Here is a 1,107,702-nt window from a genome sequence, read left to right as displayed (position 1 = left end):
AAGCTACAAGTTTGTAAACCTCAGCATTTCCAAGGGAAACTTTTTTATTTGTAACATATAAATAAAGCTCATGCATGCAATCTGCAAAAGTTCTCTCACATTAAGAGTAAGGTTCATTTTTATTCCTTTTTCAATTTAAGAAACTGCAAAAATTGCAAATACACGAGAAATTCCCAATTTCCTTGTCTACTTCTTCCTGCACCATGAAGAGACTTGTTAAATGTGAGACCACCCATTCACCTATTATGGATGACACAGTGGTTAATGTGCTAATGTTTCTGATACAATGATCCATAACTCACGTAGTGGTGAAGATTACAGCATAATCATGAGGTTAATTTCCACCATTCATTTCTGTGATATTAGCTTCTTCTGAAGAAAAGCCATTTGCAGATAATATACCACTGGTATGCCAAAGTTTAGAAAAAATGTAACTACAAGGCTGGTTATTGAAATAGACAATGCCCACTTCTGTGTCCTATGCACTGAGAAAGTGCACTATCAATTTATTATATTTAACTTCATGCCTAAATATTTCAAAAAATTAAGAAAGCATGAAAATAATTAGGGAAAAGTTATTTTTGAAAATGTAAAATGACAAAGTAAGAAAGTTCATAAGATCTAAAAAAAAAAAGTTGATTACACTTCTGACTTCTACTCAGGTCAGAAACAAAGCCTCCCTAACATCAAGTTGTGATGTTAAGGACTTATCTCAGACATACACACTTTCTGAATTATATATTTGCACGCATACACACACACGCAATAGGTGGGAACCATTCCAAATGCCTTACCTTCTTTTGTGACTTAAAGGGAAACAATATAGTCTGTCTCTCCTATTGTCCATCACCTCATATGTTCTTTAAAACTTTAAAGGATTCTTTAAAAGTTTGGTCTTGTTTCTTCACTGTGCCCCCTCCTGTACCAAACCCCTCATCCCTGGCTCCACACCCAGCTGGAGCCCGCACCCCAACCCCCTGCCCCAACACGGAGCCCACACCACCGGACCAGAGCCCTCACCCCTTCCTTAACTCGGAGCTCCCTCCTGCACCCTGAACCCCTCATTTCTGGCCCCACCCTGGAGCCCACACCCCCAGCCCAGAGCGGGTATCCCCTCCCACACCCCAACCCCTTGCCCCAGACTGGAGCCCCCCCCTGCACCCTGAACCCCTCATTTCTGGCCCCATCCCAGAGCCTGCACCCCCCAGCTGGAGCCCAAACCCCAAATCCAACCCCTGCCCCAGCCTGCTGAAAATGAGCAAATGAGTAATGGTGGGGGGAGAGTGAGCGACAGAGGGAGAGGGGATGCAGTGAGCGGGGGTGAGGCCTTGGGAAGGGGTGGGGCGGGGCAGAGCCTCGGTGAAGGGGGCGGGGTCAGGGTGTTTGGTTTGGTGTGATTAGAAAATTGGCACTCCTACACCCAGCCCTGGTGTAAATTAATCCTGCAGGGGCAGTTTTAACTTAAGCCACTGGCATAAAGTCCCACACCAGCAGAGAACTGGGCTGCCAGAGGGCCTCCCTGTGGGCCCCTTGTGCTAGGGAGAACATGCTGGTGCAGGTGGCAAAGGAGCAACCTCTACCAGTTTAGCACTGGTGGAGATTCCCCTTACATAGGAATTCTTTAGTGCAAATCTCTGAGCATTTTAAATTCACTTTGTGCTACGTAAGCAGCATGAAGTGAATTTAATGGACCAGAGACTCCAGCCCACAGTGTGTAAATTTACACCTATTTGTAGGGATAGCTCAGTGGTTTGAGCATTGGCCTGCTAAACCCAGGGTTGTGAGTTCAATCCTTGAGGGGGCCATTTAGGGATCTGGGGCAAAAATTGGGGATTGGTCCTGCTTTGAACAGGGGGTTGGACTAGACCTCCTGAGGTCCCTTCCAACCCGGATATTCAATGATTCTATGTCAAGACCCAGGACAGAGTCTTGTTTTTTTTATGTTTTCCTAATGCTTCATTTTGCCTAGACTCCCATTTTTTCTGCTGTTCCTATTGCCATGGTTGTGCTTTTCTTCTTGAAAAGGAGGACTTGTGACACCTTAGAGACTAATTTCAGAGTAGCAGCCGTGTTAGTCTGTATTCGCAAAAAGAAAAGGAGTACTTGTGACACCTTAGAGACTAACCAATTTATTTGAGCATGAGCTTTCGTGAGCTACAGCTCACTTCATCGGATGCATTCAGTGGAAGGCACCGTAACTCATACCAATTACCGTGGGTTTCTTTGGCCTTGTCTACACTACAGAGTTTTGTTGACAAAAGGCAGCTTTTGTTGACAAAACTGTCAATGCATACAAACTGCAATGCGACTTTTGGTGGCAAAAATGCCCTGTTTTGGCAACAAAATAAAACCACCCCAACAAGAGCGATAAGATTTTTTGTCGACAAAGTGCCAGTGCAGTCACCATGCTTGATTTTATGGCTTTAATTGGCCTCCAGGATGTGTCCCACAATGCCCATCCTGACTGCTCTGGTCAGCGGTTTAAACACCACTGCCCTGCAGCCAGGTAAACAACCATCTGCCCCCCTCCCCGCTTAGAAGCCCCTGAAATTTTTGAAATTCTATTTTCTGATGGCTCAGTGTGGAGAGGTCTCATTGCATCTTCCCAGGTGATGCAAACGCTCTCCCGCTTGGACCACTGCAGAGCTGCTGGATCTGCTCAGTATATGGAGAGAGGAGGCTGTGCAGTCCCAGCTGCATATGAGCCATAGGAATTGGGATACCTATGGGCAGATTTCTCGAGGCTTGTGTGAAAAGGGCTATGATCGGGACACACTGCAGTACAGAGTGAAGATAAAGGAGCTGAGGCAGGTGTACCATAAGATGAGGGAGGAAAACTGTCACTCGGTGCTATGCCTAAAACCTGCTGGTTCAATAAGGAGCTGGACACTATCCTTGGTGGTTACCCCACCTCCACCACCAAGAGCCCCATGGATACTTTGGGGCATCGGAAAGAGAACCTAACCCGGAGCACGAAATCATTAATGAAGAGGTGGAGTTAGACGACAAAGTGGAGCTCCTGGCGGGGTCGCCCGGTGGGATAGGCAGCCAGGAACTGTTCACCACTCCGGAGGTGTCTAGTCAATCTCAGCAGTTCCTCTCCAGTGAGCAAGAAGCAGGAGAGAAGATGCTTGATAAGTGGCTGTGACTTGTGTAGTGCGGAGGTGGATTCAGGGTATAGAAATGTACAAGGCTGGCTGTGTTTCTGTGAGCTGGACATTTCCCTGTGCAGCTAATCAATATGGCAGAACAGGGTGTTGATGTACGGCGAGATCTCATGGGAATCCTCCAGAAAGATCACTAGGAAACTCTAGGAAAGGTCTCTAGGATAAAAACAAACAAACAAAATAACAGAACACCACTAGCCATCACCTTCATCCCCCAACTAAAACCTCTCCAACGCATCATCAAGGATCTACAACCTATCCTGAAGGATGACCCAAGATCTCACAGATCTTGGGAGACAGGCCAGTCCTTGCTTACAGACAGCCCCCCAACCTGAAGCAAATACCTACCAGTAACTACACACCACACAACAAAACCACTAACCCAGGAACCTATCCTTGCAACAAAGCCCGTTGCCAACTGTGCCCACATATCTATTCAGGGGACACCATCATAGGGCCTAATCACATCAGCCACACTATCAGAGGCTCGTTCACCTGCACATCTACTGATATGATATATGCCATGATGTACCAGCAATGCCCCGCTGCCATGTACATTGGCCAAACTGAACTGTCTCTACGTAAAAGAATAAATGGACACAAATCAGACGTCAAGAATTATAACATTCAAAAACCAGTCAGAGAACACTTCAATCTCTTTGGTCACTCAATTACAGACCTAAAAGTTGCAGTTCTTCAACAAAAAAACTTCAAAAACAGACTCCAACGAGAGACTGCTGAATTGGAATTAATTTGCAAACTGGATACAATTAACTGAGGCTTGAATAGAGACTTGGAGTGGATGGGTCATTACACAAAGTAAAACTATTTCCCCATGTTTACCCCTTCCCCCCCCACCCCACTGTTCCTCAGATGTTCTTGTCAACTGCTGGAAATGGCCCACCTTGATCATCACTACAAAAGGTCTTCCCCTCCCCCCAACCGCTCCCCTGCTGGTAATAGCTCACCTTACCTGATCACTCTTGTTACAGTGTGTATGGTAACACCCATTGTTTCAAGTTCTCTGTGTATATAAATCTCCCCACTGTATTTTCCACTACATGTATCCAATGAAGTGAGCTGTAGCTCACAAAAGCTTATGCTTAAATAAATTTGTTAGTCTCGAAGGTGCCACAAGTACTCCTTTTCTTTTTGCAGATACAGACTAACATGGCTGCTACTCTGAAACCGGTCTCTAGGATAGGATCTCCAGGACAGGTACCTCTAGGATCTCTAGGTTAGGTACCCACAGTGCATTGCTCACACTGTTGATGATAGTGCCCCAACTGCGGATGTGCTCTGCCGACGGAGGGAGCGAGTGTGAACATGCAATACTGATTTTTGTTATAGCGCTTTTTGAGTGTTGACATAACTTTTGTCGACAAAAGCTCTGTAGTGTAGACAAGGCCTTTTAAATAATTGGTCTGATGGATTCTTTGCTACGAGTCTGGCCCATAAACTATTTCAAGCTGCCCTATTCAAACCAAGCTCACTCATCCATATTGTACCAGACTATTATCCTTGTATTAATATTAAATAGCACTTCCATGTCTGCTGCAAATACTATGTAATCTAGGAATATTGACTGATCTGCAATAATATGATGAATACTTTATGTGGTCTGATTATTGAGATAGTCACTGTATGTCTACACTGGATTATTGGGTTTTCCTGTATGAATGTATTGGTTTAGTTTAACAGGAGGCTGATGGAAAAACAAGTAGGAAGGCAACACAACAGATCTTGATAAATAGCCTCCCAAGAAACACTTGGGGTGAGTACAAAGCAATGGCTGAGCTATTAACAATGAAGACCTTACTTCCAGGCTCCAGCCCAAAGTTACACAGCTGTTTTGCCAAGGCTGGCAGCTTGGGGATCAAAGGAAAACTAAATGGTTAAATTGACAGGTTTCAGAGTAGCAGCCGTGTTAGTCTGTATCCGCAAAAAGAAAAGGAGTACTTGTGGCACCTTAGAGACTAACCAATTTATTTGAGCATAAGCTTTCGTGAGCTACAGCCCACTTCATCGGATGCATTCCACTCAATGCATCCGATGAAGTGTGAAGTGAGCTGTAGCTCACGAAAGCTTATGCTCAAATAAATTGGTTAGTGTCTAAGGGGCCACAAGTACTCCTTTTCTTTAAATGGTTAAAAAGATTTTTTGGAGAGAGGGAGGGCGGAGGTGAGTGAGTGAGCAGTTCCTGCAGGAACAGACCTGGGCACAGAGGCAAGTCCTGTGAGAGTATCTGAAGGAGCTGAGGCCCACCCAAGCTTCCAGGGGATGGTAAGTTTTAGGGAAGACAGCTGAACAGTAGGCATTATTTATAGTTTTAAGATCTCTTTCTCTGAAATGCTTTGCAAAGCAACATATTGTTTATTTAAGAAGGCTGCTTGGTCACTTGGTGCCATTGGAAAGAGCTTCTGAGGAGCAGAACTGCAGATACTGACTATAACTTGGGCCTGCTAAAGTAATCACAGTTAGTACTAGGGGACTGCAACCCAAGGCCCAGTCTGAATGGGGGAGAATCACATGATTCCACCCCAAGAAAGGTGAAGGTAGAGAGGCTTGTCACCTGCGAGGGTACAATCAAGGACAGCAGGTGCAGATCAAGGTGTAATTAGCCCAGTAGCAGTGACAGCACTCATTTGCAGTGAAGATAAGGAGGTTTTATGACCTATTGTTAATATGTATTCCAGATAAATTGTAGACTTATACAATAAAGACTTTGTGTCCAGCTGTCAGAATTGGAGCAGTGAAAAAAGGGAGTGAAATAGTGTATTGCACAAATGGCAATACCTTGTGATGAGCCAGATCCAATCCCTACAGAAGCAGCTGCTCTTCTAGAGAAAGGTACCTAGCAAACAACACTGGTTTACAATTTGCCTTTGTTTTCCTGATGATGTGCTTCAGGAAGTGAAAATCTCCTTATCCCAAAGCCATCAGGACCTCAGCCTGAGGGAAGGAGCCCAACTTTGTATCCACTACTGGGAAAAATATCCCAAGACCCAGGTACTCTACAACCAATTCAAGGTTACCACACAACCTACAGGCTACTCAGTTTACCCATCCATGGCCTCATACAAAACTTCCACAATCCATTCAGGTTTCAAAATCAGACAGTCGCCTCAAACAAGGAGACAGAATCATTGGTAAAAAAACAAGCACTCCTATCTATTGGATAAGGGGTGTGTGTGTGTGTGTGTGTGAATAAACCAAAGATACCATCATGCAGTGAGAAAAGAATGGGATTGAGTTGAGATACAGGAGTTTTAATACTGAGGGAATCAATCTCCTGCGAAACATCCTCTAACAGAACTCGCTACTGACCCTGGACTCAGAGGGTGCATGTTTCTCAGTACCCCTCTATAAATAGCTGCAGTTTCTCTAAGAAGAACAGGCTATGGCAATTTACAAATCCTGCCACCCGGTTCTGCCCTGACCTATCTTCAGCTCCCTAATTCTTCAAAAAAAGCTCTTGAAATCAGTGGTAGCAACTGTCAGAACCAGGAGGAGTCGACATACTAATTATACCACAGAAAAAACATTCATGACAACTGAAAGTACATTTAATAATCCACATCCTTTGTGACCTACATTTAAATCACAGATGGAAGTTACACACCCCTCCCATTACCCTCTCAGGGACAGAATTCTTGAAGTACATAATGCCTTCCCTGGGGAGAGAGCCTTAAAACACATAATAAAAGACACAAAGAAAATAACCCTTCCCTCAGGGATTTAAACCAGGGTCCTAGACTTTCTGTCAGAAACAGTTCAGGTGACATTCCCAGATCCTTTCTGTTACCAGAACCACAGATTAATGGGATGGACATGAACACATAGGCTAGTCTACAACCATATGGTAATACTATACAGGAAGCTAAGGAGGAATTTCAATGTGGCTCCAATGCATGGGGATTTGGAAGGAGAAGAGTTTGAATCATCTCTTGAAAATGATTACACAATTAGAGGCCAATTACTTGTTCTACAGAGGGCAAGCCATCATCAGAAAATAATGATTTCCATAGCAATGCCTTTTTGATTTGTTTATCACCAAAATAAAAAAGGATGATGCTGGTTGTGTGTTCTCTTCTGCTTAGACAAGGGCTCAGCAGTCAGATACAACAAAAGGTTGAAGTTCTGCATTTTAGCTTGCTGACAAAAACCACCAAGGACTGTGGGGATGACTGTAGCCTATCACATCAATTATCCAGGAAGATAGAATGCACATGTGCGGTAGACTCAAATAATCCAACACTCAAAACAAAAGTGTTTAAATGGTTATAGCAAACTGCACACACAGACCAATTCATTTTCTGCCTTAGTCACCAACTGGAAAAAAATTCTTTGGGGACTCATATGTGAGTAATGAACTCATGTCATAACAATATGATTATGATGAAGGATTTTAGTGTTCATAATCCCAGAATAGATTAAACTGATTTTTAAAGACTTTGCCTCCCTTTCTCGCTGCTCCTTAGATATCACTACAGGGCAGAACTAAGTTGTCTTTTCTGAGCATTTCCATACCTTAGATTTGTTTTAATTTTAATCTTAACTCTAATTTTTCTGGTTTTATAAATGCTTATTTTTGAGAAATTTACGGTTACCCTGTAATGGATTTTACCCTAGAATACTTTCAATTTCTAACACATCAGGCCTCTTCCACAGCTTTCAGAAGGAACTAATATGGTGCATATACAGCCTCCACCACAGTAGTACATAAATTTATGAAGGAATTTGGGGTCCCTAAAACAAAAACTGCCCTTAAAGCAGATTGGTGAGAATGTGATGGCTAGTGGTCCTAATGAAATCTGTATCCCCATGCTACTACACAGGTAAATACAATAATTCTTACTTTCTGTTTACCAATTAGGTCATTAAACTAAAAACTACATAGGTCATTAAACATTTACAAATCAATGATTTCAGCAGTGTATCTCAAAAAAGAAGTTACGTATTTGGCTCAAATCCCAACTGTGAGATTTAACAAAAGGTGTGAAGGAGTCACACACACACACACACACACAGAGTGCTAGATAAACCACATAATGGGATCTGGACAAAGTGCACCATTCCTATGCAAATGATTAGGAACTACAGAAGTAACCTCACCCTGAAAGAGCTACCAGCCAAACTGCTTGCACTTCTGTGTCATATCCTTAAAGAGCAGAAGTTAAAATCAAATATGTTACACAACACAGGGACCAATTTCATCTTAACTGGGTGTTCTTTAGTTGGGAGGATCAAAATAGCCTCTTGCTGAGTCATTTACTCAGCCATTAACCCAGAACAGAGTTATGTCCATCCACATACTTTAACAGATATAAATGATTGTTTGCTGGGTCAAGAGTCATGGTTTAAAAAAAAAAAGAGGCAGGCAGAGAGAGAGAGACTGAGCTCACAACCCTGGATCCACACAGTATATGATTCCAAGTATATCCGAGATGATGAGAGACATTTCAAGGTTGCAGCAGTGAGGCAAACATAGGAACAAAGGAGCATGGGAAATGGGATGACGACACTGAAGATCCATTTGTTAACAGAAGTCTTAGTGAAAGCTATAAAAGTTAATATTTATTTTTGCTGCTTTTCTAGAGCAATAGTAGACAATTAGAATAGCACTGGAATAATGTAGTTTACATCCTTGTTTGGACTGCTGTTGGATTCAGTGCTTTTAAGGTTTTATCCTTTATTCAATGACAGCCTGCAGCCCCTCAATTTTTGGAAGTTTGTAAGTGTCAGAGTAATCTCAGTTTTTATGTTTGATTAAAAAAACATTGATATTGTAAATAAATGGTTAGAGTTGAAAAGCTTATCAAGAATTTTTCCTATAAATAAATTAGAAATTATTCTCTTTCCATTCCCTTATGCAGCCACTCAGAGCTAGCCAATCAACAGCTGTAGGTCTCAACTATATAGGACCCGGGGATTAATTTATAAGTGTGTAGGTACTGATGTTGTTAGGACCACCAGATGGCTGCCTGTACCTATTGAAGTCCTGGGGGTGGGCAGGCGCAAGCCCATCCAGATCTGAAGGTCCCTCCCCCAGCCTAAAGGGGAGGAGCTACTGAACCCAAGGATCAAGTGAGTTCGGGGTACAACTAATGATGAACAGGGACAGGAGTGCAGGTCACAGGGTCATAAGCAGGAAGCCTGAGGGGGACACTAAGCAGAGAACCCCAGATAGTGCCCACTGCTCCTCAAAGGTGTCTAGGGAGCCAGGGAATGCACGATGGCTGCCTGTAGCTGAGTCAACACTGTAGTTCCACTGAGAGATGGATCTGGCCACAAGGGGAACTCAACAGCATGAGAGGCTACTGAGTTAAACCTAGATTACTCCTGTATACTAATATGGGCACTGACACGGATTATCTGTGGCTCAGTCAAATCATTTCATTCTCCTACTTTAAGTTCTCCATTTGTAAAATTAGGATAATACACCATGCCACACAATGATGTTGACAAGATTAGTTAATGTTTGGGATGTCCTAAAAATTATTATGAAAGGTACACAAACACAAAATGGAATACAGGTTAGAGCAGGGGTAAGCAACCTTCGGCATGCGGTCCATTCGGGTAATCCGCTGGCAGGCCGTGAGACATTTTGTTTATGTTGACCATCCGCAGGCATGGCCCCCTGCAGCTCCCATTGGCCGAGAATAGCAAACCATGGCCACTGTGGGCCGTGCCTGCGGATGGTCAACACAAACAAAATGTGTTGCAGCCCACCAGCGGATTACCCTGATGGGCCACGTGCCGAAGGTTTCCAACCCCTGGATTAGAGCAATGGTGAGAGGCAGAATGGACTAGTGAATTGGACACCAGATTGGGACCAAGCAGACTTGGATTCTAGTTGTTGCTCTACTATGTTCCATGAACTTCATTTCCTCTCTATGTGCTTTTCTTCCCTATCCCACCTTTTGTTGGTCTTTTCTTTTAAGACTGTAAACTCTCCAGGGCAGGGAATTTTTCTTATTCTACCTAGCACTCTAGAGCCCTAATCTTAGTTGGAACCTCTAGATGCTCCCACAATACAAATAAATCATAATATAAGAAAAAGGGAGTAAATGAGTTCAATGGGGAAAAGAGTGAAAGAACAGTAAATTCCTACTTGTGAAAACACTAGCTATTAACATTTATCTTTCACTTAAAAGAGGCAAAACACACTCATAACAGGGGCAGTAAAGTTCATGAATGTCTTTTTCTTCAGAAGTCAATACATAACCAGCAGTCTGATTAACACTTACATTTGTATAGGGGATGCATTAAAAAAAGGCAATTCATTACTGGAACAAAACACCCATAAGGTGCTGACCATACCAAGAATAATTATGTTTTTAGGATTTTAGGGCTGTGAGTGACCTCAGCTCCCACTGATTAGTGAGCTATGAGTTATTGTATAAGTGCTAACGTTTCAGAAAGTGAAGTAGCCGCCAGGAGGACAACCACTTTAGGTTTGATTTTGACCAACAGAGAACAATTGGTAGCAAATCTGGTGGAAGACAATTTGGGTGCAAGTGCTCATGAAACGATGATTTTATGATTCTGAGAAAAGGAAGGGATGAGAGCAGCAGAATAAGGACAATGGACTTCAAAAAAGAAGATTAACTCAGAATTGGTAGGTAGGGTCCCATGGGAAGAAAATCCAATTTCCTTCTTTGACAGGGTTACTGGACTACTGGATGGGGGAAGCAGTAGATGTGATATATCTTGATTTTCGTAAGGATTTTGATACAGTCCCACATGACATTCTCATAAGCAAGGAAATGTGGTCTAGATTAAATTATTATAAGGTGGGTGTCCAAACTGGTTGAAAGACCATACCTAAAGGATAGATATCAATGGATTCCTGTTCAACTGAGAAGGCATGTCTAGTTGGGGCTCCCAGGGGTTAGTCAATATTCTGTTCAATATTTTCATTAATGACATGGATAATGGAGTGTAGCGTATGTTTATAAAATTTACAGATGAAACCAATCAGAGAGGGGTTGCAAGCACTTTGAAGGACAGGATTAGAATTCAAAATGACCTTGACAAATTGGAAAATTGTTCTGAATTCAACAAGATGAAATTCAATAAAGTTAAATGCAAAGTATTTCATTTAGGAAGGAAAAATAAAATGCACAACTGCAAAATGGGCACTAGCTGGGTAGGTGGTAGTATTGCTAAATAGGATTTAGGGGTTATAGTGAATCACAAATTCAATGTGTGTCAACAATGTGATGCAGCTTGGAAAAAAAAGTAAATATGATTCTGGGTGTTGACAGGACTGTTGTATGTATAAACATGGGAGGTAATTGTCCTGCTCTACTCAGTTGGAGTACTTTGTCCAGTTCTGGAAGCCACACTTTAGGAAAGATGTGGACATATTTGAGGGAGTCCAAAGGAGAGCAACAAAAATGAGACAAGGGTTAGAAAGCCAGACTTAAGAGGAAATTTTAAAAACCTGGGAATGTTAGTCTTGAGAAAAGAAGACTGAGGGGGGACATGATAGCAGTCCTCAAATATGTTAAATATATTGAGAACTTTGATCAATTGTTCTCCACGTACACTGAAGGAAGGGCAAGAAGTAATGGGCTTTATCTACAGCGAGAGAGATTTAGGTTAATTATTAGGAAACCTTTCTAATTATAATGATAATTAAGAACTACAGGCTTCCAAAAGAGGTTGTGGAATCTCCAACTCTAGAGGTTTTTAAAAAACAGGTTGGACAGACACCTGCCAGGGATGTTTTAGGTTTACTTGGTCCTGCCTCAGCACAGGGGTCTGGACATGACGACTGCTTGAGATCCATTTCAGCCCTACATTTCCATGATTCTGTACTTTATAAACTTTTTTTTAAAAAACCCAGACACTATGGAATTGAGTCCCTACAAAGAGAAGCATAATGGAAATAAGAGCAATGCCTTCTTAGAGGCAGAAGTAATGCACTGAGAAGTATTTCTCACCAGTAAGGTACATGTTGGCACCTGTTTTAAGTGTCTTTTTACTCTGAGATATGATACTGAATAAATGGCAGCATGGGGTTCCATGTTTAATTGTTTTCAATATTTTCTACATCAGACACAATTACTTCACAAGTCTGTGTAACTGCAAACTCAAACTGTGATCTGAAGGTAAAGATGAGATCTTCTGATTCATCAAAACAAATAAAGATTTTGCATTTTGCTTTTGATACTCAAGACAGAGCAGAATCCATCTCAATTTCCCATAGCTACTTTGCCTGCTCAGGACTAACAGAATAAAAAAAAAAAACATATTTATTCAGTAACTAAAGCATGTAAGACTTGCAGTGCACACAGGGACTGGATCTGTTGTGTAAAAAAGGTGCTATTTTGACGTTCACTATGGTGACCATCACCACACTTTAGGGGATAATCACTTAGATTGAGAGTCTTTTGAAAATAGTTGTATGAACACTTCTTTTTTCCTTGACAGCAACAGAGGGAAACCAAACTTTTATAGAGTGGCTAACAAGCTCTCTAAAGAGAGAATTTTGTTTGTTTGCTTTTTAACAAAAAAGGTGATGCAAGATTAAGAAAAGATGGAAACAAACTACTTTACTGTCAGATTTCCCATATTAATTCAAATTACTGTGGTCAATTAATTTTAATTTGAAATATCCCCTACTGTATATGAAGGCTTTATATGCATGTGCAATTTTTGAACCATGGATTGACTTCTCCCTGTTGCAGCATCCATTTGCAGCAGTAGAAGCAGACAAGGACCAAAACCAATCCATTCCATCCTAGTTGTTTTTCATTTCAAGAAATTATCTAAAGAATATTCCAAAAATGCTAGTGTGAGATGTAATTTATGTATGTACTATCACAGTAGCACAACAACAGTCAAAATAGTTATTTTAACAAATTAAGTGAGGGTGAGATGGACAAAAAGCTACAATTAAAAACAGTTCAAAGATAAAATACCAGATGAGCTCAAGTTCAGTGATATAATAGACTGAATTATTCTAAATCAATTCTAGTATCTCTGCCAATAGACGTCACTGTTACACATTGTTTTGTTTCAAGCATTACTACATACTGAATCAGTAACGAATAGCTGCTAGAAAAGGTTTAACAAAAAAATTACCGTAATTTTGTTATATATTTCAACCTAGCAAATGTGCATGCTCTATACTGTCTTCCCCTCCTCCCTTGGAGGAGTATTTGCATTTCCTGAAAACTCAATGGCCTTGCAGCTAACTGGAAGTCATACTCCAGCCTAAAACAAGAAGTTTGTTTTAGATCATTTGGAACCTATTTGTAATAAAAAACTAATGCGTTCATTAAGTGCCTGTTGGTCAAAAACCAGTATGAACCTACCCTGTCTTTCAGAGAACTACTTACATTCAGGTCGAGGCTCAGATGCAATATATTTCTGTTGACTCTTTCTCCCTCATTATAATCTGCAAATGGCACAGATTGTCCCAACCTGCAACCCAAAACCGAGACATCTTCATCTCTGTTTGTGACATCTATATTAGTTGGTTGTTCAGTGAAGCCATCCTTCAAAGCAGTCTCTGCTGGAATACCTACAAGATTTTAACAAAAAGAAAAGAATTATCCACATCAATGAGAACTCTATTGAGTATAATTAGGGACACACCCCCCCACAAGTTCCCATGGCACTTAGGCAAAGATGACTTTGTCCAATGTTGTACCAACATACACTAGTCCTTAAAACCAAAATGGCTTAAAAAGTATAAATAGATGGTTTTTAATCCACAGTGACTTGTTCCGTGGAACAAGGAAAATTATACATTATATATATAAAGTTATAATACTTCTAATGTCAAAGCAATTACTGTAATTTTGCCACAGATCTGGTCCTAAACATGTACAGTAGTACAGGTAGTATTCTTTTTCTGTTAGCTTACTGTGATTTTCAGTGTACAATGGTTCCTATTCCCATCCTTCAAACGGCAAAAGCAATAAATCTAACAAAGTGAGTGAATCCTTCAAAGCATGAACATTTTGAATGATGTATATAGACACACACAGTCTGCCTTTTCTTGTAACTTTACCATAGGTGTGCATGCACACGCATACACTGCACAACAATCTCCACAATATTCTGATGGAAATATGCATGCTAAACAAACTTTGTTAACAGTTTGCTGCTATACATCATCATTTTGCAGATGACTTATGACTATACATGTAACTGTACACTTTTAATTTAATTTTTGACATCTTAACGTGAAACACTGAGGCCGACATTTTCAAACTTGGTTGCATGAAGTTAAACTTAAATCCATATTTAGGCACCTAAATAAATATCCTAAGTTTTCAGTAACTTCAGGACAACACCGGAGCAATACCCAAATCTATATAAAATGCATTTAAATCAGAATATGATGATAATTCAAATAATTGATGCAACATCTAATTAAATGGCAAGCAACCATCAGTGTGGTGGCCAGCAAGAAGGTTAACATTTTCAGAAAACGTGAATGTCTAATCCAATGAAGAGGTTTTATCCTAAGATACTGCAGTTTAGTGTAATTAAGTGAAATGTGATTGAATTTAATTTTCTTGCCAAGAGAGCTAATGCTTAGCCTACAGTGTACACAATTTCTGGCCTTCAAGTCCAAAGCCAGCCTAATTTTATTAAAACCATCACCATATGTGTTGCAGATATTAAGTTATCCAACGTTAGATTATTTAAAAAATAAGACATTTATAAATTAGATATAAAATTTGCTCCTGGCATAAATTTGGCCTACCATGCAGTGATGGGTTGCACCCCCTCTCCAGGGTGCCCTTGATATACTGGGGTACCACTGATCCTGCCCGTTTCACAAGCCTGGGATCCCTCACCCTATCCTGCTGAGCCAGACTCTCAAGCCTCCTCCAGCACACATACAGATAGGGACACGCACAGTTGCAGAAAAACAGACACTGAAATCAGCTCTGCGTAGGAAGACTCAGCTCAGGAATTGCCCAGCACTCAAGTGCACATCCCCTCTGGAGAGTAAACCTAAAATCGTATTGTTTTGCGCTGCCCAGAAATCTGTACAGTGTAAGCTCGTAAAAATCACCCCCTTCCTCAATGTAGAGAAAGATATTCACAGCTTTTTTCCCCCCAGTTATGAATTGCACAAACTGGTTTAAAGAAAACAAAACAAGTTTATTAACTACAAAGGATAGATTTTAACTGATTATACGGGATAGCAAACAGATCAAAGCAGATCCCTGAGCAAATAAAGCAAACATGCAAACTAAGTTTAATACATTAAAGAAACTGGTTACAGGTAGTAATTTCTTACCCTAAATGTTGTTTTAGGCATTCCTTTCACAGGCCAGACACCTTTTCCAGCCCAGGCTCAGCTCTTCACCCACCCTGCCCCCAGTCCTTGTTTCTTAGATATTCTCCACAGTCATCCTGGGCGGGGATTCAATGAAGAAGGAGCTCTGAGTAACTCACTTCCCTGCCTTAAATAGGATTTACATATGGCAGGAATCCTTTGTTTCCCAGTTTGATCCCCACCCCCTATTACTGGAAATATACGAGGAGGCCAAGATAGGGTCCAGTACCAGGTGACAAGATCACGTGACCCTGCAGTGTCAAAGCAGCATCCCAGAAAGCTTCTCAGGAAGGTGAAGATTAACATTTCCAAAATCCCATTGTTCTCCCTGATGGTTCATTGACTAACCAGCCAGACTAATTGCATTTAGTCTGGTGGGTGTTCCCCAGGTGCAGACACTTTTGTAATTGATACATAGTTAATATTCCTAACTTCAGATGCAGAAATAATACATGCATACAAATAGGATTATCACATTCAGCAAATCCTAACCTTTCCAATGATATCTCACATGACCCATCTTGCACAACATACATCTTAGTAATGCCATATTCATATCCTAAGCATATTTCTATGAAGAATATGGGGCGTAGTGTCACACATGCCACAGCAGCTAATTTCACGTACAGAATCTAATTGCATGGACACATGGAGCCAAGGATTACAGTTGACTATAATGGCCAGAAAAAATCTTCAACTTTGTGGAAGGTAAAAGATTTAGAACAAGGTTGTGGACTTATACATCCAAAATCTGCTTATTCAAGCGCATAAATATAGATTTATCTGATACAGGCTCCAATAAGTCAATCCACTTACAGTGAGACACAGTCAGGAGTTTTCATAGATGGCCATTAAATTTTGATTGTTTCAGAGAAATGAATGTAGCAACAGTAAAATCCAAACATTTTAATATATCTAATTTTATTCTCCATCTACTGCCTTCCTTCTTACATTAACATTAAAATATTGCATAAAGATGCTGAGGATTTAACTACAGTCACAAAGCAAGTGCATTGTCTGGTTCCTTCCACAAATACAGCTAACAATAATAAAGTCCATATCTTCGATGATCGATAAGAGTATGATTTAACAGAGATCTCTACACAGCTAGGAACCATTTAGGGGATAGCAGTTGTTGTCTGGTCAATAGTTTAAAAAAAAAAGACCCCATCAAGCTTCACAGTTAGCTGCAGCTTGACTATATAAAATAAATCATACTTCAAAGAGAAGTGAAAGAGATCTACCTTTCCTAAATGAGTGCAACCTAGTGTGTAAAAACTGTAAAACCTCCAACTGTATAACCACTACATCAAGAGAGAGAACATTTAACTCAGATGACTAAAGTTAGGAACCTAAATCCATATTTACATACCTAAATAAGTGGCCTGATTTTCAAAAGTCATGCACACTTTTAACTAATAATGAAGTCACTTTGAACTTGGGAACTGTGAACATTCCATCTCTCTGAAAACCAGGCCACTTATTTAGATGATAAAAATATGTATTAATTCCTAATTTTAAATGTCCATGCTTGAATATTTTGACCCTATAGATTAGGAAGAAACTCTTCTTAATGCCCCATTTCTATTTGTACCTATTTGGAGAGCTGTGCACTGAAATCAATGTATCATATATAGATACAACTAAGGCCTGTTCAACGCTAAAGAGTTAGGTCAATGTAAGGCAGCTTACCAATGTAAGTGAACGACATAACTCTACTTCCACGAGAGGCACAGAGATTATGTTGGTGCAGTTAAGGCTATGGAGTGTCCTCATAGACAATGCAGGTTACTTACATCATCTGTTGGCTGTCATTCTTGTCAATTTCACGGCTCCAAGCTGGAGCCGAGAAATTCACAAGAAAGCCGCTCCCATCCAGGCTCTCAGCAGGGAATGGGGAGCTGAGGGCAATGGTGGAGGGAGCTGGGCTCCCAGTGGGAAACTGTGCACAGAGCTGAGAGCCTGAGCTCTCAGCCCCCCACACTACCCCTCTTAAGTCAATAGAAGCGCTCCTGGTGAGGATGCGCAACACCGACAGGAGGGTAGTTTTGACATGAACCACTGCAGTAATTACTGCAGTGGCTGTAAGTCAACCTAACATAGGACAACTTAAGTTTGTAGTATAGACATGCCATAAGTGTACTGAGGATGGAGTTCCACAACTGAGTTTCCTTCTTTCATGAGTTATTTAAAACTGTCACAGTTACTAAATTTATTTTTTTACTTTTTTAAAAAAGTATGTTTTAAAAATATTTAGACTTCAGTTCTCAAAGCATTATTTGAATATTAAACAATATTCTTCTACATTTTTCAATTGAAATTCGAGTGTTCAGGATACACTAGATATAAAACAAAAAACTAATATCATAATATTTTGTTGTAATGTAGCAGCTCATGTTCAGAATGTAAAAATACCTGTAACAAATAAAACGGATCCTATTCTCCTTTTCCTTTTGCATTACACACATGTTTAGATTAAATATGCATACTGCCTGAGTCCATATATAAAAGAACAATCAACTACAGTTTTTCACATTAATAGACTTTGAAATTAAGTCTCATGAACAGGAGAGACCAAATGTATGTAGTATTCTACAATGGAGTTATAGTCAGAACAAACACACATATTATTAGTAGCATGTGGTTTTGATTGATTAATGAGCCCTGCTCACTATCACAACTAAGATTCAAAATAAGACTCTTATAGCCAAAGATAGAAATTCTAATTAGATTACCAAAATGGAAACATACTAATGGTAATGTATTTAATTCACCTAAACTGAAAGACTTTCTGCATACCTGACCCAATTGTGTTAAGACATTCAGGTTCTAGACAGCACTATTACAGGACCAGATTGTAACCTGGATTTGCTGGGCTTAAAACCAAATATATATGCTGAGTCAAGGTGTTTTAGATACCTTCAGTGTATCTTAGATGTAATTATGTGTTTATATATTTAATAAAGCACCTTTCTCGAATGGTATCCCAATACCCAATATGTACAATGAAAACAAGTCTTGTTCTCCCTGATGTTAATATACTTTTCACTATGATATTTTAAAAACTACAGATAAGAAATGTGAATATTTTACGTTATGTAGTCATTTATTTTTACCAAGTGCATACATAGGTTTTCAGAGCTGTACCAATTCTTTTTCACTGAATAATTAGTAATTAGATAGCAAAACCCTGCAGTAGTTTCAACCAAATAAAAAGAAAAGGAGTACTAGTGGCACCTTAGAGACTAACCGATTTATTTGAGCATAAGCTTTCATGAGCTACAGCTCACTTCATCGGATGCATTCCGATGAAGTGAGCTGTAGCTCACGAAAGCTTATGGTCAAATAAATTGGTTAGTCTCTAAGGTGCCACTATACTCCTTTTCTTTTTGCGAATACAGACTAACACGGCTGCTACTCTGAAACCAAATAAAGTTATTCAGAGTCAGACCTAATGTAAACATTGGCAATTAGAAAAATTATTAGCATATTTTAAATACAAGCATTTTGCATTTTCAAGTCTGTTGAGTTATGCACTCTTGAGATGGAAATAAAAATATTTTAAAAATTGTAAAGTTAAATGCTTGAGACACGGAAGGAACGAACAGGTACAAAACACCAACCAGAGAATGAAAATTTTGCATCATCCTGAGTGAAAGAACTGGAATGATTGGACTTATTTTTATGAATCTGCATGTAATATCAGAGGTTAGTTTAAATCAGATTGTGTTAAATAACGCTGTATTAAGCGGAGAACGCACAGATTTAGATTTCAAGTAGAAAGTTGCTTATAAGAGCTACCTGAAGTTAATTAACATTCTCTGTCTAGATAAGATTTGCAAATAACTTTGCCATCCTTTATACAATATATTCTAAAGACAAATGCTTTTTCCTACAAAACATTAGTGATAAACAATATTCAAATTGCATCTCTTACGTTTCATAACAGTGTAACTGACATGGTACTGTATAATGCAAAAGAGGAAAGAAGAGTGTACTGTCCTCGGCTCAGATGCTGCATAGGTATTCAAACATGCACAAGCCCACCACGGACTAATGCAGATGCCTTTCCAGGCTCAAAGTCATAGTACTTAACATTAAAAGCAAACAATGTGTTAGCTCTGATCCAGTTCAAATGTAATCTTGACAAGCTCTAAAATAACATCAGTATTTCTGAAAGATCTCATACTTCTCACAGAATCATAGAATATCAGGGTTGGAAGGGACCTTAGGAGGTCATCTAGTCCAACCCCCTGCTCAAAGCAGGACCAACCCCAACTAAATCATCCCAGGCAGGGCTTTGTCAAGCCAGGCCTTAAAAACCTTTAAGGATGGAGATTCTCAAATTAAAGTGTTTTGGATTGGCTTCTGGGTCACCAGAATGGGAGGTTGACTGTCTATTCAGTTTATGTCCTGGTCTTGCAAACCCTTATTCGGTAAAATAGTCTCATTAACTTCAATGGGAATATTCAACTGAATAAATCCTCCTCTCGTGGTTGCAGACCTTATACCAGTATAGTTTTTGTATAATAATATAATGGAGGAGGCATATGCCATACTCCATAATATGTGTTTTGGAAAACAAAGGGATGGGAAATGATCTAATGAGCACAATAGCCCAATCTATCATAGTGTCTGAGAGAATTCCAAATGCAATAGTATTCTAGTCGTATAGACATCAAGTCAAGGGTTTGCCATAAAGCAGAAAGGAATAAAATGAAACAAGAAATGCACATCAAAAAGGCTTTGACAAAAATAAATTTGGTTTTGTGAAAACTAGTTAGAATGTATTAGTCAATCAATTAATTACCAAAGCATAGCAATTTTATCCAGTAAAGGAATGAAGCAGAATATTATAGCTTTTTTTCCCCCCCTCTAAACGGTGACATTAGAATTCTTATTTGCCCCAAGGTACCAAATTCTCTGGAGATCAAGTACACTGCAGACATAACACATTTCATGACTAGCGGGTGCAAAGTAATTTTCACAATCTTGTTTACACAGAACATGCTCCCTGAGAAATGTTTTGCTATATAAATGTGGGATAGCTTAATGAAACTGAAAATGTCTTTAATGTTATACTGAATTTTGTGGATTCACTTTAATTCTAAGAGTTAAGCAATTGCTTTTCTATGGCAATCAAGCTGTATTAGATTTCATTTTATTAGAAATTTTTTAGCTATGACAGTATTTATTTAATATGCATTCAAGGGTTTATCCTCCTGAGTTAAGGCTTTAACTATTCAGTGGTTGTGTCTTAATTCTCTGTATCACAAACTGAAAAAAAACGGCTCTGAACTGTAGTTCTTGTGCCCAGTAATACTCAACAGATAGAAAACAGCAAAATTCCTGGTGTGAAGTTGATCACTTATGGGAAATTATGTTGTGTTGAGCAGAGAAAACAATTTGCTATCTGTCAAGGTTCCTCCCCCACTCTGAACTCTAGGGTACAGATGTGGGGACCTGCATGAAAACCTCCTAAGCTTACTTTTACCAGCTTAGGTTAAAACTTCCCCAAGGTACAAATTAATGTTATCCTTGTCCTTGGAATATCCATTGCCACCACCAAACTCTAACTGGGTTTACTGGGAAACGTAGTTTGGACACGTCTTTCCCCCCAAAATCCTCCCAACCCTTGCACCCCACTTCCTGGGAAAGGTTTGGTAAAAAACCTCACCAATTTGCATAGGTAACCACAGACCCAAACCCTTGGACCTGAGAACAATGAAAAAGCATTCAGTTTTCTTACAAGAAGACTTTTAATAGAAATAGAAGTAAAGGAATCACCCCTGTAAAATCAGGATGGTAGATACCTTACAGGGTAATTAGATTCAAAACATAGAGAATCCCTCTAGGCAAAACCTTAAATTACAAAAAAGACACACAGACAGAAATAGTCATTCTATTCAGCACAATTCTTTTCTCAGCCATTTAAAGAAATCATAATCTAACACATACCTAGCTAGATTACTTACTAAAGTTCTAAGACTCCATTCCTGTTCTGTCCCCTGCCAAAGCAGCATACAGACAGACACACAGACCCTTTGTTTTTCTCCCTCCTCCCAGCTTTTGAAAGTATCTTGTCTCCTCATTGGTCATTTTGGTCAGGTGCCAGCGAGGTTACCTTTAGCTTCTTAACCCTTTACAGGTGAGAGGATTTTTCCTCTGGCCAGGAGGGATTTTAAAGGGGTTTACCCTTCCCTTTATATTTATGACACTATCAAATTAAGAACAGAGTCAACTACCGGATACAGACATACAATAGCCAGGAACGGCTTCAGCAGTGTCTTCTGCTTAATTTCACTATAGAATGATGCTGTATTTTGCCTAATATTTGGCATACCCCAAACAGAGAAAAAAGAAGTTATAAATTATATTAAATATTCAGAATTTCTCTCTGTTGGACAAGAATAAGTCAAGAATAATTTGTGATAGCAGAAGCAGCAGAATCCCCTCTGTTACGATCTTGGACTTCATTAAATAACTAAACCAGTGAATAAGAAAGGAATAAAACTTCCATAAAACAAACTGGAGCATTTCTCTGGTGAACTGCTGCACACAGCCATACAGTGTTCCCAACCCCTGCCTCCAGGGCATATCTCCAAATTCCTACACTCACAATACAGTCCCTTTTGAGGGTACATCTCCAATGACAATCTTCCATAACCATATCTCTACACCCTAAGTTTAGGATGCATATACATTTTCATTCTACATCCCTGTTGTCAGTCATTTACCACTTTTCAAAACCGTCAGTGATTGAGCTGAGATTTTTCAAGCTTGGTCACTACCTATTTTAGCAAAAACAGTTTAAACATATTTAGCAAGAGGGGAAAAACACTTTCCTCCATTAAATAAATATATTTTGCAACATTTTGTGACTAGGTCTGTAACTAAAACAACTGGGGATAGAAACCTTACATGAAAATAGTCTTTACTAAAGACTGAGATATTGTTTTGATTTAAATGTTTTGTGCCCTGATGAAAGGCACATTTTCTGCAGAGAAGCCCTGAGGACAAGGGGGAAGAAATCTGGACACTAGGGAGACACTGAAATTGCAAAATGGTTTGCACTGAAAGCTTTATGCATGCTGAATAAAATTTTCCCAACTCAGAAAACTGTAGACGCTGGGCTAGGCACTTTGGACAACAGCACAAGACTCTGACCAGTTCACTGCACACCCTCCCTCCCCACCTGCCCAATCAGGTTTGAACTAAGCCACAATGAGTTTGTTGTCTGTTTGTCGTGTGCTTGCTGCTTTCCATGTGCCTGCTTGACTGAAGTTTATAGGTTGGTCTTCAGGGCTTGCTAGGCAAGGCTGAGAACTCCTTAATGAGGCTTTGATCCCTTTCGGAGCCCTTAACCGGGGGTAGGGCTACTCAGGCAGAAATGGGTTTTAAAAAAGCCAGCTCCAAAGTGACCCCACGAGTTAGAGAACAGGAGTAGCAAACGGGAGTTTTGCAAGGAAGTTTAGAGGGGGAACGAGAGACCCAGCAAATACCCAACATTCTCTAACCTTCCAACATTCTCTAACCTTAGGCCAAGCACCTCCCACACAAAAAACAAAACAAAACAAAAAATCTGCAACAGTAAAATTAACACAGGCAGAAGTCCAGCAGCAGAATGGGGGCTATCCAGTTTACTGCACTGAATGTAGCACGTATGTTTACCTGCCTTGTGGTCATGTGACATGTTAGTGCATTCGGTGCAAGCAGCTCACGGCCCTCAGAGAGCAAGTACCGGGCTCTTGAGACCAGAGCAGCTAAACTGAAGGTGTTAAGGGAGACAGAGAGGTACATATGCAAGACTTTTGGGCACAGTAGAGTAGTTCCATCCCCACAGTATGACAGCCTTTGTACTGTTGAGGAGGAGGAAAGTCTCAGGGAAGGAGAACATCAAACTGGATAGGAGGGAAATGATCCCATAGTTGGTACCCTCCTTCCAGATGATGTCATGGTATCCTCTTGCACTGAGGATATCCCTCCAGGAGAGGGGACCCCAGTTATCAGGAAGAGACAGATAATAGTAAGGTGGAGTTTGAGTATTAGAAATATAGATAGATAGGTTTGTGATGACTAAGAGAACCGTATGGTAAACCATCTGCCAGGTGAAAGGTTGTGGATCTCTCAAGACATCTAGATAGGCTTATGTGTAGTGCTAGGGAGGAGTCGGTGGTCATGGTACATGTAGATGCCGATGACATGGAAAAGGTAAGAGAAAGGTCCTGGTGGCCAAATTTAGGCTGCTAGGTAAGAGATTGAAGTCGGGACCTCCATGGTAGCATTCTTTGAAATGCTTCCAGTTCCATGCACAGGGCCAGACAGACAGGCAGAACTGCAGAGTCTCAATGCATGGATGAGACAATGGGGTAGAGGAGGAGGGCTTTAGGAATTGGGGAACCTTTTGGGAAAGGAGGAGCCTATAGAGGAAGGATGGGCTCTACCTAAACCAAAATGGAACCAGATTGCTGGCATGTCAAATTAAAAAGGTCATAGAGGAGCGTTTAAACTAAGGGCTGGTAAAAACCTACAGGTGCAGAAGAACACATGGTTTGGACATGCACCTCCCTTAGGGGAGAATCTATTAACAGGGATTCTCTATACCCTAGTAAAGAGGAGAGCATATAAGTTGATAAAGTACAGGCAGGAGCTGAAGAGAAACAGTCCTATTCAATTACATTGCATGAAGGCAGAAAACTAAATATTGACAAATTTATAAGCGCTTGTATACAAATGCAAGAAGTCTAAATACTAAGATGGGTGAACTTGAGGTCCTGGTATTTGTGACAGATGTACCCATGTCCACACCCTGCACACTACTGTAATAATCTTTGTACAAAGTATGCATTGTGAGAGGTCATTTAAATACCTCACAGTTTGCTGATCAATATTATCATGGCAAAATGCACCTAGCAGTGTTATAAGTGAAGTTATAAACATAAGCTGACATCATGACTAAAAGTACATTTTTGAGAGAAGGCTGAGGAGAGGCCAAACCAATTCCTCAGAGGCAAAGGGCAAGCTAATGCCTCAGCCAGGTGTAATCAAGGCTGATGGGCCATTACTTGCTAAGTGGCCACTCTTCCACAGAAAAGGGGGCAGGGGCAAAAAATCTATATCTTAGCAAAGAAACAGCATGGAGTTCCCTGCCACACAGATTGCCTGTTGCCTTGCTCCCAGCTGGAAATGCTTCCCAAAATGGGGGACAGGACTATAAAAAGAAGGTGAAGATACCCCAAGTCACCCATTCTCCTCCCTCTCTCTCTGTCCATTGATTTACTGTACAAGAAGGGACAAAGGAAGCAGCCAACAGAAGAAGGGGTCCTGGCCTAAGAAGTTTGGTGAGTAAGACTCTTGAGAGCATGTGGTGAGAAAATCTTGTGCTTTGAATTTAACATAGTTTCTTAAGTTAGGCACCAGTTGCGTTTTATCTTTATTTTTCTTGTAACCATTTCTGAGTTTCATGCCTCATTACTTGTATTCACTTAAAATTTCTCTTTGTAGTTAATAAACTTGTTTTTATAGTTTTATCTAATCCAGTGTGCGTGACGTGGAATGGCTAGGGCAGCCTTCACTGGAAATGCTAAGGTCAGGGCAGGCTGCAAAAAGGAGAGCAGATTCTCCCAGAACTGGTGGTTAACACTACAGTTTGACTCACCAACCAGTCACAAACTGTGCTCCTGATCTCCTATGCTGGTTAACAAGAAGCTAAAAAAGAAATCACACAGTCCCCTTTATTGCATTCCAGTTCTCTGCCTCCTAATTAGCATGTAGGTCCAGCACAGTGACATGTTATTTAAAAACTCTGCTCACTATACTAAATGTTCTTCTGACCCCAAAGGGCCAGCCACATTACCAGGCCAATATCTGTTTCAATCTTGCCCAAAAATACCATGCTGCCAGCCTATCCTTTAGCACCTAAAACTAAAGATTTATAAAGAGAAAAAAAAAGAGAGTTGTTAAATGGTAAAGCAATCAAATACATACAGAGATTTCAAAGTCCATATATCAGATTCTTAGCAGTTCTAGTGAATTTGCTGGCATGAAAGTCCCTCTGGAACACATCCACAGCTTGGATGGGTAATTCAGTCCTTTGTTCAGAGCTTCGTTTTTAGAAGTTACTCCAACAGTAGGAAGCAGGAATGAAGACAAAATGGGGAAGATGCAGCCACCTTTTATATTCTTTTGCCATCTGGCTGGTACATCCTTTGTCCCAAACACAAGTTTCACAGCACATGACATGGAAAAGCTCCACCCCGCAGCCCAGAGCCCCCTCCTGCACTCCAAACCCCTCATCCCTGGCCCCACCCCAAGCCCACACCCCCAGCTGGAACCCTCATCCCCTCCCGCACCCCAATCCCCTGCCCCAGCCCTGTGAAAATGAGCGAGTGAGTGTGGGGAGAGCGAGCGAGCAACAGAGGGAGGGGGGATACAGAGAGTGGGGGCGAGGCCTCGGAGAAGTGGTGGGGCAGGGGTGTTCAGTTTTGCACGAGTAGAAAGTTGGCAACCCTATTTCTAAATATCTGCACAAGATGTTGGACCAGCACAAGGGTCTCTGTGTAGTTTGTAGACCAGAACAGAGGCAGGGCAAGGAGGGACCTGTTACAGTAGGGTTGCCAGGTGTCTGGTTTTTGACTGGAAAGTCCAGTCGAAAAGGGGACCTGGCAGTGTCCAGTCAGATGTATTGACAGGACACCAAAAGTACAGTTATTGTGGGCAGTGCAGGAGAGAAGTGGAAACCTGTTGCCCAGCCCTGAAGAGGCGGCTCCCACAGAAGCCCGCATGCACTGGCTTGGGTGGCCCCTTTGAGGAGCATGGTTTGCAGTGCTGCAATAGAAGTCAGACTGAGGTACGGGGCTCTCAGCAGACATGGAATGCTCTCCAGGAGGAAAGGAATGCAAGCTGCCCCGCCAGCCAGCGATTCCCCCTGCTGAGCTCTCAGGCAGCTCGAGGTTGGGGAGGGCTTGAGCGGACAGGGAAGGGGGCCACTGGGTAAGTAGCACAGGAGGAGGTGGAAGGCTGCTGTGCAGGAAAGCCACATCTAGCTCGCCAGTAGGGCTGCCTGATTGTTCCCGTGCAGGCACTGGAATTTTTCTGACCTGCACTCCCAGGTAGCCTGCTGGAGCTGGGGTTTGCAAGTCCCTTGGGGCTGCTCATGCTGGAGTTGAGGGGGGTGGAGCAGTCAGTGATGAGGGGAGGGGAAGAGGTGAGCAGGGGAAGGGCCTTGAGGGAAGAGGCAGAACCTGGGATAGGATCTTTAGGACAGAGGTGGAACAAGGTGGGGCTTTGGGGCTGAGGGGGAAGAGGTAGGGCAGAGGGTGGGACCTTGCGGCAGGGAAAGAGGTGCAGCAGGGGTTCCAGTTTTCAGAAATTGGGAAGTTGGCAACCCCTATGTCAGAGTAGGTCATGCGGAATGGCACTGTATGTGAAAGAAAGCATAGAGTAAAAATCTTAACTGAATCAAAGTATACCATAGAATCTCTATGGATAGAAATTCCATGCTTGAATAATAAGAGTAAAGCAGTAGGAATATACAACTGACCACCAAAGCAGGATAGTGATGGTGATTATTAAACACTCAGAGATTAGAGAGACTATCAAAATAGAAAACTCAATAATAATGGGGGTTTCAACTATCCCCATATTGACTAGGTACAGGTAAGCTCAGGATGGGATTCAGAGATAAAGTTTCTTGACACCCTAAATGACTGCTTCTTGGAGCAGCTAGTCCTGGAGCCCACAGGGGGAGAAGCAATTCTTGATTTATTCCTAAGTGGCACAAGAAGTGAATATAGCTGAACCGCTTGGTAATGACAACTGTAATATAATTAAATTGTGTGTGTGTTTGTTCAATGGAAATGTAAAGAAATACTTACAAGAGTGGAATACCTGCAAGCTGCATGGAAACTTAAAAAACATCATAATAGAGGCTCAAACTAAACGTATTCAACCTAAATGGGGGGAAAAAAAAAGGACCAAAAAATGCCACTCTGGCTAAACAGAGTACAAGAGGCAGCGAGAGGCAAAAAGGCATCCTTTAAAAATTGGAGGTTAAATACTACTGAGGAAAATAGATAGGAACAAACTCTGGCAAGTCCAGTGTAAAAGCATCATTGGGCAGGCCAAAAAAGAATTTGAAGAGCAGCTAGCAAAAGACACGAAAAAACCTTACATCAGAAGCAGGAAACCTGCCAAACAATCAGTGGGGCCAATGGACAATCGAAGTGCTAACTGAGTACTCTAGAAAGAAAAGGCAGTTGTGGAGAAGCTAAATGAATTATTTGCATCAGTCTTCACTGCAGAGAATGTAAAGGAGATTCCCACACCTGAGCCATTCTTTTTAGGTGACAAATATGAGAAATTGTCCCAGACTGAAGTGATGATAGAAGAGGTTTTTGGAACAAAATTGAAAAATTAAACAGTAATAAGTCACTAGGACCAGATGGTAGGCAATCAAGAGTTCTAATGAAATTCAGACACAAAATCTCAGAACTACCAACTGTGGTACGTAACCTATCACTGAAATCAGCCTCTGTCCCAGATGACTGGAAGATAGCTAATATAACATCAATTTTTAAAAAAGGCTCCAGAGGTGATCCTGGCAATTATAGACCAGTAAGCCTACCTTCAGTACCAAGCAAATTGGTTGACACTATAGTAAAGAACAGAATTATCAGACACATAGATGAACATGATTTGTTGGGAAAGAGTCAACACAGCTTTTGTAAAGGGAAATCATGCCTCATCCATCTATTAGAATTCTTTAAGGGGGTCAACAAATATGTGGACAAGGGTGATCAAGTAGGTAGAGTGTAGTTGGACTTTCAGAAAGCCTTTGACAAGGTCACTCTCCAAAGGCTTTTAAACAAAGTAAGCAGCCACAGGATAAAAAGGAAGGTTCTCTCATGGATCAGTAGCTGGTTAAAAGATAGGAAACAAAGGGTAGGAATAAGTAGTCATTTTTCACAATGGAGAGAGGTAAATAGCTGGGTCCCCCATGGATCAGTACTAGGACCCGTGCTGTTCAAAATAATCATAAATGATGTAGGGGAAAAAAGGGGTAAACAGCAAGGTGGTAAAGTTTGCAGAGGATAAAAAATTACTCAAGATAGTTAAGTTCAAAGCAGATTGTGAAGAGTTACAAAGAGATAAAAAAATTGGGTGACTAGGCAACGAAATGGCAGATGAAATTCAATGTTTATAAGTGCAAGTAATGCACATTGGAAAACACAGATACCCAAATATACATACAAAATGGCGGGGTCTAAATTAGCTGTTTCCATTAAAGTCAGAAATCTTGGAGTCGTGCATAGTTCTCTGAAAACATCTGCTCAATGTGTAGTGGTAGTTAAAAAAGCTAACAATGTTAGGAACCATTAGGAAAGGGATAGATAATAAAACAGAAAATATCATAATGCCACTATATAGATCCATAGTATACTGTGTGCAGTTCTGGTCACTACACCTCAAAAAAATATATTAAAATTGGAAAACATACAGAGAAGGGCAACACAAATGATTAGGGATAGGGAATAGATTCCATACATGGAAACAGCCTAGTGTGGGCCCACCCACTAGGCCCCACTCCTGCCTGCTGCTCCCTTCTGTCACTGAGAGGCTGAGGCAGGCAGGCTGGGTGCCGTGGTGTGCAAGACCATGCCACCCATCCTCCTGGCACTGAGGCCAGGGGTGCTCCAGCAGCATTGCCTGCCCACTCAGCTGTGGGGTGCTCTGGCCACACCCCCTGCCAGCACTGAGACCACACTGGGGCCGGGGGCGCTTTGGGCTGTCCGCCCAGTGCTGGGGCTGGGGTACATGGGGGTGGGGGGCAGTGGCCACGGGTGGGGGAGTGTGTGCGCTCCGGGCTCTGGCGGGGGAGCAGAAGGGACATGGCCTCAGGCAGAGGGGGAAGGGCAGGGGGCTAGCCTCCCCCAAGGGTGCATTCACCAGCCACCCATGCTTCCATATAAGGAGAGATTAAAAAGACTGGGACTGTTCAACTTGGAAAATAGATAACTAAACGGGGGGAGGGGGGGAGAATATGGTAGAGATCTATAAAATCATGAATACTGTGGAGAAAGTGTTATTTACCCCTTCACATAACAGAACCACCATGGGTCACCCAATGACATTAATAGGCAGCAGGCTTAAAACAAACAAAAGCAAGTACTACTTCACACAATTCAGTGTCAATGTGTGGAATTCATTGCCAGGGATTTTCTGAAGGCCAAAACTTTTTCTGCAGAAAAGGATGTAGAGGTTACAGTGGACGAGAAGCTGAATATGAGTCAACAGTGTGCCCTTGTTGCCAAGAAGGCCAATGGCATTTTGGGATGTATAAGTAGGGGCATTGCCAACAGATCAAGGGACGTGATCGTTCCCCTCTATTGGATATTGGTGGGGCCTCATCTGGAGTACTGTGTCCAGTTTTGGGCCCCACTCTACAAGAAGGATGTGGAAAAATTGGAGAGAGTCCAGCGGAGGGCAACAAAAATGATTAGGGGACTGGAACACATGACTTATGAGGAGAGGCTGAGGGAAGTGGGATTGTTTAGTCTGCAGAAGAGAAGAATGAGGGGGGATTTGATAGCTGCTTTCAACTACCTGAAAGGGCGTTCCAAAGAGGATGGATCTAGACTGTTCTCAGTGGTAGCAGATGACAGAACGAGGAGTAATGGTCTCAAGTTGCAGTGGGGGAGATTTAGGTTGCATATTAGGAAAAACTTTTTCACTAGGAGGGTGGTGAAACACTGGAATGCGTTACTTAGGGAGGTGGTGGAATCTCCTTCCCTAGAAGTTTTTAAGGTCAGGCTTGACAAAGCCTTGGCTGGGATGATTTAGTCGGGGATTGGTCCTGCTTTGAGCAGGGGGTTGGACTAGATGACCTCCTGAGGTCCCTTCCAACCCTGATATTCTATGATTCTACATGCTCTGGGCAGGGTGACAGATTCAGCCTAAAAGTGTGTGTGTGGGGGGGGGGGAGTACAAGGCCCTTCCCCCTTTGTGGCCTTGGCCCTGCCCCTGCCCCTCCTCTTCCCCGAGGCCATGTCCCCCAGACAAGCTGGGAGTTGAAGCAAGAGTGGGGGGGGCCTACGAGCAGCCCCTGGCCTATGTCCCTGCTCCCCAAGACCCTCCAGCCAGGGCAAGTGGAGGACCTGTGACTCCCCACAACTGCGCATGTGGCTCTGGCTTCTGGCCTGGCAGCAGGGATGAAGAGCCAGAGCTGGGCCATAGTAGGAACCGCCTGGGCAGATGTGGGAAGCCATGGACCCTCTTTCTTCCCCAGGTGGGGGGCAGGAACATGGGTCTGGGACTGCTCTCGGGTCCCTCCATCCCAGACAGGTGAGGGTCTGTGGTTCTCCACAGCTGCCCAGGCTCCCTGGGCCGGGCTCCACTTCCAGCCTGGTCGGGGACCAGAGCCTTTGGGCAGGGAGGAAGCGGAGGGGCAGGGGCCCAAGCCCGTGGTGAAAAGTAGAAGGGCCCCTGCCCCTCCGCTTCCTCCCGGCCCAAAGGCTCTGGTCCCCGACCAGGCTGGAAGCGGAGAAGGGTAGTAGAAGGGCCCCTGTTTGTCTCTGTCTGAGGGGTTGGAGCATCCCACCATCAACCTCAACCTGGTCCAGTCCACACAAAAGATCCACTTCCTGGACACTACAGTGCTAATAAATGATGGTCACATAAACACCACCCTATACCGGAAACCTACTGACCGCTATTCCTACCTACATGCCTCCAGCTCCTGACCACACCACACGATCCATTGTCTACAGCCAAGCTCTGCGATACAACCGCATTTGCTCCAACCCCTCAGACAGAGACAAACACCTACAAGATCTCTATCAAGCATTCTTACAACTACAATACCCACCTGCGGAAGTGAAGAAACAGATTGATAGAGCCAGAAGAGTTACCAGAAGTCACCTACTACAGGACAGGTCTAACAAAGAAAATAACAGAACGCCACTAGCAGTCGCCTTCAGCCCCCAACTAAAACCCCTCCAACACATTATTAAGGATCTACAACCTATCCTGAAGGATGACCCAACACTCTCACAAATCTTGGGAGACAGGCCAGTCCTTGCCTACAGACAGCCCCCCAACCTGAAGCAAATACTCACCAGCAACCACATACCACGCAACAGAACCACTAACCCAGGAACCTATCCTTGCAACAAAGCCCGTTGCCAACTGTGCCCACATATCTATTCAGGGGACACCATCATAGGGCCTAATCACATCAGCCACACTATCAGAGGCTCGTTCACCTGCACATCCACCAATGTGATATATGCCATCATGTGCCAGCAATGCCCCTCTGCCATTTACATTGATCAAACTGGACAGTCTCTACGTAAAAGACTAAATGGACACAAATCAGACGTCAAGAATTATAACATTCATAAACCAGTCGGAGAACACTTCAATCTCTCTGGTCACGCGATTACAGACATGAAAGTTGCGATATTACAACAAAAAAACTTCAAAACCAGACTCCCAATTCAACAGTCTCTCGCTGAATTCATTTGCAAATTGGATACAATTAACTTAGGCTTGAATAGAGACTGGGAGAGGCTAAGTCATTATGCAAGGTAACCTATTTCCCCTTGTTTTTTCCTACCCCCTCCCCCAGACGTTCTTGTTAAACCCTGGATTTGTGCTGGAAATGGCCCACCTTGATTATCATACACATTGTAAGGAGAGTAATCACTTTAGATAAGCTATTACCAGCAGGAGAGTGGGGTGGGGGAGGTATTTTTTCATGCTTTGTGTGTATATAAAAAGATCTTCTACACTTTCCACAGTATGCATCCGATGAAGTGAGCTGTAGCTCACAAAACCTTATGCTCAAATAAATTGGTTAGTCTCTAAGGTGTTACAAGTACTCCTTTTCTCAATATACAACATGCTGGTGGTAAATAAAGCACCATGACTTACATTTCTAAAAAGAGAAAGGGAATATGGGTAGTTAGCATCTTATAAGTATTGGATATGCTGAAGCCCAGCTTTAACAAGTGCCTTTGCATATGTGATGTTTATTGTAGAAAAGCAAACCAAAACAAAATCAAAGAAAAGTCAGGTTTATACTGTTTGTTTATATCTGCTGGAAGTGTACAATACAATCCTTATTTCCATACTATTGTGAGAACCAACCATAGCAATTATCTTCTGGTTTATGCATGTTTTGCATAAATCCATTTCCAAATTAAATGAATATTCATGTGACACTGCCCTGAAGTTAAAACATGCTTTCTAACTAAAATACCAAATTTGCAATTGTAATTTGCTGTCATAAATAATACAAGAGATGGACTATGAATATATTAAATATTATTTTGAAATTCTGTTGTATTTAAAGATCGTATATTCATTTTCAAAATTACTGATCTCAGTGAGTTCTGTAGTATGCAAGAGTACAAAATTCCCACTGCATTTTATCATCCTATTTAAAACACATTGGCACACTTAACATCTTGACCAAAACTCAAGTAAATTAATCCTTAATAATGATGATCAGCATATCCAGTTTCTACAAAAGTCAATTTTTGTATCAGATACCACTGGCATAATCATGATAGGATTTTATTAAGGAAAAGCATTGCATTGTGGCAGAGAAAGTGATTAAGAAAAAGTTAATGTCCTTGCCCCCATCTTTTCTCTTTTTTGATCATTTCCTAGGGCCTCCCCTCTTTCTTTTTTTTTTTTTTGCCAGTGTTTTTTTTCAATGTAAGGGCATTCACTAATGCATGTTTCAACATAATTTCTCACTGCCTGATGGGAAGTATCACTGTAGTGGGTTGGTCACCCCGCTCTGGTTAGGAAAGGGTTAAAAGCACCCAGGGGAGGCTGGTTGGCTAAACAGCCAAAGGTGTGGCCACCCCCAGTTAGGGTCAGCTGACCCTGATAAAAGGGCAGGCTGAGTAAGAGGAGACTCTTGATCCAGCTGAGGAGCAGAGAGCACCAGGCTGCCTGGGAGAGCAAGCAGGGTACCTGAGGCAGACCAGGGCTGGGGAAAGGCAGGCAGAGCTGAGGAGCTCTGGCCTAGTGAGTCCCCAGGCTGAGGCCCAGGGGAGGTACTAGGGTTGCAAGGAGGCAGCTGGGGCTGGAAAGGCAGCAGATCCAAACCCTCTTGCCGCTGATGAGTGGCCACTTCAGACTGCAGTTTGCCCCTGAGGGCATAGGCGCTGACTTCCCCTCTGCCCAGGGCCGGTTCTACAGTTTTTGCCGCCCCAAGCAGTAAAAAAAACTGCTGCCACGGACAGCATAAAGAAGCCGCCGCCGAATTTCTGCTGTAGCGGGCGGAACAGAGAAGCTGCCGCCGAATTGCCACCATGGCGGGCGGAACTGCTGCCCCTTTCTAACTGCTACCCCAAGCACCTGCTTGGAATGCTGGTGCCTGGAGCCGGCCCTGCCTCTGCCCAGTGGGTGCTCAACCCCCACCCACCCCTGCCCCACCCCCATTCCAGACCTTCTCCAAAATCCCTGCTCCCTTCCTTCCTCCATTCCCTGCCCCTGCTCACCTCTTCTCTGCCTCCTCCCCTGAGCGCGCCTTGTCCCCGCTCCCTCCCGGAAAGTCTTAAGCACTCCCAAATGGCTGTTAGGTGGGAGGGTGAGGGTGGGAAGTACTGGGAGGGAGGAGGAGGTGGAGGTGCTCCAGCCCTAGAACACCCGCAGAGTCAGCGCCTATGCCTGAGGGAAGGGGCTAGATGAGGACTAGCAGTGGGTCACTGAGGCAATGTGGTCTTAGGGGGAGGGGAGGAGAGACCCAGAGTGTGGGGGCATTGCTGTGGGGCAGCACCCGAAGGTAAGGGGCACCGGAGTCCGAGAGGGATATGGGGCCTGAAGTGCTATAAGTGGAGGAAGCAGGCACCGGTAGGAAGACACCGGTAAGCAGGAGGTGCTCTGAGGCTGGAACTGAGCTAATTCCTGCTTAACCAGCAGGAGGCACCGTGGCAGTGAGTGCCCGCCGTGCTACAATCACAAAGGCAGAAAAACTAGTTTAAAAAATTGGGACTACAGGAAGAAAAGTATGAGGGAAAAAAATAGATCAATAAATTAAAAGAAAAATATCTGTTAGGCTCAATTCAGGATTTTACTTAAAGGAAGAGTTCTGTATGCATTGCGTCATCTAGTTACCCATGAGGAAATGTAAAGAATAGCAAGAGGTCAATATGGCTCCATCAGGAGCTCTTTAATGACCTGAAAATCAAAAAGGAATCCTACAAGAAGTGGAAACACGGACATATTGATAACGATGAGTACAAAAGAATAGCACACACATGTAGGGACAAAAATCGGAAAGTCTGAGACACAAAATGAGTTACACCTTGCAAGGGACATAAAAGGCAATAAGAGGTTCTTTAAATACATTCAGAGCAAGAGAAAGATGAAAGAAAGTGTAGGTCTTCTACTTTGTGGGAAGGAGTGCATCAAGAAGGCTGAGGTGTTTAATGCCACTTGCTTCCGTCTTTATTAAAAAAGTAAATTGTAAAAATTAATAGTAACAGCAAGAAGGGAGGAATGCAAACCAAACTAAGGAAAGAACAGGTATAAATATTTAAATAAATGTATTCAAGTTGGCAGGACCTGATGAAGTTTACCTTAGGGTACTTAATAAACTAGCTGAAGCAATTTCAGAACTGTTAGTGATTATCTTTGAGACCTCATGGTGGATGGGTGACATCCCAGAAGACTGGAGAAGGGCAACCATAATACCTATCTTTCAAAAGGGGAAAAAAAGAGGACCCAGAGAATTAGAGTAGTCAACCTAACTTCCATGCCTGGAAAGATACTGGAACAAATTATTAAACAATCCATTTGTAAGCAACTTGAGGATAATAAAGTCACAAGTAATAACCGACATGGATTTGTCAAGAACAAATCATGCCAAACCAACCTAATTTCCTTCTTTGACACGGTTATTGGCCTACTGGATGGGGGGGAAGCAATAGATGTGATATATCTTAATTTTAGTATGGCTTCTGACACAATCCCACGTGATACTCTCAGAACCAAAACCATGGAAATGTGGTCTAGATGAAATTACTGTAAGATGGTTGTACAACTGGTTGAAAGACCACACTCAAAAGAGTAGTTATCTATGTTTGCTGTCAAACTGAAGGGACATATCTAGTGGGGTGCCACAGGGGGTCTATTCTGGTACTATTCAATAATGACTTGGATATTATTAGTGGAGAGTATGCTCATGAAATTTCTGGGTGACACCAAGCTGTGAGGGGTTGCAAGCAGTTTGGAGGACAGGATTTTAAATGACATATTTGGAGAACTGGTCTGAAATCAATATGATAAAATTTAATAAAGACAAAGTACTACATTTTGGAAGGAAACAATCAAATGCACAACTACAAAATGGAGAACAGGCTAGGCAGTAGTACTGATGAGAAAGATCTGGGGGTTATAGTTAAGGCTACAATTTAATCAGGGGTATTTTTAGTATAAGTCATGGACAAGCAGTAAACAAAAATTCACGGTTCTGTGACCTGTCCATGACTTATACTAAAAATACCCCTGACTAAATCTTGAGGGGGGCTGCCAGGGGGATGCACTACTGGGGAGGGTATGCCATGCGGGGTGCACTGCTGGGGGAAACTGGGAGGCCACTGCTAGGGGGGCACCCTGGGGCCAGCTGCACCAGCTGCTGGGGGCCACCAAGCAGTGGCTGCTTTGGCCCCCCCAGGGACTGCTGGTCGGTGGTCCTGGGGCCAGCTGCCTGGGACTGCCAGAGCAGAGGCCAGAGCAGCTGGCCCCAGGGCCACTCCAGTCAGTTAAAAAACTGACATATGAGGAAAGGTTTGAAAAACTGGGCATGTTTAGCCTTGAGAAAAGAAGACTGATGGGGGACCTGCTAACGGTCTTCAAATATGTTAAGGACTGTTACAAAGAGGATGGTGATCAATTGTTTTCCATGTCCACTGAAGGTAGGAGAAATAGTAATGGGTTTAATTGCAGCAAGGGAGATTTAGGTTAGATATTAGGAAAACTTTCTAACTATAAGGATAGTTAACAACTTCAACAGGCTTCCAAAAGAAATCATGGAATCTATGTCATTGGAGGTTTTACAGACTGGTTAAACAAACACCTGTCAGGGATAATCTAGGTTTAGTTGATCCTGCCTCAGCACAGGGGACTAAACTAGATGATGTCCCAAGGTCCCTTCCAGCCCCACATTTCTATGAATCTATGTGCAAAATTATAAAAGGTTCACCATGCAGAGTTTTTGACATTGTTTCCTCTATAGCTAACCGTTATGTGTCTCAAGGGTTAAACAGAACAATTTGAACTACAGTGCAAGATTTGCAAAACCTATTCAAAGATTAAGACATAAATTTATAAAAGTTAACTACAATATGAAAGCAGAAGTTTTCTGCCAGAAATTTAATTCTGGCTCTACAAAAAGTTCCTGTCAAATTATTTTAGCTAACTTCTGAAATTATTTTTGGTCAGTTTGCAACATTTAAAATTTTGAAAAAATCTTGCTACTCATACACTGTGTGCACATTTATTACTGAGAGGCTGTTTTATCTACAAAAATGGGGCAATACACATTAAACCAAACAAGGATATTACAAATGAGAAAAAAAGGTGGGTAAAAACTTAGACCTCCTTATCTTGACCAATGTGTTTCTTTAAGCAGTACTCACAATTTAACTGTGGGCCATTTCATTGCATGAAATATTTACTTTTGGTGAAATGCAATGCTCAGTGAGACCAAAACTTCAATTTTTTTAATCATAAGCTCGTGCATTAAGAAATAGTCCTATTTTTACAGAACGTAACCATTTTCCCCACAAAATGGACACATTTTGTGAAATTAAAAGAGAAGACCACATTTTCAGTTTTAAAAAAAGTGTGTTGTATACAATTCACACACTTTCTTGGTCTTGTGCTGTATACGAAACAAACACTTCTTGGTCTTGAAAAAAACAAATAAACCTGTTTTAAATATCAAACTGTTTTAAATTGACCGTAGATCTGTATGATAGCTGTCATAAATATAAAGGGAAGGGTAAACCCCTTTGAAATCCCTCCTGGCCAGGGGAAAGCTCCTCTCACCTGTAAAGGGTTAAGAGGCTAAAGGTAACCTCGCTGGCACCTGACCAAAATGACCAATGAGGAGACAAGATACTTTCAAAAGCTGGGAGGAGGGAGAGAAACAAAGGGTTTGTGGGTCTGTCTGTAGTCGTCTTGGCCGGGGACAGAACAGGAATGGAGTCTTAGAACTTTTAGTAAGTAATCTAGCTAGGTATGTGTTAGATTATGATTTCTTTAAATGGCTGAGAAAAGAATTGTGCTGAATAGAATAACTATTTCTGTCTGCGTATCTTTTTTGTAACTTAAGGTTTTGCCTAGAGGGGTTCTCTATGTTTTTGAATCTAATTACCCTGTAAGATATCTACCATCCTGATTTTACAGGGGGGATTTCTTTATTTCTATTTACTTCTATTTTTTATTAAAAGTCTTCTTGTAAAACACTGAATGCTTTTTCATTGTTCTCAGATCCAAGGGTTTGGGTTTGGGGTCACCTATGCAAATTGGTGAGGCTTTTTATCCAACATTTCCCAGGAAAGGGGGAGTGCAAGTGTTGGGAGGATTGTTCATTGTTCTTAAGATCCAAGGGTCTGGGTCTGTAGTCACCTAGGCAAATTGGTGAGGCTTTTTACCAAACCTTGTCCAGGAAGTGGGGTGCAAGGTTTTGGGAAGTATTTTGGGGGGAAGGACGCGTCCAAACAGCTCTTCCCCAGTAACCAGTATTAGTTTGGTGGTGGTAGCGGCCATTCCAAGGATAACGGGGGTAATATTTTGTACCTTGGGGAAGTTTTGACCTAAGCTGGTAAAGATAAGCTTAGGAGGTTTTTCATGCAGGTCCCCACATCTGTACCCTAGAGTTCAGAGTGGGGGAGGAACCTTGACAATAGCACATTCAGATACTCTAGAATCTATTCAATGATATATTTCAACATGATTTAAACCGGGATATCTTCTGGGTTTTTTTCAATTCTACAGACACTATATGCTCCAATAGATAGTGTCTCTTCAATATTTCATTGCCATAGGGAACTGATGTGTTTATGGACCTAATGCACTGGCAAATCCACCATTTGGGAACAAACGAATTTTCACATATCGGCTTGAAGAGACAAGGTGGGTGATGTTATTTCTTTTGTTAGACCGATTTCTGTTGGTGAAAGAGACAAACTTAAGTGTACACAGAGCTCTTCTTCAGGTCTTGCAGTAAGACCACCGTGCCCTTCGATTCTTTGCTCTGGAGGGCACTGATGGAAAAATATATTGATGCATCAGCTTCTAAAAAAGCAAAAAGAAGTGTCAACAAGAACTACAAATGTGCAGATGATGTCAAGGAGCTTTTCTTCCTTTATACTATTGAACTGCCTAGTCTGCGACTATGCAACTGCTATGGGAAGTTTTGCCTGAAAAAGGACTGTAGGATTTAGTCCTTACTTGCTATATTGACGAACATGTCCGTCAGCATGTTTGCTCTAAATATTTAACTGCTACAGATAATCAGATTTTTCCGATGCTTACTTATTTCAATCTCCCTTCCTCTTTCCAAGTTCAGTATTTATTTTTGATATACTTTGTATTTTATGCAACTATTTTTGCACAGCTTCATATCATCAGTTTGTTGTAATATAGTTTATTACAATGACTTTAGTACCACAGTTCTTATACAGGTAATTCATAGCTAAAAAGCCTGTAAAGATTTAGACTTTTTAAAATCTCTAAGGTTCACAGGGTTTCTGAAACCCACTTTTCTATTTTTTCTACCCTAGAATATTTTACATTCATAGAAATGAGGAAAACATGAAAACTTGAAGTAATAAATACATTAAAAAAAATTAACATTCCCTTTTGCGTTTTATTATGGACCATGTACTTTCTTTTTGCATACAGATAGACCCAGTTCAATAGAATGTATCTGGCTTCCTGCTCTGTAAGTCTCAGATTGTTTAACAGATTCCACTGCAGTTTCCAGTTTTCCACAGAGAGCCCCAAACTAGCCTCTCAAACTCTGCAGACTGCAGTACAGACCTAACCTATTATAAACAGTCAAATTCAATTGAAAGAAAATGAGATAGGAATAGAAGCTTCTTCCTTCACCCCTGTCCCCTCCCTTCTTCCCCCATCCCCATTCCACAGTTGTAGGTAAATTACCATATTCTAAGAAACCTGCCCACTTTCATTAGTTTTGTTTTGCAAGCATCTTTGTAATGCAAATAAGGAAAACCTCAGATCATAGAATTGGTGGGGTCTTCTGGACAATCTATTCCAATCACCCAAAAAAGTGCAGAATATTTTTTCTCCTTTGTGTTAAGTGTAACATCCAAAATAGTGACAGGTTTCAGAGTTGCAGCTGTCTTAGTCTGTATCTGCAAAAAGAAAAGGAGTACTTGTGGCACCTTAGAAACTAACAAATTTATTTGAGCATAAGCTTTTGTGAGCTACAGCTCACTTCATCGGATGCAATCAGTGGAAAATACAGTGGGGAGATTTATATACATAGAGAACATGAAACAATGGGTGTTACCATACACACTGTAACCAGAGTGATCAGGTAAGCTGAGCTATTACCAGCAAGAGAGCAGGGGGGGAAAAAACCTTTTGTAGTGATAATCAAGGTGGGCCATTTCCAGCAGTTGACAAGAACATCTGGGGAACAGTCTGGGGGGGGGGGAATAAACATGGGGAAATAGTTTTACTTTGTGTAATGACCATCCACTCCCAGTCTTTATTCAAGCCTAAGTTAATTGTATCTAGTTTGCAAATTAATTCCAATTCAGCAGTCTCTCGTTGGAATCTGTTTTTGAAGTTTTTTTGTTGAAGAATTGCAACTTTTAGGTCTGTAATCGAGTGACCAAAGAGATTGAAGTGTTCTCCGACTGGTTTTTGAATGTTATAATTCTTGACGTCTGATGTGTCCATTTATTCTTTTACGTAGAGACTGTCCAGTTCGACCAATGTACATGACAGAGGGGCATTGCTGGCACATGATGGCATATATTACATTGGTAGATGTGCAGGTGAATGAGCCCCTGATAGTGTGGCTGATGTGATTAGGCCCTATGATGGTGTCCCCTGAATAGATGATTTGTGGACAGAGTTGGCAACAGGCTTTGTTGCAAGGATAGGTTCCTGAGTTAGTGGTTTTGTTGTGTGGTTGCTGGTAAGTATTTGTTTCAGGTTGGGAGGCTGTCTGTAAGCAAGTACTGGCCTATCTCCCAAGATCTGTGAGAGTGATTGGGTTGTACTTCTGGATAGGTTGTAAATCTTTGATGATGCGTTGGACAGGTTTTAGTTGGGGGCTGAAGGTGATGGCTAGTGGTGTTCTGTTATTTTCTTTGTTGGGCCTGTCCTGTAGTAGGTAACTTCTGGGTACTCTTCTGGCTCTGTCAATCTGTTTCTTCACTTCAGCAGGTGGGTATTGTAGTTGTAAGAATGCTTGATAGAGATCTTGTAGGTGTTTGTCTCTGTCTGAGGGGTTGGAGCAAATGCGGTTGTATCGCAGAGCTTGGCTGTAGACAATGGATCGTGTGGTGTGGTCTGGATGAAAGCTGGGAGGCATGTAGGTAGGCATAGCGGTTGGTAGGTTTCCGGTATAGGGTGGTGTTTATGTGACCATCGCTTATTAGCACCGTAGTGTCCAGGAAGTGGATCTTTTGTGTGGACTGGTCCAGGCTGAGGTTGATGGTGGGATGGAAATTGTTGAAATCATGGTGGAATTCCTCAAGGGCTTCTTTTCCATGGGTCCAGATGATGAAGATGTCATCAATGTAGCGCAAGTAGAGTAGGGGCATTAGGGGACGAGAGTTGAGGAAGCGTTGTTCTAAGTCAGCCATAAAAACGTTGGCATACTGTGGGGCCATGCGGGTACCGATAGCAGTGCCACTGATTTGAAGGTATATATTGTCCCCAAATGTGAAAAAGTTATGGGTGAGGACAAGGTCACAAAGTTCAGCCACCAGGTTTGCCATGACATTATTGGGGATACTGTTCCTGACCTTTTGTAGTCCATCTTTGTGTGGAATGTTGGTGTAGAGGGCTTCTACATCCATAGTGGCTAGGATGGTGTTTTCAGGAAGATCACCAATGGATTGTAGTTTCCTCAGGAAGTCAGTCGTGTCTCGAAGATAGCTGGGAGTGCTGGTAGCGTAGGGCTGGAGGAGGGAATCTGTCCTATCTCGGGGCCTCTCCTTCTGCCTCTCCACCCCCACAAACATGATACAGTTCTGTGGTGACCTGGAATCCTATTTTTGACCTCTCTGACTCAAGGAATATTTCCAACACACCTCTAAACAACATACTAACCCACAGAGACCTTCCTACCAAGACTACAAAAAGAAGGATTCTGGGTGGACTCCTCCTGAATGTCAAAACAACAGACTGGACTTCTAAATAGAGTGCTTCTGCTGACGTACACGGGCTGAAATTGTGGAAAAGCAGCATCACTTGCCCCATAACCTCAGCCGTGCAGAACACAATGCCATCCACAGCCTCAGAAACAACTCTGACATTATAATCAAAAAGGCTGACAAAGGAGGTGCTGTCGTCATCATGAATAGGTCGGAATATGAACAAGAGGCTGCTAGGCAGCTCTCCAACACCACTTTCTACAAGCCATTACCCTCTGATCTCACTGACGGTTACCAAAAGAAACTACACCATCTGCTCAAGAAACTCCCTGAAAAAGCACAAGAACCAATCCGCACACAGACACACCCCTGGAACCTCGACCAGGGGTATTCTATCTGCTACGCAAAATCCATAAACCTGGAAATCCTGGATGCCCCATCATCTCAGGCATTGGCACCCAGACAGCAGGATTGTCTGGCTATGTAGACTCCTTCCTCAGGCCTACGCTACCAGCACTCCCAGGTATCTTCAATCTCTTTGGTCACTCGATTACAGACCTAAAGTTGCAATTCTTCAACAAAAAAATTTCAAAAACAGTTTCCAACGAGAGACTGCTGAATTGGAATTAATTTGGAAACTGGATACAATTAACTAAGGCTCGAATAAAGACTGGGAGTGGATGGGTCATTACACAAAATAAAACTATTTCCCCAAGTTTATTCTCCCCCTTCCCCCGCCGACTGTTCCTCAGATGTTCTTGTCAACAACTAGAAATGGCCCACCTTGATTATCACTACAAAAGGTGTCCTCCCCCCCCCCCGCTCTCCTGCTGGTAATAGCTCACCTTAAGTGATCACTCTGGTTACAGTGTGTATGGTAACACCCATTGTTTCATGTTCTCTATGTATATAAATCTCCCCACTGTATTTTCCACTGAATGCATCCGATGAAGTGAGCTGTAGCTCACAAAAGCTTATGCGCAAATAAATTTGTTAGTCTCTAAGATCCAAAATCGTGGAACTTCAAATCACCAACCATGTTCAGATTTCCACCCAATGTCAAACTTACTTTTAAAAATGTCATAGAAAATCATCATGTAATTGCCAATAATGATTAAAAATACCAACTAAACATTGTGTTTATATGAATATTACCTTTATTTCATAGTGTTACTACTAATATAGCATCAGATACTACTTAGTAAGAATACTTGCTTCACTTTACTTAAAAGATTTTGCTTGTTTATGTCCATGGCATTATCACTGTAAAATATTAACTACTCTTACACTATTGTTTGCACTATATTATATATATGTGTGTGTATTTTAAGGCACAGTGGTGTATGTAAACATAGAAAATTAAAGTAGATGGGATTTTTGCAATACTTAATATTTCCATAGGTCCTACACATGCCTATCACAACATATGGTGTACCTCATCTAGTGCACTAAGTGCCCTAACAACAACAACAACTATGAGTAAAACAAGACAATCACTATGCCCTCAAATGAACTCTCACCCGAAAAAAAAAAAAAAAGAAATAAAAGAAAAAACCAGACCATATCACTTGTGTGTGAACAATCACTCTATATCTCACATCTCAGTTCTCATCCTCAAAGGAAACCTAGTACAACCCCTTCAAAAGACAAGCCCGGGAGCTTAAATTCATAACTTTGCTAGACTCTAAAAATCATGGACTGAAGAGATACACTGGATTTATGGCTTAGTACAACTATCTATAACCTACTAACCCACCCACCCTGGCTTATCCCCTGCTCTTCCTTCCCCTGCTAGGGCTAGAGAGGTGTTATCTGGCCATTTCACAGTTCTTAGAAATATGTGTTTAGTATTTATGCTACACTATCTGTTCCACCTTGTATTTAGAGGTAACACTCTGAAGAGTTCTGTGTAAGCTCGAAAGCTTGTCTCTCTCACCAACTGAGTTTGGTCCAATAAAAGATATTACCTCACCCACCTTGTCTCTCTAAATGTCCGAGGATGAACATGACAATAACACTGCATATAATATTTCCATAGCAATTTTCACCAGAGTCTTCAAAGAGCTTCTCAAGCATGAATATGTATGTTTGTCTTCATTTTACTAATAGGATAACTGAGGCACAGAGATTTTAAGGGATTTACACAAGGTCACAAAGCCAACATTTCTTGAGACCGCCAGCCCTATATTGAATCCATAAGACCATGTCTTCCCTTTTATACAAAATCTATATTCCTATCATATGAAAAATTTTGCAAGCTAGTCTCTTAAGTTAGAGAACAGAAATATTAGGCAATTATGACATTCTAATCATAAAGTTACCATTGCAGAATCCATGGTCTTTTCTGGCTCTGCAGCACATAGCATGTCGTCTCAGATTGAAGTATTTGTCTCTCCATGGGAAGAAGCCTGCTTTTACCTGCTCACCTTCTTTTGAAAACAGGCTTCCTGGAAAAGAACTCATCTCTTTTCTCAAACACCCTTTTCCATTAGTTTGAGGAAAATAAGGGCTGATTCATGCTATCCATTCCCCCACAGTCCACTTTTGGGACTGTGTTTTGACACAGCTCAACCACGCAGCATTAATCCAGGCCAAAGTTAACACCCATGTCATTAAAGCCTTTGTTTCCTAATCACTGGTCTCCTATATACAGTCATCCTTTTAATGACTCTCCATACTTTCTTGATGGCATTTTTTACATTATGGAGCAAGACTAAGGAAAAACCCCTTTCCATGGCTACGTTTGGTAGGTCTGGGTGGGCTAACGTTCAAATAGCATTCACATAGTTTGGTGGCTTTTACATCCACATATCTGAAACATATTCCTAATCTGAGGAATTGAAAATTAGTTCTCAGCTCTAAACGTGAAAGATTAAAGATTCCCATATTAAGTACACAAAAAAGTAAAATTAATTAGTATGAAAGTCAATCTTCAGTGCAATATACATATTTATTCCTTTCCACTACTGCTCCGTTCAGTTTCAAGTGACATAGTACATGCATCTATAACATCACTCATCAACATAACATCTATGGCTACAACATTGCTCATGGATGTAACATCTTTCATTTCCCCCCCACTATTACTAAATGACTTCACTAGAGTATCAGGTGGTACGCACAGTGAGGGAGTCATTGGGAAAGGGTTATCATCAAAAGTGGCATACAATACAATAATGCTCGGCAGAATTATTTCCTGACTCCTTTCTAATGTGCATATACAACATTTTCCAAACAAATACCTACACAAACTGCTGAGGTTTTACTGTAATAACATGGAAATTGCTATTTCGGGAGAAAGTCTAGTATACAGCAAAAGAAAAACCTCTCACAAGTTTGTGAAAACAGAAGAGGATATTCACAGACAAATAATTCTATACACACACACACACACTGTAATGGTTCCTTCTTCTGTACAGTGATAACTCATACAATTTAAAATAACATTCATTACCAATGGATGAGACGTTACGATCATTTGTGTAAATACATGAAGTATGAGTAGGGAAAACCCTTATGGAAATTAATCTCATGTTCTAACTGCTTATCATTTGAAGCCAAATTTGAGATTCTGCAGATATTGTTTGAAAAGGTGCCTCAGCATGTAAGGGTTTTGTGGCACTGCTGGTGTCTGCAACTGTGGAAAATGAACAGGCAAATAGATTTTATCAACATTTGTACCAAAAAAAAAAAAAAAACCCCAAGCCCCCCCACTGCCAAACAAAAAACAAAAACAATCTCACCTGGCTGAGTCACTTATTCAAATTTAAAGGCACAGAGTGCTGTATATCCTGGGAAATAATCAGTTTATAGAATCACTAATAATATTAATTTCAGACTATACTATCCCATAGCTATTTTGCAATCACAAGATCCTCCAGCAAACCACAACATGTTATTTGACCAAAACTCTGTAGACCCTTATTACATCCTTATAACTAAACATATGGATTTTGACCAAAACCCCTGATGCAGTGTTGCTGGTATGTCAATGTTACTCTAGCATTCTATGCATGTAGAAAAATATAATGAGATGTGAGATTTATAAATTTCATAGTCTCTTTGGGACACTTTTAAAATATCGAGCTACTAAGTAACCACCTACAATGCTTTGAGCACTGCTTATTCCAACTACACAAAGTTTTATTTAATCATTTGTGTTTAGTTTTTTAAGAATTAAAATGAGTCTGCCTCACACTTCCCTTCCAGAAGTCCTCCATATGTCTGCATTCATTCAACCCTTGATCATATAACACAATCTGAACCTTTAATCAATACCCAAGGTTGCACTGCAGTAGTAGACCACTTAGTCTGTCACTAAGTGAGACAAAAGTTTCCCCAGACTTGGGGACTGCAACTCAAAACACCAGTCTAGCTAATGAGGCTAGAACAGTTTTATCCATAAACTCTCTCAAGTATCCATCCAAAGGCACTTTGGGGAATGACTAAGTAAGAGAAGTTAAAAATAATTATCCTGGTATTTGTAATACTTCACAACACCATTTACATGAAATATGGTGAAGAAATGTGTAATTAAGTGGCCAATGCAGAAAACTACATTGCTAAAACTCAAAAAAACCTAGATTTTTTCATACCACTAAAACACCACTGTGATGAAGAGACAAAAGGAGGTTAAGGTACCGTATGCATACCCATTCATAATGGAAAACCTGCTGTTTTTCAGGGGCCAAGAAGCATACTGGAGTCTGCATGAGTGACTCAGGGATTACATAAGCTTTCCTATGCCTCAGCCTATAGTTTCAGTTTATTCAAAGGACTCTGACAAGTCACATAATACCTTTGTCTGGGCACGCCAACTGGTGAAAGACTGAACTGAAAGAATCTCTCGTTCACCTAGCATAACAGCACACATCATGAGGTTTAAAGTGAACTTGCCTGATTCCAATAAATTAGACATTTGTGTCCTGCTGTTCTACATGGGAATGCTAGACAAGGCATGACAACTTGAATTTTTGTAACTGGCTTATTTTTTAAATTCAGTTTCCTGATAGTGTACCTTTCATAAATACACTTTCTAGACTTTATTACAATCTTTTTTTTTTTTTTTTTTAAATTGAGGATTGCACTGTTCCTGGATAGATGGAAAGGCATTCTGGATGGGTCCAAGAAAAACGTTATTGGACATGTTCAGGTCCGCCTCTCATCCTTCTCTTTGTGCACATTCCTATCTATGGTTGCTTCAGTCGTGGTAGCTTCAAATACTGGTGAGCATCCTCTTCCAGATCATGGAGAAGGGCGTGCACCATCACCACAACAATGGAGCTGGTTATATGCAAGGTGTTGTCAAATACACTAAAGTAAAACTGAAGAGAGAAAATAGTTTTTTTCCTGAAGCCCTCACCCTGCAAAAACTTATGCACATACTTCACTTTACTACCACGAGTAGTTCCATTGATTTCAATGAGACTACTCAAGATAGTAAACTTAAGCACGTGCCTAAGTGTTTGCAAAATCAGGGCCTTACCTCTGTCTGTTCCAATTATCTTTGGGGGTTACTTGCAACAGTAAGTACAAAGATTTCAAATGGAAAAGTGATTCTCAAGTTGATGGTGTCCCCTTGTCACCTCTGTTTTACGCCAGTAATGACCCCCCAACTATTTCAAGTCTTTTTTATGCCATTTCAACTCAGATGATCCACACAAAGTCAAGGGTTTTTTTTGTTTTTTTTTTTTTTTTGAGATATTTAGTTCACCCATTCACTCCCACTCTCAGGTTAAGTTTTATCCATAGAATCATAGAATATCAGGGTTGGAAGGGACCCCAGAAGGTCATCTAGTCCAACCCCCTGCTCAAAGCAGGACCAATTCCCAGTTAAATCATCCCAGCCAGGGCTTTGTCAAGCCTGACCTTAAAAACCTCTAAGGAAGGAGATTCTACCACCTCCCTAGGTAACGCATTCCAGTGTTTCACCACCCTCTTGGAAAAACTTTTTCACTTAATATCCAATCTAAACCTCCCCCACTGCAACTTGATCCATATCCATTATCATGAAATAAAGAACAAATGATTTAATAATTTTATATAATGTATTGCAAATATTACCTAAAACTGCTCACACATGCAAGGAGGTAAATATCATTCCTATTTCACAGAGACAGAAATGGAGGCAGACGGCAGAGAGATTGTGTGATTTGTGCACCACAGAGGAAGTCAGTGCCAGAGATGAAACCAGAATTCAAGATTTCCTGGCTTCTAGTCCTGTGCTGAGACCATTAAATATTTTATAGATTCTGTTTGGGTTATAGCTGACAAAGTAGTCCATCACCTGAAGTCATCTGCAACCTTTGACTGAATTATGAAGTGAAGAAGCTTGCATTTTATTAAAGCTACAATTGCATTTTAAGGAGAAACCAAAGCAAACTATTATTTGCTAGATTGTTCACAGGATATACAGCAGCAGCATTTGAGAGGGTTTTGTTTGTTTACACGTATGCTACATACAACCCAAAAATACATTATTTCTGCATTTCACATATGTCTTTACTTTTCCAAATAAGATAAAACATATCACTACTTCAATAAATAAACAAACAGAAGACCAAAGTATGCAGGCATAGGCTTTCACAGAGGCACATAGACTTGGGTACTTTCACCTCAAATTTTATGACCAACTGTACTAGATTTCCTAACACAATCTGATTTTGTCTTTGTATACCACATACTGGTAGAAGTTTCATACACAGTCATTTTTTCTTTCAAATCTTACTTCATCTTTTGTTGCTGCTGACAGTAATCCAGTAAATCGCCCTCTCTTTAACAGCAGCACTAAGTAATACAGTCTCCAGCAGTTTCAGATGCTGTAGAACAGAATGTTTTGCACAGGCTTGTGCGTAGACATGTGTGAAGTCACTGCCCTCTTCTGGACAGAGTAGGTCAGACTTGCACAGATATACAAGATTAGTTCCCTCTACTAGCTAAGCAGGTTGTGTAGCTCAGTGGGTGAAGGCCTGTGATTTTGACACATAAATCCATCATTTCTGTTCCAGATGCTGCCATGTATGTGGCTAACAGACAACTGTGACATCTGTATGTATCTTATGTGGTCACAGATGACTATAGAATAAACAAGTAGATTAAAATTTTGCATTTGTCCCTGGAAAAGCTAAAGTTGAGAGATAGGGGAAGGAATAACAAAAAGAAATATAAAATTGGGGGCATGGGAGGCAAAAAAGGAGTATAAATTTAGATGGAGGAAACAAAAACGGACAGAACAGAATGAGGTTTCTCCTTCCTTTCTTACTTACCTCTCCCATTTTCCCTTACCCTCCCCTACCTGTCCCTTTGGACCCACTTTGATCCTTTAATGACTGTAGGAGATTGAAAAGAAATCTCTGTATAAATAACTACCCTTCCTATTTTGCCTGATGCAATATTGACAAGTGTACAATTTTCCACCAACAAAAGTGAATGTTTAAGCATCAAGCAGACTAATAAAACATCATTAAATTTAAAAGAAAATCTATAGTCAAGCAGAAGATTGGATAAATTGCACTAGAAAGAATACTAAATGAAACCCAGAAGTCACTGAGAGCTAAAGATAAATGCCAATTTGAAATATTTAATTCTTCAGGACTTAATTTATCTCCCTAAGCTGTTTGTATTGTGAATCTTTATTTAAGGTACACTATAAGAATTTCAAAAATTGCTATAAACCAAGTGACAGGAAGATCTAAAAATAAGATCCTTTCTGAAGTCACCTAGTTGGAGAGCTTACAAGGATGCTTCTTTTACTTTAAAAAGTACTTTTTTACTTTAGATTCCACCCAGAATGAAAGTTTATATTGCATTTGAGAAATATCAGAAAACTTTCAGAACATACTTTCACTGGGCTGATGACTGAATCCACAGCTGACTTCTACAGATCAACATAAAGCATAAATAAAGGTTCCAGTTAGCATTTACTTTAAAAAAAAAAGTTTTTCCTTTGAAGTTTTCACTATAATAAAAATTAAATTGGCAGGAAAAATCAGAACGTTTTATGTGCCAACCATTAAAATTCTGCACAGAGACTGACTATACATACTTAAGCGTGCTGCTGAAAATGCTCTATTGGCATGAGTTTGGAATGGTCACATTAGCATAGTTAGGCAAGATATTTGTTGCAAATTATTGGTGTTTTCATATTTGGGGGGGGGATTTGCTAAATGCTGGCAAATCTGAAAGACCACTTCTTCATAAAATTCTGAACTTCTAAATTAAAAAAAAAAGCTGCAATACGTGCTGGTGATGGTAGAAAGGGAGCACCATCTAAAGCCAAAGGATCAAGGATTAAACATTGGTTTCAAAGCCTTGAGGTCTTGGAAACTAAAGTAATTAATATTCTTACAGCCAATGAATCCAAAACCATCTGGGATTATACAAACATCTAGTAGAGGAAGGATTATATTCATTTTCTCCTTGGTATGTAAAAGTCATCTTCACACAGTAGGCGTAAGTGTCACTGTTTTGGTTCTTATTCCAACTGCACATATGGTCTGATGTTGAAAGTTGCCTTATTCCCTAAATCACCCCAGTTTATACTGTGATTGGCAGAAGGCCAGATTACCAGCAATCCATGTTCCTGTCCCATATTTTATTTCATTTTCATTTGCTAACACCAATGTTTTGACTTCTCATTGAAAACAGGGGGAAGGGAAGCTGAAGGGGGGAAAGCTAGCAGGATCAGCTTGCCCATACAATATACTAGTGCCCCTACTTTACTGGTGGAGCGTGCTATTGGGCATCCAGATGTAAGATTGAACACGTGGTTATGATGGCATGAGCAGGCGGCGCTGTTACAGTCTTCCAAATTTTGTTTTCGTGTGTGATCCAGTTTTGACTATTAAATTAATATATTTCAAGGCCAAAAAGAACCAGTCTGATCATTTATTTGTATTATTGTAGCACCTCAGAGCCCCAGTCACAGATCAGGACCTCATTGTGCTAGACACTATATGCACACAGAACAAAAAGACAAGCCCCGCCCCAAAGAATTTAGTATCTAAGCTTAAGACAACAGCTGTATATAGACGGACAGGAGTACAAGGAAACAATGAGACAGTATTATAGACAGTAGTCTTAGTACACCAGGTGCCTAACCATTGTCAAGTTTTTTGTAGACCTCACAGCAAAGAGAGAGTTTTAAGGAGGGTTTGAAAGAAGAAAATGGGTTAGTTTTGCAGACGGTTACAAGAAGCTTCTCCCAAGTGTAAAGGGCAGGGTGGGAGAAACCACAAAGAACTGAATATTTGCTGGGGGGAGGGGGGGAAGGGAGTGAGTCAAATGAAATAGCTCTGGTTGCTGCAGCAGATTTGTGTGTGCTCTAAAAGGACTGAACAGTAATGGGTCACATGCAAGCTGAATTTGTTTGGGGATTTTAATAAAACTCTTGTTTGTGTACCTGGTCTAGGAATGTAACACATTGAATATAAGGAAAAAAATCTATAGCCAGCACAGTCAAAAAACTTATTCACATTGTCCTTATGTATATTAGGAACAAAAATAATCCTCCCCAACTCCATCCTGGAAACTCTATTTAACAGCATTTTCCCCACTTCCTGGGTTGTTTTATACATATTAGGCTTTTAACAGAAAATGATTACCAAAATGAACATAAGAATGGCCATACTCAATCAGATCAACGGCCCACCTAGTCCAGTATCCTGCCTCTGACTATGGCCAGTGCCAAAGGCTTCAGACGGAAATCAACAGAACAGGGCAAATTTGAGCGATTAGTACCCCGTTGTTCAGATCCAACTTCTGGCAGTAAGAGGTTTAGGGACACCCAGAGTATGGGGTTGCATCTCTGACCATCTTGGCTAATCGCCATTGATAGACCTGTCCTCCATGAACTTATCTAATTCTTTTTTGAACCCAGTTATACTTTTGGCCTCCACAACATCCCCTGCCAACAACTTCCACGAGTTGACTGTGCATTGTATGAAGTACTTCCTTATGTTTGTTTTAAGCCCACTGCCTATTAATTTCATTGGGTGACCCCTGGTTCTTGTATTATGTGAAAGGGTAAACAACATACTCAATAAGACTACAAATCAATTGACCTAGTGCACCAGCTTCACTGCTTCAGTTACAGTTGCTGCTGTCAAGGAATGTAAATAAAGAAGCCAACAGCCCAAATCTCCGAAGAATCATTCCTCCCAGCTATCTGGGGAGTTCCCTGTAGACTGGCTAATCTCTGAGCTCCCAGACCATACTCCAAGGAAGATCATAGAATATCAGGGTTGGAAGGGACCTCAGGAGGTCATCTAGTCCAACCCCCTGCTCAAAAGCAGGACCCATCCCCAATTAAATCATCCCAGCCAAGGCTTTGTCAAGCCTGACCTTAAAAACTTCTAAGGAAGGAGATTCCACCACCTCCCTAGGCAACGCATTCCAGTGTTTCACCACCCTCCTAGTGAAAAAGTTTTTCCTAATATCCAACCTAAACGTCCCCCACTGCAACTTGATCAGCAGGTTATAGGCTTCCAAATGGATTAATTGGCAGGGTAACAAGGGCCACCTGCCAAGAAAACACTTGTTTAACCCCCTGCTGGTCTTGGATAAATCTCTGCAGTATATTCAGGAGAAGTGGGTTTTCTGTCCAGAGACCAGTTTGGGGGTGAGAGGGATGATGGTGCTGATAGCCCAGTATGGTTCTTTACCCCAAACACAGAGGGCCAAATACATCATCACAGTCAGACAGCAAATCAATGTCAGAGTCAGGAATAGAATAAAGGTGCTTAGAGCAGAGGACTGGGAGTCAGTTGTGGAATCTTGATTAGAGACTGCTATATGAAGAACGCAAAATCCCTTTTCCAGCAGATTGCTGATTTATTTTTATGTAATGGTAGGCTTTCAAGGACCCTCATTTCCACAGTATTTGAGCATCTCACATATTATTAATGAACTATCGTCAAAAGAGCCCTGTGAGGCAGGAAAGTATTACCCCCAATTTACTGAGTGGGACCTGTGGCATAGAGATGTGACTTGCCTAGAGTCACACAGGAAGCCAAAAACAGAACCACAAAGAAAACTCAGATTTCCTGAGCTCCAGTCCATCTCCTTATAAGGGCAGCCCTTCAAAACTAGTTCAGAATCCTTTGGTTGCACCCAGCCAGGATTGTAACCAGGGCAGCCACCCAGGGCACAAAGCCGCAGGGGTGGAAAAATGGGTCAGAAAAAATGGTAGGGGGCGCAAATATGCTTGCTTGCCCCAGGTGCTAAAAAATGCCTAGTTATGGCTTGGCACCTGGCCATACTTTTCCCATAAACCAGTGAGCATAACTCACTGTCACTTGTGATTTAGGCAAATGCTAGCTTCTATCCATCAAATTCTCCAAACAATATCACCTGATACCAGGGAAATGAAGACTGCACTATATCACTGACAAACACAGGTAAAGCAGAGCAGCAAATCTCCATAGCAGAAAATAAACTGTAGAAAAGCCTGGCGATAAAGACATTTACCCCAAAGCCCTCTGGCCCCCAAAATCAATCTTGACAAAATAACCACTAAACACAGGTGTACTGGAGAGAATCCAAGGTATATGGAGCCTTTGTGCTGCCTCTAGATGAGGAGCACAACAACTGGAGCTCTGCTTTTTATTTGAACTCTGGGACAGTTTAGAAGCATGTGAAACAAGCCAACAATTACAAACAAACAAAAAGAAAATGCTTTAAAAAGGTTCAGAAGCTAAATTAAGAGACACCAAAAGAGACCATCAGATCTCATCTTGTACCCTCAGGACAATTTCATTCTCTTCAACAAAGATAGCCTAAATGGAGAAAAGTTATCGACACTCTTGAATGTTCAGTTGGTTTTGCTATTTTACAAATCACATCCCCTTAAAAATAACTTTGGTCCCAGACAAAGTCTTTGTTAAATTGGAGTGAAGGTTGGGAGTATACATCATACTAAAGGCCATGTCTATACACACAGCACTGCAGCGGCACAGCTGTACCAGTACAGATGCATCGCTGCAGCAGGTATGGTGAAGACACTCTATGCCGATGGGAGAGAGCTCTCCTGTCAGCATAAAAAAAACCCACCTCTGCGAGCGACATAAGCTATGTCGGCTGGAGAGCACTCAGCACACGAATGCTTACGTCGGTGTAAGTTATGTCGCTCAGGGGCTGGAATACTCACACCCCTGAGTAACATAAGTTTTGCCAACATAGGCTATGTCTACACTACAGCCTAATTTAGCATAAAAAACCATGACAACAGCATTGCATATGAGGCCAAACTTAAAAGAAATCCAAGCATGTCAAAGTATGGAAACACAAAAGTTAATGCACTCAAAGGACCTTAACTATGCCCTGTAGTTAAACTATGCAAGAACCATTCAGTTATGATAAATGCATTAGTGCTCCTGATAGCAGATAAATTCAGATTAATGTCTTTAAAAATCACTTTATTTTTTTCCTTATGGCATAGAAAGGATAGGATACGTGTAATGAGAATTTTTTTTATTATTTTGTGCAACACATTAAAAAGTTCCTTTCCAAGTCCCTTGTTGCCTTTGCCATAGTTTATAAATACCATCATGCCAATACACATGAAAATGAAGATGAGGGTACTCTGATATCGCAGTGCTGGGCAACCATATTAAAACGTTGATGAATATTGTTAGCTTTCCCAAACTCAGGAAGGGAATGCCCCACTCAAGGACACAGATTCAAGCCCTCAGTGCACCCCCCAAAAAAACCTACATGAAGGAACAGACCTTGTTAACATAGCTCAAATCTGCAGATCTTTTGGGACATTTCAGACTACTGGCATGGGAGAAGGGTGGAGTGAATTCCTACATTCAGGGCTTCTCACAGAAAAAGCTCTGGTGGCCGTTCCCTTTCCTGAAGTCAATGTGCCTCCAGCTAAAGTAACTCCTGCAATTCCATTCCACAGAGGCTCAGGAAAGTAGAGAAGTGGTTTATGTATGTTGGTGTTCTACTCGGGAACGAGGGAGGGGGAATTTACCACCACCACTACAAGAATTAAAGAAGCGTGAGGGGCAAGGTGTTGCCTGATCAAGGTTAATTACAAACTAAACAACACTAGAAGAATCCATGGAGTGGTTTGCATATACTGGTTCAAAATGGAATTCCAGAGACCAGGGAGACAAAGAAAGGACTTTTGATATAAAAAGATGAATTTGAATGGACTTCGGGCCTTCTTTCTGATCCAGAAAATGGACTGGCCCTTCTGTCCAAAGGGGTCCCCAACCCTTGTGGAAGGGTTGGAAAGACTTTGGCCTACTAGGACCCCATAAGATTGATGGGCGAGTCCTGTTACGTTTACAGGTTTCAGAGTGGTAGCCGTGTTAGCCTGAATCAGCAAAAAGAATGAGGAGTACTTGTGGCACCTTAGAAACTAACAAATTTATTTGAGCATAAGCTTTCATGGGCTAAAACCCACTTCATCAGATGCATGGAGTGGTAAATACGGTAGGATGATTATATACACACACACAAACAGAACATGAAAAAATGGGTGTTGCCATACACACTATAATGAGAGTGATCAATTAAAGGTGAGCTATCAGCAGGAGAAAAAAAACCACCCTTTTGCAGTGATAATCAGGATGTCCCATTTCCAACAGTTGACAAGAAGGTAAGTGTAACAGTTGGGGAAATAAGCATGGGGAAATAGTTTTACTTTGTGTAATGACCCATTCACTCCCAGTCTTTATTCAAGCCTAATTTAATGGTGTCCACTTTGCCAATTAATTCCAATTCAGCAGTCTCTCGTTGGAGTCTGTTTTTGAAGTTTTTTTGTTGTAATATTGTGACTTTTAGGTCTGTAATCAAGTGACCAGGGAGATGGAAGCGTTCTCCAACTGGTTTTTGAATGTTATAATTCTTGACGTCTGATTTGTGTCCATTTATTCTTTTACGTAGAGACTGTCCAGTTTCACCAATGTACATGACAGAGGGGCATTGCTGGCACATATCACATTGGTAGAACGAGTCTCTGATAGTGTGGCTGATGTGATTAGATCCTTTGATGGTGTCCTCTAAATAGATATGTGGGCAGAGTTTGCAACAGACTTTTTTGCAAGGATAGGTTTCTGGGTTAGTGTTTTTGTCATGTAGTTGCTGGTGAGTATTTGCTTCAGGTTGGGGAGCTGTCTGTAAGCAAGGACTGTCCTGTCTCCCAAGATCTATGAGAGTGAGGGATCATCCTTCAGGATAGGTTGTAGTTCCTTGATGATGCTCTGGAGAGGTTTTAGTTGGGGGCTGAAGGTGATAGCTAGTGGTGTTCTGTTACTTTCTTTCTTGGGCCTGTCCTGTAGTAGGTGACTTCTGGGTACTCTTCTGGTTCTGTCAATCTGTTTCTTCACTTCAGCAGGTGGGTATTGTAGTTTTCTCTGTAATCCTTTTACCTTAAGAATAAATGGGGTCGCTTCCAAAGAGCTGTGTGGTAACTTGTCACTGTAATACACAGTTCATACCCCACAAAAAGAAAGCAAAGCACAAGTGCTGGCCTTTAGGCAGGCTGGCTTGCTTGAGCTATCACAGAGTGAGGTAGGGAACTGTGCAGCTTTAAACCCCCAGGTCAGAATAGAGTGGGACAAGGGTCCCTACCCAGGGACAGGCGTCAGCTGAAGACCCGAGACCTGACTGGGAATTCCTGGAACTGACCATGGAGGTGGAATACAGGTGCTGCAGTTATCCTGAAACTGACACAGGGCTCCTCACAAAAAGAGCTCTGGCCTCAGTTCCCTTTCCTTTAAGTCAATATGGCTCCAGCTGAAGTACCTCTGTGGAATGGAACTGCAGCAATATCACAAAAGGGAGAGAAGTAGTCTCAGGCAGGCAAGTCATAAGCCATTTATGGCCTGATTCTTATAAGTGCTGAGTGACCCTACTCCGGCTGACATCAACAAGATGCTGCAGATGCTCAGCACCACTGAAAATCAAGTCCTCTGTGTTTATAGGTCAACACCAACACCTACAAACTCCACCCATAAACCAAATAGGCACATTAGAGAGCATAGTTGTCACATGCTCAGCAGCAAACTCCACTTAACAAGCAAACCCCTACATCATGAACCAGCTTCAGGTTAGTGACAGCTAGCTGAAACTCAAGATTTTCAGCTTGTGAAAAATTTCAATTTTTCAAAATTTCTTTGACCCCCACCTCACCCAATTATTTTGGAAATCCCTATATATGGAATTTACAAAATGAAATATGCTCTCCAGATCAAGCAGCTATTAGCTGTCGAGAAACTTACATGAACATCAATTTCAGTCAACAGCTGCGGAGGCTCACAGGGTCTACAGCTCACCATACAGACTGCTTGGGGGTAGGCCCACCAATGGGGGGCAGGGGCATGCGCGCAAAGGGGACAATTGCCCAGGATCCCAGGCGCTCTCGTGACCTCTCCTTATGCACCCCAGGCGGGGAAAATGACCTGGATGCAAGGAGCCCTGATGTTGCTCCTCGGTAGCCCCCTGGAAGAGCAGCAGTCTGGGGGTAGGGGGAGTGAGCAGCAATGCCAGCTGTTTCAGGCATCCAGGTCAGTTTCCCCATGTGGGTGCAGGAGGGGGATGCAGGAGTTAGGAGTGAAGGGGTGCAGCGATTAGGGGTGCAGGACGGGAAGCAGGCCTTTGGGGCAAAAGAAGGGAGGAGAGCCTGGGGAGCCAGGGGCAATGAGGGGGCACCACGCCCACAAGGGCCAGGGACACCAAAATGCAAGTTCGCCCAGGGTGCCATTTTCCCTAAGGCAGAGACTGATTGGGGTGGTGAAGGCAGCCAGGCGGGCATGTAGAAGCCCTCACCATGCCGGAAGAGCATGCTCAGAAGCATTGCCCAAATGTCTGCTGGACTGTGTCCGTGGCTTATGTGTGTGTGCGCACCAGCCGCCGCACATGATCCAGCTCCGTGCCCACGTGGCAACGCCACACTGGGCCTGGGAGCCCATTGACTGTTCTGTCCTGGGGCCCAGAATAGCTGTCAGTGGGGCTGCTTGAGGGGCTAAGGGTCTCAGGGCTTTCATACTGCCAGGCCAACTCAAGAATCCACAGCAAAGTGAGCCAGGTAGCTGTAGCCAGCTATGCTGCTATAGATATATGTTAAATACTATACAGGTATGGATTAAGGCAGTAATGCAAAACCTACAGGCATCAAGCCTGTAAAGCCAATAGTTTAGCCAAACTAACTAAGGCTCAAGGCCTAAAACTTTACGTAAGTAACTAATCCATAAATGACCCTGTCAAGGTTCCTTCCCCACTCTGAACTCTTGGGTACAGATGTGGGGACCTGTATGAAAGACCCCCTAAGCTTTTTCTTACCAGCTTAGGTTAAAAACTTCCCCAAGGTACAAACTTTGCTTTGTCCTTGAACCCTATGCTGCCACCACCAAGCGTGTTAAACAAAGAACAGGGAAAGAGCCCACCTGGAGACGTCTTCCCCCAAAATATCCCCTCAAACCCTACACCCCCTTTCCTGGGGAAGGCTTGATAAAAATCCTCACCAGTTTGTACAGGTGAACATAGATCCAAACCCTTGTATCTTAAGAACAATGAAAAATCAATCAGGTTCTATAAAAGAAGAATTTTAATTAAAGAAAAGGTAAGAGAATCACCTCTGTAAAATCAGGATGGTAAATACCTTACAGGGTAATCAGATTCACAACATAGAGAATACCTCTAGGCAAAACCTTAAGTTACAAAAAGACACAAAAACAGGAATATACATTCCATTGGGGGGAGGGACAGTTCAGTGGTTTGAGCATTGGCCTGCTAAACCCAGCGTTGTGAGTTCAATCCTTGAGGGGGCCATTTAGGGATCTGGGGCAAAAATTGGGGATTGGTCCTGCTCTGAGAGGGGGTTGGACTAGATGACCTCCTGAGGTCCCTTCCAACCCTGATATTCTATGATTCAGCATAGATTATTTTACCAGCCATTAAACAAAATCTAACGCATTTCTAGCTAGATTACTTACTAACAGTTGTAAGGCTACATTCCGGATCTGTTCCTGGCAAAAGCATCACACAGACAGACCCTTTGTTTCCCCTCCTCCAGCTTTGAAAGTATCTTGTCTCCCCATTGGTCATTTTGGTCTGGTGCCAGTGAGGTTATCTTAGCTTTCAGAGATTCATAGATACGAAGGTCAGAAGGGACCATTATGGTCATCTAGTCTGACCTCCTGCACAACGCAGGCCACAGAATCTCACCCACCCACTCCTGCGAAAAACCTCTCACCTATGTCTGAGCTATTGAAGTCCTCAAATCGTGGTTTAAAGACTTCAAGGAGCAGAGAATCCTCCAGCAAGTGACCCATGCCTCATGCTACAGAGGAAGGTGAAAAACCTCCAGGGCCTCTTCCAATCTGCCCTGGAGGAAAATTCCTTCCCAACCCCAAATATGGCAATCAGCGAAACCCTGAGTATATGGGCAAGATTCACCAGCCAGATACTACAGAAAATTCTTTCCTGGGGAACTCAGATCCCACCCTATCTAACATCCCATCACAGGCCATTAGGCCTTTTTACCATGAATATTTAAAGATCAATTAATTACCAAAATCACGTTATCCCATCATACCATCTCCTCCATAAACTTATCGAGTCTAATCTTAAAGCCAGATAGATCTTTTGCCCCCACTGCTTCCCTTGGAAGGCTATTCCAAAACTTCGCTCCTCTGATGGTTAGAAACCTTCATCTAATTTCAAGTCTAAACTTCCCAATGACCAGTTTATGTCCATTTGTTCTTGTGTCCACATTGGTATTGAGTTTAAATAATTCCTCTCCTCTCTGGTATTTATCCCTCTGATATATTTATAGAGAGCAATCAAATCTCCCCTCAGCCTTCTTTTAGTTAGGCTAAACAAGCCAAGCTCCTTGAGTCTCCTTTCATAAGACAAGTTTTCCATTCCTCGGATCATCCTAGCAGCCCCTCTCTGTACCTGTTCCAGTTTGAATTCATCCTTCTTAAACATGGGAGACCAGAACTGCACACAGTATTCCAGGTGAGGTCTCACCAGTGCCTTGTATAAGGTACTAAAACCTCCTTATCTCTACTGGAAATACCTCTCCTGATGCATCCGAAGACCGCATTAGCTTTTTTCACGGCCATATCACATTGGCGGCTCATAGTCATCCTATGATCAACCAATACTCCGAGGTCCTTCTCCTCCTCCGTTACTTCTAATTGATGTGTCCCCAGCTTATAACTAAAATTCTTGTTATTAATCCCTAAATGCATAACCTTACACTTCTCACTATTAAATTTCATCCTATTACTATTACTCCAGTTTACAAGGTCATCCAGATCCTCCTGTATGATATTCCGGTCCTTCTCTAAATTGGCAATACCTCCCAGCTTTTTATCACCAGCAAACTTTATTAGCACACTCCCACTTTTTGTGCTGAGGTCAGTAATAAAAAGATTAAATAAGATCGGTCCCAAAACTGATTCTTGAGGAACAACACTGGTAACCTCCCTTCAGCCTGACAGTTCACCTTTCAGTAGGACCCGCTGTAGTCTCCCCTTTAACCAATTCCTTATCCACCTTTCAATTTTCATATTGATCCCCATCTTTTCCAATTTAACTAATAATTCCCTATGTGGCACGGTATCAACCGCCTTACTGAAATCTCGGTAAATTAGATCCACTGCATTTCCTTTGTCTAAAAAAACTGTTACTTTCTCAAAGAAGGAGATCAGGTTGGTTTGGCACGATCTACCTTTTGTAAAACCATGTTGTATTTTGTCCCATTTACCATTGACTTCAATGTCCTTAACTACTTTCTCCTTCAAAATTTTTTCCAAGATCTTGCATAGTTCAGATGTCAAACTAACAGGCCTGTAGTTACCCGGATCACCTTTTTTCCCTTTCTTAAAAATAGGAACTATGTTAGCAATTCTCCAATCATATGGTACAACTCCTGAGTTTACAGATTCATTAAAAATTCTTGCTAATGGACTTGCAAATTTCGGGTGCCAATTCCTTTAATACTCTTGGATGAAGATTATCTCGGCCCCCCAGTTTAGTCCCATTAAGCTGTTTGAGTTTCGCTTCTACTTCAGATACGGTAATATCTGCCTCCATATCCTCATTCCCATTTTTCATGCTACCATTATCCCTAAGATCCTCTTTAGCCTTATTACAGACTGAGGCAAAGTATTTGTTTAGATATTGGGCCATGCCTAGATTATCCTTGACCTCCACTCCATTCTCAGTGTTTAGCGGTTCCACTTCTTTCTTTGTTTTCTTCTTATTTATATGGCTATAGAACCTTTCACTATTGGTTTTAATTCCCTTTGCAAGGTCCAACTCTACTTGACTTTTAGCCTGTCTCACTTTATCCCTATGTCAAGGTTCCTCCCCCACTCTGAACTCTAGGGTACAGATGTGGGGACCTGCATGAAAACCTCCTAAGCTTACTTTTACCAGCTTAGGTTAAAACTTCCCCAAGGTACTAATTAATCTTATCCTTTGTTCTTGGAATATCCACTGCCACCACCAAACTCTAACTGGGTTTACTGGGAAACGTAGTTTGGACACAACTTTCCCCCCAAAATCCTCCCAACCCTTACACCCCACTTCCTGGGAAAGGTTTGGTAAAAATCCTCACCAATTTGCATAGGTAACCACAGACCCAAACCCTTGGACCTGAGAACAATGAAAAAGCATTCAGTTTTCTTACAAGAAGACTTTTAATAGAAATAGAAGTAAATAGAAGTAAAGGAATCACCTCTGTAAAATCAGGATGGTAGATACCTTACAGGGTAATTAGATTCAAAACATAGAGAATCCCTCTAGGCAAAACCTTAAGTTACAAAAAAGACACACAGACAGGGATAGTCATTCTATTCAGCACAATTCTTTTCTCAGCCATTTAAAGAAATCATAATCTAACGCATACCTAGCTAGATTACTTACTAAAGTTCTAAGACTCCATTCCTGTTCTATCCCCGGCAAAAGCAGCGTACCGACAGACACAGACCCTTTGTTTCTCTCCCTCCTCCCAGCTTTTGAAAGTATCTTGTCTCCTCATTGGTCATTTTGGTCAGGTGCCAGCGAGGTTACCTTTAGCTTCTTAACCCTTTACAGGTGAGAGGATTTTTCCTCTGGCCAGGAGGGATTTTAAAGGGGTTTACCCTTCCCTTTATATTTATGACACCCTCCATGTTCTGACCTCAATAAGGTATCTTTCCTTGCTGATCCCTCCATTTTCCACTCCCTGGATGCTTTCTGCTTTTTCTTAATCACCTCTCTGAGATGCTTGCTCATCCAGCTTGGTCTACAACTCCTGCCTATGAATTTTTTCCCCTTTCTTGGGATGCAGGCTTCCAATAGCTTCTGCAGCTTTGATTTAAAGTAATCCCAGGCCTCCTCTGCCTTTAGATCCATAAATTCTTCAGTCCAATCCACTTCACTAACTAATTTCCTTAATTTTTGAAAGTCAGCCCTTTTGAAATCAAAAACCCTAGCTGCAGATTTATTTTTGTTAATCCTTCCATTCAGTTTGAACTAAATTAGCTCATGATTACTTGAACCAAGATTATCCCCTACAACCATGTCTTCTATGAGGTCCTCACTACTCACCAAAACCAAATCTAAAATGGCATCCCCTCTAGTCGGTTCAGCAACTTGATGAAGGAATCCATCAGCTAACGCATCTAGGAAAATCTGAGCCCTATTATTATTACTAGCACTCGTCTTCCAGTCTATATCTGGGAAGTTAAAGTCTCCCATCATCACACAGTTTCCATTAGTATTTACTTTATTAAAAACATTAAAAGGGCTCTATCCATATCCAAATTAGATCCCGGCGGCTATAGCACACCCCAAGCACTATCCCAGGGGAGGCTCTAATATTTTTCTTCCCCAATGTAATTTTTGCCCAGACTGACTCTGTCTTATCCATTCCATCGCTTCTTATTTCTTTACAGTCTACTTCATCATTGATATACAGTGCTACTCCACCACCTTTGCCTTTATTTCGGTCTTTCCTAAAGAGCACATACCCTTCAATACCCGTAGTCCAGTCACGACGACTATTCCACCATGTTTTTGTTATCCCTAGAATATCTGGTTTCACTTCCTGCACCGGTAGCTCTAGTTCCTCCATTTTGTTACCTAGGCTCCTCGCATTGGTGTACAAACATCTTAATTTTTGCTGTTTGGCCTCGCTCACATTCTGTACCCTATTAGGCACGGTCATTCTACAGCCAGTATAACCTATTAGACTGGTATCCACACTTCCCTTCCTACTTATATCCATTCTTCTACCCACGGCTGTATCCTTTCTTACTTTGTTTTCTTCCCTCTCAATGCTAAAATCAAGCATGGAGATTACATGGACATCTCCCAACCATCTCCCCCAAATTCCTAGTTTAAAGCTCTCAATCAGTTGTGTCAGCCGCCATCCTAGAAGTCTATTTCCTTCCCTACTCAGATGAAGTCCATCCCGAGAGAACTGTCCTCTGTCCATGAATGCCTCCCAGTGGCCATACATCCCAAAGCCCTCCTTATAGCACCACTGCCTAAGCCATCTGTTGATAGTCATAATCTTGTCACACCTTTGTTGCCCTTCTCTAGAAACAGGCAGAATCCCACTAAAGATCACCTGAGCCTTGATTTCCTTAAGCGTCTTCCCCAGCCTAGCATAGTCTCCCTTGATATGTTCCAGCGAGAATCTAGCTGTATCATTTGTTCCCACATGAAGGATAATTAGGGGATTCTTTCCTGCTCCCTTTAGGATCCTTTTCAACCTCAGGTCTACATCCCGTATCTTAGCACCTGGAAGACAGGACACCCTTCTATTCTCTGGATCAGCTCTGGTTACAGGCCTGTCTATTCTTCTCAGTAAAGAGTCCCCGATCACATAGACCTGCCTTTTCCTGGTGATGGTGCTGTGCTCCAGTCTATCCCCTGTTCCCTCTGGCTGCAAGTTCTTTCCATTCCTATTCTTCCTTGTAATCCTCTTCAACCCATCCTGTATCCTCCTCCTTAACCCTTTACAGGTGAAAGGGTTTTGCCTCTGGCCAGGAGGGATTTTATAGCACTGTATACAGAAAGGTGGTTACCCTTCTCTTTATTTTTATGACAGACCTTATATCACAAGATAGAATGATGATATAAGGGTGGCTAAACTGTTTACAGGTAACCACAAGATGCCAGTTTATACCAGTGTTAGATATTTTAAGTTACAACCATCAGCAGATGTCCAATCACAAGAATGCCAAGGTAACCAACTGATGTATATGCTAATAAGTTTGAGGTAAAAGGCCTACTAATTCATGGGGGAAGGGCACCCCAACATAGGCAGGTGAGGAAATAAAGATAGGGAAAAGGGGCTGAAACCACACTGAATATGCATTAGGCATAGTGTATGTCAGCGTAACACATTCTAAAAGCTATATCTCGGCCTGCATGCAATGGGAGATGCCAGGATGACACCCACTGGTGGTGATGGTGATGAAGAAGAGAAGGAAGATAACCACTGACATTCCAGCGTTCCAGAGCAGGAGATGTGAGTGATGCCAGTCATAGAACTAAACACTTTGTACCATCTCTATCTGTGATGGTATTTCAGTGTTTGTGGAATTGTTCATCTGCTCAGTGGATTTGTTAATAAAGGGACTTGTGATGAATTGTAATTATTTCTCATGTGCTTCTCAGATCTCTCACTCTAGCAACATTGGTAATCATCTTCCTGACGCTGTAGCCATTCAGGAACCTGAATCCTAATCAGCCACTGTGGTCTAAGAAAATCAACCAACAATCAATACACCAATCAGGCTACATAGCCAAGGAGTCTGGAAGCCCCAAGGCCACAGGCAATCGAAGCTAGGGTTCTCCAGTCTTGGTGCAGTCCACATGGCAGAACCCTTGCCTGTGAATCAATTAATATTAATCGAACATAGCGTGCTTTTGTGAGATATTTTGGATTCGATGAACTGACATTTTCTGATGAAAGCTTTTCATTGAAAAGTTTCTGACCAGCTATAGGTAGCCCATGTAGACTAGCCAAGTCTAGGAAGTGACAAAGCTATAGATCACAGTAGCAAGGTTTGGATAAGAAAAAATAGTAGCAATCTCCAGGCCAGACAGATGGCAAAAATAATACCGGGACCAGGACAGCTATGATCACGTAACAGCATTCAGCCCCAGCCCATAAGCCCCTACACCCACCCTGCCAAACTTGTACGAGTGGCATTGTGACCTGGCAGATGGGGTTGCAATGCCACTCAGGTTTGTCCCAACCAAAAAGTGTAAGACAATGGCGCAGGTGGCCCCTGTGTCTCTGTAGCCTATGGCATTTGAGGGAACCACAGTATTCATGGATTGGGAACTCAAGTAACAAATGGTAAAACACACATACTCAGTGATGAATCCTTCACAGAACTGAGTACTTTGGACCTATTCAGCAAATCACTTATGCACTTACCATCTTAAACATGTGAATAGTCCTACAGAGGAGGTTGGGTGCAGGAGCTACCCATGTTACATCTGAGCTAGCTCCCTGCTTTTTGAAGCCCACCAAGGGTGACCAGACAGCAAATGTGAAAAATCGGGATGGGGCGGGGGGTTGTAATAGAAGCCTATATAAGAAAAAGGCCCAAAAATCAGGCCTGCCCCTATAAAAATTAGGACATCTGGTCACCCTAAGCACACCTCATGGCGTGGACTACTGTCTAAAAACTCAACATGGGTTGCACAAGCAAGGGAGCAGAGATTCAATCTACAGGACACACAAAGTGGAGCAGCAGCCTTTACCAGTTGCAGATGGAACGGTAGTCCAAAGGCTGAATCTCAGTCTCCCTGAATCAGCCCTGGGTAGTTGCGACTAGTACTGCAGCATCAGTTACAGCGCTGGTACAAACGCTGAACTGCTGTGGTAGGAACTTCCTTCAAGAGGCAAATTTTTAATGCCATAAAATTGCTGTACTCATTAAAATATCCTCAGAATTGATCAGTTCTGTTCAATAGCCAGGTACTAGGTAACATATAATAAACAATATTATCCCAAATTTAATCATTAACTTTTATAAATACAAAACGTACACAGATAATTGTAGGTGGCTTAGAAATATGTGACAGCTTCTGTAAATTCTATCAGGTTTTGGATATATGTTTTATGCTCTTATATCATTTTAAAATAGCTTACCAATTCAATTGTTCTCAAAGCTGTTTAATACTGCTTTTTCCTTTATTAGTTGGAATCATTTCTATTTAATCATGATCAATGCTGGATCCACTATAGAGCATAATGAATTAAATTACTGAAAAATGCTACACTTCTAGTACCATAATTGTCAATTTTATTTTATTTTTGACTTGGAGAGAGTTCTGTTGTGTGCAAATCACAACCAGCAGGCATATTTCTGATCCATAGCCTTAGCCAGTGGGCTAACAGAATATGGATAATGAGACAGATGTCTAACTTCTTTGTTTCTTGTTTATTTTTAGCTCGGTCTGACCATATGTGCAACTATCCTTGAAAAGATTAGAACTCAATCCATAGTTAGTGCAATAAAGAGAATTAGAGAATGCACACAGAAAATCCAGATAGAAAGCTACTCAGTTGGACACCACTATATTTCTTTTGGCAGGGGACTCTGACAGAAATCTACCAGGGCTATCTCTCAAGCTCTCTGACCACATTGTCTTAGCACTAAGATATACATTCACAGCCACATGGTTTCACTTATGTGTTCTTGTTAATTTTTTCCTCTTTTGCATTTGCTCTGCATTCACCCTACATAATTCAGACTCCTTGTGCACATGCATTATGACACTTCCCTCCATATATTTAATTACATGATCACATACTCTTTTTTCCACAGTACACAGGATGGATGATGTTCACTGAATCAATAGATTTTAAATGTTTTGTTTTATACTTATTGTTAAATGCATGGCCTTGTCCCCCATTTCCTGAACACTACCAAAGCCCGCTCTGACTGCAGAATTATGAATTTCCCCATTAGCTTTTCTGGAAGGCTCATCACTGTAATATCTGAATGATTCACAAACATTAATTTATCTTCACAACACCTGGGTGAAGAAAGGGGGTATTGTTATTCCATTTTTACAGATGGGGAACTGGGACACAGCCATTACTGTCAAAAAGTTCACACTAATCTGAATACCCAAATTGAAATACCGATGGCATGACTTTTCAGAGAAATCAGCATTTTATAGCACTTTCTTTGTTCAGAGCACAGTTCCAATTAACTTCAGCTGCAGCTGTGAATGTTCAGCACTTCTGCAAACCACACTCCAAGTATCTCACATTGGGCACCCAGAAAATGAGGAACACACAGTTAGTGAATGTGTGAAAAGTTTTGTTTAAGTGACTTGACTAGCATCACACAGGAACTCTGAGGCAGAAGCAAGGAAAGAATCTCACTCTCCAGGCTGGCATAAACCATGAGGACCATCCTTCTTCCTGTAGTCCCATCTCATTCACTACACACCTTCCTGTTTCTACAACAAATGAAGTAGGTCTCTCTCTTTCTCTCTCACTCGCACACACACACGCTTCCTTAACGATACAACCCTGATTCATTCCCTGTGCTCCATCCATCCTGTACACTGAATTAAGTTCTGTGAATAGTATTTGGTCCTGTAATCATAACACACATGCAGAAGGGGGGCAAATTAGGATTACGTAGGCAAAAATCACCAAACTAAAAAAAGTGCAAAAAAATAGAAAAAAAGATGAAATGCAGTGAAAGTATTTGTATAGTATTTTATTTAATTTCTTCAGACTTTTTCTTTGTTGTAAAGGCCTCTCCTTATAGCTCTTGATCCTATAATTCACTACATGCAGAGCTGCACTACTGTGCTGCAGGATCAGGAACTTAATCTATAGCCCATTTGTTATTTAGCAATCACCAATTAGCTTGGTGCTGTATAAAAAGAATAGCATGGTGCCAGGGCCAAGAAGCTCACAATTAAAATAAAACAGGGCAAGCCAGACACATACAAAACAGTGGGCAGCTTCCAGTCTTGAGTGGAGAAGATTTATTTAAATTATTTTTTTAAAGCGGGGATGGGAGAAGATTCAATTTTTGTTGAAAGGCTTGACTGAATCACGAAATCAACAGTGGAAGAGAGGTCAAAGAGGGACAGAATGCTCTGAAACCTAATAGAGACATCCGAGGTAGCAGGATTGGAGATTGCAAGAAGTGTGTATGAGTGGTCGTAGGGTAGAAGGAAATGGAGCAATATCAACTGAGATAAAGAGTTGAATGTTAAGAGTTAGTCAAGAAGTCAAATGAAGAGACTAATGAGAAGTGAGAGGTGGAAGAGTTAGCTGGAAGTTACCCCCAATAAGGAATTAAGATGAGAGGAAGAAGGAAAGCCATGGGATAAAGAAAGGAGAAAGATGGAGATCTGAGAGCAGAAATAGACTGTATAGACTGTTAAGGGATTTCAGTTAAGATTATAATGTACTCTAACAACCACTAGTACTATTCAAAGGATTTTTGGCAAATTATAGATTTAGAAAGTGTAAGCAATGACAATATTTTGTGAGGGCAGGTGTCTCATGCTATAAAGAATCAATATATTTTGAACCTGAAAGTCAATATTCATGTAGTAAAAGAGACTGAATGTGTGTAAGTGAAAAAAAAAATCACTATTACCTATCACTTCAGTAAGGTAGAAACACAATATAAGTTACATGGAGACAAAGAACTTTCCTCAAGAACCTGCTATCAAAGTATCTTCAGAATTGGAGCTCTATTATGCACAAACCAGGATCACATGATCCAATTTCATTAAGAAGTGTACCTCATCAGGAACCAGAAAGGATTCCCATTGATCCCTGCAAAAGCAGACATGCTGATGTTGACACTTCAAATGAAGGGTCAACGTAAAAGCCTTTGACACCCTAACCTATATGATAATCAGGTTCCAGGGTGCTACAAAAGTACCAGGTGGTTACTTAATATCCATTAGGGTGGATCATCTCTGGTAAAAACAACAGGAGTACTTGTGGCACCTTAGAGACTAACAAATTTATTAGAGCATAAGCTTTCGTGGGCTACAGCCCACTTCATCGGATGCATAGAACGAAACATATAGCAAGAAGATCTATATATACATACAGATCCGATGAAGTGGGCTGTAGCCCACGAAAGCTTATGCTCTAATAAATTTGTTAGTCTCTAAGGTGCCACAAGTACTCCTTTTCTTTTTGCGAATACAGACTAACACAGCTGCTACTCTGAAACCTGTCATCTCTGGTAATGAGTACAGCCTGAAATAAATACCATTGATGATCTGAGAAAAGAAGCACCTGATCTCATGTGCATCACCTAGACCTTGACTAGATGATTCAGGGGGCCTCTCATCAGCTGGCTATGCAGTGCTGCACGAGCCTAGGGAAAATGAAAAGCCATGCTCTTTGAATCCAATCTCAATTTTAATGCTGATGTCCATAAATTATCCTGGTGCCATACACAGACTCACAAGAGATGTCCAGAGCACAAACCTGGGCTTGATCCCCAAGTAGGGATACAGACAAAACAAACTGAAGAAAAGGGGCTGGGGAGGGGAGAATGTCCATTGGGAAGAAAAGGAGTGCTTCTGCATCAAGTGACAGTCACAGACAATATCTACTCGAGAGAGAGAGAGATCAAAACTGGTCAATGGAGGAAAAGATAATAAATATTAATAAAAATATATGTAACAACCAAGACAACTACAGAATGCAGAGTAGCTAGCTAGCAACTTTAAACATCTAACTATCCCATCTTCTTTCTCCAAATGGACAGAGTCAGTCAAACCTTGATTATTCAAATCCTAGTTATCCAAAGGTCAGGTAAGTTTGATTTTGGTACACAGACTTCAATAGATTAAGTCGTTGAAGTTGAACTCATGCAGCAGACTTTAAAATCTGTTGCCCACTTCCTGATTATACAGTTTTCTTACTTCAAGACTGTCTTAGTGGGGCTTCAATTATTAAGACTTCTGCTCAAATCTTTATGTGATTCCACTAAATCTTGTAAATTTTGATGTTTATAATCCCAAAGATTGTTGGACATAAAATCAGATTTGGGCTGAGATGATAAGTCTTTCGGTCAATAGCGTTGCCTACGAGGAGGGGAACTGACCACCATGTGTCCTAAACTGCTGAGCTGGCTCATCCATATATTCAAACCTTCCATTTATCCAAAAGCATACCCACCACAGAAATACTATAGAACATAAGAGCATAAATCAATTTAATAAAATACATGAACCTGGAGGATGTCTCTCTTTTGGATTTCTTCCCTCCACATAAACACCTCCATTTCTGACTCATTCCTCTCCTTATCTCCTTTCCACATCTTCACTACAGTATATTTTTTTTCCTGAAAATTCCTCTTTCCCATTATTACCTAATGGCGTCCCAAAGAAATATGAGGACACCAGAGGGAGGAGAGAAATCTCTCTCCCCTCCCCCACCTCAATTAATGGAGTCTTTGTGGTAGATCTAGGCTGAAGTGGGTGGGTGAGCTGGTGAGGTGACCTACAGTTGCCTGCTTTGCCATCTGTGCTGCTGCTGCAAGGCACAAGGGAGTCAGCAGATAGAACCCTGCGAATGAAAAAGGAGAGCAAGGGATCGGAGGGCAGCCTGAACTACAAAAAGGGTTTTATCACTCTCTATAGTCATATGCAGGGCAAGCCAGCTAGTTCCAGGGAGGAAATGTTACATTCTTTTCAGGTAACTATTAGTAATAAAACATAGTCCAAATAAAGCACTAAACTGAAACCACGGCCAATGACATATTTTAACCTTCTGTACTGATAGATCTACAGAGAACCTGCATATAGAGTACACTTAAAGGTGGGTAACAGCAACTATTATGCAGAAACATCCAGTTGCTAAACACTTGGTGTTACCCATAAGCAGTGGAGAAACACTCTTATTAGTACCAATGTAATTAGCTAGCTTAGCGCATGCATGCAACAGCCTTCTATTGCATAAAAATGTATCTCACATATGTCCAATTAAGCCTGCTATCCAGGGGCTAAAATAAGGATGACAGTAGAATTTCCCTTCCTAGGCTGAAAACCAAGGTGAGTTCATCCTCCTGTCCCTGGCCTGGGAAAGCAGTGCTCTCCCAACAATTCCCCTCACCCAGTGGCTAGCCTGTAAGAGCTAACAAGCATGAGCTCAGTTGAACAGAACCACATATATTTATTACTGAAAGACTGTATAGAAGGAGCTCCATCCTGCTACTGGTATTACTGGTACAGTTTGGTTTTCTCCCTTAGCCCGGAAGAGCACACACTCAACCCTGAACTCCCTCTCAGAACTGCTTCCTGATACAAGGTACCTTCCACATAGGAGGAGCCACTCCTTTTATAGATTGTCTGTAGTTGTTGGCAACAAACACCACTCACCACAGTAAGTCAGTTACAACAGCAGAACCCATTTATACTGTATAGATGCTACTTTTGGCTCAATTAGAGTATGTCTGTACTTCAAGCTGGTTTGTACTGTAAATTCGAGTTCAAGGAGACATACCCACAATAGCTTTAACTGAGCTAGCGTGCTGAAAATGAAACGTAGCTCTGGTGGCATGAGGGGCTAGCTGTCCTGAGAACATAAACATACTAGGTACATACTCAGGCTGCTAGCCCCTCCCACCATGGCTACACTTTTGTGCACTGCCTTGATCAGAGCAAGCACAGATATGTTTCCTTGATCTGGAATTTACACCTCTAGCTCAAAGCATAGGGCACCCTTAGGCTACTCAGGCCAAAATTTTGATACTCGGATGCTTAAGTGACTTTATTTTCAGAGGGGCTGAACACTTACATTTCCCACTGATTTTACTAGAACCTTGAAGTGCTCAGTCCCTCCCCCCACACACACACACAAATCAGATCTCTTAGATGACTAAATATTCAGCTGGATGCTTAATACTGTGAGAGCAGGGGTGGAGGGGGGGCAGGAAGGGTGATAATACATTTGCTGAAATGTTTTAGCTTGTATTGAAGAACTTAAGGCCACCCTCAGAGGGTTAAGCTTTTTCTGACAGTTTGCTTGAGACACAATATTAGCATTTGATTTTTACTCTTGAATATGCAGCGAGAGGTACTCTAGATGTACTCAAAATTAGTTTGCACTGGCACACTTTCCACAACTATTGGCTTCTGGTGAGCTACTAAACACTGCTGCCAATGGAAAATTCTGCATTAGAACCAAACAAGAAGCTTCACAAATATCACATTCATTCTATTTTCAACATTTGGGTGCCCGTGATTAACAAATATTCACTTCTCCTGAAGTAAATTTAAGATCTACCTATCTAGGAGGTACATATTGATGAAGGCCTCAAGAAACAACAATCACAATATTCACCAAACAAGTAGATACGTTTTATTACCTACGTGAATTGTTAGAACCCTTCAAAGAGCCTGGGTAGCCTTGCAGCTGAATGAATGAATTCACAGCCACCCCACCCCTTTCCCCCTCTTATCTATTACAATCTGCCATTCTAAAAGGGGGATGAGGTCAGAAATGCAGGAAAATACTATTAGCCATTCACCTCCTGAGAGCTGAATAATACTTTTCATGGAACTCAGTAATTCATTCTGGAGGCAGTCATTTATATGTGCACAATGACCGGCTGATGATAATCCACACTCCCTTTTTCTCTCCTCTTTGTAAGAGAAGAGCATCTTAGTGACTAATACATATCACCAGGCAAAACACACCATGCTTTTTTCCGTTTCTGTTTGCAATTTTAATAAACAGCAATATTACAAAGGTCATCTAGAGACTCCTAATGTGTTGCAAAAGTATAACATTAATTCTACTTCCTTCTGACAGAGAATACCAGGAGAGCAGGTTCAAAGGAGAGCAGCTTCATTTGCCAGTGACTGAGGAGGGGGGCAGCATTTCTAGTGTAGAGCTTCCAAATGTTTCCAAAGCTGCCTCACATACTTTAGTGCTGGCAATGAGTATTTGTAAATATATGGCCTTATTTTCAAAAGAGTAATTTCTTGTTATGAAAGAAAATGTGAATATGCGGCATGAAGGTACAGTGAGTATTTCTTTACTGTTGTCACATGATGGGAAATACAGTCACATTCTTCTAACACTGAATAAGAACTTTATTAGAATAAGTAAAAACATTGTATCTAAAGGCATTCTGTCTCTGTGTACTGTACAGCCTCTGTCTTTAACCTTCCCTTTCATCTGATTTCCTGCTATGCATTTAAAGGAACAGTACATAAATCCTCAGCCCTTGCACAGAGTTGAGATGCTTTTTCAGATGGGATATGAGTGCATTTTCAGACAATATTGTACCTGAAGTATCATTCTAGATGACAGTGTTGTCTCTCAACAACATCAAGGGCTAGTCTTAAAATATTCATACTGGCTAATGCACAGAATACCCACTTTCCTTTATCATATTTTATAGCAGAGAGACAAAGTTGAGGCAAGAAGTCCATAGTTCAAACTGCATTCTGATTGTCTTGGCCAATTATTTATTTCTCTCTCTCTCTCTCTCTCCTCACAGCAGTCACCAAACCAAAAGATCAGTTGATTGAATGGTACTCAACATTTCCAAAAGCCAGGCTGCCCAACAGAATTCATTTTGGTTTGGCCAACCACATATTTGGGTTCTGATTGCTACCATAAGGGACAGAATTCCCCTTTGACTAAGGATGAACCACAAAAGAATACAGGATCAGCACAAAAGGGCAAGAGAAAATGACAGCATAAGCAAAGTAGAGCAGTATAGTTATTAAGTGGCACCACAGGATTATCTCAGATATCTCAGATATAAGGGCATAATCTGGAGAATCATGGCGAAAACCATATTCTTCATCTGAGCCTCCTTTTCTATCTGACCATTAAAGGGCAGTTTGTTCCCCTATACAGAGATGGATAGTACAGCTAGTATGGGAAAAGAGGGAAATTAATTCAAAACAGTTTATATTAAGAATGGATCATTGACATGACCATACTGGATGGGACTTGATTTCAGACTGATCCAGCGCTACTGTAATTTGTGAATGAATAAAAGAAAGTCCACTACAGAAAGGTTTAAGGATACAGATTTTTCAGAATGTATCTACTTAATATATACTAGAACCTATTTTTCCTGCATTTTCTTCCCATGTTTGATTTTCCCTTCTTTACTCCCCTTTCATACTGAGCACAGAGTGACCAAAATCTGGGGGATGGGAAGATGGTGAATATTGATTTTTAAATTTTCCATTCAATTTGCATGGAATCAATACTTCTACTTGATTTAATTATAGCCATGAGGGAAAATGTTTTTTAAAAGTTTAAATTTCAGTGTTGGCAGAGATACCCCCAAATTTTGGAGGGGAAAAAGTAGAAATGATCATTTTGTTGTTTAAACTGAATCATCTGGCTTGGAAAAAATACTATTGCCCAAAAACCAAGCAGGAGTGCTATTTGAGCAAGTAAAAAAATGTCAGGTTTTCTGCCCATCAGACAGCAACAACAGAGAATGGTAGAGGTGGACGTAGTGACATCAGGCACAGCAGCAGTGAACTCACAGTTGAAGGAATTGTGGCTGGATGTATTGTGTAGCAGTGGAGCAAAGAGGATGGAACTACCTCAGGGGCAGAAGATAAAGAAAGGTCTGAAGAGAGTAGTAGAACTGAGTGGCCCTCCAAGGAGGGACAAGATCACTCACTTAATGTTTTGGAGTCAAGAAAACAATGCTGCTGAGCCCCAGTTTGAGTGTGTTGTGCAATAGTGTTAAGATCAGTAACCTGTGGTGAATGGGAAGGGGAGAAGTTGGGTCAGGATTTTCAGCTATGTTCAAGAAATTTAAAGTTATCTTTACCTGTCCACAAACTTATCCTAAGTAGTAGCACATTTGAGGGGTAAACATTTTTGAGTCTCTAGAAGCAAAACTGGAGGGGGATGGAAAATCAGATCTGTTTGCGTGAAGCAGATATTAAACGTAGGGATACCAGATTCACAAGGCTACTGTACACCTTTGAACATAGTTTCAATGTTTTCACACCACACAATGGCCTGATAAAGAACTGACCCCTTATAAAATAGGTACCAAGTAAGGAGAAAAGGTAGACTGCCCTAGGTCAGTGGTTACCCCTAAAATTATACTTAAAGAACATGAATAATTTAGTTGTTAATCTGTTAGGAAGAGGCTGTCAATGTCTAAATATTGATTGAGTAAACTGTCAACTTTGTTATAATATTGAAACCAACTGTAGGAGAACAGTGAGATTTCTTTTTGAACTTAATTTTGCGGAACATTTTTGGTCAAGCTAGTGTGTGGTTGACGTCACAAGATCTATCTGTGTATACAGCAACACTAGTAAATTAAAGTCATTCTCAGCGAAACTTCAAAAGAAATTACAGAATCTCATCTATAGCAAACCTTTCTAAAAGCTAAAGTATTCTATTATGAGAAAGAAGAAAACATTCTTCGTTATGTAACTGGCTTTTTTTATTGGCATTAGTCAACTCTGGCAGAGCAAAACAAAGCTTTAGACTTCCAAGTCCTAAGAAGTAGTCTGCTCAATTCACTTAAAAATATTTCTGCCGTTCAATTCATTTTTGCAGCTGTGCCATGCAATTATATTACATGACTCAGGAACGGATAACTGTATCCTTTGGCAGCTCAAGAGCTAATTAAAAAGTGGTTCGTTAATGGAGTGGATGTTTGCCACTGGAAATTACTTTTCCTTGACATGCAAGTATACAGATGTAAATCAAATACCAGTTACTAGTACATTATAGTGATCTTGAGCCTATGAGCATTACATGTTTTCCTTAAAAAAATAAGTAAATAAAATAACTTAGGAAGTGTTGGAAACTATTAGAAAAACTTCACATTTCATCCAGTTCTGGAAATCATCTCTTTCCAAGGCAGCACTTTAAAGGTTAATTGTGCTTAAGTGTTGTCCTGAATAGGGATGCTTTCCTGATCTGAGACCATAGTGACTAACATATCACATGGAATAGGACTTAACATTGCATGAAACAGTGATGTGGATAACTTTATTTTGTATCTCCAAAAATGAACCTACATTCTTTTTTAAATATTTCATTTTCAACATGTAGATGCCAAGGAAGTGAAGTAACAGATAAAATTGCTTTCGTTTTTCATATTTTCCTTATAATAGCAACCTTGCTAAATATCTGTGCAACTTCCATACATTAGGCAAAGACTTCTAAATTTACATTGGACTCCTGCCCTATACTTTTCTCCATCAAAGGAGAACAATTCGTTTCACTCCATCAAATTTCTTATCAGAATAAGGAAGGGGGAAAGTGGTTCAGTGGAACGGGGACAGTTAAAGTCATTTTGCAGAAAATCCCAACATGCTCTATTAAGTTTTGTGGTTAAAAGTTAGCTAAAGTTAGGGCCTTATTGCACTGACTTACAGCAGCTGCTAATAAGTTTTTCCTCATCTAATTTTATTTCATTATTCAAAACAGATCTAGTAGTTAAAGGAAAATTATATATGATTAACTATGAAATCTGTGTGTGGTGTTTATAGTGAAATGACATTAATTTCTTTAGAAATAGCACATATTTGCAGATACAGTGAAAAAATTACACTTGATCAGATTAGAAAATTAATATGGATATGCTGGCATTTGCCTAAGCAGTGTGCAGCAATGGATGAGCTTCTTGACAGTGTACAGAAAGAGCAAATTTTCATTTTTAGGACTGTGAATTAATAGGGATTATAAAGGACCAAAATGTATGCGAGATTCTCGAGTACAGGTCAGAATAAACGATGAGTAATTCTAGTAACCGCATTACAAAGAACAGCATACCCTATTGAAAGGTAATATCCAGATTAATTTAGATTAGTTAATGTTTTTAAAGCTTTTGCAACAGAAGCAGACTAACACTACTGTTGCTGTGGAGCTAATGCACCTAAAAATCATAACTGCCACATGCTGCAAAATTCCAGAAATTTAAATAAATTGGCTTTAGTCACTGAATTTAGATTCATACTCTTAACTGAAAGCGTAGAACCATGTTTTTCAATAACATGCAGGTAGCTGGGTTGGGGGATGAATTTGCTTGTAACAAGAAGGGAGAAGCAAGAGGTCTTAGGGAGGGCATCAGAGAAGCAAAACGGCAGAGAAAGCAAGGCTGACAGTTGAATAAGTAGAGATTAAAGACACAAAAGAAGGGGGAGGGGGGGACATGTCTGGAAGCCCCATAACATGCTGCAAAAGGGATTGGGGTGGAAAAGGTCTCTCTGACTCTACCAGCCATAAAAGCACAAATGTTATGCACATAGATCTTGCTTTTCAGTAGTCCAGTGCAGGCAGGTCCGAATTCCCACAAACATTCAGCTCATTCTGCTTAAACATTCCATGCTGAGCTGCATTTGCACAGCTAACAGCAATTTCAGTGGGAGTTACAAGAGCTGAGGACAGAGTTTGGTCCTCAGATGGCAGAGTTATGATTTTTAAATGGCTTAGTTCTTATGAAAACATTATTGTAAGGGTACATTTACACAGGGCTGGGAGTATGCTTCCCAGCTTCGGTAGAAAGACACATGCTGTCTCGCCTCAACCTGGTGCACGAAAAATACCAGTGTAACTGAGGTAGCAGTTTGGGCTAGCCACCCGAGTACATATACACGGGATCTGGGTGGGTATGTACTCATGCAGCTAGCCTGCACTGCTACCCATGCTATCCCTGGCTATGCTATTATTTTCAGTTCACTAGCTCAAGCAGTCTAGCCAAACTGGGAAGCCTGCCTCCAGCTGTAATGAAGAGGTACCCTAAGTGAAATTAATTAAGGTTAAGGAATAAGGAAAGGAACATAGTAAGATCTTGACAATATATGAGTGGTAGAAATATGATGAGAGGTTTTTTCCCCTTAGGTTATTTAATAATTGAACTTTAAAAATATATTTTTCCATAGTCTGGGTACAATTTCCTTTTGCAAGACTGCTATGGGATACAATAGTTTCAATGGATTCAATTGTAAATTGGACAGTCCTTAACCCAGTGATGAAAACATGTCTTTTGCTAAATCCTCTAATGGATATTGGGAACAAACTCGTAAATCAGATTCAAAGTGCTCTCCACTTCTTGCCAACATCCTCAGCTAAAAATGTAAAAAGAGCTGCTCCTATCTTTCTCTGTATGCTGTATATGTTAACTTGAAGGCTGAGAAGAATTTTTCTGGCATACATGACAGAGAGATGCTTCTCAACCTAGAAAAAGACATCAGAAAATGCTAAGCCTGGGCTCTCCCAAAATCTAGATGGAGGTGGAATTGGTTAAATGTTATCCAGTTGCCTTAAAATAAAAGGTTCTGGACAAAACTTTCAATTCTTTTGAGGAGGAGATGAGAAATATGGGTTCCTTATATTATTATAGTCAGCTTCTTTGCTAATCCACAGAGGGCAGAAAAACCCTGAAGATGGATTAAGACAGTTTTATAAGTAATACAAGTAGATTTTTTTTTTTTACAGCTTGAAAGATAGAGGAAAAATACGGAAATGGAACTTAGCCTATTGAACCAAACTCAAGGACATTATTAGGAGGCTGAGCACTAGAAAAGGAACAGACAGAACAATTCAGGAAATTAAGTGCATGTTATCATATTACTTGGGAAATCTGGATAGATGGAAAGAATTTTTTGCTTGCACATTAAGCAGTACCCCAAGTTAGTGGCAGTGAGAAAGGAACAATTTGTTCTTGGGAAGGTATGTGATGATACTGATCTTGTTCATAATATGTAAAATGATAGCTTTGCAGAGGGTCAGTTTTCAAGACTGTCCATAAGCCTTTAATTCAGAAATGAAGTGATTGATGGGCCAGTCCACTAAGTGGATATACAACTGGTTAAGCAACCACCACTAAAGAGTAACTATTAACTGAATGATGTTGGATTGGAGGAAGGTCTCAACTGGGATTCCACCGGGATCAGTTCTGAGCCTGGTGTTGTTTAACATCTTTATTAATGATGAGGATGTAGGTATAGAAAGCATACTGATCAAATTTACAAATGATACTAAGCAGGGGTGGGGGGTTGCCAATACTTTTAAGGACACTCCTGAACCCCCAACCACTCAGCCCCAGCCCTGACCCAGAGTCCGCACCCCCAGCCCAGGGCTTGTACCCCCTCCTGCACCCTAACCCCTGCCTCAACCCACAGCACCCTCCCACACTCTGAATCCCTTGGCCCCAGCCTGGAGCCTCCTCCTGCACCCCAAACCCCTTATGCCCAGCCCCACCCCAGAGTCCTGACTGACACCCCCATCCATTGCCTCAACCTGCAGCCCCCCTCCCACACTCCAAATCCCTTGGCCAAGCCCCCCTCCTGCACCCCAACCCTCTCATCCCCAGCCCCACCCCAGAGCCCACATCCCAGTTAGAGCCCTCACCCCTCCCACACCCCAACCCCAGCCCAGTGAAAGAGCGAGCCACCAAGGGAGGGGGGACATGTAGTTAGCAGGGAGCATGGCCTCAGGAAAGGGATGGGGCTAAGGTGTTCAGTTTTGTGCAACTAGAAAGTTGGCAATACTACATGGAAGGAGTGTGTGGTGGTAGAAACAGGGTGCTAGAACATGGCTAATAATAAAATACTTAGCACTTATATAGCATTGTTCAGTCTTTATAAATGACTGCGTTACCAGGAGGAACATGTTCCCCGAGAGCAAAACTTGCTAGTACATAATGTTTCATGTTCCAGATGACCAGAAACAGGAATATATACTTGAATACATCTATCTTAGAGAGAGTTATCAAGCAGAGACAGACCATTGATAAGCTAATGAATTAGATGTTAAATTTCACATGTGGCTAGTTCTTAAAAGCGATACTCAAGATATGAGTTGTAGAGTCTTGAGGCAGGGGTTTGAAGGAAGGTTAAATTAAAATCATATGCAGTTTTAAAAAAATGCTATTCACCTATGAACAGTAAGTTTTAAGTTTCATGATTCCCAGCAGCATGAAGGCAGTAGGTATTTTGTTTATCCTTCAATTTTTCCTTTCTCTCTCCCCACTTTTTGTTTCTCCTTGTTTGGTCTTCTTAAATTAAAAACCAAGGAATGTAAAAGCAAAGCAAAAAAACAAACAAAAAAAGACTACAATAAATGCAAAATCAAAAATCTTATTGTTGCAAATACAAATATATGAGTCAAAAAATGACAAAAGTTAACATTGAAACATCAGTATTGCCAACCATCAGAGATCAAAAATCATGAGTTAAAAAAAAATTCAAATCATGTTTTTAACTCCTCTCTACGCCTCCAAAGTCTGTGTGATAATTTCAGTTTGAAAAACCTTTAATGCACACACACAAATTCACACTTCTGTGACTCTTCAGAGGGCGACTTCACTTACTCTTTCCTCACCTCTAAGGCAGGGGTACTACCATCCATTTCCTATTACTGTTTTGACACAGCAGCAACACTTCTGTCTCTAGCTATCCCAGGGCTTCTTCTGTGCTCTGGTCCCAGCAGCACCACTTTCCAACTCCCCTTGTCCCTGCCTCCATCTGCACCAAGACCCTCTCTGTGCTATAGGGCCATATATGAAGGCAAGGTTCAGTGGCAGAGCGGGTCTGTGACTTCAGCTCTGAGGCTCTCACACAGAGTTCTGCCCACATGTCCAGCCATGAGAAATCACAGAATCAGAGGAGCTTCTCACTACATTATGAAAGCTCCTCCTGCAGGCTCCAAACCCCAGCGTCTCACAATCAGTTCACAGCAATTGTTAATACTGCCTTCCTCTGGCTGCTGAGAGGGAACTCTCCTGCCCCACCACTACCCCCAGGCATGGGGGACCTGCCATTCTATCCTCTGCATCCCCTCAGTCTCCCTCCCACCCCCAACATCTCCTTGAATCCCATGTCACAAGACTGACATGGGTGGTCTTACTTAGTGGTTAGAGCAGGAATCAGTCCAGATGATCAAAGCAGGAGTTAGGCCTAGTGCTTAGGACAAGAGTCTGTAGCCAGGAATCAGAGGTCAATCAAAGCCAAGGATCAGAACTAGTTTACCTGGATTGAGGCTAGGCAGGGGCAAGGTTGGGTGCAAGGTAGGATCAGGGCTGGTTCCAAGACAGGAGCAGGACATGAACAAACCTGGAACAAGGCAGGAGCAAGGCTGGGAACAAGCAGGCACAGGAGCTATTACAAATGTGGGCAAATGCTTTGAGTAGCAAGTGCCTTGCTGCTGGGCGTAGGAGCTGGCTGCGGGGATCAGCAGACCTATCAGGCAGTCTAGTTAAATCAAGCTCAGTTAGGGCCATCTATGCTCATTAGATTCCTCTGGGTTAAGCTAGCAAGTTGCTGGCTAGCTTTGGGCCCTTACTTCTGACATCCTGCTCCATCTCATTTTCCTCATTCACCTTTCACAGTGTCTCTGCTGCTTCTCACAGTCCGTGTCCTGTCTAGCCCTATGAACCACAGAGTGGCATCCATTTTGCCTGTGGGCATTGCTGCAATCTCCTTGAAACAGTGGAAGATGGAGCCAACTTAATTAACGTCAGCTTCATTTCCACATGCAGATACATTGGAGGGATATGGTGGTCATCTTGCTGGCTTCAATCCCACTAACAGTAATAGAAGATGGTGACCGTTTGAATAAGAAAATTTATGTGTTAGTAGCCTTTCATCATGTTTTCATGAGATAGGTTAAAAACCCCAAAATCCCTAGCTCAAAAATGGAAATAATATTTTCATCAGTTATTGAACATGAATAATCAAGTTGGCCCAGCTGTCCTTGAGACCATCAATTGTGAAGGAGGAGAACACATATTGGAAGCAGAAATTTAAGTTGCAGTCAGGTCCCTGAAAAACAGTAGAGTATCTCGTCCATATGGTATATTGCTTGAAGTGTTAGAACATAGTGGAATAGACATGGTCAAATTATCCTCTGCAATTTATTTAACCTCATCTGGACTCAGGGTGAAGTTTGGCAATGCTCAATTATTCTTCCACTGATTAAAAAAAGGGTGACCAGACAAATTGCAATAACTTTAGAGGAATTGGTCTCATAAGCATTCCTAGCAAGGTACTCTGTAGAGTGGCTTTTGGGTAAATAATGAAGAGCAGAAGTCCTCTGAGTCACAAGCTGGGTTTAGATTGGGACGGTCCACTGTAGATCAGATTTTTTTTTCCTGAAATCTTAGGCACAGAGTTCAATGTACCCCTATTTTGCACATTCATTGACTTTATCATAATATTCAACTCCATTAACAGAGGTTTTGTGGAAAGTACTCAAGCAGTACAGTTTTAGCAATAAGCAGATTCAAATAGTGCAGTCTGTATAGCATTGCTTGGCATGCAGTAAAACTGAACGGTGGTTGGAAGTAAAAATAGTGAGGTATACTCACCAAAAACCTTTTTGCTTTATACTTAGAAAAACATGTTGGCTAACTCTCTCCATAACTTGTCCCAATATCATACATCAATCTTACCAATCTTGACTTTGCAGATGATATCATAGTAATGCCCACAGAGGAATACAATGAAGAAGCATATACCAAACCATATACAACAGCCAGAGAATGGGGATTAAGAATGAATGAGCAAAAAACCAAATCAAAGGTAAAAATAAAAAAAATAAATAAAAAATCAAGCAGCAAACTAAACTAATCATTGATGATGTTGACCGCTTCTGCTATTTGGGTTTCACCATAACACATGACACCCGTGATAAAGGTGATATTGTCAAGCTGATAGCCACTGCCAGCAGAACATTTGCATGCCTGAATAAAAGCATTTGGAACCTCAAATCAGTGTCCATGATTGTTAAAACCAGAGTATATACAATGCCTATTGTAACCCTGTTACTTCATGGTTGTGAAACATGCATATTGACAAAGCATCTCGAGCAAGAGTTGCAAACATGAAATGACGTGTCTGTACCACGAGTGTTATAAGGCTAGATAAACTAAGAAATGACATTCATAGAAGAGTGAAAGTGCAGTGCATGACTAGTCATCAAAAGATGTCAGGTGCAATGGTTTGTTGCTAGAATGACCCCAAACCAATTGCCTACAATTATTCTCTATGAACGAGTGCATGGTGAGAGGTCCCAGATGCCCAAAGAGAGTGTTATAACACAGTAAAAGCAATTCAGACAATGCCTCTCCCCTCCCCCCAAAATAAGCTCAAATGGCAGATGTGAATGGAATCTGCTTATAACTTCAGCCCTAACCAACCTTGGTGTTGGAAAAAAGATGAAGAAAATCATGATTTTATCGTGACTCAAGTGAGAGCTGACAATACTAATGTTACATGCTTTGTGAGCAAGTTAAGTCATATTTCTGATGGATAGCTCATTAAATGTAACTTGTTCAGTTTTTGAAGGGCTAAGAGCACTCATTTAGATTGTCTCCCTTCACATCAGGGCCATCCTTACCCAGACGCAAAGTATGCAGCTGCGTAGAGCACCGGGAAATTTGGTGCCCCAAATTTCCTGCTCGCTGCTCCAGCCCCTGTGCCACCTCTTCCCCATGGCCCCCACCCCACCCCAGCCCAGCCCCGCCCCCACTCCAACCCTTCCCCTGAGGACTGCTAGCTCCCAGCTGTGCCATCGGTGAGTGTTGAGGGGTGGTTCCGCCCCCCCACCCCCAAAGCCTGGGGAGCATAGTGGAGCAGGCTGGGGCCGGGTCGCTCCACTTCCCGCCACCCCGTGAGTGCGGGGTCGGGTCCACCCTGCACTCACAGTGCGGCGGGAAGTGGAGCGACCGGGCCCCAGCCCCAGCCTGCTCCGCTCTTCCGGCTCCTGCTGGGGGGGGGGCAGTTTCCACCCTGCCCCGCAAGCCTGCTTCCGCTCCCCATGCAGAAGCCTGGGGCCATACACAGACACACCACCATAGGTGTCAGGAGCTGCATAGGGCACCAAAATGACTCAGGATGGCCCTGCTTCGCATGGTCACAAACCTCAACTCCCAAAACATCTCCCTATCCCAATCTCACCCATCTCTTAACAGTGGCAAGTTACCAGTTCCCAGTATCCATGGAAACCAGCTATATTCTATATGGAGTTACTATTCAATCTGCTCAAAAATTTTCCATTGAAACTTTTGTTGGAAAATTGCATTTTCAGTTAAATGAAAGTTTCCATAGAAAATATGATTCATTAAAAAATGCACTTTTGTCTGAAAAACAAACCCCCCAAAACTGATGGGTTCCCCCCCAGAATATGGATATTTGGGGAAGGGGGATTGTAAAAACAGTATTTTTTCCCCTTTGCTGTCTTCACATTTTCAATTTTTTGATGAAAAATTACATCTTCCCTAGCAGGAGTGTAACGGGGTGAGACTCACCCCTGCAGCACCTCTTGCTGGTCTCTCAGGGAATTAGCTCTTCCAGCCTCTGGAGCACCCTCTGCAAGCCCATGTCCTGCTGCCGCTGGCCCCCATATCCCTCCCAGACCCCAGTGCCCCTTTCCCTGGGGTGCTGCCCCCTGGCAGTGCCCTACAGTCTCTGGGTCTCCCCTCCCCAACATTCCCACCTCACCTCAGTCTTTGGCTACTGCCCAACCACCATCTAGCCCCCATTCACTGGGGTAGACTGCAGTGTATAAGCCAATCATCACAGGCAAGGGGGGTTTGGACCTGCTGCCTCCACCTACCCATGGGCTATCCCCTGCAATCCCAGTACCTATCTTAGGCCATCTGCCAGGCCTGCAGCCTTGGGCTTTTCCAGTCTGGAGCCTCCCAGCTCCTCTGGCCTTCCCCAGCCCTGCTTCACCTTAGGTACCCACATATACTCCACAGCAGCCAGGCCCTTCTTCCCCCCCCAAAAAAAAAGCAAAGAGAGACTCTATCTGCTCCTGTCCCACTGTCCTCTTATAAGGGCCAGCTGAGCCCTGATGGGGGCGTGGCCACAGCTGAGCCTGCTTCTCCCAATCAGCTTAGGAACTGCTTGGTCCCAGTCACAGCCCTCTCTTGGGCTGTTTTAAGCCCTTTAAAGCTGGAGTGGGTGACCACCCCGCTACAAGGGGATAATAAATTTTCTCACCAGCGTTAGTTACTATACTCATCACAAGCAACATAGTCAAGTTTAAACTGTAGTTATAACTTCCAGCTTTATGTCTGATGGGTTGGGTTTTTGTTTTTTTGTTTTAATTTATAACCGTAAATTTGCATTAACATACATTTGAGCATTTAGTTTAAAAATGTATGGTGTCCACAATTGAATAATATAGTTTGTGTACTACAGTAGCATAATTTTCAATAAAATGTTTTCAGCATGTAACCCCCAAGGAGATTACATAGATTCCTAGGACTCTGTCTGCTGGCAGCTCAGGGAGAGGCACACTGTCCCTAGTAGGGAGGGGGAGCCAAGGCAGACACAGAGTCTGCTTGGCAATCAATAGGGAGTGAGATGCCCCTCCCAGGGAGAAGCCATTTTGTAGCGAGTCTGGAGCCAGTGAGGGAAAGGGCAGGATTGGCTGTGTAGGGAGCTGGTGAGTCCCAGGCTTGCATGCAGGGTTCCCCCTGAGAACAGGCCTCTAGGGACCTGACAGTAGATACCTCATTTGGGTTTTTCCTTCCCCACTGATGATTCCCAATTTGTAGCATTGGCTGGGAAACTTCCCAGCCAGGCTGAGTTTGTACTCCAACTCCCTAGGTGAGACCAGTCACCACGTGGTCAGCTCTGCTCTGTCCGCTAGTCCAGGGAAGCTGCCGGCTGAGTGTGTGACTGGACACTGGGCTAGGAGGCTACAGTTTGGATGTTAGTGGAGTTGTATAACCTACACCTTTAGCCCTGCACCCCTTTGTGGTGAGGGGAAATCCTGGGACTGATGCAGCCTGATTCCTGCCTCAGGAGGATCCCTGCCAGCAGAGAGTAGCCCCTCTGCAGTGACGGAGGAGTCCAGAGTCATCTTTGAACCTGAGGATCATTCATGGAGTTTGTGAATGCACTATCTTTTAGTTAGTTAGGGAATTTGTTTTGGGGACCCCCTATTCCCTGAAATGTGTCCTCAAGCCAGGGAGTAAGGGTTTGGGGATTTTATAACCTACTGCATATTACATCTGTGGAGGGATTTACCACCTTCTCCCACTTGTGAGTCCTTTGGGCTGTACTGAACCCAGTTAGCCACGCTGCTAAACCACTGCAGAGAAGAATTTTGTGGTTATAGGTCATCAAGGGCCCCAGCAAAAGTACGCGTACCAACAGGACACCAATTTTACATTTGCTACATCAAGTCATGGGTATTTTCAGTGTGGTCACCAGTGACCCTAAAAATAGTGTTTTACCCTATTATGTTGTATTTGTCTCCTGTTTAATATAATTAATGTGTTTGTGTTATTTCTTGGAAGTCTCCAACTATCTGGTAAGTAAGTGGGGATTACTCTGTAATTAGAATTTTCCACCCAAGCTGCCCTGGTGACCCTGCCAGGAAGGAGCGAGGGGGGCACCGCCAAATAATTTCATAGGAAAAAAAGAAAGAAGATACACCCCATTTTAGGTCACAAAAAAGCAGCTGATATTTAACAGATAGTGATGGTTATATAGTAAAAATTGTCCTGGATCCAGAAGGGTGAATAATATACACATAAGAAATTAGGAAACCTCACAGTCTCCCCCAAACAAAGATTCGAATCCATATTGTCATTATAAAATATGCTACCATTTCAGAAAGATATGAAAAATATGTTTAAAAGCAAAAAATTTTAAACTTATTTTAATAATATCCCTCTGAATATAACAGCCTCCTCATCTTGTGTTTATGAACCAGTTGCCATTTAGGCTACATTTTAAAATAGATTTTGTTTTTTTTTTTCATAGATATCTGTGATGTTGGCAGACCAGATGCCTGCTCACACCATGGCCTCAATGAACACTGAGAAACGCATAGCTGGAAACCACACTGGCTCACCTGTGTGTTAGTATTGTTAAAATAGGCATTGGATTTACAAAACTGTGTTTAGACTTTGAAATGCTTGTGAGTTGCTGCATGCATTAATCTCACTTATAATATCTGTATTCCATGTTATAAGGTTATATTTAAATGTTTGCTCTAAATTGTAACCAAGTCAGGAGAGCAGTATTAGCAAGTGTGAAATGCTAGCTTACCATAGGAGGTGTCATCTCCTCTCCAACAGAAGAAGGCCCATAGACATCAGACAAGCCAGCATGGAACATCAGTAGACAAAAGACTTTGTCGATTGCTCCCCCCCCACCCCCACGAAGAGGGAACACACACAAACACTCGAGCTCTGGGGGAAGGGAATAAAAATCCCTGTCAGGAAGAAATCGTTATCCCTATGTTGGGGACACTGGGCATGGCCACTAGGTAACTCGAGGGGATGGAAGACCACGAGTGTCGATGAAGCCCCCTCGCACTAGGCCCAAGTGACCTTGCCCCCTCCCCCGCCTGGAGGCACTCACAGCAGTTATGCTGAGGATCTGCAACAATATGTTGCAAAGTGAGACTGTCTGAAACTAAACAAGACCAGACAGGGCAGATATGGCAAAACAATGCTGAACAAAGCAGCTTTATATATGGTTTAACAGATGATACAAAGAAAAAGGGAACTAGCTGGTATCTGGATTGGCTGGCTATATGGATACTTAGGGCAGCTTGCTATTGGATAAGTATGCTGAAGAAAGGATGTATAAAAGTTTGTGTAACTTCCTGCTCTGTGTACAGGATTTGAGGTGAATATCTCCCTGTACCATATTGAAGCTTCAAATAAAGTTTTCTGCTTCTCCACCCCATTGTGATTATTGGGTGACGCATACCGGGCAACGAACCTTGCTGTTGCTTGCCTCGGGCACTTTGTGCCGGCAACACCTATGCTACTTGGACTTCACGGAGAGTGCAAGTCTTCTAAGCATAAATGAGGGATCCCTGGCTGTTAAGCTTGGGTTAGTCCTAAAGGACATATAGAGCTTGCACATTACAGCAGCTTCTGTTACTTGTTGACACCTATGACTGTAACTCATTTGTGCATGATTTCTTCTTTAACCTTGTAAAAAACTAATTTTTTTCCTAGTTAATAATATTTGGTTAATTTATTATAGGATTGGCTGCAAGCATTGTCTTTGATGTGAGATCTGAGGAACAACTGACCTGGGGTAAGCGACTGGTCCTTTGAGACTAAGAGTAACCTGAATAATTATTGTGATTTTTGGTGTAGGGGACCATCTATCATACCAGCAAGCTTGCCTGGGTGGCAAGATAGACCAGAGTACCCAAGGGGACTGTCCATGACTCCACGTTAAGTTGTTATAGTGCTTGAGGAGGTTCATACTTGGTTGACAAAATGTAAGTATGGAACACACGCAACCAGTTTGTGCCCTGCTTTTTAACAGTGTGCCCTGAGTTTGGCACTGATGGTTGTGAGCCACTCCAGACAGCTTGACAGTATCCACCACTTTTGTACTATGTAATACATTTGTTTGTTAAATTATTGTATGTTAATATGCAAGGTATAGAAATAAGTTTAGAGATCAGCTTTGGCATACATTTAATTTATTGTAATTTTGTACAGACTGGTGAACACACTTAGTCCTGAATACAGATGGGTCCTTGTGGTATGGTGCTAAGAGGCTGGGCAGCTTAACTGTTAGGACACCTTACTTCCAGTCTTTGCTTTTCTGGCAGAGGTGCCTGGTTCCTCACCCAGACTGGGAACCGTCGGGCCTCCACTCATATCTGGGCCTCAGCCCTTAATGGAGTGCGGTAGGGGTGGCCAGGGCCCTCCCTGTCCACGGGTCCCAGTCCAGGGCCCTGTATGTAGCAACATTAGCAAGATCCTCCTGGCAGAGAGTCCAAGTCAACTGCCCAGGGCTGTTTCCTACCTTTGTCCCTTCAGTTTGGGGCCTGGCCCCTATAGTCCAAAACAGTCTGTATTGGCTCACCTGGAGTGGTACTCCATTGTGGACCTTTAGCAGCATCCTGTCATGGCCTTATTCCCCCTGGGTGGGATGGATGTAAAGTTGGAGGGGGCCTAGCCCCACAGTGTCCTTACAGTCTAATACCACACTTCACTCTCTGCATTGGCTGCAGGTATAGCGGGGCAGGGCTAGCTGGGCCTATAAGCTCTCTTTAACCTTCTCCTGCTGCTGTGAGGTTTCTCTGGTCCTTCACAGCCCCTTCCAGAAATGAATGTATCTAATGTGAGAAACAAGGCTGGGTTCCCTCACTTGATGCCATTTTAGACCAGTGTAATTCCATTGACTTAAGAAGACTTCTTGGTTTACAGCGACACACATGAGAGGAGATTCAGGCCCACATGCTCTAACAGCCAGATGGTGCACCCCTTATTGTGGTGGACAGTTACACACATAAGTAGCTCCATTGACTGTAAGGGGTCTGCTCACTCTTGCAGTTGTAAGTACTGCTTACCAGTGAGACTAAGCGGTTCACAATCTGGCCATAAGTGAGAAGGAAATAATTATCAAAACATGAACACTTATTTATGAATTCTGCAGTCCCCCTTTACCCTAATACCATCAGTAATTTGTTAATTCATCCTACTTAAATGCTGTGTCAGCTACATTAGACCATCTCTACCTCATTATGTAGCTTTTTGGAATTAATAAAAATGGAGGAATAAGAGCTGCTTTTATAAAAGCAGAACCTTTAATTGTTTCCACAATTTAACTTTGCCACTGACACTCTCTGTCCTGTTAAAATTCCAACAGGAAGAAAAAAGGTATTTCTAGAACATCATGAGGTTTGCTAACAACTTTCTCTGGATGGTAGGAGAAGCTGCAGAATAGCAGTGTTATAAGCAACATTAACACTATCTCCTGGTTGGAAATCTGCAAGGTTAGGAAGCCATGGAGAATGGCTGTTCCCCATTTCTTACTCAGAATCTGTGAAGCCATGTTTGCAAGAGGCTTCTGTGGATTCTTGGGGTGAAACACACCCCTGAGCTAACACTTGCCTTTCTCTCTATCTCATCACAGTTACCACACCATTCTGCTACCTTCTATCCCAGGGATCAGGAACCTCTGGCCCACGGCCCACGAGGGTAAGTTCCCTGGCAGGCCAGGCTGGTTTGTGTACCTGCTGCATCCGCAGGTTTGGCCAATCACAGCTCCCATTGGCCGCGTTTTGCCACTCCAGGCCAATGGGGGCTGCAGGAAGCGCTGAGTGATGTGCTGGCTGCCGCAGCCCGCGTTGGCCTGGAGAGGCTAACCACAGCCAGTGGGAGTTGTGATCGGCCGAACCTGCAGACGCAGCAGGTAAACAAACCGGCCTGGGCTGCCAGGGGGCTTACCCTGGTGGGCCACGTGCCAAAGGTTGCTGATCTCTGTTCTATCTTCAAAAGTAATGGGGAATATCCAGTCTTATATTATAATAGCCAGTATAAAGTGACAACATTCAATATGATCTCAGAGCTTGTATGCAAAGAAGTGTGGAGACTTACTAGAAAACCTACCTCCAGATTGTACATACAGGTTAATACCTCCGATATGGTATTCTGTTGTATCAAGTTACAACAAAAATGATCCTACATAATAGATGCAGAAACAAAATCTAACTCCAAAACAGGAAAGAATTCTGAAGAATCCCAGAAAGCCAAATGATTATGAGTCCTAGTTTGGAAAAAAACAAACTACTATAAAAAAAAAACCCGAGTAGTAAATTAATATTTAGGGTAGCATTAATTTACTATTGGCAAAACTACACACAGTTGGGATTTATTACTGTTTATTGCTGTTGACTCCGCTAAGCCAATGCAGCTCTGGGGATGTGAGCTGGATTCTACTGCAGCTCGCACATCACCAAGAGAATCGTCAACTAAGTTCTAGTTTTTGTTTTGCAGATTTTTGTTGTTGACTATGGTGGTAGAAGTACATGCGACAGAAGGGGCCTACCTGGCCTTTCAGATTCTAGGATGAACTTACAGATGTTGACAGTCAGGAAAATTATATCTTCACTTGTAAACTGAGTACATTTGATATGGAAATCACTGACAGACTATTAAAAACAGAAATGCAGAATGCCTTTTTCCACCAACTTACTTTTCATAATAGAACCACACTGATGTATAAAGTTTTTGTTCCATAAGTATTTGAAGTAACGTAGAAGATGTTATATATATATATTTTAAAGTTTTGTTCTCCTGAATACCAGAAAATACAGGGTCATTGTGCACTTACAGAGCCAAAACTATCCATTAAATTTTGTTCACAGTGACTTTTTGTTTTGAATCAGCTAAAGTTCTAAACCTCTAAATCATGGACAGATATAAAATAAACTACTACAGATCACTTAGGGTTGGTCTCCACTACTGGGGAGATCAACACTGCTGCAATCGATGAAGCAGGGATCAATTTAGCGGGTCTAGTGAAGACCCACTAAATCGATAGAGTGCTCTCCAGCCAACCCCAGTACTCCAGCTCTCCGAGAAGAGTAAGGGAAGTCGACCAAAGAGCATCTCCCATCAACTTGGTGCAGTGAAGACATCGGGATAAGTGAGTCTAGGCTACGTCAACTCCAGCTATGTTATTCATGTAGCTGGAGTAGCATAATTTAGGTCGACTTACCCCCGTAGTGAAGACAAGCCATTAGAGTAACACTAGCGGATATGTTTCAGAGTAACAGCCGTGTTAGTCTGTATTGGAGGAGGTATTTTTTCATATTCTCTGTGTATAAATAAAGTCTGCTGCAGTTTCCACGGCATGCATCCGATGAAGTGAGCTGTAGCTCATGCTCAAATAAATTGGTTAGTCTCTAAGGTGCCACAAGTACTCCTTTTCTTTTTTACTAGCAGATATGACTGTGATACAGGTATAATGCTTCCATGCTGTTACTCATGCAAGTATCAAGGCAAGCTTTATACCGTATTGTAATATCAAGCACTACAAACTGCAAACAAAAGCACTTTCCTTTGTAACACTTCCATAAAGAGGGAGGAAAGGTCAAAATTGGTATAAAAAGCACCGAAGTCTTTATCGTATATATTAAGATGTAGATATTATCCTTAGGTACAGCCCAGAGTAAGCAGCAATATGGTATATTACACCTCCCCTCACGGAACTGTGACTTAGAGTACCTCCCCTGCTCCCCTCTTGTTCTGGGGAGAAATAATTTACTGCAGCCTTTGAAAGGATGCTGCTTACTTCCCCTGCCATGTATCCAGACAGTTCTCCCCCAGTCTCTGCCTCTTCACCACCACCTTGTTCTCTATGGGGAGCACCCAGAGAACACACCCTGCACAAAACCCAGACCCATACTGTGGGGAACCCTAATGCAGTCATATGGTGGGGATGAGCAGCATAACGGCTAGTCACAATCCAACCCTAGATGGAAAAAAAAGAAGCTTCTCACAACTTAGACAATGAAACCATCTGTTTGGATTGTCAGAAACTGTATTATAGTATTAGGTATAGTGTAATGTATGTGCTTTTAAATAACATTCACTACTTAGATGTATTATTTAATTGTTTACATCTTGTTTAATGTAGTACACATTAAATTAAGCCCTTTTAAAATAAAATATTTACATTCAATTTACAAATATTTGCAAAACATACTAATGTTACATATCAATTCATCATTCATGATACATAAATTAGAAAAAAATTCTACATTTGAAATTAAGTATTCACATTCTACTCTTGTAATTTAGCCAAGAATAGGGAACATTTTTAATAGGATATATGCAGAATTTTTCTCAAACAATATGAAAAGTCAGATTTGGCTATTCTGGTAAATTTAATAAAACATGCTTTTCCACTTCATTAAAACAGAGGAGAGAGAAAAATAAACAGCACTTAGCATGTCATTTAAAAATCCTACATATTGTTAGTTTTATACTTACACAGGTAAATATTCGTAATTGGTCTCAGCTTATATATCATGCTGCTCCGGCAGTAAGAGATTTCAATTGAACCATTTTTAGTTTAGTGAATCCATTCTCAAACTGATTTGTGTTGTATTAGCTGAGTGCATAAATATGTATGCCTTCAATAATTTATAGCAGCCACCTATCATTTTTTACATAAAGAAGTCTTCATCTATTGATAAAGAAAAATGCCTTGTTTCCTTAAGGTAAGTCTTTGAATTACAGTGCGTTATAAACTGGAAATTGGTGTGAATGCATTGGCCTTTTGTTCCACAGCAACATAAAATTGTTAATCTATGACCAGCATGAAGCCTTAAGCTGCCTTTGATTTTTCATTCCAATTTAATTCACTTGGCTACCCTTCAGTGATTGGCTTTGACTGGAAAGTCACATGTTATATAGAGACAAAAATACAACTGCTGCTTAAGCTTGTCATGCTGGGAAGTCGTTCAATTAAAACTGGAGCTATTTGCTCACAGTATCTATCAAGGTCAGTCTTAACCGGATCTTGTAAACTCAAAGGCTTTGTCCTGAATATTCAGTTTTGCTTAATTCTCTTCATAGAATCATAGAATCATAGAATATCAGGGTTGGAAGGGACCCCAGAAGGTCATCTAGTCCAACCCCCTGCTCGAAGCAGGACCAATTCCCAGTTAAATCATCCCAGCCAGGGCTTTGTCAAGCCTGACCTTAAAAACCTCTAAGGAAGGAGATTCTACCACCTCCCTAGGTAACGCATTCCAGTGTTTCACCACCCTCTTAGTGAAAAAGTTTTTCCTAATATCCAATCTAAACCTCCCCCACTGCAACTTGAGACCATTACTCCTCGTTCTGTCATCTGCTACCATTGAGAACAGTCTAGAGCCATCCTCTTTGGAACCCCCTTTCAGGTAGTTGAAAGCAGCTATCAAATCCCCCCTCATTCTTCTCTTCTGCAGGCTAAACAATCCCAGCTCCCTCAGCCTCTCCTCATAACTCATGTGTTCCAGACCCCTAATCATTTTTGTTGCCCTTCGCTGGACTCTCTCCAATTTATCCACATCCTTCTTGAAGTGTGGGGCCCAAAACTGCACACAGTACTCCAGATGAGGCCTCACCAATGTCGAATAGAGGGGAACGATCACGTCCCTCGATCTGCTCGCTATGCCCCTACTTATACATCCCAAAATGCCATTGGCCTTCTTGGCAACAAGGGCACACTGCTGACTCATATCCAGCTTCTCGTCCACTGTCACCCCTAGGTCCTTTTCTGCAGAACTGCTGCCTAGCCATTCGGTCCCTAGTCTGTAGCTGTGCATTGGGTTCTTCCGTCCTAAGTGCAGGACCCTGCACTTATCCTTATTGAACCTCATCAGATTCCTTTTGGCCCAATCTTCCAATTGGTCTAGGTCCTTCTGTATCCTATCCCTCCCCTCCAGCGTATCTACCACTCCTCCCAGTTTAGTATCATCCGCAAATTTGCTGAGAGTGCAATCCACACCATCCTCCAGATCATTTATGAAGATATTGAATAAAACCGGCCCCAGGACCGACCCTTGGGGCACTCCACTTGATACCGGCTGCCAACTAGACATGGAGCCATTGATCACTACCCGTTGAGCCCGACAATTTAGCCAGCTTTCTACCCACCTTATAGTGCATTCATCCAGCCCATACTTCCTTAACTTGCTGACAAGAATACTATGGGAGACCGTGTCAAAAGCTTTGCTAAAGTCAAGAAACAATACATCCACTGCTTTCCCTTCATCCACAGAACCAGTAATCTCATCATAAAAGGCGATTAGATTAGTCAGGCATGACCTTCCCTTGGTGAATCCATGCTGACTGTTCCTGATCACTTTCCTCTCATGCAAGTGCTTCAGGATTGATTCTTTGAGGACCTGCTCCATGATTTTTCCAGGGACTGAGGTGAGGCTGACTGGCCTGTAGTTCCCAGGATCTTCCTTCTTCCCTTTTTTAAAGATTGGCACTACATTAGCCTTTTTCCAGTCATCCGGGACTTCCCCGGTTCGCCACGAGTTTTCAAAGATAATGGCCAGTGGCTCTGCAATCACAGCCGCCAATTCCTTCAGCACTCTCGGATGGTTTTCTTCTTGTTGCCAACATACCTGAAGAAACCCTTCTTGTTACTCTTGACATCTCTGGCTAGCTGCAGCTCCAGGTGCGATTTGGCCCTCCTGATAACATTCCTACATGCCCGAGCAATATTTTTATACTCTTCCCTGGTCATATGTCCAACCTTCCACTTCTTGTAAGCTTCTTTTTTATGTTTAAGATCCGCTAGGATTTCACCATTAAGCCATACTACTGTACACCTACAGACTAAGTCAAGCGTGCAGCATGGATTTACAGTACCATATTGTTAACAGTATTTTAAAGTTTTAGCTTCACTGGACAGGAGTCTTGGTGATCTATAGTATCACGTTAAGAAGTGATGCAACAGATACAGTACCTAAGACATTTTAAAGTAAGGATGAAAGGGTCAAATTGCCTGATGATGGCATCTGAGTGAGAGATTGTGCTGAATATACTTGGAAACAAAATGATATATCTAGAGAGCTAAATATTTATATCACACTTAGTAACTGTGCTACCCAAGCACCTTACGAGATTGAAAAATCCAACTATCACACTAGACTCTTAGAAGTAGCTTTCTCCTATTTAAATATAGAACACAAGCACTGATGGATAACATAATATTACTGTCCCAAAACTTGGAAGAAGCTCTTACTATACCATATAAATGATATGTTGATTAAGGGTTTCCTAAGAATGTTTTGACTTGACACACTGAGATGATTCCAAACAGTTCATCCAAAAGCCATGTCATCAAATTTAAGTGGGATACAAACGTACTAATTTTCTGTTAGTCACTCTTATTCAAGTATTTGGAGGGTTGAATGGAGTGGAACAAATTTTGCAGATCTGAGGAGAAATGGAAATTCATGTCCATCTATTAAAGTAGGGAATAGCTGTATGCAAACAGATACTATTTGGTAACAGCTCAAAATGTCATAACTATGCTGATTATCTTGCCTTTTAATGTGACTGTTGTTTTGTTTTGGATCCATACCAAATACTAAGTATTTTTTTATTGTATTAGTTTCTTAAGATGTAGACTTTACGTTTAAAATTACTCTTTTCCTCCAGGAAACTGTTGACATTTCTTCAATACCTCTCCCCTTTTTAAAAATAGGTGTATATTTCAGTTAAAAGTTAGCCTTACTGGCTAAAACCATGTTTCACTTCCTGGTACATATTCTTCACTGTTTACCTATCAACCGTTTATATTAAATTTTTTTATATATATTGTATTATGTAGCACGCAGGAATCCTAGTCATGGACCAGGATTCCATTGTACTAGCCGCTATGCAAACACAGAACAAAAATAAGTAGATTGTAAGCTCTTTGGGGCAAAGACCAAGCAGAAGCCAAGAGACAGAGGATACCATACAGACAAATGGGGGAGTACAAGAAAACAATGTTAGCATGATAGACAGTGGTCTCATCATACCGGTGGCCTACTTTTGTCAAGTTTAGCATAGGCGTCACAGAAAAGGAGAGTTTTAGGAAGGGTTTTGAAGGAAGATAGTGAGGTAGTTTTGAGGAAGTTTACAGGGAGCTTCTTCCACACGAGGGGCAGCATGGGAGAAAGCATGAAGGTGCTTCTTTGACAGTTTAACAAGTGGGCTATGCAGATTGGCATCATGGGCCAATCGGAGATGGGAGTTGGCTTCGAGATAGCATATGAGAGATGATAGATAGGGTGGGAACATGCTGTGAAGGGTCTTAAAAGTAAAGACAAATAGCGCATGTTTGATGTGACAGAGAAAGCAAAGCCAATGTTGGAATGGAAAGAAAGGGGTGATGTGGTCAAAATGATGGGGTAGGAAAATGATCTTTGCAGCAGCATTCTGAATGGATACGAGCAGGTCAAGATTGCATTTCTGAAGGCTAGAGAAAAGGATGTTGCAGCAACTGAGACGTGAGATGACAGCCTGGACAAGAGTTTTATTTGATTAGACAGATAGGAAAGGTGATATCTTAGAGATGTTCTGGAGAAAGAATCTGCAAAATTTAGACATAGCCTGGAAGGCTTGTGGGCAGGAGAGGAAGATTAAGAGATCTGCTGAGTTTGTGCTAATGGCTAGACGTCCACAAGATGTCAGAGAGAGGCTGAGATTTTAGTGTGGCGAGAAGAAAACAAGTAGAGATGCGAGTTATCAGCGTAGACATGGTAATTTAATTTCTTTGCAGTTGAGATTACCAAGAGCTAAGATGTGGAGGGAGAAGATGAGGAGACCAAGAACAGACCCCTGAGGAAACCCCACAGAAAGGTGGAGGAAGGGAATGAGAAAAATCCTCCAAAGGACATGCTGAAGGAGCAGTTAGAGAGGTAGAAAAAGAATCAGGGGAGGACAGAATCACAGAAGCCAAAGGAGAGAAGATTTCAAGAAAAGGAGCATGGCTGATGGCGTTGCATGCAGCTGACAGGTCAAGGAGGATGGGGAAGGAATACTGGTTCTGAGCTTTGGCTAGGAAGCTATTAGAGACTTTGATGAAAGCAGTTTCAATGGAGTGCCTGGAGTGGAAGCTGTACTGGAGAGAGTGTAGGATGGAAATGGAGGAGAGGAACTGCAGCGATTGTAAACAGCACGTTCAATGAGCTTAGAGATGAGAGGGAGAAGGGGCAGTTGCTGGCGAGACAAGTGGTGTTAAGCATGGCTTGGGGTTTTGGTTGGTTTTGTTTAGGACTTTTTAAGATGAGAGAGAATAAAGCATGCTTCTATTTTGAGAGGAAAGAGACAGAGGGGAGTGAAAGGTTGAGGAGAAGAGTAAGATAGGGCATGAGTGTGGGTGCAAGGGAGATCAGGAGAGGGGATGGGACAGGGTCACTAGGGCAAGAGGAAGAGGAGAGCAGACAAGAAATTGCTGCATCTGAGACAGGGGAGAAGGAGGAGAAAGTTGTAGGAGAGGGAAGGGAAAGGAAGGCAAGCTGAGGGGAAAGGGAAGGTCACAAACTGTATTTTGACTAAGGTGAGCAAGCCATCTGTAGGATTAAACCAGATGCCTTATTTAAGCAAACCACAAAAATGTGGCAGCTCTCCCACTATGTCCTCCTTTACACCTTCTCCCAGCTCCCTCTTGTGTTCTCAAGTATACATTGCACTGTGTCACTCCAGCTCCATTCAGTTACCATTGGATCCAACATGAAACCCAGTTATCTTAAATCCAAATTGTAACATATTTTATAGCAAAAAAGGTAGTGATCATAAATAACTAAAAATTACTTTCAAATTTAAATCAAACAATAGATCATGTATGTGAACAAGAGTAAGTTAACCTTATGAGTTTCTGCAATGGATATGTGCTTTCTTTCTGTTACTTAGAAAAATGAACAAAGTGAGATTGCAGTGTGCCAACTTGAGGTTTTCAAAATCATACATATCTACGTTCATTTCTGAATTAGAATGTATTAAAACCAGAAAAGGGAGTGGTCTTACCCCAACCTCTTCATTCTTTATACTCTTTGCAAAATGCTCAGAGTATTCACATTGAATTTTCTGTTGTGAACCAAGTAATGTTCATGTATACCATTTTCATGCGAATTACACGTGAGAAACCGCATGATTTTTCCATGTGACTTATGTGCAAACTCACCTCAGGAAATGAAAATTATTTATGGACAAAACCCATAGTATTTTTAAAATGCTAATTAGCAATTATCTCAACCACTTAGAGAAGATATTTACAAACCCTTTTCATTCTTCAAACAAAAAGCATAAAGAATCAGTATAATATCAGCTGTGTTCTATTCTAAGAGTCTTTAAAGAGAGCTTTGTTTCTATAAAACTGATTTTTTCCAAAGCCACGGTACAAGAGAAGATCACAAGACCTAGTTACTGAATTCGTCTTATTGCTTTTATCTATTTTCAAATCAAAGAGCTAGTTAGTTAACACAAGCCCTGCATACCAATATAAAATTCAAGCAGTAAAAACCACTTATTAACCTGTTCTGTAACTGTTGTTCTTCAAGATGTGTTGCGCATGGCCATTCCATATCAAGTGTGTGTGTGTATTCAGTGCGCCAGAGTCAGATTTTCCTTTAGTGGTACCTCTCAGGACGGCATATGTGCTCTTAGCTATTTCATATTACTGCATAATGGTATAAAGGGTGGAGCTTTCCCAGACCACCACCTCAGTTCCTTCTTATCAGATTGTGATATAGAAGGGAAGGAGAGTGTGTCGTGGAACGGACACACAACACATCTCAAAGAACAGCAACGGTTACAGAACATGTTAGTGACTGCACATGTCCATTCCACTTTAAGTGACTTACAAGCAATTCAATTCAGGAGGTGGGTTTCAGAGTTTACCTGAACAATGACTGAAGAACTGCTTGTCCAAACTTGGCATCATCTCTTGAATGATTAGATATAGTATAATGAGTAGCAAAGGTATATACTGATGACCAAGCTGCAGCTCTACCAATGCAAGTTATAGGTACTAGAGCCAAAAGCTGTGGAAGCTGCTTGAGATCTTGTAGCGTGTGCTACCGCCTTGCTTGGAGGGGGTACATTGGAAATGTAGTAACAGACATATGCAGGATGAAATCTAGGACAAAATCCTCTGCACCTTTCATACTATCTGCAACTGACATGAACAGCTGGGCTGATGATCTAAAAGACCTACTTCTGTCCAAGTAAAAATCCAATGCCCTTCTTACATCCAAGGAATGGAGCCTCTTCTTATTCTTAAGAAAGAAAGTCAGTAAATATATGACTTGATTGAGGTGGAAGTCCAATTCTACTTAAGTTAGGAATTTCAGATGTGGATGAAAGTATCCCTTGTCCTTATAAAAAAAATTGTGTCAAGTGGGTCAGCTACCAGTGCTCGTAATTCCGCCACCCCTGTTAATAGCTACCAAAAAGTTGTTTTCATGGTTAGATGCAGCAAAGAGCAGTCACATTCATAGGGCAAACCCATCAACCTTGTTAGCACCAGATTAAGTTCCAGGGAGGAATGGGATCCATGATCTCCATAACATGTCCAGACTCTTTCAGAATCTGACTGACATAGGATTAGAAAACACTAAGCGATCCATAATTGGTGGGTGAAAAGCAGAGATAGCTGCCAGTTGAACTCTGATGGAACTAAATTGACAGGCCTTGTTGTTTCAGGTGGGATAAATAGTCCAAAATATGTTGGATAGAGGCCAGGACTGGCAGAACACCCTTCTGCTTTGACCATAAGGAGAATTGCTTTCACTTCAACAGGTCAGTATGATCTAATAGATGGTTTCCTGCTGATTCAGGAGAATGTTTTGCACATTCCCCTAAGCTTCACTTCTTGAGCATGGAGTATCCAGGTCATAAGATGGAGAGTGACAGACAGAGAAATAGCAACAGACTGTTGTTCTTGGAAATCAGGTCGGGTTCTGTAGGTAATGTTAAAGGAAACCCGGCAGAGAGGGCGCTGCAGACTGGAGAACCAATGCTGGTGTGGCCAACTAGTGCTATGAGGATCACACAAGACCCAATGGGTACCACCAAAGGAAAAATCTCCAACACTAGTGTGCTGGGCATGCACGCATCTAAAGTGGAATGGATATGTGCAATCATTCAAAGAAGAACTTAATATTCATTACTTTTGCCACCTACATTAAACTGCTGAGATGAAACCTTATCTGCATTTAAATTTTCAGTTACAATTTTATTAGCAAAGCCCCATACATACTACTAATCAAGAAAGTCAAACCAAACACAATCAAACAAATTCAAAACTAGGACTGACTCAGTCCTTAACTCATCCTATTATTTCTAAATATAGCCATACGATAGGAAACACACACACAGGTAGAACTACCAGACTTCAATAGGTATCTCTAGGCACAAGCCAAGGCAATATCATCTTTAATTTCCTTTTCCTAAGGTGGTTTTATATTGGAAGTAAAGTCATGTAGAATTGGACTTTTATGGTTCATGTGGAAAAAAGGAATTTCCTTAGCAATGTTTCAGGAATGAAAGTTTAAGAACACAGGAAACGTTTTCTGAAAATAAAAGTCATCAGCAGTTCATCTCCCCTTTCTCCTAGCACACCTTCCTTTAGCAATAGGGCATCACAGGGGAGAAGCAGTGGCTTGAGCCATGCCCTCACCTATGTTCAGTGTGGATGGAATCTTGAAAGAGTTTAGCTGCCAAACTAATGTATTTCTACAGAACATGTGTAAACTGAGATTTTCTAAAGGATTATAACTTGGCCAAATTGGGCTGATTTTCATATGTATAGCAATAGGCACATCCCTGTCACAAAGGCAAATCCCCACATTCCCCCTCCCCCCACCTTGTTTTTGGAATCAGCTGAACCATTTTGGCTGAATCTATTCAAAACAATTCAGTCTGATGCAAACACCCACCCAGCATGGAAATATTTAGCCCAAACAGTAAAAGTCTGATAAAGTTATAAGCAACTGAAAACAGGGTCTTCAAATGGGAAGTGCTGGGCAACTTGAATAACAGGTGGCACTGCCAGCTCCACCTATGGTGTGTACACACACACACACACACACACACACACACACACACACACATTGTAATATGATACTTTGTACTTAATGTACCTAAAACCTTTAAGCCAATAAGTTTAAAGTTTACTAACATTAGTTATGTTCAATACACCCTTATGAAGTAGGTTTTACACACAATTTAAAGATGGGGAAACCGAGGCACAAATATTGGGTGAGTCACCCAAGGTCACAGAGGCTTTGCCAGAATTTGGAATGCTTACTTTCAGTTTCCTATTCTAACCATGGATGTGCTTCAGTGAATTTGAGAAAAATACCACTGGTCTCTCTCCTGTCCCAGAGTAGAAGCCGTGTTAGTCTGTATCTGCAAAAAGAACAGGAGTACTTGTGGCACCTTAGAGACTAACATTTATTAGATCATAAGCTTTCGTGGGCTACAGCCCACTTCATCGGATGCATAGAATGAAACATATAGTAAGATCTATTGTGACAGGATCAGGCCAGATGGCTACAGGAGAGTAATAGAAGGCAGATATATTAGCCCCAGGCTAAGTAGGTCCCTTTTTCCCTGGATAAGGTGACAGGGAATGTTCCAGAACAATCAGGAACCTTCTGGAGACAATTAAGACAGGCTGATGAGAACACCTGCAGCCAATCAAGAAGCTGCTAGAATCAATTAAGGCAGGCTAATCAGGGCACCTGGGTTTTAAAAAGGATCTCACTTCAGTTTGTGGTGTGCGTGTGAGGAGCGGGGAGCAAGAGGCACTAGGAGCTGAGAGTGAGAACGCGGACTGTTGGAGGACTGAGGTGTACAAGCATTATCAGACACCAGAAAGAAGGTCTATGGTGAGGATAAAGAAGGTGTTGGGAGGAGGCCATGGGGAAGTAGCCCAGGGAGTTGTAGCTGTTGCACAACTGTTCCAGGAGGCACTCTAGACAGCTGCATTCCACAGGGCCCTGGGCTAGAACCCAGAGTAGAGGGTGGGCCCGGGTTCCCCCCAGATCCTCCCAACTCCTGGTCAGACACAGGAGGAGTTGACCTGGACTGTGGGTTCAGAAAAACGGCCAAGCTGAGGGGCTGCCGTGAAGCTCCAAGGCGAGCAGATCCGCCAATAAGCACAAGACCCACCAAGGTAGAGCAGGAACTTTGTCACATGAGCTATTATCAGCAGGAGAAAAAAACTTTTGTAGTGATAATCAAGATGGCCCATTTAGACAATTGACAAGAAGGTGTGAGAATACTTAACTTACAGACATAGATTCAATATGTGTAATGACCCAGCCACTCCCAGTGTCTATTCAAACCCAAATTAATGGTATCTAGTTTGCATATTAATTCAGATTCATCAGTTTCTCATTGGAGTCTGTTTTTGAAGCTTTTCTGTTGCAAAATTTCCACCCTTAAATCTTTTACTGAGAGGCCAGAGAGGTTGAAGTGTTCTCCTACCAGTTTTTGAATGTTATGATTCCTGATGTCCGATTTGTGTCCGTTTATCCTTTTGCGTAGAAACTGTCCAGTTTGGCCAATGTACATGGCAGAGGGTCATTGCTGGCACATCATGGCATCACATTGGTAGATCATCTGGACCCATGGGAAAAGAAGCCCTTGAGAAATTCCACCATGATTTCAACAATTTCCATCCCACTATCAACCTCAGTGTGGACCAGTCCACATAAGCGGTCCATTTCCCGGACACTACTTTGCTAAGAAGCGATGGTCACATAAACACCACCCTATATCGGAAACCTGCTGACCTCTATACTTACCTACATGCCTCCAGCTTCCATCGAGGACACACCACATGATCCATTGTCTACAGCCAAGGTTTAAGATACAATCGCATTTGCTCCAATCCCTCAGACAGAGACAAACACCTACAAGGTCTCTATCAAGCATTCTTAAAACTACAATACCCACCTGCTGAAGTGAAGAAACAGATTGACAGAGCCAGAAGAGTACCCAGAAGTCACCGACTACAGGACAGGCCCAACAAAGAAAACAACAGAACGCCACTAGCCGTCACGTTCAGCCCCCAACTAAAACCTCTCCAACGCATCATCAAAGATCTACAACCTATCCAGAAGGACAACCCATCACTCTCACAGATCTTGGGAGACAGGCCAGTCCTTGCTTACAGACAGCCCCCCAACCTGAAACAAATACTCACCAGCAACCACACAACAAAAACACTAACCCAAGAACCTATCCTTGCAACAAAGCTCGATGCCCACTCTGTCCACATTTATTCAAGTGACACCATCATAGGACCTAATCACATTAGCCATGCCATCAGGGGCTCGTTCACCTGCACATCTACCAATGTGATATATGCCATGATGTGCCAGCAATGCCCCTCTGTCATGTACATTGGCCAAACTGAACAGTCTCTACGCAAAAGAATAAATAGACACAAATCTGACATTAGCCTCGTGCAGTTTGTATGGTAACTTCCAACTTATCTGTATGTGTGTATATAACTATATGTTCCATTCTATGCATCTGATGAAGTGGGCTGTAGCCCACGAAAGCTTATGCTCTAATACATTTATTAGTCTCTAAGGTGCCACAAGTACCTCCTGTTCTTTCTCCTGTCCCAGACACTATTTCCTAAAGCAATGTGACAGAGTGTCACTCTGTATTATTTAAATATAAAAACATCTCTGAATAGTTTCTCTGGAGTTTTGTTTACTAGCGTGAACATTTCCTTTACAAAAGGTACAGTCCCTGCTGCTGAGATAGATTCCTTAAGGGTGGAGAGACTGCTGGGTGGAGCTGGAGGAAAGGTTTTACCTTTTGGAGGCAAAAAATCTGCCCCAGGACAAGTCTGCCCGCTTCTTATTTACAATGTCACCAGAAAATGAGAACAGGCGTTCACATGGGACATTTTGCATGGGACATTTTAGCCAGCATTGCAAGGTATTTACATGCCAGATATGCTAAATATTCGTATGCCCCTTCTTGCTTCGGCCACCATTCCAGAGGATATGCTTCCATGCTGATGACTATCATTTAAAAAAAATGTGTTAATTTAAATTTGTGACTGAACTCCTTGAGGGAGAATTGTATGTCTCTGGTTGTTTTACCTGCATTCTGCCCTATATATCATGTTATAGCAGTCTCGGACGATAACCCAGCACATATTGTTCATTTTAAGAACACTTTTAAAGAACATTTTAAGAAGGTACCAATGTGAGATTTCTAAAGATATCTAGAGCACTCAACACAACGTTTAAAAATCTGAAGTACCTTCCAAAATCTGAGATGGACGAGGTGTGGAGCATGCTTTCAGAAGTCTTAAAAGAGCAACACTCGATGCAGAAACTACAGAACCTGAACCAACAAAAAAGAAAATCAACGTTCTGCTTGTGGCATCTGACTCAGATAATAGAAATGAACGAGTCAGTCCACACCGCTTTGGATTTTTATCAAGCAGAACCTGTCATCAGCATGGACGTATGTCCTCTGGAATGGTGGTTGAAGCATGAAGGGACATATGAATCTTTAGCACATCTGGCATATCTTGTGAGGTCAGCTGCAACAGTGCCATGAGAACACCTGTTCTCACTTTTAGGTGACATTGTGAACAAGAAGCAGGCAGCATTATCGCCTGCAAATGTAAACAAACTTTTTTGTCTAAGTGATTGGCTGAACAAGAAATAGGACTGAGTGGACTTGTAGGCTCTAAAGTTTTACATTGTTTTATTTTTGAGTGTAGTTATATTTTGTACATAATTCTACATTTGTATGTTCAACTTTCATGATAAAGAGATTGTACTACAGTACTTGTATTAGGTGAATTCAAAAATACTATTTCTTTTGTTTTTTACCGTGCAAATATTTGTAATAAAAAATAAATAAAGTGAGCACTGTACACTTTGTATTCTGTGTTGTAATTGAAATCAATATATTTGAAAATGTAGAAAACATCAAAAACATTTAAATAAATGGTATTCTATTATTAAGAGTGTGATTAATCACAATTTTTTTATCACATTAATAGTGATTAATTTTTTTAATCGCTTGACGGCCTTAATATATATTTGATGTATTTTTGTGAGAATGGAATTAATTCCTCTATGTTTAACATTTTTATTCTGACACTTCTATTTGTTTGGCACTAAAACAGGAAAAGAAAACAAAATCATTGTGCATCCAAATAATGGGGTTTGATCACTTAGTTTTTGTTCTGACCTAGGAGGACATCTCAGTGACAGGAAAGCTGAGCTGCTTTTCATTGTAAGAAAAAGGATTATAATATACAAGACCCTTGTGACATTTTTTTCATATGAACTCAAAAATTATCCTATTCAAAATTTTAAAACTAGATGCTCTCCCTTCAAGCAAATACATGATAGTTTTGGCAACGGAGACTTTAGGGGATTCCAAGTTCAAGTATGGAAGCATGTGATTTAGGTCTTGTCTACACTAGAGTTACAGCTGAGTCAGGGGATCTGGTTGCAACATGCTTCTAATTCATATCATAGATGGGACTCAACTTCACTGGATGTCTCTTCAGGTCCCAGTTAATAGTTAGCATAATAAGTCTCCTGTCTCTACTATAAGTCATTATTATTTATATTTACATTATTATTTATATTTCAGTTGTACCCAAAAACCCCAATCAAATGGAGGCCCTGTGTGTTAGACTATATAAACATGTAACTCAAAGACGATAAGGCCGTTGCGGAGAAACTAAATGAATTCTTTGCATCAATCTTCACTGTTGAGGATGTGAGGGAGATTCCCAAAGCTTAGCCATTCTTTTTGGGTGACAGATGTGAGGAACTGTCCCAAATTGAGGTGTCATTACAGGAGGTTTTGGAACATATTGATAAACTAAACAGTAATAAGTCTCCAGGACCTGATGGTATTCACCCAAGAGTTCTGAAGGAACTCTTATGTGAAATTGCAGGACTATTAACTGTCATCTGTAACCTATCTTTTAAATCAGCTTCTGTACCAAATGACTGGAGGATAGCTAATGTGATGCCAATTTTTAAAAAGGGCTCCAGAGGTGACCCTGGCAACTACAGGCCAGTAAGCCGCACTTCAATACCAGGCAAACTGGTTGAAACTATCTTAGAGAACATAATTGTCAGACACACAGATGAACATAATTTGTTGGGAAATAGTCAACATGGTTTTTGTAAAGGGAAATCATGCCTCACCAATCTACTAGAATTCTTTGAGGGGGTCAACAAGCATGCAGACAAAGGAGATCCAGTGGATATAGTGTAGTTCAATTTTCAGAAAGCCTTTAACAAGGTCTCTCACCAAAGGCTCTTAAGCAAAATAAGCTGTCATGGGATAAGAGGGAAGGTTCTCTCATGGATTGGTAACTGGTTAAAAGATAGGAAACAAAGGGTAGGAATAAATGGTCAGTTTTCAGAATGGAGAGAGATAAATAATGGTGTACCTCAGGGATCTGTACTGGGCCCAGTGCTATTTAACACATTCATAAACTATCTGGAAAAAGGGGTAAACAGTGAGGTGGCAAAATTTGCAGATGATACAAAACTACCCAAGAAAGGTTAAGTCCCAGGCAGATTGTGAAGGATTGTGAATCCTACAAAAGGATCTCACAAAACTGGATAACTGGGCAACAAAATGGCAGATGAAATTTAATGTTGATAAATGCAAAGTAATGCACATTGGAAAACATAATCCTAACTATACATATACAATGATGGGGTCTAAATTAGCTGTTACCACTCAAGAAAAAGATCTTGGAGTCATTGTGGATAGTTCTCTGAAATCATCCACTCAGTGTGCAGCGGCAGACAAAAAAGCAAACAGAATGTTGGGAATCATCAAGAAAGGGATAGATAATAAGACAGAAAGTATCATATTGCCTCTATATAAATCCATGGTATGCCCACACCTTGAATACTGCGTGCAGATATGGTCGCCCCATCTCAAAAAAGATATACTGAAATTGAAAAAGGTTCAGAAAAGGGCAACAAAAATTATTAGGGGTACAGAACAGCTTCCATTTGAAGAGAGATTAATAAGACTGGGACTCTTCAGCTTGGAAAAGAGGCGACTAAGGGGGGATATGATAGAGGTCTAGAGAAGGTAAATAAGGAAGTGTTATTTACTCCTTATCATTATACAAGAACAAGGGGCCACCAAATGAAATTAATAGGTGGCAGGTTTAAAACAAACACAAGAAAGTATTTTTTCACACAGCGCACTGTCAACCTCTGGAACTTCTTGCCAGAGGGTGTTGTGAAGGCCAGTACTATAACGGGGTTCAAAAAGGAGCTAGATAGATTCATGGAAGATAGGCCCATCAATGGCTATTAGCCAGGATGGGCAGGAATGATGTCCCTAGCCTCTGTTTGCCAGAAGCTAGGATTATGTGAGAGGGCATGGATCACTTTATGATAACCTGTCTGTTCATTCCCTTTGGGGCACCTGCCATTGGCCACTGTCAGAGGACAGGATACTGGGCTTGATGGACCTTTGGTCTGACCCAGTATGGCCGTTCTTATGGTCTTATGTAAGACGGTAATTTAACTGAAGCAACGTCCGCACATGATCTTATTGTGAGTCTCATGATATTTGGTAGTTTCTTTAAAGCCACAGCTCCGGGAGACATGCAAGAATCTTAACTTACAGTTTAAAAAAAAAAAAAAAAAGGAAGACAACATTTCTTGTTTTTATAGAATCTCACGATCTGGATGGACGTGATACGTGACTTTTGAATGGGTGGGTCTGACAGAACAGATATTTGTAATCAGGTCCTCAACTTGATTGTAACAGTAAGATAGACAGAGGCCTCACAAGTGTATTTATGATGTAGCCCAAGAACTGCAGTCAAGTCTTTGGCAGCACAAACCCCCTACCATACACTTCTTTTTGTGAACTATACACACTGTGGCCGTGATCCTATAAAGACTTATGTGTGTTCTTTCACTACCCTAAGCAATCCCCCTGTGACTACTTATAGTGGTAAAGCTAAGCACATGCACAAGTAACCCAGTTAAGCATGTGCATAAGCATTTGCAGGAATTGGGGCCTGACTGAACTGCCCATGATGATGTCATGTCCATTTGAGACATGGCAATCAACTTCTGGCTACTAAAATGTAAAGAAAACACTGCAGCATCTCACAAAGCCAACTCAAATATGTAACATTATCAGATGATCTCCAACTAGATCCAAATAATAGAAATCCCCTTTGCTTCTCTTACCACAGTGAACAACTAACAACAAGGCTTGCTCATCATTTAATATACACAGAAATATATGTCCTCAGAAAAATGGTACAAGTTTCCATAGTGTTTTAAATGTTAACATTTAAACAGCAGCTACAGAGGGTTTGGTTTTAGACCTCTATGGCAGCAAAGTTTGCATGGCATGGTAGGCTACAGAAACTTCAAAACGGGAGTTATTTAATTATTTCTTGCAAGCCTTAATCTCTTCTTAAACTTTTAATTTGGACTTTGATAATTCAAACAGCATTACTGCCCGTAGAAACAATTCTCAAGAATTCTACTAATGAAGTACTTTTGGACCATAAATTCTGTCCAGCTAATAGTTCACTTGATAAAATGAAAGCTGTGGCCTGCTTAGTGGGCCAGCAGTTGCACTTCAGTACAAGTATAAGTGAAGAGATACAGAAATCCGTATGTTGAAGTGAAGGATGGATAGTCAACCTGTAGGGTTGCCAACTTTCTAATCGTACAAATCTGAACACCATAGCCCTGCCCCTTCCCTGAGGCCTCTCCCCTGCCTGAGGCCCCACCCCTGCTCACTACATTCCCTCTCCCTTGGTGGCGTGCTCTCCCCCACCCTCATTCACTTTCACTGGGCTGGGGCAGGGGGTTGAGGTGCTGGAGCAGGTGAGGGCTCTAACTGGGGGTGCGGGCTTCAGAGTGGGACCAGAAATGAGGGGTTCAGGGTGCGGGAGGGGGCTCTGGGCTGGGGTAGGGAGTTGGGGTCTGGGAGGGGGTGTGGACCCCAGCTGGGGGTGTGAGACTGGGGATAAGGGGTTTGAGGTATGGGGGGGACTGCAGGCTGTGGGGTGGGTCTGAGAGATTCAGAATGCGGGAGGGGGCTGTGGGTTGAGGCAGGGGGTTGCGGTGTGGAAGGAAGTACAGGCTCAGGACTGGGGGTACAGGCTCTGGGTGGGGCCAGGGATGAGGGGTTTGGGGTGCAGGAGGGGGCTCCAGGCTGCGGAGTGGGGCTAAGGGATTTGGAGTTTGGGAGGGGGCTGCGCATTGAGGCAGGTGGTTGAGGTGTGGCAGGGTGAGGGCTCTTGGGTGGGGATGGGGATGAAGGTTTCGGGGTGCAGGAGGGGGCTCCAAGTTTGGGAGGGGCCTCAGGGCTGGGGTTGGGGCCTGCGATTACCTTGGCCGGCTCCCAGTCAGCGGTGCAGCAAGGCTAAGGCAGGCTCCCTGCCTGTCCTGGCTCCGCGCTGGGCCCTGGAAGCAGCCAGCAGGTCCAGCTCCTAGGCGGGGGGGCCAGAAGGCTCTGTGTGCTGCTCTCACCTGCAGGCACTGCCCTTCCATCAGCTTCCAATGGGAGTGCAGAGCCGGTGCTTGGGGCAGGGACAGTGCGTGGAGCCCCATGGGCCCACTGCCTAGGAGCCAGACCCGCTGGACGCTTCTGGGGTGCAGCATGGTGCCAGGACAGGTAGGGACTAGTCTGCCTCAGCCCTGCAGCACTGCTGATCAGACTTTTAACAACCCGGTCAGCAGTGCTGACCGGAGCCGCCAGGGTCCCTTTTCAATCGTGCGTTCTGGTCAAAAACTGGACACCTGGCAGCCCTACCAACCTGAGCAAGAAAAGATATAAGCCCAATGCCACCAAAACATTTTATTTGCTATAAATAAAGTGATGGCAAAGAGCCAGGGAAGCATATATAGAGAGCATCCTCTGCCCACCAAATCATGGAACTGCTTTCAGCGCATCTACTACTATCCATAGTCAGCTAAGTATTCCAATTTAAACTGCTGGAGCGTGCAGTGGGTATCCCAGAATGAAAGAGCGTAAATATCCACCCAAACCTATTCATAACAGCACAAGAGTCATAGTCGTCATCTTGATTCTCTAGTCTCATGACTTGAGTTGATAGTTGTGGAAGTGAGGAAGGAATTGCTTGTGTAGAGCTGTATGAAAAGTTTCATTCACAGTCATACCACTAAATGTTGGATTTTTGCCTTTAAAACAACAAACAAACCCGAAGAGATCACTTGTTCCAGCACCCCTGCCAGACACAGCGTGGTAAAACAGTTCCAAAAAATCTGGATCTGGCACCTGGATCCTATTCTCTTCTAGAGTTCAGTGATTTGTAGTTAGACAAAAGTTTGATATTGGATAAAAAGATTTGAAAAACTGTAGTGACTTTTTTTTTTTTTTTAACAGTATCTTTATGAAGGTGGTGAGTAGAGTTTCATTTTGCGGGTATGGAAGCACTGTTCTGTTTCCTTCTCATTTCCCTTATCTATGAAGAACTTTGAGAATTCACTGAAGTGTGTAGCCGTCTCCCTTAAGCTGTAAAATCACACAAAGAATGCTCACCCCTCCCCTAACTCTTTGTTCTTCACACCCAGATGCTCTAGAACTAAAACTCCCCAGTACTCCAATCTCCCAGAAGAACCTGGGCCTTGTTGTGCCAGTTAACAAGATGCAGAGATATTTGTCCAGCATGCAGTATATATTTCACATTATACAAGTATATTGTAACATGATTCTCACGTGCAACACTTTAAAACACAAACATTTTGTTATCACAGCATTTATATGAATCTGTTGTAGTTACATGGCCAAAGCACCAATCTTAAACCAAGTTAGTATAAGTTAATTTACTTGCACTACAAGTGCAAAATACCATCTGATAACCCAAATCAACTACAAAATGGTTTTGACAATAGATATTCGGTCCATTTGACAATCTAGAACATATAAAACAGGAAAATAAGCAAGTAAAAATTTTCACGCTGTGTAGGAAATGCACTTATAACTGGATGCATATCATATGGTAGATATGAATATCTTACATGTGTGAAAGATTCAGCTTGTGATAAATGTTGTGAACCTAAATATCTGGCAAACACCACAAACTATAATGATCACTTTAATAAAAGCCAAATATATTATCAGATTTTGAATCAGAGCCTTAAATAGTAAACAAACTACTTTAATTGCAAATGCATTGTTTAAGCCCTAAGAATTGGTGATTATTAAAAAGACCACATCTGAGATGCTTAGAGTTTGACAGAATTTTTTATAGTCTGAAATAGGGACTAACCTGAACATAGCTGCTGCTGCTGTGTCTGAGTAGTTAGTTTTTCTTGGATAGTGCATTTTTCCAAACACTCTCCAGTTGTGCACTGATGTAGGCCCGGTTGTCTTACAGAAAATCCCAATTCTCCAGATTCAGGAAACTTCAGATAGAACTGTGATTCCAAATCATTAGCAAAGGAGAGGTTTGTGGCATCGTATCTCCCACTGCGATAGTCATTCAACACAGATTCTTCCTCAGTGTTCTGTGTAGGTAGTGGAAGAATACTATGATGCAGCTGTGGACTAGGCAATCTCGAAGATAAAGGAGAAGGAATAGGTGACATTTGTTTGTGTGCGTTGGATCCTGAATGTGAATTTCTAAAAACATTACAGACAGCAACTATAGAGGGTGATAGCGGCCTTTTCTCTTCTGGTTTAACGTTAGTGCTTGTCTGAGAAATATCAGTTCTTAAATGTATTGGCAGATTTAAAAACAGACGTTTGTTGCTCTCCTGGGGTACGGTAGCTCTTTTGTCATAAATTGAGCCTGGTAGGTTTTTGTCTGCTCTTGTAATTTGTTGTAGTCTCTTCCATTCTGCAGCTTCATCTAAACTGTCATTCTGGATAATTTTCAGAAGGGTTTTATTGACTGCTCCCACAAGGTTGCATGACTCATCAGTAATCTGCGGTCTCTCTTCTTTGCACTGCAAAACACAGCCACTGCGTTCCTTTTCCTGCATCACAGTGTACTTAGAGTCTACAGTAGCTTCACCTATACTGAATACCTCAGCTTTTGGTATAAATTCACTGCACACTTCAGAGAGAACAGGTTTAACAGTTTCCTTATCTTCTTGAGTATCAGTGTAAGAAAGGTTATCATCAGACTCTGTATGGGTCTTTATAACTTTCTGAATACACCTTCTCAAATCCTGTACTTTAGCAACAACTCTGGCTGCAGGTTTCTCACTGTAGGTCTGCTCAGTATACTCATAACCATGCAGGCTTTCAGCTGCTGCAGTCTCGTTTAAGGCCTCAAATCTGTTAGATAAACTGTCTTGGAAAGAGTTCAACAAAGGGCTGCTGTGCTGCACCTTCATTACTTTAAGAGTAGCCTCTGCATCACCCAGTAGACCAGCACTGGGATGTGTAATACAACTTCCAAATACATCATTGTCATATTCAGATAGAGAATCAGACAGGTCTGTATCTGATTTCAAAGTCCCACTGCACTCAAGAAAATCGCCATCTTTTCTCCATCTTTCTGGTGGTATATTTATGTCAAATGGTAAATCATCCTGGTCTTCTACTGTCTGCCAATTAGAATTGGAAAAGGAACCTGGAGAGCTGCCAGCAGAACATTTGGTGGGAAATGTCCTTTTATTTTCCAGTTGCTTGTCTGTCCTGTTTAACACAGAAGGTTCCAAATCGCCATGAACCTTCTTTTTCACTTTCTTGTTTATGAACTCCTCCAAGCTCTCTCTCCTTCTGCCAGTTTTCCTCATCTTTTTGTTTCTCAATTTGGGTTTCTGATCTGTGGATCCCAAAATGATTTCCTGCTGATCCTTGAAACTTAAGAGATCATCATCTTTAAATTTCAGTCCTCCAGAGGCATCCTGTAGCATCCCCTCCTGATTTCCCATTTTAATACCCAGAATGTTGTGTGAACTGAGCAGGTTAGCTAACAGCCTCTCTTTTTCAGCAGTTAGTTTATACAGCTCACTGAGAATATCTTTAGTGGTAGTTTGCTTGAAAAAAATATCTCCAACATTTTCATAAGGTTGCTCTCTCGGTTCTGCTGTCTCTGACCCTTCTCTTACTTGACAGCAGTTATGAAAACGTTTATTGGATTTGTCTAGAGTTACACAGCCCTTGTATGTAAATCCTCTGACCTTTCCCTTTGGAAGATAGAAGCTGACGTAACAGAGTTCCATAATGGGCCTGTGCAATTGGAGGATAGTATGAGTGCCTTCCATTATGCTTACCTAACTATTCATTCATTTAAATTATGTGGTCAGTGTTTCAAAGCTTGTATAAGACAGCATGTGATGTGGAGAATGTACAGAAGGCATCTGACTAATCTTCTACAGTAACACTGCCTGTAAAAAGGAAAAATAAAGGAAGCCGTCAAACTTAATGAAAGCAATTTTGATGTAACAAACTTCAAATTAGTAGCACAACTTCACAATCTTCTCTCAATATACTTCCTGATGCCCTTCTTTCCACTGAAGAATTTAACACAAAAAGGATGGCAACACTAAAATTCATGCTTGATGTCATAACATTTACCCCCAGGTGCTCTTGATCTGGGCCTTTTCAAGGGATTACATGGAGTTTTCCAGGGAACTTGCACCACCCTTCCAAAGCCAAGTTGCTTGTCAACTCTGCAGATATCCCCCCATACACTGCTGAAAAGGTAAGTTACTGTTGAACTCCCTGGCTGATACAAGTATCAGTAACCACAGTCTTAATGAAAAGTGTAAGCTGCCATTTCCACTTCACTCAACATCACCAGAAATATAACCATTAAACTCCCAAACACAATAACTTTCATTGATATTTATTTCACATGAAAGAACCTCCAAACCACTCTCAAACAATTAAAAAAGATTGTGGGTCAAATTCTGCCCATATTTACATTCATGCAACTCCACTGAGGTCAATAAGGTTTCCATAGGAGGAAAAAAATTGGGGCCATTTATTTTGACTAAAATGTCTAAACCATAACAAGGATCTGTTACAGTTTCTGTATTTCCCCCCTGTGGTCATTCAAGGGCACCCACTTTAGACTTCTGGCTCCCAGCTATCACATCTCTTGGGCAGAGACCCACATTTTACTCCCTCCTGACTGGGGATTTTTTAAGGCTGAACAGTTTCCTGCCTACACTGTGATATTCCCACCAAGCCCAAACTACCTTAGAAGGCCAGCACAGGCACTTTGCTTTCTCTCCAAAGGCTCCGACCAGTGTATTGCCAGCAGTTACAAGTTACCCCACAGCTCCTTCTATGCAAGCACACTTCTTCTTAAGATAAAAGCATGGCAGAGAAAGCAGAAATAGGTTTTCTTATAACAGCATTTTGAGGCAAGTTTTGCCCATGGAAGTTGCATTCATGTATTTGATTATAGAATTTGGGTCATTAACAATAAAAATACCTTTTCATTCAAATAAAGTCATCAGACAAGTCAACTTACTTTATAAATATTAAGCCTCAACTCCTGTCTGAGGTGGGCAAAATTAAGTTTATTTAATTAAGCCTCAACTCCTGTCTGAGGTGGGCAAAATTAAGTTTATTTAATAGATGGGAAACCAAGAACTTCAGGGAAAGTGTGAAACCAGAGACTCAAAGGAGAAAACACCCCTAACAGGATGAAGGGTCCGCCTGATCCTCCTCTCCTTGTAACGTCCAGGTACTGGTCTCTTGCAAGCAAAATGGAAACTGAGTGGCTCTGAGTAATCTGCCACAAATTATAGTAAACTGCACAGTTTTGCCTTTATTCAGAGATTACACTTCCAAAGTGAATCAAATTAAATCAGATTAGGGCCTCTTTAATTCTGAATGAGAGTGTCCACACAGGGGTTTCATACAGTAAAACGAATCCATTTTTAATTGGCACATTTAGTTAATTTGAATCAGTTTTCCTTAGTGTCCCTGTGTAGACAAGCACTGGAGTCAGGCTTCAGTCTCCCCAGGAAACTTAACAGGGAAAACCACATTAAATTCACTGACACTAATGGTAGCAATGTTTACAGTATAAGGAGCCAATAAAATAGAAGTCAAGCAAGAAGTCAGAAGGTGTGCAGTCCACACCAACCAGCTTTATTTAAACTAAATACGGTGAAACAGGAAGCTGGAAAAAGGCTGAACAAACAACTGTATATTACAAATAGACAAATCATAAAATCTCCACATTGCAATCATCTTCCCACCTGCCCCCTTCAGTAAAGACTAGCTCAACAGACATTGTGTGTTAGTTTGGACTACTGTGTACTTGTTTATAAAAAACAGGTCTTAAGTGCACAAAATGTTGGCTTGCTGTTATTTGCTGGGGCCCATTTCTGTGAGTAAGGACTTCGGATGATGAGGTAGAAACAAGGGTGTTCAAAGAAACAACAGGGTAGAGATTACTCAGGAGCTGCTGAATGTTCCCTTAAAAGAAGTGTTGCATTATAACACATTATTGGCCAGTGCATCATATTCAGAGCGAAAAGAAAAAGAAAAATAATTGAAAGCCAAGCAAATATTTACTTAAAACACGTACATTAGTGTAAGTCAGTCTGTGTCAGAGTGGATTTCATAGTTTTAAATAGGGATAAAAAGGTGCCATCATTAAGTGAAGAGCTTGACCAACACATTTGTTTGTTGACTATTTTTCTTGACTGACTAGATATTTTATTGCCAAAGTATGATGTACTGATTGTGTGCTAACAGCACTACAGAAGCTACAGACACAGTAACTACATTATGCATCTAATTTAATATCCCCAAATCACAACCATTATATGATCAATTCCAGTTCAGCTTCATTTTCAAGTACGCTTTGATTTTGTTTGTATTCTCTAAATGGCTAATCTCCATCTGGATTAGTGAAATCCAGAAAACCAGTAACTGTAAGGGAGCTCTAGCTACTACTGAACCAAGTACTCTGCATCAAATCTACTGTTTACTGGATAGAATGATTGTCATAAAAATAAAGGGAAGGGTAAACTCCTTTAAAATCCCTCCTGGCCAGAGGAAAAATCCTCTCACCTGTAAAGGGTTAAGAAGCTAAAGGTAACCTCGCTGGCACCTGACCAAAATGACCAATGAGGAGACAAGATACTTTCAAAAGCTGGGAGGAGGGAGAGAAACAAAGGGTCTGTGTGTCTGTCTATATTCTGTCTTTGCCAGGGACAGAACAGGAATGAAGTCTTAGAACTTTAGTAAGTAATCTAGCTAGGTATATGTTAGATTATGATTTCTTTAAATGGCTGAGAAAAGAGCTGTGCTGAATAGAATGACTATTTCTGTCTGTGTGTCTTTTTTGTAATTTAAGGTTTTGCCTAGAGGGATTCTCTATGTTTTGAATCTAATTACCATGTAAGGTATCTACCATCCTGATTTTACAGAGGTGATTCCTTTACTTCTATTAAAAGTCTTCTTGTAAGAAAACTGAATGCTTTTTCATTGTTCTAAGATCCAAGGGTTTGGGTCTGTGGTCACCTATGCAAATTGGTGAGGATTTTTACCAAACCTTCCCCAGGAAGTGGGGTGCAAGGGTTGGGAGGATTTGGGGAGGAAAGACGTGTCCAAACTACGTTTCCCAGTAAACCCAGATAAAGTTTGGTGGTGGCAGTGGAAATCCAAGGGTAAAATAATTTTGTACCTTGAGGAAGTTTTAACCTAAGCTGGTAAAAGTAAGCTTAGGAGGTTTTCATGCAGGTCCCCACATCTGTACCCTAGAGTTCAGAGCGGGGAAGGAAGGGAGCTCTAGCTACTACTGAACCAAGTACTCTGTATCAAAGTTGCTGTTTACTGGATAGAATGGTGTTTTGTTATTCTACAATGAGTGGTTGGTTTTCCAACTTTCCCCGTGTCAAGGTTCCTCCCCCACTCTGAACTCTAGGGTACAGATGTGGGGACCTGCATGAAAAACCTCCTAAGCTTATCTTTACCAGCTTAGGTCAAAACTTCCCCAAGGTACAAAATATTACACCCGTTATCCTTGGACTGGCCACTACCACCACCAAACTAATACTGGTTACTGGGGAAGAGCTGTTTGGATGCGTCCTTCCCCCCAAAATACTTCCCAAAACCTTGCACCCCACTTCCTGGACAAGGTTTGGTAAAAAGCCTCACCAATTTGCCTAGGTGACTACAGACCCAGACCCTTGGATCTTAAGAACAATGAACAATCCTCCCAACACTTGCACCCCCCCTTTCCTGGGAAATGTTGGATAAAAAGCCTCACCAATTTGCATAGGTGACCACAGACCCAAACCCTTGGATCTGAGAACAATGAAAAAGCATTCAGTTTTTACAAGAAGACTTTTAATAAAAAATAGAAGTAAATAGAAATAAAGAAATCCCCCCTGTAAAATCAGGATGGTAGATATCTTACAGGGTAATTAGATTCAAAAACATAGAGAACCCCTCTAGGCAAAACCTTAAGTTACAAAAAAGATACACAGACAGAAATAGTTATTCTATTCAGCACAATTCTTTTCTCAGACATTTAAAGAAATCATAATCTAACACATACCTAGCTAGATTACTTACTAAAAGTTCTAAGGCTCCATTCCTGGTCTATCCCTGGCAGAAACCAGCATACAGACAGACACAGACCCTTTGTTTCTCTCTCTCCTCCCAGCTTTTGAAAGTATCTTGTCTCCTCATTGGTCATTTTGGTCAGGTGCCAGCGAGGTTACCTTTAGCTTCTTAACCCTTTACAGGTGAGAGGAGCTTTCCCCTGGCCAGGAGGGATTTCAAAGGGGTTTACCCTTCCCTTTATATTTATGACACCCCGCTTCGGTATTCCATAAAACCTTTGCTTAAAGAAGTTGTCCCCACTTCAGCACACTATACAGTGAGAGGAACATTCCACAAACATGCCCTTAAAGTCTTGGGTTCCCTTGTTCTCCCCTCAGCCATAACTGGCTGACAAAATTACAGTTTAAAATTTGTTTGTATTTTCTTGATATGTGCAGTAATTCGTATTCTGAATAATCTGCAGCTCTTAAGGATTTATGGAGTCTGTCCAGACTTATAATTGTCTAGCAAGTAAAAAAATCTGGGCTTTCTAAATATTTAACAGCATATTTGTATAATAGGATTATAGTGATCACCTAGCAGGTGAATGTGTTAAGAACGGATATTATATGTTCATATTTAGGCAGGCCATACTAGTAATTATAGCCTACAAAATATTTTCAGAAGTTATGAGATATGTTTTAGATAATGAAGGTTTTAGCCAGAGACCATCACAGTGGCTCCTAAATAGCATTTTAAAAATTCTCAGTTTGTATATATTTTTTAATTAATATGTTCAAATTTAAAAATGGAAAGTCATACACCTAAAGCCAAGTTAACGTAATATTGGATTTGGGTGGAATACACATTAATCACATGGCTCAAAGTTATTAATAGATCTTAAGTATTTCAGTTGATATGATCCTTTACCAGATAAATGGATAATTTTCTATACTTCTATATGCAGAGAAAACTGAGGCACATTACATTAAGGACACTATCAGCATTAACTATGAATTGCTTTTCTTACATTGGTTTAAGTCAGATATCACCCTCAAAGTACTCATGTAGCCTGCTATTCGGACAGGACTACACCATGTTAAAAGATTGTAACAGCATTGTGTGCACACAACTAGTTTAATAAGAAAGCACAGGATAACACTTTTGAATTTTGTAGGTTTGAAACTTTGCAGAGAACAAAATATTCTGAGGTTTTGGGTTAAGTGACAGTTGACAACTCCTACAGCGAGCTAATCAGAATAGAAGGGGTTAACATCAAGGGGGAGGCAGGAGAACATGATGATGCAATTAGGTTAAAAAGATGCAGAAAAACGCTCAACAATTCTGTTGTCAATCTGCTCTTAAGTTGCTATACCTCTGACCACCACTAGCAATTGTCACTTACACATTTTGCAAAGGTACACATTAAGAGCAGGTTGTAAGAAGTCTTAAGCTTCTAGCATTCTAATGGGAAAAATATTACCTGAAACAAGATATTCATTACAAATAGGGATCAGAAACCAAACTCACTGGAGAAACAGCTGAGAGAGAAGCTTGCTCTGTCATATACTCATTTTGCCTAAACTGTCAAAATGCAACAGGGTATCTTGGCTACATAAAGTGAAAGCTTTAGTGCTTATGAAAGTCAAGGACCAACCCTACTTACAGCTAAGAACTGTATGAGGAGACACTGTGCAGGCTTCCGCATGCAACTCTGTTAAGTAACATATAATGGTATAATATCTACTCCTTCCCCTCCATCACCAAAAACAATTTTCAGAAGTCATTTGCTTCGTGTGGTTAGGAATGTATGTGCACAGTCCACTGTTACAATAGGGTGTTCAAGTAAAAAAGTGAAATGCACACTCAGGCATAATGACCTGGAACTAGGTGGAGTCTGAAAGAGGTGGCCTGGAAGCAGTGAGAAATGTTTGGCAGAGAAAGAACAACATTGCAGCAAGGAGCTAGAGGGAACTGGCAGCACAGGAGAAAACAAGGTGACCAAATGATCCCAGTGTCCTGGAAGATTTTAACTCAAGTGATCTGTCGCATAAAAATTGAATGCAACATTGTGATATCAAACTTAGATCTTTCCTCAAGTGCAGTCTCTTACTTTCCCATCTTCAAATAATATAGAGATGGAAAATATCTCTTAAATCTAATCCTATCATCTCTTTGTACAGAATTGTTTTCTATGTATTGTTTACTGGGCATACATGCAGACTGTGACCAAACTGTCAGGACATTTCTCCCGCTATACACTAAATTGTCCTCTGAGTTTCATCCTCCAACTTTAATTATTCTGTTTTGTGGCATCTTAAAGAATTATTCTGTATTGGTGATGTTACTTACAGACAGTTATATTTCTCTAAACTGTTATTCAGTCAAGCTAGGTATTTTTAGCTCTTTTAAAACTATCCTTGTAAGCAAATCCCTTCAGCCCACTAATCATATTTATAACTCTTCTCTGAAACTCCCTCCAATCCACATTCAAATTTCTGGATAATAAAATGTCCAGAACTGAATGCAATATCATAGTGGTGGTTTTACCAGAGCCAGAGACAACTGTTTACTGAACTCCATCCAATCTTAGTCTTCAGCCTGAAAAAAACCACAAAAGAACACACAGAATTGGGTGCCTTTGGAACTGCTAATCTTGTCATTTTCGCAGACCAGTGGAGTAAAGTTTTCACAGAAAAGGTGCAGATGAAACTATTAGATTCTATCTGTAGAAATACTGTCACAATAGTGACAGGATATGCTTTTTCTGTTCTCCATCACTGTGACTAAAATTATCTTACTTGATATTGAAATTCTATGCATAACTGTGAAAACAAGGATCAAGATTTGTCTTTGTTCCTGGGAGGACAAAGGTGAGTAAAGGGTTTGGATGAGTAAACTGTTTAAACAATAGAAGGTCAAAGTTTGAAACAGACTAAAATTATGTAAGTGGTAAGGGGAAAATTTACAGACCCTTGATAGCTCCCCCGGCTTAAAAGAAGGAAGCTTCATCTCCATTATAACATCTTAGAGGAGGCCAAAGTTTTTCTTGAAAATGCATCAGGAGGGGAAGAGTCAAGGACCAGGGGACAGCCAATATTGGGAATCTGTTGGCATGATGGAAGCAGGATTATGAAGTGGGATTACCAGCCATTGTTGAAGCTCCCCAAAGATGAACACTAACTGGGGAAGGAGGACTTGCCGCTCCTCCCCCCTCAACCCTCCATCCCGGGGACCTGAGCAGGCAATAGGAGGGAATTGAGGGGTGAGGTAAATAGCACCAAGAGAACCAAATCAGGTGGGAAGGCAGAGAGAAGGGGGATCTGAGCAGGCAACAGGACGGAACTGAGGGGTGGGGTAGATAGCACCAAGAGAACCAAATCAGGTGGAAAAGTAGAGAGAGATCTATTACCAAGATATCCACACAATGGAAGGAGTACCCTTAACACCACATAGCATTTTTTTGTGAAAAATATTGATGACTGAGCAAAGAATCTATGGAACATATAAACAGATCTTCATCGTCTTAGTAACCTTCATCATATTTGCCATTCATATAATGCCACTCATGCTCAAGGGATCCCCCAGTACTTTGCAGACTGCACACACACACACACACACCTTCACTTGCCAATGAAATGCAGCAACATCTAGGGTGGAATATGGCCACTAGAACATTATATGAGCTATTAGTTATTATTTTTACAGTGTGACCAACTCTTGTGATTTGTGTTATTCCTAAAGCCCAGAATCATGTGTTATTCCTAAAGCCCAGAATCAAAGATCCAATTGCATGAGAATCTCAGCTTTCATTGAAGAAAAAAGGTGTGTAGCCTTTATGGTTGCAAAGAAAAGTCTTGAAAAACATAAAGCTAGTGCACCATAAAGGCTCAAAAGCCAGAACCCAAACAACATTTATTATTTTTTAAAATCTCATGATTTTGGGGGGCCAGACTAATAATTTTTGAACATTTGGGGTGGCAGTACTGCATACAGCGACAGTGTATCTAACTCAAACATCAAAAGGTGCTATGGACTCTTATGACCTCAGGTGGCTAGGACTTCTGCTTTTTGTCTCACCTGGATCACAGTGTCTCTACCACACCATGCTGAAGAAATAAGACTCAGAAAAAAAAGGGAATGACCAACACCACTATCTAAAGCACCTTTGTTTTCACTGGAAATCTCACACCCACATACTACCAAGCCTCAATATGCTAAGCACACTTAATTCAGAAAAAAAAATCACAGCCCACAGTATGATGGATACAGATTATTCCTTTTCAAGAAGAACGTATGTCATCCTACAATTGTTAAACTACATTGCTAATTCTGACTCTAAAATTAATCCAGTGGGATAGAAATGAAATAGAACAAAAATCCAATTCATGAGTCAAATGAAAGTGAAATAATATATGAAGATATCATAATCCAACTATTTGTATTAATAAACATACATACTGCTTGACATCTGTCAAAGAAGTGTAACGGTCAATTCCTTCTCATTGCTAAAATGATCTTGATTCATACACACTCCATGAGGTTCTTGTAAACTACCATTTGACTTACTCATAACAAATATAGTGTCCACATTTTAAAAAGAGAAGAAAGAGAACTCAGGGAACTACAGACTGGTCAGCCTCACTTCAGTCCCTGGAAAAATCATGGAAAAGGACCTCAAGGAATCCATTTGGAAGCACTTGGAGGAGAAGAAGGTGATCAGGAACAGTCAGCATGGATTGACCAAGGGCAAGTCATGCCTGACCAACCTGATTGCCTTCTATGACGAGATAACTGGCTCTGTGGATATGGGGAAAGTGGTGGATTTGATATATCTTGACTTTAGCAAAGCTTTTGATACAGTCTCCCAAAGTATTCTTGCCCGCAAGTTAAAGAAGTACGGATTGGATGAATGGACTATAAGGTGGATAGAAAGCTGGCTAGATTGTCAGGCTCAATGGATAGTGATCAACGGCTCGATGTCTAGTTGGCAGCCGGTATCAAGCAGAGTGCCACGGGGTCGGTCCTGGGGCCAGTTTTGTTCAACATCTTTATTAATGATCTGGATGATGGGATGAATTGCACCCTCAGCAAGTTCGCAGATGACACTAAACAGGGGGGAGAGGTAGATATTCTGGAGGGTAATGATAGGGTCCAGAGGGACCTAGACAAATTGGAGGATTGGGCCAAAAGAAATCTGATGAGGTTCAACAAGGACAAGTGCAGAGTCCTGCACTTAGGACAGAAGAATCCCATGCACCGCTACAGGCTGGGGACCGACTGGCTAAGCAGTAGTTCTGTAGAAAAGGACCTGGGGATTACAGTGGATAACAAGCTGGATGTGAGTCAGCAGTGTGTTGCCAAGAAGGCCAACAGCATATTGAGCTGTATTAGTAGAAGCACTGCCAGCAGATCAAGGGAAGTGATCATTCCCCTCTATTCGACACTGGTGAGGCCCCATCTGGAGTATTGTGTCCAGTTTGGGGCCCCCCACTGCAGAAAGGACGTGGAAAAATTGGAAAGAGTCCAGCAGAGGGCAACCAAAATGATTAGGGGGCTGGGGCACGACTTATGAGCAGAGGCTGAGGGAACTGGGCTTATTTAGTCCGCAGAAGAGAAGAGTGAGAGGGATTTGATAGCAGCCTTCAACTACCTGAAGTGGGGTTCCAAAGAGGATGGAGCTAGTATGTTCCCAGTGGTGGCAGGTGACAGAACAAGGAGCAATGGTCTCAAGTTTCAGTGGGGGAAGTCTAGGTTGGATATTAGGAAACACTATTTCACTAGGAGGGTGGTAAAGCACTGGAATGGGTTACGTAGGGAGATGGTGGAATCTCCATCCCAGCCAGGGCTTTGTCAAGCCGGGCCTTAAAAACCTCTAGGATGATTTAGTTGGTGGTCCTGCTTTGAGCAGGGGGTTAGACTAGATGACCTCCTGAGGTCTCTTCCAACCTTAATATTCTATGATTCTATAACTGCTATCGTTATAAAGGTAAAAGATACTTATCGTCTTCTGGAGACAAAGAGGTACAGGCTTCTATGAATCAGTTCAGACACAGTTATAGAAATCACAATTCCATAAACCTATTTCCTATTTATTGGAAAACAAAGGGAAGAAGATTTAAACCATGGTGCTTTACAATTACCTGTGTAATAGTTTTAAATATATTGTATCATTCTGGCAAATAGCAGTGTCTTACTTTAGCAAGGATTTGTTGAGGAATAAACACATGCAACCTGTATCAAAGATCAAAATAATGCTTTATTCAACTGTGACAGCGCATGACTCACCATGGTGGCATCTCCTACTGGCCATCTTGGGAATTAGCTGCGCAGGTTGGTACACCCTCTCCCAATGGTGGCTTGCCCGCCATCACATCTGCTGTCAGGCCTACATCACTCCAAGGACCGCAGCATCCTCTTCATGATACAGTCATGAGGCTGTGTCACCATCTGTGATCTCCCCTTCTGGGGCTTAGTACGGAAGTCCAACTGTCCAGCCACTTCCCCAGTGGCGAGTGGAGGGGGGGAACCCGGGCCTACCCACTACTCTGGATCCCGGCCCAGGGACTGTCTGAACTGAAGTTACCTACTGCATTTCTTTGCCTCAACTACCACTGCATTTCTTTGGGCCACTTTCCTGTGGCTACAGAACCCTACTCAGTCTCAGCAGCCTGTTTGGAGCTCCTTCTCTACTCCCTGGGTCCCTGCCTGCACTGCTCTGTCCAAGGTGCTGTGGGTTGCAGCCCACTCTGTCTCTCAAGCTCCCAGAGCTCCTTTTATGTGATCCCCCTGGGCCCTGATTGGCTGCTTCCCATGCTGCCTCCCTAGGGCTCTATTAACCCCTTCCCTGCCAGTGTGGGGCAAACACCCAATCACACACCTTCCCCCTCAGACCTCGAGGGTAGGGATGCCTCTTGCCCTGCATCTGTCCAAGATGACCCCGCAGGTTATCCCTCTCTTTCTCAGCTTCCCTCAATAGGAAACATACATTTTCCTGATCCTTCATAGTATGCCTAAACTATTCCCTTAGGTGTGCCTGGTCTCTTTCTGCCCTTAGTCGGGCCTGCTCAACCACTGCTAGTTTCTCTTGCAGTTCCAGCTGAGTGCCCGGCATCCTTTCATTCAGGGTCTGGATCCCCACAGTAGCCTGCTCTGCCCCTGCATTGATTCCTTATCTGCCTGGGCCCTCTTCATCTGAGTTCATCTTACCTATCAGTTCTTTGCCATCCCCTGCTGGGTGTGGGAGATGACTCCCTGACAAGTCTATGGTCATCACTGCCACGTCTGTCCTGATCGTCTATGACCTAGCCTGGTCCCCAGACACCCCTTCACTATTCCACCTTCTTGTAAGGCTGCAATATCTTTTTATATGGCCCTCTTCATGGCACCAAAAGCAAACTCTTTGCCTCCCCTTGGCCATGGGCCTCCCATTGTTCTTCCATTGCTCAGCTCCTTCCCCTGGGCTAGCCTTTACCCCACAACTCATGTATGGGCATTCGCACTGCTGACGCCCCTGTTGTCCACAGGCCCAACACTTCCGCGTATCCCTGTTCTCTTCACAAGTTGGACTCTCTTGGGCTCTCTCTTCTTTCTGTTCTCTGGGTGAGACTTCTGGCCCCCATCCCAGTAGGGCCACTCTCCCTTCCAGTGTCCTTGTCACCCACCGGCATAACATTCCCTCAGACCAGTCTCTGGCTTCCTAGCTCTGGTACCTCTCTACCCATCCTGCCCCCTGTCGCCTCTACTGATTTCTCCCCGCAGGAGCTTTACTATGGCCACCTGTTGCTCTGCATGGTGGTATCTCCAGAATTATTTGGTATAGCTGGCAGATCTGCACCAAATAATTCTGGAGATACCTCTGTGCCTTCCATTGCCTCTGCTCGTTCTCCAGAACTTCCCGCAGCAAGGTCTCGAGCCATCCCCACTATCTGTCAGTCCCTTTCTGCAGAGAGACTGAACCTGGAGTCCAGCATAGGAGGGCACAAGAGCCCTCAGCAAAGAAGGCCTCTGCATACTGTGGCTCCATTGTCTCTTTTCTTCTCTTGTACTGTTTCTCTGCCGTGCACCTCAGCCTCTCTTAGTCCTTCTCACTCCGATTATATCAGGATATGCGTCTGGTACCATCTTTCACTGTGCACCAGTGGTCTCTCCACCTCCCCTTACTTCAGGGGCAACTGTGTGCCTGCATTCTCCACCAACTTGTGATGGGGCTCACTCACCATGCTGGTACCTCATGCTGGCCATCTTGGGGATTGGCTTCGTAAGTTGGAGCTCCCAGTGGTGCCTCTCCAACCATTATATCTGCTGTCAAACCTACGTCACTCCAAGGACCGCGGAGTCCTCTTCATGACACAGTCCTCCTGCCGTGTCACCATTTGTGCTCTGCCCTGCCATTTGGGGATAGTACTGCAGTCCAATTGCCCAGCCACTTCCCCAATGGCAAGTGGAGGACCCGGGCTCACCCACTACTCCCTGTCCCTGCCCAGGGACCCTTTGAACCAAAGTCACCTAATGCATTCCTTTGCCTCGACTATTGCTGCATTTCCCTGGTCCACTGCCCTGTGACCACAGAACCCTACTCAGTCTCAACAGCCTGTCCAGAGCTCCTTCTCTACTTCCCGGGTCCCTGTCTGCACTACTCTGGAGGGTAGGGATAGGGTCCAGAGTGACCTACACAAAATGGAGGATTCGGCTAAAAGAAATCTGACAAGGTTCAACAAGGACAAGTGAAGAGTCCTGCACATAGGACAGAAGAATCCCATGCATGGCTACAGGCTGGGGACTGACTGGCTAAGTGGCAGTTCTGCAGAAAAGGATGTAGGGGTTACAGTGGATGAGAAGCTGGATATGAGTCAGCAGTGTGCCCTTGTTGCCAAGAACACTAACGGCATATTGGGCTGCATTAGTAGGAGTATTGCCAGCAAATTGAGGGAAGTGATTATTCCCCTCTATTTGGCACTGATGAGACCACATCTGGAGTAGTGTGTCCAGTTTTGGGCCCCCCACTACAGGAAGGATGTGGACAAATAGGAGAGAGTCCAATGGAGGGTAACAAAAATGATTAGGGGGCTGAGGCACATGACTTATGAGGAGAGGCTGAGGGAACTGGGCTTCTTTAGTCTTCAGAAGAGAAGAGTGAGAGGGATTTGATAGCAGCCTTCAACTACTTGAAGGGGGGATCCCAAGAGGATGGAGCTAGGATGTTCTCAGTGGTGGCAGATGACAGAACAAGGAGCAATGGTCTCAAGTTGCAGTGGAGGAGGTCTAGGTTGGATATTAGGAAAAACTATTTCACTAGGAGGGTGGTGAAGCACTGGAATGGGTTACCTAGGGAAGTGGTGGAATCTCCATACTTAGAGATTTTTAAGGCCTGGCTTGACAAAGCCCTGGCTGGGATGATTTAGTTGGGGCTGGTCCTGCTTTGGGCAGGGGGTTGGACTAGATGACCTCCTGAGGTCTCTTCCAACTCCAATCTTCTATGATTCTATGATTAATCCCTTCCCTGCCAGTGTGGGGGTGAACACGCCATCACACCAACAAAATGTTAAACACTCCTAAAGAGAGGAAATCAGTCAAATGGATTTATGAACCTTGCCAACAAATTCATTGGACCCATAAAGAGATAACTCAGAACATAAGGTTGAAGTCACCAAGATAAGCCACAATGAATGTGTGTAGTGTTTTGTTTACCAAAAAGGGTGATTTTTATATATAAATGCAAATCAAGGGATAAGGTGTAGACTGAGTTGGCCAGGAAAGCATGTTAAAAATGCAGCTAGGATTTCGTTAAAACCTCACCATATCATTCTGCTCAAGCTAATCCACACAGAGCTGTCGGGGGGTGGGGGAGAGGTCCATTAAACAAGATGTTACAGTATTCAAATATTTGAATCACTACTTTATGATCAGATTAAGATAATAAGTGTTAAAATTTATAACCATTACTTGACAGGCACATCTACATGCTATATGTTCATCCACTAAAATTTCCTGATGAAATGTAAAGCCACCGTTACTAACAACATAGGCAGGGAAGATATGATCATGAAAAACTTGTATATCAATAGAAGCAATACCATGCTGGGTCATAGTGTTTTTTTCTGCCTCTCCTTGTCTGATTTGAGCCAGCTGATACTCAGCTAAAAACAAGAATAATGACTGTGTATCATCCTATAGATATCAATGAAGAACAATTTCAATATTTAGAACGTAGCTCTCATCACCGATCCTTGACAGCCACAGCATATGGGGACAGGGAAGCTTCACAGGCAAACCGTAAGAGACGTGCACTGTTTCAGTATTATTTTCTCAGACAATGCTATGTAATTAGAATTGTACATACATTTTTTGTTTCATTAATAGTTTACGATATGTTTGAAGTGATAAACAGGAAAAACTTTTCAGGTTCAACGATGGCTGATTTGTGTGTGAATGAAGCTGAATCTTTAAAGTCAGTGAAATGTTTGGTTAAACTTTGGAATGTATCATTATAAGACTGCATCAAAAATGCCTGTAAAATAATTTCTAGTACATTCTTTTCAAAGAAAACTCATCGTATTCAGATTATTACGCCTAACAATCAAGCATTCAATAATAGGAAGTTATCACAGTGTGTTGTATGGGGCCAATATGCAATGGAGCTGAGAAAATTACATCTGAGATGCAACAGCTATCTTTTCTGCCACCGCCTTGTAAGGAATAAGAAAAAGAGAGTCTTCTACTTGTCCTTTATTCCGAACTAATGAAGTCTCCGCTGAAAAGCCATTTGAAGTTTCATAGCACCAGATTCACTGTGTTGGCTAGAAGAGGAAATCTCAGGTATTTTTTAAGTCATAGGAGCCGGACATTATGATTATCCAAAATGCACTTGTGTCACAAAGAAATCTATTCTCAAGCATTTTCACTACATCAAAAAGGCATGACTTGGTGAGTCATGTAATTTGGTGCTGAAATGGGCAGTAATATCTGTCAAACAATGCAAGGTCAGAAATACACAGGATCATACTTGTCTTTAACAGGTAAAATTTTTTCCTTCCATTCTGTGGTTGCTATTAAAAGGTCAATATTTGCCAACAATTACCACAGCTCACTGTCTAAAACACTGTAGTTATTTCCTATTTCAACTGTAGGATAATGATGCCATTTTCCAGATACAACTATATGGCAACTCTTGGAAAATGCTGACTCAAAGCAATCACCATACATTGCTTGATGTTCACCCTAAACTATGGAGGTATTGTATGCATGTTGTCAACATTTACTCATAAAACTCTAGTGTCGAATACAAAGTCTACATATTATACAACCATTTCATAGAGAAGTGGTTAGAATTATTGGTTTAGGACACAAGCACAAGTGTACCTGTAGTTAACATACAGTATATTTCTCATCCTGAGTACAGAACATACTTCTCTGCACAGTGCTTTTCAGTGATAAACGTAATGAAAAAAGGGAACATTTTTAACAGATACTTCAACCTTGTCTTCAGTGCAATACACTCCATTTTCCCCCACCATAGCAAAAAATGTGATCAATCAGGATGCCCACCAGTTTATCTCATTTCAAGACCAGCTCCTCAAATGTTCTGGCAAGATATTTGAAGATACCTACACCCTTTGTTGTGCCAGGTAGGCTTTGTAAGCTTGCAAGTTCCTCAGACAGTTATCTGATATCCATTATCAACACCTCACATCATTCTCAGTAGTTAGTCAGTGATATTTGAGCTTTCTTCCAGTGCTATCCTAAAACAAATATATTTTGTTGTAAGCTGAATAGTTAGTTTTGCTTTCCTGCAGAGAGATTCAATCCTTTGTTTGTTGCCATAATGTATTATTCAGTTTTTACTTTGTGTCTTTACCAGCACTTTACATATAGTCAGTTTTACTATTTCCCTTATAAGTTTCCCATTTTGTTCATGTTGGTTTTTCACTAAGGAACAGGGAAACAAAAACACTTTTAGAAAAATATAAAACTGATGGTAAAATCATAAAAAGTAATAGGGGAGATTCAAGTATTACAAAAACCTATATTTTAAAAAACCTTAACTATATTTCAGTTTGATTGTGTCCTTAAAGTGGAACGTTGCTGTTTCATGCATCTCATAATAAACATCATTTGTATAGCACCTTAGGTCTCCATTACACTTCAGAGACAAAAAGACTCTGACATGCCCTTGCTTTGTGGGCTTCCTGTGTAAATTAGACATAAGACAGCAAGGGATGATATAAACAAAGGAGGACAAGGATTCCAACAGTAAAATATGGTGTGCTGTAAAAATGCCATCCTTGATATTTCTCTTTCTATCTCTTTTTTTTTAGTTATTTCAGTTGATTTGGATGGAAGTCAGTCCTCCATCACTAACTGCAAGAAGTGAACTTAGTCACAATTTTTTTGTCAAAATACTTTTTGAAAATTTCCACATTGTTGAAGTTTTTAGTTCTCCCCTAATCTCTTTCTCTCCCCACCCCTTTTTCCCTTTTCCACTACCTCTCTTTTTGCCATGAGCTGCAATAAAGTAAATAATGTCCAGAATTTTTCATCACTGTAATTTTTTTAATTTTCTCCAAGTTTGGGAAAAGTTATGCAATGGCAGCATTATAGAATTTCATTTTTCTTTTTGCCACACTGTAACTATTTCAAAGTTTGAAGTTTTGAAAAGTTAGATTGGATAAAGGAAAAAAAAAAGAAAAGAAAAAATCCTGGCTATCATTCATTCTATTACTTTCAGTGGTGAAAAGGGGGAACAACATGGAAAAAATCTAGATTTTAAAAATGTCAGTCTTTGAAAACCAAAATTAAACAAATGTTGCTTTGTTTCTTAATGTGCCATCCAAAAATTTCATCTGCAGCGATACATGCCTCAGGCTATGGCACTGCTTTATACCTGTGCCAGTTTGTGGTGTGGATGGGAGTAAGGGGTGTGTACCAGGTCTCAAGTTTCAATAGGCCTCCACCCCCGCAGTTCGAGTGCACTAAACCCTTTTCTTCCTGACCCTTATTCAATTAATAAAGGTCCCTGTCTCCCTGTTTTCACCAGTAGTACCAAGCTGCACTGATTACATCAGTACAGTTTTGCACCACTCTTGTGATCAATATGAGTGAACGTGGATCCTGCTCTGAGACGAGCTGCCTGGCTCAGTGACCATACCAGTGGTTAATCCATGTGTGGTGGGAGTATACCATCCTCCATGACACATCCCAGAGCAGCAGGAACATTCACCTCTCCTGGGATATTTCAGAAGCAAGAGTAGATGGGCATTAAGCAGACTTCAGCCTGGTGCCGGGAACACATCAAGCACTCGAGGCTCCTGTACAGGAGGGCAAAAGATTCCAACAGTCACTCTGGGAGGGCTCATCATACATGTCCCTTCTGTTAGCAGCCAGTCCAGCTGATATCAAGGCTCTCAAATACAGAATCTGAAGTAACTAATGATGTTCTCCTCAATTCTGCTGGCCTCATTGTCAGATGGGATGCTTACCAACGTTGCCTGTGTTAACAGTAGTATTGTGTTTACTGCAGCCCTGCAAAAGTATTTTAGGCAGTTTACAGACACACAAAATGCTTAGAACTGAACGGCTCAATTCTGCAAACTGATCTCAAGGGGCAGAAACTTACTCCCACATTCAGCTCTGTTGACTTCACATGAGATTCTCTGCAAGAGCAAGGGTCCTGTTTGCATGATGATCCTCTAAACAGATAACATACCCACAGGAACTGAGAAAGGATACCCAGTTTTTCCTTTTCCCCCGTTACTGTAACTCTCAAATTCCAGTTTAGATTTGCAGTTCAGCCTTCATTCTTCCCCTCTCCTAGTGCCCCAAATGTTTCCTTCCATGTTCTCTCACATGACCCTTTATCCTTCGTCAGCACTTTATCCTTAGATTTCCCTTTGTACAGACTCCCTTTCTATGGACTGGGTCCATAGAAGTCAGAGGGATGCCAAGGCATGCTGCTGCTTTCGGATGAGAAGTCCTTTCTCCCTTTGGTTTGAGCCTTTATATGTTGCCCCTGAGAGGTGTTTGGTGAGGCTCCAGTTCCAGGTGTTGCCAGGAATACCACTTGTGGCTTATTGCCTCAGAGCAGTTCCACCACTTCTGGTGGGCCCATTCTGCCCCTAATTCACTCCTGGTCATGGGGGAGTTTCTTTTTCTGGGAAGCTGGGTCTTTAATGCAGTGTTAGGAAGGAGACTGCTGGGGACATATTTACCCACAAAATATTTTGGAAGTACACAACAAGATTTTCACTAGTAGGCTTTGTTATTTAAGGCATTGTGTACATTTAGTTATGCAAACTGGCAAACCACTGCTAGTGTAGGCAGAGTTATATTGTTATAGAAGTACTTATGCTGGCACAGTTTATTCTGATTCAATGACACACTGACATAAGCACTTTTAGACCACTGTAACTGCATCTACACTAGGGCTTTTACCAGCATAGCTATGTTGGCAACATAAATAAATAAATAAATTTCACACCCCTAATTGACATAGATATGCCCATAAAATGTTTATGTGTAGACCATCATATTAATCTCAATTCACTGCAAGAGATTTGTTAATTTACCAGGTGCACCACTAGCCTCCCAGTCCCACATCATCCCACTCCCTCCTTCACCCACTTCAACTTCACATCCCAGTTCATGTTCCCACAGCTTCTCCTCCCAATCCCAGCGCTCCCCACACAACCTTTTCTCAGGGTCCCATCACATGCTCTCCCCTGCCCACATCCCACCAATCCCCTTTGTTCCAGTCCCTTCTCAGTCTCCCTCTCAGGCACCCCTAACCCAGCTGCTACCATACCCCCCCCCATGACCCTATATTCCAGTCAGGTTTTTTCCTTCTCCATCTGCCAGCCCGGGCACTAGCAGGAGCAGCATTGAGAGCTCAGGTGAGGCAGTCTCTCTGCTCTCAGTTTCTGTTTCCAGCACCATAACAACCCTTGGCTGCCAAGAGGAGCAACTGCAGCTAAAGTTCTGCTTCACTCCTGTACCATGGGCTGCAATATACCCAATATAGGCAATATGCTCAGAGAACGTAGCTGCTAATTTTCACACGCTCATAACTTGGCCAAATGTGGGTGGATTTTCTCAGGGATAGCAAAAGGCACATTCCTGATACCATCAAGGGGTCAACAAAATGGTTTTAAGAATTTTCTAACACAGTCTAAACATTTTTTCCCAAAAAAATTCAGCTTGCGACACACCAGGCATGGAAAATGTCAAGTTCTGTGCAATTGAAAACATAGTTATAATGGAAAGTACCAGCTCTGCCTATAATATTTAGACTGAATATCTGGAAAAATTTCATTATAAAGTTTCTTTTGCAGGACTGCAGATGAAGCAATGAGAGGCCCACTTCTGGCGGCTGCTGAAAACCCCAGCTAACTAATCTAAGGCCTTGTTGCAAGTCCACGTACTGACCAGTAAGACCCTCTCTCTTTAAAGATGCCATGTCCCCAGCTAATTGGTACTGCAGCACCTCCTGGAGTGAGGCTGCCCTTGTAGCCCTACTATACAATTGCATTCTGGCTGCAAGGGGCAGGGTGCTTTCCACCTTGCTTTGACTGATTTAAAATCCTTGACAAACGTTAAATTCATCCTCATGCCATCCCTAGCTGCATTTATCCCTGTTTTGCTTGTGGGATAACTAAGGAACGAAGATTGAGGAACATGCCCAAGATCACAAGGGATTTAGTGTCAAAGACAATATTAGAACTTGGGAGTTCCTGGAAACCAGTCCATGTGCTGACCATATGCTGAAACTGTTAAAAGTTTCAAAATGCTTGAAATGCCTCTAGGCTAGAAGGGAGTATTTTTCAAAAATCTGTAAATGAAACTGATGTTATGATTATTTAATCCATTTTAAAATGAATGTGGGATTTGTTTCTCAACAACAGTATTAAATGGATATTCTGTGCTTTGCTGTTTATGATCTAGGGCAATAAATATGCTCTAATCAAAGGGAGTTTGAAAACAACTATGAAGTATAAATTCCCCTTCAATACATAAGCCAAATGCTCACAATTGTAAGAGGCTTTGAAATGCAAAATGTATAGTCATCGCTGGGTACATGCACAAGAGGAGCATGTGGACAATATTCAGCTGACCTTACAAATTGAGGCAAAATTAATTATAGGCAAGAAGAAACATTTTTGCCTCTGGGTATGGAGGTCTTATTTAGAAAAGATATACTAGTTACTATTCAGCTGATATTGCAAGTAACACAAACAAGATAAAAGTTGAATTAGCCCTACTGCAACAGCTTGTACGGGTCTCTATCCATGTCTCAAATATAATCCTTTGTCTCCTGACAGAATGACTGTGTTATCAACAAAAGTAAAACAAAACAAAACAAAAAAAGTGAATAAAAATCTGACACTTCTAGCAGAGAAAACAGTGTAAAACTGTAGTATCCCATCTGGGAGGTTTTTTTAGTCCTTTTGTAGAGAACTGTGTACTTCTGACTGGTTATTTTATTTGTCATTTCTGGTCAACTTACAGAAATCTATACGTATATTTTACCAACACTATTACCTTAACCAAACTTTTAATCTCATAAAAAAGATATCCAGTTCATTTGGCAGGATCCATTTTCCATAAACCCATGCTGATTGATATTATATTACCTTCCTTCAATTCTTTATTAATTGAGCACCATATCAGCCATTCTATTATTTTGCCCAAAATCAATGTCATGCTGGCAGGTCTATAATTACCTAGGTCATCCTGTTTACCCTTTTAATATATTACCACAATATTAGTTTTCTTCTAATCTTCTGAAACTTCCCATGTGTTCCTAGAGTTATTGAACAGCAACCCCAGCAAGCTCCTTGGCCAGCTCTTTTAAAAATTCTTGAATGTAAATTATCCAGACGTACTGATTCTTAAATGTCTAACTTTAGGAGCTGTTGTTTGACATCCCTTTGAGTTACTATTGTAATGTAAACTATTTCATTATATGATTTGACCACATCTGGGTTTTTTTCGTAACCACAGAACAAGAATATTTATCGAACATGGCAGCCTTTTCTGCATTCTTATTGATGTTATTATTATTATTATTCCCTCTAGTAATTGACCAATACTATTGTTAGAACATAAGAACGGCCATAATCTTTGTGTCCTTTTGCATCCCTTATTAATTTTCTACAATTTCTAGCTTCTAATTTATATTAATTACTACCAACTTCCCATCCCCCTTCATTTTTTTTTTAAGATGACTACTTTGCCTCTAAGGCAGGTTGTTTTTTAAAGTAGTGTGGCCTTCTTTCTTGATTGTAGCATTGAGTAAAATTCTTTAACAATTCCCAATCAATCATTCACAATTTTTCTGTTTAAATTCTTTCTCCCAACTGATTTGGCTCATAAGTGTTTTTGGCTTTGAAAACTAGCCTTTAAAGCACCAACTATATATATTACTGTGTTGGGCTTTATTCTATTTGTACATAATAAACATGGTTAACTCATGATCACTTGTACATAAGTTACCACTAATTTTTAGTTCTATGATCAATTCCTCTTTATCTGAAGATAAAGGTCTAATATATAGAATATAAAGATGAGGTCTAATATATAGAATTCCCTCATGTTGGATGCAATGCTTCTTAAGTTAGGAAATGGTCATCTATAATATTTAGAAATTCCAAAGATGTTTTAGTACTGGCAGTATAAAACCTCCAGCATATGTCACTCAGATTGAAGTCTCCTACAATCAAACAGCTTTTTTCCTACACAACATAGATAAGGTGCTTAAGGAGCTGGCCATCCTGTCTCCTAGTATGATTTGGCAGTCAGCAGCAGACATCAACTAATACCCCATCCAGTTATTGATCCATAAGCATTCAAGATCATTTTCTTACAAGGTATCAGTGACTCAGAAACAGGTAATGTTATTTCTGACAGAGTGCCACTCCCTCTCCCTGTTTGTTCACTTGATCATTCCTAAATAGGTTATAACTATTTTGAAGTATCAGAGGGATAGCCGTGTTAGTCTGGATCTGTAAAAGCAGCAAAGAGTCCTGTGGCACCTTATAGACTACCAGACGTATTGGAGCATAAGCTTTCATGGGTGAATACCCACTTCGTCGGATGCATGTAGTGGAAATTCAGGTTTTAGTAAAGCCAACTAAGTCGAATTTATGCTCATAAATGAGCAATTTCTCGTTTGTTTCTCAAACTTCTAGTATGAGAGCATCAGCAATTTGTTCCTTCATTTGTTCCTTCTTTTTGCCCTCCCCTTTTGTTATTAATTCAATGCCATCCTGACTTGTCAACCTGTGCCCAGGAAGATTGGTTTCCCTTTTATTGAGATGGAGGCCATCCAAACTGTTCAGCCCCCTCTCCCTATGGAAGGTGGACCAGTGTTCAACAAAATCAAACCCCTCTACTTTATACCACTTACCTAGCCAGTGGTTCACTTCCAGAATTTTCTGACCACCTCTCAAAGCGAGGGAAAAATGTTACTCTGAGGGGATCTACTCTGAGGGAATGTTACTCTGAGGGGATCTAGCTACCATCTCCGGCTACAGAGAGCTGTAAGATCTGCTGTTGTAGAAGAAAGCTGGGCAGGGTAGGGCCCTAAGTTGTTCACCTGATCAGGAATAATAGTAATGGTAAGTATAGAGTTTCCTGGTTATGTTTGCTTGGTATGGAGGGACAATAGCATTCCAAAGTGTGTCATTAAAATGACATACCAGCCCCTAGAATATGCTTATCCCTAAACGACTCAGTGAAGAAACATGAAAGTACAGTAAGCCTGTCAGCCATCACCAGCAAATGCCAGCTATAAAAAGCAATGATGAGTAGCGGAAAACAGCAAGTGAAGTGGGAATAAAGGAATAAGTACATTGATGCAATCCTAATATAATTGTACACACACTTAGCGCTCATACTCCAGTTACCAAGTCCACAAAACATAAGCACATTATAGCCCTCTGATAGCTGCATGACACAGGCAAAAGGATTCCCTATTTCCTATTAAAAAGATCTTTGACCCTTTTATTTCACTGCTTATCAAAGTAACAAAAAAAGTCAATAGAATATAGTCTACAAACACAAGTTATGTAATTAAGTATGGTCATATACATACAAGTCATAAGATCAGAGCTTAGTTCATTCAACAGAAGAATGCTCTTCCATGTATACCAGTTCCTGCCAAAATGGATGAAGCAGGATTAAAGCTAACAAACACATTTGTGAAAGTGCTGGGGGAGGGGGGTGAGAAAGTAATTCTTGGAAGAGGTAGTACTAAAAGTACATATAACAATAGGAATGTTTTTCTACTCACCCCTTACATAAATACTGCATACTAAATACATTTTCTTTAAGTCAGAAATATGGCTCATCTTAGAACCTTAAATTAAAAAAAGGATTGGGGTTTATTACAATGTTACTTCACAGTCTGGGGTTCTGATCCTATAAACACTTATGTACATAAGTAACTTCAGAATTTAGAAAAGATTTCCTCATTAAAGACCTGAGATTATATTAACCCTTTACATTTACATGTATTCAGTAACAATATTGGAAAGGTTGAAGTGTTCTTTGCCATTGGGGCTGCAGGAACTGTCATTCTTTGCCTGGTTGATGACACAAAACAAAGCATCAGCTTTCCCATATCTTTGTAATATTAAATGGTTTAGTAATTTTTTAGTAAGAGTTTACACTTGTTGTTTAGTTTAGTAAGAGTTGACATTGTTATTAATTTATTTCAGTAAAGCTAATATATCTGAGCAAGTCATTATCTTTGACATTTATCCACTCTCCCTTGTGGCCTCATCTCGTTGTGAAACTTCTAAAGAGTTGGGTTCCTTTCTGTGAACCCTACTAGTCTTAGCCCTGGTCTATACTAGGACTTTAGGTTGAATTTAGCAGTGTTAAATCGATGTAAACCTGCACCCGTCCACACGATGAAGCCCTTTTTTTCGACTTAAAGGGCTCTTAAAATCGATTTCCTTACTCAACCCCTGACAAGTGGATTAGCGCTTAAATCGGCCTTGCTGGGTTGAATTTGGGGTACTGTGGACACAATTTGACGGTATTGGCCTCCGGGAGCTATCCCAGAGTGCTCCATTGTGACCGCTCTGGACAGCGCTCTCAACTCAGATGCACTGGCCAGGTAGACAGGAAAAGAACCGCGAACTTTTCAGTCTCATTTCCGGAGACTGCAGGAACTGTGGGATAGCTACCCACAGTGCAACACTCCGGAAGTCGATGCTTGCCTCAGTACTGTGGAAGCACTCTGCCGAGTTAATGTACTTAATGCACTTAGAGCATTTTCTGTGCACTTAGAGCATTTTCACACACTCGAATATATAAAAACGATTTCTAAAAAAACGACTTCTACAAATTCGACCTAATTTCGTAGTGTAGACATACCCTGAGTGCACAGGGACTGCCAGGGCTCCTGCACACCTTGTAAAAGGGAAGGGAAGGGCCTGAGATAAAGCTCTGTATTAGGACAATAAGTCATTTATATGCTGTGTTTCTTTTTGAATTGTTCAGCTGAGAAGTGTTTCTAGGATATTCTCATTTTTCTTTCAAATGTTTGACTAAATGTGGGGGCATAATGTTCACAGAAATATTTAACTTTTATCCATGCTTCTATAGGTATGTATGCCTCCATCCCAACATACTTTCCAAAAGCGTTAAGAAACCCTATGCCAACTGCTAACTTCTCACTATGCAGTTAACGTAGATATGCACACATAGCTGTGCACTTTACAAGCTTTGTGAAAAAGTGTATTCCAGGTGCAGAGAACCTGATTTTCAAGGGGGCATAACTCAGTCAAGTCAAAAGGAATTTTCACTGGAACCTTAGAAGGTACTTCTCAAAAAGGGCCAATTTCATATCAAATATTGACTTCCTAGCCCCAGACATTTTGGTTGGAAAGCTGTTACAAAGAAAGAAAGAAAGTAGTAGTTTTTTATTTTCTAATAATGAAACACTGACACTTCTGCCTCCCTCCCATTTTCCCTCTAATCAAAAAAGGCTGAACAGTTTCTGCTGAAACTTGCCAAAACAAATAAATTCATCTCTAAGCAGAGGCCAAATTAGGATTATTTCTGCCTGAAAGATAAAAAATTTCAGAAAGTTACATCTGTTTAACTTAATTTTTATACTTGCTTGTGTTATTGATATAGTTCTACAAATAAGACTTGTTCATGTATTATTATACAATTACAATTAATACTTAGCACATGCATAGCACTTCTCAAAGTGTTCTATGCACAATCAGATAATGGACGCTTTATGATGCTCAGTAATATTAGATAGGATTTGGATCATTTTTCCCCACTTTTTGTTGACTAAATTATTGTTTTTCATTAGTTCATCTTTAAAGAGGTCCTAGAAAGCAAGGAAATATTGTTACTCCCCAACACACACACAGGCTTCACAGATGAAGAGCCAGCCTAAATCAATTGCACAAAGCCATATAATGACACAGCAGCAGAACTAGGATTCAGAACTTGGGAATTTCTGGTCCCCAGACCAATGATCTGGCCACTGGAACAATGTCTCAACTGATATAATAGCGTGCTTCAGAAAGGAGAATCTATTTTAATTACCTACATACACATAGCCTTTGACGTGTGTGTGTTAGGAAGACCCCAGAGTAGAGCAATGATAATGTTTTGCCAATATATTGTTGATACACACCGTTTCTTCTGGGGGGGGGGGGTTTGGCCTCTTAATTAAAAAAAAAATCAGAGAAAACAAAGTTATGGGAAAGTATATACAGTACACCAGGACTTTGTATATAACCTTACACAGGATAGAGTTGAGCAGTCTCCTATTTTCCACGGTGGTTCCTCCCAAACTCTACACATTGAGAAAGACAGATTGTTTGAATGCTGTAAACATTAATCATGTGTCTTCTAGTCACCCACCCTCCCCAGTGCAGGAAGGGATTTGCATCCATCAAAGCCCGCTATAGGGGGAACTTGTAACCACCCCCCAGTCCAAGCCTTGCTGCATCCGTCTTGCAGCAGGAGAAGAGGGAAGGGACCGCACACAATTCTGACAGCTTTCAGAAACAAACAAAAATAACCCAGCGACATCTTGCCTTAATACAGCTGGTAGGAGGTGGGGAGAACTAACAGGGCTGCAAGGGAAACTAATAAAGGCAGGAGAGAGATCCCCGCTTCTGCCTCTGCCCAGGAGCTATTTATAAAGCAGCCGCAGCGGCAGCAGGAGGAGAGAGCTGGCAATAAAGATTTTCTCTCCCCCTTGTGTTCTGCACTCGCGCGGTGACTGCGAATAAATCCGAAGTTTCTTTCCGGCGAGCGGGCAGCCCTGCGCTGTGGCGGGAGGAGACACTGCCGGGAAGCGGAGGGACAGAGCGGAGCAGGCAGACAGACAGACGGACGAAGGGTTGTTACCTTGGAAGACGCGCAGTCCTCGGCTCGGCTGCTGCTGCTCCTGCAGGTGCAGAGCGGCGCTGCCCAGTCCGGTTGCTGCGGCGGCGGCTGCCCGCGCGCTAATCCCGCTCCTCTCCTCCTCCTCCTCCTCCTCAGGGTGACCACTGCCGCCGCCTGGCACTTACAGCCTGCCCCCGTCTCGCCTGCCGGGCTCATTCGCAGCAAAGGAGCCCGCGCGGGGCAGCTCCACAGAGAGGGGCAGGGCCGGGGCCGGGCAGCTGCCTCGAGCTCCTGGCTTGACGCGGGAGCCAAGCGGCGCAGCAGCGGATGGGGCCTGGGCGACAGCAGCAGCCAAAATCCCCGAAACAAGGGAGCAGAGGAGCAACCTTCCCCCCCCCTCCGACCCCCAGCTAGATTTCAGTGGCTCTCTGCCCCCCAGGGACTATCCATCCATCACCACCCATTCCCTTCCCTGCCCCACCCCCTTGCCAACAAACGCGTGTGTGTTTGGGGGTATTTTCTGGTCCTGTGAAAGTCACTGCTCATGTGGGTTGCTGTTAAATCCCCATGGCAGAAAACATTCCCCTGCAACGTCTGGGCTTCTCAGGCTGGCTATATCTGTCTTGCTGCTCTCCCGGGAGCATCCATGAAATCGTCCTCCCCCGAGCCCAGCAGGATTATTTGTTATGATGGAAATAGGGCTTTTAGGGAAATAAGCTCCACTTTGGAATTTACATCATCGACAAAAAGATAATCATCGCCCAGCCTTCTGAGTTGCTTCCTGTATAAACGCGCAACCCAGGTACTTCCTAACACTCAAAGCTACAAGAACCGTCCCTGCAGTTGTTTTACTTCAATTCAAGCATGGGCCATAGAGGAGCTGAGCTTGTGGAGGCTAAAGAATCTATTTTCTTACCTAAAAATCTTTCTGATATTGTTCATTGAAACATTCAGTTCTGGAGCAAAGCAGGGAAGAAGCAAAAGACCCTTATTATTTTATTACACATATGATTTATAAAGACACAATTTTTAAAAGCTGCAATTAATATAGCCTTCTGTGAGACATTAATAGTGACTGTACAATTTGGGAGGAAAAATGGCATTTTGATTCCAGCCATGCTTGAAGACCTTTGTAAATGTTAACACATTACAATGACATCTTGTGCTTAGGCAAAATGTAGCATCTCTTGTAGCTACACATGTGGTTCTGCTTAGATTCATTAACAAGACTCCAACACTAGAGGCCCACAACCTAATGAAGGATATGAGTGCTTCCTGCAATAAACAGGTGTTGATAAAATCAGCTCATAACATGTGAAAGACAGGTCTTTCATAAACAAAATTAAATCTTAAAGTAAATAATGATTAATAATAATTAAAGTCATTCACTTGCTACTTCTACCTAAAATTCTTGAGATCTTTTCTGATCATTTAAAACTTCTTTTCATCACTGCAGATAATTCTTAAAGTTGTAGAAACTTGATAGTTTGCTCATGATATACTTACCATCTCCCATCTAGTAACCTACAAGTTTGCACTACCTTACCTATAACATCACTATTTCACATCATAGTCAGAGACAAATACTGTGAACAGAACAGAAAACAGATATACCAGTTCCAAGTACTTTGAAAAGTTAGTTGTTTTCTTTTTAAAATGTGTTCTCTCAAAGGGAGATGAATTATTATACTTTGCTGATAGAAATTTCACTTTTTGGGTGCATTTGCACTATGATAAGGAGACAGAGGAAAGACTGTACATGTAAAATGACCAACATTACACAATTATGTCAACCTGCAATGTAGGGCACATGGAAAGCAAAACCTAATCTCTGAGAGGTTTCCGCTTCATCTGCGCTCATCAGTGTAATCAGCTTTTCATCTTGACATGGGATAAATGCAACCTCCCTGCTGCTTCATTTACCCTACAGAGACAGCTACTGTAGATTTGTATGAAACAAAACAAGTACAGAGTTTAGGAGGAAGTGTCTTGACTTAAATTTCCTGCAAGTATCCCATTCTTAGGACGCATTGAAGTTTGAGGTCTTCTACCAGCAGAGTTCCTACCCAGGTTAGATATGAAAACCATTCATTATATATTTAATATGGCAGTTGAGCTACCATCTGAGGAACTAAGACTCACTTTTAGCTGAACTATAATTTTGTTAGTTTGTAGATGGGAAATAGTGGTACTTATTGCTCAAAGAAGAGCTCAGCAGCACTCAAAGATGAATTTCCTGAACAACTTCAGGCTCCATTCAGTGGAAATAATCAAGGTGATTGTATGGTTGTATTGCTTTGTTCAACTGGGTATGCAAAGGTTCCTACAACTGGAGATTCATAGCAGGAGAACAAATAAGTGCCTCCTTTACACATAGTAATATTCCTGCAAGGAAAGGAGCAAAGTGTCTTGTGAACTGTGGCTCTGTCACCCTCCCAATACATAAACAATTTCACATTGACACTAGTTTTCCAAAGCAAGAAGTAACATCTAAAGTGCAAAAGTGCTAGGGGACAGGAAAAGTAACTCAAAGCATTCTAACCCAAACCTACCAGAGTAGAGTACTGTGTAGGGACGACAAGAAAGAACTCTTTATTTATGGGAAATATAAAGACTAGCAACACATTTTTCCAAGGGTGGGAAAATATGTTTTGCTTACACACCATGGGATTTAGTTTTTTCAATACAACTTGCCCTTCAAAAAGTTACTCTTGACTTCAGCAAGATGCTCATAAGCACACATTATACCCACACCAATCCGGCCATTTTGGGTGGTCCAACCGTGGACTCTTTTCTCTTTCCCCGAGGGAGGGACTCAAAGTTACAGTTATTGCAGAAAAGGGCATGCCCCTGTCACAGACTCCTTTCACAGCCACTATTCTTCCATTGAGTTTCTCTCCATCCTACTTTCAGGGTCATAGGGCAGGGCTTGAGCAGCTCAAAGTCAGATTTCTTGGCTAAGGTCAGGATGGTGTCAGGTCCCAGATTCAGGGCAAGGGGCAGAATTCAAGTCAGAGCCAAAGTTGATGCCAGGACCAAAGTCAGTCATGACAGCCTACCTGAGCACTTCCTGGTATGCCTGTGGGCTTATATGGAGCCAAAGGACCATTCAGGAGCCTCCCAGGAAGCTGCCAAATCAGGTCTGTCAGGCAGGATTTCCCATAGTGTACATCCACTGTGATCTGCAAGTTGCCAGGAGCAACCTATTTACAGCTGCTGCCAAGTGGCAGTGTGAAGGTGTTAGTTACCTGGTTAGTCTGCTGACCCAAGTTTGAGTCCTAGCGCTCCTTACAGCTACCCGTGGAAAGGCAGTGGCTCTGCAAAATACTGCATCTTCCCTCCTAGCAGAGAGAGTTTTCTATCTCCCTTACAAGCCACTACAGCAGGGATGTCAAACTTTCATTAGAGAGGGCTGAGTCCCATTTTTAATTATGGGACATGAACTGAGACACAAAATTAGGATTCCATACTCCCCTCAACCCATAGAAGAATGTCCACTGCTGTCAATGGGAGGTTTACACAGATGATATGGCCCTTATCTACTAAATAAGCTCTGGGTTTTTATTTGTTCAGAACTTTGATGAACACATTTTCCCCTCAGGAAATGGAAGATCACAGCTATTTCCACCTCCTCCCTTCCCTCTCAATCCTCCTGTTTTCTTCATTCCCTGTTCTCTGTCCTCGTGGTTTTCCCCTGCATTCCTTCTGCACTTTCTTTCCTGCAGCAACTCCCAATCCCCCTCTCACCCCATGCCCTTTCCCCATTCTAAAGTAATCAGCAGTTAAATAGCTAATGTTTATATGCAAGTCTCATCACTGGGCAGAGTTGACACGCCAGTGTAATTAATAGGGAATAGAGGAATTCAAATCTCCCAATGCCATTGCTTCAAGATGTCTCCAAACTCAGAAAATCATCACTTCATCAGCTTACACTTGATTCACATTTGGAAAGTTAGTTTTGCAACCAGAAGAGCTAGAATTCTTCCTCCTTCTCCCCCACCACCAAGGGGGGGGGGGAGCTTAGATTCTGTATAATCTGCATCTGTCATATCTGTATAGGGTACAATAGAAGAAGGTCACACATTTTGGGTATGTCTATACTGTGTTTTAAACCCCATGGCAGTGAGACTCAGAGCAGAGTCTATAGACTCAGATTTGTGGGGCCTGTGCTACAACACTAAAAACAGCTATGTTGACCTTTGGGCTCAGGCTCTGAAACCCATCCTCAACCCCAGGGTGCAGACCGCAATCCTGGACAGCTGATTTTAGCCTCAGAGCATGAGCCCGAGGCTGTAGAGCTGGGCTCTAAGATTTGCTACAGGAGGTTTTAACACCACACTGTAAACATACCTTTTGTTACTTCTGCAGGCCAAGAACACTTCACACACCAGGAGCTCTTGTGTCTTCCTCCATTCTCCCTCACAAGCTTTCTGTGCCACCCTCCCATCCCCTTCTGTTTCAGGGACTCCTTGCAAGGCTCCCATCTCCTTCCTCTTGCCCCACGCTCTGTACATTCCCCCACACTCTCCAACAGGGGCTCTGTGATGCTCCCTTCTCCCATGTCTCCCTTAGCACCATCTCAGTGCCTCTGGGGTCCCCCCATGCCCTCCTTCCCCTACCATTGTCATCCATTCTCCTATTCCCATGCCAGAAACTGTGTCCCCCACCATGACAGGAAATTAGTGTGATCCCCCATTCACCCCATGCCTGGGACTGAATTTCCTGCATCTCCCCCACCACCCACCAGGTCAGGAGCTCTGTGTGCCCTCCATTCCCACCTCCTGGGGAACAGCAGCCAATCTGGACTGTTGCAGGAGGTAGACAGTGCTCTTCCATCTCCTTTCAGGAGCCAGAGAACTTTTTAGGTGCGGGGGGAGGAGGAAGAGCGGAAAACCAAGCTCAGGGCTCCCCCACTCCTGTCAACAATGGATTGATGTGCTCTCTGTTCCTCTTCCTTTTCCATCCTGGCAACACTCTGAGATAGAGGGAGCAGGATGAATCACCCCTTCAGCTGTAGGAGAAGCAAAGTGAGGCTGGGGGAACAGGCAGATTGTGGGCTAGGGAGACAGAATTAATGTGAGGGCTGGAGGTGCATAATTAATTGCTGAGCTGCGGAATGGACAGATAGCGGGCAGGAGACACAGAAGTCATTAGGTAGAAGTCGGAGGTTTGGGAGAGAAGCTGGAAGCTCTGCTCTATCTGGCAGCCTGCAAGTGCTCCTGCCGTGCGGGCCAGAATCACTCAGTACATTTAGGACAACACTAGTTGTCACCTATGCATGCACACAAACCAAAACCACCATAATAAAAAGATTATAAGTCTCATGATTTCAAGGGGGGTGGGGTCTCCCTCATAATTTTTGAATTCTTGGGGCTGGAAATACTGGAATTATAATAAATTGTTAAGAACCCTGTTAAGCTCAGAATGATAACTGTAAAATATATATAAAACACATTAGTATGAATGCTACACCTGCCAATGGAGTGGTAAATAAGATGTAGATTATGAAAAATAGAATTACCTTCTAGTGATAAATTATTTAACAGGAATTAATTGTCCAACAAACATTTTATTGGAATGGAATTGTCCTCAGCTAGCGTGCAAGGCTGTTGAGGTAACTGATCCCTAACTGTACTCCCCCCTCCAATTATGCAGCTCTGATTGGTTCTAAATGTCTGTTTGTATAATCTCTATGTGGTTATTGCTGAATAACCATGATTCAATTGTAATATGATGGCTATGGACATGTCAGTTGGAATTGAACCATGAACCTCTGGATAGAACAGCATACGATGCTATTGCCTGAGCTAAAGAACCCAAATCCAGAGTTCAAAATGTAGCAGACAAAGCTATGTATGGACTATAGCAATATGTATAGTCCATACCCAGAGAGGGGGACAGAGCTCCACACAGTGAAAGCGTGAGCTACACAATTACAGCTAGGAAAACTGTTTACTTGTTATTCTAATCCCTCTGCTCTCTCATAGCTCCTTTGCTCAGTATTCAAGCTATCTGCTAAAACAAAGATGGCCACCTCAGCTTCTCACTCCTGTCTCACCACATATTACAGGAAAAAAGAAAAAACTACAGATTTATAATCTAAAGTTAATTTCACAAATTGATGGAAATACATTCAACATTAAAACTTCCACACAACACTAAGTTAGCTACTAAATCCATCAATTACTTATTCTTCATTAAACAATCCTTTCTTCTGAGTTTTTTCACGTTTCTGAATAATGGTCACTTTCTGCTATATCTTGACAAAATGTAAGAGTTTACACATCTGGCTGCACTAAATACTGTGGATGTGTTTGGGGGATGCCGAAGGTAGAGAAGAGGATGGATAATACTGGATGATTCAGTCTCATGACCTACCCATATGGTCACCTAGTGAATTGATCATATGAGCTTGAGATCAGCAGATTGACATTTATAAGCCACGTAGAACATTTATACAACTCTAAACACAGGCAGTTTTATTCACTGATACTTACTAAAAATAAACTAATATATTACAACACATTCATGTGATCCTGTTCTCTCTAAAATACCATAGTTTATCACAGGACCTAGCAAAACTGAGTGCAGATAAAAAAACCCAAATGAGACTATGTGACTTCAGCATAAGCTTAAGAGAAAGAGCAAAATGAACAAAGACACCAAGCAGAAGAAAACTATGAAATGGAACTGGCTGACTATTATTAAATGCAATATGCAAACATTTGGAGTAGTTTTTTCAAAATTGAATTTAGCTTGGCATTATTGCAGGCTATGCCTAGTATTAAAGTTGTCCAATACTTCCTATTACAAGACTGCTTATAACTTTGCCAAACTTTAACCATTTGGGCTGAAATTTTCCACGTTAGGAGTCTGTCACAGTATGATTTTTTTCCCCAAAACTTTCAGCAAAAATGGTTGAGTCAGTGCTAAGAACTAGGGTAGGTAATACATTGTTTTGCCCAAGTTAAAAAGGTTCTTGAGACCCTTTCCCTAGAGCCCCATGCTTTGGAGCACAGCCTTCAAATGTGGCAGGTGGTAGCCTTTGTGTCAGGGATTTGCCATCCCCCAAATCTGGCCAAGTTATAAGCCTTTGCAAAATTGCAGTTTACATATGCTAAGTAGAGAATTGCAAGAGTCTAACAGCTAAGTTTCTTGTGCTGACCAGACTCTGCATATGTTATCTCTGTAGAGCAACGGAGTCAGAGACTATGTCTACCCTGCAATAAAAGAGCTGGAGCACAGCCCTGGCTGACTTAGGCTGAAGGTCTATAAGATTGCAGTGTAAACATTTGGACTTGGGCTGGAGTCTTGGCACAATGGGTCCCAGAACCCGGGGTTCCAATTCAAGCCCAAATGCCTGCATTGCTATTTTAAGCCCTGCAGCCTGAGCCCTGTGAGCCTGAGTCAAGTGACCCGAGCTCTGAGACTTGGTGCCATGGGTTTTTTATTGCAGTGTAGCCATATCTAAAAAAGCCTTTCCCTGTAATGCTCTGGGCCTGGTCCAGGTTTCAGAAATAAGAGGAAGGAGCCCATCTCTCTTGTGTTGCCCATGACCTCCCTTTTGGCACCCAGGCAGCATAGAGGAAGAAGCCATCTGATCTGAATGCATTGGGGACAAGAGCCAGACTAGGGAAGTAGGGAAAGGAGTAGATTGAGAAAAGGAGTCTGGCAAGACTGGGACCAGACGGGGGCAGGAAAACTGTGACAGAGTTGGGGGTGGGAGGGAAGACTAGGAGTGGTAGCAGGGAGGCGGGGGAGACTGGCAGCTTGGGGGAATGGGAGCTGGAACTGGTTGGGAAAGGAGGTTGAGACTGCAAACTGTGGGAGGGGAGAGGAAGATAGCAGCCTTGCAATAGCAGGAGCGGCTCCAGCCGTCTTGCATATTTCAGCTCTGCTTAGGGAAGCACTTACTGTGACTAGCTGCCTTCCCTACTGGCCAGTCTCTTGGGAAAGAGTAGCCAGTCAGGCCTGCTGCAGGAAGTAGGCAGATCACTTCCCCTATCCCCCAGAAGCAGACACCATTCTCACAGGAGGGAGCAAAATGAGCCCAGCAGCTGGGGGTGGGGTGGGGAGGAGGGAGCAGAAGCACTTCTTTGAGTAATGGGACGGCTACTCTCTGCACCTCCCTTCTCTCCCCCTGCAACACCAGGCCTGGTAAGGGGAAGAGGTAGATAAAGAACCCTTCGGGGTGCCCCGCATCCCAGCCTGGAATGGTGAGAACAGGACCTCAGTGCAGCCTCTTTCACCACCCCCACCCCCAGACCTTGGGGGGGAGGGGGCAGTTAAGAGCCCAGGAGGAGCAGAGGTGAAGTTGTGAGAAAGGGGTCAGAATTGATAGGGGAGCTAAGCAGATGTAGAGGCAACACTGACAGGGGCAGGCAGATGTGGAAGTGAGAGCTCCTGCAGTGGGGGCCCAAAATCAATTTAATAAATTGGAGAGTATTGGCTACACTAACTGTCACACACGTTGGGGGTCATCAAGGAGAACTCAAAAATCAAAGGACAGACCAAAACCAAAACATCATTTAACAAACAGTCATGATTCTGGGGGTGTGACTCATGAATGGGTGGGGGAAGAGAGAGAGATCATACAAAGAACTGGGACTGGCTGGACAAAGTGGATGGGATAAGGAGCCAAAAGAGAGAGCAGAGGTGGTGGGAAGACTGAGATTGGAGGAGGAGCCCAGGGAGGGAGACTGGGAGCCAATGGAGGGGTCAGGGGAAGGGGAGGCACAAATAGGATGAGGAACCGGGGGGGGACGGGGACAGACGATGGGATGACAGGGAGACAGTGGGAGATGCGACTTTGACAGCAAACCTGGAGGGGAAGATTGGGATTCGATAGACAAGGAGACTTGAACTGGGTTGAGGAGCCAAGGGGTAAGGAGAGACAGGATTGGGACAAAGACAGGTTGGAGGGGATGGGATAGAAAAGGGTCATAGCTTAGGAGAAAGAATCTGTAATCACTACAGCACACTCTCCTCCAGAGCCTGGAATGCAACTCAGGATTCTTGAGTCTCACAATTCCTCCACTGTCAGTGAAACCAACTGAAAAAGTCTCTTCCTCCTCTCGTGCTGTTCCACAAAGAGGATGACAACCTACTATTGTTAGTTCAAGTGGCAGCATTCTGTGCAATGGACCTAAAGGTTTCAACCCTGCTGATGAACGATATTAGTGTTAATGAGACATCACATGATGGAATTTGTTTTTTCAGTTTGCTTAAAATACCACTTAGGAAATTACATAAAAACGATGTTAAAAGAACATTAAGGTTGCAAGATTAAGCACTCAAAAGTTAGGAAATGCTAGAATTAAGGTTGCCTGTGTAACCTGAAGTTATCCCTCTTGTACATATGCATTATGGTATGGTCTTTAGCTACATGACCACGTACTATTTTTTCCTCACAGGACCCCTCCCATATTCAGCGCCCAGGATGGAGAGTGCTCAGTTAATGACAGGTTTTAGAGTAGCAGCTGTGTTAGTCTATATTTGCAAAAAGAAAAGGAGTACTTGTGGCACCTTAGAGACTAACCAATTTATTTGAGCATAAATTTTGTGAGCTACAGCTCACTTCATCGGATGCATTCAGTGGAAAATACAGTGGGGAGATTTATATACACAGAGAACATGAAACAATGGGTGTTACCATACGCACTGTAACGAGAGTGATCACTTAAGGTGAGCTATTACCGGCAAGGGGGGGGAAACTTTTGTAGTGATAATCAAGGTGAGCCATTTCCAGCAGTTGACAAGAACGCCTGAGGAACAGTGGGGGGTGGGGGATAAACATGGGGAAATAGTTTTACTTTGTGTAATGACCCATCCACTCCCAGTCTCTATTCAAGCCTAAGTTAATTGCATCCAGTTTGCAAATTAATTCCAATTCAGCAGTCTCTCGTTGGAGTCTGTTTTTGAAGTTTTTTTTGTTGAAGAATTGCCACTTTTAGGTCTGTAATCGAGTGACCAAAGAGATTGAAGTGTTCTCCGACTGGTTTTTGAATGTTATCATTCTTGACGTCTGATTTATGTCCATTGATTCTTTTACATAGAGACTGTCCAGTTTGGCCAATGTACATGGCAGAGGGGTATTGCTGGCACATGATGACATATATCACATTGGTAGATCTGCAGGTGAACAAGCCTCTGATAGTGTGGCTGATGTGATTAGGCCCTATGATGATGTCCCCTGAATAGATATGTGGACACAATTGGCAATGGGCTTTGTTGCAAGGATAGGTTCCTGTGTTAGTGGTTCTGTTGTGTGGTGTGTGGTTGCTGGTGAGTATTTGCTTCAGGTTGGGGGGCTGTCTGTAATCCTATCTCCCAAGATCCGTGAGAGTGATGGGTTATCCTTCAGGAGAGGTTGTAGATCCTTGATTATGCACTGGAGAGGTTTTAGTTGGGGGCTGAAGGTGATGGCTAGTGGTGTTCTGTTATTTTCTTTGTTGGGCCTGTCCTGTAGTAGGTGACTTCTGGGTACTCTTCTGGCTCTGGTCACTTGATTACAGACCTAAAAGTTGCAATTCTTCAACAAAAAAACTTCAAAAACAGACTCCAATGAGAGACTGCTGAATTGGAATTAATTTGCAAACTGGATCCAATTAATTTAGGCTTGAATAAAGACTGGGAGTGGATGGGTCATTACACAAAGTAAAACTATTTCCCCATGTTTATTTCCACCCCCCCCTCAGCCCCCACTGTTCCTCAGATGTTCTTGTCAACTGTTGGAAATGGCCCACCTTGATTATCACTACAAAAGGTTCTCTCCCCTCCCCCCCTCTCTCCTGCTGGTAATAGCTCACCTTAAGCGATCACTCTCATTACAGTGTGTATGGTAACACCCATTGTTTCATGTTCTCTGTGTATATAAATCTCCCCACTGTATTTTCCACTGAATGCATCCGATGAAGTGAGCTGTAGCTCACGAAAGCTTATGCTCAAATAAATTTGTTAGCTTCTAAGGTGCCACAAGTACTCCTTTTATTCGCAGTTAATGTTTTGTTCTATCCCCACTGTTCAACATGTGGTCTAAGGCCTTATTTACTGCACACTATTCAAACCCTGCTCTGAAGACAGAATTTATTTATTTTCTCATGGACTTTTCATGTAACAACCATCTCTTATTATCCAAGTGCTTCCCAAACATTAGTTTATCTTCACAACACCCCTGTGAGGTGACGGGGCAGGTATTACCCCGCTTTATAGATGGGGATCTGAGGCACAGAGAAATTAAGATTTAAGAGTATCCACTAATTTTGATTTTTCAGAAGCACTCAACATTATATAGCACTTCATATGTTCAAAGCACAGCTCCCATTGACTTTAGTTGCAGTTGTGAGTGCTCAGCATTTGTGCAAGTCAGACAAGTGTCTCAAGGGTCTCAAGTTGGGCACACAGAAAATTAGTGACCACCTGTGAAAAGTTTAATTTAAGTGACTTGATTAGCATAACATGAGAACTCTGCCATAGAGACAGGGATAGAATCCAGTTCACCAGGGCAGCATCAAACTGTCTTAACCATGAGACCACTTTCTCTTCCTGCATTCCCTTGCCCCAGTACTACAAATAGTACACATCTTTCTGCTTCTACAGCAAGTGAGACCTTGGCTCTACAGACAACAGCCTCCATTACTACACAACTCCGATTCATCCCCAGAGCAGAGTAGAGTAGAAAATACAGTATGTAGCTATTTAATTAAAGGCTGTATCATAACGCGCACACACACGAGGGCAAATTAAGGTTGCTCAGGAAACCTTAATTCTTGCATCTAACTTTTGAGTGCTTCACTTTGCAATTTTAATAATGTTATTTTACAGTACTTTGTGTATGTAATATTCACTACATTAAATAATTTGATCATTTGCGGATACATAGGATTGTAAAACCTTCAGAACCAACACTGGATTGACTTTAATAAAGCACTTTAGGTTAATTTTATGCCTTTGGGCATGCACCTAGGTTTTGCACGCTAACAATGAGAAGATGAAAACTAAGAACATTTCACTATAACTGTTTGATTTTCTTTTGCCTGTCATGTGTAGTGGTGCTGTATGCTGACAGACAAGACTTTAAGCTACAGCTTCCCAAGGGTACTAACATTTTCAATTATAAAAATCTTTGTTATGTCTATATTATATAAAGACTCCCCCTTGCATTTTTCCTTGATAGAATTTCATGCTTGGTAAAATGTCTAGATTTACAGCCCAGAAGTCTTCCATTCAGCCACAGAACAAGTACAGCGCCAGTAGTACAAGCTTCCTCGCTGCCCTTCAACTGTAACCTGAAGGAGCCACACTTCTACAAGTGCAAGAATAGTTGATTTTCATGCCTATTCAATCTTCTGCCTCTCTGCTAGAACTATCAGCAAGAATGCCAATTAATGCCAGTTATGGTGTGTGGGTCTTTGTTTGTCTGGTTTTTTTTAAAATTAAATTAATGTAGGCACCTTCACTGGGTAAAAAAAAACTGAGACCTAACTCATTTCATATTATCTTTTCAACAGCTATCTGGAACAGGCCAGCAGACTATAGGACTGTGCAGAGGGACTTAAGGCTCCTGTGTCATCTGGATTTCAGATGTTTTAACTTTGACTGAAGTTTTAGGGTAATAGGGTAACTGTGCTCATACACAGTTGCAGGTTGGTTTTGTTGCCTGTACATAGGATATATAGTAAAAGGGGCTCTACTGCCTCTCTGGGGAGAGGGAAATAGGGGCTGGGAGAAAGGAGGTCCTGTAAGGAAAATCTTAGTTACAACCAAGCTTGGAGCAGCCGAAAGTAGAAATCTGAGTTAGAGGTTGTATGTCTTGTTGTAATCTGAGTTAGAGGTTGTATGTCTTGTAATGTAAATTACTCCCTTCCTGACTGTCATAAATATAAAGGGAAGGGTAAACACCTTTAAAATCCCTCCTGGCCAGAGGAAAAACCCTTTCACCTGTAAAGGGTTAAGAAGCTACGGTAACCTTGCTGGCACCTGACCAAAATGACCAGTGAGGAGACAAGATACTTTCAAAGCTGGAAGGGGGCGGGGGGGAGAAACAAAGGTTCTCCCTGTCTGTGTGATGCTTTTTCTGGGAACAGAAAGAAATGGAGTCTTAGAACTTAGTAAGTAATCTAGCTAGATATGCATTAGATTCTGTTTTGTTTAAATGACTGAGAAAATAAGCTGTGCTGAATGGAATGTATATTCCTGTTTTTGTGTCTTTTTGTAACTTAAGGTTTTGCCTAGAGGGGTTCTCTATGTTTTGAATCTGATTACCCTGTAAGGTATTTACCACCCTGATTTTACAGAGGTGATTCTTTTACTTCTATTAAAAATTCTTCTTTTAAGAACTTGATTGCTTTTTTCATTGGTCTTAAGATCCAAGGGTTTGGGTCTGTGTTTACCTATGCAAACTGGTAAGGATTTTTATCAAGTCTTCCCCAGGAAAGGGGGTGTAGGGTTTGGGGAAGATTTTTGGGGAAAGACATTTCCAAGCGAGCTCTTTCCCTGTTATATATATTTGTTAGATGCTTAGTGGTGGCAGCAAAAAAGTCTGTACCTTGGGGAAGTTTTAACCTAAGCTAGTAAAAATAAGCTTAGGGGGTTTTCATGCAGGTCCCCACATCTGTAGCCTAGAGTTCAGAGTGGGGAAGGACCTTGACACTGACATTTTGCTTTTTTGTTAAATTTGGACTATATGCAGCACATATACAGTCTGCCCAGAGCAGGGTAGAATTCTATCCATTTGCATCATTGGGGACTAACAACTTCAATCACTATCAGTTTGGGCTAGGTTCAAGAGGTGAAAAGCACTATAAACCCACTGATACTCCACTGAGCCAGTGGCTCTCAACCTTTCCAGACTACTGTACCCCTTTCAGGGGTATGATGGGTCAAGTTTCACCTCACTTAAAAGCTACTTGCTTACAAAAATCAGACATAAAATACAAGTGTCACAGCGCATTATTACTGAACATTTGCTTACTTTCTCATTTTTACCATATAATTATAAAATCAATTGTAATATAAATATTATACTTACCTTTTAGTGTATAGTATATAGAGCAATGTAAACAAAAAGAAAAGGAGTACTTGTGGCACCTTAGAGACTAACCAATTCTCTAAGGTGCCACAAGTACTCCTTTTCTTTTTGCGAATACAGACTAACATGGCTGCTACTCTGAAACCTGTCAATATAAACAAGTTATTGTCTGTATGAAATTTTAGTTTGTACTGACTTTGTTAGTGCTTTTTATGTAGCCCTGTTGTAAAACTAGGCAAATATCTAGATGAGAAGATATACTTCCGGGAAGACCTCTGCATACTGCCAGGAGTACATGTACCCCTGGTTGAGAACCACTGCACTAAGCTATCCATTTCTCCAAAACAACAAATAAAAGTTGTTGTTTTTGGGGGGGGGGGAATCCCTCTATTTACAACTCTTTAACCATTAACCGTTTTACATATGACACTGTAATGATATGCAGTTGTAGTCACCTTTGACTTTGTTTACAATAAGAACTGTTATATAAGCAAGTGATTCCAAATTCAGACAGTGGAAAACCAGTGTTGCCCAGTACTGCTACAATCTTCAAAATGTCTGCAGGTCAAATCTCAAAGTTATAAAAGCTCTCCCACACATGCCCATTTAAAGTTTCAGACAATGATCAACTAATTGTTTAGGATAGCACAGCCATCAAGAGTCTCAGAATAAAAGACTATGAAAGGCAGCAACTGTCAGCTGGGTAGATATTTAGAAAGCTTCTAAAAATAATGAATGTAAAAAGAATCAGCTACTTGCTTATATTGGAAGAAAACATAGTGATAAGCTGTTTGAGAACTTTACTGACACATATTTCTAGCCAAGAAGAAAGTGGAGCTCTTTTGTCAGAGAACTGACATTTTTAAAAACCCTTAGGAAAAGAAAGCTTGAAAGCAAACAGCCTAGTGTATATCCACTTTCCATTGATGAAGTGGTGAACCAATAAATAAATCTGCATTGCTCGTTTTGAGCAGTAGAAGATGGTATATTCCTGAGGTACAGTGCTGGGAACTGGGTGGGGGAAGGAGGGGGGGGAAATTGGGCTGGTGATTTTCCCTGTGTGATTCATGAGGGGCTCTGGGAGCATTCATGCAATATAGTTGGGTGTGGGGCTCCAGTGATAACAGCACCTGGAGAGGTTTGCTGCTGGTTACTAGCAAGGCATTGTGAGAGACAAGGCCGGCTCTAGTGTTTTTGCTGCCCCCAAGCAGTAAAAAAAAAACAAAACTGTCGCCGCCGAAATGCCGCCACGGACGGCAGGGGAGAGAGAAGCTGTTGCCGAATTGCCGCCGCCGCGGAAACCCTGCCGCCCCTTTCCTACTGCTGCCCCAAGCACCTGCTTGGAACGCTGGTGCCCGGAGCCAGCCCTGGTGAGAGAGCCCAGGCTGGAGAGAGTTAAGGGGGCACAGCGGTCCCATGGCCCCAGGCTGCACCCCAGGGATCCTATCACACTGTCTTCTTGCTCTTTCATCAGTACTCCCAGGGCTTCTTGGAAAGGACTCAAGGCCTTTTGCTGCCTTCTTCATCGGACTCTCCTGCTCCTCATGGCTCTCCAATAGCCTCTGCTGTATCTACCTCAGCCTGATTGGGTCACAGGACCAATAGTCACATGATCTTAATTTTCCCTGTCTGGGGAGGAGAGTGTTCTGTCACAGGTGGGGCTGTGACCCATCTTCCTTTAAAGGGCCAGCTATCCTGTGACAAAGCACAACATCTTATATTTATAGAGCATCCCCTCATCATGAAGAATCCCAAAACATTGTACAATGTTATCTTTGTACATATCAAGAATCGATTCACCCCAACACTACATTGCAACAATTTCACGTAAGTAACATGTCAGTAGTAGAAATAGTGTACAGCAGAACTACAGGACATTAAGCGTACCATGTCCAAAGGAAACTGACAAAACCGGTTGAACAAAGTCAATTATATTTACGCTTACCCAAAACAGTTTACTAAACAATATATTAGTGTTTGAAAGAACTTTGCTTTTAAATAAAAACTGTTTTTCCCCCCCTCAAAATTTCCACAATACCAGGGGAAGATATTTGGCAAAATGTTACTTAGAAAGGGGGTTCTGCAGTGTTTGGAGGACTGTTTTCACAACTCTAAGTGCTAGATTATTAGTATTAGTATTTAAATAATGGAAGCTGAAATTCTACAGAAGATGATATCTTAATTCCTTTCATTCTCTAGGGAAAGTTTCCCTTTTACCAGTGAAAACTATTGATGTGGATTTTTCAAGCCCTCTCTTGTTTACTTTAATTTCCCCTCCTCTATTTTATTCTCTCAATTATTCTTCTGAATCTCTCTGCTATTGTTTTAGGGAGTTCACTTCTTTTTTTTCCTAGTCCACTTTACATCTCATTTAATATCTACATCAGTGTAGCTAAGGTGAATGTTTCTAAGTATCCTGCTGTTCCCTTTTCCTAAATAAAGTTTATTTTGCAAGTTTCTTGTGTGTAAAGAAATCCTCTCAAGTCTTCCCTCACAGATATGGTCTTTGCAAATATTATGGTTAGGGCCCTACCAAATTCATGGCCAAGAAAAATGCGTCACGGACAATGAAATCTGGTCCCCCCAAATCTGGTGGTTTTTGTGTTTTTACCCTATACTATGCAGATTTCACAGGGAAGACCAGCGTTTCTCAAACTGGGGGTCCTGACCGAAAAGAGTTACAGGGGGTCACAAGGTTATGGGGGGGGGGAATCATAGTATTGCCACCCTTACTTCTGCACTGCTGCCTTCAGAGCTGGGCGGCCAGAGAGCAGCGACTGTTGGGTGGGTGCCCAGCTCTGCAGGCAGCAGTGCAGAAGGGTGGTAATACCATACCATGCCATCCTTAATTCTGCGCTGCTGCTGGCGGTGGCTCTGCCTTCAGAGCTGCTTTCAGCTGCTCTCCAGCTGCCCAGCTCTGAAGGCAGTGCCATGGCCAGCAGAAGCGCAGAAGTAAGGGTAGCATTACCGCAAGCCCCCCAAAATTCCTTTTTGGGTCAGGACCCCTACAATTACAACACTGTGAAATTTCAGATTTAAATAGCTGAGATCATGAAATTTACTATTTTAAAAATCCTATGACTGTGAAATTGACCAGAAAGGACCATGAATTGGGTAGGGCCCTAACTAAGGGATTTCTAGAAAGGAAAATTTGAAAAAGGGTCCCTCTGTGTTGAGCTGTGCTGAAAGCACTAATCTTCACATATTTCTACTTTGCATTGGGTCACTGTATTAGCCAGCTACTATTTCCAAAGTGTCATGGTCATCAGCAGGTCTCACAATTAATAGGTTGCATATCATTCCTCCGCCATTCTGGTTTTTTGTAGGAATCTTTGCCTGTTTTGTGGAAACAGGCATGAATATATGGAATGGTTTGCAGAGAAGGTGACCGGAAAAAAAAAAGTTTAAGATACATCTAGATGTGCTCCTCAAAGAGGCTATTAGAAATAAAAGAAAGTGGGATTAAGGTAGATTGCATTGGAAAACTTCTTCCTATTTCTAAAATTTCTTATTCATTCGTTATAATTTGTTGGTAACAAAGTTACCATATACTATTACGTATTAACCCATTAACAGCGCTTTTGGGAATGAAACAATTGTAAAATAGATCACATTCCAGCAATGTACAGTAACTTTCAGAACCTGTTTAAAGGGAGTAATGTCTAATCTGCATGCATTTGCTTTCGACTAGGCCACATAACACTGATGGAAACTAAGGATCTAATCTTAAAACTGAAGTAAAATTTCCAGCTGTTATACCAACTCTTTTCCTGGTGTTAGGCACATCACTTTACCTCTCTGCCTAACTTCCTCCCACCCCCACCCCATCTATAAATTGGGAATATTAAATTTACCTGACTGACAAGGGTAACGTGAGCGTGATGGGATGAACCAGCCCCATATTGGATGGGGAAGGTTAACGCCTCTCTGATGGTGGAAGAAACCACACCCCCACATCCCTACTGGGCATGCTCCAGGTGTAGCACAGTAAAAGAGGGAGCAGCCCAGCTCAGTCTGGGCTGACTGCCGGAGGGGAAGGCTTCTCCTTGCCGGCTCCCAGCTGGGAGCAGTTAGAACCCCAGACCATGGAAGCTAGAGGCCTAAGCAGATGTCCAGCTCCCTGCAGACTCCCCAGGGAGGTCTGAGCTACAGGGAGTTGCAGTAGCTGAGAAACCCGGAGATCCCAAAGACACACAGACCACCATCACGAGTAGCTCAGTAGGAAATAGCGCAGGGTTGGGGAGACTAACTATTGTCCCCATGATAGTCAGTGTGTTGCGGACGGATCCCCACTGACTCAGTGGCAAGCACCCTCACCACTGACAGGGCCCTGGGCTGGGACCCGATGGAGCAGGGAGAGCCTGGGTCCCCCTACCCTGGCCACCACCCACCCCCTTGCATGGTGGCCCACACACCCCCAACTGGTTGCTAGGCCATACAGCCCTGTCCCAGAGGACAACTCTTTTGAGTCTGGCTGCTAGGCCCCACTAACCCAGGGTATCTCTATTGACTCTGGCCGCTAGGCCTTGCAAACACAGGGTAGCTCTGACTCTGGCCACTAGGCCTCGCTGCCGTGTGAAGAAGGGTGACCCCATTGACGTGGGTCATGAGACTGTATCACCCTGTGGATCAAGGCAATTATATAGACTCTGGCCATTGGGTCTTACAGCCCAGCGGATCAGGGCAACTCTATTGACTTTAGCCCTTAGGTGAAACTGCCTAGAGACACAGGGCAGCTCAAAGGACAGAGTGAACTCACCCTGCACTGGATGGGGTTCCCCTGACCCTGTCACAGTGAGAATTAATGTTTGTTAAAATGTTAGTACCAATTACAGAATTTTCAAGAAAAAGTCTATCAGATTTATAGTATGTAAATTCAGAAGCAATAGGTCTTCTGGAGAGACATCAGTTTATCCAAAAATCTTGATTCACATGCACAGTGGGAATCTGCTGTCAAAAGTTTAATCAAAAGAATCCCAGCTTTGGGGGCTGGTATTGGAAGTATGGTTTCTTCTTTGCAACAGTAGACAATTCCTTAGGTTTACAGGGGGGTAGATTAAAGACAGTAACTAAAGACTAACTATAGCAAAGGTTTTGGGTAACAGCTGTTTTTATAGATGTCACTTGTAAACTCTGGTCATTGTACTCAACCAGATGAAGCAGTGGTGTACTCTTCACCCCTGAATGTATGCGTATGTACACGTGCACCCCTCCCAAAAATAGAACAAGATCAGATGCCAAACAGCTCCATGTAGAAAAGGCACTAAATAGAATCTGAAAACTTATGACTGTCACAATGCAGTGTGGTGTATACAATTACCCAGTTCCAACCCAAATGATGATAGGGTTCTCTAATGTTCACAGAACAAGGATGAATACAGGGTTATAAAAAAGAATAAAGACATTATGAAGTGTTCTGAAAGAGACAGCCTCTGAGCCTGTGGAGGAGATGCATATCACACTGCTTTGGATTCCACAGAGGACATCTCCATTGGCTTAGTCTTTAAACACTCCTTGTGAACGACTACACAAAACAAAACTAAGGTAGTTTTAGTAAAAGCTGTAAACCCAACCCATACTAACAGGTTTCATAGGAAAAACAATAATGGAAGTGTTTTATCTGGGGAGAAAAACTGTGAGACTATCTAGCAAACGCGGTCACATTAGAAATTTCTTAATGATTTTTGGGGGGCTGGGGATGTCCACTGATTACATATATTAGAGTGGGGAAGAAGGTGACAAACACAGAATGAAAGAAATTCATTCTAGAGACTGCCTGGGAGTAATTGCTACATACAAATGGAAACCAAGGAGAGCAGAAAACAAAACAAAAAAAACCTGACTGCATTTAAATAGGTCAAACTGCATTAAAAGGCAGAGCTGGGATTTCTGTAATACCCTATGTTCTGTAATATTAAAGGGGAAACATATTAAAAGAATCTGAAAAAAATCTGAACATTTATCTAAAAAGCAATTCACTAGGCAATTCATTTTTCAGTAATCCCTGCGTTACAGTATCAATATTAGGATTCCTCCTAAAAAAACAAAAAACCTCAATTATTCCACAAAGCTTTCTAGAAATGATGATTCCTCCTTCATCTCCAACACAGACTGGAACACGATGGACTGTGTGTGTCAGATCTGTTTTTATTTATCTGAAGAGGAGAGTTAAAAATGCCTTAGGTCACCACCTGGGTCTCATGTGTTTGTAAAGTGTCTCATACACTGCTGAACCTCTTCAAACATAAACCACATTAATTACATTCAATAATGTACAAGTCTAAACTCATTAATACCTAGCCTAGCTAATTGTGTTTTGAACTCAACCTACTTTATTTTTAGTTAGGGTTTTTAAAAAAAAAAAACAGTAACTGAAAGCATTACACAGAACCTGGAGATTTTACAGAGTCTTGGAATGCCCAGAGTGATCAGTGCAGAAGGAATTCAAACTTCCCATCAGAAAACTGGCTCAAACACTAGAAAGATAAGTTTGCTTGTGAGATTAGTTGTAAAAGACATTATAAACAAGTAATTTCCACCCACTTATACTCTTGTAAACTGCTTCCCAACCCTTCCTTCTTTGGGGTAGGGATGAGAAATAGGCAGAGAAGGATTGAATGAATAAATAATAATAAAATCCAGACCGATGTGTTTAAGAATTCCATGCTGACCTAGTCCAGCTGTTATGATAGTACAAATTGCTGCCACATATGGAGAATCATAGTTTGTCCCCTAACCTTGTCTCAAGGTCAGCATGCTGCAGAGGAATATCTTTATGGAGTATCTCATATTGCTTTCAAGTGAGTACTTTCATTCCATTCTCAAAGCTGCACAGTTGGATTCTAAGGTAACATGGGGCCTGTGACTGAAGATCTGGGAAAGTAGAATTAGATCCCATAGGACCCCCAAAACACCCAAATATTTGAACCATCCTCTAGAGTTCAAGAGTATAATTAAAGCTATTACCATTCAGATTTTTCATTAACTTGGTACAGTAGAACATCAGAGTTGACCGGTCAACCACACACCTCATTTGAAATCGGAAGTATGCAATCAGGTAGCAGCGACAAAAGCAAATGAAGTATAGTACTGTGTTAAAATATAAACTACTAAAAATAAAGTGAAAAATCTTTGACAAGATTTGTTTCTGTTCTTCTTTCATTTAAATTAAGATGGTTAAAAGCAACATTTTTCTTCTGCATAAAAGCTGTATTAGGTCAAAGTTGTATTAAGTCAATGTTCCATTGTAAACTTCTGAAAGAACAACCATAATTATTTGCTCAGCATTATGAACATTTCAGAGTTACAAACAACCTCAATTCCAGAGATGTTCATAACCGTGAGGTATTGCTGTAATTAAGAAATGAAAATTATAGTGACAATGAAACTGGCAGGAGGAGAATTAAGGAGCACAACAGTTCAATTACATAAGAAGTCCTGTTTTTCAAAATACTTGTACTGTAAAAAGCAACAAAAGGACCTAATTATAAAGATGCATCCTATGGCCCATCTGAGCAGTACTGCAAGAAACCTTAAGAGGACAGGAGCCTATGGCAGGCTCAGAGTTATGGTTGTGTATTGCACTCAGCAGAATTTCTCTCAGTGAATACATTTGTGTTCAAGGCATAAAAAAAAAAAAAAAAAAAAAGAGAAGAAAAGCCACATGCCTGCCATCTACAACAAAAATAGGACAGATCTGCTTCTTCATATTCAAACCTTTCATCACATCCAAAAAGTATACCTTAACTATAGCGTGGTGTAAATATTGACCTTTTTCTGGGCTGAAAGTAACAACATTGTCAGATTGTTTTCAAGGCAGCTAATCAATTTCAGAAAGGAAGGCTGCAGTCCAGCAGAATTTAGTACATGAAAGTCTTGACATAAGATTGATTTAATGAAGAGGTGGATATCACATTTGAATAAATTCCTCCCTGTGGACGGATCAAGAGTATTGAAATCTAGCAAGTGATATTCTGGCTAACAGAGCAACGGCACCTGTACTTAGTTTTATTCCACTAATTCAGTTTGAATGTGGCAGAGACATTACCAAATGACAATACTAACAAATGTTTAGAAAAATATGTAATAAAGGGCCATAGTTGACATCTAGGGGCTTAATTCATTTTGCTATTTAATCTGACCCACACAGTAGAATCTTTCTAAATTTTAGAAATCATGTCTTCATCACCACTTCATAGTTAGCCTACATCAACATTGAAGGGAATGAAAATTGCCACCTTTTGACAGCTTATCAGCAATGCGTGTGTGGACTTTGTCAAAACAGCATCATTTTGTGTAGGTGTTTTTTGTGATGTGAACACCTATCCGCTAAAAAAACGGACCATCTCAACCTGGAAGCCACAGTCTGAAAGCGTGCCAGAGATTTAGTTTCCACTTTTGCTGTTAGGGTGGGTCCTCCAGGTTAGGGTTGAGGCACTTTGACAGAGCAGTACGGGGAAAGTTGCAGTGCAGCTGCCTCCGTTGTTCTTGAGTCTGTTGATAGATGGAGAACCAGGCCTATCAGTCCATCACTTTTCATGAGCATTGAAATATCGTGAGAGAAAGTCTACAAGTGAAAGTAAAAGATCATGCCTTCAGAGTTCACAGTGAAGTCCTAATTTAAGAGTGTACTGCTACTGAAGGCAGAAAAAGGACTAAACTCAGTTCATCTGGTCACGTTTCCATTTGATGCAGAACTGCATGGGATTTGTCTACATGGAGAAATCTATGAGCATTATTACCACACTGATATAATAATACCACCACTATAACTCCTCATCTGGACACTTATTGGGAATAAAAGTGGCCTTTCCTCAATTTATCTTATGTCAGCCCTTAGTTCCTCAACCAGCATAGTATTTTAACTTTATTTTGGGTTATCATGTCTCTAAACTCAACAGCCCCACTTTGTCCAAGTGATAAAAGATAGTCAATGACAATAGGATCCAAAACCTCACAGTTATAAAGGGACTTACCAGCTTTATTTCATTTTGGCCAGAAACAATGTCTTTCATCCAACTATGTCATATTCTACTGGGGGGGAGGGATGGTCACTGACAAAAATCTCAAATGTCCATCTTAACTGCCATGTACATCATAATATATAGAACCAAAGACCCTTGGTTGTAAAATACATGCTTCTTAATATGTGAGGTAAAAGAAGTCCCCCCCTATCTATCAAAAGTAGTAGGGCTTTTATCATTCTGTGGGCTGCTGCCAGCCACTAGAAGATAAAATAGTGTCCCACCCTACCATTATATTACAAGACCCCTTGTCTCATTTATGCAAGTTAAGGAGTATAGGAAAAAATATTTCCCACTCTTTGTGATATGCTCACCGTTCAGTAAAGATAAAAGCCTGAATTTAGGGTTTAATAAAAAAAGGGAAGGAGGAACTCACAGCTGTTATTCTTTAAAGCACAGATATTAATATCTGCATGTGAATAATCTGTTAAGGTGTAATTAGAAGCAGAGAAAGGAATGGATGCAGCAGGTGAGATTCAATTTCAAAATGTACTGAGAATGTGGTATAAATAAGAAACCAAAAATTCTTTCATTAGATTGACTAGTGCTACTCAGCAGATTACTCTTCAGAGAAACTTTGACAGAACCATGTTCTGGAGGAATATGATAGGTCCTGCAATGACTATTAGCCAGGATGGGCAGGGATGGTGTCCCTAGCCTCTATTTGCCAGAAGCCGTGAATGGTTGACGGGGGATGGATCACCTGTTCTATTCATTCCCTCTGAAGCATCTGGCACCGGCCACAGTCTGAAGACAGGATACTGGGCTAGATGGACCTTTAGTCTGACCCAGTATGGCAATTCCTATGATGAAATCTTAAGGCTTCATGACATTGAATCATTTCAGCCAAATTTCATTCAGAAAAAAATGGGAAAAAAGTTCCAGCAATGAATGAAATATTTCTATTATATACTATTCTCCACCACATATTATATTATAACCCTTCTGCTAGGTGGAGCCAGCAGTAACCAGGGCTGGGTTCAATATCTACAGGTTCATTTTCAACGGTACAACATAGAACGGGCTCATGCCTCCATCCAGTAACCTGGGAAAATTTACACACCACCCCTGCGCATCTCTGAGAGGCAATATTTCCCCACTCACAAGCACAGAGTCTGGGTGTAGAAAAGAAACTTTTAATGAAAGGAGGGAAGTCACCTGACATTAATTAGGGAAAATGCCACAAGCAGGATTCATAATCCTAAACCTGTGAGCAGAATGCCCACCCCAGAGTGCATGGGGCAGTGCCTTCCACCTCATGTTCTTGAGTTCCTTTTCTGTGCCCCTCTCTGCTCCCTCACCAAACCCCACTCACAGAGGTTGTCCTTGGTTAGAGAGGACCCATCTGTGTGAGTTCACCTCCCACCCAGGGAAGAAGGCACCTTGTTTGCTCCACCATCTGAGTACCTGCTTTGGCTCGCCACCTCGCCAGCCATTCTTTCTGCTCATAGCCTTGCCAGCCGCTCGTTCACAAGCTGTCAATCACCTTCTGCTACCATCTGCCTCTCTGCTGTGACCTCTGAACATCAATCTCTTAGTAATTTTCAGCTCTTAGCAGGCAGGGCAGAAACACAATCCCACCACAACTGATTTCAGCTGTGATTGAGCATTTAAAGTAACAAAGAGTGTCATAAATATAAAGGGAAGGGTAAACCCCTTTGAAATCCCTCCTGGCCAGGGGAAAGATCCTCTCACCTGTAAAGGGTTAAGAAGCTAAAGGTAACCTCTCTGGCACCTGACCAAAATGACCAATGAGGAGACAAGATACTTTCAAAAGCTGGGAGGAGGGAGAGAAACAAAGGGTCTGTGTCTGTCTGTAGTCGTCTTTGCCAGGGACAGAACAGGAATGGAGTCTTAGAACTTTTAGTAAGTAATCTAGCTAGGTATGTGTTAGATTATGATTTCTTTAAATGGCTGAGAAAAGAATTGTGCTGAATAGAATAACTATTTCTGTCTGTGTATCTTTTTTGTAACTTAAGGTTTTGCCTAGAGGGGTTCTCTATGTTTTTGAATCTAATTACCCTGTAAGATATATACCATCCTGATTTTACAGGGGGGATTTCTTTATTTCTATTTACTTCTATTTTTTATTAAAAGTCTTCTTGTAAAAAACTGAATGCTTTTTCATTGTTCTCAGATCCAAGGGTTTGGGTCTGTGGTCACCTATGCAAATTGGTGAGGCTTTTTATCCAACATTTCCCAGGAAAGGGGGGGTGCAAGTGTTGGGAGGATTGTTCATTGTTCTTAAGATCCAAGGGTCTGGGTCTGTAGTCACCTAGGCAAATTGGTGAGGCTTTTTACCAAACCTTGTCCAGGAAGTGGGGTGCAAGGTTTTGGGAAGTATTTTGGGGGGGAAGGACGCGTCCAAACAGCTCTTCCCCAGTAACCAGTATTAGTTTGGTGGTGGTAGCGGCCAGTCCAAGGATAACGGGTGTAATATTTTGTACCTTAGGGAAGTTTTTGACCTAAGCTGGTAAAGATAAGCTTAGGAGGTTTTTCATGCAGGTCCCCACATCTGTACCCTAGAGTTCAGAGTGGGGGAGGAAACTTGACAGTCTCCTAACGAAGCATATAATTTTTTTCCCACAAATAATTTTCTTCTTCAGAATTTTCCTTTGGAAAATTTCAATTTTTTCAGTTGTTCTGATTTGTAATGAAGCCAAATTTCAAAACCCTTCACAATACTAAACTTGTGCACCGGCCTCTATTAACCATAATTAGTGTGTAAAAAGTGTTTTAAGTCCAATCACTATTGTTTTACAGCACTAAAATGTTTCCAAAGTGCAGGTAAGAGTTAAAAGTACAGATTAAAGGTGCAATTTGAAATTTCAGTAGAAAGTCCCGTTGGACTCATTCTCTGCACTACCTTACAGTTTCCTGGCAAACAGGAGTCCATTTCATATTAATGCTAATGCTACCCAGATTTTATGTATATTTGAAAAATCACTATACATAATACAATCCATAATTGACACTTTCAGGAATTTTTATAGCTGGGATTAAGCTTCAGATCACTTTATCTTCCAGAATCCCAAAGTCACACAAACAGTGCAGGAAGAGGAAAATCTCACTCTCAGGATAATTCTGACATGACAAAAATCCAAATTTGCATCGGTAAAGAAATCCATCTGAATACAACAACTATTACTGTCTGCAGCGTGTTCATGCTGAAATAATTGCCAAGGCTAATGTTCACTGTTCCTACCTTCCTTCCTCATCATAATTGATGCTGTCACCTCTAGTTCATCATTCTATAGCCAACCAATGCTATTAAGTCAGGGGTAAATCGACAGGTGGACCTCAGGCCAAATCTGGACCGCCAGATGCTTTTGAATGGACAGCAAAATCTTTTTATTATTATTTTTGTATTCTTTTCTCTGGAGTCTGGACCTTGACTATACCTGTCAAGGTTCCTCCCCCACTCTGAACTCTAGGGTACAGATGTGGGGACCTGCATGAAAAACCTCCTAAGCTTATCTTTACCAGCTTAGGTCAAAACTTCCCCAAGGTACAAAATATTCCACCCGTTGTCCTTGGACTGGCTGCTACCACCACCAAACTAATACTGGTTACTGGGGAAGAGCTGTTTGGACGCGTCCTTCCCCCCAAAATACTTCCCAAAACCTTGCACCCCACTTCCTGGACAAGGTTTGGTAAAAAGCCTCACCAATTTGCCTAGGTGACTACAGACCCAGACCCTTGGATCTTAAGAACAATGAACAATCCTCCCAACACTTGCACCCCCCCTTTCCTGGGAAATGTTGGATAAAAAGCCTCACCAATTTGCGTAGGTGACCACAGACCCAAACCCTTGGATCTGAGAACAATGAAAAAGCATTCAGTTTTTTACAAGAAGACTTTTAATAAAAAATAGAAGTAAATAGAAATAAAGAAATCCCCCCTGTAAAATCAGGATGGTAGATATCTTACAGAGTAATTAGATTCAAAAACATAGAGAACCCCTCTAGGCAAAACCTTAAGTTACAACAAAGATACACAGACAGAAATAGTTATTCTATTCAGCACAATTCTTTTCTCAGCCATTTAAAGAAATCATAATCTAACACATACCTAGCTAGATTACTTACTAAAAGTTCTAAGACTCCATTCCTGGTCTATCCCCGGTAAAGACCAGCATATAGACAGACACAGACCCTTTGTTTCTCTCCCTCCTCCCAGCTTTTGAAAGTATCTTGTCTCCTCATTGGTCATTTTGGTCAGGTGCCAGCGAGGTTACCTTTAGCTTCTTAACCCTTTACAGGTGAGAGGAGCTTTCCCCTGGCCAGGAGGGATTTCAAAGGGGTTTACCCTTCCCTTTATATTTATGACAACATTCCATTCAGCACAGCTGTTTTACCAGCCATTAAAGAAAAGAAAATCTAATGCGTTTCTAGCTAGATTACTTACAAACTTAACAGAAGTTCTGAAGAGCATTCCTGATCTGTTCCCAGCAAAAGCATCACACAGACAGACAGAGCCTTTGTTCCCCTCACCTCTAGCTTTGAAAGTATCTTGTCTCCTCATTGGTCATTTTGGTCAGGTGCCAGAGAGGTTATCTTAGCTTCTTAACCCTTTACAGGGGAAAGGATTTTGCCTCTGGCCAGGAGGGATTTTTATAGTTCTGTATACAGAAAGGTGGTTACCCTTCCCTTTATATTTATGACAACGGTGCTATAAAATCCCTCCTGGCCAGAGGCAAAATCCTTTCCCCTGTAAAGGGTTAAAAAGCTAAGGTAACCTTGCTGGCACCTGACCCAAAATAGCCAATGAGGGGACAAGATTCTTTCAAATCTGGAGGGAGGGGACAAAGGGTTTGGTTTGTCTGTGTGATGCTTTTGCCAGGAACAGATCGGGAATGCAAGCCTTACAGCTCCTGTAAAGGTAGTAAGTAATCTAGCTAGAAAATGCATTTGATTTTCTTTTGTTTAATGACTTGTAAAATAAGCTGTGCAGGAGGGAATGTATATTCCTGTTTTTGTGTCTTTTTGTAACTTAAGGTTTTGCCTAGAGGGATTCTCTATGTTTTGAATCTGATTACCCTGTAAGGTAGTTACCATCCTGATTTTACAGAGGTGATTCTTTTACCTTTTCTTTAATTAAAATCTTATTTTCAGAACCTGATTGATTTTTCATTGTTCTTAAGATCCAAGGGTTTGGGTCTGCGTTCACCTGTACCAATTGGTGAGGATTATTATCAAGCCTTCTCCAGGAAAGGGGGTCTAGGGCTTGGGGGGAGGGATATTTTGGGGGAAGATGTGATTTTGGCAATTAATTGATCTTTAAATATTCATGATAAATAGGCCCAATGGCCTGTGATGGGATGTTCGATGGGGTGGGATCCGAGTTACTACAGAGAATTCTTTCCTGGTTATCTGGCTGGTGAATCTTGCCTATATGCTCAGGGTTCAGCTGATCGCCATATTTGGGATTGGGAAGGAATTTTCCTCCAGGGCACATTGGAAGAGGCCCTGGAGGTTTTTCGCCCTCCTCTGTAGCATGGGGCAGGGGTCACTTGCTGGAGGATTCTCTCCTCCTTGTAGTCTTTAAACCATGATTTGAGGACTTCTATAACTCAAACATAGGTGAGAGATTTATCGCAGGAGTGGGTGGGTGAGATTCTGTGGCCTGCATTGTGCAGGAGGTCAGATTAGATGATGATAATGGTTCCTTCTGACCTTAATATCTATTAATAGTTATGGCATTTTGCCATAACAAATCAATACAGTTTCCTAAAAATTCATCAACAAGACTACATTTCCTTACTATCAGAGGCTGAGGACTCACAGCTTTCATTTCCTCTGGTTGTCACTGAGCATGCCCAGTTGCTTCAGAAAATCAGGACTAAGGAATCACAAGCAGGGCACCCAGAATATAAGGCACACACAGCTAGGGGCCACCTAAACCAAAATTTTCTTAAGTGACTTTTCCAGTACTCTAGCCAGGGCTGGCAGCACAACCTATAATTAAAGTTGCCCAACACCTCCCACTATTAATCCTTGTTTTCAGTTGCTTATAAGGGAAGGGAAGACAGATCAAATGAGGAGCCGGGAAAGGGGAACTGAGACTAACTGGGAAAGAAGCCTTTGGGGTGTAGACTGGGCCTGTGTAAGTAACGGGAATGGGACAAAGAGCCACAGATGGGAAAGAGACAGGGACACGCTGGACGGGATGGAGTAAAAGCAGTCAAGGACCGAGGGGAACAGATAAGAGTCTTTGCCCACTACAGAATAGTACCCACCAGAGCCAGAATGGAACTAAATATTGGAGTCTCATCATTCCACTGCTGTCAGCAAGCCATACTCAGTGAGGGCAGAATCTTGAGAGATTTTTAATGATCGTAATGCATCCTGCAAATAGTGATTTTTGACAATGTAGAACTCAGCCACATCACAATGGATTTTCATGGGGAAAACATAAGACATCTCTCTCACCCCAGGACTACCGCCTGCCAAATTTCAGAGTACTGCTGAAAACCTTAGAGATGTTAAAGTTCTTTTTAAAAATGGTTTGAAGTCTTTAAAATGGAACTTATTTGTAAACTTTAATATAGGAGGTGCTACTGTTCCCCTTATAATACCAAGCCAAGGCTCTTTACTTTTTTCTATCCTAGGTTAGTGATCTGCTGGCCTAACTGCTCATCTGGCTCTGCCAATTCTAGTCCTTCTTAATATAAAGTAGTAAGAGTTCTGTTGGCTTCTGCACTTGAGGAAGTTGGAATTTCCTTCAAACTTACTAGCATGTTTGACAGGGATTTCTTGTAGACGCACTCTTCAGTGACAGTCTAATGGGCATTTTAAGGCTTGGGATGGAGATTGAGACAACCAGGCAAATGACTATACATCTCTGAGCTCCAAGAAGCTGGCTCATGAGATTTTTCAGACTCCATGATCACCGTTCATTGCAGCTTTAGCAGGGAGAGCAGTTTGTTTGAATGAACATTATGAGTTAAAATTAATTTAGTGTTTTTAGCTTCATAGAGTACACTGACATTTTTCAAAGTGTGTGCGCCTGCACACCAAATGTGGGTATACAATCCCCCAATGTGCATGCACATAACTGTGTGTGTAACACAACCCTGAATTAAGCATAGGAATTGGGAAATGTGTGCACCTAAATGGTGTCAATGCAAAATACACCTGTTGAAAGTTTTAAACTTTATCTTAAGAAAGGGAGAGAAGGAGCAGTTAAATTCTTAGAAAATAAAGAATATGATCACAGGTAATAACGATCCTTTTATGATAAAAGTTAAAGGAGTGTATGGGGGGGTGAGACTCCCTAGATCCCCCCCTACGTCCCACTGTCCTTAATTTACCTTCTGTTCCCCCAGTAGCCTCATTTGGGGGAGGGGAGTTCTCTGCGGGACACCCTCTCTGGAAGAGGGCTGGTTCTTCTTCCTTCCTTCCCGTTGCAAGAGAGGAGAGTCTTGGTGGAACAGGGGTCAACCTCTCAGACAGCCCATGGATAGGGCTTCTTGGGATCTTCTATTGCCCCTTCATGGGGTTTGTCTCCCAACCCTCTTCCTGTCAGCCAGGGCAGCTCTGGAAGTGATGCGTTCAAGGGCTCTCTCTTCCTTGACTGGCCTGCCTCTGTAACCAGCTGACTCTGCATGGAACAGCCTTCTTTCTAGTCACCATCCCCTCCCTATTTAAGCCCTGCCTTCTCCAGGAGGAACAAGCTGTGCAGCTGCACCTCATTAGCTCAACACTGGCCCAGAGGAGCTCATCAGACTCCTCCATGCCAGTGGGAGGGCATGCCCCTTCACAAGGATGATGCATACAAACACGCACACACTTGCTTTAGTTTGTGCTGTTTGACAAATTTAAGTTTCACTATGCCCCTTGTGAGGGCAGCACAATACCTGTTTTTACAGGTGAGTCAGAAAAGTTGAGATCACAATAAGGCAGTGGCAGACTCTTCATAGGACCCAAGAATTCTGATTTCCAGTCTCCCATAAAAAGACATAGAAGATCTACTGTAACACTAACAGAAATGGCATTTTTGTTGTAAATATGCAAAACTGATCACTTATCAAGAGGATAAATTTGTAGTCACAGTCCCTGAAATCATAACATGCTAAAACGTCAAGTAAAATTTTGCATCAGTTAACCTGTTATAGTAAACTTGGGGGTGGAGTGGCTAGAGGGTAGACATAAGCAAGAAACCAACAAGAATGCATTAAATTCCTATTTTAGAGCATATTATAGGCACAGTTATTTGTCAGATATTTTTCAGCTTCCCCTGTGTTTACAGCCACTCTTGTAGCATATTAAGTATATGAAAATTTACAATATATACAATTTATGTCTATGTATCAGGTACTATCTGCCACTTGGGGCAGGAGAGTATGTTGGAAGAAGATAGGGAGCTTGATACCTAGTCAATTTCCATACACAAAAATTCAAAATAGTTTCACGTACTATGCATGTCCTGAAATTTTCTTCCTCTTCCCTGTTTCCATGTGAAAGACCTACACAAAGCCATCGGATGAAAGAATGAAACAGACTTGAGAGCATATTTGGTAATATGTACAAAATAAACAAGTTGAAAAAATACAAAACATTTTCTATAATCTGTTTTCAGCTATGGTAATCTTAGATGTTACATGTAACACTAAATAGCATTTTAAAGTCAATGTCTGAAAGCTTTCCATCTCATAGATTGATGTTCCTGCCAGAGCAACCAGAACGCATACTTAATAATTGTAGGCCTGATCCAAAGTCCACTGAAGTCAATGGAGAGTCTTTCTGCTGACTTAAATAGATTTTTAATCAGGCTCTGTATAAAGTATTCTTCTCCACTAAAAAAAAGGCAGTGGGGAAAATTCAAGTCTTTCTAAGTCATGAATAAATGAAGTTCTTAGCTCAAGGTCAAATATGTTTTAGCTGGCATAGATGGATGATGTCTCTCATTCCTTTTGGGACTATATATTTTAAATTTGTAATTGGCTACACAAACATCTCTCATTTAGTAAACACACTTTCCTTGAAGGCTATGCATTGGAGATGAAAGGTAGTTATTTGCATATCTACACAGGCAATTAACAGAGATTTAAGTAGCATATTCCTTAAAACCATTTCCTGGGGGTAGAATGTGTTATTCCAAACAGCAGAATAATTTTGCTCATCAGACCTGTTATCGGTGCATTAGCTCTAACTGCACCTGCTGCTACTGATCATTTTGTACTATGTTGGATTACAAGGGGAATGAAGGTATTGAGGGTAAGGGAAAACATGAAAAGGGGATTTGTATTCCTATATTGGCTGAAACAAGTGTCCAACTCCAGAAGGAGATTTTAAAGCATCGAAAGGGGTTTTTACTAAATAGATTTTACAGCAGAAAAAAAGATTTTGATTAGAATCTTAAAATAGGCAGTACCAAAAAGTGTTGCTTAAGGGTTTCCAACACAGTTTTACCCTCAGCTAAGTCCAGAAGCAACTTAGGTTTCCACATAAATTTGTTCTTCTTGAGGTTCCAAACTAAAGGGATTTTCTGGATAATTTTAGGAGATCTTATGTATAAACCTTGATCCCAGAACTCCCCTTTTAAAAGACACCTTTTTCCTTTTATGTTTTTATATGCAAAACAAGAAGCACCTGAAAGCCTCTTGCAACCCAACGCTCAGGACAGTGTATGAGCCCCTGCCCACGCAAATTAGGTCTGGTTTGCAACATCCATTGGCTTTACGCTATGGCATCCCTGAAAGTCCAGTCAGTTGTAGCTGCTCTTCACTTTATTTTTCCTCCTAGCCTCTGCTCAGAGTGGAATATATACAGACAAGACACCCCAAGTTTTGAAACAGAAAATAAGGAACATAATTAAGAGTGAATTGGCTAATGCTTTTAGATGTAAGTAAATTAAGAAAAAGATGAGACTTGGGTATGATGACAAAAGTGATTGAACTCTAGACATTACTAACTTCCAGGAAAATAAAAGTGGGCAGGGCTAGCCTTCAACATGAGCAACCAGTTAGTGCTCTGTGTTTTTACAGAACTTGAAGCAGTTTCAAACTGCTTAACATCCCCATTGGGCAGTGGGACTGGAAACAAAAGGCACCTTGAAGTGCACTCCTGTTCCTCCAGAAATTTGGAGATTACAGGAACTATGGGTAAGTCTATTCTGCAGCTGGGAACAAGCCTCTCAGCCCAGGTAAACAGACTCGCACTAGCGGGGTTGAACTAGCATGCTAAAAATAGCAGCGTGGAGATTGCCGCTTGGGATCTCACACCTAGTGCGTCGGCACTCACAATGTCCACATTGCTATTTTGGGAGTTTAGTTTGAGCCACACTAGTGCAAGTCTGTCTAGCCTGGAGAGCTCTCTTGATCTTCTAGCTCCTATTGGGCCAAAGAAACAGGGAGACTATCACCCTGCCATAGGATTAATGAGAGCACACTTAAAATTATTAAGTTCCCACATATCCAGAATTTGAGGATCAGCAGCAGTTTTATATCCCCTCTTCTAGAACTGTACTGTCATGTACCAGATTTCTTGATTAATGAGTAACTTATTCTGTTATTGATTTTAATCTTAATTGGGTGACTTTTTTCATACTCCCTTGTGCTCGTGGCTTTGTCAAATTCACTTGCTTCTGATGGGGATAGTTTCCTTAGAGTAATCACATTACACTAATCTTCCCTAATTTAGGGAAGTTAGACAATACCATTTTCTTTGGGTCCACATACAATAGGTGTTCCAGAAATAAAGAGAAAAATTGCTAAAAAAAATCAAAAAAATCTTAGCAGTAACAAAAAGGGCTTCTTCTTTCTAACCAGGTGTTTTCATTGATTAAAACACTGACTTTCATTAGAAAATCCTACAAAAGAAGAGAGACATTTTTCAAATGTTTGTGCATTCTCCTTCCTCTCCACTTTATGACAAGAATGGAGTGGAATCCACCCCTCAAAAGCACCCCTTCTGGTCAGGTGTGTCTGTGGTCTTTAAACCATTCTGGCCCTGGTATCAGGCCATGCCTCCTGGGAAAAGGCCCTGGAAGTAACAGTTTTGCCTTGCTGGTCTGTTCTATCCCCAGTTCTGCAGATGGGCCTCTTAACAGGTCAGTTCCCCTTCCTGGGTATTTATTGCTGTCTGATCATAGGCCACTTCCCCCGTGGCCTATGGGGCAGGAGAGAACCCAGGACGGCCCACTACTCCAGGTCCCAGCCCAGGGATCCTAAGATAGTAGCCACATGCCACTGTGTCCCTTTAACTAAATTGCCTTCAGTTCCTTGGGACACTTCCCCAGCCTTAGGACAGGGGTCTTCTGTGTTCAGGCCCAGCATCCAGCCAGGAGCTCTTCCCCAGTCCCTGCCAGCACAGAGCTGTCTTTGGTGTTGCAGTTCCCTTTGACCAGTCAGGAGCACCATCTGCACTTCTGTAGCTACAGCAAGGAGCTAACTGTCTCTGGCACTTCAGCTTCTTTTTATGTAGCCCTCCTGGGCCCTGATTGGTTGTCCCTGCAGCCTCTCTCATTGGCTGTGTCCCCTGCAACCACTCCAGCCTGGTTGGAGGACTTCTCTATTGCTCATTTCCTGGTTCAGCAGAGGGCCTCTGGGCCTACTACATCCCATCATAGACTGTCTCTAATCTTCTCTAGTAAATCTTGGCAGACAAATGAAAAGGACACTTCAATGACGTACAGACAGACAAATAAACTAAGGGGGAGCTTATCCCTGCGATCCATATGGATGGAGGTTTCTTCACAGCAGATCTACACTTCCCACCCATAAAGGGGGCCAGAGAGAAGTCTGTTGCCTTTGTGGCACAAACCTTAATCCTCACATCCATAGAGGGCCTTCCATAGTTTCAGATGTCCCCACAGATTGTAATGCCAGAGGGACAAATAAGTTATATTTCCTTTGAGCAAGCTTTGGCAGAGGGCTGCATTAAACTTGCACTCCATCGACACTGAAGAAATCCCCTTTAAAGTGGCTTCTAGAGTCAGCAATAAGATGGGGAGTCCCTTACAGAGTGGTTCCAATGGAGCTGATTTTCAAATAATTTGAGTAGAAGAGCAGAGGCAAATATATTTTAAAAATCTTCTGCCAAAAATTCTCACTAGAAAAAAAATAGAAAACAACGGTTTTGAAAATTTAAAAACTTTTCCCAATGCTTTTTATAACCACCTCCCACCAAACCAGCTTTACAGTTTATGGTGTTTGCTAACTCTTATCAAAAACAATTTTCTTGCTGGGAAATCATCACTAAAAGTCCTTTCTGATCACAATTAAACCTAGTTAATATAGTGAAAGCAAAGCTCATTTTCAATCAATTTATAACCAAAAAAATTGCTTAACACAGAACTAAAGTTTTAAAAAATACCTGCACATTTCTATAAAATGCCACAGTGGGTATGAGAGAGAACTATTTATAGGAATTTTTACAGATGAAGTATTCCTATCAGATCCAGAGCATAGGGTTTCAGTAAGGAAGGGCACACTTGAATAGTAAACTAGGCAAGGATGTCCAGTTCTGCGCCTGTACCATAAAGATAAATCAATTTTGCACTTGCTCATAATAAATTACTTCTTGCTACTACCAATCAATGAAAAAACATTCTAGGGCAACTGTGAGAGAATGTAGAGTACTTTGGCATTTCTTCATAATGTTATGCAAAATATTCAGACCAAATTTCAGCTAGAAGCTTATGTTAGCCTGCACAATAGTGCACCATTTTCTTCATCTGATGAAAATAAAGAATATCTTAAATCTTAATTGAGAGTTTAAATTCACTTTTGCTGCATTTTAGAAACATTTCTCTTTGCACTTTTCATCAGAGGATCTCAAAGCGCTTTACAAATGTTAAGCCTCAAACCCATGAGGTATATTACAGGGTAATTGTTTTACAGATGGGTTAACTGAGATCCAGCCATCTTAAGACATACACTAAGTCACACAGCAAGTCAGCCTCAGATCTGGCCAAGAATCCTGGCCCCCAGTCACCTTTTCTAACAAGTCAATGTTCCATTCCCCATATCTTGTAAAGATTTTCTTTTAAAGTAAATCCCTAAGGAACAGAACTAATATAAAGAGGTACTCAAGGCTTGTATAAGAATTTTAGCACTGAAATAGCCAGAAGAAAGGATAATGGAAAACAGTTAAATAAGCATTGAGATAGGCCTTCTGAAAACCTTTACAAAACATCAAATATTGCGTGACCTTACAGGCTTGTAAAGTAGAGTGATTTTAGCCCTCCACTGGAGGACCCAACAGAGATCAAATTACAAAGATTTGTATAAAATGGTGCCTGATGGGGTGGAGCTTCTAAGCTTCTCCCAAAACATTCTAATTAGGTAATTCTGTACTTCCCCCAAACCTCACATCAATTCTGCCATCCCCATATCTCCCCCTTGCTCCTCTGCTCATCTTGCAGCTCTAGGGGTTTTTCGTCCTCATCTTCCGGGTGTAATAGGGCAGCTACAGTGGGGTCCTTTTCATAGGTCTGGGGTGATAACTTCAGGATTACTCACCCCGGACTTTTTCTTCCCAGGACTGGGGGCAGCAGAAGGAGGGTAGTTCTGTAGAATATTGAGAGGAGCAGAAAGCAGACTGAACCATTTTTCATAGGGGGAAGGGGACAGAGCTGCCCTTACCTACGTAGCTCATGAAAGCTTACGCTCAAATAAATTTGTTAGTCTCTAAGGTGCCACAAGTACTCCTTTTCTTTTTGTAAATACAGACTAACACAGCTGCTACTCTGAAACCTTACCTATGGATCTCTTTCCGCTTTTTCCTCTCCACCCCGCTTGTGAATATGGAATTAGCTGCTCTCCCTCCTTCCCCAGAAAGGGCTGTAGACTCCCAGGGCTGGGGGCAAATTGGTCAGCTGCCTCCTGCAGTGACCCTGATTGGCAGCTCTTCGTTGGAGTTGAGAAAGTCAGTCAATCTCAGAGTGGTGTGGTTTCCCCTCAGCTGGGCTGAAATCTATGTGGAGGTTAAAAGCTCATTACTCTGATCAGCCTGCAAGAGTTGGCCTCAGTGTGAGTACAGTCCATGTGTTCTGTGTTGCAGTCTTTCTCGAGAACGGGAGTTAAATAAGCCAGGGTTCTGAGTTATACTAGTATGTTTGCTCCTTCGTTTTGATTTAAGATGTTTTTTATTTTTATTTTTTGGGGGAGGGGAGGTATATGCCCGTGAATCTTCTAGAAAAAGCTCCTCAGGTGAGCATAGTGGGAATTAATAAACCTTGCCTTTATAATTAAATTGTAATTTTACAATCTTATTTAGATTGTATGGGGTTGGGGGGGGACGGGACAGGGACTGTCTTTTTGTTCTGTGTTTGTACAGCAGCAAGCACAATAGGGTTCTGAATCATGACAGAGCCTCCTAGGTGCTAATAACAAATAATAATTGCTCCCTGGGATAAGAAAATACTGGATTTTTTTCATACTTTCTTCCCCTCTTGCTCTTCCTGACAGTTTAATAAGTTCTTATTGTTTTGTAAAATTGAAAAAGGAAGATAATACATATAAATTCCAAGCCATGTTGGCAGAAACCAAAAGTTATAACCTGGTTTAAAAAAAAAACCCACAAAAAGCAACCCCTACACAAACAAACAGATCCCTGTACTTAGAGGCAATTGAAAAGAAAAGCCTCACCAAGTCTCTTAGCCAAGAATATTTAGCCATCTATTAAAATATTCATTATGGCCCCAATTGCAATGGACTGCAGGTGCCCATACCTGTATGGATTCACATGGCAGTCAGCCAGGCTCCATGTGAGGACCAGGCTGCATCCACCCACAGTCAATGGCAGGATCAGGACCTACGACACTTTCTTGGCTGACTAGAGTAAAATTTCTTATCACATGTATAATTAAATCTCTTAGTATGTTTTAATCTGCCTCCATATAATGTTGAACTCATGATATCCCATGATCCCAAGTAAATACATTGCTCTAAACTAGTAGTATGTGTGTATGGAAAGTTAGACCAGGAGATGTTTCCCCCTTGACCAGCTATAGGAGGTGACAAGGCCAGCCCATGAGTCGGTGCTAGTGTGGCATGTAGAGCAGCAAGAGGCTGTTTCCTTTGTTTATATTTAATGTCAGCCCTGTCCATATATTTATTTCTTATTATATCTTTATTAATATATCTGTAGGTTCTCCATGTTTGTTTACCTACTGCATAATCTGAAGACTATGACCCTCATCCTGCAAGTAGTCCTGTGCAGGTGGACCCTTGTGCTCTTCAGGGGCACTCTATGGATGTGCAAGAGAGAGAATGCATAGATCTGCTTGCAGCCCATGTTGGGGACCAAATAGCTGTTGTGAGAGTGATCAGTTGTCTGAATACACAGGTATCTGGTTACACAAGTTTAATCAAATACAACATTGAAAGATAATATAGCAAGCTGAAATGGAAACAATGTAACACTTCTTGCTTGATAAATTTCAGGGGGAAATGAATTAATGAACAGCTGTTATCCTACCCTATAACCTCAAAACATAAAATACAGCTCTCTTTCTTTATGCTAATTTTATTTCAGATTTTTAATTCCCTAGTTTTTTTTTTTAAGTGTTTAGTTGCTCTGTGTGCAATGTTAAATAAGGATCAAATACCTGGTGTAATTCCCATTGACCTCTGTTTTAAATTTGAGACACATTTTTTCACAACTTTGCAGCGCTTAGCATCTCTTGGAAGATTTGAGTAAGGGCTTTGACTTCAAATTACAGGAAGGTAAATGTATCTCTTTTACCTTTTGTAAAGTACTCGCAGATCTTTTTGGTTAGTCTTTACAAGGCTTGTCTCACAGCTCATTGCAGGAATGAGGCCTAAGTTACGAATGTTACTGAACAGCAGGGTATAGTAAAAATATAAAACGGCATACTGATGCCCACCGAATGGATGCTTTAGTCAACTACCTTGTCAAAGAGTTACAGTAGATCTTGTCCACAAAGTGCTCCCTTTCTACTCTTCCAAATCTCTCCTTAAAGCCCACTTATATTATGAATGCTTCCCATCCTTACCTGTACTGTTACTTTCTCTTATTATCCCTGTGTATGTGTCTTGTTTTAGCCCCTGATCTTGTATCCACATGGAAAAATGGTTACGATTGAAGCTTTAGATTATATATTATTTTTAGGTCTAGGAATATAAATTACTCTGTAAGTAATAATCTGTCATCTGTCTTTTGTTTGGAGGAACAACACGAGACTTGCATTATTTTCACAACTACAGCACAATTAAACCTGGTCTATTGTACAGACAAAGATTAGTCATAACAATCTGATAAAATACTAAGGCATTTTTAAGTTGTTTTCCCAGGAAGTTTCTGTGAAAGCACTATTGCTGATTTTGCTGAATGAATTCTGATATTCTGACGGGATTTTGGTTCGAACACTCACTTTAGAAGTGTTTAAGCATTGAGTGCTATTTATAAACTGTGTACGCTTTCTAGAAGATGGCATGAGATTTTTCAAACCCATGTGCTCATATGCATATATCCAAACAGTGGTATGCATGTAAATATCTGTTATATTGCTATCTGTGTATCAGATTATGTACCCCATGAGCATCTTGAGGATGAGACTGAACCATGGTGACCCTAAAGCTGGGGACAGGGCATGTTGAGAAGGTGCCTGTGGGTCCGATTGATTCAATTTCAAAGTGACAGTCCAGTGGTGTACACCCTTTCTTGAGTATTCACTGCCCCTGGCTGGAGACATGGAAACTTCCTGAGTTGCCTGATTGCACAGCTTGATTCCATAATCAACAACTTAAAAGCTGGCTGCAGCCATGCTGCTACTCATTGTTTTCTCAAAAACTGAATAAATATTAATTTCAAATTAGCATGAGTTCCTCAGTCTGTGTCACAGGGTTTCCTATCTGTATGGTTCAGATTATGTTTTTATACTGTGCAGTTAGTATGGATTATCTGGTTTTCTAGTGCACTGCTAGGAAGTACTCTTGGAGCTTTTAGGTGTGGTTGCAAGTTTCTTTTCAGTTTTTTTTTTAATTGGTGTGTTGTCTTGTCTTCTTCACAGGATTACAACTTTTCGGATACTTTGTTGAGGATGGTCAGGGAATCAAAGGTCCTCCCAGTCACTACAGAATGCAGTCAGAGGAATTGTGAGATGAGGGGATGTGTTCCTCTTGCAGATCTTTTTTATTTGTATATTGTCATAAAGTGTGCTAGCTTCTTCATAGACTTACAAGTATAAAATGACAAACTTCCTCCTCCCAAGAGGTGCTTTCAGTCCAAATAAAGATGAACAAAGGATGGAGGAAAGGCCAGTTTGACATGGTGTGTTGGTCCTTTGCGGTTCAGGACATAGAATCATAGAATCATAGAATAACAGAGTTGGAAGGGACCTCTGGAGGCCATCTAGTCCAACCCCCTGCCCAGAGCAGGACCAATCCCAACTAAATCATCCCAGCCAGGGCTTTGTAAAGCCTGACCTTAAAAACTTCTAAGGAAGGGGATTCCACCACCTCCCTAGGTAACGCATTCCAGTGTTTCACCACCCTCCTAGTGAAAAAGTTTTTCCTAATATCCAACCTAAACCTCCCCCACTGCAACTTGAGACCATTACTCCTTGTCCTGTCATCTGCTATCACTGAGAATAGTCTAGATCCATCCTCTTTGGATCCACCTTTCAGGTAGTTAAAAGAAGCTATCAAATCCCCCCTCATTCTTCTCTTCCGTAGAATAAACAATCCCAGTTCCCTCAGCCTCTCCTCATAACTCATGTGTTCCAGTCCCCTAATCATTTTTGTTGCCTTCCGCTGGACTCTCTCCAATTTTTCCAAATCCTTCTTGTAGTGTGGGGCCCAAAACTGGACACAGTACTCCAGATGAGGCCTCACCAAAAATGTCGAATAGAGGGGAACGATCACATCCCTCGATCTGCTGGCAATGCCCCTACTTATACACCCCAAAATGTTGTTAGCCTTCTTGGCAACAAGGGCACACTGTCGACTCATATCCAGCTTCTCGTCCACTGTCACCCCTAGGTCCTTCTCTGCAGAACTGCTGCCTAGCCATTTGGTCCCTAGTCTGTGACGGTGCATTGGATTCTTCTGTCCTAAGTGCAGGACTCTGCACTTGTCCTTGTTGAACCTCATCAGATTTCTTTTGGCCCGATCCTCCAATTTGTCTAGGTCCCTCTGTATCCTATCCCTGCCCTCCAGCGTATCTACCACTCCTCTCAGTTTAGTGTCATCCGCAAACTTGCTGAGGGTGCAATCCACACTATTCTCCAGATCATTAATGAAGATATTGAACAAAACCTGCCCCGGGACTGAAACTTTGGGGCACTCCGCTAGATACTGGCTGCCAACTAGACATGAAGCCATTGATCACTACCCATTGAGCCCGACAGTCTAGCCAACTTTCTACCCACCTTGTAGTGCATCCATCCAGCCCATACTTCTTTAACTTGCTGACAAGAATACTGTGGGAGACCGTGTCAAAAGCTTTGCTAAAGTTGAGGAATAACATGTCCACTGCTTTCCCTTCATCCACAAAACCAGTTATCTCATCATAGAAGGCGATTAGATTAGTCAGGCATGACTTTCCCTTGGTGAATCCATGCTGACTGTTCCTGATCACTTTCCTCTCTTCTAAGTGCTTCAGAATTGATTCCTTGAGGACATGCTCCATGATTTTTCCGGGGACTGAGGTGAGGCTGACCGGCCTGTAGTTCCCAGGATCATCCTTCTTCCCTTTTTTAAAGATGGGCACTACATTAGCCTTTTTCCAATCTTCTGGGACTTCCCCTGATCGCAATGAGTTTTCCAAGATAATGGCCAATGGCTCTGCAATCACATCCACCAATTCCTTTAGCACTCTCGGATGCAACGCATCCGGCCCCATGGACTTGTATATGTCCAGCTTTTCTAAATAGTCCCGACCACTTCTTCCTTCACAGAGGGCTGGCCACCTCCTCCCCATGCTGTGCTGCCCAGTGCAGTAGTCTGGGAGCTGACCTCTTCTGCACCATCAGCATCCCTTATGAAACTAGTCCCTGGAATAGGGCTCTGTTTGTTTACTCCGGGGGGGGGGTGGGGGAGAGAGAGAGAGAGAGTGTGTGTGTGAGAGAGACAGAGAGAGAGGTGGGGGGTGTGGAAGTTGGGAACAATATTACCTGATGACCATCTCTCGTTAGGACTCTGGGAAGCTCAGATCCTAGGGAGCACATAACCAAAGACTCAATATTGTCAATCCCAAAAGTTAAAAAATCATGAATCAGACCCCTCCCCCCAAACAAGATTATATTATGTTTTTTTACTTGCTTAATTTTTAATTTCTCCTACTCCCCATGTGTGAGAAAGACAGTAATGCTAGCTCTCCCAAACTTACTGAATTTTGGCCCCTGCTGCCAGAGGTCTTTCTGGTTGCCAGGTGTTGCAGAACTTCTAGTTTCTCTCCAAACACCAATATTGTATTTAATTGTCACCTCACCCCACATATTTGTTCCCCTGCCTAACAATTAATTCTGCCCCCAGCCTCCACATCAACTCTCTCCCCCAGAACTCCATCAATTCTGCTCAACATCTGCCTGCCCCCACATCAATTATTCTCTTCCCTTCCCCCTACCCCCTTCACCTCTGCTCCTCCTGTAGCTCCTGGGGTTCTTTGTCCCCTCTCCCAGGGGGCAGCTGCAGTGGGGCCCAGGGGTGCTGGAACAATTTGTATAGTGGGGGTGCTGAGAGCCATTGAACCAAACTATAAACCTTGCATATAATGAAAACCACTTCAAGCCTTGGGGTGCGGCAGGAGCCCTAGTTCCAGCACTTATGTTGGGCCCCTCTCCTGTTGCAGGGAGGAAGATCAAAGAAGACCCACCCCATTTTTCACAGGTTGGGAGTGGTAAGTGGAGATGCCCTGAGTTGCTGGGCTCTTTCTGCTCCATCGTCTATCATCCCACCATTTGGGAACACTGCTTAATTAAAGTCAGACAGACAGACAAAAATCTGTGACAAACAGAAGAATCATGTTATCGTTGACTATTTTTTTTTTACCACCATGACAAATGTGCAGCTCTACTTACGAGTGATAGTTGGTAACACAGAGACTATAACTCATAGCAGTGAAATATGATTTTTTTGGGGGGGGGGGGTCTGTGTTTTGAACAGCCAAATGCTGCTATTGTTAGTTATTAACTAACTTATCTATAAGGAGATAAGTTATAAGGAGTTATTAACTAACTTATCTATAAGGAGATAAGTATGCATCAATTATACTATTGGGGCAACCACACTGACCACATTAACGATGTGGTCCATCCTGATTGGTTGGTCTGTTTTGAAACACGGCCAACAGATCAGATAAAAGGTACAAAAGCACGGGACTGTGCATGTGTTTCGGTCATAAGGGAAACCTGATCCACACCCTCTGAACCGAAGGGAAGTGCACTTCTTGACTGTCTGTACCTGGCCAGAGCGGAAAATGGCCGACTGAAGGGTAACGCATTTTTCGGACGAATGCAGGGTAAGATTATGGAGTAAAGAAGTTTGGTTGCTCGAGCAAAATTGATCTCAGTTGTATCGATACTGTAGTGTAAAACCAGTGATAAATAACTGGTGGATGATAGCTTTACATATGCTTGTCTTCAGGGCTTTCAGTATAACCTGCCAGGACCAGTGTATGTAGGGTTGCTGTTCATTAGCTCCTTAATGGTTCATAACATTACACGTACTTGTTCTTGTCTTATCCAATGCTGGTCTTTACTTTTTCTTTTCTTATTTTGTCTGTGTTGTTTTTATAGTCAAAAATAATTACAAACCTTTTTTGAGGAATAACTAGTAGTTTTAATTTTTCTTATACAGGCACTACTCAACCTCATTACATCTGTGTTGGGAGGTAGGAAGTAGCAATCACCCAGGGCCCAATTAGGGTCCTGATGCATGCCGCCTCCTTCCTTTATCTCCGCACTACCTTACATTTAAAGAGTGCTTTTTGTCTGGAAAGATGCCAAAATACATCACAAACACACATATGCAGCACTACTGAACTTCAGCTACCATTGATGTGGAGAGTGACAGTCAGTTGGTATGCATCACATTGGATACCAATGGGGAAACTTTGGCAAAGGCAGAGAAACAAAAATGTCATGGAATATTTACTATCCGCTCAAAAGACATGGGCTCTTTTTTTCTGGAATATCTGAAAACAGCAAGAAATTCAGAATTGAATGCTGTTGTAGGGGCATTAACCTTATATGACTTATACATTGACTGGCTTTATTTGAAGGCGAACTGTAGTGATTTTTATCACTGACTGGTTTATATCAAAGCATACACTGTGATGGCTCTTTGGATAAGATAAATTAAACCCCATTTTCTCAGATCCTGAATAGTATACTGAGTATCCATCCATCACCACAAAATGATCCCTAGCCCTTCAACTCAGCTCTGAGATTGCACATAGAATCAGAGAAGATTAGGGTTGGAAAAGACCTCAGGAGGCCACATAGTCCAAAATGGAGTGCTTTCCAGGGCCTTTTATATCTTCTGCCATGTGGAGGGAAACCCATTGTTTCAAAAAAAGCCCTCAGCACAGCTAGTGGAAAATTACAGATGACAAGATGGGAGTTTGGAGTCACATGGGCAAGTCACCTGTGCATGCCCAATTTCGCTTAGTCATTGAAGGAAGCCATTATCTATACTTCAGATGGAATGTCCACTCTGTGTAGATGGGCGTCTCTCAGGGTTCATTGTGAGTTAAGTGTCTCTTGATGAGCCACTTAATTTGAATAGTCCCTTCAAGATGTGCTGGCTAACTACCTTGTGGGCATTACCCCGAGAGCAAACATTTGAAATACAGGTATAGAGCCAATGCTCATAACTTCAAATACAAAAATGATACATGCATACAAATAGCACAATTATATTCAACAAATCCTAACCTTTCCACAAACGTTTTGCATGCCACATTTTATACAAGATTTGTTGCAAATATATAACAGTGATTGCAACAATGATCTATATGGTCATATTTTAATCAGATAATGTCACAGGAGGCAATACCATAGAAAGGCAAAGAAGTTTAAACCATAATGTAAGACATGGCAGCCACAAACCAAAGGGAAGGTAACAGGAAACCACCCTCTGTATGGACTCCCATGAGAACTACTACGGTAGAGCAAAGGCAAAGCAATCTGCACAAGGCACTGGATGGTGAGATACCCCAGCCAGGAGGCATGACAAATTATATTGGGGAGGAGGCACCAGGCATTACAGGCTGTCAATATATACCATGCCTTAACCACAGGGCTTGAGAGCGTATTGCTCCTTTTTATGCTGGCAATTTAGCCATGCTATATAAAACAAAGAAGGCACACAGCAATTTTTGAACTGAAATTGACTGCCTAATTAATTTCTCTTCATTACATGTGAAAAAAGTCAATCTTTCATCCACAAAAGGCCACCCTTTAAGGTATGTTTTGTATCTTGAGATTAAAATGGTAACTCTCTATATTTGACCTTTTTGATAGGCTTTTACTGATTTGTGAGGATCTCTGACATAATGTGGTAGGACTGGTAAAATAGTAGATATTTAAGAAAAGGAGTACTTGTGGCACCTTAGCGACTAACAAATACATTTGTTAGTCGCTAAGGTGCCACAAGTACTCCTTTTCTTTTTGCGAATACAGACTGACATGGCTGCTACTCTGAAACTAGATATTTAAGTACTCCCACCATAATTTTGAAAGATGTTCTTTGTTTTTGTTTTCTTTTTTTTAAAGAAACTAGTGGATATCAGCAGCATCTTCCATATATATTATGACACTGAATATACTTTTTTTTTCTTAGTAGAAATGAGCCTGAACCAGAACCCTGATGCTGAACATTTCCAAAGTTTGGGGAAATTACAGGGGCACAAAAAAGCTTTTGTAACAGGAAAGAAAATAGCATTCTTTTTCCCCAACTGCAGTGTATCCAAAACTACCTTGATACAACTTTTCATTAATTAAAATTGTATGCCAAGATTAATCTTCATGGTATGTTTATGGAAATTGTAAATTCCTTAGAATTGCTGACAGGCTCTTAAAAGTAATGGCAGTGCTGGGCCTCACTATGTTAAATGGAAAAAAAAATCTTTCAATCATTTGAGGCATTCATTATCATTTTCCCTCAGACTTCACAATTGCATTTTGGGAATATTCTGAAGACTTAATTGCAATTGATAATCTGTAATTGGTGGTTTATGCTTTCCCTAGAGTTAAAATCTAATAGCAGCAGAATCTTATTAAAGAAATTAATTAAGGTTCATCCATTGTATTTTCATTTACAGCAAAATAACTAATAGTCCTAAAATGCCTACTCTAGATTTGAGGAGAATATGTGCAATTACCATTTGTCATAAATATAAAGGGAAGGGTAACCACCTTTCTGTATACAGTGCTATAAAATCCCTCTTGGCCAGAGACAACATCCTGTTACCTGTAAAGGGTTGAGAACCTCAACTAACCTGGCTGGCACCTGACCCAGAGGACCAATAAGGGAACAAGATACTTTCAAATCTTGGGGGAGGAGGAAGGCTTTTGTTTGTGCTCTTTGTTTACATGTTTGTTCTCTCTTGGGACTGAGAGAGGCCAGACAGAAATCCATCTTCTCTAACCCATCCTAATCCAAGTCTCCAATATTACAACCAGTATAGGTAAGCCAGGCAAGGCGAATTAGTTATCTTTTGTTTTTTGTGAATTTTCCCTGTGTTTAGAGGGAGGTTTATTCCTGTTTTCTGTAACTTTAAGGTTTCGCCCAGAGGGGGATCCTCTGTGTTTTGAATCTGAATACCCTGTAAAGTATTTTCCATCCTGATTTTACAGAGGTGATTCTTTTTACCTTTTCTTTAATTAAAACTCTTATTTTAAGAACCTGATTGATTTTTGATTGTTCTTAAGATCCAACGGTTTTGGTCTGTGTTCACCTGTACCAATTGGTGAGGATTATTATCAAGCCTTCTCCAGGAAAGTGAGTGTAGGGCTTGGGGGGATATTTTGGGGGAAGATGTCTCCAAGTGGTCTCTTTCCCTGTTCTTTGTTTAAAACGCTTGGTGGTGGCAGTCTTTCAAACTTGGGGAAGTTTTTAAACTAAGTTTGTAAGAATAAGTTTAGGGGGTCTTTCATGCGGGTCCCCACATCTGTACCCTAGAGTTCAGAGTGGGGAAGGAACCTTGACACCATTTGATTTTTAAAACCTTTACTATGGCTACTAGAGGCATTTAATTATAGCACTTTTATTAAAGATGAATCTGAACAAAAAAAATAAATTGGAACATTCCTTAGCAGTGATGTGCAAGAGTGTTCCCCTAAAATGACCTACATTATTTTAAATTGGGCTTTTTAAGGGGGGGGGGGGGAGTTTGCGTGTATTTTACCTAAGAAATTTCAGGAATGTCAACTCAGATTTTCCTTGGTTTTACTGGAAGACTTCTGAGAGATGTCCTTTTATGGTAATCTCTGACATTTTAATTGAAAAGACATGAATGCTGATTCGCAAGTATGAAGTGTGTCATGTTTGCCTATCAGGTGATATCCAAGTCCATTTCCTCTACAGCTTTCTTTGTTCAAATAGTGGGTTTATCATCACCAGGTTGTTACTTAGGCATAAAATGAGTAGACTTTCTCCTCTTTTTATTTTCTTCACCTAGTCCAAATCCTATTGCTCCAATGCAGGAAAAACAGCCTGATCCTCCTTTCACATTAAAATGTCATTTCATCAGTAACATGTCTTGTTTTGAAACATCTGGTATTGCTTTCTGTAGATCATTATAAAATTCATTAATTTCTTCCTTGGATGCTGCTCAAGTAGGCATATATATTTGTACTATTGTAACTGTACCAGATTTGATCCTGAATCTTATCTTCAGCATATGAGGAGATATTAGGTTAAATGCTGGCTTGCCTTTGGCTTTAGCACAAATGTGACTCCATCCTGGTGCCCACCATCTTTTCCTCCCCATGTTAATATCCTATGTTCATCATAGTAGAATTCTCCTTGGCCTTCTCATCTCATTTTCCATAAACAGATTTCCCACTCATATCTTTTCAGTTCGTGCATCATTACTGCAAGTGCTCCAGCCTGGTGTAATGTTCTTACACTCCATGTTCTGAAAAATGTCTTATCCTTTGAGATCATTACATTACAAGGATATTGTGCTTGTGTTTTGGATTTCTGCCTCTCGTGTGCTTTCGCCCCTCTTTTGGTTTCTGAATGAGGACCACAGCTCATTTTGTCCAGGCGACAACTGAGTCACTGTATTTTTTTTCTTTCCATTTTTCATTCAGTTTCTATGGTCTTATATTCGCCAAGTGTTTCAACAATGGCTCCTTGGCTTTGTGGTTGACCAGTGTATTGTAATCCATCTGCTACACTGCTATCCGCTAGCTTGCTCCAGAATCATTTCCACTACTGTTATACTTTGGAAGTTGCTTTGCCATAGAAGACTTCAAGCACTTGGAGGGCCAAATGTTTCCTTTCACTAGCGGTCTCTGCTAGCTCTCCCTCACTAGGATTATCATGCCAGCGAGGTCCTGGGGTGTGGTGCTGCCCACACACCACTTTGGAGCCACTAGTGAGAATTCAGTGAGTCGCCAGGACCAATTGCAAGCAAACCACTCCTTATGGGTGTGGCTGCCTGCTATGCAGAAGAATTACCTTTTGAATTCACCCCACACATTCCTGTGGTAGTTAGGACCTAAAAAAGAAAATGAGAAAAGAGAAAGCAAGATTATCTAGGTTTTCTCTCTTCTGGTGAAGCTTTAGGGAAGAAGCTGCACCCTGGGTGGCTGCAGAACAGCTGACCTGCTTGCAATGATCTAAGAGGATGATCAGGAATGGATTAAGTGGGTGAGAGAAGACTGTCAGGAAGAAGACCTCCTAGTTGCTTTAAGTGGACTTTACCAGTAAGAATGTGAGTTGTGGATAAAGAAGGTTCATAGGGGACTGACCTAAAACATTTATCACATATTAACAAACCTATAGGGAGGGAAATACATAGAAAAGTTTGTGGCAGCCCGTTGTTAAAATATTGGCAGCCTATTAGTGTACAAAAGTGCTTTTCAGTGATGGTTTTCTCAACCTGTGGGCCACCTGTGGTACATAGTAACTCCAGGTCAGGGGAGGCAGTGGGAAGGGGCTGGCGGGGGCTATAGCCACTCCAAAATTTGTCTTAGTGCCCCTCCCTTAGCCACCTCTCCCAGAGCTGGGCACCAGGCCAGCAGCCACCACTTTCCAGCTGCCCAGCTCCTTTCTTTGGGAAGCTGATCCATGGCTGGTGGGGCGCTGGAGGAGCTTGCCCCATGCTAGAGGTGGCCATGCCTGAGTGGGTCTCTACTGAGCTGGGGTGGGGAGACAGGGAGCCTGTCTGTGCTGGTGCCTCTGCCTCAGGATTGGGAGCTGTGACTGCTGCTGTACTGAATAAGCTTCAGGCTCCTGAGTGCTTGGCTTAAACAGACAGCACATTGATATGCTCACTCGGGTGCATATAGTCTCCTACACACACTCCCCCAGCACACATTCTCTTTGTCACATAAACACACAGTCTCCCTCCCACACTCCTCTTCCCCCTCCCCCCAACACACACTGTCTCTCTCACAGAAACTTGTGGTCGTAGTGTTGTTACTACTTGGTGGTACTTGTCAAAATGTGCAATGCATGTATTCTCTCAAAATTTGTTAAGGATTACAGTACTTGTTTTAATTTTTTAATTGGTCTGTGCATTTCATAATTTTATTTCTCTTTTGCTTAAATTTAATTCTTTGAGTAGTGAGTTCTAAAATGCCTAACCTGTCCTGGTTGGAGGTAATCATCATTATTACTTTTATTACCATATTGTGCTTTGTCATTCGTTATTTAAAGTGGTACAACCAAATAATAGCTAAACACACAACTTTAGACACTGCAGATGAAAGTCGCTTATTTTCAAATTGTATTTTTAATTATGTCTGTAAAATAACTTAATTCATATGAAAATAAATGTGGTTCCAAGTCTGATAGTAATAGTAAAGATGGAGCCAAATATTAGTGAGTTACGTACATGATTGTGTTCGGTAACCATAAATGCCAAATTAATGAGAAAAATTAATTCCCATTCTTATTAAGAGAAGAAAAACCTTAGCCCCATATTTTAAAATTAAGTAAATTTTTAGTGGTATGAAAAACAATAGACTAAAATAGAGTAGATAATGGCAGTAACATAGAATGTTGGAGAAAATAAACAGATTTTAAGCAATTTTGTTTTATTTTTATTTCTCTACTAAAGATAACGTGCGAAGTATCAAACTTGTGTTTCTGATGTCTGTGTTAAGACTCCAAAACTGATATCTCAAGGCTTGGGATTGGGAATATCTTGCTGTATTATCTACTGATTGTTTTAAACTTTAAAATATGGCTGTAATTGGTGTGTGTGTGTGTGTGTGTATGTATTTTTTCTTTCTTTATATAGGAATTAGATACAGTGTTCCTAGCAATTTCCAAATTATATGTGCACATGCGTGCAAAAAAAATCAACAACAACCAGAAAACCTCCAGAGTTTTCAGGTGCCTAAGTAGCCCCTGAAATCTCAGTTAAAATTGCGCCTCCTATGAAAATCTGAAATGGCGCCCCTGTGAGGCGGGCTACATGGGTTTGTGAGATTTAGGAAAAAAGGTGCAAAGATTATGGGATAAGCATAACATTGTGGGATGGTGAACATTACATTATGGGAAGTTGATCCTAGTCACCCCATGTGACCGGTTTGGGCCCCAGAATACATTGCCCAAGCTTCCCAAACTACAGTGCAGTGGATGGTGGCAAGTTGTATAGTGGGATACATACCCATGGTGGACTGCACTCTGAATCAATACAAGCGCTACTGGTGAGTATGCTCACCACCAACACAAGGAGCCCAGTAGGCATAGTAACTGCAATGACAGTATGCTGATGTAACTTGAGTTAACATAAGTTTGTAGTGTAGATATGGCCTTCGGTATATGAATTATCTGGGAATGGTAACTTCAAAAGTATGCGGCTAGGCCAAGATTCACTCAGGTGTTTAGGCTCCTCCTGTGGATCTGAGCCTCCTGAACCCTAAAGGCTCCGGAACAAAAAGGCACATAAAAAACCCCCAATGTCATTTATTTCTTTTTTAAAATTTCATGACTTATGGGTTCACAGTCCCAAATTTTGAATTCTTTTGGTTGTCAAGCAATCTTGGGGTTGTACATGTGTGTTCATTATGTTGTGAAGGCCAAAATTATAACTGGGTTTAAAAAAAGAATTAGAGAAGTTCTTGGAGGATAGGTCCATCAGTGTTATTAGCCAAGACAGTCAGAGATGCAGCCCCATGCTCCGAGTGTCCCTAGCTTCTGACTGTTAGAAGCTGGGAGTAGATGACAGGAGACGGATCATTTGATGACTGCCTGTTCTGTTGATTCCCTCTGAAGCAACTGGCCACCATTGGAAGACAGGATACGAGGCTAGATGGACCATTGGTCCGACCCCGTATGACTATTCTTATGTCCAGTAAAAATTACAGTAGATTTTTGCCTTTGAGGAGGATTTCATATGAGATAGTATACTGCCCTTAGTGAATATTTGGGAACCAAGTTCTACACACAAGCAGTGACATATGAAAAAACACTAAGGGCTGGATTGAAAGGTAAAATAACAGTTCAGAAAAGCAATCCAGCAATGGCAGGACCGGCTCTAGGCGCCAGCAAAGCAAACACATGCTTGAGGTGGCAGAATTCCAGGGGTGGCGTTCTCGGAGCTTGGGGCAGCAAAAAACCTAGAGCCGGTCCTGACCAATGGCGATTGCCTAAATGAAAATGAAGTATTGACACCAAGCCAGGAAATCAGTCAGACTAGAAGTCACATGATCCAATAGAATGAGCTTGTGCTATAAAAATAAAGAAAAATTTAGAATTAAAAATTCCAAATTAAAAATCATAGTAAAAATATAGGTTTCAGAGGAGCAGCCGCGTTAGTTTGTATTCGCAAAAAGAACAGGAGTACTTGTGGCACCTTAGAGACTAATCAATTTTTCTGAGCATAAGCTTTCGTGAGATACAGCTCACTTCATCAAGCTTATGCTCAAATAAATTGGTTAGTCTCTAAGGTGCCACAAGTACTCCTGTTCTTTTTTAGTAAAAATGTAGGTAGTGCTATACTAGAAACACAAATGTCCTTGATAAAACTACTAACAACTATTTACTTATAAATATTTTCAATTATTATTTGCTGTTAAAATAAAAATTAAATAGCACACTTACATTCATCTACACAATGTTGATAAAGGTAAATGATGGAAGTGCTAAGTAACAAAAATATTTTAAAAAGTGAACAATTAGAAGGAGCAAAACTATATTTAAAATGCAGTACAGGACAGAGAGTGCAATTCAGGAAATCACAGCTGCTGATAAGACAAATTTAGTGAATTGCTATGAGACTTTAAAAGAATCCCTTATCAGTTTGTGTCTGCATAAATACTCAAATTGTACTTTTGTGTGTGTGTGTGGTGGGGGGGATGTAAAATATTTCAAGTCTCCTGTGTTATATCAGACAGAGAAGAGCTGCGGTGTCTAGGCATCAGGATGCCCTGTGCCTTTAAGGACACAGTCTTAGAAAGCGTGTGCTGTGATGGCCTGTCAGAGGGGAAATAAGAAAGCGCCTCTGTCCCACACACTATTTTGCTAACACTGCAGGTGGCTCATCCCAGCGGGGCAATTGTTATCCCCTCTGCCCCTCCCTATGCCACAGTCTGGAAGTGCCTCAACTCTAGGCTTAATCCTGGCTCCTACTCTGAACTCAGATTTTTGCCCCTTGGCTCCTCTCCTTCCCCTGCCTCTAACTATTTGACCCCCCTATGCAGTCAGTTTCTGCCCCCTGCTCAGACCCTGCCCATACCCACCTCTGATTTGCCCCCCTTTGAACCTCTGTGAACAACAGACCGCAGATTTGAATCCCAAGTGAGGACAGCTGCTTCAGCAGATGTTACTGAGCATGCTCAGTTAGTGTGTGCATGCTCAGTACAAGTCAAGCAGCAAATTCTGTCGAGTAGCAGTTTTTAACATTATACCAGCCAGTAGCCACTGCTCTCTGGCTGCCCAGCTCTGAAGGCAGCGCCCTGCCAGCAGCAGTGCAGAAGTAAGCCCAGATGGGGGAGCTAAGGTGTCCAAGAGCAGCCCCTAGCCCATGTCCTTGCCCACTGGGGCATGCTGCCCAGGGGAGGTGGAGGGTCTGAGGCTCCCCACAGTGGCACAGACTGACCTTCTCTGGCCTAGGCTCCTGGGCCCTGTCCCCCTGCCGTTGCTGCTCCCTGAGGGCTTTGTCAGCCCCAAAGCCAGGTCCCCTGCCCAGGCCACTTAGTATTTTTGCCATACATATTTTATTAAAAAAAAAACAAACTGATGTGCAGGCATTGCTGCTGGTATTTCCAGATTTTTCCAGGGAAGCTCCCCATTTTTGTACATGTATACAGCTTCCCATAGCAATCCCAAATTGGGCTTGCCCTGGATGTAGATACAGTTCTGCTTAAGGCCCATTTCTCTCTGCAAAAGATGTGTGCGTTGTCAACTACTAGGTATCACACCCTTTGAATAGGGGAATATGTTACATTTTAATACATAATCCATCACAGGACTTTACACAAACAGAATAATAACTTTTACTCTGCTGTGTTTTGTTGATAATTTATTTATCAAATTCCTATACTATTAAACTACTTTTAGTTATAATCCAAAGAAACCATAGTAAAACAAATTATTGCACAACACATTTAGAAGAAAGAAGTAGATGGGCAAAAATACATTTCTTCAATGTTGAATTTTTACAATAATTGCTTTAATGGGCACAAAGGGATGATGCAATATTTGCTTTCAGATATTTAGTTTATACCCAAAAGCTTTTATTCTTTACCTACATGTAACAAGGTGAATGCATCTTTGATTCATTTGATTATGAAGAATAGCCAGCAGCGGTCTTTAGTAAGGTCTTAGAAAAGAATTCATGTGTTTTTTAACTACATTTTTAGATTATATTAATTTTTTTCTAGTATTCCACAAGCCTCTTCTAACTATCCACTTGTGTGTCACAGTAAAAATATTTTCAAGTATGTTCACATCTGTGTGTGATCAATCATACCAGCTGATGTTTACAGTATATTGTAATTCTGGGTTTTATTTGAGGTTCTACTCTGGATGTTATGTACATGGCTACATCTCCAAAGTACAGGGATAGTCAGTGTGAGTCATGCCTAATTCAAGGTAAAGGTAAAGTCCATTATGCCCTTATTCACTCCCTATATTTAATGAATTCAGAAATAATTCTACGTTAGTATGGCATACAGCCTAACCAGTATATGTTCCAAGAATGAAGTTAAAGGTCTGGATGCCAAGACACTAATGACTGTAGACTTAGTTGCAGGGGTTTAGCAATATTAGACCCTAAATGAGATTTTAGATCATATGAGATATTTGATATCACTTTATTTAATCCTAAATATATGAAACATATTCCATAACTTTTATTTTATTGTACCTGAGAACCAAATTTTCCAATTTTAGTTTTATAGGTGGTGTCAACCTTTGATCATAAATAGAAATGTTTAAAATAACTTTTTATTCCGCTTAAACTTTACAGTTGTTGACTATATATCTTTTAATGTCTTTCCCAAGGAACCATTAAATCAAGCATATAAATGATGCCTAATGTCATTTGAAGATATATTGTATTTAAATACAGTTCACTTTGTCTGACAGGTTACTACAGGTATACCAGTGATTCCACTTGGCTTGCATATACTCTATTCAGGATCAGTTTCTAGAAAAGATTAAGAATGTTATTGCCAATTAAAACATAATTTGGATCAGTGGTGCTCAACCTGTCACTATGAACTTGCTGTTTACTCTCTCCATTCATACAACTTGTCATGTTTAAATGATCTGTTTTACTGAATAAAATGCTGTAGCTGTACCATTGTGACATTTAGTTGCTAATTAATAAGTATTTTTTTTAGTACTAACATAACCTTTTACTTATATTCTTTCATGATTATCCATCTATAACTTATGTGTCAACAGCCTTGGTTTAGAGTCACGGTTGTCAACACTTGTTCAGAATCCTATTACTCTAAGCAAGCGCATGTGCAGCCATGTACAATAGTCCACTCAATTTCAATTGATGGGATTTTCCCCCCCATTCTCAGGCAGCATTTCAGATAGTTTTTACTAATGCTGTGCTGTACTATCATCAAAATCCATTACCTCATGCAGTGTTCTTCGTAAAAAGGAACCTTCAGACTTGCATCTGTTGTATATTTTTTAAAGAAAGCCTCCCTGTTACAATCCTTCTTACCATTACTCTGGTGCATAGCTTTGCCCTTTCCCGCAGCATAGCAATAGCACAATGCCCAGAGGTGTGAACCACATTTGCCATATTCTGAACATTTGATGCACCCAGATCTTTAAGTATCCTTAACTCTGACCCCGGGAAGCTAAGCAGTCTTGCCATTTTCTAGGTATTTGGTTCATCGCTAGTCATCATCACTACCAAATAAGCTGATCACTCACTTGTAACTCCGTACAAGAGGAAGAATTAAACAGAGCAAGTGTTGGTTAAGATGATAACTCGTCAGTTGCTTCCAATCTGATGCAGACAGTTACTATACAAAGATACACATCAGAAATACCAGGACTTCACCTTATGTGGACCTATGCAAAAACAGTGGTCAGTTGGCCTTGACAAATTATTATCTTATGCAGACAATTTACCTGACATGATCTGTATTGAGAAACCTATCTGTTGGAACTTCCACAGCAACTCCATAAGAACGTCCATAGCAATTGTTTGTCAAAAACAATCTAGTTATTTCCTTTTGTAGCACAAACCTATAAGATAAAACACAATTTATAAATGGCACTTATATTGTCCTCTGCACAAAAGTTTTTCAATATATTTTCTATTGTTTACTGTTAATTCAGTGTATTACAAAATGTTTTCTTAATTCTAAGCAATTTGATTTCTAACAAAAAAATGAAGGTATTTCTTTTGTACGGTTGAACATGCAGAGACTAATATATCTAATAATTCCAGAAAAATAAAATACGACTGTAGTTTTAAAAGGGCATTAGAAAAGTCTATATCTTTCATAATTTTACTAAAAGCTTTTGTTTCCTGTTCCACTACTTCCTGCTAGCTTTCTAGGTACTACTACTGTAAAAATTTAGGCTTCATTGTGCTGTCTTTAAATATGGCTTCTAATAATTTTCAAGTAGCTTTCTGGGTCTACTCTTTTGCTTTGCACAAGCTTTTATTAAGAACCCTCTCTCTGTAGTGTGTATCAATATGTGAGCCGCTGAGTTGTCTGGCATATTCATGAAACCACCTAGTAGTGCTGTTCTGGTGTTGAATTTTTGAAGTTGTAATAAGGCAGTTGGGGGGCCCTGTATTCAGCTTGGCTAAATCTCTAGATATGTCTACACTAGAGCTAGAAGGTGTAAATTTCAACTCGAGGAGCCATACCTGCACTACCTTTGATCAAGCTACCTTGCTAACAATAGAAGTGTAGCCATGGCGGCACAAGGGGCTAGCTGTCGTGAGTACAGTAGAAACTTAGAGTTATAAACAGCTTGGGAATTGAGGTTGTTCATAACTCTGAAATGTTTGTAACACTGAACAAAGCATTATGGTTGTTCTTTCAAAAGTTTACAACTGAACATTGACTATTAATACAGTTTTGAAATTTTACTATGCAGAAGAAAAAAGTTGCTTTTAACCATCTTAATTTAAATGAAACAAGCACGGAACAGTTTCCTTGCCTTGTCAAATCTTTTTTTAAGTTTTCCCTTTATTTTATTTAGTTGTTAATGTTTAACGCAGTACTATACTATAATTGGTTTGTTTGTTTGTCTTTGTTGCTGCCTGATTGCGCACTTCCAGTTCCAAAGAAGGTGTGTGGTTGACTGGTCAGTTCGTAACTCTGGTGTTTGTAACTGTGAGGTTCTACTGTATGTTCTTTCCAAGACCATCAGTATGTATTTGTTGCAGCTAGACCCTCCCACCTCCCCATCTACACTTCTATTTTTAGTACACTAGCTCAATCAGAGCTAGTGTGGGTATGTCTCCTCAAGCGGAATTGACACCTTCCACCCATAGTGTAGACATACCCTGTTACTTATCCATTATGTAGTTTCACTAATACTGAATGAATTCGGAAAAGTCTGTCTCTTAATTAGATAATTTTGAAAACTCTGTAATGTTTTACTTTCCTTCTTTTTTGAGTCTGTTTTAAAAGGAAACGTGGCACTTCCTCAAATATTAAATTCCTTGTGGCATCTTTCCCTTTGTATGGATAATATACCCTAATTTGGGGAGGAAGGAGATAACAGTGACAAAAGGCACACTGAAATATGTTGCTGAGGTGATGGGAATGAGGGATAGGTTTTTAGGTTGGATATTAGGAAAAACTTTTTCACTAGGAGGGTGGTGAAACACTGGAATGCGTTACCTAGGGAGGTGGTGGAAACCCCTTCCTTAGAAGTTTTTAAGGTCAGGCTTGACAAAGCCCTGGCTGGAATGATTTAGTTGGGATTGGTCCTGCTCTGGGCAGGGGGTTGGACTAGATGGCCTCCAGAGGTTCCTTCCAACTCTGTTATTCTATGATTCTATGATAGGGAGCTCATGCTGACATTCTAGAAGGGATAGATACCATGACAATTGGCAGAGCTCAGTTGCTCTTCTAACAAGGGTTCTTTTAGCAATCAGACTTGAGAATTCTCTGACTGTTTAGAATAAAGGAGCTGGCTTGGTGGCCTTAAAAGAGGAGCAACAGCATAAAACAAGCCGCAGCAAAGGAGCCAATTAGTTAAGAAGAAGGTGTGAACATCAGCCGCAGCCCTGGAACATACTTATCAATTTCACTCAGCCGCTTCCAGTCCCAAGGAAGCAGATTTTGTTTTGGAAAAACCATGTTTGGTGGCATTCAGATGTCAGGACTGAAGCAGTTGTGTGCATGTCCTATGGTAGATTTTGAGAGACTTTATTGGTGCAAAAGTAGGCACCTAAGAATTTTAGGTGCCTACAAGGTTAGATGACAGCTGAGTAGGGGTTTGGGGGGATCTAAATTTTGGACATGGACTGCCTAAATGGACATGGATCTAAATTTTGGACATGCTTAAAGTTCCAGTTAGATGCTCAAATACCTTTTTACATCTAACCTTAAGTTAACAATTTTCTGAACAGATTAAAAGAGAATACCTTTTTATTCATAATAACAATTATGTACTATACCTATGCCATGTCATTGTTGCTCTATTTAATTATGTAAGCGGGGGAATTGTCCCGCTATTGGGGGGAACTTTCCTGGCTTCTGCACTATCCCAGTGAAGTGGGCTAGCGAAAGGATCTGAGTCCTCACTCCCACTTCCTTTACCCCATGGCCTCCCTGCCCTGGAGGACTCCCCTTCCACTCTCCTGTCTGGCAGAGTCCTCGTAACCCCAACAAGGCTGGGCCCAGGATTCCTGGGGGGCTCGACCCCCAACCCTGCTGTGGTCACCTAGGACAGGGGCTAGGGTGTCCCCACTCCGGGATACTCTCTTTGCACTAGGCACTTCTCTGACCCACTGATCATTACATACAAGTTAAAGCAAATGCAAGTTATTTAATCAACAATTAATTTTAAAAAGAATAAGGAAAAATGGGAAAGGTTAAAGGAAACACATCACCCCGCTCTGTGGCAGGGAACATCACAAACAGTGTCTCTGGAATGTCAGGGCAGTTCACAGTCTGTTCCTTGTAAGTCCCAGGCCGCCTTCTCAGGCCCTGGCTTTGCTGCAGGGATGCTGTGGGTTGGACACTTGCTCTGGTGGTGGCCACACGCTCTCAGGCTCTAAGTGGTAGGACCCTTCTTCCCAGTGTCGCCCCCACCATGTCGGGGTTATGATCTGAGCCTGGCCTGCAGAGCCCATTGGCTGAGGCGTCTCCCTGTGCTGGGCCTGCTGCCCAGGGTCCCCCTCGGTCTCCCCAGCTGCTCAGCGCACCCAGCTCCGGACTGCTCCAGCCCCAGCTCCACCCCTCGGTCTCTGCACTGCTGCTGCTGCTCTGCCTCTAGCTCCCTGGGCTGCTTCTTTGGCCCCTCTGGCTCTGGTTGCTGCATCTCTGCTCCCAGGACAGGTCTGCTCTGCAGGCTGCTTCCATGACTCTGCTCCCAGCACTGACCTGCTTCGTGGGCTTCTTTTCTGCCCCTCTGGCTCTGGTTGCTGCAGCTCTCCCCCAGGGCAAGTCTGCTCTCTCTGGGCTGTGCCTCTGGCTTTGGGGCTGCAGCTCTGCTCCCAGAACAGGGTCTGCTCCCTCTGGGCTGCTTTTCTGGTCCCTCTGGATCTGGCACAGCTCTGCTCCCCAGCTCAGCTTGGACCTCTGCTTTCTCCTTAGCTCAGCCCCACTCTGTCTGACCCAGGCAAATCTAGCTCACACGAGGGACGGGACCTCCCTGGCCTCCTGACACTCTGATTAGCCTGCCTGCCCTGTCATTCAGGCTGATCAGGAGCATTGGCCTCTCCCCATTGTTCCTGGGGACTATTAGTCTCAGGGTCCTGGTTTCCCATAGACACTTCCCCTTTTAGTATTGGGAGCTAGCCAACCAAAACACTCTCACTGAATGTTAGTAAGGGGGCAACAGTCCCCTTACATTCAGTTCATTTTAAAAAATATCACCAAGTGTTCTTTCCATATGCTGCGTGCTTTTACATAATTTAAGTAGGACATATGATAACATGTAGTGTTAAAGTTTAGAGGAGGTTTTTCATAGTATCTGTTAAGCTTTGGTTTTGTTTTCTATTTCCGTTTCCAATTCTTTTATTGGTGTGTGTGGCTCCTTGACTCTTCTTAAAGTTTTAGTCTAACATCTATGTAAGAATGATAAAGGGGAGGGCCCAAGCTTGATTAAGCTTTTGAGGATAAAGCCTTTTTCAAGGACATTAAGATTCTGAAATCCTAGACAGCATTATTTAACAGATACTAACAAAACAAATTCATTAAAACATCAACATAAGAAGCTGCCAGATAGTAATTATTATTTCCATTGATTTTTCTCTTAATTCTGTAACATTAGTGTTCAGTGTGAATTTAATATTTTTGCTTCCTTTTCTGTTTACTCTCATCTTTTGATATTAAAGAATTCAGTGGTTACTTTAAGTTGCAAAGTATTTTCAAGAAGTATCAAAGTTACAATTCTAGCTCATACATCAATAATCACGTAGTACGGCACATTATTAAGTAGGGCTGGATTAAGGGAGTTTGAGAGCCCTGCAATGTGTTTGGCTTAGTGGCAAATTTAGAAAACAAAACTAGAGGGCCACTTGCAAGCATACACAGAACCATAGTGTTCAATCAAAAGCAAAGACTTGACAGGGAGCTTGCTTTTGCTGGCATTGTGGCACAGCCACTGCAGTGGATTCAAGTTGACCTGAAGGAAGGGAAAAGCGAGAAGAGACTTCAGTTTGCTGTAGGCTGTGGATCCTAAATGTAGATGGATTTAGGAAACAGGAAGATCTGGGAATCCTCTCTTGAAACATGTTGGTAGCGTAGATACAATTCAGACACATTTTAATGGCAAAACAAACAATGATTCATTTTCCTTTCTTGTTCCCCTTCATTTTACCTGTCTCTGTTAGGGAAGCCCAAATCATCTGTCATTCTTATCCTGGTGCCTAAACTATCTCTAGATCACAGTTTCTTCTCTGCAACTAATCAGAGGCAATGTTTCTGATGGATATATTTTTAGTCTCTTTGTTTTCCTCTGTAGTTGTGTTAAATTTTCACTCTTCTCTTTTCCTGTTTTCTCCTAATCCCCGTTGCCTGTCTTCTTACAGTACTCTTTATTTTGTCTTTATTACTCTCTCCTCCCTTCCCCCCCGCTTTGATAATTGGGCCTACAAATTTACCTAAATTGTGAGATCAACTGTAAAAAATATGTGAAAGTTGATAAAATGTCACAGAAACCTATAACAACGCATGTTGATGGGAAAGGTACAAAAGAGGCAGCCTGAATTAGTACAAACAAAAAGGCATACTAATATAATTCAGGGACTGTTAAGATCATGCTTGGTAAGTAAGAAGTGTGGAACCAAAATTGATGCATCAGAAACTAGGTCTCATTGGTGGAAAAAATAATGAGGGGATGGGTTATTATGCCCATCACATCCTTTGTGGGCCCTTAAAGAAAGAGACTTTAGGGAGAAAAATTGGTACTGGTGTGAGCTTCATCCTCACAGCTACCAACCTCACAGCTACCATCCCCACTGTCTCCTGGGAGCCTGGACCTTCATCATCCTGATCCTAAGAGATGTCCTGACCAGATGGGGCCAGAGAGAGAGACCCAGATACCATTGATGTCTCTACAAGCTCCAGCTGAATCCCAAACACCATCTCGGATGAAATGGGATTGGACTTTTATTTTTTCCTTCTAAGAATTCTCTCCAGTTAAAGAGAAAGGGAACAAGGGAAGTTGTTAAAATGAAAACCTTATTTCATGCTTCACATTTCAAATGCTTTACCTGTTTCTCCTTATCTTTAATAAAATATTAAAATGATTTTCAATTGTGTTTGACATGGTAGTAAGCTCTGAAATTTAACACTGTTTAATATTGGACAGTGACTGGGTTATCTTAACACCTGTGGTCTATATATTCTATCTAAATTAATATAACATCCTGCATTGATTGGTCTCTGGATCTTACCCTTTATGTTCTTGTCAATCTCTAATCCCTCAATCCACATCAGCATATTCCTCCCTGCTCAGCTCTCTTGGTACTAACATTACTCCACTAGGAATAAACCTAAAGAGGAAAAGAAAATTCTGTAGCTGCTATCAACACACAACCTTCTCCTCGCCTCTGCCAGGACTTTTGAGTGCAGCTGAACTGCTTCTCTGATAGTGGGATGTTTGGGATGAACTACTGCTCTGTTAGTGGGATAAACAAACAGTGAATAAAGGTGCCTTGGGCTTTTAATGGTCAATCACAATGCAAGTCCTCTGTGAGGGCAGGGCCTAAGTTATGACCCCATGAGACTTTTACAAAAATAGCTGAATGCTGAAGTATTCTGAGGATATTTGTTCACATTTGTAATGAATTTGCTTGCCATGTTTGCACCCTCATTGTGTTTGCTTTACATTAATGACAAATCACAATTAAGCATCCCAGCTTGAATACAAAGTATGAAATAAACATCATAAACATAGTCAATCTGTAGGGTAGAAAAAGTTGAATAAATGAATTTGAGTAGATTGATCGACTTGTAGATATTTAGCAAGCAGAAAGAAGCTAAATTTGTCAGATAAATTATTCATTGTGAATTATTCTCATGGCTCCAGTTAATTTGGGCTTGGCATTTTGTCTTTATCTATATGGCAATTCCAATAGAAATAACTGTAATTACATGTTAACTCTTATAATACTGTCATGCTAGATTTTGATAATTGTGCATTTAATTCATTTCAGTACTCTGTGTGCTTAACCACAACCTACTGAATTTTACTAAAAATCAACCTACTTTGGATTTTGTTTCTGTCTCAGTCAGACCTTAAAGTGATTAGCTGTGCTTTTATTACCGCAAAAGTGAATTAGTGCAATTCCCTATTGGCTGGTTTGCTGCATAAGATTTTGCCTAAACTCCGGGTGGTTCGCAATGCGCAGCTGTAGGTACCACTCTAAAATAATGATTTAACTTGTTTTAATGGGCTCATTTCAACCCACTGAATGCCTGTTAAGGTTACTTATCACTTTACATTTTAAGTCTCTCTCTTCAGTTGCTTATACTTTGTAAAACTCTTATCTTTACTGCTGAAATTTCCATACTTGATTTCTACCAGAGGTTGAGATTTTTGGAAAGCTTGGTCAAAATAGTTCAGATACCTAACAATAAAGCTAGTGAAAAATCCGGCAGTTTTGTCAACGTTAGTTTTACTAACATAAAATAATAATTTTGAATAGCTCTAGTGCTTTAAGGGCTTGGATTTGGAACTTGAAATTTTGCAGAGGAATTTTGCCATCCTTGTGACTATCCATCAATGTTTGGCTCAGTTATAAATCATGGAAATTCAGCATTCCCACGGGAGCTCAGCAGAATTAATTAAATATTTATTCTCTGTTATCCATAGTATCTCAAAGTTCTGACTCTAACACCACCCCTGTAAGCCTCCTGCATTACTCTGAAGTGACTGCTCTGTAGAGCCCTGCGCAGGTACAAAATTTATATCTGTGGATGCAGATATCACATAAATAAAGTGGATATCCGTGGAGCTGCAGGGCTCTACCAGGAACCACAGTGGCGAAAGCAGCAGCATGTCGAGCTGCCGCTCACAGGAGCCATCTCCCAGCCTGGGCAGCTCCTCCGGCAAGGCTGTACCATCCCCAGCCATGCCCACAGGGGCAGGCACCATGCTCACTGCACTAATAGGGCAGTTTTTTTTCTCCATGGGCTTCTGCATGCCCATTATCATGGTAGTATCTGAGTCCTTACAAAGACTAATACATTTATCTTCACAACACTTCTGTGAGATAGGGAACTATTATTTTTCCTCAGGTAGTGACCTGAGGCAGATATTATGCCCAAAACTTGCACAAGTACCTCCTAATTTTGAGACCCTCTGTAATTGGGTGATTAGCTTTGCATACCTAGGACCTGAGTCTTTAGAGGAGTGGAAAACTTTCTGTTGAATATAGGAATGTCCATATTGGGTCAGACCAAAGGTCCATCTAGCCCAGTATCCTGTCTTCCAACAGTGGCCAATGCCAGGTGCCCCAGAGGGAATGAACAGGTAATCGTCAAGTAAGCCATTCCATGTCACTCATTCTCAGCTTCTGGCAAACAGGCTAGGGACACCATCCCTGCCCATCCTGGCTAATAGCCATTGATGGACCTATCCTTCATGAACTTATCTCGTTCTTTTTTGAACCCTCTTATAGTCTTGGCCTTCACAACATCCTCTGGCAAAGTGTTTCACAGGTTGACAATGCATTGCGTGAAGAAATACTTCCTTTTATTTGTTTTAAACCTGCTGCCTATTAATTTCATTTGGTGACCCCTAGTTCTTGTGTTATGAGAAGGAGTAAATAACACTTCCTTATTTACTTTCTTCAGACCAGTAATGATGTGTTAGACCTCAATCATATCCCCCCTTAGTCATCTCTTTTACAAGCTGAAAAGTCTAAGTCTTATTAATCCCTCCTCATACAGAAGCTGTTCCATACCCCTTATAATTTTTGTTGTCCTTTTCTGAACCTTTTCCAATTCCAATATATCTTTTTTTGAGATGGGGCAACTGCATCTGCACGCAGTATTCAAGATGTGGGCATTCCATGGATTTAAATAGAGGCTATATGATATTTTCTGTCTTATCTATCCCTTTCTTAATGTTTCCCAACATTCTGTTTGCTTTTTGACTGCTGGTGCACATTGAGTGTATGTTTTCAGAGAACTATCCACAATGACTCCAAGATCTCTCTCTTGAGTGGTAACAGCTAATTTAGACCCCATCATTTTATATGTATAGTTGGGATTATGCTTTCCAATGTGCATTACTTTGCATTTATCAACATTGAATTTCATCTGCCATTTTGTTGCCTAGTCATCCAGTTTTGAGAGAGCCTTTTGTAGCTCTTCGCAGTCTGCCTGGAATGTAACTATCTTGAGTAGTTTTGTATCATCTGCCAATCTCGGCAGCTCACTGTTTACCCCTTTTTCCAGATCATTTATGAATATGTTGAATAGGACTGGTCCCAGTAAAGACCGTTGAGGGACATCACTATTTACCTCTCTCCATTCTGAAAACTGACCATTTATTCGTGCCCTTTGTTTCCTATCTTTACCAATCCATGAGAGGACCTTCCCTCTTATCCCATGACCACTTACTTTGCTTAAGAGCCTTTGGTGAGGGACCTTGTTAAAGGCTTTCTGAAAATCTAAGTACGCTATATCCACTGGATCCCCCTTGTCCACATGCTTGTTGACCCCCTCAAAGAATTCTAGCAGATTGGTGAGGCATGATTTCCCTTTACAAAAACCATGTTGACTCTTCTCCAACAAATTATGTTCCTCTATGTGTCTGACAATTTTGTTCTTGACTATAGTTTCAACTAGTTTTCCAGGTACTGAAGTCAGGCTTCCCGGCCTGTAATTGCTAGGATCACCTCTGGAGCCTTTTTTAAAAATTGGTGTCACATTAGCTATCCTCCAGTCATTTGGTACAGAAGCTGATTTAAATGATAGGTTACAGACTACAGTTAGTAGTTCTGCAAATTCACATTTGAGTTCCTTCAGAACTCTTGGGTGAATACCATCTGGTCCTGGTGACTTATTACTGTTTAGTTTATCAGTTTATTCCAAAACCTCCTCTAATCACACCTCAATCTGGGACAGTTCCTCAGATTTGTCACCTAAAAAGAATGGCTCAGGTTTGGGAATCTCCCTCACATCCTCAGCCTTGAAGACCGATGTAAAGAATTTGTTTAGTTTCTCTGCAATGGCCTTATCATCCTTGAGTGCTCCTTTAGCATCTTGATTGTCCAGTGGCCTCACTGGTTATTTAGCAGGCTTCCTGCTTCTGATGTACTTATAAAAATTTGCTATTACTTTTTGAGTCTTTGGCTAGCTGTTCTTCAAATTCTTTTCTGGCCTTGGTAATTATATTTTTACACTTCATTTGCCAGAGTTTATGCTCCTTTCTATTTTCCTCACTAGGATTTCACTTCCACTTTTTAAAGGATGCCTTTTTGCCTCTCACTGCTTCTTTTACTTTGTTTAGCCACGGTGGCACTTTTTTGGTTCTCTTACTACTTTTTTTAATTTGGGATATACATTTAAGTTGAGCCTCCATTATGGTGTCTTTAAAAAGTTTCCATGCAGCTTGCAGGGATTTCACTTTTGGCGTTGTACCTTTTTAATTTCTGTTTAACTAACTTCCTCATTTTTGTATAGTTCCCCTGTCTGAAATCAAATGCTACAGTGTTGGGCTGCTGTGATGTTTTCCTCGCAATAGGGATGTTAAATTTAATTATATTGTGGTCACTATTACCAAGTGGTCCAGCTATATTCACCTGTTGGACCAGATCCTCTGCTCCACTTAGGACTAAATCAAGAAATGCCTCTCCTCTTGTGGGTTCCAGGACTTGCTGCTCCAAGAAGCAGTCATTTAAGATGTCAAGAAACTTTATCTCTGAATCCCATCCTGAGGTGACACGTACCCAGTCAATATGGGGATAGTTGAAATCCCCCATTATTGTTATTGAGTTTTTTTGTTTTAATAACCTCTCTAATCCTTCCTGAGCATTTCAGAGTCACTATCACCATCGTGTTCAGGTGGTTGGGACTATATCCCTACTGCTATACTCTTATTAGAGCATGGAATTACCATCTTTAGAGAGTCTGTGGTAATGTTTGGCTCATTTAAGATTTTTACTTCATTTGATTCTACGCTTTCTTTTACATATAGTGCCACTCTCCCACCAGCACAACCTGTTCTGTCCTTCCAATATATTTTGTACCCTGGTATTACTGAGTCCCATTGATTATCCTCATTCCACCAAGTTTCTGTGATGCCTAGTATATTAATATCCACATTTAGTACAAGGCACACTAGTTCATCCATCTTATTATTTAGACTTCTAGCATTGGTATATTAACACTTTAAAAACATCACTTTTTAGCTGTCTGCCATTACATGATGTAATTGAATGGGACTTTTTTCATTTGATTCCTTCTCATCAAATCCTATCTGTATTTTATCATCTTCCATCCTCTCCTCCTTACTAGGACATAGGGGAGGATCTATTAATGGAAATTCTCTAAGGGATGTTTCTTTCTGAACCACATGCTCCTTCGCACCTGTCAGCTTTCCCCCAGCCCTTAGTTTTAAAAAACTGCTCTGATATTTTTAATTTTAATTGCCAGAAATCTGGTTCCATTTTGGTTTAAGTCAAGCCTATTCTTTCTGTATAGGCTCCCCCTTCCCTAAAAGTTTCCCCAGTTCCTAATAAATCTTAACCCCTCCTCCCTACACCATCATCTCATCCATGCATTGAAACCCTGCAGTTTTGCCTGTCTAACTGGCCTTGCGTATGGAACTGGAGGCATTTCAGAGAATGCTACCATGGAGGTCCTGGACTTCAATCTCTTAGCAGCCTAAATTTGGCCTACAGGACCTCTCTCCTATCCTTCCCTACATCATTGGTACCTACATGTACCACAACCACCCAGCTCCGGCTCCTCCCCAGCACTACACATATGTCTATCTAGATGTCTTAAGAGATCCGCAACCTTCACACCAGGCAGGCAAGTCACCATGCGGTTCTCCCGGTCATCGCAAATCCAGCTATCTGTTTCTAATGATTGAATTGCCCATAACTATTACCTGTCTCTTCCTAATAACTGGAGTCCTCTCCCCTGGAGAGGTATCCTCAGTGCGAGAGGATACCACAACATCATCTGGAATGAGGATCCTAACTATGGGATTGTTTCCCTCTGCTCAACACTTCTGGAAACGTGGCTCTTTGTTTCCTAGATTGGGCAACCAGAAAATAATTAATGGACACCTTCAAAAATTTTGCTATACACAATTTTTCTAGTACCACTCGGGAAGTTTCAGCAGCATACCTGGTAATAAATACACTAAAATATGAATGATTCATATTCTGATTTAAATGCTTTGGGTTTAGAAAAGAACTAGTGAACAGTCCAGGCTTGTTCTCAAGGAAAAATTCAATTTACAAGTTCACAGCAACATGGACTATAGTTTTAAGTGTATTTTATGCTATTTTATTCTGAAATATAGTTGGAAAATAGATTACTTTTGTCCTACATAAAATATTTTTTGTCATATTACCAGCTTGATACTCAACCAGAGATTCTGGGTTTTTTTCACGTATACCACCAGATGGCAATCTAACATAAAGTTTGGAGATCAGTCAAAATAGAGGGGAAAAAAAGGGAAGCATAGCAAATAATTACTTATTATTTTCATTGTACAATCTTTTTCTTTATTTGCAATGTTCTTTACTATGTTTCTGTTCACCATAGTAATAGAAATGCACAGAGCTGGAGCAATTGCATTTCACTTGATCGACAGAAGCTGGAGACCTTAGCTGTTTAGGCAGCCTGCTTGCTCAACAGAGATCTTTTCCTGATCCTTCTTAGTGTTGGTAAGTGACAGCAGCATTTTTCTTTTAACTAACAGAACAATCAGCTCTCCATGCAGGTCAGCAAAATAAAATTTTATGTTTTGCCAGCAGGGAGATACTACAGAAAAATAGCATTTATAGTTTTGTTTCCAGAGACAAAGCAGATCAGCTCCATTTTGCACAATAGCATCTTGTACTTGCAGCCTCTGTAATCAGGAAGTCACAGGAAATCAAGTGGTTCTTGTAAAGAATCAGTATTGCAGAGTGAAGAAAAACACCATCACCAAAAAGGAACCGGAAGAGATCTGAGTTTCAAAACTCTGATACAGAGAGGTTTCTGAGGTTTATAAAAACATACAAAAAAGGCATCCATAATTTGTAAAACTTATCTCTAGCTCATCTCTAATAATATCTCATGGAGATAACTTCTCCCATGAGATAATATTAGGCTGCTATGTGACTGTGTGACAGACTTCAAAAGCATGTGTCACGCTGTGACTATATGGGAGTTAAGAAGTATGTTTTCCTGGCAGAGAACCTGAAAGACCTGAGTCTATTCTCGAATACTGAACTGTGGGTCTTACAGATTTCAGCACTGGGGCTTCAGGCAAAGAAAATGGGACTGTAACAATTTCTAATTTAGCAAAATAAATTCTCATTAATAAAATGACATTTTATTTTAAATACCATATCATTTATTTTAGAAAATATTATGATACAAACATATTGAATAACTTCATTTTGATATTAGAAGTAGTTTTGACTTTAGTTCCAATAATTCTATTTCTAAGTAGGTGAAAATAAAGCTAACTTCAAAACAAAACCGCAAACCTAAAATAGCTGAAAGGTTGAACAAGAAAACTACTCTAGTTTGTCCTTCAGAGTTGATTCTGAATGGAATACCCATTTTAGGCTCAGCACAATTCTTTCATATCTTCTAAAGCTTCTAAATCTTCTTCTATCTTCATATCTCTGTTTTCAAACCTTCTCCACCTTAAAACTGCCTCACTTTGCAAATATCATTGAAGGTCTCTGCAGTGCCTATGGAACTTTCCAATCCTGCAGCTGTCTCCTGCAAAAGTGGGCAGGATCTTTTTAGGGTCTGAGCATCTCCTGTGAGGTACTGCCTTGCCTCCCATTGACTGCAGTAGCATTTGAGGGTACTCGGCAACTTGTTAGATTGGGCTTAAAGCAGTACTGATTATGAATATGTAGTGGGCTCCATAAAACGTTAAAAATAATTGTATCAAACAAGATGTCCTGAGTATTCAAAACAAAACCAGCCCTGATGAAAAATCAAGTACTGACATCCAGGATAATTTTAAAGATCTAAGAAGGATAGAATCTTTGACAGCACAGGAGAGAACAGACCTAGAATTTTAGCTAAGATTTAGAAATGCCTATAGATAAATCATACCTCTATTTAAATTACTAGAAAACTAAGAATCTGTTGGCAAATGTGTCCTTCATCTTGTCAATTTAAACCTGTAATTATTCTGGTATAATTTGTAATAATTCTAATTACATAGCAGTCTATTCCCACCCTCCCCCCTGCCCCAAAAGTAAGAAGTGTAAACTTAGAAGAACACAGACTGCTGAAATTATAAATAATATGAATTAATGCTCTTACTATTCCAAAAGCAACAGATATTATTATTGCAAAGCTTTTCGCTTACTGATATTCAAGGCATCTTTTCTGCCATCTGTGGGAGATTATAATTCTCAGTAGGAGTTGAACATGTATTAGTTGCCAGAAATGGGAAGAAAAATGGTAGATGGCTCTCATCATGCACAGGTTAGAGATGGGAGCAGGATACAGAGGATACAGAGGAATATAGCCCAAAGAAAGATTAACTGTTGCAGAGCAATCCTGGTTTATAGATTCAAAAATCAGAAGGGACCATTGTGAACATCTGACCTCCTGAATAATATAGGCCATAGGACGTCCCCAGTGCTTAATTTATTATGAAAGAGGTGCCGGGGCTCAAGCAATTTTTTACTTTCATAACAGATGCGACAGGCCTAAAAGTGCTGGGGCTCAGCCCTGGCACAAATTAAGCATGGGACTTTCCCAATATAGAGCAGAACTTTTAGACAAACATCCCATCTTGATTTAAAAATACTCAATGATCAGGGATCCACCACAACCTTAGGCAAATTGTACCATTGTCCAATAACCCTCATTGTTAAAAATGTGTGCCTTATTTCAAGTTTGAATTTTTCAGGCTTCAACTTCCAGTCACTGGATCTTGTTAAACCTTTGTCTGCCAGATTGCAGAACTCATTGTCAAATTTTTGTTGCCCATGTAGATATATACACACTGTAATCAGGTCACTCCTTAACCTTCCCTTTCTTAAGCTAAACAGATTGAACTCCTTGAGTCTAGCAAACGTGCCTTATAGTGATAATCTTTTCATCATTACTGTGGCTCTTACGTTTATCAATATCGTATGATTCCCATAGATGCATTTTGACTTAAAAATTGAAACAATTGACTCTTGGTGACCAGCAGTGAAATCCCATTGATGAAATTCATCCCAGTGCAGACTGCCTGCAAATCATTTAAACCTTACTTAGAACTCACCTTAAAGGCTTTAGGGAGGTCTTTAAGTGTTTGATGTGGTTTTTTGGGTGGCCTTCTGAACTGGTGTATGTTTCACTCTTACAACTGTAAGAGCACAATTAAACTGAACACATGCACCCCGAGGCATTACAGACGGCCTTTTAATTTGTATGAGAAAATCAGTTAAGTATTTCCAGTCTCTGTCAAATGTTAAATCCTATATCGTATGCAAGAGCTTTCCTGGGAAGAGCCTAATGGAACCAGCTATTATCCAAAGTGTATTGTGACTCAGTTTTTGAGCTATGATTATTATATAGACAAACAGTGTGGCACCACCCACCTGAAGCTGATGCACTTCTGAAAGTGCCAACGTATGCACGCATGTGCACACACTCATACCAATGAGCTTTGTGAATATAGTTTAGAAATCTTCTGACTTAGCTTTTTACAAGGTTTGTTTAGACTAACACAAACAACTAAAAATTGTTCAGCTCCAGATATTTCCCAGTGGCCACAGCATGGACATTTAGTTCCTGTTGTCAAACTCTCCACACTACTGTTTGTCATTGCCAGGCTGGTGCCACTATACAAATTCTGACTTATTGGTTGGCGGCAGCAGCAGTAAAGCTTGCCAAAAGGCAAGCTAGAAGCAAGAATTCATGTGAAGAGTCATAATGAATCTCTTAGTAAAAGGCTAGAGCCAGATGTTGCAGCATAAGCAGAGCTGCATGTCTGTCTGTCCATGGTGATGACAGAAAGAAGGGTTTATTTGCAAGATTTGTTTTTGCTTCTTATATTTTTTGTGGAACAGAAGACTTTTACTTTGAATAATTTAAGGTATCCTAGTCTCTGCCAAGAACAGATTCAGCTGGAAGATGCACTGAGGGGAATGACTCCAGTGAAGAAGCCCCCTAAGGTCAATTGTTGAGAATCAGGACCATTGTGTATATTATGTTCACCCAGTTTGTGTCAACTGACTGTAGATATGGCCCAATATGGTCAAAGTGTTTGCATTCCTAATGAAAGTAGTTATACTTCCTATACTTACTGCTTTCCTCGAAATGCACACCTGGCCATTTCAGACTGAATTATTAAAACTGCACTGAACTGGAAGTAAATTTTTTTCAGTTGCAGCTTAAATAAATCTGTTAAGCTGAACTGCAAGAAAAATTAGAATGCAGACATTAGAAATCAAAGGGATTTTGTTTTGTGTAAGTGAGACTTATCTGATTAAGTGCAACTCCATAAACTGCTAGATCTCAATCTCAAAGGAAAGGGGGGATGAGGTAGATGAGGCTTTCTTCCGGCAGCTCACGGAAGCTACTAGATCGCATGCCCTGATTCTCATGGGTGACTTTAATTTTCCTGATATCTGCTGGGAGAGCAATGCAGCAGTGCATAGACAATCCAGGAAGTTTTTGGAAAGCGTAGGGGACAATTTCCTGGCGCAAGTGCTAGAGGAGCCAACTAGGGGGGGCGCTTTTCTTGACCTGCTGCTCATAAACGGGGTAGAATTAGTGGGGGAAGCAAAAGTGGATGGGAATCTGGGAGGCAGTGACCATAAGTTGGTTGAGTTCAGGATCCTGACACAGGGAAGAAAGGTAGGCAGCAGGATATGGACCCTGGACTTCAGGAAAGCAGACTTCGACTCCCTCAGGGAACGGATGGCCAGGATCCCCTGGGGGACTAACATGAAGGGGAAAGGAGTCCAGGAGAGCTGGCTGTATTTCAAGGAATCCCTGTTGAGGTTACAGGGACAAACCATCCCGATGAGTCGAAAGAATAGTAAATATGGCAGGCGACCAGCTTGGCTTAATGATGAAATCCTAGCGGATCTTAAACATAAAAAAGAAGCTTACAAGAAGTGGAAGGTTGGACATATGACCAGGGAAGAGTATAAAAATATTGCTCGGGCATGTAGGAATGTTATCAGGAGGGCCAAATCGCACCTGGAGCTGCAGCTAGCAAGAGATGTCAAGAGTAACAAGAAGGGTTTCTTCAGGTATGTTGGCAACAAGAAGAAAGCCAAGGAAAGTGTGGGCCCCTTACTGAATGAGGGAGGCAACCTAGTGACAGAGGATGTGGAAAAAGCTAATGTACTCAATGTTTTTTTTGTCTCTGTCTTCACTAACAAGGTCAGCTCCCAGACTGCTGTGCTGGGCATCACAAAATGGGGAAGAGATGGCCAGCCCTCTGTGGAGATAGAGGTAGTTAGGGACTATTTAGAAAAGCTGGACGTGCACAAGTCCATGGGGCTGGACGAGTTGCATCCGAGAGTGCTGAAGGAATTGGCGGCTGTGATTGCAGAGCCATTGGCCATTATCTTTGAAAACTCGTGGCGAACGGGGGAAGTCCCGGATGACTGGAAAAAGGGTAATGTAGTGCCAATCTTTAAAAAAGGGAAGGAGGAGGATCCTGGGAACTACAGGCCAGTCAGCCTCACCTCAGTCCCTGGAAAAATCATGGAGCAGGTCCTCAAAGAATCAATCCTGAAGCACTTGCATGAGAGGAAAGTGATCAGGAACAGCCAGCATGGATTCACCAAGGGAAGGTCATGCCTGACTAATATAATCCCCTTTTATGATGAGATTACTGGTTCTGTGGATGAAGGGAAAGCAGTGGATGTATTGTTTCTTGACTTTAGCAAAGCTTTTGACACGGTCTCCCACAGTATTCTTGTCAGCAAGTTAAGGAAGTATGGGCTGGATGAATGCACTATAAGGTGGGTAGAAAGCTGGCTAGATTGTTGGGCTCAACGGGTAGTGATCAATGGCTCCATGTCTAGTTGGCAGCCTGTGTCAAGTGGAGTGCCCAAGGGGTCGGTCCTGGGGCCGGTTTTGTTCAATATCTTCATAAATGATCTGGAGGATGGTGTAGATTGCACTCTCAGCAAATTTGTGGATGATACTAAACTGGGAGGAGTGGTAGATACGCTGGAGGGGAGGGATAGGATACAGAAGGACCTAGACAAATTGGAGAATTGGGCCAAAAGAAATCTGATGAGGTTCAATAAGGATAAGTGCAGGGTCCTGCACTTAGGACGGAAGAACCCAATGCACAGCTACAGACTAGGGGCCGAATGGCTAGGCAGCAGTTCTGCGGAAAAGGACCTAGGGGTGACGGTGGACGAGAAGCTGGATATGAGTCAGCAGTGTGCCCTTGTTGCCAAGAAGGCCAATGGCATTTTGGGATGTATAAGTAGGGGCATAGCGAGCAGATCGAGGGACGTGATCGTTCCCCTCTATTCGACATTGGTGAGGCCTCATCTGGAGTACTGTGTCCAGTTTTGGGCCCCACACTACAAGAAGGATGTGGATAAATTGGAGAGAGTCCAGCGAAGGGCAACAAAAATGATTAGGGGTCTAGAACACATGAGTTATGAGGAGAGGCTGAGGGAGCTGGGATTGTTTAGTCTGCAGAAGAGAAGAATGAGGGGGGATTTGATAGCTGCTTTCAACTACCTGAAAGGGGGTTCCAAAGAGGATGGATCTAGACTGTTCTCAATGGTAGCAGATGACAGAACGAGGAGTAATGGTCTCAAGTTGCAGTGGGGGAGGTTTAGATTGGATATTAGGAAAAACTTTTTCACTATGAGGGTGGTGAAACACTGGAATGCGTTACCTAGGGAGGTGGTAGAATCTCCTTCCTCAGAGGTTTTTAAGGTCAGGCTTGACAAAGCCCTGGCTGGGATGATTTAACTGGGAATTGGTCCTGCTTCGAGCAGGGGGTTGGACTAGATGACCTTCTGGGGTCCCTTCCAACCCTGATATTCTATGATTCTATGATTCTATGAAAGCCTGAAAAAAATTGACAGCTTCGGCTTCCTGAGGAGACTATAAATTTCATTACACCATAGCAACTGAATATATTTCTCATTAAACATGTAGACATAATACTAAGCAGAACAAAACTAGAGAATACAAGTACTGTACAGTGGTATTGCAGTTCATTTGTCAGTTTTAAAACCATGGCTCTAAACAAAATATTTTGTTAATTGAGGCAGTAAATTGTTTCCCAAAATAATGTGTAGAGTACTTTGTAAAACTGAATACCAGGCAAAGGAATAGAGAGCCTTAACAAAAAAATGAACAAACAAAACTGCTGATGGGAATTGATATTAGGCAGAATGTTAGTTCTTTGAGTGCTGGTTTAAGGCTATGAGTTTTCAGATCAAAGTAAGAGGATATTTAAAGTGAATGTATCTGTTGGTTTTAGAAGTAGACAGTGAAATTCTGGCCCATTGAAGTCAATGGCAAACTCCCATTGACTTCAGTGGGGCTAGAATTGTACCCACTCTCTTTTTACAAAACAGAGAGATATGCATGCTAGTGATGTCAATTAATTTCACGTGCCTAGTGGAGTCTCACAATGTAATTATCTGGAACCAAACTTTGGTACTGAACATCCCTTTATGTGCAAAATATTTGATATTCTGTTTTTGAAAATGCCCATAGTTTTCAAATGGGCCAGATTTAACTCAAGATTCCTGATGCTTTTAAAATGTGTGGGGTATGCCGAGTCCAGAGCAGATATTATTTCTGTAGCTGTAGTCCATTTTTATTTCAACAGATTTATCAACTGTCACTACTTTCATGTGACTATTGAACTAGCTGTATTAGTACAGTTTAAGAGCATGCATCATATACATTTTGCGAAGTTTATTACTTGGTTCTAGTTTAGGTTCTTTTCATATGCAGTAGCATGTTGGATAGTATGTTTTGCTATAGGACCCCACAGAAAACTTGCCCTAACATAGCAAAAGTACACATTACTGTATGCCAAACCCCACTGTCACTGTAAAAAGACAGAGGAGAGAACACAGCACAAAAGGCTCCCACCTGCTGCTGTCTTCTCAGAGGAACACTGAGTGGCCTGCTTTGATGTCTTTGGGTATGGATGGTAGGCACACTCCTTTCATTGAATTTTCCCATGGATATTTTGCTTCCCTAAGAAACCTTTTGGGAATCCTGGAGAGGTCTCTCTCTTCTCATCTCCCCATTGTGCAGTGAGATGGAACAATGGGAGGAGTGGGTCTCAACCTTCTTTCAAGTGTGGTTGAAACTGAATAACTGATTTCCAGAGCAACAGAAATATTGGCTATATTTGGCATCTGAATATTTTAGGAAGATATTTGACTGCAAGGGATCCAAGTCACCATTTTCATACTGTCCGAATTAGATAGGAACTAGGAGTAATGATCAGGGCTCCAACTGTACCTGAGTACCTCCTTTTGCGGAGGCACTTGCCTAACCAAGTCAGCACATGGCTTTTGAGTTGCCCCTGCGCAATAGGAGCAGGAGACCAACTGTTTCTCCCCCAAAACCCTGCTCTTCCTGGATACCCTTGAAGTTGTAAAGAGAGAGTGAGAGCAAACCCTTGAGGTACCTAGTCCTGAGGTGGGGGAAAGACAGACTGCTATCCAGGCACCCTCTTCCCTGGTTGGTTGCTACGCTTCCTTGAATTAAGGACATAGAAGTCTCATGGTCAGTTTGGACCTGGTACACCTGAACACCCCAAACTTTGAGAAAGTGGTGTTCCAGTTTTATCCCACTGATTTCAGCATTTGCTATGGATGAAATAACACATAAATGCTAAAGATTTTTACATGAGTTTCACTTTAACTTGGATTTAAAGTTATTTTGTTGTATTTTTAACCTAATTGTACCTTATCATTTTTTAACTGAAATATATCTATGAGCCACTAATAACATGTTTCTAGTGCACCTTCAGAATGCTTCAGATGAAAACTTTGCAGTCCATAGCATGACTCCGACTGAAAGAGACAGGATGAACAATTACATGTAGTGGCGTTAGACCATTAAATCGTCTTGCCAATTAGACTCTCAGCTGCTTATGCGGAGAAGCAATAAATAGAAGTTAATGTGAACAGGCTGAAAAATCCATTGTCAAAATCAGCTTATGCTATGTGATCTGTATTCCCATCCTTTGATGTATAATCAATAGGTTCAGAGTTGCTGAATTGGTTATGTTCACATGCAAAACTGTAGACCCTAATCTCTGAAAACGGAAGTGTGAGCTTTGCTTTTATTAACACTTCACCATTAATCCTGCTCTGGACGGGCATTGATAAGGGGTGGTGGGGGAGAACTACTGATGTATAGAATGTTTTCTGCAATACCTTAACAATAGGTTTTTCTCTAGGGGGCAAAGAGACAGACAGAAAGAAAAGGAATTGTTTGCTGTGGAACTGGAGAAGCGGCGCAGTTGGTTCTGGCAGTGAGGGGGTTGACTGACAGTCTGCAGTGCAGTGGAGTTAGCTGGGCTCCCTATATGGCTGTGGATTAGCTATATGCTAATACCGATAGGAGAAGAGGAGCTGTACCGAGCACAGCAAGCTGCCAGTGGAGGCAATCAGAGTCTTAGCAGAGCTGACTCCTCAAGAGCCATGGCTGAAGGGGGTGAAGGAGGGGAAGATGAAATACAGTTCCTGCGAACTGTGAGTATCGGCTTTTCTGGGTCATGCAGTAGATTGTTTTAGTGTGTCTTGTGTCTGTTCCTGCTATATTGCATTAAAAATGAAATGTTATTTCTGTGTTGGCTTTGCAAAGTGGGAAGCTTGATTTAGTCAGTAAAAATATAATGCTAGAATCTGAGCTGTAATAGCATTGGGCAGCCTCAGTGGGTTCTGAATTAAGTCTGCTCAATAGCTTGCCTGGTACCAGGTTGGTACAGGGAGACCTATTTCCGTTGTAATCTGTCTGTGTTTGAAGCGTCCCTATCAACTTTGTACTTGGGTTTCTAAATGGTGCATGCCAAATATCTGACCTCTGAAACTTCTGTATAGGTTAGATTTCACTGACATTAACAGAAGCTTTGCAGATGGGAGAGCCCTGAAATGATGAATAAACCAGGCAAGAATGCCCCCTGGTAACCCTCTTCTAACACAAACACAGGCAGCAACACACTTTTGTGAGGGGAGCATTATACTCCAGAACCGTCTTGGGATATTTTCTCAGTTTAAAGGAGGTTTATTTTAAAAGGAAGAAGGGTTTCTTTGGCTAGGAGGTGTTAATTAGTGAAATAGCCTGCACACAATGTAATTTTCTATAAACAGCCCTCACACCATTCTTCCTTAAGGCTTTATACAAACCTAGTGACAACCAATTTGGGCTTTTAAGCAAGCACTGTTCATGCATTAAGTTTGCTAATGGTGGTGGGGAGAGTCCTTTTTCTTAATTCCTTTTTTCACCCAATACCGATACCGTAGTATGTATTAAAGTATAAATGACAGGAGGAAAATCCTGTTGGTTCAAGTGTGTTCCCTCCTCCCACAGCCTTATCACTCCTCATTCATTGCTGAAAATGTTTCAAGAACAGAGAATCCCCAGCATTGGTGATACAACTTTAAAAAGCTAAGATTCCAGACTAGACATGCTCATCACCCAAAATAGATAGTTGCCACACATCACTTCTGGGAGGGTGGTGGCGGCTGCCACTGCTTATGTAAACTGTTAGGTGTGATGAAGTGTCATTGGCACTTCATTGCCTGTGAGCAGTTCATGAAAAAACAGATAGTCTCACTGAAGAATAGTGTTCTTCTGTTTGTCAGAGGGTGCAGATGGATGACAGGAGAGAGATCACTTGATCATTACCTGTTAGGTTCACTCCCTCTGGGGCACCTGGCATTGGCCACTGTCAGTAGACAGGATAGTGGGCTGGGGGGACCTTTGGTCTGACCCAGTATGGCCATTCTTATGTTCCCCCCGACTGCCCTCACGCTCCACTGCCATTTGAGGGGGTGCCTCTTTCCCAAGATGTGCCTGATGGATACCTCAGCCTTGGGGAGAAGGTGCTCTTCAGACAGCAAATCTTTGAGTGTCCTTCATCTTTTCACTTTCTAAGATGATTCCTTCACAGAACACCCTTCCTCAGTAACAACATGAAGAGCTTTGCTCCTGTGCAGTTGGGCTGTCTGCCATGTGAGATGGCAGTGACTGCTGCTGTGATCCTTTCTTGCTGTTCAGGGGGACTCTGTCGTGATCCTTTCCAGCTGAGACAGAATGAAGTGCTAAGCACATGGGGGGAGGGGGTAGGCTGTAGAGGAGTGTTTCTTCTCCTTGGCGCTAGAGAACATTATATGGGAAGAAAGCTGCTCCTCTTCATTTGTCAGGACTATGATTACTCCTTTTGCAGTCCCGTGTTCTCCTTGCAGGGCACAAATGCAGCAGCTGCTGCTGTCTCCTCTCCACATAACTGGCTTCCCATTCAAGGAAGTGGGACTTGCTGTTAGACCCTTTCTAGCCCTCGCCTACTGACAGGGAATGATATCATTTTATTAGATAATCTGGTACCAGTGATGAGGGCCATAAAAACTTATGTTATTTACACCTTCTTTTGCCTGAACATTATACTCATGCATGTGCACAGCATAGCAATTCTTATTAAACTATTCATTGCACTTTTTTTTCTCTGTGGAATTGGATGGCCTATCGGAATCTTTTCCAGACCAAAACTCTTTCATCCAGGATTGGAATCACCTATTGAATGTTCCACAGACTTTCTTCAGAATAGAATCTTCTACTGAATACATCCATCTAAATCAGAAAATTGGACCTACAGTCTTTTTTTTTTTTTTCTGAGTGTGTAGGAGCCCAGTGCGCTGGGGCCACTGTGCACTAGAAGTGTCTCCTTTAGGATGACACATAAAACAGAAGATCAGATCATGTGTGAGCCTTAAATATTGTATGGCATTTAAAGAGCAGCTGTTTTAACTCTGTTGGTTGAGCAAAATTCCATTTTGCTTTTGTAAAGCAGAATCCCCCATGTTTTTCAATTGATATGGTATTCTTCACTTCCAGACAATCTGTTCTGTAGTTTAGCTGTGTATTGTTTTAAGACTACAACCTTCCCACACAGAAGTGGCTGCATTTCAATAATGGGTGAAGTAATATCTGTATTCATTTCTAAAATTTGTCCACCTTTTTCATATATATATTGTTTCTGCCCCAAAGAACTTGCAGTCTTTTTGTTCTATGTGTATGTGTTCAGTACCTAGCTGACTGGGGCCTTTAAGTGATATGAATAACAGAAATAAATAATTAGACTTACTAATTTAACAGTAACTCTTCATTCCTCTTCTCCCCCCTCCCTCCCAGCTATTATCTAAACATTTTGAAGATGCACTATACATTAAGGATGAAGATGTATTTTCCTCTTGGTCTGTACAGTTACAAGGTTGCTACAACCTTCATCTTTTGAGATTTATTTAGTGTTGCCTTTGATAATATTTGGGAATTTCTTCTTTAAATTAGTCTTCAGCTAATGACATCTGCCCCAGCCTTTATTCTGGACACTCAGTAATTTTTGTGTGTGTGTGAGACATGTATGTGAAGAGAGCAAGCAAAACAAACATCTGATACGCAACAAGTATATCTCACAATCTACCACTGTCCTCCAAAGCCCTTCCCCCATACCCTTTTGTTTGTAACATACCACAGGAAGGGGTAACAGATTATAACCACTTGTGTGTGTAAAGCACCATGCACTTCTGTGAAACTGTGTATAAATAATGTGAAACAGCATAATTTATCATTATTATGTGTTGAAAGGGTTGGAAAGAACTCACTGTTGGCCAGTGTGGGTTGGTGAGTGAGAGACTGTCAGTTAAGTCTATCCTCAGCACTGATTTTACTGCTGTGATTGAGATTGCCTGTGACTCTTATCCGTTCAATTTTTTTTCTAAACTTCTATCTCACACTTCTTGTTTCCAAACCAACCAAATATGAGGTAATGTGTTGAGTCAGACAGCATTTATGTTGCTCCATTGAAAATACTTGCATAATAATTTTGTATCAGGGGACTGATGAAAGAAACAAAATGAAAGTAGTTATACTCACATTTAGTGAGTATAGGCCAAACTAATTTTCCAGGTCACAGTCAATGGTGTTGACTGTGGTAAGATTGATAAGTGAGTGTATGGTACATTAATGTACAATACATTGGCATTTTTCTGGACCTCATGCCGCTAAAAATAATTTCCATTCCCCATCCAAATGAATCACAGGTGGATCACAACAAAAATTAGTGATTCTTCTTTCCCAAGTGTAGTGACTTTGCCTTGTTTTCCATGGATCCTTACAGTGTATATGCATACACACCTTTTTCCCTCAAACTTATTATAAATTCTAGCTATGGACAGAGAACAATATTTTTTTAATTGTGTATTCTGTTCCTGACTTCAGGTTGCTGTTGTCCTCCAACTCCCCTTATGGCTTCTCTCACTGATATAATTCAGAAGCTTGCAGAAAAAATACACCAGAATACAACCATTACATAAGAACGTATGGGTAGCAAAACTAAATTGCTCCATCTAATGTACTGTGAGTGCAGCAGTCTTCTATTTGTAAAAAAGAAGGTATGGGAGGAGAATTTTATTTAAAGGGTTTCACTCCGCGATCTAGGCTAGAACACTTGGGGCTGATTTTTCAGAAGTTTACTCAGGTACATGTTGTACACATTTGCATAGCTAGTTGCACATAGTAGAAATAATTGTGCACAATAGTGATCTTTCATGTATCTCACTAATTATTTGGATGTACAATTACAGCTCCCAGTCAAGATCATTGCACATTTACCCACCTAAACTCTTGAATATCAAGTGCTAGATTTCTACTGTCCGGGTGCAGAAAGAGAGATGGACATGAGTCTCCGAATTAGTTGTAAGAAATTAATATCTAGAATCAATGTACTGTACTTTAGTCCTTCTCTAACTCTTGGTATTAGCCAAGTTTAGCCAGTGTTTATTATTAGAAAAAATAACCATAGCTTTAAAGAGTATACTATAGCATTACACTTTGCTCCTGATTAATGTTGTGTAAAGACCATTCCTTTTGGATAAGCCTAGCAGATGTAGTCTTATCAGATCTGCGTCCCTGGTGATACTGCAGTGTAAGTATGAAACATTAAAACAATCCATCTGCCACAGAGCAGCTTAATATCTCATATTCCATACTAATTATTTTGTTCACTCCTGCATGCTGGTCTCCATTTTCAAATATTTAACAAGAGATATGAGAGGCTTTGATTCGCCATATGACAGAGTGGCTGCTCATACTTTGCTAACCAGTTTGATATCTCTGAGCAGGGATGTACCCAGGAATTTCAGAAGTGCTTGACTACTAGGGAGAGGTCTTTGACAACAGTCAGTCTCATAACTGAAGATTTCAGCAAGCTGCACCCAGAAGTTACAGACATAGGGCTATGAGGAAGCACATCACAGGTGGGGCAGCCTGAGAGAAAGGAGATAAAGCAGGCTTTTGTCATCTTTCTGCTCCCCCGATTATGGAATGCTGCAGGGGCTGAAACAGCTCCCAGTGTAAGTTAGAGCAGCCTCTCTGGTTATTAACAGCATTCCCAAAGCTACATATGGTCTATGCAGCAGACCAGTATCACCATAGCACCCAGTACTACAAGAGTGCCCCCTCCAACTCTCAGCATCCACCCCAACAAAACCCATATGCCAGGCCTTTTGAGGGTGGGGAGGAGTGTAGGACCAAATGAAGTGGAATTCTCCCACAGCTCCTTTAGCTCCTGTATAGCCCTTTTATGGCTATACAGGAGCTATATATTTCCCCTTCCTTTTCCTGCTCCCACAGTTTTTAACAGTTGTACAAATAACCCTTTTCCTTTGTAGAGTTTTATATATATTCTGTTATTTTATATATATAAAGTCCAATTCTTCTGTCTTCCATTAACTGTTAGACTTTATTTCTGGTATTTTCTAACTTTAAAGATACTCTATCAGTATACACTACTGTACCTCCACCAAGCTACTTTCTAGTCTTCTTTCCCCCTCCCTTTTGGTTTCTACCACAGAAATAACACCCAATTCTATCTGCTTCTTTGCACCAAGCTACTCAACCTCCTGCGCATCTCTCCCTCCAAATAGTATTGCCCCAGCTGCTCCTATTTCTGCCCACCCATTGAGCTACCTCTCCAGGTCCCTTAACGTATCCTTCACACAAAATCCTACTCATAAAATCTTCGAATCTGGTCATCAAAAGGAAATTTCCAACTGCATCAGCTGTGCTATTCAGCAGCCAAGAAATTGATGACTCATACTGATTCATTGATATAGGAAAATGTCCTTGCAACCAGACTACATCCTATTATGGGCGGGAGGATGGTTATGACATATGATTGACTTCACCAGTGCTGCCATTGCACAGCATGTACCCTAGTACAGTGTCAGTGCTGCTTCTGATGGAATCTGAGGTGATAAGGTAGGAATTTTTTGTAATATTTTTATGAATCCTGTATGTGCCTCAGTTTCCCCATGTGGTGCATTGTTACCTAGAAGGGTGGGAGAGGACTGGTTGTTCACAGGGCAGGCCGAGAGACATAGGTATGGGTGTTGCCTAGCAGTCAGGGCCTTAGTCTCTATATCAGTGGAGCATCTGAGAAGACAATGGCAAATTCAATTGCCAGGAAATTGACACCTAGCAACCAGTGACCCAAAGGGATATGGACTTGCCCGCTTCTCCTTAGGAGCTGAACAACAACCCCCAGTTCAAGATCCAAGGACTGGCGAGATATGAGGTGGGCGATAAGAGCTGGCTGTTGGAAGGAGTTGAGGATCTCCCCTGGAGTCTGACAAAGGAAGTCAGACTGAGGCAAGGGGTTCACTACATCTTGGCTGGGCTCGGGGCTAACCTGAATGGACTATACTTTAACCTTCAGTTCTGTATATTATCCTAAGGACTTCCTAAGCTGCATTCCAGTTAACGAATAAACCTTAGAGTTTTGTGAGTGTGTCACTGGAAATGCTTGTTGAGGTGCATTAATCCCTGAAGAGTGTACAGGTCTCCATTAGGAGTCTATCTCAGTTGGACTTGCTGAACAGAGTCATTGTGTGAAGCACAAGTTCTGAAGACTCAGAGATCCAGTCTAAGGAGGCAGTGAAGCCACATGACTTACCCTGGAGGAAGAGTGAGACCCTTGGGGGGCCTGGCATACTGCAGGGGTTCCTCTTAGACACTATTCCAAAGCTGGGGCCATAGCATCAATCCTGTGGAACTGTGACATCCAGTCAGCCTTTCTGCTATTAGTTAAAATTCTTTTCAAGGCATTGGAAACCTGAGTATCATCCCTCTCAAACTGTGTAAAGCCCCCTGTTTCTAGCCTTGGAGAACCCTGAAACATGAGCCTTCAGAGCTGTTAAATTCTTACATATAGAAAATTGCCACTGCTCCAGGGTTGAATTGTGTCAGTCCAGACAGCAGTAATCTTGGGCTTCAGGCAGGTTTAATTCTTTGAGGAAATTCCACAATGGGGATGGCGGGGAAGGAGGAAAACTTTCAGTTTGATGTGATTTAATAAGAGGGCAGCAGTTTGAAGCTGGTTAATGTTTTGGAAATAGAACTGGGCAATGTTTTTTTTTTTGAAACATTTGAAATGTTTGTTTGGCCCAACAATTTTTTCTTTCATTTCAGCAAGAATTAAAAAAACTGTTCACTTCAAAACTAATTGGATTTTTCAGTTTGGCCTATGAACCAAAAAAAATCAGTTATTTGCTCACCTTTATTTGAAATGTTATAATTCATCTGGAGGAAAGATGGATTAGTGGGCAGAAACCAAGGGAGGCAGTCTTACTTAGACTGTAAACTCTTTGGGTCCAGTCTGTCTTTCTGTTGTGTATTTGTACAGCACCTAGCACAACAGGACCCTGGTCCATGACTCAGGCACCCAGGCACTATGGTACTACAAACAACAAAAATAAAAGAAGCATGCTAAAGTCAAACTGTATTAATTGACTATAACATGGATCACACCTCTACATGTGTGGTGTGTGTGTGTATATGCAAATAGCGTTGCTGTTGTCCACTCCTAAACAAATACTATAAATACAAGAAATCGTGACTAAAGGTTCCTTCAGAGTTTAGAAGTCAATTTCTCCACATATTTCAGTTAATACTCACATGTAAGAATGAATAAGAAAGGAATTTCACTATTCAACCTTAACTTGATCACTTAACATTACTGTTTCTCATCGTATTTACTTTAGGTAATGATTTGAGAACTACCCACGAGAGCTTTATTTCCTCCCTTCCCCCCCTGGAAATTATTCAATTTTAAGACAGGTGCTCTGCTGACTCTAGGTTCAAAAAGGAAAATCCTCCCACCCACCCACCAGTGTACAGTCAATGTATTATTTCAATGTACCACCTTCTACTGAGGCATCAGGTATGGTTCATGGGCAGAGAATCTGATATTGGAGTTTATGGATTGATGATCTGATCTGGAATAATAAATCTTGCACAGCACCTAATTGTAGAATAATTGGTTTCCAAGGACCCTAGGAATTATTGTATTAAAGAATAAACATAGATGCCATTTAACATAACTTCAAGTAGGTAATTAAAACATGTCCTAGTTCATAGACAAGTTGCTTAATGTTTAGCAAAGTTGTAAGGAATCATCCTAAAAGTAACTTAATTAAACAAACACTCGCGTAGATATTATACTATACCAATAGCAGGGAAAAGTAAAAATAGAAATGTATGAACTTATTACTCAATAACTTATCAATTAAGAAAATGAAATGTCACCAATTTTCAAATTATTCTGAATTTTTTTTTCATTTTGAAAAAAAAAATCAGAACATCTCTAATTTGGGAAAGAATTACTTTCAAATTAATTAATTACTAAGCCTGAAAAGGGAATAAAAATTGTGTGATTAAAAATTAATCTTGATTAATCGTGTGATTAATCACGCTGTTAAACAATAATACCATTTATTTAAATATTTTTGGGTGTTTTCTACATTTTCAAATATATTAATTTCAATTACAACACAGAATACAAAGTGTACAGTGCTCACTTGATATTTATTTTTATTACAAATACTTGCACTGTAAAAATACAAAAGAAATAGTATTTTTCAATTCACTTAATACAAGTATTGCAGTGCAATCTCTTTATCATGAAAGTTGAATTTACAAATGTAAAATTATGTAAAAAAAAAACCTGCATTCAAAAACAAAACAATGTAAAATTTTAGAGCCTACAAGTCCACTCATTCCTACTTCTTGGTCAGCCAGTCACTCAGACAAACAAGCTTGTTTACATTTGCAGGAGATAATGCTGCCTGCTTCTGGGAGGCGTGGTAGATACACTGGAGGAGTATACACTGAGGGGAGGGGAGGAAATAAAACTGGGAGGAGAGGCAGATACGCTGGAGGCTAGGGATAGGATACAGAGGGACCTAGACAAATTAGAGGATTGGGTCAAAAGAAATCTGAGGAGGTTCAACAAGGACAAATGCAGAGTCCTGCACCTAGGACAGAAGAATCCCATGCACTGCTGCTGACTAGGGACCGAATGGCTAGGCAGCAGTTCTGCAGAAAAGGACGAGAAGCTGGATATGAGTCAACAGTGTGCCCTTGTTGCCAAGAAGGCTAACGGCATTTTGGGCTGTATAAATAGGGGCATTGGCAGCAGATCGAGGGATGTGATCATTCCCCTCTATTCGACATTGGTGAGGCCTCATCTGGAGTACTGTGTCCAGTTTTGGGCCCCACACTGCAAGAAGGATGTGGAAAAATTGGAAAGAGTCCAGTGGAGGGCAACAAAAATGATTAGGGGGCTTGAGCACGAGACTTATGAGGAGAGGCTGAGGGAGCTGGGATTGTTTAGTCTGCAGAAGAGAAGAATGAGGGGGGATTTGATAGCTGCTTTCAACTACTTGAAAGGGGGTTCCAAAGAGGATGGATCTAGACTGTTCTCAGTGGTAGCAGATGACAGAACAAGGAGTAATGGTCTAAAGTTGCAGTGGGGGAGGGTTAGGTTGGATGTTAGGAAAAACTTTTTCACTATGAGGGTGGTGAAGCACTGGAATGGGTTACCTAGGGAGGTGGTGGAATCTTCTTCCTTAGAGGTTTTCAAGGTCAGGCTTGACAAAGCCTTGTCTGGGATGATTTAGTTGGGGATTGGTCCTGCTTTGAGCAGGGGGTTGGACTAGATGACCTCCTGAGGTCCCTTCCAACCCTGATATTCTATGATTCTTTGATTCTTGTTTACAATGTCACCTGAAGTGAGAATAGGTGTTCGCATGGCACTATTGTAGCCAGCGTCACAAGATATTTACATGCCAGATGCCGTAAAGATTCATATGTCCCTTCATGCTTCAACCACCATTCCAGAGGACATGCATCTATGCTGATGACGGGTTCTGCTCGATAACTATTCAAAACAGTGCAGGCCATTGCATGTTCATTTTCATCATCTGAGTCAGATGCCACCAGCAGAAGGTTGATTTTCTTTTTTGGTGGTTCAGGTTCTGTAGTTTCTGCATCTGAGTGTTGCTCTTTTAAGACTTTTGAAAGCATGCTCCACATCTTATCCCTCTCAGATTTTGGAAGGCACTTCAGAGTCTTAAACCTTGGGTTGAGTGCTATATCTATCCTTAGAAATCTCACATTGGTACCTTCTTTGCGTTTTGTGAAATCTGCAATGAAAGTGTTATTAAAATGAACGTGTCCTGGGTCATCATCTGAGACTGCTATAACATGAAATATATGGCGGAATGTGGGTAAAAAAGATCAGGAGGTCTACAGTTCATAGAATCGTAGAATATCAGGGTTGGAAGGGACATCAGGAAGTCATCTAGTCCAACCCCCAAGGAGTTCAGTCACAAATTTAATTAATGCATTATTTTTGTAATGATCATCGTCAGCATGGAATCATGTCATCTGGAATGGTGGCTGAAGCATGAAGGTGCATACGAATGTTTAGCATATCTGGAATGTAAATGCCTTGCAATGCCGGCTGCAGAAGTGCCATGTGACTGAATGCCAGTTCTCACTTTGAGGTGACGTAAATAAGAAGTGGGCAGCATTATCTCCTGTAAATGTAAACCAACTTGTTTGTCTTAGTGGCTGGCTGACCGAGAAGTAGGACTGACTGGACGTGTAGGCTCTAAAGTTTTATGTTGTTTTGTTTTTGAGTGCAGTTATGTAACAAAAAAAAATCTACATTTGTAAATTGCATTTTCATGATAAAGAGATTGCACTATGGTACTTGTATGAGGTGAATTGAAAAATACTATTTCTTTTGTCATTTTTACAGTACAAATATTTGTAATAAAAATAATATAAAGTGAGCACTATACACTTTGTATTCTGTGTTGTAACTGAAGTAAATATATTTGAAAATGTAGAAAAACATCCAAAATATTTAATAAATGTCAATTGGGATTCTATTGTTTAACACTGCGATTAAAACGGGGATTAATTTTTTTAGCGCAATTATATTTTTTTAGTTAATCCCGTGAGTTAACTGCAATTAATCGACAGCCCTACTAATTACATATGAGCATTAGCCACAACTAGGTTCAAAATCCATGTTCAGATTTTGGATGTTTCAAAATTCAGGGGGCGTTTGAATGTAGAGTTTTGGTTTTGACTCATCACTGAAGTGCTTTTCAAAAAATAATTTGTACTTTTTTTAAAGGTACTTTAGTATAGATTTACAATAGACCATAATTCCAGTTCTTCCCATGAAGGAAATGAAGCAACATCACACAGAAGTTCATTGTGTTGAAATCTACATAGTGATCACTAAAACCAAAGACTCTACACGTTTTCCCCTCCTCTACCCTACCCCCCCTCTGATATCCTGCCTGGTATCAGGCAGGATTTTTCATTTTGCCAGTAAACAACTTTGTATTCAATGGCATCTTTTGCTTTCCTCCTAACCTTCCAGTATTGACCACTGCAGGACACTGCACTTGATGAATCAGTGATGTAATGCAGTTTTGCAAGTCTACTCTAATTGGGTCAGTCTGTATCAGGTAAAAAAATACAGGGTACCTAGCCTCAGGTGAAGCCAGCATCCTGTATGCTTTTAGTCCTTCTTTCCCCCCATTTTAGACTTTCAATAATCTAACATTTTAAATCTGTATATAAAATATTATGAATCGAATATATTCCCTCAGGATGAAATAAGAGGATTGTCTATAGCTGTGCTTTAAGATTTGATTCCCAATGGAAGAAGCAACTATTCACCATCCAATGTGTACGGTTTCTAGCCTGATTAATGGGCAACAAGTTTGACAGGTAACTTGACAAACCCACTGTAGAGAAAGAGCAAGCAGATGAGCAAAGCTTTACATTTATAAATAAGAGGATACTTAATTGTTTCAGCCAGACCAAGCTCTGGTCATTCTCTCCTCTTTAGGGATTCTTTAGCTACTAACTTAGTCAAAAAGTCCTATTGATTGAAATAGAAGTTTGAGCAATAAATACTGACTTAGGATTTTTAGAATGAAATTTCCTCCCCTCCCCATGTGCAGAGAGCCAATACAAGGCATATGCACTACTTACGTCCCACCTTCTGCACAGTGGTGATTTTCACCCTAAGCAAACAACGAGAGCTTGTCCGTGACATTCCTACAATTTCATAGAAGGCACCAAGTTGATTGCCTGATATCAGTGCTTCTCACTAATCCCCTGCCATGTTAACTGGGTATGATTCATATTGAAACCCAGCTGTGAATATTGCTTCCTGCTCGGTTCCCATGACAATGCTATGGTCATCTCCAAATGCTGCCAGATGCATTGGGAACAGACTAAAAAAAAAAATAATAACGAGGGGGTGGTGAGGGAAGACTTAGTGTGGAATAATAAAACCTGACATGAATTATAAAGAAATGCATTAAAATCAAGGACAGGACACAATTTAAAGGTTATGGACCACCCTCCACTCTCATTTCTGTACCCTGATATAAAACATGGATATTCCCAAATGGCACTGGATAATGATGGAAGTCTCTTGTGAAGACTTAGTATAGATACTAAATGTGTGGCCCAATTTAAAAAGAATTACAAAGCCAAATGCTCTTTGAAAGAGGCATAACCACAGGAAACCATGATAGTAGGGGAACTGTAGCCTAACCAATATTTGGTCTTATCTGGCAGAGAGAATGCGGAGCCCTATCACATTATCCCTTTCGAGCTTTGTTAGACTCTTATTTGCTCAGATGACTATGTAAAAAAGCCACCAGGCAAATGTCCATTTCCTTATGCTTTTATTAACTAGTCCTGTTGAAACACATTTGGAAGATACAGTTTTATTTAAACCCAACAGCAGCTTTAACCTACTTAGAAAAACCTTGAAAATTAAGTACAGCATAAGCGTTTGGCAAGAGTTTGAGCATTTTGTATAAGGTACTGAGCATCCTCAACTCACATTGATTTCATAGGCTACATTGACATAGTTGCTTATTCGTATCAGGCCACTCGTTTCTTTAATTCCTCTGTGCCAATAACTGTAGCAGAAGTTTGAGCAAGTATGCAACTGTAATATAAGTCTTGCTGAAATCACCAGCAATTTTCTTTTTAACTGCTCCATTTTAAGCAATGAAAGGTCTTTTATTAAGTAAACCACTTTTGCATACTATAAATATCATAACTTGAACCCAACAAAATTAGCATCAAGATGTGTTGCAAAACTGTAAACACAATCTAAGTTTGTCTTCTCTTTTGTATGTTGGGGATGTAATTGAACTCTCCTTGAATGATACTACATTACATTTTAATACACCACGCACAAGCAATTATTTTGTCTAATACATCTAAACATACCTTCTTGGTCAGAGGAAACTATTAAATACTAAATTGCAATGCTCAAATTAAAATGTAAACCAAAGACTATTTAAAAAACAAAAGGAAACAATTACAGTTAAGGACATAGTGTAAATTGTAACTTTGAGTGTCATAGTGGCTTTTTCTCTCTCAAATTTAAGTAGCTTTAAAGTTTGATTTTTACTAGATTTAATTTTTGTTGATTAAACACTGTCAGAAAATCCTGCAGTTGGAAAATGATTGACATTTTGGTTCTTTTTTTTTTTTACTTACTTTTGTAGCAGTCCTGATTCATTTAAAAAAAATTGATACAGCTGGCTTTTTACATTACTGGGTGATGCCTGCATTCATGATGGGAAGGGATTGAATCATCACAGAGAAATTTTAAAAAGTTGCAAGGTAAGGGAGGAAACTTCTTGATATATTCATGGTTTTACCTAAAGAACACATTTACCCAATTCCTTGTAAAGTGAAATAAAGATCTTAGAGGACATCTGGAAAGTATTAGTTTTTGCCATAATTGTAGAGAATGATGACTAGTATTTAATGCATCACTATCAAAGAACAACTCCATGTAAAATGCACTTTTTCACGGAGTATTGAGTGCAGTCTTTTTCATGGAAAATGTATTTTAAAATTTGCTTCTAGAGATTCTGGTAATAGTTTAGTATATAGACCAAACAGGGATACTAGATTGTTGGTATAAAAAGGAATCGGATTTTTTGAATGTGTGAAGTAGAGTTTATATATTAGGCATGTTAGAGGAGTGTGACAGTTTTTATGCAGGTGGATAGTGAGTCTTTGGTACCTGCCAATAGAATGGAATGGTTCTCTCTGATGGAAAGGTCTGAAGTTTGACCAGCTGCTTTGTATTTGTGTTCATCTTCTCAGTATGAAGTGTATGTTGTTTAAAATGACTACACAGATTAATCTGCAGAGTTGCAAACTGTTGCTGACCAGATGTTGGAACCCTGCAGGGAACTGCACACCAATTATAGTTGACTCACTGAAACAGGTGTGACTCATTAGACTTCATCCTCAGAATAAGGGATGAGAGAATAGCTCTTTGGTAGAGGGGGCTAGTATGAAACAAATGCTCCCTGGAAGTAGCCAAACCAGTGGACAAGCCTTAGGCTGGGTTCATGTAGTGTTCTTTTGGAATTACTTTTTGTTAGTAAAGTCAGATGTAAGAATGGGATGTTTGAGGCCTTTTTTTTTTTTTAAAGCCCCATGATTGTGTACCTCCTTTTGGAAGGCAAGTGGGGACTGCCAAGCTACTCTACCTCATACCTGACAAAAGATTTTGCAATGCTGTTTTGTATACCAACTGCAGTCTGATATACACTGTTTGCAATATCAGTGAAATGCAATAATCAGCAAATTGAATGGAGGACTATCAGCAGGAAGAATTTTTCTGGTTCAAGTTGTAGCCTTTACATTGCAACAAGGGATTGGCCAGGTTTATTTAACTACATGAGGAAAAGGTAAGAGTGTAGCCTTATGGCAGTATAAAAATGCCAGATTTGAAATAATAAAATATGCAATTTCAAAATTGGGAAGATAAATTTACATTGATAGAATTCATGCTTGTACAGAAGTCTGCAACAAGGTTGAAAATTTTTTGTTTTTTTTTAAATCTCTTCTGTAAAACAACTTGGAATTTATTTACTCATTAAACTTAACCAGCTTTTTTCACTTTATCTGCATGACTTTAACCTGTTCTTTCATGAAAACTCTGAAGTTAACAAAATGTTCTTTCTGTAATCCACACCACTCTAAATAAACTACTAAGGAGATTTAAAAGGGAGATTAATAATTTAGGGACTAAGTAACAAGATTTTGTGGAGCAAAATTTTAAAGCCTAAGATCTATTCTCCCATTTTATGTGCAAAATTTCTGCTGCAAAATATGTACCTGCATTTTTGTATCTACAAAACTAATCTGAGTATGTGTGTTCCTCTGTGGATGCAAGTCAGGCAGCTAACAAGGTAGTCATGAGCATGTACCCAGGTTTGCACTTGAATCCATGTTGTGAGTGCAAAACTGCAAGTGTAATTTAGGCCTGCAAAAGGACAGTCACCTTTGTGAAAATTTGCCCCCTATATCTTAATATCTATGAATATATATATATATATATATATATATATATATGAATTGGTATGGATTTGTCTTGTCACAGGCTGTAAAAACCTTATTCTTGAGTGAATTTGAATACCATTAGAAGACTGAATGCACAATCTTCCTCAGTTAAACACAAATTTATGAAACTGTCTTGAAGACTGTAACTTTCTGTAAACACCTGGTTTTGGGAAAGTTCTAAATGATTGGGAATGAGCTATACGTTGTACAGTTGCCAGTTTGATGAAATATGTCCTTGTTACTCTCAGCCAACTTCAAAACTTCAGAGTTTCAAAAGTTTGTCAAAATCCATTTTCCAGTTAATTAATAATAAAAAATAGCAATAAAGCTCATTGTCTGTGATTGCTTTTTATGAGATTGCAAACACCTGTCAAGTTTCCAGTGGCTTTTTTAACTACAACGCCCTGCTGGTGACAAACAATAACCCATAACCATTAACTTGAATGGACCTATCTTTACCTGGAATGTTTTGTATTATAAATTCAAAACGTTATCTGTGCCACACAGTGTGCAATAGATGAATTTTTCCCACAGAAAGTAACGAGTGGCAAAATTTGGATTCAGATTTGTGCAAGTCTGGGTGTATACCCCTTTAAGATTCTGGTTTGGTAAGATGTAAGATTCTGTAACGAGTTTTTATTTGAAAAAAAGAATAGCAACATTTTTAGTTGCAGAGCAAATAGTCCACCAGACTGCATTTGCCAAGATAGCTCTGCTGTAGTTTTGCGAAACCATCAGTTTGCAGCAACATTTCACAATAGCAATTCCAAGCACTGAATTGAAATAGTTTGATTTGGGAACTGGCATTTTCCATAGGAAATTAAAGGTTTGGGAGTAATGGGCAACTCTTTTCCCCCCCCTTAACTCTGATTGCAGTGCTGCCAAGTGTCAAACTCCTCTCCTCTCATGATACATGCTGCCACACCCATATTTGGCAGATCCATCACACCTCCCTTCAGCTCAGTCTCTCACATTTGGCCAAGCTACAAGCAGACCTGCAGTTGCGCCTTTTGGCTGCTAGAGGTAGGGTGATCAGACAGCAAATGTGAAAAATCGGGAGGGGGGTGATGGGTAATAGGAGCCTATATAAGAAAAAGACCCAAAAATCAGGACTGTCCCTATAAAATCAGGACATCTGGTCACCGTAGCTAGAGGCCATTGTGGCACTTGCCAGCCAAGGGGTTGGGATGTTTTTTCTTGCTTCTCCCCTGGCTGCTTGAAACCAGCCCCACTTCAGCAGAGGCAGCTGCAGCCAGAGGAAGGCTCTCAATAACAGCACCAGTTTCTCTCCCCTCAGTCAGCGGCTGAATGCCCCAGACAACCCCTGCTCTCTCACCAGGAGTAACCACAGCAGCCACCCTGTAGGTGCCAGTGACAGCCCCAGGCACCCAGCACAGACTCACCCCACAGCAATTGGAAACATACCACCGCTTTCACCTTCCACGCAGACTTCCCTAGCACTCACTTAGCTTCCCTTTATTTCCCCCACAGTCACAGCTGTCAAGTTTTGAACAGTTCCATGTGCTATCCATGCATTAGGCAGGCTGTGCTGACCTTTCCTCACAGTGGTCTCTACTCATCACAAGGGCAGCTCCTTGTGGTTGCATCTGGGGATTAGCTTCATTCAGGTCTGATGTCCCCTTCTGCTGCTTGCTGTGCCTACTGCAGTAAATTTGTTAGTCTCTAGGCTCAAATAAATTTGTTAGTCTCTAAGGTGCCACAAGTACTCCTTTTCTTTTTGTGAATACAGACTAACACGGCTGCTGCTCTGAAATCTCTCATTCCTTGTGTGTCAGCGTCCTCTGCCTTTTTGGCTTGACCTCCAGTCAGCTCACTATAGTCTTCCCCTTCCAGGGTATCAAAGTTCTTCCGCACCAACAGTCTCAGGCAGTCTCCATATGCACTGCCCTGATGGTTCTATTTCCCCAGTGGGGGAACCCAGGCCCCTACTCTACTCCAGGTTCCAGTCCAGGGATCCTATACCTGGCAACTGTGCCTTCAGACCCTATTGTCCCTTCCTGCAGCTTCTAGTCCCCATCCTGGGAGTACCAACTCAAATGCTCTTCTCCCAGGCAGTAATTTGAGGCTACTGAACCCTGTAGCCTCAAACACACTTTCTTACTCCTATGAAGGGGTTATAGAGTATTTCCCAGCAGCCCTTTTCTGTTGCCAGCTTCCTGCCTTTGTAAACTCAGCCCAGGTCCTCTCCCAGCTGGACTTTATCAGCAGATTAGGCCTTGGCACCCCCTGGCTTTCCTCCAGGTGCACCCATAGTGCAACCTATGGTTATTGGACTAATTTGCCTCTTTACGCCTTGTGTGGGGTGGGCATGACCCCAGCACATGACCGTAAAGCAAATTTAATCATATCCAGATTAGCTCACAAAGGCCCCATCTACAGTATGCTGCTACAGCAGCCCAGATATGGCACTGCAGCTGTACACTGCCAGCAGGACAGAATGGCTTTTTCCATTGATGTAGTTAATCCATCTCTCTGAGTAGCAATAGCTAGGCTGATGGAAGAATTCTTCCAGTGACCTAGCTATCTCTATGCTGAGTGTTAGGTACAGCTCTTGAGTGTGAAGTTTTCACATTGTTGAGCGCTGTAGCTATGCTGACCTGCCTTTTAAGTGTAGACCAGGCCTAAGTAATTTTGCCTAACATGTCACACATGGAGCTGCACAACGCTCATCAGCTGTATGATTCAAACTGTTTCAAATCATTAACAGAATGAAGGGCAGTATTTCCAACATTCACAATATTTGGTGTTTTTCTTAAAGTACCAGCTCTTGGATTCTGGTGATTTACATGAGAATCTCAGCTTTCATTTTTTAAAATAAATATATTTGTAGTCCTCATGGTTCAGAGTAAGGCTTGAGAATATGAATTCTAACGGCTGGAAGAGGTCAAATAAAATGTACCCCACACTATTATTATTTTTTAATCTAATGTCTCTTAAACCACTGCATGATTCTTCTTCGAAAATTATTTCCTTCACTTGCCTGCCAGGACCTGAGTTCAAGATTTTTTCCCTGCTGCAAAGATTGAAAACATCACCAACACTTATTATGAAGGAGTGCAGCTACCTTTACGAAAAATGCACCCATGATTAACTTAAATAGCACTATTTTCTTGGCAGTGACTCTTCAATTGGCCTGCCCTCCTGTTAACTAATGCTTTTATAGGTTACCCACACACACACACACACATGTTAATAGGTATTAATATGGTATATATTGAGTAATTATGTTAAATTGTATTAAGCTTCTTCTTGTTCACTTATGCTAAGTATCCCACAATACCTTGTTAAAAGTACAATTGAGCATTTGGCATAGGCAGCTAGGAAAACTGTCAAAGGCAAGATGTATAATTGTTCTATCCTGGAACAGGTAGGGCGTGCCTTCATGGCCCAGATAGCTTAAAATGCTGTTTGAAAACAAGGTAAACGCTGACTGACAAATTTTAGTTTTGGGTAACATGTAAGGTACTTTTTACTTTTAAACCCATATACTATTAATATAAGTTTTGGGAGTGTATTTTGGGAGCATACCTCCAGTGTATGGTGAACACAACACAATGGAATGTATACAGAAACATAAGGAAAACTTAAGACATAGTGCATATTTGAGACAGACATATGTCATTAGTGACAGTCCGCCTCAGTTACGCACAGAATTCAAAAGTCATTTAACAACTTTGATAGCATCTTTTTTTTAACATTTAGGATTTCTGTGTACACAGGCAGTTAATAATTTTGACAAGGCAAACGTAATGTGAAAAGCATATATTAAAAACACAGTGTCAGTCTTAATAGTGCTGACTCCAACAATGACAACCTTTAAAATATGAACCTCACCCTGCAAGTATGCCCCTGATATCAAAACCAGTCATATTTTGTGGTGATGTTGTGTGGTATCCAGGGCAGGGCCTGGAATTGAAGGGTGTGGTCAATATTACATGAATATATAAGTGCTCTGACCTGATCTTCCCACTTCTAACCCAGATCACTCTCGTCCATGGCAGAAATAGTCAAAGGGTGGTAGACCCTTTGCAGCATACAGGTTACAATGTAATTTTCCATATTAATGCTGTTTTTGCAGTGTCAGTGAACAGTATACCTTTCTGTGCCAAAAAAAAAAAATCCAATAAGGTTTGGATTTGGCCCAAAGTGTTAAGGCTATGTGACCTAGATCCAGTATAATGTAACTCTGCTGTTCTAATTGGTAGCAACATTTTCCTACTAGGAACCTTATTTTTATTTAGAAGATCCATTTATAAATGTAAGAATGACCTCTTTCAGTTCTGCCATCTTCCTAACCAAACAACTATACTTCCCTCAACTTGAGAATGTCATGCCTGCAATCCCAGCTATCTTTTCCCCACCTTTGACTCATTCCCCAAACCCATCCTTCCTGCTGCTTCCATTTATCTCTCTGCATAGGCCCTTGCTGATTTCTTTCAAGAGAAAATAGATAAAATATGGTGGTATTAGGTACGGGAATCAATTGCTGGCCTACTTCCTGACTAACTTTCCTGCTAGGCAACCAATATGACCAGCTGCACTGCTTAGGAACTGACAGAGTAGGTACAGCACCTGATTGGCTGCTTGTTTTTAGCAGTCCTGTTTATAAGCCTGGCACCCACAGCAGGTCAGCAGCTGCTAAACACATACTATGCCTGTATCTGCACTTGTTCTGCTCCTGTTTCTTGACCCTTGCTCCAGCCTGCTTCCAGTCTCTGCCCCTGCCTGGTTCCCATCCTGATTTCCATACCTGCTCCGGCTCCAGAACTTCTGACTTCAAGTCTCAGCCCGCCTTCAGCCTATGACTCTGGTTTACCTTCTGACTCTGGCATTTGGTTTCAACCACGAGGCATGACCACCCACAGCCCAGTAGGCTACAGTTTGAACAGCCAAAATACAAAGGCTAGGCACCCACTTTATTGGTATGGACTGCACTCAGGCCTATTTTTCCCTTGCAGAGCTGGTGGGGGCTACAGAGAGCTTGCATGCACAAGTGTCCACTTTGCAGGAGCAGAATGCAACCCTACAGCCCTGGTGGCTTCTCCAGCAGCCCTGGCTCTGGCTTCCTGGCAGTCAAAGGTCCCGCTCCCAAACAAGTTTAATGGTGATCATAGTCCGTTCCAAGGTTTCCTAAACTAATGCTGGCTCTTCTTCTTCCTGCATCCCCAATCGTTCCCCACAGACCAGACCTGTTTGCTCATGGGGAGGCCTTGGCTTGGGCCTTGCCCATCTTGGAAGAGTCTGGTCCTCTTATGGGCCAGTTGAAGCTGTTTGTTCAGGCCATGCCAGTTGTCTTCAGTGACTTCCACCAGACCACTGAAGACATGCTGCAAACTCTACAGCAAGGATGTTGATCGGCTGCCTAGTATGCTATTAAATTCTGTTCTCTCTCTGCTGACGCTCAGTGGAATGAGGCCATGCAGCATTATCAGTTTCGAATTGCACTGAGTGATGATAGAAAAGATGAACTGGTGTGGGTCAAGCTCTTGCCCCACTCATATCTATTCATAATGCTGCTGCAAAGATTACTTTTCTAGGCTGTCGCTTTAACCGTGTCACTCCTCTCTATGCATCCCTCTCTGGGCTCCACTCCTCTATCTCATCAAACATAAGCTACTTGTCTTAATGACCTATCCCCACTCTACCTACCATGACTGACTTGGTATCAAAAGAGCTACTCCTGTCTCCGTTTGATGTGAGGCCAGTCTCCGTTGCCCACTTGTTTCCGTTTTCAAAAAAGCACCTTTATGCTTTTTCCTGTGCTGCTTCTTGTGCTTGAGAGGACGTCTCCATAAACATCTGCAAAGCTGCCTCATTATCTTCCTTCAAAGCTCTCCTTAAATCTTTCTTGCTGTGATGTCTGCAAAAACTTGACAACGGTGAGGCTGCTTGTGTGCTGAGACAATTGGTTATCATGCCAACCAGAACTGACTCCCTGTTTCCTTCTACTGCCCCATCAGTCTGTCTGTATCCGTCTCTTGTCTTATACTTGGATTGGAAACTCTTTGGGATCAGGGATTGTCCTTTTTGTTCTATATTTGTACTGTACCTAGCAAAATGGGTCCTGGTCCATGACTTGGGGCTCCTAGGTGTGTCCCAGGGACCTCGTGGTGCCATCAGGCAGAGTGAACAGGGCGTGCATAGAGTTTTACAGGGCTCTTCTGGGTCAGGTATGTGTATAATAGTTCATCAAAGAGTGGCATGTAAGTTCTCTACCGAGAGCCAATAGCCCACTGGTCATCATAATTGTTGCAAATTGTTTGTACAGAAAATAGTTTGAGAACTGTAAAATATTAGGTTTGAAAACTGTTGAATTAAGCTTGTCATCTGAGTCTAAGTGCGCCTCAGGACTAACTCAATGAACTTAGAGCAATGAACATCCATGGAGACGAGTTACATTTACTGTCTGGGCCAGGTGCAGGCCTGAGATTTTACAAAGACAAAGAAACCCCAAGATAAGACTCTCAAGAGGGGACTTCCTAGGGTGAGACACAATCATCTGTAACTGCATAAAAAAGAGGAGAGGGGACAAAATTTTATCCTTTATCTAGGACACAAACTGAGAGTATGTTTGCTTCACGAACAGAGGGTCACAACGAACCTGGCTGTAAATTGCTCTGACAATTTTGGGTGAGTGTTGCTTTGTAAAACATAAAAGTATCTAGTTAAATAAGGTTCTAGAATGCATGTTATGATTTGATATGTAACCATTTGTTTCCAGTACTTCTACTTGCTATTACTATAATCCAGTGGTATCATTGTGGTCCGCAGGTTGAGAACCACAGTGCCCCCCACCTAACCCCCCCGCATAAACCCCATGCCCAGCGCCCTCCGCCAAGAGACCCATCCACAGAGTGGGGCCTCAAGTGGAGAGCTGGGTGCAGGGCGGGGGGCAGGGACCCTGCCGCAACCCCAGAGTCTGTTGTGTGGGACCGGGTGGCAGCCGGCAGCCTAGAGCCCACCAGATGGGGCTGGGCGGCAGCTGGCAGCCTGGAGCCCATGGCCTTTAGCACAAAGCTGAGCTGGGCCGCAGGTGTGTGCTAATTGGTCCACATGCAGCCAGCGGTCTGTGGGTTGAGAACCACAGCTATAATCTCTATCCTCTGTTAAATAATTGTATACTTGTTTCCACTGTAAATATACATGTGATGTGAGTTAAACAAAGTGGTGATCTAAGGTGTAACTGGCAAGCTGGTGTGTCCTGTTCCTTTTGGAGCAGCAAATCGGTGAATAGTGTGAGTGTCCAGGGGAGCAGGGGTGGACATTCCAGGGAGACAATGGGGGATTGGAGTGTGCCTGTTGCTAACCTGTGAAGAGACAGCAGGGCCTAGAGGGGAATGCTTTGTGTTGCCAGTGGCTGGTGGAGATGGAGAGCTGATCTCTGCCAGGCACAGACAAGGTTTCCTCACGCTAAAAACAGGGGGTAGCGAGGGACCTCACAGCCCTGGGTACCCTTAGGAAGCATCACACTAGGTACTACAATAATACAAATATTATAATAGAGCATAGTCCTGGTCTTTTTGTTATAAGTTGCATCACTGCTCTGTGAAAGCAAACCTTCCTGAGAGCATTGGGCAATTAAGACAACCTTCCTGAAGATATAGTTGGTACCAACTACATGGAAACAGCAAATGTTAAATGTCAGGCTCTGAAAAGGAACATCAGGGTGAGGTTGATTTTTTCCCCTCAACCCTTTCTGTCATAGCAGTGGATTAGAGCTGGCTGGCAAGGAGGCCAATTCCACCTTCAAAGTGGGAGTAAACAGATCTGTAGAAAAGCCTGTTTGTGGCCCAGAAAGTGTATTTGAAATTTCTAATTAGATGGATTAATACCAAGAACTTTGGAGGCCATCTTAGAAAGTAGGAGTACGTTAATTAGAAATACCTCCACCAGAAATACCCTGGAGATTTTTCATGCTGATGAGCAGGAATACTGGTAATTAAACTGATTTCATTTCTGTCTCCCCTCTCTCAGAGTCACTAACATGAAGCTACTTGTCCAATGGACAGCCTTTATGTTCTAGGGTAATACTGGGCCATAGTAAACAACTGGTCTTAACAAAGGAATCTGGAGAAATCACTAACAATCTTTTCTGGGGTGTCTTAAATCCAAGCTTTGGTGTCACATAAAAGAGAACAAAATAAGCTATTTGTATTACTGTAATGCCTACAGTTCCCGCTTGAGATCAGGGTCTCTTTGTGCTTAGACATGAACAAATACAGACAGTTGGTCCCTGTCCCAAAGAGCTTACATTTTATAGAATAGGGGAACTGAGGCACAAAAGATTGCCAGTAGCCTAAAGTCACACTGCAAAGTCTGTAGTAGAGCTAGGATTTTGAACCAAGTTCTCTTGAGTTCCAGGCCAACCCCTGGACCACAAGTCCACTTTGCTTGATGGTCTCACATCAGATATGACAGAGAAAAGTATGAACAATGGATGACAGCCTTCTAGGCCAAGGTCAGTTGAGCACAGATCAATTTAATGAATTCACAAAACATGGAAAAAGGCTCTATATATGTTTCAGAATTTAGGATTATCTCTATGAAAAGGACTGGCAATAAAGCAACTGTAGGGTATATGAACCAGAAAGAAAGCACAAGGAACAAAAGGTTACTCCGGGGACTAATATTAATCTTAGTGCAAGGAGCCCTATCTGTTATTTCGAAGGCTCATCATATCAAGAGTAATCTGGGTTAAATGGGAAAGAAAATAGTGAATAATGTTTGACCAAAGGGAGATTCAAAATAATACATAATACAAAGTTGAGTCTAGCCAGCTGTAGATCTCTTATGAAAAGACAATGTCAAAACAGAGCACTTATTCCAAGGAATCAAACAAAAGGGATGTTTAGGCAAATGAGAAGCTCTCTGTGGAATATCCAAAGCTATTACTATATGAATTTTCTTTATTGACAGACATTAATCAAGACAGAGGGAAAAGACGATGCCATCTCATAAGACTAGTAAGGCTTAGGAGGAGGTTATAGTCCAGCATAATAAAAGTGGTGCAAGCAGAAACCAGAGGGGACCCCTTTTAGTGAAATCCGATACTGTAGCTGTATCCTGAAACTTTTAGCTAGACAAGGGAGCCATTAAAAGGGAGAGAGTGAAAGGTTGTGCTCAAAACCAGTGATTGATATGACTTCACCAATGAAGACAAAGTGGTCCTCCAAGCTTATTTAAGGATATGGCTGAGTTTTACGTGGTGTAGGCAAAAATCCAAATAAATGCTTTTGATTTCCTTCATGGTGGCTTATTATAAAATAAGTTCAAATATAATGAAGTTTGAATAACCACAATGGGCAGCGTCTTGGATTCAGGCACTAAATACTTCACACCTTGCACCCATATATATCAATTTTTTTTAGAACTGTTAAATTAGCAGAGTCACCAAAGGTGAAAATTGCTTCACTTGGCATGTAAATGATAGCTTTACAGGCACCAGTAGGGCTCACCTTTCCTGTCTACTTAATTTCTATTATTATTTTGTGGCAATACAAGTGGCTTCCTGATATTGTCACTTTCAACAAAAAGGGTCATTTCATGCTTTTAAAGTATTATCAGAAGAGCAATCCACAAGTATAAAGTGCTTCCAAGACCTGCTGCAAATAATATACTAGAGATGTGACACAGTTTTCACAGGTTTCATAACTTCACAGTGCCATTTTTTCTGTTCAAAATTCACGGGAAGAGAAATGGCACAATTAGAGCATATGTAGAAAGGAATAAGTAGCTTTCCAGAGGTGGTGGAGTAAAAGGTCCAAGTTAAAAGTAGCAAGATGGGTAAGGTGCTGTTAGTCCTACAAATCACCGGTTAAGCTTGCATCATAGGGAAATAGTACCCCCACTCAGTGTAATTATGGCAACTTCATGGACCAAGAGAGCATTTGCTTTGATAAAAAGAGAGAAAAAAGCAATGTAAGCCAATATATATGTCTTCATATATATCTGGATCTCTGTTCACTATGTGAAGTTACATTTAGACCAGGAAAGTGTGGTAAAGGGAAGTTGAAAGGAACAAAGTAAACACAGTATAGAGAAACATTAAAGGGGGCAATGTTTTTAGGATATGTGTGTGCTTTCTCCTGTTTCTGACTTTTTTCTCTCCCATTCAAAAGAATAGCAAGATTTCATGTCTCTTATTTTCTTATCTAAAAATGGTATGTCCACCAATCACTGCCTTCTGGTATGTGTTTCCTGGTTGGGTGGGAGGGGGAGGAGATGTCTCTTTGCTTTATTTAAACTAATATTTCTCATGAAGAATTCCTAAAATAGTCTATATAAGGAGAATATTAAAGTAAAAATGTTACGTTCTTCTATGTCTAAAGTGCAATTCTACTCTTAAAAAGTGTTTATATAAAAATGGCATCTTCTTATTAATATACATACTCCCTCTTGAGTGTTCTTTTTCATTTCGGCTTGCTTTACTGACTTGTACATGTTTTTACTGCTTTTTACTCCTGTTAGCCCATGTTGTTCTGGGAGAAGGATCTGGATTCTATTGTGGCTTGTGCATCATCAACAGCATAGTTAACGATATTATGATGCATGAAGCAGAACCCAACATGACTTTCTAATTGGAAGGTAAATTTGCAGTTCTGGCAATTAGGAAAAACAAAACAAAAAAGACCCAGCCCATGTATACTGAACTTCTATAGTCACAGAAATCATTGAAATAATAATAGAACTACAGACTGGTATTTTAAGAAGAAAAGGAGTACTAGTGGCACCTTTAGAGAAAAATTGGTTAGTCTCTAAGGTGCCACTAGTACTCCTTTTCTTTTTTGCGAATACGGACTAACACGGCTGCTACTCTGAAACCTGGTATTTAGTGAAGATGCTCCTATGCTGACAGCAGAGCTTCTCCCATTGGTGTAGCTACCACCTCTCGGGGAGGTGGATTAACTATGTCAGCAAGAGAAGCTCTCCCAACGACAGAGTGCTATCTACATGAGGGCTCGGTCGGTATAACTACATTGCTCAGGATTGTGGATTTTTCACACACCTGAGCAACGTACTTATGTTGATATAGGTCTGTAGTGTGGACCTGGCCTCAGAGTAGAGTGGCACTTTAATATGGTTATAATACGTTTGCAGATATTTAATAGTTAAAGTTTTGAAGTACACATCTGTGGAATTTTCCAGAGAAGAGGGTCCTATGATGACCTGTTCCTGGCCGACAGGTTTGCAAAATGCCTCTGTTCCTGCTCCAAGGAAGCAGGGGCACTGGAACAATTTGTATGGGAGGGGTGCTGAAAGCTATTGAGCCAAACTAAACCCTGTATATAATGGGAATCACTACAAGCCAGGGGATGCATCAGTACCCCTAGCACCTATGCAAGGAAGGATGAAACCTAAGGATTGACAGACATTTTCAGAAAAAGAAAATTAACAGGAAGATGTTGTCCTCACTTTCATTTTACATTAATGTGAAAACAACAATACATTTTTTGTTGCATGGATTTCATAGCTTCTTTAAATATCTATGTTTTATCCATTAGCAATGAAAGCATGTAGAAATAGAATGGTATATTATCTTAAAAGTAGACAAGGTGCAGTTCAGTGAAAATAACTTACATTTGTGTACTTAATGGCATTTATAAAAATCATGGTTTAGGAGCTTATTAGCATAAAAAAGTCTTGTAATTTCTCCGTGTATAACCAGTCATGACTACCTGTGAATAAACTGTAAATTTACAAAGATTTATTATATGGATACAGCAATGCATGGCATCAGTTAATGAATAATATAAATATGATCACACTACCAGCAAAATACTTGAGTTTTTCTCGTTGCTGAAATTTATTTATAAGTGACCTTCAAAGAAAATAAATAGCACTTTCTTTTTTTAAAGAAAAGCCTGAAGGATTTTTATCCAATCTTTTTTCTTATTTAAAAAATAAAGTAAGACGCTGCTATTCTACCTTGCAAAAGTGTCTGATTACTGGAGAGTTAGTGAAATGACATTGCAAGACTGAGCAATTGAGAGGGGGAAGACTGTACACCTTTGCTTTTTGTCAAAACCTTTCTAATGCCAGTGTCTAATGAAGTCTTGGTTGAAAGAATATCTGTTAGTTTCTCACCTTCACCCTTTCCATTAAGGAGTGAAAGACCATCTTTAATATCATAAAGAAGGAAAAAAAGGGAACCAGTTCATTTCAAAAATCTCTTCCTTTTCACATCACTGGTAAAGTGAATTTAATACATGTGAAAAGTGGTAGATAGACAAACTCACAATATGTCCACGTCAAAGTCGGGGGTGTGAATGGCAGTTTATGTAGATCTACCTACCCTACCTGTTCTCTAATGAACTTACTAAAAGTAAAGGGAGGACAGCATTGGCTTCAGTAATGGCTGCACAAGCCAGTACATAGCCATCAGGGTCAAGTGGACTGCATAGCAGGTTCCACAGCAACCACATGGTGGCTAGGGGAGCAACTACAGCTGCAATGTAGACTACTACTAGAGACTGAAAAACCCTTTCTGTAGTCATGGAATGTATAGCACATACAGCATTGCAAGCTTCCTATCACTGTGCCTTGATCCTGATCTGAATGGTATTTGTCTCCAGGCCCATTCAATCCTTAGTTTCATTGCGTAGCCTGCCAACAAGGATGCTACTTATGGTTGTGGTTTTTTGTGTAGTCATGTGGGCCAAAATTTTGAAACTGAGTGTCTCTAAATTTAGATGTGTTATGCACCTAAATTAATGTCCTGATTTTCAGACGTGCTGAGCACCCACAGTGTCTATTCCAAAGCTCCCAGCTAAGTGAACAGCTCAGCATCTCTGAAAATAGGTCTCTTTATTGAGATACCTAATGTGGACTTAGTTGTAGAGGTTTAAGAACTTCTGGCCTTGTCTTCTAGGAACTACACTGAAGCCACCAAAGAGCTCTTGTATGCTAATAGTCTTGTCACTTCTAATCGGGGCAATGTGGGTTTGAACTGTTGTCCTGAAATACAGTGTATGCTGTTACAAATCAGTGATCCCCCCCAAGATAATTTTAAATTTGCTTTAATGTGGCAAAAGTGATTTCACATTTTTCTATAGGACAGTGTCCTTATACTAATGCAATTGAGTAATGTCACTAATGTACTTTATGGGACTATTTGTGTTAGCTGCAAAACTTCATTCATATTTTTTAACGAATCAAGTAGTGAATAATGTTATAGCTTAGTTCTGTATTTTATGGCAGTTGCCATTCAACTCAGATCTTCAAAACAAGAATCTGAAGGCAATGATAAAATTTCCATTTTCTTCTTTCATTTCCTTCCTCTCCTCTCTCAAATGTTCCTTACTTCCATTTCTTCTTGTACCACTCCCACAAGCAGTGAGCTCAGCAACTTAATTTGCTGAAGAAGCACTGAGTGGAACAGTGCCTTGCTATCAAGAAAAGCTGCAGCTTCTAGAAGTGCTGATTCAACACAGGAGGAATAGGCCTTCTAGGAGTCATTTGAAATTCATGAAGATTGGTGGTAAGGAGAACACTGAATTCAGTTTTAAGGGCATTTGAGACTGTGATATTGGGTTTATTTTTATTAGAATGTCTTCTGATACAATTTAATCTTCTTCTTTTATATGCCAGGGTTTTTCCTAAAAAAGAGTCAGTCCGCTGTTCTCAGGATTGGCCTTATGTTTATACAACTTCTGCACCTATATAAGGGCCCGGTAACACACTCCCGACTTGCCATTTAGTGTCATCCCCACTTCTTATTTCTGGTTCCATCTGATGCTAGACCCAGTGGTAATCATGGACCACAAAGCTTCAAAATGGTGAAGTGGGATCCCCACAGCCGTTGGTGAGGAAACCACAAAGGCAGAAGATGTCCAGGTAGATAATTGGGGGTATTCTGTAGGTTGGCTTGTGATATCAGTGGGACTTCCCATGTGTTATAAGGTGGGGCGGTGAAGTGTATTGCATCTGGCTGCCCTGTCATGCATTCTGGCAACCCATCTGGATTTTGGTGCACCTACAGCTGGGCTGTGGGCAGGAGCTATAATTTGTTCCTCCAGCAACCAGGTGTCTACCGTGTAACCTCCTCAGCAGATAGCCAGACATCGTCTGTACTTCTGCTCTTGCTCTTCATGTTGGACCTGAGCAAGGAAAGAGCAGACAGTGGCAGTAGTAGTAGCAACAAAAGCACGAGGTGGTGGTGGCAGCTGTTGGGAACAGAAGGTGAAGGCATATTCTACAATAGCCCCAGGCTATTCCCAGGAAGCCCCAGCCAGCTACCCACCACCACCTAACAGTACTCACGAGACAACACTCGGACACCGCAGAACCTCGATCCTGCCAATCTCAAAATTTCCAGATACCCTGGCTGTCCTAAGCACCTGCTCACCCCAGATGGCCACCTCAACATGCTGACCCAGCATCCCAAGCTCCCATCTGTTGGAGAACTCACATCTACCTCAGCCATAGCAGCCAAGCTTCGTACTGCTCTTTATTCTAGCTGCCCTTGCTTATGGCAGAGTGTGTTGACCATAAGCTGAAGTTTATAGTTTATTTGCAAATATGCAAATTAGTTGATTAAGCATTTTGTATAAAATCAGCACAGCTGAACAAAACTCAGCAGGTATGAGGATCAGCCCGGGCAATTTAGGTGATGAAAATATATTGTTGCTTCTTAATTACTGGTTTGATGGCAAACACACTAAACAAAGTTTACAACTTTTGAAAGGGAAGAACACTCAAAAATATTACAACAAAAAACCTTCAAAAACAGACTCCAACGAGAGATTGCTGAATGGGAATTAATTTGCAAACTGGACACCATTAAATTAGGCTTGAATAAAGACTGGGAGTGGATGTGTCATTACACAAAATAAAACTATTTCACCATGTTTATTTTCCCCCACTACTGTTCCTCACGTGGTCTGGTCAACTGCTGGAAATGGCCCACCTTGATTATCACTACAAAAGGTTTTTTTTCCTCTCCTGCTGGTAATAGCTCACCTTACCTGATCACTCTCGTTACAGTGTGTATGGTAGCACCCATTGTTTCATGTGCTCTGTGTATATAAAATCCCCCTACTGTATTTTCCACTGCATGCATCCGATGAAGTGAGCTGTAGCTCACAAAAGCTTATGCTCAAATAAATTGGTTAGTCTCTAAGGTGCCACAGGTACTCCTTTTCTTTTTTCAAAATATTTGCTTACTAACCAAAACTATGATTATATCAAACCAGAAATTAAATTTCTAAATGTCTGTGTATAAAGTTCAAAAGTAATGGAGGCCATCTAAGTACCTGATATACTAGAACACAGACCTAACAGTCTGTCCAGACCAGTGATACTCAGACCTCAATGGTTCAGGAGCCAAATTAGAGATCAGCATTACCCAAAAGAGCCCCAGTAGTGTGAATTCGGTGTTTCATTTACTATGGTACTATATATTCATATGTAAACAGTATAATAGGGAAATATATGTAATATGATTCTCACAGCAAAATAACTGACCAAGAATTATTTTATTAGTTACAATTGGTTAATAACATAAAAGCATCCTGACTGGTTAATAATTAAATGACACCGTATTTTAATATCATGTGCTGCAAAGAGCCACAGGAGACACATTAAAGAGCCACTTGCAGCTCACAAGCCTCAGTCTGAGTGTCACTGGTCTAGTCCAACATTCTATGGCCCATGTTAAATGCTTCAGGGAAAGGTACACACCTCCCTAATACAGCAATGGCTCAATAATGCATTAAAGGTGAAAATGTTTCCTAAACCCAGCTAGTATGCCCTCTTTTTATGGAAGGGGAGAGAGGCTCAGAGAGGCTAAGTGTCTGGGCAGAGAAATGTGCTTCGGAAGGCTAAGGCTTGGCACCTACTCTGGTTAGAACTCAGCCTTATGGGTGTGGAAGAAGCAGGTGGGTGACAACTTTTTTCATGCTGTAACTAGAGCTAAGGCAGAAGACAAGATAGCAACTGAATTTCTTGGTCAGAAATACACTATAACGGGGTAGCCAAACTTACTGACCCTCCAAGCTGCCTACAACAATCCTCAGAAGTTCTAGAGCCAGGGCGCACCTGCCGCGGCTAAGGCCTTCAGCCCTGTGGGAGGAATCTGCCAGGGCTCGGGGCTTCAGCCCCACTCCTGCTGAAGCCCTAAGCCCCGGCAGGTGTGCCCCGCAGAGCTGAAGCCCCGAGACCCCCTCCTCACTGGACAGAAGCCCCTACCCTACCACCCTTCTGCAAGGCAGAGCTCCTGAGCTTTCCCACCCCCCAAACTAGTAGGTGGAGAAGGGAGCGGGTGGAGGGCCTGAGGGCTCAATGAGCTGCACTTTAACTGCAAAAGAGCCACATGTGGCTTGTGAGCCACAGTTTGGCCTAGGATTGCCAACTTTCTAATCGCGCAAAACCGAACACCCTTGCCCTGCCCCTCCTCGAAAACCCCACCCCACTCACTCCATCTCCCCTCACGCCTTTCGTCATTCGCTCTCCCCCACCTTCACTCACTCACTCATTTTCACTGGGCTGGGGAGGGTGCCACTTCGACCGGGTGTTCTGATTGAAAACTTTTTGGCCACCCCTGCACTATAAGCTCTGAAGCTTCTTTAATACAAAGAAAATTACCTATTGTTGACATTGGCTGCACCTGAACCAGGGAAGCATATTGTTTGTTCTGTTTGCCCTTGCAGATAGCTATGTTTATCATCAGTTCAGTTGCACCCATTGTCAGCAATGGGTTATTTTCCTACAATAGTTGAGGTATGAATTGAATTGAAATTCTGAGGGAAGGATTTCCCAGTCAGAGAGCTTATCCTTCAAGTCAATACTAAAACAAGGATTTTTGTCTTTGGCCAAAGCACTTGCAAAAATACCTCCTTGAACTACCACTTTGCAGGTAAAAATTAAGTGACCTAATAAAGCCTGCAAGTGGTGCAGTGTCATTTATTTGACTGTGCCTCCAAATACTTTAAAATGCTATAAATTTTTCTGTGGGTGTCTTGGCTCCCTTTTAGCCAAAATCAGCTTGATTTCAAGGAATTTCATCACTGTAGAAGGATGCTGTTTCTTAGCTGGTGTTAATGATTCACCCTACCCTGAAGCATTTTTTACGAAGCTCTTGTTTAACGTAAACAAAATAGGTCTTACAGCCTAGAGTGTTCTTCTTTTTGAACATTTCTTAATTTAACTCATATTCCCGAACAAGCACAGAAAAACATATTAAGAGCAAATCAATCTTAAGATGGTGAATGGGAGGGTATGCTCTTGGAATTTTGTTGCTTACAACATACAGAAATAAATACAATAATATTACACTTAGTCGGAGTTCATAGATTGGCAACTAAAGAATGACTAAAGGCATGGAAATAAGCTCATATGAAGTGACACTGAAAAATTGTACTTGTGGCATCTTAGAGACTAACCAATTTATTTGAGCGTAAGCTTTTGTGAGCTACAGCTCACTGTAGCTCATGAAAGCTTACGCTCAAATAAATTGCTTAATCTCTAAGGTGCCAGAAGTGCTCCTTTTCTTTTTACTGAAAAATTGGGGACTGTTTACCTTAGAGAATAAGTAAATAAAAAGGACCATAATGAGAAGGTAGTCTGGGATCTTCTGTACACCCTGTTTCAGAATAGAAGAACAGGAGTCACCTTGTGAAACAGGAAGGTGGCAAATTCAGACCTGCTAAAAAGTAATATATTTTTTTCACATAATGTAAAACTAGCCTTTGGAATTCACCACTGCAGGATATTATTGAGGTAAAGATCTTAGGAGGATTCAGAAAAGGATTAGATGTTTATTTAACTTACAAGAATATCCAGAGTTGTTATAGTAAATAGAAAAGAGTTTTGGAAGGAATCTAAGCAAAACTTTCTAATTACTGGGCATTAGGAGAAATTTCCACAGGGACAGCTATCTCATAACTGCCCACTGAAGGAGGCTATGTATGTATGGGAGGAGGGTGGGAGTTCCTGAAGCATCTGCTGGTACTGTTCACCGTCAGTAACAATGATGGACTAGATGGACCACTGGTCTGACCCAGTATGAAAATTTTTGTGTTCATTTGGCCCAAAGTCTACCTTTAGACGTGTGTGAAATTCTGTTGACTTCAGTGGGAGTTGTGTGAGCATATCCAAGGGCAGAAGTTTCTGTCTTTTTTCTTCTTTTGAGTCTGGAGCCTGATAGATTCTTGGCAACTTTTAAATAGCTGTTATTTCATGATCAGGTATCCTGCCAGCAATCTGCAAAGGGTATCTGACTGAACTGATGTTGGAGTCTTTCTGCGTGTCCGTCTATATTATTCCTGTTTATTGCTCACTCATCATAATGAAGCCATACTGAACCACCGACAACTTGTCCGAGTCCTTGAAATCTTCTCTGTACATTGAAATGAGCCTATATGCTTCATTCAGATAACACTGACAATACACTGAACTTGTAATCTGCTTTTTAAAATGTTTACTTACTTACCTGGTTTCTTTCAAACGATAGGGAAATGTGAATTGTAGACAAATGCATAATTTTCATACTATACTGCAAGATAAATTGTTTTTATTATTTACACAGTACTGTAGGTGTTAATGGCACTAAATACAAAATTCCAGTTTCAGTATTTTACAAGATGGTGCACCTCCATAGATTTTCATCTTTTTAAATTTTAGAACAACAAACTATTGAATTTTGGCTAAGGTCTGTGTCCAAACTTGCTTGCAAACTATTATGAGAAGAAGACTCCTTTCCTATCCAAATGAAAATAAGGAGACTAAACTGTAGGACAATTACATGTCTCATATATATGAGGGAACTGGGATTATTTAGTCCGCAGAAGAGAAGAATGAAGGGGGTTTTGATAGCTGCTTTCAACTACCTGAAAGGGGGTTCCAAAGAGGATGGATCTAGACTGTTCTGATCCCCAATCCCCCAATCTAGCCAGCTTTCTATCCACCTTATAGTCCATTCATCCAGCCCATACTTCTTTAACTTGTTGACAAGAATATTGTGGGAGACCGTGTCAAAAGCTTTGCTAAAGTCAAGGAATAACACGTCCACTGCTTTCCCCTCATCCACAGAGCCAGTTATCTCGTAATAGAAGGCAATTAGATTAGTCAGGCATGACTTGCCCTTGGTGAATCCATGCTGACTGTTCCTGATCACTTTCCTCTCTTCTAAGTGCTTCAGAATTGATTCCTTGAGGACCTGCTCCATGATTTTTCCAGGGACTGAGGTGAGGCTGACTGGCCGGTAGTTCCCAGGATTCTCCTCCTTCCCTTTTTTAAAGATGGGCACTACATTAGCCTTTTTCCAGTCATCCGGGACCTCCCCCGATTGCCATGAGTTTTCAAAGATCATGGCCAATAGCTCTGCAATCACATCCGCCAACTCCTTTAGCACTCTCGGATGCAGCGCATCCGGCCCCATGGACTTGTGCTCGTCCAGTTTTTCTAAATAGTCCCAAACTACTTCTTTCTCCACAGAGGGTTGGTCATCTCCTCGCCATGCTGTGCTGCCCATTGCAGTAGTTTGGGAGCTGACCTTGTTCGTGAAGACAGAGGCAAAAAAAGCATTGAGTACATTAGCAGAGTACATCAGAGAACTGCCTGTTGGGCTGTCCAATATTGTCTTATTGTTTACTTGTACTCCCCATCTCTCTCTCTTCATCTGTTTCTTTTGTCTTATTGTAGATCGTAATCTTCTGGGGGCAGGGGGACAGTCTGTTTTGCATTTGTACAGTGCCTAGCACAATGGGGTCCTTGTCCATGAAAAGGGCTCCTAGGTGCTGTGGTAATATAAATAATCTTCCCACAGTCTGCTACTTTTTCAGTCACAAATGAAACTTTTGGTGGTTTGCCATCCTCTTCTTATACAGCAATTTATTTCTTTGTAATATGGTAGTGCACAGGAGCCCCAATTATGGACCAGAATTTCATTTAACTAGGTGCTCTAGAAACATAAAACAAAAAGACAGTCCTTATGCCAAAGAGTTTATAATTTTCATATCTCTGAGTGTGCTGTAAATGGCTTTGTTTACTTACTCCTTGATTTTGTCAAATTTGACCTAAATTACTCAGATCGATTTAGTTACCACTTCAATTTATTCTGTAATTAACTCTCTCGAATTTTTAATTTCACACAGCACCAGTTGCTTCTGGTCTCCTTTTAGCAGCAGTTGTCCTTCAAAGTGCCTGAGTGGTCTGAGTTCTCTGTGCAAACACATGCTTTCTCAGTGGATGCAATCTGGAAGTATAGAGCAGTAGTTCTCAAAGCCAGTCCACCGCATGTTCAGGGAAAGCCCCTGGCGGGCTGGACCAGTTTGTTTATGGGAAGCAGCGCGGGCCAAGGGACGTGCTGGCTGCCCTTCCCGCAGCCCCCATTGGCCTGGAGCAGCGAACCGCGGCCAGTGGGAGCCACTATCGGCCGACCCTCTGGACACATCAGGTAAACCAACTGGCCCAGCCTCTCAGGGGCTTTCCCTGAGCAAGCGGTGGACTGGCTTTGAGAACCACTGGTGTAGAGTACTGACACTACCAATTTCCAACTAGAAGAAAGGACATCTCTAGCAATAAAAAGTATTAACTAGAATACAGAATTGCTATTGAAAGAACCAAGTTAGTCCATGTTGGAAGACGTGCCGCATTGTACTTTCTCTATGAAAATCAGGAGGGATCACTGATTTCAGTGTTGGCGAAAGAAGAGCTACTCATACTATTGTCTGCTTTTGAGAGAAACCAGGACGTGAAACAAGAATAAAGGTGCTGTCAGTAGCAAGATGATAGGTTCAGACAGTGGATTTAAAGGAGGATGGAGAAAAGTGGCAGATTGTGGGAACAAGGAAGGGGGGAAAAACCATAGTCCCCTGACCTAGAAATCAGCAATGGCTATTTGGGTTATACTATTAAAACTCTCCTAGTGGGAAAAAACAGCCCCTTTATTTGTCATTTATTTAAACTGAACAAAGTACTTGAGAATATATTGCAAGGATCCACTCCATGTTGGCAGGAGTGGGACAGGTGAATAATAGAGGGTTTCCAATCTCTAACTCCTGTGGTCATTTTCTGTAATAATGAAACAATGGTCACATTTATAACATGGCCAATTATCCAGTTTTCCAAATTCTTACACACACAGTTCTTAAATGTTGCATAGTACTTCTGTTAATTACAGGATAGAAGAGTGATCCTCCTGGAGCATATCTCATGACTCCATTATAAGGAAGATTTTCTGTTAAATTAAAAAATCTTAGTATATGTCACAGAACCATAAACTGCTTTGGAGCTAGCACAGCTAAAGTATTGACCTTTCATTATTGTCTTGATGTTTTTAGTAATGGAAGAGATTACATGACATTATGTGAATACTTTTAAAGATGTTTTTGATATTTTGAAGTGTTGTTGTAACTGTCTTGTTCCCAGGATATTAGAGATACAAGGTGGGTGAGGTAGTATCTTTTATTGGACCAACTTCTGTTGGTGAAAGAATGGAGCTTTTAAACTACGAAGATCTCTTATTCAGGTCTGGGAAAGGTACTGAGTGTCATAGCTAAATGCAAGGTGGAATAGGTAGTTTAGCATAAGTAGTTAACACACGTTGTAAGAGAATATTCAAGGTGAAATGGCCCGTTAACACCTCTGCAATCAGGAGTAAAAAAGGGTGGGTTACAGATTGTTGTAATAAACCATAAATCCAGTGTCTTTATTAAATCCATGATTTTTAGTGTCTAGCAAAGTTATGAATTTAAACTCTCAGGCTTGTCTTTGGAAAGTGTTGTGTGGGTTTCCTTTGAGGATGAGGATTGAGAGGTTAGATATAGACTGACTGATTGTTTTGTGAACAGTGTTCACCCAGGGGTGATATGGTGTTTTTGTCTTTTATAATTTTTCTGTGTGTATTCATTCAATAATGTAGTGATTCTCATTTCACGTACATGGTTGTTACTGGGGCATTTAGTGTACTGGATGAGGTACATCATGTGTTGTGACAGTCCTATAAATAGGTCTAACACCTTGGTTTCTTTTGTGGTGTTGATAGTTATTTCTCCCATTTAAAACTCCTGGATTTTATTTCTACAAATGAACTTCAATCTCAAATTATTACACACACAAAACTTTAGGTGTTAAGTAGGATCATTACAACATTTTTCTCCATATAGTATTAAATGTGTAAAATCCCAGTCATGTGAAAGGATATCTGCAGTCTCAGGTGTAGATACCTTCTGAACTTCCTAATTCTATTTTGCAGTAAGGGCTCTTCCCCTGAGCCTTGTTTTGCCCTTGAAAGAGATAATCTAAACTCCCTACACAGCAACATTTGGTTTAGACAGATTTTGAATGTTTGTCTAAATTGAAGCTTAATTAAACTACACAACGTCTCCATCTTCCTGCTGCCTAAGTGACCGCATAGCCTTTCTCATCAATCAAATTATACTGTGTACTAACTGGAGCTAGTTATACATTATACATACAATATATTCTGCATTATAGATACAAATATATTCTTCAGTATACATTTTGAGAGCTGTAGTTCATGCTGAACATTTTCAACAATAGCAGTTTGATATCTGCACTTGTCTTTTTCTTTACGAGAAAGGAATTTTAATACTTTCTTAGAGACTAATGTAATTTATTGTTGTTTTGAAGGACCATGCACAGCACTAGTGTTTTTCTTAGCTTTTGAAATTTTAAATATTTCAACTTCATTGTACATTGCAGCTTCTGCACTTTTTCCCCATGCTTTGTTAATGTGTTTTTGATTGCTTATTATCTCTGTAATAGACACTGGAATACTTAGTTTTACATAGACATATAATAATGAGACTCTGTTTCCTTCTCTAGATGGCTCATAAAAATAATAATTAATAAAGGACTATTGGAATTATTTGATAGTGAGAGACAATATATCAGTGCATTGGCTAATGTGTATCCCAGCAACGCTTGCAATATGAATGACAGGTTTCAGAGTAGCAGCCGTGTTAGTCTGTATCCGCAAAAAGAACAGTAGTCTCTAAAGTGCCACAATTACTCCTGTTCTTAATATGAATGAGAATGCATTAGTGTTCTTCGTTCATACAATGAGTGGGAGATCTAGCTGAGAGTTGGAAAAGATGACAACTGTCCAGCAAAGAATAATGATCAAACCTTCACCTGTGATTTGTTTTTATGTTAAATTCGTCTACAGCACTATTCTTCGCTATCAAACCATGATATGCCACGATGCTCCATAAAGGCTTAATTTATGATAAGCTTAAGTTACAAGCTATAAAATGTATTGTTTCGTTAAAGAATAGATGTGTTTTCTAGTATAATGACCTTTTAAAAGTAATCCATGCTTCTACTTATCCTAGATATCAAATGGTTTTTTTTTTAGAAGCTGACCAGGTGTATTAGCAATTTCAAAGATCGCTGTTTCCAAGTGCTCCAAAAGTATAGATATATTATTATATACAGCAATTTTTCTGAAGATGCAATAACTTGGTCTTAACACCCCTCCCCCACCCCAAAAAAAAGCTTTTAAGAAGAACTTCATGCCATTTGTAAATAGTGGAATTTTATGGTGCAACAAAAGTAATACGCTTGCTTTTTAAAAAATTTGGCTTTCTGAATGAGCTGACCTGCAAGTTACAGCACAATACTTTGATGTTGTTTCTAGTATTCTTTCTCTGTTTAGAGGTCTGTCCAATGTTCAAGTTCCTGTTAATGGCCTTTTATAGCATGAGAGGGAACACTTTATAATGGCTAGACTGTACAACTGGGAATTGGGGAAAAAACAGTTTTTCCCATCTCTGCTACTAACTCGCTGTGTGACTTTTCTGTCTATCAGATTTGCCTACATTGCAAGGGTGTTGTGAGTGAGACTTAATATTTATAAAGCATTTCTTGATTTAAAATTAAAGTATGAAATCTGGGTTCCACATTTGGTTGAATTATTCAGGAGCAAACTTTAGTGTGCTATGCAACCATGCTTGTCTAGTCCCGCAGTTGCTTATTGTGACAAGCCTCATGGAGATTGAGATCAGACCATACTTCTGATTTAGTAGGACCTAATATTAGGTCTGTGTTCAGACTAACCAAATATTTGAGAGTTGACCATTAATCCAATCAAATATGCAGCCAGTAACCTGCTGCTGCATGGATTGTCAGTCTATTGCAATCTAGCAAAGTATATTCAGTTTTTAAAACCTTTTCCTTTTTGAAATTCATGTGCCCTCAATCACCATTTTTCTTTTTATCATTTTTATGTGACAATTTTATAGGTGAAAGATACTAAAGGATCTTTGTTGGTCAGCTCATGCTTTGCTGCCACTCAGCCTCCATAACTTCATTTCCTGGTTGTGAAAATCAAGTGTGTCTCATCTGTAGACAGAGGATTAGAAAATTCTTACTTTATTAAAAAAAAAAAGAAAAGAAAATAAGCAGCCTACTTGGTTTTCCTTACCCAGTAGAATCACCTATCAAGTGCTGACTCAAATATATTTGTTATTAATGTCCAAATTCTGATACACTCTTGTGCAGTGTGGGGAGAAAGATATAAGGGGACTTCCCCTTGCCCAACCCAGGTAAGGACCAGGCAGGATCTCAGCCTCAGGGGCCCCTCTAGCTCTACTCCTTATAGGAGAGAAATAAGCTTCCACCCACAAAGGGGTATAGACATGTATGTACAACCTGTATGCACCTGGGAACTCTAGTAAGTAGCCTGCATCTTGGTACTCCTGCGGTGATATGGCTCCACACCAGCTCTTCATAAATATTTACTTAGCACCAAATAAGAAAAAGGAATCTGTACCATCTTCCTTAATAAACTAATATTGCCTATTCTATAGTAATGGCCCAAAACTTTGCAGCTCATACAGTATTTTGGACAATTAGTACACAACAGAGTATAATGGCTAGCAGTAACAGACAACACACTGATAGCTCAAATTATAACAGGTGCATGCAATCACACTTGGTGTTCTTACATTTTTTGGATAGATTTGAAATAACCTATACATAAGTGTCCAGAGAGAGAGGTTTTCACCAAAGAAAAAACGAGAGAACAGAGTATGATATGACAGAATCTCCATTATACTCTGGGCTTAGAAGAGAGAAATTGTTTTGGACCAAATATGGGGCTCAGTTTTGCAAAGTGCTGTGAGCTGAACACCCTGCAAAGTGCACTGAACACCCTGACCTCCCATTAAAGTCATTTGGAGTTGAGGGTGCTCAGCACCTTCCTGGAACGTGTCCTGTAAAAATATACAGCACAGTAGCTTGAATTATAGCAGGTACACATAGTCATACTTAATATAGCCTGTCATGAGTTATAAAACAATAACTTGTAATTTCTTGAGTCCAGCTTCTGGGAGGAATAAAACAGTTTTAAAATTAATATGTAATTGCTGTGTTTGGAGTTTTATATTCTTCTGATTAGCACAATGCATAATAATACATGACTTTTAGAATTCACTGTATACATTAGTTATTTGTTATTAATGGTAGAGGAATTCAAGCTTCGCTGAAGGTTGTTGATGTAGGGGCACCTACAGAGGACAAACTAGTATAATTTACCATTTCTGCGGTAATTTGTGTATTGTCTACTGCCTAACAACTGCTAGAATTCAAAGAATGGAGCATCAGTCATGGTTTATTTCCGTATACACTGCACTTGCATACCACATAATCACTTCATATTGAGTACTGGTTCCATTTTTATTATTTATCATGGCACCTAGGAGTTCTAGTCATGGACCAGGACACCATTGTGTCAGGCATTGCACAAATACAGAACAAAAAAGGAAGTCCTTTCCCCAAAGAGCTTATAGTCGGAAGTATAAGACAAGAGACAATAGATAGGGGAGTACAAGGAAATAATTAGACAATATTGGTCAGAATGATATGCAGTGTTCTCAGCACAGCAGCAGCCAAACTGTTGTCAAGGTTTTTGTAGGCAAAGGAGTGTTTGTTGGTTTCGAAGGATGATGAGAGAGCTTTGTGGATGTTTACAAGGAGTGTCTTCCAAACATGAGGGGGCAGAGTGTTGAATGGATATGAGCTTTCTGAATGGGGGAGCAGTATTCTGAATGCATATGAGCAGGGTAAGGTTGCATTTATAAAGGCCAGAGAAAAGGATGTTGCAGTAATTGAGACACCAGGTGAGAACTTGGACGAGAATTGTAGCTGTATGGGCAGAAGGGAAAGGCCATATCTTAGGCATGTTATGCAGAAAGAATCTGCATGATTTTGACATGGCCTGGATTTGCGAGGGGATGAGGGTGAGTACTAGTTCTGAACTTTGGTTAGGAAGAGGTCAGTCAAGTCTCTGAGTGTGGTTTCAGTGGTATGCAAGGGGTGGAAGCTGGATTGGAAAGGATCTAGGATGGAATTGGAGGAGAGGAGCTCTAGACAGCAATTATAAAGAACATGTTCAGTGAGCTTTGAGAGGAAGGGGAGATGGGGCAATAGATGGAGAAGCATCTTCAGTGCTTATCTGGGACCCATATTTAGTCACTGGAACTTGGAGTCTTAACTACAGCCGTTCTTAAATAGCTACAAGTTTTGCTCTTGTATTCTCACCAGAAATAACTTTTTACAGACGTGTGGACACACCCACCATCCCTTACTTTCATATATTACATTAAACTATCAGGTCAAATTTTCGAAGGAGTCTCAACTCAGACACTGAAATTATGCAGCTAGACTTAGATGTGTTTTAAAAGATGTGCATGCATACTTTTGCATGCCTTGAACTTAAATGTGCAAATCCCTGATGTGTTCTAGCCAAGGCTAAATGCATGCATATCTATATGCATATGTAACACTGACAGACCCCCGGCTGTCGGTGGGTGGAATTGAACCTGTGCCTTCTGGAGCTAAATGCATGAGCCTTTACTGCACGAGCCTCAAGTCACGTGGCTCTTAGCTAAGGCTGTAGCAGACTCATTAATCTCTAAGTGATCTCAGTGCCACTAGAGGGGATAAAATACCACACCCAGAAGGTGTGTAGATTACATTTAGAAAAAAAAGTGATTTTTAACCCAACACCAGCCAAAGCTGATTACTTGGAGCTACACAGCTCCTGTCTGCTAGATCCCTATGAAGAGTAAGTGTGTTCATATAAATACAGTTTGCTCCTGAAGTCTCTGCCCCTCCCCAGCTAGCTGTCGGGGCGAGTTCATTCAGACCCTGCTTACATCTCCTCCTCCCAGCCAAGAATTTGCTATCCCAGCAAATCACGCTCCAGATTATACCAACTGCATGTGTTATCCCCAAAGGGTCAGAGGAAACCCACTATGGCTGCCACAAGCCTGTGAGCTAAGTGTATCACTTCTTCACTAACCACCCGAGGTACATTGTAAGTTAGTCTGTTTACTAGCCTTATCAACCTGTTGCGCCTATTGAGAATGGGCATGGCAGGGACAGAGGGGTTTCTTCATGGGCTAGGAATGGTGAGGGTACCCCCACCACTGGGAGAGGCCCCTGCATCTTTTGCTTGGGTACTGGCAGAGCATCCCTTGGGTACGGCGAATTGGGGTGACCGCTCCAGGCCCCACATTATGGGGGGGCCCCATGGGCCAGTGCGATTGACTAGCATGGTCAGTCCCAGAAGACATAGGCAGAGGAACTAAGGGTGAAGGGGGTGCTGCAGAACCACCGGGCTCCCGGCTGCCAGCTCCACGTGCCCGAGGTCCTGGCTGTCAGCTCCGTGCGCCCGGGGCTCTGCCCAGCTGCCAATTCAGAGTGGAGCCCCCAAGCCAGTGGGGCTGATTTGTCCCTGGACCTGGAACCCCCACGGATGGCTCTGGGTATTGGAATGTCCAGGGTACCAGGGACCTTCCACTTGTATGTCCCCTCTGTCCAACAGCCTAGGTGTGTCATCACAGGCATGTTTTTCTTCCAGGAGGTCTGGGAATGTTGGTGGGACAAGCTTATTATCCCTGGCTGGTCTCATCATAGGTTTGATCCTGACTGCCAACAACCGGGGTCTGTTGGTGTTAGAAGAGGGGGCAGAACACCACAACCAGGAGGTGTGTGGGTTATATACTTCCCCTAGTTGAGGAAGTGCATCCTGAGCTTCAGAGACGTCCCACTTGAAATCCCGGATGACTCCCCACTTGTAACACCGAATACATGCAACCTTGATTGGTGTGGCTATATCAGGGAGTGTATAAAAGGTGTATATTTGGGCATAACATTCCATTTGCTTTGTGCATGTAAAATTGCAGGTGCATATTTACAAGATGTTTTTGGAAATTTGGCCACTGTGTACTGCAGAATGGTACAATGTAAGATTGTTAATTGTTCATGCTCAAAGTTTAGTGTAACACAGGTGCTAAAACATTGTTAGCATGTGGGAAAATGTCAGATTATTATAAAAAAAATGTAGTTTAAACTAAAAATATGACATATTGGGATGTTCCTTCATCCTGTAAGTGCCAGAAGTTTTTTTTGGCAAGACCATTATTTTTCAGTAATGAGTCAGGATATAAAAGTACAGACTTTCTCCTTGAAATGTACAAATGTTGCCTTATTAAATATATTCGGGGTGCCCAAATGGTTAAGAAAGTCCTTTTGAAGGTCATTGCGGGAGGCATGCTATGTAATATAATGTATATTAAGACAAATCCTGGTTTGAAAACTGAATAACTGCATTTGTCAATTTAAAGTACAAAATATCACTGAATTATGGTTGCAGTGACTTATTTAATCATGTATTCTTTTCAAACATTCTTTATAACTTTTTTACATGTATACGTATTTAACACACACATTTGATTTTCCTCATTCTAAAAATTTCCACCCCTCAAACACATAGTAAATGACACATAAGCTATTCCAAACTTAGATGGAGGCAAACCAAGAAATCCTGGAAATTATTACACTTGTGCCTTTATTCAAGAAATATATGCATAATTTAGGGGCAGTGAAATAGAATTTGGTTTTGGTTCTTTGAATCCACTTTCATATGTTTGGTATTCAGTATGCTTTGGAAGCAGGCAGTTGAATTATTGGTATTAAATGAAACCTAGGCAACAGGGCATGTGGGGAGAGGGCTGGCGGAGAGAGAGAGAGTGAAATACAGAGGCGGGATCAGTGAGATGACAGACACAGGAGGTGAAGGGCAGAGGAGAATAATGAAAAACTGATGCAAGGGTTGCAGGAAAAGACTGAAACATGGAGGTGTGGGAGGGATAGAAAACACAATGAGAGGAGAAGAAAGGGAAACAAACACACACATTTGTCTTAAAAATAAGAGGTGGCCTAAAATTTTGACAATTCCTGTTGGGATGATGTGGCATTTTAAAAGTACAGGAAAATTTGGGGATGGTGCCCTGCAAAAACACAGTGGAGAGGAAGAAACAGAGAAGGAGGGCCCAGTCCAGTGGAATGACTAACACAAAAGGATGGGGGTGTAATTAGGGTGATTAGGCTCTTCCGTTGGCCATCTTGTCAGCAGGTGTTGAAATCCTTTGTAAAGCTTACTGAAATTTGGCCGACTTGTTGTGGCAAGAATGCTTTGTTAACCACCAGAATATAAGGGAGGTGGCAGTGACTCTGGGCATTATGCTGTTTATGTTACCCCTAAAGCAAAGCCCATGTATGAGATGAGTTTGGACCCTGTCTCCATATCTGTGAACTTTGTGACAAGACAAAGCGACGGCTCATTCAGAAAGAGAGATTGATGGAAATTGTCTGCAGCATTACTAGTTTCTATTTGTTTGGGGTGGGGTGAGAGTAGTTTGTGCCTTTTGTAGTCACACAGCCATGTTCACTCCAGTGAGACTGTTTAGAAAATATATAAATATGTAACAAACCAGTATGTTTGTTTGGAACTACAGAGATCATGCTCAGACATGTCATAACTTGTCATATAACAAAAAGTCATTTTTGCTATAAAACTATTATAATAAACAGGATGATTTATTTAGCCTACACTGATCTGTTTTCAACTTCTTATACCTCAGATATGTAATTTTTATAGAAAGCATGGTTTTTTGTCAGTGATTAATGGGTTTGATATCACTAGAGGAGTGTGCCTTGTTAGTAAATCTGCACTTTTCATTCCAGTTAGATTCTGGTTAAAGAGAAAAGGGAGAAAAAAATTGTAGAAAACAGATCTGGTTTTCACTGTGTGTTCTCAGGAAAAGAAATACTTAGGTACAGGATGTTAGGCTTGTCTGTTTTGTTCTTACCCAGTATTGCCAACCCAAGTCATTCAAAAATCATGAGTCAGGCCCAAAAGATTTGTGAGCTTAAAAGAAATCATAAATAAGAATTTCACCTTCTGGTTTCTGAGGCATTAATGTACACTCACGTCACATTTCAAGCTATTATCTCAACCAAGAGGCTAGAAACCTACTTAAATTAAAAATGAAAGCTAAGATTGTCATACAATTTAGGAAAGCTTGTGATAATACTTTAAGCAGTCACTGAGCCAGGTAGACAAAATTCCTCTGTAGCCCAGTGGTTAGGACACTCAGCTGTGGGTGGGGTTACCCAGGTTCCAGTACTTGTTCCACAGAATATTTAAGTGTTTATACAAAGTAGAACTGCTTCGATAGAAGAGATTGAGAGACCCACCTCAGAGTACTCATCTGCAAGGGGAGACAGCTGGTGTCCAGTCCCTGCTCCAGAGTGGGGATTTGAACCTTTTTCTCTTACATCCCAAAGATGGGTTCCTTAACCAGTTGGCTAATGATTATAAGGGTGGTAGCTGCTGCTACTGTTTTGCTATGTGATTCTAGCCTGAATATTTGAAACAAGAAGTTTTAAAAACGTCTAAATGAACCCTTTCAACATTTCTAATGTTTATTTTTTTGTTCCAACAGAAAATTCACTGAAATTGACAAAAATATGCAAAATGTTTTGCTCTAGTCAAATGTGCATTTTCAACAAAAAATGTTTTGGCCAATTTTTTTTGTCTAGTTCTAATTATATGTACTCTGTAAATGAAATTCAGGTGGCACTTTTTCCAATCTGGCCTTTATTTTCAGTCATCAGACTTTCTATAATTTGCCTTTGCGGCTAAATTCTCATGCGTGATCTCAAATCAGTAGTGAAAATATTTAAAAGTTGCATAGAAACTCTTCAGTGACTTTTGATTGATCTGATCATAAAGTTAAGGCCATTTTAAATCCTTGCTTTTTTCTAGAATAACTCAAAAATGGCTGTGTTCTAAAACTTCAGCTCTGGCTTTTATGTTTCGTTGCCTTGAGTGAGGACTGTTGCCTTTTTCCATGCTGAAAAGTAGTTGTTTTTGGAATTCAAGTCACAATCCCTTAAGAACAGCTTATTGAGCCCCAGCGAGGTGTGTGTTTTCTTAATTTCAAAAAGGTAGAAAGTTTCCGGGCTTAGGATGTCTGCAGGTTCCATTTTTTGAAAGGCCACAGAATAGTTCCCAAACCACAAATAATTAATTATATGGGAGGCCAGGTAATAAAACCTGTATCGCAACTAGAAGTAAATATGTATTACCTAGAATACATTGTACCTTTTTCTATCTAAATATTTTTGGGTTTTTTATAGTGTCCCTTTCTGCAGTATGTAAGTGCTTCACAGATAAATTGGATCTGTATAGCAATGTCCCTAGCGGACTGCGTGTTGTCTTTAGCTTTTTGCCTTTCCCGGGTTCTAGAGAACTCTGCTTGTGTATGCTTTTGTTTTCCTAAAAAACCTTCCTCCTTGACTCTCAACTGTCCAAAAAAAAAAAAAAAAAAAACCCCACCAAACACCAACAAAAAAATCAAACCTAAAAACCCAGTTGTGGTGGAAAAACTTTTTTCATTAACTTTTTATTATTCTGGGTATGTACTGCCTCAGCACACTTTTTTTTTTTTGGCAACTCTACAACCTTTCTTAATTTTTCAGCATGTCAACAAATCAGCAAATCAAACAAATCAGTGAGATTACAATTTACAGCAACTTTCACAGCGTATGTACCTGTAACTTAGCAGTTGGATGCAGGAAAGCTGATATTCTTGTTTGAATGAAAGGCCTGTCTAAGGCTTCACTTGTCTGCACTAAAAGTGAAAACACATGGTGACATGCTTTTTTGACGATTTTCAACATAGTAGGCTGTGTCCACGCAGCAGCTTTATTCATAAGACGTGTCAACTTTGTGTCCTTGTTCACTGTATTTTATATCTGAGAAGGTACTTAAATACTCAAATTGATAACATACTCTCAGCCTCACCACTTTGATTGTGTATTCACGTGGCACTCCAGGAAATGCATGGCTGCTACTATACTGCATAGCGTGGTCATTTGAAACTTCACAGCAACACTGGGATTGAACTCAGACATACGTTTCATCCTTACAGGTACCAGTGTGTGACATGAGCAGTCAAAAAGTAGAACAAATAACTGAAATGTGAAGCAAGTGTTTTGTTGTGTGCTGTGCCATAATTAAGGCTATGTTTTAGTCACTGGTATTTTTTAGTAAAAGTCATGGACAGGTCACAGGCAGTAAACAAAAATTCGTGTTCTGTGACCTGTCCATGACTTGTACTATATAGCCCTGATTAAATCTTGGGGGAGAGGGCAGCCCAGGGCTCAGGACCCCCACTGGTAATGGGGGCATTGGCAGAGCTGCCAGGCTCCCTACCCGGCTCCTCGCGGCTCCCCAGAAGCAGTGACATGACCCTCCCTTGCTCCGCATGCTGCCCCCGCCACAAGTGCAGGCTCTGCAGCTCCCATTAGCCATGACAAATTTGCAGCCTTAGCCGTAATTGACATGTTATAATGGTTCTTAACTATAAAATCTGTTTTAATATTTTCCCACTGTATGAATTAAATAAATCAATTTAAATTTTAAAAAGTCAAGAAAACAGTGATCCTATGTGCAGCCCCAGTGACCTCCCCAATGAGTCAACTTTACCATTAAAGTTGGATCTTCAGTTCCTTGATCCAGACGTCAACCACTTCAGCTAATGGGAGTAACTATTATCACGCGTGCGTGTGTGTGTACCAGCCACTGTGGCAGGACATGACACGTTTTGTCAGCCAACTATTTGCTTATTGATAACCAGTGGGTCTGATTCCTTTTTAGATTAGACATTAGATATAACCAGGCTCAATCAGTTTATTAACTATAGATAAATCAGCACAATACAGAAAGGATTAATACTTTACCCAATCTGGAGAACAGGCTCGCAGCTTACATCTTGGCTCTGTTCCAAAATCATGAGCTGAATTTGGGTTACATTTCTATCCCCCTTGTTACAATAGAGAAGCATGCCAAATCATCGCCTCCCCCTCATGCTGAATACAGGTATTGGTTGATTTCATAAGGTAGTGAACCTGCACCTATTCCTCTCCAGATCAGGCATTTGCCCCCTTTACTTGACACTGGAAATTCCTGATGCACAAAACCCAATTATGCACAGAGGGATTTTGTAACCATTTATATAAAAGAATATTAGGCAAGGGAATGGGTATAGACCAAACAGTCCAAAAGGGATGAGAAACTAAGGGAATTCAACAGCAACAGTGAAACAATAGTACAGTCTCTTCCACCACCTTCAGAGGTGCCCAAACCCTTTACCCTCTCCTGCAGCCTCTAATCCCACTGGTGCGGCACACAAAGCTGAGATGTGCAAGCCTGGTGTGGTTGTTGCTCCTCTGGTGGCTGCTCAATCTGTGCCTCCAGCCTGGTGGGGTTTTTGTTTACTAGGCCATCACCTGTCCTCAGGACACATATGAGCCTCAGTACAAAGTGTTCATCACTGGCACCAGTCTAGCAGTGACCATCAGACGTCCTGTCCCCCCAACTCACGCACATCTGCACCCAAAGCAACACAGTCCTCCTTCCTTCTTCCAAGCCCCCTCCCCACCACTACAGCCAAGACCACACCCACCCTCCAGTTTCTCCCCACTGTCACAGAATCCTTCAGCTTCATGCTTCTTTAGGCCGTTGATCCTCCTGGACTTGGCTGCTTGCACTTAGGTGCCACCTGCTGAGTTATTACAGAAGAGTTACAGATTCCGCTATATTACCACAAACCTTTCATCCCTTTTCTTATCTAGTTTCCTTATGTATTTTGAAAGTCACAAACCCAGCTGTAGCAATTGTCCTTTGAAGATAACCACCATACCTCGCACATTTTTCACATTTGGCATTGGTTCTGACAGGTTGTGCGCTCACAAAGAGAGAGTACATATAGTTTACCTACTAGTTATTTCCACTGTAAAACTTAGCATAAGTAGAAAGCATTCTGGGAGTCCCGTTTATAGTTATACCTTTTAGTGTGAATACAAAACTTTCTACAAATAGATGATATCGGCTAACAAGCTAAACAGCAATAGAATGCTGATGATCCAGGATTTCTAGGGTTCTGTTTTGGGCTGTAGGAAGGGACTCAAATGTAGTGCTCAGGAATAGATCTGCCTTGGGTCTGCCATATTAGAGACCAGGGTTCTCTACCCAGGTGTGCATAGAATGACCTTGCAACTTTTCAGTTATCTCATTTGCAAAATGGTGAGGAGCGGATATTTCACCTATGGTGAAAGTATCGGGCCTTGTTTATATTTCTGTATACTTCATAGTCGTCATTGTGCAAGAGATTTTAACTCATGATATACTGCCTTCCAGTCCTGTGTACTTTCCCTTAGGGTAAGGGGCATTTTGATGGAACCCCTTTCTCCACTGTGCAACAGGGAGACTGATTTAGCTGACATGCAGAATGTCCCACTTGAGAAATCAGATTATTCTGCTCCAAAAGCAGAGGCCCCCATCGCTTGTATTACAGGAGAATCTCCACTAGCTATTAGCAGTATAGGTCTGTGATACAGATGAGTATTTCTGTACAGTAGAGGACAGTGGCACTCCTTGGTTTTGTTTCTTCTAATTCTCTTCATAAACTATATCAAATTAAATCCTGTTTTCCTACAGACAGATTTAATATATTTCCTCCCCATCCCTATACAGCCCCAGAAATAATTTTAAAAGGCAGAGGGCAGTTCTGACTACTGAGGAGGAAAAGCACGCAACAGGTTGTGCAGTTTCCCTGCCTTGTTTCAGGCTACTTTCACCTATTAATACCAGCATAATGGCTTTCATAAGTGCAGGCAAAACATGCTCCATTGTCAGTTGATTTTTTTTTAAACATTTAAAAATCACCTGCCTCTGACAACTCATGGTTATAATTTTTGCTGACAGCAATGAATGGTCAGTGGCTGTCCTTGCTTGCTGTGTCCTGCTCAGTGCTATGTCACAGTAGACCTTTGCAGAGTACTCTGTTCTGCCAGTAGTATACTATACAATATGAATAAGCAATTTGTTCCTGAATGTTCTGCTGACACTTAGCAACATCACTCTCCTGTTTGCTGTTCATGAAATCAGCAAAAATTTACCATTAATTAGCATTATACAAAGTAGTTCTCTGCAGTGCTTAGATTAAACACAACAGACGTTTATAATTCTTTTTTCTGGGGTATGATGTAGAGCAGGTTAGCAACCCCTAGAGAGGATGTTTGCTGCAGGGACTGCCTACTCTCTCTCAGTGGCAGGTCAGACTCCTTGCTGTGAGCAAGTTGACTAGTGTATTAAAAAAAAAGTCTCCTACAAATATTTTGCATTTCTGGAGGCAACTTACACTAAACTACCCTTCCCTGTCTTACACGCACAGTGGATTGAAATATCAATATTGGCCATGTAACATCACATTCTAAATGGGCTCTAAGGTGGATTCAGCTTCCTGTGGATGCTTGGCCAAAATTACTGTATATTGAAATCAAACATTCAAATTAGTTTACCTAGTGCAATTTTCAAAATTGTGTAATAGTACGAAAGAACATCTCACAAAAAACTCCAAGTGTTTTCTGCCTGGTAGAAGCTTTTTCATATTCTTGCAGTAGAAAAGTTCCTTTTTGTTTCATTTTACCTAACGATGGGTCCAAGTGGTGAAAGTTGGATTCAAATCCAAACTTTCCCAAACTTTAGAGACGTTCAGATTTAAGAGCCCAATCTGGACCATTATAAGAATTTTAGATCAGAATCTGTACTTGCTCAAAGTACAGAGTGGGGAACTGTGGATCTAGAGTTCTTATTCACAGCCATCTCTGCACTTAACATTTGTGTTTTGAAGGCAGTTTTTGTTAACACATGTATGGTGTTTTCAAACCTATGTCAGATTTTTTTCTTTGAATCCTTCAAATCAAATGCTGTCCAATACAAAAAATTTGTTTGCGCAGGTGTGAAATTTTCAAAAGGTCAGCACTGTCAGAAGTGGGGATTTTCTCTTCATGCATTTTGGCTTCCAGATCAAGTGGCACTTTGCATCATATAATTTCTGGACAAAACTTACGTGAATTTAAAGGTTGAGAGTACATATCAGTAATCAAGAGTAGAATACATTACTGGAATGTTGCAATCATTCCCAGAATAATCATTATAAACCCAGGAAATTCATGGTTAAAGAAATCCAATATTGTTAAGATATGGGAATGCAATAGAGTATATAAACAACTTTAACTCTGCCATGCAGTGATATCATAAAATAACGATGTGATTATGATTAAGGCATTGTAGTGTTAGTGGTTCCAGATTGGATAGATCTGATTTTTTTAAAGTTGCAGTACACTTTTTTCTTCCCTTCACCCTCACCCTAAATTCTAAAGCTGTAAGATCAGGAGGGACTTATCTTGGATGGCAAAACTTCATGCCTGCTCTCTCTGTTGAGTCCAATTGGTTCCCTTCCCTAGATCTTCAAGTGGCAATGAATGGTGCCTGGATCCTCCCCAGCAAATGTTCTCTGGTGCATGGTAAGGTCTACTGAAGCCTATAATCTACAATGATCTTTTGGATCTGTGACCACAGGGCAGAGTGAGATGGGAAACATCCAGTTAGCAGCTTACTAACTGAGGTAGGACCAGAGAAATGAATACTTTTGGACCTGGGTTGCTGTTTGTGATTTCAAAAGAGGCACAACTTAATCCTGATTTTGTCTGGGTTCTTTAAAAAGAACAGGAGTACTTGTGGCACCTTAGAGGCTAACAAATTTATTTGAGCATAAGCTTTCGTGGCCTACAGCCCACTTCATCGGATGCTCAAATAAATTTGTTAGTCTCTAAGGTGCCACAAGTACTCCTGTTCTTTTTGCGGATATAGACTAACATGGCTGCTACTCTGAAATCTGGGTTCTTTGTGAACCATTCATACAGCCCTAGCCAGGAGGTCTAGCTAAATGCCAAGGAATCCCAGTGCTGGATGTGTGTTTAAACAGCAGCCTCACCTGGGCAGCATACTCACTGCCAAACTGCTAATAAGAGGGTACAAGTTTAGATCCTCATGCTTTTAAATAACAAAAACTGGAGCTATATGTTACAGATCAGAATCCAGCCCCCAAAGCAGATATTTTCGTTTTTCCAGTCAAGGACGAATGGGAGCAAAAATGGAATTTTGGCCTGTTGTTACATTTGGGTTCTATGATCTATAGAATCTGGGTTTTTTCCTTTTCACTGGAGCACCTGAAGGTTGTACCACATGGAGGAAAATTAAATTTCAGAGGGAGATGTTATTTCCCCCCCTCATTTTATAAGAGAACCCAGCTGCAGTTGCAAACTAATTTGTTTTTGAAATGATGATGTCAAGAAAAGCACCCTCTTGATTCTCAGGGGTTTAACCTTCCAAATGTCAATAGATTCAGTTAATCACTAGACCAGCTAATTTTCAAATAATACAGAAACCTCTTGAACGGATAAGTCAGAGAGGAAAATTGATTCTGAACATCTAGCCTTTGAGTTCTCTAAGAACATCATCTCATTTATAATAAGTCTACTTCAAGGGCGAACAAAATTTTCTGAGAAATAGAATATGAAACCATTCTGAACACGTATCTTTCCCATTGTTGGGTGAGTTGCCTGATAATTGTTTACATCCCTTAGTGCAGCGGTGTCCAATAGAAATTCGATGCTAGCCACACTGTTAGCCACACTTGTGGTTTTGAATTTTTCTTATTAGCCACATTATAAAAAAGCCACATGCATTAGCCACAATTCAATAGCTTATTAGCCACATATGGCTAGTGGCACACATGTTGGACACCGCTGCCTTAGTGCACTCACAAACTTGTATATGCCATAAAGCAGTGGTTCCCAAACTTGTTCCACCGCTTGTGCAGGGAAAGCCCCTGGGGGGCCGGGCCGGTTTGTTTACCTGTCGCGTCTGCAGGTTCGGCCAATCGCGGCTTCCAGTGGCCGCGGTTCGCTGCTCCAGGCCAAAGGGAGCTGCTGGAAATGGCGCAGGCCGAGGGACGTACTGGCTGCCGTTTCCAGCAGCTCCCATTGGCCTGGAGCAGCAAACCGCAGCCAGTGGGAGCTGCGATCGGCAGAACCTGTGGACACGGCAAGTAAACAAACTGGCCCGGCCCGGCCCGGCCCGCCAGGGGCTTTCCCTGCACAAGCAGCGGAACAAGTTTGGGAACCACTGCCATAAAGCTTTAAACACAGTGATGCAAATTTAGAGAAGCTTTGAGAAAAACACTTACTGTATACCAAAAGAGATGTACTTGTCTGGTATTTTATCTGTATTCCTTATACTGTTATTGAAGATATTGGTATTTCAAGTTAATCTTTCCTGCACAGACTACCTGATCCTTTTCTGTCCTCTTCCCTCTAATCTACTTCATCATACTGCTCTGTCCTTATTCTAACGATGGGTGCGAGGGCCTCTCTCTGTTACCTCACAGTCTGATGCTATGAAAATTACTTATTTCACAACTTCAGCATTATGACTTCATTGCAGGATAAATTAGAAGGAGCAGATGAGCTGTGATGGAGTTAGGTAAATAGAGACGTATAAATGTAATGGTTTCAATTTCAGTTTACCCTGGGCTTTAGTTTTACAGAAGTTCATAACACCCGTATTCTGAAGTAAGTTCTTGTGGGTTCACACATGAGATTGTATGAAATAGTTGCAACAATTGGCAAAAGTACTCAACTGAGGGGTTTTCACACATCATTATAAACTCTCAGCTGTGCCTATGATGCTGAAATCATTGCCATTTCAGTTAACTCAAAAATGTGGGCTCTTTCCAGTGGTGAAAGTAGTCCCATTTCTGAGGGGGTAAAAAAGGCCTATTTACATAAACTAACAGCTCTCCTTTTTTCAATTTATCTCTGCTCCACATTTGGAGTTACATACTTTTACTCTTTAGAGTATAGGCAGAAGGGATCCGTTATGAATGAGGAATAAAAAAAGAGTTCCACTGATGTGGGAAATGATGAATGCTTGAGAAGCAAATTTCCTAGGTTTGGCACAAATTGGGTTAAATTATAATTAAAAGCAATTGCCCTAAATGTATTTATAGCACCGTTAAAACTGTCGATATGAAGGTCTGCATTTTTAAAAGTGGGTCTGGTGTGTTCTTTTGTGACTGGCCAGTAGTTGCCCAGTCCTGTGTTGTGCACAGAGAAATGCCTGTGGACCTTGAATGTGACATGTCTTGAACACTTGCCCTGTAGAGTTATATTTTGTGCTTTCCATTTATTAGCTTGACTTTTTTCTACCTATGTAGAATTCCCAAATTTTTAAAACACACAATTAGAAATATGACATTTTCAAATAATCAGTTAATCAATGTTTCCTATTAATAGACACTCTGATAGGACATAAAGCCACTTTTTCCGACCATATCATGAGACTCTAACTTCAGTCATTTTCAGCCTCTAGCTCCAGATCTATAAATCCCCAACCTATCTAAATACTTGTGAGGAAAAGATGGACTTTGCAGTGTGCCCAAAAGGATAACTATTCCAGACTTTAATAGACCAAACAGTGAAGTATATTCCAGAGTTTAAGACCCCTCACAGAGGATGTGATGCCAGGAGCTTTAGCCTGAGAACCTGTGTTGAGTTCCATTATGATAGTATGGAAAAGAGACTGTCTGTCAGGTAACTGGCCTTTAGATTTGTGAACACTTTGAATTCCTCCTGGAAACACATATGGAGCTAGCACACGGGCAGTTCAGAGTATTGAAGTTACATTCTCCCTACATGATACTACTCAACAAGTGTTTGGTTTTTATTTTTTGTGCTAACTTGAGCTTCCATTGTGGTCCCAATGTGCAGCTCCCTATTGAATGCATTACAGCAGTCTAGTCTTAAAATGATGAAGGCAAGAATTAGGACAGTTAGGTCTGTATTAGAAATAAATATTTGCTACAGCTAGTATTTGGTTTTCCAAAGCCTGTCCTAGATTTAATAAATTCCAAGATTTCAAACATAAATGAAAAATGGGAGATAACACCCTCAATCATGGATTCAGATATTCCTGTCATCAACTCTTTCAGTTACTTCTTCCAAGCTGTTAACTGCATTTTGGTCCTGTCTGAACTCAGCAATAGTCAGCTTGTTCTTATCATTTTCTGATTTCAGAAATGTACTGGGCTCTTCATTTCACTGCACCAAGTCTCATTTGATCTGAGTAAAATCAGCATTCTGAATTCACTACAAGTCCCTGTTTCCATACTACCTCTACTAACTGACTCCAATTTTGAATAGGAGAGGTGACAAAATTGACCCTCATGCTACCCTAATTTCTTTGGGGTGGACTATAACCAACATTTGAGTTGATGTTGAGGTATGAACAGAATCACTTGAGTAACTCCAACCACTCCTGCTAATGATCACAGGCTTTCTAATAAAACTGTAGCTGGCTGGTCTAATAAACTAGAAGGAGAACTCTATCTTCATTCATTGCTAGGAGAAAATAATCAACCAGCACAATGCAGTTACAAGCCCAAACATAGTTCTAAAACAAATTATCAGAATCTAGAAAATCTGAAGATTCATGAAATGATTAGAGATGCCTTCTCAGCGACCTTCACCAAAAAATGGAGGTATGATATAGTCTGATAACTGGAAATAATTAATATCAAGCAATTTTTTCTGAAGTAGGGACCCCACAATAGATTACTTAAGGATAGCTCCTCTGCAGGGAGATGATTACAACCTCCAACAATAATGAATCCAATATTTCTCTTCTGTCTTGTACAAGTCTAGAAAAAGGTGATTCCAACTCACACATAATAGCATGGAGTTAGCCCACTCAGTGAGCAGTAATGGCTGAAAAATAAGGCAGGAGAGCCTTTATTTGTCCCCTCAGATTATCATTCAGTCTTCTTGAGTGCAGACAGTCCATTCTGAATCTTAGTGATTTTTTTTTATCTTCAAAGTGACTTGAAAACTTCACAGGGAAAAACTTGATCTACATTTGGAATGGCAGAGCTTCTACACCTGAAATATGATGTGAAAATCACAGCTGTATATTCTGTCCAATCTGTTGGGTGAAAAAGGAGATAAACTCCACTTTAGGTTTAAACAGTTTCTTGTAGCCTTCATTATGTACTTTTAAAGGCAATGCTATTATCTCCTATGAATAGCATATATACTTGCAAAAACAGATAAGGCAATAAAAGTAAATGGCCAAATTACCTCTCCTGGCGACAGGGCAACTCTTTTCACATCTCTGGTCTTTGCTATGTTCTTCCCATGTGTCTTATCCACTCTCCTAGTGTCAATCACCTATCTTTTATCCCTTGTTCCATAACTTTATGCAGACTCCGTTTACCCAATTACCTCATCTATGTACCTATCTATTTTAAACATGCATAAATCACAATGACTTACCTAAGATAATATGTATTTTTGTTTGTCCTGCTAAAACTTACTTTTATCCATTAATGGCTATTAGCCAAGATGGTCAGGGCTGCAACTTCATGCTCTAATTGCAAGAAGCCAGAATTGCTTCAACTTCCCTGTTCCATATACTTCCCCTGAAGCTCTGGTACTGGCCACTCCTGGAGACAGGATACTAGGCTAGATGGATCATTGGTCTGACCAGGTATGGCAGTTCTTATGTATTTGTATACATCTGCCATCCCTATTCTCTGTTGTCAACCCCACTCTCTCCATCCAGTTCCTATCTTAGTTGTTATCCTTCTTACTGATCTGTTTTTGTGGCCTTGGGTTTTGGCTTGTTAGTTTGTTTTGCTGGGGATGTGGGAAGCATGTCTTCAGCTAATAATTCCCGCTTAGCACTCTGTTCACCTTGTTATTTACATAGATCAGGTTTTTACAAATAAGACACATGAGCCAGGTTTCATGGTTAACACAACCGTGAAGCTGTTTCAGCTAACTTCTGAAATGCTGCATCAGCAGATACACATCCAAAAGCAAAAAAATACTTTAAAATGTTCTTATGCTATTTCTGTAACATTATTTTATTTATATATTTTATTTATTTATATGAAACTGTCATGTATTTTGTTAGTCATATATATAATTTGACTCACAAAATACGTTTCACAGTTTTCTAACAAACCTGTTTTCATACCATACTGCACTGTATGCTTGCCAGGAATCAACTGCATCAGTAATGTTCCTGTGACATCACCTAGCTAGGTCTGTTTTATATCCAGTCAGATGCCTCATAGATAAGATAGATAAGATCTTATATAATCCACAGTCTGTGGTAGTTTTCAGCCTTTTCAGCCACTATGAAGTGGCCATCAAGGAACACAGCTACTGTAGCTTGGTGCCCAAATAAGACCCTTCCAAAGTCCATCTCACCCCTTTTTTATCTGTCAACGACACTCACAGGTTCTTATCTCCCAATCACCCTAAAAACTGACCACAAATTTTTTTCTTTCTTATGAATTTCTCCCTTTCCCCTCCCATAAGGACCTTCAATGCTGCCTCACTCTTACTCCCGCCTATTATTTGTCACGTCCCTCTGGAGCAGTCACTTCCAGAAGGAAACTGAACAAAAAGATGAAAGGCACTAGATTAAAAAATATTCTGCAGGCTGAAGTCTAAAGGAATAGATGACTGTTCACTGGAGCTGTTGCCCTCATAAAGTACCAGGGATTTAGCTGCAGCCTGAAGGACACTCTTACACGTTCAGGCTAGGGATAAGTACCCAAATCCTAATTAGAAGGGATCTTGCCCAGTCAACAAGGAACCCTCGCCTTTTCAAGTCAGGCACAACTTTAGGATCTCTGGGTAAGTAATCCAGCCCCACCATTAGATAGCTTCTACACCCTTGGGCAGGAGGGGTAGTTTTCTGGATCTCAAATTAGTCATCCTCTGTTTATGTATTTACCAGCCATGCCAGTCAGACCATTGTAGCCTTGTGGCTATTTGTGGAAGAACCGAAGAAGCTTTTCCCCAAGTACAACATGAACTAATTGCATCTTATAACCATTACCTAAACATTATTTTTGAGATTACTCAAACACTGTAGAATCCATGCTGAAGGAATATCAAATTTGTGTTTTGTCAGGTCTCAGTAGAATATGATGGTATTTGTTGACATGATACCACATGCCTCATAAGGCTAGATGTAATTAGGTAGCACATTGTGTCATCTGAAGTGATGTGAAATGCTGTGTAGTGTAGATAGAGGGTTTGGACTCTCTTAGAGGAGATCTAACCAGGAGGGAAAATGTCCACTGATAAAATTACTAGAGTAAGACTGATTTAAATGGTTGCTTAATAACATTTCATTGTTTTCATTGACAACTTCATTAAGAATTGGCTCTATAATTTATTAGTGGAAGTGATGGTTGATTTCGAGATAAGGAGTAGTACAGACTTCAGAAATGAACAAGGACTCTATAAAGAGGTTTGCAACTAAGTGAATGATAAAAGATTTTTTTAACTTTTGTATCTTGATAGAATCAGTGGCAAATACAATCAAGAGGCTATTACACTATTTTTAATCAGAACAAAATAATTATGCTAACAACTGTATTTTTCCTTAGTGTTGGAATAAGATGTGATTTATGGACATGAAAGATATGCAAATAAACCTTGTATCAGTATTATGCCTTACACCGTCAATTTATATGTACAAAGAACTGGTAATTTTTGTCTTAATACTTTTGATGTCAACTTTTGTTTTCAGTGGCTATACTTTAAATTTTGAATAAGAACATTTACATATTGATGGCAGGTAGTACAAATGGGGATATTATGTGTGACTATACATAAACATTTTGTAAAAATATACAAAAGAAAGAGAGTTTTGCAGAAGATAACAGTTTTAATCCTCCTAATGACAATGATCAATAAAAGAGTAATTTGTCTCCTAGTGCTTATTATGCATATCTTCAGTGAGTCAGATGTTTTAAGATTCTAAATTGTTCTGCATTTTTGTAAAGACTAACACTGTTACCCAGTAATAAGCATGTGAAATATCAGGCCTCTTATTGTTTGATTAGCCGTGCCATTAAAATCAGTCAGAAAATTTGCCTTTTACTTCAGTGCTAGCAAGGTTAGCACCCAAGAATATTAATTACTTCATGCTGCCAAACTTATGTTGTAGCTTTAATTGCATTTTTTGTTTGTTCCTTTGTTTTGGATTGGTTTACTTAATCTTTGATTTTTAAATAAATATTTCCTGGCATTTAAAAAAAAAAATCTAGCTGACCATCATCTCAGTGGAGTTGGAGTAATGCCATTGCAAATAGGCATATTGAAAGTACTGTGGCTTCTTAGGCTAATTATTATGTTGAGATGTTCATGGCAGATAGTAAAATACATGGTGGCTATGGTGGTGCTATTTCAGATAAAGTGCATTTTTCATGTTACTTTTTCATGCATAGTGTGACAGCTAGAATATTGTTGGGCTGTTTTTGAGTTTGTTACTGAAAGACTGTATGCTTGTAAGTTTTGAAGCATTGCTGGTGTTAAAAACAAAACAAAAAGCAAAAAGTACCTATGTTACATCATGTATGCATTCTATAAAAACACACGGCCACTCAACATCATCTTTTAAAGTGTGGAGATACCTAATGTAAGATTTATATAAATATGCTCTGGCATTTTTGGTGTTTTCATTCTTTTTTTAATCCTGGTTGACTTGTGCAAAGACTCATACCAACGCAACATATGGGGAAACACACAATAGTAATGAGCATTTATTTGATAAAATGTCCGAGTAAATATAATGTTTAATTTTAATAGGAAACCTCAAAGAATTCACAGGAATCTAGCAGGCATGTACAGAGTGCAATATCAGCATGGAGGACTATTGCCCAAGAAAGATAAAATATAGATTGATTTGAAAGGCATAAAATAACTTTAACTTTAGTGCATTTCTACAAGACTCAATTTGAATATTCTTTAATACCATTTTTCAGATCTGCAATTAGAAGAATTTAAGTACATAAAATAGCTATTACCTACAGCACTCAGAAACTATGGTGATGTGTGGTATAAAACAACTAAGAGAGTTTGTGCCACTGAAATTTAATAATTCAGTAGAAATGAAGTGGAAGTAATTTGTTACATTTAGACAAAATTTTAATCATGAAAGCTCAGCTTTATTCCTATAATGAATCTTTTATGGATATCTGATCTTGCATTTAAAAGCATTCTCCATGAATAAATCCTTTCTTGCAGGAGATGTGTACTATCATGTCTGAGTTACTGTACTTTATTTTCTTATCACATCCATCTGTAAAGAACATTTAGACTTTCATCAGAACAATTTTAAGTTTGGTAAACTATTGCATGCTGCAAGGGAAGCTAATAGTGCTTGTGTAGACATAGACATTGTGTGGGAAGGTGCTTTAAACTACCCCCACATTATTAATTTATCTAAAATCCTAATCTGTGACTCCTTTGCTATTTAGTCTTTGGCCTTTCCTGAGCAGACTGCCAGTGATGCAAATTTGAATGTTCTTGCAATGTGAACTCATTTCACTTACTATTTTAGCCATATTACAACCCTGGTATCCAATGGCAAAAGGCTAATGTATTAAACTACTCTGGCCCTAGAGCATCTGTTAGATGTGGTTTAAAACTGATCATATCCAGAAAATCTTAGGTTTTCAACCTGCCCATCCAAAAATTTCCCAGAGTCCTAGTTTTCATAGTTATTGTGAAAAGGGAACATGCACTATAAAACCTGAGCCCTTTTGTATTTATTAATAATAAATGCAATTGTGATCTCATACTTCTGCTTCGATATCCTATTTATACTGAGCTTCTGTAATCCATTTTTCCAAAACTTCAGTAGGATACAAATCATGTAGCTTGCCTGATTTTTCCCCCCTTTGCTTTGCAGTTTACATGTGTCTTCTTTCTTTTCATCACTGCTGATTTCTCATCCGTCTGCATTAGCATGAAAATCTGTTAGTCAAACAAGTGCGTCCTACCGTTTTCTGCTAATATCCTGTTCATTCTGTGAGTTCGCTTTCTCACCATTCTCCTTACCACAGTTCAGTTGTTCTATTTTCTCCAAAAATGCCCAGCTCTATGGAATACCCTTTATTTCTGTTTGTTTTTCTTACTCTCCATCATTTTAAATATAATCTCAAACTCTATCTTTATCTTCTGAACATGAGTTCTGATGATTTGTTAAATATTTTGTATGCCCAGTACTTTGCTTTTATTAGGGCTGTCAATTTTCTTTTTGTATTAATTGTTTGTTACATTTGTTGTTTTGTCCCTTTGTTACCATTACCCAGCACTTTGGCTCCAAGGCACTATTAAAATATGAAGCAACAATGTAAATTCACACAGAGTATATTAAAAAGTCAGACAACAATCAGTATGTATACATCAATGACTAATCCTATGACCTGCAATGGAGGTCCTCCCAAAGTAAGAAGCCTAGTGGTCAGGTATTCAATGTTTAATTTTCTAAAGCTGCTGTACTGGAAAACTAAGAATATGTGCAATTAGTAACAGAGCTCTAGAGGCCAATTTTAGGGTCAAGTAAGGAGCAGGAAATTATTTGGCACAGAAATGCATTTAGAAATCTCAGGTTACTGCAAATGTATGCATCAGCTATGTTTCTTGAACATCAGCTGCACCTGCGGCTGTCGTTCACAAAGCTTGCAGAGGAGGAACCTGTTTAATTAAATGTACAGAGATTATGATGAATGTATTCTGAAAAACATTCTTGTACCTTTTTTTCCTGGTGATCATGGATATCATGTTCAATTGTGTAAAATAATTTTATATCAAGAAGTACAATTATATGCGAAATGTTTCACATTTTCCTGTCTGATGGTCTAATGGTTTGCCTACTGCTTGACATGCTAGTGACCCGTTATAAGATACGGAAGTATGTTCCAGAGCTTGGATTAGGCTTTGGTCCAACTACCACTAAGGGAGCGAACTGACAACGGAAACCCCAGCTCTATTTATAGACTCTTTTGAGGGTCATCAGGTGGTGTTGTGTGGATTTCCATCAAATAACTCTGCTGTCATCGTCAGGATCAGTTTGCAGTGTTTATTGGCAGAAATTCGTATGCTTATGGGAGAAAGGAAGGCTTTGACATTTTACTACTGAATCAAGAAAGTTCTTAATTTGCAGGAAGAATCTGGAAAATGCTTAATAATAAGTTCTTAAAATAAGGCTAGCCCTACTAATGATTTTTAAAAAAAACGAATGGATATTTAAAATCTATTCATGTTCTCTTATGCTGTTTTCTGATATACAATATTACAGTCTTATCTGAACATGCTTTTATAAATTAACACATATATTGTTTGTCAAAAGATTTGTTTGTAATACATTTAAAGTTGAAGAAAGTCAAACATAAGGTATGTTTACATGACCTATCGTTAATTGGATTATGTGATTGTGTTTGTATATCTGGAGCAAAATATTAGCATAATATAAAGGGGCTTAATTCAGTTCAATGTTGGGATCTTAAAATATGCCTACAGAAATTGTAGGTAGCTGAATATGTTTGCGCACATGTATACTTTTGTTTTATGTTCTCTAAAAAAATATTATTTGAAGCAATTTCCTGTTTTTATAACTTAGTTCAGAAACTAATATTGGTTGTAAAACTTGCAATGTTGATTTTAGGGTCATTTTTAGTGGTAGAGTATTCCTTAATATTGATTATAGAATGAAGAAACTAATTAGGAACTTGTAGAAAAGTTGGGACTTTGACATAAAATTTGTAAGAGGACATTGTACAGGTAAGGCACTCTTAGGAGACTCTGAGGAGAGTCATGCCCTTTGGAAAGAATAGCTCACCTTATTTTAGCAACTTTCTTGACAGCCGAGAATTATAAAGCGATGATACAACAAGTGTGACTACAATGAGGTATGAAAATCTTGGATCCAAAGCAGACAGCAGTTTTATTTTTGGTGAGAGGAGAGAAAAGGGAGTTAGAGCAGAACATTATAGGAGAGGCATGCAGATTTTGACCATATGAGGGCTGCATTGCTAACATGCCAGGAACCCAAAGGATGCACCTAATTTACATTAAGTAAAGCTGATGGCTGCCATGCTAGCCTTTCTCTTCTTAAAAATGGGCATGCATCCTGCAGAAACTGAAAGACGCAATATGAAATGTGCCATCTTAATTCACATGGCCACAAACCACATTGCAGAGCTCATAAGGCTCTGGCTTTGGCTACTTTTGCTATGCCATGAACATGGAATGTATGTATTGTGATCTTTGAAACAAAACTGAGTGGTGCCTCATGGAGTTTAGGTAGCAGTGCTGCCCAACATGATGACATATGGGTAGAGACGATGCATAACTCTTGATGGTGAGGGGGCACAATTTAAAGGTCGGGGAGGCATGTGATCGCCCCACATGTCGCCTCTGGGTGAGGAGAAGCCGCAGAACCAGGAGCGCCAGAGCAGAAGCCTCAGGGAGCATCTCATGGGATCTGGGCTCTGCAACCAGGGGCTAGCTCAAGGGGGCATTGCTGGCCCGTGCCACACTCCTTCAGGGAAAAGGCAAGAGTGCATCGGGGTGCAGCTCAGAGTTGTGCCATGCACTTAGCCGGGCGAGCGTCCAGCTGTGCAGAGGTGGCCCAGCTCAGGGATCAGGGCAGGGAAGGCTGCCGGGCAGCCACCTAGCCACCCCAGCTCTCTCAGCACAGAGAGCCAGGGGCCCGAGCGAGCCTGTCAGTCCACTAACTCTTGGCAGGAGGTGACAGTATTCACAGTTTGAAAACCTCTGTCAGAAGGCAGAAATCTGGTGGGTGTGACCCTGCATTCTCCCCCTCTCCCTCTGCCCCATGCATCCCCTTCGCATATGGATTAGATTAGTGGTTTCCAAAAAAAAAAATTCTGAGGACCCAATTGAAGAAAATTGTTGATGCCCACGACCCAACAGAGCTGGGGATGGGGGGTTTGGGGTGTGGGGGTGAGGGCTGTAGGGTGGGGCCAGGAATTAGGGGTTCAGGGTGTGGGAGAGGGCTCTGGGCTGGGGCAGGGAATTGGGGTGCAGGAGGGGGTCTGGGCTGGGGGTGCAGGCTCTGGGGTGGGGCTGGGGATGAAGGGTTTGGGGTGCAGGAAGGGGTTCCGGGTTTGGGGGGGCTCAGGGCTGGGGCAGTGGTTTGTGGTGCGGGGTTGGGGCATGGATTTACGTCAGGTGGCTCCCAATCTGTGGCACAGCTGGGGTGCAGAGACAGGCTTCCTGCCTGTCCTGGCACCACAGACCGCACTGTGCCTGACGCGGCCAGCAGCTGGTCCAGCTCCTAGGCAGAGGCTCCACGCAGCTCTTGCCCACAGGCACTGCCCCTCCAGCTCCCATTGGCCACGAACTGGCCAATGGGAGTGCGGAGCCAGTGCTCAAGGCAGTGGGAGTGCACAGAGCCCCGTGGCCCCCCTGCCTAGAAACCGGACCTGCTGCTGGCCGCTTCTGGGGACTGACAGAGTGACCCCCAACTTTGAAAAATGCTGGGTTAGATGAATGTGAGATAAAAGCACATGAGCACAGAGGATTCTGAGGCCTAGAACTTTAGGAAAGCCGTAGAATATTCAGTAATCACATATATCACCTCAGTCCCTGGAAAAATCATGGAGCAGGTCCTCAAAGAATCAATCCTGAAGCACTTGCATGAGAGGAAAGTGATCAGGAACAGCCAGCATGGATTCACCAAGGGAAGGTCATGCCTGACTAATCTAATCGCCTTTTATGATGAGATTACTGGTTCTGTGGATGAAGGGAAAGCAGTGGATGTATTGTTTCTTGACTTTAGCAAAGCTTTTGACACGGTCTCCCACAGTATTCTTGTCAGCAAGTTAAGGAAGTATGGGCTGGATGAATGCACTATAAGGTGGGTAGAAAGCTGGCTAGATTGTCGGGCTCAACGGGTAGTGATCAATGGCTCCATGTCTAGTTGGCAGCCGGTATCAAGTGGAGTGCCCCAAGGGTCGGTCCTGGGGCCGGTTTTGTTCAATATCTTCATAAATGATCTGGAGGATGGTGTGGATTGCACTCAGCAAATTTGCGGATGATACTAAACTGGGAGGAGTGGTAGATACGCTGGAGGGGAGGGATAGGATACAGAAGGACCTAGACAAATTGGAGGATTGGGCCAAAAGAAATCTGATGAGGTTCAATAAGGATAAGTGCAGGGTCCTGCACTTAGGACGGAAGAACCCAATGCACAGCTACAGACTAGGGACCGAATGGCTAGGCAGCAGTTCTGCGGAAAAGGACCTAGGGGTGACGGTGGACGAGAAGCTGGATATGAGTCAGCAGTGTGCCCTTGTTGCCAAGAAGCACTTGGCATTTTGAAGGCATCTTGTTGCCAAGAAGGCCAATGGCATTTTGGGATGTATAAGTAGGGGCATAGCGAGCAGATCGAGGGACGTGATCGTTCCCCTCTATTCGACATTGGTGAGGCCTCATCTGGAGTACTGTGTCCAGTTTGGGGCCCCACACTACAAGAAGAATGTGGATAAATTGGAGAGAGTCCAGCGAAGGGCAACAATAATGATTAGGGGTCTGGAACACATGACTTATGAGGAGAGGCTGAGGGAGCTGGGATTGTTTAGCCTGCAGAAGAGAAGAATGAGGGGGGATTTGATAGCTGCTTTCAACTACCTGAAAGGGGGTTCCAAAGAGGATGGCTCTAGACTGTTCTCAATGGTAGCAGATGACAGAACGAGGAATAATGGTCTCAAGTTGCAGTGGGGGAGGTTTAGATTGGATATTAGGAAAAAAATTTTCACTAAGAGGGTGGTGAAACACTGGAATGCGTTACCTAGGGAGGTGGTAGAGTCTCCTTCCTTAGAGGTTTTTAAGGTCAGGCTTGACAAAGCCCTGGCTGGGATGATTTAACTGGGAATTGGTCCTGCTTCAAGCAGGGGGTTGGACTAGATGACCTTCTGGGGTCCCTTCCAACCCTGATATTCTATGATTCTATGATATCAGAGTTTTTTCTGAGCAATTGCTAGAGGAGGGGTTCCCAAACTTGGTTCGCTGCTTGTTCAGGGTAAGCCCTTGGTGGGCCGCCAGACTCTTTGTTTACCTGAGCATCCATGGGTATGGCCACTCGCAGCTCCCAGTGGCCGTGGTTCGCCATTCCTGGCCAATAAGAGCTGCAGGAAGCAGTGGCCCGGCCCATGCTGCTTCCCGCAGCTCCCATTGGCAGAGAATGGCAAACCTTGGCCACTGACAGCTGCGAGAGGCCGTATCTGCGGACACTCACGTAAACAAAGCATCTCGCTGCCCACCAGGGTTTACCCTGAACAAGCTGTGAACCAAGTTTGGGAACCCCTGTGCTAGAGAGTGGGAAGTGAAATCATAATTAGTTTCAAGTGGAGAAGTTTTTTTGAAAATGAAGTTACAAATAATCATATGGTTATAAGGACTATGGTGAGATCTTGCTTAGAATAATATGTATTCAGTATGTGATTTAAATGACATAATTCATCAACTCTGCCATTTGTTGTTTTCTTTTCAAAAAATCAGATATTTTTTCCAAGACTGCTAAGAGAATATAAATGTCCTATTGTAGAGATTGTTTTTAAAGAAAGGAGGCCAGTTTTAAAGTTGACTGTGATACTGACAGAGAAATTTGTTGGCTGTAAAAATGAGGGAGAAATTTGTGTATTATCAGATTTTTTAGCTGTGAACCAAATTCTAACCAATGACTATCTAGAAGTATCAAACAAACAAAAAATTCCCAGAAATGTATAGGATAAAATTGTGGCAAGATTGGTCAAGAATGCATTATCTCCCCCTCTTGTGCTCTGACCCTGTCTAGTCTCATAGGATGAGAGGTCTGGTAAGTCCAGTCTGAATGAATGAGTCATCCAAGGGAAAACCCAGGTACTTTTAGAAGTAGAGTTGTGATTCAGTAAGTGGCATTCTTCCCCCTGAATCGGTATTGACTCAATGCTGCAGCATGGCTTTGGAGGGCGCTGTGCTCAAGAAGGATGCGTTTTTGTGGCTGAAACATAAAATGAGTGTCCTGATCATTTGTGCTTATGGAGCAACAGGTTCCCACCTCAGTCAGGAAGGGGTTAAAGAGTTGCTCTCGGCACAGTCAGCCGCAAGCTGGTGCACCTGTGAGGCCTGTCAAGCCTGGAGAGGGGTGGCCCCTTAGAAGGGAGTATCCAGGCCCAGTGTAGGCAGCACTCAGAGGGAAGCAGAGCTAAAATACAGAGTGCTCTCTAGCTTCACAGAGCAGGGGCTACATACCAGGAAAGCTGCTAAAGAGTGTCTGCCACTTTGACCCTCAGAAGAAGTAGAGGGACCATCCTCAGTTTGTTTTCCTTTTTAGAGCCCAGGGTACTCAGCCTGGGGCTGTCTACACTGCAAAGCAATAGGGCATGAACCCTGGGTCCTGGCTTGACTCAGGCTCAGACCCTCCACCGCTGTGGTATTCTGGGACCCAGGGTCCAACCTCTGAGCTATTGCATGTGTGTGTGGATGGGGGCTGTTAAATTTGAGCCTGAGTTGACACAGAGCAGCAATGCTATAAACAGGAGTGCTGTATAAGGCTTCAACCAGGTATAAAAATTCATCTTTCATACCAGGGCATGTTTAAACGGATGCAGTTAGGTTTATTTTTTTTTATTTTGGCTTGTGGATCTCCTCTGTGCTAATCCCAGATGCTTTTGTTTGCTTGTAACCTTTAAGCTAACGCCCAAGAAAGCTTAATTTTTGGAATTGCTCTTTTAAAATATAGCAAATGCCTAAGTTCCATATGTATTGTCTTACTTTTTGTTTTTAATAAAATTTACTTTTTTTAAGAACAGGATTGGATTCTTGGTGTCCTAAGAGGTTTGTGCATGTTGTTTGATTAGCTGGTAGCGACAGCTAATTTCCTTTGTTTTCTTTCTCAGCTCTTCCCTAGAGAGGGGGTGAAAGGGCTTGAGGGTACCCCACAGAAAAGAATTCCCAAGTGCTCCTTCCAAGGGTCCAAGGGTTTTTTTTTTTTTGCATTTGAGTGGTGCCAGCATTTACCAAGCCAAGGTCAGAGAAAATCTGTAACCTTGGGAGTTTTATATAAGCCTGGAGTGGCAAATATTAATTTTTAAAATCCTTGAGGCCCCACACCTTCTGTACTCAAAGTGACTGAGTGGGGATTCAGCCTTGACAGCCTCTCTCTCCATTTGCACAGTAGTTGTGACTTGAGTTTGTGTGTTTTATGCTAGTGGTGCTGATTTTAAACTAAGGGTAATCCTTAACTCCCATTAGAGACTGGATGGGTGAGTGAAATGCTAGATCAGAAGACCTTTATTACAGATCAGCAAATAACCTAGGATCTAATCTGTCTGAGTATTTACACTATGCTCACCCCTGTGGTGTCTTAGCACCTACCTCATAGGATCTGTACTTCTTTTGGAAGCAATGTTGACAAGTATGCAAGATGTTAGAAACGCTCGATTATAAGACATTTGATTTGTTTTGATTGTTGTTTTCTAAATCCTAAGTATTGATTGTTGATCCTCTTTCATATGTAGTCACCCCTGTGTGAGTGCACCTTGCATATTTTCATTAAATCATATGGTACAAACAACAAACTTGTATTTCTGTAACACTTTGCAGAGTCTCAGAGGAACAAGGGCAAAGTCATTTATTTGGCATGCAACTCTTGTTTTTCTGAAGCTGCAGTTCAGTTGACCTTACTCTCTGTGTGTGTGTGTGTCCTACCTTCGTGCATTTATCAGACAGTGGCTTCAGTCATATGTTTACACCTTATATCTCTGTTCCTATGGTGGATTATTAAAACCAATAGAAAACCGTGTGGCGCTTTCTGGACCACAATGGAAGCACAGTTGTCTTCTGAAGGCAGAAGAACCCTCCAAGGGACTACCATACATCTGTTATGGCTACTTGTGACGGGGTGTGACTCACCACTGTGGCACCTCCTGCTGGCTGTCCTGGGAATTAGCTCTGTTCACCAGTACGCCCTCTTCTGGTGAGGTCTTGCCACTGTCACTTCTTCTGCTCCTGGGCCCAGGTCACTCTCAAGACCACAGTGTCCTCTTCATGATACAGCCCCCTGGCTGTGTTGCACTACTGTGCTTCCCCTCTTCCAGGAGGATGCCACAGTCCCTTAGTCTAGCCATTTCCTCAGTGGCGAGTGGGGGCAGGAAGGGGGGTACCCAGGCCCACTCACTACTCTGGGTCCTGGCCCAGAGACCCTGTAGATGGCCTCTGCTTGCGGCGCCCCCTACGATTCCTCAGTAGATTTCCCTAGGCCACTTTCCGTGGCCCCGGCATCCTCTTTGCCCTTGCCTCAGGACCTCAGCCTGCAAAGCACTGCAGCCTGCCAGGAGCTGCCTTTAGCTCCCAGGGTTTCTGCCTGCAGCACTGCTCTGTCCACAGTGCTTGCTGCCTTCAGCCTGCAAGGCAGCCAGTCCACCTCCCTCCTTAAGCTCCGGCGAGTGACTGACGCTGCTCTGCAGCCCTTCTTGAATGGGCCAGCCCAGCCCTGATTGGCTGCTGCTTCCAACCCCTCCCTAATTGGCTGCTTCCTGCACATTCTCCCTAGGGTTCTGTTAACCCTTTATGGGCCAGTGTGGGGGCCGACTCCCCATCACTCTACTCAATTCCTTTCCTTGCCATGAAATATGAGGCTCTTCCCAAAGTGCCATTCTGCATATGAGAATTGGGTGGTGGATCACTACACCAGGAGAAGCACAGGGGATGCATACTACCAGCGTGGGACTAATTGCTCCTGGCTCACTGACAGGGAGCAGGAGTCAGGCTTGAAGGGATGGTGGAGCTCTTCCAGGGGTTAAACTCAGTGAGTTTCAAGCTAAAGATACACTTCCCTTTAGCAACTAAGGTGGGTAAAAAGGAGCCTCACACTCATCTACCTACTCCTGTAAGGTACATTGTAATCTTGTTTTGAAAAGGGACTAGGAACCAGTTTTTCCATTCATCTAGGGTTTTAGTGACTTGCTGCCTTTCCATCATCAGTGTGCTGAGAAGAGAGTATCAGGGACACGCAGATTGCTGCTCAGGGGAAGACATGGAGGTAGCCCATCTATATGTGTTCCTCTCCACCCCAAGCAGATCCAGAGAAGAGGCTTGGTTTCCCTCCCTCCGACCAGTGCAGTAGTTCTTGTTCTATGAATCCAAATTGTGATTGGGCCCACTGTGTACTTGGTAAAGAGGAACTGTGAAAAGATGTCTCCACTTTCAGGCTCTAGGGCTCTTTTTTTCATCTATTGAAAACAAAATGGCTTTATGACGTTGCACTCCATATGATTTTATGAAAATATGCTAATGAGTGTGAATATAATGTAACTGGAATATGCTTCATGCAAAAGGTCTCATGTAAGGTATCATTGCAAAGCTTATAATCTACTGAGTGTGTTCATCCTATTTGTATGACATAAATATATCATTCTTGTATCTGAAACTAGAAATATGAAATATAACTCAGATCCTATTGTAATTATGCAAAGTGTGGGCCATTAATGGTGGTTTGGAATCTTGATGGTTCCCATCAACTACGACAATTAGTTGTAAGTGGCTCTGTTTACTTACAAGCCTTCCTGTGAGTGTGGCCAGGAAGAATGAAAGCTTGGGGTCTCACAGGACATGTGACCACATCATCTGGTACTGGAATCCATCATAAACCTGGTGCTTTTCCATTTAGAAGAAGGGGTGGGGACCCAAAGAGACAAAAGATTCCTGCCTTGTGCCAAAGCTATATAAGGGAGTGGAACAGAACAAAGGAGGTTCCAGTTATGAGAAATCTCCTAGTTACCTCCTGAGCCTGAGCTAACAAGAACTGTACCAGGAGAAAGGATTGGGCCCAGACTAAGAAGGAGTCCAGTCTGTGAAAGAAGCTTATTGGAACATCTCTTAGGGTGAGATTTTATCTGTAATCAGTTTCTTACTATATTAGGCTTAGACTTGCGTGTTTTGTTTTATTTTGCTTGGTAACTTGCTTTCTTCTGTCTCTTATTATTTGGAACCAATTAAATCCTACTTTTTATATTTAATAAAATCACTTTTGCTTATTAATTAACGCAGAGTAAATAATTTGGGGGAGCAAACAGAGATATGCACAGCTATCAGTGTTATAGAGGGCAGACAATTTATGAGTTTACCCTGTATAGGCTTTATACAGAGTACAACGGATTTATTTGGGGTTTGGATCCCACTGGAAACTAGGTGTCTGGGTTCTAGAGACAGGAGCACTTGCTATGCTGTTTTCAGTTAAGTCTACAGCTTTGGAGGCGTGGGTCAGACCCTGGATCTGTGTTGCAGCAGATTAGCGTGTCTGGCTCAACAAGACAGGGTTTTGGAGGCCCAAACTGGCAGAGAAAACAGTCTCAGAGATAGTCTCAGCACATCAGGTGACAGTCCTAAGGGGATTTCTGTGATTGAACCTGTAACAGGCTTTTTCAGCATTTTTTTTAAATTAACTTACCCTGAATATCTTACTAACCATGATGAGTAATCAACATTTGGGTGAGTCTCAGGGGCCCCAGTAGCTAATCTTTGAGCAATGGAGAATTATGGATAAGGCTTATGGTACCTGCCCTAAATGTTACATTTATTCTAACTACAGTTGAGAGAAACGTGGTGATTTGTTTTCCAAAGGTATGTGAAATCCTTTTTTTCATATTTTGTTTGGTGAATCCTGTTCCCTTTATTTTCACATTGAGCTTCTGATTTGGATAGACATTGTCAAATAATCTTGGAAACTGCAAGCTTCACATAGTTTTGATAGGACAATAAAATAGGCCAGATTTGCTTAAAATTGGTATTGGACTAAAATTCATTAATAGTTGAAACCTAGCTTGAGTTTTGAATATATAACAAAGCTGTAAACCAACTGGTATCAATAAATATGCTTTAGGTTAAGTTGTAATTAATCTTATTGTTGTATAATACTTGAATGTGAATATATTCCTCAGTCATGCCCTCTTGATATATTGTATGTATGCTGAAAGGTTACAAATCTCTCTCTGAAAAAGTATTATATATTTTTGTGGAAGCCTACACGAAGGGATATCATCAATAACTTTAATAGATACACAGTAAAGAATGAGTTTGAGGAGAAAATAAATCTACATCTATAATGGATTGAGTGGTACATGAGTTCTACATCATTTATAGGTATGAAATATTGTTATGGTTCAAGGGGTGAACTGTACCTTTGACCTCTGTCTTTCTGTAGGTACCCTTTTCAAGTTACCTGTACCTGTGGAATCTAGAAATTGACCCCACTTTAGACTAGATCACCAGTTCACAGCACCTCCAGTGTACCAATGGCATTACCTCCAGTGTTTGGTGCCTGAAATATTGCTCTGTGGGATCTTGATCAATATGAAATTGCAGTGATTCAGGATTGCATCTTCAAAACAAAAGTGTTATTTTTGGTCCAGAGGGATATAAAAAACAGACAAGGCAAAGGGTTAAAATAACAAAAAAGCCTATGTGTATATCATTTTAGCTACACTTAGCCTTTCCTTGACAGTTTAAGTAGGTCCTACTTGACCCAGCATGTGCCAGCATTGGGGCTGGGTGAGACAGCCTCCATCTCTGAAACTTCTGACTCTTTGACAGTCTGGCCCCCAGTCTGTATTTTTCCTTCCACTATCAGTCTTTTATCCATTTTAAGAATTACCACCTGAAGATCTTCTGAGGTTCCGAACAGGGATTCTTAATCTGGCCACACTGGTTTGTGTTTATCACATGGACTGGAGATAGTCTTTCAACAGTGGATTCACTGTATTGTCCATTTAAGCACCTGGTAATTCAACGAGTAATTCCTGAGTTTCTGGATATCTGAGGAGAGCTCTAGCTGGAATTAATCCTTTGGGTTCCATAGAATCAGCCATACCACAATAACCATCATGTCCACACATCTGTATATATAAGTATGTATGCCTATTCTGCAGCACCCCCTACTGGTCTCAGGTAGCTCAGAAGCATCTCTCCTCTTTCTCTTTTACCCCGGGCTCTTCGATACATGGTGAAGACTGGAGCGATGTCTTGAGGGCTAGTTTATTAACATGTAATAACTTAAACACAATCTCTGTTTCCCATCCTTCAGTGAGTCATAATTCCCACTTGTTGGGGTCTGAGTGCTTTGTTGATTCATATTCAACCTCTGTTGTTTTATTTCTAACCTCCTGCTGGACAAACACAGTTCCTCCTCCCTGGTTCTTTCTTCACTTGTCCATAGGCTGAGGTTTTATATTTGTCTTTCTGGCTACTCCCTGAGCTCTTTTCCCTTTAGAGTTGTGTGGTTTCCCAGGAACCTTTTCTACAGTCTCTCTCTAAATGTTCAGGCTACCCCCTGAAGGCTTACCAGGGTGCTTCTCCTGGGAATCCAGCCCAGCTAGTTCGTCCAGGCTATCTCCAGCAGCAGCCCTCCCTGGCTAGTGTTCCTGACTCCTGCTCTGATTGCTCAACTCTGTTTATATAGTCCATCTTGAATTTCTCCCCCAGCTGGTGTGAATTGTCATAATTAAAACTCCCTAACACCTTTAGCTGGAGTCACTAATTGTCACTGGGTTGCAAAGTTACAGGAAGGCTGAGCCCAGCTAGTCTTAAAGGGCCAGCTGGCCTGCGACTTATGTAAACAGTCATAACATTACTATAGGTATCTCCCATGTTCTTCATATCACTAGAATCTACTAATATACAAAATTAGTACAAAATTAAATGTATTAATTAGTCAAGAGTTAGCAAAGCTCAAAATTAATTTCACACATTAATTTTGCTTCTACAGTATCACCTCAGAAACAGGATTAAGGCAGTCCTTATGAGAAACTGAGTCGCAATCTTGTATGTCTCCAAATATTGTCTATGGTAAAACACAAAATTAATTTTTTTATCTAATACTGATTTGTAACTTTTATATCCCAAAACCTTATTTCAATCATAGGTTTTTAAAACAATTTTTCTTAACTGTTGTGCAGGCTATATTAAAGCCCACTGGAGGGGGATCCTGGGTGGAAATCTCCATGAGAAGTCCCTCACAGAGATCCCACTCAGTGGCATTAGAATACCGGTGGGAGAACAGTCCCCAGAAGAGAATGCATGACCAGGCACCAAACCTGACATATTTCTAGGGACCACAGGAAACACTATGTCCCCCACAGCAGTTCAGGCCCCAGCCTCCTCGTAGCTGATAGGTCCTCTTCTCCCCACCCATTCCCACTATTTGCAATGGCACCTTGGGGATCTTTGCAGGTAAGGTCTGCAAATGCAAAGGTTGATGATGTCTCAACCCTGGCTATACTCCAGTCCGCAGTTACTTTCTGTCCCTGCCTCCGTAAGCAGCCACTCTAAATATGTGGAGGGTACTGCCTTGTCAAGGTCAGGTAGTAGTGGAGGGACTATACTGTGGAGGCAGCTGAATCCCCCTTTCATGTGGAACAGGGTGGTTCTACACCTGGATGATGAGGGAGTGTGATCTAGTCCAACATTAAAAAGAAAAGGAGTACTTGTGTCATCTTAGAGACTAACAAATTTATTTGAGCTTAAGCTTTCGTGAGCTACAGCTCACTTGATGAAGTGAGCTGTAACTCACGAAAGCTTAAGCTCAAATAAATTTGTTAGCCTCTAAGGTGCCACAAGTACTCCTTTTCTTTTTGCGGATACAGACTAACACGGCTGCTACTCTGAGTCCAACATTATTAATTAATGCCACTGTATATATAAACAAACTGACATAATTTTAAAAATCAAATGTGCTTTTTTAGATGTTCTTTACAAATTGCTCAGCTTGAGCAATTGGTCAGTTTCATTTTCAGATTCTCAAGCACTTGCACAGTATTGCAAAGGTTGCATAGGAATGGGTTTTTCATTGATTTTTTTAAAAGATAACTTTAATTTCAAGATTTACATCAATATAAAAAATTGATGAATATGGCCTATGAATTTTCAAGGCAGTAGCATACAATAAAACAAATATAAGCTGGTTGTCAAGTCCTCAAAAATAATGTATTGACTAAAAAGCTAATACTACTAAAGAATTTTATTTCTGCATATGAATTTTACATATAATAACTAATTCTAAACTATATTTTTCTTTTAAGTTGAAGTTGTATTAGATTTATTGACTGAATACAAAGAGCCTGCAAAGTTAAACTGAGCCCCATTAATAGGATGACAAGCAAATATAAACGTATTACTCTCCAGTCCTAGTTCGTTTGATTAAATTTCACATTTTTAAGTGTCTTTTTATGTTCATCACATTATTCATTGAAAAAGCCTACAAAATGAGGCCCCTATTGCTATTTTTCTGAAAATTTTAATATCTAGATCATAAAGTTGTAATACAAACGTTCATATAGAAAACTAAATCAAAGCTGCTTTTACAGTGGTCAAAGTCCAATTAAATGATACCGTGTTATTTAGCAAGACAGCCTACAGAATTAAGTCACTACAGATTATTATTAATAATAATAATAATAACAATAAAATCCTGGTAACATTTCTTTTGGTCTAAAGGTGTCTTTAAAACTTTATTTTTTCAAAACCTTATTTTTAGGGCAAATGGGACCCCATAGTCTCCCTTAAAAATATTATTGTGTGAGGCTTATGTTTTTAGAATGATAAGAACAAATCAACCATAACTGTTGAGAGACAGCATGGTAATGGAAGTGAAGTAACTTTTCTTGCAACAGTAGTGCTAAATTTTATAATTTTATATTATTTTTGGAGCAGAAATTCATAAACTATGACTACTCCCATCCACTGAACTGGAATACACATTGGCTGTCTTGAGTCATCCTTGTCCTATTTCCTCCTTTAGTGTTGCAAATCCGAGGATGTATGGGTCACAGAATTTTGTATATATGATGTTAGCCTAAAGCCAGAAACTGTGAAATTTGGTCTACAACTAAGTCATTTGTCACCTACAGAGAGAGAGAAATGGTATGCCCCACTGAGTGAAGAAATACTCTGACTAGTTAGTTTGATTCTGTTCCTCTCTCTCTTTTCTATATTATTTTAAGGCCATGCAGAGCTGCTGCCTACACAACATTGTTCTTAGACTTCAACATTTGCATCTTTTGCATACAGATTTTATTACAGCTGGTATATTAATTAGGCATGATGAATGAAGGTGGATATTAGCTATGTGTAATCGACTATATCTTCCTTATTCATAGACCAGTTAGCATTCTCATTCTTTGAGAAAACACTCTCTATATGCTTTTATGTGCTTCATATGCTTATTCATTGTCATTTAACATTTACTTAATAGTCTTTAACCTGTCCACAACAAATTTTCAAAAAGACATCAAATACCTGATTCTGACCTCACACAGGATTTATACCAGTTGGTCGTCCATTGGCTTCAGTGGAACCGCTTCTGTTTCCACCAATATATATGAGATAAGAATCAGACTCTAAACCTTTATTTTCCAAGGCAACGCAGTTATACCAGTTTCCCCTGGGCAACGCAGTTGTACCGACCTTACCTCCAGTGTAAATAGCGCTGTGTCAACAGCAGGGCTTCTCCTTTTGACATAGCTATGGCCTCTCAGGGAGGTTGAGTGCGCACACCGATGAAAGAAACTCTCCTGTTGGCTTAGTGGCATCTTCACTGAAGCACTGCAGCGGTGCAAGTGTAGACCTGCCCCAACATTTCAGTGCTAAGGATAGATAGCTTTGGTTAGAGACAAACATATTTATTAACCATCATTATTGGACTGAATGTATACGCCCTTTATTGGAAGTCAAATGTGCCAGACAAAAAGCACAAAGTGTGCCCTGCAGATCTTGAAATCTAAAGTTATGCGTGGAAACAATAAAGTCTGGGGAAGACTGAAGAAGGATTAGTACAACATAGTTGCATCTAACTACATCAGAATTAAATTCTCAACAAATTCCACCTCCCCAAAATTCCTACAGAGGACTAGCACAGGTTAGTCCTATATGGGTGTATTTCACTTAGAATATTGGTCATGAATTTTTTCCTCATTTGGAAATGTGTACCTGTTTTTGTGTATTGTCCCTATGATTATCTTTATTTTTTCCCATCAGTCTACAAAATCTAACCTAAAATTAAAAAACTAGGCAAAGCTGAAAGTGCTGTCTTCCGAAGATGATAGACCCTATGGCATGGTTGTGAATTTTGCATATCTTCTCTAGAACGTTGGACGTTGTGTTGAGTCGGGAATTCCTGCCATTTGTGAGAATTCACTACACTGGTCACTTGGTGGTATTGTATTTATTAAGAATTGCCAAGCACTTATACAAACACTAGAAAAGAAGTGTAGGGGTGAAAGTGACTTAGGGATAGTGGAAGAGATTCACAGGATGGCTTTCATGCTGGCAGAGTATAAGCTCTTTCCCTTCCATCATTGGAGAATAAATAGCCATATAAATGAGAGAGAGAAAGCTGTAGATGTTTTTAGAGCTTAAATGAGAGGTGCATGGGACCATAACTGAATATCAAATAACGAATTTTATCATTGCATCTGTCATACAACCATATGCCCACTAATGGACTGATTCAGTGAAATCACTATGGAGACTCAACTATCTTATTATCTACAGAGGAAGTCTCTCCCCTTAGATTTGGGTTGAATCATACTGGGAGACATGAGCTTGAGAAGTTTCCCTGAAATAAGAGGACTTCATTCACTAAGGCTCTCAAGGTATATCCTCCCGGCCAATGGCAGCTAGCCTCCCAGCCTAGGTTGACAGACTGGGGCTTGCACTACCGTGCTAAAAATAGCTGTGTGGCTATTGCAGTTCAGGTTGGAGTGTGGGCTCTGAAGCCTAGGAAGGAGAATGAGTTTCAGAGCCGAGCTCCAGCCTGAGCTGCAACTTCAGAGCAATGGCTTCACAGCTATTTTTCGAGTGGTAGCACAAGCCTCACAAATCTGTCAGTCTGGGCTGGGAGGCACACAACTGCGCACTGTGTGGATGTACCCTCAAGCTGATGCCTTTCCTCAGCCTTAAATTCACACAATATTTTTAAAGATGATGTTAATGTTTATATGCAAAATGTTGCAAAATATAAATTGGTACAATTTGCATAATATGACATAAATTGGGCTGTGCAAAATTTATCTGTGGTGTTGACAAGATTCTGCCCTCTATACTGAGCAGTTTATAAATTTGTCTGCGGAGTGGTTTTAGGGCTTGCTTGCTTGCACATGAAAATTAATCTGGAATAAGGTGAATTGTGAATTTAAAGTAGATTGACTGTTCCTGATTAACTCCCTGTATGGATGCTCTTGTTCCAGAATAAGAGTACTTTATTCTGAATTATCTTAATCCACTTCCAAAATGGATTGAAATAATCCAGAATACGGCACTCTTATTCCAGAAAAAGAGCATTCACACACTGAGTTAATCAGGAATAGCTATTCCAGAATAACGCCCTTTGTAGACAAGCTCTTACTAAACTCGGTGAAAGTTGTCTTCTGCAGTGCTTCATAATGGGTATTTTACTTCAATCTAAAGCAAACAGTACAAAAAGGGTTGTTTGCATTGTGTTCTGGGGTTTTATTTTTTGATAAGTTTTCCATTTATTTTTGAGATGGTTTTTAAATGAAAGTTGCATAAAGGAGAAATATTTGATTTTGTTTCCTTTTACTGAGAAGATTATGCTGAAGTGATAATCCCATGATGTTTGTTTTGTACAATTAATCAGTCTGAAGTGAATTTGATTGCAGTTTTGTAAGCATCTTGAGTTATTAAAATTTTTGGAGAAAAAATAATTGTGAAATTCAATAGTAGGCTTTTTAAGGATGTTCATTGTAATTCATTGGTTTGTAATGTGGTCAGTCTCAAATGTGAGCACTCAGAGAATATTGTACACAAAATATAGACTTCTAATGACAGTAATTATCATCTGATCTGGGTACAGGTGGTTCATTAACCAAGGCATTCACAACAGGGAAGATTCGCAATATCTTCTTGGCATATACTTAATTTTTTAAAATATATTTATTATTTTTCAACACTATTCATGATTGAGGCTCAAAAATACAGAGACTTCTTTATTACAGTATATATAATATTGCATTAAAAACAATGTTAAAAGAATATCAAGATTGCAAAGTCAAGCACTCACAAGTTAGGAAATGTCAGAATTAAGGTGGCACAGGCACCCCTTTGTGAATATGTATTATCCTTAGAGATGGCTCAAAAATGCTGATTTGTTAAACCTGAAATGTGTCAGGGAAACATCTTGGGTTTGAACATTCATCAAATCACAGGTAGGTTTCTGTTCAAAGCCTGCGTGGTTTCCTGGTGGATTCCTGGGGACCCCAGGGTTTCTAGGTTACATGGCACTGGGACAGTTCTCTGATACAGATGGCCCTGGGGTTAGGGACCCCAGGCCTTACAGGTCTGCAGCTGTGAAGCAACTGCTGTGCAGACTATTCCAGGGCCTCCAGACTCCCCGGCCAGTACTGAAAGCAGCTGACAGCAACTGACATGATTCTTGTCCCTTGCACTACATGTTTTTAGCCTGGTGAAATGGACAAGAGTTATGTCAAATTTCAGTCACCAGTTGCTGGGGTCCTGGGGAGCACATTTCATTTTGGAAATACCATGTGTCAGTGTTTTCTGAATGAAAATTTCACTGAATTTCTGATTAAGGGGAAAAAAATTCTTGAAAATGTTTAGTTTCAGTCCAAATCAGAACAAAACCAACTTTGAAATGTCAAAATTTCCTGCAAACCAGGAATCCTGAGTTTCGGCCAGTTCTAATTATGTTAGCGCATGATGATGTAATTAAAAACTATTTTTTTCCACAGAACCCCATAGATATTTATTGTGATAGGGAACACTTTTTATGTATTTTGAGAATAAATATGATTGTCCTTTGGAATGCTGTTCATTCTATAGAAATATAATTGTGCTCCAGATAATAGTTTCCAGATGTTGATCTTCACAAACATGTTTGAGGGGGTTGACTATGAAGACAAATCCAAAATACATAAAAGGAAATATCTGTGGGGGGGAAGAGGTGTAGAAACTGACAATGGAGGGCTTGGATGGACTACAGCATAAAAGAGCACCTATGTCCTCATCCGCAGTAAGAGTAAAGCAAACCAAAGTGTGGTATAAATCCTTTCGCCCTCATAGTACATAGAGATCGTCCCAAACTTCTCTCTTATACACCTTTCTTGTAAGGTGTCAGGATTGAACCCGAAGTGTTTGTTTAATCATATCTGAAAGTACTGAAAAGTAATTACAGCTTTGCATAAAAACATACAGCATTTGGCTTTCTAGGTTCTTTCTAAAATAAGCCAGAATGAAGATTTAAAGATGGAATAGTGCAAACACTATAAAAACAGAGGTTTACTACAGCAAATAGTGAAACCCAGATATTAAAAACTCAGAGATAGTTTGTTGCTGGGCAAAAATCCACAAAACTATGTTGTTTAATTTAGGTTAAGAATCTTGTTTTTATTTTGTCAACATGTTGTATATTTTAAGTCTAGATAAGTGGACTTTCTTTAAACTCTGTACTATAAATTTTAGTGTAACTAGTAAGGACTGCTGTTATGATCATTTATACTAAATGAAAAGACATTAAAATATCTTTTGCCAATGTGTATTTAGATACCAAAAATTAATACACACAAACACTAGCTGAGCATTGTTTGTTTGTTTTTAATTTATTTTGCATTTTGGAGCTGTTGTCTTTTGCCCTGAAGTTTATATATATGTTGTCTAACAGTATACTGCAAGTGACCTTGCACAAAGAGCTCAAAGTTTTTAAATTATGTTTCCTGTATTTTTATTAGTGACAGTTGGAACCTCCAAGCATTTTTAACTCTCATTTGGTCCTCTGTACAGAGGTTACTCTGCAGTTATTGGGGCAGGTAGCAAATTAAAAGTGTTATACAAGTGCTAAATATTATCAGTGGCCTGTGCAAGATACCTGGGGTGTTGGGGTTTGGCGTATCTATTGGCTTAGTAAGCTTCTGAACCCCCTTGCTCTCTGGGATGCCAACTCAACCCCCACTACCAAATGGATTACTAATGAGGAAATGGGCTGAAATATAGGTAGTTGTTTGCCTCTTCTGTGTTTAAAATTAAACAGAAAATATACACAATAAAATAATAATGAGAAATATGAAATATGCTCTCTTTCTCAGCCCTAACTCTTCAGATCATGAAACATTGCTGTCAAAGAGATTATGTTATTGTATTAGCTAGTATACATAGAAAATATAGAGGGCCACAGTGTCTCTTGCACCAAGACCCACTAAACAAAAGGGGGCTCGTTATTGCTGCTCCAACTTGTATTTAAGGGGGCATTCGAACTTACAACAGCTGGCTATGGCTCCTAAAGGGACACTACTCCAGCTGTGATTTGATGTAGCAGAGCAAAGGTCCATTACACCGCTGATGCTGGGTTGGAAATGGTGGTTGGTATAGAAGTTGGCTCCACCAGCATAACACCAGCTCAGAATTCCTTTCAACCGATCAACTTGGCAGTTACTGAGAGATTCTGGCTCCTCTGTGCCACTCAGGCAGCAAAGAGGCAGGAGCAAGGGCAGAGAAACTGGCCCAGTGCTTGAGCTAGAGCTTCCTCAGTATAAACAAGAGGGAACTGCTGACAAGGTGTTCTCTGCAAGGAATTTTGGTACTTGCTCCCTCCACATTGCTCTGTCAGATCATCAGTTTAACCTTCCAAGTAATTCACAATGTCCATCTTTTTTTCTTTCTTTGTGAACGCTGTTGAGGTGGGTGTGGATTGAGGTGGATATATATGTGGGCAGTTCTTTGTCAGTTTTATGTTGTAATTATAACTGGTGGAAGAGGTACCCAAGACCACTGGATGGGCACCATAGATATCCTTAGAACATTTAATTAAAAATAAATACATCTGAAACAATGTTCTGCCTCTAAATTCTGAGCCCTTTTAATATCTTTGAATTTCATTGGGGGCATAAAAGCAGTGAAACTAGTTGCTTATTATGCGGTTATGTTACCTAAGTGTAACTATATATGTGTGAAATATATGACAATAATCTCTTCTGAGTTTTGCCCAAATAGATAATGCACTGCTAACTTGACATTTTCCTTCTTTGTTCCTATATCTGAGAGAAATGTCTGACATTCTTGTAGAAAAATGACACAAGTCAACATTTATTTTCTTATTTTTGTGAAAGAATTTAGTGATGAGAAAGTAATTTAGAGTGAAGAAAGGAAAGTAATCTCAGGTGTTCCGTTGTTAGGACCATCTGTTCTGATTTGTCTCCTAGTATATATTGTTACTTAGATTGCAGCATTATTTCTCTTTTAGTGAATAGATTGAAACAACAATTACTTGCAGCTGTATGAGAAAATGGGGACTTTCTAAATGCTGTGCTTTATATAGAAAGATGGTATGTTGGTGCTTAATTCTGAGCTGACTTAATTATTTGAAGTGGAAAAGTATAAAAAAATCATGGAGGGTGTCTAAACTTTCTGTGGGCACAAATATTTCATTACTAGATTTTTTTTTTTTATCTTTGGCTGAAATAACTAAATACATCCAGTAGGATTCCATTTATGTAAATTGAATGAGGGATGTGAAATTTCTTCAGACCTGAGAGACGGCTTGCTTGTAATTGAAAAAGTTGCCTGGAAAACCACACCTACCTGAATATAGATTAGAAGGTTTCTACTCTAATGAAATGAACATTCTTCATGACTGGAGACAGATGAGGATGAGTAGGCTGTGGTCACCAGAGAGAAGAGGACCAGGAGGAATTTCACACAGCTAGAAGATTCCAGTTGATACCAGGTGCTGAACCTGGAAACAGTGGAAGATACCTTTCCAGATCTAGCTGGTTCAAGGGTATGGTGACATGTGCAGGACATACCTGTGGATGGCAGCTAGGCCCAACCTGTAAGAAAACAAGCTTGCCCACAAAGAGTTCTCTAGTAATCCAAGGAAGACCAACTATCCTTGTTGGGAATTCAATACTCAGAAGAATCAAAAGAACATTCTGCAAGGACAAGCAGACAACAGGACAGGGTTCTGTCTTGCCTGAGTGAAGATAAGAGATGTCACTCTAAGATTGAATAGGCTTCCGAAGTCAATGGGCAGGGATTGATGATAGTTCTACTAATAACGAATAATACTGCATAGCTGGTTGTCTTGCAGAGAATAGATTACTTCAGGGAGCTCAGAAGCATGAGATCCTTCCTGTCCTACAAGCAAAGGAAGACAGAAGGCACAAGATTCTGGAAGTGGACCACTGACTAGGTAAGTGGTTTAGGGTGGAGGGTTTTGGTTTTGTGAAACTTTGGTCCACCTTCTGTAAGGAGAGGAGGCTGTATAATTTGGATGGCTTCCACATCAGTAGAAGGGGAACCAATCTCCTCAGGGACAGATTGACTGAGGTAGTTAAGAGTGAATTAAACTTGATAACAAAAGAGAAAATAAAAAGAGGAATGATATGAGAACTCATTTAGCACAGGTTGGAATCATTTGTTCCACAGCAAAGATCACAGACTGCTTTAGCTCACAGAGTGACTGATAGCAATACTAGGCTGTCATCCTCTACATGGACCAGCCACTAGAGGGGGATGAGACAAACACTTTGCTAGTTGTTTTCACAGATATTTGCTGACAGCAGAGGAATGGTGAAACTTGGGAATCTTGGGTTGCATTCTGGGCTCCTACAGGGAGTGTTCTTTAGTGGATGCAGACCCTTCTGTCTCTGTTCCCCAGAAGTTCAACCTCTTTTCCCCTTGTCTCTACTCATCAATCTCCTCATCCTAACCCCCACCCCCATCACCCATTTCCCAGCTCCTCACCCAATTTTAACCTCTTTGCCCAACCAGGTTCAATCTACTCCTCTGGGGTCTTCATTCAAGTCCTAGTTTTCCCTCCACCCCCAATTCTGGTTCCCTCCTCGCTCCCTTGCCCAGTCTCCTTGCTATTATAGGACATATTTTCAAAGAGTTGCATAGCAGTTTTAGATATGACTCCCATAACACTTAGTGTGAGTATGCAAACAAAATTTGACATTGTCCTTTGAAAAAACCGCTTATTTTTATTACAGTTTTATAGCTAAGATCCTTTATTTCTCAACAAGCATCTACAATGGCAGTTCAGTGATTTTTGGGTTTGTTCATCCTTATTTTTGAGAAAAAGTATTGAATACATGGGTTTGGGTTGGGGCACATTGCATGTTGCAACCTGAAGTATCCAAGTAAATGTAGTGGTGTCTATCTTTCCCAACTAGTTCAAGCTAAACATGTAAAACTGGTTGCATTATTAAATACAGCCTCTATACAGATTCAAATGTATTATATATACCTTTGCACTGTGCTTCTCAGTTCTGGGCTGTATGTACTGTACCACAAGAGAATGCCAAACCCTCAGAGGGAGTATCCACAGCAACATAAATCAAGAACATCATGTAGCAGTTTCATTTAGATCCTGAGTGTGCTGGAAAACTGATGAATTGAGCAGAAGCCATAATAGCTGCTGAACATGCGTGTATTGATTCAGTAGATCACTGACTCACTGCTCAGCAACTCAGTCATCGTTCTGTTAAAATTGATTTTTGTACATATTTTTGCCTGCCACTGCACACAGCGATCTCACTGGTGGAAAGATAACTATATATGAAAGAATAAATTATTTCTGAAAGGATATTAATGCAAGATTTCCTGTACTACTTTTAGTGTTTATATTATTTAGGAATGGATGACAGCCACTGGTGCTGTATCTTGGAGGCGGAGAGACAGGGGGCCATGGCCCTCCCACTTTTTAGCAAAAGAAACATAAGCACAGAAATAATGTCTCCTGCAGATTTCCCCCCACCCACCCCCCACCCCAGAATAATAGATTCTGCCAGGGAGGTGCTGCAAATTACACTTTTGCCTACCAGGCGCTGCTGTGGCACCAGAAGAGATGACACCTGGCTCGCGGTCAGAGCAGCCATCCACAAAGAGGAAGGGGACCCTTTGGCATTGGACCCCTCCCCCATTTCTACAAAGGTTCTGGCGCCCTTGCTGACAGCAACTCTAACTCCATGTTGAAGTGTTTTTTGTGTCGCTGTTTCCTTTGTTGTTGTGTGTGTTTTAGTATAAATAGAGAATTATTACTCCAGGGAGCACATGAACAGAACCTAAATGAGTTTGATTTTTTTTTATTAAGTAGATATTGTCAAATAGGAATGTTTAAATTGTTACTCAGGGAACAGATTAGAGAATTCAGTATTTAAATACAAAAAAAAATTCTTCCATCTAAAGAGGAAATCAAGCTGAATTTTTGCTTCTTATAGTGACAGAAGAGAAAAAGAGAATTTCCTGTAAGGAGACTTTTTAGATCTGGTGCACTAATATTTTCTTCAAAAGCAGGGGATCTTAAGCTGAAAAGTGCAACCACCATGTCCATCTCATGTTCCTAAAGAGGAAACTAGTCATGACAGGGCCCCAGGATGTCTTTAAGGAGGTTGCATTATTAAAAAGGTTGAGAACCACTGCTCCAAATCATCTTTATTAGCATCACAAATAACCTGGACAGTGTGGCGCACAGTTGGAGTTTACCCACATATAAAGTGGACCGTACTGATGGGAACTGTACATTCAGATTTAGCTCTATGAGAATGTGATCTTTTACTGAAGAAGAGAGAAATTGCAATGGCAATTTGCTTCCTGGTGCTATAACCAATGTTCCCTCTAATTTCTCCCTCGCATGTGGGGAAATAATTTTGTTATGTGCACCAGTATGGAGGTGATGTGTCATATTGGTGCATATATCAAAATTCACATGATGGGTGGAGCCGAGGGGTTCAGAGTGTGGGAGGGGGCTCAGGGCTGGGGCAAAGGGTTGGGGTGCGGGCTCTGGCTGGGGGTGCGGGCTCTGGGGTGGGACTAGGGATGAGCAATTTGGGCTGTGACGGGGCAAGAGGACTCCCCACAGCTCTCTCTCCCCGCAACAGCACCTGGGCTGCGGGAGGTGGCGCACCTCTCTCACGGCTGCAGCAGGGCCAGGCCGGGGCTGGGTTGGGGCCAGGGGAGAGGCGCCTTTCCCATGGCAGCTCCGGGCCAGACCGGGCTTGGTTGGGGAAGGGGGAGGGTGCGCATATCTCCCGGCCACGGCACGTCTGTGGCTAGGCTGGGTTGGATCCAGGGCTGAGGGAAAGGGATCTCTGCCAGACGCAGCCCTGAGCTCCTCTGCAGTGCTTAATAGACTGCTGCGCAGCCACGCAATGTAGAGGGAACTTAGGCTATAACCCCATCCTGGACAAGTCATGCTCACCTCAGATAGAGATCTGAGTAACAAAGTCTATTTTACACTTTAGCAACGTTTGTATAGCTTGTCATGCCAGTCAAATATTGAAGGAAATTAAAGTGGAATGAAGACTGTGTATGCTGGGCTGGACAAGAAGATGCATTAAAAACTAAGGGGCAGAAGCAAAGGGGAACTGAGCCCCTGGAAGTAAACAATTAGTGGACAGCCAGATGTGATGTGTGAGGAATAGACTTAGGGAAGAGAGGGAGAGTCGTCATTGCTTGTGGCTGGGACCAACTTTGACATCTTGTCCTAGGCCCAATAAATCCTGGCTCAGGCTTTGGATAATTGTGTTTTATATTGACTTCTGTTGTCTCCTGGCCAAATAACCAATTCATGCCCTTATCTATGGTGACTTTAGTTGGATAACTATAACCACACACAAAAATAAAGTAGGACAATCAAGTTGGCACAGGGAGTCCTTGTTTACAAGTTTACAGTGCAGCACTTTTCATTCTTTTGTTCAGTCTGTAATTTGAGCTGTACATAAAATTTGACTGACATGTCTTTTGGAGTTCTGTCCATCCAGAATGTTCCAGGCCATAAAGGTGTAGTAACCACACACACAGTTGTTTTACTTCTTAAAGCTCTATATACCTCAGCTTCATCATAGTAAAAAGTCTTCTCTCATCCATAGTAAAATCCATTCATTGTCAAGTTCTGTGGTATAAGTGAAAAAGAGTACAGTGAAAAATGTAAAAATAATTCATGGTGTCAATATTTAATGTATCATTGGTGACATTATCAATTGGTTAGTCTCTAAGGTGCCACAAGTACTCCTTTTCTTATTATCAATATCTACGCTTAGAAGTTTGAGGTTGCTAAATTACATTGTTAACTACAGGAACCCAATGAGACAGTATAAAACCTGTGAAATTTTCCCAAAATAGGTCAGTATTACTTTCACTTTTTCACTTTGTTGAACAGAGTCACTTAACTTTCACAAACTAAATTTTGCTACCTTTTCTTTTCTTTTCTTTTCTTTTCTTTTCTTTTCTTTTCTTTTCTTTTCTTTTAAAGGAAGGAGTGAGGGTTTGGGAAGGTAATACTTAATTTTTCCTAATATCAGTGGGAGTAAATGCCTACTTTAACTGCATCACACAATCTTAACTATGGAGTTGTTGTAATTAATGCCTCTGCTATGCATAAGTATTGTATACTATTAATATGGTATGTGTAATATATTGATATAATCCATATACAAACTAAATATACACAGCAAGTTGAATGTTTAAAAAAAATAAAATAAATATAATTCTGACTCTATTTTATCAATAAGTTAAAATTGTCCAGCGATAAACATAGTTCGTGTCAAACTTCAATTTTATTCTAATCCTGGGTATTGGACATTTTAGTCTCTGTTAGCTTGATTTTGAGTCTCTCAAGGGCACATATGTTGGAGTACTGATATAGGAGTATTGTGAAGAAAAATGTTGAAAATATCTTTGTATTTTCATTTTATATCTCTCTCTTTTTCTTTCTCAAACTTTTGGTAGAGATATATGTCCGCCTCTGTTTATTGATCTGACACTCTTTGACTATTGAATAGTGGACTATTAAGCTGGATTGCTTTTTAATTTTTTAACTGAAGAAAGCAGCAACCATCTCTGTACTGAAGAATTTGAAGGATATATGAAAGAATACATTATGGAGGAAATTATAGGAGAGGGTTGTGGCAAAAAGAAAGGTTAATATGGTCTTTAAAATGCTGCCTGTCTCCCAATGGGCAATACACTATGTTCTATAGAAAAAAAACAACCTTGGAAATGAAAATTGCTGAACATGCATTCTGTATCACTTAGCAAGCTGTGTGGCTGGTGATATACAAAACTAACTATAGGACTGTCATCAACTGCCAAATGGTCTGTCTTAAATATAGTAGCCAGCCATGTAGTTTAGTTAGAGATTATCTGAAAAGAATAGTAACAAGGCGGAGAGTAGCCATCTGGTAAAAAGATAAAAGCATGCTCTGCTTTTGTATTTCCAATGTAATGGTGACTTCCTCTTATTTCCAAGGTCAAAAACCTTTTGTCCCTCCCAGATTAAATTCTCTTACTTTTTTGTAGTGTCATTATCTGTGGTACTACTAAGTAATACAGCATTTTACCTGCATACAGTACTTGGAAAGAAGAAGCAATGTTGCCTTTTGATGATATCTGTGCAAGTGACCTGTTGCATAACATCTCCACATGCTGAAGTATCTGGCATGACCAGAATAATTTACACCAGTATAACACTGTAGCTAGGTGGAAACACCCTATTTCTCTTATTTTATCCTTTTTTTTCTTCTGTAGGCATTTATTATGTGGTATATTTTGATGGACTGTGAAATACCTGATAGCTAAAATATGTTACATTATTTGCCAGTAGCAGGTGTATCCTAAAAGGGTTGAAAACCACAACTAATCTATCTTGGCATGCTTATATCATCTTTCATCTAAGTTATGAAGTGAGTAATGGTTTGCAGAACTTGGTGGTTATTTATAAAGTGTTCTTTTCGGAATGTGATGTACAATAATTCCTAAAATGTTTAAAAAACTAAAACATAACAGGATAATTAGATAGTAAAATTGCCCACGTAGAGCTAAATTTGAAGAAAATAAAACTCGTTTTCCTCCTTTTCTGGTATATTGTTTACCTTGGAGATTTGTGCTGTGAGGAGTGAATCTATGTGGGCCCTGTGTTTTGAAGGTTTAAAAGCTTCCTTTTAGATATAAAATGTCTCTTTGATCATTGGTAATGCTCAAAGATTTTTAAATTAAATGAAGCATTAAAATGTCTTCAAATTGTGCAGCTAGGGAATCCAAGATGGTGGCTGTAGTGTACTGGTAAATAAGGCAAAATAATTTCTTTTAGTTCTTTTTTAAACAAATACAAGCAATAATCTATTCCAGAATATGTGTGATACCATAACCAGGGAATTTCTAATGCAGTGGAAGAACTCCAGTATTGGCTAAGAACCTTGTTTGATGTATACCATCCACAGTTTAGATAACAGTTACCCTTTTTCACTGCCTCACAAGTTGATTTATAGCTGTAGTTTGGTGGAGCAACAATGATATCCCCAAAATAGTTTGAGTGTATAATGGTGAATATCTCCAGTCCCTCCTCCTTAAAGCTACTACTTTATTTTCCTTTACAAAGATGTCATTTGTAGTATAAATTGATTATGTATTTTAGCTACTTATTTGGCCCTCATTAGCATAATATCTCATTATCTTTAATGTAGTTAAACTCAAAACACCCCTGTGAGGAAGGAAAGTGCTATTATTCCCATTTTACATATAGGAAACTGAGGCACAGAGACACTGTGATTTGGCTAGGGTCACATAGACAGCCCAGGTGTCTCAGGGTCCAGGTTAGAATCGTTCTAATTCTCTGTTGTACATAGCTGCCTGTGGGGTTTGCTACTTGCTACCAGATAGAGGAATGATGTTTACTATCTTTTTGGAGTTATTAAATATGCAATTGTTAGATTAAATGTGGGGGGGGAGGGGTTCCTTCTTGACACATGCCTTGATTGAAGCATATCAACAGCAATAGTCCAGGAAACCATAACATTTGATTAAAAGTGCCCATTGTGATTACATACCTTCAAGTGGAAGTAAATACAGTTTTATTTTGGAACTGTGATTACTTTGGACCAGTCTTACATTCACGGGTGACATTTCTCTTGCAGTCATTGGTTTAAGCAAGGACTGTAGATTGGGCCCCAAATTTAGCTAATGACTTGTGTATGGCAGAGAAGGCAACAGTGTACATTAGTAAAGGCAAACTCAGTTACATCCAGTATTTCCTGTTGACACCAAAGAAATGCTTTAGGAAGTTTTAACTTCATGTGCCCTTTATTTACCAAGATTGTGAACAAGCAATTTTCATTTTTTTCCCTTTCTACTCACTCTGCATCCTGAGCTGCTAGAGAAGAAGTCTTTGTAGTCAATCTTAGCCAACCATTGCAATAGATATTGTCTATCCTAAGTATAGGAGAAATTGTGTAATCAAAGGGATTGATAACTGTTGGGAAAAGCTGGATTTTTAAAAAATTGTTATCATAGAACATACTGTGAAAATATCCTGGAGAAAAAAATCTTGGCACTCTCTTGGCTGTTGCTCCAATACTGTGATCCTGCAATGTTGGTATTTCCACAGGAGTATATGGAAAATTAGTCTGGAAAAATCACCTGAACCTAGTGTAGTGGGCTTCCATCCAACATACCCACACAGTCGACAGACCTGAAAAATTTAAGTATGATCTCAGACTTGCCTCCTCCTCTAGTGAACTTGGGCCAAAGTTGTCTCTTAAACTCAAAGATGTTGGCAAAGGACTCAGATTCTTTTCTTGTTAACTCAGAGAAGTAAGCTTTAGCTTGGATGCAGTTATCCCAGTCCACATAACTTACAATCAGGACAAATTCAAAGTTGTTCATTTTACTTACTGCTAGACAGAAACCTGCTTTCCTTTCTCTTCTATTTCACTCTGTTCACTTAAACTGTTAGCAAAACACTCTTTATGTCCTATTCCAAATACAAATTTTTATAGATGAGGAAATTAAAATGACAAAAATAAACTTCCAAAACAATTCAGCACCATATAAACATGATGTATTCCAATTTTTGCCTAACCTGGTCCCTGATTAAAAAGTAGTTATATGATTAAAGCCCTCACGTTCTAATGGCACATGTGAAAATATGGATACATGACTGTCTTTAAATAGATGGACAAGGTGAGTGAGGTAATACCTAAAGAAGAACTCTGTAAAGCTTGAAAGCTTGTCTTTTTCACCAACAGAAGTTGGTTCAATCAAAGATATTATCTCACTCACCATGTCTCTCTCATATCCTGGGACTCTCACAGATACAATACCGCTGCAAACTTTAAACAGATGCAAAATCCCAGACTTGTAATAATGTAGCTCATATGTCATTGCTCCAAACTTTATAGGTATTTTATATTTTCTCACTAGTTCTTGTGTTTCTTGACAGGATGATGAAGTAGTACTTCAGTGTGTTGCCAACATTCAGAAAGAACAGCGAAAGTTCTGCCTGGCAGCTGAGGGACTTGGGAATCGCCTGTGCTTTTTGGAACCAACTTCAGAAGCTAAAGTAAGAATTACTTCAATAAATGCTCTCAGCTGGGGTAATTGATGAATGTTAATCTACCAAATGGCTATGAAGAAATTTAACTGTATGCCCTTTAATATATAGTATATAAATATAAACTATTTGAGGAAATATTTTTCTAGGTCACTGAGATTTGCAAAATTAGTATATTGGTAAGTCAGAGCCTTTTTCCTTTACCTTTTTAATAGTAAAGGGAATTGCATGGCTGAAGTATCATCTATTGTATTAAGGATGTTTCTTAATATAAATCTATTTTTATTCTTTCAGTCTTTCTTTTTTTTTTCTTTTTTTATAACTTTAATATTGGATGCTTAGAAAGGATCTCAGTCCTCAGTTCTCTCCCAAAAGGAGGCAAAATTTTGGGACAGTACAAGGCATGCTGTAGTTTTTTAGATGTTATTCACCACTTTCAAATCTGTTACTGTAACTACACTGAAATTTATGATGTAGTTTGAAAATTTACCTTCCAGAAATGTTTACTAATCAAAGTTTGATAATGAACTTCTTCCTGCTACGGCTTCTGTCTCTACTGTTCTAATATACGGGACTGGCATGGCCAGAAGCACCATCTCCTCTTAGTGATTGCCATTAAGTGCTGCTTCCTATAAAGCTGACTCAGCAGAACAGAAGCACCGCAGGCAACCACTGGCCCCTGGAAGAGAATTATACAGTATCTGAAAGTGTTTAAAGTTGGTGGATGAAAAACAGACAACAGGGAAACAATATGAGGAAAGGCAAAAGAGACTGGTGCATGGGAGAGCTAATGAGAAGAGTTTGGGGTGGGGGAAGAAGAGATGGTGATAGAAAATAGGAAAGATGGATTAAACAGAAGGGAGTTAAGGGAGAGAAAAGCTGTTGTGGTGGAATACCTCTTATTGTCCTTTGCATCTTTTTCTCTTCCAATATGTTGCACATTTGCACTCATTTCTCTTCTCTTCCTTCTTCCTATTTTCTTCTTTTTTTATTTTTAGAATGGTATCTGTCTGCATCTTCCCTAATGAAACTTTGTCAGGTGGACATATTTTTCAACCCAAAGATTATAGAATCATAGAATCATAGAATATCAGGGTTGGAAGGGACCCCAGAAGGTCATCTAGTCCAACCCCCTGCTCGAAGCAGGACCAATTCCCAGTTAAATCATCCCAGCCAGGGTTTTGTCAAGCCTGACCTTAAAAACCTCTAAGGAAGGAGATTCTACCACCTCCCTAGGTAACGCATTCCAGTGTTTCACCACCCTCTTAGTGAAAAAGTTTTTCCTAATATCCAATCTAAACCTCCCCTACTGCAACTTGAGACCATTACTCCTCGTTCTGTCATCTGCTACCATTGAGAACAGTCTAGAGCCATCCTCTTTGGAACCCCCTTTCAGGTAGTTGAAAGCAGCTATCAAATCCCCCCTCATTCTTCTCTTCTGCAGGCTAAACAATCCCAGCTCCCTCAGCCTCTCCTCATAAGTCATGTGTTCCAGACCCCTAATCATTTTTGTTGCCCTTCGCTGGACTCTCTCCAATTTATCCACATCCTTCTTGAAGTGTGGGCCCCAAAACTGGACACAGTACTCCAGATGAGGCCTCACCAATGTCGAATAGAGAGGAACGATCACGTCCCTCGATCTGCTCGCTATGCCCCTACTTATACATCCCAAAATGCCAAGTGCTTCTTGGCAACAAGGGCACACTGCTGACTCATATCCAGCTTCTCGTCCACTGTCACCCCTAGGTCCTTTTCCACAGAACTGCTGCCTAGCCATTCGGTCCCTAGTCTGTAGCTGTGCATTGGGTTCTTCCGTCCTAAGTGCAGGACCCTGCACTTGTCCTTATTGAACCTCATCAGATTTCTTTTGGCCCAGTCCTCCAATTTGTCTAGGTCCTTCTGTATCCTATCCCTCCCCTCCAGCGTATCTACCACTCCTCCCAGTTTAGTATCATCCGCAAATTTGCTGAGAGTGCAATCCACACCATCCTCCAGATCATTTATGAAGATATTGGACAAAACCGGCCCCAGGACGGACCCTTGGGGCACTCCACTTGATACCGGCTGCCAGCTAGACATGGAGCCATTGATCACTACCCGTTGAGCCCGACAATCTAGCCAGCTTTCTACCCACCTTGTAGTGCATTCATCCAGCCCATACTTCCTTAACTTGCTGACAAGAATACTGTGGGAGACCGTGTCAAAAGCTTTGCTAAAGTCAAGAAACAATACATCCACTGCTTTCCCTTCATCCACAGAACCAGTAATCTCATCATAAAAGGCGATTAGATTATGGCGATTATGAACATGTTAAGCACACAGTGGATCAATGTGAAAGATCCTTGGCCTCTAACCCCAAGGGGAAAGTCACACTGTTGTTTCATTTGCATTTCTTTGTATCCCAACAGTTGAATCACAATGCTTTTCCTCATGTGTAGTATTACAGATCTGTAATAGTTTTCATCAATGTGTCAATTAAAACTGCAAGCCTGCTTTAATAATAGGCTTCTCTCAGAATTCCTTGCTACTATGGAGTTTAAGTTGTGCCTGATTCTGCATAGCTTTACTCTCCTATCATCATCTATTTTGGTATTTATTAATTGGCAATTCAAAATGCAGCATAATATGTCTAACGATCGTGACCCATTTGATCCTTGAGAACACCAATCAAGATTTGAGGATACTAATATGTCAGTCACTTATGCTGGACTCAGGAAAATGAACAATAGAATCTGTAACTGCACAGGACCCAGTGAAATTACAGCAGTTTTAGGGCCCTAAAAGGCTATAGTCTAAAATCTTTACATGGTCATTGGTCTTATTTTCTATTTGGTTTTCTTCCAAGACCATTTGTGCAATGGCATCACTATTTCACATGATCAAAAATTCCCGTTGGTCTTGACACTTCGCAGGGACACCACAGTTACAAAGAGATCCGAAAGACGATTCATTGATAGATGGAAATAGAAGAAGTTCATTTACTTTATACTTTAACAGACCAGTGATAGCAATTACATTTTTAAATACATTCTTATTTTCTTTTTTCAAGAAAAGAAAATGGGTTGGTGTTTGTGAAATATGCTAGATCACTTTCAGTGGAAACTGAAATCCCTTTTTCTTTCTAATAAATCAGAAAGCTCCCCCCCCCTTCTGCTGCAGAACCCTCATTTCAGTATGTGTCACTAAATAGTGTCCAGCCACAAGCTCAGATGTCTTTCCATTCCTGTACCACTGGAACAGAAAAAAAATAAAATTGTACACTCATTCTTTATTCCCATGTAACTTTAGTGCCCTGATGGCCAATATGGAGTCTCCTTTGCAGGCAGCTTTGGCCAAGGGACAGCATGCGCAGGAATGCAGCAGGAAAATTTTTTACCACCCCAGAGGCACCTGTTTTAACCCCCCCAGAGTGAACATACACACCCACAGGAAAAGTACAATGGATATAACAAAGGGAGATACACCTCTACCCCGATATAACGCAACCCGATATAACGCGGGTTCGCATACAACATGGTAAAGCTCCAATACGCTGCTTTGAGCAGCGTGTTAAGGGTGACGGGCTGGGCCGAGGCCGAGGGGTTGGATAAGGGGCAGAGGGTCTGGGTTGGATAAGGGTTGGTCAGGGTCTGGGAGGCAAGAGCTGTTGGGGGGCACTTTTGGTGGCCCCGCAGTTCCAGAGAAGCCCGGGGGATTAGCGGGAGGCCAGGAGCAGCTTGCTCCGCTTCCCTCACCACAGCCCCAGCTGTGTAGCTTGGGGGAGGGGCTTGGCAGAAGGGATCCCCCCTGCACTCACCAGCAGCAGCGGAAGTGGAGTAGCCCAGCCCCAGCCCACTCCACTCTGCCAACTCCCAGCTGCGGCACTCTGCTTCTTGCCACAGGTGAGCGCGGGACCTTTCCCCAACCCCGCCCTCCCCAGCGGGGGGCCAGGGCGAGGAAAGCGGAGCAGGCTGGTGCTGCATCGCTCCACTTCCCGCCACCGGTGAGTGCGGAGGACGTCCTTTCCCCAGCCTCCCCACACTCACTGGCAGCAGGAAGCTGAGTGCTGTGGCTGGGAAGTGGCGGAGTGGAGTGGGCTGGGGCCGCTTTGCTCCACTTCCCGCTGCTGCCGGTGAGTGCCTGATAGGGAACAGGGGGGTTGGGTAGTGGGTGGGGTCTTAGGGGTGATTAGGGACGGGGGTCTCTGGAGGGGGCATTCAGGGAACAAGGAACGGGGGGCTGGGGGCAAAGCAAGTTCAATAGAACATGGTCTCACCTATAACGTGGTGAGATTTTTTTGTCTCCCAAGGACCACGTTATATCGGGGTAGGGGTGTATTTATTTACAGAAGGATGAGAGGAGAAAAACAACAAGGGAAAATATACGGGGAGCAGTAGAACAGGGTTGCATTCAAACCAAGGCCCCACAGGCCCAGTGGTAGCACAGTCTGAAAGCAATGTGTCTGCACACAGAGTTTAGGAGTTTTGAGCAAAGTTTTAGTTTAGTGGTGAGTTGTGGGTGCTTCTGGTCGTCTTCAGTGTCAGTGAACTTTTTTAACAAACCCCTTTGGTGCCCTCTTCTGCCGCTTTCTGCAAAGCCACACAGTGACCACCTTCTCACTTAACTAGGTAGCAGCCTCCCTTCTTATTTTGAATGCAGAGTTACAAGCCCCAGTGCTCACAGCCCCATGCAGCTTTGGGCAGCGGTGATACTGCGTTCAGCTTCGGCCTGTTCTTCTTGGGCGATTTCTCCCTGGCATAGTGCTCCTCCTGGCTTTTGTCCTGGGATGTTCCCCAATTGGCCGCCCTGTCCTTCCCAGGCTTCAGGCAGGTTTTTTTTCCTTCACTTTGTCAGGGTCTGCGGGCTGCAGCCCTTCTCTCACTGGAGCTCCAGCGGCCCACCCTGGAGTTTCCCTCCTTTCTCTCATTGCTCCCCCTGCCCACTAGGAAAAAGATTTAAAGGGGCTATGCTCTCTAAACCCCAAAGGGGTTACACTCAGAATGAGGAGCACCAGCTTCATGGTTTAATTTACATCTACCTTGGATGCATCATGAGGAATACATATCTAAAGGGTATGTCTACACTACGAAATTAGGTCGAATTTATAGAAATTGGTTTTATAGAAAGTGTTTTTATACAGTCGAATGTGTGTGGCCCCACACAAATGCTCTAAGTGCATTTAATCGGCGGAGTGTGTCCACAGTACCAAGGCAACTGTCGACTTCAGGAGCGTTGCACTGTGGGTAGCTTTCCCACAGTTCCCACAGTCTCTGCCGCCCATTTGAATTCTGGGTAGAAATCCCAATGCCTGATGGGGCAAAAACATTGCCGTGGGTGGTTCTGGGTACATATCGTCAGGCTCCCCCTTCCCTCCCTCCTGAGGCACTCTCCTAGGCACTCTCTCAATCCTGCACAGCATATTACTGCACCTGGAGCCAGTGGTACCCTCCCAGGACACCCCATCCAGGTCCATCTCCTCCCACCCACTGAACATATTGGTGCTCCTAGATTCCTCACTTCAGGTCTCCAGACTATCAGAAACCAGAGTGAGAGTTCACACAGCTATCACCTGTCAGGGATAAGGCTCAGTCCCTGAAGGAGTGTTAGGAGGAAGCAGAACAGCTGGACCCACCCAATCCATCAGCAGCAATTCCTGCCACATCGTCTGATGAGGCACCACCCTATGGTTATAGATCACTTCAAGACCTCCTAAAGAGCATTGCAGAGGCTCTCCTGAATCCCCTGGAAGGGGTGCAGCCATCTTTCCTGAGTTTATCACATTGTGCATAGCAAATTATGAGGCACTAGTGCTGAAGTATGGCTTTATTAACAAATGGTCTGAATATGCTAATAAATTGCCACGAGAACTCAGGCCTCAATTCTAGGCCATCCTGGATGAAGGGAAGCTGATAGCCAGATCATCTCCCCAAGTGTTGTTGGACGCAGCAGACATGGTTTCCTGTTCCATGACAACGTCAAGAGTCATGATGGGCTTTATGGCTGTACTCCTTGGGGGTTCCCTAGGAGGTCCAGGTGACAGTGGAGATCTTCCCTTTGAGGGCAATAATCTGTTCAGGGAGAAAATGGAAGAGTCACTGCAAACCCTTTAGGACTCCTGCACCACCTTCTACTCCTTGAGGCAACACACCCCAGCTCCTGGGGGAAAGCACTTCAAACCCTCTTCTTTATAGGCACCATACTGCTCCCCAGCCCTTGCACTGTGAAAGGGCATAGGATTCCTCCTAGGAAGTGCCAATTAATTCAATGCAGCAGACATAATGCCCTGCTCCTGTTCCTTCCTCAATCCTAGCCTCCCTCCAAAAATCATTTTGGTGGGACTCTTGAGAGCTGCCAACCAGTCTCTACACCGCCAGATACTCCACACACACTTCAGCGGCTGCCTGGCCTGTTTCCAACCAAGGTGGGAGCATATCACATTGAACAAATGGTCCTATACATCATTTCTAGCAGCAACACAATAGAATTTCCTTACACCACACCCCCAAATCCTCCTACCCATCCTTGTTCAGGGATGCCTCTCATGAGAGAATTCTCAAACAAATAGTGGGCTCCCTGATCCAGTTAGAGCCTCTGTCTCCTCAAAACAAGATATTTCCTTATCCCCCAAAAGAAGGGAATCTGGAGATCCATCCTCGACTTTAGACAGCTAAAGAACTTCATAGGTCATACAAGTTTCAGGATGACCACCCTGCTCTGCATAATCCCCTGCTGTCAGGGTTCCCTCCCCACTCTGAACTCTAGGGTACAGATGTGGGGAACCGCATGGAAGACCCCCTAAGCTTATTTCTACCAGCTTAGGTTAAAAACTTCCCCAAGGCACAAATTCTTCCTTGTCCTTGGGTGGGTACTGCTGCCACCACCAAGTGAGTTAGACAGAGATTCAGGAAAAGGACCACTTGGAGTTCCTGTTTCCCTAAAATATCCCCCCAAGCCCTTTCCACCACCTTTCCTTGGGAGGCTTGAGAATAATTGACCAACCAGATAGGTAAACAAGGTGAGCACAGACCAGACCCTCGGGTTTTTAGGACACTAAAAACCAATCAGGTTCTTAAAAACAGAACTTTATTATAAAAACAAAATAAAAGAAGCACCTCTATAAAATCAGGATGGAAGGTAATTTTACAGGGTAATCAGATTCAAAACACAAAGGATTCCCCTCTAGGCAAAACTTTAAAGTTACAAAAACAAAACAAAACAGGAATAAACCTCCCTCTTAGCACAGGAAAAATTCACAAGCTAAAACAAAAGATAATCTAATGCATTTCCTTCCTATTACTTACAATTTGTAATCTTAGATGCTTAATTCAGCTATGACTTTAGGAGATGTATTTTCACTGCCCTGGTTCCTCGCTGACCTGGAGAGAACACACAGAAAACACAAAAGAAAAACCTTCTCCCCTTATTGGTCCTTTTGGTCAAGTGCCAGCCAAGTTATTTAAACTTCTTAACCCTTTACAGGTAAAGGAGGGATTTTATGCTACCCGTAGGTGTATGTTTATGACACCTGCCTAAACACAGAAGACTGTGCAGCTCTCTGTTTGAAGGATGCCTGTTTCCATATAGGTATTTATCCAGTGTCCACAAGGTTCCTTTTCTTCACAGAGGATCGGGAAGATTTTCAATTCAGAGTTCTCCCCTTCAGTCTCTCAATGGCCCAGAGTGTTCAGTGGTAGCAGCATACCGGCATCACCGGGGCAGATGAGTATTTCTTTATCCTGATGAGGCCAGTCATATCAGGAAGTACAGACTATGGTCCTTTCCCTGCTAAACCTCCAACACTCCTTGGGATTTCAAGCAAATCTAGAGACATTCACTTAAATTCTATAACCCGTGTGGAGATTAATCAGAGGGACTATGAACGCTGTTTTGGCCAAGGCTTTCCTACCGCAGGACAAATTCCTTGTGATGAGGGATCTCATCACCCATCCTCAATTGAGTCCCCCGATGACTGACTGATCCTGTCTAGTCCTTCTAGGCCATAGGACTTCCTACACCTACATGACATTCTTTGTGAGGCTCCATCTTCAGTGCCCCCAGGCATGGTTGAGGATGGTCTATGATACAAGCAAACAAATGAGACTCGATTCCTCAGAATGTGTTAACATCACTCACCTGGTGGGAAACCAAAGAGACTGTGTGCATTGGCATTTCTTTTATTCCCCACCAAGAAACTAGCTATGGACAGCTCCCAATTGGGCTGTGGAGTGCACCTGGATAAACATCTGGCTCAAGGCTCTTGGACTTATCAGGAATCCAAACTGCACATCAGTCTCTTCAAACTTAAAGCAGTTCATGAAGCTTGGAAGAAGTTTTTACTCTTCATCTATGCTGTATGTGTTCAAGTTATGTTGGACAACATGACGATGGTATACTGTGTAAACAAGCAGGGAGGTATGACAGTCATTCCACTCTGCCTCAGGTGGTCAAGCTTTGACACCAGATCACCCTCTTGGCAGTACACCTTCCAGGCAAGATGAACAGTGAGAGATAAAAAGGCATCTTTTAAAAAGTGAAAGTCAAATCCTAGTGAGGTAAATAGAAAAGAGCGTAAACACTTCCAAATTAAGTGTAAAAATGTAATAAGAAAAGCCCAAAAGGAGTTTGAAGAACAGCTAGCCAAAAACTCAAAAGGTAATAACAAAATGTTTTTTTAAGTACATCAGAAGCAGGAAGCCTGCTAAACAACCAGTGGGGACCCTGGACAATCGAGATACAAAAGGAGCACTTAAAGACGATAAAGTCATTGCGAAGAAACTAAATGAATTCTTTGCTTCAGTCTTCATGGCTGAGGATGTTAGGGAGATTCCCAAACTTGTTGAGCCGTCTTTTGTAGGTGGCAAATCTGAGGAATTGTCACAGATTGAAGTGTCACTAGAGGAGGTTTGGGAATTAATTGATAAACTTAACAGTGACAAGTCACTGGGACCAGATAGCATTCACCCAAGAGTTCTGAAAGAACTCAAATGTGAAATTGCAGAACTATTAACTATGGTTTGTAACCTGTCCTTTAAATCAGCTACTGTACCCAGTGACTAGAAGATAGCTAATGTAATGCCAATATTTAAAAAGGGCTCTAGAGGTGATCCTGGCAATTACAGACCGGTAAGTTTAACGTTAGTACCAGGCAAATTAGTTGAAACAATAGTAAAGAATAAAATTGTGAGACATATAGAAGAACATAAATTGTTGTGCAAAAGTCAACATGGTTTCTGTAAAGGGAAATCATGTTTTACTAATCTATTAGAGTTCTTTGAAGGGGTCAACAAACATGTGGACAAGGGGGATCCAGTGGACACAGTGTACTTAGATTTCCAGAAAGCCTTTGACAAGGTCCCTCACCAAAGGCTCTAATGTAAATTAAGTTGTCATGGGATAAGAGGGAAGATCCTTTCATGGATTGTGAACTGGTTAAAAGACAGGGTAGAAATCAATGGTAAATTTTCAAAATGGAGAGGAGTAACTAGTGGTGTTCCCCAAGGGTCAGTCCTCAGACCAATCCTATTCAACTTATTCATAAATGATCTGGAGAAAGGGGTAAACAGTGAGGTGGCAAAGTTTGCAGATGATACTAAACTGCTCAAGATAGTTAAGACCAAAGCAGAGTGTGAAGAATTTCAAAAAGATCTCACAAAACGAAGTGATTGGGCAACAAAATGGCAAATGAAATTGAATGTGGATAAATGTAAAGTAATGCACATTGGAAAAAATAACCCCAACTGTACATACAATATGATGGGGGCTAATTTAGCTACAACTAATCAGGAAAGAGATCTTGGAGTCATCGTGGATAGTTCTCTGAAGACATCCATGCAGTGTGCAGCGGCAGTCAAAAAAGCGAACAGGATGTTAGGAATCATTAAAAAAGGGATAGAGAATAAGATGGAGAATATCTTATTGCCCTTATATGAATCCATGGTACACCCACATCTTGAATACTGCGTACAGATGTGGTCCTCTCATCTCAAAAAAGATATGCTGGCATTAGAAAAGGTTCACAGAAGGGCAACTAAAATGATTAGGGGTTTGGAATGGGCTCCATATGAGGAAAGATTAAAGAGGCTAGGACTTTTCAGCTTGGAAAAGAGGAGACTAAGGGGGGATATGATAGAGGTGTGGAGAAAGTGAATAAGGAAAAAGTTATTTACTTGTTCCCATAATATAAGAACTAGGGGCCACCAAATGAAACTTTTGGGCAGCAGGTTTAAAACAAATAAAAGGAAGCTCTTCTTCAACACAGCGCACAGTCAAGCTGTGGAACTCCTTGCCTGAGGAAGTTGTGAAGACTAGGACTATAACAGGGTTTAAAAGAGAACTAGATAAATTCATGGAGGTTAAGGCCATTAATGGCTATTAGTCACAGATGGGTAAGGAATGGTGTCCGTAGCCTGTTTGTCAGGGGGTGAAGACGGATGGCAGGAGAGAGATCGCTTGAGCATTACCTGTTAGGTTCACTCCCTCTGGGGCACCTGGCCACTGTCGGTAGACAGGATACTGGGCTGCATGCACCTTTGGTCTGACCCAGTATGGTCATTCTTATGTTCTTATGTTACTTTAGCAGACAGCCTCAGCAAGGATTTCTACAAGGACCATGAGTAGGACCTCCACAACTCAGTGGCACAGGACATTTTCCATCAGTGGGGCTGCCATCCTGGGACCTATTTGAATCCCAGGCAAACAAGAAGTGTCCGGCCTGCTGCTGCCGAGCCATTCATGGGGAGAGTTCCAGAGGGGATGCTTTCCTGGAGCTACTAATGTATGTCTCCCTCCCTTCCCCGTTTCTGCTCCCCTCATGTAAAGAGGGAGGTCAAACAGGACAAAACAGTAGTCTTGGTGGCACCTAGATAGTTGATACAATTTTGGTTCACCACCATCCTCCAGATGGCCTCACTCATACATTCTGAACCTACTGACTGAGTATGGGGGGCAGGACCAACTATCCCAACCTAGCATCCTTCTGTCTCAGAGCCTGATTTTTGGATGGATAGCACATGTAAGGAGATCATGTTCAGAAGAGGTCCAATCCGTCTTCCGCAACATTAGAAAAACCTTTACAAGAAAATGTTATGCTGACAAATGGAAGTGGTGCTCCCTTTGGTGCCAGCATCATTACGTACGTCCACAGAATGCGATGATCTTGGACTAACTTCTGTCTCTAAAGACATAGGGTCTATCCATTAGCTCACAGTGTGTACGTCTAGCAGCAACTAATGCCTTCCACCCTCCAGCGGAGAACTGCTCAGTATTTACTCACCCTATGACTGTGAGGTTTTTAAAGGGTACCACTAGAACCTTCACACACGCACATGCTCCCCCCACCACTGGTATCAAGACCTACCCCTGCCTAGAACCTGAACCTGGCACTGCCAGCCCTTATGAATCTGCTGTTTAAGGCTTTGGGGCCCCTAAGGTGGATCTCCCTTACACAGTGGATTTTCCTTACGTAAGGATAAGGTTTCTATGATATTGCATCCCAGTTTCAGGATTTCAGTATTTACATTTATTGCATTTAAAATCTAAGGTATAGTAATGAAAAATCTGTTGCCAAACTCTTGTGTGTGTTCTTGTTCATGGAGAACAATGGAGGCAATGTCAGTGGAGAGAAAATTGCTAACTTATCTTACTGGCTTCTGACAAGTCTTATATTTTGTTTTTAAAGCAACCTACAATAAACAAGTTTTCTCCTTTTATTTATATAGCTATTTATGGTAATTTTAATGTGTTAAATGTTAAGTTTTATCAGTTTTTTGTGCTAAAATGTTTATTTTATAAAGAAAATGTTAAACCTGAATATCAAAATACATAATGGTCTCTGCAATAGTAATGGTCTACCTTGTACCGTATATCTCAATTTTGTTGTTATGAGACCTGGTATGTATGAAGTTGCATATGTAACTTGTGGTTCCTGATAATTTAGCTGGGTATAGTGAAATTGTCTTAATGTTCAGATAACTATAAGGAGTTATTTAGCCAAAAAAGTATGTTGACAGGAGATGAGTTGTTTAGCTTATTCTGGTTTACAATGAGGCATTTTGAAGCGATGAATGGGCATGTGATTTTGTGGTCTTTTATAAATCAGTTAGGAGAAGGATTGATGCCTATTAGAAGTGCTAATCACTTATTGTTTACATTCAGAAGGGTTTTCTACACTGCAAAACGTAAAAACATCTGCACTGCTTCTCTCTGCCAAGTGTTTTTGACAACAGAACTGCTAGCTGATTATTCAAATTGAACACAGCTATATGCATGTTTTTCCTTTTTAAACCAAATTATGTTGCAACATAATATGTACTGTTTAAAACAACATGCACTGACTTAATATTGGCCTTAGTGAAAAATGAATAGGTTGATGTGTGTTTTTTTTTAAAAATATTGACAAACACTGTAAGTTTTCACAGTGACTGATGACATCTGTGCCCAAAGTGCTTAAAAACTAATTCAATAATAATAAACAGAACAGTTTATATGCAGAAAGGAATAGGGAATACCGCATTTCACTACTAAAGCTTTTGAATCTATTATTTATTTTTATTTCAGTGTTTTTTCTGTTTTGGTTTGAAATATGCTCTGGCACACTTACAGATATACAAATTCAAAAAAGGATAATTAGTCCAACTGAATTTAATCATGTGCATAATAAAAAAAGCTTTGAGCAGGAGATTGTAGGAAAAGACATGAAGAGGCTGACTTAGAGGCATACCCCATTGCTAAAGCCGCATTATTACATCTGCATATAAAAGACCTGGAAAATCAATCCTGAATAGGGATAATGGGCACCTTTTGACTTCTGCTTTATGCACCTGATGGTGCAGGATGAATGATGATGACTCCTGTGCATAAAATTACTCATGTACATGTTTGCAGGATTGAGACTTCAAACTTTGCAGCACGACCTGAAGGTCAACAACACTAGGCTCTGATGTGTGAACTCTTCTGTTCTAGTGTGTAAACTCTTTTGCTTTCAAGGATGCACTGTATATACTTTTTATTATACTTTTCTTGTCCAATAGAAAATGAAAGAGGATTACCGTTTTCCTCTAACATCATACTGTACACATATGCATTAGTTTGGGTTTAAGATTTGTTTTCATCATCTCACTTTTGGTTGGTTTTCTGTTACATTATCAGGATAAAAATATCCATTTTGTGATGTTACTGAGAAAGAAATGCATCAGACTGCCTCTCCATATTTGCTTGTATATTTGGTGGTAATCACATCTATATGTACAACTTTACACAAAAACCTATGTTAAAAGAACATTCTTATGTTTGCAAAGTCAAGCACTCAAAATTTAGAAAATGCTTGTGCAATCTTAATTAAGCCCCCTTCTGCATATGCATCATGAGACAGTCTTTAATTATATGACCACATGCTATTTTGCATCACCTTACACTAATGAAGGTAAGTATTTATAAGAATATATTTTGAGGGGTGAGATTGTCCCTGGACCCCATGTAGGTGTGAAGGAGCATAAGGAACTTAACACAAAGCACCAGTACAATACCCCCCAAAATTTGGGATTCCTGATGAAGATTTTGACTACTTTGCAGTAGGTTTTAGAAGCTGAAAAAGGGCTGGATTAAGATACTTATTGCATAGATTAGAGACTCAGCACACTGTGGCTGGGGTGAATGCGAGGCAGATTTTTATTTCCTGTTTTTTGTGGCCATGCTAACCATTCACAACTAACACCACATCCCCCTTCCTAAAAAGGAAGGGTGATCAAACCTTTATCCTAACAGTACATGAAACAACAAACAGCCCTATGAAGAGCAGGGTAGACTGCCTGAACTTTCGGTGATTTATTCTGCCCCTTTTAAGGCATTTGACTGCTAGTCCTCCGACTTCCTTAAATTCTCAAGATCTTATATAATCCTCCAGGAATGTAGGAGACTGTATTTTTCTTGCTTGATCTCTCCTTTCAGGAAGAGTCTCAAGAGGGTACATGTGGTTCTGTATGGGCAGGCAGGGTGTTGTTCACAGGTTCCATTTCAGGGTAGTGATCTGGGTAGACTGGAGGTCCCCCTGGTGACACAAGGTGACATTGGTTCCAATGGATGATTCCTGCTGGCATTCTAACAAAGTAGGTTTGAGATGTCCTGGCACATCCCCTTTTCTTGAGAGTCTTTCATGCAAATGTGATCTCCTAGATTCAGTACTCCCAAGGATTTGACTCTGTGGCACCTGTCAAAGACCACCTTCTGGTGGGGTTTCTATTGATCTTCCATCTTCTGTATTCTTGGGACATCTGGCCAACAAGAGTTGAGTTGGGAAAGGAAGGTTATGATAGTGGACTTCAACTGCCTTCCCATCAACAGTTTTGCAGGCTGAGTCCATTTGCTGGAGGTGTTGACTGGTATGGCAACAGGGCAAGATAAAGGTATGAGGATTTAGAAAGAAGTTGTTTTATTTTCTTTACTATATGTTCTGCTTCACCATTACTCTGATGAAACTGTGGCTGGATCTGACATGAATGAAACTGTAGGTATCTGCAAACCTCTTGAAAGTCTCAGAGGAAAACTGAGTACCATTGTTAGAGATGACTTGCTCCAGAATCCTAAAACAGGAAAAACATGGATTTTATCCTCTCCACAACTGCACTTGATGTGATGCTGGGTGGCCTGACAACTTCAATGAACATTGAGACATAATCAGTCATCAGAACACAGGTGGTATTATCCAGATAAAAAAATCAGTCCTGACTTTCTGTCACGGCCTGTCTGGTACAGCAGATGATAGTAATGGTTCCAGTGGATTGGGTTCACGTGAGCACAAATTTCACATTTCTCAACTCTCTGCTGTAATTGTTTGCTCAGCCCAGGCCACCAAACTGTCTGTTTAGCTCCCTTCCTGCATTTTGTAATGCCTTTGTGTCCCTCATGCAGTCTGTTGAGGATTTCCTGTTACATTAGGGATAACTAGTCTGGACCTCATCAACAATAAACCTTGCTTTGTAACAAGATCCCTGGAAACCACCCAGTATGATTTCCTGTCTGTTTTGTGCCACCTTCTTTGTAGCGTTTGCAGTGATTCATATCTTGACTCAGGAATTCATCTGCTTCTTGCAGATGTTTTTCTGTGATAAGTAAATCAGTATGTACTTCATCTGTGAAATCTTCCAAAAACAGCTCCTCTGTTCACACTCTTGCTGTGGCTTGCCTGAGATTGGGGCTCTGGAGAGTGTATCAGCTGTGGAGGAATGCTCATATCTTGCTTCATTTTTCTGAATGCCTGATTCTGTTTAGTTCCAGGAATTCTGTGGACTAATGAGCTCTCGTAATGGCTTTGACTACTCTGCCAAGTAAGGTAGGAATTTTCCTAGGTGTGTTACTATGTCCATGAATCGATATATTTCACTGATGCACTGAGGCTCCTTCATCAGGGTAATCACTTGTACTTTCTCTGGATCTGGTTTGACCCCCTGCTCCATTAGTGACCGAGCCTAGACAGACACTTAATTCTGTCTTTGAGAATTTACATCTGTCATTTCGTGTTAGGCCTGCTGTCTCACATCCTTCAAGAGATGTTGGTTGTGTTGGGTTTGAGCTGATCGGTAGACAAGGATATCATCCATATGGCAGAGAACCTCTTCCAGACCCTCCAGGAATTATGACATTTTTTTCTGGAAGTGTTACGGAGCAGAAGATATGCCACATAGTACTCTATTGAAACAAAACCTTCCAAAAAATGTGATGAAGGTCATTGTAGTACAGCTTCTGCAACAAGTTGTATCTGCCAAAACCCAGACGGGGCATCCAATTTTGAAACTTTTGCTTATCTAATTGTCAAATGGTGTGCCCAACATATGGGAGTATGTTTCACTCTCTACAGACATTCTCATTGAGCTTGGTAAGGTCTACACCGATCCAAATCTTGTCATGTAGTTTTGGGATCACAACCATGCCTGCACAGCATTCAGTTGGAGTGTCTATTCTGGAAGTGACACCCATCTACTCAATGAGGTTGATCTTTGCTTTCACCCTGGGTGGTAAAGGATGGGAGATTCTCCTAGGTGGAGTTGGAGCATGTCAAGGTTCCTTCCCCACGCTGAACTCTAGGGTACAGATGTGGGGACCTGCATGAAAAACCCCCTAAGCTTATTTTTACCAGTTTAGGTTAAAACTTCCCCAAGGTACTAACTGTTTTACCTTTTGTCCCTGGACTTTATTGCTGCCACCACCAAGCGTCTAACAAATATAAGCGGGAAAGAGCCCACTTGGAAACGTCTTTCCCCCCAAAATTCCCCAAGCCTTACACCCCCTTTCCTGGGGAAGGCTTGATAAAAATCCTCACCAATTTGCATAGGTGAACACAGACCCAAACCCTTGGATCTTAAGAAAAATGAAAAAGCAATCAGGTTCTTAAAAGAAAAATTTTAATTAAAGAAAAAGTAAAAGAATCACCTCTGTAAAATCAGGATGGTAACTACCTTACTGCGTAATCAGATTCAAAACATAGAGAATCCCTCTAGGCTAAACCTTAAGTTACAAAAAGACACAAAAACAGGAATATACATTCCATTCAGCACAACTTATTTTCTCAGCCATTTAAACAAAACAGAATCTAACGCGTATCTAACTAGATTGCTTACTGACTTTTTACAGGAGTTCTGACCTGCATTCCTGCTCTGGTCCCGGCAAAAGCCAACACACAGACAGAGAGAACCCTTTGTTCCTCCCCCCTCCAGCTTTGAAAGTATCTTGTCTCCTCATTGGTCATTTTGGTCAGGTGCCAGCGAGGTTGTCTTAGCTTCTTAACCCTTTACAGGTGAAAGGGTTTTTCCTCTGGCCAGGAGGGATTTAAAGGTGTTTACCCTTCCCTTTATATTTATGACCGAGCAAATGGCTTTGCATTTGGTGTAAGTTTAATGTGGTATTCTTCCTCTATTTCCCCAGTCCTTGGAACATTTTTGGGACCTCTTTGGAATCTCAGGTTCTAGGTTCATGATGACTGGTTCTATCCTTATAACCATGCTTATAGCTGTGATTGCTGGAAAGTCAAGTAGAGCAGTGTATCGGCTACCTATAGCATAGACATCTTGGGATGTAGTCTTCTCAGAGTTTTAGAGTGGCTAACATTTTCCTTTCACATCAAACAAGGACTTTCCTGTGCCTTTCAATTCATTTTTGAGTCTTGAAGTGTTGGTGGTTTGGCACACCATGGAAATTCTTTCATGCTCAGTTGTATTCTTGTTCTTTACTCAGTGTTAGCATAGCCATCTCTGGATCCCTTTATGCTTTTACTGATCTGGTTGGGTATTGTTTCTAGGCATTCTAGATATTTTCCTTCCCATGTGTATGGCTTCTACAGTGGGTTCCTTCTCAAAATTTTTGTTCTTTGAACAAATACTTTGTTCTTGGCTGTCACTAGTGTGAGATTAGGATAATTTTGGTGTTGTGTTGCTGTGGGCCCTAGCCTAGTTTCAGTGTTCATTACTTTTCTAGCCACACCCCCTGTTGCAGCCTGGACTCACCATAGCAGTTCTCTCTGGACAGTCTGTGTTTTCAGGCCTCTGCCAGTTTCGATGGTACTCTGCAGGTTTTTTTGGCTGTTCTGGATAGAGACTTGCTTTTTTGTGTCTCCCCTCCCCCCCCCTTTTTTTTTTTCCTTTTTGCAGAGGTGTTGTGTGATCCACTGGATCTTTATTCAGTCCTGCTCAGACATCATGCAGCGATTACAGAGACCCAGAAGGTGGTGGTTTGGGTGAATGAAAAACTCTGGCTTCTTTGAGAAGTGTGCCTGACTCTGCAACTTGTAGGGACACTACCTGGAGATCAGTACATACTTTTATAAGACACTATTCCCTTGCAGGTTTCAGAGTAACAGCCGTGTTAGTCTGTATTCGCAAAAAGAAAAGGAGTACTTGTGGCACCTTAGAGACTAACCAATTTATTTGAGCATAAGCTTTCGTGAGCTACTGCATCCGATGAAGTGAGCTGTAGCTCACAAAAGCTTATGCTCAAATAAATTGGTTAGTCTCTAAGGTGCCACAAGTATTCCCTTGTAGAGGCATCTAGGTCTTATACCCATTTTGGCAGAACTATCTTACAATCACTGGGCAGACTCTGAGCACCTACTTTCAACACATTAGGTCACTGCTTGAAAGTCACCAAGAATGGAATACATCTGGGCAATCAAAGAAAGAACGGTTACTTACCTTACAGTAACTGTGGTTCTTTGAGATGTGTTGTCCATATGTACTCCATGACCTTCCTCCACCCTTTATGCCCTTGGGTGGGCAGGTGTGAAGACATTCAGAGCACAGGTGTGGCCCCCTATGGACACTGCTGACCAAAACATTCCTATAATGGGTGTATGGGACATGTTTTCCACTGTTGGTACCATGTGGAAAACACATATTGAACACCTACTGTTACTGTAGAGTAAATAACTGCTCTTTCCTGTTGTAGAACTAGTGGATTGAAAATATTTCCACTCTTTTGTATTGAATGTAAGAATTATAATTCAATAACTATAGACCTTTTGATGCTACAGTTAAGGTTTTTCTTATAATGTGAAGTACATTCAAGGGCTGGGATATCAAATTATGATTGCAGATCTTTCCTTATAGTTTTCTATTGATTTTTCATGACTAAATATTTTAATAACTGAGGGAAAAAAAGTAGCCTGAAGATACACTCTTCTGCTTTTGGGCCTGATGACCCCTTATTTTAACAGTAGTACAGTGCTCTTGTCATAAATATAAAGGGAAGGGTAAACCCCTTTGAAATCCCTCCTGGCCAGGGAAAGCTCCTCTCACCTGTAAAGGGTTAAGAAGCTAAAGGTAACCTCGCTGGCACCTGACCAAAATGACCAATGAGGAGACAAGATACTTTCAAAAGCTGGGAGGAGGGAGAGAAACAAAGGGTCTGTGTCTGTCTGTATGCTGCTCTTGCCAGGGACAGAACAGGAATGGAGTCTTAGAACTTTTAGTAAGTAATCTAGCTAGGTATGTGTTAGATTATGATTTCTTTAAATGGCTGAGAAAAGAATTGTGCTGAATAGAATAACTATTTCTGTCTGTGTATCTTTTTTGTAACTTAAGGTTTTGCCTAGAGGGGTTCTCTGTGTTTCTGAATCTAATTACCCTGTAAGATATCTACCATCCTGATTTTACAGGGGGGATTTCTTTATTTCTATTTACTTCTATTTTTTATTAAAAGTCTTCTTGTAAAAACTGAATGCTTTTTCATTGTTCTCAGATCCAAGGGTTTGGGTCTGTGGTCACCTATGCAAATTGGTGAGGTTTTTTATCCAACATTTCCCAGGAAAGGGGGGGTGCAAGTGTTGGGAGGATTGTTTATTGTTCTTAAGATCCAAGGGTCTGGGTCTGTAGTCACCTAGGCAAATTGGTGAGGCTTTTTACCAAACCTTGTCCAGGAAGTGGGGTGCAGGGTTTTGGGAAGTATTTTGGGGGGAAAGACGCGTCCAAACAGCTCTTCCCCAGTAACCAGTATTAGTTTGGTGGTGGTAGCGGCCAGTCCAAGGACAACGGGTGGAATATTTTGTACCTTGGGGAAGTTTTGACCTAAGCTGGTAAAGATAAGCTTAGGAGGTTTTTTCATGCAGGTCCCCACATCTGTACCCTAGAGTTCAGAGTTGGGGAGGAACCTTGACAGCTCTAAATAAAAAAGGACAATTAATTGCAGCGAGAAAATCTTCTGAAGGTGAGAAAATCTTCTGAAGGTATAAATTTTTTTATACAAAAACTTGTGTTCTTAGAAAACAAATGTACTTTCACCTTAAAATGTATGTTTTTTTTATTTTGTGTGTATGTGCATATGTGCTTTACATTTGCTTGAACTCACCAGCTAGGTCATTCTTGTCCTTTGTCTTGTTCTTGTTTTTGCAGTATGTGCCTCCAGATCTTTGCATCTGTAATTTTGTGCTGGAGCAGTCTCTTTCTGTCAGAGCCCTACAGGAAATGCTGGCCAGCACAGGGGAAAATGCCAGTGAAGGGGTAAGTAAATTATTTTTATTTTGGCATCAAAAAGGATACCAGGCATCCAACTTTGAACTGTTTCTCATTTTTTTAATCCCCATTAAGGACCTTTAGAACAGAGGATGCCTAAGAATGGGGTAGCAGATACTTCAATATTCCTTTTATTTAGGGTTGCCATTGATCCATCACCTTTATGATGCAGACAAATTTTCATACTGAGAAGCTAGGTGCATTTAATGTACTTAGCAGATGAAAGAAAACACAACCATACTCTACAAAGGCCAGTTACTGTACTGCTAGTTCAGAATTGGCTGCTGAACAATGCAGAAGTTCACCATTGGGATGAGCCTAGCTTCTGCCAGCCAAAGGAGTATGAGTTGCTTTGAAATTTAGGTCATAAGGTTGCTTTGAAATTTAGGTCATCAGCATGGGGTAGTACTATAAACCTATCAGCAGTCACAAGTCAGAATAAGAGAGTATAATCTTTAAAGTTAACTGTTAGCTCCTTAAATTCATCTATCAACCAAGTAAAATGACATAATTTGTTCTGGACTTCAAATATTAATATACTTTTTGTAGTTGTACTTCTATAACTAAAGATTTGTTTCTCCATTAGTTTGTTTTAGTTATGGTGAGGGAGCATAAATTCTCCTGTGGAAATGTTTCATTACAGATGATTTGTATGTGTTTCTGCATCTCTAAATGTATTAAAACACAAAATTATATTTAAGTAATGTTGATAGTCTGGTGTAAATGCACACATGAAAGAGATTTGAAAAGTAAAAGCTGCAAGTTGTTCCTGTTGTGCTTACATGTTGCATCACTGGTGGAACGTTAGACCACTGTGATACCAAAACACAAGAACGAGCTAAAGAGGATTTTCATGCTGCAGGAACTTCCAGATGTCAAACTAATAAATGTACTTCAGAAATGTATTCTCTTGCCATATTTACTACTGAAAAAGCTATTTGAGTTTAAAAACTGTGGTTTGCTCTTTCACAGTCTATCTTTTTCTCCTTTTGTGATATGGAAGTGAAGTGATAATACTGAATTTGTGGCACTGTAATCATTTCTTAGGCAATAGATGTGATGGTGAGAGTAAAAACTGGCCTGAAACTGAACACCCTTACTTGTGTTCTTCCCCCTTTCATCAAGCACATAGAATCGTGGCTACCTGGTAACATACAGTCTTCTTAATTTATTGGGAGAAAGGACAAATATTTCATTAATCAATACTAAGGAATTAAATAGAAACTCTAAAATGTGCATGTGTTGCAGCAGAGTCTGTATGATGGGCTGCCATATCGGGGGCCACAAAACTCTTGCCCTGGTAGTAGTCAAACAAGCAAATGGGCTCCTCTTGGCTTGTACTGAGCATTATCTGCTGTGGACTTCTTTGGGCCTCTGAGGTTGGCTTTTGACTGCTTTGCTTTGCTGATGTAGACTATAGGCCCTGCTGCCAGCCGGACCATCACCAGGCTGCCGATGTCTGCTGTGATGAGATGCTTGAATTAGTTTCCCAGTCTAGATTTAAACCTCTCTCCCTGGACTGGGAGCCCAGAGCAAAGGAAGGCTGAATCTCCACTCTCAATTTAATTGCTTTGGGCTCAAGCACCCTATCTGAGCCAACCAAGAAACTCCAAATGATACCGCTCTGTTACACTTTGTGTAACTACATGGCAAGAACTTTATATGTATCAAATTAACCTGCATTCAACTAGATGACCATTCAATTTTCCCCTTTTCTGTTGTGGGGAAACCTGAAGACTCCTGTTTTCTGAAAGCTTCATAGCGCTGGGGCTTAAACATATAATTTTGATTTCACTGCCAAATCAGGCAGAAGGAAAAGTGGACCTTGGAGGGAGAAAACTTTGTTTTTCAGATTAACCCAAGGAATGCACCATATGTGTATGTTAATTAAAATTAATTTGGGGTAATATCCTTTTTGTACAAATGCTGCATTATTCCAAATTTACTTCAAAATGAAAACCTCCTTTGACTCAGTTTTCCATGCTTTTATAGACTTAATACAGTTTAAATGTACTTGTAGTGCTTTCTTTTTCTTTTTCTTAGGATAATCCTGGAAAATAAAGGAGGTTGATGCGGGGAGGTGGGGTTTGTATGTTACATAATAAGATAGCCTGTAATGGCTCCTTTGGGAGGTAGAGCGAATGGGTGTTTGACGCAATAGACGATAATTGTTCCTTTGAATGTTTCCACAGTTTATTTGGAAATTTGCATCTGATGAAGTGAGCTGTAGCTCACGAAAGCTCATGCTCAAATAAATTGGTTAGACTCTAAGGTGCCACAAGTCCTCCTTTTCTATTTTCAAAAATGTGTATTTTTATACTAAAGATGGTAATAGGTAGGAATAAAAAATTAGAAACATGATTTTCTCTTTTGAATTATAAATTGGCTTTTATACTGTGGTCTGTTCACTGTTCTGCAACAACTGACCATTTGAAAACAGATTTAGATTTTATCCGCTTGTAAAGTGGATGCATCAAAGTACTATGTAAATATTGATTATGTTACAATGATTCTTATTTCTCCCAATAAAATGAAAGGTTTCAGAGTAACAGCCGTGTTAGTCTGTCTTTGCAAAAAGAAAAGGAGTACTTGTGGCACCTTAGAGACTAACCAATTTATTTGAGCATGAGCTTTCGTGAGCTACAGCTGTAGCTCACGAAAGCTCATGCTCAAATAAATTGGTTAGTCTCTAAGGTGCCACAAGTACTCCTTTTCTTTTTAATAAAATGAAAGTGTAACTCTAGCTATGATTAGCTATAAAGTAGTTATGTACTAAAGTTTCCCATCTATAGTCAAAAGGCTATATTCTCTTTTCAAATAGGATAAATGTTTCCAAGCACTGTGGGAGTAACAGAGCCACTGTAGTCTGTTGCATAAGGACCCGTCTCAGTGCTCACTAACTCAATGGAGTCTTCCTCTTTCTTTCAGTGTGTGTGTGAGACCTTTAATACATTTTTAGATCATTTTATTAAGTTTGCAATCTATGAAGTCACTGCAATGTTTCAGCAGATTCGCATATATTAAAATTTTCACATTAAAGTGCCATAGCCATGGTTCAAAATTAATAATTGGGTTGGTTGAAAATTTAAAACAGCTGCCCCAAAATGCCACATTAACAACATTGTAAATTAACAAAATAAAGTTTTAGATAACTAGGAATTTTTCATCTGCAAGCAATGCAAAGGGGAAAAAATGAACAACCAAACCCAAAATAGATCAGAAGCATCAGAGATATAGAAGAAATAGCCAAAAATATTATTCCATTTATAAAGATTAATTTTTGAGTATAGACCTGTGTAGGATTTTCATTCCAGAGTAAATAGGTACAGTTGATATATACCCCAAACAGTTAAAGTTTTATATGGTTTCAAAGAAAATGTTAACGTGTTTAAAAAGTTATTCAGTTTCTGCAGATCCTTCTGAAACTTGCTCCTTTGCAGCGGGTCAGCACAAGGCCTGTGTTCCACCACTGTGGTGCAACTTAACAAGTACTTAACTTAGTGCTGGCCCTTAGCATGATGGTGAGTTTCACTTTGTGAGATGACCTCCCATTGACTTCAGCTGAATTTTGATGTAATCTCCAGAGTGCTTTTAGCATCAAGACCTTTTCAACAAAGTTTTATTTTGGGGACGGGGGGGAGAAAGGGCATTTCTGGGTCACAAACACAAACAAACAAAAATTTAAAACTGGTGAATTTTTGCATTCCTGCAATTTGAACAGTCTGTCAAACTTTTAGACCCTCAAATTCATGTTCTTACCAGTTGTTTCTCTTTGCAGGTGCTAAAGATATTCCTGTTTTTTTTATAAAAAAAAATAAAATAAACAATTTTTAAATGCAATCCATAATCCCAATGTCTTGGTCAACAGTTGGGTCAGAATAATAATAATAATAATAATAAAAATAATAATAATTTTTAAAAAGTCAGCATCCGCTCTACAAGCCTATTCCTGCAGTGCTTTATGTGTGGGGCTCTCAGGAACTTTACTGGGACAGGTATCTACAGAGGGCTTGCAGAACCAGTCATATATGTAAGCACATTATTTTTCATACTGTTCTATTAGCACAAAATGCTGCAGTTCGTGTGTGTGTGTGTTTAAAGATATAAATTGTGTATATACACCAGGGGTGGGCAAACTTTTTGGCCCTAGGGCCACATTTGGGTTGCGAAATGGTATGGAGGGCCCCCGCCCCCTAGCCACCCCATCCCACTTCCCGCCCCCTGACTGCCCCCCTCAGAACCTCCGATCCATACAACCCCCCCTGGTCCTTGTCCTCTGACCGCCCCCTCCCGGGACTCCAGTCCCTAACTGCCCCCACAGGAACCTACCCCCTATCCAACCCCTGCTGCTCCCTGTCCCCCCCCCCCAGAACCCCCCTGACCCCTCAGGACCCCACCCCCATCCAACCCCCCCGCCTCCTGATGGCCCCCCCCAAACCTCTGCCCCATCCAGCTGCCCCCTGACTACCCCCCAGGACCTCCTGCCCCTTATCCAACCCCCCGCCTTACCATGGCGCTCAGAGCTGCAGGACAGGCTTATTGGAAAGCCTGGGAGGTGGGCAGGTGCACGTCATGCTGCCCGTGCGGCTGCAAGGCAGAAGGGACATTGGAGGGGGCGGGGGGGTCTGGGGACTAGGCTCCCCAGCCGGGAGCTCAGGGGCCAGGCAGGACGGTCCCGTGCTGTAGTTTGCCCACCTCTGATATACACACATACCTATAGAATATATATGATGATGTGGTATGAAGTGTTGTGGCTCATCAGAATAAGTTTGGGATGACTGAATTCATTACTCATGAAGATGTGAATATGTTCTTCAAGTCAACCAAAAGGCATGCCAATAAAGAATTTGCACCATAATAAGCCAACATATATTGCACCTGCATCACATATTTGACAGAAATACTATTTTAGAAGGGTTTTAGAGACTTTAACTTTTTATATTGGGACTATTTTGGATATCTTTCCACCTGTAAAAATAAGCTGCTTTAGTACCACAAATTCAACTGTGCAGTGCTCAGAGGAAGAAAAAAAGTAACTTAATTGTTTTCAGTTAGTTTAATAATTTACACTAGTGTAGACTCAGAGCAGAGTTTTTCACCCCAGAATATTCCAAATCAGGAGCTGAACCTGGGTCTCCCAAGCCAGGATCCTAACTACCAAACTACAGACAGTGTCTCTCTTTTTCATTCTCTCACTCAGTTTCAAAAATCTCATTTTCTTTCCAATCCAAAACAAAAACAACCTTGGAAATGTTTTTCGAAATGGAATTGTTTTCTGGCCATCCCTATTTTTTTTTTTACCTGCAAAGAAAACATCTTTTAAATAAAATGAATGTTATAGCCTAAAAGTTTTACAAAGATTCTATAAAGGCAGCTGACTGGATTGATTTTGTAAAATTTGAGGAGGAAATATACTGATGTGCTGAGATTTTGTAGGGTTCTTTTCAGTGTGCTGGTGGAGCTATCAAGTTGTAGAAAGTGGACAGACCTCTTTATGCATCAAACCTATAATGGGAAGGATTTTATTATGTTAAAAAGAAGATGCAAATGTGTGTCCTGGAGATATTTTTATGCAATGTATCTGAATCAGGATTTGTGTGTATGTGTACAAGACATTTTGTGTGTATATTCGTGTCTCTCTATCTAATCATCAGAGCCCCATACTTAAGTTGGAGTTCAGCTTTCTATGTAAAGCAGTGATTAATTCACTATGTTTTGTATGAAGAATATAGTGTATCCTTCCCTAAATGATAATACACAATCTATGGGGTAGATCCTTAGCTGGAACAAATTGTCACAGTTCCATTGTAATTAGTGGAGCTATGATAGATCCCTTAGCTAGTGTAAACTATCCTTGAGAGTCAAGAATGATTAAACCAGTTTCACTTACAATTAATTAGAAATCAGCCCTTTACGAAAGTTTACTTTTTGAGCCTTATGATTTTTTGGGCTCTGCTAGAAAATTAATTACTGAGTTTTCAGATTGGAAAATTGAGTCACTTGTAGAATTTTTTTCACCATCTGCAAGGTAGTTCAACTTTTAAAAATTATTATTGTACTAAATTTTCATTTGCTGATATTCATCATAACTGTTTCTTTTTCTGTCACATTGTTTACTACCAATTTTTATAACATCAAATGGATACTCCAAAAGCTAAGTATTGCTTTAAAAAATTGTTTCTAGCCTTTATGGTTGTAGAGAAAATCTGTAAAATATGATCCAAGTGTTGTATTCAGTGGCTAGCAATGCAAATTATCTATTCATTTGTTAGCTGTGGCTCTTGCCAAAGGGTTTTCATGAAAGTGACCAGCTGACTCAGGAGTATAGCCCCTATGTCTACTGGGCACATTTAAGGATATGCTGTTCTTTGTGCAAGAAACTCTTGGTTGGAGATCCTTTCTCAAGCTAAAAACCCTGGGTAATTCATACACATTTTATATTGGTTAAGGTTCCTGCACACATTGCATACCGGACAGCAACCTCAAAGGCAAGGAAATGAAAAGTTAAGCCATCTAACAGTACATATCCTTTACTCTTCCAGCCATGGACTGACACCTTACCACTAGCCTACATCACCTTATCACCAATGACCAACACAAACAATGCACCATCATCTTATCTCTGGTGCAATAAGGATGTCAGCCTTCCATGAATCCCTTTCCCAGACTTGAATGAGTATGATATTCTGGAATTCTGCAGAATGGATGGAGGGATAGGAGCAGACTTATCTGTTTGTGGTGATGAGTTTGGAGGAGTTGCAAGAAGGTTGACTTCTCTCCTTAGGCAGATGTAAGGTTGTGGTACACTGTCTATGGTGATTGAACTAGCTGTGAGATGTCTCTCTCTCTGGATGGAGGAATAGAAGGTGTGCACTGTTAGATGGTTTAACTTTTCCTTGCTTTTAAGGATTGGGATCAGGAATACTGTGTGTACTCTAACCATAACTCTTATACAATGTAGTATTTATGTGTGCGCATGTGTGAGGGCAAGGAATGTTTGCAACAACAAAAATAATGTGAATTTAAAATACAGTTTTTGATTAGTACTCAGAAGTTTATATTTAAAACTAGTATCAGAACAAGCAAAACCTGGGGCTATTGATTATCAGACCTGTTTTGCTATAGCATTCACGAACACAATCAAATTAATTACTGTCTTTGTGAAAAAGTATGTGTGACACAATAAGAAAGAGCATGAAAGAATCAGTTTTTGTTCAAGCTGATAAAATGAAAGTAGAAAATATGTTTACTAATCTGTTCCATTCTCTCTCTCTCTCTCTCTCTCTCTCTCTCTCTCTCTCTCTCTCTTTTAATGGTAAAAGCAAGGGTAGCTAATTTTTTTCCTGACCATTTTCCTTGGCTGAATTCATACTTATAAATGTTATGATGTAACACTACTGCAATACCATTACCATGATTTACAGCTTCTTGCAGCTCATTTTATTCTGTTGCATGCAGCTTACTAGCCAGTTTGCTGATGGTATCAGAACTGTGTCAGAAGAGAATTAATGTTGAACGTTATATATCTGTTTATTTGGATCAATTTAAAAATACCTGACAATGGTAGATCCAACCATTAGGTCAGCAATATGTTTATATTGTTTGAGTTTATTGAACTATTTAAAAAAGGCAAACAAAACATTTGAACACATCCACAACAAAATCATATGCACAACTAAATTTTCATTTATTATTTTGTTTTTCACTTTGCTAGCCTAGTGACCTCTCCGAATGGGTATGTTCTTCCTTTCTTCACTTAATATACATACAGTTTGCATGAAACTGACTTCAGTTGTACTTTTAATAAATTAGGCCTTTCACTTGTAAGTGATCAGAACAGTTTCAATCTTTGTACCTATTGTTTCTTGTTGTTGTAGATGTTCCCACACACCTCCAAGCTAATGATCAATCAATCAGTTAAAATATTTGTCTCAGCCAAGCTGAATTCTTTGTCCCTTAAAATAATAATTTTTAAATTTTAAGTAGAGGACTTCTGAAATTTTAGAAATTTCTGAAGATCTGTGATCTGAGGGTACAGTAAATTAATCATCAAACTTTCAAACTATTGTATTAAAATCTACGGGAAGCATGCTTAACCCAAGTTACTTAGAAGCCCTAATACAGCTTCAAATGCTATTATGCAGTTACAGTTTTGCAGTTACATATAACTGTGGAGTGCATAATAAGAATGAAAAAGGCTAGTGAAAAAATTACATACTTTCGGTGGGCTCAATTCTGCACCTTATTTAAAATAAATTGTATATTACATTACCTATAGCCCCGTGAAATCAATTGGATAACTTTCAGAGCAAGGTGTCCCTCTAATGAGCAAAAGTGGCAGAGTCGGGTCCTACATGCCAAATCTATGGCATTGCATCTTTGGCAATATGGTAGTGAAGAATGCTAACTATGTCCCAAAACTTTAAGGTCAAACTAGCTTTTTACATTTTGCGATCTCATGAGTAAAGGCATTTTCAAGTGAAAGAACATATAACATTTAATCTGTTGACTAATATTTCTCTCTCTTGTGCTCTACCACCTACTTTTCTGAAAATAGAATTCCTATTTCTGTGGAATTGTCTTTTAAGGATGAATTATTTAGTCTTTTTTTTTTTTTCAAATTCTAAATATGCTTGCGATGAAGTCTGGATATTGTTTTGCAACGAGAATAACCACTGTTCTCCCCCTAATATTCTATAAACTCTAGAATTTTTCTTGTGTTTTAATGGATATACAGAAGCAGTAGTTGAGCATTTGTAATGATAGCCTTTGCCTGCAAGAAAAGTTAACTTATTAACTGTAAGGTGATTGATGAAAATATATTTTGAAATACTGCATTAACATAAATAACTGTATTCAAGAGCCTGCAGTAGCCTATGATTTTAAATGTCTGAATAGAAAAAGCATTTTGTTTTCAAGCATTTTGAGGTTGGAATTAGCTACCAAAATACATATTCACCAAAAATATTGAAATTCAAAAATCTATTTTATGTAGTTTTTTGCCTCCATTTAGCATGTCTGTTTGAGTTTTATTTTTTCATGATTTTAGTATTCATGAAAAGGAGCGTTTAGCCAGTCTTTGAAGAGTTTAGCCAATCTTTGAAAATGTTACCTGTGTGCTCTATTTGGTTATGAATTGAAGACATGGATCATTTGTGCAATGCTTGTGAGTGATGGTCACTTGAGGTGGATATGACCAAACGTACTGCATCTGTTACAGTAAGAAGGATTCAAACTGGTTTCACAGGGTGGATTAGAAAGCTGAATTTATTTCATCTGCAATTTTTATCCAGATGAAGTGATGGAGTCAAGTAACACTAACGTGTTTTAAGTCCCCCGCTCCCAGCAATGATTCTATTGAATGTAACAACTCTATATTTTTATTTTTTCATGAGCTGTGCTTCTCTGCTATATAAATAGTGAAGTGTAGAGGATTGTGATGGCAGAGCTGGCTTAAAAACAAACCAGACTTGGTGTGCTCATGGTAATGCATTATTTTTTGAAATATGGTAGGATGTGCCTAAGCATTTCATCTCATCGATAAAATCTGTAGGTCTAGTACTTTATTTTAATATAACCCCATTACTTTTCTGTTCATAGTGTCTTAATTTGCAAACCAAACTTGATGCACAATTGATGTTGTAAGGATGACTTCAACAGTTTTGTGTAGAATAGTAAAGATAGTAGATCTAATGTAGAAATATGATTTGTGATTTAAGTTGGAATGTATTCTGTATTGTTAGTGGTGATTTATTAAAATATGACAGATGCTATGACTGTGGGCCTAATTCAGCAAATCACCATGGTGAATAGTCCCATTGAAGACACTGGGACTGCTCATGTGAGTAAAGGTATTCAGGTCTGCCCCAATGTTTGGAGTGTTGAAGACAGGCTCACGTGAAATGTGTTTCTGTAATTATCAGCATTGGCCTCAGAATTTTCAATGTGCTGTTTTTGAAGCAAGTGAACATTACTGAAATGAACTTCCCCTAAAGTACTGAAGTTCCCCTAAAAGCATTATTTTTAAAAATGGATTCAATACTGCATTGCAGATGTAAGCTAGTTCTTTTGTGTAGGAGAGTGGTGTCCAATCCATGACCCTCAGAGGCCTATGTTAAGGAAAACGTGTACTTGATTATGAATGTGTTCCTTGAGTCACACCATGCCACTTTCAAATGAAAGTGTATGAACAAAGTTGGTCACTACCACTATCTCAACTGCCTGTCATGGCCTGCAGCTTCAGGAGCAGCTCTGATGTGATCCTGGAGCACTCTGAGCACCTGCTCTCTCCATGTGTTGGTCCTTATGGAAAGGAGAAGAGTAGATATGGTTGCTCCATTGCCTGATTATCTGCCATTCTGTGGGAGCCCCAGGGAAATCAGGGTAGGAGCTCAACTGCCTTTGCTTGACCCTATGGGAGTGTCTAGCAAAAGACGGCACTCCTCCCCCACACAGCCACCCAGGTCAGCCCAGGAGGCAGTGTTGAAAGAGGAGAAGATGAAAACCATTAGTTAATTTTGGTTCCCCGATTTTGCCCCAGCTCAAGTTAGAACATTTTAGGGGTTGTTCTGACTTGCACCAGCTAGCAACAGTTCCCCAAGGAGCCATACACCCACTGAGAATAACTGGAACACTCTGCGCTTGCAGAGCAGGAGATGCATAAGGATTCCTGTGTCCCAGCTTGGGGTATTTCCGGCAGGGGATTGGTAGATTATTTTTTCATTCTTTGCACCACTTGAGTGGCATAAAGTGAATAAAATAGGAGAGAGAATTTGCCCCTAAATATTGATTGTTGTCTCCTTACCTCCTTAACATGATGTTTGGCCTTGGACTGAAAAGTTTGAATACCTACTGAACTATTATTACTTTGAACTGTTGTGTTTTTTCCCTGATTTCCAGTTATTTGGAATAACATTTGAAGTGTTATATATTCCAACTGTTCAAATGTTGTAACTCGTTGGTTAAATATTTAATCCCTCCCTAGCTTTACTTTATTTAACTTTTCTTAGATTAACTTCTCTTAGCAGTTGGGGAAATTTTTCAAACATGGCCTCTGGATTTGCATGGAAACATTTTCAGGCTTGGAGTTTGGGGCTTAGAAGCTTATTTTTATGAATATGAACAGCATTTGTTTGTGCAAATCCAAGTCTGGAGGACTCACAATATTTCTTGCTTCAAATTGCATGCCCAGAAAGTTGGTCATGTAAATTTAGCAGTTCAATTTTGACCACTTTTAAAAATTAGTACTTTCAGTAAAGTATATACATACATGGGTGGGTAATAATTTTAAAATTGATTTTATACATTATATTTTACATTATAAAAATAAATCCTGTCCATTTGCATCTTTCTTTGGATTTAGTGTCAGAAATTGAAATGGTGGTGTCTCAACCATGTTTGTATAAAATAATCTTTTCCCTAAAATACCAGTGTGCGCCCTCTGCATAATACTTTAATTATTTTCAAGCTGGTTAACCAGTTGTGGAGGTATATTGATACAGAATTGATACAGATTGCATTCAGGTAAACGTTGTAAGAACATTAGAGTCACAAGAATGGATGCATCTGGGTTAGTAAATTCTTTAGGGTAAGCATCTTCTCTTATTCTCTGTCTCGTGAAACATCATGTGTCTTTAAAGCATTATGTATATGCTTCATAATACTAACTCATTTAGATTATATACAGTATATGGCTATTGCCTTGTTTAAAAAAATCAGCTTTGACTATTTTTGTGACCATTATTCACAAGCATTCTTTGAAAAATCTGCAGTTTTGCCCACAGGTCAACGGAGAGATCCAGTGAAGGTTTCTGTGCTGCACGAACGTATTACATTGTGTTAATTGTGGCATTTTGGGATGTATAAGTAGGGGCATAGCGAGCAGATCGAGGGACGTGATCGTTCCCCTCTATTCAACATTGGTGAGGCCTCATCTGGAGTACTGTGTCCAGTTTTGGGCCCCACACTACAAGAAGGATGTGGATAAATTGGAGAGAGTCCAGCGAAGGGCAACAAAAATGATTAGGGGTCGGGAACACATGACTTATGAGGGGAGGCTGAGGGAAGTGGGATTGTTTAGTCTGCAGAAGAGAAGAATGAGAGGGGATTTGATAGCTGCTTTCAACTACCTGAGAGGTGGTTCCAGAGAGGATGGTTCAATGTTATACCAATAAAATAAAAACCAGCAGGATCTTATTAAAGGGAAAAAGGCAAAATACCACATTTATTGTGAATACAGAAAGAATCATAGTAAGCAGTTAGTTATAGTTATAACATTCCATTCAATCTCATATTTATTCACACACACACACAGGTTCTGCAAGGTTATTGTCATAGTTACCAGCCTTAGAGTTGCTCATGCCAAGCCACTGGCCAAGTGGCCTGGACATAAGGAGGGAGCAGGGCCTTGTCAGATGCTCATCTGATGTTCCTGGAAGTTGGTTTGCAGAATCAGACCCCAAAGTTCTCACTTTTTAGAGTCTATTTTTATAGGAATTTCTTCCTATGCCAGTCTATGGGAATTGCTTCATCATGCTGTTGCTGAATCAATCAGCAGATGGCACATTCCTGACGGCTCCAAGATGTTATCTTGTTCTTTGGTTCTCCCATTCTTGAGGCTGTTGGGTGGATTCCAGTCTGCCCTCCGGGGGATCCTCTGGTTATTTCCACTTGACGCCTTCTTCAGCCGATGGACACTGGATTCTTAGGCTGGCACCTCCCTGATCATTCAGTTATTATCCACACCAAGCATCCATCCACATACATCCTCTATCTCTATTTTAATCACAATTGTTAATACAACAAAAGGGTGGGGAGTCTCTGGGTGCTGTTTCTGTTGTTAGAGTATTGCTTTGAGTCTCTCTCTCTGTGAATTGCTTTGAGAACAGACTCTGTCTTAGATTGTACTAACACAATTAGCAGCTTGCAAGTTTCACACATAGAGGGAGAGAAACAGTACCAAAAACCAAGAGACCTCTTAATTAGTAATACCCTGGAATTTGAACTATGGGGAATCAAACTCATTTGTGATTTTAATACAGAACTTCTTTAATATGATCCAACATCTAGACTATTCTCAGTGGTAGAAGAGGACAGGACAAGGAGTAATGGTCTCAAGTTGCAGTGGGGGAGGTTTAGGTTGGATATTAGGAAAAACTTCTTCACTAGGAGGGTGGTGAAACACTGGAATGCATTACCTAGGGAGGTGGTAGAATCTCCTTCCTTAGAAGTTTTTAAGGTCAGGCTTGACAAAGCCCTTGCTGGGATGATTTAATTGGAGATTGGTCCTGCTTTGAGCAAGGGGTTGGACTAGATGACCTCCTGAGGTCCCTTCCAACCCTGATATTCTATGATTCTATGAATTTTAGAGTCCTAGTCCATTGGAAAATAACTGATTATTTATTTTGTTGTTGTCCCTCCAAGGAGGCAAATGTCAGCACAAGTGGGATCTAAACACTTTTTAATAATGCTCATAAATTTGTTTATTCCACAATTTACTTTTTGTGTAGATTGCTGTTGACAATTTTAAATTTACAATTTTAATTTGTTGTTCGAGTTGTTTTCATTCATTGTGGCTTGCAGCTCTGTGCAAATATTAAAGTTTATTGCTGCCTTCTAGGTTATCCTGATGGTACCAGAATGATTAATTTTCTGCAGTCAAAATGGAAGAAAAATAGATTCTGATGCTGTTTTTGAGATTGATGCTGCTGAGGCCACTTTTCTGCAATGAGAGGCTATTTTTTATTTTTAACAAATTTTTAGATTTTTAAAACGTCAAAAAATCCAACTATAAATTTAGGCCTTACCTTTGGAGATGCTGAAAACCTACAATTTCCATTGAAGACCATGGAAATTAAGGGTGCTCACCTCTGCAGAAGATTAGGCCATTAGTTGATTGAAAACCACAGACATCTGAGAAGCTAAGTATTGGGAAGGGAAACAAAAGGAGAGTTAGGGATGTTTTAGTTTAAAATAAAACAGTTCATCATATGTTTGTTTACTTCAATACATGGACCACCAACTATACAGACTTGGAGGACAATCGTGCCAGAATATTAATTAGAAATCCCGTATTTAATAAAGGGACTGTGATTTATGGATTGGAAAAAGTGGCTACAAAATATCCACTATTATAGTTGGCTTTGCTAATAAACATGGCAGTGCAGCTACTCTGAAAGTATGCATACAAATTAATAGATTTAAAATGTATTTCATATGGTCAGTTACTGGTTAGACAAAGGAAATATTTGCACCTTTTGGCTTTATATATATACTTGACCTACAGCCTTTAGTAACAGAGGCTGAACAGACATCATATGTTCAAATAGATGCTTCAGGTACACCAAACCAGTATTTTTATTGCATTGACTGGGTGTTTTTAAGTACCTTTGACAGGTATCTGAACAATTTCAAGATAAAAATAAAAGTATAATAGTAAACAAAGCTTTGTCCTTAATAACTGGAGAAAAAAAACTGTTTTGCGCCTGACCTTGAAGTATTGAGAAGAACTTGAATGTATGTTAGTATTCTACCACCTTAAGTCAGATCAGGAAATGACCTGAAGACAGCACGCAGCCTAAATGATGCAACCAGCCAACTATCTGACACAGATTATAGCCCAGGCTGTGACACATTTGTTACAGTGGCATATGAATCACAGCATCTCAAAATTCCATGAACAGCTTGAAAAAGGAAAGGGGAATACCAAGACGTCTGTACACAATAGTTCATCTCATCTTCTCTTTGTGTTGTAAATTTATTTTTCCTATCATCCTCATACACTTTTGTTTGTCATTTGTGCTGTCATGTGTTTTATTTAGACCACACGCTACTTAGGCAAGGACCTGTGCACGTATGTGGTGGTACAAAAAATCATAATAAAAGCTGAATTTGTCTTCATTTTAGTGGTAATGAATATACTATAATTTCTACCAAAGTTGGAATTCTGACTCGTGAAACCTGCTGCTTCCTGAGCCAGGACTGGTGTAGTCTTTCTCCTTTTTTTGGAGCCTCTTTTCTTATTATTTGTTAATCCAACATCGGAACAGCTGTGCCTAGTGGCATATATAAAGCACTGCAGCCATTCCTGCCATGCCAGGCTCTCAGGGAAGCTAGAGCTCCTCTACCTCTCTTCCCATCTTAGTGCCAGCCTTTGCCCATCTGGAATGCTGACTTAACTGGTGCTGGCTGTATACTCCCAATACTCTCTTCTCCAACTTACAATTAGACAAGTACAATAATTCTGATTCTAGCAATGATGATGTCTTCTGGGAAGTGGAGGTGTTGGGAGTATGTTACCAGAGGAACTAAAGGAAGTCAGTACTGCACAGCTGGTCCCAGCTGAGATTAAAAAAAAAAGGGCTGCCTCTCTGCGTCCAACCAGACTGCACATGCTCTACATCCCAGCCACACTCTCAGAAGCAACATGTCAGGCTTGCCTTAAGCTGCTTGGGGCAGAAAGACTGCTGCACTACCTGGCATTCTAGATTTCCTTACTTAGGCTCTCCAAACTGATTTGCTTTTTTCTGGCTAAGACTTCCAGGGGTGCCTCAAGGTTCAGGTCAGTTAGCGGAGTAGAAAATGCCCTAGTGTGAGACTCCTCTCAAACTGCTTCAGTAGTCAGCTTATGTTGCCCTAAATCAGTGATTCTCAAGGTGGAGTCTGGGGGCCGCTGGAGGGCCATGAGCAGGTTTCAGGGAGTCCGCCAAGCAGCACCAGGGTTAGACTCTCGGGGGGCCACGGCAGACAGCCTAAGCCCTGCTGTGCAGGGCTGATGCCCAGGGCCCTGAGCCCTGCCACTCAGGTCTGAAGTAGAAACCTGAGCAACGTAGCTTCACAGGGCACCCAGTGGCATGGGGCCCTGACAATTGCCCTGCTTGCTACTCCTTAATGCTGGCCCTGGCTTATATATGCAGAAAACTAGTTGTGGCACAGGTGGGCTGAGGAGCTTTGATAGCATGTTGGGGTGGGGGACTCAGAAAGAAAAAGGTTGAGAACTCCAGCCCTAAATAACTAGTTCTCATTCCCTATCCCATTCTCTGGAGATTTCTCCAATTTTACCCTGAGTGTGTTGAGTCCCCCCTTCACCTCATCTCATCATAGAATCATAGGACTTGAGAGTTCTTCTAGACCAATTACCTGCATTCAAGGCAGGACTAAGTATTGTCTAGACCAGTGGTCTCCAACCTATTTATGCCCAAGATCACTTTTTGAATCTAAGGGCAACCCAGGATTTACCCTGCCCCTTCCCTGATGCCCCGTCCCTTCCCCAAAGCCCTCCCACTCTATCCCCCCTCTCTCCGTTGCTCGCTCTTCCCCACCCTCAGTTACTTTCACCGGGCAGGGGGTTGGGGTGCAGGAGGGGATATGGAATGCTGGCTCTAGGAAGGGAGTCAGGGCTGGGGCAGTGTTGGGGTGCAGGATGCTGGCTCTGGGAGAGGGCTCGGTGAGGCTTGGGGTGCAGGAGGGGGTGTGGGGTGCTGGCTCTGGGAGGGAGCTCAGGGCTGGGGCAGTGTTGGGTGCAGGAGGGGGTATGGGGTGCTGGCTCTGGGAGGGGGCTCTGGGCTGGGGCAGAGTGTTGGGGTGCAGGATGCTGTCTCTGGGAGAGGGCTTGGTGGGGTTGTGGTGCAGGAGGGTATTCATGGTGCAGGAGGGGGTATGGGGTGCTGGCTCTGGGAGGAGGTTCAGGGTGCAGGAGGGGGTTTGGGGTGCAGGAGGGGGTATGGAGTGCTGGCTCTGGGAGGGGGCTCAGGGATGAGGGTTGGGATGCAGGAAGGGGCTCAGGGATGGGGATTGGGGTGCAGACTCCTGCCGGGCAGTACTTACCACTGGCAGCTCCCGGGCGGCGGCGGGCACAGCAAGGCTAAGTCAGGCTCCCTGCCTACCCAGCACCACACTGCTCCCAGAAAGGACCAATGTGCCCCTGGTGAGGGCGGGGGACACGTGGCTCTGTGTGCTGCCCCTCCCTGAAAGCACCACCCCCGCAGCTCTCCCGGCCAATGGGAGCTGCAAGGGTGGTGCTTGCAGGCAGAAGCAGTGCACGGAGGGACACCCCTGCCACCCTGCCCCCATGGCTGCGGGTCTGTACTGGCCACTTCCAGGGGCAGCGTGGGGCCGGGATAGGTAGGGAGTCTGCCTTAGTGGCAGCCACACTTCATCACTGGAGATCATGACCACTGATCTACCATCCCTGACAGGTGTTTGTCTAACTTGCTCTTAAAAATCTCCAACAACAGAGATTCCACAGCCACCCTAGGCAATTTATTCCGATGCTTAACTACCCCGACAGATACACAAACTGTAAGTTTTTCCCAGTGTCCAACCTACACCTCCCGTTGCAATTTAAGCCCATTGCTTCTTGTCCTATCCTCGGAGGTTAATGAGAACAATTTTTCTCCCTCCTCCTTGTAACAACTTTTTATGTACTTGAAAACTGTAATCATATTCCGTCTGAGTCTTCTCTTCGCCAGACTAAAGAAGCCAATTTTTTTTCAATCTTCCTTTGTAGGTCATGTTTTCTAGACCTTTAATCATTTTTGTTGCTCTTCTCTGGATTTTCGTTTATAGTCAGAAGATTAATTAATTACCTAGACACCTCAAAATTTTACTTTTAAAAATCTCATTGTTTTTAAGCCAATATTATGATTTTTGGGGCCTGATTCTTGATATTTTAATGTTTGCGGTTATCAGTGCTGAGGGCTGCATATAGGTGCATGCTCTCAAATAACTGTAGCCAGGAAGAAAACTATGAAGGTCACTTTTTGTCCCACCCATAAGCCCATGGGCTTCATGCTCTACTGATTGGACATGTAGGAGTTAAAGTGTCATATGTTGTGCCTTGTGTTTTTGCACATTTTCTCCTTCTGAGCATTGCACTCCACCCCCACCACATGTAATCCCCCTATCATGCTGTCTGGAGTGGCTCATGACTGAGTGTGCCAACCTCAAGGCAGACTTCAGGGTGGACACCCCAAAAAGCAGGGCAGACCCCCAAGATTGGTGGTATGTCCTATCATTAAATTTCACCACCCAGTAACAAATGTGAACTCCTAGATCACTGAAACAGTCTTACCATGGGTTCAGACAGTCCCCTTAGGCACTCCAGTCTATCTTGCCACCCAGGCAAGCTGGATTTAATGATAAATAGTCACTTGCAACAAAAATCACACAATATTCAAGTTGCTTCCAGTCCCAAGAGACCAGTCATTTACCCTAGATCAATCTGTACCTTAGATATCACAATGCCTGTAGCCAATCCTGTAATAAACTAACTAAAGGTTTATTAACTTGGAAAAATAAATGAGTTATTTACAGGTTGAAGCAGGCAACATATATGCACAAGTGAGTTCAGTCTCTGATTCTAAAAGGCGACAGATGTAATCTGTCAGTATTGAATGTCCTTTCAGGGCTTAACCCAGGTCGACCCTGGGGATCTCTCATGTCACATAGCTGGACTAATAAGTAGTAATAACAGCAAAATAATTGTATGGGCTGCTGTATCATTTTTCTTTAGATCGTCAAGCACCTCCTGTGAAAAGCTCATGCCAATGAGTTCTGGCAGTTATTCCCGCCTAAGATGGCCAGCTGGATTTGTGCTTTGGCAGACACAAAGCAATAACAATTTTTTTGTGAGTGGGTTTTTTCCCCTCAGTAGTATCTTGCTCCGTCCAATAATTATTATTCATGTTTTAAAAACAAACGTTGGTAGACTTCTCCAAGACTCTAAGAGTGTTGGGCATCTTTGTTTGTTTGTTTTAAAGCAGTTACCTTTCCATTATTTAAAAAAGGTTCCTTGTTTTACACTAACATCAGCAGGTTGTGTTTATGACATGAATCTGCAGTGGTAACTGATTGCCTAAGGTAACTGCCAACCTTTTTGAGAGTGACCACTATACTGTAACAGTTCCTGGAGCATGGACCAATATAATTTAAACTGACTGCAGAATGCTGACTCTTACAAATTAAAAATTAAATTTTGAGACGCAGAGATGAAACAGGAACTGCACAATTTTTTTTTTGAAGTCAGATGTGATTTGGAGATGGTTTTGTTCATTGATAGTAAACCCCCCCACCCCACAATATTTCCTCTTCATTTCCATGTCAATCAAAACATGAAAGAAAGGGTGTACATACAATAAAGAGAAAACCCCTTTAATTAGTGGGCAGAGAAGGGTTGTCTTTTGTGCAGATTATTTTTGTTAGTTGTGTAGCAGACTTCTACTTGAGACTTGTTAGTAGAGCAAGAAAATCAGAACTGTGCTCACCCTTATTTTATTGTTATGACAATAAAGGAATCATCCCCAACTTTATTACTTTTGGCTTTTTAGTATGTCTGTTGGACAAACATGATTTCCCCTTTAGTCTTTTGAATCAACATTAGGTAACCTGGGTGCCCAGCTACAAAGTCCCAAGGAATTTCTTCAGCTTGGCATTTTTAGAGCTAGTGTTTTGTTACATATGAAATGTAAACTTAAAGGACTAATCGATGAACTTGTTAATTCATTTAGTGCCAAATTTTTCCTGTGCAAGCTATTTTAGCCCATGGAAACACCTCACTCCTCTGGTCTGCTACTCTCCTCTACACATGTCCAATGGTAAAATTTGGCCTTAAGAGAATTCACTTTTGAAAAATATAAAGTAAACCAGAAATGAGCCTTATTCTACCATTATATTTTCAAGAGCCACCTTGTTTGTGTGTATTAAAAGCTATTTGAATGGTCCCTGAACAAAGTGAGCATCAGGCCTAAATGTCTAAGCATTAAATGGAAAATAAGCCATGGTGAAATGTTCAAACTGACAGCATAAGCTTTTACCAAATGTATGCATCTTCTCTAGCCATATGTAACAGTTAGAAATACATAGGTCAAATTCTGCTTTTTATACTTCAATTGGAAACACCAGAATGCATCAAGAATTAGCCCTAATTCTTTGGACATATTTTGATTAACTCCATAAAATATAAAAACTATGTGGGTGTGTGCACATGAAAGAAAGTTGAGAGAGAAAAAATGAATGGAAGCCCTGTAAAGCTTGTTATTGTTTATTAGTTATATTTTATAGCCACCGTTGCCAACTCTTATGATGTCTGATGCCTTTCTTAAACCGCCAGATTCTGGAATCTTGGCTTTCATTAAAAAAAAAAAAAAAGTGTTAAGCCATCCTGGTTGTGGAGAAAAGCTTGAAAATGAGAATTGTAAATGCTACAATTCCAAAAGGGAAATATAAAGAACCCCAAACCTATTATTTTTAAAATCTCATTATCTTTAAGCCAATCTCACAATTTGGGGGGTCTGACTCATGATTTTTGAATGTTTGGGGTTGACAATTCTGCATGTCTTGACCACTCTCAAATTGTATTTAGTTAAAATGAAATGACCCATACCATAATTATATCACCTGTGATAAATACGTAACTTAGGCTAATTTTAGCAAATGCTTATCCTTATTAGCAACATGTGGTCTCATTGAACGTTGATTATTTAGTATGTGGGAACATAAGAAAATGTACATGCCTAAAATATTAATATGGATAATCATTTTTAAGACTTCAATTACATATTTTTTTATTCTGAATGCTTCTGAAAAGTTTATAAGAAAGGTAAGAAATGCCTTTTTTCATTTCATTTCAGAACGTATTTGTAGAAAACTGTGGTTTTTTACTTTACTCGCTAAAGTGATAATTAGGTCACAATTGTCTGGTCAAATATGTTATTTTTTCACAGTGAAAATAGTTATTGCTGTAACTACTTCAATATTGCGAATGTACAAACTTTTGTAACATATCTGCACTTTTGTAGATAATCCAATTTGAGTATCTGTGTATGATACTTAAATTATTGGTAACTTCAGATGAATGGAAACAGTCAGAATCCCTGCATTGCTATCAAGTGTTAACACTTTCTGTCATTTCTATAGGCAGTTCAAGGAGGTGGTCACAGAACCCTGCTGTATGGCCATGCTATACTACTTCGGCATTCGTTCAGTGGAATGGTAAGTGACTTGTTAACTTACATAACAGAGTGCACTTACTATTGGAAAAGCATGTTATGTCTACAGTAAAATAATGTGTTCTCCATAACTGATAATAATAAACTCAAGATATAATAAAAACTTTAGATCAAGTAACAAACAAATATATGAAGCAACATAATCATTTAGTGTTCCCTCTTTGCGCAAGAACATTGAGGCCAATATCATAGAATCATAGAATATCAGGGTTGGAAGGGACCTCAGCAGGTCATCTAGTCCAACCCCCTGCTCAAAGCAGGACCGATCCCCAATTAAATCATCCCAGCAAGGGCTTTGTCAAGCCTGACCTTAAAAACTTCTAAGGAAGGAGATTCCACCACTTCCCTAGGTAACGCATTCCAGTGCTTCACCACCCTCCTAGTGAAAAAGTTTTTCCTAATATCCAACCTAAACCTCCCCCACTGCAACTTGAGACCATTACTCCTTGTTCTGTCATCTGCTACCACTGAGAACAGCCTAGAGCCATCCTCTTTGGAACCCCCTTTCAGGTAGTTGAAAGCAGCTATCAAATCCCCCCTCATTCTTCTCTTCTGTAGACTAAACATCCCTAGTTCCCTCAGCCTCTCCTCATAAGTCATGTGTTCCAGACCCCTAATCATTTTTGTTGCCCTTCGCTGGACTCTCTCCAATTTTTCCACATCCTTCTTGTAGTGTGGGCCCCAAAACTGGACACAGTACTCCAGATGAGGCCTCACCAATGTCAAATAGAGGGGAACGATCACGTCCCTCGATCTGCTCGCTATGCCCCTACTTATACATCCCAAAATGCCATTGGCCTTCTTGGCAACATGGGGACACTGTTGACTCATATCCAGCTTCTCGTCTACTGTAACCCCTAGGTCCTTTTCTGCAGAACTGCTGCCGAGCCATTCGGTCCCTAGTCTGTAGCGGTGCATGGGATTCTTCCATCCTAAGTGCAGGACTCTGCACTTGTCCTTCTTGAATTTCATCAGATTTCTTTTGGCCCAATCCTCCAATTCGTCTAGGTCCCTCTGTATCCTAGCCCTGCCCTCCAGCGTATTTACCTCTCCTCCCAGTTTAGTGTCATCTGCAAACTTGCTGAGGGTGCAATCCACACCATCCTCCAGATCATTTATGAAGATATTGAACAAAACCGGCCCCAGGACTGACCCTTGGGGCACTCCACTTGATACCAGCTGCCAACTAGACATGGAGCCATTGATCACTACCCGTTGAGCCCGACAATCTAGCCAGCTTTCTATCCACCTTATAGTCCATTCATCCAGCCCATACTTCTTTAACTTGCTGGCAAGAATACTGTGGGAGACCGTGTCAAAAGCTTTGCTAAAGTCAAGGAACAACATGTCCACTGCTTTCCCTTCATCCACAGAGCCAGTTATCTCGTCATAGAAGGCAATTAGATTAGTCAGGCATGACTTGCCCTTGGTGAATCCATGCTGACTGTTCCTGATCACTTTCCTCTCATCTAAGTGCTTCAGAATTGATTCCTTGAGAACCTGCTCCATGATTTTTCCAGGGACTGAGGTGAGGCTGACTGGCCTGTAGTTCCCCGGATCCTCCTTCCCTTTTTTAAAGATGGGCACTATATTAGCCTTTTTTCCATATCTTCAAAAGCGACCACTAATTTTGGGTGACTCAAAGTATCAATCACCCACACTGTGAAAACCTTTAAGGTGTCCCTTTGAGGCAACCAAAAATTACTAGTATATACCGAGTATGGTGTAACTAAAGTAAGGAGTGAAAAGAAATTGATCATTATTTATTCATTCCAGCATTATGGAAGTTCAAATGGAAAGAGAAACTGTAAAATTAGTATAATCGATGTCTAGGAGCTATTAAAATGTTTTGCATACGTTTTAAAGTACTTTAGGAATGAAGGTGTTAACATTCAGAAGGGAATGTGAGGGCCATATGTTCACCCTTTGTGGTAAAAATATGTGGAAAGGATGAAGATCTGCCATAAAACCCGAAACACACCACGCTATAAAAATGCACAGTGCAAGTTGATGTGCAACATGCCATCCAGTCACAGCGCAAAAATTGTTGTAGAAGTCAGCAGTAGGTATGGCTAGGAACAACCATTAGAGAGGCAAAAGGGACGGGTACCTTGTTAAGGTTGTGCACTAGTGCACAACTACATGCATGACAGCATCAAGGATATGGAGGTGGCCCTAAGTTATAATGCATTATTTGAGAGTATTGCAGCCTGAGATGTATTTGCAAGCTTCCATTTTTTGCAGATGGGATCTCTATGCCTAGTGGTTAATTGAAATGTTGCATGCAAATAGGTGCCAATAGTAAGTTGCTGCTGCTAGTAAGTTTATGCCATTTCTGCACTGAGTTATATAGTTTCTCTTGGGTATTTTATATAGTAGGTTCTCCCCTCCCCAACTTCCCCAGCATTTGCACAGTGCACACCCACAAATATGCCTTGACAATATTTTGAGGCACTCTTTTATGGATTTTGTTTGTTGTGTCATTTGTTAAGGCATCTTATCCACTAGGAAGTTCCAGGTTTTTTCCCTCTCTGGATCACATTGTTTCATTGGAGGAGAAAGAATCTCACAGAAGCAGTTATCAAATAGTGGTCAATAATGTGCAGAAGGAAAGAGAGATGTGTTTGAAGCAACTCCCCTTCTTCCCCCTGTGCTGGAATTCACAATAATAGTTTTTGAGCTCTGGCTATTCTGACCACCCACTTTAAGGTGCAATTCTGAATGGACTCGTAGTCCGAGCATATGCCAGTGCCTAAAGTGAGGAGACATTGGTGCTTTCAGGTCTGCTTGATATGTCTTCCTCAGGAGCAATGCTGTCATGGGAAGCCTGCTTGTCTCAAAATCCCTGTTCATGTATGTACCTTTACACCTGGAAGGAGGAGCATTATCTTACATAGAGAAATTCCTGCAAGATGCTAGTTTTGAACTGTCATTGCAGTCAATGGGATATTTAAATTCAGTTTAATGTTAAGGTTGAGCTTTGTGAATCTATGAGCATCTTCGATTAGAGATGTATGCCTCAAATGATTCTGCTGATTTTGATGTTTTTAATAATGTCAACATGTTTTGCAGTATTTGACTTGTTTGTCAACATCAAGATCCCAGACAGATAAACTTGCATTTGATGTGGGGTTACAAGAAAATGCAGCAGGTATGCCAATATTCTGTTATTTTGTGAGAAAAAAATGCCAGTTGTACTAGTCTTAAGAATGCATTTAGGATAGTGACAGATATTATTAGCATTACAAATTTGTGAACCTGCCATTATTTATTCATTAAGAAATAAGAAGACTGACTTACAGTAAGGTAAGCACCCTGCGGGGTGGGGGGTGGACATGAAATAAACAACACTGTATGACCAGTGGTCAGTGTTATCTTAAGATGGAAAACACTGGCAAATATGGACTAAGTACAAATTTCTATATTATTTTATTAATAAAGTTTTATGAACTTATTTTTCAATTCCATTTTAGCATATTTAATATTCACTAAAACTTTTATTTTAGTATTAAACTGTTAGTTCATCCTTCAGATAATACAATAATGTAACTGTAGTAAACAAAAACAGGCAAAGATTATAAAAGTCTCATAATTAAAAAATAATTTAAAAAGCGTGAGGTGGGAGAGCATGGAAAGTATTCCCTTGCCATACAAGTCCATTAAAATACCACCAGGATAAAATAGGAGAGAGAAACAAATCTTAGATTTAAAAATAAAGATCAAAAGGTTTGGGGCTTTGAACTTTTGACATTAAAAGCAATAGACATACAAATAACCTATTTGTCCTCAAATATTGTAACAATAACTATCCTAACTAATCTCATCAAGACTTACATCATCTTCATTTAAATTAGCTTTCTTTTGTCTAAATTGTGTTAAAGAGCAGATTTTGGGCATTGTATTTTTTTCTAAGTTTCACCTTAACGAGAATCAACATGGAAACCTGACAACCTAATTACTAAAGTTCACGGAGTAGTGCTAATAACAGTGAGAGAAACAAAGGTGTTTTTTTTTTAACTATCCCCCACTTTCTTGAAGTCACTTCCCAGGTCTCAAAGGCCAAAGAGAGCTAAAATATGAAACTGCTATTTTAAAAGAAGAAAAAAGCAGACCAGCAACAGCTGCCAGCCATAAACCAAAGACCAGGCCCCCATCCCAGGGGGAGGGACCTACCTTTTGTCCCTTCACAAATGTCTCCCTCCCTTTCATAGAATCATAGAATATTAAGGTTGGAATATAGAATATAAGAGACCTTAGGAGGTCATCTAGTCCAATCCGCTGCTCAAAGCAGGACCAACATCAACTAAATCATCCCAGCCAGGGCTTTGTCAAGCCAGGCCTTAAAAACCTCTAACCTTTGTTCTGAGATTGTCCCCATTTCAGTGCCAGTCCCATCAAGTCCCCCAGCCATTGATGCAGATAGTTGACTTTTTTTGGTCTTTAAAATAATAATAAAAGTAAAGTTTGGGAGCAGTGATGGAGTGACACAGTCATGTACATTCTATACCCCCATTTCACAAGGAGTCTAATCTTTGACATTTCCTCCTGGGCTGGCTGTCTACTCTATATGACCTCTACTCTGAACCCTGTGAAGTTTAGAGTTTTTTTCCTTCACTCCTTTTTGGACTCCAGGAAGGAGTTAGTAGTTGCTTCCAGTCTGTTTCATGGTTACTATTATGGATGAGACCTTACAAGTTTGGCTGCCATTTGTTTTAGCATGCTGCTCTAAGGAATATGTGCATTTTTATCTCTTTGATAATAAGCTCCTGTGAAAATCAATCCTGGTATTTTTGTGATCCCTTTCAGAGTTACTCTGTACGGAGTCCCATGTTCCCCCTGGACTTTGTAATATATATTTGCTTGCTAGTTGCAGGGTTAGCTTTATCTTGGTGTTTTGTCTTATTGTAAATGTACAAAAAGGGGCTTTTCACAACGTCACATTAAAAAAATAAGTAAAATAAGTCTTTACAGGAGCTTTTATGTGTTAGGAATTTTGATAACGTCTTTGTGCTTTTGAACCAATCTGCATTTCATGAGTAAATATGCCTTTTTTCTATTAAACTGTACCGTGGAATCATCTCAGCAGAAAAGAGGGCTATTACTTTGCATGTACTAAATCTCAAGCCACTGCATATTTAAAAACAATTGACTGACACTTTATAGAAACACATTCTATTTGGAATCAATTGTTTGTATGTCTCCTATAAATTGAGTTTATTTCCCTTTGTTCTTTATTAAGAATTAGGGCTGTCAAGTGATTAAAAAAATTACTTGTGCAATTAATCACACAATTAAACAATAATAGAATACCATTTATTTAAATATTTTTGGATGTTTTCTACATTTTCAAATATATTTATTTCAACTGCAACGCAGAATACAGAGCTCTTTTGTTTTTTACAGTGCAGATATTTGTAATCAAAAATAATATAAAATGAGCACTGTACACTTTGTATTCTGTATTGTAATAGAAATCAATATATTTGAAAATGTAGAAAAACATCCAAAAATATTTACTACATTTCAACTGGTATTCTATTGTTTAACGGTGCGATTAATCGCGATTAATTTTTGTAATCGCAGTTAATTTTTTTAAGTTAATCACGTGAGTTAACTGTGATTAATTGACAGCCCTATTAAGAATATTACCACAGAAAAACCCAGAATATTTGTTTCCTTGGAGTCCATCTTCTCCTCTTATGTAATGTCATAATCTCCATAATTATTTCTGTAGAATTCATACATAACTTTGCAATGACAAAATTATGATTTAAAGTGAGGAGTAAGTGTTAGGAGAAAAACAACTCTTAAGAATATATTGCCTTAGATAATGAAACAGCTCTTTGCCCTCTTAATGTTTGGTCAACTCTTCCACTTGTGTATAATTCCTTCCTACTTTTCACTGGCTCACAACCTCTCCATAAGCAGGCATTAATGGGTGAGAAAACATGGGACAAGCTGAATAATTTCCCTGGGAGTTTTATTTGTGTCAAAATAAACCAGAATATTACAAGGCATGTGGAGAAAGAGCTCTAGAGTGATCACTTTTAAACTTTGCTCTCCTGGGCAGGTAGTGTCTACCAGCAGAGTCCATTCAATTGGTCCATAGTTTCTACTTTTGTAACACAGCAGTGTTGTAAGGTAGTAGACATCATTTTAAAATAGAGTATAATTTAATTTTATAGTGGGCATATAGCTCCAGTTAAAATGATAAAATAAGGTAGAGGTGTGTGGAAGGTGGGACAACAGGCAAGGGAAGGCATGAAAGACTGATAATAGTTAACTCTGGTGTAGGAAATAAACCAGTAGCTCACTGGTTGTCGCAAGCATAGAGGAGGCAGGTTCTGAACTGCAAGTTTGGTGACCCTCAGAGGTTGTGGGGGGTGTTGTTCAATTACAGTGTCAGCTTCATTGTGGCTTGACTGACAATACTAGGGGAAATGGGAGGTGTGAATTGTCAGAAAAGAGAAAAACTAGCGGGTATATAAGGCTGATACTATCCTTATAAAATGGTAAGTCTTTACTGTATGTTAGTTTACTGGTAGCTTTTTAAGATATTTACATATCTTAGAATGATATATTATTTATTATATACTAAATAATTGGCATAAGCATCTCTGTATATTGTAGGTGAGGCATGCTGGTGGACAATACATCCTGCTTCAAAACAGAGATCAGAAGGAGAAAAAGTTCGAATTGGCGATGATCTTATCCTGGTCAGTGTGTCCTCTGAAAGATATCTGGTAAGGGCGTTTACCTTAGAAATTCTCTTCTTCTGATTGTCCTGTTATAAGCTACTACTATTAACATTGAATAGATTTGGATAATAGTATGATGTGAAACAAGTGTCTGATTTCAAGAAATTGTATAAAGACTTCTGAGATATTGAAAGTTTTCAACAAAATATTTATCTTTGAACACTGTTTGAGAAAAGAATATTTTATCGAAATAGATTTAATAGCAAATCCTTTTAATGATTCTCTCTCCGGGGTATGGCTTTCTCTCTGTTACAGCATCTCTCCATGTCAAATGGAAATGTTCAGGTGGATGCCTCCTTTATGCAAACACTCTGGAACGTCCATCCTACATGCTCAGGAAGTAGCACTGAAGAAGGTTTGTCATGTTAAACATTGTTAAAAGTGAATATTTATTATATAACTTTTCATGGCACTTTACAGAGTCTAAAAATAAAAAAGACAGTTCCTAAACCAATGAATGTAATAGTTTAAATTACACAAACATAGAAAATAAGTGTAACAGAGAAAGGAAGGATGAGTGATGGGCAAGAGGGGAAGTGTGGATAGCACAACAGTTAAAATCATTGGTAAGAAGTAAAATCGTTGATGTAATTGTAGGTGTACAAAGCACGAAGGGTTGAGTGAGAGAAGACAAATGGAGTAACAAGATGTGATGAATATGCAGAGCAAAGGTGGTGTGATAGGGATCAATGAGAGAAAAGATTTATTATTATTAATTGATTGATTGAATTTATTTATTTGTATTACCATAGTGCCTAGGAACCCTAGTTATGAACCAAGACCACATTGTGCTAGGTGTTGTGTAAACCTAGAACAAAAAGATGTTCCCCACCCTATCAAGCTTACTACCAAAGTATAAACCAACAGGAAACAACAGATGGTTACAGACAGGCCAATAGGGGAGTACAGGGAATTAACGAGATGTTGGTCAGCATGGTAGGCAGTGGTCTCAGTACACCAGTGGCCTAACCATTGTCAAAGTTTTTTGTAGGTGTCATGGCAAAGGAGGGTTTTAAGGAGGGATTTTTGAAGGAGAATAATGAGGTAGATTTGAGATGTTTGTGCGGAGCTCATCCCAAGCATGAAGGGCAGCATGGAAGGAAGCATTAAGGTGCTGACTTGTTTGGAAAATTTAACAGGTAGGTGATGGAGGCTGGCATCATGAGCTGATTGGAGGCAGAAGTCAACTTCTTGATACTGAATAACAGATGATAGGCCATGAAAGATGTTGAAAAAGAAGACAAGAATCTTATGTTTGTTGCAACAGAGAAGGAGGGATGCAAAGAGAGGGCTGATGTGGTGAAAGCAGTAGGCTAAGAAAATTATCTTTGCAGTTGCAGCAGCATTGTGGATGGATCTAAATGGTGTATGATTGCATATAACAAGGTCAGAGAAAACGATGTTGCAAGATGATGCGCATCTGGGGTGAGAGGTTTAGTTTTGTGGATGGATAGGGAAGGCCATATTTTAGAGACGATATGCTGCAAAAAATTGGCAAGATTTAGACATAATCTAGATGGGAGGACTGAGAGAGAGGTTCAGATTGCAGATGATGTCTGGGTTATGGGCCTGAGTGACAGGCAGGATGGCAGTGTTGTCCATGGTGATCAAGAAAGTAGAGGAGAGAAGTGAAGGCAGGAGGAAGGGGAAGATTTGAGGAGCGAGTCAGTGGTGGCAAAAAGGCAGCTGGGATTGAGGACATGGGATTGAATTAAGTTTGAGAAATAGTTATTTAGCTAGGAAGATGGCAGAGCTGAAGAAGGATTTAGACAGGGGCAGAGTTGTGTAGAGCCTTAAAAGTAACGCTGACATTTAATTTTCTTCTTTGAGTGGCCTCTGTATGTTCTTGTCTGTGGGATCAAGCTTATTCACCACAAGCTTCTGGAACCTTCTAGAAAGCAGTGTCTGTTGAGGCTTCTCACCCCCCACCCCCTGCTGTCCTGGATGATTCCAAGGGTATAAAAGGAGGAGTGGCCCAACGTCTCCTCAGTTCCTTCTAACCACCGAAGGGACAGTGAGCTGGTATCTCACACAGTGTACTCAGATTGTTCGTTGTCATTTCATTAAATCATAGACTTCCAGAACCATAAGAATAGAAGGGACCGCAAGGGTCATCTAGTCTAACCCCCTGCCAAGATGCAGGATTTTTTGGGTCTAAACCATCCAGGACAGATGATTTTCCAGCCTCATTCTGCAAGCTTCCAGTGAAGGAGCTTCCACAGCTTCTTAAGCAGTCTGTTCCATTGTCCTACTGTTCTTACAATTCAGAAGTTTTTCCTGAGATTCAATCTAAATCTGCTATGCTATAGTTTAAACCCATTATCTCTTGTCCTGCCCTCTATAACAAGAGAGAACAACTTTTCCCTATCTTTTTATGGCAGACTTTCAAGTATTTGAAGACAGCTATCATGTCCCCCCTTAATCTCTTTTCCAAACAAAATATATCCAGTTCCTTCAGCCTTTGCTCATATGGCTTGCATTCCATTTCTTTGATCATCTTTGTCACTCGCCTCTGGATCCTTTCCAGTTTCTCCACATCCTACTGTCCAGTAGAGGGCTGGGCCATACAGGACATACCCAGTCCCAGATGTTCCCCAGAAATATATGTGTTGGGGTCACCCTGATATAACCAATGCTGGGGAAAACCAGGGTGTGGCTGGCTGGCAGGCTGCAGTTACACACAGACGCTCGGTGCAGCTTACATGCTGTAAGACTGTGAGCGTCCCAGCTGGGAGGTGATACAGCAAAGCATTGTAAGGCACCCACGGTTGCAGGGCAGGGATGACACAGACCCCACTATGCTGTATTGTGCCCTGGTATGTCATAATGAGTCCATCCATCATGGTCCAAAGGTTGTCCAGGTAAAATGCACTATGTTTCACAGTTATCATGACCTGACAGGTTCAGCCTCCTGGAAATGTTAGTCTTCATCCAGGACAAAGGCAGCATTGAAGACAAGCCCTCACACTGTCTTCATCACACCATACAGACTGAAACTGCAGCTGTACATGTGTTTTCAGCAAAAAAAAAATTCCCCGCAGTAAGACATGCTTTGGGAGAGCAAGAAGTTCATTCACCTCTATTCACTCTTGACCTGGCATCCAGAGCTGATGCTTCCTTGGCATACCTGCTGTTCTTGTTTATCTAGAAGAACTCAGCCTCCCTTCCTAGGCTTTGTTCTGCTGGATGAAAGGGTGGGAATATACAGAAGCCTCTTGAAGAAGAAGTGAAGTAACTGTAGTTCTTTGAGATGAGACCCTGGTAATTGTGCTCCCCACTTTTTAGGAGTCTCAGGTTAGGAATTCCTGAATTAGTGGAAGAACTGTGGGTCAGTTGGGGCCAATCACCTCTTTTATACCTTTGGAACCCTCCAGGAGGGGCAATTCCCCCAATGGATGGTGCTTTCCAAAAGCTTGTGGTGCAGTTGCCTTGGTCCAACAAGTGGGACTATGAAGAGGCTTATCTCAGACAATGCTGGTTACAGGTAATTAACCTTAATTATGCAGAAAAACATAATTGGAAAGGAAAGAATCAGGGAAATTGGGTGGAAAGATGTTAGGGTCGTGTAGGTAAGAAAGAAGCACCCAGTGAACTATGATTTTGGCAGTAAGGAAAGAGGAAGGGCTATGGTGGAAAGATTTTATAAGATGCAGCAGCAGCAGCAACTTTTGGAGAGCCTAGGTATGACAGGAAAAGGAATTGGGGGAATGAAAGATAAACCAAAGATTGCAAGTTTGAATGACACAGAGAAAAGTGAATTTTTCAACAAACTTAAAAGTGAAGGACAAAAGTGCGAAATGGATAGCACAGAAATTTCAGGAAAGATGAATTCATTTTTATGTTCTTTAGTTTAGAGAAGTGACAGGACACGTAAGAAGATATTGGGCATGTCTACACTTAAAATGCTGCAGCGATGCAACTGCACCACAGTAGCACTTCAGTGAAGATGCTACCTATACTGATGAGAGGCGTTCTCCCATGGAGATAGGTACTCTACCTTCCTGAGAGGTGATAGCTAGGTTGATGGGAGAATTTTAAGCAGCGTGCCTATCTGTATTATGCTTCATTCAAGCCAGTGCTTCACTTTCATGGGTACAAAATGTCCTCAAGGTTTTACATTCTGTGTCACCTTTTGGACCCAAATTTTGGAATTAGCATAAAACCCTCAAACACAAGTGTTTTTTGGCAAGACTACCCTTATTTTCAAAATATTGCTATAGGTATGTAGAAAAATTGTAACACCACATCTCCTATCAAAGTTCTGTGTATGTAGAATATATTTAAAATATAAGATATCTAATTATTAGAGATGAGACTCACAATGGGACACAACTTTCTTTTGTCAGTGTTTCATCAAGATGACGAACACTGAATATACTAATTTTAAAAATAAATTAAGTGATTAACATTTCCAGAGGATGAACTCTGCATTACTCTTAAACACTGAAAATATTTTGATAGAGTTTTGTCTATTTGTAATGATGCAAGAAGAATTGTGACTAACTTGTGAATGTTTCAATGCCTGTTAGAGAGAGTCTGTTTTGCAGTGAGAGGATGTATTAAAAAAAAAAGTGAATGGAAATAATCTCATAAAATCAAGCTTTATGTGTAAGGATGTTGTGGACTAATTATAAAATATGCCATTAACTTTCAATGGCCCAGTTAGTGCTTTATTAGAATATTATTAGTACTGTTAATTTTATAGCAAATTTTTTCTATCAAAAAGGTTATTTTCCAGTATTTTGGAAAAGAGTATACTTGATATCAGAATATGTGGGCCAGATATCCAAAAGTGGCTTTAATTATTTCTGTATGCACCTTTGTCCACTAGTTTTTCAAGCACAGTCACCTGCATCTCTTAGTATGAGAAATTCTGGCCATAGGTTTATCTTTTGTTCACAAAACTGCATATATTTCTGAATGAGCATAATGCAGGCTTGTTAATACCTCAGTGTAGTATGGAAATCTGGATTACACATGCAAATATCTTTATGCTTATGTAAACCTCCGATGTATCCAGTTATTTAATTATGCACTTTTATACTCACCTGTTTGAAAATTTGGGTTTCTATCATTTGCATATGTGGGTGCATATATACAGCAAGCCTATAGTACCTATCTGTATTGTTAGAAAAATGTACATGCAAGCAGGTGCACCTACTTAAACAGAGGTCACATTTTTAAAACTTGGCCAGTTACATATGGAAGTCAATATATCATATGTAGCATCAATCTACCTTTGGGTCAGTACTATCAAATTATTCAAGGCTTTCTTTCTGGTGTTCCAGAGTTTTCTTATTGATTCTTCTTACAAAGATATCCTTTCAAATCCTGATGCAACAGGGATCTGCAAATGCCTACTCATCTTAAATGCAGAAATATGGGGTCTCTTTGACTTCTTCATGCTAAGTAAAAAGGCTAGAGCTGCTTTTAGGAGCCCTAAAAGCCTCTCATCTGTCCAGAGAGAACTCCCCTGGTGCAGACACTATTGAGAGTGCCATAAGGTGTATGGAGAAAAACTGGACGAACTGAAACTATTAGTATATAAGATAAATTGTGTCTTAATTGGTGTGATACAGACTCAGTGGGATAAATCTCATGACTGCTATAAGGAGTATAGCTTGTCCAAGAAGGACAGGCAGGAAGAAAGAAGGAGGTGTTGCATTATACATCAAGAATATGTACACTTATTCTGAGGTCCAGAAGGTGATGATAGGCAGACCAATTGAAAGTTTCTGAATAAAGATGAAAAAGGGGGAAAAATAAGAGTGGTGTCATTTAAGGGGTCTATAATAGATGACCACCAAATCAGGAGTAGGAGGTGGATGAGGCATCTCTAGAACATAGAAATGTTGAAAACATAAGACCTGGTAGTAATTGACTTAAACTACCCAGACATCTGTTACAAAATGGCAAAACACAAAATTTCCAATAAGTTCCTGGAATGTATTGGGAACAATTTTTTGTTTTGCAAACTGGAGGAAGGAACCAGCAGGCAAGCCAGTTTAGACTTGAATCTGACCAGCAGGGAGGAATTGGCTGCAAATCGGAAGGTTGAAGGCAATTTGGGTAAACATGATCATGCAATCATAAGCGCCAACTCCGTGGATGCTCCAGGGCTGGAGCACCCCCGGGGAAAAATTGGTGGGTGCTCTGTACCCACGGGCAGCTCCAAGACCCGCCTCCGCCTCTGCCTCCTCCCCTGAGCACGCCGCCGTGTCCTCCTTCTCCCCTCTCCCTCCCAGCACTTGTGCCATGAAACAGCTGTTTCGCGTGGCAAGCGCTGGGTGGGAGTGGAGAAGAGGCGGAATGTGGCTCGCTGGGGGAAGAGGCGGGGCCAGAGTGCAGGTTTGGGGAGGGATCTAATAGGGGCAGGGAGGGGGTGGAGTCAGTGTGAGTGTGGGGGCGGGCCTGAAGCGGGATGGGGGGACACGTGAGCACCTACCAGTGCCAATGAAAGTTGGCACCTGTGCATGCAATGATAGATTTCATGATTCCAAAAAAAAAGAAGTAGTGAAAGCAGCAAAATAAGGAAAATGGACTTCACAAAAGCAGACTTTAGCAAACTCAGAGAACTGGTAGGTAAGGTCCCATAGGAACACAATCTAAGGGATAAAAATTGTTCAGAAATGCAGAGCTAATAGTTAATGACATCAAGAAGGCTGAGGTGTTTAATGCCTATTTTGGTTAAGGTTCGCTAAAAATGTGAATGTTAACCAGATACTCAACACAGTATTAAGAAGAAGGAAGGAACACAGGCAAAATAGGGGAAAACAGGTTAAAGAATATTTAGATAAGTTAAATGTATTCACATCAGCAGGGCCTGATGAAATTCACCCTAGAGTACTTACGGAACTAGCTGAAACAATCTTGGCACCATTACAAATTATCTGAAAACTCATGCGGCCTGAGAGGACTGGAGAAGGGCAAACTGTGCCTGTGGTTAAAAAGGGGAACAAAAAGACGAGTCAATCTAACTTTGTTACCTGGAAAGATACTGGAACAAATTATTAAGCAATAGGTTTATAAGGAATAACCAGCTTGGATTTGTCAAGAACATGCCAAACCAACCTAATTTCCTTCTCTGACAGGGTGACTGGCCTAGTGGATGGGGGGAAGCAGTAGATGTGATTATATCTTCATTTTAGTAAGGCTTTTGACAAAGCCCCAAATGAAACTCTCATAAGCAAACAAAGGACACGGTATAGATGAAATTACTGGAAGGTGGGTGCAAAACTCGTTGAAAGATCATTCTCAGAGTAGATATTAGTGATTCACTGTCAAACTGGGAGGACATATCTAGCGGGACAAGTGCAAAGTACTTCCCTTAAGAAGGAAAAATCAAATGCACAACTAGAAAATGGGGAATAACCGGGTAGGTGGTAGTACTGCTGAAAAGGATCTGTAGGTTATAGTGGATCACAAATTAAATGTAAGTCAACTATGTGATGCAGTTCCAAAAAAGGCAAATATTATTCTGGGGTGCATTAACAGAATTGTTCTATGTAAGACAGGAGGAAGTTGTCCTGCTCTGTTCAGCAATGGTGGGCCACAGCTGGAGTACTTCTGTCCAGGCACCACACTTTAGGAAAGATGTGGGCGAATTGTAGTGAGTCGGGAGGAGAGCAACAAAAATGATAAAGTGTTTATTATTGACCTGTGAGGAAAGATTTAAAAATTAAAAAAGATTTTGAAAAACTCTGCATGTTTAGTTTTAAGAAAAGAATACTGAAGGTGGATCTGAAAACAGTTGTCAAATATGTTAAGGGTTGTTATAAAGAGGACAACGATCAGTTGTTCTCGACATCCACCCAGGGTAGGACAAGTAGCAATGGGCTTAATCTGCAATAAGTGAGATGTAGGTTAGATATTAGGAAAAACATTCTAACTCTATGGGCAGTTAAGCTCTGGAATAGGCTTCTAGGGGGGCTGTGGAATCCCCATCACTGCAAGTTTTTAAGAACGTGTTGTACAAATGCCTATCAGGGATGGTCTAGGTTTACTAGGTCCTGCCTCAGTGCAGGGGGCTGGACTTGATAACTTCTTGAGGTCCCTTCCAGCCCTACATGTCAGCATAAAGTGGGTTTTGTGTGGCTGATCAAGTGTGTATTTTTCTAGGGCTGTTATTCTGCATATGTAGCTAAATGTATAGCTTTAGATTTACTTCTGGGAATAGTTTTAAATGATGAATGATTAGACCCCAAAATATTTAGAACATTTAGTTCATATTGGGTAGGCAAAATTCCAGTTAACTTATTCATTCTCCTGGGTCTGTAAAACTGAGCTGGAAATCTGGTAACTTGTCTCTGAGATTTCCAATGCTTCCTGAATCTGGTGGGATCATAAATACTGGGAGAACTGCCTTTTCTCCCTATTACAGCCTGGCTTTACTACATCTATTCACTGACGAATGGATAATTTACTTTAAGCCAGTGTTTCTCAAACTGGGGTCTGTGGATCCCTGGGGGTCTCTGAGGGCACTCAAGGGGGTCTGCGGATCCCGATGGTCGACTCCTCCCCGCTCTCTATCTCCTGGAGGCTACTGAAGCCAAACCGGGAGATTTTAGGGACTAAAAGTCCGGCGGTGCAGCCAGGCTAAGACAGGCTCCCTACCTGCCCTGTGTCCGCACCACTCCCGGTCGGCAGGCCCCCTGCAGCCCCTAAGGTGAGGGGCAGCGAGTCTCTGTCCGCTAAGAGTGAGAGATATGCCCGTTGCTTTCGGGAGCTGCCCGAGGTAACCGCTGCCTGGCTGGAGCCTACAACCCTCAACCCCTCCCACACCCAACTCCCTCCCAGACCCTGTACCGTGCACCCCCTCCTGCACCCCAATCCCCTGCCCCAGGCTGGTGAAAGTGAGTGAGGGTGGGGAGAGCGAGCGGAAAGAGGTAGGGCAGGGGTGAGGACTTGGGGGAAAGAGTGGAGTGTAGGTGGGGTCTGGGGACCAACGGGGGGACTTGGGGGTCCCCAAAATTTTTAATCAAAATCGGGTCCTCGGGTGGCTAAGTTTGAGAACTGCTGCTTTAAGCCATATTGTCAATTACTGTGTTATCTAGTTTGTTTAATCTGTGTTGCATTAGTCACCATTTGTGTGGGGGGGTGGAGGGTGAGAAAACCTGGATTTGTGCTGGAAATCACTTTAGATAAGCTATTACCAGCAGGACAGTGGGGTAGGAATAGGTATTGTTTCATATTCTCTGTGTATATTATAAAGCCTGCTGCAGTTTCCACGATATGCATCTGAAGAAGTGAGCTGTAGCTCACGAAAGCTTATGCTCTAATAAATTGGTTAGTCTCTAAGGTGCCACAAGTCCTCCTTTTCTTTTTGCGAATACAGACTAACACGGCTGTTACTCTGAAACCTGTCATTATCTAGGTTGTTTCTCTAACCCAGGAGTTCTCAACTTCATTGAATCACAACCCCCTTCTGACAACAAAAGTTACTACACAACCGCAGGAGGGGTTACCAAAGTCTGAGCCTGCCCGAGTCCCGCTGCCCTGGGCAGGGGGGTGGGGCAAAGACAAAGCTCGAGCCCCATCACGCCAGGAGAGTGGGGCAAAGCCGAAACCAAAGGCTTACAGACCCAGGTGGGGGACCTGTAATCTGAGCCCCGCTAGTGAGGGCTTCAGCCCTGGGTGGTGGAGCTCAGGCTTCAGCTTCAGCCCAAAGCCTGGGCCCCAGCAAGTCTTACACCAGCTGTGGTGACCCCATTAAAACAGGGTCGCAACCCACTTTGGGGTCCCAACCCACAGTTTGAGAACTGCTGCTCTAACGTTTCCCCCACTTTTACATGTGTGTTCTTTTAAATAAACTAAAAGGCACAGATTTGACTGGTGACGTTAGAACAGTTCGCAGTAAGATGTTGATTAATTATGTTTCTTCTTTTGTGCTGTGTGGCAAACGGCCTACATTTGACCTGCAGTCTTTGTGTTAAATGGGTGGAAAAGATAGCCTCCATTAAAATCTAAATCTACAGAATAGCTAAGTGTTTTTCTCTGCTCCAATCACCTTCTATTGCTATGCAGTTTTGATTTTGACACAAATTATAAATGTCAAAACGGGCTGATAGTTTCACTTATCAAGACATTTTGTACTGTAGACATTTAACATTTCAATAATTTAGAAAACTCACTTCTATCTCAAAACTATAGTAGTATGCATTTGACTATGCTTTTGTTTCAAAATGCCACTCTCAAAACAATAGTAATTATGGAAGCTTTAATTTCCACTTGCCTATCTCTGAATCCTAATTTAGCTCTTAAATGTCTGGGATACTTATTTTCTTTTCATCTTCATTTTCAATGCAGACTTTCTTTGGTTGAAAACAATATCATACTAAAGTACTACATTTGATGTAATACAAATTGTTGTTTGTACTTATTTAATTTCACTGCTGATAAAATACTGACTAAATCCAGGTTTTACAACTGTGGACTTCACAAATGTTATTGCTTTTATCAATGTTTCCACAAGTTAATTAGGTAATATGATTCTTCTCCAGGATTTCTACTTGGTGGGCATGTAGTACGTTTTTTTCATGGCCATGATGAGTGTTTGACAATCCCATCTACAGACCAGAGTGATTCACAGCAGAAGTGAGTGAACATGGATTTTTATACACTTTCTTTTTTTCCCTGAAAATCAAAGTGCAGCTTCACTTGCTGAGAAAAAGATTCCCTGACATTTTCTTTGTGTGAGGAAATATAAAACTATAAAATGTATATAAAGCGTGTGTGCATGCACAAACATGCGGAACTTTTATACAATTTCCAAATGCCTGGTACTGACAGTGGAGCAAACTCTGACCTCCAGAATACCCTTGCAATCTCACTGAGGTTAGTGGTGTTGCACTGGTGTAAATAATGGCAGAATTTTGTTCAGTGTGGAGAGAAATCACAGGCACTAATTTACTTGCTACTCTTTCACTAGAAGTCAGTTGCAACTAAAATCATGAAAATGAGTTGTGCAGTCATTAGGCTTCTTCTGATCTTATGTGTGTGTGTCTCTTTCACTTTAGTTTTAAATATATGTTTGGCAAGTGTCTAATATGCCCCAGTGTTCCTGCTTCAACAGGCAGCTTTATGTGCATTCTGAAAATGCTGTATACATACAGTGCTACAATTGAAAAAGTTATTATTTATGTTAATGAAGCAAGACCAGCTCATTACAAATTGGTATTTCAAGAACAGGAGAAATTCCCATGTGATTAGGAATGCCATCTGCAATAGTTTTTGAAGTTTACCCACAACCGTGATATAATATACTGAGATTGGTTTGGAGTTGCATTGTCATCATCAGGATTTCAGAAAAAATAAACGTTAGTACCCAGTTTGAACTGCTTTATATTCAGATCAGTCACACATAGATTCTACAAAACAAAATAAATTTGAAAAATAGGAACAGATGAGGGAAAAAAGAGAGCCAGCAAAATTAATTAGTAAGAACTATGTAAGAGCGACTGAAAATTACTTTGGTTCATGGTACATTGCTTGTGGGAAAGGGTTTTGTGTATTACAGTCCACTTGCTCAACCTGTTCCGGACAACCTGAAATTCCAGTATTACTATTGATGGAGCTGCCTAAGATGTGCATCTCTGATAGTCTTTTCTTTTGTAGAAGAGACATCTAATTTTTAAAAGACTTCTACAAAGACAGCTGTTCATAATGGTGCAATTCACACAGCGACAGAAGGCCCATTCGTGGTTCTGCAGCCACAGGGGACAAGAGGGCCTGGGCTCACTGTGTACCAAAAAGAAGTCCCTGCACCAGCTCAGAGTTTGATGGATGGCATGAAGGGGAGAACTGGAGGAAGTTCCTCTGCAAATCCTGCTTATGCAGATGTCTGCTGAGGAACATGGAGGAGCAGTAGTTACTACTTCAGCAAAACAGAAACGCTGCCTTGTGAGGAGTTTCTGCTGGAGCCATGTAGCTTGCCCCATGTTGGTGGGAGGGGAGTTTATTACCCCAACTCCTTACAGACCTGATTACTAAGAGCTTTGTGGATATTCTGAGAATTTCACCCCAAATTATTTGCATTCCCTACTCATACAACACATACTTGTTATCACTCCTGATATGCAAACAACAGGTTCATGTTTTTACATATGTTTTATTGAAGAAAAGGTCTTGCGATATAGAAAAGCAATTTCAGTTTTTAAATAATTCTATGTATTACATATATATTAAATAGGTGAGGGTGGTATTCATGCGTTCTATAGAAAAGGTTCAAACACAATTGCTATTATAAATCTTGCTTTCACATGCCTGGTAATTTTCTGAAACATTTATTTATGGGGCTAAAATTTTCCATGCTTGGCCTCTGTCTGAAGGTGAACCTTTTGGAAGAAAGGTTAAATAACATTCTTTCTGGAGTTACAGTAATTGTAAAAATAGTCTAACTACCATTTTTACTAAGTCTTAAGCAAAAGTGACAAAAGTGTTTAGCTTGAAATTTGGCAAAGACTGAGTCCTCACCAAGGAGTGTGAACTTTGTTTATTCTGGGGTGGGGGACTTAAAACAATGCATGAGTGAAGACAAATTCTGAGCCTGATCACTAGGCATCTGCTAACGTATGTTAGTAGAGCCTAGGGAAGCCCTGACTCTTTGTGACAGCCCAGTGCACATTCTTCCTGATCAAAACATAGGGGCCTGTCAGACACGAGAGCTGCATCTCTCAGTGTGTTGCTGCAACAGTCTCGACATTGATAGTTCCTTGCTCAAACACACACAGCAAATCCCCCCACCCCAACCCCAAACAAACAACAGTGAGGGTGGGGCGGGGAACAACCAAACCCCTGACTGAACATCAGGGATGAGAAAAAATTGCATCAGTGGAAAAATGACTGATCCTTGAGATTTTTTTACTACATTCTACAATATTCTGCAAATTCTAAAATTTTAGTTAAAAAGAAAATTGTATGTTTTTTTCATTGTCAAGAATAATATAAGGGCTACTTCTCTGATAATCCAATCTTGCAGAAAATGTCTGTAAGTAAGAAAGAACAGCACAATGTGATCCTTGTTCCTTCTCTGATCCCATTCACCTTGATGTGTGAACTTCACAGCCTAATTAGGACTAGTTAAATGCTATCATTATTAAGCAAAGAACCTTTCATTTTTTCTTTTCCCTAAGATGCAAGCAAATTAAGTGCAAAAAGATATATAAATAGTATGTTCATGTTGCTGTTAAAAGTCACAAAACAGGACAAGTAATATTTTGGGGCTTTGGCTTTGTGTGGTTCGACAGAATACAGGTTTGTGTGTAGCAGTGTACTCTTAGGGAAAACCTAACATAAAAACTGTATCTAGAACTTTGTGTTCACTCTTGTCTTATGCACATAACAAAGGTTATTCTGAAGCCTGTCCCATGCAGTGTGGCATTTTTCTTGTTGCCCATTAGGTTTGATTCTAGATTATCAGAAACATTTTTGTTTCTGATGCTGTAAGGGAAGGCTCTCCAGTCTCACATGTTTAGTGTAGGCTAATGGAGAAATCACAAAGTGTGAGGACAATATTCAAACTGAATGGAGTTGGGATCTGATGTTGCGGTGAGAATACTTTACTTACCTATTTATTCCACCTCACATAGCTCTTTGTCAATTTTTTTTCATTTATGGTCATTTAGGTACAAATAGATATTCAAGTTGCTTACATACCCTTAAAGACTGCTGGTAAACAATGCTTAAATACAGCTCTCCAAGTGTATCTTGGGACAGATACTATTGAAGCACACTATTCATTACAGTGCTCACATTTTTTTTAACATGGTAGCACATGGCTTTTGCCTCAGATTTATTAGGAATACTTTGGGAAGACAGCATCAGGGAAATTGCCATCTCCGAATTTTTTGTTAATGGAAAGGTTATGTTTAAAGAACAGTTATGTTCAGAAAAGTGATTATGTAAAAATGTCACTTCCTTATTCAGCAGGTCTAATCCATGTGTGTGTTCTCCATCCTTTCTGCTTTTATTAGTGGCCAAAAGTTTACGCTACTCTTTTATCTTGTTTAGAACTACAGAGCCTACACTGTTGTAAGAAAACAAGCTTGACTGATTTCTAGCTTGTACCCAATCTGTGGTAGTATAAATCAGTTTCCAGTTGCATGGTCAAGTTCTGTCCTCAGTTGCACTTATGGAAATCCCATCCAAGTTGGTTTGAATTCTGTGACTGTGGACAGAATTGGATCTGCAGAATCTTTACTGCAAGTGAAAATGCACACAAAGATCATAAGTTGAGTGTGCAGGCCGAACAGTTGGGCAAATAAAAACAATAATAAACAGATTTGATGTGGAAATCATAGAGATACAATAATGATATGGTCTCCACAATGCCAATTTAGTCACATTTCAGAATACAACTTCAGTTTAAAAGATATTATCTATTCAATGGGATGTAACTTGTACACAAGTCTATAATATTTTAATAGGCTTGTCAGAGCAGGAGTTCTGTAGATTTAGGTGTAGTTAAACTACTTTGCTGTATGCTCTATTGTAAAACAGAAAAGTAAATGTAAATAAAGAAAAAGTCCAGCCCCCTTAAGGGCTGAGCAGGTCTTCCCTCTGCAAAGGTAAATGGAATGAGATTTGGTTTGTGTAAGAAATTTTCTGGTCATCATTCCTGTCATTTCATCCAAGCACCAGAAGTGTTATAATATTTACCATTGCAGTGTAAAGGCCAGGGTTGGCCCTGGAAGTCAGTAATCTTAGATAAACATTCCTAAAACAAACCAGTCTGAACTGCCCTGTTAAACAATACTTCGTAAAATGAAAACCAAATCTCATTATATGGATCAAATTTGAATTTGACCATCAAACTTTTCATATTTTTGATCTTCTAACCAAGTGGACCCATTATGAGGTCTTTTTGTTCCACTGTTCTAGGTCTGTCCATTTTAACCCCTCTGTGAATTTTTTGGAATAGTTTCAATCGTTTGCATTAATAGAGGAAATACTTCTGCAGTTGGTGTGTTCCTTTGAACAAATACTAATTACTGACTACACTCTTGTATTTCTTATGCTTTCCTGTTGCCTTCTCCCACTTGAGAATGAAGGAAAAAACAAACCACACAGATTACCTTCCACAACTGTGTGAAAGCTACAAAAGAATCAGTAACTGGAAATTTTGATAGACACACTTAGGACTTGGTATGAATCAAGCATTCATGTTGAGTAGCTCAGCTAATGCTCCTTGAGAGATGGATGGGTGAATACATGAAAAGGACAGAAGCACCAACAAAAAACAAATTATTAAAGCCCACCTATAAATTCCTATGTTGACATGAGAGAGAGAAGATAACCTGTCAGAATATAAAATGGAAGGTCTTGCAGTTATGGAATAAAATCACTGATTCAGATTTGTTTCACATCTAGAATGAGCCCATCTAAATTAACCCTTCTGTCGTGCTCAGATTCTAGAGGAATGCACTGTAGTGTAATATGATAATTAATAATGTACACTTCTCTAGCAGTTTCTCTCCAAGGGTTCAAATTGTTTTCTGAACATTAATGAATTAATCTCACCACACCTTTTTAGACAGGTAAATGTCGTTATACCCATTTTGCAAATGAAGAAACTGAGATACACCACCATTAATTGTCTTGCCTAGTGTAACACAGGAAATGAGTGGCAGCTAAAAGAGGGCTTTTCCTGCACGGGCATGTACCTATATATTTCCCACCCCCCATCTCTTCCAGTCACCTGTGGGGGGAGGAGAGGAGGAATGGATCAGCATCCCCACACTGACCTGGTCTGCCACTGCAGTTGAAAGTCACTCCCTGGCTTTCTAGCCCTTAAAGGGGCACACATCTTTTCCGACAAGCCAGACAATGGCCCCCACCAGTTAATGAGTGGGGAGGTGTGGAGTAAGACTCTCGCTAACCCTCCTTGTCAGTAGTCTCCTCAATGAAATATGTAGTCTGACAGTTTCCCAAAAGCACTAATCTCGCAGTTTGGAAGAGTGAAGCCTAGAAAAGAAGTTACTTACTTTAGTTCTTTTTCTCTAATTGACATGATGTAATAACTTTTCTGAAAGTGCGAGTAACAATACCACACTGTACATGTTAGAACGTTTTGCAAATGATCATAATCACAAACAGAGATGGGAAAAATCAGACCTGAAATCTCCACCAACAGCTTGAACTGGACTTGAATTTTAAATATTTATAAAAAAGTTTGGCTATTTTTCAATTTTATTCATATTTTCAAAACAATTTAGATGATTAAACCTTATTAACAAAAACATTAAGTCCACAAATAATTTCAGACAGTGAACAGAGTGTTCAATTTTGGCATACATTAATAGAAAAGAAGAGTTTAAATATTGTGTGAAAATCGTTTAACAACTATACTATGCAATAAGAAAAATACAGATAAGTTATGAAGAGAGATAGTGAGGTTGTTTAAAAGGGATCCTAAAACATTTTAGAATAGGTAAAGCTGCTTCAAACTATAGAATCATTTTTTTCTGGTAACTGTGGAAAAAGTAATAAGTTAGCCAAGGGCTTTAACATTTTCTCATAGCCCAAAAATTTTAACATGGCAGAATTTAATATTTTTCATAGTTTCTGTTAGTTGATGGAGTAGAATGTTTTCTTTATCTCTAAGAAGAGATTTTGTGCTTTTTACCTTAGTCTTACAAAACTACTCTTGTCATTATATTTGTTTTCTTTGGTAGAGGGTGTGAATCACAGAAAATGTTGCATTAAGTGGGACTCCTTAAATCTTTCTCAAGGACGGTTGATATGGAGATAAAGTTTTCCAGCTGAATGAACAACTTTGCAAGCTACTGCAGCTAGTGGGAGGTAGGGGAGTAGCAATGGATGGACCAGTGGTCCCTTAATTCCCATACTCCCTCCTTCAGAACTCTGTTAATTAACATACTTAATCAATTGTTATTTTGTTGATGTTTTAAAAACAATTAAATATACCTTAAAAGAAAGATGATAAAGATTAAGGCATAAGCCTTAAATAAGTCATCTTCCAGCACAGCAGAATACTATTTGAGTACAGTGCTTTGTTACTCCATATACCGTAAGTATACACACAGTAATAATTGCATAAATCTTGCCCGAGAGCCCAATCATTGATGAAAAAAAGGAAATATAGCAATGACTGCCATCAAATTCCAAAAATAATACCTTTGGTAAACCACCCCCACAGTCTGTGTAACCTCCAGTTTGGATTTCTGTAATACACTATACATGGGGCTATCTTGATAGGCAAATCAAAATGGAACCAGTGAAGAATGCAGCAGCTTGTCTACAAAGAAGCATTTTACACCAGTGCCCCAAAGAGTGCACTGATTTTCTACTCACTCCCAGGTGCAATTTGAAGTGCTGATACTTACCGTTTCAACCTTATGTGGCTAATTTTACCTACCTGAGGGACTGCCTCTTACCCCATGCACCAACACAGCATTTGAGAACAGCTGATGCCTTTAAGATAACAGTCCTGATATTTGAGAGCTTAGAGGCTGGTGACGGAATGGAGGGACTTAACTCAGGAATTCATTTGCCCCTGTTGATTTGGCAGAACCTGAATCAGTTGACCTTCAAGAGATAGTATGATGCCAAACTGTTTACTTCATACCTTTTCCTGAATGGTTGGACAGGGGCTACTGGTGTTATGTTTATCTTTCATTTGAGGTAGTCTGTCTTTTTAAAATTATTTTATTGTTCTGAACTCCTTAAATTAAGTGTTTTTGTGAGGGCTATTTGTTCAATATTTTTCTTTCATATTTTTAGGCAGTGTTTCCCTTTAGTAAATGCAAGGGATGAGTCTTTCTAGCAATAAAAATGCAATGTTCCTGCAGATAGCATTGTAATAACTGTCTCACAACATATAATTGGAATTATAGTACATTACAGTACTTTTATTTGTGAATATGTACAGATATATGTACAATCTTTGAAATTCAGATATTGATCTAACAATGAATTTAAAACCCTGAAATTATATTCTGATTACCCAGGTTGCTGTAAGTTACAGCTCCTGAATGTGTTCAGTTTTCTGTAATTATATTTACTAACGTACTTCTATGTACATACAGCCTTATTAATTCATACTTGTGATTGGGAACCTCTATGAATTAGAGATATTTGTGAACAATCAAGTGACATAAAATTGATCTGGTGTTTTTGAAGTTACAAAATTTTTTATCAGCACCTAAGACGAAGTAGCTGAGGAAAGAGAGCTACAGATCTTTCGACACTGCAAATTTAACAACAAAAAATCAGATGGTTGTGGATCAACTTAAACTCTTACATAGACCGTGCAGTTGATGAGTAGGAATCTGGTCTCCATTCACCTCCACTTAACATGGCTGGAAAAATAGTGTTCAGTGACGTAATAAGTTATAAAATCCTTGTATTATAAGTAACCACATGGAGATGATCTTTTCAATCTGTCCGCAGGAGGGTATTGTATGAAATAGGAGGAGCTGGTGTTCGTGCAAGATCCTTGTGGAGAGTGGAACCCCTTCGTATAAGGTACTGTAATTTTGTGCCAGTGTTGTTTGTAGATCCCGTTAAATTACTAGGAATTTGATTGGATCTTCTACTATGGATTATCCAGAGGTATAGCTTGATTTAAAATTTTTTCCCTGCTACTTGACTTATTTTAGTCCATCCATTAATATTAATAAAAACTAACCTGTAATAATACAAAGATAAGGAGAAATATTGAACATATATCTCAGCAGAATTGTTTGTGAATATGATGGTTTTTAAGAATTTTCAGCAGGTCTTTTAAACCTCCAAGTAGAAATGTTCATTTCATGTAATTTTGAGATTAATCTTTGCTATCTGTTTGTTTAGTTGGAGTGGCAGTTACATCAAATGGGGACAACCTTTCCGCCTTCGACACATTACAACAGGACAGTACTTGGCACTTACTGAAGAACAAGGTCTTTCACTTTTAGACAGAGGGAAGTCAGACACAAAATCTACTTCCTTTTGTTTTAGAGCATCAAAGGTAAATAATTATGAAGCTCTCAAATGTTAGATCAAAATAGGTTCCAGCATCTTAGAGAATTATTAAAAGGAAGAAGCAATTGACAGTGATTTTGAATACAAATACTGTACAAGAATAAGTAACTCTGGTTGAAGATGGTAGTGCGTTTTTTGCATCTTAAAAACTTGATACTATGTTGAACAAATTGAGATTATTATATGCTGGAAAAATTATTAATAGGCAAAAAAGATGACAGACTATCTTTAGATATAATTATTCTAGATATGATCATAGAATCATTTTAGTTGGAAGGAACCTCATTAAGAGAGTCATTATTATCATGTATCATGGTAGGATTAATTTCACTGGGACAAATTCTGTCCTGGTTCTCACTTTAGGTAGTTGTGTAGATAGTAGTGGCATTGCAAGTGAAGCATTTCAACCCAGGTTCCTAGTTGGTCAATCTCTAAACCACAGGTTCTCAAACTGTGACCTGTAGAGAGCTGCTAACTAATCATATGGTGCTAGCATTTTTCCTCATTTCCAGTTGAGAAAAGCAGTACAGATGGGAGGGGGAGAGGAGATGAAAAACAGAAGTAGGCAGTGTGATTAACTGATTTCCAGCAGGTCAAACATTTATTATTCCAAGGACAGCTAAAAATGCATAAATACTTTACTGATATTACTTTTTAATGTAAGCAATTGTTGTAGTTGCCACAAGGATGATGTGATTGGAAATGGGAGGTTAAGTGGTCTACATGATCATGAAGATGCATGAGGGAATTTCTCTGTTATGTGTGATCTGAACTATGAAAAAAATAGTAGTTTGAGAACCCCTTTCCTAAACCATCCTTGATAGACAGACGGCTACTGTCGTATTAAGGCAGATACCGCTTTTTTTTAAAAAACACAAGAACAGTGCTTTTGACCAGTGGAGTCAGACTAACAGGTTAGCAGGGAATTATCCTCTGACCTCTGATCACTAGATATTTGGCTAAGTACTTTTCCAGCCCCTTCTGGTATATGGAGGCTATGCAACATGGATTGCATGTATGATATTGCCTGCACGGCGTATCAAGTGGTGGGGGACTTTGTCCAGTGGACAGCAAAGGTGAGTTGCCTCCTTTAATTGCAGGGGCAGGGCTTGTCTGGCAGGCTGGTAGTAAGGAGGTAAAGAGGCAGGAAGCAGTACAGCCAGACCAGGCTGTGGGAGGGGAGGGATGCTACACTTCTCCACCTGACTGGAAGGTGGGAGGTATTTATATCTAGAACAGTTCTGGGACCAGGTTAGTAGTAAGTGATTTAAAGGAGGAATCCTTTAAAGGAGCAGAGAAAGGAGGTTTGGGGCTTCTACAACTAGTATGGCAGGGGGTTAACTCTCCCCCTTCTTTATAAATCCCTTACGCATACATGAGAGGGGTGGGGGTTCCAGCATGGGATGTATGGGACCAGGATTGGAAAATGGAAGGTCTAACAACAGCCCCCCAAGTATATGGAATTACCTGCACTGTATAATTTTAGCTCCCAGGTACACCCCGATATTTAAGTATAAAGTTGCAATAATTAAAGCCACATCCAGGACCTCCTGTCCTCCTTCCCGCATAGCCGAACAGTGAAGCAGGTATGTGGTCTAGCCTCAGGTATTTCCAGTACTGGCAATGCTGCAATTTACTGTGGCAACTTCACCCACTGCATAATTCCTTGAGGTTTCTGCTATCTTTTAGCCTGTATTTTCCCAGATATATTCTTTAATGCTATGATTGAAACATTTTGAACTCTTGACAAACACCTTAGATAAGTAAATACTTGAAATTAACTTCCATATTCACAGTATTTCCTATAGTAAGTATTGGGAAGCTCAAGGGAATGTTGCAGACACTGAGGTAACCTTACCTATTAATTCTTATTCTGTACTTGTTGACAAGAATAATTGCTTCTGAGCTCCTTACAAATACTGCTTTGTGTTTTTTGTAGACAGGTATCACGTCTCCCCTTCAGGTTTCTTTTTTTCTGAATAATAAGCCCTTTTCTCTTAACCTTGCCTCACAGTACCATCACTGTTATTATTTAGACTTCTGTCCTCTGAACTGCATTCCTCCTGATCTGGAAGCATGTTTAGGACTTTTCTTCTCTCCATTCTTTGCACATTCACAATGCACTTCATTTCCAATAACTCAATTGCTTTTACACAAGCATCTCTGATACTAGGAATAATTTTTAAAAATGTGAATTCATACTAGATTCTTTCTTAATGTCTCCCTATAAAAATAGAGCAGAGGTGAAGAAGTCTGCACCTTATAGAAAACTAAAATTATTGTATAAATTTTGTGGAAGTTTCATAGGCAACTGTACTGCTTTAAGTGAAGATGGCTGAAAAGATGTTAATGACAGATACACCAACTAGTTTATCTGTTTTCTGTGGCCATTACGAACAACATTTTCAAATGTAGCATTTCCTGCAGTCCTATTTTGTCCTGATTTTTTTCTGAGGTATTGAGCACCCATAACTCCCACTGAAGTTAATGGGAACTACAGGTGCCCAGCAGTTTTAAAATCAGACTGTTATTTAAGTTTTGAATATGGATTTAGGGGCCCACTTTTGAGCACCTCAGTTTTAAAATGTCAGCTTATATGTTTTAAGGGAAATATTCTATTGTGAGTGGAGAGGCAACAGTTTCCCCACAGCTGGTGGGTGTAATCCTGCTTTGAGATGGGATGTTCCCATTCTAGCACAGTACTTGGCATACTCTGCTAAACTGAGTTCAGCTGCCATTTATAAAACTTTCTGGGCACAACTATAGAAGAACTAGGATTAATTCAAAAATAATATTTTTGTTTCTTTTTTATTTTTTTTAATATTTCAGAATTCATATTTTCTACTTCAGGTTTTATTTTCTTAAAAGTATGTAAAGATAAAAATAAATTATTAACATCAGAGTCAAAGTAAATAACATTCTAATGCATTTAAAAGTCACAGATGACTCATACAGTAGCATTTGGCTTCGTTTCTACATATCTGCCAAAGTGTAGCTATCTTTGGGGATTAAAATGGCATTAGGATGCTGTAATAGTTTAACAGTTATCATAAAGCTTAATTCATTTTTGGTAGAAGATAATGAAATAGGTATTTTAGATTTCTCTTTATATGATAGTTTCCAAATGTTCAAATATTCATTATTAACTATATATTTTATATTTGTCACCAACTAAACACTGCATTTCACATGCAGAATTAAAATGGAAGGAATGTTTTCCTTTTTCCTTTATATTAATGTAGAAGAGAAATTAGAAAGTAGACTTCAAGCTTTGTATTTTCTGAGTTCAGGGACATGGAGCTATAGGATTGAAGTATTCAGCAGCAGCAATAAATAGGCATTGACAAGGTGCAGCCAGAGGCTCAGTGAGCTGGCTTGATCAGGCTATTCTTTTTATAATCCTGGACTGCAGGCCTCTGCTTCTGTCAAGTGGCTTTAACTTTTGCCAAGTGTTGTTAATAAAGGGAGAAATGGAGCAGGTGAAGATACCATTTTAATTATTGTCTAATCTACCTAATCATTTTTGGGATGGGTGAACTTAACCCTAAGGACCTTTCCTTACTGCTGTTTACAGAAGGACTACAGATGGGTCAACATAGTTCTAATGGCACCTTAGAGACTAACAAATTTATTTGAGCATAAGCTTTCGTGAGCTACAGCTCACTTCATCAGATGCTCACAAAGGCTTATGCTCAAATAAATTGGTTAGTCTCTAAGGTGCCACAAGTACTCCTTTTCTTTTTGCGGTTACAGACAAACATGGCAGCTACTCTGAAATCTGTCATAGTTCTAATCACATTCCTGTCCTTCCCTTCATAACAGAAGCCTCTCCTCGGTCACCACTCATGCTCCTGCTTCCCTCTACGAAGTGAGAACACCCAACTTTCCCTTAGTCTATTTCCCAGACTTTTGACAGAATTTGCCCGTCCTCCTAGTATACTGACTGCATCATACAGCCTACCCTCCTCCATTCTGTCAGCCTTCCCTCCCTGCTCTTCCATTTGTTTGATTGCTGATTTTTTTCCTTGCCACCAGCCAGACCTCCTGGTGTGATTTGTTTTCCTCACCTGATTGGTTCCTGTCCTGAGAGAAGCAACCTGAGCACAGGTTATGAGGAGGGAAGAGAAGGGTGTTCCTTGCAGGTGGAAGTGCTTAGGCACTACCATGTTATGGGGTCTGTATAAATACTTAAAGAGAGACCAGGCTTTTGCCAAGAATCCTGACCTATCTACCATTTCAGCTTCTAGAAAACAGCCCTCTTCCCTTGAGAGTGGAACCAAATGTCTTAGCTGAAATCATAGGGAAACTGGCCAGCCTCCAAGGAACAAAACAGCTGGGGGGTTACCTAGTGTCACAAGGTTAAAATAAGAACTGACCTAAAAAAGCCAAAATTCAAGTTGTGTATTTATTTATGAGGTAGAAAAACTTTGGTTTGTGGCTTAATATTATTAACAGGGGCACAGTTGGAGGTTCAGTATAACTTAATTTAATATTTTATTTTGATAGCTAATGTTGTATTAACATAGCTTGATTTCAACATCATAACATGCTCCCTTTAAGCTTGTACTGAAGTAGTTTTGTTTCCTTTGGCATAAGCTTCACAGAGTTAGTACTATAGTCCTTTACATGTTCAAAGTTCTGTGCAAACGTTAAGCGATTATTCAGCCAACATTAATAATTGGCACCAAAATGATTTTATTTTATTTGTGACATTGTATTATACTCTTTTTAGAAGTTCATAACGTCATAATGTCCTCACCATAAATATGCACTGAAATTAGATGAAATTTCATCTCATTTGGACGTCACAGTACAATCTCCAAAAACTTGATCTGACATTTTCCCATGGTTTTGACATTGTAATGGCATCCCCAAGGAGTACATGGTAATTTCATTTCATCTTGGCATTGCAATGCTGTCTATTCAGGCTTAAATTGACATTGAAATGTGGCAGCTCCATGCAAGTGAAAAGAGAATTAACATAGTTATGGCAAACATCATTAAATGCACTTCATGTTTTAATAGCTATTTTTAATATCTCAATATCTTGACTTCAAAGAGGTAAGATAAAAACATTCAAGTGCTGTTGTTATACTCAAGGACATAGGCTGTTTGGGCACTGGGATCAGAATAAACCTTCCAACCACAGATATGTGGTTTATGTTACAAAGGGAAAGAGACGGGACTTAACTTTAGTAAACACAAAGGGATTTTTTTTAAAATCCAGGGTGCTGGACAAACACAGTTACTATAGCTCTTCCTGACTTTCTAGCTCCCAGACTGAGAAAAATAGCCGATGCTGTACAGTGTTACCACAAAGGGTCTATTGATATCCTGGCCTGGACTAAGTAATCATTCAGTGGATACAATACATTGCAGTATATTAAGCAATGTGTATTGCATGAATTTGGAGGCAGAGAGAAAGCTAGGTTTTCCACCAAAGTTTCCAACATTGACCATTATCAGTGAGATGATACTAGACTATATGGTCTATTGATATTGTCCAGTGTGGCAGTTCTTTGGTCTTTCTCGTTATGAGTTTGAGCAAATCTGGGACCCTTACAAAATAATTCAGTTGATTTACTCTGATCTGAGACCTCTAATTCAGTGTCAAGCCCTCTTCCCAGCCCACCACCATCCTTAACTTTTGTGCTCTGACTTCTCGCACACAGAGAAGACTGAATCAGGCTTATCAATATACCCAAACAGTATAAATACCTATCTAGATATTAGATAGAACTCGTGTTTGTTAAGGACCTGCTTTGTGGAAGGAATTAGGGGAGATAGTGAATGAAGGTTGCCTGTTGCCTAACTGTAGGGGGAACATGTGGAAACCCTGAGCCAGGCCTTGGTAAAGAACTCATCTTGATTTTCTGGGGCCTGAAGTTGGTATTATCACAGAATTTTAGAGAGGACAAATACCTTGTGCTTCATCCTTGTATCACTGGAACATTAATAGTAAACATAATCTTAGTAACATTGGTGGGTCTGTCTATGCCTGAAGCATTGACTGGCCTAACCCTGGTAACATTAGAAAGACTGTAAATATCAAAAATGCTCAGTCCATGTATAATTTTTTTTAAAGTCATAAAATTAAATGTCCAAGTTGCTGATGTCATCTGCAAGATTGCCTCCCACTCTTACTGAGTTAGATCCATAGGATCCATTTTGCCTGACACCAGAAATCAGATCGATATTTTGTGATATGTTTTGGGGGAGGTCCTCAAATAAATAAATAAATAAATATTGATGAAAAATTGTTTACAATTAACCTAGTACTCATGTACCAATGAGTCTAAATATGATTTTTGAAATACATGCTCTCTGCCTCTAGATCTGAATATGTGGCATGATGGAACTGCTGGCTTAATCTATCTACGGCAATGTGATCTGCTTTGCTACAATTGCATTTACAGCAGTATTAATACTTTTTTGATAAAGAGTGAAATGCAGTAAGAGTGGGAGGCAATCTTACAGATGACATCAGCAACTTGAACATTTAATCTTAAATCTGTTTAGTCCAAGTGTAAAAAAAAATCTATTTTAAGAACCAGAGCATAAATCGTGTTGATAAATAAGCTCAGTCTATAGTCACAACAGCAGTTTTCTTAATTCATGCCATCAGTCTCTTCATAACTCTCTTTCCTTAGTGCGTGTACCATATATATGGATCGGGTCAATGCAACAACTGATTATTGAAGTCCCTTGTATGTTTGGGCTGTTGAACTTTCAGAACTCCCTCTTTCCACATTGGGCTTCCACCATGACATTGAATCAACCACTTAACTATAAATGTTGTCTGTAACTAGAGGAAAGTTGTTAATATTCCTCCATAATAAATGTTAAAACATTTACAAAATAATAATAAAATAAGCAAAATGCATATAAATATAATACCGTTAAATGATATTATACAGAGAGTATAGATTTCTACTATAGTACTTATTTAGATACATAGTAGCTATACCTGTTTTTTACAATGCACTGAAATATTTGGAATCATAGGGCTTATCTACTCAGCAACTTAGTGCGCAGCAGGCTAGTGCATTGAACATTCACACCCTGACTTGCCATGCACTAAGTTGCTGTGTGGACCCTGCTACTGCTCACTAAAAGTTCTGTATTGAACTTTTGACATACTACTGTTTCAAATTTTTAGCGAACAACAAGAGAGTCCACACAACCACTTAGTGTGCAGCATGTTGCTGCTCTGTACATTCATAACCTGGCTTGCTGTACCTTAAATTGCCATGTAGAAAAGCCCATACTAAAATAATAAATTCCAAATGTTCTGTTTCCTTATTTGATTTACTGTCCGGGTCCTGTTAGTTTTGCAGTCATAGAATTTGCTACAGAATCCACTTCTTGCTCCAGAATTGTACACTGGCACTGAAACATTCATTTAAAAAACAAACAAACAAACAAACAAAAAAACCCTTAAAAAGAACAGGAGTACTTGTGGCACCTTAGAGACTAACAAATTTATTAGAGCATAAGCTTTTGTGGGCTACAGCCCACTTCATCGGATGCATAGGATGGAACATATAGTAAGAAGATATATATATACATACAGATAAACTGGAAGTTGCCATACAAACTGTGAGAGGCTAATTAGTTAAGATGAGCTATTATCAGCAGGAGAAAAAATCTTTTGTAGTGATAATCAAGATGGCCCATTTAGACAGGTGACAAGAAGGTGTGAGGATACTTAACTTACAGAAATAGATTCAATATGTGTAATGACCCAGCCACTCCCAGTCTCTATTCAAACCCAAGTTAATGGTATCTACTTTGCATATTAATTCAAGCTTAGCAGTTTCTCGTTGGAGACTGGTTTTGAAGCTTTTCTGTTGCAAAATTGCCACCCTTAAGTCTTTTACTGAGTGGCCAGAGAAGTTGAAGTGTTCTCCTACCGGTTTTTGAATGTTATGATTCCTGATGTCAGATTTATGTCCATTTATTCTTTTGCGTAGAGACTGTCCGGTTTGGCCAGTGTACATGGCAGAGGGTCATTGCTGGCACATGATGACATATATCACATTGGTAGATGTGCAGGTGAATGAGTCCCTGATGGCGTGGCTAATGTGATAAGGTCCGATGATGGTGTCACTTGAATAAATATGTGGACAGAGTTGGCACTGGGCTTTGTTGCAGGGATAGGTTCCTGGGTTAGTGGTTCTGTTGTGTGGTGTGTGGTTGCTGGTGAGCATTTGCTTCAGGTTGGGGGGCTGTCTATAAGCGAGGACTGGTCTGTCTCCCAAGATCTGTGAGAGTGAGGGATCATTTTTCAGTATTTGCTTCAGTGGGAAGAAAATCTTCCAGTTGTGAACTGAATGTAAAGTGGTCTAATGGTAGCCTGAGTTTCCAAAAAGCACTATACAACAGTTGGAGAGATGTGAATAATTCCCATTAATCTCACATGGGTGCTAACTCTAAATTTGTCATTATTAACTAATTAATTGCTGATCATTATAGAGGAAATAACCAGCTAATTTGTTTATCCCACAATCCCAAGCAACTTTCTCTACATATACAATTTGTAAATTCAAAAATCACATTGAAAATTAATTGAACTTTAATATAAAAATAAATCACACTCAAATTTATTTATATTTATTTTCATATTTAATTCAATAAAATTCTTAGCTTTTTTTTATGTGAAGCTGCCACAGAATTTCTAGTCATGTACAGAGGAACAATTCAGAAACCAGTGTCTGCTGCAGAGCAGATGGGATGTTGCTTTATTAACTGTGAATAAAAAGTGAACTAGAATTGTTTTCTGTTTTTGGGGGGAGAGGGTTAATATACATGTAATGCTAGCTTTGAGTAAATCCTCACAAAAGTTGAACTTATTGGGCTTATTTATTTAATTGGTTGTTGTGCTGAAAAATGGTTATAACAATGAAAGAAGATTTAAAATAAGCATTTTTTCTGAGGCTAGAATGTAATTTATTGATTTGGTTAGATCAAGGAATAAATTATGTAAAGGTGTACGTTTAGCTTCATCTGTTAGCAAAGTTGTTAGTATAGGCTTTATTCAGCATTACTGAGTATAATGTTTGCCTTTGACCTATTGAGATTAAACTAATACTTTTGCATTTTATTGTTTGTTTTATATTTTTTTAAACTAAAGGAAAAACTGGAAACTGTTCATAAACGGGACATAGAAGGCATGGGAGTCGCCGAAATAAAGTATGGTGATTCCATTTGTTTTGTCCAGCATGTAACCAGTGCATTGTGGCTGACTTATCAAGCACAGGATGGTAAAGCACCACGTTTAGGACCCTTGAAAAGAAAGGTAAGCGTTTAAAAAAATAAAAGTATAAGCTAAAATCATAGAAATTAAAGGTGTAAGAGATCAATTGGGTCCTATTGCCTTTCATCCTGACAATGTTGAGGTGTTGAGTGCCTTAAACCCCCATTGAACATAGAAGGAGAGTAACGTGGCGCACGCCATGACCCTCCAGTTTGGCCCTTCTCCCCCTCTTCTCAGAGACTCAGGGACACTTCAGGCTGGTGCAACACCCATGCTCTTTATTTGTGAGCAAGTCCGCAGCACCAGTTCCCACTATATACAGGTTTCAGAGGGTAGCCATGTTAGTCTGTATCAGTAAATACAACAAGGAGTCCTTGTGGCACCTTAGAGACTAACAAATTTATTTGGGCATAAGCTTTTGTGGGATATAACTCACTTCATCAGATGCATGGAGTGGAAAATACAGTAAGCAGGTATAAACATACAGCACATGAAAAGATGGGATTTGCCTTACCAAATGTCTGGGCGGGGGGGTCAGTGCTAATGAGGCCAATTTAATCAAGTGGATGTGGCCCATTCCCAGTAGTTGACAAGAAGGTGTGAGTATCAACAGAGGGAAAATTATTTTTTGTGGTGACTCAGCTATTCCCAGTCTTTATTCAGGCGTAATTTGATGGTGTCAAGTTTGCAAATTAATTCCAGTTCTGCAGATTGGAATTTGACACCATCAAATTAGGCCTGAATAAAGACAACCCCCCCACCTCACTTCCAGCCTTTTAGCTCCTGCTTACGAGGCTGGCAGGTGCGGTCCCTTACCAGGCAAGCATCAGGCTATCTGCACAGCCCCAATCCAATCCCCCAAGGAACTGATTAAGCCTCTCTAGTAGCACCCTGCCACGTGGAGTTATATATATTCATCAGTTCCTGGAGTGCTCAGCAACTTGCAGAACTGAGCCCTAATGGTCACTATGATTGCCCAAATATGGGATTTAGTCAATTTATAATATTAAGGCTCCCAAATATAGGGTTTAGTCAACCTCTAGTATTAAGGCACCCATGATATTCAATTGGTCTCAGTTAGGAAAACCATACAGCTACAAGAAAGAATTTGAAAACAGTCTTACTGAACAAATGAAACAAATCAAACCTCTTAATAGATAACTCACCTTACGGAGAAAACCTCTAGCTTTCTAAATATTTAATTCTCTTTACTTAAGCAGATTTCAAGATAAAAAGGAAATACCCTCATAATTTAAAATTTTATTTATTTTTGTTAGATGAAATGGGCAGACTTACTGCAAACTTTATATTTTCCTTCTTAACTACTTGCTAAGTACAACATGTAGAAGATTTGGGAAATTGTATTACTTTTTCAGTACTACACGTTGTTGTGTGTCTCTTCCCCTACACCTAGAAGGGAGTCTAAGACCAAAGCATCTCATCCTGGGAATCACATTTATCATGCTGATAAGGAAGGAGGATTTTTCAGGCCCAATTAGGGATAAGGTGTTAAGAAAACCTTTACTGTTACAGCATTAAGCAGTTAAACATTTAACACTGAAAAACACAAGTAAGGCTTTCATTTTAACAATTTCCCTTATTCCCTTTCACTTTAGTTCTATAGAAGTGGGTTTTTTTGGTTTTTAAACGGGGGACCCTGCCTACTTGACAGGGTTTTTTTAGATGATATTAAAGATACTGTTGTGGTTTTCTTTTTTTGTGCTGGAGGAAGATAGTTTAGATGCTGTTGAGCTGTTTTTGCCCTTGTTGTTTCCTTTAATACAAAATGAAGAAAACGCACATAAAATGGGAGAGAAAAGAATATGACAGATAGAACATGCAGCATCTATCTCTGGTGCTTTCTTTTTGCATTGCATCCTCCCTGCTGGAGAAACACAGGCACAGATTAGGACAAGATTTACTTAGTTCACAGATCAGGACATCTGTTGGCATTTTAATTTCATGGAGCAGTTCTATAAACTTCTTATAATGCTTGTAGGAAGTATTCCCCTTTTATGATTCAGTTTACTAGAAAGTAACTGAAGTGTGTAGTGAAGAGGTAGGTATCCAGATAATACTGATATCGCTTAAAATCGAGACTGGGATACTCAGATCTGAGCTGATGAAAAGAAAGGGCAATCCTTGTACTGAGGCATTCTCTTTAATTCCCAAAAATTGTAGACTATCTCACTCTTGACCTTCCATTATAAGGGAGAGATGCGTTGAAGTGATTTCCTTAGTCGGAGGCACATGACCACCTATTTTTTTCAAAGTCCATGGACATTTTGTTTAGAATAATGGAGTTAGTAATAACATAGTTTATCTACAGCATTTCCCCAACTTATTCTTAGAGCTTGTTATGGTAGACTGTACAGTTGGAACACATTGTGCGAATGAGAAAATGAAAATGTTGTGCTGGGCACCAATGATATGGAACAGGTGCCAAAAGAATTAAGTAACCTCCCTGTGTCATTCTTTTAGCAAGGTATTCAATATCTGAAAGCAAAATTATTTCAGCAGATGCTAGTTTTACAGCTAGTAGTGGCTGACGCATTGTGATCATCCATCAGTGGTTATGTTTACAGGGGCATTAAATATATATTTAACACCCTCAAGGATCCTTTCTCACTTTACAAACTCAACAAACTGATATTAATCATTTCAGCCACACTTAAGATGAAAGGGGTATTCAGATAGGTTGAATGTAATTACTGGGGCAAAAATGGGGCAACAGGGCAAATCATACTACTCTGGCCAAAAGTGCCATGGAATTGAATGACTCCAAATGAACCTGGGTTTTACATCATCTTCAAAAGTCAGCATGGTGTTCTCTCATCTTATGCTATTACGGTGGGGGAATAGTTGAAGACAGAGGTAAGACCTACTAAAACATCAGTACCACTTCTTGAAGCTCCTAAGTGTTTCTTTGAGGTCTCCCATCTAGAAAGGCCTGGACTGACTGTACTTAGTTTGGTGATCCATCAGGAACCCAGGTCAATGTAAGAATGGTTAGATGAATCAGGAGAAGTTTTTGGTAAATGTTGATGCTTTCAAAACATCATTCCTCTTGCTGGGTAGTATGTCTTATAGATATTTGTCACTCTAACTGGTTTTCCTGTTTGTAGTTTTTCCATGCAGGAGTCCTGTAGACTGGTGATTCTTAAAATAGTAAATTCAGTCCTCCTTTTCCTGCAAGGTAGAGCTTAGAAAGGAAAGCATCTTTGTTTTTACATTGACATTTTGTTATGTTATCTTTAAAAGGAAGTTTAAAGAATCTCAAAGGTTCACTAATAATCTCTCTTCCCATTTTCTAAGTGGACTTGCTAGAAGAGACTGAAGAATTCATTATTCATTATTGTTATAGGCAAATTATCAGTATTAGAAGTGCCTGGACAAAGTGGATTTCAGCTATTATATAAATACTATATATATAATTCAAAATTAGGTAGGAGATTTTAGCACAATATTGAAGCAAGAGGTGCAAAGTATTAAAATTACATTTGAAATATTGTTTCTGCCAAATGCAAGTTATTTGTCTAATTATAGGCTTTATATTTGCAATTGCACATTTTTCTCCAAACATGATTTTATTTTTACATTTCATAGGTTATATTACACCAAGAAGGACATATGGATGATGGTCTAACATTACAAAGGTGTCAACATGAAGAATCCCAGGCTGCTCGAATCATTCGCAATACTTCCAGCTTATTTAGCCAATTTATAAGGTATATGGCACAGCATTATCTATAGTGGGTTTTATGTAGTTATTTTCAAATATACTGAAATGTTTTAATTTAATTATTTTTAGATTTATAATTAGATCTGGGACCTAGCTTTGCCAGTAATGCCTGTCTCTACAATCAGCCAAACTTGAACAATGAATCCAAACACCATAGAGTGCTGAAAGTTCATATTTGGGTCCAATTCCAGATTCCCAAATTTCATTTGGCCCCATGATTACTGATAGTATGTCCCCATCATATATATTTTTTTAAACATTTTTAAATTTTCTCAAAATGTTTACCATCATGTGCCCTTAATAGGCTGTTTCCAGATGCAGCAGACTGTCTCCCACCAAGAAACAGAGCCTTGAGAGAATGGATGAGCTGTGCGCTATGTCTGGAAAGTCTCAGCTCTGTTGGATCAATGAGAGAATTGAATTCCAGAGTCAAGCCTTTTCCACCAAAAATGCCTTAACTTGGTCCCCAAAATGCTCGTATTTAGAGTGTTAACAGAACCATCTTTCCTGATCTGAGTTTGTCCCAGCTAAGTGTGGGGAAGGAGTGATTCCCTTATATAGCTAGGACTCAGACCACTTATGACTTTGTAGCTCAGAAATCAACCCCTTGAATTCTATCCAGAAGTGAACTGCATCCCTTTACAAAGTTTGGAGAATAAGTGTTTTATGCTCCCAATGGTCAAACTCCATGAAGTAGGTGGGGCTACATTCTGCATCCTAAAACATCAGACATTCTTCGAGTGCTTGCTCATGTAGGTTCCATTCTAGGCATATGCATGCCCACATGCACAGTCATCGGAGATTTTTGCCTTAGCAGTATCCATAGAGTTGGCTGTGGTGCCCTCTTGAGTGCCATGCTCATGTGCTGGTATATTAGGTGCTGCCGACCCTACGCCCTCTGAGTTCCTTCTGACCACCTAAGACGGTTGGTCAGAGTGCCTCATCTTGAATTGCAAGAGTGTTAGCCGTTCTTAACCGCTATTGTTACCTCCTTTGTATATAGCTGTGCCTCCTCTGTCCAGGTCCTGGGGGACTCCCCAGCTGAGCACCTATAGGAAAAAGGACAAAGACAAGGGATTTAAATGATGACACCCTTTGTCTTCCTGGTCATCTGCTCAGCCTGGCCCTTCCAGGAACCAAGGAAGTTTGAGGGCACACTCGAGGATGGTGCCCCAGTCACATCCCAGGATCCACCTTCCTACTCTTTCCTCAACTGCCTGCACCCCTTCCGGTCAGCCTGGTTGTGGCTGACCTGGGATCATTGGGTGCTTGACATAATATCTTCAGGCTACACCCTGCAGTTCTTGGCCAACTCTCCCTCCACCCCCCTGCCCTGTCCCTCTTCAGGAACCCTTCTCATGAGTAACTCCTCATCCAGGAGGTACACAACCTCCTCAGAATGGGGGCAGTAGAGGAGGTCCCTCTCAAGATGAGGGGGAAAGGAGTCTATTACCGTTATTTTCTAATCCTGAAAGTGAAAGGAGGCCTCAGACCCATCTTGGACCTGTGACACCTCAACAAGCACCTCAAAAAGTTGAAGTTCCACATGGTTTCCCAGGCCACCCTCAACTTGAAGGACGCATATTTCCATTTTTCCAGGACACAACGATTCCTCCTTTTGTGTTGGGCCTGTGCCATTTCCAATTTATGGCACTGCCCTTCAGTCTCTCGTCAGCCCCAAGAGTGTTCACAAACTGCATAGCACTAGTGGCCACTTACCTGCGGCGTTGAGGTGTTCAAATTTGCCCATACCTCAATGACTGGCTAATAAAAGGCCTGGCATCAAATGTGGTGGCATCTTGATCTCAGCACGTAAGGTTGTTGGTCAAGTCACGATCACTCCCTACGCATAAACATCACAGAGCTCAGAGTGGTACGCTTGGCCTGCCAAGCCTGCCTAGCCTGCCTGCCTCACATAAAGAGCAGGATGGTCCAGGTCCTGATGGACAATACAGTGACTGTGTTCTATATCAATGAGCAAGACAGAGCCAGATTGTCAACTCTTTGCAAAGGAGTCCTCAGGATCTTGGACTTCTTTGTTCAACACGCTGTCCATCTCGTAGCCACACACCTCCTCGGGACTAGGAACGCTTTAGCACATCACCTCAGCAGGACCGTCTCGTCTCGCCACAAGTGGTCACTCCATCCAGAAGTGGTCAGCATTATCCTCCAGAGGTGGGGGACTCCCCAGGTGGACCTATTCGTGTCCAGGCAGAATAGGAAATGCCATGTTTTCTGCTCATTTTGGGAGATTGACAGAGGCTCCCTTTTGCATGCTTTTCTGCTCCCATGGTCAGGGGCCTTCTGTACACCTTCCCTCCAGTGCTGTTAATTCAGAGTCCTCATGAAGATCAAGCAGAACGGGGCAAAGGTTATCCTCATAGCACCGGGTTGGCTGTGCCAGCACTGGTTCGACACACTGCTGGAGGACCTCTTGGTGGCTGCTCCATTATAGCTACAGCTCTGGCCAGACCTGCTGTCCCAAAACCACAACAGTCTTCCACATCTGAACCTGGCGGTGCTGCACCTGGCAACTTGGCTGCTGCATGGTTAAATACGGAGGAGCAGGAGTGCCCGGCTGATGTCCAACAGGTCCTGTTCAGCAGTAGAAAGCCCCCCACCATAGCGACCTATCTGGTCAAATGGAAGCAGTTCACATGTTGGACCTCAAATAAAGGTATTCAGCCCAAGCAGGCCTCTCTGTAGTTAATCCTAGACCACCTTCTGTATCTCAAGCTCCAAGGCCTGTTCCTTTCATCTATTAAGGTCCACTTGGCTGCTATTTCAGCCTTCCATCTTCTGCTTCAGGGCGGGTCGGTTTTCACTCAGGACATGATGGTCAGGTTCCTCAAAGGCCTGGAACATCTCTACCCTCAAGTCTGGCACCCCATCCCTCTGTGGGATCTGAATCTAGTGCCGTCGCACCTCATGGGTCCCCCCTTCAAGCCTCTCGCTTCCTGCTCCCTCCTCCTCCTTTCCCGGAAAATCGTGTTCTTGGTTGCAATAACATCTGCCTGCAGGGTCTTTGAGATTATGGCACTTACCTTGGAACTTCCCTATATGGTCTTCTACAAGAACAAAGTCCAGCTGCAGCCACACCCGGCGTTCCTGCCCATGGTGGTCTCTCAGTTTCATATGGGCCAGGACGTATACGTACCTGTCTTTTTTCCAAAGCCACATAAATTGGAGGAGTAGCACAGGTTGCATTCCCTAGATGTCAGGAGGGTGCTAGCCTTCTACATTGACAGGACCAAGCCATTCCGCAAGTCGACACAATTATTTGGCACATTGGCCAACAGAATGAAAGGTCATCCAGTGTCTGTTCAAAGAATTTTTTCTTGGATCACTGCCTGTATTCACTGCTGCTATGATCAGGCAAAGGTGCCCCCTCCAGCAATTGGAACCGCCCATTCAACCAGGGTGCAAGCCTCTTTGGCAGCTTTCCTAGCCCAAGTGCTGATCCAGCATATCTGCAGGGCAGCCATCTGGTCATCCATCCACACGTTCATGTCCCATTACGCACTACGCAGCAGTCCCGGGATGATGCTGGCTTTGGTAGAGCAATATTGGAAGACCGAGAATTCCAAGCCCACCTCCAAGAATACCGCTTGTGAATCACCTATAATGGAATCAACATGAGCAAGCACTCTGAGGAAAAAATGGTCACCTACCTTTTTGTAACTTGTTCTTCAAGATGTGTTGCTCATGTCCATTCCATTATCTGCCCTCCTGCTGCTCTGTTGGAGTTGCTGGCAAGAAGGAACTAAGAGGGTATAGGGCTGGTGGTGCCTAATATACAAGCGCATGAGCACGGCACTTAAGAGGGCACCACAGCCGACCCTACAGATACCGCTAAGGCAAAAATCTCCAACGACTGTGCACGTAGGAATGCACACACCTAGAATGGAATGGACATGAGCAACACATTTTGAAGAACAACAGTTACAAAAAGGTAGGTAACCATTTTTTCTTCAAGTGTCTACTATGTACACATCATTTTGGCCGTGGTATCTCAAATATTTGTTGATAATTGTATTTATGTCTGCTTCAGAGAGAAGCATGTGTAGTAATTTAACCAACAGGAAATAGCGTGGGGGGAACACATCAGGCTAATCCAATATTAGTTGTAAATTGAGGAATGAACAGGGATCCACATTCATCCCCAAACTATGCAACTAACTAACAAAACCTAATGTATTGGTAACAAAGTAATAGTGTTAACACCATCTCTATCATGGTATCAAGATGCTTCTCCTACCCAGCCAGCATCCCTCCATTTTAGGATCGAGTCTCATCTGTGTTCTGATCTTGTCTAGACACTAGGACATGACAATTTCCCTCTGGTAGATGAGCCATCACTACCATTTGATTCTCTCTGAGAGAAAGAATGAAACCAGTAAAGTGTTGCCCCCATCTAACCTTGTCATAACCTTAGAAAAGTCTACAAAACACTGTGGCATCAGTGGTTGACGACAGTTTTAAGCAAGTCCGCTTGGACATTTGACTTCTGTCCATTGATAGGAGGAGAGCAGCAACTGAGGAGATTAAACGTTGTCTGTGCACTGTAACTGGATTGAAAACCCATGTGAAAGCAGTCAAGGAAATTGGAGATCTCCACATAACACCAGAATATTCCTATCACAACCTTCTCCATAACTTTCTTCATGAAGGGTGGTTAAAAACAGGGCAGTAGTTGGCCTAACTGCTGTACCACGCATGTGAGAGAAGGTAATATTTTCCTTTCCCAAAGAGATATTAATCTCAGCCAATGTTAGAACAAAATTCCCTTATGCTAGATTTTACCAGTCATGAAGACCAAGCATCTAAATTGTAGATTGCAGACAGGGTCCCCACTTCACAAAAAAAATTAAATAAAAATCTTGGACCTCAGTGAACAAAACTGTCAAATTCAGCCAGAGTAGATGTCAGATTTGTCACATTGTCCAATTTTGCTATATCAGAGGTAACTATTTAAGCCAGTATTTAATCAACTGTATCTACAAAGTAGATACTTTTCTCAATGAAAAACATTTAGCTTACTTTTACATTATTCATGCAAATGAATACTTAGCCTAAGTTTTTCAGCTGTCTTGGATTGGGTTTTTTAAAAAAAGTATATGGTGCCAAAAAAGATTTGATCAACTGCGGTGTAGCCAACTTGTGTACTATGGTCTACAGTATTGTTTAGAATCATTGCTGTCAGTTATCAAGTTAGATTAGTTTCAGAGTAGCAGCCGTGTTAGTCTGTATTCGCAAAAAGAAAAGGAGTACTTGTGGCACCTTAGAGACTAACCAGTTTATTTGAGCATAGCTCACAAAAGCTTATGCTCAAATAAATTGGTTAGTCTCTAAGGTGCCACAAGTACTCCTTTTCTTTTTGCAAGTTAGATTAGTATTATAAGACTTTAGTTGCCTAATAAAGGTTGAGACTTTAAATGGAATAATTCTGAACTGTCTGTTCCAGTCATAGTTTGGAGTTCAGATACAGAAGCAAAATATGTGCATAGATAAATTTACCCTTTTGGAAGATAGAAATTACTATAATATTTAGATATATGTTGTAGCTGAAAACGTGTTTTAAATCATGAGGCATATTTTTGGTGTGTTGCATTGTGAATCCAGTATGCTACTTCTGCTTTTTCTCTTGTTTTTTTTCCCTCCTTTGAGTAAATTGGTTGTTGTATTACCAACCTTCCAGAATAACATGCTTTAATATTCAGCAACATGTGTATCTTAAAGGAAGTGAAAATACAATCTTCCTTGTGCTGATCTAGATCTGTGTCTTGTGTTCTGGCAAGGTGATTTCTAGGGTGAAAGGGAAGTTTGGATTCTGTGTGCATTAATTTCTAATGACTTTGGGAAAATGTGTAAGAAAAGAGTGAAATTAAGAATCTTGGTGTGCAATTTTGAAAAATCTGGAGGTAGCATAGAGAAGTAATGCAAAGATGGAAATTGAGAACACAAACATTACTAGAGATGGCCTCAAAGCTTTCACGTTTGGATCTATATCTGGATCTGAACTTTCCTCAGCTTGGGGCATGTTAAGTTATTGGATTTTTATTCAGGCCCATCTCTGACAATAACCAAAGCTCATTTGGAAGAACATATTTCATTTGTTCCTTCTTCAGTATATTTAGTGATACAAGGGAACTGTACAGCAAAAGGAGGGGGGAAATCATAGTAATAGAGCTGAAAAATATCAATCTCTTTGACCTAAACAACATTACTGAAAATACTGCTGTCTCTTTCTCCTGCTCCTCTTTTTCTAAGAGATGTTGTAAAAATAGCCACAGCTGCTATATGATGTGTGGAGTAGTTCTGATCAACAATTTTCTATCAAAACTGTTTGATAGAAAATTGGGGGGTTTTCCTATTAACTGAATGTTGTCATGGAGAGTGTATGTGTGCTTTTCTGTCAATTTTGCTGAAAAAGAAATGGTTTGCATTTTCATTAAAATTTTCTGTGAAGGGGGATTTTCTTTCCAATCAGTTCTACTGTGGAAGTACTATGCTTTATCGTTGTATTTGTCTGATGGTAATTGAAACAATCCTCTGCTTGGAAAATGTGAATACTCAAATTTGAGTGAGGAGAGACTGAGTGGCAGTGTTTTTGACTTATCTTTCCTTCTTCTAGCTCCTAACCCCCCCCCCCATAACATCATGTTAACTTGATCCCTTCTCCACACTCTTAGAAAGATACGTCTTTCTTCTTTTTTTTTGCAAAAATATGAAACTGTATGGCAATATGAGGCTATCCTTGTACCACTATTGATCTATTTGTTACATTCCAATTGACATTTAATGGGAGCAATCTCTATTAGAGAATCCATTACAAAATTAAGAAATAGCAGTTTTCTTTATCTTGTTGCTTTCCCTTATCATCTTGTTTACTTGCTTTCTCTCTTCTCTTTTTCATTTTTTTCCCCTTCATGTTACACATATGTAGGAGCTAACATTCATAGATTTTAAGGCTAGAAAGGATCACTGTGATCATTTACTCTGACCTCCTGTATAAACCAGGCCATAGGACTTCTCTGAATATCATGATCCAGCTTCAGTCAGGCTTGTTTGTTCACGGAATATCCAATAAACTGTTGTATGAGTTACTGGCAATTCAGGTTAATTGCTGCCTAATGTTACACTTGGGGCACACGTAGCAAGTATTTTATTTTTAGCCATTCCTAGTCATATGTATAAAAGGAACTGCTTTAGATATCAAAAGGCCAATAGGTTGCTATATTAATATTGTAACGTAAATTGTATAGAGAAGTTACTACTGTCAATCTTTCTTTCTCGATTCTTAGTGGAAACAACAGAACAGCAGCACCCATCGCCCTGCCTATTGAGGAGGTACTTGAGACCCTGCAAGACCTGATTACTTATTTCCAGCCTCCAGAAGAAGAACTAGAACATGAAGATAAGCAAAACAAACTTCGCTCACTCAAAAACAGACAAAATTTGTTCAAAGAAGAGGTGAGGGGGGATTATTAGATTGTTTCAGCATATCCTATAACTAGCATTAATAGGAAAACAAAATGTTTGTCTTCCAGAGGCATTAATACTAGGATTTGTGTGTACGTATTTGCTGTGGGTATATGTAGTAAATTGTAAAATCATATGCTACATTGCTGTTAGCATGCACCTTTGACTGCCTCACCTGGTCGCTGTCTACTAATCCATGTCCATTTGTATTTAGTCTAATATTTCATTCTTCTGAGCATCTTCAAACAAGTGTCATTATTAATGAAATCACACTGATACAAAGAAGTTATTTATTCCCTCCCCCCAAAAAAAAATTACACAAGAGGCCCAAGGTGGCTTATGTTAAGTCTTGGACCAATGATAAGTTTAAGGTCTGATAGCTTGCCAACCCCTGAGGGTTAGAAACAAGAGCTTTATACTGCAGAGAAATCCCAGTTTTATGGAAGGGGATACACTACGTAATTCTAACATTGGTAGGCTCTGAGATTATTATAAAGTAATGAAAATGAGTTACAACTACAGGGGACATAAAAGGCAATAAAAAGAGGTTCTTCAATACATTCTAAGCAAGAGAAAGATGAAGGAAAGTATAAGTTCTGTACTTAATGGGGAAGGAGAGCAAAAGAACAGATGAGACAGAGAGACATGTTTAATGCTTTTTATTGCTTCAGTCTTCACTAAAAAGATTAATTGTGACCAGAAGCTTAACACAGTTAATATTAACAAGAGGGAAGGCTCTCATGACAGAATAGGGAATGGATAGGTTAAACAATATTTGGATAAGTTAGATGTATTCATGTAGATGGGGCCTGATGAAATTCACCCAAGGTTACTAGCTGAAGCAGTATCTTCACTTTCAGTAATTATTTTCAAGAACTCATGGAGAACAGGTGTGGTCCCTAAGGACTGGAGAAGAGCAAACATAGTACCAATATTCAAAACGGAGGAAAGAAGGAGCTAGGGTGTAGTGGTACTGGAACAATTTTTATAGTGTGGGTGTTGAAGGCAGAAACCATGTATTTGAGTTGTTATTACTACTTTAAGCTCCAGGGGGTGCAGCAGCAACCTCAGCACCCCAAGTTCCAGCACCAGTGCTAGGGTGTTATAGATCAATCAGCCTAACTTTGATATCCGGAAACATATTTGAATAAATTTTAAATTATCAATTTATTCAAAGCTAAAGGATAAAAAGCTGGTAAGTAATAGCCAACATGGATTTGTCAAGAACAAATCATGCCAAACCAATCTAATTTCCTCCTTTGACAAGGTAACCAGTCTAGTGGGAAAGGGGAAAGCAGTAGATGTGATGTATTTTGACTTCTGTAAAGCTTTTGACACATTCCCAAGTGTCAGTCTCATAACTGAACTAGGAAAACATGATCTAGATAAAATTATTATAAGGTGAGTGCACAGCTGTTTGAAAGACTGTACTCAGAATAGTTCTTAATGGTTCACTGTCATACCGGAAGGGCATATCAAGTTGTGTTCCACAAGGGGTCTGTCCTGGATCTGGTACTATTCAATATTTTCATTAATAACTTGGATAATGGAGTGGAAAATATGTTTATAAAATTTGCAATGGGTTGCGAACACTTTGGAGGACACAATTAGAATTCAAAATGATCTTGATAAACTGGAGAGTTGGTATGAAATCAAAAAGATGAAATTCAGTAAAGACAAGTGCAAAGTACTACACTTAGAAATGAAAAATCAAATGCACAGCTACAAAATGGGGAATAACGCTAGACAGTAGTACTGCAGAAAAAAGATCTGAGGGATTTGGAAAACAAGTGGAATGAGAGTCAGTGTGATGCTGCTGCAAAAAAGGCAAATGTCATTTTGTGATGTATTAACAGGAGTGTCAGATGTAAACACAGAGGGTAATTGTTCTTCTCTACTCAACACTACTTAGGCTTCAGCTGGAGTACTGTTTTGGCACCACACTTTAGGAAAGATGGGAACAAACTGGGAATTGTCCACATTAGAGTGACAAATAAGAGTTTTAGAAAAAACTAACTTATGAAGAAAGGTTGAAAAAATGGAGGTTTAGTGTAGGGAAGAGAAGGCCTATGTAGGGCCAGATCAGTCTTCAAATACGTACAGGTTGTTTAAAAAATAAGTAAGGTGATCAATTGTTTCCCATGTCCATTGAGGGTAGGACAAGTAGTAATTGGCTTAGTTTGCAAGCAGGGAGATTTAGGTTAGATACTTTGAGAAACTTTTGTAACTTTCAGGGTAGTTAAGCACTTGAACAGATTACCTAGGGAAGTTCTGGGATCCCTGTCCTTGAAGGTTTATAAGAACAGATCAGACAAATACCTCGCACAGATGATCTAGGTGTACTTTATTCCTGCCTTTGCATAGGGGAATGGACTAGATCAGTGGTTCTCAAACTTTTTTTTTCATGGACCACTTGAAAATTGCTGAGGGTCTTGGCGGACCACTTAGTGATCTTTCCAAATGTTGTTTGTACCATTAGCTAACTATTTTAAAGTTCTTTGGATAAAAGCACTATATAAAAAAAACTTAATAATAATTAACTTTTTTTGTTCTACAAATAAAAGCACACAATTCATATTTTAATATCAGTAGTCTTAACTTTCTAGTGCGATGGATGTGCCCTCTTTCCCCCGCCAAAGCAGCCACAGAGCTGAGGCTGGGAAGGAGGGCTGTCTCTCCCCGGCAGCCACAGCCCTGGAGCTGGGGAAAGTTGCCTCTTTCTGTGGCCGCTGCAGCCCTACACATCCCAAATTCCCTCCCACCCCCTCTTTTCACCCCACTGCCCCCTCCCACCTAATCTCTATTCCCCCCCATGGCCGCCACCTCACCTTACATGTGCATCTTCTCCAGGGTCCAGACACCTAATTAGTGGAGCCACGTCTGTGTGGCTCCACTAATTAGATAGGTGGCCCTTCATTCTCTTGTGTGTGGCCACCCTGTTGTGCACCTTAGAGGGAACTCCACAGACCACCTGAATGGAGCTCGCGGACCACTGGTGGTCCACAGACCACAGTTTGAGAACCTCTGGACTAAATGAGCTCTTGAGGTCCCTTCCAATCCTACATAGCTGTGATTTTATAATATTTTTATGGATAGAAAAATCTATTTTAAGTAATATTTAGAGATGTTTAAAATACATTAGTTTTTCAGTATTATAATAACAGCTACAAATGAATTAGAATATTTATTCAGGCATTTGGACTTGATTCTCTTGAGACAGTTTTGTTGGCTTATCAAAATTCCAGCCTTTTTCTAATCACCAGGGGTTTTATGGAGTACAAATTCGTAAGTGGTATCAGTTTGTCTGACTGGAATTAGTTGTTTCCATTAATAAAAAAGGAAAGTTCTGCATCTAGAGCTGTTTCTATGTGAGTCAGATTCCATTCACAGAAAATGTAAAGACGGTCTTTATAAGATTGTCATGCTCTTTATTCCTTAATGTGTACAGCATTTAGATTAAACTCTCGTGGGCAAGCCAACAAAAAAAAAAAAAAAGCTGAATCATCCTCAAAAGAGGATATTTATAGCTTGGATACAGAAAAATGCATGTTCAAAAAACTCTAATTTCAAGCACAATAGTTCCCCATGTGTTTAAAACAATATTGGCTTTTCAGCATGTAGCTCAACAAATGTGTTAAAATTCAAAGGAATATGTGGATATTTTCCTCTATATCATGTCATTTTTTAGGGAATGCTGGCACTTGTTTTGAACTGCATCGATCGCTTAAATGTCTACAACAGTGCAGCTCATTTTGCAGGAGTTGCAAGGGAGGAAAGTGGAACAGCATGGAAGGAAATTCTGAATCTCCTTTACAAATTGCTAGGTAAGTTCTCAAGCAGTCCATTGTAGTGTAAGAACTTTTTTTCCTGTCCCTTGAAAAAGGACTTTTATGTGGGACATATCTTGCCATGTGAACTACATTATTTGTTTAAAAATAAAAAACTGGACACTTTCAGTACAATAGAAAAAACTAGGGTTGTCGATTAATCGCAGTTAACTCATGTGATTAGCTCAAAAAAATTAACTGCAATTAATCGCACTGCAATTAAACAACAGAACACCAATTGAAATTTAGTAAATATTTTTGGATATTTTTCTACCTTTTCAAATATATTGATTTCTATTACAACACAGAATACAAAGTGTACAGTGTTCACTTTATATTATTATTTTTATTACAAATATTTGCACTGTAAAAAGGATAAAGAAAAGAAATAGTATTTTTCAATTCACATCATACAAGTACTGTAGTGCAATCTCTTTAACGTGAAAGTGTAACTTACAAATGTAGGGTTTTTTGTTACATTACTGCACTCAAAAACAAAAACAATTTAAAACTTTAGAGCCTACGAGTCCACTCAGTCCTACTTCTTGTTCAGCCAATTGCTAAGACAAATAAGTTTGTTTACATTTATGGGAGATACTGCTGCCTGCTTCTTATCTACAATGTCACCTAAAAGTGAGAACAGGTGTTCACATGGCACTTTTGTAGCCGGCGTTGCAAGGTATTTACATGCCAGATATGCTGAACATTTGTATGCCCCTTCATGCTTCGGCCACCATTCCAGAGGACATGCCTCCATGCTGATGACGCTTGTTAAAAAAATAATGCATTAATTAAATTTGTGACTGAACTCCTTGGGGGAGAATTGCATGTCTCTTGTTCTGTTTTACCTGCATTCTGCCATATATTTCATGTTATAGCAGTCTCGGATGATGACCCAGCACATGTTCATTTTAAGAACACTTTCACGGCAGATTTGACAAAACGCAAAGAAGGTACCAATGTGAGATTTTTTAAAATAGCTATGGCACTTGACCCAAGGTTTAAGAATCTGAAGTGCTGTCCAAAATCTGAGAGGGACAAGGTGTGGAGCATGTTTTCAGAAATCTTAAAAGAGCAACACTCAGATGTGGAAACTACAGAACCCGAACCACCAAAAAAGAAAATCAACCTTCTGCTGGTGGCATCTACTCAGATGATGAAAATGAACATGTGTTGGTCTGCACTGCTTTGGATTGTTATTGAGCAGGAACCCATCATCAGCGTGGATGCATGATCTCTGGAATGGTGGTTGAAGCACGAAGGGACATATGAATCTTTAGCGCATCTGGCACGTAAATTTCTTGCTATGCCGGCTACAACAGTGCCATGTGAATGCCTGTTCTGACTTTCAGGTGACATTGTGAACAAAAGCTGGCAGCATTATCTCCTGCAGATTGTAACCAAACTTGTTTGTCTAAGCGATTGGCTGAAGTAGAACTGAGTGGACTCGTAGATGCGAAAGTTTTACGTTGTTTTATTTTTGAATGCAGTTATTTTTTGTACATAATTTTACATTTGTAAATTCAACTTTCATGATAAAGAGATTGCACTACAATACCTGTATTAAATGAATTGAAAAATACTATTTCTTTTGTTTTTTACAGTGCAAATATTTCTAATAAAATAAATATAAAGTGAGCACTGTACACTTTGTATTGTGTGTTGTAATTGATATCAATCTAATTGAAAATGTAGAAAACATCCAAAACTATTTAAATAAATGGTATTCTGTTATTGTTTAACAGCATGATTAATTGTGCAATTAATCGTGATTTTTTTTTAATCAGGCAATGAATCACGATTATTTTTTTTAATCACTTGACAACCCTAAAAAATCCCTCAGCACCACACCTAGAAAAGTAGAAAAATTTTAAATGCAACACACAGTGCTTGTGTGGTTTATTTATAAAATGTGTTTATGGTGTCCAAGTGGGAGTGAATTATTTTTTTTAAATCAGGAAAATAGGAGAGAATATTCTCATATGTAAGATAAAGATGGGCCTATACCAATATCCAGGATCTAAAGACCATTGCATTTTGGGAAAGTGTGTTTCTGGTTCCAAACCTTATGGCTTAAACCAACCTCTAGCAAACAGACCACTGCAACATGGGTCTGTCAAGGCTTCCAGAACCAAACCACCCCTATTTGCCAACAAGTCAGATCTCGATCTCGATCTCCCTCTCTCTCTCTCTCCCTCTCTCCAGAGTATTAGCTTGCCCACAAGTTAGCATAATCCCTTTTATAAGTTTGTTGCCATCCTTTCATCTGCACAAGACTGTGGCAATTTCAGCCTATGGTGTAGTTGGTTTGCAATGTCTCTGAATAGTCTGATCCAAGATTTGCATGATCTTTGGCAGTTGCTGCAAATGTATGTATCTTGGTTGGGAGCTGCTTGCTTCCTATGTACTCTTTTCTCTTCAAGCTGTAGGAGCCAGCTCTTGTCATGGACTTTGATGCCCAGATGGAGACAATGGCGCCACTTGTTACAATCACTTGCCAAAGTTTCCCATCGGTCAGGATCAATTCCAAATTCTTTCATATCTTGCTTGCATGTGTCTTTATAGTGAAGCTATAAAGCTCATGGACCGCCTTTCAGGTTCTTGTCGATCATCAGCATTAAGAAAACGGTTGTATTAGGACAGGGGGTTCCACAAGATCCTTCAATTACCTTAAATGCAAACCAGCTAGAAGTAGCCCAGAATTTCAGTTATTTGGTTCTACAGTGACCACCAACCTCTCACTGAATGAAGAACTAAATGTTCACATAGGAATATAAAAACATAAGAATGGCCCTACTGGGTCAGACCAAAGGTCCATCTAGTCCAGTATCCTGTCTTCCGACAGTGGCCAATGCCATGTGCTCCAGAGGGAATAAACAGAATAGGTAATCACCAAGTGATTCATCCCCTGTTGCCCATTCCCAGCTTCTAGCAAACAGAGATTAGGGACACCATCCCTGCCCATCCTGGCTAATAGCCATTGATGGAACTGTCCTCCATGAAGTTATCGAATTCTTTTTTGAACCCTGTTATAGTCTTGGCTTTCACAACATCCTCAGGCTGCCACCTCCTTTAGCAGACTAACTAAAAGAGCATGGAACAACTCAAAGCTTACCATCAAGACCAAAATGCTTGTGTACCAAGCTTGTGTTCTCAGCACTCTCATGTATGGTGGGGAAACATGGATAACTTACGCTTATCAGGAGAAAAGGTTAAACAGTTTCCACCTACTCTGTTTATGCCACATACTCTACATCAAATGACAATATAAAGTCACCAATGCAGAGGTTCTTCATAGGACATATTTACCAAGTGTGACAGCCCTGCTCAAGGAAAGAGGACTGCACTGGCTGGGCTATCTGAGTAGGTTGGAAGACAGATGCATACCCGAGGACATACTATATGGGGAGCTATCAGAGGGGGGCAAAATAACCAAGCTTTGCTATAAAGACACATGCAAGCGAGATATGAAGGAATTTTAGAACAAGGACTTGCCGTATAGTGTTCTTTTTGATACATTTTTATTTTATTTTTACAAACAAAGCTAGCTCTGGTGAAGAATGATGAGTTAGCTTGTGCCAAAGATTTAGAGCACAGGAAAACAAGGGACAGATGGAGTTTTGGGGAAAGAGAAAATTCATGTTGGAGTGGAAGTGTATGCACCTCAATGAAGTCAATGGCAAACTTCCTATTGATTTCAGTAGGGTAAGGATTTTCATACCTTACATTCAGTCTAATATCACAAATTAGAAAAGAAAGTAGGAAGAGAGCAGAGAAGAAAAGAGCAACCCCAAATTCTTTATTCTTTGTAGCTCTGTAGGACTACTGTACATCTGCGTCTCCCCTGATATCAGTCTGAAATTTTCTTTCTTAAAAAAGAATACTTGCAGTCTTCATCTATTCTGTTGTAATAAGTAACAAAATTATATAACAATTATCCACCTTATAATAAAAATCTTTGATAATTGGCTTCAGTGGGCCAATAATTAGTATGGCTATTTTTATCTTTGTTTGATGGTGCGTTTGCAAATTAGTGAGCTGTTCTGTGGGGGAGGAAATTAAGAGTTAGTTAATTTCAGTTACATTCTGAAAACAATGCAAGTTCTGTGCTGCTGAACAATAATTATCCATTCTATAGCACCTTTTGCTCAGGAGGTGGAGCTAAAGGCCATTTATTTCACTTGGACTTGTTCCTGTACTGCAGCTGCATGGTATTTTCCCTCCTGGAGATATTTGGGGACAACTTTAGAAGAGTACAGGCCCCTTGATCATGTGCTGTATTTAATAGCTGAATTTAAGGAAGGTGGTAGTTTGTATAACTAATAATGGACTAGAGCACGGTGGGCAGATTCCCACCTTCCCAAGTGGAAGGGTAGGTGAAATGCCTCCATGATATTTTACATGCCCTCCCATCTGGACCCTACAGGGGCTTCTCTATAAGTATGGGGTCTGTAATGGGGGAAGAGGGAAACCAGATGGGTTGTGGGGAGGATTGAGTAGGCTGGGGGTATACCTAAGCAGGGGTATGCACAGTGTCTAACGTCTGGCCCCAGATAGATTCTCTGGAGAAGATAGTACAGCCCAGGCATATTCTCTTTTCCATGGAACCTCTCCCATGGGTCCCATTATACAAATGGGATTATGGAAGGCGGTTAGAGAGGGTTGAGATAAAGATACTTCAATTGATGGACTAATGGTGTGTTCGGATATAGCAAATACTGTTTTCTAAGTACCACTATTACCAGAGTTCTGCTTTATCAAATAGACCACTAACAAACCTCAAGTAATGCATAACATTAAGAGTCTGAGATAGATTGTTTTAAGAGTGTATTCATCATTTAAAAGATGTCATGTTTCAAACATTTCAGTTGGGTATGTACATCCCCTAAAAAATGGGAGCAAGATGGGAGGAACAGGTTCTTTATGAATAATAAGTAGTACAGTCAATTAATATTTTCATGGCTGCCTGTTTGTTAGTGTCAGGTGTGATGGCTTAATCAACTAGACTGATACCATCTAATTAATTTCACATAGGCTACTAAGCAGCTATCAAATGGTAACAACATTTCCTACTGACCTGGGTAGAATTTGGATTAGTAAACTAGATTCCATTACCAGTTTCCTGAGCTAAGTGGTTCAAACAAAATATAGGTGGTTATTTTACTAATACAAAAATTTCAAATATATTTGGTTCATAGGACAAAGAAAGGATAATTATGATTTTTGTTTGGTTTATCCTAGAAATTATATTAAAATATTTGTATTCAGCACTGGTTGTTAATATAAGGGTTAAACTATCATCAGTGTTATCAAACCCTTTTTTTCCAGCTGCCCTCATTCGTGGTAACAGAAATAACTGCACCCAGTTTTCCAATAACCTCGACTGGCTAATCAGTAAATTGGATAGACTAGAATCTTCCTCAGGTAAGAGCAATTTTATAAAAATAGGGTGTTGCTATTGATAATTCTATTACATCCTGTAAAAAAGAAAAATTTTGCTTGAAAAATAGTAAGCATCAGAAAACAGCTTTTCTTGCATGAAAATAAAATTAAAGCCCATCTCTCAAGTTAACAAACTGTTCTTTCTTAAGTAAATCTCTCAGATTAACACTCTGTTCCTTTTTTAGCCTGTCATTTTCATCTTCCTTGCCAGAGGATGTTGTGAAGGCCAAGACTATAACAGGGTTCAAAAAAGAACTAGATAAGTTCATGGAGGATAGGTCCATCAATGGCTATTAGCCAGGATGGATCACTTGATAATTACTTGTTCTATTCATTCCCTCTGGGGCACCTGGCATTGGCCACTGTTGGAAAACAGGATACTGGGCTAAATGGACCTTTGGTCTGACCCAGTATGGCCATTCTTATGTTCCAGCCCTCCTCCGCCTTTTCATTTGAATTTTCTTTTCCTTAATTTCCCTAGTACCATCACAAAGAACCCTGAAATAAATTATTTAATGAGGCCTGGTACAATCGTATGATTCATAGCAGTGCAAAGTGGTACCACTCAACAGTTACCAAAATAATTGCAAATAGCATAGATGCTGTTTGTGGCTCAGTCCCAGCAAATAACAGCAAGAAAATGTTATACATAAAAAACAGCTTTAAAAAAGTTTACAATAACATACAGTCTGTTAGGAAGACTATTTCCTTCAGTGACTAGCTGAAGCGAATTTTGTTTTTTCTGTGTGTTTTTACCAAGATTTATGTCAAGAAAATCAAATTATAGTTTCAACGTGCATTTTAACTTCCTGTCATAGACAGATTTTTTTTTAAACCAGAGAATTAAATCCAAATGTAAGTCATATCATAGCTGGCCCTTAAAGCCTGTTGAAGATGAGTTCATTCTTTTTAGTCTGGAGATACTGAATAGACTGCAAAAGGGAAGATATGATTACTTTCCCCTTAGGATGTTCTTTTTTCTTTCCCACATTCTTAAATTGTATTCAGTTCTGCAGATTGTTTAATGTAAAATTGATTTTTGTGGCATTCATATAGGTATTCTGGAAGTATTACATTGCATCTTGATTGAAAGTCCAGAGGCTTTAAATTTGATAGCAGAGGAACATATCAAGTCTATTATTTCATTGCTGGATAAACATGGACGCAATCACAAGGTATGATTGAGAAATATAAGACATATTGATAATATCAAGAGTAATTTACAGAAAAAAGTGAATGAGTCTCTATAATGCCACCTATGTGATACATAGTGTCCTTAAATATATTTTAAAAACCCACAGTGAAGAATACCTATTACATTTCTTTGCAAAAACAAAATGAAATATGTGAAATCTATAATTGCTTTTCTGTGTAGAATAAATCAGTGTGTGTAGGAGACTAGGCCTTCAAAACATCCTTTCTATGCATGATCAGCACATTTGTGTCTGTTATAAATATTGATAGGCAACCAAATAATGTGTCAGAATAAATAAAAAGCTACATGTAAATGTAATCTAGGACCTTGAGACTGCAAATTACTCCATATGGGTTCATGAGTCCGCCTGTGTGGAGTAACTTGCAGCCTTGGGGTCCAAGTTCACTGCTGAAGGACTTGCTCTATTGTTTTCATACATCTAAGAAGACAGAGCTCAGTCTTACAAGTCCTTACTCAGATAAGAAGTTCCATTGTCTTTTTCATGTGACTATTCATGTGAGCAAGGATTGGGCTCTGAGACTTGCATAATTTAATTTTTACCATGACCAGGGATCGCATGATATGGAAGGTCATAATCTGATCTCATTTACATCCTAGTGTAAATCCATGGAATTCAATAAATTATTCTGGATTTACACGGGCAAAGTCTGCCCAGAATGAGGAATGATATATTATCATTTATACTTTCAAATATACAAAGGCAGAAATAAGAATATTAAGATAATGTATTTTAAGAAAAAGTAAATGAATATTTAATAAAAGCGCCTTTAAAAAATATACACATCATTTAAAAGGTTTTTACTGTTACCTAAAATCTAACTCTTAAAATGTATTGAATTGGTCTTGCAGATTAATACTATCCCATGGATTGTAAACAAAGTGTCTAGTGAGGTACCACAGAGACCTTTGGTAAATCAGGTTTTATTTAATATCTTAATTAATTATCTACAACAGAGACTGAACAACATGTTAATGAAATTCACAGATGATGCTAAATAGGGAAGAGTTTTGAGCACCAGTGAGGAGAGAGAAATAATCCAAAATGACCTAGAGATATTAGAAATAGGAGTAGAACACAACAAAATTCAAGTTGGAAAACTACAATCTATATCTGAAGGGAAAATTTTGAAACACAGCTATGAAGTAGATGAGAGAAAGCTGGAAAGCAATAATACTCAAGAAATAGTGGGAAGCAAAGTAGATAAGGGTATGAAATGTATTGTGGCAGCAAAGGAGGCCAAGAAAATTTGTAGCTGTATCAAGAATGGCATCACATTACACAACAGAGAATAATTCTCTGGTGTGACTGCAGTTGGAATATTACATTCAGTCCTGGGAACTTTAATATCTGGATGATATTGTCAAATTGGAGGATGATTAGAGAAGAGGAACCATGGTGTTTAGTGGGCTGGAACTTTTTACAGAGAAAGATTATAAGAATTAAATATGGCATAGCTTTCTACAATATAGTATACTAAAAATATCAGAAGGTAATAAACTCCATTTAGGAAATATTTAGACCAACACAAGGTGACATAACTAGAAGTATGCAATTAAAATTAAGACAGGGAAAAATTTAGCTGATTATCAGGAAATACATCCTGTCAGCAAAATCTGTAATACTGTGAAATGGTCTCTTAAGAAACCCCTTCAGTTAGAACATTTAAATGTAGACTGCATAATGAATATTAAAAACACAAAAGGGAACAATTCTGCATTGACAGGAAAGGGGGTTAGATGACCTAACTGGTCTTTTCCATCTATAATGACTATGATTCTGCATCATAGGCTAATTAAAGGATTTTTTTGTTGTTCTGGGAACAGTGTTTCATTTGACTGCTAGATTTGAAACTCTGTCTTGTAGTAAGAAATATCAAACAAGGAATCTCATTAACCCAATTTTATCCAAACATGAGGTTTTTAAAACATTCTTTGTGTTTGTCTGGAGTGATATTGATATTCAGGGATGAGTTCTGACAAGCAGTTTGAGGGAATTATGCAGCATTTAAATCGAAGTGAAATCAATGGGCTTTAGGTTCCTAATTTGCATATGTGCTTTTGAATATCCCTCTGGCATCTCTCTGTATCTTTAGGTGCCTAAACACTTATGAAAATCTGGCCCTGTGTCCTTTGAGATTTTCAGATTGTAGATCTCATCTTGTCCCACCTTGTTTTCCTCTTCACTGATTGGAAGAAGAAAACAAGCTTTCCTGTTTTTTCAGGTCCTAATTCATTTCTCAATTTTCCCAAATTAAGAAAATGTTTTCTCTGTACCTGCAAACTAAACTGAAACCAAAGTAATTAAGCCAAAAGCTTTACTACACAACAGAAACACAAAGTACTTACATTTGGAAAAAAGTAAAATAAACAAATTCATCCATTGTAAAGACTGAAAAATAAACAGAGATACTTATTTAATATAGTATATGACATCAAGACATATTTACAAAGCTTGAGTTGACCTCAGAAGCTTCTCCCCCTTCTGGATACAATTAAAAGAGAAGTGCCCTTTAACTCATTAAAATTTCAGGAGGTCTTTTCGATGCACCATATTTTTGGTTCTATTTTGAATGATTTTAATAGATTATAATAAATGTAGAATTTAACATAGGTTATCATACTTTTAAATTTAACTTTAAACAGGTTTATTTTTAAAAAGAAATATGTATTAATTAAAAAATCTGATGTAAATTTTGTAAAAATGATCTTTTTCCTTTAAATCATTGGTTTTTTTTAATCCACCCTGAAATTATGGTCATCAATTGCATGAACAGGATGTAAGTAATATACACATCCTGTTCATATTTAGTACCTCATTCTCATTTAGAGTATGTGTACCCTTCAAAAAATGTGTGTGCATAATTTGTGTTAGCTAATCCTTGTTACATAACCTGAATTAAATAGCAGTAAAGACGCAACTCAGCTTTTTACTTGGGTTAACAGCTCAAGTCAAACCTAGGCTGCCATGTAGCAGAGTTAAAAGCAGAGTTGCTGTGTCTTCACTACTATTTTAATCCAAGTTAAGAACATGGCTTTTTTTTTTTTGCAGTGTAGACATACCCATACATTAAGGGCCCTTTACACTTCTCTGACAGCTTAAAGGGAATTTAAAGTGAATGTAAACATCAGTGGCCAGGTAGAATAAATGTAAAGATGGACTCCTTTGTCTTATGTTTTGAGACTATATTCTGAATTAGAGAAGTAAGCAGTGTCAGCTCATAATCATGAAGAAAAGCAATTCTGATAAAGAGAGACCCTTAACTATTCTCCCCCCTTACACCACACTGTTCCATTCCCCTACTCCCCTGAACCTTAAAATCTTTTACTCCAAACTCTAACTGAACATAAACTAAGTGCCACAGATCTTATAGGAAGAACTATTCTTGTGAGATTTGTAAGCCATCTTTAGGATTTATAATCCTAAAGTGTTTTATATAGGTATAAAATCAATAGGAGCTTGTTTTAACTTATTTGATGTCAACTGTCACTGCTACAAGCTGTGTTCAGATCATATTTAACCAAAAATCTTAGAAAAATCACCAAAGTTTTCATGTTATATTTCTCCAGTCTCCTGCATATTTTGAAAGGGAATTAAATTGAGATCAGGATTGTATTGTAAACAGTTACGTTTACTTGACCGTACCCTGATCTGTTTTAGGTTCTTGATGTGCTTTGCTCTCTGTGTCTCTGTAATGGAGTTGCAGTGCGTGCCAATCAGAACTGTATCTGCGACAATCTACTCCCCCGAAGAGATTTGCTCTTGCAAACCCGTTTGATTAATGATGTGACAAGGTATAGTGCAGTGTTTGTTTTGTTGCTATATTTGCAAATGAACAGAGCTTTAGTATTTAGTATTACTTTAAATTAAGAAAATACTCTGTTTTATTCTGGGGAGAGAAACTTTTTTATTAGCAATCACTGAAAGACATACTCTTTAGGAAACTTTTAGATGATAACTGTTTTTAAAAGTTTCATCATACTAACAATATAGGAAATGTTCTGGAAACTGTCTTGGAAGAGAAACTGCTTGTTGAATTCCCACTATAAAAAAATGAAAAATTGATTATTTATATAATACCATAAGTATACAAAATACAATGCTGTATTGTAACAAGGTTGATGCAGGGCCCTCTTGGACATTGGTGAGGTTTGCAAACAAATAACAGGTCCGTTAGGGAGAAAGGATCAAGACAAAAAATAAGTCCAGTACAATAGTGTAATATAGTACAAAAATTGTGTATTATATAAAAGGAATCAATATTCTTTTTCCTTCTCCATGCACACTAGCTAATAGTGTACTATTTTCAAATTAGGAAATTACTATTAAGAGGTTGATAGTTAATGATTATATATATTATTTATTAAAATTTGTACCTCTAATCTGAGCATACTTATGATATCTGGCCTAAATTTCTAAGATTTTGGAATCGGCATTTGAGGGTTTCATATCCGGGTCTCTTCACTGTTTTGGCACTTCTAGCCAACATCTCCTCAGTAATGTTATTCAGATGAATCCCATTCAAGTTCTCAGTTGTCCAGTGGACAGCAACGTGCATGATGAGTGAGACATCACTCTTCCATGAGAGAGTGAAACTAACTTCTCTTAGGCTGGTCCAAAGCAGGGCACTCCTGGATCAGCCTAAGAATATACAGTATGTAAGCATATTGTAAAATAATTTGTTTTATTAAGGATTTTATTTCTTCATATCTCAACCCCCATCTTTTGGTATCAGGAAAATAGAAACAATATTGTTTTTCTTTTTATAGGATACATTTTTCCTTCATGCATAGCACCCTGGACTTGTTTGTTATTCAGTTCAGCTAAGAATTTGGCACAATTTCTTTCTCTATCTTTTATTTATTAGTAGTATTATTTATTATGCAGACATACAAAGTCATAAAACAGATAGAATCAGTCTGGACAGAAGTTTACATGATGTGTCTCCACATCTGAACTCAGGTGTCATATTTACACAGTGCCAGCACATCCCTCGGCCCATGCTGCTTCACGCAACCCCCATTGGCCTGGAGCAGTGAACTGTGGCCAGTGGGAGCTGCGATCAGCCGAACCTGCAGACACGGCAGGTAAACAAACCGGCTCAGCCCCCCAGGGGGCTTACCCTGGCGGGCCGCATGCCAAAGATTGCTGATCCCTGGTGTAGTGTAATGTCATATTCCAGTGTTGCAAGAAGCCAGGAATACATAGTACAAAATGTACAATCAAATGTATCTCTTCTATTCTAGCATGAGGCCAAACATATTTTTGGGGGTTGCTGAGGGCTCTGCACAGTATAAGAAGTGGTACTTTGAACTAATAATCGATCAGGTAGACGCATTTTTGACGGCGGAACCCACTCATCTACGGGTTGGCTGGGCCTCTACATCAGGTTATGCTCCTTATCCTGGAGGTGGAGAAGGATGGGGTGGCAATGGTGTTGGTGATGACCTCTACTCCTATGGTTTCGATGGCCTTCATTTGTGGTCTGGTAAGTACTCTTTAGGCATATTTTTCAATTATTCTTACCAATAACCTTCTAAAAATTAGTATTCAGGAATAATATATCCCTAAATATTACTCCCAGGTCATCATTACTCCATTGCATGCTATTTTGCAATGAGCCAGATTCCACTCTCCAATGCACAGGCTGGATTATTCTGGAATTCTACCTCTATAAATGGAATCAAATTCCTAGGCCATTGTTTTTATATCTTGTCATTATCTAACCTAGTCTATTTTCTATCTACATGGGGACATGTGGTGCACTGGATCCATGCATGGAACTCCCATTGACATAAATGGAAGTTGTAAATGCAGATCTACAGCAATAAAGGGCCCTTAGCGTGCCTGAGATTAGCAGATTATTGAATTATATTGTGTGTGGGATAACAAAGAACACAAATTAATAATATTCAAGATCAGTGAATGTTACCTTACTGTGTAATCCAGTATTTCATTATGATACCACATAATGGAATTTCTGTTTTATTCAGTTAGGGTTTTTCAGCACAATTTTCTAGGTTATAAAAAAGCAACGTTAAAAGAACTATATTCTGTTTGCAAAGTCAAGCACTCAAAAGTTAGAAAATGCCAGAATTAAGATTTCCTGTACAACCTTAATTGGCCCACTTGTATGTGCACATTGCGATATAGTCTTTCATGGCATGATCACACATTTCATTTTCACAAGACTCCTGCCTCATCCAGTATATGGGATAGACCCTGCTCACTTAAAGAGCATCTATAAAATCTTTCTTGTTCTCCTTGTTCACTGTGTGGGTCATGCCTTATTTATTGCACATTATTCAAACACTGCTCAGAAGTTAGGATTATTAATTTCCTCATGGGCTTGTCTATCATCATTAAGTGATCCATCCCATCACCCATTCCCAGCATCTGGCAAACAGAGGCTAGGGACACCATCCCTGCCCATCCTGGCTCATTATCTAGTTCTTTTTGAACCCTGTTATAGTCTTGGCCTTCACAACAACTTCTGGCAAGGAACTCCACAGGTTGACTGTGCATTTGTGAAGAAATACTTCCTTTTGTTTGTTTTAAACCTGCTGCTTATTAATTTCATTTGGTGACCCCTAGTTCTTGTGTTATGAGAAGGAGTAAATAACACTTCCTTATTTACTTTCTCCACACCAGTCATGATTTTGTAGATCTCTATCATATCCCCTTTTAGTAGTCTCTTTTCCAAGCTGAAAAGTCCCAATCTTATTAATCTCTCCTCCCATGAAAGCTGCTCCATACCCCTAATCATTTTTGTTGCCCTTTTCTGAACCTTTTCCAATTCCAAGAGATCTTTTTTTTATATGGGGCAACCACATCTACACGTACTATTCAAGATGTGGCCGTACCATGGATTTATATAGAGGCAATATGATATTTTCTGTCTTATTATCTATCCCTTTGTTAATGTTTCCCAACATTCTGTTGGCTTTTTTGACTGCCACTGCAGATTGAGTGGATGTTTTAAGAGAATTATCCACAATGATGCCAAAATCTCTCTCTTGAGTGGTACCAGCTAATTTAGACCCCATCATTTTATATGTATAGTTGGGATTATGTTTTCCAGTGTGCATTACTTTGAATTTATCAACATTGAATTTCATCTGCCATTTTGTTGCCCAGTTACCCAGTTTTGTGAGATCCCTTTGTAGCTCTTTGCAGTCTGTTTTGGGTCTAACTATCTTGAGTAGTTTTATATCATCTGCAAATGTTGCCACCTCACTATTTAACCCTTTTTCCAGATAAAAGTGTTCTATAATGCTAAGGACTCTTGGAATGCTAAATGGGGAAAAATGATATGTGATCATATAATTAAAGATTCTATCATAATGCAAACTCACAAGGGGTCTGAAATAGGGTTGCCTGTACAACCTTAATTCTGACATTTATGACCTTTTATGTGCTTGACTTTGCAAGTTTAATAATGTTTTTTTTAATATATGTTTTTGTGTGTTATATGATATAAAATACATACATGGATGCTTCCATATCCATTTTACTTTTTATGCTTCTGTCATATAACTTATCTCAGATGGTGGAAATAATGGTGAGGAATTTTTGTGGGGATGCCCATCTTTAGAATACTGCAGGAAAAACATGTTGAATAAATTATTCCATGAAAAAATGACAAAAAGTACCAAATAGCATATTCAGTGAGTACTATTAAAGCAACTTTATCCTTACTTCACTGTCCTGAGTTATACTTAATGTAAATTATGAGAGTGCTTCCATTTGTATTCTGGAAAGATATAAAATCTTGGTCCAGAATGTTGTAGAGGGCAACAACTGCAGTAGATACTGCTCTTGTGAAAGCAGTTTCAGGTTTTACACAAGACTCTTGGAATAAACTGGGAGAGATGCTTTTGGGAGTGGTTAGTGCTTTGGATTCATTTAACTAAAGATCCTAGTTAAATGCCTTAATGCCAAATGTATATTAAACCAAGCTTCTTGGTATCTTAGGACACACAAGTTAGTATTGCTGAAAAAATGTATTATTTTTAGTCCTTCAAATGTACCAGTTTGCCTTTTTGTTGTGTTAAATATTAAAATAAAATGAGGATTTTCAAAAATGATGAAATGGGAATATGCCAGGATGATTCTTATAGCCCCAAGTGGGCAAGACAACCTCCAGATGCTCTTGATCCAGACTATAGTGACATTACCTCTTGTACACAACCTACTATCACTGAATTGTGGCCAAGTTCTCGACCTTAGCCCTCTCAGTCTCCACCTTACAGCATGGATGTTGAATGGCTAAACCCATTGGAGAGGGGCTGCTCTCAACAGGTTCAAAATATTCTCATCAGTAGCAGATAATTTTCCATTAGGGTAACTTATCTTGCAAAATGGAAGAGATTTTCTCTCTGGGCCACTTGGCTCCATCATCAAAAACACAGGTTCACAGTATCTTGGAATACACATTGCATTTGAACAATTCAGGCCTCTGTGTAAGCTCCATAAAGATTCATTTGGCAGCCATCTCTACATTCCACCTTGTCATTGAAGGATGTTTGCTCTTTTTGCATCCCATGGCTGAAAGATTTTTAACAGGTTTACCTGGGGGTTTATCCTCCTATTTGTTAACACATTACCCGGGATTTTAACTTGATATAGATAAGGCTCATGGGACCACTGTTTAAGCTACTGGTCTCCTGCTCTTTTCTTCAGCTGTCTGCAAAGACAATGTTCTTTTTAGTGCTAATATATGCTAGAAGGGTGGGAGAGTTGAAGGCTTCGATGGTGGGATCTCCATCTTTTATAAAAATAAATTTCCTTTAAGACCTCACCCTAACTTCCTGACAAAAATGGTATTGGGTTTACATTTGAATCAATTGATTAATCTACAGAAATTCTTTCCAAAGCCTCATAACCATAAGGTTGAAGACACTTCACACACTAGATGTGTGACTCTTTCTATGCTGATCGGACTGTGATCATCTCCAAAACTGTTTCTAACATAAACAGAAGAGAATGAGAGGTCAGGCAGTTTCTGCACAGAGGATCCAGAAATGGATAACTCTTTGCATCACGATTTGTTATGAACTGGCTACCTCTGTGGCACTTTTAATTAACATTCCAATCATGGAAAATTATAGAGCTGCTACATGGTCTTCATGCTGCCACCAAACATTATGCTATGAGAGCTTCCAGAGCTGATGCTGACTTTGTAAAATCTGTCCTTCTGCCTTTATTTAAGAATAATTCTAATTCCCACCACCTAAAGAATTACTGCTTGGGATCACCAGAAGTAGAATATATTTGTGCACAAAGAATCGAAGGAGAAAAAAATGGTATCTTAACTATACAGTAATGTGTTGTGCACATATATTTTCCATGAACCCACCTTTGTGGTCTGACATCACCGAGATACTAGTTTAAAGGAAATGGGAGGAGGTCAGGTGACTTTGCTCTTTTCATGCCTGTTGCTGAGGGCATAGATACACAGGGCACATGCACTGCCCCAAGAGGTACTGCCAGGTAAACATCTCCGACTCACGTGCAGTGGGTGTGCACACACCTGAAATGGATTATATATGTGCACAGCACATCTTGAAGAACAACAGTTATTGCGAAGGTAAGTAACCATTTTTTGTGATTACTTGGAAGTATGAGAGTTATATCCCCTCTAATTTTATTTAGTCCTCTAACTGCAGATGCTCTCGTTATCCCTATAAATATTTAATCCTGTCCATGAATGAAGTTAATTATAATGCAGTGGGAACTCTGATATTTCATGAATAACTGAAATAAGACCTAAGTACTTGGGCAGTAGGTACTAAAATTATCTGCCAATCACTATTAGCTTTATACAGGCAAAGGCTTTTGAGTTAGGTCATGGTATGAGCACACATTGCCTGAGCTGAGCATATTCCTTTTTGCTAACAGCTTCAAAGGTCTCAAACAATTTGCTCAGTTCACGCACTGTTCTGCCACTTATCAGTCTGGAGAATGTAGCTCATTGTCTGTCTCTTAAAGCAAAAACAGTCACAAAGCAGATGAAGACAAGGTTATGTCTTCATGTCTGAAAGAAAATAAATTATATGAAATAGCTTGTGAGGCTGTCAAAATATTTGTGTCGGTATAGTTGCTATTCTCTTGCTAACCCCTTAAATACAGGAAATTGTTCAAAGCCTTTCTCCCCTAACTCCTTTCTCATCAGGTCGAGTACCCCGAGCTGTAGCATCTGTCAATCAGCATTTGTTGGCATCTGATGACGTAGTTAGCTGCTGCTTGGATTTAGGGGTGCCCAGTATTTCATTCCGCATTAATGGGCAACCTGTACAGGGAATGTTTGAGAACTTCAGTGTCGATGGACTTTTCTATCCTGTGGTGAGCTTCTCTGCAGGTATCAAGTAAGTGCTTGATCTCTTCCTATTAATATTTTGGGCTTTTTGCCATGCTGTCATGATGACATGTTTAACATATATGATTTCTTTTATTTTATTGCTTAGATACTCTACTACTTTCAGTCAGGGAAAAATACATCCATTTGTTTGGAGACTAGTTGGTATGGAGTTGGAACGTGGAGCTTTTGATCTCTTGGTGATTGATTTGACAATGACTGAAATCATTATCATTCGATGCCTTTTTGGTGACTTAGAGGAAGTTAGTTTGGTCTCAGTCCAATTATCAGTGGACAAGTATCCACTTCAGAATCACAGCACCACAACTGGCATTAACTGAAACTTTGTTGGCAATCTCAAAAAGAGGTGAAAAAATAAATTATCATGAAGACTAAACTCCCTTCTCACACTACAGAATTTGAAGAACAATAGTGCTGCAGTATGGGAAACCTTATATACTCTACTGCTCATTCTCCATGTGTTTTATAGAAAAAAAATGAAGACGTTTGACTTCAGAACTGTCAGTCTGGCACCTTTCACCACACCTAAACTCAGTTCCAAAAATATTTTTCAAGTGTGATTCTACTCTCAAAAGTCACTGGGTAAAAATAGTATCCTCTTTCTTAAGAGAGCTGATTAAACTGTTAAGTCTGTTTACTTCAGTGACTAAAATAAATTACTAATATTAGCATTGTTAATATTACAGAGCCAGCATAGTAGACAGTAAGGTGGATTCTATTCTGGCTTTTCAATGATCATCAGAATTGTTACCTAAATTTCCAATCAGTTACACCTGTGCAGACCCGTTAGGCACAGGAAGCTCTGGGGGCCTCATTTACGCTTTATTACTGTTTTGATTTGCAAGTAGGAAAGAATGAAACCTGACTTTCAGAGCCCAGGATCATTCTGCAAGTAAGGAAATAACTGAGAGGGTGTGATGGTGTGTAAAAGCTCTCTGCTGAGCTAAGATAAGAAGGGATTGATGGCTTGGCCTGAAGTTCTGTGGTTCTTGCAACACATGCAAGAAGTATCAAGCCTAGAGGGAATAATCAGGAAAGGAACCAGCAGCAAAGGAAAATAACAAGGTGCAGAGGGCATGGGCACCTTTGCAGAAGGGGAATCTCTCTATAGGCCTGGAACGAATTGAATCCCACAGTTGTGAGACCTACATCCCACCCAGAATAGAAAGGAAGAGCAGTGGGGCTTACATTAGGGAAGAAAAACTCAGGCTACAGATGATTCATCCATTTAACAATTAGGAAAAGTGGCTAGGTTTTCCTGAGATAAAGGAAGTCTGAGGACCAGCTGTATGTGGGCTTTTCCCAAGGAGCTGATTTCACAAATGTTATGAAATGGGAGAACTCCCAGGCCTCTCCAAACAGAATAATCAGAGGGCCTGGAAAGAGATGAGGAGTGGGAGTGGGTTTTACTCTCTCTCTGGAACCGACATTACTCTCTACCCAATTTAGGGCGTAGATAGACAAGAGCTAGTTGAAAATTTTCAGAAGGAACAGTTTTCCACTGGAAAATGCTGATTCAGTGGAAATAAGCCATTCTGTGGGAACATTCAGGAGGAGCACACTTCATCAGCCTTTCTGATTAGCTCCTCTGTCTGGAGGACTTCTCTCTGCTCTACTCTGGGGAAGGATGATACAGGACCACGAGGTCTCCATCAGGGGGCCTCCAGACCTAGTCCACTCTGCCACATGCTTCCTCCTTCAGGCTTGTGTCAGTGGTTCTTGCACCCATCAGTCAGGGCATACTCCACTTGGGCTGCTTCTGGCTCTCTTCAGCCTCTGGCTCTTGGGCTACCTCTGCCTCTGAATCTGGCCTTCTTTGGCCTCGGGGTCTGGCTCTGGCTCTGCCCAATAAATACTTAAAATCTTGCCTGTTTTCTGCATCTGCCTCTGGCTCTTGCTCCCTTCAGCCTCTGCCTCTGTTGTTTTACTGCTTTTGCCTCTGCCTCTGACTCCGGCTTCATTGTCTTACTGCTTTCTGCCTTGGCCACTGGCTCTGGCTCCCCTTCAGCCTCTGGCTTTGTTGTTTTACTGCTTTTGCCTCCGCCTCTGGCTTCAGTGTCTTACTGCTTTCTGCCTTGGCCGCTGGCTCTGGCTCCCCTTCAGCATCTGGCTCTGGCTTTGTTGTCTTACTGCTTTCTGTCTGGCCCCTGGGCCTCCTTCAGCGTCTGCTTCTGGCCTCACACAATAAAACAGTTAAAAGCTTGCTACAGTAAAACAGTTAATTCTAACCTAGCCCCCTTTAGACAAGATCGGTCTGAAGATCCCGCTTCTGTTACCAGAATGTAACAGGGTCGGCACCTACCTCTCACTGGTGCCCCCTTTCTCTGGTCAATATGCCTTCAATCAGTTTTTTTCATGGGGCAGCACCCACCTCTCCCAGGTGCCCCCCCCCTTTGGTTGGTTGATTGGATGTAAGCCTGATTTTGGTTTTAGTTCGTATATCGGGGTGGCACCTGCCTCTCATGCACAACCTCCCCTCCCCCAGCTGATGGTTCTCTTGGCGAGTCTTCAGTGACTCAGTCCTCCGGCCGAGCCACATATGTTGCCCCCCCTTCCGGAGTATACAGGCCAAGTTCTTATCTTGGCCCTGGTATGGGACCATAGCTCTAAGGCTTCTCCCAGAGGCACTGCCTTCTTCAAGCACCTAGCTGGGGCCCATCTCAGTACCCGCAACTGGTGGTGTTTCAGCAGGCCTCCCAGACCAGCGAGACCTATCTCGGTAGCCTCGCTGGCCTGGCCAGGTTCAGTGTTCAGTCCCACTGGGCTTCAGCCTGCCTGCACTGACCTTCCACTGGTCCTGCTGCTCTTCTTGCCAGCCAGGCATCCAGACTTCAGCAGCCTTCTCTGGGCTTCAGTCCTGTCTGCAGTACTGCTGCTCTTCCAGCCAGCCAGTCACCCAGTCTTCATTCCTTGAACTCCACACAGCAACTGAAATTCTCTGCTCTGCTGCTTGTCTTTTATATAAGGCCCTTCTGGCCCCAGATTGGCTGCTCCATGAGCCCCTCTGATTGACTGTTCCTCTGCAGCCACTTTAGGCTGTCAGAAGGACTTCTCTCTGCTCTACTCTGGGGAAGGGTGATGCAGGGCCATGAGGCCTCCAGCACGGGGCCTCTGAATCTAGTCCACCCCGTCACACAGCCCCACAGACTTTTACCTCTGGGCAATATTGCCACAGGCTGATGCTCCCAGGTTGAGACCCCAGAATCCCTGACAGCCTCCTATATCTTTTCCTCCTCATCCCAATCTCCTGATTCAGCATCACGGTGAGATTTTGCATCCGGTGCTCAGCTCCCTGCGTCTCATGGCATGGATGCTACATAGTTAGATGAGGAGAAGGAGGAGGAATGATGTTCGGAGGCAGTCCAGCAAAACTTGCTTAATAGTAGAAAGTCCTCCACCAGAGTGGCCTATTTGGCCAAGTGGAAGCAGTTCTCAATGTGGTTGCTAGCCCAGGGAGTTCAGTCACCAGGGATTAAAGAGATCCTCTGGGCTGACCTAGCCCCACCCTGTTATACCTCCAGTTAATGCCAGTTCTGGAGGGAAAAGGAAAAGAAAGTGTGGCTCAGTTTGGGGCTGACTGGCAAAGGGGCAGGAGCTAACCGCCTCTGTAACTGAGGGGAAGGATCACTAACCTGCCTGCCAATGCCACCATCTGAGAGGAAGCACTGTCTCCCAACCACAGGAGACTCTGGAGGAGTCCAGCACCAAAGAAAACTGAGGGGTGAAGCCTAGGGACATTTTGGGGCTCGGCCTCCCCAGTGTGCAGCCAACTGCCTGAAGCAGTCTGGGATTGTAACGAGGTTCTGTTCAAGGCCCACAAGAGGACCCTACAGGAAGCAGGCCACCCAATTAAGTGGACTAGAGGGGCCATGCTCCAAACAGAACAGATTGGTAGGAAGTAGCCCAGGACTGGGACCTGGTGAAGAGGGAGGGTCTAGGTTCCCCTACCTTCCCCCCTTTCCTTGAAGACTGAGGACCCACAACCAAGTAGGGGGCCAAGAACCATGCACTCTAACCAGTAGGTTGCCTGGGCCTCCGGACCACTCAGTAGAGATGCCTTGAATTCAGGACATCTTGGAGTACCTGTTGCACCTTCAGTCTTCCGGTCTTGCACTTAGTTCATTGAGAGTCATCTGGCAATGATTTCTGCATTTCATCCACTCATCCATGAGAAGTCAGTGTTTTTTAACTCTGTGCTTGTGAGGTTCTTGAAATGAGTCACTTGTAACCACCCACTGCTAAAAGAACTACTGTATTTCCTTTGTGGAACCTTAATGCTGTCTTAGCTGCTCTTATGGGACCTTGTTTGAGCCTCTGGCAACTTCTTTCTCCCTCTGTGTCAGAAAACTGCTTTCCTTGTAGTGATCACATCTGCAAGGAGTGTGTGCGAGTTGCAGGCTTTGATGGCAGAACCTCCTTACACACAATTTTCCAAAGACTGTAACCCTGCAGCCGCACCCTAAGTTTTTTATCTGAAGTTATTTCTCTTGAACCAAGTTATGTCTACCCTACCAGAGTTCTTCCCTAAGTCACATTCAGCCCCAGATGAGCAACATCTTCACACTTTGGCTATCAGGCAATGTTTAGCTTTTTACCTGGGTAGAACTAAATCTTTCCATTCTTCATCTTGTCTGTTTGTTTCATATGCAGATTGAATGAAGGGGCAAGCAGCCTCCCTGTAGACAATCCCCAGGTGGATACCTTCCTATATCATGACAGCATACAAAGTACCTCAGATTGCACCTCCCCATAGGCTGCAAGCTCATTGCATGAGCGCCCAGGCAACATCAATGGCATTTCTAAAGTGATACTCCTATACTGGCATTTGCAGGGCTGCCACTTGGTCCTCTACATATGTTACACATCACTATTGGATCCAGATCAGATGTGAACTTTGGGAAGGTAATCCTGCAGTCCTTGGTTAAATAGCCCACCTCCTGCAAGTACTGCTTGTGAGTCACCTACATGGAATACATGGCTGCATCTATTCAAAGAGGGAAGAATGGTTACTTACTTGTACTGTAACCTGTTCTTTGAGTTGTGATGAAAATGCGCATTCCACAACCCACCCCCATCCCCTATGTATCAGGGACTGTGATCTGGATGTTGGGTACGAAGGAACTAAGGGTGGTTGGAGCAGCACCACCTTTATATAGCCAGGATGGGACTAGGGCCACAGCGTGCAAGTACTACCCTTATGGGTACTGCTAGGCAAAGTTCTCCAGTTTTGGTGCACTGGGCACTCGCATACCTACATGGAATACGTGTCTGCATCCCATCTCAAAGAACAGCAGTTACATTACAGGTAATTATTGCCACATCAAAAGATTCTTAGAGAAGTCTCACTCATTCCTCTTGTGATACACAGGTTCCCTTCTTGGAGCTTGAATTTGGTGCTAGGAGCCTTAACAAAACAACCATTTGAATAACTACATTTTTACAGCCTAATTTCTCTCTCTCCAAATTTCTTTCTTAGTAACAGTCACCTCAGCTAGAAGGATATTGGAAGTTGGAGCATTTTCTATGGAGCCTCATCTATGTATTTTTCATAATGACAGATTCTTTGTCTGGACCTGTCATTTATTCCAAAAATAAATACATTTTTCCACGTTCTTTTCTCCTAATCTAAGCATCCCAAGGAGATTGAATGTCATAAATTAGGTGTCAGAAAAGTACTTAAAATCTATCTCAAGAACACAGCTCTTTTCATTTTATATGACTCTCCAGCTAAAGGGAAGAAAGCCTCTAAATCCTCTATTACAAGGTGGATTAAGGCAGAGGTTGCTGAAACCTATAGAGCATTTGAAGTGAATTCACCAAATAATGTTACAGCCCACTCCCTGAGGGGTTCAGCAACCTCTTGTGCAGAGAGGTCTTGCACTTCATATGAATCTGTAAGGAAGCAACGTGGACATCAGTCAACACACTCACAAAGCACTACAAGTTGGATTTCCTTTCTTCTTCAGATGCAGCTTTGGGGAGAATCATAGGACTGGAAGGGACCTTGAGAGGTCATCTAGTCCAGTCCCCTGCACTCATGGCAGGACTAAGTCTTATCTATACCATCCCTGACTTAACCTGCTCCTAAAAATCTCCAATGACGGAGATTCCACAACCTCCCTAGGCAATTTATTCCCGTGCTTAACCACCCTGACAGTCAGGAATTTTTTCCTAATGTCCAACCTAAACCTCCCTTGCTGCAATTTAAGCCCATTGCTTCTTGTCCTATCCTCAGAGGTTAAGAAGAACATTTTTTCTTCATCCTCCTTGTAACAACCTTTTATGTACTTGAAAACTGTTGTTATGTCCCCTCTGTCTTCTCTTCTCCAGACTAAACAAACCTAAATTTTTTCAATCTTCCCTCATAGGTCATGTTTTCTAGACCTTTAATAATTTTTGTTGTGCTTCTTTGGACTTTCTCCAATTTGTCCACATCTTTCCTGAAATGTGGCGCCCAGATCTGGACACAATACTCCAGTTGAGGCCTAATCAGCACGGAGTAGAGCGAAAGAATTACTTCTCATGTCTTGCTTACAACATTCCTGCTAATACATCCCAGAATTATGTTTGGAAACAGCATTATACTGTTAACTCATATTTAGCTTGTGGTCCACTATAACCCCCAGATCCCTTTCAGCAGTATTCCTTCCTAGGCAGTCATTTCCAATTTTGTATGTGTGCAACTGATTGTTCCTTCCTAATTGGAGTATTTTATATATCCTTATTGAATTTCATCCTATTTACTTCAGACCATTTCTCCAGTTTGTCCAGATCATTTTGAATTTTAATTCTAGCCTCCAAAGCACTTGCAACCCCTCCCAGCTTGGTATCATCCACAAACTTTTTAAGTGTACTCTCTATGCCATTATCTAAATCATTGATGAAGATATTGAATCAACCCGGACCCAGAACTGATGCCTGTGGGATCCCACTAGTTATGCCCTTCCAGCATGACTGTGAACCACTGATAACTACTCTCTGGGAACAGTTTTCCAACCAGTTTTGCACCTGCCTTATAGTAGCTCCATCTAGGTTGCATTTCCCTTGTTTGTTTATAAGAAGGTCATGTGAGACAGTATCAAAAGCTTTACTGAAGTCAAGATATACCACGTCTACCGCATCCCCCACTATCCACAAGGCTTGTTACCCTGTCAAAAAAAACCTGTCAGGTTGGTTTGACATGATTTGTTCTTGACAAATCCATTCTGACTGTTACTTATCACCTTATTATCTTCTAGATGTTTGCAAATTTTTTGCTCCAATATCTTTCCGGTTACGGAAGTTAAGCTCACTGGTCTGTAATTCTCCGGGTTGTCCTTATTTCCCTTTTTATAGATAGGCACTATATTTGCCCTTTTCCAGTCTTCTGGAATCTCTCCCATCTTCCATGACTTTTCAAAGATAATCGCTAATGGCTCAGATATCTCCTCAGTCAGCTCCTTGAGTATTCTAGGATGCATTTCATCAGGCTCTGGTGACTTGAAGACATCTAACTTGTCTAAGTAATTTTTGACTTGTTCTTTTTCTATTTTAGCGTCTGATCCTACCTCATTTCCACTGACATTCACTATGTTAGACATCCAATCACCACCAACCTTCTTGGTGAAAACTGAAACAATGAAGTCATTAAGCATCTCTGCCATTTGCACGTTTTCTGTTGTTATCCCCATCCCCCTCCACCCATCCCTCGTTGAGTAATGGGCTTACCCCGTCCTTGGTCTTCCTCTGGCCTCTCATGTATTTGTAGAATGTTTTCTTGTTACCCTTTATGTCTGTAACTAGTTTGGTATTGTTTTTTGCCATGGCCTTTCTAATTTTGTCCCTACATACTTGTGTTATTTGTTTATATTCATACTTCAGAATATGCTGCCACAGCATTTATCTGGGGTCAGTCCCCATGTACATTATTTGAACCCTCTCCCCCAACCCCTTCCCTGGGGGTGAATACTGCTTTGCACATCCTGCAGTACAGACTACTTATCTGTGAATTTTCTTTCCAATACCCTCTGATGTTCTTGCCCACCTGGAGAAGATTCATTTTTCTTAGAATTATAGCTTTTTCCCTCTGTTTTCACAGATTAGAATGGAAAATACATGCTTGTGTAAAGGAATATTTGTTTGTTCCCTAAGTCTCTGTTACAAGGTTCACATGTTAAATTTAGGTGACTAAGGGTTTGTCTACATGACCACTTAGTTTGTAGCAAGCTGGCGGGTGAATCTATCTAAAGCTAGCCTGCTAAGATCTAACTGTCCCTGTGGACTTGCTGATGTGCCCTAACAGTTTCTGAGTGTTTCAAACATGGTAATCAGAGCATACTAAGGAACTGTGCACATTAGGAGGGTCTACAGGACAGTTAGTGTCGGTAGACCAGTGCACAGTAGATTCACTTCCCAGCTAAAAGTTGGTGTGGACAAGCCCTTATTGTAATATATTCAGTTAGTATTTTTCGGCTTTGGAAGCTGTCATTTTTGGTTCTCCACAGAAGGGTCATCCTGGCTCCAGGCTGGCTGTCAATCTGTGCTCTGCCTCCAACTAGCAGGGAGAGGGGGAATGCCCACAGTACAGACTGTTGGACATGGAGGGTATTAAAGAAAATTCACAGGTAAAAAGGAAAATTTTGTGGAAACAGCTGAACCATTTGGCTGAAACACATACAAAATTCAGCCTGAGGCAGATACCTGACATGGAAAATTTCAGCCCGAAGGGTTATAGTGTGTCCAAGTTATAAACAGTTGAAACTAAAGTTTTATAATGAGAAGTGTGGAGCAACATGAACTGTGGGAAGCACTACTGTCTCCTCCTATGATAACATAACACCGTTGGAATTCAGATAATCAAGGAAGGGATTTAACCAGACCACTGTCTTGAGAACTCAGTTTCTTTAAATTTATTCAGATTCATTTAATCTCTGTTTAAGATAGCATGAAGTGACAGAAGTGAAGTCTGAGACTAAATTAAAATGCGCTTTCTAACACATTTATATATATCACAGCTGTTCAGAGGATCTGAGAAACTAGAGGGTCCAGATGTTTTGACATGAAGAGTCAATATGTTTAGAGATAAGTGCTATGTGCAGTTAGTAGCTGAACAGGTGGTATGTTAAATACTGATACCACAGAGCTCTCTATTTCTCAGTCCTGTTCTGTATCACAGAATAATATTAGCTATTTGACATTCTTATCATTCATCCTAGAAAAATCATGTATAATGGAGCGAGCTGTAACCGCAGCTGTCTGGGATATTGAGGAATATGTTTGAGAAAAATATGTCCAATTGAATTATAAGATTTTTTTCCATTTCAGTGCTGAGCCTAAATGCTCTATTGGCTAAATAATTTACTTAACCTTTTGAATAAACTGCAAATCAAGAAGTTTATATGTTTCTAATATACTATTAGTAGGTAATATTATGCCAGAATCAGAAATCCTGTTCACCGTTTATCTATGCTATCTCCATTAACTAAAAATAGAAATTGAGAAACCAAGAAATAAAAAAACATCATAAACTATTTTTCATTAACTTAAAATGAATGGAGATGGGCAAATGTAATGGGAATATCTACACTAAGGAAAATATGTTGGAAGATCTTATGAAACATGTCATGTTGATGACCGTGGTTTCCCCTTTAGCAAAAGCAAAGTGCCAGTGGAAATTTCCCCATAAAGATGTGCACCCCCTTCCCTACACAGATTTAGCCTCGGATTTACAACAGGGCTGCTAAATACAGGTAGGATGGTGATTTAATGCTAACAATAGTAGTGCAGTAAATGAACCTGGAAGGAAGGAATACCAGCATCAGATATAACTAATTTTCTGGTGTCTGCAATCATTCTTCATGTGTTCAGTGAAAGCAGATAGGAAGGAGAATGGGATGCACTCAGGCTGAAAGGAGCAGAAGCAAAGTGAAGGTAAAAACAAAGAAGAAAAGAGCAGTAAAAAAATTAGAGGAGAATAGGAATGCAGGAAAAGGAGGGGGAAAAGAGAAGGGAAGAGAAGAACAGTAAAACTAGAAGAAAGCCATAGAAGTGAAAACTTTATATAGAAAAAAGGATGGAACCTGGTAGATGTGAATTCTTGAAGGATTTTTAGGTTTGTATGGGGGGAAGAGTTTTGGATAGTCCCTGTTCTTGTTCCACTGTTGTTCTTCTGTCTCCAGCTGAAGCTTATTACTTTTTTCATACATCTTTTTTCTTCTTTTTCCTGAATCTGCCTCACTCTTTTTCATTGGAATTTTACGGGCACAGGCATCTGTCACATTTTGTTCCTAATTTGCCCAGATTGGCCTATCATGGAGAAGGGTTAGGAGTGAGGTGGATATAATTCATTACATAATATAATATAATATAATATAAATCATAATTCATTACAAAGCCATTCGCACATATGCATGGGATAAAAGTAAAAGAGATATAAAAGTTTGGTTGACAAAGGTAACTTCAAAGATATAATATATTTAGACTTTTCTGAGCTGTTTGATTTAATACAACACAACATTATGATTTAAAAATTGGGACGATGCAGCATCAGTAAAGCATTATGTTAAATGGATTAAAAACTGGATAATCTCAAAATGTAGTTGCCAGTGGACAAGCATCATCAAATGGAGGTATTTCTAGTGGGATTCTGCAGGGGTTCAACATTTTTATCAATGATCTTGAAGTAAATATAAAATTACTACTGATGAAATTTGCAGAAGATACAAAGATTGGCAGAGTGGTAAATACTGATGAGGACAGGGCAGTTATTCAGAGCAATCTAGAGCACATGGTAAGATAGATCCATTCAAACAAAGTGTGTTTTAACACAGCTAAATGTAAATTTTTACATCTAGAACAAGGAATGTAGGCCTACTTACAGAATGGGGGACTGTATCCTGGAAAGCAATGACATTGAAAAGGATTTAGGGGGTCAGAATGGGTAAGCAACTGAACACAAGCTCCTAGTGCAAAGCTGTGAGAAAAAAGGGCTGATGTGACCCTTGGATATATAAACAAGGGAATAATGAGGTGATTTTACCCCTGTGTATATGGCACTAGTATGAGACTGATGATTAAATATGCCTAGCACAGTGGGATGTTGGTCCATTACCAGCAGTGGCGGATTGGCCACTGGGACCCGTGCCCAGGTGCCCTGGCCAATTGGGGGGCCCTGGAAAAATGGGTGCCCCTGTGCCATGACCCACTTTGCCTGCCCGGCCCTCCTGCCAGGGAGCAGAGTCTGAGGGTGGGAACTTCCCCCACCCGCCTGGTGCTCCATCTGGGGAGCGGGGTCGGGACACGGGGCTTGCTGCACTCTCCAGCAGGAGCACTGGGTGGAGCGGGGCAAGCCCTAGCACCCTGACCCTACTCCCCAGGTAGAGTGCTGGTGGGCGGAGCGGGGCAAGCCCCTGTGCCCCAACCCCGCTCCCCAGATGGAGCGCCAGGTGGGCAGAGCATAGCATCATAGAAGATTAGGGTTGGAAGAGACCTCGGGAGGTCATCTAGTCCAATCCCCTGCTCAAAGCAGGACCAATCCCCAACTACATCATCCCAGCCAGGGCTTTGTCAAGCATGACCTTGAAAACCTCTAAGGAAGGAGATTCCACCACCTCCCTAGGTAAGGTAAAAAAGTTTTTCCTAACATCCAACCTAAACCTCCCCCAGTGCAACTCCTTTTTCTGTCATCTGGTACCACCGAGAACAGTCTAGATCCATCCTCTTTGGAACCCCCTTTCAGGTAGTTGAAAGCAGCTATCAAATCCCCCCTCATTCTTCTCTTCTGTAGACTAAACAATCCCAGTTCCCTCAGCCTCTCCTCATAAGCCATGTGTTCCAGTCCCCTTATCATTTTTGTTGCCCTCTGCTGGAACCTTTCCAATTTTTCCACATCCTTCTTGTAGTGTGGGGCCCAAAACTGGACACAGTACTTTAGATTAACCAATTTATTTGAGCATAAGCTTTCGTGAGCTTCATCCGATGAAGTTACTCTGAAACCGGCTGTTACTCTGAAACCTGTCAGTACTCCAGATGAGGCCTCACCAATATCGAATAGAGGGGAATGATCACGTCCCTCCATCTGCTGGCAATGTCCCTACTTGTACAGCCCAAAATGTCATTAGCCTTCTTGGCAACAGGGGCACACTGTTGACTCATAGCCAGCTTCTCGTCCACCATAACCCCTAGGTCCTTTTCTGCAGAACTGCTGCCAAGCCATTCGGTCCCTAGTCTGTAGCGGTGCATGGGATTCTTCCCTCCTAAGTGCAGGACTCTGCACTTGTCCTTGTTGAACCTCATCAGATTTCTTTTGGCCCAATCCTCTAATTTGTCTAGGTCCCTCTATATCCTATCCAGCGTATCTACCACTCCTCCCAGTTTAGTGTCCTCTGCAAACTTGCTGAGGGTGCAGTCCACCCATCCTCCAGATCATTAATGAAGATATTGAACAAAACCGGCCCCAGGACCTACCCTTGGGGCACTCTGCTTGATACTGGGTGCCAACTAGACATGGAGCCATTGATCACTACCTGTTGAGCCTGACAATCTAGCCAGCTTTCTATCCACCTTATAGTCCATTCATCCAGCCCATACTTCTTTAACTTGCTGGCAAGAATACTGTGGGAGACCGTATCAAAAGCTTTGCTAAAGTCCGGGAATAACACATCCACTGCTTTCCCCTCATCCACAGAGCCAGTTATCTCATCATGGAAGGCAATTAGATTAGTCAGGCATGACTTGCCCTTGGTGAATCCATGCTGACTGTTCCTGATCACTTTCCTCTCCTCTAAGTGCTTCAGAATTGATTCCTTGAGGACCTGCTCCATGATTTTTCCAGGGACTGAGGTGAGGCTGACTGGCCTGTAGTTCCCCAGATCCTCCTCCTTCCCTTTTTTAAAGATGGGCACTACATTAGCCTTTTTCCAGTCATCCGGGACCTCCCCCGATCACCATGAGTTTTAAAAGATAATGGCCAATGGCTCTGCAATCACATCCACCAACTCCTTTAGCATCCTCGGATGCAGCGCATCTGCTTCCATGGACTTGTGCTCATCCAGCTTTTCTAAATAGTCCCGAACTACTTCTTTCTCCACAGAGGGCTGGTCACCTCCTCACCATGCTGTGCTGCCCAGTGCAGTAGTCTGGGAGCTGACCTTGTTCGTGAAGACAGAGGCAAAAAAAGTGTTGAGTACATTAGCTTTTTCCACATCCTCTGTCACTAGGTTGCCTCCCTCATTCAGTAAGGAGCCCACACTTTCCTTGACTTTCTTCTTGTTGCCAACATACCTGAAGAAACCCTTCTTGTTACTCTTGACATCTCTCGCTAGCTGCAACTCCAAGTGTGATTTGGCCTTCCTGATTTCACTCCTGCATGCCAGAGCAATATTTTTATACTCCTCCCTGGTCATTTGTCCAGTCTTACACTTCTTGTAAGCTTCTTTCTTGTGTTTAAGGTCAGCAAGGATTTCATTGTTAAGCCAAGCTGGTCGCATGCCGTATTCACTATTCTTTCTACACATTGGGATGGTTTGTTCCTGCTACCTCAATAAGGATTCTTTAAAATACAGCCAGCTCTCCTGGACTCCTTTCCCCCTCATGTTATTCTCCCAGGGGATCCTGCCTATCAGTTCCCTGAGGGAGTCAAAGTCTGCTTTTCTGAAGTCCAGGGTCCGAATTCTGCTGCTCTCCTTTCTTCCTTGTGTCAGGATCCTGAACTCGACCATCTCATGGTCACTGCCTCCCAGGTTCCCATCCACTTTTGCTTCCCCTACTAATTCTTGGTTTGTGAGCAGCGGGTCAAGAAGAGCTCTGCCCCTCATTGGTTCCTCCAGCACTTGCACCAGGAAATTGTCCCCTACACTTTCCAAAAATTTCCTGGATTGTCTGTGCACCGCTGTATTGCTCTGCCAGCAGATATCAGGGTGATTGAAGTCTCCCATGAGAGCCAGGGCCTGCGATCTAGTAACTTTTATTAGTTGCCGGAAGAAAGCCTAATCCACCTCATCCCCCTGGTTTGGTGGTCTGTAGCAGACTCCCACCACATCACCACCCGTGTTGCTCGCACTTCTAAACTTAACCCAGAGACTCTCAGGTTTTTCTGCAGTTTCATACTGGAGCTCTGAGCAGTCATACTGCTCTCCTATATACAATGCAACTCCCCCACCTTTTCTGCCTGCCTGTCCTTCCAGAACAGTTTATATCCATCCACGACAGTACTCCAGTCATGTGAGTTATCCCACCAAGTCTCTGTTATTCCATTCACATCATAATTCCTTGACTGTGCAAAGTCATAATGAATTTGCAAAATAATAGTTCTGTGACAAAAGATTGCAATGCTTTAAATGCAGACGTGATAATACTGCATGATAAAGCAAGAGAAGCTGAAATATAAGCAGGAAAGCTCTTAGATAAATAGGAATGTCTGCAATAAGGATCTGCTCCAAATCCCACTGACTTCACTGGGAGTTGGTTTGAGCCTCATGAGTCGAGTACAACAAATTGCCTTTTCTTATTTATTCTCTCTTGTCTTTCCATCAGTGTGAAAATTCCTATATAAAAGTGAAAATAAGGTGTTAAACTTAGATTTATGAAAAATATTGACTAGTTCTTATATATTACTCTTGTAGCGGTTATGATTTGTATTATAACTAGTGACTTTCACATCTCTTTCTAATTACAGTTAAATTCTGTACCATCTTAGCTATATTACAAAACTTTTTTAAACTGACACTTAAATATCTATAACAGCTACAATATTCCCAAATTCATTGGTGGTGTTATTGCAGTTTGTTTTCTTTTATTGTCAACTAACTTGGTTGTGGTTACTTATTAACCTAATTATTTACAGTTTATCGTGATTAGTTTGTCAGGGATTGTTGCTGAGATAAATATACATCTGTGAAGAATGTAATCACTTTGGACTAAATTGCATGAGTTTTGTAGAGAACTCCACCCATAAAGAAATACTAATGCCTTTGTATACATTGCTGCGGTTACTATATCAGCAATGTTTTTGATTAGTGATAAAGTAATTAATCAGCTACTTAATACTGCAGGTCATTTCTGTTTAAATGTCTAACTATATAGAGTAAGGTTTCAGAGTAACAGCCGTGTTAGTCTGTATTCGCAAAAAGAAAAGGAGTACTTGTGGCACCTTAGAGACTAACCAATTTATTAGAGCATAAGCTTTCGTGAGCTACAGCTCACTTCATCAGATGCATATCGTGGAAACTGCAGCAGACTTTATATATACACAGAGAATATGAAACAATACCTCCTCCCACCCCACTGTCCTGCTGGTAATAGCTTATCTAAAGTGATCATCAGGTGGGCCATTTCCAGCACAAATCCAGGTTTTCTCACCCTCCACCCCCCCCCCCACAAATTCACTCTCCTGCTGGTGATAGCCCATCCAAAGTAACAACTCTTTACACAATGTGCATGACAATCAACTTGGGCTATTTCCTGCACAAATCCAGGTTTTCTCACATTCCCCCACCCCCATACACACACAAACTCACTCTCCTGCTGGTAATAGCTCATCCAAGCTGACCACTCTTCAAGTTTAAATCCAAGTTAAACCAGAACATCTGGGGGGGGGTAGGAAAAAACAAGAGGAAACAGGCTACCTTGCATAATGACTTAGCCATTCCCAGTCTCTATTTAAGCCTAAATTAATAGTATCCAATTTGCAAATGAATTCCAATTCAGCAGTTTCTCGCTGGAGTCTGGATTTGAAGTTTTTTTGTTTTAAGATAGCGACCTTCATGTCTGTGATTGCGTGACCAGAGAGATTGAAGTGTTCTCCGACTGGTTTATGAATGTTATAATTCTTGACATCTGATTTGTGTCCATTTATTCTTTTACGTAGAGACTGTCCAGTTTGACCAATGTACATGGCAGAGGGGCATTGCTGGCACATGATGGCATATATCACATTGGTGGATGTGCAGGTGAACGAGCCTCTGATAGTGTGGCTGATGTTATTAGGCCCTGTGATGGTGTCCCCTGAATAGATATGTGGGCACAATTGGCAACGGGCTTTGTTGCAAGGATAAGTTCCTGGGTTAGTGGTTCTGTTGTGTGGTATGTGATTGTTGGTGAGTATTTGCTTCAGGTTGCGGGGCTGTCTGTAGGCAAGGACTGGCCTGTCTCCCAAGATTTGTGAGAGTGTTGGGTCATCCTTTAGGATAGGTTGTAGATCCTTAATAATGCGTTGGAGGGGTTTAAGTTGGGGGCTGAAGGTGACGGCTAGTGGCGTTCTGTTATTTTCTTTGTTAGGCCTGTCCTGTAGTAGGTAACTTCTGGGAACTCTTCTGGCTCTATCAATCTGTTTCTTTACTTCTGCAGGTGGGTATTGTAGTTGTAAGAAAGCTTGACAGAGATCTTGTAGGTGTTTATCTCTGTCTGAGGGGTTGGAGCAAATGCGGTTGTATCGCAGAGCTTGGCTGTAGACGATGGATCGTGTGGTGTGGTCAGGGTGAAAGCTGGAGGCATGCAGGTAGGAATAGCGGTCAGTAGGTTTCCGGTATAGGGTGGTGTTTATGTGACCATTGTTTATTAGCACTGTAGTGTCCAGGAAGTGGATCTCTTGTGTGGACTGGACCAGGCTGAGGTTGGTGGTGGGATGGAAATTGTTGAAATCATGGTGGAATTCCTCAAGGGCTTCTTTTCCATGGGTCCAGATGATGAAGATGTCATCAATATAGCGCAAGTAGAGTAGGGGCTTTAGGGGACGAGAGCTGAGGAAGCGTTGTTCTAAATCAGCCATAAAAATGTTGGCATACTGTGGGGCCATGCGGGTACCCATAGCAGTGCCACTGATCTGAAGGTATACATTGTCCCCAAATGTGAAGTAGTTATGGGTAAGGACAAAGTCACAAAGTTCAGCCACCAGGTTAGCCGTGACATTATCGGGGATAGTGTTCTTGACGGCTTGTAGTCCATCTTTGTGTGGAATGTTGGTGTAGAGGGCTTCTACATCCATAGTGGCCAGGATGGTGTTATCAGGAAGATCACCGATGGATTGAAGTTTCCTCAGGAAGTCAGTGGTGTCTCGAAGGTAGCTGGGAGTGCTGGTAGCGTAGGGCCTGAGGAGGGAGTCTACATAGCCAGACAATCCTGCTGTCAGGGTGCCAATGCCTGAGATGATGGGGCGCCCAGGATTTCCAGGTTTATGGATCTTGGGTAGTAGATAGAATATCCCAGGTCGGGGTTCCAGGGGTGTGTCTGTGCGGATTTGATCTTGTGCTTTTTCAGGAAGTTTCTTGAGCAAATGCTGTAGTTGCTTTTGGTAACTCTCAGTGGGATCAGAGGGTAATGGCTTGTAGAAACTCGTGTTGGAGAGCTGCCGAGCAGCCTCTTGTTCATATTCCGACCTATTCATGATGACAACAGCACCTCCTTTGTCAGCCTTTTTGATTATGATGTCAGAGTTGTTTCTGAGGCTGTGGATGGCATTGCGTTCCGCATGGCTGAGGTTATGGGGCAAGTGATGCTGCTTTTCCACAATTTCAGCCTGTGCACGTCGGCGGAAGCACTCTATGTAGAAGTCCAGTCTGCTGTTTCGACCTTCAGGAGGAGTCCACCTAGAATCCCTCTTTCTGTAGTGTTGGTAGGGAGACCTCTGTGGATTAGTATGCTGTTCAGAGGTATTTTGGAAATATTCCTTGAGTCGGAGACATCGAAAATAGGATTCTAGGTCACCACAGAACTGTATCATGTTCGTGGGGGTGGAGGGGCAGAAGGAGAGGCCCCGAGATAGAACAGCTGCTTCTGCTGGGCTGAGAGTATACTTGGATAGGTTAACAATATTGCTAGGTGGGTTGAGGGAACCATTGCTGTGGCCCCTTGTAGCATGTAGTAGTTTAGAAAGTTTAGTGTCCTTTTTCTTTTGTAGAGAAGCAAAGTGTGCGCTGTAAATGGCTTGTCTAGTTTTAGTAAAATCCAGCCACGAGGAAGCTTGTGTGGAAGGTTGGTTTTTTATGAGAGTATCCATTTTTGAGAGCTCATTCTTAATCTTTCCCTGTTTGCTGTAAACTTGAAGAGTGGTCAGTTTGGATGAGCTATTACCAGCAGGAGAGTGAGTTTGTGTGTGTATGGGGGTGGTGGGGGATGTGAGAAAACCTGGATTTGTGCAGGAAATAGCCCAAGTTGATTGTCATGCACATTGTGTAAAGAGTTGTCACTTTGGATGGGCTATCACCAGCAGGAGAGTGAATTTGTGTGGGGGGGTGGAGGGTGAGAAAACCTGGATTTGTGCTGGAAATGGCCCACCTGATGATCACTTTAGATAAGCTATTACCAGCAGGACAGTGGGGTGGGAGGAGGTATTGTTTCATATTCTCTGTGTATATATAAAGTCTGCTGCAGTTTCCACGATATGCATCTGATGAAGTGAGCTGTAGCTCACGAAAGCTTATGCTCTAATAAATTGGTTAGTCTCTAAGGTGCCACAAATACTCCTTTTCTTTATATAGAGTAATAAATTACATACACACCAAAATTGGTACAGTATTAAACATTTTAAATAGGGTGATGATTTCATTGAATTTATGGTTTTATGGTATGAATACAATTAAAAGGTAATGTTAACAGTAAGATTTGTTGTCCAAGTTTTCATTGTCTGTAGACATAAGCATGAATGAAACTATTAGGAAGGCTTTATTATTAATCTAGTAAATGGCTGGCTAATCTAAAGATTTTGCCTCGATACTGTTACAATGTGTATGGGATTGTTTTTGAACACGCAAGATTTAGGGTGAAATTAATAATGCTGTTACAAATGTTTTCAAAACAAAAATGCTTTTGTGCTTTATAAATTGAGATTGAAAAGGGTGCAGCTGACTAAAGAAGTCAGTCGCCAACACACACATACACTCTCGCACATCTAATTTCAATGAATTATGTGGTTTCAGAAATAGAACATGATTAGCATGTATGTATTTGGCTGAAACGCATCTTCCAGCTAACAAAATGTTTCTTAGGTTTATTCTGATATTTCATCTTAGTTAGGAATCGGGTGTTTCATTGTTGTGGTTTTGGGTTTTTTTAAGAAGAAAAGGAGTACTTGTGGCACCTTAGAGACTAACAAATTTATTAGTCTGCGAATACAGACTAACACGGCTGTTACTCTAACACCTTTTTTTTAAAGGAATTTTAATACCCATGAAAAGTTCTGGGCTGATAGTCCTGTAGATAGAACACTTTTATTTATCTCCAAAAGAGGTATAGACAAATCAGCAACATTATTATGGTCTTGCTCACATTGCCCTGCTACTAATCTTCAGTTGTTCTATAGCATTTGTAGTTCATTCTCCATTACTGTTGTTCAGCCCTGAGCCTCTTTCTTGCACTACAAACAAACGGATCAATTAGTATCAGTTTTTATAGTATTTTGATGGTGTGGACACCTGTTCACCATGAAATTAACTGAGGACACTAACTCATTCCAGGCAGGCCACTCAATCAAGCAGCCAGTAGATGGCTATTGCTTTTAATCCTTATTGGTGTGGGATCAGTTCACACCATGTACATAGGTAGCTTTTCTTTTACTACCTTTATTTCATTTATTACTATAGTCTTAAATTTACATTAAAAATATATGGCTGAGGAGAACTGGAGAGCCCTGTATGTTAATAGAGACTTCAATGAGGATCATGACTCAAACCTACAATGATGATATCTGCGGTGAAGTAATTTTGTTGGTTTAGTTGTTGCACAAGGTTATTCTGATTACTCAGTTCATCATAGATAAATGGAAAGCTTAGTTTGATAATTTAGGGTGGGATTTTCAAAAGTCCTTAAGTGACTTTGGAGCACAAGTCCTATTGAAACTTGGAATTGTGCTCCTAAATCACTTACCTGCTTTTAAAATCCCACTCAAAATGTAGATATTTATTTAAAGAATGACACAGGTGTATTTGGGAATAGAGATTTGAGTTAAATAGTCAAGTTTTGCATTTACCAAAGCATAAATATTTTAATTAGTTTGTAGACTATAATTTTTCAGTATATAGTATCAACTAACATTAGTGCTTGGTAAATTCTTAGGGATTCCTTAAACTTAAGTTTAAGTAGTACTTAAGTAGTGTGTCAAAATCTTCATAGATTTCCATTTTTAAAAGATACCAAAATTGAACTTTGTCTCCAGTTGACCCATTTGCTGTGTTATTATAGGCTCTTATTTAAATGTTTCACTTTTTCATTCAAAATTGCGTAGGGTTCGTTTCCTACTGGGTGGACGTCATGGAGAGTTTAAGTTCCTGCCTCCCACTGGATACGCACCCTGCTATGAAGCTTTGCTTCCAAAAGAGAAGATGAAATTGGAACCAGTAAAAGAGTATAAGAGAGATTCTGATGGAGTTAGGGATTTGCTGGGTACAACACAATTCCTCTCCCAAGCTTCCTTCATTCCTTGTCCAATAGATACCACTCAGGTATGTCTACTTTACAATAACGGAAGTGTAAAATTCATTTTACCCAGAATCTTAAAATAAGCAGTAAAAAATTTAGGCCAGCATGTATCCTCTCTTAGCAATATACTGTTTGTGCAATACAGTATTTAATAATATGTTAAATAATCTTGGTATCAGTTATTATAGTTGAAGTCTTTTAGGAAAGTTGGACATTACTGAGTCTCTTCTCTCTTGTTGAATCTTGAAATATTTTCTTCTTAGATTGTTTTGCCTCTTCACCTTGAAAAGATCAGGGACAAGTTGGCTGAAAATATCCATGAACTATGGGGAATGAATAAAATAGAACTTGGCTGGACCTATGGCAAGGTAAGTTGTGAGAGTACTTCTTAGGGAATAAATATCCTTATTATATGTGAAGTTGGTAGTACCACCAACTGTTAAGACTGTATTCCAGAATGATAGAAATGTAGGACTGGAAGGGACCTTGAGAGGTCCAGCCCCCAGCGCTGAGGCAGGAACAAGTATGCTTAGCTCATCCCTGACAGGTGTTTGTTAAGTTCGTTCTTGAAACCTTTCACTGACAGGGATTCTGCAACCTCCTTTGGAAGCCTATTTCAGTATTTAACTATCCTTATAGTTAGAAAGTTTTTCCTAATATCTAACCTAAATCTCCCTTGCTACAGATTAAGCCCATTACTTCTTGTCTTACTTTCAGTGGAATGGAGAACAATTTATCATCGTCCTTAATATAATAGCCCTTAATGTACTTGAAGACTCTTATCAGTTCTCTCTTCAGTTTTCTTTTCTCAAGACTAAGCATGAGCTTTTCCTCACAGGTCAGGCTTTTTAAAACTTTTATAATTATTGTTGTCCTCTGGACTCTCTCTACTTTGTCCACATCTTTCTTCAAGTGTTGCACCCAGAACTGAACACAGTGCTCCACCTGAGACCTTGTCAGTGCTGAGGAGAGTGGGATAGTTACTTCCCATGTCTTACATACAACATTCCTGTTAATTCACCCCAGAATTATATTGACCTTTTTTACAACTGCATCACATTGCTGATTCATATTCAGTTTGTGATCCAGTATAACCCCCAGAGCCTTTTAATTAGTACTACTACCTAAGCAGTTATTTCCCATTTTGTAGTTGTACATTTGATTTTGCCTTTCTAAGTGTTGTACTTTGCATTTACCTTTATTGAATTTAATCTTTTTGATATCAGACCAATTCTCCAATTTGTCAAGGTCATTTTGAATTCTAATCCTGTTCTCCAAAGTACTAGCACCCTCTCCCACTTTGGTGACATCCACAAATTTCATAAGCACATTCTCCACTCCATTTTACAAGTAATAAATGAAAATATTGAATAGAACCAGATCCAGAACAGCCCCTTGTAAGGTCAAATTAGATATGTCATCCCAGTTTAACAGTGAACCATTGATAACTATTCTTTGAGTACGGTCTATCAATCAGTTGTGCATCCATTTTGTGGTAATTTTCTTTTGAGAATGTCATGTGGAACTATGTCAAAAGCCTTTCTAAAATCAAGGTGTATCATATCTACAGATTCCCCCCAATCCACTAGTCCAGTAATCTTTTTTTTTTAAAAAGGAAATTAGGTTGGTTTGGCATGATTTGTTCTTGACACATCCATGTTGGCTATTACTTATAACGCTATTATTTTCAATATGCTTACCACTTGATTTTTTGTTATTTTGTTTCAGTATATTTCCAGCTATTGACGTTAGGCTGACTTTCAGATGCTCTTCGTCTTAAAAGATATTTTAAAAGATAGCTTTAAAGACATGTTTTCTCAGGGAGATTAGAGAGGCTAAAAAAGCAGAAAGCGCAGTAATAATGGGGGATTTCAATTTTCTTCATACTGACTGGGTATATGTGATCACAGGAAAACATAACATTTCTAGACATTATAAATAACTGCTACTTTGATCAGCTTGTCCTGGAACCCAAAAGGGGAGAGGCAATTCTTCATTTAGTCCAAAGTGGAGCACAGGGTTTGGTCCAAGAGGGGAATATAGATTAACCTCTGGGTAATACCAGCCATAATTTAATTAAATTGAAAAATCTTTGTAGGGGGAGAAGTGACAAAGAAACCCACCACAGTAGCATTTAATTTCAAAAAGGGAAGCTACTCAAAAATGAGGATCTAGTTAAAGGGAAATTAAAAGGAACAGACCTGAGGGTGAAATGCTTGCAAACTACATAGAGACTAATTAAAAACACCATAATAGAGGCTCAAATTAAATGTACCCTCCCCACCAAAAAAAAAAACATAGAGGACCAATAAAATGCCACCATGGCTAAACAACAGAGTAAAAAAAGGCATTTAGGGCAAAAGTTGGAAATAAAATCCTAGTGAGGAAAATAGAAAGGATAATAAACTCTGGCAAGTCAAGTGTAAAAGTGTAATAAGGCAAGCCAAGAAAGAATTTGAAGAGGAACTAGCAAAAGGCAAAAACGAATAGCATTTTTTTTAAGTACCTCATAAGCAGGGAGTCTGCCAAGTAGTCAGTGGGGCTACTGGATGATTGAGGTGTTACAGGTGACTCAAGGAAAACAAGACTGTTGTGGAGAATCTAAATGCATTCTTTTCATCAGTCTTCACTGCAGAAATGGGGGAGATTCCCACACCTGATCCATTCTTTTTAGATGATGAATCTGAGAAACTGTCCCAGATTGAGGTGTCAGTCGAGGTGGTTTTGGAACAAATTGATAAATTAAGCAATAATAAGTCACCAGGACCAGATGGTATTCATCCAAGAGCTCTGATGGAACTCAAATATGAAATTGCAGAACTAATAACTGTGATGTATAACCTGTTGTTTAAATCAGCCTCTGTACCAGAAGACAGGTTTCAGAGAAGCAGCCGTGTTAGTCTGTATTCGCAAAAAGAAAAAGTACTTGTGGCACCTTAGAGACTAACCAATTTATTTGAGCATAAGCTTTCGTGAGCTACAGCTCACTTCATCGAATGCATCTGATGGGGAGGGATAGCTCAGTGGTTTGAGCATTGGCCTGCTAAACCCAGGGTTGTGAGTTCAATCCTTGAGGGGGCCATTTGGGATCTGGGGCAAAAATTGGGGATTGGTCCCGCTTTGAGCAGGGGGTTGGACTAGATGACCTCCTGAGGTCCCTTCCAACCCTGATATTCTATGATTCTATGATTCATACCACTCAAGAAAGAGATCTTGTAGTCGTAGTGGATAGTTCCCAGAAAACATCCTCTCAATGTGCAGCGGCAGTCTAAAAAGCTAACAGAATGTTAGGAACTATTAGGAAAAGGATAGATAATAAAACAGAAAATATCATAATGCCAGTTTTTAATAAAGTTGTGGATTAATTAAATCACAGCCAGTGTCTCCTGTCCTCCTCATGGTATAGCTGGACAATAGGTCCATCAATGGCAATTAGCCAAGATGGTCAGGGATGCAACCTCAGCTCCAGTTGTCCCTAAAAGTCCCAATCTTAGAAGCTGGGAATGGTTGACAGGGGATGGATTATGTAGAAAAGGGGGAAAAAAGGCCGTGGAATGTAGGTAGGCCTGGCATGAGTAATTGAAGGTATTGTGGGAGGCCTCGTTCTTTGGAAGACAGGATTAAAGAAATAAATAAATCATCAGGCTGAAAATGTTTGTGCTCAGATAAGTAAATGGGTTAGTATGCTAAAATACAATGTCTGAGCTAGCTAAGATAAGAGGGGGAATGCCCAGGGAGCCATTTACTATGAACAAGATAACAATGGACAAGAGAAACCAGGAGCGTAAAGATGAGGTAAAGAGTAGTGTTGAACGAGGACAATGTGTGAACAGAACATGCTGTACAGGGGTTGGTTCCTGCAAAGTAACCAATCCAATCCAAGGTTTCAGAGTAGCAGCCGTGTTAGTCTGTACCAGCAAAAAGAAAAGGAGTACTTGTGGCACCTTAGAGACTAAATCCAATCCAAGAATGTGTGATGCAATGTATAGTAAGTGCAGAAGTCTAAGTCTGCTCCTGGGGACCCTTTGGAGCTTAGCAAGCAAGGGGACTGAATTAGACTTGTACCAAGCAGTTGGTGCAGGGTCTTGTGGTACCATCTATGATAACAAATGGTACAGTATCATTTCAGTCTTCAGCCATATCAGAGCATGGTACAGACAGGAATGGAAGAGCATATGCCCCCCCCTTCTCTGGTATGGGTAGAATTTTATTACCCATAAAACTTTCAGTATCTAAGGAGCTTCATTCCCCTGTATTGGCTCCTCATATCCTCCTTTCCATAAGGGAAAGTAGGATATCCCTGGGACCATCAGGTTTCCCAGTATGGCCAAGCTCAGGGTTGGCTCCATGACCTACATAATCATACTCTGTCTTGCCTATGGAATCTGTTGAAAAAACATCTTCCTCAGAGTCTCAGCAAATACACAATTCTCTCCCATATATCCCCTGGTGGCTCCCCTTTCAGAATTTTATTCAGATTGGTGATATTTTAAGCATGTTGATGGGAGAGATTCTCATCATTACCCTTATAAGACTTGGGAAGGTTCCTTTGGTGTTCCCCTCCTGACCCATATGGGGCCCCCAATGGCATTACTGGAATCCATGGGATCCTTATAGAGGTAGTTTAGGAGAATGCATAAATGTCTTAGTAAGGAGACTGAAAGTATGCAACCTGAATTACCACAGCAACCACACCAACAATTGCCACAGCAGGAAGATGTGATCAACACCCAGGGGAGAAGATCTCATCTTCGTCCCCTGATGAGGTTGTGGTGCTCTCTCTCTTCTTATGCTGATTATTTGAAACAGTTTCAAGAGCTGATGCATTGCAGATCCAACTGGAAGTGATCCAGGAATCTCATCTTAAGTTATTAAACTCTTTAGATGGCAGGATATGTAGCACTTCCAATTAATGAAGCAGTATTGGAATCTGCTAAAGCTGAATGGGACATTCAGCCACAATACCACCTACATGCAAAAGGCTGACAAGAAATATTATACACCTCTCAAGGACTCAGAGTTTTTTATCTTCACACCATGCTACTAATTCTTTAGTGGTCAATGCTGCTGGGAGAACGAAGCAATATCTCTCTGACACCACAGGATAAAGGACAGAAATGGTTAGATTAACTCAGGAGGAAGAGTTATTCTTCAGCTACTCTTCAATTTAAAGTAGCAAATTAGCTTGGCTCAGACATGCACTATGAGTTTTAAATACAGAGTAAGGACTGCAGTATTTAGCCTACTGTTTGCCTTCTCATTCACTAACTATGATTTTACATCTTTCACTATGTTTCAGTGGTTAAGGGGGGTGTTCCATACTTCATAATTTATCATGGAAAGACTCATTTATATAATACTGAATAGCTGTTATAAGGCATCGTGGGATGGATGGTAGAGTTTGTAATACTTTTATCTGTGCAAGGAACAAGTTTATTTTTGCAGTACTGAAATTAGTCTGAGTGTGGTAACGGTACAATATCTTTTTCTGGTATTCTATTATAGATACGGGATGATAATAAAAGACAACACCCTTGTCTCGTGGAGTTCTCAAAATTACCTGAAACAGAGAAGAATTATAACCTACAAATGTCAACAGAAACCCTAAAGTGAGTTTTAAATATAATATTAAAAATAAATAAAGTTTTATATTTTGGTTGATTCTGCCATTTTAAAATCATAGAATTGTAGGACCAGAGGGGACCTGCACTCAGGGCGGGATTAAGTACTGTTTAGACCATCCCTTACTGGTGTTTGTCTAAGTGTGTTGTATGGTTCCAAAATGTGCAAGTCAGATGGACAATCGCGTCCAAATTCCGTTCAAAATAATTTATACAATTTCTGCTGACTTCATTGGGAGTTCTGTGTGTATATTAAAAGGGCAGAATTTGGTCATTTATTTGCAGAGCTATAGAGGAGAAAACAGAGAGAAATTCTGTTGACGTTACTCATGATAAAAGTCCCTGGTGAGTCTAACTTGCAGTGGACTACTCGTTGCAGAAGGACAAGCGAGATTTGGCCCATGTTTTTTAAAACATTAGTTTGTACTTTTTTTTTACTTTGATGCTACTGTTCATTTCATCTTGTAATCCTATTTCTGCTGACTTTTGCTAAATCAAAGTCTTTATTTTTCCAAAGCCTATAAATCTGGAATTAAATGAGAGGTACATCTGAAGTATTTCAAGTATGAAGAATTACGAATAACACAAAACAGTGCATGAGAAGGCGCTATTTTCCCTTAATGCCTGATAGGAGCTGTAACTTCATTCTATTTTACAACAACGAACTTTTTGTCTTTATAGAACTCTTTTGGCCCTTGGATGTCATATTGTGCATGCTAATCTGGCAGCTGAGGAAGATCTTAAGAAAGTAAAACTTCCTAAAAAGTATGTATCTTAACAATAATTATCATGCATTTATTATAATTCTTAATTATGTGTGTGTTACTTAAACAGAAAATACTCATTGCAATTGTTTTGGTAAACATTATTTTTAAAAAAATTATTTTTCGCTGATAATGCTAACTATACGGGCTATGAAAGTTTCACATATACAGACTGCCTGGGCACATGAATACTGACTTGCAACAGCAAATTTTTGTTCCAACACCTGGCCTCTGATGATTGCTGACTGCCAGTCTTGCTGTATTATGTCACCCGGTGGAGTGGCTGTGAGAAAAATAGCCATGCACTGGTGGCTGTATTGAACTAGCATGCTCTTTTATCTTGTGATGTTAGCCTTGTGTAACCCCAGAATAGAAAGTTTATTTTATCGTGTAGCAAAATATAGTAGATGGTACTTAAAAGGGTATATTCCTCTTCCATATAACTGTCTCCATTTTCCATTTACTTTTTCATTTTGGGTAAAAGTATTGTACTACATACAAAAATGTACAAAGACAAGATTAATCTACCTCTATTGATATTTAGAGGAAAACACTGGGAAAACACAATTCAACATTATGCATTAATTAGGTATTCTCAGCATACTTACCTTTTGTATGGTACTTTGTATCAACAATAGTAATAAACACTTCTTCAGTATTAAAAAGAGTTGAAGATAACTTTTAGGAAGTTGGAACCCAATCCTGCAAACATGTATACATATGGGTTACTCATGGGGATAAATATGTTCACGATCAGGCCTTTAGTGCTTTAGGCAAAGAAAAGTTTCCTTTAAGGCATTTGCCTTTGAAAAGGTCTTTTCCAAATGATTGTATGGGAGAGTACAGTTCATTGCTGGAGGCTGTGTCTGAACTTTAATGGAGTAGTTTTATTTTTATTTCCTTCTTGCTCTAAACCTTCAATGAGCTGAATTCACTACTGATTTGAGGATAGGGCCACTGGTGGTTGAAAGTCTGAGAATGGAGAAGCTGAATTAGTGCAAGGCTGCCACAGTGTCTCTTCCACTCAAGGGCCTTCAAGCAACCTGCACAGCCCAAAAAGTGGCAAACATGGTGCAGCAAACATGCTACTTCAGCACATCTCTGTGGCGGCCTCTGCTGATGGGAATATCATAGTACTGACACAATTTAAAGTTCCCATCCTTTTGCAAAATCCTGAAGACAAACTGGTCAGTCTTTCTGGCATAGGAAAGTGACATGTGCAGTAAGCAAAAGGAATGAATTCAGCTCTACATAGGAAGAATAAGTTTATGATTCTGAAGAGAGCAATACATTCAGTAATTCTATGTTGTGGGAGATGACGTTGAACCATTTGATGATATTGGTGAAGGAAACCTTTTCCAAGGTTTTAATTGCCAAAAACATTTTTCAGCCATGGTAAAACTCTTTTGATGTTATTCCTTTCTACAATAAACAAAGTAAAAGCCAGTTTCTGTCTGTGTTAGTCATATATATGATTCATATGAGAAACACTTTAGTAGATTGTTGCTTTGGTGGATTCTGCAAGGTAAGGTACCGTCACAGTATACTGTATCTCTAGGACAGCTACAGTTTAATTCATAGCACAAAAGGCTTTAATCTTTTTCTAAACGGCTTGCTAGAATATGAGGCTTCACTGAGGTCAATGGAAGTTCCTTATTGTAGGTTTTTTGAGTAACTGCTTGTATATTAATGGCCGAGTCCTGAAATGACATAATATCCATGCTATTCAGTGACTGTTTTGTTGTGTAAGTGTAACCTACACATCTTCTGGGTTTGGTGTTCGTCCCATCTAATGGCACTGAGACCACTTAGAGAGAGAGAGATAAAATGAATTTGCTCTACAGCCTTAGCTAACAGCCAGTTGGCTTTTAGCTCATGCTGTAGAGGTTCATGTACTAAGCTACAGAGGTCCCTGGTTTGATCGTGTCCGCTGAGGACTGGGGTCTGTCGGCGTTACATAAGGTCTTCAAAACCTTTGATATATTTAAACTACATTTTAAACATAATACTCTACAGAAAACTCAGGTGTCTTAAAATATTTGGTTTTATTTATTTTATTCAGTTTTATATATGAAGACGTTAAAGTATATAATCATTAGATGCTGGTGTATTTGAATAGAAAGCATATTAATTGAAATACAATCTATATTCTACAATTTACATCTTTTTTAAAAAAACATTAATCTCCATGTCAAACATTATAGAAATGTTCAAAATATAAATATATCTTCTAATATTTAAAATATAAACATATAAATCTAAATTTGTGCTAAAAAGCACAGTTTATAACATTTTGTTATTTGTTTTACAGCAGCTATTTAAGGACCCAGGAAAGCATTTGGGTCTCATTGAACTAGGTGCTGTACAAATTGGTGGTAAATTAGAGTGTCTGCCTCACAGAACTTCCATGTCATGGGTCTTGTCATAACTTAGAATGGATTCCTCAAGTAAATGGGGAGTGAGGGATGGAGACAGAGGAGAAAATCACACTAAATGCCATATGGAAAATTTAAGAATTCCATCCTTGTGGGGGAAAAAAGTATTTTTTAAAGTTTGTTTTTAAGTTTGCCAAAATAATTTTCACTATTACTATTGTTTTTATTGGGTTATAGTTACATGATGTCAAATGGGTATAAACCTGCCCCTCTAGATCTTTCTGAAGTGAAATTGTTACCTTCTCAAGAAGTTTTAGTTGATAAACTTGCAGAGAACGCACATAATGTCTGGGCAAAAGACAGAATAAAACAAGGATGGACCTATGGCATTCAACAGGTAAGAACCACTTTGTCAGAGACATTTGAAAGCTGTAGAACTGGTGAGTTTGAGCATAGTTAAAGTACGTTTTTATGAATCATTTTTGGATGTTAGATATGAGAAAAATATAAACATAGATTGTACCAGGTACTGTATCTAATATATGATAAATTTTAATAGGCTTTGATCATGCAGTTGGTCCATGGATTGCATGGATCACCTGCTTGGATCTGATTGTAGGATCAGGGCTTGAGGAAGTTAAGTTTTTCTTTTAAACTATAACACTATAGAAGTAGTGTCTCACTCAGTTAATTATAAAATTTCTCAGGGACATATTTCCTTAATTTCCCTCATTCTCGTTTTGTGTGTAGTAACAGTTACTGACTTCTGTGTTTAAGTATTGCATTTACTAGCTTTTATATTTATAAAAATGCCTTTTATTTATGATGTAAGTATGACTTTTATATAGAGGGGGAGGAAGACCCCAAGCCTATATTTTTTGCAGAAAAGAAAGAGCGTAAGTTAATATTAACTGTCTCTTATTACATACATATTGTGTAAAGTTTAAAACACAATTTCCTTGAAATACTTTCTTGTGACTTCTCTTTAGGACCTTAAGAACAAACGAAATCCTCGACTGGTGCCATATGCATTATTAGATGAGCGTACTAAGAAATCAAATAGAGACAGTCTTCGTGAAGCTGTTCGGACTTTTGCTGGTTATGGATATAATATTGAGCCACCAGACCAAGAACTAGGTATGTCTAGTAAATGCTAATTCTTCTTCATGTAGTGTCCCTATGTGTGCTCCACTTCAGGTGTTGCATGCACTTTTGATTGGAGATTTTCAGTAGCAGTGGTTGTTCAGCTTGTGCACACTCTCATGAGATCTTTGTGCTCCACACTGAGAATATATAGAACTGTTTTATGGCCAGGGACTGAGCATCCAGCATGCTTGCTTTCAGATTATAATTTAGCCTTAATGTTAGTGTAGTTAATTTAGTTAATTTTATGATTTTGATAATTTTTTTTATTTGACTAAGAGGTATTTTTGCTCCCCTCCCTACTTTCCTTGCTTATGCCAGAGGGACTTCCCTTGGGGGTTGTCATTGCTGTGGTATACCAGGACACCCAGGCTTCAAGAACTGCCTCTCATGCTCGGAGTCCATCCCAGTTAGCAATGGACATTCTCAGTGCCTCCGCTGTTTGGGAGACACCCATGTACCTAATAACTATAAGATTTCCACATCTTTTAAAAGCAGATCTAGAAAAAAAATGGAGAAATCAAATTTAGACTCCTGATGATGCGCAAGCCCTCAGACCAGCCTAGATCCGGACTCAGAGGACCCTTTCCATACCACAGCCTTTGCGTGCACTTAGTGCCCCATCCATCTCTGTATCCAGCTCACAAGAGAAGGGCACCAAAAAAGGCTCTGAGGAAGAGTTCCAACTCTCCCACCAGAGAGCCTTCTTCAAAGAAATCTAAGTCACTTCAGAGAATGACAATTCTGAAGATGTCAGGTCGCAGAGCAAATACCATTGAGGCTCCAAGATTTCTGGTACTGGGAGCTCATCAAAGATTTCCAGTTCCTCCAGGAGTAATGGAACCAAGCGTCCAAAAGTGTCCTTGGTGCTGACCAACATGGTCTCTCCAGCACAGATTCTAAGTGCTCTGCAGTAAAGAAACCAGTATCATATATGGATTCCTTTGTGCTACCGTTGGTATCTAAACTGGTATCCCATACTGCTAAGCACTATAAGCCATTAACATTTTTGGACTGACATCAGACACCAGACATGTTCCACTGAAGCAATCAGTGTCTGTGGTACCGATGGCATCTTCCAGGCAGGCTCTACTGAAACGGTCAGCACCCTCAGTACCCCTGTTGATTGCAGTCTTTAACCTCAGCTCAGGTTTACTCAGTACTGCTGGAGATCAGATACTCAGAAGATCTGCTTGTTTCAGATGAGCTGGAGTCTCCATTGTTAATGGGTACTGAATGTTTAGTGGTGCCCAGATCTGCTGGGACACTGAGGCCTCATCTTTATCAAGTACCAGGGAGATCCAAACCATGTCAGGCAGGCAACTATCTTCACTTTTGTTGTCCACCCATCTCTGGACAGTGCTAAGGATGATTCCTCTGATTCTCAGAGCTCTGTCCAGGGGTCGCTTATCTACCACAGAAATGACATCTCCCCTGTCACCTACCCAGAAAGGAAATTTCCAAGGAAGAAACAATCTTGTGCCACATCTCACTGGTTTGATCAGCAGTGGATGCCCCCTCTTCCACCCTATGGTCCCCCTCGGTGGGCATATTGGGACCTATGGGCTGTTTATCACCAATAATTCTTGAGATCTCTGAGATATTCCCATGGGGAGCATAAAAAAAGATAATGACCTGTTCTATCCCTTACTTCTCAGTAGCCTGAGCATCAGGAGGAAATTTTGAGGAGCAAGAGGCCAGAGTGGACAAGGAGGTGACACATCAAACAAATATCTCATCATCATGGCGAGATGAGGCTGTAATGCTTTCAGCACCTATTTTGGCAAACAACTTCAAGCACTTTCAGGAACAGAATAAGCTTATCACTGATTCACTCAAAATTCCTTTAAAGGAGGTCTAAGAGTCGCAGCATAAACTTCTGGACATCTTACATTTGACAGCTTCCACAGAAGTAGTGTTACCAGTGAATGAGGCTGTACTGGAACCTCCCAAGACAGTCTGGCAGATTCCTGCCATGGTATCCCATACGTGTAAATGGGCAGACAAAAAGTACCATGTTCTATGTAAGAATTCAGAGTTTTTGTTCTCCTACCCACAACCAAATTCTTTAGTTGTGAAAGTGGTCAAAGAGTGTGGTAGAGAGCACCATGCAAAGTCTACACCATATGGTCAGGACAAAAGTGACTTGATTGCATAAGAGCTACTCTTCTGCAGCCCTGCAATTCAGGATCACAGATTACCAGGCTCTGGTGGCAAAGTACAACCACACAAATTATGGTAAATTCAACCCCTTTATTGAACACCTTCCTGACAAACATCAAGAACAGTTCAAGGCCATCATAGACGAAGATCACCTCTTAGCGAGGACCTCACTGAAAGCCTCCATAGGGGTACCCAAACCTGTGGTTCAGTTAATCATCACGGTCATCATACATCAAGCATCTCAGCTGCCTGATCTTATATGAAGATCCAAAATACCATGTAAGACCTCCCTTTTGATGGACTTAAATTCTTTTCTGAATCCACAGGCAAGTGGATAACCATAACTTCGGATGCATCTCTTGTGGGGTGGGGAGTGCACCTAGACACACACAGCATCAAGGTCAAATGATTTGCCCAAGAGGCTTATCTCTGCATCATCCTCTTGGAATTAAGAGCAGTCAGGAATGCCTATCTACACTTTCTTCTATTCGTCAGGGGCCAATCCATAAAAACCTTGGTGGACAACATAGCCTGCATGTTTTACATAAATCTCTAGGGAGGGCAAGATCCCCCCTCATTTTGTGTCAAAGCAACATATGGAACTAGAGTACAGCCAATCACATCCTCATCTCAGTCTTAACCTTCCAGGCATTCAGAACACCATGACTGACAATTTGTACAGGCACTTCTCACAAGATCATGAATGGGAATGAATTGCACTCTTAGACACATATTTTTAACTTGAAAATTCCCAGAGGTGGACCTCTCTGCAACTGCTGCTAACAAAAAAATGCAAGAAATTCTGTTTGAGGGGAGGACAGGATCATCAGTCTCTAGAGGATGACTACTCTTTGGGGACACAGCCTTCTCTATGCATTTCTTACTCTTTGGAGACACAGCCTTCTCTATGCATATCTACCCACACCTCTCCTCTTGAAGCATCTGAACAGAGCCAGACTGATTCTAATTTCACCAAATTGGATGAGAAATATGATGCCCTTTCCTGATTTGTAAGGCTTCCTCCGCAGTATTACACATCCAGACCATTCCTCATCTGCTACCCCAGAATTCTGGTTGGACTCTTCATCTCCACCTGAACATTGTTTGACACAGGGCCTGGCTCCTTGTGGTTCTCAGGGATAGAGACTTCCTGCACATTAGAAGAACAACAGCTATTATTAAACAGCAAGATGGCATCTGTGCAAAACAATTACCTAAAAAACAGAGAGAGATTTCATCACCAGTGTGTCCAGCCACAGGTTTCACCTGTTCCCTTTTCCCTCTCTGTGGTTCTTGATTACCCGTTAGAATTAAAAAACAGTCCGGTCTTTCCATGAGTTCTGTTGAGGTTCACTTGTGGCTGCCAGAGCCTTTCAGTCTCCTCTAGAAGGATTCTCAGTGTTTGCCTACCCCATGAGGGCAAGATTCATCATCTAGGGGTTGATGAATCTTGCTGCAGATTAGCAGTCATTGTTTTAAAATTAAATTCTTCCATGATATTCTAAGGCAGTCAAAAACACTGGAAGTGTGCTCTTTTGCTTCTTTGTAATGTAGAAGGAAATATATGTGTATATTTCTCTTTTAAGGACTTTTTCTCCCCCCCCCCCCTTTTTTTTTTTTTTTTTTTACTTCAGACGTATAAGGAATGTCACATTTGGGCTCTATTTTCTCTAGAGGATAACTAGGAGGTCTAAAGGATACTTATTGCAAGCCATAAAACTTTAATTGAAGGGAAAGGATGTTGAATCTTAAAGGCTTCCTTTAGCCAAAATGTTAGTTACATAAGCTAAATAGATATTAACATCAACAAACAAAAACCAGAATGTTAAACATTCTGGCTACAACACCCTTACTCACTCAAATGTTCAGCTTTCACTCTTTGCTCTGGTGATACCACCATTTCCTGGCTTGGCAGTAATCAGTGAGTCTTCCAGCCTAGACCGGGCTTGAATTTTAATGTGGGTGGGGGTAAAACCACAATGTGTTTAACGTGGGGGGCGGGGAGGGGGTTAAAAACACAAGCAGGAAAAAACATACTTACAAAAAATCAAAATCTCTCAGATTCACTTTATACTAAATAAACAAGCCCAATTTTTATTTCCTTTCAAAGTCATCTCTGACTGCTTTTTAAAGGCTCAATCCTGCATCCATGAAAGTCCAGTGGGAGTTTTGCCATCCACTTCACTTCAATGGAAGCAGGATTTTACCTTAAATTGTGGAATGGATTAATTAATTTTAATCTACATTTACTAATCATATTATTATTTCTTGATCTAAAATATTTTTATTTACCAAAAAAAAAACCCTTTAAATACACTAAATTTGTACTCATGAGGGTTGCATGATCAGTTTTATGTTTCCTAGGTATATCACTGGGCCTGATACTGCTCCCATTGAAGTCAATGGAACTTTGCAAAAACTCTATTGATTCAGGGCAAGAAGGAGCAGACCTATTATTCCTATAGCTGGAGCTATCAGCTAATGTTTAGTAATGTGCTCCACAGAATTATGAGCAGTTTACAGCAGCAGTCTTGCTCAAATGTAGGAAGTCTCTACTCCCATGCAACTTTGTGCTTGGGGCTGTTCCTTGGGAAACAGACTTTTGTTACTCCCCAAAGTTTCTTACACAATCATTCAGTTGTAGAACTAGAATTTGTAATCCTGTGTAGCTTTTATACTGTACTAAATTGTGGATCATTTAGCTTTATCATGGCTCGATGTCTCTCTGTTGTTAATATTTACAGGAAGAATTTATAAAGCTTGTGTGTATGCTTTTTTGTGTTTTAAAAACATATTTGTAAATAAATCTATAGGAATAATTTTTAACATAAAATACAAACACCCAGACCTGAAGAAGAGCTCTGTGTAACTGTGAAAGCTGGTATCTTTCACCAACAGAAGTTGGTCCAATAAAATATATTACCTTACCCACTATGTCTCTCTAATATCCTGGGACCAACACAGCTACAACAATAGTGCAAACACAAACTTCATGTCATTTGAGAAAGAACAAAGCAAAAGACTGCTCCAGATCCATATTATAAATATGAAGAAGAAATGTAGTATCATTCTCAGCCATGTCCATAATAAATAGTTATTTCTTTCAGAACTGAGACAGATGAAAAGTTAAACATTGGCATTTTCAGCTCTAATATTTCATTCTAATTTTTTTTGTTCTCTCTTTCACAGCTGACCAAACTGTGGCAAAAGTCAGCATTGATAAGATACGTTTCTTCAGGGTAGAACAGTCTTATGCAGTGACATCTGGAAAGTGGTACTTTGAGTTTGAAGCTGTGACGGGTGGAGATATGCGTGTTGGCTGGGCAAGGCCAGGCTGCCGGCCGGACATAGAATTGGGAGCTGATGACCAAGCATTTGTGTTTGAAGGCAGCAGAGTTAGTAAATTTATTTACAAAATTTAATTTAAATGAGTTTAAGTTTGTAGTTGTGAATAGGCTACACAGTGACATTGTAAATGTTTTTACTCTCTGAGCTACATTACAATGTTACTGTGTAGCCTATTCCATATGTTCTAATTCTACACACTGTGACTAATTCTACAGAGACAGATTACTGTTATGTTTATCTTCTTGAATTCCATGTAATTCATGGAAAGGACTCTGTTTCAAGTCAAAATTAACAAAATGCAGTTTAGTCTGATAAGGCAGTTCTTTTCAGGCAAATGTCACTTCACAACAAACATAAAGGATGCTTAGCACATTAATATTCGCAGGAGCTCTGTCTCTCCTCTCTTCCCCCCTTTCCCTTTTTCTTAATCTTGACTCCTTCAAGAAGGTGGATAACAATGATATTGTAGATAGGGCTTAGAGTCCTTTGAAATGGGCTTTCATCCAATTTCTGATCTGCTGTGTCACTATATGAAAATTATTTAATGTCTTTGTTCCTCAGTGTCCCCATATAAAAATAGGGAAGATACTAGCCTATAGTACCTCAAAGGAGTGTTCTGGGTCTTAATTCTTTCATGTTCATGAATCTCTTTGAGATCTCTGTATGAAAAGCAGTAGATAAAAACAAAGAAATAAGAGTACAGTCCCACCACTGATGAAATTATTTCATTAAAACTATATCTTAGATTTACAAATTATTCATATATACAGTATTAAGATATATTTTCTTATTTAGAATTTTATGAACCTATTATCATATGCAATATAGACCCACTGATTGGCAATGGGTCTTGGCTTCCCTTTTTTCCCCTTTGCTTTGGATCTCTCTTGCAGCAAATCGGGTGTGTTGTACTTTTAATTCTGAGCTTCTGTTCTTTTTTAGGGCCAGCGTTGGCATCTAGGCAGTGGATTCTTTGGACGAAACTGGCAACCGGGAGATGTCGTTGGTTGTATGATAAACTTAGATGACAAGTCCATGATCTTTACTCTGAATGGGGAGTTGCTTATAACCAATAAAGGTTCAGAACTTGCCTTTGCAGACTTTGAAATAGAAAAGGGTAAGTTGAATCCTATTGTTTTTAAAGTTACACTGCAAGCATATAAGAAAAATTAGGAGAAAATTATGTTGTACTACAGATTTAAAATGAATTGAGAAGTCTGAAATTATATTGTTGCAGATGAATCTGCCTCTTCCCATTTCATGGCTGGGGATTCCTCTTATACTTGGCCCCCAGCTCTGACAGAGCATCTCAGAGCCTTCACCTGAGTGAGAGGCAATGAGGAAACTTACTTGCTGTTGAATCCAGTGCTGTTGCCCATCTAGTCTTTTGTTTGCCAAATGATTGTGCTGATTCCTTGTGCTTGAATGGCCCAAGCCTAGTCCTTTTGGTGTTTCCTGAGGATCAAGGGCAGTTATCAGCTACTTGTCTTGTTATGTTGCAATGTAAAGCCTGAAATTTAATGAAAAGATAATTAATTCTTTAGAGGGCACTGTGGTGAAGGGGTTCTGCAAGCCCTGATCTGGAAATAGAAAAATGGGTTTCAAACAACTTGCAGTACTGAATCATCCCTTTCACCAGGAATAATGGTAAGAACAAACAACCACAAATCAGCAATGATAAATAACTAAACTTAATTAGATAAAATGTTAAAGAAAACAATGTACTCCCAGATCAGGGGTTAGTGGGCATATCACATGAAAAAAATGAACTTGAACCACTTTGATATTTTATTGTATGACAGTGAGAACTAGACTTATAAATTTTAGTAGAAAGTGAGGGCTTGCACAATGAAAGCAATTTTGGGGACAACCATATGTTCAATTTGTTCTTTTAAATTCTTTACAAAGATTTATTTTCGATACACATTTTCCAAAATGGCTCTATGACTTTCATGTTAAGCAATGAAGATTATTGCCAATCAAATTACATTATTAATGTTAATGTTTTCATTCTAGTTTTTTACTGAAAGGTGAAATAAGTTTGATCAATGTATAGTTAAGAGGGATACTCTCCAGCTTGCTAGACTCTCAATGGACCTTCAGCACTTAAAAAATATCTGTAAAGTCCTTATAATGTGGTGGTTCTTAGGTCCATTATTCATGAATAAGGACTACCCATAGTAGTAAGGATTTTCAGGATCAGCTTCCATGTATGTATGTATGGCAGGGGGAGGTCTAAAGAAATGCATTACTGAAGGTCTGTGCATATTGATCAAATCACATGTGCATGAAGTAGGAAAGTAAAACATCAGTAAGGAAACAGATTTTAGTTTCATGCTTCTGAGAGTTAATAAAGATAATATTAAGCTAAAATTGTGTCATACCAAGGTACAATCCATACCAATGAGTAGCTGTGTCACCCCTGCCCTGTGACCTGGAGTGCATTTTACAATGCCTTGCTGGTGTAGCCTCCAACCTGGACTGCTCACAAACAGCCTCCAGCATGCAAGTCACTCCCAGCTACATCTGTGTGTGGTGCAGCCAGCCAGCCACACCTGGGATCTTACCAGCCTTAAAGATTACTGCAGGGTGCCTCCAACACAATCCCAGCCCCAGTTTTTCCCCCAGAAATGTATGTCCTGTACTGTCCAGCCTTCTCCTAGACAGTCATAGAATCATAGAATATCAGGGTTGGAAGGGACCTCAGGAGGTCATCTAGTCCAACCCCCTGCTCAAAGCAGGACTGATCCCCAATTAAATCATCCCAGCCAGGGCTTTGTCAAGCCTGACCTTAAAAACTTCTAAGGAAGGAGATTCCACCACCTCCCCAGGTAAGGCATTCCAGTGTTTCACCACCCTCCTAGTGAAAAAGTTTTTCCTAATATCCAACCTAAATCTCCCCCACTGCAACTTGAGACCATTACTCCTTGTTCTGTCATCTGGTACCACTGAGAACAGTCTAGAGCCATCCTCTTTGGAACCCCCTTTCAGGTAGTTGAAAGCAGCTATCAAATCCCCCCTCATTCTTCTCTTCCGTAGACTAAACATCCCCAGTTCCCTCATCCTTTCCTCATAACTCATGTGTTCCAGTCCCCTAATCATTTTTGTTGCCCTCCGCTGGACTCTTTCCAATTTTTCCACATCCTTCTTGTAGTGTGGGACCCCAAACTGGACACAGTACTCCAGATGAGGCCTCACCAATGTCGAATAGAGGGGAATGATCACGTCCCTCGATCTGCTGGAAATGCCCCTACTTATACATCCCAAAATGCCAGTGGCCTTCTTGGCAACATGGGCACACTGTTGACTCATATCCAGCTTCTCATCCACTGTAACCCCTAGGTCCTTTTCTGCAGAACTGCTGCCAAGCCATTCGGTCCCTGGTCTGTAGCGGTGCATTGGATTCTTCCGTCCTAAGTGCAGGAGTCTGCACTTGTCCTTATTGAACCTCATCAGATTTCTTTTGGCCCAATCCTCCAATTTGTATCCTATCCCTACCCTCCAGCGTATCTACCTCTCCTCCCAGTTTAGTGTCATCTGCAAATGTCAGTACAAATATACTGAATCTGTTATCCCTTTCAGGGAATAATATGCACATAACTTGTTACCCCAAATGGAGTTACCCAGACACTTCAACTTTAACACATTGGATTAAATAAAACAATAAAACAAGTTTATTAACTACAAAGAGAGAGATTTTAAGTGAATACAAGTAATGAGGCATAAAAGTCAGAAATGGTTACAAGAAAAATAAAGAAAAACCACTTACCAGTGCCTAACTTAACAAACTATATTAGATTCAAAGCAAAGTTTTCTCACCACATGCTTCAGTAGATTTCTGACCAAACTCTCAGGTCAGGACTCCTCCTCAAGAGTCCAACGGCTGCGTCCTTTGTCTTTTCAGGTGCAGAGAATGTGATGGGCAGGGAGAAAGAGAGAGGTATCTTAGGGTGTTTGTCCCTCCTTTTTATATTTTCAGTCCCCCTCTTGACAAACATTTCCAGCTGGGACCCAGGAGACCAAGAGTCTATGTGGAAGGATATTCCCTGCTGGTTGTTGTTGTGGGGTTTTTTTGGGTTTATTTTCTTTCTTTCTTTATTTTATTCTTTGTGCTGAAGTGTAGATTTGTGTCCCTGCCCTGTTTCCTGCCAAGAAGGGCCACTTAGCAGGTAATGGTCCATCAGCCTTGTCAGCCTTCTCTTTGTTTCTGAGGAACTGGTTTGTCCACTCCACAGATTTATCTGGAAAACATACTTTTAGTCACAATCTCAGTTTATGTTTATAACGTCACATATAACACTGCTACATGTATTTTGCCATGATAATATTGATCAGCAAATTATGAGTTTTTAAATGATACCTCACAAGGCATACTTTGTACAAAGATTAGTACAATAATATGTTGGGTATGAACACTGTGGTGTATTCTATCATAAAAATACCTTTATATTGTTCTGTTAACTAATTGCCTGCTTTGGTTTGCACAGTTTGTGATCACTACTATAAATAGCTTTGATTTTGAATAGACATTAAGTCAATACTAATTGATCAGGACATACAGTTGACTGAAGACGGACAAAGGGATGGATTTAAGCAACAGGCCCCAACTTTATTAATTTAGCATTGGAGAGGCCTGCTGTGTAACCACAGGCTCTCTCTCATAAATCAGTGTTGTGTAGTTGTAGCTATGTTGGCCCCAGGATATTAGAGAGACAAGGTGTATGAGATAATATCTTGTATGTATGTATTTATTTACTTCCTTATTTATTTATTTAGAAGTTGATGCAATAAAAGATATTACCTCACTCATCTTGTCCCTCATAAAGCATTTCACTGAATCCAGTGCGAAGTCACAGGGACTCCACCATATAACTATTCACAGCTGCTGGGGTGGGGGCGGGGGAATGGGCAGTTGGTCAGGCTTCCCCATTTGGGAAGGACCCCAAACCAAGGGGTGTTGCAACACCTTTAGTCTTTCTCCCTGCTGGACACAAGCCACTTGTTTCCTTTCTCTGTTTCCTGCCTGATCCAATCCTAACATCCCAAAGCCAAATGTCAATCCTGGCATCTGAGAACAAAGCTGCCAGGGGTATCAGAGAGAGCATCCTGCTGCTTATGCTGAAGAGGGTTATTGAGAAGGGATATCATAAGTAGAACACAGAAAACTATTTCGAAATCCTTAAAATGCCCACCCCTTTTCCCACAGTCTCACCAAATGGGGATATTGATTGGACTAACTGTGGGGGAGAGAAGCAGAGTGCATGCCTCAGAATGCAGACTTTGGTCTCTTTGCCTCCCTCTGGCCAACTGCAGGGGGAAGGGAGCTGATCAGCTCTATGCTCCCACCCTCCATTATTGTAAACCTCTTCCTGGGCTTTTGGGGGCTTCCTGCCCCTTTACATAGGAATATTCAGTACAGTTAGCCTGAGTTTTTTGGGATGATGAAGTGCACTTGATGTTTGCATTTACTTACCAAATTTATCACTTATCAGCCTGACTGAAAGATACAGCAGTTAATTCTGTGACATTTACAGACTTTAATATCTTCCATTTATTTATTTTTAAATTCAGACTAGTCTGGTCTCAGAGTAGTCATGACATCTGCAGTGTGTGTGTGTGTGTGTGTGTGTGTGTGTATATATATAAAAGTTCCTACTTTGGAAACCCTCTTTTACTTTCTCTTCTGTTGCTGGAATTCTCTTTGGGAACTTTTTAGCTTCCTGTTATTTTATCACCAACTGCTACAAACTTAACCAGTTTTGGTCCCCTTTTGTTCTCAGTTTCCCAGGCTGCCAATCTGCTCTTGTCTAATATTCTCGTCAGAGCTTTTAAAAATTTCCAATGCCTCTGATGCAAGCCTTCAGGCAGTGCCACACATCAACCTAATAAAACGTGTTGTAAGATGGCTGTCTACTAGTACAGACTACGTCTGTTTTCGTTCTTTGGACCACCAATGCACATTAGTTAGGCAATTGGTCATGAAGAGGCAGATTATGTGAGTAGTTTTCCACAAGCACTGCTATGGTGAGCTCATCTACAGAAGTGTACTTAAACAGCAATAATGAATTATGATAGTCATTATTAACACCTTACATCCAAAAGGATCTCAAAGTGTGAGTGTGTTTGCTGTTTATATAATTAGCTTTATGCATTCATATGAGCACGCACAATCATCACTCATGTCAATGCAGATTACACACATGTGGTCAGAGAACATTTTTACATTTGGGATCATTTCACTCACTAACGGTATACGTTATTCTGCACCAGCAGTAGGACACCAATTTTTACAAGATGAATATTGACTTGGCTCCAGTTTATGCATTTTTTTCAGCCTCTGTCTGTCTCATCTCAACTTCTCTTTTCCCTGGCCTCTACATGGTTCATTAAAAAAAAACCTACAGTAAATTTCCTTCCTCTCTCTCACCCCACCTTATAGAGCAACCCTTACTATATGGTTCTGTCAAAGAGGACCCAAGTGGCATTTTTAATTGTTCTTTCTTGGTTTTATTGCCATTTCCCCCAAAATGTAAAGCAGAATGTAGTGTCCTTGCAATGGTAATAACTTCATGCTGATTAGTAATTATCTGGCAATTTTTATATTTATCACTTTTTTAGTCTCTGGTGGCACTCTGGTTATTTAGTTCTACACAAAATCATTTCCTCAAACACTTAACTTGTCTCATGTGAATTCAGACAGTTCTTCGTCCTGCACCTTCATTTTGCATTTTTATGTGCCACGGTGTAATAGTCATTACTACTTTTTCACATTACCAACCACTGCTACTCACTGTGTTTCTTCCTGATACCATAAAAACATAAGAACAGCCATAATGGGTCACATCAATGGTCCATCTAGCCCAATGTCCTGTCTTCCAACAGTGGCTAATGCCAGATGCTTCAAAGAGAATGGACAGAACAAGGCAATCATCAAGTAATCCATCCCTTCTTCTTTAAGTGCTGTCCCTGTGGATGTTCCACTTCAGGTGTGTCCTGGTGCTATCAATCTGAGATTTATGGTAGCAGTGTCTGTGCAGGTCATGCATGCGCAGTAGGCATCTCGCCTTACTGTTGGTGCCACGTCTAGCACGTGCATGACCCGAGCCTTCCAGTTCCTTCTCAACCTTCCTTGGGTGAAGATGGAGCTCAGGGGCAGTGTTCATTACTCTCACCAAACCTTTAAAAATATAGCAGTTTACATAGTGGTTAGGGTTTTTTTTTTACAAGTTATAGTTAGTGTTAGTCAGCGTGATGTTTTTAAGAAATAAAAGTTTACTTTCCCAGTTTACCCTCCCCATACCGGGATCCATTAACCGTCAGAGCTGCGTGGCTACCCAGCCTTTAAGCGATGCGGCTCTTGCCGCAAAGCAGTGCCTGTTTCAGACAGACAGTCTTTTTGTGTCTGATGTCGTGGGGAGATGCATATCCCGCAAAAATGCACCCACTGCAGTAATCTGAAAGTGAGAGCTGGACGTGACCGAGATCTCCGCTTGAAAATGATACTGATGGAGAAATCAATCCAACCAGAGCCAGAACAATGGACCTCCTCTCCAGGCACCCACCTGCAGAGACAGAAGACATGGCTTCCTCTAAAAGACCAAGGAAGAGGGCGCAGATGTCTCCACAGAGAGCACCATGGAAAAGTAGATGGTCTCCTGCCAGGTCACTACCCCCGATGCTGACACATGCTCAGGTGAGCACCTATAATGCTCCGGGCACCTCCAAGTCCCAAGTAAAGGAGATGGAGTCAAGTAAGTTATAGAGGAGATCCCCGAACTTCTCACAGTGTGGTACACTCACCCTGTAATGATGATGATGAACCACACACTTTCTTGCCGCACCACTCATCACCGAAAGACCGACGACCAACCTGGAGCCAGATGGGTCCTAAATACCCTCATAACCAGCCAGCCCAACGATGTTACGGACCACCGTGGATATATCCACCAATGGCCTTCCTAATGCAATGGGCACACTGGGAACTGGTGACTTCCCAGGGCCCCCAATCCAGGCTACGCGTGGCTCATAGAGGCGAGTTGAGGTCTAATCCCATGTCTCCCACCCCGAAACCAATGAAGGCCCAGGATGCTGGGGATCACACAGAAACAGCCCCTGATCAGGAAGTGACATCTCCTCCTGTTCACAATTCTTCCTCGTCCCTGGATGACGCAATCATGCCACTGCCGCCTACCTCGGCGGATGACTTCAAACAGTTCCAGGAATTGTTTAAGTGGCTTGCCCAAAGCCAGGACATGCCTTTGGAGGAAGTACAGACAAACCAACACAAGCTGGTACAAATCTTACAACCTGCATCTACTTTCAAAATCACTCTGCCAATCTTAAAACCAGCGGAGACAGTCGGGCAGATGCCAACCTGAATTCCACTGACATGCGAAAGGGTGGATAGAAAGTATTATGTCCCCACCAAAGAGGTGGACTTCCTCTTCTCGCACCTGCCTCCCAACTCCTTGGTGGTCGACGCCGCTAATCAATGTGGCAAACAACAACAGTTTAGATAGATCCCACAAGATAAAGAACATAAGAGGCTTGACCTCTTTGGATAAAAAATTTATTTGGCGACATTACAATTCTGAGTCACAAACTGTTCACCCTTGCTGGCTAAATATGATTATGATAATTAAGGGAAACTCAGCTCATTCACAGTGGAGCTCCCTGAGGAGAAACCATCACAATTCCAGGCTATTATAAATGAGGGTCAGCTCATAGCTAAAACAACCCTCCAAGCATCTTTAAACATCGTGGACATAGCAGCCAGAACCATTGTCATTCCATAGTCATGCACCAGGTATCCTGGTTGCAGTCCTCTGGCATACCTAAAGAACTTCAAACCAAGGTCGAGGACCTACCTTTCAACCGAGAGAAGCTCTTTTTGAACAAGACATATGAGGTGCTCCACTCAGTGAAGGATTCTCGAGCCACCTTTGCATTTTGGGGATCTACAGACCATCTGTGAAGAGAAGACGATACCAGCCTTACCAGAGGAACTGGGATTACTCTTCCAACTGACAGCAACAACAGCGACAATACGAGAACCAAAGACATCATCAGCGACGCCACCTCAAGATCAACCATTGACTTCTCAGTTGGCTCCACCCAAGCCACAATTTTGAAGTTTTGGTCGAGGGTTTGGACGACCTCCCTCACCAGGCAGCGCTTTCACCCAATCTGTCCCCATGCTATGGATGCCACCTTTGCCCATTCTACCACATGTAGGCATCAATAACAATGGACCAATTGGTGTTAGAGATTGTACGATCGGGATATACCATGCCCTTTACCTCCCGACCACCTACCCTACCAATCCCTCTTCAGGGACCCTTCTCACGAGCACCTGTTATGGCAAGAAGTCAATCGTCTTCTACAACTAGGTGCTGTGGAACGAGTACCTTCTCAATACATGGGGAGAGGGTTCTACTCCCTCTACTACTTGACCCAGAAGAAGAATGCGGGATGGAGACCTATCTTGGATCTCAGGAAACTCAACATTCAAAAGTTCAAAATGGTGACACTGGCACAATACTTCCAGCGCTGCAAAAGTGGGACTGGTTTTCAGCCCTCAACCTTCAAGATGCTTATTTTCATGTTACTATACACCCCTGTCACAGGAAATTCCTGCATTTCACAGTAGGACAGGAACACTTCCAGTACAGAGTACTAGCTTTTAGCCTATCCACCACAGCAAGAGTTTTCTCCAAAACCCTAGCGGTAGTAGCAGCACATCTACGCAAACAGGGAATAATGATTTTCCCTTACCTGGACAATTTCCTTTTCAAAGGCTCAACTCAGCAAGGAGCAGTGGACTCAGTCCAGACAACGATCACACTATTCAGGGATCTAGGACTACAGATAAATGAACGAAAATCCACTTTAGTTCCTGTCCAACAACTGGAATTAATCGGGCCACATCTTGATTCCATAGACACCAAGGCATCACTGCCCTGAACAGATTCACAACTCTGACAAACCTTATCTCAGAGGTAAGAGTCAGCCTCCAAATACCAGCTTGTACTGTCCTGCAACTGCTAGGACATATGGCAGCCACAAGGTTTGTGGTACAACATGCAAGCCTACAGCTGTCTTCAGGGCTGACTGAACTTGGTATACATACCCAGCAAGCACAGCCTACACAAGTGACTTACGGTACCACTCTGTATCCTGGACTCTCTACGCTGATGGACAAGACCAGAAAATGTTTGCATGGGCATCCCATTCCAACAGGAAACCCCTTCAATAGTAATCAAGACAGATGCCTCACTGATAGGCTGGGGTGCCCGTAGCCACCTGCACACAGTTCCAGGCAAATGGTCTCCCATGGAGACTCAGTTACACATCTATCTGCTAGAACTATGCGTGGCCTGCAATGCCTGCAGACACTGCCTACTGTACATACAGAACGAATCAATTCACATCATGACCGAAAACATTACCAGCATGTTTCACATCAATAGACCAGGGGGTGCTCGATCTCATTCACTGTGCACTCAAGCCATGAAACTGTGCAACTGGTGCATACACCACAACATAAACATTTTGGCCTCCTACCTTCCCAGCTGCCAGAATCCGATGGTGGACATGCTAAGCAGATACATCTCTTGAGGCCACGAATGGGAAATGAATGGGAGAGTTTTGCTCTCCATTTTCCACCAGTGGGGCACTCCCCAATGAACAGCAAATGCGCAATGTCCTGCTTGAGAGCAGGAATGGAACCCTGGTCACTGGGGACGCCTTTCTCATCATATGGGATGCACGCCTCTTGTACACTTTCCCACTGATTCCAATGGTATCACACGTGATACACAAGATATGAACAGACAAGGCCAAGGTTATCCTCATAGTCCCAACATGGCCCACATAAGCATGGTACCTTTACCTGATGTGCATGGCGATATGTGCCTGTGGTGCGGCGGTGCCCCACCCCCATGCCAGATTGGGCTACAACAGGCCAGAGCAGCTGCACAAGGCGGCAGCCAATCAGGGAGGGCCTGTTAGAGAGCCAGTCAGGGCCAGTATATACAGCCAGCCAATCAGGGCTAGGCTAGGCCCTATATAAAGGCTGCCCAGGAAGGGAGCAGGCAGTCTCTCTCAGACCTTCAAGGGAGAAGGTCTGTCTCCTGAGCGAAGGAGACCAGCAACCAGGACAGTGCAGTGCTGGGCAGGCTTGGGGGAGCTGAGGAGAGCTCCAGCCCAATACCTGCCAGGCTGCAGGCCCTGATAGAAGGGCCCATAAGGTGCAAGCGGGCCGAAGGGGAAGCGCCCAGAGAGGAGAGGCAAAAAAGGGGAGTAAAGGAGGGTAGGGAGGCTGCCACCAGAGGGTCCCTGGCCCAGGACCCAGAGTAGAGGGCGGGCCTGCGTCCCCCCTTCCCCCTTGTACTACACCTGGCCATTAGGAGTGGCCATAGCAGACTGCACCCAACCCCTGATAGAAGGGGTTAGACTTTGTGGATGTGGTTGGCCACTGCAGCTGGGGTGAAGAGAAAAGACTGCTGTTAACCCCCCCCCCAGAAGGGGGCGAGTGTGGGCTTGGGTGCACTGCTGGAGGGCAGTGTCCTGAAGAGGACGCCGCGAGCTGGGAGTAATGCGGGTCGAGAAGCCAATTGAGGACGAGAGATGGACGGGACACCACCGGCAGAGGGCATGCCGCATGAACTGAGCTAATTACCAGAGTGAACAGCAGGAGGCGGTGGGGTGGTGAGTCCCAACCCTGTCACAGCGCCCCTCGAGCTTTCTCTCATTGTCCGAACCTGCTGTCTGAATCATTGTCCGAATCAGTTGCTAAATTTAGAAGCACTTTTAGAACAAGTTGTTCCGCGAGGGATAACCGGTTCTAAAAGGGCTTCTAAATTTAACTGGCCCAAAGTGGCGCCTTAGGCGCTGACTCCATGGGTGCTCCAGCCCTGGAGCACCCAAGGGGAAAATTTGGTGGGTGCAGAGCACCCACCGGCAGCTCCCCGCCCCACCCCACCCCCGGCCCCAGCTCACCTCCGCTCCGCCTCCTCCCCTGAACGCACCGCCCCACTCTGCTTCTCCACTCCCCCAGGCTTCCCACGAATCAGCTGTTCGCACGGGAAGCTGGGGCAGGATGAGAAGCAGGCCACAGCTTCCCGCTTACACCCAGGGAGGCGGAGGTGAGCTGGGGCGGAGGGGCACGAGGAGGGCCGCCCACGCTGCAGCAGGTAACCGGGGGTGGGGGGCACACAGGGGAACCTCTACCCACCCCAGCTCACCTCCACCACCCTCAGCCTGAGTGTGAAGCCATGGCCTGCTTCTCAGCTCTCCCAGGCTTCCCGCCGAACAGCTGATTCGCGGGAAGCCGGTGGAGGGGGTGGAGAAGCAGAGTGGGGCAGTGTGTTCAGGGGTGGAGGCGGAGCAGAGGTGAGGTGATCTGGAGCTGGGCATGGGGTGGGGAGATGCTGGTGGGGGCTCTGCACCCAACAAATTTTCCCCATGGGTGGTGCTTCAGCCCCAAAGCACCCAGGGAGTCGGTGCCTAAGGCGCCACTTTTGATGTGATCAGTGAGGGAGCGGCCGCTCGCCCTGCTCCCCCCTTAGCTACACTCCCCCGCCCCTAGGAGCCAGAGGGACCTGCCGAATGCTTCCTGGGAGCTGCCCCAGGTAAGCACCGCCAGGATTTCCCACCTCGCCCCCCGGCAGGTCCCTCTGGCTCTTAGTCATGGGGCGGAGTGGACACCCACTACGGTGGCCCACGAGACCCTCCTGCCCGGTTCTGGGGGCAGTCAGGGGACAGGGGAGGGGGTGGATGGGGCAACGGTCCTGGGTGGCAGGGGTGGGCAACGACCCCCTCGTGGGGTGAGGAGGGAACCCGTTGTTAAGATTTTGGCAGCTCGTCACTGGGTAGAGGGGAGGTTCGGGGATAGCCTGTAGAGAAGAAAGGAAAACAAACGAAATAAAATAGGTATAAAGCCCAGGGTAACTTTCTCTGTAGAGGGAACATGGGGTTATGGTTTCATAGGAAATTTTTTAAATGATAATTACATTTTAAAAATGTATATGATCCAGAGCCATCAAATTGCATGTTATTGGCCTATGCAAATGTATCCCTTTTATTACTGTTACCTTCATTTTCCCTCCCCGTTTCACTTTTATTGTTTGTTACACTCGCTTCTTATATCTTATTTTCACTAAACTCTTTGGGGGAACGAGCCATGTCTACCTATGTACTTGTATAGTGCCTCGCACAAAGAAGCCGTGGGACCTTTGGGCACTACTACGACAATAGTATGAGCAAGTGCATTATGGAGTATTTTTAAGACCTGTATTAGCACAGCACTCCTCCTGTGCACATTAGAAGCTTTGTAGGAGGATACAGATCTTCTCATATTTATATGTTCCCCAGATCCGTGAGCTCTGAATCTCATGGGCTTGATAAACTCAGCAGATGGAGGGTTGCTAATTTGTGGAACCGTGATTCGTTTAAAGTTTACATGCTCCTATAGAGTTTTTAAGGTCCACAAGAAAAGTGCTGCAGGACTTGGAACCGTGAAGGGCATCAAAGCCCTGCTAATACATAGGAAGTTTAGTTCCTGGGTTGGTTCCCATTGGTCTTCAGCCTGACTCTGAGTGCACCAGAAGCAAATTGGGACCCTAAGGAGAAACGGTGAAAGGCCTTTAACAAAAAAATTCTTAAGACAAATTTCAAGTCCATCTAGTCTTATTTTGAGTTTTGGAAAAAGTTTGTGGCCCAGCCCTTTGTGTTGCTTTTTGGCTGTGTAGATAATTGTATTCCCTTGCATATTTGATATGTATTTGAATTCAGTTTGTATTTTTGTTCACATAGAAATTCATGCTGATTTTTTGCCTAAAATAAGTTTGGAGGTGTGAGTGGTAATTTTATGTATATAACTTTTTCATCCTGAAGAATTGGCACTCAAAGGACTTTACAAGACAATAAAACACACACAGGCATGGGTGTGGGAGCTAGGCAACCAACTACCACACATTGGGGTGAAGGGAAATTTTGGCCAAGGACACCCAGTGAGACCTTACAGAAAATGTGGGATTTTTAATGTTCACACTGAGCAGACATGGCCTTGAGTATTAAGATTGCACCTTAAATATCTCCATTCAGTAAGCTGTATGAACCTATGTTTTATTTGCCTCAGAACAATTAAGAACTGAGTTGATCCTTCCTGTATTTGAATGACTGGTTCAAGCAAACTTGGGTTTTTCAAACCTGATGGTTAGACCCCTAAAGGTATGTTTATGCTTCAAAGAAAATCCTGTGGCACTGAGTCTCAGAGCCCGGGTCAGTTGACTTGGGTTCACAGGGCTTGGGCTGTGGGGCTAAAAATAGCAGTGGGCTCTGAGATCCAGCCTCCATCCTGGGTTTCAGAATCCAGGCTCCAGCTTGAGCAAGAACATCTACACCTCAGCCCAAGCCCTGTGAGCCTGACTCAATTGACCCAGGCTCTCAGATTTGCAGTGTAGACCTATCCTAAACCACCTCTTCAAGTTCACGTATTTTCATGTTTGTTTCAGATATAACTGTCTGTTTGTTTACATAAATGTTGTAGTAAGGATGAACCTCATCCTGGTGCAGAGGTCCAACACAAAGCCCTCTGCAGCAATTGTGCCCCACTGAAGTCCTTAAAAGGGAGAATAAGTGAAGTGATGTGGCCTTGCATGGGCCCTCACGACAGAAATGAATTTCACCCATGTTCATGTATCGGAATGTTAACCTTTCTTAATTCTTAAATGAACTGAGGTTAAATTTACATTGAATAGAATCCAAAATAAATGCTTGTGTTCTCTAGGTAAATTGTGTTTTGTTTTCTGTTTTGTCATTTATTTAGGTTTAGTCCCAATTTGCTCACTGGGTTTGTCTCAGATTGGCCGTATGAACCTTGGAATGAATGCCAGCACCTTCAAGTATTATACAATGTGCGGCCTTCAAGAGGGTTTTGAACCTTTTGCTGTCAACATGAACCGAGATGTCGCTATGTGGTTTAGCAAACGCTTACCAACTTTTGTCAACGTGCCAAAAAATCATGCTCATATTGAGGTAACGTTGCATGTTAAGAAGACACCTGTTTCTAAACTGTTGACTTAGTCATGCCAAGACTGTAAATCCTCAGTGATACTTACTGTCATAAGGTAATATATAATAAAGCTATTACTCAAAGACTTCAAGGCCAGAAGGGACCATCGTGGTGTAGTTTGATCTCCTACACATCTCAGGCCTCACAACCACACCCACCCATTCCTATAATAGGCCCATAACTTCTGGCTGAGTTACTGAAGTCCTCAAATCTTAATTTAAATACTTCAATTTACAGAGAAGCCACCATTTATTCTAGTTCAAACCAGCAAGTGACCCATGCCCCACACTGCAGAGGAAGGCAAAAACTCCCCAGAGTCTCTGCCAAGCTGACCTGGGGGAAACTTCCTTCTCAAACCAAAATATGGTGATCAGACCCCGAGCATGTGGGCAAGACTCACCAGCCACACATCTGGGAAAGAATTCTCTATCATAACTCAGATCCCTCTCCATTTAGGGTCTCATCTCTGGCCATAGGAGATATTTGCTAATAGCAGTCATGGATGGGTCATATGCTATTGTAGGCAATCTCATCATAGCATCCCCTACATGAATTATCAAGCTCAAAACAAGTTAGGTTTTTTGCCCCCCACTACTCTCCTTGGAAGGCCATTCCAGAATTTCGCTCTCTGATCATTAGAAACCTTCATCTAATTTCAAGTCTAAACTTGATATTGATAGCTTGATAACTAAATGATGTCCATTTGTTCTTGTGCCAACATTGCCCTTAACTTAAATTATACCCCTCCTCCCTGTGTTTATCCCACTGATGTATTTTGTAGAGAGCAATCATATCTCCCCTTATCTTTGTTTTGTTAATCTAAACAAACTAAGCTCCTTAAACCTCCTCTCATAAAGCAGAATCTCCAGTCCTCTGATAATCCTAGTAGCCTCCTCTGCACCTGTTTCAGTTTGAACTCATCTTTCTTAAACATGGGAGATGAGAATTGCACACAGTATTCCAGATGAAATCTCACCACTGTCTTGTATAACGGAGGTAACGCTTCTCTATTGCTATTGGAAATATCTCACCTGGTGTATCCTAGGATTGCATTAACTAATGTTGGCTAAAATTTCAGATGATCTCCTTGTCTGTCTCCCACTTCATTTATGGTAGTGTTGTCACCCCATGTGGATGTTCATTGTTGTTCTTTATGTATGTATTACTCATTCATACTGGTGCACTACAGTCATTTGGGTACTCAAAGCATGCCAACCGTGGATTATTTTAAATTTCTTTTGTATCCAAATTTATATTTTCTACCTTTTCCTTTTTTACCCTTTTTATCTGCCTTCTTATGTTGAGGGTCTGTTCAGTCACCTTGACCATACATCAAGATAGAAGTCATTGGGACTCTATATTAAAATTAAAGTGAGAATCTAAAAAAAACCTTTTGAATTATGAGTGTAAGAGATTAACAATGCAAATAATATTTGTCTTTCTTGGATTTTTCTCTACTGGACATTTGGCTTGACTTTGTTGTGTGAGGATGAAAAGTTTAAACAGCTACCTGTTCATTATAAGTTAATTCTTGGTCAGCTGAATTCAGCATGAATCAATACAAAATTTCCATAATGTGTTTCTCAGTTTTCTAAATGAATTTGATATTATTTTTATGATTTTTAGATAACGAGAATCGATGGAACCATTGACAGCCCACCTTGCTTGAAAGTGACCCACAAGACATTTGGCACACAGAACAGCAATGCAGACATGATATATTGCCGTTTGAGCATGCCCATTGAGTTCCATTCATCCTTTAACTATGGCACTGGTGTGACAAGTGCATCTGCTGATGCTTTCCAAAAAAGGTTAGATTTATATTTAATCATCTTGTGGTAAACTTCTAGTCGAAATTTAATAAACGATTCTCCATTATTCTCTTTTTTACACATAGTACTTCCCATTCATTTTCCTCCCACACACTGTAATTGTATAGGATTTATGTTACTGATGTTCTTTATTTATTAAGAAAGCACAGCATTTTAAATGTGAAGATTTAAATAACCTTAAAACAAAAATTTGCTGCAGAGCACTAGATATCCAAACAAGAATTGAATCTAACCAAAGAAATGTAGCAAGAGGGCTCTAGTTATTTATTGGCTTGACTTTGAGATGTGCTGAGCACTCAAAAATCCCAGTGAGATCAGCAGGATTTCCAGGGATTCAGCACCTCTGAAAGCCAGGCAAGAATCTTTTACTTAACCTCTAATCTTGAATTTATATTATATAATCTCCACCCTATTTCCTATTTCCACTCCTCTTCTTAGTTCATGTGTACTGCAAATGCAGCAATAAATATGCTCAGGGAAGGAAAAAGACCATTTATCTTTGGTTGGCTGTTGTAAATATTTCTCTCTACAGTTCTTCCTCATGTCAATGGGAATGATCACATATGCATCACCTTCCTTCCTTGATCTTCTCTAGAAAGGGTTGTTGCATTCCATTGACTCTGGGCATGAAAGTACTGTTTGCCCAACAAACAGAAACTAATCCATATGAGCAATTTATTTCAAGTATTCAAAAAAAAATATATATATACAGTGTCACTTAATGCTTTACACTACCAAATTACTACAATGCTACTTTTTTCCTCCAGAAAACAGAACCAAGAAACTGCTCTTCACACTACAACAGTAAGTAAATATGCTCAGTTATGCTTTTCATTGCTTAATGTTTGCTGCATGGTAATATGCTCATTTAAAAAGGGTCTCTTGAAAATCCCTGGAAAATACTTTCCAGTGATTTTATTTGTGTGTATCCACATTGGCCAAAATTTTAAAATTTGGTGCCTATGTTTATGTTTCTAAATATATATCTAAACTCTGTCTTTATTGTGGATTATTTTTTCTTTATTGTAGTACTACTGCTACTTTACTAACTGTAGTATTTCTATATAAGGGGAGACCATTTTCTCATGTTTCAGAGCGTGCACAGTAACTGTGCTTTTTTTTTTTTTTTTTAACTCTGAATGTATATTTGGTGGTCTCTTCCTGTATTTGTTAAGAATGTTTCTTATTTTTGTCTTCATAATACAATTCAGTTTTCTGTCACTGACCCACTACTTTTTCTCTTTTCAGTACTATTACTCAGTACGAATATTTGCTGGTCAAGACCCATCCTCTGTCTGGGTTGGCTGGGTAACACCTGACTACCACTTTTACAGTGAAAATTTCGACCTAAACAAAAATAGCACAGTGACAGTTACTTTAGGTGATGAAAGAGGCAGGGTTCATGAAAGGTAGGGGACTTGCATATCACGTATTAAAGAATATATTTTTTAAATTACCTATTTACTTGTTGTTGGAAAGGAATTTTACTTTATTATCCACAAAGATGAATGAAACAGAAGTAATAATGGATCGTGTTTTAATGCTCACTTAAATTCAAGTATTAGATGGAACTAGTCACTAAATCATATATTTGTTAATTAACAAATTTTAGGTGGTGCTGTTAAAGTCCGATAGGGGGCATTCTGTTTCAACTAATAATTTGCCCAGCTCTCCTCCTTTCATTGTTACACCTGAATAATCACTACAGGTGAACTCATGCTTTCCAAATCAGGCATGTGACAGCTGAGTGGCATTCAGAAAAGTAAGAAATTCATTCATGTTTTTGAAATCTGCAAAGAACATTAGAGAGGGCCTTTCCAAACTGAACCATGTCCAAGCGAATATTGATTCGTTGGTATAAGTGCAAGTAAAGACACCAGGACAAGTGAGAAATGGCTTTGCAAAGTAAGTTTGTTGTTCATTTGACAAATGGTCAGTACAAACAGTGATCAGTAAAACGAAGTTCCTTTATATTTTAAGATGTTCTTTCTTCATTATGACAACAAAACAGTAAAAAATCTGACCTCTCCCTCAGAATTTCTAGTTATTAGTGGAAAAAAAATTATTTAATGTCCATCTTAACCTTTATATTTAATCAGTCACAATCTAGCAAATAGAACAGGAGTACTTGTGGCACCTTAGAGACTAACAAATTTATTTGAGCATAAGCTTTCATACAAATAATTAGTTTTCATTGTTCTTGATATTTTTCTTTCAGTGTGAAGCGCAGTAACTGCTACATGGTTTGGGGTGGAGACATTTCTGCTAATTCCCAGAGATCAAGTCGCAGTAATGTTGATTTAGAAATTGGATGCCTAGTTGACCTGGGTACTGGAATGTTGTCATTCACAGCCAATGGAAAAGACCTTGGCACTTGTTATCAGGTATTAGCAGCTTTTCAGAAAATTAGCTATCAAGTTGGCTGCTTTAACAAAGATTATTTCTTTCTTCGCCAGATGTCTAACTTTCCTGTGACAACAGCACATATTTCTGATATCATTATCTTTTGAAATGTGTGTTGATAAAATGAAAAATCTGCTCATCTAATGCCACATTTCTCCTGTTTCCAATAATTCTTTTAAACAGAGAAAATAGTACTGATATTAACAGAAAAATATTTGTTGGAAAAAATATTGATCAGACCGTTCGTCTCTCCTATATGCCAATATTTTGTTTGATCATTTTTATTTTATTAAATTTTATTTAAAAATCATTCTTTAATATGTAACATATCAAGAAAGGAAGCCAGAATGATTTAGAGTGGAGGTAGATTTTGGCTTCAGAAATCAGATCCAGATTTCAGGAACCCCAAAGTTTGGATCTGGATATCTGGTTTGACTAAATATTTGAATAGCGACCATATACAACTTTTGGATCTTGGTTCAGGTTTTGTATGTCCCCCAGAACTCTGGAATTTGGGGATCTGGTGACTGGGTTTAGTTCAATCTCTAGTTAAGTATACTCTTAAATTTCATTTCTTAAACATTTTGCTCCTTTTTTCAGCTTAGATGGTGAAACTAGACTGGTCAGTTTACTTTATGCTTTTATTTACGCAGTAGCTAACACAATACTGTCACATCTGAGTTTGTGGAATGGCAAGGAAATGTTTAAATTAAAAGTAAACCTTGTTATTAAACTTTAAAAATAATGACAATATTTATTTTCTTTTTAGTATTTTGAAAACTTTTTATTTGCAAAACCTATACATGGAGTGTAAATGCTGAAGTGAAAACTTTAAAAACTATAATTTTTCTTACAATTAAAACACTTACTCTAAATTGGTTAAACAAGAAATTACTGGGTGATTAATCTGTCTGTCCTCTAAACCTGATTTTGCCCCTCTGTATTTGAGACATCTTCGGTTGACTTCAGTAGAATTTGTATGCAAGGATCTTTTGCAGGATTGGGCCCTCTCATGCTGCTGTGACTTTTAGAAAGCACTGTGATCTCCAAACAAGCTATCCAACATTCAGTCTAGCAATGAAATGGCCATATTTCAGATCTAGATGTTTATTTCAATAAAACAATGTTCAGTGAATTATTGTACCAGCAGTCCACTTCACTTTCTTCTGCAGAAGGAGCCTAACAGACTGAACTATTACAAATTATATTAGTTACTTGAAAAACAATTCCTTATTTTGTAAGTCATTGTCATCATATACTAAAAAAGCTGTCACTAGCAACAGATAATAGCATACAGAACCTTCTGAAAAAAAGGATATAAACTACTCATGTGAATCTATCTCTGGCTGGCAGTGAACAAAAATTGTTGCCAGTTGGTAGCTATTTGGAGGCCTATATGAAAGGAGCTGGTGGGTCTCACTCTGCTTCCAACCTGGACAAGTGTCTATATATAATAAAATCCATCATCAAATTTGGTTCTAATTCACTCCTCTTTTTGACAGCCTTAGAAGAGAAGGCAGTGAATGAATGTGCTTGAATGTTTATTTCTCAACCCCTAAAAGTGGGGTAGGCTCATTTGGAAGCTTGCAGTGCTGTTGCCCACTGTGTGTAGCTGCTCTCTGATTAACTTAGAGGACTGCTTTTTCCAATGCTGCCAATTTGTCAATCCTTTTTCTGGATTCCCCCCAAATTCACTTAAATAGCATTAAGATAAATTAAACAATAAAAACTACACTATTAAAGGACTCAGAGGCACAAGTTGAGTAAGAGGCTTTTTGTGGGTGCTAAAAGCAAGGTTAGCACTATAGACTGAGGAGTGTGGCTTGATTGAAGCATCATCTCAAATAGTTTTTCTATTTTGAGGGTATTTTGTTACCCCCTTTTATTATTTTGGAGTGTTCACATTGACGCAATACCAGCTTGGATTCCAGGTTTTAATAAGTTGTAAAACCTGCCAGTAGCAAAATAGCTAACAGGCAAGCTGAATAAATGGAGGTGAATGCTTTGTGATCAGCCATGGGACTAGGCACTGAACCTCTGTTCTTTCCATCTATTGGAAACTGTAACACAATATTTTGGTTGACTTCAGGAGAGTAGTTCCACATTGTTAGTTTTCCATTATAGTAAATCATATGAAATGTACATAAACAACACGGAGGATGTGTGAAATGGAAATGGTGCTAAACATGTTGGGTAAACTAGTCAGGAGATTTTGCACGCCCAGGTCTATACTAGGTCCATATGAAAAAATATCTACATTTCAAGAGCTATAGGTGGATAATATTAAAGATGTTCCACTTAGAAAATATCCACATAGAATTGTATGCTTTTTAGATAGGAATGAGAACAGTTGAAAAAATTGTATTTGTCCCCATATTAGAACAGGCTACTTTGTACGTGTAACACTAACGCTTGCTGGATGGTGCCTTTGACAATGTTGCCCTCTAGTGGACATAGACGACATAAGACAAATGTTTTATGCGGACCACTTTTTTATAAAGGGAGCTGGTATTGACCCCTATATGTTATTTTCTATTATAAACAATTCTTGCAATCCTTTTTTGAGAACCTCTTACACTTCCATTGTTTGCAGCAGACCTTTGAAATTTGCAGGGAAAAACCCCTGCCATTTTCTTGTCCCATTATTATTTTTTTCAAATTTGGATGAGTTATAAGGTGTTGAAAATCAATATAAACCATTTCTGGCTTGCATTGTTATTGCTTAATTTTGTCAGTGTGCCAAAATCTCTGAATATTCTAAGGCCTGGTTGCTGCTGTAGCAGCAGCATACACTGTACTGGGAATTTCCCAGAGCAGAGACAGGCCATCTGCCTCTTTCCCCACTCCCACCAAGCAATTCCCAAAAGCTTGCACTTGGCCCCAAGGCGTATCCCTCCATCTGCGGGTGCTTCATGGGGCATGAACAACAATCATTAATTTATTACACCATAGCCTAACCTACTTGTTTGCCAAAAAATTACCAATGTTCCTAACACCAATTGGCTCCACCAGATTTACAAAGATTTTAAGCCATAGTGCAGAGATGGTTTTCTACCTGTCACAGCTATTTTCGGCACTATGTCAATAAGAATTGCTTGTGGCATGGTTAGGTACTGAGCATGGTTGCCAGTGCCAGAGAGCCATGTGCACTAGAGTTTCTGTTGCAATGGAGCTCAAGCAGTTTTGGCATCCTATTTAAAAAAAAATAATAGAAAAACAAGTTAACAAAAAACCCTTGGGTAGACACAAAAAAGTATGTGTTAACTAAAATTACCCTTAACTCTTTAAACTATATTTAAATTAAATGCTGTGTGCTGCTTTCTTTGAAAACTATTGTAGTGAGATCCCTGATTTTTATGGCCAGTTTTAGATCAAGGTAACAGCTGCTGAATAAAGACATGGAATTTATTGTTCTCATAAGAACAATTAGGTCTGTTATTTTTTGTAGCATTCCTTGTTTGTTAGATGCAAGGATAGTTCATTTAGGTGTTTTCTTAATTTTGCAAAGAACTCCCTGGGAAATGTGGTGATAACGTTAGCATTATTATTATTCCTGATGTGGCAGCTTTCAAAATGATGTTTCTATTATGTGCAAGCCATTAAAACTCAGGGTCTTTGTACTAAATTTAAAACAGAATATCATGAAAGGACTTCTCTCTTTTTTTCAAGTATTCTTTTCCTAGAAAACACTTTTGAACATATTGAGTGGTTTTCAGATTTTTTTTTTTTAAATTAATGTGGTCTACTAAAACTGGTCTACTAAAAAACAGAGCGTAGCCCTTCCTATAAAGGTGTATTTTCTGTGAAAGTACTTAGGCAATAAAGAGTTAAAAATCTGCACATGAATCATGTCTCAATAACTTTTAAGCTATTTCAAATTGTTTACTTCTTTGCTCTAATTTTCAAAATAATAATGAAAACAACTGTGTTTGGCCTTTGTCTTTCTTTTTAAACACTTCTGGATGAAAATCGTAAAATATAAATGAGATTTTTTTCAGTCACGTCCTTTGGGCAAGTGACTGATAGTTCAGCCAGATCCCTGGACAAAGACTGAAATAATTGTTATTCTAATGTTGTAACTATTTCCATTTTTCAATTTTCTTAAGTGGAGCAGAGGAGCAATATTTGTATGCTGGATCTTCAGTCACAAAGGCCCAGTGACCAAAATAATGAGTGGCTCTAGACCTATTCATTATATACTGTTAGAAAGTTCAGAAACCTTTTTCTATATTTAATATAATAAGGAGGAAATGAAAAATAATATATATTTAATAGAGACATTTATAATTAATTGTCATACCAATATCAAATCATAAAAAATAGAAATGGAATCTTTAATATAGATTTATGAAGGCAGTTTATTTTATTCAAGGCTAGTAACAATGTGTTGACCTTCACACAGGATTAGAAAATAAAAAGTAAATTATTAAAACTGAGAGAGAGAGAAAGTAAGTATCTATCTATCTAGTCAACCTACCTACTAGCAAATAGCAAAGAATTTTACCATGTTTAGTCAATTTCCAAAAGAATATCTAGGATACGTTCAGTATTTTTCCAACTTTGTTGTATTAAAATGTTGCTTTCCAATCTATGATGCTTTGTTTTCCTGCTTCTTAGGGAAAGACTGCGTAAATCACAGGCTGTATAACCATTGCACATTTTGCTTTTTTCCAGGGGCTAGAAATCCATATATTTTGTATCTAACCCAATGCTGAGAGTGTATTTCCCTTAAAATACATCAGCTTAGGACGTGTTGGATACCTACAGTGTATGTTTTGCCGGATGTGATTGCATGATCATTTAAGGCATTTTGTGGTTTTTCTAGAGAATAAAATTGATTGTCTGAGTGACCTACAGAACTTGCAATGCACAATTCTGCAGCCTTCAGCAGTTTGCCACACTTTTTAGCTTGTGACACTTTACACTGATACACAGCATATCTAGTACACTAACTGCACATACATGCTACGTGTAGTATACATGCATATTATATGAAATATTCAGTGATGTGATATAAATGTTTATTTTACTCATTTAGGGTCACTGTAAATGGTGAAACAATTAGGACATACCAAATGAAAGACCATAAAAATATATCCCATTCCACATGGTCAGGTGTTTTTCCATTTACAGAAAAATACTTGAGAAATATTTTTAGAGAGTTCTTAAAAATAAATTGGTACTTTTTCCTGTGTGTAAAGTACCAGGAATCTAAATATACAGATGGTAGAAGAGAAAATTTTTAAGTAATAAAAAAATGTCTACATAAGTTTCTCTGTAAATTACAATGTCACAGTTTTAAGGTGTGATATGTTGTGATCAGTCAGGGCTAGACACGAATGCTATATCTAATTGGAAATAGTTAATTCCAAGTTCTCCAAAAATTATAATAGCTTTTATGCCTTTGACATTTGTATGAGAAACTGTTAATTCACTATAAATAATCCTAATATGAAACAGAACTTTACATTACACTGGCTAAATGATACATCTCCCCTCATTTCTTCCCCCTTACAAAAATATGGCATTGAAGTTTACTTCAGAACAAATTAGAGTTTACCTAACATGAAGGGGCTAGAGTAGGCATAAGGGCACTCAAAAATCCCCATATCTTGCCAGAGGAAGAACTGTTGTAGAGAGACAGGAGGGGAGGGATAGCTCAGTGGTTTGAGCATTGGCCTGCTAAAGCCAGGGGGTTATGAGTTCAATCCTTGAGGGGGCCATTTAGGGATCTGGGGCAAAAATTGGGGGCTGGACTAGATGACCTCCTGAAGTCCCTTCCAACCCTGATATTCTATGATTCTATGATAAAGCTGCTTTCAAAGGATTCCATCACGAGGCTTGGTATATGGCAAGTGCTGGGGTTGGGGTCAGGGTCAGGGCCTCTGTCATAAATATAAAGGGAAGGGTAAACCCCTTTGAAATCCCTCCTGGCCAGGGGAAAGCTCCTCTCACCTGTAAAGGGTTAAGAAGCTAAAGGTAACCTCGCTGGCACCTGACCAAAATGACCAATGAGGAGACAAGATACTTTCAAAAGCTGGGAGGAGGGAGAGAAACAAAGGGTCTGTGTCTGTCTGTAGTTGTCTTGGCCAGGGACAGAACAGGAATGGAGTCTTAGAACTTTTAGTAAGTAATCTAGCTAGGGATGTGTTAGATTATGATTTCTTTAAATGGCTGAGAAAAGAATTGTGCTGAATAGAATAACTATTTCTGTCTGTGTATCTTTTTTGTAACTTAAGGTTTTGCCTAGAGGGGTTCTCTATGTTTTTGAATCTAATTACCCTGTAAGATATCTACCATCCTGATTTTACAGGGGGGATTTCTTTATTTCTATTTACTTCTATTTTTTATTAAAAGTCTTCTTGTAAAACACTGAATGCTTTTTCATTGTTCTCAGATCCAAGGGTTTGGGTCTGTGGTCACCTATGCAAATTGGTGAGGCTTTTTATCCAACATTTCCCAGGAAAGGGGGGGTGCAAGTGTTGGGAGGATTGTTCATTGTTCTTAAGATCCAAGAGTCTGGGTCTGTAGTCACCTAGGCAAATTGGTGAGGCTTTTTACCAAACCTTGTCCAGGAAGTGGGGTGCAAGGTTTTGGGAAGTATTTTGGGGGGAAGGACGCGTCCAAACAGCTCTTCCCCAGTAACCAGTATTAGTTTGGTGGTGGTAGCGGCCAGTCCAAGGATAACGGGGGTAATATTTTGTACCTTGGGGAAGTTTTGACCTAAGCTGGTAAAGATAAGCTTAGGAGGTTTTTCATGCAGGTCCCCACATCTGTACCCTAGAGTTCAGAGTGGGGGAGGAACCGTGACAGCCTCAGCACACATTGCTGCAAAGATACTAAATAATGCTGTTGCCCATAGGGTTGGCCTTAATTTAGATGGGCCTCCAGGGCAGTCTAAATTACATTGAGTGATTCTGGCCCCCAAAGCTGCCTAGAATTGAGAGGTGAGTTAAAGCCATTTTAGCCAGCCCTCCTGCACAGAATTTCACCCCTGATTCCTCTCTTTTTTCCTAACAAAAAAGCCTAAATTCAAATAATTTTACCTAATTTTGATTTCAAAGCTCTTTCCCAGATTGAGTACCTATATACTAATAGATATTTCTTTTTTCTTAATCTTGGTTTGTAATAAACTGCATCTTGAACAGAAGAGGTTATCATAGAATAGCTGACACATTACAGATGACTTTATAGTACACACCATACATATATACCCTGATCCTGCAAGCATATACCTACATGCTTACCTTTAAATTCAAGAGTGGTCCCCTTGACTCTGATGGGGCCACTCACATGCTTAACATTAAATATGTGCCTAAGTGTTTGAAGGATTGGGGTACATTGTACAGTGCAATATAGGGCAAACTGTAGTTTGGCTTCTGATGGGCAATTTAATGCCTTGTGTACAATTATTTAATAAACATGTAGAAGTTGCAGTACAGTATATATATATTGACATAAACTGGTAAGTGACTCTTTATGCCTTTTTAATTGTGATAAATCTATTTTTTCAGGTTGAACCAACCACAAAATTATTTCCAGCAGTTTTTATACAACCTATGAGCACAAATTTGTTTCATTTCGAACTTGGTAAATTAAAGGTATTTGTAATTGTTTTCTATCAATAAATGTTGCTATTTTAAATCTGGTAACTCTCACAGAAAAGCCTGGTAGTGAGATCCTTGTATTGTTAAAACTTAATTACTTTTACAAAACACGTAAATTGACTATTATACAAGGGCAAATTATAATTCTCAAAAGAGGTGAGCCTAATTTCAGTACAGGACAAATTTGTAGAAACTATAATAAAGAACAGAATTCTCAGACACACAGATAAACATGGTTGGTTGGGGAAGGGTCAACGTGGCTTTTGTGAAGTGAATTCATGCCTCACCAGTCTCTTAGAATTCTTTGAGGATGTGGATAAGGGTGATCCAGGGAGTATAGTGTACTTGGATTTTAGAAAGCCTTTGATGAGGTCCCTCACCAAAGGCTCTTACGGAAACTAAATAGGTTAAGGAGGGAAGGTCCTCTCATGGATGAGTAGCTCATCAGTAGCTAAAAGACAGGAAACAAAGTGTTGGAATAATTGGTCAGTTTTCACAATGGAAAGAGGTGAACAGCAGGCTCCCCCAGGGATCTGTACTGGGATCTGTGCTGTTCATTATATGGGGTGAACAGTGAAGTGGCAAAATTTGTAGATGATACAAAATTATTCAACCTAGTTAAGTCCAAAGCAGGAGTTAGAGTGATTTTAAAAAAACGCGTGACTGGGCAAAAAAATGGCAGATGAAATTCAACATTAATAAATGCAAAGTAATACATATTGAAAAAAATAATCCCAACTATACAGATACAACAATGGATTCTAAATTAGCTGCTACTACCCGAGAAAAAGATCTCTGAGTCACTGCAGATTGTTTTCTGAAATCTTCTGTACAGTGCACAGCAGTGGTCAAAAAAGCTAACAGTATGTTAACAATTAGGAAAAGGATAGAAAAGAAGACAGAAAAGATTGTAATGCCACTTTATAAATCCATTGTGCACATACATCTTGAATCCTGTGTCAAGTTCTGCTTGCTTCATCTGAAAAAGGATATAGTGGAACTGGAAAATGTTCAGAGAAGGGCAACAAAGATTATCAAAATTATGGAACAGCTTCCATGCGACGAGAGACTAAAAAGATTAGGGCTGTTCAGTTTAGAAAAGAAACGACTAAAGGGAAATACAATAGAGGTCTATAAAATCATGAATGGTATGGAAAAAGTGAATAGACAAATGTTATTTATCTTTTCCCACAATATAAAAAATCAGGGGACACCTACTGAAATTAATAGATAGCAGATTTAATACAAAAAAGAGGAAATACTTTTTCACCCAACACATCGATAAACTGTGGATTGCAATGGGATGGTGTGATGGCCAAAAACATAACTGAGTTCAAAAAAGAACTGGATAAGTTCATGGAAGATTGATCCATCAATGGCTTTTGGCCAAGATGATCAGGTATGCAACCCCACGCTTGGGGCAACCCTAACCCTATGACTACCAGAAGTCGTGTGGGGAAGGTGTGTGGATCACTCCATAATTGCTGTGTTCTGTATGCTCTTCCTTATGTTCTGGAACACACTACTGTCATAGATAGGATATTGAGCAAGATGGACCATGTTCTAAAACAAAACTACCTTTGTCAAAATAAATTAAGTACCCTTGATATCTTTAAAGTTGAGTTTGTTTGCTTATTTGCAAATTTATAAATTTCTGTAATCCTCAGTGGGAGTCTCCCAGTGACTAGTGAAAAATAACTACTGTTATACAGAAGCCACATATTTAAGAGTGTGTGTCTGTGTGTGTTTTAAACCATTATACATGGTAATATTTGTGCCATAAGATGTTGGTAAACAATTTAAAATATTTTCTTTTTAATTTTCCAATTTATTTATTGCAGAACACCATGCCTTTATCAGCAGCTATCTTTAAAAGTGAAGAGAAAAATCCCATTCCTCAGTGCCCCCCACGCCTTGATGTGCAAACAATTACACCTGTGCTCTGGAGCAGAATGCCTAACAGCTTCCTGAAGGTGGAGACTGAGCGTATCAGTGAACGCCATGGTTGGGTAGTGCAGTGTCTGGAGCCACTGCAAATGATGGCACTTCATATTCCAGAGGAGAACAGGTACATTTGGAGAGAACCACAGTGGTTTTCTTGTGAAGGAAATATGTAGGGGTAGCTGACTGAGGTCCCTCTTTCAGAGGGGTGTCCTCAATGCCTAGGAGTACAGTCAGGCTGTAGTCTGAATTACTTTGACAGTCATTTAGAATTTCTGATTTCATTTACTGTAACTAACATCCAGTATATATGTGATTTAAATATATGTTAAAAGCCAAATAATCTTGATGCCATTTGATCACTTTACTGTAGGTAAAATAGAACCCTTTACAGACATTAGGAGAATATCTGATTTTGTTTCATTAAAAGATAGAGCTAGACCTTCTAAAGTACTTTGGATTGAATCTTCACCCAGTTCAAAACACAAATATAAATTACATGCAAATGCTGTAATTCTGCTTCTTTGTGTTGTTTTTAAAAGTATTTAATATTTTCCTATAATCTACTTTAGTTTTACAGTCATTAAACTACATATTCTTGATTGAAATAATATTTTAGAAATCTAAACTCCCTCTAAATTGCACTGAATGTTCAATTTTATCTTCAGAGTTACAGTAATGTAGTTTTGGCTGTTTTATTTGATATTCTAATATGCATAACTTGATCCTGTGCAAAAATGTAGTTTTTTAACCATATTTCTTTTGCAGACTGATTTAATAATTCTGCTTTTGATAGGTCAATTTTAGTGAAATTTGGTTCAAGAAAAAGAGCTAAACATAGTGTACTTTATCCAGAAATACTACAATATTCTTCAGAAAGGCTCCAAAAACACTGCATCTTATATTGATGTTACTGAAGTGTTTTGGACCTTTAAAGTAAAATATTGTCTTTTGAAAATTAATATTCTTGAATGGGTACTCAGGTGCTCTGAAAGCTTTTCCATATATTAGATAACTTATCTGCCATATCCCTTTTATTTCAGTATTTGTCCTCTCCTAACTAGGGATTTCTAAATTATCACTTGCTGGTTAAAAGAAAAGGAGTACTTGTGGCACCTTAGAGACTAACCAATTTATTTGAGCATGAGCTTTCGTGAGCAAGAGCTCTCTTCATTGGATGCATTCCAATGTAGCTCACGAAAGCTCATGCTCAAATAAATTGGTTAGTCTCTAAGGTGCCACAAGTCCTCCTTTTCTTTTTGCGAAGACAGACTAACACGGCTGTTACTCTGACACTTGCTGGTTAGGTGATGTGGACATAGCGATTATTAGGTACTAAAGTGAATACATGTAGTGTAAAACAGAACTAATCAAAACCTTATCCTTTAACTCATTATACCATTATTCCTATTTTCCCCCAGTTTGTTTGTGGGTGTATTTAATGAAATCTCATTTATGATGTTCACTGTCATGTTTCTTTGGTTTGCATTACAGGTGTGTTGATATATTGGAGCTATGTGAACAAGAGGATTTGCTGCAATTCCACTACCACACTTTAAAACTCTATAGCTCAGTTTGTGCACTGGGTAATAATAGAGTTGCTTATGCACTCTGTAGCCATGTGGACCTATCTCAGTTATTTTACACAATAGATAATCAGTATTTACCTGGACTCTTACGCGCTGGATTCTATGATCTACTTATCAGTATTCATTTGGAACGTGCCAAAGAAGCCAAGCTTATGATGAACAATGAATTTATCATTCCAATTACAGATGAAACTAGAAAAATTGAATTATATCCTGATGAATCAAAGAGACATGGGTTACCAGGAGTTGGGCTTAGCACTTGTTTGAAACCAGGTTTTAATTTTTCTACTCCTTGTTTCATTGTGGCCAGTGAAGAACATCAGAAGCCCAGTCCAGAGATACCACTTGAGATACTCAAAACCAAGGCCATAAGCATGCTGACAGAGGCAGTACACTGTAGTGGTGTTCATATCCGAGACCCTGTTGGAGGGAAAGTTGAATTCCAGTTTGTTCCTGTTCTTAAACTTATAGGAACTTTACTTGTAATGGGGGTTTTTGATGATGATGATGTGAAACAGATTTTACTTCTTATTGATCCCAATGTGTTTGGAGAGCACAAGGAAGAAACAGAAGAGAAAACGGATAAGGAGGAAGTTACACAGATTGAAGAAAAAGCTGTGGAAGCTGGGGAAGAGGCATTAAAGGAAACTAAACCGCCGATGAAAGGCTTAGTGCAGACAAGATTACCTGAATCTGTTAAACTCCAGGTGACCATTTTAAAGTAAATGTATATCAAATGTAATACTGATGAAACAAGAATAGGGTATGACGTCTAGTGTTTGCAGCCAGTAACCTGGGATTCAGGACTCCCAGGTTCTAGTCCTGGCTCCATCATTGACTTGCTGTGTGACCTTGAGCAAATCACTTCACATGCAAGGTACTTGACATGCATGTTATGGGAGAGAAGAAACATTTATAAAGCACTTTGACAGCATCCAATGAAAGGCAGTGTATAAATGCAAAATAATGTAGATCATAATAATAAAATATCTGTATATATTTATTATTACTTGTTAAAAATCAGAGTTAGTGAAAAAATAAATATTTTTATTATTCTAATTTTTATTGCCTGGCAAATAGAAGAACCTTTCGTATTAGTGTGCAGTGTTCATTGTTGTTCTTTCATTTTAGAGTTTATGGTTTAGATTATCAATTAAGATATTTAACTCTCCTCTATTTTTTTCATGCTAGATGTGTGAGCTACTCAATTATTTCTGTGACTGTGAGCTGCGACACAGGGTTGAAGCTATTGTATCATTTGCAGATAATTATGTGTCAAAGCTGCAATATAATCAGAAATACAGGTACAATGAACTCATGCAAGCATTAAACATGTCTGCTGCTTTGACTGCCAAGAAGACGAAGGAATTTCGCTCTCCCCCTCAAGAACAGGTAAAATAAAGGACAGGAGGGTTTTTTTAAAGTGTGATAAGTGAGGAAAGGAAGAGGTAGAATTGTCTAACTCCTAAACTAGAATTTTGACCCTGGGAGAGATGGAACATCTTATGAAATAGTTTATTAGGCTGCCACAAGATGTTACAAGCCAAAATTTTCAAACCTGAATTCCTGAATGTAGGATCCTATATCCATACTTAAAGTCTGCCTAATTTTGTAAAGGTGCTGAAGTTAATAGGAACTACAGGCAGTCAACTTCTTTGAAAATCAGGCCACTTTTATAGAAGTGACTAAATGTGGATCTAAGAACTTAACTTTCACGCATAGGTCTGAAAATATTGACCTTGGACCCCTGAATGGAACTCTGTGAACCTACCAGTTTTTGCTTTGCAAGTACTGTTGGTATGCATGAAAATGGACTTATCTTGTAACCAACTGACTTCTCCATTTCTAAAAGTAGTTCCTCAGTTTTGCGGGGGGGAAAATTCAAGGAGAGAGAGAAAAATGTTCTGATTTGTTGGAAATCTATGAAACACCAGAGTCAATTAATTTACCTGTTATTTGCTTCATAGTTTTTGTGTGTACTGCACTAGAGATGCATGCAAAAGGTAGCAGGCATCAGGTTTGTTATGGAGCTAATTTTTTGATAGTTTGTTTTTTCTGTTTTACTTATGTGGGGCTTTGGGAATGTTTGTTTACTTTTTCAAGACAATTGGCTAATGTCTCCTCTAAAACTTTTTTTATTGTTGGGAATCTTTTTATATGAATCATAATGAGGGCTGTTGATTAATCACAGATAACTTACATAATTAACTTTTAAAAATGAATCACATTTTAAAAATTAATTGTGATTAATCACAGTTCTAATTGCACTGTTAAACAATAGAATACCAATTGAAATTTGTTAAATATTTTTGGATTTGTTTTTTACATTTTAAAATATATTTATTTCAGTTACAACACAGAATACAAAGCGTACAGTGCTCACTTTATAATACTTTTGATTACAAATATTTGCACTGTAAAAATGACAAACAAAAGTAGTATTTTTCAATTCACCTCATACAAGCAATCTCTTTATCGTGAAAGTGCAACTTACAAATATCGAATTTTTTGTTACATACCTACACTCCATAACAAAACAATGTAAACTTTAGCGCCTACAGGTCCACTCAGTCCAACTTCTTGTGCAGCCAATCGTTAAGAGATACAAGTTTGTTTACATTTACAGAAGATAATGCTGCCCGCTTCTTATTTACAGTGTCACCTGAAAGTGAGAACAGGCGTTCACATGGCACTTTTGTAGCCAGCAGTGCAAGGTATTACATGCCAGATATGCTAAATATTCATGCTTTGACCACCATTCCAGAGGACAAGCTTCCATGCTGATGATGCTTGTTAAAAAAAAAAAAAGCATCAATTAAATTTGTGGCTGAACTCCTTGGAGGAGAACCTGGAGTGCCTTCCAAAATCTGAGAGGGACGATGTGTGGTGCATGCTTTCTGATGTCTTAAAAAAACAACACTCTGATGCAGAAACTACCAGAACCTGAACCACCAAAAAAGAAAATCAGCTTTTGGCTGGTGGCACCTGACTCAGATGATGAAAATGAACATGTCGGTCTGCACTGCTTTGGACCGTTATTGAGCAGAATCAGTCATCAGCATGGACGCATGTCCCCTGGAATGGTGGTTGAAGGATGAAGGGACATATGAATCTTTAGCTCATCTGGCAGGTATTTACCTGCCAGATGCTGGCTACAACAATGCCATGCAAACACCTGTTCTCACTTTCAGGTGACATTGTAAACAAGAAGCGGGCAGCATTATCTCCTGCAAAAGTAAAAAAAATTGTTTGTCTGAGCAATTGGCTGAACAAGAAGTAGGACTGAGTGGACTTGTAGGCCTTAAAGTTTTACATTGTTTTATTTTTTAATGCAGTTATTTTTTTCTACATAATTCTACATTTGTATATTCAACTTTCATGATAATGAGATTGCACTATAGTATTTGTATTAGGTGAATTGAAAAATACAATTTGCTTTTTACAGTGCAAATATTTGTAATAAAAATAAAGTGAGCACTATACACTTTGTATCTGTTTTGTAATTGAAATAAATATAATTGAAAATGTAGAAAACATCCAAAAATATTTAAATAAATGGTATTCTATTATTAACAGTATGATTAATCACAATTATTTTTTTTAATTGCTTGACAGCCCGAATCATAATTAAAATCCTTAAGCCAGTTCTTTTGAGAACCAAGTGTAAATAAGTAACAGTAAAGGATGTCTGTGTTACTGTACTCTGTGTAGGCCCCTGTGCAGTCCTAAATATTTGGGTTTATTTTTGTCCTTAAAAGATTAATATGTTGCTAAATTTTCAACTGAGAGAAGATTGTCCCTGTCCAGAGGAGATTCGGGAAGAGCTATATGAGTTTCACGATGATCTTCTAATTCACTGTGGTGAGAGGCAAATTATTTTTTTCACTGATTGAACATTATACATTTTAGTTCTGATTCTTTTCCATAGCAAGCAAGATACTGAAGACATAACTTACTTGATTTTAGTTGTGTTATGTATCGAATGACTGTTCCTGGCGTTTCTAAGTCCCGAAAGGATCTAAAGTGTGTGTCATGGTTTATTTCCATTGTAAAGTTTTAATTGAATTGAACATTTTTATTATATATTATTTAAATTTTCAGCCCTACCTAGCCCTGATATTAGAAGAAGGAGGAGGAGATGATGGTGATTAATTAAATTTAAATAACAAAGAAATCACCAGGGAAGAAGTTCTGGATACCCTAAAAATTAATTAAACTTACAGCTGTAAACGGAGACTGACCCGCTAGACATAATTATATATTACACGGGGGAGAGGGGACATACCTTTTTTGTTCGTTTTGCTTCATAAGTTAGGAAATGCCAGAATTAAAGTTGCCTGTGCAACCTTAATTTGGCCCCCTTGTGTGAATGTGTTGTGATATATTTTTTAGTTACATGAGCACACACTATTGTTTCCACAGGACTCTTGCTTCCGTGCACAGAATGGACGTGCTCTTGGGATGGTTCAGGGTTGTGTAGTGAAGGTTCTGCTTCACTTGTTGGACACTGCTTCATTTGTTGCATAAATTGTATTCTGGGTTCCGGGAAGTGGTTGGCCTAAGCCCACCCATTCCTAAAGTCCCTCTCACTTAACCCAGAGGGAGGTACCAGTGGACCTGGGCCACAACTAAATGGTGGAGACAACAAATGAAAAAACAGGGATGGGAGTGAAGGTCATAAGGCAAAAATCAAAGAACATGAAGGGGACACTAAACAGAGAACTCCAACAGTGCCCACTGCTCCTCAAAGGGTCCATCAGTCCCTCCAATCATAGTCCAAGAGGACTCCAATTCTGGTGGTGCAAGCCAGGACCAACCTCTGGCATAGCAAAGGGGACTCTACCACTTGCACACTATGTGTGCACTGCAATTAAACACCCATGGCTGGCCAGCTGACTCAGGCTCACAGGGCTTGGGCTTAATTGCGGTGTGGACATTCAGGCTCAGGTTGGAGCCTGAGCTCCGGGACCCTCCCCACTTGTGGAGTTCCAGGGCTCAGGCTGGAGCCCAAGCCTGAATGTCTACGTGGCAATTAAACAGCCCAGCAAACCAGAGTCCCGTGAGCCGGAGTCAGCTGGCAAGGGCCAGTCACAGGTTTTTAAATGTAGTGCACATATATATATACCCTACAGTGTAGATTGTGTGGCAGGGGTTCAGCTAGGAGATTGGAAGGTGTGTAATGAATGAGGCAGGGGATTGTAGGAAGAGAAAGGATGATCTTATGGTTAAATCAGTTGAATGATTTCCTGGAGAAGTGGAATCTATCTCTGCGAGATAGTTTCTGTGTGAGGCAAGTCATGGATACCAAACTTTTCACAAGTGATAATCATTTGTGTTCCTGATTTTCTGATTAGGGACCCTGGGATCTAATTTACAAAAGTGCTTAGCACTCACATATGCAACTGAAGTCAGTGGGAGCTGTAGTGCGAACATATTAAGTGGTATAAAATGCTAAGTACTCTCAGAATGCTAAGTAGAAAAAATAGTTTGTGACAATGTAATTGAGGAAAGTATAATGCATACGTAGAAATTAGCTGAATGAAGGATACACAGGCAACTTTGCTTCTGGCATTTCTTAACTTTTGAATGCTTGACTTTGCAACCTTAACAGTTGTTCTTTTAACATAGCTGTTTGTGTGCAATTTCCTAGATTTTTTAAAAAGCAAACTGAAAATTCAGAAATTCCATTATGTGATATCTTCTTGACACCTATATGTTTCTTCTGCAGAGTTGGAACCCTAAGAGTTGGAACTTCACAGAACTCTGCCATTTGAGTTAATGGGGTAACTGATAGAAGTAGTAGGTTGTAAACGTCTTTGCAGGTCAACATTAGAGGGGGATAGGACACTGGCAGTGTGTTTCAGAGAGATCTGGTGAAACTCAGGAATCTTGGGTTTCATTCCAGGCTCTGGAGGAGAGTAGATCTAATGAACACAGACCCTGTTGCCTCTTTTCCCCCAGATTTGACCCCTTCTGCACTACATATCATCCAATCTATTCTTGACCCAGGTCTGTCTTTTCCCCATTCTCATCTCCTTTTTCCAGTCCCACTCTCTTTACCTACCCGGTCTCAGTCTTCACTGCTCAGGCTTCTTATACTAACCACAGTCTCCTTGCCAAGCAATCCTAGTCTCCACCTCCAGGTTCTCTTAGTCCCTCTCTCCCCCTCCCCACATCCAATCCCAGTCTGCTTGCCCAGCCAATCCTAGTTACTTTCTCCCAGCTCCTCATCCAGCTTGTCCTCTGCTCCTCCCACTGACTCCCAGTTCTAGTCTCTCTCCTTAGGCTTATCCAATCCAATCTCACCCATCCCCTTCCTGCTGACTCTTTGCTGCAGTCTGCTCCCCTCTGTGGATCCTTGTCTCTTTGCACAGCCAGTCCGAGTTCTCCCCCGACACCTCAGCTCCTCATATAATCTCAGCGTCCCACATCTCCCTCCAGCCAACTGAACCCTAGTTCCCCTCTCTGATTCCGTCATGATCTCTCAGTCCCATTCCCCTTCCCTGCAGCCTGGATTCCAGTCTCAGCTTTCCCTCCCTCCAGATTGCAGCTTCTTTGCCCAGCCAGTCCCAGTTTCCGTCCTCACTTCTGGTCCCACTCTTACCTGATTCTGTGTCCTAATCTACTCCTCCCTTCCCCCCGCCCCCATCCTGTCTGGATTTTGTCTCCTTTGCATTTGAATCAGACTGCTTCCTCCTCCACACTGCCTGGCTGCCAGTTGGAGAGAGAGGCTCCCTGCTCTCCATTCAAGTGTCTGGCTCCACCACAGCATGAAACAACTGGTAGCATCAATTATAGGGAAAGACCACTTTTACCCCTGTGTTCCTGGTCTGGAGGGAACATATCAGTTGCTCAGTGGAGAATATGCATGCACAGTCCCGTCACACATAGGAGCTATAAGGGGATGGAGCATCTCTTTAAGCATGGTTCAGACACAGTTTGGTCAGCTCTAGGTGCTGTGAGAGTCTGTCTACACAGCAACTAGACACCCGTAGCTGGTCCGTGCCAGCCAACTCGGGCTCACGGGGCTCAGGCTGCAGGGCCGTTTCATTGCTGTGTAGACTTCCAGGCTTGGGCTTGAGCCCAAGCTCTGGTATCCTCCCACCTCTCAGGGTCCTTTAACAAGAAACAAACTCCACCAGCCAATAAATAAAAGCATCAAACCAACCCCTTTAAATCATCCCATTCAGAGGAATATATTGTTACACTCTCCCTAAACCCGAGCCAAATCTTACAGGACTTTTGTGTCATCATTAATTGCAGTAGAATCTTCCTAAAACAATAGTTTTATAGTTGTGTCCCCTGTTATACTAGGGGAATCAATTACTGATGTTCAGAAGGAGTATTATATATCTGATTATTTGTAATATTTATACTATAACTGTAGTAAATTTGCTGTTTTGAGGGGTACTACTATAGCTAACATTCTAGAAATCCGCTGGTTAAAAGCTATTTTCAATATTCCTAATCTACAGATTTCTTAACCTTATGCAGTACATGTTGTGGAATTTTTTTTAAGTATGTGTGTTGAACAATTTTATCTTGAAGGCATATGGTTTGTTTCTAATTAGTTTTACTGCATGTTAGGTATTCCACTCGAAGAAGAAGAGGAGATGGATGAAGACACTTCCTGGATGGGCAAACTTCGTTCACTGATATACAAAATCAAAGGCCCACCAAAAGCAGAAAAAAAAGAGCCTACAGAGGTGGAGGAAAAGTCTCCCAGTAAGTTTTTTAAAGTGGTACGTCTAGTACTGCATATTTCTCTTACTCTGCAGAAGTTTCAGTGCTGTAACATTTTTTCTCATAAAAGTTTGTATGAATAAAAAGACATTTTTTATACAGCAGAACGAAGAAGGGAGCTGTATCTTTAAGTAGTTTTCAGACAGTTAAAAAAAGCATCTGGGCTCCAGGCCATGATTAAATGAGTTTTTATTAGAGATGGATCTGAATCTGTGGAATAATTCAGATCCAGAGTTGAACTTCGTGGATGCATACTGGCATAATGGGTCAAAGCAAAACAAAAACTCAGTGTGGTGTTTAGATGGTGCTTGTAATTATTAGAATTGGGAGCACTGGCTGTTGGGAGTCTGAAAGGACAGGAAACAGGAAGGAGTGGGGAGGAGTTGAAGAGGCTGAGGGAGAGCTACTGAGGATGCAGTGGCAGCTTGGAAAAGAGGTTTCCACTTTAAAAAATAAAGTCCTGTTGAAGTTTGTTCGTACCTTGCTTGGCTACTACAACACTCAGATTGTGGGAAATCCAGATCTAGACTTGCAACTTGTTACCTTGGACCCATGTCTGCTTCAGATTTCTTCTGAAACTTACCATTTTCCACTTTATACCTTACCTACATTTAACTTTTCCACAGTGCCTATTCCAAAGGCTGTATGTTTTCCACTGCCATGATTCCTGTGACAAAAAACTTATCTCTTTCCCCTGTCTTTCACTAAGCAAAACTTTTCCATGGATTTTTACATATTAGTGGTTTGATTCTATTCTGTGTTTTAGCCCAGAACTCGCAGCCCAGGAGGGAAGGGGGCTAAGGTAGCTTTGAGACTCCTTTGTGCCATTCTTACCCTAAGTTGTTCCAGCGTCCACAGCATGATTAGACAGTATTCAGAGCTGTCTAATTTACAGCCATCTCCCCAGGCTGCCCTATGGGCTATGGTGCTACAAGGAATTTTCACATCATTGTGTGCTGAAATCCTGTCACTGGCACCCATCCAATCCCCAGTCCCATTCTCCATATGACAGAGCTTGCAGATGGGTCCTCAGAAGTAAGCCTTGTGGCTCTCTTCCTAAGTGCCTGCACCAGGAGAATCCTCCCATAATTTGAACCAGGGTTTTAAGGGCCCCTTTACGCCATTCTAGCCCTTTACGTAAGCCATTGTTTTTAAATTATTAAATGATAGGTATATAAACTTTTATAATGGAGAATAAACTCTCTTATAATTTAAATGTTGTTCCATAGCTTTTCTTTTTCTTTTCCAATTTTACTGAGATTGTTACTTTTTTATTTTTGACCATCACTTTCTCATTTTTTTGTTATAAAAAGCAACCAGCACCACTTAAACTTAATCATCTTTCCATTGTTCTTACATTTCATTCCATCTACAATTATTAGTGCTAAAATATGTAGTTGGTTTTTGAGTATAAAAATAAAAACAGCTCTTTTGATCTAGTAAAGTAGGGGATAAGAAAAGAACTATGAAGAAATGAATATTAGGAGAGTTTCACTATTTGAATGGATTTAGCAGGGATGGAATATCCTGAATAAGACAAGTGTTTCCACCACTCACGGCCCATTTCTGTGACAATTACTAATGAGTAATCCCAATGAAGTCTATGAATTATTCATGTGAGTGCTGTGTATGGTTGTACATTTTGCTGTCTTTTGAAAATTTTCTACTTTTTTGTCTGAAACACCAAATATTCATCAGATACAATTATACATATCTATAATATGTATTTTCCCTCTATTGAAACCCAGGTAATAATTTCTTGTAAGCCCTTTACGTGGTGTTTGGGACTACTGAAATAGGAATACTATTATCTAGGCATTTTATGTCAGTTTTGCACTTCAGTACAAATTCTGTGTACAATGAAAGCTGTGCTATCCAGCACTTTACCAACCAGAAAGCTCTATAAACCGGCATTTCTGATCTTCATTGAAATCCAGTTGGTGTGGGGCCGGCAGGCTCCCTACCTGGCTCCACGTGGCTCCCTGGAAGCGGTGACATGTCCCTGCTGCTCTTAGGTGGAGGAATGGTCACAAGGAGTCCGGAGTGCAAGAGAGGCTCAGGGCTGGGGCACAGGGTTGAGGCGTGGGAGGAGGTGCGGGGTGCGGGCTCTGGGAGGGAGTTTAGGTGTAGGGGGGGCTCGGGGCAGAGGGCTGGGGTGTGGGAGGGGATTCGGGGTGCTGAATCTAGATGGCAATCACTTTGGGTGGCTCCCGCAAGCGACGACATGTCCCTGCTGCTCCTAGACAGAGGCGTGGCTATGCAGCTCTGCGCACTGCCCCCGCCCTGCCTCGCCTCGAGCACTAGCTCTGCAGCTTCCATTGGCCAGGACCCATGTCCAATGGGAGCTGCAGAGATGGCGCCTGTGGGCGGAGGCAGCACACATTGCCTCCTACCTGCACCTCCGCCTAGAAGCAGCAGGGACATGTTGCTGCTTGCAGGGAGCCGCCCGGATCCAGCACCCCAACCCTCAGTCCTGCATCCCCTCCTGCACCAAACTCCCTCCCTCTTAGTTAATTGGAATTTTCAACTTGCCGGCACCCCCCCACCCATTCCCCCAGGATGCTGGATAAAAAAGCTTTTACTGTATATATCTTTGGCCTGAGGTGAAATAATGTTCCAGTGTTTAATATAATAGTTCATTGTGCACCATGTTCCCATAAATCTTTAGCGCATGCCTTCAGAAACAGAGACCAGAGTAAAATATTGTCTTGTTATGATCAGTCTGTCTGAAAACTTTACTCTTTAGTTCTTCAATCTTGTTGCCTTTTTCACTGACCTTTCATCTTATTCAAAATATACATGGGGGAAAGAACTGATGTAATTTATCAGAAGAATTATTTAACTCTCATGTCATAAAGCAGGGTATTGTAGGTACAACCACAAAGGAGAATAAGTGGAATGTATCCCCATAACTTTGCAGTGTTGAGTTAAGCTATGAAATATTCTTCTTATAAAGGTGTATGCAAGTATTAACACAAGTGTTTGAAAGGTGTGCAGAGACTCTGAATTTAAAAGAAGAAGAAAAAGCAGCAGTCCCAGAGGCTAGAGGAATACCTTACACCTTAAAAAAAAACAATCCCTGGTGTCCAGCAGCATGCACAATGGAGCAAGGGGCTATGGAATTACAGGTGAAAAGTAGAGAATTTTTTGAGGAAGACCACTTCTACCATTTTGTTACTGTTTTTTTAAATTCGTTGTTAGGAACTGAGAGAGGAATAGTGGAACATAAGAATGGCCATACTGGGTCAGACCAAAGGTCCATCTAGCCCAGTATCCTGTCTTCTGACAGTGACCAATGCCAGGTGCCACAGAAGGAATGAAAAGAAAAGGTAATCATCAAGTGATCCATCCCCTGTCACCCATTCCCAGCTTCTGGCAAACAGAGGCTAGGGACACCATCACTGTTCATCCTGGCTAATAACCATTGATGGACCTATCCTCCATGAATATCTAGTTCTTTTTTGAACCCTATTATAGACTTGGCCTTCACAACATCCTCTGGCAAGGAGTTCCACAGGTTGACTGTGTGTTGTGTGAAAAAATACTTCCTTTTGTTTGTTTTAAACCTGCTGCCTATTAATTTCATTTGGTGATCCCTAGTTCTTGTGTTATGAGAGGGAGTAAATAACACTTCCTTATTTACTTTCTCCACACCAGTTATGATTTTATAGATCTGTATCATCTCCCCCCTTAGTCGTCTGTTTTCCAAACTGAAAAGTCCCAGCCGTATTAATCTTGCCTTTTTGTGAACCTTTTCCAATTCCAATATATCTTTTTTGAGATGAGGGGGGGGCCACATCTGCACACAGTATTCAAGATGTGGGCGTACTATGGATTTCTATAGAGGCAATATGATATTTTCTGTCTTCTTATCTTTCTTAATGATTCCCAACATTCTGTTCGCTTTTTTGAGTGCCGCTGCACATTGAGTGGATGTTTTCAGAGAACTATCCACAATGACTCCTTGAGTGATAACAGCTAATTTAGACCCCATCATTTTATATGTATAGTTGGGATTATGTTTTCCAGTGGGCATTACTTTGCATTTATCAACATTGAATGTCATCTGCCATTGTGTTGCCTGATCACCCAGTTTTGAGAGATCCACTCTCTCCCTCCTCCCTTACCTCCCTCCATTCTGAAAACTGACAATTTACTCCCATTTACTCCTAACCTTTACTCCTACCATTTACTCCTACTCTTTGTTTCCTATCTTTTAACCAATCCATGAGAGGACCTTCCCTCTTATCCCATGACAGCTTACTTTGTTAAGAGCCTTTGGTGACGGACCTTATCAAAGGCTTTTTGAAAATCTAAGTACACTATATGCACTGGATCCTCTTTGTCCACATGCTTGTTGACCCCCTCAAAGAATTCTAGCAGATTGGTGAGGCATGATTTCCCTTTACAAAAACTGTATTGACTCTTCCCCAACAAATTATGTTCATCTATGTGTCTGACAACTTGATTCTTTACTATAGTTTCAACCAGTTTGCCCGGTACTGAAGTCAGGCTTACTGGCCTGTAATTGCTGGGATCACCACTGGAGCCCTTTTTAAAAATGGGTGTCACATTAGCTATCCTCCAGTCATTTGATTTAAATGATAGGTTACAGGCTACACTTAGTAGTTCTGCAGTTTCACATTCAATTTACTTCAGAACTCTTGGGTGAATACCATCTGGTCCTGGTGACGTATTACTCTTTAGTTTATCAATTTGTTCCAAAATCTCCTCTAATGACACCTCAATCTTGACAGTTTCTCAGACTTGTCATCTAAAAAGAATGGTTCAGGTTTGGGAATCTCCCTCAGATCCTCAGCCAGGAAGACAGATGCAAAGAATTCATTTAGGTTCTCCACAATGGTCTTATCGTCCTTGAGTGCTCCTTTAGCATCCCAATCATCCAGTGGCCCCACTGGTTGTTTAGCAAGCGTCCTGCTTCTGATGTACTTAATTCTTTTTTGGTCTTCCTAATTCATAGATATTTCATAGATATTTAGGTCAGAAGGGACCATTATGATCATCTAGTCTGACCTCCTGCACAACGCAGGCCACAGAATTTCATCCACCACTCCTGCAAAAAACCTCTCACGTATGTCTGAGCTATTGAAGTCCTCAAATCGTGGTTTAAAGACTTCAAGGAGCAGAGAATCCTCCAGCAAGTGACCCATGCCCCATGCTACAGAGGAAGGCGAAAAACCTCCAGGGCTTCTTCCAATCTGCCCTGGAGGAAAATTCCTTCCCGACCCCAAATATGGTGATCAGCTAAACCCTGAGCATATGGGCAAGATTCACCAGCCAGATACTACAGAAAATTCTTTCCTGTGTAACTCAGATCCCACCCCATCTAATATCCCATCACAGGCCATTGGGCCTATTTACCATGAATATTTAATTACCAAAACCATGTTATCCCATTATACCATCTCCTCCATAAGCTTATCGAGCTGAATCTTAAAGCCAGATAGATCTTTTGCCCCTACTGCCTCCCTTGGAAAGCTATTCCAAAACTTCACTCCTCTGATGGTTAGAAACCTTCATCTAATTTCAAGTCTAAACTTCCCAATGACCAGTTTATGTCCATTTGTTCTTGTGTCCACATTGGTACTGAGCTTAAATAATTCCTCTCCCTCTCCAGTATTTATCCCTCTGATATATTTATAGAGAGCAATCATATCTCTCCTCAACCTTCTTTTAGTTAGGCTAAACAAGCCAAGCTCCTTGAGTCTCCTTTCATAAGAGAAGTTTTCCATTCCTCGGATCATCCTAGTAGCCCTTCTCTGTACCTGTTCCAGTTTGAATTCATCCTTCTTAAACATGGGAGACCAGAACTGCACACAGTATTCCAGGTGAGGTCTCACCAGTGCCTTGTATAACGGTACTAAAACCTCCTTATCCTTACTGGAAATACCTCTCCTGATGCATCCGAAGACCGCATTAGCTTTTTTCACGGCCAAATCACATTGGCGGTTCATAGTCATCCTATGATCAACCAATACTCCAAGGTCGTTCTCCTCCTCTGTTACTTCTAATTGATGCGTCCCCAGCTTATAACTAAAATTCTTATTATTAATCCCTAAATGCATGACCTTACACTTCTCACTATTAAATTTCATCCTATTACTATTACTCCAGTTTACAAAGTCATCCAGATCCTCCGGTAGGATATCCCTGTCCTTCTCTAAATTGGCAATACCTCCCAGCTTTATATCATCCACATACTTTATTAGCATACTCCCACTTTTTGTGCCGAGGTCAGTAATAAAAAGATTAAATAAGATTGGTCCCAAAACAGATCCTTGAGGAACTCCACTGGTAACCTCCCTCCAGCCTGACAGTTCACCTTTCAGTAGGACCCGTTGTAATCTCCCCTTTAACCAATTCCTTATCCACCTTTCAATTTTCCTATTGATCCCCGTCTTATCCAATTTAACTAATAATTCCCTATGTGGCACGGTATCAAACGCCTTACTGAAATCTAGGTAAATTAGATCCACTGCATTTCCTTTGTCTAAAAAATCTGTTACTTTCTCAAAGAAGGAGATCAGGTTGGTTTGGCACAATCTACCTTTTGTAAAACCATGTTGTATTTTGTCCCATTTACCATTGACTTCAATGTCCTTGAAGTCCTTGAATTATATTTTTACATTTCATTTGTCAGAGTTTATGCTGCTTTCTATTTTCCTCACTAGGATTTAACTTCCACTTTTTAAAGGATGCCTTTTTGCCTCTAACTGCTTCTTTTACTTTGTTGAGCCATGGTGGTACTTTTTTTGGTTCTCTTAGTATGTTTTTTAATTTGAGGTATAAATTTAAGTTGAGCATCTATTATGATGTCTTTAAAACGTTTCCATGCAGCTTGCAGGGATTTCACTTTTGGCACTGTACCTTTTAATTTCTGTTTAATTAACTTCCTCATTTTTGTGTAGTTCCCCTTTCTGAAATTAGATGCTACAGTGTTGGGCTGCTGTGGTGTTTTCCCCGCAACAGAGATGTTAAAGTTAATTATCTTATGGTCACTATTACCAAGCAGTCCAGCTATATTCACCTCTTGGACCAGATCGTGTGCTCCAGTTAGGACTAAATCAAGAAATGCCTCTCCTCTTGTGGGTTCCAGGACTAGCTGCTCCAAAAAGCAGTCATTTAAGGTGTCAAGGAACTTTATCTCTGCATCCTGTCCTGAGATGACATGGATGTAAAAAGTACAACAGTTTGTAAGACTGTACAAGATATCAAAATAATTTTACTATGTGCTATAGTTCTCACGAACATTTTTATAGTCATAGTGCCTATAGGTCAACCAAGTTGGGATCCTATTTTGCTAGGGGTCAGACATAACAGGTGGATGAAACAAAGAAATGGGTCAGGGTGCAGAGGAAGTGAGTTGAGGTATCAAAAATAGTAAAATGTGCCCAATTCTTAGCCAGTCAGGAGCAGTAATCAGAAATTTGCTCTTCCTTAGTCACTAGCATTTGACAGTTTGTATGCTTTATGGAGGAGGTCAATTTTGAGAAGGAACTTAAAGGAGCATAAGATGGTGGCTTTATGGATTTTTATTGGTAGTTTTCCCCACTCGTAAGAGGCAACAAGGGAGAAAGAACAAAAGTGCTTGTCAGAGAAATGGAGAATTAGGCAATCAAGCAGGCATCATTGGTGAAGTGAAAGTGGGAGCCAAGCTTGTGATAAAATAATAGGTGAGATAGATAGGGCAGAGCTAAGTTGTGCATATTCTCTCTTCATGTATTGCAAAAATATGTCCTAATTTTTCCTCTCTCCAACTTTTTTTTAACATTTCTCTGATCTCCTAATGTGAGAATGCTGTCCAGGTTTTCAGTTATTTATCAGTGCCGTAAGGTCATTTGTATATTTTTATTAAACAATACTGTGTCCATCAAAACTTATTCAAAATCAAAGTTACAAAACTTTAAAGTTTACTAAGCCTTTAATATCCAAACCAAAGCTGTAAAACTTCTTATCTACTGCACACACTGCAGCCTAAATCACATCGAGCCTGTGGCTAATAACCATATAGATCTTGCTAAGCAAATCCAACATTGTTTGATAAGTCAAATCCATAGCTCCCAACAGAAAGAAAGTGGGTCTATTTCCTGGCAGCTAGAAACTTTGGAGGAAAATGCTGAATCTAACGTTTCCAGGTATAGTTTATTGGTTTTTAAGTAAAAGTGACAAATGCTAAAAAGTGCAGTGTTTGTAACAATGACACAGTCCCATCTTTTTTGAGCCACACATTCAGGTCATGTTTAACTCTTTCCACTTCTTTCAGCGCAACACTACTAAGAGCCAACTTCTCCTTTCTGCCCACATTGCCAAAATTCTTGTCCAGCCCTAATCATCCCACACCTTATCGACTGTAATCTCTTCCTCTCTGCCCTCAGTGCCCTCATTTCTTCCTATTAAGTCCATTCAAAATGTTGTTGCTAAAATAATTTTACTGGTTCATTGCTCCATACTCCTATAGGCCCTAATTTTTCCACTTCTGAACCTATTCAATATACATCTTTTTATCTTATTTACCTTAAAACCCTTTTTCTTACTAGCCATAATCTCCATTAGGAGATCAACAGAAATAAGAGCCCACTCCTTCAAGAAATCTTATTGGAGCTCTCACAAAGATAAAATTGTTCTTTGGATCCCAGAAGCATTTCTTTACAAAGGTCATCTCTCCTTTCTACACATCAGAGAGTTTTACCCTTTTTCTGCTCTGACCCAAAGCTTGAGAGAGTAGTTCTAGTATAAATTGGATCTAAGCAGCGTGGTACAAATATTTCTCATATGTAGTGAGTGTTCTAAGCCATCAGCATTATTTTCTCATTTCCATCCACTGTGTCCTCTGACATAAATCCTTAAAATCCTCCCTAGCCAGATGATTCATTTGTGACTCAGTCAGATTTATGTAGCATACAGCAAGTTAGTTCTTAACAGTATAATGGCAAATTCCACCCATTCTGTGACAGCATCTTGGACCAAAAAAGCATCTGCATCAACCAAAAAGAACTTCAGAGTGGCCATGTTCTCCACTATTAACAATTTTTATTCTCTATTTCAAGTTGATATTTTATTTCTTAATGGACAGGGACAATATTTAAGGAGAAGATCAAACTGGAGGAAGGGGTAGTGCCTGGGAAGTTGCCCCCTCAGAAAATAATGGTTACTTTCAACCAAACTGGAGCAGGGAAGGTAGGGAGCACTGGGAGAATGATTTTTCAGCTGTAGAGGGAATTCATGGACTGGCAGAGTAGGCAAGCTGCATGGGGGAGCTGAATTGAATTGTTTTGGAGAAAAGGGCTCACTTACATCAGTGAAACTCTGTAGCTTCTTATATGGGGAAGTACATATGTTTTTCAAGTGCTTGCTTGTGTCCATTCCATTGTAGGTGTGTGTGCTCGCTGGAAGTTTTTACCCTCAGTGGTATCCGTAGGGAACCGGCTCTCGTGCCTTCTGTAGTGACATACATATGTGCCGGTATAAGGGCACCGCTGCCTCCCCTCCCTCAGTTCCTTCTTACTGCCAGTATCGGTGCTGGAAAGCTCCCCTTTCCCTAGAAAGTGGTTCCCATTCAGTGGTTCTTTGAACTTTTTTCTTTGTAAACAGTTGTAGTTACTGTTCTTAATAGTTTAGTGTACTTGAGGGCATGGCTGCACTTGCAGATGTAGAACACCATGAGTTAAACCAGCCCTCAGAGACTGCAGTAGGGAAAGCGCTGCAGTGTGTTCACACTGACAGCTGCAAGCGCACTGACGTGGCCACATTTGCGGCACTTGCAGCGGCATTGGGAGCGGTGCGTTATGAGGAGCTATCCCGCAGAGCATCTCTTCCCATTCTGGCACTGTGGCTTGTGGGAAGGGGGCAAGGGGTGCGGGGCATTCTGGGTCCTGTCCTAATGCCTCGTGATGCATCACTTCGCATCCCAGCAATCCCTGTGCTCCCGTCCACATTTGGTGCCGTCTTTCAACATTTTTGTATTGAGCACTCTGTCTTTTCTTTCGGTCTGTGGGAATGGAGCCCAAAGTGCTGAGGAATATGCTGATGGGTCTCACCAGCACGTCACGTTTGGCAGTCGAGTTACTCCTTAATCTACAAACTGACAGTGAGGAGTCCGACGATGATGTCGACTTGTGTCATGCATATGACACAAGATTGCTTGTGGCATTCATGGACATGCGTACCACCGTGGAACACCGCTTTTGGGCTCGGGAAGCAAGCACTGAGTGGTGGGATTACATTGTTATGCAAGTCTGGGATGAGGAGCAGTGGTTGCAGAACTTTCAGATGAGAAAAGCCACTTTCATGGGACGGTGTGATGAGCTTGCCCACACCATGCAGCTCAAGGACATGAGATTGAGAGCTGCCCTGCAGATGGAGAAGCGGGTTGCTGTTGCAATCTGGAAGCTGGCAACTCCAGACAGCTATCGCTCGGTCACTAACCAGTTTGGAGTGGGAAAGTCGACTGCTGGAATTGTGTTGGTGCAAGTTTGCAGGGCCATTAATCGCATCCTGCTCAGAAGAACTGTGACTCTGGGTGACATGCATGACATTGTAGCTGGCTTTGCACAAATGGGTTTCCCTAACTACAGAGGGGCAGTAGATGGGACGCATATTCCAATTCTGGCACCAGCCCACCTAGCCTCCGAGTACGTTAATTGGAAGGGGTATTTCTCTATGGTTCTCCAGGCGCTTGTGGATCATGGTGGATGTTTCATTTCCGGGCCAGCCTGCGTTAATATCAAGGTGCATGACGCACACATCTTTCGGAACACTGGCCTGTTCAGGAAGCTGCAAGCCAGGACTTTCTTCCCAGACCTGAAGATCACCATAGGGGAAGTCGAAATGCCCATTGTAATCCTTGGAGACCCTTCTTACCCTTTAATGCTGTGGCTCATGAAACCCTACACAGGGAGCCTTGACAGCAGCAAGGAGCAGCTCAACAACAGGCTGAGTTGGTACAGAATGACTGTGGAGTCTGCTTTTGGCCATTTAAAGGGCTGCTGGTGCTGTCTGTATGGGAAGCTGGACTTGGCCAATGACAACATCCCCACGGTTATATCCCCATGCTGTACCCTCCATAACATGTGAAGGGAAGTGTGAAAGATTCACTCAGGCATGAAACTCAGAGGTTCAACACCTGGAGGTTGAATTTGAACAGTCAGAGAGCAGGGCTATTAGAGAGGCCCAGCATGGGGCTGCAAGGATTAGGGATGCCTTGAGGGAGCAATTTGAGGCTGAAAGCCACCGGTAATGTTTGGTGCCCTGCACGGGAGTGAGGAGCGGTGGTTCCAATGTTAGTAGGAATCTGTGTTTGCTACACTGACTTGCAGTGCCTGTTGCTTTCCTGGGCTAAGGTATCTGTTACTTAATGCAATAATAAAGAATGTTTTCAAAGCCAAAAAATCCATTTATTGGAAAGAAACACAAATGCTTGGGAAACAGAAAGGGCGGGGTGGGTAACGGTTCAATCACAGATTTGCATATGTCCTGTTATCATACTCAGCCTTCCTGTCAGTAGTGCTGTGCAATGAGTGTTGTACCTCAGGCTGGCAAAATGCATGGTGATGGGGGTTGAGTGCAGTGGGTAAGGGTCGTAGTTTGCAGGGCTGGGTGGTCAAGCTGCAGATATTGGAGGCAGCTGGTGGCGATAAGAACCCGGATGTAGGGGAAAGTGGATTGGAGGTGACATGGGGGCACAAGGGAAAGAGTTTTGGGACAAGGGCTGTGGGGGGGGGGAGACAGGGGCAGTGGCCATAGTACTCTGCCTGCATTGCTACGAACGCCTGCATTGAGCTGGCTTGGCGCTCCATAATGCTTAGCAGCCACCCCATGCTTTGGTGCCAGTGATCCGCATTCTGCTGATGGACCCTCCTTTCACTCTCCCGCCACTCCTGCACTTTTTGATTTTCATTAAGGGACTGCTGCATTACTTCATGCAGCATGTCATCTTTGTTTCTACACGGCCTCTTCCTAATTCTTTGGAGTCTTTCAGCCGGTGATAACAAGGACGGCTGAGATCTCAAGGTTGCATCTATAAAGCCAAAATGCAACACTTAACAGAGGCAGCATTGTTCACACCAGACAGAGCAATGATTCAGCCATACTTAAGACAACCCAGTCTATACAGTAGCAGAATTTGCCCATCCCAAAGGGAGCACACATAACCCACAGGAGAACCAAAATGGTGAGTAAGCACAGGGGCAAGGGGGACTGATTGTTTCATGGCCGTACTGTCCTCTGGGTTTCTGTGCCTGGGGGAGAGCTAACAGATGCAGGGGTCCCCTATACTGAACACTGTCCCCACATTTGCCACAGAGTTCATTCTGGAAGATATCTCGCTGCTGAGGGTAGCCTGGGAAGCAAGGGAGGGTCTTCTGCTACAACTCTGCTTCCACCCTGGCCCCTATGCAGCTTGCCTGTGTGCAGGAATGGTCCGCCCACCCCTCACGGCACAGTCGCGCAGGCATGTTACCCTTACTGGGACAAGGAGCACAGTAGCTCTCCCAAGAAACCTGCCAAGTGCATTGTCTAGCTTCTGCATGAGACCTTTGAAGAGATCACTGAAGCCGATTACTGCGATGTGAGAGAGCACATCAACGCCCTATTCCGCATCTTTGCATGCATGCAGCCCTAACCCTCCTCGCCCCAAGAGCCCGCACCGAACAACTTCCTTCCCAAAATAAAAGCCGCTTACCGGGAACCTCCTCTGGTGTTTGTCCTTCCCCAAGCATCGGCCGCTGCGACTGGCTACCTTCCTCCTGACTTGAGAACAGCTCCTGGCTGCATGCATCTAAGGATGCCGGGGTGTCTCCCTCCTCCTCAGCACCCTCACTCCCACTTTCCTCCTCCTCCTGCCCTGTTGAATTGGACTCTGAAGTGTCCATGGTGGTCCTCGGAGTGGAGGTGGGGTCGCCCCCAAGTATTGTGTCCAGATCTTTGTAGAAATGGCAGGTCGTGGGGGCAGCACTGGAGCGGTGGTTTGCCTCGCGGGCTTTGCGGTAGGCATTCCACAGCTCCTTCTCTTTAACCCTGCACTGCAGTGTGTTCCGGTCATGGCCCCTTTCCATCATGTCCCTTGATATCTGCCCAAAGGTATCATAATTCCAGCGGCTGGAGTGCAGCTGGGACTGGACAGCTTCCTCCCCGCAAACACTGATGAGGTCCAGCACCTCTCCATTGCTCCATACTGGGGATCACCAGGCACATGGAGGCATGGTCACCTGGAAAGTTTCGCTGAAAGCACTCCACGCCTTGCTGAGCAAACAGGAAGGGGGTTTTCAAAATTCCCAGAGAATTTAAAGGGTGGGTCTGATGGTTGATCACCTGAGGGCAGGGCAGTAGAGTTCAAAGTGATGACAAGAGTGTCTAGAACAGGCATTGTGGGACACTTCTGGAGGCCGATCAGAGCGCATTAATAGACCAGGGCATCCACACTGGCGTTGCGGTGCTCCAGGCGGGGTGCAGCGTTATGCTTCTCGTTGAGGTGAATTACCAGGAGCGCTCCAGCCTCAGAGTCCAGGCGCTCTACATGCCTTGCCAGTGTGAATGTGTCGTGAGTTAGGGCACCCAGGGCTGCTTTAATGCGCTCTAACCCGCAAGTGTAGCCATGCCCTTAGTGATAGATAGTCCCCCGAGGTACTTAGCCCAGGGACGGGGCACGCCCTGCTCCCCTGGCTTCAAGCCTTGCAATTGCTGTAAAAAGCCCATGCCAATCAGCGATTTAAGCTGTTTAAAGTGTCTGGGTGAGTCCAACATTTGCGAGAAGTGTTGTATTTGCAAGGGATTCAAGCCCCAGACTAAGAAGGAAAGAGACATTAAACTGTGAGCGCTCCTCATGGAATTAGTGCTGGCACTGTCCTTAGAGCGAGCATATTCAGACACAGTACCAAGTACCTCAGCATTGATAAGAAGTGCCTCCCTCCTCCCAGCACCGAATTCCTCTCTGTGCCGATCTCTGTCGCCGGTACCAGCCAAAAGGTGTAAGAAACATGAGGAAATGGGGCACTCCCCAGGCACCCATAAGGGCAAGGATAAAGGAGAATTGGAGCCTAGACGGGCTTGGGGTATCTCGCTGTCTCCGAAATCCAGTCAGGCAGCAACCTCACCAGCTGAACATAGTCCATCTTACGCTCTAGGGCCATGTCAGCAACCTCTGGAGCTGCACCCCAGATCACAGACCCTCAACCAGGCTGTGAGTTCCTGGCACAGAACGCTGGACTCCAGGCATTGATCCCTGGCATGCGAGACTACTGCTAAGGCCCCTTCATATGTGGCTGTCATTGGTTTATTCCCCAGCCAGACACCCCTTAGACAGGCTCTTCACAATCCCGCCCTGGACACTTTCCTCCCTACAGTTGTGGTCCAGATCCCATCCTGTGATGGAAGGTGTTCCATTGGTGACTCTAAGTCCCATAGCATCCCTAGTGTCAGATGCATCCGACCTTGGTTGGGGAGCACATGTAGGTGCCCTCAAAACTTAAGGGCTATAGTCACTAGAGTTGTTGCTTCACATAAATGTCCCAGAGCTCAGGGCCATCCATCTAGCTTATGAGGTATTTCTTCCCCATCCGTGTGGTCACATGGTACAGGTGCTGACAGACAACGCAGCCACCATATTCTTCTATGTCAGTAGACTGGGGGGAGCCCAGTCATCCGCCCTGTGCCAGGAGGCCCTTTGCCTGTGGGACTTCTGTATCCAGCATGCAATCCACTTGGAAGCCTCCCATCTCCCTGGAGTTTGGAACACGCTGGCAGATCGCCTAAGCAGGTCCTTCTTCTCTCACCACGAGTGGTCCCTCCATTTGGAGGTCATCAGGGTGCTCTTCCACAGATGGGGAGCTCCCCAAGTGGACCTGTTTGCTACCAAGCAGAACAGAAAATGTCATCAGTTCTGCTCTCCCCAAGGCCTCGACAGCAGCTTGTTATCCAACACCTTTCTTCTATCATGGTCGGCTCAGAGGATTTCATCCTGGATCACTATATGCGTCCGTACCTCTCACGAATTGACGTGGGTGGTGCCTCCACTGTTAGTAACTGCTCACTCCGTGAGGGCTCAGGCAACGTCAGCCAAATTTCTGGCCCATGTCCCCATCCGGGACATCTGTAGAGCTGCGACATGCTCGTCGGTACACACCTTCATGAGGCATTACACCATCACCCACAGGCTAGAGATGACGCTGGATTTGGCAGAGCTGTGTTGTAATCGGCACATCCATGAACTCCTACCTGCCTTCAAAGGTACTGCTCGCGAGTCACCTACAATGGAATAGACACGAGGAATAACTCAAAGAAGAAAAAACAGTTACTCACCTTCTCGTAACTGTTGTTCTTCGAGTTGTGTTGCTCATGTCCATTCCATGAACCACCCTTCTTCCCCTCTGTTGGAGTCCTGGCAAGAAGGAACTGGGGATGAGGACGGGGGGCGGGGGGGTTGCAGCGGTGCCCTTCTACAGGTGCATATGCGTGCTGCTCCAGAGGGTGCCAGAGCCGGTCCCCTACAGATACTGCTGAGGGTAAAAACTTCCAGCACTGGTGCATGTGGTGAACACACACACCTACAATGGAATGGACATGAGCAACACATCTTGAAGAACAAGTTACGAAAGCTGAATAACCATTTTTTTCCAGCCAAAAGTGGCAAGGGCTGAGAAACAGATAGAAAGCAGTGGTATAGCTGTAATTTTTAAAGGAAATTAGCTCTCTTCCCACCTGTTTATAATAAATAAGAGAGGTACCTTTTGTGTTTGTTTCAATATTTGTTTAGTCCTATCTGGGCAGAGGACTTTAACATTTTTTCTCACCACAGGAAGTTGGCGGGGAAGGTAGGGGTCTCCACCTCATTTCTCCCCACAGGGGTTGCAGTGGTAATGTTATGATATAGATTGGAACATGTTTGTTTGTTGGCTTGCTTGTTTGGTTTGTTTTTTTCTTTCTTTCTTTGGATTAACATCTCTACCAATCCATCCAAACTTGTTATGAGTTAATTAAGAATAGTTAATCTCAAGACTTATGTCATTCAGAGTGCACATTCTAACCAGCATTTTAATAGTGGTAACTTTCAGTCGAAGTTCTAGTGCTGAGTTTTCACACAATTTGTGGAGGTAATCTTCTTGTAAGCAGTGGGAGCAGGCATGGTTTGCAGTCATTGGTTACAGGCCTCCAGGCTTTACTGGGAAAAATGAACATGAGTGCATAACTCAGACTGTCTATTAGCTGAACTTTTGTATTTGACTTAAGGATAGTTAGACATAATAATTGTGTAGTGTTCACAGACTGAGCCAAATTCTTCCCTTGTGTACTTCAGTGAAATCCTCTGAGTTACCACAAAGATTAATTTGGTCCAGTGTGCTAATGCTATCAACATGCAACAACTTTGTTTCTGTAGAAGTTATACAACTACATTTTCGTGTAACTCTGCTGAGCAATGTTATACTTTATGACCTTTCTATCCAACTAAGCAATAATGAGGATAGTCAGGATACACACATTTTTCTTCTTATTTTTACTTCTCTGAGTGACCTGCTCAAACAAGATAAAAAAAAAAAAGCTTTACTGCTAACTGGGGTAGCTGTCAATTTTCATTTGAGTAGCAAAATTGAATTACAGTCTCTCAAATACAAGCAGTTGCTCAATCAAGGCTCCTTTCATGCTGTGTCACTGTGCTGATGACATTTTATAGGTTAAAATAAGGTTAACCAGCTCCTTGCTGCCTCACATACTTGGAATGTGCTTCAAAATTAGCAATGACATCTTCGAGGTGGCAGCGTGGTGCAAAGTTGACATACCTGGGATATGAGGGTGGTATTAAATAATGCTCTTCATCATTCTGTTGTTGCATACAGTATGTGTTGGAAACAGTCAAGAAAGAGGGCAAGCAGAAACAGACTAAACATATCTTTTATCATCAACCCACTTAAACATCTTACCTGAATTTGTAAACCATTCACATGCTTCATAAAATAAGGTTATGATTGAGACCTAAATCCACAAAAACAAGATAAACCTGAGCTGAAGCTACTACATTACCCCTGGAGACCTTGGTGTTAAAATGCAGCTGAAAGGTAGTAGATAAGTATATTAAAAAAATTGACACCATTATTTTGGATCAACTTTATTGTGAACCAGTGCTGCCTCTATTCCCTTCCTCTTTTTTGTTGTCTCTGCCCCTCTGCTACTCTCTGTTGTCTTTTGTTTGTGTGTGGGCTGGCAGAAAAGAGAAGCATATTGAATTCTGATCCCTGGAGTGCTGTGTGCCTTTGCTTGAGAGACCAGGAGACTACTAGCATGTTATACCACATAGCAGAGCAGAGGATTAGAGAGACAGGAAAAGGGATACCATAAAACAGGAGGCAATAAAAATGAGAATCCAAGGGAGGAACTAGAAAAGGGGGTGGAGTGGAAAATTAATCCATCAAAGTAAAGGAGAGCATAGAGAAGAAAGTCAGCACATGTAAGGGGGAAGATGACTTCATGGAAAGAAAATACACAGTATACAATACTTTGTATAGCACTTACCATCTTTGTAGGTTCATTTTACAGTTCTAAGTTTAGAATTAAACTAACTACTTATATAACCACCAACTGCCATCAAAAATTGTTAAAAAAATAAATAAAAATTGAAAATATAGGTCTCTGAAAACTACCTTAAAGGTGACCTGTAAATGAACTTAAATTTTTAAAGGGAAGACATTCTGCTACTGACAATATAAAACTCACTTTATTTTTGTTTCTTGTAGCTCTCATGACATCTATTCTTTTTGTAGATGGCTGTCTCTTGCTTTGATGAGACAAATCAGCATGCTGGTAGTATCACAGCTACCTTAGAGACGTGTTGGAACATGCAGCTGACCTACATAGGTCAAATCATTCAAAGGTTGGTTGTAAACCCAGCCAATATCTCCCTGTGGAAATAGGCTTGGGGGGAGGGAATTCACCTCATAAACTTTTCTCTAGCAAGGAAACTCAAGGGGGAAAACAATTTATAGTCTGGTTCCCCACAGAGACTTGGGACCTTGCAAATATTTGGGTAGCCTGCGGGATTCAGTGTTTGATATGAAACTTCCAGCACCATGCATTTCACTTGAGTAGGAGCCAATTGGCCATTACAGGCATGAATACCGCAGGACCTAATTCAAAAAAAGAGGGTGAATTTTCATTTGTTAATATTTTGAATGTCTCCATTTTATCTTTACAATGAAATAAGACCTTTTGTTCAAGGTGATAAAGTGTTTAAAATTCTATATGCGGGTCAACTTTAAAAACAAAAGACTCACCATTACTGCATTTAACATAAATATTTCTTCACAATTGTGACTTGGCTCAAGCAACATAAATTTTGTATCCATTTTGTACACTGTATTATTATGAACAGAGCTCTGCAAAGCTTGACAGCTTTAATCTACAGGAGTTTTTAATCTACAGGTGAATTTCATGAAGTTCTAATTCTTTAACCAAAAATGATCATAGAACGGTTTATGGTTATCTTCACTGCATAGGAATGAATGGATAAACTTGGCAGCGGAATACATTCAGTTTAAATTTTGGACCTAAAAGAGATGGAAAATGTCTCTTTTCTATAGCAGACTAATTGAAATTATTACATCTGCTATTGTTATCCATGCCTAAGTCAACAAAAAGAAAGCCTTTTCAAAATTAAAAAAAAAATTACAGGAAATATTAGGAATTTAACTAATGTAACTGTTGCAGGGTGACTGGCCCCTGGAAGAGGAGGCAGGGTCCAGTGCACCTGTGATTATTTACCTGCTGCCCAATAGGGCTTAAGGGAAGGCACCTGGGCCTTACAAAGTGGGAGACAGTAGCAATACTCACTGACCTCTCTCAACCTAGGGAAGTAAAGATGCTGCTAGAGGAAGAGATGTGAGAGGCTCCAGGGAGCTGGAGGCTCCTGTAACAGACCTTGAGTAACCAAGGGAGGGCCAGGAAAGCAGCAAGGGGCTTAACTGCTGACCTCTTTGAGCTAGAGAGAGTAAGGTGAGGAAGCCTGAGCCCTGCCTGGGAAGGGCTAGAGTGGCTGCTTGGTGAAGAGAAGATTGGGACAGAAGAATTGCTCCAGGACTGGCAGAAGAGGCCAGAGATGAGTACGAGCTTTTGTGTTACGGTGATAAACTTTATTTTGGGGCTTTGCGGAGTGTTTTGAACTGTTTATGTTATTCACCCAGCCCCAGGCAGGGGTAGAGTTAGCCAAAAGAAAGCCTGTGTAAAGTTTATTAAAGAATCCTAAGAGAAGGGAGAACTGAGACAGACCTTTGTAGAGTCACACATGGAAAGCAGGGGGCACTAGAGGGCAAGCCCACCCTTTCCAGGAATACATTTATAATATTTAGGCTCTGATTTTTAAAGGGATCCAAACTTGACCTGTAATTTATGAGCAATCTTTTGTGGTAGATCACTGTTAATTCTGGTTACAAATAATAGCATGTAGACCTAATTTGTTTTGTCACTAATTAGACTGCGTCATGGTAACATTTTTATCCACAATAACGGCAAATGGAGTTATCTGCAGATACCCAAAAATCATGCCCTTAAACCAGTTTGATACCCAGTGGCTCCTGCTAAAATGCTTTTTATATTCTATGTGTCTGTTTCTTTCTTTTCTGTCAAAGTGGCATGTACCATAAAGTGAATGGAAGAGGCCCCTAAATAATGGTCTGATCTCACAAGTGCTCTGCTCAGCACTCCCATCTAATTTCAGTGCAATTTCCATGTAAGCAGTACTTTCACGGTGTCAGGCCACATGTTTATTATATATCTTTTCATAGATAAAAAAGTGGAAAAAATTAATCATAATCCTGAATTGTAAATTAAGTAATAAAATAAACAGCTGTTCTTGACTGCAATCAATCATTATAACTTGTAAATGCAGCCAGTGGTTATATCATAATAGATGCTTCAGGACATATTAATCACTTTAAGGTTCTCTAAAATATTGGTTTCTTAGATAAACGAAGCCTGTTCCTAACCACAAACAAAACCCTACTGCATATTATAAATGGTCATTTCATTGCAAGGATATTTCTGAGGAACATTATTATTCAGTTGGTTAACCGATTTAAGGAATAATGCATGACATACTCATTATCTCTGAGTGATTGATGACTGCCTGGAGGTATTTCAATAATGGCCCAAGGGAGACAGCCATTGAATACACACAGTACTGTATATATTACTCGTAACATCAAAGATAACTGACATTTAATAAAAGAACGCACTGAAAATGAAAATTTGATTGTCATTACAGTATTCTTTGTTCTATTGTGATCTGTTCTATTGGGTATTTCAGCTTAACTGCAGCTTGAGGGCAGAACCAGACCTGTCAGGGGAATGTCCCACTTTCTGAAGTTCTCTCTAGTTCTTTCTGCTCCACACTGGCAAGTGGCTCAACCAGATTTTCCTGATGCAGAGGTGTTCTGAGGAAAGTTCCAAGAGCATAAGAAAGGTCATGCTGGGTCAGACCAATGGTTTATTTAGCCCAGTATCCTGTCTCTGAAAGTGGCCAGTACTGGATCTTAAGGGGAATGTACAGAAGAGGGGAGGTGGGGTAATCTACCACTGTCTTTCCCTCACATCTTCTGGTAGTCAACGGTTTAGGATAACCCTGGGCATAGCATTGCATTCCTGACTTTCTTGGCTAATAACCATTGATGGACTTATCATCCATGAACTTATCTTGTTCTTTTTTTAGCCCAGTTATACTTTTAGGCCATCACAACATGCCATGGCAATAAATTCCACAGGTTAATTGTGCATTGTGTGCAAAAGTACTTCCTCATATTTGTATTAAACCTGCTGCCTATTAATGTCATTGGATGACACCCCCCCCTCACTTTTCTATTCACTTTTTCCACACCATTCATGAGTTTATAGACCTCTGTTATCTCTTTTCTAAGCTGAACAGCTGGTTAGAAAAAGACTTGGAGTTGTATGCAAAGAAATTGTCTACTGCTTTGATTCCTGCTTTGTTCAGGGAAATGGACTCTGTGTGTCCTTTGTGAATAACAGAAATGCGTCAAAGAGGCACAGTCATCATTTTTTCCTCCTAACTCTCAGGACCCCGAATTTTGGCCAATTGCTAGGATTAGAAAAGGGTAGCAATATCATTGGGTTCAAGGTTTCATCTCAGAGGAACATTTAGATGAAGATTGCCGTTATGGAAAACAAGTGGCGCCACAGAAACCAAAACTCAATTCTTATTGGAGCCTGTTGGAAATTCTGATCTCATACACAGGCATGCTTCGATGATCCAGAATTCATATGATACCTATGCATTAATTTTGGGTATCACCTCCACAGCTGCAAATGAAATCAATATATTTGAAAATCATAAAATCATAGGACGGGAAGGAACCTTGAGAGGTCATCTAGTCCAGTCTCCTGCACTCATGGCAGGACTAAGTATTATCTAGACCAGTGGTTCTCAAAGCCAGTGCGCTGCTTGTTCAGGGAAAGCCCCTGTGGGTCAGACCAGTTTGTTTACCTGCCGTGTCAGCAGGTTCGCCAATCGTGGCTCCCACTGGCCGCAGTTCACTGCTCCAGGACAATGGGGGCTGCGGGAAGAGCGTCCAGCACATCCCTTGGTCCGCACCGCTTCCCGCAGCCCCCATTGGCCTGGAGCAGCGAACCGCGGCCAGTGGGAGCTGTGATCGGTTGAACCTGCGGATGCGGCAGGTAAACAAACCAGTCCGGCACTCCAGGGGCTTTCCCTGAACAAGCGGTGAACCGGCTTTGAGAACCACTGATCTAGACCATCCCTGACAGGTGTTTGTCTAACATGCTCTTACAAATCTCCAATGATGGAAATTCCACAACCTCCCAAGGCAATTTATTCCAGTCCTTAACCACCCTGGCAGTTAGGAAGTTTTTCCTAATGTCCAACCTAAACCTCCCTTGCTGCAATTTAAGCCCATTGCTTTTTGTCCTATCCTCAGAGGGTAAGAAAAGCAATTTCTCGCACTCCTCCTTGTAACAACCTTTTACGTACTTGAAAACTGTTATCATGTCCCTCCTCAGTCGTCTCTTTTCCACACTAAACAAATCCATTTTTTTTAATCTTCCCTCATAGGTCTTGTTTTCTAGATATTTAATCATTTTTGTTGCTCTTCTCTGGACAATTTTTCCACATCCTTCCTGAAACATGGTGCCCAGAACTGGACACAATACTCCAGTTGAGGCCTAATCAGCGCAGAGTAGAGCAGAAGAATTACTTCTCGTTTCTTGCTTACAACGCTCCTGCTAATACATCCCAGAAGGATGTTTCCTTTTTTTGCAACAACGTTACACTGTTGACTCCTATTTAGCTTGTGGTCCACTATGACCCCCAGATCCCTTTCCGCAGTACTCCTTCTTAGACAGTCATTTCCCATTTTGTAAGATTGTTCCTTCCTAAATGGAGTACTTTGCATTTGTCCTTATTGAATTTCATCCTATTTACTTCAGACCATTTCTCAGTCTGTCTGGATCATTTTGAATTTTAATCCTATCCTCCAAAGCACTTGCAGCCCCTCCCACCTTGGTATTGTCTGCAAACTTTATAAGTGTACTGTCTATGCCATTATCTAAATCATTGATGAGAATGTAGAAAAACATTCAAAAATATTTATATTAAATTGATATTCTATTATTGTTTAACAGTGCAATTAAAACTGAGATTAATCGTGACTGTTTTTAATCTAGTTAATTTGCATGCATTAACTGCGACTGACAGCCCTATAAATCATTTTATTTTTTGTTTTATTTGAATATCGAGATAATTATTGTTAAAATAGGGGGAGAGGCTAAATCAGAAGTATCTCCCTCACTTCATGCACTCAGATACTTGAAAAAGTCACTCTAAGACTTGCATAGATATGGCAGGTGTCCATGTGTGCTCATCATACTGTCTGACCATGGCATTCCTTGAGAGACAGGGTGATGAGGTAATATCTTTTATTGGACCAACTTCTGTTGGTGAGAGAGACAAGATTTTGAGCTATAAGGAGGTTTTTTTCAGGTCTGGGAAAGGTACTCAGAGTATCACAGATAAATAGATGGAACAGATTGTTTAGCATAATTGGTTAACACACATTCTGACGGATCATTCAAGGTGAAGTGGCCAATTAACACCTCTCCCACTTCACCTTCAATGGTCCCTTAGGGCTTGTCTACACTGGCAAGTTTTATCACCAAAAACTGCCTTTTGGCGACAAAACAGCAAGATTTCAGAGTAACAGCTGTGTTAGTCTGTATTCGCAAAAAGAAAAGGAGCACTTGTGGCACCTTAGAGACTAACCAATTTATTTGAGCATAAGCTTTCATGAGAGCTCACAAAAGCTTATGCTCAAATAAATTGGTTAGTCTCTAAGGTGCCACAAGTACTCCTTTTCTTTTTGCGAAAACAGCAAGAGGGTACACACTACAATGGGACTTTTGTCACGAAAAATGCCCAGTTTTGGCGACAAAAACTTCCATCCCTATGAGACACTTTTGTCTTTTCCCTTCCCCTTATTGTTGACAAAGAACCAGTGTAGACACTGCTGATTGATTGTTTTTTCGACAGAACTGGCTTCCGCCAGTATCCCACAATGCCTGCCCTGATTGCTCTGCTCAGTGTTTTGATCTCTGCTGCCCTGCAGGCATGCACCCCTCCCCTTTCAAAGCTCTGGGAAGTATCTGTGTGCTGCTCCATTTGGGGAACAAACAAAAAGCAAATAATTGGAATGTTCCTGTTCTGCCCTGCACTAGGAACACAGCAGCAGGCAGACTGCTGTGCATTCCTCAGTACAGAGAGCGCACAGAGCTGCTCATGATGCTGCTCTCAACAGCTGAGGGGGCTGTGGGAGAACTCAGAGAGAATCCCAAGATGCACAGCGGTCAGCTCTTCCTTCCCACAACACTGCACTGTGGGATACATACCCATGGTGCATTGCTCACCCTGTTAATGATGGTGTCCCAATGTGGACGTGATCTGTTGACAGAGGGAGAGAGTGTGAACACCCTTTGGCGATCTTTGTTTTGTCGTCTTTTGGGTGTTGACATAAGTTTTGTCAATAAAACTTGGTAGCATAGACAAGCCCTTAGAATATGTATTCAGTGTAGTTGTAGCCCTGTTTGTCCCAGGATACTAGAGACACAGGGTGAGTTTTAACTACTTATGCTAAATATTAGAGACAGGGTGGGTCAGGTAATATCTTTTATAATCATAAAAGTTTAGTAATACTACCTCCTCCACCTTGTCCCTTAGAATATGTGTTAACTACTTGTGCTAAACAATCTGTTCCATCATATATTGAGCTGTGGCACTGAATACCTTACCCAGACCTGAAGAAGAGCTCTGTGTAGCTGAAAAGCTCCTCTCTTTTACCAACAGAAATTGGTCCAATAAAAGATAATACCTCACTAACCTTGTCTCTCTAATATTGTGGGAACGACACAGCTACAACAACACTGCAAACATACTACTTCCTGTCAGTCTCTCAAATGAGTCTTCCAAATCTTGGAGGCGCATCATTTCTCTACCATGCTTCACAGCATGGAAATAAGGATCCACAATGCATTATACCAGGTACATGGGTAACCTAGAGTAGAAGTTACTGGGTCTACTTGCAGGGAGTACTGGGTCAGTTTAGACACAGATGTAATGAGAGACTATTGGACTTGTTTCATCCTTCATCCATTGATTTCAAGGAAAAAGTAACAACTGCAGATGGATCACACTGGCAGACTTTCCATAGTTTCTTCATTACAAAGGTTTTTTGGGTTTCCTGTGCATTTGTGTGTGTGTAGCTTTCTGTGTGCTTTACATGCACAAGGACGTGCACACTACCTTTTCTTTTTTATACACCTACCTAGTTTCAGTGCAGTCTTCTCATCATTGATTTGACCTTTTCCTTCCCTGTTGTTCCATTTCTTTCCAACTCTCTGAATCTCCTAAATCTTACTTCAGAAGCAGTAGAGTTTGCCAGAGGAACAGTCTGACCTCAATTTGCTCATTAATCCATGAATAATTATTCACTTGAAGTACTTTTTTTAAAAAAAAAATTAAGCTGGCAGGTTTTAATGCCTGAAACTCTGAATCCATCTTCTTTGCATTATTTATGATAGGTATAGAGCAGCTGGCTCTCAGAGACTGCCTTGCAGAAGAGAGCATGCAAAAGATGCCTATCCATTCAACTTTTAAAATCAAAAATGTGATTATGTGATTGACAGTCTGTACCCTTATGGTCATCCTTTTTACAAGACTATGATAAATTTTGTACAAAGTATGCCTTATGAGTTGTCATTTGAAAACTCATAATCTGCTGAACATTATTGTCCTCATTAAAATATGTGTGGCAACATTGCATGTCTACTATATCAGACATATTCCTAGTCTAGGTAAACAGCTTCAAACCAGTTTCCCCAGAGACAAAAGGCTAGCCAGCACTTCAGCCGGGTGTCAGAATAATCAAACAGACTCTCACATAGTTAAGCAGCCGTTCTTTGGCAAGAAGAAGGGTATGAGCAAGAAATTTACATCTTGGAAATGGAACAGCTGGAGGTTCCTGTGCAAACAGACTGGCTGCTACCTGAAGATGATTCTCAAAGAGGAGGAAGAAAGATAAAAATGAGGAACAGAGGCCCCAAATCACTTCTCTCCTCTCATCTCTACTCACGGCATCAACAACAATGGAAAGACAAAAGAAGCATAATTGAACTGGGGGAGGGATCCTTGCTGAAAGAAATGAAGCCAGACTTCTGTAAGCATGTGATGAGAGAAACCTTTTCACTTTAAATTCACTTAGCTTGTTAAGTTAGGTATTAGTTTCATTTCTTTGTGTCCAATTCTGACTATTATGCCTCATTACTTCTAATCGCTTAAAATCTTTCTTTCTGTAGTTAATGAACTTGTTTTATTGTTTTATCTAAACTAGTGTGTTTGGATTGAAGTTTTTGGAAACTTCATTTGGGATAACTAGATTTGTGCATATCATTTTCTGTTAATGAAATGACAGACTTTCTAAAAGCTTGTATTGTCCAGGAGGGTACTGGGCAGTAAAAGATGCACATTTCTGGGTACAAGTCTGGGAATTGGAATTTGCTGGTGTTACTCTGTAATACGATTCATGGCTGGCTGGCTATGGCGCTCATACAGTATAGCTGGGGGTGATTTATGTGCTGGAGGCTGTGTGTGGGCAGACCAGGAGAGGTTGCTTTCACAGTAAAGCAGTGTAAAAGGCACCCCAGGTTGAAGAATTGAGGGGACATAGTCCAGATTGCACCCTGGCTAATGTCACAGTGATACAACATGAACATTTAAAATTCAAGTCACTATTGTTGAGCTTAAGTTAATAGTGACGTGTAGTAGAGCACACTTTTAACTGTATTGTCTGTGGCTATGTGTTAGATCGTAAGCACCTCGGCTTCATGGGCAGGTGGGCCAGTGTTAGTGATCCAAATTTGGCATCATTTGAGAGGTTTCCTGAGTTACAACCCCTCCTCCCAAACTCCCCTCCCTCAAAAAAAAGTTTCCTTCTGTTGCTATGTACTGTTACACTGAGAGGTACTAATAACTGGATGAATCACAGACTCACCCTTAAATTAACATAGGTAAGGATACGTTAGTCACTAGCTTCCACCTAAGACTAAAGGAGTTTTGAACTGAGCAGCTAGAGGTTGATACAGTTTGTGAGTCATGGGTGGCAATTTCATTTGGGGAGGACTGTAATCAAAGTCTTTGGGGGGAGGAAATGTGAATGCTTCTCAGGAGGGAGAGATTTAGGAGGCAGAGAAATGGGGATAGAGGGAAGGGGAGGTCTTGGAGCTGCAATGAGGGGCAGGGGATAATTGGGGATGGATGGTGGGGGAAGGTGACTGAGGTTGGAGGCTCAGGTGCAGACATGGCACCCTCCCAGCTCTGCCAGTGCACCCCAAATCCCTGGAGCTCTCCTGCCCCCAAAATCCCAGATCTGTCATTGGACTCCTAACCCACTTGCACCTCAAGCTCGTCCAGTGGACCCCAACTACCCTGCACCCTGCAGCACACCCAAACCTTCCTGCACCCCACAGCTGCCCCTGCATCCCACAACTGTCAGTGTACCACAACCCCCTACACTCCACAGCTCTGACAGTGTATCCCAACCCCCTATGTCCCACAGCTCTGACAGTGCTCCCCAACCACCTTGTTCCTCAGCCTTTCTGCAACCCACCTTTCTGATAGTGAGTCTCAACACTGCATGAAAAATATGCATAATAAGTGTTGGAAGAACATTAATTGGGAAATTTGAGGGTTCATGGCTAGGGCTGCAGATTTGTCATGGCCTTTTTTTGTCAAAAATCCCAGAGCGATCATGATAGATTTAGCAAAAGTCGTGGTTTAGTTACTACTCTGTGCTTTTTATAAATGCCCTGACAACCCCCATCAGTATCCTCCATCCTGGCACCACAACCCTAATCACAGTCCCAGTGGGATGGGAGCCAGAGCAGGGAGCTGGGCCCAGCCCCTCAGAACAGAAGCCACAGGAGCCACCATTGTGGTATGAGTCACAGATGCAGAAAAAAATCCAAGACAAACAGGAAAATCATGCTATTTATGACTTTTTTCCTGCTGTGAGAAACATGCGGTCTTATTTATGGCAGGCTGGAAAATGTACTTTATGGCATAGAAACATAAAAAACTTTGACAGCTCACTGTTTTTTGGAGATGGGATTCATCTGTTTGACAGGGGCTACAGGGTCTTTTTCTCAAACATAAATCTGTGTGATTTTTTAACAGAAACGCTGTCTATAATTTCTCTTGCTGGCTATGCCATATCTTCATCCTCCAGCTATTGTGGAATGCAACTAGGACACTTTTAGTTGTCCTTTGCCCCAGGCACTGCAGGAATTGGGTTATAGGAGAGAGGAAAGTAACAGCAATAGAAATGTTTGTATACCATGGAGTGAAGACTTCAGGGAGATGGATTTCCTGCTTGCTCTGGGGAGCCTGGGTACAGTAGTGGGGAGGGGCCAGGTTGGACCGGGGAACACAATGAAGGGTCAAGACATGGCTGGAGAGGTTTGCTGAAGCAGGGCTGGTAGGGCACAGCTGCTTTGTGTGTTTGTGAGAGGGGAGACAACCATAATTCTTCATTTTCTGGTTTTCAGAAGCTTTAGTTTTGCTCAGTTCGGTGCTCTGAAAGGGGATGACATACCACCAAGCAACCTTAACTCTGCAATTAACATAGTTTTTTGCCATTAAATATATAGATAGATGAGGAAAAATAAAGGCCATAGTAGAAATATCATCTGTGAATTTCCTCTCTCCTCCTACTTATTGGTTGTGGGGGAAATTCTTCTTGTTTGTGCATTTTTGTTTTGTTTACGAGTATCCCTTTTGTAGACATTCTCTCTCTCTCTCTTCCCCCTCCCCACCATATGTGGGCTCCATCATTGTAGTGTCTTAGCTTCTTTTAATGTATTTATCCTCACAGTACCCCTGTGAGGTAGGGAAGTGCTGTAATCCCCATTTTACAGAAGGGGAACCAGGGCACAAAGAGACTGACTCATCCAGGTATACCCAGAAAGCTATGGTCAAGCAGGAAACTGAACCTGCGTCTCCCAAGTCCCTGGCCAGAACCCCATTATCAGACCATTATATAGAGCAGGGGTGGGCAAACTATGGCCTCTCAGGGCTTTGGATCCAGCCCTTGGGATTGCCACCCTTATGGCGCCGCGGGCCCCACACCGCTCCCAGATGCTTCAGACAGCACATCCTTGTGGCCCCTGGGGGAGGGGGGACAGAGGGATCCGCACGCTGTCCTTGCCTGTGGGTACCTCCCCCAAAGCTCCCATTGGCCGGAAATGGGGAACTGCAGCCAATGGGAGCTTCGGGGGAGGTACCCACAGGCAAGGGCAACACGTGGAGCCCTCTGCCCACTCCTACCACCCCAATGCCCAGGGGCTGCAGGGATGTGGTGCTGGCCACTTCCCAGAGCGGCGCGGGGCCTGGGCCAGGGCAGGCAGGCAGGGAGCCTGCCCTGGCCCCAGTGTACACCGCTACCACCCCGGAGCCACTCCAGGTAAGCGGCCCTGGGCCGGAGCCCACACCCCTGCACCCCGCCTCCCAAACCCCTCCTGCCCCCTGCTGCACCCCAACTCCCTGCCCTGAGCCCCCTGCCTGCACACTGCACCCCCTCCCACACCCCACACTCCCTCCCGCAACTGAACCCTCTGCCCCAGCTCTACATTCATGGCCCTGCCTGCAATTTCCCCACCCAGATGTGGCCCTCAGGCCAAAAAGTTTTCCCACCCCTGATATAGAGGTATTTATATAGAGGTAGTTTGACTTGAAAACACTAGTTTTCAGGCTGCCGTGTAACACCACGATGCATTATAGCACAAGCATAAGAAAATGCTGATTTGTTCTCTCTTTCCCCACTCCACTTCCCCCCAGAAAGTGGTACTAGAGAAGTAGTGACCTGATTCTGTAGATGGCTAAGTCATAGGGAGTACATTCAGGAATAGCTGTTTTCAGGATAGGCTCCAGGTAGTTTCCTATGTGGCGTAAGGAGGAGGTGGCTACTTCTCTGCTATTTATGACTGTGTTACCAAAAATAACAATGTTGATGCATTTCTCCATAATGAAAAAGATAAACATTTTTAGCTGCTACTAATACATAGCTTATTCCTCTAGAGGGAATGTAGAACTTTGCATCCGTGTATGCCAAATTTATATTCAATATTTTTTTTCCTATTTCTCACTCCTCAAAGAAGCTTTTTGAGACTGTTGGTTTTTTAAACGAACTTCCCTTCCTCCCTATTGTTTAAATATTTTAGAAAGAATTGAAGTAATTGTAATAAAAGCAATCCTATTATTAACATTTTAAAAAATCACAAACAAATTATCTACAATAAACACACACAATTTTTATTCTCACTGTTATTTTATGCCCATTTTAATTGGAGCATTTTAAACTACTAAAAGCCTGCATTAAAATGCAAAATACAGTGTTCTCCTCAAAACCTTATCAGTTTTCTTATTTGGTACATCATTTCTTGTAGTATTCTGTGTCACGTTTAATTGTACTAGGTCCTGATCCTGCAAAGGCTTGTGCATGTGTTGTTGAAGGCAGTGGGCCTGCTCACAATGGGAAAAGTTAAGCACATGTACAAGTCTTAGTAAGAATAGGCTTTTAAGCAATTGGAAATGTTAAAGGTGACCAATGTAATTTTTCATTTTCATGCATACGGAAAATGAGAATGAAAAATTGTTCTTCAATTCGAATTAGGTGTGTGTGCACTGCGTGCACAGTCATCAGAAAGTTTTTTCCCTAGCAGCACCCATTGGGTTGACTTTTGGAGCCCCTTGGAGTGGTGCTTTCATAGCGCTCAATATATGACCCTGCCGACCCGGCGACTCCTCAGTTCCTTCTTACCACCAGAAACCGTCGTTGGAACAGTGGCTTCTTGCTTTGCAAGCTCTCCACGTTTCCCTAGCTTCTATCTGGACTGTACTTTGTACTTCTTAGTTAGTTCTTAGTTCTTATAGTTAGTGGTTAGTTAGATGTTGGTCTGGGGGGTTTACCATGGGGGACTTACATGCCAAAGTCCCAGAGGTTCAAGCCCTGCAAGTCCTTCAACAAGCCCATGCCAATGGGTGACTCCCACAACGCTTGTTTAAAGTGTCTGGGGGAAGCACACCAAGCAGACAAGTGCAAGGTTTGTAAAGGGTTTCGCTCCAGAACAAAAAAGGAGTGAGACTTTCACCTCAAGCACCTCACCTTATGGAGGTGGCACTCAGATCGCAACCTAACCCTATGCTCATTGGTGCGCAGTGTCCTGGCAGCAGTGGTGGAAGCAGCACCGCGGAAAGATTCTGTCAGAGACGTGCAGCACTGCTGCTTCCCAGTGCCAAAATTGGTGAGATCGACTCAGCACTGGTCCCATTCCCCGGTACAGAAGCGGCACTAGAAGCAGGGGAGGAGTGGCTCTCCAACTCAGAGACCCACCCCTTTGGAGCCGGCCAGTGGGGCACATCCAAGAGAGGAGCACCCCGTGCCAAAAGACTTTGGAGCCAGCACCGTCGACTTCGGCCCCGCAAGGGGGACTGTAGAGTCCGGTGCCATTGGACTCCCCAGGCCAGGTCATCGAAGAGGTGGAATTGCCCAGACACCTTTGAGGCCATGAGGGAACTCATTGCCATAACGGCGTCGAAGTCCCCAGCCCTTTGTGCCAAGCCTCCAGTACCGCAATGTGTGGCACTGTCTAGAGGCAAACTGGCAATGCTCTGTCCCTCGGCACCGCTGATGGAATCATGGCATCGCTCGGAGTCCTGGTGCCACTCGCAATTGTGGCAGTGGTCATACTCGCGGCACCACTCCAGGTCACACCAGCACTCCCGCTTGTGATGCTGATCCTCGTGTCGATCCCGGTCGCGCAGCAAGTCCCACTCCTGGCACCAATCAGCGACCCCACACAGATCCCAATCGTGGCACCACTCCAGATTGCGGCACCACTCCCTAGCATTGCGCCATTCACCAGTCCACTCTGCTCGGCACCACCCTGGTCATCACAGTCCTGGTCCCCGTCTTCAGCCTCAGAGACAGGGTCTAGATACTTGGAGCAGGGTTGGCACTGGTTGGGCCGTGGAAGGCCTGAGGTGGAGGCAGAGCCATAGCCTGTGCAGTGGCAGGGACTAGTGCAGTGGCCATTTTGGACCCTGTGGGTGTACCACCAGGCCCAGGGCACCCAATCTAAAGGTTCCCATTTGGCGACCTCTGAACCGCAGATGCCGGAGGCTTCCACCAGTCATCACACCCCCAGGGGTGCTGAGGAAGTACCGTTTGCTTGCCCTCCCCTGGAACCAACCCCAGTTCCTCAGCCTGATCCAGGTTTGGTTGTCCCAGTCAGAGAGGCAGGACAGGAGGCCCCTGGAGACCAAGAGGGTCAGGAGGACCCTGTTCCACCATTAGCCTCCTCGTCTTCTCCCTGGATGAGGCAGTTGCAGGCACCTCCGTTTCTGGACTGCACCTCTGTTCCTGGACTGTGCCCACCAGGATCTCCTTCACAGGGTGGCGCGAAATATGGGCTTGCAGGCTGAGGAGGTGGTGGAGTCGGAGGACCCGATGGTCAACATCCTGGCCCCAGGAGGTCCACTGAGGGCAGCTCTACCTCTCATCAAGACTATACAGGCCAATGCTAAGATCATTTGGAAGATCCCGGCCTCCATCCCTCCCGCCGCAAAGGGTGTGGAGAGGAAGTATTTCATCCCATCTAAGGGGTATGAATACCTCTTCACACACCCGCAGCCTTGCTAGTTGGTGATGGCTGCAGTAAACAAGGTGGAGAGGCAGGGACAACAAGCCCCAGCGCCTAAGTCCAAGGATGCCAAGCTCCTGGATTTATTTGGGTGCAAAGTATATTCTACGGGGTGGGTTACAACTCAGGATTGCCAACCAGCAGGCAATTCTGAGTAGGTACAGGTTCAATTTCTGGAACTCGATGGTCAAGTTTAAGGAGCTGGTGCCTACTAAGTCCAGGAAGGAGTTTGGAGCAATAGTGGAGGAGGGCAAGGCAGTGGCATTAATCTCTTTATAGGCCTCACTGGATGCTGTGGACTCGGCAGCGTGCACCTTGTCCTCTGGTATCACCATGAGGCATAGCTCATGGCTGCAGATCTCAGTACTCCCATCCAAGGTTCAATAGATCATGCAGGACATGCCTTTTGATGAGGCAGGTCTGTTTGCAGAGCAGACTGACTCAAGGCTGCATAGCCTAAAGGACTAAAGGGCTACCACGAAATCCTTGGGTATGCACACCCTGGCAACCCAATGTAAACATTTCAAGCCACAGCAGCAGCAGGAATGCTCCTATCCTCCTCAGCCAAGGCAGGATTTTTATAGGAGAAGGGGCAGGAATGGCAGACGAAAGCCTTCCAACCCCCCGTCTGGGCAGGGCAAGGGCTCAAATAAACTATCATTGGGTTCCAAGCAGGCCTTTTGAAGGTGCACCCAAGGATGGCACACCAGCCTCACTTCCGGATCCTTCTCTGTCTTTTTTGAATTGTCTGTTCCCCTTCTACTATGCTTGGTCCCAAATAACTTCGGACCGCTGGGTCCTCCACATGGTGGAAGTGGGATACTCTCTCCATTTCTGCTCCTGCCCTTCCTTCCACCCCCCTTCCCCTTCCTTCTTCAGGGACCCTTCTCACGAGCAACTCCTTATCCAGGAGGTGCAAGCGTTCCTCGCCGTGGGAGCAGTGGAGGAGGTTCTTCAGGAGCTCAGGGGCAAGGGATTCTATTCCCAATACTTCATAAATCCCCAAGGCCAAAGAGGGGGGGGGAGATCTCAGACCCATTCTAGATCTGTAAGGACTCAAGTTCATGGTAAAGTTGAAATTCTGCATGGTCTCCCTGGTCACCATTATTTCTTCCCTGGATCCAGGAAACTGGTATGCCGCCCTCAACATGAAAGACACATACTTCCATATAGCTATTCAACCTGCATGCACGCGATTCCTATGCTTTGTGATAGACCACAAGCATTATCAATTCACGGTCCTTCCATTTGGCCTCTCAACAGCCCCCCGAGTGTTCACCAAGTGCATGTCGGTCATGGCTGCTTTCCTCTGTCCGAGGCATGTGCAGGTATACCCCTACCTCGACAACTGGCCGCTCAGGGGCCGCACCAGGGGACAGGTGGAGTTTCAAATCAGATTGGTCAGATCCACATTTGAGAGACTGGGTCGCCTCCTGAACTTGACAAACTCAACCTTGGAACCGACCCAAAGAATAGTATGCATCAGGGTGGTGTTAAACTCGGTGCATGCAAGAGCTCTTTTGCCAGAGCCCCGTTTCCAAAACATCACGGACATCATTCAAGGCCTTAGGCAATACCCGATCACTACAGCAAGGGGATGCCTGAGTCTCCTCGGCTACATGGCAGCCTGCACTTATGTGACCCGGCATGACAGACTGAGGCTCAGGCCTCTACAGGCTTGGCTCGCTTCGGCCTACCACCTGGGATGCAACAGCTTGAATTCAGTGGTCATGGTGCCAGGTCCCTTCAATGGTGGCTCGACCCTCAGACTGTGTGCAAAGGAGTCCCGTTCAGAAGCCTCAGCCTTCCTTGTCCCTAGGAATGGATGCATCAGCTCTGGGATGGAGTGCGCATTTGAAAGAGCTCCAAATGCAGGGCCTTTGTTCGCAGGATGAGCTCTCCCTCCATATCAACATCAGGGAGCTGAGAGCAGTGCAACTAGCATGCCAGACCTTTCAGGCCCAACTACGAGGTCAGTGTGTAGCAGTTCTGAAGGACAACACCATTGCCATGTTTTACATCAACAGGCAGGATGAAGCCCAGTCCTCTCCCCTATGTCAGGAAGTCCTCAGCTATGGGAGTTCTGAGTAGCCCACTCGATTCACCTGGAAGCATCCTATCTACCAGGAGTTCACAATGCACTGGCCGACCATCTCAGCAGGTCCATCTACAATCATGAGTGGTCCATCCAGCCAAATGTCATACACCTCGTGTTCCAAAGATGGGCGTTTCCCCAGGTCAACCTGTTCGCCACCCAGAGCAACAGGAAGTGCCCAATGTTCTGCTCTTTCCAGAGACACAGCTCGGGATCAGTCACGGACTTATTCTTGCTACCCTGGGAAGGTCACCTACTCTGCACCTTTTCCCCCATCCGCTCTCGTGCAAAAGTTCCTACTCAAGGTCCGTAGGGATGGGGCAGAGATAATTCTGGTACCACCAGTGTGGCCTCGACAACATTGGTACACCACACTCCTAGAACTGTCAGTGGATGCCCCGGTCTCGTTGCCTCTCCTCCCTGATCTAATCACTCAGGACCACAGTTGCCTTCATCACCCCGACCTGCAGTCCCTCCACTTCACAGCTTGAAAGCTTCATGGCTGAACCCCATGGAGCTTCTGTACTCAGAACAAGTAAGGGAGATCCTACTCGGTAGCAGGAAGCCCTCCACTAAAGCCACATATCTGGGAAAGTGGAAGTGATTTACTTGTTGGTGTGATCAGCATCATACACCCCCTCTCCAGGCACTTCTCATCTTAGATTACCTTCTGCACCTGAAACAGCAAGGCCTGACACTATCCTCCATAAAGGTACACCTCACTGCTATCTCAGTCTTCCACCCAGGAGTGTCTGGTTGCTCTGTCTTCGCCAACCCTGTGGTTGGTCAGTTCCTCAAGGGTCTGGAACACCTACATTCCCAGATCAGACAGCCTGTCCCCACGTGGACCCTTATCCTGGTCCTCTCCAGGCTAATGGGGCCCCCATGTGAACCGCTGGTGACTTGCTCCCTTCTCTATCTGTCATGGAAGGTAGCCTTTCTGGTCACCATTACCTCAGCAAGGAGGGTGTCTGAGTTAAAGGCCCTTACCTCAGACCCACCTCATATGATTTTCCACAGGGATAAGGTGCAACTCAGACCTCACCCGGCCTTTCTTCCTAAAGTTGTGTTACACTTCCACACTAGTCAGGACATTTTCCTGCCTGTTTTTTACCCTAAGCCTCATGCCAGTAGCCATGAGCAGAGGCTGCACTCCCTCGATGTTCAGCAAGCACTAGCTTTCTAATTGAGTGTACTAAGCCATTCAGGAAGTCGAACCAGTTGTTCATAGCGGTGGCAGACTGGATGAAAGGACTCCCGGTCTCATCTCAAAGAATATCTTTCTGGATCACATCATGCAAATGCTCGAGCTGGCCAAAATACCAGCCCCGGCTCTTATGGCACACTCCATGAGGGCCCAGGCCTCATCAACGGCAATCCTGGCCCAGGTCCCTATACAAGAAATCTGTAGGGCAACAACTTGGTCCTCGGTAAATATGTTCACATCTCATTACACTATCATCCACAATGCCAGAGATGATGCAGTTTTTGGCAGAGGGGTGCTCCAATCAGCGATTCCATAACTACAACCGCACTGCCTAGGTGAGGCTTGGGAGTCACCGTTAATTGGAATCGATATGAGCAAGCACTTGAAGAAGAAAAACGGTTACTCACCTTCTCGTAACTGTTGTTTTTTGAAATGTGTTGCTCATGTCCATTCCAAACCCACCCATCTTCGCCTCTGTCAGAGTAACTGGCAAGAAGGAACTAAGGAGGTGCCGGGTTGGCAGGGTCATATATTGAGCACCATGAAGGCGCCACTCCAGGGGGCTCCACAGCCAACCTGACTGGTGCTGCCAGGGGAAAAACTTTCTGATGACTGTGCACGCGGCATGCACACCCAATTGGAATAGATATGAGCAACACATCTCGAAGAACAATAGTTATGAGAAGGTGAGTAACTGTTTTTTATATCTTTTTATTGCAGTTAATACTCATAGTTTTAAAAAATAATTTAAAGGAATATATTGCTTTAAATATTCTACATCTATTTAAATTCTTTCTAGAGCAATTAAAGATCAGCTAGGGAATACTACAAGTATTGTCATAAATCATATAATACACTAAAGCTATCAACAGTTTTTCAGATAGGATGTTGTATATTTGTAAATTAGAAACATGTTATCACTTCCTAAGGCTGCTGCTACTTTTAATGGTTGACTATTAAAAACAATTCTCTGTACTTATCAGTGTTTGTTAATAATAATAAATTTCTGGGTCATGCTTCTAATATCTTATCTGTATCTTCAGGACTTCAGCCCTATAATACCAAAGGTTGATCCTTCTGAATTTGTGCAGCCTACAGTAAACTTAGAAAATGGTACCCCCAACAAAATGTCAGATAAGCTATCTGGATTACTGTTTCACACATATACTGTCTTAGTTAGCAGCTGTGTTCACTCATACACATCTATCTCTCATTTAAAGCTTTGTGGAAGGAGTCAAATTACAACAACCCAGGGTACTTTGTAAGCAAGAAAAGATACTTGTTTAGAGCACTGAAGCATAATCTGCCGCCTGTTAATGCCTCTGGAGTATTTACAGAGATAGTTAAGATGCCATGTAATGAATTTATAATTATTCAGGATTTATAGATTCAGTTTAATCATTTAGGTACACATTATTATTTTTTCATCTTCTCTTATAACTTGTGTATAATGTAAGTTGTCTGCGAAAAGTAGCCTGATTATTTTTGTGGTCAGTAGATTGTATTTTTAAATGTCTTGTTGCAGATGTAGTTCTTCAAAGTAGTCAAATGTTAAAATTATGTGACAATACTAGAATATAATAGAATAAAATACTGGAATAAAATTATGTGATTATTACTAGAATATTTTGGTCACGGAACTGCAGTTTTCACTGTGTAGAGATTGTTAGAAAGTAGAAAAGCCCTTGTGTCACACTTTTAAAAGATTATTATGTTAACATGGCAATAAATTCCTTTAGGTGAATCCTTATATGTGTCATCAATGACAAAAGTGAAGAATTACATGTAATACAGGAAGAATTTCTCTGTTATATAAATGAAAACATGAAATCAAGGAGATGTTGTAGGGGAGCAGTGGTATGGCAGTCTGGGACTTCGCAAAATGTTTGGGAGTTTTGTAGCTTTTCTGTTTTTACTTTTGTATCATTTTAAAATCCATAAATGCAAATCATTAAAATCAGTAAGAGCAGCTTGTGGGGAAACCATGGAGGATAATGGGGATTATAGTGGATCACAAATTGAATAAGAGTTAGCAATGTGATGCAGTTGTGAAAAAGGCTAATATCATTCTGGGATATATTAACAGGAGTGTTGTATGTAGGATAGGGAGGTAGTTGTCCAGCTCTTCTCAGCATGGGTGAGGCCTCAACTGAAAAACTGTTTCGTATTCTAGGCACCACACTTCAGGAACGATGTGGACAAATTGGAGAGAGTAAAGAGGAAAGCAACAAAAATTATAAAAGGTTTAGAAAACCTGACCTATGAGGAAAGGTTAAAAAACTGTGCATGTTTAGTGCTGAGAAAAGAAGACTGAAGGGAGACCTGATAAGAATCTTCAGATGTGTTTAAGAGCTGTTATAAATAGTACAGTGACAACCTATAGTTGTTTTCCATGTCCACAGAAGGTAGGGCAAGAACTAATGGGCATAATCTGCAGCAGGGAGATTTAGGTTAAATATTAGGAAATACTTTCCAACTATAAATATTGTTCTGTAATAGGCCTCCAAGGAATCCCCGTCATTGGAAGTCTTTAAAAACAAGTTGGACAAACACCTGTCAGGGATAGTCTAGGTTTACTTGGTCCTGCCTCAGTTCAAGTGGCTGGGCTAAATAACCTCTGGAGGTCCCTTCCAGCCCTACATTCCTATGACTGTATGACATTAGGGGTCGGAGGCTGGGCTACTCTCCTGAAATTCTGTTGCAGGGGGTTGCCTTTCTAAACTTTCATGTGGGAGCCTAAATGCTTTTGTGGGGGGGAAGGAACTCCACCTCCATGCAAAATACTATTTAGTAGTGATATAATAAAATAGTCTGCTTGTTTATTACATTCACACCTCTAATACACAAACTGGAGCAGTTGCTCTCCTCATATGCCCTTCAATAGAATGAATAGATGAGAGTGCATTCCTAGAGCAGTGCGTGGGCAGGATGATGGCAAAATGCTGACAGAAGGCAGCAGCAAGCGCCAAGATGTGTACATAACAAAGTCTCTTGTTCTGCAAAAGAATTAGTATATCCGAGTAAGTGATAAAACAGGAGAATTACATACGCATTATGAAAATGATTTGTAGATGTCACTAGTAACTTAATTCAGGGGAAATGAAACTTTTAAAATATGTTTTTCAAGCTAACTCTGTCCTTTTAAACCACTTTAGTATTGCATTTAAGAGGTGTTGTATGCTAAAAATAGGATGTAGTATGCAGATAGGAACATGGTCTTGTGTACCCACCTTTTTGTTCATGCTGTGTTGATATAACCAAATCTGTGGGTTACTAGCAAAAATTAAACTACTCTCATCTCTACTTAAAACATGTCTTAAGCAAGCCAACGGGGGTGCCCACTTTGATCTGATCCTTCAAAATGCTACTGGTTTACATAAACTGAAGCAAATTCTGCTTTGCACTAATTAAAGGGTTGGTATCATCATTTTTGACTTTCTGTAAACCAATAAATTTCATAATCTCTCTCTCTCTCTCTCTCTCTCTCTCTCACACACACACACACACACACACACACACACACACACACACACACACACACACACAAAAGGCAGTTAGTCTCCTTTTTTCTTGAAAGAAAACTTGCAGTTTTCTGGTCCTATAGAAAGTGAGCTGGTTTGCAGGAGAGAATGCTTCATTAATTCCAGCAGCAGCAAATAGATATTCTGTGCCTTTTCTTGCTGAATGTGTGCATGAGTGTGACAGGTAGAGAAACAACATTTCTTGTTGCTCTTCTGTTGACCCTGTTGCTTCTGGCTAGATTCCCCAAATGCATGCAGAGGAGACTCAGCCTCCAATCTCAGTTCCGTGGTATGGAGTCCGGTCTCTCAGCGGACTCCTAGATTCTTCCCCCAGCCAAGAGGAGGGAGGGAAGAATGTGTTCTATGCATCCTTGTCCATGAGGACAAACAATTGCCTTGTGTTGTCAGTGACAGACAGGAATGTATGCAACATACCATTTTTGTCAGACCAACCTGGTAGAGAGCACTGTCTGACCTTGCCAGTGACATCTAACTGAACTACAGTTTATCCTGATATTTGCCCACAAGAGAGAAATAATATCATTTAATTGCTTCATATCTGCTTTCTCTGTTCTTGATCAAGTACCATTTCGGACACTGTGTTTAGTAAGGCATGATACACAAATGTAGCCATGACTATCATGGTGTACATCAAGTTTGCACATAACCTAATTTACACCTCCTACTTTAATGAAAGCCTCTCATAATTTAGACCCTCCTTTGTTGTCTAGCTTAGAAGCACTAAACTAGTTTAAAAGAACTAAATATGATTGATAAAGCCTTACTCGTTGATATAATGATTTATTGTTTAAATGTTTTGTACATTAATTGAGTAAATGTAACATAATTATTCATAAATGTAATAATAATTCATAATTATTACAACAATTACATAAATTGTTTAAAGAAACATTTATACTTATGACAATCACATAAGCCTCATATTCAATCTGTAAAATGTTTTCATAGAATTATAGAAATGTAGGGCTGGAAGGAACTTTAACAGGTCATTAGGTTCAGCCTCCTACACTGGGGCAGGACCAAGTAAGCCTAGATAATCAGACTGGTGTTTGTCCAACCTGTTCTTAAAAACCTCCAATCATGGGAATTCCACAGTTTCCCTTGGAAGCCTATTCCAGAACTTAACTAGAATTTTTTTCCTAATATCTAACCTAAATCTCCCTTGCTGAGGATTAAGTCCATTACCACTTGCTCTAGCTTCTGTGGATATGGAGAACAACGGATTACCATCCTCTTTATAACATCCCTTAACATATTTGAAAACTTATTAGGGCCCTCCCTCAGTCTTCTTTTCTCAACACTAAAAGTGCCCATTTTTCAACCTTTCCTCATAGTCATGTGGCTAGGGTGAAGAAAATACTTCTATTTTCCTTGTAAATAAAGGTCAAATTTTTGTCTCTCTTTCATTCCTTTTTATAAAGCTTTACTGTTTTCAAATTCTGTGTATTTCACTGAATAGCTTTGGGCACACACAGCCAGCATATAGTGGGTTGAAAACCAAAAGTCTATAATAAAGCACTTTGAGAGCTTTTTACTGCTTTGTTGTAGCATCTCTGATTCTAGATTGAATGTTAGAACATTATCAAAATGTAGGTCTGTATGCTATACTTACTGGAATAATGCTACTGTTAGTTGTATTTCCTTAACTACTGTTTTGCTTCAGTGCAGATAAACCATTGCTAAAGAAGCACACTAAATTAAAACTGGGAAGCTTGATGAAAGGAATAGATAGATAGATCAGTGATTAGCAAAGCTCTTTGCATATAAATCTCTGTGTACTGGTAATTGGACTAGAAATCTCACTGAAACAGACTTTGCAAAATCTCCAGAACATCTTAGTTCAACCGGATCAGAAACCTCATGACTTTTTTCAGTTCTCCACAAATATTAATATTTATATTTGTGTCATATTCTGGCTGGACTCCTGAAAAGAGTACCAGCAGAGACAGGTATTTTAATAATTGACATTAAAACCTTATTGAAGAACAATGAAGATAAAATCTAATCGTAGTTTGATATTTATATATCTAATATTATCAGGTATTATGGATAACACCTGTATGTGTATATTCAGCAACTCCAGACTTTGTATGCCAGTCTGTCAGATATATTAGCTTGCAAGACTTCTATCTGTGTATGGCTAAACAGCTTCTTGGGTCTCTCTTTTGTGCTCTAAGGCTAGCTCATACAAATTACAAATAAAGTTGTTGTTGTTGTTGTTTGTTGGTTTGGGGGGGTAGGGCTGCTCATTTGCAGTTTGTTCTACTTGATGATAAAGAATTTGCTTATTACAGGATAATAGATTAATTGGTGAATTCAGAAATAAACCAGTTTTAAATTCATGGAAAAAACATTACGTCTCCCTCCCACCTCAATTATTTATAATGTACATAGAGGTCATTTAAGCCTCATAGCTCACATTCTGGAGATTAGCCAACTTGAATTCCAAAGATAAATTTTCCAAGGATATACTTACTCTGTAAATTCATTAAAGTGATTTTTTTTTTTAAAAAAATCAATGTCTTTGGCATGTACTATCTTTTAATTTCAAATGTCTTCCTTCCTCAGTAGAGCTGGGCAAATTTCTTGGAGCAAATAGTTTTTGATAAACATAGTCCCCTTTTTCCCTTTGTGAATTATCTACAAACAGGTTTGTGGTGTTTTACAGATTTGTTTATTATTCCCTGAAATGTTTGAACAAAAAAATTGTACACTGTAGATTGTGTGTGGAAAAAATCACAAGCATATGCTTTATTAGTTTGTGGGTTTTTTAGCTACTCATTCTGTGTAATTGCTCACCTATGTCAGATAGTTGTGTTTCTGTTTTCTTATTGGATGACTTAAGCTTTATGGAAAAAAAGGATAATTCCCTTATCTTTCAGTGAGTTATCTTTGAGCTACTATAATTCTAATCTGTTGTGTGAACAATAAATAAGAGATTTTCAAAATGACCATGAGAGAGGACTTTTGGTGTAAATACTCTTGGGACTATTTATCCATGTTAGCACTTGCAACACTTTTGCTCTCCATGAACATTCTTGCAAATAAATGCTTGCTTACTGGAATCTTTGCAAATAATAAAAGAAAAGCAGTCCCTAAATAACAACAAAGCAATTGGTTTTATTTGTATGAATGATTATGAACACATTTTTGCTCTATTTGCCCAGCTCATCTTAATGCTTTTAATCTTCAAACCTCTCTATAAATTTACTGACTTACTAATAAATCAGCATAACAGTGCTGTGAGATAGGTGATATTAATTTTATTGTACAGGTGGGTAACCTAATGAAGTGGTATTAATTACCTTGCCTAAAACCACACAGCGAATCAAGAATATAAGAATTGAGATTAGAACTCAGTAGTTCTTACATCTCAATTCTATGCTTATAGTACTAGACCGGCAGTGGGCCACATATTTAAAGGGAGTTAGGAGCCTTTAAAAATCTGGGGTATGGCTCTTGTTCTATAAAACATACTATATTTTAATAGAAGTTCATAATTACCCATAACAGTATGAGTTGAAAGTGCATGGTATCTCTGAAGCAGCACAGGAAACTCTAGCATCACACTGTTAAACAATAGAATATCAGTTGAAATGTATTAAATTTTTTGAATGTTTTTCTACATTTTCAAATATATTGATTTCAATGACAATACAGAATACAAAGTGTACACTGCTCACTTTATATTATTTTTGTTACAAATATTTGCACTGTAAAAATGATAAATGAAATAGTATTTTAGTTCACCTCATACAAGTAATGTAGTGCAATCTCTTTATCATGAAAGTGCAACTTACAAATGTAGATTTTTGTTACATAACTGCACTCAAAAACAAAACAATGTAAAACTTTAGAACCTGCAAGTCCCCTCAGTCTTACTTCTTATTCAGCCAATCACTAAGACAAACAAGTTTGTTTACATTCACGGGAGATAATGCTGCCCACTTCTTATTCACAATGTCACCAGAAAGTGAGAACAGGCATTGGCATGGCACTTTTGTAGCCAGCATGCAAGGTATTTACGTGCCAGATATGCTAAACATTTGTATGCCCCTTCATACTTCAGCCACCATTCCAGAGGACATGTGTCCATGCTGATGATGCTCGTTAAAACAATAATACATTAATTAAATTTGTGACTGAACTCCTTGGGGGAGAATTGTATGTCTCCTGCTCTGTTTTACCTGCATTCTGCCATATATTTCCTGTAGGGTGACCAGACAGCAAATGTGAAAAATTGGGACGGGGGTGGAGGGTTATAGGAGCCTATATTAGAAAAAGACCCCAAAATTGGGACTGTCCGTATAAAATCGGGACATCTGGTTGCCCTAATTTCATGTTATAGGCATCTCGGATGATGATTCAGCACATGTTGTTCATTTTAAGAACACTTTCACTGCAGATTTGACAAAACGCAAAGAAGGTACCAATGTGAGATTTCTAAAGATAGCTACAGCACTAGACCCAAGGTTTAAGAATCTGAAGTGCCTTCCAAAATCTGACAGGGACAAGGTGTGGCGCATGCTTTCAGAAGTCTTAAAAGAGCAACACTGCGATGCAGAAACTACAGAACCCGAACCACCAAAAAAGAAAATCAGCCTTCTGCTGGTGGCATCTGACTCAGATGATGAAAATGAACATGCGTCAATCTGCACTGCTTTGGATTGTTATCCAGCAGAACCTGTCGTCAGCCTGGATGCATGTCCTCTGGAATGGTGGATGAAGCATGAAGAGACATGAATCTTTAGCACATCTGGCATGTAAATGTCCTGTGACGCTGGCTGCAACAGTGCCACGTGAATGCCTGTTTGCACTTTCAGGTGACGTGAACAAGAAGCAGGCAGCATTATCTCCTGCAAATGTAAACAAACTTGTTTGTCTGAGCAGTTGGTTAAACAAGAAATAGGACTGAGTGGACTTGTAGGCTCTAAAGTTTTACATTGTTTTATTTTTGAATGCAGTTATTTGTTGTACAAAATTCTACATTTATAAGTTCAACTTTCATAATAAAGAGATTTGCACTACAGTATTTGTATTAGGTGTATTGAAAAATACTGTTTCTTTTGTTTTTTACAGTGCAAATATTTGTAATAAAAATAAATATAAAGTGAACACTGTACACTTTGTATTTCATGTTGTAATTGAAATCAATATATTTGAAAATGTAGAAAACGTCCAAAATATTTAAATAAATGGTATTCTATTATTGTTTAACAGTGCGATTAATTTTGATTATTTTTTGTAATGGTTTGATAGCCCTAATTATTTTTTTAATCTCAGCCGGGAAATGAAGGATGAATTGGCTTGGCGCTTACATGTACCTTATTACCAGTAAGGATGTTGTTGTTACCCATGTTATTGTGATAAGGCTGCATGTGGAAATTTTACTGCTGCCCATATTGTATCAGTTTGGTGACTAAGTAGAGGGCTTCATTCTTCATTGCTACCAACCTGCCACTTTTCATGAGCCCTAATTTTCTTAAAAGTACTACATTAAATTCTGAATAGGAAATTTTATTAAAAAAAAGTCTTTATATGACATATTAAGAAATTAGTCTGCCTGTACTCTCTTGTTATATTGTGAGTGCTTTATCATCCACTGTTAGTCATATGAGGTTTCAAATTAATAAGTACTTTAATGCTTTGGCAGGGTTTCTTTACAATTGCTGCAGTAGTTATTCATGTTTTACATCATTTGTTTGTTATTTCAGCTACTTTGAAGGAACTCATATCTCAGACTATGGTGCGCTGGGCTCAGGAAGACCAGATCCAAGATCCAGAATTAGTCCGGATTATGTTCAACCTACTTCGTAGGCAATATGACAGCATCGGTGAGCTACTGCAGGCTCTGAGGAAGGCCTACACTATTAGTGCTGCTTCTGTGCAGGATACAATCAATTTACTAGCAGCACTAGGCCAGATTCGCTCCCTTCTCAGTGTCAGAATGGGAAAAGAAGAGGAATTGCTTATGATTAATGGATTAGGGTATGGAATTAACATCATTTTATTTTTAAGTATTGAGTAAAGGTTTGGTAATGGGATGCAGAGCCTTTCATTTCTAGGTCACTGGCTTTAGTCTGACCCAGGTAGTGTCTGAATGTCATTACTCTACTGTTATGTAGTTATTCTGCAGCCTATGAGAAATTAGCTGGTGGTCTCATTCCAGTTCCTCAAAGGCATGTGTCCATATCACAAAATCCACCACTACCACAGCTGGTTTCAGTTGGCTCCTTAGCTGCCAATTTGAATGTATAGGCCAAGACTACCAAGGATATTATAAAGACTGAACTTTGTTTTCATACCAAAAACAGCCCCTCTGGATCAGGGTGGCAGTTAATAAAAGTAATAGTGAGATGCTGAAGCTTTGGCTGCTGATCCCCCACATTTTACCAGCTTTGTGGATAAGTAAAGGATTTATATCTCCATTGGTGTCAATCCAGAGGCTTTCATGAACTCTAAATTGACTTCACTTTATTTTATTTTCATTTTATTAAGTTTAAGTGAAAAGTCATTGCTCAAGAAAGACTGTCTGATATCTTTGTAGCAGGCAAGCCTTCATTAGATATTAGGTTGAAACCCAAAAAGCCATCTCAGTAATGACCGACCACATTTGAATCAGAAGACTAGGTAGTATTGACAGTGAACCCTTTATAAGATTATGTTTTTGAGAGACTAACCTGGAGCATTCCCTAATAAAATGAATACATTTCTGCTCCACCTCCATTATAAAACCACCTCTCTTAAGCAATTGATTTTTGTGGGTCCCTGCCTTGGCCACTTTAGACAAATTTCATTGTAGCCTGGGCCTATTGTTGTAGTCCTACATGTGTGTGACTTACTCTGTGTGCATACAGGTCACATATATTTTAAGTAAGAAATGAAATAAGAATATTTTAGATTTTAAAAATTAGAAAGTCAATTGAATGAAAATATTTTATTTAGAGAAAGAAAGCAAGATGATGGTCCTAATGTTTCTGAATAGTATCTTCCAAGACTCTTCGTTAGGCAAGAATTGATACAAGCTGAACATGGTGTTTCTTTCCCTTACAACAGATGTAAAGTTTTCCTTTACCTTCTGTCTGGTTATTATTATTATTATTATTTTATTCTGCAAAGAAATTGTTCTTTTTGTTGAATTTAGCAATTCATTATATGGTATCTAGCAGATTACTGTAAGACAGTGGTTCCCAATTTGGCCCTGATCCTGTACCATTAAAGTCCATGGGCACTTTGCCTTTGATTTCAGTGAGCCTGGATCAAGCCTTTTGGAAATTGAAGTTGCCAGTAGCCCTTTTTGGAAGAGGTAGATCATGTCCTACTCCTATTCCCAGTCTTCTATGTTCCTCTAAAGCAGGTTTTTTTTACTGTTTTTTCTAAAATGCCAGCAATATCCAATGGGCCATTGCATCTCCAGGAAAACTATTGTGTCCTATAAAGTGTCGTGAGAGCTAGGATATGTATGAAGAGGACTCAAAGTAAAAATGTTAAAATATCCCCGCTTAAGGAGGCTGTACAAAATGTATTCCAAATGTACTGCACTCCGAAAGCATCTTCCCTTAAAGTACCTCAAAGTGTTACAAACATTAATGATGTAAACTTCAGAAACACCACTGTGAGGTAGGTAAGAACTATCAATTCCATTTTACAAATGTGGCAGAAACAAGAATAGAACCACGGTTCTTGACTCACGATCGTGTGCTTTGACCATTATACAATGTGTCTTTTCTTCAAGGAGACCAGAAGTAAAAATTGTTTAAAGCAGTGTTTCAAGTTGGAATCAGCATATTAGATGCATAATATTTCATATCAAATTAAAGAAAACTGATGCCAAATAAGAAAATGATTAATGTGTGAGAAGTGTCAAACAATTCCACTATTGTGGTAAAAACTCAGAGCTGAAAATGATCATTTTGTAATGACTCTTGAAATATGAATAATGCTATCCACTGAAACACATATTCTGTATTTCTGAAATATCTGTTTTGATAATTTAAATGAAAATATGATTTTTTAAAATGCATTATTGACTTTCCCCCCAATTTAGGGATATAATGAACAACAAGGTGTTTTATCAGCATCCTAACTTAATGAGAATCCTTGGTATGCATGAGACAGTTATGGAAGTGATGGTAAATGTGCTTGGAGGAGATAAATCTCAGGTAATTTCCCAAGTATTTTATCATTAGTTTTATCTCTTGAACATCAGCAAAAACCTATTAAGATGTGTAATAGGAAGCAGTCACAGAGAAAGAAGGATGTTGTTTATGGGCTATGCATACCTGTATTATTTATCTAAGTGGGATGACATCAGATATGAATTAATGTTAAGAATTGAAAGTAATTCCTTGTGATAATATAAGAAAGCTGACTAACATTATAGAAGATGATCTGCTAGGTTTGATATGAAAAACTATATCATAATGACAGGTTTCAGAGTAACAGCCGTGTTAGTCTGTATTCGCAAAAAGAAAAGGAGTACTTGTGACACCTTAGAGACTAACCAATTTATTTGACCATGAGCTTTCGTGAGCTACAGCTCACTTCATTGGATGCATGAAGTGAGCTGTAGCTCACGAAAGCTTATGCTCAAATAAATTGGTTAGTCTCTAAGGTGCCACAAGTGCTCCTTTTCTTTGTATCATAATGTACAATCCTCTTTTCATATAGTTCCATCTTTAGGAATAATGCATTCTGAGTGCTTTACGGAGGTTTGTTACTATGTAAAGCTAATTTTTATATGTTTGTATGTAACTGAATGTCCTTGTAGACTAAGTAGCCTTACACAGGATAAAACATAAAACATGTACAACTGGTAAAGGGCTGCACTGCTAACACTGAAAGCAGCTGCACGATGGGGTTAATTAAAACAGTCTTAATTTTGAATTTCCAAATTCCATCTATTTGTAGGATTGTGTCTCTGCCATAATATTATTGTAAAGCGGTGTTCTCTTGGTTTTTTGTTTTTTTTTAAATTTTGTGGTAGCAAATATTTCACTCAAGCATATGGTGTATATGTATAAACATATAAGCAATGTGGCCTAGGGAATAAAAAGCACTGGATTGGGACTCAGAAGACCTGTATTCTATTCCCAGCTCTGCAGCTGGCCTGCTGGGTGACCTTGAGGAAGGCACTTCCCCTCCCTGTGCCACAATTTCCCCATCTATAAAATTAAGGACATAAGATTTATAATTTAGAGGGGTCTTCTTTTCTGCTCACAAATTATATCCAACTATTTGTAACTATTTGACAAGTCTGTTTTGCAAACAGTGCACTTCTAATGTAAATACTCAAATTCTTGCTAAGATTTTTAGGCATTTTTTTCAGTGAATGTTCTTGAAAATAAAAACTTGCTGCCTAAATATATGCAAAGAAAATGGGTCTTGAGTACTAATGAAGTAAATTTGCAGGTTTTATTCTCAGGATATTTGCATTTTAAAGTTTTTATTTTTGTTTGTTTGTTTTAGTCACCTAACACTAGTCAGGACCTCACCTTTGCTTCTTATCTGAAAGATAGCACTTCCAATAGCACAAAGTCCTCTGGCACAGTATTGAGGCATTGATTCATTTAATTGGGAACAAGGAAAAATAGAGAGAGTGGTATGGCCCACATAGACCTTTGTTAAAGAGAACATCAATCCAGTGACTTATTGCTGAGGTTCTCAACCTTTCTAGACTATTGTACCACTTTCAGGAGTCTAATTTGTCTTGCATACCCCCAAGTTTCACTTCACTTAAAAACTACTTGCTTACAAAATCAGACATAAAAAGACAAAAGTGTCACAGTGCACTATTACTGTGAAGTTAATTACCTTAAAAATTGCTTACTTTCTCATTTTACCATATAATTATAAAATAAATCCATTGGAATATAAATATTGTACTTACATTTCAGTGTGATACTTGAGCCTGTTTTTCACTTGTGAGCCTTATCTGAAGCCCAAGCTGCAGGCAGCAGGGCTGAAGCATGTAACTTAGCTTTGCGGGGGCCCCTGTTGCATGGGGCCTGGGGCGGTTGCTCTGGTTGCCACCTCCTAATGCCGATCCTGCACTTGTGATCCCCCTAAACCTGTCCCAAGATCCCACTGTGAGCTGCAGCCCCCACATTGAGAAACAGTGATCTAGATTGAGTACTCCCTGGAAAACCTCTGCGTACCCCTGGTTGAGAACTCCTTATTTATTGTATCTCTGCATCAAATAAAAGCATAGTGGGAGCCCAAGTATATTTTCAATATTTTGCTTAGCAGGTAGGCTGTCATTGTAAGAAACCTAAAATGATGCATGTCACTGTATGGAATACGTAACACAAGTTATGAAAAGATCTAAAGAAAATTGAGGGAAAACAAAATTGTTGCTGGCAGTTATTAGAAGGTGATCAAGTCATATCAAAGACTTCACAGGAAAGCTGAAGGCTTCACTTACACTGATGTCCTCCACAATTATTAGTTAAGGTAGTTTTTTGTTTTATTTTTTTATAAAAAGAAAGGGAAAGAAGTCAAAATCTAAGGCCCAGGAGAGCAAGAACTGTGGTTTTTAATTGTGGAAAAAATAAAGATAGTGAGAAATATAATCCTTACATCTTTGAAACAAGCAAGGAGAATGCAGAAATCATTCATCTATTCAGGAGCCCTAAAGGGAGGGGATATGTCACAGATAAGGACTGCCATGTATTGTGGGAGACAAGGGGGTGAGGTAATATCTTTTATTGGACCAACTTCTGTTGGTCTCTCTCACCAACAGAAGCTAGTCCAAGAAAATATATTACCTCACCCACCTTGGCTCACATATATCCTAGGACCAACACAGCCACCACTACACTTCATATATGTATTGTGGGAGTCGTGCTCTACTAGCTTGAGGCAATAAGCAAAACGTGCCAGCTTAATAAACTAAAAGTCTCAGACTGCTGTTAAAACATTGATTTTGTCAGTGCAAGCAAATTCAGTGGGAGGACTTTGGGAGGTAAGCCATGAAACTTGTTAGATAGTGCAGTATGTTGGCTTCTATCTGATCTTTGCTAGACTCAGAGTTTGCCAAAATGCAGCTTTTTTTTGGATGCCATTGCTAGTGGCTGAGATAGATACAATTTTGAATAACACGCAGTCAGCTTTGACAGTAGTTGCCCAGTTATCCACCCATGAATTATGTAAATATGTTTACACCACCTCTGATGGAAACCATATTTGACATTTGGAAGCCCCCCTTGTGACATCTGAAACAAAGAAGTAGAAACATGACCATCTTTTTTTTTTTTTTTTACCTATTCCATCTCTATGACAAAACTCATTCTACCCATTTTTGAAACCAACCCAAGTGGTGATGCCTGTGGAGGGCCACATTTCCTGGCTTTATAGGTGTATGTCACACAAACATAGGATCTGATTCTGATCTTGTGCTGGTTTTTTATAAGTGAGAGGAGAATCAAGGTGCGGGAATGCTCAAAAGGTTACATGTTAATGGATTCCAGTGTGCATGCATTGCAAAATATACAGTATTCAAGATGGTTCGGCAGATCCTCAGTTGGTGTACATTGTCATAGCTCCATGAAGTTAATGGAACTTTGACCATTTACAGCAGCGGCAAATCAGTCCCTGCAAAACTCTGCATGTGTTAAAAGAATTTGTTTTAACTGCCAGTATCACACAATATGTTGTAGACATAACTTTAGGAGACTAACTGATCAGTGTGGTATTTTGCTGCCTGCCCATTGAAAAATATAACTGTTTGCTTAGTATAACAGCTGTAGAAGATCAATGTATTAAGCTGACAGTGGGAAAGAAGCTAATGGTTTCTGGTATTGACCAGACTTGCCCTGTAAGTTGGAGTCTTACTGTTCTCGTGCTTTTACTACCAGATAGAGCTGTATTAGTACTTCAGAGTTTTCACCTCAGTAATTACAGTACATGCATAATAAACATGAGATTTTCATGTGGCTTTGATAAAGAATAAATTAAAAAAATCATTCTGGAACACAGACTTGATGCCAACAGGAAAAATGTCATTAGGGACAAAAAGGCAAGTTTTTCCGAGTTTGTTTCCCCTAGGAAAATATTTTTGACCATTTTTATAACGATGTTCTTTATTTTATTTTTCAGTAACAAAGTAACAATTCCTCACCTACAGAACTATTTTTCATTTTCACAGATGCAACCCCCCAAAATATTAAATGTCGTCATGAACATTTAAAAAACCCCAAATTTATATTTTATGTATTGCTTCATAAGTAGTGGGAATTTTTTCACAGTTCTATCATCTGATGAATAAGGGTCTTACTTGTTGAAAAGAATCACCATCAATTTTTAGGAATATGCACATTGGTTATTAAACAAACCCCTGAATGTTCTAGTTCCAATGCTCACAATCTGCTGTTATTACTTCTGAATATTATTGACTTAGTCCGAGCCTATTATTTACCTGAACCATGAACAATAGGTGGCATTGAAGAAACACTGCTGCCTCCATAAATATTAGCAGCAATGTTGTCACTTTGTCACAACCACAAGAAATAAAATAAAAGTTAAACTAATTAAATATATATATTATATTGCGCCCTGAAAAAGAATGAATTCCAGTGATGCAGGCCTCCAGCCGTGTGTGTCCTGCTGCTGGCCCTTAAAAGTTCAGATAGGGGAGGGGTATGTCTGCAAGAATGGTGCAGAATGGCTGCTGCTTTGCACCTAGGGTTGCCAGCTGTCTAATGGCACAAATCCAAATGCCCTTGCCTCACCCCCTTCCCTCACCCTTCCCCAAGGCTCCATCCCTACTCACTCTAGCCCCCCTCCCTCCATCGTTCACTCTCCCCCACCCTCATTCACTTTAACAGAGCTGGGGCAGGGGGTTGGGATATAAGACAGGATGTGGTCTCTGTGTTGGGGGGTGGAGCCAAGGGGTTTGGAGTGTGGGAGGGGGCTCTGGGCTAAGCCTGTGGGCTCCAGGTGGGATTTTCAGTGTGTGAGGGGGCTCAGAGCTGAGACAGGAGGGTTGGGGTGCGGGAGGAGGTTCGAGCTCTGGTAGGGAGTTTGGGTGCAGGAGTGGACTGGGATGGGGGTTGGGGTGCAGGAGGGGGTGCAGGGCGCAGGCTCTGGGATAGAGTTTGGATGTAGGAGGGGCTCAGGGCTGGGAGTTTGGGTGCAGGAGAGGGTTCAGGGTGCAGGTTCGGGCTGGGTGGTTCTTACCTCCGGCGGCTCCTGGAGGTGACGGCATGTCTGGCAGTGGCTCCTAGGCTCAGGGGTGGCCAGGTGGCTCTGCATGCTGTCCCTGCCTGCAAGCACTGCCCCTGCAGCCCCCATTGGCCACGGTTCCCTGATCCCGGCCAATGGGAGCTGCGGAGTCGGCACAAGGGATGGGGGCAGCGTGAAGAGACCCCCCCTGGCCGTGCCTTTGTCTAGGAGCTGCTGCCGGACATGCACTGCTTCTGGAAGCAGACGGCAGAACTAGGGCAGATAGGGAGCCTGCCTTAGCCCCCACTGTGCCACCTGACTTTTAGTGGCCTAAAATCCTCTGGATTGACTTTGGTAGCCCCTGGGAGATTGAGTCCAATTCTGGGAGACTCCCAGACAAACCAGGAGAATTGGCAACCCTATTTGCACCCTGGAAGTGACTGCATAACGAATGACCATATATTTGTGTTGGACACAAAATTGAGTAGAAGAACATTTTTAAGGTTGCAAAGTCAAATGCTCAAAAGTCAGGAAATGCCAGAGTTAAGATTGCCTGTGCAACCTGAATTTGTCCCTCTCGTGCGTAAGCATTACAATACAGCCATTAATTACCTGATCACATATTATATTTTTCCTCTAAACAGCTGCTTCTTTCAGTGCACAGAGAAGACCTGCTCTGGAGATAAATCAGGGTTGCTTAATAAAGAAGGCTATCTACAGCATACCTGCTTTATTTGTGTAGTGAATGAGTCAGGGGGCTGCAGGAAGAGAAAAGAGGGTCTTATGGTTAAGGCAGTTGAAAACTGTCCTGGAGAATTGAATTATATAGAATCATAGAATATCAGAGTTGGAAGGGACCTCAGGAGGTCATTTAGTCCAACCCCCTGCTCAAAGCAGGACCAGTCCCCAGTGTTTGACCCAGATCCCTAAATGGCCCCCTCAAGGATTGAACTCACAACCCTGGGTTTAGCAGGCCAATGCTTAAACCACTGAGCTATCCCTCCCCTGCCTCTGCTACAGAGCAGCTATGTGATGCTAGTCATGTCACTTAAAAACTTGTCTCAGATTTCTCTAAGTGTGTATTTCTTATTTTCTGGGTGCCTGACTTGAGACCCTAAGGTCTGATTTGCAGAAGTGTTGAGCATTTAAGCAGGTGATACCATCCCTGTCAAAATCTTTCCCACCACACATTGCTTTCCCCGGTCCAGGTAGGAGGAGGGGTCAGAAACTCTAAGGAGTTAGCACTTTTGGGGAAGTAGCGGCAGCATGGTAAGCCAAGAACAACAGGAAACTGGATGCAGGGAGAGAACCTCAGGAAACTGTGTGTAGAGTAGGGTCTCCAATTTTGGTTGGATATATTTCTGGAGGTTTCATCACGACATAATCTTTAATTAAAGATTGATCTTTAATTCCTGGAGACTCCAAGACAATCCTGGAGAGTTGGCAACCCTAGTATACAGGAGGCTGCAGTACAAGTCAGAGGATCACGAACGGAACAGAGAGTTACTGCTGGACATTGCAGCTGGGAGCAGGTCTGTGCAGGAGTGGGTTGGAAGTCAGTACAGTGGAGCTCCAATAAGAGACACACTGCTAACGATCATAGCCGGGAAACTCCTCTCTGCTTTGAACAGAAGCCTGGACTAGTGAGGGAACCCTAGGCACTGGGCCTGAAGAGCTCTAATCCTTCACTGGGCTGCCCTCAGGAGCCCACATAAGAACCACTTTGTCATTCTTTGAGCTGTAAATGTTTAAGCCACTGTTCAGAGGGTATTTACTGTTCCTAGGGTATTTCCCTTTTTTGTCTGTCCTAGTAAAATACCCTTTCACTTCAGTCAGATGGCTGAATGGTTACTAGGACCCATCAGCACTAGTGCCCGCAGGGTCTCCCAGCTGAAGCACCTTCAGTGCTTGCCTCCAACTCACAGTACACCTGGCATGCTACCCATAGACGTTTGGTGTACCACAACACTGGACAGCTATAATATTTACAACTCACAACTACAAGTGAAGTCAGTGGAAGCTGTACTTTGAAATATTAGTACTATATAATGCTTAATACTCTGAAAAATCAGGTCCTAGGTATGTCAGTTTGGGCACCCAAAATTAGTGGGAAAATTTTGACCTTAGCTTGCCTGGGTAGGTCTACACTGCAATTAAACTCCCACAGCTGGCCTGTGTCAGCTGACTCGGGCTTGCGGGACTCCAGCTAAGGTGCTATTTAATTGCAGTATAGATGTTCAGGCTTGAGCCCGAACCTAAACATCTACACTGCAATTAAACAGTCCATTAGCATGAGCCCCATGAGCCTGAGTCAGCTGACATGGGCCAGCCATGGGTGTTTAACTGCAGTGTAGACCTACCCTGTGTGCTTCAGTTCCCCATCTGTAAAATGGGGATCATGTTATCTTGTGCCTCACAGGCGTCTTCTGGAAGTAAATCGACTAATGTTTTTGAAGCACTCAGACGCTACACCCATGAGGTGGTTAATAATTCTCTCTTTACAGCAGGGTTTGAATGGTGTGCAGTAAATAAGGCATGGAGCTCCACACTGAACAATAAAGATAAAACAAAACATTCAATATGTGCTCATTAAGTGAACACCGTCCATCTTGTGCATTGAATGAGGCAGGGGTCCTGTGGCTAAAATACTATGTGATGATGTAATAAAAGACACATGCAAGATAAGGATCTTAGAATCATATAATAGAATCATAGAATATCAGAGTTGGAAGGGACCTCTCTGGAGGTCATCTAGTCCAACCCCCTGCCCAGAGCAGGACCAATCCCCAACTAAATCATCCCAGCCAGGGCTTTGTCAAGCCTGACCTTAAAAACTGCTAAGGAAGGGGATTCCACCAGCTCCCTAGGTAATGCATTCCAGTGTTTCACCACCCTCCTAGTGAAAAAGTTTTTCCTAATATCCAACCTAAATCTCCCCCACTGCAACTTGAGACATTACTCCTTGTCCTGTCATCTGCTATCACTGAGAATAGCCTAGATCCATCCTCTTTGGATCCACCTTTCAGGTAGTTAAAAGCAGCTATCAAATCCCCCCTCATTCTTCTCTTCCGTAGACTAAACAATCCCAGTTCCTTCAGCCTCTCCTCATAAGTCATGTGTTCCAGACCCCTAATCATTTTTGTTGCCCTTCGCTGGACTCTCTCCAATTTTTCCACATCCTTCTTGTAGTGTGGGGCCCAAAACTGGACACACTACTCCAGATGAGGCCTCACCAGTGTCGAATAGAGGGGAAAGATCACGTCCCTCGAGCTGCTGGCAATGCGCCTACTTATACATCCCAAAATGCCATTGGCCTTCTTGGCAACAAGGGCACACTGTTGACTCATATCCAGCTTCTCGTCCACTGTCACCCCTAGGTCCTTTTCTGCAGAACTGCTGCCTAGCCATTCGGTCCCTAGTCTGTAGCGGTCATTGGATTCTTCCGTCCTAAGTGCAGGACTCTGCAGTTGTCCTTGTTGAACCTCATCAGATTTCTTTTGGCCCAATCCTCCAATTTGTCTAGGTCCCTTTGTATCCTATCCCTGCCCTCCAGCGTATCTACCCATCCTCCCAGTTTAGTGTCATCCGCAAACTTGCTGAGGGTACAATCCACACCATCCTCCAGATCATTAATGAAGATATTGAACAAAACCAGCCTCAGGACCAACCCTTGGGGCACTTCGCTAGATACCAGCTGCCAACTAGACATGGAGTCATTGATCACTACCCGTTGAGCCTGACAATCTAGCCAACTTTCTACCCACCTTGTAGTGCATCCATCCAGCCCATACTTCTTTAACTTGCTGACAAGAATACTGTGGGAGACCATGTCAAAAGCTTTGCTAAATTCAAGGAATAACACATCCACTGCTTTCCCTTCATCCACAGAACCAGTTACCTCATCATAGAAGGCAATTAGATTAGTCAGGCATGACTTTTCCTTGGTAAATCCATGCTAACTGTTCCTGATCACTTTTCTCTCGTCTAAGTGCTTTAGAATCAATCTTCTGTCAACCTAGCTTCTTCTACAGTGGGAGCTAGGTCAACCTAACTACGTTGCACTGCATTTTTCACAGCCCTGAGCTATGTAGCTGGGTCAATCTAATTTTCAGGTGTAGACCAGGCCTAAGATTGCACTGGCAACCTTAATTTTGGAATTTCCTAACTTTTAACATATTTTTTCTATGTAATAATGTATAAACACTGTAGTCTGTGATGCACTTTGGGATGCAGAAATGGTTGTTCATACACCATCTTCTTTCACTCCCGTATAGCCCTTTGCAATTTCCTGAAGCTCTGCAGAATGACTTATATCATCATTTTAGGCTTGCTGTTAAAGTGAACCTAAGAGAAAGGTGCAAGGAAGTCTTTTTTTTCCCCCCAGAGTAACTGGGGTTAAGGCATGCATATAAGAGCCACTGACTACATTGGTCCTGTCATAATAATTTCTTGTTAGGCATACATGAAGAGGAATTTGTGCAGCATTGGTAATTAATATATTTTTTTGCTTTGTCAATTTTCTTCTTTAGCAGATCGCTTTTCCTAAGATGGTGGCAAGCTGTTGTCGGTTCCTGTGCTACTTCTGTCGAATCAGCCGCCAAAACCAAAAGGCCATGTTTGAGCATCTAAGTTACTTGCTGGAAAACAGCAGTGTTGGGCTTGGTATGTCATGTAACTAACTGCTGAAACCAACTCCCATGGATATTGCAATATCGCAAGACTGCTGTCTGACTTGTTTATCAAGCTGAGGCATGGTATTGTGAGGACCTCTTTGAAGTTTAAATACAATTATTGGATTAATGTTAATGAAAAACATAGTTTTCTATCTTTCTATCATTAGAGTTCTGTGAATTGGATTACAAACAGAAGAATCTTAATCTGGGTTATTTAAACATAATGAAAGAATTAGGAAGAAAACCATATTACTTGATGCCCCTTACCTTTGATACAGTTATTTCTGGAAATTAAAGATTTAATTTAACCCCCATAATAATGCTGGTGTCTAGACGGCCAACTAAATGAATGGTTAGGAAGGTACATATATATCTATATCTATATATTATATTATTATTTAAAAACTTAGTAATGCAAAGATCCTTCCCTGAAGTGCAACCATATGACTTGAAGTTTCATATTCTATCCCCAAAGCCTGGAAGTGCATAGTTCTTAATTTTAGTGTGCCTTAGAATTGTGTGGCCCAAGAAAAAATGACTTTCTTATTACCAACCTAAGAGTATAACAAAAAAATAGTAGGTGATTGTCAGACATGAAACACAATGTTCCAACAAGGTATACACATTTTTAAACTTTTGAGTTGATCTTTTGATAGCACTTAATTCCCTCTAGAGTTATAGAATGAAAATTTTCCCTCTGCTGAGGACATATAACATGTATTCAATTTCTCTAAAGTTCACTGTTTTTATGAGTTGTTATCCCAGGCTGCTTTGGCTGTGTCTTTAAAACAGCAAAGCAGTGTATGTAGGCCCTGAATCCGCACAGAACTTAAGCATGTGCTTAAGTCCATCCCTACTCAGTAAAGCACTTAAGCTTTGCTGTGTTGAGTTGGGACTCTAAAACATACTGTAAATGAATATATTTGAGTATGACCTAGATTACAGTGTAACTGCTGCCCTCTGCTGCACAACTTTCATTAGTGCAAACTAAATAATTTTACAAAAAGAAAAGGAGTACTTGTGGCACCTTAGAGACTAACCAATTTATTTGAGCATGAGCTTTCGTGAGCTACAGCTCACTTCATCGGATGCATACCGTGGAAACTGCAGCAGACTTTATATACACACAGAGAATATGAAACAATACCTCCTCCCACCCCACTGTCCTGCTGGTAATAGCTTATCTAAAGTGATCATCAGGTTGGGCCATTTCCAGTACAAATCCAGGTTTTCTCACCCTCCACCCCCCCACACAAATTCACTCTCCTGCTGGTGATAGCCTATCCAAAGTGACAACTCTTTACACAATGTGCATGATAATCAAGTTGGGCCATTTCCTGCACAAATCCAGGTTCTCTCACCCCCTCAGCCCCCTCCCAAAAACCACACACACAAACTCACTCTCCTGCTGGTAATAGCTCATCCAAACTGACCGCTCTCCAAGTTTAAATCCAAGTTAAACCAGAACATCTGGGGGGGGGAGGGGTAGGAAAAAACAAGGGGAAATAGGCTACCTTGCATAATGACTTAGCCACTCCCAGGCTCTATTTAAGCCTAAATTAATAGTATCCAATTTGCAAATGAATTCCAATTCAGCAGTTTCTCGCTGGAGTCTGGATTTGAAGTTTTTTTGTTTTAAGATAGAGACCTTCATGTCTGTGATTGCGTGACCAGAGAGATTGAAGTGTTCTCCGACTGGTTTATGAATGTTATAATTCTTGACATCTGATTTGTGTCCATTTATTCTTTTACGTAGAGACTGTCCAGTTTGACCAATGTAAATGGAAGAGGGGCATTGCTGGCACATGATGGCATATATCACATTGGTGGATGTGCAGGTGAACGAGCCTCTGATAGTGTGGCTGATGTTATTAGGCCCTGTGATGGTGTCCCCTGAATAGATATGTGGGCACAATTGGCAACGGGCTTTGTTGCAAGGATAAGTTCCTGGGTTAGTGGTTCTGTTGTGTGGTATGTGGTTGTTGGTGAGTATTTGCTTCAGGTTCCAACGCATTATTAAGGATCTACAACCTATCCTAAAGGATGACCCAACACTCTCACAAATCTTGGGAGACAGGCCAGTCCTTGCCTACAGACAGCCCCGCAACCTGAAGCAAATACTCACCAACAAGCAAACAACTTCAAATCCAGACTCCAGCGAGAAACTGCTGAATTGGAATTCATTTGCAAATTGGATACTATTAATTTAGGCTTAAATAGAGACTGGGAGTGGCTAAGTCATTATGCAAGGTAGCCTATTTCCCCTTGTTTTTTCCTACCCCTCCCCCCCCCCCAGATGTTCTGGTTTAACTTGGATTTAAACTTGGAGAGCGGTCAGTTTGGATGAGCTATTACCAGCAGGAGAGTGAGTTTGTGTGTGTGGTTTTTGGGAGGGGGCTGAGAGGGTGAGAGAACCTGGATTTGTGCAGGAAATGGCCCAACTTGATTATCATGCACATTGTGTAAAGAGTTGTCACTTTGGATGGGCTATCACCAGCAGGAGAGTGAATTTGTGTGGGGGGGTGGAGGGTGAGAAAACCTGGATTTGTACTGGAAATGGCCCAACCTGATGATCACTTTAGATAAGCTATTACCAGCAGGACAGTGGGGTGGGAGGAGGTATTGTTTCATATTCTCTGTGTGTATATAAAGTCTGCTGCAGTTTCCACGGTATGCATCCGATGAAGTGAGCTGTAGCTCACGAAAGCTCATGCTCAAATAAATTGGTTAGTCTCTAAGGTGCCACAAGTACTCCTTTTCTTTTTGCGAATACAGACTAACACGGCTGTTACTCTGAAACCTAAATAATTTTAATTACTATGTATTATCATATTTTTCTCCAGCATCTCCTTCTATGAGGGGTTCCACTCCACTAGATGTTGCAGCTGCTTCTGTAATGGACAATAATGAGCTTGCACTAGCTTTGGAAGAGCCAGACCTGGAAAAGGTAAGTGCTTATTATTAGCTATTTTTATTTTGCTCTATGTTCTTTCTGTCTCCTTCTAGTCAGATCATGCCATAATGAGGCTGGGTTTTGCAATAAAGGTTTATTAATTATTTGATTATGCTGCAACAATCCCTTTCTCATCTTGCAGTAATGTAGGGCAGAGGGGAAATCTTCCTGACTCCTCTTATTTATAGTTATTAAAGGGCAGCGTGATATTAAGGGCAGGCTAACTGCTCCAATTCTATGTTCTTTTTATAGCAAAGCTATGTAACTAGTTATTAAGGGTAGGGTAAAATAAAAGATCTTTAAAAAATAGGTATTGTTTTAAATAGGCATGAGTGAACTGGATTTGCCTGATTTGAAATCCACTTGAATATTGGAATTCTAAAAATTTGAAACTTTATTGGGTTTTGTGCTCCAAAAAGCTGTCTTGGAATTTAAAGTCTTAAACATGCACCAGTAATCTGCCCCAAATTGGAGCAACACACTTTCTGCCTTGTTGATGTCCGGATCCTTAATTACCCTAAATGTCTTTTTTTAAGTAAAATTAAAGCATGCTAGGATTTCATTTCTAATTTCTTCAGTATCCCCTGATTAAATTCCCGAATATTATGTGATCACATTCCACTGTATATTCAGTACATAACTCAATAGAACAAACAAATTACAGACAATGCAGGAAGTTATGTCTATAGCTAAGGCTGCCTGAGACTTCCCATTATAAGTCTCTACTTTCAGGTCTTATAACTTTGCAAAACTAACTATTTGGTTTGAAATTTTCAAACAGGTATATGTCTCAAGCTATTTTTTTTTTTTCAGTTTTGGCTGAAATGGTCAAGCTGCTTCCCAAATGAGATTTGGGGAAAATACATTGCTTTGTCCTTGTTAAAAATAATAGTAATAATAAATCTTTCAACTATTTAAGTGAGAAACTCTAGTGCCTCCTTGCTTTGAAACAGGGACTTGAAAGTAGGCTGTGATGGGATCACCTTGGTCTCAGGGATATATCATATGTTATCCCTGTGAAAATTCATCCAAATTTGGCCAAGATATAAGCCTCTGAAAAATCACAGTTCGCACCTGCTCAGTGAAGACTTCTTCACCTGCGCGGCTCTACTAATTAGGTGGGTGGCCCTTTATTCTCTTGTGTGCAGCTGCCCAGGTGCACACCTTAGAGGGAACTATCCGCAGGCCACCTGAATGGAGCTTGCGGACCACTGGTGGTCCACAGACTACAGTTTGAGAACCTCTGACATAGACGATAACAGCCTACTGCTATTAAATTACTCTATTAGCTCAAGTGGCAGAGATCTGTGCTGTGGATTGGAAGGTCCAAATCCTACTGATAACCCATGTGGGGGATCAGTGTGATTCCACATGGTGTAATTTCTGTTGCCTCATTTTGCTTTTTAAAAAAATTAGAAAATTATATGCAAAAATATGTGAAAAGAACATTAAGGTTGTAAAGTCAAGCATTCAAAAGTTAGGAAATGCTAGAGAGGATGGACCATCTTCTGGGAATCAATAAAGATTGTATAATAAATGACATTGTCTATAGGATCCCTGTCTCACTGGTTGCAAAGTTGGAAGGCATGAAGTGAAAATGCAGGAGATTGCAGGAAGAGAAAGGACGGTCTCATGATAAAGGCAGTTGAATGCTGCCCTCCAGAATTGGATTCTATCCCTGCCTTTGCCATAGAGTTCCTATGTGATGCTGGGCAGGTCATTTAAGACCAAATTTCTTCTGTCTGCTTTGTGTTTCTCATTTTCTGGTAGCCCAACTTGAGACCTTTGGGTCCACATGTACAGACGTGCTGAATGCTCACAACAGTAACTGAAGTCGGTTGGAGCTGTGTTTTCAACATATAAAATGCTATAAAATTGCCAATTACTCTGAAAAATCAGGACTTATGTGTCTCAACATGGGCACCCAAAATTAGGTGACATTTTTGATAATTTTGGTCTTAATCCCTCAGTGGTTCAGTTCCCCATGTGTAAAATGGGGATAATAACACTGCCTCCTGTTACAGCAGTGTTCTGATGATAAATTTATTAATGTTTGTGAACGGTTTAGGTATTAGAACAGGGGTGGGCAAACTTTTTGTTCTGAGGGCCCTAGAACTAGGAACTAGAAATTGTATGGTGGGCTGTGAATGCTCACAAAATTGGGGTTGGGTTGCAGGACGGGGTGCGGGCTCTGGGGTGGGGGTGCGGGTGAGGAGTTTGGGGTGTAAGAGGGTGCTCTGGGCTGGGACCAAGGGGTTTGGAGGGCGGGAGGGAGATCAGAGGTTCAGGAAGGGCTGCAGGTTCTGGCTGGGGGTGCAGGCTCTGGGGTGGGGCTGGGGATGAGAGGTTTGGGGTGCAGGAGGGTGCTCTGGGCTCGGATTGAGGTGTTTTGAGAGTGGGAGGGGAATCAGGGCTGGGGCAGGGGGTTGAAGCATGGGGAGAGGCTCAGGGGATACAGGCTCTGAGTGGTGCTTACTTCAAGTGGCTCCCGGAAGCAGTGGCATGTCCCTTTTCCGGCTCCTATGCAGAGACGTGGCCAGGCGGCTCTGCACACTGCCCCATCCGCAGGCACTGCCCCTGCAGCTCCCATTGGAGCACGTAGGAGCTGGAGCGGGCCCATGCCGCGGATTCCGGGAGCTGCGTGGTGTGGCCCTGACCCTGTGCCCCCACTGGAGCGCCAGAGCAGGGCTGAGCTGCGTGTTCCGGCCCCTGACCCAGCACCCGCGGGCCATAGTTTTCCCACCCCCGTACTAGAGTAGTGAGCACCATAGAAAAACCCGTGAGGAAATTAATAATTGTGTATTCAATGCAGGGTTTGGATGGGGCACAGTAAATAAGGTCACACATGATTAAGATAAAATGAAATATTGATTATATGAGCACTGTCCATCCTATATACTGAGGCAGAAGTCCTGTGGGAAAAGAAATGTGTTCATGTAATTAAAGATGGTATCATAATGCATACAGCTTGGGTTAGGATTGGCAGTGCAAATTAAGGTTGTACAGGCAACCTTAATTTTGGCCTTTTCCAAACTTTTGAGTGTGTGACTTACAACCTTAACATTCTTTTAATATTTTTGTATGTATATATAATATATATATATATATTAATTAGAATTGAGGATTATAGTGAAAAAATATTAGCCCACAGATTGATGGTTGAGACCCACAGTAGGATAAAATGCTCAAAGACATGGTTTTCTATCATAAATATACTATTTGAAAAATCCTGGGAGAGAGAACTACTGCTTCTCTTTCCTTCTTTTCCTTCCTTCCTTACCATCTCATGTTATCCTGCAGTATGGTACACATTAGAAGTTAACAGTAAAATTCTATGGCCCATGTTTTGAAGGAGGTAAGACTATTCACTATATCTTACTATAAATAACTTCCAACTTCTTCTGAAAGGTTCATTTGATTTTTCACCTCCCAAATTAAAACACTGTCAATTGTTTTATGGATGTTCTCATCATGTAAATGGGCCATCTTAAAAATAAAAGGGCTTTAGGTTTTTCATTATTTGATTTAGAAAACTGAGAGCTAGAAAAATTAATTGATGCAATGTTAAGCATAATCACATTGTTTCTCAGAGGCAAGTCAAAACATTTGCTATATAAAAACATCTTGTAATTTTTTTCTGATCTATTTTGTTTCAAACATTGATAACATTTTTAGAAATGTATGTCAAAACTAAAATATAACAAATGTTTAATACTACAGATGCTTATATTTAACAGGTTGTCACCTACTTGGCTGGTTGTGGGCTTCAGAGCTGCCCTATGCTGGTAGCTAAAGGATATCCTGACATTGGATGGAATCCAATAGAGGGTGAACGTTACCTATCATTCTTAAGATTTGCTGTCTTTGTTAACAGTAAGTTTAAATCTTTGGCATCTTGATTATCTCAAGAGAGATTTTCTTAAATGTTTTAAGAAAACCTCATTTTTTACACATTTCTCTATCAGTAAGATCTAAATCTTTGAGTTATTTAAAGTATACTATCTCTTTACAAATGTTACTAGCGTATTCCTTCCTTTATGTAATTATAATCGTCTTCATAATTGTTATTTAACTATATTTTTTTCTTATATCACATCTTTCAATGCTCTTGCAAATTTTAGTTATTTAATAAAGTCTGGCAATACTTTCTTAAGGTAGGTAAATAAAATTATATGAACTTTAGTGGTGGGTAAACTGAGGTGCCGAGAGGTTAATGACTTATACTGTTCCAGGACACACAGCAATGTCTATACTTTAAATGCACAGTCCTGACTTCCAGCAACTGACCACATTAATGTTACCACTATGAGAGTTACACGGATATGTCAAAGAGTAACTGTGCCACTTTGTGTTGCAAAATGCATAGTTATATTATATATCACAGTAAAATATTTTTGTGTGAGTTTAGTGTTTGTGAAAGATGCTGGATAAAGGTGATTGAAGAATTTAGTCTTCTCTTCTTCCTGTTGCCTGCCAATGTACCTTAATCCTGAAGTGAAAAAACAAACTCTAGAAGAGAAAAAGTAGTTCCTTCTCAATGTTCATTCATTTCTTGGCCCCTTGGCTGAGACTGCTGATGAGGCTCACAGATAGCAGTTGGCGCTTGAGAATATGTCTACACACTGCATGCTTCTTTAGGCAGCATGTAGTGTACATAAACATAGCTCCACCACCGCAGGTATGAAGAGCAGCATTGAATGGTGGAGGCCTGGCTTAGGTGAGTAAAGACATGCCCAAGTACACACCCTAATGGCTCTCCACTTGCCCAAGCTGTGCTTCCCATCTACACTGCTATTTTTTAGCAGTGTAGTGTCCCACTACTTCCTTGCTGATGGAGCCCTTCCTCGCTGGAGGGAAAGACTCAGGCAGTGGGAAAAGATGTTGTCAGCTCCCCATTGCTGGAGCCCTTCTCCTCAGCAGGGAAAGACTGCAGAAGAGGGGAAAGGCTCTGACAGGGAGGAGGCAATGGGGAAAGGCTCGGTCTTTTAAATGTAATGTAAGTATTCCTAACAAATTTTAAATGTTCATTAACTATACAATGGGAAGAAAGTCACTGATGAAAATCTGACAGTATAATTTTGTTGATCTTGTTTATTATAATATTAGATCACTAATCATACTAGTGAAAAGTTTGATGTAATGCACAAGAGGTTAAAATGAACAAAAAGGACCAGTTCAGTTGTAAGCACAATAATAGTTCAACATGCCAATTGTCCAAAATCTGGTTTTAGTGGCCATACCAAGTTGGGGCTGGGGGCAGTGCTAAAGCTTAAAAGGTTTGCTGATCACACTAATATCAGATTCAAACCTGGAGCCAAGTCTTGAAGTTTTTGTTCTGTCCTTACTCAGGCAAAATAACCATTGTTATAACTGGGAGCTTTGCCCAAATAAGCACTTCAAGGTTAACCTTCAGATATTAATAACAATGGTGTGATTTTTTTTTAATTTCATCTCTTTATATGACAACCCATAAAGATGAAAAAGGAAATACTGAAGGCTAATTTCAATGTGCCTCAAAAGTACAAATAAATCTAGCCCCTGCTCCCCAGAAGTCCTCAAATAATCTAACACCCCCAGCCTCACCATATAAAAATGACAAAAATATAAAATATATACAGTAAATACTATGTTCAAATCAAAAGAATTTAGAAAATAATATTTTTAGAATTCAGACATTAGTACAAAATACAAACTGAAACATTACAAGAAAAATTCCAAACCTTATTGAAATTAACAGCAAACAAATCCTAGAAGAGAGCCCTAAGCTAATGAAGAGTCAAACCAACAAAGTATAAAATGTATTAAATAAATTACTGGCCCCTTATAAGGATTTTCAGTTTTCAAGTGTTAGAGAAATGTTTCTCCACCTTTTTTTCATAATTTTTTTCATTACCTGGGAATAGAGTGATCCTTTTGTGAACCACTTACACTTGTAATCTCCCATCAACCTCAATTTGGCTACTGCTATATGGGGCATAATTGAAAATATTCATTAATCATAACATAGTGATTCTCATTGGGGTGTAAATTCTGTGGAGCCAGCAAACCCTAGAACTTCAAAAATATTTTGAAAGTACCACATGCAGCTCAGGATCTACATATCTGACATAAGGTTAGAGACCTCAGTTTTAATGCTATATGCTGTGTTGTAGTTCTGTAACTGTGAAATAGTGGAAGCGTTTATTCTTCTTTGAGTTCTTTTTTCCGCAAAATATTAAATATTTTCACTTTTAATTTGTCATGTGTATCATAAGCAGTATCACTTTATCCTGTGTTCATAGCCAATATCCGATTTGCATATCTCCTTCCTATAGCATCTCACTGTATTATTTCTCATCACATTGTCTTTTTGCTGTGGAAGTTTTGTCCTGGATATTGAATGTACACTTGAAGCTAGCATCATCAATTCTAACTCCTAGAGGGAACCAATAGTTAGAACTGTAGCGTGAGTGAGGACTTCTGGGTTCTATCTTTGCCTCTGCCACTGACCCACTCAGTGATTTGGAGCACTTAACCACTCAACCCCCAAGTGTACCATGTTACCTACCTGTAAAATGGGTAAAATAATACTTACCTCATAGAGGTGTTGTGAAGTTGAATTAATAGTTGTAAATTTCTTTGTTATACCCAAATGAAAGGCTTTATATAAAGATAAATTTCCACTGATACTACGAACAAAGGTGTAATGCAAGATATTGGGAAAATATGTTCTAACTATAAGCATAATTAAGCACTGGAATAGACTTCCAAGGTAGGCTGTGGATTTCCCATCATTGGAGGTTTTTAAGAACAGGTTTGACAAACCCCTATCAGGGATTGTCCAAGTATACTTGGTCCTGCACTAGCATGGAGGAAGAACTAGATGACTTCTCAAGGCCCCTTTTGAGCACCTTCAGGTTCCAGTGACAATGAGAGTTGCAGGTACTCGGCACGTCTGTAAATCAGACCATTAATCATCTTCTGCCTGAATTTCTCATCTATAAAATAGGGATAATACTATTTTACTACCTCAGAGGGGTGTTGCAAAGATAAATTAAGAAATATTTGAGTTACTGAGATACAAGCATCATAGAAATGCCTATAAATACATTAGATTTAATACTGGGCTAAAGTATTGCCTGGTGTAAGCTGATGCAACTCCCACAGAGATCTCCAAGCCAAATTCATCATTGAGTTAGACTGTGGCATAGGTTACAGTGGGCTCTAAGAAGTTAAGTAGTAAAGCTTGCACCAATTTGGTATGCAGTGGTCATACAACACAAGTAAAACTTACATGCTAAGGGGGCCAACAATTGCAACCTGCGAGAAATTGTAAAAAAATATTTAGACCTAATTAATTCTGGGTGTAATTTCGTTGAATTTAGTGGGCTACACTAGGGATGAATTTGGTCTCCCTGTTTTGAGATAGAGCTTTCCTTTCCACACACCTCTAACTTATAGTCATATGTAAATTTCTTTGCCTTTCACAAACCCACTTTCACCTCCAGTTTAAGTAAGTAGTATAAACCCCACATGTTTCACCACAAATTCTCTACCCTAGGAAATATCACTTAACAGGGGGAGAAACAGGGCATTATCCACCAAAGGAGGTGGATGAAGCATTATCACTTCTCTCATTCAAGAACAGGTTAGATAGATGTTCAGGAGATAAACTATTCAGGCAAAACTGTGTCAGTAGTTTTCTTTTAATAAAATTGTAATGTAATTTTATTCGCATTTGGAGTCTGATTTTGCAACAGGTATGCATACAATCCCACACACCCTCCCCACGGACTCCATACATGCAAGGCTGCAGGAACATCAGGTGTTTGGTGTGCAGTTAGATATTAGAAAGTGTTCTGAATAAAAATGTCTAAGGGTATTAGTTTTGTTGAGTCATTGAAATGGCCATGGAAAGTGTTGCTTGTATTATGTTCACTATGTAATTCAGCTTTACAAAAGTATTTGCTTAACCATTCCAACTAAATCAAACCAAATTTTTTAATGTAAATGCCTGTATGCAAAACTAGATGATGTTATAAAATGAAAGCAGGCAGAATCTATTCCAAGGCAGAGTTATAACTGTGATTTAAAGTAGGATGAGGCATGGTGTGAAATACTTAATCTGAGCTATAGTATGCGTTATATGTAGAAATTGAGAAGGATTCTATTTAAAGCCTTCATATAGCAAGCAAAACATATTTATTCCTACCTAAACATATATTGAAAATAATTTGAGATACTTTTTTACTGCAATTAAATTACCGTGTCTAGAGGGCAGATGTATCAATCCTTGGAGATTTGACATTCCTTAGTCAAGCTGAGAAGATTTAGTTGCTGGATCACAACAGATATTCTTTGTGCTAGAACATAGATGATACAATATTTAGCAACAATCTCCATTTCTGTTGGACCACTGAAATAATATCACTTTCTTTCATAAAAAACACTGGCCATTTAGAACAATTAATCTTTTAGTTGGGGGGGAATGCACTGAGTTTTATACAATCTGAATGTGAGGGAGCCTGTTAAGTTAGTATTTATTCTTATATCAGTGCTTCATTGTCCCCTGTAGTACATTTTCTAAAGCTTTAAATGAATGCTTCCAGGGACTGGTAATCAGGAATTTAAATGTTATGATTGATCCAGGTCACCAGTTGGAATATTGGCCCTGGTTGGCAATGAACAGAAAATTCTTCTTTGAGTGATTGCACATATGCATTTCATTCTTGGTATATGTGCGCCCCATGCACAGTAGTCAGAAATTTTTATTTCAGTGATACCCATCAGGGTGGCTTGAGCACCTTCTGCTGTCGCACACCACTAAACTTCAAAATAAAGGACCCAGCTGCCCCAGAGCCCCCTCAGTCCCTTCTTACCACCTGTGATAGTTTTTGGAATTTCATGGTTTGCCTTAGCAAATGCTCTTGTGAATAGTTATCTCGTTTTATAGTTGCTTAGTACTTAGTAAGTGTTAGTTTACTTTTAGTGTTCTTTTTCAGTCCCCAGATCTGGGGTTTCTGTTTCTTGGTACTGAGGGATGCCTTGGTCACCATGCTTCAAGTCCTGTGTCTTTTGTTCTGGGCCAATGCCCAACAGTGACAGGCACCCAAACTGCTTGAAATGCTTGGGGAAGCTCATATTCAGAATCACTGCCAGATTTGCAAGAACTTTAAGCCAAAGACTAAAGACAGAGAAGCCAGGCTGAAGTTTTTGCTCCTGGAAGCAGCCCTGAGACTTCCGTCAGAGCCTAGCTGTCCTGATTTGGCATCAAGTGGTTTGGGATTGGTTAGTAGTGTGCCTTTTATGCTGCCTGAGATTTGGCACCACTTGCCCTCTCCAGTGCCCAAGAAGAGGCATGAGACCTATGGACAGATCACTGAGAAAGCAAAGCTGCTGGCAACCAAATCCTCTAAGCATGGGGATAAGAGTAGAGTACAGCCAAAATCCAAGCATTCCTCTTCTCAGGTAGTGTTGAAACCAGCACCATTGGCTCCAGCACTGAGGCAGGCACTGTTGAGTCTGGGGCCTGAAGAGGTGCCCTCTCCATTTTTGACCACAATAACTTGAGCCCATCTTGGTACTGACCATGCTGGAGGCATTTGCAGCAGTTAGAGATCTGCTGAGTCTATCGGTACCTGTGTCCCTGGTGGTGCAGGAAACCACGTTCCTGGTACTGGCAGACAGAGGTGCGCCAGTACCGCAGCAACCTCCTTGGCCTCAGACTTTATGTCCCCATTGGTACCATGCAATGTTCGCTGCTTTACAATCTTTACTGACTCGGCACCATTCTCCAGCATAACTGGGAGCCTCCCCCGCCACACCCGACCTTGGTCAGCAGAGAGTGATTCGTCCTTCTCTGAATTGGAGATTGGTTCCTATGTTTCCCAGCTTCAGAGCCAGTCATGCTACTCCCCACCTAGGTGTTATTACCTGGGGTTGCCTTGAGATCCTCAAGCTGCAATGGCCAAGAGTTACTGGGGCCCACCACCCTTCCGATGGTTCTTTTGGAATCTGAAGATTCCCCACAGTTTCCAAGTCATACATACGGCATTCCTGCTCTGTCTCCTCAGAGAGGCACAAGGAGTCTACTCACCAGACACTGCCTGTTCCTGAGTCCGGTTCTGGGCCCGGTGGTGAGCAGGAAGTGGTGGTTCAAGAGAAGTCTACTGGACAGCTTATGGAGGAGGGGCAGCCTCAACCTGTGCTGACTTCATTGTCCTCCTCCCCTGATGAGGCAGTTTCCGCATGAGCCATCTCATCCCCTTCTGATGATTATAGAGCTCACTTACTCAATGTGTGTGAAGGTGTTCACTGTGTCCAACCTCAGCCTTCATTGACATTGGTGACAAATGCATCTGTTCTGAGTTCGGGTGCTCATCTGGGTCCCCTCAGAGTTTATGGTCCTCACAAGACATGTCTCTACACATCAATGTCAGGGAGCTAAGGGTTATTCGCTAGTATGCCAGTTTTTCCAATCTCAGGTCCAGGGGAAAAGCCTGTTTGTTCTCAGAGACAACACAGCAACAATGTTTTACCTCAACAGGCAAGGAGGAGCCTGCTCTTCCCCACTTTGTCAAGAGTCCATTCACCTCTGGAACTTTTGCTCTGTCAGTTAAATCAATCTTGAAACCTCTTACCTTCCAGGGGTGCAGAGTGAGCTTGCAGACCATCTAAGCAGATTGTTTACAAATCACCACGAGTGGTCTTTCTGCCTGGATGTAGCCAGGTGCATTTTCCAGCAGTGAGGGAATCCCCAGATAGATCTATTCACAACCAAAACTAACAGAAAATGCCATCAGTTTTGTTCCATACAAGGTTGCAGTTCGGGTTCCGTCACAGACACTTTCCTACTACCCTGGCCGAACAATTCTGCTATGCTTTTCCTCCAATTCCACTCCTGCACAGAGAGTTGCTAAAGATCAAGTGGGACCATGCCTGAGTTATACTAATAGCCACAGCATTGCCCTAGGAGCACTGGTTCTCCACTCTCATGGATCTATCGGAGAGGCTCTGATTTCTTTCTGATTTCTGATCAGGTTCTTAAAACAAGAACTTTATTATAAAGAAAAAAGTAAAAGCAGCACCTCTGTAAAATCAGGCTGGAAGGTAATTTTACAGGGTGATAAAAAGATTTAAAACACAGAGGATTCCCCTCTGGGCTCAACTTCAAAGTTACAAAAACAGGAATAAACCTCCTGCAAAGAATAGGGAAAATTCACAAGCTAAAACAAAAGATAATCTAATGCATTTCCTTGCTTTACTTACAATTTTTGTAATCCTAGATGCTCATTTCAGGTATGTTTTTAGGAGATGTTTTTTCCTGCCGTGGTCTCTCTCTGTCTGAGAGAGAACTAACAAGGAGAGCACAAACAAAACCTCTTCCCCCCCCCCCCACCCGCCAGATTTGAAAGTATCTTCTTTCCTTGTTGGTCCTTTTGGTCAGGTGCCAACCAGGTTATTTGAGCTTCTTAACCCCTTACAGGTAAAATGATTCTGTACCTCTGGCCAGGAGGGATTTTATGTTACTGCACATATAAAAGTTGTTACCCTTCCCTTTATATTTATGACAGCCCTCATCCAAGATTTCTCTCTAAAGTGATTTCTAACTTCCATATTAACCACTTGATTTACTTTCCTAAAATAGAGATAAGCAATGCCTGCACACCCTAGATGTTAGAAGGGCTTTGGTGTTCTACATAGAACTAAACAGTACCATTTGTCAGCCTAAATATTTGTGGTCATGGCAGATGGGATGAAAGATTTCCCGATCTCTTCACAAAGAATTTCATCATGGATAGCCTCTTGTGTTCATGTATGTTATGTCCTGACTGGCATTTCTGCATCAAGCAGAGTAACTGCTCATTTGACAAGATCTCAAGTGGCTTCAACTGCATTTCTTGTGCATGCCCCTATCCAGGAAATTTGTAGAGAGGCTACCTGATCTTCAGTCCACACCTCTGCATCCCATTATGCCATCACTCAGTACTCTAGAAACTGCTAAATTTGAGCGAGTTGTACTTCAGTCTGTGTGCACATCGATTCCTATACCACCACCTGGTTTATAGCTTGTGAGTTGCCAAGTGTGGAATGCTCATGCGCAATCACTCAAGAAAAAATAGTTACTAAACTTCCATAACTGTACTTCGAGATGTGTTACACATGTTCAATCCATGACCCACCCGTCTACTTCTGTGCATTGGGGTTGTCCAGCAAAAAGGAACTGAGGGGACTCTGGGATGGCTGGGCCCTTTATACTTGGATGCATTGGCAGTACCATCCTGGCAGTACCACTGAAGGAAAAGTTTCCAATGACTTGCAGGCTGCACTCATGCCAAGAGTGGAATGAACATGTGCAACACATCTCAAAGAACAGCAATTACAGAAGGTTAGTAGCCATTTTTGTTACCTTCTAGTGATGGTTTAATTATTTATGTGAAATGAGTTCTCAGTCCATTTCCTGCATGGACACTTCAGAAGCTACTATCACAGTTGCTGCCTTTGTTGGCCGTTTCAGAAGAGAGGAAAAAGACAGAAGTAATCATGGAAATGAATTCCCCTGGCAACCCTGGAAGTCAATCTTCTAAGTTAAAGTTGTTGAACTTTGGCCAAAGCAGTTTGCAGGCGTTTACACTGTCATTCCCTATATACTAACTGCTCTTTGATTAAGTAGAAGATTTATCTCTGGTGCTGTAAATTTAGCATTTTTTCCTTCTAAAAAAAAGGTTGTTTTTCTTTCTCTCTCTATTATTTTATGTACTGTAAAATTTAGGGAAAAATCCAAACTGTTCATAAATTAGTGGTTGCCTTTCAGAAGAAGTATATTGGCTTTTATATAAGAGGCTAACGTGTCCTGTTGGTCTTTAGGTGAAAGTGTTGAGGAAAATGCTAGTGTTGTTGTCAAGCTCCTTATTCGACGTCCAGAATGCTTTGGGCCAGCTCTTAGAGGAGAAGGAGGAAATGGTTTGCTGGCAGCTATGCAAGGAGCTATTAAGATCTCAGAGAACCCAACTCTTGACCTTCCATCTCAGTGCTATAAAAGAGAAGTGTAAGTAAATGTATATGCTCTTTTGGCAAATGCTGATGTTTCATTAGCTGAATTATTAATCTTGTATACTACAGTAGTACCTAATAACTAACCATGTTTGCCCCATTGTGCTAGGCACTGTATAGACACAGAGCAGCAGACAGTCCGTACCTCAAAGAGTTTACAGTGTAAATTGATAAGACAGACAGAGGGGGGACGGGGAAGGATAACACACAAGCAGAGCGAACAGGGTGACAACAGTAAACTTCATGTTAGCTCCATGATTGCTTTTTAGGCTGGGTTTAGTTAGGAGGGGATCAGCTAAATAGAAGGAAAAGTGAAGGGAGAGAGGACATGGAAGGGAAAGAAGGCGTAGGGGACAGGGCAGGGAAGAGTAGGGTAGAGGAGCAGGTGTGGTGTGAAATTGAGGTGAAGAGATTATGAGAGTTGTGGGGAACAAGAGGGTTGGAGCACACACAGAGAGCCAATGAGCACCGACCTCAGAAGTCCCGTCAAAATTGTACAACATTCTCTGGCTGTCTGAAGGTCCCTGCTTTAGCTGCTTCTGCTCTGACCTGGAGTTTCTGACTGGTTCCTCCCTGCAGTTTTTCCCCTGAAGCCACATGGCAGGAGGAAAGAAAGGTCTTAGTGCCCAAGAGTGGTGGAGGTGATGTCTCCTCTGCACAGTTCTTGGATGAGGGGAAGGGTGACCCCAGCTGGCCCTATTTTACCCCCTACCCCAGCCAAGATTCAATAAAATCTATGCATTATTGAATACTTTACACAGAAGAAATGTTTTTGCTTCTGGAATTCTGAAAGAAAAGATTAAGGCTGAGGTTTTCAAAGCAGATCAACAGATTGAAAGATACTTGTCTAAATCCCCTAATGTGCTTTGAAAATCTCAGCGTGAGAAATGTCTTGAAGTTTGTCCTTCCATTTTTCTAAAGCAATTGGACATATTTTTCTAAACCACACTGTAGAGTACATTTTTGAATTGGTCATTGTCACAGAATCCTCCTGTCAGCAGACTCCTGTCTATGACCACACTCACATTTCCATGCAGTGCAGTAGTTTTTTGACTTTACACATCAATTAAAAGTTGATAACTCTGCTTTGATGGTAGACAGCATCCTAAAAACATAACTGAAGAGTAAACAATTATTATCCTTTGAGTGTTTATTCATGTCCATTCTACATTAGGGATATGTGCTTGCCTCAGCAGTATCTATAGGGGACCGGCTCTGGCACCCTCTGGAGTGGTGCCCGCATGGCCCAGTATAAGGGGCGCTGTCGGCTTACCCACCCTCGGTTTCTTCCTGCCGTCAGTGACAGTGCTGGAACATCTGCTTCTTCAGCTAGTGTTGTCTCGTTCTCTGTTTGTTCAAACTCTGTAGAACTTGTAGTATACTTGTAGGTAATTGTTGTTACAGTTAGTTACCTGTAGTAATAGTTCTTGAAGTTCTCGTAGTCCCGAACGAGACTCAGCCAGGGGATGGGGCATGCCCCAGTGCCCAGGCTTTAAGCCCTGTGATTGCTGCAAACGGCCTGTGCCCCTCAGCAATCCTCAGACCAGCTGCCTAAGGTGCTTAGGTGAGAGGCACATGAGCAACAAGTGTCGGATCTGCAAGTCCTTCAAACCTAGGACAAAGAAGGAGTGCCATATCCATCTGAAAGCGCTCTTAATGGAGTCAGCACTCACTCTGGCATTGGAGCAGCAGTCCGACTCCACACTGAGCACTGTGGCCTCTGTACCCTCTGTACACAGTGCTCCGCCAGTGCCGTCCACAGCCTGGCACCGGTCTCCCTTCACGGCTCCTGTCAAGAAGGTCCCAGAGATCCCGACCAAGACTCCCGTCTCGCTCGGGACAGGTCGGCTTCAGGACGCAGCAACTGGCACCAGTCAGACAAGAGCCACTGCTTCACTAGATCCTGGTCGCCTGCTACTGACCGCTCTGCTTATAGCTCCAGCACAGAGCGAGGTTCCCTGACTGTGGGACAAGCCCCGGTACCAGAGATGCTGCCTACATCATCAGCACTGAAACCTGTCCCATGGCCCCAAGTGCAGTGGCTGGGGCCATGGTACCCATGGAACCCTTGGGGGTTCAGCCAACCTCCCCAGGCTGCCCGGTTGGTGTCGGGAGCCTCAGAGAGGCCAGAGGCCTCGGTATCCTGTCCCTCTCCAGTGCTCGAGGCTTCGGGGGGGTAAGACCCCAGAGGTCCAGGAGGACCATGGGGAGTAAGCTACTGGACCACCAATGAACGTTGAGGTTCCCGTGGCACCAGCCAGATGTTGCCAGACAAGGCTATCATGAGGCCCCCTCACCTAGTTCCTCAGGATGACGCCAAAACATACCAGGAACTTTTGAAGAGGGTTGCTTCCAACCTGGGACTTCAGGCAGAGGAATTGAAAGAGCCCTCGGACTCTCTGTTTGATGTGCTCTGCTCCTCGGCTCCTGACAGGGTGGCTCTACTCCTTCATGAAGGGGTTTCCAAAATCACTAATGCCCTGTGGCAGACCCCCTCTTCCGTGTCCCCTATCTCTAAGAGGATTGAACGCAAGTACTTTGTGCCAACCAAAGGGCGTGAGTGCTTATACTCCCACCCAGACCCCAATTCCCTTGTGGTTGAGGTGGTTAGCCACAAGGAGAGGCTAAGACAACCATGCCAGGCTTCAGATGCGGCCCAGACAGCAGTGGCTGGGGATCGTTTATTCCCAGTCCCGAGACCCCCTGGAAAAGATCATTACCATTCCCCAGGTGATACTTACCTCAGTGCGATGGTGGACTGATCACAGGACAGTCCTGGAGTTGGTTCCGTTTGACAACTCCATTGAGTTGGTGTCGGATGCCTTGGACCTCAGCTCGGGGGCACATCTCGACGACCTCCAGATACAGGATGTGGTAACCGGAGGAGGCAAAGTTGAACATAAACATCAAAGAGCTCAGAGTGGTCTGGCTGGCATGTGGACTCTTCCTACCCCTCCTGTCAGGCAAGTGGTATGAGTCCTGCCTGACAATAGAGCCTCGATGTTCTACATTAACAGGCAGGGGGGAGCATGCTTGTTGGCTCTCTGTCAGGAGGCGCTTCTGCATCAGCCACAAAATCCACCCAGCAGCTTGTCACCTTCCCAGCATCAAGAATACACTGGCAGACCAGCTCAGCAGGGACTTCTCCTCTCACCACAAGTGGTCACTCTGCCTGGAGCTAGCCTGCATGATCTTCCAAAGGTGGGGGACTCCCCAAGGTGACCTATTTGCCACCACACGGAACAGGAAGAGCCATTGCTTCTGTTCTCGGTAAGGTCTGAGCAGGGGATCCCTCTCCGATGTCTTCCTCCTGTCATGGTTGGGGGGGCCTCATGTATGCGTTCCCACCAATTCTGCTCATCAGCAAGCTACTGACAAAGATCAAGAGAGACAAGGCACAGGTTATCGTGATCGCCCCGGTGTGGCCTTGCCAGCACTGGTTTGGCACACACATGAACCTGACAGCAGCCCCTCCCTGTCCCTTGCCCAACCGACTGGACCTGCAGTCACAGGACCATGGTTGGCTCTTGCACCCCAGCCTCACATCCCTCCACCTCTTGGCATGGATGCTGTGTGGATGAACCCGGAGGAGCAGGCCTGTTTGGAGGAGGTCCAACAGGTCCTCAAGGGACATAGGAAGCCCTCAACCAGACTGAGTTACCTGGCCAAGTGGACAAGGCTTTCCCACTGGGCATCCGGGTATGGTGTCTCTTCCTCCTGAGCATCCGAGCGTGGTATCTCTCATTCCATTACAATCTGTCTTAGATTACCTGCTTCATTTGAGGAACCAGGGCCTTGCACATACTTCTGTTAGAGTGCATCTCACAGCCATCTCTGCTTTGCACCCATCGATTCAAGGACAGACTGCATTTTCCCATTACATGACGGTCAGATTCTTGAGAGGTCTCAAGAGACTCTTCCCACAGGTGCGGGCTCCTGTCCCCAGTGGGATCTTAACTTGGTCCACTCTAGGCTCACAGGCCTGTCCTTTGAGCCGCTGGGCTCCTGCTCCCTTTTCCACCTGTCATGGAAGGTCGTGTTCCTGGTGGCAGTGATATCGGCAAGACGAGTCTCTGAGGTTAGAGCCTTGACCTCAGAACCACCGTACATGGTCTTCTACAAAGACAAGGTTCAGCTGCGACCCCACCCAGCCTTCCTGCCGAAGGTGTTGTCCACCTTCCATATGAACCAGGAAATCTTCCTCCCAGTGTTCTGTCCCAAACCACACAAGAGCAGCGAAGAGAGGTGTCTTCATGCGCTGGACTTCCAAAGGACCTTGGCTTTTTACTTAGAGCTTATCAAGCCTTTCCAAAAATCATCTCAACTCTTCATTGCTACAGCGGATAGGATGAAGGGCTTTCCAGTGTCCTCACAGAGGATTTCCAACTGGATCACCTCGTGCATAAGGACCTGTTATGACCAAGTGAGAGTTCTGCCACCACCGATTGTAAGAGCCCACTCAACTAGAGCTCAGGCGTCTTCGGCGGCCTTCCTGGCTCACATCCCTCCCTATCCAGGACATCTGTAGAGCCACGACGTGGTCCTTTCTTCACACGTTCACAGCTTACTATGCCATCACTCAGCAGGCCAGGGATGGTGCTGGGTTCGGCAGAGCTGTGCTGCAATCAACACATCCATGAACTCGTACCCACCTCCAGGGATACTGCTTGGGAGTCACCTAATGTGGAATGGACATGAGCAAGCACTCGAAGAAGAAAAGAGTGTTACCTTTTCCATAACTGTTGTTCTTTGAAATGTGTTGCTCATGTCCATTCCACAACCCACCCTCCTTCCTGACTGTCAGAGTTTCCGGCAAGAAGGAACTGAGGGTAGGGGGAGCCGGTGGCGCCACTCCAGAGGGTGCCAAAGCCAGTCCCCTATGGATACTGCTGAGGGAAAAACTTACAGCACCAGTGCATGTGGCGAGCACAGACACCTAATGTGGAATGGACATGAGCAACACATCTCAAAGAACACCAGTTACGGAAAAGGTAACTGTCTTTTTCAAAGAGAAATTGGACCTATCACTTATCTTAATATGTATAGGACCTAAATTAGGGCAAATAATTCTCTGTATGGGTGCACAGCAAACTTGAGAACCCAATACATGTTTTAGATACATAAGTATTAGTATGAACTTCCAGATGTGGAACAGGCTACGTAATATATAATTGGACTTTTCATACAAAATGCACACAGGGAACATGCTGCAGTTAATGAAAAATAATTTTTAAACAGAAAACACAAAAGACTTTTCCTTCCTATTCTGGGCTAACTTATAAAATAAAGACTACAATAAAACCTGAATAAAAAGTGAATAATAAATGTATTTCTTAGTGTAGAAGAAATTAACCTGTGACCAGACACAAGAAATAGGTCAATAAACACTGCTTTCAGTCAGCTGGCGCTTCAGTCTAAAGTTTTACACAGTCACCCCTATAATGAAGAATCCAACCTTATTTTAGGCTATCCTATGGCAGCCAAAATATTCTCATGTTTTTGGTGCCTTTTCAGCAGTGTTGAAGAAGAAGAGGAGGAAGAGATTGTGCACATGGGCAATGCAATCATGTCCTTTTATTCAGCTCTGATAGACTTGCTTGGACGCTGTGCACCAGAAATGCATGTAAGTGGTTTTGCTCCCTTGCTCAGAAATAAAAGTAAAAGGAGTTGGGTAAAATATACAAGCTGCAAATATTTCTATCCATTCAAGTGACACCATACTAAGTACACATTATATAAAGTAAACTATACTTATTGCTAACACTGTTATTACGTGAGCCCAAGATTTTGGATATTAGCATATGTGTTGGACTAATAAAGAAATTACAGTATTTCCCTTGACTTATATTATGAGCATAAGTATAAAACTTCTCATCTAGGCAGCTTAACTCAGATGAAGTATAAGAGTTTTGTTTGTTTGTTTGAAGGACCTGCTTTTATACAGTGTTTTATACCTGGATTAGTTATGCTGCAATGAAATTACATTAATTGCCTAGGGTCATGTATTGAGTAAGTAGTCTGGAACCCAAGGACCTTTATTATTATATCTGTATGACAACAACGTGTAGAGATCCCGACTAAGACTGGGGCACAAAGCTGAGAGGTAGTTGCTGCCCTGAAATATTTAATTAGGCAAGAGACAAGTGGTGGAAGAGGGCATAGAGAAACACAGAGGTGAAGTGATTCATCCAAGTTCAGTCAGCATGTCAGTATCAGAGTTGTGAAATAGAACCCAGGACCAAAATCCAGGTTCCATTGAAGTCAATGAGAGTTTTGCCGTTGACTTCAGAGAGATTAGGATTTCACTTTACAGGTCTTATAGTGCAGTGCCCTATCAACTAGGCAGCACTGCCTCCTCAAATATGATACGTCAGTTGGTGATGCTGATGCCTTATAAGTAGGATAGAAAAGAAATCATAGATGCTCTGACCATTCTTCTTGATCTCTAATGATTTGATTAAATGTAAATATAAAGAGTTGAAAATAAAATGTGAGTCTTCAGGATAGAAATAGAATGTAGGAGAAATTAAAAAACCCGTAACTTCCACTCTTAAGGAATAGAGTTAATTATTCTTTGATAAAAACAAACTTTGCAAGCTACTGACAAGTGAACTGCCCACTTGCTAGTTCATTTTACCACATTAGTTTTATTGTCCTGTAGCATACTTTGCAGGAGCTGCTAATGTAAACCGATGATTATGTGGCTACTCACATAAAGATTAGCTTGTCTGTATTTAATTCATCACACAGCAATGAATAATTTGCAAAACTGTACTGATATTGATGCTGGATAGGAATCATCTCTATGGTAGGGAAAAGATGGTATATTTGTAAATGAATGTATATTACATTGTAAGTTTTGTCATAGAAAGCGCCATAAATAAGTTCAGATTTATTTTTTTAATTCTTCTTTTTCATTTGCTCATAACTTTCTCAGCCATTTCTTAGAACATATAACTTCCCCTGTGTGATCTTAGACCAAAGATAACTGTTTTGAAAAATCTGAGGAAAATCAGTTTGGGTGTTTTGAATAGTCTAAATATCTAACCTAAACACAAAATAAGTTCACATAAATAAACGTTCCGGGGAAGATTTTCACAGGCACGTAGGGCAAGTGGGCACTATCATTGGAAGTTTATAGTAATTATGCCCCGAATCAGTTGCACATATACAAAATGGGAAATGACTACCAAGGAAGGAGTACTGTGGAAAGGGATCTGGGGGGATCATAGTGGATCACAAGCGAAATATGAGTGGACAGTATAACAGTGTTGCAAAAAAAGAAACAGCATTCTGGGATATATAAGCAGGAGTGTTCTAAACAAGATTTGAAAAGTAATTCTTCCACTCTACTCTGTGTTGATTAGGCTTCAACTGGAGTATTGTGTCCAGTTCTGGGCACCACATTTCAGGAAGGCTGTGGACAAATCAGAGAAAGTCCATAGAAGAGTAACAAAAATGATTAAAGCTCTAGATTTGTTGCTCTGGTACCCAAGTTAGTGAGATAAAAGTTAGCTTTGGTATGTCTACCTGAACCCTGTGATTTCAGTGTAGTCATAGCCTAAGTGTGTTTTCAGAAATCTGTTACATCCCATTTAAATTGGGACAGGCAAGAAGGGTGGAATGATTGAAAACTGGAACCTCCCTTTTATATACTCTGTTTGTTTGTTTGTTTGTTTGTTTGTTTTTGTGGGGGGGATTTGCAGTGATTTACAAAGCAAACAAAACCCTTAGCATTAATATTTCAATCAATTAGGTTTTGTCAATGTTTTTCTGATGTCCCTTCAATTAACTAAATGTCGTCTTTTATATGTATGATTGTGTTTCAACAGCTTATCCAAACTGGGAAAGGAGAAGCTATTCGAATCAGGTCAATTCTTCGTTCTCTTGTGCCAACAGAAGATTTGGTTGGGATTATAAGTATACCACTAAAGCTATCAACAGTTAACAAAGGTAACTTCAATTTATCATTGTGCAGACTTTTCAAAAGTGTTTAAATAGATATACAAAAGTTTTTTTGTTGCTATAGTTTCTATGGACTTTGGGCTAAATTAAACCCTGGTGTGAGTGCATCTTCACCTAAATCAGTGGAGTTGCACCCACATGCACTAGGGGAGCCCTTGGCTACATTGTTTGGCCATTCCAGAAGAAAGACAAGAAGCAATTATTTCATTAATTCATAGAAAATATCTGGGAGCACCTATCAACAAATTGTACAGTGCAGGTTGTCATCCTTTCCTTAATCAATGCCAAATAATCGCCATGCCCTCCCACACAGGAGGTAAAAGGGGCCTATAAAAAACAGCAAGAATGCCTTTATATGTCTTATACTGGGGCTGTGACTTTACAAACATATTCTGATTGCCTTTTACAATTTCTAACCAATCTTTCTGCATTGTCTAACTGTCTCTATGTCTTTCTCCATAATAGTTCTTTATTGTTAAGAAAATTGCTTTATACATGTTGATTGCTTAGAACAAGAGACAAGGCAATTTTACTGTGGACACAAGTATGCATGCTAGGCCATTGAACTTACTGGTGTTGCAGCTGCCTAGTTCATTGATGAATTAGATCCTATAATTTTATTGTCTTCTATTATACATTAGAATTTTTTAGAAGATTTGAAAAAAAAAAAGTTGTTAGGAGATTTTGAGCTGAGCTGCATTTTTTGTGTGAAATAGAAATTAAATATTTAAAAATTTTTTTAGATGGTACAGTCAACGAGCCAGACATGTCTGCAAGTTTCTGTCCTGACCATAAAGCACCCATGGTGCTGTTTTTGGACCGTGTCTATGGTATTAAGGACCAAAGCTTCCTCCTCCACCTACTGGAGGTTGGATTTTTACAAGACTTAAGAGCATCTGCCTCTCTGGATACAGTAAGTATTTTGTTAGTGAGAATTAGGAACATTGGTTAAGGATACTGGCTACATCAGAGTTACAAAACATAACTTTTTAGTTAGTATTGCATAAAAAGGAAAAGTAATAAATAAGCCTTCTCACAATGTTCACTAATATCAGCAAGCAATAATAATGCAATTACAGATTTATAAACATACAGTACATATGTTTGATCAAAAATGTTCAGAACTAGCATTAGGGGAGGAAAAAGCCCCAAAGAAATATAGTATAAAGAGCTTATAAGGTAACAAAAAAGCTAGAAATTTCAATACAAGAATATGTTAAAAAATAAATTGCAGTTAGTATGAATATGCTTAATTGTTTCAGTTAGAAAGCTCTCGGACAGCATCCACAATACTGAAAATTCATATAATAGGATCTGAAGGGATTAGGAACTTAAAGAATATGAAAAATGTGGCAAACTGGGCCAGACCACCTTCAGATGCATAGGAACTCTGCTCACATATCTGAGAAAATAATTTATCCTTTTTCCTTTAAGGACACTGTTAGTTTGGGACAGGGGAGGGGCAAGAAATCTGTTTTCTATGAAAAACTAGAGAAATGCTCATGTTTTTTCTCAGGTTCCCAGAATTACTTTGACTCCTTATGCAGGTGCTGGAGGCATAAGAGTCAAATTCACAGCACAGAATGTTAAATCTACACTGATGAAGAAGAAGGAGCAGTGATGATTGACTGAGGTTACAAAACAGAGGATTGGTCAGCCTTTCTTTACTCAGCTGCCAAATTCTCCTGTGCAAATCTTCTTCAACTTCACCAAAGCGTCCTTTGTGCGTCAGTCATATTAGATGCCTCAGTTTTTCAGTTTCATAATCTGGTCACCAACCACCATCACAATTAATCTTCTTATTCTAACTATCCAAATTTCTTAGGTTTTCAATTGGGCCTGGACATATTATGATGAGAAACATTCTCATGAGCTTTCTGGTACTTCCTGTAACCATTCAGTCCAGGAATACTATGAATCCAATTCCTTTGATTCTCTCAAAAGATCAGTCTCTGAACCTTTACGTTAATAAGAACTCTTTTCTTTACAGAAACAGGCATCTATTTGTTTTCAGTTTGGACTATCATAGAAGAGAGATTATATTTCCCATGGAGATGCTGCTTTTTATTCTTTGTTTTTTGTTACTTTGCTTAATCTAAATACACATGATCTTTGCCAAAAGGCCAAAAAGTGATACTTAATCTAAAATAAAAGTAATTTAAACTATTGTATATAGTTCTTCTTTGTGCATAGAAGTCATAATACCCATATCTAATAGTCATCTTTCTGACACATTATGTACTGCCACACATTAAGAGCCTCATTCTCCACTGTCTTATAACTAACTTGGTCATTTACATCAATACAAAATGAGTGTAAAATAGATGTAACAATTACGACTAGTGTGAGTGGAGAGTTATGATTTGGTAGCAAATTATACCTGTGGTACACAACTTCAAGGCAGCTGAGAATCAGGTCCAACAAATGGAGTAGAACATAGGGTGAGACTGTAAGATTAGAATGTAGTGATTTAACTCAGTATTTCTAAATATCTATGTTGAAATCAGATCCTTAACATTGTTTTCAACTGTTGTTAAGAACAATATGTTGTTGAGAATATGAAACACTGTCACTGACACAATTAACTTCCATTGGTGTCATTACTATTCTTCCACTGAGACTGTCTTTTAGAGTTGATATGATCTGAGGAACTGAATGAGATAATGCAATACTCAGTCTGTAGATCATTAATTTGTTAACATGCATAATGAACATAATGTAAAGATTTATTTCTGTATCCCTATAAGCAACTATAACTGTGGAGGGAAGAGAATGGTAAGATGCACATAAAAGCCCAGAATTGCCATTATGTTCATGGATAATTTTTCTTACAGTTCACCCAGTTAGTCTAATAAAGACTGATTAAGAATAGTAAAAACTAATTAAGACTATCAGGACATGGCCTACTCAGAGAGAGAGAGAGAGAAAGAGAGAGTGAGTCTAGATCTGCATTTATATATCTACTAGTTTATAATGCATTAAATAGTTTTTGTTATGGCTATATTAAGGGTTAAACTGATTATAAGACTTCTCCCACCCTTGAAACATAAATGTAAACATTTTCTCTGCTTTCTCCTTACCATTATTAGTCTTTCCAGCAACAGTAAAAGCATAAGGCAATATTTTTCTTGCAATACAAATACATACCTGGGGTGAAATCCTAGGCCCATTGAAGTCAATGGCAAAACTCCCAACTTCAGTAGTAGTTGGGGTCAGGATTTTACACTTTACAATTTTTTTAAATAATAATTGAAACCTCCAGAAATGTGAGTGTGGTATAAAAGAAAAATATTAGTGAATGATTTAAAAATTCTAAAACTGAAAACACTTATTTAACTTATTGGTATAATTGAATAAAGTAATGAGCTAACTGGAGCATAGAGGGAAAAGTATGGGTTCAAGAACAAGCTGAAAAACTTCAAAATCTTGGTAGTTTCTGTTAATACATATGTGTAATTGAAACAGTGTGTAGAGTTTGATAGTAAATCCAAGTGTATAACTACAAGTAATGATAGTATTACAATAATTAAAATAGCAGAGCTCTTGACATTGTTAAATTTCTGATGTAGTTCTGTCTCATATGTTAATAACAATGCCTGGATAGCTGACTCTTGTTGGGTAATTAATAACAATTACAAGAATTTCCTGCTTGTATAATTAGGGGCCTTATTTTGCTAGCTTTTCCTCATATAAATAATCCTTACATGAGTAGACCTCTTGACTTCAATAGGACTGTTCATTTGAGTAAGGATCAAGTGAGGGCTGAAGGATTGCCCTGTAACTGAGGCTCCATATCAGTAAGTCAGAATGTAACCAGTATCAAAAAGAGGTAAGAAAAACAAAGTAAAAATACTCAAGGCCCATCATCTTAACATTTTTAATATTCAGATAATGGTAGCTACTGTGTTGGACTGAAATGCATATTTTCCCATTTGTGGATGGATTTAGAAAGGTAAAATTCAACTTACAGGAAAGCTTTGGTTCATACATGCACCTGTACCATATGTTGCATTTAGCTTTTCAGAAAAATAATTATAGTCTTAAAAGTTAAAGCTTTTTTTTAACTAGGGACACATTTCTTAATACCATATGGTTTTAGTTTTAAAAGTTTTCTTTCCAGCCTAAGACTACAAAAGCCTTGAAGGGCTGATAAGAATTTTCCAGCAATGCACTGACTCGTATCAGTAGTGGAGTGGAAGTTATGCTGCAACTGAAATCCAGCAGCTTGCCATAGGATGTGTGCTAACCAGCAGAAACGGCTATTCATATTTTTCTTTGAATTGCATTCTTTTGGTGAGCACAGGGTAGGAAAAATATTTTGCAATTTCATAAAAGATTCAAATTCTTTTGGCCCCATTACAGTCCTAGGCACCTTTGTGTAATTCCATATATACATACAGCATATCCCTAATTAACAGTCCATAGAATCATAGAATATCAGGGTTGGAAGGGACCTCAGGAGGTCATCTAGTCCAACCCCCTGCTCAAAGCAGGACCAATCCACATTTTTTACCCCAGATCCCTAAATGTCCCCTCAAGGTTTGAGCTCACAACGCTGGGTTTAGCAGGCCAATGCTCAAACCACTGAGCTAGTTCACTTTCAGGGAATTTATTAAAATCTATATTTATAGACAAAAGTCTTTCCTTTCTAAAGAAGTTCAAAGTAATCTATATACATGCTTAAATAGAGTATAAGTGCATATGTATTTCTTTGTAATAAACTACATTGATATGTAGTATAGTGTGTGTGTGTATATATATATATAATTAAAGTTATATACATGTAAACTGCTTTTTAAGTCATGCTTAAAATTGCAGTATGAGCTAAAACATAAGGAGGAAAGAAACTGAATGTCAGTCCTAAATTTCTGTCTTGAGTAGTCTTGATCTATGTAATTTAATCTAATCTAAAGGTGTCCATGGTGTCTAGGATAAATGTAGTATCTAAGGCCATGTCTACACTAGCAAGCATACAGCTGCACAGCTGTATGAATGCAGCTGCACCGCTGTAAGTTCACTTGTGTAGCCGCGCTGTGCTGATGACATAATTAAACCATCTCCAACGAGCGGCGGTAGCTATGTCAGTGAGAGAGCATCTCCCACCGACTTGGCTCTGTGCACACAAGTTCTTATGCCAGCAAAATTAATGTAGCTCAGGGGATGTTTTTTCACATCCCTGAGCAACATAAATTTTGCCAACATAAGGGGTAGTGTAGACCTGGTGTTAGATCTGAGGCTACATGTATCATGTTACATACTTTGGACTGTCATTTATGACCTCAGCAGGTCAAGTATGGAGTGCCTTTATTTTGTTTTTGTTAGTGTCACTGTCTTACCTAATATTACATTCAAGTAAAGTTAAGGTTAAAAGCTATATTTCTGGGTCTAAATTCTATCATTGACAACCTTTAGAAAACCCTAAAACACCATGGGGAATGAAAGATAACATTTTAATGCCCCAAAATCAGGGCATTAAAAGCTACACTGCAAACTCTCCACAACAAGAACTATAGAGGATTGTTCTTAGGTTCGGTCCAGGGCTTAGTGGATGTGAACTGCACACAATCCTCTTGATAGTGCAACGGCCATTACTTGTACACCCCCAGAGATTATCTATGCTTCTGACAGGTGTTACCTGTGCAGGGAGCCACCACTGGCCAGAGTACAGGCAGACATTAACACTGTTCTCCAGCATAAATGTGTGCCTGTTCGGAGGCTGTTTCAGTGATGAGCCCTATTTCTTTTCCCTGATTTTTAGTATTTCGTAAACACTCTAAGATGGAGTTTTCTCAAACTGACAGACAGTAATACACTTGAAGAATATTTTAGGCATTAAAATTGCCCAACATACTAAACTGATAAATTCACAATTTAAATACAATTGGTATCTAGACACTTTTGGAAATATATCATGGTGTTTATTTCAGAGCATTCTTACTTTACAATATGTAATTCCAGATGGGATTGACAATTATATGCTACTTTTATACAGGTATCCCTGAGCACCACAGAGGCAGCTCTTGCACTAAATAGATATATTTGCTCATCTGTGCTTCCATTACTAACAAGATGTGCTCCCCTCTTTTCCGGAACGGAGCATTATGCCTCTCTGATTGATTCAACACTTCACACAATATATAGACTATCCAAGGGACGGTCCCTTACAAAAGCACAAAGAGATACTATTGAAGAATGCTTGCTTGCTATATGCCAGTGAGTATGATACACATCTGTAAATTGCTTTCTTTTGTACTAGGTATTGAACTGAGCGTATACATTGTAATACAGTAATTTTCTTCTCTTTGTACCATATAGAATGGGAATGTAGTTTATTGTGAAATGCAGTAAATTATCTGAAAGTAAGATAAAAATATTCTTAAGAAAGAAAAGATTAAACAGTTGGTTTTATACTTTTGAATCATGCTGCACACATGATTTGGCTTTGCTACAAACCACAGGGTTGTACAGAATAACTTAACTTTTTTATTATTATTTTGTTTTAAACCAAACCATTATTTAGCAGAAATATCTTCATAATTCTAATCAGACGTGATTTTTTTAAAAAAAATATTGGCTATGTAGCCTTGGTTATTCCCATTTATTCCTAGAGCTTCCTGGGCTCAAATATCATGAAATCTAAGTTTGATTCAGAAGTAATTTCTGCATTGTTCCTCCAGGTCCCCAAACCTTGGTCTTTGGGCACAGCTAGGGCTTCCTGCTCATTTGATTGTGGATGAAGCTTCTCAAACTAGCTTGAATTGTGTATATTCAGGCTTTGTCTAGTACAATATAAAAATTGCCTTGATTCAATTAAAGTACATTTGTCAATATTAAATCCACTCACTTTTTCTCTTGTATTTTTAAGGTGGTTGTACTACATGACAGCAAACATATATCTCCCAATCTCAGAATCTGACCTTACTAGCAAAAATTAAAGTCAATGGTTCTAATATTTGGAAAATATAGTGCCAGTGGAGATCTCAAGAATGGTATATTTTCAGAACCACTGCCGCTTACGGTCTCAAATGCAGTGGAAATGTCACATTTCCATATCAAGAGATGAGAGGCAGAAAACTGGGATCCCACATGAGGAACTTTGCTAACCCTATACAACACAGAGCCTAGTCCTCACTCACCACTAAAACTAGTGGGAAAATTTGTGATATTTCAAAATATCACTAAAAATGATGAGGGGATGGGAAATTATACCACCTTTTCATTAACAATTTTCCTATTTTTTTAACCAGCTTTGATCTCCATATTGGAACATGGAAGGGGGAGTTACATGCATAGTTTGGCAATAGCACTTGATTCATGCTGTACATGGATCCACAAAGCTAAAACTCTGAGGAGGGGTGAGAATCAGCAGGCCACATTTCTTTTCCCCAGGACCATTAGTAGAAGCTTATCTGTGCACTATGTACTTAAATGTAGGGGCTATGAAGTTTGCTCCTCATCCCTGTGATTTTTAAGGTACATTTTCCTGAGCTAATAGCCTGTTTCCTCAGGCTGTGAATTGATTTCTAAGATTTGGTCCATTGAAATTAAAGATGAAAAAGATATGTTAGATAATTTAGGCAATCTCCCTTCCAGTTTACGTTTGTTTCCGATAATTATAACACATTCCCCGGAGCAGTTTCAATCCATATGGCTTCCACCACTTTCACTGGAAAACTATTTCATATCCCTGTAGTCTCATACCTCACTCTTCTATTCATTTAGTTTAGCTTTTCCACTGTAACCAGTTGTACCCCCCTTGAAGTACTCTGAAAAATCCAGCTCTGTCTTTCGTGCTATATTATGGCCAGACCCTACATAGTGCATAAGAGAGGGAGGGAGGAAGTAATATATCTTTCCACATTATATTCTCCCATGCATGGACCAAGCACAGTGAGATCCCCTGTTTTACTGACCACCTTCATTGAGTAACTTGAATTCCAGTTGGTATAGTAATTTCTTCGAAATATATGTATGTTATTAAACCATTAATTTCTTTTTAAATTACAGCCATTTACGTCCCTCTATGCTACAGCAGCTATTACGACGGCTAGTTTTTGATGTACCCTTACTTAATGAATACTGTAAAATGCCACTCAAGGTAAATATTGGTCTAATTATTACATGTGTATTCAACAGAAAATGTACTCCAGAATAACCTGTCATCACCATGGGTTTTGGGTTTTTTGGGAAGGGTGGTAACAACATTAAAAGAATCCTAACCTCTGTGAAGTTATTTGTATTATGATAAAATTGTATTAAATATAACAGACAAGTACATTGTCAAATGTTTCCCTTGTGAGAACAGTACAGTATATGTTGGTTGTGTGACTTTGCTCAATAAACAGTCACATTTTCCATTGCTTATGTAAGTGTGATATTTGAAAGTAGTAGTTTAAATCTAGGTATTACTTCCTCTCCATAATTTTTTATGAGTCTGCATAGAATACATACACCAACAATGTGTTTGTTGGTTAAAGTATGTGCATGTGATATAGAGAATAGGACTCAAAATATAGTGCTGTAGAAAAAATTATTTGACTTGAAGGAGCATTTTTGAGCTACCTACAATTGCAGGCCTTAATAATTTCCTTTCTCTCCCTACCACTAGAGAGTGAAACAATCACAAAACTAGTAAGTAGAACTTGTAAGTAGAAATCAGAAAATGCCAATTGAATAAAATTGACATGCACCAAGGGAACATGTCAATTTTGTCAAATCTTCTGTTGGGAACCAGGGAGCCTAGAAGCAAGGCTGCAGGGTTTCCAAGCGGCTCAGGGAGCTTCATCAGTTTGTTTAGAAAAATCAGCATGAACCATTGTTTTGATTATTTTTTTTTGTAAATGAAATTTCAGAATTCCCACTTTGTAGAAATGTTTGAAATTTTTACAGTTTTGTTCAGACATGTAGTATTTTTAATTTTTTTTTAATTTCAGAATTTCCCATGCAATGGAACTTCTGGGTTTTGAGCAGACCTACTAATAAGTGCTTTAGATCAGGTTCTGACATAGCCATTCCCGTAGAGGGCAGAACTAATCATGCATGCTAGCCTAACAGACAGTGTATTACATACTTTCAGTGCAATTGCTATTCCATGGATTGTTGCAAAGCTGATCAGAAGTGCCTAGTCATGGAAAATTATACATCCTGGCCAGTTTTGCAAAGTTTTCTGATGTCTTCTTTGAATTAAATTGAGACTACTAAATGTGTTTTGCTTGCAGTTGTTGAACTTATCTAAATAACCAGAAGTAAGATCCCTTTGTATTTAGATGAAAAAGAAGACCCCTTTGCCAAAATCCACCCTCATACAGTTCCTTTATTTTCCCTCTGAAATTTTATTTAATTAACCCCCTTTATATTTTATTATTTGGGCAATTTGCACACACTGTAACAAATCTAGGAACTATTTGTCACCTTGTTGCTCACCATAGCTATTCAGAATTTTACAGCAACTGCCAGAATAGACCTCAGATACTCCTGCTTCAAAAGAACAGGCCCCAACTGCTCTAGCAAAAAGGTGGATTGCCATTAGATTAGAGCAGTAAAGTGTCTGTACCGCACACTTAAGTAGTTCTCATTCTTTCTAGTAGATGGCAGTGGTTCAATTCCTCACTAACCAATTTGTTCTAGTATTCATAAAAAATATTAATAGATTTTACATAATTGTATTTTCTTTTGATCTATATAGCTTCTAACAAATCATTATGAGCAATTATGGAAATATTACTGCCTACCGTCTGGATTGGGGAGTTACGGAATTGCAGCAGAAGAAGAGTTACATTTAACTGAGAAACTTTTCTGGGGAATTTTTGATTCCCTCTCTCATAAGGTAACGATGGTCAATCACATCAAAGATTGTAATAGCCATGATAGCATAATTATAATGGTGGTGCGAACTACAAAAAGTGTTTGTTTTAACTCTGCTTTCACTTAATACAGTAGATATTGACAATGACTGCTTTTAACCAGATTAATATGCGATTGAATGCTTGATCACCCACCCTCTAAAATGAATGCTTAATCACCAAGGGCTCTATTCAGACAAGCATAGGCCTAGGGACATTTTAGCTTAGTATAGCATTAACCCTGCATTTAAGTAAATTTTGTCTCCATCACAAACTCTTCCTCCTCCTATTATTATTTATTTATTTTTTTATCATAAACATTTACAAATATTTTATTGAGATTTTACAATAAAGCTACCTCTGGAAGATGCATACATGGTGTTGTCATTTATATAGTATAGAAAGGCGTATTATTGTGAAGGGGGGACAGAGTCCATTGCATATAGGAGGGCTCACAAGTTTACATATCAGGATGCAGAAGTCATAATGTGTATATGATTTAACAGGAGGTAATAGAATCTGCATAAAGAACTGACATAAACAACTAAACCCATGGTAAAATTGTATTGTTATTCCTATGTTTCCAGACAAAAAAAATGTGTTTCTGTAGTTTTGCTGGACACTGCATGACTCAGCTCCCAAAAAGCCCCATTCTAGAAGGCAAACATTTTTCTGCATTGCATTTTCAAAGCATGGGCTCAAGGCTTTGGCACTCAACCTCTTCCGTCTATGATTAGGGTAGAATGAGAAATGGTATCTCCCTGATATGAAGAGGACCACTCACAATGAGGGCATAATATTGGACTCATAGTAATCCAGGTTTTGCGATTGACCACAAAGTTTGACAAATTGGAAACCAAAGTAATCAGGCTACCTGTACTCTGCAGATGAGTTCCTTCAGTACAGTCTTGTTCTGTGGTAGTGTTGAGATATCCTGATAAGTCTCAGTGTTCCAGTGGAGACATCTAAAAGTTGGTAACCCAGCGGATTCTAGGATTAAAGTGTCTTCCAATTATTCACTCAGCTCTCCATTATGCTTTGTAAATGCGTGTGCTCAGATAACAATAGACTCAGTATATTAGGCTCTAAGGCCTTATTTACACTATTGATTTTAGTGATATTTCCCACCATCGCACTACCACCAGTGCAGCTCCACCAACGGTAGCAATGGCAGGAGAGCCTAATGTAGACGAACTGCCAACATCTTCATCACTATGTCATCTTAACCTTGTTCCAAATAAGTCTAGACGACATGGTGATACAAACATTGATGCCCAATCTATGGTAGAGCCCCCCCCCCACACACACACACACCAATACTGTCATTAGTAGCAGTGCAAATATGACAGGTTTCAGAGTAACAGCCGTGTTAGTCTGTATTCGCAAAAAGAAAAAGGAGGACTTGTGGCACCTTAGAGACTAACCAATTTATTTGAGCATAAACTTGCCTTTTATTTAGACAATTTGTTTGCTGACCAGGTGTGTCCTTTATCTGTAGCTCCTTTGTGCTGCTAGTTCTTTCCTTCCTTTATCAATTAGATAATTTGCATTTGCACAGACGCTTCCTGCTTTTGGATTTAAAGCCATCAGCAGCTCAGAGACTATCTTAAAAGGGACACAATCAACTTTCACCAGAGTTTTGATCACTTTTTAAACTTCTGCTTCCAAAACACACAGCAATCTAAAAAAGAAAACCCAACCTATTGTGGCTCCCTTTGGAGCCCTAATAGCATTTTAATTAAGTAGCATGGTATGTATGTAGCTCACGAAAGCTTATGCTCAAATAAATTGGTTAGTCTCTAAGATGCCACAGGTACTCCTTTTCTTAGTGCAAATATGGGAAATTTCTCTAAAATTGCCAGTGTACAGTGTCCTCCTTCATTCTTCTCAGTAAATAGACGTTTGTAGGTTTTAAATGTTGATGGTCTCCAACTACTTTGATGATGTAATTTACTGTGACCTAGCTCCCATTTATTTTCCAGTATATGACATAGAATTAGTCAAGTCTTTCAGGCAGAGCAAGCATGGGAAAATCTCTTTTTAGTACCTCAACTCCTGGGTTTCCCAAGGTGCCATCTACAATACAACCATGTCATATTGACAGTCAGAATTCTCCATGAATCTCAGAAAAGCTTTTCCTTAACTTTTTTTTAGCGTCCAAATGTCAACAGGAGTAATCATTCAAGTTCATAGCATTATATAGCACCGCTGTTTTTCATTACCGACACAATGAAAGGCCTTCCACTGCAGAAGGTTTACCTATAAGTTCCTAAATTTTCCTAAATGTAAGTTTTACCTAAATTCCATCCTCATTTGGTGCCTATGCCCTAATGGCGGGAAGGTGACCAACTTATAAGTAGGGGCCATGCCAGGCTGTCCTAACAAAAGATTACTATTAACAATACCTAGCTCTTACATAGTGCTTTTCATCAGTAGATCTCAGAGCACTTTACAAAGGAAGTCAGTGTCATTACCCCCCTTATATAGGTGATGAAGCTGGGGCACAGAGATGTGAAGTGATTTGCTCAGGGTCACCTAGCAGGCCAGAGCTGGGAATAGAACCAAGATTTCCTGGGTCCTAATCCAGTGGTCTAGGTACTAGGCCACACTGCCTTAGAATAGGTAGCTAAAAGACACTCCATGTATATCATATCAGTTTGCTGAGGGTAGGTTTCTTATATGGGAATTGTGAAGTGCTAGTTCTCTCTCTAATTTGTGCTAATTCAGCTCCAGCTGGTACAAGTTTGGAAATGTATGAAGTGCCTTTACTATGGCAGAAGTCCATTTCTTTTGACCTATGTGATTTAAGCAGAACAGTGTTTAGGAAGAGTGAAGAAGAGACGACAAAATACTACACATTTCCTATAGATTTTGGAAGTTCTATACATGTTAAAGCTATTTTTTGTGGATAGTCAAGTTTTACCTGAACAGGCTGACACATTCTGAAAATATTTGACGTTTGTTTGTAGGTCTTTCAGGTCCATCGACAATTTAAGGCTTGTGCATGTAAAAGGATTGTGTAACATTCAACATTTAGTTTGAAGAGAGCCTTAAACAATGCAACAGTTTCTGTGTAGGAGCATACACCTTTATGCTGGCATGAGTTTCTGCTGTGCGCTTGACTTTAAAATATTCTTCATTATTTGACTGCATCTTCTAGTTCTGCTCCATATGGCTGTCTTGCTTTCACTAACATTTTGCATGTTTTTCTATTGAACTTTCCAACCAGTTCCTATCTCTCCTGCAGAAGTATGATCCAGAGCTCTTCCGAATGGCCTTGCCTTGTCTAAGTGCTATAGCTGGGGCTTTGCCTCCAGATTATTTAGACACCAGAATTAGAATAACTTTGAAAAAGCAGACTTCAGTGGATCCAGAGGGAAACTTTGATCCCAAACCTATCAACACAATCAAGTGAGTCATGGTAACCATACAGGTTTTTCAAATGTCTCTTGTGCCACTTATTGCCAATACCTTTCTTTTCCTTTTGTTGAAGAGAATTGACTGGCACATGGTTTCTTAAATGATACCAGTGCCCTCCATAACTAATTTGGGGAACCTTGCTCCCTCCTGTCAGGCATCAAATATGCCTCCTCTGCAACTTATATTTAGAATGTATATAGCACTTTACATGCCCAAAAGTGCTTTGTAAACACTAAATAAGTCTCCCAATAAACTTGTGAAGTAGGGGCTAGATTCACAAAGGGATGTAGCTGCCTAATTGCGTCTTTAGGTACCAAAGTCCAACATTTAAATGCCACTGACATTCTCAAAACCATTGCTCAGCTGCTGAGTAGTCCCATAGGTGCCTACATTCCCTAAGCACCTAGGTTTCTGCCAGTGGGCATGTGCGAAACTGCCTAAACCTACTTGCACTAACCTGCTTGGACCCCTAGCTCACACCTCAGCTTCAGCAGGATTCTTAAAACTAGGTGTTCCTCCCCCATCTCAGTTGTGGGGGCGGATCTGGTAGGTGTGCTCTGAGCATGCCTAACCTTCACAAAAATTAGGTGGGGATGAAAATTTTGAGGTTTCCTGGTATCCCAAGAGAGTCCCCTAACCACTACCTATAGCCTGCTCTGGGCTGCATCTCTGTGTCTCCTGTTGAAGCTGTTCCACTTTGTATAAATAATTAAATACTCATTGGGTTAAAGTGTGTATGAGAGAGAGATTGACTATAGCCCAGTGGTTAGGGCACTCACCTGGAATATGGGAGAGCCAGGTTTGAATTCCCACTCTGCCTGATTTGGAATAGGGACTTGAGTGAAGGTTACCCATATTCCAGGGGAGTCCCCAACCCCCCAGGCTACTGGCTTTTCTGGAGCAGGTCTCTCTTAATTGCTCATCTCAGAGTGTTCCACTTTATTAAAGTGTTAAATATTTCTTGGAGCAGAGACTTTCTCACATCCCAGCTAAGGGTGCTAACCAGCATGCTGTAGAGTCAGTCTCTCACTTTTTCATTCTCTCTTGCTCTCAGACCTAAGGACAGGTTAATTAACAAAGAGGAATAGCTTCAACAAGTGAGACTGTGAGAGCCCTACCCTAGGATGGGCAGGGATGGTGTCCCTAGCCTCTATTTGCCAGACGCTGGAAATAGGCAACAGGGAATGGATCACTTGATGATTACCTGTTCTGTTCATTCCTCTGAAGTACATGGCATTAGCCATTGTCGGAAGAGTGGATACTGGGCTAGATGGACCTTTGGTCTGACCCAGTATGGCTGTTCATATGGTCTTAGGATACCCAATAACTGGTGGTTAGGGCTCCATCCTAGGAGGGTGGAGATCTGGGTTCAAGTCCTTGCTCCAAATCAAGGGATTTGCTCCAATCAAATCACTGGGGGGGGGGGAGAGGAGGCAGGTGTTGAAAAACAGGTTGTCCAAATCCCAGGTGAGTGTCTTAACCACTGGATTGTTGGCTATAATTGCAAGTGAAGAGGGGGTGTCTGTCTCTTGGTTATTTTTCAAAAGAAAGGACTGCCCTTCCTCAGATTAATGAGAGTTAAATGCCTAAACACCTTTATGGCCCTTCCCCTTTTCTCTGCATTTTACTCCTGGCTAGCTCAGGCAGCTCCCTGCTTAGCTTGCTGGCTTCTGTAAATCTCCTTCTTAGGTTCCTAACTCTACCCATACAGTGATGGAGAGCCTGGGCACTTAACTCAGGGCTATGAATTCCACTGGGCAGCAGGGCACCTGAGAGTGAGGTGTTACAACGCCAAAGTCTTCTTTATGAATCTAGTCATTGAGTACGAAAGCCAAATCCAAATACTCTGATTATATACTTAGATAATACTCTTTTGTTTCTCTCATGATTTAGAGGGGTGAACTATGGTTGAGATGGCTCAAGGCTGCTAAAATCTCACAGGCCAACGTTGCTATAAGTCTATGCCAGGTTATGACAAAATCTTCACTCTGTGTGTGAATTTGTCCTGTGTAATTATAAGTCTCAGCTGTCAAAGTACATAAGTTGACTTATATAGATAATGATTTAATAGAGAAGTATGGTGTTCCTAGTAATACTGTTGCATTCTCAAAAATACGTTTCTAGTCATTTTTATGCAGCAACCGAACATTATTATTGGGTCATTAAAAATTAACATTTTTTTCCTCCTCGGGGAACCCATCAAAACATTCATCCGAGTAGTACATGTACTAAGAACAACAAAGAATAAAAGAAAAATCTTTCGGACATGGCTTAGCAGGTGTATTTCCTATTACTACAGTTCTTAAATGCTCCAGTGTTCATGCTTTTGAAGAAACTCAGTAATGTCACTATAACACTGGTTTTGGTTTGAGTTATTCCTTGTAAATGGAAATGTAATTATAAAGCATGATTACTTGTTTACCTCTTGAGATGAAACATTTTGACTGTTGGTGTCTCTTATGCCATTTATTTATATGTCTGGTTGGACTAAGATATGGTTAAATGACAGTGCTCTCTTTGTTTGTAGCCTTACTCTTCCTGAAAAATTGGAGTATATTGTTAGCAAGTATGCTGAACATTCTCATGACAAATGGGCCTGTGACAAGGTAGGGATTATTATAAAACTGACAATTGTCAGAAAAGGACAATTAAAGAGCATTGAGGTTTGAATACTGGAAATTTATCCAATTTGTTAAAGTGATAGGCTTGCCCCATTCATTAAGTGTGCATTATACCAGAGCAGCACTTTCCTGGAGTGTCTACAGAGGTTGGTGGAAGTTATTTTTTACATTAATCTGAGAATTGCATTTTTAAAACAGTGTCTGGGGGGAAAAATTGTGTGTGTAGCTCACGAAAGCTTATGCTCAGATAAATTGGTTAGTCTCTAAGGTGCCACAAGTACTCCTTTTCTTTTTGCGAATACAGACTAACACGGCTGTTACTCTGAAACCTTACAGGGAGCTGCAATTGTGGCATGAAATCTACGCAAATACCTTTCAGAGTTTTCCTGAAGCTGTCATCTGGGATTTCAGATTCCACTGTCTTTTTAATGTTCATTTGGGCAAAAATAAAGCTTAATCGGGTTCCTGGATTTTCCATGAAATTACGTTAAATTTGTTAATATTATAGGAGATAAGTAACAAGTTCAGCCCTTTGTTTCCTAGTACGAATTTCAAACCTCTCATTCTGGCATGGAAAGAAATTGGAAAAACTGAGAGTCTTTTAAACAAGTCTGGCCACATGCACATGTGTGTGCACACACACACACACCATTAAATACAATAAATAGTGGTTAAGAGTGCATAAGGAAAAAGCTCTTAAAAGCAAGAAAATAAGTTTTCCTTCTTTTAACTTTCCTTAACAGCCACAATCACAATAACCGCTCTCACTGACAGACTCTGTACCTCTTAGAAACTCACTTGCGTCTACAACAGGTAAAGAAAGACAATCATCTAACTTGAACTAAAATGCAAAAACTTTTCCTCCACACTCTGTGCCCTGTCTTCTCCCTTTGTTGCCCCGCAGCATGGGGGAGATCAGAAGGTCATGCCTTCCCTTCACTAATTCTCTCTTCTCCCAGTCCTCCCAAGCTCATGGAACTTGCTTTTCCAGCCTAAAAGTTTTGCTGGTCTGATATACCACCTTTGGTTCATCAGACTGGGACTTCTGTATCAGCCAACCGCAGGTGTTGCACCCATTGGTGCCTCAGGAGTGGAGTGGCAGCTTGTTTACTGAGACATCTCTCCCATCTCCTGATATGCTGGGTGAGGGCAAGGTGGGGTGCGGAAAGACTTCCCACTGAATCTGTCTAAGGAGCTTCTCAGACAGCTTTCTCTTGCACCATTTGTTATATGGAATGGAGTTGTCAGCCTTGTGTGGCATCATTCAGTTTAGCAAAGGGATAGCATCTGTGTTCAGAGGCTTGCAACTGAATGCTACTGGATAAAAAGAAAGGTGGGGGGGGGGTTGTAGTTTGGATGACAGGGATTTTTAGGTGTAAAAGTGTTATAAAAAGTGAGATAGCTCTGCTCATTTAGAAAGTAGGGGAGTAGTAGAAAGAACTGGTGTGGGTCTGTGTCTGCTACAGTTTAGACGGGTTTTTAAATAGGGAACTACAAACTGTTTAAAGACCATGAGAAATCTTGTAAGTCTGAAATTTAGGTCTACTACCTTAGTCCAGTATCGGGGGTAGCCGTGTAGTCTGTATCCACAAAAACAACAAGGAGTCTGGTGGCACCTTAAAGAGTAAGAGATTTAGTCCTGATTCACATGCCTGCAACTCTTGAGAGGATTGATGTTTACAAAAGCCTGCACTCATGTTGAGTGTTTGAGTGAATGATGTTTGCATGCAGAGGGGATGGAGTAAGTGGTCCGGTGCCTACACTTATGTAGTCCAGCATTCTATATTTGTTGGTTGATAGCCTAGCTGAGATTTTAATGTTTTTATGGTTTCAGAGTAACAGCCGTGTTAGTCTGTATTCACAAAAAGAAAAGGAGTACTTGTGGCACCTTAGAGACTAACCAATTTAATGTAATTATTCTCTAAGGTGCCACAAGTACTCCTTTTCTTTTTGCGAATACAGACTAACACAGCTGTTACGCTGAAAGCTGTCATTATGCAAGGCACTGCATTTAGCCGTATGGAGTGGTAATGTTTTTATGTTAACACTTTATTTTAGGACTGGTTTTTTTTCTCTGTCACAGGAGAGTTGAAAAATAATGCCCTATAATTTAAGGGAAGTAGGATGGGGTTATATTTTGGGCCTGCCAATCTTCACAGTATCTCTGTTAACACTTTCTTCAGTTTCTGTTTATCTAACTCTGCCCACCTCTGACTTTCTTTGAACCATTAGAATTGCAACTAGTTCTCCGCCAGTTATTCCCATAAGTACTGATAGTAAATAGCCTCAGGATAATGAACACATATGAAATGAAATCACCCATTTATTTCAGAATCAAAAGTTAACTAGTCTTTAAAAAGACACTAGGTTGATCTTAGAAGAATGAAGAATAAGTAGCAGGAATGAAACTACTGTTGTTTCATTTGAACATTCCACTAAAGGAATACAGCTCTATCTTTTTTAATAAATGAGAATAAGAGTCACACAAACTTTGATAATAGCTTTTTTTCTGGGCCTATTTGTAAAAAGGAAAAGAGGGCATCAAAATCTATTTTATATTTAGTCAGTAAAAAATCTGAAGAAATTATCTCAAAATTTTCTTTCATTGTTATCTGCTTATATATAAAAAAAGCAGTAAGAGAGGGAAGCAGAATTTAAACAGCTATACATCATAAAAGTCTTAGGGATAAATGGAGAACAATAACCAAGAATAAAAACCACTTTATGGTCAAAATAACCAGCCATTACACAAGGAAAATATCTGAAGTCTGTTTTAGGGGGTCTGCCTGCAAAATATAGAAGGGACAGTATTTTGGGAATCCCTGGGTAGAGACATTTTCCAGGTGTGATGCACAACTGCTGTTTAGGTAGATATGCAGTTCTGTATGTCACATATTAAAATGACTAGTTCATTTACGATTGTTCATTTACATTATTCATATAAGAAAAAAAGTTTAAAGTATATTTTATGTTTTCAGAGTAATAGTGGATGGAAATATGGTGTTTCACTGGATGAAAATATGAAGACACATCCGTTAATAAGGCCTTTCAAAACATTAACTGAAAAGGTAATGAAGGAAAGCTTATAGTTCTTTTTAGCATAAATCAGCATGGTACTAGCACAATTTTCATTAATCCTTTTTAACAAGCACATGAAATAGAGAGAAGAGTTGGGGAGAGCCAAATCCTATTGTATTTCAGTTAATGACAAGAACTGTAGTTTAGATCAACCATTTGCTTTGTAATCTATGCAGGAAGTCTGGATTTGATTCCCAGTCTCTCTCTCTCATCCTGTAGAGCAACTGATGCTGGGAGTATTGTGGATGTAATGCTCTCAGCCCTTTGTGGTGGAGAGAACCCTTTTTATCCTTCCTGTGGCTGAGATAAAGGTATGAGTGAAGATCTTTGAATAGAGATCTCTCCTCAGCCAAGGCAGATCACTTCTCTGCTGAAGGTGTGGAGGATAGAAGGGGAAACTCCCTCTGCGGTAAAACATTTCTAACATTGTTTGTAGGTGAATTGTTTCTTGACCAGGAATGAGAATCTTCTAGTGGGTAGGGCAGCGGCTGAAGTCAGGACTGCTGGTTTCTATTGCATGCTCTTCTAGTGACTGCCTGTGTGACTTTGGACAAGTCACTTAAAGTTACCCTCTCTTTACCTCATTTGTCCCATTTGAGAAATGGGGACAGCTACATTCACATGGATGCTGAAGACTTAATTAGCTGAGATTTGTAAAGTATTTTGAGATCCTTGGACACAATGCACCATAGAACTCTAAGGCATTATTATTATTATTATTATTTGCATTATAATTAAAGTATTTTAATATTTGTTATTCTGAGATAATTTATCTTTCTCATTTGAGGAGAGGATATTTAATCACTTCTTACACAATGTGTTTACTTTATAAACATGCCATATCCTGTAGTTATTAATATATGGTAACTACTTCTAAGAGTTGGATAATGAAACATTCAAATTTTCTTTATGTCATAACCTTTTAAGACAAAAGACCTTTACTTCTCATAAAACCAGCAAGATACATTCCCTGCCAATAAAATTTAGTGGTGTTCATATTTGCATCAAGGGGAGAATAGACCATTATGTTTTATGTTGATACAATCTGTGACTCAAAAGGTGGTGGAAGAAGGGACTCTTGTGCTGACAAACTCAAATGTGCACCATGTAGAGATTTCATTGCAATAATAGCATCTTGGATTGGTGAATATTTTGTGGTAGAAGTACAGTACTCTACATTTTCCTGTTTGGTCAGAAAGACCAGTAAATAGTTTGCAAGCAGCTGCAAATGTTGCTTCAACGTTCACTTGTATGCTGTGCTTAGTTTCTAATGCATTGTACTGTGTCCTAGTAATAAGTGTCCCAAGAGAAAGAAGTAAGCAATATGACTATTTCTAAAACTACTTGAAATAAAGAGCCAAATCCTATCCTCAGTTGTACCTGTACAACATATATTGATTTTAATTGGGCTTTCCCAGGTGTAATTGAGGGCAGAATATTTCTCCATAGGCTTTTGCTAGTTGCTTGTGAAACACTATATAATTATCCACTCATTTGTTTTTCTTTAAAGGAAAAGGAAATTTATCGTTGGCCTGCCAGAGAATCGCTTAAAACCATGTTAGCCATGGGATGGAGTCTAGAAAGGACCAAGGAAGGAGAAGCAATGGTACAGCAGCGTGAAAATGAAAAGCTCCGCAGCATATCACAGCCTAGCCAAGTAAGGCAAAACTGCTTAAAACCACAGAAATTGATCAATTCACTTGTTTACAGAGAATTGACCCTAAAATTGTATCGTTTAAAAAGAAACTGCCACACTTAGCTTATTAGTATTGCTGTCATTTTTGGTATTGTAGCAGCTCCTAGAGGCCTCAGGTGAGATCAGAGACCCAATGCTGTAAAAACACATAGTATCTCATGAAACAGTGTCTTGATAAATTTTATATCATGTCTTGGTGGGGTGTTCTCGGAAATAAAGTTATTTTTAAAAGATTGGGGAAGCTGGGGTAAAACAGTTATTACAAGGTAATGGAGCTTTCATATATGGAGGCTTGTAGTAGGTGATAAGGAAGTGGGATTAGAAGTGACTAGTATGGTTCTGTTTGCTGAAACCTAATTAGTTACACATTAAAACAACTACTGTAGATATTATTTGCAGTCACATACCATAGTGATAGATGTCTTATAATTGCAAATAACAATTATAACTAAAATGTGTTGATAGGGCTGACCAAAATAAAAAAGATAAGCGTGACAGGCATAAGGAGGGTTTTTATGGCTCTGAAGCATTCTATCCCAGCTTCCCTAATAAACTGAGGTGGCATCAACCTACTCACTGGGACAACAGAGTTGTAGGTGAAGGTAGGATCCAGAGAAGTTCCTTGCATGGCTCAGAAAACTTGAAAGACAGCACCTGAATCTCTTTGGAAACTGATTCCCTGTAACAAAGGCAGGTGGGCTGCACTGCTAAATGAAAGATAAGCCTATAAAGAGAAGGCAGTCTCTGAAGAAAGAATGCCCTCAGAAACAAGCTCCCTCCATCTCCTCTTGAATCTAGTTGGAAAGACTTGGGAATCAAGCCTTTTTTATATTCAGCCTAGAGGCACTAGGTGGGGTATTTGAAAGCTTTTGTTTAATATTAATGAAACCTAATGATTGAGATCTCTCTGAGAGGTTTTTTTTCCCTCTTGTTTAAGCAAAAGGGCCTCTAGTACTTTGTGGTAGGGAACTGGAAATGGGCCATGACCATGTTAAATACATGAATATTGAAGTCTAATCCCTTTATTTTGTAGATCTTTGTGCTATCTTGTTTTAGCAGTTACATCCCACTTTTTCCATCCGTGGAGGGTGAGAGTCCCAGTTGGCCAGTTTGTATTCCACCCTGATCCCGTGGCCTGCCAGGGATATTAGTTGGCAGCTCCTTCACGGAGCATCCCCTGCCCCCATCTCTTGCCCCTTTTTCAGTGTGAGGGACACCCTGGCACACATTTACATCGATTGCGCCAGGTTTCAGCCCCTTTTCTGGCTCCTCCAGAACCTTCTCCTCAGATTCTGGCTGCACTTCTCCCCTCAGCTCCTGATATTTGCACATCTCATCCATGGGTCCATGAAGTCATGAGACCTCCTCGTCAGCCTCCTTCACTGGCACTGGTCAAGGTGGCCATCCACCATACCAGGAGGAGGATGCTGGATGGGGAGGTGCTCTGTGACTGTGGATCCTGTTTGCACTCCTCCCTTCACTCACATATCTGGGCAGAGTTCCTCTGAGCCACACCCACTGGCTCTCTGGATGCTTTCAAGGAGAAGTGGGTGTTGTTCGGGGTTCTCTGCTCAGTGTCCCCCTCTGGCTCCCTACTTTTGCCCCGTGACTTTCACTCCCTTCCCTGTTTTATATCAGTTGTCCCCCAAAATTACTTGGTATCTGTGGGGAGGGACCTTTAGCTGTGGGTAGACTTGTGCCCTCCCATCCCCAGATTCCCAATCGGTACATCTCACTTTTTCCTTAAATATGGTTTTTATTGTATTTTCTTATATACTTCTTTATAGAACTGATAGATGCCTGTCTGTATACAGCAGAATTGTCTGCCATCAAATTTGGTGTACATTTCTCAAATAAAGAACCTCAGAAATTAATCTCCAAAAGCTTATTTCACTTGCTGGTGTGAATCTCGAGCTCAGTGGTGACCTGGATTAGTGAGAAGCCTTGAATATATTTTCTTCGCCTCTGCCCGGGTACATACTCACACTGTGTGGTGTGTGTCACAGAGTTGCAGTGTCACACATACAATTGAACATGCTCAGAAGCTTACAGAGGCAAATTCATAAGGATCCTGCATCTGTCTCATTGAAGCCAGTGGAAATTTTTTCATTGACTGGTCAGTGGGACAAGACGAGGCCCAAGGAGATAGGTTATCTGTTTGTTGCAGCTAATCACCCTCTGATAGCCTTATCATGTAATGTGCATTTATATTTTAAACGTCCTGCTAGAACTATTACAAGAAGAACAAGTTCTCTCTGAAAAAGTCTGTTTACATTTTACATAAATCCATATTATCACCTTTAATTGCATTTTTGAAAATACACAATATACATTACCAGCACTAGATAACATCACATAAATAGAAAACTGTTTCAAACAGCCATGTAAATAAGGGTATGAGCATGTAAAGAAAAATGGACACAATTCAGCAGATCATTTAAGCATATGAGTAGTACCATTGATTTCAGAGTGACTGTTCACATGCTTAACCATAATCATGTTCTTAATTGGTTTGCTGTATTGGGGCCTGATGAACAAAATGAGCATGTAAAGAATAAATATAAGTGTATTATAGCCTCTGTTGTTGGTTAAACATCCATGGTATGTTCATCTCTGTACAAGACACAAAGGCAAACATGATTCTTACTCAAAGGGCTTCAGAAATCTAAATAGTTTAATTCTATTTTTGTTGACAATAGAAATGAAGTAAATAGTTTAAAAACATCAATAACTCTTCCATTATATTTCCAGGGAAATGGATACAGCCCAACACCACTTGATCTTTCTAATGTTGTACTCTCTAGGGAGCTCCAGGTGTGTATTAATATTTTCAGCGTATTCTGCGGAAAAAAAGTATGAAGTGACCTATCAACATGTAGGGTCACATCTTCAAAGGAATGTGTAATTGGTGTGCCTACAAAAACCTGCATGTATGTGATTGCAAATGTGTATCTGTGTGTACACTTACCCATTTTATGCACATGTGTGGGGTTTTATGGGTACATGTACATGTCTGTGAGTATACTTGTTGCACCCTCCTATACAAATAGGTAGATACTGCATTTGTTCTCAATTTTGCAGGGTCAGTTAACATGAGTTCAAAATGAGACGTCTACTGTTTGTTCTGTTGATGGTGTTTCATGTGCTAGCTGGTATCGTCTGGCCTTCTAGAAAATAGTGCAATGTAAAGCCCATAAGGGGACTGCAGGCAAAGCATTTTCAGTAACTGCCCCACATCTTAGGAACCTGTCTCTTGCCTTGGTTCTAAAGCGAGTAAATTAATATTCCAAGCATGTTCCAAAGCCCATGTATTTTCCCAGGCATTTAATAAGAGAGTGAGATATGATGGAGGTATGCCTTCCAGAGGTTGCATTATTACTCCAAACAAGTTTACTCGGGGAAAGACAGCCTATATGGCATTGCTTTTCTATGTTTTTTTTTAAGTACATGCACCCAGATCATTGAAAGGGTCATTTTTACAAAACTAAACAAATAATGCAGTTCTGAATCAGAATGAAAATAAACAACTATTTAAAACAAATAAATGTTTTATCTCCGATAGAGCCTGTGCCTTCTCTCACACTCCCCAACCTGGATCAGACCATGGTGGGGTGTTGGCCTTCTCCTCTCCCAGTCCTGCTGCTTCTGACCCTCTTTCCCTCCCTTTTCCCACTCTTTCTTCTCTTTCAAATGGTATTGCTTCTCACTCTTCTCCTTTCCCCCTCCATGATGCTGACATCTACCATCCACCCAGTTCTTCCCCATCCATCCTCCTCATTCTGATTTTGACTCCTGGGGGTCTCTCTTCCTCTTCTCACAATCTCCGACACTCATCCTTGGTGACTTCATCTTCCATTTTGATGACCCATCCAACCCCTTAGCTGCAGGTTCCCTCACCTCTTTGAACTGCAGCTCTGGTTCAACTCTCCCACTCACCAAAAGACACTTAACTTGATCTTCACCAAGCACTAATCTCTCTCTGTTGATGAGTTCCTCCTCTGTGACCATCACCTGATCTCTTTCAGCATCACCCTTCAGTCCCCTCTCTGCTCCATGACTCCAGTCCATCAGTATTGATGACTTCTCATCTGCTCAGCTCTCTCCTCCCTGTTTTATTTTCCCTTCCTTCCATTGATATGGTGGTTGATTCTCTCCATGCTTTGCTCTCCTTCACCCTTGACTTTTTGGTCCCGCTCTCCTATTGCCAGGTCTGCCTTACTAATGCCCATTCCTGACTTACGCCCAACATCTGCTTCCTGAGCTCCTGTTCTCCTGTTGTGGAGCTGTAACCCATTCCTGCTTGGTGTCCCATTCTAGTGGTGCCTGGTACAGCTAGAGATTGATGAACAGTCTTAGCTCAGAGGCATGTGGCTTTCAGCTCATGCAGTAGTGGCTGATGAATTTAGCTTCAGAGGTCCCAAGTTTGATCCTGGCCACTGCCAACCAGGGTCTGTCAGCATCACAGAGCATATCTGGCAGAAATCCCATGGACTGCTGACGTCTTCCATTACAAATCTGTTCTTTCTTGTTTGGTTCTGTCATCTTCCTAGCTAAACAACTCTGCTCTTCCAACTTAATGGAATCCCATGTCCTCAATCCCAGCCCCCGCTCTCCCAGAACTCCACCTATGTGGGTGCTCTGGAATCACAAGTTAACTCTCCCAGGACACATGATAGATGTAACACACAACACACGCAGAATTCTCTTTACTTAACAGCACAAGAGATGCATAGAACATTTAGAAAACAACAAACACTGGCATCAATACCATTCCTTTCATCCTGGCTCACCCTTCCCTTGGGAGTCCACAGGGGACCATCTGAGTTCAGGTAAGCAGGGTTACCTCCAGCCTCTTCAGGCTCCTGTAGCAACCTCCCTCCACTTGAGCTGGTGAAAATTGGCCTTTTATAACCTTTTTAAAACCTTTGTCAGGTCACTTCTGGAATCAGACTCCTCAGGTGATCACAGATCCACACAGGACCTCATTGCTAGTTGCCTCTCCCCTGACAAACCAGTTCTCCTGAGTGGGAGCCAGCTTATTTTCTAGGGTGTTTATATTTGAATAGAAGATCATCCCATTTAACAATCCTCTATTGTCAGCCCTGTATTTCAGTCCCAACATGGAGGTAAAAAGACAACAGACAAGGCAATTGGCTCCCATAATCAAAATGGAGTTTGCAGTCTGATGAAGATACATGCAGAGAGTTCATGATATCAAACAACATTCAGAAGTTGTGGAGACAAATTCCAAAATCATCACAGCTTCCATGACTTTCCTCTCCTGGTTCTCCTTCTAACTCCCTCCTCACTCCTTCAGCTTGTTCTTCTGGCAATCCTCCTCATTCCTCATCCAACTTTTCGGAGGGTATTATAGGATTCTGTCCTTTGTCCCTTTCTCTTCTCTCTCTACACCTTATCTCTGGGTAATCTTATTCACAGACACAAATTCAACTACCATCTCTGTGCTGAATACTCACAGATCTACATCTTTAATCTAGGTGTGTCTCCATCTGCCCAAGCTAAAATCTCAGCTGACTTCTCCTTGTGGCTGTCGAGCCATCAGCTCAAGCTCAACATGGCTAAGACAGATCTCTTAATCTTTCCCCCAAAACCCTCTTCTTTCTTAGTCGCTGTGGATAGCACCACCATCTTGCCTATCACTCAGGCCTGTAACCTGGGTATTATCTTTAAATTTGACATCTTCGAAGGTCCCCACATCCAGGTTGTCTCTACAGCTTGCTGATTCTTTCTTCGTGACATCTCTAAGATATGGCCTTTCCTATCCATTCACGCAGCTGTAATTGTTGTTGGGGTTCTCATCATCGCATGTCTTGCTTACTGGAACATCGTTTTCTGAGGCCTTGACAAATGCAGTGTTATGCCAATCTATCCACTCAGAACACTGCTTCAAAGATCATTTTCTTAGCTCATTGCTTTGATCATGTCATCCCTCTCTTTGCACCATCTGCTAGCTTCCCTTTCTCTTTTGCATCAAACATAAGCTTCTTGTCTTCACAGTCTATCCCCATCCTATGTATCACCTCTCATTCACTATCAAGATGTCAACTCTCGCCTCTGACTGGCCAGTGAGGCCAACTTCTATAATCCATTTGTTAAATTTTCAAACAATTACTTTTGTGTTTTCTCCCATGCTGCCCCACATGCTTAGGATGAGCTCTCTATAAACATCTACAAAGCTACTTCATTATCCTCCTTTGGATTCCCCCTTAAAACTCTCATTTGCCATGATGCTTACAATAACTGTACAACATTTAGGCCGCTGATGTGCTGAAACCATTGTCTGTCATGCTGACCAACATTGTTTTATTGTTTCCTTGTACTCCCCCATCTGTCTATTTGCACCTGTTGTCTTTTATCTTATACTCAAGCTTTTTGGAACAGAGATTTTATTTTTTCTGTGTTTGCACAGCACCTAAAACAAAGGGGGGCTTGTCCATGACCAGGGTTTCTAGGTATTACGATAATATACATAATAATAATAATAACAATAACAATTATTCGTAGTAGTATTATTGGTAAACACAATGATTTTAAACATTCACTGATTCATGCTAGAAAACATCTCTGGATCTGAACTTCCATTCAATTATTGTTGTTCTGAGTCAGACCCAGATAACGTCTCTATTGAGGCTAATGCTTAGTATAAACACCAAATTAATTAATTAATGAAAGAAAATTGTTGATATCCTGTCTACAATGTTTCTGTATTTCAGCTCAGTTTTTAAAGTATATTTATGTGTAATAGTGTTAGCTGAATTTTTATTCTATCACCTTTTAATTTTGGATTGCCTTTTCTTTGTGGCGATGTAGGGAATGGTTGAGGTAGTAGCAGAAAACTATCATAACATTTGGGCCAGAAAGAAGAAAATGGAATTGGAGAGCAAAGGTAAGAACAGAATCTGGTGAACCACAAATGAAATGAGGGAGGGGGAAGAGTCTGAAAGAACAGAAGACAGCATACGACAATGCAAATTATGTAGTTCCCTTTATATTTGAAAAATAACATTACAATAGAAAAATTTACAGTTCTCTCAACTTTCCAAAGGAGGAGGTAGTCATCCTTTACTGGTACCTTATGACACCTTGACAGCCAAGGAGAAGTCTCGGGACCGGGAGAAGGCACAAGAGCTGTTTAAATTCCTTCAAATGAATGGCATTGTTGTATCTAGGTAAGCTGTGTATTTATTTAAAATATTTCCTTACCAATACCTTCATTCTTGCTAATTCCTTTCTCTCGCTATTCTTTGTGTTAATTGTGAACAACATAATTACCATTTTGTATTTTATCTATAACTAAAAGAAAATTATAATTTCCAGTCCTTTCTTAACATAGAAAATTATTTTGATTTTGATTTTGGGGATAGCACACACAGGTAAAATTTATAGTTCATGACAAAAACAGAATACAATAATAAGATCTAAACCAAACAATGTAAACAGCTCAGAACTTCATAAATTAACACCCAGCAGTTGTCAGTAAGCATCATGGGAAAATAGGCTTTGTGGTTATATTCTGTATATATTCATTATATTCTATAATGTTATAGAAATGTATATGCATAAAATAACTCTTTTAGTTGGATTTCTATGATAACTGGTCTGTAGGATTATGTTTGATCTGTAAGACAAATGGACTCTTTGGTGTGCATCCCTGCATAACTTGTTCATGCAACGTGGCAGAACTTACAAAAGACACTGACATGCGTTATTTTATCTGAGGGCAGGATGAACACTAGGGAATTACTTATTCTGCAGTTAAATAAATAATTCATTATTGCAATACTGCATGAGGCCAAACCATTGAAAAATGAATTATTATACCAGAAGGGAAGAACCTCATAAGTTGAATAATATTCTTTTTGTAAAAATTCAATAAGACATTACCTGACAAAGAGCCTGTAAGGCCTTGTATATTTCATAGCGTTCAGTATTTCTTGTAAACTAAAATGGTCTGGTAAGTGGGGTTCTTCTTCAAGTGATTGCACATGTCTGTTCCTTTTCAGATGATTTTACATGTGTATTCCACTTCAGGTGTGGACTTATCAAAAGAGTTTTCCTTACCCATCGGGGTGGCACATGCACTGTTCATTTCCTTGCACGTCCAGGTCAAGGAATAACAGGCAAAGCCATCCCAGCACCCCCTCAATTCCTTCTCGCTGCACTGTTGGAGCTCTCCATGGGCCGTTGCTCTGGTTCCCCTTTTTTCCTCTGAAGAAATTTTTTTTCTTGTAAATAGTTGTTATAGTGCTAGTGTATAGTTACCTGTGTTGTTTCCCACTTGGGAATATTTTATTTTTTATTTTCTCTGTGGTTGTTTCACCTGGCACTGGGCAGTTTGGTTATGTCCAAGTCTCCTGGATTTAAGCACTGTCTAATTTGCAAGGGGGTCTGTCCTGAGCAGTGATTCTCAAACCCATTATTTAATGTGGCCCTCACCAAGGCAAAATAGAGCCAAGTGCTGTGGTTGCTGATCTTTTAAAAAGAGAACACAAAAATCTAGGGACATAAGATTACGAAACTTTATGGAATGATACCAGCTCCTACATGAAGAAGTGATTGGATTTCTTAAAGAAGAAGTGACACATGAGCGGGTCGCTGAAAAGGGATGTGGAAGGGGAAAGGGACAGAAAAGAACTGGAACATGTAACCCAGTTCCATGGTGCTTAGACACTATCTGTCAGTAGTGATGACTTTCCAAGCACCTGGGAGGGGAACAGTCTCCTTCTGAATGGGGGAGAAGTAAGATCCCTGAAGACTGATAATTGATAACAAAGGGTTCTATATCCAGCGAAGTTACATGCTTGATTTCAGCGTCTTCATTGCCCTCTGTTTTGGTGACAGGATGTCTGTGCGAAAAGTAAGATGAGTGTTCAATGCAATAGTGATAACATGTCTATTATATGGAGCAGAAAAATGGTTATTAAAAACAGCTGAGCAGAAGAAACCAAACAGGTTTTTTTCAACAAAAGTTATGGTATATTCTTAACATCCATTGGTTGATTTTGTCACAGACAAATTAGCTGATCCTGGCAAGCTGCAGTTTTGCACCAGTTAAGAAGAAGACAACTGCAAATATGGGGTCATGTCCAATGTGCACAAGAAGGTACAGTTATAGAAGGTTTACAAAGCTGCCATTGAAGGAAGTAGGACATGAGGCCAACCATGAAAGAGGTTGGAAGATTCAATTTTGTGGGATTTAAGAAGCCTAAACCCTCCCATATTGACTCTTGCCAAAGGAAGAAGACTTGCAGGGACCATTCAAGATGGAAGTCCATTCTATGCACTACCACAGCTACATCATAGCTGTGTGAGTCTGCTACTGCTATGGAGAAGAGTTACTACAGCTCTTACAGAATTAAAAACAATAAGGGGTGATTACCCCAGGATTGTAACCAGCTCTGGAGAAGCAGCACCACGAGGGGTGGTTTGCACATACTGGTTCAGAATGGATTTTCCAGAGATGAAGAGACAAACAAAGAACTGGGGATATATAAAGGACTCAGGATCTTCATTTTGAGTGAGCAAATGGACAGGACATTCTGTCCAATGGGAAGGCCCAATCCTGCTAAAAGGATGGAATCACTTTGGCCTAGTAGGGCCCATAAGACTGAAAGGCAACTTCTGCTATGTTTATTACTAAACATGTAAGACTTGTGGTTTTTATGTTTTCTCTGTGATGCTTTGCCCTAAGAATAAATGTACTTTGCTTTGTAAAAGCTGGTTGGTAACTGGTGTACACTGTTGTAGCCCCTGGAGAAACAGCAGCCAGAGGTGCTTGCCCCCAGTCAAGCAGCGAGATGAGAGAGAGAGAAGGAGCATCAACATCAGTTCGAGATGGAGAGATTGTGCCAGCAAAACTGATCTGGTAGGTGGAGCCAGACCTCATATGCCTAGTCTAGGGGAGCCACATAGACTCCAAATTGTTTCCTTGCTTTAGGGAAGGGGATGACATGAATGTACTTCTAAATGCTTTTGAAATGGGATATGAATTGAATAAGATGGGGCAAGAAGACATGGTATGGTGTCTGGCTCCACTTCTGCCAGGGAAGGCCTTAGTGACTTTCATCCATATGAACAGAGAGAACTACAAAGATTGAGGGTTATCTAAAAAAGAATTACTGCAAAAATTTAAAGTGATCCCTGAAGGAAGTTTGAGGGAATTCAGAAAAAAGGAGATATGAAGTATGCTGAAGTTGCAACTCAAATTAAGGGGTACATAAGACAAATGGGAGTGGGTTGGGGAGTCACCATTGTCATGCTGTCTGGAGGGGCTCATGACCATGAGTGCCTACCTCAGGGCAGAGTGTCAAAAAGCAGGGCAGACACCTTAAACTGGTGATACATTCTATAATTAGATTTTACCAAGCCAGTACTAAATGTGAACTTCTGGACCGCTATAACAGTCTTACCATGGAGTCATACAGTCCCCTTAGGCTGTCAAGTCTATCTTGCCACCCATGCAAGCTGGACTTAGTGATAAATGGTCACTTACACCAAAAATCACACAATATTCAGGTTGCTCCCAGTCGCAAGAGACCAGTCATTTATCCCAGGTCAATTTGTACCTTAGATCTCACACCAAAGACAATACCTGTAGCCAATCCTGTAATAAACTAACTAAAGGTTTATTAACTAAGAAAAAGAAATAAGACTTATTTAAAGTTTAAGGAAGGCCACATATATGCACAAATGAGTTCAGTCTATGGTTCTAAAAAGTGACAGAGATGTAATAATCTGTCAGCATTGGATGTCTTTTCAGGGCTTAGCTCAGGTTGACCTTAGGGTTCTCTGCTTTTTTGTTTCTTAGCTCCAGGCCTTGCAAGAATCCAAACAGCAAAGAGATGAAAAATTTTCTTGTGACCCTGTTTTATCTTTTACATTTAGCCTTCTGGTCCAGCTCCCTTACATGCAGCATTTCCAAGGTATGAGAGGGTATAGTGGAGAGGCAGTCATCCCTCCCACTCTGGGTCGGAGGAAGGCCACACGGCCTCACTACGCCATAAGGACTGCTGCTGAATATCAGGAGAATTAGCATTAGGCATTAGTGTCTCAACTGGTCTAACAGGGCTGATCCCCCAGATAGTCAATTGGTTCCAGCCCTAAGGCAAAAGCAGGGTCTCCCAGGGCCAGTAGGCTCTGGCCCTTAGGCTGGGGCTGAACAGCCAACCATCTATAGCCCCTGGGCCCTTTAAGCCCGGGCTGAGCAAACACCTTAGTCTGTGGTGTCTGGGCCCTTTTGGCAGCAGCCAGAGCAGACACGATAGTCTGCAGGCTCTGGGCCTGTTAGGCAGGGGCCAGAGTGAACTCAGCTGTCTATAAGCTCTGGGCCCTTTAGAGAAGGGCAGAGCAAACACAGTAGTCAGTTAAGCTCTGGGCCCTTCATGAGGGGGCAGAGTGAAAACCCAGGAGTCAATTAGCTCTGGGTCCTTGGTGCAGGGACAGAGCAAAAACCCAGGATCCAAATGTTCTAGCTCCAGCAGACAACTGACAAATGCAGGCCTCTTGACCTGGCAAGGGGAGGCTACTGCCCCAGGTGTGGGGTGCCAGGGAGGGGGCCGGTCCACCCTACTCCACTAGGCCCCAACCCACGGCCCTTAACAGACAGAGTGGTCCGCCACTGAGTCAGCGGAGAATCTAGCTGCAACATGCCAACCATGCTTCAGGCAGTGCTACAGCTAAACTGAAGTAGGCTGTCCCTGGGCCACTTTCTATCCTCCCCTCAGGGTGTACCTGGCACTATGTGGTGCCTTCCATCTCCTCTGGGTAGGTGGCCAGCAGCAGTCCTGGCAGGTTTGTGGCAGACACAGTTTCCGCAGTGGGCAGGGCATTGCCGGGCTTGGCAGCAGAGTCAGCAGGCTGGAGTAAGCAGAACACACCTGTCTCCCTTGGTGTCCTGGCTGCAACTGAGCCAGAAATAAGGTTTCTGCCCATCATTATCAGGGAACCAGAGGCACTACAGAACAGGGTGTAGTGGTGCCTCCAGCTGAAAGCCGGGACACTGAGGCATCTGCAGTACACTGCCAAATCTATGATACCCATCTAAGGATGGGAAATGTCCCAAGTAAAGTGTGTGACAGCTGCTTGGGAGATGACAATAGGTAACTACAACCAGGAAGGAGGAGGAACTTCTCCCCTGGTCTATGTGAAAATGAAAAAGATACTGAGCCAGCTGTGGGAGGAAAGGCTGCTCAGCTTGACTCAGTGCATTGGGAAGAAAAGGTCACCTCCATCTCCTCCATCTAGCATGCTGGTATCAGGCCATCGCTACCAATTTACTGTCCTCCAAGACTATTTACCAAATGCATGGCCATCATAGCTGTCTCTCTCCACAGAATTGGCATTCAGGTATTCCCCTACCTAGACAATTGTTTAATTCAGGGGCATTCCAGGTATCAGGAAAATCCAGACTCTGCTTGCCAGCTGCACCTGATTATAAACACAGAAAAGTCAATCCTTTATCCTGTACAGAAAATTGAGTGATTCTGGACACTCCTAGATTCTGCATCAGCCATTGCATGCCTCCCTCAGACCAGGTTCTAAGCAATTCTGGAGTTATGCAACTTGCTCCAGGCTCACCTGCAAACAATGGTGAGAAAGTGTTTAAGGCTTCTGAGACACATGGCCTCTTGCATATTTGTAACTCTGCATGCCAGATGACACCTGGGGTGTTTAAAAGACTGGTTAAAAATCCATCAACCATCCATATGACATGCTCTGGACAGGTTGATTCATGTACCTACAAGAGTAATATCCTTCTTGATATCCTTCTTGAACTGGTGGAAAGTCCAATGAAACATTTGCAAGGGAGTGCCCTTCTCTTGACCCTTCCTCCCATGACTCTGGTCTTCTTTAGTTTGTCATGAATGTCTGGGTTCCTGACAGATGGGCAAACACCAGAGATGGAGAGTTATTTAAGTTAAGGGCCAATGTTGGCACAAGAACAAATGGGTATACCTGGCGGTCAACAAGTTTAGGCTTGAAATTAGATCAAGGTTTCTAACCATCTGCAGAGTGAAGTTCTGGAAAAGGGGGAGTAGTGGAGGCCAAAGGGAGTAGTGGGGGCAAAACCCATAACTTGTTTCAAGATTGAGCTTGATAAATTTATGGCATGATGAGGTTACCTACAATGGTATATGGCCTATCTGTGACTGCTATTGGCAAATATCTCCTATGGACAGAGATGGGACACTAGATGGAGAAAGCTCTGAGTTACTATAGAGAATTTGTTCCCAGATGTCTGGATGGGTGGGTCTCTCCCCCATGTGCTCACGGTCTAACTGATTACCATAATGGGGGTCAAGAAGGAATTTTTCCCCAGGTCAAATTGGCAGAGAGCCTGGAGGTTTTTCACCTTCCTTGGTAGCATGGGACACAGCTCACTTGCGGGCTTGAAGTCGAGTAAATGGTGGATTGTCTGTAACTTGACGTCTTTTTAAATGAAGATTTGAGGACTTCAGTAACTCAGCCAGAGTGGGTGGGTGTGGTTCTGTGGCCTGTGATGTGCAGGAAGTCAGACTAGATGATCATGATCTCCTCTGGCCTTAAAATTTTTGAGATAAGGGAAAACTCTGTTCAGGTCCTTACAGACAATATGACAGCATTATGACATGGGGAGCCAGATCAGATCTGTCAGGAAGCTTTTAGGCTCCGGAATTTTTGCATTCAGAATAAGATATCACTCAGGGTGTCTCATCTACAAGGGATTCAAATTTCTCTGGAGGATCATCTCAGTGGATCTTTCAGCAGGGATCACAAGTGGTCTCTAAAAATCAATATAATATGAGTGGTTTTTCAAACCTGGGAGAGACAGACTGTGGATCTTTTCACTATGAAGCAGAAGAAGTAGTGCCATCAATTCTGCTCCATGGTGGGTCAGAGCCTGCGTTCAATCATGGACATGTTCCTGTTTTCATGGAAGATGAATCTCTACGCCTTCCCTCTCATACCCTTGATATACCTTAGGTAATTCTCAAAACAAAGTAAGATCATGCTTCTCTAATATTAATTGCTCAAGCTCTATTACTAATTGGACACAACAGCACCAGTTTTCGGGCCTCCAGAAGTTGTCAGGACGACTGCCCTTGATTCTGCTTCAGGATATAGACATGGTTTCCGAGAATCACAGCCTTGTTAAATCCAATCCTCAGAGCCTCACAACATGGCTGCTGAGTGGCTAGACTGGTGGGAGGGGGGGTGGGAATGGTCACTAGCTGTGCAGAACTCTACTGAACAATAGAAAATTGTCCACCAGAATTACTTATCTACACAAAGGTGGACAGGCAAGTGGAATGTTCTTCCTGGTGAGGCAAGGGTTCAGGATGTTCTAGAGTATTTGCTGCATCTGAGCGAATCGGGTCTCTCTCTAAGCTCTCTCAAGGTGCACTTGGTTGCACTTTCAGCTTTTCATCTTCTGTTTCAAGGTCATTTGATATTTGATATTTTGCAACCCAATCAGATTTTTTGAAGGGAATGACCAGGCTTTTTCCTCAGGTTAAAGAGCTACTTTCCCCTGGGATTTGAACTTAATATTGTCAGCTCTAATGGGTCTTCCCTTTCAGCCTTTAACTTCTTGCCCTTTTCCATATTATCACCCAGGGTAGCCTTTCTGGTGGCATTTATTTCTGATTGGAGGGTTGGAAAACTGCAAGTATTATTGGCAGACCAACTTTATACTATTTTTTATATGGATAACGTTGCTTTAAGACCTCCTCTGAAGTTTTTTTTCCTAAGGTGAGTACTAATTTCCATATCAACTAAACCATCTATTTACCTACGGGGTTTTTTCCAAACCGCATTCACACAAGGGTGAGGAATAACTTCATTCGCTGGCTGTCATTCTTTGCCTCAAATATTTGTTTCGCGTACAGGGAGGATGAAATGGGAGGTGGTTACCTCACAACAGATTTCTGAATGGATCATGTACATTTCTACGTGTTATGATGTTGCAAAGTCTAAACCACCTTCCAAGCTGATGGCACATTCCGCAAGTGCACAGACAGTTTCAGGAGCATTCTGAAAGAACATTCCAATACTAAATATGTGTAGAGCAGTGACTTGGTCTCCAGTTCACATCTTTATCAAGCACTGTGCCATTTCATTGGCTTCCAGAAGCAATGTAGATTCTGGGAAGGCAGTTCTGCAGTTGCTTTTCAATAGACTCCAAGCTCTGCTCCATAGACAACTGCTTGGGAGTCACAGAAATGGAATAGGTATGTGAAATCAGATGATGAAGAAAAAACAGTTCCATACCTGTACTGTAACTGTTTTTCTTTTAGATGTGTTGCACACATCTATTCCATGACCTGTCCTCCTGAACTGTGCTTCACATCTCAAAGCACAACAGTTACAACACAGGTATGTAACCATTTTTCCTCTGTACTTGGAGGAGGTAGATAGCTTAAGTTTGTTCTTTTAAAAAATGAATGCCTATAGGGAAAGCATAGACTCAGCTTCAAAGAAATTAATACTAATTAACACGCAGGTGGTATGACTTGAGTCCCAAGAGTACTCCTATTGGCTGTGATGGTACTATTTGTATGAGTAAAGTAAATCATGTGCATAAGTGTTTACATCATAGGGCCCTAAAAATTGTAGTCCTTTATTTTTACTGAATGAAATCCACTTAACTCAAATATTTAGGCTCTTTGTGAGTGGAGATCAGAGCAGCTGAATTAAATCCATTCAAGTCCAAAGCCAAACTGCAGGTCTGTGGTATAGCACCCCCATTCCTTTGAATAGTCAGTCTGTAGCCTATGTACAGGAATAGGAATTGAAGCCCCTCTATACTAATTGCACAGGATCTTCAGGTCTGGGAAGAAAGTCCTGGCTTGCAGCTTCCTGAACAGTCCAGTGTTCCGAAAGATGCGTGCGTCATGCACCTTTCCGGGCCAGCCTGCGTTAATGTCAATAAAATGCCCACCGTGATCCACAAGCGCCTGGAGAACCATAGAGAAATACCCCTTCTAATTAACATACTCGGAGGCTAGGTGGGCTGGTACAAGAATTGGAATATGGATCCCATCTATCGCCCCTCTGCAGTTAGGGAAACCCATTTGTGCAAAGCCAGCCACAATGTCATGCGCGTTACCCAGAGTCACGGTTCTTCTGAGCAGGATGTGATTAATAGCTCTGCAAACTTGCATCAACACAGTTCCAACGGTCAATTTTCCCAATCCAAACAGGTTAGTGACCGACCGGTAGCTGTCTGAAGTTGCCAGCTTCCAGATTGCAATAGCCACCCGCTTCTCCACTGTCAGGGCAGCTCTCAATCTCGTGTCCTTGTGCCTCAGGGTGGGGGCGAGCTCATCACACAGTCCCATGAAAGTGGCTTTTCTCATCCAAAACTTCTGCAGCCACTGCTCATCATCCCAGTCTTGCATGACGATGTGATCCCACCACTCAGTGCTTGTTTCCCGAGCCCAGAAGCGGTGTTCCATGGTGGTGAGCATGTCCATGAGTGCCACAAGCAATCTCCTGTCGTATGCATTACTCGAGTCGATATCATCGTCGGAGTCCTCAGTTTGGATCTTAAGGAGTAACTCAACTGCCAAACGTGTTGTGCTGGCGAGACTCGTGAGCATATTCCTCAGCAGTTCAGGCTCCATTCCTGCAGACCAAAAGGGAAGACAGAGCGTGCAGTACAAAAAACATTGAAAGATGGTGCCAAGTGTGCACAGAAGCACAGGGATTGCTGGGAGGCGAACTGATGCATCATGGGCTGTTGGGACAGGACCCAGCATGCCCTGCACTCCCTACCCCCTTCCCACAAGCCACAGCGCCAGAATGGAAAGAGGTGCTCTGTGGGATAGCTGCCCATAATGCGCCACGCCCAATGCCGCTGCAAGTGCCGCAAATGTGGCCACGCCAGTATGCTTGCAGCTGTCAGTGTGGACACACAGCAGCGCTTTCCCTACTGTGCTCTCCAAGGGCTGGTTTAACTCAAAGCGCTCTACATCTGCAAGTGTAGCCATGCCCTCGCTGTTACTGTAATCATACACCACATGATGGAACAAATATATAGAGAGTTATTTGGTTGCACAAAATCAAATAATTAAATAGCAGAACACGGAATGTATAAACTGTCATGCCTTCAATACTGGAGGGAGAATGAACAAATATACAGTGATGATGAAAAAGTAGTAAGCAAAGTAAATGTAGAAAAAACAAAGAGGTAAAGCAGAACAAAAGGAAGTAAATACAAGCCCATTTTAAAAACAAATAAAAGGCATAAATAGATAGAGCTATATGACTTCTATGAGGGAAATAAATTAGGCAAACAATGACAGGAAAATTTCAGGGAGGGAAAGTTGTACTCTGTAACTAGAATATTCTAATTTGGAGGGGGGGTTGGGGTTTTTTTGGTCTTAAATCAGTGCATGGCCTTTTGACAGTTATAGTTTCCTGTCTATTTTTTTAAAATATGAATCCCCACCCCCCATTAGTTTTTATTTAAATAGAGAACCTGAATGATCCCTCAAAGATATGGTTTAAACAATATGCACCACAAGGGAAAAAAACCCTAAGGTTCAAATCTACAAAGGGACTTAGGCCTTGCAAAACTAAGAGTATTGTAGCACCTACAATTTAGGTCCCTAGACACGCAGTGGAATCCAGAACTCTGAGTTTAGGGACTTGGGCTGCCTATACAACGAATGGGGAGATAGGTGCCTGAAAATGGGATCCATAAAAGCCAGCTAGGCAGACAGAAAAATGAGTCCCTTTAGCCTACTGGTTAGTACATTTACCTAGGACGTGAGAGACACCAGTTCAATTCCTCTCTCTGCCTGATGAGAAGAAGGGATTGAGCAGGGGTTTCTTGCCACTCAACTGAGTGTCCTAATCACTGGGCTATGGAGCTTTTCTCACTCTCTAGACCCTGTATGTTTAATTTTTAATACACAGAAAATACTTTCATCAGGAGAGATTGTGAGAGACCTGCATCAGACTATCCCACAGCCTAGTGCTGTCCTATCCACTCGGTAAAAGGTTGCAAGGCGGGGTTCTTGTCTCCAGCCATTTTGTGTAGAGTTAGGCCTGATCTGAAGACACCTACCAGCTTAGGCCCCACAGGTAAGAAAGGTGGGGGGACACATATCTTCCCCTGGTTTGAGGAGTCCACTGGGGCATAGGCACCTGGGTGTCTAGAATGATGTATTGTGCACATGGTCAGAAGCAGGAACTTAGGTGCTATGGGGAACTTTATGGTGCAAATTTAGACACCAAAGGCGTCTTTAGAGTTGAACAGAGTTTTTGACCATCTCATTGCCACCTGAATTCCAGACTTAGGTGCTTATGTTCTTTTGTGGATCTGGACATATCTGCTTCCTATGCAATATTCAGCATCTTCACCATGCACTGAAATCAGTGGAAATTGAGTAGCCAGCATCTTGCTGGATCAGGCTCAGAATGAAGTCACTTTCATTTGTGTAATGTGATCAAAACTTTCCGAAGTCATGAAACTGAAGTGCATGATTTTTAAACTCTTTTCATGGAAAAGGATAAAATCCCTCTGAAAAATGTAGCCTTATTTTAAGTAACTGCTATAGAAATAGCTATTTGGAAAGAGTGTTGCTATGAAAGCTGGATTTTAATGTATGAAAATTTACCTTGATTAGGTAATAAAATAAAAAAGGTCATGGAAAGCTTCATAGAAACCTGATAATTTGTAACATTTTTGTAATATCATTTATTTTAACCCTTTCTGAACTAGGGGTCTGAAAGATATGGATTTGGATGCATCATCCATGGAAAAGAGGTTTGCATTTAAGTTTTTGAAGAAGATTCTAAAATATGTTGACTCTGCTCAAGAGTTCATTGCACATTTGGGTAAGTTTCTCAAGTGTTTTTATTATGAACATCATAAAAGTAAAAAGAAAAGGAGTACTTGTGGCACCTTAGAGACTAACCAATTTATTTGAGCATGGAGCTTTCGTGAGCTACAGCTCACTTCACGGCTGTTACTCTGAAACCTATCATAAAAGTAGTTAATATTTAAACTTTACAATGATAAAATAAACCCATTATGCTGAGTTGCACATATGACAACTTCTGTTGCTTTTGAGAAAATATACCACAAGATTCTGATTATTATTTATTCTAAAAAAAATGCAAATGCAATACTTGTTGCATCTGCTGAACCTGCCAGCTGGAGTGTCTATACTGCTTTACTTGTACTGCTTCAAAATTAAGTCTGTAAGGCTATTTCAAAAGACTGCAGAGTTATTTACAATTAGATTTTTGCTCAATCTTATTGACATTTATGTTGATTGTATCCTTGCAGAAGCCATTGTCACCAGTGGAAAAACAGAGAAATCGCCACATGACCAAGAAATTAAATTCTTTGCCAAAGTGAGTGACTTAATATTTCAAGGAATGTGCTCAAACTCCTGCTATTATACAGAACATAGTGTGTGTAACAATCGGGACAAGGATGGTTGGACCTAATTGTCAGAGCAGGAGTCAGGCTGAGTCAGGTACAGGGAGGTCAGAGTCCAAGACAGTCCAGAGGGCAAATCGAGTCAGGCATCAGTATGCAGGCAGGATCAGGCACCAGGTTGCAGACAGCAGTCAAAGAGCAAAGGACAAACTAGGGTTGGAAGCCAGAGTCTAGGGTCTATTGCAAGCAGTGTCTGAAGCAGAGACAGGCAGGCAGTCTGTGTTGTTGCTCAGATAGCTCCTCTTCATGGCTTCCTGGTTTAAGTACTGGTGCCAGCCAATCAGTGGGCTCATAGGCGTAGACTCTGTGGGTGCTCCAGGGCAGGAGCACCCATAGGGAAAAAAGGGTGGGTGCAGAGCACACACCGGCAGCCTCCCTACCAGCTCTCCCTGCACCTCCTGCCCGCCAGCAGACCCTGCAGATCAGCACCTCTTGGTGCCTCCTGCCACGAACAACTGTTTCTGAGGGTGCAGGGAGTCTGGGAGGGAGGGAGGGGGGAAGAGCGGGGATGGAGCATGCTCCGGGAGGGGGCAGAACTGGGCGGGAGGGGTGGATTGGGGGTGGGAAGAGGCAGAGCGGGTGTGGGCCCTTGGGGGAAAAAAGGGTGGAGTGGAGGCAAGGCCTGGGGCAGAGCTGGGGGTCAAGCACCCCCAGCAGTTTGAAAAGTTGGTGCCTGTGAGTGGGCTATGAGGTCCTGCGGTGCGGTACTTCCTTCCAGACCACCCTCACATGGTCCTCCTATAGGAGCCTCACCTAAGCTTCCAGTGGCAATGCAGCAGCAGCATCAGGAGCACAAAATCTCCAAGGTTCCAGCTCTGCAGGTTCCTTCTTCATGTGTTAATGTTACAAAACTATGCATGTAATGGAATATCTGTTTCCCATATATATAGGTGGGTAATGAGTCAGAGAGTCCAAGTGACATTTCCAGAAGTATTGATTTAAGGCACTATTTCTGGAAATTATTTTGCTGAGTGATAGGGGACATAGTATGAAATTAAAAGACAATATATTTATAACTGATAAAACATAATATTCTTTTGTGGAACATATAAGTAATTTCTGGAACTTGCTGCCTCAGGATATTATTCAGGAAAATAGCTTAGTATGCTTTTTATAATAAGATTCAATATTTATATGTATAAGAATGGCATATCCACTTGAATTTGCAGTTACAAGGGCTATCAGTCCTCAGGCTTTGAGACATAAACTCATCACCATTTAGGATAAGGAAGAAATGTCTTGCTCTGGGATAATATTTGCATGGCTTGTTATGAACAAGCAGGGTCACGGGGCTTGAGACCAGATCTGAAGCCAGATAGTTGGTAGGTGTTGTCAATATGCATGGTCTAGTTATCTGAAGGTTTCATAGTCCAGGGTGCAGGCAAGTGCAGCTGCTGTGATATCAGTCCATGGGAGAATGGCAATCAGTGAACAGGCAGAGCGCAGGGGCAGGCTGGTCAGTGTAGATATTGGGCAGGGACAGGCTTGGCAGGATGGGGTACAGGCAGATCGGAAGACTGACTTGGGTAGCAGGAGTTTGGTCTCAGGGTCTGAGCAGCAATATGACTAAAAGATGTGGTGCTCAGTCAAAGGGTGGGGGCAAGAACAGGAAGCTTTATATTAAGGGGTGTCCAATCAGCAGTCTGCTGCTAGTCATCTGATTCTGCTGAGTTAGTGGGTGTAGCCTCTAGTTGTGGGGAACTAGCTGCAGTTCCCTTATCTGACCTTGTAGCATGGGGGTGCAGGATAATGCTCTCACTCTGCAACCGCACGGGCCTGCCTTGGAGATCCATGGCCCTTGACAAATACTGGACAGATAAGATGGGTGAGGTAATATCTTTTATTGGACCAACTTCTGTTGGTGTAAGAGATAAGCTTTCAAGCTACACAGCGCTCTTCTTCAGGTTTGAGCAGACCAGATATCCTGGGACCAACATGGCTACAGCCAATATTGCAAACACGTAATATAGAAAGGGATGGAGAGTACACTTTCCTCACTGATGCTGGCTATTGTTGGGAGCTGCATAGCAAAGCAGATGGATCCAATCTGGCAATTCTAATGGTTTTGCTCAGCAGATAACTGATGAGATAATATCCCAATATCTCTTGTATTGTTAATATTCTGCTGTCCCTATTTTCAGAGGTTCCCATATATTTACATTAAGACACCTCTGACATCTCACAGTAGGCTATTTGTTGCTTGGCTTAATTTCTGTGTAAATTTGTCATATCTGAGATTTGAATTTATAATCTTAATGACTAAAACTAGAAAATGCAATTGTAATATAAAGCCTATGTAATATAAAGCCTAAAATGAAAAGTCTGTGTGAAGGGACTGTGCTGTATTGGAGTGCTGTCTGGTACACTTAACAATGTATGTAGATGATAAAAGTATATTTTGTGTCTGTATTCCCTAGGTTCTCCTACCATTAGTTGACCAGTACTTTACCAATCACTGCCTGTACTTCCTGTCTTCTCCAATTAAGTCACTCAGTAGCAGTGGATATGCTTCCAATAAGGAAAAAGAAATGTTGGCAAGGTAAGTAATAGACTGAGGTAAACTCTGTGGAATTGTATCCAGATTATAAAAATTTAATTAAAAAAAATGGCAAAATAACAGTGCAAAATGTTAGGTTCCTCAAACAGATCATAAAAGGCTGATTCTTCCTTTAATAGAGTGGCAGTAAATAAATAACATTCCTCATCTTTATTTTTTTTCTTTTAATTTTAATCATTTAATTAATTTAATTTGCTTTTCATCATTTTTAAAATGTGAAACGTTAATCAGGTAGAGATTATATATATTTTCAATAATAGTCTTACAAAATTATCAAGCATTTTGACAAGTTTGGTGGTGACCCAAAAATCGGTGCCATGGGATGACTGTTACATGCCCATTCCAGTCTTTCATAAACAGGAAATAATAGCATGAAAACCACCACTACTAAATGATTCCAGATACCACTGTTAAATGTCAGCAGAAAGTCAAGGTGCTAAGTGCCTCCTGATTCCACTGAAGGCATCTGGAATTAAGGGCCTCAGCACCTCTCAGCATCAGAATCTGAATAGTCGTGTATACTGACTCTCCTCTCACTCTTTGAGTTCTACACTCTGGAAAAGGACAGAGGCAAATAAGAAGCAGACACTGCTGCTGCTTTTACTGTATCAGTTTGGTTACTGAAAAAGGAACTTCAGGCTCTAAAGCCTTTTCTACACTGCCGCTTTACAGCGCTGAAACTTTCTTGCTCAGGGGGGTTGAAAAAACACCCCCCTGAGCGATGCAAGTTTCAGCGCTGTAAGGTGGCAGTGTAGACTGTGTACCAGCGCTGGGAGCTACTCCCTTCATGGGGGTGGTTTTTTTACCACGTCAGCGCTTTAACTTTGCTAGTAAAGACATACCCTAAGATTTGTAAACTTTAAAAAAAGTTAAAAATGAGTCTATTGTGGGAAGTGAAGAGGACAAATCTAGGAAACAATCCAAAACGTCAGTTACAGCTAATGTCTATGATTGAATAGCCTTAGTAGTGAAAAAGGTTTGTGCTCTTTCCCCTGCTCTTCTGTTTGCCCTTTCAAAAGATCCTCTGGATGCCAACATCAGAAAGGAGATAAAAAACTTAAGAAGATAAAAAATGGGAAAGGTCTTGTGTAGAATTTTCCTATGTATGCATGACTTTTGATTGTGTATTTTGGACCTTTCAAAATGAATCCCACAATATTTTTAAAAAATAAAGTAACGGGGCTTTATTCCTATCTATCAGAAACATAACTTAAACAGTAGCAATAATGCTTAGTAAGAAGCTAGAAGATATTGATACTGGTTGAAACTCACTTCATCCACATAAACTGAAGAAAATGGCTCTAATATGGGTGAAGTGTAGGGGAACTGAGTAGGAAAATCTATCCATCTCAAACTAGGGCAGAGTTCAGGTCTTCAGCACACTGCTTCCTCCCCATAGAATCATAGAAGATTAGGGTTGGAAGAGATCTCAGGAGGTCATTTAGTCCAACCCCATGCTTAAAGCAGAACCAACACCAGCTAAATCATCCCAGCCAAGGCTTTGTCAAGCCTGGCCTTAAAAACCTCTAAGGATGGAGATTCCACCACCTCGCTGGGTAACACTTTCCAGCGCTTCCCCACCCTTCTAGTGAAGTAGTGTTTCCTCATATCCAACCTAGACCTCCCCCACTGCAACTTGAAACCATTGCTCCTTGTTCTGTCATCTGCCACTACTGAGAACAGCTTAGCTTCGTCCTCTTTGGAACCCCCCATCAGGTAGTTGAAGGGTACTATCAAATTCCTCCTCACTCTTCTCTTCTGCAGACTAAACAAACCCAGTTCCCTCAGCCCCAGTCGCCTACTGACTCCATCCACTTGAGGGAAACATTGACGCCACAGAATGCATGTATAGATCTTATGTCCCCTATGCACGTACCTAGTGGGTTGGTGTGAAGATGCTTTCCGCCTCACACAGGTTGTCTGGAAGCCACCCTTCCATGGTCTAACTTCCTGCCCCTCTTCCAACAGCAACTCCAAGCCTCAGTATGGGACTGAGATGAATTTAATCTATTGAAAATCAGTGTAATTGGAACCAAATGTGGTTGAAATACCTTTCAAAACACTAAAGCTAGGGGCTAGAGTCACTGTAGGATTTGCACTAGTGAAAGACAGCACAGACTCTTGCAAAGGGTCCCAGCTGTGAGCAGATAAATTGCTCGGATGCAAGGTGCCCATTAAGAAAAATGGGAAATAGACATTCTTCTCAAAATGGCTATCTAACTGTGGTCAAGCTATGATCACAGTCCCATTGAGAACAGTGACAAATGGCAGCCTTTGAAAGAGCACAGTTCTATGTGGAATTCTCTGTAATATTTTTTTAGTCCCTGCTGAAAGAGAAACTTTTAATTGTGAAGAATAATGTGAAAAAGTTACCATTAATACTAAAAAAAAGTCTTCAAATGTTGCTTGCTCACAAGTTTTTTGGCGAGTTTAATTATAAGAGCAGTTTCAAGTGTCTTTTATTCCATTATTAAGATTATTTGGGATAAATAAACTGTCAGACAATGGGTGCTTCATTTCTGAAAGGATCCATTTATTTTAACTCATAAACTAATTAACCAATTCACTTGTCATTTCTCAGAAAATTCATTCTGTGTTCCGAGTGAATACTGTAATTCTGGAGAGGAGCTGAATGTGTCATATGTACCAAAGTGGTTGAATTCCTGCTTTAAGCACAAAACTCAGTGTTAAGAATGGAACCAACAGTGAAACCTCCATGATTAGTGAAAACTGGAAAATATTAGTGAAAATGTTTTCAAATTAATTTCATAATTTCTGTTCTTAATAGAGAAACTGCAAATGAGGATGAAAGTGATACGTGAAAATTCTATAAAACACTTAACATTATCCCTCTGATGATTTGGGCTTGAAGGCTCTACATATGGATATGAAATATTTCTATTGTTTGTATCCAAATCCTGAGGTACCGTAATACCTAGATTTAAAGCCATGGCAAGAAAGTAACTCTTTGTTTCTCTTTGCATGGGGCTTCAGTTGCAAAAGTAAAATATTGATTAAAATATCACACATTGGAAGGATATAGCCAGGCCTTGCAATGTGGAGTACTTTTGTGAAAGAGGATGTAGCATGGGGGATAGCAGCTGTCACAGCCAGAGTGAGGCAGAAGCAGAATATTAGAAGAAACTTAAAGTGCAATTGTTTAATATGAACATTTCCTCAGCCAGACATTACATGAATCAGAATTTAGTGATAGAAAGTCCAACAAGATCATCTAGTCAGTCTCTCTGCCAGGTGCAAGACTGCTAGTTATAGCAGTATTTCTCAAACATTTTACTATTGTGCCCCAATTTTATCACAGCAATTGAGCTCACAGACCCATTTTCACTGAAGCTACAGATGCTATTCATATTTTATCAGCCATTAATGAAATATAAAAATATTAGAGTTTACAGTGACATAAAAACTACACTAAAAGAACATTATTTAAGTTTCACTGATAAGCTAGACTGCCAAAATTTAGGTTGCAGGTACACAGAATGGACAGTGCCCAGGGAATGAGGAAGCTATTCAATAATTTCTCAGAAAAGTTTCACAACAATCTTTTTATAATGGAAAGTGTTTGACAACCTAAACACAGAGACAGCTCCCAGCTGTCCCTATCATTATAATAGACTTACCATGACACATTTCAATGGATTGATGAGCTTTGGGGCAGCCTGGAGGGTCATTTGAGACTGAGGGAGAGAGACTGGGGCATCCTAGAAGGATGTTATTGGGAGGTAGTAGAAGTCTGGAGCATTGGGAACTGTTTGGAGAGCGTCCTGGAGCATCCTCCCCTATTCTACCCCTCCTACCCATTATACCCCCTTAAGTCCTATGTTTCTCCTTCCTATTCCTTTGGCCTATTCCCCCTTGAGCCCTTGTTCCATATTCTGTCCCTGTCCCACCTCCCTGCCAACAAGGCTCTGAAGCAGCCATGTGCTGTCACCTCCCCTTCCTTCCTGCTCTCTCCTCCCCAGTGATTCTACATTAGCTGAGTACCACTGAGAGGAGACAGCATCTCGCTGCCCTCCTGCTGATGTCATTGTAGCTGAGAGGAGTCAAATCTGGTTGACCCATATAGCTCTGTTAGATGTCTGTGTGACTGTATTTGTTGCTGGAACAAGAAGCAAGGGAGTGTAAAGGAAAATCCCATATAAAGTTTCATTTGTTTATTTTCAAGAGCTAAAAATTAAAAACTAGAGTTTTGGGCCTCACCAAGACACTACCAAAGCCCCAGCACTGGGCTATGGTTCAAGAGTTTGCATTTTTGTGCATTGTCAAGTCCAGTTTAAAAGTCCCAAGTGATGCACTTTTCACCATTACTCTTCTGAGACTATTCTGCAGGATTATAGATCTCATTGTTAGGAAGGTGGGGGAGGGATAGCTCAGTGGTTTGAGCTTTGGCCTGCTAAATCCAGGGTTGTGAGTTCAATCCTTGAGGGAGCCATTTAGGGATATGGGGCAAAAATTGGGGATTGATCCTGCTTTGAGCAGGGGGTTGGACTAGATGACCTCCTGAGGTCCCTTCCAATCCTGATATTCTATGATTCTATGAAGTTTTTCCTTGTGTTCAGTTACATTTTCCTTTTCTTAATTTCATAATGAGTCAGTCCTTCCCCTCATTGAGCATATTTGTTCCTCTTCTCTGAACTCGCTCTAGTTTGTCAATATCTTTCTGGCAGTGGTGCTCAAAGCTGAACAAGGTATTGTAAGTGTAATTGCATGAGAACTTAAAAAGAGGAATATTTAGCTCCCTATTTCTTAATATGTTAACACTACATACTCAGCACAAAACTACATCAGACTTGTTTGCAACCAGTTGACATTGCAAATTAATGTTTAATTCACTCTCCACTATGAGCCTTGAATCTCTGTCCACATTACTGTGTTCCAGGTTTTTTCCAGTCATTGAGTATGTATTTCATATTATGTTTCCCTGGATGCATTAGATTGTCTTTTGTCAAGCTGTATTTCATTTTCCTGTTTCCTACCTAAGTTTCCAATCTTTCTCTATATTCATTTGTTTTATTCCACTTTCCTGACTAGTGTTCACCAACTGTTCCCAGTTTAGTGTCCGCTATAAATTTCATTAATGTGCTGTATACTCTCTCTTCTCGATGATTAATTCAGATATTTAATAAGATTAGACCTAAACATTGAATACACTAATCTCCTTTCTCCAACTTGTCCACCGATTTATCTTTACCTCTAATCCTCTAATTTTTCATTACCTTTTACAGTCTTCTAGCCAGTTTTCAGCCCACACAACAGTGTTCTTATCCAACTCAGTTTGAATTAATTTTTCAAGTACAATTTCACAAGACACAATATAAAATGCTTTACTGAGCTCCAAATATATTACATAAGAATACGTTCTAGGATGGTCTAATAGTTCGGGAACTAGATTAGAACTCAGGAATTCAATTCCCTGCTCTGCCGCAGATTTCCTGCATGACCTTGGATGAGACACCTAGGGCCAGATTTACAAAGGTGTTCAGGCACCTATGTATTTAGGTGCCTAAAGATGCATAGCAGGATTCACAAATTCACCCAAGTAAATTCAATGGGAGTTAGCTGTCTAACCTGCTTGGGCACTTTTGTATGCCTTCATTCCCCATCTGTAAAATGGGGATATTACAACTTTCCTACCTCCCCAGGGTATTGTGAAAATAAATACGTTAAAGATAATGAGATGCTTAAATACTAGAGCAATGGGAGAGCAATAAAAGTACCTTAGATAGCTATAAGAAATGTAATAAATCTATCTCCAATTTTTAAATCTATTACAAATAGAAAATAAGGTTGCCTGGTGAAATTTATTCTTTAGAAACCTATGCTAGTTATTGCTTATGGTTTCCATTACCCTTTAGATCAGTAAAAAGAAAAGGAGTACTTGTGGCACCTTAGAGACTAACCAATTTATTTGAGCATGAGCTTTCGTGAGCTACAGCTAGCTCACGAAAGCTCATGCTCAAATAAATTGGTTAGTCTCTAAGGTGCCACAAGTACTCCTTTTCTTTTTGCGAATACAGACTAACATGGCTGTTACTCTGAAACCTTTAGATCAGTGGTTTTCAAACTTTTTTTCTGGGGACCCAGTTGAAGAAAATTGTTGATGCCTGTGACCCAATGGAGCTGGGGGTGAGGGGTTTGGGGTGTAGGAGGGGCTCTGGGCCGGGGCAGGGGGTTCGGGTATAGGAGGGGGTCAGGGCTCTGGGCTGGGGCCAGGGATGAGGGGCTTGGGGTGCAGGAGGAGCTCCGGGTTTGGGGGGACTCGGCTGGGGATGAGGGGTTTGGGGTGCAGGAGGCGTTCTGGGTTTGGGCTGGGGCAGGGGTGCAGGAGAAGCTCAGGGTTCTTGCCTGGGGGTGCAGGCTCTGGGGTGGGGCTGGGGATGAGGGGTTTGGGGTGCAGAAGGGGCTCCAGGTTTGGGGGGGCTCCGGGCTGGGACAGGGGTGTGGGAGGGAGTCAAGGCTCTGGGATGGGGGTGCAAGCTCTGGGGTGGGGCCGGGGATGAGGGGTTTGGGGTGCAGGAAGGGGTTCTAGGTTTCGGGGGGGGCTCAGGGCAGGGGACTGGGGCACAGGGTTGGGATGCGGACTTACCTCCAGTGGCTCCCAGTCAGCGGCATAGCCAGGGTGCAGAGGCAGGCTCCCTGCGTGTCCTGGCACTGCGGACCACGCTGCGCCCTGGAAGCAGCCAGGAGCAGGTGTCCGGCTCCTAGGCAGAGGTGTGCAAGTAGCTCCTCGGGGCTCTTGCCTGCAGGCACCAGCCCCACCAACTCCCATTGGCTGGTTCCCAGCCAATGGGAGTGCGGAGTCAGTGCTGAGGGCGGAGGCAATGCGCAGAGCCTGGTGGCCCCCTGGCCTAGAAGCCGGACCCGCTACTGGCCACTTCCAGGGCACAGCGTGGTATTGGAACAGGTAGGCACTAGCCTGCCTTACCTTGTCAGCACCGCCGATGGGACTTTTAACGTCCCAGCTGGCGGTGCTAACCACAGCGACCCAGTGCCTTACATGCCATGACCCAGTACCCGAGCTTTGAAAAACACTGCTTTAGATGTTAGGTGAATTTTCTCTCATCTATTACATTACTTTACTATGGATTGAAACTAAACTTGTAAGACAGTGTTTGCTAGGACCACTCTTTTTTTCTGTTAATATTTCAGGATTAATTTTACCTATCGGTGACTGTTACAAACACAAAAAGATAAACTGTTTATAAACAGTATCTTCTGAAAGCATTTTAAATTATCTTAAGTTTGTTAACATTTATTTATCTTTCTCATATGTCAAATGAAACAATGCAATGTTATTCACCATGCAGGAAAAATTACAACCGTTAGAGAGAGATTCAGCCATATAAAATGCAGTTGCTGCTAACTATTGTAATTACAGGCAACACATTTAATCTTTGAGGTGCTTTTTAGACTTAAAGTTATTCGGGAAGATATTATTGCCAGATGAAAGAAAGTATCTGGTTGCTTATTTTCATTATGTGATTGAAAATACACCTTCAGGGAACTACCGTGTACCTTTCTTTCACATCTTGTAGTCTCACTATTCTCTCGTTATTGTTTTACCCCATGTTCTAAACAAAACATTAATCTCTGTGTCTTTTCCTACTATTTTGCATTCTTTTCTGCTTTAGCCTATTCTGCAAACTTGCTGCTCTTGTTAGACATAGGATTTCACTTTTTGGTAAGTTATTAAAAGATATTGATGAAGTTTTATTTATAACATGTTGTGCTTCCTATAATATATCTAAGGTTTATAACTGATGAGCAATATGATTTGTGGTGGAAAATAAGTGGTGTATGACTGTTAACTTCATTATTTCTGTAACAACTAAAACTTTTCACAGTCTCTGGATACAGTTCTGCTTTCTGATGCACATGCTCCAATCCCAGTATAGTCAATGGGAGCAACAAATGTGTAACTGAAGATAGAATTTGATACACTACTATACTTTATATATTCTAACAGGTGTAAGTAGCATCAGGTGAAGTGAAAGTTAATATTGAGATTCCATTTGAATCTCTGCCTTTTTCATTTTCTCATAACTTTCACAAAAAAATACTTTATAATAATAATTACAATATTTAGTGTCAGCTGAATTTGATAAATTAACCTTAATTTGCTGTCGTGTTATGTGAGTGTGAAATAAACCCACTTTTTTCATATGGTCTGCTAAGAAATTAGGTAAAGAAATTTAGATGATAAGATTCAAAAATAAAATCACTTTTTCTGATGCTTAAATTCATATATAAATCCTCAATATTGTTGTTATTAAAGTTAAAGTTAATATTTATGAAACACACAGATGCGTATAGCTGGCCAAAACTCCGGGGCGGGGGCAGGGGAGAGTTTGTTGTTTAGGTATTTCCTTCCAATTTAGAGCAAAAGCAAATTTTACCAACATTTCTTCTGAATCAAAGGCCACTACACTCACTAACACCCCTCAAGTTTTTTTTTTGGGAAACATGGTGTTCTAAGAAGGAAATGGGTGAAAATTGACATTCTTGTCAGTTTTATGACTGCTTTGCACTGAACTGCAGCAGTGAAACACAAGAATGTCAGTTTCACTAAACTTCTGCCTGGTGTCCAGGCTCCAGCCAGAGCTATTGCGAAGTAGGGAGCCTAGCTGCCTGAGAGCCCTGGCTCCATTTGAGACTGTGCAGTCTGCCAGGCTCCCTGCCGCAGATGTCTAACAGACATGAGAGCCCTGGCTCCAGTCATGGTTTCCAGGGCTGCTGCGGCAGAGCAGGGAAACCTAGCAGCCCTGTGAGCCCAGGCTCCAGATGGAGCTCTAGGGGCTGGCAGGCACTCTGCTGCAGAGATGTGGCCTCTGGAACACCAGCAGATTTCCAGTGCCTGTGTTTTGACAAAAGTTTTGTCCAATCTCTAATAGATTCAGTGAAACTATTCAGTTCCTCGAATAGGTGGTTTTGTCAGAAAACTTCCAAACAGCTCTAGTTTAGAGTGCTTTGCAAGTAAGATCCCAGTTCCATGCCACTCACAATTTAAATATATTATTAATTATTTGCATTACCATAGAACTGAGGAGACCAGACTTAATGAAAGGACAGGGAGTGTGGGGTAAAGTGATTATTACAGACACATGTCTCTAGATATATGTAATAATGAGTATGATTCCATATCAGTAAAAGGAAATTGTGGTTCAGGCTCATCACTAGCTACAAAGTTCAGACCCATGTATTGAAATGGGGCCAAGACTCAAAGGGGATTTAGACCCAGTTATAATTGTATTCACACTAAGAAAAATATCCTCTCTTTCTTTCTGCTACACAAAGTAGCACAAAAAAATGCTTAATAAGGTCCTACTCCTGCAATGCAATCCAGTAGGATGAACACCTGTTCCTGTGTGGGATCTCATTAACTGTAGTAGGTCCCTTCATAGGTGGAGGAGTCTGTGTTAGCAGATCCCGTTTCCAGATTGTGACCTACATGTCTACTTTATCTTTCTAAATGTCTTTTCATTCCATATAATTTATAGTATCTTAAGTATCTGAATTTGTTGGGCTATTACCTCTGATAGAATTTCTGCACGTATAAGTGTTACAAAGGAAACCAGAAAGCTATCCTGAAAAATACTTACTCTGTTCTGAAGATTATAAATTGCCATCTTGTAACTAATTCATGATCCTTTAAGAGAAGTTGTCACAGTGCCTTGTGTCATGGAAAGTGGAAGATGGTTAATGAAAACCCTTACCTCATTTTGGTGTGGCACAGTGCTTCTGTTTCATATTTAGAGACATTAAAGAGACAAAGAAAAATGTCTTCAAACAGCATAAAGAAAGCAGGATTGACATCCTGGCCAGAAGTGTTTAATATATACATTTAGGCCCCAAACCTGCAAATATTTATGCACATACTTAACTGTACTCCGGTGAGTAGTTCGACTGAATTAAATGTGTTACTTGGGTGCATAAAGTTAAACACATGCATAAGAGTTTGCAGGACGGGGGCCGTATAACATATGTGTAGGGCCCCCATCCCACCTCTTGTTTAACATGTTGTCTTCTATGGAGATATTTTTTCCAACAATTGGACTATCCTCCATATCTTATTTTTTCATTAACCATTCAGCACCTGCCTCTCAGTGGCTGCTCTTGGCATCCAAGAAGTTTTAAACAAAAAGGAAAAGAACTGCAACAGGGAAAGACAAAACAAAATGAAGGAGACAGAAATGGCACATTCTGAAATAAAGTATGCACCCTGTTCATTTTGCCCAATCTCAAGAGGGAAAATAAGGAGAGAAGGAGGGGAAATAAAACCATTAGTTCTAAAAGATCTTTTTAGCAGGGGGCATTGTAGGCCTTCCCATCACACGTGAATTTGATATATAATTAAGAGTCATGAAATTTGTATGTTTGCACATACTGAAATATTTGTTAAAAGCAAACTATATTGTTCAGAATAATATGTTCTTTATTTATATAACAGGGAGTGATGCTACTACAATGGTGAGCTGCCTGCACATCTTGGCTCAGACACTGGATACACGGTAAATTGGCCAAGTTTTTACTTTATTTCAGTACCAGCTACAAATTATATGGTTGTCAAGAATCACTTCAAAGAACAGTTCTGCAGATCAATTGTTATTTCTTTCTTTATTTCCTGCTGATATTAGATCTCTAGAGTAAATATTATGGTCCAGATTTTTCAGACACTGTCCTCCACTTTTTCAGATGTAATGCTGCATCCACAGTTGTTTGTGCCCACAACTTAGGTGATTACAATGTCTAATGTCCCTATTTGCAAATGCAGTCAGGGACTTAATTTAGAAATATAAGTGACATCATCTACGAAATTGCACTTGCAGTTATTTGCACCCACAAAAATGGAGGCAAGTTTACACCAGGCTGAAAAATTGGTACTAGAGGTGCATTGAATAACATTTGAAGCTGGCAGTTAGCATAGTAAAAGACATTAAAATGTAATTCAGTCTGACATTGTCTGATCGTAAATCAGTTTACTTTTAATGACATATAATTTATAATAAAATAAATGCTGAAAAACACTCAAGAAGGTATTAATGAGCAGCTGAGTGATATATGCAAATAAATGTATTAGTGAAAATTATGATGTCCCCCCAGTTATTGCTATTGTATTTTTTTTAAGAAACCCACTGCTCCTAATTATTTGTCACCCCTAACCTCATCTTCATGCTATCTATATCTTCAGGTGTTGCCATTCCAACCAAACAATCAACTGGTTAAAATGCTTGAATCTATTATTTCTTTTATGGATTTTAGTAAGTAGTGAATCAGTGTCCTATCATAGTGTTAGAGGAACACTTGAGATTCTGGAGATGTCACTTTTTGGATGAAGCATAAAACCAAGGAGTCTGCTTATTCTTCTTTGAGTGATGGTCCCTATGTGTATTCCACTCAAGGTGCGCATGCTCACCATGCTCCTTAGACTGGGATATTTTTGCTAGCAGTGTCCATTGATCTGGACTTACACACGTCCCCTCCTTGTGAACTGATTGGAGGACAAAAGGAGCAGTGCAGACCAACCACCTCTCCAGTTCTTTTCTACTACCTGTAGTCTGAGATGGAACCTCTTCAGTGTTTTCGGTATTAGCTAACACTCTTGTTCTAACATTGGACATAGTTGTAGATAGTTTTAGATCGTTTCTAATTAGAGTATTTTAGCAGATTTTAAGGCTTAGAGGTCTTCCCCAACCTGGTCACTGCCCTGCACAGGGTGCCTAGTTTGTCCAGGATCCCAGGATTCAAGCTCTGCATAGCCTGCTGCCAGGTTTTTCCAATCAGCGACTTTTATGACACATGCCTCTGTTGCTTCAGTGAGCTCATATCACCTTCAAGTTCAATATATGCTGATCCTTTCCTAGTTGAACCCATCATGCTCATAAGTTCAGGTTTAGAATTCCTGATGGACTGCACAGTGAGACTTCGGTCTGATCCTGGCCCCCCATTAGATTCTGCCCCCAGTATCCTGGTCTCTGGCTCTGGCAATAATCAGGGCTAAAGACTCTTCCAGACAGAGAGACAAGGAGTGTAAGGGAAAACACTCTCACAAGAAACCTGAGAAATCCCCCTCCAAGTCCTCATTCAAAAAGAGGATCTCCTTTCTGTCACCCCCTTAAGTCATATGAGACAGTATCCCAGCTTAGAGATGTTAGGAGTTCACAAGGAGCACAGTACTGGTTTCTTGGCACCAAGTGGCAAAAGTGACCTGAACCCATCCTTAGCTGAAGGGGGCCAGACCATCCTGAGTACCAGCAAGGGAAAGAAAGCAGCATAACCCTCCTACAATGACGAAGCTGACGCTGAGAGAGGAGGAGTCGTCAGTACAGGAGACTGTTTCCTGTCTGAAGTTGACACCAGCTACACTTCCAAAGGAAAGAAGCCCAGTCCATTGTCCAGCATCACAGTCTAGACAGACTCTACCAGAAAACCTTACTATCTGTGCAGACCTAGAAGAACCAATATTATTTGATCCAGCGCTCACCATGGAGGTTACTATACCTGCTGTTCTCCACTCACCATTACCATTGACCAGTTGAAGTATAATAAAACCTTCAGTACCAACAGTATTGCGCATCAATTTAGAAGCTTCTTTTTCCTCTGATGAGTCCAGAATCAGTGGGAGAATTTCACCACCCCTGTCAAGACATGGGATCTGCCCTGACAGAGGCTCTAAGGTCTTTTGGGCACTTTCCCTCTCTCATAGGACAAACTACCCAACTCTGGACTATTGGTGACCTTCTCCATGGGGACCCCTTCATTTCCCCTATGACTGTTTGTACTGGCTTTACTGGGGTCCCTGGGATCTGTATATGAGACATCCCGAATCAATGAGCTCACTTTGGGAATCTAGATAGGCTTCCACACACAAGAAAGAGCCTCAACCCTCTGAGGAGGAGGAACAACCTGATCACACAGAACCACTCACCCCTGAGAGGTTACCATCCTCATGATAAAGTGGTCATGCCATCCCCACCATTACCACCTGATGACTACAGGCAGTTACAGGATCTCCTGAGGAGAATCACAAACATGCTTCAGATCCCCTTGGAGAAGTACAGAACACCCTCATAAACTCCTAGATATCCTTCAGAGTGCTGGTCCCAGTAAAATGGCACTCTGAATTAATGAGACCATCTTAGAATGGGCTAAGATAGTCTGCTATTTGTGCTCCCACTCCAAAGAGAATGGAGGAGAAACATTTCATTCCCTGGAAGGGGGCAGAATACTTACTGTCACATCTCACTCCAAACTTTACTGCTGCAAGCTATCACCAAAAGAAACAAGCAACACCACCCCAAATCTGCACCGCTTGATAAGGAGGCCAAATGTTTAGATCTCTTTGGGAGAAAATTTGTCTTTGGCAAGCTCGCAGTTCCACATAGCAAACTACCAAGATTTAATATCAAAACATGATTTTATTAATTACAATAAGTTCTCTAAAATCAACAACAAACTCCCTCAAAAAGATAGACTTTATTTCCAAATAATTATTGATGAAGGAAAATTGCTAGATTGGCCCTCCAGGCTTCAGTGGATGAAGTAGATATAGCCTCATCCTCGATGGCAACTTCCATAGTCATAAGATGAGCTTCATGGCTCCAATCTTCCAGATTTCCCAAAGAAGTCCTATCCACTGTGGAGGATCTGACTTTTGAGGGAAATAACCTATTGAGGGAGAAGTCAGATGAATCGCTATATTCCCGCAAAAACTCAAGAACAACTCTTTGCTCACTAGATATCTGTGCTCCAGCACCACAAAGGAAATACCTCAAGACTCAGGCTTATGGACAATGACCAGCCCCTCGACCATTCTGCCATCAAAGGACCTACAAGCTGCCTAGGAAACACCAGAGAATGTAGTGCAGTAAACACAACAACCCCCTACATTCTCCTTCCAGTGCCAGCCTCCCACCAAGAAATCCTTTTGATGGGACTTTCGACAGTTACAAATCAGTCCCCCTGACACATTTATTTATTCAAGACTCCTACACACCATTTGCCTCACTCATTTTTCCCAGCATGAAACTATACAATATCAGACAGATGAATTCTGGAGATAATCACCACCATTCTAGAATAGTTTCTCTCTCATTCCCCACACAAAAAGAATCCTTCCTCCTCCCTTTTAGAGACCCCTCTCACAAGAAGATGCTCAGACAAGAAGTAGACTTTCTGTTCCATCTGGAAATCATAGAACCAGTACCTCTTAAACATAGAGGGAAAGGATTTTACTCAAGATATTTTCTCATTTCCAAGAAGAAAGGGTGCTGGAGGCCCATGCTAAATTTCAGACAGCTGAACATCTTCATCCACCACCTGAGTTTCAGAATGATCACCCTGGCCTGTATAATCCCCTCGCTAAGCAAGGGTGACTGGTTCACAGCTCTTGATGTAAAGGACACTTATTTCCACATAGAGATCCACTCCATACACAAGAGATTCCTGAGATTCACCTTAGGCCTAGACCATTACCAATACAGAGTGCTCCCCTTCAGCCTCTTGATGGCACCGAGGGTATTCATTAAGGTGTTGTCAATAGTGACAGCTCACAGGCATCATGAGGATTCATCAGTGTTCCCCTACCTCGACAGCTGGCTGATCCCAGGGAAATCATATCAAGAAGTATGGATGACAACTCTGCCCCTGCACAGACTACTACAATCCTTAGGGCTCCAAGTAAACATAGCAAAATCAGTTTTAGCTCCCACTCAGACTATAGACTTTGTTGGAGCACCCCTACATTCAATCAGAGCCAAAGGTTACCTTCCTTGGGACAAATTCTAGTGTATGAAAGACCTCATCACTTATCTTCTGCACTTACCCCCAGACAGCAATTCAGACTAGTCTCACCTTCTTAGGGTACATGGCTTTGTGTACTTATTGCAAAACTTTGATTTTGATGTCTACACGCTTGGTTATGGACAGTCTACATGCCAAGAAAGCACAGTCTGGACAGAATGATCTCACTCCCTGTGGCGGGGTGCTCCATTCACCTCTACGATGGTGCCTCCTCCTGCTCATTCTGGGGAATAGCTCACAAGGTCAATGCCCCTTCCCACAGCTATTCACTGCCCCTCCTCTCTCTCTCTGGATCTGCGCCCCCTCCCTTGCTCGACGAGCTGCCGTAGCCTCTTTGTGATTCAGCCCTCTGACCAAGTCACTAAATGGATTCACCTTCCAGCAAATGAGCGTCTTTCCTCACCAGCAGTCCTAGGCAGTCTTCCCATTCACTTATTCATAGTGCCACTCTGTCAGTGGCTGGCAGAGGAACCCAGGCCCACACTTTACTCCAGGTTCTTGCTCAGGGACCCTCTAGTCAGCAGTCAAGGCCTGTTCCCTTCTAGACCTTATTGCCTTTCCCTGAGCCCTGTCCTCCCTCTCTGGCTTCCTTTCTCTCTGGGTTTGCTGGCCCAAATGCACCTCCCTTCTCCCAGGGTGTGACTGCAGATTTTCCCAGCAGTCCCCTTTTCTGTTGCCAATTTCCTGTCTTCATAACCCCAGCCCAGCTCATCCCTCCCCAGCTGGGCTCCCTCACTCAGTCCCAGGATTATATACCCACCTGATTTCCTCTCAGCTATGGTCTGCTGGGTTAATTAGTCCCCTTCTTTGTCTTCATTAACCCTTTCAGAGCAAGTATGGGGTGAACACCCCATCTCACTCCCCCAGAGTTCTGACTTATGGGAAAACAGGGAGACAGTATGCATGGGAGTGTCCTTTGTCCCTCTTTCACCCATAAAAATAATGATTACAGATAACTCCTTACTAAGAGGGGGAGCCCACCTCAATGAACACATTGAACAGGGTACCTGGACCACCAAGAATCCCAGTTGCACGTAATCCTTCAGGAGCTGCATTCAATATATGAAGCCTGAAAATGATTCCATTTATTTGAATCTTGCACATTCAGACCATGTCATACAACATGACAACAGTTTATTATGTCAGCAGAACAGGGAGAGCAAGGGCCACCCTCCTTTGCATAGAAATAGTCAATCTCTAAAACTGGTGCATTTGTCACCAGATCACCTTCTCTGCAGTGTGCTTTCCATGGTTGCACCACACATTGGTAAACAGACTCAGCAGACGTCACCAGAGACCATGACTAGAAACTACACATATTGATGCTTTCAGCAGTTGGGATTCCCATCATGGGATCTCTTTGCATCTCAAGAGAACAATAAATGCCTGACGTAATGCTGCAAGGCAGCTTAGGGCCACAGTTAAAGGGGGAATGCATTTCTAGCTCAATGATCAGAACAGCTGAGGTACTCATTTCCACACATCCCTCTTTTACCTCGAGTTCTAAGGAAAATCAGGCAGGATGGAACATCAGTGCTGTTGATTGCACCATGGTTTCCCAGGCAATTCTGGCTCCTGAGCATTCTTCAGATGTCCTTGCATCCGTGCATCCATATTCGGCTATTAACAGAGCTATTGACTCAGGACAGAGGCAGGATCCAACTCTCCAACCCAGCATACCTCCATTTAACAATATGATATTTGGATGAATGATGGACCTGGAAAAGTCATGTATGGAGGATTTACAAGCCATCCTTAGCAATAGTAGGAAAGATCCATAAGGAAATGCTACACAGCAAAATGGAAAAGATTCTCTATCTGGTGACAGCATTGTCAGATGCTTCCGAAATCTTCAGAGATCCCTACTATTCTGAACTACTTCGTTTCTCTAAAAAAGTCAAGGTTATCCATCAGCTTCTTGCAAGTATGTTTGGCAGCTATTAGCACTTTCCCCCATCCGGTAGGCAGACATTCTGCTTTATGAGAGCAAGACTTCTGAAGGAACTGTCCTGAACCTTTTCTCCAGTGCTGAAACCAAACCTGATATGGGACCTCAATCTTGTCCTGTCAGCATTGATGAATACTCCCATTTGAACCTTTAGCCTCATGTTCATTCATGCATCTTTCTGTGAAAGTTGCATTTCTGGTTACAGTCACCTCAGCCAGAAGAGGTGAGCAGTGTTCTCTTATGACTGACTTTCCCTATATAGTCTTCCATATGAACAAAGTTTTCTTGAGGTTACACCTCAAATTCATCACAAAAGTAATCTTAGAATTCCATCTGAACCAGATGATTCACTTGTCTGTCTTATATTTGAAGCCTCCCCCATCAGAGGAAAAGAAGCTCCATTCTCTTATGTGACAGACCCAGACCAGTGGGGTACAGGAGTCTGGTAGAAGGCAAATATACTGGCCACTGGATGAATAGTTTTCTGTTCCCTGAGTGATCAGAGCAGGTGCTGCACTAGAGCAATCAGGAACCTGCCAGAACCAATTAAGACAGGCAAGCTAATTAAGACACCTGGAGCCAATTAGGAACATACTAGAATCAATTATGGCAGGCAAACTAATCAGGACACCTGGTTTAAAAAGGACCTCCCATCAGTTAGTGGGGGGTGTGCAAGGAGCAGGGAGTGAGAAGGCGTGCTTCTAGAGGACTGAGGAGTACAAGCGTGATCAGGCCTCAGGAGGAAGATCCTGCATTGAGGATAAAGAAGGTGCTGAGGGGAGGCCATGGGGAAGTAGTCCAGGGAGTTGTAGTTGTAGCTGTCACACAGCTGATACAGGAGACATAGACAGCTGCTACCCACAAGGCCCTGGGCTGGAACCTGGTGTAGAGGGTGGGCCCGGGTTCTCCCCATCCCCCCCAACTCCTGATTGGATACAGGAGGAGTTGATCTGGTCTCTGAGCAGCACCAGAAGGGAAGGTCTAATTTGGAAAGGGATCTGGCCTGTCCCCGACCCACTAGGTGGGACCACAGAGACTGTGGAGATTGTTTTCCATTTTCCCCATGCTGGCTAGTGATGAGGTTAGCTGAGTGAATGGCAGGTTTGAGCCTCTAGCAGAAGCGGCCAAACTGAGGGCTGCCGTGAACCTCTGAGGTGAGCAAATCCGCCAAAAAGTGCAGGACTCACCAAGGCAGAGGAGGAACTTTGTCACACTAGGTATTCATAAACTCTAGCCTTCTACCTATAAAGGATGAAATTCTTCTGCAAATCTCCCAGGCTGTTTCCTTCCTTTGCCGTATACATGAGAGGGGAAGTTACTACCTCACAAAGACTATCCAAATGGATTTTGGCCAGCATCCTGCTTTGTTATGAGCTGATGGCAACCGCTCCCCTCAGAAAGTGAGAGCCAACTTGACTGGAGCCCATGCTACATCTGTTTCCGCACTTTGAAACATCTGTCTTCTAGAGATCTGCAGAGCAGCAACATGAGGCTCCATCCCTACCTTTGCGAGACATTATGCTCTGGTACAAACTTCTACAGCAGATGCATCTTTTGGCAGAGCAGTCCTCCAGTTTGTGGTAAAGCAAGGTTCCTCATACCCTCCTCCTCAATGAATACTGATTATGGGTCACCACAAGTGGAACACACATAGGGAACATCACTCAAATAAGAAAGGGAGGATTACTTACCTTACAGTAAGTGGAGTTCTTTATGTGATTCCTACCTATTCCACTACCCACTCTATTTCCCCTCTGTTAAAGAACCTTATTCTGGGCTATTGGCAGTGGAAAGGTATGTGGAGCGGTGGTCAATCCACACTGCCCCTTATGCCCTCAGATTGGAGCACAAGGAGGAGAGAGGGCTGCAGGACAATGGACTGCTAGTAAATATTCTCTGGTCTGTGGTGCGTAGAGTGCACGCATATGTCAAGTGGAATACAGGTAGGGACCACACATCTTGAAGAGCTCCGGTTACTTTACGATAAGTAACTCTTCTGTAGCCTCATTGTCCTTACCAAATCTAAACACGCGCGATCGCATTCTATCTGTCTACATTTACTGAATGGGTTCATTGGGTACAATACTCTTTTTCATGTCTTACCGTACTTTGGTTGTAGTGTTCTTGTTCACTTTGAAACAGCTGTTGTGTTGTATTGTATGGTAGAAGAGACTGCACATTGTGGTGCATACATCTCTTCTTTACCTCACAAGCATATTGTGAAGCTTAATTAATTAAGTACTCTGGATCAAGAAATAAAAGCAATATAGAAATACAGGATTTATTAATAACAACAAAAACTGCCATTTATATAACTAGAATATTTAAGGTGGTTCTCAGAAACTTTATTAAAGATTGATTTGAAGTAATATACAAAAAATTTTAACATATTTGTTGCAAAACTTGTATGATTTTTCCAGTAGCAGGTGGTTACATTTAGAACTGATGAGAGTCAGCGTAGCTAGTGGAAAAGGTGGTGGATTGGGAGTCAGGATAACATTCCCAGCTTAGCTACTAACCTGCTGTGTTACTTCACCTGTTGACCAGAGCAAGAGGCTGGTGTGATTGGCCCTCACTCTGGATATCTGCATGCAGGAAGAAGTTGAAGATATGCACAAAGGGATAGGAGGGTGGAACTGTAATGCGTATGAGTGGCCTGCCCTTCTTAGTTGGGGATGCTGTGTTACAGGAATTCAGCTCACCGTGCATGGCTGCCAGATTACTGTGGCACCAATAAAAGTGGGAGCAGGATTAGGTGTCCTACATCTTGTACCTGATGTATAAGGAGTTTTTCCAACACCAGCTGATTAAAAGCATGGTGAGGCATGCTCAGAAGGCCATTCTGTCACATTTGATGTAGGGTCATGGATTGTGGGATTACAACATTTAGGAAGGGGTTGGTGAAAACATTTGCATGTGATGCTTTGTGCTTTCTTGTTGTCTGTACCACTGTATATACATCATGTTCATTCCATTTCTTCACCTCCATGAACTGAATGTAAAATGCCATTTGGCTTCCACACATACAACCCCCATCCCAGAGGAGTTTTAAAGTTCAAGTTCTTTTGGGGAATATGCACTTAGTTGTCTTTTATCAGCACCTAGGACAACAATATCTCATTTAACTAGCCTTTTCAGTCATAATTCAAAACTCCACTGAGACATAGCAGTGTAACTTCAAAGACTGATTTCAGATACATAGAAACTAAACCAACAAGTAAATATATCTCTGTTTATAAAAATATGTTGACAATAAGTGTGGAATTTAATTCAGATTTTTTCCAAATTATTTTGTAGAACCGTCATGAAATCAGGCTCAGAGTTGGTTAAAGCTGGATTACGTGCATTCTTTGAAAATGCGGCTGAAGATCTGGAAAAGACTTTAGAAAATCTTAAACTTGGGAAATTTACCCATTCACGAACACAAATTAAAGGTGTCTCACAGAACATCAACTATACTACAGTGGCATTATTGCCTATATTGACATCAATTTTTGAACATATTGCGCAGCATCAGTTTGGTGTTGATTTACTTTGTAAGTCTTCTCATTTTTGTCATTTATTTTTAAAGGTTTACTCTGTGGTAATAACATAAAAGACTTTTAATAGTGAATGTATGAGTTCATTGGATCAAAGTCTGTGCTCAGTTACCTTGGCATATTACCACTGTTAAGCCTGGAATTAATTGAATTTTGGTTTTAAAAAATTTGACTTCATTAGAATTACATTTTTGTAAATCTAGCATAACTGAGAGCAGGTCAGTTAATGCCAAAATTCTTTTAGGCTACTGGAAATATATGTTTTGTTTAAAGAGATGATTTGCTTTTTTTATTTTTATTCTCTATGTAAAAATAAGAGATTTTAAGTGCCGAAAGCAAAATTGTTTATGCACAATACCTCTCCAAGCATGGAGGTTAATTTAAAATTCCCCTTCAACTTCCTCTTTTCTAATGTGTTGGATAATACAGACATCATTTCCTAAAAAAATGCAAATGAGGTATTGCAGAAACTTCTGTTGCATACTTTTATTTTGTTGGAGTAAAATGAGCAAGAAGTTGAAGATATGCTCAAAGCTCTGTAGTAAAAGAAGATGGTACTGTTTTCACCTTACGCTGGAGAAAGTATCCTATTAAATGAATGCTTGCTTAGTTTGAAATATTAAAAATTAAAATATTATGAATAAGAAATAGGGATTTTCAGGTATATTTTAAAAATGCTAGTGAGTGGCAAGGAAAAGTAAACAGTTCTATTTACTCTAAGTGTTTCCCTTGAGGTTTTGCAGTATGTCCATCTGCAAACCCCATTTTTTCTTTTATGCATTTGTGGAGATTATGGCACAGAGGTAAAGGAGATAGAGAGTAAAGGTCTGAAATCAGTGGAAATAGTCTCATTGAGTCCACAATGCTTTGGATCAGGCCCCTGCAGATGACATAGGTAGACTGCTTCGGTTTAATTGGAAATTAAGCCTTGGAAATTTGATTATTTGAGAATTTAAGATATATTTGATAAATTTAAGAGTGTATAATGATTTGCAAAGTTTTGAGAGTTGCATAAATCATTGGATAGTTACCAGAGAAACTGAAAATAAATAATATATAAGCACAAGAGTGACAGGCCAAAAGTACTTTACAAATAAACATTCAGTCAGCATTTGGTTAGACTGTATAATAGAGCAAAAATATATTGTTTTCTATTTTTCAAGAGTAACTTTTCAATGAAATTGTAATGACAATATGTCAACTCTTTTTTTTTCCCTTTCAGTGGGTGATGTGCAAGTTTCATGTTATAGAATTCTTTGTAGCCTATATTCCCTTGGGACTGGAAAGAACATCTATGTTGAAAGGTATTGAATGAAAGTGGTTAATACCTTTGTGAAACTAGAGATAATATTTCTTGCTGTGTATCTAACAAAAGAGGGGTGTTTCAATGTGAAGATATAGGCCCAGATTTTTAAAACTATTTAGGCATTGCTCAGCATTGAAATGCCTAACTGAATCTAAATACCATAGACTGTCAATTGGATTTTGGCTCCTAAATTCCCTTTTGAAAATGATATTTAGGCTCCTAAATCATTTAGGCATTGCAACGCTAAGCAGAGCGATACCTAAATGCCTTTAAAAATCTGGACCTTAGTTAGCTGTAATAAGTGTAAGTGATTTTAGTACAAGTAATGAAATGTTTGGAATGATAAATAGAAAGGGTAAGTGTACTTTTATTAAAATAATGGCACATTTGTTAGTATAATATTTACATACAGAAATAATACAAAATGAACTATTTCTATGGGAACATAAACATCGGTGTACCTGATCAGACCAGTAGTCCATCTGGTCTAGCATCCTGTTTATGACTATAGCCAGAACCAGATGCTTCAGAGATGCTGCAGGAAACCCTGTTGTAATTATATAATATGGCAAATTTCTTCTTAACAGAACTTCTAACTGAGGAGGGTTTATAACTTACTTTGATTCTTCCTAAGCAACCCCTGGTCCTGATGTCTTGTTAATTTTTATTTTATAAATTTGTTCCACTGACTCTAAATTTGACACTTCAGTCTCTGACAGTTAATCTTTATGCATCTTTATTTCTCTAATATTTCTGGTTAGTTATCTCCCCATCCGTAGGTGCCAACTTACTCAGCTCTTTGTGGGTGCTCGAACCCCTCTTCACCCCAGGCCCCACCACCACTCCACCCCTTCCTCCAAGCTCCCACCTCCACTTCTTCTCTTCCTACCCCCACCCTGCCCCCACCCCGCCTCTTCCCAGCCCTGCTCTGTCCCATTATTCAAGCCAAACAGCCATCCCTTTCATAAATGGAAATTCAGTTCAAATGAAGCTAATGGAAGGGAGTACAAACTATGCAGGTAAAACACGAAACAGAATTTAGGAGGACTAAGGAGGAATTTTAGTAGCAAATAACCAAGGAATTTTATTTCAAATTATTAGCCAAATTATTTCAATATCTGAGAACCACTAAACCAGAGAATCTCTGGGTCCACTGGACTATTAAGAAGTAAAAAGAGCAATTGTACAGAGCAAATTATTTCTTTGAACCAAGGATGATGGGAATGTAGGCGCCAACTTCATGGATGCTCTGGGGCTGGAAGACCCACGGGAAAAAAATAGTGGGTGCTAAGCACCCACCGGCAGCCCCACGGATCAGCGCCTCCCTCTCCACACAAGTGCCTCCTGCCTACCACGAATCAGCTGTTCAGCAGCGTGCAGAAGGCACTTGGGAAGAGGGGGTGGAGTGGGAGTAGGAAGAGCCTGGGGGAGGGAGTGGAATCTTTTGAATCTTGTGATTTTAATGCATGCTTTCTGACAGTCATATGATATAATTAAAGTAGCTTCCATGCTAAGGATATTACTTTCCTTACTTTTGCCTTTAAAATATTTGTTACTATTATATTTTACTATTATTATTACTCTCATTATTGTAAATGGACTCAGTTTTTCTTCCTTGGGCAAGGTGAAACAAAGGTGTCGTAAGAGTTTTCATCTGTTTAAGAATGTTAATTTAACACATGACTTATGAGGAAAGGCTGAGGAACTGGGATTGTTTAGTCTGAGGAAGAAAAGAATGACGGGGGATTTGATAGCTGCTTTCAACTACCTGAAGGGGGGTTCTAAAGAGGATGGATCTAGACTGCTCTCAGTGGTAGCAGATGACAGAACAAGGAGTAATGGTCTCAAGTTGCAGTGAGGGAGGTTTAGGTTAGATATTGGAAAAACTTTTTCACTAGGAGGGTGGTGAAACACTGGAATGCGTTACCTAAGCAGGTGGTGGAATCTCCTTCCTTAGAAGTTTTTAAGATCAGGCTTGACAAAGCCCTGGCTGGGATGATTTATTTGGGGATTGGTCCTGCTTTGAGCAGGGTGTTGGACTAGATGACCTCCTGAGGTCCCTTCCAACCCTGATATTCTATGATCCTAAATTTTCAGCGTTCATATTTGGGTTCTTTTCAATTTTGCTTTTTAAATTAAAAAAATATTTCTTCACAGTGAAATATGATTGGGATTCTACTTTTGAATTCTACATAAATCTTTCTATTATGAAATGTTCTGTGGTTGCTGTTTCTGATAGTAATACATTATGTTCTTTATCACAAAGAAGCCAAATTTGAATGAAAAGGATATAAACAGAAATATACGTCTTGAATGTCTGGGTATTTTTTATTTATGTGTATTCTGTTTCTGCCTTTTCCATTTCTTTCCTAGCAATAAAACAACTGTAAGCTTTTACTATGCGATAAAGTGACCTTATCTTAAAATTGTCCTGGATTTTTTCTTCCATTTTTTTCTGTTCTTGTATTTCTATATATTCTATATATTTTTTGTACATACATTCATCAGGAAAAAGTCCTCCCTGCCCCCAGAAAATACTGATGAAAAGAACAGGTGCAGAAATCTCAGAGAAATAGGTTATTATTATTGCAGTGAATTCACTTGGCAAACAGGAATGTTTGCATGTACTCTGTGATAAATCAATATAAAAATACCAAGCATTTTTTTTAAAAGAAGAGAGACAGGTTGATCTTATATAACCCCTTGAAGTGAGCTGTAGCTCACGAAAGCTTATGCTCAAATAAATTTGTTAGTCTCTAATGTGCCACAAGTCCTCCTTTTCCCTTATACTAGAATTACTGAAGTAATTCTCTGGAAAAAGTCAATCGCCATTAAGCGTCAAAGGAGAACAGTCTCACATACATAGTGTTATAGAAAATACTCAGACCAACATAAACATTTTTCATGTTTTCCAGTTACATAAGATCATTTTTATTGCCAATTGTTTACATAATAACCATTACAAAATCACCATCTTTTCTTGCACTGAGAAATAGAACAAATAAATCAGGGACATAGATTTGCATAACTTTATACATTCTTCAATGGAACTTGAATCCAAAAACTACAATCTGTTGGTGGGCAGTTGAAGAGCAGATGGTAAGTCAAAGTCCCTGATGTCAGGTCACAAACATAGCAAAGCAGTGGCTGTCTTAGACTTGCCTTACTTAGTTTTAATGGTACTGCTATTGTTCAGTAATATTAAACAATGCATATATTGATTCTAACATTGTTGCATGTCTTTTTGAAAAAGTAACCCACCTTACACTGTTTCTCCTCAGATTCCATTTAGCTAAAAGCTTCCACTGGTCATTTTCACTATTATCTCAGTTAATAAGACGAGTAGTGAACATATAGCAAATCTTCCCATTTACAAAAGCAATAAGAAACTATGTTGTAGGCTACTGGTTTTGTCTTTTCAGAATTCAGCACTTCTCTAGTTCAGGAAGGTAAATACAGTTTGCAGTATATAAAACTGCATTGCTACAATAGGCTTTGGTATTTTTGTAGTCTCGGAATAAGGTTCCATTGATGAGTATTGTGTATGAGGCTTGGTTTTGCAGTCTTGGGATTTTTAAAAAATCTTCTCTCTTTAATATTGCCAGGTGTGCAATAGGAGGTATGTCATTCTTACACCTTGACCTACTTCAGCACAGAGGACAGTTTCTGTTGTGGTTTGGATACTGAAAAGAGAAGCTGCTTCCAACTCCAGGGTCACATGAGATTCTATAGCAGTTCAAGGAGGGCACAGAACACTTACAGATGGCACATCAAAATCTGATTACTATTATTTCTCACAATATCTTTCAGAAGTTCTTAGTTATGTACCAAGAAAGAAAGAGTCTGATGGATACACTCTTGGATTATTTTTCTTTTCCCTCTCTTTCTGCTAGGAATGCAACCATAAAACTTCAGTGCAAACTTAGTCTGCAAGTGTATACAGTAGGCTGGTAATGCGGGTAAGCAAAGGGCTAGATCCACAAAGGGACTTAGTCATTATAATGCTGAGCATGGCAGTGCCTATCTTTTAGGTGCCTTGACACCCAGTGGAATTCACAGCCATGAATTAAGCACCCCGGTTCACAATACACTGCATGGAGAGAGTTAGGCTTCTATGAATCGGATTCACAAATGCCAGCTCACTTAGTAGGAAATTCTGAGGAGAGATCTGTGGCCTAACCCCCTGCCTCCAATGGGCTTAAGCACCTGTTGCAGCTTGGGATTCACAGCTGTGAATCCTCTCCTGGAGTTAAGCATTTAAACCTTTTCTTTCGCAAGCTAGAGGAGGAGGATGGGTAGTGGTGGGGGAGCCTCCCCCACTACATTCACACTCTTATCATTTTTAGCCCAGGGGTAAGATCACTCTCCCAGGATGTAGGAGACCTGGATTTTAGTACAGTAACTCCCCATTTAACATCCTCTAGCTTATCATTGTTTCGATCTTACGTCCCTGCTCCATTACAGAACATGTTCATTGAAAGTTGTACAATGCTCCGCTATGTCATTTGGCCACCTGCTTTGTACACGGCTGGCAGCCCCCGCATCAGCTCCCCTACACCTCCCCCCAGCGCCTCCTGCCCACTGGCGGACCCTGCAGATTAGCACCTTCCCCCTGGTTTGCAACATTCAGGAAGCGGGAGGGATGGGGGAGGAGCGAGGACGCAGCACGCAGGCTCCCCCTCCCTCGTGAACGCCACCAACCAGCTGACTGCTGCAGGCAGAAGGCAGGGGAGGGAGGAGGAGGCTGCACGCTGCGACCTTGCTCCTCCCCCCTCCCTCCCCTGCCTCTTGCCTGTGGCAGTCAGCTGGTTTGCGGCGTTGTGGAGATAGATGGCAAGAGAGAGATCACTTGATCATTACCTGTTAGGTTCATTCCCTCTGGGGCACCTGGCGTTGGCCACTGTCAGTAGACAGGATACTGGGCTGGATGGACCTTTGGTCTGACCCAGTATGGCCATTCTTATGTTCTTATGCTTTAAAATGAGTAAAGGTTCAGGGAAGGCTCTTAGGTGCTTTCTTGCAGTTTACACATTCCTGGTAGTGATGCTGATGGGCTTTGTGAATGAACACTCATTTGCTAGTAAATGGACAAGGTAATCTCTTCATTTCACGTAGTCCACAAAATGCCAGTCAGACAGTATCTTTTAATATTTATGGCTATTGGATTTTATGAGGCAATTTATCCTAATGTCATGCATTGAAACAGAGTTTCCCATTTGTAGAGTATGTAATTACTGAGTTTTAAAAATTTTATTTCAGCATTAATCTGAACATCCTGCACCCATAGATTATGATAAAAGACATCTTCAGATCTTTGCTTCTGGTAAAACTGACAGAGAACAAATGTCTTCAAGATAAACAGATACTGCAGGAGCAATAAATAAACAAGTACATATAATCTGTTGAAAACTGGAAATGACCTGAGTCAGATATGACATCATATATAATGGAGAATTTTACAGACTTATCGTAAGGCTGATTTGGTTTTCTGTGGTGTCACTGGTATACAAGAGGGGGCAGGTGCCCTGTGCCACTTCTGCTCCCTTCTTTGCCCAAGGACTCTCCAGCAGAAGTTGTCACAAACCCTGAAGTGAACTTAGCTCTGGGTACCTAAATTGCAGCCACAAAATCTGTACTAAGGGATATTTGCACATGTAATTACCAGATTTGTGCACAGAAGTCCCTAGTTGTCTACAGAAATATGAATTTTGTACATGGAGTAGGTACATGTTTATGTTAGATAATCATGTTTTTATCTGAATTTGCTGATGATAGTTAACATTAAGGATCAGATTTACAGAGGGGCCTTAACCTCACTTGTATTTGTGCACACAAAGGTGGTTTCCATTGCTTATGTAAGTGCTGCCATTTGTGTGCACAGTTCATGGTCCATCTGTAGTTGCAGGCTGAATATTTAAAATGTGATAACTAACTACATGGACTTCTGATGCTATGTAAGCATTTTCTCCATGCATCAGAAGAGCAAAGCCAGCATGAGAACACTAATCACTAATACATACTGCATGTATATTTGAAAGAGATTTTTCATGTTTTGTAATCAGACCTATTACAGCTTCATTTTGACTATGGATGGCTTCCAGAAAAAATAATTTTTCAACCTTTAAGCTTGATATCACATGTCTGTCTTAGAAACAAGTTTCTTGGCCTCAATACAAGAAGGGCCATATGCCTGGTCATTTCAACAAACTGCCATGCTACTTTTAATTAATCTCATCCTTGCATCACCAGCAAACTGTTAATTAAATGTTGGTTATAAATTCTTTACTTAACCACTATAATTTCAGTAAATGTATGTTTGATGTTGGGCTAATTTTCTTCATTCAGTATCTGTCATTGTAAAATGTTTCTTCAGCTTACTTGTATTTGTTGATAGCATTTCACTTGCTTAATGTGACAACATCCCAGAATTCTTTGTACTGGATGATCCTACTTTTAGTTTAATACAAGGTGGAATTAATTGCTTTAGCTAGTCTACTGAAGGCCTTTCTAGCATGTGTGGCCTTGTGAGGCTGAGTGGTTACACTCCTGGGTACTCTTGATAGGTCAGTGTGATTCACATTAATGTTGGCTTATTCTTTAATGTTTTTTGAAGTTGGTCTCTTTCTCTTATATACTGAGAGAAAAATATATATCTAAATATTTTCAAGAGGGTCATCTTATGGCACACCTGAAATAGCTAATAATAAATCTTCTCATCTGCAAGACTGTGCTGTGAGCACATCTGTATGTTGGGGAAGGAAGACTAGGGAGCTGAAGTCAAATTAAATAAAGGAAATGGCAGCACAAAGCTATAGATACAGGTAAAATGTTCTATAGCTCTGGTCCTTTTTGCCATTTTTATGCTGCAAACATGTATGGCTTATTTTTGTAATGTAACTCAAGCCTTTCTATGGTGGATAACAAGGGACTTTACTACTCATAGAGCTAAACAAATATCCTGTTCACAGGGACAGGGAAACTTATTTGCACATTTTGTCAACAGTGCATCATTTTGCTGTCTCCACTGTCTGCAAGTGTGATCTTTACAAAACATCTTTCTCCAGTGCTGCTTTCAAGTGTAATTGCAGGCTTTACTTACAAACAGATTTACTCCTGTTTAGCTGACTTTTATGCGGTAATGTACATCAAGATTGTTATAGAAATGTATCAGGAGGTGGTGCTATTCAACAAATACCCTATGTATCACAATACTATTCTGAAATATTTCAGAATCCTTGGTTTGCAATCTAATTTATTAAGAGATTAAAATTATAATAATCAAATTCCTTTTCTTCAGGACAACAAACACTTGAAGAACAGTTTATTCACTTTTAATGTGAAGTGGCATTTATACTGGGTTTTCATACTGCTGTATTTTCCTGTTTCTTATCATGCATTATCATATACTGTAGGTATATTCATGTGAGAAACACAACCAGTTTCCCAAGAGTGGCAAATTAATTCATAATTTGATAAAATGGTAAATAAAATAAGAATAAAAATTGATAACTCTGTATAATGCATGCTGAACTTTAAGAAAGATTTTTCCTTTGAAATCACATTAATTATCTGTCACTTACAGACAGCGTCCAGCACTTGGTGAGTGCTTAGCATCCCTTGCAGCTGCCATTCCAGTAGCATTCCTTGAACCTTCTCTGAACAGTTACAACCCACTCTCTGTCTTCAACACAAAAACTGCTAGAGAGAGAGCCAGTAAGTACTGTACTTCAGAATATAATGTGCTGCACTTCAGACAGTGGGAAGAAATCTAAACAATGAGAAAAATAAAAGTGTGGTTGAGTAAATAACTCTCCTGCTCTTCCATTGCTTGCTATTTGGGCCCTTGCTACACTGTGGTTGAAGCTGGGCTGGCACAGCTTCCCTTACCTGTTTTTCTGAACATTGCATTTGGATTCTTTTTATAAAATTTTATACTTAGGGATTAGTCTAAGGGCACACCTGCACTACAAAATCTGAGTAGAGATACATTTGCCTGACACTGTTTGGTGCATCCAGGGCATAATGGGTTTGGGGGATTAGGGGGGCAAAGATTTGCCTGTATAAACAGAAAATAAAGTTTTTTTTATCCAGGATTAAGAAATCATATTGTGGCCTTCATCAGTATTTTTTGTGCCATTGTAGTTGGGAACCTGTGATGGACTCTGACCCCACCCATGTGGATCCCTAGCCAGATTGACAGTACAGGATTAGTTCCACATGATTTGTAGGGCTCCATTATCCCTGGCAGCATGACTGGCTCTCATGGCACACTCTGGCTCTCTTCACCTCAGTCAGTGATACATATGACATTTGCTGTCTGCCAAAATAAAGTCAATCAATTCCGACTGTTTCCCACAAAAATCCATCAATTCCCTATTGCTCTGCCTTCTCTTCAGACCAACACCCTTCCAAAACAAACAAAATCAAACAAACCCATCATGAAAGCAACTGCCTGTAGCTTCTGTACCTGGCAGCTATATCTAACAAAAGTAGCAATGGGGACAGGCAAGTTGTTCTGACATGTCCGGCAGTGGAGTAGGCTGGATGGTCAGTTGGTGAATTGGCTGTTAAAGTAGCAGGAGAGGGGAAAGCTGCACTGTGACAAACACATACAGATCATGTTTCTCAGCCACAAACTAATTTTTTTCACTGGTTACATTCAGCTGTTATTATTTAGTTCAAGTTTCTGTCTCCGAAATGTAACTGACTAATCTCATCTTTTCATGGAGAGTGGCAGCATGATCTAGTGAAGGAGATTGGGTCTGGGAGCTAAGAAAAAGTTAGTTCTAATCTCAGCTGTGACACTGAATCACTGGGCATATCACTTAACCTCTCTTTGCCTGTTTCCCCAACTGTAAAATGGGGATGATAGTATACTAACTCACAGGAGAGTTGTGAGTAGTTATTATTTGTCCAGCACTTTGAAAACGTAACATGCTAGATCAGCAGTATGGTCTAAATCCTCAGTCCTGCACCTAGCCCATGTAGCTGGGCTGGACACCAGCTAGCTCTATGGGGGTCGGAATCATCCCATCTAGCTTTCAGAGAGCTCCACAGCCACTTTATAATGACTAATGTACTACCTTGGTAAAATCGTGGCATTTGGGAGGGTCACATTCTCAACCCCCAAATCCTGTCACAGCCATGCACAGCAGAAGGGGCAGGATTCAATCCTAAATTACTTATTTTATTTAACCCCTAATTCTTTGTTTTTAAAACATTTAGACCTTGAAAACACACACACAAATACCATATTTAAATTAAACATTATTGTTTTCTACCCTAATATGCAGTTTTAGGTATGCCAGATACAGTTGAAGAGATGTGTCCAGATATCCCTCAGCTAGATGGATTAATGAAGGAAATTAATGATTTAGCAGAGTCTGGGGCCAGATACACTGAAATGCCCCACGTGATTGAGGTTACTTTACCTATGCTATGCAACTATTTATCGTACTGGTGGGAAAGAGGGTCTGAGAATATGCCTAAAAGTGCTGGACCCTGCTGTACAATGGTAACCTCTGAGCAACTCAGCATCATTCTGGGAAACATTCTGAAAATCATCAACAACAACCTGGGAATAGATGAAGCATCTTGGATGAAGAGAATTGCAGGTAGCTATACTAAATATAATTTTTTAAGTTTAATTGCATCTAACTATTTGCTATGACCATAGACGTAGTAGTATTTAATTTGTTTACTACCATTTACTTTACTGTTACGTAGTGATATGTAATAGCTAATAACAAGAAGAAATTCAGAATATTATGTTGTTACAAATAATATAAATATTATTAGGCGGAAGCAGTTTTGATTTTAAAAAGGTTTTATTTACATATATTTGGTGCCATCAAAAATGTGCCTAGTGCCACGCACAAATATAGGAAGATATAGTACATGAATCAAATTGCTGATAGCCTAGCAAGGCAAAAACACAAAAAGTGTGAGGAAAAGGGCCACAAAATAAATATGGTGTGAAGAATCCAATTAGAAGTCTACGTTCCAGATGACCATGCCACATCAAGGTGCTCTAGTTGACATCTCTACTGATATGGTCACGTATTGAATAACCAGAAAGACTGACTTTGCAGAAAAGTCCCAAAGAATTTAGTATATATTTATAGAAATTACTCTAAATTCTATAGAATTTAAAAGAGAATGTTATGCTTTCTTTAGGATTTTTTAATCATTTTATAGAATATAGGGGTATAATTTTCAAATCCATTAAATGATTCAGAAAGCCTGCAAAAGATTATAATTTTCTATTAAATTGTATAGAAATTTTGTCAGAAGGGTTAAGTATCCTTTCAGCTCTAGAGATGCTTCCTTCCAAGCAGTTCTGTGAATAATTCACTCCCTTTCACACACCATGGGAAACTCCATTGAAATCAATAAGAACTTTGCCAACTGATCAGAAAGCCCAGTGCTCACAAGATCTGGCCCTATATTCACTTAAGGAGGGAGTATTATGTAGTGTTTACAGCATGGTCTTTAGAAGCTCAAGAGACCTGCGTTATGTTGATAATTCTTCTATGAACTAGCTCTGTGACCTTGAGCAAGTTTATCCTCTCTGTTTCCCATCTGTGAAGGTGATGAAATAACAATAATGCTTAGCACGTCGACGGCTTTTTTCATGTTCAGGTTACTTTATACATGCTATCAAACTGAACTTCACAATATTTCTGACAGAAAAGTATTTGTATTATAACTCCAATTTTACACAAATTTGATAGTTTGAGTCAGAGAGGTGTGATTTACCAAAAGCCATAATTGAATTAGGTAACAAATCTAGGATTATAATTTATGCATTCCAGATTCCCAGTTATTTGTTGTTATCACTCTCTATATAACAACTACCTCACAAGGTTACAGTGATGCTTTCTTAATGGGTATAAGATGCTCCAAGATCACTGGATGAAAAAGTGCTATAGAAATAAAAAGCATTAGCATTAACAAGATTAAATTAATTGGGAATTACTTTTTTCTTTAAATGTGCAGTTTATGCTCAACCTATCATCAGCAAAGCCAGGCCTGATCTGTTGAAAACCCACTTTATTCCAACTCTGGAGAAACTAAAGAAGAAAGCTATAAAGATAGTAATGGAGGAGGAGCAACTAAGAGCAGACAGTAAAAGTGATACCCAAGAAGCAGAGCTACTCATTCTAGATGAGTTTGCAGTTCTTTGCCGAGACCTCTATGCCTTCTATCCAATGCTGATACGTTATGTAGACAACAACAGGTGAGAAACTATAGTATTAATAATTCAACAGATCAATTTACTTTGAATATATGGTTAAAAAAGATATTTCATAAAGAGTGCTATGAACTTAGTGGAATGCTAATAAATGAAGCTCTGAATATCATATGGGTCTTTAATTGTTAGAATGACATATTTTAAAATTTCACCTATGTAAAATTCTATTCACTTTATTTTTTCTTTGCATTTAAAATGTTTTCTAGGACTGTAACAGCAATAATAGCCAATGGGAGTGGCATTTCCAGACTGTTCATGTCAGATGAGATACAGCATCCAACAGTAGTTAAAGACAGTGATGTGCCACTCTAAAATCAAAGGGAGGGATTTAGATAATTTATCATATCTCTGATGGAGTCGCCCTCTGTGGATAGTGCCACATCATCTCCACCAGAGATTATACCTGAGACTCTGAAATCTTCTGGAAAGCATTTTTTAAATGTTTGGAATGGCCAAGATTTCAACAATCATTAAGTATTCTCATCTGCAAAAAGAAAAGGAGTACTTGTGGCACCTTAGAGACTAACAAATTTATTTGAGCATAAGTTTCATGAGCTACAGCTCACTTCATCGGATGCATTCAGTGGAAAATACAGTGGGGAGATTTATATACACAGAGAACATGAAACAATGGGTGTTACCATACACACTGTAACAAAAGTGATGGTAACACCCATTGTTTCATGTTCTCTATGTATATAAATCTCCCCACTGTATTTTCCACTGAATGCATCGGATGAAGTGAGCTGTAGCTCATGAAAGCTTATGCTCAAATAAATTTGTTAGTCTCTAAGGTGCCACAAGTACTCCCTTTCTTTTTAAGTATTCTAAATAATTTACTGGGGATGATACTCTTCAAGCATTCCACAAAAGACTTTAACCCCTTTCCCCATTTCACATTACAAAGTCTGAACGCTGCATTATTGTACATTATCAGTATATAATCAGTCTATTTTTCAGGAACAAATATAAATATGGCTGTACTTAACACACACACACATATATGTGTATGGGCTCACTAAAAGAAATTAATAGGCAGCAGGTTTAAAACAAACAAAAGGAAGTATTTCTTCACACAATGCACAGTCAACCCATGGAACTCTTAGCCAGAGGATGTTGTGAAGGCCAAGACTATAACAGGGTTCAAAAAAGAACTAGATAAATTCATGATGAATAGGTCCATCAATGGCTATTAACCAGGTTGGGCAGGGATGGTGTCCCTAGCCTCTGTTTGCCAAAAGCTGGGAATGAGCAACAGGGACTGGATCACCTCATGATTACCTGTTCTGTTCATTCCCTCTGAGGCACCTGACATTGGCCACTGTCGGAAGACAGGATACTGGGCTAGATGGACCTTTGGTCTGACCCAGTATGGCCATTCTTATGTTCTTATATATTGCAAAAACTGTGTTAAAAGAAGATTATTGTAATTAACTCTGAAACCTGTAATTACAATGTCAAGCACTCAGAAGTTTTGATATGCCAGTTTTAAGGTTGCATATGAAACCTTAATTTAGTCCCTTTGTGCATATGCATTCTGGTGCTTACATGATTGTGTTTTCCACAGGTCCCTGCCTCATTCATTGCACAGAATGGATGGTGTTCACATAATGAGCAGCTATTCAATATTTTGTTTTCTCTTCATTGGTCAGTGTGTGGCATCACTACTTATTTACTGTATACTCTTCAAGATCTGCTCTGAACATAATTGCTATGGCACACATCATTGTAATTTCTGAGTGCTTCACAAGAATTCACAACACTCCCATGAGGAGAGGAATAATTGGCATTATATAGCATATACCAGTTTCAGCTGTGAGTGCTCAGCACTTCTATAAATCAGATTCCAGAGTCTCAAGTCAGGTACCCAGAAAATGAGGAACACACACTTAATAGTTTGGTATAAGTGGTTACCTGGCATTACATAAGAAGTCTTTGGTAGAAGCAGGGACAGAATGCAGTTCTCCAGGGCAGCATTCCACTACCTTTGCCATGAGACTGTTTTCTTCTCTTCCTGGATTCCCAAGCTTCATTCTCTACAGACTAGAGCTGGCTAGAAACCAGCATTTCTCCTCTGAGGAAAGTTCTGATATTTAAAAAATATTCCAAAAAAGAATGAAAGTTTGAAATTTCTGTGGAATGGGAATTCCAATAATTTTGTTTAGAAACAGTCAAAATAACATTTTGTTTTGACATCTTTGATGTGTTCCCTGAGGCTCCCTGAGCTGTCAGGAGTCCTGGGAGTCAGGAAGCTCAGGGATCATGGAAGCCCTGGGAACTCCAGCTCTGAGGCAACGCCCCCTGGGCTGCCATGGATTCAGGAACGTGCACTACTTAGGAGCCAGCAAGTAGGGAGAAGACCAGGCAGGTTTAGAAATCTGCCTGGTTTCCACTGGAATTTAGTCTAACTTGTCACATTCCTTCAAAACATTTTGATGTTGATGAATCAACATTTTCTGATGGAAAAATCCATTCCATCAAAAAAATTCCAACCAGCTGTCCTACGCACCTTCCAACTTCCGCACCAAATGACACTTTACTACACAGCCCTGATTCAACCCCAGAGCAGATCCACCTTGTTCACTGAATGAGGCAGGGGTCCTCAGGAAAAAATGGTATGTGATAATGTAACTAAAGACCGTACCATAATGCATACAAACAAGGGGAATGACTTAAGGTTGTACAGGTCCTTGGGGATGTTAGAACTTCCCAAAGAAAAGGTCACCAGAATTTTTTTCACATTGCAAAACCATTTATTTTTCCTTAGCCTAGTTCTTGGAACTGGCTGAATTGTTTTTGCTGACATTTTCCAGAACAGTTTAGCCTGATGCAGACAGGTGGTATGGAAAATTGTAGCCTGATTAGTTTAGGTTTGGTAAAGTTCTAAGCAACTGCTAACAGGGTGTTATAATGGGAAGTGTCAGACAATCCCAGTAATAGGTGGGGCTACCAGCCATGCCTATAATACTTTTGCTACATGGTGCTGCCTCTGGTGGTGACAATTAGAGTGATTTGTTTGTTTAAATGAAAGAACATCTCTAATTCTATGGATCGCATATCTCTCAATACTGACCCTTTGATGCCGACCTTGACACCAGATGTGTCAGTACCCAGAGCCCTGGCATCAAGTATCTTGGTATCAGAAGCACCTCTATTCTGATCACCTTGGAACCCAGTACCTTAATACCAGCTATTTCAGTACCCAGCCTATATTCGGTACCAAGTCACTTATCTGTGAGCATGGTACCAGACTCATCTCTTCTTGAGCGATTGAAGATAGTGATATCCAAGACACCCAGCTTCTGAGTTATCAGAGGTCTGCCCAGTACTGACCTCTCCCTATAAGAGACTAGGCACTTCCAATAGAATGCTCCTCCTTTGGAGGAAATGAAATCCTTCTCCTCATCTTCATTTAGCCACAGGAGGGAGTCATCTCCCACCCATCCACCTTTCCCTCTTTGGGTAGCCCAAAAAATGTCAGGAAGGGATTCTTGAGAGGATTCTGAGAGGTAGCAGAAAGAGACCTGGGATTCATAGGGAGCATCCCTCCTGATACCAACTCAGTGTTCATAACCCTACTAACTATGGCCCTATGGGATGACCGAGGGAGTGCAGTCAAATTCTAGAATGCTTGCATCATCTGCCATTTCCACAGCTAGATCCCCCTCCTCAAAGAAGCAGTATAGGTCATTCCAGCCAGGTCAGATAGTACAGCCTGAGGTCCTGGACAGGCAGGAGGATGAAAGTGAAGAAGAGCCTCAAGTGCAAGGGGAAGAACAACCGGTCCCCAATGTGATCTCACCTGGATGAGGCTGTGAACCTTTCTATGTCTGCCTCAGTGGAGGACTTCAAGCTGTCCCAGAGACCCTGGATATACCAATGGAAGTGGTAAAGAAAAAAACACATAAACTCCAGGACATCTTACACTTTTCCACGCCCAGCAGGCTCATGATGGCCATAAATGAAGGACTGTGGGACCCTGCAAAAGATCCATGCTACATGCAAATGCCCATCCTTTCCACATCAAAGTGAGCTGACCGGAGGTATCAGATCCCTTCCATGAGATTTGAATAGTTTTATTCCCACGGGTTTACTTGGAGTGACTGCTGTCCAGAAAACATTAGAAGAGCAGGGATCTCCCAAATCTACACCCAGAGAGAAGGTCCTGAAGAAATGAGACCATCATCTCCTCTTGATGTTCTTTTTGAAGCTTGTGCACAAATTGAGACAACTTATCTCATTTTATATAATCATACTTAGAAAGAAGGACCTGATAATAAGCCACATGTTATTTGGAGTTTGGCTGATATGGCCAATGGGTCATGATCAATAGTTCAATGTGTAGTTGGCAGATGGTATCAAGCAGAGTGCCCCAGGGATCGGTCCTGGGGCCAGTTTTATTCAACATCTTCATTAATGATCTCAATGATGGGATGGATTACACCCTCTAAGCTGGGGGGAGAGGTAGATATGCTATAGGGTCCAGAGAGACCTAGACAAATTGGAGGATTGGGCCAAAAGAAATCTGATGAGGTTCAACAAGGACAAGTGCAAAGTCCTGCACTTAGGATGGAAGAATCCCATGCACTGCTACAGGCTGGGGACCGACTGGCTAAGCAGCAGTTCTGCAGAAAGGAACCTGGGGATTACAGTGGACGAGAAGTTGGATATGAGTCAACAGTGTGCCCTTGTTGCCAAGAAGGCTAACGGCACATTGGACTGCATTAGTAGGAGCATTGCCAGCAGATTGAGGGAAGTGATTATTCCCCTCTATTCGGCACTGGTGAGGCCACATCTGGAGTATTGGGTCAAGTTTTGCCCCCCTCCCGCCCCCCCACTACAGAAAGGATGTGGACAAATTGGAGAGAGTCCATCAGAGAGCAACGAAAATCATTTAGGGGGCTGGAGCACATGACTTATGAGGAGAGGCTGAGGGAACTGGGCTTATTTAGTCTGCGGAAGAGAAGAGTGAGGGGGCATTTGCTAGCAGCCTTCAGCTACCTGAAGGGGGGTTCCAAAGAGGATGGAGCTAAGCTGTTCTCAGTGGTGGCAGATGACAGAACAAGGAGAAATGGTCTCAAGTTGCAGTGTGGGAGGTCTAGGTTGGATTAGGAAACACTATTTCACTAGGCGCATGGTTAAGCACTGGAATGGGTTTCCTAGGGAGGTGGTGGAATCTCCATCCTTAGAGGTTTTTAAGGCTCGGGTTGACAAAGCCCTGGCTGGAATTATTTAGTTGGGGTTGGTCCTGCTTTGAGCAGGGGGTTGGACTAGATAATCTCCTGGGGTCCCTTCCAACTCTAATCTTCTATGATAAGTATAACATGCATAAATAGGTTGGTGCATTCCGAATTACATCACAACAGTGGCTCGGTACCTTCCTAGTCTTCAGAATACTTTGGCAGATCGACTCAGCACACACTTCTCAACAATAACTCATGGTCTGTCAAATATTAAGTCCTGCAGAACATCTTTCTTAAGTGGGAATTCCCAGAAGTAGACCTATTTGCCACACACCAGAACAAGAAGAGTCAAACATTTTGTTCCATTGGGGATTTCAGTCCAGGCTCCCTGGCCAGATATCTTTTTCATCCCCTGAACACTGGGACTGATGTATGCCTTTCCACTGATTCCCATGATACAATGGTTCTGAGGAAACTGAGGCAACACATAGGTTTGATGATTATGAGAGCTTCAGCCTGGGCCATGTAGTTCTGGTATTTGGACCTAATTAACATTTCTATGCAGCCACTGAACTCCTTGCCAGCTCTTCCTGACATAGTCTCTCAGAATAATGGTTAAACCCTGCACCCATATTCAACCTCCTTACATATAACAGCTTGGATGCTAGCTGGATGATATCCACCAAAAGAGGCTGTTCAGCTGACGTTCAGAATGTTCTGTTCCAAAGCAGGAAAGCCTCAACTAGACTGACTTTTCGCTTCTGTGTGGGGATCTCAGCACCATCTGTCTTCCTTCACAACACCCATTTCTGCAATATTGGACTATCTGCTAGCCATGGTACAATCTAGACTTTCTGTCAGATCCATATGGCTCTATCTAACAGCAATATCTGCATATTGCACTCCTATATAAGACCATACTGTATTTTCCCACCCTAAAGTGGTAAGGTTCATTAAAGATCTCATTCATGTTTCTCCTTTTGTTTGCCATCCCCTTCTCTCCCTTGGCACCTCTGTATAGTACTAGCAGGATTGATGTGTCCCCATTAGAGCCCCTAGCAACCAGCTCACTATACCGTCTGACAATGAAGGCTGCCTTTTTAGTGACCATTACAGCAGGTCAAAGAATAGGGAAGATTCAGGCCCTCATAGCAGGTTGCCTTACATACTATTTCATAAGGACAGGGTCACACTCAGGCCTCATCCCAAGGTTGTTTCAGAATTCCATGTAAACTAATTTATATCCCAATATTCTTCCCAAAGACTCACTCTTCCTCAGAGAAACCTAAACTTCACATATTGTAAAGGTACTGTCATTTTACATCGACAGAACAAAATTATTCAGGAATCATAGAATCATAGAATATCAGGGTTGGAAGGGACCCCAGAAGGTCATCTAGTCCAACCCCCTGCTCAAAGCAGGACCAATTCCCAGTTAAATCATCCCAGCCAGGGCTTTGTCAAGCCTGACCTTAAAAACCTCTAAGGAAGGAGATTCTACCACCTCCCTAGGTAACGCATTCCAGTGTTTCACCACCCTCTTAGTGAAAAAGTTTTTCCTAATATCCAATCTAAACCTCCCCCACTGCAACTTGAGACCATTACTCCTCGTTCTGTCATCTGCTACCATTGAGAACAGTCTAGAGCCATCCTCTTTGGAACCCCCTTTCAGGTAGTTGAAAGCAGCTATCAAATCCCCCCTCATTCTTCTCTTCTGCAGGCTAAACAATCCCAGCTCCCTCAGCCTCTCCTCATAACTCATGTGTTCCAGTCCCCTAATCATTTTTGTTGCCCTTCGCTGGACTCTCTCCAATTTATCCACATCCTTCTTGAAGTGTGGGGCCCAAAACTGGACACAGTACTCCAGATGAGGCCTCACCAATGTCGAATAGAGGGGAACAATCACGTCCCTCGATCTGCTCGCTATGCCCCTACTTATACATCCCAAAATGCCATTGGCCTTCTTGGCAACAAGGGCACACTGCTGACTCATATCCAGCTTCTCGTCCACTGTCACCCCTAGGTCCTTTTCTGCAGAACTGCTGCCTAGCCATTCGGTCCCTAGTCTGTAGCTGTGCATTGGGTTCTTCCATCCTAAGTGCAGGACCCTGCACTTATCCTTATTGAACCTCATCAGATTCCTTTTGGCCCAATCTTCCAACTGGTCTAGGTCCTTCTGTATCCTATCCCTCCCCTTCAGCGTATCTACCACTCCTCCCAGTTTAGTATCATCCGCAAATTTGCTGAGAGTGCAATCCACACCATCCTCCAGATCATTTATGAAGATATTGAATAAAACCGGCCCCAGGACCGACCCTTGGGGCACTCCACTTGATACCGGCTGCCAACTAGACATGGAGCCATTGATCACTACCCGTTGAGCCCGACAATTTAGCCAGCTTTCTACCCACCTTATAGTGCATTCATCCAGCCCATACTTCCTTAACTTGCTGACAAGAATACTATGGGAGACCGTGTCAAAAGCTTTGCTAAAGTCAAGAAACAATACATCCACTGCTTTCCCTTCATCCACAGAACCAGTAATCTCATCATAAAAGGCGATTAGATTAGTCAGGCATGACCTTCCCTTGGTGAATCCATGCTGGCTGTTCCTGATCACTTTCCTCTCATGCAAGTGCTTCAGGATTGATTCTTTGAGGACCTGCTCCATGATTTTTCCAGGGACTGAGGTGAGGCTGACTGGCCTGTAGTTCCCAGGATCTTCCTTCTTCCCTTTTTTAAAGATTGGCACTACATTGGCCTTTTTCCAGTCATCCGGGACTTCCCCGGTTCGCCACGAGTTTTCAAAGATAATGGCCAGTGGCTCTGCAATCACAGCCGCCAATTCCTTCAGCACTCTCGGATGGAACTCGTCCGGCCCCATGGACTTGTGCACGTCCAGTTTTTCTAAATAGTCCCTAACCGCCTCTATCTCCACAGAGGGCTGGCCATCTCTTCCGCATTTTGTGATGCCCAGCGCAGCAGTCTGGGAGCTGACCTTGTTAGTGAAAACAGAGGCAAAAAAAGCATTGAGTACATTAGCTTTTTCCACATCCTCTGTCACTAGGTTGCCTCCCTCATTCAGTAAGGGGCCCACACATTCCTTGGCTTTCTTCTTGTTGCCAACATACCTGAAGAAACCCTTCTTGTTACTCTTGACATCTCTGGCTAGCTGCAGCTCCAGGTGCGATTTGGCCCTCCTGATAACATTCCTACATGCCCGAGCAATATTTTTATACTCTTCCCTGGTCATATGTCCAACCTTCCACTTCTTGTAAGCTTCTTTTTTATGTTTAAGATCCGCTAGGATTTCACCATTAAGCCAAGCTGGTCGCCTGCCATATTTACTATTCTTTCGACTCATCGGGATGGTTTGTCCCTGTAACCTCAACAGGGATTCCTTGAAATACAGCCAGCTCTCCTGGACTCCTTTCCCCTTCAAGTTAGTCCCCCAGGGGATCCTGGCCATCCGTTCCCTGAGGGAGTAGAAGTCTGCTTTCCTGAAGTCCAGGGTCCGTATCCTGCTGCTTACCTTTGTTCCCTGCGTCAGGATCCTGAACTCAACCAACTCATGGTCACTGCCTCCCAGATTCCCATCCACTTTTGCTTCCCCCACTAATTCTACCCGGTTTGTGAGCAGCAGGTCAAGAAAAGCACCCCCCCTAGTTGGCTCCTCTAGCACTTGCGCCAGGAAATTGTCCCCTACGCTTTCCAAAAACTTCCTGGATTGTCTATGCACCGCTGTATTGCTCTCCAAGCAGATATCAGGAAAATTAAAGTCACCCATGAGAATCAGGGCATGCGATCTAGTAGCTTCCGTGAGCTGCCGGAAGAAAGCCTCATCCACCTCATCCCCCTGGTCCGGTGGTCTATAGCAGACTCCCACCACTACATCACTCTTGTTGCACACACTTCTAAACTTAATCCAGAGACACTCAGGTTTTTCTGCAGTTTCGTACCAGAGCTCTGAGCAGTCATACTGCTCCCTTACATACAGTGCTACTCCCCCACCTTTTCTGCCCTGCCTGTCCTTCCTGAACAGTTTATAACCATCCATGACAGTACTCCAGTCACATGAGTTATCCCACCAAGTCTCTGTTATTCCGATCACGTCATAGTTCCTTGACATCACCAGGACCTCCAGTTCTCCCTGCTTGTTTCCAAGGCTTTGTGCATTTGTATATAAGCACTTGAGATAACCTGTTGATCGCCCCTCATTGCCAGTATGAGGCAGGAGCCCTCCCCTCACAGACATTCCTGCCTGTGCTTCCTCCCGGTATCCCGCTTTCCCACTTACCTCAGGGCTTTGGTCTCCTTCCCCCGGTGAACCTAGTTTAAAGCCCTCCTCACTAGGTTAGCCAGCCTGCTGGCAAAGATGCTCTTCACTCTCTTCGTAAGATGGAGCCCGTCTCTGCCCAGCACTCCTCCTTCATGGAACACCATCCCATGGTCAAAGAAACCAAAGCCTTCTCTCCGACACCATCTGCGTAGCCATTCGTTGACTTCCACGATTCGACGCTCCCTACCTAGGCCTTTTCCTTCCACGGGGAGGATGGACGAGAACACCACTTGCGCCTCAAACTCCTTTATTCTTCTTCCTAGAGCCACATAGTCCGCAGTGATCCGCTCAAGGTCATTCTTGGCAGTATCATTGGTGCCCACGTGGAGAAGCAGGAAGGGGTAGCGATCCGAGGGCTTGATGAGTCTCGGCAGTCTCTCCGTCACATCACGAATCTTAGCCCCTGGCAAGCAGCAGACTTCTCGGTTTTCCCAGTCAGGGCGGCAGATAGATGACTCAGTCCCCCGGAGGAGAGAGTCCCCGACCACCACCACCCGCCTTCTCCTCTTGGGGGTGGTGGTCGTGGAACCCCCAACCTCAGGACAGCGCATCTCATGCCTTCCAACCAGCGGAGTCTCCTTCTGCTTTCTCGCCCCAGACATATCATCTGGTCCACTCTCCGCAACGATACCTGTGGAGAGAACATGAAAGCGGTTAGTTACCTGTGTCTGTGTTACTGGAACCCGGACATTCCGCTTACCTCTTCTGGAGGTCACATGTTGCCAAGCTTCTTCACTGGCCTCTTGGCTCCTCTGTGCAACCTGCTCTATATCTGTAGAGCTTTGTGCCCCTAGAAGCCTATCCTGAGTTTCGTCCAGGAAATCCTCAGTTTCCCGTATGCAACGCAGGGTCGTTATCTGTTGCTCCAGACCTTCAATCTTCTCTTCCAATATGGAGACCAGCTTGCACTTTGTACAGACAAAGTCGCTTCTGTCCTGTGGAAAAAAGACAAACATGGCACATCCAGTGCAGGTCACAACAGCTGAACCCCCCCCTTCCATATCACCTTCCTACTATGAGCTTCCTCAGAGCAGTTTGCAAGACGTAAGCCTCACTGGGCTCCCTCCAGGCGAACTCCCAGGCAAACTCCTGCTGTGTGCTGCTCTGCTGTCCCCGCCGCTCAGCTGGTTCGCGAAGCTCTGGCTATTTTTAAACAGCCAGGCTTCCCTGTCGCAAACAAACAGACACCCTACTGCCCGCCCCCTGCAGGCTAGCAGCCAATCAGACACTCACTCAGGCTCTCACACTGCCCCCCCAGCAAACACACGCTCGGATACTTCCTCAGCAAGCAAACACACACCCTAAGCTATTTATACCCTTTTCAGAGAGGGTTAAAGGACAGGCACTATCCCTTCAGAGACATTATCTAAGTGGTTCTATGACTGTATAGGAACATTTTGAGTGCTAGCCAAGTTATATCCACCTAGTCACTTTAGAGTTCATTCCACTAGAGCTCAGGCAGCCTCTGCTGCTGCCTGTTTGAAGAATTTCCTTGTTTCTGAAATCTTACTCCTGGAGATATTCTGTTCCACTGGGCACTCACAAAATTTATGTCTGCCACAGAAAATAGATTCTGCTGGAGAGAGGCTGCAAGTACACCTTTCGCCCACCAGGGGCTGCTTTGGCCCCAAAACAGAGGGCAGCTGAGTCATGGGCTAGAGTAGCCAGACACTGAGAGGGAGGGGGCACTGGTTGTGTTCCTCATAGCAAAGCCAAGTGAGGAAGTATGGGATGTGGGGGGAACAGACAGAGCAGGGCACTTAAGGCTGCTGGGGTCACACAAACTGTGGTTCAGAATGGCTAGTCGGGGGGGGGGGGATGGGGGACAGACCTAATGGGTGACAGCATTGAGCCAGGAGCTGAATAGGAGTGGGGGTGCTGGGACATATGGGGATAGGGGGAGTCTGAGTGGGGATGCAGGCCACATGGGGATGAGGGGGGGAGGAAGTGGCTGAGTGGGGGTGCAGGGACACTTGGGGACAGGGGGAAGGGAGGTGTAGGGACACAAGGGAACAGGGGCAGATGTGCCTGACTGAATGGGAGAGGTTAGGGGTCAGCCAGGGTCTGCATGGGGGAGGCTTCCCAGCTCCCTAATAATCTCCCTTGTGCACTCCCAAACCTGTTCCATACTTCTCCCACCCACACCCAGCAGCCCTCCAGGTTCACTCCCAGGCAATTACTTCCCTCTCCCTCAGCTCCTCCATTACCCCTGACTTCCCAAGCCTTTGCACTGCTTCTGAGGGGTGTGGGAAATTTGTTTCTATATTGTAGTTTAAATGAATTATTACTCAAAATTCTGTAAATATATCTAGTAAGGAATCTATTTGTAAAAACAAACAAACATTTCCTGAATCTTTTTTGTTGTCTTTATTGTTACAGGCGTACTTGCTGACAGGTATTTTGAAATAAATTACCAAAAATAATTGAAACGGGTATGATTATATTATGTTATTTTGACAAATAAAATATGCAGAATTTTAAAATGTGCACAGAATTTTGGCACAGAATTCCCCCGGGGGTAAAATCTGTAGGGGAGCTACATAGATCTCAGTCCACACCTTTACAAGACACATTGTTAGAGGCTTCCAGATCAGAAGCTCACTTTGCTACGGCTGTTCTGGAGTCAGTGCTTAAGCAGGATTCCTACTGCCCACCTTCAAGCAAACAGACAACCGCTTGTCAATCACCAAGCATAGAATTCCTGTGGACAATCACTTGAAGAAGAAAGAACAGTCACTTACTTACTGAACAGTAACTGTGGTTCTGTGAGATATGTTTTCTAGATGGATTCCACCAACTGCCTTTCTTTCCTGCTATTATGAAATCCTGCCCCCCTGGGGTCCTGTATTGGTGAGGGCATTGAGGGATGGTTAGGCCCATTCTTCCCTTTATGCTCTTGGGTGGAGGGGCCTGGGAACATCTAGGGGGCAGGTGTGGCCCCAATGAACACTATTCATCAAAAGAATCTGGTCTCTCACAAATGGGGTGCACATGTACCAAGTGGAATCTATTTGTACAATACATCTCAAAGGCCCACAGTACTATAAGGTAAGTAACCAAGATAAGTAGCCATTCTTTTCTGCAGCCCAGCTTCTCCACAATTCTGGATATCCGCGCTGCTCTCCTCTCTCTGCACCTCCCAGAGGCTGATCAGCATTTGGCACCGCACAGTCTGGCCATGTCCCCACTGCTCCTGCTTGCTTCCAGACTCTTTGGCAGTTTCTTTTGTTCCCTTCCTTACTCTTTCTATGTTAACTTCTCTGCCCAGTTTTTTTGAGGCAGTGGGGAACAGTGTTTTCCCTCCTCAGCATCCCTCCTCCTCCCTAAGTCAGTTAACCCTTTGGTGGTTTAACCCTCCCTGAGTTTCCACTGCAGCATCTCTCTGATGGCTACTCTGCCCCTTGCAGGGTTGGCAGAGCAGCCGAGCAAGCACCAGGTAAAATCTGTGTGCGGCAGCCTTCCCAGGCTTAGAAATGACTAGTTGTTCCCAGTGTACACCCAGCCTTCTGTCCCTAACTCCAATTATAAATCAGATAGGTAAGGGGGATGCCCTACCCGCCGACACAGCAATGAGGGAACAATGGACCAGGAACCCCAGTGCAGAGCAAGAAGAGGCTCCAAAAGTGAGGAGAACCCTGACCACTCAACTGAGAGGATATAAATCCCCAGGGTGATCGCTGATGAGCAGAAAGAGGGGACACTTGTGGGGCCACAAGTCCCCCTCCCTAAAGTGGGTTCTTAGTGTTTTGGGGAAATAAGTAGGGTTTCTAATCAGCCCCCTTCCCTCCCAAGCTGACCAGAAGGGCTCTGACAGTGAGTGCCCCCCACCTTCCAGTGAAATGGGACCCAATCAGGAGAATTCCAAGAGAGACCTCACCAGGCCCTAAGGAGAGCAAACTACAAGAAGGCCTCACCAAAGCTGAAGCAGAGATTCTACACTCCCAAAGTTCACAGAAAAGGTTAAAAATCCTAAAAAGGGTAAAAAGGAGGGGGGAAAAAAGCAAAATAAAAACCTAGAAGATATGAGTCTTCTGACTCCTCCTCCACTGAGGAAGGTGAGCTGTCTCGCTCTGAAATCCCTCTGGGCAGGCTCCTGAGAGTAAGTCTCAGAGTAAATTTCTCCCCTCAACATCCTTCCCTGGGGCTGCAATATCTCTTCAGTCCTTCTTCGAGGAGGTGATTAGTGTTGAATGGAACAAGCCTGATAGGGCAAACACATTAACAACAGTGACCTCAAGATCTAGCTTTAGCATCCCTCACCAAGGATATGGTTATTCCCTCAGAAAGAGAGTTCTTCATTAATGACCCCAACAATAGAAAAATGGAGACCACTCCCAGAAAGGGCATTGAAGCCTCCTCCACCACTGTCCCAGCATCTCTTTCATGGCTGGAAGATCTCAAATCCCTTAAAGACAGAGATCATGCTGACTTTGGCTCCACTTTAAAGAAAGAAAAGGAGGACTTGTGGCACCTTAGAGACTAACCAATTTATTAGAGCATAAGCTTTCGTGAGCTACAGCTCACTTCCTCAGATGCATATCGTGGAAACTGCCATGTGTTTCCACGATATGCATCTGAGGAAGTGAGCTGTAGCTCACGAAAGCTTATGCTCTAATAAATTGGTTAGTCTCTAAGGTGCCACAAGTCCTCCTTTTCTTTTTGCGAATACAGACTAACACGGCTGTTACTCTGAAACTTTAAAGAAAGTCTCCCTAGCAACAGTGTTTGTCGCCAATACTTCAGAGGATGCAATAAGGTTCTCAGCCTAAGCCATGGTCTCCAGCTCAGTAGCCAGGCGTCACTTATGGCTCCAACCCCTGGAAGGTGAGATGTTCACTCTAATCAAGTGCTATGCTTGGCCAAGTTTACAGGCTCCCTCCTTTTTGGAGAAAAAGGCTAGATATGGTGGTAGCTGACAGTGCAGCAAATCCAAAGTGTCTTTCTCTTCCCCTCCAAGTGCCCTCAAAAGGGAATATAGACCAGCCTTTAGGGAGACCAGCCTTTCGCTCATCGTCCTCACAGAGGTACCAGAAAAGGGACAGCAGATTCCCCAAGGGAAAACAATGGAATCAAGGTCCAGGGAGAAAGTCCAGAGGGATCTCAGCCCTTGCAAAATCCACTTTGACAAAGATTGCATAGGCTTCCCTCCAGAGCTGAAATGGCAATATTTCCCATTTTCTAGAGGATTGGTTTTCACTGATGACAGACAAATGGGTTAGGGAAATAGTGAGCCAGGGATACTCCATCAAGCTGCAGGCTCCACCCCATCCATTCTTCATCTAGTTACCCATGTCCAACAACCCCATAAAACACTATCTGATCCAGGATGAAATATGCCATCTTCTGGATATGGGAGTCACAGAGAGTGTTTCAACAGAAGAAAGGCTCTCTTGGTTCCACTTTTGCTCCATCTTCTTAATCTTCATAAATGATTTAGATAATGGCATAGAGAGTACACTTGTAAAGTTTGTGGATGATATAAATCTGGGAGGGGTAGGAAGTGCTTTGGAGGATAGAATTAAAATTCAAAATGATCTGGACAAACTGGAGAAATGGTCTGAAGTAGATAGGATGACATTCAAGAAGGACAAATGCAAAGTACTCCATTTAGGAAGGAACAATCAAATGCACACATACAAAATAGGAAATGACTGCCTAGGAAGGAGTAATGCGGAAAGGGGTCTGGGGGTTATAGTAGAACACAAGCTAAGTATGAGTCAACAGTGTAGAATTTTTGCAAAAGAAGTGAACACGATTCTGGGATGTATTAGCAGGAGTGTTGTAAGCAAGACATGAGAAGTAATTCTTCTGCTCTACTCCTTGCTGATAAGGAATCAGCTGGAGTATTGTGTCCAGTTCTGGGTACGACATTTCAGGAAAGATGTGGACAAGTTGGAGAAAATACAGAGAAGACCAAAAAATAATTAAATATCTTGAAAACATGACCTATGTGGAAAGATTGAAAACATTGGGTTTGTTTAGTCTGGAGAAGAGAAGACTGAGAGGGGACACGATAACGGTTTTCAAGTACATAAATGGTTATTACAGAAGGAGGGTGAAAATTGTTCTTGAGAACCTCTGAGGATAGAACAAGAAGCAATGGGCTTAAATTGCAGCAAGTGGTTTAGGTTGGACATTAGGAAAAACTTCCTAACTGTCATGGTACTTAAGCGCTGGAACGAATTGCCTGTGGAAACTCCATTATTGGAAGTTTTAAGAACAGGTTAGACAAACACCTGTCAGAAATGGTCTAGCTATTACATAGTCCTGCCTTAACTGCAGGGGACTGTACTGGATCACCTCCGAAAGTCCCTTCCAGTCCTACAGTTCCCTGTTTTTTTTTTATTCTATGATTCTTCATTGTATAGAAGTGTATGGATGGTATCAGAGCCTCAAAAGGATCAGCAAATGGATGAAGAAAATGAAGTTTCAGATGGAGATCCTGGCATCTATGGTGCCATCCCTGTCCTTGGGGGACTTCTTTACTTAAGTAGTTCTAGCAGCTGCATATCTCCATATCCTCATGAGACCATGTCACCTCAGACTTCTGAGGTTAATCTCCAGCAGCAAACATTATCAGTAGCAAACACTTCCATTTGGCCAGAGTTCTTACAAATAGGTTACTGGTGATAATAGCTAGACTCAGGTTGCAGGAAACTCACCTGTCCCCTTTCCTAGATGACATCCTGATCAGAGCTCCATTGCAATCAGCTACAGGGCCACCTCTCAGGTGTTGAATCTCTTCAAGGTGGGCATCTTCATCATCAGTACCAAGAAAAGTTCGCTTGTTCCATCCTGGAATTTATTTTCTTGGTCCAGAGCTGCAAAAGACCTACCATAGCCTTCAACTGATAGGACTCCTGGTGTCGTGCATAGGGATCACTCCATTGGCACCATCATGCATCAGAAATCTTCAAGTCTTCATACTAAAAGTCTGGGATGACTTCCCAAAAAACATGAAAGCTCAAGTATGGTTTCCAGCACAAGTGTTCAACTCCTTACAGTGGTCACAGCCACAACAATGTCCATAAAGGCATGCCCATCTGCCTTCCAGATCCTTTCATCCTTACAACCAACACCAGCCTGGAGGGCTGGGGAGCTCATTTGCAGACCTGAACAGCCTAGGGCCTCTGGAGCCAGGAGGAAAAGGCTCACAGCATAAACCTCTCAGAGAAGTTAAGCTAGTTCTGAAAAGGTTCTAGCCCACCCTAAGGCAGAACAATCTGATTCAATCAGACAGTACAATTGTGATTGCATATTTAAACAACCAAGGGGGAAATGAAGAGTCTGGCACTGCACATGTAAGCAATGGAAATAATGAGGTGGGCGGAACAGCTCCTCTTTTCCCTCAGAGCAATCCACATCAAAGGGGACCTGAACCAAAGGGTTCAGCAGGCATAGAGTCGTCAACTCGGAGTGGTGCCTGAATCACAAGGGTTTTGATCTCGTTGTTCAGACGTTTGGCCTTCCTTCAGCCAACCTGTTCACAAACTGTACCAATGCAAAGAGGCCAAGATACTTCACAAGGGAGGCAGCTGCATCAAGACAGATGCTTTATTGCAGAGTTGGCCTCAGGGCTCACTTTATGTCTTTCTGGGAAGGTGGTCCAGAAAATAAAACAAGAACAGGCGATGGTAATACTGAAAACTCCTCATTGGCTGAGGAGACCTTGGTTCTCAGATCTGATAGAGCTGACGCTGGAGTCCACACACCAGCTTCTGTGGAGACAGGACATACCCTCACAAGATCCTCTTCTTTATCCAGACCCAAAATGGCTTCAGCTGACAACCTAGCTGTTGAGAGGGAATAACTAGAAAGTCTCGGTTTGTCTCCAGAGTCATTAAGACATTGCTTTTTGCCTGTATGTGTGTATCAACAGTAAAAGCGCACTCCTCTATCTGATCGATATTTAACAAATTGTGACAGGAGCATAGTGCAAGCCATTCTGGACTTTCTCCAAGTAGGCATAGACTGAGGCCTTCAGCTCGGTGCCATTGAATGTCAGGCTCTTAGTAGTATGCTATTTGCAGGATCCTTGGGCTCCCTGGCAGACAATCCACAGGTAGCCAGATTCGTCTGAACAGTCCAATTAGCCAGACCGGCTGTCAGGCCACTCTTCCCAAAATGGGACCTACTACTAGTTTTGAGAGCCTTGACAAGCCATCCCTTTGAGCCTGTGACTTTAAAGTCAGCCTTTTATTTATCCATTAAGACTTGTTTCTTAGTAGCCGTCATGTCCACCAGGCAAAAGCTGGCAGCCTTATCTATACAGGAGCCTTACTGCTTGTTCCACAAAGACAAAGTGGTGTTCAGGATACCAGAATTCTTTTTTTCCTAAGGTAAATTCCTCCTATGCTTCCCAAGACGCTGTGCTTCTTTCTTTCTATACCAAACAACATCCAACTGAAAAGTCATGGCGTACCTTAGATGTCAGAAGAGCACTGAAAAAATCTCAAGCATACAAGAATCCACAAAAAGATCAGGTCCCTATTTGTGTCCTTCCTCCTGAAATGCCAGGGACTCAAGGCTTCCAAGTCCTCCATCGCTAGGAGTATTAGACTATGTACTGTGGAAGCCTACAAAATCATCAGAGGCTCCTGTCTGAGAAGAGATAAAGTTGCATTGCATGAGATCCTTAGCAACCTCCTGAGTGGAACAAGCAAGTGTGTCCACTTTGGAAATTTGCAAAATGGTCACTTGGAATACAGCTAACACCTTCATTAAGCACTACAAGGGGGGCCTTCTACCTCCTACAGAGATGGCCTCCTTTGGCAGGAATACACTGCAGACAGTGGTTCAGAAATAAGACAGATGAAACCGAGCTCACAAAAAGGGGGGTAATTCTTTCCTGCTAAACTTTTGTTTCATAACTCTCTTCCTCTGTGTTTTTAACTGCTCACTATTTCCCAGATGTCTAGAATTGTGGGAGATACTGGCCTGCAGAATGGAAATTGGAAAATTTCTTACCGATAATTTTCTTTCTGCTAGCAGCACCTCCCACAATAATGGACATCTCAGCAGATCTCCTCTCTTTGCAGTTTACGGAGGCAGATCAGTGTTTTGGCACAGCCCTCCCCCTCCTGCTTGCTGCCAGATGAGTTATTCCGAAGCTGTAAATCTTGGATAACATTTTGAAAAATTATTCCAGAAATAACAAAATTACTACATTAGACCAAGAAAGATGGTGATATGGTAATGATTCCACTTGATATTTGATCCTTGATTCATGGGCCATCTAGGGTCTGTAGAATTGTGGGAGATGCTGCTAGCAGAAAGGAAATTATTGGTAAGAAATTTTCCATTTCCTTAATACACAGACTTCACAATACAAACACATGAGGTTTACCATCATGGAGTTCTAAAAGTGAAGGTCTAGGAAGTGTGTTAAAAGTAGATTTTTAATTCTGCCAACAAGTAGTCATTCAGGCTAAGAGAAGCAAATTGTTTCAAGACCAAAAGGTAGGATAAATAGGAACCTTCCAGCCCAGTCATGTCAAGGGCACTCCATGGATCTGTAAATTGTTTTAATTAATGTTCTGAAAAGCGTACAAATAGTAATTCTGATAGCTTTGACAACTGACACAAAGAAGAATAGCGAGCCCTCCTGAAAAATCAATAAGAAATAGAACAAAAGAACATTACTGACCTCAAGTCCTACTAAATTTAGTTAGCTCAGGAAAAGTGTGTGGTAGATTTAACAGAAGTTTAAATTCAGAGGGTAATCTAACTGAAGAATTCAGAATCTAAGGATGAATAAGGGCAGAGAAAAGACACAGCCAAGAGTAATTTAACACAATGGTACACAATCTCAATCCTATAAATAAAACCTTACTGATAAGGATTTCCGCTAAAAAGATTAAATTTCAGGGACAGTATGATCTGTGCAATGTGAAACTCTTCATAGAGGCCCAGAAATGGATATGGTTACATTAGTCCAGATATAGACGGGGTTCTTTATTTATAAAGTGTAAAAGGTCCCCTGTCCTAAGAAGCTTTATCTTCTAAGTCTCTGATCCAGAGGAACACGTAAGTTTTTGCTTAACTTTAAGCACATGAGCAGTCCCAATGATGTCAATGAGACTTCTCATATGCATAAAGTAAAGCACATGTTTAAGTGCTTTGCTGGGTTGGGAGTGAAAGGCAGAATGTAGTTTTCCCCTTTTACTACAGAGTAGCCTATTTTCTTTAACTTGCAAAATGCCTGAGAACACTAGCACAAAGACAGTTTGAAAAGTTTTTAACTTGCAAAAGACAGAATAAATCTTAAAGATGATGCTGAAGAAGAGATTTAAATAGAAGTAGAGATCCTTTTGGAGAATCCTGTTCCTTTTTCAAATTACACAAAAAATTATGTTGAGCACTATTAAGGTTGCAAAGTCAAGAACTCAAAAGTCAGGAAATGCAAGAATTAAGGCTGTCTGTCCAACTTTAATTTTGGTCCCCTTGTGTACGTTTATTATGATACAGCTTTAAATACATGGTTGGATACTATTTTTTCCACAGAATCTCTGCCTTGCTCATTGTACAGGATGGATGGTGCTCCGTGAATGAGCAGATATTCAGTATTTTGTTTTATCCTCATTGTTCAATGTGTAGCTCAGGCCTTATTTAGTGCACATTATTCAAACCTTGCTCTGAAGAGAGAATTAATAATATCCTCATGACATTTTCTATGTATAGTATCTGATTGCTTCACAAACATTAAGTAATTTATCTTCATAACACTCCTGGGAAGTAAGGGATAGTCGTATTCCCATTTTACAGATGAGGAGCAGAGGTACAAATTGCTATAAATTTTAATTATTTTGGGTGCCAAACTTTAAACAACTACTACCTGATTTTTCAGAATACTTAGCATTCTATGCCACTTTCAAAGCACAGTTCCCATTAATTTCTGTTGTAGTTGTGAGTGCTCAGCACTTTTACAAATTAGACCCCAGGATCTCAACTTGGACACCCAGAAAATGAAAAACACACAGTTAGTGGCACCTGTCAAAAATCTAGTTTAAGTGGTTTGCCTAGCATCACATAGAAACTTTGTGTCAGAGGCTGGGATGCACTCCAGTTCTCTAGAGCAACATTCAACTATCTTAACCATGAGATTGTCCTTTCTCCTTTTGCAATCCCTTGCCAAAATCCAACTTTTTTGACAAATGAGGCAAGAGTGTTACAGAGAAATGCCTTATTTACTACACAACCATAATTTATCCCCAGAGCAGGTCCACCCTGTGCCCTGAATGCGGCAGGCTTCCTGTGGAAAAAATAGTATTCCATCATGTAATCAAAGATCGTGTCATAATGCATGACTTGACTTTTACCGTGAGTGCTTCACTTTGCAACCTTAATAATGTTCTATTGATGTAGTTTTGTGTGTATAGTTTCCCATTTTTAAAAAAAGTAAACTGAAAAAAACCCCAGAAATTCCATCTCACGACACTCCATGGGCTGGAACCTTAAGATCCACTGCACATATCTCTGCCACTTGACCTAATGGGGAACTGAAAGCAGTAGTAGGGTGTCATCCTTTGTGTCGACGAGCACTAGAGAGGGATGAAACAAACATTGTCAGTGAGTTTTACTGATATTGTCTCTCTTGACATCAGAGAAATGCTGAAACTCCAGAATCTTGGGTTACATTCCAGACTCTGGAGGGAAGTGTGTACTACTGGGCACAGACTCTTCTACCTGTCCCCACCCCCAAAGCTTTGCCCTTTCTGCCTTGTCCCCTCTAACCTATCCCTGTTCCAATCCTTTCTCTTCCCTTGGCTCCTTATCCAAGTCCCATTCTTCTTCTGTACCCGGTCCCAGTCTTTATTCCTCAGGCTTTTCATCTCAGTCCCAGTTTCATTGCCCAGCGAGTCCCAGTTCTCCCCTCCCTGTCTCCCCCTCTCCCTCTCCCTGGATCCCAGTCACAGACTCAATCTCTGGGATTTTCATCCCAACTACATCTCCCGCATCCCTCACAGCTCCTCCCCCACTCTTTTTCCTAGTGTCTTTGCCAAACTAGACTCCGTTTGCTCCTGCACCCCAGCTCCTTATCAGATCTGCCTCTCATCCATCTCTGCCCCCATCCACCCACTGGTTCCTAGTCCAAGTGTCCTTGTCCATCCAGTCTCATCTTCCCTCTCTACCGTGCTGCTTGTCTGATCGCAATGGTGCCCCCCACAGCCAACTGGCTCCCAGTCATTTCTCCCAGTCTACTCCCACCCCCAGTTTCTTCCACTGGTGTTCAGTCCCCGTCTCTCCCTGACTCTGTCGTATTCTGCTTGTTCCAGCTTTCTTTGCCTCTTCACAGTTCCCTATTGCAGACTCCACTCCCTGCCTCTCACTCCTAGCCACCCCTTCTCCACCAGTGAGTCCAAGTGTTCTAGCCAGCCATTTCCAATCACAATTTCTCTTGCTCCCATCTCCAGTCCAAGCCTTACTAGATTCCTAGTCCCATCCTAGTCTTTTCCCTCCCCCGTTTGTCCTGCTTTTCTGCCTGCTGCATTCAAATCACTCCCTGGATGCCAGCAGGTGGGTTGAGAGCACAAGAGAGAGAGGCTCCCTGCTCTCTGTTCCAGTGCTTGGTCCCAGCCCAGCCCAGGGCAGCTGGAAGCAGTCATTGCAAGGAAAGTCTGGCTTTGCCCCATATCCCTGGGCTGGAGAAAGCTCGGCCTCTCTCTGAGGTGATGTGTGCACAGTCTGGTCAATACACGGGGCTGTGAGGGGATGGGGCATGCTGAGTTGTTTTGTGGGGAGGGTGCATGCACAGTCTGGTCAGCACTAAGGGCAGTGAGAGGCTCAATCATACCCATTGTAGATGAATCTTCTGCAATTTTAACTGCTAATGTCAGAGAAGTATCTACTGAACATGTGCAAACTGATGTTTCAGAGATTTATAACTCGGACAAATTTGGTTGAATTTTCATCCTTGTCAGTTTTCAAATCCCAGTTCCAAAATTTGGAAATGGATTTATTCAAAGCAAAGGTCACCCGAATTTCTTTACATGGGCAAAATAACATATTTTCCCTTAACCTCATTCTCAGAAATGGCTGCAACTGTTTTGGCTGGAATTTTTGTCTTGGCAAAAAAAAAATCAGCCTGAGGCAGACACCCAGCATGGAAAATTGCAGCCTGGACTGTTAAAGTTCCGCACAATTATAAGCAACTGAAAACAGGGTATAATAATGGGAAGGGTTAGGCAACCTTATTAATAGGTAGTGCTACCAGCCTTGGCTATACTACTGTTGTCCCTAGAGAAGGGACCTACTGAAAAATTCATTCCTAGAAAGCAGTTGCATTTGCACAGTCAGCACTTATGCAAACTAAAACCCAAAAACAGAATTGAGTTTGGAAGCACAGACGGTGAAATTCTGCCCTTGGAGGAGTTGCATGCTTGAAATTGAGGGACAGTTTGACTGCCTGGGAGTTATCCTCTGAATGAAATGTTCCAAAAGAGTACTTCCAAAATATTAGTCATAAACCTCAGACATGAATTATTTGTGTGCTGACTTATTCTTGCTAGAACTATTTCTAGTGCAGAGAATAAACTTTTATTTTGTTTATTATCTTCTCTGGTTTCTCCAGGGCATTCCACAGTGGTAATAGAGACATATAGGCTCCCAACCATTCTCCATCTCTGGCAATTTTTAAACCAAGATTGATTGTGTTTTTAAAAGACATGCTCCAGTTCAAAAGGAATTATTTTAGAGCAGTTCTATGGCCTGTGTTATATAGGCAGTAAAACTAGATGATCATCATGATCCCTTCTGGATACAGCACTGTAGCTGGCCACTGTAGTGCTGTCGTGTAAATGCTTCCCACATCAATGGAAGGGGGTTTTCTGTCTATGTATGTAGTCCACCTCTCTGATAGGTGAAATTCTTCCATCGATCTAGCTGCATCTACAGTGGGGATTAGGATATAACTGCGTCACACAGATTTTTCAGTCCTAAGCAATGTAGCTAGGTCGACCCAAATTTTATGTGTAGAGCCAGCCCTATTAATCTATGAACCAAACAGTGTCTTGTTATATAGACCAGGGATCAGCAACCTTTCACATGCAGCCCGCCAGGGTAAGCCCCCTGGCGGTCCGGGCCGGTTTGTTTACTTACTGCGTCTGCAGGTTCGGCTGATCTTGGCTCCTACTGGCTGCAGTTTGCTGCTCCAGGCCGATGGGAACTGCGGGAAGCAGTGGCCAGCACATCCTTCGGCCCGCGCCGCTTCCCGCAGCTCCCATTGGCCTGTGATGGCAAACTGTGGCCAGTGGGACCTGCGATCGGCCGAACCTGCGGATGCAGCAAGTAAACAAACCAGCCCGGCCCACCAGGGAGCTTATCCTGGTGGACCGCGTGTCAAAGGTTGCTAATCCCTGATATAGACACTTTCAGAACCCTAGCATCATAAGGAAATTTCTATTCTTTATTGATCTTTTTTACTAAAAGTTTTCTCTTTAGAGCATTGAAAATGATCTACTTCTGCAGTGCCAGTTTTGGCATGTGAAGATCCAGAATCTAGTTCTAGCACCTTTGGTGAAAAGTAGAGAATGGTTCTAATAAGAAAGTACACAGAAGAAAAAGATTTTGAAATATCTTTAACCCAGTGCATGATATTTTCATGGTGAACAAGTGAATATCATGGAGCCAGTGTACCCAATCAGCTGCAAAGATGATCAGGGCAGGTTATGTGAATGTAAAGTCTGTGTGGCTATTTTAAACAAAACACCTAAAGCTTACATCAGAAATACTCAACTTCTCTTTAGTTGTAATGGGTGATTTGCGTGCAGTTTATAAAGCACATGATCATGAAGCACTTAGAGGAGAGGAAAGTGATCAGAAACAGTCTGCATGGATTCACCAAGGGCAAGTCATGCCTGACTAATCTAATTGTCTTCTATGATGAGATAACTGGCTCTGTGGATGAGGGGAAAGCAGTTGACGTGTTATTCCTTGACTTTAGCAAAGCTTTTGACGCGGTCTCCCACAGTATTCTTGCCAGCAAGTTAAAGAAGTATGGGCTGGATGAATGGACTATAAGGTGGATAGAAAGCTGGCTAGATCGTCAGGCTCAACGGGTAGTGATCAATGGCTCCATGTCTAGCTGGCAGCTGGTATCAAGTGGAGTGCCCCAAGGGTTGGTCCTGGGGCCAGTTTTGTTCAATATCTTCATTAATGATCTGGAGGAGGGTGTGGACCTCTGCAAACTTGCTGAGGACACTAAACTGGGAGGAGTGGTAGATACGCTGGAGGGTAGGGATAGGATACAGCGGGACCTAGAAATTAGAGGATTGGGTCAAAAGAAATCTGATGAGGTTCAACAAGGACAAGTGCAGAGTCCTGCACTTAGGACGGAAGAATCCAATGCACCGCTACAGACCAGGGACCAAATGGTTAGGCAGCAGTTCTGCAGAAAAGGACCTAGGGGTTATGGTGGATGAGAAGTTGGATATGAGTCAACAGTGTGCCCTTGTTGCCAAGAAGGCTAACGGCATTTTGGGCTGTATAAGTAGGGGCATTTCCAGCAGATTGAGGGTTGTGATCGTTCCCCTATATTCGACATTGGTGAGGTCTCATCTGGAGTACTGTGTCCAGTTTTGGGCCCCACACTGCAAGAAGGATGTGAAAAAATTGGAAAGCGTCCAGCAGAGGGCAACAAAAATGATTAGGGGGACTGGAACACATGACTAATGAGGAGAGGCTGAGGGAACTGGGATTGTTTAGTCTGCGGAAGAGAAGAATGAGGGGGGATTTGATAGCTGCTTTCAACTTCCTGAAAGGGGGTTCCAAAGAGGATGGATCTAGACTGTTCTCAGTGGTAGCAGATGACAGAACGAGGAGTAATGGTCTCAAGTTGCAGTGGGGGAGGTTTAGGTTGGATGTTAGGAAAAAAATTTTCACTAGGAGGATGGTGAAGCACTGGAATGGGTTAGCTAGGAAGGTGGTAGAATCTCCTTCCTTGGAGGTTTTTAAGATCAGGCTTGACAAAGCCCTGTCATGATTTATTTGGGGATTGGTCCTGCTCTGAGCAGGGGGTTGGACTAGATGGCCTCCTGAGGTCCCTTCCAACCCTGATATTCTATGATTCAGGCCATGAACCAACTTCCAGTGCCGTCAGAGATTCTTTCTAGAGTTGAATGAACCCTTTACACTCTGAGGGAATAGTGATTCATGATAGACATAAAGAGAAGTTGCATTAGCACTTAGGGTTATGTTTGAGTGCCACTTCACTTCATTCTAAAGTTAGCAACACAAACACAACCACTTCCTCAAATACCGTAATAATATTTATGTGGAGTTAATTCTTATTGTAAACATGACTTGTTTTTCTTTTCAGAGCAAATTGGCTCAAGAAACCAGATGCAGATTCTGATGAACTTTTCCAAATGGTAGCTGAGGTTTTTATCTTGTGGTGTAAATCACATGTAAGATGTCATTTCTCATTTCTTATCTTCCAGTTTTCTGTATTTGTATATATAAATGTGGCGCACACAATCTTCATGACTTCAACTTCTTAGTGATTTTTGTTTTAGAACTTCAAGAGAGAAGAACAAAATTTTGTGATTCAGAATGAAATCAACAATTTGGCATTTTTAACAGGCGACAGCAAGAGCAAGATGTCTAAAGTAAGTTAAGAAAAATTTTAAGATCAATTAAACCTGAATCATATTTTTCATTTTTTTGATATTTAGTCAGAATAGCTCTGAAAGTATAACCAAATTGCTGCTTTTCTGCTGATAGAGCACACAAAAATGCAGTTGCTTTTTTTTTATAAATATGAAGAAACTTTCTGTGCAGAAACTAGTTATACTTATCACATTTTCTGATGAAATGTTTGCTGAATAAGCATGGAAGGAAACCATTTACATACGTTTGCAAAAAGCATTAGAAAGATTACATGTACAAAAGAATGCTTATCTTAAAAGCAGCAGTGTGGCCTTTTTAGTGTATTACAAGTTCAATATTTTGTGAAAATTATGCAAGGAAACATTTATAGCCTGATTTCTCTCCCCTGAAGTCAGTAGGTGTTTTGCCATTTACTGTAAACGGAGCAGTATGGGCTCATCCTCTGCATATATCTGTTTATGTATATGTACAGTATATACGTTAAAAGAAAAGGAGTACTTGTGGCACCTTAGAGACGAACCAATTTATTTGAGCATAAGCTTTCGTGAGCTACAGCTCACTTCATCAGATGCATCTTGCTTTGTTGTTTATTACTGACAGCATTCATCTCTCTTTTATTCATTTTTGTAACATGCCCAGATACCAGGGTGATGCCTGCAAAATATATTTTGATATACATGTGGTGGAGAAAATGTATGGTAGAGTGGCTTAAAGGTTTCATTGGCATGAGCTGAGGAAGGTCGCAGTATTCAACAGCAAACCCATAAGTGAATTGCACAGGTTAATTCCAGACTAGTGTTGATGAAAACATATCACAAAACACCACCCTGTATTTTATATATGTCACAGATTTATAGAAAACCTATTTTAAAATTTTCTAGAGTGGTTTTAAAAAAATAAATGTGGGCTTATGATGCTTTTGCAGGGTGCCCAGAACTATAAGCCATTGCATTACCCCTCTGCATCAGCAAGACACAGCTTTGGTGGCGATTAGACTATGCCAGCGCCCTGCCACACCAGTCTAGCTGCCTCAACCGCAAATTCCTTGAGACTGTGCCAGTCTTAGCCTTGCCTTGCAGATAACAGTCAGTGAATTACAGTTCCCAAATCCCCTGAAAGAGTGTTCCTTTGCCATGTCTAGCTGCTATCGCTGGACGCTCACAGAAATTACCAATGCCGCTGCCTCCAAAGAGACAATGCACACACAAGCCTGTTAGTCTTGCTGAGGACCCACACTTTACTTTAATACACAGAACTAAGGTGATTGTATGGTCAAAACAAAAATAAGTTTATTAATAAGGAAAAGATATTTAAGTGATGGCAAGCAAGGGTAATAGAAACAGAAAGTGGTTAGAAATAAAAACAAAAATAAAACACACTTTCTAGTGTCTAAAACTTAACAAATTATAATGCTGGTCTCAGGCAGTTTCTCGCTTAGTTAGTTCTCAGTGTCCTCAATCCGCATGGCTAGAGAATCCACCTTTTACAGATTCAGAGAGTACTTGTGGAGGCAGAGGGGTAACATACGGTGACTTAGTTCTGAGCGCCCTGAGCAAGTGTCTCAGGACTCATGGTAACTAAGGTAGTCTAACGTCAGAGGACACGAAGAGACAGAAAGTATATACCTCTAAATTTATTTTAAAATCTCTGTAAATTACCATGTAGTTTCTTTCTTAAACATAAAAATGTCATAAATTTAAAATGCAGCATTTGGGGACTAGTAAGACTAAAACTAAAGTGTGTCCTGCAATGAAACATTTGAACTGTCAAGATATCAGACTTTGTACTTGTTCCTGACTAAAAAGTGCCCATCCTAGGCTTCAGACCAGTATCATTTAGAGAGGAAATACTACATTCGGAGGAAAGAATGAAACATTTTTGTGGGAAGCTGATTTGTGTTTGTCTGTTTATTAAAAAGCAGCTACTTTAAGCCACTTAAGGGATTTGAAATGTTAGTATAATCCTGTATGGGAAGATGAATTAGTGGGCACAGTGTAGGTGAGATAGGAAGAAATGCATAGTAAATGAAATGTATCACACTGTTCAGTAGTTTATCACATGGCTATCACCACATATATATGAGGGGAAAGTGTGTGGATGGATAGATACGTAGATAAACATACACACACATACTATATAGATTATATTTATATATTGTATATAGTTTTGTATATAAAATATATATTAGAAATAAACTAAGGAGTCAATAATTGGGACAGAATTCACTCCAAATTAGGTTTAGAATAGGATCTGGGGCTTTGTTTTAAAGCCAAATTAAGGCTTTGCTATAGTTTTGGTGTTGCCAAAGTGTTTTAAACTGTTCCTGTGATATTTTATCCCAAAAAGACTTGAAATGATATGAAGTGTCTTCTATATAGACTAGGGGAAATATCATAAGAACTGTTCTTATCAGGGAATTTCAGCCACATCTGAACTGCAAAACAGAAAATACATACTACCTGTTGTTGGCTCCAGTGCAGGATCAAAATCATAGGAATTCAAAACCAAATGAATAGCCACACAGAATGAGTAGAGGTTTGGATTTGGGTTTAAAGTTTTGCCCATCTCTCATTTGTTATTTTTATATAAAGTATATATAATTTATGGGTAAATCTGTACACTTGCTCAAAGGTATACATGTGTGTATATATAGGTGTGAGAGTGAATCTTTCTATCCAAATGCAGTGCATACAAGAGTATAAGTAGATATGGAAGTATAGTGTTTCTGTGGGTTGTGAATGGTTATCGCAAATGTCTGAATGTAAATAATGGTTTATACTGTTCATGGTTAAATATTTTATTTATATGGTACCATATATGCAGGAGTGATTGCAGAGGAATTCATTCATGTAGGTAGGCATTTGTTTTGTGATGAGTAAAATATCATGATGTGATACAGGTGCAGCACCACTTTAAGTGTTTTTAATGCATCATTCAGGAGAGAGGTGGAAATAAACAATGTTTCTTAACACACTTTGTATGTATTCAGTACTATTACTAAAATAAGTGAACATTGTAACAGGAAACTGATGGAAATGTTTTAGATGTGGAAAAATTATAAATTCCATCAGTTTTGAAATGTAGTTGATTGGTTATAAGGTTTGCCATTTTCTTCTTCTTGTTGTTGAGCAACTAAATAGTAGAGTAAATTATATGACAGGACTTCCGTTTCCTAATGCTGCTCATTTTAACATTCACCTTAATGTAAGCAGTATTTTGATATTAAGGAGCTCAAAACTTTCCACTTCCTTATTGTGTCATCATTCATCATATTGTATTTAGTGCTGGAATTTAGATCTACTATTTATGAATTGTAACAAATAAATAAGTGTATATGTACATAGAGTAAATATTATTAATATAAATGTTAGCTATATTGGCCCAAACTGTCTCCTGTGATGTGACTGTTTCATGCCATGCTATTGGCAGATGCTGGACTTAATGTCAGTGCAGCTAGTAACTGAGTATCCTCTGTTGCTATGGAGCTAGTGTAGATGTTCCTACCCCAGCTCACTTCCTGACTGGTGGTGTACAGGACAGAACTGGGTTAAGAACAGGTGTGGCTGGGGTTTCTCTGTGCCTCAGAGATCTTCCACCTTCTGGTTTGGCACCTTAAAGTAGTATTAACCGGTGCAAAATATAGCAGCCCTTATGCTGCTCTAAATTATTCCAGGGTTTGGCCTGGTGCACAGTCAATAAGCAGGGAAGCACAAAAGTAGCTTTATTCCCCTCCCCCCCCCCGCACCCTATTTCTGAACTCTATTCTGTACTCCTTAAATGTAGCCAGAGTTCTGGGCAATTATCTATAATATATGTGATGATACTTATGTATAATATATATTTATATAAAATAGAAAAAAGTGGGAGGATATATATAAATAAAATCTTTTTAGTGGATAAAGTTTTAATATCTACAATCTCTAACAGATGGCTATACTATAACCCAAACGTTGATAGAGTATCCACTGTATATTTAGACTATGCAATACTTGTTTGTTAATCTTTATTAAGATAAATGTATTTAAAGCTGAGCAAGTTTTTTAATTTTTCTTTTCTGAAAAAATGGCAGCAGATTGCTCGGAGGGGAATGGTAAGTTAGATAATATTTAGTATGAGAAAGACTGGTTACTTGGACTGCATTGAAATAACAGATTTGTGGCAGAGAAAGTGTTGAATATTTAAACTTATTCCACTCCACTAGTGTTTTATTTTTCCAATCCTTCTTAGACTTTTTGATAATGTAGCAGATTTTATAAAGATATAAGTATTCCATATTGTGTTTTACACATGATCTGTATACATTCCTACACATACACCTGTGCATGTATATATTATATGCATATGTGTGTAATATGGATAGAAGCAAATTTGCAAGCTGGGGTGCCTAAAGTTATGTGTCTAAGTCCGTATGTAGGTACCTTGTAAGCAGCTTCATTTTTAAGGTTGCTAAGTATCTGCAGCTCCTACTGAAGTCATATCTAATGGGCCCACATTATAAAACTTACGTCTTGATTTTTAGAAAGTGTTTTGATAGGTCCTTTGTAAGAGTTTGAGGCAGTCATGGAATCCAGGTTTGTATTATTATGTATAATTTCAGGAGTGGCTGGATCCAGATTTTTTGTTTGGTTCTATTTCTACTATACACACTGTTTAGAAATCTTATATTTAGTCTGAATTTCATGCTATTTAATGCTTTATTGTGGGTTTTTTATCTCATCTCCTTGAATCTACTCAGCTTCTGAGACTATGTTTCCATGAATTAGTACGTTGTTTGGCAGCATGCAATAAATCATCAGTGGATTACTGTAATAGTCATCCCTAATGAATGAAATGGGATTAACCTCACTGGCGCACTTACCATTTATTATATGTGTACTATGCCATGTCTGCAAAGCATGTAAAGGCCTCATTTTCCTTATTCAGTTAAAATTCCCATTGAAGGTGTTCCCATTTGCCAGATTAAGGTGTTTAAGATCTGGAAAGGTTAAAGATTTAATTTACTGTAGTTATTCAGAGTTGTAGAAATAATAATATGTTTCCCACTATTACATAGGTAAGGGAAAAAAGACATGTATAACCATAGCTAATCCTCAGTCCTTCAGGACCCAAAATGAGAGACTCTGTGCTTTTTAAAGTGTCACAAGGACACACAGATAACCAAAAATAATTGAAGGAGGAAGCTTAAAATAATGTGAAGTACTTTTCTTAAACCTGGACAAAGTTTTCTATTACATTATTTTTGCATGCTAAGGAACACTCCTCAGTTGACTGTTGATTAAATTAGTTAGTTGATGGGTGGGGATGGGTGTTTAATACTAATTATGAATAGTTGATATTTATGTTATGTTAATTTTGTGTGGCATCCTGATATGACTTTGGGCAACAAATAATTTCATCTATAAATAAAATCCTGGTGTAAATTTTTATGCTTAAACAGAGATTTAAAAAAACTAAATGTATATGTGAGGAGGGAAATTTGAGTCTAAAATGAATGCTATTTCTCATTATGAGCTACAATTAAGAGATATCAGGCATTACTTTTGCACTCTGTAACACTGTATAAGAAATTGGAATTTCTTGTTATAAAATAAGAATACTACTTTAATAAATAAAATGCTATATCTGGTTGTATATTTACTGTGAGGTTTGTTTTTCACTTTTATTCTAAGCATAATTTTGTTACAACCAAGATTTAATTTAATAATAAAAGGAAAATTATACTGCTGATGATTGAAATATTCTTCACTGTTGGAGTGTCCAGAGTCCCAAGTCACTTGTCCTATATTACATGAGGGAAACCTAGAATTTAGCATATGGATGTTGTGGCTTACTGGATGTATCCACATCTGATACAGCAGTCACTGGAACTATTCAGTATGCCATGTGTTTGAGAAATAACAACTGATAAATTTAAAAGATAGATTATTTGGTAGGAATTAAGATGAGTAATAAATCATTACTTCATTAAGACCACCTTAACTATACACTCATAGATTCATGATGTTCTAGCTACAAACTTGTTTTAGTTACTCTTCTGATGTTGTAGGCTATTTTTATTACTAACTTGTAAAACTTTCATCATTTCATCTGTTTTACTTACTTTTTTCCTTGTATTTTTCTTTCATACAGGCCATGCAAGTAAAGGTACAGGTCAAAGTGCATGATGTGTCTTTATGTTTTCGTTTTAGAGATGGCCAGGCTCTAAGCATTCTTTCCATTGATCATAGCAGTGGCGTCACAAAGGGAAGGCACAGGCTCCACTCCTGATAAATTTCCTTATTGCAAAACTGGCCATATTTGATTAGACCACCGGATTTTCCCCCCTTAACAGGCCCAGATGCTCCTTCGATGTAAAAATTTAGTCCATTACACTACTTATTAATTTTTAAGGTTACATTCTACTTCTGCTGCCTTCTGCCTTCTGTTACCTTGTTTAATATGTTGTATCACTCACCAGGAGACCACTTCCTAAGTATACCCAAAGGAAACATCGTGTTTGGTTTGTGACTTTCTAAGTCAAATATAAGGGTAAAATATTGTATCAGAGTAACTTCCATAGCACTCCCTACCCATGATGTTTAGCAAGATTGCATGAGATGTTGTAAAATCAGTCCTCCCAAAAAATTTTTAAAAACATACCTTCTTGTTGTGTGGCTGGGTGGGTGCTTGGACCATACCCACTTTTTCCCTACCTATTCTATTCAGAGATTCCCTATTCCCCTGTGATCTATGCTTAGTTCATCTTCCTTTCCATCTTTCAAATGACATTTCTGAAGTGAAATTGTAGTTTATACTATCTGACCTCAGGCTGGAGTTCCTAGGCACTAATAATACAGATAATAAATAAATATATAATAATAAACATAATAATACTGTCAGACCTTGTCAAGTAAATAGGTGTGGGCTTTATCAGCACTGGGATGAGAGGCCTCCAGGAAAAAAATAGCCTGACAATTTTTGAAAGAATTATGAATGTTAACGCCAATGTCCTGGCCAACTTTGGCAGTTATATTCTGCCTACATGAATTCCCTTTGCATCATAATTATATTTGCAGTTCTTCCAGTTCTGTTGGCAAGTCCTTCTCCCATTGACCTCTATGGGCGTGTTTCCATTAGCATCATCAGGCTTAAGGCCTTAAGCAGTTAACAGTTTAGTGTCCACGTGTGCTGCTAAACAACTGGTTGTATTTCACCCCAGAAGTGGCAGAAAAAAATGTCTTTTCATCATTGCAAACAATTTGGACAAACCATATCCAATTTTATCATGTCTCACACATATCTAGTGAAGACATTGTTTTATTTATGCAGATATCTATCACTATAGTGGGAGGCATTGTTTTGTTGTCACCAATAGTTGAAATTTCTCTGCCTAGTTCTACTTGCATATTTACCAGCAGGAGTTAGTGTTTCCTGCAGTGCCACTTTAGGAAGGCAGAAGTCTAGTGGCAAAGGAAGAATGGGTCACCTCTTCACCATTTTCAAATGTATTGATTTTAAGTGCATTTGTTACTCTCACACACCTTCCACTCTCAATTACAATTGAAAATAAAGAAACTTTGATGGGCAAAATATCCCTCCCACGAATAGAGGTGAGAAAAAAAAATATGGCTTCCTCTTCTTAAGATGCCTCCCATATTTAAGAGGCACAGTGACGCCACTGGCTCCCAGTGATACATTGTGGCATTCGTTTGTCTGCTATCAAAGTAGAGTACAAATAATGTCATTGTAAATATAGTGCCATTACAACAATGCTACTATAGAAAACTTTTTCTAAGGCACTTCCAAAAGCAAAGCTTTAAGGCAAAATACTCTCTTGCAGTTTCTAGTTCCTTAAGAAAGGCAACCACATCCACTTTGTGTACCCTCTGAATTGCTAAACAGTTCGTCTAAGTAATGCTGCCTGCAAATACAGGGGTCACCATTTGAAAGATAGCATTTGGCCAAAATTTACTACAGAGTGGAATATAGATTACTACCATTTTCCTCTATTCTTCTAGTAGATATCATCTATTGTAACTGTGGTAATGATTGGCAGATGATGTAGTTTAATGGCCTCTACTGTATCCTTACATGTAACTTGTACAGTATAATATGAACACAATAGGCATTAGCATTTCATTTACAGAGAGAGGAGGATGTGGAGGGTTAAGTGCAAGCATCTGCTCTTTGTAGTTTTTCATATGCTGAAGGTCCAATCCTGAGCTCTAATCTCCAGCAAAATTCCCCTTAAATTCAATGCGAATTTAGTCTAGATTTGGAACTCAGGATTGGGCTATTTATGTTGCGGTGGTGGTTGTCGTCATTTACCATAAGCTCATTAACCATATGGGTCTGTTTTATGATAAACAATTCTATTGCTAAGAGCTTTGATTTGCTATCTTAAATCCAAAGAAGAAATGCTTTTTTAATATTTTATTTTAAATAACATCTCACGTTGTTTAATATGGTTAGACAGATCAAATATTATTCTATTGTGTTCATTTCTCTTTCCTAGGACAACCTTTCTCTAGTACCTTCGGTGACCAAAGCTGCTGATGGTTTAGTTTGATGTCATTACAGAATTGCTTACACTACAACCCAGCCAGCACAGTCCTGTTTTACAGCTACACCACTTCCTTATTGTTTGGTTGAATTGAATTCTGTGCCTTTTAGATTTTAATCTTTCTCAGGCAGCAGCAATGCAGATTAGCACCATCCATGTATGTAGGACTAAGACCTTGGAAAATCTTATCTGGAATAATCCTTAATAAAAACTTAAGCAACAGGAATTGAATTGTCTCTTTAAAAATGCAAACAAGCAGTCTATTATAATTATGAATCAGTTTTTAGTTACATGTGCCTGTCTGATTCAAGATGTGTGTAAGACCCAGAAGTTATAGTTACATGTATGCACATACATAGGTTAGTATTATGAAAATGAGTATTACTATCACATTATTGCATAGCAGGAAGTTTTCTTTTTGTTTTTGTTTTTTTTACATTTTCCACATAAACTCTACAGTTCACTTTTATTTTACCACTTCTAACTATTCAAAATGTAGCTACATCAATTACTGTAGGCTGGTTGGACCATGAACAGTGAGGAATCATTTTGTGTGTAAGGAAAGTATGTAATTCGGGGTAAATTACATAATCAGTTACCTACGGATCTTTTACTTGTAGTCTGGAGGACAAGACCAAGAGCGAAAGAAATTGAAGCGTAGAGGGGATTTGTATTCAATACAGACATCCTTGATTGTAGCTGCACTTAAAAAGATGCTTCCTATTGGTTTGAATATGTGCACTCCTGGAGATCAAGAGCTGATTTCTTTGGCTAAGATTAGATACAGTCATGTAAGTCTAAATTTTACAATAATTTAGTAAAATAGTAAAATTGAACTTTTGAAGCCAAACTTTGAAACATAGATGCCTAAATATTTGTTCAAATTAACTATGTCAGTGTGTGATAGGGTAATTGTATCTGTAAAATACACATTTGCAGGGTATAAAATGTGGAGGCGTACATATAACTTCCAATTTTCCCACAGTTTCTCCTAACCTTCTATATATGTGTACTTTTAGGACTAAATCCTGAGAGATCTTTAGCAGACGCTTAACTCTCCTCAGGATCTGGTGTATGATTTATGGCCACAATTTAAATAGTTCTTTTTTTGGACATTGAACCCAAATATTTTTCCCAACAATTTGTGTAATTAAAAAAACCAAAACTGTGTGTTATGTGGCAGTACCCTGAATTAATATCTATTCTATATTCTGAATTTATCTCATACAAAAAATTTTATAAGATATATATCAAACAGAAATAAAACACATTTATATCTTTTCCACAGAGGGACACAGACGAAGAAGTCAAAGAACATTTACGTAACAACTTGCATTTGCAGGAAAAGGTAATATTAAAAAAATCTTTTTAAAATTAGATATAATTGATGTAGGCTAACATTTTTAAATATGGGGTTTGCACTTGCATTTCATGTTCACTCCTATTTCCATAATGAAAATTTTAAAAATAATTTCTGTCCACTTCTTTTTCTGCCAGATCACTTTTTTTCCAGCTTTGCTTGGCTTTTAGGATTCAATACATTCTATAAAACACAACATGTTTGAAGAAAATCAGTTTGTTAGATTTAAAGCTATAATTTTGTTTAAAATCATCTAATTTTTAATGTTAATGAAAACAAAATTGTATCAGTTTTTAACTTGACTCTCCTCTGCCCCTCCCCAAATTATGTTTCTTTGAATACTTTTCCACATTATATTGAACTACGTCTTTAATTTTAACCAGATTATTCCTTTTTTTTGTCTAAAGTCTTACATTAAGTTAAATAGTGTCGACTTTTTAAAAGCTTAGTAAAGTTTGTACTGCTTAAGTAACTTGATACTTAAATTGTTTTAAACACATTCCCTGATGGTACCAAAACAGGGTCTAAAGTATTATATAAATCCTCATAATTAGGTTCTGGGCCAAAAGCTGTTGAAGTGAACGAGAATCTTTCAATTAACTTCATTGGGCTCTGGATCAGGCCCTGGGTACAAAACCCATGTTGTGTCACAAAATTTGGCTTTAAAAACGGAATTTTCATTTTCTAAATCAGTGGCAGCCTACATTTTCAAAAGTGACTAGTGATTTCATGTACTAAAAGTAAGAAATTTTAAAAAGCCAAGTGCTTAGCACTTGGGAATTATCAGGCCCCTTTAAGGTAGCTCAAATTGGGCACCCAAAATCGCTTTTAAAAATTTAGGCCAGTATTTCTAGCTGTATTGTTTCAAAGAAAACTTTCTACATGAAAGTGTAAACTGATGGAGTTATGTTTGCTTGTCTGCAAACAGCCTGAAACAGTAGCTGTGAGAGTCATAAAGTTTAAGGCCAGAACGAACCATCAGATTATCTTGTCTGACCTCCTGTGTATCACAGGCCACCAACACCATTCAGCATCCGCCCACTAACCCCAACAACCAAAATTAGACTGAAGTATTATAGCCCATCAGAGATTAGACTATTGTGTGTCACAGGCAGAGAATAGGAGGGACCAAGTGTGCATAAGAACATGAGAATGGTCATACTGGGTGAGACCAATGGTCCATGTAGCTGAGTGCTCTGTCTTCTGACAATGGCTAATGCCATATGCTTCAGAGGAAGTGAACAGGAGAGGGCAGTTTATCAAGTGATCCATGCCCTGTCATCCAGTCCCAGGTTCTGGCAGTCAAAGGTTTAGGGACACCTAGAGCATGGAGTTGCATCCCTCCCATCTTGGCTAATAGCCATTGATGGACCTATTCTCTATGAACCTGTTGTGACAAAGTTCCTCCTCTGCCTTGGTAGGTCCTGTGCTTATTGGAGGATTTGCTCACCTCAGAGCTTCACGGCAGCCCTCAGTTCGGCCACTTTTGCTAGTGGCTCAAACCTGCCATTCACTCAGCTAACCTCATCACTGGCCAGCATGGGGAAAGGGAGGAGAACAATCCCCGCAGTCTCTGCTGATCCACCTAGTGGGTCAGGGGATAGGCCAGGGACCTTCCTCTCTGGTGGGACTCATAATCCAGGTCACCACCTCTTGTATCAAATAGGAAGTTGAGGGGGATGGGGGGAACCTGGGCCCACCCTCTACTCCGGGTTACAGCCCAGGGCCCTGTGGATTGCAGCTGTTTACAGTGTCTACAACTCACTGGGCTACTTCCCCATGGCCTCCTCCCAACTCCTTCTTTATCCTCACCACAGGACCTTCCTCCTGATGGCTGATAATGCTTGTACTCCTCAGTCTTCCAGCAGTACACTTTCTCACTCTCAGCTTCTTGCACGGCTCTTTCATAGATTCATAGATATTAAGGTCAGAAAGGACCATTATGATCATCTAGTCTGACCTCCTGCACAAAACAGGCCACAGAATCTCACCCACCCACTCCTGCAAAAAACCTCTCATCTATGTCTCATCTATTGCGTCCCCAGTTTATAACTAAAATCCTTGTTATTAATCCCTAAATGCATAACCTTACACTTCTCACTATTAAATTTCATCCTATTACTCCAGTTTACAAGGTCATCCAGATCCTTCTGTAGGATATCCTTGTCCTCCTCTAAATTGGCAATACCTCCCAGCTTTGTATCATCTGCAAACTTTATTAGCACATTCTCACTTTTTGTGCCGAGGTCAGTAATAAAAAGATTAAATAAGATTGGTCCCAAAACTGATCCCTGAGGAACTCCACTGGTAGCCTCCCTCCAGCCTGACAGTTCACCTTTCAGTAGGACGTGCTGTAGTCTCCCTGTTAACCATTTCCTTATCCACCTTTCAGTTTTCGTATTGATCCCCATCTTTTCCAATTTAACTAATAATTCCCCATGTTTGCACGGTATCAAACGCCTTACTGAAATCTAGGTAAATTAGATCCACTGCGTTTCCTTTGTCTAAAAAATCTGTTACTTTCTCAAAGAAGATCAGGTTGGTTTGGCACGATCAACCTTTTGTAAAACCATGTTGTATTTTGTCCCATTTACCATTGGCCTCAATGTCCTTAACTACTTTTGCCTTCAAAATTTTTTCCAAGACCTTGCATACGACAGATGTCAACTAACAGGCATGTAGTTACCTGGATCACTTTTTTTTCCTTTCTTAAAAATAGGAACTATGTTAGCAATTCTCCAATCATACGGTACAACCCCTGCGTTTGCAGATTCATTAAAAATTCTTGCTAATGGGCTTTCAATTTCATGTGCCAATTCCTTTAATATTCTTGGATGAAGATTATCTGGGCCCCCCGATTTAGTCCCATTAAACTGTTCCAGTTTCGTTTCTACCTCAGATATGGTAATATCTACCTCCATATTCTCATTCCCATTTGTCACGCTACCATTATCCCTAAGATCCTCTTTAGCCTTATTAAAGACTGAGGCAAAGTATTTGTTTAGATATTGGGCCATGCCTAGATTATCCTTAACTCCACTCCATCCTCAGTGTTTAGCTGTCCCACTTCTTTTTACTTTGTTTTCTTCTTATTTATATGGCTATAGAACCTTTTACTATTGGTTTTAATTCCCTTTGCAAGGTCCAACTCTATTTGACTTTTAGTCTGTCTCACTTTATCCCTACATGTTCTGACCTCAATAAGGCAGCTTTCCTTGCTGATCCCTCCCATCTTCCACTCCCTGGATGCTTTCTTCTTTTTCTTAATCACCTCTCTGAGGTGCTTGCTCATCCAGCTTGGTCTACAACTCCTGCCTATGAATTTTTTCCCCTTTCTTGGGATGCAGACTTCCGATAGCTTCTGCAGCTTTGATTTAAAGTAATCCCAGGCCTCCTCTGCCTTTAGATCCATAAGTTCTTCAGTCCAATCCACTTCCCTAACTAATTTCCTTAATTTTTGAAAGTCAGCCCTTTTGAAATCAAAAACCCTAGTTGCAGATTTATTTTTGTTAATCCTTCCATTCAGTTTGAACTGAATTAGCTCATGATCACTTGAACCAAGATTGTCCCCTACAACCATTTCTTCTATGAGGTCCTCACCACTCACCAAAACCAAATCTAAAATGGCATCCCCTCTAGTCGGTTCAGCAACTACTTGATGAAGGAATCCATCAGCTAACGCATCTAGGAAAATCTGAGCCCAGTTATTGTTACTAGCACTCGTCTTCCAGTCTATATCTGGGAAGTTAAAGTCTCCAATGATTACACAATTCCCATTAGTATTTGCTTCATTAAAAACATTAAAAAGGGCTCTATCCATATCAGATCCCGGCGGACTATAGTACACCACAAGCATTATCCCAGGGGAGGCTCTTGTAGTTTTCTTCCCCAATGTAATTTTTGCCCAGACGGACTCTCATCCATTCCATCACTTCTTATTTCTTTACATTCTACCTCATCATTGATATACAATGCTACTCCACCATCTTTACCTTTATTTCGGTCTTTCCTAAACAGCACATACCCTTCAATACCCGTAGTCCAGTCATGACTACTATTCCACCATTGTCATAAATATAAAGGGAAGGGTAAACCCCTTTGAAATCCCTCCTGGCCAGGGAAAGCTCCTCTCACCTGTAAAGGGTTAAGAAGCTAAAGGTAACCTCGCTGGCACCTGACCAAAATGACCAATAAGGAGACAAGATACTTTCAAAAGCTGGGAGGAGGGAGAGAAACAAAGGGTCTGTGTCTGTCTATATGCTGGTCTTTACCGGGGATAGACCAGGAATGGAGTCTTAGAACTTTTAGTAAGTAATCTAGCTAGGGATGTGTTAGATTATGATTTCTTTAAATGGCTGAGAAAAGGATTGTGCTGAATAGAATAACTATTTCTGTCTGTGTATCTTTTTTGTAACTTAAGGTTTTGCCTAGAGGGGTTCTCTATGTTTTTGAATCTAATTACCCTGTAAGATATCTACCATCCTGATTTTACAGGGGGGATTTCTTCATTTCTATTTACTTCTATTTTTATTAAAAGTCTTCTTGTAAGAAACTGAATGCTTTTTCATTGTTCTCAGATCCAAGGGTTTGGGTCTGTGGTCACCTATGCAAATTGGTGAGGCTTTTTATCCAACATTTCCCAGGAAAGGAGGGGTGCAAGTGTTGGGAGGATTGTTCATTGTTCTTAAGATCCAAGGGTCTGGGTCTGTAGTCACCTAGGCAAATTGGTGAGGCTTTTTACCAAACCTTGTCCAGGAAGTGGGGTGCAAGGTTTTGGGAAGTATTTTGGGGGGAAGGACGCATCCAAACAGCTCTTCCCCAGTAACCAGTATTAGTTTGGTGGTGGTAGCGGCCAGTCCAAGGACAACGGGTGGAATATTTTGTACCTTGGGGAAGTTTTGACCTAAGCTGGTAAAGATAAGCTTAGGAGATTTTTCATGCAGGTCCCCACATCTGTACTCTAGAGTTCAGAGTGGGGGAGGAACCTTGACAACCATGTTTCTGTTATCCCTATAATATCTGGTTTCACTTTCTGCACCGGTAGTTCTAGTTCCTCCATTTTGTTACCTAGGCTCCTTGCATTAGTGTACAAACATCTTAATTTTTGCTGTTTGGTCTCGCTCACATTCTGTACCCGATAAGGCATGGTCATTCTACAGCCAGTATAACCTATTAGACTGGTATCCACACTGCCCTTCCTCCTTATATCCATTCTCCTACCCACGGCTGTATCCTTTCTTACTTTGTTTTCTTCCCTCTCAATGCTAAAATCCGGTGTGGAGGTTACTTGGACATCTCCCAACCACCTCTGGCTCCCAGCTCCTCGCAAGCACCTCACTAACTGAAGTGAGGTCCTTTTTAAAACCAGGTGCCCTGATTAGCCTACCTGTCCTAATTGATTCTGGTAGGTTCTTAATTGGCTCCAGGTGTCCTAATAAGCCTGCCTTAATTGGTTCCAGCAACTTCCTGATTGCTCTGGAACAACCCATTATCTTACTCAGGGAAAAGGGACCTCCTTAGTCCTGATTGTTCTGGAACCTTCCCTATTACCTTACCCAGGGAAAAGGGATCTCCTTCGCTTGCTGCTAATCTATTTGCTTTCTATTCTCTCCTAAAGCCCCCTGGCCTGGGCTTTTCTTACTTTTTGACCCTGCTTCAGTTCCCCCCCCCCCCCGCAACAACCGGGCCAGACGCTTTTTCTTCGTTTTGTTTTGTTTTTTGCTGTTTTTCTTTGCTGCCGTTCGAGTGCTGGTCGGCTGCCAGCCCCCCCACGCCTGCCCTCAGACGCTGCTACTGCTCCAGCTGAAACCCCTGGAGCAGTGGGGGAGGACTGTCAACCCGCTCCCCGGGGAAGGGGAGTGGACGCCCCCAGACCCAGCCGTTTGCTGTTCGTTTGTGGACCCGTAATTAACCGACAAGTTATTTTTTTCTTCTTATGTACTTGGCATTTTTTGGAATGCTCCACAAAGCCCGGGAGAGAAGACAGCCAACAGAGAAATCGCCCAGGGAACCTACAGATCATTGTGGAGGGGGCCGTAAGACTGAGTAACTTTTGAACTGTACTCTCGTGTGGGGGGAGTTTGACTGTGTCTTAACTGCATTTGTAGGGGCACAGGGGGTGTGGCACAGAGCTGCCCCCGATCCATCAGTGCCCCGCCCAACACTACTACAGCCATCACGGCCCCCCCGCCGTCTGTCCCTGCTGGCAACTTGCCATCTGCCTCTGGATTCAGCTGCTTGCTCTGAATTCCGCCATCCGGACAAGACACAACAGCCGACCAAACGAGACTCTTTGGACAAACGCGCGTGGGTCCACGTTCCCCCTCAACTCCCCGGACTGCCCACCCCACAGTTTGCCCCTACTACCTGACCCCAACTCCTGTTTCCTCCCTCTGTCCAGTCCTACCCATTTGGCCCCCCTCCCCCCGCCTGCAGCCCAGCAGGGAGAAGTGGTTAATCTGCTTCCCCCTTCCCCTTCCTCCTTCTGGTGCCTCCCCGTATCTCCCTGCTCACAATGTCGGGGAATGAGAGGGGTGAGGACCCTCTAACAACCTCAGCTGCCCCTCCCCCACCTACCCCCCTGCCCAACCTCCAAGCACTCCCCAACCACTGCTGCCAAAACACCTGCCACTGCACCCACTGGGGCATCAGCAGCAGGAGGTACCGGGGCGACTACTGCCACTGCTACGCCCACCGCCCCCCCCAGATTCTAGGAGAGCCCCCCCAGTTGGCCGGAAAGGCCAGGGTGTGAAGAAGGGAAAGGGCCCCACTACAACCACCAGGCCCTCCATGGCAGGGGCTGCCCCCACCGCTGTGGCCTCGTCATCGACTATGGCGTCCCTCCCCGCTGTTCCCTCCACCAGCTCTGCGAGCGTCCCTCCCTCAGCCCCCAGGGCGTATGCCCGGGCTGTAGCAGCCCCCCCAACCCCCTGCCTGCCGCCTCATCATCTCGCCCACCCACCGCCTCTGCTATCATCAATAGCAGCCGGGGCCCCTTTCCCACCATGACCAGGAAGCACGGCGTCCGTTGTCTCGTGGTGCCTGCCTCACCCCATGTGGAGACATATGTTCAGGCATTGGCGAGGGTGGTAGGACCCATGGCTATTGTGGCGGCCTCCAAAATGTACAGGAAGGTCGTCTTTTTCTTAGCATTGGAGGCTGCCACCCAGGAGACGGTGGAGAAGGGCCTGGTGGTGGGGGGGGGGGGTGTTCGTTCCCCTGGAACCGCTAGAGGACCTGGGCGTCCGCCTCGTCCTGACCTCCGTCCCTCCTTTTCTATCCAATGCCGCCCTGTTACCCGCTCTCTCCACCCTGGGGAAACCCATTTCTGTCATCAGCCCTCTCCTGTTAGGCTGCAAGGACCCCACCCTCCGTCACATCCTTTCGTTCGGCCGGCAAGTGCAGCTTCTACCGCCGCCGCCGGCACGTGACGGAGAGGCACTCGAGGGGTCCTTCCTAGTCCCCTACCAGGGAGCCCGCTATCGCCGACGCCCCTGGCCACCCGGCACCTGAAACCACCTCTCCTCCTGCTTGATCCACCGCTGCTTCCTCCCGGGCCCAAGGGACACCTCCCCTGCAACGCCCAGACAAGCGAGGGAGCCCCGCCCTTGCTGTTAACAATCCAGCAGAGCCTATGGAGGAGGGTGCAGCAAAGATATTACCGGGCATAGGAGAGGGCCTGCTCCAAGGAGAACCCCCCCCATGCTGCCTCACCGTTACCCCCCCAAGCCCCTAAACCATCACCTCTGCTCCCCGACACAACCCCTGCTAACCAGCCCCCAGACGATGCTATGGAGGGCTGGACCCTAGTCCAGGGAAAGCGAGGCAAGTGGAAGGCTCGAGCTCCACTGCACCCATCCGATGTGGAGGCCCCCCAGAAGACCAGGAAGGGAGGCACTGACACTGAGCCTTCCGCTATGCCCATGAGTGAGATCCATCGCCGGTGTCGGGAGGGGAAGACAAAATAGCACTGGAAGGTAGGATCTCCCCTCCGAGACCCCTGAGGAAGCCCCTTCTGCCCGAATATCACCCGAAACCCCCGCGAACCCCGAAGCGACCGTCATAGCGGGCGCCAGAGGGGAGACCCCCGGGGTGGCAGAAGATGACCTCTCCTCCATGTATGAGGAGACCGAGGCCCTAGGTTTGACCCTGGTCACCCAGGGAGAGGATGACCTACTGCCTTCTGGCCTCGATCTAAGCAACCTCACCCCAGTCCCCCTTTCCCCATGCTCCCTCCCCCTAACCGCCTTTCCGGGTGGGCACCCTACAGAAGGTAGTCCACCACCTGACGCCGTGGCTGCCAAATCCACCACAGAGCCTGCGCCTAGCATCACTGGGAGCTCCCCACCCCCTTAACCCTTGAATCTGTTCGGGAGGCGTCACCTCTTAGCTGCTTGCCTCCCGAAGCCGAGAGCCTCGCCTCTGCCCCTGCCCCCACCCCTGTCCTGCCCAATCCACCTCCTCCTGCAATGCTATTGCTGCCCCTGGGGTTATTTCTTTCCCTTTTTTTGCGGATCCCCCCCAAGGGGCAGCCTTTGCATTTTCCTGCTGTGAACCATTAGGAGCTGCAATTTTCCCTCCGCCATCCCCTTCTACCTCAAGGCTTGAGATGGACCTAATAACTTTAGCCTGTCAGACACCCCGTCGGTGGTCTGCACCCTGTGTGCCCGCCTCAGCGGACCACGAGGCTGCACCAAGAGCCGCACCAGGGAATAACCAGGAAATCGCAACCCCACCCCCCCATGAGCTGCGAAAAGCGTTGCGGCAGTTTTTAGAAGACATCCGTGGCTCCCGCAACAGGGTACAGCTAGCTCTCCAGCTATGGGGGGACTTTGATCAAATCCTCCAGGCCACAAGGGCCCTTATAAAGAAGGGTAGAGGGAAAGGAAGGCACGGTGCCGCAGCCTACGGGCGGGCCCGCAGCTTCCGTGATGATTTACTCACTTACGGGATGGGTCACGGATTGTTGCGCGACCCGCCGGGGGCCACGAACACCCCCGCCAACAAAGAACCCCCACCCCCCAGACCTCCGCATGATGCCTCTCATTATTGCAACTTTGAACACCGGGGGCTGTAGGATGGCTCTCCGCAGGTCCCAGGTGCTCTCTTACCTTCGGGAAGGGGGGTACTCTGTGGTTTTCCTGCAGGAGACCCATACGGATCCGACCGCCGAGGACAGCTGGCAGCTGGAGTGGGGGGACGGGGTCTACTTCAGCCACTTCACGATTCGGCAAGCTGGAGTGGCGACCCTGTTCTCCCCCAACCTACGGCCCAAGGTGCTAGGGGTCACTGAGGCCGTGCTGAGCCACCTGCTGCATCTCCGAGTCCGTATGGAGGGGCTCGTGGTCAACCTTATTAACATCTATGCCCCGACAACGAGCCCGAAACGGCCGCAATTCTATCAGTGGGTGTCCGACTTCCTCGGCACCCTAGATTCTCACGAGTGCCTAGTCCTGGGAGGGGACTTTAACACCACCCTAGAGGAGCAGGACCGCTCAGGGGCCGAGCTGAGCCCGGCCGCCGCAAACATTCTCCAAGAAATAGTTGAACATCACTCCCTAGTGGACGTCTGGCGTGACCACCACCCAGATGACACTTCCACGTTCACCTTTTTCCGGGTGAAGGCCCATCGGTCACACCACTCTCGGTTGGACCGTATTTATTTATTCGGTTTCCATCTTTCACAAGCCCACTCCTCCAACGTTCGGCCGGCCCCATTTTCCGACCATCATCTAGCCACCATAACAGCCTCCCTCCGTGCAGAGAGGCTGGGGCCGGCCTATTGGCATTTTAACAACAGCCTGTTGGAAGATGAGGGCTTCGTGACGTCCTTCTGGGAGTTTTGGCTGGCCTGGTGAGAGCAGCGGCGTGCCTTTCCCTCGGCGCGGCGATGGTGGGATCTAGGGAAGGTGCACGCCAAGCTCTTCTGCCGTGACTACACCCGGGGCACCAGCCGACGGAGAAATGCAGCGATAGAGCAGTTGGAACGGGAGGTCTTAGAGATGGAGAGGCGTCTGGCAGCCAGCCCCGAGGACCCATTCTTCTGCGGAGCATGCCGGGAGAAGCGGGAGGAGCTCCAGGCCCTCGAGGACCATCGGGACCGAGGTGCCTTTGTTCGATCCCGTATCCGCTTCCTTCGGGAGATGGATCGTGGCTCCCGTTTCTTCTATTCCCTGGAGAAAATGGGGGGGGGGCCCAAGAAACACGTCACCTGCCTTCTAGCAGAAGACAGCACCCCCTTCATGGATCCGGTGGAGATGTGTGGGAGGGCCCGCGACTTCTACACAAGCCTTTTCTCCCTGGATCCGACTAATCCTGGTGCTTGCAGGGTGCTCTGGGAGGAACTCCCCATGGTCAGCGTGGGCAACCGAGACCGACTAGAGCTGCCTCTCACCCTGGCCGAGTTCTCGGAAGCTCTCCGTCGCATGCCCACCAATAAATCTCCGGTCATGGACGGGCTGACCGGGAAGTTCTACCGCGCGTTCTGGGACATCCTTGGCCCAGACCTAGCCACTGTCTGGGCCAAGTCTTTGCAGGGTGGGGTCCTCCCTCTTTTGTGCAGGCGAGCGGTGCTCGCCTTGTTGCTGAAGAAGGGGGACCACCGCGATTTACGAAACTGGCGTCCCATCTCGCTCCTTAGCACGGACTACAAAATCGTAGCGAAAGCAATCTCGCTGCAGCTAGGGTCCGGGATGGCGGACGTGATCTGACCAGACCAGACCTACACTGTCCCGGGCCACAGCATTTTTGACAACCTATTTCTAGTCTGAGACTTTTTGGAACTCAGGCATAGAGACGGTCTGTTGTTCGCCCTCCTGTCTCTTGATCAGGAGAAGGCGTTTGATAGAGTGGACCATGGGTACCTCCTGGGCACTCTGCAGGCGTTTGGATTCGGACCTCAGTTTGTGAGTTTTCTCCAGGTGCTGTCCGCTTCCGCGGACATTCTGGTTAGGCTCAACTGGACCCTGACCGAACCAGTCAGCTTCGGGTGAGGAGTACGGCAGGGGTGCCCCTTCTCAGGCCAGCTGCACGCTCTGGCGATCGAGTTCCTCTGTCTCCTCCACAGGAGGTTGACAGGGTTGGTGCTGCGGGAGCCGGAGCTGCAGCTGGTCCTGTCAGCGTACGCCGATGGCGTGCTCCTCATGGTCCAGGAGCCGGGGGACTTGGCACGGGTGGAGGCTTGCCAGGCCATCTATTCGGCAGCCTCCTCCGCCCGAGTCAACTGGGTCAAGAGCTCTGGCTTGGCGGTGGGGGACTGGCAGCAGGTGAGCTCCCTCCCACCCGTGCTTCAGACCATCCGGTGGAGCGCGGATCCACTGCTCTACCTAGGCGTTTACCTTTCTGCCACACACCCTTCTCCGCCAGAGAACTGGCAAAATTTAGGAGGCGGGGTGATAGAGCGGCTCCGGAAATGGACGAGGCTACTCCAATATCTCTCCCTCCGAGGGAGAGCACTGGTGCTTAACCAACTAGTCCTGTCCACGCTCTGGTAACAGCTCAACACCCTGGTCCCGGCCCCAAGTTTCCTGACCAACCTCCGGACATCAATTCTAGAGTTCTTTTGGTCAGGAATGCACTGGGCCCCTGTTGGGGTTTTTCATCTACTCCTGAAGGAAGGAGGGCAGGGCCTGAAGTGTCTGCACACTCAGGTCCGTGTCTTCCGCCTCCAGGCCCTGCAGAGGCTCCTTTATAGTGCAGATAGTTCGACGTGGAGCATATTGGCACACGCCTTCCTGCGCCGCTTCCAAGGGCTCCGATACGACCGGCAGCTCTTTTATCTTTGTCCGAGAGGTTTTCCGCGAGACCTCTCCGGGCTGCCGGTCTTCTACCAGGACCTCCTCCGGACCTGGAAACTGTTTTCAACGACCAGGTCCGTGGCGGCCACCGTGGGAGCAGATCTCCTGGCGGAGCCCCTGCTACACAACCCCCAGCTCCATGTGCAGGTGGCGGAGTCCCGCTTGGTGCACCAGAGTTTGGTCCTGGTAGAAGTCACGAGAGTCAGAGACCTCCTGGACTACGACCGGGCAGACTGGCTGGATCCCCTGACACTCACTCAGCGCATGGGGCTCTCCAGACCTCGTACCCCCCGGCACATACTTCAGGAGGTGAAGGTCGCCTTGACGCCGGCTGCTTGGGTTTATCTCAACCGAGCCCTGCGCAAGGGCGCACCCTGCCCACCCTCTACCCCAGGCCCGCGGGACCTTTCAATTGGGCCCCTACCCTGTAGCTCTTAACAAACCCCTCACCCTTTCCCTGCAAGCCGGCTGCATGAACTGCAGCCAGTCAGCTTCCAAATCGCACCACGGAAATATCTATACACACTCACGCTTCACACCCTTCACGCCCACACCCTGGTATCCCGCCCCGTTACAAAGTGGCGGGACCTCCTGCCACCTTTGGAGGGTGAGCAACCCCGGTGGGCCAGCCTGTATTCCACCTTGGTCCCGAGGCCCATCGGGGACATTAGTTGGCGGCTCCTTCACAGAGCTGTGAGCACGGGCGTGTTTTTGACGCGGTTCACCCCCATCCCGGATACTTGCCCTTTTTGCAATGTGAGGGAAACCCTGGCACACGTATATTTAGAGTGTGCCAGGCTGCAGCCCCTTTTCTGGCTCCTCACGAATATCTTATTACGCTTTTGGCTACACTTTTCCCCTCACCTTTTTATCTACATGCTCCCCACAAAATCGCAGCCCCACAAAATGTGGCCCCACAAAATCACGAGATCTCCTGGTTAACCTCCTCCTAGCCCTAGCTAAAACAGCCATTTATAAAACCAGAGAGGGGAGGTTGGCTAATGAAGCATCCTGCGATTGTAGGGCCATTTTCCGATCCTCAGTACATTCACGTATCTGGGCGGAGTTCCTCTGGGCGGCATCCACCGACTCCCTTGACGCCTTCAAGGAGCGGTGGGCGCTGTCCGAGGTTCTCTGCTCGGTGACCCCGTCCGGTTCCCTCCGTCTGACCCTTTGATTGAGGGGAAGAGCGAGAGACTCCAGCCCCAGCCGTTGCCGCTGTGGATACCATCATCACTGTCACCTAGGAGGGGTCCTATCACACGTGGGTGTACGTCCCTCCCACCCCCAAACCGCCCACCCCGCAGCCGTGCCCGTCTTGTCGGGCACTCTCAGGAGAGGAATAATCGGTGACACTGGGCGTGGCACTAGGTAACTCAAGGGGGTGGAAGACCATGAGTGTCGAGGAAGCCTCCCTGCTCTAGGCCACCAGGTAACTCAGGAGGGTGGAAGGCCATGAGTGTCGAGGAAGCTCCCCCGCTCTGGGCCCAGGCTAGCCTGAACACTTCTCCCTCCTAAAGGCTGCTGTGTTATACCTTGTGTTTGCTTTTGTTTTGTTGCATAGTTTTGCTTTATCCTTTTTGGTGATTCTTTGTAAGTGTTACACAAATAAAATTCTTTTCTGCTTTAAAAAAAAAATATTACTCTCCTGTAGCCATCTGGCCCGACCCTGTCACAATAGGCATTGACTCCATGGGTGCTCCACGGAAAAAAATTAGCAGGTGCTTAGCACCCACCGGCAGCCAAGCTCCCCATTCCCACCCCCTAGCATCTCCCACCCAGGGGCAGCCCCACTGATCAACTCCTCCCTCTCCCTTTCAGCGCCTCACACCTGCTGTGGATCAGCTGTTCCACAGTGTGCAGGAGGTCCTGGGGAGAGGGATAGGAGCTGGAACTGGGTGTGAAGAGGCAGAGCAGGGCAGGCAGGAGGGTCTTGGGGGAAGGGGTGGATTCGGGGTGGGGCCTGGGGTAGAGTGGGGGTGGGAAGAGCTGGGATCACTCCCTCCCGCCTTCTTAAATATAGGCATGACATTAGCTATTCTCCAGTCATATTGCACTATCCCCAAATAAATAGATGTATTAAAAATCCTTGCTAACAGACTTGTAATCATACATTCCAATTCTTTCAGCATTCTGGATGGAAATTATCCAGTCCCCCTGATTTGAGCACATTAAGTTTTTCTTCCACCTCAGATGTGGTAATTTCCATTTCCACACATGTTTCCATCATCCGTCCTGCCTTCATGTACATGTTCCTTGTTATCATCCTTTGTGAAAACTGAGATAAAGTATTCGCTTAGTTTTTGGGCCATATCTAGATTATCTTTAATTTCCTTCCCATCCACACTGCATAGCAGTCCAGCCTCATCCTTCATTATTCTCTTTTTATTTATATAACTAAAAAAAAAGTCTTATTATTTATTTTAATTTCCTTGGTAAGAACTAATTCAACTCGATTTTTATCAATTCTCACTTTATTCCTACATTTTTCAACGTCCAAGATTTAGGGTTGGGGTTTTTTTGTTGATCAACCCCTTTTTCCATAGCCTATAGGCTCTCCGCTTACTCCTAATAACTTTTTTGGGGTGGTCATTCATCCAGCTGGAACTGGAGCCTTTCCCTACAATTTTTTTCCTTGCTTGGGATGCAAAATTCAGATAGTTTTTGTATAGTTGATATGAAGAAATTCCAAGCCTTTACATTTAAGTCTTTGAGCTTTTCAGTCCAATTGACTCCTTTAACTAATTCCCTTAATTTCCTAAAGTCTGCCCTTTTGAAGTAAAAAATCATAGTTGACTATCTGGTTTTGATTATACTTCCATTTAATTTAAACTGAATCATCTCATAATCACTCAATCCAAGGTTATTTCCTACAATCAGTTTTGCTCTGATGTCCTCTACTTACTAAAACTAAGTGTAAAATTGCATTACCTCTTCTTGGTTCGAGGACAGTTTGATGAAGAAAGCTGTCATCTATCATATCCAAGAATAACTGGGCCCTACCAGTATTATTAGTATTTATTCTCCAATTTGTATCTGGGAAGCTAGAATCTCCCATTATGACACAATTCCTAATAGTATTTATCTCTCTAATAATATTAAAGAGATTGCTATCCATGTATGAGTCTATAGCAGACCCCTATGCAATCCCAACAGAACTTTTTACAATCCTGCCTCAAAGTGATTTTGAGCGAAACAGATTCTGTTTTGTTCATACTATTACTTCTTATTCCTTTACGGTTAATCACTTAATTGATGTACAGTTCTATCCCACCACCTTTACCTTTATTCTTATCTCTCCTAAACAGCACATCCCTTTCAATACCTGTATGTGACTCATGAGTGCTATTCTACCGTTTCTGTAATCCTTCTACTATCCAGTTTAAACCTTCTGCACCAGTAGTTGCAGTTCCTCCATTTTTTTGCCCAGACTCCTTGTGTTCATGTACAAGCATTTCAGTGTTTCCCTCGCACCATACGCGGTTTTCTACCTGGATTAGATATAGTCCTTTCACTAACCATAACACCTACCTGACTACTACTTCAATCAACATCTGTACTTTTGTCCTCCTTGCTGTCCCTACTCTTGCTTTGTGGTGTTTCATTATCTCTTACTGTATCTTCAATTAACTGATTATTCATCCAGCTGGGTCTGGATTCAGACCCAGCTGATCTAGCTAAGAGATTTGAAGCATCCTATTCTCCAAAGGGTACTCATTTTGGAACCTAAAGTTGAACTTTAACTATTTCACTACTGGTCATTCCAGCAAAAGCATCCATTTTATGTGCTTATTCCACAATCCCCAAATGCCTTCCACACCTCCCCCAGCACCAGAAGCCCCAGTTGTGCCCTACTGACCTGCTGAAACCCCAGCTTCCCCATGGCAGCTTGTGCAGTGCAGTTCTACATTGTCAAAACAAAAATCTGTGAAATACTGCAAAGTAAAAAATATAAGCGCAATGTAAAATACATTTATTTTAATATCAAAATAGACAGCACACAGTTCACATTACTGTGGGTATTGTACTTTTTCATACATAATTCTATATCAGCTTCCACATTTTTTATTTCATGAAGACACCACAAAATTCCCAGAATGCTTCACCAGCAATCATGAGAACCCATGGAGCCTTGTTACAGAATTTAAGTCCAGCAGTCCTAGTAGTTTGTGGACTTTTGTGCCACGGTTACAGATAATGGAGGCAAATGGGAAGTCTGAGTTGAATGACGAAAATGAACTGGGACTATCTGTCTCTTATCCATGTGAATCAGTGGTAGTAGTCATATTCATTATATTAAGGCAGGACTTGTCTACACAATGCATTAATCCTCACCAGAAAGGTGTAAATTCTGGTGCACACTAATATGCTATGCACTAAATGGCCCATCTGGACCTTGGTAGTATTCACTAAAAGTTCCCTGGTGCATGTTAATGTGGATCTGTTTGAAAGGTAACTGTAGTAACGTGCACTAGGGAACTTGTATTATGTGTCAGCAGAGTCCATACAGGCCAGTTAGGGTGTGACACGCTATTGCACACTAGAATTTACTTTTCTCTGATGTGGACTAATGTACTGTGCTTAAAAGCCCTCAATTAGTTAGTTTGTTTTTTTAGATTAAGGAGCATAAAAAGACTCATTTATTATTTGAGAAATGTATTATACATATGAAATATCTTGATTTTAGTCTGATGACCCAGCTGTGAAATGGCAGTTGAACCTGTACAAGGACATTTTGAAAAGTGAGGAGCCTGCTGATCCTGAGAAAGCTGTGGAACGGGTGCAGAGAATCTCAGCAGCTGTCTATCATCTGGAGCAGGTGATAAGGGCTACATTTATAAAGTACTTACTTTAAATTAGAATATGAGGTTCTTTCCTGAGAGCGCATACTGTAAAATGATGTTTAAATTGCTTCATCAAATATACCTGTTGAACAATAGTTTCTGCTTAAAACTAAAATGTGTATATTGTAAATTTAAAGTGTCATCTGCTAAACTTTCAAAGTTCTACTTAGAAGAGCAATCAGAACATTTCTATTTGCCCCTGAAAAATTCTATGAACAATCCCCAAGCAATAGTGCAGAAATTCAGCACACAACTTTTTAATTTAAAAAAGATGCGTGTGCATAAATGTAAGATTTTAATATACATATTTTCAAAGCGACTTCCACATGTTTTCCATTTCTACACATAAGAATACCTTGTATTGGCAATGTCTGCACACTCTTGCATGTTCATTCAAATTATATAACTTAAATATAAAAATTCGTTTGAACCTGATTTGCATTCTGCCCATAAAAAAATCTGTCATTTTCATGCAAAAGTAATAGTGCAAAAATTGTTTACATGAGTGACGGTGCCTGCAAATTTATTTATTCACAGAGGTCACATTTTGGAAATTTTACCCTTCAACCACATGTGAGATCTGTTGACATCAACTGGAGTTTTGAATGTAGATTGAGAACTGTATATGGCCCTAAGTAATTACAAAAAAGTGATTTTTATTAGAAAAGCAATATTTCTAAGAAGAAAGGAAGCTTTTGTAATATCCACTAATCAGTTTACTTGCTAGTCATGCAAATGAATTTTAACTGAATCTGAAGTGTTTGTACTGCACATATTGATGGAAGTGTTTTCCCATAGGTCGAGCAACCATTAAGATCAAAAAAAGCTGTTTGGCACAAACTCTTGTCAAAACAACGCAAAAGGGCCGTTGTCGCTTGTTTCAGGATGGCACCGTTGTACAATCTGCCAAGGTAGGTGCTTTAAATTATTCATGAATAATTATTGTTGAGCAAGCGTTTTGAGGAAGACCAGGAATTTCTTAACACTCACACTGCCTTTGAAATCATTAGCAAAGTTTGTTGCTTTGGCAGAGCTTTTATAGTTGGCAGATGCTGTGACTTTCTGATTTTTAATAAGAATAGTAAAACCAAAAGAAATGTAAACTTATTTTTGAAAAGATCAGCCCTTAGTGCCTTGGCATGCTTAGAAGGACTTTAGAGAGAGGTTGTTAATATCCATTAAACCTATAATAGGTTTTTCCATGTCATTCATTCCTCGTGGTGACCAAATAGGGGCTTTATGCCAAATAACCTACTGGAAAAAACACCACAGGAAGTACACTACTTCACAGACACCGTATTTCAGCTTTTCCCAGTCCTGGTGCAGCCCACTCTTATGTCCCTCACATCATGCCCTGTTACAGTTGCCACAATCTGTTAATCTATTTCTGTCTATTTTCTATCTTCTGTCCTTTTCAACTTTGTTTGGTCTCCTTTATTTATTAATTCTCATCTTCTTCTAATTTCTTCCATTTTTTTAGTTGTTATTTTTCACTTTTATCTGTCTTGTTCTGTGGCTTTCCCTCCCTATTTCCATCCACATGAAGGCTTCATGTTGCTTGCCATTGGGTTATTTCAGCTATGTGGGGGGTGGGTCATGTATATTTTTAAAGCCTATATGAGAGCTGTGGTGATAGAGCTGAGAAATTTTGGCTCATGGGCTGCTGGTTGAGTCTGTGGCCCTGCACACGTGAGCTACTCCTGTGTCCAGCTGCATTCAGAGCACTGCGGGGGCTGGGACAGAATGTGTGTGCCCTCCTAGGGTCTATCCACTGCTTTGCCCACACCTGCAAGATCACATTTGTGTTGGGGTGAAAGGACAGATCCACCACCATGCAATTTTCTTCATTCCTACAGTGGCTTTCGTTCGTTCTGTGCCTTCCACCCAGTCTAGTTTAGGGCCTCCAAAGAGATCCTACTCTCAAAGTTGGGAAACATTGCACTGCTAATAAAATGCAATTTCGCCAGTGAGTGTGTGTGCTGGATGAAGTTTGTTTCTTCCCTAAGAGAATAAAGAAATCTTTAAAAGTCAATGTGCTTTGTTCACAGAGTGTTCACAGAATAGTTAATAAAATGCATTTCATCTACCTCTAAAAAATGCATTATTGAAATGTATCTCCATGTTTGGTGTTCACAGCCTTGTAATTGCACTTATAATAGGGAAAGGAAGTTAGGTTTACCACATTAAGACCAGTAAAAGGTTTATTGTACAGTGAAGAGGACACATCCCATCGCTACAAATGACAGAGTTCTGTATTCTTAGAGCTTATCTACACTTCCCAGACAACCATGGTAGCATCTTACTAGATAATCTTTCTTGAACACAGTTCTTGCTAGAAAAAAGCTAACATGTCCATAGAGGGAAGAGAAGAGGGGAGACTTAAATATAATGTAAAAACAAAGTAGCTAGTTTTGGAGTGGTGGCTAATTCTTTCCAAAGTTCTGAGGATTTGGAAAAGGAGATCACATTTCAGAAGATGTACTACTTATGGGTACATCTCGACAACCGTATTCTGGTCTAATTAATTAGTTTATTTATCCCAGGATATGCTTACAACCTCTAAAAGAAGAAACATCTAAGTGAAAAAAGAATGGGATATATTATTTTTCTCTGAAAAAAAGTCACACCTGCATAGTTTTTGAGATACTGGTAAATGGCCGTGCAGAAGATGGGGATGAAGTGAACCTCTGCATTTTATTGTCTATTATCTATAACTTACTGAATGTATTCTCTGTACCAGAAATATTGGGCCTGATTCATTTCAGACTTGCATCATTTTTATGATTAAGTTACTCCTGATTTTCACTAGTTCTGAGTGGTGAATCTGGCCAAGTACCTACTACTTGCCATTTCTAGGGATGACCTTTGATAAAACTGTGCTTTGGTGAGTCAGAATTTTGACATCCACCCCAAAATGGCAAGGTCCTAGAAAAAAAAATGGCGGGGCCTGTAGGTGTATTTCCCAATTGCTGTGTGCAGAATAAAGCATACAGAGGTTCTAGAAAATTCACAGCATTATGGCAGTGACATAAAGCTGTCATGTCATGATAATAAATACATAAATAATTATCTATCTATCATTTAAATTGATTGTGGCTTTAAGACATTTCTGAACTCTAGGGAGTTTGTCAAGTCGCATATGATTAGTAATAACAAGTGCTGTGCAACTAAGTCCTTTTGAACCACAATTTCGCATGCAGCTCTTCATAACTGAGTATGTTTTTCCCCAGTTTAGTTTCTGTATTATATTGGGATGAGAGTAAATTCGAAATTTGATAGTAAGACATTAGTTTTAGACACATAAAGCCAGAAAGCTGTTAAAAGCAGCAGCCTTTCCAGCATCCTAGAAAATACTAAAGATTCTAGAGTATTATGACCCTTTCTTCTGATCTGCCTCTGGAAGTCTAGATAGTGGTTCATATGCTTTCATGTTAATCTCACATTTGTACCTGATTTTCTTCAATGGAACATTTGTCCTAATTTAAGATTATCAGTATGTTGTTTCAGAACTTAAAACATCTACTGATGTGCAGCTACTTGTTAAAATAGTACATCTAGAAATCATAAAGAGATTATTTAATTTTCCCCATAAGATTTCTAGGTGCTTCCTGTTCCTGTTCTGAGAAGTGGTTTGAGATACAAAGTAAATAGTAATTGTATTTTTTTAAATATTTTTGTTTCTCAAAAAGTGAACATTTTCAAAACTCATAAATACTAATCCTCTGTGCTCTTTGTTTGGTAATTAGCTACAGTTTGTGCAGTGCTCCGAAGATGAAAAGTGCCTTTTAAGTAATAAGTATATTTTGTGTGACATATGAATATATTTAAATATTTAGAGTTGATGGTTTAAGGAAATGCACTTTATTTACATTTTTTATTTTATTTTTATATACACATGCATAGAGATACAGCAGAATAGAATGTACATGGCAGTTATTCAAACATAACTTGCAAATGCAGACTACTTTACTGAATTTAACAATTTATTGTTAGTTCTTAAATGAAAACCTATATGCTTTTCTTCAGACACAAAATTAGCACTTTCTTCCTGAGCACCTTTCAACGTGTTTGGCTGGAAAAAGTACATGAAAAAACTCAGTATGACAGGCTTATACTCATGTTAACGGTAATGTAACCTGTGGAGAGCCTCTTCTTTATGCGTGCACTTATTCCTTTCCCAGCCATGATATGACGTTGTCATAAAACATGAATTTGTACAATTTTTATAAGGGATTCTGATTGGTCAGTCTTTGAGGTTTAATGATTAAATGGTACCAATGCTGGCAATAACTCACAGGAGGTTATCCAAATAATCATTTCATTATTGCAAAAAGAAATAGGAAGTGCATAATTTGTATACTACATTCCCCAACAATGAGCATTTTATGTGTGTGTATAAATCAGATATGCCCTCTGGTCTTAACTTATGTATACCGTATTTATTTGATTTTTAGCATCAGTGCATTTAGTGCACTATACCTATGATAAAAAGAAAAACAAACAAAAAACTCCATGAATTAAATAACCGCTGCTTTACAGGATACATGGAGTACCTCTAAAAACAAAAACTCCATCTTAAATAGAACAGGGAACATGCAATGTAAAGGCCATATCCAACAGAAGCTTACTTCCAAGACTAGTATTTACTCTGTGAGTTGTCCCAGAGAAATCAGTGGGACTTTAGTATAGTAATTACTGTGTCCAGTGCTATGTGCTTGTAGGATCGGACACTAGGTTCTTGTGAAAGGCACTTTTCAGTATTTTTCCAGTGGATTTTTAAACCAAATGTCTTAGATAACACATCATTATTTATTTAATTTGGAGCTGAAAGAACATAAGCTGAGAAGAGACTTATGTTTGTGGAAAAAGGCACTGGTGAATGTCAAGAAGTTTTATGCTGCAGAATACCTGATGTGGTAGTTACTTAAATGTTGCTGGATGAATTTTGCTGTCTTCGTGGACCAACGTGCCAATTCCCCCAATTTTAATAAGAATTATTCATCAATTTCTGACCACATATTGTGTCCCTTCAATGTATAAAAATCTATGCTTATTTCTATGGCTATATTAAGACCCCAATCCTGCAACGCTTTCACATTACTTAATATATATAAATACTTTAATGGGATTGCTCACAGGCATAAAGTTAAACACATTCACAAGTGTTTGCTGAACCTAAATCTTTACCTAGGTTAATTCCATACAGATCTACCATTCAGATGATTTAATAGCTGCACTTAGTGTTGCTTTTCAATTAAAATTAAATTTCCTTTGTCTAGTCAACTGTACGAGACACCAGAATTATAGCAGTCATTCGGTTGTGAACATTATAGTAAAGCTTATAGTACTATTTCATTTAGACTCTATTTCTACTTGTTCATATAGTAACTTTCTGCAGGGGGAAACAACAACAAAAAAAGCCCTCCTCTTTTTGGACTAATATTTTGCATATTCTCAACTGAAAAGTGACTTTTTTGTAAAGTTTGACAAAAATCCATTCAAGTGTACTAAGTTATGCAAGGTTTAAAAATGCATCTTTCCCACTTTAAAAGGAAGTATTGTCACACTTTTTTTCCATGAACATAATTCAGGAAGAGATAAATTTGAAACTTGGTCTGTAAAAAGTGTTCTTTATGGTGTGTGTCCACAATCTAATTTGAAAATATTTGGTTGAATAAAAAATGATTTAAAAATAACTGATTGAAAAATCACTTCTGTGCATGCCCAGTAGGCACTTAGTTAGTTGGTTTTTTTTACCCCATTCTTTTCTGTGACATTACCATGTATGTTCTCCCCACCTAGACTTCCTACTTGATTAGGCACAAGAATTACTTCCTCTAGTCTTCTATCTTAATTTGAGGAATAAGAAAAAATATGTGGGTTTGAATAAAATACAGATTGGGCTCTGATCGCAGTCTATGCTGCATTTTGTAATACGTTGAAATAAACAAGCTAAACTTTGATTTGGAAATCACCTATATCAGATGCCAAGATACAACTGTCATAATGTGAAGTATGGTAAAGAGACTTCTTTAACCCAGCCTTACAAAAAATTGTCTCAAGTCAGACAATAGCAAAATAAGATGTAAAACTCACCCCTTCCTACCCCACTGAGGTAAGAAATGCAGAGCCCAACACAGTACATCTAAATGCTAACATTTTTAAGCATGGATAATTTTTTTCTCCCTCCTTTTCTCAAAAACACCCAAGGAAATTAAAGAACTTAAAGCAACCATAATTATTGTGTACTTAAAGTTTATTTTTTGCAAAGTTAAGGTTCCTACAGCAATGTTTGCTGGTCAGATTGTACATATTATTTATTTTCTGGTATGCATTTGAAACCTCTTTGGGGTAGGGACTATGTCTTCCATGTGTTTGTATAGCACCTAAAACAATGGCATCCCAGTCCTAGTGTGGGTCTATCACAATAATACCAATGAAAACAGAACCATATGCAGGAAACTGTGGTGGCATTAAGAGGTATTTGGTGTGCTCCCTCAATGTACCTCAGGTACGCTCAAAAGTCTGAAGAAAAATGTTATTTCACTGAATATTTGCATTAGTTTGCATATTATTTCACTGACCAATCAGAGGATCAAAATTGTACAAAATACATATCCTTACTAATCATTAACCACCTAAGCTATTATACTATGTTCTGTTTACCCCTCTTGATCTCACTTTCACCCCCCCTCCCAGGCACCGTTCTATTAACCTCTTCCTCCATGGTTATCAGAACTATTGGATAGAAACAGAGGAATATTCATTTGAGGAGAAACTAGTTCAAGATTTGGCTGTAAGTACTGGAATAACTGGGCTTAGTTATCAGTGCTCACTTCAATATATATATATATATATATACATATATATATATATATATATATAAAATAACATGTATTTAACTTTTGTGTACCATAGTTATATGTTTAAATTTATAAAATAGCAATTCCCATGCTTCAGGGCATAAACTGATCACCTGTTTTGATCAGGAAGAAATTTGCACCAGGGTATAGTATTGCACATTTAGGAATATTAAAGGTGGTTCATGCCCTCAACCAAAGTATATGGTGTTGATTACTTTCAGAAATAGAACTGGACTAGATGGACCATTGGTCTGTTTTTGTCAGTATGGCAATTCCTATGTTCCTATGTTTTTAATTATTATTTGTTTGAAGACTTAACATGATTGATGCTTTCCCTTTTTTGAATTTTTGTTGTTACATAATACTTTATTTTAACATTCTAAGCTTTAACGCAAATTAAATTTTGCCATTTTCTTGTTGGTATTCTGGAATGAAATGTAAATATGCATAGCCATATTCAGCAGAAATTCATCATTCATGTATCGTGGATGTGGAGGATTAGCAAACTTCTGCATCTTGGCCCCTAATCTTGATTCAAAAAGATCTCCATTTCTGTCTTTCGCCTCCACGGAATTCCTAACTCCAGGTTTTATGCATTTGTCTAATATTTCTAAAATGGCTATCTCCTTGGTGTCTAACGACCATGGGAAAAGAAGATACCACTTCAGTATCTCACAAGGAGGATATGCTTAAGTCTTAATTCAACATGAGCTAACACTGACATACACAGAAAAAGCCTCATTATACTTTTTAAAAGGCACTGGCATATGGGGAAGGATTTGAATTTTTGGAAAATCATAGGTAACTATCCTACCTATGTAGCCCTAGCTTGATATGAATAATTAGACATGGACTCACCAGAGAAGTATTAGGGGGAGACTGGGACCAAGTGGAAAAGGAATTCCAGAGAGTAGTATTAAATGGGCTCAATGGGTAGTGATCAACAGCTCGATATCTAGTTGGCAGCCAGTATCAAGCAGAGTGCCCCAGGGGTCCGTCCTGGGCCTGGTTTTGTTCAACATCTTTATTAATGATCTGAAAGATGGGATTAATTGCACCCTCAGCAAGTTCGCAGATGACAGTAAGCTGGGGAGAGAGGTAGATAAGATGGAGGGTAGCAATAGGGTCCATAGTGACCTAGACAAATTGGAGGATTGGGCCAAAAGAAATCTGATGAGGTTCAACAAGGACAAGTGCAGAGTCCTGCACTTAGGAAGGAAGAATCCTATGTACCGCTACAGGCTGGGGGCTGACTGGCTAAGCAGCAGTGCTGCAGAAAAGGACCTGGGGATTACAGTGGACAAGAAGCTGGATATGAGGCAGCAGTGTGCCCTTGTTGTCAAGAAAGCCAATGGCATATTGGGCTGTATTAGTAGGAGCATTGCCAGCAGATCAAGGGAAGTAATTATTCCCCTCTATTCAGCACTGGTGAGGCCACACCTGGAATATGTCCAGTTTTAGTCCCCCCACTACAGAAGGGACAAATTGGAGAGAGTCCAGTGGAGGGCAATGAAAATATTTAGGGGGCTGGGACACATTACTTATGAGGAGAGGCTGAGGGAACTGGGCTTATTTAGTCTGCAGAAGAGAAGAATGAGGGGCATTTGATAGCAGCCTTCAGCTACCCGAAGGGGGGTTCCAAAGAGGATAGAGCTAAGCTGTTCTCAGTGGTGGTAGATGACACAACAAGAAGCAATGGTCTCAAGTTGCAGTGTGGGGGTCTAGGTTGGATATTAGGAAACACTGTTTCACTAGGAGCATGGTTAAGCACTGAAATGGGTTCCTAGGGAGGTGGTGGAATCTCCATCCTTAGAGATTTTTAAGGCTTGTGTCAAGGTTCCTCCCCCACTCTGAACTCTAGGGTACAGATGTGGGGACCTGCATGAAAAACCTCCTAAGCTTATCTTTACCAGCTTAGGTCAAAACTTCCCCAAGGTACAAAATATTCCACCCGTTGTCCTTGGACTGGCCGCTACCACCACTAAACTAATACTGGTTACTGGGGAAGAGCTGTTTGGACGCGTCCTTCCCCCCAAAATACTTCCCAAAACCTTGCACCCCACTTCCTGGACAAGGTTTGGTAAAAAGCCTCACCAATTTGCCTAGGTGACTACAGACCCAGACCCTTGGATCTTAAGAACAATGAACAATCCTCCCAACACTTGCACCCCTCCTTTCCTGGGAAATGTTGGATAAAAAGCCTCACCAATTTGCATAGGTGACCACAGACCCAAACCCTTGGATCTAAGAACAATGAAAAAGCATTCAGTTTCTTACAAGAAGACTTTTAATAAAAATAGAAGTAAATAGAAATGAAGAAATCCCCCCTGTAAAATCAGGATGGTAGATATCTTACAGGGTAATTAGATTCAAAAACATAGAGAACCCCTCTAGGCAAAACTTTAAGTTACAAAAAAGATACACAGACAGAAATAGTTATTCTATTCAGCACAATTCTTTTCTCAGCCATTTAAAGAAATCATAATCTAACACATACCTAGCTAGATTACTTACTAAAAGTTCTAAGACTCCATCCCTGGTCTATCCCCGGTAAAGACCAGCATATAGACAGACACACAGACCCTTTGTTTCTTTCCCTCCTCCCAGCTTTTGAAAGTATCTTGTCTCCTCATTGGTCATTTTGGTCAGGTGCCAGCGAGGTTACCTTTAGCTTCTTAACCCTTTACAGGTGAGAGGAGCTTTCCCCGGCCAGGAAGGATTTCAAAGGGGTTTACCCTTCCCTTTATATTTATGACAGCTTGGCTTGACAAAGCCTTGGCTGGGATGATTTAGTTGGTGTTGGTCCTGCTTTCAGCAGGGGATTGGACTAGATGACCTCCTGAGGTCTCTTCCAACCCTAATATTCTATGATTCTATGAAAAAGAAAAAAGAATGCTTAGCAGAGAAAAGCAGAAGTCGGTTAAATGCAATAAATAAATAAATGGCTAAGCATACCACAGGTCTGTTCAGTGTCATTGCAATTTTGAAAAAATAGGACCCAATTGCAGTCCTGGAAAAAAACAATATCTACTTTTGTTATCTGAAGGGAGTTGGGAGGGAACCAAATCAAGGCAGCAATTTCACAAGGATTATTTCTGGTGGCTAAAACTTTACTGATGAAATATGCCACACTGAGGAAAGAATGCAAAAGTATAAAGAGCAAATCAAAGTTGTAGAGCAGAAAACAAACTAAATGGAAAAAATCCCTAAAAGGTCAGAAAGAAAACGTTGTTTGTTACTTTGGGTTTATGCAAATAGGTTAAAAGCAGCTGTCCTTCAAGGACTGTATTTAGTGAGTGCAGCTTTGTAGGCAAAGTGTACTAAGGCCATGTCTACACTTACAAGCTTACAGCTCTCCCGTCAACATAAGGAAAACCAGCTCAGAAAGCTGCCGTAGATAGGTCAGCAGGAGAGCGTCTCCCGCTGACATAGCACTGTGGCGCACGAGCATTTATGCCAGCAAAACTTATGTCACTTGGGGGTGTTTTTTCACATTTCACAGAGACAGAATGTTTGTATTAGCTAAGATAAGGGGGAAACACCCAGGGAACCATTTACCAGGGCCAGCTCTAGGCACCAGCAAAGCAAGCACATACTTGGGGCGCCACTTTTCCACAGCTGTTTCACGTGGCAAGCCTGGGAGGGAGTGGGGAGAAGCGGAGCAGCGGTGCGCTCAGGGGAGCAGGCAGAGCGGAGGTGAGTTGGGGGGGGGGAGTGGGCGCAGGGAGGGCCGCAGGAAGTAACCCAGGGGGTGGGCAGAGGAACTGCTCCCTGTCCCAGCTCACCTCCAGTCCACCGCTGCCTCCTTCCCCAAGTGCACCTCCGCTGCTCCGCTTCTCCCCCTCCCTCCCAGATGCGGCAAGCCTGGGAGGGAGAGGTAGGAGGGGAAATGCGGCGTGCCCGGGGGGGAGGTGGGGCCGGGGATTTGGGGAAGCAGTTGGAATGGGGCAGGGAAGGGACGGAGTTGGGCTGGGGGCAGGCGGGCGCAAAAAAACGGGCAGGGGGTTGGTGGCAAAAAACCTAGAGCCAGCCCTGCCGTTTACAATGGACTAGATAAGCCTGAAATGTAAGAGGAGGTAAATATAAGAGCATGCTGTACAGGGATTGGTTCCTACAAAGTAACCAAGCCAAACCCAAAGTGTTTGATGCAATGCATATAAAGAAAGAGGTTTTCTGTGTAAATTTGGACGTGTATTATGCTCTTTACCCACCTCCTGTGCAGGCTGTAACCAGTGCGGTGTGAGCGGGGCAGCCACCAGGGCACAAAACTTCTGTGGTGGAAAAAAGGGTTGGAGAAATGCCAAAAAAAAACCCTGACAGGGGTGCGAGTGTAACCCACACACCTTCTGGGCGTGCTGTTCTGTCCCTTCTAGTGGCACCGAGATCACTTAGAGAGAGTTAAATGAGTCTGCTCTACAGCCTTAGCTAACAGCCAGTTGACATTTAGCTCATGTGGTAGAGGCTCATAAACTAAGCTCCAGAGCTCCCCAGTTTGATCCTGCCTGCCGACAACTGGGGTGTTTGCTCGCTTCAGGTGCTAAAATGTCTAGTTGCAGTTCTGCTCCTACTCTTGAGTCTAATCAAGAATGTACCTTTGCTGTGTGCCAAATAAAAATAACTGAGTGACAAAATCTAGAGTCAAACTGAGTTCTTGGAAAGCTGAGTAGAAAGAGACCTTGGAGGTAATCCCAACACCTATGACAACCATAGTCAGATTCTTTGTTCACTTTTTTAAAATAGTGGCAGGAGCCCTTTTGACTAGACAGGGATTCCCATTCAAGATTCGACCCATGTCATGACAGTACAATTCCCCTGTCTTTGGTTTTCATTGTGTTGTACTAGTTTCTTTCCTTCCCATTAACTCACTTGCTGCCATGGCTTTTCATTCTCACAGATTTGCTTGAGAAAAGTAAGGCAACCTCAGTATTGTACCTTTTCTTTCATATGTTTTCTACTTCATAGTAAATTTTCAGTTGTAAGTAAACAAAAATTACTAAAAAGATCATACTGTTTACAAACCTATCACCATTTTAATTAATTACATGGGAGCAAATTGCTACCTGTAAGAAGTGAATATTTCCATGTCACAGCAGTGGCAGGATCAACAGGTCCACTCTGTTGAACTTGCAAACACTACAAAACATTCCTCTCTGGAAAAGATTTTCCACCATTGGAATGTCATTCACAGTACTGACATCTCCTTATACTCTAAACTGCTATCAATCCCAAAAGACACCCACTCAAAAAACAAAACAAAACAAAAAAAACAACTATCCCACTGAGAGTTTTTTACCTCAAAAATTGCCAGAAACTCTATGGATTCTATTAGACTTCACAATTGCTATTGTTTTTACTTGGAGGATGCTCATATATTACAATGATGGAAACCTTAAAATAGGCAGACACCTACAGTTAAGGATGAGTATCTGTTTTCACGCTAAGACTTCATTTTCAGTTGCTCATAACTTTCTAAAAACTGTCACCTTTTGGGCTGATGTTTCATATGCTTGATCTCTGCTTAAAGATGAATTTTATTAAAACTTTGAGCTAAAGTGGTTCAGCCAGCTTTTGAGTCAGAGGAAAGATAGAAACCAAATATCTTTATCTGGGGGAGAAACAACAAAAAAGCTCCTGAGATTTCTGTCTAGCTTAATGATAAATTGGCTTAGGGTGGAGAGAAGATATTTGAGATGGTTATAGCCCTCCTTACGGAGAGTGAGTTTGATTCTTCAAGAGAAAAATAGTTTTGATTTGATCAAGTTCAGAGTGTTCATTGCTTATTTGTAGTAAATCTGGCACAACATTAACATTAAGCATGTAATGTGTGCAGGTAAATAAAGAGGGCTGTGTGGCACAAGTATGCATCGCTAACTTACATGTGGAGAAAAAAATTTGTGAAAATAAGCAATACATTTGATGGGTCTTCTCAGGAACCTTTCTCTCATTATTGCACAGCTTGTTAAGTACATCTGCATACCTCCTAGCCTGTGTCAACATTTATGGTGGCAGGTAAAGTACAGGCGCTATATATGAAGCTACATGCTGCAGTAAAAGAAAGGCTTCATCCACACTTGCCATTCCCACCCATCCTTCGGGACTGTCTACCACACTACAGGCCTGATAATGTTTCTCACCCAGTGGGACAGGGTGGGTGACATTCTATAAGTCCTACTCAGGAATATCCAAACAGTCTATATCAGGGGTTCTCAAACTGGGGGTCGGGACCCCTCAGGGGTCACGAGGTTATTACATGGGGGGTTCTGAGCTGTCAGCCTCCACCCCAAACCCTGCTTTGCATCCAGCATTTATAATGGTGTTAAATATATAAAAAAGTGTTTTTAATTTATAAGGGGGGGTCACACTTAGAGGCTTGTTATTTGAAAGAGGGTCACCAATGCAAAAGTTTGAGAACCACATGTAAGGTTAACAGATGTCTCACTGATCTTATGACTCAAGATTAGTGATATATAAAAATATCACAGTAAAGTCTTCACTCCCTTGACAGTTATCTACAGGAGGCATCTGTGTATATTAGTAAAAATGGTTCCATTTCCTAGCTGATTTTCCTGCTGAATAACTCAGCTGGGCCTTTCATTCATCTTTGGTGGCACAGAAGCCTACATATTAATTTCTGCTGAATAAGGTTTGTAGCTGTCTAAGTCAATACATTGCAAATGAGAAACTTTAACTTTACTATCAAATAAGAGTAACAGAATTAGGTATTGTAAATGCTTAATAGTCATACAAAATAACATGTTTCTGATGTTGTAAACTGCTGAATATCATGAATATTGGCAAAAGAATTTAAATTAAACAAAATAAAATTATGATGATTTTGACTGAGTTCAATTTTCTCTGTATTAATTTGTTGTTTGCGATGCTTTATTTATAAAATATTTAAATGTAAATCTTTGTACAGACACCTCCAAAAAAGGATGAGGAGGAGGTGGAAGAGACTGAAAAACGCCCTGATCCACTTCATCAGATAATCCTCCATTTCAGTCGCAATGCTCTCACTGAGAGAAGGTAAATAGAACCACATTCAAAATTACACAGGACCAATCTACACAGTCCAATTTTCAATTAACTAATTATAGAATTACCCTGTAAAAGTAAATTCATTGTCACAACAGAAGTAAAATCATACATTACTGAATCAGTAATAGACCTTTTCATTACAAAAGTGATTTAGTACCAATGCAATTCAGTATTGTAGAGGATGAGCAGTGTTCTGCCTCTTCTTTTCTGCTTTCTACTTGCCCTTATGTATTTATTTTTCATGTTTAACCTCTATATAAACTTTATATTACTACAAATTTTAACACTTTTTTTTGGTCAAAGGGGAAGAGGCATATACAAACGGTAGTGAATATGTAACACAGACATTGCAAAGCTTAATTTCTCAAAGACATATGAGCCCAAACTAATAATTATTGCCTGCTGCCAGGATGATCCCATTGCTGTTTGGTACTAATATACAAATGTTCATATTATTAGCAGGTTTTCATCACACTTCATGCAATATGTGGGAAATGGTTCAAAATACCACTGGTGGGAGAGTGTGATTTCCTGTTAATGCCAGTTTCTGCCTTATTTGCAATTAGACTACTAGTAGAAGAACAAATTACAGACAAGCAAAGCATCCCTCCACTGTTTTGCAGATTCTTCCCTATGTTTTTTGAATACATAATCTATCTATAATCTTATCACAGATAATCATTAGATAACGGGAACAGCTATAACTGTTATCTCCAGCCCGCTTTTCCAGACATGTCAGCCCTGCCTGTTAATCAGCAGTAAAATACATAACGATCTTACTCTCCTGCACATACATATGAATAAATATGTTTTAACAAAGAATTTCACATGGACTGAGAGATTAGGAGATATGACTACAATATGGCTTGCAGATAATGAAGTGTATACCTTCCCCTTAATGAAAATGAAACCTGCATTCTGGCAGCATTATAAGAACCTCAGATGTCAAACCCACATAATAAGCATTTTGAATTATATTTTTTCTCCTTACAGCAAACTAGATGATGATCCTTTGTACACTGCCTATTCAGCCATGATGGCCAAGGTAAATATTTAATTTCAAGCCCTATTCCCAATCCCACACATGCACCTCTAATTTATTTGCGTGTATTTTCTGCATGCTTTCTCCTTTTATCCTTTTGTCTCTTTTGTAAACTACTTGATATTAGTGGTTCCTGGTTTGTACTCTAGCCATATTTATATGGAAACATTGAATCAAGTTCTTCCCTGAGTTACACACTCCCACAGGGTTGAATTTAATTCATTGGATTAGGACAGGTGTAACTGATGGCAGAATTTAGTCCATTCTTAGGGCCCAAACAAGGGACTTTTTGTACTACAAAAAATTATAATTTTGCCACTTCTGCTACACTGTCTTAAACAGAAAATGATTTAATGCATTAAAATAAATTTTTTGAGAGACCCTATTCAGGGAAAACTACTATTGACTTCAGTGTGAATTTACCTAGAATATGGACAGAAGCAGGACTTAATATTTGCTCCTTAACAGTATCTTTATTATTATAAAATAGGTCATAGAAAATCAGCATGCTTTAATCCCTGGATGGTATTTCATGTTTGTCAATCAGTACTTACAGCATGACAGACACAAATCAATAAAAATCAATATTCATAACAGGTCAAAAGTAATTACAACTTCATCTGAGAAAAAAACATGAGATCAAAGGCAAATACTATAGTTAAATATACTGAGTTATGACCAAAAAACACAACCTGGAATAGTAGCTTCATTTTATTTGTTGGATTTTTGTATGTGTGGGCAAATACTTTAAGGCACTCTCAGCCTGGAGGAATATCAATTTCTTAGCATTCAGGAGCACAAGTGTTAAACGTTATAAATATATATATTTTAAATGCTCTGTCTACTAATGGCTTTTCCCTCTCTAAATCTCTTTACTAGCTGCATTGTCAGTAGTAAGTAAAGTTGCAGTATTTACATAGAGTAGGTTTTAATATGCTTAATTTACTGCTCATGCCTGTAATAGTTTTAGAAAGTTTCTGTTAATTGCTTTTTGCTCACTCAGCACAAATTGTAATGGAAATAGCCACTGTTTGTTTCGAACTGAGTAAAAATTTGCAATTTCTCGTTCCAATGTAAAAAGAGCTGTCAAAGTGAAGAAGAGGAAGAAGAGGATGAAGAAAAAGAGAAGACATTTGAGGTGAGAGTTTAAACTACCTTTCCACACTGAGTGAAAGCACAGAACATTATTTTAACAGGAGCCTGACAGGAGGTGTGCAGTGACAATAGCCATGTGGAGGATATGGAGGAGCTTTGCTACTTTATTTATATAATAGCAGATCAATATATTAACACAAATTTCTGGAAGCAGAAAAGCTATAGAATAGGATGGCAAGCTGTCTGCATCAAGCTCAAATTTCTAATCCATTACCCTTAAAGCTTTGCCTGAATCTGCTCCTGCCTATTTTTAGGCTTGAAAAGGTTAGATTTTTATCTGTAAATATCAGTAAACATCAAGTTACACGCACAAACTGATGAAAAAATATTTTCATTCATAATAACAGAGATTTACTGCTTGAGAACTTAATAGAGTTTGATTTTAGAATATTTACTTTGTCTATTTTGACAATTTGTGTTTCAATGGTTATAAAGACAGGTTTCAGAGTAACAGCCGTGTTAGTCTGTATTCGCAAAAAGAAAAGGACTTGTGGCACCTTAGAGACTAACCAGTTTATTTGAGCATAAGCTTTCGTGAGCGACACTCACTTCATCGGATGCATACTGTGGAAAATACAGAAGATGTTTGTTTTTATACACACAGATCATGAAAAAATGGGTGTTCATCACTACAAAAGGTTTTCTCCTCCCTCACCCCACTCTCCTGCTGGTAATAGCTTATGTAAAGTGATCACTCTCCTTACAATGTGTATGATAATCAAGGTGGGCCATTTCCAGCACAAATCCAGGTTTTCTCTCCCCCCCCCACCCCAAACAAACCCACTCTCCTGTTGGTAATAGCTTATCTAAAGTGATCACTCTCCTTACAATGTGTATGATAATCAAGGTGGGCCATTTCCAGCACAAATCCATGGTTATAAAGTTTTAATATTTTGAAACTCATTGTCTACTGTCTGATTTCTGTCTGTCTGATTTTTCCCATAGTTTCCTGCAACTGTGAAAATATAAACAGATAAAAGTTGAAAAAATGCTAAAAAGTAAACATTGTAATCAGTCAAAATTATTTAAAAAAAAAATTCTGCCAGCCGAGCTATATTTTGTTTTGATTTCTTATTTTCCCTTTTGTTGACTTGGCTCTACCTCCCACCTCAACGCTCCCTTAGTTTCCTTCTCCCACTGTCATCTTTTTGCCATCTTCTATGCTGCCCCTAATGCCTGGAGCAGTTTAATCTCTTGGAGCATCATGCAACCATCCTTATTTCATTAATCTCTCTATCAAATACATTTATTCGACATAGTTTATCAGTTAATCTAGCAATGAAAGGAGCATTCACGGCTATTATCATGCACATGGAGTCATGGCTCCATGCATCAGGGTTCCCTAGGGAGGTCCAGAATACCATTGAGGACCTCCCCTTCGATGAATCACACCTCTTCAACTTCTTTTCAATGGACAAGTCTCTCCATAAAGGATTCCAGGGCTACCCTCTTGTCAAGGTTCCTCCCCCACTCTGAACTCTAGGGTACAGATGTGGGGACCTGCATGAAAACCCTCCTAAGCTTATCTTTACCAGCTTAGGTCAAAACTTCCCCAAGGTACAAAATATTCCACCCGTTGTCCTTGGACTGGCCGCTACCACCACCAAACTAATACTGGTTACTGGGGAAGAGCTGTTTGGACGCGTCCTTCCCCCCAAAATACTTCCCAAAACCTTGCACCCCACTTCCTGGACAAGGTTTGGTAAAAAGCCTCACCAATTTGCCTAGGTGACTACAGACCCAGACCCTTGGATCTTAAGAACAATGAACAATCCTCCCAACACTTGCACCCCCCCTTTCCTGGGAAATATTGGATAAAAAGCCTCACCAATTTGCATAGGTGACCACAGACCCAAACCCTTGGATCTGAGAACAATGAAAAAGCATTCAGTTTTTTACAAGAAGACTTTTAATAAAAAATAGAAGTAAATAGAAATAAAGAAATCCCCCCTGTAAAATCAGGATGGTAGATATCTTACAGGGTAATTAGATTCAAAAACATAGAGAACCCCTCTAGGCAAAACCTTAAGTTACAAAAAAGATACATAGACAGAAATAGTTATTCTATTCAGCACAATTCTTTTCTCAGCCATTTAAAGAAATCATAATCTAACACATCCCTAGCTAGATTACTTACTAAAAGTTCTAAGACTCCATTCCTGGTCTATCCCCGGTAAAGACCAGCATATAGACAGACACAGACCCTTTGTTTCTCTCCCTCCTCCCAGCTTTTGAAAGTATCTTGTCTCCTCATTGGTCATTTTGGTCAGGTGCCAGCGAGGTTACCTTTAGCTTCTTAACCCTTTACAGGTGAGAGGAGCTTTCCCTGGCCAGGAGGGATTTCAAATGGGTTTACCCTTCCCTTTATATTTATGACACCTCCATTCACTGGGGAGATACATGCCTGCCCCAAGAGGAAGTTTCACTGCCCATCGGTGAAATCTAGATATGTGGCTCAGCAGTTTTTCCACCAGAGTCTCTATGGACCACCACGTAAGAGACAGGGGGTTCAAAAGTCCCACTTTCCTACACCATCTGTAATAGGCTGAACACCTCAATCTCAGCCCTTGGCTCGACGTTATTATTGACAATATCTTAAGAGCTGCAAAACCTCTAAGCCCAACACCTCAACCCCCTCACACCATTTGGGGGTAATTTAGCATTCCTTTTAAACACCTGGAGTGCAGTAACAATGGACAAGTGGGTGCTGAACATCATCCACTTTGGCTAAACAATAGAGTTTGCATCCCTACCTCCTCCAAAAAACCCATCCCCACTCGCCTTTGGGGACCATTCTTATGAGAGTATTCTCAAACAAGAGGTGACAGTGCATCAACGAGCAATAAAATACATCCCTCCTCAATACCAAGAGAGGGTTTTACTCTACCTACTTTCTGATACCCAAAACAGAAGGGTGGTTGGAGACCAATCCTCGACCTCTGCTATCTCAACCACCTCATTCACAAACTCAGATTTCACATGCTCACATTGACAGCTATAATTCCATCTTTAGAAAAGGGCATGCGGTTCATGGCTCTCAATATGAAGAACAACTACTTTCATGTAGACCTTCGTCCTGCCTTCAAATGCTTTCTTAGATCTGTGGTAGGCTCCATCCATTTTCAGCACCAAGTACCCTCCTTCAGAATAGCAACCTCAGAGTCTTTACCAAGATATTCTCAGTAGTAGCAGCCCACATCAGACATCGTGATCTCAATGACTGGCTCCTTGTTGCCAAGTCCTGCCAGAAAGCCTATGCATCCCCTTCCATGATGCTACACCTCCTCTCTTCACTGGGAGTCAGCATGAATGTTAAAAAAAAATCTGTTCTCACCCCCACACAATCTCTGCACTTCATCGGAGCAACTTTATAGTCTGTCACCGCAAGACTGTACCTGCCCAAGGACAGATTCCAGACCATGAACAATATCATGGCTCATGTCACAAGCAACCTTTGAGTACCCATCAAGACATGTCTGTCCCTCTTAGGTAATAGGGTTGTGCACCTGCATCATCCCTTCAAAGGACTCTACCTTCATTGCCTTCAAACTTGGTTGTGGTTAGTATAGTCTCCAAGCTGTCATTCCTTGAACCTCATAGTGATAGTTCCGGCCAAGGTATTGTCTTCACTGCTGTTGTGGACAATTCCTCATTGGATATGCATGGGCCTCCCTTTTCCCCCTTCCTATCTGGCCAGGACCATTATTACGGACACATCCCTATTAGATTGGGGAGCCCACATGAACAGCCACACAGCACAGTGTGCCTGAACATCTTGAGAATCCAGGGTGCATGTGAATATCCTGAAGTTTTAAACTGTCCAGAAGCCATGTGAGTCCTTTCTTCTGTTCATCTGCATTTACCATGTCCTTACAATGTCAGAAAACACTATGACTGTCTTCTACATCAACAAGCAGTGGGGAGCAAGATCCGCCTTCCTATGTGCAGAAGCAGTCAGTCTCTGGAACTGGCGTATCAGCAATCAAATCACCCTATCGGCAACCTACCTTCAAGGGAAGCAACATGTCTGCTGAGGGAATCTGCAAGCACATTTTACAATTGATCACAAGAGGGAGCTCCACGACTCAGTACTGCATGGTATTTTTACTCAGTGGAGGACCTCAACAAGGGCAAGGATCTGTTCAGCTCTCAAGCGAACAATAAATGCACCGCATATTGCTCCAGAGGAGCACTAGGTCACTATTCCCAGAGTGACACTCTTCTTCTTCCTTGATTGGACTGCTCCTGCCACAAGTTTTACACACAATCCGGTAGGACAGAGCATAGGGCATCCTGATCGCCCCCTTCTGGCCCCAACAGTTCTGGTTTCCCAAGAGCCTATGGGTGTCATCCTGACCACCAATCATTCTACCAACATTCCCTGAGCTCCTGACCCAGTGGGAACAGCAAGATCAAGCACCCCAATCTGTGTCCACTCTACTTCAGGGCTTGGTATTTGGATAGGCATCATCCTTAGAACATTCATGCTCCACAGCCATTTGAGACATCCTCTGTAACAGTAGAAAGAACTCTACTACAAAATGTTGCCTAGCTAAATGGAAGCACTCCTCTTCTTGAGCACTCCAAAGAGGCATTGTCCCAGAGACGACAAATATTTCCCTCATCTTGGACTACATCCTATCTTTGAAAACATTAAGTTTGTCCATCAGCAAGACCACTTGGCGGTGGTCAGCACATACCATCCAATTTCTAAGGGCTACTCAGTCTTTGCAAATCCACTGACCAATAGATTCTGGAAAGGCCTAATAAAAACTTTCCCATCTACTCAGAAGCCTACTCTCCAGTGGCACGTGAATCTTGTTCTTTCAGTACTCGCAAGTCATCCTCCTCCCTTGTTTTGAGCCTTTAGCAACTTGCTCCATGTTCCTCCTTTCTATAAGGTCACTTTCCTTGTAGCCATCAACTCAGCAAGAAGCATTGGTGAACTTGGAGCAATGATGGCAGATCCTCCATACAATATATTCCTTAAGGATACATTTATTAATGTCTACACTCCAAATTCACCCCTTAAGTAGTTTAGGAATTTCAGGTTAACCAATCCATTCACTTACCTGTGTTCTTCCCAAAACCACATGCTTCCACAGAGGAACAAAGACTCCACTTCCTCAATATTTAGCAAGCCTTAGCTTTTTACATGCAGAGAACAAAACCAGCCAAGAAATCTCTGAGACTGTTGCTATAGTAGAAAGTCAGAGGGCAAAGCATCTCCACCCAGAGAATCTCCAAATGGATCTCTGGCTGCATTCTACTCTGCTCTCAGCTTTTAAATCTCTCACCCCCATGGGGTAAGAGCTCATTCTACCAGAACACAAGCAACAACTATGGCATCTCTTCAGGAAGGTACCCCTCCTGGACATCTGAAAAGCAGCCACATGGGCCTCCAATCACACATTTTCAAGACATTATGCCCTGGCGCAGGACTCTTCTGTTGATGCCTCCTTTGGGATGGCAGTATTCTGCTCAGCCCTACTGTCTACTTAGGTACTGCTTGTCACTTACCCACAGTGGAATACAACTGGGACCATCACTTGAAGAAGAGGAGGTTACTTACCTGTAACTGGAGGTTCTTTGAGATGTGTGGTCCATATCTGTATTCCGCTACCTGCCCTTTTTTCCCTCTGATGCATATGCGTAACTCACAGTGGAATACAGATAGGGACCACACATCTCAAAGAACCTCCAGTTCGTAAGTACCCTCCTCATTTGGAATTTCTGCTTGGTAGTTGTTGTTAATTATTTGTCGTATGATAGTGACTGGAGGCCCCCACTGTAGTCATAACCCCTTTGTACTAAGTATTGTATAAATGCGTAATATGAGAGACTATCAGAGTCAGGAATAGAACCCAGATCTCCAGACTCAGTGCAGTTCCCTATCCATTAGACCACACTGCCTCTCTAATACTCTTCAAATCATATAATTCACTTATAGCAATTTTCATATAATTGTTGAATCAAAATGTAATAGTATACCAATCAGTCAGGCTTTATTGCTTTAACCAACATTATAACTGGTTTGAATATTAGTTATGTATACAGTGGAGATACCTAATGAATAAACGCAAGTAGATTGAAATAGAAGCACTCAGTACAAATAAATCACAAAAATACATAATAATTTGGATCACAAAAACTGCTCCATTAAAGAGATTTGAACATGCAGACTACAGGCAGGACTAGCAGCAGTATGAGGGGAAGAACTGGTTTAGGAAGTGGCATCCAGGAATGATAAAGATTCTGCAGGCAGAGGGAGGTGGTTTTAATCAGATATTTCCCAGCCTTTAACGAAGTTCAGATGTATCTTAGGGGCTGAGAAAGCATAAAGGTCAGTTCTTATTTCACTTTAGAATCATAGAAGATTAGGGTTCGAAGAGACCTCAGGAGGTCATCTAGTCCAACCTCCTTCTCAAAGCCCACTTCTAATTTTGATGATCACATCTGGCACAAGCACACAGATCTGTAGTCAACTAAATCCATCCTTCAGATTCTAACAGTGTTGACTAATTTAAATTTTCTTGTTGTGAATACTTTCCACCCTCTTGTAGAGGAGATGTTCAGGTGAGGAACAGATGACTTAAGGAACAGAAGATTTAAAGAGTAAAAACACTGTGTATAACCAACAGTCTTTTAAAAGATGGAGCAGTTTGAGAGAGAAGCCTTTCTTCTGGCCACCTGGTGGATTATGGATTAGATTTTGTGGGCCAGCCGAGCTCTGCCTGAGTGCAGCTCATCTGACTCTATAGCTGTACTGGTCATACTGTATGTACATGCAAATAATGCATTCATTGTGGTGTTTGTTTCCAAACTCAGGAGAAAGAAATGGAAAAGCAGAAAACTCTTTATCAGCAAGCTCGTCTGCACGACCGTGGAGCTGCTGAGATGGTTCTTCAGATGATTAGTGCAAGCAAAGGTAAAGTTCTCTGAAGTATTTAAATTATGTTAAACCTATATGCAATTATATAAATATATCAGCTTACTAAATGCATGGTATATAATAAATCAAAATTAAATTCACATTATGAACTACATTAGGTATACTCTGTTCTGTTTTCCGATATAATCAGTTACGTTAACACAGATTTTAATTGTTATATGATTGTTTTGACAGGTGAACTGGGCCCCATGGTTATTGAAACATTAAAACTTGGCATTGCCATTCTAAATGCTGGTAATACCTTAGTTCAGCAGGTAACAATATTAAACTTTTACAAGCCTTCTCTTTGTAAAGGGAGCATATTATTTTGAGAATTTTAGTTTATTACTACTGTTCTTATGCTAGGAGGAGTTTGGTTAATTTTAGATTAGATGACAAAAAATGTGGGGGGTAATATTCTGGTTGGTTGAACAGTTAGATGCACACTAACATAATAAAGGCTAGAGCAAACTACATTTTAATAAGAGCAGTAATCAAATATATTGCTGGCCAATTTTGTCAATATGACAATGATAATTTGGCAAATTGTCAAATTATAATGATTTTTATATAGTTTTTCCTAAATCTCTCTCTCCTGTAGAAAATGTTAGACTACCTTAAAGAGAAGAAGGATGCTGGATTTTTTCAGAGTCTCTCTGGCTTAATGCAATCTTGCAGGTAAAAGCACAAACCATGTTGTTACAGCTTTAGTAGCATCTAGGTTGGTGGCTAATTGCTCAGAGTTGGTGCAGAGTTTGGATTACAGCAGTCGAGAACTGAGCTGGGAATTGATCTAGAGGGAATTGTATTTGTGGATCTTAGGCACTTAAGAAGAGTAAGTTCATCTGTGGAATATTCTTCCAAGAGAAAATAAAGCGTAGGCTGACCTTGTACTTCTCAGCAAGCACACATAAGAGTAATACAGCATTTGGTAGGTTTTAGCTCAGTGATAATTTGCAATGACAGCAGTGCCTGTTGTCCATGTGTGTCTTTCTGGGCAACAGTAAAAACAAAGTTCACTTGAAGACAGACCATAAAATGTAAAGGACACTAGAAACAATATGCTAGTGTTTCCCTTTTTGGTTTTAATAATATCACTGTGAATAAAAACAAGTACATGTGTCACTGTGAAACTAAATGAACTGCACTAGCTAAAAAACTTAAAATATATTCAGATTATAGAAATAAAATTATTTCACCAGTGTACTGAGAGAGGTTACCAGCTTCTGTTATGGGAAATGAGCTTTCCTGTATTAGCAATAGAAAATTATTCCTGGGGGAATTCTGCCCCACTGCACATGTGCAGAATTTATGTCCCCCACATATTTCTTTGCTTCCCCACAAAAAAATGACTTTTTTGACGGGGAAGCAAAGGGAAGCCATAAGAGTGGTCATGCGACCCTCTTCAGCCGTCTGTTTTGGGTGCCCAGTGCAGCCAACAGAGAGGTAAATCACTGTGGGGCAGGGAGCAGGACTGGAGAAGACCCAGCTGGTGGCTCCTATCCTGTGGCAGGCTCAGCTGCTAGTACCGGCTGGTCTGTGGAGGACGGGACTTCCTCTTCCCCTGCACGGCATCCAGGGCCAGAACACACCCAGATTTCTCCCCAGCTGCAGGAAGCTCTGCAAATCTCCCCTCTCCCTCCCCCCACTCTTCCCCGCTTCCTGCACCTATTGCTCCTCAGCTGCAGGGGGAGGTATCCCTGTACAGGGAGCTGCTCCCCCATCCGCCTAACCCCCCCGCATCCAGACCCCCTCATACCCAGACCATCCCACCGAGTCTCACCCCCACCCCCGTACTCAGAATCTCACTGATGAGTCCCACTCACCCTGCACCTGGACCATTGCAACGAGCCACCCACATCCCCTCCCCACCAAGACGCAACCAGCTGCAGCTGGATCCCCACCCCACTAAGCCCTACTCCCCCAGCATCTGGACCCCCCCACAATCAGACCCCCATGCCGAGCTCTATCCCCCTCAAACCCAGACCCCCTGCTGAGCCCCAACCACCTTCATCTGGACCCCCCCCTGCAGAGTCCCCTTACCATTGCACCCAGAACCCCCCAACAAGCTCCCGCACCCAAATTCCCCATTGAGCCGCTCACACCAAGATTGCCCCACACAGAACTCTCTCAACCCCCACCAAGCCCCTGCACACTTGGATCCTACCTTCCTGAGCCTGCCTGCCCACACCTGGTGCACCTGGCACAAAGGAGCCAGGACCCAGGGGTGTTTCTGGAGCAGGCCCAATCCTTGCAGTATGTCAGGTGTTGGGTGCAGTCTCTCCACTGAGTCCGTGTCCTGGGGTGGGGCAGGGAGCTACACAGTGATCTCCCACCTCTGTGCAGCCAGTGGCCTGTGCTCCCCAGTGCCATGCTGGAGCCTCCAGATTTATTTGACATATATAATTTGCAGAATTTTAAAATATTGTGTGCAGAATTTTTAATTTTTTGGCGCAGAATGCCCTCAGGAGTAGAAAATCGATCTTTCAATAGGTTTTGACCTTGGAAGACAATTAGACTCTCAACAGGTTCCTTTTAAATGGTAACAGTTTGGTAGAAACCATACGAATGAGAAATAAAGTAAACTCGAATTACGACTTTTTGGCAGATCCGACAGAATTGAATCAATACTCAAAACAAAATTTTGGGTTCCTTTTCTCTTCTACATATAGATGTGTAGCTCCTCTTGATATTAATGGTAGTAATAGGTGTATATCAAGAGGAGATTTAGAGCTGTATCTTTTCAGAAACAGACACTGGACCCTTATTCCCCTTCAAACCCTTTTATTTAAAACATGTTTCATTTTAGATATATGAGTCTGTGTAAAATGGGTAAAATGTGTGGGTCAAGGCTTCCAGAGAGTTCATGGAGGAAATTAATTTTGCCATTACATACAGCAGCAGAACTTTCTCAATTTTCTGTGCTTTGTTAAAAGTGTTCTTGACTTGAATGCATTTGAAAGACAGAATAAAGCAGAAGGTCTTGGAATGGTTACTGAAGAAGGAACTCGTAAGTATAATGAATAAAACCCATTTAATTCAAGTAACAATTAAAGAGTTTACTATGCTTCCTTCTAAAACTGGAATTTTCAGGGCTGTTTTAGCACATTGCTCTCTTTATTGATAGCCTCATTAAAATTAGGATTAGATTAGATTTTTTAACATGGTTAATGTTTATTAAAATTCTAGCAGTAAACATTTGAACGGAAATTATCTTGTAACTTACAATTTGCTTATCCTGTATTCTTATTATTTTTCTCTGATCCACAGTCATCGTTCGTGAGCGTGGTACGTTTGGGTTTACAGCTTTTGATGCTATTGTGTGTTGCAAATACAGAAAGAAATCTTCTTTAATTGCATCTTCCCAGACATCCTTTAGGTTTAGTTTTATGGTCTGCAGCAGGTTGCGTGTTGAGCTTGGACAAAGAATTTGATGCTTAATTAAAGAAGTGTCTTTCATATTTAAGGCATGGTTTTATTGACAACTAACCATTTACTTATTAGAACTTTAGTCCAGTAGTTTTTACCATGAATGCATTGGAGTGCTAAATATTTTGGCTTTTGCTTTTTCTGTTCCATAATTTGTTTTATTATCATTACTCTCAGTACATTTATTTAAAATTACTTTAAAGCAGCTTACAGTATTTGCTTTTTATTAGAATCACTTATTTTGAAGGATGCTATTTAAAGAATATATGTTTTGCATGTTTAATGATGAACAATGATCACATTCATTGTATATATTTTCAAGGTGAGAAAGTGCTACAGAATGATGAGTTTACTCGAGATCTGTTTAGATTTTTACAGCTGCTTTGTGAAGGTCATAACAATGGTAAGTAGACTGGAATGAATTTTCAGGAAAGTGATTGTATTCATATTCTTAAAAGGAAGGACAGTAGTCCTTAGTATTGATGCTATTCAAATTGACTTTCTGTTTTTTGCTAAAGGAAATCCAGTCACCACTCTAAGCTGAAGTGGTTCTTCAAAATGTGACAAACAATGCAATCTAATCAACTTTCACTCTTTAACTTTCACTCTTTAACTAACAGTCATAATGACATTCCAGAATTTATACATCTCACCATTAATAGAAAGATGGATGGCAAGACATTCACAAAAAAGTTCTTGTTATATGTTTAAATTATGATATATTTTAATAAAATTTCCAGAATTTTTAATAAGCATCTGTGCTTTTAAGTGTAGTGTATATGAGATTGTCTTTCACAATTAGTAGCTATAAGAGTAATTATAGTCGGATAATCTCCTATTTTTTTGTTTCTTATACATATATATTTATCAAACACAAAGTATTTGTGATTTCAGATTTTCAGAATTTCCTGCGTACTCAGATGGGCAACACTACAACCGTGAATATTATCATCAGCACTGTTGACTATCTCTTACGTCTTCAGGTAAAAAAAAAGACAAAGACAAAACGAAGAATAAATTATTCCCCTCCCCTTCCACTGAGGCTAACACAAGGAGCAGCACTAGCTTTGTGTAGTCTTTGCACTGGGAGTATCACAAAGATACTTTGTGCCCACCCCTGTGCAGGTGAATGAGGAAGCTGCCTGCACCCTCTGCTCCCTCACCTCGTGCACATGCTCATGGCTGCACATATTTTGGATGGACTTAATTTCATTTGTGATTACTAGTGTGGTAATCCTGTATATGAAGTTGACCTGTAACTAACAGGCTTAATATTAAAGTGTACTGCACTTGTTGTCTTCATTTTTAAATAGCCCATAACTGTCAGATGTGCCTTTGTAAAACAACAGAGTAATAATGTATTTCAGTATTGATCACTGCAGAATACATAACTGGACAAAAATGTATAACATTATTGTGGTTAGAAATAAAAGCACATAAAAATGTGAAATCCTATCTACCATTTCAACTTCTGTTGATGTGATAATGTATGGCAATTGCTGAATATATAATATGAGAGTGGAAAAATATAATATATTGTCATTTGTTCTTAGGAATCAATTAGTGACTTCTATTGGTACTATTCAGGAAAAAACATGATTGATGAATCTGGACAGCGTAACTTCTCTAAAGCTTTGGCTGTTACCAAACAAATTTTCAACTCACTTACAGAATATATCCAGGTAAATGGAAACCTGACAAAGGATGTTCAAATTTCAATATTTACAGTAAATGTATTTACATATAAACTGCCTGCTCCTCAGCTGGTGTAAATCAGCAATTGACATAGCTTCATTAATTTGAACCGAGCTATGCTCAGTTACACCGACTGTGGATTTGGTCCATAATGTAAAAATCTATAGATATTTTTGTGATTGTCTATATGCTTAACATTCACAACCTATGTGGTAATTATATTTTGGAAGACATTCTAGAATAACTTCATGGAAGATTGTACTTATTTCTTGAATTGCTCAAATAGGAGCCTTAAATGGAAAAAGCATTTCTTACCCTGATTGATGCGTAAAGAAAAAATGTGTTTTTCTTTATTTTTAGGGACCTTGCATAGGTAACCAGCAGAGTCTGGCTCACAGTAGGCTGTGGGATGCAGTTGTTGGCTTCCTTCATGTCTTTGCTAACATGCAAATGAAACTCTCTAAGGTATTTTCAGTTGTTCAACAATTATCTATAGTGCATAAGCATAAAATGCAATGTAAGCATAAAATGCAATAAAATGTGCAGTGAAAGCTATAAGTCAATCAGGAATAAGGTCTCTGTTCAGTTGTGTATAGCATTCTTATTTTCATTAGGTAACAAATAGCCCTCAACTTAGATGATAGCCCTAGAAAAACCTGTTGGGCCTTCTGCTCTATGGATTATGATTCTCCTTCTGTGCTCAAGTGAGTCAGCTAACCTCTTAAACATGTCCACATACAGTGTGCTTCAATTTTCTCTTTAGACACATCATTCATTACCTAATTGTCCTTATATGGCTAAGGGACTTTTTTTTTAATGGCCAGCCTACAAGTACCATGTTAATGAGTCTGAAACTCCTTATTCACAGCTACTTTAAATAATCCTTGGTGGTTTTTGCTTTTTTTCAAAAGATTTATCTCTGAAATGACATGCTTTCCATCACTTGAGAACATACAAAGGGTGCACTTAAGTTCTACAGCTTTCAAAGATGTTTACCATTTCAGCAATAGCTATGTAACAAGAAAGTTTATGAAAATGGTAAAATCTCTGAGTATAATAGAAATTTTATATGGCACCCATCATATTTGCTTTAGATTTAAAAAAATACAGTAAAATGTTTTAAAGAAATGAATAGTAATATCCTAATTTCACTGATAGGGTATTTGCATCTATGTCAAAAAAGAACAGAACCAATTAGCATATTTACAATTTGTATTGTGATAATAAGATGCAGGTTATTTTTACAGGTCCTTACTCCCACAGGAATTCTGTGCCACTGCGTGTGCGCAGAATTCATGTCCCCTGCTGATTTATTTGCTTCCCCGCAGAAAAAAGACTTTCTGACAGGGAAGCAAAGGGAAGCTGCAAGAGCAGTCACACACCACTCCCTAGCAGTTCAGGTACATCGTTTCAGGCACCCTGAGCAGCCGGCAGAAAGGTATATCACCATGGGGCTGGGGACACCCCAGCCAGTGACTCCTACCCTGAGCCTGGAACAGCTGCTAGTCCTGGCTGGGCTGGAGGCAGGAGAGGACAGGACTTCCTCTTCCCCTGCCAAGGAGTGGCTGGGACTGTGTCAGACCCATCCACAGAAACCTCTCCCAGCTGCAGGAAGCTCGGCATCCTCTCCTGCCCCCATCGCTCCTCAGCTGCAGGGGGGAGGGGTTGCTGTATGGGGAGCTGCTCCCCCATCCACCTAATCCCTGTGCATCCGGACCTCCCATACCCAGACACCCCCGCCAAACCTCACCCCATACACCCATAACCCTCCATACCTGAACTCCACCCCACTGGACCTCAACTCCTGCATTTGGAGCCCCCCTGGACCTAGACCCCTGTCTCCGAACCCCCATCCCTGCACCCAGACCACCCCCCACTGAGCTCCCTGCACTCAAACCCCCACACTGACAAGCCCCATCCCCCCCGCACCACCCTGAGCCCCTACATCCAGACCCCCACGCCACTGACCCCCAACTAGCTGCACCCAGACCCCACCCTACCAAGCCCCCCTCCCTCAGTACCCAGACTCCCCTGCTGCTGAGCCCAAACCACCTTCACCAGGAAGCCCCTGCAGAGTCCCATTGCACCTGGAACCCGCCCACCGAGCCTCTGTGCATCCAGATCCCCCCACACCTAGACCCCCCAGTTGAGCTGCCTGCACCCAGATTGTCCCACACATAACCCTCTCAGCCCACACCTGGATCCCCCCACATTGAGCCTCTTCACACTTGGATTCTGCCCCACAACTGGTGCACCTGGCACAGAGAGGCAAGGCCCCAGCGTATTGCTGGGGCAGGCCCAGACCTTGTGCTGTGTCAGGGCCAGGTGCAGCCTCACCGCTGAGTCCGTGTTCTGGGGGTGGGTGGGGGAGAGTGGGTGATCTCCCATCTTAGTGCAATCAGTGGCCAGTGCTCCCCAATGCCATGCTGGAGCCTCTGCATTTATTTATTGACAAATAAAACTTGCAGAATTATAAAATATTGTGTGCAGAATTTTTAATTTTTGGTGCAGAATGTACAAATTTGGTGCAAATTTTTGGTGCAGGAGTAAAAGGTCCTTCTACCAGCTTCCTCCCTCTCCAGTAGAGCTGTGTGGGAATGGGATTTTCCATTCCACACACACACACAAAAAGAGAGAGAGATTAAAAAAAATTATTATTCCAAATTGGAACAAAAAACAAAATCTCAAAATTTTTCTCAGGAAGAAAAGACAAGAAAAATACCACTGGGGGGGAAATGAAATTTTTTGTGGCTTGTCAGCTTCTTGGTCTGCCTAGACGCTTGCCTGATGGGCTGCTGAGGAGTCAAGGATTCTGAGAAACAGGCTCTCCCGAAACAAAGGGAGCAGGGGGAGGAAATATCTGGGACCTCAGGAAGGCAAGCCAGGCAGCTTGTTGTCTGATGTTCATCAAAAGTTTCAATGGCATTGACTTGTTCCTGCAGAACATTTTGGTTTCATTAAATTGGTATTTTCAAATGGAAAATTTTCCGTCAGACAATTTTCAACAGGCTTTACTCTGCAGTTTATTTCCCACCTTCCTAGAAGTCCCATGTCACATTAGCCTTCCTTCCAGCTTAGGAAAGCAGAATGGAACTCTTGGAAACCCATCACGATTGTTCTTAGATTGGCCTTAGTTGTTTCTGCAGAACAACATAAAGAGTTTGCCTGTTTTTAGGGAGCCAGAGACTCAGCATTTGAATGTGGATCTCTTGCATAGTTTTCAGAACAAATCACATAGCTAAAGAACCAGCCCCTGTGTTTACCAATATGTAACCTTCAAGATGCGCTAGTGTATTTTTATTGTATTTTGTATCTATATCTTCTTGGAGCTGAATTAAACTGACTTAACACTGATAGACACAAGCTACTCCAAAAGGTATAAAATACATAGTTTTACAGTTTTCTAAAGCCTGTATCCTTTTATTTTTTGAATAATGTCAATAATCATGTCATTTTCTAGTAATAAAAATATGAACTTCATGTCTTCACCACTGCAGATTACCAAATTTTGTCACTTAGTGGTTGAGCAAATGTTAAAAAAACATCAAGATTACTTAATCACAAAATGTTCATTTATTTTGATAACTGTGATTTAGTTTTAGTTACTTCTCTGTAACCTCTCTCATGGATAAGCTGGCCCTCTCGCGTTCCTCCACCACCCAGTTTAGATGTAAACATTCATAAAAATGCTTTGATTATCTTGTAAACCAAATTGATTTGCATACAAGTATATACAGTATGGTGACAAGGAATTACAGAATGGGGAGAACTGAGAGAAAAACAGAGCTGGTGCCTCAGGGAACAGCTTAGGTGTACATCCCCCACACAGGAGAAAAGAGACCTACTGCTGACAGACAGCAGCCACTTCCTTCACTTTAGAGGACCAGCAATGCTTCTTACACTTCTAATCAGCATTCCCCTCCCTTTCTTGTTCTCTCTTCCCCTTTGATCTGCATATAAACATCCTTCTCACCACCTAAAATTATACCATGAATCTTGGGCAAAATTTTCAAGCTTGGGTGCCTAAAGTTAGGCATCTAAATCCATATTGGTCTTGTTATATTAATTAATGTACTCTGGTATATTCTGTAAACATATTAAAGTTTTAGTAATTTGAATCCTAATATATTGTGCTACATCGGGGGGATGGATTTTTTGGTGAGTATTCTCTTATATATGGATTAGCAAAATTAATAAGGTTCTCCTTCACTAATAGTCTCCACTTCAGTTGTCCTCGGTACTTCATTACAACATACCCCAATGCTCACACATCTGCTCTAGTTGGGCACATCGTATTGTATGAGATTATTATAATATAACATTATGGAAATGACAGTGAACGATCCTGACATGTCCGTGTTTACTAGGACTGTATGTGTTAACCATTCCAAGTGCTATTTCTTCATGTTAAATGTATCTTTTCTTAATAAGAAAAGGAAAAAAATGTGTTCACCATTTATGTTGCAGGATTCCAGTCAGATTGAATTACTTAAGGAATTGTTGGATCTCCTGAAGGATATGGTTGTGATGCTCTTGTCACTACTTGAAGGTCAGATCTATTTTTTATAATTGCGTGTTATTACTTTCAGTGTTATGAAGCTGAGCTGTCACAATGCAATAATTAATCTTTCAGAATTGTTCTTTAATTGCATTTTTATTATGCCAGTGCAAAAAGCAATTTAGCTTTTATTAAAAAATATTTAAAAGAGAATGATATAAGGTGCGCATACCATTGAAAAAAGAAAAGGAGTACTTGTGGTACCTTAGAGACTAACCAATTTATTTGAGCATGAGCTTTCGTGAGCTACAGCTCACTTCATCGGATGCATACCGTGGAAACTGCAGCAGACTTTATGTACACACAGAGATCATAAAACAATACCTCCTCCCACCCCACTGTCCTGCTGGTAATAGCTTATTTAAAGTGATCATCAAGTTGGGCCATTTCCAGCACAAATCCAGGTTTTCTCACCCTCCACCCCCCCACACACAAACTCACTCTCCTGCTGGTAATAGCCCATCCAAAGTGACAGCTCTCTACACAATGTGCATGATAATCAAGGTGGGCCATTTTCTGCACAAATCCAGGTTCTCTCACCCCCTCACCCCCCTTCAAACTTCAAATCCAGACTCCAGCGAGAAACTGCTGAATTGGAATTCATTTGCAAATTGGATACTATTAATTTAGGCTTAAATAGAGACTGGGAGTGGCTAAGTCATTATGCAAGGTAGCCCATTTCCCCTTGTTTTTTCCTCCCCCCCCCCACCCCCAGACGTTCTGGTTAAACTTGGATTTAAACTTGGAGAGTGGTCAGTTTGGATGAGCTATTGCCAGCAGGAGAGTGAGTTTGTGTGTGTGTGTGTGTCCCGGAAAAAAAAAAGGGGGGTGGGTGAGAGAGCCTGGATTTGTGCTGGACATGGCCCACCTTGATTACCATGCACATTGTAGGGAGAGTGGTCACTTTGCATGAGCTATTACCAGCAGGAGAGTGAGTTTGTGTGTGTATGGGGGAGGGGGGGTGAGAAAACCTGGATTTGTGCTGGAAATGGCCCACCTTGATTATCATGCACATTGTAGGGAGAGTGGTCACTTTGGATGAGCTATTACCAGCAGGAGAGTGAGTTTGTGTGTGTTTTTTTGAGGGGGGGTGAGGGGGTGAGAGAACCTGGATTTGTGCAGGAAATGGCCCACCTTGATTATCATGCACATTGTGTAGAGAGCTGTCACTTTGGATGGGCTATTACCAGCAGGAGAGTGAGTTTGTGTGTGGGGGGGTGGAGGGTGAGAAAACCTGGATTTGTGCTGGAAATGGCCCAACTTGATGATCACTTTAAATAAGCTATTACCAGCAGGACAGTGGGGTGGGAGGAGGTATTGTTTTATGATCTCTGTGTGTATATAAAGTCTGCTGCAGTTTCCACGGTATGCATCCGATGAAGTGAGCTGTAGCTCACGAAAGCTCATGCTCAAATAAATTGGTTAGTCTCTAAGGTGCCACAAGTACTCCTTTTCTTTTTGCGAATACAGACTAACACGGCTGTTACTCTGATACCATTGAAAGAGCAAGGAAAATGCAGAAAAATACATTTAAAGGAAAATTATGGAGATTTAGGAATGAAATTGGAAAAGAGGGGTTTTTTGTCGTGTTTCTGAACATAAATATGAAATTAATTTATTTTTACATGCATTTATAGATAAACTAAATAACTTACTGTTTTAACATACAATGTAGGTAATGTTGTAAATGGGACTATTGGAAAACAGATGGTGGACACACTGGTAGAATCATCTAGTAATGTAGAAATGATCTTGAAGTTCTTCGACATGTTCCTCAAATTGAAAGACCTAACCAGCTCAGATGCTTTCAAAGACTATGATCCAGATGGTAAAGGCATCATCTCAAAGAAAGAATTCCAGAAAGCAATGGAAGGTCAGAAACAATACACACAGTCAGAACTTGAATTCCTTCTGTCCTGTGCAGAAGCTGATGAAAATGACATGTTTAATTATGTTGATTTTGTGGACAGATTCCATGAGCCAGCCAAAGACATTGGATTTAATGTGGCAGTCTTGTTAACTAACCTTTCAGAGCACATGCCAAATGATTCACGCCTTCAGTGCTTACTAGATCCAGCAGCAAGTGTACTTAATTACTTTGAACCTTACCTTGGCCGTATTGAAATAATGGGTGGAGCCAAGAAAATTGAAAGAGTTTACTTTGAAATCAGTGAGTCCAGTAGAATGCAGTGGGAGAAGCCACAGGTGAAAGAATCCAAAAGGCAGTTCATATTTGATGTTGTAAACGAAGGCGGGGAACAAGAGAAAATGGAGCTGTTTGTGAATTTCTGTGAGGACACAATCTTTGAAATGCAGTTAGCTTCTCAGATCTCTGAATCAGATTCAGCTGAACGACCTGAAGAGGAGGAAGAGGATGAGCCTTATTATGTAATGGAAGTTGGAGATGATGAGGAAGAAGAAAAATCTCTGGAATCAGCTTCAGCTTTTGCAATGGCCTGTGTTGCAGTGAAGAGGAATGCTGCCAACTTTTTAAAAATGGTCACTTTAAGGAACCTTAGGAAACAATACAGAAAAGTTAGAAAGATGACTATAAAGGAATTGGTGAAAGTGTTTTTCTCCTTTTTCTGGATGCTATTTGTAGGGTTATTCCAGTTGTTCTTCACCATCGTATGGGGGATTTTCCAGATTCTCTGGAGTACTGTGTTTGGGGGTGGCTTGGTTGAAGGAGCCAAAAACATCAAAGTTACCAAAATATTAGGGGACATGCCTGACCCAACACAGTTTGGAATCCATGATGACATCATGGAAGCTGAGAAGGTTGAAGGCATTGAGCATGGCATTAGAGTTGAACTTGTGCAGTTTGTGAAAGGTGAAAAAGGAGAAACAGACATAATGTCGGATATTTTTGGCATTCATGCAAAGAAAGAAGGTGGCTCAAAACATGGTCATGATGCTGGGCTCGGTGATGTTGCAGAAATAGTTGGTACAGATACTCCTCCCTCTTTGGAAAGCACTGTTCGTAGGAAAAGAAAAGCACAGGTAGGTGGAACAAATTTATTGTCCCTTACAGCAAAAATGTATTATATATTACTAAAAGTTCCAGTAATGACTGAACTTATTTGCTCACTAAATTGCTGTTCCTATGAGATACAGTATATACTCGATCATAAGCCTGTTCATTTATAAGCCGACCCCCCCCCCAAGATGGATAAGTTAAAATGGAAAATTTCTATGACCCATTCATAAGCCAACCTTGTAATTCAGGGGTCAGCAAACTTTGGCTCCCGGGCCATCAGGATAAGCCGCTGGCTGGTCGAGATGGTTTGTTTACCTCGAGCGTCCGCAGGGACAGAGGTAAACCGAAGTAAACAAAGTGTCCTGGAGCGCCAGCTGCTTACCCTGATGAGCCGGGACAGCAACTGGTGGGGCAGTTTTTTGGGGGGAAGAAGCTGGGGGTCCGGGGAGTAACCCCTGTGACCACCCCCCACATGACCCCACCCCTAGCCCGAGACACCCACACTCTGCCCATCCCATCCCTTCCCACCTTAGCTGGGGAGGGCCAGGGGAGGATGTCTCTGGTCTGGCCGGAGCTGCTCCGGCAGGCCGGTCAGTGCGGCCGCAGCCTTCTCCGGTGGGCCAGACCGGTCGGCGTGGCCGCAGCATGTTCCAACGGGCTGGGCCGGGTGGCACGGCCACAGCCTGCTCTGCGGGGTGGGGCTGAGTGGCACAGCTGCAGACTGCCAGCCCCGAAGCTGCAGCTGCTTCGGAGGCTGGGGGAAGAGCAGTGTGGCCAGAAGCGGAGAGACTCTGGCCCCGGCTCTTCCCTTCTGGCTCTACTGGCTGTGCTGCCTCTCCTTGCCCCCTCTGTTGAGGGGAGGTGCTGTGTCCCACCTCTTCCTCTCTATACCCGTTCATAAGTCGACCCCCTTCTCTGGTGCTTCCCTTTTTTACTAAAAAAATTCGGCTTATGAACAAGTATATATGGTATATATGCTAGGAATGTCATTTTCTTATATTTTATTATCTAAATCTTATAACAAAGAATAATTTTCTGGAAAGGAAAATTTTAGCCTACTTTTGACTTAATAATAATAATTATTGTTGTTCATTTAGATTGCAGTATTATTACTATTTATTATTTGTATTACTTTAGCATCAAGGAACCTCAGTCCTGGACCAGAACCCCATTGTGCCATGCACTGTACAAACACAGAACAAAAAGACAGTCCTTGCCCTGAAGAGTAGTAGCACCCAAAGAGTCCTAGGTGCTTTCCAGACCTAGTTGCTAACTTCCCATTCTGTAACTGTTATTTCAGCCTCCTCCCTAATACTCTTCCTCCATAATTATACCTGATAATCCCCTTAACTTACTTATTTTGTTTCCTTAATCGATTACACTTAATAAGCTGTCCTTTGTTTCCTACTCTCTGAAATAGCTTTGCCTGAATTTATTGATTTACTGTTAATTTAATATTTACTTTATTTTTAATTGTCCTTTCCTGATGTGAACAGTTTATCTTGTTCCACTTCACTAAATATCTACATAATTGAGTGTAATTCCATTTAAAGATGGGCCTGAACCAAAACTCTGGATCCAAATACATTTTCAAATTTTGAGAATGTCTAAACTCTGCGGTATAGGTCCATCTCTACTTGTATTTGGCCATTTCAAAGGCTTCTCTTCTATAATGGGTTTTAGCCCAGCCCTTAAGGCAGTGATATGATTTCCAGGATTTTCAATATAAACCTCCACTACATGACTATATAATGTACTATTTACTCTTCAGTCAAGCTTTTAGCTTCCATTAAATGTGTATTACCATTTTTTCCTACATATCACATTATATTTTCCATTTACAGGACAGTTTATTTATTTATGTCTGTTTTATATACATTTTCTTTAAAATCCTAATTTACTTATGACTATTTCATTGTCAAATCTCATTTTGCACAAATTCCTGATAATACAGTAGCAATTTCATGTCATTTTATATGGATAGTTTGTTGTATTTACATTAGTACTGAGGTATTTAAAGGACATGGTCATTGAACAGAGTGAATCGGCTTTGATATTAAGGTCCCTGGTAAGCCCTAACAAGTAATTTATAATATTTTTTCAACAAATTTTGCCTTTCTTTCTATTACCAAAGTGATTGCAAAGTTCTTAAATGTATTTGTTGTTAATTATTATTCTCATATTTCTTTTGGAATTAATGCAGATCATTTGAATCATTAATTGTGACTAATCAAATATACAATTTTTGGTTCTTCAGGTAGATGCAGCTCTATATTCCACTTAGGGGTGTGTGCACACAGTATACAGAAGCCAGAGAATTTTGCCTAGCAGTACCAATGGGAGTGGGAAGGAGAGGGAGAGCTCAAAGTGCAAATTTTACAATCTAATACACAATTCAAAATTGGCTTTCAATGAATCATTCAGCATTTAATCTAAAAGCTGCTTTTTATTAGTATTCACACTAATAAACTTGAGTGCTTGGGCATTGAAAAGTTAATGTGAAAAGTTCTCAAACTGAAATTCTCTTTAGTATTTGTGGAGAAAAAACTACTGTTTACTCAGACATAGTCCCTACAGTACCACAGTGTAGTAGGAGGAGCCACAAAATAAGGAAGCGAAAAAACAGACATACTATGTACGGTTCTGTCATGGAGAATGTTAATTTTTTTTTAAGATGACTGTCTCTCTCTCTTACTTTTAAAAACGTGAAATGGTAATAACCCTTTTGAGGTTTCATTGTAGCTTTTATAAGGGAGCTTGGAGAGGAAGGATTGTCCAAACTGAACAGTAGCCTGCCACTTGAAAAACCTGAATTCATGGTTCTGTTCCTCCACAGACTTCCTGCGTGACTTTGAACAAAACACTTAGGCACAGATTTTCAAAAGTGTTTTGGCATTGCTCCACTCAGCATTGCAGTACCTAAGTGATTTAGGGAACTAAGTCATTTTCAAAATTGGTTTAGACATTTAGTAGCCTAAGTCCCAATGACTTTCAATGTGATTTACAATCCTGGGAAAATAACTGATTTTTTTCATTACTGGCAAGTTCAGGGGAAAAAAATTAAAAATGGTTTGCCCGTACTGAATCCAAAAATTGCAAAACAATTTTGGCAAATCAAAGCTCTGTCATGTTTTGTTCAATCTGAAACTAATTTTGAGCATTTTTAAAGGGCTAGATTCACAACATCGGAGGAGGTGGTGGTGCCACCATTCTTCTCATTGTTAGCCCAGTTGTTGGGGTACTGACGTGGGATGTCTGGGAGACAGGTTCAATTGCTCCCTCTGTCTGATTTGGAGAAAGGATTTCAAGTTGGGTCTCCCACATTACAGGAGTGTTCTCCAACCCACTGGACTATGGGATATTGTGATGAGTATCTTTCAGTTTCTCTTTTCAAGGCTGTTCCACTGTGTATAAATAATTAAATAGTAATTGGAGCAGGGACTGGAACTTATGAATAACTATGAATTGCCACTATGAATGACAATGAATAGTCATTGGGACAGGGAAAGAAACTGAGAATGATTCTGTAGGGCAATCACCTAAGATGTAGGAGACCCAAGTTGAAATTCCTTCTCCACATCAAGAAGAGGGGGAACTGAACCTAGGTGAGTGCCCTCACTACAGGGCTAAAGAATATGAGGAGACCACTGCTGCTGTCATCTTTATGTGAATAGCATCTAAGTTCCAAGTAAAAATTATGACTGAAATTTTTGGCAAATAGTTCTGGGTGGACCCAAAACTGCATTTTTCTGCAAAATAAACTTTCTGACAAAAAGATTACATCAAGGTTTACTCCTAAGTCAATCTTTAAAATGAGACTTAGGGCTTGCAAAACAGAGTGAAGCAAGGCCTAAATACCTTTAAAAATCTGGTCCCTAGCCTCTTTGTGCCTTAGTTTCCTTTCTGTAAAATGGGGATAATAGTACATCTTTATCTTACAGGGGGTTGAGGGTAAATAGATGCATGATTGTGAAGCGGTCAGATACTATGTTATGGGGGAATAGATAGATAGTTTAAGGGGGGAAGTATTGCAAAAATAAAACATATACATATACTCTGCTAATTTTGATTAGATTTATAGAATACTATTACTTTAATCTATATTGACAAAATAGAAAATGTTGCCACTATTATAAACTAAACAATTACATGGAATTTGTGATATTGACATACTGATATTTGTGATAATCAACATTTTTCCACATTCATAGAAATTATACAAAACCATAGTTACATTAATTTTACATGCCACTCGTAACTGTCAAGTTCTTAATGGTGATCACTGTCCTCCAGCTAATTTTAAGCTATGATCTGTGCTCAGTTATCTCCATTCCTTTCTGGTAACTTCACCAGTCTCATTACATTGACTATTACTTTGAGTCATTCAGTCATCTGCACCGATTACTGTATTAATAATATATCTTGAAAACATGTTAGAGGAAGAATCACGATAGTTTTCACTATTGAAATGTTGTCTGCTACTTGTTTTAGAAGCAAAAAAATTTAGAATTATGATAATATGAAAGTGACCCAGTGTTAATGAGACATGGTGGTAATTGATTGTTTTGTTTGCTTTTTAGAAAGCATTAAGTAGAATTGAGAAGATTTTTTTAAAAGTAAGTTTATGGCAATTTTAATATCTTTTTGTTTTTAGATATCTGAAATAGCAAAAGAAGATGAAACAGAAACAAAAGCAGAATCTGAGAAGGCTGAGTAAGTTACTTTTACACTATTGTTTATTTTCTTGCTGTTCCTTGACGAGCTGGCCAGAAATAGCCCTGAGCAGGCATTGATTGGACTCTCCATCTTACCAGTATCTTGGGCAGCCAGCACAACTCTTCACAGGCAGCAAGCACTTTCACTGAGCAGCAGAGCAGGGACCCTATCCCAGGTGCAACTGTCAGCAATCCATAAAAGCCTATTCACAGTCTTGTAAAACTCTCTGCAGCTGCTTCACCTAAAATCCCGAGAAACATTTTTAACATGACAGCCTTCATTAGTGTGGTATTTACTTCACTTGTTTCCAAGCAGCAGGTGAGGCAGTGTGTGATCAGCTTGTGCTGAATCATAGAATATCAGGGTTGGAAGGGACCTCAGGAGGTCATCTAGTCCAATCCCCTGCTCAAAGCAGGACCAATCCCCAACTAAATCATCCCAGCCAGGGCTTTGTCAAGCCTGACCTTAAAAACCTCCAAGGAAGGAGATTCCACCACCTCCCTAGGTAACGCATTCCAGTGCTTCACCACCCTCCTAGTGAAAAAGTTTTTTCTAATATTCAACCTAAACCTCCCTCACTGCAACTTGAGACCATTACTCCTCGTTCTGTCAACCTTCTGAAGTATTAAGATTGATAGTCCTGCCAATTTCTTTGTTCTTTTTGATTGCCTCCTTTTATAACCAGGTGGTCTAGCAAATCTGATGACTCACACAGCTTTCTTGTTCCTGGCATACTTAAACAATTTATTCTTCTTCTTCTTTATATTTTGGTCTATTATTCAAATTCTCACTTTAGTTCCATTAATTTCAGTCCTACGAATACCTCTTCTAACCTGCTAAGTTTATGTCCTGGTGTTTTTGAGCCACTTGTGTTGGAGATTTATTTTTTAAAAGGATAATTTTGAGGCCCAAATAAATTAGTGTAGCTAGACATTTAACTGTGCTATTTTCTTTCTCAGCACTATACATACCTTCAGTGACTTTAACAAGGTAGACTCTAAAGTCTCCATGATGGTTCAGTAATTTTTAATTTCTTAACTTGTTCCCTTTCAGGCTTTTTCTAACTAATTTCCTCATTTTTAAAAAATCCCTTTCTTAGATTTCACTGTTAGAGAATTATTTTGGTATTTTTGTCTGCCCTTCCTTTCAACCCTGTGCAAGGATTTTAAGCATAAATGTTACTTGCAATGTTACAGTACTTCTCTGGTAATTGTCAACTGCACTTAAACTCTTTTGCATTTCTCTGTACTAAGAATCCAAAGAATCAATTCTATATGTTTCTCAGTATTAAGACAAAAATAGCCTCTCCTCTTGTATGCTCCAAAACAAGCAGTTCCGGAAGCTTTTGTTTATTACACCATGTTGTGTTATGATATTAAACTGGTTTATATTTAGGTGGTTCAAATCTCCCATTTTAATGGTTTTGTTAGATTTTATTTATTCCTTTTCCCTAATCTCTCTCAGCTAACTGATTTCAGTTTCCTGACCCAGAGGCTAGTAATGTACCTTATCAAATGCCATTGATAAAATATCTAGGTATTCCCCCAATACCAGATAGTTCACCTCACCTATTCTTGGTTAGGCTTTACATATTGTTATGTAGGCATTTATAGCTTTTATTTTCAATTCACCTAACCTCTTTCTATTGACAGTTTATTTCCTTATTCCTCTTCTGCACTTCCTTCCAATTAAATCATAAGTGCTTCTCTCTCACTATTGTATACACAGATTCCCTTGTACTTCTGCTATTTACTACCATGTTTCATTTTCAACTTAAGTACTTTGCAGTACCTGCAAGCATGCAGCTTAAAAATTCTAGTTCTAAAAATTCACTCCCCCAAATCCTCATTGTCATTGCCAGCAGTCTAAATCCTTTTTGGTTGATTAAGGAGGAGACCCTGCCTTTTTTATAGAATCCTACTTTCCAAAAAAGGTTCCCCAGAGCTTACTAAACATAAACCTCTCCTCTTTGTATGGCTGGCCCTCCTGTGCATATCATCAGGGGCATTCCAAAGAAAGTTAATGCAGGAGCCGTGGAATGATGCTTTGTTAGTAATAATGTAAGTAGCTCCTCAGAGTTCTCTCAAATGGTTCTTTATTTCACTGGTACTGCTATATACCAAACCACAAACTCCTCTCCATTTCTTTATAACCAACCATCTACTTGCCTCAAAGTTTCAATCCCCTCCCACCTTGGTGGTAATTTACCTTACCATTCTCACCGTTATCACACAGTCAGCTATTTATGTTTTGAAAACTGAATCTTCTAAAACAACAGTGAGTCTTGATACTTGCTTCTCATAAAGGGAATTACCTGTTCTGTTCATTTCTTCTTGAAGCACCTGGCATTGGCCACTGTCGGAAGACAGGATACTGGGCTAGATGAACCATTGATCTGACCCAGTATGGCCATTCTTATGTTCTTATGAATTCTTTTGTGCAGGAGGAATAATTGTCATCTTCTACATGTTTTGTAAGGTGGGTCCTTCTGAAGGAAATTTTCCTTTCATTCCTCACTGATTCCTTACTTTTATTATGGTGATTTTTTTGGTTGAAATGAAACCACTCTGCTATGAAATTGTGTGGCACATCCATAAATGTTTCTATCTTCTGTTCAACTTTGAACTCAAAATTCTGCACATAAACTCTGATAATTTTGAGTTACTTGCACTGGGTATATACATACTTCACTTGTTTAGGCAGCAAGTAATTGTACATTTTGCATTTGGTGCTAGTAACCCCACTTTGAGCTGCTTTTGCCTTTTCTCCATTGATCGCCCCTAAACTCACTAAGTGGATTATTGCTATTCTTCCACCTCACTTAGTAGTAAGGTAACTTTTTTGACTCTTGGTTGTATTCTCTAACTGTCACTTCTCATAGTCACTCACCTCCATTCACCTTCTCTGCAACTAACTCACACTCAAACCTGCCTCTCTTTATTGGGACACACTGTTTTAATCATAGCATAGACAATGCGGGAACTTACTCTGTTTTATTTCTGTAATCTTTTTTCTAGCATGGAAGATGGTGAGAAAGAAGACAAAGCAAAGGAAGAAGTACAATCTGAGCATTTGGGAAAGGAGGAAACCAAGAAAAAGAAACGAAGGCATGGACAAAAAATAGAGAAACCTGAGGCAGTTATGGCTAATTTTTTTAAAGTCGTGGAAATTTATCAAACGAAAATGCTGGTAAGTTTTGCTCCCATTCTTTTAGTCAAATAACACAGAGAACAGCTGTGCATGAGATACAAGGAAGAGATACTGTCAGTTTTTTACAAATTAATTATTTGTTAAAATTGATCATGTTTTTACAGTAGTGCCTAAGGGCCAACCAAGAATGGAGCGACATTGTGCTAGGCACCATACAGATGCAGAATAGTAGACAATCCCTGCCCTGAAGAACTTAATATCTAAAAAGAGAAGACAGACACAGGGTCAGGGGAGGGGTACAACACACAAATAGAGTGAACAGTGTGATGGCAGAAAACATCGACTTAGTTCTACTATTCATTTATTTAATTTTTGGGAGGTGAGTTTACTTAAGAGGGGATCTGATAAATGGAAAGAAAAAGGCAGAGAAAGGGAGTGAGGGCAGGACAGGAAATGGCGGGGGAGAAGAGGGTAAGATGTTGAGTGACGCTGAGATGAAGAGACTTGGAGAGAAAGGGAGGAGGAAGCTTGGAGCAAACAGCCAATCAGCACAGGATAGAGAAAGTCAGAGAATATTCTACAGTTTTGACTGGAATGTCCAGAGGTAAAAAGGGTCTCTGCTTTGGCTGCTTCTGTTTCTACCATAAGTGCTGGTGCTGGAGGTGCTGGGGGGGCTGCCACACCCCCTGGTTTGAAGTGGTTTCCATAAAAAAGGGGTTTACAGTTTGCTTCAGAGGCTCACTGACAGCAATTCCGGGCCCCAGGGCAAAATAGTCAATGGGCCTCCACGCACGCACAAGCCGTGGACGTGGTCTGCCTGACATTTGGGCGGTGCTGCACCTGCGCTGGCTGGTGCCCAGTGAGCTGCCAGCTGCGCTGCTGGGTGCGGTCTTCCAGCACGGCCAGGGCTTCCACATGCCCGCCCGATAGGGTTGCCAACTGTCTAATCGAGCAAACCCAAAGAACCTTGTCCCGCCCCTTCCCTGACACCACGTCCATGTCCCGCCCCTTTTCCGAGGGCCTGCCCCCTGCTCACTCCATCCCACCCTTCCTTTGTCCCTTGCTTTTCCCCACCCTCACTCACTTTCACCAGGCTGGGGCAGAGGGTTGGGGTGCAGGAGGGGTCATGGGGTGCAGGCTCTGGGAGAGAGTTTGGGTGCTGGAGGGGGTGCTGGGTGCAGGTTCTGGGAGGGAGTTTGGGTGCTGGAGGGGGTGCTGGATGCAGGCTCTGGGAGAGAGTTTGGGTGCGGGAGGGATTCGGGGTGCGGGTTCTGGGAGGGAGTTTGGGTATGGGAGGGGGTGTGAGATCAGGATCTAGGAGGGAGTTTGGGTCGGGGTGAGGGCTCTAGGCTGGGGCAGGGGGTTGGGGTGTGGGGAGGGTGGAGTGTTCGGGTGGCTCCCGAAAGCGACCGGCACACCCTTCTTGCAGCAGCTCCTCGGCAGGGATGCAGGGGATCTCCATGCACCGCTGCCCGCAGGTACCACCCCCGCAGCTCCCATTGGCCGCAGTTCCCAGCCAATGGGAGCTGCAGAGTGTGCACTTGGGGCAGGGGCAGCACGCAGAGACCCCCCTCCCTAGGGGCCGCAGGGACGTACCGGCCGCTTCCGGGAGCAATTGCCTCCTTTTCCCCCCTCTCTCAGCGGGCCTGCTCTCAGCATCCCCACCATACAAATTGTTCCAGCGCCACTGGTTTCTGCCAATTGGAGTCTGACTGGCTCCTCTGTGTAGTTTTCCCCTAAGGCCAAAAATATCCTGTCATGAATATATAGATACAAAAGAAAAGGTGGCAAAAATTCTAGACAGCAAGTCTGGTGATTCTACCATGAGAGCTCTAATTGTTTTGTTGAACATTACAGAATATAGTTTAGATTTGACTCTCTTAAATAATTTCCTAACTGCTTCCCCAATTCTGATTCCATGACACTTCTAATTTTTTTTTATTTAAATGTTCCTCGTATTTCCAGCATTACTTGGCTAGAAATTTCTACAACTTAAGATTTCTTGCTCTGTTTGTTGCATTTGCCATCAACTTTATACTGCTATTCTACAAGGTAAAGTATTATTTATTGCATTTCATTCTTTGTAGGCTTTTCTACTTATTTTCCAGAGCAGCTGACTGAAGGCTGGTTTTAACATAGTTAATCTAAACTGGACACCCATTTTTGTAAGCCCTACATGCACTGACTAAAATCAACACTGCCAGTCTAGAAATAATGTATCTAAAATTATGTTCTTACCTGAGTTACTAATCACACCTTGAGTAACTAAACATAGGTACTTCTGTATTTTATTCAATCTAGGACAATGAAAACAAACTAATCAGTTGAGCTTTTATTTATTGTCATTTTTTTCTTTTGGCTCTGGTGCACTGGCACAATGTGATTAGGTCTGGCTTGCAAACCCTGACAAAGGAATGTCTAAATCCCAGCCAAAAAACAAAACAAAACAAAACAAAAACCCTCCATCTCTCAAAGCACTTTCAATTTTCTTAAATGTTTCTCTAAAATCTAATCCTAAATTGGTACTTCAACTCACATGACTGTTTCTTTAACAGTACAACTCTTTGCATAATACTGATCACCTTGATTTTCAGCATGGAAATGATAACTAAATCATTTAGGAATCATATTAAGGTCTCTCATACTCTAGCTGGCTTAGATAACGTTTTTGCTTCTGTGTGTGATAGTTCTGTTTTGTCTATTTGTAAAATTTGGCTACTTTTTCCTCAAAAGTGTTCAGTGCTTTTTTTATTAAAATATTCACAATTCAATTTAAAAATTTATTTAAAATAAAACAAAACCAAAAAAAGTAGAGGGTAGCAATGGGGGACTTCAGTGCATTGTTTCCCCCACATTGTCTTCATCTTTAACTATTTCTAGGTGTGAGACAATACTTCAGTCTTCATACCCATCATCCCGTCTGTTTTCTCACTGAAACCAACAAGGTTGTTAGTGCCTATTGTGAAGGTATTTTTTGTGTTGAAGACACCTGTCCACTAGGAACCTGTTTTAAATTGTTGAGGACGTACAAGCAAAAGAATAACAGATGCAAAGGATGGATTTTAAACAGCAGGCTGCAACTTTATTAATTTACAGCATGATATGCCAGGCATTTAATGATTCAGTGCAAGGTTCCTTGGGGTAGATCCACCTAAATCTAGGACTTAGCTCACTTCTGAATCCTCTTGCATTCCCCCAGCCAGGGAGCTAGGAGTATCAAGGGGGAACATTAGTCCATGAAGGCTTCAGGTTTCCTTTTCTCCTATAGGCACACCAGCGAAATTCTGGTTCTCATTTATCCCTTGAAGCTGGCCCTTTTAGCCTTTATTTGCATTGATCACCAGCCTCAAGTTGTGACTAACTAATCGGTCTAATATTAAACATTGAAGTCCTATTGCTTACAACTCAGCTGGGCCTCCATGACACTGCACAGAAAGAAAAAAAAAAAACCCTACTGGGCCTCAGCCACTTTGGCTGAACAGGAAAAATTCCTTTTTGATATGAAAATAGGCAATTGGTCGTAACAGCAGCACCCTGAAGAACTCAGATCCTATACTAAATGACCTAGAAATGTCTGGGCAGAACTTAAATCAGCCCACTTAGTCCCCACAGCCCAGCCAATGGGAGGCAGAAGATCAGAGGAAGAGGGACCCAGCTCCCTGTATCATCAATTCTCTCCTGTGTCACTGGCTCATCCCTGTTGGTCTGACCAACCCTTGGTGGGGGCATGTGGAAGACATTGCTCAATTAATTTTGCATAGGTCATCAAACATGCCATCAAATGGTAACAGTTTGGCCAATACTGATCTGTACTGACAACCTAGAAATGAAAGGCCAATTTCTCTGCTGCATCCAGCCTCCACTGGTCATAGAAGAGGATAGAGAATTTTGGATTTCCGGGAGCCGATTATGGCTCCCTGATTCTGAGGCCAGTTTCGCAATGGCCCTGGCAGAGTTTAGAGCAACTGGGAGCTTGTTGGCCAGATATTAGTGTGAAATGCTAATCAACTGCTATAGCAAGACTTGTAAACTTTTTAAAGAAGACTGTGAAATAAAAATGTGTGCACAAGTAAATTGGTGACAACAACATAGTTTTTGCCCCCTTTCTCTGAGACTAGTAGTCAAAAATAATGTAAATTCCAAAACAAACCCTGAAGTTTGTTATACCAGTCTATCTCAGCATTGCATTAATTGTTTATTTAATAAAACATTGGTGTTACTTTTGCATTGATTTTGCTTTCATTTTTGCCATTGCATGCCCTAACAGGGAGATTTGTAAATTGAGCTACCACTGAATTGCTCCTTCTATGTCAAGTGTGAGGTACATTGATGAGGTAGTGTAGGAAGCCTGCACTCTTCTTGTATCTGTGCCTGTCTTGTTCTGAGGATGAAGAACTTCACTCTTTAGGACTCAGTGCTCATGTAAAGTGCAAAATGATCTTCATAAAAAAATTAAAATAGAAATAGGGAGCAAAAAGAGATTTGTCCTGTGACTAAGAGAATGGAAGAAAGCTTAAGTTGTTCCTGTTGCTTTGTGTGTGTATGTGTGTATTTCTCCATTCCAGGTGACAGAAGAACCATTAGATGAGTTAGAGGAAGACTCTGATCTATGGAATTCATTTGAAGAAGAGGAAGAGGAAGAGGGAGTGGTGTTTTTTGTTTTACAAGAGAGTACAGGTTACATGGCACCAACACTCAGGGCTCTAGCAGTTATTCATACTATCATCTCCTTTGTCTGTGTGATTGGATACTATTGTCTAAAGGTGAGTTGTGTGTATGTTTGAAACCCAGTTACTTAATCATGTTTGGTAGACAACTAACTCCAAGTCACTGTTCTGAGACTTTGAACTCTTCAGTTTCAATTGAATGTAGACAAATACCAAAATCACTCCGCGTAACACAATGAATATCAGAGCTGAGATCAAGATGATTATTTTTGTCCAGACTCTTTTAAGCATCCATCACCTTTATATCTGAATGGCTTCCACAGAACTGGTAGGCATCTTACTGCTCTGAGGAAAACATAATACAGTATAATATAGTTTAAAATATTCAGAGTTTAAAGCCTAATCAATCACGTTAAAAGCAGTCATCTTCTCTCTTTATTCTAGCAGGGATTAACCTGAAGGAAAATAAATGTTAGTATCTCCCCATCTGCTCTTACTCGGAGTTTTTGTTGCGTGATGGCAAGTGTTGTCTGAACAGAGGCTGCCATGTGTTGAATCAATACATTCTTGACCACCCAAACCACACACCCACCCCAGTGAGCATCACCAACTTTGGGGATATTGCTGGCTTGCTCTCCAGGGCAGTTTGGAAGCACACTGCACCAATGCAACCACCCCATAGTAGACTTTCTGGCACCAGGTGCTTTCCACCAAGATTTGTAGATAGGACAGTGAAGTACAGCATCTAGACTTCGCTTTGATTTCTGTTTTCTGCCAGAAGTTCAGTTTCATTTAACTTTTAGTATAAATACATTTATCTTTTATATAAACAACTTTCAGTGGCTGAAGATGCTGCTGCAAGAGCCCTGACACCTTTATGGTCACTCCTAAATACAATATTCTCAACAAAAAGCAACATCAGAACTCATTTTTTATTCCCCTGAGCTGAGTAACCCTCCAAACCCCACCACTGTCCAGAATACCCTGTTCTTAGAATGTACCCAGTTCCAAGGTTTGAAATTAGGTAGTGTTCTGAGGGTTGGTTTTACACTGTAGAGAGACCTAATTGTTTCTAAGAAATGTGTGAACCATTGCAAACATTTTAAATATCCCTTTTCCAAAGGTTCCCCTGGTTGTATTTAAGCGCGAAAAGGAAATCGCCAGGAAGTTGGAATTCGATGGTCTGTACATTACAGAACAGCCCTCAGAGGATGACATTAAAGGACAATGGGATCGCCTGGTCATAAACACTCCGTAAGTAAAACAAGATGTTTAAAAAAATCTAAAAATAGTATAGCTCACCAAATTTTGCAGTGGAACTTCATAACACTCATACCACCTAGTCCACACAAAAAATTGGTTATCTTTCCTGATATCCCAACAAAGATTTTATAGCAGATACTGTTTTGAGGTCTGATATTACCAAAGATCTGTTCACATCGCAAATACCATATCAGGGAATGTATTTTTCCTTTCCTCTTTGTATTTTTCTGTGGTTTGGTTTGTCAATGGCTAAATTTATAGCAATGCTTAATTTATAACTTCAAGTCTTTTGTAAGTCTCTCCTCTCAGCCTCTCCCCTACGAAATTTTACAAATGAATCACTTGGGAAAACAATTTTTGGCTTTTGCACCTCTCTTTTTGTTATATTCTTCTTCTTTCCTTTTTAATTCATATAATAAATTGGTACTTTTTCCCTCTTCATCAGACACAATTAGTGTATAACAAGATAAGTAAACCTGGACTAAAAAAGCATTATCAGAATATCTAAGTAGATCTGACTTTTCTGTCCAGTTTGTAAATAAAGAGTGTAGGATTCACACAGTGATCCATAGAAGTCTTATTTGCTATTCTGTGCATGAATTATACAAATGTAGGCAAGAGAGAGGAAAAAAACAAAGAACTGTAATAACGTTGAGCAGCACTCAGTTCAGAAGGTCACTTGGGTTTTCTTTCCCCGCCATTGTTCAAGGTGTTGAATTGGTTAGAAAGGATAGATATGAGGCACTTTTAAAAATATTGAGATTTCAAATTACCATTTGCATGTTAATGCAACCAAACTGATTATTCTTCAGTGTAATAGATTGAACACAGAATAATGCTTAATCTGAAGAGAATGATATAGAGCCATTACTGATAATCACTTTTCATAGACAGTGCACCTAGGGTACATCACAAATCAAATAGATTTTTACATGTGTGTTCTCTAGTGGTCCATCTCATGCAGATGTACTGTTCTGTGGCAAACTGATACATCAGTGCTATATATAGGTACACCATTACAGTGTGTTTTAATTTTTCATCAAATAAAACATGTAGAAAATTGTACATTATAATTACATATTACTTATGCCCTGTTACGCCATTGCTGTACAATGAGTAAGCTGTGCCTAACGTAGTCCCTGCTCCCAAAGGACTTAAAGGCACAAAAGGCTATAGAACTGTAAAATACAAGAGACAATAAGCATTGAGTGGTTTGTAGTGTTTATAATTGGAATGATTCACTGAATAAGTTGGTTCTCCTTTGAGTGATTATTCCATACACATTCCCCGTAGGTGTATGTGGGCCCAATGCACTCAAGTTGATGACTTTTGTCAGCAGCACATGTACCCTCACTATCCTCATGCATGGAGCTGACGGCATAAAGGGATCTGGCTGCCATATCCCTCTCAGTTCCTTCTTACCTCCCATGGCAATAGCTGGAACTCCCCTTCACTCTTGAGATTTGTTTCTCTTCTCTTATCCAGCATGTAAAAAAGAGAAATCCTCTTTTCTGCATATAGTTATAGTTAGATAGTTTACTGATCCTTCGAGGCTGGGGGTCAGTATGCAAAAATTGCCAGGATTTAACAAGGTGCCACATGCAGGGCTGTGATCCCTGTAAGTGATAGGCACAAAATAGCCTAATCTGTTTAGGCAAGGGACATGTGAGGGATGAATGTCCCATTTGTACCTCCTTTCTGATGAAGATGAAAAAGGAAAGGGACTTCTGCCTTAAGGTACGTCTACCTGAAAAGGCAATGTGTCTCTCTTCAGTGCCCGATCCTAACCACAGGAGGAAGAAGAGCTCATTCATCAGTAGTAAACCTCCAGCTGCCTCAGCTCCTAAGCCCATACTGAGTGAGAAACAGTTGTTCATCTTCGTCTCCCATGGCCTCCATGGAGCGTTTGAAACTGTCTTTGTCCTCTGAGACTGACAGACCATCAAAATCTCATTATTCATTCACAAAAAGGGACAAAGATTTTAAAAAATAAAATAAAGTAGTCTGGTGCTGAATTGAGGTCTCATCACAAACACCAAATGACACCAGCACCATCTGAGGTGACACTATTGACTCTAGCTCCAGTGGGGCCATCGAGACTAGCGCCTTCTTCTCTACCAGAGAGATCGACACCATTGACAGCACAATCATTCTTTATGGCAAAAGATCTATTGTGTCTCCTGCCTGACTGTCCTTTCCTGCATCTTCCAACACCACTCACAGTAGTTTCAACCATGTCAGCATCATCGGCATCTTTTATCACCACAGCACAAAAGGTTCATCTACATCATTGATGCAGCCTACAACATAGGCAGTGCCAGCACCATCAATGGTGACTCATCTCTCTGCCTTCCATACACCTCAGCTACTTCCATCAGCACCAGTGGATACATCTTTGACATTAGTAATGCTAGGGCATCACCAGAGGTTGCCAGTGCCAACACCTTCACAAACACCTAAAGGAACAACTTCCCAGTCACTGAGGGTAAATATATCTCCTCCTCTTCAGGCATGGAGCATGACAGGTCTTTCAGATCTTCTTACATAAGGATACCTGTGCTGAAGCGCAATAGTGTTATTCTTGCAAGAATGTCCGGGTGTGGTGTTCACCACCGTGAGCAGTATAGAGACGGACTACCCACCTTCGCCTTACTGGGCCTCAGACTGCTTCAGGAGTGTCTAGGTCTTCATTAGCTCCAGAGTCATTCTCACCTCCTCCTGAAGACTTTAAAGTTGTTCACAACTTCATGAGGAGGGTGGTCACATCACTAGGAGTGCAAGTGCAACTTGTACAAGACATTCTGCACTAACTATTACTAAGGCTAAGATTTAGTCATGGGTATCTTTAGTAAAAGTACTGGACAGGTCACAGGCAATAAACAAAAATTCATGGCCTCTGACGTGTCTATGACTTTTGCTATAAATACCCCTGACTAAATCTTAGCTCCTCTGGGGGGTCCAACAGCTTGCACCTGATCCAGCAGCAGGGGCTGACTGCCCCTGGCCACCCAATGCTCCGAGGCCCCCATGGACCGCTGCTCCGGGGTGGCCCCCGGGACTGCTGCTGCTCCAGGGCAGCCCCCAGGACTGCTGCTGCTCCGGGACCACTGCTCTGGGGCCACCCAAGTAGCAGCAGTGCAGCTGGCTCTGGGGCCGTTCCAGCAGCGGCTGGTGCAGCTGGCCCCGGGGACGCCCCAGCAGCTGGCTCTGGGGCCAGCTACTCCAGGGAGGCCCAGGGGTCATCTGCACAAGCTGCTGCAGCTGCAGAAGTCATGAAGGTGCCAGAAAGTCATGGAATACCAAGTTCCCTAGAAGGAATTTGATTATTTCTCCAACCACCCAGTTCCAGATTTTTTAGTGTCATGGTGGCAAACAAGTGCTAAAGGCAATTTTACCCTAAAGCTACCCCAAAGGATAAAGAACATAAGAGACCTCAGAATGCCTGAGATCTAAGCCTCTTAGATGCTGACCATTGGTATCTTTCACAGCATGCCCTTCTCAGTGGACTTCAGTAGCTTCCAAGTACACCAATAATATCTCTTTTCATCTTCGGGACATGCCTCTCTCTCTTTTACAGTGCATCAGACAAGTGGGTGCTCAGCACAGTAAAGGAGGATATGCCATCTAGTTCATATCCCTCCTTTTCCCCAACCCACTTTTCCCATCCTTTTTCAGGGACCCATCTCATGAGGCTGTTTTGCTTCAAGAAATACAGTCTCTTTTACAACTGGGAGCAATAAAGGAAGTTGTGACATACCCAAGGCACAATGCAGAATAATGAGTAGCTGTGTCATGCCTGCCCTCTAACCTGGGGTGCCCTTTACAATGCTTTGCTGCTGTAGCCTCCAGTCAGGACTGCTCTGTCTGTGTGTGTGCCTCAGCCAGGCCAGCCATACCTTTGCTCTTACCAGCCTGGGTTATATTGCAGAGTGACCCCAACACACTCCAACACACCCCCAGAAATGTATGTCCTGCCCAGATCTCTCCTGGACAATACAAGCTTATATAAAGTCTGTCATTTTATTGATAGAAATGTTATGCACACATCTTGATTTAAACAAACTGGATTAGATAAAACAATTAACTATAAAGAGAGAGATTTTAAGTAAGTACAAGTAATGAGGCAAAGACATCAGAAATGGTTAAAAGAAAAATAAAGATAAAATGCAACTGTTGCCTAACTTAACAAACTATGTTAAATTCAATGCAAAGTTTCACATCACATGCTTTCAGCAGTCTTACTGACCAAACTTCTTAGGCCAGGATCCCTTCTCCAGTTCAGTGGCTACTTCATTTGTCCCATCTGGTGCAGTGAATCAATGGGCAGAGAGGGGACGAGAGAGAGGGTTGTGGGGGGGGGTGCGGGGGGAAGGTACCTTCTTTTTATAGTGTCTGTCTCCTCCCCACGCCCTTGGAAAACATTTCCAGCTGAGATTCTGGACACAAAAAGAAGGATATTCCCTGCTGCTTTTCCTCTCTTGTTCAAGGTTTCTTTGTCTACCGTTTAGTGCTTAAATGCAAATTAGGCAGAGCACACATTACTTGGTTTGAGACAGACCTTTTCGACAACTTCTGCTGTAGTTTTGGAATGTGTGTTAATTACATTATATAGGGAAATCTTATAATTTCACATACAGTGTTGCCACACATTTTATCAAGATACTATTGACCAGCAAATTATAATATTAGACCTCAAAACAGTATCACGAGGCATACTTTGTACAAAGATTATTACAGTGTGTAGGGTGTGGACACAGAGGAAAGGCTGTTATTCCCACTACTTCCTGATGCCCAGAGAGGTGTTTTTCATTGTGTTCTGTACTTAAGAAAGCTGAACACAGTTGTCAAGAAAATCAAGTTCATGATGTCACCCTTGTGTCTGTTATCCCTTCTGGATTGATATGCTGCTCTTGATTTGCAGGATACTTACTTTCACGTGCAAATATATCATGGCCACAGAAAGTCTCTTTGATTCATGGTAGGCAACATGGACTACCCGTACTCTGTGCACCAGCCTGACCAAGGCAGTCTTTGTACACAGACCTCTATCAGTTCTCCATTTGATCACTCATAGTTGTACCTCTGGTTGAAGATCTCTTATCATAGAATCAAGGCAAATCACTGCACCCCAATCTACAATCTCTCTACTCATGGTGTGGATGATCTCTTGTTGAGCAATAAGAAGAGAGTCTGCTTCCAAGATGTCCAGGCCATTTTGGAGATCAGCAGAAAGGATTCCCCCAAAGTCATTTGTGCAGTAAAATGGAAAAGGTTTTCAGTCTGGACTGAATCTCATGAGTTATCACCAATTAACACCGAGGTTAGACACATACTAAACTACCTGCTGCATCTGAAATCTTCAGATCATTTTCCCGGTTCAATAAGTGTCCATTTAGCAATCATTTCTGTGATAGAATACCCATCCATTGGTGGATGTGTATTCTATCTTTTTGTGTCCCTTCATATCCAGATTTTTAAAGGGACTTACTCATGCTCACCTGTGTCCAGTCCTTCATCTTCATGGGACATGAATTGAGTGTTTTCCCATTTGATGGGTCCCCCCTTTGAACCTTTGGCAACAACATCCTTGCCATTGTTGTAAATGAAAATAGCATTTTTGGTAACAGCTACCTTTGTGAGGAGGGTGTGAGATCTTCCAGCACTTCTGGTTAACCCTCCTTTCTCACAGTATTTCACAAAGACAAGATCTCTCGTAGGCTACACACTAAGGTTGTCTCCACATTCTATCTCAATAAGATTATCCATCACCCAGTGTTCTTGCTGAAACCTCATTCTACCAAGGCCAAAGAAAAAGTGTATCTTGGGTGTTTAGAGACCTCTTGCATTGTACCTGGAAATCTTTCAGATCATCTCCCAGTCTTTTTGTAGCCTATGCTGATAGGATTAAAGGGCAACCTGTAACAGCCCATTATATATCACATTGGATTTCTGACTGTATCAGGCTTTCCAAGCAAAGTCTCTCCTCCACCCATTCCACTAGAGCTAATTCCACTTTCTGAGTCTTCATGAGCAACATACCTGTAGTTGATATTTGTGAGGCAGCAACATGTTCATCTGCACATCCCTTTTCCATGCACTACGCTATTACTCAAGTGTCCAGAGACAATGTCAGCTTCAGCAAGTCAGTGCTGCAGGCTCTCTTCAAGTAATCCAAAATCTCACCACCTGTAGGGTTACTGCTGGTGAGTACCCTACAATGGAATGTGAATGTGCACAGTCAAATGAGAGGAAACAGTTACTTACAATATAGCAACTGTTGTTCTGCAAGATGTCTTGCGCGCATATAAATTCCACGGCCCTCATGCCTTCATCGCTACTTTGGGTATTAGTTCTGTGGTAATGTGAAGGAACTGAGAGGGAGGTGGTAGCCACACCTTTATACCTTGGCTCCAGGCACAAAGATAGCAGGGGCACACAAGCCTACTTCTGATAAAAGTCTCAGACCCAGGTGCAATGGGCACGCATATACCTACAGTAGAATGTATAAGTGCACAACACATCTCAAAGAACAACGGTTGCCATACAGGTAAGTAACTGTTGTAGAGTGTTCTGACAGAAGAGATAGAGGGCATTCAGTGAACATTGATTGGAATGTTGTGGTTCCATATATAAAGGGCAATGTGACAAGGAAATTTGATGGATTTTAGAACTTTCCAAACTGGGATCACTGCTACCTAATTAACACTTTTCTTGTCAAGCAAACTTTAGCTTGGAGGCTATTTTTCTGAGTTCCCTCTGTAAGAGGTTTTAATAGCATGTTTTTGAGTGGCCCAGCTATACAGTTAGATCTCCTTCCTTTCCCTGTTATTGCATTGTAGATTAAAGACAGTTGCATAAGGCTAGAGAAGAACAACAATGTACCCAATTCTTTACAAGTCTAAAACAATTGTTGGCTGTATATTTACAGGTATAAATAAGTATTTTAAAAAACGGACTTTCAAAAGTAATTACCAATATGTCTGAAAGAAACAACATTTTGTCAATGAGAAGAAGTCAAAAAAGCTACCTTATCCAGTCATAAACAAATATCTGTCTGTGACTAGACTCCTGTGTTATAAGACACTTAGCACAGCTCTCTTTAGGAACTGATGGTCTGCTACCACTATTGTCTACTCTGAACTTACAGCCTTTGCTGCCTATCTATCTTTGGGCTGGGATAATGCTTTCCCAACTTTAGAGTACATCTACACTTGAAGCTGGAGGTGTACGTCCCAACTCGAGGAGATATACCTGTGCTAGCTCGATCAGAGCAATTATGCTAAAAATAGAGTGCAGCCACGGCAGCAGGAGGGGCTAGCTCCCCCAGTCCAATCCCAGCCAAGACACTAGATATATGCCCACAGTGACTAGCCCTACAGTTAGCACATTAGGTCGATCAGAGCTAGAGCAGGTATGTCTGCTCAAGCCGGAATTTACGCTTCCAGATAGAAGTGTAGGCCTATCAGATTCAAGTGTTAAACTCCTAACACACACTTTGGCAACCTACTCTACCTAAAGTATTTTCCAGTCTCGGACCAAGTTCATAAGTTACATATCCCATCCAAAAGATACATTCTGTGTCAGTGTACCTTAGTAGTAGCTAAACAAATATGCCATGGCAGCTGCCAGAGTTGACCTAATAAAGAATTTCCTTATTACAGTAGTTGAATTCTTCTATTTGTGCATAAATTTGCCAGTGTATGGTGTCTTTTCATAGTATGTATTTTCTTCAGTTATCTTTAAATGCTTCTTTTCTTTTGCATTGAACAACATGACTAGCTTTTTCATTAAAAGTTAAGTATGCTAGTTTTGTTCTCTTGCATCAAGAAGCATGATTTCCTGAAGCTCATCTCTAAGGCAAAACTCTTTTAGTATTTTAGGAATAATGTCTGAATTATTAGCAGCCTTTTAATGCTTTATTTTCCTCAGGCCATATCCTAGGAGTTTTCCACTGATTTCAATTTGGTCCATATAGTGTGATGACACAGATTGGTAAAAAGTTAGAATTAAAAAATTACTTGAAAATATTCTTCTGGAATCCTGCCAATCTGTTTCTTACATCCAGAATGGTCTTTCATTTTGTCAGTAGATAATTGCACATTAGAAAATGTAACGAGAGTCAACAAGCTGAATAATACTCTGTGATGACAGCTTTGATTAATATATGGTTATTAAAACACAGAAGCAACATATTTTTGATGTATGATTCTAGGAAAATGTTAGCAACAATAGAATTCAGTTTGCAAGTTAAGGTTCTACTTGTGAAACAATTAACTTTGTTTTTTCCAGTTACAAACCGGTTTTGTGTAGGAGTTGAATTCATCAGTTCCCTACAGCAAAGTGGTGTTATTTTCTGATTATTTTCTGTAACGGGTATTATAGCCCAGAATTGGCAGTACTGCTGCCGTGTTTTGATCTTCAAGGGAAAATACTACTATGTGAAATGTACTAATTCTTGCAATTAATATGTGTTTTAAAATTATAAGCTTTACGATATTTGTTTCTGTGGATTAATAGATTTGCAGAGCTGAGAGAAACAACAACATACGTGCAGTTCTAGAAGAGTGCAAAGTATTTAAAAACATCATTTTTGAGGCTCAGTCCACAATAGCGCAAACACTAGGTTTCTTTTCATCCCTCACTTTGGCAGGCAGGGTGATGACCATCTAGTATTTTCCTGCTCTTTAGGGCTCCCTCTTCTGCTTCTCCAGCTTCACTCCTGCCTCACTCAGAGCAACATGCAGGTAGGCAACCTCCACAGCTACATGTGGCTGCCATTTAGGTCTTGATCAGAAAAGCCTAAAATAAAAGGAAGAGGATTGAAACACCTCAACCATGTCTCATGGATTAATGCTTTCCCATGGATGGCATAAATGTTTTTTCTGCTTTCACTGAAAAATGTTCACTACTTAGTAGAATGAGACAGCAACTGAAGGGATTTCTGGGCCTGTGTCAGACAAAGCCAGCCTGCCCAGCCTTCCTATAGGGAGGAAGGAAGGTAACCTGCAGGAGCTGAGACTCTCTCTCAAACAGCTGCAGAGTGAGGGAGTGGCTGAGATGGTCTCTGGGGCTGCGACAGACAGAACAGTTCATGCAGTTCATGCACAGGGAAAAGAGGCTCTCCCTGAGTCAGCCTCAAACTCTTGAGGAAAACTTTAAGAACTTTTAAGATTTCCATGAAATAAGGGATCTTATTGAGCCAGGTCTCCTTAACTGTACAGCATGCTAGTTATACTAATCGAGAGTCTCCCAGGAGAGTTGTCCATAGCAGTTTTCCAGTAGCTATAAGAAGTGGAGAATCTCCATTGTAGAACTGTTCATAACAAAATTCAATGCTAAGTGCTTCCTTTTTTGGCAATGGTTGTCTGGACCCAGCAATGCTAGTGCAGGATGCATTTGTCATTTCATGGAACTTCTCATTGGCTTACATGTTTCCTCCCCTCCAACTCCTATGGAGAGTCCTAAAGAAAACTACTCATCATGGGATTCCTTTAATCCTGATTGTCCTGGCCAAGGCTATCTTAACATATGGAACTGATGATGCTCTTGGAAGGGATAAGAATCCTTCTGCCCTTATGCCATGACCTTCATCAGGAGTATTGCCCTCAAGTCCAGGTGCCCTAATTTCTTGTACAGTGAGACTTAGAACTGATTCCACTTCAGCTGTGCCACTTACTAGGTCAGAGAAAGGAAGTGGTAGTGGACAAGGTTTGCAAAGGTGCTTCCTACATTCTCACTAGGCACTATGGGCCAAATGTGCAGGTGTGTATAGACCCATCCTTTGGCTTCAGAGAGCTGAGAGCACAGTTTAGATGAGCAACTCTCCTTTAGGAGGGAGTAGCTGTAAGGTTAGGCAATCCCCTCCTTCTTCTGGTTCAGTTCCAAGTCTTATTCTCATGCCCTATGGTGTGTTGTATATGGTGCTACTAAACCGAAATCATTATATGCACTGGCTCAGGTCAAATCACAGAAAGGTAAATTATATTCCCATCTACAGGCTAATCCTATGAGGGCATCAACAAAAGCCTTTCTTCCTTAGGAAGGTAGATCAGGCTAACAGATTTCTGTCAGATCAAAGGAGTCAAACTGAAGATTCAAGAGGAGGAAACCCAACAGAGAGAGAACTTCTGGATAGTGATTGGTCATCATGCCAGTAAGTGAGTGAGAAGGAGGAACCTAGAATCTGAACTGGCTCTGACAAGCCACAGATAATTTGCCCTTGTCAAACAGACACCACTGATGGTGGTTACTTACTATCTCATTTTACAAAGAAAACTCATTTCCAAGTTTACTGTTGTGCCTGAAGCATGCCAGATTTACATCTCTATAAAATACATTAAGAGACTGAAATATATTATGCATTCACAGAAACAATACAGCAATGATAGTGCCAATGCAAGCTTGCCCAAACTGTCCTACCAAATTACGTCAGTGCTGTGCTGGAGGGAGCATCTTGGCTTCACTGAAACTACCACCAAGGCCAGTTAGACTATGTCTACACTTTCAGTGATGTGTAGAGTACATACACTGCACACCTCCTAGCATGGGTTTAAATAGCACTATAGACTGTGAAGCACTGCTTAGATGAGTAAAGACACACCAGAACCTTAGGGTATATACCCTGCACAGCTTTCTACAAGCCCAAGCAGTGCCTCACAAATCTACACTGCTCTCTTTAGCAGTGTAGTGTCCTGCTGCCTCCCTGCTGCCAGAACCTTGCCAGAGTGACAAATTGTGGCTGTGGGGGCAGGCTCTGGCAGGGGGAGGCAGCGGGGAAAGGCTCCACCAGTTCCCCATCACCAGAACCTTTCCCTACTGCCTGCTGCCTGCCAGAGCCTTTCAGTGCTCCATATAGCTACACATCACAGTGTGGACACAACATGCTTTGCACTGGGGCATGTACATGTGCCGTACAACATACTGCCAACCGTGCAGACAAGACCTTGCTGTTAACTGTAATGGTGACTTGTGTGAGAGGGAGACTTATCAAGTAGGATTTGATCTAAAACCTTTTACATAGTCAGTGAACAGCCTTCAGATTATTAATTTCAGTTACTATCAGATTAAGGCAATTTCGGATGAGTTATCTAGAGCTGTGTGAGCCACTGTAGGTTCTCTAAACCATCCAGTCTATCTACTTCCCTGTCATATGTTGTTTAAGAACCAACCCATTTTCTTTGTTAAGTAGGACTGTCATCTTTCTTTGACTGAAAACCCACTGAAATTCTTTAAAGTGATAATTATTATACAAGTGTAACATTCTTTCTTAAAAGACATCTACCACAACAGATCCCTCACTCTTGGGTCCATACTGCCAGACAGGAACTCCCATTATTCTAAAGTTCTGAGCCATTACTACTCCAACAGGGGAGCTATGCAGACATGCCCTCTGTTCCTAGAGATCCTAACAATAGTTCATTTTTGACTTCTATTGATAAAGAAGCTCACTACACTATCTCAGCAGTCCTGCACCATCAGCTGTATTACAGATGGATGGGTGCTGAGCAATATTTTTTCAGGCAAATCTTTTATTCTCCAAATATAAGTATTTTTCATGGTGCTTCTTTTGACTCAGTGGCTGTTTTAGAAAACAAAAAATCATGATTTCTTCTGTCTCCTCTAGGTTTTTTATTCTGTGAGAGCAAAGACGCCTCAGGGCTCCTTGCCTCCCTATCCTCAGACTTTTCTCTCTCTCCAGATCATGTGCACATTTTATTTTTGCCAGTAGTTCATCCTAAAGATTTGAAGTGTCTGAGAGGAAGCAACGTAAAAAAGTCCCAAGTGTAGTTATCTCGCCTTCTGATAAATGTGACCACAACACTGTCTACTTCTGAGAAGAGCATGACAAATTTGCCAATTATATCTACATGCACATGTCACCAGGGGCCTTCGGGTCTAAGGATGAGCGTTTGAGTTCTTTGACCCACTACACTATGGCTGCTGGAAACCAATGTTGAGAGGGTGGCCTCACCTCCTCCCAACTGCAGAACAAGGAACCCACTGACTTCCAACATGTTTCTTTGCCTCCTGAAAGCAAGCAGTTAAGGCATTCAGAATCAGCGCTAAGAAGTTAGACATTGTCAGCTGGGCTCAAAGAACATATTGTACAGTCTGTACTCCTCCTGCTACATCACCACTCCAGTTGAATCAAAGATGAACACCACTTTCAGCTGACTAAAATCTGGTCTTGATGTGAAGTGGATCTCAAGCGTCGGTCACCTCAATGTACTTGAAGATATGATTCTCTCAGTATACACAACACCTTCTGTATGTTTTAATGAACTTTTTACATATCATATGAGATAAAATACGGAAATAGGCGCTCTGATAAATGCAGTTCAATTCAAGGTATCCCTAGACAAGATACAGGTCATTATGGAACTAGTCCACTGCATCTGAAGCAACCTGTGCTTTAAGGTTTTAGAGTTTTCAAAACAAGCAGCGACACTTGAACCCACATCCAGGTAACAGACAACACAGGTACAGAAAGACACAAAACTCTCAGCCTCTACTATGTCATGAACGATACTACCAGATATAGGGATTCAAGGCTGAGAGGCAGAGAAAAATCCCTGATTCTATGTGATCATATGGAACAAGACTCTGATGATGAGGGGCTGTTGGCCACTGCCATCCCTAAAAAGGTCAAGAACCATAAATGGTCAATTAGGTGCAAGTAACAATCCATACTTCTGTCTCTCCTGACACTAGAGATAATGAAGGGAAGACATTTTTTTCCCCTGTTACAGCTCAAGATACACATATTTCCCAGTGGCTATTGCAGTATCTTATTCTTTAAAAAAAATTATTTCATGAAGACCTTGGGGAGTTCAATAATGTCCAAAGAGTGCGGAATCTGTTGCTGAGGCAATTTTAGGAGAACTATTCACCCCTCACCCTCCTTTTGGTGACTGAAGATTCTGTAACCTTTATAACTCCATGTTTGTGTACCCTTCTATACACAGTACTTTCAGTTTCCCTGAAAGGAACGGTCCTTTGGGGACACTAGGGACATGGCTGTTCTGAAGGGCACGCCACCTGCTGGAGTAAGGTTTCATAACATTAGAGCTGTCAGTGTTCTATCGGGCCTTGTGCTGGGATTTTGGACCCAACAGTGGTAAGTGCTACAAATAAGGCCCTACTTGAATTGCGGGATGATTGTCAAAAAATTGCAGCTGAGTTGTGGACAAGCCATGGAAAATTGCAGAAAAACAATAACAGACCTTGTTATTTGCAGTAATGAGGTCCAATATTACTTTCCTGTGATTTTCCACTGTCGGACACCTTGGGCTGAGAGTGGGGGCTTCTGCTGTCAGCAGCCCGGGGCTGACAATGGGAACACGGGGCTGAGAGCAGGGTCTCCCACTGTCGGCTGCCCAGGGCTGAGAGCTGGGGGCTGAAATTGACAGCGGGAACATGGGGTTGAGAGCGGGCTCTCCCAACAGTCAGCTGCCCAGGGCTGACAGCAGGGGCCCAAGGCAGACAGTGCCCACCCTGGGCTGACAGTGCAGACTCCCGCTCTCAGCCCTTGGTGGCCAGGGCTCCCACTGTCAAAATTGTGGTGGATGCCTAATATTGCAGAATCTGCAATTTCCACAATATCACAAGTTAAGTAGGGCCTTAGTTAGGATGATGTACCATCAGAGAATACAATTACAACTAATCACTGCTTCATCTAAGGCTACTCCTACACTTGGATGTGGGGGTGGGGGTGATTCCCAGCTCTAGCAGACATACTTGTGCTAGCTCTCATCAAGCTAGCACACTAAAAATAACAGTGTAGCAATGGTAGTATGGGCAGTGGCGAGTGGTGGCACAAGCTAGCCACCCCAAGTACAAACCTGCTTGGACCTCTTGGGTTTGTGCTCGGGGTGGCTAGGCAGAACTGCCCCTCGCCACTGCCTGTGGCTACACTACTATTTAGTGTGCTAGCTCAATGAGAGCTGGCACGAGTATGTCTGCTTGGCAGGGAATCACACCCCACCAACATTAAGTGTAAACATAACCTAAATCATCATCCTTATATTTATAGCGTCAGTGCACTGTGACATCTGGTGCTACATGTCCCCGTGAAAATGTCTATTTCTGGGTTTTCCGCCATGGATAGAAATGAAATCAAGGCTACTATAGTGGTTTACATGCTGAAAAGAGTCATCTGCATTGAGAAACTTCTTTATCTTCTCCAAGAATGCAAATGTGGGTTGTGCTCATGCATGTATCTTGGGGTGTGGGTGGGGGCTAGGAAGGATTTTCAAATGGATTTGTTTAGTGTTGAAGGATGTTATTATGGCAGCCTTCACAATATCAGGTAATGGTGAGCATTAAATGAAAGCAACCAGCAGTCTGTCCTTTATATTTCACTGATAAGTAAGTATTTACATGGATGGTATAAAGAGAAAAAGCGAGAAGAGACATTGATGTTACAGTGAATTACAATTTATGAGGGCCAGTTACTGTCCTTGCACAAATCCCACTGACATGAATAGTAGTTCTGCTCAGCAAATTGTAACAAAACGTTACCATGAGCAAGAATTTTATTTGTTTTTTGCCTCCATTGATGTGTTAAATAACTTGAGAACTTTTTATCTATGCAGATCCTTTCCTAACAATTACTGGGACAAGTTTGTAAAACGGAAGGTAGGTTCTTTATATTATTATGCCTAACGTAAGACAATATACTGTGTATTTAATTCAAATATCTGTATTTTTGTGGTATAAGCATACAAATGTTTGAGAATTGTATTTTGTTTCATGGAACTCGTAGTTATGGTAAATCTTACTGGGAATAGTCAGTTGTGATGTGGGTGGGGGAAGAGGAAGAAGAGAGAGTGCTTTGGCTTAATTCCTAGACTCATATATTCTAAATAACTTTGTGCTGTCAATCAGCCATGCAGTTCTAATTTACAGCCATTGTCATCATTAGGATACAAAGCCCTCTCATCCCCCTAAAAAAAGAAAAACATGCCAGCTCAAATTACTTTAAATTATACCAAAGCTTTAGATAATAGCCTTTTATGCTTCTAGTTTTCATTTTTTTAAATGCTTTTTCTCTCTCTGAGTTCTCACTGTTCTTGCAGTACCAGTCCTGGAAAACTGAGGTTTTAAATTTTTTGACAAATGTGGGGTAAAGTGAGGGGGATGTGACAGCAGTGTCTTGTCCTGACCAGAAGCTCATCTTTTCCCCTTTTAGGTTATTAACAAATATGGTGATTTGTATGGAGCAGAGCGCATAGCTGAACTCTTGGGGTTGGACAAAAATGCTCTTGATTTCAGTCCAGTGGAAGAGACTGAACCAGAGGAAGCATCTCTTGTATCATGGTATGATATTTGGAGATTTTTTTTTAAAAAAAAGCAGTTGACCTTAGCTGATTTCAAACAAATCAGCATTGGAAGGGATTTTTAATCTGTTGCTACCACTACGTAATTAAAGATAAGAACAGATTTGATATGTTGAGTGTGTGTATTTTCAATACTTTGCTCAGTACTAAAAATCCACATGGTAAAGGCTTCTTTGTAGTAATGAAGTAAAATAAACTAGCTTTTAAAAAATGTACATATACCACTTAAAATAATGGCCCAACACAGCCTTCCCACTTCACTGCACATGTGTCCAAGGGTCTTTGTCTCAGTCAGAAGGAAGGGAGCACTGATCACAGAGCAGACCTGGTCAGGGATTTTCCAGTATACAGGTTTCATCAGAAAATGCCAATTGCTCAAGTATGAAATATTCCATGTTTCACTTCCAACAAACCACAGGCAACTTTCTGTCAGAAACCTGCCTGGTTTCCTGCCAGCTAGCCTCATGGAATGATGGGGACTCCCACTTCCAGGGTCCACTGCTCCCGGGCACCTCTGCCATGGAAACTGATCTTGGGATAGGCACTTCAGGGCTGCCAGGCTCCCTGCCACAGAATCCTGTCTCTAGCTGGGGCTTGGCTCCTGGCTTCGCAGCAGGGAGCCTGGAAAGCTTGGGGGCTCTCAAGGCTTCCATGCTTCCTGCCACAGAGAGGGGCTCAGGGTGTCTAGGCTCTCTGCTATAGAACTAAAAGCCCTGGCTCCCAAGCTCTGAGGCTCCCAACTCAGCTATGACTTCTGATCAGTCTGATAGGGCTCACAGGGAGCCTAGAAGCCCTGAGAGAGACTGCTGAACCAGGAGCCCCAAAGTTTGGTCTCCCAGGATCAATTCTATTTTTAAGTTTCCAAAATAACATGTTTTGATTATTTCAGAACTAAATTTATTCAGATTTCCCTTCTGCAGGAAATTTTCAGAATTCTGCTTTTCATTGTGAAATGAAACAAATGTTTTCCATAATTTTGGAATTTCCTGCTGAACAGGAATTCCAACTTTCAACCAGCTCTGTCATAGAGGCCAAGTGGGGAAGTGCTGGGCAAAAGGATAGGTGTGCCAGTGATTGTTCCTGTCCATCCTGACAACCACAAAAGGGGGGCATAGAAAGAAGGAAGTGCAGAGAACTGCAAAATAATTGTCATGTCATCCTTCCCTGGTATTGTGAAATTGCTATGAAAATGTCACGTGAGGATGTAAGATTGAAGTAGTTTGGTGCCTTTTCTACAACTCTGAAGTGTCTAAAATTCTTCAGAGTTGAGTACCTCTGTGTTATTATAATACAGGTGATGATCTAATAGCAAAGTAAAAAGAAGGGTGGAAGAATCCTGAGTTCTCTTTGCAGCTCCTGCACTGACTAGATTACACTTCAAAATGACCTTGATAAATTAGAGAATTGGTCTGAAATCAAAAAGATGAGATTCAATAAAGATAAGTGCAAAGTAGTTCATTTAGGAAGGAAAAATCAAATGTACAGTTACAAAATGGAGAATAACTGGCTAGATCAGGGAATGGCAAACTACAGCCCACAGGCCGGATCCGGCCTGTCAGGACTTTCAGTCCAACCTACGGCATTGCCAGCCCTGTGGTGCAGCAGGGCTAAGGTACGCTGCACGCTGCTGCCACCCCGGAGCCTCCTGAGCCCCTTAACCCCCTGCCTTGAGCCCCCTTCTGCACCCCAATGCCCTGCCCTGAGCCCCCTGCTGCTCCCCTCTGTATCCCAATCCCTTGCCCTGAGCCCCTTCCTGCACTCCACACCCCAACCTCCTGCCCCAGCCCTACATCCATGGCCCTGCATACAATTTCCCCATCCAGATGTGGCCCTCGGGCCAAAAAGTTTGCCCACCCTTGGGCTAGATAGTGGTATAGCTGAAAAGGATCTGGCGGTTACAGTGTATCATAAATTGAATATGGGTCAACAGAGTGATGCAATTGTGAAAAAGATTAATATTCTGGAGTGTGTTAACAAGAGTGTCATATTTATTATTGTTGCTGCAGACAATTCCAAACCCTCAACATTTAAGCATCTTGACATGCACTTTAATCTCAATGGGTATGTCTTCACTACACATTTAAGTGGGGCTTACTGTAACCCAGGTTTTAACCTTAACACCCACTACCATTTACACAGAAAAACTTCTGACCTGAGTTTAGAGATGCTTTAAGCCTGCACTAGCAGACCTGACTCAGGGTGTGTGTGTTAGAACCTGGGCTCCACTTTAACTCAGGCAGGAATCCACCCAATTTGTAGTGAGAATGCAAGCTAAATCATTCACGTGTTGATAGTCCTCCAGTGCCCTTCCCACAATTCCCCCGAAAGGACAGACAAGTTCTTCCACAAATGCCACAGTTGACTGGGAAAGAATCTGAGTGTGTCTCAGCACAGAGAACCATGGGATATGCCCCAAGACACACCTGGGTGAGTGCAGAAAGACCAAGGACACAGTATATGGGTATGTCTTTGAAGTGGGGATGTGGGATGCTTACATCTGGGGTAGGCTAACCCAGGTGCCCAGACCTGAGTGCCACTACCCAGTTTAACTGTGCAGTGTAGATACAGCCTATATGTTCAAAGTAGAGCTGTAATACTTTTACTGAAACTCTGAAACTCTTGAGACTATTGGAACTCTGTGGCTAACACTCAATACAGTTTTGAAAATGTAGGGAATGCTCTCTAAAATAGAGAGACCTGCACATCAGTCTTAAAATAATTATCCAGCATGTACCAGTGCTTACAAAAAATAAATACAAATAAACCACCAGAAAGATCCTAGTTACATTTTCTGAAAGAAAAATGTTTAGCCATTATGTGAAGATGTGTTTGTGTTGTTAAGGAAAGGAGTGTAACTGTAGTTATTAACTACTTAACGCTGACATTTATGAGGTTCAAAATATTTGTACTCCATAGGTTAAGCTCTATTGATACAAAGTACCACATCTGGAAGCTTGGAGTTGTTTTCACTGACAATGTAAGTATGTTAGCCTAGAGAAAGACTTTCGTTTATTCTAAATGCAAATATGTATTTTGCACTCAAAGCTATAGTTGGGCACTTTTTTAATAAAGAGAAATAAAGACGTAAATAAAATTGGGTAAGATAAGAAGGCAATTATCTTGAGTATGGTGAAATAAGCATATGTGGGTAACCAAAGAACCTGCAAAAAATAACATATACATTGATAAATTAATAGCTACATACTTATTCAATCAATATAAAAAGTTTGTTCTTTTTCTGTCTTTAACCTTAGCCCAACAACTTTCAGTAAAATTCTCTGTGGGAATATTTGTTTTTGACATCATAGGGCAATATTCAGGAGATACTATAATTGCAATACAAGATTTTGGAAATTAATTATAATGATTGGGTGGTGTTAAAAGGAATAATATTAAGAAGGTTTTTATTGTATTCTGGGGTTTTGATTAATTTTGACTTTGGGGGGTTGTGTAAGTTGCCAGACTGATAGCCTGAAGACCAAAGCCTTCTATCTTCAGAATAGGTACAGCACAGTCAGTGTCTTCAAACACTTGCTCTGTCTTAATCCTGACCTGCAGAGACCACCTGTAGGGGTCAATGGTTAGTTCAGACTCCTTTAGAATCCTTTCTTAACTCCCACAACCATCTCTAAAGGTCCCTAATCACCTTAAAATTCCCTCTTGCAAATGTGGGCTGTATATATCTCCTCCAGGTCTGATCAATACTGCTCAAAGGGTATGTCTACACAGAGCTAAAAGACCCTCAGCACAGCCATGGCTGGTCCAGGTCAGCTGACTTGGGCTTGCGGGCCTTGGGCTGTGGGGATAAAAACGGCTAGAGCCCAAGTTCTGAGACCCTCCATCCACACAGGGTCACAGGGTTTGGGCTCCAGCCTGAGCCTGAACATCTACATAGTGATTTTTAAGCTCCGCAACCCCTGACCTGGGCCAGCCATGGGGTTTTTATCCTTGTGTAGCCATTCCCTAAGAGTCAGCCAGATGAAGTGGCTTATGAGGCACTCCCTCTCCCTAAGGCTTGTATGCTGTGTTTGTAGCTGTCTTAGTCCCTGCAGAAGCATCAGATCTTCAGAAATTCAGAATGCATAGCAAGCTCTCCAGCTCTGTAAAATATTCTCAACCAAAACAAGATAGTGTTAAGAGCCGGGGGAATTCTGATTTTAGTAATTAATCTGTTCTGAGGAATATAATCAAGTGAAAGATTTAAAGTAAATGTCAAAGGCATCATTTCCAAGGTTAAACGGCAAATCTTTTTATCAGAGTAGTGGGGTGTGTTGGAGACAAAGAATAAGACACAGTTCTTCTGCATAAAAATATGGAGATGCTAAATCCATATTAATTTACGATTGGAAAGCTCAAACCATTAGATCACTGCCTACAGTTCAGAGTTTCATTTTGTGTGTGTGATGTACACTATCCAGTAAAACACATTAGTAACTGTTAATATTCTCTAACATTTCACATTTTCTGTAGTCCTTCTTGTACTTAGCTTGGTACACAACTATGTCTATCCTTGGCCATTACAACAACTTCTTCTTTGCTGCTCACTTGCTGGATATTGCTATGGGTTTCAAGACTCTACGAACCATTCTGTCTTCTGTAACTCACAATGGCAAACAGGTGAGTGCCGTATATGTAGTCTGAAAATGAACACCATTCATAACTATACTGAACAAAAATGGTAGTCCTATAATATACCTTGGAAACCAATGCGACTCTTTTCTATTAGATAATATTACATATTTTTAACAGATATTTTTCATAATATAAGTGTCACAGCCTCCTAGTTTCAAGAGTTATGATTCAGCTGCTTCTTAAAATCTCATTCTCAGAAACATGGTGTAAATGTTTGTCAGGCTGGACACATTATTTCTTTGTTTAATACAAATGATTTGACATTTTAAGGTTGCAAAGCAGCAAAAAATAATGTTGATATGGTTTTAGTTACCTTTTATTTACCAGCACTATCTTAAAAAAAGATTTTATTTTGTTGGGAATTGGTCCTTTTATGTGGACCTTAATGACCTACACTATTTAGAAATGCCAAAAGTTTTAAGAAGGCAGTTGAAGGTTTTGAAAAAAGAACTCCTGCACACAGTAGTTTCTATTCAGAATTTCTTTACATTGATGGTGTGGCTATTGGAATGTGCTTTCATTTAGATGGTAAGTATTTGGGGCAAGGAATATGCCTTACTGTGTCTTCTGCAAAATACCTGCACACTTTTAGTCCTAAATATAGAATTTATTATAATCCTATACCCACGGGACTGTAAATGCTAAAAATTTCCAGCGTACAATACATAGCCATCTGGACATTGGAAAAGAGGGAGGAAAGGAACAGCCATTCCTAAATGCATTTAGAAATACAACCATTCTGCAATTTGGAATCTCTACACAAATGTGGCCTGCTGGATTCAGATGTATACAAATCTGATTCCAAAATCAATTTGGATACCTTATAATAACACAGCTCCTTCTTTGTCATCTGACCTGCTTCCTAGCCATCATCTCAACATAAGCACAGGTAATTTATCAACTCACCATCTCCCTCCTATCTGTCTTTTCCCAGACTAAGAGTGCTCTTCACATACTCCCACTAAGGTGCCTCCCACTGCAACCCCTGAAAAATTCCTTCCTGTATATACCCTTCCATTATCTGGTTTCAACCCTAGCTCCAGACATGCACACCACAGTCCCTCCTGCCATCCCTTCTCAAACGCCGTAAAATGTATCCCAGGCCGTCCCCACCTTTGCATGTCTGGGATTTGCTTTCAGTATCTAGTAGAAACTAACACACATGACAAGGGATACTCCTCCAGTAGCGGGGGGTGGGAGGCGGCAGTGTTACCTCTGTCAAACAGAAAGTGATTCTTTAAGTAGGGAAGGAAGGCTTTGAATGAGGTAACTTTCATACTGAATGTTTATCCTCTGTCTAATATACCCTAACAACAACCCCTTACCTATCAGCTTTCTTTTTTAGGGGAATAACAGTGCCCTGAGATTCCCAACTTCCTTGTAATCTTTCTATCTTCCATGAAGTCCATACATGGGCCTGATCAGTTCTTTCAGCAGAGGACATCTAGATGCAGCCCCTTCCTTTATCAGGAAAAGGAAATTGCTAGAGCATGACACCCAGTACTCTCCACAAGAAGCTTATCATTCCTGCTTCCTTCCTACTTCTGACTCAAAAATGAGACCTTAACTCTGGTCCGCCCTCCCCTACGTAGCTCTGATAGTCTGGCTACACCTAGTGTGTTACCTATTAATATTTTAATTCAGTGATTGATATATTTTCTCAGATTTCTATTAAGATGATATTTCTCAGAAACTCTGAGACGGTGTGTGCTGATGAAACAGCTTCAATTCTAGGTCGCAACTTTCAATAAACCTACCATGACTACCCTCCCTGACAAGCAAGTATTAGCACTGCTAAGATCATCACTGTTGGTTTCAGCACAGACATGAACAGAGTTTTAAATAGAGTCATACATTTTAGAAATATGCCCAATGATCTGCATAAATTGCTCACTTAAAAAGCAACTAAAATGCTTGATTTTTTTCCCTCATTTTAAATAGTAATATCAGTTCTACAGTGCTTTTTAAATATATATAAAAATCTTCCAAAACCACTCTTATAAAACCACAACTCCAACGCCAATGAGTAGGGCCCTACCAAATTCATGGTCCACTTTGATCAATTTCATGACCGTAGGATTTAAAAAATCGTAAATGTCATGATTTCAGCCATTTAAATCTGAAATTTCATAGTGGTGTAATTGTAGGGGTCCTGACCCAAAAAGGAGTTGTGGGGGGGGGGTCCACAAGGTTATTGTAGGGGTGGTTGCAGAACTGCCACGCTTACTTCTGTGCTGCTGCTGGCGGCAGGGCGCTGTCTTCAGAGCTGGGCAGCTGGGAGGTGGCAGCTGCTGGCCCGGAGCCCAGCTCTGAAGGCAAAGGCAATGCAGAAGTAGGGACAGCATGGTAACGTATCGTCACCCTTACTTCTGCACTGCTGCTGGCAGGGCACTACCTTCAGAGCTGGATGCCCGATGAACAGCCACTGCTCTCTGGCCATCTAGAAGGCAGCGCAGAAGTAAGGGTGGCAATATCGTGACACCCCCCCCAGAAAAAATAACCTTGCAACCCCCCTGCCTGCAACTCCCTTTTGGGTCAGGATCCCAATTTGAGAAATGCTGGTCTTCCCTGTCAAATCTATATAGTATAGGGTAAAAGCACACAAAAGACCAGATTTCATGGGGAGAGACAAGTTTTCACGGTCCGTGACGTGTTTTTCATGGCCGTGAATTTCGTAGGGCCCTACCAATGAGTAATATATTAGTGGTTCTTTATGTGCTGAATTTTCTTGCTCAAAAAGGATTTGATTTGCTTAAGAGTAAGAATTTTAAACCTGAAATGCTGCTGTTTTCGACAGCTCAGTAATGAAAGAAAGAAACTTACCTATTGTATCTCTTTGTCTCATTGGAATTTTAGAGCAGATGGCATCAATAACACAGCTTATTAGACAGAATATTGGCAGCAATAATCTGTACTAAAATAGCAAGCAGTTCAAATAAGCCCATATCAGTTAATTCAATAAAGTACATTTCACACAGTTTGATATGTTCGCTGCATGTCCAGTTTCACAAATCAGCTGGCATTTCACCACTCTCCCAAATACTGAATGTACCACATTACTGATATGAAGTTGTTGTTAAGGATATATTTCAGAAAAATAACCATATAACAATGTGTTTCCTAAAACCACTCTGCTGCTATTTTATCCACCAAAAAAGGCATCAAAGTATAAATTTAAGATGTATTTCACCCCATTATAGAATCTTGTGCCTCAGAAACTCTATGTTGATCCAGACAACGGAGAGAGAGTCCATGGATAACAAAGCCATCATCTTTCATTCTTTTGAAAAAGAAACAGCATAGCACTGTCAAGTTTCGATACTTTTGGGAACACAAAAGATCTCCTGACTGACTAGTTCATCAGTAGTGCCCGAAAGAGATTGGAATCAATCATGCCCTTCCGTTTTGACTGAAACTCACGTTTCTTTCTTTCATTTCATTTATTTTGTTTGCGTATAGCTTGTACTGACTGTAGGATTGTTGGCTGTAGTAGTCTACCTTTACACTGTTGTGGCATTCAACTTCTTCCGCAAGTTTTACAACAAAAGCGAAGATGAAGATGAGCCAGACATGAAATGTGATGACATGATGACAGTAAGTAAAATATCACTAGCACTTTTAAAACAGAAATGTCACCCTAGTTTTTAAACCTGATACTCAACATATCCCAAAAGCACTAGATGAAATTGAGGAGGAAAGGTTTTTCTATCATTAAGAACTTGGCACTTTGGGTCTGTTCAAGCTGCTTTGAGCCACTCTTAACAGTGCAAAGAATCTGGAAATTCACTCAGCATCCTCTGATGGTGTAAGGTCAAAATAGTAGATATATGCATGGTATAGAAGGCATGAATGGGGTATCCTGACACTATGGAACTTGCTGCTGAAATTAACATCTGTGAACAGGTATATCTTAGAGTATCTGTGAAGCTGATTTTATCTGTGCTGAAGTGAAAAGAGATTCAATTAAGAAAAATCTACTCCATAAGTAGCAGTAAACTTAAATTTCCAGTCCAATGAAATATAGTTCTAGTTTCTTTAGACCCTAGCCAGTCCAGAAGGGGAGAAGAAAGAGAGCAATTGCATGAGGCTGAGAAGACTTTACTGTGAGTGATAAACAGCTAATACTCCAAGGCCCCTTCTCCTCTCCAACCCCAAAATATAAAAATTATTCATAGGAAATGCAAAAGTATCCCAGAAATATTTACTCTGGGGTGAAGTGCCTGTTGGCACTCTAATCTTCTTATTGTACAAAGAAACACCACAAAAGAACACAATAAAATTTTAATTTTGTAATTCGAATGGCACAGGCTGAAATGAGAAGTGCTGGTCACAAAAGACCCAAAACCCGAAGTGCAGTATATACTGCATGCATGTATTTTTTCTTCTCCTGACCTCTGTATAAAGTATTTAATGCAAGTCAGATAACTGAATAATGGAAAGAATGAACTCCGTCCCATCCAATATTGTTTTAATTGGTCCCTTTGTGGACTGAATACAAAGGTCTGACCTGAAATAAAACTCACAAGATTCAAAAGTACATGAGCAGTTAGAATAATTAAAATATTTAGCAACATATTTTACATATTAAACAGTTCTGCCAAATGAACTAAAATGATTCTAAGTTAATATTTTTATCTATGGTTATAGCAGTATCTCCCCTCAGTAGTAAAAATGCATTAAAAGTCCATTCATAGTTCTATATTGTGTTTTGTTCTGCAAGATCAGATTTATCACATTATTTACTTTCATTAAAGCATGTTTCATGTAGAACTAATATTGCTGCCTGCTGTGACTAAAGAACATAGCTAGGGCTTTTCAAATATATTTTTGACATATATTGCGTGGCTGAAGATAGTTAAAGGGTAATATAACTGTTTTATAGGAGAGAGTTCCCAGAAAGTCCCCTGGAATTAGACTATATACGTGCTTATTTTTATATGCCTAAATTATACTTTAAGCATCTAAATGTGTAATTTGATAATTGGGCCCACAGTGAACATTTTGGTAAAGTGTGAACTTCTGCAGCTAGGACCAAATCCTGCAAGCTTTACTCAGGCAAATCTCCCATGGAAGTCAGAATTAGGGCCAGAGGTTGTACAGAATATATAAAAATATATATATTAAAACTGGCTTCTGGGTGCTGAAAATATCCAAGACTCGAGAGATTATCTGAACACAGTGTTTTGCAAACATTTCATACTCTGCTTTTTGCTCACAGTCCACCTCCTTTACTTTAATTGGGATTCTTGCTAAAATTTTCTAGATCCAATTAAAAGATAAAGCATACAGATAACAACAGTGTACCCTAACTGCTCAGAACACTTTTAGAAGGATTTTGAATTATTATTCATACAGTTGATAGAATACAACAAGTTTCATCTTCTAACATGAGGAAAAAGGCTGTAGACAAAATGGATCTAAAGAATAATGCATTGAAAACAGTCTTGTTTGTGGAACACTGATTTGGAAAAAAATGAATGTGCCTAACTGACTCTGATTCCATTCCAGTCATTTTATTTTAGTGTGAACCTTCCCTAAATACGAAGTTTGAATGTAAATATCACGGTGTATTGTAACATCATTCTCCATGTATTATTCTTTGTACAACTTGGTCTCAGACTTTATGGAAATACAGAACATAAGTAATACGCAGAGTTTATGCAGAAGACAAAATATATTCTTCAAGTGTACGTCAGTGTGACTACCCACTGTAGGTGCACATGCAACCAAGGTTGGAATCTTCTGCATAGCCATGTCAAGTGCTTCCTCATGCTCCCACATGAGGGCACAGACAGCAGAGTGGCCTCTGCCCTCCCTCAGTTTCCTCTTACCACCCATGGCAGAGAGACAGAACCTGGACTGTGTCTGATTGGCTCAGCCTTTTGGATAAGATTCCAAACCTTGGTGAAGAAATATTTTTCATTCCTAGTTTTATTTCTATATTATCTTTTTAGCTGTATGATTAAAAAAACAGCCACAAGAGAAGAGAGACAGGAGAATGCCCTGTACAGCAAGACAAAGTAGCACGGCTGTTAAAATGGCAGATTCTAAACCTTGAGGATTTAAACCCTGCTCTTTGTGGAATGTTCCTGATAGGCAGACATAGCAGGGTGTCTCTTCTGCCTCGTGGAAGCTCAAATCCCCAATAAATGCTCCATCTGCTGTTCCTTCTCCTCCCACACTTGGAAATCAAGGGACTTGAGGCTCAAACCGCACCTATTGGAGCAATCCATAAAGGTAGCTTCAGATCCAAGGGAAGAAACAGTGTCCCATCTGGAATCAAGATGGCTCTTTTCTGCAAGTGCTCCAGCAACCAGGCATACCTCTGGTGACAGAGACAAGAAGAGAACAAAGAAAGCAGCCAAATCAACACCAGCATCAGGTGTCCCAGCACCAGTGGGTACCTCCTTGTTGCTGACCTCTTCACCATCAGCACTGGGACAGAGAGGAGCAGAACACTCTGCATCCAAAATGTAGTGCTGCTTGAGCACAGCTCCAAGCAGACATCATGTTCACCCCAGAAGGAGGACTGTTTTCTGGACAGAGAGCCCTCCCAAGGGAAGCTGGAATGACATCTTGGGGGATATCCTAACAGCACTCATTACTGGGGTTCCCTAAAACACTGGCAGTGGATAGGCCTTGCACAACCAGGACAATATCCATACGAGATGCCACCATGGCTCTATTGGCCGTATTGGGGCCCACCATCTTATCTGTCCTGCAGTCACAGCCTATCACTCCTCCACAAGAAGGGGGATATATTGGTCTCCATCAGCATCAATAGCGAAAGTCCCTCTCACTAGAAACAAAAGAGCAGCACGGAAAACCAACAGAGCAGGCCAGGGAGTCACTTCTGCTTCCCTCTCCACCCAAGTAATCATCCTCCTCTCCTGAGAAGGCTATAACCCTGGTGCTGACACCGACGGTGGATGACTTTTGGACACTCCAAGAACTCTTATCCAAGGTATACACAATTCTAGACATCAAAACAACCATAATCCAAGAGAATACCCATGAACTATTTGACATCTTAAGTTCCATGGCACCCACAAGAATTGACTTACCTATCAACAAGGGCTTGAGGGACCCTGTGAAGGGTCTCTGGCACACCTCGACCTTGTTCACTCCAACCTCAAAGCAGGTAAAGAAGTGGTACCAAATACCACCCAAGGGTTCAAGCAGTTCTGCGCATACCCTACACCAGAGTCACTCACATCAGTCATACAAGACAAAACAGGTTCCATCAAAGAAATGCCAGAGGACAAGGATCTGAAAAAACTTGACTCTTTTCAGCAGGAATGCATGCACTTCAGCCTCTGTGGAGTTCCACATCATGACTAATACATGATAATTGCATGCTTCTTCATGATGCTGTGGACCTGCCTTACATTATTAGGCCATATGCCCTATATCCATGTATGACACCATTTGATAGACTTCACGCAAGGCCTCTACAGCTTTGGCTTAGGTCAGTCTATTCCCCAGTGAAGCATCAAGGGAGCAAACAGTTATCATTCCCTCTTGCATCCTCCGGGAACTGTCATGGTGGCTACACCCCAACCTCAAGAAAGGAGTAGCATTCAAGATCCTGTTGCCATCTGGAATGATAGTCATGGACCCTTCTGGAACAGGTTGGGGTGCGCACTTTGACTATCTACAGATACAAGGGACATGGTCCCCAGAAGCCATGAGGCTACACATAGGTGTTTTAGACCTTCAGGCCATCAGACTGGCATATATGACGTTACTTCTGGTTCTGTGGCACATAATAGTACAGGTGCTTATAGACAATACAAAGAGGTGCTTGTTCATCCCCCTATGCAGGGAGACAATCAAACTGTGGAACTGGTGCTGCACCTTGATAGCCCTGCACCTTGATAGCCCTGCACCTGCTGGGAACCAGAAACAGCTAGGCAGATTTCCTGAGCAGGCAATCTGTCTTCAACCAGGCGTGGCCACTGCTGGGGTCCATCACCAAAGGGACATTTCTCTAGTAGGAGGAAATCCAGTAATAGACCTGTTTGCCCCTAGAGACAATGCAAAGTGCCTCAACTTTTGTGCCTGGGGTCCCTACTGCAGTGGAATGAAGAATTGCTATACCCTTTTCTACCAGTCCCACTACTCCCACAACATGATCACCAAAGCCAGAGAAACTCCAACATGGAATCTCAGCGCCTTCATCCTGAAGCTGATGAAGCTCCCATTTGAGCCCCTCCCAAGACTGCTTCATTCACCACCTGATCCTTAAAATGTGTTTTACTCATGGCCATCATCTCAGCCAGAAGAGTGAGCAAGCTCAGGCCCTCACGGTGGAACCCTTGTATACCTCATTTGCAAGGACAAAGTTATTCTGAAACCGGTAGGAAGTTCATCCTCAAAGTAGTGTTTTGAATTAAACCAAATGATCAATTTATCTGTGTTCTTCCCTAAGCCACATTCCATGCCTGGGGAAAAAGAAACTGCACACTCTGTACATATCCTGTGCTCTGCATTACTACATCAACAGGACTAAATCTTTCAAACTGTCCCCCTGCCTGTTCATGATGATAGCTGGCCACTCTACAGGCTATGCTATTTCATTTCAAAGGCTGTCTAAGTGGATACTATCAAGGATCACTTGATGAGGCTGAAACAGCATCCCCTTCTTGTTCCCAAAATATGCCAACAGCCAGAATCTGCAAGGCTGCTATTTGATGCAATCTGCTTATGTTTCTAAGCACTATGCACTGGACTTGGCTGTTACATACAATGCTAGATTAGGGAAAGCAGTATTCTAATCTCTGTTTGACTGACACAACTGGTACACCTCACTGTCACCATCCTGAAGAGGCTACTGCTTGCCAGTCTCCTACAGTGGGATCCACTGTGAAACATGCTCGAAGAAGACGGAACAGTTACTCTACAGTAACTGTTGTTCTTCAAGATGTTGTAATCTGTGTGGATCCCATAACGTACCCTCCATCCCTACTTTCAGAGTCCCCAGCTAACATGGGCTCAATTTGCCAGGGAACTGAGGGAGAGTCAAGACCATTCTGCCCTTTATGCCCTGGCATGGGAGCACAAGGAGGCACAGTGACCCCAATGGACACTGCTGTGCAAAAGATTCTGAGCTCACACATATGAGCGTGTACGGCTATCTACAACATTTCAAAGAACCACAGTTACCAAAGGGTAAATAACCATTCTTTATTCAATGCCAGCCATTTTAAATACTTCTGTTTTTTGACCGATGTAACTTTCCCTTCTTTCTAGTGTTACCTGTTCCACATGTATGTGGGTGTGAGAGCTGGTGGTGGCATTGGGGATGAAATTGAAGACCCTGCTGGGGACCCTTATGAAATGTATCGAATTGTCTTTGACATTACATTTTTCTTCTTCGTCATTGTCATCCTACTGGCTATCATTCAAGGTATTTCCACTTACAATAGTAAGAAGCCTTGGAGTCTAGTGAGCCTGTTTACTTCTGCAGTGCATGTCAACCACTCATTGAATAAGATGGTTTAAGCAATATTGCTACATTCTCCATAGCAATTCATAAAACAATTAATTCTGGAAGTAGTAATTGTATAATTTACCCATAAAATATATACATTGTCCCAAGCACCAGACAAGACACCAGGAATGTGGTTTAACTAGACTGCAACTTCAAGTAACACATCTGGGTACGGTACAGCAGTAACTTATCCAGTGCAGGTCATCCTTGCTTCCATAACCTGTGCTACTTTGAGGGGATGCTCTCAAGTCCCCCAGCTTTCTGTTAACCTCGTCACAGAACCATTGCTGGGATACCACTGTTTTCCCTTTTGTACAAGGGCTAGGGGGGTGAGAAAGAAGGGGCTGTCTCCTCATTGTACCAAACATTAGGATCCCAACCCCTTTCCCTGCCTTTTTAGGAGATGCCTTTTCCTAATCTGCTTCTAATTCTGGTTTATCAGGGAACCAGATCTCCAATTGAGCCATTAACTGCACTTGACACTTGCTACTGTGACCTCCTGAATTTTAAAACCTAACCTACACACCTGATCCCTGGGCTGCTGAAAGGTGAAAAGGCCCAATCTGACAGGAAAATTCCTTCTGTGCCCAAAATTGGGACTGGCATTATGCCCACCGTAAACACACCATAAAATGGTAGGGAAGAAGATTTTGCTCAGGGCACAGAATGGCACCTCAGGTAGGGGAAAGAGTTAATAAGCCATCCATTGAACTAACAGGCTTACACTGAACCCAAGAAACCCTGCTCCTCAACCTGATGAGGATGGGGTAAAAAAAAGGTGGGTGGGGGGGAAGTTTGGAGAAAAATCCTTAAAGAAATCAAGGCTTTTCTTTCACCTATTGGCCTAGCAAAGCCTTCCACCTGCACCCTAAGTATATGTATATATCACAGTTCTGGGCTTCAGAGTAGCAGCCGTGTTAGTCTGTATCCACAAAAAGAACAGGAGCACTTGTGGGACCTTAGAGACTAATAAATTTATTAGAGCATAAATTTTCGTGGGCTACAGCCCACTTCATCAGATGCATAGAATGGACTAATGCACGCCCTGTCCCTCATGGTCTGCTCAAGAAATGCCCTCTCTGGTCTCAGGCCTCTAGTCTTCACTGCTCTCTTGGCAGAGACCTGCCTCACCTGACAAGGGGTGTAGGCTTGTTGCCCCCTTTCACAGAGTCAATCCCAGCAAAGAGTCCGGCTTATGCACTTGGTTTTCACACCCAAGGGCTACCGCTAGTGTATGCTGGCTTGTTGCGAGATTGTTTACTATACGAATAGTTGCAGTTTGAAATTATTAGGGGTAATGGCATACTCACTCTCCATGCACTAAGGATGCTGGTCGGGTACCCTAGGTATGACAAACACAGATCTACCGTGAGACTATTCTACTTAATATTATGAATGTTATCTGTATGTTTGAGCCAGTCCTTGAAAGCATGAAACCTTCAAAATGCTGAGATGGGCCAGACAATAGGGTCCCATAGAATATTCATAGACTTTTACGTTTTATACGCATTTGTGTGTTCCTGGCTCATTGGGTGGATTCTCTATGGAATCTAGAATTACTCGGGGGTGAGGAATGCAAAATCCCAAGACTGGTTGTGCAGAAGCCCAGCCTTTGAAACTTTACCTGAGGAAGAAAGGGGCAGCAACTGGTTTTACCTGTTTCAGGAGGCCTGCGATTTGTTTGCGTATAAAGGCTGAGTTTGAACTTACTGATGGAGGGGTCCTTGGGCTACAAAATGCCCCGATCTGACACTCAAGAGAGGCAAACTCTTAGAGAAGGGTTTGAAAGACTTTGGTACCTGTCAATCAGGGACTCTCACAAGAACTGATTTGGGGGCCAGAGCGGGCGTGCTGGTAAGCTTAAATATGCCTTTAGGTCCCTCTGTTGTTCTCTCTATAAGACTTTTATCCTAAAATAAATGTACTCTGCTTTAAAAGAGCTGTTTGGTTACTTGTAATCGCTGGCCTACATTGTTCATAGCCTTTGAGAAAAAGCAAAGCGAAGCACAGGGGCTGGACTTTTATGTCAGTCCTACCAGTGCGTTACAGGGAGTTGGAAGGCCGGACCCCTGGTCAGGAGAGGAGACAAAGTCCCTGCCCAGAGATAAGTGAGGGCATTCCTTGAGCAGCTTACCACACAACTGTGACAATATAAAGGTTTACATTTCAATTACGAAGCCCTCCAGCAAGTGCAGTGCAAATAATGTTATATCCAAGGGGTCGGCAACCTTTAAGAAGTGCTGTGCTGAGTCTTCATTTATTCACTGTAATTTAAGGTTTTGCGTTCCAGTAATACATGTTAACGTTTTTAGAAGGTCTTTTTCTATAAATCTATAATATCTAACTAAACTATTGTTGTATGTAAAGTAAATAAGGTTTTTTAAATGTTTAAGAAGCTTCATTTAAAATTAAATTAAAATGCAGAGCCCCCTGCCCTGGTAGCCAGGACCCGGGCAGTGTGAGCGCCACTGAAAATCAGCTCGTGTGCCGCCTTTGGCACGCGTGCTCCAGGTTGCCTACCCATGTCATGTGCTACCTGCAGGCACCACCATGCTAAGGCAACTGGAGTCTATGCTATCTGGTGTGCTGTCCTTTTGATGAAGCCTAAAACAGCTACTTCTCTCCCACTCCATAACATGGAAAAGTAATACTGAGAGGTTTTTCACATTACATCTTTCCATTTAAAACAACAGGTCTGATTATTGATGCCTTTGGTGAATTAAGAGATCAGCAAGAACAAGTGAGAGAAGATATGGAGGTAGAGCAACCATATTACATTCTGTACTGTTTCATATTATATCTTAACTAACTGATAAGAACCTAGATTACTGTGTTAAGAATGTGCTAATATCTTCATTTTCTTTCTAGACCAAATGTTTCATTTGTGGAATTGGTAATGACTATTTTGACACGACCCCACATGGTTTTGAAATGCATACTTTACAAGAGCACAATTTGGCAAACTATCTGTGAGTATATTTTTGTTACTGTTTATTCCCAGTGTCATGTTAGTTGAAGATCACCCTATGGAGGCTTTCAGTACAGCAACAGTATGCTTGAAATGCATGTATCTGAACAGCCCTGCTGTTGGGGCCCACACAATTTAAGCACATCTCAGAGAAGAAAGAACAAACATTTGATGCTTTCTGGCTCTTCCCCTCCCACTTTTATTTTAAAGTGGGTCCCACTGTTTGTTTTTTTTTAAGAGTCTTCTCACTGAGTGTTGGTAAAAGGTAGAGGCACATTAGCAAGAATGGGGCTAATGTTCAGCCAAGGAGGAGTCTGCACCGCTATGATTTTTGGTCCATTAAGTTAGGCAGTGCTGTTAGGCAGTCCATTCTGAAGCAGATAAATACATGATACAGCACCAAAAGGGAGATCTTTTAATTTAGAGTTTCATATACAAGCAACAGTAGCTATTTATTGAGAAGAAATCAACAGGAAATAGATTAACTATCGGTCTGCTCCTGCAGTTCTGCACTGAAATGGCCTTTGCTGATTCTCTGTTAAGCGGAGTAAATAGCCTCACAAAGAACTGCAATTTCCAAAGTAGTTTAGCCAATGCATGCAGTTTAAGCTACTAGGGCCCAAATGTCCAAAGAGAGGCTTATAAGTGACTGGTCCCAACTGCCCACATTAGCAAATACTCACAGAGAAGACAAGTTAAGAGGGGGGAAAAATGTGTCAACAGCAAGAGAGGACCTGAATGGCATGAGATGGCAGTCCTTGGTTCTGGCTTTGACATGTGGCATCCGATCGTAGAGTGCACATGCCACCAAGAGCCTAAAGTGCATTGGAATATTCTGGGTACTCACAGGGCAGCAGACTGTGTGTATTAGGAGAACTTGCCTTAAGAATAAATAACCTTATTTCCTTGGTTGGACAAACTCCCGCTGACTTCAGTAGTTTTACCAATGTACAAATTGCAGACTTGGGCCCTCTTGCTTGCACTAGATCACTGGATTTGACATAAGCATTGCTTAATGGTTTCTGGTTTATAGTAAACTACGTTTTTCATTTCCGTAACAGTATAAAGAGGCTAATGAATCTCCCTTCATACAAATAAACAAGGACTTCTTTGTATTCTGGTTTTATGCAGATAGTAAGGCCTGGTCTGCATTAAAAGTTAGGTCGAACCAGCTATGTCTCTCAGGGGTGTGAAAAATCCACACCTCTCAGCAATGTAGTTAAGCTGATCTAACCCATGGTGTAAACAGCACTAGGTTGATGTAAGAATTCTTCCATTTATCTAGCTACCACCTCGCAGGGAGGTAGTGCTTACATTGAAGTGTTACAGCTATGCACCTGTAGCATTTCAAGTATAGACAAGACTTAAATCTCAGTAAGAAAATGGGCCATATACCACCTTCCCAACCCCCAAAAAACCAACAGATTTTACAGGCCCAGAGAAAAGAGAGCAAAGCAGATCTTGAAATCAACTCATCTAATTAGGGTCTTGGTGGTGGTGGTTGGTTTTTTGTCACTTGTGGTCAGAGTAACTAAACATCAGCAACTCTTAAGGTGGGAGAACATGGCTTTGGCACAGTTTTCACACAGAACAGAATTGCTAAATTATAGGATAACTGTCCTCTATTTAATTTCCATGCTATGGTAGATCACAGGGTATTCTTCTGCCCACTTTCAGAGGGAGCTGTATATCACCTCTTTTCTTTGTCCATTAACATGGAGATTAGATGCAACTTTTGCACTGTTTCTTTGTATCATTATAAATATAAAATGTCAAGAAAATCGGTTTGCTGCTAAAATATTTTCTCAAGGAGTACAATGATTATATTAATACACACATTGTAACTGATTCATGACCAAGTTTACATCTTACAGTATGCCTGGGAGTCTCATATACATGGCCAATATATTTGTTCACAGTATAAAAGTAAAGCATGAAGTGCCTGCTTTGGAACAGCACAAGGCTACAGTAGAAAGATGAAGGGAAGTACCTGATTTATAAACTGTGGGTGTTTATTTCAAAATCACTTGTGAAAATATATGTACAAAAAGAACAAGAACACCACTATGTGATTTGACACAGTCAAGCTGTCCCAGAGAACTGTCTGAGATCAATTCATAGTTAAGGCGTTCAGAATATAAAGCCAAATCATTTTGAAGAATGAAAGGCTTATGATCAGCTTTCAGATATTCTTGGTGTATAGAGGGGCTAAACTGCTGGATAAGTTTCTTGTTAGGTATAGCTTGATAGGGATATGATAGCTGGTGTAAAAAATCTTTTCCAGGACTGCATCAGAAACACCAGACCTTTGAAATGGTATTTTCATGAACATTAAACTTGTTGGCAGTACCCCAAAGCCACTTATTTCTGAAAATTACTGGGTTTCCAATCATAACACCAAAGTTAGAATAGGCACTAACATAAGTCAGAGTGCTAATACAATTTCCTTCTAATAATCCATAGAGTTTAAAATGCACAAGTGCATCTTAATCGTTGTTCCAAGATGTTTGAAACCATCAGTTCTCTGATTGGTGTTATAATAAATATGTAACTAGACTAAAGCTAAGGTTCCTGTGAAGACACTGTTTTTTCATCTCTTGGTGAAGCAGATACTTTAGGGGAGGTACTGTCATGAGTTGAAAAAAGAAATGCTATTCCCATGCTGTTTTATTACGAGGTATTAATGACGCTAGAGTCATTATGGGGATGCTTGTATTCTTTCTGTATGGCTTGACTTTTTATTAAGTCTTATGATCTTTCGGTATCAGGAGGGTATTTCCAGTCATTTAAACATTCTTAGAGAAAACAAGGCTGGGATTTTCAGTGGGAGTTAGGTGTCTAAGCCTAACTTCCCTAGTATGCTTTTAAACTCCCAGCCCAAAAGGGCTAGGATATCCCTGTGAGGCTATGCTGGGTGATGTCTAGGGAAAAATTATGCAGCTCTTGAATCCCCCCCCCCAATGTGTATGAGCCCTAGAGGCTACTCTAGCCCATACTCTGCATTAATTCCTTTCACGGTGACCCTCAGTACCTAGCAAGTTACTCAAACTAGACACAGAATTTCCTCAATAGTGCTTGACTGTATGCTAAGATACAAATTATAAAACCAATGTTGTTATAGGGCTTGTCTTCAGTGCAGTGTTAGTTCCAGTCACCTACACTCAAGTTAACTCCTTTTGAGTTAGCTTAGTTCAAGTGAGAGCAGTCACACTGCAAAACACTCAAACTGTATAGAGTGACTTGATTAGCAACACTAAGTAGCTGAGTCCCTACTGCATTACTAGCTTGAGTGTAAGCACCCCCCAATCTTCAATAGACAGCCCCCTCCTGGGCCAGCTAGCTCAAGTTTAAAGTACTACTTAAATCAAGCTAGATATTTTTACGTGTGCACAGAAGTCAGGCACACGTTGTGCAAGTTACACAACTGCTGTGAAGAAATGCCCAAAGTAAATTCAAGCCACATAAGGCCAGAAGAAACCACTGTGATCATCTAGTCTGACCTCTTGTATAACACAAGCCACAGAAATTCCCCAAGCATAACATCCAATCTTGATTTTATCAATGATGGACAATCCTCCACAACCTTTAATAAGTTGTTCCAATGGTTAATTACTCTCACTGTTACACTTACACCTCATTTCCAGTCTGATTTTGTCTAGCTTCAACGTCCACCCATTGGAGTATGTTGTACCTTTCTTTGCTAGACTGAAGAACCCATTATTAAATATATCTTTCCTTTCCTATGTAGATACTTATAGACTGTAATCAAATCACCCTTTAACTTTCTCTTTGCTAATAATAAAATGAGATAAGGTAGGTTACCTTTGATACTGATAACTGGGATTTCACATCCAGTGTCTGTATTAATAGTATCATAGGAACTAAAAACTGCAGAGGGGAGGGAACTCAGAGGACAGAATCTGGCCCTGAACGAATGCTTCTAACTTTATAACATGTTCACAACTAACCTCAATGCTATTTTGTTAGTTTTGTTAGCTAATGTGCAGTTTGCCTTACACCTCATCTCCGTTTGTCAGGAAATATAAAATGCCGTGTTAGATTTTGCACATTAACAAATATTTCTTGTGCTTGTTTCAGCTTCTTTCTAATGTATCTCATTAATAAGGATGAAACTGAGCACACTGGTCAGGTGAGTATGAAGTAGAATTTTCAGAGCAGGCTAAAATGAAGCATAAATTCATATTTTCATCTTCAAGGTCTGAGTATGAAACTTCAGTCTTGACATCACCACACTACTAAACTAACCCTTCCCAACACACCAAACTACTAGCATGGGGAGGCTACCATCGGTAGGGGATGCGGAGTTAAGGTTGTGGTCTGTGGTAAGGTGTGGGGCTGGCAGAGCAGAGGATACATACTTTTAAATATACTTTTTGTATCTGTGTTTGTGTGTCAAGTAGCAAATAACAACCCTGTTTCACAATGTAGTTTTTGTATGTTGATTTAATTTGTAAAAATAAGCCATTATAAAACCTTAAACCCATAGAATTGTTTCCTCTTTTTAAAAAATGCATTGTTCTGAAATTGGTTCTAGTTATTTTCAAATGTGCAACTGATTCATGTTTAATTGTCCAAGCTGGGAGAAAAAGACCATCAGATTTTTAAAATTTGTATAATTAAAGATACTAATATGAGGATATTTATTCAAAAAATGTTTGACAGGTTCAAAATTAATGGGACACAAATATTTTAACTTTCTCTTTAAGGATTTTTTTTTAAGTTTAAACAAACATAAGTACAATTTAAAACAAAACTTTTAATTAGGAAGGCTTAATTTGCAGTACAATAGTTGTTAAATGCGTATTTTATATTGGATGTGTCCAAGATTTTCTAAAAGAATATTTATTTACATTTAAAATGATGAAGTTTCAGAACAAAGAAAAGTCCACTGGTAGCTAAACTGATTTACAGTTTATCTAGTTGTATTAGTACGAAGCCTCAGTACACATTTAATTGGCTTAGCTTGATTTTGTAACTTACCCTATGAGCTAAAAACAGTTTGTGCCTGTACATGGGGGTTTGCACTGGGATAATGAAATTGATTTAATGACACTGGTGTAACATTTCATAGACCATGACTGAGGGCTTGTCTGCACCGCTTAAGTCAGTGTAACTTATGTCGCACTACATCGACTGAAAGCAGTGTCCACAGATTCCGCCTCTCATTGAGGCAGCGTCAGACATGTTACAGCAGAGTAGGTGCAGCTGTGAAGAATGTAGAACAGTAGTGTAGACTAGCCCTAAGAGACACTTTTCTCTCACTATGCCCTGAAAATTTACTTCTGGGTATTTACGTACAGAAAGCTGCACAGTTAAACTTTAGCGCAGGTTTCAACAATAAGTTTATAAAGGTTGTATAATGTCCTCTGCCATCAATTGTAATATGTGTACATTGTAAGGACAAAAAGAAAAGGAGTACTTGTGGCACCTTAGAGACTAACCAATTTATTTGAGCATAAGCTTTCATGAGCTACAGCTCACTTCAGCGGATGCATACTGTGGAAAATACAGAATATGTTTGTTTTTATACACACAGACCATGAAAAAATGGGTGTTTATCAATACAGAAGGTTTTCTCTCCCCCCACCCCACTCTCCTACTGGTAATAGCTTATCTAAAGTGATCACTCTCCTTACAATGTGTATGATAATCAAGGTGGGCCATTTCCAGCACAAATCCAGGGTTTAACAAGAACGTCTGAGGAACGGGGGGGGGGAATAAACAAGGAGAAATAGGTTACTTTTTATAATGAATCAACCATTCCCAGTTTCTATTCAAGCCTAAGTTAATTGTATCCTCTGCCATGTACATTGGGCAAACTGGACAGTCTCTATGTAAAAGAATAAATGGACTCAAATCAGATGTCAAGAATTATAACATTCATTAACCAGTCGGAGAACATTTCAATCTCTCTGGTCACTCGATTTCTGATCTCAAAGCGACTATCCTTCAACAAAAAAACTTGGAAAACAGACTCCAACGAGAGACTGCTGAATTGGAATTAATTTGCAAATTGGATACAAGTAACTTAGGCTGGATTCGAGACTGGGAATGGTTGATTCATTATAAAAAGTAACCTATTTCTCCTTGTTTATTCCTTTCCCCCCCGCCCCATTGTTCCTCAGACGTTCTTGTTAAACCCTGGATTTGTGCTGGAAATGGCCCACCTTGATTATCATACACATAATCATACACATAGATAAGCTATTACCAGCTGTATGTATATAATCATACACACAGATAAGCTATTACCAGCAGGAGAGTGGGGTGGGGGGAGAGAAAACCTTTTGTAGTGATAAACACCCATTTTTTCATGGTCTGTGTGTATAAAAACAAACATATTCTGTATTTTCCACAGTATGCATCCGATGAAGTGAGCTGTAGCTCACGAAAGCTTATGCTCAAATAAATTGGTTAGTCTCTAAGATGCCACAAGTACTCCTTTTCTTTTTGCGAATACAGACTAACACGGCTGTTACTCTGAAACCTGTCATTGTAAGGACAGTACTAATTATGGTTATTTTGTATAAAGCAATAACTGAAAATAAACATATCTTAAAATTAAAACACCTTTTTTCTCCTACTGTTTCAGGAATCATTTGTATGGAAAATGTACCAAGAAAGATGCTGGGATTTCTTCCCAGCTGGAGATTGCTTCCGTAAACAATATGAGGATCAACTTGGATAAACTTATCATGAAAGAAGCTAATATGTTAATGAAATGTAAAACCCAGTAAAAATTAAAAACTTACCTTTTATAGTGTAATTCAAAGGTCACATTTGTTTACCATCTCTTTACTGTGAACTTGTTTAAAACCATCCACTTAGGATTTTTGTGCCTAGCAGATAAGACAAGGGCCTTATAGTCTGGATTTCAATTTTCCTTTTGAAAAAAAAAGGGGGGGGGGGGAATCTATACATTGAAGATTTAGTTACCTTAAACTTTCCAATTCAAACGGAGACTGAAATTGTAACTGTTTTTGACCCAATGTTTGGTGGTATAGTTGAAAGGGCTAAAAGAGACATCATTTCTTAAATGCACAATATCTGAATCTTAAGCACTTGAATGTCAGGTGACTATGACTCACATTGTGAAATTAAACATTTTAACTGCAGTCTAATTTTTCCCTTGGTATTTGCTAGTGAATGTATCAAGATACAGCTTGAAAAGCTTTAAGCAGTCAAAGAAAAATTTTCAAACACTTTATCGACCTTGAAATATCGATTAAGTGCCTTAAAACCTCTGTAGACATAGCTATGCAAGGTTTTTATTTATGTTAGTGTTTTAGATTGACAGTTCTATTAATTAGTTGTGTTGCTTTTCCATCGTACTGTATGAAATTGCACTTGAAGGTTATTCATATACTTCTTTCAATAACAGCTGGTAAGATGCTGCTGTTAAAAGGCCAAAATTAAATAATGCTTTATGGTCATCTGTAAGTAGTGAAGTTGCTACCTTTATGCATTTTTCTTCAAATAAAATTAAATGCCCGCTGCAATAACCAAATAAATAGTAATTGGGTTGTCTTTGCCTTATTTTTGGCTGATTACATAATAGAAAGCTGATACAACACAGGATGCACAGTTAAACACACAACTATATTTACTAACACTATTTTATTTTTGGAACTATAGATAGCAAGTAGAAGTAGAAACAAACACTCTGTCAGTGTGTATTATTTTGCATCTTACATTATAAGCACAGGTTTTTGAAAAAATCCTAATTTCATTACAAGATCCTTCTTAATGAACTCAATTGTAACTTTAGACCTTTTTGTTTAGAGAACACTTAGATAACATTCATTTAGAATTTATCCAAATGTGTTATTTCAGATATTGGCTGAAATAAAAGTATGCATTCAGTATATTAAATCACTGAGATGAAGCAGCTAGTTCAGTGAATTCTTGTAGACTGATATTTTGTACTTAACTTCTGCCATGTTCATTTATTTTTCATTTACTTGCATGACAATGAAATGTGGGCTTTAGGAGATCATACTATCCAACCAATCTTCAAGCTCTTCCTCAGTAATGTTTTTAGATGTAGTTTTCTGCTGTTCAGATGCTGAACTCATTTCTTCAGTCACACCCAAGTCGAGCGGAACTAAGAAAATAAATACAGGAAACAATTCGATGTAAAGTTTATCTTTGCACTATGGAAACTTTTGAGATATGACAAAGTTAGCATTTTGCTTTTCAGTTCCTGATTGAATAAAAAGAAAGGATGACATTTAAATAGAGTGTATGTCAGCTAACTGGGAGAAATCACAAAAAAGCAGGTGAGTAAAGCAACCAGTATTAGGTGGCTGCCATCTGACTAATCTGCTGGATTTTTTTAGGGCCACTGTAAAAGAAGAGCTTATAGCTTCTAACAGGGCTAAGTTTCCAGTCTACAAGATTCCTAACTGATCCCTACTCCACCCCCCTACTGAGATCTTGTCTCGTGTCCCGTGCAGACTTCCTCTTATGTGAGAGATCAGCAGGAGATCATGGCAGCAGAGCTCCTTTTGTGATTATTAGAGGGTTATCTTAGTGACTACACATTTATGTGTGCATTTTATTTTTCACTTAATGCAAATCTTCTAAGAAAACATAAAATATCACAGAAATCATTCTCAGATGTGCTATTTCAAGGTCTTTTTTTACACTCTGGAGTAACAGCTCAAGGTTTCTTGCTCTGTTCATGGTGGCAGTTTCTCAGATGTACAACCTTAACCTCAGAATTTTTAACAACAAACAGTAAAATCACCAGTGTGAGAGAAGCTGTAAATTACAATTTCAGTTTCACATCTTTTGGGGTTTTTTTGGTGGAAAGCATGAAAATGAACATTTAAACATCTCTTTATTGAACTCTTTGAAAAACGTTGCAGGCTCAGCAAAATCCTGCCAGCTACATCCTTTTCTAAAGCATTAAGGGGCCATGCAGACTTCAGTATGTATAGGAAAGCTGCAATTAATATATAACTAAATCAACACTTAACTTTTAAGTGTAGACCAAGTCTTAGACAAGCTTTATCTTAACTTAGATAGGTCAGTCAGCAGTGTGGAAAAAACCAACCCCCCCCCCAACAGACATAGTTATGCTGACAAAACCCCAGCACAGATGCAGCTCTGTCAATGGAAGAGTGCTTCTGTCCTTTGGCATGGTAGTGTTTCCACACAGGGGGCTATGCTAGCATAGACTCCATAGTGCAGATGTTGCCACAGGGACCAACAGAATAAAATATACTGGAGTTTCCTAGACAGGAATTTGAATACATAAGCCCAATAGGTATTAGGATAATTTTCAAAATATGAAAGCCTTACTACATCTATGCTTTCCACAATCTATCCTGAGCCAAGATATGCAGGTATCTCACTTTTGGTTTTGGTGAAGATGGAGGAATGATGAAAATTGGGTTTATAAGAGGCAACTAGCTTCAGTCTTTACCTACAGAGGTTCATCTCCCTAATTATATTTAATTAGTAAATGATGTGAAAAATATTTTGTAAAAATAATGGAATCATAGTAATATGACACCTCGTTACTGGTGAGAATTTGGAAGAGATAACCAATTGTTTCGGTGTGGATTAACAAGCTTCTACTGTACTTAGCATCTTCAGTAAATTTCACTCAAGGATTATACCCATTTTTGAGTCCTAAAGCTTTGGAAATTACGTTAGTTAATATTACTCTTATGAATCAGACATAATTGCAGTTAAGAATATATTTTTCTAAAAAAATGTAGAAGACAAAAGTTTAAAAAGTATTTTAAAACCTGTCATCAGAAACAAACCCCTGTGTGTTTTCCCCAGGCTTATTAAAAGGTTAGTAACTGAGTAATAGCACTGCCACTCAAAAGGCTACTGAAATCTTTCATTGACCGATAACTCCCGAGCAGTGAGCCGTTACGTGTTTAAACTTTGCCAACTAAGGTACCACGTTGCAGAAGAGCTCTATCGATCTCTTAAAATGTTCAAAATGAGCATGCTGACTACAGTAAAGTTCTTCACTGATGTTACTCATTGTCCTTGAAAATGAAAATTCCATTAAACTCTTCAGTGGAACATCACTTTCTGTATTATAGGGTGGAAACGTTTCATCAGTTATGTACACCAGTTTTCTGCCTAATGTGTTTTGGCAGATACATCACTGTGCGGTCTGCTAGATCCAAAAGCAGCATAGTAACTACTGCTGAGTATCTTGCTGTTGACAGGACATTTTTTCAATTCTAGCTCAGATAGAGAAGCAAAAGTATCCTGCAGGTAATAGGATCTTGTTCTGCGACGTTATTAGCTCTACTCTTGCTAACTGATGTTACTTCATTTCTAAGGTTATTAACTCATCTAGAGTGGAGGTCCTTGGGGCCTAGGGAGGTTGCTGAGGGGGCTCTACAGCAGTGAGGAGGGAGGCATCTGTGTTCACTGTCAGGCACAATTCAGTCAGGATTTCTGCATGCAAGTCCTGACTGGCTCCTTTTCCTTCATTCTGGGAACTAAACCCCTCCCCATCTCACAGTGAGCTGCATCTTGTGGACGCTAGGTCCTGCCCTTTCATTCACACAGGGGACATAACATCTACAACAGAGCTGGGGGAGGGGAGTAGAAGGAAGCTGGCACAAAGCCCAGAAGTATGTCTAAGATCAGAGGCCAACAATTTGAGTCCAGCAATTCTGCTTGGGGAAGAGAGAGGGGTATGCTTTGAAGTAAAGAAGGCTGAAAGCAGTCAAAGTGGTCCATTGCCTAGGGTCCTAAAGGACTACACACACTATGGGCATTTTTTTAAAGCAGCCTGAAAAAATTGAAGATGAACTGAATAAAAAAACAGTTTAAGATCCAAAATTATTTATCTGCCCAGACGTGAGTTTAGCGCTGTAGATTTTTTTCTGCTATACAGCATACAGTAAGGAATATGACTTCCTGCTCTATTATAGTTATGGGATCACCAGTTACTACTGGCAAGACATACAACTCAGTCCATCACATTTCATCCTATTTAAAAATGGTGTCTATTCCTTATAGACCTATTCTTGGAAGTCAAAGAATATGCATATTTTAGTGAGTACATTTTCTAAATAATGTGTTTAGAATGAGCCAAGTTATGAGTCAGAATATGATCTAGTACCGAAAGGCCTAATACTGGAAAGCACCGTATTCCACTATGCTATAAGTAGTAAAAAAAAGTTGGGGCAGAGGAATGTATTTGTTCTACCACAGTATGTATGAAAGACTCGTATACAGTTCAGTTTTCATCATGATTTTCAACCACAAGCAACTGCAGTAAGTTTTGGAATGTCAAAGTACTAAACAAGAGAGGTGCCTCTCTGAAAGGTCACCTGACAGGGAGAATGAGAATGAACAGATGTGTTCCTACGCAACTCCAAATCAATGACATACACTGTCAGGGATATGGGGATGATTAGAGAAGCATTGCTGACTTACTAATCAGGAGTTTAACTAAAAGCATCACTACAGAAAGAACATACAAACTAAAAAGGAGTTAAAAATATAAATCTCACCATTTTCCATTTTCAAATTGCTCTCAGCTGTCGTGTTGTGGGTTTCTGACAGGAAGTTGTTTTCTACATGAACAGGAGCATCTAAATTTAGCAGTAAATCTAGTTCTTCATCCAAATTATCTGCCTCTTGCTGTGACACAGAACAGCCTCTCTGAAAGGATTCTGAAGAAGTTGTTCCCGGTCCATCTTTACTTAAAGGCATCAAATGGACAACAGAATCACTAACAGGATCAGAGATTGATGCTATTCCACTTTGACCCAAAGGTGGTTGTAACTGAGTCACTCTCCTCTTGCTGTTTTCAATACTTTTAGATTTTATCTGTGGGAGTTCTGTGGGTGTTGATGCCTAAGAGTACAAGAAAAGACTTGGGTCTTCATTATGGTGAACTCAATTGTTACAGTTGAAATTTTAAAAAGACAGAACAATAATTCATGACTCCCACATACAAATCACTTACTTAATTAAATTCAATGGAACAGATTTTAAAACTGCAAGGAAAGTAAATTAATACAAAAATAAATTTGAAAATATTTGTGCAATATCATCTATATGTAAAGGTAACTGTGCAAAATTTTTTAAATGAACTATGAGGTTAAACTCTGAATACACCAAACAGCAGCTAGTGACAGGCATTCAGTACATACAGGGAGGGAAGTACTGCCTGTAGTTACACACATTCAGTCCCACTGGAATCAACCTGAAATTAGTAGAATTGCTTTGGTGTCACTGAGGGGAGAATTTGGCCCAGTAATTAGCCTACTGTCTCTGATTTAGGTTTTCCCTCCATAGTATCACATACTGAATCATTCTCTGATGTGACACTGTGTGGTTAATGAGGGATTTTTGGTAATATGTGTATGACCAATATATGTGACTCAGTTTACCCACTGATTTTGTATTCCTACCCACTGTGTGTATAGCGGTGAAACTGCTTGCCCAGAACAGGGGCTCAGAGATAGTCTGTTCAGATGCACCAGTCAAGCATGGATGGATATATGCACATATGACTGAAAGACCCAAAGACTGGAACATTAACTTCTAATGATTGGTAGCCCAGGATGGGCTGAACGCAGGGGAATAAAAACAGAGTCTGAGAGACTGTGTTTTAAGGGTGCTGCCTGAGACACAGGAAATGTCTACCCTGCAGCTGGGAGTGAGCATCCCAGCTCGCACAAACACACTAGTGTTACTAGGGCTCAAGCTAGTGCTCTAAAAATAACAGTGTGGATGCTGCAGCTCTGATGGCTGCTGAGGCTCTCTGAGCTGGGTATGAGCTCAGGTGGCTAGTCTGAGTCACTGCCAGAGCTTCAATTTCCACACTGCTATTTTTAGTGTGGTAGCTCGAACCCTGCCAGCATTAGTTTGTCTACCCGGGCTGGGAAGCTTGCTCCCAGCTGCAGCGTATACATGCTCACTCAGGACTGAGGAAATCGCAGACTCAGAGACTGACAGAGGGACGGAGAGCCAAGAGGGGTCCTAGGAGAGCATTGTACGTTGGTGCAGTTGCTTCTGCCAATATGGACTCTGACTTAGGTTAACCTGGAAAAGTGAAGCTTAAGGGTTCTCAGATGCTGTATTCCAGTTAACTAAGAAATGCTACTTTGTTCTGAAAAAGCTATGCTATGTCACTGCAAATACCTACTGGAGTGCATTGGGCATCTGCTATAGACTACCGGATCAGAAGGATGAGGTAGATGAGGCTTTCTTCGGACAACTAACTGAAGTTTCCAGATCACAAGCCCTGGTTCTAATGGTGGACTTCAATCACCCTGACATCTGCTGGGAGAGCAATACAGCAGTGCACAGACAATCCAGGAAGTTTTTGGAGAGTGTTGGGGACAACTTATTGGTGCAAGTGCTGGAAGAATCGACTAGGGGCTGTGCTCCTCTTGACCTGCTGCTTACAAACAGGGAAGAATTGGTAGGAGAAGTAAAAGTGGGTAGCAACCTAGGCAGCAGTGACCGTGAGATGGTTGAGTTCAGGATCCTGACAAAAGGAAGAAAGGAGAGTAGCAAAATACGGACCCTGGACTTCAGAAAAGCAGACTTTGACTCCCTTAAGGAATTGATGGGCAGGATCCCCTGGGAAGCTAATATGAAGGGGCAAGGAGGCCAGGAGAGCTGGCTGTATTTTAAAGAAGCCTTATTGAGGGCACAGGAACAAACCATCCCGAAGTGCAGAAAGAATAGCAAATATAGCAGGCTTCAGTGAGCTTAAACTCAAAAAGGAAGCTTACAACAAGTGGAAATTTGGACAGATGACTAGGGAGGAGTATAAAAATATTGCTAGAGCATGCAGGGTTGTAATCAGGAAGGCGAAGGCACAACTGGAGTTGCAGCTAGCAAGGGATGTGAAAGGTAACAAGAAGGGTTTCTACAGGTATGTTAGCAACAAGAGGAAGGGCAGGGATAGTGTGGGACCCAACATAGTGACAGACGATGTGAAAAAAGCTGAGGTACTCAATGCTTTTTTTGCCTTGGTCTTCACAGACAAAGTCAGCTCCCAGACTGCTGCACTGGGCAACACAGTATGGGGAGGAGGTGAGCAGCCCTTAGTGGTGAAAGAACAGGTTAAGGACTATTTAGAAAAGCTGGACGTGCACAAGTCCATGGGTCCAGATCTAATGCATCCAAGGGTCCTGAGGGAATTGGCTGATGTTATTGCAGAGCCATTGGCTATTATCTTTGAAAATTCATGGCAATCGGGGGAGATCCCGGACGATTGGAAAAAAGCAAATATAGTGCCCATATTTTAAAAAGGGAAGAAAGAGAACCCGGGGAACTACAGACTCACTTCAGTCCCTGGCAAAATCATGGAGCAGGTCCTCAAGGAAGCCATTTTGAAGCACTTGGAGGAGAGGAAGTATCAGAGGGGTAGCCGTGTTAGTCTGGATCTGTAAAAGCGGCAGAGTCCTGTGGCCCCTTATAGACTAACTTCACATGCATCCGATGAAGTGGGTATTCACTCACGAAAGCTTATGCTCCAATACGTCTGTTAGTCTATAAAGTGTCAAAGGACTCTTTGCCGCTTTTGGAGGAGAGGAAGGTGATCAGGGACAGTCAACATGGATTCACCAAGGGCAAGTCATAGAATCATAGAATCTCAGGGTTGGAAGGGACCCCAGAAGGTCATCTAGTCCAACCCCCTGCTCAAAGCAGGACCAATTCCCAGTCATGCCTGACCAACCTGATTGCCTTCTATGATGAGATAACTGGCTCTCTGGATATGGGGAAAGTGGTGGATGTGATATATCTTGACTTTAGCAATGCTTTTGATATGGTCTCCCACAGCATTCTTGCCAGCAAGTTAAAAAAGTACGGATTGGATGAATGTACTATAAGGTGGATAGAAAGCTGGATAGATGTTGGGCTCAACGTGTAGTGATCAATGGCTCCATGTCTAGTTGGCAGCCGGTATCAAGCGGAGTGCCACAGGGGTCAGTCCTGGGGTTGGTTTTGTTCAATATCTTTATTAATGATCTGGATGATGGGATTAATTGCACCCTCAGCAAGTTCGCAGATGACACTAAACTGGGGGGAGAGGTAGATATGCTGGAGGGTAGGGATAGGGTCCAGAGTGACCTAGACAAATTGGAGGATTGGGCCAAAAGAAATCTGATGAGGTTCAACAAGGACAAGTGCAGAGTTCTGCACTTGGGAAGAAGAATTCCATGTCCGGCTACAGGCTGGGAACCGACTGGCTAAGCAGCAGTTCTGCAGAAAAGCACCCGGGGATTACAGTGGACAAGAAGCTGGATATAAGTCAGCAGTATGCCCTTGTTGCCAAGAAGGCCAATGGCATATTGGGCTGTATTAGTAGGAACATTGCCAGCAGATCGAGGGAAGTGATTATTCCCCTCTATTCGGCACTCAGGAGGCCACACCTGGAGTACTGCGTTCAGTTTTGGGCCCCACACTACAGAAGGAATGTGGACAAATTGGAGAGAGTCCTGCGGAGGGCAACGAAAATGATTAGGGGGCTGGGGCATATGACTTACGAGGAGAGGCTGAGGCAACTGGGGTTATTTAGTCTGCAGAAGAGAAGAGTGAGGGGGGATTTGATAGCCTTCAATTACCTGAAGGGGGGTTCCAAAGAGGATGGAACTAGGCTGTTCTCAGTGGTGGTAGATGACAGAACAAGAAGAAATGGTCTCAGGTTGCAGTGGGGGAGGTCTAGGTTGGATATTAGGAAATACTATTTCACTAGGAGGGTGGTGAAGCACTGGAATGGGTTACGTAGGGAGGTGGTGGAATCTCCATCCTTAGATATTTTTAAGGCCAGGCTTGACAAAACCTTGGCTGGGATGATTTAGTTGGTGTTGGTCCTACTTTGAGCAAGGGATTGGACTAGATGACCTCCTGAGGTCTCTTCCAATCCTAATATTCTATGATTCTATTGCTTCCCAAATGGTGAGCAATCTTTAAACAGGAGTCTGAACTCAGTGGGACTTGCAGAGGAGAGCACACAGGGAAAAACAGGACAGCTGAAACCAGAAAGCGTAGTCTCGTTGGAGAGCTGTGGAGCTCACTTTTGAGCTGGCCAATAACAGAGGTACTTAAAGAGAGAGTGTGTACAGACTGGGGCATAAAACACACCCTGTAAATCTGTAACACACCCCAGCATGTAGACATGGTTTTGACAAGTTTATATTTTAATTTTTCAAAGGTTAAGACAGCAATATTAATAGAAAATTTGCAAAACAGTAGCAAAGAGTGAACCAAGAAATACCCACTCTTTACCTAACCACTTAGAGGCAGTTTCTTTGCTCCTTTGGAGCTTCTTGGAGATTGTGCTATCACAGGTTATATCACAGCATAGCCCAATGGCAAAAGAAAGATAAAGATTAATTTAAATATTACAATATGCACTGAATGACCCTATCTATCTGCACATACACATTGTAGGAGGAATCAAATACATTTACAGCACAGATGGTCTTTTATTTTGTTTGAAAAAGAAAATAAATGAGTTTATTTAACTAATAAATTCATCCCCTTGGAATAATTAATACTGGGAAAAGAAATTAATTCTAGTCTTGGCATTTTGGTTGCAAGAACAGAACTTTACTTGAAAAAGAACTATATATGAAGATTCCTTTATATACTCTATATCTGCAGACATACCTTTCAGCTACAGTAAGAAAGAAGTTAGCTGTGTAATTGTCTGAACATCCCCACAGAAAAGAAAATATTTCCTATTAGAGTCATACATCTTTCCCTTTCTAGGGCAGATTGATTTTGTTGTCGTCATTTTTTCAGCTGCTGATAAACTGCTCTCCAAATGTAACCTCATGACAACCGTTTTTAACTCAAGACTCTCATTAGTTCTCTTCCCTCTATGTGAATGATATTTTGTTTTCCATAGCCTGAAGAAAGCATTTTGCTGAAATGCTGTTACCTAATTTTCTATACCCTGAATAGAAGTAACCTTTTTCTTCAGCTGTTTGACTGGCAGTTCACATTCTGACAACTGACTCAAATTTTTTTTAATAAAACTGGATAACACTTACATTATGCCATATCAGATCAGGAAGTTAATTTTTTTAAAAAAGATTACATATCAAATTAGTTTCATTTAAAAAAAAATTCTTAAGGATAGTGAAAACAGAAACCAGTACTGCAACTGTGTAGTTACCCTATGAAAAACATCAAGGATCCTGGCCCTTATTTCTCCTATTTACTGAAGTATTTAAATCTTCCTGTAATTTTATGTGCAACCAGAGCATTACCTGCACCATTTCAGCAGCCACATTCAACCTGAGATGCAGAGGAAGCTCCTGAAGGGCGTGGACCAAAGACTGGCAATCAACGTAAAGTGCAGATAGCTGAAATACAATTAAACACACAGAAAACTTGCATAAAGAAAATTAAACTAACAATGATTTCAATGTGTTATACAGTAACTCCTCACTTCACATCCTCCCGCTTAACACTGTTTCAAAATTACATCGCTGCTCCATTAGGGAACATGCTCATTTAAAGTTGTGCAATGCTCCCTCAGAACGTCGTTTGGCTGCCTGCTCTGTCCACTGCTTGTAAGATTCTATGGAAGAGCAGCTACTTTACAAGGGAGCATTGCACAAGTTCCTCTTCTCCGCCTCCTCCTGCTCCCTCCCAGCGCTTCCCCCGCTGCCAAACAGCTGTTTGACGGTGCTTAGGACTTTCTGGGAGGGAGGGGGAGGAACGGGGGCACGGCATGCTCCGGAAAGGAGGTGGAGTGGGGGTGGGAAGAGTGAGCTTGGAGTGGAGCAGGGATGGGAAGAGGTGGGCCTGGAGCATCCCCGGCAACGTCAGCGCCTGTTTTTCTGGAGGGAAGCTGCCATTGCTGCTGCGCAAGGTGTTTCCTAGCATCCTTGCCTGCAGCGGGCTGTGCCTGTGTGGGGCAAGCCAAGAGCACCTCCCAACCACAGTACAGTAAATAATGCCTTTTGTCTGCCCCCAAAAAATTTCCTTCGAACCTAACCCCCCTCATTTACATTAAATCTTATGGGAATATTGGATTTGTTTAACATTGTTTCACTTAAAGTTGCATTTTTCAGGAACATAACTAGAGCATTAAGTGAGGAGTTACTGTATTCCAAAACTCTGCACAAGGAAGGTAGCAGTAGCAATACATACCTAAATCTATAATACACTTACAATAATTTCAAGAGTTGTAGGGATTAATATATAGATTTAAAACTGTGTATGTACAGTGTAGCTTGGCAAAATGACAAGTAGATTTATAAAATACCTGCAAAGCAAAGGAATCATTTAGGGTAGTTTAAAAGGCAATAACTAACTAGGAGTAAGAAAATGGGATTTTGAAGATGGTAAGTTTAGGATGCCTATTTGGCAATACAATGAAGATATACAGAAGGAAACAATCCTGGACCAGCAGTATAATGCTCTAAGTTTTTACCTAAATCTTAAGACCAAAATCTGTGGTCGTGACAGGACTATGCAACTTTCTACTACATATGAGCTCCAGAAGGTCACATGTACATGGTTTTTTGGTGAGCTGACACACCCAAAGGAAAGGCAAAATTGTGGCTCCCCTTGTTCAATAAAGTTACCCCGTCCCATGCATCACAACTTACTATTCTGATTGATATTGTCTCTGAGGGCAGCCCAAACAAAAATGATAGAACTCTGAAATGAAGTTCACCCAGGGAGAAGAATCAGGCCAGTACTGATTTGCAACAGAGGTAAAATATTACCCCCAAAATAAAAGATGTTGAGATTGTGATAAAGGGCCAAAACCAGTGAGTGAATATTATTTTTGAATGGAGTTTTCACTAATGAATCAATGGCCTTATCCAAGAAAAGATTTTAGATCGATAAATGCCCTATGTAATGTTGAACTTCTCACCTGAAACAATAGCTTAAAAACTCTGTGTAAACATCAAAATTTGAAAACCATAATCCTATCGCTAGAAATTTAAGCTAAGGTCACTTGCCATCACCACAATTACATTTAATGGGAAAACATGCTTGAGAATTGAATATTCAAAATACCCAATGTTCAAAAGTCTATGACAAAAGGTGTTTGGTCCATATGCATGTGTAGAACAGGCAATCTCAAATGACTAAAGGCATTGTCAGAATTTTACTGAAACCTGGATAAAGTTTATCCCTGAGTTGATTACTTGGAATTCCACATCTCTAGCACATATAAGGATTTTAAAAAACAATCTTACAAAAATGTTTCCGAAAGACTGACATTCTTCCTAACAGCTGCTGCCATACAAAAGCAAACTTCAAGATATTATGCAGAACAATTTTTGAAAACTAAAATGTCTATATTTCAACCCAATGTGCAAACACATTAAAAGACACTACAGGCTTTTTGAAACAAATGCTTAGGTAGAAAGTTACTTGAAAACACACCACTTTACCTTCCTCTTACAAAATGCTTTGTTATGTAATGCACTTGGTGGGTTTAATATTTTATAGTCAATTGTAATGCTTTTGTTACCTTCTATTTTATTTTAAGCCTTATTTCTCACTTCCTCTTATTTAAAACGAATGACAACAGAGGGTGCTGAGTTGTACCTCTGTTTATGGATTTTAACCAATCATAACAAAAGCAAAGAAGAGTGTCTGGATGCAATAGTATTAATAGCTCCTCAAATATCTAAATCCTGATGTCCGATTTCCAGTACTGGGCGTAAGAAAAGACCTATTGTGCCTCATACTTCATTGGTACCAATAATTATAATTCTTCAACATTAAGTGATCATTCAAAATGCATCAGTGCTCATCACTAAGAAAATTCTTTAGCACACAGAGCCACAAAAGATCTTTGATCTCAATAAAGTATTAAGCAATCTCCTGGACAACACAGCTATTACACCTCAATGAACTAGCACTTCAGAAAACCTGGCACTCTTGTCAAATACTAAAGAGGAGCCTGGAGTCTGCACACAGAGCATGAATGAGGAGAAAAAGGGGAATTCTGACATTTAAATAACTCCAGGAGTTGATAAATTGTAAAGTAAAAATTAAATTTTTTTTGAAAACTGCTGAATGTAAATAATACTTTTCAAAGAACTGGAGTGTGTGAGGGAAGAGAAAGCGAATGGAATGGAGAAGGATTAAGAGAGAAGGGGGGAAGGGTAAAGGAAAAGATGATGATGGTGGTACAGAGAAGCAAAATAGCATAAAAGGAAGGATTCAAAATTTTCAAAGGAATATTTTACTATAAATGATGCTCTATCAAGAGACAAGAAAGGGAACAAAGGAGCAATTCACCAAAGAATACAAAGGCCATGAAACAGCAAAAGTATTTTTGTTCAAGAAAGGAAGAAACAGCAATGATATTTGCTGCTGAATTTACCATTATCACTGGCAAGAATGAAAAAGATGCAAATTATTTTATCACATACCCTTGATTTTAAAATGGCACATTAACAGAGATGGCAACTATCAAATATATCACCTCCATTTTGTCCACATTTGGACAAAATCCACTGAGTTTTCTACAATTGATAATTACAATGAAATGAGAGGTCACACATGTTCATTTCACTGTTGCATTTCATTCTACCATTTTCAGTCCTTTGTACAACTACCAGGCAACAGTACCAACCATTTTATAAAAAGAAAAGGAGTACTTGTGGCACCTTAGAGACTAACCAATTTATTTGGGCATGAGCTTTCGTGAGCTACAGCTCACTTCATCGGATGCATACCGTGGAAACTGCAGCAGACTTTATATACACACAGAGAATATGAAACAATACCTCCTCCCACCCCACTGTCCTGCTGGTAATAGCTTATCTAAAGTGATCATCAGGTTGGGCCATTTCCAGTACAAATCCAGGTTTTCTCACCCTCCACCCCCCCACACAAATTCGCTCTCCTGCTGGTGATAGCCCAGAGAGTGAATTTGTGTGGGGGGGTGGAGGGTGAGAAAACCTGGATTTGTGCTGGAAATGGCCCAACCTGATGATCACTTTAGATAAGCTATTACCAGCAGGACAGTGGGGTGGGAGGAGGTATTGTTTCATATTCTCTGTGTGTATATAAAGTCTGCTGCAGTTTCCACGGTATGCATCCGATGAAGTGAGCTGTAGCTCACGAAAGCTCATGCTCAAATAAATTGGTTAGTCTCTAAGGTGCCACAAGTACTCCTTTTCTTTTTGCGAATACAGACTAACACGGCTGTTACTCTGAAACCATTTTATAGCTATTTTTGTGCCTTTTCCCACTTATTCTGTCCTGTTGTGACTACTTCTTTCCAATTTATAATTCTATAGCCATTCCTTGTAAATACTGTGCAGACAGACAGATCTGATGAGGAGCTGGGATTAGGGTTGCCAGGCGTCCAGTTTTTGAACACCTGGTTGAAAAGGGACCCTGGTGGCTTTGGTCAGCACCACTGACCAAGCCGTTAAGTCTGGTTGGCAGTGCAGCAGGGCTAAAGCAGGCTCCCTGCCTACCCTGGCTCCGCACGGCTCCCGTAAGTGGCAGCAGGTTCCCCCCCTTGGCTCCTAGGCGCGGGGGCGGGAGGGTCCAAAGGATTCTGTGCGGTGCCCCCCAGCCCAAGCAACAGCTCCACAGCTCCCATTGGCCAGGAACCACAACCAACGGTAGCTGCAAGGGTGGCGCCTGCAGACAGGGCAGTGTGCAGAGCCCCCTGGCCCCTCTGCCTAGGAGCTGGACATGCCAGCAGCTTCCAGCAGCTGCCTGAGGTAAGCACCGCCCAGAGCCTGCACGCTGCACCCCCTGCCCCAACGCAGAGCCCCCTCCTGTAACCCAAACTCCTCATCCCTGGTCCCACCCCAAAGCCAGCACCCCCAGCCGAAACCCTCACCCCCCTGCATCCTAAACCCCTCCCCTAGCCCGGAGCCCCCTCCCACACCCTGAAACTCTCATTTCTGGCCCCACCCCTGAACCCATTCGCGCACCCCAAACCCCTCATCCCCAGAGCCCGCACCCCCAGCCGGAGCCCTCATCCCTCCTGCACCTCAACCCCCTGCCCCAGCCTGGTGAAAATGAGCGACTGAGCGAGGGTGGGAGAGAGCAAGCAATGGAGGGAGGGGGGATGGAGTGAGTGTGGGGCAGGGCCTCGGGGCAGGGGCAGCATGTGTGGTTTTCTACAATCAAAAAGTTGGCAACCCTAGCTGGGATACATATAGAGAACTAGGAAAAGCTGAGCAAACAGTCTGGGACAAGAAACTAAGGGGGCAAAGTGTGTGAGGGCTGATATTGGAGGAGAGGCCCAGGAAGGAAGACTGGAACCGAGAGCCTGTGTGGTAGGGATTGGTGGGCAAAAGACTGGAGAAAAGGGATTGCGGGGTAAGGGGTGATAAACAGGTCTGATGAGGAAATGGGAGGGAAGGGACAGGGACTATGAGTGGGGGGATGGGGAGAAAATTGGAACTGGCTGGGTTTGGGACTGGGACAAGAAGCCCGAGGAGTGGAGTCTGGGAGAGGCTAGGTGAAGAGATGGGATTGAAATGAGAAGTCTGGAGTAGGGAATAACTGAGACAAGGACAGATTTGAGGGGAACAGGGCAGAAGGGCTCTGTCTTGGGAGGAACAGGGACAGAAGAGTCGGTGCCCATTAGAACACACTCCTGCTCCAGAGCCTAGAATGGAACCCAATATTACTGAATCTCATCATTCTTCTATCAGCAAATATTTGTGAAACCCACTGGCAAAGTATGTGTCTCACTCCCTTCTAGAGCTGGTCTACACAGAGGGTGACAACCCACTATTGCTATCAGTTACTCCATTAGCTCAAGAGATCTAGTGGTAGAGGTCTGTGTGGTGGATTTAACAACCCTGCTGATGACCCATGTGGGTGTCAACATGATACCACATGATAGAACTGAAGGCATGGGGTTTTTTACACACAAAAATACATTAAAAGAACATTAAGGTTGCAAAGTTGAAAACACAAAAGTTAGGAAAAGTCAGAATTAAGGTTGCCTGTGCAACCTTATTTTGGTCCTCTTGTCTGTCTTTAACCATTTTTTCCCACAGGTACTCTGCCTCATTCAGTGAACAGAAGGATGGTGTTTGGGGATGAATCAGGATTGTGTAGTGAAGGAAGCTGTTGTCTGTAGAATCTCTACCTACTTTGTAGTAGAAGTTGGAAGATGTATACTATTTGCACGACTGGGACAGGTGAGTCTAGGCCTGCCCAAAACTAAAAGCCCACCCCCTCAACTAAGGAAGAGGAAGCACTAAGCCCAGGCTTTACTTGAATACTTGGGACAACCAAGGAGAAAATATGAACAGGAGTGAAGTCAAAGGTTTAAAATGAGGGAACCAGAGTAGGACTCCAAGAAGAGCACCCCAGACACCACTCACCACTCTTCAAAGGAGTTTAAGGAGCCAGTGGATTCTGCCCAGAGGTGTGATTGTATGCAAAATCAGAAATAGGCCCCATAATCACAAAATACCCTCCTTCCTCTTCCTGGAGTGATGGATGGCCAACTAGGAGGAGGATCACAATGAGGTCCCACAACTTTGTGGGGCCATAGATGGGGCATGCTTGTAAGGTATGTAGTGAATGGTTAAGGCAGTTAAATGCTACCATAAAGATTTGGATTCTATCCCTGCATTTACCGGAGAGTTCCTACGTGATGCTGGACAAGTCACTTAAATCAAATTTTTCACAGGTTGTCACTAACTGTGTGTTCCTTGTTTTCTGGGTGCCCAACCTAAGACCATGAGGTCCACTATGTCGAAGTGCTCAGCTGCAAATGAACTTAATGGGAGTGCTTTGAACATATATAATGCCATATAATGCTAAGTACTTTCAAAAATCACGTCCTAAATGCCTTAAGTGGTGCACTCCAAATTATGGATACTTTTAATCGTTGTGTGCCTCAGCTCCTCACCTCCATAAAATGGAGGATTATACCACTGTCTTACCTCATAGGGATGTTGTGAAAATAAAATGTATCTTTGTAAAGCACCTCAATACTACAGCAATGGAAAAGCCCATGAGAAAATTAGTAATTCTGCATTCAGAACATGGTTCGAATAGTGCACAGTAAATAAGGCCTAAAATCATATGTTGCATAAACAGTATGAAACAAAATATTCATAGATTCCAAGGCCAGAAGGGAACATTGTGATCATCTGGTCTAACCTCTTCTATAAACACATACCACAGAACTCCTACAAAATATTTCGTAGCACATATATCTTTTAGAAAAACATCCAATCTTGAGTTAAAAATTTGTAGCGATGGAGAATCCACCACAATCCTTGATAAGATGTTCCAATGAATAATAACCCTCAATGTTACAAATGTACACCTTATACTGCACAGCTGCTCATTCAACAGCACCATCCTGTGCACTGAATGAGGGAGGGGTTCTTGTGGTCATGTAATTAAAGACTGTGGATACGCATTGTGTTACAAGAGAGCCAAATTAAGCTTGCACACACAAATTTAATTCTGGCATCTCCCTAACTTTTGAATGCTTGACTTTTGAATCAAAATCCATCAGTTTCCCATCCAGGAAAACTTTAGATCCAGAACAGCTGTTCCCTAGTTATTTTCCACAACACCACATGGACTCCATGTATGATAACCTTTCCAGTCATCCGGGACTTCCCCGGTTCGCCACGAGTTTTCAAAGATAATGGCCAGTGGCTCTGCAATCACAGCCGCCAATTCCTTCAGCACTCTCGGATGCAACTCGTCCGGCCCCATGGACTTGTGCATGTCCAGCTTTTCTAAATAGTCCCTAACCGCCTCTATCTCCACAGAGGGCTGGCCATCTCTTCCGCATTTTGTGATGCCCAGCGCAGCAGTCTGAGAGCTGACCTTGTTAGTGAAAACAGAGGCAAAAAAAGCATTGAGTACATTAGCTTTTTCCACATCCTCTGTCACTAGGTTGCCTCCCTCATTCAGTAAGGGGCCCACACATTCCTTGGCTTTCTTCTTGTTGCCAACATACCTGAAGAAACCCTTCTTGTTACTCTTGACATCTCTGGCTAGCTGCAGCTCCAGGTGCGATTTGGCCCTCCTGATAACATTCCTACATGCCCGAGCAATATTTTTATACTCTTCCCTGGTCATATGTCCAACCTTCCACTTCTTGTAAGCTTCTTTTTTATGTTTAAGATCCGCTAGGATTTCACCATTAAGCCAAGTTGGTCGCCTGCCATATTTACTATTCTTTCGACTCATCGGGATGGTTTGTCCCTGTAACCCCAACAGGGATTCCTTGAAATACAGCCAGCTCTCCTGGACTCCTTTCCCCTTCAAGTTAGTCCCCCAGGGGATCCTGGCCATCCGTTCCCTGAGGGAGTCGAAGTCTGCTTTCCTGAAGTCCAGGGTCCGTATCCTGCTGCTTACCTTTGTTCCCTGCGTCAGGATCCTGAACTCAACCAACTCATGGTCACTGCCTCCCAGATTCCCATCCACTTTTGCTTCCCCCACTAATTCTACCCGGTTTGTGAGCAGCAGGTCAAGAAAAGCACCCCCCCCTAGTTGGCTCCTCTAGCACTTGCGCCAGGAAATTGTCCCCTACGCTTTCCAAAAACTTCCTGGATTGTCTATGCACCGCTGTATTGCTCTCCCAGCAGATATCAGGAAAATTAAAGTCACCCATGAGAATCAGGGCATGCGATCTAGTAGCTTCCGTGAGCTGCCGGAAGAAAGCCTCATCCACCTCATCCCCCTGGTCCGGTGGTCTATAGCAGACTCCCACCACTACATCACTCTTGTTGCACACACTTCTAAACTTAATCCAGAGACACTCAGGTTTTTCTGCAGTTTCGTACCGGAGCTCTGAGCAGTCATACTGCTCCCTTACATACAGTGCTACTCCCCCACCTTTTCTGCCCTGCCTGTCCTTCCTGAACAGTTTATAACCATCCATGACAGTACTCCAGTCATACGAGTTATCCCACCAAGTCTCTGTTATTCCGATCACGTCATAGTTCCTTGACATCACCAGGACCTCCAGTTCTCCCTGCTTGTTTCCAAGGCTTTGTGCATTTGTATATAAGCACTTGAGATAACCTGTTGATCGCCCCTCATTGCCAGTATGAGGCAGGAGCCCTCCCCTCACAGACATTGCTGCCTGTGCTTCCTCCCGGTATCCCGCTTTCCCACTTACCTCAGGGCTTTGGTCTCCTTCCCCCGGTGAACCTAGTTTAAAGCCCTCCTCACTAGGTTAGCCAGCCTGCTGGCAAAGATGCTCTTCCCTCTCTTCGTAAGATGGAGCCCGTCTCTACCCAGCACTCCTCCTTCATGGAACACCATCCCATGGTCAAAGAAACCAAAGCCTTCTCTCCGACACCATCTGCGTAGCCATTCGTTGACTTCCACGATTCGACGGTCCCTACCTAGGCCTTTTCCTTCCACGGGGAGGATGGACGAGAACACCACTTGCGCCTCCAACTCCTTTATTCTTCTTCCTAGAGCCACATAGTCCGCAGTGCTACATGGCTAATGTAGTGCCAATCTTTAAAAAAGGGAAGAAGGAAGATCCTGGGAACTACAGGCCAGTCAGCCTCACCTCAGTTCCTGGAAAAATCATGGAGCAGGTCCTCAAAGAATCAATCCTGAAGCACTTGCATGAGAGGAAAGTGATCAGGAACAGCCAGCATGGATTCACCAAGGGAAGGTCATGCCTGACTAATCTAATCACCTTTTATGATGAGATTACTGGTTCTGTGGATGAAGGGAAAGCAGTGGATGTATTGTTTCTTGACTTTAGCAAAGCTTTTGACACGGTCTCCCATAGTATTCTTGTCACCAAGTTAAGGAAGTATGGGCTGGATGAATGCACTATAAGGTGGGTAGAAAGCTGGCTAGATTGTCGGGCTCAACGGGTAGTGATCAATGGCTCCATGTCTAGTTGGCAGCCGGTATCAAGTGGAGTGCCCCAAGGGTCGGTCCTGGGGCCGGTTTTATTCAATATCTTCATAAATGATCTGGAGGATGGTGTGGATTGCACTCTCAGCAAATTTGCGGATGATACTAAACTGGGAGGAGTGGTAGATACGCTGGAGGGGAGGGATAGGATACAGAAGGACCTAGACCAATTGGAAGATTGGGCCAAAAGGAATCTGATGAGGTTCAATAAGGATAAGTGCAGGGTCCTGCACTTAGGACGGAAGAACCCAATGCACAGCTACAGACTAGGGACCGAATGGCTAGGCAGCAGTTCTGCGGAAAAGGACCTAGGGGTGACAGTGGACGAGAAGCTGGATATGAGTCAGCAGTGTGCCCTTGTTGCCAAGAAGGCCAATGGCATTTTGGGATGTATAAGTAGGGGCATAGCGAGCAGATCGAGGGACGTGATCGTTCCCCTCTATTCGACATTGGTGAGGCCTCATCTGGAGTACTGTGTCCAGTTTTGGGCCCCACACTTCAAGAAGGATGTGGATAAATTGGAGAGAGTCCAGCGAAGGGCAACAAAAATGATTAGGGGACTGGAACACATGAGTTATGAGGAGAGGCTGAGGGAGCTGGGATTGTTTAGCCTGCAGAAGAGAAGAATGAGGGGGGATTTGATAGCTGCTTTCAACTACCTGAAAGGGGGTTCCAAAGAGGATGGCTCTAGACTGTTCTCAATGGTAGCAGATGACAGAACGAGGAGTAATGGTCTCAAGTTGCAGTGGGGGAGGTTTAGATTGGATATTAGGAAAAACTTTTTCACTAAGAGGGTGGTGAAACACTGGAATGCGTTACCTAGGGAGGTGGTAGAATCTCCTTCCTTAGAGGTTTTTAAGGTCAGGCTTGACAAAGCCCTGGCTGGGATGATTTAACTGGGAATTGGTCCTGCTTTGAGCAGGGGGTTGGACTAGATGACCTTCTGGGGTCCCTTCCAACCCTGATATTCTATGATTCTATGATTCTATGATAACCTGAGAAACTAACTTCTCTTATGTTCAATTTGGAGTTCAAAGTCACAATCAGATGATGTTTGTTGGTAGAATGAACAGGGGAAAACTACAACACAAACTGAATAGCATAAGAAGTGGAAATCATCATGCTAAACCTCTCCTCTCTTAAGTAAACCTGAAATATGGAAATGGAACATTAATAATTGCCCGAAGAGACTGCAAAGATAGTATTAGAATGTGGCCAGAGTAATCTAAGTTTAGGTAAATACTACTACTACTAAGACTAATATAATAACCCCTTGTCAATGTTCCTTCCCCACTCTGAACTCTAGGGTACAGATGTGGGGACCTGCATGAAAACCTCCTAAGCTTATTTTTACCAGCGTAGGTTAAAACTTCCTCAAGGTACAAACTATTTTCTTTTTGCCCTTGGACTTTATTGTTGCCACCACCAAGCGTCTAACAGCTATATAATCGGGAAAGAGCCCGCTTGGAAACGTCTTTCCCCCCAAAATCCTCCCCAAACCCTACACCCCCTTTCCTGGGGAAGGCTTGATAAAAATCCTCACCAATTTGCATAGGTGAACACAGACCCAAACCCTTGGATCTTAAGAACAATGAAAAAGCAATCAGTTTCTTAAAAGAAGAATTTTAATAGAAGAAAAAGTAAAAGAATCACCTCTGTAAAATCAGGATGGTAAATACCTTACAGGGTAATTAGATTCAAAACATAGAGAATCCCTCTAGGCAAAACCTTAAGTTACAAAAAGACACAAAAACAGGAATATACATTCCATTCAGCACAGCTTATTTTCTCAGCCATTTAAACAAAACAGAATCTAATGCATATCTAGCTAGATTACTTACTTAGTTCTAAGGCTCCATTCCTGTTCTGTTCCCGGCAAAAGCATCACACAGATAGACCCAGACCCTTTGTTTCTCCCCCTTCCAGCTTTGAAAGTATCTTGTCTCTTCATTGGTCATTGTGGTCAGGTGCCAGCGAGGTTATCCTAAATTCTTAACCCTTTACAGGTGAAAGGGTTTTTCCTCTGGCCAGGAGGGATTTTAAAGGTGTTTACCCTTCCCTTTATATTTATGACACCCCTAGATCTCAAAGCACTTTGCAGAGGAAAGAAAATATCATTATCCCACTTACAGACAGAAAAATTGAGGCCGAGATGTGTTGTCTCTTTCCAGTATAGCTATGACCTCATCAGGGTGGAGAGTAAGTGCTTTTAGGATGTCTTGACACAGGACTTACCTACTTACACCCTGATCCACCTGAAACAGCTCATGTTAAAAACCACTGCTGGCACAATTAATACACATTACTGTTATTACAGCGGTCTGCAAAACAAGATCACAGTCCCTAATTTTTCTTCCTCTGGATGGATTTTAATCTTACAGTTCATTTTTTCTTTTTGCAACCTTTATCACCAAAATAACCCAAACAACTAAATCATGCTGCTGCTTTGAATGCCCCTCATTAGAAGCAGAGGAAAACACAACAGGGTGCAGAAAGAGAGAAAAACATACCAAAATGCATACATAATAGTAATCCATCAACAACAATCATCCACCAACAATTGGTGTTGCTCTAACAACAACAATACATGCTGGCTGCACTGGGGGACTAAGTGTGCATTACTACTGTACTTAGCTTGCAAAAGTTTTTAACCATGCTACTCAAAATACATAATAAAAATGAAGCTGTATTTGTGGGGTTTATCTTGATGAGAAGTTATGAAGTAAAAGCATTGGAATCCAGTCTGGAATTACAGAAACATTTTACATTTACAAAAATCTTCTGAATAATAATTCGTATGTGTTACCTGTTTAGGGCCTATGCTTCCTGTGTCCCATTCTTTTTCTTCAGCAAATCGGAACTGCGTAAAGGAATCTCCTGTAGAAGGGAAGTAAAATGCAACTTTAATTTTAAACAAAACAGGCATTCCCGAAAACTCCCCCACAATAAAAGTAAACTCATTAAGTCCAGATGAATAAAAACCTGCAATGTCTCCATATATACATTGATTTTTTTATATTGCTTTCATTCAGGCCCCTTTAAGAAAGCACATCTAAGCTAAGACCCACATTGTGCTAAAATTTGCTCTGGTCTGCAAAAGAGTTACAAGACCAATATACATATTTGAATCTTCACACAGATAAGTCAGTAAATGATATCCTTTAGCTTAACAATGAAACAGAGCTTTAGGAGAAACTTTTCAAGGACAGACTACGGTAGGAAAGAGAAAACCAGTCTTCATGCTATATAATAGTAACTCTTAAATGCTTAAAATTTAGAAAGCAAATAAGAACCTCAAACTTATTTAAAAAAAAACACACACACAATTTTAAAGCAAATCTCATGATTATTTGAATACTTGTGATTGGCAATGTTTAATTAAGCCACTCGTGAAAGTTGATTTTCTGCTGAAAAAGGAAATAATTAAACCAAGAGGTTCTCTGTATCTTTCATATTATGACAACTGTGATGATGACGTCAATGAGGTCAACCAAGAAGCGTGTGACACCACCTACTACAAAGAAGTTGAAGACGACTCCACACAACAATTCACCCACAAATTTAAGAATATCATCAAATCCTTCCCCAAACAACACCAAGAGAAACTCCACAACCTCCTCCCCCAGGAACTCATCCCAGGAACCTCCCACAAGCTTCCAGAGATACACAAACAAGGGAACCCTGGCAGACCCATCATACCTGATCACAGCACTCTTACTGAAGGAATGTCAGGACTCACAGAAACTATCCTCAAACTACTCACCACACAAAGGGCCAGTTTCCTCCTTGAAAAACAGACTTCCTCCAGAAATTCCACAGCTTAACAACCTCCCTTAGAATACCATCCTTGCCACTATCAATGTCAGTTCCCTACTTACCAAAATCCCTCACAATGATGGTATTGTTGCCTGCCTCGAATTTCTACAAGACACTCAGATATCCACCCCAAACACATCACCAAACTCATCCATTTCATCCTCACCCATAATAACGTTACATTCAACAACAAATACTTTGTCCAAACAATGGGAACAACCATAGATAGTAGGATGTCTCCCCAATATGCCAACCTCTTTACAGGCCACCTCAAGGAAGAAATTCTGGACAAATGCATGACAAAACCAATGAAATACCTGAGATACATCAATGATATTTTCATCCTCTAGACAGATGACCCAAATTCCCTCATAGACTTCTACCACAACTTTAACAACCACTACCCATCCAACAAACTCCCTCTAGAATTCTCCCATTCCAGTGTCAACTTCCTGGACACCACGATCAGCTTCAGTGATGGAACCCTACAGGGAACTATATATAAGAAATCCATGGATCAACTCACTTATCTTCACAGATCCAGTAACTACCCCCAAAACACAAAGAAATCTATTATCTACAGCTAGGCATTAAGATAATATAGAATATTATCTGAGGAGAAAATCAGGGATACACACCTTAATATACTTAAAACCACCTTCACCAAACAAGGGCATTCCACCAGACAAGCAGATCGCATCATGGAACAAACATCCCAAATACCATGAGCGAACCAGCTTCAAATCGGCGGGGGCTGGGGGGTGGGGAGGGATGCACCCTCTGGCTGCACACTCCTAGTTGTCACCAACCGCTCCACAAGAGAACTCATTAAGGGTACTATTAAACAACTACAACCCATATTTGCTGGGGACCACAAATATGAAATAAATCTTTCCCGAACCCACTCTTATGGCCTTCAAATAACCCCCAAACCTCACCACACTCATCATCAGAAGTAAGATTACCAAAGACCAGCCACGAATGTAATGATGCTGCCATAACGACAGGTTTAAAATCTGCAGACATATTGCCACTACTACGATGATCAATGCTCCCCACAGCACACATTTCAAGAGTACCTTTCCCATGCCTATCACCTGTGGTGTACCTTATCTAGTGTACTAAACGCCCCAATAAGAACTACGTAGGTGAAAAGAGATGATCAGCATGCTTTTAAATGAACTCGCACAGAAAAATGATACAAGACAAAAACGCCATATCACCCATAGGCAAACACTTTCACAAAACCATCACTCCACATCAAACCTCTCAGTCCTCATTGTCAAAGGAAACTTGCACAACGCCTTCAAAATAATAGCCTGGGAGCTTAAATTCGTAATTTTGTTCGACACTAAAAATCATGGATTCAATAAAGACACTGGATTTATGGCTCATTACAACAAACCATAACCCACTAACCCTCCTTTGTCCTACAACTGCAGCAGTGTTAACTGCCTAGTTCACCTTGAACAGTCTCTTACAAAATATTAACTTCTAATGCAAAACAATTTGTTCCACTTTGTATTTAGCTGTTACATACTGAGGGCTGGTCTACACTGAAAAGTTTGATTGGGATGGCTATGTCACTCAGGGGTGTGAAAAATCCACATCCCTGAGAGACGCAGTTAACTCTCAGTGTAGACAGTGCTAGGTTGATGGAAGAGTTCTTCTGTTGACCTAGCCGCCCCCTCTCAGGGAGGTGGATTACCTACAGTGATGAGAGAACCTCTCTTGTCACTATAGTAAGTGTCCAGACTGACATGCAGCTGCGATACTCTAGCATTTTAAGTGTAGACGTAGGCTGAGTGCCTTTCCCAGCCCTCAAGAAGGGCTCTATGTAAGCTTAAACAGCTTGTCTCTTTCATCAAAGGAAATTGGTCCAATAAAAGCCACCTTGTCTCTCTATGACACCATAATCATTCATAACTGGTCCTCCTCAGAAACACCAAAGATCCTTTGCATCATTTCCCATGATTCACCACAAGGAAGCAAGGGCTTCCACAGCTCTTCAAAGAAGTTGCAACAGCGGCACCAGGATATATGGGGTGCCTTACACATCTAAGAATGGTTTCAGAGTAGCAGCCGTGTTAGTCTGTATTCGCAAAAAGAAAAGGAGTACTTGTGGCACCTTAGAGACTAACATCTAAGAATGATTGGCTGCAAAGCAGCTGAACAAATTCACTAAAGCAGAAAACTCCTCTGGGATCAGGAGCTGACTTGTTACTCCCCACTCCTAAACAACTGCCGCCAATTGTTTCTGGGGGTCACAGAGACCCACAGGTTGAGAATTGCTGAATTAAACTATAGATGAAATATACCCTTTAACTGGGCTTTTTAAATACAGTGACAAAGCATGCCTTTCAGATGGAAAAGCGACAACTACAATTCACAGAAGCACATTTAATGCAAATTAGGTTAATGAGAATGTTGGTCTACCCAATTATCTTTTCAAAAATTCCTTTAGCCTGAAAATAACCTCCTTTTACACTATGAATACTAATAAAACATCATACAATGACTCTGAGCTCCTTTCAAATACAAAAGCATGTTTATGATAGATTACAAAGTACTATTTATATTTCAAAGCAGTTTACAAATATACGAAAACATATTTAATTGAGTATGAAACATTAACTTTGTCATTTTTTACAATAAGTTTTAATAGTAATTATTGCACAAACTGCAACTGTAAAATGAAATGACAGGACCTCTAAAACACAGCAGATTTTTCTATCACTAAAAATGCCATTTATCCAATTAAATGAGATGATTTAAACAGAATGCATGTTTTATACCCAAATTAAACTGCACAGTATTAGCCTGTTGATTTTTTCATATGAATAACACACTAATTTGCAACATCTAACAGAATATTGTCAATATTCTTTCAAATATTTTTAAAATGTCGAAATAATAATACGTAATGCCTAAAATTGAAAAGGTGAATATCTAAACTGGAGAAAAGAACTGACAAATGTTTTTAACAATGATTTGATGCTCAATATTGTATACCATTTGTCTTTTGTCTGAAATATTTCATATACTACTTCATTAAAAATAAGAGAGATAAAAGGTTACGGATATTTGTATATGTGTAAATTGGATAGTATCTTTAGCACTTCATGTTTCTGAGTACATTTATATTATTAAAAAACTCCACAGTAAAATTTAATCCCTATAGGACTATGACATGACTGTGCCCAAAGGTATTATAAGGGTAACAAGCAAAAGGTAAAATGAACTTCCTTGCCCATAATTTTATCTTCTCCAAAGTGGGTACTCACTGCTCCATCAGTCCCATACTGGGTTCTCCATCTTTAATCACTCATACATTGGGAATGGAACTCAAGGTCCCCCTCCCACAACTTCCCCCCCCCCCCCATTTATTAAATTGAGCTCCTTGTCTGCAGCTCCTGCTGGTACTCTAGAGGAAATACAATAACTTTCAGACTGCAGGCATACTGCCAAAGCTGATGAGACTCAGAGAACTAAGCCATATTAGAAAAATTAATATTGAAATCTAAAGGATCTCAAGCAGGTACTGAAGAACCTCTTGATTGGTGGAACTAGAAAAATGCCCCTATTTACTATACTGTTCAAAGCTGACTATGAGTAATTTGTTGTGCCAGGCTAGGTTGTTGCTGAGGACAGATCTGGCCAAGAACCAGGTAATCTGAGCTTCCTCTTAGAATCCCCCTCTGAATTCTTTGGACCTTTGGTAACTGAGGATATAAGCAGAGATTACACAGATCACAATTTCTCATAAGACAAAGGAGGAAGATTCAAAGCCCCTTTTTAGTGAGTTCTTACTCTTCTGGCTCACAAAATCCCCGAGTACCTCTGCTCAATCCACTGGGATCAAAATTTTCCTTTGTGTAGAATGGGGAGAATTTGACTGATTGGTTCAAGTGTTGTTGGGGTAGCTCCTAAGACAACCAAATGCTAGTGGACCTCTTCCTCTCTGGACTGGACTATTCAGCGTCCACAACCTTTTCCTAAGATTCTGATAACAGAACAATCCATTTGCTCTTCTTATTCCAATTCACTTTAAGAAGGGCTTAAAGTTGGAGGGAGCTGGATGAAAGGGCCTGTTATTTTTAAGGTGGAATAAATAAAGTTCAGCAGCCTCTTAACTTTTTCTTGTAGGCAATGGCAATCCAAATCACTGAACTTATCTGAGGCTGATCAGGAGAGCTCATTTTCCATGAATGGCTTAAGTGACCACTTGTGAAACTGACCAACTCTCCCAAGGATGAAGATCACTGAAGCCTCTTTTTCCTAAGGGTTTTTCCCTTTTGGAGGTCAGATTTTGACTGGGAAGAGCCAGGAAAAAAACAAGCTTTTAAGATTTAATTCAAGGGAATGCAAGACCACTGATACCTATGAGATCTGAGCTAGTTTGTGTGGATCCAGACAGCAGGAGAGAGAGCAGTGTTGGTGTCTTCTATGAAGACTCAAAACCCAAGGATATTTGCCATGAGGAGAGGTCCTACTCAAAATCTTTTAGTTTTAGGTAGAAAATCAAGGCTTGTGAGCTGGGTAGAATTAAGAACTGCCCATAAGGTATAAAGCAGTAAACCCATCAATATGTGATGGATGGAGCACCAGTTACCCACATGGAGAAGGAAAGGGGCACAGCAGAGGTGTGAGAGAAAGAACCTGCACCTGTAAGTTCCATGGCTAGTCACAAATATAAAGACATTCTGAAAACATCATGGTAACTGCAAAAACTAAAATCAAGTGCTTTGTGATGTCACCAGAACTCTGAGATGTGTTATTTCTTATTCTTATTTTTCCTACACTGTGCTTTATGAACCGGTGTATCCACAGCTATCATTTACATACAAAAATCCCAATAGTTTAAACACTGTAAAAAGTGTCCTAGATTTTCCTTAATTTAGATTTCATTCTTCTAAAGTTATTTGCACATCTAAACTGATAAAAGCCATGTGATGATGGCAAATCCATGAGATACTTCAACTAATAAAAGAAGTTCTAAGATTTTTATATAGAACACTAAATGTCCAAATGCAAAGCTTTACCCAAAATAAGGTGCTATGATGGAATGGAACACGTTTTGAAGTCATGAAGCATACAGGTAAAGCAGCCAAGGAGAGCTAAAGACTGGAACAAATTTAAAAGAAACAACAACAGAACAAAAAAAGGGGGGGGCGGGGGGATAGAATGGTAATATTAGAAAGGAAAAAACAAGGAAGTCAGCTGGAGACTGGAAAGAATGAAATACTATGCCTGAGAAGATTAAATGGAGAAAAAAAATCATTACAGAATAAATGTCACAAAGTGATTCCTTCAGTTTCAAAAGAGAAATCACCGTTATCTCCAGACATTCTTAACACCTCCTTAATGAAAGTGTGCGCACAATGGTAGCTTCAATTAACTTCAACAGCAGCCCTTCAGAAAATCCTCCATGAGGTCAATGAATTTCTCAGGGTACAGAAATGTGAAGTACAACAATCTATTAATGAAGTTGCACAGCTTTAGTTTCCTTCCCACTAACTTGCTTACAAACAACTACCTCTGCCATCAGTAAGAGATGGAGCAGCCCATGGGCACAAAAGATAAACACGAAAACTTATTTAAAGGCATTAGCAAGGAAACAAAAATTACAGAGCAGCCCGATGTGTATGATTTATATATTTGTAAATTGACCAGTCAATGAAGAACATTTCCTTATATTTTTCCACAAGCAGTGAGTCAATCCCGCCATAATTTTGGACAATTTCTTAGCAGCTCTGTCAGCAAATATCACCTTCTACTTTTTAAATGTCTACTTTTTAAATTTTGTTTTTATTTAGATGTAGCCTACACTCTCACTAATGCAATCTTTCACTCTGACTAAGGGTATGTCTATACAATCAGACGAATCGGCAGGCAGCGATTGATCCAGCGAGGATTGATTTATCGCATCTAGACTGGACGCAATAAATCGACCCCCAAGTGCTCTCCCATCGACTCCTGTAGTCTACTGCCGTGAGAGGCGCAGGCAGAGTAGACGGGGGAGCGGCAGCAGTTGACTCACTGCAGTGAAGACACCATGGGAGAGTAGATCTAAGTACATCGACTTCAGCTACGTTATTCACGTAACTGAAGTTGCGTAACTTAGAACGACCCACCCCCACCCCAGTGTAGACCTGGCCTTAAGATTTCTAGCTGGCTATGTACAGTTGTATGTATAAAAGAGCCACCAAGGATGTTAAGAGGAAGACTACGATATTTTTACCAATTTATTTTGTCATCTGCAGCTGGGCGCCCATTGTTTACTTGGTCCATTGAGAGAAAAGTAGAAAAAATTACTATGCCACATGCCTCCTCCCTCTGCCATTTTTAGGTAGTGCATGCACCAGTTTTATTGTTAAACAAAAATTAATAAACAAGGAACCTTTATGTATAAAATAAGCTCTATATTCTATTTTAACTAGTTTACCCCAGACAAGGTTGGGGGGAAGGGGGGAAAGAAGGAAGAACATATGGTGCATAACTATAATTTTCTCTGTACCTAAGTCCTCTTATAAGTCAATGCAAGTTTCACATTCATACAGTGTTTAGAGAAAAAGAAAAAGCCTGTAACAGAAAACAAAATCAGACTAAGCTATGCTATGGTAGGTTGCATAAACTACCTCCAACAGGTTGCCTTCCCCATGTGTTACTGCCTTTTTTCATGGTGAATAATTGTACAGCAGAAACATAATATTTACAGGATTAAGTTTGACTAAATGTTTCTTTAGTACAGCTCTTAGCTGCAACATCAATACACAGTATTGGAACAATCTGTATTCAACAAAACAAATATATATCAAAACTTCACACAAAACCATATAGCTATTCATGGGGAGCTACCTTCCAAGGACAGGAAGTTGAATTCTTCTCTATTATTCATTTTTTTTCTGACCAAATAATGAAATGGAATTCCAGTGTCAAGTTATTGATTTCCCTGTAAGTTAAGTTTAAAGCTTTGGTTAAGTTTAAGCTAGTCACCTTCAACATTAGCCCTTAAGACAAGCCTTACGGCACTGTTCAGCATTGTGAATTTTTTCAAGATTACTAGTTTCTGCCATTTTATTTATTTATTTATTTTAAAATATAAATATAACCAGCTTGTTGGTCAAGTTAACCAAAATATAATAAAAAGACTTCATTGGACATCTGGTCACTGGCTTTTGAACTATATCATCTATGTGAAAACTGATGAGAAATTGGAAGATCCTACAGTGGAAATTCATAAATTAATTTCCTCAGACAAATATTGTAATTATTTTTAGAACACCAACAGTGTGCTAGGTGCTCTACAGGCAGCTAGGACGATGAAGTCCTAAAGGTCTTAAAATGCAAACCAGAACACACACAAACAAGGGATAGGGGCTGGTATGGAATGAAAAAGCAGTGATCTAGGCAGTAAGCTAGAGCACACAGCTTGTTTGCACCACAATTTTTGCAGAGCAAGGGGGCGGCATCTGGGAAGGAATACTATAGACACATAGTAAGTCAATGATCCCATACCTATCTAGTTTAGAACTGACAAGAGCCAAGGAATTCTGAAGTAAAACCAAAACTATATCCTTAACCCACACCTTACATAGGTATTACAGCTCATAATTTAAGCAAGATCCTTCACACTATTCTGAGCCCCATTGTACCCAGGAGCTATGAAATATTCCATAGCTAATATCATTTGCATTTGGTCTAGAAAGCTTCAATTTGTTTTGATTTGTAGACACAGATTTGGCTTTTACAGCGTTTCTAAATCCAGATCTTATAAACATGGCAATGTGTAAAACAATGTTTAATTTCAAACTTAGCAATCATTTCAAAGACACTTTCCTCCTCTGCAAAAAAAGTGCCATACTCCTTTAAAGAGTATTACACACGCTCTCCATACTGTCAGAATCCCCACTCCAAAATGTGAAAGAACACACAGCATGCAAGTTTTTCCTTCTCAGCTGCTTCCACAATTTGGTTTATGATTTTTCCCTCATGCTCCCTGGATAGTCAATATCCAGGATATTCAATCCAAAAAATGCCCATGTTTTGGATTTGGGGGCTGAGCTTGATTCAGCCCTCAACATGCAGGGACACCGGAATGAGAGCTGCACTGAGAGTGGAGAAGCAAGTGGCGATCACACTCCGGAAGTCTGCAATGTCGGATGGATACCAATCAGTGTAAAATCATTTTGGAGTAGGAAAATCCACGCTGAGGCCATTGTCATGCAAGTGAATAGGGCCACTAATCGTCTCCTGCTATGCAGACCTGTGACTCTGGGCAGTGTGCAAGACATAGGGGATGGAGTTGCAACAATGGGGGTCCTGGAACTGTGGTGGGGCAATAGACTGCATGCATAACCCTATTTTGGCACCAGCCAACCTTGCCACAGAGAACATCAATGGAAGAGGTTATTTTTCTATAGTTGGTAGATCACTGCAGGCACTCCAAAGGTATCAGTGCAGGCTGGTTAAGGAAGGTGCATGACACTCCCACCTTTAAGAACCCTGGACTGTTCAGAAAGCTGCAAGCAGGAATAGTCTCTCTCAACCAGCAATATTGAAATGCCAACAATGATTCTGGGGGACCCAGTCTACCTATTGCTCCCCTGGCTATGAAGCGATACTCTTGACACTTTGACAAGGAAAGATTTAACTACCAGTTCAGCAGGTGCAGAATGACAGCTGAATATACTTTTAGTAGATTGAAGGGATGCTGGTGTTCTTTACTCACAAGACTGGATCTCACTCAGAAAAATATTGCAGTGTTATTGCAGCTGCCTGTTGTGTCCTGTGCATAATATCTGTGAAGCAAAAAGGAAAAAGCTGCCACCAGGGTGGAGGGCAGAGGTAGAGTGGCTGTCTGCTGACTTTCAACAGTAGGGCACAAGGTCTAAACATGGTGGGAGGCTTTGAAAGAGAACTTCAATGGTCAGCCACAGCACTGTTCTATGTTGGAGGTTCTCCTGGCCTGGAAATTTGGGTGCTGCTAGGAATTGTGTAGTTCTTGCTGTACAGTTGACTATGTGCCTTCTTGAACCTATAACTTATGTGGTGCTTGCTGCACAAGTGCTGTATGGTTTGAGTGATGCTGTGCATTCTACAATCAGTGTTGTGAACTAATAAAGATAATTTTATTCTCCAAAAATTGAAATTTGAGTGGCAAATCTAGGCAAATAATGTGCAAAAAGCAACAGGTAATGCAATATAAACTTTTAACATAAATTAATGGAATGGAACTTTAAAATTGGAAAGGCAGTGCACATTTCAGTGCACAAACATAGTGAGTTGTGGCTACACATACACCAATCATGGTTCTCACAGGTCAGCATATGTGAAATTGTGCTTTTCCTTGCTGTTCCCTAGCATAGAGTCGTAAAGGTAAGGATGCAGCCCATGATGCCACGTGGTATGTTGGGGAATGTAGGAAGCTGCTACTATACAGTTCTCTAAGAATTTCAAAGGGTGGGGAGATCGGGATTTTTGGACCTGTAGGTCAAAGGCCTGCAGTATTTCCGTCTGCTACCTGAGAAGACCAATTACATACTGGTGCATCTCCCTCTCTTTTTTTTGCTGCAATTCCTGGTCCTCTCTCCTGTCCCCCTTCCTTCTCTAAGCTATCAGCCACATTGGCCCTCCAGGCCCTTAGGTCACTGTCTAGTGCAGCAATGGCTTGCAGGATCTCACTAAATACGTCCTCTTTTTTCTCTTCCTAATCCGGGTCAGGCATTCTACAGGTGTGGAGGCAGCATTCATCAAGGATGCAATAGCAGAAGCTGCCAGTAAAAACAGACAGCTGTATCACTGGATTTACAATCACAATAGAAAGGGAAAGAAAAGTTTCAGAACTCCCTTCTCTTATTCACATACACAATTTTAATAAGACATGCTTACTGGCACTTCAGGTTTGGAGCGCCTCTGCACAGCACCACTCCCCAGCCCCAGCCGCGGTGAGTATGGCCTGCTGGGGGCAAGGCTGGGCAGGATTTTCAGTTGCATGAAGGAATAACAATTTCAGTGCCTATTCCATAAGTATGAGTATAGGACAGGCCAACGACACTGAATACTGTCACTGTTTTCCACAGGCGGTGGTGGTTTTACTCTAGCGAGTAACAAAGGCACAGAGAGCACAGCTGCTACTGGAGTCCTGATGCTGGCCGGGCCCATATGCCACTAGCCTATTTACTGCAATGGTGCCAATTGACTCATCATGGAGGGCAGTGGGAAAACGTCTTACCGCAGAGGAAGAAATGAGGCAGCCATCCCTAGAAACCTTTGGGAGAGGACTGAAAAGTTTGTACCTGTGTCTTGTTAAGATGGGGATGGACTGGCACCATTTTAAAATTTAAACGTTGTAAGGAAAAATGCTCGTGCACACTTATCTGAAGTCCCTTCCCCTTCATCGGGCTTATCTGGGCTCAACTGGAGGGACTGGCTAGACTGTGACCGAATCTCAAACAGGTCGTAGAACACAACATGGCTGGAGCCTCCATCCATACCTCCCACCTCTTGTTTTTCCTCCTCACTGTTCATGATAAGGGTCTCTGTCTTAGGCTCCTCTGTGGTATCCACGGTGGTCTGCAGGATGCTGGTGAGGTCTGTGCTAAGTATGGCATGCAGCTCATTGTAAAAGCAGCAGTTCTGCAGCTCAGCACCAGATCTACTCTTGGCCTCTCCTGGCCTTGTGATATGCCTGGTGAAGTTTCTTTGCTTTCATTCAGCACTGATGTTGATCCCTGTCATAAACCTTTGCCTGCATCCCCTGTGCAATCTGTTCACAGATGTCCACATTTCTATGACTGGTCCATACCTGTGCTTGCACCACCTCTTCTCCCCTTTGGCCCAGGACTCCCAATACCTCTTCTACTCCAGGCAGGAACACATCTAGTGAGCAGAGCAGGCACTGTCAGTTGGGCAATTGCGTGTTCAAAAATTTTTTACTGATGGGGGTGCGCCATCAAAGAAGTTTGGAGACCACTGGTCTACATTACCTAGTGTTGACCATGGTTCCACTCTATTCAGGGAGCTGGTTTTACTGCAGCACTGGAAGAGGGCACTTCCACCAGCTGGAGGCAAATTTGAGTGTAAACACATGTACAAATAGGTCAACACAAGATTACTTTCGTTGATCTAACTTTCTAGTATGGACCAGGCCATATTCTAACAATTGTTTTTCAAAATTATTTAAACATGGTTCCTTCCCATCCACACTGGCTAATGCAGTGCTGTTTAAACAATGTCAGGCAGAAGCAAATATAGTTTGAGACATAGTGGGCACAGAGCTTAAACTGACTAATTTAAATCATTCTCAGAAACTATTCTGAAAGGGGTATAGGCAAACAAATGGTGAGCATGGTTTAAATTGCAAATGTGCCCAAAGGTAAACCATGCTGAGTATCATTTTAAATACTGTGCTTAACCCTCCTATCCCAGTAAGTCAAGCTTACATTCATTCCCTCAGATTTCCCCTAAAACAAACACTTTTACCATTCAGCCTATCAAATTTAATCCTCTACCTTCCCATCTAGCAATACTAATGCTTATTGGGAAATTAAAAAAAAATTATGTCCATTTTGTTTTCTACTGTTTGCCTTCTAACAACGCTAGGTACTTGGGACAAGGATCTTACCTCTTCCATGTTGTTTTCAGCAAACAAACGGTTTTTTTTTTTCAAAAAATAATAATTAATAAACCTGCTAGCATTTAAAATGCTCTTCTTGGCACTGAAATTAATATCATGGCCTTATCTCCACTTGACTTTTTCCTGAAAGTTTCCCACCATTGCTACCATAGGTGCAGCTCCACCAATCATAGCAATAAGATATGTAGATAGGCCACCATTATTTTACCTCCATTACTGCCTAAACTTGCTCATGATAGTTTTTAGGGTGTATGTTGCTGGATTTTGAAAACGTGAACTGGACTCAGAAGTGACTGCTTACTGGACATTCAGAATTCTTCATGCGGCAAAATAACGGAACTAACGTTCTTGCCACCTTTTTGCAATACAACAATAGTAAAACCTAGCTTTTATATAGTGCTTATCAGCAGATCTCAGTGACATCAGAACTTTCACATTAACCTTTTCCTTTACTATGCAAATATAAAAATACAGTATATTCATCTAGGTCTGAAGAAATGTGCAGTTCAAGTCATTTAAAACTGAAGAATAATGCCAATGACTTTCATTCAATATATTTATATTGGCAGTGTGAGTGGGTAGGTTAATCCTTTATTATTTTAAGGGTTGGCTAATTCCTCTCCCTTCTTAAAAAATTAAAGTTTGTATATCTTTCAAACAAATGTTAAAAGAGTATTCATAGAGCAAAACAGTTTTGCAAACTTAAAAGATCCTTTAAGTAGTTTGATACTTTTATTCTGACAACACTCATCGTTTTAATAAAAATTAAGGCAAAACCACATTGCTTTCTGCACCTCCACAATGCTACACTAACATAATAACCATTGGGACTTTTTTGTAAATTATGACTCTCTTTCTTCTCCCCTCTCAAATATTTATAGGCAAAGTGAAGAGACTGTAAAACAGCTTGACAGTCAGTATTCATTGTTCAATCTTAGCTATTTTAAATACATCTTAATTTTTGCTAATAGCACACATTTTTTAACGGTCATTGAATTAGTAGAATTTCATAGTCAACAAGAGTGTTCTGAATCTCTCTTGCTGGTGTGGTTTTATTCATTACTCTGGCTTTGCTAGCTCATTTACAGTGAGGTACACAATCAACCATCTTAAAGTTTGATACAATACTAATGCATTTTAGTTAGTTTTTTCTGCATTCCATTCAGTGTACATTCAATTGGAAACAAGAAATAGCACCAAAATTTCAAGAGCAAGAAATATTCACTCTGGGACAATGTAAAACAGAAGAAGGAAAAATGGTGGCCAACTAACACTGAACAGCTCTGGAAAGACAATCAATAAATTCTGAAATAAGTCAAGAGGAAAGTAAAAAACTGAGTATATGCCAAGACATGCTCTGACTGTGCTGTCTGCAGGGACATAGTAATAACAGATGCGTTTGTGTGCTTGTCTTCAAACAACTGACTTATTTTCATAATTTACATTTATGTTCATAATTTTTTTCTGTTTTCCTTACAAGACCTACTGTATCTATTAATTATTTAGCAATACCATGCTAGTAATGCAGGATGTATGAGTAAAGATTCAGGGGGTAGCCGTGTTAGTCTGTATCCACAAAAACAACAAGGAGTCCGGTGGCACCTTAACAGATTTATTTGAGCATAAGCTTTCATGGGTAAAAACCTCACTTCTTCAGATGCATGGAGTGAAAGTTACAGATGCAGACATAAATATACTGACACATAAAGAGAAGGGAGTTACCTCACAAGTGGAGAACCAGTGCTGACAGGGCCAATTCGATCAGGGTGGATGTAGTCCACTCCCAACAATAGATGAGGAGGTGTCAATTCCAGGAGAGGCAAAGCTGCTTCTGTAATGAGCCGACCTCTCCCAGTCCCTATTCAAGCCCAAATTAATGGTGTTAAATTTGCAAACGAATTTTAGTTTTGCTGTTTCTCTTTGAAGTCTGTTTCTGAAGTTTTTTTGTTCACATATAGCTACTTTCAAATCTGTTATAGAATGTCCAGGAAGATTGAAGTGTTCTCCCACTGGCTTTTGTGCGTTACCATTCCTGATGTCCGATTTGTGTCCATTTATTCTTTTACGTAGAGACTGTCCGGTTTGGCCAATGTACATGGTAGAAGGGCAATCCTGGCACATCATGGCATATATAACATTAGTAGACATGCAGATGAATGAGCCTCTGGTGGTGTGGCTGATGTGGTTGGATCCTCTGACAGTGTCACTAAAGTAGATATGGGGACAGAGTAGGCAACAAGGTTTGAAACAGGGATTGGTTCCTGGGTTAGTGTTTCTGTGGTGTGGTGTGGTGTGTAGTTGCTGGTGAGTATTTGCTTCAGGTTGGGGGGCTGTCTGTAAGCGAGGACTGGCCTGTCTCCCAAGGTCTGTGAGAGTGAGGGACCGTTTTCCAGGATAGGCTGTAGATCGTTGATAAGGTGCTGGAGAGGTTTTAGCTGGGGGCTGTACATGATGGCCAGTGTTCTGTTATTTTCCTTGTGGGGCCTGTCCTGTAGTAGGTGATTTCTGGGTACCCATCTTGCTCTGTCAATCTGTTTCCTCACTTCCCCAGTTGGGTATTGTAGTTTTCAGAATGCTTGATAAAGATTGTGGCTTCTGGGGAGCATATTAAAACTGTAAGGAGCTGAATATTGGGAGCCCTGCAAGGTAAAATGTCCCTTTCAAAGGCAAAGGTTAAAATCCCCTGAACTTGGGGTCCTGCATAGGTGGTAGGTTTATGCTGTTGTTCCAGACATACTTTAAACATTCAATATCACATGTGTACTAATGCCTTTTGTAGTTTTCTTTTCTTTCTTACAATGCTGTTAACTATTTCATGCAGATGATACCATATGCAATGCCTATAGAATGACATCTCAAAAATGTTTCTGAATAATAAATGAAGTTTTGGCCTAAAAATATCAGAGTAGTTTGATACTCTGGATATGGCATTTTGCATTTCTGCTTCGTTGCACTGCATTTATGAGGTGCACTGCAGCATGCAGCGCATTGTTCTACTTAACATCAGCCTGCTAGGAGTTTCAGTTTTAAAATGAGGTGAAATAATAGATGAGGTATAATACAATAAATGCAAAAGACAAAATATAAAGAATTTTTTGTATAGGAGGCTGAGAAATTAAAATTAGTAAAAGGCAATTCTTGGAAGGTTCAGAGTTTCCATTTGGATAAGTATGGAAAAGTTTGGAAGCTTATCTGCAGGGTCCATATTGAAGTCCTGTTCTAGTTCAGTTCCATTCCTTTTGCCCTTGTGATTACTATATGCAAATCAATATACATTACATTAAATATATCAACATTAAATTTTATTTGCTATTTGCCATCAGATTTCCAAGTTCCCTCTTATTTTGTGGCATTTAATACAAATAAATACTTAATTGACTAGCATGTTGATCCTTACACATAGGGCATTTATATGAGCTAAAAAGAGCATTAGTCCGTTCTTGGATTCTTTCACTTGCTGTCACTAATAATTATATATCTATTAATTTTATGCTTTATGCTAAAATACACTGACTAGCACTTTCACTTGTATTTTGCAATTGTAGACACAGAATTTAAAGGTGTAATTTCACAGCTTATCCTATGCATCCTAGTCTGCTGCCACAGGCCTTGCTATATGAGACCCTTCTGCCTGCCCAGAGGGAGATTCCTAGCCTGGACCTACTTTAATTAGTCGTGAGGTAGAGAAAGAGAAGGAGGTGGATGGGTACACCCAATAGCATTGTCCTAATTCAGAGGTGGGCAAACTATGGCCCATTGGCCACATCCGGTCCGCGGGACCCTCCTGCCCGGCCCCTGAGCTCCTGGCCCCTTCCCCTGCTGTTCCCCCTCCCCCACAGCCTCATCTCATTGTGCTGCCGGCGCAATGCTCTGGGCGGCAGGGCTACGAGCTCCTGCCGGGCAGTGCAGCTGCAGAGCCACAGCCTGACCCAGTGCTCTGTGCTGCACGGTGTGTGTCTGGTTCCAGCTGAGTGGCACGGCTGCCTGTCCTGGTGCTCTGGGAGGCACAGCTGTAGCTCCGCCAGCCACCAGTGCTCCAGGCAGTGCGGTAAGGGAGCAGGGAACAGGGGGGGTTGGATAGAGGGCAGGGGAGTTCGGGGTGGTGGGCAGGGGTGTGGATAGGAGTCAGGGCAGTCAGAGGATGAGGAACAGGAGGGTTGAATGGAGGCAGGCGTCCCGGGGGAGGGGGGAGAGTCAGGAAGGACAGGGGGGTTGGATGGGGCGGTGGGGGCATTCAGGGGCAGGGGCTCTGGAGGCAGTCAGGGGACAGGGAGAAGGGGTGGTTGGATGGAGCAGGGGTTCCGGGGTGGTCAGTCAGGAATGAGAGGAGGGGTTGGATGGGATGGTGGGGGGCAGTCAGGGGCAGGGAGTCCGGGGCGGTCAGGGGACAGCAGTGTGTAGCTAGGGCAGGAGTCCCAGGGTGGCCGTCAGAGGGCAAGAAGCGGGGGGGGGGGGTTGGATGGGGGCAGGGGCCAGGCCACGCTGGCTGTTTGGGGAGGCACAGCCCCCCCCTAACCAGCCCTCCATACAATTTTGGAAACCTGATGTGGCCATCAGGCCAAAAAGTTTGCTTGCCCCCATCCTAATTGGTCAATGAGGAAACTGAGCAGAGCATATCCATCCCATCCCACCAGCTGACTGCTCCATAAGGAGCCAAGAGCACAAATACAGAGCTGAAGCAGAAAATAAAACTGAAGAAAGTAGGGAAACCAGACTGAAGAGAGTGTGCAGTAGGCTGGGAAGAAAAAAAACTAATGGAAGGTAGTAATAAGTTCCTCTGTCTATCAAGTTCAAACAGCAAAGAGAAACTCATTGGGTTGACTAAGTAGGAGCAGAAGTTTTTATGACAAGTTGTAGCACAATTTGAATGAAAATACGCCTCTAGAAAATAGAGCTGAAAATGAAAGAAACTTAGCCTTACCTGTATTATTATAACAAAATTCATGCTTAGAAGACAGATGTGCCCAATTCACTTCATCTGTTTTTCTGTTCTTTTTAGAACATATTATGAAATTCAAATTCAATCTTATTATGTAAGGCTAAGATATATTTACAATGTAGTCCTACTCTATAGAGGGATTTTATTTTGTAAAAGTTACAGTATAGAGTTCCATATTTATTGTGTCCCAATCATGTATCTCACAGATTTGCTCATTTTACAAGTAAAAGCATCAGAAAGTCAATCTGTGCATCTTCTGGCTTGTACATCATCATCAGTAATAAAGATTCCGCAGGCCAGATCTTGCCCTCAGTTGTACCTAAGAAACCCCATTGCCCTGAAATTACGTCCTCAATTACAGCTGTACCAACCTATTCTCCTCTTTGGGGTTGTACAGGTCTAACGGGGCAAAATCTGCAGACAATGGGGTTAATCAAGAGGCCTTGCAACTGGAACTTAGCTAACAATTTTCTTGATAATGCCCAAACCAGAACAGAATAGAATTCACTCTCTCACAGTTGTACTGGCTCTGCAGGGCTAAGTAAAATCTTACTTTTTTCATTGAAGAAAAAAATACATGCAATACGTTGAGTAAAAAGACGGCATTTTTTCCAGAGTAGAACCACACTTCAATACTTCTATCATCATGAGCTTCCAGAAGCGATCCTTTACTTAAACCAGAAGAGCGCTTATTCTGGGAGTAAGCTTGAAGGAAAGAATTCAAAGCCCCTCCATAAATCTCTCTCTATAAATGTGTTATCAAGCACATGTTAATAAGGTGTGGACAGGTCTCTACTGATGAGTGAATGCACTCAGAAAATTGTCCATTGATTCCTAAGTGATGTGTCTGACTCATGACCCACTGTGTTTGGAGCCTTAGAACTATTTCGGCATAGAGGTAAAAAAAAGTGATTGCCCCTTCCCAGACTCACGGAGGCTGTGGTAAGTTTCTGATACTCTGCCCTTCCCCTCAGTCTCCATTTTAGGGTCTCTCTCCTCATTGATAGGTTCCAGAGTCTACTACTTCTGCTGCTCATATACTTCTGCTGTTCCAAAGATTTGTCTAAGCATTCCCATTTCATGACTAACCACAGGATTCTGAATAGCAATAGCAAACGCTAAGAAAATACTGGTAAGTTTTCACTCTGATTTCATGATGTGCATGTTTGCTGGTGATGTCTGAGGAGAAGCTTATTTCAGGTGCTTTGAGAGTCCTCTGACACACATAAATAAAAAAAATAGCTGGGTTTATTTTTGGTAAGTGCCTAAAATATTTGTCTTTCTGGTGTTGACCATCAATCTTGTTCCATTCCAGTGAAGGCACTAGAAGGCTCCACAATGCTATTACCTATAGAACTTCTTAGTACCATTTCATGTGGCTCTCTCAGGCCAACTCTATTTTACAAACTTACATCCGTAGAACTATGTTGCTCAGGGGTGTGAAAAATCCACACCCTCAGTTATACCAACCTAACCCCAGGCATAGACAGCACTATGTCAACGCAGGGACTTCTCCTGTTGACATAGCTATTGCCTCTCACAGAGGTGGATTAACTATGCTGATGGGAGAAGTTCTCCCATAGACATAGTAGCATCTTCAAAGAAGTGCTATAGTGGCACCACTTCATCATTTTAAATGTAGACCTACCCTCACTCTATTCATGTTTATCTTGTTCCTTAGTAACAGAAAAACAGAGTATAAATACAATATGAAAAAAACAAGTAACGTATTTGTGTGAGGAAATGATGCAGAAGGGAGGAGGATTCTGATTTTGTGGAATACTGAAATACCATCTGCTCTTCATTATTTCTACAGTTGTATACCTATTCTCCTCAGTTTTTGAACAATACATTCCTAATTATTTTGCATATTCAGGTAATTTAGCATTAAAAATGCACATTCTAGCACTTCACTTTTAAATATGAATTAGCACATTTGTTTTCTGCTGTTGTGTTGGTATATTATTAATACTAGTAGAAATATCAAAATTCACTTTTTAAAAGCCTAAAGAACAATGATATATTAGATGATAATGACATAAGGCTAAAATTATAGTGCATCCATATCTTAGCCATATACATACACACAAATGTTAACTTTATGCTATTTTTATATTATGATCCACTTGAAAAGATGGCACACTGCACTTTCAATATATTTAAGTGTATATTAACTTAATATGTGGCCTTTCTTCCAGATTTTTGTAAAATAATTTATCAAGCTATTCAGTCATAGAATAATAGAAATTAGAGTCAGAAAAGATTTATTAGGTCAACTAATCCATCTTCTTTCTAACAGAGGATTGCTTCCTGCAGTATATTTGCTAGTGTTTTGTCTTGTCAAGTTTTGGATGTCCCAAAAGATGGGGCTTGCTCCCCTTTCCTTAAGGGACTATTCCACAGCTTAGTTTATCTTGGTGTCAATTTTTTTTTCTAATATTCAGCCTAAAATTTCCCATCCCATTTGTCCTAATTATACCCCTTGTGCCATTCTCAACATTTTTCTCTATCCTTGGTGTTTTTGTCTATATTTATGTTCTATCTTCTACTCCCCTTTTGAGGTATATCTTTGCTAAGATAGATATCTATGTTTAGCTTTTTTATGGTTTCCTTGTAAGTCAGTTCTTCCAGTTCTGATCGTTACTGTTGTCATTGACCTCCCTCCAGATTACCTATGTGTTGCCTAGGACTGGACACACTATTCCAGGTGGGGATCACACCTGAACTGTGTAGAAAGTAACCTTTACCCTCCCTGCTCCATGACATAATGCCTTTGCATATTCAATCCAAAACTACACTGGCCTTTTACCTGCCATGCCAACTCAGGGTGTAGTTTGTTGACCATATCTCTTACAGATTTTAGCTTGCAATTTTTCAAGTAGAAACTCATCATGTGATTTCTGACCAAATTTTCTCATCCCTTTGTATTATTATCTGACCTCACTGCTAGCCTCCAACTCCTCTCAGTTGGGTAGCACACCTTGCAATTTACCCCGCCCATATAACTGATAGAAATCTGTAATTAATAGACATGTGGACAACAAGTCACTCACACAGTAAGTTGACAGTAGAACGAGTGCACAATCCTAAAGTGCCTAGAAAAAGTTTTAAGTTGATCCTAGCTGGAATGAACAGTTATAGACCTTAGGAAAAAATTCTATAATTTATGCAGAGATAACACAAGCAAATAATGACATTGGCAGCATTAAAGAAATAGTATTTTCACAGGGCTTAATTCTTATTGAACATTTTTTCCTAATATATTAGGCATGAAGAAGCTTTCCCTCAAGCACATGCTGTTTCTTTTTACTTTTTCTTGAACATGCATCTGTCACTGTATGAAAAAATGTACACTTTTCATTTCTTTTTCAGCTTCTCTGCCACTATGCCTCAGGTAATGAAAGGAGAACAGGACCTTAATAAGAATTCCATGGCTACTAACTCTTCCAAATTATTCAGCACAATCCCCAGGTTAAGTGAGCTGTCCAGCAACACAATGGTGCTGCTCTCTCGAGTTCTACCTTGTGGGACTGGCTCCTGCAGTTTGACCTTGAGTTGCAGTCATAGAAGGGAGTTCTGAGTGGGAAGTGGAGTGTAAATAGAGCAGAGGAGAGTACAGCACAGAGGAGTACACTATAACAAAATATCTTCCTAACAATATCTAAGGAATATCTTTTTTTTGGGGGGGGGGCAGGGAGACTCTTTTAAAACAAAGTTTCCAAACAAAAAATTTCACCATTATCCCTTTGTAACATTTCCTCCCTTAATACTAAGTGAAAATGGATAAACTGGAATTTTCAGTAGACTAAACTGGTCACAAAACCTATATAGCTAAAATGGTACCTGTAGGCATTTCTGTAAAATGCCCTTTGATACAGTGAAGAAAAAACTATCAGGATTCTCAGAACAACATCAGTCACCCAATAACGTTGCTAAAGCAAGATTTGCTCTACTATTGATTTTTAAGTCAAACTACTTAGGGTTTCATAAAGTTTCTGATCCTGGTGGTACTGCATTTGCTAATCATTACCTTAGGAATTCAAAATGATTTAAACTTCTGTCTTGACTGCCTTAATTTTTCATACTATTTTGACCCCTAGACAGGACGTTTTTAAAATGTTCATTTGTGCACAGCTTCAAAGTCTAGTAGCATTTCCCTCAAAGCAAATGGTTTATAAGTTGAAATTTCTACATGGTAGGGAGTCCCATAAAGATCTCAAGTTGCAGGCTGGGGTATGTTATAATATATTTAGCAGATGTTAATCAGAATGGCAGAAAAATACAGAGAGAAGGGGCTGGGAAATTACTGCCTATTTTGAACGAAGAAATGAGTATTTTAGAGGGGCGTGGGAATTTTCCTGCCTTCTTCCCAGCCCTCTTACAAATAAATCATTGCTAAATTCATCTTTTTGAAGGGACACCAGCAATTTAAAAACCAGTCCCCATCTTTTTACTTACTACTTTTACACTTATCCAAGATTACTATAACTGAAAGAGATTAAAAGAAAAAAAAACAAAACACTTATTTATTTTTCTTTTTTTACTTTATATATCTGGCAGTACTTTGGTTTTATTCAATTTCATTGTTCCTCTGCATAGCAGTGAGAAAGGTCTTGAGCCTATCGCTTGATTTCAGTGGACACTGGACTGGGCCCTTTGTTTCTCTCACTATTTCTGTGGGTCTTTGACAGAACAGAAGACATTTTTTAAAAATAGAATACGGTGATTATAAAATCACAAAAATTAGCAAAGGTATTCAGAGAGAAGGGTAGCTCATGAAAATACTTTTAATTCCCATTTAAAGCTGACTAAATTTCAAGTTGATGGCTGTCGCACTGTCTGGAGTGACTCACGACCAAGAGTGCCAATCTCAGGGCAGACTGCCAAAAAGCAGGGCAGATATCTCAAACTGATGGTACGTTCTGTAATTAGATTTCACCGACCCAGTAACAAATGTGAAATCCTGAATCACTATAACAGTCTTGCCATGGAGTCACAGACAGTCTCCTTGGACACTCCAGCCTATCTTGCCACTCAGGCAAACTGGACTTAGTGATAAATGGTCATTTACATCAAAAAAATCACAAAAATCTTCAGGTTGCTCCCAGTCCCAAGAGACCAGTCACTTAGCTCAGGTCAAATTGTACCTTAGATCTCACACCAAAGACGATGCTAGTAGCCAATCCTCTAGTAACTTAATTAAGGATTTATTAACTCTAGGACAAAGAAATGCAAGAATCATTTATAATGACAGGTTTCAGAGTAACAGCCGTGTTAGTCTGTATTCGCAAAAAGAAAAGGAGTACTTGTGGCACCTTAGAGACTAACCAATTTATTTGAGCATGAGCTTTCGTGAGCTACAGCTCATAGCTCACGAAAGCTCATGCTCAAATAAATTGGTTAGTCTGTAAGGTGCCACAAGTACTCCTTTTCTTTTTAAGAATCATTTACAGGTTAAAGCAGACAACATATACACACAAATGAGTTCAGTCTATGGTTCCAAGAGGTGACAGAGATGTAATAATCTGTCACCACTGAATGTCTTTTAGGGCTAACACAGGTTGATCTTGGGGATCTCTGCTTTTTGTTTCTTAGCTCCAGCCCTTGTAAGCATTGAAACAACAAAGAATTGAAAAATCTTTATGTCAGCTATCTTTATTTCTCTCTTCCAAAATTCAAGCTGATTGGATGTGCTTTCTCACAGGTAGCACCTTCTGGGGGGTAAGAAGGGCATTAAACCAGGCTTAGTGTTGTGATAGAATCATGAATGAGGGGGGATTTGATAGCTGCTTTCAACTACCTGAAAGGGGGTTCCAAAGAGGATGGCTCTAGACCTTTCTGAGTGGTACCAGACGACAGAACGAGGAGTAATGGTCTCAAGCTGCAGTGGGGGAGGTTTAGGTTGGATAATAGGAAAAACTTTTTCACTAGGAAGGTGGTGAAGCACTGGAATGGGGACTTACCTAGGGAGGTGGTGGAATCTCCTTCCTTATAGGTTTTTAAGGTCAGGCTTGACAAAGCCCTGGCTGGGATGATTTAGTTGGGGATTGGTCCTGCTTTGAGCAGGGGGTTGGACTAGATGACCTCCTGAGGTCCCTTCCAACCCTGATATTCTATGATTCTATGTTCCACAATGGCCCATTCAGTTTTGATAGTTCTTCGGATGGGTGGGAGAACCACTTTTCCTACCTAGGTTTACAAGTTCAGAGGAAGTGGGTGAGGTAATAGCTTTTATTGGACCAGCTTGTCTCTCTCACCAGCAGATGTTGGACCAATAAAAGATATTATCTCACCAAGCTTGTCTCTCTGGGACCAACACAGCTACAACTACACTTCGTAAGTTCAGAGCAGGCACATTTTTACAATTATAAAGCAAAACTGACATATCTTACAGCACAGGATGCAGACATTGCAAGTAAGATTAACGCATGCAGCAACTTACAAGCATTTTATAAAGTCTAAACACTAAACACGTTCTTACTACTCCAACTCCTACCTTGAACAGTACTAATACACAAGTGAGCTGGTCTGGTTTCCATCTATGAATTTGTCAGTGCTCAACTGGCAGCTACAGCTTTAGCAAGAGAACCATGAAATAATTCCCAGCCTGAAAAAATTGGAAAAGTTGTCAAATATTATCCTGCTTTCACTTTTTTTTTCTTTTGTTATTCTTAGATCTATGAATGCGATCTGGAACGATCTGTAAAAAATTACAGAAGGCCTGAGATGTGCAGCACACACTGAATAACTTTTTTAAGCCATGCAGCAAGATATTTAAGCCATTTTGGACTTTCAGTCGTAACTCGCCAAGGGTTCTTAACCTTTTTCTTTCTGAGGCCCTCCCCTCCAACATGCTACAAAAACGGCCCACCTGTACCACAGTTGTTTTTCTCCATACAAAAGCTATGGCTGGCATTAAAGGGTAGGAAGCAGGGCAACTGCCTGGGGGCCCATGCCACAAGGGGCACCGCGAAACCAGGGCTATGTCTACACTGACAACTGAACAACAAAACTTTTTGTCTTTCAGAGGTGTTCAAAAAACACACACATACTGAAAGACAAAAGGTTTGCCAACTACAAGTTCCGATGTGAACAGTGCTTTCTCAGCGGGAGCACTCTCCTCCCGACAGTGCTAACGCTGCTTGTTGGGGGCGGACGTTTTTTGTCAGCAGAAGAGCCGACAAACAGCAGCTACAGTGCGCGCCTTTTAGCGGCACGGTTGTAGCAACACAGCCACGTCGCTAAAAGCTGCTTAGGGTAGACATAGCCTCAGTTGCTCAAGCTTCAGCTTCAGCCACAGGTGCTGGAGCTCAGGACTCCGGGCTGCAGTCCTGCATGGTGGGGCTTCAGCTTTCAGCCCTGGGCCTTAGTGAGTCTAGCACCAGCCATTCTTGGCGGATCCCCTGAAACCAGCTCGCAGCCCCTGCCAGGGGGCCCCGGACTCATGATTGAGAACCACTGTTCTATACTAATAGTCATAATTCAAGCTTAGCTCTCCTTCATATAAGATAGACATACAAACGCCCTATTAGCACTATTACTCTTAAACAGGAAATTTTACCTGACAGATTCCCTTGAAACTAATAAAGTTATAAGAAAAAGTTTATTTTAACATTTTTTACTGTTCATTGTATTCTACTATTTGCCAAATTCTCTGTTCCTTGAAACTAGTTTTAATGACACAATACTAGTGTTATACATGCAATACATGTTTGACACTTTGAATATATCAGATGAATATTTACCAAATTAATTATTAAATACCAGGAGGAAAAAAAAAAAAAAAAAAAAAGGATGAGCTGGAATTTCATTGAACTTGTTTACTTTTATAGTAAATGGACAGTAATATTCCTGTTTACATTTGCAAGGTTCTTTTAAACTGATCTCTGTTTTCTACCTTTTAACATTTTACATATTTATTAAAATTTTAACACACCGAAATGAAATGCTAGAGGATCTGCCTCTAGGTATTTATAAAAACTTGGTTTTACAACACACAAAATTTTCATTTTCTTGATGTAAATTGGCTAGCTTCTGGTGTCAGGATTTGCCACGGTTTTCCCTACTGGTGTTAACAAGCAGTTTCTGGTCTGAGTACAATGTTAGAAAGAAGCTTTGGGTAAGGTACAAAGTAATCTATTGTACTGTTTAACTAGCATAGCTCTCAAGGATCAAAAAACCCCTCAGTCCCCATTGGTTAGGAAAACTGAATTAAATTTAAATTATTATTAATTGGCCAGTTTTTAAAGCACTGGACTGGGTTCTACTCTCAGCTCTGTCATTGGCCTGCGGGGTGACCTCGGGCAAGTCACTCCCCCCGTGCCTCAATTTCCCTATTTGTAAAATAGAGATGATAATACTGACTTCCGTTGCAAAGCAGTTTGAGATCTATTGATAAAAAGTACTATATAGAACCCATGTATTATTATTACTGCTACACTTTCCTCCTGAAGTCTGATACCTGAGAGAGAACTTTCAAATTACTTGAAAATTAAGGAATTTCTAAATTCTAAAGAAGTGATGCTCAAGATGAGTACGAGTCTAGTCATGATCTCTCCCCAAAAATGTACCTTTGAGCACACCAATCTATTGTTAAAAAAAAAATCCCAAGATTCCTACAATTAATTGTTCCAAAAGATCGGAAAGATAATGTTATGTTTGGTACATGTTCTTCACAATACAGAAGATTTACTTTTCTGTGTTAATAAAAGTAGGAGATTTTATGTTACTTGTCCAGGGGCTGGCCCTCTAGTTATTGATGGGCAAAACACAAAAGTATTCAGAGGCTCAGTTTGGATGCTTATCAAAATTAAGTAACTGTTTAAAGGAGATCTAGCCTCCCAATACTCACCTTTTCTTCCATACTATATTGTCTCAGTTGTAGAGAAAATTCCTCCTTCTCTCTGGTTATAGCAGAATTTTTTTTGGAGAAGCTCCTCAGCCTCTTGAATCCACAAAAGCAGGAGCCTTAGGATGGGAGAGACTCTGCACTTTCCTCCCAAGAGAAACAAGTTGCAGCAATAGTGAAAATGTTTTTTCCTTTTTGAATTTTGATCTCCATTCCCCAGCTGTGATATCCAAAGGTGTGCAGCATATACTGTAAGCCTTAGAATGAGATATTTGAGACTTCCTGGGAATGCTGAGCACTTGACAGCATCACTAATAGGAAATCCTCAAAATGCAACAGGAGGCCAGATTCAGCTATCGAAAGGTGAGGAGGCAGAGGGTAGGATGTAAAGGTTCAGATATAATCCAGTTAAAGAGATGGGTAAAAGTTTAGTTCACTTCTTATTTCAATCAAGCATGTTTTTGTCCATTTCTAATTTCTATACAATACTGATATATGCTCTAGACAGACAAAAAATACAGCTATTCAATGTTTGACATTTACAGGGGTGTTAAAGGATTTCTGAAAGACAAATTAAAAAAAATATACCTGAATGATCTAAACTCACTTAGGCTTTATACGTGTGCATTTTTTAAAGCTATGAACAGTTTCAAGCCTGTCAGCTACACTTTCCTTACCTACATCTGATCCCTGATGACTCACTGCAGAAGCTAAATCTAGTCACTAGATTTCTAGTGCAAGGCCAATGCTGATGTGTGACTCAGAACTGTCTTTTAAACATCCATAGACGAGAAAAGAGAAAGCAATGGGAATTTAGAAGATCAGACCTTCCTGATAAAACAAATAAGTTTTAAACTACTCCGTAACCACCCCATCACTCTTAACAGAGAAAAGTAGGATTAGACCAAGAGCTAGTGGAAACTAGGTACAATAAACTGTTGGACTCAGTAAACAAAAACATGCATTCTTGCACTTTTAGGATGTTTTTTTTTGTCAGTGGAATATTGAATGATCTACAGTAGGCACCACAGCATCTCGGGTAAATAATTCATCAATATCACAGGAAAAAAGGGACACACTTAAAATTAGCCATTATTAATTACCACAAAGTTAGATATTACTAACAAGAAATCATGATGACTCAATACAAACATTAAAAGTATGCTGTGTATTTATTAAAAATATGGTAATTAATTAATTAAATCCACTGGGCACAGATAAGAAACCAAATAAATTAAGAGTGTGATCCATTTTGATGTTTGAAAATATTTTTCATCGGGATTTTATGGTACACTTGTGGTTGGCTATGGTTAGAAACATGTAGAATAGAATTTAAGAAAAACTGAGAGAAGATGTTAAAAGCAGAGCCAGTACATTATTTCAGAATTGTGCCATAACTATTTATCGTACTCAAGGAAAGAAAAATAATTTAACAGGTTCAATTCGGCAGTGCTAAACTTACTGTGAAATGTAAAGGTAACTTCACACAAAAGAAAGTATTTCTAAATTCAAGAAACTGTTTGAGAATAAACTGCTTCTATGAGGTCTGTTTTTGTTTTGGTAAACAACATTTCTCTCTCAGACAACTGATTTAGTGCACTGAACAAACAGATGCAGCATTTGGAAAAGTCTCCTTAAAGATTTAAGTTGCTACACTGACACTAAGTATCAGAGGGGTAGCAGCATTAGTCTGCATCCACAAAAACAACAAGGAGTCCGGTGGCACCTTAAAGACGAACAGATTTAGTGGGGTTTTTATCCACAGAAGCTTATGCCCAAATAAACCTGTTAGTCTTTAACGGACTCCTCGTTGTTTACAGTGATACTGTCACTTTTGTATAGGAAGCCAATCAGGAAGAATGGACAGACTCAACGATTCTAGTCAAATTATACCAAGGAAATAAACAAGGAACGTGTGTCACACCATCTAGCATAAAAGGACAGTTATAGAGGCTCACTGCCAGTATGCTTCCATTACATAAATGGAAGCTCATTCCAAAACAGCTCTTTTCCAATACTTTCAGTAGAATCGCTAAAGTGGTTTTTCAGATTCCACACATGCAACTTCTGAGACAGAGATCAGTTTGTGACCTCTCTGAAAGGCAGAGAATAAATATTCAGTTTTTGAGACAGATCTATCTATTATCAAATAGTTATCAAATTGTAAGTATAACAACCTCTCCTCCTCCAAAAGATTTTTTTTATTTGTAATTACGTATGTGTTGCAATAATGTATAAGTGACTGATTCTAACTACCCTAATTTTATTGCATTCTAGCTTTGAGCATACATTTTTATTGCATTGTATATATGGTGATTTACAGACTATATAAAACCAGTGGATATTTCTATCTTAAGGTACTCAGAATATTAATGAAATTATCACACAAATAGAAAACAGCCCAAATAAGGAGGTATGCTTTCTTTTTTTCAAGAGCTAGGGCTAAGAGGCACAAAGTAGGCTGATCTTTAAAGGATAGATACAGATGATCAAGTCAAAAACATGTGTAGCTGAAATGTATCAGGAATTATCAACAGGGCTAATGGGAATTTTGACAGGATATAGGGTTTGTCCATAACTTTTGTTTTACAATAAGAAAAATTAATAAATGAATTTTTTAAAAGGTCACTGTCACGCTGTCCTGGAGTAGTTCATGGCCATGAGTGCTACCTTGAGGCAGACTGTCAAGACACGGCACGAACCCAAAACTGATTGTGTGTGCTATACTTAAATTTCAACAACAAAGTAATAAGTGTGAATTCTTCAGGCACTTAATAGGGACACACACACACATTCCCCTTGGGTATTCCAATCTATCTTGCTACTCAGGAAAGCCTGCCACTGTGATAGATGGTTTCTTACACCAAAAAACATCATAATATTCAGGTTACTCCCAGTACCCAAGGACCAGTCACTTACCCCAGGTCCACCAGGATAGGTATACCTGGGCATGGAAGCAGACACAGTAACAGAAACTTAACAAGTTGACCAAAGGCATCAGAGAAAGGGATTGTTTTCAAAAGATAAAAGATATTCATGTTTCTTTTTATAGCTGTAATTAAATTGAAAATGCCTTATCCAGTTTAGCTGATGAGAAATGTAAATCTAGATATCTTAAGCCAATTTTTCTCCTGTTTCAATTCTATTTTCTCTGTCTTTAATAAAATTTATTATGTTAAGATTACTGTTCTATGGGTAATTTCATGCAGATGCCATAAAAAAGAAAAGAGAAATCTATAAACTCTCAGAAAGGTGCCGAAGTGTAAGGAATTTCTGGAACCTACATCCGGCAGGGCATGGACAGAAGTGTCTTATCCCAGTAGATTGCTATTAAGCTGCAGCAGAAGAACGTAAAAGTAGCGTGACTGAAGGATAAGGCAGAAAATGAGAGTTGGCAGTGGAGTTGGCCACAGGAACCATGAATCCTAATGGGATATTGTTTACAAGAGTAACCAAAACCTATTTGGGCTCAAACAGATAGAACACAACTAGAAACAGCTATCATTAACATGGTGAGTACTATTAATCTGGAACAGAGATTAGAAATTTTAATCTCATTTGGGTAGAATATCTCAAGCAATGAGGTGTTAAGTGGAATTGGCAACGTTGCATAATAGAGGATTATATAATACAGAGCTGATTTAGTCCTTCCCTATGCTTTCGGTAGTGAATTGTGTAAGTATAATTTCTTTTTTGGGGGGCGGAGGCGGGGGGGGGGGGGGGGAGAGAAGCTAGAAATGGGAAAAATAAGGACCTAGAATGAAGTAGTGTGAAAACCAAAAAGACACAATTTAGATAACTCTCATATTCAGAGTCGAGAACTGTTAGCTTTTGGTGAGGATCATGGATGAGTGAATTAAACCAGATGACCTAAGCCCTAGCAAGCAGCTGAATACCACTGCCATCAGGATAACAGTTACCATCTACTCTAATATAATAAAACTAAGTAGGGGGAAAAGAAGAGATGAGATTAGGTATCCTTATATTTGATAAAGAGTTACCCTATATAGAAGTTATCTGATGTAAATACTCAGAATTATTATTTAAGATACTACAGTTAGCCGATCATTTTTCACCAAAGAAGATACAGTAATATTACCTAATTATCATTAATTTTTAATCTAATATCTTAATTAAGAATAGTCTTTTTTATATATTAAGACATTATGTGCGTGTGTGCACGTGTGGCAACGGAAGTACGAATTTCACAGGGCAAGAACCAGCAACTGTAACAACTGCGTTCATACATTTCATGCAATTACTTTTCCTGTTTTCTTCACCTAATCAAGAAAATACTGTGATTTTAAAATTAAAGTAATTTTATGTCACTGTAGTTCCCCCCCCGCTTTTTTTAAGGAACCAAATTGTCCACTAACAAAAGCTTTTTACCCAAAAAGACTAAAACTAACTTATAGTTGACAAACATTTAAATCATGCTATTTAAATTAACCAAAACATGGTCTGAATGAATAAAAATACTTATTTGTATCTAAATTATATTTTAAGACTCCCACAAAAATATGGAATAGCATATACTTTTCAAAATGAAGTGTATCAAGTTAGTATCTAATTGGAGAACACAATATGAGAAAATCTGGAAATATTATTTTGGAATATTTTGTTGTCATTAAGCCATGACCCGCTATGGACAAAGTGCAGCATTGTACTTTAGCATACTATAATTTGCATATAAATACTGTTGGGTCAAAGAAGACGATGACAGAATACAGAAAATTGAAAGTAAGGACAATCACTTCATCCTCAATTGTGTTGCAAAAGCAACTCCTAACAAGGTGCAAACTGAAGTTACACTGTCAGTCTTCACTTTCAAAATACAGCTAAAAAGATTGCAATGTTTTAATTTACAACTGATTTAGGGTAAGTTTAACCAATGTGTTTTATTGTCCTGCAGGAATTTGAACATCAACCATAGGAAGTGAAGCTTGGAATACACACACTTTGGAATAGGAGGGAAAGTTAGCATAAAATGCTATGGCTAATGCCACTGCTACCAGCTGTACTGGTTGGCTTTGATCCTCCAACTTCATTAAGTGATAAAGACAACTGCTGTTGGAAGATACAGAGTTGTTTGGAGAGATAAGAGACCCAGAAATTAGTGTTTCTGTTCTAAAAGCAATCTGGTCAATTCCTTTCCAAGACAAGACAAATAACTGAATGGTGACTGACAAATGCTTATTTATATGTTCCACAAAATATAAACAGGACTTCTAGGGGAACACAGGTTAAAAATTAATGTCATTCTTAAAACAAAAACTGAACAACAGCTGCAAAACTAACTTAAGTTTGTGGGCAATCTATAACTTTCTAAAGTAAATAATACGAGGGGTGTTTTTGTGTTGGACCTATTTATATAAAGGCTTTACACCTCTATTAGAGAAGCTGGATAAAAACCAGGAACATGACTGTTTACAGTGTTGTTGTAGCTGTGTTGGCCCGAGGATATTACAAAGACAAGGTGAAAGAGGTAATATCTTTTATTGGAACAACTTTTGCTCGTGAAAGACAAGCTTTCAAGCTGCACAGAGCTCTTCTTCTGGTCTGGGAAATGTACTCAGAGTGTCACAGATAAATAGAAGGTGCAACAGATTGTTTAGCACAAGTAGTTAACACATATTCTAAGGGACCACCTTGTCTCACAGGGATAGGACTAGCAAAAGAGGATAAGGAACCAGCTGTTTCTCTCCTGGTCACACAGGAAGAAAAACAAGGAGCAACTGATTTGGTTTAATTAGGCCACAACCTCAACTGGGAAAAACCAGGCAATAATTTGAACAGTACAGGACCATGCTTTCCTTAATTGTTTCCATCTCTTGGGGAGGACTGCCATCAGCTGTCCTCCCTCTTACCTAGTCCCAGTCTGTTGCTCTCCTCTCATATGAGTTAAAGGGGGATCAGAGGGAAGGGGGCTGTCTACTCACGGTATCAGACATTAGGAGCCCCAACCCCTCATTCCCCAGTTTCCTCCTCCAGGTCCACTTACAATTCTGATTTCTCAGGGAACCACACTTCTTCCGCTTCACCATGCCCCCTCCGCCCCTGCAATCAAATCCATACAGTACTTGTACTGGACACCTGTGACAAGGAGGCATCAGCAGTTAGCATAGCTGCCTCCCTCTCACTCCCACCTGGGTTCCAAGTAGTTAACAGTTCCCTTCCTAATAATGGCCAAAGTAGATCTGTTCACTGGTTAGATAGGGGTGTACCCCATCGTCCCTGAATAACTCAAGTGTCCAATGCAATATTTTCTGATGGATAATTACTGATCATCCCCGCTCGCATACAAATTTAGCCGCCTCCCTATGCAGACACCTTCTGGCTTTATCAACCCAGAGGCTCGATGGCTTCCCACTATATCATTCTCTACAGCATTTTAGATCAATTAATCACCCCTGGAAAAAGGCCTTGAATCCACACCAATCCCTCTTTGCCCTGATGATCAAGTCAACCCCTTTACACAATCTTACATCGTTTTGACCTGTGTGAACAATAATCATGTCCAGTGGCTATTCCCTGGCTGCCAAAGAGTGTAAGAGGGGCATCAATTGGTTCCAGAACATGCCCCTCTTCCATGCCAACTCAGGATAACCTCAAAGCAAGGAGGGCATATTCTGTACACACTCCTGAACTCACAGCCCAATCCTCTGTTCATGTCATGTGGTACCCTAGAGTCTCTAATCCTACCAGATCCCCAGCGGCAGCAGAAGTTGCAAATCAATCAAATGATCTTTTCGGTGACATGACACCAGAACTGCAAACACCCTGGCCGAACCCTGTATGACGCACACCAATCAGGTGCAAGGAGGCAAGGAGATGTAGATAAAAGTCCCTGAAATGTAATTTAAGATTCCTGAGTCTCACCATTCCTTGGCTGTCAGCAAATATACATGTAACCCACTGGCAAAACATGTGCCTCATCGCCCTCTAGTGCTGGTCCACACAGAGGATGACAACGTATTATTGCTAGCATTTACTCCATTAGCTCAAGTGGTAGAGGTATGCACGGTGGGTCTCAAGGTTCGAACACTGCTGATGACCCATGTTTCACTGATGGCATATAATGGAATTTGTTTTTTTTAGTTTAGTTTAGCTTTTTTAAAATCTAGACTATGACACACCAAAATTATGTTAAGGAACATTATCAATGTCGCGAAGTTAAGTACTCAAAAGTTAGGAAATGCCAGAATTAAGACAGTAAGTTAGTTGAGATGGGCTGGAGCTGTTCTTGTTGAAGTCTGATCCTGTTTCCTAAAAAAGACAAAACAAGACAAACATACACAAAGGGGAGAGAAAAGAATAGCAGAGATAGAAAATCTGCTTCTGTGTCTGGTGTTGACTTTTGCTTTCAACCTCACCACTAAAAACAACACAGGCACAGCAAACAGTCTTATCAGCCAATCCACAACCTGTCAACTTGTACCAGCACTGGGCTGTTTAGGGTATTGCTTTTAGCTGCCTCTTTCTGGTCACAGGCTTACAACAGTGTTGTCTCACATCCCAGATGATGTTCAGAATTTAGCCAAAGCCAGTAGAAGTGGTGAAATTATCTGGGCCCCTTTCTCTATCTTAGCCTGGCCAGGACATCTCTCGGGATTAGGATGAAGGAGGTTCGCCAGTTGTGAACCAGCTGAGCAGCGAACAGCAGAGCAGCTAACAAAAGGAGTTTGCCTGGGAGTTCGCCTGGGGAGAGCCCACTGAGGCTTACATCTTGCCAGATTCTCTGAGTAATTACTACAACTCCTGAGGAAGCTCGTAGAAGGAAGGGTGTTCAGCTGTTGCGACCTGCACTGGATGTGCTATGTTTGTCTTTCTTCCACAGGACAGATGCGACTTTGTCTGTACAAAGTGCAAGCTGGACTCCATACTGGAAGAGAAGGTTCAAGGTCTGGAGCAACAGGTATCGACCCTGCGCTGCATAAGAGAAACTGAAGATTTCCTGGACGGATGTCAGGATAGAAGGATGGTGAAGAAATTTGGCATCATGTGACCTCCAGAAGAAAAAAGGGGAACGTCCATGTACCAGCAGGACAGATACAGGTAAGTAACTGTTTTCATGTTCTCTCCACAGGTACTAATGCAGAGAGTGGACCAGATGATACGTCTGAGGAAAGGGAGCAGAAGGAGACTCCGCCGATTGGAAGGCATGAGATGCACTGTCCTAGGGTTGGGGGTTCTATGACCACCACTCCCAAGAGAAGGAGGCGGGTGGTGGTGGTCGGGGACTCTCTCCTCAGGGGGACTGAGTCATCTATCTGCCGCCCCGACCGGGAAAACCAAGAAGTCTGCTGCTTGCCAGGAGCTAAGATTCGCGATGTGATAGAGAGACTGCTGAGACTCATCAAGCCCTCAGATCACTACCTCTTCCTGCTTCTTCACATGGGCACCAATGATACTGCCAAGAATGACCTTGAGCGGATCACTGCAGACTATGTGGCTCTGGGAAGAAGAATAAAGGAGTTTGAGGTGCAAGTGGTGTTCTCGTCCATCCTCCCTGTGGAAGGAAAAAGCCTGGGTACAGACCGTCGAATCGTGGAAGTCAACTAATGGCTACGCAGGTGGTGTCAGAGAGAAGGCTTTGGATCCTTTAACCATGGGATGGTGTTCCAAGAAGGAGTGCTAGGCAGAGACGGGCTCCACTTAACGAAGAGAGGGAAGAGCATCTTCGCAAGCAGGCTGGCTAACCTAGTGAGGAGGGCTTTAAACTAGGTTCACCGGGGGAAGGAGACCAAAGCCCTGAGGTAAGTGGGGAATTGGGATACCGGGAGGAAGCAGGAGGAGGAAAGTGCGAGAGGGGAGGGCTCCTGCCTCATACTGAGAAAGAGGGATGATCAGCGAGTTATCTTTACACAAATGCACGAAGCCTGGGAAACAAGCAGGGAGAACTGGAAGTCCTGGCACAGTCAAGGAATTATGATGTGATTGGAATAACAGAGACTTGGTGGGATAACTCACATGACTGGAGTACTGTCATAGATGGATATAAGCTGTTCAGGAAGGACAGGAAGGGCAGAAAAGGTGGGGGAGTTGCACTGTATGTAAGGGAGCAGTATGACTGCTCAGAGCTCAAGTATGAAAATGCAGAAAAACCTGAGAGTCTCTGGATTAAGTTTAGAAGCGTGAGCAACAAGGGTTATGTTGTGGTGGGAGTCTACTATAGACCACCAGACCAGGGGGAGGAGGTGGACGAGGCTTTATTCCAGCAACTCGCAGAAGTTACTAGATCGCAGGCCCTGGTTCTCATGGGAGACTTCAATCACCCTGATATCTGTTGGGAGAGCAATACAGTGGTGCACAGGCAATCCAGGAAGTTTTTCGAAAATGTAGGGGACAATTTCCTGGTGTAAGTGCTAGAGGAACCAACTAGGGGCAGAGCTCTTCTTGACCTGCTGCTCACAAACTGGGAAGAATTAGTAGGGGAAGCAAAAGTGGATGGGAACCTGGGAGGCAGTGACCATGAAATGGTCGAGTTCAGGATCCTAACACAAGGAAGAAAGGAGAGCAGCAGAATACAGACCCTGGACTTCAGAAAAGCAGACTTTGACTCCCTCAGGGAACTGATAGGCAAGATCCCCTGGGAGAATAACATGCGGGGGAAAGGAATCCAGGAGAGCTGGCTGTATTTTAAAGAATCCTTATTGAGGTTACAGGGACAAACCATCCCGATTTGTAGAAAGAATAGTAAATATGGCAGGCGACCAGCTTGGCTTAACAGTGAAATCCTTGCTGCTCTTAAATACAAAAAAGAAGCTTACAAGAAGTGGAAGATTGGACAAATGACCAGGGATGAGTATAAAAATATTGCTCGGGCTTGCAGGAGTGAAATCAGGAAGGCCAAATCACACCTGGAGTTGCAGCTAGCAAGAGATGTTAAGAGTAACAAGAAGGGTTTCTTCAGGTATGTTAGCAACAAGAAGAAAGTCAAGGAAAGTGTGGGCCCCTTAGTGAATGAGGGAGGCAACCTCTTGACAGAGGATGTGGAAAAAGCTAATGTACTCAATGCTTTTTTTGCCTCTGTCTTCATGAACAAAGTCAGCTCCCAGACTACTGCACTGGGCAGCACAGCATGGGGAAGAGGTGACCTGCCCTCTGTGGAGAAAGAAGTGGTTCAGGACTATTTAGAAAAGCTGGACGAGCACAAGTCCATGGGGCCGGATGTGTTGCATCTGAGAGTGCTAAAGGAATTGGTGGATGTGATTGCAGAGCCATTGGCCATTATCTTTGAAAACTCATGGCGATCGGGGGAGGTCCCAGATGACTGGAAAAAGGCTAATGTACTGCCCATCTTTAAAAAAGGGAAGGAGGAGGATCCTGGGAACTACAGGCCAGTCAGCCTCACCTCAGTCCCTGGAAAAATCATGGAGCAGGTCCTCAAGGAATCAATTCTGAAGCACTTAGAGCAGAGGAAAGTGATCAGGAACAGTCAGCATGGATTCACCAAGGGCAAGTCATGCCTGACTAATCTAATTGCCTTCTATGACGAGATAACTGGCTCTGTGGATGAAGGGAAAGCAGTGGACGTGTTGTTCCTTGACTTTAGCAAAGCTTTTGACATGGTCTCCCACAGTATTCTTGCCAGCAAGTTAAAGAAGTATGGGCTGGATGAATGGACTATAAGGTGGATAGAAAGCTGGCTAGATTGTCGGGCTCAAAGGGTATTGATCAATGGCTCCATGTCTAGTTGGCAGCCGGTATCAAATGGAGTGCCCCAGGGGTCGGTCCTGGGGCCGGTTTTGTTCAATATCTTCATTAATGATCTGGAGGAGGGTGTGGACTACACCCTCAGCAAGTTTGCAGATGACACTAAACTGGGAGGAGGGGTAGATACGCTGGAGGGTAGGGATAGGATACAGCGGGACCTAGAAATTAGAGGATTGGGCCAAAAGAAATCTGATGAGGTTCAACAAGGACAAGTGCAGAGTCCTGCACTTAGGACGGAAGAATCCAATGCACCGCTACAGACTAGGGACCGAATGGCTCGGCAGCAGTTCTGCAAAAAAGGACCTAGGGGTTATGGTGGATGAGAAGTTGGATATGAGTCAACAGTGTGCCCTTGTTGCCAAGAAGGCCAATGGCATTTTGGGATGTATAAGTAGGGACATTGCCAGCAGATCGAGAGACGTGATCATTCCCCTCTATTCGACATTGGTGAGGCCTCATCTGGAGTACTGTGTCCAGTTTTGGGCCCCACACTACAAGAAGGATGTGGAAAAATTGGAAAGAGTCCAGCAGAGGGCAACAAAAATGATTAGGGGACTGGAACACATGACTTATGAGGAGAGGCTGTGGGAACTGGGGATGTTTAGTCTTCAGAAGAGAAGAATGAGGGGGGATTTGATAGCTGCTTTCAACTACCTGAAAGGGGGTTCCAAAGAGGATGGATCTAGACTGTTCTCAGTGGTAGGAGATGACAGAACAAGGAGAAATGGTCTCAAGTTGCAGGGGTGGAGATTTAGGTTGGATATTAGGAAAAACTTTTTCACTACGAGGGTGGTGAAACACTGGAATGCGTTACCTAGGGAGGTGGTGGAATCTCCTTCCCTAGAAGTTTTTAAGGTCAGGCTTGACAAAGCCCTGGCTGGGATGATTTAGTCGGGGATCGGTCCTGCTTTGAGCAGGGTGTTGGACTAGATGACCTCCTGAGGTCCCTTCCAACCCTGATATTCTATGATTCCAAGGGTCTGGTTCTCAGGAGATGGAAGGGGTGGCTCCCTTCTCTTGTCTTTCAGTCAGCTAGCATTGCAGTAGCCAACTTTTCCCAAAATAGTCTCTTTTTGAGGACCTCAAAAGGGGAGCGATGGCCAGAATAGTGGATCTTATTATTTGGTTAACCTGTTAGGCCTGGTTTCTAACACACCAATTTTGGTTCACTGATTTCTGCTTCCACGCTTTTCTTGTTTACCAAGCATGATCTTAACACAGTCTTTGAGTTATATCAGTAGGTGTTTTTGTTTGGACTAATTCAGTCTTCCTGTCTCACTTTTGCACCTTTTCCCATCAACATGTGTTATTATAGGTTACTGTAATATCTTATGAACTTTCACTCACTGTTTACAGTAGAGCTCACAATTAGAGTAAGTTTGTAGCACCAAGAAAAAGGAGTACTTGTGGCAACTTAGAGACTAACCAATTTATCTGAGCATAAGCTTTCGTGAGCTACAGCTCACTACCGGGGTCTAATGAGCTTCGTTCACAAGCAGGTCTCACCAGGATTTAATCATCAGGAAGACCTGACACAAGAACTGAAAGACTTACAAACTGCACATTTGCTGGGAATGTGAGATTCTCCTGGACAACAGAGGCACTTCGAGTGTCCATCCAAGGCTGGGATAGTTCCCTCGCATGACGGGTAGTATTTAAATCCAAGAGAACTTGACGATGCCATCATGTCAGCAATTAATTTCTAAAGTACTAATGACTGCAATAGGCAAACAGGTATCTACCTACTAACTAAGCTCTAAAGTATAAACTACAGAACTGTAAAACTATTGAGAAATAACTAGCAGACAAAGGTTGGCAGTCTCACAGACCGTCAGGGATCCATCTCTAAGGCCTGAGGTGGCAAAAAAGAACTGAATGGCAGCCAGTATGCTTCACCCTTATATGCCCTTGGTGAAGACCATGAGGGCGGGGGGGGGGGAGGGGGGCGAGCATAGCATTTGAAGGAGAAAGTGAGGTTTTCTGAAGATTAATCATTTATTTTAAAAACACACACTTTAGTCCTCAAATTTTACATGACTCTAATAGAAGCTCTTTTAGCAAGTTTTTGATGGGTTATATCAATTTAGTTTCTTTTCCCTGGAGGATTCTATGGTCAGCAAAGTAAAAATCATTCCTGTAATATCATGAGTTCTGCTGCTGGAAAGTTTATCCTGTGAAAATATTTTTAATGTCCCATATTTTTAAAGTTGTATCTCCATTATATTAGCACTAATTTTTAGTTTAAAGAAAAACATCATTCTATAAAAAAAGAGCTTTAGGGGAAACATGCTGTTATTATGTAGCAATTAAAAGTATAATGTCAATGGACTTAGCTTTCATTTTCAATGGATGTACATTTAGTGCCAAAATGGGATTAATGCACTGAATCCTTTTTAAAAGATAATACACATTTGTCTAACTTTACATACTAAAAGTAACTTTTTTTTCCTTTTCAATTCTAATTGCTAGATAACTGGGTTTATCATCTTCATACCTACCTCAAAACACACAGCAAATTCATGTTTGAGAGAGAATACACCTCTATCTCAGCAGTGGTTTACTTAAATTAATTTACTTATTTTAAAATAATAATCTTATCCTTGTGATGCTCGCAGGCCAGGAGCCAGCTCTTGCCAAGGCAGGCATTAGCTAAGAATTAACAAACTCATAGCTGGAGACCAGACCAGTTTACTCACGTGTTAGTGTTGCTCAAAATATGTAATAGTCTTATAAGAATGCATTTCATGTTTAGACTCTTTATAATATATGTAAGTTGCCGCAGAAAAACTATCAAAATCAGATAAGCTATCAAGGAACACCACAATACAAAGGATTGGTTAATGGCCCTATCGCGCCTTGGAAATGCTATCTGCAAGAAGCTTGTCCTGTGGACTGGGGCTGAATGAAGAAAATAAAATGAAGACTCAGGAAAATTTTCAATCTCTTTGTTGTCTGAACTCTCACAGAGCCAGAGACACCAACCTGAAGCCAGAGATCCCTGAGGTTTACCTCCTGGGTCTGCCCTGAAAGACACTGAATTGACAGACCACTACAACTCTCTTACTTCTAGGATTTAGATGGCAATTCATTTGTATATATGTTTGCTTGCTTCAACCTCTAAATAACTCTCTCATTTCTTTTTCCTAGTTAATAAACCTTTAGATAATTTATTACAGGATTGGCTATAGGCATTGTCTTTGGTATAACATTTAGAGCAGGGTTTCTCAACCCAACATTGGGTCACCAGAATGTTTCAAAGGGTTGTGTGGCAGCTTCAGTGGCTCCTGTTGCTGGGCTCACCTTCCTGCTCCAGGCACAGCAACCTCTGGGATCCCAGCACCACTCAGCTTTAGCCCAACCATCATGACAATGGGTGTCTGGGTAGATCAAAGTTAAGCAAGTGGCACTGCAACCTCATGAGCCAGGTCAAAACTCCACTCACACAAATTTGGCCCAGTCAGGTGGGCGGGACCAAACCTGAACAGCACTGCAACCCTGGAAATTGCAATGCCTTGAGCAAAGAGCCAAGCCCAGCCAGCCCTGCAGCACAGTAGCTGCAGAAGCTGTCACTGTGCCGTGAATGCTGGGCAGGATCCAATCCCCCTAGAAGACAGGATCCAACCAAGACAATCCCAGATCAGGGCCATAATCAGGGTAGGGCAAAAGGGGCAGTCACCCAGGGCGCAAAGCCATGGGGGCAACTCAGGCCGATGATGCTGTGCAGCAGGGCACAGTGGGGCTCAGGGAAGGAACACCACCTCCACCCCCTGACTCACCTCAGCAGGCCACCCAGCCTAGCTGGGTTGTGGGGCAAAACAAAAAAAAATCAGGGTGGGGGATGCCTGTTCCCCCTTCTTCCCTCCCTGCATCGCCTCTGGTAGGAGGGTGCAAATATTCTTGCTCGCCTTGGACAGTAAAATTCCTAGTTACAGCTCTGCTCCAGGGCCTCCATCCCCAAACTATTTACTGGGTTACGACAGGCCAAAAACATTTACAAATGGGTACTGAATCCAAAAAGGTTGAGAATCACTGATCTAGGGTAAGTGACTAGCCTTTTGGGACTGGAAACAACCTGAATATTGTGGGATTTTTGGTGTAAGTGACCATTTATCACTTTTATTCATCCAGCTTGCTTAGACGGCAAGATATACTGGAGAGTCTAAGGCAACCATCTGTGACTCCATGGTGTGACTGTTATAGTCATCCAGGAGTTCACTTTTGTCACTGGGTTGGTGAAATTTAACTATAGAACTTACCAGCAGTTTGGAGTGTCTGTCCTGTTTTTGACAGTCTGTCCTGAGGAAGGGACTCATAGTCATTAGCCACTTCAGACAGAGTAACTTAAAACTGATGTTGCTGCAGTACTTCATATCCTCTGACTTCAAAGAACATTAAGAAAATGAGAACATTAAATAAAAGACTGATTTTAAAACAACAAATTGCACTGATTTTAAAACAACAAATTGCATCATCAAGGTCACCAGTAAACACATCTGTGCTCGGAGAATATGAGGAAATAAAGACTTTGTTCATATGAATAATATTTAATAATTGAAGTTACATAAAAGTTCTGCTACACTGCAAGAAAGAATGGTCTTATATAATCAGTTAGTCAAAACATGTTCTTTTATAAGTTACATAAATGTATTTGCATATTTATAGTACAATACTACAGTAAGATTTCCAGCTTAAACTTCCTCACTAACAAAACGTTAATCACACCAAGCTGCACTACTCTGAAATTCAAAAACTCTGCATATGGATGTTTCATTATATTCAAGGAAGTCACTTGATTTTTAAAAAGGATATTATCAAGGCTATCAGGCGCCAACTATGACTCCCTTTTCCTAAGCCCCATCCCTGAAAAACAGCTAGCTTACAGTTAAACTGCAAAGTGAGGGCTGTAATACTCTTAAAATTATATAGTTTTAGAAGACATGAGCCTACCATTCTATATAAGAAAAGACTTTCAAATTGGGCCAAGTTTGAGAAGGGTCACATCCCAATAAAAACAAAATCTTAACAGATGAGGTAGGTTGGATCACTCTACTTCAGAAAACAAGCTGAGATAGTGAAGTGGGGTTTGACCCTCCCCTCTGAGTACAAATGCCAGCAACACTGCTTTGTGAATAGGCATGCATAACCACATGCATCAGACTACAATTGAATTATCACTGTGATGTGCAATGCAAGCTTCCCTTTCTTGAGCAGTGTGTCCTAAGACTAGGTTATCTAGTTTATATTAATAAGAAATTAAACCAGACAGTCCTTAAACTTAATTTATTTGATGACAACAGTTCCATGTCTAGTATCAAAGGAATAAAAGTTTGGGTGGATACCCAATATCAAGCTTGGAAAAAAGAGCTTCACTGTGATACACAAAAACCCAGGGAAGCAATCCTCAAAGTCTACAGAACAAGGCGTATATATCCACCAGTAGATTGTGAATGACCCAAAAGACTTTCCCATGCACAAAGTTAAACACATTAAAACTGGGCTAGATAAGTTTTGAATCATTTCATCAAATTTGCCTTAAAAGCCCAGAGTGTGGGGCACTTACTAACACGGGATATTAAATAAAAAAATAATTTGTATGAACTAAATGATCAAGGAAATTGCAAAACTGATCTATCTTCCACCTAATTCTGGATGGGCCAAAATAATCAGTGACCAAATAATTACTGACAGAAACACACTTATGGTAGAACCCCTGAAATCCAATGGTATGTATAAACATTAGATTTGTGGAGGCTAAAATCACCAAAACCCACTAATTACAATAGAGGCTATGTCCAAGACCATCTGGTAGAAAACACCCTTTAAACCTCAGAGTATATCATCCAGAAGATAGCATAGGAATCTCTGTCCAGATATTTGTAGTAGACAGAATGCAACCTCATGAAACTGAAACCTGCCTGAAAAATAAAATAGAAAACGTACAAAACTGACAACACAGAGAGGTAGCAGACGCCTCACCAAGCATCGACTCAACTCAGTCCATTCAAATACTCTGACAGAAGAAAACCAAAAATATTGAAATAATTAACCTCCGGATTAATTATTAAACAGCTGAATCTCACACAGGCAGCCAGAGGGAGATCCTCAATCGCCCCCAGCAAAAAGGGAACTGACAGTTGAGGGCAAAACAGAATGCACCACTCAAACTACATGGTCAACATTTTCCATTTTCTCATGTGGGGAGGATACAACTCTTTAGCTTTAAGAGTTCCTGCCACTCTTGCACTGAAAGCTTGAAAGCCAAGCATGAGAATACTGTGATGACTGTATCGTCAAAGAAAACTGTTTACTACAATAAGATATTCCTTTTATGTAGAATGGGAAATAAAGCAAATAATTTTTACATTTAATTATTACAGGTATACCAGGAGAATGAGGACAATCACATTAAAATCTAAGATTTGTCAAGCTCCTAGCACAAAACCACCTGCAGAATCAAGATAAAATATTATGGGATGGAAAAAAATCTTAAACTGCAAGATGATCATGATACTAAGGTTTTATTAAACCAATGTTCATAGCTTACAGTATTTAAAGTTAAACAGATGAACACAAGACTTGCAAGTTGTTAGCATCAAGCCACAGAACTTTGACACAAATGTCGAAATTATAGAACAACACAAATACTACTTAATAGACCAATGAATTATCTACCATATTGCAGATACACTAAAACTGATACAGTCTGATGAGAAATATATCCTCAGAATTCTAAATAAACATTACTGTAATTTAAAATTAAGAATAGCCCTTATTTATCTTACACTTGAAATAAACCAAGGGAGGTAGTTAAGTTCCCATTACAGGTTCTGCAGTAACAGTTAATTAACAAAGCATATTTTGAAGAGCTGATGAAGAAAATGAAAAAAAAAATGCCTAATTTCAAGCTCCATCTGAAACAGGGATAAAATCAATGTTTGTAAAACGAAAGAAAATGAAACTGATAAATGAAAAGAATGTTATTTTCAAGATTCAGGGCACTGCAAATTTAAAATGGACCTAATTCTGCAGTACAATTCAACAAGAACTTCACATGTACAGGATCACAGGATCAATGCAAAACATTTTTTAAAAACTTTTAAAGCTCTGTCTCAAGTGCTCTTCAATTATAAAATGTTCTGATTTTCCCCACTGGATTTGTATTTAATGTGTGATCCCCCACCTCCCCAAAAACAACCATCCTTATGCCAACCTGATGATTAAATCAGCTCTCTCTTCTGCCCACTTGTACACACACTGGGACATGGTCTCTCCCCCTTGTGATCCTACTGCCAGCAAATGACTGTGAATGTGGAACTCACTCTTCTCCCTCCGCTACCCTGGTGTACTTAAACAAAATGGTAGTTACAAGGCAGACTGTAATTGTAATGGCAATGGTTCAGGCTCCATGATGTTTCAATACCATACAATTGGCACACTAACAACAGACATATTGGATAGACATATGTGCAGACCACAGGGTGAAGCAGTTAATTTTTCAGTAAAGATCAAAATTAAAAATACATAGAGATGAGACCCCCAATTTTTGGAGGTGCTGAGCACCCTCAACTCCAACTATATAGTCAATGGGATTTATGGGGGTTCATCACTTCTGAAAACGAGGTCTAATTATTTTTTTTACGTAGCATATACCCAGAGCTGTGAGTGGACATTACACCCTGAAATGGAGTGCCAGAAATCCAAAACACAAAGACTTGAGCTTATTAATTAGGAATGGTTAGTAAAAACAAAACCACCCATTTATACTTGTTTTGAAATTCATATTTTAGGATTTTGCAAAAGTTGCAGCTGTATCATGTTACTGTCTATTACTCCGTTTGTACAGTGCCTAGCACAATGCAGCCCCATTTTTCATTTGCTGCTAGGTATTACTATAATAATCATAGTATTAATAAATAATATTTAGAAGTGTTAGAACAATTTAGTGAAAGTGATAAACATTGAAATGAAGTAATTAGAAATACGCTAAGGTATTTTTAATCAGCTGTTAATTCCTTGTGATGTACCATTTTTACCCTCTCACTGCTGGATCCTGGAACAGGCTCAAACTCTCTCAGGAATCCTGCAATCTTGTGACTCACTTAGTCTAAATGAACCCACAAGATTAGTTTATTTTCCAGAGTAATCCCCAAGTACCGAAACAAAATAAAATCCAGCAGCATACTCAGAAACAGACAGAAGCCAATGTCTTATCTGAAGAGTAAGCTGAAGAAGTGACTCCCTCTAGGCAGATCTCACTATGACCTTTGTACAGCACCTAAATACTCTGGTGAGAGGTACTTTAGAATCACCAGTAAATTAGACGAGAAAGCTGAGCTGGAGTCAGGAGTTGTGCATATTTCAACCTGTGAAAGGGTTAGCAGTGCCTCTGCTGTGTCCACTCCAACGACCCAGAAGCAAAGTTAACACTATGTCTCTACTGCAGAATTAATTCAAGTTAAGTATACTTAAGTTCTCTCAAGTTAGCCTAGTTTGAGTGAGAACAGCCACACTGAGAAAGAACACTCAAACTACACAAAATGATTCTATAAACAGCTGATGAGTTGTACCTGCAAAAGGGCCAGCCATCTTGAGTTAAATGCATCACCACACTCGAGTTAAGAGGTTGTCTGTGGGGGCACAACTTGAGTTATACCTCAAATTAACTCCACAGTGAAGAAAGGCTGTAAGGGTATATTTTCACAGCAGAGTTAACCCAGGCTCTTACTCAGATGTTACATCCAACCCCTTCTCTCATCCCCACACACAAACCTCTGACTCGAGTTTAGTGGGCTATCTGGGACTACAGACTAACGCCTGGGTGCTGCTTTCACTCTGGCTGCCAATCTGCCCACTTTCCTGTGAGGAAGCAGACTACACTACTTGAGTACAGCTAACTCCAGTACCTCCCACAATTCCCTCTGCAAGCCCAAGACAGACAAGTTCTCCCACAATTCACTGGGAAAGAATCAAAGCAGCTTAGCTTACTGCAACACAAATAATCATGGGATATGCCCACAGAAGTCCTAGTGACACACACACGTGACAGCAGCACTAATGAGGACAAAACTACACTTGAGTTACTTGTGCCATGCAACTGCTTACATCCAGGTTAGGCTAACCTGAGTACCCATAACCAGGTGCCAAACACCTGAGTTAACTCTGCCATGAAACATCCTCAGACACAATGCCACCAGTGGGTATGCCTTCACACACCCCTACCATGAACAGTGTCTTAAAGTGATTTTTTTAATGTAACTTGTATCAGGGTGCCTAGAGATCAAGAGATGTGTGTTTATTCTGCACAAATAAAACCACAATAGAAGCTTTTTCTGAAAGGCTAAAAGGAATGCTTAACACAGTTTTCAGAGTACTGGCAGTATTTTCAAAGATACAAAAGTGAAGCATTTTTATTCTCCGTGTGACCTTTATGGATCAAATTTAAGATATAAATCTGCATCTAGCAACAAGACAAAAGCCCACATAATTTGAACATAAAGGTGACTATTGCTATAATTTGTGTGTCAAAGAAAAACAGAGCATGTTATGAAATTTAATGAAGTGTGCTGAGTCTTTCTAGTCTATTAAATTACAGCATCCTTTTTTAAATTGAACAGTTTTATAAATAGCATGATACGGAATGATGAAAAAAATCCTCAGTTTAGTGGGAAATTAATCTGTGTTTTAATGGGGGTTAGCAGTGCTAACTTCCCATTTCAAAATGTATGTGGCTCACTCAGGAAAGCAATTATCGCTAAATGGCTCTACATAGCTGTGCGCAGGCTGGCAGAAATATTCTTTCTAAAAGAAAGTCACATTCTAAAACATCAGAGGGGTAGTCATGTTAGTGTGGATCTGTAAAAGCAGCAAAGAGTCCTGTGGCATCTTATAGACTAACAGATGTATTGGAGCATAAGCTTTCGTGGGTGAATACCCACTTCATCAGATGCATGTAGTGGAAATTTCCAGAGGCAGGTATAAATAGGCAAGCAAGAATCAGGCTAGGGATAATGAGGTTAGTTCAATCAGGGAGGATGAGACCATCTTCTGGCAGTTGAGATGTGAACACCCAGGGAGGAGAAACTGCTTTTGCAATTGGCTAGCCATTCACAGTCTTTGTTTAATCCTGAGCTGATGGTGTCAAATTTGGAAATGAACTGAAGCTCAGCAGTTTCTCTTTGTAGTCTGGTTCTGAAGTTTTTTTGCTGCAGGATGGCTACCTTTAAATCTGCTATTGTGTGCCCACGGAGATTAAAGTGTTCTCCTACAGGTTTTTGTATATTGCCATTCCTAATATCTGATTTGTGTCCATTTATCCTTTTACATAGGGACTGTCCAGTTTGGCCGATGTACATGGCAGAGCGGCATTGCTGGCACATGATGACGTATATTACATTGGTGGACGTGCAGGTGAATGAACCGGTGATAGTGTGGCTGATCTGATTAGGTCCTGTGATGGTGTCGCTGGAGTAGATATGTGGGCAGAGTTGGCATTGAGGTTTGTTGCATGGATTGGTTCCTGAGTTAGAGTTACTATGGTGCGGTGTGTAGTTGCTACTGTAGTTGTAGTCCAAACCCTCAGACAGAGACCAACACCTACAAGAGTTTCACCAGGCATTCTCAAAACTACGATACCTGCACAAGGAAATAAGGAAACAGATCAACAGAGCCAGACGTGTACCCAGAAGCCTCCTGCTGCGAGACAAGCCTAAGAAAGAAATCAGCAAAACTCCACTGGCCATAACATACAGTCCTCAGCTAAAACCTCTCCAACGCATCATCAGTGATCTACAACCCATCCTGGATAACGATCCATCACTTTCACAGGCCTTGGGAGGCAGGCCAGTCCTCGCCCACAGACAACCCACCAACCTGTAGCATATTCTCACCAGCAACTGCACACCCTAGCCTGATTGAACTAACCTCATTATCCCTAGCCTGATTCTTCTTGTATATTTATACCTACCTCTGGAAATTTCCACTACATGCACCTGATGAAGTGGGTATTCATCCATGAAAGCTTATGCTTCAATACATCTGTTAGTCTAAAAGGTGCTACAGGACTCTTTGCCAATTCTAAAACAGTTTACCTGAAGACTTCCACGCTCATGAAATGCAAAATTCCACATTTGAAAAAAAGAACAGAGTGCACAGCTCTCTAACAATGAAAATGTTCTTTAACTGGTACAGTAATTGCAATCTCATACAACAGCTACATAACACAAGAATAAACAATTATTTATTTCTAGCTCACAAGGCCATAGTGACTGGGATGCCGATCAGCTGACTGACCCTAATATTTTTAAACTTCCCCCATGTCAAGGCTTCCCAACACCTCACAAAGTACAATATGCCCTATACAATGGCCCCTTCTACAATGGAAGATGGTCCTATTTTGGGGGTTCTCCTCAGTAACCTATGTGGCAATGTGCTCCCTTAAGAATAAGCTGCCATCTCCAGCTTCTGATAGCGTGTGCTCTCTTGTCTTCCCTATAAATAGAATCTGCATCATTACTCCATAATTCTGTTGCTGAATAATGTGAGGTGCCAGCACATATAAACAACTACAGTCCCAATAAAGATAGCTGTGTGGGATCACTTCCTTTTTCAATTTGCATCCTGTCTGATGGTCTAAATGCTTCAGATTCTTGATAGTCAGGTCTTCTCAAACACTATGCTGCTGTCTGAATATAAATCCATGTGAATATGAAATAAGAAACTGTGTAATCCCTACATGCAGTATCTCCTGTACTCCAGTAAAAAGAAGAGTATCAGCCATATGACACTCAGTATGTCCATTATAACCTCTAGTCAGTGCAACACAACAGTTCAGAATAGAGGTTTATTATTGGATGATCATAATAGTCTGCCAAATATTTGAAGATTAATATAAATTGCTCATTTCCTCTAACTGTCAAGAAGTACACTTCTTAACAGTTTATAAGAATTGATGTTTACTGCTGCATAACCATGGTTCTTCTGTGTCTTTTAGGTTTACTTCTCTATCAAAACCTTATGCTACACCTCTCTCTCACTGCTCCTTGAACTGGAATAATAAGAGTTTGTTCTGTGATTTCCTTACCTCTCTGCTCTTCTAATTACAATGCCTTCTAGAAGAATGATACTATAGTCTGTGCTTCCTACAGGAACATTTTCCTATCCTTTCCCCCTGCAGTGCTGTAGTTTTCTTTAAAAGATGTCTTTACAGAAGTAAACCTTCAGTATTCATTTCCTATTCAATTTCCCACTTAAAGTCTACACTTCTGTATCCCCAGTTTATGGTTGACAGAATGCTGGTAACCTCGAGAACTGAAATGCACATTGACTGCTAGCAGAGCCTTTTGAGTTGTGAAATTCATGCCTTCCCATTCCTTAACAGCTGCAGTACTCCAAACCAAGTTTCTAGATGTCTGAGGCTGATTATTCCGTTCTTACGAACCTTATTACTGACTTCCCTTAGGTTTTACAGTAATACTGGATTATAGCCTGTACATTATATTTATTCCTTTAAAATATAATTTAGGATGTAACCTCCTACAACGTTTTCCATTTTACTTCACCCTTCATACAACATGTTAAGCTTATACTCTCTCACAAACCCAACACATATCAGACAATTTATTTAATGCGTGGTAAGTTTATACGGTTCTCTTAATATTGGCACCAGTTGAGAAAATAATTAAGACATATCTCATAGCTGTATTCCCATTCTTTCCATACACAAAAGAACATAAAATCCTCCCGCACCATATGAAAAAATCCATTAAATCATTGGAGGTAGCACTTCAGAACCACGTAGGAGACCCATTTAGAATATAGACTCCTCACTGCAGGGAATTCCTTGCCTTTTTTTTCTGCCTGCCCCTCTCCAGTACAGCATCCTTTTTAGTTCATTATCTCTAAAACCATGAATAGTCAAAAAAGATGCAAGAAGCTGCCAGATTTTTTGTACCTTATAAAAGTTACTATGAACAGATATTTTTCTGAAAATGTCTTGAGGTTGCTGCTAACTATGCAGATGGGTCAAGAACAGAATATGACCCTCAGAATAAAATACGACATATAATGTCTTGTTTACATTACGTATTAATGACATAAAACTTTGCAGAGAAATACAGAATTGTTAACTGAAACCTCTTCAGATCAGCAAACGTTTGCACTAGGTGTATGTGCAAGGCCTAAGAATATGGGGCCACAATCTTGGTTGGGGTGTTTAGGGTGCAACTGTACTACAACAAAACACTTGCTTACCTGAACAGTAACTGGAGTTCTTCTAGATGTTTTGTCCCTATGGACGCTCCACCTCGGGATATGTACATACCCATGCACTCTTGATCGGAGATTTTTAATTATCAGTGTCTGTGGGTCTGCACCTGTGCCACACACACCCTGGTGCTCCAGTGCAATGTTATATAGGGAGAGGTGGACCCACTGCCATTCCAGTTCCTTCTCAACCACAAAGCTCAGAAGTCAGACTGCAGCAGAGCGGAAGGAGGTTAGGTGGTGAAGCACCAACAGGGGAAAAACATCTCAAAGAACTCCAGTTACTGTACAGGTAAGTATCCCCCCCTTTTTCTTTGGTCATAGTCCCAATGGGTGCTCCACCTTAGGAGACTCCCAAGCAATACTTTAACGAGGGTGCTAAGGAGACAGATTCAGTACAGCTTGTAGAACAGCATCGCTAGAGGCCACATCTGCCCTGGAACCAGGTATGATAATCTAATACTTGGAGAACAAGTGAATGGACAGCCAGGTGGCATCCCTGCAAATGTCCATGATGGGTATCTCCTGAAGAAGGGCTACAGATGTAGACTGAGCCTTGGTGGATTGGGCAGTCACTCAAGGTGTGGGATGCACTCCAGGGAGGTTCCTTAGAAGCTAAGGTGCATCCTGAAACCCCTTTCAACAGTCTGAGCTGAAATCCTTAATCCTTTCAGCAAATAAGATGAAGAGTCTGGGAGAAGCCCTGAAAGGTTTTGTAGGGGGCAAGAACCCTTCTCACATCCAGTGTAAGAAGACTGGCCCCCTCTGTTGAAGAGTGAGGTTTAGGGTAAAATAATGGGAGTTGAATGCCCTGATTGATGTGGAATTCTGATGAGACCTTAGGTAGGAAGTGAAAATGGGGACATAAGGTCACTTTATCACAGTAGAAAATCATGTAGATGGAGTAGTCACAGCACCTCTAGTTCTCCCACTCTTCTGACCAAAGTTATGGCTATGAGGAATGAAGTCTTAACAGAGAAATGACTGACATAACAGCTGCCTATGGGTCCACACATGGGATAACCTGGAGCACTGAGAACTAGGAGTAGGCACCTTCACTTGCAGAGAAAGGTTAGACAAGCCCTTAAGGAACCTAGCTGAGGTAGAGTGAGCAAAAAACAGAAAAACCTTTGGACTGGCAGGTGAACGGCTGCAAAGGCAGCTAGAAAAACCCTAATAGAACTGAGTGACAAACCTTGTGTTTTTAATTTCAGCAGGTAATCAAATATCTTCATGAGGAATGAGACTGATGACATGGATATGGATCAATGGGCACATCACACCTGGAAATACTTCCACTTTTGCAGACAGGTCTTCCTCATGCCAAGGTTCCTAGTGCTCAGGAGAACAGATCTAACCTTGGGAGAACAGTCCAGTTCAATGGCCAAGAACCATCATGGAGCCAGTCCTGGAGATGCAGTGAAGAGAAAAGGGGGTGTGTCACAGTGCCCGATTCCTGTGTCAGGAGAACCACTGCGAGCAGATGGAGTAGAGGCATCTGCAGAGAGGGGTGAAACTGACCCGGCAACCACTTTGCCTTGGCCATGATAATGCTACCAGGATAGTTACTGCTCCCACTTGCTTCAGCTTATTCAGGGCCTTGAGGATCAATAACACTAGAGGGTAGACATACAAGAAGGCCTCCCACATTGAGTTATGACCATAACCTCCCCTCAAGCGGATGGTGATGCAAAGAGATCTATCTCTGGAAGACCCCAAGACTAATAAATGCTCTGAAGACTGAATTGCTGAGTTCCCACTCATGGTCTTGATGAAAGTGTTTGCTCAGGGAGTCTGCAGGCCTGGCAGGTAGACCACTGAGAGGTCTATGTGATGGCTTATTCACCACTTCCATTGCCTTAGTGACTCTGCAAATAAGGAGTAGGATCCTGCTCCACCTTGACTATTTATATAGTACATTCCAGCATCACTTTCACAAAGTCTTTCCTGATGTTGGCTCAGAAGTGTTCACAAGTATAGCAAACTGCCCTGGGTTTGATAATGTAGATGTGGAGGGACGCTTCTGGGGAGTCTGTTCACCCTGGCCTAACAAGTGCTGGAGATGGGCACCCCAGTCCAGCAGGGACACATCTGTGGTGATGATACATGATGGGGATGAACAGGAAAAGGGGAATCCACAAAAGCGTTGCCAGGGTCCCTCCACCAGTTGAGGAAATTGACAACTCTTGGAGGTATGGTCACAGCCTTGGGAAGACTGTGCCTGTTGGGAATGTAAGTCTAGGCCACTTGTGAAGGTATCAAAAATTTAGCCTTGCGTGGGGCATCACAAACGTGCAGGCTGATGTGTTATCGAACAGCTGAAGACAAATCAATGCTTTGGATTGTGGGCTTTGCGACGGAGCACTGTAATGAACCTGTCTTCAAGTAGGTACACTCTTGAGGATGAGGAGTCTAGAATGGCTCCAATGAAGTATATGCTCTGTACTGGTGTCGCGGCAGACTTCAACGTGTGAATGGTATAATTGGTCTTCTTACAAAACAGTTCAGGACATTCAAATGGTAGAACTTCCATTGTATTTTGTAGCTCTTTTGGGATGCTGGAGGCCTTGCAGCCAAGAAGAGCATCTCATTGAGATAGCAGTCACCACTGAATGTGATGCGATATCTGATGGATCAATAGCCACCTGGAGAGATAGCTGAATAGTGAGATGACCCTCGAGAACTATACCTAAAAACTGATCCCTGTATTCTTTGGACAGTTTGTCCCCAAATTTTGAAATTGCTGACCAGTTAATGAAGGACAAAAAAGCTTGGCAATTTGACACCCTCATTTAAAGCTCACCATGTTAATAAGCCTTTCTGTCATATAGACCTGACCTCTTATATTCCATATCTCATGGACTCATAGACTTTAAGGTCAGAAGAGACCATTATGATCATCTAGTCTGACCTCCTGCACAACACGGGCCACAGAGTCTCACCCACCCACTCCTGTCACAAACCCCTGACCTATGTCTGAACTACTGAAGTCCTCAAATTGCGGTTTAAAGACTTCAAGGATAAACTTTGAGTGAGACTGCCTCAAACATTCATTTGTCACTGTGGCCACTAAAGAGTCTGAAATGGAATGGATAAAGAAATATTTAGATTCTTGCTTGGGAACCTGATACTGTCTGACCACTTATTTGGCAGCATGTGAGATAGAGGCCAGTGCCTGCCAAAGGATTTTCATGGGATCCAGAAAGCCTTCATTAATGGCAAGGGCAACCCATCCCAGGACAGGCGTTTGCAAGATGTCCAACAGTTTGTGCAAATAGTCTTGCACAGGTTCTACCTGTATTCTCAGAGATGTGGCCGCTCTCCTAATAAGATACTGACAATTTTTAAAGTCTTTAGGAGGAGGTGACAAGAACTTTGGAGTTATGTGTTCATCCAGGAAATTGAAAGAAATATGGATAGGGAGGAGAGGAATATCTAAAGGCTCCTCTAGTCTCCTTGTCCTCTGTGGGCTTCAAAAAAGGAAGGAGGTTGTGGATTAGGAGGAGGATCTTCTCTAATTACTATAGGTACTAAAGAAGGCAACTTTCTCCTGAACTGAGTGACCAGCAGGGACCTAGATGCTCTTGGAGCAGCCCAAGAGGTCCAATAAGGCCAAGGAGGACAGTCCAGTCTTTGTACTGCCCATGGCAGGGGTCACCATATCAGGGCATCTTCATAATTCTGTTCTTGCTCAAGGGTTCAGGTATCTCTAGAGCATGATCTGCATGGCGACAGAAAGACCTTGACAGAGATATGAGTCCGTCATGATCAGAGTCTGAAGAGGGAGATATATAACTGTTCTCAGTGAATGACGGGGCAGCGCCAGTAGGCATTGGTGGAAGTCTCAGTACCGGCAACAGATGATGTTGTTCCAACTGTACCAATGCTGACAATGTGTCCAATAGTGTTGGTAGAAGCAGACGAGACGGACAGAGTACAGATGAGTGCACAAGCATCCATGGTGCCAACGAATCTAAAGCAAGCTGCATCGATGATGAGGATGGAACTACTGGTGCCATGACAATAAGTAGTGTGGGCGGTGTCAATGGTGCTGAGGTACTGGAAGCTATTGAGACTGGGACACACAAAAGGTCTTTTGCCACAAAGAAAGCCTGCAGTATTCACCAACAGTGAAGGTGAAGTGCTTGGCTGCTAACAACAGAGGTGCTGGATCCGGTGTCAAAGATCTCCCCAGGAGAGGTAAAGGCACACATCTTGACGGTCTCACTGGAGCTTGAATTGACAGTGCCACCTCAGATGGTGCAGATGGGCGTCAGTGCTTGTGACCAGACCTCGACTTTTTCAGAGCCTTTTCAGTGAGGGGAAGAATGAGACCTTGAATGTCTATTGGTATCTGACAACAAAAATGGTTTGAGCACTTCAAGGAGGCTGCAGGAGAGGAAGAGGAGTGATAGCCTCTAAGCTGAAATCTGGTGAAAGATGAGGCAGCCGGGGGGACACTCCTCATGGACAAACTCCCCGTCCGCTCTTGGTCAAGATCAGGCTTTGAATAGGGATGCATCACCTTCCTGTGAAGATATACTTTACCATGGAAATACATCTATTCTTCATTTTTGTCAGAAAGGAAATTTAAATAGGACATCTGTCCCTCACATGTCCCTCACCTAAGCAGGTCAGGCAACTTTTGTGTCTGTTTCTAACAGGGATCACAGTCCTGCACATGGCATATTATTAAAAACCTGGGGCTTTCTGCATAGTAAATTCCAGGTTAAATTAACTAATTTACTAAATTTAACTAAAACTATATACAAGAATTTCTTTGTTTCAAAAGCTAGCTAATGAAAGCTCAACAGTGACGGGGAGCTCCAACTCTTGCCCTCCCCACAGGTGGTAAGAAGGACCTCAGAGGGCAATGTTGACCATGCCCCTTCGTAGACTTTGCTCGGCACCTGAAGGTAGCAGGGGTGCATATGCCGCCTGCTGATATGGCTGGTAAAACTCTCTGACTCAATTACACTGGGCACACATACACATACAGTGACATATATATGTGCACAATCACTTGAAGGAGAACATGCCCTTAATGTTCAGGTAACTTACACAAGTGTGCATAAATCTGCACACTGAATTCAAAAAGTTTATGACTTGGCAGTTTTATATTTCAATCCGTAATTTAGGGACAGATTCTGCCATCTTTTTTGACACTGGTAGGACCCTACTCCGATAGTAGTTCCATTAAAACCAATGCAACTACTCACAAAGTAAGGAACCACCCAACATGAATAAGGGGGCAGAATCCGGCTCTTAATGTTTAATACTATTTAAACGGCTATTTGTACTGTTGTGTCTGGCAGATTATTTCACAAAATGTATTATATAAACAAATTAGTGAACTATATTTTTCTTAAGCTTATGAAGGGGACAGTAGGAAGCTGTGCTGATTATTTCCCCTATTAGGTTTATTAAAATGAAATGATTACAGGGGAAAAAAAGCTTTTAATTTTAAACCCACTCTACCTCAGTATTTAAAATATGCCTTTGATAGCTCCGTAAACCTGCAAATGGAAAACTAAATCTATTCCAGAGGAACTTTATTGATCTGACAGTTAGAGATGTCTCAAATGCTGACCAACTCATATTCAGGTAATACCAACTCATATTCAGAATTACATCTTTAAAAAATAATAGGGAAGTAAGGAGAAGGTGCATTTTATGGGCTATCCTTAAGGCATGGTCACCTATGATAAGCCTAACCAGCTATTGTTTCTATACAGATGAAATGGCCTTTATCTGACAGTGAAATCACATTTCAAAAATAAAAGGTAATTCTTACATTGAAATTCACACTGCTACTAAAATGAAGGCTGCCTGCTTCTAAAACTTCAATAAAAAGTTGACTGAATCATTGATGTTATCAGGCGCCAAGACTGAAATTAGACTCAAAAATTGGAAAAAAAAACCCCTCTCTCACGTTCATTTAAGCCCTGCCTGTCTTCAGGCTGCTTGTTCTTCACTACACTGAACCTGCATTTCCAGAAGCAGCACTTCCTGCCAGTCACTGGGGAAAACCACTAGGGGCAGCACTTTCCGACCTCAGTAGGCGACTCTGAACAAAGCTTTAACTCATTTCAGCTGTACTGAAATGTTTACGCTTCTAAACCTTCTATTGTTCTTGGGAAATTAAGTTGAAGTCAATTCATTTTGAGTCTTTACGGTTTTCTTTACTCAAGTATATCTACACTATGGACATGCAGGACAGCATGATTTAAATCACTGATTTTAATCATGTTTTGCATTTGTACTTTTAAGTTATTTTTCTAAAGAAAGGTTGATTCTCATTGGTTGGCAACCATTAAAACATGTTGATTTGAACTACATATGTTGCTTCTTTTTGCTAACCAGGAGGATACAGCATATCTATAAACATTTATTTAAGCAACTATACTGTTTTTAAACTTACATTTATTCAGAATCTTTATTATAATGTTTTTATTATGTTGAGATGGCCACCAAATGAACTTTAACAGAGTGCCAGACCCTGCTGCTTTAGGTAGAGCAAACAGTCCAAGGTAGACTGAAGAGAAGATAGAGATTGAGAGTGATCTTGTTCAGAGGCCCAACAAGTGAAAGTTTCCACTGGGCCAAGTAGCTAGCCCTGATGGAAGGCTACCTACTACTTAGCAAGACTTGTCAAACCTGTTCCAAGCAGGCTCACTCTTCAGGGTTCAGCCATGCAGCATCTAGTTAGTTAGGTGCTGGGAGGCGAGGTTTCGTGAAGCAATCAGACATGGTCATGTGAAGTCAAGTTAGGGCAGAGAAGGCGTGAGAGTGGAGCTGCCACTGAGAGATCTAGAGGCTTGCTGAACCAATGCTGGTGTGGCCACGCCAGTGGTATCAGGATAATTCTTGCCTTGTCCCATTTGATTTTTAGAAGAAGCTTGTTAACCAAGGGGTTTGGGGGAAAGGTATACAGTACGCGGTTTTGCCCACAAGAGCAGGAAGGCGTCTGAGAGGGAGCCTGTACTGTGCCCATGCAGCGAACGGCACTGATGGCATTTTCTGTTCTGCCTGGTGGCGAACAACTCCACCTGGGAAGGCCCCCACTTTTGGAAGATGACACTGACCACCTCTGGGTAAAGAGACCACTCGTGGTGAGAGAAGGACCTGCCGATGTGATCTAACAATACATTCGGGGCTCCCAGAAGGTACAGGGCCTCAAAATGAATGGAGCGAATTGCACAGAAGTCCCATAGACGGATGGCCTCATGGCACATAGCAGAGGATTGGGCCCCTCCTTGCTTGTTCATATAGAACATGGCCACTGTTTTGTCTGTCAGGACTTGAGTCACACTGCCTGAGACCTGGGGAATGAACATTTGGCAAGCCAGGTGCACTGCCCTGAGTTCCCTGACTTTCATGTGCAAGGAGAGTTCTTCCCAGGACCAGAGGCCATGAGTCCTGAGATTGTTGAGGCGGGGCTCTCCAACCTAGGTCTGACACATCCAAGATTAAAAATACCAATGGCTATTGAGCAACCAAGGGCACCCCCAGCATTACTGACCTTGGTTCCTTCCTCCAGCCCAGGGACGCAAGAACTGGGGGAGGGACTGTAAATACTGAGTCCAACTGGTGTCTGCTCAGGAGTATACTGATGCTAGACACATCTGGAGGGGCCTGGGGTGCAGCCTTGTGTCTTGAACCATGGAAGTGCAAGCTGCCATATGACCCAGTCATTGCTGGGTGCGCCATGACCTTAGCTATCAGGTTTGCCATGATCTGGAAGCGGGCCTCTGGCAGGAAGGCCCTGAATTGGGCTGAGTTGAGCAATAGAATAAATTCTATTCTCTGAACTGGGACAAGAAATTACTTCTGCTTGTTTATCAGCAGGCCCACTGCACTGAAGGTGGTTCGGACCATGCTGATGCTGTCTTGCACTTGAGCCTGCAACTGACATTTATCAGCGAGTTCTTGAGTTATGGATAGACCTGAATGCCTCACTGCCTGAGGAAGGCTGTTACAGCCACCATACTCTTCATAAAAACTTGTGGGGCTGTCTATAGGCCAAAGGAAAAGGCAGTGAATTGGTAGTTGTGATGATCCACTATAAACCTGGGAAATCTTCTGTGGCCACGGAAGATAGAAATGTGAAAGTATGCATCCTTTCAGCCGAGGGCGGCGTACCAGTCACCTGAGTCCATGGAGGGAATGATGGAGACTGGGAAACCATGTGGAACCCAATTTTCTTGAGATTTCTTTAGGGCAACGCAGGTCCAGGATGTTTTAAATTAAATACAGGCTTCCCTTTTTCCAGCGCTGTCCTGTATTACTGAGACAATAGGTTTAACTAGGACAGAGCCTATGAGGATCCTGGACGTGATTCTTTTTGTTTCTTCTTTTAAGGCAGTCTAATAGCTATCCTACTCTATCGTAGGGAAACATCAAAACTTCAGACAGCTTTGTAGTAATCAAGTCTGTCTTGCCAAATTCACCTTAATAAATATATACTCCCGCTTTTCCAACCTGAAATGTTACTGGCTCTATACACATTTGCCATGCTGCCTTGCCAGATCTAGTTTTAGATGTCTCAAGTGATGGAAAGCAACACAAGTAACTAGCAAACAGTACTGTGCAGATTCCACAGCTCTTAGGACTCTGTGTAACTAAAGTGGAAGTCTTCTGCTTGAACAAGGCCCAACAACATAACTATGAATAAAGAAAGCATTATCAAGTGTAACTTCTAGAATTCTATAGCATTTTAGATAAGGTACTGTCCTAAAATATGCTTAGTTAAGTTGAACAGTTTAGGGTCTCTGGAAACAGAATTGGTTTCGCTCATGCTCTTTTCTATCATCGATTTGGTATGCCTCTTAACGTTAAAAAAAATTACAAAAATAGAACTAGAAGAGAAGAATAAGCATATCTATTACAAGGAAAGTTGTAAAATCCTTATTTTGAAAAGGTCTGACCCATGTCACAATAACCACTTTTGCCTAAAAGAAAATGAAAAAGAAAGTATGAAATATTAAATCATGAAGCAGGTACAGTCTATCATTTAAAAATCCTGTTAATGCACAAATCTAAAAATCGTTGGCAGGAGCAGTGTGGTTTGATAACTATGCATACACATATGTATACATGCGTACCATGTATAGTAATCAAACCACAGTGGTTCGACCAGTACTTTTTTAAACTTGTACACACACATATGCACCCACCCACCCCCACACACAAACAGATATAACAAATATTTGAATTCTTAAGCAACGATAAGGAATGTCAAAATGTTAACATCCACTGCTTTTAACCCCAGTGTTGCCTTTTAAAAATAAATTCTAAATGGTTCGTACGCCAACTGGTAAAAAAGGGTGATTGAACATATAATCATAAATGAAAATGCCTTTAGGAAAAAGCACAGTATAGCATCACTCCTTCATTATCTGACACAAAGAAAGTACTCATCCACAAACCATAGTGACTACATAAAACTGCTATAAAATGGCACAGCTGATAGACTATTCAGTTAACAACTTCCAAGGAGTTATAGTTCAACAACTATACCAAGATAAATAGAGCATTTTAAACTAACAAAAGAGAAAGACATGATCCACTGTTCTGTAGAAGAGTGTGAAAGCCAGGAACACCCTGTGTTCTAATTATGCTCCAACAATGTAACTGTTAAACAATTCATTTAATTTCCCTGTGCCTCAGCTTTCCCATATGTAAAATAGGGATAATAATACTTACCTGTGCTATGTAAGTATTAAGAATTAAATCATGTTTGGACAGTTCTTCAAATACAAAAGGCCGTACAAATGCTAAATGTCACCAGCTTTATTTTGAGTGCCTACAGTTTCTGGGGCCTTTTTTAAACTGTATTTACTTTTCCATTCCATTCCATCTATGAACTATCATACATTTTCCTAACTCCAAGACTGTCAAGAAACATATGGCCTTGCACAAAAAATATACATAAAATGTATCAATGGTTCATGTTTTTAATAGCATTCTTTAATCCCTCACTCTGTAAGGCAAATATAGTTTATTTGAAAGCATTTAGGTGCCATGGCAATGGGCAAGGTACAGATCCCTAAAATAGTGTTATTATAGAATTACAATTGAATTACATTAAATTTAATAACAATATACTTTGCATTTATGTAACATTTTTCACATAATTTAAAGCCCTTTGAAGATGGGAAAGGGAAGGAGGACTCTTTGACAATAGTTACAAGCAGTATACTTAACCCTTTATGCAACTCAGAGAGCCCTGAACCAGAGATTCTCAACATGTGGCTCTTAAAGGCTACCTCTAGCAATGAGACGACTGGCCCAATACAGATGGCCACTTTTCAGCCAGCATCTACCAGAAACTGATAAAAGTAACTACAGAGGAAAGTAGTGCAGCATTCCTGCATACATGATTTTCACCTCCAATGCCAGATATGAATGTGATTTGACTAGGAATGCACTAGTCTAGGAAGTCCAGCGGTAGTAGTTATGGATATAGTGTTTATATTCTATAGCACAACTAATTTTCTGTAGCTATTGACCCATTCTAAGAAGACAGACACAAAGAACAAAACAATAAAGACACAGGAATCTTATTTGTCTGTTCTACAGTAATGTGCGTATCTGGCCACAAAAACAAATGCAAACCTACATACACAACCATGTATTTCTTAAAAGGGAAATGCATTTTAGACTTGTTAATTTTGCCAAATGAATAAAGCATTTTAGTTAGCACTTATCATACAGATGCACTGTTATTGCCAGTGAAAGTATATGAAGAGTGGCAACTTCATTAATGAATAGCAAGAACCGGACATATTTGTTGCCAGCAAGTCAGTAGAATCTCATTCAAGAAATGCATTTGCCACAGGAATTTCCCTCAAAAGTTATCAGGAACCACATAGAGTTATAATTTTGTCTGAGTTGAAAATCAGAAGGACCGGAGTTATTAACTTTCAGTGGAGAATTGTCCCAGATATGGAAAAACATTTTTATTCTTAATAGCGTCTTTTGACTTTAATTCTATCATCATTCCAATAAGAAGCTGACTCGCAAAGTAATGAAGTGGTAGAAGTCAAAGCATTAACATGGAAAAAAGTTCTCTACATTTTTTATAAATCTGTTATCCTAACCCAGACATTGGATTATGTGTTAGTGGAGAATCCTATTTTGGCTATACAAAATACACATAATTACAACTCCACAACTATCTGTGAAGACACTGTGTAAGCCATTGACCCTTGTTAGATGAGTGCAGATATAATAAAACATCTGATTTTTGAATATATTAATATTTATTACTACAAAAGCACAAAACATAAGGGTAGTAAAAGGAATTAATGTCTTACATGAATGTATGGCAAAATAATGGTTGCTAGGCAACCAATAGGAAACACGCCTGATAAAGAAAAGAAGTATATTTACAGTTCGAACAATCTTTCTCTTATACACAAATTGTAAAGACTGGTTGGAAGGTTCAAAAAGAGTTCATATGGACTATATCTTTTACCACTTGTTTTCCCCTAATCAAAGGCAAAACACAGACTATCACTCTCCTCACAGCACAAGATCTGCAGTAATTCAGAATTTTATCCTGACAGCTATCTGAAAAGCATAAAGTTCTAAATTAGAAGCAGCATATATGCAAAAGGACTCCTGCACTTAATATTCCCAAATGCACTTGTCTGGCTTGCTCTTGTAATAAGATACTCTATGTGCACCTGGTGTGAATTATTCAATTTTCCATGTGTTTTCTATATCATAAAAGCAAAAGTGATGACACAGATCAAAATGTTTGAACATAAATTCAACAGAACTACTCACATAAGCAAAGTTACTCATATGCCTATACTGTAAATTCTTTGGGAGAGGAACCTCATCCATTGTTTGTTCAGGAAACCATGTATATTTTATGGTGTAATACAAATAATACACGTGAATCAATAGATTGGATTCATCATATTAAACTAAAAAAATTACATTTTTCTAATTAAAATATTAGTAGTTGGACTTTTTTCCTATTTTTTTTAAAGTACCATTGAGGCAATTACTTCAGGTAGATTTTGAAAACGTTCATCCCAAGGTATCTGTGTGCATACAAACATGGCAAGAGCAGTGATGTGTACCATACATAATAGTTGTTTTCATGACAAATTAGTGTACTTCACAAATACTCTGAAGCCTATCATTAAAAAAATGCTCAGTTTATTCCTAATAAAGATCCTTTACCACTTTATAATTGAAATAAAAAATATTCAGTAATAATACAGTCATCTAGAAGGCTAGTCAATAATTTAATTTACTTTGATCACTATCATACTTATACTCTTTATTATAATTATGTCTACAATTTAAATCATGCTCACTACATTATAGCTTATTAACAGAAAAAAGATTTAATAACAAGAAGACAATGCAGCAGAAAAATCTGATCTTCATATAAACCTTGAAAAGACAAATAATGAAGAGAAAAAGCATAATAAAAAATATGAACGGTAAACTATATGATGGCCACGACATCAGCTATTTCTTCATTCAAGCTACCAGTAACATGGTATAATGTTAGGTAACGATATAAATTACGTAAGGGGAGAATACCAACTAACGACACATGCCAAGCAACATTCTAATTATGAATGAAGGAAAAAGAACTGCTAATCAGGCCCAATAGACATGACAAGTGAAATTCTGCATCCACCAATCTTTTTTAATTTAAAGTTATAAAAATGAAACAAGCAATGTCTTATTTTTTCAAATTTACTTAAGTATACTCGTACATTGACTAGTTCCCAGTGTAGGTTTCAGAGTGGTAGCCGTGTTAGTCTGTATCAGCAAAAACAGCGAGGAGTCCTTGTGGCACCTTAGAGACTAACAAATGTATTAGCCCACGAAAGCTTATGCCCAAATAAGTTGTTAGTCTCTATAATAGTGTAGTTTCTATACAAAAATAAAATAAAATAAAATACAATAAAAAAAACTATTTACTAAGAGAAATATATATTGGTTAAAAAAATCTTTCAACTCCATGCATCATGTTCTTACATGGGGCGGGGAGGGGGGCGGAGAATGGAAAGAAAGTAGTGAAGCAGCACAGCAGTTCAGTCATATAGAACAAATGTGCTGTGAAGAGTCCCATCTTTACTCTAAGGAATTCTACACAGAGTAGTAAGATAAATAAATACTGTTTTCTCAAATTCTCTATGCATTTTCTACTTTATAAATGCAAAATTAAGTGATAAAATTATTTATATTTAAGAAAAATAAGAAACCCAAAACATTCATTTTCCTGGAAGTACAATAATTATGAAGGTATCCGTAGTGACTGAATAAATTAAGACTGCCTTCAGATTTGCTTTGAAAAGGGACAAGAATGACGTTGTTCCACACTTTAATGATTAAATTTCATATATAAATTTTGCTCTATCACAATTCAATGGACAAAATATTTTATCTATCTATGTATGGATATAACAAATAGTAGTTACTAACATTTGGAGAGAAAACATTTTTAAAATGTCCTCTGCTAAAGACTGTCACATTCACCAAGATTAGCCAGGGGAATAGCTCAGATTAATCAGGCATCCTACAGTTCCATATTCTACACACACCTACTTCCCTCCACCCAATTTCTAAAGATACACAGCCCAAATACATCCTCGCACCCCACCACGCCCCTTTCTACTGATCTTCTACATTTATCCTTTTAACATTAACTAGATGCTGCTAGACATTTGAGTTTCAGACTCAAAACAACATTTTTCAACAAAGTTTTGGAGAAAAGAAAAAATGCCTTTTTAAAAATCATCTCCAGCTGAAAACATGTCACAATTGATATATTTCAGCATACAAAAACTGAATATACTAAGGAAGCACAGGGTATACAGATACAGGGTGAAGTATACGGAGTATGGCGTAAACCAGTTTGTGCATGTTGGAGTGGAAACGAGGCACTGTATGAGGGACTTCAGGCAGAAGTGCAGCTCTGCAAGAGTCAGGAGTTGACACAAAGTTATTTAGGTAGGTATGGGAGACAATGGACTTCCACTACAGACATACAGTAGTTAACATTGATAACTATCCATTTGACTATCAACTTTAATATATATAATCCAAAACCTGGAAATAATTTTCAAAATCTCAAACTAGTTTTTCAAAAGTGATGAGCATCAACAAATCGCCCTGACTTCAGCTCCAGTTGTGGATGCTCAGCACCTCTAAAATAATCAGGCCCTTAAAAGTTAAAGTGGCTAGACTTCACACAATTCACCAATGCAAAGTGAAAAAAGCAAGAAAATAAGTGGTTAACTCAGTTAGCATTTTACATACACTCATCTCATCAATTCCATTTTTCAGCCTCATCTACAGCTCAATGCCCACATACCTCCACCCTCATCATGAACAATCAACTTGCAGCCTGATCTTTGACCATAAATACAATAAACCAATGCAGATTTCAAGGCTTTATTTTTTAGATAAAAACACCAATTTTAGACCAATCTCCAACACAGATTACTCATGCATATAAATTTTCCTAATATTTACAACAACAACACCACAAACACATTTCAGCCATTATGCCCAATATAACACCAACTTCTATAAACAAATAAATCACACACAAAAATACATGCAATGTGATTTACTATATCAATCCTATATTAATCATGCAAACAGATGTAGGTTTTTCAGAAAGAAGTTGTAGTTACATGGACTTGGGTTAGTAGAAGGAACACATTAGAGAACGTGGAGAACTGATGTACTATGTAGCCCAACAAATTTAGCTAGAAATTAATGAATATGTTAGTGTGGGAGCAAAGACTATGATTATGCAACAGTGGAAGTAAATGTTCCTATTTTTAAATGCAACATCATAGTGGACTCAATTTCTAAACGGAAAATTTTTTATGTTAGCAATCAATTATGATTTTGGATTTTCTTTACTAAACAGTTTGTTGCAAGTATTCACAACTAGAAATTAGTATTCAGAATTGTGTTCCTCAGTTGCAGTCAGTGATTTGTGCCAATAAAATTTGAGCTCAGAAATGTTCAAAGAAAATGAATGCAAATTGATCAAAGTAAATAATTTAAATAGTAAAGTAAATAGTTATATATTTTTTGCAATATTCCCCCAGATTAAAGTTTTCATTTATAAGCTTATAACACAAGTAATGGCAGCCAGCTAATTAAAAAAGTGTACAGTTCTGGTTGCCTTATCTCAAAAAAGATATATTGGAATGGGAAAAGTACAGAGACGGGCAACCAAAATGATTAAGGGTATGGACAGATTCCATATGAGGAAAGATTAAAAAAGACTGGGACTTTTCAGCTTGGAAAAGAGATGAGTAAAGGGGGAGATGATCGAGGTCTATAAAATCATGAATGGTGTGGAGAAAGTGAATGAGAAGTATCACTTGCTCCTTCACATAACTCGGGCCCTACCAAATTCACAGTCCATTTTGGTCAATTTCACAGTCAAGGATTTTAAAAATCATAAATCTCATGATTTCAGCCATTTAAATCTGAAATTTCACAGTGTTGTAATTGTAGGGGGCCTGACCCAAAAGGAATTGGGGGGAGGGGGTCGCAGTGCTGCTACCCTTACTTCTGCACTGCTACTGGCGGCAGCGCTGCCTTCAGAGCCGGGCAGCTGGAAAGCAGCGGCTGCTGGCCAGCAGCGCAATAGCAAAGATGGCATGGTATGGTATTTCCACCCTTACTTCTGCACTACTGCTGGGTGGGGCGTTGCCTTCAGAGATGGATGCCCTGGCCAACAGCTGTCACTCTATGGCCACCCTGCTCTGAAGGCAGTGCAGAAGTAAGTGTGGCAATACCACAACCCCCCTAAAATAACCTGGCAACCCCCCTGCAACTCCCTTTTGGGTCAGGACCCCCAATTTGAGAAATGCTGGTCTCCCCCCGTGAAATCTGTACCATATAGGGTAAAAGCACACAAAACATCAGAATTCACGGGGGGAGACCAGATTTCACAGTCCGTGATGCATTTTCATGGCCAAAAATTTGGTTAGGGCCCTACACATAACACAAGAACCAGGGTCACCCAATGAAATCAACAGGCAGCAAGTTTAAAACAAACAAAAGGAAGTACTTCTTCACAAAATGTACAGTGAACCTGTGGAACTCATTGCCAGGGATGCTGTGAAGGCCAAAATTATTACTGGGTTCAAAAAATAATTAGATAAGTTCAGGGAGGCTAGGTCCATCAATGGCTATTAATCAAAATGGTCAGGGATGTAACCCCATGCTCTGGGTATCCCTAGCCTATGGCTGCCAGAAGGTGCAAGTGGACAACAGGGGATGGATAACTGCATCAGAGGTATGCCAACCAGGGGGCACTTCCTCCTGGGGGGCCGGTGGGGAGACACAAGAGGTTCTCTGGAGATTGCAAAGAAGACTATGGGTCCCCCAGGACCCTCTGCCATAATAGCGGGTGCAGGATAAAAATGGAATGGGTATTGTGGAATATTGAGGGCGATACAGGAGCAGGATTAAAAATATAATCCTCCCATGCTGCAAACAACACCAACGCCCTGGCCAGCAGCTGCCAATTTCCAGCTGCCCAGCTCTGAAGGCAGTACCACCGCCAGCAACAGCACAGAATTAAAGGCATTATTTCAGATTATAAGTAATAGGGAGGGTGTGCAACAAATTCTATGAATGGTAAGGCGGGGGGGGGGGCACGACTGGAGAGGATTGCCTGTTCTGTTCATTCCCTCTAAAGCACCCGGCATTGGCCAGCTGTTGGAAGTCAGAACATTGGGCTAGATGGTCTGACCCAGCATAGCCATTCTTATGTAATTATAAATCCTACATAAGAAACTATAAATTACCATCCCGTTTCCCACCTCTTGTATATAGCAATGTGCTATAAGAGCTCCTCTACATCCCTACTGGATGGTCTCAGGATCTCTGTAATCTGCTGCTTTCTAGTCTCACCTCCAAGAGACCACACCACAACTACTATCCTTCTGGCTAAGGAGGATAGGACTCCCTGAGGATAAAATTAACACATCTCATTAACTTTTCTTGGCTACCAGAGGTACTGTTGAATGACACAAAGCACTCGCAGCGCCAGTAGTCCTGGGAGCTCTATTATGTTTTAACAGCAATTAAGTAATCATTAAACAAACTGTTTCCAAACATTTTTCTTCTGTTTATTAAACAGGTACAAGCAAACATGTGCAGAGTTTTCAGAATCTTGTTGAATTAGTTCCAATCAAGCCAAACCTGTTTCTTTTGTATGTGTGTGCACGTGTGCCAATTTCCTTGCAGCCTCATTATTTTCTATCTTGATTACTATAATTTCTGTGGCCTCCCTGCAAATGTCCAATATGGAAATGTCATTTAGAAATGCCATTAACATTGCCTGAGCTCACATAGAATGAGCTTGTACTCTCTTGAGGAGGCGTAGCCTGGGCTACTTCATATGCTGTCATGATACAGGAAGTTGTCCACCTGGAGACTGCCTGTGAAGAAACTGCTTGATCCTTCATTTAGTTCGCATATGAAACAAACAGACATAGTAAGGAATGGAAAGATTTAATTCTGTCCAGATAAAACCCTAGACATACAAAGTGTAGACACATTGATGCTCTGGGGTTGAATGCAGCTTAGGGAAGAATAGCAGTAGACATATAACTTGGCTCAGATGAAACTCGGAAACCACCTTAGTTAAAAACTTAGGGTATAGCCACAGGGTTACTTTGTCTTTGGAAAATTGCATGTAAGGAGGTTCTGCCATCAAAGTCTGTAACTCATGCACTCTGCTTGCAGACATTATTGCCACAAAGAAGGCAGTTTTCTGACGCAGAAGGGAGAAAAGAATTTGCCAAAGGCTCGAACATAAGAACCGCTAAAACAGTATTAAGGTGTCACAAAGGAACTCTCTCTTTAACCAGTGGGTGGAGACAAGTGACACCTTTCAGGAACCTTACTGTCATGGGATTTGAAAACACCGACTTCCCATGAATAGGGAGATGAAATGCCAAAATCATTGCTGTGTGGATTCTCAATGAACTAAGCGGAAGACTGAAGGTGTGACAGGGCTAATGACCTGGGCTAACGACAACACCAAGAACCACTTCCACTTGGCTGAATATGCCACCCAAGTGGAGGGCTTCCTTCTGTTAAGCAAGACCTGCTGGGATGCCGCCGAACAACATTTCTCTTCCTCATTTAACCATGCAGCATCCGTGCTGTGAGATGCGGGATGCAAAACCTGACTGTCATGCTGAGTCAGGAGGATGTGATGGAGAGGAAGGGATTTGGGAGGCCAGATTGATAACACAGGGTTGGAGAATCAACACTGTCTCCGCCACGCTGGAAAATGAGAATGAGTCTGTCATGGTTCAACTTCAGCTTGACAATGACCTGCAGGAAGATCAAAATTGGAGGAAAGGCATACAACTGTACAAATTTCCAGCTCAGGTGAAAAACATTGGCCAAAGAACCCCCCATGAGCAAAACAGCTGGAATGTATTGTTTTCTCTCATCGCGAACAGGTTGATTGCCAGGATGTCCCAAACTGTGAAGATGGACTGCAGGATGCTGGGCTTCTGAGATCACTTGCAAAGAGAGAAGGAGAAATTCAAGGAGAAATTCCTGCTGAGGTGATCCACCAAGTGATTGTGGATCTCAGACAAATGACAGGCCATGTGGGTAATGTCTTCTCCGCTGCAAAACTGCCAGAACCTGATTGCCTTCTGACAAAGCACATTAGAATATACTCCCCTCTGCCTGTAAACATAATACATCGCCATAGTATTGTCAGTGAATATGAGAACCGCTGAGTCCATCTGTGATCTTGAAAGGTCTGACAAGCACTGTAGATGGCATGAAGCCCCAGGACATTGATCTGAAGAGAAGCTTCCCATTTTGACCACAGTCCTTGGACCTTCAGTGATTCCAGATACGCTCCCCAACCTATAAGGTGGCATAGATGACAATAGTTCTGGTTGGTAAAGACTGAGCAATGGAAATGCCCTGGCACACGTTCACTACCATAAGTGGGGTCCTACCAAATTCACGGCCATGAAAAACACGTCCTGGACCGTGAAACCTGGTCTCTCCTCATGAAATCTGTTTTTTTGTGTGCATATACCCTATACATTACAGATAGGGTAGCAGACATATGCCTCAGGAGGTCTTCATATGCCTTTAAGTCCTTAGGTGCCAAGGGAGAGGAAGATTCCAGCATAGTAATCATCTGGGACAGACAAGGAGGTGGTCAACAGTAAATCCTGTTCTTGTGCCACAGAATCCAATCAGAAGAGCCGCATAGGACCAAAGAAAATAGACTCAGTGGTCATGGGAACCACTGTCAGGACAGCAATCTTGCTCTGGAGCAGGTTGAAGAGCAGGACCTCAGGGATGGAGGAGCACTGGGCTTATGGATAAGACAAAAACTAAAAACTTCCTAACTGTCAGGGTGGTTAAGCACAGGAATAAATTGCCTAGGGAGGTTCTCCATCATTGGAGATCTTTAAGAGCAGGTTAGACAAACACCTGTCAGGAATGGTCTAGATAATACCTAGTCCTGCCATGAGTGCAGGGGACTCGACTAGATGACCTCTCAAGGTCCCTTCCAGTCTTATGATTCTATGATTGGTGGCCAGTAGGCACCAGGCCATGAGCTTCTGTCTCATCTGCATGGAAAATGCCAATCTCAGCACCGACAGTGATCCAAAGGCAATTCTTGGCACAAATCCAAAAAGGAGTGGGAGGACAACCCTGACCTGGATCTTGAAGAAACCCAGAGGTTTTGTAGTGACAACGGGGGAGCCATCCCCAATGGAAAAACAACCAGTCAGATTCATCTGAAGCCCAATAAGGAAGCGGCATCAGTGCCGAAGCCAAGTGGGGAACTGACACCAGTGGCACTGAATGAGACACACTTCCACCCCGGTACCAGGAGAGGAGTCAGCACTGAGGCCAGTACTGAATGTAATGATGGGATCTGATGCCAAGATAATGATGGTGCCAAAGGATGCTCCCGAGTTAAGTGGGGCTTTGGTGCCTGGCCCGGCCTCAACTCCACAGTCTGCAGCCCAGGAGAAGTGAGCTGCTGTCCTGTAAGACCTGGTGGCTTTGTGACATGTCCAGAAAGTGCCAAGGGCACAATGGAGGATGTGTAAGGCCTCTCTAGCCACATGCGGTGAGAAGGAACTGAGGGGGATCATGGAGGTGCTGCCCTTATAGGCTTGCGGAGGGGCTAGGGCAAAAGGGCGTGAGCACTGCCTCTGTGGATAGTGCTAGGCAAAGTTCTCCTGCTCCAGTGTGCACACTCAGATAGAATACACGGCTACCTCTACTCAAAGAAGAACTCAAGGGTAGTTAATACAAGTTTGGAGTATGCATTCCATGGACTGTCTTAAAATTACAAGTAGTAATATTGATAAATACTGAACATGTATCAGTTTAATCTATATAAAGTATTACAGTGATTTGGAGCACAAATTTGAAATCAAGTGGCTAAATCATGTACGACAGATGCTTTTCATTATTTTCAATCCAATAATATAGCAGAATTTAAAGACTATTTATGTATCTTTATACTTTCAGTAGCAGATCTCCAGATCGGAGGTTACTGTGGTTCACAACAGGATATATATATTAGTAGTACTGAGCATTTCTTGTTTGGACTGGCTTCAAAACTGAGATTATCCATCAAGGTGTTATTACAGAAAACAGGAGCTTGTAGGGTGTAGGAGACAAACATAATCTTTAATTAGTGCAACAAACAGCTCTTATTCTCCTGGACAGAAAAGAATCTGTCATCCACAATACAATATTTTGATGTGGGAGACTGGGGAGCCAGAACTAGGAGTGGAAATGATTGTCATATCACAGGGCATATGTGTATATTACACACTGTGACATTCCCCAGGGTACAATTTGGACTGTTGAACAGCTGTGTCCCCTCAATTCTCCAGCCTAGGGTGCCTTTTACATTGCTTTGTTGTGAGAGCAACCACTCCTGGTCTGCGCGCACACAGCCTTCAGCATGTAAATACTCCCAGCTATACAGTACAAGAGCTATGGCCAGCCACTTTTGAATCACACTGCAAAGCAACACCAGCAAATTCCCAGTCCCAGTCTTTCCCCTCAAAGTGAGCTGTAGCTCATGAAAGCTTATGCTCAAATAAACTGGTTAGTCTCTGAGGTGCCACAAGTACTCCTTTTCTTTTTTCAGAGAGATTGAAGTGTTCTCTGACTGGTTTCTCTGTCTCCCAAGATCTGTGAGAGTGATGGGTCATCCTTCAGGATAGGTTGTAGATCCTTGATGATGCGCTGGAGAGGTTTTAGTTGGGGGCTGAAGGTGATGGCTAGTGGCGTTCTGTTATTTTCTTTGTTGGGCCTGTCCTGTAATAGGTGACTTCTGGGTACTCTATAGGCTCTGGCAATCTGTTTCTTCACTTCAGCAGTGGGTACTGCAGTTGTAAGAATGCTTGATAGAGATTGTGTAGGTGTTTGTCTCTGTCTGAGGGATTGGAACAAATGCAGTTGTATCGTAGAGCTTGGCTGTAGACAATGGATCGCTTGGTGTGATTTGGATGACAGCTGGAGGCATGTAGGTAAGCATAGCGGTCAGTAGGTTTCCGGTATAGGGTGGTGTTTATGTGACCATCGCTTATTAGCACTGTAGTGTCCAGGAAGTGGATCTCTTGTGTGGACTGGACCAGGCCGAGGCTGATGGTGGGATGGAAATTGTTGAAATCATGGTGGAATTCCTCAAGAGCTTCTTTTCCATGGGTCCAGATGATGAAGAGATCATCAATGTAGCGCAAGTAGAGTAGGGGCTTTAGGGGACAAGAGCTGAGGAAGCGTTGTTCTAAGTCAGCCATAAAAATGTTGGCATACTGTGGGGCCATGCGGGTACCCATAGCAGTGCCTTGATTTAAAGGTATATACATTGTCCCCAAATGTGAAATAGTTATGGGTGAGGACAAAGTCACAAAGTTCAGCCACCAGGTTTGCCGTGACATTATCGGGGATACTGTTCCTGATGGCCTGTAGTCCATCTTGTGTGGAATGTTGGTGTAGAGGGCTTCTACATCCATAGTGGCTAGGATGGTGTTTTCAGGAAGATCACCGATGGATTGTAGTTTCCTCAGGAAGTCAGTGGTGTCTCAAAGATAGCTGGTAGTGTAGGGCCCGAAGAGGGAGCTACATAGCCAGACAATCCTGCTGTTAGGGTGCCAATGCCTGAGATGATGGGGCATCCAGGATTTCCAGGTTTATGGATCTTGGGTAACAGATAGAATATCCCTGATCGGGAGTTCTAGGGGTGTGTCTGTGCAGATTTGTTCTTGTGCTTTTTCAGGGAGTTTCTTGAGCAAATGCTGCAGTTTCTTTTGGTAACCCTCAGTGGGATTAGAGGGCAATGGCTTGTAGAAAGTGGTGTTGTAGAGCTGCCTAGCAGCCTCTTGTTCATATTCCGACCTATTCATGACGACAACAGCACCTCCTTTGTCAGCCTTTTTGATTATGATGTCAGAGTTGTTTCTGAGGCTGTGGATGGCATTGTGTTCTGCCTTTTCTTTGAGTATCATCTCAAGCTGGGGTTCAGGAGACAGGCATCTCCAGCTGTTTCTTTGCCAAGATATAAATTTCTCTCTCACACCCTTTTTCTGGCCAAAGAATGGCCACTTAACCAGGTGATGGTCCATTTGATTTCATTTACACCTGGCTTAGGCATCACTTTGCCTTTTGTCTCTGAGGAACTGGTTTGTGGCTCCTTCCCCAGATTTGGAATATGTCTTACTAACCGCAAACAGTAGAATCTTATAACTTTACACAAAATGTTGCACACTTATTTTATCAGGACAAGAAAGATCAGCAAATCATGAGTTTTCAAATGATACCTCACAAGACATACTTTGTACAAAATGTATCATAATCTTGGAAAAGGGGTGCACATAGGGGTACAGACTGACACACACCCATAGTTCTATAAAATAGCAGTCAAATATATTGATTAGTGTGTTTAAGTCACTAAATTTTCATAGTATCTAACTAGAATCATTTAGATTTAATTTGCTTTTTTACAATGCAAAACTAAAAGTTCCAAGTAAAAGTATGTAAGCAGTCATTTTAAATCAGGACATGCAGGTGAAAACAACACAAATACAGGGATGGGTTTTAAGTGACAGGCCTCAACTTCATTAACGTAATAATGGAGAGAGATGATAACTTCTCTACTTAATTGGGTTTGGTGGAGGGTTAAATGGCTTCACACCATTTAACCAATAATTCAGGTTCGACCCTCTTCAGCTTAACTCTGAGGATTCAGTCTATATTTGAATCCTCTCACCCTTCCCCTGAAACAGGATGAGGGTACCAAGGATTCCTCAATCTGTTAAGTCTTGCCTCTCTTTGTTTCCTTAAAGGCAAGAAGTGGATGACAGCCATATCCCTGGTCTCATTTACTCTGAGAGCTGGCCCTCTTTTAGCTTTTATCAACACTGTGCTGCAATAATTTCAGGATTTAGTCCAACTTCCTACAATGTGGTAATTTCTTAAACACACCTGTAAATTTAGACTTTCCAAAACAAACTAAGCCTAACAATCTTCTTCTTAGTTCTATATTCTTGTTCCACCAAGAAAGTGACAAACTTTTTATCCTTTACCCCACTTCTCTTTTGACAGAGAGAGCTCTTTTTAGTCTAGAATTTTACAACAATCTCGTTTAACTAATGAGAGTCTATCAGTTATACAACAAAAGGTTCAGAGCAAGTGTAGATTTCTAACTATAATTCTCCCAATACCCTGCAATTTAAAACTGTCCCTTCCTAATTCCAAACTAATCTATAAACGTATGCACTTAACTAAATAACACTGAAATTTCAAATCATGAAGCCATTCTATAATCTACTCAAGATACTTCCACAGCCCCGATCCTATAGTTTCTGATAGCTGTAGACAGCAAGAATGCAAAGATCCATCTAAGTGGAATTCTTAGCACAGTTGTATACATTTCCAAGTTTAAAAAAAAAATGTAATGTTGCAACCATTTATTACAAAATTTTGTATGGAACTCTGGGTGTAGTGGAAACCACTCAGATTGAGACTCCACACAAATCCATATATTGTGGAGCTATCACTAATTTAGCACCACAACTTTATACGACAGAGACAAAGTAGACACTGACAAAATATTAGATGACAGGAAAACTAAACCAGGCTCTTTGAGAAAAACCTGGGCAGACAGATGCAGCTTGCGAATGTTTTCCGAACGTGGCTTTTTCAAAGAGTATGTTTTTGAAAGAGTACAGGAGGCTTTTGTATTGAATTTCAAAGATTCAGATAGAAAACTTGTAAGTATTGGGAGTTAGAAAATGTTATGAGCACAAAAATGTAATATTAGGTCAATAAGTATAAATTAAACAGATTTCAACAAGGGAGAACTCCACAAAAAGAAGATTTTAAAATATCATAAATTTCATGATTTCAGCTATTTAAATCTGAAATTTCACGGTATTGTAACTGTAGCGGTCGTGACCCAAAAGGGAGCAGTGGCAGGCATCACAAGCTTTTTGTAGCTCGGAAGGCAGCGCCACCACCAGCAGCAGCGCAGAAGTAAGGATGGCAATGGTATGGTATTGCTACCCTTACTGCTGGGCTGCTGCCGCCTTCAGAACTGGGCCCTCGGCCAGCAGCCACCACTCTCCGACCTCTGAAGGCAGTGCAGAAGTAGGGTGGCAAGAACACGACCTCCCCTACAATAACCTCGCAACCCTCCTGCAACCTCTCTTCGAGTCGGGATCTCCAGTTTCAGAAACAGGTTTCCCCTGTGAAATCTGTATAGTATAGGGTAAAAAAATCACATTTCACGGTCCATGACATGTTTTTCACAGCAGGGAATTTGATAGGGCGCTTCTCAGCAAAGAGAAGTAAGGGACTGGGAATGTCAATTAATTACTACTAGCTAATAGCATTTTTTAGTTTTGAACAGTACACTCAAAGAAAAACTACAAACATTTTCCTTAGAAATGATCATGTTAATTTAAAACTTTATATACACTTGGCTGAGTCTAGAGTTGGTGACAGTCACCTAGATAAAAAGTGATGGCATTTTTGGGATAAGAAGTGTGGCTCTCCAATGCAAGAACCTATAAAACAATTTTTCAGCTGCTTTAATAATGGCTTATCAAAGAGATTCTAACATACAACAAATTTTCAATTACTAAAACAGGTTTTTTTCTATTATTATGCCAGGCTGGAAACTGGTTGACAGTTTCTTACACTAGAAAACACAATACTAGTGTAAAACCCATAATAAAATGATATCACTTAATATAGACAAATGCAAAGTTACATATCTAGGACCAAAGAATGCAGACCATGGCTACCAAAGGGGGACTGTAACATGGAAAGCAGTGACTGAAGAGGATTTAGGGGTCACAGTAGACAATCAACTGAACATGGGCTCCCAGTGTGATGCCGAGGCAAAAAGAGCTAATGCGATTGTTGCATGTATAAACATGGGAGTAGTGAGTAGGAGCAGGGAGGTGATTTTACCTGTACATACAGCATCTTATATCCATGCATACAGCTCAGCTACAAAATAGGAATACCTCACTTGGCAGGAGTGCAGCTGAAAAAGATCTGGGAATTACAGTGGACCACAAATTTATGTCCCAACGTGATGCAGCTGTGAAAAAAAGTTTTGTATCATTCTGGGATGTATTAACAGGAGTGTCAAATGTAAGACAGGGAGTTAATTCTCCCTTCTGCTTGGCACTGGTGACGACTCAGCTGGAGCACTGTGGCCAGTTCTGGGTGCCATACTTCAGGAAAGATATGGACAAATGGGAAAGAGTCCAGAGGAGAGCAATTAAAATGATAAAAAGATTTAGAAAAGCTGACCTATAAGAAAAGGTTAAAAATCCGGGCATATTTCGTCTTGAGAAAAGAAGACTCAAGTGGGACCTGATAACAACCTTCAATTGTGTGAAGGGCTGTTATAAAAAGAATAATGATCAATTGTTCTCCATGTCCACGGACGGTAGGATGAGAAATAATGGGCTTAAACTGCGGCAAAGGAGATTGAGGTTAGATATTAGGAAACCCTTTCTAACTATACAGGTAGATAAATAGGAGAGGAAGGATGGTGCAGTGTTCAAGGTTCTAGTCTGGGCTTGGGAGACTTGAGTTCAATTCCCTGCTCTGCCATAGACTCTCTGTGCGACTTTAGACAAGTCACTTGGCCTCTCTGTGCCTCAGTTCCCTATCTGTACAATAGGGATAATAGCACTACCCTGCCTCCCAAGGGTGTATGAGGACAAATACATTAAAAACTTTGAGATCTACTGACTAAATGTGCTATATAAAAAACAGGTATTATTATTATTAAGCACTGGAACAGGATGCCCAGGGAGGCTGTGGAATCATTATCACTAGAGATTTTTAAGAAGAAGTTGGACAAACACCTGTCAGGGATGGTCTAGATAATACTTAGTCCTGCCTCGGTGCAGGGGAATGGACTTGATAATCTTTCTAGGTCCATTTTAGCCCGACATTTCTATGGTTCTGTGGTTGGTGAGACCAATCTGTGATTGGTGAGACTCTATCTTTTGATGTCTCCGAATTCAGACTGGATGTCCTTCAGGAAGATGCTTTAGCCAAACAGAAGTTATTTAGCTCATTATAGGGGTAAATGGGTGAAATTCTCTCACCTGTGCTGCACACAGACTATATGATCTAATGCAGTGTTTCTCAAATGAGGCCACCAGGGGATTTTCCTGAATCTACGACAGCCTCCTGGTTAGAGGCGGAGGAGGGTACAAAGCAGTGGACCCACCATGCAGTGCCCAGGGCTCCAGTCACGGGACTCCTGGGGCAGGCTTCAGCGCCCCCCCCCCCAACTTCAGCAGCATGACCACCTGGGGTAGTGAGGCTCCAGTGATGGGCCCCAGACTTCAGCCCTTTCCCCACCCCTTGAAAATTTGTCAGAGCAGCCGCTAGCAAGAGTTGGTGGCCACAATCTGAACCCACCAAAAAATCTGTCGTGAAAACCCCTGATCTAATGGTCTTTTATAGCCTTAAACTCATGTATCTATGTATGTATATAGGTTATGGAAGAGCAAGCAAACTTGCTCACTCTCAGGCCCCTGCCACACTGGAAATGGCCAATATTTTAACCAAAGTTTTTGTTGTTTTTCTACAGCAACAAAGAAAAAAAAATTCAAAACAATAAGCCTATCTTGTACTTCATACAATTACTCAATGTTTTTAATAAGTAATATTTTTTTTTATACAGGCATGATGCTACCTGCCATTTTCTGAGGAGTGTGAATGAATTAAAAATTCTTGAAAACAGCAGCTTATAATGGAAGTGCTGACACAACCTTAACTACAGCAGCAAATGCTCTGCTATAATCAAGTTGTTATGGCAACTAGAATTGTCAGGTTGAGAATGGGAGAGAGAGTGTGCATGCAGAACTTTCACACACATACACCAGAAATCTTACAAAAATTTGTAGCAACAATCTTACCACTATCGTACATACCCCTATAATGAACTACTGAAGTCCAATATTTTCCTAATAAAAATGAAACAAGTTAGATTTATTGTCTATTCATGTCTAAAATACAAGACAATAATAAGAGCAAGCTCATCTTCTCGGCTAAAAGAGTATATAAAACAGAGTTGGTTAAACAATATTTGTTAATACAAAATTCTATACATTTTGGCTTTTGTTTGGGTTTCATAAAACATTAGTGAAACTGCCTCTATCCAGTATCCAAAAATATTCAACAGATATCACAACTGAACAAATGTCAGTTATGCATTATTTGTAATGTATCTTGCATTGATATTCAAAGCTTGAACTGATTACATTGCTCGGTAGAATACATATATGCTACTATGTATTTGACCAAATCATGCAGACGAGTATCAAAGGTTCACAAATAATAAATTGCTCAAAAATAGCCAAATGTACCTGAAATTCAAATATTGGAGAAACATTCATTATTTCCCCACCATATATTCAATAAGCTCAACATTTACCTTTCACATCAGTCACTGAAAAGGGATGGTCACATTTTTAACATATAAATGAAATGCATAGTTAACGTACAATTAAGCCAAATATAAAAATATTCAAAACTGGATTACTAAATCATCATTATATCACATTTTAATCAATGTATAGTTTAATCCAATAAAAATTCTCCAATTTCCTCTATGAATGTTTTTAATCCTAACCACACAAATCCCACTTTGACATCTAATTGGGTAAACTCTCAGCAAATATTTGTAGCATCAAAGGTCAGAATCCTTCAAATAAAATAAAGTCATAATTAAAATGTATTAAATAATTTTTAAAACATTTTTCCCAAATTAGTAAAATTTTAACCAGGTATATACTTATAAAAATCACAAACTATTTTGCCTCAGTTCTCAAAGGATTTGAAATGAAAGCTCCTTGTATTTTTAAGCTGGATTGCCATATGCAAAGCCCGATAAGAAACTCAAGAGGGTGACAGTCCTCAGGATTTTGACAAAGCGATAGAGATTCTCCTGGGCACGCCAACAGTTTTCCTCTGCAAACAATAACTTCCTTCCACCTAAAAATTATTGTACCTCTGTTTCTATTCAGAGGCTATCAGCTATTCTAATCCATGTTTCTCAGAGAACAGGAAAGACCCATTTTATGGGGTGCTTTCTTATTCTATTATATGGGAGAATGAGGTTTCCACTTGCACTGAGAGTAAGGGCTTGTCTACACTATTGCTTAAGTTGATGCAACTTATGTCAGTCAGGTATGTGTAAAAGCCATCCCCAGAGCGACTAAGTCACATCAACTTACAGAGGTGTCTCAGCTTCTGCCTCTCGTTCAGGTGGAGTAATTATGCCGACAGGAGAGTGCTTCACCAGACCCGCTACGGCAGCAAAGCTGCACCAATGCAGCTGCACCAATGTAGTGCAGTAGTACAGACTAGACGTAAGTAGATTTTTCCTTTCAAATTTTCATTAGGAAGTCCTCTAAGAATAAAGTGTTCATGCTCTTGAATCCCACAGAAAACAATTAAACTAAAATGATTTAATGTTAATCTAATGTCTGGTTGATTACGAAGCTTTTAATCTTTGAAGACTTCCTTCATTTTTTAAGACATTTATTGATTTTTCTTAGAGACAAACAATATAATGTACAAAATTCTACAACGATCACTGACAATTTTACAGCTGGATTCAATTTAGATAAGCACACATTCTGTTCACAGCATAGAAGTATTTCAGTTGCAATAGTGAATAATTAATTATTGTATAGCAGCAACAAAACCAGAAAACCAAGATTCAACTACAAAAGGAAGGGCTAGAGAATCGAATGAGAGAAATAATTTTGTTCACACAAGCAGCCACTACTCTTGGAAGACAAAGGAACTGAAACAATTACAACATTTGCTTTAGAAAGACAGGGAGTTCTTAAGAGATTTAAATTGTGGTGGATGTATCCACCCTCCCACCCCCACCCCAAAAAAAGTCACCACTGAAGTATTAAGCTGCATAAAACATGAAATCAGACAGCACTGCAGAAACAAAATGACAACATTTAGTCATAGGTTAAGAGTGCAATTTATTTATTTTTTGTTTGTTTTTAGTGGGATGAGGAAGTGAGTAAACGTTTAAGGATTTGGGAAAGGAAAAAAAGAAAAAGAAAGAAGAAAGAAGGGATAGGCCTACAGAGCACATCTAAATGTTTTTTTTTTCATAATTTGAGATTTTCACCCTTCCTGGTGGCATTAACTAATGTTCACCCAACCTCTTACAGCTCTAATCCTCAGTAACATTTAATCTTAAAATTGTTTAACTGACAAGTTACTCCTGGAAAATCTGTTTTCCAGTGCTTTAAACAAGTGGCCCTCACATACAAGCTAGTCACGGCCTCCAGCAACACATAGGAGGGAGTAATGACTGGATTTTTACACTGAAGATGAGAGGCCTTATGCACAAATTATTTACCATCAATACCTATGAATTTTAAGTAAGGGTGATTTCAACTTCAGTGCTTCCCTACTTCTCATGCAACATTTATTTTAAAGTTTGTCATCCTCTTAACATGAATAACTGTATTGCTCATACATTGTTTAATTTTCATGTAGACAGCCTCAAGATATTACTACCTGAGGAGAGTCTACACCCCAATATACCCAAAGTACATTTTCTGTCACTTTGGTCTAGGACTGTTTTTGGTAGGGTGGAACAAGAGGAGAAAACATGATGTGGGTTTTAATAAGTTTTTTTCTTTCTTTCTTTAAGGGTGCCATGGCTCACTCAGAGGATGACCAACAGCAGAGGACCAGATTAATGGTTTAAGTCTAATAGCAGCTACATGGAGATTGGCATCACCTACCATTACAGAGCACCTCACCAGGTTTTCATTTTGCTCAAAGCTTGCATGACAGCCAGGTCTGTCGAAGAATTAATCACCCACTGTACACTGGATGGTTCATAGTGAGATGACAGGCATTCAGTCACTACAGTGATTTCAGACAAAGTTTGTTCTTAAGACTTTGAACTTTCTTGCCTTTATGAATTGGTTACCTTAGACTCCTATGGCACTTTGTGTGTAGTGGTAGATTTACCTTCACCCTACCATTGTGCAACAGTTTCATGTTAACCACCAGTTCTGAGATGGGTGCATTTCACTGATGCTATACATATACAGACGGTTTAGATATTTAAAGACAAAAAGTGACATTGTGAGTGTACACACACACAAATAAATAAAATAGCATGCTTTCTTTGTCCTTTGCAAGATTACCCAGCCATACACCTAAGATATGGAGGCATATTTATTGCTACACACAAACGAATACCCTCTCATCAGGTTCCAATCTTTTGCAGGAATTTGATCTTCTAAAAGTCACATCCTAACCAATTTAGAGCCTCTTCATTTCAGAGTAGGATATAAACTCCAGGTAAACATTCAGTGCTTACATAGGATGATAAAAGAACTATGAAATAGGCAGTCTATATTACTCCTGAAAACCTACCTGGATGGTAAATTCCAACACTAGACTTTATCTCACATATTCACTGTACCATGGGCAGCTCAGATGCCTTCCTTTACAGGGCAATAGCATTGATTGTTTGGATTTGCAACTACAGCTATCATTCGCTGGGCTGGATTTGGAGCCAGCAGCTAGGTAGCATAACTCCAGGCTTAGGGTCCATGGTGTTCCAGAGCCATTTGGAAATATGCATGAGTGGGGCCTGACCAAATTCATGGTGCATTTTGGTCAATTTCAGAGTCAGAGGATTTTAAAATATCATAAATTTCATGATTTCAGCTATTTAAATCTGAAATTTCATGGTATTGTCACTGTAGCGGTCGTGACCCAAAAGGGGGCAGTGGCAGGGATCACAAGCTTTTTGTAGCTCGGAAGGCAGCGCCACCACCAGCAGCAGCGCAGAAGTAAGGATGGCAATGGTATGGTATTGCTACCCTTACTGCTGGGCTGCTGCCGCCTTCAGAACTGGGCCCTCGGCCAGCAGCCACCACTCTCCGACCTCTGAAGGCAGTGCAGAAGTAGGGTGGCAAGAACACGACCTCCCCTACAATAACCTCGCAACCCCCCTGCAACCTCTCTTTGAGTCGGGATCCCCAGTTTGAGAAACACTGGTTTCCCCTGTGAAATCTGTATAGTATAGGGTAAAAGTACACACAAAATCACATTTCATGGTCCATGACACATTTTTCACGGCAGGGAATTTGATAGGGCCCTATGTATGGGGCATAGGATTTGAACTAACTGCAGTGATCATTAACAGACTGGATGAACCAAGGGACCAAGCATTTGTAAAGCTAACAATTTAACAAGCAGGACGAAGGTGAGCTTGCTTGTACAGCTGAAGCAGGATTGGAGCAAATTCTGAAAGTTGTTCCCCATACATATGATGGACTGCCAATACACACAGGCTTATTTTTGAAGTCTCTCTTCCCCACTCCTCTTCCATTCATGAAATGAAGATTGCATCCTATTTCTTCCCAACCAAAACTTCATATCTCTGTTCCCAGTCTCAATGTGCCAAAGGCAAAAGGGAAATTAAACAAAATTTTGTACTTGTTATTGTTTCTGTCAAGAAAATTTAAAATTAAAATAAATTTAAGTTTCTCAAGGAGGGGGCAAATCTTTAACAGTATTTTTAATTATTGTGTTTCTAATATTTTAGGAAGCTCTAAGTGTAGCTTTAAACTAAGATTTTCCCCACAATACACGTACAGGTTTTCTATTAGCATTAACAGAAATACGTGGGTGCAAGGAATGAAGATTTTACCCTGTAATCTTTAAGGACAGATTTTTGATGGGAGGGTTTATGCTATGTTAAATATATTTTTAAAAATACATTATTTAATTTGTATGAAGAGGCATATTAATCTTGAGAGCAATTATTCAACTGACATTAAAAGGAGAACAATTTGTTTGAAAGTAACAGCTAATTAAAAAAAGGATTTGAGAGTCAAAAAGCCATTGTCTCAACCAACAAAAACGGGTAACAAGTCTGAAACAGTATCTTTTTCACATGCAAGTGACTTCTTCCATAATGAATGAAAAATTAATTAAGGTAAGAAAAACAATGTTTTAAAATTATTTGTTCAATGGAGAAAACACAGAGCAAGTGTGTAGGCTGAACCTGCACAACAAAGTTGTAAATGAAACAAACCGCAAGACTATAGCCAGATCCACAAACAAAAAGCAAACTGAAACAAAACCAGAATTTTCAATGTCATCTCTTTTTGGATGATTAATCTTTGATTCCAGCTGGCAATAAAGAGGTCTTGATCTGAAGGGAGCTTTAACCCCCACATATGTCACTTACTATGTCAAAACAATCACTGTCCATTCTACCTGATCACACCCAAAAGCAGCAGTCTTTTCCTGGATTCATTTCTTGATAACAAGCTGTTCAAACAGAGAGCACCTATCAAACCTAATATTATAATCTGCTGCTTTTTTTCTTCTAGTATACACTGCTGTCCATCAGAAGAAATAATTAATAGGTTTATTATGTATGAAAGCATCATCCTGTCAGTTCAGTGCCAGGTTTGCATAGCTCATATCAGCTACTCATTGATGCCATGCATGCTCACTGTCCCAAGATATGACAAAACACTACACCCTTTGGGATTTTTTTTTCTCCTGTTCAAAAACAGCGTTTCACATCTGTGTCTGACAGAAGCATTAGAAGCAGAGAGGAGCAGACCCGTCATCATCCCTTACGAATATGAGGCTGAAGCATGGGTGAAAAGTTAAGACAAAACCTGAAGTCCACTGATCTTGCATTATAGTTTTTCAAAGCAACATACAATGTGGAAGCTACTGAATTTATAGGAAAACAAGAACTTTTCACTGTTGGAATCATCTACAGAAAACAGATGGGATTTACTGGTTGCTAAAGCTTTTACTCAGTTTTTAATAAGTACTGAACACTTGAGTTATCTGAGGTATGTTCATCTGCCTCTATTGTTTGAAGAGATGTGAAGTTCAGAGCTCCCTTTCTGGAACCGTGAAAGAACAGAATAACCTAAAATGGTGCATATAGAATCCAATCAAGTATTCAGGATGCCTGAGAATCAATTAGAAACAACCACTACCACAAAAGAAAGCAGCAGCAACGAATAAAAATGCTGTGGAGAAAGAAATCACAAGCCACAGGAGAAAAATGCACTTAAATAGAAAAGCTTCCTACCTGATGAGCGTCTTTCCATATATTCAGACACAGCACAGATAAATGAGCTTCGATCAATAAGATTCAATCAAATATCTCCAGGTAAGTTTTTATTTCATATACTACTGTACACCTTTGCTCACAATAATATTACCACGATTTTAAAGACAATAAATCAGTGATTTTCAGTTAAGTGTAACCTTTACACTGATAAGTTCAAACCTTCCCAGGTAAATATTTTGTCCTGTTAAATTTCCTGCACTGTACAAATACCTGATCTCTTTTGCATAATTATTTTTTCCAAATAATCTTATTAATGTCCTTCTCTGGGTTTGACCTGGAATTGTTTACTAAGATTTAAATCCTTCACATTGTTTGGATTTAATAGTTAGGAAAATATACGCAAAGAACACATTCATAAGCCATGCTTCTGTTACTATTTGCAAAATAGATTTTCTGTACTTCATTATCTAAGTCAATCTACTAAAGCAAAGAGCATTTTACACAATGGCAGTATCAAATTTGAAAGGATATATTTTATTAGAGGAAAATAAATCCCCATTTACAAAAATAGAAGCTCAACTAAATCTGGTAGTGTCAATTACAGCCATTTATAAAAGGCAAACTACAGTACAATGAGATAATAGCACAGTGTTAATAAACCATAAAGATAAAATGTATATATTTTCAATACAATGATTGAACATAAGGGGCTCAACAGAACTACAAAAAGAACATCTTGTATCTAAATTGTTTTATCTCAGATCACAACTGTACAAGCCAAAGGGTGTGGGTAGCCAGAGCACACAGTCCAAATTGTCATTGGTCCTACATAAAAATATCCTGTGAATCACTTCACAGTGAGATTCTAACATCTGACAGGGCTTGAAAAATAAAATATACCCAACATCTACTAGTCCAAAAACTAAGCTTACTAGTCCTGATGAAGGTGCTGCCACACCCACAAAGTCACACCCCCTGAAAATAAAAAAAAATAAAACAGTTGTGCACTCTTTTATATACACTATATTTTATTCTAACATTTCAGAGTAGCAGCCGTGTTAGTCTGTAACAGCAAAAAGAACAGGAGTACTTGTGGCACCTTTGAGATAAATAAGATAGAGACTAACAAATCTATTACTATCTTATTTATCTCAAAGGTGCCACAAGTACTCCTGTTCTTTTTACTGTAACATTGCTTTTCATTTTTCTATTTAATATTTGTTTTAAAATGTACCTTACTATAGATCTCTTATTGTTATTCTACCCTCTGTTCCTCACTGGTTTCAGCACACTTTTCTTTCCTAAAAGAAAGAATGTCTCTTTTCTTGTATTGCTTTTAATATATGGTTCTTCCATTCCTTCTCTCCCCATTTGTATTTCTCTCTTCCTTTCCTCCATGGCCCCCAGAATATGTTGGCTCTCCTTTCTTCTTCCTGCTCTCTTTTTTCCTTACCTCTTTTCTATCTTATTCAAATAATTTCTCCCCTTCTTTTGCCTGTTCCTCTACCCATCAAACACAAAACAACCATCCATCCACCCACCCAATCATAGAAACTTCCACTCACATATATAAAAGGACTCGGAAATTCTACCAAACACCTAATCGCCAGAAGACTAAACCTACTAGCCAAAGACTAATACAATGAAGAGCCAAAAATATGTGGGTTCCCCCTATCCAGAGGCAACTGTCAAGTGAGAAGCCAACCCCGTTGGAATTCCTATCAGGGAGCTGAGCCTGAAGCCTGCTTGGGGGATTCATCTTTCATGTCACCCTTTAACTAGCAGGTGTCTTATAAATTTGACGCTCCTCCCACTCTATTTGTTCTTTTACCCCCCACATCCCAGAGTCTCCTGGCTGCTACAGTGGGTGGAAATTTTCATTACTCTATCCCCTCTTCTAGTGTCCTGCCTGCTATGGCAGGCATGGAGAGGTTCAACAGAACCATACTGCTACTGTACTCCTCCCTCAGCCTTCTTGCTGCTGCTGGGGATATTGGCACTACTTTACCCCTCTCCCAGTTTCTGCCCTCTTCCCTAATGAATAGCTCCAGATGCTACTTCTGCTGCTTGGAAAAGTTTTAAGCAATAGAAGAAGTGAAATTAACCTAACTGTTGGTTTTCACAGCACATATTCAGAATCCTATGGCAGCAGTAACACTGATAAAGACTGCTGCAGCTTGATAAAACTCTGAGCAACAGCAGATGCAATGCAGCCTATTTGTCCACAGATTCTGGAAGACAGTGATGCATTGTTTACATTTGATTTACATTGGGAAGGTTATCTTTACAGTCACAAGGGCTAGAAACATTTTGTATTTAGGATGTTATTGTCCTGGTTGTTTTAAATGCAAGCTTTGATTCTGCAGAAGCTGATGGCTCTCACCCTGGAAAGTTTACTACGAAACGTGGGATGTAACAATTTTTAAGGCCTGCATATAGTACCCGTGTTTAAAAAGAAAAAAAATGGTAGCTGAGCAACCAAGCCCTCCTTGTAGGAAAGGAAGCCTACTTCTGAAAACACTTTAAAATAGTCAGTTTTAGATTTCTATGTAGCTTGCAAAATTCTATGCAAAACTTCCCCCTTTAGAGACCTTTGAATGCAGTCTTACATATCTAAGCTTCTTATGTTCTTTGACTTAGAAAATATGGAAAGAGTAAAAGCAGACTATAAAGTCAGATGTAATGTACCTGAATAAACCTATTTAAAGAACACAGACATTTCAGAAATTATTTATCCACGCAACCTAAAATAATTTTTATTTTAAATCACCAAACAGCAGTAATTTTTCATTTCATTGGATTATTCCTCTTTAAAATTTTAATTATGATACTGAATTGCTAAAGCCTCTTCCCATCTCCAGAGACACCAGAAATAAACTTGCATGTCATTCAACTAATCCATTTGAATTCTTAATGATCCACTATCAAGTTCCAGTATAAAAAGAGTAATGCAATGAGAAGCAGACACAACCTTCTTTTGAAAAAATATTGTAATTTGTTTTCTGAGTTACTGTGGAAGAGTATCTAAACTGAAAGCAATGCATTAACAATATAATAATACTTTGCACTTCTAGAATGCCCTTTATCCAAGAAGCACAAAACACTTTACAAACAAGTAGATCTCAAAATTTCCTTTGTAGTTAAGTATTATATCCATTTTAGACTGAGAGCAGCTAAGAGGCTGGCCCAAGGTCACTTAGTAAGCCAGTGGCAGAGGAACGAACAGAACCCAGAAGCATTGCCATCCAATCCTGGGTTCTAATTACTAGCCACACATTTGCATTTAACCTTGAATTATAGTCCAATATAGAGAGATTTTTCATAACTTATTATCCATCTCCCCCACGGCCGCTTTAGTAGATCTCTTTCTACACAGAGAGCTATGGTAATGAGGTAACTGGTGCACAGGCACTATGACGACAATTTGCACTCTAGATGTACAATGGCAGAAAAAGTACTAATAGAGTTGGCTGAAATCTGTAAAAAGGTTTTTGGGGGTTTTTTTTTTTGCAAAAATGTGAACATCTTTTGTAGGGAAGCATGCAAAACCTGAGGAGTGGGAACCCTTGCATATAAAGGTGCAAGAAAGACAGGATCATCTTCCTAGAGACCCTATGGCACAGATGAATGAACAAAATCATGGAAGCCTAAAATCCTGAATTCTATTCTCACCTCTGCTACTTCTTTTATTGACTGAAACTGCACTTACATCACACTCTATAAGCATTATTTTTACCAGGCCTCACACCTATTACTATGAGGTAGAGAAATATTTTGCCAATCTAACAGATAGCCTCAGTTTCCCTATGAGAGGGTCAAACAGGAAATCACAGGCATAATCAGGATTAGAACCCCAGTTATTAAGAAGGTCACAACGACACCCTGCAAATCACTTAATCTCTCTTTCAATCTCCCCATATGCAAAACCGGATAATAATCATACCTATCCACATACTTAGGGCCCTAACAAATTGACGGTACATTTTGGTCAATTTCACGGTCATAGGATTTTTAAGATCATAAATTTCATGATTTCAGATATTTAAATCTGAAATTTCACGGTGTTGTAACTGTAGGGGTCATGACCCAAAAGGGGTTGCAAGGTTTTTGTGGGGGGGGGTCGTGGTATTGCCACCTTTACTTCTGCGCTGCTGCTGGCAGTGGCCTTACCTTCAGAGCTGGGTGGCAGGAGAGTGGCAGCTGCTGGCCGGGAGCCCAGCTCGGAAGGAAGCATGACTGGCAGCAGCAGCGCAGAAGTAAGGATGGCATGGTATGGTTTTGCTACCCTTACTTCTGTGCTGCTGCCTTCAGAGCTGGGCCCTTGGCCAGCAGCCACTACTCTCTGACCACTGACGGCAGTGCAGAAGTAAGGGTGGCAACAACATAACCTTGCAACAGTAACCTTGCAACCCTACTGCAACGCCTCTTTGAGTCAGGACCCCCAGTTTGAGAAATGCTGGTTTCCCCTGTGAAATATATATGGCATAAGGTAAAAGTACACACAAGCCCAGATTTCATGGTGGAGACCAAATTTCACAGTCCATGACGTGTTTTTCACGGCTGTGAATTTGGTAAGGCCCTACACATACTTGCCAGTGTACTCTTAAAACATTTTCATTTCTCTTTTGCCTCTGGCAAATATCATTACCACCATTTTACGAAGGAGTCACAAATGTTAAGTCATTGCTCTAGGACACATTGTAGTCTAGTGGATTAGGCCTGAACTGGAAATCAGAAAACCTGGGTTATAATCCTAATTTCAAAACTGTCACTTTGAGCAAGGCACTTACCCACTCTGAGCCCCCGTCTGTCAAATATGGAACAACGATACTTGTCTATTTCACAGGGAGATTGTTAGGCATAATTATTCTCCTTCCACAAGAATTTTACATCAAAATAACTCTAACTGCAACAGAAAGTCAGGAGGATCTTTCCATTTCAACAGTAACTCTGAAGGATGTTAAACAGCAGTTACTAAAGTTAGACATTTTTAAATCAGCAGGTCCAGATGAAATAACTTCCACCCAAGATGTTTTAAAGAGCTGGCTCAGGAGGAATCCAGACCATTAATGTTTATTTTCAATAAATCTTGGAACACTGGGGAACTTCCAAAGGACTGGAAGGAGCTAGTGTTGTTTCAGTATTTAAAAGGGGTAAATGAGATGACGCAGTTAGTTACAGAAAGAAAAGGAGTACTTGTGGCACCTTAGAGGCTAACCAATCTATTTGAGCATAAGCTTTCGTGAGCTACATTGGAATGCATCCGATGAAGAGAGCTCTTGCTCATGAAAGCTTATGCTCAAATAAATTGGTTAGTCTCTAAGGTGCCACAAGTACTCCTTTTCTTTTTGCAAATACAGACTAACACAGCTGCTACTCTGAAACCAGTTAGTTACAGGTCTTCCAGCCTGACATCAGTCGCAAGCAAAAGAGTGAAACAGCTAACACAAAACTCAATTATTAAAGAATTAAATGATAATATAATGAATGCCCTTTAACATGGATTTATGGAAAATAGATTTTGTCATACTAACTTGATTTTTTTATGAGATTATAAATTTGGTTGATAAAGGTAATAGTGCAGGTCATAAACAGACTTCTGTAAGGCATCTGACGTGGTACCACATGACATTTTGATTTAAAAACTAGAATGATTACAAAATCAGGACGGATTAAATGGATTAAAACCTGGATAATGGCTAGATCTCAAAATATAATTGTAACTGGAGAATCATCATTGAACAGGTGTGTTTCTAGAGGAGTCCCACAGGGATCCATTTGTAACCCTATGCAATATAATAGTTTTATCAATGACCTGCAAGAAAAGATAAGATCATTACTGATCAAGTTTGCATATGTATAAACAGGTGAATATTGATTAGGAGTAGGGAGGTTATTTTACCTCTGTTTTGCGCATTGGTACGACCACTACTGGGAGTAGCGAATCCAGTTCTGGAGTCCACAATTCAAGAAGGATGTTGAAAAACTGGAGGGGGTTCGGAGAAGAGGATTGAGGGGTTGGAAATCATGCCTAACAGTGAAAAACTCAAGGAGCTCAATCTATTTCATTTATCGTAGAGAAGGTTAAGATGTGACTTTATTGCAGTCTATAAAACACTTACAGGGAACAGAAATTTGATAATAGAAGGCTCTTCAATCTAGCAGACAAAGGTATGACAATATCCAATGTCTGGGAGTTTAAGCTAGACAAATTTAGACTAGAAATAAGATACAAATTTTTTAACAGTGAGAGTAATTAACCATTAGAACAACTTGCCAAGCCTTGTGGTAGATGTTTGTCTAAAAGATATGCTCTAGTTCAAACAGGACTTAATTCAGGGACGTCCTATGCCCTGTGTTGTCAGGAAGTCAAACTAGGTAGTCACAATGGTTCTCTTTGTCTTTATAATTTATGAACCATTTTAATTTTATTGACTTCATTAAAGTTAGTCTTGATGTACACCACATAACGGAGGCGAGACTCTGGCCAACTGTTTGTAGAATGATATAATATATCCACAGTATTATTAAAGCCCATCAGGATTTGAGATACGAATAGAAGCTAGGTTGTCCTGGGCTCTCAGGCTTGTGACACTGGTTGGTACCTGCTCAAATTTGCCCTACTCCTCCTGACGGAAATACTATACATTTTTTTTTTCACAAAATTGACACTATTTCACAGGCGTGTTGCCAATGTACAGTGAAGCCATTGCATGCAAAAAAACTGTTTGCTGTGAACATTTCACCAGATCTAACAAACACCATAAATGAATTTAAATATTTTTAAAAATCTGTTGCAAGAGTACAACAATGCTTATGAATTTAGTCATGCCACGTTATCAGGATTAAAATAAAAAATGATAAGACTCCAGGGGAAAAAATCAGTTTCTAAAATGCCTATACACAATCTTCTTAATAAGGGGTTCAACAACTGCTTTACTCATGGTCATCTAAATTATGCAAATCATCCTTACTGTCATTACGTGGACATCACCTTTTCCTGACTGACAGACAGTGTGGAAGTATACTACCATTGCCACCAAAATATATCTTGTCCATGTTAAATTCACCCTGTTTAACCTATTACGGTTTTCTTTCATAATTAAATGAACCCTTTTCACTGTAAAACAATACTTTCAGCAGTAACTGTTCAATGCCACAGTAATGCAGTTTCCAAAAAACATGTTAGGGCAGCTTTCTATCATATATTATAGTTTGTTCAACCAGTTGGATTTGTGGTAGAGCAAATACTAATCTCATTAGTTATTGCTGGATGCATTAATTTTCAATTTAGAATTATAATCTTGGAAATTGACAGTAGCGTGGAATTAACAGGCTTCAGGAAAACAGAATTTGGAATGATTTTAAGTATTTAGAAACAAATTATTTTCTGGAGCCTCCTTCACCATATTGAGGTATTCAACAATTATGACGTGAAAGTCATTGTGCGTCTACACAGCTGTTATTAACTGGCTATTTTTTTTAGAATAAAAATGCCTCTCATGGATATTTGTGTATTTTTAGTTTATGATAAATTACGGACTATAAATTCTCATGTTTCCCATTATTGAACAAGTTTGTCAACATTGCTAGGAGATTTATAGCTCTTATACACCCCTGTACACCATTTTTTTACAATCATTGCAGCAGAAGGAAGAAGTAGTACATTAAAATACTTCCAAGTAGGGAGGTTTGGGAAAAGGCTATCCCAACATTTGTTAAGGAACTCTCTATTATTAACATGAACAACAAAAAAGAAAAATATCAAAAATAAAATTAACAAATACAAGCAAGTTATTGCATACTGCACACACTATACACAAACAGCCACATTTTCTTACAAAGACAGACAACACAATCCAATCAAGCCCTTCTGATACTGTTAAATGCTTTGCTTTTAGTCAAGTTTTATTCTAATGCTTTCAGGTTATATTTTCACAAGCTAATTTAGCTATCTCATATTTGTGGATAATCTTCTTCTAAGTGACTAGCTTGCTCTTCCTTCTCTAACAGTAGATTTCTGCTACTCCTCTTTCTCTCCCTTGCCTTCTTGTTCACAGTCTCTCATATATACACAAATTCAGCAAAAGTGAGGGATGGTGTGTATGGGGAGGAGAAAATAGGAGGTGGGAAAGCAAAATGGAGTGAAGGAGAGAAGGTGAAAATTAATGTGGGACTATGGAATGAATGGTAAGAGAAAGTAGACAGTGTGAATGAAGGGACAGAGGGAGTAAAGGAATGGAAGTCAGAGAGGCTGCATTCATAAATCTTGTTTACAATAGGAAAATCAGTTGTTGCTAATACCTGTTGTCAGCAACCAGTTCAGCCTCACACAGTTTAGCTACAAACAGAGATTTGGACAAATTGTGTTCAGCACCATTTCAGAAATAGGTTTTACCAACATTTCTGAAATACTGCTGAACATGTTTTTGCCAGTGTGTACAGGAAGTCAAACTGTATTCAGCAATGATTTCTGACACCCACAGTGAGCAACAGGTCATTTTCCTAGCATAAAAAAGGCTATAGCTATTAAACTGGGCTCTGACAGTCACTGGATCCACAGATAGGAGCTAAGACAAAAGAGAATATTGATCAGAGTACCACTGTGACAGATACTGTACACGCACACAGAAGATATGGTCCCTGCCCAAGAAGCTTACAAACTATCTTGAACAGCTAAAGAATAGTCCATTAGGGAGAGAAGTTTGTTTCTTATTGGATTTCACTTGTTAACCCTGTCTCAATAGTGCTAGCCATTTCTACTACAGTTAATATGCTTAAAATAAATCAGCATAAAAATTATTTTTAACTTGATATATTCCACACAAACACTGCTTGGATATAATACCATGACTGTGACTTACACTCATAAACATCAGGAAATTCGATTTTAAAGCTTAAGGGTTTCCTTTAACTCTTCTTCTGCATGCATTACAATAAACCCAGAGGAGAAATCCTGGCCCCATTGAAATTAACAGGAGTTGACCTCAGTGGGGACAAAAGATTTCACCAAGGGTGTTTTACTGCATGATCACAAATGCAGAATATGACACATATGTAGGACATATCAGACAAATTGCAGGATTTTATCATCAAACTTGCTAATTTGGATTTTCTCTTCTGGGTATAACTTTCATTGCACTAGAGAAGTTTACTTTGAAGGGCTTAAAATTCAGAAATGATTTTACTACTCATCAGAAAGAGAACTGCAATATATTATCTGATATTTCTTAGCAATTGATGGAAAATGCTGGGGGGAGGGGCAAAGTTGTCTTAATGCACAGATGCAACAAAAGTGACGGCAAAGGTTCATTCTACCAAACAGCTTTTGCATTTAACTTGGAGTACTGTTCTTACCAGGAAACAATGCTATTCCAAATCCTGTGACTATATCTGGTGAGGTCTTCTAAGTGTTTCATAAATAATTAAAACATATGTTAATAGGTCAAACAACATGTCCAACTATGCAGACTTCAGTGATATGAATAGTTCCAATGACTTCAATGGGATTACTGGTGTAAATAAGGGTTACTTGCATAAATGAAGGTTGTAAGAACATTTTTATTATGTATTTTATAATATGCCTTTGGTCATTGATCATCTAAAACTACAATCTGATTTGCTGACACTAACTTGTGGAGAATGAAAACCAAAACAACATAATCAGACATATATAGTTGAAATTTTTACTTTATACATCCATCAATGCCTTTGCATTCCTGCTTTATTTCAAACTACTTTTAAAATTTAAGGAAAATCAAAGGATCTTTGTTACACACCTTATTAAAAGTAAACAGTATAGAAAAGTAAGTTCAATAAAAGTGCATGGCAAGGTCAACAAAATATCTATAAAGAATGAATATATTGTATGTAACTTTAAAAAAATGTAGTATCACTGAAGAGTTCTTAAAGCCTGAATTTTCAAAAGGGAAAGGATCAAGATAGTTCATAATCCAGAGCTGAAGTGTCATGCAAATTCAGATTCATTATTTTCAAAAACAATAACTCAAAAACATCTGCTACTTCTGCATATTAAAGACTTCTAGAGAAAGAGAAAAACAAACATCCAGTAAAAAATGTTCACTGAACTGAACAAAGAATCAAAGACAAGCAAGGGTGTGAAATTACAGTCAAATCCATGAGGTTAATTCAAAGAAATAGAAAGATTTTAGCATCATTGTGGATAGTTCTCTGAAAACATCCACTCAATGTGCACCAGCAGTCAAAAAAATTAACAGAGTGTTGGGAATCATTAAGAAAGGGACAGCTAATAAGAAAGAAAATATCATATTGCGTCTATATAAATCCATGGTACGCCCACATCTTGAATACTGCCTGTCAATGTGGTCGCCCCATCTCAAAAAAGATATATTGGGATTGGAAAAGGTTCAGAAAAGGGCAACAAAAATTATTAGGAGTATGGAACAGCTTCCGTATGAAGAGAGATTAATAAAACTGGGACTTTTCAGCTTGAAAAAGAGACAACAAATGGAGGATATGATAGAGGTCTATAAAATCATGACTGGTGTTGAGAAAGTAAATAAGGAAGTGTTATTTACTCCTTCTCATAACACAAGATCTAGGGGTCACCAAATGAAATTAATAGGCACCATGTATAAAACAAACAAAAGGAAGTATTTCTTCACACAACGCACAGTCAACCTGTGGAACTCTTTGCCAGAGGATGTTGTGAAGGCCAAGACTATAACAGGGTTCAACTATGTAAATTCATGGGGGATAGGTCCATTGATGACTATTAGCCAGGATGGGCAGGGATGGTGTCCCTAGCTTCTGTTTGCCGGAAGCTGAGAATGGGTAACAGGGATGGATCACTTTTACCTGTTCTGTTAATTCCCTCTGAAGTACTTGGCATTGGTCCTTGTCAGAAGACAGGATACTGGGCTACATGGACATTTGGTCTGAACCAGTATGACTGTTTTTATGTTCTTAAAGCAGAGGTGGGCAAACTACGGCCCACAGGCCACATCCAGCCCGCGGGACCATCCTGCCCGGCCCTCAAGCTCCCGGCTGGGGAGGCTAGCCCCTCTCCCCCACCGCCTCAGCTTGCTGCGACACCAGCGCTCTGGGAGGCAGGGCTGCAAGCTCCTGCCGGGAAGCATGGCAGCAAGAGCCGCCAGCCTGCCCCAGTGCTCTAGCCTGCATGGCGCTATGCCTGGCTCCGGTCAGGCGGTGCGGCTATCAGTCCTGGTGCTCTGAGCAGTATGGTAAGGGGGCTGGGAAGCAGGGGGGTTGGATAAGGGGCAGGGGGTCCCGAGGTGCAGTCGGGGACAGGGAGAGGTTGGATAGGTGTGGGAGTCCTGGGGGGCCTGTCGGGGGGGGGGGAGGAATGTGGATAGGGGTTGGGTCAGTCAGGGGACAGGGAGGTTGGATAGGGGGTTGGGTCCTGGGAGGGCAGTTAGGGACACGGAGTCCCAGGAGGGGCCATCAGGGGACAAGAAGCAGGGGGTTTGGATGGGTCAGGAGTTCTGAGGGGGGCAGTCAGGGAGTGGGAAGGGGCAGATAGGGGTCGGGGTCCAGGCTGTTTGGAGAGGCACATCCTTCCCTACCCGGCCCTCCATACAGTTTCGGAACCGTGATGTGGCCCTCAGGCCAAAAAGTTTGCCCACCCCTGTCTTAAAACCTTGCACAAAAGAAACAAGTCCTAAAGCAAACCACCATCACCTTCATCAGAATCATAATTAGTGGACACTGACTCGATGATAATGGGATAAAGAACTTTTCACCTCTACATTAGTACTTCAAATCAAGCCCAGCTCAGTAATCACTACTAGTCATCATCTGGTACAGTCTGATTGTCTTGGTCCAGTTCATAGGGCTAAGTGTCCACACCTTAAAGCCAGCAAAAACGGCACTACATGACACCTTTTTGCAGACTAGAGACAGAGGACTTTATTGGCATGGAAACTGAACTGTTCTCTCTCCCCTCCCACATCAAGTTTATTCCTCTAGGAAAGGATTGAGACACATTCTGTTCTTATTTTTATACCATACCCATCACAATTGTACCTGAACACCTTCTAAACATAGATTAAATAAAATTACTAGCACCTTGCACACGTGGTTCCTCTCGAACTTTTGACCCAAGGGAACGAGTGTGTGCATGGAGCATTTTTTTAGGAGAGGAATTTTCTCCCCAAAAGAGATGTGCTATGTGCTGCTATATGAGAAGACCAGTTCAGAGAAGCATGCTTAGCATTTGAACTGGAAAGCAATGAAATTTGAGGTATTTCTCAGAGTAAGTTCCTGTGGAAATCAGTTTCACAGGCTTGAGCCAGCTCCCAAGAAGATTCTGTCTCTTGCACAGATGAAATTTACAGTTGTAGCAGATTGTCTCCCAAGAGAACTAGAATCATTGATGGGGATTGAGGTCCCAGAGGCTCTTTTAGTTATCCTGACCCCAGGTCACATAGTAACTTGAAAATAAGGACCTACTCAAATTTAAACACAATATTCTATGGGAAGCCAGTGCAGGGAATGTGCTTATACTAACCCATGCTTCTGGAGGAGGTAAGTGGCTGCATTCTGTACCTGCTGTAGTTTTATCAGCACTACATTATTGTATTCATCTCAGAGATGACATTATTGGTTTCACAATCCACATTATCTGCACTGAATTCAAGCCCACATAGACTGCATTGCTATAGACCAGACATGAAGGCACACATTAGTGAGGCCAGGCCATAATCTTCAAGGATGGGACAGAGTGCCCCAGCCTCTTGGAAAGGGTAAATGCATTGCTCATATATACTGCTATGCGAGAAATCCAAAAGAACTCTGCACTTCATAGTTGTGGAGTAGTGGATAGCAGGCTTTAATCAAAGGAGGTGCAATATGGTTGCAAGCTCTTAGAATTTTTTTCCTCTGACTACCAAACATAACTTCCATCTTGCTAAGATTCAGCTTCAGCCATATCTACCTTCAACCTGTGATGATTTCAGCCAGCAACTGGTTTAGTTAAGTGTCAGTGGTGTTATTCAATATTGTGGAGGTCAGATACATGTGTAGCATCTGCATATTGCTGACATTTGAGTCCATCAAATTTCCCTGTATCTTCTAGTGGATGCATATAAATGTGACCACGACCAGAGGGGGAAAAAACAGAGTCCAATAGAGTCCATGAGAGAGGAGTGTGGTGGCAGAACTGCTGTCTCCCATTACCACCTCCCTTTTGGGGACTTCTCCTAGAAAGAGTCCGTTCATTTCAGTAACACTTCCTTGAACCCTTGCCACTTTTCTCAGGTAGGAAATCAGGAACTTGTGAGACTATGTCTGGATACCTGTGCTAAACCTTTCCCTGAAATAAACTAACGACTTCTGTTTTCAGGACTCAGTCTGGCACATTTCCCTAGCATTAAATTTACTAATAAAAATCAAACCCAATTTCTCTTCTATTACCACTGGGCTATTAGCTTCCAATAATACTTAGCTTTTTGGCAGCTCAATTTTACCAGCATTTCCTCAGTGGAAAGCTAACCAAGTGTCTCAGGTCCAAATGTCCTTACTATTGGTACCATCAGTAATGACCTCTGGTTGCACAACATAAAAATCTCAGTGGTTACAGTGATGTCTTTATGTCAAACAACTCCATCTTCAACTGGACTTCTTCCTTAATTGTCTACACTTTATAACTGCTTTATCTTTAGGTAACCCTCACATAAATCTGCAGCACAGTTAAATACAAATACAGCTATTCAGCAATAAAAGACAGCATGTCATGGTCAGCTTTCAACCAAGGCCTTCAAAAGAAGAGGCTGGAGGTGGAGGACATTATTGTTTCCACAATCCACATTAGCAGCAGTGAATTCAGAAACATCACACTTTCATGTGTTGAGATGGTGAGTGTATACTGCCAAAGCAAGGTCATCTGATTCACATGCCAGTAAAAGTTGAAAATGAGTCAGAGTCAAACAAATCATATTTCCTTCCCACTTCTTTTTGTTATCAAACAAGCACTTCTATACAGAATCTCCTACTTTTAAAAAGTGTCTTTAGTCCAGTGTCTCCAACTCTCACAATCTAATTACAAGTAATGCAATTGTGTCCTGTATTGAGATCTTATTGAATTTCTGGGAAGTGGGCGGGCTTGTGCCCATCTGCATCTAAAGGCCTCTCCCCCAGCCTTGTGGGAGGAGCCACTGGACCCAGGACCCAACTGAATTCAGGGGACAACTAAGGAGTAACAGGGACGGGAGTGGAGGTCACAGGTTCAGAACTAGGGATCCAGAGGACACCAAGCAGAGAACCCCGGACAGCGCCCACTGCTTCTGAAAGCTGTCTAGGTAGCCAGCAGAGGCTGTCCAGAGGAACTCTGCCCAGATGTGTGAAACAAGGGAGGAACGGAAATAGGCCCCATAGTCGCAGAGCACCCTGTCATCCAGCATCCTCCTCCTGGTATTGTAGATGGCCACTTTGGCCAGGGCCAGGAGGAGGTTGATGAGGAGGTATCGCGACTTCATGGGACCACGGACAGGGTGCAAATATACATAAATGTGGGGAAAAGTGCAGCCAGAACCTCAACAGGAGGCTCTAGAGGAGCCAGAATAGGGGCTGCAACCTGGTGCTTTCTAGATAGGCGTGCACCAGGTTCTCCCTCATGCCGCAAAAGGGGCAGGCATCAGGGATGGGGGTGAACGACACCAGATATACACCCGTGCTCACGGCTCCATGAAGGAGTCACCAACTGATATCCCCAGCGACCTGTGGGATCAGGGTGGAATAGAGGCTGGCCCACTGGGGTCCCTCACCCTCTAAAGGTGGTAGATAGTCCCACCACTTGGTATCACGAAGCGACATGTGGGTGAGGAAGTGAGACCTGTGGAACACGAGCATATAAAGTTGTTCCCGTGGTGCAGTTCGGAAGCGAACAGGCGGCAGGTCGTGCAGCCAGCTCAGGTTATGGAGGGAAGGGAGCCGTGGGGGGCTCGCAGGACAAGGGTCCACTAATAAATACACATTGGTGTAGGGACTTGAACCTGACTTTTCCACATCTCAGTTGAGGGTCCCAACCACTGGACTATAAAGACAGTCACATTCTCTCTCTCTCCCCCTCCTCCCCGCCCCAACGAATGGCATTTGGGAAAAGCTATTTATTTACAGTTTTACTCCTTTATATTCATGGAAAACTATAAACAGGTTTCAACCAAACCACCCACTACTGATACTCTGCCACCATTCATAAATATTAGGAACAGAATGGTGAGGTGGAGGTTGTTTTTTACTGGGGCCTGTATGGGTAGATCTACACTGCAATTAAAAACCCACAGCCGGCCCCTGCCAGCTGACTTGGGCTAAAGGGATGTTTGTGTGTGGTGTAGACATTTGGGCTCAGGCTGAAGCCTGGGCATTTGGACCCCACATTGTGGGAGTATCCCAGGGCTTGGGCTGCAGCCTGAACCCAAAAATCTACACTGCACTTAAACAGCCCCCTAGCCCGAGCCCAAGCCAGCTGGCATGGATCAGCTGCGGGTGCCTAATTGCAGTGTAGACATGCCATTAAAGATGGGACCACAGTGGGCTCAGCTTCTAACCAGATGAAAAAATCAATGTGATACAGGAAATACATGTATTATAAGACAGACATTACAAAGAAAAAAAATTAAAACCAGAGAGCACGTGTATTTATGTTATGACAGATAAAGTTCCCTAATTGCATCAGTACATTAGACATACAAAAGACAAGGTCCCTGCCCTGAAAAGCGTGCATTCCAATTCAGATAATTTAAAAAAAGATGAAAGTGGAGCAATGGCTCAGTATCAGAAGGCTAAATAGAAGCAGTAGGTTTTAAGGAGAGATTTGAAAGAGAGGAAACTCAATTGAAACACAGAGGGTGTGCAATCCAAGGTCAACATGAAAAAATATGAAGTTCAAAATATAAAAGAGAAAAGAGGGGGAATTTAAGGACAGGAGCTAAGAAGAAAATAAGGAGGAAATGGGAATATAGGAGAAAATGAGACCGAAGATGTAGGTGGGACAGATATGTGAAGAGCTTTGAAAATGAATACTAGAATTTTGAACCTGCTTCAGAAAAAGGATAAAAGACAAGCTGACAGATGAAACACAGTCAGAACAACAGAAGATGAAGATGAGTGGGGTTGGGTAAACAGTCAAAGCAGAAAGGATAGGAGGAGCAGGCTACACTAGTCAAAATGTGAGATGACCAAGGCATAGACCACATTTTTAGTAACTGAGAAAAAGGACTGGTTTTTGAGATATTATAGAAGGAAGAAGAGACAGAACTTAATGAGAGAAGGGGAAAGCCAAAGGTTGTATCAGGGTTTCAAGTCAGGGTGAATGAAGAAACTGGAGCTGTCAGGAGTAAAAAGGGACTGAGCAGGAGAGATTTTGGGAGGAAAGATAAATAGCTCTACTTTTAATATCTTTGAAATGTGATTCCACACCAGTTTACACCAGTGTAATTCTGCTGAATTCAGTGGAGTTACTCCCGATTTACCTCAGTGTGAGATCAGAATCAGGCCCACTGAGACCCTGAAACGGTGGCACAACACTAAATGAAAAACATATTGGTGACAGAATCTTCAAAAGGGAAAAAAAATCAGAAAGTGTGATGTATAAGTGCTTTCAGAGGTGGACTAGAGGTTTGTGGGGCCCTGGCCCAGAGTAAGCAGGGGCCCCTCCCCACCCCTTCCGCCTGGGTGCACCTCTTCCCCCCGCTCTCCCGCAGCGCTCCTGCCAAGGAGCTGGGTCAGGTGTGGAGGCTTGTCCAGCTTGTCCCACCTGCCCTGCCCGCAGGAGCGCCGAGTGGGCGGGGCACGGGGATGCCCATTTTTCCAGGGGGACACGGGCCCATTGGCCCAGTGGCTAATCTGTGACATAGTACTTTAGAATAAAAGCCAGTGTGTGGACATTAAAAGTGGAAAAAGCTTACCCTAATTTACTTCAGTGGGGCCAAGATTTCACCCTTTTACTCTATGAATCTCACATTACTCAATTCTCATGGTTAGTGTATACAGAAAATAACTGTGCATTGCCCAAACCTTTCAATTGTTTCCTTTTATTATTATTAATCATTTATGTTATGGTAGCATCTAAAGGCCAATCAGACCTGGGCCCAATTGTGCTAGATACTGTATAAACATAGGGTAAGTACTTTCATAACAACTGCTGGGGGAGAGGGAAACTGGCATTCAGAATTTAATTTTAAAAGATACTTTACTCTCTGCCTTCTTACTCTCAATTTCCACACCCCATCTCTAATTAAGGACATAAAAACAGGCATAAATTAATAGTCACTAACTTAAGATTATGTAAAATGATTGAACGAAAGACAGCCTACTATGTAAAAGACTGCCTTCTACAAAAAACAGTCCCAAATGTGCTTAGTTATTTGGTGAGTTTAGTAAATTCTGTGGCAACATTAATTTGTCCTTTGCCCATAAAATACCCTTCATTCACATCCTTGACCCTGCCCTGACAAACACGCAAAGCTAAATGTCAATTATTAGGCAGTGGACTTGATGGGGTTTTGTGGTCAGATGCCACCTTGTGCTGAGGGGTTCCTCAATAACATCTGAAATTGGTAGGCAATCAAACTTTTGCTGCTATATCCCTCATGGTATGAAACGCACTTACTTCTGAAATCTGGCTCATTTCACCTGTCCCCACCTAAAAGCTTATTTTTTTAGAGATGTTTTTGAATGACCACCACTATTGTTTTACTGTTTTGTACTTTTTGCTTTTGTTTACCCACAATGTCTGTAATTTTGTTGAGGTTGTAGAGTTATTTTATTAATGAATGAGATATTGTTTTTATGATTGTTGTTGAGCACCCGAAGTGCTATTGCAGTAGTTACTTAATAAATAAAAATACTATTTTTACTAATGATTTATGTTCCTTAAAGTTCAGACACCAATGCCATTGTGAAATGAACAGCACAATGTACTGACCTGTAGATGATCTCATCTACTCTGGTTGTTGTAGTGGTAATGTATCTAGGAATCCTAAAGCAAAAAAAAGGAAGTATGGTGTGTCTATGGCATGTGTCAATTCTTATAACTGTATTCCAGTACAGTCATCTTATAGTGTGATGGTGTTTTTGATCTAATAAGGGTGAGTGCATGGATACAGTGTTCTCTTCTGTATACAAGAAAAAAGAAAACATTTCTAAGGAAAATCCAACGAGTAGTTTAAAATCTGGCATTTCCTATTGTTAGACTGTGATAAAAGGGCAGTTTATTTGATAGGACAAAAAGCATACCTTTATGTGCTATCAGAAAGTTAGAGAGGCAATACTGAGGAGGCAGAGAAGCAGCTTACAGTAATGCCAAATCTTGTGATTTTTCATGGTTTGTTTTAAAAAAATATTCTCATGAACTTCAGATTTCTGCTTTCATTTTGTGAAGTCCTGTCTTTATATAAAATGGGAACCACCTCCCATGACTGTCCCTTAGCAAGACAGCCACCATAACTATTTGACCTTTGCAGGTGAGGGTGCGCTCCACAAAGATGGAAACCATCTCCCAGAAACTGAGCTACCCTGAGAGAAGATGGTGGCTCCTTAGTCACCATGTGATGGCCAGGGAGTAGACAGCAACATTTAGAGATGCTGGGAATTGAACTGTGGGGACAGCAGGAAGGGGGGACTGTGTTAGGGAACAGGACAGGAAATAATAAGGAGTCAACAGAATAAGTGGGAAAGGGGGGCAGTGACAGAGAAAGAAAACGTGAGGAGGAACATAAGACTGAGGGAAAGGAAGGGAAATATGGTGGGGAGTAAATGTGTGGAACAAGAGACTGCTGGGCAGCATGTGAATGAAGCAGCTGCCTATCCTGTCTAACTAGGGAGGAGGATACAGAAGGACAGAATGTCAGAACCCCATACCCCAGGGAATGGAGAAAGGAAGTGGAGTTCAGACCAACTGGCAAACAGGGAGGTTTTCAGTTTTGTACATATACTGAAGGTTGAATTTTGAACTCGAGATAATCTCTCACAGGTTAGGTATGAGTGGCTTCCCCAAAGGTGAAAAATATCAAAATGCGGCCAACAAAAAAAAATGTGATTTTTTTTTTTTAAATCTCATGTTTTTTGTGGGTTTGGAGTCATTATTTTTTAATGTTTGTAGTTGGAAATACGGACCTCGGAGCTGATGAACAACAGTTCTTCAGTGGTCCAGAGCAGTGCTACTCAAAAGAGGTGGTCCGCGGACAGGTCCGCAAGCCATCGGCTGCCAGTCTGCGCGCACATTGGAGAAAAAAAAATGCATGTCCCCACATCAGATAGCTTGAGAAGCACTGGTCTAGAGCATTTCCTAACCATATTGGGGCTTTAAGAGAAAAGAGATAAGAAGATCAAATATATGCAATTCAATATAGATTTAAGTTATCCCAGCATTTAAAAAAAGAAAGTAAAGAATCCATTTATATCGCTGGGAGAGATGCATATTCGCATTCTGAGGAAGGGCAATACTGTCCTTTTGCTAAAAATCTCTTTTTCATGTATCTGAGTGCTCTGTGAGATTCTCTTTGTTGCAATGTCTTATAGCTAACTCAGTCTGCTTTACTGACATAGAACAATTTAAGTTTTCTTGTGACTCATCTTAAAGATAAGTTGTCCTAGCATATTAAATGTATCACTAAAAGGAAGTCAAAGCAAATAGCCTTTTTCTGATGGCACTTGTGCCTTTGCCTATGCCTTATTTCTCAGGCAAGTTACCAGAAAGTTGTTAAGCAAGACTTGCTTGTCTAATTTGTGTAAGAAATCAGAATTCTCCAGTTTAATTCTTCTGTTGCTCTAGGACTTCTCTGATCTATAGGAAGAACTGCATGACTAAAAACTGAAGCAGAAAATTAGGAAATAGGAAAATCTTGCACGAAAATAGCAAATCATATTGATTCTTCAGGGCATAAACAATTTTTAAGAGCAGGCATATAAAAAAATAAATATCTGTGGCACTTATTATACAGTACATTGCCAATAACCCAAGCCAACAATGAACAAGGCAGCACTGCAGAAATAATTTGTACATAAGGATGAACAGGTTTTGAACTACACTCCAGAGCAACAGAAGGACACAGGCTCTCTCTTTACCATTTCTATTATTTTTTGCTTGAGCAAAATTTTTATGAAAAATATAAAGAAAATCAATTCTCTGTTCATGTTATAAGTTTTTCTATTAGGGTGGCCAACTTTCTAATTTGTGAAAACCGGACAATGAGCAAAGGAACCTCCCTCCGCCCCCTACTCCGCCTCTTCCCCTGAGGCCCGGCCTCCTGCTCTGCTTCTTTCCCTCGAGGCTCTGCCCCCCACTGCTCCAGCCCATCACTCGCTGCTCTCTCCACCTCTCCCTGCCAGCTGAGCAGAGTTCTAGGGGTGGAGGGGTGACTGGGGCAGGACAGGGAAGGGAGAGCCACGCTCTGGGAATGGGGATTGTGTGTGGGGGGGTGACTGTGGCAGGACAAGGAAGGGAGAGTTGCGCTCCGGAGGTAGGCGCATGACTGGAGCAGGATGGGGAAAGGAGAGCCACACCTGGAGCAGGACAGGGGAGTCACCAGTACCTCTCTCTGCTGGAGCCTTTCCTGAGTGCTCCTCTAAGCTCCAGCAGCAGCAGCTGCTCTCCCCACCCCCTGGTGACAGAGGCAGGTTACTGCAAATGACCAAACACTGTCTGGTCAAAAACCGGACACCTGACAACCCTATTTCCTACATCTGTCTTACCATATCCACAGGATAGAAAAATTATATGATCTTATTTTAAACGAAGGTCTGTTTTTTCCCTTCAGTCCTCCAGAGGTACACAACAGCTCTTGGCGTTTAGTAATTTTGTATACCACTAATTCTCATCCTGAGAGCAGAAATACATGTTAAATAACAGAAATTTAAGGATAAAACTACAACTTGATGGCCAAGATTGTAGAGAGAGACCCAAAAGCAGATGGTGAGAAGGCAGTCAACAGTAATTTTAGACACTGGAAATGAGATCAGCATCATCCTATGGCAGTTCACCCATCCACCATTAAATGATAAAACTAAACAATTTCTCTGTTCTACTTAGGTTCTTAGACAACACCCAACTGCAATGGTATCTGAGTACCATCTATCTATGGAAATAAAGTTTGCTACTAAATACTGTGTAAAGTATTCTAGCAAAAACAAGATTTATGATCTAAACTTACAGTTTCTTATTCTTAAAGTTCTTTTGGCTGGATTATACAGAGCCAACTCTCTTGCCCTGCCTTTAAGAAAAGTCACCTAAAGCTGCCAGCCACCCCTAAAAAATGTGAAGTTAAAAAACAGAACAAAACACACACAAACCCTGCATTGTCAAAATTCTATTTTCTATCTCAACATCTACCATCCAGCAGTGGAGACATAATCCTACTGAAGCATGGCAAGTAGGTGGGGCATTTTTTAGTTGTTGTGGTGGTAGTAGCTATTGTCTTGAAAGAAAAGGGCTCAGATCCCAAGAGACAAATAGTAACATTTTAATTGGCTCAGTAATAAGCCACTTGACCACTTATTTCTAGCTAAAACATTTATTCACCATCAAGAACCTACTGAAGGATCAAAATCTATATTTGGTACTTAAGATAGATGAATAAAAGAATGAAGGCAGTCACTGAAAACATGGCAAGATTCTTCTAGCAAAGTAAGATTATTCTATTGTTTCCACTTCTTTTGTTCCTTCTGCTTGAACAGAGAGTTTTTACTAGATTGGTTCAAGACATATTCCCTGAAGACTCCACAATGGATTTGTAGTTTACTTCAGCTAGGAGCCAGTACTAGGTAGAGAAAACTGTTGTCTATTTTAAAGTTAATTTTAAATAACCTGTAGAAAATAAAAATAGATCAATGGAATCTTACATGGCAATCAGAAAATGCTAAAAAGGAAAAAAATGTGAATGTTTTACAACTCTGATTATTGATCCAAAGATGAAGAAAAATCAATGAACTGATGTATTGCCTTGAGTTGTAAATGTAGGCTCATTTAGTCCTAGCAATGCCAATATTATTAAACAGCTCCAAGGATTCCTAGAAACTGCTAACAGAATCATAGAATATCAGGGTTGGAAGGGACCTCAGGAGATCATCTAGTCCAACCCCCTACTCAAAGCAGGGCCAATCCCCAATTTTTGCCCCAGATCCCTAAATGGCCCCCTCAGGGATTGAACTCACAACCCTGGGTTTAGCAGGCCAATGCTCAAACCACTGAGCTATCCCTCCCCCCCCCCCAGCAGGACCAATCCCCAAATTTTGCCCTGATCTCTAAGTGGGCCCCTCAAGGATTGAACTCACAACCCTTAGTTTAAGCAGGCCAGTGCTCAAACCACTGATCTATCTCTCCCCCTAAGAGTGATACAAGAATTACACCAATATATATTGACGTGTGTGGTCCAAAGGAATAAACAGTGTTACTTATTGTAAAATAAGTTACAAGATCCTTCAAGTCTTAACAGCATTAAAAAGTTCTGCTTCTCATCTCCCCAGCCCTCTCCAGTTCTGCTATAACATTTTATGGCATTTTGAATTGAATCCATTATGCTATATTGGAATGCTGAACAGCAATATTTTAATGTGATAAGCCAATTCAAAATGATCAACAATAGGAATAAAGATAAGTCTTTTCCATAGACTACTAAAAACATCACCTTATTTTGAGTCTTCAGATATTAAAAGCATTCACACAATAAATCATCAAAGAGAATGTGCACAGAAAAACAACACACAAAATTTAACAAACAAGGAACACGCAAATTATCGGTGAAAATGAATGTACAGCTTGACTATATTAGAAGGCTTTTATATGCTGTAATGCAAACTTGCCTGAGTTTTACACTCAGTTTGGATTTAATTAGCACAAGACAAGAGACTGTTGGAGCCTAAAAGGATATTAGCAGCAACACCATAGAAACTAAAACCATTTCTAACTATCCAAGGAATACATGACAAAAGTACTGCTTTGACTCAAGGCTGGAAGAATATTAAAAAAATTAAATCCAAGAGTTCCCCTTCACCTGTATGAAAAAAAACATGCTTTTCAGGACAGCCCTATAATAGTTAAATGAATACAGTATATTTTATAAAGATTTAAATGCCTTTCTTAATATATATACTGTCCATCACAGAGAATTTAAGAGATTAAAGACATTGTGCAAGTAGCATACCTTATAAAAATCATTTCATTGAGTTCTAAACAAATAAATAAGAGAAAGGCTCCTGTTTCAATTTCCTGAACAGAATTGCAACACATCATAAAAAGTAATCACTTAACCAGAGAATTTAACAAACATTAACACCTTTGCAAACCTACAGGGAATGTTCATCATAAATCCTCATTTAATTAACTAATAAATGTTGACATTTCACTTTTTCATTAAGTTATATCAGGTCTGAATACCAAACTGCTCTAATTTAAGTTCTGACACCAGCCTATTTTTTATGACAGCAACAAACTCAGGTTTGAAATCTCTCTCATCAACAATCTATTTCACCAGTTTGTCCAATTATTCCATGACGTGGGACCAGGTGTTTTGATTTAGCCAGAATGGTCTAATAACCCATCCTCTGATAACAGGTACATTTAGTCTTGTTGGTATCTAAAAATAACAGGAAGTCAATCACAATAGATTGACTTGTTAAATTAGAACCAAGATACACCAAAATAACATAGCATGAATCCGATGAAGTGAGCTGTAGCTCACGAAAGCTTATGCCCAAATAAATTGGTTAGTCTCTAAGGTGCCACAAGTCCTCCTTTTCTTTTTGAGGATACAGACTAACACATCTGCTACTCTGAAACCTGACAAAATAACATGTTTTTACATAGCAACATTTAGTATATAATGAAGAGCACCAAACTGGAAAGTCCCCTGAGAACATCACCGACTACTGGACTATTTCTTGTCATACGGTGAGTATTGGCTGGCTACAGATGCAGCAAAATAAGAATAGAAAACGTATGCACACAGCTTTCACGCTGAAGCTTATGCTATAGTCATGACTATGCTAAAAAAATTCTAGTGCTTCTGTCATTTTAGAAAAGACAAGTGTGATGCTACAGAAATAATAAGAAAAATAGCTGAATGAACACGGTTACTGATTTCAGAATTCTGATGCTGCGGTTATGAATAGGTCAAAATATACTTTTATAGATATTCCTTTAACCTTCTTTCTTGTGTCTTCTACATATTAAATTCTTTTAAATAAAATTATTACATCTCTGAGTTTAACACAGAAAGCCAGACGAGCCACCTTCTTCATCCTTAAACTAAATAATGCCTCCCTCTACCTAACTTCATTTTCTTACTTCCTATGAAATAAAAGAGAAAGGAAGTTGCCATTTCCTCTACCACTTTTGTTGTTTAGTTACTGACAAGCAAATCTCCCTTGTTCCTCATCTGCCCTGTAGCACCTCAGGGCATTCAAAGTACATATATTTTGTCTGGAAGCAGTGGTGCTGGAAAAGGGGTGCTGCCACACCCCCGGCTTGAAGTAGTAATAACAAACACGTAATACATAGTTTCCATCATCGGCACCCCCACTATAAAAATTGTTCCAGCACCCCTGACTGCATGGTCTTTTCCTCAGAGTCAGCTCTAAACCAACATCCCCAGCATAGCAACAACAGTGTGTGCTGGAGATGCACTCTTTTGCAGGAGACATAATTCAACACCCTGCTCACCACTTGTGCTTATTAAATAACCCATAGCACTTTATGCAGGGTGTTAGCCCCTACATCCTAGTCCAGGGGCGGGCAAACTTTTTAGCCTGAGGGCCACATCAGGTTTCCAAAATTGTATGGAGGACCGGTTAGAGGAGGCTGTGCCTCCCCAAACAGCCAGGTATGGCCCTGCTCCTGCCCCTGCCCCCGCCCCCATCTGACCCCCCCTACTTTTCACCCCTGATGGCCCCCCCGGGACTCCTGCCCCATCCAACCACCCCTTCTCCCTGACCGACCACCCCTAACTGCCCCGTGCTGCCCCATCCAACCCCCCCTCCTTCCTGACTGCCCCCCCAGGACCCATGCCCCATCCAATCACCCCTTCTCCCTGTCCCCTGACCGCTCCCGAAACCCCCACCCCTGACTGCCTCCCACCACCCCATCCAACCCGTCCTCTCAGGAATTCTTGACTGCTCCCCCGGGACCCCTGCCCCATCCACCCCCCCGCTCCCTGTCCCCTGACTGCCCCCAGAACCCCTGTCCCTGACTGCCTCCTGCCACCCCATCCAACCCCTCCTCTCCTTCCTGACTGCCCCCTGGGATCCCTGCCCCCATTCACACACCCCCATTCCCCGCCCTCTGACCGCCCCGACCCTTATCCACATCCCCTGCCCCTGAACTCCACTGCCCTCTAGCCAACCCCCCACTGCTCCCTTACCACACTGCCTGTAGCACTGGTGGCTGGCGGCGCCCAGAGCACCAGGACTGGCAGCCACACCACCCAGCTGGAGCCAGCCATGCGCCGTGCAGCACAGAGCACCAGGTCAGGCCGAGGCTCTGCAGCTGTGCTGCCCCAGGAGCTCGGAGCCCTGCCATCCAGAGCATTGCTCCGGTGACCCCGTGAGCTGAGCCTGCGGGGGAGGGGGAACAGTAGGGGAGGGGCCGGGGGCTAGCCTCTCAGGCCAGGAGCTCAGGGGCCAGGCAGAACAGGCCCGAGTTTGCCCACCTCTGACCTAGTCAGATTTTCATTTGGCTACGTTATTCTTCCCATCTTGTCCTTAACTGTTATTTAGTGTTGCTTGATTGCTATTAAAATAGCTGCTGCTTTCCACCCTTGAAATTGCTGTACTTATCCTGGTGTATAGCTTATAAAGCACTTTGGGATCATTTGGTATGAAATGTTCTATATAAATACAAACGTAACATATTAATACACTGATTATAGAAAACAGATGTAGCCATCCAGGGACGTGCTAAGAATGACAGTAGAGTTAATCATAAAAAACCCTACAGATGTATGTAAGTTCATGTTCTATTTCAGGAGTGTTCATTTCATAGAACAGTACATATTTTTCTTCTATTCCAGCGATGGATAATTTCACTCATCCACCAATACCCACACAATGCTATCTTCACTGCAAAGTCAAGAACTCATATTAACAGCAAACGCGAATAGAATTGCACTGCTAGTTCTAAGTAAAGGTTCAATATTTTAAAATGCATTTTCCAGTCACTGTACTGAGCATATTTAATGATCCCACCCTTTTCAAGATATTAGCTGCATGCTGGCATAATGATGCAGAAGACCAACAGACTTTCACCTCCAAGACCCTACACCAACCTCAGGCCAGACCAAAATCATTCAGATGAGGTGCTACAATCGTTTAAAATTACTCTCTCTCATTCAGATATAAAAAGTAGAAAAAAAGTCACTCTTTCAATTATTGTTTGTTCCACTTATAAATGTGTATAAGGAATATTCACAAACACATTTTTCCTTTAGAACTCAATTTCTGCTGCTTTTCCCTCACATACTTATTGCTCCATTTAAAGCTCAAGAGAGGAGGATAAAGTGCTTTGTGAAGAAATAATGTGTATTGATGATGAAAACACAAAATTAAAATCTGCCTGTGAATTCACTTCTATATGTCCAAAAAGATAATTTTTTTCTCAAAGTGTGCATGGTTGTTAAACATAACTTTCCTAACTGGAAAGTATTTCTTCACCAAGTCTAAAAGAAGAAAATACGGTTTTCACTTTTGGAAATACAGTTCTAATTTAATCAAACAAATCACAAGAAAAATTATTGGGTGATTCACCTTATTATGCATGCCACAAAATTGGACACACAGTTTACTATACTCTGAGATTTTCATACTACAGAGAATCGCAAACCTACTCTAACATGTACACTAACTCCCACTTGCCAAAGGCTCTCTGTAAAGCTGAGGGCAGTGAGAGAAAAAGAATGGTTATTTAACCATTTAACCAGTAAATGTGGGTATTCAAAATGTTTTGTCCACAGGGATCCCACTCTAGGTGCACATGTGCCCCATGCATTCCAGATAAAAGTCTTTGGCCAGCAGCATCCATTGGGGCCCCATCTGCATATCCTCTCACCCCTACTCATCTGCACCCAAGGGCATTAAGTGTAGAGCAAGCCCAACTGTCCTTCAATTCCTTTGCCAATACAAAAAGAAAAGGAGTACTTGTGGCACCTTAGAGACTAACCAATTTATTAGAGCATAAGCTTTCGTGAGCTACAGCTCACTTCATCAGATGCATATCGTGGAAACTGCACCAGACTTTATATATACACAGAGAATATGAATGTGTATATATAAAGTCTGCTGCAGTTTCCACGATATGCATCTGATGAAGTGAGCTGTAGCTCACGAAAGCTTATGCTCTAATAAATTGGTTAGTCTCTAAGGTGCCACAAGTACTCCTGCTGTTACTCTGAAATTTGCCAATACAGTATCCTGGGGGTTCTCAAACTTCATTGCATCCCAACCCCCTTCAACAAAAATTATTACATAACTCGGGGGGGGGGGGGGGACGACAAAGCCTGAGTCCACCCAAGCCCCGCCACCTCTGGGGAGGAAGGGGGGGAAAAGCCAAAGCCCGAGCCCCACCACTCAGGGCAGTGAGGCTCAGGCTTAGGCTTCATCCCTGGGTGATGGGGCTCCGGCTTCAGCTTTGGCCCCAGGCCCCAGCAAGTCTAACATCACCTATGGCAACCCCATTAAAACAGGGTCGCGATCCACTTTGGGGTCCTGACCCACAGTTTGAGAACCACTGCGGTATCCCAAAGCTAAAAGACTCTTCAGTGGCAAGGAAGTATGAGTTGGATTAGCCTGCCCTCTAGACCTGTCACCAAATGCTACTAATAGCCTTGGTGACTTATGGAAAAGCTTTGTTCTATGGAACAAATAGTAGAGTGGAGGATTACCATCAAGACACTGAGCGTGTGAAGTTTTGTTTCTACAGAGATCAAATGGGGTTTGGAGAAAAACTCTGGAAAATATATATATATTGATTCAAATGACACCACTTTAGGTAAGAATTTAGGATGGTGAGTCCTCAGAGACACCTTGTTTTTATGAAAATAGCATAGGGAGGTCCTGCCCTTAACACTTGAATCACACTCACCCTTTGAGCAGAGGTAACAAAAATGCTTCCTTGATAAAGAGGTGGTAAAGGAGCATGACGGTAAAGGCTCAAAAGGAGGAGATCTATTAGGGCCAGGAGTACAATATTTAGGTTCCCAGGAGGGGAAATGTCCCTCGTTGGGGGGACAATACATGGATCAGACCTTTCAAGAACTTAGATATAATTGAATGTGGGAATATGTAAACCTTGAAACGGAGGGCAACAGGCAGATACCCTGGCTACACAAACCCTACCCAAGCTAAATTAAAGTCCTAAATGTTTCAAGGGTAATAGATAATCCAGAACAACAGGATTAGATGTCGCTAACGGTTAAAGGTCATGCTGTGCAGTCCAGAGCAAAAATAGTGGGAAAAGCATTTAGAATGCCCATCACTTGAGGACACTGCCAGCTCACCAGAAGGGCAGGGCTTGAAGGACAGTGACTTTGCCTCAGCCATGAGATCAATGCCACTGTATCAATGATCCTAGGGGTTTTCTATTTTATTTTTATTTTTTGTCAGCAGGCTAAATTTAAAAAAATGTTAAGTACTAAACTAACTAAACTCTGACAGAAGGAAGCAGGTGGGCACTGCTAAATTCTGTCTTGCTGCCATGACTGGTAAGAAGAATTCCATCTTACATGCATGGGCGTGCATGCACATCTAGAGTGGGATCCATGTGGACAAATATTTGAAGAACAATTATTTTTATTACTCCCGAAGTTTTCAAAGAAAATACAGGATTTGTTACTAAGAGTGAAAAAGGTAAATCATCATACAGAAGAAAAGTAATAATCTTTGCCTTCCCTTCTACTTCCTCAGTACAAAGATGGTAGTCTAGATTCTCTGGTGTGTCTAACTGTCATTGAGTGTATCCTCATTCTCTGCCTCACCTCACCTCAGCCCCTCTCGGATAAAGCAAGCTCAGGAGTGCTCTAATGTGCAGCACCTGGCTTTGTGCATTGCTATTCTGTACCCATGAAAGTTCACAGACTCAGGGGCTGGGGTAAGGTAATATATGAGCCAGCTCTGCTAGCTTTACACTCACTGAGGACTCCCCCATGTTATGGAATCCTCCAGCTGAGTGTTTGCAATCAGTCTCAACTCCATTTGTACTGTCAGGTGGTGAAAAGGGAGCACAGTGGAGCAAAGAAATTGCTGAAGAGCCTAAATCAGTCAGAATAAATAAGGGGAGAATGGGGAGAGAATGTAAATTAGTACCTACCTGTAAATAACAGGGAGAAACATATCTCTGTATAGTAGATACTGTTAAGCAAGTTAGAGGGACACGGCAATGTCTGATAGGTAAATTTAGTTGCCTGTATATTGCAACAAAACTATCACTCACTCGGGTAATTTTTCCACATTCTGCCTATATATGTAGATTCTACCTCAGAGAAATAATTGAAATGCAGAAATGATAAGGTAGGAAAAATTCTATTGCCCAGAACAAACCAGATCTCATTGCAACATGGAAGTTGAAGGGACTTCTCAATTACAATAATCTGGGTTTCCACTAACGTTATTAAAATAGAAATAAGTAAATCTTACAACTTCAGCATTTAGCAAGCAGCTCTTAAAACTTGGTTAGACCAACAAAATACTTTCAAAGACTTCATGCAATTGTGTACAATTATATTACTTTTACAAAGATTCTAGCTCTGCTAAATTAAAATATAGAAAGAGTACTGCAGATAGGTGCGGATTTATTTTTTAGTTCATCACATAACTCAGAAGCAATTCTTAACAAAAGCTCACAAGGAGCAGAATACTTAGGGATCAAATAATAATTCTATTGTATAGAAAAACAATTTTTTTAAATAATAATGATAGGACTTGATAATCTTCTTCCTGACTTTTCTAGTGCTGACAAGAGGGTGAGAGGAGTAATTGTCCCAGACTACAAAGGAACAGTTTGTTTTTTCTAAATTAGTATAACAGAAAAAAGAAACTAAAAATGCTTCTGTCATACTAAAAATATTACATATAAATTGTATATAAAAATGTTTGCTGATACGACAGCAAATATAAAGAAATTCAGAATGAAAACAGTTTACAGGATATAAAACATGATAAACTCTAAATTAGATTTTAAAAAACGTAAGGCATTCCCCAGGGGTATGTGAATGGTCAACAGTCACAAACTAGATTATCTTGTTTTAAACAGGTATAAAACAAGCAACTTCAGTTTCTAGTAATCGGTTTCTCAGTCTTTATGAATACAAACAGAACAGGCAACTCGTGAATCCCTACCATGCTGTAAAACCCAACGTTTTATAATCCATACAGGCATACTGAAATTATAATTTTCAATAACATACAATTAATTTAATAATCAAAATGGCATTATAAGAATGAGATTATACTTTAATTTAAAAAACAGCTTAAGCAAGGCTTGAGTATTTTTCATAAGCAATTTAGTGTACAGTTAAAGATCATCAAAGTTTATGAGCTCAAAATATGATCTACTTTTTTCCCTTGCATCTCTGTGAGAAATCCATATTATTCTTTTGTAAGGTTTTTATCTTCTTTTTATCTTCCCAAAGCAAATATTTCATTTGCTTCATTGGTATTTCTTTTTATAAAAAAAACAAAACAAAACAAAACAAAACAATGCCAGCAGCACAGCAGTTGTGACATGCCCTATATAATAAACTGGTTTATATGCACAACGAAGGACAAGGAATTGGTAAGTATTAAAAAGACTACTACACAAATTTTAAATTTCAGCCATTTAGAGAATTCACAAACAACAAAAATTGTTGACAATATAATTTTTTAAACAATACAAGTTGTTAGAAACTTAGTTCTTTGTAGTTTAGCTCTAAAAAGTACACAGCACAAAAGAGAGATTTCTAACTGGAGTTTTAATACTATCACACAAGAAAAATGATGAAACATCATTACAATTTTTACTGAAACCCTAAACTCATAGGCATATGGCCCATTCTACACCACAGACTAATCATGCTAGAAACAATTGTTACTAAGATGGTTCCCTGCTCAGTATAAAGAAAGATTATTTTTTTCCTGAAAGCCATATCATAACAGTTTCAGAGTAGCAGCCGTGTTAGTCTGTATTCGCAAAAAGAAAAGGAGTACTAGTGGCACCTTAGAGACTAACCAATTTATTTGAGCATAAGCTTTCGTGAGCTACAGCTATTCCAACAACGTGGAAATATGTTTTAGGTAAACCAGTGAAGGAAGTCAGGCTACCAAAATTGGCCATTAGCATGGTTTCAGCCTACTATGAACAGAGCCTCAGAAGCGAGCTGCCTCTCCATCATGCTGAGGTATTCTAGAGTATAAGATTTATTATTCTAAGATACCTGCTAATAGCCACAAGGTCTTGTCAAGAGGAAGAGTGAAGATGAGACAAATTAAGCTCTGAAATAAGATGTACACACCTCATTTTAACTGGACAGCATTCGCTACAATATTCAGTGATCAAACTAAATTAACTGGTTAAAAAAATTATTAAAACTTGTAATTGAGGGCCTGATCCTGCAATCCTCAGTTAGGCAAAACTATTGATTTCAAGGGACTTCAGCGCAAGTAAGGACTACAAGGTCTGGTCCTTATGTATTTATTGTCGAACATTCCTAAGTTGCCCCTGCTGCCTGTAGCTGGCAATTCTAGGCATAACGAATCTGCATGTTAGTTTTCACAGCTTTTTCAAACCATCCAGATAGTGTGTAACCTTTTACATACCCTTCTATACTAGCACAGTTACTCATCAATAAGTTCATAATGCTGACTACTCCATATGAAACAGGCATGGAAAACTCTTTCTGGAATAATTTTAAGGGATCCTAAACTCAATACTGGATTTAGTCAAGTGCATACAAGTAGCATTCCAAGTGCCATTCCAGAACCAAGGCTAAGAGCTAAAGCTAGAGTTATGATGAAAAAAATGTATCTCATAAATAACCAATACTCTATGTGATTTTCTCATCCTTACCTGCTGAGCTAAGCAGAACACTGAAGTCCGTTCCCCTCTGAGATTCTCCACTTTCATTTTGTGCCTCCTTCTCAGCATCTTCACCTTCATAACGGTTCCAGTTGGAGACTATCTTTCTTTTTGAATAGCCTCTCAGTTCATCCTTTTTCTCTTCTTGTGATTCAGCATCATCATCATCATCATCTGCCTGTGACATTTAAATGATGATATAAATAAGTAAGATTCATCCAGCATTTAGCTTTTATACAAACATCTCCTGGATCCTCCAACCAAAATATTAAAGCCTGCACATACAAATAGGAAGTGGCGGATCTAATTTTGGGTTATGGGATCATGACATGGTAGCGTTCAAAAGCCACTGCGATATACCATGTTGCCAATAACAGGAAATGTTTATATATGCACGCTCCACTATTTTGTATGAGCTTTAGGTAAATTACCTTTTCCCTCTTCTTAATCCCAAAGCAACAAATAAAAACTCTAAAACAAGTTTAGGGAACTACCTCTTTTTTTGGTGATGTGGTGCCAGATCTGCATTGCTAGGAGCTAGTGCACAGCTATGATTTCAATAAAATAAAGATCCAAAATCCACCTGCCACGCTAATTGAGGAGAAGCCACCTGACCAATTCCTCTAGATTGAATGGTTTGCTATGGGCAAGCAAATGTTTTGGACTGAAATACCCAATACATAATCCAATCTAATCCCCACTATTTAAAGATGAGGAGACACATTTCAACAGTAAACCATACTTGGGCATGCTTTAGTAAGGTATTATTGCATTTTTTGGTTGGCTGATGGCCCTTGGCCAAATACACCCAACACACCAAATACAAATTGCCTTTACTATTGTTGCTTATCACTTTAATAAAGAATCTTCCAAAATTCAGACAAGGCAGACCCACCTAAGCCAACTCTGGCACCATAATTAGCTACCATACACAGAGCTGTCTGTACCATTTGTTCCTGTCAAGCCGTGATCAAAATACGACCCTATGCTTCTTACTCCAGCCATGCCAGTTTTCAGAAAACTAGCATGGATTTAATTTCAGCTGAAATGCTGAGATAACTCCAAATGAGATTCTATTTTTCAGGGTCTTTTTCCATCAGCTACATTAAATACCAAAGCTCAAATAAGCAGGGCACTGAAGTTAAAATTTCATTTTGAGCTTTAAGAAATAAATCACAAAATTATCATAGCGTTAATGGGAATTGTGCAGCCTAATTCTCTAGGTACAAGGCTGAAATTTACCTTTGAATGGATAAACTTTAAAAAAATATAAATTTAGACCATTTGCAATTCCAATATAGTGCTTCACAGAAGTAAATAATACATATAATAATATACACAAATAATATATTGGCATAGTCTAAAAAAGGTTCTGCCACTAATTACGTTTACAAATTCAACGTTCAGATTACTTAAATGTATATTTTTATCTTCAAAACTACTATTGATTTTATCAAATACATATATTTTTAAACATTCCTTTTTTTGCATAGTGAAGCTTTAGAGACTAAATTTCCTTACTATTTCTACATGGTGGCTATTTTTCACCATTAGTACAGTAACTTCCTAAGACATACATCCGTACATATAAACCTCTTTCTTTCCACTTCACACTTTGTTCTCATCTACCTATTCAGAGTGACTTTTTTGCTACCTTTGGCATCATAACATTGAAATGAGAAATTATTTTTACTTTGGTAGCAAGAAGACATCAGTATTAAATGTGGCCCCTAAATATACCACAATATCCAATAATCATACAAGTTAAAACAAAACCTAAGAACTACCTTAAAAGGTCAACTTTTAAATAATGTGACCTTAAATAAGCAAACAAAAAATTTTATCTTTACACTTTTTTAAAGCAATATCTCCAAATAGCTGCAACTTTAAAGGGTCACTATCAGCTTGACATCTAGTCAGTTTGAAAAATGAATTTAAAGTAGTTTCAATACCACATTTTCCCCCAAGTCTCCAGTCAATTTCATGGGATGTTTTTTAATTACATTTCCCTTTTTTTTTTTTTTTAATTTTCACTCATTTACTGTGTTAAAGACACACACAAAAATAGGAAAAACTAAATGAATGTACAAAGTTATCAAATGTAAACGTAACAAAAACAGAAAAAAAAATATTTCTCTCTCTAATCTCAGTAGAAGCAAGTTTACGTGTTAATTTAACAAAAAATAGGAAGTAAAATTCAGACAGAAGAGTGATTTTTTATTTTACAGTGTTCCTTTAACTTGTTAAAAAATATTATCATGAATATGTAGCTTGACAATGATGTTGGTCTTCAACCAAGAATGCTACTATTTATCCCCAAGACAGATATAGGGGTTGTGTATACAAACACTTTGTAGCAAGCTGGGATGTAAATCTACCTGATACTAGGTTGCAGGACACTAAATGCGCTTTAATCCACTCCTGTTTCAAAGCAGGAGTCTTTCTAGGGCTACGTCTACACTGGCAATTGAACGACAAACCTTTCCCTCCCCCCGAAAGACAAACGTTTTGCCGCAACAAGCACCAGTGTGAACAGCAGGTTGTCGGCAGGAGCACTCTCCTGCCAACAACAGAAATGCCGCTCGTTAGGGGTGGAAGTTTTTTGTTGGCAGGAGAGCCATCAAACAGCGGCTACACTGCACACCTTTTAGCGGCACGGCTGTAGCAACACAGCCCTGTCGTTAACAGCTGTGTAGTGTAGACATAGCCTGAGGAAGCCTTTGCGATTTTGCAGCTGGGATTGGGTGAGGAATGGTATGAAAAAAACTAGTCACACAATCCCAGGAGATAAAGCAGAAAATTAGGCTATTCTCTACAGGCAGCGGTTATGGCAGACGAACAAAACAAAACAAAACAAAACTACATCCTGCCCCTTTAAGGACTAAGTCATGTCAACAAAGCTCTCCAAAGGTCCGTACATGGGGGATGAAAATGAGCCAGGTTTGCCTCAGGCTCATCAACTGCACAAGAGCTTGTGCTATTTCAGAGCCCCCTTGCCCAAGAGCATCTTTCACTTCCCCTCAGACCCCATCATCCTGCTCCCTTTTGGAAGAGATTAGTGTCACTGATTCTCCACCTCTGATCCCAACCTACTCCTTTGCAAATCCCTATGAAAGGGCCAGGCAGCTGTGGACAATTTGTAGCAAAGCAGGATAACTCTTCCCACATTTCCCAGGGTACAGACACCCCTTCACACACAGATTTTGCACAATGAGTTGGAAAGGTATAGCAGCTGAGAGGAAAGCAAAAACAGTACCAGACATTTGGTTCAGCCACTTTCTTACAGACAAGTTGATGCTGATACCTATGCTTCAAGAATGAGGGCCCTAAAATGAATGGAATACGGTTTTCAACTGGACAATTCCCTGGAATCAGCACTCTCCTCTTGACTGGAGCCTAAGTATTGAGTTTTGGCTCAAACCATGAGCTAAAAGGAATGGAGAAAATATAACAGCAATCCATAACATCCTGCCTGTACTCAACCACTCACTAAGGGTGAGTCTTGGCACACTTGGCATGTACACATACACTCACACTCAACAAACACTGTGAATTCAAGGCTTTTTAATACAACTCTAAAAATTAAAGAAAGAGAGATCTTCCAAATGGAATACATTATTTTAAATAGTTGTATCTGATAACCAAGAGAAGTTGTCATCATCCCTCTTAAAATCCTCTTTATATTATCCTACTGAGAGAAGACTGAAGCATTTTATCTGTCTTTCTAGGTACTTATATGTTCCCCGCTCTTCCATTGTAGCTTGAGTATATTTCCATTTTCTCTTTTTCAGGGCATTTCTGTTCTTCCTCCCTATTATATTGCTGATATACTTTACTTTGTCCTTCTCTTGCTTCTTTTATACCTTATAGTACTTTTTCCTCATTTTCTTTTCCAACTTTTGCAATATATAAGTACTGTAACTCATTTTATGCTTTTCCTCTTCTGACTTCCCTCTACCTGCTTTCAGTACTATCTCTATATACTCATCTCGTGTATCATCATCTTTCCCTATTTTGTGCAATTACCACCTCCTTAAAACTCCTTGCAACCACATTCATCATATGCTACTTTTTTCATTGGCCCTGCAATTGCTCTGTACTGAACTTTAAATATTATGCCCATCAGAAAGTTTCAGGTTTCCTTAATCCTTTTCTCTTTATTTTGCCCAGTTATAAGGCATTGTTAGTCTGGATTTTCCAGTGGTAACAATTCTATCCATCCACAAACACGCATAGATTGCATGACGTAATTAGCCATAGAGTTACCCAGACAAAAGGTTTACAAACTGGATTCCTATTGAATATTATGTATATAGCACTGTGCTAATAAACTTTACATTTATTTATAGAAAGTGATTCAAAATAGGTGCAATTTGCTACACAAAGAACACGTTGCCCCATAGAACTTACAATATAAAAACATCTGTCTCAATAAATACAATACAAATACAATATATTGTTGTCTCACTCTTCCCTTGTACTTCCCCGTCTATCTGTCTGTATCCATCTGATGTCTCTTATCTTATACTTCAACTGTAATATCTTTGGGCAGAGGCCAAATTTCTTTTCTGTATTTCTACAGTACCTAGCACAATAGGGTCCTGGGTCCATGACTAGGGCTCCTAGGCACTATGATAATACTAACAATAATAAAACACTAACACAGAAAGTGGCTTATGATCTTAATACTTGTAATGTTTCATGGAATAAAATGGGCATTCAGAAGCTTTTATGAAGAAAGCCAAGTAGGGAGGTTGGTTTTATTAATTGAGTGGCTGCTCTAAGCATGAATAGAAACACAAGAGGTACATTAATAGCACAGCAACTTAAATTCCTCTTGGGAAGCCATATAAGATTTTAATTTAGTGCACCAAATTCATTCCTGGCATATTGATAGTGAGATTAATGGGGTTGCATCAGGACAATTTGCCCCAAAAAAGTAACAACACAGCCTCAAAAAAATCCATTTTCACAAGGGTGTTCATTCAAGGTATTTTTTCCCTTAAATCCAGAAATGTACAAGAGAGTCCTCCAATAACTTAATTTTATCAATCACAAATGGAGTCAGGTAGATTTGTAACCTTTGAAGATAATACTAATAATATTCTAGTCTTTTGCACTACCCTACTTATATCTCCTGGACATACATTCAGCCCTTCTGTATTGCAAGCAGATTAAGAATTCATTAATTTAACCTAACAAGGGCAAAGGGCACTTGTGTAATATGGACAAATTCTGCCCTGTGAAGCCAAAACAGAATGCACACTCAGAATGATGGTAGTTCAGGCAGACTTGCATTAATTTTACACTGTATAGATTAGTGGTCACCAACAGGTAGAAGCGATCAACTGGTCAATCCTGGAGCCTCTACCAATCGATCGCAATCTCCGGCCGCTAAAAGTCCTGCGGAGCAGCGGGGCTAAGGCAGGCTCCCTACCTTCCCTGACCCCATGCCACTCCTGGAAGTGGCCAGCACACCTCTGCGGCCCCTGGAAGGAAAAGGAGGCTGGGGTCTCTGTGCACTGCTCCTGCCTGCAAGAACCCCCCCACAGCGCCTATTGGCCGGGAACGGGGAACTGCAGCCAACGGGAGCAGCGAGTGAGGTACTTGCAAACAGAAGCAGCATGCGGAGCCATGTGCCTCCCCCCAGCAGGGGCTGCAGAGGCATGCCAGATGATTACACTCCACTGCTGGCCAGAGCCCAGGACTCTGCAGCCACCCCAGGTGCAGCAGCCAGGAGGGACCCTGGCCACAGGGCTGGCAGTGGAGTCCCCAGGCATAGGGCCGACAGCCAGGACCCCAGCCGCAGCGGGGGCCAGTGGCAAGCAACAAAGTCCCCAACCGCAGTGGCGGAGTCTCCGGCAGCGAGGTCCACCAGCCAGGATCCCCAGCCCCCAGGCAGCGCAGCCCAACATAAAATGTGAGGGTGCTGCAGCACCCCTCGCATCCGAAGTTCCCCGGTTAAACGTTTAACCAATAAAATTTTAATCGGTTACATGGTTATTTTTTTAACCGCTATTTACATCCCTAATTTAGACTACATATAAATAAGGCAAATATGGGGCATAAGCAAGGATAGAATATAGCCCTAAAACCACAGCCATTAAGTGGTTATCTGCATTTCACACTTCTTGTACAGATTTTCAAAAAATAAATGTAAATGACTAAAATATTTCATAATATGGTTGTCATATTTTAGACATTTTTCACAAATGGAAAAAATGTTTTATAATGGTAACCTGCAACACACTTCTGTGGAGATATAACAGGCTGATAGCTTACATATTTAGAACCCCATTTTTACAAGAAGTCATTGTCACACAAATATAGAGATTGTTTTTATAAGTCACAAGTGAAAATATACTTTGGACTAAAATGGGACATACAACTGAAACCCTAGAAATAGGTCCAATTTACAAAGTGTGGTTGAAAATAGTTTAGTAATTTAGTTACAAATGGACAAGTAAATTAAGTATTTTGGCCTATTTCTAATTACCTCCACCATGATTCATACAGGAAATTGTCAGCTGATAATGCCTAGGCAGGTGAGCAGTAGGGATTACGGATATCTATGTTAGGGTTGTTTTCATATATGCGTAAATAAGCAAAAAACAAAACACTGAGTCAAGGCATAGATCCTACAATGAACATCATGTAGGCTGACCCCTGTGCCTGCAGAATTAAGGCAAAATTGTACACACAGCTAGTTTATGTAGCCACGTTCCTATAACCATCAACCTCATCTTCCATTCATTAAATCCACTAGATAAATCTTAATATACACTCTGATATTAGAAACATTTATACACAAGTAATCTCCCTGAGAGATACTCAGCAGGCCTGAAGTAATTTTCACATTGTTACATAAAATCTAAAATTGAACGTTTTGCTTTCAAGTTTACACTTACCACATATTCTGCATGGTACTCACACAATTGATGACAAGTGTCTCACTTCCCAAGTAAAATTTCAATTTTTTTTTAAATGAGTGTAAGTGAGGAGATCCTACCCCATAAAGTACTTATTGGCCTTGGGGAAGTCATACAGGTCTAGAAGCCTGTAGGTCATGAATCCTAGTTTCACTTTTTCCACAAACCACCATTAATATTTTTGCAGTTCCCAACCCATATTACTGAGCAAGCTCTATACTCCTACCTGGGAACAGAACCTAAATCTCTAATGTAATACATCCAGATCACTTCCATTAACTTCACTGCCTTTCAGAAGAAATGAACCAAATTTGTAAGTTTGGCTGTTGGCTGCAACCATGGACCTAACCATTAGACAACACTCCCCATCCATAAATTGGAAGAGAACCCACAAATTCTGGCACTCAACATTCCACCGTTGTCTCACAAACAGTTCAGGAACCCACTGGCAAAATGTGAATCCAGGGGTTGGTCCACATAGAAGATAACAGCCAACTTCTGCTACCAGTTAATTACTCCTAAGTTCAAATGATAAGAAACCTGTGCTGTGGCTCTGAAGGGCATTGGCTGAAACCCTGCTGACAACCTAGGTGAAGAATAAATAGTATGTGATCATGCAGTGAAAGATTATTACAATGCATAAACGCAAAAGGGAAGAATTAAGATTTCATATATTGTCTTACATCTGGTATTTTCTAACTTGAGCACTTAACTTTGCAACTTTAATGTTATTTTAAGAGTTTTGTTTGGGGGGTGTGTGTGTGTACACACACACACCCACCCCACACAAAACTGTTAAAATAACATTAAAGTTATGTAAACATATATATACACACACACACACCCCTTAAATAAGCACTTACTGGGGCACTAGATGCTTCATGGTATTGCTCACTGGATAGTTTTTCACCTGTAGGTGAGCAGTTTGAATCTGGCACAGCTAAGCAGGGATTAAAGTTTGATGGCCCCTCTATTAGGAAGGGAGTTTGCTAATTCTTAGTTCCAGCTCAACTATCAGAAATTCACCACCACAATTCACACTAATTGGAAAACTCAGCAGAGAAGCCAAGAACTGTATAGGCCATGGAGAATGAACTATCCCCGATCCCCCTAAAGAAAGTCATCTCTCTCCACAGTCAGGGTTGAGCGCACTGCAGGGTATCGTGTATGAGACACTTGCCTGGATGTTGTCCTGTAGATAAAGAGGACTTCATTTTCCAGCCTTGTCAGTCCAACAGTTTTCATCAACACTAAATCAAACATGATTTTATATTAAGTCAAAGTTTGTGGTTATGTTAAAATAATTTGCAAATGTGTAAACTCACTCATTAAATAATGTGTATAAATTGTCACATGGAACCGCACCGACTTGGCTGCTATGTTACTTCCAAACTGACACTGTAATTCGTGAAAGCAGAGTATGCTTTTCTTGCAAATATTCAGAAACAAATGTAAATATAAAACGACAGCCCTAATCTTGTTAGAAACAGGTTTGAATAAATCCTTCCAAAATGAGTGCATTGAAACAAGGGTTTTAGCATTTCAGTCAGATTAGTAATCGTTGCTAATGCACTGAACATATTCGTGCAAGATCAATTTTAAAATACTTGTTCTAACCAAATGTTGTATTATATGTTCAAAAATAAATCAATCATCAAAAGTATGCTAGAGAGATGTCCAGCTGCCGTCAAATGCCTGCTGCTGTCAAAGCTGCAATTCTTAAATGGGAATAAAAATATATGCTGAGGTGTGTTGGAAAATACACGATTAGACAGGATTTTGTGTCATCTTGTTTCATAGTCTAATTGACTATATTTTATTTTGTTCCTTTATTTTAATATTTTTAAAAAACTACACTGACAGTTTCAATAATAATCTAAAAAGTTTATATTTATAGAGACTTCAAAATGTCAAGGAAGCAAAATAAATTGTTAGCATGTATAGTTAAGATCAAAGGTAAAATAAACCCAGACTGACCATTTTCTAAGGAGATTCCCTCTCTTTATTATTATTTTTGATTCTGCTAATCTCTACAAGTCAGTGACACCCCCCTCCCCAAAAATCTCTCCTTCATGATCATATTTAGAGGAAAATATGTGCAAGAATATGAGGTTAATCTTTGATGCAACCTACAAATGTGATTATATTGTAAAAAGCAATAATGACATTTTTGTTTTATAAATCCAAATCATATATTAAATAGCACCATACCTTTTGCAAGTATCTTATTGATGGAATGGAAGTAATAAAATTTAGAAATCTTGTCAATCAAAGTACATGGAATCAGTACCTGGAATCCAAGATACATTTATGTCTGACAGCATGCAAATCCTTACCCACACAACTAATTTCATTGACTTTAATCAAACTACTGAAGTGAGTAAAGCTTTGTACGCTTGTGTGTTGTAGGTCTAAACTTCAGACAGGTCTCCTCTTATTCTAGCCAAAAGATATTTGCACGTCTAGATTTAAAACCACCAAAAACGCTCTACCCCACTAAGTTTACCTAGCCACAAAACTGAACTAACCCTTCACAAAACCCAATTAAGCCATAAAGATCTGGAAGAGAATTCAAGGCTTTAATGTATATGAAAAATACTTCAGATATATTCAGCTATATAAGAAGATTCCAGAATTGTCATGCTCTGTGTCACTCTGAAGCCTAAAATATCTGTTCAGTCAGAGTGAAGCAACTGAAACAGCTAGAAGCATGGTTAAGGGTTTTTTGTGTTCAAGGTATCTATCACCAGTCACATCAGTCATCACTGGGATTCTCTGTCTGTTACCATCCAATTTTTAAGTGCTCAGACATTTGACTTTACATATTACACCTATGCAGTGTATAGGTACAGCAAGGCATGTATCTATGCCATTCCAAGAGTCCTAGACCATTATGATATCAGAGGTAACAACTAATCAATACCCTTACAAACAATTTCATTGGTTGTATGAGGAAAATGTCACAGATGGCAAGATTACTTGGCCCAACAGCCACATTGCTTGAAAAATTAAAAAAACTCTGGAAATCTCCCATTTTGTTATGGATTTAAAATGGGATTATAATTCTGAGACCTACATTCCATCTAATTATCAATATGGCAGCTTCCTATCCAATTATTTTAAAATAGTATTTAACATTACTTTTTTAAACTACTGCTGAGTTTTCTTCTGAATTTAGAGAACATTTATATCTTTTAAACAATTTTTATTTTTATAAATACATGAAAATTAAGAAACTAGTTTTCTATATCAGTTTCAAAACGAAAAAAGATCAGAGAGTTACTAACCTGGCTTTACTATTATAAAGGTAAAAAAAAGTCCACAATATTTCAAATAGTACATGTTCCTTACATCCGTAGACACAGCCTATAAGCAAGTGCGGCAAAATCTGTCTCAATCTACCACCAATCATGGCACTACAATAAAGTTACACTGTAAATCTTGGAGATCCCTTAAGTGGATGCTTATGACACAGACTCACCTTTCTCTTTGAAGCAGCCAGCATTGGCCACTGTCAGAAGACAGGATACAGGGCTAGATGGACCATTGGTCTGACCCAGTACGGCCATTCTTATGTTCTTAATAGGCAATCCTATCTGCCTATTTCACTCTTACTGAGCTAGGGTCCAAAACTTAATGAGAACATTTGGTGACAACGTCACTCAGACTGTATTTAGATATTTCAAGATATGAAGCTTTTATTCTTATTTGCACTTTAATGTGACAGCCCGAATTTATCCAGCTTGATAAGTTTTTTTTTTTCTAAAAAAATAAGACTGACATATAATAAGGCCTTTGAATGTGACTGGAAATCTAAAATCAACTCACACCAGATCACGATATGAAATAGCCTGCTGTCACTCTATCGTTCAACCAGTCAACTATTTACAACAGGTTCTGATTCCTGATGTTCCAATAAACATTAATATTGTATTTACTCCACTTAATGAAGAGGAAAACACTGGACTTTCTTAATTCATTGTAGTGCTTATGGGCTTTGAAAGCCAGTTTTGTTTTCTGCCTTCCTTTCTCAAAGGATTGTAGGTTTCCTGGCTTATTATTACGCCCATGCCATATGATACCTGCAGACAAGGTAAAGCCTCTGAACATTATATATATAAAGCCTTCAATGCATTCTCAGTTTAAAACATTTGTCACTGTGCTTTTTTCAGTCCTGGTTTTCACTTACTTCTTAGTCACTGATAATTGTAAAATATATCATCTTATGTCAGTCACTTCCTTTTTGACAGCTGTTTTCAAAAGTTTTAATACTTGAGAATGGAGGTTTTAGTTCACAAAGGAAAATTCTTCTACCTTGAATTTAAACTAATATCCAACTGTCTCTTTTTCAGTCAAAAGAAATTATAAGGCTAAACTATCACATATAATAATATTCACACACAGCATATTATAAACACACACAAAAAAATTCAGTTGGTGACAAGTAAAGTTGCATCAGGACACACTCCATGAACTCAAACCCTTAAAAGCATGGGTATAAAAAGTTAAGGGAAATTGTCTTACATTCCTTCCCACTTTCACATTGCCTACAACACAACACATTCCAACACTATAAGGCTTTCACTTCCATCACCATTAAACACCAAAAAGCAATATATACCCCCAACTTCATCAAAATCATACTCTAGCGCAAAACCTTAACAGTAACCTCTGATACTCCCGTTATCAGCAGACTGGCATATCTGACTATACTACACATTCAGGAAGTTATTCTACATTAACATTGCTGATATCACCATTTGGCACAGTGTGAGATTGATGTAGTTGGGAGTACATACTGCTTTTTGGTATTTTCTTGAGGAACGAAAGCCTCACGGAGTGTTGGAATATGTTATCAAGCACATTGTATGCAATGTGAAAGTGGCAAAAAAAATTGCAGGATTTTTTTTATTTCCATGCTTTCAAGATTTTGAGTTGGTGAGGTGTGTCTTGTTCTGTATAGTCTCTCATAGATACTCCTATAGCCCTTTCCTCTTTATTTATCACTTCAGAACCCACATAATTAATGTATTTCCTCTCACAACATATCTGTGAGGTAGGGAAGTACTATTATCCCTATTTTGCAGATACGGAACTGAGGAAGACAGCAATTCAGTGACTTGCCCAAAAAACAAAGGATGTCTGTGGCAGAGCAGGAATTGAATACAGTCTCCAGATTTGCAGTTCACAACCTTAACCTCAAGGCCACTGAACCTTAACTGTCATGAAATGAAGTCTGCGTGTGTTTATTTCCTAGCTTTTGTTATACACGGATGGTGTACTTCGGGGGCAGGTCCTCAGAGTGAAGGAGAAGAGAGGAAGAAATAAGAAATGCGAAACAAAAAGTGCAAGTATGTGTGTTATGGGTGTTTTGCAGCATTGCTCAAACAGGGTAGAGTTATGGTTGCATGGATGTTTTCCTGTATTTTGGTTTTTCATGCCATAATTAACAGATAATAGTTCTTAAATTAAAAATATCAAAGGGGATGTTTCTAGTGAGGTTATGTGGGGATCAGTTCTAGGCCAGACACTATGTAATATTTCTATCAGTGATCTAGAAGTGAAAATAAAACAATGGCCCATAAAATCTGCAGATGACAAAAAGACTGATGGATTGATAAATAATGAGGACAGGGTAAGTCATACAGAGTGAACTGGATTGCTTGATGAGCTGGACTCATTTAAATAAACTGCACTTTGATACAGCTAGGTGCAAGCTCAGACATCTAGCGTTAAGGTTGCCCAATGACAGCTCGTGTCCTTCCAGAATGTCTAGTTCAGTAGACCTCCAATTTCTGAAAACCAGGAAACACAGAGTTAATGTAAACACCCATGAAACCTTAATTCTGCACCTCTGGAGCTGGCAAGAGCTATGGGGATTTATCTGCCTGCAGTCCAGTTGCATTCAGTGTTTTAGGTGGTGCAGCTGTACTGAGTAGTGGAGGCAGTATGTGAGCCAGTTTGGTAGAGGTGTGTTTGTGATATGAGATTCAGGTCTGTGTCACCCGTGTCTGATGAAAGGAAAGAGGTGCATGTGCATTCTGAAGTTCCAGTCTATATCATTTCAATACAGAATTGTGCAGGTTGTGTCAACAGCTGGGCACTGACAATATGTATAATCATGCAGATTTTAGAGCACTGGAAAGAGACAAGCTCTAAACTTTAACTATACCAGATCTGGCTGTCTGATTTAATGTCATCACATAAGTAAAGACTGTATTTTAATGCATACCCACAAGGAGGCAGACTTGTCATTGAACACAATACCTTATTTCTGGCATTTTCTCACTTTCAAGAGCTTAACTTTGCAACCTAAATACATTTCTATTCATGCAATATTTTGTATGTAATTTCCTAAGGAGGTGGTGGGGATTTGTTTGTTTGTTTTCTTTGTTTTTTGTTAAAGAAAAAACAATAAAAACAAATTCCATGATGTTCAGCTGTAATAAACCCCATCCCTTCCCTATCATGCAACACCACCAAACCTTCAGCAATGCAACACAGGCTTCTACCACTTGAGCTACAGGACTATCTACATTATCTGGCAGCACAAAAACACTCAGGCCTGATCTATGCTACAAGTTAGGTCAACGTACGCCACCTTGAGCTGACCTAGTTGTGCACGTCTACACGTAAAATTTCTCTCTTACTGATACAAGTGCCCCATTATGCCAACATAGTAACACCACTTCCCAAAGCTACACTCTGCTATGGTCAATGTACGTAGGTCAACGCAGCACAAGTGTAGACACTGCATTACCTATGTCAACCCTAACAGCCCTCCAGCTGATGTCCCTCACTACCCAACACTGACTGCTCTAGTTACAACTGTTAACTCCCCTGCCTGGGGGGCGGGCACGCACGCATGCACGCACACCTTTAAAACCCCTGTAAATGTTTAAAATGCCTTTTCCTGATTGTCCAGCTGAGCAAGCACACCTAGCTGACCATGCTGTTGTGTGCAACTGCCCAGCTGACCATGCTGACTACACGCTCTAGACACACTCCTACCTGGAGTAGACGGGAGATATTGGATCTCTTAGGCTTGTGGGGAAAAGAGGCTGTGCAAACACAGCTCTGAACCAGCCATAGAAATGTCAACATCTACAAGCAGATTGCCTGGTGGATGCAGGGGAAGGGCTACATCAGGGACTAGCAGCAGTGCTGTTTGAAAACCAGGGAACTCCAGCAGGCATATCAGAAGGCCAGAAAGGCCAAAAACTCTTCAGGTGCCGAGCTGCAGACCTGTCACTTTTACAAAAAGCTGCATTCCACACTTGGTGGAGACTCTACCACAATTCCGCACACCCACCGTGGACACCTCCATGGAGCCTGAGTCACAGGCCCGTGCCATGAACAGCGAGGAGGAGGACCACCATGAGGAAGAGGAAGAGTACTGGGGACAGGCAACCAGAAGGTGCAACTGTGCCACGAGTCAGGACCTGTTTTTGACTCCACCACAGTCCAGCTAGTCCCTGAAGTTGAGCGCAGGCAAGCGTGAAGCAGGGGAAGGAACCTTGGGTAAGCGTGTAAATAAAATTCCCATTACAGTTATTATTTCCCCAACTTATCAGGGCACAGCTATTGAATTTTCTTGTACTAAAAAAGGTAGAAACAACAACGAGCAATAGAGTTACTACCTCTCATTCCTCTCTATAGTTAGACAGGCCGGGGGGGGGGGGGGGTGTACAGAGCAGTTTGTCTGTAAACACAGGGGTGTCCATTGAATCCTCCTAAAAGATCTTGATGACACTTCGACCGAGGTAAAATGCAATCTGCTCCCAAAGGCTTCTAGAGATTGCAGACTTATTTCTTCCTCCACGGTCTGAAACTTTCCCACACCACTGGACAGGAACTAGAGCGGGCGCCTTTGCATTAAACAGGCTAGCAGTGTACAGGCCTGAGCAACTTCAGGACATCAGCAGCAGCTGTGCTCTTTCTGCCTTTGTTACCCGCAGGAGTGAGGTATCAGCTAAAACCACCACTACCTGTAGAAAATGGTGCCAGTATTCAGTCCCATTGCCCTATACTCTTAGTTTCATGCAACTAAGCAACTCCCTCCTCGTTTCCCTCACCCCAGCGAGTCATATTCACCATGGCGGGTGCTATTAGTGGTGCCTTAAACAAGCGATCCGAAGCAGAAATGGCAATAAGCAGGTCTTGTTTAACACTTTTGGGGAACAAAGGAAGGGATGATTTCTGAATCTTAAGTTTCGCTTTCTGTACATACTATACCGACAATGGTACCTGTGTGCGTTTTATCTGTAGCTGCAGCCATTGCAGCCTTGAGGGGTATCTTCTCCACATCAGCGGAATGACTGACACAGATGGTGGGTGTAGGGGGGAGGCCATGGGAGGACATGTCCTGCAAGTTAGTGCTGCATCAGACTTCGAACAGAGAGCCTGGAGGGTGAATACTGTGGACTGTATTTGGAAGGAAAGAGTATAGAGGAGAAGGGCCCAGGAACAGAAGAGAAAGATGCACTGAGACATAATGGAGCTTCTCCATCAAGAAACTCAGATCCTGCAGACTCTTGTGGACCTCCAGATGCAACAAGTGTGGACTTGATTGCCATGGCAGTTAGTGGAGAACTATGCCAGCACGTTTACTCCTACCACTGCACTCCGTAGAAACCATGGACAACCACAGCTTAAAATACACCAGGGTGGATCTGATTTATATCAAATTGATTTAAAATCACAATTTAAATCACTAGTCAGGAACACTCGATTTAATCATGGATTTCTACATAAAAGTGCATTCTTGGGTGTTATAACCTTAATACATATTCTTCACAACACAGAGATAGATGTAGGTTTCATTTTTAGAAACTATACACACTATACATTTTTAAAGTGATTTATTTTGAAAACTCTTCAGATTAGTTTTACAGCTATATCAGAAAATGAATGATTGTTTATTTCATTTACCAAAGGTAATTGAAGCAGATATTTATGAAGTCATTGGGAGGTGAACTATCTCAAATTCAACAGGTTAATCATTAATATTTGGAGGATTTTCTTGCCATGCTGTATTAGGAGGAGATCACCACCAGACAGACATTTAAATTGTTTATTTAACTAAAACAACAACATTATATATTCTGGATTTTTTTCTTCAACAGCAAACATAATATTTTAACAAAACAAGCATATGAATTTTTGAATTTAGTTGAACATTCAAGTTTTTTAAAATTAGATTTGTTTTTGTTAAAATTGTTTTTAACTAAAATAGTTAAATGAATTTTAAAAAAACACAAAACAAAAATTAAAATTGACTATGTCAGCCAGGTCAACATGAGAAACTTAAAATATTGGCTTCTGCAGCTAACTCAGTCATCTTCACCTTCATTTTCTTGTTTGTTCATAACCTGGAAAAGAAAAACAAGCTCTCCTGCTTTTTTAGATCCCAAATGATTTCTCAATTTGGAATGAATTAGTCCAAAGGAAGAAAATATTCTTTCTACACCAGCAGAAGAAGCTACTGCTGTTAAAAGTGAGATTATCACTTCAACAGTCTCTGAATCCAAGTGCTTAAGTGACGCCCACCAGTTCATTGTTGTGACTTTCTTTAAAACGTCATCAGCAAACATATTTCTTGAATGGTTCACCCTTAGCTCTGAAGTTTATGATATTTGGCATTATGGAGGGATGATTGCTGGATGTCCATATCATAGCCAACTCCTCTTCTTCAGCAGTTAAGGTTTGACCCTGGTACCGAGAATTGAGAATATTTGCAAAAAATGAGCTGGAGATAGCGCTTGTCCCATTTGTTTTTTTAATGCTTGTAATTAAACTCTGTCACTGCATATTTCTCTTTTTAATATCTCACTCAGTTCCTTCCAAATTTCAACAGCATCAGCAATAAAACAGCTATTTCCCTGCATTTTGTTCAAGGCTACAGAAATAGGCTTCAGGGTATTCAGCATGTGTTCAACATTTCTCTTAAGCCCAGTGTTGAGAACTTTGGTTGTGACAGGGCCATCTATTTTTTCACAATGTTGTTCATAAACTGTCATCAGATTAAACCAATTCTTGATCTAGTGCTCAAAACAGTCCACTACTGAGTTTCATCGCACGTCTTGTGGGAGAGTTAGCTTGGTTCCTTCCCACTTTTTTCAGAGCAGCTGCTGCGAAGTGGTTGTTATGGAAGTATTTTGCAATTTCATCAACATTAGCCTTCATTTCTGGAACACTGAAGTCTTTGGCTAGGAGGTGCATCAAATGAGCCCTGCAATTGTATTTTGTTAGCTTAGGACTCTCTTCTAAACTTCTTCTCATCTTGGATACATTTGCAGCATTGTCTGTGACCAAGCTCGTACTAGACATTTGAATTTTTTTTTCCACAGTTTGTTATAGCTTGTACTGCTACTTCTTGTAAGTATTCTGCTGTGTGCGCATTTCCTGATTTATCAGTTGTTTCTGTAAGGAAGACATTCCCTTCTTCTGTTGTCAAGTAAGCACATACAACAGGAACATTGTGGACACTGCTCCACCCATCAAGACTCAGGTTAATAATTTTACCCGCGAGACCTTTTGCATGCTGCTCAATTTCTCTTTCATATACTTTATCCAGTAATTTGCCTGTGACATCTGCTCTGTTGGGTGGACTGTATCCTGGTCTTAATGAAGTGTGGGTTCTCAATCATACAGAAAGAGTTTGTTGCATAAACGAAACGGGCAATTTTTTCATCAATTATCTCTTTTTTTGTAATCTGCTGGTTCTTATCACGAACTTATCTATGGTTGTTTCTGGATGATGGAGTTTTTTTTTTCTTTTTGCTACAGTTGATATACTGTGGCTATGTGACATACATGATGTGACTGAAACACTATCATTGGGAGATAACTCAAACTCTAGAAAATGATGGTGATCTTAAAGGTGGATAGTCTTCAGAATCCTGTATGTTGAGGATGGATTCTCCTAAACAAAATAAGTCAATGAAGTTATTTAATTATTATTACCATACTGCTTATTTAGTATTACTCACTGCATTCACTGACACTCAGTACTACTTTAAAAGGTGAAATTGTAAAAGGAAGATCTGCCTATTTCATCTATTTATTTTTTATCACAACTGAATCTAAAATGATTGAGCAAAAAATATAGTTGTTACTCTATTGTACTAACATGAGAATTCAAGAATAGCCCAGAAGACAGGCAGTCCTTAAGAAAGAAGTGTGAAATAAAAAAGTTTACCAACCTGAAGATCCTGCATGTTCAGACACGTTCCTTTCATCATTTTCAACGCAGCTTCCTCCTGAGAAGAAACACTTCTCATGATATTGTTTCATTCGGGCAACCAGGCCTTGCATTTCTTTATTGCACTGTTTGCATTTTGCACACGTCTGTCTTACCCACAGGTAGAGGAACTTCATTAAATAGTCCCAAACTGGGTCTCTTTTACAGTCTGCTGCCATTATAGGTTTTCCCTTCTAGTGAGAGAATGGTACAGTAGATATCTAATCAATGAAGGCTACACTCAGAAAGACCTCAAGACTTCTGGAATGAAACTGTTTGAGCAGCACACTTTTGTTTCTACTGCCTGTCCCTCCCTTCTCACATTTATCTCCAGACTTCTCCTTGTCCAGATCTATTCCGCCCCCAACAATCTTCTGTTCATTGAACTTTTAGAAACTTTGCAATTTTAGAGAGGGGTAAGGGATTGACTCTGTGTACACAAATTTGCAGAGGGACAAGAGGATTGAGGACTGTTATTTCTCACCTCTATATATTATTTATTTATTTTAAAACATTTTTGCTGTTAACAAGCATGTTATCTCTGGAGACACAAACCCAAAGTTTGAGAACTGCAAAACTAAGTATCTCTGATGGTATCTTCTAGACTGAGAACTGAGTCCCATTGGGTAGATAGAAAGATTAACCTAAATAATCTATACAGAAGCCCCTAGAACCCCATAAGATTGTGTCCCTAATCCATGAACTATTGGAACTCATTTACAAAACGTTTCTTAAATATTACATGAACATATTGTCTCATACTACAGAATTAGAATTTATAATCCCTATTCCATGATGAGATCTCTTTAAACTATAATGTATCTTAATTAAAATGATCTTTAGATAGGTTTTTTCCTCAAAAAGCATTTTATCAAAAAAATCCAATTTAAATTAAAAAAATCATTGATTTTTATCCACCCTGAATACACTGACCTCTGAGAGCCGCAACTGATGTATGTGTAGCTACAATGGACATCAACGTTCTTTTCCCCTGTTTATTTGTTAAGGGTTCCCAAATTTTTTGAAGTTAAGAAGTATTTACTATTATGTTCTTTAGATATTTTGTTAGGTGCTGTTTTCATTATTGAATAAAACTTTTTTCATTAGTTTACACACATTGTGTGTAATGCCTCTGGGCAGTGAAAATAGGGGTCTTGTAAACTCATAATATGTAGGGTCAGTGACAAACACAGTGTAACAATCATCAATGTACAGCAAGCACCACAAAAATTAATAGTGCACTGTCAGTGTTATAGTCATATATGCGTACCACGCACCACACAATTCCTAACAGGCCCCCAAAACAGCAGGGCTAGGTACAGCACAGTACATCACAATGCATTACTGTGGCGCACTATTAAAGTACTCTTTCAAAACCTCTCTGAGCCATATAGCTAGGCAGCTGCTCCATTCTCTACCTCTGCAGCAAGTTTTCCCTCTTTGCTTCACAAATATCATGCAGGACACTACACATGCAGGCAGCTATAACCACTGGGATATTTTTCGCATTGAGATCCAATCTAGTGAGTAAACAAAGCCAGTGCCTTTTCAATCTACCAAAAGCCCACTGAACTGTCATTCTGCACCTGCTGAGCCTGTAGTTGTAAGTCTTTCCTTGCTGCTTTCGAGGTGGCCTGACAGCTTCATGAGACGGGGAATAAAGGGTAGGCTGGATCCCCCAGGATCATTACTGGCATTTCATCATCACCAGTGGTAATCTGTCAGTGAGGAAAGAAGGTCGCTGTTTATAGCTTTCTGAACAGTCCTGTGTTCTTAAAGATAGGAGCATCATGTACCTTCCCTGACTAGCCAAAACTGATGTCAGTGAAGTGTCCCTGGTGATCCATCAGCACTTCCATAACCATGGGAAAATAGAGTATATCAACAGAAAGGGCTGTGTTAAGGTAATGGTGCCAATATAAGGATGTGTGCGCCGTCTACTGTGCCACCAGAGTTTGGAAAACCCATAGCTGCAAAAGCCATCCACTATGTCCATCACATTGCCAAGAATGACAGTCCTGCATAGCAAGAGACAATTAATGGCTCTGCACACTTGCTTGACAACAGCATCCCCCAGAGTGGATTTTCCCACTCACCGGTAGCAATCCAGTGGTGCAAGTTTCCACAGTGAGATTTGCCATTTACTTCTCCACTGCCGGTGAAGTTCCCAGTTTGGTGTCCCTGTGTTGGATGACTGGGGCGAGCTCATCACACAGGGCCAGGAATGTGGTCTTGTGCATCTGAAAGTTCTGCAGCCACTGCTCATCATCCCAACCCTGCATTACGATGCATTCCCACCAGTTGGTGTTTGTTTCTTTAGCCCAGAAGTGGTATTCCACTGTCTGCAGCTTCTCCGTGAATGCCACCAATAACAGTGAATTGGTTCGCACTCTATGTCCCACAGCAATCTATCCTCCAAAAAAATCACGTTCCTCCAGAGTCTTCTGGAGAGTGTGCATATACCAGAGGATTGTGCATCCTGTGCTTGCAACAGTCATGACAATAGTACAGAGCTGTGCAGGTTCCATTCATCTGTCAGAGATAGTGGACAGTGATCAATCCAGCAGAGACTTGTGGGAAATTGAGTACAGGTACAAAAATTATGAGACAGATATAATATCATCGGATGGAGAACACTGCATTATGAGAAGTTGACCCCTTGCTCAGTCACCCCTGTGTAACTCATTTCTCCCACACCATGCATTGCCAAAACCACCCACAGTTCAATGCACTCTGCATTGACACAAGTACTCTTGTAAGTATGCACAGCACCAACACAAGGAGCCAAGTAAGCATATGCACAAGCGATGTACCAACTGTGGTGGCTATACGCTGACATAATTTGCATCAGCAAAACTCAGTAGCGTAGACACACTCTTACCCTTTTTAAACAAGCCAGGAGAAGAGGATGTATAACACACTGAAACAATGGGCTACCCAGGCATGAGTAACCCCATTTTACAGACAGTGTAACCAAGGACACAGATCTAATTGATTCTTTCTGAGAGGCAGCATGGTAAATGGATGCCATTTTAGAGAGCTGTGTTTTATTCCCAGCTTGTATACCATGTCTGTAAAATGAGACACATCTTAATAAGAGTTGTGAAAGGCAAAGATTAAAATCAGCTAGTAGAAAAAGGGACTCTAGAACTCACACTCTCCTGGTTCTCAGCTGTTATTGCTCTGCTGGAAGATGTTAATGGCAGCCATCAACCACAGACCTAGTAAAAGTTGAGGGGAGTACTAGTCACCCTTCATTCAGATGAAATGAGAGAGAAATTAAATGCCCTTTTATTTAGTAATAACTAGAACAATAGAAGAACAGGCCAACATTGCAAGGTACGAGCAGAAGCTAAGCCATGTGGCACAAAGGGGTTCATGGAGATTGATGCAAACACTGGATAGGGGTATGAGTGAAACAGAGAACCAGAAAGTAAGAAAAAAGCCAGCAGACAAGGGAAGCAGCAGTGCCGTGTGGTCCTCTGAGGAAGCTAAAAGACAGAGCTTCTTTTGGGCACAGCACTTGCTGAAATGACAGACTTTGATTTCTGAACAAGGCAAATGCCTCATATTGTCTGTTTCTTCTGGGCTCAGGAAAACAGGACTTTACATACATTCTTTGTAAATAAACAGGCTTGTTCTGAAGTAATACCCAAATCATATCTTCAGTTTCTCCGACTGGAAACAACCTGACAAGGCCCCGAATATTGGCTAACTGCTTGGATCAAAGGGCCACATTATTATTTATTATTTGTATTTGTCCTTGCTCTGGGGGTTCTCATTCCAGTCCAGAGAGGTCAGAGGCTCCTACATCATACAGTGGCCCCAGAGGAGAAAGGGATTGGTTGTTGGGGTGACATGCTCAGTCTAGGGATTGGTTGGTTGGTGAGGGGAAGCCCAAACACTGCTGTCTCCCAACCCACTCCATAGTTGTTCCAAGAGTAGCTGAGCTTGCTCTTCTCCCATGGGTTCCCAGTATAGGCTAGTGTGTCCTGCTGCTGCAGTGGCATATTCAAGGATTCTGATATGCAGCCATAAGAGAATGTGTTTGGCAGCGACATCTGTAGTCAGGTTGCCTACTCCCCTTATATACTGTCTCTCTCAGAGTTCGGTACTCGGTCCCTCTCCCTCTTAGCTCTCTAAACTCCCATTCTGCAAGTTTATCTCCTATCTTCAACCTGTCCAAAGTGTACTGCAAACATAACCTTCCTGCTCTGAGCACTCCACTACCACTCTAAGAATCCTTGTACTACTTAAAATCAAATATTTTGTACTCTCCTACAAATTCCAATACAATCTTACCCCACCTATCTCTCTGCTCTCATTTTTTCCTACTCAACCCACCCTCCATGCGCTACCAAGTCCTTTTGCCTTACCGCTCTCCATCTCCTACTCCCACTCAGCTGCATGTCCTTGTATCATGCTGTTCCTATGCCTGGAACAGCCTCCCTGTTCCCACCCACCACCACCAATGCTTTTCTTTTTACAAGCAATATCAAAGTGCCAGAAATTCTATAAGCCACAGCACATGTTGTTTCTAATGTAGGTTGGCAGACATAACAATCGTCCTACTGTATATTTTGAGATCTAGAAACCAGAAATCGTGCATCTTGTTTGATAAAATTTTTCAGCATCATAAATTATGTTGTTTGCATTTAGCGACAAACAACACAATAGGGCGAGAAATCAAACAATCACTTCTGGAGAAACCATCAATCTAGTCTGCTGTCTCATTGACATTAAACCACCCTCCATTATATGTCCTCCTTTCAGGGTTTCACATTGTGTAGATAAGCTCATTTCCCTTCCAATTAATCATTAATTATTCATTAGAAACTAACCATTTGTAAAAGTCATTCAACTGCAGTTTTTATCAGACACCTCAGACAAGTGAATGTGGGCATTTGCACCTCCTCTTGCATTTGTGCTTTGTTCTTTTCAGTCTTGGCCTAAGTCTATTAGGTCTGTAGACAAAACATCCTGACTTTTCTCTATCTTTAAGCTAAAAGAACAGGAGAACTTGTGGCACCTTAGAGACTAACAAATTTATCTAAGCATAAGCTTTCCTGAGCTACAGCTCACTTCATCGGATGCATTCAGTTTGGTCAGGTGCGAACGAGGTTATCCTAGCTTCTTAACCCTTTACAGGTGAAAGGGTTTTTCCTCTGGCCAGGAGGGATTTTAAAGGTGTTTACCCTTCCCTTTATATTTATGACACGCCCCCCCCCCCCCCCCCCAAATCACAGATAGGGTAAAACCTTGGCTGGGATTTCTTCCTGGAGCTCTAGGAGAAAACAGAGTTAATAAGACACATGCACCTCTAAATATAAGGTGGTGGGATATAATTGGTTACATAATCATTTTACAATATGTTAGGATTGGTTAGTAAAATTTCAGGAAAATGATTGGTTAAGGTATAGCTAAGCAGAACTCAAGTTTTACTATATAGTCTGCAGTCAGTCAGGAAGTGGGGGAGGGAATAAGGTGGGGAAATTGGAAACATGTTTTGCTAAAGGGGGAAATGGGAACAGGGAATGAGGGTGAGGAAATTGGAATCATGTTTGGCTAAGGGCAGGAATGGGAACAGGGACACAGATGTAAGTCTCTGTGGTGTCAGAGCTGGGAAGGGGGACACTAAGGAAGGAAACTGGAATCATGCTTGCTGGAAGTTCACCCCAATAAACATCGAATTGTTTGCACCTTTGGACTTCGGGTATTGTTGCTCTCTGTTCATGTGACATGGACCAGGGAAGTAAGTGGGTGAAGGAATAAGCCCCCTAACATCTGTTTCTCTGTGCCTTGCACTGCCTTTCTTTTGCATTTTCATAGTAGCACTAACATGCAGATAAAACAATAACGAACAGTACTGCTGAGAACTAAATCTAGAGAGATTTAATGTCACAATTATAAAACTGAAAAATGGATAAGAAAATATTTTTGGAAGAGCATTAATGCATTATTGGTGGTTAGGGTGTTCGTATTTATTTGACATTCGTTTCTTATTGGCATTTGTACAGTTTCAGACATCCATGGATGAGGCTCCCTCAGTGACCTTTAAGTACTGCCTCTCATTAACAGGGATAATTTACTTCCTTTTTTATGGGACACTTAGCCCCCATAACACCACATCTCTCTCTTCCAGCACAATCTCTCCTCTCATTACAGACTTTATCAAGATGAGGGAAATAAGAAAAAGCAAATGAGTTTTACAGAAGGTAAAAAATGCCTTGAGAGAGGTCTTTCATAAAGGTGTATATATATATATATAGAGAGAGAGAGAGAGAGAGATCTCCCTGCAACAAAGAGTAATCCTCTCCACTAGCTTGCTCCATTTGTGACCTTTAGAGAGATTTACCAAAGCAAAAAAAGAAGTTTAATTAGAAGAAAGGGCAGCTGAAAGGACAGATACCAGGCAGAAAGCTTTTAATCTTTGTTGTACAGTATGGGAATTTCTGAAAGCTGTATGAAGTCCAGGAAACTGCCTCATGGATTTTGGACATCAGGACTGATCACTTTAGGCTTACAAGAGCCAGCATGTGCTAAAGTGGAGAAAAGGTATCTTCTATAAAATAAGTAAGTTCTAAGTGATGCTCTATATAAAGATAGAGAAAGAGATACTATGAAGCAAGTCCCAACTTGATTGTTGAAAGAAAACAAAAAGTTCATCTTCCTGAAATCTTTTGCTCTACCAAAACATTAGTGGTCTTCAACATTCACACACACTCAGCCTGACCCTGGAGTTTTTACTTATGCGAGACATCCCACTGACTTCAAGGGGGAGAGATTATTTTCCCCCTCCCCTATTTTAAAATTGCTTGTAGCAGGTGAACTTAAATGGGACTAGTAATGTGAATACGAACTGAAGATGGGGTACACTATAGTGAATAGGTTCTAGAGCAATGGAACCTCAGAGTTACGAACATCAGAATTACAAACTGACTGATCAGCCACACACCTTATTTGGACCTGGAAGTACGCAATCAGCCAGCAGCAGAGACAAAAAAAAAAAAAGGCAAATGCAGTACAGTACTGTGTTAAATGTAAAGTTTAAAAAAAAAATGATAAAGCAAGAAAACTATTTCTGTATTTATTTCATTTAAATTAAGTGAAAAGCAGCATTTTTTCTTCTGCATAAAAAAAGTTTCAAAGCTCTATTAAATCAATGTTCAGCTGTAAACTTTTGAAAGAACAACCATAAATTTTTGTTCAGAGTTATGAACATTTCAGAGTTATGAACAACCTCCATTCCTGAGGTGTTTGTCACTCTGAGGTTCTATTATACTTTTAACTTTTCCCCCAAGAAGAATCACTGCAGCTACAGAAAACATGGCCTGAAATGACTGAAAAATAAGTTACTGGCAAGGTAGGCCAGTTCCCAACTCTGTTTAAAGCTCTAGAGGACACTCTGGATGGTTCCCATCTATCTCTGGCATTTGTAAAATACACATTACTATATCTGGCTCAACGTATTCGAGAGGAATATTTGCAATACTATTGTTAAGGTGGTGTGAACAATTCCACTATACATCGTAATATCCGCAGTGTTTATAAAACAGCTATCCCACTATTCTTAAACTAGATATGGCATATCAGGAATCCGCAAACCTGCATTTTAGTTCAGTGGTTTTTCAGCTATTCAAGGACAAAAAAGTTCAGAGGATGTATTCAAATGCCTTTCTATGTGCTCTAACAAAAAGTACCTCTGCTTTTAAAAAGACGTTTGGTAACTTGATTTAGTTAAAAATCTAAAAAAAACCCCATACATTTATCTTTGATGAGTGGCTACTTCACATATGCTTTTTAAGACCACAATTCCATCGGGTTCCCCGTTCATTTCAGCATTGTGTTCAAAACTGCACTCTTTGCAAGATCGACTTCATTACAGAACTTTTTCCCCCTAAAGAGTGACTCAGCGCCACTTTCCTGAAGGTGGAGAATACATCCTTTATGTAAGCTTATTGGTGCTGTGATACTGTTCTAGTACATTCATCTCTAATGTGTTTCCCAAACTTGGGACGCCACTTGTTCAGGGAAAGCCCCTGGTGGGCCGGGCCAGTTTGTTTATCTGCCGCGTCCACAGGTTCGGCCAATCGCGGCTCCCACTGGCCGTGGTTCGCCACTGCAGGCCAATGGGGGCTGTGGGAAGCAGCGCAGGCCGAGGGACGTACAGGCTGCCAGGGGCTTTCCCTGAACAAGTTTGGGAAACACAGTACTAGAAATACCTTGACAAAACACCATTTTGCATTGCTACCTGTCCACAGAAGGTCTCACAATCCTATATTATCAAAGTTGTTGCACAATTAGGCCCTGATCCTGAAACTGACTCTGTATGAACACCCTCTTGTAATCATTCGAAGAAGTCTACAGGGCATCGCTCACGTGTTAGATGCTGCCCACATAGATCCATTTGAGGATCAGAGCCCCAAGCTGTAACTTTCTTTATGGACCACAGTTCTAACAATTGTACTTGTATGTACTCATTTTTAATCCATCTCTTAGGGACCATTTATTTTTTGCACTCTTGCTAAAGATTGCTATGAAGGAGAAAGAGAAAGGGAGTATAATATCACTTCATTTTCAAAAAAAGAAAAGGAGGACTTGTGGCACCTTAGAGATGAACAAATTTATTTGAGCATAAGCTTTCGTGAGCTACAGCTCACTTCATCGGATGCATTCAGTGGAAAATACAGTGGCGAGATTTATATACACAGAGAACATGAAACAATGGGTGTTACCATACACACTGTAACAACAGTGGTCATGTAAGGTGAGCTATTACCAGCAGGAGAGCGGGGGAGGTGGGTGGGGGGACCTTTTGCAGTGATAATCAAGGTGGGTCATTTCCAGCAGTTGACAAGAACGTCTGAGGAACAGTGGGGGGTTGGGGGGTGGGAATAAACATGGGGAAATAGTTTTATTTTGTGTAATGACCCATCCACTCCCAGTCTTTATTCAAGCCTAAATTAATTGTATCCAGTTTGCAAATTAATCCCAATTCAGCAGTCTCTCGTTGGAGTCTGTTTTTGAAGTTTTTTTGTTGAAGAATTGCCACTTTTAGGTCTGTAATCGAGTGACTAAAGAGATTGAAGTGTTTATGAATGTTATAATTCTTGATGTCTGATTTGTGTCCATTTATTCTTTTACATAGAGACTGTCCAGTTTGGCCAATGTACATGGCAGAGGGGCATTGCTGGCACATATCACATTGATAGATGTGCAGGTGAACGAGCCTCTGATAGTGTGGCTGATGTGATTAGGCCCTATGATTGTGTGCCCTGAATAGATATGTGGACACAGTTAGCAATGGGCTTTGTTGAAAGGATAGGTTCCTGAGTTAGTGGTTCTGTTGCATGGTGTGTGGTTGCTGGTGAGTATTTGCTTCAGGTTGCGGGGCTATCTGTAAGCAAGGCCTGGCCTGTCTCCGCTGCTACTCTGAAACTTCATTTTCAGTTACTTTGATGAGTTCCCATTGTTGCTATGAATTAATAGGCACAGGAATAAGTTGAAGAACACAAAGCAGCAGTAACTGAGTGGTACACCACCAAAAGAAAATAAGGGCAAAGCTACAATGTTCAGGCAATAAGAATAAGCTTAAAGCAATGTTGGCAACATAAGAGACGTAGCCCAGGGACAGTTGTGACCCAGAATCTCAATCTCTCATCCCTGTGCAATCCTACACATCAAAAAAGTCTGGCCACCCCAGGGTTAAAGAGAATCTTTCTATAGCTATCCTCTCGGGAAAGGCAGGAATAGAAGCAGAATTGCAGTAACCTTGAGGCAAGGTTCTCACACACTCCACTGAATTTACCGATTTCACTGGCAAGGTTCTGTTATTGAGGTCTACCAACAGAAACACTGAAGCCTCATACTTATACCAGGTGGCATTTTTAAAGCAATAAATAAGATGACAAACGCCCATACAAATGCAAAGGAATACCATACATAAAAGTGGATGGGAAAAACTGGGAGCCCCTCATTCCATAAGACAGATTTATGCAGGCATGAATTACTTTGCTGTTTTAAAAACAGTCAGAAATATTCATTCCAGCATTTGTCATGGGGTCCTAAATCAACAATGAATCGCTTGCCACAAAGTTTTTCTTTTAAATTCAATTAAAACCTTTTGAGGACTACTAGAGAACAATATGATCATATTATGTAGGGCTGAAAAGCAATAATACTGTTCCCAACACTCACTCACTCTTGTGAGGAAATAGGAAACAGAAGCAGTCTCACATTAGCAGTCCATTTACACAGAACTATGAACCCACTTAAAATTCCCATGCTGAAAAATAGGACTGTTTTTTAGCCCACTTAGAATATTCTGGGATAAAGATTTCTGAACCACCAGAACGTATAACTTTTGCAAACCATTTTAAAAAGTTAGTTTTCTGTTTGACTACTCACAAAATCCCATTTGGCTTACATGAATAGTTCCAGGGACTTCACTGGGGATGACTACATGTGAATTAGGCAAGCAAGTTTCCCTGGTCCTTGTACAGGTAATATTCCTACTGAGTTTTTCCTGTGGTAAGGATTGCAGCTACAGTCCCTAAGAATCCAACTGAAGATGAACATTCAAATTTTGGTTTCTTGCACATTATGGAAAACACCACAAAATGAGATGAGAAATAAATATATTCCCACATTGTTTTTATGTTTTGAAGCACTTACCTGTACACTATTTATTTTAAATGGTCAACTACCACCTATTTCTGAATAACTAAGGCAGTCAGGCACATAAATACTGGATATGATCAGCATAAAAGAGAAAGGTTAGACTACCTACCCCACCTGCTGTTCATGACTAATGCTGTTTCCTTGGCAGTCAGAATGCTGTATTTTAAGCTGAGTAGTACAGAAAAATGGTATAATGGCAAATTCTCTGACCTTTAATTCTGTTCTCTCTCAACTTATACTTATTTTTTCTAATGAAATGTGCTGTTAACTTCTTGTAAGAAGTCTTGGAATTAAGTTCTCTTAAATACTTAAAACCATTATCAATATACAGTTTCTTCCAAATAATGCCCCCCTTTATAATATAAACTGAAGAGTGTTAATGGTTTATCTAAAATCCTTTAAAATAACTTTCCCGCTTTTAGAGTTAAAAATATATGCAACTTAAATGAAGACACCTTTAAAAGTTCACAGAATTTCACGATGACCTCTAAGCGTACTTGCTCATAAAATTAAAGAAACTACCAGACACACCCTGGGAGAAATAGAGAGACAAAACTGTTCAGAACAGCAGAAGCAAGATAGTAAAAGTGCAAAGACAGAACCAAAGATGAAAAAAGGGGGGGAAATAACTTTTCCTACTTGGATTAGAAAAAGACACTATGTGATGGACTTACAGCAGTTCTGTAATAATTTATTAATATTGTATGTTAACATGGTTACTGGGATGTTCACTGTATGACTAGATTGGGTTAAGCATTGTTCGGAAAATAAGCAGAATGGAAAAACAACGGTTTAAGATAAGCCATCCATGATAAATGCTTGAGGGCTGGTACAGGACAATGGCAGAGCCATTCACTCTGAGGAGACTGGCTCAACTTCCTATGCAGCCTACCAAATTGGTGTGGACAAGCAGGAGGAAAAAAAAAAAACCAGGAACAGACAAGGACAAGACATCTCTGGCTGGATAAAGAGAGATTCTCTTTCTGGAGGGAGGCTGTTTTGGGGGAGCCATTCAGTCTGACAGAGATAAGAACTTATACCTGCCTAGATTAGCATCCCCTGAAGTTAAGTCTATAGGTAAGATAGATGTGTGTAGACTGCTGTTTTAAAATCCTTTATCTCTAAATGCTTTGTTCCAATTGTTAACATTAAAACAAAAACTTTGCTGGTTATAGGCTCCCAAAGGAAAGAGCCATAGGTGCCAAAGCTAGTAGAATCGCTTACTAAGCTCATATGTAGTCAATGGCCCAATGTAAAGGCACAAGGCCTGACACCTGATGGAGTGCACTCAAAGATGCCTAGCACAGGGATAAAGGTGCAGTTAGCCCTGTAACTGTGACAGAGTAGTCATCTGATTAGTTGCAATGCTGCAGACAGAAATTAATATAAAAATGGATTTTATGATTTTTAAATTCTTTAATTAATATTGAAGGGAACTAGTCAATATTTCTTACTCAGGCACAACTTCCACTGACTTCATGTATGTATATTTTATATTCCTGTTAAGAGTTTTTGCTGAATAGAAGCATCACTTAATATGAGCCCAATTTTGCAGTCCTATTTGTGAGCAGTCCTTTTGGCTATTACAAAGACTCTAAGAGTAAAATATCCCATATGCCACCCTCCACCTCCTATTTACGATGACTGCAAGGTTAGTGAAGCAAAAGTATTGATCAAGCTACAAAAGGTTCAAGTCAAGTTTTACTGACTAGACAGAATTTAACTTAGGCTGATAACATTAGATATTAATTTAGACCAGCGTTATATCTTTAAATAAAATACGAAGTTCCAGTTTGAGACTGAAGTGAATCTGATGCCATCAAGAGGCTAACCACAGGAAAGGGAGTAAGAAAGCAAGCAACAGATCTATCCATTCAGCTTCCACCACTCAGAACATAAAAAATGCACTCTGACCTTTCCCTACCTGTGAGAAAAGGAAAGTCAGAACAGACCAGGAACTTCCAGCTACACTGAAGCAGCAGGCTTCACATAACATGTCTGATATGTCACTCAGCAGTGAGAAAAAGATATGGCAGTTAGAGAGCACACTACATTCTGTCACAAATGTAATGACAAAAAATATAGAATTAGAAGGCAAGCCCTAAAGCTTTTTGATGCTGCCTGAGGAGCATCCAGTCAAGATAATTATCATAAGGAAACTTTAAATCCTTTCTAAAACTCTGAATAAATGATATACTATTTTCTGTGTATACAGGCTATGACTTAAACATAAAAGTAAAAAAATTCATGGTAGAACATGGAATAAAATACAAAACTGTCTAGAATATTAAGATAAAGGAGTTATACAGGATAAAGATGGAGACAAACATTCTGCTGGTTGATTGAAAAATTAGTACTTGATGTACTATAATTTCTAATTTACAAACAGAAAAAAAAGTAACTGAAAATGTGTTCCATTTATTTTTAACATAAATTAGATGGTTTAATAGAGCAAGCAACATACGTCCTCTATCTGAGGACTATATATTAAATGGATTTTTGGAACAGGGAGATGGAATAGGAGTTTGCTCCATCCACTCCACACATCAACCTGGTATTTCAGTACCTCCAGGAATGGTGCACAAAACAAAAACAAAAAACAAAACAAAAAAAACATAGAATTATCCAATATGACCCACACCTGCAATGAAATATGACATTTGGCAAACCAACTGCCCCAGAGCCTGTCTCTCCCACATATCATGTTGTGGTAGAGGACTGGGAACATTCAGTCTTCGCGCCAATTAAAACAAAGTGCATCCTGGTCAAAGATAACACCATTTGGTTGTCAGTCCCCTTTTTTTCCCCCTTCCCAAGGAAGAATATCAGACACTAGTCACACTGTTCCTCATGGTGTTCTAACCTGAGTGATTCTAGGCTTATTTGCTGAAAGAATGACACAGCAATTATGTCAATTCCTTAATAAAGTGTCCAGATACTTCAGAGAGGTGCATTGGTAATACATAAATCAGATTTAAAAAAAAAGAAAAACAGACCAAAACACTTAAAAACACAAAAGTGTTTGAGATGTAAATCAGTAACACAAAATATATGCAGACATAAAATTAATAAAATAAATTTGTATTTTAAAACTAATATTTTAACGTTATTTTCTCCTTTACTATCCTAGAGTTCAAATTGCAAGTTTCTCTTGCAAGCCTGGACAAAAAACACGCTTCTCTGATGCCTCTGATACCATCAAAGCTTCCAAGTGAAAAGCAGAATCCTGAACTCCAGATCTCAAAAGTTAAAATGTTTCCATTCTAACGCCAGGTCTACACATAGGAGACTTTACCAGCATGGCTATGTCAGTCTAGCTATGTTGGCATAACCCTCTAGTATGGATGTAGCATACACCAATGGAAGAGGTTTTTCCATCAATGTAGGAACACCACCTCCCCCAACAACAGTAGCTAGAGTGATGGAAGCATTCTTCCACCAACTTAACTGCATCTACACTTGGGGTTAAGTTGGCACAGCTACATGGGTCAGGCTTGTGGATTTTTCACTCCCCTGACCAATGTAGCTATGTCAATTTAAACTTTAAGTCTAGACAAAGCCTCACTTGCTTTGGGTACAGAGATTTACTAGTAACTAAGACAAAACATCTGTTGTGGGTTAACCTACACTGAGACTTGATCTACATTTATAAGTTATGTTGGCGTAGCTGTGTTTGTCAGGGGTGTGAAAAAAACCACCCCACTCACTGACATAGCTATGCCAACAAAAACCACAGTATAGACACTGCTATGCTGACGGAAGACCACTTCTGTTGACATAGGTAGCATTGTTTGTGGAGGTGGTGTTCCCACACTCACAGAAAAACTCCTTATGTTGACGTAGGTTGTGTCTACAATAGGGGGCTATATAAATTTGGCTATGCGGTATAGGCTCTGTGACAGACATACCCTGAGGGTTTCTCTACACAGGTCCATTCAGGAAAGTTAACTTTACAACTCGTTAATTCATCTTATGACACATAAAGTGCATTAAAACCCTGCATGGATGCTCTCATTCAGACGTGAAGTGGCTTTAGTTTGCTGTATATTAATCCTGGAGGATTAAACCACAGCAAACTAAGGATTTGTCTTAAAAAACACAAAAAACAAAAAACCCACACCCTAATCCTGAATAAGTCCATGTGTAGATACTTATTCCAGAATAAGGGTATGTGGCAGCGCTTTAACATGGCTGTGTAGTCACAGCTCCGGCGCTGGGAAAGAACCACCCCCACAAGGGGAGTAGCTACCAGCGCTGGGAGCGTGGCTACCAGCACTGGTGCACTGTCTATACTGCCACTTTACAGCGCTGAAACTTGCAGCGCTCAGGGGGGTGTTTTTTCACATCCCTGAGCAAGAAAGTGGCAGTGTAGACAAGGCCTAACTTTCAAATGTAAACAAGCCCTTAGGCCACTTTACTTCTGAAGTAGAGCATCCATAAAGAGGTTTAATGTGCTTTATGTGCATTAATTTCACACCATATGTTAACTTGTCTTAAATTTCCTGAATCTAGACACGCCCTGAGACTAACCATGCCTAATCAATGACTGACACAGTATGGGGCATCAGTGTTTTAACATGGTTTTTGTTTGCACTGCAGACAGGAAAACATTATTACAAAACAGTGTTGGAGATTTGCATTACAGCTTAAGGACATGCTTACATGGGGAAATAGCCCAGAATCAGCTATTCCACAAAAGTTCTCCTTGTAGACACTCATTGTGCACAAAGAGTGCCTTTGTGCAAAAAAGAACCCTAAAGCCATGTCTACACAGGGACACTCAGGAAACTTAAGATGAACATACTAATGGTGTGACATCAGTACATGTTTCTCAACATATGAAACTATTTTGTTCATAAAAGTGTACTTTATTATAGGTTTACTGAATTGCTGGTCTCTGTTTGCCCGTAATTTTATTTGCATTTCATCTCTCATCTGCATGGAAGTAGGCTGAGCAAACCAAAAATCTGACGACTTTAATTTGACATAATCTTAATAGATCTCACCTAGGTTTACCATAATTGCAAGCATAATACAACAGAGACTTCCATATTAGAGGTTGAAATGCCAACAGTGAGAAGGAATTCAAATATCGAATAGGTTTCAGAGTAACAGCCGTGTTAGTCTGTATTTGCAAAAAGAAAAGGAGTACTTGTGGCACCTTAGAGACTAACCAATTTATTTGAGCATAAGCTTTCGTGAGCTACAGCTTCATCCGATGAAGTGAGCTGTAGCTCACGAAAGCACATGCTCAAATAAATTGGTTAGTCTCTAAGGTGCCACAAGTACTCCTTTTCTTTTTGCAAATATCAAATAGTTTACCCTCAATAGTTTTCTAAGCAAGTTTTCTAAGCGACTTTGCAATGTATTTTTAAACTTTGTGTAAGAATACAAGTCTGAAATTATTTTTAAGAAACATCTAGTTCAGCTTCAAGATCTACCACATTAAAAGGGTTCTAATCCAAACAGGAAAGCTCTCCCAAAATGCCTGACCAGGACAAGGTTGGTTGGGATGGAGAGTACAGTCTTCTCTCCCCAGGGCTCCTCCATGGGCCCCAAGGAGCATCTAGAATGACCTGGTAGGAGCAGAAGGGATTGGAGGAGGCAGATATTCCTAGTACTTCTGTGGATTCTAGCAAACTAAGAGCCAGCATGCCAAGGTCTTCCCTCCCCACAGGTCCCAGGGAGCTACAGGAGCTGGTTGAAGGAACGGGGAATGGCATGGTTTGAGGTCTTCAAAGTACCCAAATGGGAGCTGCCACACTTTCGGGGTACCTATCCAACAGTTCCAAGCACATAGGCAGGGAAATTATAGGATAGCTCTGGGAGCACTGTGTGCACTGTTGGTGCTGTCATGTGATCCATATCAGTCCCACTGGCACTGACATAACAGAATAACATAGAGGATACTGACAGTGGTTAGTCTTGCTGGAAGTAAGTCTAATCCAACCTACAGCTGGCACATACATACACCATTGGGAGTACTTTTGTGAGCAAAAATAAGGTGCGTTACACGTGCACTTGATACAGAGTACAACTATCAATAAAATAGTGAAAGTATTGTCAAATGCACAAAGTAAACAAACTGAGAAAATAGAGAACTAAAAAACACTCTCTGTTCTCTTAGTTATAGTAAACCTTTGGGGGCTACTTCCAAAAATATCAGGTTAAAAAATTCATACAGAAATGTGATTTTAGGTTGACTGTTTCCCTTTAAAGTTAGAAAAACTGTCTGTAAATAATCAACAATACTGGAATATATACAAAAATATCCAGATAAAAAAATTATATTATACAAAGGTTGAAACTGTTGTTATTTAAAGGCCACACACATGCATGGGCTCACATGCCTGCCTGCCTCCCCCCCCCACACACACACACACAAATAGCTTCAACTGAATTAAATTAACGGAATTAAATAAATTTTGCAAGCACTTTCTCCTGTAGACAAGGCCTATCATGGGGCAGTTATCTTTGCTATATTCTCTGCAGTAGATGTCAAAACTCTTTAGGACTTTACGTCCTATTTCCTGTTGCCTGTACTCTTGCAGGATCCAGCACAAAGTAAGCCAAAGCTATTGGTTTTCTCAATTATTGCAGGTCCTGCAGAGTGCTTTTATTCCACCTGCATTTGTATGCCCCAGGATTGAAAACAAAACTTAATATTCAAAATAGAGAGTCCAGTCATTTTTATGTATGTAACACCATAGAAGTTTATATTGTTTACAAATGACATTACTAGTGAATAGGTTTTATGTAATGGCACCAAACAACAGTTTCATTTTATACTTTAAGGCCCTGATTCTGCACCAGGATCCATTTGTGCCTTACACTGCAGGACGGGGGTTAAGGCCATATACCAGCATAAGCAATGGTGAAAGCCAGAACATAGCCGAGACACCAGCTGACACCAACGTTCTAAATCATCACATCATCGAAGGGCTCAGAGTGTGATCAGAAATGTGGCAGAAGCAGCTGCTCTGTCTACACCTGGCTCCCCACGGTGCCAGACCACTACCGTAGTCAGGGGCTCACTCACAATTTAACTGGGAGATTAACCAGAGGGCAAGAGGAAGAACCACAGTATAAGAATCAGAAATACTGAACCACTGATCCCAAAAAACACAGCACAACGTCACAAGCAGAATTTACGTGAAAGGGGTGGGTGACGTGTGATATGCCGGGGTGGGCACAGTGGCCTCTCAGCTTCTGCAGCTAGTCACTGGTGCCAGTAGTTGGCTGAACTCGCTCCTCCCACTCTGCCAAACAAACGCGTTCTGGCAAGCGGCGCTTTTCAGTGTCACACTAGAGATGGATTCACGCCACGAAATCCAAATCTGCATTTCAAGCGCTGCACAGCGTGTTCCCCTCCCCGGAGTCTCACAAAACAGGCTCGGGGGAGTCCAGCCCCGGGCTCGGCTCGCGACCACCTCCCGGGTAATTTTCAGACCCGGCCCTGCTGCGGGGGGGTCACGGCTCCCCTCCTGCAGGGCGCTCCTCTCAGCCCAGCCTGCACCTCTCGTCAGCGAGGAGGGCGCGTGCCGGGAAGCGAGCGGCAGGCAGGGGCCGAGCGGGGCCTGTGCCTGCTGTGGTGGCTGCAGCAGCCCCTTCCCGGGGCCGGCGCGTGCCGCGGTCTCTGCTCCCTCTTACCCGTCTGTGGTAGCGAGCAGGGGGGGGAGACGCTGCCCCCCGGCTCCGAGGGTCTCGCCTGCCTCGGCCCCCGCCTCCTCCGTGCCCATGAGCGCCGCCTCTTCCGCGGCCCCCGCCTCCTCGGCTGTGTCCGTCCCCGCCGCCTTCTGCTGCTCTATCCCCGCCGCCGGGCCTCCTCCTGCCCTGCCTGCAGCCTCCCCGCCTGGGCCGGCCGCCGCCGCCGCGCTCCGCCTGCATGGCCCGGCAGCGCCTCTCCCTCCCGCCGCGCGTGCAGCCGAGAACCGGCCTGACCCGCGCCGCGCCGCGCCGGTCCCCGCCTCCGGAAACAACCACCGGGCAGGCCCGAAAGAGGGGGCGCCGGGTCCGCTCCCACCGGGACGGCACAACGCCCCCGCCCCTCAAATCCTTCCCAACCACAGCGACCCCTGCCCACCACCGCATAGCACAACCAGCCACCCTGAGTCCCTCACAACCACCCCGAGCCCCTCACACAACCACAGTGACCCCTACACAACACAACCACCCCGAGCCCCTCGCAACCAGGGACACCCCCCGCAAATAACCACCCCGAGCCCAACACAGCACAGAACAGAATCACCCCAAGTCCAACACCACACAACCACCCCTTGCCCAAAATAACCACCCGGAGCCCCTCACTACCACAGTGATTCCTGCACAACTCATCCATACCAAGCCCCTCGCAACCACGGTGACCCCTACACAATATAATCACAGGGGCCCCACACAACACAACCACAGGGACCACTAACACAGCATAACACTGAGACCCTTACAACTAAGCATACCAAATCCCATAACAACTAAACTATGCAACAACACAACTGCAACTCACCAAGTTCTCTGCACACACAGCCCTTCTCTCTCACATACACTCCACAATGGCTACACAACACACCAAACCCCACCATTGGCCCATTCTTGCACACAGACACCCCGTAACACTGACCCTCCCCACACAACGTAAACACAATGAACCCCCTATGCACCTACAACAGACCACTACTGTAGTCAGGGGCTCACTCACAATTTAACTGGGAGATTAACCAGAGGGCAAGAGGAAGAACCACAGTATAAGAATCAGAAATACTGAACCACTGATCCCAAAAAACACAGCACAACGTCACAAGCAGAATTTACTTGAAAGGGGTAGGTGACGTGTGATATGCCGGGGTGGGCACAGTGGCCTCTCAGCTTCACTACACACAATATCCTGACCTAACATATTGAGACCCCAACAGCATTGATTTCCACACAACACAACACAACCATGACACATATCACAACCATATTAATGCTCACACACCACAAACAACCATAGTGAGCTGCCACAATTGCCACAAGTACACTAAACTCACTGTGACCAAATGGACCTCTGTATTCACACCCTACACACTATTGTAATGTACACACTATTGTAATGTACAAAATATGCCTTGTAAGGTATCATTTGAAAACTAATAACTTGCTGGTCAGTAATATCATGGTGAAGTGTATGTAGCAACATTATATGTAAAGTTATGAACATAAGCTGAAATTGTGACTGAAGTGTGTTTACCGGACAAGTCTGTCGAGTGGATAAATCTGTTTTTCAAAGACAAAGGACAAGTTCATAGATTCATAGATATTAAGGTCAGAAGGGACCATTATGGTCATCTAGTCTGACCTCCTGCACAATGCAGGCCACAGAATCTCACCCACCCATTCCTGCGATAAACCTCTCACCTATGTCTGAGCTATTGAAATCCTCAAATCATGGTTTAAAGACTTCAAAAGTAGCCAGGTGACATCAAAACTGATGGGCTGTCACATATCAAGTATCAGAGTAACAGCCGTGTTAGTCTGTCTTTGCAAAAAGAAAAGGAGTACTTGTGGCACCTTAGAGACTAACCAATTTATTTGAGCATGAGCTTTCGTGAGCTACAACTCGCTTCATCGGATGCATGATCACACACACAAACTGAGCAGGAGAGTGAGCAGTGCTGAGCAGGAGAGTGAGTTTGTGTGTCGGGGGGGTGAGAAAACCTGGATTTGTGCTGGAAATGGCCCAACTTGATTATCATACACATTGTAAGGAGAGTGATCACTTTAGATAAGCTATTACCAGCAGGAGAGTGGGGTGGGAGGAGGTATTTTTTCATGCTTTGTGTGTATATAAGATCTTCTAAACTTTCCACAGTATGCATCCGATGAAGTGAGCTGTAGCTCACGAAAGCTTATGCTCAAATAAATTGGTTAGTCTCTAAGGTGCCACAAGTACTTCTTTTCTTTTTGCGAATACAGACTAACATGGCTGTTACTCTGAAACCTGTCTTTAATGGGATTGTAGCCCACTTGCCATTCAGTGGTTTGAAAGAAGCAGCTCCTGTAGACAGCACCAAATAGGTAGAGGATGGGAATCTGAAATTGTCTGTCTAGCCTGTGCCTAAGATCTAGACAAGCAATGAGTGCTTGGATGGAGAAGAGTTGGAGTTCATGTACCCTAGATCTGACTCACATTCTTGGATAAGTGTGCCCGGAATAGGCTGCACAAGGTTGGGACCACCCAGATGTGCGCCCAGCCGAAACCAACACGCTGTTTAGGAGAGAGTACGTCTGCTTCCAGCTACAGAAGCACACAGATGTTCACAAGCAAGTGGGCCCTATAATTCTTTTACTCCAGGAACAAGCTCCATAACTGGGAGGACAAGTTGGGGATTAAGTCCTGCTTTGAGAAGGGGTTGGACTAGATGACCTCCTGAGGTCACTTGCAACCCTGATATTCTATGATTCTATGATTAGACAAAACAACCACACTAAACTCCTACATATAAACTCCTTGCATCCGATGAAGTGAGCTGTAGCTCACGAAAGCGCATGCTCAAATAAATTGGTTAGTCTCTAAGGTGCCACAAGTACTCCTTTTCTTTTTGCGAATACAGACTAACACGGCTGTTACTCTGAAACCTACATATATCAGATATCCCACCTTGTAAAGATTGCACTGACCTAACTAAATAAATCTAGACACCAGTTTTGTTAAATAGATGCAATGTCTTTGTGTAAATGGGGCTTAAATTAAAGCAGGACTGAAGCTGCTGTATTTTACTGCAGGGACCGGGTAGGCCCCCAAATGTTTCTTCCACCAAAACTGAGGAACAGGTCCCTGATATCTAATTCACCCCAAGCCACCTGCCATATGCCCCAAATGTATCTTTTTCCCACTCTAATGTTTGTGCTGCCTTCTGTTAAACTTCATAATTATTCCTTAAAACACACTTCTTTTATGAAGCGTAATCTTATTGGGGAAACTTTGTTTAACACCTGACCTTGCTCTTTATTATTTGCTTAGTTTGATGAGTCTTCTGCAGGAAGGAAAGTGCTATAAATTGTACATGATACTAAACAGATTATGTACCAAAAGAGTCTGAGTCACCAATAGAATCCTCCAGGAACAATGAACAAACCACGTAATTCTGATGCTTGTTTACCTGGAGGCGAGGAGGAGTCAGAGGGGCAAAATGACTTGAGCCACTAATTTTGTTCCTGGAGGAGAGGAGGTGGCTGCTACAGAACATCTCCTTCAGCCTTCTCCTACCCAGATCAGAATCAGTGGTCCTCTATTCTGACTATCCTCCAGCCTATAGATTCCCTTTCACCATCCCTTCCCCCCAGTAGATAGATAGATATAAGCATATTACCAACATGCTTGCTTTGAGAATTACTTCTATCTGGTATTTCTGTCTGAACTGTTTTTGCTGTCTTTTGAAACATTAACTTTTCAGAGGAGTTGTCTTCTATATTTTGTACTGTGCTAAGCATACTGTAGATCCTCAATCAGTAATAAATAATTAGTAGTATTATTCTGTGTGTATATACCCTAAAAGCTTAACTACTATTTGTCTTATTCTGGAAATTATATGGTCATATTTTGTCTAATAGGACAAATAAAATATCTTCATAAGTGCTTGAATGATCCATCAAAGAGCAGAGATTTCTGACAGCTCCAAGTTATGGCACTTATCCACTGGTGCAAGTAAACAGCAGCATGGAACTGCACAATTTGGGGAGACCTCTTTGAGAGGGCCAGTGTACAGCGGCACTACACTGACAATGCCAGACTTAACATTTTACGCCGTGAGGTTGGGGCTATGGACGCACCTTCTCCCTCTACCCCACCCCACTTTGCAGCATTATGTGCCCTCAGGGATGCACAAAAGGAGCAGCTCCAGTGCTTCTTGAGCACAGGCACTACAATTATGAATGGCCATTATGTAGACTGGGCAAGGTGAGAAGGTTCCTTGTAGTTCAAAACCAGAACTTCAAAACAATCTGATGAAGTGAGCTGTAGCCCACGAAAGCTTATGCTCTAATAAATTTGTTAGTCTCTAAGGTGCCACAAGTCCTCCTGTTCTTTTTGCGGACACAGACTAACACGGCTGCTACTCTGAAACAATTTTACTAGCGTCCTAAATACAAGCAACCAAATTCTACCCTGGAATAACACCATTAACTACAATTAGCGTTATTTCATGAATGAATATTACTGAAGGGGTTTTATTTCAAAAGTATACAATAGATTTTAAAAAGATAGTGGTCACAACAATATATATTTGCCCCCTCTTCAAAATACACTTTAACACCACCCCAGGATATAGATAGGCAATACTGGTGCTAAATTGCTCAAAGTAATGCAAATATTAGGTGCATTTCAACATTACAACAGACTATTATTTCATGGAATCTGTGTAGGCAGCACCTGTGCCCTGCTTTGAAAATGTGTATTTCAGCTGAGAATTATGCTGTTGAATATAAAACACATGGCGATGTGTAATAGTTTGCTGTGTATTTTCATAGTGTGCTCCAAACCTACTAGTACAAGTTATGTATTTGTTATGATTAAATCCACCTGTATAAAGTCTGAGTATTTGAATTATACGCAGATGGAGTGCAAAGTGGCTGGGAACCCACAAGCCAGTGCCATGGTGCAAGGCTGCAGCCACTATTCCAGCCCATAGTATTCGGTACTATTCCTCCCTTATTTGGCTTGAGTTGCTAGTCTTTTAAGTAGAGGGAAGGAGGAGGCAGGGAGTGAAGTATCTTGAACCACTAATTGTTTACTTTGAGCAGAGAAGTTGCTACTACAGAGCAACTCCTCTTTCAGTCTTCCCTTACCCAGACCAGAACCAGTTGCCCTCTATTCCTGACTCGCCTCCAACCTAGCTATCTCCTTTCTATGTGTAGTCTAACCCTCTTCCCACCTCTACCAAAATCTAGTGACTGCTCTCTCTCTCTCTCTCGCCAAATCCCTCAACTCCACAACCTCTCTTCTATCTAGCTCTTTAATCTAACCCCAGGTACCCCCGAATCCTCTTTAACACCAATACTCCTCTTGTGTCTCCCCAAGGTCCTCCAACTGCATCTTTCCCTCCTGCCTCTTCCAGACACACTCAACTCACCTACCCACTCTTACCCTCGGTTCTCCTGATGGTTCCCCAAACACTGGCTTCTTCACAGAATCTTCCTAATTTGTTTTTGAAATGTTGGCAATTATGATGCACAGTGCACTACATTCAAAAAGGAACACTATGAATCCCTGTCTCATTGTTTTGTGAAACTTTAAATGTCTGTGCATCGAAGAACATGTCCTGTATCCTACTGAAATATTTAGGAGATAAGGGATGACAAGACTGAATACTTTATGAAACAGTAGTTATTTTGGCTGCACTTAGCATTGTTTCAGGATCTACAGAATGCAGCAAAGGTCCCTAAAATGCACCTTTAATTTATGAGTAGAATGGTGGAAACAGCAATCACAATGCAAAGAAAGCATGAAAATAATCTGATTATAATGTTTCATTTGCAGCAAAAACAGTCATCTGGAGCAAGTTGTGTTATTTAAAACATTAAAATAACATTTTTACTGCTTCCAACATTCTATATATACAATGGCTTAAAATGTCAATATTTTGTGCTAAATAAGTCTGTTGAAAGTCCTGTGCTGTTTAATGAGCTGCACTCTCTCTCTCCCCTTTATTCTTTACAGGTGTCTTCAAAAATATTATCAAGTACAGAAAACATTCTTAATATCCTGATGATAATACACTAAGAACAAGAATGGAAGTAAATTCAACCTTTGTAAACAGTACTTCTGTCAACCATAAACAGTTAGAAGGGCATAGCCTTTGGGAAGTCATTACAATTGCCACTGTCACTGCAATTGTAAGCCTAATAACCATAGTGGGAAACATTCTTGTAATGATATCCTTCAAAGTCAACAGTCAACTCAAAACTGTTAACAATTATTACTTGCTCAGCCTTGCTTGTGCAGACCTCATCATTGGAATATTTTCTATGAATCTTTACACATCTTATATACTAATAGGCCATTGGTCTCTTGGAAGTCTGGCATGTGATCTGTGGCTAGCATTGGACTATGTAGCTAGCAATGCCTCAGTAATGAATTTGCTAGTTATCAGTTTTGATCGATACTTTTCCATCACAAGACCTCTAACCTACAGGGCTAAGCGCACACCCAAAAGGGCCGGCATTATGATTGGTCTAGCTTGGTTAATTTCCTTTATTCTGTGGGCACCACCAATCTTATGCTGGCAGTATTTTGTGGGAGAACGAACTGTCCCATCTGAAGAATGCCACATACAATTTTTGTATGAACCCATTATCACCTTCGGCACTGCAATTGCTGCTTTCTACATCCCAGTGTCAGTGATGACTATTTTATATTGCCGCATTTATAAAGAGACTGAGAAACGTACCAAGGACCTTGCTGAACTTCAAGGCTCTGAGTCTGCGGCAGAGCCTGAGATGATAAAACCCCAGAAAGCTCTTCTGAAGTCCTGTTTTAGTTGCAAGCAACAAAATTTAGCCAAAAGGGAGAGGTGTCAGGCTTCATGGTCTTCATCCAGTCGAAGCACTTCAGCCACTGCAAAAGTACCTCAAACACCAAATACTTGTAATGATTGGTCTAAGGCAGACCAGCTAACCACCTGCAGCAGCTACGCATCCTCAGAAGAAGAGGACAAACCTGCCACTGATTCAGTTTTTCAAGTAACTTACAAGAGTCCAGCCAAAGATAAGGAAGAAGAGTTTAATGAGGAGGAGAATAAGGAAGTTTTTATCAAAGACCACCCTATGGAAAATGATTTTGAGACTCAGAAATACTTTCTATCTCCAGCCAAAAGCCAAGTGCAAAAAAGTCCAAAATGTGTAGCCTATAAATTCCACTTGGTGGTTAAGGCTGATGGCACCCAGGAAACCAACAATGGTTGCCGAAAAGTAAAAATAACTCCTTGTTCTGCTGCTTTATCAAAGGACCCTTCCATCAAAAGCATGGATCCAAATTTAAGTAACCAAATCACTAAAAGGAAAAGAATGGTCCTTATAAAGGAGCGCAAAGCAGCCCAGACTTTAAGTGCCATTCTTCTAGCTTTTATCATCACTTGGACTCCCTACAATATAATGGTATTAGTCTCCACATTTTGCTCAGACTGCATTCCTCTAACACTGTGGCACCTTGGATATTGGCTGTGCTATGTGAATAGCACTGTTAACCCTATTTGTTATGCTCTCTGTAACAAAACTTTCAGAAAAACTTTCAAGATGCTACTCTTCTGTCAATGGAAAAAGAAAAAAGTGGAAGAGAAGTTGTACTGGCAGGGTAATACCAAACTGCTATAATTGAAATATACAATGAGAGGCAAACATAAAAAGTATGTAGTGACATTGTCCATGCATCGTAAATTGGCTGCAGTTCTTTCTTTTCAAAGTTGTTGCTTTACATGTCTGGAGACAAAAATTCCCGCACAGAAAGGCCAAATTTTGCATAATGACAGTCTTGTGCATGGGTTCCAGAGGAAAGCAGCAGCTGCTATGAGTGTCTATGGGTGTCTGCAGTCATGCAATGGAGCTGCATTACTGTCAACATCTTAGGGGCCTGTGGTGTTCCCTTTCAGCCAGAGAACTAGTAGAGTGAATCACAAACCCCTGGAAATTAGCGATGGATAGACCTATTAGGTCATCCAGTCCATCTCCCTGCAGTTGCAAGGCTGTTTTCCTGTGTATTTTCTAGTGTTTTGTCTATTCTAGTTTTATACATCCCTGGACCTTGCACTACTTCCCTTGTGACACTATTCCATAGCCTGATGAAATGGCACAAGGACCATCTAAAAGTGAAAACAGTAGTGCGCAAAATAAAGCTTTGGGGGATCTTTTGGATCCCAAATGGGCAAATCTGTTGAAGGCAAGTATAAAGCTAAGAAAATGTTCTATTGTAGGATAACTTTTCTGGGTGGAGGGAGGACTCATAGGTCATGTAATGCATAATGTTACATTGGTGTAATATTAAGAACCCAATGCCTATACCAAGGCTATTATACAAGTTACTATCACCTGGAAACAAGTAGTTAGCAGAAATTTCTGAATTTTTATTTCTTCATATACCTGGAGGGGTTATTTTAAAGTCACTATACCAGTGCAAAGTGATGGTGCAAATTAGAATCTCTTCTTTAACTCCACTACGCCCCCTCAGATAATCTACCTTTAGTTTAATGATATACAGAACACAGGAAAAATATAAACTGATGTCATGCAGTCATCAATATATCATGAAGTTATTAAAAATACTGAGAAAATTGGTATTGCTGGAAGATGAAAACAAGATTTTTTGTGACTCACCTCTGATAGTTTCTATATTAATCTTAATATTATTTAGCACTTATGCAGCACTTTTGATCTTCAAAGAACTTTACAAATATTGCCTAATTAATTTGTTTGGAATTATATGTTCTCTTTGGCCAGATCTTTTGGGCTGGTCGAACTGCTGGGCGAGGGGAAAGGTGGCTGTTAACCATCTTTGTGGCTCCTGTATTCTGGGGCCAGCATGTGCAGGCCCTGAGCCCAGGTGCAAGTTAGTGCAGGACACAAGGGGCTGTTCCAGGAACTGAGGTTTGCTGGGGCCTAAGGATCCCCCAGTAATGCCTCTCCTGAAAGGAGGAGTGGGGTGTTCAAGGTGGCATTGTGGTTTGGGGCTGCATGGAGGATTCCGTTTGACAGGAGATCTCATATAGATGGATTCACTGTCATTACGGCCACTTGCAGCACAAAGCTGCTGAAGTGGGGTAATGATCTGGCTCACTGCAGTGTAATAAAATCAAGTGTCAAAAAACCCAGGAGGAAACAAAGGAAATGGCAACAGAAATCAGAGGGTATAAGAAAAGACTGAGAATAATTAAGTGTTTATAAAAAGATGACAAAATAAAGGACCTGTAAGGAATTACAAATACTGCACTAGAGATGAGCCCAGGTCACAGGGTTCAAATCCAGATCTATCTAGCCTTTATCAAACTTCAGGGGTATTTGGATCTAGAGTTTTGATTTGGGCCCATCTCCATACTGCATGTCACAATATACTTAACATGATAATACAGTGTGACATGAAATACTAGCACAGTGCAGAGATAATGCAGCAGATTTTGTGCTAGTTACCCTGAATTTGTCATTGTTTTCAGTGAAGTTTGTTTTTAGTGGAGCTGGCCTATAATTTAGTTAATGGTAGTTATCATGAAAGACATGTTTTTTCTATAACTATCCAAGTAATTCATGTAAATGACCACTGTGTAAGTAATTTTTTTAATATTCCTAATTTTCAAAGGGAAAATATATGTCAATGAAAGGCTAGCAATATGTGAAAAAATGTATTTTGAATTCAACATGATTGATTTTGAAGTATATTGTATTGTCCAAGTAATTTCTGGTACTTTAGCATATGATTATTAAAGGGAAGTATGGGTTTTTATGAAGACCCTTTTTTTGATTTAGCTCTGTCACCATCCAGAACTTCTTCTGTGTATAGTGAGTGGCTCTTATAGTGGGTTGATCTTATTTTGCATTGGATCAAACACATAAATAGTGTGTTTGATTCAACACAATATTAATGTGCACATCTGTGACAAAAGCTATAGTAAAGGCAAAATGTATAAGGCTGTACGAGTTCTTGCTAGCTGCAATGTTGTTGCTAAAGTAAAGCATTGGCTTCTACTTCTGAAGTTAAATGGGATATTTTTGTTGTCCCTTTTGGGCTTCTGTTAAACAAGAGTGTTTTGTAAATGTTTATGGACTCTGTGCTGAATAGATGTATAAGATAGATTATACAGTGATGGATGCAACTATGTCAGTTCAATGTAATTGTGAAATGTGTGCTCAAACTATGCTGCTAGCATCTGAGACATTACATTACCAAACTGCAAGGTACGTTGTAAATACCTGGAATTATATAAAAGAAATATAGGATGTTTATGCTTTCCTGTTATGTAGTATGGTAACATGAACCTCAACAAAACATAATTTAGTTATTAATTATACCTTGTTTCAAGTTCTGTAAAGCTCCCTTTTAAACTTAATGTAGACTAAAAAGCTTACTTTATCTGGATTCCTGTTCTTTTAATGATTCTTTACACCAGGGGTTCTCAAACTGGGGACCTTGACCCCTCAGGGGGTCACGAGGTTATTACATGGGACATTGAGAGCTGTTGGCCTCCACCCCAAACCCCGCTTCACCTCCAGCATTTATAATAGTGCTAACTATAAAAAAAAGTGTTTTTAATTTATAAGGGGGGGTCGCACTCAGAGGCTTGCTGTGCAAAAGGGGTCACCAATACAAAAGTTTGAGAACCACTGCTTTATACAACCATTAACTTTGATAATTGGTTATTTACTAGGGACCTTGTGAAGAGGTCTTTTTTGGTTAAACTTCTATATCTCTAAGTAAGCGTTCCCCAGTCCAACTGCACATGAATATTTTTGAGGATCTAATCCTTACTCAAAATAAATGTCATAATTTCCTCTCTCTTTCCATAAACTCTCAATCCCTTTCCCCTAAAAAGTAACAAATAAAGTAGTCCTGACTCTTCTGTAGATTTCATTCTGATTGAAGATGCAGACTTGAAAGATGTTCAGAATTCTAGCATAGAATATCTAATTAAAAGAGGCATATATTCACCTTTTTGTGGGAGGAACTCAGGACACAACGGGGCCTAGATTGGGCTCAAAACTCCTTCTTTTGTGGAAAAATCCTGTTGAATTTAAGAAGAATGAAACCAAAAGAGATCTACAGAAATTATTCTAACTAACCTATAGAATTTGATAGAGAATTATCTTTTCATTAGAATTTTTAAATCAACCTATAGGATTCAATAGAGAATCATACCCATGCTACAGGAATCCACAGATTGGTTTAAACATTTTGTAGAAGGAAGATCAATCAATCTTAATTTTTTAAAAGATTTTTCCACGGGGTCATTTTTTCTCATTTCTTTTAATCAGAGGTAGGTCCAAACTGAGACCTGGATCAGAATGCTGTGAATTTATGGGGCACATAGTTCTGGATCCAGATGTGAACATGTACTTCAAAAAAGAATCCTGCTCCAAACACTTCCATCTCAATCCTGAACTTGGGGGGAAATTGTGATTCTGATCCGATACTAGAACTCAGCATCATGAAAAGGTGTCATCTCTACTTTTAATTACATCTAATTAAAAGTATTACTTATTCTGGACACTTTCCAGAAAATTGTGACATTCTTTCCTAGCCACATTTGGTACATAACAATTTAAAATTAATTGTACAGGTCAAACTTATTTAATATATCTAAGAACAAATGTTCCTAAGGATAGTCACACTTGAAGAAGCTTTCTACCTGATACAAGCAAAAAGTAAAAATATCAATGAGACATGGTAAGTGGTTTACATTTGATAAATGAGAACTCATGGTAACAATTAAAGAATCCCATGTAATTCTGGAAAATGCTGTTATTGTCCTAGAGAAAAGTCACTACAAAATTGGGTGCTTTTATTGTGGGAAAGTAGAGCTGAATCAAAAACCCATACCCCCAAACCCTAAAACTTCAGCAGAGTTTGAAGTTTGAACCCAGATTCTGATTTGAACTTTGCAAAAGGCTCCTATCTATATTATGGGCCAGCCGAAACTCTAAATCCAAAATACCTTCCAAAACTCTGGGATTTCCAAAATCCAAATCTGGATCTGAACTTTCAGGAATTTCTTGCTTGAATGTGTGGATAAAAATCCATTTGTACCAGGAAAGTATGGAATTGATGTAACCTGTTTAATACCATTTATTTGATAAACAGCTGAAATTCTTCTGAGGTGAATTGAGTTCGGTTAATACTGATAATCTATTCAGAAACTTCTGTCCATGAAAACAATAATCTTAACACTTCCACTCTGTGCAGTGAGTTAGTTGAATTCATACAGACTACTTCAGGCCATTTAGAATGAGCATCTACTGCGATTAAAAAAAGTGTGTCCCATAAGTGGTCCAGTGTAATCTATGTGGATTCATTACCATGGTGACTCCCAAGGATTCAAAGGAGCATGTTTAAGCATGTGTTACATTTGATGACAAACTTGACATTGTTTTTCCATTTCCTTCACATGTGTATCAATCTGTAGACACCAAACAAAATTCTTGGTAAGGACTTTCATTTTTACAATTCCCAAATGGCCTTCATCAACTTCTTAGAATACATATGGTCTGGGTTTTGAAGGAATAACCACTCTAGTACTACACATTAGGCAACCTTGATATATACTTAACTGTTCTTTTCAAGCAAAGAAAGCTGGAAGTTGTTTGTGTGCATAAGCCATTCATTCATTACATATCATACATTTTAGCCAGTACTGGATCACTTTCAGTTTTGTGTTTTACTGTGGCATTTGTCACTGGCAATGGTTCAATTTGTGCCAGTTTGTCTGTCTACTGATACTGCAATTTCTAGTGCACATTTTAGAGTTAAATCAGCCTCCGTAAATTACTGTTTTTGGATTGCTTTCTTTCTGCATATCTCACTCTAGGAACCCCTTAGTTCATCATTAAACTCCCTCTAAACTGGCAATGCTCTTTTAATTTCCAGACTTCAGCCACATATTCAGAAATTGTTACATTTTCTTTTTGATTCCATTTATAAAAGCAGAAACACTCTTCAATTACCAGTGGTTTTAGGGAGAGATGATTTTGTAGAATTTCAACAATCTCAGCAAATAATTTGTCTGCAGATTTAATAGGTGGTGTTAGGTTACATAGCGGGTTATACATTTTAATACTCATCGCGCTCAGTAAAACCACCATCTTTTTTCATCAGTTATATTATTAGCAATTATATACTGTTCCAGTCTCTTAATACTAGTAGGCTAGTTCTCTGCTGAGCTATCAAAGAAGTCTATTTTCCCCAAACAACCAGGAATTTTTAACCTTTAAAATATTATGTAAATGTGTAGTTAAATCTGATTCCCAGGGGCTGTAGGCTCCAGTTTCCTTTGTACTTTTACTAAGTTTCTGCAATCACTCTCTGCTTCACTATATTCCTGGATTAGAATCCCATCCTCATCACCAAGTGTTGTGTCTTTTACTCTTTATACAATAAATGTAATATGAAGGAACCACATCGATACAATGGGATTCAGATAACTGGGTTTACTAACTATATACTTACTAGCATATAAGTATTTGGGGTTGGGGGGAATTTTCCCCTGGATCAGATTATCAAAGACTCTGTGGGAGTTGGGGTTGCCTTCCTCTGCAGCATAGGGAACAGGTCACTTGCAGGTTTAAATTAGTATAAATGGTGGATTCTCTGTAACTTGAAGTCTTTAAATCATGATTTAAGGAATTCAGTAACTCAGTCAGAGGCTACAGGTCTATTACCAGAGTGGGTGGGTGAGGGTCTGTGGCCTGCAATGTGCAGGAGGTCAGACTAGATGATCATGATGGACCCTTCTGGCCTTCAAGTCTATGTAAGGCCTACTTACATACATGATCTCTGCTGCTCTGGCAGGGTTTTGGTGGCTCATAATCCTTTGTATAATGCCATGGTGTAAGATCTCACATTATTGTCACTCTCAGATTTTAACTGAAGTCTAGTCTCTCTTGTTAGTACTTGGGTGACTTCATATTGCACACTTCCACCTACAAAGAGACCAGCAGGAAGTTATCTAAAACTCAGAAAGGCTGGATCTCTAATCCATTGAATTCTGTGGCCACCGCTAGATTGAACACAGTGGAGAATTAGGGACAGAAGCTATCCCTGGCATAGGCTTCAGTCTCAAACAAGTACTGTAAACATTAGATTACCCAGGAACTTTAATGGAAGACAAATGGGCTCATACAAGGCAGCATCTCTGAGGTCATACCATTTAGCACCAATGAGACGTGGTGGGATAAATCTCATGATTGAAATATTGGTATAGAGAGGTACAGTTTGTTCAGGAGGGACAGACAGGGAAAAAAGGCAGGTATTCCATTATACATCAAGAATATATACACTTGTTCTGTGGTCCAGAAGGAGGTGAAAGGCAGATCAAATTAAACTCTCTGGGTGAAGATGAAAGGCAAAATAACAGGGGTGATGTCATGGTAGGGGTCCACTGTAGACCACCAAATCAGGAGGAAGAGATAGATGAGGCATTTCACATGACATTCTCATAAGTAAACAAGGGAAATGTGGTCTAGCTGAAGTTACTATAAGATGGGTACAAAACCGGTTGAAAGAGCACCCTTAAAGAGTATTATTAATGTTCACTGTGAAACTGGGCTGATGTATCTAGTATGGCCCTGCAGGGGTCCTTCCTGGGTCTGGTATTATTCGTTATTTTCATTAATGACTTGAATAATGGAGTGGAGTGTATGCTTATAAAATCTGTGCACAAAACCAAGGTCAGAGGGGCTGCAAGCACATTGGAGGACAGGATTAGAATTCAAAATGACCGTGACAAATTGGAGAATTAGGGTATGAAATCAACAAGATGAAATTCAAGAGAGACAAGTGAAAAGTACTACATATAAGAAGGAAAGAGCAAATGCACAACTGCAAAATGAGGAATAACTGGCTAGATAGTAATACCGCTGAAAAGGATCTGGGATGATAGTGGATCACTAAGGGAATATCAGGTATTGTGATGCAGTTGCTAAAAAGGCTAATATCATTCTGGAGTGAATTAACAGGAGTATTATACGTAAGAGATGAGAAGTAATTGTCCCATTTTACTAAGAACTGGTGAGGCCTCAGCTGGAATACTGTGTCCATTTCTGGGTACCACACTTTAAAAAAAAAAAAAAGATGTGGACAAAGTGGAGAGAGTCCAGAGAAGAGCAACAAAAATGATAAAAGGTTAGAAAAACTGGGCATGTTTAGTCTTGTGAAAAGAAAACTGAGGGGGGACCTAATAACTATCTTAAAATATCTGAAATGCTTTTACTTTTATAACGAGGACTGTGATCAATTATTTTCCAAGTCCACTGAAGGAAGGACAAGCAATAATGGGTTTAATCTGCAGCAAGGGAGATTTAGGTTAGATATAAGAAAAAGCTTTCTAACTCTAAGGATAGTTAAACTCTGGAACAGGCTTTCAAGGGAGGTGCGGAATACCCATCAGTGGAGGTTTTTAAGAAGACATTAGACCAACACCTAAGCATACTTGGTTCAGCACATGGGGCTGGACTTGACTTCTGGAGATGCCTTCCAGACCTACATTTCTATTATTCTGTTTTTTATGATTTCTATGAAAATTATTAGGCGGTAAATCTGTTGTTCCTTATACAGACTTCCCCACTTTGTTGCTGTTACATACACTTAATTGCATGATTCTGACACAACATATTCACTTTTATACTTTGGTACACAAATACATCTAGATGCCCACTAATCTTCTCACAGAGATGATTTCTCAGTCTCTATAATGTGGCCTCAAAAACATGTGTGTGTGTGTGAGACTTGGGTTCTCCAGAGCCAGAGGAGAATGGCAACCTCACAGTTCCCCACCAAACATTTCAAGACTCTTTTTAGCAAAACAATAATACAGAGATCCTTACAGGCAGCAGGAATTCCAGTCCCTGAGCTAAAAGCTGACTGTTTCCTCAGTTTCTAGCAAGCAAGGGAATCTGTAGCCTATTCCAAAGCAGTACAGGTACTGAGAGCCAGCCCTCATAGCAGACATCTCTTGGTCCTACATCAACCAACCACTGAGTTCACAGTATTGTCTCTAATGCCCATACTTGTAACCTTTTTTTCGTTTGAGCTCCAGTACACAGACGGTGAAAGTGTGGAACCTATGAGAATGCTTGCCGTTAATTGAAACTGTTATGTACAGCTTTGGAAACAGCCACTAAGCATATCTAGTAGCTACCACACCCCTCCGGTCTTTCCCAAATTGCCATGGCCCACTTTCTGCATGTGTATATGCACATAGGACTCAACTATAATCTATCTCTCCTCTTCATTACTTCTTTTATTTGAACATCAGATACTGCAATATAAGCATGTGAGTTACATTAACCTATCTCCTGCAGACCTCACCTATGCTTTTAATTCCTGGTCTCTTTTGCATTACATGGTGAAAAATAATTCTTACTGCTTAGCTACTTCATTTCACAGTCTATTTCTCATCTCTCTAATTATCCCCTATGGATCCTCCTGAAAGGTGCTGTAATTTCTTTTCTTTACGTTAATATGCATGGAAAGTATGTGACACTTCTAACATTTTAAAGAAATTCCATGAAAAGATTCCATTTTAAATTGAAAAGCAGAAGGTTGCCAACCTCTAATGAGTAAACATCTTTAATGGAAAACTCCAAAGTAATACAGAAGATCTTCTAATTATTACACTGATGTCTTGCATAAAACAATAATAAAAACTAACAAATAGATATTTTGGTGATGCAGAGTAGGACTGAGTAAAGACAATTCTATTCATATGCACAAGAAAACAGGAACTTTCCAGATTGATGTAAGATAAATAATTTTCTTTATATTTTTAAAGTGATTAATTTAAAAATTGTTTAATGACTGTTAATGAACAAATTTCTATAGACATATCATATTTCATATTCATTCAGTAACATTATATTTCATATTCATAACAAGAAAAATGCCTGTGTTTAAATAATGTCAAAGTTGAGTAACGTCATCCAAAGCTAGCAAATGTGAAATAAGGCTAATACTTAGAGCTCTGCACAGATATGAAATTTGTATCCACATCCCATCTGCGATCTGCAAAAATGATCTGCAGATATAAAGCGGATATCCACAGATTTGCAGGGCTTTAGAGATAAAATTTGCATCCATATCCATCTGCGATCCACAAAAATGGTCTCCAGATATCCACATATCACAATACAGTAACTCCTTGCTTAACATTCTAGTTATGTTCCTGAAAAATGCTACTTTAAGCGAAACGATGTTAAGTGAATTCAATTTCCCCATAAGACTTAATGTAAATGGGGGATTAGGTTCCAGGGAATTCTTTTTCGCCAGACAAAAGACTGCCACACATATACACAGTATAAGATTTAAACAAACAATTTAATACTGTACACAGCAATGATGATTGTGAAGCTTGACTGAGGTGGTGAAGTCAGAGGGTGGGATATTTCCCAGGGAATGTCTTGCTGCTAAATGATGAACTAGCACTCGGCTGAGCTCTCAAGGGTTAACACATTGTTGTTAATGTAGCCTTACACTCTACAAGGCAGCACAAATGGAGGGAGGGGAGACAGCATGGCAGAGAGAGACAGAGACACACACTGTGTGTGTGAGAGAGAGATGCGGATTGCCCCTTTAAATACTCTGATCCCACCCTAAGTACATTGCCTTTTTAAGTAGATCAGCAAGTTGAGACAGCAGCTGCTGCCAGAAAGCTCCCTCTATCCTGAGCCCTGCCATGTGTCGTCCCCCCCCCCGCACTGTGGAGATGAAGTAAAGGTGTGGGGGGAAGGGGGACACCCTGACATTAGCACCCCCCTTCCCCTCACAGTAGTGGGGAGGGACAGCTGAACTACCTGGCAATTGATAGCCTGCTGGGCGTCTGCCACACAGGGAACTTAGGGGAGCAGGGAGCTGATAGGGGGGCTGCCGGTCCATCCTGGTTCCAAACCCCCACCAGCTCGCTCCAACGGGTTGCTCTTTCTGCACGCAGTGGACAAAGCAGGTGGCTGCCAAAGGACGTTATAAGTGAGCATTGCACAACTTTAAATGAGCATGTTCCCTAATTGATCAGCAATGTAACAACGTTAACCGGGACAACTTTAAGTGAGGAGTTACTGTAATGTGAAGAAAAGAAAAGGCTAGAAATATATCATGAATTAGGGGAGAAGCAACACCCTTAACATTGTCTTTATAATGGAATAATATCCTGCAAAATTTCATTTTAAAAATGAAGCAAGACTACAACACAGAAATAAACAGAGAAATATAGGTAACAGTGTAAAGTTTTTTTTTTTGTTTTTTTTTGCATTGCATTGCAACAACTCAAAAATTACCATTTTGTTTTCAATTTTTTAAAACTGATCACCAAGTTTCATCCTGGAGAGAATTTTATAGGTGTTGTAAACCCAGAATATAGGACTTTCTAATGGAAAGGCTGATAAGATCATTAACTCTGGCTAGTCTATTAAAAATAAACAAATACCCTTTGTTGGATATTTAGTCCTATTGGGGCTCATAAAAAAGGGAATGGGGAAAGAACTAACGGGGGAGAGAAGCCATGTGAGGTAAGATTTAGAAAGACACAGTTTTATGTATTGAAATATCTCTTACTACAGATGAAAAGCAAAGGCTTGATGCTGCCCTTTGCGATGCAGTGATCACCAATATGCATCTTGTAAACACAGCAACTGCATATGAACACATACACACACACACACACAGTGGGTGACTTTGCAAGACACATGAAAATGAGCAATCATGTATATGTCAAATGCAAATATGAATACTTACATAAGAAGAAAATATTCTGACTCACATATATGTACGTTGCCGCCCTCTACTGGATACAATATGTCAGATCTGCACATTTCCATATCAGTCCTCTCTTATGGCCGAGGCAGTTGAGCTGTTTCTTTAAATCACTTGGTAGAGGCCTGCGTTTCTGCCTGATTCTAGTCCCATTACTGGATGTACTATACATGGTTAGTAGATGACAGTCATGGCTGTAGTCCCAATCTTGCAAGCTCTTTGAGCATGAAACTTGTACAGTGGCAGGACTGAATTGTGAATATGTAGGAAGATCTTTAGCAGATTCATGTCAATTAGGGCTGTCAAGCAATTAAAAAAATGAATCGCGATTAATCATGCGATTAATCGCGCTGTTAAACAACAGAATACCATTTATTTAAATATTTTTGAATGTTTACTACATTTTCAAATATATTAATTTCAATTACAACACAGAATACAAAGCGTACAGTGCTCACATTATATTTATTTATTACAAATATTTGCACAGTAAAACACAAAATTGTATTTTTCAGTTCACTTAATACAAGTACTGTAGTGCAATCTCTTTATCATGAAAGTTGAACTTACTAATGTAGAATTATGTACAAAAAACTGCATTCAAAAATAAAACAATGTAAAATTTTAGAGTTTACAAGTCCACTATTTCTTGATCAGCCAATCACTCAGACAAACAAGGTTGGTTACAATTTTCAGGAGATAGTGCTGCCTACTTCATGTTTACAATGTCACCTGAAAGTGAGAACAGGCGGTCGCATGGCACTGTTGTAGCTGGCATTAAAAGATATTTACGTGCCAGATGTGCTAAAAATTCATATGACCTAACATGCTTCAACCACCATTCCAGAGGACATGCTTCCATGCTGATGATGGGTTCTGCCTGATAACGATCCAAAGCAGTGTGGACTGGCACATGTTCATTTTCATCATCGGAGTCAGATGCCACCAGCAGAAGGCTGATTTTCTTTTTTGGTGGTTTGGGTTCTGTAGTTTCTGCATCAGAGTGTTACTCTTTTAAGACTTCTAAAAACATGCTTCACACCTCGTCCCTCTCAGATTTTGGAAGGCACTTCAGATTCTTAAACCTTGGATCGAATGCTGTAGCTATCTTTAGAAATCTCACATTGGAATCTTCTTTGCGTTTTGTCAAATCAAATCGTTATCAAGCGGAACCCATCATCAGTATGGAAGCATGTCCTCTAGAATAGTAGCCAAAGCATGAAGATGTATATGAATGTTTAGCATATCTTGCACATAAATACTTTGCAATGCCGGCTACAAAAGTGCAATGCGAATGCCTGCTCTCATTTTCAGGTGACACTGTAAATAAGAAGCAGAAAGCATTAACCTTGTTTGTCTGAGTGACTGCAGAATAAGGAGTAGGACTGAGTGGACTTGTAGGCTATAAAGTTTTACACCGTTTTGTTTCTGAATGCAGTTATATAACCAAAAAAAAATCTGCATTTGTAAGTTACACTTTCACAATAAAGAGATTTCACTTCAATACTTGTATGAGGTGAATTGCAAAATACTATTTCTTTTGTTTATTATTTTTACAGTGCATATATTTGTAATAAAAAATAATAATATACAGTGAGCACTGTGCACTTTGTATTCTGTGTTGTAATTGAAATCAATATTGAAAATGTAGAAAAACATCCAAAATATTTTAAAAATTTCAATTGGTATTCTATTGTTATAAGTGCAATTAATTTTTTAAATTGCGATTAATATTTTTTGAGTTAATTGCGTGAGTTAACTACAATTAATTGACAGCCTTAGTCATAATGAATCTAGGATTCACATAGGCTATCCATGAATTAATGAATCTGCTGTTTACTTCTCTCCTCAAGATCATTAATAAAAGGAACAAAACACTAACTAAACCTGAGTCTTTGTCTTCAGGCAGGATATCACACAGATCTATCATTTATTCTTCCCTCTCTGTGCTGTGAATGGTGATCATTGAAATAATTGCTCATACTTATTAGTGCATTTATTATTTGGTACCAGAAGAGTCCAAAATGAGTACATCTAATCAGCTGATGTCTGAATTAGAGAGAAGAATGTACTACCCCCCACTCCCACCCCCACCCCGATCTAAATGTCCCTGAACTTTGGAAGAGATTCAGGATCTGAATCCAGATCCAGATCTGAAATTGTCACCTGACTTTAACTCTGCTATAAGTGGAACCAAAACCCTGGGAAAAACTTAGGAATGTTCAAAGTCTGTCCCTGAATTTTGTAGCATGAGCTCATCTTTACTTTGAAATTAGTTTCAGAGTTTCTAGAAGAAATAATCACAGAAAGTAATTATGCTATAGACTAGAAAAAAATTGAACCAATGGAGTCCACTCAGGAGATCAAGAAAACATTTGAAAAGAGTTTTGGAAGCTGATTTTATTGTCTCACCTCATAATGTAGTAATATTATCTACAATTCATCTTTTTCACAACGACAAGCCTTGTTAGGACACTGGCCATTGTCAGTGGGCTTGACCATCATCCAGGCAAACTTGCACAAATGTTCCTTATTGCAGTCTTTTTGCCAGTATATAACATTCCTGCGGTTTAGATTTGCTCCAGCGCAAGCATCATACCACCACCCTCCACCTGGAATGCCATTGTACTCTAGTTTGGCACAATTCTGAAAATAGTTATCATTGTCTCTGTCTTTTGTAGTGAACTTCTGATTATCATGGAGATATGCTTCTGTATCCTGGGTCAGGGCGTCAGCAGCATTGCCTTTGTATAGGCCAAGCCTGATCCTGTATTGAGACTCTTCATCTTCAATTTTGAATGGTTCATACTCTCCCCATTTGATTTCGGCATTTAGGTCTACGAGTTTGACCCTAAGTGTATATGGCCTTGACGTGTTAGTTAACTGATACACATATTCATTCCCTAACCAGTAGTTGTCATGAACTGAGCCAAATCCATACTTGTAGTCATGCCATATCCTATCAAAGTCCACAGTGCTATTGGCTGTAATGTGTTGAATTACCGTCCACCCACCATCTTCCATATTACAGTAAGCAACAATAGGATCTTTCATTGGCTGAATGACATAAAGACCATCCTTGGCACTTCCTTCAGAGTGCTGAAAAATCTCATAACAATCCCTTGCATATTCTGTAGGGGCGGGAAAGAAAAGTATGTTTAACATTTTACTCTGCTCAACTTGTAAACCTCTCAAAATTCTGTACTTTTAACCTCAGAATGAATGAATTATTGTCCTAACGGTATTTGACAAGGACATAGTATGGCCACATACTGACTTCAGTCCATACATGGGACACCCACTAAAATCAATGGAAGTCGTACAGCAGATGGTCAGGACAGAATGTTCCCGTAAGATCGTGAGGGAGATTTTCAAAGGCAAAAAAAGAAATTACTTGCCCAACTCCCATTGTCTTTCAATGACTGTATGGTACTTAGCTACCCTTTGGGTCTCTGAAAATCTCCCCTCTATAATCTAATCATTACCCAAACTCTATAGCAGGAATGCAATCCTATTTTACTGATAGGAATACATGTAGAATTGGCAAAAAAGATAATTTATATTAAATTCTAATGATTATGTCCAGTGTTGGTTTATGAAGGGAATATTTGCACAACTTTCACAAATGCAGACGTATAGAAGAAAGTGGCAAACCTAGAAATTCACTTTAGAAACATGTTTCAGAGTAGCAGCTGTGTTAGTCTGTATTTGCAAAAAGAAAAGAAGGACTTGTGGCACCTTAGAGACTAACAAATTTATTTGAGCATGCATCCGATGAAGTGAGCTGTAGCTCATGAAAGCTTATGCTCAAATAAATTTGAGCATGCCACAAGTACTTATGCCACAAGTACTCCTTTTCTTTTCACTTTAGAAACAGATTATTTCATTTATAAATGGCTAGATCTTGACACTGATTTTGGATAATTGATTTTAGTTGGTGTTGTATTCATGGAACTACATCCGGGTGTGGCCATTTATTCCCAGTATTTTATAGATACAGATCAGAGGGGAGCTAACAAAATATTTAACATAGATAACAGGAAAATAGATGAAAAAACTATTTCTTTTCACTACACTGTAAATATGAAAATCTATGGGCTGAAGCGGGACTTGTATGCTGCCAAGGGCTTAGCTGGGATAAAAGTGGCACATAAACTTTGGGCTGGCCCTCTGCAGAGCGGTGAATTTCACCCTTTCTGAATAAGTTTTAAGTAAATCACTGATAAGGCTCTATTAAGGCAACAAAGGAACCTTTGGTGACACTCAGGCTGATTTCAAGCAGCTCTGAGACTAACCCACAATGTCTGGTTTTTGAGCTAAAAAGCATGCTTATACATCTCAGCAATTCCTCTTTTGTAGGGAAGGATAATATTTAGTATCTATTCCATTAATCAGAGACTCAGACATGAACTAAAATAGACAGTACTTCACAGATATACTATTATTCTCTGAACAGAGTTGAAAGGAACCCAGTTACATTAAATACTATTTATATTATATTCAGTGAGATACTTTGACAATGTTTGTGAAAAATATCTACAGAGCACCAATAACAGACTACTACAGAACTGGGGTTTTCAGTCCTTAGTTGGTGCTTACTGTAGAGTTTTGACAGACTGATAGGAATTAGCGTGCGGTGTATTGAACTTAATTGGTTATTATGAAAAGGAGAACTCTGCTCCTGAGATAGTTCAGGTGAGCCATGTTTTCCAAAGACTTATCAAACACCAAACAGGAAAAATCTGCCTACAGCTAAATAGTCAAAGTGAGAGTTCAGAAAAGACCCCCCTTTGCCCAACTCTCTAGAACAAAACAAAAGGATGTCTTTGTGAACCCAAAATATGAGTACTTCACAAGGATGGCTTTTCCCAGAAAGCATTTCCTTTTTCCAACAAGGAGAATTTGGTTTCCGGTAAACTCTAGTTCCAGATTATCAAGAGTCCTCCACCTGCTGTTGCATAGTGTTCTGAGATGATGACATAATTCACAGCATCTGGGCCCCAGGTTTCTTTCCTTAAGTCCCTAACAGACCTTCCACTGACTAAACGTCTATGGTCTTTCCTTTCCTTGGGGAAAGATCAATTAATACACTGAAGCCTGTCAGAATTGAAACCATCAGCAGACCAGAGGGACACTAAAGAACTGAACACCAAGAAGGCGTTTGGAAGAAAACACATTCTGGGAAGAGATAGAGACTAAAATCCTTTGTAAGTAAAGTGGTTTTAGACTTTTAATATATTTCAAGATCTGTGAATAAGAGGCATTATAGAAGTTCTAACTAGTAATATGAACATTTATTACTAAATACAGTCTTTGACCTTCAGATGCCTATCAATGTTTGTGAAGTACTCAAAGACTATTGTAGTGAGTGCCATAGAAAAAAAAGATAGTAAAGGCTATAAAGTAAAATAGTGCATACATCCCCGCCACTCCCTCTCTTGCTGAGTACCTTTCTCATTGTTGTTACTCAGTCTCTGGTAGCCTCCTGGAGAGAGAAGGTGGGCATTAGCAAGCACCACAGCTTCTTCAGCACTTGTCCACACCACACATTTAAAGAGTAAAAGCAGAATAAATCCCACTGAACTTTTCAAATTCATCTTTCTTCTAAGTCGATCCCTCTGCAGAGATACACACTGAAAACATAACACAGACTGACATTTAAAATTAAATGATTTTTTACTTGCAGAAAAAAACTCTTGAAGGCAAAACCGAAACACCTGCTTTCAACAGAGCCAGTCTGTGCCAAAACAGGCTTTTCGCCTCTCACATTCCCTGCTCTCTCAGTGTGTCACATTGCATTTCTGACAGATCATTTTTATGATGTGTAGCACTGTGGCCCATCACTTAGAATACAACTCGTCTCGTTCCTTTACACCATATCATTCAATGCGACATAACACAATTTTGCGGGTGATAAAAACAGACAGAAAATAATGTAATGACAAAGTTTAAATTTAAAAGCATGTTTCACATTTATCAGATCTGATGCTTGGTATTCCCTGAACCTGATCTGTACTGGCACGAGGGGACAGAAGGAAGAGCTAGCACATACAAAACACCAGCTCCACTTGCTGTCTATGCATGAAGCAGTGTTAGATAGCATGGTGTACTAACTGCTGAGAATATTTTCAGGCACCAGAGCTCACTTAGCACATTTGGACTATAATATTTGTATAAACTTCCACCTGTGGCTGCAAGGGACATGTCAGGTAAGCTTAGGGTGACCAGACAGCAAGTATGAAAAACCGGGACAGAGTGTGGGGGGTAATAGGTGCCCATATAAGAAAAAGTCCCAAATATTGGGACTGTCCCTAGAAGATCGGGACATCTGGTCACCCTAGGCAGGCTGAGGTCAGGTGAAGAAAACCAACCTGTGGATTTGGGGCTTGAATAAACAAAGCAAAAAGGGCTCCCCTTCAACCAGGCTTTCCCTAAATAAAACCACAAGGTGTATCTTGCAGTCAGAATTCAATATGTTAAATAAAGACTTTTTCATAGTCACATTTTGCCCTTCTCCCTGGGTTATCTGACTCCTAGATTAGTAACTGTTACTGGCCTAGTCAAATCTAAGAGAAAACTCTGCATTATAAATTATTAAGAAAACAACTAAATAAAAGAGTACTCGGCAGACAGCTTACCTCTCGTTTCAAGTGAAACCTGAGAAAGAAATAGCTGAGCACAAATCAGTGAGCTAATTCTTTGGAACTGTACTTTGCCTGCTGCTGAAGTCCAGATGAACAGCTCAGCCCTATCTCAAAATTGGAAGGCCAGCAAAAGTGCACCTTCATGATTTCATTGTGTGTTCTTGGACTAGTGGACTTTACTCTGACACATTGCATTTGCAAGTAAGCACATCTGAACTAAAAACCTACAAAGTTCCGTGAAGCTTAAAATGACACCATTAAAACTGAAACATCTGTGACTATGGAGTGTACACAGTGCTGAGAACAGTGAACATTTAAGACCCAATGCAAAGCATTTAAGTTCATTCCTATTCAGCATAGCACATAAACACCTGCTTCATTTTAAGCAGATGCTTAAGTCTCACTGACATCCATGATGAGTAAAGTGAATACTGAAAGTTAAGCATACACTTCGCTGTATCAGTAGTGTTCCGCATTTTTTTTTTTTTTTTTACAAATAAAAACTGAAAATCTGGGAATTTTTCAGTGGTTATTTTCCAAACATTAAAACCGGGATGAAATCAGGTTAAAAAATAAAATTAAAAAAAAATGGGAAAATTGGGGGGAAAAGAAAAAACAAAAAAGTTAATAATATACATTTTAATACAGTATAACAAACTTTTTTTTATATACAAGATAGTTTTTCCAGAAATCCTGGTTTGCATACACCCACATAATTTTCTTCAAAGTATCCTTACTCATGTTGAGCTTCTTGCTATTTTGGAGAAAAGCAGTCCATTAATTGAACCCTATTTAACCAGCTCTGATGGTCAATTTAAAAAGTTCTACTCTGGGCCAGCCACACAGGGATCTAAGTTTGAGTCTCTCATCCCGTACCAGCAGTGGCTGGGAGTACTCTTGCACAATCTAACAACAGAAGGAGCAGTGTGGAGACATCTGGGAGAAACTTGGTGTAGTCTTCCTCACAGAGGACACACTGTCACAGGAAGGTCTTTGAAGGAGGGTGGACGAGTAAGGTACTCCTAAACATGAGGGAGTTTTAGAATCTGGTGCCTTAATGTTTGTGAGGTGCTCCGATCCTATGGAGATGAGCCCCTCAGAAAAAATGCATTTATGCATAAATAAATAAATGCTCTTTGTTGCCAGTCTCTAACACAGAATCAACCAAAACTGTGTACCCAAACAACTTGGAACTTTAGGAAAGTTGTGGCTCTGTCAAGGTTCCTCCCCCATTCTGAACTCTAGGGTACAGATGTGGGGACCTGCATGAAAAACCTCCTAAGCTTATCTTTACCAGCTTAGGTCAAAACTTCCCCAAGGTACAAAATATTCCACCCTTTGTCCTTGGATTGGCTGCTACCACCACCAAACTAATACTGGTTACTGGGGAAGAGCTGTTTGGACGCGTCTTTCCCCCCAAAATACTTCCCAAAACCTTGCACCCCACTTCCTGGACAAGGTTTGGTAAAAAGCCTCACCAATTTGCCTAGGTGACTACAGACCCAGACCCTTGGATCTTAAGAACAATGAACAATCCTCCCAACACTTGCACCCCCCCTTTCCTGGGAAATGTTGGATAAAAAGCCTCACCAATTTGCATAGGTGACCACAGACCCAAATTCTTGGATCTGAGAACAATGAAAAAGCATTCAGTTTTCTTACAAGAAGACTTTTAATAAAAATAGAAGTAAATAGAAATAAAGAAATCCCCCCTGTAAAATCAGGATGGTAGATATCTTACAGGGTAATTAGATTCAAAAACATAGAGAACCCCTCTAGGCAAAACTTTAAGTTACAAAAAAGATACACAGACAGAAATAGTTATTCTATTCAGCACAATTCTTTTCTCAGCCATTTAAAGAAATCATAATCTAACACATACCTAGCTAGATTACTTACTAAAAGTTCTAAGACTCCATTCCTGGTCTATCCCTGGCAGAAACCAGCATATAGACAGACACACAGACCCTTTGTTTCTCTCCCTCCTCCCAGCTTTTGAAAGTATCTTGTCTCCTCATTGGTCATTTTGGTCAGGTGCCAGCGAGGTTACCTTTAGCTTCTTAACCCTTTACAGGTGAGAGGAGCTTTCCCCTGGCCAGGAGGGATTTCAAAGGGGTTTACGATTCCCTTTATATTTATGACAGGCTCAAGCTCTCATTTATTAGAATCACTCCAGTTGGGTCAGCCTAATGGTTGGGGAGTAGTAATCCTACCTGACTATTGGAGCTCATGCCAAACTTGGAGTCTTGGGTGATGATCACTTGGAGGAGACTGCCAGTCGACCATTCTTAATGCAGAATACGTCCTGCAACTACAGCTACCTGAAAGACTGGACATAAGGATATGGAGTAGTGCTTTTATAGAACGAAAGGGTGTGAATTTTTCACTATCCAGTTTTTGCAAGCTTCATTTGGACTGGACATAACCCGGTGTTCAGGGGCTGGGATGACGACTCCCACAGAAGCCAGAAGAAGAAAATCTGCTTGGGAAGCGGCATTGTGTCGCATTGCACTGATAGCCTCAGATGGAAGATACTGTACAAATATAAAATGTTAATGCAATTCTAGTAATAGATTAACATTGCTTGTTCTCTACCAAACCAGGGCAAAGAATTTTTTGACACAATCCAACACATAGCTGTACTTTTGTTGCACTGGCGTTTGGGGCCACAGTGTATTACGGTAAAGAAGTTAAATGAAGTGTGCGTATGCACACAAACACACACAAAATCTAGCATTAGTTTAAGTTTCTGGTTTAAAAAAAAGGATTCATAAGAATAAAGAAAGCAGGTAGTTACTTTCCCAGTTTACAGGAACATAGTTTATAGTAGAAACAGAGATCATTTCATCTTCAATGGTGATGATGATAAACTGTTTTAATATTCTCAGTAAAACACCCTATTATTGTAGTAATATACCTGTATTTACATAGGTTATTTGAACTCCTGACTTGGAACATGATAGAAATATTAGGCAGTAAAAGTATGCAGACACAAACTATAGGCAAGGTGTTAAATATACATAAAGAAGCAGGTAGTATGAACTCTATTTAAAGGAAAAAACAGTTCTTAAATCATGCTAGCAATTCATCTTTGAAACTATAATTGTTCCCTAACAAGAGTGCAACTGAGAAAAGACAAAGTTCAGGCAGGAAAAATGAATGATGTATCTATTAACAATTTATTGCAAGACAATAGTAATAGAGCAAATAATGAGTTCTAATGGGTATATTTGGCCTATCATAAAATACTCAAACTAAGTAGGAAAGATAGGCTAATTTTGTAGAAAATCCATACTTTTTTCTAATAATACTGAGTTCAAAGGAGAAAGAGACAGAGTTCCTCATTGTTTTTCTCTTTTGTTGTGTGTGCTACTAAACACAGACTCCAACGAGAGACTGCTGAATTAGAATTCATTTGCAAACTGGACACAATCAACTTAGGCTTGAATAAAAACTGGGAGTGGATGTGTCATTACACAAAGTAAAACTATTTCCCCACGTTTATTCCCCACCCCCACTGTTCCTCACAGGTTCTTGTTAACTGCTGGAAATGGCCCACCTTGATTATCACCACAAAAGGTTTTTTTTCCTCTCCTGCTGGTAATAGCTCACCTTAGCTGATCACTCTGGTGACAGTGTGCGTGGTAACACCCATTGTTTCATGTTCTCTGTGTATATAAATCTCCCCACTGTATTTTCTACTGCATGCATCCGAAGAAGTGAGCTGTAGCTCATGAAAGCTTATGCTCAAATACATTTGTTAGTCTCTAAAGTGCCACAAGTCCTCCTGTTCTTTCTACTAAAGAAGGTACTTCATGTATCCGGGGCTGGTGGTGGGGTGAGAGCAGAGTATGACCTTTGGTATCATGTACTGGTACTTAGGATAAAGTTTTGCATAAAGAGCTTTAAAACCTCTGTAGACATTTTATTCCATTTTTTAAAAGCAGAAAATCTAAATACTGAATTTTTTTATACTGTGTATTTTCAGTGAAATCTGGCTGATTCTGTATAATCCTGCTGTATTTTTCTTATTGTGCCTAGATTAATAAGGCTTTGGAGAAAGTAACTTCTATCACAACATAAACTTCAGAGGCTAATAAGCACAGAAATCTGGCCAGTCCCATTCAGGCCAGATGACCTCTTACCAGTAGGAAGGTGCCTGGTGATAAAAATAATTAGTTGATGCAATGAAAGAGTTGAAAGTGCTAATAATACATATACTTTTTGCCAGCACTAAGTGTCTCAACAATATGTTTGTCAGAGTAAGTCAAATGAGGCCCTTGTAATCTGTGTAAAGTGCAGAGCAAATCTAAGTGGAAAAGAAAGCCATGTACATACACATTATGAGCATGCAAACAGTAGGAAAAATTAAAAATATTAATTAATTGAGTAGAAGCTTCTGCAGTAGAATCTCAGTGCTATCATAGAACTACAGTATGAAGCTTCCAAAGGGGCCTAAGGGAATTACATATCTAATTCCCACAGACTTTCAATGGGATTTGGGTGCCTAACTCCACTTGGCCCCTTTAAAAATCTCAACCATGGATATTACATTTAGGAAAGGATCTTTTGGTAATTTTTAGCCCAATATAATACATCTAGTAAGGAACCTGGATTCCTCTGTGTGTGTGGCCAACCCTTCTCTAAGCACCTTTGGTAAATAAGATAACCTTTGCAGCTCACTAGGCAGTATTCCTCTGTCTGTAATGTTCCACCTGATGGAGCACAGCAGTCAACCGTCCACTCTCTTGTAGTCTTAAGAGGCTGTGGAAAGGGGCTTGTCTACTCACTGTACCAGGCATTAGGAGTCCCAACCCTGTTCCCCAGCTTCTGTAAGGAATATCTGCTCCCTTATTCCACTTCCAGTTCTGGTTTACCTGGGAACTGGCCTCACCACTGATTGAGTATCTGCACTGGACACCTCCCAAGTTGCAACTACTTGAACTTTTCTTCCTAATCTACCCCACCATCTTCCTTGGCTGCTGTGAAGGCAAAAAAAACCCAACAACAACAACAACCACCAAAAAAAAACCCCAAAACAAAACCAAAAACTCTACCTCATGCCAGCCAATCTGGCAGTGAGGGGAAAATTCCTTCCTAGTACCTAAAAGGTGACTCTCACAATAGCCACAGCAGACCCCAAATCCAGTCCTACTCTAATCCTATGAGTGGGACCTGATCTGGGCACCTAATAGTGCCTGACCCAGGGGGAAAGGGCTTATTTGACCTGTGTGTGTGCAGGAGCCAATGGGCTTGCACTTCACCCCTCAAACCAGCCAATCAACTAGGAAGCCCACACTCTAACTACTGTCCCCCATCCCACACCCACAAGGAATCAGAGCTCCCATGAGGTGTGTGTGTGTGGCTTGGGGGGAAGACCTTGAAAGCCACAGAGCCCTCTTTCCCCTTCTAGCCCAGAGACCCTCCTCAGGCTGCAGGGGGTATATGTATTCTAATATCTAGGTGAAGTGTGTGCCTTTAAACATTCTCCCATTACTTGTTTTCATAGTAGCATTCAATGTAAATAATTCACCCACCTTTCATATTGTTGCTCTTCTGATACCTGTAGTCACCTATCTTCGCTACACTCATCTTTAAAGTTTCAGTTCAAAGTGCAGCTGTGATAAAAAAAAAGGGACACTTGAAATCTATTCCTTTCGTGTATCTTTCAGTGTTTTTTGTGTCCCTTCTGTGTATCCTTCAGTGTTATCCGGGCCTACCTGCATTGCAAAGTTTTTATTAATTTTTACTGTTAGCTGTGCACAGGCAACAGATTTAAGAGGGATGAGCTGAGCTGGAGTCTATTTTGAGCATCTACAACAGAATTACGTATCTTCCAACTGCATGGAAAAATTCTGTCACTGCAGCTTCACAATCGTATTGAAAACAAAGGACTGTGCAAGTGTCACTCGGCATAATTTGAAGAGAAAGGTGTTATAAGAGTTTAAAGGTGGGCAGAATTTGGCCTGCAGAATCAGTAATACTGATGACAAAATAGGACTTTGGATCCCAGATTGATTTTGCAGCATTGGAAGTTAACCGCCTCCTCTTTTTTACCTGGAAACTCAGCAGACCTGTGATGGAGTCACAAGGACAGAACAAACACATTTATTTCTTACATGCATTTCTCTTGGCTTCAACAATGTAAAAAGGCTTGCAAGTTTTTCATTGGTTAAGGGCATTTCTAAATGGTCACCTTCAGATTAGCATGCGCTAGCATGAAGATGAAGGGATGGTTGCAAACACTGGGCTAAAAAGTGCCATGTAGGCAGAGCCTTGCACTGAGGTACAATCTTTTTCTCAGTGACAGGTGCAGAGACGGTGAGGTTGTCTCAACCTTTTGGGATGATATAACAATACCTAGCTCTTATACAGTGCTTTGCACCAGCAGATCTTAAAATGCTTTCCAAAAGGTGGTAAGTCCTGTTATCCCCTTTTACAGATGGGAAAACTGAGGCACCAGGAGGGAAGCAATTTGCCCAAGATTACCCAGTAGCCATGCTGGAAATTGAATCCAGATCTCCTGAGTCCTCGTCCAGTGTCCTACCCACAGTTCACTTACCCTCACCCCATACAAAAGGGGAAGCATGGCCACTGCCTCTTCCTTGCCCCATCTGGGTGATTTGCACCACCAGGCACACAGAGAGGAACAGTGCATGTGCTTTCTCAGGTGCAGGAACCATGACTGTGACAAAGCCATGCATGGGACTTGCAGCAGGTGGGTAGGCTCCATGTATTGCTCTCCCCGCTTGCCCACACATACTTGCACAATGGCCAGACCCAGTGTACCCAACTGTCAGTGAATATTGTTTGTTAAAATAAAACTAGTTCCTGCAGGAATTAATTTTTTGTTTAATCATGAGAATACTTTTATTGTTCTAAGGTTTTTTAAATCCCCAAATTTGAGCCAAATCTGACTTGTCAGTGACCCTTTACCTTCTTTCAGTATTCCTTAAGTCCTTATATCATCTTGGTGGCCTCAGTCTGAATTTTCTCTCCTTTAACTATCCTATTAGGGTGAAGAGCAGCCTCAAGAATCAAATTTTCTCCTAAGGATATAATTTTTGAATAACTTAAAAAAAAAACATTAAACCTCCTCTCACATTAGTCTGCCTGAAGCTCAAACACACTTTGTTCTTTCTGTATTTACTATGCTCCCTACACCTGTCAGTTATGGATTTAATCATTTCCAGATCCATGGTCTCCTTCACTTCATTCACAAGTACACTTAACAGTGCTAGTCGTGGTACAAGCCCTTTTGGGACCACCTTGATACATGAGACTGGAAGGAGAGAGGCAACATCATTGATGTTTTATTGCTATCCATCTTTCAGGCAGGGTTTTTTTTTACCTGTTAGAATCACAAAATACTTGGGTACATTGCTGAGGATGATGAATATCACACCACACGTTAAGGAATCTCATTCAGCATTCCAAAATCCTTTGCATGGTAGGCTTCAAAGTATTCACAGCAATAAGATAAAGGTCAGGCAAGACATCCACTCGCTCGCTGAAATCTCCTTTTTAGTACCTTAAAAATGCTGATACTGCCTTTAATTTCTAGCGAAAACACTGAGTTCAGTTCTTTACCATCAAGTCACAAGCAACTCTAGCACAATTTGAGCCTGTATTTAGTTCATTTTAGTGCAATTTAGTTCATTTTAACTCAAGGCTCCTACCTGACTGTGCACCAGATTCAATAACAAACAAAACCAAAAACTCAAAAGAACACTTTCCTGGCTTGCACACAGAGGCCCATCCAAGACTATGCATTAACCCAAAAATATATCGATTGGTGGCTCATGTAGTATGGAATGGAAGCCAGACAGAGGGTTTTACTGAATCAGGTCCTGATGTAATTTTAGGCTCAAAGCATAGCAAGTGTGTGTGTAGAGTGACATTATTTATTAACCTTCTGAAAAAAAATCAGACTTCAGAGACAAATAAATACACCGAAGTTATATATACACACACATTTTTAAAAGTGGTGGATACATATTTTATAAATGATTCATACACTATATATAATTTGTAGAAGATAATTAAGAGGACATAATCAACTTGAAATCCAGTCCACTAAGACAAAATGAACTAAAAGCAGTCTTGGATATTACGTATGGCCCAGACATCCTCAGTCTATTTGTGTGGTTTTACAATCACATTTGCTGTTTTGTCAAACGCTTTTCTCAGACTTTTCTCAGCAAATCACATTTGCTGTTTAAAAAATCCCACAAAAACAGAAGAGGAAACTGACTGTACAAGGGAATCAGGACCTTTCATAGTTGGTTTCACTGTCACATGCATAAACAAAAGTATTTTCTCAATATTTCAGTTACAGTAATTGAAGGTGTTACTTCTGATAACAATTGTTAAAAAACAAGTTACAGTTTTGTCTGAAAATTATTTAAGTTGACAGTGTCCCAGGAACAAAGGCAGGATGCAAGCACACAAAAAACACCACAGAAAGCGGCAGCTGCGAGTGATCCAGTCTTTAAAAACTAGGGCTGTCAAGCAATTAAAAAAATTAATCGCGATTAATCGCACTGTTAATAATAGGATACTATTTATTTAAATATTTGTGGATGTTTTCTACATTTTCAAATATATTGATTTCAATTACAACACAGATACAAAGTGTACAGTGCTCACTTTATATTTATTTTTGATCACAAGTATTTGCACTGTAAAAAAAATACTATTTTTCAATTCACCTATTTCAAGTACTGTAGTGCAATCTCTATCATGAAAGATGAACTTACAAATGTAGAATTATGTACCAAAAAACCTGCATTCAAAAATAAAACAATGTAATATTTTAGAGCCTGCAAGTCCACTCAGTCCTATTTCTTGTTCAGCCAATTGCTCAGACCAGGGGTTCTCAACTTCCTTGAACCATGACCCCCTTCTGACACAAAAAATTACTATGTGACCTAGGCAGGGGTAGTGGGGGAGGAGGCCCAGCTCAAACCCTGCAGCCCCAGGCTAAGGCACTCAGGCTTTGGCTTCAGGCCTGAGTCCCAGTGAATCTAATACTGGCCCTGGTGACCCCATTAAAGTGGGGTCAAGACCCACTTTGGGGTCCCAACTCAGTTTGAGAACCGCTGGCTCAGACAAACAAGTTTGTTTACATTTTCAGGAGATAATGCTGCCTGCTTCTTGTTTATAATGTCACCTGAAAGCGAGAACAGGTGTTCACATGGCACTGTTGTAGCCGCAGTCGCAAGATGTTTATGTGCCAGATGCGCTAGAGATTCATATGTCCCTTCATCCTTCAACCACCATTCCAGGGGATGTGCGTTCATGCTGACGACAGGTTCTGCTCAATAACAATCCAAAGCAGTGTGGACAGACGCATGTTCATTTTCACTATCTGAGTCAAATGCCACCAGCAGAGAAGGGTGATTTTCTTTTCTGGTGGTTTGGGTTCTGTAATTTCTGCATCGGAGTGTTGTTCTTTTAAGACTTCTGAAAGCATGCTCCACACCTTGTCCCTCTCAGATTTTGGAAGGCACTTCAGATTCTTAAACCTTGGATCGAGTGCTGTAGCTATCTTTAGAAATCTCACATTGGTACCTTCTTTGCGTTTTGTTAGATCTGCAGCGAAAGTGTTCTTAAAATGAACGTGTGCTGGATCATCATCCGAGACTGCTATAACATGAAATACATGGCAGAATGCGGGTAAAACAGGGTAGGGGACATACAATTCTCCTCCAAGGAGTTCAGTCACAATTTAATTAAAGCATTTTTTTAAAATGAGCATCATCAGCATGGTAGCATGTCCTCTGGAATGGTGGCTGAAGCATGAAGGGACATAAGAATGTTTAGCTTATCTGGCATGTAAATACCTTGCAAAATGCCATGCAAATGCCTGTTCTCACTTTCTGGTGACATTGTAAAAAAGAAGAGGGCAGCATTACATCCTATAGATGTAAACAAACTTGTTTGTCTTAGGGATTGGCTGAACATGAAGTAGGACTTCTAATTTCAGTTACAACACAGAATACAATATATATGAAAATGTAGAAAAACATCCAAAATATTTATGTCTTGCCTGACCTTTATCTTATTGCTATGGATACTTTGAAGCCTAACATGCATTTCAATTGGTATTCTATTGTTTAACAGTGCGATTAAAACTGCGATTAATCATGATTAATTTTTTAATTTGTGATTAATTTATTTTAGTTGACGTGAGTTAACTGCAATTAATCAGCAGCCCTATTAAAAACATATTTCAGCTTCTGCAAATTCACTGCTTATTTATCTTTCTCCCCACTCTTGGAAAACCACTTCTAAATTAAGCATACTCCAGCAACAATTTACGCATTAAATTTTTTACACACATTTAAAAAAACCCCCCATTTTCCTTCTTAAAGGGTCCAACTCAACATGAAATAATTGGATATTGAGGTCACTGTAGCTTTTAGGAGCAGTCTGCTACATGTAATCCTTATGCAATCACAGGCCCAGTAGCCACTGAGGCTGAGATTTTCAAAGCATCTTCCTTCAGTTAATGGAGGATGTTTGTTTAAATTGGCTAGACTGCTTTAGAAATCTCAGCCTGTGACTATGTAAAGGGCTGATTTACTTAATGTTCGTACAGTACTTGGAATCTGTAAAGTGCTATATAAATGTTTAATATTAAAGTCTGATTTTATATATGTTTTTTTTGAGAACTTCATATTCATTAATGAATTTATCCTCACAATACTCCTGTGAGATAAGGGAAAAATTATCAATATTTTACAGGTGTGGATTTGAAACACTGAAATATTAAGTGGCTGGCCTAAAGACATAGAAAGGTTGAAGCAATGTCAAGAACCCTTGCCTCTTGAATATCAGTCCTCTTCTCACCTCAGTCTGAATCTCAACCTGCCCTTCCTCTAATAAAATTAGTAATTAATCTTCAGAACACCCTTTGGAGGTAGGTATGCATTATCATCCACATTTTACAGATTAGGTAGGAGACAATTACAAATTGTTTAACAACAAATGTAAAACTCAGTTTTGAAAATAAAATTTCTGCCCCGTATCTACATAACAGAAAGATCACTGGTGACATCTTTGGCAAAATTATTTTATAAGTGCCTAAATCACCCATCACAGTAATATCCAGATCTTCTTACATGTGTGTCCAGTAGATGGAATGAGCTCTAACAGCAGCGTAGCTCTCCCTTCTCTCCTTCCATCCAAGTTCTCAAAAAGGGTCGTTCAGAACATGCCTAAATGAGATGGTGGAATTTTTCTGAAGTAGGTAAGAATAATCTTCAGTAGAAACGTGTACCATATCCACTGACTCTCCACTCCTACAGTCCTGTTGCTGCCAGGTGGTGACCCTGTTTTCTGTTAGTGCAAGTATCCTCTTTGAAGGCAGCTATTATTCTGAGGTATGGAGTGAGAAACAGTCCCTGAGATGGCAGGGTCACAGCCTATTCAAGGATATGTATAGGACCCCAAACTGGACAAACAATAGACAATAACTACAGATCGCACATTATACTAGCAGTAACTGAGCAGGGGAAAGGCATTCTTGGTGGAGGTTCTATGGCTATGAAATGAACTTCTGTCAGGTCACCTTTATGGCCAGCTCCAAGCAAAACACGAGATAACACTGTGGCTAGAACCTCATCTGCAGTAAACAATGCCATACCCAGATCAACTGCAGACAGGGGAAAAAAAACACCCCAAAAAAACACATTTGCTACTTCCGTGTTCTGGACTAGTTTAGCAGCACCCCAAAGATGGTTCTGCATACCACTGTCAGAACTGGGGACAGATGCCCTCACTTACGGGGAGGAGGAAACCATGCCAAATAACATTGTTTTTTATATTGAGCCTGAAATAGCCTTCAATAGAAAACTGCAACTAACAGGAGTCTCACCAAATGGAGACAGGTGCCTCTATCTCCGAGAAGGTGAAAGGTATAGAATCCATATTCCGCTTCTAAAGTTTCACCGGAATCCTGCCACTATATTTGCTACCCAGTGCCTTAGTTTTCACAACGTAAGACTTCACTTCCCCCTCAAGGACTAAATTCCCTCCTTTCACACGACATCAAGCCCTCCAGACATTATGAAAGGAGATAATCTGGAAAATTTCTATTTACTCAGTCACTACAGAAGAGTTGTCTACAAATATCAATTACTGTGCTAAGCGTAATTAAACCAACAGTTAATGCAATATATTATGCTGTCGGAAGAAAGGCTAAGCCTATCAAACCACAGTTTGTACATCTAGGGAGAAATACCAGAGGTAATTCCCTCTTCTCCACTTTCAGAGGTTTGTTACACTGAGGACTTGTCTTCACTACTGGGGTAAGTTGACTTAAGTTACGCTACTCCAGCTACGTGAATAACATTGCTGGAGTCAACGTAGCTTAGGTTGACTTACCCCAGTGACTTCACTGGGCTGTGTCAGCATGAGATGTTCTCTGGTCGACTTACCTTACTCTTCTCGGGGCGCTGGAGTATCTGAGTTGACCGGAGAGAAACAGAGAGAGAGCGCTCTGTCATTGATTTAGCAGGTCTTCACTAGACTCGCTAAATCGACACCTGCTGCATTGATTGTAGCAGCATTGACCCTGATAGTGAAGACAAGCCCTTAGAGGGCAAATTCTATGGTATTCTAATGAGTCCTTCAGAAACTTGCTGTTGAAACAGGTGACCTGATATATTCCAGCTTGGCTCTTATATAAGCAAGATTACTTTGGGAAGCAGATAATGCCTCACTTTAGGAATTAGTAAAGACAGACCATTCCTCACATCTCAAAAAAAAAAAAAAAGTACTCGTCAATATACTACCCACAATTTACTTTTGAAAGGCTGAAAGCTTCTTTATACTTGTCAGAAAGATCCAACTGCTTACTTCCTGTCTCACACCTTGTGTTAACTCAATCATGTAGATCAAAATATACAGATTGAACAAGTATTAGTTTCTAGCTTTTATGTTTCCTAGCTATAAAGGTCTACCATAATAAGATAACTGATGTTTTCCCTTTATGCTGCCTTGTGGCTGCTTAAGTTTCAAGTTTATTAAAATCTAACTTTAATGTGTGTGTGGACAGATGGAAAGAGTGAACTTAATGTTTAATCAGCCCTCTTATTCCAAGGACAGTTGGAAAGAGTGAGTTTCAGCTATATATTACTTTAAGCCTCAGTTTGGCTATGTTATAGCACCCATCAAGGTCTCGTTATAAAACATTTATTGGTCTAGCAGTTTGGAAAATGGCTATTAAATCTCAGAAGAGAGATGAATATCAGGATTAATTTTTACTTCAGTTGTATAGTAGTCAAATTTTAAATAATTGTTTTAGATATCAGACAACCATATCCATTGTATATGGGTCCTACTGCTTATGGCATTAGCAGGCAATGAGAAACAAAATGAACTATAAAAGCAAAAAAAAAATAAGCAACTGAAACGGATATTTTAAGAATAGCTACATTGTTGAGCTCTTTCATTAAATTAAAATATTTGGGACATGACCTAAGTCCCTGAAAATGTTTGCTTCACCCTGAAACAATTATTCCTTATAAAGCTTAAAAATGGTTTACAGATAGAGCCACTAATGGAAGTAACCAGGTGTTCCTATAATTTTAATTCTACAGAATGTTCATAGAGTGGAGAACAGTCAACTGTGTACTGCATCTGAATTTAAATCACCTTTAACCTGAATTTAAATCACCTTTAATTTAAATCACCTTGCTTAACACCGAGCAGCTTGAGAAGATTCTCTTCTTTCATTTATATAAATGAATGAGTGATTCTAGAAAAGACTAACAAGTCAGGATGAAAAAGAGTAGTGTTGCCAATAAACGACCACATGCAGTTCCATTTACCTTGTAATGCAATCAAGTTCTATTATGGAGTTTGTTATAAACAGTTTTAAAAGTTGATATAAGTGGGAGTCAACCTAGCTACTTGTAAAATTATTTGCCCTGTGTTTGGCTTCAAGTCTGACTCCTAGACAGACTAGTAGCAAATACAGTCAGAGAACTGGAAAGAATCAAGTATGTTTCAGAGACTAGGCATTCAGTGTGGTTAGTGTAAGCGAAAGGACCTGAGCTGCATTCCTCTTACTGTATGGTTATTGGAGATCCATAAGTAACTTGATGGAGGTCATGAGCAGTTTTGGAAAAGGATGCTTGCCTGCTCTTGTGCTGGAGTTTTGTGGCAGCTGCTAGATAAGTAAAATGAAACGGAAAAACCCATGAACTACTATTCCACTCAAACGAACCTTATTAAATAGGATTTTGGCAGCCAGCAAATGTACATACAAAATAAAGTAACTCAAATACATAGTATATTCAGTTCAAATACTTCTAGCTGGCAGAGCCAGTTCTTTCCTCAGTAAACTCAAATGACTCAATTTCATCAAAGGGAGAAACTTTATGCACTTGAGAAGTGGATAGAAGAGAAGGATAGAAAAACACTAAGCTCATTTTTAAAAATAGAACTCTTTCTTTGAAACCAAAAGTTGTTGTTACATATAGTGAGATTTTGTCTAGGGATTAAAACTTATTCATTAATGTATAGCACATCATATAATTTAATTATTTTAATGTCATTTTCTACAGAGCAATATAGTTAATTTAGTATCATCAATATTGACCTTATACACATACAAGATTTAAGCCACGTCCTCCTCTGCTTACTGCCAAGTACAAAACAGCTTAAATAGGCTAAAAAGCCACATCACATACAACAGTTGTAGCAGATCAATTTTCATGTTGGATCAAGTTTACAGTATTGGTGTTTTGAACTTCCAAGACCCACATAGATGATACCACACAAAAACAGCTGTGCAAACTCAGGCGCAGGAGGAAGCAACAACTACCTCCTTTTTCCAGCACCACTTTTCCCTGCTTTACTGCTCCCACTGCCAGACTTGCTGGAAGATTTTGAAGAGAAAAGTCTTGTCATGAACTCAGAGACATCGGGCAGTTCGTGGTTGGAATTTAGCATATTCATTGACTGCTCCATTTCCTGCACACAAAAATCAGACAATCTAAGTGTAAACTGTTGACTATTTAAGGCTGTTTCTGTAACATCAGTTGAACTGGCACATTAAGTAGCTTTGCAATTTCCTCGATCATGTTGCTATGCACTAGTTCTCTAGTGAGCACATCACTATAAAGATAATGTATTTGTGCAACCGCAGCCAAACCCCAAACTACACAAAGAAACTTAAAAACAAACAAAGACAAATAAAAGCACTCAGTATAGCCCAGGCAACCATGTCTCAAGTAGTCTTACAGGGCAGATACTTGTTATATAAAAACTATCAATTTTTCAAAGCTAACTGTAGCTAAGATACACTGATCCTCTGCACAATACTATTTAGACTTGTCTTAAGATTTAAGATCTTTAGATTTTAAGATCAATGTCCTCTTCTGGACTTTACATATTTTTAAGTTTTGCAGATTTGGCCCAAAGGTTTGAAAACCTAGTATTTATTGCACATCTAGCAGAAATTTTTAGAATTTCTTACATAGCTATCAATTACTGAATAGCTAGTTTACAGCTCTGATCCACTGCCTTAATATCTTCCTTTTCCATGTGCAGAAAAGGATCTTAAATGTGAGGACATCTATCCATCCATGCTTAACCTAGCTTTAGACAATTTAGCATAAATATTCTTTCATTTTGAAAAATAAACAAGTTATCTTCTTTTACAAAAGGAAATAAAGTATTTTATTAATAAAAGTTCAATTACTTTTCCAAAATGCTGTAACTTTTTAGTTATATTTTTATTATACCAGCCCTTAACATGAGGGACAGAAAGGCAATACAAACATTCAGAATTGTTTTATAATTTCAAGTATTTTTCAAGTAAGAACAAGCCAAAAGTTAGCTGGGTAGCCTGTTGATATTATTCCTATATTTAAATACTTCTACAAGAGCACAACTATTACCTTAGCTTTATATATTAGATATCAATATGCTGATCACCCAAAGAAAAAAAACAAGCAGTTGAAGAGTGCAGTAAAAGCTCCTTTTTCATAAGTGAATGAGTTTTAGGTTTATACTGTAGGGTTTAATACATAGCCACTAAGGCAATGTCATTTTCCATTTTATTCTAGCTCTTAGATTTTAACACTTTCCCATTCCTCCAAGATAGAATCTTGATAGTCACTGAGACTTTCAACTTTGAATTTTTTACTACAAAGCCAAATTACCCAATTAATAAAAACTAAAAGATGAGGGCAGCTTGTCTGTCCTCAGCAGTGGATGAGTGCATGCACTTCATAAAGAACAACAGGGTTTTTTTTGGTTTTTTTTGGCTGTTTTGGCTTTTTTCTAAAACAGACTCTACGATTTAACCTACTTCAACAGCATTTCATAGGTAGTTGGTCTACTTTCAAGTTTTAGCTTCTCTCAAAGTTAAACCAGAGGCATTACACACCTTCTTCTGATTTTTGCTTTTAATAGATATCACTTTAAAGAGGTCTGGACACCTGCAAAGTACTACTGAAGACAGTGGTTTCTGAGAAAGAGGAGTTGGAACCAACTGAATCCCAAAAGAAGCAGCCACCCAAAGACAGACAATGAACATTTCTAGATAGTAGAAAAGATTTCGTAAACACCTTGAATCTCCATTTTGTCCTAGCTTTCCGCTATTTGGCATTTTGCATGGTAAAAGGACAATAAATTAGGATCATTTAAAAATAAGTGGCTACATTAAGGTTCCATATCAAAACACCTCTGACACCAGGAATAGACACCAGTAAACCATACATTTTTTGTGGTGGCACAGGAGGGGAAGAGAACACGAAGTCTTATGCCCCACAACACACCCAGAGGAGTCTATAAATAGTATACAAAAGCAAGCCCTGTTGGGTCTTCAATGCTTGATTTTAACAGTGAAGAATAAAAATTAGAAGATTTACAAGAGAACTAGGTGGAGAGAGATTTGGGCATTAATTGATTTTTGCAGAAGGTCTGGAAAATATCAGACCATAATACAATTCATAGCTGTGCATAATTAAATTAAACTCTGTGTTCTGACCCAAGTGCAGGCTTATAGAACTGATACTAGAACCGAATAACGGTATTTGCAACTCAGGCCTTGTCTAAACTACTGGGGTAAGTCGACCTATGTTACGCTACTCCAGCTACATGAATAACGTAGCTGGAGTCAACGTAGCTTAGGTCGACTTACTACGGTGTCTACACCACGCTACGTCAATGGGAGATGCTCTCCCGTCAACTTACCTTATTCAACCGGGGAGTGCTCTGCGATTGATTTTGCAGGTCTTCACTAGACCTGCTAAATTGATCGCAGCCGCATTGATCTCCCATAAGTGTAGACATGGCCTCAGTTTTCACTGAATGAATACAGCTGTCTATTAGTGCGTCCCATAAGGCAACTTTCAGTTTGTACTGTGTTTGTTTTTTGTAATTTAATATCTCATCACCATTGTTTGCTGCAAATTTGAAATCCACTCATGTTTTTGATATCCACTCATACTGAGCATACTTACTCGTCTCATGTCAGGATCACTGGTGTTGACAACTTTAGGCAGCAATACAAATATCAGTAATGGAAGAACCATCATCATAACCTAAACAGAAGAGAGAAATTCAAAGAACATTTCCTTAGTCTGAGTCATTGTTTGAAGTATTTTAAGAAAGACTTCAGTAAGCAGGAAGACATCTGACATTGAACACCTGAGAGGGAAAATTCAATCTTAGCTGGAAATCCATATTCCAAAACTACTGAAGATTTGGCTCAGTAACCTAGTCATTCTATAAGATGCCAAGTAGGAGACTTCAGTTTAAATTCTGAATTTGGTGATTCATTGGCAGAGAATGGAATGTTTCAAATGGAATATTGTTAAAGCCTTCAACCCTGATTGCTACAATAAAGCAATGCACTCTAGGAGTGTGGAGGGCAACAAAACCATCATGAATTTTAAAGGCAACTGATCACGGGGAAGTTCCAGTAGGATGGGTGTGTGGAGAAGAGGAGGCTACAAAAAAAACCCTGTCATTTATTGAAAGGGAAAAAAAAACAAATGAAATTATAGTTTTTTCCCCAAAATTCTATCAGATTAATCTTTCAGATACACTTGAAAAGGAAGCCCAAGAGATGGATGTATGTCAACTCAGATCCTACTTACACCGTTTTTGGGATGTGTGCACATTTGGTATGAAGTTTTTAACATAGGTGAAAAGTTGCATAATAAACAGACTGTAGTTGAGAGACTGTAAAAAGGTAAGACAAACAAGTAGGAGAGAAACATGTCAATTTTTAGAACACATCACCTCCTAGAAAAGGTGTCATTAGGATCTGTGACCTGTTCCATGGTAGATCAACCCAACAAAATGGAGTTTCAGGGAATCTCAGCTCATTCCCATCAGCAGTTCTGTAGCAAATAGAAGACTTCATTTTCCTGAAAAGTTATTTCAGTGTTTTAGGATAGTCACAGAATCGGATGTACTGATACGTACACTGCCACATTATGGGTCACTAGAGAGATACATAACTAAGGATTCTCAGCAGGACTGCAAAGAATTTAAATAAAATTTAGAGAGCAAGGTTAGAGTGCATGCCAACTATATCAAAGTGGTTGAGCTCTCAGATTCTTTAGAGAGGTTTCAGAGTAAAAAGAAAAGGAGGACTTGTGGCACTGATTTTAAGAGAGAAGTGGATTCCTGAAACACTGGAAGCACATCTTTTGCCCGGTTCTGTTTGTCATAATTCAGTAAGAACTCTGCCTATGAAAAGATCTGCAGGCCTAAAAGTAATCAAGACAGTACTACCTACCTCAATTTTAAATCTAGTCAACATGCCTTGAAGAGGAAAAGCAGGAACATGTGTGTGATGGGGTGTGTCTTTTATTTCTCTGAATACCCTCCTATTCTGCTAAAGCATGGGAACTCTCTGGGACATTAAAAATATCTAGAAGGATTTTGGTTGGGATTTGTCCATTTTCCTGATACACTATCCATGATTAACCCAGGATATAACAAAATACCCTAAAGATTGATTTATTTATACATACATACACACACTATACATATATAGTGTCTTGTTTTGAAACTTGTACTGAAAGTCTTAAACAAAAACATTAACATACAATAACTGTGCATGCTCAGACGTATTAGGACCAGTCTACAGTAGAAGTTTAACTATCATTGGACAGAGGTGCCCTTAATTGAGCCAGACACAGTTAAACTTCTACTGTAGATTGGTCCTAATTCATCTGAGCATAAACAGTTAGTTTGTTAATATTTTTGTTCATGACCTTCAGAACAAGGCACTATTTAGTCACCAAATTAGTTCTACAAAATTTTATATTGCAGTTACATGTGCTTTGCAATGGATGCAGATCCACAGCTTGCGCTTTAGTGTTTCCCCATCTTAGACTGTTCCAAGTCTTAACTCTTTTAAAGCTCTATTAAGATAGAACCTAAGCATAGTGCACATACACAGCTTTGTTTATATTTGGGACTGACATTAAAAGGAGTAGTGTGCATTTTGGTTCTTCTGATTTGAAGACTATTTTAATTTGATAGCCTTGTTTTTTAAACAATCACATTTACAACTATAACATTGTCCAAGACAAAGTAAAGCTTAGTACCTAGAGAGCCATAGCATTCCTTTAACATATTTTAATACAAAAATGAATGCTTCAGGATGTTTAGGATGCATCATATTTTCATGTATTTGCCTGTGATTTCCCCCTAGATTGTGGTTTTGTTCTCTGCATGTTAGATTTTAATATGCTCACTTATATTCTAATTTAAAAAGTGTAAAATAAAGAAATAACGCTTTCATGATTTGAACTGGGAAAACAGCAGATAGCTTGATCCAACAGGAGATTAATATTTTTACTATGAAAACTCATAATCTGTATTGGTTATTTGCAATTACCGTTATGCTTAATGCTGCAATGCCTGCTCTTATTAATGAAAAAAGCAGCGAAAGAATCTTGCTGCTGGCTGAGAGTGTGACCCTTTAAGTCAATGTTGCAACCACCCCACTGGGTTCATCCAATTATCAGTAATAAGCATTTTTCAACTACCATAAACCTGCAATTGCTCTTCAGCTGGTGTAACCATTCATCTCTAGTAATGCCTCTTATTCTATGGACAATATATATGAAAAACAAGTTTATTTTACTGAGATTTCCAAATTGATTGTGTATTTTCTCTATTTCACAAGTACCAAGAATTAATTTTTTTCTTTGCTTGGCGTTCTAACTGCTATGGATGGATGCTACCCTAAATCCGCTACTAAAAAGCTTTAAGGTAAAAATCTCAAATCAGCAGCAAATAGATTTGTGTGCTGCATCTATACATACCATTGGGTTCATTAGAAAGTCTGTCCATCCCCAAGACTCTCTCTTTATGAAGTAAGAAGGGGGTCCAGAAGATTTCATCTGAAGCGGGTATGGCAGCCTGACTACTTCTGACGTTTTGATGTAATTCACATATCTTGCTCTAGTGAAAAAATAAGTATTTTTAAAGCATTTTTAAAACCCTTTCCTCTAACTTGACAAGTCCTTTATAATATTCCCTCTGGTCAAAGCTTGTTACAAGACTACAAACTTAACAAGCTGCTACATGGAAGTGTGAACCATGGAAAACATTTGTCCAAATGTTACTCTTTAAGCAGTACCCATCATCCCATCCACTAATAATATCCCCTCTTAATATTTTTCCAGACTATCAATTATGGTAGAATGTATAAATTTAAAGTGGACAGGTAAGAAAACAAAACAGAAGATCAGAAACAGTAGAGCCATTTGTTGGGAAGTGGTTGATGAAGAACTATGTGTGTTAATTTATTAATGCTGGTCAGAAAAGATTAGTCAGCTAACTTTACCATGAGACAATTTGATTAAAGCTTTAGAAAAAAATTCAGCTGTGACTCCAAGGTCTTCTTCAATACAGTTATGGAGATCTCAGTAACCAGCTAACTGGTAAACTTGGTTTGTTAAGTATAACTGGGAGAACACATTCTTCTGGGTACTGAATATCATAGTCAGGTTAAATATGGATTATAATGTTAACAATTTCTGAAGTGTCTGCTTAACCCCCCCATGCCGGAAAACAAGTGCATTACATTCACCAAAGCTCATTTTCAAGTCTGGCATTCGACAGGAACAAATACTGGAACAATCTAATTCAGTGATACTCAGACCTCAAAAGTTCAAGAGCCAAATTAGCAATCAACATTACCCAAAAGAGACACAGTAGGGTGAATTCATTGTTTAAATATAAATGTATAGTACTATAGTAAATGAAACAGTATGATGGGGAAATATTTATATTTATATCATATAATGCAAAGAGCTAAAGGAGGCACGTTAAAAGAGCCACTTGCACCCAAGCCTCTCTCTGAGTACCAAAGATTCTAATTATGTCTGACAAACAATCAGTCCCACCTCAACCTGGGATTCCTTTTTAAAAATATTTTACTTTTAAAAATTTAAAGTATGTCATGGTTGTTAATAGGATGAGACATCTAATGAGCTTGTAGGTTTAAGCTTTCAAATAAGACAGACAACATTATGATATATGTAATTAAATGCAAAGACTCGGTTAATGCAATATTCAATTTGAAATGTTAATTTTTCAGAACCAGAAAAATAAGTATTACAGTTCCCATAGGCACCTTTATTCCGCCTCTTGTGCTTATCACTTATAACAGGATTTGCCATTGTATGATCACTTAACGTGTCAAGTTAAAGTTGCTACATACGTATAGAAATTAAAGAAAAAGTACAATTTAAACATTTTTATTTCATCTTACTAGTTCAAATAAATCCCTCTTATTGGACAGGACAGCTATTCCTTTGTACTATGTGCTGAATAGTGTACAATAATGTAGAGTTGTGTATTAGGTTATGTCTACACTACGCAGCTTTTAGCGACATGGCTGTGCCGGTACAGCCGTGCTGCCAAAAGGTGAGCAGTGAAGCTGCTGTTTGTTGGCAGGCGCAAGCTCTCCTGCCAACAAAGCGCCGTTCCCACCAGCGCTTGTGGTGGACAAAACTTTTGTCTTTTGGGAGGCTGTTTTTTCCAACACCTCTGAATGATAAAAGTTTTGCCTTTCACTTGCCAGCGTAGACAAAGCCTTAGTGTGCACTAAGATGCCCTACTGTAACGAACACAAACAAAGGACGCAACTAAAGTTGCTGCGGATGAGGAAAGCATAGACAAACAGTACAGGGATCTGTGCCATGGTCTAATAAGAGCACTTCAGAATTTAGGAACACGTATGGTCCTTCATTCTCCATACTAACACAGCAACCTGCTCCACTCCTGGAATAAGGATGTGCGTTCTTCAAATAACTACTTTAGACTAACTGAAGGAGAATGAACAAAACAGCACAGAGAGATTCCAGGGACAGAGAGATGGAGACCGTCTTCCTGACTCAGACAGAAAGTAACCAAGCAAGACAGAAAGAGGACACATACTAAAAATGTAAAGAAAAGAATCTCAGGAGACCACTGGAAGCCTCTCAAAAAACAAAGGAGGTAGAGATTTTAGGGGAAGATTTTATTTTACATTGCCTGCTATCAACCCAATAAATTATTGAAGTGGTGAAAGGAAACAAAACTCTTCCAAATCTTTTCCATTCACTCATATTAAAGTTGCGAGAATAGGGGAAAAAAAATCAAAATAAAGCTAAACTTTTGAAACTAAATTTCCATCTATAAATAACTTTTGAAAAAAGGTTTCAGAGTAACAGCCATGTTAGTCTGTATTCACAAAAAGAAAAGGAGTACTTGTGGCACCTTAGAGACTAACCAATTTATTTGAGCATGAGCTTTCATGAGCTACAGCTCACTTCATCGGATGCATACTGTGGAAACTGCAGAAGACATTATATACACAGAGACCATGAAACAATACCTCCTCCCACCCCACTCTCCTGCTGGTAATAGCTTATCTAAAGTGACCACTCTCCTTACAATGTGTATGATAATCAAGTTGGGCCATTTCCAGCACAAATCCAGGTTTTCTCACCCTCTGCAGAGGGGCATTGCTGGCACATGATGGCATATATCACATTGGTGGATGTGCAGGTGAACGAGCCTCTGATAGTGTGGCTGATGTTATTAGGCCCTGTGATGGTGTCCCCTGAATAGATATGTGGGCACAGTTGGCAACGGGCTGAGGTTGATGGTGGGATGGAAATTGTTGAAATCATGGTGGAATTCCTCAAGGGCTTCTTTTCCATGGGTCCAGATGATGAAGATGTCATCAATATAGCGCAAGTAGAGTAGGGGCGTTAGGGGACGAGAGCTGAGGAAGCGTTGTTCTAATTCAGCCGTAAAAATGTTACCATCCCACCATCAACCTCAGCCTGGTCCAGTCCACACAAGAGATCCACTTCCTGGACACTACAGTGCTAATAAACAATGGTCACATAAACATCACCCTATACCAGAAACCTACTGACCGCTATTCCTACCTACATGCCTCCAGCTTTCACCCTGACCACACCACACGATCCATCGTCTACAGCCAAGCTCTGCGATACAACCACATTTGCTCCAACCCCTCAGACAGAGACAAACACCTACAAGATCTCTATCAAGCATTCTTACAACTACAATACCCACCTGCGGAAGTGAAGAAACAGATTGATAGAGCCAGAAGAGTTCCCAGAAATCACCTACTACAGGACAGGCCTAACAAAGAAAATAACAGAACGCCACTAGCCGTCACCTTCAGCCCCCAACTAAAACCCCTCCAACGCATTATTAAGGATCTACAACCTATCCTGAAGGATGAACCAACGCTCTCAAAAATCTTGGGAGACAGGCCAGTCCTTGCCTACAGACAGCCCCCCAACCTGAAGCAAATACTCACCAACAACCACATACCACACAACAGAACCACTAACCCAGGAACCTATCCTTGCAACAAAGTCCGTTGCCAACTGTGCCCACATATCTATTCAGGGGATACCATCATAGGGCCTAATAACATCAGCCACACTATCAGAGGCTCGTTCACCTGCACATCCACCAATGTGATATATGCCATCATGTGCCAGCAATGCCCCTCTGCCATGTACATTGGTCAAACTGGACAGTCTCTACGTAAAAGAATAAATGGACACAAATCAGATGTCAAGAATTATAACATTCATAAACCAGTCAGAGAACACTTCAATCTCTCTGGTCACGCAATTACAGACATGAAGGTCGCTATCTTAAAACAAAAAAACTTCAAATCCAGACTCCAGCGAGAAACTGCTGAATTGGAATTCATTTGCAAATTGGATACTATTAATTTAGGCTTAAATAGAGACTGGGAGTGGCTAAGTCATTCTGCAAGGTAGCCTATTTCCCCTTGTATTTTCCTAAACCCCTCCCCAGACCTTCTGGTTAAACTTGGATTTATGCTGGAAATGGCCCACCTTGATTATCATACACATTGTAAGGAGAGTGGTCAGTTTGGATGAGCTATTACCAGCAGGAGAGCGAGTCTGTGTGTGTGTGGCGGGGGGTGTGTGTGAGAGAGAACCTGGATTTGTGCTGGAAATGGCCCACTTTGATTTTCATACACATTGTAAGGAGAGTGGTCACTTTGGATAAGCTATTACCAGCAGGAGAGTGAGTTTGTGTGTGGGGTTTTTGGAAAAAGGGGGGGTGGGGTGAGAAAACCTGGATTTGTGCTAGAAATGGCCCACCTTGATTATCATACACATTGTAAAGAGAGTGGTCACTTTGGATGGGCTATTACCAGCAGGAGAGTGAGTTTGTGTGTGTGTGGGGGGGGGGGGGTGAGAAAACCTGGATTTGTGCTGGAAATGGCCCAACTTGATTATCATACACATTGTAAGGAGAGTGATCACTTTAGATAAGCTATTACCAGCAGGAGAGTGGGGTGGGAGGAGGTATTGTTTCATGGTCTCTGTGTATATAATGTCTTCTGCAGTTTCCACAGTATGCATCCGATGAAGTGAGCTGTAGCTCACGAAAGCTTATGCTCAAATAAATTGGTTAGTTTCTAAGGTGCCACAAGTATTCCTTTTCTTTTTTTGAAAAAAAGATATAAACAATTGAAACTTAAGGTCTAAAATGAAAGTACCAACCCTGTCCGAACTACAGTGAGTTCAAGCAACACTAATACTGCACTAGCAGGCAGATTCAATTTGTTTCAATGGATCAATGCAGAAATAATCTGAAGGGCTCACCTCATTTTGCCTTTTGAAGTTATGTCCACTCGAACTGGTTCAAACCTATAAGCTGGGGATATAACTTCTACTACGTAAGATCCAGAAGGTATATCATGAACCACAAAACTTCCATCTGTCCTGAGGAAATAAAATAAAGATTCATCATGCTTCAATATACAAGAGACTATTAGAACTGACATTTTTTTAAGATGATTTATACATAGAATCTCAGGGTTGGAAGGGACCTCAGGAGGTCATCTAATCTAACCCCCTGCTCAAAGCAGGACCAATCCCCAATTTTTGCCCCAGATCCCTAAAGGCCCCCTCAGGGATTGAACTCACAAACCCAGGTTTAGCAGGCCAATGCTCAAACCACTGAGCATGTGATGTCACCTGATCGTTGTCATTCAGGGACATTAAAGAGTAGCCTATAAATTTCAATAGATACTATCAGAGTTTACAAAAAAAAAAAAGCTATGATGGAATCACTGATGACATCACAATCAGGTTCCCAGAAATAAATTGGTGGAAGCTTTGCAACTGTGACTGAACTACTTGTCCTACACGGTTTTTGATTCCTATGTTACAACATCTGTGGAAGGCAGCTCCCTTTGCCTGCACAAGCTGCCTAACCTCGTGGGCCACTGGGAAGGCTGGGCAAGTGAGAAATGTGGTCTGGCTCTGCCCATAATTCTGTGGGTTTTTCCTGCCATGAGTAAGGGAAGGGGGTTAAGAACGCCAGCCACCCACCGATCATAACGAACCCTACACCATCAACCCAGGGGGCAAGTAGGAGCGAGGGGCACAGCCGCGGGCCAGGCCGCCAAAGCATCAACAGGCCCAGCGGGGCGTGACAGCAGGGCGGCTCGGCAGGGCGCGCTCAGCCCCCGGAGGCCGGCCAAGTGTAAGGCGTGCGGAGGCGTAAGGCGGCCCGTGACGGGGAAGGGCGTTTGCGGCAGGAGCCGGGCGAGCGTCAGCCCAGCCCCCGCTCCCCAGATCGCCCCCTCGCCGCGAAGGGCTGCGACGCAGCTCTGTGTGCGGGGGGCTCCCGTCCGTCACCCGCTGCCCGTCTAGGGAGTGGGCAGCAGAGACCCCGGGAGGGGCGATCCGCCCGGCGGGGTCTAACGGCCCTGCTGGCCCCGGCACGCGGCGACTGCCCACCCCCGGCCCCGCCTCTCCCCGAGCCCCTCCGCCGCTCACTTGAGGAAGCCGACGTGCTCCTCCCCGTCCACCAGCACCCGGGCCGCCGCGATCCAGTCCTGCGGCTTCACCCCGGGCACCACCGCCCGGCCCTCGATTTTAAACCGCTCCCCGGGGCCCGGCCCGCCCGGGGACTCCCCCGCCCCGGCCGCCTCTGAGCCCCACGAGCCGCCGGGCAGCACCGACGCCACCAGCAACAGCAGCACCGAATGGAGCGGACCCGGCCAGGCCGCCATCACAGCCGCCGGTCCCGGTAGTAACGAAGGCGGAGCTAGAGCAAGGTGGAGCGCACGGGCAGCCTCCCTCAGCGCATGCACCAAACAGGGCGATGGAGTTCAACGCATGCGCAATAGAGTGCGGAGGGGGGGAAGAGGGCGGCCGCTCAGAGCATGCGCAGAAAAAAGGCTAGCCGATTAACCGGCTGACAGAGACTGAAACTTACAGCGCATGCGCCAGAGGAACGCCGCTGAGAACGAAGCCATCGTGCGAGTCACGTGGCGGAGGAGAGGCTCTGGAGGGGTGAAACGATTGGCCGTGAGGGTTACCGAGGCGGAAGTGTTGACGTTCCTTTGCTGGCATGAGGTGGGTATGTGGTTGGTGCGGCTCCTGTACCGGACATGGATAGTCGCAGAGCGTGGTTGTGACCCCAGATATGTCGTCATCAGGCCCTTTTAAAGCTCGGCCAGGCATGCTGAGGGTGGTTCAAACAGGGTACGTCGCGCATAGCGCCACCTAGTGGCTGAACCTCGCAATACTATTCAATTTTTCACATCCCACGTGTACCTCCCCCGCCCTCAGGTCTGCGCCCCAACCCTTGACAGTGTTTACAGGAGCCGGCTGCTGCTGAAGTTCAGTGCGCTCGGTCAGCTAACGGCCTCTGCGTCATACTGTTTTTCTAATGACACAGCCGTAGTGCATAACGCTTGGCCATCTGACTGTCCGTTCGTGGTGGCAGCGCCTGGCTGTGGTCAGGCTGGAGTCCTGGGGTCTTCTCGTTCAGCATCGGCCTTCTGTAGAGTCATTTCAAAAAGTTAAAAAGTTTTTTTCTCCTGCAGATAATAGCCCATCTTAAGTAATTAGCCTCTTACAGTTTGCATGGCAACTTCCACCTTCTCTGTGTGTAGATATAGATCTATCTTCTTGCTATGTTCCAGTCTATGCATCCCATGAAGTGAGCTGTAGCCCACGAAAGCTTATGCTCTAATAAACTGGTTAGCCTCTAAGGTGCCACAAGTCCTCCTGTTCTTTTTGCGGATACAGACTGACACGGCTGTTACTCTGAAACCTGTCATTTATTGGTGGTTCTTTCTGACGGAACATGCTGCAGATGTCGATGGTTTCTGTTGAACTCTCTGTCATGTCTGATCTGGGCACTGAATTCCTTTTCTTTCTGACAGTTGGAGTGGTCCACCCTTTTTCTCCATTCAGTTTGACATGAACATAGTGACCAGTTTCTAGACCTGGCAGTTGTCTAACTGAGTGATGTCTCTTGTAAGAGTGTTCACAACTTAGTCAGTTTAACATTTTCTTTGGCTAATGGAATTTGCCAGAAGCTGCTGGAGGCGTCCAGTTTGGAGTATACTATAGCTTCTTTCACTTTGGGGAGGAAGTCTTTGGATGTTGGGAGGATATATTTTTCTCTCACAACTGCTCCATTATGTCTTTTAAGATCCACACAGATTCATATTTTTCCATTTTTCTTTATAAGTGGTACCATTGGGGCACATTATGTTGTTGGCTCAGAGATTTTCTTGATTATGTGAGTCCACTCCATTCACCTTAACTAAGGTTCCACTTTATGAAGCAATGGGCTAGGGATCCTGCAAAGTGTATGTACACTGTATGGTTTAGCATTGTCTCTTAAGGTTATTTGTACTGGATCTCCTTTCAAAAGTTCAATATCACCAAATAGTCAATCAAGTTCTTTTACCTTTCTCACTCGGCCTATCATGGCTGTCATGCTGCATCAGAGAAAGATGTTGGTCTGTGGTCCTTTCATCACATATACTCTGAATGCATAGCTTTTGTCTTTGTACATTGTTTCTGTGGTGAACTGGCCAGTGCAGGTCAGAATATCTCCAGGGCTAGTCAGAGCTGTGTCAGGTGACTTCAGCTCTGGGAGGGGTTGAGGATGATTGTAAGTCCCTTCTGAGATGACTGTGACATCAGCTCCTGACTCAGTTTCAAAGTCAACAGTCTTGCCATGAATATTCAGTCTCTCTCCCCAGGCAAGCTCTCTGTCATCACAAATAATAGATCCCAGAAAGAATGGCTCCTGATTGTCTGTAATATGAACCAACTACCTGACTACTTTGGTGAGGTAAACAGCTGCAAAATGTCCATGTTTTGAGCATTTATTACACCATGTGCCTCTGGCTAGACGTGCATTACCTCTTGGGATATAAATTTTTTCTTCAAACCTGAAGAAGAGCTCTGTGTAAGCTAAAAAGCTTGTCTCTGTCATCAATGGAAGTTGTTCCAATAAAAAATATTACCTCACCCACCTTGTTTCTCTAATATCTTGTAACCAACTCAGCTACAACAACACTGCATACAAGTATTATGTTGTTCAAAGAGGATTAACCCATCAGTGACAAAATCTGACATTACATGAAAACACCATGTTTCATTAAAGCATCATTTTGAAATCTGATGACACAAGGTGGTCCATGCAACTGATTTTGGGACTCCCAGAATTGTCCTACAGGCAGTGTTTGTGAGATGTGGGGTCTATAAACTTAGCACCCTTAGACAAAAGTGGGAAGAATTAGTAATCCCAGTGACTCATAACTTTGTTCCATCAGATAAACTCTTAAAAGATAGCACTCCAGAACTTCAGTGCTGACCAAACCTGGGAAATAAGGGCAGATCCATTTTAGCCAGTTATAACTGTCAAACAAGCACGTGGGTTGGGGGACTACAGGTCAAGATAAAGAAGGGCCTTATAAAGTACTACTGAGAACTTTAATTTGTATCCTTTGGTGTATTTGGACGCAGTGTAGTTTGATGAGAACAGGCGCAAATTTACACCCATCCTTCGCTCCAAAGGAGAAAGTGTGCAGCTGCATTTTTCATTAGTCATAGCCCCTGAATCAGTTAAAGAGAAATCCACTTAGGAGTGCATTACACTGGCCTGGGATGTAACAAAGACATTAATGACCATGCTGGAGTTTCCATATGAGAAAAATTATCAACTTTTCCTGATTAAACTGGAAATGGTTATAACTCCTCTTGATTACTGTTTCATGGGCCTTTATGCTAAGAGCAGTCAAGAGTGACCTCCAAATTCTACCCTGGTCTTATCAATGAGGGATGCGTTCTCTGGATAACAGACACACAAACTGCCAACAAGCTGGTCAAAAGGCTTCTCCAACTCACCAGTATATCCTCAGTTTTGTCTGATTGAGTCCTTTCAACCAGCTGTTGCTCATTCAATAAACTGTCAGCTAGACAGTCTGATAATCATCTGACAGTCTATAATCAGGATGTATAGAATAATGTAATATTAGCATTCTGATAATACTGCAACCTGAATCTCCATATTTTTGACTCTAGCAATCTAATACACAGATTGAACAGCAGAGGGGACTAATGAAATATACAAATGTAAGAATGGCCATACTGAGTCAGACCAATGGTCCATCTAGCCCAGTATCCTGTCTTCTGACAGTGGCCGGTACCAGATGCTTCAGAGGGAATGAACAGAACAGGGTTCTTTATCGATTGATCCACCCCATCACCCAGTCCCAGCTTCTGGCAGTTACAGGTTTAGGGACACCTGGAAAATGGAGTTGCATCTCTGACCATCTTGGTTAATAGTTATTACTGAACTTATCTTCCATGAACATATCTAATTCCTTTTTAAACCCAGTTATAACTTTGGCCTTCACAACATCCCCTGGCAACGAGTTCCACAGATTGACTGTGTGTTGTGTAAAGAAGTAGTTCCTTATGATTGTTTTAAACCTGCCTATTAATTTTGTTGGGTGAACCCTGGTTCTTGTATTATGTGAAGGGGTAAATAACACTTCCTTATTCATTTTCTCTACACCACTCATGATTGTATAGACCTCTATCATATCTCCCCTCAGTTGTCTCTTTTCCAAGATTATTAGTCCCAGACCTTTAAACTCTCCTCATAGGGAAGCTGTTCCATACCCCTAATCACTCGGACATCCCAGAATGCATCATCAAAATAGTCTTTATAGTTCATGAAATCTATATTCTTTATAATAGAATGATATATTCTGCAATACTGTTGATGAACCAAGAAGTCCCAAGAGTCCTTCTCAGGGGGAAAAATAATATACAAAAACCCTTAGTTAAAATTTATTTCTGTGCTGAATGTTCTTTGCAACCTGGTTAGTAGCAACATTTGCCACATAAATCTGGACTTAATTTTAATTTGTCGCTGGCAGTTCACCTTTAATAAAGCAGTTATTTTTTTAATTCACTTCCAGACTTTTACAGGCAATAACTCCAAATACCTCTCTATGAAAGGGTAAGCAGCCAAGCACCTAACCCCTCCTTGAGTTGACTCCCAAATAGTTTGTTTATATTGAGAAACAGCATCTAAGCTGTTTGACACAGAAATCCAAATAACCACTTTTGGGTCATGAATATTCATCAGAAATGAAGACCCAGGACTGATAAACCAGATCAGACATACTTTTGCATAGAAATTCATATACAGTCACCCTAGAAATATGAAGAAAAACTAAAACATTAACCATTGGCTCTTAACTGAAAGTAAAAGTGGCAGTCCATTAAATGCTCAAATCCTACCACAGGAAAAGGGTAGGTACTGTGATTTTTTTTGACAATTAAAATACAGTTCTGAGTCCATGTGATCTCATACTTTCTCATGTTTCTTGTGATAATAAAACACTTCCCCGAAAACAAAGATATGTAACAAAAACTTGTCCTATCCCATCTCCCCAGGCCTCTTGACTGGAAACAAGAAAGATTCCAGGTTAGACAGATATTGTTGGTTCTCCACAATTTGTTTCCATCATGAGATAACAATATTTTGCCCATGGAGAAAGATACCATCAGATGATGATTCTTCTCTGAAAATCTACTTCCTCATTTGTTATATGTTGAAGAAGCTAGAGACTGTAGAGGGAAATTTGGCCAAAGAGTTCATTCTTGCAGGTATTCTTTTAGCAGGTTTTCTTTTAAAAGTATTCTTGCCAGCAAGTTAAAAAAGTATGGATTCGATGAATGGACTGTAAGGTGGATAGAAAACTGGCTAGATTGTCGGGCTCAACGGGTAGTGATCAATGTCTTAATGTCTAGTTGGCAGCCGCTATGAAGTGGAGTGCCGCAGGGGTCTGTCCTGGTGCTGGTTTTGTTCAACATCTTCATTAAATGATCTGGATGATGGGATGGATTGCACCCTCAGCAAGTTTGCAGATGACACTAAACTGGAGGGGAGAGGTAGATATGCTGGAGGGTAGGGATAGGGTCCAGAGTGACCTAGACAAATTGGAGGATTGGGCTAAAAGAAATCTGATGAGGTTCAACAAGGACAAGTGCAGAGTCCTGCACTTAGGACAGAAGAATTCCATGCACTGCTACAGACTGGGGACTGACTGGCTAAGTGGCAGTTCTGCAGAAAAGGGACCTGGGGATTACAGTGGATGAGAATCTGGATATGAGTCAACAGTGTGCCCTTGTTGCCAAGAAGGCTAACAGCATATTGGGCTGCATTAGTAGGAGCATTGCCAGCAGATTGAGGGAAGTGATTATTCCCCTCTATTCGGCACTGGTGAGGCCACACCTGGAGTATTGCGTTGTTTTGGGCCCCCCACTTACAGAAAAGATGTGGACAAATTGGAGAGAATCCATCAGAGGGCAACGAAAATTATTAGGGGGCTGAGGCACATGATTTACAAGGAGAGGCTGAGGGAACTGGGATCGTTTAGTCTGCAGAAGAGAAGACTGAGGGGAGATTTGATAACTGCTTTCAACTACCTGAAGGGGAGTTCCAAAAACACTGGAGCTAGGCTGTTCTCAGTGGTAGCTGATGACAGGACAAGGAGTAATGATGTCTCAAGTTGCAGTGGGGGAGATTTAGGTTGGATATTAGGAAAAACTTTTTCACTAGGAGGGTGGTGAAACACTGGAATGCGTTACCTAGGGAGGTGGTGGAATCTCATTCCTTAGAAATTTTTAAGGTCAGGCTTGACAAAGCCCTGGCTGGGATGATTTAATTGGGGATTGGTCCTGCTTTGAGCAGGGGGTTGGACTAGATGACCTCCTGAGGTCTCTTCCAACCAAAATCTTCTATGATTCTATGATTCTGATTCCTCAGCAAAATTGTTTACAATCAATATATACAACCACTGAGAAGGGTTTTATAATATCTACCTCTTATAGTTTCCTGATACAGTCTTTTCTTTTGAATTATCCATCCTCAATGAGACAGCTACTGACTGTTAAAGTTGCAGTCATCTCCACTAACCTTGGGGAAGTGTTCTTATCTCCTATTCTAATGCTGGATTTCCCTGAAAGAGTTACAGATTTTTTTATATATGGGAGATAAGAACTTTTGCATGCAGGCAAATCTCTCATGTAGAAAATCTTTCTTGAGCAGCTCATGTACAGCTATCTCCCACGGGATAGGACTAGACTGTGAAGGAAACAGCTCATGGTAAACATCAATTATTGATTATTTCAAAAAGGATAGTTTTGGCAATGGTGGGTTACTTTGATAAGAAGGGAATCGGGAAACCGTCAAGTAGGAAGAGGAAAAAGGTCTTTTATTAAAAAAATTCCAGTATATTACAATAACAGTCCAAATATTATAATAATAGCAATGTACACTGTACATTGTTTTGGACCAGGCAATTTTTTACTACAGAAAATACATAATTTCTAATCAGAACTAATCAGGTGTGTGAAGAGATCAAATCACCAACTCTTTCCCCCCGCCCACCAAGCAGGCAATTTTAAAAGAACATGTAAAGTCTGAAATGGAGGATAGAGGTATGAGTCCAGAATTAGACACTGAAGTACAAAAGGTATGGAGTTAATTTACATCAGTTCTCCCAACCAAACAGCTTTACTAGAAGTAGATCTGGTGTTTACACAGATAGTAGAAAAGAAATAATAAAAGTTGCCCACTAACAGTATTTCTCAAACTTATTAGTAAGAGAAATCATTGTGCCATCTACTGGCAGCTATATGAGTGTTCATTTAACACTAACATTCTTTTAAAGTAAGAACATGAGCAGAATAGCAAGTTAATACCAGAGACTAGACACAGTTATAATCTTTTTGTTCTTTTGCACAACAGATTCCTCCAGCTCCTTTTATTTCTGCTGGGGTGCACAGGGGTGCTGAGAGCCATTGAACCAAACTGTAAACCCTGTATATAATGGAAAGCACTTCCAGCGTGGCAGCACCCACAGAATCCATAGTTCCAGCATCTATGTGGATGCAAGTGCATGCTTCACCTTTGCAAAGGCTGTGTAGTGGCTGTGCTCCTGTTTGCTCCTGTAGGCGTACCAGTTTCAGGTACTGTACAAAGCCTGTTGGAGCTCTTCACTGAGGATCTGAAAATACACCCACTTCCAGTGCTTTGCTATGCCTAAAAGGTACATTAGAGTCCTAAAAACTTGTAAATTCTGTATCAATCAAACAAATCTTTGCATTTCTAATGCATCAATCACCATAGTACACAGGCACCACATAAAAGAATTTCAGAGTGGAGTAATTTCTCTCTGAAAGGACTATTCTTTATCCCTCCCTTGTCTGATGCCACTTTCTGAAGTGAGATCATTCTTCATGCTTGTCTTCTACATTTACCCTTCCCTCACCAATCCCCATTTTTCCGCTCTCACTTCATCTCTGTTTTTGAGGAAGGGAAGTGTTCCCCCTCTTCTAACTGGACATGCTTGGGAAACAAACAACTATATTTCACCAGAAAAGATAATATTTTAATATTTTCTTCATAACAAATATTAATTGCTATAGTTATTGCAAAACACTTTCTAAGACTGTTCTGAGGTGGTCACCATTTTCTGAAATATTCAACTTCAAAATACCTTTAGCAGTTTTTGACTTATGGGTGAGGAAAAGGAAAAATATTTTCCTTCTGTTTACAAAAAAAACAACCCCTAATCACATACTAACCACACTACAGCCAAAATGGATAGATTTTGAAACATGGCATGGAAATAGTCCTCAGTAAGTATTCTGTGTCTTGCTATGTTTGAATAAATGATTTTAACAATTTTTTTTACTTTAGTAAGAAGCCCATGTGCCTGTACCTAATGTAGAATTATCTCTGTTATAGATTGATTGTACCTGCAGCAATTTAATAAATACATCATGCATCAGTTATGAAGCAAGAAAACATAGTGTGTGGAAGTGCATGTGCACTGCACATGTAAACGCATTGCTCTGTTGTTGCTCATACAGACACAGCATATAATGATTCACCTATATAATGATATATTCACTATTAACATTTGGATTTCCTAAAATATAAAAAATCTGACACTTTCATCTGCTCATATGTATGTTAAATGCTATGTTAATTTTCCGTTCCATTCAAGTTCTGTTCCATTCAAGTTCAAAGTACATAACACACACCTTTTGTGTCTTTAGTCACAAGGTGGCCTCACCATAATACTATATATTACATCCTAACAGGATGATTAAAATGGAATCCTTTCTGCTTTCTTATGTGCTATTTCATAGTAAAAGATTTGTCAGTGTTTCAATTATATACCCTAGGTGAGAGTCTCAAACCACTTACAGCTCTTGTATGCTACATAATAGGACAGAACAGCTTATAGAGGCTCTAAAAGTATCAATTTTGGCCAGAGGAGAATCCTTTTGCAAGTCCTGGAGTAGGTGGCCTGTCTGGGCTGCAGCTGGCAGGGGTATCTTGAATATGGGACTGTAGTACTATACACTGCATAGATTCAGGTCAGCATCAAGTAGGCACCCAGTCACAGGCTGCTGTAATTCGGAGAGCCCCCTTAGGGTTGTCTAAATCAGCAGTTCTCAACCAGGGGCGTGAGACCCCTGGGAGGCTGTGAGCAGGTTTCAGGGGGGCCACCAAGCAGGGCCAGCAGTGTTAGACTTGCTGGGACTCAGGGCAGAAAGCTGAAGCCCCGCTATGTGGGGGCTGTCATAAATATAAAGGGAAGGGTAAACACCTTTAAAATCCCTCCTGGCCAGAGGAAAAACCCTTTCACCTGTAAAGGGTTAAGAAGCTCGGATAACCTCGCTGGCACCTGACCAAAATGACCAATGAGGAGACCAGATACTTTCAAAAGTTGGGGGGAGGGAGAAACAAAGCCTCTCTCTCTGTCTGTGTGATTTTGCCGGGAACAGAACAGGAATGCAGTCTTAGAACTTAGGGTATGTCTACACTAAGGAATAAGGTCGAATTTATAGAAGTCGGTTTTTTAGAAATCGGTTTTATATATTCGAGTGTGTGTGTGTGTGTCCACAGAAAATGCTCTAAGTGCATTAAGTGCATTAACTCGGCGGAGCGCTTCCACAGTACCGAGGCAAGCGTCGACTTCCGGAGCGTTGCACTGTGGGTAGCTATCCCACAGTTCCCGCAGTCTCCACTGCCCATTAGAATTCTGGGTTGAGATCCCAATGCCTGATGGGGCTAAAACATTGTCGCGGGTGGTTCTGGGTACATATCGTCAGGCCCCCGTTCCCTTCCTCCCCCCATGAAAGCAAGGGCAGACAATCATTTCGCGCCTTTTTTCCTGAGTTACCTGTGCAGACGACATACCACGGCAAGCATGAAGCCCGCTCAGGTAACCGTCACCCTATGTCTCCTGGGTGCTGGCAGACGCGGTACAGCTTTGTTGCACAGTAGCAGCAACCCATTGCCTTCTGGCAGCAGACGGTGCAATACGATTGGTAGTCGTCCTCATCGTGTCCGAGGTGCTCCTGGCCACGTCGGCTGGGAGCGCCTGGGCAGACATGGGCGCAGGGACTAAATTTGGAGTGACTTGACCAGGTCATTCTCTTTAGTCCTGCAGTCAGTCCTATTGAACCGTCTTATGGTGAGCGGGCAGGCGATATGGACTGCTAGCAGTCGTACTGTACCATCTTCTGCCAGGCAGGCAAGAGATGAGGATTGCTAGCAGTCGTATTGTACCATCTTATGCCAGGCAGGCAAAAGATGAAGATGGCTAGCAGTCGTACTGTACCATCTTCTGCCGAGCAGCCATGAGATGTGGATGGCATGCAGTCCTTCTGCACCGTCTGCTGCCAGCCAAAGATGTAAAAGATAGATGGAGTGGGTCAGAACAAGAAATAGACCAGATTTGTTTTGTACTCATTTGCCTCCTCCCCTGTCTAGGGGACTCATTCCTCTAGATCACACTGCAGTCACTCACAGAGAAGGTGCAGCGAGGTAAATCTTGAGCCATGTATCAATCAGAGGCCAGGCTAACCTCCTTGTTCCAATAACAACGATAACTTAGGTGCACCATTTCTTATTGGAACCCTCCGTGCAGTCCTGCCTGAAATACTCCTTGATGTACAGGCACACCCTTTGTTGATTTTATCTCCCTGAAGCCAACCCTGTAAGCCGTGTCGTCAGTCACCCCTCCCTCCATCAGAGCAACGGCAGACAATCGTTCCGTGCCTTTTTTCTGTGTGGACGCCATACCAAGGCAAGCATGGAGGCCGCTCAGCTCACTTTGGCAATTAGGAGCACATTAAACACCACACACATTATCCAGCAGTATATGCAGCACCAGAACATGGCAACGCGATACCGGGCGAGGAGGCGACGTCAGCGCGGTCACGTGAGTGATCAGGACATGAACACAGATTTCTCTGAAAGCATGGGCCCTGACAATGCATGCATCATGGTGCTAATGGGGCAGGTTCATGCTGTGGAACGCCGATTCTGGGCTCGGGAAACAAGCACAGACTGGTGGGACCGCATAGTGTTGCAGGTCTGGGACGATTCCCAGTGGCTGCGAAACTTTCGCATGCGTAGGGGCACTTTCATGGAACTTTGTGACTTGCTTTCCCCTGCCCTGAAGCGCATGAATACCAAGATGAGAGCAGCCCTCACAGTTGAGAAGCGAGTGGCGATAGCCCTGTGGAAGCTTGCAACGCCAGACAGCTACCGGTCAGTTGGGAATCAATTTGGAGAGGGCAAATCTACTGTGGGGGCTGCTGTGATGCAAGTAGCCCACGCAATCAAAGATCTGCTGATATCAAGGGTAGTGACCCTGGGAAATGTGCAGGTCATAGTGGATGGCTTTGCTGCAATGGGATTCCCTAACTGTGGTGGGGCTATAGACGGAACCCATATCCCTATCTTGGCACTGGAGCACCAAGCCGCCGAGTACATAAACCGCAAGGGGTATTTTTCGATAGTGCTGCAAGCTCTGGTGGATCACAAGGGACGTTTCACCAACATCAACGTGGGATGGCCGGGAAAGCTGCATGATGCTCGCATCTTCAGGAACTCTGGTCTGTTTCAAAAGCTGCAGGAAGGGACTTTATTCCCAGACCAGAAAATAACTGTTGGGGATGTTGAAATGCCTATATGTATCCTTGGGGACCCAGCCTACCCCTTAATGCCATGGCTCATGAAGCCGTACACAGGCAGCCTGGACAGTAGTCAGGAGCTGTTCAACTACAGGCTGAGCAAGTGCAGAATGGTGGTAGAATGTGCATTTGGACGTTTAAAGGCGCGCTGGCGCAGTTTACTGACTCGCTTAGACCTCAGCGAAACCAATATTCCCACTGTTATTACTGCTTGCTGTGTGCTCCACAATATCTGTGAGAGTAAGGGGGAGACGTTTATGGCGGGGTGGGAGGTTGAGGCAAATCGCCTAGCTGCTGGTTACGCGCAGCCAGACACCAGGGCGGTTAGAAGAGCACAGGAGGGCGCGGTACGCATCAGAGAAGCTTTGAAAACCAGTTTCATGACTGGCCAGGCTACGGTGTGAAAGTTCTGTTTGTTTCTCCTTGATGAAACCCCTCCCCTTGGTTCACTCTACTTCCCTGTAAGCTAACCACCCTCCCCTCCTCCCTTTAATCATTACTTGCAGAGGCAATAAAGTCATTGCTGCTTCACATTCATGCATTCGTTATTCATTCATCACACAAATAGGGAGATGACTACCAAGGTATCCCAGGAGGGGTGTTGGAGGAGGGAAGGAAAATGCCACACAGCACTTTAAGCACAGCACTTTAAAAGTTTACAACTTTAAAATTTATTGAATGACAGCCTTCTTTTTTTTGGGCAATCCTCTGTGGTGGAGTGGCTGGTTGGCCGGAGGCCCCCCCACCGCATTCTTGGGCGTCTGGGTGTGGAGGCTATGGAACTTGGGGAGGAGGGCGGTTGGTTACAGAGGGGCAGCAGTGGCAGTCTGTGCTCCAGCTGCCTTTGCTGCAGCTCAACCATACACTGGAGCATACTGGTTTGGTCCTGCAGCAGCCTCAGCATTGAATCCTGCTTCCTCTCATCATGCTGCCGCCACATTTGAGCTTCAGCCCTGTCTTCAGCCCGCCACTTACTCTCTTCAGCCCGCCACTTACTCTCTTCAGCCCGCCACCTCTCCTCCCGGTCATTTTGTGCTTTCCTGCACTCTGACATTATTTGCCTCCACGCATTCGTCTGTGCTCTGTCAGTGTGGGAGGACAGCATGAGCTCGGAGAACATTTCATCGCGAGTGCGTTTTTTTTTCTTTCTAAGCTTCACTAGCCTCTGGGAAGGAGAAGATCCTGTGATCATTGAAACACATGCAGCTGGTGGAGAAAAAAAAAGGGACAGCGGTATTTAAAAAGACACATTTTATAAAACAGTGGCTACACTCTTTCAGGGTAAACCTTGCTGTTAACATTACATACATAGCACATGTGCTTTCGTTACAAGGTCGCATTTTGCCTCCTCCCACCGCGTGACTACCCCCTCAACCTTCCCCCCTCCCTGTGGCTAACAGCGGGGAACATTTCTGTTTAGCCACAGGCAAACAGCCCAGCAGGAATGGGCTCCTCTGAGTGTCCCCTGAAGAAAAGCACTCTATTTCAACCAGGTGACCATGAATTATATCTCACTCTCCTGAGGATAACACAGAGAGAGAAAGAACGGATTTTGTTTGAATGCCAGCAAACATACACTGCAATGCTTTGTTCTACAGTGATTCCCGAGTACGTGTTACTGGCCTGGAGTGATAAAGTGTCCTACCATGAAGGACGAAATAAGGCTGCCCTCCCCAGAAACCTTTTGCAAAGGCTTTAAGGACTACATCTAGGAGAACCGCAAATGCCAGGGCAAAGTAATCCTTTCACATGCTTGCTTTTAAACCATGTATAGCATTTTAAAAGGTACACTCACCAGAGGTCCCTTCTCCGCCTGCTGGGTCCAGGAGGCAGCCTTGGGTGGGTTCGGGGGGTACTGGCTCCAGGTCTAGGGTGAGAAACAGTTCCTGGCTGTCGGGAAAACCGGTTTCTCCGCTTGCTTGCTGTGAGCTATCTACAACCTCCTCCTCCTCCTCATCTTCTTCGTCCCCAAAACCTACTTCCGTATTGCCTCCATCTCCATTGAAGGAGTCAAACAACACGGCTGGGGTAGTGGTGGCTGAACCCCCTAAAATGGCATGCAGCTCATCATAGAAGCGGCATGTTTGGGGCTCTGACCCAGAGTGGCTGTTCGCCTCTCTGGTTTTCTGGTAGGCTTGCCTCAGCTCCTTCAGTTTCACGCGGCACTGCTTCGGGTCCCTGTTATGGCCTCTGTCCTTCATGCCCTGGGAGATTTTCACAAAGGTTTTGGCATTTCGAAAACTGGAACGGAGTTCTGATAGCACGGATTCCTCTCCCCAAACAGCGATCAGATCCCGTACCTCCCGTTCGGTCCATGCTGGAGCTCTTTTGCGATTCTGGGACTCCATCATGGTTACCTGTGCTGATGAGCTCTGCATGGGCACCTGCAGCTTGCCACGCTGGCCAAACAGGAAATGAGATTCAAAAGTTCGCGGTTCTTTTCCTGTCTACCTGGCCAGTGCATCTGAGTTGAGAGTGCTGTCCAGAGCGGTCAGAATGGAGCACTCTGGGATAGCTCCCGGAGGCCAATACCATCAAATTGTGTCCACAGTACCCCAAATTCGAGCCGGCAACGTCGATTTAAGCGCTAATCCACTTGTCAGGGTTGGAGTAAGGAAATCGATTTTAAGAGCCCTTTAAGTCGAAATAAAGGGCTTCATTGTGTGGATGGGTGCAGGTTTAAATCGATTTAACGCTGCTAAATTCGACCTAAAGTCCTAGTGTAGACCAGGGCTTAGTAAGTAATCTAGCTAGATATGCATTAGATTCTGTTTGTTTAAATGGCTGAGAAAATAACCTGTGCTGAATGGAATGGATATTCCTGTTTTTGTGTCTTTTTGTAACTTAAGGTTTTGCCTAGAGGGATTCTCTATGTTTTGAATCTAATTACCCTGTAAGGTATTTACCATCCTGATTTTACAGAGGTGATTATTTTTACTTTTTCTTCTATTAAAATTATTCTTTTAAGAAACTGAATGCTTTTTCATTGTTCTTAAGATCCAAGAGTTTGGGTCTGTGATCACCTATGCAAATTGGTGAGGATTTTTATCAAGCCTTCCCCAGGAAAGGGTGGGGGGTAACATTTGGGAGGATTTTGGAGGGAAAGACGTTTCCAAATGGACTCTTTCCTAATAAAATAATATTGGTTAGACGTTTGGTGTGGCAGTGAAAGTCCAAGGGCAAAAGGTAAAATAGTTTGTACCTTGGGGAAGTTTTAAAAGTAAGCTTAGGAGGTTTTCATGCAGGTCCCCACATCTGTACCCTAGCGTTCAGAGTGGGGAAGGAACTTTGACATGGTGGCAGAGCAGTGGGATTAACTTGAAATCATTCTGAGATCAATTTGAGATTTTTTGAACCAGAAGCACAGATTTGAAAAGGAAATATATATTTTTTTTCTTTTGGGCTGCTGGAAAGCAGGTTTTAAACTGAAAGCAGTTAGAGGTTTTTTTTCCCCTCTGCTTGGGGGCCAGAGCAGAGACAAAGGGAATTGTCTTTTGTGAGCTGGAGTTTTCTCTACCTAAAGGCAGGGTAGTTAACCCCCTGCAGGGAAATTCACAAGTTTTCACAGACCTGAAATTGTTTTTTTTTTTTTTTTTTAACCTAAGAGCAGCTAGAAGGGTTTGCCTGGAGACAAAGGTGTTAGGGGGTTTTTTGTTTTTTTTTTGTGGGTTTTTTTTGTTTTTTTTTGTTGTTGTTTGTTTTTTGGGTTTTTTTTTTTTAGGATTTTTCTGTAGGCTGACAATCACTGTCAGAGAATATAGGTATCATATTCCAGCACAGCAAAATTTTACAAGCCAAGTTTTTTTTTTGTTCATTTGTTTTATTTCTAACTCTCAGGTGTAAAGTTAGTTAAAACAGAGAGGCAAAGATGGCAGAAACCAAGACACAACACAAACTGGAGTTAGCCAGACTGGAGGCAGCGAAAGAGACAGAAAAAACCCAAGAGGCTGCCCACAGGAGAGCTATGGAGGTAGAAAAGAACCAAGAGGCTGCCCATAGGAGAGCTATGGAGGCAAGGGCCAAAGAACTGGAGGAGAAGGAAAAAGAGAGGAAGCATGCACTGGAGATGGAGAAGGCAAAGGCTCAGCAGAATATACCAACAAACCCTAGCAATCCTTCTTCAGGTACCACTTGCCATCCCAGAAAGTTCCCCACCTACAAGGCAGGCGATGATACCGAGGCCTTCTCAGAAAACTTCGAAAGGGACTGCCTTGGGTACAGCATCTCTACAGACCAATACGTGGTAGAGCTGAGGCCGCAGCTCAGTGGACCCTTACCTGAGGTGGCAGCTGAAATGCCTAAGGAACACATGAACCAGTTTGAACGGTTTAAAAGCAAGGCGAGAGTCAGAATGGGGCTAACACCCAAGCATTCCCATCGGTGGTTCAGAGCCCTAAGGTGGAAACCAGACGTGTCATTTACCCGACATGCCTACCACATTGTGAAACATTGGAATGCCTGGATATCAGGAGCCAGTGTTAAATCTCCAGAAGATTTGCCCTTCCTAATGCAAATGGAGCAGTTCTTAGAGGGTGTTCCTGAGGAAATAGAAAGATACATCCTAGATGGGAAGCCCAAAACTGTAATCGAGGTGGGGGAGATTGGAGCCAAATGGGTGGAGGTGGCAGAAAAGAAAAAAACTGGTCGCATTGGGAGCGGATACCAGAAGGGACAACCTCAGACCACACCCTACTACCAGGGGCAGCCCAAGGCCCCACCTACCCTCCAGTCACCTTATCGTCCCTCCACACCGTTCTCCAGCAACCCCCCTCACCCTAGTGACCCGTCAGCTGGATGGTGTTTTAAATGTAACGAGCCAGGGCATGTAAAAGCCAACTGCCCCAAGAACCCCAACAGATTACAGTTCATTGCACCGGAATCGCACCAGAGGTCCTCAGGCCCAGATACCTCCCAGATACCCTTGGAGCGGAGGGAAATTGTGAGTGTGGGCGGGAAGAAGGTCACCGTGTGGAGGGACACCGGAGCACAAGTGTCGGCTATCCATGCTTCCTTAGTGGACCCCAATTTAATCAACCCAGAGATCCAAGAGACGATTCAACCCTTCAAGTCCAACTCTTTCAATTTGCCTACAGCCAAGTTGCCTGTCCAGTACAAGGCCTGGTCAGGAATGTGGACTTTTGCAGTCTACGATGATTATCCCATCCCCATGCTGTTGCGGGAAGACTTGGCCAATCATGTGAAGTGAGCCAAGAGGGTGGGAATGGTCACCTGCAGCCAGGCTAAACCAGCTGTCACGCCTAGCTCTGTTCCGGAAACTTCTACCAGGACCCGGTCAGAGGTGATGGACCCGGACCACAGGCCAATGTCTGCAACAGCAATAGTGGATCCAGTCCCAGAGACCCAGACAGAGCCAGTCCCGGAACCGGCGGAACAACTAGCACCAGACCCATTGCCAGCACTGAATCCAGTACTTGCAACCCCAACACCAGAGGGCCCCACCAAACCTGAACCGGCAGCAGCCAATAACCCTACACAAGAGGCTTAGCCGGAGCCTGAATCCCAACATAGTGCCCCAGTGGAGAGCGGTTCACAGTCAACGGAAACAGCCCCATCCCCTACATCGCTTCCAGAGGAACCAAGCATAGGTCCACAATCCAATGAGGAACTGATGTCTCCAGCATCAGGGGAACAGCTCCAGACTGAACAGGAAGCAGATGAAAGCCTCCAGAGAGCTTGGACGATGGCATGGAGCAACCTCCAGCCATCTCAGCCTCTCAGCTCTTCTAATCGATCCAGGTTTGTTGTAGAAAGAGGACTTTTATACAAGGAAACTCTTTCTGGTGGACACCAGGAAGACTGGCATCCTCAGAGACAGTTAGTAGTTCCAACTAAGTACCGGGTCAAGCTCTTAAGCTTAGCCCATGATCATCCTAGTGGCCATGCTGGGTTGAACAGGACCAAAGACTGTTTGGGGAGGTCATTCCACTAAGAGGGAATGGGCAAGGATGTTTCTACCTATGTCCGGTCTTGTGAGGTATGCCAAAAAGTGGGAAAACCCCAAGACCAGGTCAAAGCCCCTCTCCAGCCACTTACCATCATTGAAGTTCCATTTCAGCGAGTAGCTGTGGATATTCTGGGTCCTTTTCTGAAAAATACACCCAAAGGAAAGCAGTACATACTGACTTTCATGGATTTTGCCACCCGGTGGCTGGAAGTAGTAGCTCTAAGCAACATCAGGGCTAAAAGTGTGTGCCAGGCACTAGCAGACATTTTTGCCAGGGTAGGTTGGCCCTCCGACATCCTCACAGATGCAGGAACTAATTTCCTGGCAGGAACTATGGAAAACCTTAGGGAAGCTCATAGGGTAAATAATTTGGTTGCCATTCCTTACCACCATCAAACAAATGGCATGGTGGAGAAGTTTAATGGAACTTTGGGGGCCATGATTCATAAATTTGTAAATGAGCACTCCAATGATTGGGACCTAGTGTTGCAGCAGTTGCTCTTTGCCTACAGAGCTGTACCACATCCAAGTTTAGGGGTTTTCCCCATTTGAACTTGTATATGACTGCGAGGTTAAGGGGCCGTTACAGTTGGTGAAGCAACAATGGGAGGGATTTACACCTTCTCCAGGAACTAACATTCTGGACTTTGTAACCAACCTACAAAACACCCTCCGAACCTCTCTAGCCCTTGCTAAAGAAAACCTACAGGATGCTCAAAAAGAGCAAAAAGCCTGGTATGATAAACATGCTAAAGAGAGTTCCTTCAAAGTAGGGGACCAGGTCATGGTCTTAAAAGTGCTCCAGGCCCATAAAATGGAAGCGTCATGGGAAGGGCCATTCACGGTCCAGGAGCGCCTGGGAGCTGTTAATTATCTCATAGCATTCCCCACCTCCAACCGAAAGCCTAAGGTATACCATATTAATTCTCTAAAGCCCTTTTATTCCAGAGAATTAAAGGTTTGTCAGTTTACAGCCCAGGGAGGAGATTACGCTGAGTGGCCTGAAGGTGTCTACTATGAAGGGAAAAGTGCTGGTGGCGTGGAAGAGGTGAACCTCTCCATGACCCTTGGGCGTATGCAGCGACAGCAGATCCAGGAGCTGTGCACTAGCTACGTGCCGACGTTCTCAGCCACCCCAGGACTGACTGAACAGGCATACCACTCTATTGACACAGGTAATGCTTACCCAATTAAAGTCCAACCTTACCGGGTGTCTCCTCAAGCTAAAACTGCTATAGAACGGGAGATCCAGAATATGTTACAGATGGGTGTAATCCGCCCCTCTAGCAGTGCATGGGCATCTCCAGTGGTTCTAGTTCCCAAACCCCATGGGGAGATACGTTTTTGCATGGACTACCGTAAGCTAAATGCTGTAACTCGCCCCAACAACTATCCAGTGTCATGCACAGATGAACTATTAGAGAAACTGGGACGGGCCCAGTTCATCTCTACCTTGGACTTAACCAAGGGGTACTGGCAGGTACCACTAGATGAATCCGCCAAGGAAATGTCAAGCTTCACCACCCATGTTGGGCTGTATGAATTTAATATACTCCCTTTTGGGCTGTGGAATGCACCCGCCACCTTCCAAAGACTTGTAGATGGTCTCCTAGTAGGATTAGGAGAATATGCAGTCACCTACCTTGACGATGTGGCCATATTTTCGGATTCCTGGGCAGAACACCTGGAACATCTACAAAAACTCTTCGAGTGCATAAGGGAGACCGGACTAACTGTTAAGGCTAAGAAGTGTCAAATAGGCCTAAACAGACTGACTTACCTTGGACATCAGGTGGGTCAAGGAACTATCAACCCCCTACAGGCCAAAGTGGATACTATCCAAAAGTGGCCTGTCCCAGAGTCAAAGAAACAGGTTCAATCCTTCGGCTTGGCCAGTTATTACATACGATTTGTACCGCAATACAGCCAAATCTCTGCCCCACTGACAGACCTAACCAAAAGGAAACAGCCAAATGCCATTCAGTGGACCGAAGAGTGTCAGAAGGCCTTTAACCAGCTTAAAGCGACACTCATGTCTGACCCTGTGCTAAGGGCCCCAGACTTTGACAAACTGTTCCTAGTAACCACAGATGCATCCGAGCGTGGTGTGGGAGCAGTTTTAATGCAGGAAGGACCGGATCAAGAATTCCACCCTTTAGTGTTTCTCAGCAAGAAGCTGTCTGAGAAGGAAAGCAACTGGTCAGTCAGTGAAAAAGAATGTTACGTCATTGTCTACGCTCTGGAAAAGCTATGCCCACGTGTTTGGGGATGGTGTTTCCACCTGCAAACCGACCAGGCTGCGCTACAGTGGCTTCATACCACCACGGGAAATAACAAAAAACTTATTCAGTGGAGTTTAGCTCTCCAAGATTTTGATTTCGACATCCAACACATCTCAGGAGCTTCTAACAAAGTGGCTGATGCACTGTCCCATGAAAGTTTCCCAGAATCAACTGATTAAAATCGTCCTTGAGATGTGGAAAATAGTGTTAGTCTTTATATACTTGGTAGTATATTTAGAGGTGCATGTGTCTTATTAACTCTGTTTTTTCCTAGAACTACAGACCCATTGTTCTCCTTGGCTTTGTTTAGATGTCTTCTGTTCCTCCTGTAGGACAGGTTCTTAGACAGGTGAGATATACAACCTAGCTGCTAGTGGTGGGAATTTATCAGCCACTTTCTGCTTGGAATCTAACTCTTGCAATAGGACTAATTGTTTGACAGTCTCTGTTTTATATTCTGTGTCCCAGGTTTCTGGTGTATAGTTCTTTTGCAACTACTGTGAAGTGAATTGTCTTTGGCTAAAGAAGTTTGTTAGATTTTGGCCCTAAGGTTTTGTTAATCGTTCTGCCCATAGTCTTTGAACCGTTGATCTCAATGTGGCATTGTGAAGTATGTTGTGACAGTCTAACAATGCTAAGTATTGATTGCCAGGGTTTTGTAAAAATCAATTTATCGTGTGGACTTTTCTGCTAATCAAATTGTCTGTGAATAGCAAGGGCTTGACTTGATGTGCCTGAACTGGTAGGTTGAAGACAATTGCTAAAATGAGCAACTGTTGTGTATTATGGGCCATTATCTATTATTAATACGTCTGGAATCCAATGGCAAATGAACTAATTTACTATGTGTTATTATTACATTGCTACTCAATGTGTTGGGCAACAGCTTAATTTAAAATGGGACTAGTAATCTGTCTTGTTTAATTCAGATAGACATCTGTGACAAACTTGGACCAAGGGTTCCTTCTGCATTCTGTTCCTTCTAATTTATTGCAGATTTTGCACTTGGAAACTTTATCTGTGGTTGACGCTTACATGCCTGGCCAGAACTGTTCATCTTGCGATGTGTTCTTGTATTTCTCAATATCCAGATGGGCACTGTGGATTAAATTTAGCATTTCTGATTTTATGTTGTGTGGTATTAACATACAGTGTTCCAGGATCCCATCATATGCACCAGTTTCATTTCCAGAGCCCCAATAACATTTTATGCTTGGAGGTACCTGGACTTTCTCAATTGGCCATCCACCTAGGATTACTCTTTCAAGCTATTGTAAAGTTGGGTCACTCTATATTTTTAATAGGAGCTTGTCAAATTTTGTTTCAGAAATAAGTAGTGCTTGCGTCATATTCAAACTCCACTTTTTTAGCTTCTTGTTTCCACTATATATAAATGTACTTGAAAGCTGGTTCACCATAAGAAGTTCTTTTTGGTCCTCTGGTTCCATTAAAGTCAGTGGGAGTTTTACCACTCACTTCAATGTGGTCAGGATTTCACTCCTGTATTTCACATTTAACTTTTGCAATTTCATACTAATTTTCCAGATGGTAGGTAGTCCTGAGAGCTGTAACATCTGTTTGATCATCTGCATTTGGAGACTTCAGCCCAAGAGCCTTCCTGTTCACTATTTCAAACTTTATTAAGTGGTATCTGCCTTTATACAAACATATCAATGTAGCTTTCCCCTGAGAGCTCATTTTGTGCCAACTGTACAAAATGAGTAGTTTTCAGTTTTAACACTGAGTAGTTTCTACTAACTTTGTATTTGCACTCAGCTTCAGTGTGTCTTTTGGAATTTAATTTTTGTTAATGTATTTCCAGTGTCACAAACCAGTCTGTTATAAAGTCTTGCTTTGTAAATTTATGGTGTAGCCTCATTACATACGGGCCAGGAATTCATGAGTTTTAATCCTGGTCCTGCCACAGACTTCCTCTGAGACCTTCATTTGACTTCTCTAGGTCTCGGTTTCCCCGGCTGTTAAATTAAATTAGTCTAATAATACTTATCTATTGTTCAAGGGTGTTGTGAGAATTAATTTTTAGTTTGTACAGTAGTTTAAAAAAATCTAAAGGGCTAAGAGTTATTCAAACAGGACAAGGACATTGCAGAGAAGCTAAAAGATAACTTTGTATGGGTCTTCACCACAGAAGGATGGGGAGATCACTACTTCAGAGATATTCTTTGCAAGTAATAAAGATGAGGCACTGTCAGAGACTGTGTTGTCAAAAAAAGAGATGTTGGAACAAAGTGATAATTTCAGTTACAGTAGTCAGGACTGGATGGTGTTCATGCAAGAGTTCTGAAAAAAACCTTAGAATGAAGTGGCTGTACTGCTAATTAAAATATGTAATCTATCATTAAAACCAGCTACTATACTGGAGGGCTGGAGAGTAACCAGTACTGTACCTCTTTTTTTAAAAAAAAAAAGTTTCTACAGGTTGTATTGGGAACTACAGACCAGAATTTACTTCAGTATCAGATAAAGCGGTTGAAAAAAAATTAAGGATAGATTTGTAATTCATCTAGGTGAATATAATATGACAAAGACAAATTAGCACAGCTTCTGGGAAGGAAAATCATGTGTGCAACCTATTATAGTTGTTTGAAGGTGTCAGCAAAATTGTAAATAAAGAACGGGTGAAAACAGTTTACATGGACTTTCAAAAAAAGTCTTTTATGAAGACCCTCAAAAGTTACAAGGACATTAAGTATTCCCAGAGTGAAAGGGAAGTTCTGTCTTTGTTTAGAAAGAGAGAGTGGAAAGCAAAGACTAGGAATAAATGGTCAGTTTCCATAATAGAAGGTGGATTATTAGTGGATTGCCGCAAGGCTCTTTATTAGACGGGGCTTATTACCTGGGAGGTGGTGGTGGTGGTGTGTGTGTTTGTGAATGAACTGGCAAATTTTGTGAATGATACAAAATTACTTTATTTAGTCAAATCAAGATAATCTTTTGATAATCTTCAAATGCATCTAACAAAGGTAGACAGGCAATACAACAGCAGACATTCATCGCAGACAAATGCTTAGTAATGCATATGGAAAAGAACAATCTGAAGTACTCAGACAACTTGTTGTCTTCACTGCTATAGTCACAGAGCCATATGGTACCAAAGTACCAGGCCTAGCTATGGTGACTGCATCTGTGGAAATTCATTATTGTTGGAATCTCAGGTATGGTCTCCTAATGGACACTGGCACAATGTTGCTTGACCAGAAGGTTGAGGAAAGACAAGAATAAGTGAAGGGAATGACTGGAGACATAGGGAATAAGAAGATAGGAATGAGGTGAGGGAAGTCTGGGCTGAAAACATCCTCCATATCATATTAGCAGATAAGTCAAAAAACACCTACTGAACTCCAAAATGTGGTATTATCAGCACAGTGAACTAGGTAACTAGGGGGAAAAATAGGTAGTTGAAAGTAGTATTCAAAATTCTGGGCATTATTTTTAGTTAAACAATTTTTAGTTGAACAATAAGTAAAAATGTTGCTCAAGAACTATATTGTTGAAGAGTATTACACACACCCACACCTTTCTCTTTAGATAAGACAATTTATAAAACACAAAACAATCCTAAGTAAACATTCAGGAATAACGTTCATCCTGTCAGTGTGCTGTATGCATGCCTCTAGTGTTGGTGCATGAGGAATACATGTCAGGAGAACATAAAATGACTAATGAACACACACCACTTCCCTTTGTTATTTACATAAACTACAGGCCTTTAAATTTGTAGAACATGATAGAGTTTTGATTTGTAGCCATGTGGTGGGACTTCTGAGATATTAAGGCATCATTCTGGATACCAGGAATGCCACTTCTAAAAGCATTTTTTTTTTCTCATTTGGGTGAATGACAAAGTTTGGTTGGAAGTTTGGAACTGAGCTGAGCAGGTGTGCTCCAGCTCAGAGTGGTGGAAGAATATGGAGTGGGAGGAATTTGGGCTGCCTTGTAAGCCTGGAGGAAAGAAAGACTGGAGTCTTAGGTTGCACAATTCTTACCAAATATCACATGAACTACATCCACCCTTCTGATTTATATCAGATCCTTGTCCTGTCTTGTGAGCATAACTGGATTACTTGCATGAGTTAGTATGTAAGGATTGTAGGGCAGCATGTAGAATTTTTGCTGTGATAATGGAGAATCTGAGGTGCATGGCTGAAGATCCTAAAGAGAGATGGGGTGGGGACAGCAGCAGAGGATAAGAGTGAATGAAAGCTGGTGATGGAATCATAACTGATATAGTTTTTGGGTTCCAGGTTTTTGAGTTAACCTCCACATTTCCGGATTTGCATGGTGTGTATGTTTTTTAAAGTAACTACAACATTCTAATAATGGTTTTGGGAAATAGTAGATATCAATTTACAACCTTAACTTTATCTTATTGAAGGTAGGGTTTGTGTGTGTGACAATGTATAGTGTATATGAAATAAACAAACATATAAGTGGTGGAGGAAGTATAGGCCTGGTTGTCAAAAGAGCTGAACATCCCCAATTCTTATTTAAGTGAAAGAAAGCTGTGGGTGCTTAGCACTTCTTTAAAAAAAAAAAAATCAGCTCATAGATATGACTTACTCTGGTAGCTGTGGAGGAGGGTAAAATGCTGTAAGAACAAAATACCTTTGTCAAAAGTATAGTATTCTAAATATTGGCCTGGTTAATTGTATGGAATCCTGAAAAGTCACTGTGAAGAATAAAGAAGTGCTCTGTATTATTTTTTATGAACATGAAGTTTAGCTGCTTGATATTATCTTGTTTGACTGCAAGGAGTTAAATCAAAGGATGCGGCTGGGGGAGATAAGATAGTAAACAAAACAATGGCAAAGATATGGTACCACCAGAGAGAATACCAAGGGTCCTTGAGGAAACAATAAGGGAGCTATTAAGTGGAGAATGAGCCCCTACCTGGCCCAAATCTAGGCTCAAAGGGGATACTCCTCAGCCTAGGGAGAAAGTGGGGCCACTGGGAGCCGTGATTACCTGCGGATGCGGCAGGTAAACAAACCACCTGGCCCGCCAGGGGCTTTCCCTACAAAAGTGGCGGAACAAGTCTGGGAACCACAGGGATAAAGTGTAGGTAAGAAACAGATGTACAGGCCTTTTAAAAATCCCCTTTCCCAGGTTGCTATGTACCGTTGGGTAAACAAACAATACATTTGTTTTGATAAAACTGTTTTGAGTCTCTCTAATCTGGTGCTGGGTATAGACTCCCCAAAAGTAGTTTTCTTGCAGGTGCCAAATGTGTTTACATGATGGTGGAGAAACATGGGGGCTTCAGAGAGATTGAACTACAGGGTGCCATGGTTGAGAGGTGGAAGAAGCGAGGCGGATTACCTGAAGAATGCATTCAAGAGACTAAAAGGGGTCTAAAGTGCAGTCCACCTGGTAATTCCCTGTCACATTTTGTTTGTTCTTCAGAATTCAATGAGTGTTTTTTTACAGCCATAATGGATGCTTGCCATTCCTAATAGTGTTGATATGAAGTCTCCTCTCCATTTCTGGGTGAATCTGACATATGTACAGTACTTAGTAACTCATACTGGCTCAAGTTATAGATTAAATGTGAAACCTGAATTGCTTCTCTGTTTAGGATAAGTCAGAGCCTTATATTTTAACAAGTAGCTCAGATCTGTTAACAGTAACTAAGCTTGTTAATGCCTTTGTATGAGTTTTATTATCAGCAGACATGCAAAGAACTGATTAAGTTTTTTCTTGGTCTCCATTCCCTCTTCACATTTAGATATTCACAGAGTGCAGTGAATATCTGACAAAGTAACTCCATTTTTTTCATTCATTGGAGCAGTCCAACAGGCCACTGCAGCTGGGTCTACTCTGACCCCGTACCCTATTCGTGATGGAGTCCCTTACCATTCCCCTTTCTAACCCACACAATCTACCTTCGAGGAAGATATGACTGTAGCTAAAGGCTTGTCTACGCTACCCGCCGGAACCTCCCACGTGGCTGAAGTCTATAACCTCTTTTGCAGATTTATGGAACATTTCAGAGTTACGGACAACCTCTATTCCCAAGGTGTCCATAACTCTGAGGTTCTACTGTATTAAACTTTTAATCCACTTTTAACTTTTAGGAATCCCCAGAATGCCGGCACCCCTAGGCACGTGTCTATTGTGCCTAATTGGAAATCCAGCCCTGCTACAGCATGAATCTAAATCTCATAGACTTCGGAAAGGCTGCTGACCTTTGAAGTGATTACAGCAACCCTTTCTAAAACTATTTGTTTCACTTTTGCTGGCTATGCTTTTGTAATAAACTTTATAAATACATATTTAAAGGGGTATTGTCAACTTAAAAAATCACATCTGCCCATTGTTAAAGCCTATTACAATTCCTACAATTTTCTGTTTGATTTTTTTTTGAAAGTGGATTACTTTGCACATTTGACAACTCTCTGTTGGATTCCTCAGTTGGTTACGTAAGTCTTTCAGACAGCAATAAAAAAGAAAAACACGTTTTAAAACCCACAAAAATTGGCCGGAGCATTCAGGTGCAGGTATAGTACCTGCAAACAATTTAAACTTTTTAAAAGGAGTAAATGTCAAGATTTTTAAGTTACATGATACTTTAAAATGACTTGTAAACAGTTTAAAAAATGACAGCAGGGTGTGCGCTTAGTCTAATAGTCACACACCTACAGTGGAAGACTTAGAACATGGCATTAACTTGAGTTTGTACTCACTTTAATTATTGCACAATACCCATGCAGCTTATGTCTCATTGTTTAAATTATACTACTCAGCTTTAAAGAATAGAATGTTAGTAATTTCAATATACTTCACTTTTTTTGCTACTGCATCACAATTACATGTAGAAATTAACAGCTCCCCCTCCCCCTTCACAGGATAGACAAAAGACAGTGTTAAAGAAACAGAGTACTAGGAAAACGTAAAGCAGGCCTATTTGCAAAACAAAACAAAAAAACACACTTAAGACAATTGCTGGAAAGAAAAAGTACATGCAAGCCATTCTTACTATGCAGGAAAAAAAAAAGTGTTTTAAAATGGTGATTACAGCCAGTGGTCCATCTGCCCTATAGCTGCCTAGAGTGTTAGCAGTTGAGCTGAGCCAGTGAACTGTATGAAATCTTTAACACATTTCTTCCAAGTAGACAGAACCCAAAATGGCACAGATCAGAACAGTTGTGTGATCTGCATAGTATCTGCATAAAGAGGTGTTACTAAAAACACAAAAGCTACAAGAACACTGCTGCTAGTGCAACAAAAATATTCTGTCAAAACATTAAATACAATTTAAAACTAGAATTACTGTGAATAAAATGCTAATCCCCTTTTCATCTGAATTAGAAATTTTCATCTTCAGAATGCTTTGAAAATCTTACCTACTTAAATCTTTGCAAACGCCCTATGCTATCAGCCTACAGTATGATCTCCATTTTACATGGGAGGAAAATGAGGCAGAGGTTAAAACTGATATTGCCCAAAGCAAGACCATGTCAGAGCCTGGTTTAGAACTCCCAAATTTCTGTCGTGCAGAGGTATTCTCAAAACACAGGAACACACCTTCCTGTTTCAAGCGTTCAAGTCTGGTGCACAGAAGCAGCCCTGAATGCCCACTGCAACGTTAGTTAAAGTTTGAATATTTTACATAAATATATTTGTGGGTTTATGGGAATTAATTTCTAAACTACAACTGTAGTTGGTCTCTAACTACGGTTTCTGGGATTTTTTTTTCTCCATAGGATTTCCATTTCCTCACGTTTTAGCCACTCAAATGCAATATCCTTACAGACTGCACAAACTAACTGCATTAAATGGGCGTTGAATATTGCATGTATGGATCTTGTGGTGTCACAGAACTTGCATCCTAGGGTTGAGGCTTCAGATGGAGGAGACGAGACATTCAAATTAACAGCAGTTATTCTTGTATAATTGTTTAAACTAAACATCTTGTAGAATATCAGAGGTAGATTTTGTGGGGAGGGATTTAATAGTGTTAAGTACTATGGCAGATAATTTTCTCAAATGTATATTTAAAAGATCCATGTTAATTTAAAATGAGAAATTCTGGTGGAGCAGGCACAATCTTTTTTCTGTGTGTATGAAGTGCCTAGCACAATTGGGTCGTAGGCCATGACTAGGTCTCCTAGGCATTATGGCAATATAGAGAACAGTATAGAACAAGAATCTTTCTAATCCAAAAAACAGGGACCATATGAGCTTTGGCAGTCTAAGTATTCCTCTGGTACTTTGCTAATGTACCCTCAGCTGTTATCGAGAACAACAACTACATTTGAGAGATAATTTAGTCTCCCTGTCCATGCAGTCCTTGTTCTTTGCCAAGGCTGCCAAAACAGGTGCAATTTCTGAAGTAGTTTTTATGATGTGCATACCTGTTCACTAGGAAGCTGACCAAGATATCCCACAACTGTTAAAGCTTCCCCAACAGTGAAGAACCTAAGCTAGATTTGAAGAACTCTTATACAGAAGTTGGAGCAGTTTTACAACAGTGGTCTAATTTGCATGTTTCTGTATTTTTACCTACCGAGTCAATTTTTGACAAGAGTATCTAGTAATCTAGTTTGTGTATTTATTAATAACTGGATATAAAAAATACAGAAACAAATATACTATAGCTACTACACTCCCAAACTTTCTACCTTTGATATTAGAGTTGAGAGTTTGGACACCCTCACATGTTGCCAGAATAAAATGCAGGCCTCTTTTAGATACATGTGGTGTGAAGCAAAGCTGCAATCTTGGGCTGTTAATCACTAACACAACAGAGCAAGTAAATCTTTTCTGATCATTACTCTTTTGTTCTTGAGGCTCATCTTTCTCTATGAATAGTGCAATACCAAATCAATAGGAATGCAGCTTACAGAATGGAAAAGAGCTATCAGAAGGGGGCAACAGTCTAGTTAAAACACTCAGCCTCGTAAACACACTCCTGGAGAAATCAGTCTGTTATGTTTTGGGATACCAAAACCACAGGAAAAATATTTTATCTATGATATTAGGAAGATGTAAGCTACAGAATCTACCCTTTGAGTTAAGGGTTTTCCACTTCTAGATGGTTACTATTTTAATTGCTATTTAGGAAAAGGTATGTTCACTTAGCTCCTTCAAAATGAGTTATACAGCATCAGTAAAGCACTCTTTTGTGTCCACTTTGGCTTTTTCCAAGTTCAGTCGTCAGCAAAGTATTAGTAGAACTTAGACATGAATTCATATACCAACAGTTTAAAGTGGTTCTTTGAGAAGTTGCTTTTGCACAGTTCAAAGTTTGCCTGAGGGCTTCTCCATCTTCAGTTTAGGGAACAAGCAAGCTGTTTTGCAATTCATGTCAAAACTCTTAGTAAGATAGCCTCAAGCCCTTTCTGTGAACGTTGGAGTGAAAGAACATTCTCCAATGTGAAGTCTCATTTTTCAGACCTCATTAATTTCATATCAAGGGATGTAATATAAAGAAACATATCTGTGTGAGAGCCTTAATCCTCAAGTAGATACATGCTTTTGTCACATGAACTCCAAAACTTTAATCCAGCACTTGCAAAGTTTTCTCATTAGTGAATCTTGTATGTAAAGCAAGTGTATGAAGGCCTAAAACATTAAAGAAGTGAAAGGACAAAAGCTCACTATTTCTTTTTACCAGCTGCAGTTCACCTTGAGTAACTACTATGAGTAAAAAGATGCCAGGGGAAAGAAATGGCACAATAATGAGTCTTCCAGTTGACCAATAAGTATCAACTGCGGGCAAGAGAGAGTGGGGGGAAGTTTCTTTTCTCACTGAATTATTCATTGGTCCAGTAATGACTCTTGAACAGATAAATTAAGACAGTCACTACACAAGGATTTTATAAGTTTATACAGATTCTGACATCTTTACTCATTGTATCACTTTTTTGACTTGACATTAGACACAGTACATTCCATTATAGCACAACCCATTCCCAGCCAGTTGTGAAAAGCAAATAGTAGGCACCAGACACTTCCAACTAAGCTGCCCCTCCCCCACTTTTTTTTTTTTTTAAAACACATTTAACTAGTAAAGCAGTCTATATATATTTATTTATTTTGCTGGATTGATAAATGAAGCTTTGGTTAGAATTCTGTTGATACCAATGACCAAGAATTTTGTTCATTTCACAGTCCAGTAGCTCCCTACCAGTCACAAATTAAGATATGCTCTCATTCAGATAAGGCAGGGATGTGAAAGACACTGCATTTTTAATACTGTACTCTTATAAATGCCACAGAAACAGAACTTATTGTGGAAAGACATACATCGTTTACAAATCATTTGCCTAAGTTGGTTCTCCAGACAAGTCTTATCTTTACTGCTGGCACAAGGGATACCACAAGAGACAACCACTGTCCTCTTAACTAATCTGGTGAGACTAATGACCATCTGCAACATTCATTTGGAACCAATGCCTTTGTTACTATAGTCAAGCTGGATACTGACTAAAAGATGTGCATTTTACTTATAGTAATTATTGTAGTCACCCTCTGAAAGGCTTCCATTTATTGAGGTTGATTTTCTTTCTTGCCACCAAATCTAGGAGAAAACCTGACAGTTTTAATCTCTTTTAGAGCTCACTAACCTTGCAGAGTGATTCAAAAACTCTCACAATTGCACGTCAAAACAAAAATCAAAAGAAAGGAATTTCAAGATCATCTTTATGCATAATAGAGGAGCAGTAAGGGGCGTGAGAACATCTTTACTTTACAGTGTCTCTAAGAATTCGTTCTATACCACCGGTTAACGCACTGAAAAGTGACTAGTTTTAGCAGGAAATTTGGTTTCAAAATTACATGAGCATGAATTACATTTCTTGATAAACTTCTATAGATGGCACTCAATTCTTCTAGTGAAAGGAGAACTTTGGTTCAAATTAACTTTTTAATTCTATTAGTTACAGTAATCTGAATAAATTACAAAAGCTTATTAGTGAAGAAAATCCAACTAAGGACTACTTTAGAAATAACATCTCATAAGAAAAAGATCATTGGATGATGTCAACAGGTAAATGCAACTTCCACAATTATATCTGAAGTTGTCCTAGAGCAATGTCAAGTTTGGGAGCTGCTCTAAATCTCTTGTTCCTTAGGATGATCGTGTTGTTGAGATGTTCAGAGTCTTTGGCGGGTTAAAGGGTATTTACCTATACAAAGATAAACATCAGATTGAGAAGACACTTTTCTACTTAGCCCTCGAAAGTTAGTGATTATGATCATGCAGATTAATCTCAAAGTGAAGTAATACTCTAGAGCCTTACGCTTCCCACAGTGAAAATTTATACTCTAGTTGTTTTATTTGCAAAGCAGAGGGGCCCCTATCCATGTAGGGGAAGAAAAAAGACTGGCAATAGACCCTTCTGTGCAGAGTTGCAAAAGCACACCTATTAAGCTACTACAGTAATTATAATTGCTGATTTAAGCATGAAGACAACTTCCATAATATTTTTAATTCAAAAATAATGTAGTCATTGGCTGGGTACATGCTATAGATCTACATTTCAGCTTCTGTTTTAAGTGCACAGTTGGCACTTCATAGAATTTCATTTGGACAAGCATGGTCACTCGTTTCAAAATAGAAGAGAAAGTTGCCAGTCTAAAACCCCCAAGATTTTCCATAGCTGTTAAGTTATAGTGGTTAAACGAAAATATCACAATCAGTAAGACAAAATATAGCTGTAAACTGTGCTACTGAATTTGTTCCATTGTGGATCCATTTAGATTTAAGGTAGCTTGAATTTATCTTAATTAATCAGGAAAAAAAACAGACTTTTAACAACTAATTTTGTAAAAGCCATGTGTTAAATATTGTTAGAGGAGGTAGCCTATAAGTTGTTAGATCTGAAAAAATACAGGTCTATTCTGGCTGTAAACATTTCTAGAGCAGTAGATATAAATATCCATAATAAAAAGTAGTGTGGAAAAAGTTGTTCTAGGAAAAAAGAAAACAGGTAAAATTATCTAAGCTTCAAAAGGAAAAACAGTAGAAACATTTAATACATTTACTCATCTGTGTAGTTTAAATGATATAGAACTGAAGATTAATATATTACAAATCCACATACAATAAAAAAAGTGTTAGCTGTATAAATTCACTAGTCTGTTGACATTTGTAATAAGCATTTATCCAAACAAATTCAGGTATTTTTATATGCTAATTATGTCATACGCATCTGACGATTCTCCAAAGAACAGATATAGTGGAAACATTGATTTGATTTAAAAAAAAAAATGTGCAAATGCTTCACAAGTGAGTTTTACATAGTGTGAACCCCTGATTTTTAGAGCAGTTTTTCATCATGTCTTGATTCTAATCGATATATTTTGTATCTTAATAAATTGGCTTTTTCGAACATCAGTAATTAAGGCATCTTGCTGTATACAGTTTCTTAATAGTGCAAACAAAAACCATCTTTAATAGTTTGATTAAAACAAGATACTAAAACATTTCAAAGTTTTTTCAACGTAACTGGAAGATAGCTGCACATTTTAACTTTTCTTGTGAAACAGTTTAAAACCTTCTTATGGTGGTGATTGGTCTTGTTGGTTCCTTATAACTGGTTCTGCAGTTTTGTCTTCGTGATGATAGAATTTATATTCCTTTATGCAATATTGCAGTGAAACACAGCAGCACTTAAAATGACTTTACCAAGTAACTGAACAAATCCCAAATACAGCAAAGGCATATAGTTTTCATAGTGCACTTTCACCTCATTGAAGTAAAAGCTGCTCCTATTAGGCATTTTTCCACTTCAATGTGAAGTAGATTGTTAGGATTTTGTTAGTGGTTTCATTAAACAGTTTTTGAAAGTCCATTCCTCTTCTGCCAACAGTTCTTAGAAGAGATATATTTTGGAAATAGTGTATAAATCCAGGGATATTTAAAAAGATTATTTAGACAAATATGCACTCCCCAGTTCTCCAAGCATCTCAGTGTAGCTGTAATAGATAAGCACCTACATCCTGAAAAGGAGAAAGAAGAAAAAAGTTAGTCACATTAATTCAATGCTGAAATAAAGAATGCATAAGGTAGGATGCATATTGTAATCATTTCAAAGTATACTACAAAGATATTGTAATTTGCACTGCAGTAGTGCCTAAGAGCTCTAGTCATGGACCAGGAGCCCTTTGCACAAGGTGCTGTACAAACACAGAACAAGTAAAAGTAAGGCTCCAGTTTATGTAAAGTATAGGCAGGACCCTGTCTGCTGAAAAGCACATTGGGACCAAATTCCACAGCAACATCAATGTGGTCTATTTCCCTTCTCCCCCATGCACACTTACATCTATGGCACATAGCTGAAAATACTCATGATGTAAAATTACTAGACTATTTTCAACAATATTTTTCTTCTTCTGCTATGCTCTCCAGGCATCCTAGCTCCACTCTCTGGGTGTCTGCTCCTCAGTGTTGTTCAGGTGGGCTAAGAACTTCCTTCTCCCCGCACATGGCACAGAAAGGGGACGTGTTTGTAGCCAGCTTCAATAGCTCATCTCTGGACTTTGGTTGCTGAGCTGCTCTTCAGGTAGCTCAGTTGACCAGCTTAAATTGTTTTTGCCTCCCACGACTCCATGGCTGCAATCTGGACTCCAGTTCTGCCTCCTTGACCCCCTGCTGCCCGGCTACATGGAACATTGCAGGGAGCATGCACTCCTTGTGGGGACAGCTGGAGTGCAGCTACAGACAGGTCCCAACAGGGCAGGAAAACAAAAGATATCAGGAGTCTGGATGCAGCAAAACGGCGAATTCCCTAATCATGGAATTGTAGACTTCACAAAGTTCCAACTGAGATAAATGAGGTAGGTCATAGCCTAACGTAATAGCTTTAGGGGTATCTGCAGACTCATGAAGACAACACTGAACTGACTTACACTCTGATCCTTTATGGTAGCCAAGGTAATTTTGGAAACATTAAGTTTTTTTTTTTTTTTAAAAAAGCTGAGATACGGGAACAGAATTTTATGACAGAGATGAATTCTACAAAGGGTCCTGACTACAAGCAAACACCAACACTGTTACCTCACAATACAATGCATAGTCTTTTGTAAATACTAGTCACTGCATCTCCATTTTTTCCCCTCCAATGAACAAGCAGCTAGTGAAAAGCTGTTTGGTGGGTAGTGTAAGTACTATATGAAAAGCTCACAGCTATGCATTTCTAAATATTAGTCAGTGCAAACTTCCTCCCCTCCCAGGTTTGTCCTCTTACTCTCTTTCTTGGACTCAGGAACCCCTCTTTCACTCCACTGCTCAAAGCATGCAGCTGAGCCAATGCCTACCCTCCCTCCTTTCCCATACTTGATCCATGTCAGAGCTTTCCTGGGAAGAGGGCTCTGGCTAGGTGCAGCCCTGTTGATCCCAAATTGGTTTGTGTGAGGAATACATGGTCCTACAGCTCTGAGTGCAAAGAGCAGCGCCTGCAGAATTGGGTGCTCAGGCACCTGTCTCCTCAGTGGGCCTGTCACTGCACTAGGGTGAAGAGTTGCAATGAACAAGCAGCAGGGGAAGGCAGACATTTAGCATGCTTTAGAAAGCTGTGGGCTTCTTTCCTCAGCCCTGAAACATTTTAACTATCAAGCTTGTTACCCTCTCTCTTTGCCCAGCCACCCAACACTTAAACCCAAAGATGCAGCAGGTATTTAAGATTCTCGATCCTGCAGTACACATATATTGGTATGTCAATATTTAAAGAAGCACCTCTCTCCTTTCATATTCTGCCTACTTATCTAGGTTTTTATACTAATATCCAAGTGCCTTACTAGTATCAGATAAAAAAAACAACCTAACATATCTTTCTCTCCCCAATTGGGAGGAATGTGTTTTTGTTTTTGTTTTTTTTAAATAAAATGTTTATGGGAAAGCCAAACTAGATCCCCATGTCACTGCTAATAGATGAAACTGTAAAGCAGACATTTGAGATTTCTCCAACCAAAAACTTTTCTGATTTATATGAACATTAAATGAAAAATATTTTGAAGATTCTACATCCTGTAACACTTGTGGGATGCATACATATTTGATGTCAAGTTAGATGGATATTCAGTGTTACACTGATTACTGAACATCACTGGAAACAAATTACCTTAGCTATATTACCAGTATATCCTGGAACCAGAGTTAGATGATTTTCTTGTTCCCACAATCCACTTAATTGTTGTTTTAAAATCTGAATATTTCTGGAAGAGAAACAGTCACAAGTGCACTTTTTATTTATCTGAATATCACTCTGGTAACAAGTGTTTTACGGTAGATATGTATTAGAGAACGTTATTCTACATCACATTAGTGGCAAGATCAAGACAGAGTGTAGACTTCTGGACTTACTGTTTAAAGTGAAGTTCACCAGTTTTTGTATTACTTTCATGTATGAGTTTTGCATTTATTAAGACTCCAATATAAAATCACTGAGAACCTTTAAAAATGAAAGTTTTGAAGAACACTGTTTGCTTCACAAAAATAAATCAACTTATTTTTAAAAAAGTCAGACAAAGTAATTAGATCATGCAATATTGTGCAGCAGTAAGAGTCACAAAACACATAAGAGGAGGTTACTTACTGTAATTGGACGTTCAAGATGTATGGTCCCTATCTGCATTCCACATGTGGGTGTGCATGCACGCCATGCGCCTGAGTCCGGAAGTTTTCTCCAAGCAGTGTCCGTTGACCCGCACATAAGCCGTATGTCTCCTCGCATTCCTGACTGAGGACATAAGGGGCACCGCGGGTTGATGCCACTCCAGTTCCTCCTTTTACCACAGTGTATTAGAGTCCGAAGCAGAAGGGAAGGAGGCAGGTAGTGGAATACAGATAGTGACCACACATCACAAAGAACTTCTACTTACAAGAAGTAACCTCCTTCTCTTTGAGTGATGGTCCCTACGTGGGTGACCTGCGAGCACTGATCAGGATGGTGTTGAGTGCGAGAAGGCTGATGCTAAAGCCATTTGCAATATAGCTCATCTCATGATCCAGGGCATAGTGTGTTGTAAACGTGTACAGAACACCACTTGTGGCTTTGCAGATATCTTGCCATGGAACAACAGCTAACGAAGCCAAAGAAGTGGCCTGTGCCTATACAGTATGAGCTGTAACACCCTCGGAGGGTGGGAGGGGGTTGATATTTTGTAGCATATCAGTATGCAGCCTGAGACCCACTGAGAGATCCTCTGTGAGTATATGGCTTGGCCCCTTGATCTTGCTGCCATAGCCACAAAGAGTCTTGGTTACTTTTGAAAGGGTTTAGTTCTTTGTAGGTAGAATACCAGGGCCCGCCTGACATCGAGGGAGTGTAATCTCTTGTCTGTGGGGAGGCGTGTGGTTTGGGTAGAACACAGATAAGTGAATAAACTGGTTGAGATGGAATTCTGACACAACCTTGGGGAGAACTTTGGGGTGTAGTCTCAATGAAAGTTTTCATTTGTGGAAGATCATTTAGGGGGTCTGCCATCATGGCTGCTAGTTCACTGACCCTTCTGTCTGAAGTGATAGCAACCAGCCAGGAATGCCACTTTCATGGAAAGGTGGGTCATGGTACAGGTTGCCAAAGGTTTGAAAGGTGGTCTTGTGAAGGCTGACAGGATGAGGTTAAGGTTGCCAAATCCACACCTCACTGGAACCAGTGGAAAGATTTTGAGCAGGCCTTTCATGAATAGTACCATTGTAGGGTGCGTAAAGATGGAGCATCTGTCCACTGGGGGGAGAGAGGACGGTGCTAGGTGCTTCCAGGTGCACCTGGATCACGCTGAGAGCTAAGCCCAACGTTTTCAGGGAAAGGAGGTAATCTAGGGTGACAAAGATGGTCACCATGTCTGGGGAATGGTGGTGGCAGTAGGCTCACTCCAGAAAGTGATGCCACTTTGCCTGATACCATGTTCTGGTGGATTATTTTCTGCTCTGGTTAAGGATCTGCTGGATCTGGGCAGAACACGCACAGTCTATGTCAGATGCCCATCCAAACACCAGACTCTGAGGATGTTTGAGTCTGCCCTGGTCTTGTGTGAGAAGATCCAGTAACAACCGGAGCCTGACCAATAGTTGGGTAGAGAGCTTCAGGAAGTCTGTGAACCAGAACTGTCAGGGACAGTAGAGAGTTAGGAGGATGATGTGGCTCTGTCCCCACACACCTTCCTGAGAACTTGAGGCAACAGGGGAATGAGGGAAGGCATATTGAAGGTCGCCCATCTCAAGGGGATGCTCTCCTGCTCCCGGAGAGTCTCTTCCCATGGTGTCCCTTAAGGAATACATAGGGAGCTTCTGATTCACATATGACACAGAGGTCCTAGGTGGGAATACCCCACCATGTGAAGAGGGTGGTCAGTGTAGTTCCCATTGTGGAGAGTCCTGCTCAGTGCTTCTGCCAAGGAATTCTGGGTGCCTGGAAGATACAGAGCCTGTATGGTAACCTAATTTCTGATGCACCAATTACACAGTCTGATCGACTCTGAGCAGAGGGAACGAGATCTGGTCTCCTCCTGTCCCCTGCTTATTCATGCAGACCACCATGGCAATGTTGTCTGAAAGGATTTGTATGTGGAGATCATATATGAGGAAAAGGAAGGCTTTGCAGGAGAGACGGACTGCCCTGAGTAACCTGGCTTCCCTCAGTGTCCACGTGCCCTGCACCATGTAGTGGTTCAGGTGGGCATCATGATGGTGGCCTTCGGAGTGGGAGGCTTGAAGGGGATCCTGATCATGACCTTGATGGATTGGACCACCAAACAAGAGAGGTCAGAACATCCAACGGAACAGCGACTCTGGAGTCGGTGTGGTCCCTGGTCAGCTTGTAGGTCAGGTGGAGCCAGGTCTGTAGGCACTACAGGTGGAGTCTTGCAAGAGGCGTCATGGGTGCAGGCTGCCATGTGCCCCAAGAGAGAAGCATTAGCTGACTATTGTGTGGGGTTTGCTGCAAATGTAGGCAATCAGGGTGCTCATCATTGCTAGGACGAAGGCCTATGCAGCAACTAAGTCCAGTCTCCAATAAAATTTATTGTCCGCATGGGTGGTAAAACGGACTTGTCTTCATTCACACAGATCCCTAGGGAGGCCAAGAGTCTTCTAAGAGATTGGATAGTGGAGAAAAATTGTTGTCAAAAATGTCCCACAAGGAGTTAATTGTCCAGGTAAGGGAACAGCATCTCATCCGAGCCGCTCTGAGCGCAAATACCTTCGAAAAGACGCATGGTGCTGTCACTATTCCGAAGGGAAGGATGCGAAATTGATAGTGTTGATGTCCCCCTATGAAACGAAGAAATTTCCTGTGAGACAGGTGGATGTCTATATGGAAGCGTGCATCTTTCATGTAGAGAGCTGTGAACCAAGCTCCCTCTTGGAGGGAGGAGATTATCAATGACAATGTAACCATGCGGAATTTCAACTTTCTGATTAATGTAGTTAGCTGATAGGATTGGTATCCACCCTCTGCTTTTTTTCAGAAGGAAGAAGTATGGTGCATAGAATCACCTTTCCTGGTATTGAAGTGGGACACTCTCTATCTCACTATGTTTCCTGCTGAAGAATCAACTGATGGGAAGGATCCCTTGAAGGGGGTCAGGTGGGAATGAAAGAAACTCTATGGAGCATCTGTGATGGATGATCTCCAGTACCTAACTGTCTGTGGTGATTTTGCCCCAACTGTGGGCAAAAAAGGGAAGATGGCTGCTGAAGATGACTGGCAATCAGGTGGTTAGCATCGGAGACTGAAGCCACGGATCCCTGCGCAGCACTAGTCCGGTGGCTAAGGAACGGGAAGCAGTGTTGGCTGGCATCCACTACTGCCTGGAGGGTGTCCTTTGCCACCTGCCTCCCCACATCCACTAGGGCCTGGAACTGGGCCTGATCCTACACAGGGAGCTCGTCCCTAAACTCTGCCAGCCTGCCATACGTGTTGAAGTTGTACTTAGCTAGCACAGATTGGTAGTTCACTATGCAGAATTGCAGACCCACCGATGAAAGGGCCTTTAGCCGGCCCAAAGTAGCATCCCTCGGGGGTGGAGGCACGTGATGCTGGAGTGTGTCACACTGTCCGGTTCCAGGATGGCCTTGTTTATAGGGAGGGCCACTCTGGAGAGTTCCAGTGGCTGGAGGATGTCCAGGAGATGTTGTTGAGGATCCTGACTTCCTCCAGCAGAATCTGCAAGTTGGTAGCCACCCGCTGCAGATGTTCATGGTACTGCTGATCATCTGGCGGACAGAGCAGCAAATGGATGACTGCCTCGGCTAATGATGAGGTGGCTCCAGTTGGAACCAGTGGCACTGGTTCCACGTCTTCCTCCTCATAAACTGACGGAGCAGGCTGATGTGTGTGAGAGGCACGATAAGAACCTTGAAATGGTGCTGGGAATATGTAGTACAGGTCCCAGCATTTCCAGTAGGGCCAGAACGCGTGGTCCATTGGTCTGGGTGGGTCCATGGGGAAGCAATACCAGGCTTCCCTCAGGGGTCCTAGCCAGGTGGGTAGGGTTGCTTCAGCTGCCTGTTTAGGCTCCTGTGAGGCAAAGGCGAAACTAGCTGAGTTAAGTCCTGGAATTCCTCAGAGTCAGATGACCGTTCCAGTGGAAACGGCAGGACCATTGGTACTGGAAGGTCCCAGTCCAATGAACATGGAAGGGGCCTTTCCTGCAGCAGGAGCAGCAGTTTGTCCTCTGGTGTGGGGATGTCCTGGAGAATGGATGGGCTCGAGAGGAGTGCGGACTGCAAGTATGGCAGGATCACCGCCTCTGGAGATAAGAATGTCTGAGTCTGCATAGTGCCCATGGAGACTCCAGAGGGAATCCGGCTCCATAGTCCTATGCAGGTGGTGGTAAAGTGGCACTGATGGAGTATCCAGAGCTGCAGTAATAGATGGGCACGCTAAGTGTCCTGGTACTGAGGCCACTGGCGGTCCTGAGAGATCCTACTTCTTCTTAGTCTTACCCTCCGGCCGGGTTGGGGGCGGTCTCTGGCATTGGTTCCGCAGGATCTGCTTGTGACATCTCACCTGACCTTGCACAGCTCAGGGAGGGAATGCGTCTCTTATGAGCTGTCTGCTGTGAGGATCTGCTGTTGTGCCCATGAGGGTGTTTCTTGCTCGTGTGGTGGGACTTGTCCTTGCTCATCAGAGTTGGTAATTCTGCATTCAGGCATGTGGAGGCTGCTGGACTGGAGGGTCTCCTTGGCCAGGATCTGAGTGCATCTGTGGCCTCATTGCCTGTTCCAGTAGGAACTTGCCAAGCCGGAGATCAAAGGCCTCTTAAGTTCTGAACAGGAAGGGCTTATAGATGTTGCACACATCTTGGCAAAGTGTTTCTCCCGGACAATATAGGCACTGTTGATGCTCATCACTGATGAAAAAGGAACAAGGGCAGGAGATGCAGTTCTTGAAGCCTGAGATCCTCGGCATAGTCTCTGGGTGGCAAGGGGTTGAGTCATACAACCATAAATAACTATATTAACTATTGTAAGTATAAAACTATTTACAACAGTGAAAGGCAACTCTCTTATCTGGATAAGAGTGAAGGAGGAATACGGGTTTCGACTCAGATAATGTGGCAATAAGAACGAACTGGAGTGGTGTCGGCCTGCACTGCCACATATACCCTCCTCTGTCAGGAGCATGAGGAGACGTATCGCACATGTGTGGGTCAGTGGACACTGCTTGGAGAAAGCTTCCGGACAGAGGCGCATGGTGTGCACGCATACCCACATGTGGAATACACGTAGAGACCATCACTTGAAGAAGTGAAGTTTTTACTTTCACGTTATTATATGTTGCCTGAAGCTTTTTCATTTTGGGAGAACACATATCTGAGCCTTGTGATGATAGGACAAAACAGTCTGAATAAATTTAATGCAGCTTTTGAATAACTACACTACTACAGTAATGAGTGACAATACCATGATATCATACTCACCCATCTTTTACTTTTTCCATGTGTGCAGACAGTTCTGACCACCATCTCTTAATGACAGCTAGGAGCCAGTTTAGACCAACTATCACATACCTGTAATAACATATTTAGATATTATGTACCTACCCTCCCTTTGGTGCAGATGGACACCATATCCACCAACTGAAAGGAGAGGTAAACAGACTCCCTTTTACTTGAGGGTTAACTAAAAGATTATAAAGCTCAGAAGGTGACAACGCAATTGGAAAAATCATGAAGGAAAATCATTTCACATTTTAATTCCTTTATGTATTTTCTACTTTGAAATGATGAGGCAACCTCACATAATAAAGGATGTTAAGATGTTCTGCATCAGAATGTTCCATCAGGTAGTCTCATAACTTGGAATCAAGACTTTGGTGCTGGGTCTACAAGATTTTAGTGTTTGTGAATACATTTTGAAACAAGGGCAAAGACAGCTTCCTCCTCTGCAGCTGTGGAGAACCCTTGGCTAAAAACAAACAAACAAAAACAAAAAAACTTGCGCTTTTTGCACCACTCGGGGACTGGGCCTGGAGGAAACGGGGATAGGGATTTACACCAGAAGAGTAATCCCTGCAGAGTGCTTCCTGCATGGAAGGAGTGGGGAAGTGAACAGCAGGAGGATCCACTACTATGCTGAGATACTTCTGTGGGGGAGTTGAAGGGAAGAAAAGTGTATCAGCGCCCATGAAGACTACTTTATTCACTTTGGATTGGAGGAGGAGTTCATGACCAAGAGTCTGGTGGGGAATGATTCTTTTGAACCATTCTGAAGGTTCTGATATAAAATATTAATATTGTGATTCATTTTGATACTTACTCTTCATATTTGCTTTTAAGCAGAGATTTTACTAAAGGAAATAGATCTACACAGCAGCCAACTGAAATATATGGTTTTTCTTCCTGTAAACTAAAATAAAGTAATGTTAAAGTACATGAACTTGGATCAATTCATTTGAACCTTGTTCAAACTCCCTCCTCCTGGTTTTTTTTTTTTTTTTACCTGCTAGTAAGTACCGGAAGGCAATCTACCACTACTCCAAGATCCTGTATCCTAGAGACATTAAGGAAAAATAGGTTAGATTACTAGTTGATTATCTTATACTGTGTAATTCCACTAGGATTAATTTTAAAAAAAAACATCAGGAATTGTAGCTAAGTTACAAGTTGTTTCAAGTTAAATAAAGTTTACAGTGCTGCAGCAGGCTTGGGATGGCTACTGCATTGGAGAAGAATTTAAAAAATAAAAACTTAAAAAACAGACCACTCAGTTTACCTCACTAAATAGGCTATGAGTTCACTTATACTTCTCCTTCTCCAGAAGGTTAAAGCTACATTCAGTCTCAGATTTCTACTAAAAAGAACTTGTGCCATAGTATCATGGTCCTGGGAAACCTGTATTTAAGAAACAAAAAGGTTTTCAAACTTAAATATTGGTTAGTTATTGCACAATGAATTCCTGCAATATAATTACACTGACATAGTTTTTCTAGCCAAATGGTGACAAATCTTATTTGTGTAGAAGGAATTTTAAATTTTTGTAATACAGGTAAATCAAGTAATCTTCAAATGCAGAGGTCCAAAACACTAAGTATTATTATCTTTTTTAAACCAATAACAGCTCATAAGTTTCCCTTTAATAAAAAAAAATGCAACACAAATAGATTTATTACTCTGGTCCACCATTTAAAAAATGTTCCTAAAGTTAGATATCTAAGTAAGTGACCTGACATTCAGAGGTGTCAAGCACCTGCAAATCTCTCAGATTTCCATGGGACCTGCTTGATGTCCAGCAATTTTGAAAAAATGTCATTGTACTTATTTAGATGTCTAAACAAGGATTTAGGAGCCTATTTAAGAACTCATTACAGAAAATCTTGTCCCTATACAGTAATTTAAACCTATACATTCTTTTATGTACCTAGTTACAACACATCTTTGACTAATAACAGAGAAACACTTTGGAAGATGTTTACAGCATTACATCACCCACATCTCTCAATACATGGTCACCTAGGAAGTAGTGCAGAGAATCTACACAAATATAAAAGGACAGCATTCAGCATTTAAGTGATTTTAATTATGGTTTTCTTTCAGGTCACTCATTAAAATTTATTATGGCATACAAATTATCTGGCCTTCTGAGCCAATTACAAGAAGTGACACTACATGCATTCACAGGGCTTGGTCAAATACTCCTGTGAAGGATACTGTTTTTCGTCTGCTTCCCACCCATTCATTCCCTGGCAGAAATTTACTTCCAAAACACTCACTTAACGTTCATTTCTTTTATTGGTCCATAAGTTAAGACTAATTACAGTCTCTTTAAAAGCATCTGCAGCTAATGTAATAAAACCAAAATGAAAATAATGGACTGAGGTGATCGGCATCAACTGTATTAAAAGAAAGACTTCTGCAAACTTGACTTACCTCTGAAAAAAATCCACTGTATTTTGATGAGGGACCTTGTGTTTGAGCGGAGCCAGAATCACTGGCATTTAATAAAAGCGTATGACTGTCGTGTAGTTTTGCCGGCAGATTACCTGCACAAGCCAGTTCATTTTCCTTATTTGCCATTTCACAGCCCCTGACTTTAGGGAACTGTTTTTTTCTGTAACAAGGTTTTGGAGTATAACAGTGAACTTTTCTTTTACAATATACTACTTTGAAAAGAAAAGGGGAGCTGGTCACAGTTTGTCCAACTGTTGTTCTGCAACAAGAGAATATTCATGAGAAATCAAGTAAAATGTTATGTATAATTCACAGTCATTAAACACTAAGATATTTTAATGGATTTAAGCCTTAAATCTAAAGATTATTTTAATCAAATGATTTTATTTTCCAAAAACAGTAATTTGCTATCTTTCTGAAGCTTTAAGACTTTAATTAGGTCATTTGCATAGTGACAACTTCTGTTAATATCCCTCCCTGTATTTATCTGAAGGCCCATATGTAGTATTCCAGGAATGAGAATAATTCAAGCAACAAAATTGAAGGGTTGATTTATGCCCTCAAAAGCGGAGTTCCTACATTGGATCTAATCTGATGGCTTTCCCTTTGATATGGCAGAAAGCTCCCAAGAAAGAACTTAAAATCCACCCCAACAATGGAGTTATTGACCACTACTATTCCTATAAGCTTTTGAAGGACCCTATATAGAAGTACAAGGATCTCAAATAATTTCTTGTTTTTATTAGTATTTTTAAAACAAAGATCCAAGAAACAGTTCTAAAAAGTGATAGTTTTGCCCCTTTTCCCCCTCAGATTCTAAACAGTAGCTCTCCTACCTGTTTGTGTAAGAAGCCAACTGTTTTGGAGATTTCTTACCCTATGGAAAAACAGTATTATAAGAAGGCTTAAAAAACAATTCCACGGTTTAACAGAACACCCCCACTTTTATTGCTTTACTAATGTTTTCCAACCCCCAACCGAGTACAGCAGTGGCCTTTGTTAATTTGTTCCCGCTGGCTTGTATCTGTGAAAGATGCATAGGTTTGAAAAGGTGTAGCTACCCCTCCACAGTTGCCCTATGAGCATCTTGTTCAGAGATGGGATTATGATGTCTTTGGTGAGTGGTAGGATTGTGACATCAGAGATAATTTCCCTTTCTACAAGTGTGGTGGAGGAGTGTGATCAATATAAATTATCTAAATTTGGTAGTGAGATTGTGATAAAGAAAAGTCACCTGTATCAAATTAATTTACAAGCCACAAACCTTTTTAATATATTGGTTGCCAGGATTGGGTAAGGATGGAGGCATAAAGAGAAAACATACCAGTTTATAGCTAGTTATATACAATATAATCTTGATTATTCCATCTTCACCTATCTGGAACAGGTTCATGTACTAACATTCATGCATTGAATAAGTATGGATAATCAAAGGAACTGCAGATATCCTTCAACACTAAATCAAGATTTTGCTGTATAGATTATAGATGAACCTTTTAAAAATTAAGCATATAAATGTTTGAAGATAACTAATCTTCATTACAAAAACCTTTAAAATGAAAATCACATTCTTGACCGTTTTCAGAGTAGCAGCTGTGTTAGTCTGTATCCGCAAAAAGAAAAGGAGTACTTGTGGCACCTTAGAGACTAACAAATTTATTTGAGCATAAGCCTTGTGCCTTGGGCAAGTTTTAATCTAAGCTGGTAGAAATAAGCTTAGGGGGTCTTTCATGCGGGTCCCCACATCTGTACCCTAGAGTTCAGAGTGGGGAAGGAACCCTGACATGACACGAAAGCTTATACTCAAATAAATTTGTTAGTCTCTAAGGTGCCACAAGTACTCCTTTTCTTTATTCTTGACAGTAATTTTCTCATTTAAAAATTAACTTGTAACCTCCCACTTTATTTTAGTATTTGGAATCTCTAGCCAGTAGAGATTTTTAAAGAGGATTAAGGTTCTAGAGCAGAGGTGGGCAAACTACGGCCTGCAGGCCACATCCGGCCAGTGGGACTGTCCTGCCTAGCCCCTGGCCCCTCCCCCCCGCTGTCTCCCCTTCGCTGCCGCTCGGGCAGTGCAGCCTGCACCCGCCCACCTCTCAGTCTTTCCAATAAACCGTCCTGCCGCTGGCATGGTAAGGGGGCGGAGGTTGGATAAGGGGCAGGAGGTCTCAGGGGGCAGTCAAGGGACAGGGGGTGGTTGGATGGGGCGGAGGTTCAGGGGTGGGGGCCGGTCAGGAAACAGGGAGCAAGGGAGTTGGATAGGGGGTGGGGTCCCCGGGGGGACTGTGCAGCCCTGGGGGGCAGTTAGGGATGGGTCGGGGGTCACAGGGGGCCTGTCAGGGGGCCAGGGTGTGGACAGGGGTCGGGGTGATCGGGGACAAGGAGCGGGGGGGGGGAGGGTTGGAGAGGTTGGGAGTTCTGAGGGGGGCAGTCTGGGGGTGGGAAGTGGGAGGGGGCCAGGCTGTTTGCGGAGGCACAGCCTTCCCTACCCGGCCCTCCATACCGTTTTGCAACCCTGATGTGGCCCTCAGGCCAAAAAGTTTGCCCACCCCTGTTCTAGAGTGATAAAGATTAAATAATTTTCATATGAACACGTATTGTGTTCATAAGACTTGCAAAACTATATAAAGATTATCCAATTGCTTTAATATTCTATTTAAATCTATAGCTCATGTTAAAGTCTTTAGGAATTTTGTGCATATATTCAATTTAAATTTAAAATTTATGTTAACATCCACTTAGGGTTTGTCTACACGAACAATTAGTTTGCAACAAGCTGGGGTGTGAATATACCATACATTAGCCTGCTGTGGACTAACAGTCCCTGTGGATCCTGGTGACACGCATTAACAGTTCAGGAGTGTGCTCTGAACTAGGGCTGTAGATTAATCGCAGTTAATTCACGCGATTAACTCAAAAAAATTAGTCGCAATTAAAAAAATTAATCCCAGTTTTAATGGCACTGTTAAACAATAGAATACCAATTGAAATTTATTAAATATTTGTGGATGTTTTTCAACATTTTCTAATATATTGATTTAAATTACAACACAGAATACAAAGTGTACAGTGCTCATATTTTTATTACAAATATCTGCACCGTAAAATGATAAATAAAAGAAATAGTATTTTTCAATTCACCTCATACAAGTACTGTAGTGCAATCTCTTTATTGTGAAAGCGTAACTTACAAATGTAGGTTTTTTTGTTATATAACTGCACTCAAACACAAAACAATGTAAAACTTCAGAGCTTACAAGTCCACTCAGTCCTACTTCTTATTCAGCCAATCGCAAAGATAAACAAGGTCGTTTACATTTGCAGGAGATACTGCTGCCTGCTTCTTATTTACAATGTCATCTGAAAGTGAGAACAGGTATTTGCATTGCACTTCTATAGCCGGCATTGCAAGGTATTTTTGTGCCGGATATGCTAAACATTCCTATGCCCCTTCATGTTTTGGCCACCATTCCAGAGGACATGCTTCCATGCTGATGACGTTTGTTTAAAAAAAAAAAAAAAGTCAGTTACTTTTTCTGTAACTGGTGTTCTTCGAGACTGTCCATTCCGTATTAGGTGTGTGCGCTCGCCACATGCACCAGTGCCGGAAGTTTTTCCCTTAGCAGTATCTGTAGGGGACTGGCTCTGGCACCCTCTGCACTGACACCCACATGGCGCGGTATAAGGGGCGCTATTGGCTCCACCCACCCTCAGTTCCTTCTTGCTGGAAACTCCGACAGTGGGGAAGGAGGTTAAAGGAGGACGGGTTGTGGAACGGACATGAGCAACACATCTCGAAGAACATCAGTTACGGAAAAGGTAACTGTCTTTTTTTCTTCGAGTGCTTGCTCATTAGGTGACTCCCAAGCAGTACCCCTGGAGGCGGGTAGGATTTTGTGAACATGTAGATTGCAAAACAGCTCTGCCGAAGCCAGTGTCGGCCTGCTGAGTGATGGCATAATGTGCCATGAACATGTGTACAGAGGACCACGTCGCAGCTCTATAGATGTCCTGGATAGTGTTGTGCGCCAGGAAGGCCACTGAGTGGGCTCTGACAATCGGCAGTGGCTGGACCCCCACCAGATCGTAACAGGACTGTATGCAAGATGTGATCCAGCTGGAAATCCTCTGCGAGGACACCGGAAGGCCCTTCATGCTATACTCCGTGGTGAGCTGGAGCCAGTTCTCGTGAACCAGTTGTTAAATTTTGAAGCTGGTTTAGAACCGATTGTTAAAGAATACAAGGAACCAGACAGTGTGCTGTGAGGCAACTAGAAAGTTTTTGAATGCTGTAACAAGAAAACACTTAAGCACATGGTTAACTTTAGGCAATTTTTACTCACCCGGTGGCGCTCCGGGTCTTCAACAGCACTTTGGCGGCGGGTCCTTCAGTGCCACCAAAGACCCGGTGTGACTGAAGAAACCGGTTCTTCAGCTTTTGGCAGCTCATCACTGCCTATCCTCTGTGGTGATGAAGAGCTGAGTCAACTTATGGAAAGGCTTGGTATGCTCTAGGTAAAAAGCCAGGGCCTTTTGGACATTCGGGGCGTGCAGCCACCTCTCCTCACTGGTCTTGTGTGGCTTAGGACAAAACACCGAGAGGAAGATGTCCTGGTAGATACCACCTTCCACAGGAAGGCTGGGTGGGGCCTCAACTGGACCTTGTCCTTGTAGAAAACTGTATATGGCAGTTCTGAGATCAAGACTTTAATCTCAGACACTCGCCTTGCCGATGTCACTGCCACCAGGAAAGCAACCTTCCATGACAGGTGGGAAAGGGAGCAGGAGCCCAGTGGCTCAAAGGGCAGGCCTGTGAGCCTGGAGAGGACCAAGTTAAGATCCCACTGTGGGACGGGTTCGTACCTGCGGAAAGAATCTCTCAAGGCCTCTCAAGAATCTGACTGTCACGTCATGAGAAAACACTGTTTGGCCCTGTATTGGCGGGTGAAAAGCGGAGATGGCTGAGAGATGCACTCTAATGGAAGTGTGTGCCAGACCCTGGTTCCTGAGATGAAACAGACTATATGGAAGAGTGCAAGGGAGAGATGCCATGCTTGGACACCCAGCAGGAAAACGCTGTCTATTTGGCCAGGTAAGTCACTCTGGTTGAGGGTTTCCTACTCCTTGGGAGGACCTGTTGGACTTCATCCGAGCAGATCTGCTCCTCCAGGTTCAGCCAAACAGCATCCACGCCGAGAGGTAGAGGAACACGAGGCTGGGGTGCAAGAGCCGACCTGGTCCTGTGATAGCAGATCTGGTCAGTTGTGCAGGGGCCGCTGTCAGGTTCATGAGCATGCCAAACCAGTGCTGGCCAGGCCAGGCCGGGGCAATCATGATAACCAGCCTGAGCAGGATCAGCCCCACAAACAAGCCAAGGGCTATAAGCGCAACCCGAGCCACCCGCCTCTGCCCTCTGCTCAGTCAGGCTCGACCTGTGACAAGCAAGGGGCCAAACAGTCCTTTTGAGAGTGCACCCGAGGGCGACCTACCAGACTTTTCCCCAGATTCATCTTTCCCTGTGTTCTCCAACTGCCTTTCCCTCCTCCTCCCTGCCTGGAGGGCTATAACTTTGGACCGCTGGGTCCTCAGTACAGTGGAGCAGGGTTAATTCCTCCAGTTCCTTTCTGCTCCCCATCCCCTTCCCCCCACCTTCCCCATCCCTCTTCAGGGACCCCTCTCATGAGAGTCTCCTCCTCCAGTTTACAGTGGGCCCCCCGACACTACCAGTTTGCAGTCCTCCCGTTTGGCGTAGCGACAGCACCAAGAGTGTTTGCCAGATCCATGTCGGTGGTCAGGGGTGGCGAGTTGTATGGGCCCGTGGTGCCCAGGCTCCAGCAAATTCAGGGCCCAGGGGGCCGGGCTCCACCAATTTTCAGGGCTGAATCTCTCCCCCAACCCTGCCTGCCGCCCCCGCGCACCTCCCCCAAGTGTCCCTGCCTGCCCTGGCTTGCCCCCAGCCCTCTCCTTTTGGTAATGGAAGGTAGGAGATAGTCCCCTCACATTCTTCTTCGGTTTCATGACCATGGAGGGAGACCGATGCTGGCTCGTGAACGGTGCCAGCGGAGCACTGTGTATGGAGGCAACGGTGCTCGGTGCGGAGTCAGACTGCCTGAGTGAGTGCTGACTCCATTAGGAGGGCCCTTAGGCAATTTTCACACTCCTTCTTCATCCTAGGTTAAAGGACTTGCAAATATGACACTTGTCGCTTATGTGCCCCTTGCCTAAGCACCTCAGGCAGCTGATATATGGATTCCTGATGGGCATAGGCCATTTACAGCAAACACAGGTCTCAAAGCCCGGGGCATGCCCACTCCCCTGGCTGAGACCTGTCTAGGACTACGAAGACTTAAACTACTACTAAGGGTAACTAACTGTAACAGTAACTATCTACAACTATACTACAAGTTCTACAGAGTCTGCGCAAACAGAGAATGAGACAACGCTAGCCGAAGCAGCAGATGTTCCAGCACCATCACTAGCAGCAAGAAGGAACTGAGTGTGGGGGAAGCCAGCGGTGCCTCTTATACTGCGCCATGCAAGTGCCACTCCAGGGGTGCCACAGCCAGTCCCCTACAGATACTGCTAAGGGAAAAACTTCTGGCACCAGTGCATGTGGCGAGCACACACACCTAATATAGAATGGACATGAGCAAACACTCGAAGGAAAAGAATACATTAATTAAATTTTGACTGAGCTCCTTGGGGGAGAATAGTATGTCTCCTGCTCTTCTTTTACCCACATTCTGTATTTAATATTATTAGCAGTCTCAGATGATGAGCCAGCATATGTTGTTCATTTTAAGAAAATTTTCACAGCAGATCTGACAAAAACGCAAAGAAGGTACCAATGTGAAATTTCTAAAGATAGCTACAGCACTTGACCCAAGGTTTAAGAATTTGAAGTGCCTTTCAAAATCTGAGAGGGATGAGGGTGGGAGCATGCTTTCAGAAATCTTAAAAGAGCAACGTTCCGATGTGGAAACTACAGAACCCGAACCACCAAAAAAGAAAACCAACCTTCTTCTGATGGCATCTGACTCAGATGATGAACGTGAACATACGTTGGTCTGCACTGCTTTGGATAGTTATCGAGCAGAATCCGTCATCAGCATATTCTTGTTTCCGTTAGCTACCCTGCCACTGTCCTCAAGCTCCTTATTAAAAACTAAGGCAAAGTATTTGTTTAGGGGTTGGGCCATACCTAGATTATCTTTCATCTCCACCCCATCCTCAGTGTTTTGGGGTCCCACTTCTTTCCTTGTTTTCTTTTTTTTACTATTGATTTTAATTTCATTTGCAAGGTCTAGCTCTACCTGGCTTTTGGCAGTTCTCAATTTCTCTCTATACTTTCTGGCCTCCAAAAGGTAGCTTTACCTGCTTATCCACACCTTCTTCCATTCATTGCTGGCATTCTGCTTTCTCTTGTTTGAAATGTTTGTTCATCTAGGTTGATCAGCAGCCCTTCCCTATGAATATTTTTCCTTTGCTTGGGATGCAGGCTCCAGATAGTATCTGCATCTTTAAATCAAAGTTGCAGAAACTAAATGCTAAGCCTCCTCCACATTCAGATCCTTGAGTTCTTCAGTCCAATCCACTTCCCTAACTGATTTCCTTACATTTTTAAAGTTTGCCCTTTTGAAATCTAGGACCCTAGTTGCAGTCCTATTTTTGTTTATTCTTCCATTTAGTTTAAACCAAATGAATTCATGATCACTTGAACCAAGAATGTCCTCACTACTTACCAATATTAAATCTAAAATGGTATCACCTCTTGTTAATTCAGTGAGTACTTAGTGAACAAAGCTATTGGCTATCACCTCCAGCAATATCTGGGCTCTACCATTAGTAGCACTTGTCCTCCAATCTCTATCTGGGAAATTAAAGTCTCCCATAATCACAAAATTCCCAGTAATATTTTTTTAATTAAAATATTTAACCATATCCAGATTGGATACTGGGGGTCTGTAGCAAACCCCAAGCACCATGCCAGGGAGAGGCTCTTCCTTTTTTTTCCGCAAAGTGATTGTGTCCCAGACTCTGTTTTATCCATTCCATCACTTCTAATTTCTTTACAGTCTACCTAGCCATTAATATACAATGCTACTCCATCACCTTTACTTTTATTTCTGTCTTTCCTGAAAGCACATCCCCTTAAATACCTGTATTCCAGTCATGACTGTCCACTGTTTCTTCATTATCCCTCTGTCATCTGGTTTCACTTCCCACACCAGTATTCTAGTTCCTCCATTTTGTTACCAGGTTTCTTGCATTCGTGTACAGACTTCTTAGTTATTCCTGCTTGGCTTCCACCCAGATTTTTCAGCTGATTAAGTACAGTCACTTTCCTGACAGTATCTTCTACCTGATATGGTCTTCGGTATTGGCACCATGTTTCTTCTGTTGTCCATTCTCCTATGAAATGATCTTCCTTTTCCATTGCTGTATTCTTTGTTACTTGATTTTCCTCCTGCTCAATATTAGAATCAGGTGTGGAGACTACATGAACATCTCCCCTCTCCCGCAAATTCCTAGGTTAAAGCTCTTTTAAAATCAGTTGTGGCTTCCAATGGCAGAACATCTACAAGCTCTCCTTACAGCACCAATGCCTGAGCTACTGACAAGTTGATCATCAGTTTTATCTCGCTTACGCTCTCCTCCTCCAGGGACGGATAGAATCCCATTGAAATTTACCTACGCTTCCACTTCTTTAAGCGACTTCTCCCGCCTGGCGTAGTCTTCTTTGATGGATCCCAGGGAGAATGGAGCAGTCTCATTTGTTTCCATATGAAGGACAATCAGTGGATTGTTTCCTACTCCTATTAGGATCTTCTTCAGCCTCAGGTTCACATCCCACACCTTAGTTCCCAGCAGACAACACACCCTTCTTTTCTCCAGATCAGCTCTGGTGTCAAGCCTGCCTCTTCTTCTTAGTAGGCAGACCCCAGTCATGTAGACCTGCCTCTTCCTGGTGTTGGTGCAAGTCTCTGGCCTTCCACCATTTGTTCTTTCTGGATACAGTCTTCTTGTCTTTTATACAATCATCTGCAAGTCATCCTCTATTCTCCTGGGGCTCCAAACTCCGCCTCTCTTCTTGTAGGACTAGCCACTCTTTTCTTCTTTCTTGCTCTCTCATCGTCTGCTGTGCCCCTTCATTTTCCAGCTTAGCACAACTGTTCATCAGCTCTATTTCTCCTTTGCTAACAGGTCTTTTCCTCTGCCTTGTTCTCATAGTCACATACTTCCACTGGCCACTTTCCTCATCCAGCAGTCTACCCTCATAGTTCTATGGTTCAGCATGCATCTGCAAGTCTTGTGTTTTCCCTTCAGCCTCTTCTCTCCTTCCCATCATCATTTGCTCAAATCCCCTTCAAAACTCAACCATAGTTTCTAGCTGCATCGCCAACCCTTGGATATTCTCTTCCATTGCATCATCTATCTGCTGGCACTTCATACAAATAAAGCAACTTTCAGGTACCCTCTCCAGAATAATGTACATCCTGCGACTTTCATGTAGTCATCTTCTCTCTTCATTTCGATAGAATTGATATTCCCCTTTTGTGTCCAGCCTGAAAAGCGTGGTGGAACATATCTCAGTGTTTGGGTGAGATGATGTCAGGAAACTGGCTGAGACTCAATCCAGATGAGACGACAACGGATTACGGTGGTTTGGGAAAAAACAGCCAGATGATATCTAAGGTGATTCCCACTCTCCTAGTTGAAGGTTTATGTCTAATTTGTTTTAGAAGTTTTTGACTTGAGGTCTGTTTAGATTCCCAGCTGCTTTTAGATGATCAAATTGCAGCAGTAACCAGAGGACTGCTTTCTTCCAGGCAGGTCCAGATGCTAACTTTGCTGTCAATGCCCTTCTCATCTCTAGATCGAACTATTGCAGAACCCTACATAGTGCTGCATCTTAGCTTCAGCTTCTGAATAGCTCTACTGTACAATGTGGTGGCAAACTTGTTTAAGCTCCACAGTTTGCACTGGTACCTTTTGGCTTCTGGGTTTTATTTAAGGTGTTTTGGACTGCCAAAACCCTATTTAAGAGACTGGTTCTCTTTCCATGCAATACTACCTTGATCAGTGGATGTTGTTTAAGCTGGAGCTTTCTTGGTTTTATAAGAGTCTCCAGTGGTAGGAATCTCCACGAGGGCCCTCAGCTTTGGAGTTACTCCCCCATCTTGGTGGGAAGAGCACAAATTTATTGACTTTCATTTAATACTGCAAAACCCATCTTTTCATACAGGCATCTGGAGAGGGCTGAGGTGATTGGGGCTTGGGGTTTCTTTTGAGTTTCTCAGCATAGGGAGATTGTGATTTTGTAATAGTGTCTTGTTAGCTAGCTGTTTTGTATTTGCTGCTTTTTTTTGTTATGACTATGCATTATAACCTTGGGACAAAAATCTCTGCCTTGATTTAGTTTATTTAAAGTTACAGCTAAATTAACTAGCATCAAATTTATAGTTTTAGGTAAATAAGTTTACCTGAGGAAATAGTAACAAAGTAAATAAACTTACCTCCTTCATGTTCTTATTAGTGGAATGAGAGATCCTTTTTCTGAGATCAATGTGATGGCCCTTGGTATGCAACAGGTTCCATTTTCTAACATTGTGGGCTTCAGATGCCATAATCTCCTAAATCCCTAGTTTTCAAGACAATTTACAAATTAGGGAATTGAATTTTTAAACATCAGTGAATTTTAAAAATTCAGTTTTTTTACCTACAGATCTTAGAGATTGTTAAGACAAATTAAAATAACTATACAAATCCACAAAACATTCTGGGTAATTTACAAAATGTAGGGGTGCCATTATTTAGCAGACATTAAAGTGAGGTCTTATCACGGGTGGCAGTCATGGAGAACATTTGAAGTTCCACCCTTCGTCTACTTGTTTTGCAAGCATTTAGTGGGAGGAACCTTATCTAAGGCACTTGGGAGATTGGTGCTGCCATACAAAACAACAAACTTCGGATAAACACCTTGCAACAATAAGTAATTAACAAAACTGCATGGCTAATATTTCATGAAAAAAAGTGTTAATTTGATTTCAAACTAGTTAATCATTTCTGCTACAAGCTCACAGGGCTACCATCTAGAAGAAAATCTAAACAATTCTACCAGGAAAGAAAACACAGACAGCAATTGGATGCAAGAGATTCAGAAGGGAAAAATGAACATCTAACCTGTATGCAAGAGGGAAGACAAAATGGGGGGTGTGGGGTGAGTGGAGGTGAAGGAGAAAGCTTGGTAGGGTCAAAATGTAAGTCACCCATAACAAAGACCTACCCAGATTTGGTAGGTAGGTGCCAGCTTCAAGTTCACTGATCTTTCAAATCTTTTCATTACTAGTTTTTAGCATGCAACATTAGGTTATAAATGGACACTGGGGGTAATTCGTTTAATTTAAAACCTATAGCTTTCCTCCCCATACATTGCCTAGAAGAACATGCCAACTGTAGAGAGATGCAAGTATTTGTCGGTAATAAGTACAATAGCCAAACGGTTCCGTAGAAAGTGCTTATCAGGTATGTTTAAATTTTTACTTGTTGCATACAATATTACAGAAAAATGACAAGTGTATTATGAATAGGACACCACATCGAAAAAATCCATGAACCAGAGAATGTGGTATTTATCTACACACGGAAAATCCACTGCAGAAGAATGCATTCATAAGATTACAATATCTTACGGTATGTTAGATACCAGCCCATAAGAAGAACTTTACTGTTTAAACAAACTGAAGTTCTAATGATTAAACAAACAAGTATTAAAAATATGATAGGAAATTAGTTTATATGTTCATAAAACATTACAATCAATATCTTTGTTAGCAGCTTCAACAGAGAAAGCTCAAGGCTACTCTCCCCCTTCACCCTTAGAAGGCAGTCTGTAGATCGGGGTTGGCAAACTACTGCCCATGGGTTGGATCTGACCCACCAGCCGTTTTAATCTGGCCCTCGAGCTTCCGATGGGAAGCAGCGTCAGGGCCACTCCACGCGGCTCCTGGAAGCAGCAGCATTTACCCCCTATGGCTCCTATGTGTAGGGACAGCCACCTATGGCTCCTATGAGTAGGGGCAAGAACTGCAGCCAATGGGAGCTTCAAGGGCAGCAGACGGGTCAGCATGCAGCAGAGATGTCTGGCCTCGCCTCCGTGTAGGAGCTGGAAGGGGGCGGGGCATGCCGCTGCTTCCGGGAGCCACTTGAGATAAGCACTGCCCAGAGCCTGCACCCCATAGCCATCCCACCGCACCTCAACCCTGTGTTCCAGCCCAGAGCACCCTCCTACACCCTAAAGTCCTCATCTCCAGCCCCACCCAAGAGCCTGCATCCCCAGCCACAGCCCTCACCCCCTCCCACACCCCAAGCCCAATTTCGTGAGCATTCATGGACCGCCATACAATTTCTATACCCAGATGTGGGCCTTGGGCCAAAAAGTTTGCCCATCCCTGCTGTAGATGAAGGTTGAAATGCTGTGGCAAGGTAGACTGGTGAAGTTTGGACGTATACTGTTTGCACAGTACCCATTCTAGAGATAAACTGAGATCTGCGTGTGGCACCATTCAATAAAATTAAATTAAGACTCGCCTCTGCTGTGATGCCTACAAACCTATGACAGCTGACGATACGTGGGCAGGAGGTGAGCTGCGACTACTGCTTACTCTGGAAAAACTTGCTTGTTTCACTGTTAGATGTGAACATGAGCATCTTTGTTCATTATGTAATCTATTCCTGACAGTATTCTTTCATAAAAATGGTGTAATAAAATTAGCAATAATTAGATATTGCATTTAAATATTCTGTTCAGTAGTAGTAGTGCCTTTTACATTACCTGTTATGTAAATGTATATGTAACATGCAAAAATTAAAGATATAAGAAAGCCACCAGTGGCACAGTTAGAAATGAATGCCCTACAGCATAAACCTAATTAAGTAGTCTAAAATCAATCATAACGGTACTATATGCTTGATCAATAAAAAAAACAAAACAAAAAAAAAAAACAAAAAAAACCCCCACCCAACACACAAGCTCTGTGAAAGCTGTTGATACAATAGCACAGGGATTGGCAACCTTTGGCATGCGGCCCGCCAGGGTAAGCTCCCTGGTGGGCCGAGCCAGTTTGTTTACCTGCTGGATCCACAGGTGGGAGCTGGCAGGTAAACAAACTGGCCCGGCCTGCCCGGGGGCTTACCCTGGCAGGCCATGTGCCAAAGATTGCCGATCCCTGCAACAGCATATCAGTTTGGTCAATGACATCACAGTGCCATTGAAGTAGGAAGATAATCTGGGGATATCCAGGAAAATTCATCTGAAATAACTAAGGGTGTGAATCTGAAGTGGATTAATTAGACCACATTAAATCACGGTGTGAACACCCTCACTCAGGGCATGTCTACATTTACCTCCGGAGTGATCAATCCAGAGGGGGTCGATTTATTGCGTCTAGTGAAGATGCGATAAATCGACCGCCGAGCGCTCTCCCGTCGACTCCAGTACTCAACCGGAGCGAGAAGCTCAGGCAAAGTCAATGGGGGAGCGACAGCAGTTGACCTACCGCAATAAGTAGATCTAAATACATCAACTTCAGCTACATTATGCACATAGCTGAAGCTGCCTAACTTAGACCGACTCCCACCCCCACCCCTCCCAGTGTAGACCAGGCTTCAGAATTAAAGAGCCTTAATTCAGTTTAGCTTCAGTCACTTTGTTATTCACTTCATACCCCTAGTTATTTCAGATTAACTTTCTTGGGTGTTCCCATGTAGGTAAGCCATGTAATAACATATGCCAAATCTCTGGGTTAGGGAATGAAGTTCAGCAGTAAAATGAAAAATAAACAGTTTGCTCCAGAAAACAACTGACCACCTCATAGTAATAATGGATCAACTTTCCATACTGAAAGATTTGCTGAAGGTTAATTTTTAAAAGAAAAAAAAAGTAAGCAAAAATAAAAAAACATTCATCCAATAAAAACTGTCACTTTTAATAGTGTTACATAGAGAATGAGCTCCACTAACACTTTGTTTATAAATTACCACAGTAGAATCCATAAATACATCTTGAATAAATGGAACATTTCTCAGTTGCCAGCCTTTAGCCATTGTTTTTGAATTGCATTAATTGGGAATTTTATTTAATTATAATTCTGCATCTTCCTTTTGAGATGATCATATATTTATAAGTGATCTCTTGCTACCATAAATCTACTTTCTGGACCTTTTTACAGTTATAAAACTGCTCCAGTGTGAAGTCTGGAATACGTCTGTGCAGAGAATCATGTTTTTTGAAGCTAGATGTTAAAAAAAAAAATGCTACTTAGAAACAAAACTTAGGTCAGGGTTTTTAAGGGACTTTGGTGCTTGTAGCAAATTCTTAAAGCTAATCAATTTTCAGGATACTCATCTGATAAGAATTAAAGATTTTACAATAATATCTGTACAAAGACAAGTATGTTGATACTCCAAACATCTAACTTTTCACCATACTTACTTGCAGGTCCTGCTCAGGTGCGATATTACCCAAGTGGACTACTCACAGACGGAATATCAGGGTTGGAAGGGACCTCAGAAGGTCATCTAGTCCAACCCCCTGCTCAAAGCAGGGCCAATCCCCAAACTTTGCCCCAGATCTCTAAGTGGCCAGTTATTCCAAAACTAAGAAATATTTACACAACTACAGCCATTCTTTAAGAACTATTAGTACCAAATGGATAATAAGAAAAACAAACATGTTCATATCAACTGAAATACTTTTATAATACATACAAAATGTTAATGACCATAATTTGTCTATTCATGTCTCTTAATAATTAGGAATACATACGTTTTAGAACAAAATATTTAAAAGAGGAATGGGTTCCTTCACTTACACACTAAAATCCAAGTTCAAGGTTCTGTTCTCCTGTAAAATCTGACAGCCTCAAAACAAGCATAAGAAATGCAGGCTCTCTTCTGTTTATGCTGCCACTAATTTTTACAAGAAAGGCATGCAACTGTACATGTAGGCCATGGCAAGCTTCTCCATTAAAGTATATTTATTTGTAATCTTAAAATGATACTTGTGGTTTGGATTAAGATATTAAGCCATTTTTTGCAACTGTGCTTTTAAAAGAAGAAATTCATTTCACCTTTAATCTAAGAACATGTTTACCTCGGTTGCAGTTCAACAGTGCAATTGTTCCAATAGACCAAACGATGTCTCAATTCTTTGATGAACAACTCATTCATTAAATAGAAAAAAAACCCCGAAAAAAATCCAAAACAAACCCACATAGCCCCTGCTTTGCCCCCCTCCCTCCCCACCTTCAGTGTGGATCTTTGGAATGCTTAAAATTTAAATCTAAAATGACCAAACAACATACTTTTACCACTTTTAGTTAATGCTTACTATTCCATTACTCTTCAGGAGGTAGCTAGTTCGATGCTCAAGTCACTGCTACTACAATTATCTTGTACAGAATTAGTTTTATGTTTTGATACATCATTTAGAAGGGTCACAGACAACAGTTTGGAATCTAGACACTTGGATGATTTTTAAATGTTCCCTTTGTGACTAGAGAGCAGCTGAGTCTTATTAGTTCAAAACAGTAACTTGCACAGGAGAACATAATAAATTAAGATTGATGGAAGTTACATGCAAGTGTTAGGGAGAGAGCACACTTAAATTTGAAAGCATTATCTTATTTGATCTATGCAAACCTTTCATAATAAAAGCTGAACCCCATCTAAAGTTGAGTTTTATTAATGTAGAACTAAACTAGGGCGACCAGAGGGCAAGTGTGAAAAATCTGGACGGGGGTGGGGGGTAATAGATGCCTATATAAGAAAAAGCCCCCAAAATCGGGACTGTCCCTATAAAATCGGGACATCTGGTCACCCTAAACTAAACACTAGTGCACAAGCCTATAGAGTGATGGATGACTGTCAACCTCTCTTTCCTCATGTGGGACACCATCCCCCCCTAAGTTTTCTGCTATCTTGAACAGAGAGAAGGGGTAATGGGCAGGAGCCTGAAGCCAATGTATTCTGGGGCATAAGAACTCAGAATAAGGTACTGGAAGCCCACAGCAGGGTTTCACTCCCATTCCTGTCAAATGAGGGCATCAGCAGGAAATCTACTCTTAGAAAGATCTTTTCAATTTGGGGCAGGGGGGTAAGGAAGGTACAGGAGTAGAAAGAGGAATAAGTGGCTTTACCTTGCAGGTTACTGGAAGTCCACATTTTGGGGACAGGAGGTAGTCAGATCCCAGCCATGGCTTTGGTTCTGAAGCGTATAAGAAATTAAGCAGCTTGGGCACAGTTTCACATACTTAGTCTATTCAGTAAAACTCTAAGGATGTGATCCTAAACAGAAATGGTATCCACCAAACTAATCACATTTCCAAGTTCTACATAGTTCAATTTATCAAACATTGCCTCTCTCCATCAGTGAGTGTTTTTGATCTAAAACTTTGCCTTGGCATTTTACCCAAGTTGGTAAGTGTCTGTGATCTAGCCAAAATTATCTGACATGTAAAGAAATAAAAAAATATTTATTGCTTTCCCCCCTTTTTACAATTAGATTTCAGGTACTGTCTATTCTGCTTTACATGAAAGACTATGGATAACTGGAAAGCTAGTAGGTGTAAATATTGGAAAATGAACGAGTTTATGACAGACAATATGCAAATGAAACCTGATTAACTGAATGGGGAGTAATTTTTATTCTCACCATTAAAGGTTCAGTTTTGTTTCTGGAAACACTGACATCTGAAACAACTGTAAGAAAGCCTCTTTGTTAAAGATTCAAAACCCTCACTTCTTCAGTTAAAGGCTAGAAAAGCTCACAAACCCACCTGAAAGCAAGGAGGCATTCTCTAGCAAAACTAAGACTGCCAGAGTATACATGTCAGATATTTCTAGGGTTAAAAACCAGAGAGTTTTTTATTCTGAGGTGGGCAAGAAGTCGTTCTGCGCTTCCTTTATACATCACAAACCAAAGGGGTATACATCCTCTTTCAGGGGCGACGGATTCTTCCTCAAAATGGGGGGGAGGGGGAGCACAAGGCACCACCCCTCCGTGCCCCAGCACTCTCCCCCTCTTCCACCCAAGGACCCGCCCAAGCTGGGCCAGGGAACCTGGGGCCCACCACCTGGCCAGGGTGGGGGGACCCTCAAGAGCAGCCGCTGACCCAGGTGGAGGGTCTGCGGCTTGCCACAGCTGACCGAGTGTCTCTTACCATGGCCCAGCTGCGGCTTCCAGCCTGCATGGGTGTGTGTGCGTGCCCACCTTGGGCGGGGGAGAGGAGGGGCAGGGGCTGGCCCATGACAAAAAGTAGGAGGGCCATGGCCCCTTGGCCTCCCCTGTTCTAGCATCCCTGTGCTCCTTACTATTCTGCAGGTCACCTTGAAAATCCACAATGAGACTTGGTCACTTCAGATATTGACAAACTAGTAATTTATTACCGAACACAAATCTCTAAGAGCACATTACATGGCTTTTTTGTATTTTACATTGTTTAGTGTCATTCCACTTAATATATTAAACCTTCATCCCTAGTTTATTTTAATCAGCAATTTCTTCTATCTTCTAAGCTTCCATTCCACTATAACATTCATAGTATCTGTTCACAAACACAAATATTCTTGTTGATTCCCCCATATTAAATCAAGTGACAGACTCCACTGAAGACCACATTAATCTTTATAAGAGTCAGATGAAAAAGTGTCATTGATTGTCACTCCTTAAGGAGAGCACAGTTTGTGGTTTGAAAGCAACTGAAAATTGTCATAGATCAGAATTCCAGTCGAGAGCATCTGGTCTTATTATTCACTTTCAGATTAAAAAGAAGAGTACAAGGAGGCTTAGAATGATCATTTTTAATTTATTGCCAAAAGAGTAACTTGTCCGGCAACCTAATTTAGCACTGCTGAATCATTTCTGCATGTTGCACTAATGCTTAAAGTGAACTCCTTTAATAATAAAAGTAACTTATCTTTGACTGACAAAATTCATAATGTTAGAGCCCAACAGCATTTCGGTTTTACAGGTATTGGTTACTGGAGATTTCTTGGTCCTTTGGATGCACATCTGTGCAGTTTTTAGGCCTTTTGTAAAGACTCGGACTATGACAATTTGTCAGCTGTGCTCAATTACGTCACACTTATGAGTCAGCTTCCTTTACTGTCTTAGGAGTATTTGGGACATCATTGGCCTATTCAGTACTAACAGTATTTTCTAAGGTGTTGTAGAAAATGCCTTTTGAATTAATGTTCATTTCTAACAGGATAAATCATAAATGTGTATGTGTGTCTAGATTTGAAAAAAATCACCACTCAATTTCAAGATTGTTTTGGGTTTATATAATATTTTTAATACTCTCTAGCTCTCACCACAGAGCAGGCAGTAGTAGTAGTAGTATTTGAGCTTCAATCTATACCCCCGACAGGCCAGCTAGCTTGTTTAAAGCACCACACTTCAGCTTCAGATTTTGCATGGATGGCGTCAGGCTCAGAGCTACACGAGTTATAACTTAAGTTAACTTTGCAGTGAAGACACACACTCTGTCAGACTGCTCACAACAGGAATAGTGCTCTGGTTCGGGTGTTAGCGTGTGGGCTAGTCTGCTGAGTTTTATACTTACTACTTATTTAACATTTGTCCAAGTCACTTGATACAGAGCATGACATTCCTAGAGGAAAGAGTCTCATACTTAAGGTACAGGACTTTGGCTTGGTCACCCTGACAAAAATGGGACTTACAATTATCTACTGGTAGAAGATGCAGCGTAGGCAGGGTTCAGGCATCTCTGGTAAAAGAGTATGTATCCATTGTGAATTATGGGTTCCCATATTTTGCCAGTGTAGACCACTTCAGAGTCCAAAAACTGAATTCTATTACAGGTTTCTGTCCAAGCCATCTTGTGCAAATCAAGAAACAAGATGCCCTGCTTACAAGTTCTAGAAGCACTTTACAAAAGTACATACCTGAAGTGCTTCACTTCACTGTTATCAGAACTTGGTATATATAAAAAACTTAGTATTTTCTACTAAAACTAGCTTATACTGCTCTTCAGAAGTTATTGTGGCTATTCCATTTGTGATTTCTGGTCACCATTTTAGCTGGAGTCAGCTGCAATAGATTTTCCCATCAATTGCTCAAATCTAAAAAGAAGCGTTTCAGATACCAATTGAAATGAACTGGAAGTCTGCAATGTGAAGATTTATCATTTAAAATTAAAACCTATGCAGATCTGACTGGGAAAAGACTAGCATACACTACTGCTACATTTGGAAGAGACTCATTTAAGTAACACGTAAGTTGGTGGATTTCAGGAGAAAACATAGTAGAAAATAAAATTAATGACGTATGTTCATCTGGATATCGAGAAAAGCATGCTCGTCCCTGAAATTTCAGACAAAAAGCCCATACAAAATCTTTACCTGTCATTTGCTTTACTATACATTTCTCAAGGTAGGCAACTGCATACTTAATTAGCTATTGGAGTTTCTCTCATTTATAAAACGTTAACTATGCTTTGCAACATATGTGAAACATTCACTTATCACATTTATAATTGACCATTTTAGTTTTGCTTAATAAAAATGGTGAGTATGGTCAACATTAAACTAAGATTCTGATGCTTGTGTATCTTACCATCTGTACACAGATAACCTGTGTGCCTCAACTGCACTTGATTATAAATAACCAATTTTAGACCTAGATTTATGTCCATTCAACACAAATTTAGTATCTATACTATTAGTGTAAATTTACATCACAAGTATTCATAATATACCAAAAGTATAAGATTCATGAAGAGTTAAGAAATGTGAGAAATCAAGATGAAACTTTGAACATGCAATTACTTCTCATGAGTAAGGGTCCGTGTTTGTCACGGAAGTCACGGATTTCGTGATTTTCCATGACTTCTGCAACAGCCCTGTGCAGCTGGCCTAGGAGCTGCCTGACCAGCTCAGGCAGCCTCCGGGTCAGTCGCGCTGGCTGCTGCTGGGGCAGTCGCTGGGCTGCCCCCCTCCCCAGCAGCAGGAGTTTGGGTGTTTGGGGGCTCAGGGCTGCTGCTTACCAGGGAGTGGGGTAGGGATGGGAGGGGGGCTCCTCTCCCTCAGTTCCCCTAGTTCCACATGCTGCCTCTGCTAGCAGCCAGGCACTGCCCCCGCATCTCTCATTGACTGCGGTTCCCAGCCAATGGGAGCTGCAGAACTGGGGCTTCAGGTGGAGGGGAGGCAGCATGTGCAGCTAGGGCTGCTGCTTACCAGGAACTGGGTAGGGAGCCTGCCCTAGCTCCATCAACCCCCCCCCTCCAGCACCCACACTCCCTGCCAGGCCATAACTCCCCCCCAGCACTTGTGCCCGACTGGGCTGCACCCCTGGCACCCCCCCGGGCCATGCCCAACTCTCCAGCACCACGGCACCCCCTGGGCTGCAACTCATCCTCCCTCCCCAGCACCCATGGCATCTCCTGGGCTGTGCCCCGTGAGTCTCCCCCCAGTTTTAGTCACAGGTATTTTTAGTAAAAGTCATAGACAGGTCACGGGCCTGTGAATTTTTGTTTACTGCCCGGGACCTGTCCATGACTTTTACTAAAAATACCTGTGACTAAAACAGCCTTACTCATAGGGTATGTGTGAGGACACACACACACACTTTAAAGATCAGGATTACATTTGGAAGGTTAAGATCTATAACAATCTGTACTTTGAGATCCAGTGTTCTATGCAATACAGTAACTCCTCACTTAACGTTGTCCCAGTTAACGTTGTTTCGTTGCTGATCAATTAGGGAACATGATTGTTTAAAGTTGTGCAGTGCTCCCTTATAACGTTGTTTGGTAGCCGCCTGCTTTGTCCACTGCTTGCAGAAAGAGCAGCCTGTTAGAGTGAGCTGGTGGGGGCTTGGAACCAGGATGGACCGACAGCCCCCAATCAGCTCCCCTAAGTTCCCTGAGCGGCATTTGCCCAGCAGGTTATCAATTGCCAGGCAGTTCAGCTGTCCCTCCCCTCAACTGCCCTCTGCCTTGGAGCTGCTCCCAGGAGCATCCTGCTTGCTGTGCAGAGGGGGAGAGGGGGAAAAGGGGTGCTAATGTCAGGGTATCTCCACAGAGCAGGGGGGACGGACAGGGCTCAGGACAGAGAGAGCTTGCTGATCTAGTTAAAAAGGCAGTGTACTTAGAGTGGGGTCAGCATACTTAAAGGGGCAATGTGCATCTCTCTCTCTCTCACACATACACACACAGTGAGTGTCTCTCTCTCTCTCTGCCATGCTGTGTCTCCTCCCTCCATTCATGCTGCCTTGTAGAGTGTGAAGCTACATTAACAACGTGTTAACTCTTGAGGGCTCAGCCAAGTACTAGTTCGTCATTTAGCAGTAAGCCATTCCCTGGGAAATATCCCACCCTCTGACTTCACCACCTCAACCAAGCTTCACAATCATCATTCCTGTATACAGTATTAAATTGTTTGTTTAAAACTTATACTATGTATATAGGTGTGTATGTATATCGTCTTTTGTCTGGCAAAAGAAAGTTTCCCTGGAACCTAACCCCATTCACATTAATTCTTATGGGGAAATTGGATTCGCTTAACATTGTTTCACTTAAAGTAGCATTTTTCAGGAATATTACTACAACATTAATTAAGGAGTTACTGTATATCAGTCCTATTACTGGAAACAGCTGGTTGCCACTTATTTGTGACTTGATAAGTGAGTCCCCTTTCATTCAGTAGAGAGTAAGTTAATCCATTCCTACAAGTCACTGAAAAAAAATTGGTTTCAGAGTAACAGCCGTGTTAGTCTGTATTCGCAAAAAGAAAAGGAGTACTTGTGGCACCTTAGAGACGAACCAATTTATTTGAGCATAAGCTTTCGTGAGCTACAGCTCACTTCATTGGATGCATACTGTGGAAAGTGTAGAAGATCTTTTTATACACACAAAGCATGAAAAAATACCTCCCCCCATCCCACTCTCCTGCTGGTAATATCTTATCTAAAGTGATCACTCTCCTTACAATGTGTATGATAATCAAGATTGAGGTGCCACAAGTACTTCTTTTCTTTTTGAAAAAAAATTAAATCTATCAGCTCACATGCTGCAGAGACTCCAACAGCTGCACTGATGAGAAAAAATATCTTCATAGCTGAGGATATTATTGATAAACCAAGGCCAGGTGCCTTGTCAGATAACTTAATAGTATAAATTTGGCGGACTGGATGTATTGTAATGTATTGCACTTATTTCTAAGCAATTATCTGAAACCAGACCACATCAGTAAAGACTGAAACTGTTACATATCAAGACCATCAACAAGCTGTCAAATGGTAATGTATATATTGATATCTCAGTCCAGTTTTGGGGGAAGTGTCCACATTACAAAAAAATGCCCAACCACAACTTTCACTTTTTTACTTCGTAACAGTGTTCTTCTGAAAGTTCCATAAAAGCACCTGCTTTAAATGAACAGAAAAAGGTACTTTTAATTTTCTTTAGCAGACCACGTAATACATTTAAGTCTTCTTTAATTCAAAGCACAGCTTATGTAAAAGGCAATTTAATCATTAGTCCATATTTTCAAAACATTAAGCTGATGAAATAACTAAAAATTCTGTGAGGTCCAGCTTCAACAGCTGCATTATTAACTTGCAGTTCTTTTGGGACAAGGTTGTAAAGATTTGGATACATGTAGAGTACTCTATAAAGAAACTATCACAGCTTTATCTGGTGGGTGTTTTTAAAACGACCAATTGAACCAAAGTACTAAAGTTCGTAAGCAAGGTGGATAAAAGTGATTTTATTTTTTTATATGAATTATAAATTTTCTTTTTTAAATAAACCTGTTTGAAATGAAATCTGAACTTAATACAAAATACTTTAAGGCCTAAATTTATAATCTCTTAAAACATTTAAATAAATAAAAAATATGTTCAATCCATGCGTCTATTAAAAAAACTTTAAGTTAAAGGCGATTTTTCTATAAAAAGAAAGAATGAGAGGAAAAACATTTAACTTTTGAGGCCAAGCTTTATAAATATAGTACAATAGGTCATGTACTGTATTAAGGGCTTGTTTTTAATAAAAATAAAATGTATATGCTAGTTTGTTTAGTTACATTCCAGGTACCATCCTAATGCAGCTTGACACAAATCATGAGCAAAACGTACTCTCTGCCAGAGAATAGGTGAGCAGAGGCATAATAGAAGGACTGCAGAGGGTTCCCTATGCAGCTGTGGGGCTGGTGACATTAGATTCCTGCAAATACAAGGTGCAGAGAAGGCGGTGGTTGCCAACTGTTACTGATGGATTATTTTTTTCATTAATTTCAACGTGTCAAGTAAAACTGACATTTACCAACTATTTAAATCAAATCCTGCAAAGCCTATTTATATAAGCCAGCAATTATTTTTGTGATCCACTCAAAATATTATTGTGTGTGTAAAACTAAACAGCATTCTTCCAAGACTTCTACCAACCTTTTGTGGCTATGCCACTTAGGAGTCATAGAATTACTCAAACAATGTTTTGGATCTGTTTACAATCTGGGACTAGCTCAATATATTAAGTCATGAATCTCACCACATGCTCATATATGGAAGGTGACCCAGGTGGATGACTGAATTAAGTATGTACAAAGAGCTTTGCTGAGGCTATAAAGGGGAGGCAGAGACTCAAAGGCTGACAAATGACAATCCACACTCTAGCCAATTATCTTTAAAGGGAAATGGGTTTATGTTAATATTTGCCAGCACTCTGACTGCTAGATTCAGGCTCTCATAGATCAGAGAAGACTGCAGTTGTTTTGATATTACTTATCTGTGACCAAGATGAAAAGGAGCACTTTTCTGTAATATTACTTTCACCTGTAATTATGTCACAGAAGCAGGTAGGGTTGTGTCCTTTTTCCTCTCACACAAAGGAGTTTGGGTTATGGGCTTTTGGTCAATTGCCTACTTCGTTCAGCATGTGCTAGTGCTTTTAAAAAGCGATGCTCAACTTGGTTATATTTGTCTGAAAGCGTTGCTCCTATTAGTATTACAAATAAGATTACGAAAACAAAAGTTAGTGAAGAAAAAAATATTTTTCAATTTACTTTGTGTAATTGACAGCACTTTCTATAGTCAGTTAACAAGGCAGAAAGACTGAGAAGATCCCACTATAAATAGAGGAGCAGAAAGGTGTTTTTTTTTTTTAAACTGAAATTCTAAAAAAAATTAAGTTGATAGTACACCTTTCAGCTTCCTCATTTGAAGGCAAACTTCCTCCTAGGACCACTCTCTGCTACAGACTATGCCTGCAAGTAACACCAGTGCAATATTTTTATATGCTTTCTTGCTCTTCCTTCCCCCCGCCCTTTTAAGTTACTTGCTGCCTGCCTGCCAGTAGAATTCCCTGCCAGTCCATGTCTTTTGTTTTCTAGTTGTTTGAAGCACATAAGTGCCTATAAAAAGACAACTATACACTCCATGCCATTATTTAATTACATTAACAAAGGACAAATATTCACATTGATATTAATTATCTATGTTTAACATTCCAATTTAGTAACTACTTCATAATAGCTAGGGCCCTACCAAATTCATGGCCATGAAAAACATGTCATGGACTGTGAAATCTGCTCACTCTCCCCTCCCTGCCCCAAAATCTGGTCTTCTGTGTGCTTTTATTCTATACTATACAGATTTTTCAGGGGAGACCATCAATTCTCAAATTGGGTGTCTTAACCCAAAAGTTACAGAGAGGACTGCAAAGTTATTTTTTTTTGGAGTGGGGGAGGGGGTCACTTCTGCGCTGCCTTCAGAGCTGGATGGATGGAGAGCAGTAGTTGTTGGCCGGGTGCACAGCTCTGAAGGCAGCACCCTGCCAGCAGCAGTGCAAGAGTAAGGGTGGCAATACTATACATACCATGCCACTCTTACTCCTGCGCTGCTGCCTTCAGAGCTGGGTTGCCGGAGAGTGGTGACTGCTTACTGAAGGTAATACCATACCATGCCATCCTTACTTCTGCGCTGCTGCTGGCGGCGGGACTGCCTGCAGAGCTGGGCTCCCAGCCAGCAGCTGCCGCTCTCCAGCTGCCCAGCTCTGAAGGCAGTGCTCCTGCCCCAACTCCTATTTGGGTCATGACCCCCACAATCACAACACCTTTACATTTTCAGATTGAAATAGCTGAAATCATGAAATTTATGATTTTTAAATTCCTATGACTGTGAAATTGACCAAAATGGACCATGAATTTGGTAGGGCCCTAATAACAGACATTTATTTACACATTAAAAGACCAATATTCCCCTATGCAGGGAAGTGAAGACTCCCCACTGGTTTTAATTTACAGTTCCCACCTCACTCTTTTACTAGGGGCTGAGATTTACCAACACCCCAACATGGAAGAAGCTGGGAGTTCAGTCCCTTAAACCAACAGATTCCTTATAATTTACTAGTGGCAAAGGCCACAAAAAGAGGATCAGTGCTTGCACGCTGCTGCCTGTTTGTCTGCAACAATCTTAATATCATGGTTTCTCTATAAGCCATGCTGCCTGGGGCTCCTCCAATTACCAAACCACAGCCATCTCCCCAAGAGAGAGCACCAAATTACAGACAGGAAATCTATACAAGTTACTGCAGATATCTGCACTGTTCTGCCTTATGGGCCAGAGGGTGGAAGGCAGGGATATGGCACACCCAGCAGTCATTCCTAGATCTGGATTCCCACAGAACACTATCAGAGGGACCTACAGGAAGGGTGAGCCTTGTTACAGAGGTAGCATTCCTTCCCTTTGATGCCCCTACTGACATAGATTTTGGCTCCTTCAACTTGGGAAAGATACTTCCTTCTAGGCCAGTAGAGCTAGCAATGCTGAGACAAAATCCACACTGCAACAACGATGCATTCTACCACTGCAATTATGCGATCAACACATGCAAAATTTCATCTTTATCTGAGATTACATAAAAATTTGTCTAAAAGTAAACATTGTGAAAGAGGGAGAAATTAAACATACCCAGAGCGATATCTGCATGGGCCTCCGCCATGCTAGCTATGGTAGTTTCCTCCTGTGGCATTATTACTTTTTTCCTTTCTTGGCCCAAAGACCAGTGTAAACTTTTATTCATCTGTGGATCTGATGGTAATTATAACACAGAATTCAAAAATTCCACATTTGTTTTGAGAGCTCTCAGGCTCTGTCTTGATGCCACACCAGAGATGTTCTGCAACAGAATTTACTTAGTATGACTAAAAAGCCCTCTTAATGCTTTTTAAGACGCAGGGTAACATAGCTGACCATATTGTATGGTTTCAGACAATACATGCCTTGTCTACACACAAAAGTTGTACTACTTGGGTGTAGTTAAAGTGGTACTACCCGACTGCTGATGCAGTAATAATACTCATACAGGCTATGCAGGAAGGAGACTAAGCTATTCAGACATAAAGCATCTTTATACCAGCACAATTATGCCCACACTATGTGTACAACTATAACTATATCAATTAAAAAGTCACATTCCTAACAGACAGTAATACTGATACAGAAACTAACTGTACAGACTAAGACAATTTCAAATATATTAGCCTGAGTCTTAAGGAGCATTCAGGGTCTGTTTACAGTAATTAAACCCCACAGCACTGAGACTTGATCTTATCTGACAGGCTAAAAATAGCAGTACAGAAGATGTTCAGGCCTGGGCCTAAATATCTACACTGATATTTTTAGTCCCGTAGCCTGAGTTCCATAAGGGTGAATCAGTTGACCAGGGCCAGCCGCAGGTCTTCTACTGCACTGAAGACGTACCCTAAAGGAGCCTTTTTAGTCACATTAAGCCAACTCAATTGAACTATACCAAACCAACGCTTTTTGCCCGTCAGAGATTTTAACTACTACATATTTCTACATCTTTTAGTTTGACACCAATTAAACACATTCCAGCTCTAAGTATGTAGCACTAATTAAGCAAGATCCTTAGTGTCAAAGCATTGCCATTTAACTATATAAGTGTCTGTGCACTTTTCATAAGTTAGGTTAGGTTTAGCTGGAGGTTGGGGTAGATGTCACCTGCAATGGATTATATAAAATTATACTGATAAAAGCCCTGCCTTGTTAGGCAAAATGTGTATTTTTCAAGTGTGTTAGCTTAATACAATTGAAAAGCTCTATTAAATAGAAGCCAACACGTTTGAAGCAGTGCTGGCTGGCCACATTGTAACCTCGGTTCCCCTGCCATGATCCTGGCCCACCTTGGCACTGGGCCATTCCCCCAGTACAGCTTTCAGAGCCTAATGGCCCGTCTGAATACATCTGACTACCTACAGCCACAAGGGACATTCTGGCAGCCAGGAAGTTAACTGTACTTTATGTCCCCGTCCCTTGATATGCCTCCAACAGGGGCTAGCACAGAGCCAATAAACCAGGAGTTCTCAAACTGGGGGTCAGGACCCTTGAGGGGGTCGTGAGGTTATTACATGAGGTGGTCGTGAGCTGTCACTGTCCACCCCAAACCCCACTTTGCCTCCAGCATTTATAATAGTGTTAAATATAGAAAAACGTGTTTTTAATTTATATGTGGGGGGTCACACTCAGTGGCTTGCTATGTGAAAGGGGTTACTAGTACAAAAGTTTGAGAACGACTGCAATAAACCATCTTTATACCACCCAAGTATTCTCTCTTTTGCAAATCCTCAAGGAAGACATTAAGCAGCAGCAGTGTAGTGGTTCTCAGCCAGGGTTATGCAGAGGTCTTCCAGGGAGTACATCAAATTAAACTCATCTAGATATTTAACTAGTTTTACAACAGCATACATACAAAGCATTAGCGAAGTCAATACAATCTAAAATTTCATAGACAATGATTTGTTTATACTGCTCTGTATACTATACACTGAAATGTAAGTACAATAATTATATTCCAATTGATTTTAATAATTATATGGTAAAAATGTACCATATAACAGTAACAGTAACAGTGTGTTGTGATACTTTTGTATTTTTCTGTCTGATTTTGTAAGTTTTTAAGTGAGGTGAAACTTGGGGGTACACAAGACAAATAAGACTCTTGAAAGGGGTACAGTAAAGGTTGAGAGCCATTGGTGTAGTGGAGAACCAGAGCCACAGAGTTAATAAATTAACCACAATAGTGAACTTAGAAAATAGCCTATACCACAGTTTTCTGGAAAAGCCAATTCTATTCAGTGTGAAACATTACATTCCTGGCATAGAAAGTCTAAAAACAAGCTCTCTCCAACCAGCACTCAAAGCTTTTTAGTCTTCCATGTTCACCCAACTTCACATAAAAAGCTTTGTGTGCCACCAAAGAAAGCTGGCACATAGACTGAAGCTCTCTCTGCCTGGTGCACTGTTTTAAATGGAGGAGATCTTATTACTTTCCTAACTCCACAGACAGCTCTCCTCTGTCCCCACATATACATGTAACATTAAGAAAAGTATAAATGGTCACAGAAAGCTTTGTTAACTTTGAGTTAAGGTTTTTTGAGATTATTTCCTCACAACACAAACACTAAAAATCAAGAATATCTTAAGTTAAGGTAACAGTCCCGTCCCACCCAACAATCTCCAAGCATTACCCTGCTACCACTATGACACTAAATTCACACTAAATCTTTTTGGTAATGCCATCACCCTCAGCACACACATCAAGAAAGTGAAAAAGGAAAAAAATAATCCCACCATCACTTATGGTATTAAGAATGTACGTAGAAGACATTTGTGCATAAAACTTTATTAGTCTGATTTTACTAAGGTAATAAATTGACTATGTAATCTACTTTGCCTTCTTCCCCTACCTAGTGCAATATTGTATTTTAACATTATAATTGGTATTACTTTAAATGGTGTGTTCCAGGGCTGTGCACTGTAATGTTATTTTCAAACTGTTTGATGTGCACACACTGACTGCAATAGTATCACTGAATTAAAATTCAGCATTTTAAAAAGGGCATTCGGTACAATGGAGTACTGTAGACCGATATTGTATTAGATATGACTGTAGCTGTAATTCCTTGCTTTTTAGTATTTGCATTGCAAGGAAAGATATTTGAGGGATTGTAACCAGGTAAGTTCACAATGGCGGAAGATGGGGAAGGTGTATTTTTATCACATGGTAGCCAACAAAATCCTAGAAGACTAGAAATCTGTAGTTTTCATGTGTTTTAGGAAACATCTTTTTTCCTAGCAAAGACAAGGCCTAAGTTAACAAAGTTTGTTTGGGAATTCATGCTGTTGTAGGTACCTTCTCAACACACAGAAAGACAGTCACTGGTTCAAGTAGCTACACAGATCTTTTCAAACATATATTAAAAAAGTGACACTCTTAAGAACACTCAATATAGCTATGAGTACGTGTTTCCAGATTAAAAACCCTTAGGCATTTTAGATAGCAAGTAACAGATCACCTAACAAAACCAAGAGAAAATTATTAGTTATTACTTCATACTGATTGTCTCCTGTATTCTAACTGAAAGAAACCTACAGCTTGTTTTACAATATATAAAACGATATATCCAATTGGTTTATTAAAGAGAGGATAGTGGCCTTTAACATGGAATTTTAAGAGATTTTTCTTCCTCAGTCTTAGGAAATTGTAGTTAAAGGCTTCCAGTTTAAAATATTAGAAGCTTGACATATTGAAATTACAGTGATGAGAGAACATTCAATCAGCCTATCTGCAAGACTGCATATTTTGATATGATAATTTATGGGTTCAATGCACATTAATTAAAAATTATTAGTGTGAATACTTGTAGTAAGGCAGGAATTTAGGTTTAATTTTAAACATGAAGCAGAAAGAATGTCACATTTCTCCTTGGCCCTCAATGTTTACAAAAAAAGAGCAATATTAAAACTAAGATTGATTAAGTCTGCTTAAAAGAATACTTATAAGCAATTTTGTAAGCTGCCAGTTTCACTTTGTGCCTGCTTACACTATGCCAAGGCAGATGCACTTTTGTGCAGGAAAAACAAGATCATTCTCTGTTTGATCCTCCTTCAGCGGAACCCAATCTAAATCAGACAGTGTTTGTGAGCACCCTCTCATAACAAGTCAATGTGTGCAGAAAGATGGGAATGAAAGTTTAAAGGGAAGCTGGTTCAGCTTCAGGTTTTCAAAGGGCTGGTGTCAAACGGGGGGTATGCAGTACTCTTCAAGTTTCATCCCTACGCCTAACCAAATGAAAAATTACGCTCAGTAGATTGTGACTGTACATGTTCTGAGCTCCTTTATCTTAGCTTCTCCTTGGTGGGGACTGAGTATATCTGTGGCTTCTTGGGGTCTTTCTTGATTAGGAAAAAATAAGTGGTACTATTCTCCAATATGAAACCAACACATGGCACCAAAATAAGATCAACTCACAGTAAACTGCACAGATCTGTGATCCTCTCTCTCCTTTCTTATACAATGAATCAACAAATACCAACATTTAAAATCACCAGTAGGCACTGGAATTAACACCCCACTGAAACGAATGGGAGATTCCATCTCTCGAAGCTATTGTTCTGGGCTCTCTAAAGATTCTTATGGGCCTTGTCTTCAACCTGTGGTGTTCAAGTCTGGGATTGCTATCTATCAGCTCATATATGAAAATACAAACTGCTTTGTCTACACAAAGATTTAAATTAACCCATTTTTAAAAAACAACAAGAAGAAATCAGATCTCTGCTTGTTAACCTCAAAAATATGAAATTAGCTTTAAATTTCATCTGCTTTGGATTTAACTATCTACAAATTTTGCCACTTCACTGTTCACTCATTAATGATCTGAGAAAGGAAGTACGTTGAACAACACAGATTCCCATACAGAATCTTGGGGGACCCTACTATCTACCTCTCTCCATTGTAGAAATGGACCACTTATTCCTACCCTTTGTTTCCTACATTTTAAACCAGTTACTGAGCCACAAGAGGCCCTTCCCTGTTATCCCATGTTTCCTTAAGTGGCTTTGGTGAGGAGCCTTGTCAAAGGCTTTTTGAAAATCCAAATACACTATATCAACTGAATCACCCTTACCCACATGTTTGCTGACACACTCAAAGTTTTTAAAAGATTGGTGAAGTATGGCTTCCCTTTACAAAAGCCATGTTGAATCTTCCCCAACATACCATATTCATCCCTGAGTTCAATAATTATGCTTCACTATAGATTCTACCAATTTGCCCAATACAGAAGTTACGTTCACCAGCTAGTTGCCAGATTGTCTCTGAAGCCCTTTAAAAAAAAAAAATCAGCATTACATTAGCTATCATCCAGCCATCTACGACTCAGTCTTCTTTCAGAGATACTTTACATACCAGTTAATAGTTCTGCAATTTCATATTTGAGTTCCTTTAGAACTCTTGGGTGAATACCCTCTAGTCCTGGTGACTTATTACCGTTTATCAATTTGTTCTGAAACCTCTTTCTATTGATACATCAATGTGAGAAAGTAATTCAGATTTGTTGCCCAAAAGTAGCTCTGATGTGAGTATATACACCACATTCTCTGCAGCGAACACCAATGTTTAGTTTCTCTGCAGTGACCTTATTTTCCTTGAGTGCTCATTTAACACCTTGGTCATGTAACGGCCTCACTGTCTGCCTGGCATGCTTCCTGTTTCTGATGTACTTAAATATTTTTGCCATTACTTTTTGCTTCTTTAGCAAGTTGCTGCTCAAATTCTTTCTTGGCTCACCTTAGTATACTTTTACACTTTACCTGCCACAGTTTGGCTATGTCTACACTATGCAGCTTTTAGCAACAGGGCTGTGTGGCTACAGCCATGTCGTTAAAAGGTGCTCAGTATAGCCGCTGTTTGTCAGTTCTCCTGCCGCCAAAAAACTTCGACCCCCAATGAGCAGTGAGCGCTTCTGCTGACAAAGAGCAGTTCACACTGGCATCTGTCATGGGCAAAACTTGTGTCTTTCGGGGTGTATGTGTGTGTTTTTTTAAAACACCTCTGAAAGACAAAAGTTTTGTTGTTCAGCTGCCAATGTAAACATAGCCTTTGTGTTCCTTCCTATTATGCCTAGTAGATTTTGACTTCCAAATCTTAAAAGATGCCTTTTTGCTTCTAATGTCCTCCGTTACTCTGCTGTTTAGCCACAGTGGCCTTCTTTTGTTCCTCTGGTCTTTACTGGTATACATTTAGCGTGAACCTCAATTATGGTGTTTCTGCATACATTTAACCCTTATGACAGCTTCTTTTAATTTCCATCTAACAAGCATCCTCATTTTTGTGTAATGCCCCTTTTTGATGTTAAATGTTACCATAGTGTGTTTTTTTGGTATTATCCCTCTTACAAGGATGTTCAATTTAATAACATTATTATTATTATTACCAAGCAGTTCAACTATAGTTACTTCCTGGACCAGATCCTGTGCTTCACCTAGGACTAAATCAAGAACTGCCTCTCCCTTTATGGGTTCCAGGACTAGCTGCTCCAAGAAGCAGTCATTTATGGTGTCTAGAAGTTTTCTCTCTGCATGATGCCCTGAGGTGACATTTAGTTATTATTGCCCTGTCTACTTTTGTACCCTCACCTCCCTGACCATTTCACAATCACTGTCATCCTGGTCAGGGGGTCGATAGTACATTCCTATTGCTATACCCTTTATTCAAGCATGGAATTTCTATCCAGTTTGTTTCATTTACCTCATTTGGCTCTATTTTTACATATAATGCCACTCCCCCAAGTAAGGACTGCTTACTCTGTTATTCCTATATATTTTATACCCTGTTATTACTGTGTCCCGTTGATTATCCTCAGTCCACCAAGTTTCTGTGATGCTTCTTACATCAATATCCTTGTCTAATTCCAGGCATTCTAGTCTATGTAAAAGAGATGAGTGAACATCTAGCTTATGTATATAAGCACCTGGACATTGTCAGTTTTAAGTTGCTTGCGTTTGTGTGTTATATTTAAATGGGAGTCTCATCTATCTTTTCCTCACTAGCTCCTACCTGTACTTCACCAACTTTTTCCTTTTCCCTTTTACAGGTATATAGAGTTTCCCCTTTAATAATCTGACTGAACCATGTGCTCCTCTCCAGCTATTGACTTTCCCTCACCCCTTAAGATTAAAAATGCTGTAGAGGATTTTTTAAACTTATTTTGTTTTAGGTTGAGTCCATCCCTCCTGTACAGGCCACTGCTTCCCCAGTTCCAAATAAAGCCACATCCCTATACCATTGTCTCATCCACACATTGAGACCTTGCAGTTTTGCCTGTCTTACTGTCCCTGCAAGGGGAAACAGAGAATGCTACCATGGAGGTCCTGGCCTTTAATCTCTTACCTAGAGACTAAATTTGGCCTCCAGGACCTCTCTCTCATACTTCCATGTTACATGTAGATACCAGTGACAAGTCCACAGCACTACCTGTAAGACTATCTAGATGTGAGATCCACTATCTTCACACCCAGCAGGCAATCCATCATGTGGTTCTCTCGGTCATCACAAATCTAGCTATCTATAGTTCTTCTAATTGAATCCCCACCACTATTGCCCATCTCTCCCTAAAAATTGGAGTCCCTACTCCCAGAGGGATATCCTCAGTGTGAGAGGATATCATGACATCATCTGGAAAATGAGTCCCAACTATAGGATCATTTCCTTCCGCTCCAGTTGATGCTCTCCGGCCCCAAGACTTTCATCCTCTTTAACAGGACAGGAGATGTTGGACAGGAGGTGGGACCACTCTGCTTTGTCCCTGAAAAATCTCTCCATTACCTCTGTCTCACTTTGCTTCTCCACTTCAGCCACCCTGGTTTCCTTTTGGGGAACCATGATTATTAAGGTCCTAAAACAGAGGTACCCCTCAAAATGCAACAGGGAAAATTGCTAATGAAGGGGTTTTTTTTGTAATTATTCACAAACATAAGGTTGGATTTTGAATGAAAAAGAAAGAAAATACTGAAATTTTGGGGTCAGAATGCTCTTTAACCTCTCCCCTCCCTCCAAAGTGGATGATAATACACACACACTGATTCTGATATTGAAATATAAAGATAAAGAATTGCTAAATGGTGTGATTAAGAGCTCTCTTAGTTACACTTTAATAATGTACTATTATGGATAGTGAATGCATTTAAAATGAGGTAACACTTAGGCCAAAGTTTTGCTGGCATAAGTGTTGTTTTGCCAATTTTCCTTTTAAATAGAATTTCTGATTTGTTTAAAATGATGTTACTGCTGACAGGAAAAATATAATGCTGTTCTAGATGATTCTACGTATAAAATAAACAAACCTATATGACAAGAAGCTCCCTTTACTGGGAAAATCCAGGAGCAGGGTGATGCAGAAACAGAATGACAAACAGTGACAGTTGTGTAAACTGAAGCTTGCACTTTGTTTTAGGTAACCCATACAATACACAACACTTAACATGCTTAATGCTGACTGAAGAAAGGTTTATACATTTCCTCATTACATATTTATTAAGACCCAAGTGAACAAGGCCCACACTGGAGAAACACCAGACCAGAAACTGAAAGAATGGGTCTCAAGGACCAGGCTAAAGATCAGAGGTGGCAATGACCGATCAAGAAATACAGAACTTCCCAGTGGCCCAGAATGTAGTAACTTGGGCCTCCTGTCAATTCTGTCTTATCTGTTTATCACCTGGCATAAATATACATTCAGAGAGTATAAGTGACAATTGTCGTCTGAAATAGTGAAAATGAAGGTGAAAACTGATTAAGGCTAAACTGGGTAGACTTGAGACTCAGTTTCCCACCTTACACTTTCAATATTCCAGTGCATGTATTCGGTATCCGAGGGCCATGAATGTCTTGCACCGCATGCTCATATATACCTCCTGCCCACAAGACAGATCAGTGCAATAAACTGAGTAGTCTGCACCCTGCTGCTGGTCTTTTGCCTGCATCTTTACTCATGGGGCTTTTTTATTTAGCCTAAGTTTAGGGTATATTTTCTTTTTTCTGTCAGTTACTTTGCTGCGGACTTAGTGTCTTTCTATTTCTTAAATCCCTTGGACTCCTCCCCATGTAGCCAAACTCTCCTTACCTTGGCAGCTCACTGCATTACTATGCGCCCTCACTTTGTCAGGGGCTCTCTCTACTTGAAAAGGAGCTCTTGCAGGAGCCCTCTAAATTTATACCTGTGGCTCAGCCACACATCCATGCCACCTCCTACTAATTATTTGGGTCCTGACCTCTACAAGGCATCCCTTTGATCAACAAGTGATTTACACAGTTGCCACAGTCCCTAGCATTTCCAAAGTCACCAGTGCAGCCTCTCTGACCAAGTTTGGAAGTCAGGATTTAGATCTGGATAGATCTTTATATTTTAGGCAAAAATTTTAGAATGCTTAGCCTATAAAATGCTACGCCCCTACAAACAAGATTTTAAACTAAGACAAGGTCTTGGTGGCTACAAGGTACCGTTCAGTGCATTATTAGCAAAAGAGTAGACAGAGACTTTTAACACATTATTTTTAAACTAATTAAATGCCATGTTGATAGCTTGTCTCCATTACAACAGGGTTTGTAATCGTCTCATTTCAGCTGTAACACAGACAAGACAACTAGGTAAAAACAAACAAACACATAGATGCACCATGTCTCACTGGCCCTCCTGCAAGCATGATTATTATAACTACAATTCTCGAATCATAGAATATCAGGGTTGGAAGGGACCTCAGGAGGTCATCTAGTCCAACCCCTTGCTCAAAGCAGGACCAACCCCAACTACATCATCCCAGCCAGGGCTCTATCAAACGTGACCTTAAAAACCTCTAAGGAAGGAGATTCCACCACCTCCCTAGGTAACCCATTCCAGTGCTTCACCACCCTCCTAGTGAAAAAGTTTTTCTTAATACCCACCCTAAACCTCCCCCCACTACAACTTGAGACCATTACTCCTCGTTCGGTCATCTGATACCACCGAGAACAGTCTAGATCAGTGGTTCCCAAACTTGTTCCGCCGCTTGTGCGGGGAAAGCCCCTGGTGGGCCGTGCCGGTTTATTTACCTGCTGCGTCCGCAGATTTGGCTGATCGCAGCTCCCAGTGGCCATGGTTCGCTGCTCCAGGCCAATGGAATCTGCTGGAAGTAGCGCGGGCCGAGGGACGTACTGGTCACTGCTTCCAACAGCTCCCATTGGCCTGGAGCAGTGAACCGCAGCCACTGGGAGCCGTGATGGGTTGAACCTGCGGACACGGTAGGTAAACAAACTAGTGCGGTCCACCAGGGGCTTTCCCTGCACAAGCGGCGGAACAAGTTTGGGAACCACTGGTCTAGATACATCCTCTTTGGAACCCCCCTTCAGGTAATTGAAAGCAGCTATCAAATCCCCCCTTTCTTCTCTTATATTCTCAAATATAAGTTTAGGAATGCAAACTAATGCTCATTTTAATAATTCAATAAAATTCTTTGTAGAACCTATCCATAACATGTAAGACTATATATCAATGTTTTTTAGACCTAAGATAGCACTATCTTGAATGGAATAGTTTTGATACTGTCTTTTATTTATTCCTTCTAACAAAGAAGACTAGCAAATTACAAATTCCCTTTGAAATCACATTTAATTTTCTACGGAACACCCAGCATAGCTATCACGTTCTCTGTTTAAGGCAGGGAGTTCAGGAGGAATGGAAGGAGGGGAGTGGTAGGGAAAAGGGAAATTCATCTATAACCAAGAATGTAACTATTTTTAAATGCATATAGATTTAAGCCAGTCCTAAAAAAAAGAGTAGCATACATCACAGTGAAAAAATTATTTTTGGAAAATAATTTTTTTCTGAAGTGCTAAAAATGTTAACAGACATTACAAATTAAATCGTTTCTTTGTATTTTATCTAAGCTTGTTCAGATAGCAGTAATTAAACCTAAATATACTGAGTGACTCCAGCACAACAGTCATGTATTTTCCTCAGAAAACCAAAACTCCTTTTAGCAAAGCAATGCACTGTTCCGCCACAAACAGTCTGTAGGTATCTGAAGAGTTTCCTTCTTTTTCCCCAGGAATAAAACATCAGTTCCACCCACTGAACAAAGTAAAGACCAGCAAACCTCAGGATATGCTTTTCAGCCGTACTGGTGTCTCGTTTTAAATTGGAGCTTGTATCATCATCCTGTTAGGAAACGCAGATCTACCCAACCTTGCTCATTTGGAAGTACAATTATTTGAAGACATTCTGCCAGGTAAAATGAAGGGGCTGATCATCTACTTAATGGCACGGGTAACGTCTCCTTCCAAGGGGCAGCCAATGCGCATGAAAGGCACAGCACGGGCGAGGAGAGGAAGGTGGCAAGGTCGCGCACCGGGCGGGTAGGAAAAGAGAGGCGCAGGGCTGCTGTCAGGGGCTAGCCCACGCCCTGGGAAAGGCCGAGCTGCGAGGCCTGTGACAACACGCCTGGAAGTGTCACGAGAGAGGAGCGCACCCCTCCCCCCGCCAGCAGCAACACCTGTCCCGGAAGGGATACGGCTGGAGAGACGGTCCCTGTCAGCCTCTCCCGCCATGGCTCTCACCTGGCACCAGCCAGGGTCTAACACATGACGGACAACCCCGCCGCAGAGGCACCAGCACCTCCGCCCCAGGCCGATCCATGCCGGGACCCTGACTGAGCTGCGGGCCGGGACTCCCCGCTGTGGAGCGGGGCGTCCGCGCTGCCCGGCAGAGGGAGCGGTCCCGGGCTCAGCCCCCAGGCAGGAAGGGCCGTGACCAAGAGCGGTCCCGAGACCCCGGCTGCCCACTCACCCGCTGCTCATGGTACCGCTCCGCCCGGGCTACGCCGAGCCGAGGAGGCGGCGCTGATCCGGGGCAGTCCTAGCGCCGGGGCCCACTCCCCAGAGCCTGCGCCATTCAAACTGCGGCGCGCTGCATGCCGGGCCGGAGAGAGCCGGGGCGGGCCACCGAGGCCTGCCTCCTCCCAGCCGGCGGCCTTCGCACCGCGCAACGAAACCGCCTCCCCTGGTGGCGACCGGGGGAACTGGCCGCTTACGTCACTCGGCAGCCTCAGCCTCTTCCTTGCGCACCAGTGCTCTTGTGTAAACCCGCTTCGCTGCCCAGGGCAGCCCGCAGGCAAAGCAACATCCCTGCCTCGCTCCAGCCCCCTATTGGTCTCGTCCACCCCGCGATTTTACTTCTCCATTGTCACCAGCCTCTAACTAACCCGTCCCACCACCGCTCCACAGCTCTCCCTCAGTCCCCCTTCTTCCCTCGCCCTGCAAGGTTTACCAGTTGCCCCCTTCAGCGCCCCCGCTCCAACTCTCCCGGCTCTCACTGCTACCCCAACCACGTCTGCCCCTCAGAGTCAGGGCCCCATCATCCCATCACCTCCCCATCTCTTCCCCGTCCCCTGCCTCACCATCCCACAACATACCTTACACTGTCTCACCACCCCCAGAACTAGTGTCCCTCACAGAGTTTCAGTGCCAACCCCCTTCAGCATCACTAGCCTCACAAGCCTCTCAGTCTCGCTGCCCCCCAAACCCACCTCCAGGGAGTTTTCCTGCCCCCACAACCCAGCCTCAGCCCCGCCGCTTCCACAGTTCTGTCAGGCCACCTCCCTGTCCCACAACTCTTCCCCGTGCCCGCCAGTGTACAACTCCGTCAGACAGTCATTCCCCCCATTTTGTCTCACAGCCACCACAAGCAGCCCTTAACCAGTCTGAACCACCCCTCTCTACAGCCCAGTTTCACTACCCTCAGTCCCCACCACCATGACCCCCATCAAAACCACCTTATTGTCCCCACAATTATAGTGGTATGTATATATTTTTTTGGCTTAAAAATGACTTTTTGATGGAAATAATGTTTGCACAAAAAGTTTTTGTTTCCTTCAATTTTTTTGATTTTTCAATAAAATGAACCTACACTTTTTAAATTTTTTAATATAAAATGTTTGTTCCTTCTTATTTTTCTCCTCCTGCCTACTGTTCCAAGGGGAAAAAAGGGAAAAGGGGAGATGGGATTGAGTTGTTTCATCAAAAAAATCAGTGAAATTTTTTGATGGAAAATACTCAACATTTTCCAACCCAGCCCTACCCGTATTCTCTCTGTAGATATAATCCTTGCAGCCAGCCTCATCACTTCAGCACCCTCTCAGGCAATCACTTCTTCTCCCCACCAACTCCCTTAGTCTCATTTGTGTGAAATCCTGACTGCATTGAAGACAATGTCAATTTTGCCATTAACTTCAACTGGGCCAGGATTTCACCCTTTGTCCCCACAATCCCTCTTAACCCACTACCTCCACATCCTACATAGGGCTCATTGCCCTCACAAACTCCCACAGTCTCAACTTTAGAACCCATCTCTCTTTCTCCACACAGCCTCCCTCAGACAGCTTCATCACATCCACAACACCCCCCAGACTCACCATCCCCATAACACCATAAAGGCCTTTGCCCACACAATTCCTCTCAGGTCTTGGTCTATACTTAAAAGTTTTGCTTGCAAAGTTATGTCAGAGTGTGTGTGTATGGGGGGGGGGGGGGGGAGGCATTACACTTATAACTGACATAGCTTATGCTGGCAAAAGCCCTGGTATAAATACAGTTATTTGGAAAAAACATACTTTGCTGGTATAACTATTTCATTCGATTACTGGTGTAAGTGATACTGGCAAAATAACTCTTTTGCCAGTTTAAGCTGCATCGTGGTTAGGAGAGTTTGCCAGTATAGCTATATCCATAACTACATGGGCAATCCCTTTCTAGTGTAGACCCTTTTCAGTCTCTCCTGCTTAAAAAATTCTGATTTCTGGGGAAAAAAAAAGAAAAGAAAATGAAACGAAACAACCAACCCAAAATTCTATCCTTTCGGTTGAAATTTCTTATGCTTCTTGTGAGCCTCAAAGTACATTTTTGGAAAGAGAAGGTTTGCTGATGTTCCTTTCTTTCTTCACAGAGTCATCTGAGTGAGAAAATTAAAAATGTATCTTCATGCTTTAAGAACTTTGATGACCAAGAACATTGGTGCTTGAATAACTCAAAGACTATTTGCATTTAAACATAAGGTAGGCTTATCATTTTCCTGAGTGTGTTCAATCTAGGTAATAATCTTGTGACACTGTGTTGGTACGTTGCAAAGCAAGATGACGTGTAAAATGTCTTTCATGTTGCAATCCAATGTCACAAGCTGATGACATTTCACAAGCCTCAGAAGTGACTTGGGGAACTGTAAACTTCCTGAAAATTGTCTTGATGCATGCATAATTTTTTCTTACTGAATTAAGAGCACGTGAGTTGTGGATGTCTGGACATATAAAACTATTACAGATCCTTTTTTAATGCCTTACTTTGTACTATGTTGAGAAATTTGGTGCCATATTGGCAAAACCAGTATCAAAAGAAGGGAAAGTATCATATTACCATAGGTCCTGCTAAAATGTCTGGCTATTATTTGACTGCACAACACATATCTGAAGATGTTGATCTTCTCAAGTAGGGATCAATGTCCCTAAGTGTGTCCATAACACATCATGGATGCTAAATACATTTTTAAAATAAGCCAACTAAATAAGTTTTGATGTTTGGTAGTGATGATGGTGGCAGGGATGTTTCCTAGTATATTTTTTTAATAGCTGTAGAGAGAATCTCAGAAAACAGTGTGATGTCCAGAGGGATTTTTGTTGTAACACAGTAATTGATTCCCCTCAATATCTTGTGGCTAATTAAATCAAACAAAAACAAAATATAAAGGGATTGTCAGTACCTGGAGAAATTGCAGAGACTTCCAGGAAAATTATCAGGCCCTGTGGTATTGTATTAATTATTATTATTATTTATTATTACTATTAATAATTATTATTATTTTATTGTCTTCATTTGTATTACGGTAGCACCTAGAGGCTCCAACCAAGATCTGATTCCCTTTGTGCCTGGCACATAGTAAGAGACAGTCCTTACCCTGAAGATTTTACAATCTAAATGGACAAGACAAACAGTTTGAGAAAAAACAGAACTGAATTTGCAGGTTACAGGCCAGCCCAATCTCCTCCTCCAGCAACATTAGGAAGTGTAAGTGTGTGTATGTGTAACTCACTACCAGATAGCTCTCCTTATGCAGTGGGACTGGAATGGGAAGGTAATTCATCATCTAATGCTTCCTTCTGGCTGGGACATCACAAATTATAAGGTGGATCTGATATTCAATATAATTTTGGGAAAGGCTGTGGCTCTCCTATTTAATAATTCTACTGTGTAATTTATTGGGCTTTTCATCAGCCTCTTTTGCTCCTTTAAAAAAACACCACTTTGTTCCTGTTCCACCTGTTTTTCAAATCATGTCTGTTAAAGGAAAGTATGGATCTCTCCAGTAAAAATTATTTAATATTGTGGATTTAGCAGCTATGTAGTGCATTACATCTTCAAAGCAGTGTACAGATATTAATTTATTAGTTCTCACAACACCCCTGTGAGGCAGATAAGTAGATCAATAGCAGAACTAGTGGCAGATAGGACTCAAGAGCTCGTGGCTCAGAGCAGTGTGCTCTGACTACTAAAGAATACTGCCTTACCCATTTTATACTTCTTTTAAAGAGCATGTATCAAAAATGTTATATTTGTCATGTTTTGAAAACAGTACAGCATGTTTTTATGGGCATATACTGTACTTGACATTTTTCTTTCAGATTAAAATCTGAGGGAACAATTCCACAGCTTCCATATCCATATGCCAGAACAGAAAAAACTGTAGAAAAGCAACATGATGGCGTATGTGTTGAAATGAAATAATTGTACAGTAATTCTACCCTAATAAAAATAATTGTCAGTGTGGATGAATACTGAAGACACCTTGTACTTCATCCCACAACCAACATATTCTCTTGTATTATTACTAGAATATATCTCAAAACAATGCCACCATCAACTGGAAATAAAAAAAGACTGTAGTAACATGAAGAAGAATTAAGTACGTTACTGCAAAATACAAAGTGTTATTTTATTTGAAACAATTCTAACTTCCTGAAAATAAGTTGTGATACGTAAATAACTTGTCATTATAAAGTATGTATTTTGCAGAAATGAAAAAAAATATAACTATACAAAAAGATTAGCAGCACTCAGGATATTGGATGTACAGATAAATCAAGATTTTGCAATAGCAATTTATTTTATTTAATAAAAAAAGCCACATAACCATGTATGTAGCTTTTAGGATAGTAGTGTAACTAGTTTGTTTAGTCAGGGCTGCCAAATTTAATCATGTTTTTGCTACTGAACGCTGGTATCAAAAACCTCAGGTGAAGACAAGCTGTTTTGCAGCACCACCTAGGGGTCAAAAGAGGTAATAGCACTATAACTTCTGCTTAGGGCCCAATTCTGCTTTCAGACATACATACACAAACAACCCCCAGTCCACTTGGTATTTCACTTGATGACTATTTTTATGCTGCTCCCTATGCCTGGAAAGACATTCCTCTTCTGGTAACCAAGCATCCTCACTCTCTTTTTCCAAATACCTCCTCAAACCCCATTTCTTTCACCTTACTTTCTACTGCTTACTTCCACTTTTGTGGTATCTCTTGCCCTACTTCACTGTCAATTAAAAAGCAAATCAGAATTTATAAGATTGATTTGCAATATTTCATGATTCACCTTCTTTGCCTTAATCCTAATTTCTCCATTCTCTTTTCCTTCCTTTATCTGTTTTCTTAATTTTCTATGTTTGTCTGATTGAGGCCAGGTCTACACTAATCACATTTTGCTGGTATAGCTATACCAGTATACTATACTGGCAAAGTCTGATCATAGCTTATGCTGGTAAAGCTATTTTTTTGACAGCATATCTTATTCCAAATAAGTGAAATAAGCAAAAGTGCAGTTTTGCCAGTATAACTGCATTGACACTATGGGCTTTTGCCAGCACAGCTATTTTGATCAGGGATCACAACTTGTGACATAGCTATGCTAGCAAAAGTTTGTAGTGTAGTGTAGACTGTAAGTCCTTTTGGGACAGCATTAACTCCTGTGGCATCCCCTCCATAAATTAGTATTATTTATCATTATTTTTATTATCATAGTACATAGGAGCCCCAGTCATGGACCAGAACCCCTCTGTGTTAGGCGCTGTACAAAGAACGAAAAGAGATGCTAAACTCTGATGTGAAACTGAGGGAGACTAGAATCATGCTGACAGTGATTAGAGAGATCAGCTCTGTATTGTTGAGTAGTTGGCTCTCCATGCATCTAGTTCCTGCTTCCATACACCTGGGTATTTCCTTCTCTTTAGATTTCCAGGTTCTGAACTGTTGAAAAACTTTTCCACATGATGGGACAATTTTCTGAAAACTCCTTTACCCTATCTGTCTCCTGTCAGGAATCAGAGCCTGCAGCAGAGTTAGTCTCCAGGCAGCCTCATCAGTAGCTGGCCTGCAGCAGGCTGCCTGAGTAGCCATGTCACATGATTGGCTGTAGAGACCAGTAGGCTGACTCAAGTCAGCAGCAGCAGTTTACTGCCTTCTCAATGCTCACACCTACTACTGTGCCTGCTCCTGTGTTACCTTGTTCCTGCTTTGCCCCCAGCCTTGCCACAGTCCTGCCCGTGCCTTGAACCTCTCCTTGCTTGATACCCTGCTTGCTCACTTCCTGCCCTCTGGTTTAACCAATAGCTGAGTACTGAATCTGGCTCAACTCCTAGCTCTGGTACCCAGTTCCTGCCCTCCAGTATGACCCTTGGCTTTGGCTCCTGATGCCTTCTCTGACCACTAGGCTAGACTGCCCTTGTCCTGGGTAGCTGACACTCCCACAGGTGGTGTATCTGGGATATGGTCTGGGGAGAGGAATTTGGCTAAATGGGCTCTATGCTCCAGTTTATTCTAGACTGCCCAAAGGCTGCTCTAGCTTACGCTGAGGGCTGAACTGATTCCTGACCAGTCCTGGAATCCACTAGCCACAAATGTGGTATATATCCATGATGTTGCTCCCTCCCAACCAAAGCTGCAGTGAGCTCAGCATGGCCACAGCTCGAAATTGGAACCAAAATACCCAAATGCATGCTAGGTGTTTTGCAGACAACTAGAGAGACAGAGCTTACAATCTAAAGAGAAAACATACAAAATATAATATTCAAAGTACAGGAGGCAGGACAAAAGCAGGACAAGACAATCACAAATTCTTTAAAAAAATCCACCTTTGTTAATTGGTTTTGGTTCTTTGAACTTTGTGAATTTGCAATTTTATATGGTTATCTAGAGAATTGATTGAAGAAAGAGAATTACAGAACATTTCAAATCATTTTAATGTTTTTGTTTTGATTTTTGATGTAATCAACATTTACTGAAAAATTGTATTAGATTTTTTGGTTTATTTGTTTTCTTTTTTTTAATTGTCTAAATAAAATAGCATTTAATATTTTTTGTCAGTTAGTCATGGGATTTTTTTCTTAAAAATGTATATCAAAATTAAAATATTAATTTTGAATATTTACTATTTTAAAAAAGGAAGACAAATGAAAAAATGAGACTTTTTGATAAAAAATTAATAAAAATTCACAAATCAAAAGCCCACCAATTTTAAATTCAATTTTTGATGTAGAAAAAGGGTATTTTTAATATTTTTTATTTAAAAAGTTTAGGAAAACTTTATATATTTCTAAAAATGTTTTTTTTTCAACTAAAAAAGTATTATTAGTGGAAAATATGGTTTATAATATCTTCTTTAGAGTAATAATTTACTACAACTGCACATATATATACACATATAGAAGATGTGACAGTGTGATATAAAAGTTTTATCAAAGGAGGTTGGGATTATTTAATTATTTATGAGTGGCAGAGGCATGAATGAGTTATGCAGGTAATCTTGAATAAGTGCTGGTCAAACCTTCAGAGCATACTTTCAAATATTTTTCATATGCCACGATGTAGTCATGATTTATGATTTAGTTACCATAAATCCAACTGCACAAAACACATAAGGAATAAAAAAAATAAAACTAATAAAAGTAAAACATCTCCCAAAACAGTAGTTTTCTCCTTGCCACATAGATCAGTGAGACCTTGTATTTAACTGACTTGTATACACACACACAATAAATATATGTATAGTTAAGGGACTATAAACATACCTATCAGCAAAGGGAAAAATAAAAAGCCTATTTTTTTCTTGTCTTATTTAATCCCTCTCCCTACTATGTTGCATTTGCTTGAGGTTTCTCTGCGCTGCTTGAAAAAATTGACACCAAGCATATTTCTATTTTGAAAATAATGAATTTAATTAAAGTAAGTGAATCTGGATATGGAGGAGCTCAAGAACTCAAGGGTTGTCTCCTTCACAGCCAGCTTGAACTATATATTTAGCATCATTTTCACAGCTGCAAATAACTTGTGGTACTTATGGCTACAGTTTAAGATTTTGGTGGTGATTTTGGAGACAGTTTTGGGGGCCTGGGAAACAGGCTTTCAAAAGCCTGATTCTCTGGCAAAAAGCCTGTAGTTAGGTAAGTGTGACAAATATGAGTAAAAGTAAAAGTGAGGAAGTGGCAGTGCATTTTAATGAGAAAGCAAATTTTTCTACAGTTGAGATTCTACCTAGATGTAGAGCATGTACAATGTTATAATATATTATTGTTTTGAGTCTTTCTCAAATCTAGGTTTCAGAGTAACAGCCCTGTTAGTCTGTATTCGCAAAAAGAAAAGGAGTACTTGTGGCACCTTAGAGACTAACCAATTTATTTGAGCATAAGCTTTCGTGAGCTACAGCTCACTTCATCCGATGAATGCTCAAATAAATTGGTTAGTCTTTTTTCTCAAATCTAGGATGCTGTGTGTGTCTTACTATTTCCTGCCTTATAATTATAGTCATAATAATGTGCATTTTCCTTGTCCTAGTTTGTCCCTGTTTTTCCACATTGCTTTTTTTCACAACAGCCTACTTGTATTTTCCATTTTCACTCGTATTTTTCTATCCTTTGCAAACTTTTCTTTGTCAATTATTTGTGTAAGGCTGCAGTATGCCAACTGGCATTCTTGTTTTTCCAGCCCGACTTCCTTTCTTATTTTTCCTGATGTAGGGTTCAGATGCAATAGCATGTTTTGACAATAATGTGATATACCTTATCTTAGATCTACACTGTAATGTACACTCTGAAATATGTAGTAAATTAGGTATTTGAGGCTCTGGAACTTAAATACTTAATCTTTAGCTCATTGGTTGGTGACAGGATGATTCAGGGGATTGGTAATAGGATAAAGCTTTTCACTTCTAAATTGCCAAATCAAATCTAGCCCAGATTAATAGGGACAGAATGTTGTTACCATCTGGTGTCTGTTCAGTGACCTATGTAGAATAAAGTGATAGGCTCAGTCCTATTCCTAGTGGTCAGGTATCCAAATCACAAAAACGCTATCAGAATTAGCATGCAGGTGAAGACCAAAGATTCAATGGGAAAGAGGACTACACTCTCCTCTGAACCTTAGAGGTTGGCTTGTGAACACATTGATAGGAAAGTGGAGAAAGCTTGCTTTGCTACTGTTAGGGCTGTCAGTCAAGCACCTTTCAACACCAGCATTAAATGTACACAAATCAAACAAAATATTTGACATAGCCTGTGGCCCCACAGTGTAACAGGCTGATAGGGTTAGCCTGAAAACCATTCCAGGTTTCCAGGTAGGGAGATATGTTAGACAGGAGCGACTAATCCCAAGGAAAATATTTAGGCTGAGGGTTTAACGTAGGGTAATTTTGAAAGAACCTTTTTATTAATAAATGAGACCCCAGGAGAGAGTACTTAATTTTGATTCTACGAGAGTGCAGGGTTGTTTGTGTGGGAATGCAGGTGCTAACACTGCCACAAGTACTCCTGCGTCAATTAAAAATGACTAGGAAACTCATTCAGGACTAACCAGCCAGAACAAAGGACATGGTAAACTGAAAAAAAGTTTTAGACCGAAATGTGGGCATGTGTCTACAATTTTTTGAAAAGTTATTGCTATAGTTTTAGTTGGTGCTGCTTACGGAGATGCCAGGAAGTTGCTAATTATGACCTATGATCTCTCAGGAAGATGCCAAAAACCATTTTTGAAACTGATTGTCAATGCAAGCATTTGGGAGATGAATATGCCAACTTCTTTTAAAGAAGTCGCTGTTGGATTCTAGATAAAAAATATTGATGTTGACAGTCTCCCATTATCATCCTGTCTTTAATCTTTCTTTTCTGGTAAGATTATTGAGGAAGGTTATGGCAGAATAGGTTCGGCAGCATTTTGGTGTTTTCAGGCCTCCTCAACTCCATACAGTTTGTTTTTCTACCTGGGCTTAGAGAATATATTGGTCCTGTTAGTTGATCTTCTCAGGATGGATGATAGTCCACAGATGTATTAGCACTACATCATGGCCCACAGTAGGAAAGACAGCAGATAGATTTAAAAGAATCAGTCAATCTTCATCGGGAACTGGCTGGAACATTTTTCTTGAAACAGTGTTCTGTCAGAAAATGCATTTTTTGACAGAAATATAATTTACTGCAAAGTCATATAGATTTTGAACACAAATTTAAAATTAAATTTTCTGTTTTCTCATTGTCTTCTTCTGCCCTAACATCATGTTTTGAACCCTTTATCTAGTTTTTGTATACATTTACATATTTATTACATTCCTCACCTCTTGTTTCTTTTATTTCCTTTCTCCGTTTCAAAAATTGATTCCTCCTTTCAGCTTTTTCTTGTCCTGTTTTGTCCTCTTCCTTAGCTTCTCTACTGCAAATTACCTCAATGAACCTTCAAGCCTCTCTTTCTTTTAAAGGTGATAATAAAAAATATAAAAAGAACTAAGGATAAGGAAAAGGCTTTCCTCCCCTCCCCCCACAGTATTGCATTGTTTTGAAAATGCAGTGTTGAATTTGTATGTGTTGAATTTGTATTTGTTGAATTTGTATGTGTTGAATTACCACCTAATAAAAAGTTTAAGGGAGCCTTTCAGCATCCAAGGGGATTTCAGCTCTCATCCTTCAAATCTTACTTTCTTAAATAGCTCTATTGACATTAATGCTCAAGTGCATGATGGATGCAGAATAAAGCCTGACACCATTCAAACTTAATATCCTCTGTTTTTGTTCTTCTTTTGTTCTTCTGAAATTCAAACATGCCAGGTCTCCTACTTCATGAGATATGGATCATCACATCATGCTCCTTGCATGATATTATATGAAGTATGGAAGCTGCTGTTGATACAATGGCAATATATCAGCACTGAAACCTGCAAATTGTCCTTTCAGGACAAGGTAAGTCCCACTGTTATTAATTTTTTACTGTAATTTTCTCTTAAAAATACAATTATTGAAAACTTAAAAAAAAATTTAAAAGTTCACGATAGTAGAATAATGTAAAGATTGGGATTCACCTTACTTCTATGTACAGGTTCCAGTGATAGTCATCAGTGGGTGTAAATTTCACCAGCATATTACATGCTGGGGTTTCATATCTAATGGTAGCTAGTGAGTGTAGACTTTCAGATCTGAGAAAGCTGGGGAGGTGATGGAAGCATTGTCAACTGACATGTCTACCCTTTCTAATTAGAACTTTCAGCTCCTCTGACATATTGATAGTTTTTTTTAAAACAGGAAATCATCCTA

At 41.0% G+C, this 1,107,702-nt stretch overlaps 7 protein-coding genes, 1 long non-coding RNA gene and 1 pseudogene across 23 annotated transcripts; 4 read left to right on the top strand and 5 right to left on the bottom strand.

Moving 5' to 3' along the window:
* Positions 1-13,196: 13,196 nt before the first annotated feature.
* LOC140913618 (formin-1-like) lies at positions 13,197-140,038 on the bottom strand. Its single transcript, XM_073350344.1, has 5 exons — positions 139,961-140,038; positions 139,349-139,400; positions 111,381-113,451; positions 13,520-13,704; positions 13,197-13,235 (listed from the first exon to the last, which is right to left on the bottom strand). The coding sequence occupies exons 3-5, from the start codon at positions 113,326-113,328 to the stop codon at positions 13,197-13,199; spliced, it is 2,172 nt and encodes a 723-aa protein (XP_073206445.1). The 5' UTR covers positions 113,329-113,451; positions 139,349-139,400; positions 139,961-140,038.
* Positions 140,039-208,035: 67,997 nt separating this feature from the next.
* Positions 208,036-789,547, top strand: RYR3 (ryanodine receptor 3). Of its 13 annotated transcripts, XM_073348839.2 has the most exons (106): positions 208,036-208,110; positions 216,816-217,110; positions 308,751-308,870; positions 328,712-328,819; positions 349,745-349,819; positions 352,909-352,987; positions 356,467-356,579; positions 356,850-356,949; positions 367,094-367,187; positions 375,003-375,077; positions 375,405-375,561; positions 384,709-384,873; positions 388,438-388,559; positions 395,878-396,046; positions 399,744-399,879; positions 405,211-405,306; positions 406,381-406,499; positions 410,199-410,332; positions 411,785-412,026; positions 416,713-416,905; positions 437,111-437,327; positions 437,568-437,672; positions 442,810-442,913; positions 443,607-443,690; positions 446,302-446,461; positions 447,054-447,201; positions 452,560-452,765; positions 453,661-453,835; positions 467,549-467,757; positions 469,421-469,605; positions 470,394-470,430; positions 470,875-471,035; positions 471,845-472,010; positions 479,544-479,630; positions 481,478-481,704; positions 483,072-483,873; positions 484,358-484,558; positions 486,925-487,027; positions 490,754-490,891; positions 535,742-536,015; positions 538,075-538,189; positions 547,718-547,850; positions 550,705-550,808; positions 554,552-554,687; positions 563,661-563,841; positions 569,361-569,469; positions 571,679-571,799; positions 572,555-572,724; positions 577,804-578,024; positions 579,819-579,909; positions 581,497-581,637; positions 584,901-585,064; positions 587,601-587,679; positions 590,673-590,762; positions 592,283-592,429; positions 595,220-595,282; positions 599,300-599,375; positions 599,535-599,658; positions 611,199-611,314; positions 611,769-611,836; positions 614,342-614,463; positions 622,131-622,180; positions 624,947-625,007; positions 634,544-634,782; positions 636,008-636,089; positions 643,674-643,804; positions 645,385-645,705; positions 647,090-647,330; positions 673,183-673,270; positions 673,379-673,471; positions 677,542-677,562; positions 679,602-679,616; positions 682,635-682,805; positions 683,303-683,362; positions 699,857-699,988; positions 700,812-700,924; positions 706,713-706,809; positions 713,796-713,902; positions 714,908-714,959; positions 716,038-716,094; positions 722,940-723,039; positions 723,238-723,317; positions 723,644-723,720; positions 725,979-726,052; positions 726,313-726,330; positions 726,794-726,874; positions 727,366-727,454; positions 728,025-728,153; positions 728,527-728,631; positions 732,634-732,715; positions 734,400-735,724; positions 740,356-740,414; positions 743,435-743,606; positions 745,533-745,619; positions 748,133-748,330; positions 749,358-749,488; positions 764,092-764,134; positions 764,688-764,815; positions 767,752-767,812; positions 769,306-769,452; positions 772,927-773,061; positions 778,720-778,876; positions 781,654-781,718; positions 781,829-781,929; positions 786,027-786,078; positions 788,542-789,547. In XM_073348839.2, exons 2-106 carry the CDS (start codon positions 216,964-216,966, stop codon positions 788,635-788,637), a joined length of 14,727 nt encoding a protein of 4,908 aa, XP_073204940.1. In that variant the 5' UTR covers positions 208,036-208,110; positions 216,816-216,963; the 3' UTR covers positions 788,638-789,547. The 13 variants fall into 13 exon arrangements, 12 of the variants coding, with proteins under 12 accessions (XP_073204940.1, XP_073204932.1, XP_073204931.1 ...); XM_073348831.2 differs by lacking the exons at positions 208,036-208,110; positions 216,816-217,110; positions 308,751-308,870; positions 328,712-328,819 and adding an exon at positions 348,970-349,427 and having other exon boundaries at positions 547,721-547,850; positions 569,364-569,469; positions 788,542-789,545; XM_073348830.2 differs by lacking the exons at positions 208,036-208,110; positions 216,816-217,110; positions 308,751-308,870; positions 328,712-328,819 and adding an exon at positions 348,970-349,427 and having other exon boundaries at positions 547,721-547,850; positions 788,542-789,545.
* Positions 789,247-964,611, bottom strand: AVEN (apoptosis and caspase activation inhibitor). Its single transcript, XM_073348840.2, has 6 exons — positions 964,208-964,611; positions 927,698-927,884; positions 811,588-811,658; positions 799,178-799,273; positions 793,448-793,793; positions 789,247-790,053 (listed from the first exon to the last, which is right to left on the bottom strand). Exons 1-6 carry the CDS (start codon positions 964,442-964,444, stop codon positions 789,935-789,937), a joined length of 1,056 nt encoding a protein of 351 aa, XP_073204941.1. The 5' UTR covers positions 964,445-964,611; the 3' UTR covers positions 789,247-789,934.
* Positions 958,969-959,145, top strand: LOC140913942 (U2 spliceosomal RNA; annotated as a pseudogene).
* Positions 964,612-970,321: 5,710 nt separating the features above from the next.
* On the top strand, positions 970,322-971,902 carry CHRM5 (cholinergic receptor muscarinic 5). The gene has a single exon (XM_073350683.1). The coding sequence runs from the start codon at positions 970,322-970,324 to the stop codon at positions 971,900-971,902; it is 1,581 nt and encodes a 526-aa protein (XP_073206784.1).
* A 13,510-nt stretch (positions 971,903-985,412) lies between these two features.
* Positions 985,413-989,772, bottom strand: LOC140913872 (fibrinogen-like protein 1). The gene is made up of 3 exons (XM_073350682.1): positions 989,666-989,772; positions 988,477-988,660; positions 985,413-986,158 (listed from the first exon to the last, which is right to left on the bottom strand). Exons 2-3 carry the CDS (start codon positions 988,622-988,624, stop codon positions 985,461-985,463), a joined length of 846 nt encoding a protein of 281 aa, XP_073206783.1. The 5' UTR covers positions 988,625-988,660; positions 989,666-989,772; the 3' UTR covers positions 985,413-985,460.
* A 14,441-nt stretch (positions 989,773-1,004,213) lies between these two features.
* On the bottom strand, positions 1,004,214-1,016,337 carry EMC7 (ER membrane protein complex subunit 7). Its single transcript, XM_073348824.2, has 5 exons — positions 1,016,020-1,016,337; positions 1,014,838-1,014,957; positions 1,009,981-1,010,119; positions 1,007,155-1,007,235; positions 1,004,214-1,004,656 (listed from the first exon to the last, which is right to left on the bottom strand). The coding sequence occupies exons 1-5, from the start codon at positions 1,016,253-1,016,255 to the stop codon at positions 1,004,504-1,004,506; spliced, it is 729 nt and encodes a 242-aa protein (XP_073204925.1). The 5' UTR covers positions 1,016,256-1,016,337; the 3' UTR covers positions 1,004,214-1,004,503.
* A 29,313-nt stretch (positions 1,016,338-1,045,650) lies between these two features.
* Positions 1,045,651-1,097,084, bottom strand: KATNBL1 (katanin regulatory subunit B1 like 1). Of its 3 annotated transcripts, none has more exons than XM_073348821.2 (10): positions 1,096,882-1,097,084; positions 1,069,695-1,069,819; positions 1,060,014-1,060,054; positions 1,059,157-1,059,436; positions 1,058,003-1,058,121; positions 1,057,730-1,057,780; positions 1,057,547-1,057,636; positions 1,056,709-1,056,798; positions 1,050,903-1,050,996; positions 1,045,651-1,048,782 (listed from the first exon to the last, which is right to left on the bottom strand). In XM_073348821.2, exons 2-10 carry the CDS (start codon positions 1,069,803-1,069,805, stop codon positions 1,048,750-1,048,752), a joined length of 909 nt encoding a protein of 302 aa, XP_073204922.1. In that variant the 5' UTR covers positions 1,069,806-1,069,819; positions 1,096,882-1,097,084; the 3' UTR covers positions 1,045,651-1,048,749. The 3 variants fall into 3 exon arrangements, with proteins under 3 accessions (XP_073204922.1, XP_073204924.1, XP_073204923.1); XM_073348823.2 differs by lacking the exon at positions 1,096,882-1,097,084 and adding an exon at positions 1,096,653-1,096,850; XM_073348822.1 differs by lacking the exon at positions 1,096,882-1,097,084 and adding an exon at positions 1,096,193-1,096,645.
* Positions 1,096,586-1,107,305, top strand: LOC140913104 (uncharacterized). Of its 2 annotated transcripts, none has more exons than XR_012159472.1 (4): positions 1,096,586-1,097,890; positions 1,099,036-1,099,144; positions 1,099,970-1,100,147; positions 1,107,220-1,107,305. It is a non-coding gene; the product is annotated as an uncharacterized LOC140913104 (long non-coding RNA). The 2 variants fall into 2 exon arrangements; XR_012159471.1 differs by lacking the exon at positions 1,107,220-1,107,305 and adding an exon at positions 1,100,762-1,100,921.
* Positions 1,107,306-1,107,702: the final 397 nt, after the last annotated feature.

This window comes from Lepidochelys kempii, chromosome 6, assembly GCF_965140285.1.
Source record: "Lepidochelys kempii isolate rLepKem1 chromosome 6, rLepKem1.hap1, whole genome shotgun sequence".
NCBI classification, from domain to species: Eukaryota; Metazoa; Chordata; order Testudines; family Cheloniidae; genus Lepidochelys; species Lepidochelys kempii.
Note: the sequence above shows the minus strand (reverse complement) of the source record. Positions and strands in the feature narration are given on the sequence as shown.

Excerpts from the sequence above, each read along its gene's own strand:
- LOC140913618 (XM_073350344.1), bottom strand. The coding sequence starts at position 113,328 with ATGGAAGGCACTCATACTATCCTCCAATTGCACAGGCCCATTATGGAA. Across the intron at positions 13,705-111,380 it reads GCAGCAGCAGCTATGTTCAG|GTATTCCAGCAGAGACTGCT; the intron begins GTTAGTCCCTAT and ends AAAATCTTGTAG. Across the intron at positions 13,236-13,519 it reads ATCTGAGCCTCGACCTGAAT|CAGCTATTCGTTACTGATTC; the intron begins GTAAGTAGTTCT and ends AACCTTTTCTAG.
- RYR3 (XM_073348839.2), top strand. The coding sequence starts at position 216,964 with ATGCTAATACCGATAGGAGAAGAGGAGCTGTACCGAGCACAGCAAGCT. Across the intron at positions 487,028-490,753 it reads TGATCTTCTAATTCACTGTG|GTATTCCACTCGAAGAAGAA; the intron begins GTGAGAGGCAAA and ends ACTGCATGTTAG. Across the intron at positions 723,040-723,237 it reads GATGATTAGTGCAAGCAAAG|GTGAACTGGGCCCCATGGTT; the intron begins GTAAAGTTCTCT and ends TTGTTTTGACAG.
- AVEN (XM_073348840.2), bottom strand. The coding sequence starts at position 964,444 with ATGCAGGCGGAGCGCGGCGGCGGCGGCCGGCCCAGGCGGGGAGGCTGC. Across the intron at positions 927,885-964,207 it reads CTGCTCGCTACCACAGACGG|GCAGATGATGATGATGATGA; the intron begins GTAAGAGGGAGC and ends TAAATGTCACAG. Across the intron at positions 790,054-793,447 it reads CAATTTGAAAATGGAAAATG|TTCCGCTCGACTTGGGTGTG; the intron begins GTGAGATTTATA and ends TTATTTTCTTAG.
- CHRM5 (XM_073350683.1), top strand. The coding sequence starts at position 970,322 with ATGGAAGTAAATTCAACCTTTGTAAACAGTACTTCTGTCAACCATAAA.
- LOC140913872 (XM_073350682.1), bottom strand. The coding sequence starts at position 988,624 with ATGAATTTGAAAAGTTCAGTGGGATTTATTCTGCTTTTACTCTTTAAA. Across the intron at positions 986,159-988,476 it reads GAGTAACAACAATGAGAAAG|AATATGCAAGGGATTGTTAT; the intron begins GTACTCAGCAAG and ends CCGCCCCTACAG.
- EMC7 (XM_073348824.2), bottom strand. The coding sequence starts at position 1,016,255 with ATGGCGGCCTGGCCGGGTCCGCTCCATTCGGTGCTGCTGTTGCTGGTG. Across the intron at positions 1,007,236-1,009,980 it reads ACTTTCTAATGAACCCAATG|GTTATGATGATGGTTCTTCC; the intron begins GTATGTATAGAT and ends TCTTCTGTTTAG. Across the intron at positions 1,004,657-1,007,154 it reads GTGATCCTGACATGAGACGA|GAAATGGAGCAGTCAATGAA; the intron begins GTAAGTATGCTC and ends TTTTGTGTGCAG.
- KATNBL1 (XM_073348821.2), bottom strand. The coding sequence starts at position 1,069,805 with ATGGCATCTGAAGCCCACAATGTTAGAAAATGGAACCTGTTGCATACC. Across the intron at positions 1,058,122-1,059,156 it reads ACAGTGGATTTTTTTCAGAG|GTTTCCCAGGACCATGATAC; the intron begins GTAAGTCAAGTT and ends TCTTAAATACAG. Across the intron at positions 1,050,997-1,056,708 it reads ATGGAAAAAGTAAAAGATGG|AAATATTCAGATTTTAAAAC; the intron begins GTGAGTATGATA and ends TTTCTCTTCCAG.